General features: G+C 46.4%; 9 protein-coding genes, 1 long non-coding RNA gene and 4 other non-coding genes across 33 annotated transcripts; 7 read left to right on the forward strand and 7 right to left on the reverse strand.

The window, feature by feature from the left end:
• Window positions 1-47218: 47218 nt before the first annotated feature.
• Window positions 47219-61780, forward strand: LOC119949085. 2 transcript variants are annotated; one of them, XR_005457165.1, is made up of 6 exons: window positions 47219-47308; window positions 48985-49068; window positions 50569-50622; window positions 52004-52157; window positions 59017-59229; window positions 60973-61780. It is a non-coding gene; the product is annotated as an uncharacterized LOC119949085 (long non-coding RNA). The 2 variants fall into 2 exon arrangements; XR_005457164.1 differs by lacking the exon at window positions 47219-47308 and having other exon boundaries at window positions 48860-49068.
• A 2110-nt stretch (window positions 61781-63890) lies between these two features.
• Window positions 63891-71428, reverse strand: GLYCTK (glycerate kinase). 4 transcript variants are annotated; one of them, XM_038771159.1, is made up of 5 exons: window positions 71387-71428; window positions 67066-67472; window positions 66523-66674; window positions 65058-65233; window positions 63891-64860 (listed from the first exon to the last, which is right to left on the reverse strand). In XM_038771159.1, the coding sequence occupies exons 2-5, from the start codon at window positions 67431-67433 to the stop codon at window positions 63991-63993; spliced, it is 1566 nt and encodes a 521-aa protein (XP_038627087.1). In that variant the 5' UTR covers window positions 67434-67472; window positions 71387-71428; the 3' UTR covers window positions 63891-63990. The 4 variants fall into 4 exon arrangements, with proteins under 4 accessions (XP_038627087.1, XP_038627089.1, XP_038627088.1 ...); XM_038771161.1 differs by lacking the exon at window positions 71387-71428 and adding an exon at window positions 68332-68367; XM_038771160.1 differs by lacking the exon at window positions 71387-71428 and adding an exon at window positions 68283-68323.
• Window positions 71429-84445: 13017 nt separating this feature from the next.
• WDR82 (WD repeat domain 82) lies at window positions 84446-118437 on the forward strand. The gene is made up of 9 exons (XM_038770581.1): window positions 84446-85270; window positions 94700-94797; window positions 98110-98176; window positions 100185-100284; window positions 109224-109340; window positions 109926-110081; window positions 110577-110646; window positions 111933-112075; window positions 116257-118437. The coding sequence occupies exons 1-9, from the start codon at window positions 85110-85112 to the stop codon at window positions 116284-116286; spliced, it is 942 nt and encodes a 313-aa protein (XP_038626509.1). The 5' UTR covers window positions 84446-85109; the 3' UTR covers window positions 116287-118437.
• Window positions 118438-123474: 5037 nt separating this feature from the next.
• Window positions 123475-167904, forward strand: TXNRD3 (thioredoxin reductase 3). The gene is made up of 16 exons (XM_038770734.1): window positions 123475-123922; window positions 128626-128686; window positions 133441-133550; window positions 138477-138584; window positions 139775-139847; window positions 144108-144227; window positions 148074-148216; window positions 150566-150681; window positions 150827-151052; window positions 151894-151986; window positions 155824-155900; window positions 157944-158100; window positions 158716-158823; window positions 159979-160074; window positions 161562-161696; window positions 167086-167904. Exons 1-16 carry the CDS (start codon window positions 123527-123529, stop codon window positions 167146-167148), a joined length of 2082 nt encoding a protein of 693 aa, XP_038626662.1. The 5' UTR covers window positions 123475-123526; the 3' UTR covers window positions 167149-167904.
• Window positions 167905-178704: 10800 nt separating this feature from the next.
• On the reverse strand, window positions 178705-224891 carry LOC119949616 (carbohydrate sulfotransferase 11-like). The gene is made up of 3 exons (XM_038771485.1): window positions 224726-224891; window positions 191521-191603; window positions 178705-179544 (listed from the first exon to the last, which is right to left on the reverse strand). The coding sequence occupies exons 1-3, from the start codon at window positions 224817-224819 to the stop codon at window positions 178705-178707; spliced, it is 1017 nt and encodes a 338-aa protein (XP_038627413.1). The 5' UTR covers window positions 224820-224891.
• LOC119949756 lies at window positions 202948-203085 on the forward strand. The gene has a single exon (XR_005457293.1). It is a non-coding gene; the product is annotated as a small nucleolar RNA SNORA7 (small nucleolar RNA).
• Window positions 224892-237290: 12399 nt separating the features above from the next.
• On the forward strand, window positions 237291-237428 carry LOC119949705. The gene has a single exon (XR_005457247.1). It is a non-coding gene; the product is annotated as a small nucleolar RNA SNORA7 (small nucleolar RNA).
• A 1741-nt stretch (window positions 237429-239169) lies between these two features.
• Window positions 239170-278024, reverse strand: SLC41A3 (solute carrier family 41 member 3). 7 transcript variants are annotated; one of them, XM_038771052.1, is made up of 11 exons: window positions 277930-278024; window positions 273091-273405; window positions 259923-260033; window positions 258910-258981; window positions 255593-255737; window positions 250491-250637; window positions 249574-249718; window positions 247233-247312; window positions 244933-245061; window positions 242353-242504; window positions 239170-239647 (listed from the first exon to the last, which is right to left on the reverse strand). In XM_038771052.1, the coding sequence occupies exons 1-11, from the start codon at window positions 277939-277941 to the stop codon at window positions 239429-239431; spliced, it is 1527 nt and encodes a 508-aa protein (XP_038626980.1). In that variant the 5' UTR covers window positions 277942-278024; the 3' UTR covers window positions 239170-239428. The 7 variants fall into 7 exon arrangements, with proteins under 7 accessions (XP_038626980.1, XP_038626978.1, XP_038626982.1 ...); XM_038771050.1 differs by having other exon boundaries at window positions 244933-245067; XM_038771054.1 differs by lacking the exons at window positions 273091-273405; window positions 277930-278024 and adding exons at window positions 267222-268234; window positions 269300-269380 and having other exon boundaries at window positions 244933-245067; window positions 259923-260030.
• A 4578-nt stretch (window positions 278025-282602) lies between these two features.
• On the reverse strand, window positions 282603-291911 carry NPRL2 (NPR2 like, GATOR1 complex subunit). 2 transcript variants are annotated; one of them, XM_038770690.1, is made up of 12 exons: window positions 291595-291911; window positions 290325-290441; window positions 289701-289792; window positions 288676-288844; window positions 287805-287913; window positions 287460-287596; window positions 287135-287232; window positions 286733-286769; window positions 286304-286397; window positions 285951-286068; window positions 285217-285359; window positions 282603-285009 (listed from the first exon to the last, which is right to left on the reverse strand). In XM_038770690.1, exons 2-12 carry the CDS (start codon window positions 290400-290402, stop codon window positions 284942-284944), a joined length of 1143 nt encoding a protein of 380 aa, XP_038626618.1. In that variant the 5' UTR covers window positions 290403-290441; window positions 291595-291911; the 3' UTR covers window positions 282603-284941. The 2 variants fall into 2 exon arrangements, with proteins under 2 accessions (XP_038626618.1, XP_038626617.1); XM_038770689.1 differs by having other exon boundaries at window positions 291534-291911.
• Window positions 291622-294823, forward strand: LOC119949151 (cytochrome b561 domain-containing protein 2). 4 transcript variants are annotated; one of them, XM_038770692.1, is made up of 4 exons: window positions 291622-291746; window positions 292073-292270; window positions 293075-293112; window positions 293392-294823. In XM_038770692.1, exons 2-4 carry the CDS (start codon window positions 292144-292146, stop codon window positions 293893-293895), a joined length of 669 nt encoding a protein of 222 aa, XP_038626620.1. In that variant the 5' UTR covers window positions 291622-291746; window positions 292073-292143; the 3' UTR covers window positions 293896-294823. The 4 variants fall into 4 exon arrangements, 2 of the variants coding, with proteins under 2 accessions (XP_038626620.1, XP_038626621.1); XR_005457174.1 differs by lacking the exon at window positions 291622-291746 and having other exon boundaries at window positions 291958-292270; window positions 293392-294262; window positions 294365-294823; XR_005457175.1 differs by lacking the exon at window positions 291622-291746 and having other exon boundaries at window positions 291958-292270; window positions 293392-293974; window positions 294365-294823.
• Window positions 294824-295808: 985 nt separating this feature from the next.
• On the reverse strand, window positions 295809-301602 carry TMEM115 (transmembrane protein 115). The gene is made up of 2 exons (XM_038770691.1): window positions 300519-301602; window positions 295809-296915 (listed from the first exon to the last, which is right to left on the reverse strand). Exons 1-2 carry the CDS (start codon window positions 301370-301372, stop codon window positions 296711-296713), a joined length of 1059 nt encoding a protein of 352 aa, XP_038626619.1. The 5' UTR covers window positions 301373-301602; the 3' UTR covers window positions 295809-296710.
• Window positions 301603-310521: 8919 nt separating this feature from the next.
• Window positions 310522-889787, reverse strand: CACNA2D2 (calcium voltage-gated channel auxiliary subunit alpha2delta 2). 6 transcript variants are annotated; one of them, XM_038770683.1, is made up of 39 exons: window positions 889422-889787; window positions 838333-838414; window positions 706369-706485; window positions 475492-475551; window positions 414176-414220; window positions 380001-380139; window positions 366881-367012; window positions 366386-366443; window positions 349156-349206; window positions 348551-348650; window positions 347499-347657; window positions 345678-345785; window positions 341201-341279; window positions 340341-340390; window positions 337384-337473; window positions 336175-336246; window positions 335623-335697; window positions 335108-335182; window positions 334597-334668; window positions 334216-334287; window positions 333739-333800; window positions 329253-329329; window positions 327799-327819; window positions 323070-323130; window positions 318867-318964; window positions 318281-318371; window positions 317835-317897; window positions 317312-317355; window positions 316681-316779; window positions 315512-315600; window positions 315016-315063; window positions 314487-314558; window positions 314125-314277; window positions 313827-313879; window positions 313386-313441; window positions 312794-312917; window positions 312336-312445; window positions 311732-311814; window positions 310522-311499 (listed from the first exon to the last, which is right to left on the reverse strand). In XM_038770683.1, exons 1-39 carry the CDS (start codon window positions 889547-889549, stop codon window positions 311368-311370), a joined length of 3300 nt encoding a protein of 1099 aa, XP_038626611.1. In that variant the 5' UTR covers window positions 889550-889787; the 3' UTR covers window positions 310522-311367. The 6 variants fall into 6 exon arrangements, with proteins under 6 accessions (XP_038626611.1, XP_038626609.1, XP_038626610.1 ...); XM_038770681.1 differs by having other exon boundaries at window positions 317312-317415; XM_038770682.1 differs by lacking the exon at window positions 327799-327819 and having other exon boundaries at window positions 317312-317415.
• A 58762-nt stretch (window positions 889788-948549) lies between these two features.
• On the forward strand, window positions 948550-948687 carry LOC119949763. Its single transcript, XR_005457300.1, has one exon. It is a non-coding gene; the product is annotated as a small nucleolar RNA SNORA7 (small nucleolar RNA).
• Window positions 948688-1016054: 67367 nt separating this feature from the next.
• LOC119949755 lies at window positions 1016055-1016192 on the reverse strand. The gene has a single exon (XR_005457292.1). It is a non-coding gene; the product is annotated as a small nucleolar RNA SNORA7 (small nucleolar RNA).
• Between the last annotated feature and the right edge of the window lie 137241 nt (window positions 1016193-1153433).

The raw sequence follows: 1153433 nt of genomic DNA on the forward strand, positions 1-1153433 counted from the left end.
TTTATTTTACTTGTACATATCTATTCTATTTATTTTATTTTGTTAGTATGTTTGGTTTTGTTCTCTGTCTCCCCCTTTTAGACTGTGAGCCCACTGTTGGGTAGGGACTGTCTCTACATGTTGCCAACTTGTACTTCCCAAGAGCTTAGTACAGTGCTCCCCACACAGTAAGTGCTCAATACGATTGATTGATTGATTGATCAGCCTCTTCTCTGATCTCCCATCCTCCTGTCTCTCCCCACTTCAGTCTATTCTTCACACTGCTGCTCGGATCATCTTTGTGCAGAAACGCTCTGGGCATGTTACTCCCCTCCTCAAAAATCTCCAGCGGCTGCCTGTCAACCTACACATCAAGCAAAAACTCCTCACTCTCGGCTTCAAGGCTCTCCATCACCTCGCCCTCTCCAACCTCACCTCCCTTCTCTCCTTCTACAGCCCAGCCTGCACCCTCCACTTCTCTGCCACTAACCTCCTCACTGTACCTCGTTCTTGCCTGTCCCGCCATCGACCCCTGGCCCACGTGCTTCCCCTGGCCTGGAATGCCCTCCCTCCGCACATCCACCAAGCTAGCTCTCTTCCTCCTTTCAAAGCCCTGCTGAGAGCGCACCTCCAAGAGCCCTTCCCAGACTGAGCCCCCTTTTTCCCTCTCCTCCTCCCCATCCCCCCACATCCTTCCCCTCCCCACAGCACCTGTATATATGTTTGTACAGATTTATTACTCTATTTTACTTGTACATATTTACTATTCTATTTATTTTGTTAATGATGTTCAATTTAGCTTTAATTCTATTCATTCTGATGACTTGACACCTGTCCACATGTGTTTTGTTGTCTGTCTCCCCCTTCTAGACTGTGAGCCCATTGTTGGGTAGGGACCATCTCTATATGTCGCCAACTTGTACTTCCCAAGCGCTTAGTGCAGTGCTCTGCACATAGTAAGTGCTCAATAAATACAATTGAATGAATGAATGAGTGATTGTATTAACGTGGCAGTAATTTGAGTGTTTACTGTGTGCAGAACACTGTACTAAGAGCTTGGAGAATACAATATAACAATAAACAGACACATTCCCTGCTCACAACAAGCTTACAGTCTAGAGGGGGACCTCTATCTCTCTCTCTAAACCTCCAGTGTCTCCTCCTCCTCCCTCTCTAGATCAGGAAGACCCTGCCAACTATTTTGCTAGAAAGATAGGTGCTTTCGAATGGAAAGTTCACTTTCCCAAAGGTCAAACTAACTTCCTTAGTGCTCTCCAGCTCCCACACCTTCATTTTCCTCCTTTCCAGCTATATCCTAAGAGCTCTCCTTCCTATTCTTGAAATCTAACCCATTTACCTGTGCCCTGGAACCCATCCCCTTTCACCTCTTAAAAATGCTTGCTCCCACCCCTCAATCAATCAATCCTTCTTCAATCAATCCATCAATTTTACTCATCTGAGCACTTACTCTGTTAGCCACTGTTTCTAGAACTCTGGAAAGAACAATAGAGTAGGTAAAAACAATCCTTGCCCTCAAAAGAGCTTGCAATCTTGAGGGAAAGATAGACACTAAAATAAATTATAGGTAGGGGGAATAATAATAATAGTAATAATTGTGATATTTGTTAAGCTCTTATTATGTGTCCAGCACCTCTCTAAGCACTGGGGTAGATGTAAGGTAATTCTAATCAGATACAATCCCTGCCCCATGTGGTGTTCACAGTCTAGGGAGGAGGAAGAACAGAGATTGAATCCCCATTTTAAAGATGAGGAAACTGAGTCAAAGGGAAGTTAAGTGACTTGCCCCAAGGTCATACAGCAGGCAGGTGGCAGAGCTGGGATTAGAACCCAGGTCCTCTGACTTCCAGGCCTGTGCTCTTTCTACTAGGTCTCGCTGCTCCCAAGCAATAGAGTTAAAACTATAAGAGCTGCATGGGGGTGAGTACCCAAATGTTTAGATGATGGGGCCTCTTTTACCACTATCTTCAACCTCTCTCTTCTGGCCCTTTACCTTCTGCTTTCAAACAAGCCTAGTCTCTACTGTGCTGAATGAGCCATGCCTTGACCACCACACCCTCCAGATGTTGTCCTCCTTCCCTGCTCCTATTCCTCTCCAAGGAGAGCGGTGTCCATGGCGTTGCTATGGGTCGGACACAACTCGGCAGCGTAAGACGACAACAACAACAACAATTCCTCTCCAAACTCCTTGAGTGGACTGAATACACCCATTTCCTCTTCTTCCTCTCTGCCAACTCTCTTCTCAACCCTCGGCAATTTGAATTTCATTCCCTTCACTCTACTGAGATGGCCCACTTCAAGATCTCAAATGATCTCCTTATGCTTGAATAGGCCCCACTCCATCCTCCTTTTCCTCTACCTCTCAGCAGCCTTTGACACTGCCCTCTTCCTAGAAATTTTTTTCTAGCTTGGGTTTCACTAACAAAGTACACCCATGTTTCTGTTCCTACCTCTGTGACTGCTCCTCTGAGCACTGTTGAGCACTTGATATTCACCACACCCTCAGCTCCACATCACTTATGAACATATCCATAATTTTATTTATTTTAATGCCTGTCTCTCTCTCTAGAATGTAAGCTTCTTGTGGGCAGGGAACATGTCTACTAACTCTGTTTTATTGTAGTCTTTATTGTAGTCTTCCAAGTGCTTAGCACAGTGCTCCGTACACGGTAAGCACTCAATTAAAAATCGTTGGTTGACTGATTTGCTGGCTCGTTGTCCTCCCCTCCCCTTTTACCTATCCGTGTCCTACAATACTCTGTTCAGGATTCTCTATTCTCTCGCTCAGCTCTCACCTCTTGCCAATGAGTCCTACGTCTCCTCACCAGCTCCAACAGCTCTCCTTCTTGACCATCTCCTCCTATCTCCAAGACATCTTTACCTGGACAACATGCTGTGCATACAACTATCAATCTAATTATCCCAGGGCCTCGATCCCATCCTGCCTTGCAACACTGGAACGTACTGAAGCAGCAGCAGCACACTGCCATCACAAGACATACGATGTTGGGTCACTGTGGTTGTGATTATGGTTGATTAACTCTAAGCCACAAGAAGCCCGAATTTCTGCTCTTCTAGCCAGAGTTCCCTACTGTTTTCTTATTTTTTCTCTGCATATTTTCCTTGTCTTATGTTTCAGCATTTGTGTTGTTTCATCTCTATTTGTCTGTCACTTTTCTACTTGGATCGTTTGCTCCTCGAGGACCTGGGATCATGTCTAATTCCCACCCACATGTATTTTCCAACTCTGCACACTGTAAAGCACTTTCTAAGTACTATTGTTACTACTATATTGACACCTAAAACTCAAACCTGTCTAAAACTGAACTCCTCATCTTCCTTCCTGAGCTTCTCTTCCTCCTAACTTTCCAACAATATTGACAGCACTGTCAGCAAATGTTGTTGATGGTGTTGATGATGAGGATGGGAACCAGGGCTGGGAGAGTCCTCTCCCAAGTGCTTAGGACTGTGCTCTGCACACAGTAAACACTCAATAAATATCATTGGTTGGTTGACTGATGGATTGAGAAGTTGAATAGGGTGGAACTGGGTAAAGATTAACTTCCCTCAACTTGGTGGGAAGGAAAAGTCATGAAGGGTAATGAAGCTGAATCCCTCCCTGTCACCCTTCTGACAACTTATTTTATTTTCTAGGGCCAAGGTGCATGAGCTTTCCAGCCTTGGGGTGGAATAGAGAGGGCACCAAAGGTTCTATGGCATCAAGACATCTGAGCAGATAGTAAATCAATCACCAATGGTATTTATTGAGTGCTTCCTATGTGCAGAGCATTGTACTAAGTGCTTGAGAGAGTACAATACAACAGAGTTAGCAGACATTTCCTGCCCACCACAAGCTTACAGTCTAGAGGGAAGAGATGTGTCTATTATTGTTATATTGTACTCTCTCAAGTGCTTAGCACTGTGCTCTGCACACAGCAAGCACTCAAATACGACTGACAGACTGAGATGGGGAGATCGAGAGGATGATGGGAATACGGGAGAATGGGAGAGGGGGAAGGGATAGGGCAAGTGATAAGGGGATGGGGAGGGAGACAGGAAGATGGAGGAATGGGAGAGATGGAAGGGATGGGACTCCTTAAAAAATGGGAGCGGTGGGGAGGGAGATGGGAGAGAGGGAATGGAGGAGTAGGAGAGATGGGGGAAAAGGTGGAGGAGGGTGGAGAGGGATCCGGGCCAATTTTGACCCTCACTCTCCAGCCCAGGTGTGGCCCAGCTTGGGGACTCACTGAAAAGATCTCCTTTGGAGGGAAAGAGAGAGCTAAGAAGACTAGAAACTGCCCTGTATCCTGTGAAAGAAGCACCAGCCCCAGGAATATCTGGGAAATCCCAGCCTTTTGGTCGCTTGGATTCTGTCGAGGGAGAGCTGGAGTACTACATAGCAGGTAAAGGAGCAAGTTGGTATGGTATACCATGGCAGGGAGCAAGGGCCATCTGTGGGTTGGGCTGGTGGCGGGTATTGTGTGAGAGAGCGCAGGTGAAGAATAACAGGAGAAGCCTGTCCTGCTCTCTAACCCTCCTCTCTCTCAGGCAGGGAGAGCATCCCTTCAGGTCCCTTGGGGCCCTCAACTGTCCTCTGTGACCCCCAAGGTGGATTCTGACCAGGTGTAAGCAGATCCAGGAGGACTCCCACAATGGCTGCTTCACATCTCCAATCCTGGCATCTCTGCCTCCTTCCACTTAATTCCCCTCGCTCCCCACTTCACAGCCCCTTTCTGTCCTAGAGTGGAAATAAATTGCTACCAGATTCCTGTAACTCAGGCAGAAAGACAGGGCCTCTTGCTGATCAAAACAGCTGGCACGGACCATGTTGCCACGGCAACCTGCACTTTCATCCCCCGTCCTTTTGTCTGGTCACGGTTCTGGACTTTGTGACCATCTATAATGGAGCCAGACTTCAGGGCCGGTGAGGGGGTGAGGTGAGTGCAATCCTATTCATCTCTAGCCCTACCAGTGGGGCCAACCCCAGCAAGGCTATTGACCCAAGCACTGAGAGAGGGAGGAAGAGGGGAAGGGGGAGAGGGAGACTGCTGAAAGAGGGCAGGAGGAAGGTAAGGAGAGCCTAAAGAATGGAGGCAAGGGAGGAGTTGGGATGGAGGCGGTGGGGAGAGAAAAATAAAACAGAGTAAAAGGGTCCCAGCTTTTGTCAGGTCACCTTTCTGTAGGCAGCTCCCCTCAGGAAAAGCCACCGCTCTGGGGAACAGGCTGGAGAAATGGCTTTCTCAGTGACTGCCCTAGAGCTAGCTACCTCACAAACAAGGATCAAAAGGTGTACCATATTCTCAAAGCTATCCTCAACTAGGAGTAAAATCCCAAACCCCAAACTTATTGTGTTCAATCAATCTTGACTTGCCCTGAATGGGTAGACAAATGACTACCTTCCTCAGGAGTTCCCAGCACCCACATGGAGTTCTCCATGGCTGGGAGAGAGGGAGGGTGCAGAAAAGGTTATTGTCCCCCCGTCCTAACCACCTCCTCCTTCCTCAAGGAAGAGTTTCATCTGACAAGTCAGCGGTATAACTAGGAGTCGAACCCAGGAAGCCCCCTGACTTTTCCCTGTCCTGACTTCTTAACCCAGAGAGAAGGATGCTTTCAGACTCCCTTCAGAACAGACCTACCAGCCCAAGGAAACCCAAATCACCAGTTTGGAAGAGCGGCTCATCCTCATCATCAACACCGATTGTATTTATTGAGTGCTTATTGTATACTGTACAGTCTAGAGGGGAGGCAGACATTAATAGAAGTAAATAATTCATAACTCTCCTAACTATGCTGTGGGGGCTGCTCTCAGTCACAGCCAGATTAGATGTGGGCCATGTTCTTTTTAAGGAATTAATTGTTCTTTAATCCAGACATCTGAGAAACCAGTTTTCACATCTCAGAAGAATGATAATGCACAGGGTGGTGTCCAGTTAAGCTCTCATTCTACTGAGGACAGAACCAGAGGAGTTGGATTTAAATTGCAATGGGAGGGATTGAGGTGCTCTATCAGAAAGAATTCCTAGTTGTAAAGATTTTAAGCTTTGGGAAGGGTGATCAGAGGAGATGGGGGAAATCTCTGTTCCTGGAACAAGGGAGTTCCAATCAATCAATTAATCATATTTGCTGAGCACTGACTGCGTGCAGAGCACTGTATTAAGTGTTTGGGAGAGTACAGTATAACACAGTTGGTAGACACGCTCCCTGCCCACAACGAGCTTATAGTATAGAGGGGAGACGGACATTAACATAAATGACCAAATTACGGGTGCATACGTACGTAAGTGCTGTGAGACTGAGGGAGGGGTGAATAAAGATTGCAAATCCAATTGCAAGAATGATGCAGAAAGGAGTAGAAGATGAAATGAGGGCTTAGTCTGGGAAGACCTCTTGGAGAAGATGTGTTTTTAATAAGGGTCTGAAGGTGTCTTACAGCATTTATGTACATATATCTAAATCATAAATTATAAATTACTCATTTATATAAACATCTATCCCCCCCCTAGACTCTAAGCTCGTTTGGTGGGGGGCGGGGGGTACACGTCTGCTAACTTGGTTGTATTGTACTCTCCCAAGTGTTTAGTACTATGCTCTACACATAGTAAGTGCTCAATAAATACGATTGATTGATTGAATTGAAGGTGGGGAAAGTGCCTGGGCCAAAGGCTTGGGGGAAGGATGTGGTAATTTCTAGATGTTCCTGCCATCTGCAGAAAATCTCTTCACTCTACTCAGAATAGTAGTAGTAGTAGTAGTAGTAGTAGTAGTAGTAGTAGTAGTAGTAGTAATAGTAGTAGTAGTAGTAGTAGTAGTAGTAGTAGTAGTAGTAGTAGTAGTAGTAGTAACAGTAGTAGCGGTAACTAAGGACTTGGGAAAGGACAACAAATACACTCTCCTTTCCACAGGCAGCTTACACTCCAATGGGAGAGACAGGCATAGAAATATTTACAACTCAAGCAATCGGAATAAATATTAGGCAGTACAATTACTTATGCTTGTGTAATAATAATTATGGTATTTGTTAAGCGCTTACTATGTTCCAGGCACTGTTCAAATACACAAGTGGTGCTGAACAAGGGTTTGAGTAAGTAAATATGTTGTGCTAGAGGTGGATGTGAGGTAATGTCTCCTGATGTCTTGCGAGTTAGTCAGGGAAGGTTTGTTGGAGGAGATGGGATTTTAAGGGGACTTTGAACTTGTAGAGAGCTGTGGTCTGTCCATTTGAGCAAGAGGACAGAGAGGGGAGAATCAAGAGTGAGCTAGAGTTAAAAAAGTTAGCTTGGGAGGAACGAAGAGAGTGAGCTAGGGAGTGGGCTGGTATGTACGGTGGAGAGAGTTTGTGGAGGCCCTTGTAGCCAATTATGAGGAGTTTTTGCTTGATGCGGAGGGAAATTAGAAGCCAGTGGTGGTTTTCTTCAACCGGTTACATTGCATTGCGTCCCTTACAGAATTTGGCTTCTAAATGTGAAAAGTTTCAATGGGTCCGCTGATGGTCCCAAATGAAAATGAAAAAGCAGTGTGGCCTAGTGGAAAAGACACAGCACAGTCAAATCATACTGGAGGAAAATCAAAACCCCAAATTGCAGAGTCTAAGAGGGCCAAATGAGCAACTAATCAATCAATCAATGGCATATGTTGAGCGCTGTCTGTGTGCAGAGCACTATACTAAGCACTTCGAAGAGTACAACAGAATTGGGAGACACATTCCCCACCCACAATGAATTTACAGACTAGAGGGGGAGTCAGACATTAATATAAATAAATCATTTATCGTACAGAATTTATAGACTTATACATAAGCGCTATGGGGCTGGGAGTCAGGAGACCTGGGTTCTAATCCCAGCTGTGCCACTTGCCTGCTTTGTGACCTCGGGCATGTCACTTCATTTCTCTGTGCCTCAGTTACCTCATCTGTAAAAAGAGGATTGAGACCGTGAGCCCTACGTGGGATAGGAGCTGTGTCCACCCCGATTTACTTGTATTCTCCACAGTGCTTAGAACAGTGCCTGGCACATAGTAAGCACTTAAATACCCTAATTACATTATTAGGGCTCTGCTGTGACTTAGTTTATAGCGTGTGGGCCTGGGAGTCAGAAGGACCTGGGTTCTAATCCCACTCCACCACCTGTCTGCTGTGTGACCTTGGGCAAATCACTTCATTTCTCTGGGCCTCAGTTACCTCATCTGTAAAGTGGGGATTAAGACTGTGAGCCCCATGTGGAACAGGGACTGTGTCCAACACGATTAACTTTTAGCTACCCCAGCGTTTAGAGCAGTGCTTGGCACATAGTAAGCACTTAACAAGTACCATAATTATCGAGTTGCCAGAACTCCAGCACAGGTCCCAGACCTCTGTCTACCCAGCAGGGTCAGGACTGAGACTCAGTAAACTCTGGCTTCCGGTTCCCCATTTAAACGACCAGAAAAAGGGGCCCCGCCCCTTGCCTGGCTAGCGGACAGGGGACCTGAAAAGATAAAGATGAGTTACCAGTCGGGACAGTAGGACAAGCCAAAGAAACAGCCTAATCCTGTGTGTTTCCCTGCTTCTCAATAAACAACAGAACCCTGGAGATAGGCTGGAGAAAGACATAAAGAGAAGGGAGTAGAGGTAAGCCACTGGATGCCTATCTGATCAAACAATGAATCAATTCAATAAAAAAAAATTCCCTGCGAAAGGCCCTATATTTCAATGCAGCTGCCAGCACTGAGCTCCGCACTGCCTAAGAAAATGTCAATTTGTCTTCCAGATAGGAATCTCGTTTGGTATTATGCTCTGATGTGGATAATAGAAAGGAGAATCTATTATAGGGAGGGTTGCAAATTGGAACATTAAAGCATACACCCAGCCTGCTCCCTGGTCTTTGTCTCAAGCGCAAGGCGGGCTGGAGGAGGGTGGCAGAGGCCAGGGTTCCATCAAATCCCGCTGGGGGAAAATCCAAACCCCGAATTGAAATGTCCAAACTGTTGGAATTGGACTCTAAAGCAAGGGGGTTAAACAAGACATTGAGTAATAATAATAATTCTGGTATTTAAGCGCTTACTATCAGTCTTATTTATTGAGCACTTATTAGGTGCAGAGCACTGCACTAAGCGCTTGGGAGAGTACAACAGAATTAGCAGACATGTTCCCCACCCATAGTCAGGTTACAGTCTAGGTGGGGAGACAGATTCTGCCAAACACTTAGAGAAGCAGCATGGCTTAGTGGATAGAGCAGGGGCCTGGGAGTCAGAAGGACATGGGTTCTAATCCAGACTCTTCCACTGGTCTGCTGTGTGTCCGTGGGCAAGTCACTTAAGTTCTGTGCCTCTGTTACCTCACCTGTAAAATGAGAATTAAGATGGTGAGCCCCAAATGGGACATGGACTGTGTCCAACCTGATTAGCTTCTATCTACCCCAGAGCTTAGTAACCCCTGGTCCTCTGATTCCCAGGCCCATGCTCTTTCCACTAAGCCTCACTGCTTCCCTGAATCATTATGAGGAGTAGTATGGCCTATAGTATAGAGCACATAACTGGCAGTCAGGAGAGCTGGGTTGTAATCTCGGCTCCACTACTTGTCTGCTTTGTGACCTTGGACAAGTTACTTAACATCTCTGTGCTTCATCTGCAAAATGGGGATTCAACTTCTGTGCTCCCTCCTTCTTTGCCCGTGAGTCCCATGTAAGACAGGACGTGTATCTGATCTGGTTATATCGTATCTACCCCAACGTTTGGCACATAGTAGGCACTTAACCAGTGTCATAATGATTATTATTATTGTTACTGTTAAGGCAACTTGAACCACCTAAACACTATTCATAGGATGACACACCCATGCAATTTTTCACTCATCTACAGCCGCACACATGCAGATGCCTTGCTCAGGACAGTTAGCTAGCAACAACGGCTAAGCAAAAAGGGAGACGGGCAGCCAGAGGTAGCTAGAGAGAAGCTGCAGGTTTCTGCTGCCTCCACTGCTACCAGGGGTTTCTTCCCAGAGGTTTCTTGTGCTGAGCTGAATGTAGAACAGCCTGCAGTGCCTGAAGCCACTGGGAAGGTCCTCCCCCACAGCAGGGCTGCACCAGGAAACAGTGGCAGCTCTGGCCCAGGGCAGAGGGGAGGGGAGGCCTGGCTGTCTCTCTCCATGCTTGGCTACTGGTCTGTGCTGTACTTCCTGCTGCCCCACCACCTTGCCCCAAAATGGAACTTTTGAGGACTCTACTGGTTTTTTTTGCAGGGGAGGGGTGGCTGAATGGAATCTCAAAATTCACCCATATCCCAACCATTACAGGACTCCTGGACAGTTTCCTCTGAGGCCCAAGATGAGCCCCTCACTTAGAATGGGATGTCAGGAAGCACCAAGCTGGGAGTCGAGAGGTCTAGCTGCTGGTTGAATTTCCCCTCGACACCCATGCTTTCTGCCTCAGTTCCCAACCTCACCCCGATTCACCTGCTACAGGTTCATTTCTTGTAGTTACTGCGGGAACAAACAAACTCTGATAGAGACTAAAGGGGGATATTGTTTAAGGGACAATTTCTCTCAGTGAAGCCGTGTGGCATAGTGGAAAGAGCAGGGGCCTGGGAGTCAGAGGACCTGGGTTCTAATTAAGTCACTTCTCTGGTCCTCAGTTTTCTCATGTGCAAAATGAGACTTTGAGCCCTATTTGGGACAAGGACTGTGTCCAACCTAATTATCTTGTACCCCAGTGCTTAGTACAGTGCCTACCACACAGTAAGCACTTAAATACCACAAAAAAATCCTAAAAGCTTAGAATGGCTATCATTTGCCACTTGATGCTTGTAATATAAGCTCATCCTCAGGACTGTAAGCTCATTGTGGGCAGGGAACAGGTCTACCAACTTTGTTTTATTGAACTTTCCCAAGCGCTTAGTACAGCACTCTGCACCCAGTAAGTACTCAAATACCGCAGAAGGATGGATTGATTGACTGATTGATGCTCTGTCAAACTCCCTGTTTTGAGTTTGGCAGTCAGCATGTTAGAGCTTCTATTTCCATCAACTTTAAGTACGCAGAGAGTCACACAGCTGATGTCTGTCCTCCCCCACCTAGATTGTGAGCCCCATGTGGGACAGGGATTGGGTCTGGACTGTTTATCTTGTATTCCCCCAGTGCTTAGCGCAGTGCCTGGGACATACTAAGTGATTGATCTAACTCTTTAGCCAGATAACTGCCTGAGAGATTAGAGGAAGGAGTGAAAACTCCTCCTCAAGTCCCTCCCACAAGCTCAGGCTGTGGGGAAGGCAGGGATCTGCATGGACTAGATAAGAAATCCGCAGTTCTGTTGTCAACAGGTGATGAGGAAACTCTGGGAGAGGCAGATTCCTTCTTCCCAAGTCTTTAGCCTGCTACCTGTATCATCTGGGCTGGCAGTTCTATTTGTCCACCTTAGTGGGCTCTTGAGATTTCCACATTCCTCATTAAGGGGTTGCCAGGAGGCACTTCAGCCTTGCCACTTCCCATTACTCCCACAGAGCCAATCCATCCTGCAGAGAGGGACTAGGATGATGTTCCCAAAACTCTGCCACAGGGCAGGAGTGGGCTGTAGGGTTGGTTTTCCCAGTCACTCAATCAATGGCATTTATTGAGTGCTTACTGAGTGCAGAGCACTGTAGTAAGCACTTGGGAGGGTGCAATCCAATAGCTTTGTTAGGCCTAATAATGATGGTATCTGTTAAGCGCCTGCTACGTGTCAAGTGCTGTTCTAAGCGCTGGGGTGGATACAAACTAATCAGGTTGGACAGAGTCCCTGTCCCACATGAAGCTCACAGTCTTAATCCCCATTTTACAGATGAGGTGACTGAGGCACAGAGAAGTGAAGTGACTTGCCCAAGGTCACACAGCAGGCAAGTGGCAGAGCTGGGGATTAGAGCCCATATCCTTCTGACTCCCAGGCCCCTGCTCTATCCACTGATTCCCCACATCGTGGTGCCTTCTGAGGGAGGTTCTTCTTCCCCCAGTTGCTGCAGGGAGAAGAGATGCACCATTATGAAAGCCCCAGAGCAAGCCAACTGAAGAGAGCTAATCCATCCATTCCCTTCCCCAGTGATGCAGCCAGTCCAATTTCAGCCTATCCCCAAGGAGCTAGACTAAGGTGGGGTAGGAGAGAGAGAGTGAAAACACTCTATTCTGAAGCAGCCTTGCATCATTCCTGGACCTGAGGACCTTGGGAGGAAAGCCCTCTTCCAAGACCAATTCAAGGCTTCAAGTCTGTTCTATATTGACGTTCCATCACTGTCAGTGACAGTACCTTCTCCTCTCCCTCTTGGACTTCAGGCTCCTCTTGAAATGAGAAGGACTCTTCACCTGCCCCTACTTACAAGAAGAGAACATCTAAAGCGGACCGCCAGTCCCTGCTGAGCAAAGCTGAGTTGATGCTGCTGGTTACTATAGGAACACCAACTTGGCATTTACTCCCTTTGAAGACTTGGGTGACTAACCTGAGATTGGAGACTAATAGATTTGAAAGTGGGTGGGGAAATTTCCCCAGAATTGGTCCAGCCTGACAGTATAACAAGGCCAATCTGTGACTAGGAAGGGCCCCAGGTGGAGAGGGCATTAGGGGCTCAGTATGCCAGTGACATCTGCCTGCTATTGTCCTTGCCAGGCAATTATCTTGGAGAGAGTGGTTTTAGTGGAGTGGAGGGGGTAGGAGCTGGATTCTAGAGGGTCCAGAAGGGAGTTGGATGACAGGAAGTGGAGGTAGCAGTTAGTATGGCCTACTGGATTGAGCACAGGCCTGAGAGTCAGAAGGACATGGGTTCTGATCCTGGCTCTGCCGCCTGTCTGCTGTGTGACCTTGGACAATTACTTAACTTCTCTATGCCTCAGTTACCTCATCTGTAAAATGGGAATAAAGACTGTGAGCCCTATGTGGAACAGGGACTCTGTCAATCAATCAATCGTATTTATTGAGCACTTACTGTGTGCAGAGCACTGTACTAAGCGCTTGGGAAGTACAATTTGGCAACATATAGAGACAGTCCCTACCCAACAGTGGGCTCACAGTCTACAAGGGGGAGACAGAGAACAAAACCAAACATATTAACAAAATAAAATAAATAGAATAGATATGTACAAGTAAAATAAACAAATAGAGTAATAAATATGTACAAACATATATACATATATACAGGTGCTGTGGGGAAGGGAAGGAGGTAAGACGGGGGGATGGAAAGGGGGTGAGGGGGAAAGGAAGGAAGGGGCTCAGTCTGGGAAGGCCTCCTGGAGGGGGTGAGCTCTCAGTAGGGCCTTGAAGGGAGGAAGAGAGCTAGCTTGGCAGATGTTGGGAGGGAGGGCATTCCAGGCCAGGGGTCGATGGCGGGACAGGCGAGAACGAGGCACGTTGAGGAGATTAGCGGCAGAGGAGCAGAGGGTGCGGGCTGGGCTGTAGAAGGAGAGAAGGGAGGTGAGGTAGGAGGGGGCGAGGTGATGGAAAGCCTTGAAGCCCAGGGTGAGGAGTTTCTGCCTGATGCGCAGATTGATTGGTAGCCACTGGAGATTTTTGAGGAGGGGAGTAACATGCCCAGAGCATTTCTGGATAAAGACAATCTGGGCAGCGGCGTGAAGTATGGATTGAAGTGGGGAGAGACACGAAGATGGGAGATCAGAGAGGAGGCTGATGCAGTAGTCCAGACGGGATAGGATGAGAGCTTGAACGAGCACAGTAGCGGTTTGGATGGAGAGGAAAGAGCAGATCTTGGCAATGTTGTGGAGCTGAGACCTGCAGGTTTTGGTGACAGCTTGGATGTGAGGGGTGAACGAGAGAGCGGAGTCGAGGATGACACCAAGGTTGTGGGATTGTGAGACAGGAAGGATGGTAGTGCCGTCAACAGTGATGGGAAAGTCAGGGAGAGGGCAGGGTTTGGGAGGGAATACAAGGAGTTCAGTCTTGGACATGTTGAGTTTTAGGTGGCAGGCAGACATCTAGATGGAGATGTCCTGAAGGCAGGAGGAGATGCGAGCTTGGAGGGATGGGGAGAGAGCAGGGGCAGAGATGTAGATTTGGGTGTCATCAGCATAGAGATGATAGTTGAAGCTGTGGGAGCGAATGAGGTCACCAAGGGAGTGAGTGTAGATCGAGAACAGAAGGGGACCAAGAACTGAACCTTGGGGAACCCCCACAGTAAGGGGATGGGAGGGGGAGGAGGAGCCTGCAAAAGAGACTGAGAATGAAGGACCGGAGAGATAAGGGGAGAACCAGGAGAGGACGGAGTCTGTGAAGCCAAGGTTGGATGGCGTGTTGAGGAGAAGGGGGTGGTCCACAGTGTCGAAGGCAGCTGAGAGGTCGAGAAGGATTAGGATAGAGTATGAGCCGTTGGATTTGGCAAGCAGGAGGTCATTGGTGACCTTTGAGAGGGCAGTTTCCATGGAATGTAGGGGATGGAAACCAGACTGGAGGGGGTCGAGGAGATAGTTGGTGTTGAGGAATTCGAGGCAGCACGTGTAGACAACTCGTTCAAGGAGTTTGGAAAGGAATGGGAGGAGGGAGATGGGGCGATAACTAGAAGGTGAGGTGGGGTCAAGAGAGGGTTTTTTTAGGACGGGAGAGACATGGGCATGTTTGAAGGCAGAGGGGAAGGAACCAGTGGAGAGTGAGCGGTTGAAGATGGAAGTTAAGGAGGGGAGAAGGGATGGAGCAAGAGATTTCATGAGATGAGAGGGAATGGGGTCAGAAGCACAGGTGGCTGGAGTAGCACTTGAGAGGAGGGAGGAGAGCTCCTCTGAGGATACTGCTGGGAAGGATGGGAGAGTAGCAGAGAGTATTGAGAGCCGGGGTGTTGGAGAAGGCGGGGAGTGACTTTGGGGAGGTCGGACCTGATGGATTTAGTTTTATTAATGAAGTAGGAGGCCAGATCGTTGGGGGTGAGGGACAGACTGTCCAAACTGATTAGCTTGTATCTAGCCCAGCGCTTAGAACAGTGCTTGACACATAGTAAGCTCTTAACAAATACCATTATTATCATTATAAACAATCTGTTCAAGAAGTTTGGATAAGAATGATAGATGAGACAGAGGGTGATAACTTTATGGTGCAGTGATGCTGAGACCAGGTTTTCTTAGGCTAGTAGACACTTAGCCTAAGACATTTAGGCTAGGCTAGGTGTCTGAAAGCAGAGGAGAAAGAGCCATTGGAGAGTGAGAAATTGATTCACTCTCTCTTTGACTCCCTCCAATCTGGCTTCCATAATTTTCACTCCATAGAAACCGCCCTCTCAAAGGCCACCAATGATCTCCTTCTTGCTAAATCCAACGGCCTCTACTCCATCCTAATCCTCCTCGACTGCTCAGGTGTCTTGGATTCTATGGACTGCCCCTTTTCCTGGAAATGTTATCCTATCTTGGCTTCACTGACTCTTTTCTCTCCTGGTTCTCCTCATCTCTCTGGCCGTTCATTCTAAGTCTCCTTTGCGGGCTCCTCCTCTGCCTCCCACCCCCTAACTGTGGGGGCCCCTCAAGTTTCAGTTCTGGATCCCCTTCTATTTTCCATCTGCACCCACTCCCTTGGAGAACTCATTAGCTACCACCTCTATGCGGATGATTCCCAAATCTACATCTTCAGATTTGATCTCTCTCCAATCTCACATTTCCTCTTGCCTTCAAGACATCTCTACTTAAATGTCCTCCCTCACCTCAAACTTAACACGTCCAAAACAGAACTCCTTATCTTCCCACCTTTCCCTGTCCTCCCCCTGGCTTTCACATCACTGTAGACCGCACCACCATCCTTCCTGGCTCACAAGTCTGTAACCTGGGCATTATCCTTGACTCCTCTCTGTCATTCAACCCACATATTCAATCCACCACTAGATCCTTTTGGTCCCACCTTCACAACATAGCTAAAATCCACCCTGCCGTCCACCCAAACTGCTACAACTTTAATACAACCACTCATCCTGTCCCACCTAGATTACTGCATCAGTCTCCTTGCTGACCTCCCAGCCTCCTGTCTCTCCTGGCTCCAGTCTGCAATGCCCCCGATCAGGAGATATCCACTTCACTCTGGTGTCTGGATAGTTTTTCTACAAAAAGTTCAGGACATGTCACCGCGCTCCTCCAATGGTTTCCCATCCACCTCTGCATTAAACAAAAACTCCTCAACTTTGACTTTAAAGTACTCCACCATGTTGCCCCCTCCTATCTCACCTCGTTATTCTCCTTCTACAACCCAACCTGCGCACTTCACTCCTCTAGTGCTAACCTTCTCACTGTGCCTCAGTCTCACCTATCTCACTTCCGACTCCTAGCCCACATCCTGCCTCTGGTCTGGAATACCCTCCCTCCTCAAATCCAATTACTTCCCCCCCTTCAAAGCCTTATTGAAGGCTCATTTCCTCCAAGAGGCCTTCCCAGGCTAAGCCCCCGCTTTCCTCTTCTCCATCACCCTGACTTGCTCCCTTTGCTCTATCCCCCTCCCATCCCCACAGCACTTATGTACATATCTGTAATTTATTTATTTGTATTGATGTCTGTCTCCCCCCTCTAGATACAGGGAATATGTCCGTTTATTGTTGCATTGTACTCTCCCAAGTGCTTAGTACAGTGCTCTGCACATAGTAAGCACTCAATAAATACGATTGAATGAATGACAGTGAAGGTCAGGGAGGGAATTGAATCCAAAGTCCTCCTGATGTAGTTCAAGCCCATTACCTCTAGGAAAAAGGAAAGCTCTGCCCGTCTAGTCTTGACACAATGACGATGATGGTATTTGTTAAGTGCTTACGACATGCCAAGCACTGTTCTAAGCTAATCAGTTTGGACATAGTCCCTGTCCCACATGGGGCTCACAGTCTTACCCCATTTTACAGATGAGGTAACTGAGGTCCAGAGAAGTGAAGTGACTTGCCCAAGGTCACCCAGCAGACAAGTGGCAGAGTCAGAATTAGAACCTAGGTCCTTCTGACTCCCAGGCCCACGCTCTATCCACTAAGCCAGGCATGTCACCATGCCCCTCCCCACCCAATTCCCCCAAGCCTGGCTAAGCTAGTGAAGAATGAGGGACCAGGGTCCTTGTCCAGTCCGGTTCAGGAACCTGGGAGAACGGGGAGAGGGCACAAAGAGACGTTGGGATCTCTCTCTCCCGATCAGGAGTACTGCAGCGTCATTCTCTGCTCCCCGCAACCTGGGTCTCAACCCACTCCTAGTGCTTCCCTGAACCTCCTCTGCCTGGCCACAGCATCCTGGGGAAGGGAGGGAGGAGCAGCAGCTGAGTCACCAAAGGAAAATGCAAGCTCTTTGTCCATCCTTCACCTTCTCTCAACCTCCTAAGGCTCTGCCTGGCCAGTAGATGACATTTCCTGAATAGGGAAAAGACAGTGGCATTTATAGCAAGAGCCTAGGTAGACAGACCCAATTCCCTGCAGTGAGGGCTAAGGCCGTTATTGAATGCTCTCTCCTAGGCTTTCAAGGCCAAAGAGCCTGGCCCCATATGGTTCTCATTTCAAGTCCTTGGCCTACTTGACCTGAGGTCAAACAGGGAGGTGAGTTCTGCCTCAGCAGTTCAGGACAGAATTGAGGGGAGGAAATAACAGCTGCCTTAGATCTGATCTTGCTTTCCTGAGCAGGGACAGGAACTGATTTCTCCCTCAACAAATAGGAAAACTGAGACACAGAGTGGTGACAGTGACTTGCTCAGCACCACATACCTGAGACAGGAGAGGGGGTTTGGCTCTGCAGTATAGAAGCCATGAGTAGTAGTGTGACCTAAGGGAAAAAGCCCGGGATTGGGAGTTAGAGGACCTGGATTCTAATGCCAACTCTGACACTTGTTGGGTGACCTTGGGCAAGTCACTTAACTTCTCTGTGCCTCAGTTTCCTCATCCATAAAATGGGGTTTCAGAACCCGTTCTCACTTCCCCATAGGCTGTGAGCCCCGTCTGGGACAGCTACTGTGTCTAACCTCATTAAATTGGATCTCTCCCAGTGTTTAGAACAATGCTTGACTCATAGTAAGAGCTTAACCAATACCATAATTATTATTATTATTACTGGATCTGGGTCTTAACTTTTCTGCCACATACCCACCACCCACCCACTCCATAGTTGGGGCAGGAGATAAAGAAGTTAAAGCCTCGAAATAGGAGAACCCAGAGGAGCTAACCTGAAAGTCACCAACTGAAGGCAGCTCTGAGAGGAGGGAAGGGAAGAGGGAGCATGGAGGAAAAAGGGGCACAATCAGCTCTTCCAGGCCCCCTGAGAGGTGTATGTAAGCTGGGATGGAGTGGAATGCAGTACTAGTAAATTAATAAGTGCCAGAAAGGTGTTCAGAATGAATTATTTGACAGCAGTAAGCCTCTTTCCATCCCAACTTCCGCTGGGGTTCCACGGCACTGATGCGGTGTCAGATTTTGCCCTGACTGGGGAGAACACAAAGTGGACACAGGCACAGAATTCTGCACAGTACTGGGGCCGCTCCCCAGTTTGGTGGCATGGAGCAGTGGCCACAAGACTGGGTGTGGACTTGCGGGGCCCGGGGACTAGACCACCACATCACCTGCTCCCACAGAGAGCCAGGGAATGGGGGGCAGTGGCAGACATGGGCTGAGAAGCACTCCCATTGCTCTAACCCTTTACCTGGTTGGTGGGAAGAGAGCAAAGTGTGGAAAGAGAGGAGGGTAGAGGGCAATGGGTGGGCTGGGCATCTTGATGGAGGCAGTGGACAGGCTGTGGGTTGTGCAAGGAAATTCCTCCACTTTCCAACCCTTTTGGCCCATGGCTAGGTGGCACTGGCAAGAAGGAGGAGGAAAAGAAGGAGAAAGAAGAGGAGGAGGGCAAGGGTGAGATAACACTAGAGCAGATAGGATGAGTTTTTACTTCTTTGGTTACTTATGCCAACTGGATACAGAGTATTAAAATAGGCACTTGAGAGTGTGATGATGACCCACTCTTGAGGGTATTTTAGATGCCTGGGTGGATCAGGAAGAAATTAATTTGCCTTCACCTCTGGGCACACCTCGCCTGTCCATTCCTCAGGAGTGCAGGAGAGAGCCTGGAGAATTCCGCCAGCATTCCTTCCTCCACACTCCAACCTCAGCAGGGGACAGGGAGACTTTCCCAATCCCAGAAAGAAGCCACTGAACCTCCCTGACTTCCAGGGCCTGTCCCAATAGGACCATCTAAAGTCCCCTGCTACGGCTAACTGCCCAGGCAGCTGGCTTGCCTGGTCTCCCTGTGGCCGGCTTCCAGGCAATGGAGGAAGCTGTTGAAAATATGCAATTACAACAAACAACAGCCACATGCGAGAGAGGCACCATCCACACCTGGCACTAATTAACTTAATTTGTCTTTAATGAGCTACACTGGTCGGGAGGCCTATTTTTACTTAATTATTCCCTAATGTGTTTTGTAGCGAGCACGGCCCTAGAATGAAGACGGAGGCAGCGGTTAACAATGACGGTAACCACAGCAGCTGCGTGCCACCTCCACCTCTGGACAGCGCCTTGTCCAGAGGGGTTTCCAGCTTCAGGTGGCCCTGCTAGCCTCCTTCCCAGAGATTAGTCTGTTCAGCTGGAGTGGACTTTGGGGAATTAATGTCCCCCTCGTATTATTGGCATGTTGTGCCAATACCTCAGCATTCACTGATTTATCCAGTTATTTATTTGTTATTGATGTACTTCTCTTGCATCTATTATTGTATCTATTCCAACAATTCACCAATTCCTTTCTACTCTCTGAACCCCCTTGAGGGGAGAGACTAGATCTTTTCTTTCTAAAAGAGTGATCCACACCCAGTAGGTGCTCAGTAAATATTGTTGATACTGATATGTCCCTCCCATAGCTTCTGCCACTCAACAGATCAAATACAGGTTGGGGGCAAAAGCCGTTGCTATGGGTCCACTCCACCCCCTTCTTTTTCCCTTTCTGGCAGGGGCTGGGACTGGGGATGGGCCTGGAGATTGGGAGATGGGAAGAAAGGGAGAGGGCAGAGGAGGGAGGGGTGACACAATGGAGCTAGCAGTGTCAGCAGTACGGTGGGAAGATTGGCGAAGAGTTTGGGGTCCAGGAGAGGGGAATGAATGAGACCAGGGGGACAGCAGAGAGAGATTTATAGTCAATCAGTCAATCAATCATATTTATTGAGTTCTTACTGTGTGTGCAGAGCACTGTAGCATCATTTTTACTTGTAGGGTCCAGTTATCATGGTGGTGGGGTGGGAGGTTGGGGGCAATGCTAGTTTAGGAACAGAACCTAAGAAAGTCCATGTAAGTCTGCAGGGAAACACACTCCGCAATACAGCCATTCATGATACATCCACACATCCACATTTTTGAAGAACACATTACGGCTGAATTGTGGAATTGTGCCTGTATGTTGCCGATCTGCCATTTAAGAATTGCCATATCTATATGTGCTTGTTTCATTGCCCCACAAGAGGGTGAGGGCACTCATAATTGAGTGTCTATTGTTCCTGAATTGTACTTTCCAAGCGCTTAATCCAGTGCTCTGCACACAGTAAGCGCTCAATAAATACGATTGAATGAATGAATGAGCAGGGTGTTTGGAAATGCATAAGAGTAAAGGACAGGTCCCTTTCCCTCAAAAAGTTTACAATCAAATGGATTGGGAACATAACTGTAATCCCAAAGCACCTCATGCAGAACCAGGCCCCCTTTGGGCACTCAGGCCACGTTATGATGAGGAGAAGGAAGAGCAGAAGAAGGAAGAGGAGCTGTGGGGGCCCTATGTGCTTGAGGGCAGGAGAGCAGTAGGTGTAAGCATTCTCAGGCAAAGGCAGGTTGAGAATCCTTCAAACATTCTGTTGAATGGACCATTATGCTGACTCAGTAATGACACTGCTTGCATTTTTCATGTGGGCTCTGGGTTCAAGGAACCCCTTCTGCTGGTGGTCTCTTGCCCTCTCCCCATTCCTGGGCTGGAAAAGACAATATTCCATCCTCTTCTCTTTCATTCTCTCAAGAAAGGGATGGTAGAAACAAGAGAAAGGGGAAAGAAAGTGAAGGAGAGGAAGAGAGGTGGAAAATGCAGAGCCCAGTCAGAGGAGCATAGTCACTCCACATAGTTTTGATCCCCCAGCCAAACCCAGCTAGACCCAGCAGCTTACTTTGGGTGGAGGGGAGCCAAAGTAGTAGTGGTGGTAGTAGTAGTAGTAGTGGTAATGGTGATGGGCAATGCACCGTACTAAGTGCGTGCCAAAGTACAACACAGAGAAGTGACACATTTCCTGTCCACAAGGAGCTTACACTGTTCAACTAGAGAAATCAAGAGAAAGCACTGACTTTAGTAACCATCTATAGACATAGACATACACACAGAAGTGCTAAGAGCTGGTGAAAATATAATTAGACTGTGAGCGCCTTGTGGAACAAGGACTATGCCAATCCAATTAACTTGTAACTACCCCAGTGCTTAGAGTCTTGCTTGACACAGAATAAGTGCTTAATAAATACCATTATTAACTACCCCATTACTAACTACCATAACTGACGGTCAGCTGTGTGACTTTGAGCAAGTCACTTAACTTCTCTGCTTCAGTTACCTCATCTGTGAAATGGGGATTAAGACTGTGAGCCCTATGTGGGACAACATGATCACTTTGTATCCTCCCCAGCGCTTAGAACAGTGCTTTGCACATAGTACGCGCTTAACAAATGTCGTTATTATTATTATTAGTACCCCAGTGCTTAGAGCAGGGCTTGACACAGAGTAATTGCTGAACAAATACCACTATTATTATTATTACCATGATTACATAAGGGCTAGAAGTGGCTGGTAGATTTGTACAGCTTGGAGTGTTGGGAAGGCTTGTGGGGAGGAAGTGGGATTTTAGGAGGGCTTTGAATATAGGGAGGGCTTTGGTCTGAATGATTTGGACAGGGAAGGAAATCCAGGCCAGGAGAACAGTGTGACAGACAGGATGGAGGCAGGAAAGTCAAGAGTGAGGTATGGGCAGAAGGTTAGCATGAAAGGAACAAAGTGAGAGGAGCTAGGGAATAGTGGGCTAAGAGACCAGTTATGTACAATGAGGAGATATGGTGGGGAGCCTTGAAGCCAACAATGAGGAGTTTTTGCTTGGTGCAGAAGGAGATGGGAAGCCATGATATGGGGCTCTGTGGAAAGGGGGATCATGTGCCAAGCAGTGTTTCAAAATGATCATTGCAGCCACAGGAAGGTTAGAGAGGGAGAGGAAGGAGGGTGGGGGAAGAGGCTGGAGATAGGACAACCAGCAATAGTCTAGCCTAGATATGATGAGTCCTCTAAATGGTAAGTTCATTATGGGCAGGGAACGTCTGCTACTTCTCTTGTATTGTACCCCCTCCCAAGTGCTTAGAACAGTGCACTGCACATAGTAAGCACTCAATAAATACTATTGATTGATTGACTGATTGATCTTGGACTAAGGGGGTCGCTGTTTGGGTGGAGAGGAAGGGGTGGATGGGAGGGATGCTGTGTAAGGAGAACTGGCAGGATTTAGCAGTGGATTCTAGTCCCCAGATTTGTGATTAGGAACCTGAGACCTAGTCGTCGGGAGAGCCCAGGAGCCTATCCCAATCAGGTTGAAATCCAGTGGGACAGCCTGAGGATACAGAGGCAAGTCCTGACCTACTTGGGGGGAAGAGCCCTCTCTTCCCCCATCTCCCATCACCAGTACGAGAAGACCTGTTTTGCTGGTCCTAACACCTAGAGCTCTCCCACTATCTAAGTTTCTGGGGTTCAAAGTGGGGTGTCTAGTAACTGGGAAGCCCCCCACCCCCCCTGACAACTGCTCACCCGCCATTTCCAGGGAGAAAACCCATCCCTGGAATATCCGAGTCGGCGGTGTGGGGGCGCCGGGTGGCCTCCCCTCCTTCCCCTCCCACTTCCCCTGGGAGAGCCCCAGCCTCCACCCCCTCTTCCCCAGAATAATAATAATAATAATAATAATAATGTTGGCATTTGTTAAGCACTTACTATGTGCAAAGCACTGTTCTGAGCGCTGGGGGGATACAAAGTGATCAGGTTGTCCCACATGGGGCTCACAGTCTTAATCCCCATTTTACAGATGAGGTAACTGAGGCTCAGAGAAGCTAAGTGACTTGCCCAAGGTCACACAGCAGACATGTGGTGGAGCCGGAATTCGAACCCATGACCTCTGACTCCAAAGCCCGGGCTCTTTCCACTGAGCCACACTGCTTCTCAGAATAGCTCCGGGCCCGGGCTTGGGAGTCAGAGGTCATGGGTTCAAATCCCGGTTCTGCCACTTGTCAGCTGGGTGACTTTGGGCAAGTCACTTCACTTCTCTGGGCCTCACTTACCTCATCTGGAAAATGGGGATTAAGACTGTGAGCCCCACGTGGGACAACTTGATCACCTTGTATCCTCCCCAGCACATAGAACAGTGCTTTGCACATAGTAAGCACTTAACAAATGCCATTATTATTATTATTATCCCATTGGACCAGGGAGGATTGGAAGTGTATCTGATGCAGACACTTCCCAAATTTTCCCAAAATTTAAAATATGGAGAAAGTAGGTGATTTGGACAAAGGACCAACTAGCCTAGAGCTGTGAGGAGCCTGTTTTAGCTCAGGGTGCCACAGTGTCCAAGAAACTGCTTGTGTGCATATGTGCAAGGATGAGAAGCAATTGTGGCCTAGTGGAAAGAGCACGGGCCTGGGAGTCAGAGGACCTGAGTTTGACCCACTGTGTGATGTGACCTTGGGCAAGTCACTTAACTTCTCTGTGGCTTCAGTTACCTCAATTGTAAAATGGGGATTAAATCCTCCAACTTGGACTGTGGTTCCTGTGTGGGACAGGGATGTGTCCAGGCTGATTATTTTGTATCTAGTACAGTACCTGGCATACAGTAAGCCCTTAACAAGTACTGTTAAAAAAAAGTGTGTGGCACCCAACAGGTGAGAACTACCACACCAGTGTTCTCTAACTCAAGGTTGCAAAATAACACAACCCTCAAGTTGTAGGAGAACTGGGTGAATCTGTGTTTACTATGTGTTTAATAAGTGTTTACTATTTGCCAGGTACTGTACTAAGCCCTGGAGTAGACACAAGATAATCAGGTTGGGCACAGTCCATGTCCCACATGGGGCTCACAGTCTTAATCCTCATTTTACAGGTGAGGCATAGAAAAATTAAGTGATTTCCCCGAGGTCACACAGCAGACTAGTGGCAGAGCAAGGATTAGAACCCAGGTCCTTCTGATTCCCAGGCCCGTACTCTATCCACTAGACCACATTGCTTCTGCTCTAACTGGTTCCACCAGCCTCGAAATCTCAGCAACCTTCCCCATGCCCCCCAAAACGCACCCATGCTCAGGGCTGAGACCCCTCCAGATCAGGGACAGGCAAGGGTCCTGCTGTATAAGTGGCCACCAGTGGTGGGATAGGGGAGAAAGAGGGGCATAAGAAAGAAAAATGCTGAGGCCAAGGCACAATCAAAGAGAGACAGAGAGCGAGACAGACACACCGAGAGAGCAGGGGAACAGGCAGGAAAGGCAGTGAGGAAGCAGGGCAGCTGAGATTGAAAGAAAAATGTTCAGAGAGCTGGGTAGAGGTGAGGGAGCAGGGAGTGGAGAGTTCTAGGAATCCCCTCTATGGCTGCTCCTTTGACTCCATCTCTCCAAGCTGAAAGGGAGATATGAGGAAAGGGGTGGGGAGGAATAATGATAATAATAATAATAATAATGGTAGTTGTTAAGCACTAATTGTGTGTCAAGCACTGGTCTAAATGCTGAGGTAGACACAACTTAATTAGGTCAGACACAGTCCCTGTCCCACATGGGACTCACAGTAGTAAGTAGGAGGGAGGACAGTATTAAACCCCCATTTTACAGATAAGGAAACTGAGGCACAGAGAAGTGAAATGACTTGCCCAAGACCACAGAGCAGGCAAGTGGTGGATCTGGGAATAGAACTCAGGTCCCTCGATTCCCAGGCCCATGCTCTTTCCACTAGGCCATGCTGCTTCCCTCCATGCCCCATCTCCTGCACTATGGCCCCTGAGGCCAGGGATCTGACTTTCACAGCCACTCAGACCTGTGTGTTAGGCAGAGAGTGATGACAGTGAGCCTTTCTTTCATGGTTTTCTGGTGCTGGGAGGTTTCCATGACAACCTGGCCAACTCAGCTCCTATTCTGTTGAGCTACAGCAATTCTCTGGCGGATTCTCAGAAAAATGTGTTTGTCAAAACAATTTTATTTCTCTCAAGTACTCAGAGACAGCCCCAGTGAGGGAAACAGGCACTGGTCAACAGAGAAGAGGCAGTTTGAACTGGGATCTGGAGTGAAGACACCTCAACCCCCCAACCCCTCTTCCCCAGACCCTTCCTTCCCCAACATCAACTCTAACAGAACCTCAGTTTTGAGCATATGCATGGGTTTGGCATGTGCATGGGGGCCAGGGATGTATGTGTTCCCACATGTCTGGAGTCATATGTGTATGTGTATATGTGTGTGTGTGTGTGTGTGTGTGTGTGCGCGCGTGCACGCGTGCGCTCTGGTGTACATGGGAGAATGCATGCAGGGGTAGGTGCGTTTATGTGTACACGTATACATGCAAATATATGTAAATAGGTATAGGTAATGCATGCATAAGTATATTGCTATATGTTTATGTAGCGATATATTTTTGCACGTGGAAAGCATACTCCAATTCACATAGCAGGGTGTCAATTTTGATGAGTCTGAGAGTGTTGTTATTTGAGTGCATTTGTGTGAGTGTGAGTCAGTGTGTGGACCCCATCATGCATATGTTGGGTATGGGAGAAGGAATAGGGAAGAGCTTGAAAGCAACAGTTCAACAGTGATCAAAGGGATGAAACCGAAGGAGGATCTCTATTGGATGTTAATAAAAAAAAACCTCTTTCACCTCCTTTGAACTCCACACTGAGGTGTTTTTTTTCTATTTGCTCTTTGCATTTTTCTCCAAGATCAAAAGCTCTTAAACAAAGATCAGTTATTCAGAGGAGTAAGGCAGGGGATTTTGGCATTCCCAAGGTTGGGTAGGAATCCTGGAGCAGAGGTTGTGCAGGGTGGAAGAGAACAGGTCCCCCCCAGGAGGATCTTTCCTGACCTCTCCAGCCTCTTGCTCTGGTTCTGGGCACTGGAATAGAGAAGATAGGGAATAGCTGAATAGGAATAGCTGACTCCCTTGTCCACAGGGAAAGTTGGGGGCTGAGAAATGAGGGAATAAGCATTTTATAAGGATCAGCCCCAGCGTTGGTTCTGTGATCATGGGGCATTCAAAGTGGAAGCCACATCAGAGACAGCAAGCAGACCTGCAAACCCATCCCTCCCAAACCTGCCTCCAGGAGAACTCCATCAGTGCTGTATCATCCCTTTCATAATTATAAATGTTTAGGGGTGCCAACAATAGACTGGGCACAGAGCCTCCTTCACTAGTAAGAGAAGCAGGGTGTCCTAGGGAAAGAGCATGAACTTGGGAGTCAGAGGGCCTGGGTTCTAATCCCAGCTCCGCTACTTGTCTGCTGTGTGACCTTGGGTTAGCCACTTAATTTCTCCATGTTAGAGTTACCTCATCTGTAAAATGGGGATTAAGACCGTGAGCCCCGTGTGGGACGGCAACTGTGTCCAACCTGAGTGCCTTGTATCTACCCCAGCACTTAGTACAGTGTCTAGCACATAGTAAGCATTTAGAGTAAGTCTAGCACTTAGAGAAGCAGCGTGGCTTAGTGGAAAGAGCCCTGGCTTGGGAGCCAGAGGTCATGGATTCTAATTCCAGCTCCACCACTTGTCTGCTATGTGACCTTGGGCAAGTCACTTCACTTCTCTGTGCCTCAGTTAGCTCAACTGTAAAATGGGGATTAAGACTGTGAGCCCCAAGTGGGACAACCTGATTACCTTGCATCTACCCCAATGCTTAGAACAGTGCTTGACACATAGTAAGCACTAAACAAATACCATCATTATTATTATTATTATTGTTATTATTAACAAGTACCATTAAAAAAAACCTCAGCAAACTCTCCCAAGCACTTGGTACAGTGCTCTGCACAAAATAAATGCTCAATAAATCCCAATGATGGATTATTAGGATCACAGAGAAAAACATCTTTCTGGGAATAGTCCCTGTGCTACAGACAACTCTGTCACATTATAATAATAATAATGATGATGATGGCATTTGTTTAACGCTTACTATGTGTAAGGCACTGTTCTAAGCATTGGGGAGGATACAAGGTGATCAGGTTGTCCCACGTGGGGCTCATAGTCTTAATCCCCATTTTATAGATGAAGTAACTGAGGCACAGAGAAGTTAAGTGACTTGCCCAAAGTCACACAGCTGACAAGCGGTGAAGCCAAGATTAGAACCCATGACCTCTGACTCCCAAGCCCATGTTTTTTTCCCCTGGGCCACACTGCTTCCCCAAGTGCTTAGTACAATGCGCTGCACACAGCAATAAATACGATTGATTGATTGATTTGCTACAAAGAGTATTAAAATTGTTGACTCCCAAATAATAAGTGCTACTCTGCATTTATTTTGCATCTGGCTTGATGCTTGTCATTCAATGACAAATGCACAGAACCCCTCATAGTCCCTCTCCAGCCCCTGTTCCTTTCTCCCTACACCCATCCGCCCTCACCGATCTTGGTTGAGTCAGACTTCTCACGTCCCCTTCGGAAAGATGGGGTGGGGGAATCCTGTTTGTTCTCTGCCTCATCACACACCCTGAATGGCTCTCAGGAACAGATGTATCAGAGGCATACAAGCTAATGCCAATCCTTGCATTTTTAAAGCATAGTTTTCTTCTTCCAAAGTCTTTTCACATCAGTCATTTCCCAGTGAGACCAAAAAACCCAACAACAACAGGTGTGATTGACCCCCATTTTACAGAGGAGGAAACCAGGACAAAGATAAGTGAAACAAATTGCTGGGTTCATAGAGCAGGGCTGTAGTAGTCCTGGAACTAGAGTTCAGGCCTTAAAAAACTCAGGTTTTTCCTCTTTCCCCTAGACCAACCTCCATTATACTCAGACCTGAAGAACTCATCCACCCTCTTCATTGTAGGGCCCTCCAAGATACAGCCAGTGGGCAAAATGAGAACAGGATCAGGGATGTGGCAATCCCAAGTCCCATTTTCAAGCCTCAGATAACCTTCTTGAAGTGAAACCCACTTCCCTCTTCCTGTGCCTGTTCTCCCACTAAATCCCAACTTGCACTCTCTCATCCACTAAAGCTAATATACTCATCATTTCCCATACTCAACTCACCTGTCTGACCTATTTATTGCTCTCCTGGAAACTCTCCCATCTCCACTTCACCAAACCAGGTTCCTACCCTTACAAAAATCTAGTAAAAACCCTCCTCCTGCATGAAACCTACCCTAAATAATACTCCTGTTAACTCAAACATCTTCCAGAGCAGTGATAGCACTCATGCATGTGTTTGTATATGTATGTGTGCATGTGTGGTGGTAATGGTGAGATATATATATATATGTATCCATACATATATATCCAGCCATACATGCACATACGTACACACATGTATACTGTACTCTCTAACAGGGAAAAAAAGAGAGTACTGTAATTTGAGGAGCAGTATTGCCTAGTGGAAAGAGCATGGGCCTGGGAATCAGAGAACTTGGATTTGAATCCTAGCTTCACCATATACCTGTTGTGTGACCTTGACATTTAACTTCTCTATGCTTCAGTTTCCTCATCTATAGAATGGGGATTCAGTGGGACTGTGAGAAGCATGTGGGACAGGAACTCTGTCCAACCTGATCAACTTGTATTTACTCCAGTGCTTAGAACAGCACTTGATATATAGTAAGCATCTAACAAAGACAATAAGAATAATTTGAGTTCAAAGATGATATTACTGCTGAGGAGATTTTTATCTCTGTCTGTGCAAGTATAATGGATAAGACCAAAGCATGACTGACAATTCCTCCCACATCATGTGCTCCTAAAGACTGGCCCTTTACTGCCCTGTTGTACTTGCTACCCACAGCATCTAAAATTTTATTTTCCCCTTGTGTTTGAAATCTCTTTGTGTCACAATCTTCTCAAAGCCTCTATTCTGAAAGAGTCCCAGCATTTCTAATTGCTATTTGCCAGACTGGTTTATCCTCTGCTCCAGTCTCCCAAATGTTCATGGCTATGCCACATCGTTTGTGGCTTTGCTTCATTGGGTATTTAAAGCATTTCTTCCATCACCCTTGTTTATGATTTCCCCATTTCAGCTCATCCTACAGCAACTCTTTGGAGAGAGCCTGCTACTGTCCATTCTTCTCCCATTTCTCACGCATTGAAGCTAGAAAATTGATTATGTTTGAGGACCTCATTGTTTATGATCCTGCTTTGTCACAGGATTTGAAGTACAGCACATAGTTATCATTGACGGAAACGCTGTAGAAGTTGGATGTGACATCTGTAATAAGTCCAACACTTATCAATCAATCAATCAACCAATCAATAGAAGACTGGACACCATAATGGCTCTATGAACTTTCAGTTTGATCTGAATCCTGGTGTTGTGATAGTGCCACACACAATCTGCCAGGATATTTTGGCCTTTTGGGTTCAGTTTTCTCTCTCTTGATCAATACTGGACAATGTGCTACCTTAGCAGAAATCGTGGACAGCATTCAGCTCTCTATCAATTGATCAATGGGATTTATTGAGGGCTCACTGTGTGCAGAGCACTTTCCTAAGCACACCATCATCGATGGAGACCGTTGTAGGGTTTGCCAGGCACAGGTGTCACTTTTAATTAGGGTGGTGCTCCTAGTTGTACGCTCATCATTTTATGTTTGCTTGTCTCCCCATGACATTGTAATCTCTTCGAGGGCAGGGATTTTAGCTTTTTTTTTCTTTTGTAAATTTCCTCAGTACCTAATACAGGGCTTTGCACCCAGTAGGTGCTGAATAAATGATGATGTTGTTTGATGATGCTGGTGGAGCTGGTGGAGGTGGCTTAGCCAAGAGACTTATCCTTCTCCAGTCAGTGCTCACTTTAAATCAAATGTCCTTCTATTCTATTCACACAACCACAGAATAGCAGGAAGCCTGATCATCGTTTCATCCCATCTCTTCCCCGATGGATCTGGGTCCCTGGTGGCATCTGGAAGAGAGGGGTCGGCTATGCTACACTGTGCTGTGCTGTGCCGGTGGCTGGGCTGGGCTGCCTTTCTCCAAGGCTCCCTGAGCTCTTGCTTCTCACTCAGAGACCTTTAAGAAACAGCTGCCCGAGGGTCTAGAGAAGGCCAAGTTCTTAGTGTATGGTCCTCCTTTAGACCGTAAGATCCTTGTGGGCAGATTGTATCTAACAACTCCATTGCATTGTACTTTTCCAAGAGCTAATACAATGCTCTGTTCACAGTAAGCACTTGATGATGATGATGATGATGATGCTTGGCTTCCTCTGGTAAGTGTGATGATGAGGGCCTGAATGGAAGGTGAACAGAAGCACGAGCATTTTGAAGGAATGGCGAGCATACATAAAGTTCAAAGGGTGGCGGGAGGTGGCGGGAGACTTGATCCATCCACCACTATCACCAAGTCTCTCAGGTGATTTTTCTCCACCCCTTTCCCCTGCCCTGTGTTGTCCTAGGCCACTCACAGCACACAGCTTTCAACACTCTCCTCATTATCACAATTATCATTACTTTGGAAGGATTATATCCCAGACTTAATGCTTTTTTAATAGAAGTGAGGCGGTGGGAAAGGGTCGAATTTCCTTGCTTGAAAGTGTTTCCAAGTGTCAGGGAAACCCCTGCCGGCGGCCCAGGATGGCATCCCGGACAACTGCCTTCTGCTCAGGGGAAGAGATTTACCTTTGGCACATCTGATTTCTGGGGGCTTGGACAACCTCACCTAGAAGCAGCTCTGCCCCTGAGGAAATAGCTCTTTGTTTCAGTGCCTCTCTCCTGGCTACCACCGAAACCTACAACTGGGCATTCAGGAGTAACAAGCCTCTAACCCGCAGGTTTAGAGAAGACACAGAACCATTATTCTAAAGATTTGAGTGTATTTCCATCTAAAAGGGGAAACAAGGTCAATAAACATATGATGGACATACTCTGGTCAGAGAGATACAGTACTGACAGTAAGGACTGATTAGGGTGGACACTTATCCAGTTTTATTCTGGACAGTCCAGTTTTCAGGTGGACTGTCCCCTGTCTGGTACTGATATCAATCAGTGGCATTTATTGAGCTCTTACTGTGGGCAGGTCACTGTATTAAGTGCTTACGAGAGTATGATCCAACAGAGCTGGTAGACATGATATGGCACCAGATGCCTTGATGTTCTCCAGTGTTTTTATTTTCAGCACCCAGCTTCCTTCTGTTTCAGTCCTACTGCCAAATTTCCCATTTCTCTTCTCCGTGTCCCAGAATCATGCAGCCTTGGTTTCATCCTTGATTACTAGCTATCTTTCAACTCTCACATTTAATCTACTGCCAAATCCCGCCTGTCCTTCTTACACAACATACCCCGGATCCATCCCTTCCTCTCCACCCAAACAGCTACCGCCCTGCTCTAAGCTCTCAGCAGATCGCAGCTAGACTATTGCATTAACTTTCTTGTTGGGCTTCTTGCTCTAGCCTCCTCTCCGCTCCAGTCTATACAAAACATTGCTGCCTGGATCATCCTCTCAAAGCATCATTCAGCACACAACTCTTCTCTCCATGAAGCCTTGTGTTAGCTTTGCATATCCTTCTGCATCAAGCAAATCTCATCGTGCTTGATTTCAACGTTCTCCCCATTTTATATATCAACTCTCTTCACCCACTTCTCCCCAGATCACTCACTTCATTCCTCCCAAATTCACCTTCTAGCTGTACCTCAATCTTGACTTTCCTGCCTGGGTCCCCTTGATCACGCTGCTCCAGGTATGGAATTTCCTCTCTCCCATAACTGTCAGACCACAACTCTCCCCATATTCGAAGCTCTCATAAAATCACACCTCCTTCAACAAGTGTTTCCTGTTTAATCTCCAATATCCCAAGCTTTACAAATCCACCAGCCTTTCTAGCACTTGCGTAATCAATAGGAACAGTAGTAGTAGAAGTAGTAGTAGTACTAGTACTAGTAGTAATAGTATTTTTGAACACCCACTGTGGGGAGTGCACTGTACTAAGCATTTGGGAAGGTACAACAGAACAAAGAGATGCATTCCCTGCCCACAGAGAGCTTACACTTGCAATTACACCTGCTCTTCCAGCCTCAACTACCACCTCCAAGTAGATGACTCCCAAATCTACCTCACTAGACCTGACTGGTCTCAGTTTCCGCAGTCTCACATGGATGTCCAACCAGTGCCTTAACCTCAACACACGCAAAATTGAACTCATCTTTCTTCCCAAATCCTCTTCTCCCCCTAACCCTTCCATGACTGGCGACACCATCGCCATTCTCTCCGTCTCTCAGACCCACAACTTTGGTGTTATCTTTGACTTCTCTCTCTATTTCAACGCCCATGCTCAGACTGTCAACAAATCCTGTAGATTCTTCTTCACAATATTTCCGGGATCTGTCCCCCATTTTCTTCATCAAAACGATCATTATCCTGAACCAAGTACTTGTCATATCCCGGCTTGACTATTGTATCAGCCTTCTTATTGATCTTCCGGCTTCCAGTCTCTCTCCTCTCCAGTCCATTCTTTCCTCTGCTGCCCAGATCATTTTTTTTATTGTCATTCTGCAAACATCTCCACATTCCTCAAAAACCTCCAATGGTCATCCATCCCTCGCCACATCAAACAGAAACTCCTGACCACTGGCTTTAAGGCACTCCATCACTTCTCTCCTTCCTACAATAATAATAATAATTGTGGCATTTCTTAAGCACTTACTATGTGCCAAGCACTGTACTGAGGGCTGGGGTAGATACAAGATAATCAGATCGGACCCAGGGCCTGTCCCAAATGGGACTCATAGTGTAGAGGGAGAACAGGAATATCACCTCCATTTTACAGGTGAGGAAACTGAGGCACAGAGGAGTTAAGTGACTTGTCCAAGGTCACCCATCAGACAAGTGGCAGAGCCAGGATTAGAACCCAGGTCCTCTGACTCCCAGGCCCAGGCTCTTTCCACTAAAACGCTTCTTCTTATCCTTGCTCATCTCCCATTGCATGCCAATTTATACTCTCCATTCCTCTCAAGTCAATTTACTCTACCTCATTCTCTCACTGCTGACCTCTTGGTCACACTCTTCCTCCAGCCTGGACCTCTCCCCTCCCCTCCACCTTCACATCTGGCAGACCACTGCTCTCCCCAACTTCAAAGATCTTCTGAGATCACATCTGCTTCAGCACTTAGTACAGTGCCTGGCACGTAGCACATAGCAAGTGCTTAACAAATACCATTAAAAAAAGTAGTGGTACACTTTCCCAAATGCTTATTACAATGTGTTGCAGCCAATGAGCCCTCTATTTTTTCTACTACTATTAGTTTTACTACTACTACTACTTCTAATTGTACTACAACTCTCCCACTTCCAAATCCTTGCTCACCCTATACCCCCAGCCTAAACCTCCCTCACTGTTCTAAGCACTGTTCTAAGTGCTGGGGAGGTTACAAGGTGATCAGGTTGTCCCACGGGGGGCTCACAGTCTTAATCCCCATTTTACAGATGAGGTAACTGAAGCACAGAGAAGTTAAGTGACTTGCCCAAAGTCACACAGCTGACAATTGGTGGAGCTGGGATTTGAACCCATGACTTCTGACTCCAAAGCTACTCTTTCCACTGAGCCACGCTGCTTCTCTCCCCATCTCCAAAGCAGAGAACATGTGTCTTGCTTTCATTTTTCCTGCTGTCAAAGCCAGAGCAAGAAGGGGAGATCTTTGAACTAGGTGCTGCCATGGAGAAGTGTCTACTGGAGGGCAGATGCCAAGGAAAGCAGGCAACAGCGAGGGTGGTGGTGGTGGTGGTTGCTGTTGCTGCTAAAACTGCTGCTCAGACTTATCCCTGGGGTAGAACAGCTAAGAGAGTGAATCTGGGAAGAAGGGGCTTGGACAGCCAAAGGCAGCTAAAATCCCACTTCCTCACTGAAGCCTCCCCTAATTAATTCAGAGAATGCTATGAGATTGTAAACTTGAGGGCAGAGAACATGTGTCTTGCTTCTGTTGCATTCTCCCAAGTGCTTCATGCAGTGCTTAACCTTCAGTAGGTTCTCATTAAATGCCAATGATGGCCCTAGTTGTATCAGGCCATAGCACTTACGCATTTAATTCCTTTCCCGAATACTTATCATCATCATCAATTGTATTTATTGAGTGCTTACTATGTGCAGAGCACTGTACTAAGCGCTTGGGAAGTACAAATTGGCAACATATAGAGACAGTCCCTACCCAACAGTGGGCTCACAGTCTAAAAGGGGGAGACAGAGAACAAAACCAAACATACTAACAAAATAAAATAAATAGAATAGATATGTACAAATAAAATAAATAAATAAATAAATAGAGTAATAAATATGTACAAACATATATACATATATACAGGTGCTGTGGGGAAGGGAAGGAGGTAAGGGGGGGGGGATGGAGAGGGGGACGAGGGGGAGAGGAAGGAAGGGGCTCAGTCTGGGAAGGCTTCCTGGAGGAGGTGAGCTCTCAGCAGGGCCTTGAAGGGAGGAAGAGAGCTAGCTTGGCGGATGGGCAGAGGGAGGGCATTCCAGGCCCGACTTATGTGCATAGGTATATTTATTTGTATATTCAATTATTTATTTAGCTATTTTATCTGTACAATGTACAATCATTCATTTGTACTTCTTTTCATAGTCTTGTTTTTCCTTCCACCCCCACTATTTGTAAGCAAGTTTTGTCTATCTACTCCCATTATTTGTGAGCTTCTAGAAGACAGGGACTTTTTGTCTAGCTTCTGATGTCCTCTGTCAAGTGTTTAGTATATAGTATAGATGCTCAATAAGTGCCATTGATGGATTAATTGACTGAAATGGCAATGGAAAGGAAACATCCTATGTGGTTCCCATCTCCAAGAGGGGCCAGAAGTATGTTGGCACAAAGCGCTGCTGAGAGGGAGACATTATTCCAGCTGCACAATGCCTTCCCAAATTGAAGCAGAAACAAGATGAGAAAATGCTAATTTCTTCTCCTCCCCCAATAGGAGACACTGCAGAGAGTCGGAGATAAAAATGGTGTGTGTGTGTGTGCGCGCGTACATCTGTGTGTGTGTTCTGTTCGTGTGCATGCATGCACCCGCCTGCAGATGGACTTGAGCTCAGAGATAAGCAGGGAAACAAGGTAATTAAAATAATTAAATGCTAATCAAGTGAGGGGGCACTGAGCCGAATGATATACTGGCTCTAGGGACTCAACAGGGAGAAACACTGGTGAGGAAGACTAGGGGACAAGAGAGGAAATAGGAATTCGCTTCATTATAGCATTTTTTTTTTAAAAAGCAAACCTTTTATTTTTCCTGCTGTCAAAGCCAGAGCAAGAAGGGGAGATCTTTGAACTAGGTGCTGCCATGGAGAAGTGTCTATTGGAGGGCAGATGCCAAGGAAAGCAGGCAACAGCGAGGGTGGTGGTGGCGGTTGCTGTTGCTGCTAAAACTGCTGCTCAGATTTATCCCTGGGGTAGGACAGCTAAGAGGGTGAATCTGGGAAGAAGGGGCTTGGACAGCCAAAGGCAGCTGAGAGAGGAATAAATTGAAAGAGGAATTAGGATGCCTGCGTTTGCCCAAACCACAGTAAACATAGCCAGAGTGCTGGGCTACATGAGGCAGAGGGAGAGACGGCACCTGGAGCCCCAGAACTCCCAAAAAGAGAGACAGGGACTAAGGAGCTGCCTGAGGAGGAGACGAATGGCGAGGAAGAATGAGGGCTGAGAGCTGAGAGGTCCTTGGTTTTTCCCTGCCCTGTTTCTGAAGACAGGCCTTGCTACCCAAAAGATCACCAGGTTTGAACCAGGAAGAGGGTCAGACCCAATGGGGCATAGTGGATAAAGCAGGGGCTTGGGAATCAGAAGGACCTGGGTTCTAATCCCATCTCCACCACGTGTCTGCTGTGTGACCTTGGGCAAGTCATTTCACTTCTCTGTGCCTCAGTTACCTCATCTGTAAAATGGGGATTAAGACCGTGAGCCCTGTGTAGGTCAGGGACTGTGTCCAACTTGATTAACTTGAATCTACCCCAAGACTTAGAACAGTGCCTTGCACATAGCACTTACCAAATACCTCCATTATTATTACTATTGTCTCAGGACATAAACTGGGCAAAGTCTACTCCCCAGATCCAGGAGTCCCCAAAGGAGTCACGTCAATTAATCAATCAATCAATCGTATTTATCGAGTGTTTACTGTGTGCAGAGCACTGTACTATGTGCTTGGGAGAGTACGATTAACAGAGTTGTAGAAACAAACACAGCATGGAGCAGTGGAAAGAGCCCAGGCTTTGGAGCCAGAGGTCACGGGTTCAAATCCTGGCTCGGCCAACTGTCAGCTGTGTGACTTTGGGCAAATCACTTAACTTCTCTGGGCCTTAGTTCCCTCATCTGTAAAATGGGGATTAAGACTGTGAGCCCCCCGTGAGACATCTGATCACCTTGTAACCTCCCCAGTGCTTAGAACAGTGCTTTGCACATAGTAAGAGCTTAATAAATGCCATTATTATTATTATTAAACTGGCAATTGTTTTCTCAGCTCCTTGCCCCCAGGAGGGGCTCAGGCACCTGGAACATATGAGTCCTGGAGCCACTCTCCAAGCCATTTGCCGTGGAGTTTAGAGTAAGAGAAAGAAATCAGGCCACAGCTGCTGAGAGCAGGAGTATGAAAGGACAAATAAATAAATGGAAATGAAAGTACGACAAGAGTGCACAGAAGTGTCAGTGTGCACACAAGTGCTAAGGGTGGTTGTTGACCTGAGAGCTGGGAAGGTGGAGGTTAATCAGGGAATGAGAGAGGGAATGGTAGGGGCTTGGAAAATGGGGATAACTGTGGTCTGGTGGATTTGAAGGAGCAGGGAGATCCAGGCAGAAAGAAGGGCAGGAGCTAGGAGTCAGAGGCGGAAGAGACAAGAACAAGGTGCAGTGAGGACATTTGCCTGGAAGGAGCAAAGAGGCTTTTCAGAAAAAAAGATCTGAAATAGAAGAGGGAGAGAGTTGGTGGAGAAAGCCGGTGGTCAGGAGTCTCTACTTGGTGCGGATGGGAATGGAGAGCCATTGGAGGTTTTTAAGGAGAAGAGAGACGTGTGTTGAACAACCTTTTAGAAAGATGATTCAGACAGCAGAGTGAAGTATTTACTGGAGAGGGGAAAGGTTGGCAGGGAGACCAGTGAAGAGGCTGAGGCATTAATTTAGTGGAAATATGACAAGTATCTGGATTAGAGTGGTGGTCGTTTGGATGGATGGGAAGGCGTATAACTCTGTGCTTGGCACTTAGTAAGTGCTTAACAAAGACCATAATTATTAGGAAATGTCCCGGAGGAAAAACCAGCAGAATTGAGCAAGAGACCAAATGAAAGCCTTGAAAGGCAGGAAGGTGATTAGGATAAAATAAGGTTGAGGGTTTCTGATTCAGGGAGGACGTTGGATTTGTCAACTGTGGCCGAAAACAAGAATGGGTTTGGGAGGAAAGATGAGAAGCTCGATTTTAGGCCTTTTGGAGGTTTGAGGTTGGTCAATCATATTTATTAAGCGCTTACTGTGTGCAGAGCACTGTACTAAGCGACTGGGAGAGGACAACATAGCAAAACATCCAGGCTATGTCCTGGAGGCAAGAGGAAATGTGGCATTTCAGAGCAGGTGTGAGGTTGATGTTAGCAGGATAGGTTTGGGAGTCATCCACATAGATGTTGTAGCTGAAGCCATGCGAGCGGATGAGCTCACCCTGGGAGAGGTAGTGTAGAAGGAGAAGAGTAGGTTACCTAGAACATAGCCTTGTGGGACACCAGTAGTTAAGGGGTGAGAGGCAGAGGAAGAGACATTAAAGAGACTGGGAGGGAGCAGACCATGAGCTAGAAGGAGAACAAGGAGAGAACTGTGAACGTAAAACTAGGGTTGGAGAGCATTTCGGTCCACAGCAGCCCAATGGAAATCACTTTGAAAATGGTTTTACTCTGGTTTTCATGTTTGCATATATGCCAGGAACACGGCCCAAGTTTCCCCCTCCCTGCCTCTACTCCTTCCACTCCAACCTTCCCATTTCCTGGCCCACAGTTTTCCCGACCCCTTTCCCTGCACTCCTAACTCAACCCCTTCCAAGGGGAACCTGGTACAGGGGAGATAGAGGACAGGGGTGAGTTCAGGTCACAAGGAGAGGGGGCAAGAAAACCATGGATGGGAAGGGGAGTGGAAGGGACAGAGGTTGGCTTATGTATGGATTCCTTGTTGGGAAGATGTCATATGTTCCATGCTCCAACCAAGAGTGCAGCAAGACTGCTGGGACTGTCAGATAACTTGTGCTTTGAGGAGAAGGGAGTGGTCAGCAGTGTCAGAGAAGCAAATCACCGCTTCCTCATTTGTGAAACGGGGTGGGGGGGGGGTCAGTGATGATAATCCGTCTCTCACAGGGATGTGGTGAAGATAAAGGGAGTTAATTAAGTTAATCATAATTGTGGGATTTTTTAAGCTCTTGCTATGGGCCAAGCGCTGTGCTTAGCAATGGGGTAGATACAAGATGATGAGATCCAGTTTCGCTCTCACCTGGGCCTCACAGCCTAAGGAGGAGGGAGAACAGGAATCAAATCCCCATTTTACAGATGAGAAAACTAAGGATTTTCTACCACTTGTCTGCTGTGTGACCTTGAGCAAATTATTTCTCTGTGCCCCAGTTAACTCATATGTAAAATGGGGTTTAAGACTGTGAGCACCATGTGGGACAAGAACTGTGGCCAACCTGATTATCTTGCATCTATCACAGAAACAAAGGATGACCAAACAACCCATGTCTGGGCCCCCTGGGGGTCTTCTACTCCCTGAAGCTTCAGAGAGTGCCGGTCCCTGTCACCTAGAAGGGGAGGCAAAGCCCACGATGGGTGTTATCTACCTCCACCCAGACTGGGTGTGTGTGTGACTCTGGGGAAAAAAGAGGAAACTATGGAGGCTCTTGGGACTCCAGTCAGGTTTTTGCCCCCCTAACTAAGAGATGGGACCAAGGTGGGCCAAGCCAGGACATTGGCAGCCTGCCTGGGAGCTCTGGAAATCTCCTCCTGGAGCTGGAGGCCCAGACAGGCAGACAGCTCTTGAACACCCCCAAAGGGACTGCTATCTTCTCCCTCAGGGCAGCCATCCCTATCAATTTTTAAACTCCAAATTATAGTCTACATTTAAATGATGTACCAGGGGAAGGAAGGGGCAAATGGCAATTAGTCGCACATCAGATTCAATGTGATTAAAGCCAGCGGGACCTGGGGAAGCCAGTGGTCTGGCTCCTTACCCAGTTTTAGGCAGGGGGATAGTGAGCAGAAAGGTTTCTTGATTCATCCATCCCCCTGCCTCTGGGCAGGTATTCTTGTAACCCAGCTCATGGGGAAGAAGGAATTTTGATTGCCCCATGGTGCTGGGTGGGAGGAGGGGGGCGATTCTGTCTCTGAGGCTGGGCACTGTCATCCCTAGTAGGGATGAGCAGGAGTTCAGATCTTGGCCCAGGCTGGCCGGCCAAGGGGAGAGGTTCTGAGCCCTGTACCCAGCCCCCAGTGGAGGCAGAGGAGGGACAACTGTCCTGAAGAGATTCAAAGTTCTCTGCCTGCCCTGGCTCCTCCCTTGGGAGGGGGATGGGCCAGACCAAGCCAAGTGCTGAAGGCTAGGAAGGTCAAGAGGGTCACTCACACTAATCCTGTGGCAATGGGACTGCTGGGAAATGGGTTTAAAGTAGAAAAGGCTGTGGAGCCGGACCTGCTGAGTTTGAGGAGCTACTCAGAAACAGGCAAGCCAGAAGAAGTCAGCCTCATTGTCCCTAGGCTGCCATCTGAGGGCTAGGCCCTACAGGTTTCCCAACATCGACCTGGGGGCCACAGAGATTGGGCCGGCTGTGTCACAGCCATAGAGGAGTATCTGAGAACAGACATTAGGGTGGAATTTAGGAGTTTTCCTAATGCGGCTCCCCATTCCCTTTGTGAAGTGTAGTAACCTTGGCCATTGGCTCCTGGGGTGCCACTGTTCCACAGATCATTCATTTGAACACAAAAGCACCAGAGTCTGGGAAGTGAAAGCTGGGCCCAGCTCAATACCATCCATTTCATTTTCTTCCTTTTTCTTCTGGTCTCGAGATTGAATGAGGGTTTTCACAATGTCATCATGCTGGCAAGGCGTAATTACCGGTTGTAACCATGTGATTGAGTAGAGTTACACTAATTATGTCATTACAGGAATTAAATAAATACTGTATGTGAGAATTGGCTAAAAATGACTTTTGGGGTGGGAGGAGAAAGCTGATGGAAAAGAGCAGAGCAGGCCATAGAGGAAATGGGGAGGAGGCAGGGGGCTGCTCCATCTCTGGAGTGTGATATCGTTTGGCGGAAACTTAACTGCTTTTTCTGGAGAGGGGAGAGAGAGCTCTGGGCAAGGACGAAAGCCCTACATGAGGAGGCCCTGATTTTCCCCAAAGGAGGCAAGTCAAACATCTTAATTCTCATTAAGGGCCTGGTGGACAGAGCCCTTATGAGTTAGAAGATTAGCAGCTGAGGCTGCTGATTGAGAGTCCCATCTGTAGGCAAGGCCAGGGGTCAAACAGGGAGCTAGGAGGGACCCCAGGGCTGAGCAAGCAGCTCTGAGAGGAAAAGGCAGCCAGGGTCATTTATATTAATGACTTTTTTCCACACTAGGCATTGTTAACTTTGATCTCTGACCTTCAGCTTGAGTTTCAAAGCTGCCCTGGGGAGCAAGCCCAATTAGCATTCCCCTAGCCTCTCTTCTCCGGGAAGTTGGGGGGGGGGGGGGGGTGGAATGTGAGGAACATGACTCCCCGGAGTTCCTGGGAGTGAACTCGGGGAATTCTTTGGGCAATATAGAAAGTGTAGCTTCATCTAGAAGATCCCATATTTTCCACCCTATGGCATTGAGAAAGAATGGTGGCGTTTTAGCAAGCAATCCCCAAGAAAATGTCACCTTCCCTGGGGCTTTTGCAAATAATCTTTTCTTTACCCAGGTAGAAACAGCTGAGTGTTAGCTGTGGTGGTGGGGCTCTGATCCAGGGAACTGGAGAGAAGAGATGAGAAGTGTGTGTGGCTAGAGGGAGAGATAGCACTCTCTCTCCATTAGCACAGGGGCAAGCTCAGAGAGGTGTGAGGAGAAATGAATGATAAAGCCTTCTTCAGTACCCCCATTCTCCACATTGAGCTCTCTCACCTCTCCGCAGCTGGTGTAGAGGCAAGAGTATCACCCCCCCCCCCCCCCCCCCCGCACACATACACCCACATACACACGCCCACACACAAACACGCACACACCTGTACTCCCTCTATCTCCGTATACCGTGTGTCCTCTTCCCATTCCAGAAGACCGATGATGATTGCAATATTTGTTAAGTCCTTACTACGTGCCAGACACTGTACTGAGCACTGGGGTAGATACAAACTAGTCAGATTGGACTCATTTTATGTCCCACATGAGCTTACAGTCCAGCGGAGGGAGAACAGGTATTTCATCCTCACTTTACAGATGAAGAAACTGATGATAATAATAATTATGGTATTTGTTAATTGCTTACTATGTGCCAGGCACTGTACTAAGTGCTGGGGTAGATACAAGATAATCAGGTCCCATATGGGGCTCACAGTCCAAGTAGAAGGGAGAACAGGAATTGAATCCCCATTTTGCAGATGAGGGAACTGAGGCACAGAGAAGTGAAGAGATTTGCCCAAGGTCACACAGCAGGTAAACGGCAGAAACGGGATTAGAACTCAGGTCCTGACTCCCAGTCCTGTGCTCTGTCCACTAGGCCACACTGCTTCTGCAAGACACAGAAAAGATGACTAGCCCAAATTCACACAGCAGACAAGTGGCAGAGACAAGATGTTTAATCCCCACTTTACAGATGAGGAAACTGAGGCTCAGAGAAGATAAATGACTAGTCCAAAGTCACACAATAGGCAAGTGACAGTTCTGACTCCCAGACCCATGCTCTTGCCACTAGGTCACACTTGCTTCTCACGGCAGAGTTCACTGGGCTTTCTAAAGTGAGTGCCAGAGAGGTGAGGTGTTTTTTTTTTTTAATGGCATTTATTATGCACTTACTATGTGCAAAGTGTTTGTGGATCCAGAGAGTACAAACCTGGGAAGAAGGGAGAGCAGCCACATGTAAGAAACAGCCACATACGGTAAGCCCTGTGGGGGCTCACCACCTATTATCCCCATGGATTTGGTGCCCAGGTACTCCCATAGAGATCACCTTGCTCTTGGGAAATCTAACCTTTGCCCCAACTGAGCTTGCCCTTGCTCTCTCTAGACTGCAAGTTCATTGTGGGCAGGGAATGTGTCTGTTTTATTGTTATACTCTCCCAGTTGCCTGGTACATTGCTGTGCACCCAGTTAGCGCTCAGTAAAAATGATTGACTGACTGACGGACTCTCAGCAACTCCCCCAGGACTCACCCGCCAAACTCTCTCCTCTCCCTCACCTTCCTTCCTCCCCATCTTCAGATCCACCCCGGAAGGCAAAGTAGGCAAGAGGATGGTCAAGCGTTTAGTACAGTGCTCTCCACACAGTAAGGGCTCAATAAATACAATTGAATGAATGGTCAATCAATCGAAAACGAGAGCATTTATTGAGCAGGGTTTGAGTTTGCCCTACCCCCTCCCCTAAGGAATTAGTGAGGGCCCCCCTGGTGTCTGCCCTTGGGAAGTTTGCCTGTCCTCAAAAGAGGCCAGGCCATCAGTAGCTTCATTCTTTGGAGGGTCAGGGAGGGAAAGGCAATACATCTCCCCACCCCCTGGAACCTTGAAGAGCTGTGGCAATCACTGACATATGTTGCCACTTCACACCAGAGAAACAACAAATGTTTGGCTTGCTCTCCGCTCCCACAGATCGATCGACAGATAGGGAAAAGGCTTTTTCTAGCCACCCGCAAGCCAGCTTACCCCTCTGTGGAACAGAGAGAGGGAAAGAAGACAGATTCTCCCTCTGGCAGGACCAGTCTTTCCTAGGTTCCTCTCGCTCTCTTTCTCCCTTTCCCTTCAGAATTTGCAACGGGAGGAAGGGAAGTTAAAACATGGGGAAGAAGTCCCCAAATGAGGGTTGAGACACTGGCACGGGTGACCAAAAGAACTCGGAGAATAGGTGAGACCCATCTCAGTCTTTGCCTGGAGGACGGGTACTGCGGCCCCGACCCAAGCCCTAGGTTCGACCAATTATGCCATCATTTGCTACCCGTTTAATGAGCGATTGATTAAGTACCAGATTTGCCAGCCCTCCAAGCCTAGCCTTCCAAGGCTTTCCTGGAGCATGCCTTCCTGAAGAAGAAAGGAGAACAAAATTAGGAAAATTTCTTTGTTTTTGTTCATTAAGCCTATATTTACTGCCATATTAGAAGGAAAAACAGACTCACTGCCTTTGGTTTAGAATTCTTTTGCTTATGAATAGTCACCATGGGCCTCTCCCAATCTAACCTTCTAACAGCCCCTTGCTGGTGACTCTTCTCTGTCTCTTACTGGTTGCTCAAGCCATATTCTTTCTGCATGGAGCTCCCTTCCCCATCAAATCTGCCAAACCACATCCTTCCCCACCTTCAAAAATCTCCTAAAATGTCAATTTCTACAAGAGGAATTGACCCTTCCTGATGATGGCACCCCATCACCCACCTTAGCACCTATTATCTTTTGATTATTTCTTGGATTCATTACTTTTGTTTCTACATTTGTATCTGCTCTTACTCTTTTACTCGTGTAGGGCTGGCTAATTATCCACTTGTCTCCCTCCTTCTATTGTAAGCTTCTGACCACTTTTACTGCTATAGGTTCCTTGGAACTTTTTTAATAGCATTTAGTTAGCACTTTCTATGTCAAGCATTCTTATAAGCACTAGGGTAGATACAAGTTTATTAGGTTGGACACAGTCCCCATCCCACTTGGGGTTCACAGTCTATGTCGCGGGGAATATGATTTAATCCCCATTTTGCAGTTGAGGAAACTGAGGCACAGAGAAGTTAGTGAAATGCCCAAGGTCACACAGCAAGCAATTGTCAGAACCAGGATTTGAACCCAGGGCCTCTGATTCCCAGGCCTATGCTCTTTCCACTAGGCCATGTTGCTTCTCTACTAGTCCAAGCTCCTTCTCTGCTTCACTTAGCATAGGGCTCTGCAAATATACAGGCATTCAGTACCATGGTCTGCATTCAGAGGTGCTCAGTGCAGTGCCCAGAACCCACTAGGCTCTGAGTACACACTCTACAAACACATTGGTGCTCAGGATAAAATCTCTCATGCATAGGTTCTCACTATGATATTCTGCATTCAGAGACTCTCAGTTCAGTGCCCTGTATAGATAGGCACTTCAGCCGTAGATGTTGATGATGTTGATTTGCCTGCTGTGTTACCTTGGGCAAGTCACTTAACCTTATTGTGCCTCAGTTTGCTCATCTGTAAAATGGGGCTAAGATCAATTTTGACATCAATAATAACAATGATTGTGGTATTTGTTAAGCATTTACTATGTCCCAGGCATTGTACTAGGTGTTAGAGTAGATTCAAGATAATCAGGTGAGACGCAGTTCCTGTTCCTTGTGGAGCTCACCATCTAAACGGGAGGGAGAATAGGTATTTCATCCCCGCTTTAGAGAAGCAGCATGGCTCAGTGGAAAGCACCCGGGCTTTGGAGTCAGAGGTCATGGGTTCAAATCCCAACTCTGCCAATTAGCTGTGTGACTTTGGGCAAGTCACTTAACTTCTCTGGGCCTCAGTTACTTCATCTGTAAAATGGGGATGAAGACTGTGAGCCCCCCATGGGACAACCTGATCACCTTGTAACCTCCCCAGCGCTTAGAACAGTGCTTTGCACATAGTAATCAATCAATCGTATTTATAGAGTGCTTACTGTGTGCAGAGCACTGTACTAAGTGCTTGGGAAGTACAAGTCAGCAACACATAGAGACAGTCCCTACCCAACAGCGGGCTCACAGTCTAGTAAATGCTTAATAAATGCCATCATTATTATTATTATTATTATTATTATTATGAGGAAACTGAGGCACAGAGAAGTCAAGTGACTTACCAAAGGTCACACAGCAGGCAAGTGGTGAAGCCCCATATGGAACAGGGACTGGGTCCAATCTGATAATCTATCTCAGTGCTTAAATAAATGTCATAATAATATTAATTTTGCTATTATTACTATGCACACTTGCATATATATGGAGCCATCCATGGCTGCTTGCCAAGGTTAGCATTGCTGGATACTGCCAAATTATCAGGGCTGGGTGCCCTCTCCCAGATTCCATGTTCCCACTGTCCCCTGCAATTGTGGAAGAGAATTTCTCCCCTCTCCTCTAGGCTGTGCTCCCTCTGCGTGCTTCAGTGGGTTATGGGAGGTGACTTGGCCTACAGCAGGGAAATAGTGTTCCCTTCTTAAACTCCCCTTCTCATCTCCCCCTCCCTGCCTTATCTCTCTTCCCCACAGCTTCTCTGGACCCTGGCTCACTTCTCCCAAGTTCCTTTCCTCCCTTCTCCCCCACCCCTCCTGGCTTTGCTCAGCCTCAGAGTTGGACTGGAGAAGGAAGCAAACCAAGAGAGGTTCTCTTTGAGGATGTGAGCATGCATAAGTTACTATTGTGTGTGTGTGTGTGTGTGTGTGTGTGTGTGTGAACCCCAAATGGGACAGGGACTTTGTCGTCCTAATTAACTTGCATCTACCCCAGTGCTTAGAACAGTGCTTGACACATAGTAAGCACTTAACAAATACAATAATAATAATTTGTGTATATCACTGTGAGGGTACATCACCAAATGGGTAAGGCACTATGAATGAATTTTACTGTGGGAGTGAATGTCACTGTGAACAGAAATGTTCTGTTGTCCCTGTGTGCATGAGATGGTCATTAAGCATATGTCACTGTGAGTGAGTTGGGCAGGTGTGAGAGTGTGCTTTCATTACCACTGTACATGTGGGGATGTCACTGTGTAAATTATCTGAGTGTGTTGCTGCATAGGTTAGTGTCTCTATATCCTATGAATGTATATTTATGACACTGTGTGTCTCAAAATATGTGTGTGTGTGTGTGTATATACATTACCCAGGCACACTGCAGGGGAGGGCAAAAGTCTTGACTTGTCTTTCTTCCCAGAAAGTAAGAGACTGAATCCCCTTCCTTAGAACTGTCCCATTCCCAGAACCCCTAAATTAGAGCAGATTCCTAACTGGAGCAGAGCCATTTTCAGGAGAATCTACGGGTGGGGGGGAAAGAACCAAGCCAGTATGAAGCCTTCCTCTCCTGCCTCCTCCAGACCACCCCCTGCCCTCCTCCCCAGATCTCCTCCCTGAAGACACTGGACTCCTCTAGCCTTCCCCCAATACTGTCCCCTCCAAGTCCCCTTCCCCACTCCCTCCTTACTCCCCATGATGACTACATTAATGATCCAGCCCTGCCCCTCTGCCCCTTCTATTTGCTAGGAGAGATCCATGGAGGGAGTTTGGGCTTGGTTGGTGGTGGGCTGAGACAGGATCCAGGTGGAGGAGAAGACAGAACTAAAGGCAGACCGGGGGTAGGACCACAGCCTCCTCTGAGGACTGAAAAGGGGAGGGCTTGTGCTCAGAATTCCTTTTACAGGACAGTTAGCCATAACTACCCTCCCTATTCCTGTCTCAGTGGCAGAGGAAACTGTTTAGGGAGGGCCAGTTCAGGAAAAAGTTCTTCACTATTCAGACTGTCTTGCAGTCCTGTCTATCTGCTTTGTCCTCAGGACTTGCCAGAATAATGCCTCAGGTGTGGCTTTGCAGCCAGCTCCCAAAGTAACTCCCATCAGTGATTTGTGGATTAGTAAAGAGAGCTGGGTGGGGGAAGGCAGTGTGTGTGTGTGTGCGACTCTGTGATATATTATTTATAACAATACGTATGATATTGATTGTGACACTGTGAGGCTGTGTATTTGTGTGACATGATTTGTGAAGGTCTGTACTGAGGGACTGAGGGGATGTGGATTAATACTGGCAGTTGTGTGTGTGTGTGTGTGCGCGTGTGCCTGCACGGTGGGTGGGATTCAGGGAGCACTGCAGAGTGCTGTGCGCACACATGGAGGAGAGCTCCCCGCCCCCTGCTCCCCTCTTTCTCTCCTCTGTCTGTCTGCCCCAGCTCTGCTCAGACACTGGGACGGGAAGTGGAGAAGGGGGAGGAGGCAGTTTCAGAACAGCACCGCCGGCCAATGCAGCAGCCAGAGGAGGGAGAGAAGATGGAGTGGGCTGTCTGTTCTCCGGTCCCAGAGACCCATCGTTCTGCCTCCAGCTCAGGTAGGACCTGAACCCCACGGTTGGGTGATTCCTTAGGCTTTGGGCACGCCGGGGTGCGGGGGAAGGGGCGCCTTGGGAGTTCATGGGCAGAGAGAAGCTGGGGGGGGGGGGGGGGGCGCGGTGACAGGGGCAGGGGAAGAGCAGAGGCAGGAAGAGGAGGGAAGGGGAAGGGACAGAATTAAGGGAGGAGCAGGGACATGGTTCGGTGACCCTCACCCCATTACCACTCTCCCTACCCCATGGCTGAAGCCCCAGCCAGGACCCCAAGAGGCACGGTCTACAGTGGGGCATGGGTGGCTGGCCCCCATCTCTGAAAGGTGCTGCTTCCCCAAAGGTCCTAAACCCTGCTCTGCAGCCCCTGGAGAGGCGGGGGGGGGGGCCAAGTTGGGATGAGCTCTGCCTCCAGGGCAACTGCTCTAAACCTCCAGGAACCCTGGACTCCACAATGCTCCCTATTCCACGGGGAGCGGGTCCCTATGAAAAAGGGGAAGCAGCGTGGCTCAGTGGAAAGAGCACGGGCTTTGGAGTCAGAGGTCATGGGTTCGAATCCCGACTCCACCACATGTCTGCTGTGTGACCTTGGGCAAGTCACTTAACTTCTCTGCGCCTCAGTTACCTCCTCTGTAAAATGGGGATGAAGACTGTGAGCCCCACGTGGGACAACTTGATCACTTTGTATCCCCCCAGCGCTTAGAACAGTGCTCTGCACATAGTAAGCGCTTAATAAATGCCATCATCATTATTATTATTATGAAAGTGCTCAGACCAGGCAGCCCACCTCTCTTTCCCTCCCGCTCCCCCATCTCCTCTCCGACATCACTCCTGTACCTCCCAGCATAGCTATTCCTGGGACCTAGCTCCCTCAGCCACCTTTGTTCTGTCTCTTTCCTTTTTGTCCCATCCATCTCTGAACTCTCAGCTCCTTTCCTAGGCTCTCTCTTCTCTGTCTCTTTCTCTCTGTCCCTCCCTATCTCTCTCCCCCTCCCTCCCTCTCTCCCCCCACCCCTTTCTCCCTCCCCCCTTCCCTCCCCATTAATCCCTCCCAGACACCCTGCCTATCCCCGTTCTTCCTCAGAACTCAATTACTGGAAACCAGGGTGGGTACCCCTCAGGGCCGGGGGGGAGGAGGGGGTGATGGAGGAGGAGCTGAGAGGGGGAGGGCGGAGGCGAGCCCCCCCAGGGCAGTTCCAAATGATCTTCTTATTCCGCCCACCTTTCTGCCTCTTTCTTTAAACGTCTCCTCTGCCTCTCCTTTCTCTCTTCCCCCTTTCTCTTCCAGCCTCTACCTTTCTCCTCTCCTCTTTTCCCATTCCTTTTCACCCTTCTCTCCTCTGCTGTCTTCTGTTTCTCACTACCTCTTCTCCTCACTCCATTCGCTACTCAATTCCTCCCTTTTAATCTCACCTACTCAATCCCTCCCTCTCCTCCCTTTGCTTTTATCTCCTCGCAGTCTCCTTTATCTTCTTTTCCTTTCTTCCCTCCTCTCTCCTCACAACTCTCTACCTCTCGTTTTAACCTCTCTTCTCTCCTTTCTCTTACAGTTCTCCTTCTCATCTCTGCTTCTCTCCCCTCTCCCTCTCTTCTTTTCTTCTCTCCTCTGAACCCTCCGGTTTCTCCTCTCCTCCTATCTGCCCCACCAAACTCCCACACAACCCCTCCCTTTCTCTTTGTTTCAGCCGCAAACATTGCTTCTCCAGGAAAGTTCCCACTCAGCAGTAGTTCTGGGGAGAAAACCGTTGGAGAACAGCAGCCCCTTAGAGGTGAGTCCTGCAGAGGTGAGTCGCACGGAGAACCAATAGCCGCCCCATCTTGTACCCCCTCCAGCTGCAGACCAGAATAGCCTCAGGGCAAACCAGGGAGTAGGACTCAATCAGCCCTCAGCTTTCCAAATGCAATAGCAAAAAGGCTGGGAAAAAGTTCCTATTCCCATCAGAGGTAGTGGAGCTGTGTGTAGGTAGGAAGCCTGGAGAGGGCTCCGCAGCCTGGTGGGGAAGTCAATATTTTAGCCAGGACTTCCAGGGTCCGGGTTTATGGTCTCTCCGCTGCACCCCCTGCTGAACAGTGGGCCTCTGGCGGTCAGTTTGGGACTCTGGGGAATTCATTCATTCATTTAATCGTATTTGTTGAGCGCCTACTGTGTTTACTGTGTGCATAGCACTGAACTAAGCGCTTGGAAAGTACAATACAGCAATCGAGATAATCCCTGCCCACAAAGCGATTACAGTCGGGGGGCGGGGGGGGGGGGGCGGGGGAAGAGACAACAATACAAGTAAACAGGCATCAGTATAAATATAATTATAGATATATACATTTATATATAAGTGCCGTGGGGCGGGGAGATGGGGGAGCAAAGGGAGCGAGTCGAGTTGATGTGGAAGGGAGGGGGAATCTGAAGAAATAAGTAAGGTTGTGCTTTGGGTAGCTACCAGCTTGGGGGTTTTTTTGGGGTGGAGGGTGTTGGAGTTGACCCAGTCAGTGTGATGGTTGATGTCTGAGGGAGCTATATTGTTTACCTAGCTTAATTGGAATCTGGGGCTGCCTTTGTATGTGGGGATTGTCTGTCTGTAGCATCTCACCAGAATCTGAAGATGCCTACATTAGTCTGTGTGAGTGTCTGTGTTGATGTGTGTGCTGGTGTCTGGGGTTCTTTGTGATAATAGTAATAATAATAGCATTTGTTAAGCACTTACTATATGCCGAGCACTGTACTAAGTGCTGGAGCAGATATATGAAAATCAGGTCCCACATTGACTCACATTCTAAATAGGAGGGAGAACAGGCATCAGATTCCCATTTTGCAGATGAGGGAACTGAAACACAGAGAAGTGGAGTGACTTGCCCAAGGTCACACAGCAGGTAAGTGATGGAGCAGGGATTAGAACCCAGGTCCTCCGACTCCCAGGCCCGTGCTTTTTTCACTAGGCTAGACTGCTTCCCTAAAAACCCAGTGTCCATGTCGCTGGGTTTGTACTGAGGTCTCTAGGTCTGTACCTAAGTCTGAATCAGTACCGGGGTGACTGAATGGGTGTCAGTACAGATCTGAATGCCAGAACAGGTGTCCGCATCAGTGTCCAGGTGTCTATATGGGTGGCTACTTGTTCTTGTCTTATGCTGTCGAGTCGTCTCTGACCCATAGCGACTCCACGGACACAATTCTCCCAGAACGCCCCTCCTCCATCTGCAATCATTCTGGTAGTGTATCCATAGAGTTTTCTTGGTAAAAACACAAAAGTGGTTTACCATTGTCTTCTTCCCTGCAGTAAACTTGAATCTCCGCCCTCAACTCTCTCCCATGCCGCTGCTGCCCAGAACAGGTGAGTTTTGACTTGTAGCAGATTGCTTTCCACTTGCTAGCCACTGCCCAAGCTAGGAAAGGAATGGGTATGCCTCTGCTTGACTCTCCTCCCACAGTCGAGGCTGGTAGAGCATTGAAAACACTCCAGATGTTGTCCGGGGAGGGAACGGGTGACTATAGACCTGTGCAGATGTCTGTCGGTCTGAGATGATGTGGGATTCATTCATTCAATCGTATTTATTGAGCACTTACTGTGTGCAGAGCACTGTACTATGCACTTGGGAAGTACAAGTTGGCAACATATAGAGACGGTCCCTACCCAACAACGGGCTCACAGTCTAGAAGGGGGATGCCTGCATCCGGCTTGGTGTCTGTAGGTCTGTGCAGATACTCATGATCTATGCCCGGTTCTGTGTCTCCACCAGAGCTCTGGTCGGGCAGTTGCTTGTAATACAGCCCTCCACCCTTCAGGGGCAAGCACACTGTCCCTGGGTTGGGGAGTGTGGGTAGACCATCTTCCTAGGATAACTATCATGAGTTCCTGGGGTAGAAGAGACTTTATCCTGTGACTAAGGGGCCAGTAAGCCTCTCGGTAAATCATTCTGCACCTGCAGCTATCCCTGTTCGCAGGGAGAATGGACTAAAGGTCCAGCCCAGGATCCTTGCTAATTGAGGAGCTTTCTTCTCTTGCTCAGCTCAGTTCAGCCAAACGCCTTCTGGCCCAGGGCTGGTCTTACCGGAGCAGAGACCCACAACCTGACAGTGAGAACAGGGAGGTCAGCTACCCGATAATAATAATTGTAGTATCTTTTAAGTGCTTTCTATGTGCCAAGCACTGTACTAGGCACTGGGGTAGATACAACATAATCAGGTCGGACACCGCCCCCGTCCCACATTGGGTGAGTGGTCCAAGTAGGAGGGAGAACAAGTATTGGATCTCCATTTTAATGATGAGGAAACAGGCCTGGATAATTTGAGTGACTTGCCCAAGGTCACGCAGCAGACAAGTGTCAGAGCTGGGATTAGAACCCGGGTCTTCTGACTCCCAGGCCAGTGCTCCTTCCACTAGGCCACGCTGCTTCACCTGATCTGGCAAAAGTCCATAAGGCTGGCTCCTTGTAGTCAAGAAGCAATAAAACAGCTGGGCAGAGCTGGTGGTCTAGACCCTCGGACTTGCACATTTTATTCAAGCTGGCACCTTGAGGTGAAATAAGAGTAGGCTGGAGGGCATTGCACATCTGGCCAAACATTTGTCTTGGAGTTTGGGTGGCTAGCTAGCTTCTCAGCCTCAATTGGGTTGGATGTGAGACATGGTTGGGGGCCGATGGCTGAGATGGGGAAGGTGGGACATGTCAGATGTTGAACAAATTGATCTCTTAGGTGACTCTATGATTCCCCAGCTTTTGTGAAGGTGGGACATCCACGTTCCCGGAACTGCTGACAAATCTTCAGAATTCAAGGGCCAATCATTCCTGAGTCGGGGCAGGCAGAAAGCCAGCAGAAAGCCGGAAAGTCCAAAATCGCACACTGACTTGAAGTACTCATCGCCAACAGGTAAGGAGAGAGTTTGGGTTTGGATTAAGTTTAGGTTCAGGGTTAGGGGAAGGATCCGCCCGCTGTTGGGTAGGGACCATCTCTATATGTTGCCAACTTGTACTTCCCAAGCGCTTAGTACAGTGCTCTGTACACAGTAAGCGCTCAATAAATACAATTGAATGAATGAATGAATCCAGATGTTCCTCCAAAATCGGGTCAGCAAGAGGGAAAAATGTACACACCCCAGGGTCGCCCCTCAGTGACCCCATATCCACAGAACCCATATTAGTCATCCATTCTCCTGGGGTGACTTGGAGTGATCTTGGGGAGCCCCTACAGCCTAGCTATTGGAAGGGTGGGGGAGTACTAAAACAGGGTAAAGAAGTCATTACCTGTCAAAAAAATCTATGAATGTACCTCCTTATGGGCCACACCTGGCTTGTGGGCTGCAGTTAGGGGAATCCTATCTTCAAGGATCATTGGTAACAATCCTCAAATCCTGCCGGCTTATATTCTACTTCCTGCAATGTCTGGAGAACCAGTGAACCAGTCACCACCTGGGCCTCCGACACTTGCTCATCTGAGGCTTCCTGAGCTAGCTGGCCTGCCCCTTATCTGCACTTGCTGCATTCCTCTGCCACTGGGCACCACTCTCAGCCACTTCTTCTGTTATTAGTTGGGGTTCACGTCTCCTTCCCAGGACCCGGATAGGGAGAGGGGGTCAGGAATAAATAGGCCAGAATGAGAGAAGCATTACAAGGCAGAAACGGGCCTTCCATCAGGTATACCCTCAAACCTCTCTCGTGGCACAACCCGGGTGAGCAGAGCAAGACTGTTAGAACACGTCTCATGTTCTCCTTTCCTGGCTCCCCTCCCAAGTAAGGTCATGGCCCACAGACAGGCTCGAGGGTGGGGGAGGTAGGGACCGTCTCTATATGTTGCCGATTTGTACTTCCCAAGCACTTAGTACAGTGCTCTGCACACAGTAAATGCTCAGTAAATACGATTGAAAGATTGAATGCATGAATGACTCCCAAATGAAAGGCTGACTCAGACCTTGCTTTCGCAGATGGGGTTTGGGCTGCCCCAACCCTTTGAGATCACTGGTCACTGACTCCCGCCTGGTAAAGTGGCCATTTGTCCAGTTTGGTATCAGACAGTCCATTATTCCCTGATCTGTCCCCGGTCCAGAACCGCAAAGGGGGTTCTGGTAGGCTTGCATGTTGCATCTAGGGATGGGCCATTTGAGGAAGCTAGCAGTGGAGCTGTTTTTAAGCTGTTTTCTAGGTAGGGGCAAGAGGAAGCGGTCAGAGATCCAGAAGAAGATGTGGTGAGTCAATCAATCAATCAGTCAATCGTATATATTGAACACTTACTTTGTGCAGAACACTGTACTAAGGGCTTGGGAGAATGTGATATAACAAAGTTAGGCAACAGTTTCTCTGTCCTCAACGAGTTTACGGTCTAGAGGGGGAGACAGACATTAATATAAAGAAATAATTTACAGATATGTACATAAGTGCTGTGGGGCTGAGGGTGGATGAATAAAGGGTGTAAATCCAAGTGCAAGGGCTATGCAGAAGGGAGAGGGAAAAGAGGAAATACGAGGCAACATGGTCTAGTGGATAGAGCACGGGCCTGAGAGTCAGAAGGACCTGGGTTCTAGTCCTGACTCCACCACTTGTCCGTTGTGAGATCTTGGGCAAGTCACTTCACTTCTCTGTGCCTCAGTTACCTCATCTGTAAAATGGGGATTAACATGGTGAGCCCCATGTGGGACATGGACTGTGTCCAATCTGATTAGCTTGTATCTACCCCAGTGCTTAGTACAGTGCTTGGCACATTAGTAAGCACTTAACAAGTACCAGAAGAAGAAAAAGGAGTTAGTTAAGGCCTCTTGGAGGAGATTTGATTTTAAATAACACTTGCATGAGATGGTTTTTTGTCTGGCACTCACCAGCTCGGAGGGAAAATTGCAGCTGAAGACCTGTTCTCTATGGGGCTCTGACTTTCCCTACATCCTTGGAGGATGAGAGAGGGTAGAGCTTTGCTACCAGGCTAGCATTTTTCTGAGAAGCCAGGATCTTCCCCTGCAAACCCCCACTTTTGAGGGGTGATTCTCCCCACCAAACAAGGTCGGTGGGACTGAGGCATGGGGGTACGAAGAAAAGAACAGGAGAGTCAGTATGGAAGGGCAGAGATAGAGAGACTGCCTTCAGAGGGACTGAGACCTGGCAGTTTGGTGTACTGACTATGGCACACAGCACCAAGCATACCTGAACACCCACTTCAGGGGATTGGATGATAATAGTTTACAGGTTTGGGAGACTAAGGCCAATGAGGACAGGAACTGTGATTATTCATTTGAAAGAAGAGAAGACTGAGAGAGGGTCTTAATAATGGATATCAAATATTGAAGAAAATATCAGCAAGTTCCAGAGGAATTTGGAAAAAGTCATGGATGAGGAGTGGTCCATAAAGGGTTACTAGAGGGAGAGTTGGGAATGTGACAAGGAAACGTTAGGGATGTTAGAGAGTATATTCCTTAAACATTACGGTGACTGCCAAAGGGACCAACCATCACATGATTTCTCCAAGCACGTCTTCTGTCACTGCCAGAGTCAGAATACTGGGCCACACGGACCATTGGTCTAATCCAATAATGGTATTACCTAAATGTTTAAGCCTCTGTAGAATTATTGTGCATAGTAGAGATAATATTTACTGAGAACCACTGAGTGAAGAATCAGTTTTTTATGGTCCATCTCCTCTAAGGTCAGAACAAGATGAAGTGGACTGAAACTTCAACTTGAGGGATTCTGGGTAAATATAAGAAAACACTTTCTGACAGGGAGGGAGGGAGGGTCGTGTGTGAGATGCTGAAGCAGTAAACGAGGAAGACTAAGAAACATTCTTCCCTGAGGATCTCCAAACTGGAGAGATTACTCAGAACAGAAGAATAGTGAAGAAGGAGCGGTCACCCAGAGTGGGAGAGTCTCTCTGTTTCCGTCTCTGTCTCACTCTCTCCTCCTTCCCCGCCACTCTATGGGCCAGAAAGCCAGATTCCAAGGATCTGGACATGATCAGGATGAGAGAAAAGGGATGTGGGATGTAGATGGGCCGTTGTTGGGGTCCTTCAATGTTATTCCATCTTCCTGTGCTTCCCTGGGATGTGATTTCAGTAGGACTTTGAAGCTTTGGAGGATAAGAAGGGGGAGGGAATTCTAAACAGTGGAGAGGATGCGAGCAAGAGGTCAGCAGCAGGAGAGGTGAGAATGAGGCACAGTGAGTAAGTTAGTTTGAGTGGAACAAAGAGGGCAAGCTGGGGTATTGTGGGAGAAGAGAGTGGATAAGTAGGAAGGACAGCTGATTGAGTGTTTTAAAACCAGTAGTCAGGAGTTTCTGCTTGATAGAGCAGAGTGGGAAACCAGAAGGGGTATTTGAGGAATGGGGAGATATGTGTAGAACGGTGTTTTAGAAAAATGACCTGGGCAGCAGAATTAAGTATAGAGTGGAGAGGCTGGAGGCAGGGAAGTCAGCAAGGAGGCTGACCTCCCACTAGACTGTAAACTCCTTTGTAGGCAAGGAGTGTGCCTACCAACTTGACTGTATTGTACTCTCCCAAGTGCTTAATACAGTGCTCATTGATTGATTGATGCAATAGTCAAGCAGGGATGTGACAAGTGCTTTGACTAGCATGGTGCCTATTTGGATGGAGAAGGAGGTGGGGGATTCTGAAAATGTCGTAGAGGGAGAAAAGGCAGGATTTGGCGACAGACAGACAGACTTCACACCCACCAATTCAGAGCCAATTCTGGCCAGAAGGGAACTGGTTCAGTGCTGGGAGCTGTGTCAGAGGGGGTCTAGGGAATGCTAGGTCCATCTCTCTCTAGGAACCAGTGGGAACTATGTGGGAACCAGCACTTCTGGGCCTCCACCCTCTGGGTGCCTTAGTCAGTAGAGTCAATTCCTCCCCAACTCTCCCATGGGATGGCTGCTAGCTCCCTCCCTGGTTTGAGCCTGGTCTCAGGGATCCTAGACAGCTCCCCATTCCAAACTCCTGCTCCCTTCCACTGCTCTCCCAGGTCATCTGGTCAGGGCCTCTGTATTACATGCCTTGGGAGTGGGAGTGGGGGGATCTCTCTCATGTGTCCCCTCCCTTGGCTTAACCCATTTCATTCCGTATTTCATTGCTCAGGCAGTAGGAGTAATGGGCTGGACTTTGGGGAGTTGCCATGGTAACCTTTAGCTGAAAAGCAAACACGGGAGAGTGGGGAGCAGGGAGAGATGAGCATAATGGAGCTAGGGCAGGGTGGGCGAGCCCAAAGTTGGAGGAATAGGGAGTCCGAGCAGAACAGAATGCAGAATGCTGGCAAAGGGTGTGTGTACACACACACACTCTCCTTCATCCCCCCCCCCACCTCCCCATCCCATCTGTTTCTGTGACTATGGGAAGAATTGCAGGCTGAAAAGATCAGAGTAGAACAGTCAGCATGGTCAAGGTAGGGAGTGATTAAGGTGGGATTGGCAAGGACCCAAGGTTGGAGATTCAGGCCAGGTTGGAATAGTCAGGATGGAGTACAGTAACCAGGGTGGGCTTGAATGATTGGGTGGGGGAAGTTAGGGTATGAAGCAATGAGGACAAGGGATTTGAATTTGATTTATCCAGAGTGGTATGAGTAAACCAGATGTAGCCTGAGAAGCACTTGGCAAACTTCTTTCTTATGAGATTGCTGGTTTGTACCAGGCAGTGTGGACTGCAGGGGCAGGCAGGCAAAAAACAGTTTGCCAAGCGAATCCTGGATAGAGCAGTAAATCTCCCTTGGGCTGTTCCTCCCACTTCATTCATTCATTCGATCGTATTTATTGAGCGCTTACTGTGTGCAGAGCACTGTACTAAGAGCTTGGGAAGTACAAGTTGGCAACATATAGAGACAGTCCCTACCCAACAGTGGGCTCACAGTCTAGAAGGGGGAGACAGAGAACAAAACATATTAACAAAATAAAATAAGTAGAATAGATACGTACAAGTAAAATAAATAGAGTAATAAATATGTACAAACATATATACATATATACAGGTGCTGTGGGGAAGGGAAGGAGGTAAGGCGGGGGGGGGGGATGGAGGAGGGAAGAGGGGGAGAGGAAGGAGGGGGCTCAGTCTGGGAAGGCCTCCTGGAGGAGCTGAGCTCTCAGTAGGGCCTTGAAGGGAGGAAGAGAGCTAGCTGGGCGGATGTGGGGAGGGAGGGCATTCCAGGCCAGGGGGATGATGTGGGCTTTCCTAAAATCTGAAAAAATTGACCAAATCAATATAAATATATTTTGAAAATGATAAAATCTACATGAAATGTAGTTAATAGTGTTAACATTATTCATTAAATTTCATTATGAAAGATATACATATGATAAATTATAAATTTAAATTAAATGGTAGCATATTTATATCTTTAAAAAAAATCTCCTTACCAATAGCTTTGTATATGTTGTTTTGAAGTTCACCAGAGCCCAAGCAGGTGAACACTTGTAATTTAACTTTCAGGTTTACATATATTCTGACTACTGCAAGATCTTGTGGGTTGGGTTTGTGTCTAACAACTCTGCTTTATTGCACTTTCCAAGGAAGTAGAATAATGCTCTGCACTCAATAAATGCTCAGTAAATGCCACTGATTGATTGCTTGATTGATTCTTTCAGTGTTTACTATCAATCAATCAGTCGTACCCACTGAGCGCCCACTGTGTGCAGAGCACTGTACTAAGCGCTTGGGAAGTACAAGTTGGCAACACATAGAGACAGTCCCTACCCAACAGTGGGCTCACAGTCTAGAAGGGGGAGACAGAGAACAAAACTAAACATATTAACAAAATAAAAGAAATAGAATAGATACGCCCCATTGCCAGCTTGAAGCTACTTCCCTAGACACTCTAGAATAAGGGAGCTTGGCACAGGACTGAAGAAGTGTTGTGGGGCCGGGGGGCGCTGGAAGGAAGCTTCTGTAAAACTAAGAGTATGGATTGGGGGTGGGGGCCGTTAAAAAAAGATATTTCAGGGAGCAATTACGGGGTTTTTTATTCAAGTAAAAATCTGGTTTAAATTTCAAAAAGGGTTCGTCTAGCTTTATTTTTTATCATGAATAACATCTACACAGCAAGTGTTCCTTCAGTAATATTACTCCTTTCTAGCAATTGTTAAGGCTAAACAAATGTTCACCATCACTGCTACCAATTAGCCTACAAAGTAATGTTAGACAACCTTGCTTAATTTAGAGTGCTGGGCTCCATCATCAATCCAAAATTTAACAAGAGCCAAATCTTGGTTTGAGGTGATGGCTCTCTATTGGAGCGATGACACTGACATGAGATAAGCAGTATTAGTGGGTAGTAATTATTTATGGAGTCTCCAGATTCTTTATGGAATGCAGTAAAAAGAAATCCCCAAACGATCCAATCATCCAAATATCATATTTTAGAATAAGTGCAAATCAAATCTATTGAGATTGACTATCCCCTATATGGGTTAAATCAATTTGTGAATTACAGTGGATTTGTAAATCAACTTAAGAACATTTGGGCAATAGAAAATGATAAAATATGACAAAGTTTTTAAAGGAACTCTTTTCATTTTTTTCAGGTTTATCCCTAATTAAATATATATTTATTTTATAGTCATATTCATGACTATAAATCAAATTATATATAGATATAGATATATGGGGGGGGTCAAATTCCCCAAGTTCAGTCCCTATACTGTATATGACAGGTCTATCCTGTTGAAAGGGTGATGTTGTGGGGAGGGGATTTTGTGGCATTGCCCCAGACCATGGAATATAGATCAGACCTGTGCTTCCCACCCATTGCATTAACCCCTTAAACCACAGAGGCCACTGGGCCCCTAGATGGATGAGGAACAGGTATGTCTCTCAAGCCCAGCTTCCTACCAACCAGAAGAATAGTGGCTCTGGAGGTGTGAAACTAGCAAAAAGACTCGGGGGAGTGCCAAGAGAGAAGAAAGGAAAAGGCCAGACGATGCAGTAAGGAGTCAGAGAGATGGAACCTGGAAAAGAAAGGAGGAGCCCGGAACAAGAGGGAGGGTGAGTATTTTCTGGATAAGTAATTGATATTGATATATATATATATAGAGAGAGAGAGAGAGAGAGAGAGCGAGAGAGAGCAAGGATGCTAGTGAATGTTAGATGCTCATCAATTATTTCATTTTTATTAGCCTAACCTGTGTTACAGTTCATTTCTTATGAATGGACTGAATGGAATGGAATGAGAAGGGGCTTAAAAAAAGCTGCTCATCCAGGGCTGGAGCCAGCCCCAGGCCCAGAACACCTAGTGTAGCCATTTGTTTGATTTTACACTGGACCAATCCGGTTTTCAACTGATCTGTCCCCTGTGAGGTCCAAAGGTGGGCACCGGATAACTTTATGCCTCGTATGTAAGGCCTCCTGCCATTGAGTTCTGTGGTCTGGAAGTCATGGCGGGGTCCAGAGGAATGCTATGGCTCCAGAGCAATTGCGGGGCAGATGGGACTGGGGAGGGTACCCTAGAGAAACGCTCTAGGTTCGGATGGGGTTGGGCAGAGTTTTGCAAAATGGCATCTGTATGACATTGTGGTGTGCTGCTGTTTGCCGGCATAATGCGTATATCACGTGTGTCCTGAGGTCTGGTTTGAGTGCCATTGCTGGCCATCCTAGTCCCACCCCCAAAGTCTCTGGGTCCCACTTTTGACCAGGATGATGGTCAAAAGTCCTCCTTCTCCTCCTCCTCTAGCTCCTTCTCCTCCTCTGTGGCAGCAACAGCAATTGCTGTGGCTGCTACTCCTGCCACCAGACCTGAGCTGGGCCTTGCTAGGGCATTACTTGGGAGATTTCCAGCTGTTCTAGCAACCTCCAAGAAACAATCTGGGCAGTGGTCATGATTTTTCTCTTCCCCCCCTACCCCCTTTCCCTTTCTGTTTTCCCTGCACCTCTTTTTCCTGCCCTCTTGACCCCACCCCCATCCTCTTGAGCCCCAAGGCTTAGATGACCAAAATAGTCACTTTACCCCGGGGGTGGGGGGTGTGTGCCTGGAGGCTGCAGATCTGGGGATCCCAGAGAAACAGCAAGAGCTTAGTTGTATCTGGCCCAAGAAGATGCATCCTCCACTGGAGGGAGGTAGCAACCCAGGCCCGTGAGGGCGGACATATGTATGCCACAGGCAGGCTGGGCAGATCTGTGCCCAATCTTTATCCCCATGTCCCCCTCTTGCCCCAGAGCATGTGAGTGCTAGGGCCAGCTGACCATATTTTCGAGGGTGCAAAGTGGGGCAGAATTGGGGCTCGGTGTGGGCAGGAAATGTGTCTGCCAACTCTGTTGTATTGTCCTCTCCCAAGCGCTTAGTACAGTGCTCTGCACACAGTAAGTGCTCAATAAATACCATTGATGATGATGATGAGGCCCAAAAAGCAGGAAAGGAAGACAGACAGGGGCAAATAGACATGAAGAGACAGAGAAGAGAGGACAGGGACACACCACAGACATTCATAGAGGTGCTGCCCCTCCCCTGCTGCCTCTGCCACATCACGACATCAGAACAAAATCCATCCCTACTGCCACTTCCATTGCTTCTGCAGCTGTTGGGGGCTGCTTCTGGCTCAGCCACCCTGTAGGCAGGTCAGCCGGAGCCCCCAGATCTCCAGAAAACAAGCCAATGGGAGCAAATAGAGTAGCCAGAGCGGCAGAGGAGGTAGAGGAGGAAATGAAGGAAGAGGACAGCAGGACTATGCCCCTCCTCCCACCACCCCAGCCAAAGAGGCCATATTTTAAGGAGTCCTTCTGGTCACTTTTCAGATGGTGTAACAGGATCCCAGAACTCATACCTGACTTCCCTAATATGGGGAGGATGGGTATTGAAATGAGCCAATTGTTTCATACCACTGATTGATTGATTGACTGTACAGCATTTTCATTTCTTCGAAGCACTTTCAACATCACGTGTCTCTCATTTTATCCTCACAACACCCCTGCCAGGTAGGAAGAGGTAGGTATCATTGTTCCGTTTTACAGATGAGGAAACTGGGGCCATAGAGGGGAAATGATTTGCCCAAGGTCACGTAGCAGGCCGGGGAGAGCCGGATTTAGAACTCAGGTCTCGGGATGCCAATCCCGTGCCCTTACCACTCAAGCAGAAGACACGGGAAACTGCCCAGAATCAGCAGTTGGAGCTCAGGACACTTCACGGAGCGCATCTCGGGCAGTCTCTTGGACCTCAAGAAATAAGTGGGCATGAATGACATGCTTCAGTGGGAAATGGAGGTCCAGAAAGGGGAGGGAACTCCTTCCTCCTGGGGCAGTGTCAGATGGGCTACCCATCTCAAGCCTTCCCCAGGCTAGGCTGGGTCATTGCCAGGTAGAGGAGAGCTAGGAGATGGGGACCAAGAAGCAGAGGAGACCATGGCCCAGAGCTGAACAAGGGAGCAGACCCCCCAGGCTCTGGTAATGCAGTTCAGTCTGACCCCCAAATCCCCATAACCCTCTCCTTTTCCCTCATTCCCTAGTTTTCCCTTTCCTCCTCCCAATCTTTTCCCCCTCCCTCTCCCCGACACCAGTGCTCTAGCCTGCACCTCCCAATAAAGGAAATCAGTGTCCTGTCTCCTTACTGGCCTGTTAGAGATTGTGTTCCTGAAACTGTAACTATCTGCAGAACTGGAGCATCTCAGCCTTTGCAGTTAGGGAGGCTGAAGGGCTCCTGCCCAGGGAGCAAGGACCAATTTGGGTTTTGGCGGGGAATGGGGGCAGAGGTATCCCCCGGTAAGAGACCAGAGCCTGCTCATGCTGAATGATTACCTGTGTTAATGTGGGGAGGGAGAAATGTGGGGGTGCGGTGGGGAGGGTGGGAGGGGAGCGATTTGCTTGGGGGGAAAAGAGCCAGGAGTCTGGCAGAACCACCTGAACCCTCTGCAACACTGGGACCTGATGGTCAGCGAGGAGTGGTCGGCCACTGAAACGAGTCCTGGGCCAGGGCTGGGGGGACAGGAGGACAGGAGGACGCAAACCTGGCCAGCACTTCCCCCCCACACACACAGTCCCTCCCAGGAGGCAGCCACATGGCCCCGCTGTGCTCTATGGCTTTTTATTCCTATGTGATCCTGCTGCTCACTCATATAGGGATTGGAGCCGTGCAACACGGAGGGGGGAGGCAGCGGAGAGCAGAGTGGGTGTAATAAAGTGATGTGGTGGGGGGGTGCAAAAAGTGGTGCAGGAAGAACCTTGTCCTCTGGGAACCAGGCTGGGGCATGGTTCGGCATGGAGGAGATCCAGAAGAGGTAGCCTCCGCCCCAGGAAACACCTTCATCCCGGCATCTCCTGGCAGATTGGAAAAGACTCAAGGAAGCAGCAGAGAGGAAGCTCCTGCATCTGGAGCTGGGAACGGGCTAGAGGGGAGTCCAAGATTGGGGGGCTCCACAAGCTCGGGCCCAGTTCCAGCTGCAGAATGCCTGAAGCCAAGGGGTGGAGAGTGTGGGGATGGACAGAGTACACAACACTCTCTCCTCCCGAAATCTAAGAAGCCGGAGACAAGGCAGTTTGATTCTGCAGCCCTTCCTCCCCCTCCCTGCCATCCTTGCAATTTGCCAAGCGTGGCTGGAGGGGCAGGGGGGGACGGACCATCTCCATCCCTTTTCAGATAGGCTCGCCTCTTCCCTTACCACCCTCCACCCCACAGGCTTGAAGAGTTTGGAATAACCCCGGGGTGCCATGGGCAGGAAGAGAACTGACAGGTGAGTGTTCCTGGCAGCTCTCCAGGGAGAGATGATAGAATCATGTCTCTGCTGCTTTGGACAGTTGCCAGGCTCTCCTCCCCTCTCCTCCACTGCTGAAGCCCGAAGCTTTGGCCAGGAAAAAAACCCCAAAAGGTGGCAAGTGGTGGGAAACTGGTGTCCCTGCCTTTCCCCTTCCCTCGCTGCTAAGGGAATACCTAATCCCTGGTCTGCCTCTAGCCACCTTCTAGCAGCTCACATGCTGTGTGATGGGCCCCTGCCCTTCATCCCCAAGCTCCTGTTAGGACGTGGGGACTGGATTCAAGAGACCTAGTTCTCGGAAAGGAGCACAGGCCCAATGGCTCTGGATTAAGAGGATTGAGGGTAGGGGGCACTGGAGCCCTCCCCTTCCCCACCCCACCCCAGAGAGATTATAATGACACATCTCTGGTGGGCTCCAATTGCCACTCAGTGTGAAAGAAAAGGGTGGGTGGTTTGAGGTTGGGAAGGGAGAGAGAAGAAAGAAACCAAAACAACCAGACAATGACTTTGTGCTTTTCATTTTCACAGATTTTTTTCCCCCCAAACATAACCTCTTTCCTCTGGCATTTTTCCTTGATTCCGTTATCCCTGCTTCCCCTTCTCAGCTGGGACTAGAGCAAGGGAGATACCCCTAGGGGAAGCAGGCAACTTCCAGCTGAAAATAGCTGTAGACAAGAGACCAGAGGTGGTCACTCTGGGGTCCTCTCCACAACAGATCCCCAGTTAATTGCTTCCAACCCAGAGGCTTGCCTGCCTTCTCTTTCCTCCCCTCCCTTTCCACCACCCCACCCCTCCCAGCCCCACTTCCCCAGGCAGTCTGTCAAGGCTACAACTCTTGGCTGGCCCTCAGTCAGGCAGAAAGCTCCGAAGCTGGGACAAAGCCCAATTCTGTTTTCTTGAGACCCGGTCCTCTTACCGTCCCCAAGTCCAGGGGAGGGAATCCAGTGGCTTCCCCTCACCCCAGATCTGCCCAGGGGCTTCGGTTAGATCTTTGCCAGCTTGCCCCCTGGAGGACCTCTGGTCTGGGATGTGAGAGAAGCCCAGGAACCACTCTGTGACCTGGACCTGGTCAGCGGGGGCAAAGTAACAGCATGTGGACGTCCATGACGTTGGTCCCGGTGAGGCCAGTCAGGAGCAGGTGGGACCCACTCTGGAAGCGGCGGAAGAAAGTGTGGGAGTCATTACAGGCCAAGAAAGCGGCCGCATCCAACCCCTCTGCAGCAGCCTGGCCCACAAGTCCAGCGGTGGCCCAGGCCCCTGCTGCCTCTGTGGGCCCATCCTGCCCATCGGTGCCTCCACTAAGGAAAAGCACCTCGCAGCGACCTAGCTCCACCCCACTCAGCTCCATGCCCACCCGCAGGGCCAGCTCCTGGTTGCGGCCCCCCTTGCCAGAGCCCTGTAGTCGAACTGTGGGCTCCCCGCCAGCCAACAGGCAGACGCGGCCACTAGCCTCGCCCACAGCCTTCAGGACTTCCTCCAGCTGCAGGTCCAGCTTCAGCTCCTCCTCCAGGCCCCTCAGCAGCTCCTCCACCTCTCCCCGGGCTGATCCACCCTCCCCTAGGAGAGAAAGTCGGGCCGAGGCTGCCTGGGTCAGTAGCCCGTAGAAGCGAGCCAGGCGGCCCACCTCCCCTTGCATGGCCGAGCTGAGGACCAGGGCCCGGTACCCCATCCCCTCGGCCCGTCGCTGGGCCTCGGCCAGGGCCAGTGTATTGGAGCCGATGACCACGTTGAAGGCGTGGCCGCAGTTTGGGGGGCCTCGGGGGTCCGAGTCCGCTCTGGATAGCACAGTCTTAACAGACCGAGGTAGGGCTGCCCGCAGACCATGCCGGGTGAGGATGTGCAGGCAGTCCTGCACGCTGTGGGAACTCGCCACTGTTGGGCCGCTGGCAATGATGTCCACGGGATCTCCCACCACATCTGACAGGATCAGGCTCACCACCTGGGAAGGGACCAGGGGAGACGGAGAGGGAAGATCAGTTCAGGGGCCCAGAGAAGTTGAAGGCCTGGTCCAAGGTTGGGTCGGGGAGTGAGGGTTGGGGGGAGGAGGAGCAGGGAGAGAGGCAGAGGCTCTTGAAGCCAGGATGCTGGGCTGAGGTCCTCTTGCCTCCGGTGCTCAGAGAGCAGGGGATCACCAACCTGTGCGGGGTAGGCGGCCCGGGCCAGCCCCCCACCCTTGAGCTGGGACAGGGCCTTGCGGATGGTATTGAGCTCCTGGATCGTGGCACCCCGAGCTGCCAGCAGTTTGGTAAGCATCTGCTTCTCCTCCAAAGTGATGGGTGGGATGGGGGCAGGCAGCAGAGCTGAGCCCCCCCCTACAATGGGACAGTGGGAGAGTCAGAGAGGGAAGCAGGAGCATCGGGAAGAGGTGGGAAGGGGTCGGAGACTCTGGAGGAAATTAGCGAGGGGACTGACAGGAGAAAAGGCACAGGGGGTCAGGGAGTCTTTGAGGAGAATCTGGGAGAGAAGTCTGGGCTGGAAATTTAGAGGGGAAGGGGATGAGAGGGGCAATCCGCTTTCCCTGAAACTGGTTCAGGTCCTATACCACCTCATCAGTGTCACATGAGAAATCAACTGCCTGGCCATGGTCTGGCCCGATTCCCCACTCCTGAGGGCAGGCAGGGAGGCAGACAGAGGGGACTTGGCGGCAATCAGGTCAGGAGGTGGAGCTCTGTCAGGATCCATCTCACTTCTATCCTATATACCACACTAAGTCAACCCCAGGCCTCAATGCTCTGGGTGGGGGAGGGAATTTAATGCATGAAAATAGGGGAGCTGCAGGGGTGCTATACGGGTAGCCAAGCCCAATCCAAACATCAGTGGGTTAATATCTGGCCCGGAGCCCATGGGCTCAGGAGCAAAGGACTGACCTAAGCCTATGCAAGATTCTTAGGCGTAGATTCCCTCGAGCTTTCTGGGTGGTCAAGGAAAGAGCAGGGGTGGGAGGAGAAGCAACAAGACAGCATGTGCTGGGAGACTAGAAAACAACCCAGGAGACACTGGGTTCAGGGTTGGGCTAGCCAGAACCGCTCTGCCCGGGCTTGTGACCTATACGAGAGAGGTGCCCCTCCCAGCTAGGTACACAGAACTGATGGGGAAGTGGCTGGGTCCAGGAAAAGAGAAGGCAGCTTCACCCAGACACCAGAGGATTCAGGCGGGTGGGCCCAAGCCCAGGGCCTGGATGGGGAGCAAAAGGAACAGAAGCAGGTGGCTTAGAATGGTGATGCGTGGGTGGGCTTGGGGTCCCTCCGTGTAGGGATACTGGGACTGGCACTTCGTTTGGTCAGCCGGACAACATGCAGTCTCATTATTGGGGCTCCCCCAACTCATACCCCAGGGTGGGGGGGAGAGGAAGATCTCAGGGCAGAGAAACCTCCGCTGTTCCCCGCTTCAGTGCCCATCCTCCAAGGGGGCAGGATTGTCATGGGAAAGAACGAGCAGCAAGGCAGAGGGTTGTGGTGGGTGTGAGTGGAGACCCCCAGAAAGCTGAGAGCCAGGGATCCTGGAGAAGGCAAGAGAGCTGCAGGACAAGAGGGAGGAGTGAATGCTGGTTGGGTCCTAGGCCCAGTGGAGCAGTCTCTCCTGGGATAGGGCCCGGGCTCACCTGAGATAAGCACAAGAAGCAGGTCATTGGCTGAGAGCCCCTCAGCCAAGTCCCGGATGGCCAGGGCAGCCCGCTGGGCATCACGGTCTGGCAGGTTGTTCTCTGCTCCCTCGAACACCTGGATCCGGCTATGCGGCTTTAGCAGCATCTCCCTATAGGGAACAGAGGGGAGGAGAGCCTGGGTGTTCCTGCTTTCCCACTCTCCTCTCTCCCAAACACTCCCAGGTCAGGCTGAGGTCGCGAGGGTGATGACTAACGAGCACCCCTCCCGGCGGCCCCCTCACCTCCAGGGGGCAATGAGGAACTCCACCAGTGCCACCCGTGTGCCCTCGGCTGCGTCTTGGACCAACAGCGTGGGAAGAGGGTGGGGGCAATCAGCTAGGGTAGAGACACCTTGGTTGGGGCCCCTAGGAAGGGAATCCACCCCCATGCCAGGGACCCTTGGATTCCATGAGATGACCAGCAAGGACCTGGAGATGACCCTCTGGGTGACAGGGTGACCCCAGGCCCTCTCCCTCCCCACCCCATACCCCTGTTCCGTACTGTATGCCGGCGCATTCCATGGCCGAACGGATGCCCCGGGGCACGCTGATCACACCCTGTACCAGGTGCTCGCCCAGGAGGCTCTCGACTGTGGCCGCCATACCCAGCACGGCTTTGCCAAAGCCAACCAGATAGAGGTTGTGGTGGAGCTGGAAGCTGCGGTCCCGCACCCGCAGCCCATCGGGCTCCAGGATCAAGGCCCGGTGCAGCATGGGACCTGGTAGCACCATGCGCACCGCCTCTTCAAACAGCTGCTGGCCCTCCTTCTGGAGTGCCATGCCGCTGGCCAGGCGGGGGGCGTGGATAGCCCAGGGCAAGCGTGGGCAAGAACAGGAAAGGCCAGGAAGGATCCGCAGAGCAGTCGCCATGCCTTAGGTGCTCTCAGCACTGTCTGCCACCCATGGTACCTGCAAGAGACCGAGGAACTGTTTACCTACCAGGAGGGCAGAAGGTCGAGCAAGGCAGCTCCCACCTGTCCTGGGATCTCTTGTATGTTGCCCACACCCCACCGACCAGAGGGGACTCAAAGGGGCAGAAGAGGCTAGGTATCCAGACTCTGTACCCGATGCCACCCCGTCACCTCACCCCCAATTCTACAAGACTCCTCCCCCACAACCCTGTCGCCACTCTGGGGTCTTCTCCAGCTGGCCCTAAATCGTGCCCCGGCACCCAGAAGCTCGCTTTCACAAAATTCAGCAGTCCCAAGCAGCCCGACCGCCCACGCAGCTAGCCCACCATCCTGGGAGCAGAAGTGTCTCCTGTCGTTTCTGCCCTTTTTCCAGCCTGCTCCTAACTTTCAGCCTAGCTCCCTGATCAGAGAGGTCCACTTCAACCTGGGTTCCCTCAGTCTGTTCCCACAAGGAAACAAACTGCCCCAGTTTCCACCCTCCCCCCGCCCCCCAGTTTTCCTAGAAAACCCCTGTGGCTTCCGGCCCTCTTCTCCCTTGGCTTAAGACAATCTGTTTCTTTAGATCACTAGTTATTGCTCTGGGGTCAGAAGCTATTTATCTGGGGACCCGAAGAGGCTTCATCCTCTTCAGGGCTGCCCATCTACACGCCCATCATCTGTCCCCCAAGCCCTTCTGAATCTCCATTCTTTCACTTTCACAACAAATGCCTTCTCTGCCTGACCCCTTCTCCCAACTCCTCCACATTCCTCCCCTCCCTGGGCTCCCTCTTCCACAGAGGCCCTTGGCCCTTCTGGGACTGACCCCCACCCTCTTTCTCAGCAGAGAGTCTCCATTGTCAGCTCCCCTTCTTACTCACTCTGCTCTTCTGGACTCACCGACAGCTCTGTGAGTCCAGAGGTCTCTTTACCCAAGCCCTTCAGCAAGGTCACCCATTGCAGGGGCATGTTAATAATTCACCAAACACCCCCTCTCCCTTCCAAACCTCCTTGACCCCTCTCCCAGTGGAAGCAATGCCTAGCCAGCCCTTACCACCTGCTCAGTTCAGCTAGCCCTTTGCCCTTTAGCCTTCCCCCCTCTGCTTTAAATCATTAATCACTCAACACTCAATAGCTACACAAGTGGGGGCCCCATGGGAAGGGGTTTCAGATACGAGTGGGGGTCCAGAGGAGTGGGCCTGAGAGACTCAGCCCTGATCTGTGACTCTTGGAGAGGCTGGGTCAGTTCTAGGAGCATAAAGATTCAGCAGAGGGTCCAGAATCATTTGGGTCAATCAATCAATGGTCGTTATCGAGCATTTATTGTGTGCAGAGCACTGTACTAAATGCTCTCCTTTAGGAACAGGGAATGGTACTGTACTGAGCAGGATCAGAAGGACCAGAGTGGGCCCTGGGGCTTGGCCAGAATCAAGCCAGACTCTAGAGAACCCCAATGAATAGGGAAGGGGGATGGAGCAGAGAGAGGTGGGTGTGGGAGGGAAAACACAGCCACCCACTTCAATGTAGTCTCTTCCATGTCAATTACCATCTGGCCCAGTACTGTATTTTTATATTCCAAACCAATAGGCCCTAGCACCCGCTCCTCTCCATCCCTGCTTTATTCCCCAGCCTTCCCCCGGGCCTCCTCCCCAACACCAAAAAAAATATCTGCTGAAAACAGTCTGGAAAAGTTTTTTGGCTCCACTTTCAGCCTCAACTGTAGTCTCAGCTATTATCTAATCAGAACTCTCTCACTGGAAAGACGAAGACTTTCTCTGCCACCACCTAGCTGAAAGTAGTGGGCACCTAAGAGTGGGGTGGGGGATTCAAAGGCTCCCTGATTCTGCCACTGATGTGGTAGAGGGCCCTGGGTGGGGAGATATGGGAGACTCCTCCTGATGGTAACACCCTCCCAGCTCCTGTAGTAGAATGAGGGAAAGGAAGCTCAGGACACCTAGGAAGAAGTGCAGCCACACCAGAACAGGGGAAAGACTGCTTGGGGAAGAAGGAACCTCTCAGGGATCTATGGCCTTGACTCCTTCCTGTACCTTCCTCTTTCCCCCTGGCTCGGCCCATGTGACTCTAGTTTGGCCCCAGCTCTGCCTCCCTGTATCCAGAGTAATTAACTGGCCTGTAACACATCTGTCTCCCTGTCTAGACTGCAAGCTTATTATGGGCAGGGAACGTATCTGCTGATTCCGTTGTATTGTACTCTCCCAAACACTTAGTCCTGGGCTCTGCACCTAGTAAGCGCTCAATAAATATGATTGATTGATTGATTGACTGTGATAATTGTTGTATTAGTTAAACACTTACTCAGTGCCAAGCATTGTACTAAGCACTGGGGTAGATACAAGTTAATCAGATCGGTTACAGTTCGTCCCACAAGAACTCACAGTCTAAAGGGGAGAACGGGTTTTGAATCCCCCTTTTACAGATGAGGAAACTGAGACACAGCATGGCCAAGTGGGAGCCAGAAGGACCTGGGTTCTAATCCTAACTCCGCCACTTATCTGCTGTGTGACCTTGGGCAAGTCACTTATCTTTTCTGGGCCTCAGTTACCTCATCTGTAAAATGGGAATTAAGACTGTGAGCCCTATGTGGGACAGGGACTGAGTCCAACCTTATTAGCTTGCAGCACTTAGAACAGTGCTTGACACATAGTAAGCGCTTAACAAATACCATTATTATTAAGTGACTTGCCCAGAGTGGGAGCTGGGATTAGAATCCAGATCCTCTGACTCCCAAGTCTGTGCTTTTTCCACTAAGCCATGCTGCTTCTGCCTGCACTCCAGGAGACCGGGGTTTCTTAGAGATGAAAGAGGTTGCATTAACAGAGCCAGCCAGAGGGGTGTGTTCACTGGGAATGTTGGAACAATTAGCCTGGGGACCCCAGGAGGTAAATTCCTCTCCCTAATCCCTGAATTGGGCCTCTTCCTCCCAAGAAATCCAGCACATCTCCACAGATCACAAGGCTCAAGTGGGGAGAAGGCAGGGTGGCTTAGCAAGCACAGGCCAGGAATCAGGAGCTGGGGTCTAATTCCAGCTACGCCATTTGCCTACTGTCACAGACGCTGAGCAAGTCACTTGGGTTCCCTGGGCCTCAGTTTCCTCATTTGGAAAATGGAGATTAAATACCTGTTTTGCCTCCAATTTAGCTCCTTGTGGGCAGGGAATGTGCCTACCAACTCTGCTGTATTGTGCTCTCTCAAGTACTTAGTCCAGTGCTCCGCATACAGTAAGCGCTCAATAAATAGCATCGATTGATTGATTCTAATGCCAACCTAGTCACTCTACCTCAGTCTCATCTATCTCCCACGGACATCTCACCCACGTCCTGCCTCCCGCCTGGAACACCCTCCCTCTTCCTACCTAACAGATGATCACTCTCCCTACATTAAAAGTCTTATTAAATGCACATCTCCTCCAAGAGGCCTTCCCTAAGCCCTCATTTCCTATTCTCCCACTCCCTTCTGCGCCACCCTGGCACTTGGATTTACTGCCTTTATTCACCCCTCCCTGAGCCCCATAGCACTTCTGTACACATCTGTAATTTATTTATTTATATCAATGTCTGCCTCCCCTTCTAGACTGTAAACTCATTGTGGGGAGGGAACATGTCTACCAACTCTGTTATGATGTACTCTCCCTAGCACTTAGTGCAGTGCTCTGCACACAGTGAGGACTCAATAAATACAATTGATTGATTCAGTGTCCACATGACAGTAGTATAACAAATTCCCCATTCGATCTAACAAGCCATTCTCCCAAGAAACCCACTTCCAATTCCGGGGCCCCCTCTGCCTCCCAACAATCCCACGAGCTGGGGAAGAGGCAAGGATGGTCAGCCCCATTTGACAGAGAAGAAAACTGAGGGGCCAAGAAAAATGCAGTTTTTCCAGGAGAAAGACACGGGGAGCAGAAAGGGAAAACACCTCAATCACTCTCGGGAGTCAGAAGGATCAGGTTCTAATCTCCGCTCTGCCACTTGTCTGCTGTGTGACCTTGGGCAAATCACTTCACTTTTCTGTGCTTCAAAAGCAGCATGGCGTAGTGGAGACAGCATGGGCCTGGGAGGCAGAAGGTCATGGGTTCTAAACCCGGCCCCGCCACTTGTCTGCTGTGTGACCTTGGGCCAGTCACTTCATTTCACTGGGCTTCAGTCACCGCATCTGTAAAATGGAAATTGAAACTGTGAGCCCCACGTGGGACGGGGACTGTGTCCAACCTGATCTGCTTATAACCACCCGGGCACTTAGTACAGTGTCCGACACACAGTAAGTGCTTAACAAATACCATAATTTATTATTATCATTAGTTACATCATCTGCAAAATGGGGATTAAGACTGTGAACCCCATGTGGGACAGGGACCGTGTCCAACCTGATTAGCCCGTAACTACCCTTGTGCTTCGAAAAGTGCTTGGCACATAATAATAATAGTATTTGTTAAGTGCTTACTATGTGCCAAGCACTGTACCAAGCCCTGGGATTGATACAAGCAAATCGGGTTGGACACGATCCCTGTCCCCCATAGGGCTCACAATCTTATTCCCCATTTTACAGATGAGGTAACTGAGGCACACAGGAGTGAAGCGCTTAACAAATTATTAGCATTATTACTATAATAGCATGATTATAAGACCCCTAGGGCAGAACACCCCTTTTCCCGCTGGGGCGCTTAGGGATCATTTCCAAGCGCTTAGTACAGTGCCCTGCACACAGTAAGCGCTCAATAAATACAATTGAGCAATTAGGGAATCAGCAATCAGAGAAGCAGCGTGGCTCAATGGAAAAAAGCACGGGCTTTGGAGTCCGAGGTCATGGGTTCAAATTCCGACTCTGCCAATTGTCAGCTGTGTGACTTTGGGCAAGTCACTTAACTTCTCTGTGCCTCAGTTACCCCATCTGTAAAATGGGGATGAAGACTGTGAGCCCCACGTGGGACAACCTGATTACCTTGTAACCTCCCCAGCGCTTGGCACAGTGCTTTGCACATAGTAAGCGCTTAATAAATGCCATTAAAAAAAATAATAAGGGTAGAAACTTGCGATCCCAGGTTGCGAATACGACCCCGGAAATGGCGGGTGGGGCTCCACAAATCAATTTTCCCCCTCGCGTTCCAACTAGAGGGTAATAGAGTCACAGGAAGTGATGAGGGCTTTTTTTTTTTCCCAAGATCCCTTCCCGTCTCTTTCCTCCCGTTCTGCTGCCGCCGAGCCTCCATTTTGCAGCGGCTTCGACGGAACGACTCCCCCAAAAGGCGGTTCTTCTCCGCTTCCCGTCCGTGCTACGGCGGCGACCCCGTGTGGGAACGGCCAGGATGACTGGCCGGGCTTTCTCTCTTTCTCTCCCCTCCGCGAAAATTGAGGTGGGGCTGGGCCGGGAACGGGAAATAGCGGCGCGGCCGAGGCGGACATTTTCCCTCCTCCTCCTTCTCCTCCCCCGCGGCTGGGAAGACCGGCGCGCTGTTACCACGGACAAAAGACTTAAGTTCCCCAAAGGAGTCCCCCCCCACTTCCCTCCCGACCCCCCCCCCCCCCGAATGCCCGAGGCTGGGCGCCCGCAGGTAGCCCGCAGGGTGAGGGGCGGCCCTACCTCACTCTGAGGAAAATGGCGAGGCCTTTTTTTCTTTCTTTTATTCATTCATTCATTCCATCGTTCATTCATTCATTCCATCGTCTTTACTGAGCGCTTACTGTGTACTGTACCAAGCGCTTGGGAGAGTACACATCGGCAACATAATAGAGACGGTCCCTACCCAACAGCGGGCTCACAGTCTAGAAGGGGGAGACAAAGAAAAGCAAAACAAGTGCATTCATTCGTTCATTGTAACCTCCCAGCGCTTAGAACAGTGTTTTGAACGTAGTAAGCGCTTAATAAATACCATTATTATTCATTCAATCAATCGTATTGAGCGCTTACTGTGTGCAGAGACTACTAAGCTCTTGGAAAGTACAATTCTGCAACAAAGAGACAATCCCCCCCCCCCCCCCCCCCCCCCCCAACAACGGGCTCACAGTCTGGCGGTGGGTGGGACGACGGCGGGGGTAAATGGTATTTGTTAAGCGTTTCCTATGTGCCAAGCACTGTTCTAAGCGCGGTGTGATCTTGGACAAGTCACGTCAAATGTGAGCGAGGCGCCTCCTTCCTCATCTGTTAAAATGGGGGTTCAGTGTCTCTCCTCCCTGCCCTTTAGACTGTGGGACAGTCGGGACTTTACTGCTTCGGCCTTCGTGGAGCAATTCTAATATTCATTCATTCAACCGTATTGAGTGCTTACTGTGTGCAGAGCACTGTACTAAGCACTTGGGAAGTGCAACTCAGCAACAAAGAGATGATCCCTACCACAACGGGCTCACAGTCTACCCAGCGCTTAGTAGAGTGCCTGGCACATGGTAAGCAATTAACAAATACCATTATTACTATAATTTTTAATAATAATAATAATCATATTTCATGTTGTGGAATATGCACAAGTCACATCACTGCTCAGTGCCTCCTTCCCCATCTGTGAAATGGGGGTTCAACACCTCTTCTCCTTGCCCTTTAGACTGTGGGACGGTCCAGAGGGGACCGTCTGATCTGATCATCTTGATATCTGATAATCATGGTGCTTAACAGATATCATTGTTCATAGGATTTCCACTTTTATCCCCTACTCCAGCCTTCTACCTAGAATGCAGGACTCCCCTTTGTTTATTCCCCACCCCCTGTATTTTAATTATATATTTTTTGGAAAAATATTTTTTTTAAATGCTCATAGTGCCCAGTCACTCCAGAAATAATGTCACCATAGCGGCAATAAAAATAACAATAAGAATAAAATATCAAAAATAAGTCAGTGTGCACTGACCCATACAAAATAAGTATCCACCCTGTAGAAAATTATAAACAGAAGTGTGCCTACCTTGGCTCCTTCTTGGCCTTTTAAAAAAATTTTTATGGTATTTAAGTGCTTACTATGTGCCAGGCACTGTACTAAGCACTGGGATAGATAGAAGATCACCAGGTTAGATGCAGTACCTGTCCTACAAGGGGCTCACAGCCTCGATTCCCATTTAACAGATGAAGTAACTGCAGCACAGAGAAGTGAAGTGACTTGCCCAAGGTCACACAGCAGACAAGTGGCAGAACTGGGATTGGAACCCAGGTCCTTCTGACTCCCAGGCCCCTGCTCAACTCTCCCTTCGCTCTGTAGCTGACTTTGATATTGGGAGATGAAGGCCTTGGGCTGTAACTCCCATTGGAGAGGGGAGGACCAGACAGTGGGACCTTGGGACCAGCTCCCTGTTTCTACGGTTTGGCCCTGGGCTAATGCTAGGTCCCTGAGAACCAGCATGGCATAGTGGCTAGAGCATAGTGGGAGTCAGAAAGTCGTGGGTTCTAATCCCGGTTCTGCCACTTGTCTGCTGAGTGACCTTTGGCAAGTCACTTAACTTCTCTGTGCCTGTTACCTCATCTGTAAATTGGGGATTGACTGTGAGCCCCACGTGGGACAACGGACAGTGTCCAACCTGATTTTTTTGTATCCACCCAGCGCTTAGTACAGTGCCTGGCGCACAGTAAGTGCTTAACAAATACTATAAAAATGATGATGATGATGATGATTGAGAGACGGGGAAGGGAGTAGCGATTGAACTCATTTGGGAAGAAGGTGGAGTCCCTGCTCACCCCTCTGCCATTGAAACTGGGAATGAGAGAGGAAGGAAAAAGAAGCCTGTAGGAATCCCCCCACCTAGGAGCAAACAAGCTGTTCTGGGCTGCTCTCCCCAGGAAATCCCCGCAGCAGTAGGTGGAGCTGGGGTTGTGGGGGGTGTGATCTGGGTCCTTCATCACACACCTCTTTTTTTATGGTGTTAAGTGCTTACTCTATGCCAGGCACTGTTCTAAGTGCTGGGGTACACACAAAGTACTCAGGTTGGACACAGTCCATGTCCCACATGGGCCTCACAGGCTTAATCTCCATCTTTCAGATGAGGTAACTGAGGCACAGAGAAATTAAGTGACTTGCCCAAGGTCACACAGCAAACAGGTGGCTGAGCAGGGATCAGAACCCAGTTCCTTCTGACTCCCAGGCCCGTGCTCCATCAACTAGGTCACGCTGCTTGGAGGGTGGCCACTGGTGGTCCTTGCTGGGCCATCAGTAAGGCCATGTCACTCACCAACTGTGAACGCCTTGTGGGCAGGGAACGTATCTCCCAATTCTCCCAATTCTTGTCTCCCATATGCTTAGTACGGTGTTCAGCATGCAGTAAGTGCTGCATGCTGCATTGATTGATTGACCATTGGTAACCATAACCATTGGTTGATTGATTGATTGATTGATTTTGCTGAAATATATCAGTTGCACCCCATCCTAGAATCTTACTCAAGGGAAATGCACACACACACACACACACACACACACACACACACACACACTTCCCAAGTGCTTAGTACAGTGCTCTGCACACAGTAAGCGCGCAATAAATACGATTGAATGAATGAACACACACAGAAAAAATCCAAATTTGCTCCTGAGCCATTGTGTTCTCCTCCCAGCCCCATGTCCAAGCTACAGAACTCGGCAGTAAGAGGTGTAAACAATATGGACATAAAAGCATCTGGTTCCTTATCTGTACCCCAGGGGACAAGCCAGTTGAAAACTGGACACATGGCCACCCTATTTGTGGGTCTCACTGTTTGCCTAGCTCAAAGGAACACTAACATTACTCAACCACTGAGTGCTAAACTTGTTTTGTTTTGTTGTCTGTCTCCCTCTTCTAGACTGTGAGCCCGTTGTTGGGTGGGGACCGTCTCTATACGTTGCCAACTTATACTTCCCAAGCGCTTAGTACAGTGCTCTGCACACAGTAAGTCTCCTCAGTGCAACCAGATAAAGTATATTCAACTTATCTACTGAGCAGCATGGCACAGTGAGAAGCAACGTGGTGTAGTGGATAGAGCATAGGCCTGGGAGTCAGAAAGTCATAGGTTCAAATCCCAGCTCTGCCACTTGTCTGCTGTATGACCTTGGGCAAGTCACTTCACTTCTCTGTACCTCAGTTACCTCATCTGGAAAATGGGGATTAAGACTGTGAGTCCCACGTGGGACACGGACTGTGTCCAACCCGATTTCCTTGTATCCACCCCAGCGCTTAGTACAGTGCCTGGCACATAGTAAGCACTTAAATATAATAATAATAATGGTGGTCAGGGATGGGGCAAGCGCTCTGATAAGATGGGAAGAGATTGGGTCAGGGGCACAGGAGGAGAGGCTGGATTTTGAGAGAAGGCAGGAGATCTTCTTGAAATACTGCTGGGAAAGTTGAGTTGAAGAAGGTGCAGGAGGAGGGAGGGACTGAAGAGGAGCAGGGGAGATTTTAGATCACGTTTGATGGTTTCAATTTTCTCAGTAAAGTATTTGGCCTGGTCATTAGGGGCAAGAGATGGGAGATGGGGGACGGGGGGTTTGAGGAGGGAGTTAAATGTGAAAAAACTGGCACGGGCAATAGGCATGGGAATCAATAAGGACGGAGACATAATGTTGCCGGGCAGAGTTAAAGCAAGCGAGGACGAACCTGAAGTGGACGAAGTTAGCCTGATATCTGGATTTCCTCCAGCAGTGCTCTGTGGCTCATGCATAGAAGCAAAGGAGGTAGACTGGAGGTAATCCAGGACTGTGGGTTCATGGTGTGAGATCAGCAAAGGAATAGGGGAGCAAATAGAGCAGCAGCGTGGCTTAGTGGAAATCAATCATATTTATTGAGCACTTACTGTGTGCAGAGCACTGTACTAAGCGCTTGGGAAGTACAAGTTGGCAACATATAGAGACGGTCCCTACCCAACAGTGGGCTCACAGTCTAGAAGGGGGAGACAGAGAACAAAACCAAACATATTAACAAAATAAAATAAATAGAATAGATATGTACAAGTAAAATAGAGTAATAAATATGTACAAACATATATACATATATACAGGCGCTGTGGGGAAGGGAAGGAGGTAAGGTGAGGGGGATGGAGAGGAAGGAGGGAGCTCAGTCTGGGAAGGCCTCCTGGAGGAGGTGAGCTCTCAGTAGGGCCTTGAAGGGAGGAAGAGAGCTAGCTTGGCGGATGTGGGGAGGGAGGGCATTCCAGGCCAGGGGGATGATGTGGGCCGGAAATGGCACGGGCTTGGAAGTCAAAAGACGTGGGTTCTAATCCTGCCTCCGCCACTTGTCTACTGTGTGATCTTGGACAGTTACCTCATCTGTAGAATGTGGTTTGGGACTATGAGCCCCATGTGGGACAACCTGATGACCTTGTAACTACCCCAGTGCTTAGAACAGTGCTTGGCACATAGTAAGAGCATAACTGTGAGCCCATTGTTGGGTAGGGACCGTCTCTATATGTTGCCAACTTGTACTTCCCAAGCGCTTAGTACAGTGCTCTGCACACAGTAAGCGCTCAATAAATACGATTGAATGGACGAATGAACAAAAATTATTAAATGAGTTGAGTTCAGTGGAGAGGGTGGGGTTGAGGGCATCAATTTAGTTGTCAAGGGAAGGCGGTTTGGGTATGGAGACTAAATGGGGCCAGATGCAAGTGCTTAGTACAGTGCTCAGCACACAGCGCTCAATAAGTACGATTGAATGAATGATGAAGAGTAATCAGGTCGGACACAGTCCATGTCCCCCATGGGGCTCACAGTCTTAATTCCCATTTTTATAGATAAGGTAATTGATGCGCTGAGAAGTTCAGTGACTTGCCCAAGGTCGCACAATCACTACGTAGCGGAGCTAGGATTAGAGCCCAAGTCCCCTGACTCCCAAGCCCATGTTCTTTCCACTATGCCATGCTGCTTCTCTAGTGGAAAGGACCTGTGACTGGAAGTCAGGATACCTGGGTTCTAGTACCAGCTCTTCCACTTGCCTGCTGTGTGACCTTGGGCAGGACACTTGACTTCTTTGTACCTCGGTTTCCTCATCTTTGTACCTCGGTTTCCTCATCTGTAAAATGGGTATAAGATACCTGTCTTCCCTCCCTCTTAGAATGTGAGGCCCGTATCAATTAATGGTCTTTACTGAGCACTTACTTTGTGGAGAGCATTGTGCTAAGCACTTGAGAGACTGCAAAAGAGTTCCTAGGCATGATCCCTTGCCTCAAGGAGCTTAAAATCTCAAAGGAGAGACTGACGTGAAAATAAATTACTGTTACGGGAAAGCAACAGAGTCTAAGGATACATACATAAGTGCTGTAGTTGGGGGTGGTGAGCAAATGGGGGGAGGGAGGTGGGGATGTGAGAGATTAATTTAGGGAAGGCCTCCTGGAGGAGATGTGATTTCAAAAGGGTTTTGAAGGTGGGAAGAGCAATGGTCTGTCAGATGTGAAGTGGGAGGGAGCTTAGGCAAGAGGGAGGACATGAGCAAGAGATCGGTGGGGAGAGAGAGGAAACTGAGGCACAATGAACAGGCCACTATTTGAGGAGTGACGCCTGGGCACTGAGTTGTAGAAGGTTACTAGTTGAATTTATGTTTTTCCTCTTGTTCCCACTGTATGTATACAATTTGTATCTGCTCCTGTTACAGTTATAATAGGTGGCAGTCATAGGAAGGGACAGCTCAGGGCTTCACTGGTCCTGGCAACAGTTACTAAGGGCTTTCAGTGCTCTAAATATCAAGAAGGTTGGCAAAAGCTGAGAGACAGATTCCTGTGTGCTCCAGAGTCCTGACAGCATGGGGGTGATTGGTTTCATGGTCAGCAAAGAATATTAATGGTCAGTAAATACTAATGAATTTATTTGAATATGACTAGAAGTTGAATGGGAGAGTACAAAAGGAAGACGACTCACATTTCCTGTCTCAAGGAGCTTACAGTCTAATAAGGGAAAGAGCCCAGACCTGGGAGTCAGGGGACCTGGGTTCTAATTCCGGCTCCACTCATCTGCGTGACCTTGGGCAAGTCACTGAACTTCTCTGGGCCTCAGTTACCTCATCTGTAAAATGGGGGTTAAGACTTATGAGCCCCATGTGGGACATGGACTGTGACCAACCTACACATTATCTTGTATCTTCCCCATCATTTAGCACATAGTAAGCACCTAACAAATACAATTAAAAAATGGTGGGCGGGGGAGAGAGACTGAAAAAAATTATTGACAAATAGTAGGAACAGGAAGAAGAACCGAGATATAAAATGGAGTAGTACTTTGATACTCCAGCCCCACAGCACTGATTTTTATATCATTATAATCTATTATCTTCCCTATCTGTAATTTATTTTAATGTCTCTCTCCCCTGTAGACTCTGAGCTCCTTATAAGCAGGAATTGTATCCACCAATTCTGTAGTATTGTGCTTTCCCAAATGCTTAGTATAGTGCTTTGCTCACAGTAAGCACTCAAATAGATACCACTGATTGATTGAAAGATAGTAGTACAAGTTTGTCAGGATGAGAGCTGAATAAGTAATTGAATATTTAAATAAATATAGATGCATAAATGCTGAAGATTGGAACAAATGAATACAATACAGAGAAGCAGTGTGGCTCAGTGGAAAGCGCAGGCTTTGGAGTCAGAGGTCAGGGGTTCGAATTGTGGCTCCGCCACATGTCTGCTGTGTGACCTTGGGCAAGTCACTTAACTTCTCTGGGCCTCAGTTACCTCATCTGTAAAATGGGGATTAAGACTGGGAGCCCCCCTTGGGACACCCTGATCCCCTTGTAACCTCCCCAGCGCTTAGAACAGTGCTTTGCACATTGTAAGTGCTTAATAAATGCCATCATAATAATCTAGAAATGTTCCTGTCGGTTTGACCCAACTAGGGTATTGATAATTAATTGGGAAACATTTCCTGGAGGAGGTGGGATTTTAGGAGGGCTTTGAAAATGGGGAGAGCTGTGGCCTCGTAGAGTTGTAGGGGAGGGGGAGGGTTCCAAGCAGGGGGAACAGTGGGTGCGAGGGTTCAGAAGTGTGGGATTCGAGTTAAGTACAGTTAGAAAGGTGAGGTTGGGAGGAGCAAAGAGAGTGAGCTTGGGAGAAGCAGAGGAAGAGAACCAATATATAAGATGGGGAGAGCTGGCAGAGAGCACTAAGGGCAATTTTGAGGTTTTTATGTGCTAAAGAGGGAGATCAATAGCCATGATTGATTGGAGGTTCGTGAGGAGTTTAAAGAATATAATCCGGGCAACAGTGTGTAGTACAGAGAAGCAGTGTGGCGTAGTGCATAGACCATGGGCCTGGGAGTTAGAGGTCATGGGTTCTAATCCTGTCTCCGCCACTTGTCAGCTGTGTGAATTTGGGCAAGTCACTTCACTTCTTGGGGCCTCAGTTCCCTCTTCAGTAAACTGGGGATTAAGACTGTGAGCCCCACGAGGGACAACCTGATTACCCCGTATCTACGTGTGGACTGCAGAAGCTGAATACACGCTAGCAAACGGGCTTTCCGCAGGCAGCACCTGGGGGACGCGAGAAGAGCCAGCTGCCAGTACTCTATTTATTTTACTTGTACATATCTATTCTATTTTATTTTGTTAAAATCAGTCAATCAATCGTATTTATTGAGCACTTACTGTGTGCAAAGCACTGTACTAAGCGCTTGGGAAGTACAAGCTGGCAACATATAGAGACAGTCCCTACCCAACAGTGGGCTCACAGTCTAGAAGGGGGAGACAGAGAACAAAAGCAAACATACTAACAAAATAAAATAGAATAGATAGGTACAAGTAAAATAAGTAAATAAATAGAGTAATAAATATGTACAAACATATATACATATATACAGGTGCTGTGGGGAAGGGAAGGAGGTAAGATGCGGGGAATGGAGAGGGGGACGAGGGGGAGAGGAAGGAAGGGGCTCAGTCTGGGAAGGCCTCCTGGAGGAGATGAGCTCTCAGTAGGGCCTTGAAGGGAGGAAGAGCGCTAGCTTGGCGGATGGGCAGAGGGAGGGCATTCCAGGCCCGGGGGAGGACGTGGGCCGGGGGTCGATGGTGGGACAGGAAGGCTGAGTAGGTGCGAATGAGGTTGTCGTTAATGTAACTTGGTGATAACAAGGGCCTTTTTCCCGGGGTGGGGTGGGGGGGAGTCTATGGCGGACCGGACCGGGAAGTTGGGGGGCACTATAAGGAAGGTCGCCTAAGTGGGTGGGGGTGGAAGCAGGGGGCGTCTATGGCGGCGCTCGGAGGAGAGGAGCCTTCCGGGAGCAGCGGGGGCCACGCGGTGTGATTGTTCTCTGTCTCCCCCTTCTAGACTGTGAGCCCACTGTTGGGTAGGGACCGTCTCTATATGTTGCCAACTTGTACTTACCAAGCGCTTAGTACAGTGCTCTGCACACAGTAAGCGCTCAATAAATACGATTGATTGATTACCCCAGCACTTTGAACAGTGCTCGGCACATAGTAAGCACTTAACAAATACCAACGTTATTATTATTATCACAGGCTAGATGGAGTGGTGGGGGAGAGGCTAGAGCAGCGAAGGAGGCTGATGCAATAGTCTAACCACGATCTGATAAGAGCCTGGACCAGGGGATAGTATTTTAGGAATCAATCAGTGGTATTTATCAAAACCCTTTTGAAATCACATCTCCTCCAGGGGGCCTTCAGTAAATTAATCTTTCACGCACGCATACACTAGGCGCTCAATAAATACGATTGATTGAATGAATGCATGCGTGCATGCAGATCACTCTCCTAAGCACTTGGGGGAGTACAACAGTAGGAGACACGTTCTCTGTCCTAAAGTTTTCAAACTAGCAGGAGAGCTAGACAGTAAAATAAATCGCAGGTACGGGGTAGCGACAGCGTTTAAAGATGGGTGTCTGAGTGCTGATTGAAGTGCTGGAGAGGCACTTCAGGGGTGAGGAAATGAGAAATTTATCGGCGAAGGCCACCTGATAGATTGGAGATGTGGTTTCAGAAAGACTTTGGAGATAGGGAGGGCAGTGGTTCTCTGGATGTAAAGGGGATGAGAATTCCAGGACGATGGGAGGGTTGTGAGCAGCCTCCTCACCCTATTCTCGCTTCCTTTCAGTGTCTCCTTAAAGTCCATTCCCCCTAAGCACTTGGATACTCACCCCACCCCTACATCACTTATTCACTCATTCTCTCATTCAGTCGTATTTATTGAGTGCTTACTGGGTGCGAAGCACTGTACTAAGCTCTTGGGAGAGTTCAGTATAACAATGCTATAATCGACCTAGCCCTAATGTCTTTTAGACTGTGAGCCCACTGTTGGGTAGGGACTGTCTCTATATGTTGCCAACTTGTACTTCCCAAGCGCGTAGTACAGTGCTCTGCACATAGTAAACGCTCAGTAAATACGATTGATTGATTAATGGTAACCTTCTCACTGTACCTGGATCTCATCGAAGTCCTGCCTCTTGCCTGGAACGCCCTCCCTCCTCAAATCCCACAGACAATGACTCCCCCCGCCCCCTCAAAGACTTATTGAAGGCACATCTCCAGGAGGCCTTCACTGATTAACCCCCTTTCCTCTTGCCCTTCCGCCTCTCAGGCCCACAGCACCTATGTACATATCTGTAATGTATTTATTTCTATTAATGTCTCTCCCCCCCATAATAATAATAATGACATTTGTTAAGCGCTTAGTATGTGACTTGCCCCCGGCTCTGCCAATTGTCAGCTGTGTGACTTTGGGCAAGTCACTTCACTTCTCTGGGCCTCAGTTACCTCACCTGCAAAATGGGGATTAAGACCATGAGCCCCTCGTGGGACAACCTGATTACCTTGTATCCCCCCAACGCTTAGAACAGTGCTTCGCACATAGTAATTGCTTAACAAATGCCATTATTATTATTATTAATTATCATCATCATCAATCATATTTATTGAGCAATTACTATGTGCAGAGCACTGTACTAAGCGCTTGGGAAGTACAAATTGGCAACATATAGAGACAGTCCCTACCCAACAGTGGGCTCACAGTCTAAAAGGGGGAGACAGAGAACAAAACCAAACATACTAACAAAATAAAATAAATAGAATAGATATGTACAAGTAAAATAAATAAATAGAGTAATAAATATGTACAAACATATATACATATTAATTGGCGGAATGGGATTTAAACCCATGACCGCTGACTCCCAAGCCCCTGTTCTTTCCACTGAGCCACGCTGCTTCTCTAGATAGTTGTGGGAAGGGAATGTGTTTATTGTTGTACTCTCCCATGCGCCTAAGTAGTGGTCTGCCCACAGTGAGCGCTCAATAAATACGACTGAACGAAAGGACGAGTGCTTACTGTGTGCAGATCACTGTACTAAGCGCTTGGGAGAGAACAATGTGAGTTCGTCGTGGGTGGGGAATGTGTCTATTGTATTATATTCTCTTAAGCGCTGAGTCCGATGTTCTGTCCACAGTAAGCGCTCAATACGGCTGAACGAAAGAATGAGTTCGTACTGTGGGCAGATCACCGTACTAAGCGTTCGGGAGAGAACAATGTGAGCTCCTCGTGGGGAGAGAACTGTCCTCTCCCAGGCGCTTAGTATAGTGCTTTGCGCACAGTCAGCGCTCCAGAAATATGACGGAATGAGTGAACGAACGGATTTGGTAGACGAATCGCCGCCCCCGTGGCTCTCCCCAACTTAAAAGCCACTTTTAAAAATCTCACCTCCTCCAGAAGGCCTTCCTCGAAGAAACCCTCAATTTCCCTACTGCCTCTCCCTCGCACGTGGATTTGTCCCCTTCATTCTGCCCCCCCCAACACTTCCGTCCGTCTCCCCGCGTAGACTGGAAGGTCTTTGTGAACCGGAAACATGTCTACTAACTTTGTTACATTGTATCCTTCCAAGCGACGAGTCACATGGTCCGCGCGCAGCAAGCGCTCACTGTGATATGTGCGTGCACTGTTGCGGCTTCCACCCCCCCGACCCGACTTATTTTAACGTTCATCCCCCCCCGCCCCACCAGCCCTCCACCGCACCCCGAACTAGCGGAAAATCTCATCTTCCAACTCTATTTTCCGATCGCGGTCTAGCGATCCGCCCCCGCGGGGGATGGATTGCGTCGAGGGGGCGGTTTGGCAAGCCCAGGGAGTCTCGAACGCTGGCGTGGCCGGGCGACAGAACGTGTTCATTTAAAGCCCCCTTTCCCCAGACTGGACACCCCTCCGCCGTGGCTGCGGACACCGACTGGACACCTCACCCCCCTCCCCGGCCAATCTGTCGTCCCTTTGGGTTTTTTTTGCCTTTTTCCGAGCTGTCCTTTCACGGTAATGGGCGCAAGCGGCCGGATGTGGATTAGAGGTCAGTTGGGACGCCGGCCCGAGCTTCCAAGCGCTGGGCAAACGGCCGACATTGGCGTCACCGGCCAGAAGAAAGGCGGGCGCTGGCTCCCCGAGGTTATTAGTCCGATGAGGTGACGTTAGTCCGAGCTTTCCAATCAGCGAGGCGGCTCAACTCGCCTGTTCCCGACAAGCTCGTCGGCGTTCCGCCTCTTTCCTTCCCCAGCGCCTCGCGGTCGCCGCGGCTGCCTGCCACTCGTCCGGACTGTTTCGCCTTCCAATGGTGGACACAATGAACCGGGCCGGCGCCGGCTCCCCCTGAGGCTTTTCTCCCCCGGAGGAGCGTCGCCGGGCCGGAGGGGAGGGAGAAGCCTGTAGCCCGCCGCCTCCGCCAGCTCGGGTCGTGCGGGTCCTCGCGGTCCGGTCCAGCGGGGTCGCCGCCCCCGCCGCCCTCGCCATGAAGCTGACGGACAACGTGCTCAGGAGTTTCCGCGTCGCCAAGGTGTTCCGGGAGAATTCGGACAAGATCAATTGCTTCGATTTCAGCCCGAATGGCGAGACGGTCATTTCCAGCAGCGACGACGACTCTATCGTCTTGTATGACTGTCAGGAGGGCAAGTGAGTGAGTGGTCCCCCTTCCCCCCCACCCCCACCCTCGCCCGCCGGGCGCCCCAGGAAGGACCGCGGCCCCCATCCTGTGCACTTGCCGGCCAGGATGGAGGTGCGAGAGCGAAGCAGTTGTTACGGGAGGGAGCCCGAGAACGCGGCCGGGGGGTAGCTGAGCGGGCCCGCCGGCCGGTCTCACGCTTTGGCATAAAAGGCCGGTTCTTCTCCTCCTCCGTAACTTCCTTCTCTTACGCCCTTCAGGCAGTCCAGTCTCTACCCCTCCCTTCCCCTCCCCTCCCCACCGCACTTCTGGAATCGGGTTCCGACACCGTAACCCCTTCCAAGTGCAGCTCCCTCACCCTTTTCCTCCTCATTCTTTCTCTCCCTCCACCCTTGATGGTTCTCTTTCTCCCCCTCCCCACTCCTGGAATCAGGTTTCGACACCGTAACCCCTTCCAAGTCCATCTCCCCCTTTTCCTCATTCTTTCTCTCCCTCCACCCTTGATGGCTCTCTTTCTTTCTCTCCCTCCCCACTCCTGGAATCGGGTTCCGACACCATAACCCCTTCCAAGTCCATCTCCTTCCCCCTTTTCCTCCTCATTCTTTCTCTCCCTCCACCCTTGATGGCTTGATGGCTCTCTTTCTCCCCCTCGCCTCCCACTCACAGATTCCATCTTGCTTTTTCGGGGGGCGGGGAGGGGGCGCTTTGAGTCGTCACTGCTTCCCCTAGTGTCGGTTTGTGTTTACTCTCATCACAACCTATTTTGATTTCTCCCCCCCATCAGAGGTGCAGGCAATTTGGGAGATTCCGTCCGAGGTTGCCGTACTTGCCGGGGGCTTTTCTTTCTTTCCTTCTTATTCACCCGTAGTCCCTCCGGGCATTCTCACCCTAATTTTCGTTTTTTGCCAAAACTACCGAGCGTCTTTACTCGGTAGTCGCTTCTGTCTCATCCTTTGCCGCTCTCTTTTCCATGTTTTTAAAGCCATCCATGACTTACAAACACCCCCGTCCATCATACTCTCCTGAAGAAGTGTCTGAGTAACTTACAGAGCTTTGGTTGCTGCTCGGACCGTTTCAAAATACACTTATTTTGTACGGAATACAGAAACCTGGTAACACTTTCCGCTAAGCGATTTCTGTGTCCTAATTTCAAACTGGAGCCCTCTTCCTCCCTTCAGTCCCCAGTCTCTCCCACCCACCCCCGACCCAGGATACAGCCATTTCCAGTTTAGAACCTTTCCTGGGACGCAACTAGTATTGTTCCATGCCTTACCCAGCCAGGATATACCAGTCTGCCCTGAGGAGGAGGGTTAAGGGTAAGTAAGCCCCCATCCCCTCCCCGATTTGGCTGAGATTAAGCAATCAAAGAATGGCTCACAGAGGAAGCCCTGGCCACAGTTTGGGCCAGATTTAGAAGGTATTGAAGAGACCCCTCGAACGAAGAAGGTTCGTTGAATTGAGGAGGCAGCTTAGAAATAGATGGTCTGGGTATCTATGAGTTAACAGTATCTTCGTTCAGAAGAATCCTCCAAGGAGGACCTCGTTGAACTTTCGAAACTCCATGGCGTCATTGCAAGATGCTGGAACAGGTGAAGAAGTTATGTTTCTCCACCACCGGCTAAAATCTTGGAATTAAAAAGCCTCGCAACAATTTTCAAGAGAGCCGAAGAACACACATGCGCATGCCAACGTATGATGGAAGAGGAGACAGGAATTCAGAGGTGTGTAGGAGGAGTTAACCTGCTAAAGGGTATTCTATGAAGATCAGAAGCCTGTTGTTCAACCAAAGTTGGGCAAATTCTTTACGCAAGTTGAAAAACCACTATTACGGTCAATGGAACAAGTTTTTATTTCTACAGCCCCTTGCAGTGACTCATAATCATATTACCACTTCTCATTTAGTTAACATGATGTTATGCTTTGCAATAATTCAATAAAGATTCAATCATAGCTTAGTGACGTTTATCATTATAGTATATGACACATAAAATTGCATATTACTTTTCCAGAGGCTCTGGAGTTGATCCTACTTTCTAACATGAATGTGAGGCAACGGTCGGGAACCCATGGCTCTTCTTGGAACCGAGCACCTCTCGAGCTTAGGCGCCCACCTGTGGACTCGGCCCCATGGGGGCGATGCCACCGGTTTCGCTGCCGTGGCATAAAGCTATGTAAGAAGCTGGTCTTCCCCTGCTCTTTGAGCCAGAAAGGGGCTGAGGGGGAGCCAAGATGGCAGCTTGATAACTCACCAGATGGCAGGGTGAGCTCAAGCTGTTCTTGTCCCCCTCCCCCACCTATCCCCTTCCCCACCTATCACAGGGCCTGTATGCCTGCCTGCCTGCCTGCTGCAAGCAGCAGCATGGTCGAGGCAGGCTGGCCAAGCTAAGCAGGAAAGGGAGTTGCTCACCCACAAAGCCCAGGAGCCAAGAACAAGCCCCCAGGCCAGGTGTCACATGTACGGAGTGCAGCTGTGGGGGGGGTCAGGTGCTGGGCAGTAAAGTGCGGGAGCAGGGCTCAAGTTTGGCCGCTGTACTGGGCACTGCAAACACTGGTTGCAGACCCCCCCCCCCCCCCCCCCCGCCCCGCCCCAGGCATGTCAAGTCCAGGAGCAGCCCAGTTAAGTGGAGGAGGAAGAAAACGACTAGATGTAAGTTCAGTTCTCTGTCTCTTGCTCTCCCTTTTCCTGTCCTCTCTCTATCTCTTTCTCCCCCCTGCCCCCCCACCTTTTTCTTCTTTCCACCTCTCCCCTGTTCTCCCAACAAATCCAGATCCCCCTGCCCCCTCAGCCAGCTTTTCCTAGTTTGAGTAGAGGGTTTCCTTTTAAATTGGCCCTGTGGGCTGGATGCATTCTGAAGGTAGCCCTTCACCCCCCCCCCCCCCCCCCCCCACCCATCTGCCCCACCTTCCCTCCTGGCTCAGCAGCTTTTTGAAACCAGGAGGAAAGTGGGGAACTGAGGGCCTGGAGGAAAAGCCTGATGAAAAGCAGCAGAGTGCATAGGAGCATCCTGGGTGGGGATTCCCCTCCTGGCTAGTGTCTGGGGGGGGAAGAGGGGGTGTAAATGGGAGCGGAATGGAAACTTCCCTGGGTGGATTGGGGTGTGGATTCCCTTGGTCAGAGAGGCATTGGTCCTGGGTGTCCTGGGATTTCTCTGTCTCTTCAAGGCCCTCAGAGACTGGGGGCCAGGTCTGTTGACTCTTTAGGGATTGGAACCCAGCAGACACCCCTGGATGGACTCCCAGTTGCTGACTCCCTCCCCTCGCCCGTCCATCTCTTCCTTCCTTGTTTCCCGTCCCCACTGGCAGCAACGGCTGATGTTATGAAGCAGCGTCCTTACACGCTGTGCACGTCCCATGTCACATGGGGGTCGTAAATTGTGTGGCTCTTTGTGCACCAACTGAAAGGGTTTCATTTTGTTTGTCTCTTAGGTTGCCAACCCTTGGTCCAAGAGGAATGCACCCCCATGATACATTTTTCAAGGAATATAACCTAGTTGCATCATTAAGTAGGCCTCTAGTCCCTCTCAAACTTCATTTTTCCTGGGGGTTTTCAGCCCTCTGCACTTTTTCTTCCTGCTCTGAACCGTCTTACTCTCTGGAACAGCTCCTATTGGGAGTTCTTAAATGACTCCTTTCTCTCCTCCCTCCACTAAATGATTCCAATCTGTTGCCTCATTTAAGTGAATTTGGGTGTTAACTCTATCAGGTGTCTTTTTTGGACAAAAAGAGCATATTGTGAAATTTCACCCCCTCCTTCTCTGTTGGCCTCATGAATTTGTGTTTTCCTGCATCTTCTGTGTCCAAATGTAGTCTGACAGTGGAGAATTACCAGGGCAACTAACTGCCTTAACTCCACTCCTGCTGAAATCCTGTCCATATCTGCACCTTTTCACTGTTTCCTAAATCTATTAGCAAAGTCTGCAAACGGCTCCTTTTTTTTTTTTGCCTTGGTTTCAGTTTGCAGCTGTGTATTTTAAAAATCCCTTTTGGATTCTTTTTCTGCCTACCCCCACGCCTTCTTTCTACCTACTCAGTACCTGTCTTAAGTCCTTTTCCTTTCTTTTAGATTTAAACTTATCTTGTGTTTTGCTTGGTTCTCAGGACGGTAGTAAATCAGTTTTCCAAATCTTATCCTAAGTCATATTGTGTTATCTAATTGTAAACTGTGGCCTCATTATGTAATACTGATGTTCTCTTGAAAGAATTTAGCAGTTTGCCTTGTTTAAAGAAACAGGAGAGTCACTGGCAAACTGCATAAATAAGATATGGGTAGTTGAAATATTTCTGCAGCCATTGCTCAGCCACCCTGGCAGCTTGAAGCCTCCCTTGAGGGAAGCCACCCGAGAGGGAGGGGGTGTGGTGGAGGTTGGAGGCTGGAAGGGGTCCGTCCTTGACTGGCAAGTAGGACTTGACAGATCTGGTTGGTTTTCACACACAGGTCTCCTGGTGGAGTTCGTAGATTTTTATGGCTCTGGCATGCTGCCGGGGCCATCCCTTGGGCAACCTGTGTGCCCTTCTGATTGGCTATGGATCCATGCTCCGTGACTTATTACCGTTCTGTGAGGAAACGTAGTGGCCACACAACCAATCAGGAGGTTCCTGCTGCCTGGAGCCCAGAGATTTTCAGCCTTCACTGTGAGGACCAGCTGGGCATCCAACTGGGGAGGGATTCCTGCTGCCTGGCTGGCTGAGGTAGTGGCACACCCGAACCCAAAGCCTTCTAGTCTTCACTGTGAAAGTCATGGTTTTCAGCAGGGGCCTGGGTGGCGAACAGAGCTGGGCCGGGGCACACCTACTGCCCTGACAACAGAGTGACTCCATCTGCCAGGGAGGCATAGTAAGTGAATTCAGAGTTTCCTGAATTTGGGAAATACTCAGTGTTCCTGTAACATGGAAGATTACATTCTTGACAAACTCCACATTCAGGAAAACTGGGGCTGCAGCACTTACCTTTGACCAAAGCCGTGAGCACATGCGTACGCTCAGGCACACGTGCGCGCGCGCACACACACACACACACACACAAACACACACACTCTTCTGACAGCGTGTTGTCGGAAGACCATCCCTAATTCCCTAACCATGGTCTACTCAAAATGTGTGGCGAAAGCAGGCATTATGAAGAACAGAGTGTACCGTATTTGCACGAAGCATCCGTTAAGGGGTTAGACTGTGGAAGTGGGAGGGTGTTGAGACCAGATTAAAATCTGGTAAATGGAGCATGAAAAAAAGCTCCAGGTGGGTGGACTAGATTAGTGTTGAATATGATCAAAAACCACTTGCGGCATTATTCAGTTAGGCGGTGGCCTTTCCCCCATGTCTTTGACTTCTAAAATCCGCTTCTAAAAAGAGAATTTGATTCTGAGGTGTTGAATGAAGGGATTTAAATTGTTCTGAGGGAAATGGGTACACACTGAGAAGGTGGAAATGAAAAGCTTAGGAATGGTCTTTTTTGTTTGTTTTACAGACTCTTAAATATAATGAAATTAACTTGAAGTGCCATCTCTGACTTGTGAATTGAAATAGTGAGTTCTTATTAGCTTTTAGCTATCTTTTTGGTTGTTATTGCAAGTTCTTTTATTCCATGTGATGTCACAGGTTAAAATATTGAACTGGTAGTTGGGGGCCTAGGTTCTCGTCCCGGTTTCATTAGCTGATTTTGACCTTGGGCAAATCACTTAACCATTCATTCCTTGGCCGTTTCCCTTTCTGTAGCATGTTCGGTGACCATCTATCCAAATGGCCCGGTGAAAGTGCGTGTTGTGGCAGAACCGACTGTATTACTAGTGTAATCTTGGAAACGGAAATAATAGCGCTGTAAACAGAAGAGTCTTCAGTTGTGCTCAGTATTTTCCATATTTGTCATCTATAAAATCACCCTACCCTTTCTTATTGTGAGGTTAAAATGAAACCACTACTGAGTGGTGTTTTCATCCTTGGTGGGGGAGGTCGTGTCCCTTCTGAAGGTAATACTGGTGTTTTTTTGTCCATAACTGTGGATCAGACTCGGATGCTCCAGGTCCTTTTTAAAAATGAATAGGTTGGGAATTTTATGTATGTACTTCATAACCACTCGAAAGGCTCGAGAGGAGGTACTCAACTCCAGCCTGAACTGGTGCAATAGGCTTTTTTCCCCTACCAACAAGAATGGAAATGGCCAGCCCCTTTAAAACTGCCTGAGTTCTGCTTTTGAAGAAATAGCACCATTCTCCACTCAGCGGTTAAAATCTCCAGGTTGTCTCTCTCTGCTGCTCACTCCACTATCAAAGTTAAATTTTGACAAGGATAAAAGTTAACTGCTTAAATTTTTCCTACTTGACTTTGGGCAAGTCACTTCTCTGTGCCTCAGTGGCCTCATCTGTAAAATGGGGATTAAGATTGTGAGCCCCCCGTGGGACAACCTGATCACCTTGTAACCTCCCCAGCGCTTAGAACAGTGCTTTGCACATAGTAAGCACTTAATAAATGCCATTATTATTGTTATTATACAAACTTAACTATTACCCACTTGGCTTATCTTGGGTTTCCCTTTGCCCAGGGTGAATTTCTCACATTCTGCAGACAGCGTAGGCCCCAAATGATTCCCGAACAGCATCTAATTTATTATGTTGCATTCTCCCTTATTGGTGAATGTTGAAGGGATCTGTTTGTTGTCAGGCTCATCCGGTCTGACAGCTTGGGCTACAAAGGATAACGGAATAATGAGCTTTCCATTCCTATCGCATGGATCGCTTGGGTTCGGGTGACGACTAGATTTCACAAGGCAGGGTGGCTAGCCTTGGGTTTTTGTCTGAGGTCTGATATTCCACAGATGCTTAGCCGTGCATCCTTTTACAAGTGGAGTTTCCCTAACTTCTTGACTCCTATAGAGAAGGAGCATGGTCTAGTGGGTAGAACACAGGCCTGGGAGTCAGAAGGACGAGGGTTCCAATCCCTGCTCTGCCAAATGCTTGCTGTATGACCTTGGGTGAGACACTTAACTTTCCATGCCTTAGTTCTTCTGTTCTTCCCTCCCATTTAGATTGTGAGCCCCCATGCAGGACTGTGTCCACTCGTATCGTTAAAGGATCTGGGTTCTAAACCTGGCTCTGCCACTTGTCTGCTGTGTGACCTAGGGAAAGTCACCTAACTCCTGGGCCTCAATTACCGCATCTGTAAAATGGAGATTGACTATGAGCCCCATGTGGGACACGGACTGTGTCTGATCTGATTATCTTGTATCTACCCCAGCATTCATTCATTCAGTCATATTTATTGAGCGCTTACTGAGTGCAGAGCACTGTACTAAGCACCTGGGAAAATACAACAATAGACACATTCCCTGCCCACAATGAGCTTGCAGTCTAGAGGGGGGGAATCAGACCGTAGTACCTATAAATAAATTACAGATATGTGCATAAGTGCTGTGGGGCTGGGTGTGGGGGGGGGGGGTACTTAGTACAGTGCCTGGTACATAGTAAGCACTTAAATACCATAAAAAAGAAAATTATAGGAAATCACCGGGAAAGTGAAGGTGAACATTTACAACTTGTAGCAAGCTCAGTGACTATCATTGTGTCATTGAAAGAGGTGTAATGAATTTCAGAAAGCTTGGATCTCTTCAAAAGGATAAAAAACCACCACCAACAACAAAAATAACACCTAGGGATTGCCCACTCCTTATGGGCCAGAAGGTTTTATGCCTTTTGTGGGGAGGGAGAGGAGAAAAAGAGAGACTTTAAATGGCACCTTGTCTAAGGCCATCTCACAGCAAAGATGGTTACTCCTAGTTCAAACTCATTCTCCCTGCTTCCAATATTCGGTTGAAGGATGTTGGGCATAAGAACCTAGTGTAATGGAAGTTAGCTATGCCAATTTCAGAATCAGAGCCTAGTTATTTAAATAAAAAGTTTGCCAGTATTGATCTGCATGGGATTGCCCAGATTGCCACAAATCATCTCGGAGGGAGTAAGTGAAGACCTGTGCCACAGGGTCTGTGACAGCAATGAAGTGAGGGTGAGAGGTATTGAACTATTTGCAGTGTTTTTTCCCTACATTTAAAGTTAATTCTTAGTACAGTGCTCTGCACACAGTAAGCGCTCAATAAATACGAATGAATGAATGAACTAAATGTGCAACCATAGGCGGCATAGACAATGATTCTTACTATTGTGTTTCTTCAGAGAATGTTGATGTTTTTGAAATACTCTGAGCCAGCAAAGTTTTTGCACCATTCATTCATTGTCGTATTTATTAAGCACCTACTCTGTGCCGAGCACTGTACTAAGCACCACCGTTAGTTTCTCTGAGAGCGTGGTGCTCCGGTCAGTTCTATATGGGGTGCTTTGTTCTTGAAGAAATGAGAACCTGATCTGTTGGTTTGCCATAGAAAAGTGGTGTTAGCATTTTCAAAACCCTTCAAAATGCCTCGTTAGATTGTGGTGCCTCCATATTTCATTGTAAAAAGCAAGTATCCCCAGTTCTATAAAGCGAGGGCTTGCCTTTCTGTCAAAGCGTACATTAAGGAAAACTTGCTTTGTAATACTCACCACGCCCAACACTGCACACAACTTTTTTCTGGCCCCAGGTTGTGCTGTATCTGGAAGGGTGTGTGTTGCCAGAAGAATATTCTAATTCCCTGTGGGGGTTCTAGCTAAAATGGGTTGAGAAAACATGTGTTATGGCAGAGCTCACCTCCTCCAGGACCCTCCCCACAGCACTTGTATATATTTTTACAAATTTATTACTCTAGTTTACTTGTACATATTTACTATCCTATTTATTTTGTTAATGATATGCATAGAGCTATAATTCTATTTGTTCTGACGATTTTGACGCCTATCTGCATATTTTCTTTTGTTGTCTGTCTCCCCCTTCTAGACTGTGAGCCCGTTATCGGGTAGGGACTGTCTCTATATGTTGCCGACTTGTACTTCCCAAGCACGTAGTACAGTGCTCTGCACACAGTAAGCGCTCAATTAATATGAATGAATGAATGAACTAAATGTGCAACCATGGGCGGCATAGACAATGATTCTTACTATTGTGTTTCTTCAGAGAATGTTGATATTTTTGAAATACTCTCAGAGCCAGCAGTACTGTTTTGAAACCTGAAGTACGCTTTGGGCTCCTTCTGTTTTTGCACCATGTATTTTTTCTGTGGCATCCAAATCTTTTATGCTCTGTTGCTTCCAAATGGGTGTATTTATCCTATTTTATTGAATTGGATACACTAAATTCATTTTTACCACTCGCCTAGCCCTGGAATTAGATGCCGATATCAGGGATGAGACCTGCTTCTTAGTGTGCTACCTTCCTTTTCTTTACAACAAAAAGATCTGAAAATGTCACTAAAGATGAGTGTACCACCCTTAATTGCCTATAGTGATCTGGATTAGCAATTTTGTACTTTGAAAATTGTAGGATTGTTTTTTGTGATGAATGTGTAATTTTTTCCCCCCTAGACCAAAGAGAACACTGTACAGTAAGAAGTATGGAGTGGACCTCATCAGATACACACATGCTGCAAACACCGTGGTGTACAGCTCAAACAAAATTGATGGTACGTGATATTTTTTTAAGGGCTGTTCTAGATTGGTTTGTTTTGGAAGATAAAGTTTGCAGAATAATAAATGTTTTTGTAGTCACAGATGTGTGTCTTTGGTAATGTAAAAGGTTTTCCTGAATTGCTTGTTAATCTAGCCTTGTGATACTGAAAACTACTTGAACACAAAGGATAGTGTAAATGTTTATCTTCAAATGGTTCACCACAGTAACTCAAATATTAACTTAAAAACCCATTTTTGTCTAGCTGTGCATTAGCCCTCTATTCTTTGAAGGGTTTGGGTGGATTTTTTTTTCCTTTTGAATTCCTTTTCAATCAGTCAGTCAGTCAGAATTTGCGTGTTTACTGTTTACTAAGCACTTGGGAAAGTTCAATATAACAGAGTTGGTAGACACGTTCCCTGCCTGTGCACATGTCTACAAACTCTGCTGCACTGTACTCTCTCAGGTCCTTGGTACAGTGCTCTGCACACAATAAATACGATTTGATTGCCATCAAGGAGTTACAGTCTAAGGCCACCATCTTTAAACTGCTATTCATTCATTCAGTCATTTATTGAGCGCTTAACTGTGTGCGGAGCACTGTACTAAGCACTTGGGAGAATACAGTGTAACAGCAGACACATTCCTTGCCCACAGCGAGCGTACAGTCCAGAGGGGGAAAGACAGACATCAATACAAATAAATAAAATTACAGCTATGTACAAGTCAGGGCTGTTCTAACTTAGCTTCTGCACCTCTTGCTGGAAGATCCCACTTGTGTTTCAGTTCAACCAGGCAACCACAGCTTTTCTCCTCCTCCCACTCCCCCCCCATTCCATCCCCAGCCAAGTGAAAGGGTATGTATAATGGTTGTAACTGATAATGTGTTTTCCACCCCCCAACATACACAGCCAAGTGAAGGGGTATGTACAGTGGTTGAAATTGATAACGTGTTTCCAGTTTCATTATCCTTGTGTGGTTTTTCTGTTTGACTTGTACTGTGTTTATTCAGTTATTGACTGTTTTCCCTTTCTTGATGCGAGCTTTTTTTTTGTATCATTTAGCAAGAAGTGCTTAACCTCTGGATGGTGCTTTACCGATGCTATCTGGGTTGTGCCGATGAATATTCCCATTTTACTAATTTGAAAGTAGACCGGTTGGACCCATTTGAGAATTTGCTGTTTGTCAGTGGATTTAGCAAGTCTGTTCTTTCTCTGTGTTTGTATTTGTCTTCGAGTTTCCTCCCCCTGTTTCACAGTTGATATTTCCAAATAGCGTGGTTGATGTGATCATATTAAGATGGATTAATTAGGGTTGGGTCCCCAGACATGTTACAATCAGAATGAAACTGGGATTGTTTCCATCGCCCTGCTTTCTTCTCCTTGACAGAGTGGGAGTTCCTGGTATGTAACAAGATTAGGCAGGTGCTTGGATCCTCTCACCCGTGCTGCCAACATTCCTCCCAAGTCCTTCCTGAAGAGTTCCTCAAGAGCTTCAAGCCTGACTCCAGGCTGAGGTAGTAGTTTGTACAGTTTCAGGGTCTATGATACCACCCGGTATAGGAGATAACTGTACAGGCCACTGCCTTGCCAGGGACAGAGCACTGTCAACTGAAAGTGTCTTCCACTCGCTGCATCGACAGCTGTGTGTAACGGAGGAGGGGGTGGGGAGACGGGGACAGTGTCTAGGAAAGCTCGTAGTAGAATCCCAGGTACCAAGGTAAACCTGCAGAGGTGCCATTGCCTTCCCATCCATTCCTCAATACCTCAAGATCAGCTGAATCTGATCATTTAATTAGAGAGCATATTCGTCAGGTGTTTTGGTTTCAGGGAAACACGGCCACTCAAAAATGTAAAATAATCCTTTATCATCTCTTTTCTCCACCAGCTCTCTATTCTCTCCCTCCCCTCCCCTGGTTGCAGGCTGTCACAGCCCTCCTAGGTTTGTGCAGTACTTTAGAGTGCTCCTATTTTCTACGTGTCCTGAATTTTTTTTTCCTCTCTCTCTCCTCACACTTTTTTTAAAATTTCCTCCCCTCTGTACCTTATTACGATTTCCTCTTATCTTTTCCAGGGGTGTTTCTGTGAGCTTGCTAGTGATGCATTGCCAAACTAGTTCATAAAATTCAATACCTATAGTAAACAGCCCCCAAATATTCATTATTGCCAGTGAACAGTACTAGTAAAGGGGGCCACTCCACACCTGCTTGCAGACAGATTTGCAGCTGAACTTGGCAAGAGGTGACTGAATTCCAGCTCTAAGTGCATGCGCCTGCACTGGATGATGACTCACTTGAGCTGCATTTGGTTACAGTCTCAGGTTCAAGGCTTAGTTAAAGCATTGATGCTGACTGGAATGTGCTCTCACTATTTAGAAAGCAGGCCAGTGTGATGGAGGATAGAGCTTAGCCTGGCCCGTATTTCTGCTTTGTTGCTTTTGCATTCACAGTTCTTTCCCAATCGATCTCATTTTGATGTTCCTGTCACCGTCTTATTGTGGTGCATTGGAAGAAGGTGCATTGGGGTTACCAGTTTTGGAGGGGGTTGTTGTTGTTGTTATTGTTGTTTGGCCATCATACCCTTGTCAAGCAAGATGGGGGAAAGCCATAGCCAGCATTCTGTGTTTTTCAGAGAAATGTTTGTCGTCTGTTAAGAGTCTTAACAGAAGCCTAGAAGAGTGTTCTGCCAGGTTGTTTGTAGTATTGTCTTTACAATAAGTTGGTTCATTGATTAGGGAAGCAGCATGGCTCAGTGGAAAGAGCACGGGCTTTGGAGTCAGAGGTCATGGGTTCGAATCCCGGCTCTACCACATGTCTGCTGTGTGACCTTGGGCAAGTCACTTCACTTCTCTGGGCCTCAGTTCCCTCATCTGTAAAATGGGGGTGAAGACTGTAAGCCCCATGTGGGACAATTTGATTACCTTGTATCTACCCCAGCGCTTAGAACAGTGCTTGGCACATAGTAAGCACTTAACAAGTATGGCAAAGTTTCCAAACATGAAGATTTGCTAAATGAGTATGGGATTAGGGTTGAACTTTGCTCTGTGTTGTCAATGACCAAGCCAGATATATTATTTTTCCTTTAAGGGAATTCAATCGTGCTGTGTTTTTTTGAGTTATCACAATCTGTACAGCCTTGCAGATAGCTTGGAGGAAAGGGTGTGGTATTGCTTATTAGGTTTCCCTTTCTTAGTTCCATGAAAAAGAGACTAAGGGTCTTCATTCCAAAGATAGTTAATATCATCTCAAAATGAAAGGACAAAGAATCAGGCTTACTAATCACTTAGTTATAATAAGAATATTGCTCTAATGCTTCTTGTGTTCTTACAGACACAATCCGATACCTGTCTTTGCATGATAATAAATACATCAGATACTTTCCTGGACACAACAAGAGGTAAGAGCAAAATCCTGGAGAGGCGCTTAAGACTTGAATCTCCGGGATTGGAAAGTGGGTATAGAAGGAAATGGTTTTATTGGAATCGATTTACGACACAATTGGTTCCTGACAGCTGAGCATAAAATTGGACACTATTCCCATAGAAACAATGTTAAAAAATGGGTAATTAGAATCTGAACCAAAGTTGGTTATGCTGTTCTCCCTCCTTCTTAGTCTGTGAGCCCCATGTGGGAAAGGCACTGTGTCCGACCTACCTAATTTGTACTTACCCCAGTGCTTAGAACAGTGTTCAACACTTATTGAGCGCTCAACAAATACTGTTAAGAAAGTACTCAGAATTGTGCACTCATTCAGTTGTAGAGATATTGTAGATGTCAATCATTGATATAAGGGAGTAACATGGCCTATTAGAGCATGGGCCTGGAAGTCAGGGCCTGGGTTCTAATTCCAACTCCACCACTTGCCTGCTGTGTGACTTTGGGCAAGTCATTTAACTGCTCTGTGTCTGTTTCCTCCCGCCAAATGAGGATTAAAATCCTACTCCTCCCTACTTCGGGTGTGAGCCCCATGTGGGACAGGAATTGTGACCACTCTGATTATCTTGTATCAGCCCTATTGTGAGTACATAAAAGATAAACATTGCCAAGATCTGCCCTTTCCTCTCCATCCATACCGCTACACTGCTCATTCAAGCTCTCATCCTATCCCGTCTGGACTACTGCATCAGCCTTCTCTCTGATCTCCCATCCTCGTGTCTCTCCCCACTTCAATCCATACTTCATGCTGCTGCCCGGATTCTCTTTGTCCAGAAACGCTCTGGGCATGTTACTCCCCTCCTCAAAAATCTCCAGTGGCTACCAGTCAATCTGCGCATCAGGCAGAAACTCCTCACCCTGGGCTTCAAGGCTGTCCATCACCTCGCCCCCTCCTACCTCACCTCCCTTCTCTCCTTCTACAGCCCACCCCACACCCTCCGCTCCTGTGCTGCTAATCTCCTCACCGTACCTCGTTCTCGCCTGTCCCGCCATCGACCCCTGGGCCTGGAATGCCCTCCCTCTGCCTATCCGCCAAGCTAGCTCTCTTCCTCCCTTCAAGGCCCTACTGAGAGCTCACCTCCTCCAGGAGGCCTTCCCAGACTGAGCCCCTTCCTTCCTCTCCCCCTCTTCCCCCTCTCCATACCCCCATCTTACCTCCTTCCCTTCCCCACAGCACCTGTGTATATGTATATATGTTTGTACATATTTATACGTACAAACGATCCAAGAAGCATAGCACAACAAAAGAACAAAAAAACCCAGACTTCATGAACCTACATTGTAGAGTGAAAACCCAGTGAAAATAGGGTTCTGTCCCATCTCCTCCACATATCATTGTAAATTGTGTTAAGTTTAAATTCTGGGTCTGGCTTTATTATTATTTTTTTTAAAGTGGACAGGGCTCCTATAAACCCCAAGCTACTGCTGTCTTATTGCAGTCTGGGATATGGAGACCTTCCTCTCCTAAGGCTCTATATTCCAAAAGACACTGTAGCATTCATTCATTCATTCAATTGTATTTATTGAATGAATGCCACCTGAAGGAATGAAAACTGGCCAGAGGTAAGTCCAAATCTTAAATCTTAAATTGAGTTTGGGAGACTTCAAACTTGACTGGTTTCTTTTTTCTTTTTTCTTTTTTGGCCCTGCCATTCTGTCTGGGTTTTTGAAGAGGTAACCCAATAACTAGTACCTAGTGGACTGAAGAACTTCATAGGGCAGCATTTATTCAAAGATGTGATGTGAGCCTTTGTAGATGCTTTAGCTCTTTCAGAGCAAGCAGTCTTTCTGACCCTGAAATCCCAGGAAGCCTACTTATTCAAATAGTTGTTTGACTTTCATCAAAAGCAAAGGGTTCTTGGGCTGAGAATCTCACACAAGTCCTTGTGGTTCAGAGTGTGTTTGCATCACATTTCTACTACCTGCTTTTTTTTTTTTTAATAATTGCAGTTTGTCTTGGTGCCTCGTAGGGTAGTGGCTCTGTCCATGTCTCCAGTAGATGACACATTTATCTCTGGATCTCTTGACAAAACCATCCGACTTTGGGATCTCCGTTCTCCGAACTGCCAGGTAAGTCACAGTGATAGCAGGGGTTGTAATAAATTTGCCTTCGGGAAGACTGGTCACTTTCATTTTGAAATAGCTTATCAACCACCAATCGCTGACCTAAAACCCCAGACATCAGTTTCCCAACTAAAACCCAAAGTGAGCAGAGCCATACCTGAATCCTACTGAGAATGCCTCAGCACGTTTGCCCCACTGCCAGTTTGGACGGCTTTAGGGGAGTCTGGGGTGTGCCACTGAGGCATCTGGATGTACCAGGCGACCAAAGCATGCTTGGAGTAATGTGAAGACTGCCCTGGAATGCCAGCTTTGCCCTGTAGAGCTCTGACAGGGACTCCTAAAGCAGGGGTAAGTCTGGGGCCCTTGGCAGATCTGGCATTGTGCTTGGATTTGAGGCCTTGATCATTAACATAATAATAATAATGATATTTACAGCACTCACATGGGTACTGCAGCCCATATGGAAACTCTACATTTATTTGTCTCCCCCACCCAGAAGTGAGACCAAACTTGACCAGATGTCAGGTTGTATTTAGACCTGAATCTCCTGGGAGTCAAGCTGGGTTGGTTTGAGCTGAACTTCAGATTTTCATTTTGTTCATGAGTCTAACACCTAGAGAAGTTTCTATTCGTACACCGGCCAGGAAAGTAGGATGCCACTGATGAGGGCGATGGTTTGGAGTTTGTTCGGGGGTTAGAGTAGAGCCTTGCCTGTGTTGGGCTCTCAGGATCCATAAAGGACTGGTTCTCCCAAATTCCAAATTGAGAAAGACTTGCCTACGTGGCAAGGCCACCTTTTAAAAGTGTCACAGTCAATCAGTGGTATTTACTGACTGCCTACTGTGTGCACAGCACTGTACTGCACTGCTTGGGAGAGAACAGTAGAATGACGAGACATGCTTAGTAAACTCAAGGAATTTACAATCTAGTGGGAGACAGACACTAAAGTAAATTACAGATGGGGGAAGTAATAGAATGGTATGATGGGTACCTAAGAGCTTTGGTGACATGGGAGGGCTGACACGGTAGTTGTGGGGGACATAGGTTGGGGAGATGAGGTTAATCGAGGAAAGCCTCCTGGAGGAGATGTAATTCAAGAAGGGCTTTGAAGGTGGAGAGAGCAGTGAAGCGAGAGGAGGTTCCGGACAAGCAGTCAGTGGTGGGAGAGATGGGAATGAGGCTCACTGGGGTAGGTTGGCTTGAGAGAAGTGAAGCGTGTGAGCTCAGGTGTAGTGGGAGAGGAGTGAGGATTAATAGGAGGAAGAGAGCGGTATTGAGTGCTTTGAAGCCTATGGCCAAGAGTGTCTGCTTATTGTGGAGAGGAACCACTGGAGATTTAAGGAGCAGGGAGCTGTGTGCAGAATTATCCAAGGGGCAGTGAAGTATGGACTGACAAGGGAAGAGACCAGGGGCTGGAAGGCTGCCAAGGGGCTGATGCAGTAGTCAATCCAGGATTTCACAAATGCCTGGACCAGCAGGGTAGCAGTTTTTAAATCAGTAGGAAGGGGCTGGATCTGGAAATGTCGTGGAGGAAGAATCATTAGGATTTGGAGACACTGAGTATGGGGGCATGAGAGAGAGAGAAATAAAGGATTCTGCCACAGTTTGGAGTTTGAGAGATGGGGAGGATGGGAAAGTGAGGTGGAGGAGAGAATTTGGTGGCCTTGTGAAAAGAGCACAGGCCTGGGAATCAGAGGACCTGGGTTCTAGTTTTGGCTCTGCTATTTGTATTGTGTATCCTTGGGCAAGTCCCTTAACTCCTGTGCCTGTTACCCCTTCTGTAAAAAGGGGATAAAAGACCTGGTCTCCCTCCCTCTTAGACTGTGAGCCCCACAAGGGACAGGGACTGTGTCCAACCAGCTTATAGTATATCAGTCCCAGTGCTTGGTACAGAGCTTGTCACATGGTAAGCACTTACCGAATACCCCAGTTATTAGAAAGATCAGCTGGAGAGTTAGGAGAACCAAGAGAGGATTGTGACCGGAAAAAAACCAGGAGGAGTTGGGGGGCAAAAGAGTTGAGTGTACAGTCAGGAGGGCAGCCATAGCTATCCTGCCCTTCCTCTTGGAGTTGAAAAGGAACCAGAAGTGGAGCAAAGTGGTTGGTTCCACTCCTTGCCCCCTTCCAGCTGGCTGCTCTGCCAGAGGCTTCTTTCATTCCCAGTGCCCAGTGGGAACAAACCTTCTAGACTGTGAGCCCACTGTTGGGTAGGGACTGTCTCTATATGTTGCCATCTTGTACTTCCCAAGCGCTTAGTACAGTGCTCTGCACACAGTAAGCGCTCAATAAATACAATTGAATGAATGAATGCAGTGGATGGTCCGCTCCACAGCCACCCTCTGTCACTGCTGCTACCTAAGTGGTGACTGAAGCTGGGGTGGAAGCAGATGGTCTGGTAGTGGAGTAGCTTTCGTCTTGCCTTTACAGTGCTGCCTCTCTTCCTCCCTTCTCCGGCCCACCCCGCCCCTCTCTTCTTTCCTCTTCTCCCTCCCCCCTTACTCCCCCATCCTAAATTCAACAGCACTCTCCCCCTGAAAAATGAACATTTGGCACCTTGGCCTTGTACCCAGTAAATGGTTCTGAAGCACTGAATCTGTGCACAGTGATATAGCCCCGCTCTGAATTCTGACAGAAGCTATACTCAGCAGGGAAATTGTGAGATTTAAACCTTCCTCCTTTGTTCTGACTTAATATCTGCCGAGAACAAGAAAGAAAACCAAAATGAGGAATATTTCAATCTTATTTGGAGCCCTCCTTCCTTTCTCTCCCCTCCCCAACTGCTTACCCCAGCATCGTGCGAGTACAGTACGAGTGACATGTTGTCAAGGGGTGACCTGAGCTTGATTAGATTTGTCTCTGCCATCTTGATTCAGGTCCACAGTCAGCACGGGTTCCATAAGGGTTCTTGACTATAGGGCTCCCTGGCTATAATGTGCCCTGTGACAACTGAGCCCAGGGGGGATGGCTGGCTAGCGAGGGAAGAGCCTTGCCATAAATGACACAAAGGCAAAAGCTCCCTGAGCTTCCTCTCCTTTCCCTCAGTTTTGGCCCCCCGAAATGGCGTAACTGGGAGCATCCTTCCACAGCCCTTTTAAGGGTTTTTTGGCATTCCAGAACCTATAAGGAAACCCCATCTTCCGTCAGTCAGTCAACTTTCTTGAGCATCTCCTGTGTGGGGAGCACTGTTCTAAATGCTTGAGAAAGTACAATGGAGATAAAAGGCATGGTGCCTGTTCTCAAGGAGCTTATAGTTTAACTGGAGAGACAGGCAGCTTCAATCAATATGTTGTTTTTTATGTTATTCGTTCAGCCCTATGTGCCAGGCACTGTACTAAGCACTGGGGTCGATACAAGCTAATCAGTTGGACACAGTCCATGTCCCATATGGGGCTCACAGTCTTACATTTTACAGATGAGGTGACTGAGGCCCAGAGAAGTGAAGTGACTTGCCCTAGGTCACACAGCAGACAAGTGCCAGAGACGTGATTAGAACTCAGGTCCTTTCCACTAGGCCATTCTGCCAGTCTCCCCAGTTAGAGTGCTAGCTGTGTGTAGAGCTGGGACAATACAGAGTTGGTGGACACTGTCCCTGCCTTCTCAATTAGTGGGTGCTGGAGGGGAAAACTAAGGTACTACTTAATAATAATAATAATAATAATCATAATAATGTTATTTAAGTGCCTAGTGGATAGAGCACTGGCCTAGGAGTTAAAAAGACCTGTCCTAGGGACAAGAATAAGGAAAAATGGATAGGTGATTGAGTGAATACATGTCAGGTATATGGATCAGGATAGAGGTAAATGCTGAGGATAGCTATCTGTAGAATGTGTTGAGGTGGTTGTTGGGGTAACGTGACCTAAGGTGGTGGAATATAATTGGGGAGGTGGGATTTCAGAAAGTTGGTGTACACCCCTGAAAGCAGAGTCGATCTTTTTTTTCCCCAAAAGTGGAATAAGGACTAGGACAAGAGCCAAGTAATAATAATAATAATAATGGCATTTATTAAGCACTTACTATGTGCAGAGCACTATTCTAAAAGCCATTCACTATCAACCACTTATGCCGTCAGGGGTCAATGATTAGATTAAGCATTCTCTGCATCCCAGTTCTTTGTCTCGATACTAAAATTGGGTTGATGCTTAACAGTGGATTTGAAACAGTGCCACAGTATCTTTCAACCTTTGGGGTGGAGGATGGGTTTATGAATTTCCATTTTGGAGCATGGGACAAATTAATTGCAACTTCTACAGGGTTGGCCAATTTACCTTCCAGGGCCCCGAGCGCCAATCCCCCCCGGCTGCCGTGCGCACCGACCACCGAAAACTGGGAGAGGCCACGGCCCCGCCACTTTCTACCCCCCGTCCCCGAGTCTGGCGTTTCTAGGAGGGGTCTCGGAGGCGGGATTCCTTCAGAGCGAGGTGCTGAGGTTTGGGGAGGATGGGATGGATGGGGAGACGAGGCAGGGAACCTAGTAAAAGAGGCTGCGGGAGCCCATCCGCCAAGCTAGCTCTCTTCCTCCCTTCAAGGCCCTACTGAGAGCTCACCTCCTCCAGGAGGCCTTCCCAGACTGAGCCCCTTCCTTCCTCTCCCCCCTCGTCCCCCTCTCCATCCCCCCCATCTTACCTCCTTCCCTTCCCCACAGCACCTGGATATATGTATAGATGTTTGTACATATTTATTACTCTATTTATTTCTCTTACTTGTACATATCTATTCTATTTTACCTCCTTCCCTTCCCCACTGCACCTGTATATATGGCCTTCCCAGACTGAGCCCCTTCCTTCCTCTCCCCCTCGTCCCCCTCTCCATCCCCCCCATCTTACCTCCTTCCCTTCCCCACAGCACCTGTATATACGTATATATGTTTGTACATATTTATTACTCTATTTATTTATTTTATTTGTACATATCTATTCTATTTATTTTATGTTGTTAGTATGTTTGGTTTTGTTCTCTGTCTCCCCGTTTTAGACTGTGAGCCCACTGTTGGGTGGGGACTGTCTCTATATGTTGCCAATTTGTACTTCCCAAGCGCTTAGTACAGTGCTCTGCACATAGTAAGCGCTCAATAAATACGATTGATGATGATGATGATGAGGACCAATGGGCGTCCTGAAACTTGAGCTGCTGGTATCCCAGACAACTGGAGAGAGGGGGCACTGGTGGTGTCCCAGACTCTGGCCTCTGGTATGTGACACTGGCAAGCGTAGCCTTTAGAAACCTCCAGAAGTGGTTTCCAGCGCCTGAAAATATTATTGGGAAATTGGGGACCTCAAGTTGCTCACCTGGAATTTCAGGGCCCCCTAGGCCATGGCTGAAAGTGAGTGTACTAATACCTGAGCAGCAGACCGGTGGAGATATCAAACACACTGGCTCCCTCAACCGTAGAGAATTTGGTCATCACACTGTGGACAGTAGTAGGTCAGTTGAAGGGCCCCAACTGGATTTAGTAGACTGTTGACATTGCAAATCGTGTAATGGTTAAAGAGCTGTGTAAAGTTCATTTCTAGAAAAACTTGAAGGGTAAAATAGAAATCCCCCCTCTTTTCTACGTTACTAACAGTTTTCTGCTTCTGTACTAAGGCGACTGAGCATTATTTGAGTAAATACATTATGTCCTTAGGAACCTCCGGTGGTTGCCTATCCAAGTCCGCATCAAACAGAAACTCCTTACAGTTGGCTTTGAAGCAATCACCTTACCCACCTGCTACCTCACCTTACGACTCTCCTACTACAACCCAGCCCGCACAATTTGTTCCTCTGTTGCCAGTCTGTTCACCGTACCTCAATCTCTTCTTTCTGACTGCTGACCTCTTGCCCACATTCTGCCTCTGGCCTGGAATGTCCTTCCTCTTCAAGTTACTCTCCCCACTTTCAAAGCCTTGTTGAAGTCACATCTCCAAGAGGCCTTCCCTAAGCCATCATTTTCTCTTTTCCCACTCCTTTCTGTACCACCCTGATTTTCTCCCTTTTTTCACCCCTCCCTCAGCCCCACAGCACTTAGGAACATATCCATAATTTATATTAATTCTGTCTCCCCCTCTAGACTTCAAGGTCATTGAGGGCAGGGAATGTAGTCCAGCTCTGTTGTACTCTCCCAAGCGCTTAAATACAGTGCTCTTGCCTGGAACGCCCTTCCTCTTAATATCTGACAAACAATTACTCTCCCCCACCTTCATTCATTCATTTAATCATATTTATTGAATGTTTACTGTGTGCAGAGCACTGTACTAAGAGCTTGGGAGAGTACAATACAACTTATTGTATTGTACAGACACATTCCTTGCCCACAGTGAGCTTACAGTCTATGGGTTGGGGGGAGACAGATATTAATATAAATAAATAAATTACAGATATCTACATAAGTGCTGTGGGGCTGGAGAGGGAGGAAGTCAGGGCAACGGAGAAGGGAGTGGGAGAAGAGGAAAGGGGGACTTAATCAGGGAAGGCCTCTTGGAGGAGATGTGCCTTCAATAATGCTTTGAAGCTGGGGAGAGTAATTGTCTGTCAGATTTGAGGAGGGAGGGACTTCCAGGCCAGAGGCAGGATGTGGACGAAGGGATGGCGGCGAGATAGATGAGATCAAGGCACAGTGAGAAGGTTTAGCGTTAGAAGAGCAAAGACACATCCCTGACTGAGCCCTCCTTTCCTCTTCCACTGCATCGCCTTGACATGCTCCCTTTATTCATCGCCTCTCCCAGCCACAGCACTTACATACATATCTGTAATTTAATTAGATGAATGTCTGTCTCCCTCTCTAGACTGTAAGCTCGTTGTGGATAGGGAATGTATCTGTTATATTGTTGTAGTCTCCCAAGTGCTTAGTACAGTGCTCTGCACACAGTAAGTGCTCAATGAATCAACTGATTGATGTACAGGGTGCTAGCCTAGGGACGTGGAAAGAACAAGACTGAATTCCTACAGAACTTAATCATTCAGTCAATTAAATTTATCGAGCATTTAACTGTGTGCAGAGCAAGGTACTAAGCACTTTGGAAAGTGCAATACAATAGGGTTGGTAGGTATGACCCTTACCCACAAGGAACTTAAGCATTGCTGAATTTACTGGGACCTTTGTCTCCCAACATTGGCACCAAGGTTATCACTTGGAGCAAGAGTGTAATAGCTGCCCTTTTGGACAGTCTACGTTTTGGTTAGAGAGACCTTCTAACACCCCTAAATTTTGCTTGTTGTCCATTCTGCCATAACTTCCTGGGGTAATGAATTCCATAGATTTTCATAAACTTGCTGTGGGAGAAGTTGCTTCCTTTTGTTAGTCTCGAACCTACCCCCTTTAAGCTTCAGAGCAATGGTTGCCCTCAAAATAAAGTCTCAGGCATGAAACCTGCCCCCATGATCTTAGCTTCAAATTGTAATGATAATAATTATAATCACTGTGGTATTTAAATGCTTACTATGTGTCAAGCACTACTACGAGAAGCAGCATGGCTCAGTGGAAAGAGCATTGGCTTTGGAGTCCAGTCATGGGTTCGAATCCCAGCTCCGCCACATGTCTGTTGTGTGACCTTGGGGAAGTCACTTCACTTCTCTGGGCCTCAGTGACCTCATCTGTAAAATGGGGCTTAAGACTGAGCCCCCTGTGGGACAACCAGATCACCTTGTATCCCCCCAGCGCTTAGAACAGTGCTTTGCACATAGTAAGCGCTTAACAAATGCCATCATTATTATTATTATTACTACTAAGAGCTGGGGTAGATACATGATGATAATAATAATAATAGTGGTATTTATTAAGTACTTACTATGTGCCAGATAGTGTAGTAAGTGCTGGGGTGGATACAAGCAAATTGGGTTGGACACAGTCGCTATCCCACATCGGCTCGCAGTGTTAATCCCCATATTACAGTTGAGATAATCGAGGCACCAAGAAGTTAAGCGACATGTCTAAGGTCACACAGCAGACAAATGGCAGAACCAAGATTAGAACCCAGGTCCTCTGACTCCCAGGTCTGGGTTCTTTTCATTAGGTTATGCTGCTTAGGGCTCATAGTCTTATTAGGAAGGCGACCAGGTATTGAGTCCCCATAGAGAAGCAGCATGGCTCAGTGGAAAGAGCCTGGGCTTTGGAGTCAGGTCATGGGTTCAAATCCTGACTTCGCCAATTGTCAGCTGTGTGACTTTGGGCAAGTCACTAAACTTCTCTGTGCCTCAGTTACCTCATTTGTAAAATGGGGATTAAGACTGTGAGCCCCCCATGGGACAACCTGATCACCTTGTAACCTCCCCAGTGCTTAGAACAGTGCTTTGCATATAGTAAGTGCTTAATAAATGCCATTATTATTTGCAACTCTGGACCTCAGTTCCCAGAGAAGTTAAGTGACTTCCCTAAAGTCACACAGCTGACAAGTGGCAGAGCTGGGATTAAAACCTGGGTCCTCTGACTTACAGGCCCCTGCTATGAGAGAGACATGCACAAATACAGTTAAAACCTATCTAACGACCAATTAATCAAAGGTATTTATTGAGCATTTACTATGTGCAGGTACCTAAGGATGCAACTGACAAATGCTTTTGAAGGAAAGTTGGCTTGTCAAGAGGAGGGGAAACAGCATTAGAGCTGTAGTTCATCCCTAGAAAAACTTGAAGGGTAAAATAGAAATCCCCCCCATTCCTGAATCCCAGACTTTGGATCCGTAGTCAGTGGCTGTGTATTCTGTGTCCCGTTGACGTCAAGTTCCAAGAGCACTTTTTTGTCAGTGAATCTTTAATGTTGGGCAGTCAAAGGTGATTTGTAACCTCTTGAGGGGAAATGGGGATGATTTGTAACTTCTTGAGGGGAAATGGGGATATCAGCAATTTCCATTTTGTCTGTAGAGTGGGGATCGTTATGAGGAAGAATAAATAACAGCTCATATGCCCCTTGAGAGTGCTCAGATGCTAATTGAATCATTTTCTCTTGTTCGATTCTTGCCGCCTTCTCTTAGGGTCTCATGCATCTCCAGGGAAAGCCTGTATGCTCCTTTGATCCAGAAGGATTGATTTTTGCTGCAGGAGTCAATTCTGAAATGGTCAAATTGTATGATCTTCGTTCCTTTGACAAGGTAAAGTGACTCAGGTTCAATCGTGGCATTTGGTAAGCTTTTAGGAGAAAATATGTTGTTGGTCAAGAAGTGAATACTTCATCAGCAGAGTATTCCATTGGTAGCTGTGACTGTCTTTTATTAATAATAATAATAATAATAATAATGATAGTATTTGTTAAGCTCTTACTCTGTGCAAGGCATTGGCTGGGGAGGAATACTGGCAAATCAGGTTGGGCATAGTCCCTGTCGCACAACGGGGTCAAAGTCTTAATCCCCATTTTACAGATGAGGTAACTGAGGCCCAGAAAAAGTGAAGTGACTTGCCCAAAGTCACACAGCAGACAAGTGGCAGGGCCGGGATAGAACCCATGACCTTCCAACTCCCAGGTCCATGCTCTATCCACTCGGCCATGCGGCTTTTGATCTCGGCTGTCATCTGGGAAACTGCGTCCTCATTGGCGGAGCTGAATTAGCTTTTAGACTGCTTGGGTCTTTTTCCGTAATGGAGGAAGAATTTCACGAGGCACTCATTTCAAGGGAAGGAAACGAAATAAATGCCTCAGGCTTCCCTCGTGATTCTGTTCCTCTGTTTTTACGCGAAAGGGGCCATTCGCCACTTTTAAGATGCAGTATGACCGAACCTGTGAGTGGACAGGCCTGAAGTTCAGCAATGATGGGAAACTCATCCTTATATCCACCAATGGTAGCTTCATCCGCTTAATTGATGCTTTCAAAGGAGCAGTGTTACATACCTTTGGGGTGAGTTTGCTCTTTTCCTGGTACTGTGTCTGTATCTAAACTCCCTTCTGATTGGGTTGGGAACACACACCCTCTTGTTAAAAGTTGCTGGTTTGCAAGGGACAAGGCCAGAAGGGGAAGTGTAATTCCCTGTACGTTGCCTGAAGTGGAATTGCGTTTTGTTGGCCCAACAGTCAGGTATTTGGCTTAACTTGGATGGGGTGTGAGGGCACATTTCCTATCCAAATGACTGACCGAAAGCTAAATTTTCATCAAAAAGAAAGCGTTTTTCAACACCTCTGCTTGTAAACTGTCCTCGATCCAAGCTTGGGGGTTTGGAGATGGCTGGCTAATGGGGCAAGTGCTGGGGACTTGGAGTCTGCGCCACACCAAAGAAAGGAGAAGGAGTGTCATGGAACTGTCACTAACCATTTATGATGCGTGCTGACATAGGATGGCTGGCCCTTTTTTCTGGGTTTTCAGGAAAGAAGAAACTGTTCTTTGTGTGTGTTTTAGGGGTATAACAACGGCAAAGCTGTCACACTGGAAGCTTCATTCACTCCAGACTCCCAGTTCATTATGATTGGTAAGATGCTGTGTCCCCTTGTAGCTTTTAAAACCTTACTTCACAAGTCTTCCATGCAGAGGCACTCTGTTTTGAGTTCAAATGATTTAAAATGCTTTTAAAGGAAGGGCTAGGTGTAGTATATGTTTGACGATGTCCCCAAATTCTCTGGTCTCCCTGTACCGGAGACCTACAATGTTTGCAGAGTTCTTCTTTATTACCTGCCACCGTCTGACTTCAGCATTCCCATTCCGGCTCTGGTTTGTAATACCTGGCCATAGCAGCTGCGGAGACTTCTGCCCTCACCAAAATGAATCCTGAGATCCTGAGTTATATACTCAGTAGCCAAAACCATTGGAGGAAACTGCTGCTAATTAAAAATCACTACCGTTGTTCATCTCTCGTTCCCAGCCCTCTGCCAGCCATTAAGAAAAATTGGGAGGGCTTTTATTATGTATGTGCCAATGTAGTTCTGAGAGCGCTCTTTTATTTAATAATGATGGCATTTATTAAGCGCTTACTATGGGCAAAGATTTGCAACGTTGGCCATGTCCTTTAGTGGGCAAACCAACCAGAAGCTTGAAGACCCCTCCTGTGTCTTAATGGCCTTGAGAGGATTTGACGTCAATGATTTTTGTTGTTGTTGCTGCAATAACTATAGTAAGACTCCAAACAGCTAGAGGTTTTGTGGGAAGGTTACTGGATTTTTCTGTAAATTGACTGCCTTTGTAGTCCCAAGTGGTGGCGGCTTTGTGTCTCTCTTCTCTTTCCCTGCCCTCCCCTTTCACTTATTAGATTCTGGAAACTGTTCTGGCGCTCCTCAGAACAGCAGCAGCCCAGGGAGGTGTGTGTATGTTGGTGGGTGGGCGGGGGGGAGCAGTGGGGGTGGATAATAATAGTAAACAGGGTCAGATAGGTGGAGGCAGAGTTAGTGATCCCCGACCCCAAAAACATTCATTTCATTTGCAAAAGAAAATTCCTGCTAACATTGGTTTGGCACCTAATAGCTTTACACCCTGCCAAAAGAAATGTTCTGTCAATGAAAAATTTCCTTCTAAAAACATAGCCTCTCTCCCATGCCGTCACAGCCGCTGGTAGTTGGAGCTGTAGGGTAATCTAAAGAGGCAAGTTGAGACCAAAAATCAGCTTGAAGGGTTAACTTCGTTTGAAGCTGGGTCTCATTTATCTTTCCAAAATGATTGTATCCAGGTAAGTGGATTCCTCAAGCACCCTGGTTTCTCGTGTGTGTCAAAGCCAGCTGTTGCTGGATAGCCAGACTTAGTTCATTCTTTCTGCTTTGACTCTAGGCTCAGAGGATGGGAAGATCCATGTCTGGAATGGGGAGAGTGGAATGAAGGTGGCTGTGTTGGATGGAAAACACACAGGACCAATAACCTGTCTACAATTTAATCCCAAATTCATGACCTTCGCCAGTGCATGTTCCAACATGGTAAGACTACTCAGAAAAACATGAGAAATGCCATTTAATAATAATAATAATAATAATAATAATAATAATAATAATGGCATTTATTAAGCGCTTACTATGTGCAAAGCACTGTTGTAAGCACTGGGGGGATACAAGGTGATCAGGCTGTCCCACGGGGGCTTACAGTCAATCCCCATTTTACAGATGAGGTAATTGAGGCACAGAGAAGTGAAGTGACTTGCCCAAAGTCACCCAGCTGACAATGGGTGGAACCAGGATTTGAACCCATGACCACTGAGTCCAAAGCCCGGGCTGTTTCCACTGAGCCACGCTGCTCTATTTCAGCCCAGTATTCTCTTTCAGTATCTGACAACAAAAGATGCTGGGAGAGGAGCAATGGACTGTTTTGACCTCTTTTACATCTATCCTCGTGTTTAGAGAGGTGCCTCTATAATATTCTTTTTTAAATAGCATTTGTTAATCATTTACTTTGTGCCAAGCACTGTAGTAAATGCAAGCTAATCGGGTTGGACGCCGTCCCTGTCCCACATGGGGCTCACTGTCTTAATCTCGGTTTTACAGATGAGGTAATTGAGGCCCAGAGAATTAAGTGATTTGTCCAAGGCTACACAGCAGACGAGTGGCAGAGCCGGGATCAGAACCCAAGTCCTCTTACTCCCAGGCCCATGCTCGTTCCACTAGGCCACGCTGCTTCTCAACCTCCTAGTTTTTTCCTCTCTAATAACCCTTCGCTTGAGCTTCGTTCCTCCTTATGACTCATTCGGGAGTCTGCAGATGGGACCGGGTGGCATAAAGAGGAAATAGTAGGTGGAGCTAGTGTTTTCTTGAGGGGACCTATTGAACACTTGGTGGATTGGAAAGGATGACAGCAAAACCTAGTACAGCATTAACAAGAATAGATGGACGAGACCTTGCGTATTCGTGGATGAGACCTTGTTTGTCTACTTAGTCCCTGCAGGTTTCCCAGGAAGCACAATGTGTGTTTCCTTGAGTAAGTTATCCTCTGAAAGACCCCCAGCATGGCCTAGTGGCAAGAGCACGGACTTAGGAGTCAGAGGTCGTGGGTTGTAATCCCAGTTTCGCCACTTGTCTGCTGTGTGACCTTGGGAAGTCACTTAACTTCTCTGTGCCTCAGTTGCCTCATCTGTAAAATGGGGATTGAGACTGAGCCCCAGGTGGGACAATCTGATTACCTTGTATTTACCCCAGTGCTTAGAACAGTGCTTGGCGCATAATAAGCGCTTAACAAATACCGTGATTTTTATCATTATTATGAGGGTTCTGGCTATAGGCCAGATCGATATAATCCTGTTCCCAGTTCTGACATGCGCTGACTTGCTCAAATCCAGGTGGGATTAAACTGGAACCTCAGCTTGGTTTCTGGGGGATAGTGCAGCCCTCTAGCCCAACCCTGGCCTAAGCACACACACGTGGGTCTTTATGTCCCACTCAATCTCCAAGCGCAAGAGTTGTGGTCTGAACTGAGCTTGGGCAAGGCTCGTTCATCTATAATAGAACAGTCAAGTCAGTCAGTCATATTTCTTGAGCACGTACTCTGTGCAGAGCACTGTACTAAGCGGTTGGGAGAGTACAATTTAACAATAAACGAGCTTACACATTAATATAAATCAATCAGTTAAGTGCTGTGAGGCCAGGGGGTGATGGTGAATAAAGGGAGCAAGTCAGGGCAATGCAGGAGGGACTGGGGAAACGGGAAATGAGGGCCTAGTCAGGAAACACCTCTTGGAGGAGACGTGCCTTCATTAAGGCTCTGAAAGTGGGGCAGAGTCTCTGCCCCTTCCAGCTTCCCCCTCACTGTTAATCCAACCCCTCAAGTAGGTGAAGGAGCATGTGATTTCCTTCAAGGCAGTTTTCCTGCAAATGAATTCATGTCTACCTTGGTCATGTAAGCATATGGCTCTTGTGACATGGAGGCAAAAGCACCAGGTACTGCAAACAAGAAACAAATTGGCATGAGGGACAGTCTTACCTCTAGATTGTAAGCTTGTTGTGAGCAGGGAACATGTCTGCCAACTCTTGTATTGTACTCTCCCAAGCGTTTAGTACAGTGCTCTGCATACAGTAAGTGCTCAATAAATACCATTGATGGATATGCACACAATGCAGTTTGGGACTGTGGATCCTGCCTTGGCCTTTTCAAACACACACACACACACACACACACACAGACACACCCCACCCCACCCCACCTCCCCACCCCCAAAAGCAGCACAGGTAAAAGTTGGATAAGAACTTCATTATAATGAGAGGAAGACAGGGAATTCTAGCTGATAATGCTGCATAGAGAATAGCAGTTGGCTAGAGTGAGCAGATTTGATTATAACCTCATTATGAGAGATGGGGAAAGTTGTTAGCAAATGCCATAATCATTATTATTATTATTAAGCACTTACTATATGCCAGGCACTGTACTAAGCGCTGGGATAGATACAAGCAAATCAGGTTGGACACAGTCCCCATCCCACATAGGGCTCACAATCTCAATCCCCATTTTACAGATGAGGAACTGAGGCCCAGAGAAGTAAAGTGACTTGCCCAAGGTCACACAGCAGACAAGTGGCAGAGCCGGGATTAGAACCCATAACCTTCTGACTCCATGCTGCTTCTCAGGTCTCTTCCTCTTCCCACCCCCTTTAGGCAGTTTTTTCTCCCACTACTGGCCCCTAATACTATCGGAAACAATTTCCCTTCCCGCAAAGCTTTTGTTTTTTCTGCTTTCAGGCAGCACTAGAAGTACTACTACTAATAATAATGGCATTTATAAAGCGCTTACTATGTGCAAAGCTCTGTTCTAAGTGCTGGGGAGGTTACAAAGTGATCAGGTTGTCCCACAGGGGGCTCACAATCTTAATCCCCATTTTACAGATGAGGGAACTGAGGCCCAGAGAAGTGACGTGACTTGCCCAAAGTCACACAGCTGACAACTGCCAGAGCCGGGATTTGAACCCCTAACCTCTGACTCCAAAGCCTCTTTCCACTGAGCCATGCTGCTTCTCATAGTTTCCTCCCCTTCCACTAACTGTAGTTGGGGTGATGTTTCCTGTCTTTTTTTTTAATTGTATTTTTTCAGTGGTATGTGGCAGCCACTGTACTAAGTACTGGGGTAAATACAAGCTAATCAGTTTGGACACAGTCCCACTTAATAGATAAGGTAACTAAGGCACGGAGAAGTTAAATGACTTGCCCGAGGTCACACAGCAGACAAGTGGTGGCTCCGGGATTAAAACCCAGGTCCCTCTGCCTCCCAGGCCAAGCTGCTTCCAGTTTCTGGACTGGAAGGTTCCGAATGGCCCAGGGGAAAGTGAGTGTGTGATTCGGTGTAAAATGACAGTGCTCTGCACATAGTAAGCGCTCAATAAATAAATACGATTGACCATATTTTGGAGGATTACATGGTAAGAAAATTGGCACTGACAAGCTCAAAGCTGAAGACATCTTGTTTAGACTCCACTGCGTCGCTGTCTTTTGATCTTGTATGTGTGTGTGTGGGGGGGGTGTCCTACATACAGCAAGTATATTCCTGAGTCTCTTATACATTCTTGTTTTTATCAAGATTACCCCTCTAGGTTAATTTTCACGTAATTCCTAGCATAGGATTGGTTCATTCTTTCTGTTGAAAGGTGAGTCTGAGGCTACCAGGCCATCAGTTCAGGAATAGGTAAGCCCTCTGCCCCGTATCAGAATGTCTGTCCATCAGTGGTATTTGGGCACCCACTGTGGGGAGGACACTGAGTTAAGTGCTTAGGAGAGTACAATAGAAGACAATAAAGTAGACAGAAGACAATAAAGTAGATCCTGATGCACTGGGATTTCTGGAATCTTTGATTTTTTTGGCTAAAGTGAAGAGGGCTAGTGATCCAGTGAGCTGCTTTCTTTAGCAACCATCTGGACTGTCCACACGTGCCCATTGCTGAAAGTTCTGCTCCCAGGTCATTGGCTTCTCTGGAGCTTTGGGAAAGGTCAGGACAGCCTTTTTGTGTGCCCAGTGGGGCTGGGATTACAGGTTCCGCATTGGCCTTTTCAGTCACACATATGCCCAGGTGACTCTTTGTCCACTGTGAAGGATGTACCTGTGTGTATGTGTGTAGAGGGAGGGGGAGGTTGGAGCATTTGCATCATCTGGGGTTGCTGGATCTCAAGTGGCATCCTTCTCCTTTCAGGCATTTTGGCTGCCCACCATCGATGACTGATCCTGTCACTGGTTGGCAACATCTCCACCTTCAACAGCAGAAACCAGTACTTGCAGGAACAGTAGAGAACTTAGTGTCGGGATTGGAGTGGTCTCGAGCTGAAGCTTATAGTCCTTCCCACGTGTGTCGCCGAATATTGTTTATTATAGAACATGCTGTTGGTTGGGTTTATTTTTCTTTTCTTTTTTTAAAAAACAAAAAACAAACTTCTCTTGCTGCATCCTCTAAAAGACTCTCGGTGCTACAGACCAGAAGATCAACCCAGACTTTCCATCCACCATGACCCGGGCTTCTGAGGTGGCTAATGGTGCAGCATGAATGACCCTGTCACTGAAACCTCAAGAATGCCGTTGCTGGTTTGGATTGTATTGGCTGCTCTGGAGTCCATAAAATCTTCCCTCAGCCTATATCTTCTTTTCCCTGTGACTGCTCAGGAGATCACCAAAGTTTTGTTTCAAGATGGCAGAATTCAGCCTCCTCACTACCAGGTCTCCACAGTGTCACTGCGCTTCTGCTCCCTAATCATCCCATTTCTTCAGTGCCAAATAGTCATCCAGAACAAACCAGTTTTTATATGACTGTCAGAAAGGCAAAGGGAAACTTTTGCCGGGAACTGAGTGGCTTGGAAATCATGGAACAGTTTCATCAATTGCTCCTGGCGGAGGCCAGTGAGCTGAAGAGGCAGCCAGGCATCGCAAGCAATAAAGGCATCTTTTCAGCAATATGAGCGGCCCCATTGTACTTGGGTAGTGACTCTTTGAGGAATAAATGGACGCAACCTAAATCTGAGGCCCCGAAGTTGTCTTCTGTGCTACCGACTTTTTCTTGTAAATACAGTGAGATAGGATGGGATCCTATTTTTTTACCTTTAGATAATCGATTACCATTAGTGTGGGCCAGTATTGTGAACTGAGTCTGAATTGTTTACACTGATGCCGCTTTCTTCTCCTCGTCCTGTAAAAAGTCCACATTTAATCCATCCTGTCCTCTAGGTGTACTACCCCCAATTGATTTTAAGCTTGTAATATATTTTGGAGTTGAGGGGTAATAGCTCGCCTTTTTATACAAAACATTTTTATTTCTGCTTGTCATCCAACACCATAAGCATGCCTTTCTTTTTAACATGATGTATTTGCTGTTTCAAAATCCTGTGTTAAACTGATGTATATAATCCATTACATTTGCCTGGGTCTTAACCTTCCTACCGTGACATTCAGACAGATGCATAGCAGCCAAATTTGCACTCTCCTCCTGCTTCCCACCCCCGTCAGGAGCAGGGAGGAAGCAACGTTCATCTGGTCAGACAAAACCCTCTCCTGTGCAGCCTCCAAAGGGACAAAACCACTTGTTGTCCTCTGGTCGGCTAGAGCGACCCTAGACTCGAGAATCCTTCTTATAGAGTCACACTGGCCACCTGAAAGGTGAATCTTTGGAAAGGGTTGAGTGGGATGTGGGACACCCTAAATGAAACCTCCCTCTCCATGGGCCCCTAGTGTAATTGCATTGGCATACTTCTGTAGTAGTAGTAGTAATAGTAATGGTATTTATTAAGCGCTAACTGTGTGCAGAGCACGGTACTAAGCACTGGGCAGTAATTGTTGGGGGTTGGGGGGGAATTAGACACGTCTGCTCCTGTAATCAAGTTATTGATTATTTTTTTAAAGAAGGCAACAGCTGCTGAAGTGGGGGGACGGGGCTCTTTTATAGGAGATGGGAGAGCCAACGGTGTCATTACTTAGGCGTGTTGGCACAAGTGTAAAGAGGTCTTCCACCCCTTCCCCCCACCTCGTAATTTTTCCCCTTTGCGGGGAGTCTGAGCAATAGCAAAGAATGATGTGTTTGATTAAAGCCATTTACCAGGGAGAGCAAACTTCTCCTAAGGAGAACAGAGGCCACCTGCTACTGCCACAAGCCTGGTCTGACTTGAAACATTTCTGTAGGTAGAAGATGGGGCCCTAGGGGAACAACTTTTCGGCATTCCCTAAACCTACCCTTCTGGACCTTCATTATTTCTCTGCTTTATTATTGGGCTCTGTCTATTCTATGATCTGATGAAAAAATGACTGCATGATAGCATCTGAGAAACAATATGCTTTTAAGGCTTTCGATTCCAAAAACCAGATTTTATATAATAAACTGTATACAATTAAACTTGGTACTGTTGATTTCATGGGCTTGGTGACTTCGGGGCGGGAGGCTGAAGGTGTTCTTTGAGGGCTTGGGAGAAAACAGTGAAAGCAAGTAAACAGGATCCCTGCCCTCAAAAGAGCTTACAGTCAAGCCAGGAGGGCAGACACTAAATATCAGTGTGGGGGAAGTAATGTAAGTAAGGTGACGTACATTAGTGCCACAGGAGGGACATGAGTACTGGGAGCCTTGATTGTTCCCGTTACATGTAGATACACTGAGGACACGTGAAGGACTTCAGCATATTCCCCCCAAGGTGGGTGGGGGAAGTAGGTGGAGCCTGGTACTGGTACTTAAGTAAATTCTGGGAGGCCATTCCATTTTCTAACATTTCTCCAGTCAGCATTGTATACTGAACTCCCTTGGAGAATAGAGGCCCCTCTCATTTTCGTCTGGTTTTGAGCACATGGAACTTCTCCAGAAATGGATCGTCTCTGTCTTACCATGTGAGGCAGGGGTTCCCTGCTCTGACTTTTTTAAAAGTACTTGGCTGTGCTAACAGTTGTTCTTGGCTCTCCCAGAAGCTCACAACCTTGGTCATCTTTGACCCCTCTTTGCCTTTTGGCTCTCATTTAATATAAACGCATATGCCACAATAATAATCATTATTATTAATCCACTGCTAAATCCTGTTGCTTCTTCCTTCAAAACAATTCCCAGATCTTCCACCCACGACTGTGGTTCAAGCACACATCGTATCATGGTTAGACTACTTTATCTCCCTCCTCACTGGTCTCCCTGCCTCTCCCCTCTTCAGTCCCTCCTTCAGCCTCAGACAATGATGCATCTCCACCGAAAACTGGGCATCAATTGCCTCGAATAATAATTGTGGTATTTGTTAAGTGCTATGTGTCAAGCACAGTTCTAAGCGTTGGAGAAGACACAAGATAACCAGGTCAGACACAGTCCCTGTCCCACACAGGCTAACAATCTAAGTAGGAGGGGGAACAGGTAGTGAATCTCCATTTTACAGATGAGGTAGTAACTGCAGCACAGAGAAGTTAAATGAGTTGCCCAATATCACACAGCAGGCACGTGGTGGAACTGGGATTAGAACTCAGGTCTTCTGAATCCCAGGCCTGTGCTCTTTCCACTAGGCCAGTCTGCTTAGTGTTACCTACTACAATCAAGAAAAGAGTAGCCCTTTCTGAGCAGAAGCTTTGAAAGGATTGTGTGACAGAGGCAAAAGTGAAAAGACAAACATGGCAGCATGACAAAAGGGAGTCTTTGTAGGTGCACAGTGTGGTCAAGCCTGCAGCTCCTGCATAGGACTTAACGGAAACACACACACACACACACACATGAATTACACTATGAGTGGTGTCCTCTTTTAGTGTGCTATATAATCCCCCCATATCAAAGACAGAGTCTAGACTACCACCCGCATTATCCGGTAGCCTATCTCATACTCTACTTAGATTGGAAATCACCTTGTAGCCTAGAAGTAATTGGGGAACTGCAATATAAGTAGCTGAGCAATGATCATTTTTATCATCAGTATTTACTGACTGTCTGCTGTGTGCAGAGCAATGTACTAGGTGGTTGAAGGCATGCAATAAAAGAAAAAGACAACATCCCTACCCAAAAGGAGCTTGGGTGGAAACGGGCAGACACAAATTAAATATCTGCAATGGAAAGAAGAAAGGAAACAAAGTGAGCAAAAATGGAATAAGAGGGTTAAATAAACATACAGAGGAGTGCCTGGCAGGTGGGGAGGCAGGAGATTTGATGGGGCAGGGTGTTATTTACCTAGACTGTGAGCCCCACGTGGGATAGGGACTGTCCAACCTATCTTGTATCTTCCCCAGCATTCAGTACAGTGCTTGGCACACAGAAAGCCCTTAACAAATTTCATCGTGGTTGTTGTAATTATTATTATTATTATTTTCCTCCCTGTGGTAGGGAGAAGAAACAGTCACTTCTGGCTGCTGGCTCGGAATTGAACCTTGGGTACCCAGGGGGATCGGGTAGAAGTACAGCGGACCAGAAATCACACAAACACAATGAACAAGCCGACAAGGAGTAAGGACTAGAACTCACTGTAGTCCTCATGAATGGTGGCACAGCCTTATTCTTCTCCGGAGCACTCCTGAGCCTTCAGTTACGGCACCTGAACCCCCTGAATCCTACTGCGGAACCTCAAAATGGTTACTTGACCAATCAACCAAGCAGTAGTATTTAAGCAGCTAAGGTGTGCAGAGCACTGTGTTAAGGGCTTGGGTAAGTATGGCAAAGGTAAAAGACACAACCACTGCCTTCAACGAGCCTGCATTCCAACGGGGTGACAGGCCCAGAATAAACTGTTGATAGAAAAAGAGAATGGAAAGATGGATTGGTGATTACAAAACTGCTTAAAGAGTGGAATGCACAAATTGATCTGTTCAAAAGTGCTATGGAAGCTGAGTGCATAAGCAATTGGAGACCTGAAGAGCAGAAGGTCTGAGGAAGTGGGATTTCAGCAGGGCTTTGAAGATGGGAAGAACTGTGGTCTGGTGGATTTTGAAAGGGGAGGGAGATCCAGGCAGGGAAGAGGACATGAGCAAGGGGTTAGAGGTAGTAGCTGAAGCCATGGGAGTGAATGAGTTCTCCAAGGGAGTGGGTGTAGATGGAGAATAAGAGTGATAATAATAATTGTGGTATTTGTTAAGCACTTACTACGTGCCAGGCACTGTACTAAGCGCTGGGGTGGATACAAGTAAATCGAGTTGGACACAGTTCCTGTCCTACCTGGGGTTCACAGTCTTAATCCCCATTTGAGGGAACTGAGGCCCAGAGAAGTGAAGTGACTTGCCCAAGGTCACACAAAGCAGACAAGTGGTGGAGCCGGAGTTAGAACCCGTAACCTTCGGAATTCCAGAACTGTGCTTTATCCACTACACCATGCTGCTTCTCGAAGCAGCTTGCAAAGCATGTAAGGCACTTACTATGTGCCTAGCACTGTACTAAGGGCTGGGGTAGATATTCTTTTTCCAGAGGTTCCAGAACAGACCCAGCGTTATCATCATCATCATCATCATCATCATCAATCGTATTTATTGAGCGCTTACTGTGTGCAGAGCACTGTACTAAGCGCTTGGGAAGTACAAGTTGGCAACATCTAGAGACAGTCCCTACCCAACAGTGGGCTCACAGTTTAGAAGGGGGAGACAGAGAACAAAACCAAACATACTAACAAAATAAAATAAATAGAATAGATATGTACAAGTTATCACAATAGTGTAAGCTCCTTCTGATAATAATAATGGTATTTACTATGTGACAACCATTGTTATCATCACTAGGGTAAATACAGTACAAGCAGATTGGACATAGTCACTTGCCTCACCCAGGGCTCACACTCCAAGGGGAAGGGAGAATTTGTATCTTATCCCCATTTTACAGATGGGGAAGCTGAGACACAGAGAAGTTAAGTGACTTACCTCAAGGTCACCCAATAGTCAAGTGGCAGAGCAGTGTGTAGAACCCAAGTTCTCTGACTCCCAGGCTTGTCATCTCTCCACTAGGTCTGCTTCTCCTTGTGGGCAAGGTACACGTCATGTGGTTCTGTTGTAGCTTCTTGAGTGTTTAGGTGAAGTGCATTGCACTTGGTAGGTGCTCAATAAATACCATCGTAATGGTAAATGGTAAATACCATCGTTACCATAACTGCTAGCAGGCCCTAGTGGGGCCTTTCAAATGCTGTGGGGGGCGGTGGGGGGGGGGGGGAAACGCCTGCTAGACTGCAAGCTGGTTGTGGGCAGGGAATGTGTCTACATCCTCCTCTCCCAAGCGCTTCGGACAGTGCTCTGCACATAGTAAGCACTCAAAAAATACGATTGACTGATTGATAGGGAAGCAGCGTGGCTCAGTGGCAAGATCCCGGGCTTGGGAGTCAGAGGTCGTGGGTTCTAATCCCGCGCCGCCACTTGTCAGCTGTATGGCCTTGGGCAAGTCACTTCACTTCCTCTGTGCTTCAGTTACCTCATCTGGAAAATGGGGATTAAGACTGTGAGCCCCACGTGGGACAACCCTATGACCTTGTATCTACCGCAGCGCTTAGAACAGTGCTTGGCGCATAGTAAGTGCTTACCCAATACCTTCATTATTATTATTATTGCTTGCTATGTCGTCAAGCGTGGAGAGGATTGCGGAACGGCCCTGTCCCATCTTAACCACTTGTCTGCTGTGTGACCTTGGGCAAGTCATTCTGTGCCTCAGTTCCCTCATCTGTAAAGCGAGGCTTAAGACAGGGAGCCCCGTGCAGGACGGGGACTGTGCCCAACCTGATGACCTTGTATCATCATCATCATCATCATCAATCGTATTTATTGAGCAATTACTATGTGCAGAGCACTGTACTAAGCGCTTGGGAAGTACATGGCAACATATAGAGACAGTCCCTACCCAACAGTGGGCTCACAGTCTAAAAGGGGGACTGTATCGACCCCAGCGCTTAGTAATAATAATAACAATAATGATGGTATTTGTTAAGCGCTTAGTACAGTGCTCTGCACACAGTAAGCGCTCAATAAATACGATTGATGATTTGTTAAGCGCTTACTATGTGCAAAGCACTGTTCTTAGCGCTGGGGAGGGGGGCTACAAAGTGATCAGGTTGTCCCTCGTGGGGCTCACAGTGTTAGTCCCCGTTTCACAGACGAGGAAACTGAGGCCCAGAGACGTGAAGTGACTCGCCCCAAGTCACACAGCTGAGGGGCGGGATTAGAACCCACGACCCAAGCCCGGGTTCTTGCCACGCTGCTTCTCAGTACACTGTCCTTCGTACAGGGCCTGGCGCTTCATAAATACCACAGGGCTGGTCAGGAGCCAAGCTCTCACTTAGACGGGGTAAATGGGTCGTGGCTTACCACTGAGTCACTCCCTTGGGTTTGGAGCGAGTAGGGCAGGGCCCCAGGGGCGGCCGGATGGTTTCTCCCTAAACCCTCCCATTCCCGGTTGGGCGGGGGCAGCGGCGGCCGGCAACCGGGCGGCAGAGGAAGGGGGAGAGCCAGGCCCAGCAGGTCCGAGCGCCGGCCGCCAACGGCCGCGGCGGGACCCGGGCGCGCGCCTCCACATGAAAGACCGCGTGAACGACAGCCCGCCGCCTCGCGCCTCTAGGAGAGGGCGAGGGCGGGGGCGGGGGAAGGGGAGCGCGCGCGGCCGGAGCTGCGCCGAGAGCCCCCCGAGCACGCGCAGAAGCTCGCACCGCCGGGCGGCCGCCGCCGTCCCCGCCATCTGCGAGGACGGCCGCCGCAACCTGGACAGGGCCCGCCTCGCGCCCAGCGCCGCCGCCGCCCCCCCTCAACAGCTGCCCGCTCTCTCCCTGGCCTCCGTCGTCATGCCGCCGCCGCCCGGCAGCAGCGGCGGCCCCTCGGAGCAGCGGGACGCCGTGAAGCGGCGGATTCGGAGTCTCATCGAAACCCACCGGGTGATGATCTTCAGCAAGAGCTACTGCCCGTACAGCACCAAGGTGAGGGCCGCCTGGTGAGAAAGGGCGGCTCCTTCCTGCCTCGCCCCAACCGTCTACAGAGGGAGCGGGCACCGTGCCACCTTCCCGCTCCACCTTCCGGTGAAGGCCTGAGGAGAACAGGCACCTCCCTCCCCTCCTCCACGCTTTCCCCCTGAGCGGTAGGGCCCAGACCTTAAGGTAGTCACCGGGGCGAGGCTCGGAGACTGGCGATCGCCAAGCCCTATCGGGCCCGTAGTGGTCGCGGTTGTTGGGGGAAGGGACAGTGCTGCGCCACCCACCCGGCCCGAGGACCGGGCCAACATTTTCAACCCCCCAACCCCGGGTAAATTTTCCACTTTCCCCAACCGCCGAATGCCCTCTCTTACCCCGGCTTGCCTTAGTAGCCGATTCGCTCGCCTCTTTTGTTATATCAGAGCCATCCAACGTGGCGACATGGGTTCGATACCAATAGCAAGGCATTTGATCACTTTTCTGGCATCAGGGCCGTTATCAAATGCACGGTAATCGGTTGCGGTAAGCCCACCCTGCCCTCACAGAATTTGGGTGTCGATTTTAGGGGTGAAGACTTTCTGGTACCATTTCCTCCGAGGGAGTGGAGGCAAGTATACTTCGAGTTTGGAGGGCCCCCAGGATCGCGGCCCCATTTGCCCTACTCAACGGGCCCTAAAGCCTCTGCTCATCCTTTAAGTTCTGTGATGCCAGTAGGAAAACAAACCGGGAAACTTCAGTTTTTTATCTATTTTTTTTCTGGGAGGCCGATTTGGAGTTGAGCAGTAGTAGCCTTCCACAGGACCTGGCTCGTAAATGTTTGAAAATCACTGACTCAGGATTCTCAAGTTGTGGCAAAGTGCTGTGCAAAGGTGGAGGGAATACTCGTGGTGCTCCTAAGAAGTTCTTACTGCGGGCAGAATTATTTGCAGTGGAGCTAAGACATTTATTAACTCCTGGGTCACAAAAGATCTTTGAAATCCTCGTCAGCCATCCTAACATTTCCAGTATATAATGTCAATCTTAGTTATTGTGCTCTTCAAAAAAAAATGCTGCCCTTCTTTCCTTACTCTGTATTTATAATTCCTAAGTGTAGGTTTCCCTTTTTAAAGGTGGTTTATTTTGCGTTTTCCAGATTAATTTTGCAACACGTTAGAAAACTGAAATTAGGATTTAGTTTATTTACCAAAGTAAATTGAAAAATATACATGTGAAGTAGGAAGTGAATGAATACTCTCTCTAGAATATTTTGTTCAAAGTATATTTTTTTTACCTCTCCATTCTCCTTGAATTTACCTCCTCCCCCCAACAATCCCGTATTGTTTATTTCTTGAAATTTAGGCAAAAGTAAGGTCTTGACTCACTGTAACATTGTGTCCATGGAGGCAATGAAGCAGATGTTGGGTAATTAGGTATGGCTCTCATGCTTATGTAGTAGCAGTTGAAAAAAGATGCTGTCTTTAGGAATGATACATCTACAGTTTGAACTGAAACTTCATCCACGAGATGTTTACCCATGCCTATACCTGCATGCCATTATCATAGCTAATTGAGAATTGGCCGTATGAATATTCTTATGCATAGGCACTCAATCCAGTGATAAAACTATTATAGTAAAGACAGAAACGAGTATGAAAATGGTTAAAAAAGCTGATACAAAATTGAGGTGATCTCTTTAATCACCATTATTTCTTCCAGGTCCCCACTTCTCATCTCTTTCACGCAATGTGTATGATCTTGGGGGAAAAAGATGGTTTGAAGTTATAAAATTTGCTGGCTTGGTCTATTTAGTTGAGTCACGATTAGGAAGTGTTTGGGGAAATTCCAGAAAGACTGTTGTAATAAGGTTTGTCCCAATTTAAGGAGGCCATCCCTGAAAATCCTGCACGGGAACAAACTTGACACACATAGGCCTCAACCGAGGGCACAGTAAAGTGGCTCAGGCTTGGGCCAAAGAGGCCTGGGTTGCATCTCCCCTTCCCCCCTCCTCCCCATCCTTGTCGGTCCTCTTCTGTTTTAGAGGAAGGGAAGAACTGTGTCCCTGGCAAGCACTGCAGCGTGCAAATTGGTGGAAATTGGTATGAGCCCTTTTAGGGAGACTTTTTCCAAGTGCAGAGGGACACATTACCTGCACAGCCTAGGGTCCATGTACAGTAGCCCATAGAAAGAGCACACTCAGTCAAGAGACCTGGGGTCTAGTCCCAGTTATGTCTGCTGGGGCTATGCCATCAGGGTTGCCAGACCAGGCTGAGAGCCCCACTAGGGCACTGGTGAAGATTTCCATCCCTTGCAGGGCTCTCGTCTAAGTGATTCAGAAAGCTTTATTCCCACAGGTATAGAGCTGTTTTTGCAAAGGTTGATTTCATGCCGTCAGATGACTATCTGCTTTTTCTTAGCAGACTCAGTCTGCCATTAAATCGAGCACCTTTTGGACATCCTTTTACACAGATTTGTTTTCTCCCCCTCTCTAATAGATTGTACAGTCTTAAGGGTTTCAGATGTAATTTAACCAGCCCAGGTCATCAGTCTATTAATATGGCTTCTTCCCCGTTCCTGCAGCCTAGGTTCTGTCTTTTTCTCTTCTCCTCATCATATGTCTTTCACCCTTTTTTTTAACAGTATTTGTTAAGCGTTTACTATGTGTCAATCACCCTTCTATATGCTGGGGTAGGTACAGGTTAATTAGGCCAGACACAGTCCCTGTCTCTCACGGGGTTCACAGTCTATGGAAGGAGAGCAGGTATTTAATCCCCATTTTGCAGTTGAGAAAACTGAGGCGCAGAGAAGTTAAGTGACTTGCACAGGGTCACACAGCAGGCAAGTGGCAGAGCTGGGATTAAAATGCAGATCCTCTGACTCCTAGGCCATGCTCTTTCCATTAGGCCACACTGCCTTTCATCAGTCTCCCTTCTCTTTAATTCTTTCCTCTGGTTCCAGCCCCCGTTCCTGAACCAGCATTGATCCAACCTTCAGTGATGGGATCAAGTAGGGGGTCAGGTGGCTTTCAGTGTCCACTTATTTTCCCTGATAGATATTTCACTTTAAGTCAGGCAGGCTTTAGCCCGTGAATTTGCAAAATGGCTGTTTACTCCTATTCTGTTTCTTATCTTTTAGGTAATTTCCTGTTCATGACAAAACCTTTCCACAGCCCTATAATTAGTCCGTTTTGTTTTTTTAAAAGCCTTTGGAATGGAACCTTGACAAAGGCCTTTTGAAAATCTTAAAGTATTATGTCAATAGTATTTATTGAGTGCTTACTGTGTGCAGAGCACTGTACTGAGTGCTTGGGAACAGTGCAGTGCAACAGAGTTGGTAGACATGATCCCTGTCCCCGAGGAATCCCAGAGGAATTTACAGACGGTGGCCATTGGTTCTCCATTCACATGCTTGTTGACCCTTCAGAGAACTCCAACAGATTAATGAGGCATGATTTCCTCTTTCAGAAACCATATTGTCTTTCTCCCAATGGGTTCTGTTTTCCTCAGTGCTCATTTATCCTAAACTTAAAAAGTATACCAGTTTGCCAAGCATGGAAGTGAAATTTTCAGTTCTGTTTCCCCTCCCTATTTACCAGGCTCCATAGTGACTTCTGGGAGCAGAATAATTAGGGGAAAATTGCCCTAGGACCAGAAGAACATTTCATCCTCAATAGTATTTATTGAGCACTTACTGTGTGCAGAGCACTGTACTAAGCACTTAGGAGAGTACAACACAACAGAGTTATCGTAGAACATATCTGGCTAGTTTTTCATCATTCATTGATTTTTTTTATTATCTATACCAGTGCTCCTCTCCATTGGCGCAGTTTATTGTAATCCAGTAGTTCCCAAATTTTTGACTGATAGTACCCTAACTCACTTAATCGGTATTATTTGAGTGCTTACTCTGTGCAGAGCACTGAACTAGCATTTGGGAGCATACAATAGAGTTAGTAGATATGATCCCTGCCCTTAAGGGCTTACAATCTAGCTTTCAATCAAAAGCACTTTGTTCTCATGGTACCACTCTTCCCACAATTAAATTAGATAGGTCTATTAGGCTAAATATCAGGAGATTTTTAAATAAACATTTTAAAGGTCAGATTTATTTAAACAAACGTGGAAACATATTTTCTGTAAACTTGCAAAACTAAATTTTGTAAGGAAGAAATAAAAGTTCAAAACCACTGATGATAGTAAAAAAACCACCCTTACCTTTTGTTGTTTTAGTGTGACATGGGATTGAGGAGATTTTCAGATATGTTTTTAATTTCCTAAAATGAAAGGGAGGCAGACTGTAGCCAATTAAAGAAATGACAGTGTATGGCTAAGACTGGCATCATTTTACTAATCTCACCATTACAATAGCAGCTCCAGAGTGAAGTCCTGTGATTATTGGCATCTAATAAAAAAAACAAACACATAGTTGTCCTAACTCAAAAAACTGACATTCTCTTGTCAATCCCCTAAACTTTTAATAGTTGATCTTTCTCTGGGCATTCTTTTCGAGAACTACTGCTAGACCATGAAAGGCAGTCCTTATAGGGAACCTTCCTATTTCTAACCTCTTTTCCCCACTACCCAATTACCTTGTTGCATGCCGATAAAAGTTGTGTTTTAAAGGTATATTACAAACTCCTGATAGGACTTTTGTTGCGATGGTACAATTTTATAACAGCTCATTTAAAAACATTTGAAAATGAAAGTGAAGCATTTTCTTGCACATTCTTGTTACAGGTGAAAGAGCTCTTTCATTCCTTGAAAGTCGAATATAATATTTTGGAACTCGATCAAATTGGTAAGTAAAAAGCCCAGTTCTTGATTTTTTGCTATGCAATAAATACACTGTTCAAATTCATTTTTTTTTGTTGTAGAGTTCAGTTTTGGAGTAAGTCTAATTTAAGGATGTTTTTCCTTCCCCCACCTAAATGTTGAAACATATACCCCTCTTGTACCAGGTTTTGTACTAGATGATTTTGGTCAGATCTCTGTCTTAAGGAATTTTCAGTAAAGTTCATAGGATGCAAATCTGAATCTGAAAAGTAGGGCAGTTTGAAAATATCAAACAGTTTTACGTAATTTCTACAATACAGAAGCCAGGTCCAGGAAAAAAAAAAAAGATGCGGGTGGAGAATTCTCCATACCCCAAGCTTAAAAAAAAAAACATTTTCTAAGGGAGTTTACTTAGCAGTTGTGTGTGTCCATGTGAGGAATGTATTTGGTAGAGATAACTGTGTTACTAATGGTGCTCGATAAGTGCTTACCATGAATCAAGCACTGTACTAAGCTCTGGGGGAGATACGAGATAATCAGGTTGGACAAAGTCCCTGTCTCACATGGGGCTCACAGTCCAAGCTTTCTATCGAAAATATCATTTTGGCCATGTGTCTCCATGGGCCCCAACCGCCAGTCTAGAAACAAAAATTCCAGAGCTGTGTAGAAGAAACTTTAGGCATGCAGAGTCCTAGTCTCCCTTCCAGCCTCCAGAACCCTGATTTAAATATAGATTTCTGATTGACAGAAAGCACTTGAGGCTTTTATTGCTTCTAACCCCAAATACCCCTTTTCAGCCCTCCCTCCAGCTCCCCACCTCAGGAAACCCTAAAGTAGAGGGCCTCCGGCATCTCTGGGTAGTAGCTACCAATCATGCAGATTTCTGGGTCCATAGGTACAACTTTTCCTTATGGGCATAGTGATGAAAAGAGGGTAGGGGCTTCAGGCTGGGGATGGAGACTGGGAGGGAATTTGCTTCAGGGAGCCACTGGGCCAGAGCCACCATTTTGAGTCTTTTTTAGCCATGGTTGGAAACTCTGAGATCTTATCGGCATGAGTGAGACTGGGTGTCCAGCTCAAACAGCCATGAGGCCGATTGCCCCCATCACCTCTGTGGAATTGTCACTTATGCCTGGATCAGTCAAGGGGCCCAAAGAAGCAATCCCAAGGCAGGACTACCCTCTCTCCAATCTAGTGTTTATTAGCCCTTCCATGCCAAATTCTGACCACAAAAATACGTATTTTATCAGATTAAAATGAAACTGCTTACAGATCTCACCCACTTCTTAACTTTGTCCCTCCCTACATTAAACTGCTTTGCAGTGGTCATGTGGGCCTGTTCAGTTTGTAGCAGTTACCCTTGGTATTGCCCTGTGATTTAAGGTTGTAATAGAAAGATGATTATCTCAACCTCAGTTATTTGAATCATTTGTTATCAGAACCAAGGATAATTTGAATTATAGAGTTGGGAGGGGAGAAAAGTTCAGAAAATTAAACACACACACACACACTCACATACTCTCTCTCTCTCTCTCTCTCTCTCTCTCTCTCTCTCTCTCTCTCACTCACTCTCACTCTCACTCACACTCACTCACTCTGAACAGGTACTTGTCCAAGACAGCCAAATTTAATTCCTCTCAGTTATCTGAACTCTGAAAGATCTGCTCGTTGTGGACAGGGAATGTGTCTGTTGCTGTATTATACTCTTCCAAGCACTTAGTACAGTGCTTTGCACACAGTAAGCACTCAATAAATACGAATGAATGAATGAGTTAAGTATCCATGTCTATGTGCCAGTTTTTTTTCTAAACCATGACTAGAGGTTTCAATACTTTTGCAACAGTAACTGAGAAAAGAGAATTACTGGTAAAATCAAGTCCATTACTTTGAAGAGCATATAACTGCATCTCTTTGGAATTGCATGGGGCAAAATTCTTGTAAACAGTTTTGGTACACATCATCTCATGTGCCTTACATCCTTCAGAATAAGGGAGATTCAAATTCAGTGAATATTAACTTTCCACTCTGGTTTTGCTAAAGGGTTCTTTGTATATTTGTATTGCCTTAATCCAAGAGTTTGCGTCAAACCACATTTGAAAACTCAATTTTTGAGTTGCTATAACTTTTAAAGAAATAGATACATTTGAAACTTAGTTTTTTCACCAATCTATTTTTTTAGTAGATGTACTATGGTGTATTTTTGTGATCAGGAGGGGAGAGAGTATCCTCTGGAACATTAATGACTGCGTCTCTAATTTTAGCCATTCACCCAGAATAGGGGAGCATTCTTAATTCAGGATTTGTGAAAATGCTAAATTTAGGGCTAGAATGGCTAGATTGAGTAAAAAAAAAGAATATAGGCAAAACATATCCTTCTGTCATCATCCCTTTTATGTATTTAACAAGTTGGGAATATGACTTCATTTAAGTGCCCGTACTTGATTTTTTGATCCATCGTCGTCACTGACTAATTGCATTCTGAATGTTTTGCAAAATCTTTATATTCATTTAAATGTATGGAGCTAGTGAAAGCAAGCCTCTTGACAAGAACAGAATGTTCCTTGGAGAAATTGCTGATGATTGACTATAATTAACAGAACATTGACTCAGCAATTCACACACTTTATAATCTGTGCTTGAATTGGGCTGCTTGATTTCAAAATACTGTGGTAAATCTGAGCCTGCATTTTGAATATCCTGAAAGAGGAAGTCAGGTGTTAAAGGTATGTATAAGGTCAGGTTTATACTAGCAAAGACAAAATTGAGACAATCATATGGGTAATCCAAACAAAAATTCTGAAATTTGGGTAATCGAGGCAAGAGTAGTGAAATTTTTTGACTAGATTTAAGACCCTCAGCCCAGTGATCATGTCTCTTACTTTATTTGTAACTCCTCATAGTACCCTATATCATATTGTGCCCATGATAAATATAATTGATCAACTGGATTATTTGGATAATTATTTGAGATTTTCACATCTGTGATAGCATAATTCTAGCCTTTATTTTGTGACTTTGGGATTAGCTGGACATGATGTGGTTTCAAAGGAAAGTTGGTATTCTGATACTCAAGGACCCACATCTGTATTGTACATCATTTCATTAAGAACTAGACAAATGCGTGTTAGTCTAGTTAGAAATTTTGTTCTAATTTTACAAAGTCTAGAGTTAAAACAGAAATTTCTCTCTGGCGATGTGAATAATACATTATCTAAAAGTGGAGTTTGGATCAACTAATGGGATGATTTGAAAGTGGGCTGAGGTGGAGTTGATCTGATGGTCTGATCTGGTGTGCCATATGCTTTTGGTAGCTACCTGTGTTGGTCGAAGTGCTCATTGATTGATAAGGGTATTTATTAAATACTTGCTTTATTATATTATTATTATAGTATTTAAGTGCTTATTATGTGTCAAGCACTGTTCTAAGTGCTGGGGTAAATACAAGGTAATCAAATTGGTCACAGTCCCTGTCCCACATGAGACTCACAGCCTAAGTAGGAGTACTGTATGCTATGCACTGTGCTTAGTGCTGGAGTAGATATAAGATAGGTAAGGCACAATCTCTGTCCCACAAAGGGCTCCCAGACTGAGGGAGAACAAATGACAAAATTGAGACACAAAGAGGTTAAGTCCAAGGTTATACAACAGGCAAATGGTGAAGTCAGAACTAGAACCCATATCTCTTCACTTCTAGTGTTGTGCTCTTTCCACTAGGCCACGTTGCCTCTCATGCCTTCTCATCAATTTGAGGTGTTAATTCAGAAAGCTGAATTCACTGGGAGTAGTGATGATTTAAAATGAATTTGCCAAAATCAAATTCAGATGAAACATGGATAACAAAGCTTTCATTTTATCCAGAGGCAACAAGAGCACCACCAAATTAACTGTGCAAAACTAGAAGTGAGTATTATCAGAGCAAGATTTGTCTTCTAAGACAGTTTCATTGCAGCAAGTTTATAAAGTGAGTTTTAGTTATCCCTAATCGTGAAAAATGGTTCTGTCAGACCTGCCTAGTCAGCCAGGGGTGGGGAAGGAGTTCAATCAGGGTTGTCTGAATTTGCCAGCAGTCTTTTTCCCTCATCATTTTAGTGGAGGTGAGGGAAAATAAAACTGTCTGGGATAAAAACACCTTCTCTGCCTCATGCGCCCCCCTCCCCCCGCTCCTCTGGTCAGCTAGGGGTAGCAGCCTTCAGATAGTTTTTGCATTTTTAAGGTATTTTAGTGTGACTTTGTTTTTATGAACTGTTTTTAATCAGCTGATTTTTATAAAGCAAAATAAGGAAAACCTTAATTTAGTATTAGCTGTACCTCAGTGGTTTGCTCTGAGGTGTGGTTCTGTGCTTTCATTTAGTCTTTAATAAAAGGTGATGTTTGATATAGCAAGTACTCAATATTACAAGAACTTTCCAAGCCATTTTGCCTTTTCATTCTATCAAGGCTTCCCCTGTATAACTTAAATAGATTCACAAGCAATTTTGTCTTCAAAGTGCTCATCGTCCAGTCATACCATCTGACAAACCATATTTTAATTGCATTGAGGTAAGGTATATTAAAGATTTGAATTCACATTGCTTCTCTAGGAAAAATGTAAAATTGAAAGCAGTTTCTCATTTATACCTCTGCTTATAGCTCAGGACTGGGAAATATTGGGCTTCGGCCTTGGAAAAGTAAAGGAACGATTGTTCTACAGTGTAAGATTGTGTTTAAAATGCACTTGAATTCATTTTAAAAAAACCTGGAGGATTCTTGAAATGAAGGTTTAACACTTGGATTTTCTAGGTGAAGGAGCCTACATTCAAGATGTATTATTGGAAATAACTAACCAGAAGACTGTGCCCAATATATTTGTGAATAAAACCCATATAGGTGGATGTGATAAAACCATTCAGGTAAATGATTTTGCTTTTAGGGATGCATTGTTCAATTCAAGTATTATTAAGTGTCATGTTTGCTTACCAGATGCCTTCATGTGGGGAACACATTCCACTCTTTCAGCCTCTGAGACAAGAAATATGGTATACTCCTTATTTTTCACAGGTGAATTATCCACCTGGGCTTGGGATCTTCTCGTCTAGATTGTAAGCTCCTTGTGGGCAGTGAGTGTGTCTATCAATTCTGTTGTATCATACTTTCCCAAGCACTTAGTACAGTGCTCTGCTCACAGAACAATGATACCATTGATGATATTTATCAAGTAGCTACTGTGAGCAGAGCAGTGTAATAATAATAATGGTGGTACTTTTTTTAAGCACTTACTCTCTGCCAAGCACAGTACCAAGCGATGGGGTAGATGGGAGATAATCAATGGACCCACTCCTTGTCCCTCATCCAGCTCACAGTGAAAGCAGGAGGGAGACCAGGCAATGAATCCCCATTTTACAGATGAGGAAACTGAAACACAGAGAAGTTAAGTGACTTGCCCAAGGTCACCCAGCAGGCAGGTAGCAGACCCAGGATTAGAACCTAGGTCCTCTGACTCCCAGGCCTGTGCTTAGTGGTAACTAAGCCATCCTGCTTCCACCTCTACTAGTGCTCAGGAGGATACACTAGATTTAGTAGATCCGATCCCTGCCCTTGAGGAGTTTACTGTCTTGTAGGGGAGATGCCCTGAAGTAAATAACAGGAGGAAGGTGGCCAAGGGGATGTGCCAGATATGAACATAAGTGCTATGGAAGATTGTGAGTAAACAAGTGCGTGGGTGGCATAGAAGTGCTGAAGTGGCAGTTGGGAGGGAAATCATCTGGTGGGGGTGTGTGTGGTTGTGTAATTGGGGAAGGCCTCCTGGAAGAGGTGTGATTTCAGAAAGGTTGTGGTGTGTCAGATTTGAAGGGGAAGGAAATTCCAGGCAGGGAGAAGGGTGTGAGCAAGAGATCAGCAGAGGGAGAGTTGAGAATAAGACATAGTAATCAGGTTAGCATGAGAGAAATAGAGATCACAAACTAGGGTGCAGGGGGAAAAGAGAGAAGATTAATAAGTGAGAGAGCTGGTCAAGTACCTTAAAGCCAGTGGTCAGGAGTTTCTGCTTGATATGGGGAAGAATGCGTAGCTTTTTTGAAGAGCAAGGAGAGATGTGTGCAGAATGATGCTTTAGAAAAATGATGCGGGCATTCATTCATTCGATAGTATTGAGTGCTTACTGTGCAGAGCACTGTACTAAGCGCTTGGGAAGTACAAGTTGGCAACATATAGAGACGGTCCCTACCCAACAGTGTGCTCACAGTCTAGAAGGGGGAGACAGACAACAAAACATATTAACAAAACAAAATAAATAGAATAAATATGTACAAGTAAAATAGAGTAATAAATAGGTACAAACATATACACATATACAGGTGCTGTGGGGAGGGGAAGGAGGTAAGGCGGGGGGGGATGGGGAGGGGGAGGAGGGGGCTCAGTCTGGGAAGGCCTCCTGGAGGAGTTGAGCTCTCAGTAGGGCTTTGAAGGGAGGAAGAGAGCTAGCTTGGCGGATGTGTGGAGGGAGGGCACTCCAGGCCAGGGGGAGGACGTAGGCCGGGGGTCAAAGGCGGAACAGGCGAGAAGGAGGCACAGTGAGGAGGTTAGCGGCAGAGGAGTGGAGGGTGCGGGCTGGGCTGTAGAAGGAAAGAAGGGAGGTGAGGTAGGAGGGGGTGAAGTGATGGAGAGCCTTGAAGCTGAGAGTGAGGAGTTTTTGCCTGATGCGTAGGTTGATTGGTAGCCACTGGAGAGTTTTGAGGAGGGGAGAAACATGCCCGGAGCGTTTCTGCTCAAAGGTGATCCGGGCAGCAGCGTGAAGTATAGATTGAAGTGGGGAGAGACAGGAGGATGGGAGATCAGAGAGGAGGCTGATGCAGTAATACAGTCGGGATAGGATGAGAGATTGAACGAGCAGGGTAGCGGTTTGGTTGGAGAGGAAAGGGTGGATCTTGGCGATGTTACGGAGGTGAGACCGGCAGGTCTTGGTGATGGATTGGATGTGAGGGGTGAACAAGAGAGCGGAGTCGAGGATGACATCAAGGTTGCGGGCTTGTGAGACAGGAAGGATGGTAGTGCCGTCAACAGTGATGGGAAAGTTAGGGAGAGGGCAGGGTTTGGGAGGGAAGATAAGGAGTTCAGTCTTGGACATATTGAGTTTTAGATGGCGAGCAGACATCCAGATGGAGATGTCTTGAAGGCAGGAGGAGATACGAGCCTGGAGGGAGGGAGAGAAAGCAGGGGCAGAGATGTAGATTTGGGTGTCATCAGCATAGAGATGATAGTTGAAGCCATGGGAGCGAATGAGTTCACCAAGGGAGTGAGTGTAGATAGAGAACAGAAGGGGACCAAGAACTGACCCTTGAGGAACCCCTACAGTAAGGGGATGGGAGGGGGAGGAAGAGCCTGTAAAAGAGACTGAGAATGAACAGCCAGAGATATAAGAGGAGAACTAGGAGAGGACAGAGTCTGTGAAGCCAAGGTTGGATAGCGTGTTGAGGAGAAGGGGGTGGTCCACAGTGTCGAAGGCAGCTGAGAGGTCGAGGAGGATTAGGATAGAGTAGGAGCCGTTGCATTTTGCAAGCAGGAGGTCATTGGTGACCTTTGAGAGGGCAGTTTCCATGGAATGTAGGGGATGGAAGCCAGATTGGAGGGGGTCGAGGAGAGAGTTGGCGTTGATGACAGCAGCATGAAGTCTGGAGTGGAGAGAGACGAGTCAGGGAGACCAGTGAAGAGGCTGAGGCTCAGTAGTCAACCTGGGATTTGGCAATTGCCTGGCCCAACATGGTGACTGCTTGGATGAAGAGCCAGGGCTGGTTCTAGGAATTGTTGTGGAGGAAAAACTGACAGTATTTGGGGGGCAAGCCAAAATGAGGGGAGGAGTCAACGCTAATGCCTTGGTTAATGGACTTCAGAGAAGGGAAGGATTTTTTTAATGGTATTTGTTAAGCGCTTATTGTGTGCCAGGCACTGTACTAAGCCCTGGGGTAGATACAAGATGATCAGGATGGATACAGTCCCTGGCCCACAAAGGGCTCACAGTCGTAATCACCATTTTACGGATGAGGTAACTGAGGCACAGACAAGTTAAGTGACTTGCCCAAGGTCACATGGCAGAGCTGGGATTAGAACCCAGGTCCCCTGACTCCCAGGCATGGGCTCTTTCCATGGTGTTGTCAACTGTGACAGGAAAGTTAGGTGGACATCTCTAGCCCTTTTTCCAGTCCTGTATTTCTTCTTGTCTCCAGGAGTTATTTACCTAAAATTTAATAGATCTAAAACTGAATTAATCAAACACTTCCTCATCAATTTCCACTTCTGCCCAGGGCCCCATGCTCATGAGCTTGAAGTCATCTATGATTCCTCTCTGCTTCGTACCCTGCATCCAATATGTCACCAAGATCTGCCTATTCTTCCTCAGTAATGTTTCACAGGTTCACCCCTTCCAATCTATGCCGCAGCACCACTCCAACACCAAGAGTAGCAGATAACAAAACGAGGGATAATCCTTATGGTACAACATGTGGAGTGGGTTGTTGATCCCACATCAGTTTCTTCAGCTACACTTCCACACTTGTAACGTCTCAGTAGAGAGAGAGAGTGTGTGTGTGTGTGTGTGTGTGTGTGTGTGTGTGTGTGTGTGTCTTCTACCTCTTTTGAACTCTCCCAAGAGCAAAGTAAATCCTATTGTTTGATATGTTTGTAAAATTCTTATGGGTACTTGTGGATCCATGTTTGCAGTTCCACCAGCATTGCCTCCTCACCCCATGCCATGGACAGCTTCTCGTTTCTATTCTGAGAGAGTTCCCTGAAGTTGGTACAGTGAATTAGTAGTATTGTGAAGGAGCACATGTTCATGGGTTTAATGTGAACCCAATTTTACATAGAAAAACCTACAGGGTCAGTTCTATAATGTGGGAGTTGTGTTCAGTCAATCAGTGGTATTTATTTAGCACCTACTGTGTGCATAGCACTGTACTAAGCACTTGGGAGAGTACAACAGAGTTGGTAGACAAATTCCCTGCCCACAATGAGCTTACAGTCTAGGTAAGACAGACATTAATATAAATAAATAATTTATTGATAGGTACATATGAGCTATGGGGCTAATAACAAATGACCAAATGGCGCAGATCCAAGTGCTTAGGTGACACATAAGGGAAAGGGAGTAGGGGAAAACATGGCTTAATTAGGGAAGGATTTTTGGCGGAGATGTGCTTTTATCAAGGCTTTGAAGGTGGGGAGAGTGGTGGCCTGTCATATTTGAAGGGAGAGGGAGGATATGGACAAAGGGGTGGCTGTGAGGTAGATGAGCTCAATCAATCAATCATATTTATTGAGCACTTACTATGTGCAAGGCACTGCTTGGGAGAGTACAACACAAAATAAGAGACATTCCCTGTCCACAATGACCTTACAGTCTAGAGGGAAGAGATTTGAGGTACAGGACGTTGGCGTTAGATGAAGAAAGAGTACAGGTTGGGTTGTAGTAGGAAATCAACAAGGTAAGGTAGGAGGGGACGAGCTGATTGTTTTAAAGCTGAGGATAAGGAGTTTCTGTTTGATGTGGATTGACTGGGGGTTTTTTTGTTGGAAGTCTGATTTTTGACATCAAACTGAGTATGCTTAACGCTGTTACACTTTGCACTACAATACCTGACTTAATAGAAACACAAGCATATTAACTGTTTATTGCAAGTCCTGCTTATTTGTTTTTTCAGGTCAACCATTAAACTTGCTGATTTTTGCTTGGTTAATTAAAATTCGGTATGGCTGAGTTGGGAATGGCTATTCGGGGTAGAAATGGATTAGTTCATAGGAAAAACGGAAATGTACCCTTGCTAATCTGTACATCAAAATTACAGGCTCATCAGAATGGCTTATTACAGAAGCTACTAGAAGATGAAACTGTGTCTTATGAATATGATCTTATTGTTATTGGTGGTGGTTCTGGTGGACTTGCATGCTCTAAGGTATGAAACAATTTTCTTTTTATCCAAATCACAGAAGCATCCCATCTGTAGCTCTTCTTTCATAATGATTTTTGTATTTGTTAAGCATTTACTATGTTCCAAGCACTGTATTAAGTGCTAGGGTTGGTACAAGATAACCGGATTGAACACAGTCCCTCTCCCACATGGGGCTCACAGACTAAGTAAGAGGGAGAACATGTATTGAATCCCCATTTTACAGATGAGGGAACTGAGGCACAGAGAAGTTAAGTGACTTGCCTAAAGTCACACAGCAGGCAAGTGGCAGGGCTGGGATTAGAATCAATCAGTCCCGGTCCTCTGACATCCAGACCCATGCTCTGTCCTTCTGTTTGTGTACCCCGTGGCTTAAATTTAGTCATTCCGTGAGTTTATTGATTAGTCAAATGCTTTGATGATCAATCAATTGTATTTATTGAGCGCTTACTGTGTGCAGAGCACTGTACTGAGCGCTTGGGAAGTACAAGTTGGCAACATATAGAGACAGTCCCTACCCAACAGTGGGCTCACAGTCTAAAAGTCTCAGTCTGATGCTGTTAATCTAAATCTGTACCTCCGTAGTTTTAATTTTTTTTTAAAGCGTGGCCACATACAAATGCAGAACCACATAATTGGTCTATTCACAGGAATGAATTTGACATGCCTGTTCAGTTCTGTCAGAATGTGTGTGTGTTCACTCCATTTTGGCTAGAGCGTGATAGGAAATTGGGCAATGTTCATTTCACAATACAAGCCTGTTTGGATACAGTACACCACCATGTCAGAAAAACTGGCTTGTGTAACAGCATTAGACACCCTGAATACTACAGTATGAGCTTTACTTAATATGGAGTTTTGCGATAACACAACTGTTGCACTGTAGGAGATCTGGGTGAAATAAACACTATTAGTCATTCTGAATTTGCAGTCAGTGTCATAGATTGATTACATTTTCTGCATCTACTTTTTAAAGAAACTTACAGTGTACTCTTCCTTGCCCCTGAGTGTTTATTTTGTCTAAGAAATGAAGGCATATGCAACCTCAACACTTCTAAGATTTCTCTAAAATCTGTTTTGTTTCTGAAGCCATTTTTGGGAGCTGAGCTATAGCCATCTGCTAGCTTGCAGATTGACAGAAACAGCTTTTAGATAGGCGTCTATGTTTTTTTTTGTTTTTGTTTTTGTTTTTCCAGGAAGCTGCTACTCTGGGAAAGAAGGTTATGGTGCTAGATTATGTTGTGCCATCACCTGTAGGCACATCCTGGGGTAAAGTGTTTTTAATACTTTATTTGTACTGTAGTGTATTTGATGTTAATCTTAATTCTAATTTCTGAACTGGCAACAGGAAACAGTGAGGTGACCATTATTCAGTCTGTTCCCCTCCCGGGGGAAGCCACACCAGATCCAGTTGCCACCTGGCCTTGGTTTCCCCTAGGGCCTTCCACTGATTGGCATTGAGTCTTGGTGATATGGAAGCTGGAAAGATCAGAATGTTTTCAGACCCTCCTTTTGGCAGAGGCTGTGGGCCCAGAGAGGCCCTGGTCTGAACGAAATACCCTGGCCCACAGAAAAGCATTACACTCCCAGAAGTGGGAGAAGAGCACAAACCAATCAGTTTGGGATCTGGGAAGCTACTGGGGTTTGAGCAGACTGGCAACCGGCTCTAAAATTCCTGGAACAAAGACAACAAATTGATTAGCTCACTGTTTCTGCCTTCCTGTGACACAATCATCTTGCCTGACTTGTCTTGGATATTATCTTTCAATCTGGGTCTAATTTTTAGAGTCATAACTTCAATATGACTTTAATCACCTTACTTCTTTCTCAAGTCAGTCAAGAATGCCCTTATTTAGAGTTTGTGGTGTATCATACAAGGTGCTGGTGAAGATACAAAAAGACTTGCAGAAGGCACGTTTCATTCCCCCAAGGAGTTTATAGTCTAAGAAAGGGGAGATGGCCCTCAACTCTCAAGAACAGTAAAGAATTAAGAAAACCTGCAAAAATAATATCCAGGCTTCTATTTGATCCCCATTCTGGGGACAGTGGGAGTAAAGGGAGTCAACAGACTTCCTCAGTAGAGCGGGGTTCTGTGGCAATTCAACCAATTTGTAGGGCAGTTAGTGCTAACCAAGGCCAGCCTCTCCCATCCTTCCCTCCTCGTGGTCACAGTCAGGTGTTCATGCAAGCATACACGCATTTGCGTGTGTGCACGCGCGCGCACACACACACACACACACACACACACACACACACACACACACACACAGAGTTTCTTACACTTACAGCCCCACTTCTGAGACAGCCTGATGTTTGCCCAGGCACATCTCCCCCGGAGTTAGTGAGGTATGCCTTCTTGCCTCCATTTTAGGATGGTCAGGTATACCTCTCCCTGGAGCCCTGCATTGGCCCAGAGCAGGCTAGTGGAACCCAGTAGGAGATGAGTAGACTTAAACTGCATGCCCCTCCCTTGCACCCTATTTGCTTCCCCAGTGTCCTTGGCTGCACTAGATCACGGGATGAAGTAAGAAGGCTAAGTATGCAATTTAAATGTTTATTTCAGTTTTCTCTCCTGACGGAGCCAGGGTCATAGAGTAGGCATTTTAAAAGTGCCTCATCTCCCTTTTAACTAGATGGCCCCGCAGTGCCAGCAAAAATTTAATGGCTTGGATTGGCTGGACCCCAAACTTTTAATTCCTATTGGTCTTGGGTTGGACCTCAAAAATCTGTTGTGCCTGGCTCTCTTTTTCCTTCCACTGCCAAATGAGTCAAGTATGCAAGTCTTCCCAGGACAGACAAGCACAGTCAACTTCCCCGGACACAGACATGCTCAGAAGCATCCTGAGAGATGAACACGTGGGTGAACACATTCTTTCTCCCTGCCCCAAAATGATGAGGATATGGACGTGTCCAAACCCGTCTCAAGAAAGAGACAGGCACGCACATTCACACCCTGAATTCGAGCTACACACTGAAGCAGATAGACCTGTACATTCAGATGAGCAGAAGATCTAGCCACATACCTTATTGTAGTAGTAATAGTATTTGTTAAGTGCTTACTGTGTGCAAAACACTGTACTAAGCTCTGGGCAAGAAGCCACAGGGGAGAATTCATAATAATAATTATTATGTTATTTGTTAAGTGCTCACTAGGTGCCAGGCACTGTTCTAAGCCACAGTCCCTGGCCCTCAAAGGGCTCACAACCTAAGTATAAAAGAGGGGAGAGGAAACTGGTGATAAACACATAAGGAAAGATGAAACAGAAGAAGCACTGAGACCTATTAGGTGTTTGGAGTAACCTTCTGGGATCTGTAGCACCATTAGAATGACCAGAAGGTTTCTCTAAGCATCCAGTAGATCTCAGTGTTTCTATGTTAGCTGATGCAGATCCCACAAGATATTTTTTTTTTGGAAAGCATGGGAGGGTGCCAAAGCAACCCTTAGATGTATTTATATCCTTAAAATTACACCAAAACTTGGGAGTCCTTTTTGGGTTACCTGGCTTCTCTTTTATTTTGGATTTTTCTCTCTGTGTTTAGTGTTTTAATCAGAAATTGTACTAAGAAATGTTTTGGACCCAAGTTAGAATTTAGCAAAAAGAACCAAATGAAAGAGGAAACCCAGGAGTGAGAAAATGTGGGAAAAAGAATGATGATGATGATGGTATTTAAGCGCTTACAATATGCCATGCACTGTTCTAAGCACTGGAAAATCAGATTACATTCACTCCACTAGAGACTCTTGAAAGGCAGAATGAACTTGTCAGCATAAGCCAACACCCACTTCTCCTCACTCATTCTTGTCATTGCTGTCTGACACCTCTACCCGTTGCCCTCACCACTTCCAGATGTTTAACTCTTTGAAACCATCTGTCCCCTCACCTCCCTCATCTCTTGCTATTAATGACCTGGCCTCCTACTTTATTGAGAAAATCAAAGCTATCAGGTGTGATCTCCCTAAAATCTCCCCTGCCCCTCCCCAGACCCACCCTCCCTCCTGCTCCTCCGTCAACTCTCCCATCTTCCCTAGTAGTATATCAGGAGGAGATCTCAATCCACCCCCTCCACCTGTGCATCCTATACCATCCCTTCACACCTTAGCAAAACACTTGCCCCTTCCTTTCTTCCCTCCCTAACCTCCATCTTCAACTGTTCACTCTCCTGTGGCTTCCTTCCCCACTGCTTCCAAACATGCCTTCATCTCCCCTATCCTAAAAGAACCCCTCACTTGACCCCTCAGCTCCCTCAATTTATCACCCCATCTCCCTCTTATCATTCCTTTCCAAACTCCTGAGTGAGTTGTCTACACCTGCTGTCTCAAGTTCCTTTCCTCATTTAAGACACATTCCCTGCCCACAACGACCTTACAGTCTAGAGGGGAAGACAGGCAATAATATAAAGTATGGATTTGTACATAAGTGCTGTGGGACTGAGGGTGGGAGTGGTGAATAAAGGGAGCAAATCAGGGCGAAGAAGAAGGAAGTGGGAGGAAAGGAAACGAGGGCTTAGGGAAGGCTTCTTGGAGCTCTGCCTTCTATAAGGATTTGAAGGTGGAGAGATGAATTTAAAGATATGCACTTTTAAGTACCATGGGGTTGGGAATGGAGCGAATATTAAATGCCCAGAGGTCACAGATCTAAGTGCTTTTATGACACAGAAGGGAGAGTGAGCCAGGAAAAAGAGGGTTTAATATCTGAGAAGACAGGATCACAGATCATCAGTTTCTGGATTGAGATCACGAGTCACCAACATCAAGGCAGCCATGGGAGAAAGCATAGACATGTGTAGTGGGAGAAATGTTTTAAAGATGTGACAAATGAAAACCTAAGATGAAGTGGTAAACTACACTGTTGAGGGGCAGCAACAAAAGATAGACCAACCTTGCATTTGAGCAGTTTTGAAGATTTGTGATTTAGAGCAGTTTGTGAAGATTGCGACAGAAGGGAAATGATAGGCATTGTGGATAGTGATAATAGTAGAAATGGTATTTATTGAACATTTGCTTTAAGCTAAGCATAGAACTAAGTAATTGTGGTATTTTTTAAGTGCTTACTATGCGTTAAGGCCTGGGGTAGATGCTAGGTTGAGTTCGGAGGCATTCTAGTAAATAGCAAAGATTGATTTTTACATGCAAAAAGTGTAGAAAGGATTATCAGTCATGCATTGGTTTTACCGACCAGGGCCAAGATTGTACTGGTAAAATTTCATTACTAACATTATCTGATTAACATCTGATATCCAAAGGACAGTGTGCTTGTGCAAGTATGCTTGCGCTCTCTCTCTCTCTCTCTCTCTCTCTCTCTCTCTCTCTCTCTCTCTCTCTCTCTCTCTCTCTCGTGGAAATGCATTATGGTGTGTCGGCCAAATGTATGTTCTCATAATTTACCATTAATACTAGGCTGTATCCAAAAATTATGTTCTTCTCATTTTAGCTTTTTTTGTGTGTTAAGGATTTGGAGCTTAATATTTTACTGGAGGGTATGTGTGCACATATAATGGAAGACTCTAATAGAATATCATCTTTTTTAGGTCTTGGAGGCACTTGTGTAAATGTAGGCTGTATTCCTAAGAAACTGATGCATCAAGCTGCATTACTGGGACAGGCATTACAAGACTCAAGGAAATTTGGCTGGGAATATGAACAGCAAGGTAGGAAATGGCGGGTAAAAATATAAGGGTAAAAGAGGGCAGATTGAATTCCATGCAAGTGGTCTATTCCCTGACATATTGGTTTGGTGTCAAATTATTTTACTTTTGGCACAAAATGTTCCCATCAGTCAGCTCTCATTCCCAAATCTACCTGTCCAGCCATGACCTCTTTCCTTCTCTGCAGCCTCTCATATCCTCTTTCCTTCAGGACATCTTTACTTGGGTGTCCTGCCGCCATCTCAAACTTAACAAGTCCAAAGCAGAAGTTCTCACCTTCCCACCCCTGTCCTCCCCTTGACTTTCCTATCAACATAGACAATGCCACCATCCTCCCTATCTCACAAGCCTTTCACATGGACGTTACCTTCGACACTCATCTCTCACACTTAATCTGCCACAAGTTCCTGTTGGTCCTTCCTTCAAAGCACCTCTAGTATCCACCCTTTCCTCTCCATTCGGACTGCTAAAATGTTGATCCATGCATTTATTGTCTTCTCCCTTGACTACTACCTCAGCCTTCTCGCCGGCCTCCCTGCTTCCTGCCTCTCCACTCCCCGGTCCATACTTGCTCTGCTGCCCAATCAATCAATCAATCGTATTTACTGAGCACTTACTGTGTGCAGAGCACTGTACTAAGTGCTTGGGAAGTACAAGTTGGCAACATATAGAGACGGTCCCTACCCAACAGTGGGCTCACAGTCTAGAAGGGGGAGACAGAGAACAAAACCAAACATATTAACAAAATAAAATAAATAGAATAGATATGTACAAGTAAAATAAATAAATAAATAGAGTAATAAATGTGTATAGATCATTTTTCTAAAAAAAAAGCATTTAGTCATTCATTCATTTGTATTTATTGAGCACTTACTGTGTGCATAGCACTGTACTAAGCACTTGGGAAGTACAAGTCCATATCTCCCCACTCCTCAGATCCCTCCAGTGGTTGCCTGCCCACCTCTGTATCAAACAGAAACTCATCACCATCCACTTTAAGGCACTCAGTCCTCAGCCCTCCATCCCCTGCTACCTTACCTCATTGATCTCCAGCTACTTCCCAGCCCACCCACTCCGCTCCTCTAAAACTAACCTACTCTCTGCACCTTGATCTCTTCTTTCTCGCTACTCACCTCTTGCCCACATCCTTGTTCAGGCCTGGAACTCCCACTCCCTTCGTATCTGACAGACCATCACTCTCCCCACCTTCAAAATCCTCCTAAAATCACATCTTCCCTAAGAGGCCTTCCCCAACTAAGCCCTCATTTTGCCTATCTGCCCTCCCCTCTGCAGCAACTATGCACTTTACTGTATAACTCTTAAGCACTTTGATGCTTAATATGATGCTTTGATATCATCATGTCGTCCGCCCCACAGCAGTTTATGTAAATATCCTTGTACTCTACTGTTTCCCGTATCTGAAATTTATTTTAATCAATCAATCATTGCTATTTATTGAATGCTTACTGTGTGCAGAGCACTATACTAACTACTTGGGAGAGTACGATACAACAGAGTCCGTCCCCCCCCCCCCCCAAACTGTTAAGCACATCATGGGCAGGGAATGTGTCCTCTAATTCTGTTATACTCTCCCAAGTGCTTAGTACAGTCCTCTGCACATAGTAAACACTCAGTAAATATCATTGATTGATTACTCTCCCAAGCACTTAGTACAGTGCTCTCCACACTGTAAGGGCTCAGTAAATACCATTGATTTTCACCTTGCCCCACGAGTAGCACACGCAGTACCTTCAAGTGTTGCTGGAAGTTGCCCCCAAAATGCTGATGTAATGTGATTTAATGTGATGTAATGGTGATTTTTTTTTGTTTTTAATTAAAAAAAAGTGTGAGTGCAGCCCTGTATTGTACAGGGATGTATAAACAGAACTGCCACAAAGCCTTGCAAATTTTTTAATGTACTCACCTCTAAAAACAGCAAGTGAAAACATTTCTCTCACTGAACCAAATGCCGGTTGCTCAGTTTCCAAAGTTGAATAGTTCTGGATTTTCTCCACAAGGTCCAAGTTTGTTAAATCCTCGTCCATTCACCTGGGCAGGGTTGCCAACTGCAAAGTGATTTAAAAAAAAAAAACAAATGGTATGAATAAACATTATTGATTTTTACACTTTTTTTACTGAAGGGAAATTGGGCATTGGTTGTGACATCTGTTTGGTCCATGGCTTGGTGATGCTAAGTGCCCAGCAGACAAAAGTAGAATTCTGCAGGGCCTGCAAATGTGGGGGAAGGGAGGGGCTTTGGGATAGCTAGAAATTGTCTAGAATCCCCAGGTCTCCCCTCCATCTCTGCTTGCCATCTTCTGCCACAGTGGTCTCGAGTGGCAGCCCCTTGGTCCCTCTCTCAGGCAATCTGACAGGTTTGGGAAGAAGGAGGAGAGAGGAGGAGGATGGGAAAGAGGACTGGGGGTAGAGAAGGGAGAAAGAAAAGATGAAGAAGAGAGGGAGAAAAAAAGGGAAGGGTGAAAGGAGTAAAGGGTCAGAAGGAAAAAGAAGGAAGGGTAGGGAAAAGTGGAAAAGGATTTCCTTTCCCCTTCTTCCCCTTCGCACCTTCCTCCCACTCCACACCCTGGTGCATTATTTGAAAAACTGGGTGAAGATGGAGAAGCCAGGAACCTGTAAGGTGTGACCCAAGAAGGGGAACCTAATGGTCCATGTCGCAGGGAGGAGGAGACAGCAGGTAGCTTTCCTACCCTTAGGCTGGTGCTGCAGTCACTGTTGACTGACCAGAGAGAATAAGGCAGAATCAGTGGCATATGGGATTCCCCACTGTGCACTTCAGGCAGTGGCATTGTTCATTATCTGTCATTGGTCCAGTACTTGACACCTAGTAAGTGCTTAACAAATACCATAGTAATAATTATTGGTCCAGGAGTAGGGATCTGCACGGAGAATCCAGCGTGTACAGTGTGGTGCATAAAGCTGCACTGCAGAGCAAGGAATTCCTCTTGCCTCTATGGTGTGGCAGCAGCCCGGATGTTGCAATATTTTTATTTCTGGTTGGCAACCCTGTACCTGGGGTTGTTTGTAAGTACTCTTGGCTTATTTCCATGGTCAGAAAAACCTGCAGAAATTGTAAGATTCCCATTTTACTCAACACTGACCCATCTGTTCCTTGAGAACAGTCAGTGTCCCTTCACAACTTGGAGAGGAAGAAAACCTTGGAGATGCTTTTAGAGGAAAGCAATGAAGATTAAAGGGTTGAGAACGGAATTTTCAGAAAAGACTAGAGGGATTGGGAATAGTCTATAGAAAAGAAGAGGGAAGGTTTCTTTAGTACAGACACTTTCATTTTGTACTCTGGCATTTTGAGAAAAGGCACTGGCCAGAGATTCGGGTGGAGGCTGTTTAATCCTGCCATACTACATCCAGCCTGCAAAGAGACTGTAAAATCATTGTGGGCAGGGAATGTGTCTACCAACTCTGTTGTATTGTACTCTCCCAAGCTCTTAGTACAGTCCTGTGCACACAATAAGTGCTCAATAAATACCACTGAGTGATTGATCTGGGAGCAAGAGTTTTGTTTTGGGGGAAGACAGAGTTTTCGTATATCCTAAAGGAAGGGATGGGAGGATACTTGTTTCTTTCAGAACTCTCTCTTTTACACATAAATCCTCCACAATGGGAAAAGACACGATACATGATACTTGCTTTGTGTATACTATAAAGACACAAACATTAATGAAGTTTGTTGCTACCATAACATTGTTTTGTCCCCAATCACCTACTAATCTGTGACTCTCAGAAGTGATATGCAGTAGTTTCTGTTTGTGTACTGCTAAAAACAAGTTCAATTTTTTTTTTTCAAACGAGAGTTTTACTGTTTTCTTTCAGTTAAGCACAATTGGAAAACCATGACCGAAGCAATTCAGAATTACATTGGCTCTTTAAATTGGGGTTACAGAGTAACTTTGAGAGAGAAAGCTGTGACTTATTCCAATTCCTTTGGAGAATTTGTTGATCATCATAAAATAAAGGTACATGCACGGTTCATTTTATCTCCATTTTATTTCGACTACTGCTTGAGAAGAAGCATGACCTACTAAAAACAGTATGGGAATCAGAGGACCTGGGTTCTAATCTCAGCTCTGCCGATTGCCTGTTGTGCTACTTCAGGCAAGTCACTTAATTTCTTTGCGTTTGTTTCCTCAACTGTAACATGGGGATTCAATCCATACCTTTTCTCTCTCCTACTTGGAGTGCGAGCCCCATGTGGGACAGGGACTGCATTCGATCTGACTGAGTTGTATCTAGCCCAGTACTTAGAACAGTACGTGACGCATAGTAAGCCTTAAATACCAGAGTTATTACTATTTATAGCTCTTTAAAATATACTGCTGTGCGTCCTCTTACATAGTTTTTAACATCCTATTTAGCTGTTTTCCCAATTGTTACTTAACCCCACTACTTCACAGAGTCAGAAAGTGGCTGAGGTGGAGAACAGCGCTGGAGCCAGAAATCCAGTCTCTCTCTCCATGCCCACCTGAAAGCAATGTGGCATAATCCCAGGGCCTCCTATAGCCAGCCCCAATCAACTCAACTTTACTTCATTGGTGAAGAGGTGGCTTAGCCATCTTCCAGGAAGATACTCTAATTTGTATATCTGTATACCTATATATAATGATATTTGTTAGGTGCTAACTATATGCTGACCATTAAGCGCTGGGGCAGATAATCAGATCCCACATGAGGCTCTCATTTGAAGAAGGAAGGTATCGAATCACCATTTTGCAGACGAGAGAACTGAGTTACAGAGAAGTTAAGTAACTCGCCAAGGTTACATAGCAGACAGTGGGCAGAGCCTGGATGAGTACCACATCCTCTGACCTGTCTAGGCTTGTGCTCTTTCCACGAGGCCACACTTATATGCATACTCAAGCAAGACAGCTGCTCTCCCTCAGTGGGCACTCTACTTCCCAACTACTCTTTCTTCATTCTCCAACTCCTCTCTCTGAGTGAAGCTCAATCTGATCTTTATATGTCTGTGATATTTTTACTGTCATTTTTTTCAAGAATCATTGTAGGTTCAACTAAATGATTTGAGTTATTATCTGTCGCCTTTTACATTTGATCAAATCGCTAGTTAAATGAACTCCTTTTTGTTGAGTCACAGATCAGACTTTTCTTCCACTGGGTCATAGGACAAAGAGTTTGAAAAACACCAGAATAAGCAGTTTCAAAAGGCCAAAGAGAAAACAGTGTGGTCTTGTGGAAAGAACATAATAATAATAATAATAATAATAATAATAATAATAATAATAATAATAGCATTTATTAAGTGCTTACTATGTTCAAAGCACTGTTCTAAGCGCTGGGGAGGTTACAAGGTGATCAGGTTATCCCACGGGGGGCTCACGGTCTTAACCCCCATTTTACAGATGAAGAAACTGAGGCACAGAGAAGGTAAGTGACTTGCCCAAGGTCACACAGCAGGCATTGGCGGAGCCAGAATTTGAACCCGTGACCTCTGACTCCAAAGCCCGGGCTCTTTCCACTGAGCCACGCTGGGAGTCAGGAGATCTGGGCTCTAATCCCAACTCTGCCTCTTCCCTTCTGTGTGACTTTGGGCATGCCACTTAACTAATCTGTGCTTGAGTTTCCTCATCTATAAAATGGGGATGTGTAATACCTGTTCTCCCTCCTATGGTGAGCCCCATGTGGGAGAGGGACTGTGTCCGAACTGACTGTATTGTATCTACCCAAGGTTTAGTACAGTGCTTGGCACATAGGAAGTGCTAAACAAATACTACAATTATTAGAAAACATTTTGCATTGGTTAGTTCTTCTAAAGATCTTAAAGTGTTTTCTAGGCATTTGTTATGTTTCTAGGCATGTGTCTTAGTAAGGAAGAGAAGATGACTGTGAGTCCTATGTGGGATAGGGACTGTGTCTGACCTGATTAACTTTATCTGTCCTGCCACTTAGAACAGTGTGTGGCACATAGTAAGTGCTTAACAAATACCATAATAATAATGATAGTAAAAATGGCAAAACCCGTCTTAAGAATTCTATGCCCATTGTAGTAAAGGAGGCCTGGGTTAAATGGGCCAGCCTGTCCCACCTCCATTTCACAGGTGAGAAAATGGAAACACAGAGAGACGGTTAACCTAATCAATCTTAGTATTCAGATTATTTCAGTATTAACTACTCTCTCCTGATAGCTGTTTGTCATACTGTGCTTAATATTGTTTCGAAACTTGTTTGTATATTTGTGAAGTTGGTGTGGTTTTTTTGTTGTTGGCTGAAGGGTTTTGTGACAGGAGGCAAGCATGATTTGTTTTTCATTACTAGTTGAATCCCTGTAAGTTTGTCTTTCTGTTTTCCAGGCAACCAATAGGAAAGGGCAGGAAACCTTTCATACTGCATCAAAATTTGTCGTAGCAACAGGTGAAAGGCCTCGATATTTAGGGATTCCAGGAGATAAGGAATACTGTATTACTAGGTAAGATCAAATCTTAATCCTTTTTTGTTTACAATCTTTGTATATTGAGACAAATGGGGAAACCTACAAAACCAGATGGTTGTGAACATTAACTTAGAGTATGTATTGCATTATTTTTCTTTTTCCCTCTCCCTGCCCCTTCTAGTGATGACCTCTTCTCTCTACCTTATTGCCCTGGCAAGACACTAGTTGTGGGCGCCTCATATGTTGCTCTGGAATGTGCAGGATTTCTTGCTGGCATTGGTTTAGATGTCACAGTTATGGTACGCTCCATCCTTCTCCGTGGCTTTGATCAAGAAATGGCAGAGAAAGTAGGTGCCTACATGGAACTGCATGGCGTTAAATTCATCAGGAAATTTGTGCCTGTTTTGGTAAGCTCTTAAGAGAATTGTCTTTTTTTTGCCTCCTTTTCAATGTGTATTCCTTTCCACACTGTCACAAAAGCTCAGCAGTTTAGGAAAAGCAGGTAGTTGGTAACAAGAATAAAGTCTGCAATCAAAGGATCTTTGGGAGGAAAGAAGGGTCACTGGAACATTTTGTGCTGGGTTTACTTTGTAAACTTTTAATTTGGAAATAGTTTACAAATTGTTCTCCCTCATCAAAAAATCACTACTCTCCTGTAGTTTAATTTTCGACTATTTACATGTGGATTATCCGTTGGTCCTTGTCTCCCACCAGCTGTTTAGTGGGGTCCCGAGGCCTCACACATCCTATGTTTTAACAAAAGATGGAATATAAACTCTACACAAGGAGTTTGTGTCTTCACGCAAATTGACAAATTCCATTCTTAATAATCAAAAAGCACCAAGTACAGAAAATAGATGTTCAAAGTCAGAAACCGTTACTGTTAAAATTGCAGACAGATCAAACCATTTCCATTCAGTTTGTGATGACAGAAATAGGTCTGTGGTCTTGGGCTTATAAAGGACACAAACACAGAGATTTGTGCTCTTTTGGTATTTCAGTTGAGCATAATTTTTCTCTGTCTTTCCCTCACTGTAACCTTAACATTTCCTGCTCTTCTCCCAAAATTGCGTCTTCTCCCAAAATTGCCTCCTCTCCCCCACCCTGCGCCTATCACCTTACATCCAAATCAGGAGAGAAATAAGTGTGTAAGTAAATCATATAGGTGCACTGTCTGCCTCACCGCTACTTTGCATTAGCGAAGGTAAGCAGGTGTCTGTATTACCATATCGTCATTAATTCCTTTAGATTGAACAGCTGGAGAAAGGAACACCTGGAAAATTAAAAATGATTGCCAGATCTACTGAAGGAGAATCTATTATTGAAGAGGAATTTAACACAGTAAGTTTTCATATGTCCTTCACCTTTGAAGAAAATGTTACCGACGGTAAAGTTTACGTAGGAGTGCACATTTTAGACGTAGTCTTTGTGTTGAGTGCTTGTAGCCCTTGGCACAGTTTTCTCTTTTGCCTTCTTGTTTTGCTCAGAGAGCCACTCCTTCCTTGATAACAGTGTGCCATGCTGGTCTAACCTCAGCAATTGATTCCCAGTTTTCAGCTGGGATATGCAACCTTGTCTGAGGCTTTGCTGTACTGTCTTTAAAATGCTTTGTCTGCTTTTCTTGCTTTCAACTTTCCATTTTCAGCTCTCCCTGCAGCAGCTGTTCACTCATTCTCACATATCCCACCCAACTTAGCTGTGCTAAAGTGAGCGTGGCTTCACTGCTAGGAGACTATTTTCCAGAACTTCATTGTTTATGATCTTATTTTGCCATTTGATGGTGAGTCTGGTCCTTAATTGATGTTGATGGAATTGCTCAAGGAGCTGGATGTGATGCTTTAGTGTGGTCCAGGTCATGTGGCCTTAGAGAAGGTTGGATAACTCTTTAGCTCTGTGAAACTTTTTAGTTTGATCTCAAGCCTGATACCACGCTGCCGCCGTACTCTGCCAAACGAGACTAGAGAAGCAGTGTGGTCTAGTGGATAGAGCACGGGCCTGGGAGAACCCAGAACCCAGAAGGACTTGGGTTCTAATTCCGGCTCTGCCACTTGCCCACTTTGTGACCTTGGATAAGTCACTTCACTTCTAGGCCTCAGTTACCTCATCTGTAAAATGGGGATTAAGATTTGTGAGCCCCATGTGGGACAGGTACTATGTCCTATCTGTTTATCTTGTATCTATCAGTGTCTGGTACATAGTAAGCTTTAACAAATGCCATTAAAAAAAAATGATGTGCTGATGACCTTCTTGACTCAGTTCTCCATCTCCTTGTCTGCCATTACTTTGTGCTGTCCGGCTAACGGAATACTGTGACAGCTTTTAGCTGTATTTTTCCAATCTGAATTTTTGGCTGTAATTATTGCTACCCTGGAGCAGGCTGATACATCACCTCAATTTTTTTTCAGACATCATCAGCCTGTAGTGCCTGGCTGATTAAGCGAGACTGTCTACAGTCCTTTGCATTTCCTCGTGGGTTTAGGTCTCTAGAGCGCAGTCATCTGCCTACAGTAATTCTTGAATGACTGTCTCTAGGATAGCACTGGGTTAATGCTCAAAGTCTGTCAAGGCCGGAGGTGCGAAAGCATATTCTAATATTTGCATCCAGGTCTCTCATTGCATCTTCCAGCCTGGCTACATAAAACAAGTTGAATAGGATCGGGCCCCAGTGTGCATCCCTGCTTGGCAATGGCAGTGACTCAAACACTGGCCACCTTTGGCCAGCTGGGTTGTCATGAAGTAGTCTCAGGATTTTGCTGAACTTTCCAGGGCAGCCAAAACTGCTCAGTAGCTTCCATAGCCCAGATCTGCTGATCATAATAGAGCCATGTAAATATAACAAGCCCAGAGGCCCATGGGTCTGAAAGAAATTAGGCTTGGTCTAAAGAATTTTGGTGAAGTAAGCATTTCAGTCAAAATTCGGGTGGCGAGAATCAAGACTGTTTTTCAAGCTATTTTCAAGAGAAACAGCGTGGCCTAGTGCGTAGAGCATGGACCTGGAGTCAGAAGGACCCGGGTTCTATTTCCGGCTCTACCACTTGTCTGCTCTGTGAACTTGGACAAGTCACTTCACTTCTCTCCGTGTTACCTCATCTGACAAATGGGGATTAAGACTGTGAGCCTCATGTGGGACAGGGGCTGTGTCCAACCTGATTTACTTGTATCGATCGCAGCGCTTAGTACAGTGCCTGGCACATAGTAAGTGCTTAATAAGTGCCATTATTATCATTACTATTGCCATTCTATGCATTGTCACTCTGTCGGTAATAAGAGAAGAGAGGGCTAGTGAAAGTTTTGTGGCTTGGTTAATATTTTGCAGGCTGGTTTTGAACCTAATATGCAAGGCTGGTTTCATACAGATTGATTTCCAAGTTATATGCCCAGTGTTCCTAGCATTCATGCTCTACTGTGTCATTCTTGTTGTTGCTATCCTATGACTTTTATATTTATTTTGATGAGTGGAGAGGGCCTTAAATAGGTAGATTAATGCTTATAGGAAAGACAGTGGTGAACCAGTTTTTGAAGGGAATCTATATGGTCAGAGTAGCAGCACCTACACAGCTAAGGCTGAAGATCCAAGAGGGAGCAAAAGCAGAGTGTACACAGCTAAATGAAATTATTTTTTTATTCTTTAAGCAGCAGGTTTTAGAGGCTCATTTTAAATTCAAAGTCAGTTCAAGACTGTCATCTCTATGGGCATGAGTGGGGCAATTGTCCCTTTGGGATTTGGACTAAGGGGGCGAAACCATTAGCAGCACCCCCCACCCCCACCCCCGCCCCACGGTTTTTCAAATTGGGCAGCCTGTGGAGCCAGAAAGGGGCAAAAATGGAGCCAGGAAGGCTCCAGTTCTGGTCCTATGCCTACATAGTGTGGTGATTCCCCTCCAGGTCAGAGCCTCTGGGTCCAGGCTAGAGACTCTTGTTTTCTCCGCACAGGGCCCAGTTGCTATGAGTCATAGGCCCATCTATTCCCCAGTTCCCCTGGGACAATCTGGGAGATGCTCCAGGGGTGAGGTAGGCGTTGGGGTTCTGGTCCTCCTCTGGTGGCTTTTTTACCTCATGGGGATGGTCTTCACTACCCTCCAAGTGGCAACTGGCCAGTCCTAGACTAAGTGCTATAGCCACTTCTATTCAGCCGGTGATGGCAGCGATAGCACAGCAGCAGAAAGTACCTTTTTCCTTTCCTCTCCAGAGCTCCTCCCCCACCCCCTGCCCCATTGCCTTTGTTCTTTCCCTCTTCCCCACTGCCCCCTGCCACCTTTCTCTTATCTCTAAACCCTCTATTTCCCACCTCCATTTTCTCTTTCCTCATCTCATGAAAGTTCTCCCAAATTTGCCTCTATGTTCAAAATGAAAAGTGGCACTCCTAGGTCAGCTGGGTTTGGGAACAATATATGGTGGTATCTGTTAAACGCTTACTAGGTGCTGAGCATTGTTGTAAGCGCTGAGAAATAGTCATGACTGAACTCCTTAAACTCAGCCTATTTCCTGAGAGCTTTCGTAAATCTGTAAAGTCACCTATTTACTGACCGCGCCTAAATCCATACGATCCTCCTGTTTACTGACCGCTTTCGGAAATCTGTCAAATCCTCCTGTTTACTGAGCGCTCGTAAATCCCTAAAACCGTAATGACTGAGCACTTTCGTAACTTTTTAAAATCAGCCCACTTACTGAGCGGTCTCGTAAATCCCTAAAATCAGCCTATTTACTGAACGCTTTCATAAATCCGTCAAATTGTCCTATTTACTGAGCGCTCTCGTAAGTGTTTTGTTGTCTGTCTCCCCCTTCTAGCCTGTGAGCCCGTTGTTGGGTAGGGACTGTCCCTATACGTTGCCGACTTGTACTTCCCAAGCGCTTAGTACAGTGCTCCGCACACAGTAAGCGCTCAATAAATGCGATTGAATGAATGAATGAATGAACAATACAGTATTTTTCATATTTGGATGCCTGTTATGTGTTTTGGCAATATTCATCCCATGCACGATCATTAGGTGCTTTCTTCTTGATGTACTTTTATCAGCAGGCAGATATGAATTATTAATCCTGATCGTCTTGCCCCCTTTTGGGAAATTTGGCTTATAGGCTATTGTGAATATTTTTTTTAAGTACTAAAGGGAATAGTTTTTTGAAAGTATTTGGTTTTTGAGCAGCAGATCTTATTAATATCTCTCCCACGTGTAGATTTTAATAGCAGTTGGTCGAGATGCTTGTACAAAGAAAATTGGCTTGGAGAAGATTGGTGTCAAAGTAAATGAAAAGTAAGTATGTGGGATCATTGAAATTCTATTGACATAGAGCCCATTTTAACTACTTGGAAATACTTGTTTAACCATTAGATCATTAAATTACCTTGAATGTTTTAAGTTTATTTCTAACACACCTAATTGTCTTCATTCCGTCATTGATTGACGGAATGAACTGGTATTCTGTAGTCGTACATGATCATTCTGTCATTGAAATGGGCATTTGCCTACTTGCCACAGGTGCTGAAAAATAGGACCTTTGCTGCTTGGTGAGTATCTTGCTGGGCAGGTGAGTGATTGTGACCATCCATGAACCTGCAGGGAAATTCTGGGGCCAGTCCTTGCTGCCTTGGAAGTGAAGGAACTGGCACTTCCAGACAGTTGTCAGGTGTGCACAGTGTACCCATTAGCTGTTGCTCAGAGCTGTGCAAGGCTACAAATAGCCAGGTCTTCTCTGCCAAGGCTTTGAGGCTGCAGCAGGAAAGAATATCTTGAGACATGGCTCTAAACAGACAACTGGTAGGCATGCATGAGAACCAGCAGGGGGAATATGTCCGTTTTGATACATACAAGTTTCCCTTGCCAACCAAGGCTTTCCGAGCTGTGGCTTTTTAAGTATCCACACTCCATTTTCTGCACCCCGTTTTGGCTTCCCCTGATTTTCTTTAGCTGGAGATAACATCACCTGTCCTTTCAGACCAACCATATCTAGAATTGCATTGTGTTTTCTCTGTCATTGAGTGTGGTTCATAAGCAGCCTGCCTGAAATGGGCTGGGAGTGTCTTCCATAAACTTTAAATTTCACCTGAAGTGATGGAAGGTGAAGGGTCCCAAAGTCACTCTCTTTGACAAGCCTTTGGTAGCAGCTGAGGTTTTGCCAGCCAAGGTCATTTTCAAACTTTCAGCAGAGAAATGGCAGAGTTACATAGGGGAAAGTGCATGGGACTGGGAGTCAAATGATCTGGTTTCTAGTCCCAGCACCTCTGCTGATCTGCTGTGTGACCTCAGACAAGTCCCTTAACCTTTCTGTGCCTCAGTTTCCTTATCTGGAATTTGAGGATGATACCTGCTCATGCTACCTCTTAAATTGTAAGTCCCATTGGGGAACAGGAACTGCCTGATCTGATGAACTTGTATTCCCACCAGCACTTAACACGGTGTGTTCCATAGCACTTAGCACATAGTGTTCCATAATAATAATATGATAATGACTGGCAAGGGAATAGCTGTGTATCAAAAATGGACACTTCCCACTCTTCCTCAGTCGTGCCCAGCAGTTGTTTGTGTATATATTATGATCATTTCTGGGGCTTCAGAGACTGGCCCTGGATGCCTTGAGACTGGTCACATAACTCATCCCTACATTGAGGGAACTGCCTCCCCTTGATTGTGTTTATTGAAATCCTTAACCACTGTCACTCAAGGGCAGCGTTGAGGGGCCATTGCCCCCTGCCAAGTCCGTGACTTGGATCCATGGGGATGAAGCTTTTGGGTTTGCCCCCACCTCACTTTTCTCAGTAAGAAGTGGGCTTGCCAGAAGCTGGGGTCCCACAGGGACTCCTGGCCATGGCTCTCCCATCCCTGGCTGTGAGCCAGGGACAGACTCCCAGCCAAGCACTTACCATTTTCCATGCGTGTCCTCCAAGCCCTTTGTGTGTCTGCATTTCTCCCTCTTCCACCCTGTGTGTATGCCTGCTAGCCGCCTCCCTTTCGCCATCCAGCCCCTCTACCCCCATGTGGGTATGTTTCTTTTCCAATGCCCTACCCCATGTTTGTCCCTGCACTGGGGATGAAAAGCTGGCACCCCAGCTTCGACTTCATAGGGAAAAGAGCCGGGCAAATGCCAGGAAGCATCAGGTGCAAGGAGCTGAAGGAAACCATTTCCGGGGCTTTGAAAGTTGTATTTCCCTACTGGTTAATGTTTATCTTAATACTTAGAATGAACTTAGATGATGGTGTGCCTGTGAGGGAAGAGAGCCTGAGTTGCTTGGAAAGAGCCACATGTCTTGGTTCTTATTCAGTTGATGTGAGATCAGTCATGCTTCTCTTTTCAAATAGGAATGGGAAAATTCCAGTAAGTGATGAAGAGCAAACCAATGTCCCTTATGTTTATGCTATTGGGGATATTTTGGAGGGTAAACTAGAGCTCACTCCAGTTGCCATACAGGCAGGCAAGCTACTAGCTCGAAGGCTTTTTGGAGGATATTCTGAAAAGGTAAGCTCAGTTGTGAGAAAAACTGGACTAATTACTTAAGCCCAAAATGTTATTTTTATTTATCGGCATTTCTCCCTTTAATAATTGGCTGCAAGTTTGAAATGACCTTCTTGATGGGAAGAGGGTATTCTAACTGCAGGATAGGTTTGGAAAATGTAATTATCTTAATAACAAGCATGGCCTTGGTCCCACCAGTTAGTGTGTGAGGGGGATGGGGAAAGGCCAAATGTCAGGAACTGGGAAGGGTAGCAAGGCACGAGAAGGTTGTTAAGGGCCTATTTGAGAGCAGAGTGTGAGAAAAGACCCCCGGACAGCACAGAACAGGCATGAAGGAAGAGCTTGCAAAGCAGCTGAGAGGGTGTGAGGAGGGGGCCCTGAGCATTTGCTGAGAAAAGGTAAGGAGGAAGAGAACAGAGCAAAGGAAAGCCATGAATAGGCACAGAGAAGAAAAAGCCAAGATCTTCAGGTGCAGGTATCAGCACTATTACAAATTCTCCCAAATAGAATTTATAAATTTAGCTTTATTAAACTTGAATTTAATTTTTCTGAAGTCCATCTACCCAGAGCTTTCACTGCTAGAGGCCTTAAACGCCGTGTGTCTCCTTTTTTTTTTAGTGTGATTATAACAATGTTCCAACTACAGTGTTTACTCCTTTGGAGTATGGTTGCTGTGGAATGTCTGAAGAAAGAGCCATTGAACAACACAGAAAAGATAATCTAGAGGTAAAGTTTTGATTTTTGTTCAGCATTGCAAGCAAGATGTACCTTGTATTTTATAAACCCATGCCTGACTTGCTGTAGAAGTAAAGGGCATTTGTATAAAGGGGATGGAAACTGGAAGAGGATAGGTTTCAGAGAACTATCTGGCCAAAAAACCAGTACCTTGGGGATTTTCAGCCCAACCCGGAAGCTCTCAGGCCTCAGAGATCTGGAGTGAGTGAGTCCATCTCAGAAAGTTGTAGGGGGTCATCACCCCCAAGACGTTGGCACTCGTAATCTGAGAATTAGTGAAAGAAACAATGACTTTCTAAGACACACCTCCAACATATTTTGATCCACAATTTTTAATAGTGGAACATGGGATGGGAAAGAAATATGTTAGTAGTGAGGTTTGTGTGTGTTTTTTGTTTTTTTTTTGTGTGTGTGTGTAAAGGTAGCAAATGTTTTTTCATATTCTTTTTGCCTATTCCTCCTACTTCCAGTATTCTAACATTGTCATTATGAGGCTTGGTAGGCAACGAGGTTTGGTGTGACCAAAGATTAAGAAGGATCCCATAGTAATTCCGGAGGAAAGATGGGGGACAGCATGGACCTGGAATTATTGGGCTGGTAAATAATTGGTTGCAGGAGTAGGATAAGAATGTGGTGCCCGAGGCACTTGCCACAGGCATCTAATTGAAAGGAGTGCAAACCCAATGCCGCACCCTCCCCTTCTGCTGCCACCACAGCCACTGTCACCTCCCTGTCCCACAGCACCACTTCCTGCTTTAGGAATAGAAGATCGCAAGGAAGTGAGACAAGGAAACCCAACATAATAAATGAGGTAGAAACAACTCGCTCTGGCAGCTGATTATCATCTTGAGGGTTGAGTGTGTCCCCATTTTGAGAGGAGGGGTCCCTGGCAAGGGCCGGGGTAATCGTTGAAGTTAGCATACTGTCAGAAAGGAAAGCAGCTCTGCCCTGGCATATTTTTTACCTTGGTTCATCAGTACAGACAGTCCCCAACAAAGGAATTGTAAATTCAGAAGTGAGCATATTAGTGTACTTGACCATAGACTGAAAAGTTGGATCATAGAGTGAAGTTTAAGCCAAAAGAGAATAACTGTTAATACATTCATCTCTCTTTCTGTTTTCATAATCTCCATTCACTTCTTCCAGATATATCACACATTGTTCTGGCCGCTCGAGTGGACGGTAGCTGAAAGAGACAATAATACTTGCTACGCAAAGATAATTTGCAATAAACTTGATAATGTACGTATTGTAATCGAAAGGTAACACATTGTAACCATTAAAACATAGCTTTCATTTGTGCAATGCGAATGTTGTTTTAGAAATGAGTATTGTATATAACATGAGCGGTTGGCTTGCAGATGAGTTTTTTGGTACAAAAGTAGAAATCATTTCTGATCTGTGGCGATGCTTCATTAAATCAATGTTCGTCATCCAATTAAGGTGAATGTCCAACAGGTTGAGTAACAAATTAGACCTGAGGTTTCATAATGCCCTGTGATTGCCATCTTCAATCTGAACTACTATTTTTTTTTTCTTGACAGTAGAGTTGTCATTTCTAAGATGCTCAAACTCACTGTTATGGAAGTAAGGTTATGAAGGTTTGTTGCCAGCTTAGAAAACTCAAGTTTGTTTGTTTATTGTTTGTTTCTAAGAAGACTGAACATGGTTTCAAGATAGAAGGCTATTCTTCTTATTATTATTTTCATCATCATTATCCCAACTTGACTCATCATCAGCTTCCTCACACACCTCTCTCACATCCAGTCTCTTTCCTCTCCGAGCTTGGAGAGCTTGACTCGGCAGCTTGGTCATTTTTCTTAAATGGTGTACTGCGTATGCCTCCCCACTCCTCAAAAACCTCCAACCAATGCTTGCCCATTATTCTCCCTCAGCCAGCCTTGCTTCCGTCCTTCCCTTTTATAATTGGACAGACTGCAGCCCTCCCTATCTTCAAAGCCTTTCTGAAATCAGCTCTTACCTCTAGGAGGCCTTCCCCAATTAATTTCCCATTTCCCCACCTTATATCTCCCAACAGCCACTAAAGTCCTCCTGGGCTACTTAAGTATTTTTAACCCCCTGAGGCCCTTATGCGCATATCTTATATCCTCTGTTAGTTCCTCCTACCTGTTAATTATTTTAGTGTCTGTGTCCCCCACTACACTGTGAGCTCCTTGAGGGCAATTTTCATGGCAAAATTTTCTGAGACTAGAATGCTAGGTGTAGGTGTATATACAAGCAGTGTGCAAGTTCTTGTAAGCCTCTCCTATTTCACGCACCTGGATGTGGTCCTAATGGAGACCAGTGGTTTAAACTCTGCTTAGTTAATTAAAGAACAAGGCTCTCCTTGTCCTGTAACACATCCTCATTTTCAGTAACTTTGAATGATGAACACAATCACTGAGATTGGCTGCCAGATTTTGCTTCTATTTTCTAGACTTTGAGGATAATTCTAAATTTGATAATTCTAAATTTTATGCCATTGTGATGAATTCTTTCTTGCATTTTATTTTTAGCAATCTGGGTACACATTTACTCAATGTGCGTTTACTGCCTGTTTTAACTGATTTACGGCATCTCAAATTTCATGATTTTTCTAAATTCCAAAGTAAGATTATTAGTACTGTAATAAATATAAACTTGACCCATACACTGCAGACATTCTTACTATATTCAATCAGTCATCTGAACTCTGTTTTTTGTTTCTTTTTTTTATTATCTGTAAAAAGGATCGGGTGATAGGATTTCATGTTCTTGGACCCAATGCGGGTGAAGTTACCCAAGGCTTTGCTGCTGCGATGAAATGTGGTCTCACCAAACAGTTGCTCGATGACACTATTGGTATCCATCCAACATGTGGTGAGGTAAGAGAAACAGACCAGATCTTTGACCCATTCCAAGCAAGACTTGAAAAATTGCTACACTAATTGCTGGTCAAATTTCTTAATCTGCAGTAAAATATGTGCTTTATCAGCTCTTAGCAGAGAACTCCAAGTCTGACCAGGTGCTTCTGCCCTGGCTGGAAGGAGCTGTTGGTGCCATGGTGATTAAGGGAAGGGAAGGTGTAGAGATGAAGCTAGTTTGTAGGATGAGCAGTAGTAAGCAGGGGAGTGTGGGAGGTGATGGATACACACGGTTAGGGATAGCGACTAAAAGCTACACCAGTGGGGAGAGCTCACATTTAACCAATTAAAAGGTGGTGTCTGATGACTCGTATTCATGCCGGTCCCAAAGATGTTTGAGGGTTAGGGTGGCAACCCCCAAGTACATTAGTTGATCTATCTTGAATAACTTTTCTGGACTTTGGATTTTAGTTTGATTAGGTTTTAATCAGAGATCTTTGGGGGAAAATATTTTGAAATCCAATTGGCAATTAATAAATTAAGTAGTTTAGAGAGAAGGCAGGAGAGTCACAGACCTGAATAGAAAGTAAATACAAAATCATTTGACTTAAAATATTAACCCAAACAGCGTCTGTTAGTAAGTCTCTTGAGGTATAGAGAAAAAGCTAATCAGCTCATTCGGTTTCAGGATGCCAGTTAGGCTACCTGGTATGAGGTGCTGGATGTAGTTAACATTCTGTTTGGCAAAATTCTGTTCTGAGAGTGACAAAGGAAGAACAGGGCCTGGACTTCCCTCGAGGCTTTTACATTTGAATGGAAGAGATAGGACAACCCACATACCCCAAAATGCAAACATAAAATATAAAACACAAGTGGCAAAAACATAATTTACAGAGAGATATACAAGCACATCTCGAATTACTACCACTCCGGGGTTATGACCTCTCCTATTTGGCAACAATCGTCTGTACACCTGGCCCTGATATCACATCCATCGATGGTACCGAAAATACCCTTTCTCAGCAGCTCTCCTGCCACTTTCCCTCCCCCTGAATACTCCCTTCATTTCCCTACACTGTTTTTCCCTTTTTTTAAACTTTAATTTTCACCATAGAGATAGGTGCTTCCCGCCCACCCACCTTTCATTCCCCTTCACCACCTTTCAGACTTGCCTATCCACACTGGCAAAAGGCACAGAAATAAACCCAGGAGGCTGGGTGATGGAAGCCTGGTAGGGCCTCCCCATGTCAATCCTCTCCCCTTTCCTGTGGGTCTGGCTAGGGCAGATAGATGAGTCGGGGCAGCTGAATTTGTGGGGGAAAGGAAAAAAAAAAGAAAATTGCTTTCAAGTATAAAAGGGGATGTTGGGGAGGGCAGGACTTAGTTTTTATCCATATGAACTGTGTTGTGTCAGGGTTGATTCTGGAGTATATTCTAACTCGTAAATTGAAAGTCTAAGGGAAAACATACCCTATGATGTAACCAGGTTGCTGAGGAACACTATATGTTTGTATAATCAATCAGTGGTATCTGAGCACTTCCAGGGTGCAGAGCACTGTACTAAGCATTTGGGACTCTAGACTGCACTGTCAATTTTCTAGATTGAGGCTCATTATGGGCAGGGAACTTGTCTGCTAATTCTGTTGTATTCTCCTAAGCACTTAGAACAGTGCTCTGCACATAGTAAGGGCTCAGTAGATACCATTGATTGATTGGGAGGGTATAGTACAACAGAGTTGGTAGACATGTTCCCTGCCCACCAGGAACGTACAGTCTAGAGGGGGAGACAGACATTAAAATAAATTATAGATATGTACATAAGTGCCATGGGGCTGAGGGGTGGTGGTGAAAGCAAGTGCTTTAATGGATACAGATCCAAGCATATGGGTGACGCAGAAGGGAGAGGGAGTAGAGGAAATGAGGGCTTAAATGGGGAAGGCCTCTTGGAGGAGATAATGATTTTCATAAAGGCTTTAAAAAGGTGGGGAGAGTAGTGGTTTGTTGTATATGAAGCGAGGAAAGTTCTGGGCCAGAGGGAGGATGTGGAAGGGGTCAGCGGCAGGGTAGATGAGATCAAGGTGCAGTTAGTAGGTTGGCATTAGAGGAGTGAAGGATGTGGGCTGGGTTGTAGGAAATCAGTGAGGTAAGATAGGAGGGGGCAAAGTAGTGCTTTAAAGCCGGCGGAGAGGAGTTTCTGTTTGATGTGAAGGTGGATGGGCAACCACTGGAAGTTTCTGAGAAGTGGAGAGACATGAACTAAATGTTTTTTATTTTAGAAAAATGATCCGGGCAGCAGAGTGAAGTATGGACTGGAGTGGTGAGACAGGAGGCAGGGAGGCCAGCAAGGAAGCTGATGCAGTAGTCAGGATGGAATATAAGTGCTTGAATCAGCGTGGTACCAGTTGGGATGGGGAGGAAAAGGACAGGACCGTTAACTATGCGGGTTGACTCTGTTTTGGGCAGGGAGGGTGTCTGCTAACTCTATGGTATTGTACTCTCCCAAGTGCTTAGTACAGTGTTCTGCAAATAGTTAAACATTCAGTAAATACTGTTGATTGATGTGAGAAATGAATTGAGGATAATGCCAAGGTTACATGCCTGTGAGACAAGGCAGATAGTGGTGGGAAAGACAGGGCAGGGTTTGGGTGGGAAGGTAAGGAGTTCTGTTTTGGATATGTTAGGTTTCAGTGGGATATGTGTGTGTATTTGCTGTGAGGTAACCAGAGTGACCAAAACCAGGTGGGGAAGGTTTTATGGAGCTGTGGAAACAGTTTAAAAGCTCACCTTCTGCATTGGGAACATAATGGGAAGTCCCTTCTGTGTTGAAAGGATGGGGATGGGAGGAAACCCAATTGATAATAGTAATAACGGTACTTACTAAACTCCTACTGGGGAAAAAAATACACAGGTGGAAATTAGACATGGTCCCCGGCCCTAAAGGCTCACATTATAAGTAGTTGGTCCAGAGAAGTTGCTAAAGAATAATACGTTGGGAAATACTGAGGACTTGGCTGGAGCTAGAATGAAGACACTTATATAAGAAAATCTTTAAAGAAACAGCAGTGTTGGGGCCTAAATATAGTTTTGTTTTTATGAACTGCTTGAGCAGATTATTTTGGTAAAACCAAATAAAAACTTCATAGAGAAAGAGAGTTTAAAATAAAATTCCAAAGGAGGAGAAGAACTTGGTGTGGTGAATTGGCAGGAAAATGGGTGGAAAGTTCTGACGTGACCCAGACACGAGGCTGTAGCAGAAGCCACTTCCATTTCCCCTCTGGAAGCCCCAAATCCCGGGAATCTGATAAGAATGAGCGGTCTCAGTTCAGGGCTGGCTTGGCTGATGAAACTCGCCATCCGTCTTACATCACTTTCTCGGGTGACCTGCAGGTGTCAATGTAGCCTTTCTTTGCCTGGCCAGAACAAAATAAAGGAAAAGGCCAGCCTCTTGCTGTTCACACTGATCCTCTAGCCGAAAATTTTCAACCAGGTTTCAAATCAATCAGTCATATTTTATTGAGTGCTGACTGTGTGCAAATATTCGCTTACTACACCCAGAAGAGAGGAAATGGGTTCCTTTGGAGCGTTCACCTTCAAGATGAACTAACTGAAGCCTTTCTAAACCGAGTTAGATCTGTGGAATCGATGTAAGGATGGTGCATATCCTTATAATGTGTGAAGACCATTGTACTAAGTGCTTGGGAGGGTACAGACTTGGTTGCAGCATTCCCCTTCTTACAGGCAGAGAAGCAGCATGGCATAGTGGATAGAGCACGAGCCTGGGAGTCAGAAGGTCGTGGGTTCTAATCCCGGCCCCCACCACTTGTCTACTGTGTGACCTTGGGCAAGTCACTTTGCTTCTCTGGGCTTCAGTTATCTCATCTGTAAAAAGGGGATGGAGACTGTGAGCCCCACATGGGAATTTGCTTGTCTCCACCCCAGTGCTTAGTACAGTGCCTGGCACATAGTAAGTGCTTAACAAATACCACAATTATTACTATTACTAAAGAGCTTACAGTCTGAAGGGGTGTACAGGTAAATTTATCCTTAAACTTGGCAACAGTGTCTGGCATATGCTTCTTGCAGTACATTGCTTAGGCAATTGAAATACCAGGATAAACCACAACTATACACCCCTCTGAGGAACCAGTGAGCTGTATTGAGCCCCAAAGCTTGTCCTTCTCATGTTAGAATTTTCCATGTAAAAAAGCAGCAGCAGGCATTTCCCTAAAAAAGCCAAAGTCTTTCTCTGAGAAATGGCTCAGGTGCCATTGCAGGGTAAAACATGTTTTTGTTTTTGGGTTTTTGTTTTCGTAAACCCTCAGGTGTCACTGGCAGATTTTGAGAGCCAACGGCAAGCTGTGGAGGTTGGGGGCATAGAACTTACTTATTTCCTTGAAGCAAGATGAGTGAGGGTGATGTCTGAGTGTGCCCTGAAACTTTATGGTGGGCAGGGGGAGAGCAGTAAAGGGCCCAAGAACCACCTGCACAAGTTCAGATACAGTGATAGTGGCAAATGAGTTTACTGGATTCGAAGGATAGAGGCACAGTAACCAGAGTCTGGGTGATGGGGATGCAGTCTCCCCTCAGGAATGATGGGAGAGCCTCGGCCCCAAGCCTTCAGGACTGAGAACCAGAGCAGCCAAATTGGTTCTGGTTGCTTGAGCATCATCACCATCTCATTCCCTTGACCTTGACCCTGTCAGCCATGTTCCCTCCAGGGCCCAGAGTAGGTGGGCTGGGGTGCAGCGCATTGTGAAGGGCATATGCAGGCTCTCTCCATGCCAGCCACCTACAGGCAAAACTGATTCCCGGAGTTCCCAGAGCCGTGCTCTTTCCACTGGGCTAATGGTGGGGGCTATTCCAGGAGTGAGGGTTGGGAAGTTGTAGTGGCCATGGCCAGTGGACGAGGCAACCAGCGAGAGTAGATGGTGGGGAGTGAAGAAGCTATGAGGACTGTCAAAGGCTGGCCTAAGATAATTTGTATCATCATCATCAGTATTTATTGAGCATATTTTCGTGCAGAAAATACTAGATTCCTGTGGGCCATTCAGAGTGGTCAGAAGGGTAAGTCATACCCTCAAGGAATATGTGCAACCCTCATCTGGTTCTATTTCCCCAACCCCTTTTATCGCTTTTGAAGCTCTGAAGCTTCCTGGGTTTGGCTCACACTCTGTTGCTCTCACCCTGGGGATTAGCATGTGCTGGGAATTTTGATAATTATATTGATGCAGTTAGGATTTGATTGATTCTGATTCAAAACAAGCCATACAGTTTATTGTACTAAGATTCTAACGTGTTTTCCAATTATGTAGGTATAAATTTAACTTGACATTTTTTCAAGAAAAAGAAACAAATGAAGCAATTATTGGATCATAACATGACAAACGTATTTCTTGGTTTTTTTTAACAGGTATTCACAACCCTGGAGATCACAAAATCATCAGGATTGGATATCACTCAAAAGGGTTGCTGAGGTTAAACCCTGCTGCCTTTCTCGTTTTTCTTGTTATGTATACTTCTTGCTGAAGATTTAAAAAATGTCCCAATACTCAGGTAAAATAGAAGCAGCAGTAGCACCTAGTATGTAACAGCTCAAAAGAATGCATGCTATTACTTCAGCCTTTATAGTTAAGAACATTGACAAGGAAAACAGTACGGCAGCAGGGAATTGGATGAGAAATCTTGACTTGTTTGGAGAAGCATTAATAATGCATTCTTGAAATTTTAGCTCTGAACCTCATTCTGAGGCGAGCTAAGATTGATGTCCTCCTTGGAAGTCAAAGACCCTCTTTGTCCCATTAGACAGCTCAGCTTTCTCAAGAGGGAACTCTTGATTCGCACAATTAAACAAAGTTAACTTTCCTAGTTAGTAGTGTGTTTTGTTACTTGTTAAAAAAAACTTCAGATTGAAATGAAATTGAATGTAAAACTGCACTATTCTAACATATCTAGTAGAACTCATTGAGCCACTTCCTTTATTGACTAGGAACAGCGGAAGTGCTTCCTATAAAATTATTGAAATGTGAGCATGTTTTACTGTTTCAAAAACAAACGCGTTACGCAGCTTGGAGGATTTTTTTGCATGGCTGTTCTGGAAAAAATTGTTATGTGAAATGAGAATGGTCTTCATTGTTCATTTTTTCCTTTGTACTGCCGAGCGAAGTAGCCTGCAGTCTTTTTGGCACACATAGTGTAGATCGTATTGAATAAACCATTTTTTCCTCCTGAAGTGAATATTATTCATTCATTCAATCATATTTGAGTGTTCACTGTGTGCAGAGCACTATATTATAACACTAAAAAAATCACTCGCTCATGTTTTACCCTCTTATTCATGCATTTTGTCATATAGCTGGCTTGAAGTTAGTTATTCCTTAGTATTTTCTCTAATCTGGGTTTAAATTTGGCTCTATAGTTTTGTCGAAAGATTATTCTCAGTACTACATGATGTGAAATCTATAGTTTTCAACTAATCCAAACTATATTATGGACTCCAAATTCAAAAAATGAAGTTATGTGGTGTGAAATTTCATTGGGTTGTCCCAAGTAACATTTATGTGCTTTTCTGAAAGAATCTTAAAAACTTTTACATAGATGATGAACAACCTCACTCTAAAGGAAGTCAGTCATTTAGTGATCGGTCAATAGTATCTAAGTACCTACTGCATGCAAAGCAATATATTAAGCTCTGGGAAGAATACAGTTGTTACAATATAAGATCCTTACCTTCAAATAGCTTATAGTGTAGCAGGGGAGACAGACACAACATAAGTTACAAATACAAGCATATGTAAATCTATTATGTATGAAGGAGCACGGAGAAGTTGTGGGTGCAGAAGTGCTGAGATGATAGTTGACAGGACATGACTTGGGGAAAGCCCACTTCCTGGAGGAAGTGGGGCTTTTAGATGGATTTTTGAAGATGGGGAGAAGAGTAGTTGGTGGATCTTTAGAGTTGGGGGTCAGTGGCAGGGGGGCATATTGTGAGGGAGAGGAGGTTATTCGGTGAAGGCTTCCTGGAGGAGATGTAATTTCAGAAGGGCTGAAGATAGCAAGGGCAATGGTCTGCCGGATATGAAAGGGGAAGGAGTCCCCGAGAGGAGGAAGGGCGGGAGCCCCAGGGGGTTGGAGGCAGGAGAGTTGAGAAGGAGGTAAGTTTTGGAGGATGGAAACTGTGGGCTATATGTAATGTAGTCGAAATTTTGGGAGCAGATGAGCTCTCTAAGGTAGTGAGGAGAAAGTGAGAGGAATAGTGGACCCAAGACAGCCTTGACAGACAGCTAGTTTGGAGGGGGAGGGGAAAGATGGCAAAAGAGACTGAGAGAGAGGGAAAGAAAACCAGGAGAGAACTAGCTTGTTGTGGGCAGGGAATGGGTTTGCCAACTCTTACTATATTGTACTCTTCCAAGCGCTTCATGTTATGCTGTGCGCGTAAGTGCTCAATAAATATGATTGATTAATTGAACTGTCTTGGTAAAACTGAAGTTAGAAAAACTTTTCCAGGAGGAGGGAGTGGTCCATGGTGTCAGAAGTGGCTAAGAGGGGGCAAGGGAGAATTAAGATAGAGACTATCAGATTTGGCAAGGAGGAAATCATTGGATACCTTGAGGAGGGTGGTCTCCATGGAGTGAAATTGGCAGAAACAAGATTGTAGTGGATCACCAAGGGAGTTGGTAGAGAAGAAGTGTAGTCTGCAAGTGTAGAGAGCCCGTTTTGGACAGGTCAAGAATGGGAGAAAGGCAGCTAGTGGTAGCTGGAGGGTGCGATGGGCTCAAGAGAAGGTTAATAATAATTATGGTATTTAAGCACTGACTAGGTGCCAATCACTGTTCTAAGTGCTGGGCTAGGTAGACTCAGTTCTTCTACATGTGTTTTCACTCCATGATTTGGATAGAGCTCTAATATGGGCTTAGGAAACATTCTTCCAACTTGTATTCCATACTTCCATTCTTGCACCTGTATCTGGATGAGAGTGGGATGCCAGGTTGGAAGAACTAGCTGTGCACATGAAGGAGGTCATGGCCCCCATATTGTAACGTGGTTTCCTCCTTAGGGGTTTGTCAGGAACATAATCCCCTGTGTTATTGGACAACTGAGTGAACTGTCGTGTTTCACAAGCCTGTTGCATGTCAGGTCAGGGACAGAGGTTGTGAATATCAGTCTAGGGAAAGATTGAAGGACACTTTACTTTTTCTGATCTGGCTCCTACTTAGGTTTACTAGGGATATGTTTTCTACAACAAATTTCTGTTAGCATCCTGTGACTGCCTTGCTTCCTAACCCCCTCTCTCCCATACTTTTTCCACTCTATCCAATCTACCTTTTCACTGTCTCCTATCTACCTACCTATCCATGCCCCATTTCTCCTGTGGGGAAGAAAACTTCACAGACTCTGCAGTGTGTTCATAAGGGTATGTCAGAGATAAGTTTATTTCTACTAGCACCAGTAGGGAGTGGTGGTTGACGGACAGAGTTTCCTCTGCTGGTCAAGGCCAGCTCAACTTCAAGCAGTACAGTTTCTTTATATGCAGTTTGTTCAGCATCCTGGCTTCACACGTGATCGAAGAGCACAAATCATTGTATCTACCTTAATACAAACAGCAGTAACTTCTACTTGGGGAAATTATTAGATCCTATGTAGTTCTCTCCATTATAAGGATCTGGTGGGCAAACTGTATTGATAAGCAGGTCAGAAATCCTGACCTGGCTTCTTCTTGTCTCAAGACCTTAACAAATCAAACTTCCTGATAAAAAAGATAGGCACCTAGATGGGACAGAACAAAGGAGAGAGGAGGATTCATGATGTGCCTGCCTCAAGTATATGGTGACTTGGCCAGACAAAATGGAGTCCAGGCCTGAAGGCCCATCACATTCCATCTCTTGGTATTCTACCACTTCTCGGGACTCACAGTCACTGGAGTTATTCTTGTTCACTTAAACAAGGTAGGTAGGAGACAGACAGGCCTGGAAACAAAACAGCTCAGATGGAACAGTTGGATGAGAAGGGGCCTGGACCGCTGTGCTTCCACACCTTCCAAACAGAATTGAGTCTGCACTGCTTCCACCCCACCTGATGGCCATCCCTTAAGTCTTTTTAAAATTTTAAACTCTTATATTCACAGTAATCTAAGGGGCAGGTGGAGGCTCAGTTTGTGGTGACATCAGGTAGTCGACTACCTCAGCTCACAGGAAAGGCACAAAGAGAATTCAGGCCTTGTATTGGTTTTCTCCAGCTCAACTATTTCTGTCCTAAGCTCTGCCTCCTTCTTCTAGAGGAGGGGGAAATGAAGTGACTTCAGCTTTCAGGATGTTGCTACGTCTCCCCATTTTGTATTCCATTGTTTTGCATTATCCGCACTTACTGCTCCCCATCAGCAGAGTGGATTAGCAAGACTTGACTGCATGATGTCTACGTCCATTTCACTGAATGCGTGCGTAGAGTGGGGCTCAGCAAATATTGACTTAATTTACCAAGTAAAAATATTGTTAGATACCCAGCTGCATATATCATATTTGCAACATGTGTGCAGACACCCTGGAGAATGGGGAACAACTCTTCCAGTAGACTTAGGTGTTAAAAATCAAATATTTCCTGGACTCTGGGAACAAATACATAGCTCTCCTTTGGGGATTCAAATTGATGCCTTGGTCAGTGAAATTTTTTCTTCAGATGTATATCCAAGTGTGCAGTCCCTTCTACAGTAACTGTCATCCTCAGCCCAGCAAAGTATGAGGGATTGAGCATTTTTTTTTGCTGGTAGACTGACAGCATTCCAAGATCCCAGTACTTCGAGCCTGTGTTGCTTCTTGAGAACCAAGCATGGTCTGCTTTGTGACTCTGGGCAAGTCACTTAGGTTCTCTGTGCCTCAGGTCTCTCATCTGCACAATGGGGAATCAGTAACTGTTCTCCCTCCTACTTGGACTGTGAGCCCCATGTGGAACCTGATGATCTTGTATATACATGTATATATGCTGCTTGGAGAAGCAGCATGGCTTAGTGGAAAGAGCATGGGCTTGGGAGTCAGAGGTCATGGGTTCTAATCCCTGCTCCGCCACTTATCGGCTGTGTGACTTTGGGCAAGTCACTTAACTTCTCTGTGCCTTAGTTACCTCATCTGTAAAATGGGGATTAAGACTGTGAGCCCCACGTGGGACAACCTGATTATCTTGTATCTACCTCAGTGCTTAGAACAGTGCTTGGCACATAGTAAGCACTTAACAAATACCATTATTATTATTATGAATGCCCCAGTGCTTAGTACATAGTATGTGCTTAACAAAAACCATGATAATGATTATTATTATTATCTTGATGAGTAAGGCCCATAGATGGTGCCCGTGGAACTGCTTTAGAAGTCAGAAGTGGTATAGAGCTTTAGTTCAGCTAGAAGGTTGAGGCCTGGTTGGTGGAGTGGGGGGGGGGGGGGTGAGAGAGAGAGAGAGAGAGACAGTCACTATGCAGGAACTTGGGCAACCGAGACATTGAACATGGCATTTGTTAAGTGATTAGTACATGTCAAACACTGTACTAAGGGCTGGGGTATATACAAGAGCTTCAGCTCCTTTCTGAGCAGGAATGTGTCTATCAGTAATTTGGGCAGCCGAAAGTTAGGAAACAAAAACTAAACTGAAGTAGGAGGAAGGCAATCCAAGAAGATACAATGCAAGATATCCTTTGAATGGAAGTGAAATTTTGGCCTGTTTCGTCTTCACAGACTAGAATGGATTTATTAAGACCTGTACAGTATTTATAATTGACCCCAATTGAGTGGTGGTGGGGGGGGGGGGGGGGGGGGTTTGGATTGTCCTTAGTTTTCAAATATGACATTACCTGACAGTGGAATCCTATCCATGTGTTTGTGTGGCTGAGAAACCAAAGCTAGACTATGGCTTCCTTCTGCGGTGTTTATGCAAAGAGCTATGTCTTGAGTGAAGTGTGGAATAAAGTGGGGAGAGACAAGAGGCAGGGAGGCCAGCAAGGAGGCTGGTGGCGTAGTTGAGGCGTGATAGGATAAGCGCTTAATAAATATGACTGCATGAATGAATAAATGCTTGGATCAGCATAGTAGCAGTTTGAGAGGAAAGGGCGAATTTTAGCAATGTTGTGAAGATTGAACCAACAGGATTGTGTGACTGATTGAACATCTGGGTTTAATGAGAGAGGTGAATCGAGGATAATGCCAAGGTTATGGACTTGTGCGACAGGAAGGATGGTGGTGCTCTCTACAGTGATGGGGAAAGTCATGGGGGGGGCAGGGAATTGGGTGGGAATATGAACAGTTCTGTTTCAGACATGTTAAATTTGCTGTGTTGGCAGACATCCAAGTAGAAATGTCCTGAAGGTAGGGGGAAATGCAAGACTGCAGAGAAGGACAGAGGTCAGGTCTGGAGAGGTAGATTTGGGAATCATTACCATAGAAATGGTAGTTGAAGCCCTGGGTGTGAATAAATTCTCCAAGGGAATGGGTGTAAATGTAGAATAAAAAGGGACTCAGAACCAAGCCTTGAGGTGGGAGGCAGAGGATGAAAGAGACCGAGAGGGATGAGGAGAACCAGGAGAGGAAATTGTCACTGAAGCCATGGTTAGATGGTGTTTCCAGAGGAAGGGGGTGTGAAGGCAGCTGAGAGGTCGAGGAGGATTAGGATGGAGTAGAGGCCTTTGGATTTGGCAAGAAGGAGATCATTGGTGACCTCTGAGAGGGCAGTTTTGGTGAAGTGAAGGGGGTGGATGCTAGATTGGAGTAGGTCAAGGAGAGAACCGAAGGAAAGGAAACGGAGGTAGGAGATGTATACAGCTTGCTCAAATAATTTGGAGAGAAATGGTAGGAGGAAGATGTGGTGATACTGAAAGGAGCCTTGGGATCAAGAGAGGTTTTTTAAGGATAGGGGAAACAAGCACGTTTGAAAGCAGTAGGGGAAAAAAGTCATTGGAGACTTAGTTGAAAGTGGCATTCAGGGAGGGAAGAAAAGGGGCAAGCTCGCTGATAAGGTGCGAAGGGATGGGGTTGGAGGTGCAGGTAGAGGGGGTGGATTTCAAGAAAAGAGGCGGCTTATCGCCTCTTGAGATACTGCTGGGAAAGAGAGGAGAGTTGAAAAGGCAGGAGGTGGGAAGGACTGGAAAGGAGTAGGGGAGATTTTAGGGAGATTATGTATGATGGTTTCAATTTTCTCAAGTTGGCCAGGTCACTAGGGGCAAGAGATGGGAGAGGTCAGGGGACGGGATTTGAGGAGGAAATTAAATAGGTAAAACAACTGGTGAGGGCAACAGGCATGGTAGTCAATAAAGAGGGAGAAATAAAGTTGCCAGGCAGAATTTAATAATAATAATAATAATAATTGTGGTATTTATTAAGCACTTACTATGTGCCAAACACTGTTCTAAGCGCTGGGGTAGATACAAGGTAATCAGATGCTTTGCACACAGTAAGCACTCAATAAATGCAACTGAATGAATAAGGATGAACTTGCGGTGGACGAGGTCTGTTTGATACCTGGATTTCTGCCAGGAGCACTCTGTGGCTCGTGAACAGAAGCAAAGGAAATGGACTGGGGAGGTAACCCAGGGCTGTGGGTTAGTGGTGTGAGATTGGTGAGGGATAGGGGAGAGAGCTAGATATGTCCCCTGACCCCAAGCCTACAGTCTAGAGGGGGAATATTTATATTAATTAAGCTCTTACTGTATAAAGAGAACTGTACTGAGCCCTAGGTATACAAAGCAACTGGAGAAGGCCCTGAGGAAAACTCCCACAATGATGAGAGGGGGGAAAATAGGTGTCATGAGTCCCAGTTAAAGGAATGGGGGTTTCTTAGTCTGAAGAAGAGAAAATCAAGGGGAGACTTAACTCCAACAACTATTTTCAAGGCTGACCTAGAGGTCCAAACAAGAAGAAATGGCCTAAACTTGCAGCAGGAGACAGTTCATTTGGCCAGAGGGAAGCTCTTCTTGATACGTCAGGTAACATAAGATGGGAATAGGCTTCAGAAGGAGCTTGTGGAATCTCCATCCCTTGAGATCTTTAAAAATATGAGAGACAGCCATCTGTCCTGGATTGTTCAGGCATTCACCTATCTAAAGGCAGGGGCCTGGCCTGGGAGACCTCTTGGAGCTTCCCACCCATTCAAGGACTCTAGGGTTCTAAGTGAAATGCTTGATTCTCCAATTGGCCAGCCAAAAATAATACAGCGTGTAATTTAAGACTAGTAAGGTCTTCCCTAACCTGCCAATTTACAAAACTGTTGTCCAGAGGGCTTCTGAAAAGCAAACATGCAGAGCCTTCATTTAACGGGCAGTAGGGCATCAGTCATCTGACCATCGTTCTTCCAAATAACCAGTCAACTGGTGCTAAAATAGGAAAGCTCACGCATGCGTGAATTGGGTGGGACCCCCCCTACCTCCTTCCCTCGCTGCCCGTTACTGACTTGCTGAAGGAGCAGCATCCAGGCTGGATCCCGCCCCCTTCTCTCACCTGACAGCCCAGCTAGCTGAGGGGAGAACCACTCTCTGCTGGATGGCCAGACCTGGATCTGGTGAGAAAAGAGAGTGGGACCCATGGTGAGGTCTCCTGCTCATGGTTTCAGTCCAGCAGGAGGAGAGCCATTGTCACCTGCAAGGACGGTTGAAATCTGGTGGAACCTTGGTTCCAAGACAGAGTGAGGGAGAGGAGTTTGTCCTTTCCCTCTGTATGCCCGCTGTCCATCCTGGGATTTCTTTGAGACCAGCCTGCATCCTTCCAGAGGGTGAGCATCCCAGCAGCCCCGCTCCACCGGGGACCCCGGGCAAACTTCCCGTTTTACCTCTGGTTTAAAGACGCTCCTTATTAGGTCTCCCCTTATACCAGCCCCGCAACTGATAGATGAGGGATTCATTCTCTGACCTTTCGACGATCCACAGCAATCACCACCTTGCCTGATCTGTTCCCACCGGGCATTACCTACCGGTTACGTGCTAGTCTGTAAGGTAGATTGCTTGGGTCAGTTGGCTGAAGGCACATCTGTATTTGAGTGGGAGCTGCTGCATCTGCTCTGGCACTTAGAAAGGGGGCCTGCCTGTTTCAAGGTCAAGAGTGGTAACATTTCTGAGACCAGAGTGGCTTCTGTAACCACAGCTAGGCCCTAGAGCCGGAGTGGAGTGGGTGGAGAGCCGGGCAGGAAATCTGAGGGGAACAGAAGGGTTGGTCGGGTACAGGTGTGAGGTTGCTACTCCAGCAGGGTGCTGGCCACATCCTTGGCATGGCCCGACCCAGGAGCTCAGTTCTTTCCTGTCTCCATCCCTTTCAGGGCCAGGTTAGAGAGTGAGGCCACTTTTCTGAAACAATCCAGTCAAGTTAGTCAGCATTAAGATATCCATATCCTTTTCTCTAACCCACAAGTATAGGCAGGACTCCCAAAACAGGAGACAAGATAGTCTAATTTTGGCAGCTTGAAATTAACTGGGTAGAGATGCCACCCCACCCCCCCACCCCCGCCCCTTCCCCAACCACCGATGCTATTTATTAAGCACTTACTGTGTGCAGACTGCTGTACCAAGCACGTGGGAGAGTACAATACAATAATAATTATGGTACTTGTGGTATTTGTTGAACACTTGGTGCCAAGCACTGTTCTAAGCACTGGGATAGATACACTTTAATCAGGTTGGACACAGTCCCTGGACCCACATAGGGTTCACACTGTTAATCCCCATTTTACAGATGAGGTGACTGAGGCACAGAGACTTGAAGTGACTTGCCTATGGTCACAAAGCAGACGTGGCAGAGCCAGGATTAGAACCCCAAGTCCTTCTGACGCCCAGGCCAGTGGTCTATCCACTAAGCCATGCTGTTTCTGTAGACATGTTCCCTGCCCACAAGGAGCTTCCAGTATAGAGGGGGAGGCAGACATGGAAATAGATTACAGATATGGACATAAGTGCTGTGGGCCTGAGGGTGGGTGATTAAACCCTCATTTTCCCTACTCCCTCCCTTTCTGGGTCACCCTAGCACTTGGATTTGTACCCTTTATTTACTAGAAATCTCTAGTCCTAGTACAGTTCCATGTACACCCTAAGTGCTCAAGAACTGTTTGCTGGGAATGATAAGGATGATGGTGACGAAGCATGGGGTTATTGAGGTGAGCATGAAGAATCCAGGGTTTTTTCTAGCCTCCTAGTCATTTCATCATCATCATCATCATCAGGTATTTGAGTGCTTACTGCAGGCAGAACACTCTATGAAGAGCTTTAGTCGTATTTGAGCACTTCCTGTGTGCAGAGCACTGTACTAAGCACTTGGGAGAGCACAATATAACAACAGACACATTCCCTGCCCACAATGAGCTTACAGTCTAGAGGGGAGCTTACAATTTAGAAGCACTCGGCAGAGTACAGTACAATAGAGTTGACAGGTGTGCCCCCCCCCCGGCCCACAATGAGTTTACAGTAGGGGGTGGAGGGGGGAGACACATTAATAAAAATAAATATATAATTTACAGATATGTACATAAGTGCTGTGGGGCCCAAAGATTACAGATCCAAGTGCACAGATGACACAGATTTCCTCTGAGCAGCTAGCGCAAAGGTTACTGAGTCCTCGTTTCCCAAACAAAGAGCAACTGCCAGCAAACCCTGCCTTGGCACCCAACATTTGCTTAACTGGCTCGAGCCCCACGGATTTCTTGAAAGGGCCAATGGAACTGGCTGTTAACAAGGTCAACATTATATGCTGAGGCGGCATTCAGTAATCCTAAAACTCGCCTTCTCGTGGTCTCAAACTGATTCTGAGTTGCCTTTCATTACTAATCTATACCATAAACCATTCCTGCGGTCTCATTTTATTCAAGGAACAGCTCCCCATTGATAGCTGTCCCTGGTTGGTTTCCAGTTGGTTCAAGCTGTTGACTTGAGGCCCTTAACCCAGACATCATCATCAATCGTATTTACTGAGCGCTTACTATGTGCAGAGCACTGTACTAAGCGCTTAGCACTGTACTAAGCGCTTGACAGACACCATCAACCCAGTTCATCTTTACCAACTGGTGATGAAAGGAGGCAGAGTGGCTTAACGGAAAGAGCCTGGGCCTGCCAGGAAGATAGGGTATGAAGAAATGATGAAAATAAAAACACACACCCACACCCACCCCCCCCAACAAATTGGTGTTTTATAAAAACTTGCCACTATATTGCACCATTAAATTCAGTTGCTCACAACAGAATCAGCTGACATACAGGTAATACTATGGTTTATCAGCGATTTCAACTTGAAGATGTCCCTTTGCCTACCACCCTCCTCAGATCAGCTGGAATTTCAAATCCTCACTTTCTTCTTCTAATGAATAGTCCCAAGTTGGATGGTTCTGTGTGAGCATGCGAGCATGTCTCTTTCTGAACACATCTCATCCTCTGAATTGAGCAGACAGAAGGAAACAGAAAATCCTTGGCCTGTCAGTGTGGGGAATACAAAGGCTGATTCCACATTTCTTTCTCTCTCAGCCCAACGGGAAGGATCTTGGTGGAAATACAAACCAACTACAAATGGGTGAGACAGCCATCGCTTTCTGGGGCCATTTGAGTCAGAAACCTAATAAGACAAATGAGTTGGCAACCCTTCTGAGGAGCCCCTCACTGCAACATTCCAATACAGACAAGCCCCTCCGGGGCTCAGTTCTCTAGCAAAATCACAGAGTTTCCTTTTAAAGAGGAGATGGCCAAGCATCGACCCTGAGGTCTTTTTCACTGAGGGGGGTGAAACGAACAGGACCTGGAGGTGGGGAGGGATCTGAGAGTAAGCGGTGATCAACACCTTGAGGAATCTACAGAGCTCCTTGTCCCAACCCCACCATCCTCCCCGGGTCAAGAGCCGAAGTCCTGAAGGGCAGTGGGATGGAATGGAGTGAAAACGGAGGAGGAAGAAAGGAGTGAGTGGGAGGAGCACCCCTGCTTTCAAGGAGTCCGAGACTGCAGGGCGGGGAAATGAGACATGGAGGAGTCAAAGCAGCAAGAGTTATCAGAACATCTTCCCCTTGCTTCCCCCCACCTGCCCCCGCCCCACCGGCTTCATCGGAGCCGCAGATAAGAGGGGATGGAATAGTTGAAGAGGAGGAAGTCCATCTTGTATAAATTAAAGAGTCTTCTTTGGTAGAAAGGGCTGATGCCCTCAAAGAAGTGGGCCGCCATGTTGTCTGTGGTCTTGGCATTCTTGGACGAGGCCGGGAAACGCACGTCGGCCCCGGCCAGGCGCAGGATGTAAGCGGCGTCCTCGGCCAGCGTCTCGTACTTGCCCACCACGTCGTAATGGACGATGCAGGGGTGGCACAGCGAGTGAGCTCGCTCCCAGTGTTCATTGAATGGTTCCTCCTGCTGGGTCCGGGGATCCAGCAGGTAGTAGAGGAACTCCTCAAAGCGCACGTCGTGCCCTCGGGCCAGCGCCTCGGGGCTGGGTTGCCGCCGGTGGCGCCGGATGATCTTGGTCCCGTAGCGCTTGTGGAAGGCGGTGTTGTAGCTGCGGGTGAACTTGTTGCGGTAGGCGGAGACCAAGCGCTCAAAGGGCTCCCGCACAAACAGGAACTTGAGGTAGCTGCGCAGGCGCCTGTTGATCTCTGCCGGGCTGTACTCTGCCAGTGTCCGCAGGTTGGCCGGGACATGGGCCTCGTGGGCCGGGATCTCCAGGGGGTCGCGGTACTTGCCCTGCCCGGTGAGCACCATCATCACCCGCTTCCAGTTGGTGCAGGCCACCTTGGGCACGTAACAGTACAGGAGGCCGTGGTCGTCGTCAACCACCAGGTGACGCAGGTCCTCCGGGGTCAGCAGGCGTCTCTTCAGGGTGTAGCGGCTGCAGACCCTGCCCAGCAGCTCCCTGCGCCGCTGGTGGGCCGCCTGAACGGACGACGGTGGGAACTGTGGGGCCGGGGACGGAGGAAGGAAACCAGAGAGACGGTTAGTGGGCCCCGATGGCCTGGACCACCGGGGTGAGGGCATCCTGGGCCTGACCCCCTCTCCCGACCCGGGACAAGGTACCGCTCGCCCACATTTCCGTCCCAAATCTGGTTGCATCCCACCCTGTCAGTCAGCAGAAGCTTCAAGTGTTGGTTGCCCCCCTCAGGCCTGAAGAGAGCCCCATTCTGGTCCACTGCCTTGTTGACACCCCCCCGCCCCCCCCCCCCCCCCCCCCCCCCCGCCGGCAACCTGTATCCTATTGGGTTCTCCCTCCCCAAGGGCCTTCTTCAGAAAGCCTGGAAGATTCTGCCCAGAGTTCGGCTATCTAGGCAAATCCTAGGCTGCAATCGCCCTCCCCGACTCCCCCTCTGCCCCGCAAAGCTTCCCTCCGTGTAGGGGTTGGGGCAGGTGCTGGGGGGTGTTCCCCAGAGCCACACTTTTGGAAACTCTCCTCAAGTTCCTCCCAACTCCAGGGGGCTGCAGCCTTCCCTGCTAGCCTGCCAGGGCTGAGGTTCTGTCAGCAGAGAGAGCTGGTGAGTCTGCAATAACAATAATGGCATTTGTTAAGCGCTTACTATGTGCCAAGCACTGTTCTAAGCACTGGGGTAGATACAAGGTAGTCAGGTTGTCCCAGGTGGGGCTCACAGACTTAATCCCCATTTTACAGATGAGGTAACTGAAGCACAGATAACAAGTGACTTGTCCAAGGTCACACAGCTGATAAGTGGCAGAGTGGGGATTAGAACCCACAACCTCTGACTCCCAAGCCCATGCTCTTTCCACTAAGCCACTCACTCTCCCTCCCCAAATCAAACCGATGACCAGGAGGGTGGGTCAGAGAGGGGGCATTCTAACAAGAACGGTATACAGGGTTAGAGGGGAAAGGATTCCAAAGTGAAGACCAGGCAAAACCAAAATCTGACCAGAACCACTTAGCCCTAGCAATCTACAGTCCCTCACTACTCAACGGCACAGTGACCCAAGTCCTAGTCCAGCTCTGCCCCTTGTCTGCTGTCTGGGCAGGTCACAATCTCTCTGTGCCCTCAGTCTCCTCCTCTGAAAAATAGGAATAAAATACCCACTCTCCCTCGCTTTCAGACTGTAAGTCTCATGCGGGACAGCTGCTGTGTCTGTCCTGATAACCCTGTCTCTCTCCGAGAGTTTTAGCACATAACTTGGAACATAGTGAACACAATAAATATTATCATCATCATCACTCCATCACTTACTTTCTTTAGGGACCCATCCAATCGGCAGCTTGCAGCTCTTCCACAACCAGCTATATCCTTCAGCAAAGATTTGGATGGGGAGGGGGTTGGCAATCTATGCCCAGTCCACCCAAGGATTTTATCTTTATGCCATTCCTTTTTATCTCTTTCCTGGCCAAGTCCTCAAGAGACTGGTTCTTCCAAATTATCTTGGGCTGGGAAGAAGGGGTGGGGTCAACAGATAACCTAAATGCCCTGATAGTTAAATGACTTCTGGGTTCTAACACATACATGGGGAAAGCTTTCAACCACACAGGAAGAGAGGTCTGTGAGCACAGCCTGCCCATGGCTTCTGGCAGAAGGCGAGCTAGGGAGGGGGCCCACAGACCGCTTGTCTAATGTTGGGTGTGTCTCCAATCCACTGGAGACTTGGCTTCCCCTCCGTCAGGACCCTCTGTCATTATCCTGGCCGAGCTCAGCCTGCTGTGCAGCTACATACATCTGTGAGTTTCAAACCAGACACCCACCCTGTAAAATGGAGGCAGTTAGCAGTGAGGGCAGAAGGTGGAATTCTGGGGTTCTCATCCCAACCTCGCCACGAGCACACCCTGAAGCCAAGCCTTACGTGTCTCAGTTTCCCTGTTGGGCCCACGACTGAATCTCTTGGGATTGTTTTCAAAAGATTTTCAGTCAAAGGGGTTAGATAGTTTACAGAGAAGGTGGATTTCAAATTCCACATACAGTAAGTTTGTATTGCTCTTTTCAACCCCCTTTTCTTTTTCAGAAACAAAAATAGATAATACCAAATGAAGCCTAAACACCCCTTGGGTTCGAATCCTGGCTCTGCCATTTGTCTGCTGGGTAACCTTAGGCAAGTCACTTCACTTCTCTGTGCCTCAGTTTCCTCATCTGTTAAATAGGGATTAAGACTGTGAGTCCCATGTGGGACATGGACTGTGTCCAACCTGATTAGCTTGTATCTACCTCAGGACTTAGTACAGTGCCTGGCACATAGGAAGCACTTAAATACCATTTTTTTTTTAAAAAAGAGGGGCATAGAAAACCAGCCAAAATATAAATGCATGGTTTTAGTTCTGACTTTTTGAGAAAACCATTTGTCCAGCTGAAACCATGAAAAACAGAAAAACACCCGGATTTGATGGCATTCAGCAGCAATTTACAAGCAAGGAACAGAACTAATCCTCAGACTGCTGCATGAGCTCTTCCTCAGGATATGGAAAACTGAAGAACTGTCACAAGATTTCCACAATGCTACAATATTCAGCATTGCCAAGAAAAAAAAAAGGGAGAGAAATGACTGTGGAAACTACAGGGGCATCTCACTGCTTTCCAGGGAGAGCCAGATTCTAGCCAGAATATTTTTGGACACATTACTGAAAAACCTGGACAGATTCCTGAAACATAGTCAACTGGGCAGCTACCAGAATTCCAATGTGGCCTCAGACCAAAACCCAACAGATACGATGATCTTTGCAGCATGACAGATTTACCGTAAGTGCAGAGAGCAACACCGAGGCCTCTAGAGTCTTTTTATTTGCGCCAACAGAAGCTTTTGACATCATCAACAGATCTGGTCTCTGGCAACTACTAAGTAATTTGGCTGCACTGAGAAGTTCACCAACATCCTTAGGCTACTCGAACTTAACATGTCTAAAAATCAAACTACTCACCTTCCCTCCCAAAGCATTTCCTCTTTCCAAATTTCCCATCTCTGTCGACGACACCATCAACATCATCCCAGTCTCAGAAGTCCCCACCACGACTCCTCACTCTCTTTCCATTCCGGCATTCCAGCTACTGCTATATCCTGTCGGTTTTTACTCCACCACATTTCCTGCACCGGTCATTCCTTTCTGTCCAGACTGCCACCAATCTTGACCCAAGCGTTTGTCATCTCACAGTCTCCTTGGTCTTCCGGCTTCTTGTCTCTCCCTCCTCCACTCTTTATCCTGCTGCATGGATCACTCACACCTCACCTCTCCTCAACTTCCTCCAACAGCTCCCCCCTCGGATCAAGCAAAAACTCCTCACGATGGGCTTCTAAGGGTTTTCGCCAACTCTTTCCATCTTATACATCAGTCCTCTTCACCACTACTCCCTAGCTCGCTCTCTCTGTTCATCCAAGCCAAGTTTCTACTCATATTACACTCTGCCACCTCCACCCCCTTGCTCGTGTTGTTGCACCAATCTGGAGCTCCCTCTTCCCACAATCTAACAGACCACAGCTCTCTCCATTTTGGAAGCCCTCCTAAAATCCCACCTCCTCCATCAAGCCTTCCCCATTTAGCTCCCCAAACCCAAGTCACACAACCCATCAGCCTCCTGCTAATAATAATAATTACGGTATTTGTTAAGTGCTATGTGCCAAGCACTGTTCTGAGCGCTGGGGTAAATACAAGGTAATCAGATTGCCCCACATGGGGCTCACAGTCTCAATCCCCATTTTACAGACAAGGTAACTGAGGCACAGAGAAGTTAAGTGACTTGCCCAAGGTCACAGAGCAGAGGAGTGGTGAAACCGGGATTAGAACCCATGACCTCTGACTCCCAAGCCCATGCTCTTGCCATTAGGCCATGCTGCTCTTTCACGTGTGCTCTGTCAGCACTTTCGTATACCCTCGTAATCTATTTGCAAATACTTTCATGAACATCTTCCCTTTTAGAGCGTAGGCTCCTTGACGGCAGGGAATGTGTAATTCCAAGTGTACATTCCCGAAATGCTTAGTACAATGCATTGCATCCAGCGGGTGCTCAATAAATACCTTGACACCTCTGCCTCCTTCTCCTTTTCAATAGTCTAGTCAGTTGAGTCGGCATTGATGGTGCCCTGACTGACCATTTCCCCATCACTGTTGGAGTAAAGCAGGACTGGGTGGCAGTTCTGTTCAACCTATATCTGGAATCCAAATACGCCTTTAATCCACCAGGAAACTCTTCCCTCTCAACAGTCTCATGAGTGTCATCAAAAGTCTTTGAGCGGTCAGCCAGCACCAGGTCTATACTGAAGACAAGACCCTGGCGCAGTCCAATGCACACTTCACTGTGGAGGATAATAATAATAATAATAACAGTGGTATTTGTTAAGTGCTTACTATATGCCAAGCACTCTTCTAAGTGCTGGGGTAGATACAAGGTAATCAGGTTATCCCACATGGGACTCACAGTCCTCATCCCCATTTTACAGATGAGGTAACTGAGGCAGAGAGAAGTGACTTGCCCAAGGTCACACAGCAGACAAGAGGCGGAGACGGGATGTGTGGAACAACCCAGAAGGGGACAAGGTTTCCACCTGAAGAGCCGCCTAGGGCTAACGTGGACAGTGAAGACTGCAGCGGCTACAGAGGCAGCCTATAGCATGGCATCGGCACTACTTTGCGGTCACTGGAGCTGTAAGTGGGTTCTGCGCATAAACTTTTTCCACGCCCTTTGCAACGGACTGCTCTCCTGCTCTCTCACTCACCTGCAGCCCCACTGCCCCAGCATGAACATGACCGGTAGGAATCAGAGAATAATAATAATAATTATGGTATTTTCTTAAGTGCTTACTATGTACCAAGCACTGCTCTAAGCACTGGCGTTGATACGAGGTAATCCGGTTGGAGTCCCTGTCCCAGGTGGGGCTCACAGTCTTAATCCCCATTTTCCAGATGAGGGAACGTAAGCACAGAGAAGTTAAGTGACTTGCCCAAGGTCACACAGCAGACAAGCGGCAGAGCAGGGATTAGAACCCACATCCTCCGACTCCCAAGCATGTGCTCTTGCCAGAGTGGCACAGCACAAACCACTAGCATTACAATCAATTCTTTCGCGCGAGTCCTCCATCCCCAAGTCTTTGTGACTAGGCTAAGGCTTGTCTATTGTTTCTGCTAAGTAAGCACTCAATGATTACGATTGATTGATTGATTGATAGGCGAGGAATGCCACCATCATCATCAATGTGGTATGTGTTAAGTGCTTACGATATGCCAGGCACTGTATTCAGCACTGGGATAGATACAAGCTAATCAGGTTGGACACGGCTCCTGTCCCAAACGCGGCTCACAGTCATCATTATCCAAAGCAGTGACATTTTCTAGGTGTCTCGTCTCTCTTTTGGGATCACAACCTTCCTAAGGCCGGAGACCGTGTCTTGTACCTTGACGGCTAACTCCAGCCGGCGTTCGGCTTCCAGTGATGTGCTGCGCTTCATGACAGTGAGTTTCTGACTGTAGGTTACCTGGACTGAGGATGTGTGTGTCTGTGTGTCTCGGGTAGGAGGCTGCCCTTTGTGTCAGAGGATGTGAAGGTCAATTGGTTTCACCTCAACACCCAGTCCCGCTACTGCCAACAGCCGGGAAACTGAGAGTACTTGGAGCCAAGAGGTGCAGGATGCATATGGTGTGGTGTGTGTATGTTTGTGTGTCACAGAGAGACGATGGTTCCACCATTTTCAGCGGATGCCGCTAGCAGTCCAGTAAGACTTCCCATCAAAACCCAGCCCAGCCCAGCCCACAGGAGAGAAGCCCAGATCCCTGCACTGGGAAAGGAATGCAGAGGGTACTGGACCACTGAAGTCCTGTTTGGGGCAATCGGATTGACCAAGGGCAGAATGGTGATTAAATCCTGGCGCGCTAGTGTGTGTGTGTAGGTGTGTGTGTGTGTTGTGAGGGTGTGAGAGAGGACTGCTTAGCCAGCTGTTTGTGGAGACGCTCTGTCCACAAAGCCTACCTCTGTCTAACCATGAGGCTCAGTACATGGCAAATAAGCCTTACTGACCGCTGGTCAGGGAGTCCTTCTCTGACCTGGCTCCATCTCCATTTTAGGCTCAGAAAAATTTTACAACAAAAATTCATCCAAAGAGAAATTTAAGTGATGTGCTACAATGAAAAGTAAACTGGCCATTATCTGAACACGGAAGGGGGCACAAGCCTACAGGCAAATGCCAATAATTTTGGTATTCGTTAAGTGCAATTCGCCAAGCACTGTTGTTCTAAGTGCTGGAGAGCAACCTGCTACCCAGCCAGGGCCTAGGGGTCAAGCCCCAGCCTCTCTCCTTTCGTCTCACAGGCCCAGGATACACTCTGCCTTTCCCCGACGGGAGATTCAATTTCATGTTCATTTTTATTATTTTTATGAAAAATACACCCCAGGAGCTGGCCAGAATACCACCCAGTTTGGTCCTGGTGAATTCCTTTGGCCTTAGAGACGGAGGTTTCTCCTTTGGAAGAAGTCAGTGTAACTAAGGCAAAAATAGCCTGTGTCCTGTGAGTAATTTGCTGGGACCAGGCCACGTATGATGCTATCATAAGGTTGATGTCCCAAGAGCAGACATTATAACCAGGTTCTATCGTCTATCCCAAACCTCATTTTAGCCAAATTACAGTCTCAACTTCCTCATTCGGCAAATATTTTTTTTTTCCAGTGCTGTCTCTGCATGGGTGGAGAAGTCACAGACAGCAAGTGGGGAGATGCAAGTGGCTTGGATAATCTATAAACCATCAGTGCCTGAAAATTAGAAACTTTGCTTTAGGTTGGGAAAAATGTTCGGGCTGGCCCGCTAAATGGACGTAAACCCTGCCCATGGTCACTGCCGCTCCTCCAAGTGTAAATTGACAAAGGCTTCAACTCCCTATAGCCACACAGCTCACTTATCCTCCAGCTCACACACAGATACCCCCACAAAGATCTAGACCAACAGAGATGCCCTCAGACTCACTCAGACCTGTCTTTTGTCTCCGCCCTTCCACTGGCCACTGCTGTCACTCTTTCCCAGGGCTAGCTTCAGACCTTTGGCCACCCTACGGCAGGGATTAAAAAAAAACCACTGCCCCTCTCACTCTTTCTCATGATATATCTCCTTTCGAGAGGCCTTCCCTAAGCCCTTGTCTCCTCTTTTCCCACCACTCTTCTGCGCCACCCTGACTTGCTCCCTTTGTTCATCCCATGGCACTTATGTACATATCTGTAAACTATATTAATGTCTGTCTCCCCCTCTAGACTGTGAGCCCGTTGTGGGCAGGTATTGTCTCTATTGCTGTACTGTACTTTCCCTAGCACTTAGTACAGTGCTCTTCACACAGTAAGCGCTCTATACATATGATTGAATGAATGAATGAACAGGAGCATAGTCTAACATAATGGTGCTCTAGGCAACCCAACAGGGATAAGAAGAGAACCAGGAGAGGATCGTGTCAGAAAAAAAATCAAGGTTAGTGTTTCCAGGAGAAGGGAATGGTTCAGTTTTGAAGGCAGCTGCAAGGTCATTCAGGATCAGTTAGTTTGATTTGGCAAAAAGGAGGACATTGGTGACCACAGAGCAGTCTCAGCAGAATGAAGATGGTGAAAACTGAACTTCAGGTGGTCAAGGAAGGAGCTGGAGGAGAGGAAATGGACTAAAGTCAGGACTAAGCTCTATTTTTGAATTCTTTCTCTACTGCCACCCCTTTGGCCACAGCTCATTCAAGACTCTGACTTTCACACCCCAACGGGTCACTGTCCCACTATCATCTCTGAGAAGGGTGGGTGGTCACCATCTTTGGGAGGGGCCAGGAGGCCTCCCGTGTTATGTGGTGCCCTGAGGTGATTGCTTATCTCGCTTACCATATGAACCCGACCCTGATCTTTCCCCACTTCTCCCATGCAACTGGAAAGGCTGGACAGCAGTTGCATGGCTCCACAAGGCACATCTCGGCCTGCTCTCCCCCTCTTCTGGAAGAGGAGGGGCCCAGAAGCCACGCTGAAGACTTCAGGGGACTCAGAACTAGTACTCTGGGAGCTGGGCCAGGAAACTGGCCACTGGTGCTTCCACCTTGGTCCTTTCTCTATCCCCTGACTCCCATCCCTGTGACTCTTCCCTTGTCTCCAAGGAGTCGAAAGTGGAGAAGTACAGAGTATGAGGAGACAGCCACTTCTGGAGCATCTGAAAGAGGCTTGCCGGCACCAAGATTATTGTCGAGAAAAAGGGGAGGAGGGAGCAGGAAGAGGGAGAGAAAGGAAGGAAAGGTGGTGACCCCAATTCTGGACCTACCTGGTTAAGAGATTCATTTGTACAAATGGCAGAGCACCGAGGCATAAGCAAGGAACTCCCACCCACAAACTCTCCCAAACTATGATGCTCAAGTGCTTTTGTAAAAACCCAGCTTCTTGCTACTTACTCATTTTGCCTATTTTAAACAATTGGGAAAGTACAATAGAGTTAGTAGCCATGGTCCCTGCCCTCGAGGAGTTGACATTCTTGCAGGGGAGACAAACACTAAAATAAATTACAGAAAGGAGGAAAGAGAAAAAGGGGATACATATGTGAGTCAGTGTTCATGCAGTAGGGTATGAAAGACAGCAGGTCGCGAATTCACAAGTCCTCAAGTGGAAAGGCAATGCAGAGGTGGCAGTTGTGTTCAGGGGGCATAGCCTGGGAAGCATTGGAAATTAATCAGGGAAACCCTTCAGGAGGGCTTTGAAGATGGAGAAAGCTATGGTCTGTCAGTTATGAAAGGGGTGGGGGCTCCAGGCAGAGGGAAACCCGTAGGCAAGTGATCAGCGGTGAGAAAGCTGAGAACGAGGCATGGTGAATAGGTTACTTTGGAAAGAGCAAAGAGTGAGATAAGAGTGGGAAAAGAGAGTGAATAATAGGAGAGAGAGAGAGCACTGACTGAGTGCTTTAAAGCTAAAGGTCAAGAGTTTCTGCTTGATGCAGAGAGGAAAGGGTAACCACTGGAAGCTTTTGAGTAGTGATTGTTCACAGAATAGGCAGCAGTGTGAAGTATGGACTGGAGAGGGGAGAGGCTGGAGGCAGGGAGGTTAAGCGAGGAGGTCCATGCAGTAGTCAAACTGGGATATGACAAGTGCCTGGACCAGCGTGATGGCAGCTTGGATGGAGAGAAAGGGGCCGATCCTGGAAATGTTGTGGGGGAAAAACCAACAGGATTTTTTGATAGACTGAATATGGGGGTGGAAAGAGAGGGAGGAGACTCAAGGATAATGCCAAGACTACAGATTTGAGAGGCGGGGAGGGTGGTGGTGGTGTTAACAGCGATGGGAAAGTTAGGCGGAGGAAAAGATTTGGGAGGGAAGAGGGGGAGTTCAGTTTCAGACATGTTGAGCTTCTGGTTCTGGTATGACAGCCACGTGGAGATGTCCTGGAGACAAGAGGAAATACGAGATTGCAGAGGAGAGGTTGGGAGTCATCTGCACAGGTTTTAGCTGAAGCCACAGGAGTGGATGAGTTCCCCAAGGGAGTGAGTGTAAACTGAAACTAGAAGTGGACCTAGAACAGAGCTTTGAGGGTCTCCCACAGTTAGCAGCAGAGAGGAAAAGGAAGAGCCAGCCCAACAGAGGTAAGTGTCAGAAAGAAAAACAAGGTTAGATAGTGTTTCCAGGAGAAGGGAGTGGTTCAGTGTGGAAGACAGCTGTAAGATCATTCAGGACAGAAGGAGGATATTCACTCAATTGTATTTACTGAGCGCTTACTGCGTGCAAAGTACTATACTAAGCGCTTGGGAGAGTACAATGTAACAACAAACACATTGTTTTCCACAACGAGCTTACAGCCTAGAGGGAGAGACAGAAATTAATATAAATAGATAGATAAATTACAGATATATAAATATGTGCTATGGGGATGGGAGAGAGGATGAATGAACGAAGGAGCAAGTACGAGCAGTGAAGGAAGTGGGAGAAGAGGAGAGGAGGGCTTCTTGGAGGAGATGTGCCTTCAATAAGGTTTTGAAGTGGGGGAGAGCAATTATCAGTCTGATATGAGGATACCTCCAGGCCAGAGGTAGGATGTGGGCGAGAGGTCAGTGGTGAGATAGATGAGAACAAGAGACAGTGAGAAGGTTAGCACCAGAGGAACGAAGTGTGCAGGCCGGGTTGTAGTAGGAGAGTAGCAAGGTGAGGTACGAGGGGGCAACGTGATTAAGTGCTTTAAAGCCAAATTAATTACTTTTAAGCCAATAATGGTGACCATGGAGCGGTCTCAGTGAAATGAAGGGGGTGAAAACTGAACTTCAGATGGTCAAGAAAGGAGCTGGAGAAGAGGAAGTGGAGGCAGCAAGTTTATACAACCAAAGTGGCTCACAACATTCCGTGCCTTCGGTCCCCTGCCCTCAACTCTCAGGGAGAGTTTAAAAAAACAAACAAAATAACCAGGTACTTTCAACCCACTTCTGGTCCACAGGCCCTCTCTGGGGAAGCAGAAACAGTCTGCCAGGGCCCTGCTCAGTGGAAGGAAGGCGAGCTGGGCCAAGGTCAGGACTAAGCTCTATTTCTGAATTCTTTCCTCCATCCCTCCCCTTGTTGGGAACCAAGTCCAGTGCTTTCAGGACAGAATCTGACCCAGAGGCATGTACTGCATACTGAAGTGAGCTCTGAAACTAGTATTTTAGGAGCAAAGGAACTGGGACAGGGATGTAGGTTTCCAAGGAGTCTTTCTGGCACTCTTTGCTGTTGTCAGTTGGTGCCTACGGGTTCCTCTGAGGAGCTCGCTCACCTGCTGGATCAGGTAATGAGGCCAAGCAGCCTGCTCAGACTAATCAGGAGGAAAATAGTGCTCAGGAACCACCCCCCACCACCAACCAAGAGAATAACATACTAGGTAGAATTACTGAGCCCAGGCACCTCGAAATGCCCCATCAACCTGGCCTCAAGCCATGCTAAGCACATCTAGGCTAAAAATACATCTAAAAAGGGAGAGCAGCTGAAGCAAAACATATCATAATCACCATCATCAGAAGTGTTTGTTAAACGCGAGGTGCTGGGGTAGAGACCATATCATCACATCAGGCACAGTCCCTTCCCCTCCCTGGCCTCACAGGCTACGTAATAATAATTAGGGCACCTGTTACTAACATTAATAATGATTACGGTATTTATTAAGCACTTATTATGTGTCAAGCACTGTTCCAAGTGCTGGGGTAGATACAAGGAAATCAGGTTGGACATAGTCCCTGTCCCACCTGGTGCTCACAGTCTTACTCCCATTCTACAGATGAGGAAACTGAGGCACAGAGAAGAAGTGGTTTGCCCAAGGTCACATAGCAGGCAAGTGGCAGAGCCGAGATTAGAACCCAGGTCCTCTGACTCCCAGGCCTGTGCTCTTTCCACTAGGCCTGCTGCTTCACAAGTAATGTGGAGGGAGAACGGGTATTGAATCCCCATTTTACAGTTGAGGATACCGAGGCACAGAGCAGTCAAGTGACTTGCCCAGAGTCATATGGCAGGCAAGTGGCAGAGCAGGGATGAGAACCTGGGTCTCCTGCCTCTCAGTCCTGGGCTCTTTTCATTGGGCCACGCTGTTTTTATGATCACCATCTGATGTCCCATCCTTCTTCCTTTTGCGTCATTACACGTAATAAGAATCTCTGTGCTGAGGGCCTCAAAGACCTGCACAAATGGATAGAAGGCCCTCGGGCCTTAGTGACCTTTGGGGTTTTGAGTAGCCCAGACCTCTTTGCCGCCAGGCAGACAGAGGCCCTACAGGGTCATGCCTCTTGGTGACACTGGATCGGCTACAGCCTAATAAAAATAACAGTGGCTTGAATGTCCGCCAGATCCATCGATCGCCTCTGCGAGAGCCCGTTTGGCTTCCTATATTCTAGCACAGCCACCGTTCTTGCAGGCCCAGGTCCAGACGAAGCTCAGGAGGGGCAGAGAGGTTATTAGAAAACCCAGGCAGCCCTCACCCCTAACGAGCCAGGGACCACCACACCTGACCCTTGGAGCTTTCACCTACCTGATCACTGTCATAAAGGGCCTGGAGTGGGCTTCGCCCTGACTTGCCGAACCAGTCAGTCCTCAAGATCCTGTCCTCGGCAGCTACGTAGGGAAGCAGGAGAGAGAACAGATTACTAACTTGGCTGCTGCTGCTGCTGCCGCTAGACACTTTGGAGGTTCAGTCTGGTCTTGCCTGTTGGCATTAGGGTGGTCAGGGCCTGACGGAAACCTCTATCAATTGCTGGCAGCCAGTCAGGTTTCAGCCTAGACACCTAACGGAGCATGTGAAATACAATCAGCATAGGCTGAGCGCTACCCCCATCTTCATATCTCTTCTGCCCCGAGGGCAAAAAGCTGGGGATCCTTGCTGGTGGCTATGGGATGCAATGGAATGAGAAACCAGTTCCCTGGAAGAGGGTGAGCTGACGTTCTAGAGGCAGCAGCAATGAAGGGGCAGGGGTGGGGCAGGGCGTGCATAGCTGGGTGACTGGGAGGCTCTGGAGAAATGTTACAGGTATCTGCTTCAGAGGGAGGTTCATTGGTCAAGACCTAGGAGAAACGTAAAAATGAATAAAACACATTAGTCTCTCCTGACTTTCGTGATTACAAACCTTAAAAGGTGCCATGGGGAGGAGAAAGGCAACCTCGAAGATACTTACACGCTTACAGATGCAACCCCAGTTCTTTTCAGAATTATTTGATCTGGGAGAAAGGTGGGATTCAGACTGGGATCCAGGATATTGAAGCTGACAGAGAAAAAGAGGGGCTGAGCTGCCACACGATAAAAACGAAAGAAGAAACGATGCAAATGAAACTGGAATCACAACCATGGATGTGTGAAGGGGCCCCAGGGGAGCGGGGAGGGGGAGAAAGCAGTCAGGCAACATGGCATGTCAGGGTGACAAAGTTGGTGAGCTCCCCATGTCCCCCTCCTCCTCCCCAGCAGGCTGTCAGGATCCCATGGAGATAGAAGAAGGGCAGATACTCTGCAGGTGCCTCTGGGAGTATAGCGCTTTAGATCAGTCTGTCAATCAACAACATTTACCGCACACCCACCATGTTCTGGTTGTCCAGGATGATGTTCAAGAAAGCTTGAACTGGTGGTCATTTGGGAGGCTGAGGATGCTGTTTCTGAAAGCACGCCCACAAGATGGCCTGCAAAACTTGGGTCATAGAGTGCTCTGGACTGATGATGAGGGTGTAGCCCAAGGTGCATCCCAAGATACCCCTACAGAGAACTGCAAAATGCCACTGGATTCTGCTCCCTAGGCAGGGTACCAATGGATAGGATGCTGTTGACCACAAAGAAGTACACAATCGCTCAAGAAGGGCAGAACATCCTTTGGGAGGCTGGTGGGGTGTGGCGAGCCAATGTGGCATTAAGTTCCAGAAGAAACTGAAGTGGCCAGTTTCTTAACTGTCACAGGGGGACGGGGACAGAGACCACATCCTTATCTTCAGCATCTGCAATCTAGGTGTTATATTAACTTGACACGGCAGGATCAGCGATGGTGAAGTCCTGAAACTTAAGACGGCTAGCACTGAAGCAACCTGGTCCAACGGGACCCATGTGGGAAATGGAGGACACTCAAATGTCTAGCTCGTGGTGAACTGAAGAATGGTGATCACAAGTAAGACCGGCAGGAGAAGTACACTTCCGGTTTCCATGAAACCGTGACAATTGTTAAAGCCCTTACTATGTACCAAGCACTGTACTAAGCGTTGGGGTCCATACGAGATAATCAGGTTGGACACAGGGCAACCGTCACGTGGTTCCTCCCAGCACCCCGGTCGCCACGGTCAGAGACTGACTACTGGGCTGGGTGGCCCATTGGTCTGACCCAGTGATGGAGGTGAACAGTTGGGAGACAACAACGGGGAATACGTGAGCCAGGCAGGGTCAGGCAAGCAATGGGTGGCTCTTCCTGAGCAAAGTCTTCAGACAGAAGATGAGTCAAGGAGGCGGTCGAAAACACTGCCAGATATTGCAAATAGCAGCTGCAGCAGCAAACCAAGGGATGGTATCTTCATCTGCCCACGAATTGTTGGCTGTGCAGACTTTTCAGTCACCCTGATGGTCAGATAGTGATTCACCATTCTCAAAGTCATTTTCAAATATAAACGGCAACCACAAACAGAAGATTAAAGGAAGTACAAAGGAAGAAGATGCTAGCCCCCGCCCTCGTGGAGCTTACACGTTAATAGGGGAGACAGGGAAAAATAACAAACTAGGATTTCCATTCCCTCCTGCAACTCTCTCCAGGAAGCTTTCCCAAATAAACCCCACCTACTCACTCCACTTATAGAACTTCGTAAGTTATGAGTTGATGTTCCTTGTGTTTGTACTGGCATACATTTTTAGATATCTAAGCTTCTATCAATTGAGCATTTTTTTTGCATATTTGTGCTTGCCCTTTCTCCTGTATTATAAACCCTGAAGTATGAGCCCCTCTCTTATTCCCCCTCTATAACTCTCCCCAGATGTTAGCAGTAGTAATAATACCATTGATGGATGGATTGATTATAGTAGTAGTAGCAGCAGCAGCAACAGAGTGATTGATTGATTGAGAATACTGGTAGTGATAGTAGCAGCGTTCACTGAGCCCTTATTTGATTATGTGTACCGTACTGGGTACATGGGAAGTACAGAATAAAGAAGTGACACATTCCCTGCCCACAAGACTCTTACACTCTAACAGGGGAGACAAGCACAAAAATATTTACAAGTAGTCAAAAATTAGGACAAAAGGACAAAGATCGACCGTTTCTCTAAACCCTGTACATGCTTCAACCCAGGTCTTTGTCTTTGGGAAGGCGTTCAGGTTTCAAGGCCAAATAACACGGCAGACGTCCAACTTTCTTTTCAGAACCAATATTCCAGCTTTCCAAATGCTGAACAGTTCTTGGAAGGGGGAGACCTTGGGCTCACCACCACGCCAGGCAAACGGTCCTCAGTCCCAAGCTGCTGCAGCCTCCTCGGCATTCCGAAGGCTGAAAGGTTTCTGGAGCACGGTGTCCTAAAGGGGGAAGTTGATCTGTTCCCTTCCCCATCCTCTCACCCTGCAGGGAACGGGTCTGAGGAAAGCTATTCCGGGTGTGGGGTGGTGGCATACCCTGGAACATCCCTTCTTGAGGGGCTCTGAGCCACATGAGTGAAGGAAGGAGTTTCTTTCCCCTGCCCGCCTGAGGCCCAGAGTCAAAGTCATTCTCTAGATGCCATAATTATGATAATTCTGGCATTTATTCAGCACTTACTATATGCAAAGCCCCGGGGTGGAGACCACGTTATCAGATCAGATCCTGGTCTACATGGGGCTCACAATCTATCATATCTATCTATATAATCTATATATAGTTTATAATCTGATTCTCTAAAATATTTAAAACATTATATATATATATATTTTAGAGAAGTAGCATGGGCCTGGGAGTCAGAAGGACCTGGCTTCTAATTCCAGCTCCACCACCTGTCAGCTGTGTGACCTTAGACAAGTCATTTCACTTCTCTGTGCCTTAGTTACCTCATCTGTAAAATGGGGATTAAGACTGTGAGCCCCATGTGGAACATGGACTGTGTCCAACCTGATTACCTTATATCTACTCCTGAGCTTAGAATAGTGCCTGACACAGAGTGAGTACTTAACAAATACCATAAAAAAATACATTTTAAAGATGAGGCAAAGAGAGGTTAAATGATGTGTCCGAGGTTACACATTAGGCCAGTGGCAGAAGTGGGACAAGAAAGAGCATTGAAGACACTCAATCAGCTCTCTCCGCACTACCTAGCCTCGCCCCCTTCCCACTTCTTCCCAGCTCACAGGCTTCACACCTCTCAAACTAAACCATCGTGCCTTGCTCTCCTACCTCTTGCCATCCACCCCTTGGTTCCGTCTTCCCTCCAGCCTGGAACCCCTTCCCCCTACATAGCCGACAGATCAGCACTTTCCCAAACTTCACAGCCCTATTGAAGCCGTATCTCCTCCAGGAAGCCTTTCTCAACTAATCTTCATCCCCCTACCCAATTTTCCCTCCTTGCTTCCCAAATCATGCCATTAGCCCCCCCCCCCCCCCACACCCACACCACAAACACTTAGGTACTCCCCCCAGTCCCCACTCAGCACTTACTTGGTTGCTTCCCCTATCTCTATTTCACTACCCATCTCCCCCACTGGGTTATAAACTCCTTGATGGCAGGGATCACGCCTACCCACTCTATTGTACTGATATCTCAGCATGGCTTAGTGGAAAAAGCCCAGGCTTGGGAGTCAGAGGCCGTGGGTTCTAATCCCGGCTCTGCCACTTGTCAGCTGTGCGACTTTGGGCAAGTCACTTCACTTCTCTGTGCCTCAGTTACCTCATCTGTAAAATGGGGATTAAGACTGTGAGCCCCACTTGGGACAACCTGATTACTTTGTACCTACTTCAGTGCTTAGAACAGTGCTTGGCACATAATAAGTACTTAATACCATCATCATTATTATTATTATCTCTCCCAAGAGATCAGTGCCCTGCACACAAGTAGGCACTCAACCAATAGCACTGATTGCCCGTTCTCCCCTTTCCACTCCCTTTTTTAGACACAAGCCCCAGTAGTCCTGGGAGTGTGTCTGAATTATTATCCTTGTACCCTTCACCACAGTGCATGACATAAAAGCACTTAAATGCCATTACAATTCTTAAGTGAATAATAATAATAGAATAATCATTATTGTTCTATTCTAGTTCCAGGTCAGGCTTCTTTAAGCTAAAGGGGGATTGGGAAAAGTCCTCCAAAGCATCAATGTGGGAGAGGAGATGGTGGGGGGAGAAGAAAAGTAACGGGGAACAGAGGGTGATCCAGTGAGGGGGTTGGAAGTTGAGTGTCCTCATTTCCTCTAGACTGTAAACTCACTGTGGGCAGGGAACATGTCTACCAACTCCGTTGCACTGTACTCTCCCAAACACTTAGTACAGTGCCCTGCATACTATTGGTGCTCAATAAATACCACTGATTAGTTGATTGGTTCTACATAAGCCTCTCTGTCCTTGTGGGGTTAGCACTGGAGAGTCCCAACCCAATCTAGAATAATAACCAGGCACTAGAGAGCCAGCACAAGACCTGGGCCAAGCTCATTCAATGCAACAGACATTTGGCCTGACCTCAACACGCCCTGACCATGAAGGCGGACCACTAGGAAAGGGGATTGCCACCTGGGGGTCTCCATTACTGACTTTGTGTGAATCTGGAAAAGTATCTGCCAAGTTTCTCCATTTTAAACTCAAGACTGACCCAGTTTGCCAACTGGACACATGCACACAGTCCTCTGATGTGAAGAAGCTTCCATCACCTGAGGACCTCAGGGTATTATAATGGAAGCAGACAGAGTAAAAACAACTCTACCTCAGCCCCAGCTGCATGTGTTTTAACACAGTATCATAGTTCAAATTGCCAACTGCAGCACTTTTCTTATTTAGAAAACAGCCTCCTTCTGAGAATAAGGATTGAACTGTCTCTTCAGGACAAAGAATTTCAAATTCAAATGAGCTCTGAAACCAAGTTCTAGGGTCTGTTTGAAGTCTGCATTATACCCTGAAAACCTCTGAGGAAAGTGGTGCTTTGACTATCACTGCCCACATCCCAAAATTCTCTCCCCAGCATAAACATGGCAATTCTCCAACAAGCTCCATGGCGGCACTCTGACTAAGCAGTCATGGAATGAAGGGGCAAACAATCAAAATTGGGGGGTGGGGGGCCTCTACTAATTGATGACACATCAGCATCACATCCTCTAGAATGTAAGTCACTGTGGGCAGGGTTCATGTTTACCAATTCAGTTATACTGTACTCTCCTAAGCACACAGAAAGCTGTCAGCAAATATGATTGATTAATCAGCAGCAAAAATAGCAGCACCCATAGAGACCTGTCCTAGGCACTTGGCAGCATACAATAAAGGTAGAGGACATTGTCTCTACTCTCAAGGAGTTTGCCATCTAATGGGGGAAGACAGGCAGGCACAAATATTTTATTTGAATGCATATTTATGTATCTCATATCTATATATAGAGAGATACATACATACACATTCACAGAATAAAAGAAAAATCTTGGATACGACTGCTTACAAGAGAGCAAATAAAAAATGAATAAACAAGTGGAACAAATAAACCAATAGATATGTAAATGTTAAAGGGGGCGCTGACAGAGTTGCATGACCAGGGAGATGGGAATTTGGCAGGTTCATCCTAAGAGGAATTTGAAGCAGGGGAGAAACAAGATTTGGTAGATTTGAAGGGATAGGGGTTTCATGTAGGGGAAGGATAAGAGCAATGGGTCAAAGACGGGCAAGGCAAGAGTAAGGCAGTTAGAAGGTTGGCTTAGGGGGAGTGAAGACTGCGAGCTGGAGTGTATAGCCGGAGAGGAGCAACATAAATTGCAGCAAGAAAGCTGGAGCCACACACTAACTTCCTGCACATGAAGCTGTAGGACTCTTATCCACCCAATTTCTCCACTGCCTTTCCTGAAGTTCCCATCCGGCTTTCCTCCTCCAAATGAATTTCTCTTCCATCCTTGATGGAATGACCCCACTGGGGCTCCTAGGGTGGTGGGGAGAGGTTTGGGGAAGTCCAATTTCTGCGGCAGGCTGCCACCTGCAACTTCCTTGAGATGGGCTTCTGGACACAGACTCCTGTCTCAGGCCTGGATTGTCCTCCCTCTTCACATCAGACAGGCAATTATTCTCCCCACCTTCAAAGCCTTATTGAAGGCACATCTCCTCATTCATTCATTCATTCAATTGTATTTATTGAGTCCTTACTGTGTGCAGAGCACTGTACTAAGCGCTTGGGAAGTACAAGGTGGCAACATAACCAAATGGCCTTCCCTGACTAAGCTCTCCTTTCCTCTTTTCCCACTCCCTTCTGCATCACCCTGATTTACTCCCTTTATTCACCCCTCCCTCAGCCCCACAGCACTTATGTACATATCCATAATTCATTTATATTAATGTCTGTCTCCCCCTCTAGACTGTGAGCTCGTTGTGGGCAGGGAAATGTGTCTACCAACTCCGCTGTACTGGCAACTGTATTATAAATGCTTAGTACAGTGCTTTGCACACAGTAAGCATTCAATAAATTGTTGTTTGAAAGTTCCTGGGCTTATGGGTTCTGGATGTGGAGTATATATATATATAATGGAAAATTCAGCAGGCTCCCAGAGTCCATGTCCTAGCCCCTCCCTCCTGCTCTCATGTTTGCCATGGCTGGGGTGGGGGTGGAGGGAGGCGATTTCACAACATCGACCCTCGCCCTATGGCCCAGGTGAAATTTGTTCCTTGCTGATCAATCGATTTCATAGCCTGAAAAGCCTGACTGCCAAGCTCTCATGTGCTGTTTCTCTCTCTTCCCCCCTCACCCTCTCCCTCCCTGCCACTCCCACTCAAAAATTCCCTCACCCTGTCTTGACTGCTTACTGGGGAGTTAAAGTCAAAGATCTCCCAGAGAAACTGCACTAAAGAATCTTCCAAACACCAGGAGGGAGAGATTGCAAAAGGAAACAGCTGCTTTTTTCAAACAGAGCAAATCCACTACCAAGCCACGGGCCAGATTTTCCATGCACTGCCCTTTTTAAAAATCGACTTCTCTTTCAGAGTCCCTGGAGCACAGTCTAGCGCATAAAAGGCTGGGTTGGGAGATGGGGTAATATGAATTCACATTGTGGGCTTCGGCAGATCACTTGCCAGCTCTAAGTCTCAGTTTCACCACCTGAGAATGGCCCATACCCTAGAAAGGGTCTGAAAATCAACCGAATAATGGACAGTAAAATACCTCAGCAATTACATAAAAGCATATGGAATTCACATCTAAAGGATCATCACAAATATCTATATGCATGTGATTTTTTTAAAAAAATAAAATCACAGGACAGACTTGCAGCCCAGTATAATTTTTAAAAAGAGAAGAGCAAAATTTTGACAGTAACTACCTGATGGTGCGACTTGAAATGTGAATCTAAACGAGGGATTCTGAAACTGCTTCTCTCCCTCGGGTCCTGAAACTCTCCCACATTCCCTAATTACTCCTCCTGTCTCCTTTCATGCCTCTCAAAAAGACTGTGGATGGGATCTGCTCTTAAGAAAGTGATGGTCACACCTTTCTGGGGTCGGGGGGGGGGGGGGGGGAATCAACCAATCGATGGTATTTATTGAGCATTTACTGTGTGCAGAGCACTGGACTAAGCACTTGGGAAAGTACAATACAATAGAATTGGCAGACACATTCCCTGCCCACAAGGAAACAAAGAAAAATAGTACTGACAGGAAGGGTTGGATGAGCAGCAAAGTGAGAAGGACAATTCAGCAACAGGGATGGACGGAGAAGCAGATGATGTGGCTTGGAAATGAGACCAGAGTTGAGGGGGGCAGTTGGGCTAGACATCTGTGTTGTATGAGGAGCCCCCGCTGTGAATCCCAGTTTGAGAGACATCAGATCAAGGCCAAAGGCTACCTGCTGAGTGATCTTGGACAAATCCCGTTCTCCCTCTGGTGGAGGGTTCACGAGCGAAAATTCACCCAGGCAGGTCTCTTAGCCATCAATCAATCAGTCCATCAACGGCATTTAATGAGTGCTTACTGCATGTGCAACACTGTACTAGGTGCTTGGGAGAATCCAAAAGAGTTGGTAGAAATGATCCGTGTCTTTGAGGAGCTCACAATCAGCAGGGTGGAGAAGAAAGGGATGGAGTGGTCTCAGAAGGGAACTGGCCCACTTTGCCAACCTGTTCAAAGGGAAGTGAAGGGCCTTGCAGGGCCAGGCCTTCCCAGTTAGTCAGGATGCCCAGGAAAGAAGAAGTGTTAATGTGTGAGCCCGCTGTTGGGTAGGGACCATCTCTATATGTTGCCAACTTGTACTTCCCAAGCACTTAGTACAGTGCTCTGCACACAGTAAGCGCTCAATAAATATGATTGAATGAATGAATGCTGCTACCACCATGTTAATTTAAGCACTTATCCCATCCCACCTTGATTATTGTATCAGCCTCCTTGCTGACCTCCCTGCCTCCCTGTCTCTCCCCATTCCAGTCAATACTTTGCTGCCCGGATCATTTTTCTACATAAACGTTAAGTCCATGTTTCCCACTCCTCAAGAGCCTCCAGTGGTTGCCCATCCACCTCCGCATCAAACAGAAACTCCTATCAGCTTTAAAGCACTCAATCACCTTGCCCCCTCCTAACTTACCTTGCTGCTCTCCTACTACAACCCAGCCCTCACACTGCATTCCTCTAATGCCAACCTACTTAATGTACCTTGAGCTCGTCTATCTCACTGCCGACCTCTTGCCCACATCCTGCCTCTGGCCTGGAATGTCCTCCTTCTACATATTTGACAGACAATTACTCTCCTCACCCTCAAAGACCGATTGAAGGCCTAGCTCCTCCAAGAGGCCTTCCCTAAGTCCTCATTTCTTCTTCTCCCACTCCCTTCTGAGTTGCCCTTGTCCTTGGATTTGCTCCCTTTATTCACCCCTCCCTTAGCCTCACAGCATTTATGCACCTATCTGTAATTTATTTATGTTAATGTCTGTCTCTCCCTCTGGACTGTAAGCTCGTTACAGGCAGTGAACATGGCTACGAAATCTGCGATATTGCTATACTGTGCTCTCCCAAGCATGTAGTGCAGTGCTCTGCACACAGTAAGCGCTCAATAAATTCGACATATTGATTGATTGACTGATTGCTGTCTTTCACAACAGTGGCCAAATGTCAGGGTCACACGGCACTAGCAAAATCATCCAACTTCTCAAAAACAAAGTAGAAAAAGAGGCTGGAGCTCTACTGCATTCCCCATTATATGTACGTATGTATGTGAATATATATATATATATATATATATATATGCACGCATGTATGTATGTGTGTGTGCATATATATACATAGATGCATAGTAAACTCAACAAGTACCATCAGCAGCAGCAGTTTTTCTTCTCTACTTTCTCCTCCTTTGTCCCCCTCTCTTTTATGCCCCATTCCCTGTCATTTCCTCTCCCCACCTCTGAAGCCCCATCCCTTTTCCACGATCAGACTGATGGTCACCTTGGGAGGAGGGACACAAGAGAGGGAGAGAGGGAGAGTGCACTCAAACTCCAAGTTTCTATGCAGGTCTCTAGGGGAGCGGAGCAGAGTCGGGAGATGGCGATTCTGCTAAATAGCATAAGCAGTTCCCTTCTGTATTCTCTCAATTCTGGATTTCTTCCACCAGTTTCTTATTTCTGACAACCTGCCTCGAGCACTGCAGGCCAAGAATTGGGAAAGGGAGACTGGCTTCTTGTGTCTCTTCTTTAAAGCAATCCTTCAGTGTCCGGAAGAGGAACGTTGGCAACCAGAAAGCAAAATATATCCCTTGGCAGCTGGACACACCATCCTAACACACAGCCTCTGTCTTCACACTCCAAAAATGTAGCCAGAATTGTCCTACTTGGGGAGTGGTGGCACTAACTGGGAATCAAGACCTGGCTCTGAATTGTCATACCTCAGTTTCTCAGATTAGAAGAGGCACGGAAACTCTCCTTGACTAGCTCTCTGCAACCCCCGCCCCCCTAGAAAAAAAACAAAAAACAAGACAAACTCCAATGATAAATTCGTGGATCCAGCCCTCTAATTTCTCCCTCAGAGCAGAACTGTTCCCCATCCCCAAGAGAAAGTGTAAGCAATACCTGGTGAGTTTCCCCACATACCTTCCTGCTTACAGACACCTCCTTCCTTTACACTTAGACTCACTGGCTGATTCTGCATGGGGCAGAAAGATTTCTGAAGGGTTTTTTTTTTCCCTGTAGAAAAATTTCATTGTTAACCGGAGGCAAATTTAACATGCAGACGACCAATATTTTTGGAGTCCCGGACCACTAGTCTCTCCTGAGAACCTGTTCCAGGAACCCCTCTGATTTACAATCCTCCCTCCCCCACTTCTGCAGCTGCTCTCTGTGTTAACCTCAGGACAGTCCCCAGGGTCTGGGCAAATTAATGTTAAGGTGGAGGCGGGGAAGCAGCTGTGAATCAGGTGGTACATAAAGAGGACATATATCACAGCAAATAAACTGTTTTTGTCTACTCAAGTGAATCTTCCCATGCAAAGGGTATTAGTATCAAGCCCCTTGAATATTAGTAGGCTAATGGGCAAGAGAGAAATCATTAGGGCCAATTAGGGGAAATTGCTTCCCCTCCGGGTGGCTGCGCTGAGAGTTCCAAAGTCGTTTCAGTGTCCCATGGAACTGGTATGCATGTACTTCAGATTCTGACAGGAGGAACTCTGGGAGGGTGGATGGGTGTCAGGATATCCTCCCATCCCCATTGTGATGTTCCAAACTGCTCAGGGGCAACTAGGTTGGTTTGACTCCTTGAGGAATCTCCCTAGCAATGGGCAAGAGTCCTGAAAGAAGAGAGAAGAGGAAAAGAAAGGGAGTGAGGATGGAAGTTCCTCTCAGAGTTGCACCTGGAGAGTTTCCAGTACTCTACCAGTCTCAACTGTGGGAGGGAGAGTCAAGCAGAGGCATATCCACTCCATTCTTAGCTGGGGCAGTGGCTAGCGAGTGGAAGGCAATCTGCTACAAGTCAAAACTCATCAAAACTCACCCTTGCTGGGCATCAGCAGCATGGGGGAAGAGTCAAGGGTGGAGACTCAAATTTACTGCACGGAAGGAGGCACGGGTAAACCACTTACGTATTTTTACCAAGAAAACTCTACGGATATACTACCAGAACGATTGCAGATGGAGGTGAGGCATTCTGGGAGAGATGTGTCCATGGCGTCGTGATGAGTCGGAGATGACTTGACAGCATAAGACAAGGAAAGGATGGAAGACTTGAACCAATACACTTTTCTTGGGATTCTCCTAAGGCTGGGAGCAGCCCAGCCCTGTAGTGGTTTGCCTCAGATGGCTCTAGACCGGAGCAGTTACTCTTCCCCCAGCTCTGCTACTTTACCACCTAAGTACTCACAACTTCCTGGAGCACTTTTGTACTGATCTTAACACACCCTGTTACTTAAGCACTAACTCACGTATACAACCCTTTTTCCTCCTTCCTCCTCTCTGTAATTTATTTTAGTGTCTGTCTCCCCCACTAGATTTCTCCCCTTATGGCATGGCCTAGTGAAAAGAACACGGGCCTGGGAGTTAGAGGACCTGGGTTCTTATCCCAGCTCTGCCACTTGTCTGCTGTGTGACCTTGGGCAAGTTACTTCACTTACCTGGGCCTCAGTTCCCTTAATTGTAAAATGAGGATTCAATACCTATTCTCCCTCCCACTTAAGCTATGAGCCCCATGTGGTCTCTTATTTCAACCCCAGAATTTAGTACAGTGCTTGGTATATAGTAGGCGCTTCACAGATACCACCACTATTACTGTAAGATCCTTGGAGGCTCGGGTCATGTCTATTAACGCCAATGTAGCCTCTCAAGCACTTAGTACAGTGCTCTGCATACAGCAGGTGCTCAATAAATACCATTGATGAATTGACTCCTCTACAGTTTGGATCTGACCCAACACTCCTCCCTCTTATGCCTTATTGCAGGCTGACTGCCAACCATTCTGCAGATGCCTGATAATAATAATGTTGGTATTTGTTAAGTGCTTACTATGTGCCAAGCACTATTCTAAGCACTGGATAGTCACGTATCTGCCAATAGTTGAAGCCAGAACTCACAGAAAAGCAATTGCAAGCTCCAGACATGGAAAGCTAAAACCCCTATCAGTGGGAAGTCATCAACGCCCCCAACCCCCAGCACTGAACTACAAGAGCTTTGGTGATTAAAGCACTAGGTAGTGAAAGCCCCTAACTTTAGCACTAATTTCCTTATTGACCAAGGAAAAGTCCACTAGGCCACACTGCTTCTCACTGCTTCTTCTAAACTAACTTTCTTTCTGTGACACGCTTTTGACTCTCCTACCTCTGATTGCCACCTAAAACTCAACATGTCCAAGACTGAACTCCTTGTCTTCCCTCCCAAACCCTGCCCTCTCCCTGACTTTCCCATCACTGTTGACAGCACTACCATCCTTCCCGTCTCACAAGCCCGCAACCCTAGTGTCATCCTCGATTCCGCTCTCTCGTTCACCCCTCACATCCAAGCCGCCACCAAAACCTGCCAGTCTCAGCTTCGCAACATTGCCGAGATCCGCCCTTTCCTCTCTATCCAAACCTCTACCCTGCTCATTCAAGCTCTCATCCTATCCCATCTGGATTACTGTATCAGCCTCCTCTCCGATCTCCCATCCTCCTGTCTCTTCCCACTTCAATCCATACTTCACGCTGCTGCCCGGATTGTCTTTGTCCAGAAATGCTCTGGGCATGTTACTCCCCTCCTCAAAAATCTCCAGTGGCTACCAATCAACCTACGCATCAGGCAGAAACTCCTCACCCTCGGCTTCAAGGCTCTCCATCACCTCGCCCCCTCCTACTTCACCTCCCTCCTCTCCTTCTACAGCCCAGCCCGCACCCTCCGCTCCTCTGCCGCTAATCTCCTCACCGTGCCTCGTTCTCGCCTGTCCCACCATCGATCCCTGGCCCACATCACCCCCCTGGCCTGGAATGCCCTCCCTCCCCACATCTGCCAAGCTAGGTCTCTTCCTCCCTTCAAGGCCCTACTGAGAGCTCATCTTCTCCAGGAGGCCTTCCCAGACTGAGCCCCCTCCTTCCTCTCCCCCTCCTCCCCATCTCCATCCCCTTCGCCTTACCTCTTTCCTTTCCCCACAGCACCTGTATATATGTATATATGTTTGTACATATTTATTACTCTATTTATTTATTTTACTTGTACATATTCTATTTATTTTATTTTGTTAATATGTTTTGTTTTGTTCTCTGTCTCCCCCTTCTAGACTGTGAGCCCACTGTTGGGTAGGGACCACCTCTATATGTTGCCAACTTGTACTTCCCAAGCGCTTAGTACAGTGCTCTGCGCACAGTAAGTGCTCAATAAATACGATTGAATGAATGAATGAATGATTCCCCTTGCTCACGCCATTTTACCTGCCTGGAACCCCCTCCCCACTCAAATCAGCCAGACCACAACTCTCCTCATCTTCAAATCCCTCCTCAAAACCCATCTCCTTCAGAAGGCATTCTCCAACTAATTTCCATCACCTCAGGTCACATTCTCTCAACAAGCCATCCTTAAGCACTTTTAGAGTATATGCTCGGTTCTTCCATACACCCTGATCCAAAACTACATGTTTTGAATGGAATGCTGTTAAGCAATTAGGAAACTTCTTCCAACAACATGTGACTATCTGAGTAGAATTCAGAGAGACAGTTGCATGCACGCACACATTGTTGGTCAAGGGGCACGTACTAGAGAAGGTGAGTACTCCCACGGAGTTTGTCAAGAAGGTAACCTCCACGCTTTAAGAAAACTGAGAGTATTCTGGTTTTCGTAATCTATTTATTCATTTTTCCATTCCCTTGCTACCCTAATTTTTTCCTCATGCATACACCATTTGTAAAGAAGATATGTTTGGCTTCATCTTCCATTTGACTGTAAACACATCAAGTGTAAAGGAGCTGGTCTTTTATTGTTGTTGTAATCTTCCAAGTGCTCGGTATAGTGCTCTGCGCATTACTGACTGATAGATTTGTGACCTTCTGTGGTGGAGGGGACCTTCTCTGAGTTGAGTTGGCTCTTGGTTCTTCTTGGCTATAGCGCTCCCCTCACCCCTTCCACCCTCCAACAGCGCTGTGCTAAACATGTTGCATAGAGTCTGGACAAAACCGGGACCCCCTCCCCAACCCAAGGTACCAATTTGATAACCTATTGGGGGGTTCCCCAGGAACTGGCCCAGCCCAGAATTTATTTCCCTTGGCTGGTGGTTGCAGCTCAGGCTGGAGGTTTTGGAGCCGATCTGGGGGTCAGAATTCACAGCAGATTTCGGCTAAGCCTCCAAGCAACATTTCCAGTTCCCTGCATCCTAGGTAGAGAAATGTCAACAGGGAGCCAGGGGGCTTGAGGAGGTCAAAGGTAGGGGTTGACCTTGCAGGGAGAAGAGAAGGAGGGGAAATGTGTGCTACACCACAGGAGAGCCCCAGCTCATTGAATCCATGACTAACAAACCTCATTACGTAGTTTAATGGGGAGAATCAGAACCAGAGGAGGGATTCCAAGTCTAAAACCAGAGGTGAGGAGGGAGAAGCAGAGGTGCGGAGGGAGAAGCAGAGGTGCAGGTATATAGCCATATGTAAATACTGGCATGGCTTAGTTTTAGGTTTCAGGGGGTGGAACTGACAAGGAGGAGATTTACAGACAAGGGAGAGTGACAGAAGAGGTAGTAAAATGGGTGCACAACAGGGATGCACAGCTGGGATAGGGCAACTCCTCTCAAAGCCGCAAAAAACCACTGAGCTTTAAACTCCAGTCCCTTTCAGAAATCTGAGCTGCTGCAGCATAGGCCACTTGCTCAGAAACGGTTCATCAGAGGAAATATACCAAGGGCAGCCCTTCACAGCCTGGACAACTTCCAGGAAAGCAAGAGAGGGCACGACCAATCTACATCGTTAGAACTAGAAATAGAGGGAAGTTTTAAACTTGTAAAGATGGCACTTCTGATCAAAGTGCCACCAGAAGTCTCTGCCAGGCTGCAAATGGGAGAATGCTAGCTTAAGGACTGTGATACGTTTCCAGCTCTTGAGTCATCTTAATCAATCATATTTACTGAGCACTTATTGTGGGCAGAGCACTGAACTATGTGCCTGGGAAATTATAATAGAGCTGATAGACACGTTCCCTGATCACAAGGAGCTTACAGTCTAGATGGGGAGACAGACATTAAAATAAATTACGGACACATACGGAAGTGTTGTGGGGCTGAGGGTGAGGTGGATAAAGGGTAAAAATCCAAGCATAAGGGCGATGCAGAAGGGAGGGGGAATAAGGGAACTGAGGGCTTAGTAGGGGGAGGCCTCTTGAAGGAGTCAGAAGCTCCTCCCAGGGGGAGCTGGGATGGTCTAGGGCTGACCTGCAAACTCAGTTTTGCTTGCTGAGGTAGCTGGGGGTGGGATGGGGGGGTGGAGTGGGGTGGGGATGGGAGGTCCAGAAAGTGATTCAGACTGGAATCTCCAGAGCCATCCTTGGCTCTGAGCTGCCTGGATCAGCTCCGGCTGGCCCACCAGTTTCCCAGGGGTCCTCCAAACCTGTGCTGACCCAGAGCCTGGGTCAGGCCTCCCCAGCCTGAGCCCACATGCCCTCAGGCTGAGCCAGAATGGGACTAGCCTCCAGGAGACGAGTGGCAAAAGGAGGCACCTCTTGACAGAACATCCACCCTCCGACATTTGACACTTTCTCGGAATTTATACTCACATCTACTCTGCCCTGGAAAACCAATTCATCCGGGGAGGATTCTCCAGAAATACTTCATCTGCCCCTAGAACCCCTTCCCTTCCCAATCTCTGATTTTAACCTGTGGTCATCCAAGATGAAGGGAGGAAGTTCAAACAGCCAAAGGTAAGGCCCAAAGCAGCAGCCATTTCCGTCCTTGTCCTTAGCACCTCTTTACGCAGCCTTATAGGGCTCCTCATAACTGCCCATTCTTTCAGTACCCAAGCCCTTGAAGTCCCCTGACACTCCTTGCTCTTGCTCAGCTTTTCCCTAAGGCTCAGAGCAGCTCCCCCAGAAAGCACTCAATAAATACCAGTGATTGAATGATTCGTGTTACTGATGCCTAGGCAATGGATACTGTTGGCTGTCCCAATTTCAGGATAAGAACAGGAATGGATGGTGCAGTGCAACCAACAGAGCCTTGGTGAGCAATTCACATTCACACTCCATTCCCTCCTGCCCTGCCCGACCATGGAAAGGAAATCCAATCCACGGGTGAATGAGCCATTGTTCCCAGCCCCTGTTCCCCTCTGGGGCCTGACTGGGGTGTAGAGAGAAGTAGAGACAGAGCAGCTGTCCTGCCAACTCCACATCTGGAGTTAATGAAATTTCTTGCCCTCATCCCAGAAACTAGCTCATGGGGAAGGGGGGAGGGTGGGTGGGTGGATGGGGGGTGGGGGGTGGGTACAGAAATGTTAAAAAAACAACACCACAAAAAACCCCAAAACATCAAGTCATAGATTAGATCCTTTTCTGAGCAACCCATTAGGGCTTTAATCATTCTTACTAATCCAGGCCTGACTGCAAAGACAATACACTAGGCGTCCTTCCAGGGAGTCTGAATCACCTGGCCCAGCTGGCAGCTCAGGTTGGGATGATTTTTGCTGTTTTAGATCTTTTCTCCCCACCCGACCCCTGCCCCCACAACAACTAGGAACAGAGGTGTCAGGCTCGCTGCTCTAGAGTGAGGGCAAAACATTTCCTGCAAAGACTCAGCTTCTTTCTTTCCTCAGAGACCAACAAACCAGAACAGTCCCTTTATCTTAGGGAGATCTGTCACTCTGGCTACACAACCAGCCCCAAGGTCACATGACAACAGAATATCCTCATCATCATAGAGAAGCAGCAGGGTTCAGTGGAAAAAGCCCGGGCTCTGGAGTTAGAGGTCATGGGTTCAAATCCCAGCTCTGCTAATTGTCAGCTGTGTGACTTTGGGCAAGTCACTTAACTTCTCTGTGCCTCAGTTACCTCATTTGTAAAATGGGGATTTAGACTGTTAGCCCCCTGTGGGACAACCTGATCACCTTGTAAGCTCCCCAGCGCTTAGAACAGTGCTTTGCACATAGTAAGCGCTTAATAAATGCCATCATTGTTATTATAACAGTGCTTTGCACATAGTAAGCGCTTAATACATGCCATCATTATTATTATCATGGAGGGTGGAGATCCTGGCTTCTCCAGGTTTGCAGGGGTAAGAAGGCACAGTCAGACAGCTAGCCTTCCTTTGCCCACTTCCAGGCACAAACTTTGAGAAGCTGGCCCCCCTTCCTTTTGCCCCTCCCTGGACAATAATCTGCCAGGGAACCCAACCTGGAGTCTCTTTCACGGGCTCCACCTCTGCCTCCCACCCCCTAACTGTGGGGGTCCCTCAAGGTTCAGTTCTGGGTCCCCTTCTATTTTCCATCTACACCCACTTGCTTGGAGAACTCATTCATTCACATGGATCCAACTTACACCTCTATGAGAATGATACCTAAATCTACATCTCCAGCCCTGATCTCTCTCCCTCTCTGCGGTCTTGCATTTCCTCCTGCCTTCATGACATCTCTATTTGGACATCCTCTGTCACTTCAATCTTAACATGTCTAAAACAGACCTTCTTATCTTTCCACCTACACCTGTCTTCCCCCTGACTTTCCCATCACTGTAGACAGCACCACCATCCTTCCTGTCTCACAAGCCCGTAACCTTGGCGTTATCCCTGACTCCTCTTTCTCATTCAGCCCACATATTCAATCCATCAATCAATCAATCAATCATATTTATTGAGCGCTTACTATGTGCAGAGCACTGTACTAAGCGCTTGGGAAGTACAAATTGGCAACATATAGAGACAGTCCCTACCCAACATTGGGCTCACAGTCTAAAAGGGGGAGACAGAGAACAAAACCAAACATACTAACAAAATAAAATAAATAGAATAGATATGTACAAGTAAAACAGAGTAATAAATATGTACAAACATATATACATATATACATACATATATAAATCAGATTATTATGGGACTGGAACTCCAGGGTCACTAATTCTATAATGTACAATCTAGTCTTAAGTGGTGTTTAACCCTTACGCAACCCATAGATTAGGGCCAAAAATGATTAAAAAGGCAGGAAACAGGTCCTACGAGGACACTGTGGTTGCTTAACTTGGAGAAGATGAGTGTTTAACAGACTCCAAGGATACAATTTTTGGGGGGGGTTTGTTTCAGTGGAGAGAGTGTCGACTTGGTCTCCATGTCGGGAACATGAAGAAACAGGCATATAATAGAGCGGGAGACTTCCAGTGGACACAAGGATGAATTTCTTGTCTCAGGGATAAAAAAAATATTCTGAAACGGGCTCCCAAGGGAGGTTGTGGAGGCTCCAGCCCTGGTGGATCTTTTTAAAAAATAACCATCTGTGTTGGATGGTTTAGTCATTCGCCTGCCTGGGGCCTGAACTGGATGAACTCAAGGACCATTTAAACCAAGGAATTAAGAATGAATAGGTGTATCATTAATTCACAAGGAAAAGGTAAACAATTCTTGACTTTTACGCCACCTGCCCAAGTCCTCTCATCATCATCATGTGTGCTATTTACTGAGCGCTTACTGTGCACACAGCAGTGTACCAAGAGCCTGGGAGGGTACCATCACAACAGAGCTGTAGACACATTTCCTGCCCACAATGAGCTTACCTACAGTCTAGAGTCTACAGTCTACATCACTATAGCCTATTGGTTCCACCTTCACCACATCACTAAAATCCACCCTTTCCTCTCCACCCAAACTGCTACCACATTCATCTAAACACTTATTCTATTCTGCCTTGATTACTGTATCAAACTCCTTGCTGATCTCCCAGCCTCCTGTCTTTCCCCACTCCAGTCTATATTTCACTCTGCTGCCTGGATCGTTTTTCTACAAAAACATTCAGGACATGTTTCCCAACTCCTCAAGAACCTCCAGTGGTTGCCCATCCAGCTCCGCATCAAACAGAAATTCCTTACAATAGGCTTGAAAGCACTCAATCACCTTGCTCCCTCCTACCTCACCTCCCTACTCTACTACAACCCAGCCTACACACTTTGCTCCTCTAATGCCAATCTACTCACTGTATCTCAATCTCCTCTCTCGCCGTCGACCTCTCACCCACATCTAGCCTCTGACCTGGAATACCCTTCCCTTTCCATATCAGACAAGCACTCTCCCCACCTTCAAAACCTTACTGAAGGCATATCTCCAAGAGGCCTTCTCTGAGTAAGCCCTCCTTTCCTCTTCTCCCACTTCCTTCTGTGTCACTTTGACTCCCCCTTCCCGGCCCCATAGCACTTTTATACATATCTATAATTGTATTTATTCATTTAAATTAAATGTCTGTCTCCCCCTATAGACTATAAGCTCGTTGTGGTCAGGGAATGTGTCTGTTACATTGCTGTATTGTACTCTTCAAACACTCAGTACGGTGCTCTGTACACAGGAAGCGCTCAATAAATACAATTTACTGACTGACTGAAGTAGGTCATCACCACATATGCTGGACATCCCATAGCTCACCAGTCCACATCCCCACGGGCAAGGTCATTTCCAAGGCAGTCAGTGCCGTCCTAAGGGCACAGGTCTGGATTGGGAAGGTGGGAAGGAGGGCAGCGGGAAGCATGGTCTAGTGGAAAGAGCACTGGCCTGGGAGTCAGAAGACCTGGGTTCTAATCCCGGCTCTGCCACGCGTCTGCCATGTGACCTTGGGTAAGACACTTGAGTCCTTTGTGCCTCAGTTACCTCATCTGTAAAATAAGGATTCAATCCTCCTCCTTACGATTTTGACTGTGAGCCCCCTGTGGAACAGGGACTGTATCCAACCTGATTAACTTGTCTCAACCCCAGTGTTTAAAACAATGCTTGACACACAGTAAGAGCTTAACAAGTACCATAATGATGATGGTGATGATGATCTATCCAATCCTGGGTTAATTCATTATGATATTTATTAAGCACTTACTATGTGTCAAGCACTGTCCTAAGCACTGGGATAGATACATTCAATCATTCATTCAATCGTATTTATTAAGTGCTTACTGTGTGCAGAGCACTGTACTAAGCACTTGGGAAAGAACACTACAACAATAAACAGGGACAATCCTTGCTCACAAGGAGCTCACAGTGTAGAGAAAACCAGGTTGGACAGAGTCCCTGTGCCACAGTGCCTGGCATTTAAAACAAACAAACAAATAAACAGATGCTACCAGCCTGGTTATAATGAGAGTCATTAGCAGGCCTGACCCCAGTTTCCACTTCAGTTAGAAACCACAAGTTCAACCAGTAGAATTGAATAATCTGCTTCCTCTCATCTCACTGGGCCCTAAGTGGGTAACCTCAGTAAGAGCAGCAACTGCTTAAGGATCTCAGCCCAGCCACCAAGGAGCCTCCAGGAACGGGTTAATGTTATACCAGTCCACCGCATTTCAGTTGAACTGTGCTGTGGAGAGGTGTTGTAATAAGGAGAAGAAAAAGGGTCAGTTACTTCTAATTAACAAAAGGTAACCCTAAAAAGGTCACATCCCTTTGCCCCCACCATCAAAGTTCTCCTGCTACCAGGTAGACTTGGCCCATAAGCAAAGTTGCCCAATGGTCAAAGATCCTGCCATGCCCTTTTTGGTGGAGAACCGAGTACAGTGCTTAGTACAGTGCTCTGCACATAGTAAGCGCTCAATAAATACAATTGATGATGAGTGGGGAGATATGCACCAATCAATCAATGGTAAGCGCTTATTCTGTGCAGACCACTTTACTGAGCACTTCTCCCTATAGACTATGAAAAGCAGAATGGCCTAGTGGAAAGAGCATGGGTCAGAGAGTCAGAAGACCTGGGTTCTAATCCCAGCTCTGCCACTGATCTGCTGTGTGACTTTGGGCAAGCCACTTAACTTCTCTGTGCCTCAGTTGCCTCATCTGTAAAATAGGGATGAAGACTGTGAGGCCCACGTGGAGAACCTCATTACCCTTGTATCTTCCCCAGCACTTAGAACAGTGCTTGGCACATAGTAAATACTTAATACATACCATTATTATTATTAACTTTTCTATGTCCCAGTTACCTCATCTGTAAAATGGGGATTAAGACTGTGAGCCCCATGTGGGACAGGGACTGTTTCCAACCCGATTATCTCATACCTACCCCAGCACTTAGCACAATGCATGGCACATAGCAAGTGCTTAACAAATACTATAAAAAACTCTTTACTGTAAACTCCTTGTGGGCAAGGACTGTAAACTCCTTGTGGGCAGGGAATGTATCTACCTACTCTGTTATTTATACTCTTCCAAGCTCTGCACTCAATAAATACCAGTGCTTAGAAGAGTGCTTTGCACATAGTAAGCGTTTAAAAAATGCCATTATTACAAATACCACTGATTAATTGGGAGAGTACAATGGAATGGGTAGACAGATCCGATCCCTGCCCTCAAGGAATTTACGGTCTAGCAGGCGAGAGAGCCATTAAAATAAATTACAAAAGGCTCTATGTTACCCACCAGATCCCTACACCAAAGTCAACTCTAAGCAAATAAGTCACACAGCAAGGGTATAAGTAGTTGTCAAACTCCTGAGTCAGGGTCAGGAGTTTCTAACCAAGCCACATCCTTCCTGTCTTATCCCAGAGGAGCTGCTGAAGGACCGGGGAGAGATCTGGCCTAAAGTCGCTCAGCTTCAAGGCAAACCAGGGCTTCCCATAACTGGGCTTCTCACTGGACCTCCTCACCCTCAGCTTCAAGGCTCTCCATCACCTCGCCCCCTCCTACCTCACCTCCCTTCTCTCCTTCTACAGCCCAGCCCGCACCCTCCGCTCCTCTGCCGCTAATCTCCTCACCGTGCCTCGTTCTCGCCTGTCCCGCCGTTGACCCCCGGCCCACGTCATCCCCCTGGCCTGGAATGCCCTCCCTCCCAACATCCACCAAGCTAGCTCTCTTCCTCCCTTCAAGGACCTACTGAGCGCTCACCTCCTCCAGGAGGCCTTCCCAGACTGAGCCCCCTCCTTCCTCTCCCCCTCACCCCCCTCTCCATCCCCCCGGTCTTACCTCCTTCCCTTCCCCACAGCACCTGTATATATGTATATATGTTTGTACATATTTATCACTCTATTTTACTTGTACATATCTATTCTATTTATTTTATTTTGTTAATATGTTTCGTTTTGTTCTCTGTCTCCCCCTTCTAGACTGTGAGCCCACTGTTGGGTAGGGACTGTCTCTATATGTTGCCAACTTGTACTTCCCAAGCGCTTAGTACCGTGCTCTACACATAATAATCGCTCAATAAATACAATTGATTGAGTGACTGGACCTCCCGCCTCTCCTTCCCCTCAAACTCCGCTCGACCAGTCCTCTCCTACCATGGCAACTACGGGGCCTCAGTGACCACTGAGACAGATGAGCCCTCAACAATTTTACCTATACTTCACAAGATGCTACTCAGGTTCTCAGCAGGCCAGAAGGTGACCATACCCAGCAAATAGTCAATATCAAGTGGGGGAACCACTGAGTCACAATGATCAGTTTCAGGACAGCGAATCCAGGCCCTCTGCAACTTGTTCTCTGAGAAAGAAGCAGGTAGCACTGGACAAACAGCAATTCAGAGCAGAGACCTTTAATTTGCAGCCTACAAGAATCGGGACTCCAATTGTGAGTCAACAACAGACTCTAAATTTGGGACTGAATTTCTTCTTGTGATCCAGCAGTGGGAAACTGTGGCACATCCACTGGCAACATTTGAACAGAACTCACTCAAGTCTCGGGGCATTCTTAGACATTCTTCGCCCATAACTGACCATTTCCAAGGAGGCCTTGACAGTTTACCTAGGTGGCTGTTTGCTAAGCACTCAACCATTCAGCTCCCTCTCCCCTTGGCTTGCATGGGACCCTGTCCTACTAACAAGAGCTCTAGTCCCAGGGCTCTTGAGCATGACAAACAGAATTCAATGTTGGTGAGGATCTATGGGGTTCCTCCTCGGCAGCACCCCCCCCCCCCCCAACTTATTCAGCAGGGGTACCTCCCTAAAGTGCAGAACACTGTACTAAGCACTTGGGAAAGTACAATGCAGCAATAGAGACGAGCCCTGCCTACGAGCTCACAGTCTAGAGGGTATATTTATACTTTCCCCACCCCAACCCTCACAGAACTTATGTACAGATTCTTCTACTCTGCTGCTTCCCATATCTGTAATTGATTTTAACACATTAGTTATTTATTTAAATAAATAATTTATTTATTCACTTCTTAATGGACACATTATCCAACCTTGGGGCTTCACTGACACTGTCCTGTCCTGGTTCTCCTCCTGTCTCTCTGGCCACTCATTCTCAGTCTCTTTCACAGGCTCCTCCTCTGCCTCCCAATCCCTAACTGTGTGTGTCCCTCTACGCTCAGTTCTGGGTCCCCTTCTATTCTCCATCTACACCCACTCCCTTGGAGAACTATTTGCTCCCATGGCTTCAAATACCAACTCTATGAGGATGATACCCAAACCTAGATCTCCAGCCCTGATCTCTCTCCCTCTCTGCAGTCTCACATTTCCTTCTGCTTTCAGAACATCTCCACCTGGATGTCCACCCATCACCTCAAATTTAACATGTCTAAAACAGAACTTCTTATCTTCCTACCCAAACCCTGTCCTCCCCGATTTCCCCATCACTGTAGACAGCATCACTATCCTTCTTGTCTCACAAGCCTGTAACCCTGGCGTTATCCTTGACTCCTCTCTCTCCTTCAACCCACCTATTCAATCTATCACTAAATCCTGTTGGTTCACCTTCATGACATGGCTAAAATCCACCCTTTCCTCTCTATTCAAACTGCTACCACGTTATTCCCAACACTTATTCACTCCCTTCTTGACTACTGCATTAGCCTCTTTGCTGACCTCCCTGCCTCCAGTCTCTTCCCTCTCCAGTCCAAATTTCATTTGGCTGCCCAAATCATTTTTCTACAAAATTTGGCCATATTTCTCCACTCCTCAACAACTTCCAGTGATTGCCCATCCACCTCCACATCACACAGAAACTTCTTACCATCGACTCTAAAGCACTCAATCACCTTGACCCCTCCTACCTCACCTCGCTGCTCTCTGCTTACTACCCAGCCCACACATTTCGCTCCTCTAATGTCAACCTACTCACTGTCCCTCCATCTCATCAATAATAATAATAATAATAATAATGTTGGTATTTGTTAAGCGCTTACTATGCCGCCAACCTCTTGCCCAAGTCCTGCCTTTAGCCTAGCCTCTTCCCTCCCTCTGCCTATCTGACAGTCAATTACTCTCCCCACCTTCAAAGCCTTATTGAAGGCACATCTCCTCCAAGAGGCCTTCCCTGATTAAGCCCCCATTTCCTCTTTTCCCACTCCCTTCTGCGTCACCCTGATTTGCTCCCTTTATTCACCCCACCTTCAGCCCCACAGAACTTACGCACATATCTGTAATTCATTTATATTAATGTCTGTAATCTAGACTGTAAACTCACTGTGGGCAGCGAATGTGCCTCCTAACTCTGTTGTCATGTACTTTCCCAAACACTTAGCACAGTGCTCAGCACGTAGTAAGGACTCCAATAAATACCATTCACTCACTGCTTCGTTGATTTGGTTTCCAAACACCGAAGACATACATGGGCTGTTCAGCGTATTTGGCTTTGGACACTGGACAGATGACTTTTCTGATCTTTTCCAGCCACAGAGCTCTCTCACACATGTACTTCCTTACTCGCCCCTTACCCCCAAATCAGTCTAGTATGTTAGACCTGATTAAGCGCACAATGATTTTTGTTTCAGCCACCATTTAGCTTCTAAATAGACTGTATCCCAGGCCTCCTTAAAAGTATTGCTGAGGAGCAAATGAGCTTTCTCATTTTTCTTTTTTAATTTCCCAATTCGCATTGCTACTCTCCAACAGGTGGCATAGTCTTTCATCTGTTGCATTGGAATCACAGCAGATGTCTCTCGGGGCCATCCCTGGAATCAAGGATTCTGCAACCAAATCCTTATTCCACCACTACTGGATCTTTCCAGGTCTTCCTCTCCTCTCAACTCCTTATTCCTCACATCAGTCTCCACCAGGATTTCCATTCCTTCCTTCAATTCTGACCTTCCTTCCCTCCTGTAGTGTCTTCTGACAGCTGTGGTGAGAACTCAACCCATTGCTTTCTTCTCTCATACTGCAAATCTCTCTCCCAGTAGTCTCCCCATCTCCAAAGGCTCACAATCCCCTGCTCCCCTTTGCCTCCCGCCCTCACTGAGAACCCGTCTCCCCTCGGCACCCTATTCCATACCTGCTCCCACTTCGATTACCCCTGAGGAGAAGTTTTTTTGTATGTGAGGCGGTGTGGGCTAGTGAATGAGCTATTATGCTGTTATTCAAATGAAGAACATCTACTCTTTTTTGCAAGCACACTCCTTCAGGTCTTATTTTCCTATAATAATAATATAATGGTATTTGTTAAGCACTTATTATGTCCCAGGTCCTGTGCTAAGTGCCGGGGTGGATACAAGCAAATCTGGTTGGTCACAGTCCCTGTCCCACATGGGGCTCACAGTCTAAATCCTCATTTTACAGAGGAGGTAACAAACACAGATAAGTAAAATGACTTGCCCAAAGTCACACAGCAGGCAAGCGGCAGAGCCAGGATTAGAACCCAGATCCTTCTGACTTTCAGACCCGCATGCTCTACCCACTAGGCATCGCGGCAGAAAAGCACACTTGGACTACCATGAGAGTATACAACAGAAGAGACACACTCCCTGCCCTCAAGGAGTTTATAATCTACTGGGGAAGACAAATGGATACACATTCCAAACATAAGAAAGAGCATAGATACAAATGACAAAAAACAGAAAAAAGAATTCAATCAAGAAATAAACAAATATACACACAAATGCTAAGATGACAGATAAAATGGCAGGGCTCAGAAGGTGAGTTTAAATTAGGGAATGCCTCTTGGAGGAGGTGGCTTTTTAGGAGGGCCTAGAAATAATAATAATAATGATAATGGTATTTGTTAAGCACTTACTATGTACCAGGCACTGTAATAAGCGCTGGATGCTAGCAAATTGGTTTGGGCACAGTCCCTTGTCCCACATGGGGTTCACAGTCTCAATCCCCATTTTACAGATGAGGTAACTGAGGCACAGAGAAGCAAAGTGACTTGCCCAAGGTCACACAGCAGACAAGTGGCAGAGTTGGGCAGAGAGAGGAGAGTGGTGAGGCTGCATTTAGAAAGTTATTCTGGGAGAGGCAAAGAAGGTGTGTTGAGGTGTAGTTACGTATGGCATTCATTATATGCTTACTAAATGCCAAGCACTGCACTAACGGCTGGGGTAGACGATGGGTAATAAGATCATACTCAATCCTTGTCCCACATGAGATTCACAGCCTACTGAGGGCTAACAGGTTGGGGTCACCCTTCCCTGGTCTGTACCCCCTGAGCACTGTGAAGCCTTAATAATCAGTCAGTGGTATTTATTGAGTGCTTACTCTACTAAGAGCTTGAGGGGAGTACAACAGAGTTGGTAGACACACTCCCTGCCCACAAGGAGCTTACAGTTTACAGAGCAAGCTTACAGTCTGCAGGGAATTCTCCAGACACACCCTCTAAATTGCTAGGACTCAAGCAGTCCTCCCTACTTAGTTTTACTCCCAAGCAAGGGGGACTGCCCGAAATTGCCTGAGAGGCAACAAAAAGAATGGAGAAGTTGGCACATCGCCCATCAGCTCACAGAGTCATCTTTCCCTGGGCTAAAGCTCACCTGCTTTAGTAAGAACGAAGGAGACACTGCCTCGTTTCCATGGCACTAACTGTGCCTCTCCAGTGGGGAGCAAGCAGCTACATGCTTCCCTGCTGGAGGCAAAAGTATCTTGAGGGCTAACAGGTCGGAGGTCCCCTAGGGGCTCTTCAACAGCCCATTGCTTTTCCAGGTGAAGAAAGTTACACGACACAGGAGGCCACTTCCCACCTGAATGCCAAATGGGGGAGACTGGGCTGCAGGACACCCCCAACCTGCAATCCTCTTGAGGTGCATTCTGAGCCTAGGCCAGATCCTATTCCAGGGGACACCTGAGCAACCAGGCCGGTTCTGGCAGTCCTCAGGATAAATCTGGATCAAAGTAAGTGCTTCGTACAGTACTCTGCGCCCAGAATTAAATCCCTCTAGGCTGGACCCACCCTCTTGAGACAGTCCGAGGGCTCTGGCACTGGGCCAGTGGTTGGTTCTGGCAGAAAGCTATGACCTGGCCGGGCTCTTTGCTGCAAACAACCCAGTCATTGGGTCCTAAATCAGCCTGCTTTCTCAATGCTTTATAACAGATCAAAAGCTGGAGCAGTCCCACATCTCATTGGGAAGCCTGGAATGCCATCAGTCCCTGGAATGCCATCAGACTGATTTGATCTACTCATCCCAAATACAGTTGTTGCTCCCAACTCTTATTTTTTTTTTTTTTACCTCAACCCAAACCCCCTTATCTACCTGACACTATCGCTAAAGCAGAACACAAAGACCCCTGCTAATAACAAGCAATTCCATTTGGAAAGGTCCAGTGCCTTGAATCTGCAAAGAAGAGCTCCAGTGTATCTCCTAACGGACCTTGTTAGGTTTCAGGGCAGCTGCTTTGTGGCTTTTTCTTCCCCAAGAAGATGAAACGATGAGATTTCTACAGTAGCCTCTCTCAAGGGTTTTCGAGTCAACCCTCAATTTCTTGAAGAGCAAGGAGACCATTTTCGGATTGATCTTGGAGTGGAAGAGCAACTGTAATGAAGGACTACTGCAAGCGAGGGGTCCGATGAAGAACTGATTAAGGTAGTCCAGGGAGGATATGAGCAAGGGGGTGGAGGAGGAGAAGCAGATGCAAGAGATCCTTAAAAAAAAAAAGCTGCCTTGCTGTGAAGGATGAAGGACAGCAAGGGTGGAAGATGACTCCAAGCTTTTGTGCTTGGGAGGCAATTGAAATCTTAGTTTACCCACAATAATAGGGAAGTTGGGCATGGGGAAGGGTTTTGCAAATTTAATTTGAATTGAGACATCCAGTTAAGAGTACTAGTTCCCAAACCCTTTTTTCTATCTTGTGACCCTCTTGGTCATTGCCCAAGCCTATTGCCGCCTTTTAGGGTTCTTTTTTTAATTTAAAATGTTCTCATTGTACATGACCATGCTGCTCCTAGGGCGAGCTCACTTTCAGGCTGCTAGGCCCTACGAACTGGGTTGAAATGTGCCCAGATAAATTTATAGGGTACACACTGCAATAAAAAAATACAAGAAACTCGTATTATCAATCAAAAATATTTTAGTATTTTGATTTTTCTTCCTGAAAAAATTGGCTGAACTTCCCTTCCCTCCTCCCTCCAAAACATTTGCCACTCTAGGCTGGGAAGCTATAGACCCTTGTAGAAAAATCTACCAGAAAAATTTTCAGTTTGATCTGGAAGTTCAATCAAGACACATTTTCTAGACTGTAAGCTCCTCCTGGGCAGGGAATGCATCTGCCAACTCTGTTGTATTGTACTCTCCCACGTGCATAGTATACTGCTCTGCACACAGTAAGCATTCAATAAATAACACTGATGATGGTAATGATGAGCCTTCCAACTACCTACAAGCTCTTCCCCAGTTGGGGGGTGGGGAAAAACAACAGGTAGGGAGGGAAAAACAACACGGACCGACTGACCGTGTAAGCCTACAGATCCCAAAGGGTGGAGGCCAGCAGGTGATGGTTACTTGGGGGCTCCCCTCCCTTCAGGGAAATACTGAGGGGGAGGCCAGGAGGGTCACAAATACATGTCAGAGGAATTGGGAAGTTCCTCCCCCTCCTTCTTCCCCCGGTTCCCCCAGAGACCAGGCTACATCACAACTGCACACCTTGGAACATGTGTATATTCAGTATGTCACCAAATCCTGTCAGTTCTACATCTCTAGAATCTGCCCTTTTCTCTCCATCCAAACTGCTACCATGCTGATCCAAGCCCTTAGCCTATTCCGTTTTTATTAGCGCATCAGCCTCCTTGCTGACCTCCTTGCCTTTCCCGATTCCAGTCCTTTCTTTACTCTGCTGCCCAGACTAGTGTTCTAAAACACTGTTCAATCCATGCTTCCCCATTCCTCAAGAACCTCTGGTGGTTGTCCATCCACTTCCACAAACAGAAACTCCTTACCATCAGCTTTAAAAAGCACGCAGTTTGCTCCCTCCTACCATACCTGACTGATTTTCTACTGCAACCCAGTCCACACACTTCACTCCTCTAACACCAAACTACTCACTGTACCATGATCTCGTCTATCTCACCGCCAATCCCTTGCCTGCGTCCTCCCTCTGACCTGAAACTCCTTCCTTGTTCAAATCCAAAAGAACGCCACTCTTCTCACCTTCAAAGCCTTATAAAATTCACATCTCCAAGACAGCTTCCCCTATTTGTCTTCCCTTCTATGTCATCTATGGGGATTAAGACTGTGAGCCCCATGTGGGACAGGGACTGTGTCTGACCCAATTGCCTTGTATGTACTCCAGCGCTTAGAACAGTGCTTGGCACATAGGAAGCGCTTAACAAATACCATAATTACTATTATTACTACTTTGACTTTCCCCCCACCCCCACTGCACACATACATATCTATCTGTAATTTGTTTTCATGTCTGCCTTCCCCTCTAGTATGTAAGCTCCTTGTGAGCAGGGATCAGGTCTACCTACTCTATTTTATTGTACTCTCCCAAGCGCTTAGTACAGTGCTCTGCACACAGCAATCAATAAACACGATTGAATGAATGAATAACTACCACCGGTAGACTGGTATGGATGGGCTCTCCCTGTCTATTCCTGTGACTTAGGCACTTATCAATGTGGAACCATGATCTTGGGTGTGAGGAATCTATTACTCAATGGTATTTACTGTACAGTCCTTGACTAAGCACTTGGGAAAGTACAACAGAAGCCAGACAAATGTTTCCTGCTCTCAAGGAACTTACAATGTAATCATCTACCCAACTGCCTCATTTGCAAATGGCAATTTAGAGGGAGATGACCTATGTGCAGCATACTGAACTTGTGGGGAAAAGGTGTTTTGGAGAGATCATAAAGCCTATGAAGAGCCTAAATAATTTAAAGCCTTTTTCCTATCAAACACTAATAAAGTGCTTTATTCTTGTATGCAAAACATTTATAGAGCAACCCACCTGCATACATTAATTTTACCCCCTCTTTTTGCTTGCCACCACTACCTCTTCACCCCCAGAAAAGCCTGCTTGTTGCCACTCACCACTACCTCATGTCTATTTGCCATCCCCAGTTTCAGGATTTTTTTAAAAAATATGCTTTTGCTTTGCAGCTCTTGGGTTCAGGAGGCCTAGCCAACTCTATCTTATCTACCTATCTACCTCAGCTATCTTAGACTAGTTTGGCCCCTGGCTTTGAAATGCTGACATGTCTTCCTCCCTCAGACAGTCTTGTGTGGCCGACTTAATCAGGTTTGTAGAGGACTCACACATCTTTCACGTTTCATTTTTGCATGCCTATACCTTCTAAGCATGCTTATGTATTCTACTTAGCTTAGAAAGCTGTTCCTGCACTCCAGGCAAGTCGGTACATGGTATCCCTTTTTTAGCAGGGGCCCCTGACTGCTGGAATTCTTATCTTCTTGACTTCAATGGAAAATTCCTCCTTAAATCATCCACCTCAAGACAGGGGTCCCTCGGACTACCACTAGAGAGAAATAAACTCCCTCAGAATATATGCACTAAAACATGATAGGCTGCAACAAACAAAAGAGTCTCCCTACCGATATAAGGGTTTACTGATGGGATTTCTGGAAAGGCTGTCAGAAATAACTTCAACAGTTGGCTCTGTCACTAAACTCTCTCCCATTTAAATCCTATTTGGCCACCATAGATTTTTCCTTCTCCTCCGAAACATTTCCCTGCTGCTGATCAAGGCAGACTTCAGTGTCAAGGATACCTGGTTGCCAACTGCTAGCCCTTACGGAGTTTCAAAAAGCCTCCTTGGCAACTAGGTGAGAGACACTTTTGGGTAACTATGCAAGCTGCAAGATTCGTTTTCAAAAGTGTACCCTGCCTTATCATGTAATTGGGAAAGTGGATCGTCTTCCCCTCCCTCTCCACATCATTCTCCATGATTCGTATGCCTCACCAGGGTCATTCTGCATGATTGCTTGTTGCCCAATTCTACTGCTCCCAAAGTGACAGCCGGAGAGACACATCTAACCCATAAAGGACCAATAAAATGACCTGAATAATCCCAGAAGAGAAAAGCTAGGAGTTGAGGGGTCAGGGCAAGGAGGATGTGGAGCAGGATGAGACCCACTAAGGAGGGAGAGACACTCCCCTGTACTGAATATGCCTTCACCACACAGCTGGGATGGTTTTGCAGTTTGGATAGGGGCTGGCCTTTCAAGGACGGGAAGAAACCAACTTTTTGCCTGGTGTCATTCCTGATGGTGTTCAATTTGAAGTCTGTAAACTGTTCCCTCCTGCTTTTTAGATGGTGAGCTCCTGGTGGGTCATGTAGTGCCACTCAGTCAATAAGCCTGTATTCTCCCAGGCGACTAGTACAATAATAATAATAATGGCATTTATTGAGCGCTTACTATGTGCAAAGCACTGTTCTAAGCACTGGGGAGGTTACAAGGTGATCAGGTTGTCTCACGGGGGGCTCACAATCCCCATTTTGCAGATGAGGTAACTGAGGCACAGAGAAGTTAAGTGACTTGCCCAAAGTCACACAGCTGACAGTTGGCGGAGCCGGGATTTGAACCCCTGACCACTGACTCCAAAGCCCGTGCTCTTTCCACTGAGCCACGCTACTTCTCTGTTTCATGTTTCATACGCCAGAAAGTGCTCATGAATGTCAGTTTGGACCAAGGTGAGCTTGATGGAGAAGAGGATCCCGAATGAACCTGGATAGGGGCAGCCGACTCATACCTCCACTACCTAGCCCAATAGGGCAAGGAGCTCTCTGGTTTGGGGAGGGCCAGTTGACAACTTCAGTGAGAAACCGCCCCCGCTCCCACCTAAAACCTGACCTGCATTCAATGAGTCTGTCCCGCTCTTGGGCCTCTAATTGGCCAGTGCCCAGCGCAAATGAGATCCATGTGCCACTAGTGCTCATTGCAATCTCCTACAGGGCCACCCGGGTGAGACAGGCTCCTGGTGTACATAAGGAATCTGCTCCTCGGTGGGAGAGGATGGAGTGGGAATGGTCTCAGTGGGAGAGAAGGGGGTAGGAAATGTGTGTGTGGGGGGGGGGGGGGACAGGGGTCTTATATCTGGAAGGTGGTTTTTTTTTTGTTTTTTTTTTTTTAGCCCCAAGACCCCTTCCTGGGAATGGAGATGTATGAGCTGGGAAATTCATTCTAGGTCCCAGGCTGACAAAAGAGGGGAGCAAACCCTGGGATGTGAACCCGTTGTTGGGTAGGGACCGTCTCTATATGTTGCCGACTTGTACTTCCCAAGCGCTTAGTACAGTGTTCTGCACACAGTAAGCGCTCAATAAATACGACTGAATAAATGAATGAATTTTCCACCTCCCCACACATACATTAAAGCCCTGGGAGGATAAGGGGGGAGGGGGGGTCTCACCGGGATTCAGGCTGCTCTGGAAGTAGAAGATCACCAGGAGCAAAGAGCCGATGCAAGTGGCCAGCACCATCCGCTGGACCCGTCTTTTCCTCATCCTGACTCTCCCAGCTTTCGGCTAAGCGTTCTCGCTGGGGAGCGGGAGCAGCAGCAGTTCCCAGACGGAGAAGTGGAACGAAGTTGTCGGGGAATCGTCGTCGTCGTCGTGGCTGCTGCTGCTGCTCCTGGCTCAGCTGGATCCGGACTCCGCCACGGCCCGGCCGCCCCCCCCAGGAGTCGGGGGAAACCTGCCTGTTGCAGCCCGTACCAAGCAGCCCGGCGGGGGGAGGGAGGGAGCGAGCCGGGAGCGAAGGGCGTCCGAGGTCCAAGCGGGGGCAATTCCAAATCGCTTTCCCCACTTGCCCCGGATAAATCGATCACTCCCTTGCGCCCCGGGCCCCGAAACGGGAGATCTGCGGGAAGGAACCAGGTAGAGCGGGCCAGGGTTTCGCCCCCACCCCTCCGGCGGGTGCCTAGTGGAGCCTTCCACCAGAGAGGAGTTTGCTGAATTTGCAGTGCCCGAGTCGGGTTCCCACTCCGCCGCGGGCAGCCGAGTGGGCTCGGCCCCTCCGGGTGGCCATGTGGCCATGTGGCCCAGGCTGAGCCGGAATGATGCGGTGCGGAGCGGCCGATCACCGCCCCCCGAGAAGTGAGGAGGAGGAGGAAGAAGGACAGTTGGTGACATGGCCCAAGATTTCTGGCAGTCCAGGATGAAGAGAGTTGAGGCGAAGGGAGCCCTGCGCTCCTGCTCCCTTCTGCTAATGGAGACCCACGTGGCAGGCCGTTTCCCTGCAGAGGCAGCACCGAAAAAAAATAAAATTGAGGACAGGGGAGGGATAAAGAACGGAGCAGAAGCCGGGAAAATGTATTTCTGGATAAAGTGGGCGAGGGCCGTCCCCCTTAGATCTTTTTCGGAAAGAAATATCAATGATATAGTCCCATTCACACTCCCATCCTCATCCCTAGACACCTCTGACCTGTTGATTTCAGTGCAGTGAACGTGGGTGAGCCCGGTGTGGGCAGGGATTGGCTCTCTTTATTGCTGAATGTACTTTCCAAGCGCTTAGTACAGTGCTCTGGACATAGTAAGCACTCAATAAATACGATTGATTGAATGAACGAATGACTGGATATAGCAAATACATGCCGACTACATCTAAATGCCATTAAGGGAAAAAGCTGCCAAACGAGCCCCAGTCTGTACATAAGCATCTCCTTGGTGTACGGTTTAGGAAAAGTGGAACGCTGATGGATTTCCTATTCAGACCTAATTCCTTTGGAACTGCTGAAGGACCTCGATTATCCAAAATTCTCAGAACCTGGCATGATTCAAATCACTGGTAATTCTGATAATCCAGTGAGCCATTTCAAGGGGTTCCAATGTAGTCCACTGTACACTAAAAACCTGAATCATATGATTGGCAGAGGAAGAATTTCTTTTCCATTGCTACACCGCCCCTTAAATAGCTCCTCATTATCCACATGGGCAGAAAAATTTATGCACAACCAGCACTTGATGGAGGTATGAGGGAGAAGCACTAGATTGTAAAATCCTCTCGAGCAGGGATCATGTCTACCAACTCTATTGCACTGTAATAACTATGTTATTTTTTAAGTGCTTAATATGTGTCAAGCACTGTTCTAAGTACTAGGGTAGAAGATATAAGTTAATAAAGTCAGTTACGGTCCCTGATCCATACGGGACTTACCGTCTAAATAGGAGGAAGAACAGGTATTGAATCTTTAATCGATCAGTCAATGGCACTGAGTGCTTACTTTGTGCACACCTTTAATTCATTCATTCAATCGTATTTATTGAGTGCTTACTATGTGCAGAGCATTGTACTAAGCACTTGGGTAGTAAGTACAGGTCGGCAACATGTAGAGATGGTCCCTACCCAACAACAGGCTCACACCACTGTACTAAGCATTTGGGAGAGTACAATGCAACAGAGTTGGTAGACAAGATTCACCCCTCTCTAGACTGTAAGTTCGTGTGGGCAGGGTATATGTCTGTTATATTGTACTCTCCCCAGTGCTTAGTACAGTGCTCTGCCCATAGTATGCACTCAATATGATTGATTGAGTGACTACCCACAAGGAGCTTACAGTCAAGAGGGGGAGATGGACATTAAAATAAATTATGAATGTGCATAAGTGCTGTGGGTCTGGGGGGGGTGAATATCAAGTATTTAAGGGGTTCAGAGCTAAGTGCAAGGGCGACAGAAGGGAGAAGGAGTAGAAGTGAGGATTTAGTTGCGGAAGGCTTCTTGGAGGAGATGTGATTTTAAGAAGGCTTTGAAGGTGAGGAGAGCGCTGATCTGTCAGATATGAAGGGGAAGGGAGTTTCAGGCCAGAAGGAGGACTTAGGCAAGGGGTCAGTGGTGAAATAGATGAGCTTGAAGTATAGCAGTTAGGTTGGCATTAGAGGAGCGGAGTGAGCAGGCTAGGTTGTAATAGGAAATAAGTGGGGAAACGTAGGAGGGGAAGAGCCTTTTGAGGGCTTTTTAAAGTCGATGGTATGAAGTTCTATTTGATATGGAGGTGGACAAGCAACCACTGGAGGTTCTTGAGGAGTGGGGAGACATGAACTGAATGTTGTTTCAGAAAAATGATCCATGCAGCAGAGTGAAGTATGGACTGGAGTGGGGAGAGGCAGGAGGCAGGGAGGTCAGTGAGGAGGCTGATGCAGTAGTCAAAACAGGATAGGATAAGTGCTTGGATCAGCATAGTAGCAGTTTGGATGGAGAGGAAAGGGTGTATTTTAGTTGCTATTGTGAAGATAGAACTGACAAGATCTGGTGGCATTAAATATGTGGTTGAATGTGAGAGAGATGAGTCGAAGATAAGGTCAACGTTATGATGGGCTTGTGGGACAGGGAGGATGGTGGTGTTGTCTACAGTGATGGGGAATGTCAGAGGGGAGGACAGGGTTTGGATGGGAAGATGAGGAGTTCTGATTTGGGCATGTTAAATTTGAGATGTCAGCAGAACATCCAAGGAGAGATGTTCTAAAGGTAGGAGGAAATGTAAGGCTGCAAATGTAAGACCCCATTTTACAGATGAGGAAACCAAGGCACAGAGAAGTTAAGTGACTTGCCCAAGGTCACAGAACAGGCAAGTGGTGGAGCTAGGATTAGAACCCAGGTCCTCTGACTCTCAGGCCCATGCTCTTTGCACTAGGCCATGCTGCTCCCAAGCGCTGTACTCTATATACTGTACTCTACCAAGCACTTAGTACAATGCCCTGCACACAGTAAGTGCTCAATAAATACCTTTGATTGATGGATTGACAGCCATGACAGTCTCTGGAATTCATTTCCTCAGGAGAATTAAGCTCTTGACTCATTAAGAAACAATGTTATTTGTCTCTCACTCATACCCAACTAGAAGTTTTGAAAATAATCTGAATTCTGTTTCATACAACTTTGATGTTTTGCAAATAGTCTGAGTTTTTCAAGATCAGTAGAATAATGGATGGAAGGCTAACATCCTGTAAAGCAACTGCAGTTATCTTTATCTGAAGTTGATTAATAATCGGTAATAGGAAGGGACACATAATGTAGCTTTGAAATTCTTTTGGAATACTGCAAATCCTCAGAATTTTGATGAAATCTTTTTTCTGTAGTAACTGCTACATCAAACACAATTTTGTTGAAATTCTTTTGATCCTTAGATTTTGCAATTTGTCAATCCGTTAACAAAGGAGCAAGCCGGAGCCACATCACATCCTAAAACTTATCTGCCATCACTTTGAAGTTTAAGAGGCCCATCACTTGAAAGGTCAGTTGAAACACAAAGCCAATCTGATTTAGGGTGCTATGAGCCTGGACACTTCCTTCAGAACTGAAGATTAGCGTGGCCTAGTGTGAGCTCATTGTGGGCAAGGAATGTTACTGTTTATTGTTCTATTATACTTTCCCAAGCGCTTTGTACAGTGCTGTGCACACAGTAAGCGCTTAATAAATACTATTGAATGATAGAGCATGGGCCTGGGAGGCAGAAGGACCTGGGTTCTAATCCTGACTCCACCATTTGTCTGCTGTGTAACCTTGGACAAGTCACTTCACTTCTCTGTGCTTCAGTACCTCATCTGTAAAATGAAGATTAAGACTGTGAACCCCATGTGGGACAAGTCCAACCTGCTTAGCTTATATCTATCCCAGTGCTTAGTACAGTGCCTGTTGCATAGTAAATGCTTAACAAATAACATATAAAATTATATTAGTTCCTAAAGCACTAAGATTATAGGAATCCTTGATTCAACAGACTATGCAATGAAATTTTAATTTGCCTGGTAATTTTGCAATTTTTTTTCCATTCAGTAAATCTACTTCCTTTTTCTTTTTGCAGTTAGGTAAAACATGAATGCGACCTCTCAGGGTCGCACCTGGAGAGTTTCCAGTACGCTACCAGTCTCGACTACGGGAGGGAGAATCGAGCAGGCCTGTCCATTCCATCCTATTCCTAGCTTGGGTAGTGGCTAGCGAGCGGAAGGCAATCTGCTACAAGTCAAAACTCACCCATGCTGGGCTTCAGCGGCACAGGAGAAAGTCGAGGGCGGAGACTCAAGTTTACTGCGTGGAAGGAGGCAATGGTAAACCACTTCCATATTTTTACCAAGAAAACTCTATGGATACACTACCAGAACGATTGCAGATGGAGGTGGGGCGTTCTGTGAGAGATGTGTCCATGGCATCACTATGGGTCAGAGACGACTCGATGGTATAGGACAAAAAACACGAATGCGCATACTGAATAAAAAGATATTCAGTTGTTGAAGAAGACAAAATAAGTTTGCAACACTATGTATATTTTTAAAGTCAACAATAATACTTGTTTGATATCCATGTCACTTCATGCTAAAAGGTAATTCTTTATGTAAAACACTAGTGAAGGTACATTAAATGAAAGGTGTGAATAGAAGCAAATTAAATATTCTCGTATATACTGCCTCAAAATGTGTTCCTGCTAATGTCTTTAGGTTCATCAGCAAAGTGAAAAATATCACTTCCTTAACTTCATATAAAATTCACCTCAGAACCTTTCTCACCTTGTTGCTTTAACAACTGATCCTGAATTCAGTGGAGTGAGAACTGGATTTTGCATTGCAAAAGTGTTTTATTTTAGACTGATTTTAGAATTGTATTTTGAAATTAGGATTAAACATACCCTCCATTATCACTCATCTAACTTTCCCAGTGTTCATGCTGAGAAAGTTTTGTGGAGTGGTGAACTAATTTTCTGCAAGGGTGGCAACATCACATTTATTTTCATAGATGTATTCCTTATGAGCCATGCAGTTGATGATGATGACGATGACTGATACTGAGCCCCCTCCTTCCTCTCCCCCTCCTCCCCGCCTTTCCTCCTTCCCCTCCCCACAGCACCTGTATATATGTTTGTACGTATTTATTATTCTATTTGTACATATTCTACTTATTTTATTTTGTTAATATGTTTTGTTTTGTTCTCTGTCTCCCCCTTCTAGACTGTGAGCCCACTGTTGGGTAGGGACCATCTCTATATGTTGCCAACTTGTACTTCCCAAGCACTTAGTACAGTGCTCTGCACACAGTAAGTGCCCAATAAATACGATTGAATGAATGAATGATGATTAACTGAGCTAAAACTGAACCTCCTGATTTTGGTTTTTGTCTACGACTTTCTCATGCCACTCCATAGTCTTTGAAATCCATACTTCTTTTATTTGGCCTAAATTCTGAATCCTTATTAGCCTTTTTCCAATTACTATACCCTTTAGGAGTAAATCTGCTTTCATCATTAGTGGCATCGTTTTCAGCGATATAATGACAAGCAATGCAAAGCACCGCATTTTCCATTACACTATATTCTAACCAGGAGTAGTCTGTACCACACAGGGTTGAAATGTTGCCAGAATTTGGCATGTTTTATTAAATGGTTTTCCTGCAGTTTCTACTTTAGACTATGCAGTGCCACTTGGATGAGGTAATTAGTTTACAGAAGTAGGCATGAATTCATCCCATAATCCAGATTCTGGCAATTCTGAAACATTTTCCTTTCGAGAATTAGCAACCCCACAAACTTCAGATTCTCTACTGGCAGGCAAGTCATCATCCCAGTTAATTCCAGTTCACACCTCCTTTTCACATCCTTCCTCTGTTTAGAGCTCCCTCCCCATTCAAACTCGACAAAGTATAATTCTCATCTTCAAAGCCCTTCTGAAATTACATCTCCCCCAGGAGGCCTTCCCTGATTGATTTCTAAACTTCCCTGTTCATTCAACCCCTACTGCCACCTCAGCACTTCTGGGTAACCTCAGCACTTAAGCACTCACGAACCCGTTGTACTTTTGTATATATCTTACACATACTGTTACCCAGCCCTGACTCCAGTACACATTCCCTTTTCATTCGTCCCCCTTACCTTTAATTTTAGGGTCTGTCTCCCCTGCTAGACTGTAAATTCCTAGAGGGCAGGGATCAGATCAACTAACTCAGCTGTACCCTCCCAAGCATCAAGGCCACATTAAGAAAAAGCAGGGCACCGGGCTGGTTCATCTAGTGGCATTAAGGCAACATCAGCCAGAATGGCTCCAGAGTCGTAGATGTGGCTGTGGGCAACCTGGGCAGCTGGGGTGGGTGGTCTTTAGTTTTGGGATTGGAGGGGAGGGCGGGGAGTGATACCCTGCAGCTGAGGAGCATCCCAGGGATAAGCAAACATGCACAAGCAAGTGTGTGTGCTTAAAAATCAAACACATTCTTTCCCCTTTTCTATTCACTAATGACCTCTCCAAACCTAGGAATCAACAAGTCTTCCCAGAGGTGAGAAATTAGGAGAGGCTTCAGTGATTAGAACCAGTGATTAGCTCCTATTTGAGTTAATCTCACTATCCCCTGGTGATTGTTTTCTGAACGTCTTCTAGGGCCAGCATAGTGGCCGGAAATGTGTCAGGAATACAGAAGACCTAGTGTGTCTCCTTGCCCATTGTCCCACTCTGGCATAGCACAAAACTTTCACAAGCTGGTGGTAAATGCTGCAATAGGCAAATTACCTGTAGAAGCCTCCTGATTGCCTGGAAAAGATCATTCCCCAAAGAGAAAGGGGCACAAGGGAAGAGCCAAAAACAGGTGGTGAGGAGGGAAGGAGGTAGAGAGTGCTACAGATTATTCAGAAGAATCAGGGATTCTTAGTATTCACCCCATCCTCGGCCCCACAGCACTTATGTACATATCCATCATACATGGGGCTGGGGAGGAGGAAGAGGGGACTCCTTTTAGAAGAGAAAGTCTTTGTCAACCTAACCCTGTCTGATAAGTCAGGGTTAGACAGGAAGGAGTTTCTCTTCTGAGGGGAGTCCACTCTTTCTCCTCTCCCCCCTCTCCAAAGAGCTTGGCTGTGGCTTGACTTCTAGATGAGGGGAGGGGGGAAGAAGAAGAGGCCCCTGGCTGAGAAGAGTCTGAAGCTTGGCCTGGGAAGTAACCCCAGAACACAGGCCTGCTGGGCCCAGCTTCAGATGCTTCTCATTCCTAAGAAATGAGAAAGACAAATCCATACATGAAATCAGAATGGAGGGGGAAAAGACCTACAAAAAGACTCAGACTAACATTTAGAGATCATTAGCCAGGATAGAGGGGGAATGTTGAGAAGGGATGAGGAAGGTCCAGGAAGTTCTCTAGTTTTGAGGCTGGCAGGGGAAAGAGAAAGTAGGAGGACTCTGCTACCTAGATTGTGTTCCTGGCTCCCTCTTGGCTGACTGCCCTTTTTCTGCATGCTGAAAATGTAGAAGTCAGCTGCAAAAGTAAAAGCCCTTCCGGCCCTATAGGGGCTGAAACATGCATGAATGCTATATTTAGCACCTATACTTTCATTCAATTGCTTTTATTGAGTGCTTACTGAGTGCAGAGCACTGTACTAAGTGCTTGGGAGAGCACAATAGAACAACAGATACGTTCCCTGCCCACAACGAGCTTACAGTCTAGAGCCCCACCTGTTCACCCCCCGACTCCTGTAGCCACCTGGACCCACAAAAAAGGATACCTGCTTCCCTGGACCAACCTGCAGAGTGGTCCACTACATGGCGTAGTGGAGAGATCACGGGCTGGGAGTCAGAAGGTCATGGGTTCTAATCCCAGCTCCAACACTTGTCTGCTGTGTGACCTTGGGCAAGACACTTCACTGGCCTCAGTTTCCTTATCTGTCAAATGGGGATTAAGACTGCAAGCCCCGCATGGGACAGCGAATGTGTCCAACCTGATTTGCTTGTATCCTCCCCAGTACTTAGTACAGTGCCCGGCAAGTAAGCGCTTAACAAATACCATAATTATTATTATTGATTACTGTTACCCCTGAGCCATGCCTTCGAATTCAAATTCCTCAACACCAACTCTCTCCTCGACCCCCTCTAGTCTGGCTTCCATCCCCTACATTCCACGGAAACTGCCCTCTCAAAGGTCACCAATGACCTCCTGCTTGCCAAATCCAATGGCTCATACTCTATCCTAATCCTCCTCGACCTCTCAGCTGCCTTCGACACTGTGGACCACCCCCTTCTCCTCAACACTCTATCCAACCTTGGCTTCACAGACTCCGTCCTCTCCTGGTTCTCCTCTTATCTCTCTGGTCATTCATTCTCAGTCTCTTTTGCAGGCTTCTCCTCCCCCTCCCATCCCCTTACTGTAGGGGTTCCTCAAGGTTCAATTCTTGGTCCCCTTCTGTTCTCGATCTACACTCACTCCCTTGGTGACCTCATTCGCTCCCACGGCTTCAACTATCATCTCTACGCTGATGACACCCAAATCTACATCTCTGCCCCTGCTCTCTCCCCCTCCCTCCACGCTTGCATCTCCTCCTGCCTTCAGGACATCTCCATCTGGATGTCTGCCCGCCACCTAAAACTCAACATGTCCAAGACTGAACTCCTTGTCTTCCCTCCCAAACCCTGCCCTCTCCCTGAGTTTCCCATCACTGTTGACGGCACTACCATCCTTTCCATCTCACAGGCCCACAACCTTGGTGTCATCCTCGACTCCGCTCTCTCATTCACCCCTCACATCCAAGCCATCACCAAAACCTGCCGGTCTCAGCTCTGCAACATTGCCAAGATCCGCCCTTTCCTCTCCATCCAAACCGCTACCCTGCTCGTTCAAGCTCTCATCCTATCCCGTCTGGACTACTGTATCAGCCTCCTCTCCAATCTCCCATCCTCTTGTCTCTCCCCACTCCAATCCATACTTCATGGTGCTGCCCGGATTGTCTTTGTCCAGAAACACTCTGGGCATGTTACTCCCCTCCTCAAAAATCTCCAATGGCTACCAATCTACACATCAGGCAGAAACTCCTCACCCTCGGCTTCAAGGCTCTCCATCACCTCGCCCCCTCCTACCTCACCTCCCTTCTCTCTTTCTACAGCCCAGCCCACACCCTCCGCTCATCTGCCACTAATCTCCTTACCGTGCCTCGTTCTTGCCTGTCCCGCCGTCGACCCCCGGCCCATGTAATCCCCCTGCCCTGGAATGCCCTCCCTCCCCACATCCGCCAAGCTAACTCTCTTCCTCCCTTCAAGGCCCTACTGAGAGCTCACCTCCTCCAGGAGGCCTTCCCAGACTGAGGCCTTCCTCTCCCCCTCTCCCCCTCCTCCCCTCCTCTCCATCCCCCCCGCCTTACCTCCTTCCCTTCCCCACAGCACCTGTATATATGTATATATGTTTGTATGTATTTATTACTCTATTTATTTATTTTACTTGTCCATATCTATTCTATTTATTTTATTTTGTTAATATGTTTTGTTTTGTTCTCTGTCTCCCCCTTCTAGACTGTGAGCCCACTGTTGGGTAGGGACTGTCTCTATGTGTTGCCAACTTGTACTTCCCAAGCACTTAGAACAGTGCTCTGCACACAGTAAGCGCTCAACAAATACGATTAATTGATTACCCAGGCTGCCCTGTCCTGCTCTCCTCCCCCTGGGACAGTGGTGGGTAGAAGGTCAAGCCAGGAGAGGCAGGGCAAGGGAAGGGAAAAAAGAAATTGGGGAAGAGTCAAAGTTGCACATTCAGCTGGTCATTCAAGTACTTAGATTACTTGATTTGTTGATATTTCTATATCTGTGGAGCTCCTGTCACCACTACTGCCAAGCTGGTCCAAGCTCTTCTTGTATCCCACCTCCATTACTGACTGCATCAGCCTCCTTGCTGACCTCCCTGTCTTTCCCCTCTCCAATCCACACTTCCCTCTGCTGCCCGGATCATTCTTATAAAACAATGTTCAGGCCATGTCTCCTCACTCCTCAAGAACCTTCAGTGGTTACCCGTCCACCTCTGCATCAAACAGAAACTCCTCACTATCCACTTTAAGGCACTCAGTCGTGCTAGCCCTTCCTACCTTATCTCGCCGATCTACTATAACTCAGGCCGCACGTTCGGCTCCTCTACTGCCGACCTATTCACTGAGCCATGTTAATAATAATAATGATGGTATTTGTTCAGTGCTTACTTTGTGCTAGGCACTGTACTAAGCGCTGGGGTGGATACAAGCAAATCGAGTTGGACTCAGTCCCTGTCCCACGTGGGGCTCGCAGTCTCCATCCCCATTTTCCAGATGAGGTAACTGAGGCCCAGAGAAGTGCAGTGACTTGCCCACGGTCACACAGCAGACAAGTGGCGGAGCCGGGATTAGAACCTCTGACCTTCAGACTCCCAGGCTCAGTCTTATTCTTATCTTTCTTTCACCATCAACCTCTTGCTCAAGCTCTCCCTCTTGGCTGGAACTGCCTCCCACTTCAGGCCTAGTGGAAAGAGCACAGGACTGGGAGTCTGGGGACCTGGGTTCTAATTCTGCTCTTGATTCTCTATGCCTCAGAGAAGCAGCATGGCATAGTGGATGGACCATGGGAAGTGAAGTCACACAGACAAGTGGTAGAGCTGGGATTAAAACCCAGGTTCTTGTGACTCCCAGCCCAGTGCTTTATCCACTAGGCCCTGCTGCTTCTCCTACCCACACCTAATCAATCAATCAGTGGTATTTAATGAGCGCCCTCTCTTGTGCAGAGCACTGGATTAAGTTCTTGGGAGAGTCCAATAAGTGAGTAGACGTGATCCTTGCCCTCAAGGTAGTGGAGGGAGAGAGACATGACGTGGACCCATATTCTGGCAATCGATAGCTAACCTGACCCACAATTTGAGGAGCATGGCCTAGTGGAAAGAGCGCTAGTGGAAAGTCAGAAGGCCTGGACTCTAATCCTGCCTCTGCCACACAGCTGCTGTGTGACCTTGGGTAAGTCACTTCACTTCTCTGTGCCTCGGTTACCTCATCTATAAAATGGGGATAAGGACTGTGAGCCCCACATAGGACAGGAACTATGCCCAACCTGAATAGCTTGTATCTACCCCTGTGCTTAGTACAGTGCCTGACAAATAGTAAGCACTTAACAAATACCATAAAAACAAATCAAAAACTGTGCTATGGGTACCTGCAGGTCAATTTAGGTTAAGTGTGTACATGGAAGCAATTTGATCCAAAACACACCTTCCAATTTTCGTGCACCAACCGATTTTGAGATCTGAAATATTAAGTTTACAGATTTTATTTTTGTGTTCCTTCAAACCCTCACCTTTCCAAACAGAGCAAAGGACTCCTGGGAACCAGTGGCGATCCCCAACCCTTGAATTCCGCAGGCTGTTGTCATCAGTGAGGTTCAGTACGGTTTATTTGCCCTTGAGGTGGGAATTGTGCTTTAGGGCTATGCAGGCTTCACCAACAGTGATTGGGCCAAACAGACAGCAAACTCCAACGATCACAAGCTCTCCCGTCCAACAGCCACTTCAAAATGGCAGCAAGCCCTTTTCTAACTGGTCCGACTTTCCTCATGTTCAACAATCTGATAATTGCAAGCGCTTCGGCATTCCACCTTGTGTAGATGGTATGGGCCCTTCAGGTCTGTAACGGGGAGCAATTTGCCTTAGAGGTAGTTGGTTGGCTTACAGATTTGTCTGGGCATCCTGACAGTTACCAATCTCGACTAGAAGGGGTTGAACTATGACCCAACATGACACCACAACCCCTGCCAGTCATATGATACAATCTGACCCCAGCCTGCAGTGGTCATACAGCACTCCCCAGCTCGCAGGTCGCCCCTGCCCTTTATCTCACAACTCGGGAGAGGACGAGCCTTTTCTAGGATGGAGCAGTCCCTGCGGGCCCTTTTGGGACAGGGAAAAGAAAAGTCAAACCTGGATTTCTTTTCCATTGGTTTTTTAAATAAAAAGAAAACAAACACAAGGGGCAGACGAACCTGGCTTTCCTGCTTCCGCTACTCCAGCTGCTGCTCTCGAGCCTCAGCTGATGAGCTGGAAGAGCAGAGGAAAATGCCCACGCACATCACCAATGGACAGTCCCGCCTCCCTTTGCCCCAGCGGCAGCCCCTTCTTGAAAGATCGGGCGATCTCCTAATTTGAACTATGAAGCCGATCAACTGGTAGCCGTTAAAACCACTGGCCCATCCTATCACCTTGAAGGGTCTTGCCTGAGTAACATTCCATAATGCAAAATGCCCCTCTCAGGATGGCACCTGGAGAGTTTCCAGTACTCTACCAGTCTCAGCTATGGGAGGGAAAGTCAAGCCTAGGCATACCCATTCCATTCCTGGCTTAGCCAGTGGCTAGCAAGTGGAAGGCAATCTGCTACCAGTCAAAACTCATCTGTGCTGGGCAGCAGTGGCATGGGAGTGTGTCGAGGGTGGAGACTCAAGTTTACTGCGCAGAAGGCGGAAATGGTAAACCACTTCTGGATTTTTACAAAGAAAACTCGATACACTACTGGAATGATTGCAGATGGAGGTGGGGTGTTCTGGGAGAGATGTGTCCATGGAGTCGCTATGGGTCAAGACAACTCGACAGCATAAGAAAAAAACAAAATGCCCCCAAAATGCCATCATGGAGGCGGCCCTTCTGCAGTGCCAAGTCCCAAGGTACCAAATCACTCTAGCACATTTTGTAGCTCCACTCAGTGCAGACCAATCCTGGGTCTTCCTCCAGGGGCCTTTGTGCGATATCTTTCAGTGATGATGGAGTCATCAGCTTCCTGATTGACCGCCCCCCCCCCCCCCCAGTCTTCCCTCCATCCTGCTCTTCATGCCATCCTGCCCTCCTCCCCGGACTCTGGGTTGGCTGTCTCCGAGCTTTCCTCCAACCCTAATGGGGTCCTTGTGTTAAGTAGTGGGACCCCTAGGTGGCCAGGGTGAAACTCACCAAAGTCGGCCTTCTCTTCTTAGACAAAGGACAGATCTTTTCCTCCAAAGATCCCCCCTCCGTGACAACTTCTTTGGGGCTCAGTTCCCTCATCTGTAAAATGGGGATTCAATACCTCCTTTCTCCTATTTAAATTGTGAGCCCCATGTGGGAGAGAGACAGTGCCAGATCTAACCATATTGTATCTACTCCAGTGCTTAGTACATTGTTTGAACATAGTAAGTGCTTAAATACCTTTTTTTTCTCAGGTGCAAACACCCTTTCCTAATCCCTGGAGAAAAGCTGCATTTTAGATCCTACTTCCTTGTCATGACCTTGTAGAGAACTGAAAGCAAGTTTGCAGTACATGTTTTAGCTGGAACATTGGGAATCAGGGAACACTCATGGCTCTGCCATTGGTCTGCTGTGTGACCTTGGGCAAGTCACTTCACTTCTCTGGGCCTTAGCTACCTCATCTGTAAAATGGGGATTAAGACTGTGAGCCCCATATGGGACAACCTGATTACCTTGTGTCTACCCCAGCACTTAGAACAGTGCTTAGCATATAGTAACTGCTTAACAAATACCATAATAACAATAATTATTATTCTCTGACAGCACAAGCCTGTTTGGATCCAGGATGCCATGGAATGGGAAGAAACAGGCTATGGGCCTGGGAGTGGGAAGAAACATGGAAGCAGCGTGGCCTAGTGGAAAAAGAATAGGCCTGGGAGTCGGAGGACCTGGGTTCTAATCCCTGCTCCTCCATTTGTCTGCTGTGTGACCTTGGGAAAGTCACTTCACTTCTCTGGGCCTCAGTTCCCTCATCTGCAAAATGGGGATTCAATACCTGTTCTCCCTCCTACTTAGTCTGTGAGCCCTACATGAGTCCTGATTGTCTTATATCTACCCCAGTGCTTAGTACAGTGCTCAGCCCATAGTAGGCACTTAACAAATACCACAATTAGAGGCATGTGTGTGGCATTAGACCCCCGAGTTCTGTAGTGTAAGCTTTCCTTAGCATGGGTTTTTGCAAGAACACAATCCACGCATTTTAAGAGAACTATCAGAGTCACAATTCAGGTTTGTGGGGCCAGGATGATCTCAGAGCAACAACTGCTTAATTCTCCTGAAGAGCCACAGTGTCATCAACTCTTTTGAACGTTCTATGCCACGTGGTCGACTTTTCACCAGCTGGGCAAGAGAGCACATTTTATTCTTAATTCATTCCTGAAGCTTCGATTGTACTACCAGCTCCCAAATCATGCAAAGGAATATATCTTGAGTCTCTGGCTCTGGGGGGCCGGGGTTGGGGGCGGGGGGCATCAAGAAGGTGATCAACGATGGACAGACGAAGTTGCGGTCCACTAGGGTCAGGGGAGGGAAGAGTTGAGGAAGCTCTAACTGTACAACAGCGAACTGGAAACTGGAGCAAAGCCCTCAGCCCCGAGGCAGCTTAGGGTCAGGGATGGGCTGTGGTAGTGGACACATACGTCGAATTTGCTGACTGAGTCGGTTTTCCACCTATGAGCCACACCAGCTGGAAACAGAGGGCCAGGAGTCCTGTACCAAATAAATCTCCCAGGCCAGTGAGGAATGGGATGGAATAGTTATCGGGATCCATTGATTTCCACCATAAGAGCCGTACCAACACGTCGGCCAAGTAGAGCAGGATCCATACCTGTTCCAGAAGAGAAAAGAATGATCAGAGGTGACTCCTCCACTTCTTGACTAGCTCTCTTCCAGAGCCCTCACCCCTACATGTACATTATCCTCATTTCTGGGGTTAAACCGGTCCATCGGAAAGGCACTTGGAGGTGGCCAACTGACATTAATTTGAAAAGGTTCAGTGTCGTCTCAGCCCCAGAAATGTGGGGGAACCCTGCTAGCTCTGCTCCCATTCTACCCCTCATCTTTCAAAGTTAACCAGAACCTGAAAATGATCTCACCATCTCCCGAAGGAACCTGACATCCCAATGAGGGAACACCCCAGAATGAATGCTGTTAAATTAATGGACTCATCTCCCATAATGCCTTCTAGCTTTGAAAACTGGCTAATCAACACTGCTAAAGTATCTGAGTTATGTGAAATGTTAGGCTCTCCAACATGCCACTATTTACCATAAAGGGGGAAGATATTAGGAGAGTAGAACTTGAAGAAGACAAGGTCCAGAGAGACAGGAGATCTTGGCGGAGCTGGCAGAAACAAAAGCCGAGCCGGGAAAGCCATGTACGGCAATGGGTCAAAATGAAACCTCCCGGGTGCCAACAGCTAGAGAACAACAAAGACTGTGTTCCCTGGGTGCTGCCTGGAAGCCACCAGGCTACCAAAGAGCTTCAGATGGATCAGGAATCATAGTTCACCCCCTTCTGTAGTGTGGCTTAGTGGATACAGCACAGGCCTGGGAGTGAGAAGCACCTGGGTTCTAAACTTGGCTCCTCCACTTGTCTGCTGTGTGACCCTGGGCAAGTCACTTCACTTCTCTGGGCCTCAGTTACCTCATCTGTAAAATGGGGACTAACACTGTCAGCCCCATGTGGAACAGGGGACTGTGTCCAACCTGATTAACTCACATCTACCTGGGGGCTTAGACAGCGCTTGACACATACTAAGCGCTTACCAAGTACCGTAATGATTATTATCAATTATTATTGTAGGATAGAGTGAAGAGGCTGTTGGTAACACAAGAGCTGTACTGCTGATGGAGAACTGTAGGGGATAAAGGGACCAAGGAAAGCAAGGCTGAAACAACAAGTAGTGGCAATAGATCAATGGTTTGACTGAAATGAGAAGTAAGAATTGAGCCATTGGGAAATCATCTGACCTACCAGCTGGGTCAGGAATCTGCCATGGGGTCAGGACGGGTTGAACCAAGACCCAGAAAAACAAGAGGACAACCACAAGGAGTCAGCTGAAATCTAACACCCTAAATTTGGGGATGGGGGGTGGGGGATTGAGAAGACAGGGGATTCAGGGAGCTGCATGGGCCAGAATTCTAAATGAACCAGGATCTGGTGGAGACTGAGCCCTGAGATGCCAAAAGAACCTAATTGGTGAATTGACCACGGGCTGCAAATCCCATTCCAGTGAGGCCCCTCTTTACAGAACAGCCAGAGTCCTCTCCCTACACTAACAGTTGACCTGTCATCTATCTACAGTTGACTTACCATCTATCTGTATATTCACTTTTCTACCCCAATTAGCTCTCTTAATTGGTTCTAGGAAAAATGCCAAAACCAAGCTTAGTTTATAACAGGAAAAATATAAAGTGTATCAATGCCTTCCCCAGATTCAAAAAATAAACTAAAACAATATAAGTATATTCTTTAAAGTGATAAGCACAATTAATATGGTTACCTGGTGAAGCAGCAATGCAAATGTATATCAATAATGAAATATTTTGAATTAGTTTTTCTGTGTGCATATATTAAATACAGTACCTCATTTTCAAATCAATCGGTAGTATTTACTAAGCACTTAGTACAGTGCTCTGCACAGAGTAAGCGCTTGGGAGAGTACTAAAGCGTTAGTAGAAATGATTAAAGTGTTTCAGAGTGTTCTCTTTCACATCTCATTCAGCCAAAAGGCACTTGTGTTAACAGATCTATCATAATTTGTGCTAAATGAAAATGAGCTTTAATCTCCATCAAAATACTTCAGAGGGAGGGGAAAAGAAGTGCTTAAACCAAGGTGAACTTCCCAGCATTAGTTCTAAGTGAACCTGTCTGTAATTCTGGCATCGAAATTCAGTAGTGCTAAAGAACTAAAAGATTATAACCATAATGCATGTTTTCAATTCGTATATTACCTAGAATATGAATATGATTATGGAAATAGGGAGCATTTCTACCATCAATGTGCTCCTGTTTGGATTCAGCAAGCTGCAAATCAGAGAAACTACTTGTGCCCATGGTTGTAGCTTCCTTAATCATTATTACTTTTATTATTACACTATTCATTAAGCACTTACTATGTGTCAAACACTGTTCTAAGCACTGGGGTAGATACAAGTAATCAGAGTCACTGTCCCACATGGGGCTCACAAACTAAGTAGGAGGGAGAACAGCTATTAAATCCCCAGTTTACAGATGAAGAAACTGTGGCCCCCAAGAAGTGAAATGACTTTCCCAAGATCACGTAGCAGGCAGGTGGTGGACCAGGATTAGAACTCAGGTCTTCTGACTTCCAGGCCTGTGCTCTTTCCGCTAAACCATGCTCCTGCTTCTTGAGGGCAGAGGACATGTGTTGCTTCAAGTGCTTAGTACAGTACCCGGCACTCCAAACGGCCGATTGACGGACTGTTAATGTGTACTGGTTGTCCGCGCTGGAATACACTTAGTCCTATTTTTACTTCTCAGTTCCAGGCTGGTTTGCGTCCCGCTTACCTGGAGCAACGCCATGAACAGATAAAGCACCACGAAAGTGGAAGTGATGAAAGCCGTGTTATCTTTCTTCAAGGTGTGGGTAATGTAGAGAAACAACAGGTGGCCTGGAATCACCAGCAGAATCAGGACTCGGGCTGATTTGGAATTTGAACCTGTCAAACACAGAAATAGAGGAATAAATTCTGGAAGCAGCTTTTTTATATAATGATTGGACCAGCGATTTGAGGACTGTCACCCGTAGGCAGTGAGAGAAGTCCACTCATCCATTCAATCTTATTTATTGAGAGCTTACTGTGTGCAGAGCACTGTACTAAGCACTTGGGAGAGTACAATGTAACAATGAACAGACATATTCCCTGCCCACAACGAGCTTACTTTCTTGTCTACCCCCAGCACTTAGAACAGTGTTTGACACATAATAAGCGCTTAACAAACATATGAGAAAAAAAAGACAAAGAGCAAAAACCAAAAGGTAATTTGACTATTTGATAGCAAAATGATGAGTGACCCAGCGTAAATTACCACATCATCACTGTCACCCTCCACCAAATGGTACAGGCCAAACCTATGAGTTATTTTTTTAATGGTATTTGTTAAATGCTCACTATGTGCCAGGCACTGTACTAAGCATTGGGGTTGGTTGATAAGGGGTCAATAAGCACGGGCCTGGGAGTCAGAAGATCCTAATCCCGGCTCCACCACTTGTCTGCTGTGTGACTTTGGGCAAGTCACTTCACTTCTCTGGGCCTCAGTTACCTCATCTGGAAAATGGGGATTGAGACTGTGAGTCCCACATAGGACAGGGACTGTGTCCAGCCTGATTTTCTTGTATCCACCCCAGCGCTTAGTACAGTGCCTGGCACATAGTAAGCACTTAAATGCCATTTATTATTATTATTATTATTATAGGTGCCCTCCAAACCTGGCACCCCAGGTGGCAGCCTAGGTAACCTGCCCCTAAATCTGTTCTGGAAACATCAGCACATCACAGATCAACTAAAACACTCAAGTACAACTGGGTACAAACATTACATACCTATACCCACATAGCCCTAGACATACACCTTCATCCATGACAGTGCGTATCTATCTACACACACACATACACATAAACACACATTCAAGAGCAGGGGCTTGGGAGTCAGAGGTCATGGGTTCTAATCCCAGCTCTGCCACTTGTCAGCTGTGTGACTTTGGGCAAGTCACTTGGCTTCTCTGTGCCTCAGTTACCTCATCTGTAAAATGGGGATTAAGATTGTGATCCCCAAGTGGTACAACCTGATTACCTTGTATCTACCCCAGTGCTTAGAACAGTGCTTGGTACATAGTAAGTGCTAAACAAATACCATCATTATATGTGTATATACATACAAACATATACACCCATGGGTGTGTATAATAATGATGGCATTTGTTAAGCACTTACTATGTGCCAAGCACTGTTCTAAGCGCTGGGGGGGATACAAGGTAATCAGGTTGTGTCACATGGGGCTCACAGTCTTAATCCCCATTTTACAGATGAGGGAACTGAGGCAAAGAGAAGTTAAGTGACTTGCCCAAAGTCACACTGCTGACAAGTGGCAGAGCGGGATTAGAACCCATGACCTCTGACTCCCAAACCCATGCTCTTTCCACTGAGCCACGCTGCTTCTCTATGTATACACACATATAATATACATATGTATATATTTATACATATACACCCTTGGGGGTGTATGCATGCATATATGCATGTGTACATGTGTATATATGTATATGCGTGTATATTATATATATATATATGGGGGGTATAGTCACACATATGAAATATTAACACTGTGAGCCCACTGTTGGGTAGGGACCATCTCTATATGTTGCCAACTTGTACTTCCCAAGCGCTTAGTACAGTGTTCTGCACACAGTAAGTGCTCAATAAATACAATTGAATGAATGAATGAATTAAGGATGTGCAAGATGAGTGGAGAGAATAATAATAATAATAATGGTATTTGTTAAGTGCTTACTATGTGTCAACCACTGTTTTAAGCACTGGAATAAATACAAAGTCCTCAGGTTGTCCCATGTGGGACTCACAGTCTTAATCCCCATTTTACAGATGATGTAACAGACACAGAGAAGTTAAGTGACTTGCCCAAAGTCACACAGCTGACAAGTGGCAGAGGCGGGATTAGAACCCCCGACCTCTGACTCCCAAGCCCGTGCTCTTTCCCCTAAGCCACACTGAGAACGAGATGGAGCATGAGCATGGCAGAACAATGAGTGACGGAGGAAGGGTGAGTAGGTGGCCTGCAAAGCAACGGCAAGATGGTGGTCGACTGGACCTGACTGAATGGAAAAGTCAAAAGATTTGATTAATCTTTAGAACAAATACTCTATCGAGTGGGAAGGGCAGGCCTCGCTGCCAAGGTTTCCTAGCGAGACACACGGAAAGTTATTACCTCTGCAGCCCATTTCAAATCTTGAAACACTTGATGGAGGATGACAGGGAGCTGGAAGAAATGACTTCTGTTCCCAATATTTGACTGCCCTCCCCCGCCACCCACCTCCCAAGTCCCTTGGATATCCTTAGACCTTCCCTACCTGAACCGAAGAATGTTGAGCACGGATGAGGACAATGGGACTTCATCCCAAGAGGAAGCACTCCAGGTGTGCTCCAGAAGTGCAGGAAAGTAGAAATGCGGCTGGCCTGCACAGCCACGAGATTGCCACCTGCTCCTGGGAAAAGACAAGGCCTTTGGCACAGAATCCAGAACATGAGGGGAGAACGGGACGGGGGGAGCACTCAATGTAGTGCATTGCACACAGTAAGCACTCAGTAAATACCACTGATGGATTGAAAGGACGTCATCTAGTCCATCCCCTGCCTCCACATTAGACTTCACGTCACATCCTCAAATAGCGGCTTACCCCATTTTTAACGATCTCCAAGGGAAGGGCCTCAACTTTCTCCCCTCGGTAACCCATGTCGGTATTCCCAAGCAAATGGCCCCAGGAATTCAATCAGCATTAGACTCTCCCAGCCCTGAATTAAGTTCTTTGGATTTTGGAAGTGTCTTACTCTATATGAGTCCACAGGGCCAGAAAAATTCCAACTACCTTGATGTTTATACAGTGTGGAACAGACCGGATTTTCAGCCACAGGGATGAAATCTCATCATCAATAAGGCCATCTTCGCAAAGCATGACATACCTACCACTGGAAAGAGGTGCTCACCATAAACACACACACATACTCCTTGGAGTTTTCTGGGCTTTCTGATTTAAAAAAATCCAATAAATATATCCACCCTATTTGGCAGAAGGTAGGCAGGGTGGATGAGGGGGCTATTATTTTTGGCTTCTTGGTCACAAGGTTCAAAGTGGTCGTAAGCTTCTCAAAGACAAGGACTGTGTCACTTACTCCTACTCTACGTTCCAAGAACCTAGTACAGATCTCTGCACATGGAAAGATTGGGGAGGGGAAGAGGTGGGGAAAGGGTAGAAAGGGAAAGGAGGAGGAGAAGGGGAGGAAGAAAAGAGAGTTTGCGTGGAGAGGAAGTGATGGGGAAGAAAAGAGGGGGGAGTCAGAGAGGGAAAGGAAGTGGAGGAAGAATGCACAGTCAAGGAAGTTTCAATCAATCAGTGGTATTTATTGAGCACTGTATTCAGAGTAATAATAATAATAATTGTGGTATTTGTTGAGTGCTTATTATGTGCCAAGTACTGTACTAAGTACTGGGGTGGATACAAGCAAATCGGGTTGGATGCGGTCCCTGCCCCATATGGGGCTCACTGTGAGTCAGAGGTCATGGATTCTAATCCTGGCTCCGCCACTTATCAGCTGTGTGACTTTGGGCAAGTCACTTGACTTCTCTGGGCCTCAGTTCCCTCATCTGTAAAATGGGAATTAAGTCTGTGAGCCCCACGTGGGACAACCTGATTACCTGGTATCTACCCCAGTACTTAGAACAGTGCTTGGCACATAGTAAGCGTTTTACAAATACCATCATTATTATAATTATTAGTCCTCATTTTACAGATGAGGTAACTGAGCACAGAGAAGTTAAGTGACTTGCCCAGTGTCACACAGCAGACAAGTGACAGAGCTGAGATTAGAATCCAGGCCCTTCTGATTCCCAGGCCTGTGCTCTATCCACTAGGCCATGCTGCTTCTGTACTAAGCACTATACTAAGCGCTTGGGAGAGTACAATACAGCAGAGTGGATAGACACGTTCCCGGTCCACAACATGGGGCCAGACCATATGGATTGATGTGCTTGCCCTAGTAGATTCACCAGTGGACTAAATGTGCAGCTAAAGCTATAACGCCTAGGTCTGCTGTCTGTACTCTGGCCGGGCCAGTGAGACTCTGTTGTAATTTTTTTTTAAGATATTCCAAAAGTGCTTATGTGCCAGGCACTGTATTAAGTGGGATGGATAAACACAAGTTAATCAGGTTGGACACAGTCACTGTCTCACACAGTCCTCCCAGTCTAAGGAGGAGGGAGGATCATTGTCTGATAAACAAGGCAATCCAGCCCTCTGTTGGTGAAAGCTGGTCACTGGCCCAATTTCCAGTAATAATAATAATAATAATAATGGCATTTATTAAGCGCTTACTATGTGCAAATCACTGTTCTAAGCGCTGGGGTGGTTACAAGGTGATCAGGTTGTCCCACGGGGGGCTCACAGTCTTAATCCCCATTTTACAGATGAGGTAACTGAGGCACAGAGAAGTTATGTGACTTGCCTAAGGTCCTACAGCACACGTGGCAGAGCCGGGATTTGAACCCATGACCTCTGACTCCAAAGCCTGTGCTCTTTCCACTGAGCCACGCTGCTTCTCTAGTAGCCTTTGAAAACAACAGTATTATGTTGGGGGGAGAAAAGGAGAACCTTACCGTTGATAACAGGAGAGAAAACAGTCATGCCTTCAAAGTGTGGTTTGGAGATGGTTTCCATTAAGATCAGACCACCAAGACTGTGGAAAGACGATGCATTAAAATAAAAGAAAAACAACAAAAATGTCACCTTTCAGCATTCACTCCTTGAGTAAACTAAACCGTTAACACTGAGGCAAGGAGCTTGGTATATTTGCTCTTTGGTGAGTATCACCTTCCTCAGGGAAGTGAATGGAGGGTGGCTGAACGGTTTGGTACTTTCTAGAAAGCTCCGAGGATCCTGGTTTGCACCGTTGCAGTGACATACACCTGGCAACCCCCAGACCACGAGAAGGTTTGGAGTTCCTCCTTGAAGTGGGCTGTGCCCACCCACTAGGTCAGGCTTCTTCTCAGAGAAGGGGTTTCTTGGAGACAAGGCTTCCACTGCCTCCTCCATTGGTTCAAACTTCCATATCTGCTTAGAAGCCAGCGGCTCACTTACGGCCCATGGTGCCCATCCAAGTTTCCTAAGTGACTGGATGGGGCTGCTGACCGCTCTTCTCCCTCCCCTCCACCTTTTCCTCCTTTCTTTTTATTATTCTTCCTCTCCAGTTTGTTCCTTTTCCCCTGTAAGCCAGTTTAGGAGATCATCATCAGCCTAATCAAGTCAATCCAGTGTTTGACTTTATTGTGGGATCATTTCACCTGATGTCAAGGAAATACTGTCATTTCCAATGAAACTTCAACAGATATCTAGCCTACTGTGCTCTCATAGCCCCATAATCATAAACACATTTAATATGACTTTGCTCCAGAAAATGAAATTTGTATTCCCTTTGGATCTTGCAAAGAGTAAATGTTAATAGCTTTTATTGAGGTTTCACTTGGCAAGATGACACTTTCAATAATCTCTCTCTAGAGCAAAGATATCACAATTTATGCCCAACCCCCTGAGTCTGCCCTCCCACACTTGAGTAGAGTGGTCATTTGAGAGGGTTGTTTTGCTTGGGCTCAATTTCGGCATGTAGACCGAGAAGAGGAGGAGGTCATAGGCAAAGCCCCGTAGAATGGATCATTGTGTGAGTAATAAGGTCATGTGACATTCCTGCACCTCCCCAACAAGACTTCCCAACACTTCTTTCACAGGAGTACAGGGCAAATGCATTGTGAGAAGCTGAGGAAGCTCTCACTTCAATGAGAGACTAATGCGAGAACTCAGGAGATGGGCTGGGAAAACATTTTCCCCCCCAGTTTTTGCAAGAAGGCATCTCCTCCCACTGGCCTGGAATTCCCTCCTGCCTCATATCTGAAAGACCAGTACTCTCCCCATCCGCAAAGCCTTACTAAAAATCAAACCTCCAAGAGGTCTTCCCCCATTAATTCCTCATTTCCCCTACTTGCTTCTCTTCCTCTGCATCACCTATGAACGTGGATCCATATCCCTGAAGCACTTGATACTCATCTCCCTATCAGCCGCACAGCACATACGTACATATCTGTAATTTATTTGAATGCCTGTCACTCCTGGTAGACTATTAACTCCTTGTGAGCTAGGACTGTATCTACCAAGTCTATTATACTGGCCCACATGCTCACTACAGTGCTCTGCACATAGTAAGTGCTTAATAAATAATTGATTGAAGTTGGCTGTATACACCCAGGGGAAAAGCCAGAACTTGGATGCTTAAGTGTTCTTCATGTTCTTCAGCCTGGGTCTGATTTTCTTTAAAGAAAGCATTTGTAAAAATCTTCAATCACTTGCATCTCGAGCAGATGACTATGCTTTCATTTTTCACTGTTAAGGATATATTAGCCGATGGTCAAAATGGAGGAATCAGAGGTGTTAACAACCAAATGCCCAGAAAAGGTCACTGGTTTCTTGTGTACCTTCTTCTCTAGCCAGGCCACTGGAAACTGGTGCAACAGTGTCGGCATATGGCGGGGGGTGAGGGGATTAGAAATCTGACGAAGATGGCAGGGACGGGGGAGGAAAAAGGGGAATGGGACACTGTAGTTTTCCAGTCCTCTTTCCTCCTGTGAGGGCCTTGCTGGTGATCCTGTAGTGCCATCCAAGGGCAGAAACAGGAAGTTATTTGGTGAGGGAATGTAAGGGAGAGACGGGGATCCATCAGTTGAGGAAAAACCATTTGAGTGATTCAGGCCATAAAGGGCTGGAGGATCAAGAGCCTCAGGATTGTTCTCTTTGGCCATTGCTGGCCTGCATGTCAGAATGGGGCTGCTTCATGGGCCATGCAGTTTACTACTCATCATTCTCTTTGTATGATGGCAGGAGGGAAGATGTATGTACATATGAACAGGATCGGGGGGAAGGCGGGGGGAGAGAGGCCCCCTTTGGGCTCACCTGCTAATTCCCATGGCAATGATGATGGGGTGCCACCCGAATTTCAGGATCTCCAAGATGGCAGGATTTCGTTTGGCAATTACAATCCAAAGCGGTATCAGACTGATGAAGGCACAACAGACCAGTGGAGACAGGAAATAACAGTCTGCCCAGGGATTGAAAAGAAACATGCCAGATTAATGGAGAGGTAGATCCATGGTCCAAAGGCACTCTTCCTCCCTTGAGCTACTTCTTCACAGCCAAGAAAAAAAAAAGACTTCCCTTTGCTGCCCAGTACTACCCAATGAGCCCGATCTGCTCCTCCAGGCTACGGAAGGTATGGACCCTGGGTGGGAAGAAGAGAAGTGGGGTTGGGGTGTGGGGTTGTTCTTCCCCATGGCCAAGGGGTGCTCTTCCTTCTTCTGTGCCCAACTGGTGTTCCCGAGGCTCTAAAGGGACAACCAAGTTACCAAGTTATTTCATCTTTGAGAAACAGGTTGGAAAGTAAATCAAACCGTGTTTCCAATCTGTGGCCATTCTCCCTTTCCCTGGAGGAAAAGAATGCCCCTGGATCATCAGACCGGACGTTTCAACCTGCTGTTAAGTTAAAATGAGACTGGCCCATCCTGCTTTGCCATGTGTTCCTCCCTCCCCACCAAATCCCACTTTGAGAGTTACTGCTTCATTGAGGAGATCCATGTTCTTCAACAACTCTCTGCAGCCTTGCGGGAAATAATTATCCCCATTCCGCTGACGTGAAAAACTGGGACACTGGTTCAAAGACACAAGATTAGTCAGTAGCCGAAGCCAAGGGCTCTGGGCCCTGACCTCATTAAAGCTGGAGCTCTCTCTGCTCTGCCCCAATGACCCTTGCTAGAGCCAACAGGTTCTCCTTCTCCCTTGATTGAAACACACACCGCCCCTGCTTCCGACCTCACCTTTGTATTCATAAAAGATGCTGCTGACTGCCGCCAGGATCACTAGAGTTATCAGGTCTCCGAGACTCGCTGCAATAGGGGCAGCAATGTTATCTGGGTTTATCTCCAGTTTCCGGGAGAGGATAATCACAGCAACCATCACTAGACCTGCAGAAAGGAGAAGAGGGCTTCATTTAGGCTGGGGGGTGTCCCCTCCCTTGAACACCCCCACAGCCAAGGGAAGCCACCGAACCACATCTTACAACCTCCTCCCTTGTCTCGGCAAAGCTACCATCTGCCCTGAAACCACATGGGGCAACCCCCTTACTTCCCCCACTGTCCCTAGGAGACCACCTTTACAAAGTTGGGAAGCTGCAGTCCTTGAGTTCCAGGAATTCACCAAATCCTACCACACCCTTCATTCTACTTCCAACATTCCTGTCCTCTCTCATCATCGCCCCAAGTTTCCAATCCAAAGCATACACCCCATCCCCTTCAACCTGTCTCCACCACTTGCACCGTCACCTCTCCCGCCCCCAATACCTGGCTCAGTTCAGACAGTACAGTCTCCCCAGCTGCTCTCTCTCTTGTGGGAGCCTCAGCTTCTCCCATTGTTTTAACTATCAATCACCTCTACCTGGACGACTTCCAAATCTTCCTCACTCCCCCTGACCTCTCTCCTTCTCTGCAATCTCACATCTCCTCCTGCCTCCAGGACATCTCTATATGGATGGTCCATTGGTACCTCAGACACAACGTGTCCAAAACTGATCCCATATTCCCTCCCAAATCCTCTCCTCCACCTGCTAAAACTTCCTATCACAGTTGACACCACCACCATCCTCCCAACTCTCAGGCCCCTATCCTGGCATTATCCTTGATTCTTCCCTTTCTTTCAACCTCCATATTCAGACTGTCACTAAATCCTGTTCATTCTTCCTTGATGACATGTCCAGAACCTGCTCCTTTCTCTCCATCCAACTTGCTACCATTCTGTTCAAGCGCTTGTCATACCCCAGTTCGACTACTGCATCAGCCTCTTCACAGACCTCCCTGCCTCCAGCCTCTCCAGTCCATACTTCACTCAGCTGCCTGGATCATTTTGCTAAAACATTGCTCTGAATATTTATCTCCAGTCCTCAAAAACCTCCAGTGGTTTTCCGCCCATCTTCCCATCAGATGGAAATAATAATAATAATGGCATTTATTAAGCGCTTACTATGTGCAAAGCACTGTTCTAAGCGCTGGGGAGGTTACAAGGTGATAAGGTTGTCCCACGGGGGGCTCACAGTCTTAATCCCCATTTTACAGATGAGGTAACTGAGGCCCAGAGAAGTGAAGTGACTTGCCCAAAGTCACACAGCTGACAATTGGCAGAGCCGGGATTTGAACCCCTGATCTCTGACTCCAAAGATCGCGCTCTTTCCACTGAGCCACGCTGCTTCTCCAAACTCTGAAACTTCTGATCATCGGCTTTAAGGCACTTGATCAGCCTCACTTTCTTATCCCCTCTCCTCTTCCACTGTGCCCCAGCTCACACATCTCATCTCCCCAATAATAATAATTATGATATTTGTTAAGCGCTTACTATGTGCCAGGCACTATACTAAACGTTGGGGTGGATACAAGCAAATCGGGTTGGACACAGTACCTGTCCCATGTGGGGCTCCCCATTTTACAGATGAGGTAACTGAGGCATAGAGAAATGAAGTGACTTGCCCAAGGTCACATAGCATTAGAACCCATGACTTTCTGACTCACAGGCCCGGGCTCTATCCACTACTCTTTACCCCTCAAACCAACCCACTCGCTGTGCTCCATTCTCATGTTTCCCAACAACAACCTCTTCCTTACACCTTCCTTTCTGCCTGGAACTCGCTCCCCTTTTACATCTGGCATGACATTATTATCTATAAAACCCTTCTAAAATAACATCTCCTCCAGGGGGTCTTCCCTGATTAATCTCTCACTTCTTCCCTCTTTATCTCCCCCACCCCTCAACTCCACTTTGGAAACTCCAGCATCACGTAAGTACTTGGGTACTCACACTCCCCCACAGCACTTAAGACTATTTCTTCATTTCTGAAATTTATTTTAGTGTCTGTCTACTAGATAGTAAGTTCCTCAGGGGAAGGGAAAAGGTCTCCTAATTCTATTGCACTCTGCCAAGCTCTTAGCACAGTGCTTGGCTCTCCGTAGGTGCTCAATGAATACTATTGATGGGCTGATTGATTCAGGGAATATATAAGACTTCTCAACTGAGAGCTATCCAAGACCCAACGTCGAGGCTTCTGATTCCCAAACACCATTTCCTACACTAAACTGCTTGTTTGCAAGAAATCAACCTGCCATCTGCAAGGGAGGTTATTAAATGGCTTTAGGCATTAAAATAAGATATTGAAAAGAAATCTGGAGCAGATTTCTTAAGTAAATTAAATATCTAGGCCTAAAGCAGCATGCCACAGGATGATATGACTGGTCAGTTTACACTGATTCACTATACTGGATCCATTTCCATGACTAGTGGAAAGAGCACAGGCCTGGGAGTCAGAGGACCTGGGTTTTAATCCTGGTTCCACCACTTGTCTGCTGTATGACCTTGGGCAAGTCACTTAACGTTTCTCTGCCTCAGTTCCCCCATCTGTAAATGGGGATTAAGACTATGAGCCCCATATGGGACAGAGACTGCATCCAACCCGATTGTCTTGTATCTACCCCAGTGCTTAATAGAGTACCGGGCACACAGTAAGCACTTAACAAGTACCCTTAAAAAAACAAAACAAAAAACTTCTCTGTGCCTCAGTTACCTCATCTGTAAAATGGGGATTAAGACTGTGAGCCCTATGGGGAACAGGGACTGTTTCACCCAATTATCTTAAATACCATAAAGAAAGAAAAGTTGGGTAAAACGATGTCTTGTTCCATCTAGTTTGTGTGGCCAAGACTGAGGAAGCAACCAGAAACTGAAGTCAGAATAGGCTTCTGGCCTTCTGTAAAACTTTTCAGCCAGCTCTAAACATCATCAAGAAATTTTAAGACTCAGCCAATCAGTCATATTTGCAGAGTGCTTATTGTGTGCAGAGCACTCTACTGAGTGCTTGGGAGAGTACAGTATAACAGTTGTAGACATGTTCCCTGAAGAATCTACAGTCATCCTGGAAGTGTAATTATTGAGCACTCTGCAAATTCAGCGAAGTAGCAGAACTTTCAAAAAACCCAGGTGATGAATAGCAGCCCACACCAGGGAGAAACTACAGACAACTGAAGATTCTCCTCAGAAGTGACAGAATGGAAATCTTACAACTTCTGTCACCTTGTCAGGACATTGAGAGATGAAGCATCGAGTAGAAAAATCACTTCAAGGAGGCTAGCATGTCATTTAGGGGACTAGCTGACTGAAGGTGGCATCAATCAAGTGGCAGTCTTCTGACCGAACTAAAGATCCACGGAGCCGAGATCTGTAGAGCTGATGGCACAGTTTCACCAGGATTATCTGGATGCATTCCCCCATACTTCCCCCTCGTCGCCACATCCATTCTCACAGCCTACTCAGCTGTCTCTCAAGAGATCTCCCACCTGCCTTCAAAAGCCACCTCATTCATTCATACAATCGTATTTATTGAGCGCTTACTGTGTGCACAGCACTGTACTAAGCGCTTGGGAAGTACAAGTTGGCAACATATAGAGACGGTCCCTACCCAACAGTGGGCTCACAGTCTAGAAGGGGGAGACAGAGAACAAAACAAAACATATTAACAAAATAAAATAATTAGAATAAATATGTACAAATAAAATAGAGTAATAAATACGTACAGACATATATACATATATACAGGTGCTGTGGGGAGGGGAAGGAAGTAAGGCAGGGGGGATGGGGAGGAGGAGGAGGGGGAGAGGAAGGAGGGAGCTCAGTATGGGAAGGCCTCCTGGAGGAGGTGAGCTCTCAGTAGGGCCTTGAAGGGAGGAAGAGAGCTAGTTTGGCGGATGTGCTCATCTGTCTGTGCCTCTGAATCCATCTCTTCTCTATTTCTAAGAGCATTTGCAACCCGCTCTTCTTCCCTCCATGGCCGCCATCTTCGACCTCCCACTCTCTAATGGCTCCCTTCCCCTCTGCCTTCAAAACATACCCATATCTCTCTTATCCTAAAAAAATCCTTCTCTGCACAGCACTTCACCAGCCAGCTATCATCCCACCTCAGTCCTCCATTCCCATCCAAACTCCTCAAACCGATCTTACATACACGCATCTCTTCCCAGTTTCCCTCCTCCGACTCTCTTCTTATCCTCCTACAACCACTGAGACGTCCCCCTCCTTAGACCACTCATAAGCCAGAGCCACCATGGGCGGACTGCTCACTGGAAAGGGGAAAGGGGTTCGGCCTGGCCTAGACAAGTTAAGTGGTTGTGGCAGCATTTAAGAGGATCCTGCCATCACTTTCGTGGTTTTTGCCAGGGCTGAGCACAGGCATTTAATTAATTAATTAATAATGGCACTTATTAAGCACTTACTATGTGCAAAGCACTGATGTAAGCGCATTTGCACTTACCTGTACACCAGGGTCCCAAAGGAAGGGTCATCTGTTCACTTTGCTCTGCACACAGTAAAAGCTCAATAAATTTGATTGAATGTATGAATGAGTGACTAACTCGAGGCTGAGCTACTAACCTGAACCCTTTCTGGGATTCAGAGTAAAGCAGCATGGCGTAATGGAAAGAGCACGGGCCCGAGAGTCAGAAGATCATGAGTTCTAATCCTGGCTCTACCACTTGTCTGTGTGATCTTGGGCACATCACTTGACTTCTCTGTGCCTCAGTTACCTCATCTGAACAGGGACTGTGTCCAACCTGATTTGCTTGTATCTCCCCCCCAGCGCTTGTTACAGTGGCTGGCACATAGTAAGCACTTAAAAAGTACCATAATTACTATTATTCAAAGAGTTCCCTGTCCTCGGTATGCACCCCAGCTAATTAGGCATGGAGAAGGATTCCCAGGAGCAGAAAGTGGGGGTGCTCAATCTTCAGGGATTTTGGAACGAAGTTTCTCAAGAGCAGAAGAGGTCCATCTTGTGGGATTGAACTGACAAGCAGGTTCGGAGTTCCCAGAAGAGTGAAATGAAGCTCACCAAGAACAAGGGCCGTCACAAAGGCTGTTGTAATGCTGCTGGCACAGAGCACGATGGCCTTATCCAGCATCATCTGTTTGCTTATGGTGGCTCCCAGGAACAGCGCTGCCAAAGCAGCCAGGAGCCCCGCCACTGTGGCCTGTACCTGCCAGGACAGAAATTGGAGATATGAGGGGCAGAGAGAGAGCAAGGCAGGGAGCGAGTGAGACCGTGGGAGGCAGAGTGTCAAAGAGTGCGGGAGACAGAGAGCTCCAGAGACAGAGCGCGAGAGACGTGGAGTGCGAGACAGAGTGAGCAAGACGGAGTGCGCGAGAGAGGGCGAGTGGGTGACAGAGCACCAAGGAGAGAGGGAGTGTGTGAGCCAAAGCGACACAAGAATCCCCCAAGGAGAGGGTATTCAGGGGAAATAAATTAATCAATCAATGGTATTTGAGCATTTACTGTATGAAGAGCACTGTACTAAGTGCTTGGGAGAGTACAATGTGCCTTTAGATAACTGGTCCCATTTGCCTCTCTTTGGCTCTTCCTGGTCACTTCGCTGGGTACTTTCCAAAAAGGTAGCCCAAACAAAGTAGCAGAATAATAATCCCAGACTTGCCTCTTAACTTGTCCTGGCTCCCCTAATGCCCTTCTTCCTGTCTTCATTACTACTGCGGGTCAAAGATAAACTCTTGACCCTCTGCTCTACACTGCTAAAGAAAAATGGGAGCAGCAGCACAAGCACTCGGACTGGTGCTTAAAATGCAAGCTCTGTAACCCCAGGAATTGGAATCATATATGAGGGAAGGGGCGGCAACCAGGGCACCAGGCACAGCAGTGGTCTGGAAGGGCAGGAGATCCAGGCTCTAGTCCCAGCTCTGCCACTGGCCTGCTGGGTGACCTAGGGCAAGTCACTTCACCTTTCTGGGCCTCAGTGGCCTTAGTTGTAAGATAATAATAATAATGATGTTATTTGCTAAGCGCTTACTATGTGCCAAGCACTGTTCTAAGCGTTGGGGTGGATACAAGGTAATCAGGTTGTCCCACGCGGGGTTTACAGTCTTAATCTCCATTTTACAGATGAGGTAACTGAGCCACAGAGAAGTTAAGTGACTTGCCCAAGGTCACACAGCAGACAAGTAGCAGAGCTGGAATTAGATCCCATGTCCTCTGACTCCCAAGCCTGTGCTCTTTCCACTAAGCCATGCTGCTTCTCTCAAGATACCTGCCTTTCTCTACCTCTTAGATTCTGAGCCCTGTGTGGATTAAGGGACTGCATCTGATATCTCCAAGAGACCTTCTCTGACTCGGCCTTCATTTCCCCTACTCCCTCTTCTTTCTGTGTCACCCTTGCACTTGGATCTGTACCCTTTAGGCACTTGATATTCACCCCACCCTCAGCCCCACAGCACTTAGGTATGCATAAAAATAATGGCATCTGTTAAATGCTTACTATGTGCCAGGCACTGTACTAAGCGCTGGAGTGGATACAAGCAGATCAGGTTGGACACAGTCCCTGTCCCAGGTGGGGCTCCTAGTTTCAATCTCCATTTTACAGATGAAGTAACTGAGGCACAGGGAAGTTAGGTGACTTGACCAAGGTCACACAGCAGACAAGTGATGGAGCTGAATTAGAACCCATGTCCTCTGACTCCCAAGTCCATCCTCTTTCCACTAGGCCATGCTGCTCCTCATATCCATGATTTATTTTAAGGTATGTCTCCCCCACTGAACGCTCCTGGTGGGCAGGGATCGTTTCTACCAACTCTGTTGCATTGTACTCATCAAAAGAGTGAGGACAATGCTCTGCACATGGTAAGTGCTTAATAAATACCATTGATTGATTGATTGATTGATTGATTGGGAGCAGATTAGCTGGTGGGACTGGGTGCTGGGAGGTGAAAATGGCATCACCCAACCCAGGGAATGGGTATCTGCCACTCGGTGTGGCTGGTGCCACAGATGCAGGAAGCAGTGCAGGGCAGTGGCTGCCCGGTGTCCTGGAGTGGGGGCTGGGAGGTGCACCCCTAACCAGGGAAGACCACAACCACTAGTGCCAAGCTGGAAGAGCTGCGCAACCTCGCAGAGAATTTCCTTGCTCTTCGGAGAGGTTAATCACCTGCAGACTCCCTCTCTGCCTGCAGCTGCGATGGCACGGGACACTGCCTGTGGAGAAGATTGCTGGACTACGGGGGCAGAGGAGGCACTGGCCATGGTGAAGAGCCAGTTTCTGGGGCTGGGAGGTCAGCCCGAAGCCTGGCAGACTGAGGCTGGGGAGAGCGTGGGACTGTCCATGGGGTGGAAGGAATGACAAATCACCTCCAGTCCCAGCCCCGGGTAGCCTAGCCCAGAGTCCATTGGCTGGGTTGCCAAATTCCATCTTTCATTCCCAGCTGGGAGCTGTGGGAAAAGGAGGAGCTTACGACCACTGGATGCCAAGCTCCCTGACTAGACTGTAAGCTCCTTGAAGATAAGAGATCGTGTCTACCAATTCTATTGTATTGTGCTCTCAGGCACAGAGAAGCAGCAAGGCTTAGTGGATAGAGCACAGGCCTGGGAGTTAGAAGAACCTGAGTTCTAATCTCAGCTCCACCACATGTCTGCTGTGTGACCTTGGGCAAGGCACTTCACTTCTCTGGGCCTCAGTTCCCTCATCTGTAAAATGCAGATTAAGTCTGGGAGCCCCATACGGGACAGGGACTGTGTCCAACCTGATCAGCTTGTATCTACTCCAGCACTTAGAACAGTGCTTGGCACATAGTAAGTGCTTAACAAGTACCATAATTATTATTACTTAGAACAGTGCCCCGCACACAGTAAGCATTCAATGCATACCATTGATTGACTGATTGAGGGGTCAATATGCTACCGGGAACAGAGGCAAGAGGAGCAGCCTGTGGGCTGCAGTGGCACTGTCCAGTGGGGATGTAAAGTGGGTTTAAGCAGGGGAGAGAGATAAGGGACAGGGGGAAAAGGCCAGAAGGGGAGTGATGGGGGCTGAGCCAGGAGTGGCTTCTGTGTGAACAGAGGTTTGGGTAGATTTCTGAATGATTTCATTTACCATGCTCCTGGAGTGCCACGGGCATCAAAACCTAACGATGTCCTGCTGAATGGGAGACGAGGAGAGAATGGCAAACTTCTCCCCACCTCAGGAAGGCCAAATGTCTGAAGCCAGTCCCGGCTGTTGAGAATAGTAGGGGAATGTGTGCTTTATACCTAGTTTCCCAACTGCCACCTCTTCAAAATGGCCTTCGGGAAAAGAACAGGTGATGGAAGTAAAAGTTGGAAGGAGGAAGAGTTTGGTAAGAGAAATAAACCGGAGTGAATAAACAGCTCACCTGAATGACAGCCAGGTTGCTGATAACCACATTCCACTGCTCAGATCGACTGTCCATTTGTCCTGTGTTGGCCTGGAGGATAAGGGAGAAGAGTGAAATTAATAACTGTGATATTTGCTAAATGATTACTGTGGGTCAAGCATTGCTTTAAGTGCAAGGTAAATCCGAGATCTTTAGGTGCCACATGGGACTCACAGTCTGAGTAGGAGGGAGACCAGGTAGTGAATTCCCGTTTTAGATATGAGGGAACTGAAGTCCAGAGAAGTCACGTGATTTGCCCAAGGTCACACAGCAGGCAAGTGGCAGAGCCGGGATTAGAACCTGGGTCCTGTGACTCCTAGGCTCATGCCGTTTCCACCAGGCCAGCTGCTAAGACCTGCCCCAAGGACAAATGGGGTCGCAAGGCAGGAAAACATTCACTGGGGGACATTTTTTGGCTGGGGGTAGGGGGAGAGACTTTTTATGGTCTGGACTCCTGAGCTGCAGAATTTAGGAGACTCCCCTCTCCTCCCCACCCTCTCAATGCTGTCTATCCTTGCCAGGAATCGGCTAAATGACGGTTTCTTCACCAATCAATCGATCGTATTTATTGAACAGTTAACTGTTTACAGAGCACTTTACTAAGTGCTTGGGAGAGTACAATTACAACTGAGCTAGTAGACCTATTCCCTGGCCACAATGAACTTACAATCTAGTTATCTTGTATCTACTCCAGCGCTGAGCACAGTGCTTGGCACATAGTAAGCACTTAACAAATACCACACTGGTTATTATTATTAGATGGCACTCCCTTGTGAATAAGAGTCACAGCCCTCTCTTGATTCCACATAACTCCACCCCGAGAGAATAGCGGAGTTAAATTTGGCCCAACCCCTCCCTTTCAATTAGTGAAGTAACAGAGGGCCAAAATGGAACCTTTCAGCTACCATCTCGAGCCCTGACGTGAGAACTCGATCAAGTAAAAAAAAACTCTTTGCTGCTGGTAAAAGCTCCCAGGAGCCATGTCAACTCACAGCTGTAGAAAGCCGGGATGCTAGAGTCATTTCCAGATTTCCCTTCAGACCCACTAGGGCTGGTATCAAGGTGATAATTTCTTCAATTTGCTTAAACACCTTCCAGTTCTGCTAAGGGAAGAACAGAGAGTCCATCAGCCCAAGCACACAAATAAGCACACGCTCACCTGGAACATTTACATGTCTCCACCCACTCCTCCATCTAACTCACATCACAGTCAAAACACTACCACCTTCCTGTCCCAGAGATCCCCCACCCTTGGTATCATCTTTGATCTGCACAGTCTGTTAACACTCACCTTCAGTCGGTCAATAAATCCTGCCAATTTTTCCTCCGGAACGTTTCACAGATCCTTCCTCTCAAACGGTTAACACCTCGGTACAGGCTCTTGCCATATTGCAACTAGACTAGTCGATTAGCTTCCTTGCTGATCTCCCTACCCCTCCCCTCTCTGGTCTATACTGTACTCTGCTGCCCAGATCATCTTTCTAAAACGTCATCTAGCACACATCTCCCCACTCCTCAAAAACCTCCAATGGTTGCCCATTTCTCTCGGGGTTAAGCAGAAACTCCTGACCATTGGTATCCAGGTACTCCAGTAACTCTCACTCATCAGCAATCTTCTCCCACCACACTCTCGCTCGCACTTATGAGTAGCTCAATTTACATTCATTTTTCTATTTCTCCTGCCATGCTCCTGCTATAAGCAGTTGTAGTGCTATTCTTTCTCCTGCTCCACCTATTTGTAACTAATTTATGCTTTTCTGACTTCCCCCACTATATTGTCAGCTCCTTAAGGGCAGGGACCATGTCTACTCCTCTTGAACTCTCCCAAATAATAACGAGGGCATTTGTTAAGCGCTTACTATGTGCAAAGCACTGTTCTAAGCACTGGGGGGATACAACGTGATCAGGTTACCCCACGTGGGGCTCACACTCTTAATCCCCATTTTACAGATGAGGTAACTGAGGCTCAGAGAAGTTAAGTAACTTGCCTAAGGTCCTACGGCACACGTGGCAGAGCTGGGATTAGAACCTCTGACTCCCAAGCTTGCGCTCTTTCCACTGAGCCACGCTGCTCCCAAATCCTGTGCTCCCCACCCAGTAGGCTCTTAATAAATACTGTGGCACTTTATGCCCTATAATGGAACGCCAAAATGAATCCAGGTCCCAGAACACCCTGCTTCACGTAAGAAGATCTCACATGATGGAGGATGAGGTGGGGACACTCTTAATAGTGGGTTCAGCACAGCTGAAAACTTGATATTGGCTAGAACATGTTTACCTTAAATATTTTGACTAGAACATTGTTAGAAAAATAGGGAATGGTCATCTGACCATGCAGTCCTGTTTGGATACCACCTTTCAAAGCCTTATTAAAATCACATCTCCTCCAAGAGGCCTCCCTGACTAAAACCCAATTCCTGCTCTGCCTCCCTTCTGCTTCACCCTTGCACTTGGTTTTATGCCCTTTACTCACCCCACCCTCAGCCCCACAGCACTTATGTACACATCTGAATTTATTTATGTTAATGTCTGTCTCCTCCTCTGGACTGTAAGCTCATTGTGGGCAGAGAACATGTCTAACAACTCTGTTATATTGTACTCTCCCAAATGCTTACTACAGTGTTCTGCACACGGTAAGTGCTCAGTAAGTACAACTGATTGATTGATAAAGAAGGCTGTGGGGTCAGACATTATGACCCTAGGTGTGTGTATGCGGTGTCTGACCCTAACCGTACCACAGCGTAGGTTTTTCTTAATATGAGGTTTTGCAAGAATGGAAACTCTGTGCTTTAAGGGAGACGAGTTCTGCCCCACTAGTGGAACGTGTGAGTCCCAGCCAGCACCAGAAATATCAGCAACATCAGCCTCCAGAGACCAAAGTACATCTAGGCTAATTATTATTTTGAGAAGGGCCCTGGGGGAGGTCAGATAATGTGCTGAGAAAGCCCTCTTCTTCTCCTTGTTACCCAAATAGAATAAAGTTTGCACTTAATTGGCAAGTAGAATCAGACTCTAGTGAGGTCCAGGAGAGAGATATCTCTCTTCGGGGGTTGCTTGTTCGAGATTTCTCTCAAAACAACAGAGAGATCTCCAGGAGATGTTATACAGGAAAAACTGGCAGGATTTGGCAGCAGATCGAATGCGAGAATTGAAGGACAGAAAGGAGTCATGGATGACATCGAGGTTGCAGGGTTCTGGGAAAGTTGGGAGGGAGGGGGAGGAGTCGACTTAGGGGGAAAGATGAGGCGTCATATCGAGTTTGAGGTGTCAAAAGGATATCCGAACGGAGCTGTCCTGGAGGCAAGAAAATATGCTGGATTGTACAGAAGACACATGCAGTTTCTTAAACAGTTTCACCAGGATCACCTATGAACCAGATTTAACATCAAATAGTATGGCAAGATGACCAACGAGGTTTCAGTATGCAGTCAGCTCACCAGCCTTGAAGTGATGCCTACAGCCACAGAGCTCCTCTGGGAAGGATGTGTGAGGAGAATGGATGACCACAGAATATTTAAATAGCTGCTGTTGGGGGAACTGAAAGGAGTTACAAGCCAGGTGGGCAGAATAGATGATACAAAGACATAGTGAAGTACGATTTCAAACAATGCAAAATATATGCGGACAGTTGGGAGACCTCTGAAATGGGCCGACTAACCTGGAGACCAGCAATCAGGAAAGGGCACCAAGAGACAGACCCGTGACAGAGGTAGGACCTGAATGGGATGCTTAGTAAAGTGTTCAATCAATCAATAGTATGTATTAAGTGCTTACTGTGTGCAGAGCACTGTACTCGGCATTTGGGAGAGTATGCCAGAGTTGTTAGACATGCACCCTGCTCACAAGGAGCTTACGGTCTAGAGGGGGAGACAGACAAAGTAAATTATGGCTATGTACATAAGTACTATAGGGCTGAGGGTGGGGTGAATAGCAAGTGATTAAAGGGTACAGATTCTAGGCACAGAGGCCAAGAGACGCAGGAGGGACAGGGAGTAAGGGAAATGAGGGCTTAGTCGAGCAAGACCTCTTGGAGGAGATGTGATTTTGGTAAGACTTTGAAGGTGGGAAAAATGGTGGTCTGTCGTATATGTAGAGGGAGGGAGTTCCAGGCCAGGACAGTTTAATTTATATATGATACAGCCATACTCCACTTTCTCTGTTGAGGAGAGGACAAAAGGAAATGATCTCAAGCTGCAGGCTGTGAGAATTAGGATAGCCATTTCCTGAATAGTAACCATGGAAGGTAATGGATCTTCTTTTGAGAAGGTGTTTAAAACTTTGAAAGATGCCTTCAAAGATATCCTTACCTATTACGATTATTATAGTATTTGTTAAGCACTTACTATGTGCCAAGCACTGTTCTAAGAGCTGGAGTACATATGAGTTAATCAGGTCAAACACAGTCCCTGTCCCAAGTAGAAGAGATAACAGGTACAAAGAAGGAGCTGGTGGTCTTTCCTTCCTTCCCCACATAAAGCGTGCTTGAAAATTGACCCATGGATCTTCTTAGAAAGGGATGGTAGGTGACCTTTATTCATTCATTCATTCAATCAATCATATTTATTGAGTGCTTACTGTGTGCAGTGCACTGTACTAAGTGCTTGGGAAGTACAAGTCAGCAACATATAGAGACGGTCCCTACCCAACAATGGGGTCACAGTTTAGAAGGAGGAGACAGACAACAAAACAAAACATGTAAACAGGTGTCAAAATAGTCAGAACAAATAGAATTATAGCTATATGCACATCATTAACAAAATAAATAGAATAGTAAATATGTACAAGTAAAATAAATAGAGTAATAAATCTGTACAAATATATACAATGCTGTGGGGAGGGGAAGGAGGCAGGGTGGGGGGATGGGGTGGAGGAGAGGAAAAAGGGGGCTCAGTCTGGGAAGGCCTCCTGGAGGAGGAGAGCTCTCAGTAGGGCTTTGAAGGGAGGAAGAGAGCTAGCTTGGTGGATGTGTGGAGGGAGGACATTCCAGGCCAGGGGAAGGACATGGGCCAGGGGTCGACGGTGGGACAGGCAAGAACGAGGTACAGTGAGGAGGTTAGCGGCAGAGGAGTGGAGGGTGCGGGCTGGGCTGTAGAAGGAGAATAGGGAGGTGAGGTAGAAGGGGGCGAGGTGATGGAGAGCCTTGAAGCTGAGAGTGGGGAGTTTTTGCCTGATTCCTAGGTTGACAGGCAGCCACTGCAGATTTTTGAGGAGGGGAGTAACACGCCCAGAGCGTTTCTGTACAAAGATAATCCGGGCAGCAGAGCAAAGTATAGACTGAAGTGGGGAGAGACAGGAGGATGGAAGATCAGAGAGGAGGCTGATGCAGTAAACTCTGTAAACTCAGGGAACTCTGTAGACAACCCTTCCTCATTGATCTGCCATGCACTGCTCATGGGTTCAGTGATTTTTATCTGGGCATGAGCAATTGCATGTATTGTTCTCAACATGCCTCCTAAGAACACATACCAGAGAAAACAGAGCCATTCAAAGATCTCTCCAAGGCCCCTTTACCCATTCCTCCAGCAGGATGGGGGTTGGATGTTTCAAGAGAAAAGGCCCTAAGACTCCGAGTGAGGTTCAGCGACCCAGGGAGGAGATTAAGTTACATCTGGCACTGGCATGGAACCCTGGAGAAGTCAATTAACCTCAAGATACTATCTCAGATGTCTTGTACTACTAATCAGTGATAATATCCACCAGTTCTCCTAGAGGGCTGCATTTCTGCAACTCTTGTGTTAAGGAAAACTCACGCTGTAGTACACACTTGTTTAGATGCAGATACACTTGTGTACCCATACAAGCAGTTTCTTCTGATCGGGTGACACACTGAGCCCATCCAGACTTGCATTTCCAGACAAATGTTCTCTCGTGGTTTTCCAGCCAAGATGCAGCGTGAAAACCCACATTACTGCAGAATTGAGTGTACCTTGAATTTTTAGATTGCATGTACTTTTCCATTATCTAGTTTATCTTCAAAACATCCCGGGGGTGGGGGGGGGGGGGCAAGTCATCCCCCCAGCCAGTTCTACAAATGAGGAAACTAAGACACAGAGACCTTAAGTAACTTGCCTGAAATCACATAGCAGGCCTTCCCAAGCACTTAGTTGTACTTCCCAAGCGCTTAGTACAGTGCTCTGCACACAGTAAGTGCTCAATAAATACGATTGAATGAATGAATGGTAGAACTGGGACTAGAACCCAGGTCTCCTGACTCCCAGTGCCACACTCTTTTCATCAGCCAAGTTACCATTCCATGAACTCCTTTGTAAAAATGGGTGGGGGACAAAGAGGGAGGGAGGGTTGGGGAAGGACCCCACGAAACCCCAAAATGCTAGATCAACATCAGAAACTGACTGTCCTTCATCACTACCAAGCTCAGGGACAGGAATTCCACCTCCATTCTCAAATTGGGTTTTGGTTAGACCAACAAGCTTGTGCAACAGATGGCCACAAATTCCTATTACCCTGCGTGTTCAGTGACCTAACGACAAGTCTACAATTCATTTCTGGGCTTCCCAAGTTACTTTTGGGGCTCGATTATTTAAAAGGCCAAAGAAATGGATTCCCTACTATTTGTGAGTTATACATGAACTTGAGTGAGAAAGCACAGAATAAGAAAAGGTTTTAAAACAATTCTATCGCATCCAACAACTCTTATTATAGTGTACTCTCCCAAGAGCTTAGTACAGTGCTCTGCACACAGTAAGCACTCAATAAATACCATTGATTGGATCCACACTGTTGGAGAGTACAGCAATTTCTGCTATACCACATATTTTCATTATGTGATTTGAATACAGCACAAGGAAAGTATTAGGGAACATTCTTCCCCCAAGATTAATCTATTCTGGGTATAACACGATGCACAAGTTGCTACAAGTAGATTTCTTACTGGGGAATGGTGGCGACGGTCAAGGTGTGAAACTGCAATGCTTCCCAGCCTATGCCTTGGCCTAACTGCATAGTACTATACAACACTTTGTGTTTTTGCAATTTTTATAGTATTTAGTTCAGTAAAATAGCAAAGAATGCAAAACGTAGAAAGCTTTCTTCTAGTGGTGGACATAAGAATGATGATCTTTTTATCAGCACTTGGCCCAAAGTAAATGCTTAAATAGCACAATTATTAGTCCACTACATTGGAAGCTCCTACAGAGCAGGAATCAGGCCTACTGACTCTATTGTCTTGTACTCTCCCGAGTGCTCAGAACAGTGCTCTGAACACAGTAAGTGCTCAATAAACACGACTGATTGATAAGATTTCTATCAAAAATTAACTTGTATCGCCACTAGTGCTTAGTACAGTGCCTGGCATACAGTAAGTGCTTAAATATCATTTTAAAAAAGTAAATCATGGTGACATCTTTGAACCATCTATCCCCTATTCCATTAATACCCACTGAATCAATGGTTGAGCCTCCCAAGGGACAGAGACTATGTCTAATTCCCACCTGTTTATAGACTTTCAGGGCTTAGTACAGTGCTCTGCAAACAGAGAGCACTTAGTAAATATTATTATTCTTACTATACGATTTTCTCATAACACCAAGTTCTTCAAAAAACAAAGCAATGGCATTACAGCTGAAAAAAACTGTCTAATATTCTGATATCAGCCTTATTTACTAAATCCAGATCCCATCTCACTGCACTTTGGGTTGGTCTAGATTACACTCCTTTCCTGTTTTTAGTCAGGATGTCATCAAAGCATAAAAAATTTCAGTCAGTGATCCACCAATAAATAGCACAAGAGGATCCTTGGAGGAATCAGGAGGAAGTTAACCTGCTCCGTGAGCTTGGGTACGTCACTTCACTTCCCTGGGCCTCAGTTCCCTCATCCATACAATGGGGATTAAGACTGTGAGCCCCATGTGGGACAGGGACTGTGTCCAACCTGACTGACTTGTATCTACCCCAGCGCTTAGAAAGGTGCTTGGCACATAATAAGCGCTTAACAAATACCATACTTATTATTATTATTATTAAATTAGTTGGCAGAAAATTCCATCTCTTTGCAGGAGCTACTCTTCCTTGAGTATGCAGACCCATCATCAGCTTCCTAATGCCAGAACAAAGCATTCCAAAATCTCAAAGCATTGACTGAGAGTTCTGATAGTCCTGCACCTGGTGCCATTAAAATGGCCAGCAACTAGGATTTTTTTTAAAAAAAGAAAAAAGCGCTCAAGCAGTCAAGTGGCTGGCTTAGACTTACTCACAGAAGGGTTAGGACCCGGCATTTCCCATTACCATAGAAGAATCCAAAGTAAGAGTACATGTGGAATCATTGTACATACTTGGACTTCATGCATATACAGACCCACAGCTACCAGACTCAGTCCAGACAATAGGAGTGGCACAAGGATCTGGGAGAAGATAGAGAAGGATGTCTCTGGGATGAATCCATAAGGGAATCTAGTCAGTTTACAGGTGAACCCTCTCAGCTTGTTGGCCCGGAAGCACAGTTCCAATTCCACCCGGGTGACCACCATGTCTGCTGCTGTTACCCTACACTTGGTAGGTAGGGGAAAAGGAATATTAGGTGAGAGAGAATAGTCACTTTCCTGATGGTATAAGCATTCCTCCTCTCTTACTCAAAGGGTTCTTCTACTACTCCATTCAAGTGAGATTATAGGAAAGACTTTCCAAAAGCATGGATTTCTTGCAAAGCGTCTGTTTTCCTGACTTGACTTCAGCTCTCAATCCAGTTCAAGAGGCCTACTCCATAACAGCAGGGAGCTCAGAACGCCCACAAAGAAGAATAAAGACCCCCTCTTCCCCCACTCCGAAAGGCAACTCCCACCAGCAGAGCAGAGTGAGTTAGCCCCAGTTTTGAGTGAGTTCAAATATCCAAAATCCCAGGTAGTATTAGGAGCCCATTGTATCAGGATGACTTCAAGACATCTTGGGAATTGGATTTGATTGCTCTCTGGATGTAGCTGGCTTGGAATTCGATGGTTTTGTAAGCAATTCTGCCGAGAAGGTATCCTCCTTCTCTTAGCTCTGCCTCATGTAATCTTGAGCTCTTCTTGTTGCCTCAAGGTTAAAAGGCCATCAAAAGTGACCTAATCCACACTTGGCTTTTTGTCCTTTTCCGATGAGTCAGATGGTCACAGAGGCAATCTTGGATTTGGGCAGGGATTGTCCCAGTCGTCAGGCCAAAAAGAGAGAGCTCCACCGGGCTGTCTGGAAAAATCGTCTGTCCTGAGGGTGGCCAGCCACCTCCTTCCTTTGGAGTGGGCTTCTTAGGGAGGAGGTGTTGCCAGGAAATTAGGATGAGTTTGTGCTGGCTGTCTTTCTGGATGACTGACTATCAGGAAAAAAAAAAGGTTCATTGAACATCCAATGAGGACTAGAGAGAATGGGCCTTATCAGCTGTCATCGTTTCAACTTTCATCTATCTCATAAAGGTCGAGATATTTCCAGTGGAAACATTTAAGTTACCTGAGTAAACTTCTCAAGGCCACAGAATTAAAAATAAAACTGGTTGGATGAAAAGATTTTCAATTCCTTCTCAAACTGATGCGCCCTGATATTAGTCCAGCTTTTCAACTCACTCTCCCATATAAGATGTGGTTCTGTGTCAGAGATGATGGGGCCATCCCCCAAAAGGCATACTCAAGGCCAAGAGCTAGAGATGGCAAAGATGAATTTGATTTCTCAGTTCTATCTGTTCACTGTCACACATTTCATCCAATGGATATCTTACCCTAGGAAGTTCTCAAAGTCACACAGGGCCGGCTTCAGATATCAGGCTGTCCTGAAGCAGGGAAAAATATGTCGACCCCTTCCACTCTCTATGATGTCAGCACATTACTCTGCGTATGCACACAATGTAAAGTGTCGTGGTACTGCAGAGATCCATTTGAACCCCTGTATCTACAGCATTTCACTGGGGGTACCCTTAACCTAATTCCTTTGGTCCAAGGCCATTGCATTCTCCTCCCGGTACCCCAATTCACACAGGTGCCATTTCCAACAGCTGGGCACTTTCAAATTTGTATCGGTCACCACAGCACTTGTATATATTTGTACATATTCATTACTCTAACTTGTACATATTTACTATATTTATTTTATTAATGATGTGCGTATAGCTATAATTATATTTATTCTGACAGTTTTAACACCTGTCTACATGTTTTGTTTTGTTGTCTGTCTCCCCCTTCTAGACTGTGAGCCTGTTGTTAGGTAGGAACCATCTCTATATGTTGCCGACTTGTACTTCCCGAGCACTTAGTACAGTGCTCTGCACACAGTAAGCGCTCAATAAATATGACTGAATGAATGAATGAACCTCTCCTCTTCCGGGAACGCCCACCCCCCACCCCCAACTCAAACAGTGTACCCTGAAGCAATTGCCTCTTTCACTTACCATCTGACACCACTCCTAGCCCAGAAGCTATGGAAAACTCCAAAAGCCTGTTCCTGGCTCCAGTCTCTATATGCTCAGGGCTCTACTTACAGCCTTGTCTTTGCCTAGTTCCACCATACACTGTTTTAATTATGTTGCTTGTTCGGCTTCAAAACCTACAGGGCGGTTTCCCCAGGAGGGACTTACAGGGAACGGAGGAAGCAATAAGGTGAGACAGAATTGAATGACATCAGAATAGAGTGACTTCACAATAGCTAGGAAGCAACATTTTCCTGTTCAGCTAAGGCTCAGGATATCTTTCAGTGAGTTTTATTCATGAATATATTGAAAGTTGGTAGGTTTTTGAGGAGTGCACAGAAAAACACTTTAGAAAAATCATCTGGGCAGCAGAGTGAAGTATGGACTGGAAAAAGTAGAGACGAGATAGGGAGGTCAGTGAAGAGGTGGTCTGAGATATGACAAGTGCCTGGACCAGAGTGGTGTCCATTTGGATTGAGAAGAGGAGGCAGATCCTGGAAATGTTGTGGAGGAAAAACCAACAGGATTTGGCAAAAAACTAAATGTGGGAGTTGAAAGAGGAAAGAGTCCAAGGATAATGCCCCAGTGATGGGGCTTCAGAGAAGGAGAAAGTGGTGGTGTTGTTAACTGTGATGAGAAAGTTAGGCAGAGAGGATTTGAGAGAGAAGATGAGTTCAGTTTTGAACATATCGCGCTTGAGTGCCAGTAGGACAACCAGATAGAAATGTCCTGGAGGCAGAAGGAAACGTGAGATTTAAGAGCTGGAGATGGGCCAGGGCTTAGGGGTCATCTACCTAGAGGTAGAAGTTGAAGTCGTGAGGACAGATAAATTCTCCAGGGAAGTGAGTGTAAACTGAGAAGAGAGAATTGAGTTATATACAGCAGGTAATGATGAATCCGAGGTGGTTAAAGTTTTTCCTGGATCTATTTGGCTTGGACTGGAAATGGTCCTTCTGAGAGATCTCCATCGCCGACCACTGCGGCCCCTGGATTTCTTCTCCCCCTTCTGGAGGCCCCATCACTGAAGCCTCTATCCATGCAGGCCTACCTCTTCCCGCGGCCTACCTTTGCAACTGTGAGAACATTGTGAAGGCCATGCCAAGACTGCCCCCACTGCCCCAAGAATGTTCGAAGGCCACAGATGTGGCCATCCCCATGACTAAGACTGTTGGGCTCTGAGATGTGAGAACCCTGAAACTCTGCTCTTCTAGTCACGGTGCCTTACAGCTTTTATTTGGTATTTATCTCTGTCCTCAGCTTTTACGTTGTTTTTGTGTTCCAACTTTTTTTCCTTATGTTGTTGGTCTCCTTTCCCCCTTTATTCTTAGATTGTGAAGCCCTTGAGAGCCAGGGATGCTTCCTAGTGCTCCCCAGTGTATTCTTTCCAAGCATTTAATAAATACTATCACTACTACTCTATCCCTGCTGAATTCCACCTCTGAAACATGGTCTCAGTCCACTGTGGTCCCCGGGCATTCTGCTCAATCGTGGGCAAACTCTCTTTCAACTTTGACCTCTCTCTCCTCTTCATCACCAAGACCTGGCCCTCCCCCTCCCCCGCACCTTCTCCCTCTCCCCACCTCTTATAGGCAAAGGAGGATAAGTCAGTCTGCTCCTCAACCCCCAGCGTCACTTCCACTCCACCACACCCCCACCTCCTCTCACCTTCTCTTCATTTGAATCCCACATCGTCTGTCTCTACCATCCTCACCTCCACTCCATTTTTGGTTAGCTTCGATGACTTTCTCTCCTTCCTACTCTCCTTCTCCGATCCTTGGGGACTCCAACCTCCACGTTGATAATTCCTCTGATCCCCAGAAAACCTGTTTCTGCGGCCGCAACTCTGCTGATCAAGGCAGTGCTCTAATAATAATAATAACAGTGGCATTTGTTAAGCGCTTACTATGTGCCAAGCACTGTAATGCGCACTGGGGTAGATACAAGATCATCAGGCCCCACGTGGAGCTCAAAATGTAAGCAGGAGGGAGAACAGGCATTGAATCCCCATTTTGCAATTGAGGGAATTGAGGCCCGGCTACAGCAGGGCCCTGGGAGTCAGAAGGTCATGGGTTCTAATTCCGCCTCTGCCACTTGTCTGTTGTGTGTCCTTGGGCAAATCACCTCACTTTTCTGTGCCTGTTACCTCATCTGTAAAAGGGGTATTGAGACTCTAAGCCCCATGTGGGGCAGGGACTGTGCCCAACCCGATTTGCTTGTATCCACCCCAGCGTTTAGTACAGTGCATGGCACATAGTAAGCGCTTAACAAAAACCATAATTATTATTTTAAGATCCTTGAGGGCAGGGATCATGTCTACCAACTCTATTGTATTGTCTACCAACCGTCCCAAACACTGAGAACTGTACTCTGCACACAGTAAGCACTCAATACCATTGACTGATCAGAGACAAAGATGAGAGACCCAGTCAGGAAAACGGCTAGAGACAAACAGACAGACTGGGAGACATATCCAGAGAGAAAACCAATGTAAACAAAATTATTTTAGCATTTTTCATACACAAAAATGGTGCTGTACCTAACAAAGAAGGGGGAAAATACTGGCAAGTATAAAAAAGTGATTACCAGGAGCCACATGGAGCCAAGGTATGAATGAAATAAAAGATAGTAAGTTACTGAGAAAAATTTAGTTACAAATTTAATGACCCACTTTATGAACACACCACACGACTCCCTCCCCTGGCAAAAACCCCCAAACAAAACGAAAAGCTTCAAACGCCAGCCAGTAAATGGCATTCCAAAGACACTTACCACACCGACCATCAGTGTTTCGCAAGTACTTTCGTGGCTCTTGAAAAATCATGAGGTTGATTAAGAATGACATGGGGGTAAATCTAGCATTCAGAACACCTGGAATCATTCCTCCTGTGGCTGGAAGTACGTCAACAGAAATTCCTAGAGCATCCTCTGTGGGTAAGGGCATTGTTTTAAGGGCAGTGGAGTTAGAAAAATTACAGGGGCTCCTCTCTTCAATTAGCTTAAGCTGTTGAGAAGACAACTCAAATGCCTGCAGCTACAACAAAATCATTAGCAGCAGCAGCAACAGCCTGCAGGTTCTTCAAAAAGTCCTGGAGGTGAAAACCCTCTGGACCAGCCTTGATGCTAACAAGCATTATACAGCCCCAGGCAGAGTCTGGAGATGAGAGCTTGAGCCTGGCAGGCTAGGGGTTTTGGAAGACCTGGGAATGCACCAGTGGGTAGCCCCAGCCACTGTTGGGTGGCTACTTTGCCACACAGTCTTGACAGAGAGGCCCTGCTGAGGGCTCAATAAGGGCTCCCAGGGCTACTGCCTCCCAAAGGGGACATAAGCCTAGTGGAAAGAGCACAGGCCTGGGAGTCACAGGACCTGGGTTCTAATTCTGGCTCCACCAGGTGCCTGCTTTGTGACCTTTGGGCAAGTCACTTCACTTCTCTAGGCCTCAGTTACCTCATCTGTAAAATGAGGATTCACTGACTGTTTTTTCTCCTTGTTAAACTGAAACACCTATGTGGTACAGGGACCTGATTATCTTATATCTTCCCCAACACTTAGAATGGTGCTTGACATAGAAAACAATACCACAATTATTATTATTACTAACAGAAATTCTCACTCCCCAAATTCATCCATTTTGAGTATTTCTCCCAATAGAGTATCCTCAGTAAGTACTCATTGATTGACTTACTCCACCAAGGATCACCACAACGGAAGTAGCAGATGCCATAGGGAGACAATATTTGCGCTCCAAATCCCATCTCCTTTATTTAACTCCTACCTGGAAAGACTCCAACGTGATGCCGGCCAATGTCAGACCCAGCCCGGCTACTATATATGGCAAGAAGACTTGTAGACTGATGGCAAAGGCTGTTTCTTCCTTTGGCTCCACCCTAAGTGTTTTGGTTGCTATCAGCTGCTTCTGTGGTATCGGTGCATCCTCGACTTCAGGGCCACTGAGTTTGCCATCTGCTCCGTGCTTACTTTGGCTCTTCAATTTGTGTCCAAACTGTTCCTCATTTCTCACCTTGCCCTCCTTCCACCTCTGCCGGGCCTCTCTGCCTTTCATCTCGGCTCTGCCCAGTGAAACGTTGCTCTACGGGTAAAAGAAACAGGGCAAACAATGTCCAAGAAAGTGTGTGGAGTGTGATACAGAAGCTCTTCTGAGGAGGAAGGGGAGTCCATCCCCCAAGCACTGTGGACACCCTTGGCCTCAACAAATGCGGAGCAAAACCCCCTTTGCCCAAGGAAGAAAGTTAGACTAAAAGCATTCTTTATCTCCATTTCAAAGTTTTGAAAATCCTACTAACTCCCTTACCTCTCAATTTACCGGCAGGAATCCCCAGACTCAGAAGACCAATTGAGTGTTTCCTTAAAGGACATGACACCCGTTTCGGCTCCTGGCCATCCATTAGTCCAGGTGTTCCGATGGGAAAAGATTACTCAAAGATGGGCCTGGGAGTCAGAGGCCCTGGGTTCTAATCCCGGCTCTGCCACTTGCCTGCTGTGTGACCTTGGACAAGTCATTTCACTTCTCTGTGCTGTTTCCTCAACTATAAAATGAGGATTCAATACCTGGTCCCCCTCCTACTTCATTCAATCGTATTTATTGAGCACTTACTGTACCAAGCACTTAGACTGGGAACCCCATGTGGGACAGGGACTGTGTCCAATCTGATTAACCTGTATCTACCCCAGCCCTAGAACAGTGCTTGACACATAGTAAGTACATAATAATAACAACAACAATAATATCAACATCATCATCGGGGTTGTCCTTTGCCTGGGCTGTTCAGTCTGTGATTTGAAGCAAGTCTGTGTGCTGCTAATACCGTACCTTGAACTGGGCATTTCACAACGCACATGCTCAATAATTCTGTTGATGATGGCAATGGGAAGCTTTCCAACTTGACATCCTGGGTGAAGGCCTGACTCTCATGGATGGATAGCCTACACCATCATCATTCATCATCATCCCCACCACTATCATTCAAATTTATTGCAAGCCTTCTGTTTTGAGCACTGTTCCCCTGACAGTACCCAACATGGTTCCTATTCTTGAGGACCTTTCAGTCTAATAGTGGAGACAACTTGCTAAATATAAAATTAGTAAGAGTCAAAGCATCACTGCAAATGATAAAAACAGAAACTGAAACGAGTCCCACTTAGTTACCTTATCTGTAAAATGGGGATTAAGACTGCGAGCCCAATGTGGGACATGAACTGTGTCCAAACTGATTATCTTGTATCTACCCCAGCAATCAGTATAGTGCCTGGCACATAGTAAGCACTTAACAAATACCATAAAAGAGGCCCAGGGAAGTGAAGTGACTTGCCCAAGGTCACCCAGCAGACATATGGTGGAGCCGGGATTAGAACCCAGGTCCTTCTGACTCCCAGGCCCATGCTCTATCCACTAAGCCATGCTGCTTGTCTGTTGTGTGAACTTGGGCGAGTCACTTCACTTCCCTGGGCCTCAGTTACCTTATCTGTAAAATGGGGATTAAGAGTGTGAGCCCCATGTGGGACATGAACTGTGTCCAACCTGATTAACTTGTATCTATGTCAGCATTTAGAACAGTGCTTGGTCTATAGTAAGTGCTGAACAAGTACCATAATAATAATAATAATTATTATTATTATTAACTGGTAGAGCTGGGATTAGAAACCAGGTCCTCTGACTCCCAATTCCATACTCTATCCACTAGGTCACACTGCTTTTCATAGGGCATGGATTTCAGCCTTCAGCATCCACGATCTTTATCCTTAGGAACAGCCCCAGAAAGGCACCGGGAATTGCTTGCCAATTTTTGAGAAACAGGATACCTGAGTTTAACTCCAGTTGAATGACAGCACAGTCAGGATGCTTTAGCCTCCAAGCCCCTGGACTGTTTCTTCCCACCCAACCCCTCGACCCCATCCTGGACAGTGACCATCTACATAGCCAACCTTTTGAATGCTAACCTTCTCAATGAACCTCAGTCTTGTCTATCTTCTGCCAACCTCTCACCCACGTCCTGCCTCTGGCCTGGAATGCCCTTCCTCCTCAAATCTGACAATCACTCTCCCCCACTTCAAAGCCTTACTGAAGGCACATCTCCTCCAAGAGGCCTTCCCTGACTAAGCCCTATTTTCCTTTTCTTCAACTCCCTTTTGCATTGCCCTCACCTGCTCCCTTTATTCATTCCTTCCCCCAGCCCCATGGCACTTACGTACATAACAGTCATTTATTTATTTCTATTAATGTCTGTCTCTTGCTGTAGACTCTAAGCTCATTGTGGGCAGGGAATCTGTCTGTTATACTATGTTGTACTCTCCCATGCACTTAGTACAGTGCTTTGCAAACAGTAAGCTCTCAATAAATATGATCAACTAGCTGACAAACCATCCCAGCTAAAGGCAGACTCTCTTGAGACTTTCAACTTTTGCAATTATCAGGAGTGGTTACAGTTAGTGTATCTCCAGACTGCCTAAGTAAACTGCTACCATCTCCCTAGGTGTTTGAGTTTTTGCCTTGCCAAGAGGCACGGCAAGCTTTTGTGTATTTGCTGCTTCATCAGCACTTAGATGGCCTGGTAGCCGGTTGGGAAGGAAAGGTAATTGCTTCGGTGTCCTCCCCAAAATGTTAACATGAACCCTCCCAGATAGTGGGGTGCCCAATATACAGATTTCACAGGCATCCATCTTTTAAGCAAAAAGAGATCTAAAAATGCAGGTACTAGATGTAGAAAGGAATCAAATTCAGAATCTAAGTACCCCCTTAGCATTTAATTCTAGAAGTTACAAATTGCAACAATAATTAGGACAAATTGAATATTCAAGCAAATTTTGGAGCAAACACAGATCGTCTTGAGTAAGACACTCTTCATCTGTTCTCCCACACGAAGCTTCTTTCTCAGCCCAGACAGTTGAAAGAGTCCAGGGCAGAAGAGACTCTTATTTCCCATCTACATGGTCCAGTCATCTTTCCTTCTGACTTGAATTGGCTGAGGGCCAAGTGATGTCTGTCAGGTGAGCTGGCAATGGTTATTGTTTAATATTTGTTCTTACTATTTGCCAAGCACTGCACTAAGTACTGGGGGGAAAACAAGTTAGTTAGATCGGGCACAGTCCCTGTCCCACATGGGATTCAGAGTCTAAACAGGAGGGAGAACAGGTCCCCCTCCCCTCCTCCAGCCCCAGAGGTCTGCAAACTGAGCTGGGGGTGTTGGGGGGTGAAAAGTGGGGAAGAAGGAGGAGGAATACAGAAGCAGTGGCCTGGTGGAGTCAGAGGACTTGGGTTCTAAACCCAGCTCTGTCACTTGCTTCTGTGTGACCTGGGGAAATCACTTCACTCCTCTCTGCCTCTATTTCCTCAGTTGTAAAATGGGAATGTGCCTCTTGACTTTCAACTCATTGTGGGAAGGGAATGTATCTGTTTATTGTTATACTGTACACTCCCAAGCACTTAGTACAGTACTCTGCATACAGAAGCATTCAATAAATACGATTGAATGAATGAATGGGCATTTGATACATGTTCTCATTCCTACTTTGTGAGCCCCATGGATTGTGTCTGACCTTATTAATAACTTGTTTCTACCCCCAGCGCTTAGAACAGTGTTGACACGGAGTAAACAGGTATCAATATAAATAGAATTACAGATATATACATATATAAGTGCTGTGGGAAGGGGGGCGGAAGAGCAGAGGGAGCGAGTCATGGTGATGAGGCAGTCACAGCATCGATTCCACACAAACTTGATTTTAGGACAGGTCTGATTTCAGGGCATGATTAAGACAGAGGGAAATCTGCCACACAGTGGCATCAGAGAGGCTGGGGACTGAGACAGTCAGTTAATCAATCATATTTATTGAGTGCTTACTGTGTACAGAGTACTGTACTGAGCACTTGAGGGAGTACAATATAATGATAAACACACTCCCTGCCCAAAATGAGCTTACAGGACAGTTGGCAAGATTCAAAACCCCCAGAATTGGGGCTGAAAAAGAGAATAAAGTGACTGAGGTGATAATAACAATAATAATCGTAATAATTGTGGTATTTGTTAAGCGCTTACTATGTGCCAGACACTACACTGGAATAGGGTGGATACAAGCAAGTCGGGTTGGACACAGTCTCAATCCCCATTTTATAGATGAGGAAACTGAGGCCCAGAGAAGTGAAGGGACTTGCCCAAGCTCCCACAGCAGACAAGCGGTGGCCTGGGGATTAGAACCCATGATTTTCTGACTCCCAAGCCCGGGCCCTAGCCACTACACCTCGTTCGGGTGGGAGGGCCCTCGTCTAAATCTCTGTTTTTTCCGGGGCCTCCCGTATTGCTGGTGCTCCATTCACTAGTGATTCGTGACTAGAGCCACTTGGCTGTGTGACCTTGGGCAAGTCATTTCTCCGCGAGCCCCACGCGGGCTTGTGAATCGACCCCAGCGCCTGGCACAGTGCCCGGCACATCGTAAATACTTACAGATGCCATACAGAAACCAAACGAGTTAAAGCCAGGAACACCGCCCCCCCGCCCTCCCCATCCCCCCGACCGCCCAGACAATGTGCGTTGCTCTTTGGAAGGAAGAGCTTTTGTCCTTCCCGCCAGGCGTGCGGGGCCGATCCCGAAGCACTTACCCCAACTTTCATTCTCCGCCGCGCGTTCTTCTAATTCCACGCCACCCTGCCCTCCCTCCCCCGTCGATAAGTCACATCTGGAGGGCAGGCGACCGCATCCTGCCAGGGAGAGGGACGTGGGAATGGGGGGGGGGGGGCGAGCCCGGAGAAGCGGAAAGGGAATCTTCCTCCCTCCCCCCCCCCCGCCCCTTTTTATCCCAGTTCTTCTTTGCCCACGGAGGAGGACGGCTCCGGGAAGCAGGGAAATGTCCTCCCGGAGGAAGGAGGGGCCAGTGAGTGACAGCGAGTGCAAGAAATGCCCTTCCTCCTCGCTGCAACGCTCAGGCGCTTTGTTCTGCTGCAGGGAGCCCCTGCTTTTGACAGCTCTTCCCTTCAAGCGAAAGAACCAAAGCCCTGCGACCCCTGGATCATCTTGTCCCCTACCCTCCGCCCCTGGGAGGTCACCCTTCCTGCCCACTGGCACCTCTGCATTTTATTTGCTTTGCCACCTGGGTATAATCTAGGGCAGGGGATTTTTATTTTTAAATGAATGCATTCCGGACTGGTAAAAGTGGGGGATCTACAGGGTTGCTTGCTCCCCCGTATCATCATAATCAACACTTGAACCTGCTGTGGACAATTGAGCACATGAAAGGAATTTAAGATACAGGTCCCGCCCTCAAAGAGCTCATGGTGAAATGGGGAACGCAAGCTGACACCATCTGACATGTCAACAGAGTCAATCGGATGAGAAGCAGTGTGGCCGAGTGGACAGAGCATGGGCCTAGGCATCAGAGGACCTGGATTCCAACTCCAGGTCTGTCAGCTGTCTGCAGTGACAACCAGGGGGAAGTCGTTTCACTGCCCTGGACCTGTTACCTCATTTGGAAAGTGCAGATTAAATCCTACTCCCTCCTTCCTAGACCATGAGCCCCATATGGGACACAAACTGCATCCAACCTGATAAACTTGTATCTACTCCAGTGTTTAGAATAGTAATTGGCACATAGTCAGTGCTTAACGAACACCATTATTAAACGTGCCTGAGTGTCAGGGTTACCCTTACAGTAGAGCCGATGGGAAGAATTAGACTGGGCCCTGCTGTTGCTGCACAGAGAGCCAGTGGGGAGAGCGGGAGTCTCCATCGTACGCCCAAATCAAGGCACCTCCTTGCTCCCGACCCATATGGCAGGAACGCCGCTGCATCCTTCTTGCTAGGAGGGGCAGGAGATGTAAAAAGGTAGCCTCCTTGAACCCTGGCCTTGCTCCCCTCAGTGATGGCCCTGGAGTGAGGTAATCTAGGCACTAGAAGTGGATCGGTAAATCAGTAACACAGCCCTCCAGCAGGATGTTCTAACCCCATTCCTTCTGTCACAGTTTGGGCCCATTTTGTCCTCTTCAGGTGGAGATGCAGAATCGCGGGTCACTGGCTTCTGTCAAATAACCTGCCTTCTACAGTCCTTGAAGAAGGGTATTAGGTCACTTGTCTTCCTTCTCTGGGATTTCTCCAGCATTACCGCCTCCTTTTCCTGTCTCCTCTCCACCCTCTGCCACCCCTCCACCTACTCAGCCTGCTTTGGCACTACCACAGAAGAGACTGAACAAAGGCATCTTATCTGCAGATCCTTGGGCTTGAGGAAAGAAGTCACCATGTTTGACATCTAGGGTTTAGCCATCCCACAACAAGAGCCAAGTCTTGTCCTACTCTTCTCCCAGTAGTGCATTTGTTCTCCTTTGTAGCGTGCGTGCTCTCCGAGCTTTCCCAGCAATACACCTTCAAGTACAGAAGCAATGTGGCTTAATGGATAGAACGCAGGCCTGGGAGTCAGGAGGACCTGGGTTCTAATCCCAGCTCTGCCACGTCTGCTGTGTGACCTTGGGCAAGTTCCCTAACTTCTCTGGGCCTCAGTTACCGCATCTGTAAAATGGGGATTAAGACCAGGAGCCCCATGTGGGATGGGGACTGTGTCCAACCTGGTAAAATTGTCTCTACTCCAGTGCTTGGCACATAGTAAGTGCCTTAAGTACTGTTACTATTAATAATAACCCCTCCCCCACACAATGATTGATGAGTGTTCCTGGAGCAGGAGGCTTGTCTTGGACCACTGCCCTGGGGTGCACATCCCCAGGGCTTCTTCAGCTGCCCCTCAGATCTTCTTAGCATCTTTCTTGCTAAGAAGGCCAGAGGTCGTGGGTTCTAATTCTGACTCTTCCACTTGTCAGCTGTGTGACCTTGGGTAAGTCATTTAACTTCTCTGTGCCTCAGTTACCTAATCTATAAAACGGTGATTAAGACTGTGAGCCCCATGCAGGACAACCTGATTACGGTGTATCTACCCCAGTGCTTAGAACAGTGCTTGGCACATATTAAGTGCTTAAATACTATCATTATTTCTTTTAGTACATGAGAACTTTTTTTAAAAAAAAAATCAGGTCGATGTGTAAGTGAATCTCCCTTCATTCTTTTCTCAGAGGTGAAATTCCCCTAGAACCTGACACCTGGGGAAAAACGTGACCAGAGAAACAATGTGGCAAGTCCAAGCCAGGATTGCTCTTCCCATACAAGGGAGAAATTCCCAGAAACCACATCGGGCCCCTCGCAAAAGGAAAGCTCACCTCCTCCAGGAGGCCTTCCCAGACTTAGCCCCCCTTTCCCTCCCCCTCCCCATTTCCCCAACCCGCTCCCTTTGCTCTACCCTCCTCCCCGCCCTTGTGTATATATGTACATACGTATAATTATAATTCTATTTTTGTTAATGATGTGTATATACCCATACTTCTATTTATTTATAATGATGCTACTGATGCCTGTTTACTTGTTTTGATGTCTGTCTCCTCCCTTCTAGACTGTGATCCGTTGTGAGCAGGGATTGTCTCTGCTGCTGAATTGTACTTCCCAAGCACTTAGTACAGTGCTTTGCACACAATAAGCATTCAAAAAATACGACTGAATGAATGAATGAAAGCTATGTTACAGAGGATGTCAGTCACTCACCAGACATCAGCTGGAGCACAATGCTACTGATGCCTGTTTACTTGTTTTGATGTCTTGTCTTCCCCCCTTCTAGACTGTGAGCCGCTGTGGGCTGGGATTGTCTCTCCTTTTTGCTGAATTGTACTTCCCAAGCACTTAGTACAGTGCTCTGCACACAGTAAGCGCTCAATAAATACGACTGAATGAATGACAGCTGTTTTACAGAGGATGCCACTCACTCACCAGACATCAGCTGGAGCACAAGAGAGAAACCAGGCAAGGAGGTAGAAGTTTAGGAAGGTGGAAGAAAAAAAAAAAAAAAATCACACACCCAAGTCCAATCAATGGTATTTACTGAGGTCCTACTTGTCTCAAAGCACCATACAAAATACTTGGTAGAGTACAGCAGAGGAAAGGTACATGTGTCCTGTCCTCATGAAGTTTACAATCTAACAGGGATGGGGTGGGGGAGAGGAAGGAATGGGATCAGTGACACAGAGGGCTTCTTATTCAGTGGCAAAAGCCCGGGCTTGGGAGTCAGAGGACGTGGGTTCTAATCCCGGCTCCGCCACTTGTTTGCTGTGTGACCTTGGGCAAGCCACTTCACTTCTCAGTGCCTCAGTTACCTCATCTGGAAAATGGGGATTAAGAACTGTGAGCCCCATATGGGACAACCTGATTACCTTGTATCTACCCCAGCGCTTGGCACATAGTAAGCACTTACTGCCATCATCATCATTATTCCCTCCAGGGGTTAGGATGAGTTTTAGGATGAGATGGGGCAAGCTACAGAAGCCTGTCCCCAGGCCCACCTCCAGTCTACATCCATAGACAGCATCAGTGCTCAGAAGCCCTCCTGTCGATGGGCAGACCCTCATTTCCTCTGGGTACACCTATTAATAGGACAGGTGGACAGATACCCACTTCCTATGTAGAGCAGGGTTCGGGTATCACGAGGCCCTGGCAGTCAGCATGGCTCACAGAGCCCACACTTGCCTCTATTAGAGGCTCACAGAAAGAAAGCCAGAGAAGAAAGGCCCTTAAACCACACCCCTGGTGTACTGCTCCATCCCTGGCACCTTTCAACTGCCCCTGCCAAGCTCCTGAGCAGTAGCTTAAACTAGAAAACACCTTCAGGCCAGGGCAGCAGCCCTAAGGTGCTCTCCCTGGCCCGTTTTCCCTGAAATGTCTCCTTGCCTTGAGACACTAAGTCTGATCTGGGTTTGTGCAGCAACTGGCATCTGCCCAAGCCCGGGGGGCCCGTGGGGGGTGGGGGGGGGGGGGGGCGGTGGCGGGGGAATGAACCTGTGGGAGGGTTGTGAGGAGTTTAGGGCCACCTCTTTGCCCTTTTGGAGGAAAAACTGGGCTCAAGGTAAAACTCCTAGAAAGCTCTGATGGTCAAAGCGGTTGCCAGTTTAAGAATAAAGGAATTTAAAGGAATCCACTAGGGCCCCAGGTGCCCGAGAGCTCCAGTGGAGGGGCTTTTGGCTTGCGCCCCTAGAAGAATGGGGCCTCCCAGGTGGAGGAACAACAAGCAGAAACAGCCTCAGGCTCCAGCTGGAGGCTGCAGTACTCATAAAAGCAACAGCAAGGTGTGGGTTCATTGAACCCTCGGTTGCTACTTTGGTTACTTCCCCACAAGCTTTTCTTGCCCTTTAGTCCCCTTTCCCCCCACCTCCCTGTTTTCACTTCATCTCTGGCCCACCCCCTTCCTGTTCGGCATCCCACTCCCCTACCCCGGACAACTTAGCTCAAAATACTTTTCTCTGTCCTTCCCATGAACTTGAGCCAGAACCCAACACAACCAAAAAAATACTAACAAAATGTTACAGAATTTAAAGGTTACATTATATGTTTCTGTAACCACACCCTGTGCCGCACACACAGTATGTATATATACATAGCTAAATAACACTCGATGAGACGGCTCACCAAATCTCCCATTCCGGAAAAAGGTCATACTGTAGCACTCACCCACCTGAAAACTACATGCATGTGCATGAGTCATTTCCTGTGACCCTTGCAGCATACTTCATCTCAACAGGCTCCTGTGGTCAGAGAGAGATTCCCCTAGCAGTGCTCTACCCAAACCTCAGACTGAAAACACACATTATGGCAAAACTGGATGCACCTTATATATAATTCTAATGAAGCTCATAACTAACCCTGAATTGTTCCAGAGCAACTTTCAGTTTTTCCCTCCCTTCTTTTTTCCCATTTTATCTCTTCCCCGAAACTCTACCTTTTTCTATAGATTCTCATTCCTGCTGGTGCTAGCATTTACTGAACAACAGGAAACAAAAAGTCACACCCATGTAGAAGTCTCCACCTTGGTTACAGGTTCCATCCTTCCATCAGAAGTCAGCTTGCAATTCTGTGATTTATTGTGAAGAGCCAAAGACTTCACTTCCCAGGTGCCTATGCATCCCTTCCCTATCAGTCAACGTCAATCACATTTAACTGAGTGCTTACAGTGTGCAGAGCACTGTACTCAATGCTTGGAAGAGGACAATACAACAGAATTGGTAAACGTGATCCCTGCCCCCAAGGAGGGCTTTGAAACACTCCCTTCCCTGCGCCCGCGTGTGTGCAATATGGCATCCGATGCTTTGTTGAAGTGTGAAGCCCCTCCAAAATGCAAGGCTCAAGGCAACCTAGAGTTTAGTCAATTGAGGCGGTCGCCCTGAGCCTCACATTTTGGAGGGGCTACACTATCCGACAAAACGTTGGGTGCCACATTCCTCAAGCGTCCCTACAGGGCGGGGTAGAGGGAGTCTTTCGAGCCCGTCCTTGTGGGTAGAGGACATGGTTGAAAGACTTTCAAACCAGACTCTTTCAGAACAGTGAAAACAGGGCCAGACACCAAAAATATTCTCGTCCACTTCCTGAGAGGATAGAAGAGTGCAATAAAGGAAAATTTGCCCCCTGTTTTAAGGCATTTCTTCTCTTTAACAACTACAGTCAAACCCATGACAAAGTGCCAAGGATATATCGCTCCTCTTTAAAGATGCTTGAGTAGTAAAATGGTAATAAATCTCAGCACTGTCATCTCATGATAAACAGCTTGAATCACTCAGCCCCAACTGCCAAGAGAGCTTTGGATTTTGAACTTAAGCTTCAACCAAAGAACAACATTTATGCCTTTAAAAGTCATTTCACGCTCTGGTTAAACTCTTGGGCGCATAATGATATAAAGAGAAACTGGAAGCCCGCAACCCTACAGCTCTGACAAAGGCCGGTTTGACAGTAGTCACAGTAATGCCACTCTACAGCTATGACTGCTGACTGGAACTCTAATGGGCAGGGCTTACATTTCAACCCAATTAACATTACTGCACAGCTTCATGCTTGTCGGGTAGGAAGTTTCCCTGTAGAATCTCTGGGAAAAGTATTTGCTAGGGGAGAAAGTCAGTGTCCATAGACACTGAGATGGATGGAAGAGGAAAAAAATGGTAGGGCTAAAATACTTTTGATGGCTTTAACTATGACCAGTTTCCAACTGGATCTCTAAGGCCCTTCACTGGAAAGGAAACCAGACTCATCTGCCAGCACTGCAGAATCCCTCTCACCTACAGAGCTTCCTGGTCTGAACAGGTTTGACTTCTTGCCTGTGACAGTGGGCTACTGCGACACAAAGAAGAAGGAGCATTAAGGAAAGGGGCTCAAGAGAGGGAGTCTGGGGCCTCCAACTTTAACAAAGACAGGAGGTCAGGACAGGATTCCTGCAGCCTACCATCACCTTGACACACCTCCGATCGCACGTTGGCAGTGGGAGTTGGCTTTAGAGATGCCACATCTCCCTACCTGCTTCCCTCCACCCCCCTCGCCCAGGTTACTTCAAGTGAAAGCCGACCAACAAATCCACCTCCAACCGCAACTGAGGGCACCAATGGAAGACCAGGTCAGAAGCCTGGATTGGGGGTGGGGGTTCGGCTTTCATCCCCAAGTCCCACCACTCTCTGCCACCTGCTTAATTCCCTGGACTCGGCCAGGTCCACCCCTCAGCTTGGCGCAGCTGTCCAGGGGAGGGCGGGATATCTCTGCTCCAGTCTGGAAGCATCACTTCCAGCAGACAATGATGTTGGGGTCATTCTCCAGACGCTCATCTAGTTCTCGGTAGCTCATTCCTGGGGAAGAGGCACATAGTGGCTGTGAGTTGAGTAGTCAGCTGGGGGCGGCCAATCCCTGATGGTGCCATGAGCACGCATCTTTCCCCATCCCCAGAGACGCCCAGTTCTTCATGCCTACGCTTTCTGAGGCTGACGCCCCTCACCCCCACCCGTGCTCATGCTTGGCAGTACGGCTCCCACAACGCACCCCGCCTCCAATCACACCTGTTTTGCAGCAGATCTCATCGTAGCTGTGGCAACCCGTGTAGAGACGGGCTGGGTGGCTCCTCTCCTCTTGCATGATCTTCACCGGGTACTTCTGCAGCCTCCGCATCAGATTCTTCATCAGTCCGAACTGGATTAGTTTCCTGGGTGGGGTGTGAGTGGAGGGAAAGCGGCAAAGGTAGGGATTTTTCCACCACAGCAGAGCAGCTCCCTGTGGCATATCTCCCCTCGGCTGGAAGCTCGTTCCAGGCAGGGAACGGATCCGCTAATTCTGTCATATAGTATTCTCCCATGCACTCAATACAGTGCTCTGCACGTAGTAAGCACTCAATAAATACCACTGATCCATTTGGTTCTGGCCATCCTCCCCAGTGAGACTTGACCAGCAGTGGTGAGGGTAAGATCTCCTTAGGAGAGGGAACAGATCTATTTTAACCTTCCCCTGGGCTGGGGGATGATGGGGCCAATAGCAGCAACTAAAGACAGGTAGCTGGGGGAGTGTTTCACTACCACCAATGTTTTACCTTTGTCTCTAGCTATACCTCCCCACCACCAACCTCACTGGTCCCCAAATCTGCCGTCTCCATTCCTAGGCCATGTCAAAATCCTTGCCCCACAGCTTCCCTACCCTCGGAAAGAACCGGGATTGGGGCAAGGCGGGGGAAGGGGTGTGTGTATGCGCACGCATGTGTGTGTTTAGGGAGGGGACGACGACGACCAGAGTACCCTCTAACCTCTCATCCACGTGCTGCAGCTGTTGGGTGTAGCGGGAGATGAGGTCACGCACAGTGGTACCAGGGCTGAGCCCACAGTACAGCTGGAAGACATCTCGCAGACTGGCACGCTTGTGTCCTGTGGGAAGTCACAATGGGACCAGGTAGCTTCCAGGGTAGCCAAGCAAGGAACCCTGGGGAGGAAAGTGGCTGTTCCCCACTTTCTGGATGCTGTGTGCATAGGGAGAGGAGGGTTTTCCTTGAAGGCGTAGTCCCCGCCCAACTTCTTCTCAACTTCTTGCTGCCCTCGCCAGCTCACTTCCTGAGCCAAAGGAAAGATTGTTGGGAGCCACCAGAGCTCGCTGCTCCCTTACCTTGCTTGGTGACGTACGCCAGACACTCCTCCTGCAGGATCTTGTCGTCCACCAGGTCCTGGACCTTGGGGGTGGGGCAGTACACGTTGGAGTACTGGGGAGGGGGGAAGCAGGGGAGGAGGGGAAAAAGGGTGTTCAGAGCTAAGGTTCGCATTGTATGGGGAACCGAACCGACAACTTCAACCCTGCAAAGAAATGGACCACATGAGAACTGTTGTCCTCGGGATGGTGAGAAAGGAGCAAAATGGACTGTGGTTACCCACACCCAGAATACACTGTCAGAGGCAATTCAACTCTGGAAATTTCCATCTCCAGGTTCCCTGAGCCCCAGGGCATCAGGGTCACTTCAATCTACCATCACCAACAGGAGGCCAAGTTGGGAGGCCCAAAGGCAACTGGGACGAGGGACCTTGCTTTTGCTTTGCTCACCTGCAATATGGACACCAACGTCACCACACCATAGTACCTGCAGGAGAAACCACCCCACTCAGCATGCCAACTCTGGACGACAGCCCAGTGGACACCCTAACCCTCCTCAACTCCTCCAGCCCTTCAGGATCTTGCCCGGGTTCTCAGAAGTCCCAGAGAAGCCTTCTGGGTACATTTCGCTTTTCAAGAAGGAAATTCTCTCTACAACATCTGTGAGCGCACAGGGAGTAAGGAAAGGAGTCAGCAGAGAGGGAAGGAGGGCTGGCCCAGGAGAGAGGTGGTGGGAAGGAGGAGGTGAGGCATAGCTGGAAGTGGCCTGAAAGAGCTTAGAGCCCGGGGCAGCGGCAGAGCCCGAGTGCTGCTGCTGCATCCTCCTCCCCCGATCCAATCTCCCCCACTCACAGTAGGTTCTGGATGGCAATCCGCACCAGGTTGAGCTCCACGTCAGCCTCAGCTGAGATTTTCTGGATATGCCGGAAGCCGTCAATGTATGGCAGGATCTGAGAAAGGCAGAGTGGGTCAGTCCAGGGTAGACCATGGTGCCCCCTAAATCGCTCGCTGGGGGGCCACCAGGGGCAGCCCTGATCAAAGAGCTCAGACTGGGACGTGGCCTCAGATGGGGAGGTCCCCAGCTTGGCATTGGTTTGGGTGGGAAGCAAAAAAGGAGATCTGAGGAGCCAGTTTCCTCACCAGGCCCCTTGATGGAAAAGCGGGGAGAGGGGCACACCTGTTGAGTGGTGAGGTCCCACTGGGAGTTGAAGAAGTCATCTTTGTCCTTGGTGAAGACAGGCACGTCATATTCCTGTGCGATTGGGGGGTCAGGCCGCTGCTCAATCACCTTCAGGTGGATAGTGTTCGACTCATCTGTCGGGGAGAGAGGGGAGGAAGGAGAAACATCAGACTCTTCCCATTCTCCTTGGGCTTGGCAGCAAAGCAAAGCAAAGCACTCACAGCTGAACCTAGCCTGTCCTGCTCTTCTGGATGGCCAGATGAGAAGCACCAGTACCCAGACCCCAATTCCCCCCCCCGCCACCCAGCAGAACTGGAACCTCAGCAGGGGGAGTTCCAGTACCGATTGGCAAGGTGCACTTTCCAGTGGCATTTAACTCTTCCAGTAAGATGGTCATGATGGGGATCAGCTTCTGCTTGCTTTCTTCTGTGGAGATGAAACTGCTTTCCAGCTAGAGGGAAGAGGGAGACGGCTGGTGAGCTGCCCTCTCTGCGCAATCAACTGATCGATGGTATTTATTGAGGGCTTACTGTGCACAGAGCACTGATCTACGTGCTTGGGAGAGTACAATACTACAAGTAGGCATGATCCCTGTCTTTGAGGAACTTACAATCTAATGGGGGAGAGAGGCACTAAAAGTAATTATAGGCAGGGGAAGCAAGAGAGCATAAGGATATGTATGTAAGCGCTGCAAGGAAGGGGTGCTTCGGGGGTAGAGACGTAAGGGCATAAGAGAGTTTAGTCAGGGAAGGCTTCCTGAAGGAGGTATGATTTTAGTAGGGCTTGGATGATTGGAAAACTGGTGGTCTGTCAGAGATGAAGGGGAGGGAGGGTCAGGCCGGGGGAGGGGAGAGGAGGATGAAGGGGAGGGAGGGAGGGAGGGAGAGATCAAAGCCTAAGTAGGATGGTGTTAGAGAAGCGAAACTTGTGAGCTGGGTTGTAGTGGGAGTGGAGTGAGGATTAGTAATGAGGAATAATGCTGACAGTCTTAAAGATGATAATGAGGAATTTCTGTTTGAAGTGAAAATGGACCAACAAGCATCGGAGGATTTTCAGGAGTGGGGAGATGTGCGCCCAGTGATTTTCCCCTGCCCCTCTCTGATGATCCCCATGGGCCAGGCCCCGCTTCCTTCTCATACATGAGGAGCTAACCCCAAACTATGACTTGTGGTGGTGGTGGGGTTGCAGAGAAAGGCACTGAGCCCTGCTCGACCTCCAGAGTGGTGAGGTAACCAGCCAGCTTCTTGACAATGGGCTCCAGAGCACAGGTCTTGGCACGGGCATCACAGACAAATCCCAGGTTAAAGAGCAAGGCATTGCGGCTGTACTTCTTGTGCTCAATGCACACTGGGCAGCCAATCAGCTTCTTCTCCATGGCCGTCCTGAAAGGGAGGGGTATCAGAACCAACACTACCTCTTGAGTGCTGAGCGCTGTACTGGGTGTTCAGAGGAAACATGCAAATAATATAATCCCTGTCCTCAAGGTAGGAGGCAAACTGACCAATATGTTGTAGTTAGGTGAGCCTAGCCAATGTCACGGCCAGGCTCTCTAGCTCCAAGGCTCCACCTGCTTTAAGTAGACAGAGCTGGGCAGCTTTGGCAGAAAGGGACAAAGAGGGAGGAGGGCAACCTTGTGAGGAAAAAGTCTTCCTGTGGTGCCTCACTGAGGAAGGGAATGGGATCTGAGCCAGAGGTGCAACGTTTCTTGACTTCTTCCCTTCTATCCCGGCTCTGCCACTTGTCTGCTGTGTGACCCTAGGCAAGTCACTTCACTGTGCCTCACTTACCGCATCTGTAAAATGGGGATTAAGTCTGTAAGCCCCAGGTGGGACAGGGACTCTGTCAAACCCGATTTGCTTGAATCCACTCCAGCACTTAGTACCGTGCCTGGCACGTAATAAATGCTTGGATATCACAATTATTACTGTTCCCTCTTTCACAGCCCAGGTCAGACCTCAAAACCTGAACATGGACTTGTGATGCCCAACCCAGTGAAGCTTGGACAGTACCAACTTCATCATCCTCGGCCCCGACATCCATCTCTGGGTCCCTCTGAGGGTGCGGGGACCAGGGAGGTGGAAACCCCAGGGCAGTCAGCTCCCGGGATGTCAGCAAGGATGTTCAGCCAAAGGCTAGGATTCTCTCCCCAGGACTGGGGCATCTTGAGGGAGGTCTGCTGGGCTTTCACTGCTTCAGACAATGCACACTACCAGTCAATTAATTAGCACTTAGACTCACACGGTGATGAGCTTGTTCTGTAGTTCAGGTTTGGTGATAATATACACCTGCACCGTGTCAAACAGCTCCCGAGAAATGAAGTCTTCTGGGACCTGTGGCAACCAAGAAAATGCTCAATTACTGCTCTTGTCAGACTCAGGGAACCTGAAGGGGAAATCTCACTTTCTGGGCTTTTCTCGGGGCAAAGGCCCAGAAGGGCTGAGAAGGTGGATGAATAAGGGAAAAAAATCTATAGGTTGGAGAAGGGGATCCAGTAATAGTGATAGCATAGTAAAATCTGTAGATTGCAAGATAATGTGTTCACAAAGCCTTAGTCATCATTTGGAAAAACCTATACTGTACAGTTCAATTATCACTGATGAAAAGTTAGATGCAGAGAGCTCGGTTGCAATCCCTCATTTCTGATTGACCCGTTTCTTCAGTTCCCACCTCCAGCTCTGTCCATGACCTTCCCTCTGGTCTTTTATATCCCTTGTTCCTCCATCCCTGGGCACTAAAATAAGGGTAAGGGATGAGAAAGTGCTTTTGAAAAAATAAATATCCTACAAATTCAAGGGATTACTGTTAATAACAATAACAACAATAGTAATAATTCCCTCCCAGGCATCCCTTCCCATTTCCAACCTGGTATGTGATTTTGGGGCCCAGAGTGGGGTGGAACTCGCTGAAGAAGATGCATTCGATCCTGCTGCTGCTCCCCATGCTCACTGAGGAAGATGACTACACGGAGACTCTGATGATCTGTTGAGAAGGAGAAAAACAGGACAAAGTCCAAGGCTCTGGGGGGGGAAAAGAAGGAAAACTAGCCCAACAATGGCTGCTTAAAAGGGCCACTCTTTCATTCAATCATATTTATTCATTTATGCAATCGTATTTATTGAGCGCTTACTGTGTGCAGAGCACTGTACTAAGCGCTCGGGAAGTACAAGTTGGCAACATATACAGTCCCTACCTCACAGTCAAGAAGGGGGAGACAGACAACAAAACATATTAACAAAATAAAATAAATAGAATAGTAAATATGTACAAGCAAAATAGAGTAATAAATCTGTACAAATATACATACAGGTGCTGTGGGGAAGGAAAGGATGTAGGGCGGGGGAGAGGAATGGGGCGGGGGCTCAGTCTGGGAAGGCCTCCTGGAGGAGGTGGGCTCTCAGTAGGGCTTTGAAGGGAGGAAGAGGGCTAGCTTGGCGGATGTGCGGGAGTGTTTACTGTACGTAAAGCACTATACTAAGTGCTCAGGCGAGCACTATACAATAAACAGATACATTCCCTGCCCATAAAGAACTGACAGTCTAGAGTTGGGGAGACAGGCATTAATAGAAATAAATTACAGATATGTACATATGTGCTGTGGGGCTGGGGGAGATGAACAAAGGGAGCGAGTCGGGGCGACGCAGAAGGGAATGGGAGAAGAGGAAAGGGGGTTTAGTCAGGGAAGGCCTCTTGGAGGAGGTGGGCCTTCAAGAAGGCGATAAAGGGATAAGGCGGGGGGGTGGGGGTGGGGGGAGAGGGTTCCAGGCCAGAGCCAGCAAGCCCCAATACCCATTCGTTCTCTCAGCTCCATCTTTCCCAGTCATTTTCAAATCCCCCTTCCCCAGCGGATCTCTATGCCCACCAAAGCTGAAGATCAAAGGCCCCCGGGATCTTGCCCACCTGGTCGGGCCCCGAGGCCCCTTTCTTGGGCGAAAAATCGCACCCCAAAAGACCTCCTCCGACCTTGGCCCCCTTTACCCCCCACCCCCCCGGTACTCCTACAACTTCTGGGGAGGCGCGACCTCTCTGAGGGCCCCCCCCTTCCCCTCCCTCGGGTTCCCTCACTTCAGACACCTGATCCAGGGGAGCAGCTGCAGGACCGCCTCCCCAGCCGGCGACACCTGCGCAGTCCTACCAGCTCCCTTCCTCCATCGTCCCCCGGCCCGCTCGGCCCAGCGCGGGCGCGCGCGCCAACTCCAAAGCTCGTCCCGGCGACCCGCGGGGACGAGGGCGTCGCTCTCCCGAATCGCCTGCCCCAAGCAGGGCCCCCGCGAGCGGAGCTGTTGGGTGAGTTTTGAAGAGCCGACGAGAAGACCGCGCGCGTGGGAAACGGAGGGCGAGGCAAGGATCCTGGGGAACTACAGCTCCCACAATGCCCCGCAGTCTCTCTGGGCCGGCCGGGGGCGCAGTGCATGCTGGGCTTTGTAGTCCTTCGGGCCCGGGCCCGCGCAGCGCCCTGTAGAGTGCGCCTGCCTCCCCCGAACCCAGGAAGCCAGCAAGGAGTGGCACCTTAGGCCCGGGGGGCTCTTTAGCTCAGTAGCCCGTTTTTCCCAGGGTATATTTAAATCTTCCGTGCTCAGCTGTCGGCCCCCGATCTCTCCCTCTTCTGTCAGCCCCGGCGAGGGGGCCGCCTCCTCCGTGCAGGACCTCCACTCGGGCGGAGAGGAGCCGGCCTCCCCCGGCCATGACGCTGACTATGGAGACGGAATCGCGCATCTACCGCGCCTTGCGGACCGCCTCAGGAGCCTCAGCCCATCTCGTGGCGGTGTGCTTCACCATTTTCGTGGCTGTGCTGGCCCGGCCCGGCTCCAGTAAGTGGGGAACGGGGAAGGGGTATTCGCTCCCTCCCCGGTTAGCTGTAGAGCGGTCTGCGCCAGGCTGGTCGCCGAAGCACCTGCCCACGAGGGGTAGGTAAAGGCCAGAGTTCTGCCATTGATGCACCCTTCAGTCTTGGGGCAGCCAAGATCTTCTCTCACCACTGATTAGTACGAGCTTGTTGACAGTGCCTCGGTTTCCCCAGCTCCCAGCGGGAAGAGGGTAACCTACAGCCATCCTTTGTGTTGCCATGAAGGTCAACAGGGAGCGGGGGATTACCCAGTGCCCAGTGATTACCATCGCCCTACTGAACTGTGACCCAAGAGAGGGCCAGTGGGAGGGAGGGACAAAGGGCAAAGGAGCGGTTGTGAATGGCAGGTAAGGCTTTGTGATAGGGGTGGCCCTGCTCAGGTACAGCCCACCAACATTTTTTTCCTGTTCTGAGGCGGGCGGAGGTGAGGCTGGGGGACCCCTGGGAGAGGATTGGAAAGAGTGGGGAATATCTGGACATCCAAAGTCTTTCACGATGGCAGACCTCAGAGCCTCGCTCAGCCCCGTTCCAGGCTGCCGGGGCTTAGGTGACAATTCCGCTTGACTGCAGCCCTGCGCCTGTGGCTGGGCCATTTCAATCCCAGCTTCTGTCTTGGGGCCAGAGTTGGAACATGACCCCCACCTCAGGTAAGAGGAGCAAATACATTTCCTAACTCCCCTTCCCCTCATCACCACTGCAAGAGGATCCCCATGCTTACTCCCTCTTCAGGCTGAGATGGTTTCCCAGGTTGTCCTTCCTCTTGTTTCAGGCCTGTTCTCCTGGCACCCTGTCCTCATGTCTCTCGCTGTAAGTAAACCTATCTCCTTGTCTACCGTCCAAACCCTTCAGCCCAGGAGTGGGTGGATGCCAGCTTTTCTCAGGGGCATAACCTAGAAAACCTGGGCTACCGCTGCTGCTGCTGTCACCCCATGGTTTGGTGACCCCCAGAGGGGATGGGGGAAATCAGGAGCCTTGGCCCAAGGGGAAAGGGCAGGTAGGAGTCTTGCGGGCGAGGCGTCCCAGAGATCGAGAAACCCCTCACCGGTTAAGGTTGGTCTCTCACGCTGTCTTCCTCTGTCTCACCAGTTCTCCTTCCTGATGACGGAAGCTCTGCTGGTTTTCTCCCCGGAGAGCTCCCTGCTGCGTTCGCTCTCCCGCAAGGGCCGGGCCCGCTGCCACTGGGTGCTGCAGCTGCTGGCCCTGCTCTGTGCCGTGCTAGGCTTTGGTCTCATCATCTACAACAAGGAGGTGCATGGCAAGACGCACCTGAGCACCTGGCATGGGCGGATGGGACTCCTGACCGTGCTGTGGGCTGGACTGCAGTGCACAGGGGGGCTAGCTCTGCTCTATCCCAAGCTGCTGCCACACTGGCCCTTAGCTAAACTGAAGCTCTATCATGCAACCTCAGGCCTGGTGGGTTACCTGCTGGGCAGCACCAGCCTATTGTTGGGCATGTGCTCCCTCTGGTTTACCACTACAATTCCAGGCAAGGGCTGGTACCTCGCTGCCCTCTGCCCCATCCTCACCAGCCTGGTCATCATGAACCAAGTGAGCAATGCCTATCTTTACCGCAAGAGGATCCAGCCCTGAGGCCGGGACCTCGGAGTTGGAAGGAGGATCCCTTGAGTCCCCCAGCTGGCTTCCATCTGGGCCTGTCTCATCCTGAAAGGTGTCGGGAAGGTGGAATTCTAGTCTCGGGGGGAGGGATGGGAATCACAATGCTCCTGGGACCACCTGAAGCTCTTGCTGTTCCCGATTAGCCCAGTTAACTGGCTGCTCAGGGACTCGGTACTGTGGTCTTTGGGTGAGGGGTGGGGGTGAGGGAGGAGCCCTATGTGCAGCCAAGGAGGGCACATGATTCCCTTTCTGTTGCAAAGGATACATGACTCCATCTCCGAGCCACACACAGAGGATCCTATTCTCTTTCCCTCCCTCCCACCACCTCTTCCTTTCCCAGGTAGGGAAGGAAGAAGAAAAACTGGGTGTATGTGTGTTTTTGTGAACAGGGTGAGGACAGCTGGCCAAGGAACTCCAGCTTCTTATCTTTTATACTCATCAGTGTTTCCAGAAATTGCAAAAATGAAGAATCTAGGTTGGAGCAGTGAAGGAGCAACCCACCTGGCCACAGCCCCTGGCATGGGCTTTCCTCTTGCTGAAGCTGCTGGGGTGAGAAAAGGGAGCCTGGGCCAAGGCTGAAAGCCCTCAGCTTTTCCCACCAGGCTCTAGGACTGGGGCCGGTTGCCACGGCGTGTTCTGCTAGAATTGGCAGTAGGCTGGGTTGCCTGCCAACCAGCCAGATCCTGTTAAGAACAGGAGGCCTGCCATCTGGCCGGGGGTCTTCGCTGGGCTACTAGCCGAGCCTCCTCCCCATTCACCCCAAGTCTGCGTTCATCAAGAGGATGGGGGCATACTTGGGGGCGGGGGAACCGGTGAGCTTCTTCCAACCTCTCAGGAGGGATGGAGAACGCCATGCTCTGCACACAGTAAGCGCTCAATAAATATGAATGAATGAATCGGGCACTATGAGAGATGAAATTGTACTCAACCGCCTATAAGTCCTGATAGTTTGTCTTTATCCTGTGTGATCCTCTTACTGATGTTCCACATCTCATCTGGGGTAGTCAAAGCGGGGGGTGTGGCGGCCTAGCCACGAGCTAGTACCGATTGCAGAGGCTCTGGGTTAGCCTGTATTCCATCTCCCCCGGGACGAGATAGACAGAGGTGAAGAGGAGAAGTATCAGTGAGGGGGAAAATGCCAATTCATAAGTTTGAGAGAAGTGGGAGCCAGTCCAAAGCCAAACTCCCTTGGGTGTGAACCCCACCCCCTGCTCCAGTTTTTCCTCTGCCAGGCAGTGGCAAAAACACTGGGATGGCATTGGACTAGAAGAGAACCTGGGCTGGACTAGAAGCACTTCCTACCCATCAGATGCGGTCAGGCCCTGGGCTGTTGGCACGAACTTCCAGCAGCCCCGAGCTCCCTGCCGGTCCAGCTTGTCACTCAGATGCCACAGGCCAGGGCTAAACCAGTAAGATAGAGGAGGAAACCTGACCAGGAAAGCAGCAGAAAGCCTTTCATCTAATCATCACACAAGAGAACTACACCCAAGAAAGAGGTAGTGGAGCCAAGCTCGATTTTGAAGAAGTGGAGAAGGGGTTTGCTTTTCTCTTCCCATGCTATTTCTAGCACCAGGCAGTAGGGGAGACAGGATTTGGGGGTTCAGGAAGAGGAGTCTCCTGGCAAGAATGTTGCCGCCGAAGCCTCCCTTGTTTAAAGAAGCTCAGAAGACAGAGGCTTAGGCCCTCCCCTCCCCTGATCCATGAGACAGGTGAGCTTGAGTAACGGGGAGGAGGGATTTAAAGGGTAGGCCTCTGCCCATACACACCCCTGAGCATAGGCAATCAGCCAGGCTCAGGATCATGGTATTAAGCTCCAGGACAGAAGAGCAATAACAGTACCTGCAGTGTGGACAAAGGGGTAGTAAGTGATGACAAAGCCACTGGGAGGCATTCCTCAAAGAATTGCTTTATTGAGAACAGAGTCCAGGCCTGTCTTAGCTGCTCCTGTGGTCCTTTTTTTTCTTAAAAGAATCAGACCCTTGCTGGAAGGTGTCAAGCCCCTGTAAGGAGGCTCCCTGCGGGCATCCTCAAATGTACCACGCTTTCGCAGCCTTCCAGCTCTGCCAGTTCAGAAGCAACCAACCCGAACACAGCAAAAGGACAAACAAAAAATCCAAACTTGAATACTAACTTGTGCCCCAGTGGGCAGCCCAGCAGTGGCTGGGTCCCTTTCCTCCCAACATCAATCCTGGCCCCGGGCTCCAGGTTTTTCTTTTGGCAAATTTCTGCCTGGTAGCCGCTGTGGGGGGCAGGGGCTTTTCCAGCACCTGGGATCAGTTAAACGACTGAAGGATCCAGAGGAGAAGGAGAAGGAGGAAGCGGAGGGGCCAGCATCTCCAGATGCACCTGACTGCCATGAAGACCAATGGATCGACTCAGGGGTGCCGCCTTAACCCTGAGCATGGCCTCGGAGTGCCGAGGCGGATGTGGGCTGTGGCCTCCCCCCTCTTCCAGGGCTGTCCCTGGTTGGAATACTCTTCTGCGGGCAAGTCTGTTCTTAGCCTGGTGCGTTTGACAGGGAGCCCACGACAAAAGCAACAGCCGAGCGGAGTAGTGTGGCCTTAGCACTATCGGGCCGGAAAGGATTCCCTTCTCACGGGGCCAAGGTAGCTGTGATCCTCCCTCCCCCATTCCCACCTCTCCTCCCCTCCCCCCCACAGCAGTCAGTTCCCTAGTGCAGCCAAGATAGGAGGAAAAGGGTCCCCGCTCTGAAGGGAGGTGATCTCAAGGAGCCCACTGAGACAGCTGTCCAGGCTAGGGGGAAGGAAGGTGTTGGTGAGGTGTGGCATTACAGCTGTGGGGGGGCTTCCTCAAAGGTGATCAGACTGGACTCGGGTGCGGCCTCTTTCTCAGAGGGCCCAAGGCTTTTCTCAGCAAGCAGGAGGCTCTCCACCTTGGTACTGGCCTCATCGTCCTCGTCCTCCATGTTGGGCCAGGCCGTCTGGTCCTCCACTCGCTTCAGCCGCTCATTTAGAGCTTTCAGGGCCAGTTGCCTAGGGAAGGGGGGTAGATAGAGGAAAGGTTACTCCAAAGGTCAGTGGTAGGCTACAGGGTAAGGACTACAGGTGCCAGCTTGCTGAGGGCATCCCTGAGGAGGGAGAAGAGGGAGGGGTCCACCCTGGACTCCTTCCCTTCTGGCTAGCCTGGATCCCTCAACACTCCTTCCAACCTGAAATCCCCTGGCCCATCCTGAGCCCCAATTCTCCTTTCTCCCTCACTTCTTGTTTGCAGTTCAAGCAGGAGTATTCCCCCTGGAGTGACCTGACCCCTGCCTTTACTTCCAGTCCGGTATTAAATCCTGACAGTTCTCGCTCATGGCCCATCTCCCGGGAGATGTTCAAATTACTGGCTACGTGTTAGGCAACGTCTCGATTTTGATTTAAGCCTCTCGCCCTCTCCTAAGACGGTCGAAAGCACCAGAGAGAGCAACCTTCCTCTGTATCATTAATGCTTCTTGTCCTGATCCTCATCTTCAGCACTTTTAACCTGCCCCTGCCTGCGTCACCATCTTCCGCTCCTCTATTCCTGAGGAAGGACGCACGGCCTGGCCGTGGAGAAGCAGCGTGGCCTAGAGGAAAGAGCGCGGGCCTGGGAGTCAGAGGACGTGGGTTCTAATCCCGGCTCTGCCACGTGTCTGCTGTGTGACCTTGTCCGAGTCGCTTCACTTCTCTGGGCCTCAGTTACTGCATCTGTAAAATGGGATTAAGACTGTGAGCCCTTCGTGGGACAGGGATTGTGTCCAACCTCATTACCTTGTATCTACCACAGCGCTTAGAACAGTGCTTGGCACATAGTAAGTGCTTAACAAATACCACAATTATCATTATTATTCAAAGCCAGGTGATGGCAGTCCGTGTCCCTGGATTCTTTGCTCTCAGAGCTTCTGACAGGGGAGCGGGCAAGGGATAGAGGGTGACTTGTGGAGCCAGGGCCCGACGGCCTAATAATGCTCTGCCCACAGTCCTGTGACATTACTGAGCCCTAGGCCTCAACTGCCTTGACAGCTGGTTTCACATCATCTCTCTCCCTGGGGAAGACTCCCCACCTCCACCTAGGATTCATCCACCACTGGCTGACAAGGCCAAGTTCCTTGTCCTACAGTCAATCAATCAATCGTATTTATTGAGCGCTTACTGTGTGCAGAGCACTGTACTAAGCGCTTGGGAAGTACAAGTTGGCAACGTACAGAGACAGTCCCTACCCAACAGTGGGCTCACAGTCTAAAAGACTGTATGCTCACTGTGGGCAGGGAAGTGTCTGTCATTCTGTACTCTCCCAGGCCCACAGTACAGTGCTCTGCGCACAGTAAGCGCTCAATAAATATGACCGACTGATTAATACAGTGGGTAAAGGCAGGAACAAAACTCAATGGCCGAATGCTGGGCATTCAAATCAGCCTGGTGAGAGGCAGCTATTAGGTCATTCCTTTTTGTGAGTGTGTGTATGTGACGCTGGGCAATTCTTCCCGATAGCCGAAACACTTCTAAACCAAGACCCCTAAGCTAAGCTCCCTTCCCACCTGCCTGCAGTCCTGAGTGGCAAGAGAGAGGGAGTTCCATCCTAGTCAAGAGACCGTAACCCTGGTCTGTCAAGCAGGAGAGGGGCCTGGGAAGTCGGTGCTAATGGGTGTGGAGCCATCACTTTTGACAAATAGAGCCCTTGTACGGACTTGGCCTGACAATCCTGAACCCCCAAGGCCAGGCAAGAGGGACACGAAGCCAACCAGTCAGGCTAGGGCAGACCTCTGGCCCCCTGTTTCAAGCAGGGTTTGCAGTCCTCCAGCCAAATGAGAAGTGGCCGGGGCTCACTCTCAGCGAGTCTAACCTGGCACTGTAATGGGCCAGCCCTGACCAGTAATGGGTCAGCAATAGGGTGGGCTGGGCCTAGACTAGGCCTGGTCCCAATTTCTTAAAACCCTCTTAAGGCTTTTTTTGGCAAGGACCCCTTAAGGGCTTTCCCTTGGAAATTCCCCACACTACAGGCACACCTCCTTTTGCACTGCGAAACCTGTTCCTCTCCCAGTGCTCCCTTCCCCGTCCACCGGGGTGAAGACTCCACTGCTGAAATAAAATTTTTCTTTCTCTAAGGCTCCCACTGTCCCAGGGCCGGCTGTTCTCAGCCTTGCTTGCTGCAATCCCCGAGGTGGGGCGCACTGTACAGTTGGACAGGAAACTCCACTTCCTAAAGAACAACGTCACCAGCCGATAGTCTTGCCTCTAGATCCAGGAACTACTTCCCTGTACCCAGGAACCAGCTGCCAGGGTGAAGAAGGATGCCCCTTGGTCAGTAAATTTATGAAATCAGATGAGTACCCACATCCTATTTCCCTGCTGTTGCTGACCCTCTCCGGGACAGAGGAATTTTCCCAGTAGGAAGGGTACCTGATCAGGTTCTTGCCTTCCTCTGATTAATTTTAATAAGTAACTGGTGGGCCTGTCCCCACAAGGCCACAGCCAGCTCCTCTAGGGAAACCAGCCACATGGCAGGAATGAGCTCCAGCTGAAGGCTCCAAGGACCCGTGAGCCATTCACAGATGCAGAAACCCCATACTCTCATGGCTGCAGTGGGGGCTAAAGTTATGCCGTTGTTTGAAACATAACATTCGCCAGAGTTCTCTGCCAGAAAGTTATTTCAAGAAAGAAAAACTAAAAACTTCAAGCCAAGAGTCTCAGGTAACTACAGAGAGCAGGAATTGAGGCTGTCCAGTCTCATTCGGCCCATCCACCGAGATGGGGAAACAGAAGCAAAACGGGTCACGCATGGGTTTTAAAACCGCCCGAGAAGCCGAGCGTACCATGGGCTCTAGGGGTACAACGGGAAGGCCAGTTTGGAGGATGCCACGTGGGTGAGGAGGCTAACCACCCAGATCCATTCACCATGAGGCAAAAGATGCATAGCTCCAAGCGGAGCCCAGAGAGGTTCCGGTAGCCACCCCGCCCCTAGCACCACCGTGGCCAGGCTGGACTTCCGCATCCCCATGACTGACCGGGGTCTGGGCAGGAATGCTGTCCCTCTGTCCAGTTTTAAGTTGTTTACCTGAATAAACTGACCCTCCGAGGTGGAGGAGGGGAGCTCGGTTCTGACAAGGCGCTACCGAGTGAATAATTAAGCCAATGCCTCAGGGACTGCCATCTTCAAGAGACAGCGGCCCAAGGCACGGGAAACGAAACCCCAGGCTCCCTTTCTGAGACAAGAACAGCCGATCCACTCGAACGGCTCAAATCCCGGGGAGCAACGCAGACCGTTCGGGTGCCGTCACCTGCCAAGAATGACAGCGTTCTGGCGACAATCCCAACTGGTCTCAAGCCACACGGGTGAAAGAGGGCCCATTCCAAGGCGGAGCCGGGCCAACAGCCGTTTTGAAGAAGACGGTCTCGTTAAGGTCGGGTTAAGGATTTTGGCGGCCTAGTGAGCGTGCCCTCGAGCAAGTCGCTTATCCCTCTGGCTTCAATCATCACTTCCTCCCCCCGAGCGAAACCCTGTGCCAAGGGAGCCCCCGGAGAAGCCCAATTAAGTCCCCGAGAAGCTCTCTCAACAACTAGCCTGGAGGCGCCTGCTGGCCTAGCCCGTTTAGGTTTCTCGAGACCATACAGTACCTTCTCCGCTCGGCATCCTGGGGATCTGTCCCGGGCAGACTAATGGTAATGGACGACGGGGCCCCCACGTCATACCGCTTCACTGTTTTCCGACAGACTTTCGCCTTCACCAGGAGGCCGTGCACCAGGTTCGCCAGCAGCCCCACGACGGGCTGAAGGATCTCGGGGAAGAAGGTGGCAAAGGCAAAGTGGTCCGACATATCCCCGCGTCCTCGGCTGTGTCGCTGGTAAAAGCGGAGATAGATCCAGCTGGCGAGGACCCCGAAGCCGTAAGAGGCCAACACGTTGCTCTGCACCAGGGTGGTTAACCGCAGGAGCACGAGGGACAGCAGCAGCAGCATCGGGACCACCTTCATCCGTACCTGCGGCACCTTCAGGACGATACTGTCCCCCATGGTCTGCTTAAGGGCCACCAGGACGCCACCCAGGAAGCCCAGCATGCCGGAGATGCGGACCGTGAACAGGTAGGCCAGGTTGAAGGACGCCATGTAGGTGAGCAGGTAGGCAAAGGCCCCCAGGACCCCCACGGCCACATTCACTACTACGAAAAAGATGAGTAACTCCAGCGCTCCCCAGAGCGGCTCCAGGAGCCGCCCGGCGACTACCACCGTGGCCAGGCTGACGCCCACGTCCCAGACGTGCTGCTCCACCAGTCCGTGGGTAGCCAGGGTCCAGATCCAGAAGTTGGGCGGGAAGAGGTAGCCGGGGGTGACGGCCAGGCCCAGGGCCGTGTCCACGGCAAAGGACAGCAGGTAGAGCAGCACCACGGCGGAACACAGGGCCTTCACCACCACGCTGGCGCTGGCCAGGGCGACCCCCAGGTGCTGCCGGGCTATGGGGAGGGAGCGGTGCATCTTCCCGTCGCAAAGGGGCCGGAAAGGGGGAGGTCCCGCCCTGGGCCGGGCCTCAGGGGGCGGCTTCCCCCATTTACGCCGAGCCCGGCCGGGCGCTTATGCCCTCAATCCCGATCGGCCCGCGCGCCGACCGTCCCCGTCCGGGCCTTCGGGCCGCTTCCCTCCGCTCTCCTCGGCGGCCGCTCCTCCGGGCCTCCGACAAACAGGCCGGCTGCGCCTGCGCCCCGACGGCGACGCGCTCCTTCGCCCGCCTCTGGCCCCTTGGCACGACGGGAGACGGAGTCCTCGGAGCCACCGCCCGCCGGGACAAACAAGGGAGGGCGGGGGGCCGCGGGAGAGGACTACAAGTCCCGGGAGGCAATGCGGCCCCCTCCGCGGCCTCCCGCCCGCGGACCGGAAACGGGCGGCAAGCCGGGACTTGGAGTTCTTTACGGCGGCCCGCGTGGTCGCTCTTTTCTTGCTCTCGGCCCCTAAAGCCACACAGGCCCCTTCTGCCAGCCGCCTTCCCTTTCGACCCCGACACGGAGGACAAAGCCAGAGCCTGACCCAATCGTGCCCATTACCCAGCCCTTCCGTTGCATGCCCTGGACTAGCTGATGATGTGGCTGCTAGATGATCGGGGCCTGTTTACTTTTTAGACTGTGAGCCCACTGTTGGGTAGGGACTGTCTCTATATGTTGCCAATTTGTACTTCCCAAGCGCTTAGTACAGTGCTCTGCACATAGTAAGAGCTCAATAAATACGATTGATTGATTGATTGATTCTGTTGATGCCTGTCCCCGGCCCGTCCCCCCACTAGACTGTGAGCAGGGATTGCCTCTATTGCTGTATTGTCCTTTCCCAAGCGCACAGTAAGAGCTCAATAAATATGAACGGATGTAGGGACTGTCTCTATATGTTGCCAGCTTGTACTTCCCAAGCGCTTAGTACAGTGCTCTGCACACAGTAAGCGCTCAATAAGTACGACTGATGATGATGATGAATGACCCAGAGCAAAAGGGCTCGTTGTGGACAGGGATGGTCTCTCTTCATTGCTGTATTGTACTTTACCAAGCGCTTAGTGATAAACGCCATCAGTATTGTTATTATAGAGTTCTGCACAAAGTAAGCGCTCAACAAATACGATTGAATGCATGAATAAAAGACAGTGCCTGCTCTAAAGGTGCTGACAGTCGTAATGGGGGGGTGGGGGAGCAGCTGCTGATCAATCATTTATTGAGCGCTTGCAGTGTGCAGACCACTGTTCTAATAATAATAATAATGACAGCATTTGTTAAGCGCTTACTATGTGCAAAGCACTGTTCTAAGCACTGGGGTAGATACAAGGCCATCAGGTTGTCCCACGTGGGGCTCACCCATTTTACGGGTGTGGTAACTAAGGCACAGAGAAGTTAAGTGACTTGCCCAAAGTCACACAACTGACGGAACCGGGATTAGAACCCATGACCCCTGACTCCCAAGCTGGTGCTCTTGCCACTAAGCCATGCTGCTTCTAAGCGCTTGCAGCAGGCACATTCCCTGCCCACAATGAGCTTAAAGTCTAGAGGGGGAGACACATCAATATAAATAAACAAATTATGGATCCACTCATTCATCCAGTCATATTTATTGAATGCTCGCCGTCTGCGGAGCACTGTACTAGTACACTATAAAAATAAAAGGACACATTCCGTGCCCGTAAAGAGCTTACGGTCCAGAAGGGATGATAGAAATTAAGGCTGAAAGGGCACTCGGGGCCTTGAACCCCAGATAGCAACCGTCCACCATCCCCTTCCCTTTCAGCATCAAAATAAGGAGAAGAAGAAGAACTGTGGTGTTTCTTAAGCACCGACTGTGTTCCAGGCCCTGCACTAAGCGCTGTACAAGCCCCGGCCTCCTTCTCCCGGGTGCTCCATCCTCCTTCCTGCTCCATGGGTTGCAGTCCCCTGCCCTCCATCTCTCTTTCTCCTCTGCCCCTCCCGCCCCTCCCCCGGCAGCGGTGGAGCGCTTCCCCTTCCTGCTACCCAGCCTGGCTCAGTGGAAAGAGCCCGGGCTTGGGAGTCAGAGGTCATGGGTTTTAATCCCTGCTCTGCCACATGTCTGCTGTGTGACCTTGGGCAAGTCACTTAACTTCTCTGGGCCTCAATTACCTCATCTGTAAAATGGGGATGAAGACTGTGAGCCCCATGTGGGACAACCTGATTACATTGTATCCCCCCCAGCGCTTAGAACAGTGCTTCACACATAGTAAGCACTTAAATGCCAGTAGGGTGGCATTAGAAATTCTCCAATGCCCTGCTATGGGACAAGGAAGATTCAGATGCTGGTGATATCAAATATCTGCTACGTTGCCTTGAATATCATCTCCCCCTTCTAGACTGTGAGCCCACTGTTGAGTAGGGACTGTCTCTATATGTTGCCAACTTGTACTTCCCAAGCGCTTAGCACAGTGCTCTGCACACAGTAAGCGCTCAATAAATACAATTGATTGATTGATTTCTGCATTAGATATTTATAAGACTGTTGAAAATACAATTGAGACTTTTTCCTCTTGGCTGGGTCATCACAACACTATGTTAGGAAATATTTGGACAGTGTTAACAGCCATTAACAGCCATTGGAAAACGTTTAGTACATATTTACTATTCTTTTTATTTCGTTAATGATGTGCATATAGCTTTCATTCTATTTGTTCTGACGATTTTGACACCTGTCTACATGTTTTGTTTTGTTGTCTGTCTCCCCCTTCTAGACGGTGAGCCCGTTGTTGGGTAGGGACCGTCTCTATATGTTGCCGACTTGTACTTCCCAAGCGCTTAGTACAGTGCTCAGCACACAGTAAGCGCTCAATAAATACGATTGAATGAATGAATGAATAAATTAGAGGAGCAAAGAATGCGGGCTGGCTTGTAGTAGGAGAGTCTTCTAGACTTATATTAATGTCTGTCTCCCCCTCTAGACTGTAAGCTCGTTGTGGGCGGGGAATGTGCCTGTTTATTGTTGAATTGTACTCTCCCAAGCACTTAGTACAGTGCTGTGCACACGGTAAGCGGTAAATAATCAATCAATCAATCGTATTTATTGAGTGCTTACTGTGTGCAGAGCACTGTACTAAGCGCTGGGGAAGTACAAGTTGGCAACATATAGAGACGGTCCCTGCCCAACAGTGGGCTCACAGTCTAGAAAGGGGAGATGATATTCAAGGCAACGTAGCAGATAACCCGTTCCCTGGATTAATTCGTGGAAACTGAAGCCGGCAAGAAAAGGGCTCCTTGGTGCCCTAACACTAGATGATCTCAGACTTGCCCCGTTAAAAACGTATTTAACTGATGATTTGACTGGGGAGGTGGGAGGTAAAGATAGCCTCCCTCCCCCTCCCCAGCTCCTGATGCTCCTGCTCCGGGAAAGTAAAAGGGTTAGGGTGTGTCTGTGAATCAGTCAGCCGTGTTTATTGAATGAGTACTGTGTGGAGGCCACTGTACTAAGCGCTCGGAAGAATGCACTATAAACTATAACAATATAATAGTCACAGTCCCTGCCCACAACTTCTTCCCTTTCCTGCTCTTTTGGGTCTTGCTTGGATGGGGGAAGTGAATTTAGCTGTGTGACTTTGGGCAAGTCACTTAACTTCTCTGTGCCTCAGTTCCCTCATCTGTAAAATGGGGATCAAGACTGTGAGCCTCACGTGGGACAACCTGATCAACTTGTATCCCCCCAGTGCTTAGAACAGTGCTTTGCACATAGTAAGCACTTAACAAATACCATCATTATTATTATTACAATTCTGTTCCCTCCCTCCATGACTATGGTTTCGGCTGCCAACTGCCTTCCTTCTTTATCTGCCTGGTCCCTTGCCCTGTTCTGCCTGTAAACCCCACAGATGATGACAGAGCGACATCACTGTCCTTCACCCTTGCGCTTGGGTCATGCTGCCCTTGGCTTCCTTAGGCAACAAGGGGCTCTCAGGGGATTTCCTTTAAGGCTAGTTTTCTTCTAGGGAGTCTCCTCCCCGTTGTTCCTAGGGTCAGGAGCGATACAGAAAAGAAACCGAGAAGCAGAGTTCTGCCCATCTATAAGAGCCATGGTGCAGCTGAACTCAGAATACCGTGCAGTTCTGGTTGCACCATCTTAGGGAGGACATGAAAAGAGCGGAAGAAAGTATGGAGAGGGGAAATTGAGTTGGTCAGGAAGGGAGCAGCTTCAGAAAGGCTGAAAAAGATTAGGATTCCACTCTAGAAAGATGAAGGCTGGGAGGGGTATTGTACACTCTCAAGTTTTTAGTACAGTGCTCCACTCAAAGAAAGCTCTCAATAAATACGGTTGGTTGACTGATTGGGGGAAGGGGGTAAAGTTGAAATTGACCAAACCACGAAGGATGTGGGACAGGGTTAAGTTAGCAGCATGGCCTAGTGGAAAGGCCACAGGTCTGGAAGTCAGAGGACCTGGGTTCTAATCCTGCAAGTCACTTCACTTCTGTGCCTCAGTTTCCTCATCTGCAAAATGAGGATTCTATGCCTGTTCTCCCTCCTACTTAGACTGTGAACCCCATTTGGGACCCAGTGATTTTTGGTCTGCCCCAGTGGTTAGTAGAGTGCGTAACTCATAGCAAGTGCTTAAGGAATGCCACAGTTATTACTTTTTGGTCACCAAATCCCACAACAAAAGCTATAAGGGACAAACACTGAACTTTGAAGGCGGTAGGTCCTTAGGAAACCCTTCTTCACAGAGTGGATGATAAATGGATGAAATTGATCACTTCAGGAAGTTGTGCCGGCAGAAAATATCAACGATTCCAAAAAGAGCTCGCATAAATTCATGAGTGAGAGGTCGGTCCGAATTTATTAGAGTGAAGTTAGGGATGCGAATAGACTCCAGAAGGGTTTGGATACATTTATGAATGGTAGATCCACTATGGGCTATTGGAGGGAGAAATTAGAGATGTTATCTGACCGTCAGCTTTAATAGTCTCCACCGATTGGGGCCCTTTCTCCTCTCTGGTCACTTTTCTCCTCCCAAGCAAACCTCCTTTCAACTCTTTCAAACCTCTTTCAAAACTCCTTTTAAACCTCTCAACTCTTCAGGCTGCAGCCCATGGCCTATTGTTCACACCTCTCCCCTACCTGAAATGCATCTTTATCAGTCCACTTTCCACCCAGTGCCCCAAGGGGACAGGGACTGTGTGTGATCTCATCTGTTATTTATTCCAGGGTTTAGTCCAAAGCTTGACTAAGTGAGTGCTTAGTAGATATCCTAACCAATACACTCCTCTCTCGGCTTTGCCAACCGCTCCCTCTCCCCGCCACCTTCAGAACCCTTCTAAAAAGCCCCCTCTCCCAGGAGATGCTCACTGATTCATCCCTCACCTTGCTAATCCTTTCATTCCATTCATCATCTCAGTTCTCTTATGTGTTTACCTGTTGGTTTTTATTGGCTCATAATTTATTTGTCCTCTTGGGTTTCTAGCTATTCTCAGCCTTTCAACTCTGGAATTTTTTTCCCCGGGGTGATTCTGCTATTTCCCCCCTCTTGGTTGTAAACTCCTCAGGGGGAGGGATCATGTCTTTAATTTCTTCTGTCGGGTTTCCAAGTGCCTAGTATACCTATCTGCCCACCGTAGGTGCTCAAGAACACTGCCAGGGTTCATCATGCTGTTGATGATGGTGGAAGCCCATTATGGGCAGGGAATACATTTGCTTTTTCTCTTGTATTCTCCCAAGCGCTTAGAACAGTGCTCTGCACATAGTAAGCGCTAAATAAATACCGTTGATTGAGTGATTGATGTCAAGGAGGGCACCATCTGACTCGGTCGCCACGGTGGACTTTCAGCTTCCCCCCATCACTCATGGAGTGGGCGTGTTTCTCCGTTGGCGGTGGCTGCTTGTTCTCTCGTTTCCCCTCCCCCAGGACCCCCTGACGGATAGCTGAGGAGTAAAAGAGCCACCAGGGTAGGGTTGGTGTATGTTGAAGTGAAAATATGAACATTATTTAATAACTGATCCTCTGTCATAAACCATTCGCCAATATTTTACAAGGAACCACACACACGATATTTTACAAAGTTTTTTTTGTCTTTTTTGTCATGTTTTTGTTTTCCCACTCATCTGTACAAAAAAAGAGAAAAGAAAAAGAAACAAACCTGGAAAAGAGAGAAAGCAAAAGAAAGCCCCCCCCCCAAGCCCCCCTCCGGTTCGCCATTCCTCCCCAGCCCCTCTCAGAGGGAGGGAGGAAGAGAGGGAGGGAGAGGGAGGTCAGGCGGGTGGGTGGGCTGGCTGGCGAGGTGCCCATTCAGATGGGAGATGAACAGGATTCGCAGCCAGCAGCTGTTAGGACAACTACCTGATGGTTTTTGTCTGTTTTTTTCATTTTTTAAACTTAAAATATATGTATATATATTTATATTTCTGTATACGTTTTAGATCGTTTTTGTTTTTAATTCTCAAGTGAGCACCGGACTAGACTACAGAATTACACACACTCCCATTACATGGAGCCGGCTGGCTCGCCAGACACAGGCCCAGGGACAGACCAAACACACACCGAAGCAACAAGCAACATGACCATTAATTAACGAAGCCATTAATTAATGAATCACTCCCCTTTTCCCCCCCTCCCCTTCCTTCTGAGTCAGAGTTCTCCTTGGCCCCCGACCCTGCTGCCTGCCCCTGCCCCTCCCCAACAGCCCCCTAGCCAGGTGCCTTTTGGGGGAATGTAAGTGGAATGAACTGAGCGGCTCTGGTGGGGGGACCCTGTCTCCCCCCTTCCCATGCCTCTGCCTGGCCCGGGAACAGGTGGGGGGGGGGGGGGGGGGTGAAGGTAATCAAGGGTTGGAGGGGGCGGGCAGTGAATAAGCCCTGCTTGGGGGAGGGGTGTAATGCTGATGATTGCAAGGCAGGCAGCCAGGCCTTGAAGCATCCTGGTGGAGTCCCCTTCTGCCTGACAGGAGACCTGGACTTCCCAGGGAGGCAGCCTGGGGATTCAGGAGAGCCCACAGCAAGTTGCCTTTTGCGCTCCTTATTTACTTCTTGGACATTAGCGGGAGCTGCTGGGGTCAGAAAGTGAAAACTTTGTGAACCTCCAAGAGTAAGAGTCAGAAGTCAGAAGCAGAGGGGAAATGGGGGGGGCAGGGCTGAGCCCCAGTGAGGGAGTCAGGAAGCAGGGGGTAGCATCTAACCATCGTATCGATTTCTCACCTGTGTATTCCTTCCCAACGCTTAGTACAGTGCTCTGCACACACTAGGTGCTTAATAAATATCGCTACTGCTGCTACTACTACTATTACTACTACTACTACTATTACTACTACTACAACTACTACTCTTCAGCTCTTCTTGCACTCCTTGGTGCTTCCTCCAAGACCTATCTTCTCTGCAGAGCTTCTCAGCCTCCTTGTCCTCTTGGTTTTCACATCCCCCTAGAAACCCCACTCCTCCCAGGAACCCTTCCTGGACTAGGCTGGCTTTATTAGCAGGACCTCAGGAAACAGAACCCCTATATGTGTCCCTCCCTCCAAGTCCCAGAGCATGCTAGGGCTGAGTGGGGGCCTGGGGCAACTGAGGAGTGCAGGAAATCTTGGAACTCTTGTCAGTTGGGCATGGAGAAAGTGGCTCCCTGAGGGAGAGAGGAGCTGACGCGGCCAAGGGGGCACTTCTTGGGCACAAACAGACAGGTCCCGGGCACCAGGGCGGAAACCTTATGCTCTGTGGGGGCATGTTGCCCCTGGGTACCTATAGGTCACCGTACCCATAGATGGCATCACCTCAGAGTACAATGGACAAATATATATACATATGTGTATAGCTATATCTATATACATATATAAATATATAGATGCCCCAAGGGAGGCGGAGGGCAGAGCAGCAGACCTGGCACCATGCCAGATGGTGCCACCTTTCTACCCTGACACGAGAAGGGAAGAATAGCATTTGGTGTTCCTGGAGGGGCCCCAGTTGTGAGGAGGCCGAGAGTCAGGCCTCCTTGAGCCCACCCTGGGAGATGGCGTCCATCTCTGGTGGTCGGGAATCAGAGAAGGAACACGTGGGTGGGTCCAGGGATTTGGGCGGGCCGCTGTGGGCCTGGAGTGACCCAGCTTCTCTGGGAGTGACTGGCAGTGAGGCTAGGTCTCAGAGTTCCACCCCCACACCTGTCTGGGATTTGGCATGGTTTCACATTCAGCTTCTGAGAAGTCAGGAGGGTTGGAGTGGGGGGGCAGGAGGGAGGGGCAATGGCAAAGCTGCAAATCGGGAATGAAACTGAAGCAAATTGAGGCTGGAGAGCCACGGGGGTAGGGCAGAAAGGTGAGGATTGAGTGGCTCCCAGCCCCCAAACCAGGTCCTCCCTCCCCATCGTCCAGCTGGTCGGCTTTCTGCCCACAGAGACACAGGATTGTTCCTTAAGGCAGAACCACAGCCCATCTCCCCGGAAAGGTCTGTCGGTCGGGGACACATAACTGTCCCGCGTGAGAATGGCACAACTCCCTCTGTTGTCCACGGGGCCAGGAGTGGGTGAAGCCAGAATGCAGCAGGGGACCCCGATTTGCCAGACCCAAATCTGGCCACTCTAGACGGAGGTGGAGGGGTTGCCCTGTCAATGCCCAGACGGTCCCCGCCCTGCACTCCATCCCACTGCCTGTGCATCCCAGCCTGTCTGCACGGGGCTGCTGAATTGCTCAGTGCATCAGGGAGGGTCGCATGCCCTGGGGTGGGACTCCTGGTCAGAGTGGAGGAAGGAACAGTCCTCCATTGCAGAAGTCAGCAGAGATGGGAATGCCCGTGGCCAATTTACACAGGGTAGTGCCGTCGCCCTCCTGCCCCCACCCCAATCAGCTAGGCCAGGGTTCTAGGACAAACCATGTTCCTCACTGAAGGCCTCCTCACTCTCCCAAGTAGTTCCCTAGTGAATGGGGAAGGTCTCCAGGCTCCATCTGGGCCTGGTGGGGAGGGATGGGGAGGCCAACTTCACCCCTCTCCTGATGTCAGCTCCCGCTGCCTGAGGAGCAGCCTTGGAGGGGGCAATGCTAAGAGGGCCCAGGGGGCCGGAAGGAAATGGTTCGGGGTAGCTGATCCCCGCTGCCCCGAGACCCCAGTCCCTGGAGGGTGAGATGCTGGGGTCTTGCTGGGGAATGCTGCCCTTTCCCCCTGAGCCTGGGGTGGGGGTGGGGGGCAGGAGGGGAGGGAGGAGCAGTGGGGGTGGACCGGCTGGGGTCTGGGAGGATGGGCTGGAGGAACAGAGAGAGGATGGGTGGCAGAGAAGAGTGCTCACAGTGATTCTGGGAAATGGAGGGGCCTGCTTTCAGTTTGCTCACCCTTAGTAGCAACTTTCAGGGTGCTCCTAGGCTAACTCCCTCTGTACCCTCGTCGACCTCCTGCCAAATGCTGACGTGTTGGGAGCCCTGGAGATGATCGGTGGCAGGGAGGGGCCGGGTGTCGGGTTGAGCTTGAGAGTGCCCTCTCCGGAGTCACCTGCCCCGCTTTCCCCCCCGGGCCCCCAACCACAGCCTTGTTCAGAACAAACCACGCTGAGCTGCAAGCCAGGATCAGGTGCCCTAGAGGGGGAACGGAGGAGTATACAGAAGCTGCGGGGAACTGGCCGAAGTGGAGAGTCTGCTTGCTCCCTGTTCCCTCCCACCCCCTGACCCAGGCTGGGGCCAGTTTTCAAGTTTGGCATCAGCACGAGACAAACTTTCAGATTCTGGCTCTTCTGCCCGTTCTGAGGGAGGACAAGCAATATCATGACAGCAGAATGGTGAAACGGGGCCTTGGGGCCATGGAACCCACAAGGGCTTCACAGGGAGGGAGCCAGGTCTCCTGCTCCACCACTCCTCACTGCTTCCCCCAGAGTCTTTCCTTTGCCACTGCCCAGGGTGGAATCTGGGGGGAGGGAGGATTTGGTGGGGCGAGACGGGGGACCACCCAGAGGCCAGAGGCCTGGCAGGGCCTGGTGTTGGGGCGGGGGCAAAAAGCCAGAAGGAAAGGGCCAGGGCGAGCAGGGGGAAGTGGGGAGGCAGGGAAGGAGAAGGCTTAAAGGCAGGATGTGCAGAGCAGCAGCTGGGAGTAGACGGGCAGGCCCAGAAGGAGTAGCAGCTGCAGAGACAACAGGACCCCGAGGGAGGGTTTGAAGGATGCCCCTCGGCCACAGTCTGAGGTATCTTCCTGTAGTGGAGAGAGACAGAGAGAGACAGAGACAGAGAGAGAGAGGGAGAGGGAGAGAGAGAGAATGAACATGAGAGGGGAGGGGAAGCGGTGGGCCTGGGAGGGGTTGCACCGGAGCTGGGAAAGGAAGTCAGCTTGACAGAGAACCAGGATGGGGATCCATGGAGAGGGGCCCACTTCCCCTCCCCCACTGCTTCTACCGCCCCATGCTCCACAACCCTCTCCCCCTTACTGTTGTGTTGTAGTCGAAGCAGATGTGGGGCCCTTTCCGATACCGCGGCTTCTGCACCAGCTCACACTGCTCTGGCCCATCCGCTGGGCACGGCAGGGAGGATGGGAGTCAAGGAAATGAATTGCTGTACCGAGGCCTCGTGGGAGTGGGGAGGAAGGGAGCTATTTGCTTTGGGGGGTTCTGTGGACGTGGGAAGGGGTCCCCAGGGCCCTCCACCAGGCTGCATCCCTGGTGGACAGGTAACATGTCTACCAACTCTGTTGTACTGTCCCCTCCCAAGTGCTCTGCATACAGTAAGTGCTCAATAAGTACCATTGACTGATCGATTGATCACCTCCCAACCTAAGGTTCCTCTTGGAAAGCGGGGAGGACAGGATGCTGTTGTTGGCGGCAGTGTGTGTTTAGAGATCCTCTCTGGCTCCCAGGCTCCTGAGTTCTTCCTCCTTTCACCGCACCCCTACCTCCCTGTCTCATGGCTGCCGAAGCCAAGACCTCCACTGGAGAGAGGAATGTAGGGAGCCACTTGGGGGAGTCGGAGGGACCAGGCCTCAGTCTAGCCACAGGGGAATGGGAAGAGGGGAAATCCCGCAATGGCTCAGGATACAGCGCGTCTCAGCTTGCATCAGTTTAACAGACTCGCACTGACTACAGAGGGGTTTCTCGGCCACCACGAAGAGCAGATTGGTGTTGGCCAGCCTCTGAGCATGGAACAGCCTGGGGGAGCAAGCTGGGCTGGTGGGGTGGGCGCACCCATCCAGGAGGCACCCCCCACTCTCCCCACCACTCCAACCCGCTCTCTAACCATCCAACAGATCCTGGTCCCAACTCCTCCTCCTGTGTGCCCCTTCCCCCAGGGTCCCTGGGACTTCAGTCCTGGCGTCCTTGCCATGGGGGCTGGGGGCCACTAGGTCTAGTGTCTGTCTGGGAGAATCCCCGGGCTCTCTCTCTCTCTCTCTCTCTCTCTCTCTCTCTCTCTCTGCCCATGTCCTCAGGGTCACTGTGTGTGCCCTCCAGCCCTTCCAGGGCTCTGGGGCTTGGTCTGGGAGGCCCACCCTTGCTGACCTGGAGCAGTTGCCACAGTCTATCATGCTGTTATAGGACGCGTTGACGCTGCTGAAGTAATACTGGGTCTGCTTCATGATGCAGCTGGTCTCCCGGGCCTCCATGCTGTCTGCCACCACGTCCTCTGTGCCGGGAAGGAGGAGCCGGGGAGGGGGGCAGGGGACAGGATGGAGAGTCATCCCTTGGCCTTGAGCCCCTGGCCACTTCGGGTCAGCAGCTTTCTTCTGTTTCGAATTTCAAATCTCTCCTTCCCTTTCTCTCCTTAGGGCCCCCTTCCCCCCAAATCTGACACCCATCTCCTCCTGCAAGTCCCTCCTCTATGCCCACTACTTCCAAGAAGTCTCAGACAACTCCAGGCTAAGTGCTTAGTGTTGTGCTCTGCCCACAATGAGGGCTCAATAAATACCATTCATAGATTGACCTCCAGGGACAGGTCTGGCCCCACGGGACTCTTTCAAGACCTGTCACCAGATGTCCTTGCCCCCTAGCCCACTCTTGCCCTAGGGCTGCTGTTAGTGACCCCTTGGAAGTCCTTGTGCCTGCCTCTTGTTCTGCCCCTCTCCACACCCCTGCCCACTGAGCCCCATTTTACCTGACTGGAACCAGCTGCCATAGGCGAGCCCGTAGAGAAGCTGCTGAAACAGGGACCTGTGGGAAGGGGAAGGGGGCCAGCACTTTGAGGCTCCTGAGTAGTGCTGGTGGTGGGGAGGAACACAGTCTTTGAGGTATGAGTGTGTTGGGGGGTGGGGGAGGAACCAGGTGGGAATCTCTCTTCCCCACTAGTAGAGGCAAGGGGTCCAGACTTTCCTGGCCACAGGTCGAAGAAACTAACTCTCCATCCCGGCCAGCTGTGCCACTATTCTCCTGAAGGCAGCCCTTGGCCACTCTTTTAGCTTAGCTCAGGGCCTGGCAAAAGGCTGGTGGCCCAGGCTGTCCAGGGGCTCCTGCCCGATGGCTGCCCAGGTGAGAGACATTGGCCCATCAGTTCTATGGAAGGTGGGGGCCCATCCCAACCCCACCCAGTTGCTCTTACCAGGCTACGGCTGAGGTCCACCAGGCCAGGTTGAGAACGTCAGCAATGGTGGGCTGAGAGGGCGGGCATAAAGGGTAGAGATAGTGCAAGGGGTCAGCATTCCTGGGGCCTCCCGAGGGAGTCCCCCTCCCCCTAGCACTTCTAGGAGGAGTAAGGGATCCCAGCTGTGCCCAGACTGTTGGCTCGGGCCCGAGAATGGATTGGTCCTGGGGAGAGCAAAGTCCACTCCCAGGCCTGGCAGGGGAGCTTCCTCTTGCCCATCCACACAGCTGTTGCCCCACCACCTCCCCCCACTTACCACAAAGACCCCACGGGGCCCGGCGCCTGTGTTGCTCTGGGCCCGGGGAGCACAGACGGCTTGGTAGTCAAAAGACTCTTTGCGCGTGAAGAAGGAGTTGTTGTACAGGGCCAGCATCAAGTTGGCATCCACCTCACTGAAGAATTTGCCCACCTGTGGGAGCCCACGTGGAAAGAGGGGAAGTGTGAGAGCACAGAGTGTGGCAAGGATGTTGGGTTCAGGGGGCTGGGAGGGTGTGAGGGACTGTCACAGTGCAGAAGAAGAGGAGGAGGGAGGAGGGAGGAGAAGCTTCAGAATGGAAGGGAAGCAAGCCATAAACACTCCAGCCTAAGCCCCTTACTGGCTCTGGCCTGTTCTCTTACCTGGTCCCACTGATTATTCTGGTTGGAAAGCACCAGAAAGCCACCGTCATCGATGAGGACACAGAGGAGGTCCTGCAGGAAAGTGGGGGTGGGGAGGGGGTTTTCAACTCTCCTCTGGAGGCTTGGGCAGCCACGCCATCCCCTCACTCTACCCCAGCCCCCACCCAGAAGTGTAGCACTGTCCCAATAACAATAATAATAATAATGATAATGTTGGTATTTGTTAAGCGCTTACTATGTGCCAAGCACTGCTCTAAGCACTGGGGGGATAAAAGGTAATCAAGGTTGTCCCACGTGGGGCTAACAATCTTAATCCCCATTTTCCAGATGAGGGAACTGAGGCACAGAGAAGTTAAGTGACTTGCCCAAAGTCACACAGCTGAGAAGTGGCAGAGCTGGGATTAGAACCCACGACCTCTGACTCCCAAGCCCGGGCTCTTTCCACTGAGCCACGCTGCTTCCCCAGGGTAATCAGATCAGGGTAAGTAGCTTTGGGGCTTGAATTGGGCTCTCTGGCCCTGATACCCACCTCGTTGTTGACCTCACAATCCATTTCACATTGGCTATTGGGCCCACACTGTCAGAGGAGAGAGAGAGAGAGAGAGAAGGGGGGGGGGGGGTCCACCTGGGAAGATAAGAACACCCTCTCTTCCCGATCCCAGCCCAGCCCATCCCTTGAAGCTTCAGGGAGAGGGGAAGAACGCTATGAGGCTTCTTTACTTCTGGGGAATGAGGGCGCCTGCTGCTTTTCCTTCTTCTCCCACCCCCAAGCCTCAGAGATGAGGAAATCAGAGCTAAGGAGGTGAGAGTCAGTCAGGAAGTGAGGTACAGGAGCTGGAAAAGGGTCAGGGGTGTAGAAGACACAGGCAGAGATGTGGCGGGCTGGCTGTAGAGGCGTGGAGACGATGGGGCCTGCCTCTGGGTGAGTCCTGCCTTGTTAGGCCCTCCTCTGTCCTCTCCTCCCCACCCCGAGCCCTCCACCTGCCAACTACGTGGGCACCTGACTAGCCCTTCCCACTCAGTACCTTTTGCGGCTGGTCACGGTCAGTGCGGTTGCTGGCCAGCACCTTGAATTTCTCAGCCCAAGCCTCCAGGTCCAGCTTCACACCTACCACTGTAGAGAGGAATGGAGTTATCTCAGTACCCTCATCCAGGATGGCATTCCGATGGCGACCTGGGCCGGGGATTTTACCTTGGGCAGGCAGGGGGCCCGGGCTGGGAGGGACAGCCGAACTAGGATATCTGGCTCCAGATGGAGGAAGGGAGGGATTTAAGCAACCCAATCAGCTCTCTCCCCACTACCTAGCCTTGCTCCCCTCCCACTTCACCTCAGCTTGCAGGCTTCGCACCTCTCAAACCTCGCTCTCGTCTCTCTCACCATCCACCCCTCACTCCTGGCTTCTCTCAGGCCTGGAACCCACTCCCACTTGGTAGCCGAGAGACCACCGTTCTCCCCGCTTTCCAAGCCTTATTAAAATCACATCTCCTCCAAGAAGCCTTCCCCGACCAAGCCCTCATCCCCCCTACTCCCTCTCCCTTCTGCTTCATCCTTCCACTTGGATCTGTACCACCCTTGGCCCCACAGCACTTATGTACAGATCTGTAATTTATTGTAATATCTGTCTCCCCTTCCAGACTGTGAACTCCCTGTGGGCCGGGAATGTGTCTGCCAACTCTCATAGCGTACTCTCCCAAGCATTTGGTACAGTGCTGTGCGCACAGTAAGTACTCAATAAATACGATTGAATGACAGACCACCACTCTCCCCACCTTCCAAAGACCTACTAAAATCACATCTCTACCAGGAAGCCTTCCCTGACTAATCTTTCATCTCCCCACTCTTATTTCCCTTATCTACTGCATATGACTGTGCACTCGAGGCCTCCTACCACCCCCTCCCAGCACTTGGATATTTACCCCTCCGCCAACCTTCACAGCACTTATGTGCCCATCCCTACACTCAGTTGCTTACCTCATCTGTAATGGATTTTAGTGTCTGTCTTCCCTACTAGTTTGGAGTTTCTGGAGGGCAAGGATTGCGCCTACTCAAACTGTCTTTTCCCAAGGGCTTAGTTCATTGTTCTGCACACAGTAAATGCTGAATCGATACAACTGATTGATTGATTGATTGGAGGGAGAGAGGGGATCCTTAGGGTTTGGGCATCTCCCCGCCCCCCCCCCCCCCTCCACTCACCTGCGGGCTTCAGGGTTCGACCCCCGATGCTGAGCTCCACTGCTGTGCTGACAAGGATGCCGATGGTGTTGTTCTCTAGCTCCAGGGATTTGAGGCCAGCTGGGTAGGGGAAAATGGTGGGGAGAGAATCCATCAGCCTTGCTCAGAGGGAGTCCTGACTCCTGGTGGGTAGCGATGATTTGCCCTGTGTTTGCTTCCCTAGGGTCAGGGCTAGCCGTGCCCCTTCTGGCGTTTGGGTCTGGGCATGTGGTCCAGGGCTGTGCCATCCCCTCCCCCAGACCCCCTTGTTCTTCTGGTTTCCCTTCAGCCTTGAGACCCAAGAAGTCACTGGCCCAGTGCCTCTTCCCTGGAGCAGGTGACCCTAGGGGATGGAGATGGTGCTGAGCAGAGAGCCTTTGGCTTTCTACTTCTCTTGAGAACTGACCCTGGGCCCTCTCTCAGGGGTGGATAGTTGGCTGGCATACCGCTCTGCATTACCTTGAGGTTAGCATCTGCCCCTTCCCTGCCACCCCCCCCCCCCCCGCCAACCCCACTCAGGTCCTGTTCCTAGACGCTCTGTTTTGAGGGAGACCTCCCTCAGACCCCCTCCTTGACTTGGGAGGGATTGTAGGGGCAGGAGGGTGTGACTCACGGTCCCGGGATGGGGGCTTGAAGACGTAGCCATGGTTGTCCAGGCTGCGGCGGTAGAAGCTGGCGTTGTAGGGCTCCGGGTCCTCCTCCCAATCCTCCGCCGCTCTGTCCACCCCCCCGCCCCCCCCCCACCAGGATGTATTAGGAGGGGGATGGGGAGAGTTGTAAGGGGAACGAGGGAGAAAGCATAAAGCCAGGCTCTTGGAGGGGAAGAGCCGAGGTGGGGGAGTGAGTCGGAGGCCAGCGGGGGAAGAGGGGCCGCCAGACCCAGCACAAGGATACGGTTCGGATCAAAGGGTGGCAGCGGACCTGGGGTAGCTTCAGTGTCCGGAATGCCAGGAGGGAGCTGGCTCTGCCAACCGCCAGCCTTCTGGGCTGGCATCCAGGGGGCAGTGCCCACAGGGCCGCCCAGCCCAGCCTGAAAGGTTCTGGGAAGGCCCCTGTGATCCCAGAAGGACGGTGGGGTCCTCTCCTCAGCAGGGGACTCCTGAGGGGAGGAAGTGCGGTGGGGTGAGGCCACTCACTTGTTGGGGAAAACTCGGGTGATGCCACCGTCGGTGGCAGCGAATACTGCCAGGAGGCTGTACCTGTGGGGAGGGCATAGGGGCATGCTCGGACAAATGAGCAGGGGGAGACCCGCTATCCCCAGGGTCGAACCCTTCCTCATCCTCAGACACAGGAACTCTGACACAGCACCCCATAACACCCTCCCCATGACCCCAGGCCAGTGAGCTTCCTCCCAGTAGTGCCCTGCTCAGGCCCCTAGCGCTTAGCTTTTCCCCAGAAGGATCCTCCCGTGCCCCAAGGTTACGAGCTTCCCCATATCAGTGCCCTGATGGTGTCCCCTCAGATTTCTGGCCTGTCGGGGACCTCAAAATGGAATTCCTGGATGGATGGATGGAAGGTGCCATGACTTAGCCCGTGCCTGCGGCTGGCACGGTTGTCTGAGTTAGGAAGGGGCGGTGCCTACGTGTTCAAGTCTTGGTCCTTCCACACCTTCTCCACCAGTTGTTGTGTGATGCCCGTGTCCAAGATGAGGTTGTGGAGTAGGAAGTTGTCACCTTGGGAACCAACAGGGACAGGGAGGGAGTGGGGAGGGCGGGCAAAAGGGGCACTTTGAGTTTCTGCTGTCCTCCTTCTCGTCCCTTCTCTCCTTGGGGCTCCCCTGATTCCTCTGGGCTGCCTCTACCTCTCCCTCCTGGCCTGTCGCCTGCCGAGCATCCAGCCCCGCCGCAGGCCCAGCTCGGGCGGTCTATCCAGACCTCTAGATGCTCTCCTTCTGCCCACTGACCCGCTTTGCGTGTCCGGGGAGAACTCTTGCCCCTACGGTCCCTTATAAAAGGGTCTGAGCCACCGGCCTCAAGCTAATTTCCAGTGTCCTTGCTTCTTTCGCCCCAGTACCTTCCCTCCCACTTGCCACCCCAGCTGCTTCTGCTTTTCTCCTCAGGGTCTTCCTTTTGTGTCCCCTCCCTGCCCCCCCTGCTAGGGCAGACTGGGCTCTGTGCAAGGAGTAGCCGGCCCGCTGGGTAGCACGGGCCCCGCCCTATGGCACTCACACTGCTTGGAGTCGGGGGTCACCTTCTCCATGAGCGCAATGAAGTTCTCCAGGAACTCGGTGTTGTTGTCCGACAGGTCCAGGTCATTGCAGTATGCTCTGGGGTGGAGGGTGGGGGAGGGGGGCGAGAAGGGGTGAGGTTTGGAGTCTGAGAAACAGCCCACGGGGCAGGAAGTGACAGACAGAAGAGGCTGAACGTGTGAAGGAAAGGGGAAAACACACTGGGGATGTGTGCAACCCTTGTGCATGCTGTTGAGGTGTAAGAATGCGTATGAATGGGGCTGTGGCGTATGTGTGTGTGTGTGTGGGCAGTGTCTATTTATCAGTTTGTGTGGGGGCACATGTGGATGAATGGGTATGGCTGTCTGCAGGAGGTATGTTTTCCTGGATAGGAGAATGGTGGGTGTGAGTCTTTATGATGTGTAGATATATGGCTGTAGTGGCCGGGGTTCTGAGTGAGATGGTGCATAAATGGGGAGGGGTTTGTATAGGGCTGTTTGAGTGGATGAGGCAGTGATTGCATTTACGTACAGTTGTGTGTGTGTGTGTTTAGGCAGTTAGTGTCTGAACATGGTTACCTGTGGGCTGTATGTGTCCATCCTGGGTAAGGGAGTTATTGCGGCTTGGATGCCTGGCAGTAATCATTCTGGGGGAGCATCCTTGGCTACTCCCATTAGTTGGCTGTGTAGGGTATGGCTCAGGCTGGCACAGTAGAGAGAGCCGTGGGGTTTTGAGGCGTGACAGAGGGCAGAAAAGAGAGCCAGAGAAGAGGCTTTCCCTTGAGGCTCGGATTGACTTGGAAAGGGCATCACCACGGTTTATGTCGTCAGGGACTGTGTCTTCTTTTGTAAACCCATAGTACCAATACAAGGCACTCTGCTTTTGGAAGGTGTCCAGTCAATACTGTTGACTGACTGACTGAATGACTGGCTGCCCCTGGCTAGGACAAAGGAGAACGCACAACTTATGGAGATGCTGAATGTATTCTAAGGTCTTCGATCGGGATAGCAGGATAGCTGGCAGGGTCTCAAACTGGCCCTGCCGTGAGTTGGGGGAGTAATTTAAGGATCCTTTGAGTGAGCAGAAATGAGGGCAATATCCCGCCTTGCCCTGGGCCAGGGATATTCCTGGGGCAGATGGTATCTGGGGGTGGACTCGGTTGGGGGTGGGCTCTAGCTTAAGGAACAGGATCCTCTGCAATCCCTCAGTTAAGAAGGTCACCCTCAGGCCTACTTTGAAAGGAATGCCAGGGCTGTACTTGGCCTGCAGAGTCATGAACTTTGCCTGGAGGGCATAATCTGGGTGGCCAAGGGGGTCGGCTCTTCTTTTGACCTGATGTGTGTTCAGATGTGGGTTGTTTGCCACCTCACTGGAGCTATCAAGTGACACAGTAAGAGTTCTGGGGGTCTGTGAATTAAAGACTACAGGATTGCCCTGTGGTCTGAGAGAGGGCTGCTGGGTAACACCTCTTGCACCTCCAATCCTGAAGGGGCTCCATCAGCTGCCCCAGGGATGTCTGCTCCAGGCCCGGCCCTCTTAATAATAATAATAATAATTGTGGTATTTGTTAAGCACTTACTATGTGCCTGGCACTGTACTAAGCACCGAGGTGGATACAAGCAAATCGGGTTGTTAACAGTCCCTGTCTCACTTAGGACTCACGGTCTCAATCCCCATTTGACAGATGAGGGAACTGAGGCACAGAAAAGTGAAGTGACTTGCCCTCTTCTTGCCAGCCTGAGATAACCCTGTTGGGGTTGGGCCTATTTGGGCCCATCTCTGGAGATTCCAAGGGCTCTGAGGGGGTCGGGGGGGGGGGGGTGAACTAGGGAGTCTGAATCTGGTTGAGAGTCTCCTCAGAGTTTAAGGGTTCCCTTTATCCAAAGGCCTGAGAGATTTACCTGAACAGGGGCTAGAGCTGACTTGTTCGTGGGCACCACGAATCTGATTACTGTGAGAAATTCCCCGACTCCTGGGGTCTAGTCCTCGTTGTGCCACTGACTGGCTTGGGAGTCGTGCTTTCTCCCCGCTGTGCCTCGGCTTCCTCCTCCATGCAGTAGGGGCCACACACACTTACCTCCGGGGGATTGTAGCATCATCAGCAGAGTGTTGAGAGAAGCCTGGGCAGGTGAGTACCCGGGTGCCTGGACCTGGCTCTATTTTAGGGGCCTGGAGCATGGGGCCGTACGCTTACAGCCAAGAGACACTCTCATCCCCATACACACATTCACCCTCTAGTCTACACTCATTTTCGTCCATATCCCAGGTGTCCCCAAAGCGCGCGTGAGCATACACACCTCCATTTCCACCTTCACCACCCCAAACACCCTCTACATCTACATACTCACTTCCCACACTTTCTTGGACACCTCTCCACCCTCCACGTGCCCCCCGTGCCTCCCCGCCCTCCATCTCTACACTCAGTCCCACTCCGTACACGCTCCCCGATCCAGATTGGGCATGAAGAGAGACAGGTTGCTGGAAGAGGAATGTCCAGAGCACAGACATGAAGTGTGCAATGTGTGTATGTGTGTGTGAAAATGACAGGAGTGTGTGTATGTATGTGTGTATGTGTGTGTGTGTGTATATGCGCCCAGACAAGTACTCTGTTGTTCTTGCCCCTCAAACTCTCCCAAGAGGTGACAGAAATAATAGGCACTCTCCGATGTCACGGGCTGTTCCAGGCTCAGCAGTCTTGGTCTCTTGGGTCTCAGGGCCCAGCACCCACAAGTGGGAGGGAGGTGAAGGGGCCAGGACCACCTCAGGGCTTGGGACACCATTTCAGGTGGCCGGATGGGAGGAGGTCGGTGAAGCCCTTTATCCCTGGCCAGGATGCATCCCCAGCCCAATGAGCAGGGTAAGCCCCCTGCCTGCAGGCTGTGTCTCTGGGCATGGGCCCCCACTCCATGGGGGTATAGAGGGGTGATTGGCCCCTGCGGCTGTTGGGAGTCCAGTCTCCCAGCCTCACTCATCCCAGGTCTCTATTTGGAGCCCCCACCCCCTCTCCCACATTGTCGGACCCCATGGGCTGGGGTTCTGTGGAGAAATCCTTTCATTTAAGTGGGAGGCTCTTCCTCCTCTGCGATCTGAAGAGGATGCCCCTGGGATGGGGGTAGGATAGTGAGGCTGAGGGCCTGAACCTAATGCCTCTGGGAGTCCCAGCCCATTATTGCCTGAGGGGCGGAGACAGTGGCTAGAGGACTCATGACCTGTCCTGATCTGACCACCGCTCCCCATTCTTTCTCGGCAGCTCCTTCAGCTCCTGGTATCAGGCACTGCCTGGAGGGCCCTCGTTACAGACCACTGACCCACAGAGCGAATGCCCACAGAGTGGTTCAGTCCACAGGCATTTTGGGGCCTATTCTTCTTTCCCCCTCTCCTTCTCTCTGCCCTCCTTCATCCTGTTCCTCCCTCACACGCAAATAGATTCCAACTTGGTTCACGGGGACCCCATGCCACAGAGCAACAGGTGCCTGCAGGAGGAGTTAGGATCTAGATCGGGGTGAAGAAAGAACTCACGTCCCCGGGGCGGAAGACAGAGAAGGCACCGGGGACATCGGGTACCTTGGAGAAGGGGCATTTAGGGCCTAGACCCCAATCCCAACCTCCTGACCTCCAGCTCCTCTCAAGAGCAACATCCACTTGGGTAGGGAGGTGGCCAAAGTGGAGCTCGGGAGGACCCGAGCCCTGGAGATGGGTACTGGGATGCAGACTGCCATCTTAGGGCTGCCTCAGAGGTCTAGGCACTAAAACCTTCTCCCACCCACTCTGACCACCAATCTGCCCTAGATCAGGGCCAGATCACTGCCTGGCAGGCTCTGGCCTTCCAGTCTGCTACTCGCTAGGGCTGCCTGGCGGGGTGGACAGGGGCCAGTGTCTGGATACATGTTCCTGTATGTCTGCCTGCCTGGACTGGCAGCCACCCATACGGGGCTCATGTATATGAACTGGGCAGGGAGATGGGCATGGGCAGAAGATCCCCTTGGAAGGGGGAGGAGGGTTTCTATGGGATGCGAAGGACGAGGGGAGACACACCAGCACACAACACGGACACAAGAGAGATCAGAGAACAAGGGCCGGACATGATGAGAAGTGACAGTGCAAGGGAGGGGAAGGAGGAGTGGGAGAGGGAGGTATGAGGCCCAGGGTCAGCAGGGAGACAGAAGATGGACACCTCAGCAAGCTCACACACACGCAAAGCTACCTGGGAGCAATGAGAACATGTCCCTCGGACTCAAAGCTGTTTGGCAGCAGGAACTCAAAATCTGCAACAGAAAGGTAAGGTTATCCGGCGGGGGGCCTGGGGAGGAGAAGGAGCTTTGGGTCTCAAAGTTGGACTGAAGGGGGAGAGAAAGAAGAAGAGGAGGAGATGGGAGAGGAGGAGGAGGAGATGGGAGAGGAGGAGGAGGAAATGGAGAAAGGAGGAAGGAGGAGGGATGGGGAAGAGGAAAGGAAGGAGAAGGAGTGGGGAAGTGGAAAGCAAGGAGGAGGAGTGGGGAAGAGGAAAGGAAGAAGGAGTGGGGAAGAGGAAAGGAAGGAAAAGGAGTGGGGAAGAGGAAAGGAAGGAGGAGGGGGGAGGAGGAAAGGAAAGAAAAGGAATGGGGAAGAGGAAGGGATGGGGAAAAGGGAGGGAAGGGGTGGGGAAGGAGGAGGGAAAGGAGGAAGAAGAGTGGAGGAGAAGGGATAAGGGAAGAAGGAGAGGGGTCGGGGAAAGAAAAGGAGGAGAGGGAGGAAAAGGAGGAGTGGAAGGAGAGACACCAGAAAAAAAAGGAGACCCGACAATTTCACTTGTGTGAAGGAGAGAAAGGCAAAGGGCGGGGTAGCCCGCTGGTAACTGCAGCATCGCAAGAGAAGGAAAGTTATAGCCAATATGTTGCCCACATTTGGGTGGACTTCGTCCTTGTTTTGGATTCATGTTCTGAAATGAGTATATTTGCTTGGTTGTATATGTATTAATACAGGCTGTATATTTACATATACACATACACACACACACATATATATACACACACAACTATATATATATATATGCATGATTAGTAGGTAATGTGGGAGTCTCTCTCATTACACTGATAAAGAAAAAAATTGCATGCTATGCTTGTGTTGGAAGAGACTTTACAGAAACAATTTGTTTTAAAATACAGAGATTTTTCTTTCTTTTTTTTTCAGGCATCAACATGGCCAAACCGGGATCTTTCATGGAGACAGTCCAACCAGAGATGCATACACAGGAAGAGTGGGGCTGCAGTACATCACAGGGGCCCTTTTAACTACCAGGAAACTGAGATTGGGGTTAGGGGATCCCCCAAATTTTGCTATGTTGGAAGGGGGACATGGACATGTGGCAGGGTGACAGGGTGACACTCCCCCGCCCCCTTCGACTTCTACTCAGTACAGTTCCAATATGCCACTAAGACAAATAGTTGACTCCTCCCACATCCCCTGCTCTTGAGCTCTGCTGTCATCAGCTCAAGCCACGATCACCCCTCCATTCCCAAACACTCCCACGTTCTGTCATCTCAATTCCTGCCTTCTCCTGCCTGTAGACTGTAAGCCCTTTGTGTGTAGGCATCATGTCTACCAACTCTGTTATACTGTATTCTCCTAAGAGCTGAGTATAGTGCTCCACACCCAGTAAGCACTTAATAAATACCACTGACTGACTGATTTTCCCTAAAGGCTAGTCTATTTGGCAGAAGGAACTGAAGCTCAAAGTCAGATTGCTCAGTCTGTCCTGGCTAGATTCATGTGGAGAGGATGTGGAGCTGGGGATGAGGATTCTTGGGTTCTGATCCCAACAGGTTGCTTGGTCTGGGGCTTGGCTCTTTGAGAAAGAGGTGGAGGGTGGGGAGAAGAGGCAGGGCATTCCGAATGCCACCCAAATTTGTGGCCATACAGATTTTGCCCCTTAAATCTGAGGAGGGAAAAGTCACATACTTTGTCTGCCTACAGACTAGGGGGCACTCAGGACATAGGCCTGAGAGGAAGAAGTTTAACACCAGGAAAGAGAGGGCCTGAGGAGCCCAGTTGGCATCTTCAAAGAGCCGAAATTAGGGTCTTGCTGGCTGACGTCCGTTCTTTCACTCCCAACAGCTCCTGGCCCCAGTCACCTTGGGCACCACCCTGAACTGGGTAGCGTGCCATCTGCTCATTAGAACCTTGCATGGTCCTGAGCCTTACTAGGATATGAAACAGTGGGCGGGAGAAGGGTGGCCACCATGGTGACCTGTAGAAACTGTGGTGGCTATGGCGCAGTCACGCCTGTGTGATACATGCCTGCACGGAAGACCTTAGGGGTTTGCTGAAACTACAAATCCCAGCAGCCAGGTATGCATGATGCGTAGCACGTGTCTGGCCCCACCCACATGGAGGGAGGGAGGGAGAGAGAGAGACAGAGACAGAGACAGAGAGTGTGAGAGAGAGTGTTCTGTGTGTGTATGGCAGGGGGGTGGGAGGAGTGTCTGGCTGGAAGAGCTGAGGACAGCAGTCCCTTGAGGTCCCCACATCCACACCAGAGGCCTGGGGATGATGGTTTTCTGTTCTCTTTAAGGGTCACTAAGCACAAGGGACAAGGACTCCAGGAATGTCGGGAGTGCCCGAGAGAATGCCTCCAGGAATTTCCAGAGAAGGGGCTGTGGTTCCAATCCTCAAGAACCCCCAAGATAAAGGGGAACTTTCATGAATTTCATGAAAGGGGAGTGTTCATGACTAAGGCAGGGGCATCTTCCAGCTGGCTTGCTCTCCATCGGGGACAAGACTATTGACTGAAATTCAATCTGGCCTCTACCCCTTGCCAGCCCCAAGAACTCTCACCTTTCCTCACCAAGAGGCTGCCATTCCCCTCCCTTTGTAAGCAGTCTGTTCCTGGAGAAGTCTCCCTAAGGCCAAACAGGCCAGATCCTCCCCTCCCTGGCTCCATCACTCTCATGCTTCTTCCAAACCTGCCGCTACTCCGACAACTTCCCACAGTGCACCACCAGACACTAGGATGGGAGGGAAATGGGGGAGGGTCTGGAGGAAGTTACCCTGCCACTGGTTGGACTGTTGCTTTCTGACAGGACCGTAAGGCAGGGTCTGGATACAAGCCAATGAGTGGAGAAGGAGGACGGAAAAAGGAGAGGGTATAAGGAAGGGAGGAATATGGGACACTGGTCATTGTCTCATCAGCATTACCATAGCAAGGTCATCGGGCGGGGAAAAGGAGGAGGAGGAAGAGACGAAGGAGACAACTCAAGCCAGACAGAACAGGGCATTTCCCCCATTCATTCATTCAATCATATTTATTGAGCGCTTACTGTGTGCACAGCACTGTACTAAGCGCTCCCCACTCCCCACTTATCTGATCCTCCCCTTTCCACTTGCCTCAGGGGCCTGTGCTGGGGCAGCTTGACATCTCCTGTTCTGGGGCTTGGGATGTCCAGAAAGGCAGAACCTCCAAGGCCCATGGTTGGGGGAGGGGGTTGGCCAGCTCCCTGGGGAAAGAGAGGCCCTGACCTCCTTTGCTTACCCCCAAACAAATCCCAAGGTCCCAGAGGCTAAGATCCCCCAGGGGTACCAGGAGAGAGGTGAGTGGGATATACTAGATGTTTGATATTGATGGGGAAGAGAAGGAGGAGAGCCCCTTCCTGCTTTAGGCCTCACTGTTGTGACCTTGGGAAGAGCTAAGTGAGAGAGAGAGAGAGAGAGAGAGAGAGAGAGAGAGAAGGAGAAGATGGTGGGGCCAAGAGAGCTAATAGACACTGGGTAAAATCACTCAGCAGGTTCTTCCCATCTGTGGAGCTGCTTCTCTTCTGTCTTAGTTAACTCCCCTGTCGGCCAATCGCATCCCTTCTTTTCTCCCTTCTCTCCACCCCTTCCTCCTTTCTCTCTTTTGCTTCCTTCCCCACTTCTTTCCTTCCTTCTCTCCTTCTGTCCTCTCTCAGTCTCAATCTCTCAGTCTCAACCAAGCACTTAGTACAGCGCTGAAATGTTCAGTATAGTACTCTGCACATAGTAGGCACTCAATATAACAGTGACTGATCTCCGCCTGTCTTTCTCTCCCCCCACACTTCCTTTTCTTCATTTCTTTCCTTTTCTTCCTTTTCTTTCTTTCCTTTTTCCCTTTCCTTCCCATCCATCTCCTGCCCATGGGAAACTTGTATCACAGGGAGCCCTATTCTCTGACATTCTTACGGCATAGTTTCTACAACTCAGAGCCTGGGAAGCCCAGAAGCAGGCCCAACAGAGTAATGCCACACCAGACACAGTTCGTGTGGGCTCAGTTCGCTGAGCTTTCTAGGAACCCGAATTTTGACTCGGAACCCCCAGGTCGGGGAATTTGGCTCCCATTCTCTCTCGAGCACAGTGAGGTTTCCTGGGGTTGGCAGGTTCCAGCTAGCCCTGTTCCCGAGAGGTTGAGTTGACTTGAAAAGAGGCAGGGAGGAGAGGGGGGACTGGTTCCAGGAAAGGGAGAGGGTTTGGTGAAGGGAGACATGTGGAGAAGGAGCAAAAAGGGGAGGAGGAGGAGGAGAAGAAGGGCATGTAGGTTTGGAGGAGAGGAACAGCAGGCTATCAAACTAGCTATGCAGAAAAACCTTGCTGGAGAGAAACCAAATGAGGGCAGGTGGCTTGGGTTTGGGAACGAGCCTCGGCACAATGCACAGGCTAGGGAAGGGGCAAAGGGAACTCAGCTGTGAGGAAGCTCTCATGAACAGAACAAGACATGTTGCTTTCAAAGAAAAGGGTTGGGGGGGACTCGAGGGAGAGGGTGGGGAGTCCGCGGTTTGCAGGTTAGACGTGGCAAGACGGGCAGGGAGATGGGGCAAGCAGGTGGGGGAGAGATCCAGTGAGGTGGGGTTGGGGGGGGGGGAGTGGGGAGAAGGGAAGGAGAGAACTGGACATGGGGAGCAGGGAGGGGGTGAAGGGTTTAGTGTTCTAATTCTGAATATACTTGCCCTTCATTTTGATGGTTTGCACTGTGTGAGTCCACCATAGAGAGAAAGCAAGAAAAACAAACAAACAAAAAAACAAAAAAACAAAACAAAAAAAAGGGGGTTGGGTGGAAAGGGGAAGGGGCACAAACAATATTTTATTCAATCGTTGTTTGAATAAAAATATTGTGTATCATAATCATACTGAAAGGAAACCTCTTGCAAAAAACGACATGAGAGAGAGAAACTCAAAAGAGAAGTCCACGATATAACCTAAAGGAAAGGCCACAGGAGAATGACAGGAATCCAAATGTCTAGGTATTGTTCTAGAAATATATAAATATATATATATTTAACAACCAAAAATAAAAATGAAAGTCAGTAGCAAACAATTGCAACAGTCTTGATATAGAAATGTTCTCACTACATTAGCAGGACATGCAGAAGAGTCAAGGCTAAATCCATAGGTGAGAGAGAGTGGAGCAGGGAGAGGGAGGGGGAAAGGAAGAGAGTTAGGAGAAACCAGGGAGAAAATGAGGACCAGAGGTGAGAAGATAGAGGAGTGATGGGTGAAGAGAGGGAGAGGGAGTAAAGAAGAGGGCCAGAGGGAGATGGAAGGTGGGAGAGTAGCAGTAGTAGTAGTAGTAGTAGTAGTAGTAGTAGCAGCAGCAGCAGCAGTGGTAATGGAGTAGTAGTAGTAGTAGTAGTTGTTGTAATCATAGTAGTAGGGGTGGTAGTAGTAGCATTTATTGAACATCCATTTGGGAGAGGAAGGAAGATGGAGGGAAAGAGTGACGAAAATGTGGAAGCAAGGGGAAGAAAGTTGGGGAGGGACCAAAAAGTGAGGGAAAGAGAAGGAAAGGGGGGAGGGGAGAGGCACCAAGAGAAGGGAAGAAAAGATCCGAAAAGAAAAGGGGCCGATTCAGAGAAAGAAAAAGAATTAATAAAGGTGTGGACAGTGAGAGGACAGCCAAGAGAAAGAAAGAAAAAGGAGATAGATAAGGGGAGAAGAGAGAAAGTGGGGACAGAGAGAGGAAGGCAGGCTAACACAGCAGTACACAGATTAATAAAATAAAACAGAAACCTAAATGTAAACAATAAAAATAATGGTTTAAAACCCAAATTATAAGAAAAAGGAGAAACATGCAAATTTCCACAGGACTTTCCATTTAGCAGGCGGTTCCAGAACCATCGCTGAGTGCGGAGGCAGCAGCAGGGCCCAGGGGGGTGCAGCTGGCCTCAGGGTTGGTTTGGAGTGCCCGGGGTGGGGGGGGGAGGGGGTCTGGGTGATGCATCCAGCACTGCCACTCAAACGCTTTTCTTTTGAGCTTGCTTTTTTCGTTTCGCACTTTCCATGGCTATAAAGTTTTCTCTTTGGGAGCAGCGTAAAGGTTTTGTTGTCTGCTACCCCCTGGCGGCGCCAGCTGGGGGAGGGGAGGGGGGTCCAGGGCAGCAGGCAGGGGGTGGCCATTACTTACACTTGACCTGGAGGATCTGATCGCTGAGGTTGGCGCGGATGTAGTACGTGCTATACGGGGGGAGCACCAGGCCAAGGCTGTGGTTGGTTGGGGGTTGAGGCGGGAGAAAACAGAGAAGAGTTCCCGTGATTCAATCAGAAAGGGAACACTCAGCCCGGTTTGGATAAAGCCCCTAGCCCCACTGGTAGCTCCAAGTGGACTAAGTAGGGGGCAGGGAGCGGGCCAGATGGCCACCCTCCGGAGAAAGAAGCCTGCTCTCTTCGTTGACCCTGGTCAAGAGGGCTGGGTGGAGCTCTGGCTTCCTCTGGGTCTCCACACTGTTATTATTATTTGTTAAGCGCTTACTATGAGTCTAACACTGAGATAGATACAAGTGCTGAGTGCTAAGGTAGAGTCAAGTTAATTAGGTCGGACACACTCCCTATCACCCATGGGGCTCACAGTCCAAGTATACTGGAAAACAAGTATTGAATTACCACTTTACAGTTGAGAAAACTGAGGCACAGAGAAATTAAGTGACTTGCCCAAGGTCACCCAACAAGCAATTGGCAGAGGTGGGATTAGAACCCAGGTCCTCTGACTCCTAGGACTGGGCTCTTTCCACTAGGCCTCGCTGCTTCCTAACATTAGGGACTCAGATATCCCTAACATTTCTAGTCCTTAATCTTCCCTTCCTCACTGGGACAACCCCTCCTCCTCCCCTCCCACCCCCACAGTGCTGACAATGGGATTTCTGCATTTCCTTGATGGAAAAGGCGGCTCTGTGACAGCTCACTGAGATTGAGCACTAGGTTCGTTTCCTCATTCCAGGCCTGAGCCTTCTGCGGCAGGTGCCTCTGGCGTAGTCCTGTTGGGAGTAGCTGGGATTTAGGAAGAGAAGGGATCAAGGAACCAGATAAGGGTGATTCCATGATGGCACCTGGGTCTGTCAGACCTGGGACCCTGAACTGCTGGGCCCATCTGGCCAGGAGAGGAACTCAGGGTTGGTTTCCTTTGGGAACTCAAGGAAGACCTTCTAGGGGTCAGAGATAGAGCTGGTTGGGCTGGAGGGCCTCAGATTCAAACCCTGAGCTTGGGGGCTTCCCTCACATTCTGTCCCACCCCATCTCATACCCCCTCGGGGATTCACTCCACTCTCCCAACTGTGGAACTCTTCCCAGTGTCCTTTGAACTCCCACCCATCCCCTTCAGAGTCTTTGGCTCTCGGTAAAAATCCTGCAACCTCCTCCGGGGCAGAGGAGTCACATCACACCCCTGCTGGTGCTGTCTCCATTACTGATGCTGCTGAAACTGGGGAGCAGAATAAAGGCTCATCTGTGAACACCATGGTGCGAGGGGCAAATGGCCCCTTCCGATATTGGTGATCGGAGAATGCAACCTGGAAGTCTATGATGGAACAGCGAGGGTGGCTTTCCCAGGGGTGAGAACACATGATATCCACCCAGGGTGGGATAATACGGTCTGGAATTCTGGGGTGTGGGAGAACCAAGCACGGTATTGTGCCTGGCTGGGATTTCAGAGGTTGATATCTGGAGTGGGATCAAGCAATTTGAAATTCTCAGTGGGGGCAGTGGGGGTAATGAAGTCTATCATCTAGCATGGGATAACCCCAACTGATAGTTGGGGTGATATGATGCAGTTGGAGATCCGTAGTCTGCCATTCTGGGGATACCTCAGCGTGACATTCTGGGGGTGGGTGGGTTACCCCATCCATAGTCACTGTAAATTACAAGCCAGAGTTATGGCTGGACCATGCCACATCTCTGGTCTGTGATTTACGGTTGGAGAAGTGGCTGTGTTCAGACTTATCAACCCATAGGCTAGAACTTGGCTGGAACTCACTATTCCAAAGGTACATTCCAGTGCAAAGTGATAATACAGTCTATGTTTTAGGGCAGGTAAAGACTCTGGGCCAGTCTCATATTTCCTCCTTGCCAGCAGAGGGTGGGCACAGATATCCCACCCTGTCTTATTTAATAACAATAACAATATCAGCCATAATGGAGTTTGTTAGGTGCTAAGTAGGTGCCAAGCACTGTGTTGAGCATTGGAGTACATTCAAGACAATCAGGTCAGGCACAGTCCTTGCCCCAAATGGGTCTCACGGTCTAAAGGGGAGAGAGAATAGGTATTGGATCCCCATTTTCCAGATGAAAAAGCTGAGGCCCAGAAAAGTGAAGTGACTTGCCCAAGGTCAGATGGCAGGCATATGGATGAGCAAGAATTAGAACCCAGGTCTCCTGACTCCTAATCCTAGGCTCTTTCTACCAGGCCATGCTGCTTCTCTGTTTGAGCTGGGCTCTGCTCTGTGCTCTTCCCAACCCCTGCTCCCCAGGAGAGCAATAGTGTGGATGCAGGAGAGGCCTGGAGCAGTTATGAGGTAGAAGTCAAGAGCTAGCAGGGAGGAAGGAAAGAAGGGCAGGGGAAGTTACGTCTTCTGGAAGGTAAGTCCTGGGCAGAGCTTGCTATGATGATGATGATGATGATGGTATTTGTTAAGTGCTATCTATGTGCCAAGCATTCTTCTAAGTGCTGGGGTAGATACAAGGTTATCAGGTTGTCCCTTGGGGGGCTCAGAGCCTTAATCCCCATTTTACAGATGACGCAACTGAGGCCCAGAGAAGTTAAGTGACTTGCCCAAAGTCACACAGCTGACAAGTGGCAGAGCTGGGATTAGAACCCACCCCCTTCTCCTCAACATGCTAGCCAACTTTGGCTTCACAGACTCCGTCCTCTCCTGGTTCTCCTCTTATCTCTCCAGTCGTTCATTCTCAGTCTCTTTTGCAGGCTCCTCCTCCCCCTCCCATCCTCTTACTGTGGGGGTTCCCCAAGGTTCAGTGCTTGGTCCCCTTCTGTTCTCGATCTACACGCACTCCCTTGGTGACCTCATTCGCTCCCACGGCATCAACTATCATCTCTACGCTGATGACACCCAGATCTACATCTCTGCCCCTGCTCTCTCCCCCTCTCTCCAGGCTCGCATCTCCTCCTGCCTTCAGGACATCTCCATCTGGATGTCTGCCCGCCACCTAAAGCTCAACATGTCAAAGACTGAACTCCTTGTCTTCCCTCCCAAACCTTGTCCTCTCCCTGACTTTCCCATCTCTGTTGACGGCACTACCATCCTTCCCGTCTCACAGGCCCGCAAACTTGGTGTCATCCTTGACTCCACTCTCTCATTCACCCCTCACATCCAAGCCGTCACCAAAACCTGCCGGTCTCAGCTCCGCAACATTGCCAAGATCCGCCCTTTCCTCTCCATCCATACCGCTACCCTGCTCGTTCAAGCTCTCATCCTATCCCGTCTGGACTACTGCATCAGCCTTCTCTCTGATCTCCCATCCTCGTGTCTCTCCCCACTTCAATCCATACTTCATGCTGCTGCCTGGATTATCTTTGTCCAGAAACGCTCTGGGCATGTTACGCCCCTCCTCAAAAATCTCCAGTGGCTACCAATCAATCTGCGCATCAGGCAGAAACTCCTCACCCTCGGCTTCAAGGCTCTCCATCACCTCGCCCCCTCCTACCTCACTTCCCTTCTCTCCTTCTACAGCCCACCCAGCACCCTCCGCTCCTCTGCTGCTAATCTCCTCACCGTACCTCGTTCTCGCCTGTCCCGCCATCGACCCCCGGCCCACGTCATCCCCCGGGCCTGGAATGCCCTCCCTCTGCCCATCCGCCAAGCTAGCTCTCTTCCTCCCTTCAAGGCCCTACTGAGAGCTCACCTCCCCCAGGAGGCCTTCCCAGACTGAGCCCCTTCCTTCCTCTCCCCCTCGTCCCCCTCTCCACCCCCCCCCATCTTACCTCCTTCTCTTCCCCACAGCACCTGTATATATGTATATATGTTTGTACATATATATTACTCTATTTTACTTGTACATATCTATTCTATTTATTTTATTTTGTTAGTATGTTTAGTTTTGTTCTCTGTCTCCCCCTTTTAGACTGTGAGCCCACTGTTGGGTAGGGACTGTCTCTATATGTTGCCAACTTGTACTTCCCAAGCGCTTAGTACAGTGCTCTGCACACAGTAAGCGCTCAATAAATATGATTGATGATGATGATGATGACCTCTGACTCCCAAGCCTGTGCTCTTTCCACTAAGCCACGCTGCTTCTCCATGTTGCTATGGGAAGCGATGATGCAGCTCTAACTCCCCTTAAAGGCTGAAGTCCCAGCTCAGCCATTCAAATGTCAAGCACTTAGTACAGTGCTCTGCACACAGTGATTGATGGATTGATTGAGATCCCGGGGCTGACTCTGGCTACCCCACCATAGGGGGCTTGGGGAGAAGATGGTGGAAGAAAGGAATTGGGAAGTGGGAGGGGGAGAACAAGGAGACAAATCTAGAGAGGTATCAGGAAAAACAAACCCAAACATGGTAGGGATGGGACCACCTCCCACCATCTCCACTACCTTCAACTTGTAGGGATCTGTGGGCTGGGAACCACATCCTGACCTGTCTCCCCAACTCAGCCCTCCTCACCTGTAGTTAGTACTCTTGATGGGGGCCCAGGTGTAGTTCCGGATCACTTCATCAATGTACCGCTGGGGAAAGGGGATATAAAGAGTCAGGGAGGAGGGAAATGGACCTTTGTAAGCCCCAGGCAAAGAGGTAGACAGTTGTAAGCACCATCAGGGGCCTCTAGCCATCTCACTGCATTCCTGGCTCTAAAGGAGCAGAGCAACCGAGAGATTTGGCACCGGGGGCACTGACTGAGGGAGAGTTGTTAGCTGGAGAAGCCCGACAGGGCTAGAATCTGGTACAGGAGACCAATGAGACAAATTAGAGCTTTAGAAATGTAATGTAAGAGCGTGATTCTTTCGATGGGCTCTACCGCACCTACACACCCCAAACCCAACCAACAGAACTGCACTCCTGGCTGGGTTGTGATCTCTCCCTTGGGGTCCGCGGGAGCTTTCGGCTACTCTGTTTCCTACCCATCCTCGGTGTCAGCCTCACCTCATCCAGGGATTTGATCAGCGTCTTGACTTGTCTGTGTCCCTCGTTCCCATCGATCATGCTTCTCCGGATCTGGAGAAGAGGGGGGTGGGAGGGCTGAGTCGGTGCAGGGGGTGGGGTTAGCCACAGCAAGGTTGGTACAGAGAGGTGAGGGGGATGGGGACAGGAGGCTGGGGACCAGGCCTGGCAGAATGGAGGGCCTCAATGGCCCCTTTTCAGGACTACCAAGGCTGTATTTCCAGTGGCCATCTGGCAGGCTCAGCCCAGCCAGAAGGGGGAATCAAGCAATTACAGAGTACTGTTCTGGTGGAGAGAGACCATTTTTCTTGCCCATCTCCCACCCCTACCTCCTTCTCCTGCCTCCAGGATGCCTCTCCTCACCTCCTCTTTATTCTCATCCTCCAGTTCCGCATCCAAAAAGTCCAGGGTCACTGGTTCCCGGAAATTGATAATCTGAAGGGACAGAGCGGGAGACAGAGGGGCCAACTGGCTCAGGAAAGCTGGGTCCTGAATGAGATTCAACTGGGAGGATGGGGGGCAGGAATCTCCTCCATCCTTCCTGGCCCCTTCACCCTCTGCAGAGGTCTAGGCTGATGCGGCTCTACTCCAGACCCCTACAGAATGTCTCCAAGGCTTTCCCATTTTCTGACTGTAAGCTCGTTGTGGGCAGGGGATGTGTTTGGTTTTTGTTATATTGTACTCTCCCAAGTGCTCAGTCCAGTGCTAGAGCCTTTGGAGGATCCTGCATTCTCCCCTCCAGTGGCATTCTATCATCCACAGAGCCCTCCGGTTGGACGGACACTGGTTGGCACTGGACTTCTTCCCTCTGGGAGGACCTGAGCAGTGGGGCAGATCTGAGAGCCAGGAGCAGGGGCTAGGCAATGACACTTACCTGGGGTTGCAGGTTGGGGTGTAGGAGAACGTAGCCATTGAGGTCAATGGAGAACACGTAGCCATTGGCTCCCAGCTGTGAGAAGATGGTGGGGGTGGGAAGGAGGGAGTCAGGAGGAGGGACACAGTACCAAGGGAGTCAGTGCCCAGGGAACTACTGACTCCTTCGGTCTGGGCACCAGCTTTCCAGCCGGATAGGCCCTGAGTTGTATGAAAGTCATGCCATCTGCACCTCCTGGCCTGGCAGAAATCTGTGATGCCCAAGAATGGTGATCTCCATGGGTTGCGGAGGGGTTAGGGGATGCAGGTGCCATCTGGGTCACCGGTCCAGGGTAGTTCCTAGAGTTCTGGGCCGGCAGGGAAGGGAGGCCCGAGCCTGTCCAGCTTTGGGGGAGGGAATGAACTGAGATCCACTTTCATGCAAGAGGGCTAGGGTAAGGAGGAAACTCTGAGGGGGGAGAATTGGGAAGGGAAAGGTTTGGGCAAGCAGGCGGGAGGGTGGGGCTCCACACTCACATTATAGCTTGGAGTCAGCTTCTTGATGTCGTTCAAAGCCACATCAATGCCCATCACACCTAAGATGAGCTGGTTCTAGGGGAGACACAGGAGGCAGGTGAAAGAGGCCCAGTGGAGAGAGCCCGGGGCCTAGGCAGGGCTGTGGAGGACGTGGGCCTGTCTTGCCACCATGTCACCCTTGGGTTACGGGTCATACTAAGGCTCTGGGATCAGGACATCTGGATCTCATGTCCAGCCAAACAATGGAGTGTCCTAGGCTGGGACTCTGGCCTTTCGGGGGCCTCAAGCTAACAGAGGGAGAATTTGCCTGCCCTACTTCATGGGTAGTGGGTGAAGCAGGGACTGGGAGCAGAGAAGAGAACCGGTGGGAGTCCCAGACCTAAGTGCCCAACATGGGGGACAGGAAGGGGAGAGGTTGCCTCACCGTCTCCTCATCTCCTGAGATGCAGTCCAGAACACTGACGCCTTCCCTCCCAACCAAGCTCCTCCCTCCCTCCCACCCACGTGCACGCCCTGAAGGGGGAATGGAAACTGTTGCCTTGATGGCCAGACCTTCCTCTCCCCGCTGCCATCTTGGGTTAGGTTGAACACTGGCAGGGTTCCTGTCACCACCAGCCCCAGACCCTGTGGAGAGAAGGAGGTAAGTGCTGACATCAGTGTGGTCAAATCTGGCTGGAGAGCACCTCGGTCCCAAAGTGCCTTTCTGCCCATCAATCAATCAATCAATCGTATTTATTGAGCGCTTACTATGTGCAGAGCACTGTACTAAGCGCTTGGGAAGTACAAATTGCCCATGTCATCCTGGGGACCATGTTTGCTCATACCCCATCCTTGGATGGGGCTGAGATCCAGGAGATTACCCCTGCACCCTCATTGATCAAGCAGCATCCCCAAAGCCTGTGTGGCAACTGGGTCCTCTGCATAGGGTGTCTTATTACAATGCTTGGCACATAGTAAGCGCTTAACAAATACCATGATTATTATCATTGCTACTGCGGTGGCTCCTTGGGGCTCTTTTGTCTCCCTTGTGCCCAGGGCACTGTTCCATCCTTGGACAGGGCAGGGAATTTTCAGGACTAACCAGTTCAGCCCCTATCATTGAGCAGGTGGCCTCTTGCCCTGGTTTGGCCTGGCTCCCTTTGTGAAGCAGCATGGCATAGCGAATAGGGCACTGGCCTAGGAGTCAGAAGATAATGGGTTCTAATCCCGATTCCACCACCAACTTGGGCAACTCACTTCACTTCTCTGTGCCTCAGTAACCTCATCTGTAAAATGGGGATTGAGACTGTGAGCTCCGAGGGGGCGGGGGGGCACAAGGACAGTATCTAACCCGATTTGCTTGTATCCACCCCTGCGCTTAGTACAGTGCCTGGCACATAATAAGTGCTTAACAAACGCTATTATTGTTATTATTATTATTATTATTATTATTCTCTGGCCCTGGCATCACCTCCAACCAATTCCTGATCCCAGATTTCTTCTAAAAGGTGTGAAAGGGGTAAATAATAATGATGGCGTTTGTTACACTCTTATTAGGTGACAAGTGCCCAGGTAGATACAAGACAACCAAATCAGAAACCGTCCCTGTTCCACATGAAGCTCACAGTCTAAGGGGGAAGGAGAACAGATATTTAATCCCCATTTCGCAGATGAGGAAACTGAGGCACAGAGTGATTAAGTGACGCTGGCCGAGCTGAGACTTGAACCCGGGGGACTGCAGGGGTGGAGAGAAAGGTGGACCCAGGGCCCAGGTCCTCTTACCAATGCATCCTGGTAGACGTTGGTCCATTGTACCTGCTTGGCCTCATTCCCCGCTAGAACCATGGGCCTGCCCAGCACATCAAGATATTCCTGTAGGGGAAGGATGGTAAGGCTGGAGGCAGAGCCAGCGGTTCTCACTCGTCAGTGGGTGCATATTCCAGAATTTGCTCTTCAGTGCACACTACAAAAGACTTCCCGGGATCCTAGTGGGAAGCCTGTGGTGTTGCACAGATGCCCGCCTGGGAGTCCCTGACCTTGGACCTCAGATCTCAATCAGGGCCCTTCTCCATTCTGCTTCTCGGTGGACTGGCCCATTGCCCCTATTCCCTCCGTGGCTCTGCCTCAGTCTGTGGCGATGGGGCACTTACGTTCTTCATGGCAGAGGGAGGGACAAGTATCTGAGTCTTTTTAAAACAATCTGCCCCACCTGGGGCCAGGAAGCAAGAGAGTCTTTCTTCCTAGGGGAGTGATTTTTTTTCTCCTCATCTGGCAGGACCCATTCTGCTCTCAGCCCTCTGCCCAGGAGACTCTTGTTCGCCTCAAAAACTTCTCATGGGGGCGGGGGGGGCGCTCATGCCAAGACTTCATCTTCCAGCCTCTGGGGAAGGTTGGTAAAAATGGAAAATTCACCCCTCCTTCAGCCCAACAGTACTTATGTACATATCCATAATTTACTTCTATCAAAGTCGGTCTCCCCCTCTAGACTGTAAGCTCGTTGTGGGCAGGGAATGTGACTACCAACTCCGCTGTACTGTACTCTCCCAAGGATGTAGTACAATGCTCTGAATACAGTAAGCGCTCAATACATACAATTGATTGATTGGTGGTGGGTGTATATGAGGGTAGGCAGAAGCCAGGGCTCTTGGAAACAATCCTAGAGTCAGGAGCTGGGGAGAGTGGCACAGAGGAAGAAAGAGGAACTGCTAGAACAACTAGGTTTTCTGTTTCATATTGGTCTTTCACTGATGTTGCTAACTCTGAGGGATTGGTGTGTGTGTGAGTGTGTACATGGGTACGCATATGTCCGTTTCACAACCCGCCCAATCGGTCCAAACTCTGCCTTAGGGAGGAGGAAGAATACTCATTGTCACTCCCTGCTTTAAAGTAGCCCTGGGCGAGGAGGAGGAGAAGGAGGAGGAGGGACAGAGCTGATGCTGCTCTCTCTCCCTGAAATATCGGCTCTGGGCTGGGGACGGGGCCTGGACAGACATCACTTTCCTGGAGCGCTTTTCCTCTGTGGTCAGTCCTAGCGCAGTCTTTCCACCAGGGGGCGCTCCAGGCCCATTAAAAAGGAGCTGTTCAGCCCAAAAGATTGCAGCCTTTGGGTAGACAGGGACATTCATCATCATCATCATCATCATCATCATCATCATCATCATCGGTGGTATTTATTGAGTGCTTACTGTGTACTGTACTAAGTGCTTGGAAGAGTACAACAGAGTTGGCGGACACATTCCCTGCCCACAGCGAGTTACAGTCCAGAGGTAGACATTAATGTAAATAATTTAATAATAATAATGATGGCATTTGTTAAGTGCTTACTATGTGCAAAGCACTGTTCTAAGCGCTGGGGAGGTTACAAGGCGATCAGGTTGTCCCACGGGGGGCTCACAGTCTTCATCCCCATTTTCCAGATGAGGTAACTGAGGCACAGAGAAGTCAAGTGACTTGCCCAAGGTCACACAGCTGACAACTGGTGGAGCCGGGAATAATATATGATATTTATAATATATGATTTATAGATATATATTCATAAGTACTGTGGGGCTGAGGGTGGAGCAAATATCAGATGCCCAGATTCCTAAATTCTCTCCATCCTCAAATCGTATTGAGATTCCAGGGAACGAGCCGGCAAGGGGCGGGCCTAGAACCAGCATAGTAGGTCCCTGGTGGGCCAGAAGCTCAGAAAATCATCTTAGAGTTTTTGTTATTAGGTGGTGTTATCCCTGGGGGACGGGGTCCAAGCTCTGAACCCAGACCCCAGTCAAGAAGATTGAGCCCAGGCCAGAGTCCTGTGTGTCCAGCGAAGGCAGAATCCCCATCATAAGAAGTGAAGGATCTTTGGGGGTATCACCAGAAAGAGGAGAGACAGAAAAACCTGAACCTTCAAATGAGAGCCAAGCTTCTTCTTTTGGAGGAGAGTGGTACGCCCAAAGTTGAGGGATGGTCTCCCCTTCCTGTTCTAGTTCTCTACTTGACTCTGTATATTTCTCTGCATCTGTTTGTCTCTCCTTTCCAATGCTCCAGCTTGAAGAATCAGCCTTAATTTGAATGGAAAGCTATAAGCTCTGACTCCCTGCCTCATTTTCAGGACTGTTAATAACTCATCCCCAGCTCTCTCTCTCTCTCCTTTCGTCACTGTTAATAGTTTGATAGATTGGCTGACTCTACTCGCTTCCCTCAACACTGATTAAAGCACAAAGTCTCATCATTAGCCATTTAAACATTCCTTCCCCCTTCCCCCCCACATTTCCACTCTCCATTTGCCAGTGGCTTTAAACACAGTCACATCGGCTGAGGAGCTTGGCCTAGAGGAAAGGTGGCTCACAACCTTATTGGCATTGCTGTTGGGGTTGGCTTCCTGCTTTTGTGCTCTCTCACTTTCTCTGATGAGCTTGGATACCTCAGCCGAGAAGGTCTTCACAGGTGTGTCCTTGTAAAGCCACCGGAGAAAGTGAACCATGAGAGAGGGATGGAAAACCTGGTCCCAAGAGCCCATAGGGAGAGCTGAAGGGGTTAGGAAGTCACTCCATGTCTTGGAGATCAAGGAAATCTGGGTCTAAGGAGCACAGGACTAGAGGCCCAAGAAATAATCAAGCTCATATCTGCCTAAGCTCTCTTTCCTGGACTCCCAAGGTTCTGACTCTTTTCTTCCTGTTGGGGAGAAGGAAGGCTGGGAAAGCAAACGCTTTGTGGGTTGGGAGCAGTAGAATGGAGACAGATGGGTCTTTGCTCACCTGGGTGTTGATTCGGATGGCCCCGATGGAGGGGATCTCAAAGTAGTAACCTGAGGAGAGAAATGCATCCCAGCATGAGGGAGGGACTATGTAGACAACTCCAGACCACTTCCACTTCTCAACTTCTGTTTGCACATCACCCTTGGCCTGCCAGGCTCTGCCCTATGGGTTAGTAGGTGAAGGCCAAGAGGCTAACCCACAACAGCACCTGCCTCACCACTCTCATATTAAGCTCTGGAAGCCAGGGGGAGTGGAAGGAAAGCCCACAGGGAGAGAAGAAAGGGGTCAGAGCCAAAAGAACCAGATGGGAGCCCAGCTGACAGTCTACAGGTTCTCTAGCCCTGCTCTTCACACTCCAACACAGGACCCCAACAGAGACACCATCACAAAGAGGAGCTTGCTTCCGAGGGGACTAATCTGGGTCATGTGAGTGGGGCCAGGTGGGGACCAAGGACTCTGGATCCATAAGTAGGACCCGGATCCTTAGTCTTTGGACTGTGCCCCAGAATGGGCAGGGACCAGAGGAACCCAGCGACAGCTTATGTGGACCAGGTGGAGAAATGGGCAACAGAAATGCACAGTCTGCATTTCTCCAGATCATCATTTCCACTCCTTCCCAAGATCTAAGAGGAACACACACACACACACACACACACACACACACACCCCACACACACACCCCACACACACTACCCCACCCCCTCCCCCACTCCAGGCTCACCTATACATCCCCCTTTCCCCAAACCTTCCCGCCAATGACTTCACCCTCCATACGTAAGCTCTGGTGTCCAGGGTTCCCGAGATTCATGAGCGGCTATTCTGTTTAATTGTTTCTAATTTCCCATTGGCTGGGTTGGTACCTTTGTTGGCACAGGCCATCCACTGCAGGGGGGTGACATCATAGTTGTGCTGTCCAACAGAGAACGTGAACACACGGACCTGGGAGAAGCGAGGAAGGGGTTGATTTATATGAAGAGCATCCCATCTGCACCACCCCCCAACCCCCACCACACGAGACCAGGAACTGGAAGCTGCAGGACTTCACCATGACCTCTCCCACACGTCCTCCTCTTTCAACACTCCTTGGCCAAACCCTCCCTTCCCCTGCATCACACCCCGCCAGCTCACCCCCATCTAACCGTATCCCCTGAGCCATCCCCTCTCCTGTCTCCCCTCTACAATCCAGTCTATAATGTGGCCCATGGAACTCCTGCTGCATCATGGGCCAGCTCTCTTTCACTGTTGGCCTGTTCCTATCCTAGTCACTGTCACCCAGATCTAGTAGTAATTAATGGCAGTGTCCTGGAGTAAACACTTGGGAAAGAACAACAGAAGTACAAGGCAGGTTCCCTGCCCATTCGGAGCTTAACCTCTGAAAGGGGAGATAGACATGAGACTATTTACAAGTAGAATAATCAAAGGAAGTGCCTGAACGTATAATCGAATCCCACATATCCATAGTGCTCAGGATGAGTGCTCAGGATGAGGCCAGGCATCAGTGCTGGAAATGGCTGCTGGGTTTGGATGACTTGGGTCCTGGGAGCTAATCAGCGAAGGCTTGCTATAGGAGGTTGTATTTTAGGAGGGCACTGAATATGGGAAGTGCTATGGTCGGTCAGATTTGTGGAGGGAGTTACAGGCTCTGAGGAGGGGGACAACGTGGATGAGGAAATGAAGGCCAGATCAAGGCTTTAGATAGAGATAGTTAGATGGTTAGCTTGTAAGGAATGAAGACAGCGAACTTGGGAGTAATGGGGGAAGAGAGCAGTTATGCAAGATTAGGCGAGTTGGTTGAGAGCCTTGAAGCCAAATGTGAGGAGTCTTAGTTTGATTTAGAGGGATCTGGAAAGCCAGTTGAGGGTATTGACAAAAGGAGAGATGTGGGCCAAGTGACACTACAAGAAAATGATCCCTGCAGGAAACAGCAGTATGGATTGGAGTGGGGAGATACGTCTTTCATCTGATGACACTGTTGCCTCTGTTGTTCTCTCCTGAGGAGGCCTCACCTACTCCCACTTCCCCCTTGGACTCACAAGGAAAGAGTGGGAAGTTTGGACTGCTTCTCATCTTCCCATTCAATTGTATTAATTGAACACTTACTGTGTGCAAAGCACCGTACTAAGTGCTTGGGAGAGTACAATATAACAATAAGCACACACATTCCCTGCCGACAATGAGCTTACAGTCTTCCCATGTCATTTTGCACCATTCCACCCCCTCCAACCCTCTCTTTCCCCTCTTCTGAAGCCCACGCCACCTGCCTCTAGCACTCACTATGATTGCTAGTTATCCCTCTAGACTGTAAGCTCCTTGTGCTCAAGTAATGTGCCTACCAACTCTGTTATATTGTACTCTCCCAAGCACTCAGTAAAGTGCTCTGCACTCAGTAAGTGCTCAATAAATATGATTGACTGATAGAGTCACCTACCACTCTGTTGGTCCCACCTCAAATTTTCTGAGCAAGTCTGATGCCTTCCTTCTCTCTGTTCCTTCTACCCTGATCCTTGTGAAAATCAATATCCATGTGGATATTCTTGATGATCTCCCAGCCGCCCACTTCTTCTCAATCCTCAACTCTGTCGACGACCTTGCTCTGTTCCACTTCAGCCACTTCCCAACTTGACACCTGGTGGTTCCTATCACTAATGACTCAACAATCTCTACCCTCACCATTTCTGAAATTCCACTCTTACTACAAGTACCTCCTCCGCTTTCTTTCCCACCCTCCTCTCTGTTTCCAGGCCATCATGCCCCAAATGGACTCTCCACCCAACTTCTCTTCTCTGGATACACAAATCCATATCCTCAACTCTGCCCTCCCCATTGAACTCATCTCCCGTGCCCCCCTGTCATGGATCAATTCCATAGTTTGGTTCGTCTGCTCCTGCATTCATGCTGTGGAGTACTGTTGACAGAAATCTAGGCACCAAGTCAACTTTGAGGCCTTCAAATTCAACCTTATGCTGTGCTCTCTTCCAGTCATAACATTTTTCTCCTCTCTCAGCTACTCCCATGCCCATTGCTGGCACCAACAATCCAGAACTTTAACTCCTTCCTGAAACCCCCAGTGCCCCACCTCATCCATCCCTCTTCCCTGATGATCTCACCAACTACCATACTTTGTCGACAAAATCAAAACTATGAGCTCCCCTAAATCTCCTCCCAGTTCCTTTTTGCCACCACATCCACTCTCATGCTTTTCACCATCTCTCAAGAGATCTCCCGCATGCTCTTACAATCATCCTCCTCCACCTGTGTCTCTGACCTCATCCCTTGGCACCTAATAAAAACACTTGCACCTAACCATTTTGCCCCTGTGCCTGCCATTTTCAATCGCTAACTCTATGATGGCTCCTTCCCCTCAGTCGTCAAACATGCCCACATCTCCCTTATTTTAAGAAATCCTGTGGACTCCACTGTACCATCCAGCTATCATGCCAATTCCATTCTCCCATTCCTGTTCAAATTCATTGAACAATAATAATAATAACTGTGGTATTTGTTAAGCGCTTATTATGTGCCAGGCACTGTACTAAACGCTGGGGTAGATACAAGCAAATTGGATTGGATGCAATCCCTGTCCCATTTGGGGCTCACAGTCTTAATTCCCATTTTACAGATGAGGTAACTGAGGCACAGAGAACTTAAGTGACTTGCCCAAGGTCACACAGCAAACAAGTGCTGGAGCCAGGATTAGAACCCAGGTTCTTCTGACTCCTAAACTCTCCTGCTCCCCTCTCCTTTGGCTGATCATTCTTAGTCTCTTTCATTGCCTATTCTTCTGCCTCCCATTCCTTACTGTGGATGACCCTCAAGATTCTGTTCTCGTTTCCCCTTTTTATTTCATTTTACACTCATTTCCTTGGGGAGCTTATCCACTCCCATTTCTATGTGGATGACTCCCAAATCTACCCCTCTAGCCCTGACCTCTCTCCTGTACAATCTCACATCTCCTTCTGCCTCCAGGCAATCTCTACATGGATGTCCCAACATCATCTCAAGCTTAACACATCCCAGACTGAACTCAATCTTGGCATTTTCCTTGACTCCTCCCTCTTTCTAACCTCCATATTAAGGCTGTCACCAGATCCTGTCTGTTTTTCCTCCACAACACTTCCTCTCCATCCAAACTGTCACCAGGCTGGTCCAGGCAATTGTCATATCCTGCCTTAACTACTGTATCACAAATTCCTCTCTGACTTTCCTGTCTCTAGTGTCTCCCCTCTCCAGCCCATTCTTTACTCCCCGCTCAGGTCATTTTCCAAAATGTCATTCTGCACGTATCTCCCCACTCCTCAAGAACTTCCAGTGGTTCCCCATTTCTGTTTACATCAGACTGAATCAATTCTCTCCCTCCTACTTAGCCACTCTCTTTTTCCATTATACCCCAGCTCACCACTTCATTCCTCTGCAGTTAAGCTACTCCTTGTGCCTCATTCTTGCCTCTCCCATCGCCCATCTCTCGCTCACACCTCCTTCCTGGAACTCCCTCTGCCTTCACATCTGACAGGCCACTGCTGTCTTCATATCCCTTTTGAAATCACATTTTCTCCAGGAAGCCTTCCCTGATTGATTCCTAATCTCCCAACTTTCTATCCCCCAACTGCCACTTCAGCCTTTCTATGACACCTGAACACTTAGGTACTCACAAACTCTGTAACCCTTATGCACCTGAACACTTAAGTACTCACAAACTCTGTAACTCTTATGCACATATCTTATGTACTCTATTACTTTCTCTTCTCTGTACTTTACTGTACTGTTTGTCTCCCTCTCTAGATGTGTGCTCATGTATCCTCATTTCTGTTGTACTCTACCATGTGCTTAATGCCGTACTCTGCTCCCAGAAAATGCCCAATAAATGTTACTGACTGATTGCTTGTCTGGGCCAGTGAGGAGAGGCCCGAGGATAGTTGATGGGGCCCAGGCTACTACTCCAGAGCAGCAGTGTGACCTTAGTGGAAAGGGCCCAGACCTGGGAATCAGAGGACCTGGGTTCTAATCCTGACCCCACCACGTACCTGCTGTGTGACCTTGGGCAAGTCACTAAACTTATCTGAGCCTCAATTCCCTCATCTGTAAAATGGGAATTCAATACCAGTTCTCCCTCTTACTTAGACTGTGAACCCCATGTGGGACCTTCTTATCTTGTATCTAGTACAGTGTTAGCACATAGTAAGCACTTAACAAATAAGTTGACCCAGTTTGTAGGGGTGGGCAACTTGAAACAAACCCCTGTGCTTCCCTAAACCTGCCCGAAAATTTGGAGAGTCTGTTGTGGGTACTTGTGCCATCCACCTAGCCACAGTGCTCCTGCCCCCTGCCCCTCAACCTCACCGTCCGGTTGGGCCAGTTGTACTTCTCGAAGACGTCCTGAACACGGTCCTCTCCGCCGTCCGTGAACATCATGATCATCTTGTTGCAGTTGGCCCGGGTGATGTTGGACTGTTCGGGGGACAAGGGGCAGTAGGTTGGGGTGGGGTTTCCGGCACTGTGGTCTCACCAGGCCAGGAGAGATGGGCTGGGCAAGCTTCCCCCTTCTCTCCAGTCCACCTCCTTTCATGGATGCTGACTGGGGGTTGGAGATCTCCAAGAGTTGGGCCGGGATAGGATCTCAGTGCTTCCCACCCCTTGCTCAATTTGTTGTGCCTTCCCTCCTCAGGCACCACAGTGGCTTTAATCTCATAGGAAGGCCCTCTTCATTTCCCAACCAGGGGCAAGAAATGGCCAACAAACATCAATTGGCAGCCAATTCCCTCTCATGGGGCCCGAAGAGGCTTCCGTTTCTTAGAAACTGCTTTGAATTGGGTTGCGGGTGTGGGGAGAGTAGGCTAGCTGGGACTGCCTTAGAATAGTCAGCTACTATGAAGACTGGGCATCAGGATTGCTGACCAGTACAACTCCTTCTTACAGCCAAGGGCTCTGGGGAGGATGGGGTGGTTCTGGGCCTTTCCCTTTCTTCTTGGGCCCAGGGATTAGAGTTGCTGTTTTGTGGGCCTGGGAAGCTCCGTAGAGATCCATAGAAGAGTGACATGACCCTCCAGGTGAGGCCAATAGCTGACCAGTCCTCTGGGTCTTCTGGCCAGGAGAGATCTGCCCAGGCCACCCTGGACCCTCAACAGAGCAGTCCTGGAACCAGAGGGAGGGAACTGGTGTGCCCATGGCTGCTTGGCTGGCCGTTTTTGATTCTATAGGACGCAGTCAGCATCCTAACTGGCATGGGCTCGAGACAGCAGAAGGGTTCAGGAATGTGGACTTGGGCTAGCAGACTGCAGTCTCCCCCTGGGCCCAACAAGCAAGTCCCCAGCCCATGTCTAAATGCCTTTCCTTCCGGTGAAGGACCGGGACAAGTCCCCCATGACCTAGGCAGGGGCTTTTGGGCCCCAGCTTCTCAAGGAAAGTTTCTGGCTTCCTGCCCACATGAGCTAAGAGTCAGGCCAGCTTGCCGCCCAAGATGCTGGGGATGAAAAATCTATTTTCCCAGCCCATTTCTCCGGGGGTGAAGGTGGTGCCGGTGAGTTGGGCAGCAGGGAGGGTGGAGGATTGGCTGGATAGAAATTATGTTGTGGCTATTACTGTTCAGAGATTAATAGGACTATTCATCTTGATTTTCAAGGCGTCGCACGGCTGCGGCTGCTGCCAGCCTGTGCGCACTGGCCCCGCCACCTTCTCCATGGATAGAAAACCGCAGCTGGGAATCAGCGAGGCTCTGAAAAATCCCCCAGTGTCCCTAACTCCTCCTCTCATGAACCTCCTGGGTCAGAAGATGGAAGGAGGGGACCCAGAGGGACCATAGTTCTCCCTGGCTGTTCTGGGCACTGCCTTGGGTTACACTGGGCAAGGGAGTAAGGGGAGAGACCCTGCAGGAAACCAGCTGAAGCTGATTTCAGCAGCAGTGAGGAGAGGTTCTCATGCACCCAGGAAGGAAAGAGGTGGAAAGTCAGTGTTCAAGGAGACAGGCCCCCTGAAAGAGTCAGGGGGCAGGCAGAATTGAGGGACCCACCAATCATATGTTAATGGGGCAGCAAGCAATTTCCATGGCACCGCCCCCTTCCCCCCGGCCCAGAGCGGTAGTGAGGCCTGGACTGATGCTGAGATTGCAGTTGAACAAGGCCTTCTCTGAGGGACAGGAGAGATCAGGGAGCAAGCAGGACTCACATTCTGGAGCTGGTCAAAGGCGTATTCGAAGCCAGCCTTGTAGCCCGTGGTCCCCTTGGCCACCATGTTCTGTACGGCCTCCTTGAAGACCTTCTTGTTGCGAACGTTGGCCTGCACAAGCTGGTTGAAGCAGGACACGGGCTGGGCCTTCTCGTTGAACTGGAGAGCCGCACAAGGGAAAGAGGGGCAGGGGGAGAGAGAAGCAGTTAGGGCTCCAGGGTTGGGAGGAACTCGAGCTCTCTGGATGAGAGAAAGGCAGAAGGAAGCAGAGGCACAGGAACCTGGCTCTGAAGTCAACTCCCTGGATCAGACAGTTCATGACCCAAGATGGTACAACTGATTGCCTGTTGAGCCATTCCTAACTCATCCCTCCCCAACATGTTTCCCCAAAAATGTCCCCACAGAGCTAGGCCTCCGTAATCAAGCAATCAAGGAAGACAAATGGAAACACAGGGCCTGAGGGCACTGCTTATCCCACAGATTCCAAAGGAAGGAGAATTGAGGAGGGAAGGACAGCTAGGGGCAGGCAGGGCTGAAAGCAGCATGCCCTGTCTCACAACTTCTCTCCCCTTTCCTCTTTTCTCTCAGTCTCTCCCTCTCTACTCTCCTGTTTGCCTGCCCTGATTACAGCGCTTATCTAAAGCACTTTCTCTCACTCTCTCTCTGCTGAAATTGGGACCAGAAGGAAAAAAAATCTCATTTTCCCTTCAGGTAATCAGAATACAAGGCAGCCTTATCAGAAACCGGCAGCGGGGGGGGCAGCTGCCCTCCTACTTCCGCTATCCTTAAGGTCTGGCCTGAGTCCCCTCTGTGGCTGAGGGACCCCCCTGGCCCACCTCAAACCTGGGTCCTCTTGCCCCTAAATCAATCTCTTCTCCCTTTCAGTTGTTCTCTTCCTCCCTGAGTTTGGATCTCAGTTCTGGCCCAGTCCAGGACCTAGACACCAAAGAGCTTTACTTATTTACTTACGCTAATAGTTAGCCTAATACCACATCCCATTCAGCCCGCCCCCCAATTTCCTTTTCTTCCCTGTTCCATCCCCTGGCACTAACCGAAGCCACATTGACGTAGTCATCATCAGAGAGGGTGTCCAGCATCTCACAGACGGATGTCTTCATTAGCTTCAGAGTCAGGCCGCTCACGCTCCCACTCCTTGGTGAGGGAGGGGGAAGAGGGGAAAAGGGGGTGCAGAGCACAAGGACAACTCTGGATACCCAAAGCAGCTCCAGCCACTCAGCCCCCAAAGGGAAACCCCAGGCTCGGGTCGCAAGGGTCGCTCTGCATGGGTGTGGGCTACAGCTCAGAGAAGAAAGATTTTCCATCCCTAAATCATTTCCAGCTCTCGGGCTGGGGGGTACCATTAGAGCCCCTAGAGGCTTTGGTGAACAGCTTCGCAGGAGCTTGGGCATGGAATTGGCACTTCCAGTGGCCCAGCCATACCCAGATGCCCCAGCCTTAAAGACAGGCTGGACCGCACTACAAGAGAATCTCTACTGTGGTTTCTGATAAACCCTACTGCCACCAAACTCCGGTCATCATTTTGGACTGCTCTGCCAAAAGAAAGAAACTTGAATTTTCCTCCCTGACCCAAAGGCTGTTTCCTCTTCCTGGATGGCTTAGGAAAACTCAGGATGGCTACCCCATTTCCTGCACTCACACGTCCACGATGATGACCATGTCCTTTGGGGATGAGGCTCCTTGGATGTACCTGTCCAAGAGAAAAGCAAGAAGTCAGAAAGAGGGGGAGGGTTCCAAAGCGAGATTGGAGGAAGGATTTACCATCTTCCTTCCCCTGGCCCTTCTCTGCAGCTAGGCAGGCAGAGGGCTCTGGGTGGAGTTTGGAGATGCCCCCAGAAAATGAATCAGGAGGCTCTCCCCACTCTTTGGTCTTTCCCCATGCTCACCATCTGGCTTTCTGACATCCCCAGCCTTGCCCTGGCACAGGCTGCCCAGGTAGCTGGGGCTTCCTCCGAAGAACATAATAACAATAATAATAATGATAGTGCTATTTGTTAAGTGCTTACTATACGCTAACCACCATACGAAGCGCTAGGGCAGATACAAGACAATCAGGTCCCTCATAATAATAATAATAATAATAATAATAATAGCACTTATTAAGCGCTTACTGTGTGCAAAGCACTGTTCTAAGCGCTGGGGAGGTTACAAGGTGATCAGGTTGTCCCATGGGGGGTTCACAGTCTTCATCCCCATTTGACAGATGAGGGAACTGAGGCCCAGAGAAGTGAAGTGACTTGCCCAAAGTCACACAGCTGGCAATTGGCAGAGCCGGGACATGAACCCTTGACCTCGGACTCCAAATCCCGTGCTCTTTCCACTGAGCCACGCTGCTTCATGCTGCTTCATAGGCTCACAGTCTAAGTAGGAGGGAAAACAGATAGTGAATTCCCATTTTGCAGATGAAGGAACTGAGGCACAGGGAAGTTAAGTGATTTGCCCAAGGTCACACAGCAGAGTCAGGATTAGAACTCAAGTCCTCTGACTCCCAGGCCTGTGTCTTTTCTACTAGGCCGTGCTGCTTCCAGGTCACCGGCAAAAGCATTACTGGATCAGCCCAATGGTCCACCCAGTTTGTCTCAGGCAGTGGCAACAGGATGCTTGGAAGAAATGTGCCATGGCTGCTTTCCTGGACATCCATCACAATGTTTAGGGATGTCCCATTTACCACCCCTAACTTTCCCGCTGCCCTCTTCATCTTTACTTTTCCCTCAATAACTCATTATGGGTAGTTTATGCATGACTTTATCTAAATCCCTTCTGATTCTACTGATATTTGGAGCTGCATAAATTCTCGGTGGTCACAAATTCTATCTGTTCACTTCCAGCTGTGTGAAGAAGTGTTTCCTTTGGCTTGGACCCACGGCCTTCAAGATTCAGTGGATGCCCCCTCACACTGGTGCTGTGGGATTTGCTGAACAACAACACTGGGTTAACAACTCCACCACTTGTCTGCTGTGTGACCTTGGGCAAGTCACTTCACGTCTCTGTTACCTCATCTCCCCTCCTCAAAAATCTCCAGTGGCTACCAATCAATCTGCGCATCAGGCAGAAACTCCTCACCCTGGGCTTCAAGGCTCTCCATCACCTCGCCCCCTCCTACCTCACCTCCCTTCTCTCCTTCTACAGCCCAGTCCGCACCCTCCGCTCCTCCACCGCTGATCTCCTCACCGTACCTCGCTCTCGCCTGTCCCGCCATCGACCCCCGGCCCACGTCATCCCCCGGGCCTGGAATGCCCTCCCTCTGCCTATCCGCCAAGCTAGCTCTCTTCCTCCCTTCAAGGCCCTGCTGAAAGCTCACCTCCTACAGGAGGCCTTCCCAGACTGAGCCCCTTCCTTCCTCTCCCCCTCGTCCCCCTCTCCATCCCCCCATCTTACCTCCCTCCCTTCCCCACAGCACCTGTATATATGTATATATGTTTGTACATATTTTTTTACTCTATTTATTTAATTTATTTGTACATATCTATTCTATTTATTTTATTTTGTTAGTATGTTTGGTCTCTGTCTCCCCCTTTTAGACTGTGAGCCCACTGTTGGGTAGGGACTGTCTCTATATGTTGCCAATTTGTACTTCCCAAGCGCTTAGTACAGTGCTCTGCACATAGTAAGCGCTCAATAAATACGATTGATGATGATGATGATGATCTGTAAAATGGGGATTGAGATTGTGAGCCCCACATGGGACAGGGAGTATGTCCACCCCGATTTGCTTGTATCCACCCCAGCGCTTAGAACAGTGCCTTGCCCAACTATCGGAATTATTACTATTATTATTTGTGGTATTTTTTAAGAGCTTACTCTGTGCCAAGCACTGTACTAAGTGCTGGGGCAGATACAAGATAATCATGTTGGGCACAGTCCCTGTTTCACAAGGGGTCACAGTCTAAATAGGAGGGAGAAGAGTTTTTAAATACCCATCTTACTGATGAGGAAACTGAGGCTCAGAGAAGTGAAGTGACTTGTCCAAGGTCACATAGCAGGTAAGTGGTAGGGCTGAGATTAGAACCCAGGTCCTCTGACCCCAGGCCTATGCTCTTTCCACTAGGCCACTCTGCTTCCCTTATGTCCCTGTGTAAATTCCTCATGATTTTGTAGACTTCAATCATGTCCCCTCTCAACTAGTGTCTTTCCATCCTCAATATCTTGGGTGCTCTTTTCTGTACTTTCTCTACACTGTAAGCTCCTTGTGGGCAAGGAACATGCCTACCAACTCTGTTGAATTGTATTCTCTCGAGTGCTTAGTACAGTGCTCCGTACACAGTAAATGCTCAATAAATACCATTGATTGATCTGCATTGATTGATTTCTCCAACCCTAATATGTCCTTTCTATTATGTTGTGACTAGAAACAGCCAAAGTATTGAAGAGGGACACTACCATGGTTTTTTATAGTGGCAAACTCACATTGGACTAAGAAGATCAGCTGAATATGCTGGACTCCACCAGGAAGGAGATAGGAAGTAAAACCTCCCATTGGACCAATGCTTTAAAAAAGCATCCAACAATGACTCTGAAATCCTGTTGTGAATTGTGGATAATTTCTCCAAGCCTATCGTTGTGTAGTTATAATTGGGCTCAATTCTCCCCAGGTGGATTAATAGTAGTAGCATTTATTAAGCACCTACTGTATGCAGAACACTGTAGTAAGCACCGGGAAAGAATAAGCAGGTGGGAATTAGACACGGACCCTCTCCCATCACCACATATGGGCTCACATTCAATTTCATCTGCCATTTTTCAGGCCACTCCCTCAGTTTTCTGAGTCTTCCAAGAGGTTATCCTCACCTGTGTGGCATTTCATTTCATCATCTGGAAGAGCAGTGTGTCATCTGCACACCTGGAGATTTCACTGCACACTCCCTCTACCAGATCTTTCGCAAAGATGTTAAACAAAGCCAAGTGTGAACACGGGTCTTGAAGGGAGCTCACCATTTCCTCTTTTCCATCTTAAAAAGTGTGGTCTAATCCCTACCCATTGCCTCCTATCATTTAGTCAATTGTTTATCCACGAAGGAACATTCCTTCAGTTTTTATGAAAACCTTTGCCGGGAACCTCAATCCAACATACAAATGTGAAATTCTATCAAGTTGTGGTCACCACCGCTGCACAGCTCGCCCATCTACCCCAACTGCTGTTTCCCGTCTCAGGACACAAGTTACTCTTGCTCAGATCCAAGAAATTCTATAGTGGCCTTCAGCATGGCATCAATGTGGCCCTGATGTTGAGGGGGGGTGGAGTGTGAGGTGTCAGAATGGCATGGACCTGGAGGCTGAGGTGTAATGGACAAGGTAGTTGCCCCAATTTGGGTGGGGCGGTAGGAGATATCCCTAGGGTGGGCATTCTGGGGAGACCTTGGTGTCATTCTGGCTGTGTGGCTAGAGAGCAGAGGTGTGGCCCCTGCAAGTAGCCATGAGAATCAGGGCAGGATGTGCTGGAGTCCTCTTCGTAATGTGTTCTGTGCCCACAGCCAGCTTCATGATTAGGCCAACTGTTCACATCCCCTCTGTTCTGCTATCTACCCCCTGCTGCTCCCACGGGTCCAGGCTTGATTAGGATATTTTTAGCAGCTCCAGCCCGGGCTCCTGCAAGATTATTCTTTTCAAAGGACATGCGTGGAGGGGTTTCCAGGCAGAAGGGAGGATGGCAAATGAAGTCCCATCTTGAAATGCAGAGGCATAGGAGAGAATGAATTCCTTCTGTATGGCCTCTGTCCTTCCAAAAGAAAGATCTTCTTGTAGGGGCCTGAGTCAAGTCTCACTTTCCATCTTAAACCTCCCCCAGCCCTGTCTCCTCCCAACTCCCCCGTGGACCTCTCATTTCTCCCCATCTTCCCCCTCCTCCTGTTAGCTCCATTTGCCAGGAGGGGAGAAGGGGCAGGCTTGAAATGGTGGATGGACGATGGGCCAGGCTGGTTTCCCATCGATGGGGTGGGAGAAGTGGGTCTTGTGAAGTTGTGGTGTACAGGGCTGGGTGGGTAGGTGGCCTACCTGACTCTGGCACTAGAGAGGCAATGTTACTGAGATACATGGGAGTCTCTGTAAAGTGACACACTAGAACTGGGTGGTTCTGCTTTTTGAGTAGCTTTCGTTCTTCAGGTGTAGCTTTGTGGGTAATCATGTGTACGTGTGCTTGTGTGTGTATATCAGAACACAGATGTGTGTAAAAGTGGGTTATGTTTGCCAGCAGATACCAGACTCTCCTTTGCTGACCCAAAAGTATCAGACACACATCACATAGATTACAGAGGCTGCACAATGTAATGTAATGCTGCTGTCTGGAACCTTTTGCAAAAGTCTGAAGAACTTCTCTACAGGGAGACCCCCCACCCCCCGACCCCTGCCTCCCTCAGAGCCTTTGGCATTCCCCACCCAGGCACCATTTCCAAACCACAAGACTCTGGCTAGAGGCTGAGCTCTTCAAGTAAAACTGGACATAAAGGTCACCGGTGCCTTATCAGTACCCGACAGAGCACTGAGCAACTGAATGCAGTACTGGCCTAATGTCTAGTGGAAAGAGCACAGGCCTGGAAGTCAGAGGATGTGGGTTCCAATCACAGCTCGCCACATGTCTGCTGTGTGACCTAGGGCACGTCACTTAACTTCTCTTTGCTTCAGTTACCTCATCTGTAAAATGGGGATAAGACTATGAGCTCCATGTGGGACAGGGACTGTGGCCTACCTGATTACCTTGTATCTATCCCTGCACTTGGAACAGTGCTTGGCACATAATAATAATGATGGTATTTGTTAAGTGCTTACTTTGTGCCAAGCACTGTTCTAAGCGCTGGGATAGATACAAGTTATCAGGTTGTCCCAGGTGGGGCTCACAGCCTTAATCCCCATTTTACAGATGAGGTAACTGAGGCTCAGAGAAGTTAAGTGACTTGCCCAAAGTCACACAGCTGATAAGTGGCAGAGCCGGGATTAGAACCCAGAAACCACGACCTCTGACTCCCAAGCCCGTGTTCTTTCCACTAAGCCACACTGCTTCTCATAAGTAAGCACACAGTAAGTGCTTAATACCTATATATCTATATATCTACAAATACATAGATAGACTGGATGAATGGCAACCCTATGGATAACGTATGTGTTGCCCCATAGAGAGAGAGAGAGAGAGAGAGAGAGAGAGAGAGAGAGAGAGAGTGTGTGTGTGTGTGTGTGTGTGTGTGTGTGTGTGTGTGTATGCGCACTGAAGGATGTGGGGAATGAGGGCCAGCAGATAGCATGTTGGGGAACCTCCATCTCCTATGCTTTCTGAATTCTGTGTGGTGAGTGGGCCAAGCCAGGCAGAGTGGGTCATCTCTCCTTCTCCCTTAGTGACTGGCAGCTTCCCACAGTTCAAGTCCAAGAGAAACAGGGTGGCTCAGTGGAAAGAGCCCGGGCTTGGGAGTCAGAGGTCATGGGTTTGAATCCTGGCTCCGCCATTTGTCAGCTGTGTGACTTTGGGCAAGTCACTTAACTTCTCTGGGCCTCAGTTCCCTCATCTGTAAAATGGGGATTAAGACTGTGAGCCCCAACGTGGGACAACTTGATTACCTTGTATCCCCCAAGCGCTTAGAACAGTGTTAAGCTCTTACTATGTGCAAAGCAAATACCATTATTTTTTCAAGCGCTTAGTACAGTGCTCTGCACACAGTAAGTGCTCATTAAATACGATTGAATGAAGTGCCCATCTGGTGGTGAGTGAGCAACTTCTGGGAAAGTAGTGATGAATTCTGGGGCCTGCTGCAAAGCTGGAGATGCCACCCTGTTCCTCACCAGGAACCAGTTGCCAGTGCCAGTCAAAGGGGATGCAGCCATGTAGTAGGAGGGCATTGAAATCAAGCCTTATTGAAGACACATCTCCTCCAGGAGGCCTTCCCTCACTAAACCTCCCCCCCATTTCCTCTTCTCCCACTCCCTTTTGCATCACTCTGACTTGCTCCCTCTGTTCTTCCCCCCTTCGAGCCCCACAACACTTATGTACACATTTGTAATTTTAAAATATTATTAATGTCTCTCTCCCCCCTCTAGACTGCAAGCTGTTGCGGGAAGGGAATGTGTCTTTTTATTGTTGTAGTATATACTCCCAAGTGCTTAGTACAGTGCTTTACACATGGTAAGTGCTCAAAAAATACAATCAAATGACACACAATCACATACACTCATACACATCCCACCTGGGTACTTGTTTCTAATGATTAGTACAATGTTCTGCACACAGTAAGCACTTTTCATTCATTCATTCATTCAATCGTATTTATTGAGTGCTTACTGTGTGCAGAGCACTGTACTAAGTGCTTGGGAAGTACAAGTTGGCAACATATAGAGATGGTCCCCACCCAACAGCGGGCTCACAGTCTAGAAGGGGAGGACAGACAACAAAACAAAACATATTAACAAAATAAAATAAATAGAATAGTAAATATGTAATATACGATTGAAGGAGGTAAGATGGGGGGGATGGAGAGGGGGACGAGGGGGAGAGGAAGGAAGGGGCTCAGTCTGGGAAGGCCTCCTGGAGGAGGTGAGCTCTCAGCAGGGCCTTGGGGACCGTCTCCAGCACCATCGCTCCCGCCGGACTTAATAAATACTATTACTACTACTACAACAACAACACACAGGCAGCATGGGGATACCAATACAGGCCTAGAAACACACCTAACAAAAGGCACAAAGACAGAGATACAAATTTAGGGCAAACACAGATCAATCAACCCCTCAGTAGTATTTATGGAGTGCTTACTGTGTGCAGGGCACTGTACTAAGTGCAGATACACAAACTTATCTACAGACACACCCACACACTGAGAAACACAGACAAAACATCCTGAGACAACCAGACCAAATTCCACCTCAGACATACAAGTGCAAGCACACAAAAGAATATGTCTTCATAAACAGCATATGAACAGTAGATGCGATCTCCATTCAGTGCAAATATATACATAGGTATGCACCTTTCCCCTGCTTCCACCCCACCCAAAATATGAGAACAGAGACATCTATTACATCCTCTGACCGTCCATTACCAAGGCAGGGCTATCTGGTAAGAAATGAGGAAATCAAGGTCCAGCCACGTGGCCTGGAATTTACCTTCCCAGTATTCAGAAAGCAGGGAAAGTTGTGGTGGATAGGATCTAGGATTATAACTGCCTCCTCCAGCAGTGAAGCACCTGCTCTTATCATGTTGTCCCATTGTTGCTTTGGTTGAATTTCAGTGTGTGAAATTTGGTGACTCAGACAAGAACTCAAGGAGGTTTTCTCCCCCTACCCCAAAGGGTTCAGAAATGGTAGGGGGAAGGAAATCTTGCCAGGAAAGTCCACGGGTGTGGAGGAGGGGGAAGCTTATTTTCCTTTCCATCCCTCCCTCCCCTACCCCTCAAGCCCCCATTTTCCCAACTGGCAACAGCCCCTGGGCATTTAATGCTGTTCACTAACAATTAATGAAAAGTAACCATTGGGGAGGAGACGCCTGAGTGCCTGGTAATTACTTAACTGTAACCATCCTTATGTTGGTAAATGAGAGAGAAATTACAGCTGATTTTCACTTGCCATTGTAAAAAATAGCAATTACTCAAAATTACCAAGAAACCTTTTGCTATTCCTTAGTAATATTTTTTTTCCGAGTATATATATTCGTAAGTGGACTAATTAATATGAAATTACCCAACATTACCAGCAATTCATCGAGATGAGACAAATTGGTTTCCAGGTATTTAGAGTAGGGATGATTCTTGTCCAAGAGTTCCCCACCCCACATACAGTTTCCTGGTGCTTGGTTCTACCCGCCCCTTCTTCCATCACCTGAACCTCTGCTGCCCTCATGAATGACCTCACCAGCCTCCCTAGGACAATATATTCCAGAGGCCTGAGTTTGAATCCTTTGGGCATCAAGTTCCTGATAAATCATTACCACTCTCTTGGCCTTTAGTTTTGTCTTCTGAAATAGGAGCAAAGAGAGAGAGGGAGAGAGAGAGAGAGAGAGAGAGAGAGAGAGAGAGAGTGTGTGTATCTATGCACCATGAGTAACAGAATCATCAGTACTGTGTACAGAACAGTCTACTGGGTGCTTGGGAACATACAATAGAAATAGAAGACAGTGTCCCTGCATTTGGGAACATTTTAATCTAACGGGGGAGACAGGCAAACACAAATTTTTTACATACAGTGGGAACGAGTGTAAAACCATAGATACAACTGATATAAACACAAATGGGCAAAAAATGAGGAAATCAATATAATGAATACGCGCTGTAGGCTCACGGGCCAATGGGATGACATGACCAGGAAGGTGGGTATTAGCAAGCAAGGAGTGTTTATTAAATGGCAATTTGATAGTGGTTTGATGTCAGTCTGGTGCAGGGCAGTGGTAACATCTGCCGTGTACCTGGGCATACTCCTCTAGATGTGCATATGTCTGGGCAGAGCCGTATCGGAACACAAAGCCATGTTGGACATTCCTATGGCTCTGCACATGGATGGGGTGAGCTGGGTGCCTGCTGCCGCTGCCCGCTGCTACCAGGGGGACATTACGGGGGAGAGAGACAGCTGGATGGTGCTGGCTTCCATTTCATACAAATGACCATCAAGGTGCTCTATATTGGTTTGAAGACGTAACATAAGAAACACCCCAACTCTGGGGACAGCCTCCATCCATCCTTGCCAATTGACTCTCCAATCCAGTGCGTGGCTCACTCCCCGCACTCTCCCCACACTCTCTGCAGAGGAGCCTCCAACAGACACCTCTAGAAATCACCTCAAAATTCACTCTGGCTTGAGAAAGTCAGAAAACGGGGCCAGGGGAGAAGCAAAGGTATTAAACCCGGCTGGCGTTGGTAGGATGAGAGAGCCAGGGCACGGGTCTTCAGGGAGGCGGGTGGCTCTGCCCTGAGGTCAGCCTGTCTGTCCGTCTGCTTGCCTGCTTCCTCTGACATCAGGACACTTGGAGGCAGGCTTTGCAGCTCTTGGCCAGGGTGGTATGAGGCGGGAGAACTAAGACGCTGCTGTTAATGGCTTCTGGCAGGGCATTTATCTCTGGGCACTGCACTCAGATTAATATTTGCAGCCCTAGAGGAGAAGGCTTTATTTAATAGGGCAATCTATCAAGGGATGGAAGAAACAGGAGCTGGCACCCAGAGGCTCTGGTGTGGGCCTCTCTTTCTCTTTGGGGCTTGCGACAGTGGGCGGGGGGGAGGGGGATGACACACAAAAGGTGTAGCATTTGGCTCAGGATGCCAGGCAGGGTGAAGCGGGGTGGGCAGCCAGACGTTGAGGAGTTTAGGTGGGTGGTCGACCTGTGGGACTTGGATGATGCCAGAATCTGGGGGTAGGGGTGGGGAGGAGGCAGGGGTGAGTCTGGCTCTGCAGTGCCCTGGGATCCCTGGACCCAAGAAATGTGGTTCTTCAGTGCTCAGCTTCACTAGGTGGGTTTTCTCCATTGGCTCCTGGGTCAAGAACCTGCTCCTCTCTCCGCCTTTGATTGTCAATCTTTCTCCAGTCCCTGACACCATCCCCTACTCCTCTCTGCAGAGCATTTTTGCCTTCCAGAAGGAAGGTAGGTTCTGACCTCTGGCCTAGGGAAGGCCCAGGCCATATGGGTCTCACATGGATGGGAAGTGGGGGCTCTACTCCTCCTATCCTCCCTCAGGGTTTATTTTGGGGTCTCAGTGCCACTGCTCCTCCGCTGCCCCTGGAGTCACAACATGGGATCAGTAGCAGCCCTAACATTGCTAGAGAAGCAGTGTGCTTAGTGGAAGAGCACGGGCTTGGGAGTCAGAGGACGTGGGTTCTAATCCCAGCTCTGCCACTTGTCTGCTGTGTGACCTTGGGCAAGCTGCTTAACTTCTCTGTGCCTCAGTTACCTCATCTGTAAAATGGGGATTCAAGAGTGTGAGCCCCACTTGGGACAACCTGATTACCTTGTATCTCCCCAGTGTCTTGAACAGTGCTTGGCACATAGTAAGCACTTAACAAATACCATAGGGTTCCTGCTCATGCACAGGAGTCTGCTTCCTTTCCCCAGCCTCAGTCCTTGGGCTCTGTGAGCTTTGGACTAGGGCTACCTGACTGGGCGACTCCTGGTTGTCACCCACCCAATGCCCCCAGCCCTAAGGGTAGGAGGAAGCAAAGAAGGGAAGACTTATCCAGGTCTTGGTCCAGGACTAGACCCTGGGATCTGTCAATCTCCACCCCACCCCACCCCTGACAGGCACAGATGTAGCAATCAAGAAAAGTGAATAATGAATGTGGAGCAATCAAAGACAGTTAACCGTAATGGTGGGACCATTAATTTCCTGACACAGAAAAAGTCTAATCTGCACCAGGGTGGCCCTCCCTTCTGGAGAGTGGACACTGGATCAGTCTGTCGAAACCAAGGGATAGTGGGAAATACCATTTCTGCTTGCGCTGGGGCCCTGCTCTAAGCCTGGGCCAGGGCCACAGGGTCCAACTCTTCTGTCCCTTGCAGCTTGCTTGGATTGCACATGGAGGCCTGAGGTAGGGGGCGGCTGCTATTTTTAAGAATTTGTCAATGCTTCCATTTGGAGGCTCTGGTTTCAACAACATTCATAAATAGGGCTGTCAATCCTCTCCCTAGGCAGAATTTGTGCAAAAAAAGAACCATTTTACAAGGGCAAAGGGGTGGGGAGGAGGAGTAGTGGGTTGGGGGGAGAGGGAGAGGAGGAAAGGAGGGGAGAAATTCTGCCAGGCCACAGAGGATGAAAACACTAGGAGGCAGCAAAGGGCCATACTCTAAGCCAGATATCCTGTCTGCCCTTCAGTGATTTACCACACAGAGATGGGAGATCAGCGGCACAAGCTAGCTCTGGCTGGGCTAATTCCTTCCATTTTAGGAGCCCTGGATGCCATACCTGAGGGGTTGAAGCGACCCCACCTACAGTTATCAAGGCTTCTCCCCTACCTAATGTTCACTCCTCCTTCAACTGCTTCCCGTGGTCCTTTAGTTCAGGGAATGGCAAACCCAGTTTCCTCCCAAACCCAAGGAAACCAGACCCACTGGAGTTAGAAAGAAGCAGCAGAGCTTATTCAATTTCTTTTGCGCCAGGCTGGTGGGCTCACACTCCTTTGCCTGACTGAGTGTCCATTTCGCCCTTTGGGAGACATATTCGCTCATCTCTCATTTGCTCAACAACATTCCGGGGTCTTGAATGATAACAATGATAAAACCTAACATTTGTAGACTGCTTTTATTTCTCCAAAGCGCTTCAACATCAGTTAGCTCATTTTCTTGCCCAAGGTTCAAGAGAAGGTCAGGGTCAGAGCTGTTATTCAATTATGATTCCTAGATTCCTGTTCTTGCCGCTAGGCCCCACTCCTCCAAAAATGAGAGCCCACTTTTTTTCTCTCTGGTAGGACTAGGTGCTTGTTTCTATGGAAAGTCTTTAGCCACATGACTAAGCCCGAATCAGACTACCAGAGAGACCATCTGGGCATTTTCTCAATGGCCCGTGCAGTTGTCGACCTTTTTGCTGGGAATCGGGAGGTCTGAGGGTCCCATATTGCTTGACTTCTGTCCCCCTTTAGTAATACCATGCATATTGTTTCCAAACCTCAGAAGGTGGGTGCCCCAACTCCCTTTATCCTGACATCCTGGAAATTTGCCTGGCCTGAGGGAGTCCAATCTCGCACCCCACTCAAGAGCCTTAGGAGATCAGGGGTCTGAGCCCCTCCACAAGATGGTCTGAGAGAGAAGAGAGCAAGGCAGGGTGGAGTTGCTGTTAGCGCAGACATCTTTTTTTTAATGGCATTTGTTAAGCCCTTAGTATGTGCCCGGCACAGTGCTAAGCACTGGGGTTGACACAAGCCAATCAGGTTGGACGTAGTCCACGTCCCACATGGGGCTCAGTCTTAATTCCCATTTTCCAGATGAGGTAACTGAGGCCCAAGGAAGTTAAATGACTTGTCCAAGGTCATATAGCAGACAAGTGGTGGAGCAGAGACTAGAACCCAGGTCCTTCTAACTCCCAGGCCTGTGCTCTCTCCACTTGGCCATGGTGCTTCTCTGGGTGAAGCAGAGGAGAAGCTGTGGAAGGCCTCTAGGTGAACTTGAGATTTCATCTCCTTCCCTTGCCCCAGATTCCACAGGTGACTGGAATTTCCACCTCCTACACATTCCACAGACCACAGAACTCTCTCCATCTTCAAAGCCCTATTGAAACCATATCTCCTCCAGGAAGCCTTCTGGGACTAAGATCTCAACACGCCCCCCCCCCCCACACCCACCTACCCCAACCTTATTTTCCCTCCCTACTGCCTCACCCTTGCTCTTAGTCCACCCCTGAAACACTTAGGTTACCACCCACCCTCACCCTCACAGCACTTACCTACATATCCTTCTACTCTGTACTTTAGTTTAATGTCTGTCTCCCTTGCTATGCTGTAAACTCCTTGAGGACAGGAATCATGTCTACTGATCCTCGACTCCGCTCTCTCGTTCACCCCTCACATCCAATCTGTCACCAAAACCTGCCGGTCTCACCTCCGCAACATCGCCAAGATCCGTCCTTTCCTCTCTATCCAAACTGCTACCCTGCTCGTTCAATCTCTCATCCTATCCCAACTGGATTACTGCATCAGCCTCTTCTCCAATCTCCCATCCTCCCGTCTCTCCCCACTTCAATCCATACTTCACACCACTGCCCAGATCGTCTTTGTGCAGAAATGCTCTGGGCATGTTACTACCCTCCTTAAAAATCTCCAGTGGCTACCAATCAACCTATGCATCAGGCACAAACTCCTCACCCTCAGCTTCAAGGCTCTCCATCACCTCACCCCCTCCTACCTCACCTCCCTTCTCTCCTTCTACAGCCCAGCCCGCACCCTCCACTCCTCTGCCACTAATCTCCTCACCGTGCCTCGTTCTCGCCTGTCCCGCCGTCAACCCCGGGCCCACGTCATCCCCCTGGCCTGGAATGCCCTCCCTCCACACATCCGCCAAGCTAGCTCTCTTCCTCCATTCAAAGCCCAACTGAGAGCTCACCTCCTCCAGGAGGCCTTCCCAGACTGAGCCCCCTCCTTCCTCTCCCCCTCCTCCCCCTCCCCACCCCCCCCGCCTTACCTCCTTCCCCTCCCCGCAGCACCTGTATATATGTATATATGTTTGTACATATTTATTACTCTATTTATTTTACTTGTACATATTTATTCTATTTTTTTATTTTGTTAATATGTTTTGTTTTGTTGTCTGGCTCCGCCTTCTAGACTGTGAGCCCGCTGTTGGGTAGGGACCGTCTCTATATGTTGTCAACTTGTACATCCCAAGCGCTTAGTACAATGCTCTGCACACAGTAAGTGCTCAATAAATACGATTGCATGAATGAATACTACCTGCTTGCACTCTCCTAAGTGCTCTGCCCAAAGTAGGTACTCTATAAATATCACTGATTGATTAATAGGTGATAGTGTCAGCTCACCAGGGATCTTGGGTAGAGGCCAACTTAGGGTCTGGGCATCTGGGCTAAACTAACTTCTCAGGTCCGGTTCACTGAAGACCCAGTTCGTAGACCAGCGCTGAAAATAAAGATCCAGCCTAGGTGATCCCCAGACCAACTCTGCCTTTGTTACCTACCACCTGGACTGCACCAGGATTTTTCTGGTGTGGGGCAAGAAGGAGCGGGAGCTGACCCGGGGCTGAATGATGCCTCTTTCTGGAGGAATTATTTGCCTGAGAGGTCCAAAGAAAAAAACGGGAACAATCCAAATCCCTACCTGCTGTTCCCCAAGCCCCTGCCTCCTACTCCAGATAGAAGGGGAAGCCTCTTTCATGTCACTTACTTACTTCTAGCTGGGACTTATTTTTACATGACAATACAGTCTGATCCACACAGTGGGAATTCACAGAAACAGCTCCTGTACATAAAAAAATGTATGAAAGGCCAGCCATTAACATCTGTATCAGGTAAGTGAACTACTCAGATACAAAAATAGAAAATGGGGGAATGCACGTCTCATAGGGACAAACACCCACACATCCACACATATGCATGTGTGGGCATAATGCACATGTTAAGTATTTACTATGCACCAGACATTGTACTAAGCACTGGGTAGATATAAGGTAATCGAGTTGGACACAGTCCACGTCCTACATGGGACTTACAGTTTTAATCCCCATTTTATAGATTAGGTAATTGAGGCACAGAGAAGGTAAGTGACTTGCTCAAGATCCCACATCAGGGACTTTCCCCTCCCTGCCTGGAGGGAGAGCCATGTGCCAGGATGATGATGACATTTGTTAAGCGCTTACTATGTGCCAAGCACTGTTCTAAGCACTGGGGTAGATACAAGGTAATCAGGTTGTCCCATGGGGAGCTCACAGTCTTAATCCCCATTTTACAGGTGAGGTAACTGAGGCACAGAGAAGTTAAGTGACTTGTCCAAAGTCAAACAGCTGATAAGTGGCGGAGCAGGGATTAGAACCCATGACCTCTGACTCTCAAACCCATGCTCCTTCCACTAAGTCACGCTTAGGACCAAGCCCACTTCACCTGTGTCAGGGCCTCTGCACACATACACACATGCAAACACTGCCCTCGGCATTACACACACCCATTCACACCCACACCATTCACTCATTCATTCAATCGTATTTATCGAGACCCTATTGTGTGCAGAGCACTGAACCAAGCGCTTGGAAAGTACACTTCGGCAACAGAGACAATACCTTCCCAACAACGGGCTCACAATCACACTCACAAATCCAAACCCCAAAGCGAACATATATTTCCATCCACAAGCCAGCCTCTTTGTTTAAGTGACCCAAGAAGCAGCCAGCTCTTCCCTGCCTGATTCCTGGGGCCAGGTATTTAAAGACTGATGCAACAGTTGTCCCCAGTGGGTCAGTCATCATTCTTGCTCCTGGAGCCTGTTAGTCACTGGTCTGGGGTCACTGGCTGCTGCTGTTGGAGTCAGTTGTCTTGGCTGCTGCTATTCTGCTAGAACTCCAATCCCGATTGTCCCCAGCCCAAATGGCCCTCTTTGCCCCTGGGTTACGGTATAAATAACCCAGACCACTTTCCTATAATATCTTCCTAGTCTAGAGGCCAAGAGGTTGTGGAGGGAGAGAGGGAGGAAACAGGGGGAAGAGAAGGAGAGGTATTTTCAATCACCTGCGATGTCTTAAGTCTTTCTGCTGAAAGCCCAGCCCCGTCAGTCTGGCCTCGATTTTGAGAGCTAGCCTCCCCATCTTCCTTGCTCTCTCTTTGATCCCCAGACTGAGACCCTCATGTTCACAGCTGATTTATGGAGTCATCACTACCCAACTGCTTAATTCCAGTAGAATGGAATTTGTGCTGACAATTTGTCCTGTGCCTCGTGGGTTGTGGCCAGCAATCCCCTCTGTCTCTACTACTTGTTCTTTTCAGCTTTTCTGTCACTCGTCTTGGCCATATCTTTCTGAAGTCTGTTTGAACTCCTTTTCAGTGTCTGATGGGGTGAGGGGGGTTGCCCTGGGGCCCTATCTCTCCAAGGGATCACCAATTTCCCACTGCACACTGGATCCACATTGGTCTGTCCTTTACTCCTGGCTCTACAGTGTTGGGGAGAGGTGTGTGGGGGGGAGGGGCCTGGGGAGGCCCAGGGGGCAGGGTGGTTGGGAGGGGGCAGGGGGAGTGAGATGAAAACTGCATCCTCAGTGCTCCTGCCTGTGTTATTGTAGCCATTTTCCAGTGGCAACGATGTGTGAAATGAAAATTGGACAGAGCTGGCTGCTCCTCGCTCAGAGGGCTGGAATATCATAGAGGTGAGGAGAGAGGGAGAGGGAGGGGGAGAGGGGAGGAGAAGGGAGGGAGAGAGAGGGAGGAGAGGGAGAAAAAGAGAGAGAGAACTGGAGCAGGGAGAAAAGAGGGAGAGAGAGGTGGAAAGGGGGAAGGGAAACAGGAAGGGAAATCATAGAAGAAAGAAGGGCAAACACAAGAAAGTACAGCCTTGGAGAGAAGTTAGGGCCTTCTGCTTTGCACTGGGTCTGCAGAGAGGATATACGAGAGACAGCTTTCCATTTCCTGGTGATAAATTCTGGCCTCTTTGCCCCACTTTCCCTGGTAGGCAGAGTTCCAAGGGAACCTAGGACCCTCTACCGATTCCACCCCCACACCACTCCCTGACCCAGATCAGCACAGCGGGAAAGCACCTAAGACTCTCTGACTCCAGCACCAATGCTGAGCAAGGGCAGAGATGTTGCCCTCTGGAGCCATATACTTCTCAGTTTCATGCCCTCTGGCAGCAATTACGGTTGGTGGAGAAATGAAGCTGAGGAGCTGGGGAAAAAGCAGAAATTCCCTTCTGGGAGCCACTCGGCTCTTCTGACTGAGACTGTGGTATGCTACCCGGGTTTTATCCCTAGTTTGAGCTCCATGTGTAGTTTGTGGGTGGGACTGGGTGATCCGGGGAAGAGGGAGGGAGAGAGTTTACTCTTTCTGACTCCTCCATGGCTGGGAAGAAACCTCTGAGGATGGTGCAGGAATAGGGGATGGGAGGGAAACCCCTCCACCTCTCATTCCACCTGCCCTCATTGTATGCTAGGATTACAATAGGATCAGTGACTTGGGATCTCTGAAGTTCTTTGACTGCCAGGGGTGATGGGTGGTTGACAAATACTTCAGTCAATAAATCAACCAATCAGTGGTATTTACTGAGTGCTTACTGTGTGCAGAGCATGTACTAAGCTCTTGGAAAAGTACAATACAACAGTGTTGGCAGACACACTATCAGCCCACAACAAGATAGAGGAGGGAGACAGAATTTGCCCCATGTGGGTGAAGCCGAAGGCAGGTGGGGCTTGAGGTGGGCGGGACCACCGTTCCTTTCTTTATGCTCCTCTCCCTCCCCTGTCCTCCCATCCTCAAAAGTAGCCCCTTCCTGCTCACCATGGCCTCCGGCGCACGTCATACAGGTCAATCTTGTTCGGCGCTCTCCAAGGGGTAGCTGTGATGGAAGTAGATGGATTGTAAGAACCACGTGGAGAGAAAGAGAGGTCAGGGTTGGGGATAAAGGGGTGGGGATGGGGTGGAGGGAGGTGAGGGGCAGAGAGAGAGGGACGAGGGAGAGGGAAAAGGAGAGAAAGGTTAAAGAAGGAAGGGAGAGATTTAGGTGTAGAGGAGCTAGGACATCTGGGTTTTGGGCCCAGTCATGGTTTTGACTCCTTCTGAACCATGAGGCATATGAAGAGGGACAATACCTCACCTCTTCATATTCCAGCAAGGCCCCAAGGAGACAGAATGCTACATGGAGTATCCCAGCCCGGTGAGGGCTCCCCACCGCCCCCCATTTCCTAGGATGTCATTAGGTGGGACAAGGCTCCGGAAGAGTAAGCTCTCTGATGTCTTCTGGTACTGAATCTCCTGGAAGCGGCTGTGACTCACCTGGGTAGTAGCGGGTGACACCCGTGGCACTACCAAACACCTGCCAAAGCAGAGAGGGATCTTCCTTTCGGTTCTCCACAAACACGTCCTCCAGGGCCTCTGTCCAGTTCAATTCGTTGAGGATGACAGTGGCTGGAAGGCAAGGGAAGGAAATGGGAAAGTCTCTAGGGCTGTCATAAAGGCTGGGAACACCTAACTGGAACTAACTGGAAAACCAGTGGTTTTTCTAGGCTGATCTTGTTCCATTTGGCACAGCGAGGAAATAAGATGGGGCTGGAACGAAGTGGGTATTCCTGACGGGGTAAGGCCAAAGGCAGAATGCTTTGTGTGGTAAGGAACGGGGGCTAAGGTTGGAGGGGATAAGGAGCATGGGCTGGGAGGCATGAAGTGAAGACCATGCAAATTTTATGCGAAGACATATGCAAATAGACACATCCTAGTTTAGTCAACAACTCAGGCTATTTTTGTTGCAGGAGGGCAGGGTTTTCTCCCCACCCTCCCTGACCTGAGCTGGAATTGAGTGGGAGCCAAAGGTGAACAGTGTGAGTGGCAGAATCAGGACTCTCCTAGGGCAACGGTGAAGAGGAAGGGGGCCTGGGGCATTGGGGATGGGTAGTGGGTACCAATCGCCTCGCGGGCAGCCAGGGTAGATAAGAAATGTATCGGCCCCATGTGCCTTTTGTGGACTGTAAGCTCCTTGTGGGCAGGGAGCATGTTTTCCAAGTCTATTGCAATGTACTTTCCCAAGCACTTAGCATAGTAACCTGCACATCATAAGTGCTCAATAAATACCATTGATTGATTGAGTGGGGGTGGGGTGCGGAGGAAGTGACTGACCCCAGGGTGCTTGGCCCATTCAGCATGCATCAAAACATGATAGCAATTAAGGTACCTGCCAGGGTGGGTGAGGAATTACTCAGTTATTAAGCAACTAATAAGCTGCAAGCGACTCAGCTCTGTGATTAATCAACAGGGGCCAGGGTGAAGGGAGAAGTTACTGTTGTTGCCATCACTACAGCTGTGGCTGTTGCTGCTACTCTTTGAAATTACCATTTCAAGATACCACTTCCAACTGGGGCTTGTCAGGGGAGGCTTGGGCCAGGGAGGGGGCCCAGGGAGGATGGGTCCAGGGGACATTACCAAACCCCACCAAGACTCAGTCCTGGGCTCTCAGTTGTTCTCTATCCACTTTATATGCTCTCTTGTGCCCTGCTGAAAGGACCAAAGTTTTGGGAGTTCTGCCAACCATTCTAGACAGTGCCTATCAATCACGTGCAGCTACAAACTAATCAGGAAGTGGGCCTGAGGAAGCAATCCCATGACAATTCCACTTTGTCTCATTCGGCTAAATGGTCCGAGCACAATTTAGAGTTCCCAGCCCTAGCTAAATGGTGACAAACAGTGTTATTTGCCAAGCTCTCTTAAGGTAGCTGGCCAACTCATCAGACGTGATAGGGTGGTTTAAGAAACAGCCAGAATTTGCAAAGTTTTCCCAATCTGCTACTGGGTGTCCCCCATACAAGCCCAAGCTGTGTGTTTTGATGAGGGGATTGAGGAAGGGGGATGGAGGGGATGTCTTGGCCAGCAGTGACGGCTGACCATTCCAGGTGTCCAGAGGGCACAAAAGGCCAAAGGCCTTGGGTAAGGGGGGGCAATTAGGGAGGCGACACAGCCTAGTGGAAAGAGCATGGGACTGGGAGTCGGAAGACGTGGGTCCTAAGCCCAGCTTGGCCACTTGTCTGCTGGGTGACCTGGGGGAAGTCACTTCTCTTCTCTGGGCCTCAGTTTCCTCATCTGGGGCTAAAATGCATGTTCTTCCTCCCTCCCTCTTAGACTGTGGCACAAGGCCTGTGTCCAATCTGATTACTTTGCATCTACCTTAGGGGTCAGCACAGTGCTTGGCAGGTGGTGCCTAATTATTATTATATTATAATATTATTATTTGGTTGGGGGCTCACTTAACTGGTTTGAGTCAGCTGCGGAGGGCTGCACCCCTAAAAGGCCCTGGGTTCCCAATACCTCTCAGTAAAATTCTCAACGGCATTTAATATGTAAAGAACTCTTCGGGTTGTTTCCATACAAATGTAAATTCCTTACAACCCGATTTGTACTTCCCAAGCGCTTAGTACAGTGCTCTGCACACAGGAAGCGCTCAATAAATACGACTGAATGAATGAGTGAACCATGGGAATAAGCAGGATCCAGAATATCAGGAATGATATTACCGAGACTTTCGCTTTTGCTGGGAGGGGTGTTGGGCTGGGTGGAATCAAGAGAGGAAGCAGGTAGGAGATGAGATCAGCCATGTGGGCTGGGGTGTCAGGGGGCCTTAGACCTGGACTACAGATGCACCACCTTAGATGCACTTTTACCCTCAGATATTACTCAGGTATTTAAATCACACAGAAACACATACCATTTTAATGCACGTGGATTCCCAATGACACCCAATCGCACAGGCACAGATATACACATACACTCACAGTCATGCCCAGTCACTGAGGAACATACTCTTACCCGGATCTTCATGGCTCAAATGAAGTGGAGGTTTGAGCAACTCTCTGATTCACTCTATCTAGTCTCCCCAACTAGATAATTCAGGCCTCAAAGTAAATTTTTTTTGTAGGGAGGCCAGGGGGCAGGAATTATCCATTTGGGCTGCCTCCAGGGAGATAAATCAGATTCCTCCACCTAAAATCCAGCCAGTGTCAATCAATCAATAAATGGTATTTATTGAGCACTTATTGTGTGCAGAGCACTGAACTAAGCCCTTGGGAGAATACAACACAATAGGGTTGGTAGGCATAAGATCCCTGCCCACAAGGAGTTTACAATCTAGTGGGGGAGAAAGCCATATATGTCACATACACAGTCACCTAAACTCCCCTACCCCCCTGAAAGTCACACAAAAAAAGCCTGCACTGACAGACACGCAGACACAACTATGTGCATACACACTCACACACTGCACATACACACTCACACCCATGGAAGTCTGTGGTGGATAGGCCAAGGCTCCTCTTAAATAATTCTGTAACAGAGAAGTGTTTCCTCTAGAACTTATATTTTTCCATAAATTTCCTCTCAAGTGTATTGTAAGATTAGTGATTTTTTTTTCCCCCTCAAATGATCTTTGAAGGTGTTTCCTGGGCATAACTAATCCCCAGGTAAAGATACATGAAATTCGGAGAAAGTAATTGGTGATTTCGCAGGCTCCAAAGCCACTGCCTGTTTTCAAAGGGAACTAGAGCTAGCACTTCTTGTTTGGAGTTTCTTCCCCGGGGTTGACATGGCAGGAGATGGAAACAATACAGATGAGGAACTGGGCCTGGAACCTGGCCTGGAGAAAGTGTTATGTAAAGGGGCAGGCAGGATAGGCCTTTGGTTGAGTAAGGTTTGCTGAGGCAACAAAGACTCCAGCAGAGAAGTCTGGAGAGGCTACCAAGAGAAGGTCTAGTTTGGATCTGAGTGGTGCTATCCTCTCTAGAATAAAAAAAAAAACGTTGAAACTCTACTTTAAGATTAAGTATTGGGAAGGGAGAGATTGAGTTTTGTCACGGGATTTGACTCTGTGCTGTTAATAGCTCGTACTCATGCTGTTTCAATGATCTGGTCCATGTTTTTGAAATGCATATGGCTACGTTCTTCTGCCTAATAATCCAAACCCCCCCTCAGTTTCAGGAAAAGTGATTTTATCCCTTTTGGAGAGAAAGAAATATATGCATGTTCTGTGTTTTGGGCATCCACACCTCTGACTAATCAGAAAACCCTCCAGTAAGGGCAGTCCTAGTCATAATTTGCCTTCATCCTTTCAACACCTCCTGTGGAAAGCATGGGGAGTCATATAGGGTGGGAGTTGGTTTGGGAGACACTGAGTTTAGAGAGTTCCTATTCTCTCTATTCAATAATTATGGTACTCGTTAAGAGCTTACTATGTGCCAAGCACTGTTCTATGCACTGGGCAAACTGAACCCCAGCTGTTTCCAGGGTCAATTTGGGGAAAGTTGTTAAGTGGGCTGCCTAGTAAAAGTGAATGCCTTGAACATTTGGGCTGTTCTAGAGGGTTAAATGCCCCATACAGCTGAGAGGGAATCTGGAGATCCCAATTTGGGATGGGCAGTCTAAAGTCAGATCTGGCACAGACAGAGGGGAGCTTTGAAGGGTAGGTACAGTCAAGAAAAGTCCTGGGCTACAAGATGAGCTGTCACAAGCATACTCCTACTCATCCATATGCATACATACCCACACTCCCCCTTGCCCCTGCCTCTCCCCCCCCGCCGCCCCCGGGTCACTCACACACACATCCCGCCCTTCCCCATTAGTTCTCACAAAGGAGGGTCCAGAAGGGAAGGTCACTGACCTCATGTCATGAAATGACTTGAAATGGCTCAAATTGGGCCTCTGTGGGTCTTCCATCAGAGGAGGGAGACCCTTGTCCCATGAACCCCCATTCCCTGGGCCCTGCCCTTCAACTCTGAGGTCTCACACAAACCTTTCCTTTTTCCTTTAGTCTCACTGACTTCCAGCTAGCCAATCAATGTAAAGAACTCTCATGCTCTGCCTTACCAGGGGTGAGAAATATGCTTTGTACATTGATTTTTCTCAATTTCAACAATAAAGAGCAGACAAGGGAAAACAAGAACTTCATCTCCCTGGGCTCTCTCAGAACCCAGTTCTTCACTTCAGCAGTGCAAGCATAACCCTTGCTCACTGTCTAACAAAGTCTGTGTCCCTCCAGCTGTTTTACTCATTCCTAAAAACCCAGGAAAAGACTTGGCGGCTGCAGAAATCATAATTCATCTTCATCATTACAACACCTCCCGTGGAAAGTGTGGTGAGCTGTATAGGAATGGAGTTGGTTTGGGAGACACTGAGTTTAGGGAGTTCCTATTTCCACATGTTGTCTCTTTCTTGCTCTTGGTTTAGGGGAGCCCCTCCTGCTTAAGAAGATGTCTCTTCAGAGCTTCCACTGTTTACACAACTGGTGCCTATGGGAGCTTGTGAGTCTCCAGGTACTCCTTCCTGCTGGAAAAGAGAGTGTGTGAGTGTGTGTGTGTGTCTGTGTGTGTGTGTGTCTGTGTGTGTGTGTACGTACACATTTGGCTGCTCTTGCCCTCCCTCTGCTCCTAGGCCTCCCCCTCATGCCTTCCCTGCTCCCCATCTCCACGTCATCCCCTCATTCTTGGGCAGAATGTGCAGGTGGAGTGATGGATAGAGAGCCCTCTCCTAGAAAACTGAAGTAGCATGGTCTAGTGGATAAAGCACGGGCCTGGGAACCAGAGGACCGGGGTTCTAATCCCAGCTCTGGCACTTGCCTGCTGGGTAACCTTGGGCAAGTCACTTCACTTCTCTGGGCCTCAGTTTCCTCAAATGTAAAATGGGTATTCAATACCTGTTCTCCCTCCTACTTAACTGTGAGCCCCATGTGGGACAGGGACTCTGTCCCTCCTAATTAACTTGTATCTACCCTAGCACTTAGAACAGTGTTTGGCACATAGAAAGTGCTAAACAAATACCATTAAAACGACAAAAACAAAAAAAAGGATTTTCCTGAGGAAAAAAGAGTAAACTTCCTCTCCAGAATGGGGTTGCTTAGCATGCTGGGAGTCAGACTTACCTCCTGTGCCCTGGCATTTTCCCTCCCACACTGTGGGGAGCATGGACAGGGGTAGAATAAAACTCCATGAGAAGGGGATGCTAGGGAGGTCCGGTTCTGACCCAGACCACATCTTCCTCTCTGGCTGCTTTGGGGGCTGAATATTTGCCTGAGAAGCCTGAATTCCCTCTTGTTCCTCTGTGGTAAAGGGAAGAAGGCCAACTAATTGCAGAAGTAAGAGTGAAACAGAGGGAGGATGGTACCAAATGGCCATAATAATAATAATAATAATAATGGCATTTATTAAGCACTTACTATGTGCAAAGCACTTTTCTAAGCGCTGGAGAGGTTACAAGGTGATCAGGTTGTCCCACGTGGGGCTCACAATCTTCATCCCCATTTTCCAGATGAGGTAACTGAGGCACAGAGAAGTGAAGTGACTTGCCCCAAGTCACACAGCTGACAATTGGTGGAGCTGAGATTTGAACCCATGACCTCTGACTCCAAAGCCCGTGCTCTTTCCACTGAGCCACGCTGCTTCTCATGGGGCCTTGACATGGAGAGGCCCACTTTACTTATCTGCTCTCTTCACCAACTCACTGCCTCAAGCCAATCTTTTAACTGTACCTCAGCTCTTGACTCTCCCACCTCCACCCCTTCGCTCACACTGTTCCCCCAGTTTGTAACTCCCTCCTTCCCCCTATCAGAGAGACCACAGCTCTCCCCACTTCAAAGCCCTCCTAAAAATCCCACAGGCCTTCCCCAACTATTTCCCAACACTCCAAGTTGTATCATCTCATCAGCCATCTCCAGCACTTTGGCATTTACCTATTCCCAACCTCAGCACTTGTGAGTTTATTCGATTGTCCATTCAATTATTTACACCGATTACCCTAGTTGTAACATTTTCATGTCTGTTTCCCCTTTTAGAGTGTAAGCTCCTCGTGGGCAGGGAACATATGTCTTCATTCTGTTGACATGCACGTTAGCACAGTGCATTCATTACTCCCAGTGGGTGCTCAATGAATACTATTTCTACTACTACTGCTCTTCAGGTAATGACGGAACACATACAGAAAGATCCGAGGACACCTAGAAATAAATGTTCATTTGATGATATGTCCCTCCAATGATGATGCCCATCTAAGTACCTATAGAAGCGGCATGGCCTAGTGGCAAGAGCACGGGCTTGGGAGTCAGAGGATGTGGGTTCTAACCCTAGCCCCATCGCTTGTCTGCCATGTGACCTTGGGCAAGTCACTTAACCTCTTTGGGCCTTGGTTAGCTTATCTGTAAAATGGGGATTAAGATTGTGAGCCCCAAGTGGGACAGGAACTGTGTCCAACCCGATTACTGTGCATCTACCCCAGTGCTTAGAACAGTTCTTGGCACTTAGTAAGTGCTTAACAAATACCATTATTATTATTACCTTCTTAGTCACATGCAAACAATGACATCTACACTCACAAACACATACAAAATGACTCACGAGCACAATACATACATATATGCACAAAACAGGCACGACAGCCTCCTTCCTTTTTCCTGGGCCATCAGCCTTCTTCCTTCCCTCCCTCCCTTTCCTCTCCCTACCCACCATGCATTAGCCAAACACGCACAGGCATACAAAGAAACCGGGGGACCGCACCCCTCAGGCAAGCGATTACAGATTTAATTAAAAGTGACACAGTAAATAAAAAACATATAAAATGTAATTTGTGTGGGTAGTGAGGGGTGACTGTGGAGGGCGGTGTAGTAAATGTTTTAATTAGCATGCCAGCTTGCGATAGTGCCCCTCTAGTGCCTTGGCCCCCAACGTCCCCCACAGCGTGAGGCAGGGAGGGAGTCAAAGAAGGACTAAGAGAAGCAGCATGGCTCAGTGGAAAGAGCACGGGCTTTGGAGTCAGAGGTCATGGGTTCAAATCCTGGCTCCGCCAATTGTCAGCTGTGTGACTTTGGGCAAGTCACTTCATTTCTCTGGGCCTCAGTTACCTCATCTGTAAAATGGGGATTAAGACTGTGAGCCCCCCGTGGGACAACCTGCTCACCTTGTAACCTCCCCAGCACTTACAGCAGTGCTTGGCACATAGTAAGTGCTTAATTAATGCTATCATTATTATTATATTATTATTATAAGGACCTGCGGAGGGGCAGAGATTCCACCACTGGCAAGTCAAGGGGAATGGTGACTCAATTCATCACCAATGCTTCCCTCCTCTCTCCTGGAGGATCTGGTGGGCTTCTCACCCCAATCTCCACCATGCAGGAATGTTATATTGGCCCAAAGTTCTTGGTGTTCCTCCTCGCCACCTCACCCTGAGATGGTCTGGACATCCAGGTTTCTAAGAGAGACTTGCTGAGAGCTTCACACATTTCAGTGCAAAATGGGCACAGCCCCAGGCCATGATTCCCAATCTCTCCCTCTTGCTTTTAGGCCAGCCTAGTGCCTGATTTCCTTAGTCAGTGGTCCAGGGCCGATTTTCACGGCTGCTCTCCAGCCCTTTGCATCTCCCCAACGGAAGACCCCCAGACTGTCGTATAGCCAGGACAATTGCACAGCTCCCAAATGGTCAGGACTCCCTCTCTTGGGACCCTGTAACTGGGGAACAATTCAGGACCTGCATAAATCCTACAGCTCTCCTGGAAGCCCTGGTGAAAGGCCAGAGGGAGGGGCTGAAACCAGGTGGGCCAAAAAGCCTGCCTTTCACACAAACTCTGCTTCAGAACTGGAGAGAGAGCAATGGGGTTTGGAGGCAGAGGGTAAACTCTGAATAGGCAGGCCAACTGGGCAGGCCAGCCCAGCCTGCAGCACTTGGACCCAGCAGTAGAGGGTCACAGAATAGTCATTATTCCCCTGAATGGGATGCCATTCCCTGGAGAGAGTTAACTCTCCCAATGTTCAAAGCCCTACTAAAATCACATCTCCTCCAGGAAGCCTTCCCTCACTAACCTTTCATCTCTCCACCCTATTCTTCCTCCTTTCTGTATCACCTTTGCCCAAGATTCTGTTGTACCCTCTAAGCACTTAGATACCCCATCCACAGACCCACAGTACTTATCTATGTATCCTTATGCTCAGTAGCTTCTCCTACCTGTAACTTAATGTCTGTTTCCACCTCTAGATTGGAGGCTTCTTGAAGGTAGGGATCTTGTATACCTATTCTATTCTACTGTAATAATAATAATGGCATTTACTAAGGGCTTACTATGTGCAAAGCACTGTTCTAAGTGCTGGGGAGGTTACAAGGTGATCAGGTTGTCCCACTGGGGGCTCACAGTCTTAATCCCCATTTTACAGATGACCTCAACTGAAGTGCAGAGAAGTGAAGTGACTTGCCCAAAGTCACACAGCTGACAATTGGCGGGGACAGGATTTGAACCCATGACCTCTGACTCCAAAGCCCGTGCTCTTTCCACTGAGCCACGCGGCTTCTCTTCTACTATTGTACTCTCCCAAGCACTAAGTACAGTGCTCTGCATGCAGTAAACGCTTGATTGACTGTTGCTAGAGGACTGTGATCAGAGATTTGGGTAGGATAGTCATGCCGTATGCTTCTTTGGGGGCTCTTGCTTGGAATGCTCCATATGCAGGCCAGATGTGGACTGCCCAATCTGGTAGAATAGAGGTGACTCCTAATAATAATAATAGGTAGGGAGAGCCCCAGTGGATGGCAAGGGGGCTTCTTAGTGCTATGGGGATGGTGACCGTCCATCTCGCTCACACAGATCAATCAATCATACTTACTGAGCACTTACTGTGTGGAGAGCACTGTACTAAGCTCTTGGAGAGTACACTATAACAGAGTTGGTAGGTATGTTCTCTGCCAGAAGATGGGGGAACTCTTGGGGAGGGGAGGAACCCAGCCAAGCCACAGCCAAAGATGAGAGTTGATGGTAGTGGGTTGAGTTTCTGGTATTGCCCATTACTTCTGAGTGGACTAGATGCCCCTTTCCCCCTGGGCCAGGAGCCTCTTACTCAAAAGGTGTCCAACAGCTGCTATGTTCAGTTGACATGGAAAGGAGTCACTACAGTCAATGCCCAGGATGCTAGAAAGATCAACAGCTGCTTGGAGAGGTCAGGGATCCCTGATAGAGATGCCTTAAGGCAGACGGTGAGCTCCGTGTTAGATTCCAACTTACAGGGCCTAATTCGAGCCGGGTGAGGGGCAGAATGGGCCCATTGCCGCTGCATGGCCCCACCTGTCTCTGCTACCTAATCAATTCCTCTCTTGATCAGTATGCTTAGGTGGGGAGGAATTTCCACTTCCGAAAATCCTCTACTGCTGGGTCCAAGTGCTGCAGGCTGGGCTGGTAGCACTGGGTCCTAGTAGCAGTGTTCTCACTTAGCTGGGCTCCAGCACAGGTCTCAGGGCTCTTAATTTTTTGTTAAGCACTTACTATGTTCCAGATACTGTACTAAGCACTGGGTTAGACACAAGGTAATCAGGTTGGACACAGCTCATGTCCCACCTGGGACTCACAGTCTTCATCCTCATTTTGCAGATGAGGTAACTGAGGCCCAGAGATCCCAGATCCTCTGAGTCCCAGGCCCATGCCCTTCCCACTAGGCCATGCTGCTTCTTTAAAACTCTGCTTCAAAGATGCCAGGGCTGAGCCCAGCAGCCCCAACACAAATTAAGCCTGGCTGACTTGAGGCCCGATTCCCAACTTTTGCTCCACTCACTCAAGCCAAAAGCCACTATCAACCCCAAGGCACTTGGGCCTTTGCCTTCCTCTCCTCCCTACTCCTTGCCTTCTCCAGCTGGCCTGGCCCTCATCATTTCAGTGAGGAGCCTGAATTTTGCTATTCCAACCCAACAAATGCGGAAGTGCTTATGAGCAGTTCTCTAAAGAAGAGCCGGGGGTAGGGACAGCAGGAGTTCCAAACGCCTCTCCTCTTGTATGACTTCTCGATTCCTCTCTCCTCCACCTCTCCTCCCAAGCCAGCCCCCTCTCCTAATCATTATTCCCTTGAATGGGATGTCATTCCCTGGAGAGAGTTAATCTTCTATTTGATTTTGTTCCATAACAGAGCCTGGTGATTTATGTGGCTTAGGTTGAGCACTGGGGACTGTGCCGGCTGAGAACCGGGAGGTTGGAAATCATGAATATTTCAGTCTATTTCCTCCTCTCCTCCTCCTCCTGTCATCTTCCCCAAACTGGGCCCCTCGCTTTCTCTCCCTCCTCCCCCTTCTCATGATCCGCTTCATTAGTTGCTTGGCTGGTGCTTGTGGGATAATAAAATTAATTGTAATTTCTAATCCACAGATGCCAATGCAGGGACAAGGGCCGGGTCTCAGGCCAGGCTGGAGAATGAAAAGGCAAAGGTTGGGGAGAGAGAGTTGGATGGGGAACAGTTCAGGGGAGGGCTGTGTGGGGGTGGGAGGGAGTGTGACTCAGAGGTCAGCCTCCTGCATGGAGCCCGGGAGATTGTGTGGAAAAAAGTTGGAAGGCTAAGTATGAGGGGAGAATACTGAACGTGAGTGACTGAGTGCGGCGGTGTATATATTAGTGAGGGTACTATAATTGTATGCGTGAGCTTGTCTATACTAAACATGTACCCAGCAGTGATGTGTCAAGTGTGTGTTGTCAAGTCCCCTGCCTGTGGGCCCAAACTAAACCTGGCTGGACTTGAGCTGGGTTGGCTACTCCTCCAGTGCCTCTGTGGCCCTTTCCATTTCAGGCTGGGAGGGTTAAAGTATAACAGCTGGGGTGCTCTGGGCCAGAAGTGGCCTGGCTGCCCCTCTTGGGACTGCTGTTACAGCTTTTGTCACACGTGTGGTTGCCTCCTGGCTACTAGAGAAGTGACATGGCCACGTGGATAAAGCAAGGGCCTGGGAGTCAGAGGACCTAGGTTCTAATCTCACTTCTTCTGCTTGCCCACCGTGTGACTTGTGTAAGTCACTTAACTTCTTTGTGCCTCAGTTTCCTCAACTGCAAAATGGGGATTCAATGCCTGTTCTCCCTCCTACCTAGACTGTGAGCCCCATATGGGGCAGAGATGGTATTCGGCCTGAATAACTTGTATCGACCCCAGTGCTTGACACATAGTAAGCGCTTAACAAATACCATTAGGACAAGTGATCCTGTGCAGCAGCACTTCCTGTTTGGCCCAGGCTTAATTCTAGGCAGATGTGGATCAGGACTAATCTCATATACTGCACTCCCGGGTTCTGCTTGGGTTTGCACCAGGGGTTTGGGCCACGGATTTTAGTGTTCAGAACTCTGCCCAGGATCAGGGTTTAAATGGGACTAATGCAACTGGAGCTCATGGCTACATAGGGCTGGGGAATGCTGGGCCTAGGGGATCTTTGGTGGGTTCCCAGAGCTCAGGAAGAGGGAGGTCAGAGGGCAGGCCTCCCATTCTGGCACTGTCATCTCTGGCCTTTGGGAGTTGATTAACCCAGCTACCTTTCCCCACTATAGAGCCCTGGGTCTCCTGTTCCAGGAAGGAGAAGCAGGGCTGTTGAGTACAAGTTCAGTTTCCTGAATCTTCACCTCACCATGCCTAGGGAGAGTGCTGGGTGGGAGAACTGGAGAGACAGCAGGTGACTCAGGGTGTTTTTGATCTTAACTGCCAGGTTGAGCTGAGATCTTAACCCAAATTCCTCATCTGTGAATTAGGGACAGGAAGACAGAGTCACCATACAAGGTGGGAAGGAGAAGAAGAGCAAAGCTTAGAGGGCTTTGAACTTCTCGGAATCACGGAATCAAAGTCACTGGACTGAAAGGGGTCATATCTAGCAGGCACTCCTCCTGCCTGTGAGCAGAATTGGATTCGGGCATCTGTCTACTCTTTCATTAAAAATTTCCCGAGATGGCGACTTCCAGTCTTGCTGGGGGCTCAACCCTTACAGGGTTTCTCATGTTTAACTTAAATCCCTTCTGCTACAATTTAAGCATACTCCTTGTCCTCAGAGGAAAAAGAATGGCAGCTCCCCAGAGCCTATATAGTATCCCTTCAGAGTCTTGAAACTGTTATCCGGTCTCCATTCAGTTTTTTCTTCTCCAGGTTAAACCAAGTTCCTTTAACCTTTTTCCTTGAAAAGGTGCGGTAGATCCCCATGCAAGTCAAGAACTCTAGACATGAAATGCAACGGAGACACAAAAATGGAAAGACACTGCCACGCTGCTGCACCTCCACTGGATAGCAGTTCCTAGGCCAATGAGAAGCAGTGTGGTCTGAGGGAAAGAGCATGGGGCTGGGAGCCAGAAGACCTGTGTTTTAAATCCCAGCTCTGTAACCTTGGGCTAGTTACTTCACTTCTCTGCTCCTCAGTTTCCTTATCTGTAAACCGGGGATGGACTAAATACCTGCTCTCCCTCCTACTTAGAATGTGAACCCCTTATGGGAGAAGGAATGTGACCAAACTGATTATTTTGTATCTATTTCAGCACTTAATACAGTGTTGGGCACAGAGTAAGCACTTAAAAATACTCTTATTATTATTAGTCAGAGAAAGGGAGAGGAGTCACAGAGAACAAAGAAAATAGGGTCTGGGGGAAGAGGCATGTGATACTCACAGCCCTTGTAGATATCCGTGGGGATCTGGACCGCAGCATATGAGTAGTTAACCTTGGTTTTAAAGTTCAGGTCTTCGGTAAAGTCTAGCTTCAGAGAATTGGCCTTCTCCCTTGTAGTCTCCTCGCCCTCTGGATCATCCTGAGAAACAAAAAAAAGAGGAAAATGCACAGCGTCAGGCATGAGGGGGGACAGAGGGAGAAGGAGACAGACAGACCGACAGACTTAAAGAGAGTTGGGGAATACACTGCTCCAGTCTATCCCCCTACAGAATAGAGATCAGGCAGGACCACTTTTCATTCAGTCCACATTCTAGAACTAAAGTGAGAAAAAGAGAAAGATAATGGCTCCTCTACTGCCCACAGCCTTTACTCCTGTTTTGAGCCCACTGTTGGGTAGGGGCTGTCTCTATGTGTTGCCAACTTGCGCTTCCCAAGCGCTTAGTACAGTGCTATGCACACAGTAAGCGCTCAATAAATACGATTAATTGATTGATTGATTGTTCCCCTTCCTAGAGGATCACCATTCCAGGAAGAGTCCATGGGCCTCTTTATTGATTTATTTATTTGCTTATTTTAGTTACTTTAAGCTTGTTGTGGGCAGGGAATGTGTCTAACTATATATTGAACTCTCCCAAGCGCTTAGTACCATGCTCTGCCCACAGTAAGCACTCAATAAATACAACTGACTGACTGGCTGAGCCGGCCCCAGCCCCAAAGTGACTCCTACCAGGGAAGAGTAAGATTGCAGACCTGGAATTTCTTCCCAAGCCTCCTCCCAACTTAGGTCTTGCTCTGTTCCCTCCCTCCCATCTTTTAACTGAATTGGTCCTCTTGGCCCTTCAGGCTGGATGCTTCCATAGGCTGGGCCTCTCTTGTACGTGTGGTGGTATCATTCCAAGCCCAAACCTGAATCCGAGCCCTGTCCCATGGTTCGGTCTGGGCCACAAGAAAGGTGAGCTGAGCTAGGCATGAGTTCAGACAGCTCTTTTTTATGGTATTTGTTAAGCACTTACTGTGTGCCAGGCACTCTACTAACCACCGGGGTAGATGCTTGGCACATAGTAAGTGCTTAACAAATACCTTGATTACTATTATCATACAAGCTAATTGGTTGAACACAGTCCATGTCCCACATGGGACTCACTGTCTTAATCTCTATTTTCAGGTGAGGTAACTGAGGCACAGAAAAGTTGAATGACAGAGAAGCAGCGTTGCTCAGTGGAAAGAGCATGGGCTTTGGAGTCAGAGGTCATGGGTTCAAATCCCTGCTTCGCCGACCGTCGGCGGTGTGACTTTGGGCAAGTCACTTAACTTCTCTGGGCCTCAGTTCCCTCATCTGTAAAATGGGGATTAAGACTGTGAGCCCCCCGTGGGACAACCTGATCACCTTGTAACCTCCCCAGCGCTTAGAACAGTGCTTGGCACATAGTAAGTGCTTAATAAATGCCATCATTATTATTATTGCTTAAATGACAAGGTCACACAGCAGATGAGGGGTGGAGCTGGGATAAGAACCCAGGTTCTCTGATTCTCAGGCCCATGCTCTTTCCAGTTGTGGTGGTGGCCGGGAGGCTCCCATATGCAGTGCTTTTTATGTATGTGCAATCAGAGACTCGAGTGACTCAAACTACAGTTTTCAGCAGCCAACCAGGATGGTATGGGTGTACAGCAGCCTCATCCTAGGAGGGAGGATGGTGCCCATTTCTGTTTCCTCTTGGATGAACTGACAGGTCAACATCAACATGGGATATGAGGTACCAGGACTTTGTTTGGGCCGGGCAGGATGGGCTGTGAAACTGTGGCTTGTGGTTGTCTAGACCACATCACCACAGGACTCCCCAGGGATCTTAAGGAGGCCCGAGGACTCTGGTGATGCCAACATCAATTACTCAATGATTTATTGTGACTGCTCTGTTTTAAAATATTAACAATTATGGTATTTAAGTGCTTACTATGTTCCAAGCACTGTTCTAAGCGCTAGGATAGGTACAGGGTAATCAGACTGTCCCACATGGGGCTCACAGTCTTAATCCCCATTTTACATATGAGGTAACTGAGGCACAGAGAAGTTAAGCGGCTTGCCCAAGGTCACAGAGCAGACAAGTGGCGGAGCCAGAATTAGAATCCACGTCCTCTGACTCCCAAGCCCATGCTCCTTCCACTAAGCCACGCTGCTTCTCTAAATATTTGTATCTCTCTCTCTCTCTCTTTAGTGTGGCAACTTTGTGTGGGCAGGGGATGTGTCACTTTATTTGAAACAGTGGGACCTTGTATAAAGAGCCTAGGGCTTGGGGTCAGGAGACCTGGAGTCAAATCCTGGTTCTGTCACTTGCCTGCTGTGCAACCTTGGGTAAGTCACTTAACTTCTCTGGGACTCAATTCCCTCTTCTATAAAATGGGAGCTCAATACCTCTTCTCCCTCCCTTTTGGACTGTGAGCCCCATGTGGGGCAGGGGCCAAGTCTGACCTGATTATTGTGTATCTACCCTAGAGTTTAGCACAATGCTTGGCACAAATTAAGCACTTAACAAAATCTCAAATGATTATGATTATTCTGTACTATCCAGACCTGTAGTACAAAGCCCTGTGTTAAGAAGCGGCCACTCAATAAATACTAATGCTAGTACAACATCCAAGTCCATCCTTGCCAGCTCCCTGGATTTAGGCCCCTCATTTCCATTTGCAGCCGCGGGTATTAAATCAAAACTTAAAAAAGAAAAAAAAAAACCCTTCCCAAATCCTTGAAAATCAATTAGCAGCAAAAGGCAGCTATCAAAGAACAAATTAAAACAGAGTGAGGCTTAGTGCTCTGTCAATAAGTAATGCAAACAATATTTAATTATGGAGTAGAAATGGCAAATTCCCTGCTGCTGGAGCCAAGCTGCTCCCTCTTTTTCACACCCCACTACCGCCCACCCCCCCCAACTCCACTGTTTGCACTTTCTTTGGCAATGGAGTTGAAGAGTAGAGCTTCCAGCTGGTTTGTAGAGGACCTCACCTGCTCAGGAGAATTGCTGGATCTGGGTGGCAGAGAGTGGGGAGCCCAGGGATCCAACTGGTGCAGGGAGAAGGTGGGGAAGCAGGGGGAGTTGGCCGGGAATTCCTTCCCAGCCATGAACACTCTCTATCGCGATAGAAATCCAACTTCCTTTGCCTGGAAATGATGGGGGAGGTGGGGAGACGGGCTCCCAAATTCTGGTCAGGGCACCTTGTACCCTGATCTCCAGCTGGCCCAGTCCCTGAGGGCCAACTGGCTCGTCACAATTCCCAGGACTCAGCCAGTGCTCAGCTGGCCCTCTCCCACCCTGTCCCTTCTCTGCAAGGGCAGATGCCAGCAGGGGGATTAGGTGAGCCAAATCATTTCCAGCCCAGCCCTGCCAAGCCCAGCCCATCCCAGGCTACTGGGTAGTCCCACTGCTCTATGCTTCATTAAAGAACATTCCACGCATATGCATGGGTGTTCCTACCAGCTAGAGGTCCCTAGAGCCCACAGGGAGAACTCTATACTACCCAAAGCATGCAGCCACCATGCTTTCTGAGAGCCATGCCTTCCCTTCCCTAACCCCAGTTTGAGACTCAAATCGGGGCAACACTGACTGGCCTTGACTGTACATTTCCTACAATACTAAAAGCCCTGATCACAGGGATTTAGTTATTTATTGAGGAATTCACTCATGTCCGCAACCTTGGTGTCATCCTCGACTCCGCTCTCTCATTCACCCCTCACATCCAAGCTGTCACCAAAACCTGCCGGTCTCAGCTCCGCAACATTGCCAAGATCCGCCCTTTCCTCTCCATCCATACCGCTACCCTGCTCATTCAAGCTCTCATCCTATCCCGTCTGGACTACTGTATCAGCCTTCTCTCTGATCTCCCATCCTCGTGTCTCTCTCCACTTCAATCCATACTTCATGCTGCTGCCCGGATTATCTTTGTCCAGAAACGCTCTGGGCATATTACTCCCCTCCTCAAAAATCTCCAGTGGCTACCAATCAATCTGCGCATCAGGCAGAAACTCCTCACCCTGGGCTTCAAGGCTCTCCATCACCTTGCCCCTTCCTACCTCACCTCCCTTCTCTCCTTCTACAGCCCAGCCCACACCCTCCGCTCCTCCGCCGCTAATCTCCTCTCCGTACCTCGTTCTCGCCTGTCCCTCCATCGACCCCTGGCCCATGTCATCCCCCGGGCCTGGAATGCCCTCCCTCTGCCCATCCGCCAAGCTAGCTCTCTTCCTCCCTTCAAGGCCCTGCTGAGAGCTCACCTCCTCCAGGAGGCCTTCCCAGACTGAGCCCCTTCCTTCCTCTCCCCCTCATCCCCCTCTCCATCCCCCCCATTTTACCTCCTTCCCTTCCCCACAGCACTTGTATATATGTATATATGTTTGTACATATTTATTACCCTATTTATTTATTTATTTATTTATTTTACTTGTACATATCTATTCTATTTATTTTATTTTGTTAGTATGTTTGGTTTTGTTCTCTGTCTCCCCCCTTTAGACTGTGAGCCCACTGTTGGGTAGGGACTGTCTCTATATGTTGCCAATTTGTACTTCCCAAGTGCTTAGTACAGTGCTCTGCACATAGTAAGTGCTCAATAAATACGATTGATGATGATGATGATGATGATGTCCACTCTGTCCATCTCATCTGTCTCGCTGTCAAACCCTTGCCCCACACATCCTTCCTCTGGCCTGGAACTCCCTCTCCCTTCAGATCCGACAGACCACCGCTCTCTCCATCCCCAAAGCTCTACTAAAATCATTTCTCCTCCAAGAAGCCTTTCCTGATTAACCTCTCCTTTCCCCACCCTATTCTCCCTCCTTTCTGTATCACCCATGTACTTGGGTCTGTACCCCTTAAGCACATTTATACTCACCCCATCCCCAGTCCCACAGCACTTAGGTACAGATCCTTAAATTGTGTCCCTTCATCTAGCTGTAATTTATTCTCATGGGTCTCTCCTACTCTCAACTGCAAGTTCCTTGTGAGCAGGGATCGTGTCTACCCCACTCTATTGTACTGTACTTTCCCAAATGTTTAGGATGGTGCTCTGCGCACAGTAAGTGCTCAGTAAATACTGTTGATCAATTGATTTATAACTATTTTCTCACTCTTCATTCTGGCTTATTCATTCATTTGTGTCCCTCTGAGGGCCAGGACTGTATCTTACTTTTTCTGTTTGTCCCCCGCCCCAGTGACTAGTACAATGCAATGCACACAGTAGAGGCACATCATGTAGAAGATGTATACTCTCCTGGAGGATGCTTGGGCTGCAGACCCCTCCCCACTACGGGTATGTTTTCTTTTGTTGTCTGTCTCCCCCCTTCTAGACTGTGAGCCCGTTGTTGGGTAGGGACCGTTTCTATATGTTGCCGACTTGTACTTCCCAAGCACTTAGTACAGTGCTCTGCACACAGTAAGCGCTCAGTAAATATGATTGAATGAATGAATGAATCACCTAATAATGATGATATTTATTAAGCACTTACTATGTGCAAAGCACTGTTCTAAGTGCTGGGGAGGTTACAAGGTGATCAGGTTGTCCCACGGGGGGCTAACAGTCTTAATCCCCATTTTACAGATGAGGTAACTGAGGCACAGAGAAGTTAAGTGACTTGCCCAAAGTCACACAGCTGACAAGTGATGGAGTGTGCGCATCGGTTTCAGGATGGGCCAGGGGGTGGGGTGGGGGGAGATGCGGGAACAGCCTTGACTGTTTCCAGAGGTGACTCTGGCAATGGACACTCATCACAAACACTGAACATGCAAGAGCTCCAGAAAGGCAGGAGTAAGGAGTGGGCGCCTGGAGAAAAGTGCTTCTGTACTTTCTAAGCACTCTGCACACAGTAAGCACTCAACAAATATGATTGAATGAATGAAATCAGCCTTTCCTAGGATCCCTGTGGAAGACTGTGATCTGATTATCCTGCATCTACCTCAATGTGTGGCAAACAAGAACTTAATAAACACTATGATTATAATAATGATTATAATATTATATAACAATAATAATACTAAATAAGCCATGGTGGTCTGTCTCTCATGGGATAAATGAGGTGTGTATGACCAGTTGGAGGTGTGAAAAATCTGGGGGAGCAGAGGGGAGGTCAGAGCTTCCACTGGGCCCTGGTTTGAGCCCCATTTGGAGACCCAGGAACTCCAGGTACAGATGAAGGCCGAAGGGCAGGGAGAGAAGAAGGAGGAGGAACATGTCCTAAACCTGGACCATTTCAGAGAAACCACCCACAAGGGAAAGAATCCCTTTCTCCTTTCGGACAGCTCATTCTTCTCTTTCCTATTTAACCTTATTAAAAGTCAATGTGTTAAGCTTTTCATCTCAGCTGCTGACTATATTGCAGGTGCTATTGGTCAGCAGGTGGGGAGAAGCTTCTGTGTTGGTCCTGTTTGGAAACTGAGGCTCTGGAAAAGAAAGAGGAGCAAAAAATGGGCATCAGAGAGGGAAGAGGGAAATGGAAAGAGACTGGAGAAAAAGGAGAGCTGAAGTGGGGAGTGTGGGAGAAGAGGGTGGGGTGGGGGTGGGGGTGGGTGGGCAATGCCAAAGGGAAAGGTGCTGCCCCAGTTACAGTAGTGCCCTGCATGAAAAGTAGGAATCTGGTTTGGGTGGAGCCAGGAGGGGGGCCAATGGAGCACTGTGGTTGGTGTTGTGGTTCAGCGGGGCTTGGAGAAGTTACAAGGATGGTCTAGGGAGCATGCCCTATGCACACAAGCAGAGTTTGTCTGGGAGTCAGAGGATCTGGGTTCTACTCCCAGCTCCACCACTTGACTCCAGAATGACCTTGGGAAAGTCACAACTTCTCTGGGCCTCAGTTCCCTCATAATAATAATAATAATAACGATGGCATTTGTTAAGCGCTTGCTATGTGCAAAGCACTGTTCTAAGCACTGGGGAGGATACAAGGTGATCAGGTTGTCCCACGTGGGGCTCACAGTCTTAATCCCCATTTTACAGATGAGGTAACAGGCACAGAGAAGTTAAGTGACTTGATCAAAGTCACACAGCAGACAAGTAGTGGAGCCGGTTTTAGAATCCCTGACCTCTGACTCCCAAGCCCGTGCTCTTTCCACTGAGCCACGCTACTTCTCTGCTTCTCATCTTCAAAATGGGGATTCAATACCTGTTCTCCTTCCTACTTAGACTGTGGGGCCTGATTATTTCATATCTACCCCAGCCCTTAGTACAGTACTTGGCACATAGTAAGCACTTAACAGAAATGCTCTGGGCATGTTACTTCCCTCCTCAAAAATCTCCAGTGGCTGCCCGTCAACCTACAAATCAAGCAAAAACTCCTCACTCTCGGCTTCAAGGCTCTCCATCACCTCGCCTCCTCCTACCTCACCTCCCTTCTCTCCTTCTACAGCCCAGCCCGCACCCTCTGCTCCTCTGCTGCTAACCTTCTCACTGTGCCTCATTGCCTCCTTCTCGCCCCCCCCCCCCCACCCCGGGTCGGGGGGTCGACCCCTGGCCCACGTCCTTCCCCTGGCCTGGAATGCCCTCCCTCCACACATCCACCAAGCTAGCTCTCTTCCTCCCTTCAAAGCCCTACTGAGAGCTCACCTCCTCCAGGAGGCCTTCCCAGACTGAGCCCCCTTTTTCCTTTCCTCCACCCCATCCCCCCACCCTGCCTCCTTCCCCTCCCCACAGCATTGTATATATTTGTACAGATTTATTACTCTATTTTACTTGTACATATTTACTATTCTATTTATTTTGTTAATAATGTGCACTTAGCTTTAATTCTATTTGTTCTGATGATTTCGACACCTGTCTACATGTTGTGTTTTGTTGTCTGTCTCCCCCTTCTAGACTGTGAGCCTGTTGTTGGGTAGGGACTGTCTCTATATGTTGCCGACACTTGTTCTTCCCAAGCGCTTAGTACAGTGCTCTGCACACTAAGCGCTCAATAAATGCGACTGAATGAATGAATGAACTTAACAGATACCACAATTCTTATTATGCATACCAGAACAAAATCAATCAAGCATTCGCACCAAAATAATTTCAGTAGCTAGTATTCCAGCCCCATAATCTCTGATGTGGGAAAAGCCATCCAGCCCTCAAAGTCACCTCAATATCTACCCCCAAACCAGCTTCCAGAATCAGTGCCTGTGCATAGCCAATCAATGGGTCCCAGTAGAATGAGTGGGAGTCTCTGGGACCCATGGCCTGGGGAACTGGGCGGGGAGGCTGGTGGGGGAGGAGGACTTTATCAACACTGACTCGACAAGGGGCTGCAACTTTTGTCTGGAAAACAGGCTTGAAACACATTAAATTTCTAAAAACAGCCCTGCCCTCCCCAAGGCGTCATGCCTACCCGTGACAGGTGCCAATTATGGCACTTCACCGCTATAGACACGAGCTGCAGAGCAAACCACCCACCCTTGGCTCTGTCTCAGCTGACAGGACCCAACCGTTTAATTGGAGCCCCAGCCACAGTAGTGAGGAGGAGAAGTGGTGAGTGAAGAGACAGCAATTTGCCAGTGCAGGTGTGTAAGGGAGAGGGCGATCAGGGAAGCAAAGGGAGAGATGGATGGTAGAGGGAAGGGAGACATGGGGAAGAGGGAAAGAGGGAGAATGGGTTAGAAAATAATAGAGGAAGGGGAAAAGAGGGGGAATTAGGAGGGGCAAGGCAAGTGGGAAGGCAGAAAGGGAGAAAGAGAGAAAGAAAAAAAGTGGGAAGGACAGAAGAGATGAAGAGAGGTAGAAGGAGGAAAAGGGAAATAGAGGGAGGAGACAGAGGGCAGGAGAACTAAGTTGAAAAATGGGAGAAAGAGGGAGAACAGGAACAATTGGTGAAAAAAGAATGGGAAAAAGAGAGAGAGGAGAGTTTGGCAGCATTCAATCTCCCCTGGTCTCCTGGCATCAGGCCTAGGGCAGGCCGACCTGAACTTTAGGCAGAGCAGTAAAGAAAATGGGAGATGGAATCAACTTCAGAGAGGTGTGGGCCCCCTCTACTTTACCCACTCTATAAGGCCACAACTTTCCAACTCATTGGGCCGGAGGAGCAGCAAAGGAGGATATGATTTCCTTTGGGACCCTAAAGATAATTTTGTTTCTTCTTTTTTGACCTAGATGGGGACAAAGTTGGGGAGTGGAGGGAGTGGGGACATTGTGGGGTGGCAGCTAGAAAAGCCACAGAGAGATGAGATGAAGAGAATGTTCTTTACAATGCAGGGACTCATCGCTTGGGTTCTAATCACCCCTTTACCTCTTGGTGGCATGATGGAAAGAAAAGCTGTTTCTGTGGGTGGTCTTGCCAGGAAAACCTGCCTATTCTTCTTCCTCCCCCTTTCCCCTCAACTGGATAAATCAATCCACATATCCTTTTAATCCTTTGGCTGAGCTTCAAATCATCCTGTGCCCAGCTCCCTGCTGTGTTCAGTGTATGGGACCAAGAGGGAGGGGCTCATGGAAAGTGACCAATAACCAAAGTTAATAATAATAATCACGGTATTTGTTAAGCAAACACATCAAGCACTGCACTAAGCATGGGGTAGATACAAGATAATCAGATCCCACATGGGGCTTACAGTCTAAGTACTCATTCATTCAATCGTATTTATTGAGCACTTACTGGGTGCAAAGCACAGTACTAAGCACTTGGGAAAGTATGATACAATAGACACATTCCTTGCCCACACTGAACTTAGGGAGAAGAGGTATTCATTCACTCATTCAATCGTATTTATTGAGTGCTTACTGTGTGCAGAGCACTGTACTATTGAATCTCCATTTTGTAGATGAGGGAACTGAGGCCCAGAGAAGCTAAGTGACTTGTCCAAGGTCACACAGCAGACAACTGGAAGAGTCAAGATGAGATCTCAGGTCCTCTGAGCCCCCAGGCCCGTTCTCTTTTCACTAAGCTATGTTGCTCCTCTGAAATTAGAACCAAACTTCCCTTGCTACCAGCCCTCTCTGGTTCTCCCTCTGGGTTTCTCAGCAAGAGAAGGTCTCTAGTTAGGCAGGTGCTCTTTCCCTTTTGTTTAACTCCATTTCTTTCTGAAAGAGGGCCCAGGAAGAGGAAGCTGGGAAAGACCTCCACCTCAGCTGCTCACTTGTTTGCTCTTTCACTTGCCAAGATTGCTGAGCCCTCTAATCAATTCATAGTATTTACTGACAATCAATCAAATGTATTAAATCAGTACTTAGTCTATGCAGAGCCTTGTACTAAATGCTTGGGATAGTGCAATAGTTAGAAGACTCAATCCCTGACCTCAGGTTGCTTACAATCTAGTGGGGAAAACAGACATGAAAACAAATGAATAATAATAATTATGGTGGCATGATGGAAAGAAAAGCTGTTTCTGTGGGTGGTCTTGCCAGGAAAACCTGCCCATTCTTCTCCCTCCCCCCCCCCCCCCCCGCCCCTTCCATTGGATAAATCAATCCACATATCCTTTTATCCTTTTGCTGAGCTTCAAATCATCCTGTGCCCAGCTCCCTGCTGTGTTCAGAGTATGGGACCCAGAGGGAGGGGCTCAGGAAAAGTGACCAATAACCAAAGTTAATATTAATAATCATGGTATTTGTTAAGCAAACACATCAAGCACTGGGCTAGACACAAGATAATCAGGTCTGACATAATCTCTGACCAATATAGAGTTCACAGTCTAGACAGGAGAGTGTACCTGTATTTAATTCCCATTTTACAGATGAGGGAACTGAGTCTCGGGGAAGCTCACTGACTGGCCCAAGGTCACCCAGCAGGTAAGTGGCAGAGCAGGGATTAGAACCCAGGTGATCTGGTTCCCAGGCCCATGTGCTTTCCACTAGGCAACACTGCTTACAGTTAGGGGGAAACAACAGAGTTTACCTATACGTACTTAAGGGCTATGTGGGGTGGGGGGATGTGGGGAGGAGTACCGAAGTGCTGAGGTGATGCTGAAATGCTGGACTGGTAGTAGTGGAGGAATAGGGTGGGGCGATGAGACATTAATCAGGGAAGGCTTCCTGGAGGAGATGTTAGGCTCGTGAACACCATTAAAAAAATGGCTGAATGGCTCTTAAGTTGGGCAAATCAGTGGTCTGACAGTTGAGAAGGAGGAGGGAGTTTCAGGCAGAAGGGAGAGTGGGAGTAAAAGGTCAATGGCCAGAGATGATTGTGCTGAAATCCAGTAGGAGACCCAGTAGAGTTGGGACCCCAGGCTAGGCAAAGTCTCTATCCTGAGAAAAATAAGCTCGTTTCAGTCCATCTAGACTCTGCATCGCCCTAGTGAGTTTTGACTTGGGCCAAGGGAGCAGGCTAGTGAAAAACAAAGGTAGCTAATGCTGGTCTTTGGCATTATTAAACTGGTAGCAGCAGGAAAGAAATTGATCAATCAGTAATTAGTATTGATTGAACACTTTCATTTTCCACTGAATTATCCACTACTGTTTTCAACACCAGTGTAGATTATAAGCTCCTTGAGAGCAGGGAATGTGTCTACTAACTCTAATAATAATAATATTAATAATGATGATGGTATTTGTAAAGTGCCTACTATGTTCCAGGCTCTGTGCTAAGTGCTGGGGTGGATACAAGCAAATCAAGTTGGAGACAGTCCCTGTCCCATGTGGGGCTTACAGTCTCAATCTCCATTTTACAGATGAGGTAACTGAGGCACAGAGAAGTGAAGTGACTTGCCCAAGGTCACAAAGCAGACAAGTGGCAGAGCCAGGTTTAGAATCTAGGTCCTCTGAGCCCCAGGAGAAGGATTTCTACTCCTATGGAAAAGGCTGGGAGTCAACTTCTTAAGTCTTGAAATACTCTCATCCAGGGGATAGTTGGCAGCTGCTGATTCTCAGCAATGAAACTAGAAGAGGAAGGAAATGGATTTTTGCTAGTGGCAGGAGGGATTGAAGTTAGATTTTAGTACCTCTCTCTGCAGAGGGCCAAATCAATTTAGCGGTGTGAAGACTCTAACATTGTGGGTCCCAGCTCCTGCCCAGCCTGCTGAACCCTTTGGAAAGCCTCGTCTCTCTTCTCAACTTCAACATTGGCTAGGTTGTAGTCCTTCACATATTTTACTGTTAGTATTTTGGTTTGCTGAATTTGAATGTGCTCTAACTGTTGCTTGTAATATATTCTTATTGTTCTATGTCCCTGCCCTCCTCCACTTAGATTTTGAGTTCTCTGTGGAGCAGAGTCTGTGCACTGATTTTCTTCCATTTTCTCCAGTACTCAATACGCTTAAAGCATTTAATGTGTCAGTAAATCATAATAATATTTCCCCACCCCACAAAAAAAATTTTCCAATGGACGCAAGCTGTGCGAGCAAGTCCCGCTCCACTTATGCTCAAATCTAAAAAGAATGATGAAATGGCACACAAAGCAGTAATTCCATATTGATGTGGTTACATTATTTTGCCCCCCGCAGGCAATAGAGTTTTGACCATGGGTGTTTTTTTGTTTGCCTTTGGATTGGTCAGGAGGATGCCTGATTGATTCGCTTCTGCCTCTTCCAGGTCCCCATTCCTGCTTGAGAAAGGGAATTGTCAAAATGTTTGAAACATTTCTTTTGTTCTTTCTGGATTTAGAATGGTATTATTCTATCTATCCAAGGAGCAGCATTCCTTGCAGATGAAAGACACCAAGTTGATTTAAGACAGGAAGGGGAGAACTTTTACAATTCCTCTCAATGGACTTGTTAAATTAGGGAAAAATGATTCACTTAAAAACAATGCCCAAAGAAGTGTTTTACTTTGTGAATGTTAATTACTATGGAACTTCCTGTCTGGAGAGTTTGTTACCCCTGCTTTCTCTTTGGCTTCCTTTTCTTCCCTCTTCCATGTCACTAGAAAGAGACAAGAAGATAAAATCCCACATCAAACCAGCAGGATTGAGCCCAAATCTGAGATCCAAAGGCAGAGCAAGGAAATTTGAAGCAAATACAGTAAGGGCAACTTGTCATTTGGACAGATGTGCTAACATCAGAGTTCCTGGGCTGGGCCCTGGGGCAGAAAGACTGGTTTCTAGCTTTAGAATTGCTCACCCTGTCTTCACACAGCCCTCTCCACAAGTGCTGGATTGGTATAAAGAATGAGATTTGCTCCATGTAACTACAGGGCCTAAGAGGGATTACAGTAGGAAGATTAAATTTAAAGCTCACCTACCCCTTCCCAATCAAAATGGTGCAGGTACTTGTTATAACCCAACTTGACTATTGCATCAGCCTCTTCACTGATCTCCCTCCCTCTGGCCTCTCCCTTCTCCAGTTCTTATATCATGTCGTTGCCCAGATCATTTTTTTACAAAAGGCCATTCTGCACATCTCCCCACTCCTCAAAAATCTCCAATGGTTGGCCATTCATTTCCACATCCAACAGAAACTCCTGACCATTGAATTTAAATAATTCAATCAGCTCTATCTCTCCTACTTATCCGCTCTTGTCTCGCACTACACCCCAGCTTACACTCTGAAGCTAAACTACTCACTGTGCCTCATTCTCTTCTCTCCCAAAGCCAACCTCTTGGTCACACCCTGCCTCCTCCCTGGAACTTCCTCCCTCTTCACGTCCAACAGACCATTGCTCTCCCTATCCTCAAAGCCCTTTTGAAATTATAAATCCTCTAGGAAGCCTTCCCTGATTCATTTTTATATCCCCTCAACTGCCTTATCAGCACTTCTGGGCCCCCTCAGCACTTAAGTAACTCACAACCATCTATTACACTTGGTGCATATCTTATTCACCTTATTACCCACACTAACTCAGGTACACATTCCCTTTGCCTTCTTGATAATAATAATAATAATGATATTTATTAAGCACTTACTATATGTCAAGCACTGTTCGAAGCACTGGAGTAGGTAATGCATTTTAGTATCTACCTCCCCTCTAGATTGTAAGCTTCTTGAGGACAGGGTTCATGTCTACTGATCCTTTTGTACTCTCCCAAGCACTTAGTACAGTGTTCTGCCCATAGTGGGTACTCAATAAATACCACTGATTGACTGTTGATTGATGCTTGCCTAAGCAAACACAGCAAATGAGGTATTGTTTGCCCTTGAGAGTTACTGAACTTTGGGATGCACAACTAAGGAAAATTGCAGAATTTTGTTCTCTGGAGGCCTTTGGAACTAGGTTAGAATCTCACCTTTCTGGGACAGTTTCGATATGGTCTTGACTAAAGGCAGAAGGATGGATTAGAAGACCTATCAAAGGCTGTTTCAAACCCACAATTCTATGATTCCATGACAGGATTAGGAAACTCAAAAAAATGCACCATCGGTTTGGAAATGCTAGTAAAGGCTAGAAAGGCCAAGAATCCTTGAAGACTGTGCAGAAATGTTCACGGTGTGGAAATGCCCATTCAGCAACTACTTTTTTCCCTTTTTTTTCTTCTAATTTTTCTGTCTCTTTCCATTTCCCCATTTCTCCTCTACCTTTTTCCTCTTTCCCCCTTTCTGGCACCCCTCTTCCATTCTCCTCCTTCTCCGTTGCCTTCTGGCTCTGCCTTTTTCAAGGTTTTGTCTCTTTCAGGTCACACCTTCACCTGCCCACAGAACTTGGAGTTCTGGTTATCTTATTCTTAATCTCTTCATGCTGGGGGCAGTTAAGTCTTTGCATAGTAATCAAGAAGGGGCTAGATTTCCAGAGGTCACCTAGCCCATTCCCCTGTCTCCAGGAAGGACTGCATCTAACCTAATGCAGAAAGTTGGAGGATTCTGGGAAAGGAGATGCCTCACCCTTCCTAGATCACAGGTTTCTCTGACTCACAATTCCTCATGGTCCCAAAATTTACCCTTTATCTCATAATGACTCTATTTTTCCTCTACAAGGTGGGGGCATCATTCATTAGCAGAGACCTAGGAAGATAAATGAATAGCTAGAGAAGTTTTTCTGAGGTCTTTGAGAAAAGAGGCATCTCAAAAGGGTCAAGGGAGACATTTCTGGTGCTCTGTCTGGCCCTTTGCTCATTAGCTAATCCTAGACAGTCTAGAGCTGTAATAGATGAGACTGAGTCACTTATCAGTCTGAAATCCTGAGTGCTCAGGAAAGCAGCCAACGTTGTTTATTAAATGCAGGCAATAGGAGCAGACAGGTGGAAGGGAAAGGGAATGAGGGAGGAAAGAGACAATGAAGAAAAATGTCTAGGGACGTAGAGGCAGGCCAAAGAAAGGAAAATCAATCAATCAATCAATCAATCGTATTTATTGAGCGCTTTCTGTGTGCAGTGCACTGTACTAAGCGCTTGGGAAGTACAAGTTGGCAACATATAGAGACGGTCCCTACCCAACCGTGGGCTCACAGTCTAGAAGGCTGAGACAGAGAACAAAACAAAACAGATTAACAAAATAAAATAAATAGAATAGATATGTACAAGTAAAATAGAGTAATGAATATGTACAAACATATATACACATATACAGGTGCTGTGGGGAAGGGAAGGAGGTAAGGCGGGGGGGATGGAGAAGGGGAGGAGGGGGAGAGGAAGGAGGACAGTAGGTCTGATCTGAAACAGCAAAGTCCCGGACCTGTCCCTGTGTCGATTTGAGAAGCAGCGTGACTTAATGGAAAGTGCACGGGCTTGGGAGCCAGAGGTCATGGGTTCTAATCCCAGCTCTGCTGCTTGTCAGCTGTGTGACCTTGGGCAAGTCACTTAACTTCTCTGGGCCTCAGTTACCTCATCTGTAAAATGGGGATGAAGACTGTGAGCCCCCCATGGGACAGCCTGATTAACTTGTACCTACCCCAGTGCTTAGAACAGTGCTTGGCACATAGTAAGTGCTTAACAAATACCAATATTATTATTATTATTATTATTTCTCACAACCAACCCCAGACCTGGGCCACCACCACAGTCCTCTGCTCCTGAGCACTTGCTGCAGAGTGTTATTGGTGAAATCCAGACACCAGACTGACTTTGACCACCTCAAATTCATCCTTACATGCCAAAACTAGGCCCTCTCCCCTGCCCAGCAACATTACTTTCCCTCCTTCAGTGACTCCCATGCCCATTGCCCCACTTCCTATTCCAGATCTTTAACTCTCTCCTGACCCCGTGCTCACCTTGTCAACTACTTTGTTCACAAAGTCAAAACCATCAGGCATAAGCTCCCCCAAATCTCCTCACCTCCCCAGTCCCCTACCACATCCTCTCTCAAATCCTTCTAAGCCATCTCTTGAGAGGAATCACCCACATGTTTTCATTATGGACCCCTTCCACCTGTGCCTCTAACCCCATCCCTTCTCACTCCTAAGATAATTTGCTCCCACTCTTCTTCCCTCCCTGATCACCATCTTCAACCACTCTGATGGCTCTTTTCCCTGAGACTTTCAATGCATCCATGTCTCTCCTCTCCTAAAAAAAAAAAACCAAAAACAAAACCAAAAACTTCTCTGGACCCCACTGCACCATCCACCTATAGCTCCATTTCCCTCCTCCCATTTCTGTCCAAACTCCTCAAATGGGCTTATACACCTCCTGCATCCACTTCCTCTCCTCCTGTTTCTTCGCCCTCTAAAATCCAGTTTCCACCCCCTTTGCCCCACTGGGACCACTCCCTTAAAGGCCACCAATGACCTCCTTCTTGCCAAATCTAATGGACTATACTCTATCCCGGTCCTTTTCCATCTGTTAGTTGCCTTTAACTCTGTGAACAACTCCCTTTTCCTGGGAATGCTATCTAACCTCGGTTTCTGTGATATAGTCTTCTCCTGGTTCTCCTCTTATCTCTCTGGCTGCTTTTTCTCAGTCTTTCACCAGCTCTTCCTCTGCCTCTCAGCCCCCAACTATGGGTATCCCTTAAGTCTCTGTGTTGGGTACTCTTCTTTTCTCCCTTTCCTAACTCATCTGCTCCCAAATCTTCAGCTGTTACATCTATGTGGATGACTCCCAAATCTACATCACTAGCTTTGACCTCTCTCCTCTGCAGTCTCACATTTCTTCCTGCCTCTAGGACATCTCTATGAGCTCTATTGAGCTCTTTACACATAGCTCAATATGTGTAAAACTGCACATCTCATCTTCCCCTTCAAATCATCTCCACATACACCACCACTATCCTCCCTGTTTCTCAAGCCAATAAGCTTTGTATTATCCATGACTCCCTTCTCTCTTTCAACCCCTACATTCAGTCTGTTCCCAAATCCAATTGGTTTCTCCCTCCATGACATTTCAAGAATCTGTGCCCTCCTCTCCATTCAAATAGTCACCAAGATGGTCCAGGGACTTATCATATCCCAGCTTGACTACTATATCAGCCACCTCATTAATTCCCCTGCCTCCAGTCTTTCCCCTCTTCAGTTCTTACTCCACTCTGTGGCCCGGATCATTTTACTAAAATGTCATTCTACCCACAGTACTTTTCTAAAACTTTCAATGGTTGCCCATTTCTCTTTATATCAAGCAAAAACTCTTGACTACTGTCTTTAAGAAGCTTGGAGAAGCAGCGTGGCTCAGTGGATAGACCACGGGCTTTGGAGTCGGAGTTCATGGGTTCAAATCCTGGCTCTGCCAATTGTCAGCTGTGTGACTTTGGGCAAGTCACTTCACTTCTCTGGGCCTCAGTTACCTCATCTGTAAAATGGGGATGAAGATTGTGAGCCCCCCGTGGGACAACCTGATCACCTTGTAACCTCTCCAGCGCTTAGAACAGTGCTTTGCACATAGTAAGCACTTAATAAATGCCATTATTATTATTATTATCATTTAAGGCACTCATCAGTTCTCTCCCTCCTGCTTCTCCACTCTTTTCTCCCACTGCTCCCCAGCTCGCATTCTTAGTTCCTCTCAAGCTAAGCTACCCACTGTGCCTCATTCTCATCTCTACCATTGCTGTCTCTGGCTTTCCCCATGTAGACTGTAACCCTCTGGACTGTAAGCTCCTTGTGGGCAGGGAATGTATCTACCGACTCTGTTGTATTGCACTATCTCAAGCATTTACTACAGTGCTCTGCACAGTCAATAAGTACTAGTGATTGATTAATTCATTTTTGATAAACCACAGCTATTCCCATCTTCAAAGCCCTTCGCAGATCACACCTCTTGCAAGATTATGCCCGGCATAATCTCTAATCTCCCTACCTTAAATTCTTCCCAATTGCCACTTCAGCCTTTCCAGTCCACCTAAACACTTAAGTTGCCACAGTCCTTTGAACACTTACCTACCTATCTTATATATTACTTCTTCCTATCTGAAATTTATTTCACTGTCTCCCTGGCTAGAGGGTAGGGATTGTGTCTCTTGTACTCTCTCTGGCACAAAACGTGAGTGCAATATGAATGCATTCTCAGTATTGACTGCACACTGCACACAGCATGCACCCAATAAATCCTACTCAATCAATCAGTGGTATTTATCAAGCACTTACTGTATGCAGAGCACTGTACAAAGTGCTTGGGAGAGTATGATAGAGTTGGTAGATGCAATCCCTGCCCTCAAAGAGCTTACACTCTAGAGGAAGGATTGATTAATTGCCTGGATGGAAAGTGTGTTGAGAAGTCTCCAGTTTTAACAGGAAGATTCCTCTAGCTGAGTTTCTGCCTCTCCCAGCATCCATTCATGGACATGTAGAGCTATTGACACTTCCATACAATAATTCACAGACCGATTTTCCATGCTTCTACTAGCATGTACACACACATGCTTGGACGTTAAGATGAAATCTTCAGGGGACATCTAGAGCTTGAAAAATTGGCTTTAAGAAGCTAGCTGGTAGCCCGAGATGAGGAGCAGTCTTTCTAAGCTTTTTCATTCAAGATGTTAAATCTGGAGAGATGGAGGTGGGAGAGTGGTGAGGGAGAAAAGCCCCTGAAATGTCAGCTGCAGATGAAGGGCACTGGAAAATTTAATCTCCTAACTTTCTCAACTAATGTGACATTTGGATTTCATTCTGATAAGCTATCAGCTGGAGAACGTTTTTCTTTCTTCTTTCCTTTCTCCTCCCCTTTCCTCTGGCGAGTAATTTAAAAATAAATGGTCTAGAAAGATCTCTAAACAGTGCCTTTGACAAAGATTAAAAAAAAAAAAGCCAGCTAAGAGGGAGGGAGGGAGAGCAGATGCAGGAGAGGCTGATGGTGGTTTGTTCTAGGTGAGGTGCCAAATGGCCATGAGGGCTGGCAATCAAAGAGTCCTCCCTTAGATCGGCCAGCATCTCCATTTGATTCCCCTCCCTATGAATTCCCGTTCTGCCCCTCTCATCCTTCATAGACCCAGGGCCTTGTTTTGTCTTTGATTTGGAATCAAATGATCTGTATAATTTCCCACCCACCATAAGGGGTGCACACGCACTTTCATTCATTCATTCAATCATATTTATTGAGCGCTTACTGTGTGCAGAGCACTGTACTAAGTGCTTGGGAAGTACAAATTGGCAACATATAGAGACGGTCCCTACCCAACAGTGGGCTCACAGTCTAGAAGGGGGAGACAGACAACAAAACAAAACATATTAACAAAATAAAATAAATAGAATATGTACAAGTAAAATAAATAGAGTAATAAATATGTTCAAACATATATACATATATACAGGTGCTGTGGGGAGGGGAAGGAGGTAAGGCGGGGGGATGGGGAGGAGGGGGAGAGGAAGGAGGTAAGGCGGGGGGATGGGGAGGAGGGGGAGAGGAAGGAGGGGGCTTAGTCTGGGAAGGCCTCCTGGAGGAGGTGGGCTCTCAGTAGGGCTTTGAAGGGAGGAAGAGGGCTAGCTAGGCGGATGTGTGGAGGGAGGGCATTCCAGGCCAGGGGGAGGACGTGGGCTGGGGGTCAATGGCGGAACAGGCGTGAACGAGGCACAGTGAGGAGGTTAGCGGCAGAGGAGCGGAGGGTGCAGTCTGGGCTGTAGAAGGAAAGAAGGGAGGTGAGGTAGAAGGGGGCGAGGTGATGGAGAGCCTTGAAGCCGAGAGTGAGGACTTTTTGCCTGATGCGTAGGTTGATTGGTAGCCACTGGAGATTTTTGAGGAGGGCAGTAACATGCCCAGAGCATTTCTGCACAAAGACGATCTGGGCAGCAGCGTGAAGTATAGATTGAAGTGGGGAGAGACAGGAAGATGGGAGATCAGAGAGGAGGCTGATGCAGTAATCCAATCGGGATAGGATGAGATTGAATGAGCAGGGTAGCTGTTTGGATGGAGAGGAAAGGGTGGATCTTGGCGATGTTGCGGAGGTGAGACCAGCAGGTTTTGGTGACGGATTGGATGTGAGGGGTGAACGAGAGAGTGGAGTCGAGGATGACACCAAGGTTGTGGGCTTGTGAGATGGGAAGGATGGTAGTGCCATCAACAGTGATGGGAAAGTCAGGGAGAGGGCAGGGTTTGGGAGGGAAGATAAGGAGTTAAGTCTTGGACATATTGAGTTTTAGATGGTGGGCAGACATCCAGATGGAGATGTCCTGAAGGCAGGAGGAGATACGAGCCTGGAGGGAGGGAGAAAGAGCACGGGCAGAGATGTAGATTTGGGTGTCATCAGCGTAGAGATGATAGTTGAAGCCGTGGGAGCGAATGAGTTCACCAAGGGAGTGAGTGTAGATAGAGAACAGAAGGGGACCAAGAACTGACCCTTGAGGAACCCCTACAGTAAGGGGATGGGAGGGGGAGGAGGAGCCCACAAAAGAGACTGAGAATGAACGGCCAGAGAGATGAGGAGAACCGGGTATGAACCAATTGAGACCGAACAGCAGGGGGGCAGCTGATTCTTGGCCAGGTGTGCCCTCAGTTTGGGGAGGGAGAAAGTTGCTAGTCAATTTGTTCCAGAATCAGATTCTGCCTCAGCCAGTGCTCAGATGAGCCTCAGTTTCCCCACTCCTCTTGGGCCCATAGGCTCAGGAGGCCTGAGAGGCAGTCCTAGTAGCTCGGGTGGCACTGTCCCAGATCGGTCAGGATCTTGAGGAGTCTCGGTAACTCTTTGTCACTCTGGCCTGAGCAGATCCTTGGTTGCTTCTGCCAGAGTGCAGAAGCCCCACCATACCCATATGCCCCCCCACCCATTTTCAAGTATGAGGAAACGTCTGGTTTCATCCCGAGGCTTCCCCACCTGGCTAGATATGCATGTAGAAGAGAAGCAGAGTGGCTTAGTGGAAAGAGCACAGGCTTGGGAGTCAGAGAACATGTGTTCTAATCCTGGCTCTGCGACTTGTCTGCTGTGCGATCTTGGGCAAGCCGCTTAACTTCTCTGTGCCTGTTAAATGGGGATTAAGACTGTGAGCCCCATGTGGGACAACCTGATTACTCTGTACCTACCCCAGCACTTAGAACAGTGCTTGGTACATAGTAAGCACTTAACAAATACCATAATAGTAATTAATTAATAATTATGGAGGTCCTGACTACAGGGGCTGACAGAAGGGCAAGCCAATCAGGGCCCTTGCCCCTAGCTCCACACTGGAGGATGTTGAAGGGGAGCGGCACCAAAGTCACCCCAATTGTTGTTGGAGCACCCCCATCTCTGGCAAAACTTTATTTCAGTAGGGCACCAGATCTTTCTCGTCACTGCCCTCCCTTCCTCTGCTGAGTCATAAAGAGTGACTGCAGCATCAGACATTTCTGAGACTTGTGGAGAGGGTGGGGAGGAGGGAGGGGAAGAGGGGAAGAACAGGTGGGTGTGTTTCTGAAGGTTTTTTACCTGGACCTGTGAAAATTCACATTGGCCTCAGGGAAGGGGAAGAGGGGCTGAAGGAAGGCTCTCACAAAAGCAGGTGGAATCTGCTTGCCCCAAATCTTGCAAAGGCCCTAATAATAGTAAGCAGATAATTATTATTATCATTATTTTATTTGTTAAATGCTTACTAGTGTCAGGCACTGTTCTAAGCACTGCGGTAGAGAGATACAAGTTAATCAAGTTGGACACGGTCCCTGTCCTGCATGGGGCTCACAGTCTAAGTAGGAAGGAGATGAGACATTGGATCCTCATTTTACAAATGAGGAAACTGAGGCACAGAGACATGACGTGACCTGTCCAAGGCCACATAGCAGGTGAGAAGCAGAGGCAGGATTAGAACCCAGGTCCCTTGACTGGGTCTGTGATCCTTCTCACTAGGCCACAGACTGTACCCTAATCCAAACAGGTACAGAGATGCCTTCTAGTAGGGTCAGAAGAAGTCCAGAGGACACTGCAGAATACCAGCATTTGACTAGCGAGTCTGACCAATGCAGCTTTGTGTAGAAGAAGCTGGGGGTGGGGAGTGATCAGCAGGATTGCTTTGCCAGGACCCCTTGGAGTTCTGTTCTACCTTCAGAGTTCACTCCGGGAAGTCAGCGGGGGCCTCTGCCTGGAGCCTCCCTAATGATGGGCCTATATGGGAATAAAGCAGGCAGACAGCTCTGAACTCTGGTGCATACTAATCAACCACTACAAAGAGGAGGACATAATGGAGTGATGAGAAACAGAGGTTTGGTAATTACATGCAGAAGCAGCTCCCCCAAAAAATGACTAGGAGGAAAATCTTGAGAACTGGCTTTTACAGTTCTGAAGTCTAAAAGCGGCTCTAACCACTGCCATCCCCTGGAAAAACTGAGGAACACTGTCTTTTTATCTCCCAGTCCAACATCACCATGAGGTGACCCGGGGTCAGAACCCAGGGTCTCTGTTTACTCATCTGTAGATATTATTATTATGGCATTTGTTAAGCACTTACTCTGTGCCAAACACTGTTCTAAGCACTGGCGTAAATAGTAGTTTATTGGGTAGTTCACGGTCCCTTCACACATGAGGCTCACAGTCTAAGTAAGAGGGAGAACAGGTATACACACGGAACAAACTAAGAGAAAGGGAAAGCTTTTGTTAAAAGAAAAGCTCTGGTGATCCACAGCCTATCTACCGGCCCTGTGGAGAAATCCCTCCCACTCGGTTTTGGGGACAGGGGGCTGCAGTCTGGGTGGGCTTGCCCAGCTCAGCACTGGTTTTACTGATGGTACCTGTGCTCCCTTGCTGAGCAGGATAGTAGGGAACTGGACTCAATGAACTATCAGATGGGAGCGCCTCAATGTCTTCTCTACCTACCTCAGCTCCCCAGGCCCCTCCCACTCCCACATATTCCTTCATCTCCTTCTTAGCTCTTTCCCTCTGCCTTCTAACATGCCCACACAGCTCTTATCCTAACATCTTCGGTGTTAGAGAAAATGAAAGAATACACCTGCCAGGCACCAGAATGGTGATAACAGGTGTCAACAATTTATGACTCATTATGGTTATTAGGTCTCTGCTCTGGGGATTAAAAAAACAAATCCACCATCCACCTATCACTCCATCTCCTTCCTCCAATTCCTGCCCAAACTTCTTCAATAGGTTGTTTACACCTGGTGCCTCCACTTCCTCTCCTCCAACTCCCTCTTTGTCCCTCTACAATATGGTGTGTGCCCCCTTCCATCCACTGAAATGGCTCTCTCCAAGGTCTCTAATTACCTCCTTCTTGCAAATATAACAGCCTCTACTCTGCCTTAATCCTCCTGATAATTGGGGGTGGGATGGGATCCCAGTACCCCTATAGCTGTTTCAAGCCTTTGTTCTTTTGGAAGTCTCGGAGGCTTGAGGGGTGGAAGGACAGTTCCAGAGAGAAGTCACCCAGGGATGGGTGAGGATACGCCAGAACAAATCAGAGGGATGGACACAAGTGGAAAGGATAAGATGATAGGGCGAGAGGGCCACATGAGAGACATTGTTGGGAGAGAAATTACAATTCTGGGCTAAATGCGCTTTGCTCCTAGGAGTTCTGAGTCTGACCAGGCTTGCCTCCAGCCTTTGTAACAATAAAGGCTGCTGCTGCTACTATTTTGTTCTTTTCCATTGCTCAAAATAGTGCCTTTTGCCTGCTTTGCTCAAAATGATGCCTTTTGGCTGCTTTGGGAGTCTTAAATCCATGTTTTTTCTGCCCCTAGAACCACTTCTCAAAATCAGCAAAGAGGTATGGACTGCCTTAAGACACTTAGACTGTGAGCCACATGTGGGACGGGCACTGTGTCTAACCTGCTTAACTAGAATCTACCCCAGTGCTTAGTACAGTGCTTGAAACATAGCACTTACCAAATATCATAATAATGATAGTAAAATAGTTTGAAGAATACTATTTACATATCAGCCTGCCCCGTCAAGCCCTCCAAACAACTGAGGATTGGTGACATGGGAAATTCTGCTTACCTGAGGAGCACATTGTCCAAGAATGCCAAGATAGACAGGAAGGTAGAAAACCAAACCAAGAAGGCTAGTGTGGCCTTTGGGAGACTCAGAGAGTGTTGGTACCAAGACCAAACCAAAGAGAGGATATTACCGAAATGATTTAACATGAAGATAGCAAACCCCAAGAATAGGAGTGGATTTGTTTTTTTAATCCCCAGAGCAGAGACCCTAAAACCATAATGAGTCATAAATTGTTGACACCTGTTATCACTACTCTGGTGCCTGGCAGGTGTATTCTTTCATCAGTTTTGATTCCTGGCAGAAAGTGTTTGCTGCCACTGTTCAAGGTGGGATTTGGGCCTTCCCAGACTGAGCCCCCTCATTCCTCTCCCTCTCCCTCTCCCCATCCCCCCCACCCTACCTCCTTCCTCTCCCCACAGCACCTGTATATATGTTTGTACATACTTATTACTCTATTTATTTTACTTGTACATATTTACTATTCTATTTATTTTGTTAATACGGTTTGTTTTGTTGTCTGTCTCTGCCTTCTAGACTGTGAGCCTGCTGTTGGGTAGGGACCATCTCTATATGTTGCCAACTTGTACTTCCCAAGCACTTAGTACAGTGCTCTGCACACAGTAAGCGCTCAATAAATACGATTGAATGAATGAATGGGCCAGGTGCAAAATCTTTGTGGTTTTTAGTTCATCTGTTTCCTTAACAGTAGCTCTTCTGCTGAAGCTTTTCGGTTAGCGCCTCTACTCCACAAGACAGCCACGTGACTCCTCAGGCTTGCTGTCGTCACCCACTTTGTGGCTCCTAGGCCCCTTGGCATCTTCCCCTACTGGACTGCCCAGATGCCTCTCCGGGCTTGCACAGGCTCTTCCTTGCATCCCTGAGGCACCTCCATTGTGCCCTGTATCACCCCAGAGAAACAGAGAACAGCAGCTGCAGCCTGGCTCTGCCTCCACAGAACCTCTGGAAGATTGGCCGGCTGCTGCTGGAGTATTCACTATGGCCCCTGTTGGGACTGTGGACTCCGAGCTGGGAGGAGCCAGAGATTCCGCTCCTCCTGTGACAGTACCCTACTGAGCTTTGTTTTGCCTTCATGTTGTCTTAACAATAATAAAAATAATAATGGTATTTAAGTACTTACTATGTACTAGGCACTGTACTAAGCACTGGGATGGATACAAGCCAATCGGGTTGGACACAGTCCCTGTCCCACATGGGGCTCACAGTCTTAATCCCCATTTTACAGATGAGCTAACTGAGGCATAGAGAAGTTAAGTGATTTTCCCAAGGCCACACAGCAGTTAAGTGGTAGAGTCAGGATTAGAACCCATGACCTTCTGACTCCCAGGCCCTTGCTCTATCCACTATGCCATGCTGCTTCTTAGTGTTTTGTTTCCTCTCTCCTTATGGATCTGTTGCCAGTCCCCTCTCCCCCTTTTAAAAAAAAAATTAAGATTATGAGACACAAAGGGACAGGGACTATGTCTAATTCCCACCTGTATATTTTTCCCAGTGCTTAATACAGTGCCCTGCAAAGTGTACGTGCTTAATAAATACTACTACCACTACTATTACATGAGCCTGGAGACCAAGTGCAGCTGATTGGGACTGCATCAGGCAAAATGCTCAGCAGGTGACAAAAGAAATCCCCTGGATTTTACTGGCACCTTAGTAGGATTGATGCTATTTGACCAGCTACCTAACAAATATGGTAAGGGGATCAGACACCCTGATCTTTTCCAGGGCTGAAAGCATGAAGCTGAGACTGGGCAAATCAGAGAGATTCTCTTCTCTTCCAGGCCTTTGAATAGTCCTAGGAGGCTGCCCAGTTGACAGCTTTGGCCAGACTTCCTATACTCTGAGGTCTAAGGTCTTTTAATTAGCTGCTGACTTCAGGGTTTTGAGAACAAAGCATCAAATCATTTCAAGCCTTTTTATGGTATTTGTTAAGCGCTTACTATGTGTTGAGCAATGTAACTAATACAAGTTAATCAGGTCGGACACAGTCCTTGTCCCACATGGGGCTCACAGTCTAATTAGGAGGGAGAATGGGTATTGAATCCCCATTTTGCCATTGAGGAAATTGAGCTGCAGAGAAGTGAAGTGCCTTGCCCAAGGTCCCACAGCAGGCATGTGGAGGAACTGGGATTAGAACTCAGGTCCTCTGGCTCCCAGGCCTGTGCTCTTTCCAGTAGGCCATGCTGCTTCCCAATCCATCAAGACATGGAGCTTCCCTTGGGCCCAAGGAAAAATGTTTCCCAAAGTTTTGCTCCAACCCCCAAATAATGGAAAAAAGAAAGGTGCTATGAAAAGATAGTGGGTTAGCAGCAACCTAAAATGAATAGGCGATTCAATCCCATTTTTCCCCTGATTTAAATCTGGCATGAGTTTGTGAATAAAGTCGCAGTTGCAGTGAATAGGCATTGTCTGTTAGAACTAACTTCATTTCAGGAAGATCATGCTCAATTTAAATTTAAAAAATAGAGCTAAAAAAAGCTCAGTGAGTTTTGCTATTCATTCCCACTGCAGACGTGCCCAGAAGTACCTTGATTTCATCATCAGAACCTCCACTGCCACCCCTGCTGGCTCCTCTTTCTATCTCCTTTTTGGATTTTTTTTTTTGGAGGAGGAAAAATGCAGGTTTGAGTGGGGGTGGGAATTCACTTATTTGGGACTTCATTGGGACCTGTAATTGTTTTAATAAATAGATTCTGTGTACAGAAAATTACCATTGCTTTCAACCAGACCCATGCACCTTAGTGAGAGAGAGAGACAAGAAAATTTGAAGTTTTCAAAGCATAGCCTAGAGGGAAGACCATGGGACTAGGAGTTGTTAGACCTGAGTTCTAATCCCTGTTCTGCCATTGGACTGCTGTGTGACATATTGGACAAGTCACTTAACCTCTCTGTGCCTCATCTTCCTCACCTGGGGATGGTGTTGGCTCAGAGGTGGGAGAAGCAGCCCTTAGGGGAGGAAGAGAGAAACACTGGTCCCCCACTCCTGGCTGGTGACATAGTGCAAAGACAGTTGGGGACAGAATTGGGCCCTGTGCACCTGTCCTCCCATTCAGGTGCTGAGAGCAGAGATCCCAAGGCTGTCCTAGAGGGCCAAACTCAGGGCGGTCAGGGTTCCCACCAACCATGTTTTGGTATGATGGCAACAATTTGAAGGTGGGTTCCAAACCTTTTTCAACACTTTTTGCTAAAACAGGACCACTGAATGTTGTCTCAGTTCTTGGTTCGACACCATGAAGTTTGATGGCAGAAGGATTTTGCCTAACATCCTAAAATCTGAGAATTTTGGCCCAGTTGCATGAGCATTTGAAATGGGAAATGGAGATGCGGGTAGACATGCATCAGCAAGCCTGCCTGGGGCTGTGGTGGTAGAGGGTTGATGGGCTTGGGGAAGAGGCCGGCTTTGGGTCTTTCCCAGGCAGCTTCCTGAGAGTAGTTAATTGGCAGGGCAATGAGAAGCAGCATGGCCTAGTGGAAAGAGCACTGGCCTGGGAGTCAGAGGACCTCGGTTCTAATTCTGACTCTGCTGCTAGCTTACTGTGTGACCTTGGGCAAGTCACTTCACTTCTCTGGGCCTCAGTTTCCTCAACTGGAAAATGGGGATTCAATACCTGTTCTCCCTCCTACTTCAACCATGAGCCCCAAGTGGGACAGGGACTATGTCCAACTTGATATTCTTGTATCTACCCTAGTGCACAGAATAGTGCTTGACACATAGTAAGTGCTTAAAAATATAATAATAATAATTATAACTAAGGGGAGTAGAGGGCTTACTGTAGCCCTTCTCATCCCCCTCGGCTGCTAGCTGTCACTGTCCCTGTCAGTCACTTCACTGCTGGGGAAACTGGGCCAGGATGTAGCCCAGAAAAATCCTCTCCTCTCCTGATGGGGTTCTGTCAAGGCTGGGTGTCTAGGGTAACTTCTAGGGAGGCTTTAGGGTCCAACAGCCCACAGAACGACCTGGTACCCACCACACTTCCAGTTTGGTACCCCACAAAGAGTACAGGTCCAATTCCAATCTGCTTTCACTGCAAATTCTCCTCTTTCCCATTCTGGGGAGGAGCCAAACATTCAGCAGTCACATGGTGTAATGGTTAGCACACTGGACTCTGAATCTCCAGTGGCTACCAATCAACCTACACATCAGGCAGAAACTCCTCACCCTCGGCTTCAAGGCTCTCCATCACCTCGCCCCCTCCTACCTCACCTCCCTTCTCTCCTTCTACAGCCCAGCCCGCACCCTCTGCTCCTCTGCCACTAATCTCCTCACCGTGCCTCGTTCTCGCCTGTCCCGCCGTTGACCCCGGCCCTGTCATCCCCCTGGCCTGGAATGCCCTCAATCAATCAATCGTATTTATTGAGAGCTTACTGTGTGCAGAGCACTGTACTAAGCGCTTGGGAAGTACAAGTTGGCAACCCTCCCTCCTCACATCTGCCAAGCTAGCTCTCTTCCCCCCTTCAAGGCCCTACTGAGAGCTCACCTCCTCCAGGAGGCCTTCCCAGACTGAGCCCCCTCCTTCATCTCCCCCTCCTCCCCCTCTGCCTTACCTCCTTCCCTTCCCCACAGCACCTGTATATATGTATATATGTTTGTTCGCATTTATTACTCTATTTATTTATTCTACTTGTACATATCTATTCTATTTATTTTATTTTGTTAATATGTTTTGTTTTGTTGTCTGTCTCCCCCTTCTAGACTGTGAGCCCACTGTTGGGTAGGGACTGTCTCTATATATTGCTAACTTGTACTTCCCAAGCGCTTAGTACAGTGCTCTGAACACAGTAAGCGCTCAATAAATACGATTGATTGATTGATTGATCTGGCGATCCGAGTTCAATTTTCAGTGGAACCTTAACATTTTTGGAGAAGCAGCTTGGCCTGTGCTGGGCCTGGGAGTCAGAAGGACCTGGGTTCTAATTCTGGTTCCACCACATGTCTGCTGTATGACCTTGGGCAAATCACTTAACTTCTCTGGGCCTCAGTTACCTCATCTGGAAAATGGGGATTAAGACTGTGAGCCCCACATGGGACAACCTAATCATCTTGTATCCCCCCAATGCTTAGAACAGTGCTTTGCACATAGTAAGCGCTTAACAAATACCATTATTATTATTATTATTATCTACCCCAGGGCTTTGAACAGTACTCACTGAATATCAGAAAAAACCCCAAATGGGCAAACCAAGGCAGATGACATAGGACAAAGTCAAATGACCTAAGGTTCCCAGGTAACTGGGGCTGGAACATGGGCTTTTGGCTGTAGGTCTACTCTCTGACCCACACTCTACCCATCTCAGGATTAGCTACCTCGGCAGATCACTGGGAAGCCTGGAAGTGGTATTTACCCATATGTCTCCCATCACTGCTTTCCCCATCCCAACCTCTCTCTTCTATCCCTTTTCCAAAGTTTCCAGAAGCAAAAGGGAGATAGGATTACTGCTGTGCTTGAATTCTGAGCACTGGGGTTGGGACAGTGATGCCAGGCAGGGTAACTTCATTAGCCTTCCAGTCTTCTATTCCCCATCCACCCTTTAGCCTCCCATTCTTTAACCTGGTGTGCTGGTCCTAGGGAGGACCATTGTGGCAGACATTCTTATGTGGCAGAGGGGGGCAACCACCTGGTCAGAATTGAGGCAGGGTGCAGAGGCTGGAAGGAGGGCATGGCTGGTGTGGGAAAAGTGAACCACTTGAAGAAGGGCTTCCTTCCTCACTATCTCTCTTGTCCAAGAGCCAGTAACTCTCTTCCAGGATGTTCCAGGGATCAAGCTGGAATAGTGCAATAGCTGCAATAGTGCTAAATCTCTGGGGGTGATTTGGGTGTTGGCCCCTCCAGCTTTCTGGGCTGGACTTCCAGTTATGCTCGACCCAGATTTCTGACATGGCCTGAGAGTTTCCGGACAGGGCCGAATGGGCCCAAAATGGTGATTTCTGGCCAGTCAGTTACTTGAAGTCTGGCCCCTCCAGATCCCTACCATCCTGAAAATTCCCACCTCCTTTTTTGCCCCAACTCTCAAGTAGAAAAGTTGGTATCTATGGATCTCGTCAGTCCTCAGGTTACAGAGGAGAGCTGGTTAGGATGCCCAGACTCCTGCACAGGAGGAGTCTCAGCTGAGTGCTCCATTCCCAGGAAGACTACAGGGCTTCAGGTTGGGCAAAGTGGGGTCACGGGGATCTGTGGCTGAGACTCATCAAGAAGAGTTGGCTCTGGCCATGCCCTGGGGGAGCTGTGAGAAGCAGGAAAATTAAAGATTTCTGGCTTATATTTAATGCACTGATTGCTAAAATTACAGCATGCCTTTGCCAAGAGGGGGGTAAAGAATTAGATTCAGTGTCTAATTAAAGGTTTGCTTTTCATTTGAATTTCAGATTTCAACTTTAATTTTAGAAACTTCTCTAAGAAGCATGGTGGCTCAGCAGAGTGGCAGTGCACCTGTTTTTCCTCAGGCTGCCTGGCTCCCAGGGGGTCCCTCAAAGACCCCCTCACCCTTGCCCTCTGATGGCACTTCCCACAACTTGCCCTCCCTCTCCCAGGTTGAGGCAGGGCTGAGGTAGCCTAGCGGCTGGGTGCAGACGCTTGGCTCAGGATGGGGAAAAGGGAGACTGAGGGCAGAGGAACTGTACCTCCCAGCTGAAGGCACTTTGCCCAATGCTAAAGAGGTCCATGCCATCCCAATAATAATAATAGTAATAATAATAATAGTAATAATAATGGTATTTTTTAAGCATTTACTATTTGCCAAACACTGTCTCAATACTGAGGTAGATACAAGAATCAGACCAGATACAGTCCCTGTCCCATAGTCTAAAGGGCAGGGAGAACAGGTATTGAATCCCCAATTTACAGATGAAGAAACTGATGTACAGAGAATAATAATGATTATGGTATTTGTTAAGCGCTTACTATGTGCCAGGCACTGTACTAAGCACTGGGGTAGATACAAGCTAATTGAGTTGGATGCAGTCCTTGTCCCACATGGAACTCACAGTCTTAATCCCTATTTTATAGATGAGGTAACAGGCACAGAGAATAATCATAATACAAATAATAATAACTGTGTATTTGTTAAGTGCTTACTATGTACCAGGCACTGTACTAGGTGCTGGGGTGGAGACAAGCTCATCAAGCTGGACACAGTCCCTATCCCACATGGAGCTCACAGTCAATCATCCCCATTTTACAGATGAGGAAACTGAGGCCCAGAGAAGTTAAGTGACTTGCCCAATGTCAATCAGCAGACAAGTAGTGGATCTGGGATTAGAACCCAGGTCCCCTGACTCCCAGGCTGTGGCAGGCAAGTGTCAAAGCTGGGATTAGAATCCAGGTCTCCTGACTCCCACTCCTGTGTTTTTTCCACTAGGCCATGCTCTTTCTCACCCCAAGTGCAAGAGTCCCTGATTCCTAGGCAAGGTCCCCATCTGGAGGTGCCTGAGACCTAAGTCTTTTTTTCAGTATAGGGTGAACCCAGTCTGGCCCTTAGGTCCCTTCTTCCCACCACCACATCTCTTGGGAATAGGTATCCAACTGGGATTGTAGGTACTCGGATGGAATTGTCTTCAGGATTTTGGGTTAGGCTCCTGGGGCGTGCTTCTTTGGCTCAGGGTCTTCTCAAAACTTCTCCTCAAAAAGTGCCACTCCTTTCTGGATTGCAGTATACCCTGCTGGTTTGTCTGCTGCTGTTGTCCCCCAGTTTTCATCTGAGATGCAATGCTGCCTGTGTCTTTAAACCATTTCCTCTGTTCCCCTGATTTTCAGTTGTCTGAATTCAACTTGCCATACAGCAGATGTTTAGCTGTCCTAATGTCATCTATTCTCTTCACACATCCCACCCAATGAAGCTGTGCTGAAGTGAACACAGCTTCAATGCAAGAAGACTGACTTCATTCTAGGACTTTATTGTTTTGTGATCCTGCCTTCTCACTTTAGATTAAGACCCATAAGAAATGAGTTAGGGAGTCAGATATAGTGTCTTGGTGGGGAGTCCAGATATCACAATTATTAGTGAATGTTGCCCCACACTCTGTTTAACAAAGGATGTATTGGTCTTTTTTTAATGGTATTTGTTAAGCACTTACTATGTGCCATACACTGTTCTCAGTGCTGGGGTAGATACAAGTTTCTTTCTTTTATGGTATTTTTTAAATGCATACTGTGTGCCAGGTGCTGTACTAAGCACTGGGGTAGAGCCAAAGATAATCAGGTTGGGCACAGTTCATGTCCCACACGAGTCTCACAGTCTTAATCTCCAATTTACAGATGAGGTAACTGAAGCACAGAGAAGTTAAGTGACTTACCCCAGGTCACACAGCAGATAGGTGGTGAAGTTGGCATTAGAACCCAGGTCCTTCTGATAAGTTAATTAGGTTGCACAGAGTCCCTGTCCCTTATGGGGCTCACACTCTAAGTAGGAGGGAGAACAAGTATTTATTTAATCCCTATTTTCCAGTTGAGGAAACCGAGGCACAGAGAAGTTAAGTGACTTGCCCAAGGTCACATAGTAAGCAATTGACAGAGCCGGGAGTAGAATCCAGGTCCTCTAATTTCCAGACCCATGCTCTATCCATGAGGCTATTCTGCTTCTGGGTTTGATTTTCGACTTCCTTGTCAAAGCTACATCATTAGCAAGTATGCTGCCTAGGTGATGATCTTTAGCTCTGTATTGCCAATGAAGAGATTTGGTTGTTTGAAGGGTTTCCTTATCAAAAACTGAAAAAGGACATCAATTTTATTTTAGATTTATCAGTCCCATGGTGCCTGGCTGATTCACTGAAGTGGTGAACATGTTTTCGTTTCCATGTCTTCTTGGGTGAGGGTCTCTAGAGTGCAGTCACCTGTGTACAGTAGTTCTTGAATGAATGAATGACTTTCTAGGATTTTGGTTGATGCTCTTAGCCTGTTAAGTTGGAAGTGTTTCCCTGAGGAGCAGAACTGTATATTTCAGTGCTTGCACATAAGTCCCTTGTTGCATTCACCCACATGGCTGCCTAGAATAAATTGAACAGGACCGGGCCTACTCCACTTTCTTGCTTTACCCCATTAGTGATGGGGAACGGATCACAGATAAGGGCCCTTCTAGCTCTGACAGAGAGGTTTTTGAGGAGAGGAAAGATTTGGACTAAGCAATGCTTCAAGAAGCTGATCCATGCAGCAGTGTGCAGTATAAATTGGAGAGGATGGTGGGGCGGGGAAGCTGGAGGCTGGGAGACCAAGGAGCAAGCTAATGTCTAGCCAGGGCAAGACCAGAACTTGTCCCAGGGTGGTAGTAGTTTGGAGAAGAAGGGGCAGATCTGAGAGATTTTGTGCAGGAATAACTGGAACAATTTGGAGAATGTGAGCCTGAATGTGAGAGGGGAATGACAGCTATGATTTGAGGAGGCTGATGCAATAGTTGAGGTGTGGTATTGGCACCCCAGACTATCCCACCAACTGCCCATCTCCGTCCCCAATCCATAGCTCTCCAATCAGAAATTCCCTCCAATCCTGGGGCTGCCAGACCCAATAACCTCAACGTTCAAAGTCTGGGGTACTTTCCCATCATTTAACCCTTGGGTACTCACTCTGCTGCACCCAAGTGCTTATCACTGTACTCTACTGCTTCCCCCTACCTGTAATTTATTTTAGTGCCTGTCTTCTTTGCTAGAGTGTAAGTTCCTTGAGGCAGGATCATGTCTAAAAATTCTATTGCACTCTCCCAAGTGCTCAGTATAGTGCTTTGCACACAGTAGGTACTCAGTAAATACTGCCCAGGGTCAGGCATGGCAGGGAAAGGGGTGGGGAAATTGGACTAAATCTTCTCCCGCACTCATCCTGGTTTCCAAGATCCTCCTCCCTTGGCTCTCTGAGTAGGACAGGTGGCTGGGCATCAGAGAGCCGGGTAAATAGAGAGATGGTCCCCTCTTCCCCAGTGGCCAATTGGCCATTGGCCGGGAGTGACCCCCCTCTAGCGGGGTCTTGGCTGTGCCTCAGCTGAGGCTTCCAGGAGAGCTGTGAAGCTGAAAAGTGTTGTGGGCCAGAGAATTCCCCCTGAGAAGGGACTTCTACATCAGTTTAATCATCCACAAGCAGGAGTCGAGAAAGGGATGACACTTACATATTCTGTGTCTGCCTTGGAGTCATAATATTCGATGTCCTCTTCCTGAGGGGAGAAGAGAGAAGCACCTGTCAGTTCAGAGGTAGATCAAGGTCCCAAGGAATACCTCCCCTTGCCCCTATTCCCTCCAAAGCACCCCCCACTGCACCCCTTCTTCCCTCCCAGCCCCCAAACACACACACACCTGACACAGCTAACCCTGCAGGGAGATAGGCAATGGTAAATTGACCCAGAAAGATGTTTGGTCACCAGCTTTATCTGCAAACGTGGCAGACCACCCCAGCCCAACTTAGGACGGAAGCTTTCTTCTCCCTATCCTTGCTGGGCCAATTCCTCATTGCCTGTCTCCTTGCAGGGTTAATTAGTGGGGTCTCCTCAAAAAAGACAGATTTTACCCTTTGCAAGGCCACCTTGTGATATTTTACAACAGTGTTACAATACTAGCCCCCAGGGACTTTAAGGGCTACTCTTTGAGGGAAGAAGAGAGGGAGGATCAAAGAGAAGACAGAGACAAACATGCTCACCCTGCCTCTTCTCAGATCCCAAGAAACAGAACCCTGAAAGGCGCCCCCCCCACACCCCTATCAGTCTGTCCACCATGAGGGTTTCTCTCCCCACATCCATTTGGGTATTTAGAAACTATTTAAGGAGAAAGGTCCTGCCAAGATCTGTCTCCCCATTCACAGGGTGCACACGAGCTGATAAAATTCAGAAGGAGACAAGCAATTCAGAGAGTGGTACTGCTGTCAAAATAGAATTTTCTCTTCCATCAGCAGGGGTAATTAAAGGGCACTCTGTGAAGGTGCTCTGCATGTGAGAATGAGGGTCCCTGGAACAGCTCCCTCCCCTCCTTCCTTCCCTGCCATTCACATGGTGGCATCCTAATGTTTTCTCTTTCTATTTGGAGAGGAAAAGGAGGCCTATTGAGAACATTAACAAATTCATTGCACAATTAGCTCCCTCCCACAATCATTAAAGTCGGTGCATCTCCGGAAACCTCTGCTTACAAGCATTTCTGTGGCTCTGGCCATGAGCCATCATGCTGCAGATGTAAGGGCAACTTGAATCAGGTGGGCTCTTAGGAGCTTGGCTCAGCGACCCTGCTGATTGGTGGATGGGGCCAAAGGGGATCCAGATGTTTTCTTTTTAGCCATTAAAGCCCCAACTTTCACTCAAATAATGACCTAGATCCACTTCTTGCCCTCTAAAGATGGGGAGGAGGTGCAGTTAGTGAGGTCAGGAGGGAAGGCCTGTAGAGGAATTCACCGAGGAGGCAAGCGAGCTGGGTTTGAGTTTCAGCTCTGCAGCTGATTGGCTGTTGGATGCTGGGCAAGTCACATTTCTTTTTTTGGGGCCCTTTTTGCCCAGCTGGTTAATGGGGCTGAAACATCGGTCCTATAGCAAATAACAGAAAATAAACAACAGATTCTTTAAGCATCACCCTAAGCCCATCGATCAAATGCTGAGTCATCAAAACAGTGTTAGAAGTAGGAGGACCTGAGTTCTAATCCCAGCTCTGCCACTTGCCTGCTGTGTGACCTTGGACAAGCCTTTTAACTTTTCTGTGCCTCAGTTATCTCATCTGCAAAATTGGGATTAAGACTATAAGCCCCCTGTGGGACATGAACTGACCAGCCCGATTCTACCCCAGCTCTTAGTACAGTACCTGGCACATAGTAAGTGCTTAACAGATGCATATATGCATATATGCATCTGTTAAGCACCATATATATATATACAACCCAATCATGGCCTAGTGGAAAGAGCATGGGCCTGGGAGTCAGAGGACCTGGGTTCTAATTCCTGCTCTGCCATGTACCTGCTGTGTGACTTTGGGCCAGTCACTAACCTCTCTGTGCCTCAGCTCCCTCATCTGTAAATTGAGGATTAAGACTGTGAGCCCTATGTGGGACAACGACTGTGTCCAACCTGATTATCCTGTATCTTCCCCAGTATTTAGGACATTGCCTGGCACATAATAAGTGTTTTACAAATACCATAAAAAAGCCAAACAAAAACAACACTGAGAGCTCCTTCTTATCACCCTTCCTAACTCTTTCCCTGATCCTGACACAAAACGCTCACCTTAACCCCAAACCCTAGATCTCTAGACTTAACCCTAAACCAATCTTAATCATTGTTTGAACCATATGGCTATCCACCTCTCAATCTAATGCATTTTTTGGAGGGGGGAGAAGGAGAAGGGGTGATTTTTCCAGTGATGGAGTATTTTCACTTTTGACATTGTCAATGAAATATCCATGCAGATTTTGACCGATGCCTTTAAATTTTTCAAAATTTCTCAACAAGTAGAATAACTCCTTTTCCCCAAAGGGTTAACTGCCTCTTGCATTGGGGTCACTTAGGAGAAGATGAAGCTTGACATGGAGATTGGGACTCGCACATAGTAAGCACTTAACAAATACCACAGTTATTACTAATTATTAGGGTCAGAAAGACAAGAAGCGGAGATGAGCACCTCCACCCCACTTTCCCTTGGAAATCTGTTCATGCTCTGGGAAGGAGGAGAAGCACGAGCAGATTTCCAAGGGAAAATGAGAAATTTTTCACAATTTTTTAAAAACGGTATTTGTTCAGTGTTTATTATGTGCCAGGCACTGTACTAAGCACTGGGGTAGATAAAAGCTAACCAGATTGGACACAGTCCCAGTCCCACATAGGGCTCTTAATCTTAATCCCCATTTTACAGGTGAAGTAACTGAAGCATAGAGAAGTGAAGTGACTTGCCCAAGGCCACACAGCAGACTAGTAGCAGAGTGGGGATTAGGGCCCAGGTCCTTCTGACTCTCAGGCCCATGCTCTATCAACTTGACCATGCTGCTTCCCAATTTATCATAAAGCAGAATAACTCCTGTTCCCCAAAGGGTTAATTGCCTCTTGTATTGGGGTCATCAAGGAAAAGATGAAGCCTTGTACTAAGCACTGGGATAGATACGCGATAATCAGGTTGGACGCAGTCCTCTATCCCGCATAGAGCTCACAGTCTAGGAGGAGGGAGAACAGGTATTGAGTCCCCATTCTATAGTTGAGGAAACTGAGGCACAGTGCTAAGTGACTTGCTCAAGGTTACATAGCAGGCAAGAGGCCAAGCTGGAATTAGAACCCAGGTCACCTAACTCCCAGGACCATGTTCTTTTCTGTAGGCCATGCTGCTTCTCACATATAGGCTATACTCCCTCTAGAAGCAGCGTGGCTCAGTAGAAAGAGCGCAGGCTTGGGAGTCAGAGGTCATGGGTTCAAATCCCAGCTCCGCCACATGTCTGCTGTGTGACCTGGGGCAAGCCACTTAACTTCTCTGTGCCTCAGTTACCTCATCTGTAAAATGGGGATTAAGACTGTGAGCCCCAAGTGGGACAACCTGATCACCTTGTATCCCCCTCAGTGCTTAGAACAGTGCTTTGCATGTAGTAAGCGCTTAACAAATACCACCATTATTATTGTTATTAGACTGTAAGCCCGTTGTGGGAAGGGATTGTCTCTCTTTATTGCTGTATTGTACTGTCCAAGCGCTTAGTACAGTGCTGTGCATACAGTAAGCGTTCAGTAAATACAATTGACTGAATGAATGAACGGACCTTTTTAATTTCTCTTATGTCTTCAGTTCCCCAGACATTCTGCCGCCTTAGGGAGATGAAACACATTGGCTGGGACCAGTTAGCTGCCACCTGGGTCAATGCCTTCCCCCAGCAGATGAGGCAAGGTCCCGGTGTTAAGGAGGCGGCAGGTACCCAGACTACTCCACGACTTTCTTCTTGTGCCAGGTATGAGAGCCTAGATTCCCCTAAGAAATTCCCCCTCACAGCAGCCACTGGATCAAGGCTCTCTTCAGAGCCCCGATTGAGAGGTCAAACGAATAATAGGAACAGACAAATAATAGGAACAGACACTCTACCTCTGACTCCAATCCTAACCCTAACTCTAACCTATCCTTGTAAATAAGCTGGAGAAGTGTCCAATCTTCACTCCCTTAGCCAGGGTGGAGATGATCTTGGCCATAATGTAAATTCATTCATTAAATCATATTTACTGAGCACTTACTGTGTGCAAAGCACTGTACTAAGCGCTTGGAAGTGTACCATATAACAACAGACACATTCTTGCCCACAACGAACTCACAATCTAGAGGGGGAGACAGACATTAATATAAATAGATAAATAAACAAACTTCAGATATATACATATGTGTTGTGGGGGTGGGAGGGAGCATGAATGAAGGAGTAAATAAGAGCAGCCCAGAAGGGCATAGGAGAAGAGGAGAGGAGGGCTTAGTTAGGGAAGTCTTCTTCAAAGAGATGTGCCTTCAATAAGGCTTTGAAATGGGGGAGAGCAATTATTTGTCTGGTATGAGGAGGGAGGGTGTCCCAGGCCAGAGGTGGTTTGTGGGCAAGAGGTCAGTGGAGAGATAGACGAGATTGAGGTACACTGAGAAGGTTAACCAAGTGTTAGAGAAACGAAGTGTGCAGGCTGGGTTTTAGTAGGTGAGTAGTTAGGTGAGGTAGGAGGGGGTGAGGAGATTAAGTGCTGTAAAGCCAAGGGTGAGGAGTTTTCATTTGCTGGGGAGGTGGATGGGCAACCACTGGAGTTTCTTGAGGAGTGGGGAACATGGTCTGTGCTATCAGCATCCTTCTCCACTCTCCTGGAATAAAGTTTGACTCATTCTGGGTGGGTAAGAGAGTGGCTATTGCCAAGACTGCCCCAACACTCACAAAGCAGGCACATCAGAGTTCTCCATCCAGAGTGAACAGAATGCAAAAGGCAAACAACAGAAAAAACTGCTGAAGTTTAAATTCAATTTTAAACACTCCACTGGGACTAATTAACTCAGTGTGTTATTAGTAACTGACACAGGGACAGGGTTGCTAAGAATGTCTGATTTTTACCTTGTTGCTTTCCCTACAGGGAGGTTGGGAGTCATTGGGCTCCTCCTGTACCTAATGCCTTTACCATCCAGACATAACAGCCACACAAACACACACCACACCACACAAACTCATGCATGCTTACATGCACATAGGGAAGAAGTGTGGCCTAGAGGAAAAAGTCAGTGGGCCTAGGTTCTATTCCTAGCCCTGCCAATTGTCTGCCGTGTGACCTTGGGCAAATCACTTAACTTCTCTGAGCTTTAGTTTCCTCATGTGTAAAATGGGGATTCAATCCCTGTTCTCTCTCCTAGAGTGTGAGCCCCATATGGGACAGGGACTATGTCTGACCTGACTAACTTGTATCTACCCCAGAACAGTACCATGATTACAAAGGGCCTGAGCTCTGAGCACAATTGAAAAAAAGATGCTAATTTTTATATTCTCCATTTGCACTCTATCAAATTGCCAGGGGTTGCTAAGGTCACCATTGGCCTGGTGGTGGATTGGAAGAGGTGGGGACCGGGAAGCTCTTGACTCTCCCACTGACGATCTCTTGCTAACATTTTTCTCCTTCCTGAAACTCCCTCCCTCTCAAATCTACCACACTTCAACTCTCCTCACCTTCAGAACCCTCCTAAATCCCATCTCCTTCAGGAAACCTTTCTCAATCAATCATTGATATTTATTGAGCAATCACGTTGGGAGAGAACAACACAACAATTTAACAGACACATTCACCAACAGTCACCCATAGCACTAAGGGATTTTATTCCTCTCCCCAGCACTTATGTATATAGGTCTATTTGTTCTCATATATTTCAATCATTTATTCAGTTATTTCATCCTGATATAGTTGTACATCCGTATACTTCCTCCAACTCGTAAGTATTGGTAAATAAATCTGGACTGTCCATTTCCCCCATTAGATTGTCAGTTTTTAGAATGTGTGTCTTGCGTCTTTCATACTCTCTCAAGTGCTTAGTACAGTGCTTCACCCTCAGTGGGTGCTCAATAAATACCACTGATTGATTGATCACAGCCCTGATCCTCCTGGCCTCCATTTCCCTTTCCAGTCCTCCTACTGGGGGTCTGGCTTAGGAGCGACACTATCTTTTCACTCATTGCCCCTGCCCCACCGGAGTTTTCATTTTGCCCATTAAAGCAGCCATCGAGCCCATGCCACTCAATGCCTGGCAAGACCCTGGATGGGCATCTCGAACAAGGGGATTGGTATCTGACTGGGCATGACTTGTTCTTGCCCAAGCTGCTTCCTTTCCCAAACACCAACTGTGTAGAGGAGAGAGGGAAAAATTGGGAGTAAAAACAAAGCAAGAGCAGTAATGAACTGACTCCGTATCTTTGAATTTCTGCTATTAAAAAGACTAGTAATTATGGGAATGTACTTATTAATTATCTGTGATTTGTTGTGAAATGCAATGGGGTTTACAACAACAAGAGAAGGAAAAAAATTAATTTCTAACCAGCTCCCTCCCTGGGCCTCTTTTGCCCTGCATGGCTCTGCCCCCTTTCCAGAGCCACTGTGTCCCCAGGTTCTCGGCCATCTGCACTTCATAATTAAAAGAACCCCCTGTAGACCCGTAACACAAACGAGCTAATTTCATGTTTAATGATCTTTAATCAGAAGTGAGTGTGACTAACAACAGTCATCCAGAAGGTGCTTTGTTATTCATTTTAGTTTTCATCATTAAAAAAATAAAATAAAAGAGAAAGATCCACACTCTCCTCTGGCATGTGGTAGCTATGGCTCCCCTGGAGGGGCTGGAGAAAGGGGAGGAGAAAGATCAGCGAATTCGGAGAGAGAGAGAGGAATCTGTCCTTCTCTATCAGAGCCCTGGGGCTAGCACTAGCTCTCTGTGTCAGCCCTAAGCTCAGGACAGCCCCTACTCTTCTTGGCTTTCTCTTCACTTGCCCAGAAAAGGAACTGCTCTGGAAGTCTGGGGTACTCCCCACACAACTGAGAAAATGATCTCTCCTGGCTCTGCAGGCAGCTCTAGAGCTCTGATCAGGGAGTCAGCATGGCCTAGTAGAAAAAGGAAGGGACCAGGAGTCCTAGGTTCAAGTCCTGTCCCCAATTCCTTTTTTTTAAATGGTATTTTTTTAAGTAATCAGACACTGTACTAAGCACTGGGGTAGGTACAAGATACTCTTGTGACCATGCACAAGGTCACACAGTAGACAAGTGGTGGAGCTGAAATTTGAACCCACGTCTTCTGACACCCAGGCCTGTGCTCTTTTCACTAGGCCACACTGCTTTTCTTACCTGCTTACCTACTTTGTGACCTTGGGCAAGTGATTTAACCCCTTCTATACCTCAGATTCCCCATTTACCAAACAGGGACAAAATAGCCATCCTTCCTCCCTCTTAGGCAGTGGGACAGGGACTATGGCCAATCTGATTGCCTTGCTCCAGGCACAGGACTCAGCATGATATTTGGCACATAGCAAGCACTTAACAAATGCCATTAACAGATCCCGGATCTGCCACATGTCTGCTGTGTGACCTTGGGCAAGTCACTTAACTTCTCTGAGCCTCAGTTAGCTCACCTGTAAAATGAGGATTAAGACTGTGAGCCCCATGTGGGACAACCTGATCACCTTGTATCCCCCCAGCGCTTAGAACAGTGCTTTGCACATAGTAAGCGCCTAACAAATGCTATCATTATTATTATTATTATTATCATCACTGTTTAGTGTGCTCACTGAGGTCCACCTCCGGTTGAAAACTGACAAGGGAAGGGAAACCATAAATGAGGGAGGTAGGGACCCAGGGGGTGTGTGAAGAAACAAAGGCCACAAAGGTGTCGTGGCGGGGAGGGGAGTGAAGAAGGTAGGGTCGTGGGAGAATGGCAGAGAGGGAGGGAGATGCCCAGATGGCAGAAAAGGGAAAGGGCATGAGCCTGGAGCACAGACCCAGCAGCAGGAAGTGGGAAAGAATGTTTCATATTGATCCAGCACCCTTATAGATGGGGTGCTGCTGGACAGGTCACCCTAAACACATGGACCCTGCCCCGTTGCAGTAGTATAACTGTCTTAAGTTTTTGAAGATGGCACCGCTGACAGTGAGCTTCTATCTGGGCACACGAGAGTGACTGGAGCTCAGGCCCAGGCAAGAGGACGATGGCATCAGGAGCAGAGAATACAGTTCATTCATTCATTCAATCCTATTTATTGAGCGCTTACTGTGTGCAGAGCACTGTACTAAGTTCTTGGGAAGGACAAGTCAGCAACATATAGAGACGGTCCCTACCCAACAACGGGATCACAGTCTAAAAGTCTACAGTTGATTCCATCTGAATAACAGAGCCATCGTGTAGCCAAACCTCATAATTAATAATGCTGGTATTTGTTAAGCACTTACTAAGTGCTGAGCACTGTTCTAAGCACTGGGGTAGATACAGGGTAATCAGGTTGTCCCACGTAGAGCTCACAGTCTCAATCCCCATTTTACAGATGAGGTAACAGGCACAGAGAAGTTAAGTGACTTGCCCAAAATCACATAGCTGACAAGTGGCGGAGCCGGGATTAGAACCCATGACCTCTGACTCCTAAGCCCAGGCTCTTTCCACAAAGTCATGCTGGCCTTGGGCTTATAACAGACTTCTGATCTCACCTCCACCAGTCTGTCAGATCTCTCCTGTCCCCTTGGGGGATTGTCCCAGAGGGAAGGGTCCTAGTGGGTTCTTGGTAAGGCCCAGCCCACTCATCCGTATTAAATCTATCAGTTCCTCAGCCACTCCCTCCCTCTCTCCCTCTGGATTAGAGTGCCTCAGTGTTCTTTCTCTGGCTCCAGGCTTTTTGTAATGTTCCTCTCTGCATCACTTCTTTTTTAAAAAAAAAATAGTATTTGTTAAACATTTACTATATGCCAAGCCCTGTACTAAGCACTGGGGTACATAGAAGTTGATTAGGTTGGACACAGTCCCTGTCCCTCATGGGGCTCACAGTCTAAATAGGAGGGAGAACAGGCATTGAATCCCCATTTTACAGATGAGGAAATGGAGGCCCAGAGAAGTGAACTGGCTTGCCCAAGAGATGGTCAGCAGGACTGTACCCCTGTGAGTTGGTGCTTCCCCTCCCCCCTCTGCTGACTTCCCAATCTTGGCTGCTCGCATTAGCTCCAGAATCTCCAAACTGCTCTAGATACTTAGGCAGTGATGGTTGAAGTTTAACAAGCCTAATTATGCGGCTGAGAATAACATGATTTCTCAGCTCTTCCTGGTTGTTCTGATTGCTCCCTCTGCTTCCCTTTGCAGGGCTTGCAATTGGGCTCCTGAATGGGTTTTCTCTCTGCCCTCTTCTTTCCCTTTCCCCCGTCCCTCACTTCCCCCAATCCCACCTTCCAAGCCTGTACTTCTTCTGCACTTATGTGAGCCTGCTCTCCCCCATGCTCTTTAACCTGCCCAGAAAACAAACCTTCTTGGCTTTCCAATTAGCATCCATCTGTTAAGGTAGGGGTAGCACTCCCCTGCTGGGGGGCAAGGGGTGGGGTGCGGGGGGCCGGCTGGCTCTGGGTTAAATGCATATTAAATGCACCATCTGATCACTGGAATCACTCATGTGCCACTTCTAATTTTGGAGCCTGAGTTGGTGCCAGCTCCACGGTCACACTAGCAACGGCGGCAAACCAACCTGACGCTTTGTTGGGGCAGTGGGGAGGCAGCAACTGCTACCCAAGGGTGTGGTGCAGGCTCGATGCCCCATGGCCAGGGGGTGCAGAGAAGATATTTTACACCCCTCTGCTTTATTCAGGAACTCCAGATTAGGATGGAATAGAACTTGACCAGGGAGAACCACAGAATGGAGAGGGCGGGAGGTTTGAGCACTGGTACTGAGAGTGGGTCAGAAACAGCTAACCCAAGGATCTTTGGTGGGATCAAAGTGATCCCTGAAACTTTTCCTTGGAGTGAATATCCTGTGGGCAGGGAACCTGCCTACCAACCCTGTTGTATTGTCCTCTCCTAAGCACTTAGTACGGTGCTCTGCACACAGGAAGCACTCAATACATACCTTTGATGAGATTGATTGATCCAGAGCCATGAGACTATAGGACCTAGAAATTACCTGGAAATTAACTGATGCCCCATTAATTGGGTGGACGACTTGGTTTGGAACTGAAGTTTTAAATTTAAGCCTTTCTTTATTCTGTTCAATGACAATCCTACATTAGGCAATTTAATGATCCACAATAACAGTAAACGTGTGTGTGTGTGTGTGTGTGTGTGACTGAACACACATACACATTATCTTGAGTGTCGCTGTTTCTAATTGTTCTAAATGGACAGCACCCCTCAGCTCCACATCACTCATGTACATAATATAAATGATAAATTATTTATTTATCTTAATGTCCATCTCCCTCTCTAGGCTGTAAGCTCCTTGTGGTAAGGGAACATGTCTACCAATGCTGTTGCATTGTACTCTCCTAAGTGCTTAGTACAGTGCTCTGCACACAGTAAGTACTCAATAAACACCATTGATTGATTGATTGATCATTAGTTTGCAGATGGTTGTCAGGGGAAATTGGCCCGGAGGGTCCCAATATAATTCCCCTCTTACCTAGCTACCAGAGGGAAAAAATACACTGAATGGAGTAATAATGATAATAATAATTATGGTATTTGTTAAGCACTTACGTGTCAGGCACTGCACTAACCACTGGGGTGGATACAAGCAAATAGGGGTGGAAACAGTCCCTGTCCCACGTAGGGCTCACAATCTCAATCCCCATTTTACAGATGAGGTAACCGAGGCACAGAGAAGCAAAGTGACTTGCCCAAGTCTCACACAGCAGAGAAGCAGCAGAGCCGGGATCAGAACCCATGAACTTCTGACTTCTAGGCCGGTGCTCTATACACTCCACCATGGATCCATGCATCGGCCACCCCCCGCTTACCTACCTACCAATCCGAGGCAATAGCCTCAACCCTGCCTCCAGAGGAGTACAATTCGGCCTGTGGCCAAGACCAGCAGGACTTAACAACAATCCGGCCTGTGGATGCAGTGGTCATCACAAAGGTGCCCAGAGTAGCAAGATAAGGTACAGGATACTATGGCCGCCACAAAAGCTGTTGATTCCCTGGGGTTCCTACATCTTGCAGCTCCTTCAGGCTCCTCGCCAGGTAATCAGAGTGCCAGCTAAGGGGAGAAAGCCGCTGGTTTGGGAGGGGCAGTGTCTTTTGTTTCTGGTGTGCACTCTCCCAAGATATTAGCACAGTGCTCTGCACACAGTAGGGGCTCAATAAATAACACTGATTGACTGAATGTATGAGTCTCCCAGGACTCCACTTGTTCGGTCTGCAATTAACGTGAGAGAAGTGTTTCCTTATTAGTTTCAAAACAAAAAGCTTAGGAATGTGGCCAGGAATGGATGGCAGTACAAACACTCCTCATTCCAAGAAGGTAAAGCCATACTGGCCTTTCTTTTTGTTATTTTAAGTAGCTTGTATTCATTTAGTTAATTTCATAAAGATATGTTGGAAAGGTTGGCAAAGGAGTGTCCAAAATTCTTGAGTGTTCTCAGTGGCTACCCATGTGGCAGTCCTATGTCCACCTCCTAGGATGTGTGTGTGTTGGTCTAACTATATCACTGTCCTTCATTACCAAAGATGATGCCTCTGACAGGGAGATGCTATCATTACATGCAGATGAGGCTGAAAAGATCGATGCCAGACTGGCAATTTACTCCTCACTGAGGGCACGTAAAGAAAATTCCATTGCATTTATGCATTGATGCATTTGTCTGTCTGTTTCAAACCTACTTCTTGGTCTCCTGATCTTTTGAGAAGCATCACGACATAAAGCAGCAGCATGGAATAGTGGAGAGTGCATAGGCCTGGGGGCCAGAAGGTCATGTGTTCTAATCCCGGCTTTGCTACTTGTCTGTTGTGTGGCCTTGGGCAAGTCACTTCACTTCTCTATGTCTCAGTTACCTCATCTGTAAAATGGGGGTTGAGACTGTGAGCCCCACGTGGGACAGGGCTGTGTCCAACCTGATTTGCTTGGATCCACCCCCGTGCTTAGGACAGTGCCTGGCACACAGTAAGCACTTACAAATACTACAGTTATTATTAGTGAAGCTATTGCTCAAGGAGAGCAACTGCTGCCCAGACTGCTGCCAGGTAGGCTGCTCTATCTGCTGCAGTGATCTCCCAACCGTTGACCCCTATGTTCCATTGTTTGAAATTGTGCTTCAACAGGTCTTGAAAAAATTTATTCTGCATTCACTGCATGTATATTCCCTTGTTCAGTGAAGCAACTAGTTGGGTGTCCTGCTAGTATTCATTCTCCTCACTTGTTTTGCTCAAGGTAGCTGTGTGCCTGTGAGCTAACTCTGTTCCAGGACCATGTTGGTGGTAATCTTGCCCTGCCATTTGATTAGAAGGGCTTTTGGAGAAACTGCTCAAGAATTTAGATTTGTCTTTTGTGGGAGATCCAGGTCTCTCATCATATAGAAAGTTGGCCATCATTCAGCTTTCTATGACTTTAGTTTCAAAGGGAGCATCTTAAAGCTTGGGATACCCAATGACAGCCTCTGAAACTGACAGGCTCTCCAATCAACACACCCATCAGTGCACCCAGGATCTGTCTTTAAGGCCACATAATGTGGACTGGATGATCAATCAATCAAATGAGTGGTATTTATTGAGCACTATTACTATGGGCAGAGCACTGTATTAAGTGCTTAGGAGTACAATACAAGAGAATTAGTGGACACGTTCCCTTCCCATAATGAGTTTAGCATTCACAGTCTACAGTCTGATCAGTTACAACACATCAGTCTTTTCAGCCTTACCCTTACACACAGATAGACTTTCTCTGTCAGGAGTTAACAAAGGCCTTGACTCTACTGCTCCTTCCTATGACATTTAGGACCCAACTGGGACAAGCCTCCTGCCTTCAGTGCTGTTTCTGTTTAGCCAGCATCCTAAAGGCCAGAGGCCAAGGTGCTGAACACAGTCAATTCTCAACAATCATCCTCTCCTCTGCTCTCCTTTCATTTCTTTCTTTCTTAATGAAATGAGGGATTTTATTCTGAAAATTTCAACTTCATCTTTATGGCCTAGCCTCCCAAGAGCCCACCCGCTCCACCCAGCCCTCCGAAGTATTTTTTCCAGCTGCCAGGAGGACTATCTCATGCTTCCCCCCTTTCCCCACCCCATGCTAGGGAATCAACGGTCTGTCAGAGATCCTGGACAATGTGGAGAGAGGCAATGGTAGAATATCCCAGGGCTGCTAGGGACAAACAAAACATACAACTCTTATCTCTTTCAGTATTTGCTTACATGGCAGAAGGAGGTTTACACAGCTCCAGGGCAATTATTGTGCAGAAGAAATCCTCTGGATTGCTTTGCCCATCTCATTTCTCCACCTGGCAGCTTCCTCCAGCTCACCCTACGCCCCACCCATTCCAGAGTGGTGGAGTGGAACAGCCTGTGAATGCCCAGGGAAGTGTTCACTTTAATCAATGAGAAATGCATAGAATTGAATATATTTGGGTCCATTTGCTGTTTGATTTGAGAAATCACTGTTTGCTCTGCTATAATCCCTTGCCTGGTAACCAAACCCATGACTGGCAAGGCACCCGGCGACCTTGAGCAGCCTTAAAGTTCGGGAGAGTGGAATAAAATTGGGGAATGGAACCACTGTGAAGGGGGCTTGGACTAGATAATAATAATAATAATAATAATGGTATTTATTAAGTGCTTACTATGTGCCAAGCACTATTCTAAGCCCTGGGGTAGATACAAGGTAATCAGGTTGTCACACATGGGGCTCCCAATCTTAATCTTAATCCCCATTTTTCAGATGAGGTAACTGAGTCACAGAGAAGTTAAGTGGCTTGCCCAAGGTAACGCAGCAGACAAGTGGCAGAGCTGGGATTAGAACCCATGTCCTCTGATTCCCAAGATGTGGAGAGGAGGATCTGGGCTCTCTACAGGGCCAGTGAAGTCCTCTGCATGTCCAGTAGGGTGCTGAGTGGCTCTCTGACAAGTTCCCACTTCATTATCTCATAACCAGCTGAAGGTCACTTTCATGCAGTCAGCTGGTGGTGTGGTGAGGGAGCTCCCCATTTCACCCCTGCTCTGAGCATCAGAAGAAGAGGGAGTAGCAGGGACTGTGAGCTTGTGGGCAGGGAATGTGTCTGTTTATCGTTATATTGTACTCTCCCAAGGGTTTAGTACAGTACTCTGCACAGAGTAAGTGCTCAATAAATACGATTGAATGAATGAATGAGAATGACTGAGTAGGCCAAGGTGAGCAAGGATTGGGGTGTGGGAATCAGGGAGTTCCTGACCCTTGACTATTTTCCACTGTGGGTCTCAAGCTCCAGGGAGCTGTCCTTCATTAACCATGATCCCTGACCATCCCCAGCCCATTCCATCCCCTGGTTCTGGGAATCCCTAATAATAATAACAGCTGTGTTTTTTTTAAGCACTCACTATGTGCTCAGCACTGTGCCAAGTGCTGAGGTAGATACAAGATAATCAGATCTGCCACAGTCCCTGCCCCACATGGGACTCACAGTCTAAGTGGAAGGGAGAATAGGTATCTTATCCCCATTTTACATATGAGGGAATTGAGCCACAGAGAAGTGAAGTGACTTGCCCAAGGTCACATGGCAGGCAAATCAATCAATCAATCAATCAATCGTATTTATTGAGTGCTTACTATGTGCAGAGCACTGTACTAAGCGCTTGGGAAGTACAAATTGGCATCACATAGAGACAGTCCCTACCCAACAGTGGGCTCACAGTCTAAAAGGGGGAGACAGAGAACAGAACCAAACATACCAACAAAATAAAATAAGTAGGATAGAAATGTACAAGTAAAATAAATAAATAAATAAATAAATAGAGTAATAAATATGTACAACCATATATACATATATACAGGTGCTGTGGGGAAGGGAAGGAGGTAAGACGGGGGGCTGGAGAGGGGGACGAGGGGAGAGGAAAGAAGGGGCTCAGTCTGGGAAGGCCTCCTGGAGGAGGTGAGCTCTCAGCAGGGCCTTGAAGGGAGGAAGAGAGCTAGCTTGGCGGATGGGCAGAGGGAGGGCATTCCAGGCCCGGGGGATGACGTGGGCCGGGGGTCGATGGCGGGACAGGCGAGAGCGAGGTACAGTGAGGAGATTAGTGGTGGAGGAGCGGAGGGTGCGGGCTGGGCAGTAGAAGGAGAGAAGGGAGGTGAGGTAGGAGGGGGCGAGGTGATGGAGAGCCTTGAAGCCCAGGGTGAGGAGTTTCTGCTTGATGCGCAGATTGATCGGTAGCCATTGGAGGTTTTTGAGGAGGGGAGTAATATGTCCAGAGCGTTTCTGGACAAAGATAATCCGGGCCGCAGCATGAAGTATGGATTGAAGTGGAGAGAGACACGAGGATGGGAGATCAGAGAGAAGGCTAGTGCAGTAGTCCAGACGGGATAGGATGAGAGCTTGAATTAGCAGGGTAGCGGTTTGGATGGAGAGGAAAGGGCGGATCTTGGCAATGTTGCGGAGCTGAGACCGGCAGGTTTTGGTGACGGCTTGGATGTGAGGGGTGAATGAGAGAGCGGAGTCGAGGATGACACCAAGGTTGCGGGCTTGTGAGACGGGAAGGATGGTAGTGCCGTCAACAGAGATGGGAAAGTTAGGGAGAGGACAAGGTTTGGGAGGGAAGACAAGGAGCTCAGTCTTCGACATGTTGAGCTTTAGGTGGCGGGCGGACATCCAAATGGAGATGTCCTGAAGGCAGGAGGAGATGCGAGCCTGGAGGGAGGGGGAGAGAGCAGGGGCAGAGATGTAGATCTGGGTGTCATCAGCGTAGAGATGATAGTTGAAGCCGTGGGAGCGAATGAGGTCACCAAGGGAGTGAGTGTAGATTGAGAACAGAAGGGGACCAAGCACTGAACCTTGGGGAACCCCCACAGTAAGAGGATGGGAGGGGGAGGAGGAGCCTGCAAAAGAGACTGAGAAAGAACGACCGGAGAGATAAGAGGAGAACCAGGAGAGGACGGAGTCAGTGAAGCCAAGGTCAGATAACGTGTTGAGGAGAAGGGGGTGGTCCACAGTGTCAAAGGCAGCTGAGAGGTCGAGGAGGATTAGGACAGAGTATGAGCCGTTGGATTTGGCAAGCAGGAGGTCATTGGTGACCTTTGAGAGCGCAGTTTCCGTGGAATGAAGGGGACGGAAGCCAGACTGGAGGGGGTCGAGGAGAGAGTTGTTGTTGAGGAATTCTAGGCAGCGCATGTAGACAACTCGTTCAAGGAGTTTGGAAAGGAATGGTAGGAGGGATATGGGACGATAACTAGAAGGTGAGGTGGGGTCAAGAGAGGGTTTTTTTAGGATGGGAGAGACATGGGCATGTTTGAAGGCAGAGGGGAAGGAACCAGTGGAGAGTGAGCGGTTGAAGATGGAAGTTAAGGAGGGGAGAAGGGATGGAGCGAGAGATTTCATAAGATGAGAGGGAATGGGGTCAGAAGCACAGGTGGCCGGAGTAGCACTTGAGAGGAGGGAGGAGAGTTCCTCTGAGGATACCGCTGGGATGGGAGAGTAGCAGAGAGTGTTGAGAGCCGGGGGGTTGGAGAAAGGGGGGAAGAGACTTTGGGGAGGTCGGACCTGATGGATTTAATGGTGGAGCTGGGATCAGAACCCAGGTCCTCTGACTCCCAGTCCCATGCTCTTTGCAACAGGTCATGCTGCTTCTCAATCCTTGACCTGGTTGTGGGGAGCAAGAAGTTGAGAGCCAGGAAAGAGAAATGTGACAGAAGGACAAAGGTCTCTCTATCCCTGCGGCACATCCAACACCCATTCATCCCCACCGTTCCCTTCAATCAATCAATCAATCAATGGTACTTATTGAGTGCTTACTCTGTGTGGAGCACTGGACTAAGCACAACCTCCCTCCCCCATTCCTGGGCTTCTCAACTCACTGGATCCTTAGCCAGTGGCGACGAGGAAGACAAGAACTGGGCCCAACATCCCCATCCCTGCACTGACCACATCCAGCCCCTCTAGGTCCTGACCGCTGCTAGCCATGGCTAAGTGGAAAGAGCTCGGGCTTGGGAGTCAGAGGTCATAGGTTCTAATCCTGGCTCCGCCACTTAGCTGTGTGACTTTGGGCAAGTCACTCAACTTCTCTGTGCCTCAGTTTCCTCATCTGTAAAATGGGGATTAAGACTGTGAGCCCCATGTGGGACAACGTGATCACCTCGTATCTACACCAGCACTTAGAACAGTGCTTGGCACATAGTAAGCGCTTAACAAATCCTTGGAAGGATGGGGGTCAGGACAGATTGGGTCCAATCCTCTCCACCTCCACTACATAGGATCCCTGTTTCCACCGGAGAACAGGATCCAGAGAGCCAAGGGATGGGGGGTTGGGGGAGGGGGAGGCTGACAGACTGAGGCAGAGGGTGGCAGAGAGAGGTGGAGGGAACAGGGTCACGAGCGGGATGAGGATCCTGAACATCCTCGATCCCACTCCCTCCCCTGGCTCCCCACTTTCCACTCAGGTGTCAAGGACATTTGATATTCGCCCCCAACTCCACAGCACTTAGGTACGTATCTTTAAATTATATATTATAAATGACCCGTTTACTCATATTAATGTCTGTCTCCCCCTCTAGACTGTAAGCTCGTTATGCGCAGGGAACATGTTTGCTAATTCTGTTGTACTGTACTCTCCCCAGCGCTTAGTACAGTTCTCTACACATAGTAAGCGCTTAATAAAACACGACTGATGATTGGAGGATTGCGGGGATCAGAGGGAGGGAAGAGATTTGGGACAGTTGTGGATTCGAGATCCATTTCTGCTCTGGGCTCCTCTGTCAATCCCGGAAGTGGAGCGGTAGAGAGCGGGTCACCTAATCTAAACAAAGTCACCAGCTCCTGGTTTCCTCTCATTATAAGGGTACATCAAGTGACAGTCACCTCCTCTCCCGGCGACAGGAGATTATTTCTCTAGGGGCCGTGCGACCCCTAGTGGAGCTATAACTCTATAGCAGTCATGTGTGAGAGGCAGGAGAGGGAGGTGACCAGACTATGTGGAAGGATTTAAGGGAGGGGAGTTCTCCTTTGCTGCTTGGTTAGGGTCCCCTGGACCATGCTCTGCTATTTCTTGCCCCCCCATTCCAAGGGTGTTGGGGAAACTGTGACAATTCATCACCTGAGGACTGCACTTCACCTGCCCTTTACTGAAGCGACCTTGAGCAAGGTGGGGAGAGGAGGTGGGGAGGGTGGCTGGGCCAGCAACCGTTTTCTAAATGTGAAGAAACCTTCTGTTTTTTTTTTCAAATTGAAAATTTCTTCTCGTGAATTTTTCTACACAGCACCGGTTCCATACAGAGAATCCCCAAGAAGAAATTTACAATGACAAAAGAAACCATGGAAAGTTATGGTCCCTTCTTCCACTTGCTCCCTCCCCCCCCCCCGCCAATGCCAAGGGACAATGGCATGAGGTCACTGTTTCCTGGATGATGGTAGATAGATTTCCACTATGAAAATTGGAATTTTCCTCTCTAATTCAGAAGAAAACAGGACACAGGGAGCAAGCACGTCTCTCAAAGCAATTTTCAGCCAATGGTATTTCCCTCTCCCTACTGAGGGATATCTTGTTCACAGAGGATTGGCCTATCTGCACTGGCCAGTATTCCCACTAAAGCCCTTATTTCATCCACTGCAAGCTCGGCTTGTTGCTCTTGTCACATGCCGTAGAGCCTCAGACACCCGAGGTAAAAGATCCAAGGTGACCCTCTCCCTATACATTTAATTCATATCCCCGGCTGATCCTTTCAGCGCAGAAACGAAAATACCAAGTTAATAGACAATTAATTAAAAAACAAATCTCTGAAGCTCCTAGGAGTGATAGCTTGACCTAGTTCCAAACATGGAGAACACTGAGCTCCAACCCCAACTTGGTAGCTTGCATGCTTGAATGTGTGTGTGTGCATTTTTGTGTAAACAAGCATATGTGCACACATCTAGGTATACATCAACACCACTAAAAGGGTCAACGTTTTTTTTTTTTGTGCACAATGTGGCCAGGTCTGTGGATCCCACAATGAACTTTTCAGCGCCCCCCTGCCTCCCCACACAAACATTCATAGCTGAATTTCACCATCAGTGAGCTTGCTGTGGGCAGGGAATATGTCTACCAACTCTGTTTTATTGTACTCTCCCAAGCGCTTAGTACTTAGGCACTCAGTAAATACAATTGATTGATCAGGTGTGTCTCCTTTAAATACATAGTACAACTCTATATGTGTGTTGTCTGTGTATGTGTGTGTGCATACATGTAGACCATGTTTGTAATGGCAGAAAAGAAGGAACTGGTTTGAATCTAGGACAAAGGGAACCAACAGAAAGGTCCCAGATCCAGTAAAACATTTTTGCACAGGAAAACGCTCCCATCAAAAACATTCAATGTCTGGTTCGAACAAACTTCTGTGGGAGGACAGATTTTGGGATGGAAACAATTTAAGGAAGTTCTTCTTTATACCTTACCAGCAACTTAAGTCCCTTTCTTGCTGCAGTTTCTGTCCCCAATCAACTTGGAGAGCTATTACATATCCTTGACTGGATTTCACCCAAGGACATATCTTTGGCTTAAGGGAAGAAAATTTGGAAAGCTAGGGGCCTAAAACCAGAGCCTGACTTGTCCTTTCTCCATCTCCAGGACTTGGTCCAGCAGAGAATCCAGTGCAGTGTGTGGGTTGGTCAGTGGAGGAAGGGGTCATAATCTCCCCAGGAGCCACCAAGTGGTCCATTTCTGACTGGATCCAGTGGTAGCCCACTGAGACTATAATTGATGCTTAGGTTCCAGTCCACGTCCCGGGATCATCAGGCACTCCTGTCACGCACGGCACAAGCAAAGGGAGGAAATGGGATTTTGCTTGCCATGTGGCTTTTGTCTGCCTAGCTTCTCCTGGTGCTCTGCAAGGCAATGAAGTAGAGCCTGAGGAGCTGGGTTAGGGGAGGTGAAGGTGCAGCAAACTCTGTGGTCTGTATGAGAGCAGTGTTCTAATGATGCCTCCATCATCACCTGGGGTCCAGAGGAGTAGTAATAGTAACGGCATTGATCATTGAGCAACTGCAGTGGGCCGAACACTGCACTAAGTGCTAGGGTGAGTTAGTGCTAGGGCAGGGAGTATGTCTACCGACTCTGTTGTATCATAGTCTCGAAGTACTTAGTCCAGTGCTGGGCAAACAGTTGGTGCTCAATAAATACCACTGATTGATTGATTGGGTGAATACAAAAATAAGGGAATTCAGACCTGCTCCTTGCCCCACATAGGACTCCTAATCTTGGTTGGGAAGGACAGACATTTACAAGAGAGAAATCAATTAGACACAAGCCACAGACCACAGGGGTGCTTAGAAAACAAGAATCAAAAGCAAGGGAACTAGAGGGGTGAAGGAACAACTTTCCACCAGTCCTTGGAGGGGGTGGCCCTGATGATCTTCCCCCACTCGAGGTTGTGAGACCTCAGCAGTGAACAAGATGGCTTGATCTCCTCAGAGGGTCCCAGGAGGATGGAGCTGAGGGCTTCCAAGCTCTCTGGCAGTCGATCAATCAATCAATGGGATTTTTAGAGCGCTTACTGTGTGCAGACCACTACACTAAGTGTTTTGGAAGGTGTACAATACAAGAGAGTTGATAGACGTGATCCCCACCCACAAGGGGCCAACAGTTTGTCGGAAACCACAGAAAGGGGGACGGTTGGGTGAAGAGACTCTTCTGTCTTCATGGCCTTCAAATGTGCCCTTCTGGGAAAGGGGGAAGCACTGTTACTCAGGTTGGAAGTGTGTGGATATCTTAACAGGTGGGAAATGTATGAGGGTATGTATGTGTGTGTGAGTGAGTGTGTGTGTGTGTGTGTGTGTGTGTTGCTATCTGTTTCTGTGTAAACACGTGCATGGGTCAAGCATGTAAATGTACCTCAGAATGAAGGAGAGTGTGCGAGCATGCTAGGGGAGCATATGTGTCTGGGTGGGCTGGGTGAACATCAGCCTGGACTGTTCCTGTCTGGGTTGCTCCTGTAAGGACTACAATAAGGTTACCTTGCAGAACCTTTCCCCAGCACTGAGACCCTGTGCATATCTAGAAGTCTGCGTAAGGTAGAGAGAGTGGGACATTTTCATACTTCAATTCATCCCCACACCAACAACCTGATTCTGAATTCTCCTCGAGAAGCCCCCTTCACAGGGACTCGTGTTAAAGTGGGCAGTCCTAGGTCCCTGACTTCACTTCCTTGCACACGATTCCTCTCCCTTCCACCCCAATGGCCCTTCTCAAATGGCCCAGTCTAAAGATCATTTGTGGTTAGGCTGGATCCAGGCCTTGCTTAGTTCCTGCAAAGCTATGTCAAATCTTGGAATTTGCCCAGTCTAAAGATCATTTGTGGTTAGGCTGGATCCAGGCCTGGCTTAGTTCCAGCAAGGCTATGTCAAATCTTGGAAGTTCAGTCCATGACAGTGCTCAACTTTGGACTACTGATCTCCCCCTCCCCCACCTAGTTTCCCCTAGGCCACTGGGGTGAGGAATGAACCATTTGGGTCAACACTATTTATATTGCCAGTGGAGCAGAGTGACCTAGTGGAAAGAGCACAGGCCTGAGAGTCAGAGGAGCTGGGCTATAATTCCAGCTCTGGCAATCGCTTACTGTGTGACCTTGGGCAAATCACTTCACTTCTTTGTGCCTCAGTGACCTCAACTGTAAAATGGGGATTCAATACCTGTTCTATCTCCTACTTAGACTGTGAGCCCCAAGTGGGACAGGGACTGTGTCAGACTTAATGAACTTGTACCTAACCCAGTTCTTAGAACACTGTTTGACACATAGGAAGTGCTTAACAAATATCATAAAAAATATGCTGAGGCTTTGGATCGATACCTGTTCTTGCCCTTCCCTTGAGGAACAGAGTCCAATGAAAACCAAAACAAAACCATCTCTTTTCCCCCGTCTCTCCCTACATCCAGGTCATTGTGCTAGAGAAGGGGCATAGCCTAGTGGAAAGAGCGTAGGCTCAGGGGTCAGAGGTAGTGAGTTCTATTCCTAACTCTGCCATATGCCTGCTGTGTGACCCTGGGCAAGTCACTTAACTTCTCTGGGCCTCAGTTATCTCATCTGTAAAATGGGGATTCAATGCCTTTTCTCCCTCCTACTTAGACTACGAGCCCAATGTGGTACAGGGACTTTGTCTGACCTGATTATTTTGAATTTTCCCCAATGCTTAGAACACTGCTTGACATATAGTAAGTGTTGAACAAACACTACAATTATTATTAAGAGAAAGCCAGCTGAAGACCTGAGTTTTAAGTGCTTAATAAATACCACAATTATTATTATTATCTAAGAGAAAACCCGCTGAAGACCTGAGTTTTTTTGTGAATGATTTTCTTGGTCTCCTTTCAATCAGTCAGAATGGTTATTCAGCCAGGTTGGGGCTTTAACATAGAAATTTGCCCAGTGTCCTTTGAGCATAATGAAAGCTGACATTATATCAAACACAATAAAGACTCTCAGTTGATGAAGATCATTCTTGAACACACAAACCTATTAAACCGAAAGAAAAAAATATCAATTCTACACACTCGCCAGCTGAAAGAAAATGTGATTTGTTATCTAAAAGGGGGTTATAAACGCAGCTTCAATGCACTTTCTCTGCTGTAATGACAACTGGCAAGATGACTGCAAATTAGAGTGTTTTGATTTTATTTTCTAACTTTTTAGGTAAACCTTCCACAAGGGCAAGGGCAAGGTTAAAGAGACCATTTTCCTGTGTGTAGCCTGTAAGTGGGTCCCCTAATTAGAGAAGGATGAAAATAAAAATAGGGGGAGGAGTGCCATTCTTCCTCTTCTGCTGGTACTGTGAAGAACCAGTCTTCACTTCACTAAGTCCTTCAAGGAAGGAATGAATTAGATCTGCGCCTTTTGAACATTAGCTATTCACCCCACCCTCAACCCCACAGCACCTATGTACGTATCTATAAATTATATAATTATAAATATATATATATTCATTTATAATAATGTCTGTCTCCACCTCTAGAGTGTAAGCTCATTGTGGACAGCTCATTGTGGACAGGGAATCTATCTACCAACTTTGTTGTACTGTACTTTTTCCCAGGTGCTCTGCACACAGTAAGCACTCAATAAATTGATTGATTGACCTGCAATCCTCCCCGCCCACCCCCAACAGCATTTTAAATGGAGAACAGACAAAATCATAGAGGGTGCTTAAAGCTTCCTTCTTTCCTGAGGGGAGGACAGGAGAAAACAGGCCTAAAAGGCAAGAGGATAGACCTAGGTCAGTTAAGAGGAAAAACTTCCAGACAGTAGGGATTCTTTTCTCTGAGCCTTGTTCTCATCTCTCCTACTACTGACCTCTTGCTCACTTCCTCCCCACAGCCTGAAACTCCCTCCCTCTTCAAATCTGGCAAACCACTGCTCTCCCCAACTTCAAAGCCCTTCTGAAGTGATATGTGATATGAAATGATATAAGAAGCAGCATGGCTCAGTGGGAAGAGCCTGGGCTTGGGAGTCAGAGGTTATGGGTTCTAATCCCAGCTCTGCCACTTGTCAGCTGTGTGACTTCGGGAAAGTCACTTCACTTCTCTGTGCCTCAGTTACCTCATCTGGAAAATGGGGATTAAGACTGTGAGCCCCACGTGGGACAACCTGATTACCTTGTCTCTACCCCAGCGTTTAGAACAGTGCTTGGCACATAGTAAGCACTTAACAAATACCATCATTATTATTATTATTTTATATTGCCTCCAAGAGGCCTTCCCTGGCTAATTTTTCATTTCCCCCTTCCATTCCCCTGCTCCTACCCTTCAGCACTTCCATGCCACTTAAGCAATTAAGCACTCCCTCCCCGCCCCACAAAGCATTTATGCACATATCTTATATACTCTCTCATATCTGCCTAGCTATTATTATTATTATTGTTGGACATTTATTAAGCACTTACTACAGGCTAAGTGTTGAGGTACATATAAAGTCATCAGATTGGACATGGCCCCTGTCTCACATGGGGGTCACGATTAATTTTATCCTCATTTTACAGATGAGGAACTGAGGCAGGTTAGTGACAGAGGTGGGACATGGGTCCTCTGACTCCAAGTTCCATGCTCTTTTCACTAGACCACCCTGCTTAGGTTGTAAGCTCTTTGAGGGCAGAGAATAATAATGATAATGAGCGTATCTGTTAGATGCTTATTATATGCCAAGTAATATACTAAGAAATGGGGTAGATACAAAGCAATCACATCAGACACAATGCCTGTCCCACATGGGACTCACAGTCTCAGGGGGAGGAGAACAGTTATCCTATCTCCATTTTTACGGATGAGGAAACTGAATCCCAGAGAGGGTAAGTGACTTGCCCAAGGTGACAGAGCAGGCAAGTAGCAGAAGTGGGATTAGAACCCAGGTCTTCTGACTGCCAGTCCTGTGTTCTTTTTATAAAGCCATGCTGTTTCTCATTATTATTACATTGTGCCCTCCCAAGCACTTAGTGCAGTGCTTTGGACACAGTAGGGGATTAAAAAATACCAATAATTAACTGGATTGTTAGCCAAGGCAACAAGTGACAGAAAGGGAATGTGGAATCTCCTTTCCTGGCTAGATCTTCATTATTCTGGACTAGGTGATTTACTGAACCTACATTATATTTCTATATCAGGTTTATTGGTCTTGACTCCCCTTTGGCTTCCAACCTCCTGCCCTCTGGAAGCTGACATACAATCAATCAATCAGTCATATTTTTGAGAGCTTTCTGTGCATAGAGCACTGTATTAAGAGCCTTGGAGAGGACAATGTAACAGAGTTGGTAGACACATTCCCTGCCCTCAACGAGTCCACAGTCTAGAGGGGGAGACAGACAATTAAAAGAAATTACAGATATCTACATAGGTGCTGTGAGGTTGAGGGTGGAGTGAATAAAGGGTATAAATCCAAGTGCAAGGGTGACGCAGAAGGGAAAGGGAGTGGGGGAAATGAGGGCTTAGTCAGGGAAGGCCTCTCGGAGGAGATGGGATTTTAATAAGCCTTCGAATCCTTGAAGATGAATGATCCCAGCCCTATAAAGTCAACACCCCATAGCCACCTCCACAGCCAAGCAAACCCTCCGAGACTCTGTACAGTCTCACCTATGAATTGTTGTGGCATATGAGACACAACCAGTTTTCCAAGCATCAGCAAAAAGAAACCTGGAAATACCTCTTTCTGTCTGCCTGGGGAACAGCACACACCCTTTAATTTCTTGGCTTCAAGAGCCTGCTGAATGAACAGTATGTACCAGTTGACCCACTGTTCCATTCCCATCACGGCGCTTTTCCTTCCAGAAAGGAAGCCCTGCTGAGCCAAGTGTAAAATTGATCCTGCTTCAACCGGCCAGGCCATGGGGCGAGGGGGCCTATCAGCTGTGGGGCAAAGCCTGATTTCTGCTGTCGGTAGCAAGGTGCCTACTGATTGCTATCCTGAATGAAAACCGCATTAGCACCTGCATTCCTCTGGCCAACCAGATTACCCACACTGTACTGAAGCCCAGTCCAGCTATGCTTGGAACAAGGCAATAAACTGTGCTGGGTCCACCAGCTCTCCACTTTTATGAAGGCATTTCTATTCTTGCAGCATAAACGTGATTTATCTCTTGGGGAAAGGTTGGTGGAGAAATGGGGGCTGGCTGTGAGCTCTCTGTGGGCAGGGAATGTCACTGTTTATTATTGTATTGTACTTTCTCAAGTGCTTAGTATGTATATATATATATATATATATATATAATGGCATTTATTAAGCGCTTACTATGTGCAAAGCACTGTTCTAAGTGCTGGGGAGGTTACAAGGTGATCAGGTTGTCCCACAGGGGGCTCACAGTCTTAATCCCCATTTTACAGTTGAGGTAACTGAGGCACAGAGAAGTTAAGTGACTTACCCAAAGACACACAGCTGACAAGTGGCAGAGCCGGGATTTGAACCCATGACCTCTGACTCCAAAGCCCGTGCTCTTTCCACTGAGCCACGCTGCTTCTCCTAAGTACAGTGCAGCGCACAAGTAAGCACTTAATAAATACGATTGAATGAATGAATGAATATCTCAAGGGCTCAACTTGCACAGGAGTGGAGCCTAGGGGCAAGGGGACGAATAAGAGTATGGGGGTGCTGGGGACAATGGGCTCGGGGTGGTGTTATTTCAGGCACTACTTGGAAATTGGATTGGACTTAAATCTCCGCTCTCCCTGGACCAGGAGACTGGGATCCTCACTGGATCGGTGAGCCAATTTTCTCCCCTTTCCTGGGCTATTGTGCCAGTCCCGCCCCAGTCCCTCCCACAGGGTCTGGGAGGCATATTCACTCAGAGAGGTTACAGTTGGAGCTTCCAAAGGCCTGTAAATGACCTTGGAAAATACAGTTCCAGGGCCATCACTGCAGCAGAAACCAGGTGGCAGAGGATGAGCCTGACACTGATTAGGGAACCATGTCAAGTGGCTCCTCCAGTTCTGTGGGTTTTTTTTTGTCATTTTCACATAATGGCTAATGTCATCAAAAGTAAAACAATGACATTAATGTAATAATGCTAATGAATATGTCTTCAGAAATGTATAGTAGAAAAATACTACAATACTCAGTATAATTGGCTCATCAGGAAACAGCTCCAGGAGACAGATTGGCACTATTAGTTTTATTTGGCCACTAAAAAAACCTTCTCTGGACCCCCCAGCACCATCCAGCTATTGTCTCATCTTCCTGATGCCATTCTTCTTTGAATGGAATGTATGTGCCTGTTGCCTCTACTTTTAAAAAAATTTGTGGTATTTGTTAAGTGCTTACTGTGTGCCAGGCACTGTGCTTAAGCACTGGAGTAAATGTAAGATCATCAGGTTGGACACAGTACATGTCCCACGCTGGGCTCCCCATTTTACAAACGAGGTAACTGAGGCACAGAGAAGTTAAATGACCCAACGAAGTTCACATAGAAGACAAGTGGAAGAGCCGGGATTAGAATCCAGGTCCTTCTAACTCCCAGGCCTGGGCTCTATCGACTAGGCCATACTGCTTCTCATCCTTCTTCTCCAACTCCCTCCACGGCCCTCTATGATCCTGTTTTTTCCCCTTCACACCACTGAGCCCACTTTCTCTAAATTCACCAGCTGGCCTCCTCCTGCTGGTCTTTTTCATTCTGCTTTTAATTTCTTGGACTATCTGTGCATCATCAGACGGTGTACTGCTTAGGTAGAAGAATTCATTGATAACATTAGGTCTGTATTGCCAATGAACATATTTGGTTGTGTGTGGGAGTTCTCTTGTGTTTGGTTTCTTGGATGTAGGCTGGTATGTAACTTCTTTTTTGCTTCAGATACGTTGTCAGTCCATAACCCTGTGCAAATGTGCAAAGCCATTCATGACCATTTGCCTGTCTCCACATGTATGCGGTTCAAGAGCAGAGTTTTTGGCTTTTAACATTCCTCGATGACTCTCTCAAAGAAATTTGACGATGCTCATAGTCTTAAGCACTTTGCTACTCACCCCAGCCCCATAATACTAATATAAATATCCTTATATTTCCTCTATCTGTAATTTATCTTAATAACTATCTCCTCTTTTAGACTGTAAACTCCTCGTGGGCAGGGATCACATCTACCGACTCTTTTGAATTATACTTTGCCAAGAACGTAGGACAGTGATTTTCACAGTAAGCACTCACTATATACCACTGACTGATTGATAGCCCCTTGAGCTGAAAGAGTTTTCCGATGACTCGGAAGCGTATTCTAACTCCAGTTTCCAGATCTCCCCTGTAGAATAAATAGGGAGAATAGATCTGGGCCTATCACACAATCTTACTTCACTTGGTTTGCACTATGTAAATGCTCTGCTTATGTATTTAATGTTTGTGCATCGATCTGCATACCCTCAATATTTCCATCTGAATAAAGACAGTCTTCCTCAGAATTTAAGTATCTGGTGAACAGGGGCTCTGTGTTACATCTCCTGAACAGCTTCCAAAACAGTGTCATGCAGATGGGCAAAGAGAAGATGGATGGGAAAGAGAAAGAGGAGCTCCCCTGAGCAAGAGGTGATTAGCTCATGAGCTTTCTCAGTAATGAAGCTTTAGTAATGAAGACAAAGCCAAAGCATTGCAAAACCAAGGACTGGGACACCTCTCGTAATTATTTACTACAAAAATGAAGGCCCCTCGTTAGCTTTCCTCAGCGCTGTCATTGATTGTCGTGCAAATGCTGAACAGTTCGATAATCTGCCTAGCAGACGGGGTTGGAGGTGGAGGAAGGAGGGAGCTGAGGAGGTATTCCAGTCCATAGTGGTTTGATGGACAGTCCAAGAAAGAGTCATCCTCTTAATCACTTTCTTCTTTTTTTTCTCTGCACAGAGTCTCCACCCTGCTGTACAGTGCTGGGAGCACAGTTAAATGAAACCATTGGAGAAAATGATTATGGGTAGGGATTGGAGCACTATTATAGGGGCAGCCTGGAAGGGAGGAGAAAACACCAGGAGTTACAGTAAAATGAGAGAGATTGAGCAGAGAGAGGGAGAGAAAGAGGGAGAGAAAGAGGAAGAGAGAATTGAACTTATGAAAATAGATTTCACCAGAACAGGAATTTATGTTCCAAGAGGAAATAAAGTAAAAAAAGAAAAATCAAAAGAACTGGGGCAAGGTAGAAAGAGACAGACAGACAGAGACAGAAAAAGGTCAACATGAGAAAATGAGAAGGCTGAGGAAGGAAAAAAAACTGGGAATAGGGAGACAGAACATTTGTGAAATTCATCATTAGAGAAATTCAGGAAAGAGAATGAGGATATTAGCCCACTTAGGCGTGCTCCCCCAACATCAGATAGAAATTGGGCTAGGATTTGGGGAGAAATTGGGATATAGAAATCCTCTTCCTGCAGGAAAGTCTGAGTGGGGGCTCTCTGGTCCCAATTTCTCAGCAGGCCCCCAAGTTCTTTGCCGGGTGGGGATGGGGGAATTTAAGGGAGGCCCCTCTGGCTCTATAAAGCCATTTAGATTCTGATGTTGTACAGGCTTATAAGGATCAATGAGAGAAATCCAAGAGCAACAAACTTATCTAGGGAAATTGATCAATTGCCCTGCAGAGCTCCTACTGTGTGCAGAGCACTGTACTAAGTGCTTGGGAGAGCGCAATACAACAGAGTTGGTAGACACATTCCCTGCTCACAAGGAGCTTATGGTCTAGAGGTGGAGACAGACAGGAAAATAAGTAAATTATGGATATGTGCAGAAGTGCCATGGAGCTGAGGGTGGGGTGATTATCAAGTAATAATAATAATAATAATAATAATGATGGTATTTGTTAAGCGCTTACTATGTGCTAAGCACTGTTCTATGTGCTGAAAATTTCTAGGTGGTGCTTTTATTACCAAAGCACCTTACTTTATTTAGTTAGTTACTCCTCACAACACTCCTGCGAGGTAGGATTCAGGTATTATTACCCCCAATTTATGGTTAGGGAAACTGAGGCATGGAGCAGTTATGTGACTTGCCCAAGGCCACGCAGGGAACGGGTGTCAGAGCTGGGACTCGAATCCAGAACCTCCGACTTTCTGGCCTGTGGCTCTTCCATCACACCATGCTGCCTCCCCAAGTTGCCTCAGTGGTATAGAACCCAGTGCATAGGTGATATAGAAGGGAAAAAGAGTAGGGGAAAGAGGGCAAAATTGGGGAAGAACTCTTGGAGGAGATGTGATTTTAATGAGGCTTTGAAGGTGGGGAGGGTGGTGTAGGCTTGTATATGAAACTTAGTTCTACTATCCTCTCCTTCATCCCTGTCTCACCACAGGATTTTGGACAAGCTGCTAAAACGCTAGCATGGTCTCATTTCCCTATTTAAAACTCCCAGGGGTCCTACTCCACATCAGGAATAACAATGATAATAATAGTAATGATAACAATAACTGGTATTTGTTCAGCATTTACAATTTGCCGAGCAATGTGTTAAGCCCTTGGATAGATATGGGATAATCAGATTGGGCAGAGTCCGAGTCCCATACATAGCTCCTATTCTAGTGGGGAGGAGAACAGGTATTGAATCCCCATTTTATAGATGAGGAAACTGAAGCACAGAGAAGTGAAGTGACTTGCCTAACATCATACAGCAGGCAAGTGAGCCAAGAGCTGTGCCTGGGCATCAGAGGGTGGAGGTGGGCTCCTTGCATTTAATCTGGCACCAGATTAGCTACAGCACCTGTTGTCTATCAATCAATCAATCAATCAATCGTATTTATTGAGCGCTTACTATGTGCAGAGCACTGTACTAAGCGCTTGGGAAGTACAAATTGGCAACACATAGAGACAGTCCCTACCCAACAGTGGGCTCACAGTCTAAAAGGGGGAAAAAGGTTGTCTAGGCACCGGTTCTGGGCCAGCTCATGCCCCTAGGCTTTCTCCTCCTTTCTGGGATAATGCCGCACAAACACAATGGGAGTGACTCCCGCCTACGTGATTGGGTACACATACACACACCTCTCTTCCCTATCTTTATTTCCTTCCACTGCCATCCCTACATTAGATGGGAAAGCAGCATGGCCCAGTAGATAGAACACAGGCTTGGGAGTCAGAAGGTCATGGTTTCTAATCCCAGCTCTGCCACTTGTCTGCTGTGTGACCTTGAGCAAGTCACTTCACTTCTCCATGCCTCAGTTTCCTCATCTGTAAAATGGGGATTAAGACTGTGAGCCCCACGTGGGACAGGGGCTATATGCAACCTGATTTGCTTGTCTCCACCTCAGAGCTTAATACAGTGCCTGGCACATTGTCTTGTCTTGTCTTATGCCATTGAGTCGCTTCTGACCTGTAACGACACCACTCAGCGCTTGACAAATACCACAATTATTATTATTATTATTATTGCATCCCCTGCACATACCTGAACATACTTTCATTTTCATTATTATACCCAACTGGGAAAGAAAAAAAATGTCCATGTTACACATATATTTTTCTACTTGTAAGATATTCAAGGTTGTCCTTAACAGAATCCCTCATTTATCACATCCCAAAGAAAATGTGATTCCCCCTCCTTTCTCTCCCCCTCCCCCTCCTTCCTCTCCCCGTCCTCCCCCTCCCCACCCCCCCCGCCTTACCTCCTTCTCCTCCCCACACCACCTGTATATATGTATATATGTTTGTACGTATTTATTACTCTATTTATTTATTTTATTTGTACATATTTATTCTATTTATTTTATTTTGTTAATATATTTTGTTTTGTTGTCTGTCTCCCCCTTCTAGACTGTGAGCCCGCTGTTGGGTAGGGACCATCTCTATAATGTTGCCAACTTGTACTTCCCAAGCGCTTAGTACAGTGCTCTCCACACAAAGTGGGCACTCAATAAATACGATTGAATGAATGAATGATACCCAACTCTGAGCACTGGGAATACTGATCTGAAATACATTAATGGAATCCAATCAAAGATAAGAGATTAACGGGATATTGGTCAACTAAATCTAGGGTTTGGCCAGGCCCAGGCAAGCTTATCTGCTACTTTAAAGGGTAATATAATTCAACAAATGCAGAGTATGTGAAAAACATTTCTCTCCTAACTCATATTGGGACACACATACACACACACACAAGCATCCATTCTTTGGTCAGGGATGAGGTTGTCTGGGAGTCCCAGATCACATAAGACATGCTCAAATGTCAGATTCCCAACGTGCCACCTGATAAATGGCCAGTAGGAACCCACAAAGTATCATGGCTGGAGCAGCCATGGGGTCACATGCAGCTGGGGGCCAGTTGGGAAGTGCGTAGAGAGAGGCCACAAAACTGTCCCTATCCCAGTGTTGTTGACTTTGCACTTGGCAGGCAGTTCTACCCCCGCGGTTGCCAGGGTTCTATCTACACTGGCCACCTTGCCCATAATCCCCCAGCCCCAGATACAATCTGGGGAGCAAAGTCTTAGAAGCGGGGGCGGTGGGGCCTGGGCCACTGACTCGGATCAGGGAGGGAAGAGGAACAGCCTCAGATATACCTCTCTCCTTGCTTAGCTGCTGCTGCTGCTTCCAGCAGGTTCTCTACAGCAGCAATCACCTGGGTTTTGTGTATGTACATATCTGTGTATATGTCACCCCTGCCTGTGTGCATTTCCCTCTCTCCCTCTCTCTGCCTGCTCCTTTCTTTCTGACTCACTCACTGCCTCTTTCTGTCAGTCCATTCAGGCTTCTGTAGCTGTGCTTCTCTTCCCCCCTCCCATTTTGCATTACTGGCCCGGCCCCTATCCCTATCACTTTTTTACTTACTTTTACATGTCCTCAGCACATATAAATGGAGATTCAATACCTGTTCTCCCTTCTGACTAGACTGTGAGCCCCATGACAGGGACTGTGTCCAATCTGATTATCTTTATCTACCCTGGTGCTTAGAACAGTGCTCACCTCAAGTGCTTAGCAGATATCATAATCATAATCAATAATAGCTGTATTTGTTAAACGCTTACTTTGGGCCAAGTACTAGACTAAGTGCAAGGGTAGATAAGAGCTAATCAGGTTGCAGACAATCCCTCTCCCACTTGGGACCCACAGTCTGAGCATTTCATTGCTACTGCAACTCAGAAATGAGGGCAAAGAGCAGAGAAAGAGAGGAAAAAGGGAGAAAAAGAGAGAGAAAAAGAGGGAGCTAGGGAAAGAAAAGGGAAAAGCTTGCACTATGGACTTGGGTTTGAGGATGGTTTGCAGCAGGTGAGGGAGACGCCGACTCACTGAAAGGGATGGATTTGGGTTGGGGGGAGTGCAAGGAAGAATAGCGATTTTCAGCTGCAGCAGTGAAAAATGCAGGAGGGAAAAGGACTCTGAGAAAAACAACAGTAATAAACATTTTATGAAGCAGAAAATGACTTATAAAGAAGTCAACTTTTAAAGGCAATTTATATAATCCTGCCAAAAGCACATAAAAGAGGCAACGGCTCTCTCTGCAGTCCCTAAGTGTTTCCTTACAGGGATGACAGTCTGGACAGCGGGCCCTGGAAAATCCAGCAAAACAATCACCACCACATGAAATGGAAATTCATCTCTCTCTTTTTGGCCAGCACTCACCCAGGACAGTTCAGCTCAGATGAGGACAGCTGGTTTTCCACTAAGTCCTTCTGTTATCTAATTTGACTGTTGGGCTGGTGGTGGTACCTGGAGGTCAATTTGAGTAAGGTCACATGGTGCGGGGGTGTCAGTGCTGCCCAGCTGCCTAGATTTCTGCTCTTGCCTGACTGATTCCCTGGCCCCAGGCCTCCCCAGTGAGCAGCATTGGGTCTGGCCCCTAGTGGGCTGCCTAGCTGCTGCCATCCACTTCGGGGAAGCAGGATATCATGGGCATCTCGGGCTGACAGCAATGGAGATCAAAGGTGAACAAGTACGCAAACCCATCCCACCACCCCTCATCTTTCCTTAGTCAAGAAAACATTAGCATGTTTACCTAATCCTCCAAGGGCCCATGTGCTGTCCCAGCCCCTCGGTCAATCGGTGGTATTCATTGAGCACTTACTGTGGGCAGAGCACTGTATTAAGTGCGTAGGAGAGTACAACAGAGTTGGAAGATACATTCTCTGCCCACAACGAGCTGTTTCTGGAAGTATCCAATTTAAAATGATCAAATGTCCTAATTTTGATGAGGCAGTTCTGAAATTGAAGGGCCTGTCCTCCCACCCACTTCGAGTTTTGCACTGAGGGAAAAACAAAGCTGCCTGAGATTTGGATAAGTGTGCATCTCAGTCAGTAGGACCATGCTAGTTGTAAATAATAATGATAATAATGATGGTATTTGTTAAGCGCTTACTATGTTGCAAGCTCTGTTCTAAGCGCTGGGGTAGATACAAGGTAATGAGGTTGTCCCACATGGGGCTCACAATCTTTATCCCTGTTTTACAGATGAGGTAACTGAGGCACAGAGAAGTAAGTGACTTACCCAAAGTCATACAGCGGAAAAGTGGCAGAGTTGGAATTAGAACCCATGACCTCTGGATCCCAAGCCCGTGCTCTTTCCACTAAGCCATGCTCCTGCACTGTCATATTTCTTAAATGCTTGGTTAAGCCAAGCACCATACTAAGAACTAGGGTAGATACAAGGTCATCAGATCAGACACAGTCCATGTTCCATGTGGGAGAGATTGAGAGAGAACAGATATCAAATCCCTATTTGATGGACGAGGAAACAGAGGTCCAGCAAAGGTAAGTAGCTTGACCAAAATCACACAGCAGACAAGAGCGAGGAGCAGCATGACCTAGTGGGAAAAGCATGGGCCTGGAAATCAGAGGACCTGGGTTCTAATCCCTGTTCTGCCACTTGCCTGCTGTGTGATGTGGGGCAAGTGACTTAACTTCTCTGCAAAATGGGGATTCAACGTCTGTTTTCCCTCCTACTTAGACTGTATCTACCCCAGCACTTGACATATAGTAAGCACTTAGACACACCACAATTATTATTATTAATATTACTATTAATAGTAATACACTATTAATTAGTAATATTACTATTAATAGTAATAAAAAAACTCACAGTGCTTTCCTAGGGTCAGATTGCCAGTCTGTCCAACCCAGGGTTCTGTCCCTGATAGTAGCAACAGGATGCTTGGAGGAACCATGTAATGGTTAAGTATGGACCATTTACGATCTCTAACTTTTCCCCTCAACATCCCTAACTTTCCCACTAGCCCCCTATTATGAATCTCTCATCTATGAGTGTCACAGAAGCCCTCTTGGACTTGCTGATATTTCCAGCTATACAACTTTCTGTGGCTATAAATTCCCTACCTATAGTCTGGGTAAAAAATGTCCTTCTCCTTCTTTGTCTCGAATGTATTGTCTTCAAGATTCAGTGGGTGCCACCTTTTCCTGGTGATGTAGGAGTTAGTGAAAAGCAACAGTGTTTAGTTAGTTATGGAATTGTGCTCACTATGTATGTATAAGAAGCAGCATGGCCTAATGGAAAGAGCATGGGCTTGGGAGTCAGAGGACCTGGGTTCTAATCCCAGCTCCAACACTTGCCTGTTGTGTGACCTTGGGCAAGTCACTTAATGTCTCTGTGCCTCAGTCACATTATCGGTAAAATGGAGATTAAGACTGTGGGCCCTATGTGGGACAGGGACTGTGTCCAACCCAATTATCTCATATCTACCCCAGCAGACACATAGTAAGCATTTAAGCGCTTAGTACAGTGCTCTGCACACAGTCAGCGCTCGATAAATACGATTGATTGATTTAAGAAATACCATAAAAAATTACCAAGCCCTGAACAAAGTCCTGGGGTAGTTCCAAATGTAACAGATCACACACAATCCCTGTCCCAGATGAGGCTCGTAATCTAGGTGTTTCCCCATCTACTCCCTTCTTGACTTTGCAGAGGCTCAGGATAAGATGTAAACCATACAGAGCAATAAGCTACTCATTGGGATGGGGTGCCCTGGGCAAGGACACCCCCCACCCCCATCCCCGCTTCAGTCCAGACTGAATCAGAATAGCCCCCTTGGCACCTAAAACCACACAAAGCTCCCCTATGCTTCTGCTTTAAATCTCCAGCAAATTGCCGCACACCAGGAGCAAGGGAGAGAGAAAAAAAACCTAACAGTCAGGGCCATGTTGGAGCTGAGGATGAGCAAGAGGAGGAAGGTGGAAATTTAATTGAAAAAGTCTTTCCATTCGCCTAGATTCATTCGGTCTTTTCAGAGAAGGAAACTTGAAAGGAACAGATCTTTCTTCTTTCTTTCCTTCAAAATTAATATTTGAACCCAGAGCTGATAAGCTGAGATTGAAAATTAGCGGAAGAGCATTGCTGGGGAGAGCTCTCACTCTGCCTTAGGAATGAAAGGGGAGTTGGGGAGGAAAGTCAGGTTCAGCTGCTTTGAGGTTAACAGTCTAAATGCATTACAAGCACACCCCTGTGGTGCCTCAGAGTGGGCAGACTTCTACTTATTCATTCATTCATTCATTCAATCATATTTATTGAGTGCTTATAGTATGCAGAGCACTGTCCTAAGCACTTGGAAAGTACAATTTGGCAACAGATAGGGAAAATCCCTACCCAACAACAGGCTCACAGTCTGGAAGGGGGAGACAGACAACAAAACAAAACAACTAGATACTCCCGCTATGAGGGTGGGTTGTAAGGGGTCACGGGGTCACCATTGAGCTTTTCCATCCTTTTTCTCCTAAGCTTGAACCAAGGAATTTGGCAAATTCAGGCTTTGCTTTGATGGAGGAGTTTGCTTGGCCCTGCCTCCACCTCTGCCTCCATTCAGAGAGTTAGGGCAAATCTCTGGCCTCTCCTGGATGTAATTATCCTCCATCTGCCAAATGGAGAATTCTGGCTGAACCCTTCTGCATCCCCTCACCCCCATCCCGCCCAATAAGATATCATCAACAGTAGTATTGGATCTGGAGCCATAAGGATTTAAATTAGACACAAGGAAGTATTTCCTGACAATGTTGAACACAACAATACATGATCAAATGAAATTCTGGAACGCTTTTCCCTAGACTAGTTCAATTAGACCCTCTTCTTTCCTCCTAATATTTCCTCTCTGCTCGCCTTTCCCTTCCAGGTTGGAAATGTGCTTCGTACAGTGCTCTGCACACAGTAAGTGCTCAATAAATACGACTGAATGAATGAAATGGCAATCAAATCCCTATTTCTAGCTCCTGGTGGGGTAATATTCTCATTCTACTAGATTGTAAGCTTCTTGTGGGCAGGGATCATGTTGACTGGCTCTACTGTCCTCTCCCAAGCACTAAATACAGTGCTCTCACACAGTGAGTGCTCGATATATACAACTGACTGACTCCCTATGCCTTCTTTGTGACCACTTCATTGCCCCTGCAGAGGATGGACAAGGAAAATAAAAGGTGAAACACTGATCAATTCATTTTCTCTTTGTGAGCTGCCCTGGTAGAAGATTTCAACTGGGAGGAGGGTGTAACTAGTGAGTAAAATGGGATTTTTAGATTAAGGGGGACACTGCCCCCATGACCCCAGATAAATGGGAGTTAACCGTACCACGACTGTCTGAATGAACAATTTCCCCCCCTGCTCAGGAACACAGTCACCAACCCCTCCCTCTCTCCTTTTCCAGTCCCCATTCCCTGCTCTGCCAACCACAACAGCCCATAGGCCTGAAGAGGCCTGGTATGAGCCCCAAACCCTAGGTTTTGAGGCTTTCTTTAGAAAGAGTGAGGAGTGGGGAGGAGGAAGAGCAGGTGGGAGAACCAGGGGGCTGGGAGGAGCTGCTTGGGCCTCCCTGGAGCTGTCGTTGGGAAGGGAATCCTCTCCGTGCCATCCCCAAGTACAGTTTCAGTGAGCAGCATGTGGGCGTCTGGCACTGACAGCCTCGGCAGGCTTCCTGATTGCTGTCAGGGGAGGGGGAGGGAAGCACCAGCCGAGTCCCAGTGGTACAGTGAAACAAATCCTGTGCCAGGAGAGGAAAGCCTCATGCAGTCTCCATTAGCAGTGGGCTGGGCTGGGTGCTGGATACCTAGGCCCCCTTCTAGACTGTGAGCCCACTGTTGGGTAGGGACTGTCTCTATATGTTGCCATCTTGTACTTCCCAAGCGCTTAGTGCAGTGCTCTGCACACAGTAAGCGCTCAATAAATACGATTGAATGAATGAATACAATTGAATGAATGAATGAACGAACAGGCCCCATTTCCCACCTCCAGCATGGATTCCTGGGGTGGTAGGCCTGCTACTATCAAAGTAGTGCTCTCTGGGTGCTACCACTGCAGCTGGTTCTGTTTCCTCCCAATGAGTCGCTTCACTTCATGTTGAGAAGATGTCAACGCATCAGTGTGAGATGCAGCAGGGCCTAGTGGATAGAGCACAGGCCTGGGCATTAGAAGGACCTGCGGTTTCTAATCCCAGTTCTTCCACTTGTCTGCTTTGTGACGGTGTGGGCAAGTCACTTAACTTACCTGTGCCTCAGTTCCCTCATCTGCAAAATGGAGATTAAAACTGTAAGCTCCATGTGGGACTTGGACTACGTCCAACCTGATTAGCTTAGTAAACTTAGTAACCTCCTCACTTAGTACAGTGCCTGGCAGATAGTAAGCACTTAACAAATATCATAAAAAAAAGATGTCAGAGTGGGTAGCCACATAGAAGACAGAATTGGTCCCAGCAGTGCAATCAACCTGCCTTCTGGAGTATCCCAATGACCTTATTATTATTAAATCTTGATACAAATAAATACATATTAATGCAACTTATTTATTTATATTAATGTCTGTCTCTCCCACTAGACTGTAAGCTCCTTGTGGGCAGTGAACATGTCTATCAACTCTGTTGTATTGTTCTCTCCCAAGAGCTTAGTATAATGCTCTGCACATAGTAAGTGCTCAGTAGATATCTGACTTCAGGGGTACGCCAATCCCAGGATGCTATAGCATTGGGAGCACAGGGCAGGTCGGGAATATTGTACTTTAGTAGCAGTAGTACAGTCATGGCATTAATTGAGCATCTACTGAGTGCCATATAATGTACTAAGTGTTTGGAGAAGCCTAAGAGAAGCAAAAAAACCTCAAGGAGACAAAGAGGGGAGAGGTGGACTTAATAATAATTGCCTATATTTCAATAGGACCAGTCACCAATGGATTTGATATCCTTCACTGAATTTGCCTCCAGTTTTTCCCTCCTAATGTCCCCCTGAGGTGGAGAAGGGTGGGGATTATAGTTGCTCCATTTCATAGATGGGGACACTGAGACACAGAGAGGGGAATAGATGGAGATATCAGAGATGAGGGGTGAAGAGATGAAGAGAAGAGAGGCAGTGTGGCCTAGTGGAAAGAGCATGGGCCTGAGAGTCAGAGGACCTGGGTTCTAATCCTAGCTTTGCCTCTTGTCACTATGTGATCTTGGGCAAGTCACATAACTTCTCTGTGCCTCAGTTACCTCATCTGGAAAATGGGGATTAAGACTGTGAGCCCCATGTGGGACCTGGACTGTGTCCAACCTGATTGTCTTGTATTTACAACAGTGCCTGGAGCATAGTAAGCACTTAACAAACACCATTAAACAAACAAACCAACAAAAAAAAGATAAACCTCCCAGGTCACTGATCTATCTATTCTCCTTTTATTTATGAGGCAACACATGCAAATTAGTGGGGGTCCATTGGCCCTAGACCAGAAAGATGTTGACTCAGGGCTAGAAAAATGGAAAACAAGACCTACCCCCAGCCACTCTCCCACTTCTACACCCCTGGCTCTGGTTCTGTGGCTTTTTAAAAAACGTTCCTCCTGCTTATAACCATCAGATGCATCAATTCTATGTATTGGTAAAACTCTTGTAGACTGATTGACATTCTGTCAGGCTCAGGGAGATTTTAAACTTATCTACAAGGGTGTACTATGCCCTGCTCCCTCCCCCCGACCTCAGCCTCTCCTACTGTGAGTTGGGGCAGGAGGCAATATAGGCAAACGGTTCCCCGTTCTCTCCCCTGGCTGGCTGCCCCCCCCCCTCCACTCTCTCTGCCTCCCAGGAGTCTTCCACTGGGCTAGGGGGAGGAGAGGCTGAGGACTCCCAAAGTGTTTGGTCCAGGAACGCTGTGTTCCAAGCTCCATGCTGGAAACCACAAACTGGGGCAGAAGGGCCCTTCGGCTCCATGGAACTGGCAGCTGAGAGGACGATTGCAAAGAAAAAAAATCATAGAAGTCATCTTCTCTAATTTTTATAGGTACATTTTGCACCTGTCTCTCATCTGAGTGAAATGGCAGTGGGAGGACTGGGTCCCCAGTAAACAGCAATATGGTGCAGTGAGTCCAGAATGAGGGTCTTCGGGGTGCCAGTAAGTCAGTTCTCTTTGGGGATATCAGCCAGGTGGTAGGGGAGGGGTGGCTGGCCCTCAGCCAGTAGCCCCTGCTGCTCTCCTGTCCATTTCTGTTCAGCTCCCCAGCTTCATTTGCTGGATGGGCCAAGGAATTAGGAGGCCACCTATGGGGGTCCTGAAACCTTAATACAGGCAGTTCCTTTGGGTTCTTCCTTTGGGTTCTGGTGGTGTCGTGTGGGCAGGCAGATCCTATTCCCTACCAAGCAGGCTTTGCTTTTTCAAGTCCCAGGCTTAAGTCAAGGAAGGGGAGGGAACGGTGTGGGGCGCCTTGCTATCTGGGCAGTGCCCTGGAGGAGGAAGATCAGGGAATCACAGGAGGGAAGAAGGGAGATGGCAATGAATCTCGGGGTCAGAGGAGTCAGACGGGTTGACACCTCTCCCAGGTCCACTGCTGAACTGCAAAGGCTCAATCTGCACACCTTCCAGCAGACATTTTAGCTCCCCATTCAGTAACCCGCAGTCTGCTGTTCAGTAGCCACAGCTTCAGAAAGATACTTTATGGCGTAATGGATAGAGCATGGGCTTAGGAGTCAGAGGGTCATGGGTTCTAATCCCGGTTCCGCCACTTGTCTGCTGAGTGACCTTGGGCAAGTCACTTTACTTCTCTGGGCCTCAGTTACCTCATCTGTAAAATGGGGATTGAGATTTGGAGCCCTTCATGGGACAGGGACTGTATCCAATCCAATTTGCTTCTATCCACCCCAGTGCTTAGTACAATGCCTGGCATATAGTAAGTGCTTAATAAATATCCATGATTATTATTATTAACAGGCCCTCACAAACAGCACTGTACTGAGGGCCAAAGCTGGGGGAGAAGGGAAGGAAGGAGGGGTCATTTGGGGACTTTTCCAATGTGGGCAATAATTTTTTTGGAGCCCTCCATTGCTCAGCTGAGTACATCTCAAGATGCCAGAAGTCCCTGGGATTGGGGAGGGGACCGAAATTCCAGGACGCAGGAGTCAAGTGCTGCTGGAGTCGGGCGGGGAGAGCTGGAATACAGACACACAGCTCTACTTTGGAGCCCTGAAGAAAGGGAGTTGGGAGATAGGAGAAACAGGCGAGAGAAAGAAAAAAAGAAAAACACCTAAATGACAACTTTACAGACAGCAAAGTGGAATTAATTCTGGATGCAAAAGACAAGTATGAATTGGCTCATGACTTATGCAGATCTATGCAAATCGTTATGCAAATGACCCCAAAAGGGCCAGGGGGGCATTTGCAAATGGTAATGCTACCAAGCTGTCACTTCTGCCACTCGAGTGCTCATCATCAGACTAAGACTGAGAATCAGAGCCCTAGGATCATGCACCCAGCAAGGAAAGCACAGGAAAGGAAGGCAAGCCGTCTGGGGTTATGAATATGTGGTGCATTCTTTTTTTACATTTTCGCCCACAGCAAGTCGGAAGCCGAAGAAGACTGCACAAAACATAAGCTTATGGGAACTCTGGAGGCCCTGGCTTTCCCTAGCAAAGTCCCCAGACTGACCCACAGTGGGGTGAGGGTCTTAGAAAAGTAGGCTGCAGGCTCCATGGGGAGAGAGAGCCATGAGGGTGGGTTCTGAAGAAGAGGATCCTGTTGGTGCAGCCTTCACAACATCGCTAAAATCTGCCCTTTCCTCTCCATCCAAACTGCTACCACATCAATCTAAGTGTTTATCCTATCTCACTTTGATTACTATATCAGCCTCCTTGCTGACCTCCCTGCCTCCTGTCTCTCCCAACTCCAGTCCATACTTCACTCTGCTGCCCAGATCATTTTTCTACAAAAAAGTTCAGTTTACATTTCCCCACTTCTCAAGAACCTCTGGTGGTTGCCCATCCACCTCAGCATCAAACAAATGCCTTATCATAGGCTTGAAAGCATTCAATCACTTTATCCCCTTCCATCTCGCCTCACTACTCTCCTACTATAACCTAGCCCTTACACTTCACTCCTCTAATGCCAACCTACTCACTGTACCTCGATTTCATCTATCTCACTGCCGAACTCTCACTCACATCCTCTGTGTGATAATAATATTTTTTTATATTAATGTCTGTCTCCCCCGCTAGACTATAAGCTCATTTTGGGCAGGGAATGTGTCCATTACATTGTGTTGTACTCTCCCAAGATCTTAGTACAATGCTCTGCACACAGTAAGATCTCAATAAATACTATTGATTGATTGATTATTTGATTGATATAGGATCAAGGCAGTTAGGCTCAGGTCAAAGGACCGGGTACTTAGGTTAAAGGGTTTGGCCAGAGAATAATGGTGACCTTTACGACTAAAGAATGGGCTAGAGGTGAGTTCTAATTCTTCTCAATGTTTAATTTCCTCAGTGATCTCTCAAGAAGCCACTTTTCCTCTCTGGGCTTCTGTTCTCCCTGCCCCCTCTTCTCGCCTTCCTTCTCAGGGCTACTGAGAACAATGACCAGCAAGCTTGTCTGAAGGTCATTTTGTAAATCTGAACCATGGTTCCCTTTCTTTCTCAGCTGGACCACTAAAGTCAGAGCTGGGGTTCCACTGGAAAGGTTCTCCACAATTCCCTTGCTACCTTCTGACACTTGCCCAGTGAAGGCAGGAGAAACATCTTCAGAAGAATGGCGGAGAGTCTCCTCTGTGTTTTAAACAAACTTGTGATTAAGCCTACAACATTCAGCAGTCCACAAAATCTTTAACACTCATTTGGTCAAAAATTCCCATATAAAACCAAGTGATTTTGTTTTGTGAAAATGAAGGAAATTACCCAGCTCAAAGCACAGAATGAAAAGTGAAGCTATCTGACCTGATCCACTCAGCTAGCACATTAAATAATATAGAAATGCCATATTTCCTATTGGCCTGCCAGGAAGTGTTACTAGCCATGGGTATGTGGGCAAATGTCTCTCTACAAACCTATTATTCAGCATATTATACCCTCATAATATTTCCACAAATGGGAGCCAAATGGACAATGTAATATAGGAGCCTACTTTACAATAATTCATTGAAAATCACACAACTAATGGCCAAACACAGAGCAGCACATTTCATGCATAATGTCGAATGCTGAGGGCCAATCACTGACAAAAAATCAACCACTGAAAAACCAATGCTAGGTTAGGGCTATGCTTAAGGTCTAAGCTTAGGGTTAGAGCCTTGCTTGTTCAAAAGGATCTCGGAACAAGTAGATTTCACAACTGACTCTGGTGGCATCTGGTCGAGTGGCCAGGTGGGAAGAGCACAGGACAAGGAGCCAGGAGACCTGGGTTCTGGTCCCAGCTCTGCCACTGGCCTGCTGAGTGACCTTGGGAAAGTCACTTCACTTCTCTGGGCCTCAGCTTCCTCATCTGCTAAATAGAGATGAGCTATATTGTGAGTCCGGTGTGGGCCATGGACTGCATCCGATCAGATAACCTTGAATCTCCCCCAGCGCTTAGCACCTAGTATGTGCTTGAGAAACGCCATAATTATTACGTAACTCTCCTTCTAAATGGTGTTCCAGACAGCTCTGGTGCCTGAGGGGTGGGGCCAGAAACCCAGTGAAAGGCGGAGGGAAGAAAGAGAAGGGAGGCTGAGTTAGAGAACTAGTGCCATTTGCTATAATTGAAAGTGAAGGTGGGTGAAGAGGAGAGGAGTTTCCCATAAACCCATTCTTCAACCCAAACTTCTGAAGGTTACTTCAAAGGACACTGTTGCAGTCACAAGCGAGTTAGAAAGGAAACGCTGGCATGCGGTTGGAAGAAAAAAACCATACAACGCCCCCCCTCCTTTTCACGTAGGGATCACAGTTCTGACTGATTGCCCAGCCGGTGATTGCTGGAAACAGCCTACCAGCCGCTTTCACTCCTGCTCCTGTTTCATTTTCCCCTGAACCTACATAGCAACCCATCTGCAGTGAGTGACTCTAATGTTTAATGGTTCTGCCATTAGCACTAATGCATTCCAAACACTCAGCATCTGCCGTCGCGCACTCAGACGGAAACACAAAAATAACCACGCTCACTGCAATCTGTCATAAACTCCAGCTTGAGGTTATAAAATGAAACACTGGGAGAAGGAGAAGGAGGTATGTCCAAAATTAACAAGTCGCTTGATAAAAAAAGACAGAAAGGGGAAAGAGAGAGAGGGAGAGAGAGAAGCGGTCTGAAAAACACAGGCTAAATAGGGTTAATAATGTGTAGATGGACAGGTCCAGAGATAGGGGCTTGGGTCATGAGTCCTGTGGTCCAGCGTGAAATTGCTTATTGGACACACCAGGTAGATGTAAACAACAATGGGAGACAATTTGGAAAATGAAATTGCTTTGTCCTCTCAGGAAGTGTTATTTGGAAATAAGCACTTGTGGCACACACAAGTATTGATCCAGCAGAAGGGGAACTTTATAGCCCAAGACATCCCGAAACTCCCTCCAAATTACCTTTCTGTGCATTTCAATATGGTAGGTGAAATTCTCAGCTGGGGGGTTTGCATAATGTTCTCATTGGCAGGGAACAGGGAGTGGCTGTTCCCCTCACGGAATCATTGGACTGGCTTGGCAGCTTTATTTTTATTTGAATGCAGGAGCTTTGGACTGCATTACAGTGTACTTGCTGCCCACAGAAGCCTGAAGCCCCCTGAGCACATTGAGCCCATTTGGACACTGGGGACTAACACGTTTCTGGATTTCTGAGTAACTGGGGGGAATGTGGGAAGATGGGGAGCAACAGGGACTAAGGGCTCTGGTGCCTGCCCTCCCAAGTTTCATCTTCCTATCCCAGGGCACCAGGCTGCTTGGTTGACACGCCAGAGCGATGGAAAAGGGTAGACCCATGAAGTCTAGATAGCTCCAGGAAACAGATGGTGGTCTTTATCTGATGGCACTCTTCAGAGACCCTCTCTCTGCCTAGCCTTTCTTCTTTTCAGCTCTTCCTTGCTTCACAAGATATTTTGTGGCTGTGCTCGGAAATTGAGAACCAACTTCAGGGCTCAGGGAAAGAGAGGTGCCCATCTGAGCCAGGGGCAAGGCAGACACATGCTGGGGAAACTTTGGTTGCAACTATGACCTTACCTCCCACTCTCACTGGGAGAATCTTTGCCTGGTTCAGCCACTGCTTCTCTATCCTGCCCTAAAGTCCCCTGGGTGCCCCAAGGCAGCATAACCTAATGGAAAAAGCACAAGGGCTGGGAATTGAGAGACCTGGTTTTAATCCCAGCTCTGCCACTTGCCTGCAGTGTGACCTTGGACAAGTCACTTCTTCTCTGGTCCTCAGTTTCCTCAACTGTCAGAAAGGGGTAAAATACCTGTTCTCTCTCCCTCTTAGACTGGGAGTCTCATGTGGGGCAGGGATTTTGTCTGATCTGATTACCTTATATCTACCCTAGCGCTTAGTATGGTGTTTGACACATAGAAAACACTCAACAAATGCCATCATTATTGAAGGCAAGATCCCTAGAGATGTCTACCACATCCTTACACTTTGCTCTACAATTCCCCAGTTACAGCTGATGATCGAGGTGCAGCTATGCCTCTGAGTTCTCAATGCTCTCCATGCCCTTTTCAGTCCAGCTGGACAGGTGGGAGAAAAGATGGCATAAGAGCCATTTGCCTTTTGCCAATTAGCCTCCTTCTAGCCTCGGGAGCTCAGCTTCATGTGAATCAAAGATTTTCAGAAAACTACAGACCGATTGCTACATGCTTGCTGCTGCCTTCCCTTGGCTTCCCACGATGACGGCTGCCCTGTCCAACACCTATTCTCCTATTCTACTATTCCAGGCACCAGAAAAGTCATCAATCTCAACAGTGCCACCCTAAGTCATCCGATGAAATTCTAAGAATCCACTGGGACAAAAGACACTGAAACAGAGTGGAAAGACAGTCACCATGGACATCACTCACAATATGGCAGGGATTGTGTCTACCAATTTTATTTTGTTTTACTCTCCCAAGCATTTAATACAGTGCTCAATAAATACCACTGATTGATTGATATCAAGGAGAGAGCCACAGAGCGAGAATGTGATGTTCAACATTGTCACCTCGTGGAAAGAGCACAGGATTGTGAGTTAGGAGACCCAGGTTCTAGTCCCAGCTCTGTCACTGGCCTGCTGTGTGACCTTGGTCAAGTCACTTAACTTCTCTGGGCTTCAGTTTCCTCATCTTTAAAATGGGGATAAGATAGACTCTGAGCCCTGTGCTCTGATAACCCTCTATCTACCCTGGTCCTTAGCCCATAGTAAGCACTTAATAAACGCTTTAATTACAATTATTACAGCTACCAATGCTTTCAGTCATCTTTCCAAAGAGAGAGGAGGCTGCGACCCAAAAATCCCAGCTTTCCCCAGGCAGTAATGGGCTCCTCAGGGCCAGCTTTTCACCTCTAAGGGAAGAATTTTTTGCACCCATCACCCTGCGGTTCAGGTGGTCTGGGTCAGGCTCCTAAACCAGGCAAGGCCTAGGGCTTTAGTGGTGCAGTGAGGCTCTTTCAGTCCATCCTGAGTCCCCAGTAGGGAGATGTGGGTGGTTTCTGTCAGAGTCAAAGAACTTGTCTACAGTTCAGTGGGACTAGAGAGCTTTGCTCTGAGCTGGCTTGAGGAATAAGTCTATGTGCAGTTGAAACCAATAGGGTCTGGCTAGAGGCTTGCCTTCAGGCAGGTTGAGCCAGCAATGCTAAATGGGATCATTTCTAACAGCATCCCTCTAAATTCTATATCTCCAAAATCACATTCTCAGATCTCCTGTGATTACCCACAGTCCAACTCCTATACAGCTCACTCAGGCTGTTCCTAAGCTGGCAATATAAGCACATTAACAATTGCACAAATTCCAGGGAGTCAATCACTTGATTTGCAAAGTGCCCACTTTCCTTTGTTAGTGTAGAAACAGTTGTAGTCAGCCTATCATGGCCACACTGAATGCAGGGGCTTGTTCCAGTATCTTTCCAGTATCCTGTGGTTAGTACGGTGCTCTGCACACAGTAAGCACTCAATAAATACGATTGAATGAGTATAGGCCAAGAAAGACAAGGGAACTGGCCTGGCCTCTGGAAGGGAGTTGGAGGCAAACATTTTGGAACCATCCTGGGGCTCACAGATCCTTTGAGCTGTTAGCAGCACAAGGCTGAAATGGATTCCCTCTGGTATCCCTCCAACCTCATGCTTCTCAAAAACACACTGAAATAGCCAGATAGTTCAGGCCAAAGTGCATTTTGTGGCATCAGTTATCCATATCATTTGGGTGAAGCCTATGCCTTTTTTATCCTGCCAAATTTAGGCTTAGCTAATCTTTTCCTTTTCTGGGTGTATACTTGATTCTTGTCCGTACACACACTTCTTCCTGTTGAACAAGAGGCCTTCCCAGACTAAGCCCCACTTTTCCTCATCTCACACTCCCTTCTGTGTCACTCTAACTTGCTTCATTTGCTCTTCCCTCAGTCCCACAGAACTTATGTATATATCTGTAATTTTATTTATTTGTATTGATGCCTGTCTCCCCGTCTCTAGACTGTGGGCTCATTGAGGGCAGGGGATGTCACTGTTTATTGTTGTATTGGACTTTCCCAAGCACTTACTACAGTACTCTGCACATGGTAAGCGCTTAATAAATACGATTGAATGAAGGAATGGATGAATTTTATCCTGTCTCAGGCAGAATAATTTATTGGGATCATTTTGAATTTGATTTTTGATTTTCGCAAATCCACCCAACTTAGTTTGTGAAGTTGTTATGTCCACTCTCTCAATCCTTACACTCATATCGTTGATAAAAACCATGAATAATATTGACCCCTGGGCAGATCTTCACTGGATTCTCCTCCATATTACCCTTTGGTTTAACGAGTCATTGAAAACCACTCTTGGGTGATGAGATGGTAGCGTGGTCAGTAATATCCAAGTTGTAGTGCCTTTTGTCATGCTTCCAGGGGTTCTCAATTCTAAATCCCAGCTGAAAGAGCCCCTGAGGTCACTTTAGGAGTATCCAGACACCTGTCAGCCTCTGCTGGGTCCTAGGACCCTCCAGCTCTTTTGTTATTTTCTGCTCAGTGCTCCCCAAGTCCCTGCACCCCTAGCACTGCCACCACCCTTCGACTAAAGCCCAGGTGCCTCCCCAAAGGTGAAGGGGTCATTGGGGACTAGCCTACTGCCCCTGTTCTGGGGCTGGCTACAGGAATCTCATGGAGAAAGGGCTCCCTTCCATGCCCATCGTTCCCAAGATACATGTATCCCTCCCACAGCACCCTAAGTTTCTCTTCCAGTCCCTACTGTAGGCAGATACCAAGATCTAAGATCTCAATAATGTTTAATAGTTTCCTAATTTGGCGTTAATGAAAACAATTCTGGTTCAAATCACTTTTCCCTGCACCTAACACTTTCCCTCCCAGGACCCTTTGTGCTTCCCTTTAGGCATCCTGGGGCTTACATTCTTTTAGTTCTTTTTGCTCTTCTCTCAGGGCATGACAGGTCTCAGTCTCACCCTCTCAAAGTCCTTTGGAATAGGGTCTCTTAGTGTCATTTCTCCCACTTATGGGAGGGAGTTTCACTCCCCCAGAGTCCTAAGTGCCAGACTCTGAACTTCCAGGGCATCTGGTCCCTCATCTGGGATCTTCTCTGGTCTCTCCCTGTGCCCTGTGTTCAGTCAGTGTCACAACACAAGACTCTCTTGGCTTCCTTTTGCCTCTCCAAAGTGTGGGGGCCAATGGACTTGGCCATCACACCTTGTCTGCCCCATTCTTCATCACCAGTGGGCCAAAGTAGGCTTTGGTAACAGAACCAGTCTAGTTCAACCTATTTTACATTAGGCATGCTTGGGGGTGAAATACGAGTCCTAAATACTGGAATTAGATTAAGTAGCAGTAGCAGTAATAGTATTTATTAAATGCTTACTGTGTGCCAAACACTGTACTAAGCTCTGGGAAAGAAAACACGGGTGTAAATTAGACCCAATCCCTGGTCCATAAATTAAGCTAACCAGATGAACTGTTTTGGAGCTATATATCCCATTTACCCCTAGAATGTTTAGGGGACATAAAATGTCCCAATTTCCAAAATCACTTAAATACCCTGCATTTTTAATTATGCTTGGGCAGGAATATCTGAAAACCCTTTAGGGTTTTATTTTAATAAGTGGATAATTAAAACAATATATATTTCAACTTGAGGTACCGTATTAAGGAAAGTATTTTTTAATGAACTATAATAAATAGATGATAATCATCTTATGAACTATTCCTAGCCAATAAACTAATTAAAAAACTTCAACTTTTTGTTAATTTGATTCTGAGCAAGTTTATTAGCACATCTTAACAGAATGGTTGGAGCTAAAATTGCCCTGTCTCTAAACCGAATACCCAAGTAAGAGTAATTGAGAAATAATGAAATTGAAATTGGTCCCACTTCGAACTCCACAAAATCTAGTCACTTTATGTTAGTTACACTTTTGTTTCTCTGGAATCACTTTTGACTCGATAGCTTTAGACTTTCTCTTGAAGCTCCTGTTCGCTCTTGACTTTGCTTTAAAAATGAACACACAAGAAGACACATCACTATCAATTACTTGGAAGAGTTAGTGCAATTCTATGGGCTGACCATAAGCTTGAACACCAACATGAGGAGCCAGCTTGAATTAGGGAAAACATGCATAAGAATTTTTATGCGTAATAAAAAACTGAAAGTGGCCAGTGAATTCTGTGACCTAGGTAGCAAAATGATACTTTAATTGACAAAGAAGCAGAAAATCAAATCAAGACCAACAGGTTCTTGGAGAATATATAGTTCTATTCCCCACCCCAGCCCCACAACACTTTAATACATATCCTTATATTCTGCTGCTTCCCCTATCTGTAATTTATTTGAATGGCTATCTCCCCACCTAGGCTGTAAGCTCCTTGTGGGTTAGGATTTCATCTACCAACTCCATTGTATTGCACTTTCCCAAGCACTTAGTGCAGAGCTTTGCACACAGTAAACACTCAATAAATAATATTTGATTGATACCCATCCTCAGGACTTACGGGTATATGTATAAATGATTGTTCATCTAATTACTCTGCTTGTAAATATTTTATGTCAGGTTTCCCTGTTAGAATGTAAGGTCCTGGTGGGTAAGGAACATGTTTCATGCCTCTGTTGTACTTTCTCAAGCTCTCACCATTTTCTTCCCCATTTTAGTGTGTCACTGCACCCTCCCAACTAAAATGGCACTTGCTCTGGTTGTAAGATTACCACTGAACTTTTCCAAAAACAGAGAGAAAAAGAGCATTTAAAACCTCTACCTTTTTTGCAGCCATCTGATATCAGCTTTCCATCCAGATTTTCCAGGAAGATGACATTTTCCCCAGTCTTCCTCTTCTGCCTCATATAATTTAAGATGTTTCCTTTACCTTTTATGGTATCTCCCTCACAGGCTGCATTGCTTTTCCTGTTTTAGCTTTTCTGATCTTGTCCCTACACATTTGGCTATTTCTTATTCTTCCTTAATTTGATCAGAATCCCACTTTTTCAGGCTCTCCTCTGACTCCTCAGGTGCTGTACAATTCTGAATTTAACCAGACCTGGCGTTTTGCTATTGTTCCTGAGTTGCCCGTTTATTCTTTTGCCCTCAGCACTGTTTTATGTAAAGGGTAACCCACTCTCTTAGAGTCCTCTGTCTTCTGACAGTGGCACAAGTTATGGCCATGAAATTCCCCCGCTGTGAGAATCTATGAAAGAAGGAAGCCTAAAACAAAATTCTAAGTCACCTCTTTCCCCTCCATTGTGCCCATTCCCTGGCCACTGGCCACCAGGCAAAGATATGGTTGGGGGAGGCTGCTGCGAATGAAGTGAGAAACTCCCACACCACATAACAACATTAATACCGCTAATAGGAATGATAATAACAACATCAGTAATAATGATAATGGATGATGCTGTTGGCTCTTAGCTTTCCTCGGGGCCTAAACTTATGTCACCGTGCCCTGTGATTTTTTTCCTTCATACCAGTGCCCAAAGGTTGTGGAAATCTACAGTGTCAAAATGTGTTTTCTTTATCTAGATGAGTTCTCTACTTCTTTTCCTTAAGAGCCCAAATCACCTCGTGGTTGAGTCCACTGAGGCTTCTTTTTCTCTGTTAGACTGTTGACTGATACCTCAATTTTCACCAGAACTGACTCAAGCAGAACCTATGCCTCCGTTGATTTCTCCTCCTTCTCTATTCAGACATCCCATGCCCCAACACGCTCAAAGAATATGTTTGGTTGATAGAACAATAGAGCTGGAAGGAGCCTCAGGAGATCTTCTGGGCAAGCCCTCTGCATGCAAGCAGACAATGACTAAAGCACCCAGGGCCACTGGATGTTGAGCCTTTCCTGAAAGACCACCACATCCTTTCTTGGTAGCCTATCCTCAGGTCCGATCCTCTGTCCTTGCTTTTTTTAGGGGGTGGGGTGGGGAGGGAACTGAGAACAGGATGCAAGCCAATTTTTCCAACAAGGGAACACCCAGCCAGATGAGCAAACTGTTATGGCAGGGAGAGGGTGAAATTTTGAAAAATAATGAGCTGACAGGAGAAGCAAGAGGAAACACAAAATTTTCAATATAATATTGTGAACAAGAAAATTGATTTTGCGTTACAGCCATCTCTTTTCTTCCTCATTTGGAAGGAGACTTAAGGACATGGCATAAAATCAAACCGTGTGCTGTATAGCCAATAAGGAAGTGGTTTTCCCAGCCAAGGGGGTGAAATACCTGTCCAGCTGAGGAAGTCAATTTTGCAGCAGGTGTGTTTTGTCAAATGTCCCCTGAGCAGGAGGAGAACAGTGAGGTGGGGAAGTAGGAGCCTGAGTTTGTGAACCGGTACTCAGGGCGACAAGCTGCGAGCCCAGACTGCTAGGCTCTCTGCCAATGCGTCATTCCTCACGACTTGGATTTCCCTCCCAGGCCTGTTAGGAGATGCTGTTCCCCAGGATGGGAATGCCTCCTGAGGAATTAGGGATACTGAAATGAAGGGTGCTGCCATAGAGACTTTCTAACCTTTTAGGTGAAAGCTGTGAGCCAGCTGGACCCTGACCTAACTCTCAGCTTCCTCTGAATGTGTCAGCGTCTGGCTAGAATATCCAGCCTCTGGTCCTCAATTAAGGTGAAGTCTGGTATTACCAGACTCTGGGCAAGGACTACCCTTGAGGAAATGGCAGAGGGCCACAGTCAGGTGTACAAAATGATCAGGAAGGCCACACACTTATGTGTGTAAAATTTACATAAAACTTATATGTGCTGTAGCCTGCCCAGCTGTTAGCATAATTTCTGCAACATCTTCCTAAATTACAATCCTCAGAGTGGTCATTTCTTGAATTTTATTTTCTCTTCTCCGCTGCTAATAATGACCCTGATTTCCCCACACCAAATGTTGGCTTTTCCTGATTCAGTGTCACCCTCTGATCCAGCCAAACAATTTGGGAGAGGAAGGAAGACAAAACTCAGAGAGCCAAGACCAGGCAGAAATTGGATCCACTCCCCTTCCTTCTGCTCTTCCAGTTCATCCTTTCTTTACTGTCTTCTGATTTGTGCAGCTCCCTCTTTGAGAGTGAAGAGTTCCTCTATTCTGGTGGCTTTTGGAATTCCTCCTTCTCCCCCTGCCCCCAACCTTCTGACCTCCTTGGCAACCCTTGATCCAATATCACCAATGTTGCAGTGCCTTCTAATACCAGCAGACTTAGCCAACAACAAACCAGAGATGATAACGGATTCCCTAATGCAGGAGAAGGAGAAGGTGGCATGGCTTAGAGGAAACAGCATGGGCCTGGGAGTCAGTAGGATGTGGGTTCTAATCCCGGCACTGCCATAAGTCGGCTGTGTGACCTTGGGCAAGTCACTTAACTTATCTGGGCCTCAGTTACCTCATGTGTAAAATGGGGATTAAGAGTTTGAGCCCCATTGTACTAATGTCTGTCTCCCCCACTAGGCTGTGAGCTTGTTGAAGCTATCGTTATATTGTACTCTCCCAAGTGCTTAGTATAGTGCCCTGCACACAGTAAGTGCTCAATAAATATGATTAACTGACTGACCAAGACTGCCCAGGGTGGGCCCAAATGGCCCAGCCTCCGGCCTTGTGGTCCCACGGCAGGGTAGGAGTCCTGTTTCCCTTTCCACACCCATCCCAGCCTGGGGTCACTGGCCCCCAGCCTCGAGGCATCCAATTTCAGCCCCCACCTTCGCTCAGGGTGGAAACTGGTTGAAGTGAAACAATGGCAGCTCTAGCAAGCCTATCTGGGGCGTCCTGTGGGCCGCCACTGCTGTGCATTTCCTGTTGTGCTGTCCTGTGGCCTGAGGTAAAATCGCCGCACAGGAAGTTACCTCCGCTGGGGAAAACACTGAGCCCCATCGAGAGAGATTGCCAAGATGGGGTAGAAGCATCAAAGATCAGAAACCGACAGCAGATCCCTCCCTGTACCGTTCTCTCTCTTCACCCATTTCCATCCTTCTCCCCACCCCCCAAACCCCGCTACTTGAATCTCCACCGGGGCTCACTTATTTTGGGGGTGAAGAAGGAATAAATAATGGCAGAACACAGGAAGTAGCATCATTGTGTCTCCAAATCAATTCAGGGTCAATTGCTGACTTAAACTTTTGAGTCCTAGGGGAAACCGGGACTTCATCTGATCTGATTATATTGTATATACCCTGACACTTAGCACAGTGCTTGGCTCATAGAGAGTGCTTAATAAACATCACAATTATAATAATAATAAAGCAGTGAGGGACCCTAAGTGCCCCTTGATTAAGTCTTCCATCTTTCTACTGTTGCTAGTTGAGATTTGACCTGTTCAGTATCAATCATTGTCATTGGTTTTTATTGAGTGTTCACTGTGGGCAGAGCATTATACTAAGCGTGTGGGAAAATGTGATAGTGTTGGAAGATGTGTTCCCTGCCCACAAGGAGTTTACCAATTGTGGTATTGATTAAGCGTTTAGTACGCGTCAAGCACTGTGCTAAGCACTGGGGTAAATACAAGATAATCAGGTTGGACACAAAGCCTGTCTCACATGGGGTTCACAGGGAGAACAGGCATCAAACCCCCATGTGGGACAGGGATTCTTTTGACCTGATAATCTTGTACCTATCCCAGTACTTGGCACGCATCACAATTTTCATTATTGTTGAATGCATTTGTGTTCGAGCAAAACCGCTGAATGAATCATCGACTGGCCAAGGAAAAATCTACCAAGTCCTGAGAGAGGATTAAATACATAACAGCAAAGGATGCCTGCTGGGTTGAAACAACTAGTGGTGTTGGGAGTGAATCGTGGAAGGCTTCCTGGAGGGCTTGGAAGATGGGGGAGTTGTGCCGTGATGCCCCCGGTTTTCAGCCCGGCCCCATTTGAACCATTTGGCATTCTTATCCAGAGAGAGGCAAATGCAAGTACAATAATAATAATGAAAATAACGATAATATTAAAACCCCAAAAAGCCACGGCATAGTTCATAGTTGCCAAAATCGACAGCGAGGTGGGCCAGTCCCCCCGTGGCCCAAACAGAGAGATGGGTGTTTTCTCAAGGCACTTTTTCAAAAGAGTGAAAGAGTGGCATGGGTGTGTTGGCAGGTTCTCATATGTGTGTTTGTGTGTGTGTGTGTGTGTGTGTGTGTGTGTGTGCGCTCGCTCCCCAGCCCCCGTGCCCATCCACAGAGTCCATCCGATGCTGTGGATGTCCCACTGGGGGCTCACAGTTTTCATCCCCATTTTCCAGATGAGGTAACTGAGGCCCAGAGAAGTGAAGTGACTTGCCCACAGTCACACAGCGGACAGTTGTCAGAGCCAGGATTTGAACCCCTGACCTCTGACTCCAAAGCCCGGCTCTTTCCATCTGAGCCACACTGCTTCTCATCTATATGTCAAATCTTGTACTTCCCAAGTGCTTAGTACAGTGCTCCGCACATAGTAAGCACTCAATAAATACGATTGAATGAATGACTCCCCACAGCACATATGTATCTATCTGTATATATCTGTAATTTATTGTTTTATCTATTTGTATGAATGTCTGTCTCCCCCTCTAGACCATGAGCTCGTTGTTGGGTAGGGACCGTCTCTATATGTTTCCAACTTGTACTTCCCAAGCGCTTAGTACAGTGCTCCACACACAGTAAGCACTCAATAAATACGATTGAATGAATGAATGAATGAATGTGGGACAGGGATTGTGTCCAACCTAATTAACTTATACCCACCCTAGCACTTAGAACAGTGTCTGGCATACAGTAAACGCTGAATAAATACCCTAATTATTATTATTATTAGGTACAGACCTACCGGGAGGCAAGGGGATGATCGCTGGAGAGTTCTCTCAGTCAGCCTTCGTGTTGCGCTGATACTCCGATGTCCCTACTGCAGAGTGTCCTAGACTCAGAGTTGAAATGTGGGTTCTAGTTCCAGCTCTGATGAGGGTCCTTGGTGTCACAGTGTTCTCTCCTTTGAACTGGGGATAATTCCATAGGGCTGGGGGGGGTGCTACTGATGGCTACTCCATTACTGGATTCCCACAGAGTACCAGTCAGGGAACAGGCAAGCTGAAAACCAGACTGTCTGGTAGAAAACTGGATGAACGGCTGCCCGATTGGGCCCCAACAGATCATCCAGAGGTCTGGAAGGTTGATGGGCAGTTTCAAAACCCCTACCAGCCTTCTAGGAAGAAGGGCAATTTTGAACAATCCCTCTATTCTGGACAGTCCCACTCTGCCCTGGACAGGGGTAGGAGGAAGGGCTCAGCTCTCTGGGATAAATAAGAGGTGGGTGGGGCGAGGAACAAACAGAGGGACGAAAACCCTTACTGCACAGATGAACCCTTTCTTTAGTTCCTATTTGAAACATAAATGCCAACGGGCTGGGACCTGAAATGAATCCCGAGTAAAGCGCTGAACTGAAAATCAGGAAGCTTTGGTTTAATACTCAATCTGCCTCCGGATGCACCAGGTGATTTGGACCATTAACCCCATGTGTCTGAGTTTCCCCTGGAGCAGGCCATGTCAATGTCTGCCAAATGCTCTGTGGTCCCCTCAGGAAGGGGGATTAAAAATAGGCACTGCAATGGGGTGACAGGCACAGTGTGAGCAGAGCTCTTTTTGCGTTGGCTCCTGCACCTCTTCCTCTCATTTCCTGCTATATTTCAAATTGAATATGGGGCCCGAAAGAGAGAGGAACCAAGGATAATGGCAAGCATGTGGGCTTTAGAGATCAGGAGGATGGTGGAATTGTCAACTTTGATGGGAAAGTTAAGTGGAGGGGTCTAACTTTCTCAGGACCAGGGACTGGGAGTTGCGGTCACTCAGAGACAGCAACAGGAAGATGCAATCCTCAGGGATCAATCAATCAGTCAATCAATCGATGGTATTTATTGAGTGCTTACTATGTGTAGAGCACTGTACTAAGTTAGCGCTTAATAAATGCCACTGATTGATTGATTTCTAACCTCACCAATTAAGAAATCCTACTCTTTCATCGGGACTTCCTAACCAGCTTTCTCTCCTATGCCCCACATCCCTGAAAAGCTGCCCTTTCCCCCACAGAGTCTTCTGATCACTAGAACCCCTTCCACATAACTCAGGCTAACATGCCCCACTTGCAGGCTCTGATCGACCTCCCTTCTCTTGATGTGTTCCTTTACTGCTATTTCTGAAGCTAATTCTGAACAATTCCAAAAGGACCAGGGAGCTCTCAGAGATGACCTGTGGCATATTGGTGGAGAGAGAACAGGGAAACCTCCCTAGAGTCTCTTTACTCCGATTGGGCAGGTGACAAGACCCCTTGTCAATCAATCAATTAATTAATTGATGATATTTATTGAACACTTACTGTGGGCAGAATGCTATTCTAAGTGCTTGGGAGAGTACAAGACAAAAGAGTTGGTAGAGATGATCTCTGCCCACAAAGGACTTATTGGGTAAAAGGGGACACAGACATTAAAATACATTACAGGTAGAGGAAATGGCAGGATATTATAATATGTACACAAGTGCTGTTGGGCTGAGGGTGGGGTCAATATCAAGCGCTTAAGAGGTATAGACCCAAGTGCATGTCATGCATAAAGGAAGGTAAATAGGGGGAATGAGGGCTTAGTCAGGGAAGGCCTCTTGGAGGAGATGTCATTTTAGGAGGGCTTGGGGCGGGGAGAGAGTGATGGTCTGTTGGCTATGAAGAGGAAGGGAGTTCCAGGCCAGAGGAAGGGTGTGGGCAAGGAGTCACAGACAGAATCCTCTGTTCAATGAAAAGGCATAAGGAGAGGACAATGGCAACCCTAGAATCAGATGAAAAGGTGTGAACAAAAACCTCTTCTGATCTCTTTCTCTCTCTCTCTCTGTCATGCTCTCTCTACACACACACACACACACACACACACACACAGACACACACACACAATATCCCCTCTGATATTTAGTATTTGCTTCAAGCCCAGGTCCCTGATGGGAGGATTGGTCTATCACAACCAAGATCAATTAATCAATGGTATTTGTTGAGTGCTTGCAGAGCACTGGTATTTGCAGAGCACTGTTTTAAGCCCTTGGGAGAGTACAACAGAATTAGCAGACATGTTCCCTGCCCACAATGAGCTTACAGAATACAGAAGCTTACAGTCTATGCAACAAGTTTAGGGTTCTACTCTGCTGAATTGAGGAGAGGGGGGTGGAAGGATGCTGAAATTAGACCAAGCTGCCATCAAAGCAAGGAAGCCACATATTTTCAGGCTTTGTACAGTTCTTAATGCTATATCGATGTCCAAGAGGCTATATAAAAACCAGCCTCCCAGCTCAGGCCTTTCTGAAGGCCAGTCATATTCCCAAGCCCAGACAGTCAAGACAACAATTCTCAGAAATCCCTCATTTCAGCAAGAACCAGATCCACATCTTTTGGGTTTCCTCACTAATTAAGGAAATGTAAGCTGAAATAACTTAAAAAGCTCACTCAATAGGTGTGACCTAAAGAGTCTCTGACTGTTGTTTGGGAGAAAATGGAGAAGCCACAGGGGGCTGTTCAGATGAATAGGTCCTGAAGACAAGCCAGCTTGCTGATGGGGGCAGCCAGGCAAGAGGTGGGACTGGGCAGACCTGTGACGAGACCTATGCCGGTCATGGGTCTTGACCAGCCCCTGGGTGTGGCCAATCCACAGCCCAATCTTCAACGCCGGTGTCCTTTCAGGGTGCTTACCTGGGATAGATTTCCTGCCAGCTTGTCCTTCTTTTCGCATTTCACTCTTGCCCCCATACCTAACTTTTCCCTTCTCTTATAATTCTCCTTCAAATAAGCTCCTCCTCGAAGGCAGGAATCATGTCTGCCCACTTTTATCATATTGTACTCTCCTAAACACTTCTTATAGTGCTCTACATTCAGTAAGTGCTCAATAAGAATTAATAATAGTTGTGGTATTTGTTAAGTTCTTACTATGGGCCAGGCACTGTACCCAAGCATAGGGTAGATACAAGCTAATCAGGTTGGACACAGTCCACGTCCCACATGGGGCTCAGAGTCTTAATCCCTATTTTACAGATGAGGAAACTGAGGCACAGAGAAGTGAAGTGACTTGCCCAAGGTCGCACAGTAGACATGTGGCAGGACCGGGATTAGAACCCAGGTCCTTCTGACTCCCGTGCCCGTGCTCTATCCACTGGCCCACTCTGCTTCTCTAGAAATACCATTGATTGATTGATTAATTAATTGATTGAAACAAAAGTGGAAATAAATAAACCAGTAAAATGCTATAAACTCCCCTTGCTCAGATACAACTAAACACTTGTCTCAGATGGAGTGTATAGGGTTTCTGTTCATTTGCACACCACCCAACGTGGCGTTGGCAACAGGGAGAAATGTCAGTGATGACAGGGTGTGTCCTCCCACCCCTGCCCCCTGGTTTCAGAATGATTGACAGCAACCGGTAGAGGGTGCCTCCTTCTTTGGTCCTGGAAGTGCCTGGCACTTTCTCCAAACTGCAGGCCCTGGCAGATCCCAGGTTGTTATAAATCCAGACCTCCATATGTCTTGTTCTGCTTCTCCATTGGGTCACTGTTTTCCAAGGCCAGAGGCTGTCTTTTTTATAATCTGCACAGCACCCGACACATTTGGTGATTGCCAAATAGAAGATATTGGAGGGAGAAGAGAGTCTGCTGTCTCCCTGCTTTTTTTTTTTTAATCTATCTTCTGGTGCTTTGCTAGTCTTCCACATTTCCCTGCAGTTGCCCAAATGGCATCTTTTCTCCATGACTCAAAAGCTGCCATTGACTTCTCTTTACCCTAGTTACCTACTGGCTTCTTAGTACAGATCTCTTTATGCTCAGCCAATCCCTGGCACTTTGGGCTGTTCTCTTCCTCTGATACTTGCCAGGCATCGACCCCTTTCCACCCTTGTAGTGGTGGACATGTAGAACACTTTGTAGTAGGGGTAGCAGGGAATCTGCACTGGGAGATTTGACCATCAGGCCCCCCACTCAGCCTTCCTCCTTTAACTGTAGGCCTCGGTGCTTTACCTTTATTACAACCCAGCCTCTCCTACTACAACCTAGTCTGCACACTTCGCTCCTCTATTGCTGACCTTCTCACTGTACTGCGATCTCATCTATCTTGCTGCTGACCCCTCGCCCACATCCTGTCTCTGGTCTGGAATGCCCTCCTGCCTCACATCTGACAGACTATTACTCTCCCCCGCTTCAAATCCTTACTGAAGGCCCATCTCCTCCAAGAGGCCTTCCCTAAGCCCCCCTTTCCTCCTCTTTCACTCCCTTCTAAGTTGCCCTGACTTGCTCCCTTTATTTTATCTCCCCTCCCAGCCCCACAGCACTTATTTGTAATGTATTTATTTATTTTAACGTCTGTGTCCCCCTCAACATAAGTTTGTTGTAGGCAGGGAACGTGTCTGTTTATTGTTATATTGTATTCTCCCAAGTGCTTAGTACAGTGCTCTGCACACAGTAAGCACTCAATAAATACAATTGACTGACTGACTCTCTGGCCTACCCTGCAGGAGCCTCAAGTCCCATCATTACCGGACCAGGCTCCAGTTCTTCTCACACATGGTATCCTGGTCTCCTCCACTTCGTGTTTAGAGGGGACACTCACATCACAAACTTGGCTCTCTGAAAGTTGCTATTCTAGTGGGCTCTTCCCAGTACCATCAGGAGAATATCGAGTAGAAATCTCTCTGTGGAAAGAGAGAAGCTAGAGGTCAATATGGGCCAAAGCTTCAGGGCTTGAAGATGGGTACAGCCTTACGTTAGATTAGAAACCAAAGGAATAGGAGCACTACTATTGGCAGCCCCCTATTGGGCTTGTGGCAGGGGAGAAATGGCTTTTGGCTGAGCAGTGGTATAGATCAAAGTGTGTGTGTGTGTGTGTGTTTGTGTTTGCCCACAGTGGGACAGTTTGGGGGATACTAGGCTTGTTTGACTTGGACTGGCATTTGGTTGTCTGGGAGCAGTTGGCTCTTTAGGATGAAAGGACTCTCCAATGTGCTAGTGACCTGCAGTTTTTGTCTGAGGTCCTCCAGGAGGCTGGTTCATCTGGGGTTGAGCATTTCCAGTCTTCCATACAGCTGGCCTCCCTGGGCTTTGCGGAATCCATTTGCCCCAGTGCCAGCACTAAAAGGAAAACAATCTTTTCTTCCTTTTGTATTATTGTTATAATTTGAGAACATTTCCAGGCAGAATCCTCCCCAGTTCCCTGCTGAGCTTTTTCATGGCCATAATTACAAAGTCAAACGCAATCATTAAAACATTTTCCCCATGCCAGACAAGCTTGCTCATTTCCCCCAGAACCAATGCCCAACTGGAATCACTGGAGGACTGTCAGGGGAACGGGGGAGCGAGCAGCTCAGTCACCCTGGAGCCCCAAAGACAACTGGTGGGTTTACATGGTAAAATGCAAAAGCTCAAGGGATCTCTAGCTGGGGACTGCAGGCCACAACATCAACCATTAGCTTGACCTTCACTTCATGTCACTGATGGCTCCTATTACCTGGGCGCACAGACAGGCGCCCACTGGAAACGAGACGAAAATGACTTCATCCACTTTCATTACCACTGGCAGGCAACAGGGGCAGGGCAGATGAGTAGGAAGGGGCTCTGGGGAGATGAGCAATGTGTGATGGGAGCATTTCTACAGCATGGGAAGGGGGGCTGGAGAGAAGGGGATGGGGAGTGGGGACAGGTGAAGGAAGACTCAGTGAAGGAAAGGCATCTGGGTAGGGGAGTACAGAGGCAGTAGAGGAGCTAGGAGGGAGCAAATAGGAAAAAGAGCCTAGTGTGAGACAGTTGACAGGAGGAGTTTTTTTCATGAACGTTATCATTACCTGAAGGTTCTGGAACAGCTGCAGCCAAAACCCAGGAATTTAGGATAAAAATTGGTTGAAGTCAATAATAAAGGTTCCTAAAAGTGAATTAAGTGGACAAGGCCCTTACTCTCTAGGAGATTAGAGTTTGGACATGAACAGATTCGAGATGGACGTGAAGAGTCCACGAAACCTGACAGACATGGGGCTAGTGCGTGAAGTGAATCAACCCATCAGGTCATTTTTAGGTCCCCTGTAAAAGAATTTTACAGAAACGGCATATCAGGCAGAGGAAAAGTGAAGAGGGGAATGTGGAAGTCCCACAGTCAGACAAAGTGAATGGTCAGAGAAGACTTCGAGACTCACCTTGATGTTGTCCTGCCAGCGATGGGCCTTCTGAAACTTCTCAGCTGCGTCCGCCAGCCTCTGAAAGCAAGAGAGTACAGGAGATTTGGTCAGAGGGGCAGGAAAAGAATCCAGCATGAAAATGATCAGGGCAAGCCCAAGTTGCTTTGATGCCAGGTCTTGGGCAACTGAATCCAGTGCCCTTGTAGCCTCCAGAAAAGTAGGCTGAGGGGGCAGCAGAAATTTTGGCTCCAACCCTGATTCAGGACCTTGCTAGCTTGGTTATTCCTACCCGCATGCCCTACCTCCCCTCTGCTGGAGCTCCCCTCAGAGACAAAGGAGTTCTACTGCTCAGAAAGCTCTGGGTCCAAACTTTAGCCAGTACCTTCCACCCACTCCCCTTCTTTACTCTGCAATCTCAAACCAGCAAAACAAACAAACCCTCCCAATCCTATTGAAATTGTGGAAACCATGGAGAGGTGAGTTGGCCCAGACCACTACTGTATCCTGGCCATGCTCTGTCCATCCCAAGGCTTTTTGCTCTTAGGTTTAGCATTTCCTCCCCATCTCTTTAGAGATTGCAAACTGCTCTGCCTGATTTTCCTCCTCCAGCCTGGGAAGGAGTTGTAGCTGACTGCTTTTTCCAAGTAGAAGCATTCACCCAGTACTTTCTGCATGGGGAGTTTTTCACTCTGGGAAATGGCAGAATCACCCTGACATGGTGACCACCACCAGTCAACTGAGGAAGGGGCAAGTAGTGGAGTTATGTACAAGTCAGGTATGCGTTAGCTCAACAGCTCTGCTTTTAATTACAGAGTGCAGTGGGAAGCTTGAAGTCTGCAACTGCATTTAAAGACAGCCTGACAAGGTCTAATCAAAGGGTAGGTTAAATGTACACATGAGAACGCACTTCTCAGTTAAAATGTGAGAAATTAAGCATGGGTGGTGGGGAGGGGGGAAAATGGAGCTCAGAACAAAGAGCTGAGATGGTGATATTCCCTGCCACTTCAATCTCTGCTCCATTCTCTCCTCTAGGATAGGCTCCAGAGCCCAGCACTGAGAAGGAAATGGGGCAGTGTTGGGGTGTGGAGGAGGACAGGGTGGATTGACTCCCTCTGAACATCTTGACTAGTTCAGCCCACTCTGGTGGCTGGAGGCTCTTTGCGTAGGCAAAGAGCTAGTCACAGTGCAAAGAGCCCAGGGCCAACTGGACTGTATGGACTTGCATCAGGCCAGGCCAGGCCAGCCTCCAGGTCTCTGAGACAACCGAGGGCAAGGTCCCCAGCAGCTCACTGAAAATCAAGCTGCTGCCAGAGGGAGAGCTGAATCTGTTGAGCAAGGCACATGCTGCTAAGGAGTCTAGCAGGACTAGCAGGACAGAGGGTGTGGAGAGAGGGGAGAAAGAGAGAGAGAGAGAGAGAGAGAGAGAGAGAGAGAGAGAGAGAGAGAGAGAGAGAGAGAGCCCTCTTTGCAGAAACCTTAATCTTGGAATATTTCAGTCAATCAATATTAGTTATTGAGCTATTGAGCACCTATTGTGTACAAAGCACAGTACTAAGCACTGGAGAAGAAGACAACGGTAACAGATCACATGGTGCCTGCCCCCAAGAGCTTACAGTCTAAAGAGAGAGGCAAGCAGGCACAAATAATTTACACATAGTGGAAACTGTAGGAAGAGCAAAGATACAACTGGTTCTAGCAAGAGTATGGAAGGGTGAAAAAGATGAATAAATGAGTGAATGAACTAGAAATAGTAGGAGTACAGTAGTAGTGGTAGGAGTAGTAGCATTTATTTAGTGCCCAGTGTGTACAGTGTACTGTACTAAGAGCTTGGGAAGCTCAAAACAACAAATGAAACATTCTTGGCCCACAAGAAGCTTATACTTATTTGAGGAAGTCAGACAAAAGTATTTATAAACCAAGTAAATGTAATAATAATAATAATAATGATGGCATTTATTAAGCACTTACTATGTGCAAAGCACTGTTCTAAGCACTGAGGAGGTTACAAGGTGATCAGGTTGTCCCACGGGGGGCTCACAATCTTAATCCCTATTTTACAGATGAGGTAACTGAGGCGCAGAGAAGTGAAGTGACTTGCCCAAAGTCAAAGTCACACAGCTGACAATTGGTGGAGCAGGGATTCAAACCCATGAACTCTGACTCCAAAGCCCATGCTCTTTCCACTGAACCACTCTGCGTTGAAGGTGGAGTTGAATAAATATATCTTTGTAAGTGCTGGGGATGGGTATAAATAAGGTTGTAAGTGCTAGAGATGGCTGATGGGGTCATATGATTATTTGGGAAAAACATGTGGGCTTTCAGGAGGGGTCCATGATGGGGGTGCAATTTGCATGAGGCCTTTGGTGGGCTCACGAGATTGTCTAGGCATCCTATGAATTTCACCAATCCCCAGGTGAAGGGGTTGAACTGTGATCAAACTTGGTGCCGCCTCCCCCTGCCAGCCATATGATACAATCTGACCCCAGCCTGGTGCCCATCCCCATCCGCATCCATGATGGAAGCAGCCCGGGCAGTGCTCTCTGGCCTGGGCAGTGCTCTCCAGCCCGAGCAGCGCTTCTTAGGGTCTGTGGCATGGACCCACTTTCCTGCTTTCCCTGCTCCAGCTGCTGCTCCAGAGCATTTTTTACAGAAAAAGAAACCCAACATGAGGCTTCTTGCAGGTAGACGTCTTCTCTGCACCACGCTGGGAGCGTCCCAGCTCCCACCCCTCCCACAGTTCTAGTGCAATCTAGTGGATAGAGCACAGGCCTGGGAATCAGAAGAACTTGGGTTCTAGTGCCAGCTCCACCACTTGTCTGCTGTGTGACCTTGGGCAAGTCACTACACTTCTCTGTACCTCAGTTACCTCATCTGTAAAATGGGAATTAAGACTGTGAGCCCCATATGGGATATAGACTGTGTCCAATCTGATTACCTTGTATCTACCCCAGTACTTAGAACAGTGCCTGGCACATAGTAGGCACTTAACAAATACCATAAAAAAAGTTCCGAGTGTGGTAGTGGTGGCGGTGGCAACAGCGACGGCAGCAGCAACGGCAGCTCTCCGTGGCCTCCTGGGAAAACCCAGGCTGCAGCAGCCCAGACTGGGGTCCCTCTTGCTTTGGGGGTCCAGCCCAGAGAAAAGTCCCACCGCCCTCTTCCCCGGCACCACACCCTGTTCAGAAGGTCGGCGACTTTGTAATTTAGAGTATGCAGACGGAGGAGCAGGAGGTGCTAAACCATTCCTTTATGGGATCACCTTGAAGGATTTAACTTAGCATTTCATAGTGCAAAATGTGCCAATCTGTCGTGGATACAGCAGGCTGGGGAGTAGAGGGTGAAGAGAGTAGATATGTAAAGCGGGGTGAGTTGGTGGAGAGCCTTAAAACCAACTGTGAGGAGTTTTTGCTCGATGCAGAGGGACTCGAGGATTTTGAAGAGCAGACAGATGCGTGTGGAGCAATGATTCAGGAGGGTAATCTGGGCAGCAGCTAGTAGTCTAGATTGAAGAGGGGAGAGGCTGGAGGCAAGGAGACCAGCAAAGAGCCTGAAACAGTAAGTGCTCAATAAATATGATTGAATGAATGAATGAATATGGTAGGCTTCAGGGACAGGAAGGATGATGTGCCATAACCTGCCTCTGCCCTGGAATACCCTCCCCGCTCAAATAATAATAATAGTAATAATAATAATAATAATAATAATAGTATTTGTCAAGCACTTACTATGTGCCAAGCACTGTTCTAAGCACTGGGGTAGATACAAGGTAATAAGGATGTCCCATGTGGGGCTTACAATATTAATCCCCATTTTACAGATGAGATAATTGAGGCACAGAGAAGTGAAGTGCCTTGCCCAAGGTTACACAGCAGACAGGTGGCAGAGCCAGGATTCGAACCCATGTCCTCTGACTCTCAAGCCCGTGCTCTTTCCACTAAGCCACTCTGCTTCTCAATCTGACACTCTCCTCGCCTTCAAAGCCTTATTGAAGGCCCATCTCCTCCAAGAGGCCCTCTCTGACTAAGCCCTCCTTTCCTCTTCTCCCATTTCCTTCTGCGTCACCCTGACTTGCTCCCTTTCTTCATTCCCGCTCCCAGCCCCACAGCATGTATGTACTATCTGTAATTTATTTATATTAATGTTGGTCTCCCCCTCTATACTGTAAGCTTGTTGTGGGCAGGGAATGGGTTGTTTATTGTTATATTGCATTCTCCCAAGCCCTCAATACAGTGCTCTGCACACAGTAAGCACTCAATGAATACGATTGAATGAAACAAGTGTTATTGACTGAGATGGGAAAGTTAGGTGGAGGAGGTTTGGAAGGAGAAGCAGCCTGGCTCAGTGGAAAGAGCACAGGCTTTGGAGTAAGAGGTCATGGGTTCAAATCCAGATTCTGCCAATTGTCAGCTGTATGACTTTGGGCAAGTCACTTAACTTCTCTGTGCCTCAGTTACCTCATCTGTAAAATGGGGATTAAGACTGTGAGCCCTCTTTGGGACAACCTGATTACCTTGTAACCTCCCCAACACTTAGAACAGTGCTTTGCATATAGTAAGTGCTTAATAAATGCCATCATTATTATTATTAAGATGAGTTTGGTTTTGGGCATATTGAATTTAAGGTGCCAGCAGAGCATCCAAGTAGAGATGTCCTGGAGGCAAGAGGAGATGAGAGGTTGCAGGTTAGAGGAGAGGAAGATTTGGAAGTTATCTGCACAGAGATGATAGCTGGAACCCTGTGAGTCGATGAGTTCCCCAAGAGAGTATGTGTAGAGAAAGAAGATTAGGGGACCCAGAATAGAGCCATGGGGGGCACCCACAGTTAAAAGATGAGAGGCAGCATAGGAGGAACCCTGTGAGTCGATGAGTTCCCCAAGAGAGTATGTGTAGAGAAAGAAGATTAGAGGACTCAGAATAGAGCCATGGGGGACACCCACAGTTAAAAGATGAGAGGCAGCATAGGAGCCCAGTGAAGAAAACCGAGAATGAGCAGCTGAAGATATAGGAGAGATGTAGCTGGGGGGAAGCAGCATGGAGTAGTGACTAGAACACGGGCCTGGGAGTCAGAAGTTCATGGGTTTTAATCCCAGCTCTGCCACTTGTCTGCTGTGTCACCTTGGGCAAGTCACTTCACTTCTCTGTGCATAGAGAAGCAGTGTGGCTTACTGGAAAGAGCATGGGCTTGGGAGTCAGAGGTTGTGGGTTCTAATCCCGGCTCTGCCACTTGTCAGCTGTGTGACTTTGGGAAAGTCACTTAACTTCTCTGGGCCTCAGTTACCTCATCTGGAAAATGGGGATTAAGATTGTGAGCCCCACATGGGGCAACCTGATCACCTTGTATCCTCCCCAGCGCTTAGAACAGTGCTTTGCACATGGTAAGTGCTTAGCAAACATCAAAATTATTATTATTATTATTATAGTAAGTACTTAACAAATACTGTTATTATTATTATTATCATCATCATCATCATCATCAATCGTATTTATTGAGCACTTACTATATGCAGAGCACTGTACTAAGCGCTTGGGAAGTACAAATTGGCAACATATAGAGACAGTCCCTACCCAACAGTGGGCTCACAGTCTAAAAGGGGGAGACAGAGAACAAAACCAAATATACTAACAAAATAAAATAAATAGAATAGCTATGTACAAGTAAAATAAATAAATAAATAAATAAATAGAGTAATAAATATGTACAAACATATATACATATATACAGGTGCTGTGGGGAAGGGAAGGAGGTAAGATGGGGGGATGGAGAGGGGGACGAGGGGGAGAGGAAGGAAGGGGCTCAGTCTGGGAAGGTCTCCTGGAGGAGGTGAGCTCTCAGTAGGGCCTTGAAGGGAGGAAGAGAGCTAGCTTGGTGGATGGGCAGAGGGAGGGCATTCCAGGCCAGGGGGATGACGTGGGCCGGGGGTCGATGGCGGGACAGGTGAGAACGAGGCACAGTGAGGAGATTAGCGGCGCAGGAGCGGAGGGTGCGGGCTGGGCTGTAGAAGGAGAGAAGGGAGGTGAGGTAGGAGGGGGTGAGGTGATGGAGAGCCTTGAAGCCGAGGGTGAGGAGTTTCTGCCTGATGCGCAGATTGATTGGTAGCCACTGGAGATTTTTGAGGAGGGGAGTAATATGCCCAGAGCGTTTCTGGACAAAGATAATCTGGGCAGCAGCATGAAGTATGGATTGAAGTGGAGAGAGACACGAGGATGGGAGATCAGAGAGAAGACTGATGCAGTAGTCCAGACAGGATAGGATGAGAGCTTGAATGAGCAGGGTAGCGGTATGGATGGAGAGGAAAGGGCGGATCTTGGCAATGTTGCGGAGCTGAGACCGGCAGGTTTTGGTGACAGCTTGGATGTGAGGGGTGAATGAGAGAGCGGAGTCGAGGATGACACCAAGGTTGCGGGCTTGTGAGACGGGAAGGATGGTAGTGCCGTCAACAGAGATGGGAAAGTCAGGGAGAGGACAAGGTTTGGGAGGGAAGACAAGGAGTTCAGTCTTGGACATGTTGAGCTTTAGGTGGCGGGCAGACATCCAGATGGAGATGTCCTGAAGGCAGGAGGAGATGCGAGCCTGGAGAGAGGGGGAGAGAGCAGGGGCAGAGATGTAGATCTGGGTGTCATCAGCGTAGAGATGATAGTTGAAGCCGTGGGAGCGAATGAGGTCACCAAGGGAGTGCGTGTAGATTGAGAACAGAAGGGGACCAAGCACTGAACCTTGGGGAACCCCCACAGTAAGAGGATGGGAGGGGGAGGGCGGTTATCAGTTATCTCATCTGTAAAATGGGGGTTGAGGCTGTGAGCCCCACATGGGTCAGGGGCTACTGTGTCCAACTCGATTTGCTTGTATATGCCCCAGCGCTTAGTACAGTCCCTGGCACATAGGAAATGCTTAACAAATACCATCATCATTAGGGGGAGAACCAGGTACTATTAAAGGGCTAGCTTGGGAGGAATGAAGCAGTAAACAGCTTGCTCCCCCATCATTCACTCAGTGTCTTTTAATAGGTTCTTAATATCTTCAGGCTCGAATTCAACCAGCTGAGCTTTTTTTTGATTGCCTATGAACATTGTTTTTGTGCTAGCTTACTTTACTCAAAGACAAAAAAGCCTGAAAGAAGGAGCAGAGGGAGACTATGCACTCCGTTATGGCCTCTAGAAGTCACATAATTAATGATTTCTTGGGCTCTCTAGTGAGAATCTCATTTATGCTCCTAGGCAACTCTCCTTTCTCAACTGGGGGACAGCATGCATACGGGGAAATTGAGACACACGGAAGGAGAGGAACTTGGGGTGGAACTGGAAACTGAGCAGAACACCAATTCACCAACACCTTGGGATGCCCCGCTGCCGCCTTATAAGGAGCAAAGCGCCGTCCATCTCAATGGAGTCACTACAGTTGGCGGTGAGAGAAGAAGAGATTTAAAATAAAAAAGTGAGGGATTGATTTGTATAATGAAACAGGAGAGAAAGAGCAGCTGTTGAGGTCTTTTAATTGAGCTGCAAAAAGCCAACATCAAGACGCTTGAGATTTCTAAAGGAATCAATACTGCATCAGTAAGTAAATTAAAAAACAGAAAGCAAACTAAGTGGCACAATTAAAATAGAAAGTTCTCTCCAAATCCAATCAGGAGCAGCTCTATTGCCACAAGACCCTCTTCTGTCCTCAGACAAATCCCAGGTCAGTCAAGATGTAGCAGCTGGATGTAGAGTGGAGTGGAAAGACCATTTGACAGGTTCAGAAAAAGTAGAGAGCCGGAAGTGGTAGTACTAGACAGTCATCTGACAGACTTCCACCCCATTTTTTGAATAAATGCTCATATCATCCCCCTTTTTAAAGATGTAACATTGAAGCCCAGGAGTCAGTGGCAACGTTGGAACTAGACCCCCTATCATCATCATCATCATCATCATCATCATCACCTCCACCACTACCAAAAATATTTACTGAGCACTTAAAATGTCTCTATATACAGAGAAAAAAATGATGAAAGACAGTCCTTGCCTAAAAGGAGTTCACATTCATGTAGCTCACATCCTGACTCAGTGTCGTCCACTAACAAAAACAATTCAAGCCAAAGGCGATGCCCATCGTGGCACTAGAAATGGACAACAGTCAGCTGTCAATTCCTTCCTGGTGGGAAGAAAAGGGGCTCAGAGCATTCCTGTAAGCATTCCTTTATGAATCTATGCCTGTAGAAAGCAGACCTCAAGGTCTAGACCAGTCTGGGTCAACCCAGATCCCAGAACCCCTACTTCGGAGGTGGAAACAGATGTAGAACCAGCATGGGGAAGGGAGCTGGGAGAGATCCGGATCATGGCTCCACAGGCCTTGAGCCAGAGAAGCCAATCCTCAAAGAATTGTAAGCAAAAACAAATGGGAAAGGGAAAAGGAGACAATGACAGCAGGGCAGGCGGCACATCTCCATGCACTGAAGAAATAGGTCCTGACAGTGCATCAGGCAAGCAGGGAGTGTCGTGACGGTAATATCAGCTTTCCCACCTTAAGGTGCTTTATGATAAGGAGAACACAAAGGGGTTCCTCTGAAATGTCAGCCTTAGCCCTCAGAATGCTTTGCAGGAGTAGATGGGTGTTGGCTTAGGGATACCTTTGCTCCCTTTCAGTCCCCACCACCCATCTCCCCAAGGAAAGCTGGAATCCTTCAGTTCTGGGTCTATAATAACAACAATAATAATAATAATAATAATGGTATTTGTTAAGCATTTACTATGTGCCAAGCACTGTTCGAAGCACTGGGGGGGATACAAGGTAATCAGGTTGTCCCATGTGGGGCTCACAGTCTTAATCCCCATTTTACAGATGGGGGAACTGAGGCCCAGAGAAGTTAAGTGACTTGCCCAAAGTCACATAGCTGACAAGTGGCAGAGCTGGGATTAGAACCCATGACCTCTGACTCCCCAGCCTGGGCTCTTTCCACTGTGCCACGCTGCTATGGACAGAGCCCAGACACCCTCTGGTGGCTTTCAGTGCTATGAAATCAGGTAGTACCAAGAGGAGGGAAGTATGGAGAAGCAGCATGGCTCACTGGAAAGAGCATGGGCTTTGGAGTCAGAGGTCAGGGGTTCAAATCCCAGCTCTGCCACTTGTCAGCTGTGTGACTTCGGGCAAGTCACTTAACTTCTCTGTGCCTCAGTTACCTCATCTGTAAAATGGGGATTAAGACTGTGAGCCCCCCATGGGACAATCTGATCACCTTGTAACCTCCCCAGTGCTTAGAACAGTGCTTTGCACATAGTAAGTGCTTAATAAATGCCATTATTATTATTGATTTGTTTGGAAAATGTTGACAACACCGGGGAGAGTGACCAGGCTAGAAACAGTCTGGAGAAAAGATAGCTGCTGATGGAGAGTAGCAATTTATTCCAGGCTAGTGATATTAGAGAGTTGATCTTATGCATTTTCCTCTCTAGGTGCTCCTTGGGGTGAATGCCAAGTTGTTGGAATTATTGGGGGTGGTGGTGTGGGGGGGGGTGGTGGTGTGTGTGTGCGTGTCCTTTTTTCACCTTATCTGCAAGGTTGGGTGAATCCTGGGGTTTTCTCCCTTCTGATCAATCCATATCCTCAAATCCTAAAATCCCTGACTCATCCTCACTTGCCCTCCAAAAACTGGCCCTAGAGCTGAGCTCTCTAGAGATTCCTCCCTACCTCAGCCCAGCCACTGTGAACAAATGAATCCTTCCTCTCCCCGCCTCCCATCCCCACCCTGCCCCACCCCTCCAGGCAAACAGCCATGTATCAAGCTAAAGCTGAACTGGCTGTCAGTCTCATGGGCCACTTGAGCAAAGCAAGACATGGGAAGATCCTGATAATGATACAATGTGGGATTATCACCACCCCCGTCTCTTTATGACTTCCTCCCTCCAATATTCCTGGAGGTGGGGAATGTTAAATGATTCAGCAGTTCTTAATGGACACAGAGCACATAGCACAATGGATAATGTTTGGTGATCATTACTCTTTGGACGACTGAATGCACTGTGACAGAAGGTAAACCATACCAATAATAATGAAGAGGAGGGAAAAAAAACCAGCCATCAGGACTCATTAAAACTTCGGCAAATAGATGTTTTGAAGGGTTGAATGCAGCTAAAGTTCTATTGTATTAGAAGCTGATGCTAAAACTCTTCCTTTTCATCATTCCCTCTCTCTGTCTCTCCCATTCTATTAAAAAAATCCCTATCCCAGCGAGGAAAACAAGCACTGACCCACCTCCTCAGGCCTAAATGAAGTGATCTAGTGAAAATCAGGCAGTGGGTAGAAAAGAAGCAGAAGAGTCCCTGCCTCTCCTTTATCTTCTTTTTCTATTAGGTTTTAATGGGATACTGCCTAGCACTTGAGTATGCATGCCGGCAGACTGTGTTCACTTTACCTACTGATGTGAGAAGCAGTAGAAAGCGATCAGAATAGCTGGGAGAGGAGAGTTTTGGGGAAATGATATTTGAAAATGATTTGAACGGCTGCTGAGCACATTCTGGACTCCGACATTTGGGGCAGGAAGTCTGTCTCCCCTATCCCCATACTTCTCCTCCATCTCCCTCCCCGTGAATTTGCTAGCTCCTTATATTGTACTCTTCCCAGCGGTTAGGACAGTGCTCTGCACATAGTAAGTGATAAATAAATGTGATTGAGTGACCTGACTGAATGACTGTGGAATTGGGAGCATCCAAGAGAAGCATTGCTTGTAGCCACAGCTAGGAGTGGGAGGGGGATCCTGAATGCAAAAGGAATACTGTAGACTCTAAGGAAGACCTCAGACTCAGGTGTGATGTGCTTGACAAGCAGCATGGCTCAGTGGAAAGAACCCGGGCTTTGGAGTCAGAGGTCATGGGTTCAAATCCCGGCTCCGCCACTTGTCAGCTGGGTGACTTTGGGCAAGTCACTTCACTTCTCTCTGCCTCAATTACCTCATCTGTAAAATGGGGATTAAGTCTGTGAGCCCCACGTGGGACAACTTGATTACTGTGTATCCACCCCAGTGCTTAGAACAGTGCTTTGCATATAGTAAGCGCTTAATAAATGCCATCATCATTATTATTATTATTGACACTGGCCTAGGCCCAGGGACATGGAGGAGGCAGACAGCTGAGTGCAATAGTCTATCCTGGGTAGCAAAGAGCTCAGAAAGGATCATGAGTGACTATGAAAAGGGGTACTTGGCATACGGAATGGGGGATTAAAAATGGATTGGCTACCAACTCACTGTAGAGTTACCCCCTTCTGGACTGCCCCACTATTCTCCCAAGCTCCAAATAGCTTGTCTTCATTCCTGTTCCACTAGGGAGTAGAAAAGCTAAACCCATTATTGGAGGGCATGGGGCTGCTTCCCAAAAGTCAGGTGACCAGAGCAGTGGAGAGCCATGTGATGTATGTCTCTAGACTTGTAAGGTCGTTGTCGGGGCTGGGGGGCGGGGGGGCAAGAATCCTCTATGCCCTGGGAGAGTCACATTTATTGAGTGCTTAATGTGTGTAGAGCACTGTACTAAGCGTTTGGGAAAGTACAACTCAACAATGTAACAGCCCACAAGGGGCTTACAGTATAAAAGGGAAGAAAGATATAAATGTAAATAAATAAATTACAGATATGTACATAAGTGCTGTAGGGCTGGGTGGGGGAGGCTAATTAAGGGAGCAAGTCAGGATGACAGAGAAAGAAGTGGGAAAAGATGAAATGAGGGCTTAGTCAGGAAGGCCTCTTGGAGTGCCTTCAATAAGGCTTTGAAGGGGTTGATAGTAATTGTCTGTCGGATATGCAAAGAGAGGGTGTTCCTGAGGCAGGAAGTGGGTGAGAGGTTGGTGGCAAGATAGAGGAGATAGAGATACAGTGAGTAGGTGAGCATTAGAGGACTGAAGTGCGGGTTTGGGCTGGGTTGTTGTAGGAGAGCAGCAACGTGAGGTAGGAGGGGGGAAAGTGATTGAGTACTTTAAAGCCAATATTAAGGTGTTTCTGTTTGATGTGGAGGTGAATGGATAACTGCTGGAGGTTCGTGAGGAGTAGAGAAACATGGACTGAACGTTTTTGTAAAAAAAAAGATCTAGGCAGCAGAGTGAAGTATGGGAGTCAGGTCCAGACCGGGAAGGGCTGAACCCCGCTGAGGTAGATCCAAGCTAATCAGGTTAGACACAGCTCCTGACCCACGTGGGGCTCACAGTCTTAATCTCCATTTTACAAATGAGGGAACTGAGGCACAGAGAAGTGAAGTGACTTGCTCAAGGTCACACAGCGGACGAGTGGCAGAACCTGGATTAGAACCCAGGTCCTTCTGACTTCCAGGGCAATGATGAGATGGTCCTGTACAATCGCACGGTGGTGGGGGAATTCCTCCTGATGGGATTATCGTAGGTCCAGGAGCTGCAGCTGGTCCAGGCCACGCTATTCCTCCTGATCTACCTGGTGGCCCTGATGGGGAATCTCCATCAGGCTACCAACCTACGCATCAGGCAGAAACTCCTCACCTTCAGCTTCAAGGCTCTCCATCACCTCGCCCCCTCCTACCTCACCTCCCTTCTCTCCTTCTACAGCCCAGCCTGCACCCTCCCCTCCTCTGCTGCTAATCTCCTCACTGTGCCTCGTTCTCGCCTGTCCAGCCGTCGACCCCCGGCCCACATCATCCCCCTGGCCTGGAATGCCCTCCCTTCCCACATCCGCCAAGCTAGCTCGCTTCCTCCCTTCAAGGCCCTACTGAGAGCTCACCTCCTCCAGGAGGCCTTCCCAGACTGAGCCCCCTCCTTCCTCTCCCCCTCCTCCCCCTCTCCATCCCCTAACCTTACCTCCTTCCCTTCCCCACAGCACCTATATATATGTATATATGTTTGTACATATTTATTACTCTATTTTACTTGTACATATCTATTCTATTTATTTTATTTTGTTAATATGTTTTGTTTTGTTCTCTGTCTCCCCCTTCTAGACTGTGAGCCCACTGTTGGGTAGGGACTGTCTCTATATGTTGCCAACTTGTACTTCCCAAGCACTTAGTACAGTGCTCTGCACACAGTAAGTGCTCAATAAATATGATTGATTGATTGATTGACTGGAGTGGGGAGAGACAGGAGGCAGGGAGGTAATTGAGGAAGCTGCTAAAGTAATTAAGGTGGGATAGGATAAGTGCTTGGATTAAGAGTGGTAGCAGTTTGGATAGAGAAGAAAGGGTGGACTTTACAGATGTTGTGAAGGTTGAAATGGCAGAATTTAGTGATGGATTGAATATGTGAGTTGAATGAGAGAGATGAGTCAAGGATAATGCCAAGGTTACAGACTTATGAGACAGGAAGGATAGTGGTGCTCTCTACAATGATGGGAAAGTCTTGGGCAGGACAGGATTTGGGTGGGACGATAAGAAGTTCATTCAGTCATGTTAAGTTTGAGGTGATGGCAGGAAATCCAAGTAGAGATGTCTTGAAGGCAGGAGGAAGTATGAGACTGCAGAGAGGGGAGAGGGATCGGGGCTGGAGTTGTAGATTTCGGAATCATCCGCATAGAGGTGGTAGTTGAAGCTATGGGAGTGAATGAGTTCTCCAAGGGAATGGGTGTAGACATAGAATAGAATGGGACTCAGAACTGAACCCTGAGGAACACCACAGTTAGGGAGTGGGATTCAGAGAAAGAGCCCACAAAAGAGACTGAGAATGAGCAGTCAGTGAGATAGGAGGAGAACCAGGAGAGGACAGTGTCCATGAAGCTGAGGTTGGATAATGATTCCAGGAGAAGGAGGTGGTTGACAGTGTTGAAGGCAGCTGAGAGGTAGAGGAGGATTAGGATGGAGTAGAGGCCACTGGGTTTGGCAAAAAGAGATCATTGGTGACCTTTGAGAGGGCTGTTTCTTTGGAGTGAAGGGCGTGGAAGCCAGATTGGAGGTGGTCAAGGAGAAAATTGGAGGAAAGGAACTTGAGACAGTGGATGCTGACAACTTGCTCAAGGAGTTTGGAGAGGAAGGGTAGGAGGGATATGGGGTGATAACTGAAGGGAGCCGTGGGGTCAAGGGAGGGTTTTATTAGGACAGGGGAGACATGAGCATGTTTGAAAGCAGTGTGGAAGAAACCACTGGAGAGCGAACAGTTGAAGATGGCGGTCAGAGAGGGAAGAAGAGTGGGGGCAAGTGTTTCGATAAGGTGCGAAGGCATGGGGTTGGATATGCAGGTGGAGGGGGTGGATTTGCAAAAAAGGCAGGAGATCCCTTCTAAATATACTGCTGGGAAAGATGGGAGAGTTGAAGAGGGGGCAGAGAGGGGAGGCACTGAGGAGGGGCAGGGAAGATTTTAGGGAGATCATGCCTGATTGCTTCAATTTTTTCAATAAAGTAGGTAGCCAGGTCATTATGGGAAGAGATGGGGGAGTCTCCCTTGTTTTTAGAAATCTCCAGAGAAGACAAGTCCACCACCTCCTAGAGTCAAGCCATTCCATTAGCTCACATCCTTAACTCTCAAGTCATTTTTGAGCTAAAGGCAAGAGGTTTTGAATCTCCTTTCTGGGAGATCTTTAAGAATAGTAGAAAACCCCATCTCTTTAAGCTGGTGTTGTGAAGCCCGCATGGAGACAGGGGGATAGATGAGATGATCTGTGGCATTTCCTTGCAGCCTGAGGATTTGATGATGCACAGCAATCAACGGACCCACAACGATGCTTAATTCTCCTTTGTGAAATGTCCCTTAAGAACAAGCTTCTTCAGGGCATGTGTTCTCCTGATGGCTGCCTTGTCTTTAAGGCCAAACTAGTCTATCATGAATAATAGGACTACAACTTCTGTGGCCCAAGGACTATTTCTCATTCTCAGTGATGATAAGCACTTAGTACAGTGCTCTGCACACAGTAAGCACTCAATAAATACGACTGAATGAATAAAACCATGATTTTCTTAAGTGTAACAGATCAATCAACCATCTCCTGGCACGATCTGTGCGGGCTCTCTAAAATGCCTAGGGGGAAAGCTGTAGACTGGAGGGAGAATGGGAAAAGGGGAAAACAGAGGGAGGACTTAAGGAAGATGAGGATTTTTTCCTGGTAAGGCCAAGAACAGGTTGTTTGGTGGTCTGAGGGTCTGAGGTCTCACATGAATGAGAAGGAGTGCCATTCTGCAACTCCCCTGCACAACAGGATTAGACATGTGAAAGGAGGGCTTGATAGCTGTCCCTCAGAAGCCCTTTCCAGTCTCACCTAGGAAGGGATTCATTGAGAACTTAAACCCTTCAATGCCCCAAGATGCCCCAAAGGAAGATAGCAGACTCTCCCTGTGGCACTACAAAGAGGGAATATATGCCTCAGTAGTCTTTCATTATTCATTCATTCAATACTCTTAATTATGCACTTACTATTTTCAAAGCCTTGTACTAAGCACTAAGAAAAAATACAAGTTTGAGAATTAAATAACGGTCCTAGGTTTCCAAGGGGCTCATAATCTAAGAATAATTCGTTGGTGCAGTGGGTTGCAGGGGGAACTGGTGACAGAATAAGGCAAGATAAAGCAATTAATACATAACATAAAATACAAGGAAAATGGCAGCTAGAAGAGGAATAGGGTACTGTGGAGAGAGAGAGAGTTTCAGGCACTCACAGTCTAACAATCAAAACAATCACAACAATATTCATGGACCCCTTGGTGTTCTAAAGAATGAGTAGTCATTATTACTTCTGCTCCTTCTCTCTGCCTTGGTGGAGCAAAGCAGGGCTGATGGGAAGTCCTCGTGACGTGGTAGTGGGGAAGCTTTTCTCCAGGACAGAAGTCCTTGGTCTGGTGGAGAAGGGACCAACTGAGGCTCTGGCTATTCTTTTTATAGTATTTATTAAGCGCTTACTGTGTGTCAGGCACTGTTATAAGCACTGGGGTAGATACAAAGTAACTAGGTTGGACACAATACATGTCCCACATGGAGCTGACAGTCTTAATCCGCATTACACTGATGAGGTAACTGAGGCACAGAGAAGTCACACGGCAGACAAGTGGCGGAGCGGGGATTAGAATGCAGGTCATTCTGGCTCCAAGGCCTGTGCTCTATGCACTATGCCATGCTGCTTTTCACACTGCTATTGCTTCTGTACAGACTCAGGAGCAAGATCAATTCAGTCATAAGAAGCACACTCTTCCCCTTTCTTTTCTCTAGAATGGAGATATGATGGCAAATATTTGGACTCCCAAATATTGACCTGTCCAGATCATAGAGCACAGGCTTGGGAGTCAGAGGTCCTATGTTCTAATCCCATCCCTGCCACTTGTCAGCTGTGTGATCTTGGGCAAGTCACTTAACTTCTCTGTGCCTCAGTTACCTCTTCTGTAAAAGGGGGATTAAGACTGTGAGCCCCATGTGGGACAACCTGATTACCTTGTATTTACCCTAGAGCTTAGAACAGTGCTTGGCACATAGTAAGTGCTTAACAAATGCCATCATTATTATTATTATTATTTGTTTTTGGGAATCCACTGGAACCTCTCCCAAAACAGGAGCTTAGAGTCACACAGTCAGTTATTTAAAGATCAGATGTTTCGGGGGCAAAATTAGTCCTAGTCCTTAATGGATACTATTATACAAATAAAGCATATGGAACTGCATAGCTCTCACTACCGGGCTTGCCAAGAAGGGGCAGCACTTTGTCTAAGAGGAAGGTTGTTGATGAAGGGGCTGGGGGCTGTTGATGAGTACCAGAAGAAGAATTTAGGATCCTGAAGGTTCTAGTCTCACCTTTTTCTCTGGGACTGTCCATGCAGCTCTCTGTTCCTTGTCAAGTGGCAAGAGCTGTTCTGGGAATAAGCAGACCTGGGTTCTAATCCCAGTTCTGCTCGTAGCTGGCAAAAGTCGGCGAGGATAGACCACACTTGCATTTCACAATCAATCAATCAATCAATCAATCGTATTCATTGAGTACTTACTGTGTGCAGAGCACTGTACTAAGCGCTTGGGAAGTACAAGTTGGCAACATATAGAGACAGTCCCTACCCAACAGTGGGCTCGCAGTCCAGAAAGGGGAGATAGAGAACAAAACCAAACATATTGACAAAATAAAATAAATAGAATAGATATGTACAAGTAAAATAAATAGAGTAATAAATATGTACAAACATATTTACATATATACAGGTGCTGTGGGGAAGGGAAGGAGGTAAGACAGGGGGATGGAGAGGGGGATGAGGGGGAGAGGAAGGAGGGGGCTCAGTCTGGGAAGGCCTCCTGGAGGAGGTGAGCTCTCAGTAGGGCCTTGAAGGGAGGAAGAGAGCTAGCTTGGCGGATGTTGGGAGGGAGGGCATTCCAGGCCAGGGGGATGACGTGGGCCGGGGGTCGACAGCGGGACAGGCGAGAATGAGGCACAGTGAGGAGATTAGCAGCAGAGGAGCGGAGGGTGCGGGCTGGGCTGTAGAAGGAGAGAAGGGAGGTGAGGTAGGAGGGGGCGAGGTGATGGAGAGCCTTGAAGCCGAGAGTGAGGAGTTTCTGCCTGATGCGCAGATTGATTGGTAGCCACTGGAGATTTTTGAGGAGGGGAGTAACATGCCCAGAGCATTTCTGGACAAAGACAATCTGGGCAGCAGCATTAAGTATGGATTGAAGTGGGGAGAGACACGAGGATGGGAGATCAGAGAGAAGGCTGATGCAGTAGTCCAGACGGGATAGGATGAGAGCTTGAATGAGCAGGGTAGAGGTTTGGATGGAGAGGAAAGGGCGGATCTTGGCAATGTTGCGGAGCTGTGACTGGCAGGTTTTGGTGACGGCTTGGATGTGAGGGGTGAACGAGAGAGCGGAGTCGAGGATGACACCAAGGTTGCGGGCTTGTGAGACGGGAAGGATGGTAGTGCCGTCAACAGTGATGGGAAAGTCAGGGAGCACGCAGGGTTTGGGAGGGAAGACAAGGAGTTCAGTCTTGGACATGTTGAGTTTTAGGTGGCGGGCAGACATCCAGATGGAGATGTCTTGAAGGCAGGAGGAGATGCAAGCCTAGAGGGAGGGGGAGAGAGCAGGGGCAGAGATGTAGATTTGGGTGTCATCAGGGTAGAGATGAGAGTTGAAGCCGTGGGAGCGAATGAGGTCACCAAGGGAGAGAGTGTAGATCGAGAACAGAAGGGGACCAGGAACTGAACCCTGGGGAACCCCCACAGTAAGGGGATGGGAGGGGGAGGAGGAGCCTGCAAAAGAGACTGAGAATGAATGACCGGAGAGATAAGAGGAGAACCAGGAGAGGATGGAGTCTGTGAAGCCAAGCTTGGATAGCGTGTTGAGGAGAAGGGGGTGGTCCACAGTGTCGAAGGCAGCTGAGAGGTCGAGGAGGATTAGGATAGAGTAGGAGCCGTTGGATTTGGCAAGCAGGAGGTCATTGGTGACCTTTGAGAGGGCAATTTCCATGGAATATAGGGGACGGAAGCCAGACTGGAGTGGGTCGAGGAGAGAGTTGGTGTTGAGGAATTCGAGGCAGCGTGTGTAGACAACTTGTTCAAGGAGTTTGGAAAGGAATGGTAGGAGGGATATGGGGTGATAACCAGAAGGTGAGGTGGGGTCAAGAGAGGGTTTTTTTAGGATGGGAGAGACATGGGCATGTTTGAAGGCGGAGGGGAAGGAACCAGTGGAGAGTGAGCGGTTGAAGATGGAAGTTAAGGAGGGGAAAAGGGATGGAGCGAGAGATTTCATGAGATGAGAGGGAATGAGGTCAGAAGCACAGGTGGCCGGAGTAGCACTTGAGAGGAGGGAGGAGATCTCCTCTGAGGATATTGCTGGGAAGGATGGGAGAGTAGCAGAGAGTTTTGAGAGCCAGGGGGTTGGAGAAGCGGTGGGGGGGAGTGACTTTGGGGAGGTCGGACCTGATGGATTTAATTTTGTTAATGACGTAGGAGGCCAGATCGTTGGGGGTGAGGGAAGGAGGAGGGGGAGGAACCGGGGGCCTGAGAAGGGAGTTGAATGTACGGAAGAGCTGACGGGGATGATGGGCATGGGTGTCAATAAGGGAGGAGAAATAGTTTTGTCTGGCAGAGGAGAGGGCTGAGTTAAGGCAGGAAAGGATAAATTTGAAGTGAACGAGGTTGGCATGATGTTTAGACTTTTGCCAGCAGCGTTCGGCAGCTTGAGCATAAGAGCGAAGGAGGCGGACAGTGGCAGTGATCCAGGGCTGTGGGTTAGTGGTACGAGAGCGGCGAAGGGAAAGGGGAGCGAGTGAGTCTAGTTGAGTAGAAAGGGTGGAGTTGAGAGCAGTAATCTGATCATCAAGACTGGGTAGAGAGGAGAGGGAGGCGAGGTGGAGTGTGAGGCTCTCAGAAAGATGGATGGGGTCAAGAGAGTGGAGATCTCTATGAGGGAGTAATATGGATTTACAGGGGAAAGGACTGTGAGTGAGGAGGCAGGTGAGAAGATTATGATCAGAGAGAGGGATTTCAGAGTTGGTGAGGGTGGACACAGTGCAGTGGTAGGAGATGATGAGGTCGAGGGTATGACCAAGTTGGTGAGTGGGTGAGGTGGCGTGAAGCAAGAGGTTGGCAGCGTCAAGGAGAGATAGAAGGCAGGCGGCAGAGGAGTCATCAGGGATATCCATGTGGATGTTGAAGTCTCCGAGGATCAGAGTGGGCATGGAAAAGGAGAGAAGGAAGGTGAGGAAAGGGTCAAAATCGTTAAAGAAGTTGGAGGTGGGGCCGGGGGGGGGGGCGGTAGATGACGGCTACAAGAATCTGGAGGGGGTGGTAGAGGAGAATAATGTGGGCTTCAAAGGAAGCGAAGGAAAGGGAAGGGGGAGGAGGGATAGTGCGAAAGCGACATTGGCGGGCGAGAAGAAAACCGACACCTCCTCCAGACTGGATACTGTTGGGGACTTGCTTATGGAGGGAGAGAATATAATATTATTTAAAAAGTATTTATTAAAAATTTACTATGTGCCTAGCACAACTCTGAGGTACATGACTAAAGCTGCTGTTCAGAAATCTTGCCAGGTTTCCATTCAACGGCAGTAGGGCTGAGGGAGAAAAAGGGAAGAAAAGGGCTCAATAAATACTATTGATTGATTGATGAGCACAGCAGAGTGTTGGACAAAGACCCTTTCCCTCTTTCAACTGGTGTGGTTCCCGTTTGGTTGGCTCCATTGAATTGACCATTCATTCATTCATTCATTCATTCATTCATTCAATTGTATTTATTGAGCGCTTACTGTGTGCAAAGCACTGTACTAAGCGCTTGGGAAATACAAATCGGCAACATATAGAGATGGTCCCTACCCAACAACTGGTTCACAATCTAGAAGGGGGAGACAGACAACAAAACAAAACAAGTAGACAGGTGTCAATGCCATCAAATAAATAGAATTATAGCTTTCCCCTCTCTCCCCAAATTAATCAATCGTATTTATTGAGCGCTTACTGTGTGCAAAGTCACAACCTCTCATGTGATAAATTCTAGATCTTAATTTTTCCCATACAGGCGAGGGACAGGTTATCAATCAGTCAATCACAGCCATTCAGTAGGTGCTTACAGTGTGAGAAGCACTATACTAAGTGCTAGGGGACAATACAGCGACTTTGAGTAAGACAAGGTCCCTGGCCCATAGACAGCTCCCAATCTAAAGAGGGAATGGCAGACACACAGAGAAATATCCATCAGGGTTTCAAGTGGAGAGGTTAATTTAACAATTCAAAAGTAACAGAAGTAAAAAAAAAATCACTGCTGAGAATAGCTAGTCCTTAGCCTCCTTGGCACTCTGGCAAAACTATCCATGGCCCAAACTGCTACAGCCCTCTCAACACTGTAACTGGGATGAGGGTAGGGGAGAAGAAGGCAGAGTCAAACTTCAGCCTTCTGAGGAAGGTGGAATCAAAGGGAGAAAAAAGCAGTCTTGTGCCCTTTGTAGCCCTGGGAGTGGCTCTTTTCCCGGGAACTCTCCCCTCTGGCAGGGCTGCTCTGGCCTCTGGGTAAACAAGGAGAGAAGAGTAAAAAAAATATATATATATATATATATATATAAAATTGAAGTCTAAATAACTGAGATTTAGAGTTGGAAAAAAGTGAATTTAAATAAGCCTGTGGGTCAGAGAAGGCCAATCCTAGCCTTGCGATTTACAGGTTTCTCTAGCTCCCAAGGATACACGTGCCTGGATGCCAGAGAACTGATGGTTTAGATGGTGGAGGAGGAGTGGGAGGGGGACAAGGCAGATGGATGACTATTTATTTACTGTTCCCTGTCTTCTTTCTCATTCCACACACTCCTTCTCTCCCCTTCAGTCCTCACCTAGGCAAATCCATCCTGAGCTTTCTCTTCAGAGCTCCAACTCAGGCAGGGATTAAATAGCATCAGAAAAACCACTGACTCAGAACTCACAGACAATGACAAATGGAAGTGGCTAAGTTTTGAGAATTGTAACGAAAGGCCATGCAAACAGCTCTTCATCCTTCTCCCAGAAGAAAGGGAAAGGTGGGCCAAGGGTTGAGGGGGTGGGCCGGGGAGGGAGAGAAACACTAGAATTATTAAAGAGTCAGGATTCAGATCAGAGAGGACTGTACCCTCAGGGCATTAGCCATTTCAGTGGCTAAATTGGGAGGTCTGGGGACTTGGAGTCACCTTCCCTAGATCTGTTTCATTCCTCTGTTGCTCCTGGAGGTTTTCTCTCTCCTCTCAATGTCTGTGTGTGTATGTGTGTTTGCATGCATGGGGGAGGGGGAGAGAGAGACCCTGTGTGTGTAACGATCCTTCCAATCTCAGCTGGCAAATAGATGCCTCACAATAGCAGACTGGACCCTTTTGTGACAATTCCTGCCACAGTTGTCCATTGTAGGGTGAAAAGTTATTATCACAGTACAGATTTGGGGAAGAAGGGAAAAGGAGCCAGGGAAGATCATGGGCACTAAGAGAGTAATCCTTTTATAAGGGAAAGCAGAGTTTTGGAAGAGAAGAAAGAGCAGAAACTGGGAGTGAATCAATCAATGTTATTTATTGAATGCCTACTGTGTGCAGAACATTGTACTGAGCACTTGGGCAAGCACAGTATAAGAGAGTTGGTAGACATGTTCCCTGCCTTCAAGGAGCTTAAAAGCAGATGTCTTGAAATATAGTTTAAAGCATAAATAAAACTAATTATGTTCTATCTAATAAAGCATGCAGTGACTGGGTTGGGATTGGTTTAGTCAACAGGATTCAACTGAGTGAAAATGGGGGGGGGGGGGGGTTAAGGCACAGTGGGCTGAGAGCCTCTACTTTGAGCTAGACTGACAACCAATCCCATAAACTCACAGCCATTTAAAATGAAGGTCCGCTACATGTAGGTTTGAAGTACCATTCTTGAGGGTACCATTCTTGGGGACTCCCTTGACTTAAACAATCCTTTGTAATAATGATAATTGTGGAATTGATTGAGACTAATCCTCAAGCACTGTTCTAAGCACTGGGGTAGATACAAGATTATAAATTTGATCACCATCCCTGTCCCACATCTTCCGCTTGTCTTATGTATGAGCCTCTGGTTTCAACAGCCTGGGAAAGTGCTGAGTTTTGTAAATACAATAAGAGCTCTTCAAAATAAATTCCATTAGGCAAAAATCCCCTCAAAGCTAAGTTTTCCATTAGTTCCAGCAATTCACTGGGCAATTTAGTACACTATTAAAACAGAACTCCCAGATAATCCAGTCCCCAATCAGTCCCAACCATTTTGTAATAAAGAGGTTTGTACTGTGTTCCCAAACTTATTTAAACTTTTTAATAAATTCCAGGAAGATTTTCTTTTCCCCCTAAATATATTTAATTCCATATATGGGCTATTTTGTATCCTATGAAAAGAAGCAGATTTTAAAAAAGGGTTATTTGAATCGACATGTGTCCCCAACTCCACTGAGCTAGATTGGCTTCATTTTACATTTCCCAGACACTTCCGCCCAACTTTTAGTGTTTTGTTTTGGAACAGGTCACTTCTTACTAAACTGGACAGTGTCCATAAAATTGTGGGAACATTACATCATAGTTTACCTCTATGAAGTGACAGGGACAGCATATGAGTCACTGTATGATAACGACCAGTGTGACAACCCTGAACACCCTTTTGGTAATTACCGAAGCATCAATGTCACATTATTCATAAGCAAGCAAATAGCAAATCCATTTATGCTTAAAGAAGATAAAGTTCTCCTCCAGCACGAAAGCAGCTCTTTAGCAGAAGCATTTAAAGAGACCTAAACTCTTCATCAATATGGAACAATAGTGTTATTCTCACTAATGAGGGCATTATTGGGGATTATGGACTAGTTTGGCTAGAAACACTGAGGCCTCTAGAGAGGGCATTAGCAGATGTTAGCTCAGCTTGGCAAGCAGTATGCCCTGGATATTCCTTGTCAAACTAGGTCTGTTTTCCTCCATAAAGCCCTCTCTGGGGAGCTTGGCACCACATGCCAGGTTGGCCTGAAACATTTCAAAATGCCCTTTCTCCAGGGAGGCTGGCTGGCATCCCTTGCCAAGTGAGACTGTAATCCATGATGCTTTTGCTTGGAATTCCTAAGAATCATTGTGGCCTAGTGGAAAGAGTCTGGGAGTCAGAGGACCTAGGTTCTAATCTAGCTCTGCTCCTGGCCTCCTGGGTGACCTTGGGCAAATCACGTAGAGAAGCAGCATGGCCCAGTGGATAAAGCACGGGCCTGGGAGTCAGAGGGATCTGGATTCTAATCCTAGCTTCACCACTTGTTTGCTGTGTGACCTTGGGTAAGTCATTTAACTTCTCTGTGCCTCAGTTACCACCTCTGTAAAATGGGGGTTAAGACCGTGAGCCTTATGTGGGACAGGGACCATGTCCAACGCAATTATCTTGTATCTACCTCAGCGCTTAGTACAGTACCTGGCACATAATTAGCACTTAATAAATACCACAATTATTATTATTATTCTCTGGGCTTTAGTTGCCTCATCTGTAAAATGGGGATTCAATGCCTGTTCTTTTAGATTGTTAATTGCAACACAAAACACATGGCACACTCTTTTACACTGCTATTGTGTTTTCGATCCAAGCACCACAATTCACCCTGGAAAAGTATGAATAACAATAATTAATAATAATAATTATGGTATTTGTTAAGCTCTTACTGTGTGCCAAGCACTGTACTAAGTGCTGTGGTAGATATGAGATAATTAGGTTGGAAACAGTCCTTGTCCCACATGGAGCTCACAGTCTTAATACCCATTTTACAGATGAGGTAGCTGAGGCACAGAGAAGTGAAGTGACTTGCCTAAGGTCACACAACAGATAAGTGGTGGAGCTGGGATTAGAATCCAGATCCTTCTGACTCCCAAACCTGTGCTCTTGCCACTAGGCCATGCTGCTTCTTTAATTGTGGTATTTGTTAGGCACTTACTATGTGCCAGGCACTGTTCTACGTGCTGGGGTAGATACAAGATAATCAGGTTGGACATAGTCCATGTCCCACAAGGGGCTCACAGTCTTAATTTCCATTTTACAGATAAGGGAACCAGGGCACTGAGAAGAAAAGTGACTCGCCCAAGGTTACACAGCAGATGCGTGGCGGAGCCGGTATAAGAACCCAGGTCCTTCTGATTCCCAGGCCCGTGTTCTATCCAGCAGACCTTGCTGCTTCTCTGTACCCTGTCCGCTGGGGGCACCCAGTTTATTGAAAAATAAACTAATAAGCCAGGCCACACCAGGAAAAGCCCTAAGTTTAACCACTGGCAAATATCATCAAGGCCAAGTTTAGATAGTGCCTCTTCCAGCTCATTCCAAACAATGACGCCTTCAATCAATCAATCAATCAATCAATTGCATTTATTGAGCACTTACTGTGTGCAGAGCACTGTACTAAGCGCTTGGGAAGTACAAGTTGGCAACATATAGAGACGGTCCCTACCCAACAGTGGGCTCACAGTCTAGAAGGGGGAGATAGAGAACAAAACAAAACATATTAACAAAATAAAATAAATAGAATAGATATGTACAAGTAAAATAAATAAGTAAATAGAGTAATAAATACGTACAAACATATATACATATATACAGGTGCTGTGGGGAAGGGAAGGAGGTAAGGCGGGGGGGATGGAGACGGGGAGGATGGGGAGAGGAAGGAGGGGGCTCAGTCTGGGAAGGCCTCCTGGAGGAGGTGAGCTCTCAGTAGGGCTTTGAAGGGAGGAAGAGAGCTAGCTTGGCGGATGTGGGGAGGGAGGGCATTCCAGGCCAGGGGGATGGCGTGGGCCGGGGGTCGACGGCGGGACAGGCAAGAACGAGGCACAGTGAGGAGATTAGCGGCAGAGGAGGGGAGGGTGCGGGCTGGGCTGTAGAAGGAGAGAAGGGAGGTGAGGTAGGAGGGGGCGAGGTGATGGAGAGCCTTGAAGCCCAGGGTGAGGAGTTTCTGCCTGGTGCATAGGTTGATTGGCAGCCACTGGAGATTTTTGAGGAGGGGAGTAACATGCCCAGAGCATTTCTGGACAAAGACAATCCGGGCAGCGGCGTGAAGTATGGATTGAAGTGGGGAGAGACAGGAGGATGGGCGATCGGAGAGGAGGCTGATACAGTAATCCAGACGGGATAGGATGAGAACTTGAATGAGCAGGGTAGAGGTTGGATGGAGAGGAAAGGGCGGATCTTGGAAATGTTGCGGAGCTGAGACCGGCAGGTTTTGGTGATGGCTTGGATGTGAGGGGTGAACGAGAGAGCGGAGTCGAGGATGACACCAAGGTTGCGGGCTTGTGAGATGGGAAGGATGGTAGTGCCGTCAAAAGTGATGGGAAAGTCAGGGAGAGGGCATTCATTCATTCATTCAATCGTATTTATTGAGTGCTTACTGTGTGCAGAGCACTGTACTAAGCGCTTGGAAAGTACAATTCAGCAACAAAGACAATTCCTGCCCAACAACGGGTTCACAGTCTAGAAGTGGGGAGACAGACATCTAAACAAATAAATAGGCATCAATATAAATAAACAGAATTATAGAGATATACACATCATTAATAAAATAAATAGAATAATATGTACACGTTCATTCATTCAATCGTATTTATTGGGCACTTTCTGTGTGCAGGGCACTGTACTAAGCTCTTAAGAGGACAGGCTTGGGAGTCAGAGGGCATGGGTTCGAATCCCCACTCCTCCGGTTCTCAGCTGTGTGACCTTGGACAAGGCACTTAACTTCTCTGTGCCTCAGTTACCTCGTCTGTAAAATGGGGATTAAGACTGCGAGCACCCCGTGGGACAACCTGATAACCTTGTATCCCCCCAGCGCTTGGAACAGTGCTCTGCACATAGTAAGCACTTAACAAATACCCTTATTATTATTATTATTACAATTTGGCAACAGAGACCATCTCTACCCAACAACAGGCTCACAGTCTAGAAGGGGGGGAGACAGACAAGAAAGCAAAACAAAAACAGGTAGACAGGCATCAATAGCATGAATACAAATAAACAGAATTAGAGATCTATACACATCGCTAATAAAATAAATGGAATAATAAATACATACATATATACACGGGTTGTGGGGCGGGGGGAGGGTGGGGGGATGGCAGAGGGAGGGAGTCGGGGTGATGGAAAGGGGAGGAGGAGCAGAGGAAAAGGGGGGCTCAGTCTGGGAAAGCCTCTTGGAGGAGGTGAGCTCTCAGTAGGGCTTTGAAGAGGGGGGAAGTGTGCTACTTTGGCGGATTTGACGAAGGAGGGCATTCCCCAGGGGTGGACGGCGGGACGGGCGAGAACGAGGCACGGGTAGAGATCTCGGCTCGTGCTTACTTGACAGTACTTGGGGCTATTCGTCCCATCCTGCCCCCCTACCACCTTGGGACGGTTCCCACACTGAGTGCAAGTGTGCTGAGGGGGCAGGGTTTGGGAGGGAAGACAAGGAGTTCAGTCTTGGACATGTTGAGTTTTAGGTGGCGGGCAGACATCCAGATGCGAGCCTGGAGGGAAGGGGAGAGAGCAGGGGCAGAGATGTAGATTTGGGTGTCATCAGAGTAGAGATGATAGTTGAAGCCGTGGGAGCGAATGAGGTCACCAAGGGAGTGAGTGTAGATCGAGAACAGAAGGGGACCAAGAACTGAACCTTGAGGAACCCCCACAGTAAGGGGATGGGAGGGGGAGGAGGAGCCTGCAAAAGAGACTGAGAATGAACGACCGGAGAGATAAGAGGAGAACCAGGAGAGGACGGAGTCTGTGAAGCCAAGCTTGGATAGCGTGTTGAGGAGAAGTGGGTGGTCCACAGTGTCGAAGGCAGCTGAGAGGTCGAGGAGGATTAGGATAGAGTAGGAGCCGTTGGATTTGGCAAGCAGGAGGTCATTGGTGACCTTTGAGAGGGCAGTTTCCGTGGAATGTAGGGGACGGAAGCCAGACTGGAGGGGGTTGAGTAGAGAGTTGGTGTTGAGGAAATCGAGGCAGCGTGTGTAGACGACTCGTTCAAGGATTTGGAAAGGAATGGTAGGAGGGAGATGGGGTGATAACTAGAAGGTGAGGTGGGGTCAAGAGAGGGTTTTTTTAGGATGGGAGAGACATGGGCATGTTTGAAGGCAGAGGGGAAGGAACCAGTGGAGAGTGAGCGGTTGAAGATGGAAGTTAAGGAGGGGAGAAGGGACGGAGCGAGAGATTTCATGAGATGAGAGGGAATGGGGTCAGAAGCACAGGTGGCCGGAGTAGCACTTGAGAGGAGGGAGGAGAGCTCCTCTGAGGATCCTGCTGGGAAGGATGGGAGAGTAACAGAGAGTGTTGAGAGCCAGGAGGTTGGAGAAGGGGTGGGGGGAGTGACTTTGGGGAGGTCAGACCTGATGGATTTGATTTTATTAATGAAGTAGGAGGCCAGATCGTTGGGGGTGAGGGAAGGAGGAGGGGTAGTAACCGGGGGCCTGAGAAGGGAGTTGAATGTATGGAAGAGCTGACGGGGATGATGGGCATGGGTGTCAATAAGGGCCAATGGGGGCAAATACTTGCTCAAGGAGGCCAGAATAACCCCACTATCCCTCCAGCTATTTTGTTACAATCACAATGCTTTTACATCCTGGGGTCAGCTGGAATTACTAAGACTTCCAGTCCCATTTTCCTTCTATGAGGTACAAACCGAGAAAGACACCCAGCAACTACTACTCCAGGCTAGAATTAAGATGTCTTATATGAAGCTGCTGTCTTATTTATCCTAAATTCTGCCTAGATTGTGAGCCCCAGTAGAGTCAGGGACTGTTTAATTTCCAACTGTGTATTCTTCCCCAGTGTTTAATGATAATAATAATAATAGCATTTGTAAAGCGCTTCCTATGTGCCAAGCACTGTACTAAACGCTGGGGTGGATACAGACTACCATCCTTCCCGTCTCACAAGCCCGCAACCTTGGTGTCATCCTCGACTCCGCTCTCTCGTTCACCCCTCACATCCAAGCCGTCATCAAAACCTGCCGGTCTCAGCTCTGCAACATGGCCAAGATCCGCCTTTTCCTCTCCATCCAAACCGCTACCCTGCTCGTTCAAGCTCTCATCCTATTCCGTCTGGACTACTGTATCAGCCTCCTCTCCGATCTCCCATCCTCTTGTCTCTCCCCGCTTCAATCCATACTTCACGCCGCTGCCCGGATTGTCTTTGTCCAGAAACGCTCTGGGCATGTTACTCCCCTCCTCAAAAATCTCCAGTGGCTACCAATCAACCTACGCATCAGGCAGAAATTCCTCACCCTCGGCTTCAAGGCTCTCCATCACCTCGCCCCCTCCTACCTCACCTCCCTTCTCTCCTTCTATAGCCCAGCCCGCACCCTCCGCTCCTCTGCCGCTAATCTCCTCACCGTCCCTCGTTCTCACCTGTCCCACCGTCGATCCCCGGCCCACGTCATCCACCTGGCCTGGAATGCCCTCCCTCCCAACATCTGCCAAGCTAGCTCTCTTCTTCCCTTCAAGGCCCTACTGAGAGCTCACCTCCTCCAGGAGGCCTTCCCAGACTGAGCCCCCTCCTTCCTCTCCCCATCGTCCCCCTCTCCATCCCCCCCCACCTTACCACCTCCCCTTCCCCACAGTACCTGTATATATGTATATATTTGTACGTATTTATTACTCCATTTATTTATTTTACTTGTACATATCCTATTTATTTTATTTTGTTAATATGTTTTGTTTTGTTCTCTGTCTCCCCCTTCTAGACTGTGAGCCCACTGTTGGGTAGGGACCGCCTCTATATGTTGCCAACTTGTACTTCCCAAGCGCTTAGTACAGTGCTCTGCACACAGTAAGTGCTCAATAAATACGATTGATTGATTGATTGATTGGGTTGGATACAGTCCCTGTCCCATATGGGGCTCACAGTCTCAATCCCCATTTTACCTATGAGGTACCTGAGGCACAGAGAAACAGAGTGATTTGCCCAAGGTCACACAACAGACAAGTGGCAGAGTCAGGATTAGAACCCATGACCTTCTGACTCTCAGGCTCGTGTTCTATCCACTACACAATGTTGTTTAGTACAGTGCTCTGTACTAATTGTAATAACCACTACTAAACTACTGGAACGATTGCAGATGGAGGTGGAGCGTTCTGGGAGAGATGTGTCTATGGTGTCACTATGCATCGGAGATGACTTGTCGGCATAAAACAAGACAAGACAAGACAATCCCAGATTAGTCCCAATTCATTATCTATCTCTCTTGGGAAGTAGCATAGCCCTGTGGAAAGAGCATGGGCCTGAGAGTCAGGGGACCTGGGTTCTAATTCTGGTTCTGCCACTTTCCTGCTGTATAACTTTGGGTAAGTCACTTCACTTCTCTGCTCCTCTGTTTCCTAATCTGTAAAATGGGACTGTTATCCCTCCCATTTAGACTGCACATCCCATATGGGTCAGGGACTGTGTCCAGCCTGATTATCTTGCTTCTACCTTAGCACTTAATACAGTGCCTGGCACATAGTAAGCAATTAACTAATACGACAGTTACCATTATTGGACTCAAACGTCTCCTTTATCTCTTTCCCAGAATGTTCCACACACATTCCTGCAACTCCCAGGGGTGTCTGGCCAGACCATTGGAAGACTTTCCATTTTAGAGATGGAGACACTAAGTCATAAAAAGGAGAAGTAACTTGGTCTTAAACTACCCAGTTAGTAGTGTCAGGAACAGAACCCAGGAGTCCTGACCCTCCAACCCCATGTCCCATTCACTCAAAAGGCCAAGGCTGCTCAATGGCTAGTCTGGAAGGACAAGTGGTATCCCAGAGCAGTACGCAGAAGTAATGAAATGCCAGACTCCAAGCAAGGTGAGGTTTATGAGGTGAAATCTCAAGGCAAGTGATTCCTCTTATCACTAGTCCTAAGTGACATCCCTGATCTAGTTTCTCCTACCCCAGGCATCTTCCCCATCCCAGAACGCCAGGACATTTGAAGGCACACATGAATCACTTGATTCTGAGTCTCCATTTTGGGGTCATTTTAATGTGTTTAGAATCACAAGTCCTTCATCTCCAGGAGAGAGAAAGAGAAAGAGACTGAAGAAGCAGTAACGATATACTAATCATGGGAAGCAGAACGCTATCAAAAAATTATCAACCAGCTACAAGACTAAGACAACCCCCTTATATGCACACAGGGAATATAAATCTTTGGTAAACACTGTAAAGCAATGAAGCGTCTCATCCTGTAATAATCTCCGAGACAGTTGATCCCCAGGCTCTTATTACCCCAGCAGCCCTCATCTGAAATCCACTAGACAGCAGGCTTAGCCACGGCTGAGTATTGATCAAGGAGGCAGCTTCAGAAAATGTTGCGGCATTTTTCTTTCAAAGCAGTAACTTGTTTGTCAATAAGCTCTTGGCTGTGCAGCCAGGGCAGGCTGAGTGGAGGCATGGAGCTAGTTGGGGTGAGGTCAGGGGTCAGGGGAGGGCAGAGCAGATCAGAGCAGAGCAGATCTGGCATATTGGCTTCCTTCTAACTGAGAAATCAACTCTTTTCCAGTGAAAAGGCTGATGGGGTCTGTGGTTACAATGATCAGATGTCCTGCATTAGGAGAGATGGTCATACTCTGATACCCAGGCTCATGCTCTTCCCACTAGGTCATGCTGTTTCCCATTTCCTTCTTCTTCTTTAATTCCCTTCTCAACTCCTTACAATCTGGTGTCTGCTTCCTTACCCCCACTGAGATCACTCTTTCTGAGGTCACCAGTCAGTCAGTCAGTCAATCATATTCATTCAGTCAATCATATTTATTGATCGCTTACTGTGTGCAGAGCACTAAACTAAGCACTTGGGAGAATACAACAATAAACAGACACCAATGACCTCCTTTTTGCCAAATCTAATGGGCTTTCCTCTAGCCTAATCCTCCTTGACTTCTTAGCTGCCTTAGACACTGTGTACCAAACCCTGCTCCTATCAAAATTGGTTTGTTTGTCACAGCCCTCTCCTTCTGACCTCTCTGCCGATCCTTCTCAGCTCTTCCTCTGTCTTCCCCCACTGAACTGTGAGTGTCCCTCGAGTCAGTGGCAGGGGATGGAGAGGATTTGGGAAGAAAGATGAAGAGCTGCGTTTTAAACAGGTTGAGTTTGAGCTGTTGGTGGGACATCCAAGTATAACTATTTTGAAAGAAGGTGGAAATGCAAGATTGCAAAGAAGGAGGGTGGACTGGGCCTAGTTGGTAGATTTGGGAGTCATCTGTGTACAGATGCTCATCTGCCCTCCAAAATGCTCTCTTCCGCCTAACTTTGCCAACACGATTGACACCACCACCACAATCCCCATCTCTCAAGCCTAGTGACCTTGGCATTATCCTTGACTCCTCGCTCGCTTTCACCCCAACATATTCAGCACTTACCCAGCGATTAAGTACTCACATTCCCTGTTGTACTTTTGTACATAAGTAAAATATTCTATTACTTCCTTGTATCTCTTATCTAAGGATCAGACTCTCCCTCTACATTGTAAGCTCCTTGGGGGCAGGGATCATGTCAATGAATTCTACTCATCTCTCCCAAGTGCTTAGAACAGTGCTCTTCACTTAGTAGGTGGTCAATAAATGAGAACATTTAATTGAGAAGGTAGTCAGTGGAGTGTAGGGAACTCTGTGACCTTGGCAAAGACATATGCGGTTGCTGTATCTCAAAAGAGCAGTTTCAGAACACCCAAGTCCAGGCTGGTATCTGGGGCTGGGCCTCTGTTGAGGTGAAGTAGGGATCAAAGATGGCAGGCCTGAGGCAGACAGGACAAAAAGACCTGGGATGGGTAGTCTGTAGGGCAGGGACCTTGATGCTTGGGACAAAGCATCAAAAATCTCCAGTGGCTACCAATCAATCTGCGCATCAGGCAGAAACTCCTCACCCTCGGCTTCAAGGCTCTCCATCACCTCGCCCCCTCCTACCTCACCTCCCTTCTGTCCTTCTACAGCCCAGCCCGCACCCTCCCCTCCTCTGCCGCTAATCTACTCACCATGCCTCATTCTCGCCTGTCCAGCCGTCGACCCCCAGCCCACATCATCCCCCTGGCCTGGAATGCCCTCCCTCCCCACATCCGCCAAGCTAGCTCTCTTCCTCCCTTCAAGGCCCTACTGAGAGCTCACCTCCTCCAGGAGGCCTTCCCAGACTGAGCCCCCTCCTTCCTCTCCCCCTCATCCCCCTCTCCATCCCCCTGTCTTACCTCCTTCCCTTCCCCACAGCACCTGTATATATGTATATATGTTTGTACATATTTATTACTCTATTTATTTATTTATTTATTTTACTTGTACATATCTATTCTATTTATTTTATTTTGTTAATATGTTTGGTTTTGTTCTCTGCCTCCCCCTTCTAGACTGTGAGCCCACTGTTGGGTAGGGACTGTCTCTATATGTTGCCAACTTGTACTTCCCAAGCGCTTAGTACAGTGCTCTGCACACAGTAAGCGCTCAATAAGTACGATTGATTGATTGATTGATTGATGTTGGTTCCTGAGCAGCAGAGTGATTCTGATTAAATACCACCAAGGCTCTTGTCCTAGGGTCTGACATTATGCTGGCCTCCTGGGCTCTTTTGCTGCTTTTGCCCCACATCCCAGGGGGACCCTGATGCTCCCCCTTCTTTCCCTTGAGCCTCAGGCCAGCAGGCCCAAATGGTGGGGAAGGAGAAATCATTTCTGATCCACCCCCTCAGTATCTGCTGTTTGAAGATCTCCTACCCCTCTCCCAAGTGGGGACTTGTTATTCAGGTACTGGTTGGTTATTTTGTTGCTGAGGCAGCAGAGGGAGCTCATAACATTGCATTTCGTTATTCTTGCAAAAACTCCCTGTGCATCGATGGGTGAGGATTTCTTTTGGGGTTTCGAGCAGGGGGGAATTGTGGAGGAAGGTTTTCAAAGAGCCTCATGACAGATTTTCCATTCTCCTTTCTTCCACTGTGATTAGTAATACTGCAGCTACCACCTGCACTTAATTTGGAAAATTCCAAGCAAGAAAATGATCCAGGACTGGGTTTTCTTTCTGAGTCTGGGCATGTGATGGAGAGAAAGGTGGGCAGATTCCAAACCACCTATCCTTCCCAGCACCGTCCAGGGCAGGAGACACCTGCCTCACTGAGCAGTAGTGGTCTTCAGTCATTTAGGGGGAGAGCCTAGACTGATGTGAGAGTTGATTTCTGTTAGGGAGACCATAAGGCTGCCTTCAAACTTGTTCCATCCACCTATTTGGCCCCTTTGATGACCCTTCCCCCTTCCTCCCTACAATCTCAAACGTCCCTATACCTTCCATTGCCATACAGATTAAATCCATTCCAAATACTGTCTGAAGTTCAGCTTACGAGACAGTAAAACTCCTTCGGAAACCTATTGTTATGTTTGGAAATATCGTTGGGCCAATTTCAGCATTAACTGCTCTTTAGTCTGGTCAGTTTCACCAACAGAGTGAAACAAGGCTGTGTGTTTGTTTTTTTTTTCAAATGGTATTTGTTAAGCATTTACTGTGTGCCAGACACCGTAATAAGCACTGGGGTAGTGACAAGCTAATCATGTTGGACACAGTCCCTGTCCCACGTTGGGTTCACAGTCTTATTCCTCATTTTACAGATAAGGTAACTAAGGCCCAGAGAAGTTAAGTGATTTTCCCAAGGTCACACAGCAGAAAAGTGGTATAGTCAGGATTAAAACCCAGGTCCTTTGATTCTCAGGCCCCGGGCTCTTTCCACTAAACAATACTGCGTCTCAATCCAGGACTATTCAATCTATTCTACGCTGCCATTCTTGAGGGTACAACACGGAGATATGGAGGCTGGAGGTCAGAGTACACTTTCCTTATACCAGGAAAGTCTTCCAGCTCAACAGGCTATGTTCATCAGCAAAAATATTAGGAACAGTCACCCAGGAACTGCTATTAATTGATGACTGTGCTCTTCAGGTGGAGGCTGCATGGTCTGCTAGAAAGAACACAGATAGGGAGTTAGAAGATCTGGGTTCTAAACTCAGTTCCACCATTGGCCTATTGTGTAAACTTAGGCAAGTGTATAAAATGATAATAATAATAATAACAATAACAATTATGGTATTTGTTAAGTTCTTACTATCTGTCAAGCACTGTACTAAGTGGTCGGGTAGATACAAGGTGTTCAGGTTGGACACAGTCCCTACCCCAAGCAGGGTTCACATTCTAAGTATGAGGGAGAACAGGTATTGAATCCCCATTTTACAAATGAGGAAACCGGGTACAGTGAAGTTAAGTTACTTGCTCAGGGTCACACAGGATCAAGTGGCAGAGCCAGTATTAGAACCCAGGTCCTCTGACTCCTAGGCCCGTGCTTTTTCCAGTAGGCCACAGCTTCTCATTTAACCTAAACCTTTCCAGGCCTTAACCACACTGAACCTTTCTGTGCCTCAGTCTCCTCATCTGTGAAATGGGGGTAAAATATTTTTTCAGCCCCCAAGTGGGACAGAGACTGTATCCAATCTCATAACCTTGTATCTACCCCCGGGATTAGCATATAGTAAGTGCATAATAAATGCCACAATCATTATTATTATACTTCGTTAACAGATTTAGGGTAGCACTATGGACCGACAATACATCTGAAGCAAACTAAGGTTACGTACTAGCCTGCACCCAGGAAACCCTAAACCTGACTGAAGATATTCATCAGCCACAGATATTCATCAGAGAAGTGATGGCAAGCCAACTGCATCGGATTCCCACTGGATTCTCTGCCTCTAGCCTCTACCCTGTTCCATCCAAGCTTCTTGCCACCGCCTAGATCACCTTCCTGAAATGTCGTTCAGCTTATGTTTTCCCTCTCTTCAAAACCCCACGATGCCTGACCCACACCAACCTTTTTTAATAGTCTTAGACAGCATATGCCACAGCGGGATAATGGAACCAGCAGCAAGCAATCCATTACTTTACTAACCAGACACTCTGTGCCTCTTTTCTAAAGTAGACACACACTCATGAGGTAAGACCTCATTTTCCCAAGGGAGGAGTTGTATGCTTGATATGTCAGAAGGACCTTGGGAAAATCATCCCCAAGAAGCCTTTAAGGCCCAACCCTGACCTAGCCGGTTCCCCGGGGAGTTCTCAGCTGATATTCATTCAATCGTATTTATTGAGCGATTACTGTGTGCAGAGCACTGTACTAAGCACTTGGGAAGTACTAGTTGGCAACATATAGAGACAGTCCATATAAGATATAAGTCCAACATGAACCTAGATGGTTCTGATTACTCTCGAAAAAATTAGAAAAAACATCATGTTTCCTGGGGCACAAGGGGGTCTTAGTGAAATCTATCTGGAGGATTATTCCTGAAGATAGACCCCACCTTTCCCATCAAAAAGGGCTCCGGTGAGCCAGTGCACACTGATTGCTCCTTTCACAAACTAGGCATCCTGTCCACGATGCCAAGGCTAAAGTTTGGTACTGGCCATTCTTTCTTCATTTCCTCCCTGCCTCCCCCTACCCACACTAACCTATCTCTCCTTTTCCATTCTTCTCTTGAGTGCATAAAATATCACTGCAGGGTGTGGTGTACCTTTAATTTCAGTATAGGATGTAAATGAAAATTCAAAGGCTACTCTAGGTGATAAACTCAAGCGGAGCAGTTTCAAATGGTTCTCATTTCATACCTCTCGAAATGTTCTGGTGTCTATATCGCAGTAATGCATTCTCTACAGCTGTATCACCCAAATATATTTTATAAACATTTTTATCTGTAGATTTTATGGTATTTATACCAGTCTGTGCAGAATTGCCAATGAAGGGGCAGTGGGCTAGGTGAAGATTTTGCAGGTATTTATGCTGGGTATATGTGTATGCGTGTGTGTTTAGTTCATGGTTTACCCCCCACCCCCCCACCTCACCTCCCTTCTCTCCTTCTACAGCCCAGCCTGCACCCTCCGCTCCTCTGCTGCTAATCTCCTCACTGTGCCTCGTTCTCGCCTGTCCCGCCGTCGACCCCCGGCCCACGTCATCCCCCTGGCCTGGAATGCCCTCCCTCTGCCCATCCGCCAAGCTAGCTCTCTTCCTCCCTTCAAGGCCCTACTGAGAGTTCACCTCCTTCAGGAGGCCTTCCCAGACTGAGCCCCCTCCTTCCTCTCCCCCTCGTCCCCCTCTCCATCGCCCCATCTTACCTCCTTCCCTTCCCCACAGCACCTGTATATATATGTATATATGTTTGTACATATTTATTCCCCTATTTATTTATTTATTTATTTATTTTTCTTGTACATATCTATTCTATTTTATTTTGTTAAGATGTTTGGTTTTGTTGTCTGTCTCCCCCTTCTAGACTGTGAGCCCACTGTTGGGTAGGGACTGTCTCTATATGTTGCCAACTTGTACTTCCCAAGCGCTTAGTACAGTGCTCTGCACACAGTAAGTGCTCAATAAATACGATTGATTGATTGATTGATATACATATACTGGAGAAGCTGATTCTCAAGGGATGTTTCAATACATAAGTGGACAGTGACACTGGAAAGTGGACAAAAATTATTGGACAACCTGGGATTAGTAAATGAACAGCAATGGTCTACTTGTGGTCAATGACTATGCCACACATCAGCTTGTAATTACCAGGACAGTTTTTCGTTTACTGAATAAGAGAAAGACATCTTGGATGCACCCTAGTCGAAGCAGCGGCACCTTATTGATCATATCATCATCTGGTAGCGAGACCTGAAAAATATTCGTATCACTGCTGCAATGCATGGTTTTGAATGCTGGGCCGATCACTGCCTGATATTTTACAAACTTTTACTAATGATCATACCAATGTATCACAAAGTGGTATCCAAACTCCCAGGAGGCTGAATGTCAAACCCTTGGAAAATGAGGAAATTTTCTCATGCAAGATACTTTGTGAGCTGAACTTGGGAAACCGAAAGCAAGGAGAACAGAGAAATGTTTTAAGGACACGGAAAACAAACCTGCATTTCAGCTGAAAATGGGAGTCAGTTGCGACAGATAGACTAGCATGATGCATTGCAATTAAGGAAGGAGTGGCTCTCTTCAAGCAGAAGCTTCATAAAAATCATGAGACAGGGAGGCAACAGTGAAAGCGGTGCTAGGCGTTGCAAACAACAGATCCGATAGTACGGCCAAGGACTGTCCCTGGTGTACTGATACACACAGTTTTTTGGGGACTGGGAATCCTTCACTGGCCTTTCCAGTCACACACCCACAGAGGTGAATTTCATTGTCAGTGGCATCTTCTTTGAGTAGTTTTACTTGTACGTTTGTGTGTAAGTATATATGTGTGTCTGTGTGCATATATATGCACACAAACAGCAACCTGTCCTATTTAGCAAGTAGAATCTCCACTTGTCATGCTACAGCCCCAGGCATTTTTCCCAGAAGGCACCTCCCTGAGGTAGCATTCATCTTCTGCAATCTTGTCTAGGTTACCTTGGGGTAAAGGCAGGGAGGCTGTTTCTGTCATAGGTTATGGAAATGAATGTGTTCTTGTCTGTCTAGTAGCCTTGCAGGGAAATGCAATTGGTTTTTACAAGTCCAACCCTGTGACTTGTCCTTACTATCTGGATTTCGCAGCCCGCATTTGTTTTCACTGGTCTACAACAGATGGTTAGTCTCTGGAAGGATATTACTGAATGCTTTCAGGTCTGTGGATGAAGAAGGTCTTCAAAAGAGTGCTTACAATTCGCTTTCTTTTAATAATGAGGGCTTGGGATAGCCTGAATGATTGAAATCAACCAAATCATCCACAAAAAAGATTTCAACCTCCTTTTTTTTGTTACCTCTGTAGTTAACAAGGTTAAAAATGGCCCAATTTTAAATTATCTCCTGCTTTGCTTTCACATGCCCTTATTGATGAACATAAACCGTGCTTTACTAGACAAATATTCTGCCGCCAAACGTGGCACCAATGGATGCTTGAAAGTGCAGTGTCACTGGGGTCACAGTCTAAATAGGAGTGAGAACACATATTGATTCCCCACTTTACAGATGAAGAAACTGAAACACAGAGAAATGAAGTGACTTGCCCAAGGTTGCCCAGCAGGCAAGTTGCAGAGGTGGGATTAGAACCCAGGTCTTCTGGTTTATCACCTGAGTGGTACTCCCCAACAAACTCATCCAAACTGAAGGTCCTGGGATACTTAAAGATACCACAGATCCAAAGCTGTATATCTAGGTTTGAACTGGCCCATACTGCAGAAGAATTAGAGTACAATAATAATGTTCAACATTCACATGGCATTTAGATCCTCTAAAAGCTCCCCAAGGTCAGGAGAAAGATTGCAAAAAATAATTCCACTTGACAGATTGACTTTTCTCCTTTGACTCTAAGGTGTTGCAGCACAGCAGAACTACAAGACAGAGTCACAAAACGGGGGGGACCCCAAGAGCGTTCACAGTCTTGATCCTCATTTTATGGATGAGGTAACTGATGCACAGAGAAGTTAAGTGACTTGCTCAAGGTCACACAGTAGACAAGTGGCAGAGGCAAGATTAGAATCCAGGTCCTTCTGACTCCCAGGCCCATGTTTTTTCCACTAGGCCATGCTGCAAAACCCCAGAGTTTCACATTTGGAGTTTGCAGCTTGGGGATTTCCCAATGCTCAGGGTCTAAACCCAGGGACCACCTGACTAGGAGGGGCCTGAAGGTCACCCTGTCTCACTTCCATAATCATGTTATCGTAATGCGATGATGTCTAGGAGGGAGGAGCCTCAAGGTTAAATACAGCTTTGGAGCCCAGGGCTGGGGTTTGTCTGCTGTTGTAGATGAATGAGATTTTGTTATTTGGGGGTCCCCATCATGGGAGTTAAGGAGTCATTCTGAAGCGAAGATCCTACCTGTCCTCACTCACCTCCGTCCTCCATGAGCTTTCTGTCCCTTTCTGATCCCGTTCATCCCGTTCTGGATCAGTAGGGATAATAACCCAGGTATCTGAATTCCCTCTCCCACCCTCTGCCAACACCCACCCTGCCAAGCAGCTTCCCCTCCCCACCCCAGGAGACAAGATATGCGGGGTAGGAGGAGTGGGTCTTACTGCTTTCCCCCAGGTCAGACCCAGGATATGTGAAGGTGCTGAGTACCAGGGCCCAGCCTGTAACAAGCCCAAGATGGGGAGAGGTGAGGTAGGAGAGCTCAAGGGAAAAACAGGTTCTTTGCTGACATTGTTAATCTTTCTCTCTCCTCCCTTGCCAACTGCACTCTCTCTGTGTTTTATTACTGTCATTACTATTACAATCACAGGGCTTTTGAGGTGGGCTTCGTTAGTTTTTTTTCTTTTCCCCGCACACTCGGCAATTTCTGTTCCAGTCAAACCCCCGCTCTCCTTGTCCCTCCCTCTTCGCCTGTTCTCCTTCACCCCTTTCCCTTTCCTATTCTCTCATTTTCATTGTTTTTCAGACCCATTCCTTATGCATTTTAATTCATTATTCCAGTCTGGTTGCCAATACAAAATGTTTTCATTATCCTTATGCCATCTCCATGTAATTTTCACAAAAAGCCTTTTATGGGGATAGGGCGCCACAGCAGGTTTTAGACTTACAAAACTTGACAAGAATTTGCAGTCACATCAATCATCTCTGCCTCTGAGAGGCTGTGCAGTTCACCTGCTGTCCTGCAGATCCATTTCCCTCCCCCCACCCTGCCCACCCTGTGACAAGGTCAGTCTGTCTGTCTGGATTTTTGACCATCTTTCACCAGGGCCCTCTGTCAGCCCTTCCAACCCGAAAGCACTCTGGAGGCAGTTCACCCTCAAGGCAGGTCTGGGCTCCAGGGAAAGGAGAGGAGATTGGCAGGGGTCGGGGCGGGAGAAGGGGAGATAACTTTCCAAGTGCTTAGAACAGTGCACTGCATACAGTAAGCGCTCAATAAATATGACTGAGTGAATGAATGAGAGAAGGCTAGGCAGTTGTTTTGTTTGGGGACTCAAACCTGCAAGGCCAGCCCAGTGACATTGTCCTCCAACACTGGCTCCTCTGAGAGCCGCTCCACCCAAGGGAGATTTCCTCTGCTTGAAATAAGGTGAGCCAATCATCAGGTTGAGTGATCAAGGGCCCTCTCTGCCTCTGAACCCCAGCTGACTCTCCACTGTGGGGCTGGGGCAATAGCCGCCATGCTTCTGTACTCACCCTACCTTAACTGTCCACTATCTCAGGTCCTAAAAAAATGTGACTGGGTGGAAAAGTCAAGCAGCAAGCCAAAGAGAGTTCTAATAATCAGAAAAAAACACAGTATCGGTCTTGGTCTCTCTTTGGGCCTGCACCCTGACAGCTGAGGACTTTGGTGAGTGTGGGAGGGGCTGAAGAAGGCACCGGGGGTGACAGGTTTATGGAACCCATCTGCATGGCTGTGCTAAACCACTGAAAAATCGGGGTTAACCAAAGTGAGACCCCCCCACCCCCGGGGAGTTGTTGGGATTACCTAATTGGTGGTGATAAAATGCTAGGCAAATGCAAAGCTCTGTGTGCATGCTTCTGTTATTAATAGTAGTAATAGTATTAAAACATGAGGCTTGTGAAACATCATTAATTAGTATTTATGAAGCACGTCAATGCCTTGATTAAAGAGGATTTGATGACCAGATTCTCATTTGAGGGTCTCTCTCCGTGTACAGGCCAAATTTCCAAAGCACCCACTCCTGCTCTGCAATCTCTCCCTCCCACCCTTATGAAGTCCCTCCCATGATCACTACAGAATTAGACAGGGAAGGCAGGACATCGCTTAAACTGGGTTGGATCTGGGCAAAAAGGCGCCTAAACCTTGTGCTGCTCATGACACACAGACACCAGACAGGGGGCACGAGAACATGGATGAAATTTGGCCTTCATTATAACTTGTCCAGAAGCTGAGACTTTACAGTCCGCTTTCTGTGAAGTATACCAAAGCACCTAGCTTTACAAGCTCAATGCATAACACCTGGTGATGAAAATGATCCATGGTGGTAATGGCGGTGGTATTGGTAGCAGGAGAAATGGAGAATTTCAAATCTGGTGGGGTCAAGAAAGAACTTTACTTTTTCCTCTTTGCAAATACTGTAGGTGACCAGTTACTTACAGCTGTCGCTGAGTTCTGGGGCAGTAAGTAGGCTCCGAGAGCATCAGGCGGAAAAGGAGCAGATTCCTGCAGCGATGGACCCGACTGCTGAGCAGAGGGGAGGTAGAAATCTATACTAGCCAAGGGCACTTTCCTGGAATGGATTTGCGTCTATCTTGCATGGTCCCCTGATGGCCATGATCCCTCTTTATTTCTTTTTTTAATGGTATTTGTTAAGTGCTTGCTATGTGCTGGGCACTGTTCTAAGCACTGGGGTAGATAAAAGGTTATGAGTTTGGACACAGACCCTGTCCTGCACAGGGCTCATGGTCTAGACAGGAGGGAGTAGGGTTTAATCCCCATTTTACAGATAAGGAAACTGAGGCCCAGAGAAGTGAAGTGAGCGGCCCAAGGTCACACAGCAGACAAGTGGCAGAGCAGGGATTAGAACCCCTGGGTCCTCTGACTCTCAGGCCCGGGCTCTTTCCACTAGGCCATACTCCTTCTCATCTTATAGAAACACCTCAATTTCTTCCTCAGAGAGAAGTGTGAGATACTGAAAATTGGCTCTAGAAGGAAGCTGGGGCATCTCCTTCCCTGGATAGCTTTAGGAACCAAGGATGCCCCACTGACTTGGGTTGGATTAGATACAAATTCTGCCTGGAGGCAGGAGGAGGGATCTGATTTTAGATTGTGAGCCCCACAAAGGAAAAGGGCCGTGTTTAATTCCCACCTGTGCCTTTTCTCCCAGCACTGAGTACCGTGCTTTGCACTAAATGAGCACTTAATAAATACTATTACTACTATTATCTCAATCTGATAACCTTGGGGCCTGCTGCCTTTTGGGAGCTTGCTATGTCATGAGTGTCTACAGCCATTTCATCCCTAGAAGTTACCCATTCTAGCCACTTTGAGAATGGGATTCTCAGAGGTATCTGCAGGGTCCTAGGGCCCTGATCCTTTTTTTTGTGGCTGAGGCAGAGATTTTCATAGAGCTAGTGAAGCCTAAGATTGTCCCAGAAGATGGCTACCATCATCCCTTGCATCCTCAGGCAGCAGGCGCAACATCCAGGTTCTAGCCAAACAATCCCACTACCTAAAGACTGAATTGCTGGGGCTCAGGGAAGTGGAAACATCCATTCCTCGCCACAGTAACAATCCAAAGCTCCCGAATCTCTCTCTCTTCTCTCTCTCTCTCTCTCTCTCTCTCTCTCTCTCTCTCTCTCTCTCCCTCACACACACACACAGACAGACACACATACATACACACAACCTGGTGCCATAGAACTCCCTCCCCCTCCATATACACCAGACCACCACTCTCTCCACCTTTAAACCATTATTAAGGTCCTGTCTTCTCCAAGAGGCCTTCTCTGATTAAGCCCTCTTTTCCTCAGCTCTCTCTCCCTTCTGTCGTCTATGCACTTGGATCTGGGATCTCTGGACATTGGATATTCCCTCCACCCCCAACCCCACAGCACTTCTGTGCATATATTTAAATTATATATTAGAAATTACTTATTTATTCACATTAATGTCTGTTTCCCCTTATAGACTGTAAGCTCATCATGGGCAGGGAACATGTCTGCTAAATAAATAAATACCATTGACTGATAATAAATCAATCAATCATTTGTGCTTATTGAGTGCTTGCTGTGTGCAGAGCACTGTACTAAATGCTTGGGAAAGTACAATACAACAATAGGCACATTCATTCCCTGCCCACAGTGAGTTTACATTGAATTGTACTTTCCAAGCGCTTAGTACAGTGGTCTGCACACAGTAAGTGCTCAATAAATATGATTGAATGAATGAATGAAGATACAGTGACTGTAGATTCAAGATAGTTGGGTTGGACACAGTCCCTGTCCCACATGGGGCTCACAGCCTCAGTCCTCATTTTACAGATGAGGGAACTGAGGCCCAGAGAAGTGAAGTGACTTGCCCAAGGTCACGCAGCAGACAAGTGGAGGAGATGGGATTAGACCCATGACCTTCTGACTCCCAGGCCTGTGCTCTTATCCACTAGGCCATGCTGCTTCCCACATAGGGAGGGGTGAATAAAGAAAGGGTGCAAGGGCGATGCCGAAGGGAAAGGGCATAGAGGAAATGAGTGCTTAGTCGTGGAAGGCCTCTGGGATAATGAACAGAATATGAGCACTACCTTATTTAAAGAATTAACATAAATCATGCAATCAATCTTAAACCAAATTCAGGATGAATCACTTCTCCCTGGTACTAGAACTTTTTCTCTAAGGGTAGAGTCTCCCTGCAAAAACTGCTGTACTTCCCTGCAAATAGCTCTTCTGTGGTCTGCCTTATGCATGGGTCTTCTTGGACAGTTCACCCAGCTGATCCTCGCCTTCTTGGTGAGCTCCTGCTACTCAGGACCCCAAGATGCAGACTGCCACAACTGAGCCTAGAATGGTTACCTTGCTCGTCCCCCCATCTGTTTCCCAAGTTCTTCCCTGCAACTAGCTATAGTCCAGCTGATGTCATATAGTTTTCCCTTTGGAAGAAGGGACTACGGAGTAAGCAGTTACCTGCTTGGGGAAATTTCAGGGCTTCCCCTGCCTCCTTATCGGTAGGTATCTTTATTCACTCCTCCCTCAGCCCCACAACACTTATGTACGTGCCTGTAATTTATTCATTTATATTAATATCTGTCTCCCCCTCTAGACAGTAAGCTCGTTGTGGGCAGGGAACATGTCTACCAACTCTGTTACAGTGTACTCTCCCAAGTGCTTGGTACAGTGCTCTGCCCACAGTAAGTGCTCAAAAAATGTAATTGATTGATAGGTCAAGGAGAGTCTGGCTTGACAATTACAGGAAAAAAATGACCTGAACTGAGCTCCTGAATGGGATGATGAAGGAAGGGATAAGGACAGTTGCACCTGAAGCCCTGGCATTCAGGGTCTCTTAAACCTAGTTGTCCTTTTTTAAACTTCACCAGTGTTTTAATAGACACCCCCAAAACTTTTAGCACTTAAAGGGCTGCTCCTTCCCTCACCTCTTTTTTATTCAGACAAAACGCTTGGATCATTCAATCCTATGACATTCCCAAAATCACATTCAAATAATCTGTGGAGCTCCAGTTATGATCATCAAACAGGACTTGTCACAGTTCAAAATCCATTACAATAACCACAAGGCATTTCAGCTGCAATTATAAGAGATAGTTTCACTTAAAAATCAATTTTACTTAGAGCTCAGGGGAACTGTTTTTACTAAAAAAAGAGAGAGATACAGAGAGAGAATGAGAGAGAAAGAAAGAAGTAGAAGAAAAGACATAGCCAGCCATTTGGCTCAGAAGGGGGTGGAGGGAATTAACCCAAGATGATCATATTACTGAACAGGGCAGTGTGGCAGCAGATATCATAGTAAACAACCTCCCCCACCCCCCCAAAAGAGAATAATTTTTCTCGGGAGCAAATAAGAACCTTTTTTCCTTTCAAACGAAGCATTGAATGTTCAAACAGTGAAACACTGGCAATCATGCCTCTGGTTTGTTACAGCAAGCACTGGCAGATCAGCAATTCAAGTGGCTAGACCCACTGAAAGGAGAATTAAAGAATTAAAGAATTAAAGGAGAAATAAAAGAGAATTAAAGGAGAAACGTATTGAATCCATCAGGCCTACAAGAGACGCATTGGTCCCAGGCCGACTCTTCTTCAGCAAGGTCTGAGTTTGGGCTCCCCCCATGAGATAGTAAACTGCCCTGAGAGCAGGGATTGAGTCTACTCACTATACTGTCCTCTTCCAAGCACTTCACACAGTACTCTGCAAACGGTAGGACCTCCTGTCAGCTCAAGCAAACTAGATGGGGATTCCTCAGGTTTTTGACTCTGACCAGGAATGCCAGCCCTCCTCAAATCCAACAGACAATTACTCTCCCTGACTTCAAAGCCATTATTTGGAAGGAGACCTGGGGGTGAACAAGGATGACACCCAACAGATAATTATTTGTCCCACCTTCAAAGTCTTATTGAAGGTACATCTCCTCCAAGAGGCCTTCCCTGACTAAGCCTTCCTTTCCTCTTCTCTCACTCCCTTCTGTGTAATCCTGACTTTGCTCTCTTTATTCATTCCCGCTCCCAGCCCCACAACACTTGTGTAAATATCTGTAATTTATTTATTTATATTAATGTCTGTCTCCCCCTCTAGGCTGTAATATCTCTGTAGGCAGGGAATGTATCTGCTTATTGTTATACTGTACTCTCCCAAGTGCTTAGTACAGTGCTCTGCACACAGTAAGCACTTAATAAATGCAATTGAATGATTGAAAGTCTTCTGGCCTGGGGAGACACAGGAAGGAGGAAGTCTTGAGAGGTTTCCACCTGAAGTGATTTTGGGTGTAGCAGTGGGGTGGATGGGTGTTGGAGTGTTGTGCATGTATTTTTTTTTCCATTCCATATTCTGGAGAAGTTCAGCCAGCCAGTCAATCACATTTATTAAGCACTTCCTGTTTGCAGAGCACTCTACTAAGCTCTTATTATTATATTATTATTATTTATTATACTCTCCAGAGTACAATAAAACAGAACCAGTAGATATGTTCCCTGCCCACAATGAGCTTACAGTCTAGAGAGACAATATAAATTATGGATATATAAGTGTTGAGGGGCTGAGAGTGGGGTAAATAAAGGGTACTAATCCAAGTGCAAAGGAGACACAGAAGGGAGAGGGAGTCGGGGAAATGAGGGATTAGTTGGGTAAGGTCTCTAGGAGGAGATGGGATTTTAATAAGGTTTTGAGAGTGGAGAGAGTGATCATATTTTGGATATCAATCAATCAATCAATCAATCAATCGTATTTATTGAGCGCTTACTATGTGCAGAGCACTGTACTAAGCGCTTGGGAAGTACAAATTGGCATCACATAGAGACAGTCCCTACCCAACAGTGGGCTCACAGTCTAAAAGGGGGAGACAGAGAACAGAACCAAACATACCAACAAAATAAAATAAGTAGGATAGAAATGTACAAGTAAAATAAATAAATAAATAGATAAATAGAGTAATAAATATGTACAACCATATATACATATATACAGGTGCTGTGGGGAAGGGAAGGAGGTAAGACGGGGGGATGGAGAGGGGGACGAGGGGGAGAGGAAAGAAGGGGCTCAGTCTGGGAAGGCCTCCTGGAGGAGGTGAGCTCTCAGCAGGGCCTTGAAGGGAGGAAGAGAGCTAGCTTGGCGGATGGGCAGAGGGAGGGCATTCCAGGCCCGGGGGATGACGTGGGCCGGGGGTCGATGGCGGGACAGGTGAGAGCGAGGTACAGTGAGGAGATTAGTGGTGGAGGAGCGGAGGGTGCGGGCTGGGCAGTAGAAGGAGAGAAGGGAGGTGAGGTAGGAGGGGGCGAGGTGATGGAGAGCCTTGAAGCCCAGGGTGAGGAGTTTCTGCTTGATGCGCAGATTGATCGGTAGCCATTGGAGGTTTTTGAGGAGGGGAGTAATATGTCCAGAGCGTTTCTGGACAAAGATAATCCGGGCAGCAGCATGAAGTATGGATTGAAGTGGAGAGAGACACGAGGATGGGAGATCAGAGAGAAGGCTAGTGCAGTAGTCCAGACGGGATAGGATGAGAGCTTGAATTAGCAGGGTAGCGGTTTGGTTGGAGAGGAAAGGGCGGATCTTGGCAATGTTGCGGAGCTGAGACCGGCAGGTTTTGGTGACGGCTTGGATGTGAGGGGTGAATGAGAGAGCGGAGTCGAGGATGACACCAAGGTTGCGGGCTTGTGAGACGGGAAGGATGGTAGTGCCGTCAACAGAGATGGGAAAGTCAGGGAGAGGACAAGGTTTGGGAGGGAAGACAAGGAGCTCAGTCTTCGACATGTTGAGCTTTAGGTGGCGGGCGGACATCCAGATGGAGATGTCCTGAAGGCAGGAGGAGATGCGAGCCTGGAGGGAGGGGGGAGAGAGCAGGGGCAGAGATGTAGATCTGGGTGTCATCAGCGTAGAGATGATAGTTGAAGCCGTGGGAGCGAATGAGGTCACCAAGGGAGTGAGTGTATATTGAGAACAGAAGGGGACCAAGCACTGAACCTTGGGGAACCCCCACAGTAAGAGGATGGGAGGGGGAGGAGGAGCCTGCAAAAGAGACTGAGAAAGAACGACCGGAGAGATAAGAGGAGAACCAGGAGAGGACGGAGTCTGTGAAGCCAAGGTCAGATAACGTGTTGAGGAGAAGGGGGTGGTCCACAGTGTCAAAGGCAGCTGAGAGGTCGAGGAGGATTAGGACAGAGTATGAGCCGTTGGATTTGGCAAGCAGGAGGTCATTGGTGACCTTTGAGAGCGCAGTTTCCGTGGAATGAAGGGGACGGAAGCCAGACTGGAGGGGGTCGAGGAGAGAGTTGTTGTTGAGGAATTCTAGGCAGCGCGTGTAGACAACTCGTTCAAGGAGTTTGGAAAGGAATGGTAGGAGGGATATGGGACGATAACTAGAAGGTGAGGTGGGGTCAAGAGAGGGTTTTTTTTAGGATGGGAGAGACATGGGCATGTTTGAAGGCAGAGGGGAAGGAACCAGTGGAGAGTGAGCGGTTGAAGATGGAAGTTAAGGAGGGGAGAAGGGATGGAGCGAGAGATTTCATAAGATGAGAGGGAATGGGGTCAGAAGCACAGGTGGCCGGAGTAGCACTTGAGAGGAGGGAGGAGAGTTCCTCTGAAGATACCGCTGGGAAGGATGGGAGAGTAGCAGAGAGTGTTGAGAGCCGGGGGGTTGGAGAAAGGGGGGAAGAGACTTTGGGGAGGTCGGACCTGATGGATTTAATTTTGTTAATGAAGTAGGAGGCCAGATCGTTGGGGGTGAGGGAAGGAGGAGGGGGGAGGAACCGGGGGCCTGAGAAGGGAGTTGAATGTACGGAAGAGCTGGCGGGGGTGATGGGCATGGGTGTCAATAAGGGAGGAGAAATAGTTTTGTCTGGCAGAAGACAAAATGAAGGGGATGGGAGTTCCAGGCCAGAGTCAGGCTTTGGGCGAGGGGTTGGCGGTGAGATAGGTGAAATTGAGGTACAGTGAGCAGGTTTGCCCTAGATGAACAAAGCGAGTGTCCTCCCTCATAGTAGGAAATCAGCAAGATAGGAGGAGGTGAGATGACTGAATGTTTTAAAACCGATGGTAAGGAGTTTCTGTTTGATGTGGAGATGGATGGGCAACCACTGGAGGTCCTGGAGGAGCGGGGAAAACGTGGACTGAATTTTTTTTTAGCAAAATGATCCTTTGAGATCAGCTGTGATTCCTATCTGTATGATACGTTTTGAGAAATAATGTAGGTTTTTTTGTTGCTTGAGGCTGGATGGGAGTTTCTATACTGAATGTTAGAGCCAGATTTAATATATATAGAAAGCAATAAGTTCCATTATTATGGACCTATTCTCCCCTTGATACACATGCATAACCTTACACAGCCTTAAAAAAGGCTGTAATTACATATATCAGGTAAAATAGATATTTCTCCAACCTATTTTTCCCTCTGACCCAAGGGATTCTCCCCAAAACTGCCTCAAAAGACATGATCACAAGCCTTGGTAGTTTGGTTTGAGATGGCTGGAATTACAGTGGATTTGTATGGATTAACTATCTAGCAGCACAAGGCACTATACTAGGCATTGTTCACATTTCAACCAAAGGACATGGTCCTGGTCCCCCAAGGAATATAGAGTCTAGTAGATAAAAGCCAAAGAAGGATTTTTTTCCTAAATGTAATGTAGTTGGAAAGATTATTACACCTTTCTTCTGAAGAGTTCAAGACCCTTTAAAAATGACTGCAATTGTGCAAATTACTTTGACAATGAATATTTCTAAATTCCCTAACACTGAAAGATTGTGGTGAGTGAGAAGGAGCAGATGGGAAAGGAAAAGGAGGGGGACCCTGGGAGACAGAAAGGGAAGGAGGAGGTAAGGATATAAACAGTCATAATTCCTAAATGATATGAGTCCAGAAAAGTATTTGCTTCCTCAGGTCAAGGGGACTGCTGAAAGAATTACAGTGAGAAGGGCAAAAACAGGTGAACCAGGATATCTGCTAAGCCAACCCCTCATCTTGGTCTCACTAATTTTCTTAGGACCGCTTGTCCAGTTGTTATATACTGGGGTTCACACATACATTTATAGGTGCATTCACCACCAGTCTTTGTCCTTTGAATGTGAAGGACAACTCTCTCTCTCTCTCTCTCTCTCTCTCTTTATATATTAATATAATTAGAGAATATATAATATTTATATAATTAGAGAAGAGAAGACTGATGTGGTGGCAGTCGTGGGACATTAGATTTTAAAATGAGAGTGACTCCCCACGGTGCAATGCACCATGTGTTGAACTAGATTTTCTTAGGAGAAGGCATGTTTGGAAACTGAAATAACTTTTTAGTTCACTAGCGGGTGATTTGATACAATAGCCTAGAGCAGTAACTTCAGTTCACTAGTAGAAGCAGTAGTAATGATAGTATTTACTCATTCATTCATTCAATTGTATTTATTGAGTGCTTAATGTGCAAAGACCTGAATTAAGCACTTGGGACAGTAGAGAACTCACTTGGAGTGGTGCACTGTTTTAGGCATTCGGGGATTACAGAATAAAGAAGTGACACATTCCCTGCCTGCAAGAAGATTTATAGTCTATGGGGGAGACAAACATAAAACATATTTACAACGAGAGGGAGAATGTAAATAAGTTCACAAGTAGTAGAGCTGCCTGAAAGAACTGTATGTATATTGAGAAACAGCATGACCTAGTGGATAAAGCAGGGGCTTGGGAGTAAGAAGGACCTGGGTTTTAATCGCAGCTTTGCCACTTGTCTGCTGCCACTTGTCTGCTTTGTGACCTTGGGAAAGTCATTTAACTTCTCTGTGCCTCAGTTACGTCATCTGCAAAATGGGGGTTGAGACTGTCAGCCCCATGTGGCTGGCAGATTGTGTCAAACCTGTTTAGCCTGCATCTGCTCCAGTGCTTTAGTACAGTGTCTGGCATTTAAGTATATATATATACTATATATATATATTTTTTTTTCCTTTTTCTAATGGTACTTTTTAAGTGTTTACTATGTGCCAGGCACTGTATTAAGTACTGGGGTAGATATAAGCTAATCAAGTTAGACACAGTTCCTGTCCCAATGGGATCACAGTCTAAATTGGAGGGAGGAGGATTTAATCCCCATTATACAGATGTGGTAACTGAGGCACAGAGAAATGAGACCTGCAAAAAGACTTCCCAGCAAGTGAGAAGCACTTGAGATGTAGCATGGCCTAGTGGAAAGAGCACAGGCCTGGAAGTCAGAAGACCTAATTTTCTCAGGACCTCTTGTCCAGTCTGGAGTTCACACATACGTTTATAGGTGCATTTCACCACCAGTCTTTGTCTTTGAACCTGAAGGACAACTCTCTCTCTCCCTCTCTCTCTCTCTCTCTCTCTCTCTCTCTCTCTCTCTCTCTCTCTTTCTCTCTCTCTCTCTCTCTCTCTCTATATATATATATATGTATAATCCCAGCTCCACCACTTGTCTGCTGTGTGACCTTGGGCAAGTCACTTTACTTCTCTGTGCCTCAGTTACCTCATCTGTAAAATGGGGATTAAGACTGTGACTGTGATACGATTGACTAACTGACTGACATGGACTGTGTCCAACCTGATTAGTTTGTTTCAACCCCAGCACTTAATACAGTGCCTGCCATATAGTAAGCACTTAACAAATACCATTAAAAACAAAAAAACCCCACCCCAACAAATACAATAAAAAAGTGAATGGGAGAGGCAGGTGTCCTGAATCCCAGTGTTCTCCCAATTAGACTCTTTTGCATAGGGACCACTTCAAAGAATCCTTTTGCTCCCATTTTCCACATCTGGTGGAAAATGGTGGTGGAGGGGTGGGGAGACGATCTCTGGCCATGTGATTCAAAGTGGGTGGCAACTCACCATGAAGCAGCCAAGGTAACTGGAAACTGTAATTTCTCGGGACCTGGAAGTTCTAAGGTGTTGGGGTGGTATGTTATCTAATAATGCTACTTGTGGAATTTGTTAAGCACTTACTATGTGCCAAGCACTGTACTAAGTGCTGGGGTAGATTCAATTTACCAGGTTGGTCCTTGGCCTCCATCTTCAGTACTATCTAGAATAGTGTTAGGTACCTTGTGAGGGAGGGGAGGCACTCAGAAAATTTTATCTGATGATGAGAGTACTTTATTCCATTTACCTAATATAGGCACAGTCCTTAGACCAAGTACCCCAAACCTACATATTTTGCTTTAAAAACTACAATTGAAATCTGATTCAATTTCACAACTTCTCTGTGTGGTAGGGAAAGATGGGTGTAATTATTATTCCTATTTTACAGAAAGGGGTTAGGGTCACTGAAGCATGGAGAGGAAAATAAACTTGCCCAGATCAGGACTAGGACCCAGCACTCTCCTGTGTCCCAAAGCCATTTCATCTACTAGAGCATACTGCCCTTGAGGAATTTTTTTTTTCTGTTTTACTCTCATATCCCTAAAAGAGTTTTTCTCTCTTTGGATACCCAAGCATAAAAATGGATAAAAACCTATAACAGCTGCAGACATTTTTCACATCTCCCAAGAAGAGGGAAATGGGGCCATGTGATGTAAAACGCAGCCTCCCCACTTTTACAATAGATTGCTCGCAACTTTGAGAAAATCCCATCTCTCCAAGAGGGACGCTGATTACTGAATTCATTTTGTCTGTCTGGACAGAAGTATCTCTGAGTGATTACTAACCTCACCCCAGATGGCAAGCAGCAAAATGTACAAATAAACATAGAGTAATGTCTGGGCAGAATGAAGGCGGAATTCTCATAGAAGCTTTTTCCCTTTCTTCATCCCTCTACTTGCCCTCTCTAAGGAGAGACCTATCTCATGACCAAATACCAGGGTCATACCTGACATACACATCTATTATGGGCATGTTCACACCTGAAAACATGCCCTCTGTTGCACTCACTCTCTTACATACATGCTCATCTCTCTCATTAACACACACACACACACACATACAGACACACACACTGTTGTGGAGCATATCGGATGTGTGTTTCTAACATACAGCCTCATGCCACCAACTAATTCAGTAAAGGCAGGGGCCATACCTTCTCTTTGCTCTGAAGAGTGCCATGTTGAATCTTCAGTCAAGAGCCAATTCATCAATTTATGAGTAGAAGTTTCTTCCCAATAATAATAATTGCAGTATCTGTGAAGCACTTCCTATATGCCAAGCACCTTGGCAGAAACAAGAAAATCAGATTGGAAACAGTCCCTATCCCACACAGGGCTCACAGTTTAGGGGACAGAGAGAACAGGTACTGAATTTTCATTTTACAGATGAAGAAATGGAAGTGCTGAGAAGTCAAATGACTTGCCTAAGGTCTCACAACTGGCAAGTGGTGGAGCCAGGATAACCCAGATCCCCTGACTCCAGGACTTTGGCTACTTCCACTAGTCTATGTTACTTTTCCTGTTCAGCAGCATACTAGACCAGGCAGGAGACTTTGGAGGTCATCTAGGGAGAAGACAACATGGTTTCTGTATGGGGAAATCGTGGCTCACTGATCTTTTGGAGTTCTTTGAAGGGGTCAGTAAGCATATGAATATAGGGGAACCAGTGATCAAAATATATTTAGATTTTCCAAAGGCCTTTGTTTAACATCATTTTGAAAGATCTGGAAGAGGGAGTATGCAGTGAAATCTCCATGTTGGCAAGTGACACCAAGCCCTTCTAGGAAGTGAAATTCTTCATAAAGCTGAGAGAGTGGATTGAAAACAGGCAGACAAGCATCATTGTGAGCAAGTGTAAAGGAATGCTCCTGGGGTGGGAGCGGGGGAAATAATCTAAATTCAAGATGATGGGTTTGGAGCTATCAGTTATGACTGAGGAGAGATGGAAAAAGATTAGCACTCTTCAGTCTGTTAAAATGAGGGCTGACAGGAGACATGAATGAAGTCTATAAAATGATGAAGGAAGTAGCAGGGTGAACACAGAATTGTTGTTCACCCCCAAATTCCCCAACAACAGGACAAGAGGACACCTACTGAAGTTTGAACATTGTAAGTAAAAAAATGCACAGGAGGAATCATTGCTTCACACAGTATTTGGTAACAAAAGGGAATTTGTCACCACAGGAAGTTGTGAGACTGAAAATAACAGTAGGATCAAGTGAATTTGGATACATTCATGGATGAGTGGTCCATAAGCGTTATTAGAGGGAATATTAGGTAGTTTGATGGTACAGTCCTAAACCATAGGATGCATGTCAAAGAGGCAACCATCACACAGTTCCTCCAAGCATCCTGTTGCCACTGTCAGAGACAGAGTGCTGGACAGGATGGACCACTGATCTGACCTAGTAATGACATTTCTTGGGTTTATAGCTTTATTATACCCCTGCCTCCAATCAGGAGCCTACTTAACCCTGGCCCAATAGACAACAACTCAGGAATGTGTCTATTTGTCACCTTTAGTCATTTGTTCCAACAGCTAAAACAATTCCATGTCAGGAAAGGAGCTGTGTAGCTAACTTACATACCTTCTGCTGTGGTTTTAGACAATTCCCTCCTGTTCTGTTTTAAGTGATGACAGAGAATGAGTGGTCACCATACATTCCCTAAGATATCTTCAGGATGAACCACAGCAGTTAATAAAAATAATAATGATGATGGCATTTATTAAGCACTTACTATGTGCAAAGCACTGTTCTAAGTGCTGGGGAGGTTACAAGGTGATCAGGTTGTCCCATGGGGGGCTCATAGTCTTAATCCCCATTTTACAGATGAGGTAACTGAGGCCCAGAGAACTTAAGTGACTTGTCCAAGGTCACAAAGCTGACAATTGGTGGAGATGGGATTTGAACCCATGACCTCTGACTCCAAAGCTCGTGCTCTTTCCACTGAGCCATGCTGCTTCTCTATGTAAATATATAACTATATATATATAAATAAACCATATATATGTATACATACAAACGTACATATATAACGCTGCCCTCTCCCTGACTTTCCCATCACTGTTGACGGCACTACCATCCTTCCCGTCTCACAGGCCTGCAACCTTGGTGTCATCCTCGACTCCACTCTCTCATTCACCCCTCACATCCAAGCCATCACCAAAACCTGCCGGTCGCAGCTCCGCAACAATGCCAAGATCCGCCCTTTCCTCTCCATCCAAACCGCTACCCTGCTCGTTCAAGCTCTCATCCTATCCCGTCTGGACTACTGCATCAGCCTCCTCTCTGATCTCCCATCCTCGTGTCTCTCCCCACTTCAATACATACTTCACGCTGCTGCCTGGATTGTCTTTGTCCAGAAACGCTCTGGGCATGTTACTCCCCTCCTCAAAAATCTCCAGTGGCTACCAATCAATCTGCGCATCAGGCAGAAACTCCTCACCCTCGGCTTCAAGGCTCTCCAGCACCTCGCCCTCTCCTACCTCACCTCCCTTCTCTCCTTCTACAGCCCAGCCCGCACCCTCCGCTCCTCTGCCGCTAATCTCCTCACCGTGCCTTGTTCTCGCCTGTCCTGCCGTCAACCCTCGGCCCACGTCATCCCCCTGGCCTGGAATGCCCTCCCTCCGCACATCCCCCAAGCTAGCTCTCTTCCTCCCTTCAAGGCCCTACTGAGAGCTCACCTCCTCCAGGAGGCCTTCCCAGACTGAGCCCCCTCCTTCCTCTCCCCTTCGTCCCCCTCTCCATCCCCCCGTCTTACCTCCTTCCCTTCCCCAGCACCTGTATATATGTATATATGTTTGTACATATTTATTACTCTTTTTATTTATTTATTTATTTTACTTGTACATATCTATTCTATTTATTTTATTTTGTTAATATGTTTTGTTTTGTTGCCTGTCTCCCCCTTCTAGACTGTGAGCCCACTGTTGGGTAGGGACTGTCTCTATATGTTGCCAACTTGTACTTCCCAAGCGCTTAGTACAGTGCTCTACACACAGTAAGCACTCAATAAATACGATTGATTGATTGATTGATTGATTGATTGACAACTCCTAGTTGTAAATACTTTTATGTTTCTCTCCCCATCAGAGTGCAAGTTTCTTGTGGGCAAGGCATGTGTCATTTTATTTTGTACTTCCCAAGTACCTCATATGGCACACTGAACCAAGAGGGCACTCAATAAATACTACTACCAGTACTACTACTACTACTACTACTACTACTACTACTACTACTACTACTACTACTAGTAAACACTGTGGATAGGACCCAAAGGCCAATCTGAGAGCTAAGGATGGGAAGGACCAGGATCTGGCTTCTTTCCCAGAAGGATCATTCTGTGGGGTCAACGTGAAGACCTCTAAACTGTAGGACAGAAGGAGAAGATATTATGCCAATTTGGTTTCAGGAAAATCCAGCCCCCCTCTTTTGTCCTCCAGGAGAGAAAGCCTGGCTCATCTAGATAGGCTGGCACACCTAATTCTGACATTCCCAACAAAAACAATAATAATCATCATGATTGTGATATTTGTAAAGTGCTTACTATGTGCCAAGCACCATACTAAACACTGGGATAGACACAAAATACTAGGTTGGACAGAGTACCTGTCCCACATGGGGCTCACAATCTGAGTAGGAGGGAGAGCAGGCATTGAATCCCCATTTTACAGATGAGAAAATTGAGGAACAGAGAAGTTAGGTGACTTGCCCAAGGTCATACAGCAGGTAAGTGTTCAAGGTGGGATTAGAACCTAGGTCCTCTGACTCCCAGGCTTGTGTTCTTTTCACTAGATCAGACTGCTTCTGTGCTCCAAGTGACTTGTGGATAGGCTTTGACTTTCTGGGGGGCCTTTCCGCCTGCACGTAATTGCTTTGAAGCAGTTGGCTATTTTGTCTTTTTACCTCAACTGCCATCAGCGGTAACAGCGAAGTCATCCCTCTCATTACCCTGTGTTCCCTGCAAAGATTTCATGGGAATATTTCTTCTCAGCAACCTCACTGTCAAACATGTGACAATGATGTGCTGAAGAGTCACACACTCCCGTGGTGAACAGTAAGGCCTGAGGGGATCCTAGTGGAACAGTAGCTAAGATGAATGGGTCGGTGGAAAGAGTGAAAGGGAGACCAGAGTGGGAGAGGAAGAAACACAGAAATGGAGAGAGGAGAACAAAAGGGAGAGAAATCCCTGGTTGCCAAATGTTAATGGGGATGTTGCATCTGGGCTCCACATGCTCTGTTAAGTATTTAAAAACCAGCTGGATACTCCCTCTGTCACCACTTTGCCCCAGCCTGTGTAAAGTGCTGCTAGAGAGGTGTATGATATCCTCTTACCACCTTAAGCAAGAGGTGAGAGACAATGACTTACCTACCCTAGGCAAAAGCTGCCTTGGCCTTACCATGCTCTGCTGCCTCCAAATTGTTTTCACTCTCACAAGAGCTCTGTAATTGCTTTAAATTAGAAGAACAAATAAATATGCTTCATATCCTTCTCCTGCTTCTCCTCTTCTGAGAGCTATTACTGAAATTATTATTATGATTTTTTTTAATGCTGACATCAATGAAGGCATCGGTGACCTAAAATTGCTAGGCATCTCTGGTCCCATGGAGCAGCTTAGGCAGGTTCCAGGGCTAGGCAGTGGGACCTGTCAAGTGACCATACTTTGAATTCCTGCTTTCCTAGTGGAGTGGGGTTGGGGGGTTGACTCAGTTGTAGCTCTCCGAGATTCTGGGCTTGGCTCTGGTGACAGACAATGGAGGCTCAGCTGGGCCCTTTCTTCTGGGGACAGGAGGGAAGTCCACTGGAAAGGCAGGAACTTCTCTCTCCCATTGGGCACCTGTGACCTCACCCTGCCTCCCATTCTGTCCATGGGCTTTGAAGAAAGTTACTCAGATGGACCGGAACCCTGTCCCCTGGACCCCAGATAGGCACAAAGTGACTGGTGTGTTCGTCTTCAAGGCTGTTGGGGGATGGGTTCTCTGGCCAGACTGTGAACCCATCTTGAACCAGGCAGGGAGTGGAGAGATCTGAATTCTACTCCTACCTGCTTGACTGCATCAAAGGTTGAACCTTGGCAGGAGGGTCTTTACCTCTTTTGGTTTCTTCTGTTTCTCTCCATGGGCCATGGAGTGGAGACTACTTGCTTCCTGCCTAAATCAGAACTGTACCAAGAGGGATAACAAGATGGGAGAGAAGCGCTGATGGAAAAGCATTCATTCAATCGTATTTATTGAGCACTTAGTGTGTGCAGAGCACTGTATTAAGCACTTGGGAGAGTACAACAATAAACAGACAGGGAATGTCTTGCCCATTTTGAACTTACAGTCTAGAGGGAGGCATTCTGATTGCTCACTAGGGATCTCAAAAAACAATATGTCACCATCATGGGTTTTTTCCTCTTCCTAACAATTAAAATCCACTTTTCAATGATTTCTTGGATTTATTTCAAAAGATGGAATTTCCCCCATAATGTCACAATGCCTAAGCGCTGACATTTCAGCATCAGTCATCAGAGAAACAGTCTTCTTATTTTCTGCTACACCTCTGTATTCAAGCAGCAGCAGAAGCAGTTCTGTATTGTGGATTAATAGATACTAAATACAGATTTTCAATTTTCAGAGCTGTTATGGTCTAATGAGTAAATAATATACATATTTAAACTATCTAAATCCATGGCTGCGTAATTAACATATCTGCAAAATTACCAAATGAAACTCAACTTGGCAAAATGCAAGCCAATACATCTTGCTAGGAATAATAATGTGAAACCCAGGCATTCAAGAGGAAAGGGAAATCTGGAAGGCCATTATTTGGAAAGAGACCTGGGGGTGAACAAGGATGATATCCAACAGATACTCTCCCCGTCTTCAAAGCCTCACTGAAGGCACATCTCCTCCAAGAGGCCTTCCCTGTGTAAGTCTTCATTTCCTCTTCTCCCACCCCTCTGCATCTCCCTGACTTGCTCCCTTTATTCATCCCTGCCCCCAGCCCCACAGCACCCATGTACACATCTGTAATTTATTTATTTATATTAATGTCTATCACCCTCTCTAGACAGTAAGCTTGTTGTGGGCAAGTAATGTGTCTGTTTATTGTTATACTGTACTCTCCCAAGGGTTTAGTACAGTGTTCTTCACATAGTAAGCACTCAATAAATGCGATGCATTTGAATGAATGAATGAATGATAATAAAAATAATAATAATAATAATAATGGCATTTGTTAAGTGCTTACTATGTGCAAAGCACTGTTCTAAGCGCTGGGGGGGATACAAGGTGATCGGGTTGTCCCACATGGGGCTCACAGTCATCACCCCCATTTTACAGATGAGGTAACTGAGGCTCTGAGAAGTTAAGTGACTTGCCCAAGGTCACACAGCAGACACGTGGCAGAGCCGGCATTTGAACCTATGACCTCTGATTCCAAAGCCCATGCTCTTTCCACTGAGCCACGCTGCTTCTCTACGATGTTAGGTACCTAATGCCTGACAGGCACACCCACATTGAAATGTAAAAGCACCAGGCCAGAATGGTGGTCACTGTTCTTGAGCTAATGGGCAACCAATCTGACTAGAATCCCGGGACAGTTTCTGGACACCTCTCAGTCCCAGAAATATGTCAGGAAGCAACAGGGACTACACTCAGTTCTCCAATGATGCAGAGGTTATGTTCTTGGCAAACCTCACTTCAAGAAAAACTCTAGTTATGGTACGCATGCCTTGATTGATACTGCATGCCTGGGCACCAAATCCCTCTTTCTAGCATATCACGTTTTAGCCAGAGAGACAGGTGTTGCCATACTAACATTCCACAGTTCCCTAACACTGAGAGGACAGGTAGATCCATCAGCCTAGGGATGGAACTGGGGAAAGGACAATTTCATTTGAATAGCAGGAAAGGCGTGACACAAGGAGAAAACAAAGGAAACAGCATGGTTGAGTGGATAGAGCATGGGCCTGGGAATCGGAAGGTCATGGACTCTAATCCTGGCTCCGCCACATATCTGCTGTGTGACCTTGGGTAGGTCACTTTACTTCTCTGGGCCTCAGTTACCTTATCTGTAAAATAGGGCTTAAGAGTGTGGGGCCTCTGTGGGACAGGGACTGTGTCCAACCTAACTTGAATCTACCCCAGCACTTAGAACAGTGCTTGGCATAAAGTAAGCACTTAACAAGTACCATAATTATTATTATTCTCTCATCTTTTTTTTTTAAACTGATCGGGCAATGCAGCAAGTCATGTACTGAGAAGAAATAGACTGGCAAAACAAACTCGTGGTCAAGCAGTGGGCTCTCAGACTTAAAGCAAGCTAGAAGCACACAAATAACAGACATTTTTGGAGGCAATGCAGTTCCTACATTAAGAAGCAAGAATACCTGATTCCTAACTCAGGTATCCCAATGACTTCTATGATTCTGAACACTCAATCAGCTTTCCCCCTCCTACCTACCTTCTGATCTCTGTGTACAACCCGACCTGCATCCTTTGCTCCTCTAACGCCAACCTAATCGCTGTACCTTGATTTCATCTTTCTCGCTGCCGACTCCTCACCCACATCCTCCACCTGGCAGGAAACACCCTCCTCCCAGTGCTTAGAACAGTGCTTTGCACATAGTAAGCGCTTAATAAATGCCATCATTATTATCTACACCAGACCACCACTCTCCCCATCTTCAAATCCCTACGAAAATTCTCTCTCCTCCAAGAAGCCTTTCCTGACTACCATACTGCCTTCTCCTTGCTCTCTCCTCTGTGTCACCTGTGCTCTTGGGTCTGTAACCCTCCACCCCACCCCGACAGCCCTTATGCACTTATCTATCTCTCTCCCCCTCCAGTCTGTAAATTCCTTGTGGGCAGGGATTGTGTCTACCAATTCTATTCTCTCAAGGTCTTATAACAGTGCTCTGCACACAGTAAGCACTCAGTAAATACTACTGATTGACTGACCGATCCCTCTTCCTATCCAAACCTCAGTTACTCCCTTTGTAGAATGAGAAGTGTCCCTATCCCTGGAGCATGGTTAAGATCAATGAATTTGAGGTTTGATTCCTTGTGGCGAGATCGTCTGACTTTGGACATACTTTTCAGCATTAATTGGAGTGGTAGGTAGCCAGCTGGGGAAACCAATTCCAATTCCAGACCCAGAAAGGGCTCTGCTAAATGGTAGGTTATATCCAGAGTGCCTGCCTTATTAACAACCATCGAAAAGCTTGACCCATCAGAACATCAATTAGCCTTCAGTGCCACAGCAAAGAGCCAGGTCGAGAGTGACAGTGGTGGACTGAGTCCAAAAACAGTGGAGCATCTGTCCAGAAGATCCTTTCTGTCAGGGCAGGGTAAGCATTTTCTGCAGTCTGGGTTCTGTCCAGGATGAGGGGAGGGGTAGGGAATGGGAGGGAGGGAGGGAAGCCCAGGCAACATTACCATGGAAGAAGGTTTACTCTGGATAGGTTGCTACGATAAATTATTTTTCCCTAGTCCAGGCCTGTGAGTTATTGAAGGCAACCAGGTTTTCCTGTTCCAGTGACTGAGACCTACCAAAGACTGACCCCAGATGGTCCCAGGATGCCCCAGACTTAAGCAGGTAATAGCCTCAAGGTGACCATTTCCTTTGCTTCAAAGGCAGAGGCCTAAAATCTGGACATTTCCTCTCTTCTGCCCCATCCCACCATGACCCACATGGTGTCTCCAGCCTATAAAGATGAGGGAGAAAGGAAGTAGGGATCATACAGGATAATGACATATTGACATGCCAAAATAACTATGGTGAGGCCACATTAAAGACCTGACAAGTACGGAAATATACCAGCTAAGCCATGATCCTCAGCTTGGCTTTTCTTTTTCTTCTGTCCTTATTCCCCGCCCAGCACCTTCTCTTTCCCAACCTCGGAACTACAGGCTGCCTCCCTAACCTCACCTCCACTTACATTATGAAACTCTTCTTCAACTCCTGATCCTGTTGTCCACGAAGGGACAGAGCTCTTGGCATTATTTCCTTCCCCACTTCCCCTCACTCTACCCATGCCACCCCTTTGCAGTTTCATGATTTTTCATTCCCAAGTTCCTATTCTATGTACATATCTGTAATTTATTTATTTATATTAATGTCTGTCTTCCTCTCTTGACTGTATGCTCATTGTGGGCAGGGAATGTGTCAGCTCATTGTTATACTGTATTCTCCCAAGTGATTAGTACAGTGCTCTGCACACAGTAAGCACTCGGTACATATGATTGAATGAATGAATGAATATCCTGCCTCTCTCTCATCTTTCACTTTGATGTTGCTTTTAAACAAATGACAACACTGCCCTGTCTGTAATGACTCAGTTCATATTGGGAACAAGCTCTGTCTGACAGGCGTGCCCTGATCTGGTGTTAGCCAGGAAAGAGACATTGTAGCTTCTTTATGGGCAAATCCCATTGTCTCCCATCCTCAATGTCATTCAAGAGCAGGGAAATCAACTTTACACTCACTGGCTTCCCCACTGAGAGCTAAGTCTCACCTGCTTTGGACAGTTCCTCAAGAGTAACCCATCACTGCTATAATGAAGTGGCCAGGGTATTCCCATCAACACCCAGAACATGAGGGCTTTTCTCCTGCTATGCCAGTACAGTTGGCCCCCGAGTAGTAAAGTGGTTCCTAAGGTCTGGAGACATCAGCCTAGTGGGTACCATCACCGATGGTAGGAGTGGATGGAGGCATCTCTGGACAGGCTACTGTGGCGTTGTGTGGATGACAGTGGAAAGAGTCACTCAGAAGCTGTGGCGAAAGGAGAAAATGCCTGCAAATGTCCCCCAACCCACCCCACCCACCCCAGCTGGACTTCAGGTTCCTGACAGTAACTGATAGATTGGCACAAAAGAAGATGGACCGGTCTAATGCTCCCCCCACCCATTTCCCTGGAAGCGTCACGTTTTCTGTATTTTAGCATCCTGGGCCTCACCTTATTTGATGTAGCTGGAGTCAAGGTTCTGTCTTCCCTCAGACAGCTCCCCTTTGCTCTTGGCCTCCCCCTCCAACTCCAGGATTTAAGGGAGAGTGAGTGAATGAAGTGTCATAACAGCCCTCTGTGCCTTAGCAGTATATGGTCCCCCTTGGGATTTAGGTAAGAGGATTGTCTGAATGTGAGGCATGTTAGCTTGGACAAAATAGTAGCTGGAACTAGAGGGACTGGTCAAATGAAAAAAGCCTGGCAGAGCTATAAGGGTCTCTGAGAGCCATTCGCTCCACTCCCAAGTAAATGCCCTCATTCTCTAGTTGCTCAGTGGCATATTATTTCCAGGAAACCTTCATGGTTTTCTTGGCCCAATCGCAATCAGAAATAACCCTTCTCATTCTCCTTCCTTTTTTTCCTCTATAATTGGTGAAAGAAAGTATTTCAGCAGTTATCTTAAAACTGGAAAAATCAAAACAACCAACATGGGGCTTTTATAACTGGGTATTTATTTGGGGTTTAAAAGGTAAAAATATAGAGAAAATCCACCCCGAAACACACACACACACACACACACACACACACACACACACACACACACACACACACACTGTCTCTCTCTCTCTTTCTCTCTCTCTCTCTCTCTCTCACAGAAATAAAAACCCTCCGGGGAAAGTCATCAACTGAAACAAGATTTCGGCAGCTACACATTTCCTGACCTTTTCCCCAGTCAGATCTTTAATGTTTCCCTGACGAAGTTGATAAAAAAATTAATAAAATAGATTTCATTTTTTTAAAAAAGGTCAGGACATATGTTATAGGGAAAAACTCATTTAGGTTTCTACTTTCTATCTTCCGAAAGGTGAAGCCTGCACCCTCTCCCTCCCCCCATTTTCAACTCAGGGGATGCTTTCTTTCTCCTTCATTGCCTATGGAATGGCACCATTGATTTCTGTTGGCATGTGTTTCTCCTGCCCAGAACTTGATCCATTTTTTCCCAGTACAATCCGATTAAGTAACCAGTCACCATTTATAAGAGGGAGATAAAACAATGGGGGATAATTGCAGCCTATGGAGTGTATTGGTGAGTTAGATAGGAGAGAGCCAGCAGTGGCTTGCTTCCAGACACAGACCGTCTCACTCAGCAGGACACGTTAAGGGCAGTTCAACTTGTTTGAACTGGGGTGTCAGTTCCTTGTGGGCAGGGATTTTGTCTACCAACTCTATTGCACTGCAATCAATCAATCAATCAATCATATTTATTGAGCGCTTACTGTGTGCAGAGCACTGTACTAAGCACTTGGGAAGTACAAGTTGGCAACATATAGAGCCGGTCCCTACCCAACAGTGGGCTCACAGTCTAGAAACCTCACAGTCTGCACCCACCCAAGCACTTAGTACAGTGCCCTGCCACTGTGGGCCACCCACTTCTTCTGGAAATATTATCTAACCTTGGCTTCGCTGACACTGTCTTCCCTTGGTTTTTCTCCTATGTCTCTTTTTCAGTGTCTTTTGCAGGCTCCTCCTTGGCCTCCCACCCTCTAACTGACATGTCAAAATTAACAGGTCCCAAACAGAACTCATCTCCCCAGCCAAATTATGTCCTCCCACTGACTTTTCTATCACTGTAGACAACACTCCCATCCTCCCTGTCTCATGAGAAGCAGCTTGGCTCAGTGGAAAGAGCACGGGCTCGGGAGTCAGAGGTTGTGGGTTCTAATCCCGGCTCCACCACTTGTCGGCTGTGTGACTTTGGGCAAGTCACTTAACTTCTCTGTGCCTCAGTTACCTCATCTGGAAAATGGGGATTAAGACTACGCCCCCATGTGGGACAACCTGATTACCATGTCTCTCCCCAGCGCTTAGAACAGTGCTTGACACATAGTAAGCGCTTAACAAATACCAAAATTATTATTATTATAACCTGTAACCTGGGCATTATTCTTGACTCACTTCTCTCATTCAACCGGCACAGTCAATCTGTCACAAAATCTGTCACTTCTACCTTCACAACATCTCTAGAATCAACATCGCCTTGCCCACAACTTTCCTAGAGTCTGGAACTCCATTTCCCTTTGTATCTGACAGTCCCTCACACTCCTCACCTTCAAAACCCTCCTAAAATTATATCTCCTCTAAGAGGCCGCAGCATGGCCTTGTGGAAAGAGCATGGGCCCGAGAGTCAGAAGCCCTGGGTTCTAATTCTGGCCCTGCCACTTGTCTGCTATATGACTTTGGGCAAGTTACTCAACTTTTCTATGCCTCAGTTTCCTCATTTATAAAGTGGAGATTAAATTCTACTCCCTTCTTCTTAGAAAGTGAGCTCCATGTGGGACACAGACTGCTTCTGTTTCTGTGTTCTGTTCTGATCATCTTGTATGATAATAATAATAATAATAATAATAATAATAATGACAACAATGGTATTTGTTAAGCACTTACTATGTGCCAAGCACTGTTCTATGTGCTTGGGTAGATTCAAAGTAATCAGGTTGTCCCACCTTGGGCTCACAGTTTTAATCCCCATTTTACAGATGAGGTAACTGAGGCACAGAGACGTTAAGCAACTTGCCCAAGGTCACACAGCAACAAGTGGCGGAGCCGGGATTAGAACCCACATCCTCTGACTCCCAAACCCATGCTCTTTCCACTAAGCCACGCTGCTTCTCTACTCCAGCGCTTGGTACAGAGTAAGTACTTAACGTGTACCATTTTAAAAAAGAGGCCTGCCCTGGCTAAGCCTTCATTTTCCCTATCAGCCCTCTCTCTGTGTTGCCTTCACACTTGGCTGTGTACCCCTTAAGAACTTTGATACCCCATCCTCACAGCACACATACATATCCCTATACTCTACTATTTCCCTTATTTTTAACTTATTTTAATGTCTGTGTCCCACTGCAGACTATAAGCTCCTTATGGGCAGGGATCGGGTCTAAGCACTCTATTTCAAGGTCTTAGTACATTGCACACAGTAAGTGCTAAATAAATGCCACTGATTGATTGACTAATTGGGTTCTAAGCTGCCTTTCCTCTTTCCATATGAGCAAGCTATACTTGCGGGTCTCTTTGGGGGAAACAAGTAAGGAGACAAGGGCAAGGAGTAGAAGTTTGGCCTGGATGGTGAGTAGAGGCCTGGACCCAAGGCAGGGAATGGCACTGCAAGGTTGATGGGCCAAGCTAGGCCAACATTTGGTCAGGGATGGTGGCATGTGGACTGACTCTGGAACTGAGCCCCAATGGTGCAGCCACCCAGCGTGTGGAGCAGTGCTGTGGCCATAGTGACCAGGGAAAATACTGCCCCTGAGCTCAGTGGAGAGCAGCAGATCCCAAGAGGTTTGCCAAGTGGGCGAGGTGGGGGAAGGGAGGAAAAAGCAGGGGATAGGAACCAAGTCACATGTTCAGTGCCTAGGCCAGGGAGCAGAGCTATCACCCCTGGCATATGGTGCCCCCAAATGGAACCCTTCCTAATGGAGCAGGCCAGGCTCAGATATGATTCATTCATTCATTCAATTGTATTTATTGAGCACTTACTGTGTGCAGAGCACTGTTCTAAGCACTTGGGAGAGTAAAATATAACAATAAGATGGCACTCTCCTTTCCCAGACTTTTCGTGGCTTAGCAGAAAGAGCTCGGGCTTGGGAGTCAGAGGTCGTGGGTTCTAATCCCGACTCTGCCACTTGTCAGCTGTGTGACTTTGGGCAAGTCACTTCTCTGTGCCTCAGTTACCTCATCTATAAAATGGGGATTAAGACTGTGAGCCCCGTGTGGGACAACCTGATTACCTTGTATCTACCCCAGCTCTTAGAACAGTGTTTGGCACATAGTAAGCACTTAACAAATACCATTATTATTAAACCAACCCCACTTTGATTGGGCCTGTTCAGGCTGGGATATGGCATAAGAAGAATTTGCTTGCCCAAATGTGATTTGTGGAAGGTTTTTTTTTTTCTTAAAAAAAAACCAGTTTACATAAGTTCAGCAATATGTGATTTACATCTCATGGACAACGAACAAACAAAAGTAAAATTCCCTCCCTGTGTTGAGCTGAACCCTAAACCAAGAGTGCCTTTAAAAATTACATTTTCAAAGGAGCTTATCTTTCATGCCATCTAATCATTGTGGGTATTTCAGAAAGTGGGGGAGGAGGTGGTAGGGGGAACCCACCCCATAAGCCAAGCCCACAGACCTCTATCTTTGTAAATCAGCTAACCCAGGTTGCAAATTTTCCCATAACTTTGCCATTTTGTAGGGGTCTTAATGAATTATAGCAAAATGCAATTCATCAAAGTTTATTAAAAAAATGACCCTGATAAGATTGCGCCAGGTTATTAGGCAGTGACAAAGGGGAAAATTACAGCAGAGAGTACATTATATAGCATTTCTTCTAGGCTGAATCAAAGTTAAAAGCACACAATGAATGGAGAGCAGTTATTAATCAGGACATTAGTGTAACAATATAATATCTTCCATTCAGAGGGGATGTTTCTTTCTGTGTTTCACAAAGCGAAGTGATGACATAGGCGAGAACCTTTGGTTGTTAGGAGAGTTGAGGACAGGGATGCAAGGTTGCATGGAAAACACTCCCTGTTCCCACTAGCGCTGACACAAGATTCCCCAGGGAAGGAAGAACAGCATACAATTTGATCATGGCTCACTCAGTTGGGACAATGTCTTTCATCTCATCCTCAGAAGTTCAAGTCCCCCTTTCTGTAATTAATGAGTTACTTATGGTATTTGCTAAATGCTTTTTATATGTCAAGCACTGTTTTAATCTCTGGGGTGGATGCGAGGTAATCAGGGTGGAAACAGTCCTTGTCCCAAAAGGGGCTCACTGTCTAAGTCGGAGGGAGAGGTATTAATCTCTATTTTAAAGACAAGGTAACTGAGGCCCAGAGAAGTTAGGTGACTTGTGCTAGGTCACACAGCAGGCAAGTTACAGAGCCGGGATTAGAACCTAGGTTCTCTGACTCCCAGATCTGCGGTATATCTACTAGGTAATGCTGCTTCCCATGGTAGTAGTACTAGTAGTTATTATAGCAGCAGTGATAGCATGCTGTAGTAGTAATAGTAGTGTTAGTAGTCATTTAGTGAGCACTTCTGGGTGCTAAATGCTTGGAAACTGCAAAATGAAAATGTGCCACATTCCCTGCCCACAGGGTGCTTACGTTCAAGTGGGAGATGCAGATATAAGAACATTTGCAACCAGAATGATCAAAATAGTTGAATATATGATTCGAGAAACACATGCACATCAGTGTTGAGGACTGGTATAAATATGTAAGTGCTAGAGATGGGTGACAGATTTATATGACTTAGGATGCTTGGAATTAATTAGGGAAGGCATGTTGAAGAGGTGGGATTAAAGGACGTTTTTGAACATGGAGAGAACTGTAGTCTGATTTCAAGGTGGAGGGGAGGAAGTTCCAAGTCGGAGGAACACCATGAATGAGACTACGGAGGCAAAGGAGTCAAAAGCTAGGTACTTAGAAGTTAGAAGTTTGGCTTGGGAGGAATGAAGAGAGTGGGTTGGGAAGTAGAAGGTGAAGAGAGCAGATTAGAGTAAACTGGTGGAGAGATTTGAAGCCAATTGTGAGAGTTTTTGCTTGATGTAGAGGGACTTGGGAAGTTAGTGAAGGGTTTTGAAGAGCAGAGAGATGCGTGCAGAGCAATGCTCCAGGAAGATGATTCTTGCAGTAACATGTAATAGTGACTGGAGAGGAGAGAGGCCGGAGGCAGGGAGACCAGCAGGGAGGCTGATATAGTGGTCTAGCCCGAATAAAACCAGAACTTGTAGTAGTAGTATGAATAGTATTTATTAAGCACCTATTTGGTGCAGAGCATTATACTACGTCCTGGAAAAAATACATGGAAAAGAATTAGACAACGTCCCTGGCCCTTTAGGGGCTCACAATCTACTTGGACCACTTTGGTATAAGTGGAAGTGGTTTGGGTGGAGAGAAAAGGGCAGATCTGGGAGATATTGTGCAGGATCTGGCAGAAGATTGGATGATTGGAACACAGAGTCAAGGATGATGCTAAGGTTATGAGCTTCTGAGATCGGGATGACTGAGTTAGGAAACTGAAATTAGATTTAGGAGAGGAGCATGACCTAGTGGAAAGAACATGGGCCTGGGAGTAAGAGGCCCTGAGTTCTAATTCTGGCTCTGCCAATTGCTTGCTGTGTGACCTTGGGCAAACCACTTAACTTCTCTGTGCCTCAGTTTCCTCATGTGTAAAATGGGGATTAAATTTTCCTCCTTCCAACTTGGACTGGGAGATTTATGTGGGACAGGGACTGTGTCCAATCTGATGAACTCGTATTTACACCAGTGCTTGGAGCAGTGCTTGAGATAGTCAGCACTTAAGAAATACCAGGAAGAAAAAAGATGAGTAGTTCAGTTTTATATATGTAAAGTCTGAGGTGTGGGCAGGACATCCAAGTGGAGATGTTTTGGAAGCAAAAGCAGATGAGGGATTGCAGGTTAGATGCAAGCTCCTTTTGGGCAGGGAACATGTCCACCAACTCTGTTCATTCATTCAATCGTATTTATTGAGCACTTACTGTGTGCAAAGCACTGTACTAAGTGCTTGGAAAGTACAATTCAACAACAGAGACAATCCCTACCCAACAACAGGTTCTCCCAAGCTCTCAGTAGAGTGCTCTGCACACAGTAAGTGCTTAATCAATTTGATTGATTGAGATGAGAGGTCAGAGCTAGAGAAGCAGCGTGGCTCAGTGGAAAGAGCACGGGCTTTGGAGTCAGAGGTCATGGGTTCAAACCCCGGCTCCACCACTTGTCAGCTGTGTGACTTTGGACAAGTCACTTAACTTCTCTGTGCCTCAGTTACCTCATCTGTAAAATGGGGATTAAGACTGTGAGCCCCCCGAGGGACAACCTGATCACCTTGTAACCTCCCCAGTGCTTAGAACAGTGCTTTGCGCATAGTAAGTGCTTAATAAATGCCATTATTATTATTATTATTATTATTATTAGAGGTAGAATTGGTGGTCACCCCCATGCAGGTGGTACCTGATGAGAGCAAATGAGCTCCCAGAGAGACAACGTGTTGAGCAAGAAGATGAGAGGACTCAGAACAAAGTCTTATGGGATGTCCACAGAAGGTTTGAGAGGTGGGGGAGGAGCTTCAAAACTGAGAAAGAGTGATCAGAGAGGTAAGAGGTGAACCAGATCAGTTCCAGGGCAGCAAAACCGAGGCCTGAAAATGTTTCAAGGAGTAGAGAGTAGTCCACATCATCAAAGGCAGCTGAGAGGTCAAGGAGAATTAGAACAAAGCAGAGCCCATTGGATTTGGCTACGAGAAATTCAATGGTGACCTTACAGAGTGCGGTCTGTCTGGAGTGCAGGTGTCAAATCTCATTTTCTACTCCTACTACATCAGAGGAACCCGTTCCTTAATTCAAAAATAAAGTGTTATTTTTTACTCTTATTCCATAATCCACATTTGCACAGGTATTGATGACTTGTAACTTTCTTATAAAAATAGAAGCTCCTCAGGGCATAGGAGGACTCAGAAAGTCACTGGTCCCTTCCCTGATTCCGGGAAGGCCACAACTAAACCAGTCTGCATGGAGAAATTGTTGACACTGCTGACAGCTTTAAGCATGTTAGCTGTTAGAGGGCATGGTTTGCGTTGGCCAGGCCCCATTCATATCAACCCCAATTCTTCCATTATAGATGACCCTTGCTTTACACTGGGGATTCATTATGAGAAAAGGCTGTGCAGAGAAAATTGTTGTAAAGTAGAGAAATGAAAGACCCCTTTAAACCATAAACGTATAGTCGATGAGTGTGATGATCTAGAGGAATTCGTCTGCCTTTCTATATATTATATATTATATTATATTATATATATGTTGCCAGCTTGTACTTCCCAAGTGCTTAGTACAGTGCTCTGCACACAGTAAGCGCTCAATAAATATGATTGATTGATTTCTCATGCTCCACTACTTAGACATGCCCATTTTCCATGAAACACATACCTTTACTTTTCTCCATGCAGGCCAGGGGAAGGGGAAACTTGTGGAGCGTTGCAAGGGGAATCACCAGGAGGGGAAGGCAGAGGACACTGCAAAATACTCTGGTGATGGTTGTGTCTACATGCTGACATCACAGTAAGTGCAGTCAGGAACTTTAGGCACCAGACTGCTTTACTCAAGCCCCTAACTGTGGCATTTTCCTTTACTTCTCCTTCTACCTCCATTTATTTATTTAGTTGCTAGGCAAATCTGCCAGTTCTTTCTTTCACAGCACTTCCAGAATCCACCCTATCTTCTCCATTCAAACAGGCACCTCATGGGTCTTGACTACTTCATCAGCCTCCTTGCTGACTTCCCAGACTCCTGCCACTCCGCTCTCCAGTCCATACTTTACTATGTTGCCCGGATTATTAAAAAAAACTGAGTTCTGGGCTTGTTTCTCCACTCCTCTCCTCACTCCTCAAAAGCCTCCAATGGCTGCCCATTCCTCTCTGCATCCAGTAGAAAACTCCTGGCCATTGGGCACTTAATCAGGAGCTCCATCTTCCTATTTATCCACTCATTTCTCCCACTACACCTCAGCTCAAACTCTTTGTTCCTCTTACTGTGCCTCATTCTTATCTCTCCCACCATCAACCTCTTGCTTTCTGTCTAAAGCCCTCTCCCCCTTCCACGTTCGACAGACCACTGCTCTCCACATCTTCAAAGTCCATCTGAAATCACATCTATCTTCTCTAGGAGACTTTCCCTGGTTGATTTTTGATATCCCCACCTTGTTAAACAATCAATCAATTGATGGTATATATTGCATGCTTATTGAAGGGCTTCAGCCCTTCCACTCCATTTAAGCACCCCCATTGCACTTATGCACATAGCTTATATATTCTATGATTTCTTTTTAGCTTTCCTTCCTTCTTTCACTCTGCTGCCCAGCTCATTTTTCTGAAAAAATGTTCAGTCCCCATCTCCCCACTCCTCAAAAACCTCCAGTGGTTGCTCTTCCACCTGCATATCAAACAGAAACTCCTCACCATTAGCTTCAAAGCACTCAATCAGCTCTCTCTCCTACCTAATCTCACTGATCTCCTACTACAACCCAACCCACACACTCTGCTCCTCTAATACCAACCTACTCTCTGTACCTTGATCTCATTTAACCCACCACTGACCCCTTGCCCATGTTCTCCCTTGGGCCTGGAACTCCCCCTCCCTTTTCATCTGACAGACCACCAAGCTTCTCATCTTCAAAGCCATCCTTGAATCACATCTCCTCCAAGAGGCCTTCCCAGACTAAGCCCTTGATTTCCCCTATCCTCCCTCCCTGCTGGGTTGACTCTGAGTTTAGCTTACTACTACTATTTACACTATCCATAATCTATTTTAATGTCTCTCTCCCCATGTACACTCGTGTAAGCTCGTTGTAGGCAAGGAACGTATTTACCGACTCTGTTATACTGCATTCTCCCAAGTATTCAGTACAGTGCTCTGCATACAGTAAGCACTCACTAAATACCACTGATTGATTGGGAATATCTCGTTGTGGTGATTGTGTCTTGATGACTCCAATTGTTTTCAGTGATTTTAATTGGGGCCCCTAACCTTAAATATGATTTATTCTAGACGCCTGAAACATTGTTTTCTCCTCACACTGGTGGTCTGTCAATATGCTGACAAGGGAAGAAATTAGCTAGGGACAAGCCAAGCCCCTCTTTACTCTTGCTGGATGGACACTCCTCTGATGGCTGCTGCTGCCCAAGCCCAAGCCCAGACACTGTTATGGAATGAAAATTTAACAATCATAAGCAGTCTGGATGAACCTCTCCTATCTTGGGTTCTCTGGGGAAAGCCAGCTGCCAACCACCCACCTTGTGGGTTGGACTGGCAGCTGGCTGGGCTGGCAAGGAAATGTCTAGATAGGACAGGGCAGGCTGCTCTTTTATTGCTTTCCCCTTTTTGTGAAGCCATCTCACTTTGAACAACAGTCCAGGTGGAGGCTGAATGCAACCTCTGTTACCAACTCAACACGAAACCTAAAACCTCAGCTCAGGAGGACTCCGTTACCATCATCCCACTCCAGTGCCTCAGAAAGGGGCTCCGATGCCCGGAAAACACCAAACACGGAGGAGAATCATGCTTCTCTTGTAGAGTGGTTATAGCGTCTGGCTGGGTGGGCGGTGGTTTGGAGAGCTGGAGTGTGTGGGGAAACTGCAAATGTTTGTTCAAACAAGAGCGAGAGTGACAGTCAACAGAGCATTCAGAGCTACAGACTGTTGACACCCTACATCTGTTGAAACTGTGAAGGAGAATATTTTGAGACATTTTCAAAATAATTGCAACAGTTTTCTATTTGTACTAAGCAGTTAATTAACTGATATGTAAACAAAGTGAATTGGGAAAATCTTTCATTTTTGGCTGCCTGTCTCTGACCAAAAAAACTAGAAATGGGCTTGTGGGGCCCTCAAGGAGTCCACTTCAGCAGGCGACAAAATGCTGCCTTCTCTCCATGAGCCTCTAACTGCTGCTACTGAAGTGGTAGGTAACATGAGCAAATGACGAGACAGCCACGTAGGCCTCCACCAGCTCCAGGTCAGCTGCAGGGACACTCTGTACCTAGCCCTCACTAACCGGTCATTTCCCCACCCTATTCGCTCCCTCTTTTTGTTTGCCTCTGGACTTGGGCCTGTACCCTTTAATCACTTTGATCCTCACCCGGCCCCTAGCCCCATGGCACTTATGTACATTCATTCATTCAATCTTATTTATTGAGTGCTTACTGTGTGCAGAGCACTGTACTAAGCACTTGGAAAGTACAATTTGGCAACAGATAGAGACAGTCCCTACACAACAACGGGCTCACAGTCTAGAGGGGATATACTCTGCCAATTCCTCTATGTGTAATCAATTTTAACATCTGTCTCCTCCTGTAGACTGTAGGCACCTTGTGGGCAGGGACCATATCTCTATTGTATGGTACTCTACTCTGCACATAGTAAGCATTCAATAAATGCCATTGATTAATTGATTGCACACAGTAAGCACTCAATTGAGAGCACCAATTGATTGGGTAGCCCAGGAGAAGTCAGCAAAATGGGGGAGCCCCATCAGGTACAGACACTACAGAGCAGGCAATGGGGTTTCTTTACTTTTTAAGATTTTAACTCTTTCTCTTGGTAAGGACTTTAAAATCTGACATGGGCTGTTAAGAAGAGGCGCTGGAGCTGCTTATTAGCACTGCCTTCAGCCAGCAGCATCATGGAGCGTTGGGAGGCCCTTGTGGAATTCCTAAAACATGAGGCTCCTATGTCTTTGGACTCTAAACCGTCTCTCCTGGAAGCTTGGAGGGGTGGGGTTACACATGGGGATGGGAACCTCAAAAGTGATATTCTATTTGGTCATTCAAAATCTAAGAAAACAACCCCCCTCCATCTTCTAGCCACAGCAGGACTTCCCCTTGATCACCCCACATTCCAGGCAGAAAGTTCTTCCCTATAGATGGTCAGTGTCACCTGCTGCAGCAACGTAAGCCCCTTTCCTTTTTGTCCCACTTCCAAAGGCATCGGAGAATAGTAATAAAAACCGTACTATTTGTTAAGCGCTTATTGTACTAAGTATTGGGGTAGATAAAAGATAATTAGGTCAGACGTGGTTCCCTGCTCATCTTTAAAACACTCAATCACCTTGCCCCTTCTACCTCACATCGCTACTCTCCTACTACAACCCAGCCCACATACTTTGCTCCTCTAATGCCAATTTACTCAGTGTACCTCAATCTCGACTATCTCACTGTCAACTTCTAGCCCACATCCTGCCTCTGGCCTGGAACACCCTCCCTCTTCATATCCAACAGACAATTACTCTCCTCCCTTTCAAGGCCTTATTGAAGGCACATCTCCTCCAAGAGGCCTTTCCTGAGTAAGCCCTCATTTCCTTTTCTTCCACTCCCTTCTGCATCACCCTGACTTGTTCCCTTTATTCATCCCCCCACCAAGGACTCAGGTCTTATGCACATATCCATAATGTATTTATTTATATTAATGTCTGTCTCCCCCCTCCAGACCTGTAAGCTCACTGGGAGCAGGGAATGTGTCTGTTATGTTGTACTATTCTAAGCGCTTAGTACAGTGCTCTGCACACAGTAAGCACTCCGTAAATACAATTGGTTGAGTTTTACAGTCTAAGTAGGAGGGAGAGCAGGTATTTAATCCCCATTTTACAGATAAGTAAACTAGGGCACAGAGTCGTTAAATGACTTGCCTGAGGTCACATAGCTGATAAGTGGCTGAACTGGGATTAGAATCCAGGTCCCATACTGTTTCCACTAGGCCTCAGCTTGTCCACTTCCTTTAGCTAATGAGTGTCACCTTTCCATCCACCTGAAATTGGCTGTTGAAAGAAACTAACCACCAACCTGTCCACAGCACTGTTGCTTGGTCTTTACTCATGATGATAAGGACTGTATGGTCCTCTATACACATAGCAGTTTGGACACAATAAGTCTAACACACTGCCTCCTCTTAATGCTTCTGACCAGCAAAGGTGGGCAGGTAGGAGAAAAGAACATACTGGATCTTCTGCAATCTCATCCCCGTGGGATTTGCTTTATGGCCACAGTGCACTGATATCTTGCCTCTACCACCCCCTCCAGATTCTTGTAGCCATCATCTACCGCCCCCCTGGCCCCACCTCCAACTTCTTTAACGATTTTGACCCCTTCCTCACCTTCCTTCTCTCCTTTTCCTTGCCCACTCTGATCCTCGGAGACTTCAACATCCACATGGATATCCCTGGTGACTCCTCTGCCGCCCACCTTCTATCTCTCCTTGACGCTGCCAACCTCTTGCTCCACCCCACCTTGCCCACTCACCAACTTGGTCATACTCTTGACCTAATCATCTTCTACCGCTGCACTGTGTCCACCCTCACCAACTCTGAAATCCCTCTCTCTGATCATAATCTTCTCACCTGCCTCCTCACTCACACTCCTTTCCCCTGTAAATCCATATTACTCCCTCACAGAGATCTCCGCTCTCTTGACCCCATCCATCTATCTGAGCGCCTCACACCCCACCTCGCCTCCCTCTCCTCCCTACCCAATTTTGATGATCAGATTACTGCTCTCAACTCTATCCTTTCTACTCAGATAGACTCACTTGCTCCCCTTTCCCTTCGCCGCTCTCGTACCACTAACCCACAGCCCTGGATCACTACCACTGTCCGCCTATTTTGCTCTTATGCTCGAGCTGCCGAATGCTGCTGCCGAAAGTCTAAACACCATGCCAACCTCATTCACTTCAGCTTTATCCTTTCCTGCCTTAACTCAGCCCTCTCCTCTGCCAGACAAAACTATTTCTCCTCCCTTATTGACACCCACGCCCATCATCCCCGTCAGCTCTTCTGTACATTCAACTCCCTTCTCAGGCCCCCGGTTCCTCCCCCTCCTCCTTCCCTCACCCCCAACGATCTGGCCTCCTACGTCATTAATAAAATTAAATCCATCAGGTCTGACCTCCCCAAAGTCACTCCCCCCACTTCTCCAACCCCCCGGCTCTCAACCCTCTCCGCTACTCTCCCATCCTTCCCAGAAGTATCCTCAGAGGAGCTCTCCTCCCTCCTCTCAAGTGCTACTCCGGCAACCTGTGCTTCTGACCCCATTCCCTCTCATCTCATGAAATCTCTTGCTCCGTCCCTTCTTCTCTCCTTAACTTCCATCTTCAACTGCTCACTCTCCACTGGTTCCTTCCCTTCTGCCTTCAAACATGCCCATGTCTCTCCCATCCTAAAAAACCCTCTCTTGACCCCACCTCACCTTCTAGTTATTGCCCCATCTCCCTCCTACCATTCCTTTCCAAACTCCTTGAACGAGTTGGCTACATGCACTGCCTCAAATTCCTCAACACCAACTCTCTCCTCGACCCTCTCCAGTCTGGCTTCCGTCCCCTACATTCCATGGAAACTGCCCTCTCAAAGCTCACCAATGACCTCCTGCTTGCCAAATCCAATGGCTCATACTCTATCCTAATCCTCCTCAACACCTCAGCTGCCTTCGTTACTGTGGACCACCCCCTTCTCCTCAACATGCTATCCAACTTTGGCTTCACAGACTCCGTCCTCTCCTGGTTCTCCTCTTATCTCTCCGGTCATTCATTCTCAGTCTCTTTTGCAGGCTCCTCCTCCCCCTCCCATCCCCTTACTGTGGGGGTTCCTCAAGGTTCAGTTCTTGGTCCCCTTCTGTTCTCGATCTACACTCATTCCCTTGGTGACCTCATTCGCTCCCACGACTTCAACTATCATCTCTACGCTGATGACACCCAAATCTACATCTCTGCCCCTGCTCTCTCCCCCTCTCTCCAGGCTCGCATCTCCTCCTGCCTTCAGGACAACTCCATCTGGATGTCTGCCCGCCACCTAAAACTCAACATGTCCAAGACTGAACTCCTTGTCTTCCCTCCCAAACCCTGCCCTCTCTCTGACTTTCCCATCACTGTTGACGGCACTACCATCCTTCCTGTCTCACAAGCCCGCAACCTTGGTGTCATCCTCGACTCCACTCTCTCGTTCACCCCTCACATCCAAGCCGTCATCAAAACCTGCTGGTCTCAGCTCCGCAACATTGCCAAGATCCACTCTTTCCTCTCCATCCAAACCGCTACCCTGCTCATTCAAGCTCTCATACTATCCCATCTGGACTACTGCATCAGCCTCCTCTCCAATCTCCCATCCTCTTGTCTCTCCCCACTTCAATCCATAGTTTACGCTGCTGCCCGGATTGTCTTTGTCCAGAAATGCTCTGGGCATGTTACTCCCCTCCTCAAAAATCTCCAGTGGCTACCAATCAACCTACACATCAGGCAGAAACTCCTCACCCTCGGCTTCAAGGCTGTTCATCACCTCGCCCCCTCCTACCTCTCCTCCCTTCTCTCTTTCTACAGCCCAGCCCGCACCCTCCGCTCCTCTGCTGCTAATATCCTCACCGTGCCTCGTTCTCGCCTGTCCCACCGTTGACCCCCGGCCCATGTCATCCCCCTGGCCTGGAATGCCCTCCCTCCCCACATCCGCCAAGCTAGCTCTCTTCCTCCCTTCAAGGCCCTACTGAGAGCTCACCTCCTCCAGGAGGCCTTCCCAGACTGAGCCCTCTCCTTCCTCTCCCCCTTCTTCCCCTCTCCATCCCCCCCGCCTTACCTTCTTCCCTTCCCCACAGCACCTGTATATATGTATATATGTTTGCACGTATTTATTACTCCATTTATTTTACTTGTACATATTTATTCTATTCATTTTATTTTGTTAATATGTTTTGTTTTGTTCTCTGTCTCCCCGTTCTAGACTGTGAGCCCACTGTTGGGTAGGGACCGTCTCTATATGTTGCCAGCTTGTACTTCCCAAGCGCTTAGTACAGTGCTCTGCACACAGTAAGTGCTCAATACGATTGATTGATTGATTGATTGATTGATTCTGGACTTGCTTTATTCTCCACCTGCAAAGTAGGGCTAAACAATGCCTACCTGCCCTGGTCCAGGATTTCCAAATGAAAATCCTACTCCTGACCGTGGATTCCTCTTAGCCTGAAATGGGCCTGTTCTGAAATGATTTAACATCTGGGTAAATGAAAGCTAGTGCTAGCCAGAGGAGAGGCTTCTGCACAGGGGATCTGGGTTCAAATCCCACCCAGACACCCTAGTCACAAGTCTGTTTAGCTTTAGAAAAGTCACTTAATTTCTCTGTGCATCACCATCTCTATCTGCAAAATGGGGACCATCAGAGTTTCTCCTATTTGAATCACAGGGTTGTTATCTGGAACGAATGAGGCCAAAGTGCTCTACCCTTCTCCTGTCTCTAATGCCTCTCACCTCTTTTTGCCTCAAGTCCCTGAGACCTAGCTGCATGTCCCGAGAGAGCTCGAGTCTCCCTCCAACAGCTCTAACTCTCTTTCAGAGATGTTATTTTTAAACATCACTTAAAATATAACACCAAGAAAGAGGCTTCTTGACTATATTAACATTAGGAATCTAATCAACAATCAGACAGCTCATAATTTTCTGATTAGCTCTGATTATACTCAATCTTAGGGAAAGAAAAAAAAGAAAGAAAAAGGGGAAAATAATCTATACTTATGAACCTCTCAGCTACCAGGCGAAGGGGTAGAGTGAGCTTGGGAGGAGTCAGTGAGAATGAAGCTTAATGTGGTTAAAAGGAGTAAGATTTGTGGAATTCCTGGAATGTTATGGAGCACAGTTAAAGGAGCTAGAGCTACAGCTGATTCTGACATTACTTTTTCTGACAGATAACACGGGTGAGGCTGCATTATAGCCAGTAAGTACATTGGATAGAACTATGGACGTGTCTTCACTTCCACCATCAGCCATGGATGGACGAGAAACCTAGAGGTTTTTTGGTATTTTTTTAGTTGGGTTTTTTGTGGTATTTGTTAAGCGCTTTCTATGTGACAGGCACTGTACTAAACACTGGGGTAGAAACAAGCTAATCAGGTTGGACACAGTTCATGTCCCAAAGGGGGCTCATAGTCTCAATCCCTGTTTTACAGATGAAGCTAAACGACTTGCCCAGGGTTACACAGGAGGCACGTGGTGGAGCCTGGTCCTCTGGCTCTCAGGCCTGTGGTCTACCCACTAGGCCATGCTGTTTTTCCTAGGAGTGTGAGATTTGGGTCAAAGCATCTGGACTGTCAGCTTGTGGGGATAGAATTAAGTACTGATGCAGGAATGCTAGGTTTATATTGCTTTCCTCCTAGAATATTCATTCAATTCATTTAATTGTATTTATTGAGTGCTTACTGTGTGCAAGGCATTGTACTAAGTGCTTGATAAACCTCGGAATTGGTTCTGGGGGCCCAGCTGGGCCCTCACTGAGCATTTCTGCTATTTGCCAGGAGAAGCATGGCATTACAAAGTGCAGGGCCCATGGCAAGTGTCCTCCTGATCTGCTCTGCCCAAGGGATAGCCCAGGTTGCAGAGCTAGTGGCAAGTGTATTTAAACTATTATTACAAATGACCACGGTAACAGCTAATTGGGGAACTGCACATTTAACCCACATCTACAAGAAGGGCTCCAGAGGTGAGTCTTTCTCTTCTTTATCTGGCAAATTAGTCAACTATCTCATTAAGTTTAGGCTCAGTGAGCACTTAGAAAAACACAAACTGTTGGAGAAAGACAATGTGGTTTCCTTAAGTGTAAATCAGGGATCACTGATATCCTGGAGTTCTCTTGGGAGGTCAACAAGCATATGGAGACATAATCAATTAAAATTTTTCAAAAGCATTCAACAGAGTTCCACACTAAAGGCTTTAGGAAAAAAAATGATTAATCATAGGATTGGAAGGAATGTTCTATCGTGGATTAAAAAATGAAACCACTGGCTAAAAGATGGCAAACAAATGTCCACTTTGGGGGATGAAAAGTGTCATGGGACCCCCAGACATCAGTCCTAAAACTAGGCTTTAGTTAACATCTACATAAATGATTTGGAAGAAGGACTGTGGCAGTGAAATCTCTAAGTTTGCAGCCAATAATAATTGTGGCAAGTATTAAGTGCTTACTTTGTGCTAAGCACTGGGGATAGGAACGTAGCTATGAGATCAGACATTTAACTCTTCCGGATGGTGAAATGTCATGCCAAAGGGGGAGAGGTTGCAGAAAGATGTCGTAGGGCTGAAAAAGTGGGCTGAAAAAGGGCAGATGAGCTTCAGTGGGAATAGGTGCAGGTAGAGAAAAATAATCCAAATTACAACTCCATGATGTGAGCTCTGGGCTATCAGGAAAGAAAACTCTGAGTCATTGGTAACTGTTATTTTATATTCTGAGACCAGTTATTTTATATTCTGAGACACCCAAAAAGTCCAACCACATTTGGGGCACCATCAGATGGGGATGGAAAACACATGGAAAATCATAGTTTGGCATCTGCATAGAACCAGATTAGACTTGCAACTGGAAACTTGAGTGCAATTCTGGTCACTCTGCTCATGAGCAAAAGAGACCTCTTAGGTCCCAGGGTGCCCATGAACATGGCTGTTCCTTGATGTGTTGGACTGTCTCAGGAGGACAGGTGATTTCCTGGCCTGCTGCCTTGGCTCCAGGTGATCCTGAGGACCTGAACTGGAGACTCAAGGGAAGCAAGACAGAGAAAACGGGAGCAGCAGGAGGATGAATCACAGGTGACAAGTTTTTGCTTGAGATCTGAACTTTCAGTGTAGCTTCTGGGTTCCCTGCAAGCCCTGCTTGATCATACCTGCCCACGTTGACTGGCTGACCACTCCTGTAAGTTACACCCTGCTAAAAATGAGATGTTTCCACAATGAACCCACCTGCATTCAGAGTGACCCAGGGTCACTGAGACCATGCCCTTCCAGCCCTTTAGTTGCTGAAATCTATTTCTTCTCGCACTCCTCACCCTGTAATCACATTCACCGTGCCCTCTTTTGTACAAGCAGTGCTGCCAAGGTAATTAGTTTGGGGTGACCTCTGCTGAAAAGAAAAAGTTGAAGTTGAAAAAGAAAAAAATCTCTGGTTAATGCTATGTAAATTGCCACAGAGGCAATCAGACTGACTCTTTAAAAGCTGCCCCGTTGGAGCAGCTCACAAGCCAGGCTTATTGTCTTTCTATCAATTTGCATCTCATTACCCAAAATGCTCTGCTTATTGGAAGTAACCATTTCTTTTGGTGGGAAGGAGGGGTGGAGGGAGCATGTTGCTCTGCATTTTTGAGTGCAGTTAAAGATGTTATTCATGTTGGCCAGGATTGGATGCTGACTGGGCTCCGAAATACAACTGTTCCGGGGACCACAGTGTAGGTGAGCCCCTTTCCTCTGCTTTTGCTTGAAAATTCAATTAGGGGGGACTCTGCGTACTTTCCCACTGGCACCGCGGTCCTTTGCTGCAATGCTTGGCATTTGCCACTGTGCCACTGTGCCACTGTGCAGGAGACTCTTTGGAGCTCACAGCTGCTGGGGCTGTGGTTGTCATGCCATTGGACTGAAAGAATGGGGGGATGAGAGATGGAGAAGATGGGTCAAGTAAGACTCCTCCTTGTCTTATACCCTCCCCACTTCTCTACCCCTGTCCTCTTGACCAACCTTCTAGACCATCCACTGATGTACTCAGGAGAGACCAAGCCTCTCTTTGTCCCTCTCTCCATCCCCCTACTCAAATCTACCAGAACACAGCCCTCCTCATAAACCAACCCCAATTCCCTTGGATAATTCATTCATTCTCATGGCTTCAACTCCCACCTCTTTGAGGAGGATTCTCAAATGTACATCTTCAGGCCTGATCTCTCTCCTTCCCTGCAGTCTCTCATTTCCTCTTGTCTTTGGAATATCTCTATTTGAATGTCCTGCTGACATCTGAAACTAAACATATCCAAAACAGAACTCCTTATCTTCCCACCTAACCCTATCTTCCCCCTGACTTTTCCATCACCATAGACAACACCACCTTCCTCTCTGTACTTCTCAACACACCTAGCTTAACCCCAGGAAAGAAGGGCACATGAGGGAGGAACCCATCCAATTTCTGATTGCCCAACTCTAATATGTGCATAGTGTGGCCTAGTGAAGCACCATGGCCTAGTGGAAAGAGCCCGGGCCTCGGTGTGAGAGGACCTGAGTTCTAATCCTGGCTCTTCCACATACCTGCTGTGTGCTCTTGGGCAAGTCACTTCATTGTTGTGACTCAGTTTCCTCATCTGAAAAATGGGGATTCAATATCTGTTATTCCAGTTAGACTGTGAGCCCCATGGGGGACCTGATGTTCTTGTAGCTATCTGCTCTGGTGCTTAGTACGGTGTTTGACACACTTAATGAATGCTTAATGAATATCACAAATATTATCATTCCTTTAGGCAGGCATTCCCACAATCTAGCCCATCATAAACCTGATCTGAATGGCCTTTAGCTAAAAAGAAACCCCCTTGGGTTGTGTAGAAGATAGTCCCACCCTCCTTCTAAGGTGTCATTCCTCTGATGACACCTTAAGAATATGGAAGTATCAAACCTTTGTAATATAGGTGGTTGAGAGTCAGTCTGGCATAGTGAAAGAGCAAGGAGATGGGAATCAGGATAACTGGGTTCTGCCACTGGCCTGCTGTGTGGCTATGGGTACGTCATCTAACTTCTCTAAGTCTCAGTTTCTGCATCAGTGAAATGGGGAGAAGATCTTGAGCCCTGCGTGGGGTGCGGAGTGAGTCCAATCCAATTATTTTGTATCTACCCAGCCCTTAACAAAGTGCTTGGCACATGCTTAATAAAGACCATTACAGAATAAATAAGATTACTGTATGCCAAGATCTGTCCTGTCTGCCCCATCAGACTGTCAGGCACCATGTCTTCTCATCCCTCTGTTCTCTCTTGCATCTGGTGTGTGTGTGTGTGTGTGTGTCCTATCTCTCTCACCAATCTGATAACCCCCAAGGGCAGGAGCTGTGTCTTCTCTTCATTCATTCATTCAATCATATTTATTGAGTGCTTACTTTGTGCAAAACACTGCACTAAGTGCTTGGGGGAGTACACTATAACAATAGACACATTCCCTGCCCACAATGAGCTCGCAATCTTTGTCTCTTCCCCCAGCCCCCAGTAGTCATGTCTAGATGCATCCCAACTCCCCCATCACACTGTCAGTTCCTTTCTCTTCCAATTTTTACTTTTACTGTCTTTACTTCAATTGACCCCAAGCATCTAGTACAGTGCTGTGCACCTAATAAGTGCTTAATATAATGCTATTGTTGATGATAATGATGATTGCTTTTTAACTTTTATCTACCAGCTCTAACTCAGCACTGCTGAGGGGTGCATACTGCATAGATAATAACGTTCCCAAAGTACAGAATGGGAAGCTGAGATCACCCAGAGTAGCTCAAAAATCCTGACTGCTGCCAGTTATGTGTTCTCTATACTCTATCCACTAACCACACTATCCCCATCTCTCTTCCCCCAGAAATTTAGCATGGCTACACTGCATTTCTATAGTGTCATTCCCCCAAAGAGCTTGCAACCTTTTGCATTTAAGAGCTCATTTAACCTTATTACTGCCCGGGGTATGGGGCAGGTGAATATTCTTTCCATTTTACATGAGGAGAAATGAAGGCCCAGAGAAGTGTGATGACAATTCACTCACAGATATGGGACAAGAGCTTTGGTATCCTGAGTTTTCCCACTCACTCCCTGAGTGCATTGACCCCAGTGACCTGCCTCAAGCCCAGAAACAGCAGCATGGCCTAGTGGAAAGAGCCCAGGTGCGGGAATCGGAGGACCTGGGTTCTAATCCCGGCTCTGCCACTTGCCTGCAAGCCACTTCACTGTTCCGGGACTCATTTTCCTCATTGGCAAAATGGGGATTCAATATTTGTTCTACCTCCTCTTTAGAAGATGAGCTCCAATGTGGGACAGGGATGATGTTTGACCTTATTATCTTGTATCTAGCCCAGTGCTTAGCGCAGTTCTTGGCACAGAGTAAGCACTTAAAAAGTACCATGATAATAAGAAACCCTATTCTGTAAAGCCTTCTGGAAAATCCCATTTGCAAGGAAATTTTCCCCTGCGAGGTAGCAAAATTGAGATTTTCAGAGACCAAGCTAAGCACCCTGCCCAACTCCCTTCCCCCCAGCCCCTCACTCAGGGGTCGTGGAAGGTCGGCTCAGCTCAGTGCTCCCCAGTATTCAGAGCCAATCAGGAAAAGCCACATCAGGTACCCAGGGCAAAGGTGGCAGCACAACAAAGAGAATCTTAATAGCCCAGAGAGCACTACTGTGAAGAATAAAACCTGATAATTTAAAAACTCCTTTGAATAATGGGGCTGTGTCCTGCTGTTCAAATCAGCCATAGCATTTTGTTATTATGATAACTAAATATGGCAGATTTTAGCAGCTGGAAATTCAGCAACAATATTTAAAAGAATTTTTCAAATTGTCAGGATTTTATTCAACAATACAGTGATGGTTTTTCTTTTATTAAAAAAAAAGGCAGAGAGGGAAATAAAAGGGGAAAAACATAAAGCTCTTTCTGCACCGTGCTGGTTTGACAGCATCCTGGGCAGCTCCTTCCCCACCATGTGCCTGGCAAAGTCAAGAGCAACACCAGCATCACATACCACAGTCAAGAGCAGGGAGCTGGTGGGCTTGGCCAGGGGGAGGGGGCACTGCGGCACTAATTTGCTCTTTGCCTCTCCATTTTGTCTGTCAACTCCTTTCTCTTATTCACATCTTTCTTCTTCTTTCTCCCCCATCTCTTTCTCCTCTTCATAATGATCATAATTGCTACTATTGTTATGGGCTTACTATGTGCCAAGCACCATTCTAAGCACTGGAGTAGATACATGGTTATCAGTCCCTGTCCCACATGGGGCTCACAGTCTGGGTAGGACTGCTAGACTCCTTTCACTGAGATTCCTTCTGAGTTTTCTTCTTTCCCTCTCACAATAATAATAATAATAATAATAACAATAATAATAATAATAATAGTATTTGTTAAGTGTCTACTATGTGTCAAACACTGTTCTAAGAGCTGGGGTAGATGCAAGCTAATCAGCTTGAACACAGTTCCTGTCCCAAATGGGGCTCACAGTCTTAATATCCATTTTACAGATGAGGGAACTGAGGCACAGAGAAGTTAAGTGACTTGTCCGAGGTCACACGGCAGATAGGTGGCAGAGCCGGGATCAGAACCCAGGTCCTTCTGACTCCCAGGCCCGTGTTCTATCCACTATGCCATGCCGCTTCCCCCGTACCTCATTTCGGTACCATTGTCCACCTGTGTTCGTGGGGAGAAGGAGTGACTGGAGATATTTGCAGAAAAGCTGTGACTCTCAAACCAAAGACAGAAAACCAAACCTACCTACGCCCTTCTGCATCTTCAAAGCCCCTCTTGAAAGCCCACATCCTTCAGTCAGGTACTAGTATTTATTCAGTCAGTCCCTTAATGACATTTATTGAGCACTCTTCATGTGCAAAACCCTGTAGTAAGCTCATAGGACTGCACAACAGAGTGAGTAGATAAGATCCCTGCCCTCAAGAAGCTTACAATTTATTGTAACTATTGTGTGCAGAGCACTGAACTAAGTGCTTGAGGAAGTACAAGAGGTGGAAGACAAAATACTGCCTTCAAAGAACTTATAATCGAACGAGGCAGTCCGACACAAAACAATTGAGATAGCAAGAAGAAGAAGCAAAGTGATACGTTCAGAAATGCAATGGGTGTCTTTGAGTGCATAAGTGGCAAGAAAGCTATGACTGGGGAGAAGAAAAAGCTATTGGTGAAAACTTCCTGGAGGAGGTGGGATTTCAGGAGGCCTTTGAAGTTGTGGACAGCTGAAGTTTGGCAGAATTGAACATGGAGGACATTCCAGGCAGGTGAAAGGGCATCAGCAAGGGGTCAGAGGTGGGAGAGTTGAAAACAAGGAAAGGTACCAGGTTTGGCTTGAGAAGAAGAAGAGGAGAGGAGAAGCTGCGTGGCTCAGTGGAAAGAGCCCGGGCTTTGGAGTCGGAGGTCATGGGTTCAAATCCTGGCTCCGCCAATTGTCAACTGTGTGACTTTGGGCAAGTCACTTAAATTCTCTGTGCCTCAGTTACCTCATCTGTAAAATGGGGATTAAAACTGTGAGCCCCCCGTGGGACAACCTGATCACCTTGTAACCTCCACAGCATTTAGAACAGTGCTTTGCACATACTAAGCGCTTAATAAATGCCATTATTATTATTATTATTATTATAAGAACAGAGTGTGAGCTGAGGTATACTGGAAGAATAGAGTTGACAGATAGGAAGGAGAGACCAGATGAAGGGCCTTAAAGGAGTTTCGGCTTAATACGGAAAGAAATGAGCAAGCATTGAAGGTTTTGGAGGTGTGGAGAGATATTTTCGGAATGATGTTTTAGAAAAACGATCTAGGCAGCAGAGTGAAGCACGGACTGGAGAGGGAAGTGGCTGGAGGCAGGGAGATCAGCGAGGAGACTGATACAGTAGTCTAAGGGGGATATGATGAGCACCTGTATGTCTGTACAGATTTATTACTCTATTTTACTTGTACATATTTACTATTCTATTTTGTTAATATGTGTTGTTTTGTTGTCTGTCTCCCCCTTCTAGACCGTGAGCCCGCTATTGGGTAGGGACCGTCTCTATATGTTACCAACTTGTACTTCCCAAGTGCTTAGTACAGTGCTCTGCACACAGTAAGCGCTCAATAAATACGATTGAATGAATGAATGAATGAGTGCACGGACCAGGGTGGTAAAGAAGAAAAGGGTTTATCTGGGCAACTCTGATTATGGGCTTTGAAGATCAAGCTGGATAGTAGTGTTGCTAACTGATGGGAATGTAAGGTGGAGGAGAAACGTATTTGGGAGGGAAGATGAGGAGTTCAGTTTTAGACAGAGTGAACTTAAGATGGGATATCCATGTGGCAATATCCTGGGAGCAAGAGGAAATGCAAAACTGCAAAAGCGGTAAGAAGTCAGGGCTTACATTATGGTTTTGGGAATCATCCGCATAGAAAAGGTAACTGAAACCATACAGCAAATGAACACCCTGAGGGAGTGAATATCAAATGACAAGAGTAGGGCAACCATAACAGAGTCTTGAGGTCCCTCCACATTCAGGGGATGAAGGAGAAGTGGAAGAGGATCCAGAGAAAGAGAGCAAGAAGGAGTCGCCAGAGTGGTAGAAGAACCAGAAGAGAACTGTGTGGAAAAGCCAAAGGTTATACAGAATTTCCACAATGTCAAAGGTGGCTGAGAGGTCAAGGATGATTGGGATAGAGGAGGAGGTCATTTATAACCTCAGAGAATCAGGTCTCAGTGAAACTAAGGGTTCTGGAATACCCATTGTGTTAATAATAATAATGATAATATTTGTAAAGCGCTTACTATGTGTTAAGTACTGTTCTAAGCATGGGATAGATATGTTAGGTTGGACACACCTATGTTAGGTGGCCCCTGTCCCACAAGGGGCTCATAGTCTAAGAAGGAGGGGGAGCAGGTATTAAATCCCCATTTTACAGATGAGGTAACTGAGGCCCAAAGAAGTGAAGTGACTTACCCAAGACCACACTGCACATAAATGTCCGAGCTGGGATTAGAACCCAGGTCCTCTGGCTCCCAGGTCCGGACTCTTTCCACTAGGTCATGCTGTTTCTTGTGTTCCATTGCAGGGAGTTGGAGGAGAAAAAGTGGAGGCAGAAGGTATATTCAACCTGTCTGAAGAGTTTGGACAGGAATGGGAGCAGGGAAATGAGGTGCCTCCTGGAAGGTGCAGTGAGGTTCACAAAAGGATTTTTTAGTATAGTGGAAACTATTTTCCACTATTCCACTATTTTCACACTATTTGTGTGAGCAATTGAAGATGGTGATTAAGAAGGGAAGAATGGCAGTGGGGGGAAGAGTTTTTAGAAGGTCAGTGTAATCCCAACAGTCATCCCATCATATTCCGTTTATTTTGTCATTTATGTTTTTGGTTTTCTTTTAGTTTTTTCCATGCTTTTGTTGCAACCAGTTTTTCCACCCACTACTACTGCATGATAGCAAAGTTTGTCTGTCTGTCTCCCCCATTAGACTGCAAGTTCCTCAAGGCCAGGGACTGTGCTTTCTACTTTAATTGCACTCGCCTAAGTGCCTGATAGAATGCATATGGAAGGTGTTCAATATATACTAATGGAAAAATGACTTTATTGTGGTGTATAGCTTAAACCTAAGGTACAGACTCAGGTTTCTTCCCTCTCCACTTAAAACACATTTATTCAATCAAAATCCTATCTTTTCCTTAGAAGGGAATAATAATTATTATTGTAATATTTGCTAAAGGCTTACTATGCGCCAAGGACTGTACTAAGCACTGGGCTGGATACAAGATTAACAGGTTGGACACAGTCCTTATCCCACATGGGGTACACAGTCTAGTGGGGAGGGAGAACAGGTATTGAATCCCCATTATACAGATGAGGAAACTGAGGCCCAGAGAAGCGAAGCAACTTGCCGAAGGTCACACAACAGGCAAGAGGCAGAGCAGGATTAGAACCCAGGTCCTCTGACTCCCACATCCATGTTCTTCCCACTATTGGCTAGATTCATAATGATACCAAAAGAAAACCTACCTTCTCTCCACACTACACACAATACTACACACTGCTATATGGATGACCTTCCTGGCAAGTCACTCAGCAAACATCTCTCCGTTCCTCAAAATCCTTCACTGACTTCTTATGAGCTTTTGCCTTAAGCAAAAACTCCTCACAGTTAGCTTCAAGGCTCTCCTTCAACTCTCCTGACCTTACATATCTGCCCTCTTCATCTGTTACTCATTATCCCACTCCATTTATTCCTCCTTCTAGCTAGCTCTCGACTAGTGTCCCCATCCTACATTCACACTGTTGCCCTCCCTCCCCGCATCAGGCAGCCCACTGCTCTCCCCACATTCAAAACGTTCCTGAGATCCCTGACTAATTCCCTGCATCCCAAGTCATAAAAACCCATCAGTCATCTTCAGTACATATGCACTTATTCATATCCACCCTCAGTACTTAGGTACAAATGCTTATTCAACTGTATATTCAATTTTGTGTATTGATTACTCTGTTGTCACCCGCTTTTATATCTGTCTCATTCATTAGAGGGTAAGCTCTTTGTGGGCAGGGAATGTGTCACTTTATGCTTCCCAAGTGCTTTAGTAGAGTTCAATGCACCTAGTAGGGGATCATTAAATGCTATTGCAACCCCTACTACTCCTCTCTAGGGGTGAGTATGCACGGAACAAAGAAAGGAAAAACAGAAGGGGAAATCTAAATATTGAGCATGAGAAAGTTAAAGATGTGCCTATTTTATTTGCTAAGAAGAGCTGGGGGAGAGCCAGAGAGCAAGTGAAGGTAGGAACAGAATGAAACAGCAGACATGCTCTGCTCTTATCTGACATCAGAACCTCAGAGAGTAGTCTTTAGGAGAGAAAGCTAGGTAACAAAGAGCATGGTGAACTTTCTAGAGATTGTGACACTGAGGCAACCGAATCAAGACAAGTGGATGTGACTGGTCCCAAGGTCACCCAGTGAGTCAGTGGTCAAACCAGAGAATGAAGCGGGGAGTGCTGACTTCCAGACTTCAAATCCCCTCAGTAGATGCTCACTGAGAAAGGAGAAAAAATGAGAATGAAGAACAGAGAGCCAGAAGAGTGGAATCAAGAAATTGAAAAGAAGTGAAGAGAGTCAGGTTCAGATGAACAAAAGGCACACACTGGAGCTAGGAGAAGGGAGGAGGAGGGGGCTCGTGCTGCAGTGACCCAGGACAAAAGCATTATCTTAATGTTTCATTCCCAGGCTCCTGTGCCCTTCACCCTGTTCCCCATTTAATGACCCTCTATTCAGTATGTGTCCCCATGAACTGGTAATTATCCTTCATGTAGTAAAGACCACTTCTGTGGCACAAATGCTCTCCTCTCTAACTGCCACAGATCGATATTTCCTCAAGGCCTTTTGCTATTGTTTGGAGAAGGGTATTGATCTGTGAAGAAGGGAGAAGGGAGTAGGAGAAGAAGGGAGAGGAAGGAAAGGGAAAAAGAAGAGGAGCTGGGGGAGAAGAATAAGGGTGGGGGTAGGGAGAGAAAACCTCCCCACAGATATGGTAGTGCCAGGTTCCGTTTAGGCCTGAGTTGTGAAGCCTGTGAACCCATCAACTTGCCCATCCCAGGCAGCAGTGCCATATGCTAGGCTCTTTTATTATTACTGCTAATAATAATAATAATTGTGAAGTGCTTACTATGTGCCAAGCACTGTACTAAGTGCTGGGGTAGATACAAGCTAAACAGGTTGGACACAGTCCCTGTCCCTCATGGGGCTCACAGTCTAAATCTTCACCTCCTTTTCTGGTAAACTGCAAATACCGTAAGGTCTGCTGATGCCTTCCCTCCTAGCAAACACCCACTAAAAAACTGATCTGACTGTATGGTATCAACCCCAAGGCTTATGCGTGGCACACAATTAACAACTAACAAATACCACAATTATTAACATGCTCTCCCTCTTTTCAAGGAACCCCTTTTCTGGATATTTCCTGATAACCAGGAACACCTAAAGAAGGTACATGCAGCTTCTTCCTGAGAAAAATTCCCTATTCCTCCAGGCTTCCTGGGATCAGCTACTTTCTACCATATCTGCAAAGGGGAAGGTTAAGGGAAAAAAATGAAGTGCAAGACATACTCCACTTTGAACCCACTTCATGAATTGACCCAGGATGGCAAGCGAGGGCTGAATTTTAGTTTGCACTAGGGAGGCAGAAGCTCTGCATTCTCAGTGCATTTTCAATGCGTTCTCAACAGCTGGAGACCGTGACAGGAAAGATTACCCCTCGAAGGAAAGGTTGAGATGCAAGGGAAGCAGTGTGGCCTAGTGAAAAGAACGTAGGCCTGGGTGTCAGAGGACCTAGATTAGAATCCCAGCTCCACCACTTGTCTGCTAAGTAGCCTTGGGCAATCACTTTACTTCTCTGTGATTCAGCTGCCTCATCTGTAAAATGGGGATTAAGACTGTGAGCCCCACATGGAACAACCTGATAACCTTTTATCTACTTCAATGCTTAGAACAGTGCTTGGCACATAGTAAGTGCTTAATAAATGCCATTATTATTATTATTCTCTGTCCCTCAGTTACCTTGCATGGCTCAGTGGGAAGAGCACAGGCTTGGGAGTCAGAGGTCATGAGTTCTAATCCTGACTCTGCCGCTTGTCAGCTGTGTGACTTTGGGCAAGTCACTTAACTTCTCTGTGCCTCAGTTACCTCATCTGTACAATGGGGATTAAGATTGTGAGCCCCATGTGGGACAACCTGATCACCTTGCATCCCCCCAATGTTTAGAACGGTACTTTGCACATAGTAAGTGCTTAACAAAAACCATTATTATTATTATTATTATTAATAAAATGGAGATTAAATCCTACTGCCTCTCGTACTTAGACTGTGAGCTCCGTGTGAGACCGGGATTGTGTCCAACCTGCTTATCTTGATCTACTCCAGGGCTTAGTATAGTGCTTAGCACATAGTAACTCCTCACCCTGGGCTTCAAGGCTCTCCATCACCTCGCCCCCTCCTACCTCACCTCCCTTCTCTCCTTCTACAGCCCACCCCGCACCCTCCGCTCCTCTGCCGCTAATCTCCTCGCCGTACCTCGTTCTCACCTGTCCTGCCATCGACCCCCGGCCCACGTCATCCCCCTGGCCTGTAATGCCCTCCATCTGCCAATCCGCCAAGCTAGATCTCTTCCTCCCTTCAAGGCCCTTCTGAGAGCTCACCTCCTCCAGGAGGCCTTCCCAGACTGAGCCCCTTCCTTCCTCTCCCCCTCGTCCCCCTCTCCATCCACCCCACCTTACCTCCTTCCCTTCCCCACAGCACCTGTATATATGTATATATGTTTGTACATATTTATTACTCTATTTATTTTACTTGTACATATCTATTCTATTTATTTTATTTTGTTAGTATGTTTGGTTGTGTTCTCTGTCTCCCCCTTTTAGACTGTGAGCCCACTGTTGGGTAGGGACTGTCTCTATATGTTGCCAACTTGTACTTACCAAGCGCTTAGTACAGTGCTCTGCACACAGTAAGTGCTCAATAAATACGATTGATTGATTGATTGATTGATAGTAAGCACTTGAGTGAAATTTTCTTTTAAGTGGTGGGTGGGGAGACATGCCTTCCCTGGAACTAACTACTGGCCTGGAAAGGGCTGGGAATCAGCGAGCGATAAGTCAGAGCCCTTACTCTGAAACGAAATGGTAAATGATGCTGATAAGTCCAGGGTCAATAATAATGCTAGTATTTAAGTGTCTATAGCATGCCAAACACGATATTAAGTGCTGAAGTAGATCCAAGATAACCAGAACGGACACAGTTCTTGTTCCACACTGGCCTCACTGTCCAAGAGGGAGGGGGGACAGGTATTTTATCCTCATATTACAGAGGAGGAAACTGAGGCACAAAGTCTCTGAAGAAGCAGCTCTAGGTCATACGGCAGGCATGTGGCAGAGCTTGGACTAGACCCAAGGTCTCCTGACTCCCAGGACCAGTTCCACCAGTATCAGATTGGTGAAAGTATCTGCCAACACTCTCTACATTCATATTCTCTGCACTTAACCTAGCCCAGGCAGACAAGGTTATCCCCTAGGCTTAAAACAGGAAGGGCCACCATCTTTCTCAGTTACCAGGTCCTAGACTGCACCCTCCATGCACTGGGCAGGCCTTTATATTTCCCACATGTCCTATAACTGAACTTCAGTGAGTCCCATAAAAATGCATAAAGATGTCTCTCTGCTTTCCCTCTTCCCTTGCTTCTCTTCGAAGCTCCCTTCAGTCTTCTTATTACTTTCTTCTGTTAGAGAGAAAAACGACTAGTTTAGTCACTGAATGCAAGCACCTTTGTAGCCACAGATGAAGGAGGAGACGTGGACTCAGCCTGAAATGTTGACTAGGTAAATTCAAGGTCTCTTTAAAAACTATGCCATGAGGTGACCCTGCTCAAATGCTAGAGTTGAGCTTCTATTTAATCCCACTACAGTTTAACTCCTGGGAGTTCCCCAGTCCCTTTAAGTCTTATTTCGAGGTGGGGGTAGCTTTTACACTACACCCTGGCACAAGACGGAGCAGATATGGTTCCCGGAGTGTGAGATGGCATAAACCTTTAGAAGAACATATCAATATAATTTGCGTCGTTCCACCTGGTCTCAGACGGCAGAAGCACTATGTGTTCTCCAACTTATTTTAACAAACTCTCAGAGGGCCCAGAGTCTAGTCTCAGTGCCCTGTGCTGCTGCTTGGGATGGACTGTCTGTTCACTTACCTACCCAGAGCCTTCTCGCATATCTGCTCTCTTGATCGGACAGTGAGACCTCAATTGGCCGATGTAGGGAGCTATGCGGGGAAAGCCTTCTTGAATTCAGAACTCCCCAAGGGGCCCTTTGGAATGGAAGAAGAGGCTGGGGCTGCAGTAAGTCCCAGGGAAAAGACAGACAGTGGGTCCCTGCAGAGATGAGGGATCAGGGATGAGGGATCAGGTGAGCAGGGGCTGAGGACTTCTTAACCTGATGAGTTGTCAGGGGCATAACTCAGTCAGCCAGTCAGTCATATTTATTGAGTGCCCTATTTCAGGCTCTGAGGTGCCTCTGGACATCCGATCTTCCCACCTGCAGGTTCAAACCACCCCGAACCACAGCTTTCACTCCTGAAATCGGGATCGCCCATCAGGTCTGTGCCCCTGACAACTCATCTGTTTGAAACTCTGTAACCCTTACTTATACTGCTGTCGGAAGCAAGCTTGGTGTTGTCACAGTCCCTTTACTGTTCAGACACCATCACATTTAGGTCTCCTTTGGACAGCTAACAAATCTGCCAGCACAGCTTGGGTAGGAAAGGGGCCAGGAGCTGTGCACTGGAGTACTAACAGCCATCTTCCTCGCCCTGGCAAGACTCGAGCTGGCCTGGGCTTGGGGCAAAACTGGGCCTGGTGGTAAGTAACTTCAGTGAGGATGAGGAGAAAAGCCATTCTCTTTTTCTGAACTCTCACAGAAGTGGTTTTGAAAAACACCAACCAGTCACTTTTGAGGCAGTGTGTGGTATATTGATTTCTGCTTGACTTTTATTTATGGTGAGCTCATTCAATTGCTTTCAAGATGCAGACATTGTCCTGGCATAAAATAAGGAGAGGAGAGTGTATGTGAGTGCACTTGCAGAATGGGGGAGGGGAGGAATGAGGCTGATACCAGCCCAGGAAGACTGGAGATGGTTCCCGACTTGGTTGCTTTGCATATTCACTGTTGGGCTTTCTCACTATCTCTGCCTCCAAATTGGACATTCTCGCTCTTTTGTCCTCCACATTTGGTCAAACTGGCAGAGCTATGGCCTTGGTAAAATTCTGACTTTTTTTGTGCCTGAACTTCCCTAACTGCTCCCAGTGTTTATTGCACAGCAGCCTGCACAACTTGGGCAGAAACCCATTACTGAGGAGACCGGGAAATGGGAGGGAGATACTTTTAAAAGGGTACTTGTAGTATTTTCATGTTCTGTGTGTAGATTGTATGAGGCAGATGTTTTCAACAGCTCCCTGCTTTGTGGGAGCTCTTATTGCTGTTAACTTGTTTGCACGTCTCATACTGAATCCGAAATGATGAAAGACAGAACAGCACGCCTTTCCTCTTCCTAGCTGGCCCTAGGCAATGGTGGCGGTGCTGGCCACCACAGACGTAACCACACTGCAACCACTATTTTCCTGATCTCTTTCCAAGTGGGATTCTCAACCAGCACATTCCATTGACTGAACCACACTCTTTGTGACAAGAAAGGACAGGGCAGGGTAGAGGCAGAAAGAAATGTGTGTTAAGGAGAGAAACCAAGATCTGATCCCAGGGCCATTTCTTTTCAAATCTGCCAAGCTCCAAAATAATAATAATTATTATTATTATGGTACTTGTTAAGTGCTTACTATGCAGGGATAGATACCAGGTAATCAGGTTGGACACAGTCCCTGTCCCACATGGGGCTCATACTCTTAATCCCCATTTTACAGATGAGGTAACTGAGGCCCAGAGAAGTTAAGTGACTTGCTCAAGGTCACTGCAACCATATAAATCCATTTCATCAGGGTTTCCTTGGCAGCCCAGCAGCACAAGCTCTTCCTAAAGATTCCACCTCCCTGCTCCATATGCCTCAGCTTCCCCCTGTTGGCTCCACTTCTGGTCCCTTTTTTCTCCCCCCACCCCCCGGGACCAGGATCATGAGTGCTGTCAATCAATCAAACTATAGTGTTCCCTGAACAATGTCTGTATGCAGAGCATCTGGCTTTGGAAAGTGATCTTGGCAGAGGTTGGAGAGGGCAAGGGGTGAGTCCACCTGGTGGGAGCCTCTAAGCAGAGAGGTAGCTCTACTGTGAAATCACACCTCCTGCTCCCTGGGCCCTGATGCTGGGATCAAAGCAAAGGCTTTGAAACATTCTGGAGCTGTTGCACACAGGCTCTGCTCTACCGCCCAATAGCCCTAGTCTCTGCTACTTCTTTTCCATCTCCATAATTTCTCTCTCCTCTCCTGTTCCCTGTGGGGAGTCTGCTTTCCAACTCTGCCTAAAGGGTACTCTCTTCTCTCTCCCTCTCTCTAACAGCAAAGTGCCTCTACACCTTTGCAATTAAATTTCTCTGTAAATAGCCCACCTTGGTGAAACAGGTTGCGGGAGCCATGGAGCATGGGGCTAATGCACTTTCTCCATTAAAGTTAAACCTCCTTCTTGACACTATTACACAGCTATCAAAGTTTCCACTTGAGACAGGTGATAGTTAAGGCAGAATTGCTGTACAATGGATTAGATCCCTGCATCCTCCGACCAAGGGCTTGCTCCTACAGGAAATTTCTGATGCAGTTGGGACAAGCGATAAACATGGCTTGGTGCTTATCCCTAGCGCAGCTCCTTACCTTCTTACTCCTCTTAAATGATGGGTGCCATCAGATGTGGAGTGATACTGTTTTAAGGAAATACAGTGCTCCTGAGTAGGGCTAATACATTATGTGCATCATCAGCTGGTAGAGAACAGCTGAGCATTCATTCAGCTGTCCCTGTGCAGATGCCTGCCTGGGAAGCAGGAGAGGTTCTTGCTGCCTCCTGGGGCCTGCCTGTCTCCTTTTCACAAGCAGATGCCTTGCTGAGGTCAAAGGGACTTTTCCCTCCCCACAGATGGCAAGACAGAACCCAGGAATGAGGGAGAAGACTGGGTGGGACTACTATCCCAGGAGAAACTTGGTGGAATCCTTGGGGCTTGGCCATCAAGGTAGCACCAAGAAGTCTTCTCAAATCAAAAGTAGACAAGTTTTTGCACCTGCCCCCTAATAATAATAATAATAATTATGGTATTTGTTAAGTACTTACTATGTGACAAGCACTGGTCTAAGTGCTGGGGTAGGTACAAGGTAATTAGGTTATCCCACAGGGGGCTCACAGTCTTAATCCCCATTTTACAGATGAGGTAACTGAAGCACAGAGAAGTTAAGTGAATTGCCCGAAGTCACACAGCTGATAAGTGGGGGAGCTGGGATTAGAAACCATGACTCCTGACTCCCGTTCTCTTTCCATTAAGCCAGGCTGCTTCTCCAATGCTTGCTTGTTCCATCCGCTGGAAGCATCCTCTGCACCCCCATCCTCTGGAAGCTGCATGGGCTGGGAGTCGGAGGACCTGGGTTCTAATCATCATCATCATCAATCGTATTTATTGAGCGCTTACTATGTGCAGAGCACTGTACTAAGCGCTTGGGAAGTACAAATTGGCAACATACAGAGACAGTCCCTACCCAACAGTGGGCTCACAGTCTAAAAGGGGGAGACAGAGAACAAGACCAAACATACTAACAAAATAAAATAAATAGGATAGATATGTACAAGTAAAATAAATAGAGTAATAAATATGTACAAACATATATACATATATACAGGTGCTGTGGGGAAGGGAAGGAGGTAAGATGGGGGGATGGAGAGGGGGGCGAGGGGGAGTCATCATCAATCGTATTTATTGAGCGCTTACTATGTGCACAGCACTGTACTAAGCGCTTGGGAAGTACAAACAGGCAACATATAGAGACAGTCCCTACCCAACAGTGGGCTCACAGTCTAAAAGGGGGATGTAGCGCTTCCCCTGAGCGCTCCCTCCCCCGGCTATAATGCGCCCCGCCTCAACCCCCTCTATAACGCGGCCCCCCGAGGAACGCACCTGCGGCCCCGCCCCCGGGAATACCGCCGTGGTGGCGGCGGCCAGTCATGGCGGACAGAAGGGCGGGCGAACTGGTGACACTCAGTAGGTGCCGTCCCCCAGCACCCCCTCCTGGTTACACCTCTTGTCTGCTGTGTGACCATGGGTAAGTCATTTAACTTCACTGTGTTTCAGTTCCCTTATCTGCAAAAGGGGAATTCAATACCTGTTCTCTGTCCTACTTACACTGTGAGCCCCATGTGGCACTTGCTTATCCTGTGTCTACCCCAGTGCTTAGTACAGTGCTTGGGACATTGTGAGTGGTTAAATTATTACTATTATTATTGTTATTATTGTTTTATATCCTGGAGAAAATAAAGCAGCATTTACATTTTAAAAGGTATGATGGGTGTCCTTGATATCATTACATATTTAATTGAGGGTCGCATATCCCCTAACTCGGCTCATCTACTTACAACAGAGAACTTTCCCCCTACTTTTTCTGAATAGGTCATTCAATCCTGGCAGGGGCTGCTGCTGGTGTGGAGGAGTTAAGTATATGGTGGACTACCTGCCTGACACCTCTATGCTCGTTAAAATGTTAACCACAGAAAACCCATGGTGAAAAGATTAATTTCACCAGAAGCAAGACTCAGGAAATAGAAGCAGTAGTAGTAGTAATAGTAGTAACCTAAATCTGAGTGTCATGAGACCTGGGTTCTAATCCCAGTTATGAGAAGCAGCATCGTGTAATGGATAGAGCACAGGTCTGGGAGTCAGAAGGTCATGAGTTCTAATCCCGGCTCTGCCACTTGTCTGCTGTGTGACCTTGGGCAAGTCACTTCACTTTTCTTCACCTCAGTTCCCTCATCTGTAAAGTAGGGATTGAGACTGTGAGCCCCAAGTGAGACAGGGACTGTGTCCATCTCGATTAGCTTGTATCCACCCCAGTAATTAGTACAGTGCCTGGCACATAGTAAGCTCTTAAATACCATAATTATTATTATTATTAGTTCCACCTCTTGCCTGCTGTGTGACCTTGGGCAGGTCACTTGACTTCTCTGGGCCTCAGGTTCCTCATCTGGAAAAAGGAGGTTTAATGCCGATTCTCCCTCCTTTTTGGACTGTAAGCCCCATGTGAAGCAGGAACAATTGTCTGATCTGATTGTATTATTCATTCAATCGTATTTATTGAGCACTTACTGTGTGCACAGCACTGTACTAAGCGAAGTACAGAATAACCAAGTGACATGTTCCTAACTCACAGGTAGCTGTTCTCTTCTCCCCCTGCGAAGGGTTTCTTGCAGCTGTAGGCAAGTATCTGTTCCTCACCCAGTGGCTCATGCTGTAGTTTGGCATTGCCTGTCTTGAATTGGTTTCTGGAGATGGACACTGACCTAGACTGGACTGTTGTATTCTAGGTTGCAGACCAAGGCAGGGGCCTTTTATTACCTACATCCCCCTAGACTGTAAACTCACTAAGGGTAGCAGTCACGCTACCAACTCTATCACATTGTAATGTTCCAAGTGCTTAGTACGGTGATCTGTTCAATGAACATAATTGATTGAATGATTTATATTACCTTAGTTGCCCACCCAAAGGGCATAGGCAGAGTTTCCTGAGGGCTCTGTCCAGGGTTTGATATCCTTACAGGAACCTAATCTAAAGTAAGTGATAATGGTAATGATGATGAGGAGTGGGACATAACTGCTCTACATATGGAGCAAGTTAATTACTGGAAATAAAATATTCTACATCCTTCCTAGTCCCTCTACCCTCCTGGGCTTCTCTGCTTCTTCCTTCATTTGTTCTCTACAATACATTATTGTGAACCTAAAAAATAGAGTGAATATCAACTTATTGAGAAAGCAGGGTAATAATGTATTAAAATAATCATCCATCAAGACCAGAATTCATAGCTATAAATAGGGACAGAAATAAAGGTGGACAAAAGACAAGCCTTTTAATTTCACCAAGAGAGATGCTTGCAGAAACAGAAGAGGTTAATTTATAAATAGGGGTTCCAGGGATTGAGAGGGAAAATATGGCATTGGATAAGCTTTGGCTGCCATTTTACTGGAGGAGGCTTTGCAGGGGAAAACTTTTCTAGGGCATAAGCACCACCCTGAGGATAAATGTTTTGCTAATGGGAACAAATCCCCTGGATGCTGATGACTGTAGCAGGGGCAGAAGGGAGATAAAAATAACTTGGATTTTGCAGACAATGTTGGCTTAGAGTGTTCTACCTCAGACAATTTTCAACATGATTTTCTTTAAGAAAAACGAAAATGCCCCAATGAAATCTTTATAAACCTACTGACTAGTGATTGGCGGTCTGTAAGAAAACGATAACTTTCTTTTGTTATTCTCTTTGCAGGGAAAATGCCTCCTAATTCTGTTGTACTGTACTCTCCCCAGCGCTTAGTACAGCACATACTAAGTGCTCAATAAATATGACTGATTGATTTGCCTAATGTATGAAAAGAAGAAAGGGAGATAACGACCGCTGAGTCTGGAAAACACCTTTCTCAGTTTCTGGACCCTGAGTAAAGCTTCTTGCTTTTCTTACTTTCCTTATACAGACAATCTCAGAGCTCAGAGAGTTAGAGCCCAGAAGACTCACTATGGGACAAGGGGCAAGTCATATACTCTTTGGTACCTCTGGGATGGAGGGGAGAGGGTGGGTTCTTGTTCGAGGTTCACTGCCTTGGTACTGGGGTTGCTGGGAAGCCAAGGCAGAAGTTTCAGCTGAAATGATCACTGCAGGAGGCTCCTTTGTGGTCGCAGGAGGTTCCACCCTGGAGAGCTGGGGTGGTTTAGAGGCTGACCTGGAGGTCCAAGATTTAGGCCATTCTGGAGCCCTCAGGATATCTTCCCCTCCCCCCTACACCCCGCCCTATTGTTAAACTTGACTCAGCACCTCAGGGGCCGGGAAATAGCCAGCCCAGGCCTCAGGAGTTGGATGCCATGTTCTGTTCTGGGGCCTTTAACCCAAACATTTGTTTTTTTGTTGGACGTCATCAGGCTGACCTATTAAAATACAAGTTCCCCCTTGAGGTCAAATGCAGCAGCAACTAGAGAGTTCATGCAAACAAGCAAGGGATCCCCAAAGATAGGACAGTCTGAAGAGTGGGTTTTAATCTCCACTGCCAGCTACGTGTGTCTGACCTGGTGGCATTTAAAGAGCTTGGAGAATGCTGTGAAAAGTACTGTGTAAATACCAAGTTGTTCCTATTCCCACGGATATCTGCAATACCTGGCCCTAGAGTCTATTCTACACTGAGCCCCATGTTGGGAATCAGAACACCTTAATTCTTCTCCAGCTCTGTCTGTGACCTGATGGGCAATTTAACTGCACAGACAGGGAAACTCTCTCTCTCTCTTTCTCTCCCTCCCTCTCTAGAGAGAAGAGTCTGGCATCAAGATTTTCTGCAAGGAGCAAATGAGGAAAGAATGTTTGCACTTCAAAGTCCGGGAAGGTATCCCATGGTCAGCTGCCTCAATATCTATAAACTGATGGATTTGGAAAGGATTTAAGGTAAAGTGGGGACTGAGAGAGGTTAGGATTGGGAAAGACACCTTCCCCTCACCCCACATGACCAAACACATCCAGACCCAGAATGATCACACAGTGGTTAAAAGCAATCCCGAATCAACCAGGAACACAATACAAGATCAAGTTCAATTTATCCCTCCCTTCCTGCTACTACACACCATCCCACTCTGCCTTCTGGGAAACAGAAGAAATATGCTTCCCCTCCTCCTCTGGCAGCAACATTCATTTCCTCTCAATACAAATTAATCTCCTATTGATTCTAGCCTTAAAGAGGGCTTAGGGCCGCTCATCATAGGCAGTTTTAACCATCGGGTTTGCTGACCTCGGGGGTTGCTGTACTGGAGAAAGAGATTTGAGTTCCAGGGTTCTGTCAAGAAGGAGGCGATGTGGAGGACAGCTGCAAACGTGGGCTGGGTAGCCATAGTAAACCAGGTCATTGCCATAGTAAACCACTTAAGGGAAAGTCAAGGGAGATTCTCCAGAGCCAGCCTATGCACTAGCAGACAGAAAAAAAGGGCAAAAGAAACGGTTGTCCCTCAGTTGCACTTATTGTGCATGTGTATACAAATATTGTGTGCACATACTTTTAAAGCACATACACACATATGTGTGTCTTTAGAATTTGAAGATGATTCTCTGCTCTAAGAGTCACCCCATATCTAATGGCCTCAAGCTAGGTTGGTCTGTCTCCTGCCAAATCTGTTCTATTGTACTCTCCCAAACACTTAGTGCTCTACACACAGTAAAGCACTCAGTAAATACCACTGATTAACTGACTGCTGGCTCTTCTTTCCCAGATATCCACAACTACACCTCAGAGTCATTCTGCCTTTAAAATGTTTCTTCCATTCACCACAGAGTAGCAGCTGTTTGGGTATTTTGCTGTCATCCATTATCCTCACATGTCTCATCCAGACAAGGTAGAGAAGCAACGTGGCCTAATGGATAGAGCAGGGGCTGGGGACTCAGAAGGACCTGAGTTCTAATCCCGGCTCCACTGCTTGTCTGCTGTGCGATCTTGGGCAAGCCACTTAACTTCTCTGTGCCTCAGTTCCCTCATCTGTAAAATGTGGATTAAGACTGTCTGTGAGCCCTGTGTGGGATGGGGACTGTGTCCAACCTAATTAGCTTGTACTTACCCCAGTGCTTACTACAATGCATGACACATAGTAAGCACTTAACAAATACCATAAAAAACTATTCTACACTGTGTTCACAGAAATGATTGTCTCCCAACTGTCCACAGAGCTGGAAGTTGTGCTCTGTCATGTCTTTAAAATGTTGGTTGTGCCCTTCCTGCTGATCTACACCCCAACTCTCCTCATCACTTAACAGTTGCTACCCGTTCTTTACAAGTGTCCCACCCAACTAAACTGTAATTTGAGAGCTGTTACCTCAGTGTTTATGGGAAGACTGCATTTTAGGGACTTCTTGTGGCAGATACTGATTTGCCATTTGATGTCAAGGATCGATCATAGATGACATGGCTGAAAAAGCTAAAGAAACTGGATGACACAGTAAGTGACAGTACAGTACTCTGCACCCATCATCCTGGCATCATTGAGCAGTGATGCCAGGATTGTGAAAGAGAAAGAAAAACAAGTGAAGAAGATCAGTGTGTCCTTTGAAAGACTAAGAACATGATGCCAAACAAGGTCTACAGAGCAACCTTCTTTATGGTTGTGGGACTTGGACCCACCACAGATGCCACATTCCACTTCTAGAGCAGTTTCACTAACGCCACGCTTATGTGCGATACTCAGCATTAAACAGCAAGGAAGGATCGTAGAATGCTAGACTAGGGTAGGGAGGTTCCCACAGTCAGCTGGACATGTACTTGAGTCATTTTTCTAGCCATAGGTGTATGGAAATAGCAGGGCCTAGTGGAAAGAGCACAGGTCTCAGAGTCAGAGGACCTGGGTTCTAATTCTGGCTCCACCACTCACCCGTGGTATGACCTTGGGCAATTTACTTCTCTGGGCCTCAGTTTCTTCAACTGTAAAATGGGGATTCAATACCTGCTCTCCCTCCCACTTAGACTGTGAGCCCCATGTGGGAAAGGAACTGTGTCTAACTTGATGATCTACTCCAGCACTTTGAACAGTGCTGGGCACATTGGAAGCACTTAATAAATACTACAGCAATAATTCATAGTAGTAGTAGTGATGATGGTTTGTGCTGAGCCATCCACACTCTCCTGTCCCATCTCTCTGCAACCAGCAGCAGGACTTGTGTGATAAGTGATCAAGTTAGGAGTATCATCTGTGCTCAAAGGGCAGAAGAGCTCGTGTCTGATCTGCTCCCACCTCCTTTTTTTATTCCATGGGTGAGTGTGGAACTCACTTTCCCTATGAAAGCTGTTGGTTCCTGTATCTGGTTATCAAAGGGATGTCTTTCTATAGACTATTAGGTGGTCTGTATATTTTTAGACATACACTGGCCTCTAGGTATCTGGGAAAATGGTTGTCTGAAAAGTTAAGACATTTGGAAGGGTAATAAGAGCTGGGGAAGGGGTCAAGGTAATAAAAACAGACTGTAGACCTAGAAACAGACAAACTATTTCTATTTGGAGACCTTCATAATAGGGTTTGGACTAGCTTCACCCTTCAAGACACAAAGCATTTGTGCTCCTTCGGGATTCAGCCTCAGAATCTTTCTTTCAAATTCACACTTCAACTCCACTTATTTTCTGCCCCTGAGAACCAACAGGTCATTTTGTTGGGAGACTTCAAAAATAAAAAGGTGGCAGGCCAGCTTCACTCCTGGAGAGATAGATGAGTGTTAAGGGAGCTGAAAGGATGGGGGATCCATCAGGAAATGTTTCTTGGAGCAGGTGATTTTCTAGGGGATTTTTGGAGGCACTGGGGGAGGGGAGTGGTAAAAATGTGGTCTGGTGGAACTGAAGGGAACAGGAGTTCCACGCAGGAAGAAAGGTGAGAGCAATTTCTCAGAGTTGGGAGAGTCAAAAGAGTTCTTTCTAACAGTTAGAAAAGGTTAACTTGGGAACTGGGAGGCCAAATGGGCCTCTAGAAGTCAAATTGGCCTGATGTCACTGAGCTGTCACTGCCAGGCAAAGACTTCCCAGAATCCTTGGCCAGTCCCTTGGCTAAACAAAGCCAGGTGTTTCCAGAGATCTCTTTCTCTATTTGACTCTCTTACTGGTGAAATAAACCCCACCCAGTTTCCACACACCCTATTCTCTTTTGTCAGAGGAGGCCTCGATATCTGGGGGCCAGATCCTGGAAGGAGGAAGACAAGGATCCCCAGGAGATCCTATCTCTCCAGAGTAAGAGGCATCATCAAAGCTGTAGATAAGAAATTAGCACAGAGCCTATTTATACTGCCTCGACTCTGGCATCCAGACTTTGATTAGCACTGAAGCTGACACCTAAATTAGCATGGGTGCATCGGGGCTAGAAGAAATCAGGCTGGGATTGGGAAAAATTTTCATAAGAATTGAAAATTGAACCTACATCATCAGCACTGAACCTCTTCAGAATCCCGCTGTTCCCAGCCATCAGCTATACCGGGGCTGTAACAATACAGACTGCAAGAATAGCTGGAGTACTTTTCTTGCAGGCTGGTAGATTGCTTTAAACCAGTCCATTTTTGCATTCTGTAAATTCTCACGACAGGCACATCAGTCACCTTCTCTTCAGAAAACCAAACGGTGACTCCAACCTCCATGTCTGAATCCGATTTCAAGCCGGGGCCTCACAAGTTTCCCGGAAATATGTTTGGCTGAAGTCCAACAACCCCAACCTGAGCTGCCCTGGTGGAAATGGCATCTGTATACTTTTCAGAAAACTTTTATTTCCTCTTTAGCTTGCTCTCCAGTCTCTGCTCCCTGTTTAAGAGTTAACTACTCAATAGCTAGTACTTAGCATCCTGCAGGCTTTTTTTACCTGAGTGCAGCAGCGAAATCGTTTTTTAAAAGTTCAAATCTGCAGCACCTGAGGGCATTAGACCAGGATAAGGGAGGAGGAGGAACCCACTAAATTGTTATGATTCTGCAAAGGTTTCTGTTTTCTTTTTCGTTATCCTAATAACCCTTTTATGGAGCATGTTGTTGGCAAAGCTCTCTGCTGAGGCAGCCGGTTTCTGTGTAGGCAGAAGACAATTTGCAAAAAGCAATAAACTGACATTCAGCTGGAAAAGTCTGCTAGAAAGATGAACTATCAGCAAATCCCCTCCCTCCCAACTCCTCAATGCTTGGCTTTAAAGACACATTAGTTTTTCTCTGCAGTCACCAGGAAAACAAACCTGAAACAAACATACAAGACCACAAAGAGCACCTGGAGAGAAGCCCTGATGCCTGCATTGAAAACCACCAGCTGGCTTTCCCTGGGTGGTGGGGGAGATAGAGGGAAGAGAGGGAGAGGGGGAGAGAGGGAGGGGGGGAGGGGGAGAGAGGGAGGGGGGGAGGGGGAGAGAGAGAGAGAGAGAGAGAGATATGTGACTTCCTCAGAGCTAAGCTTTGGGCACTGAGACTCAGGTCTCTGAGGCTGAAGGTGTTGGGCCTGCAAAACCATTGCACCAGGACACTAGTGTGTGGTGATCTCTACTGTTGAAGTCCTGCATGGGTGAAAGCTCCAGGCCCTGGCCTGACAGTCTTTCTTTTTTGCCTGGGCCCAGCTGGGTTCCACGTGACTATTGGAGAGTGGTCAAAGGTGATCTGTAATCTCAGCAGGTGTACACAAATTTCTTTGTTGGTGAATGGAAGCACCACCCATTTGCCATCTTGCCAGAGGCTGAATTTCCCATTGACCTGGCCTAGAGGCTTTGTAGGGGAGGGCATAGATAGAGTCCTGGGCCACCCTACCTTAGCATGAGCTGTGCCAGAGATGTGCAGGTCCAGTTTGGTCATGTGCAAGACGCTTATAACTAGCTGTGCAATTCTAATAAACATCAGGGCTTGTCAGGGAGGAAGGTTTGGGAGTAATAATAATAATGATAATGATGGCACTTGTTAAGCACTTACGATGTGCCAAGCATTGTTCTAAGTGCTGGGGTAGATACAAGGTAATCAGGTTGTCCCACGTGGGGCTCACAGTCTTAATCCCCATTTTCCAGATGAGGTAACTGAGTCCCAGAGAAGTTAAGTGACTTGCCCAAAGTCACAAGGCTTTTAGGGTGTCAGCTCTTGGAGGGCAGGGAGCTTATCACTTCTTGATTCTGTACTCCCCAAGCACTTAGTACAATGCAGTGCATTGCTATTGACTGCTATTACTGATGTTACTTAGGGCTGGGAAAATGGTGCTTCAGCACTTGATTCAGGTGGTGAAAATTCTGAGCTGAGCCCTTGAAAAGTCACAGGAAGGGGAACACGGGCCAAATTTGGGGTGGGAGGGGTCATATAAGGGTGGGGATAGGAGAGGACCTATTCTTGACTCTCTTTGTGTAGTAGGAGACAGGTTCTGAGCAGGAGAATCATTCAGTCATAGTTACTGAGTGCTCACTATGTGCAATGCACTGAAGAATCCCCACATCTATAGGGGGAGGCCCTTGCCCTGTGAGAAGAAAATTCTTGGTTTTCTTCAGCTCTCTCTACAATCTTATCAGATTTCCTCCACAGTCACCCCATTAGCCAGTCTCTATATCTCACCTTTCCAGGAGTTTGGGGGGGGCAGGGGGAAAAAGGAGGGAGGGTCCATGCTTTTTAGGCCTGAGAAGAGGCCCACTCTTGCAACCACATAATATAATAATAATAATGATGGTATTTGTTAAGTGATTACTATGTGCAAAGCACTGTTCTAAGCACTGGGGAGGTTACAAGGTGATCAGGTTGTCCCACAGGGGGCTCACAGTTTTAATCCCCATTTTACAGATGAGGTAACTGAGGCACAGAGAAGTTAAGTGACTTGCCCAAAGTCACACAGCTGACAATTGGCAGAGCCGGGATTTGAACCCATGACCTCTGACTCCAAAGCCCGGGCTCTTTCCACTGAGTCACGCTGCTTCTCCAAACAGGGACCCGACATCTCATTATCAGGTAGAGTTTTACAGGGTTTTGCTCCAGGCCCCATGTCTGTCAGTATTTTTTTTAATAACTTAGATGATGAAATACAGAGGATGCCTGTAAAGCCTGCAAATGATACCAGGTTGGCAGGATTTCAGAAGGCCAGATGAGAATCTAAAGAAATCTAGCCAAATTGGAGGAATAATATGAATTAAATGGGAGGCAAATCAATAAGGAGGGCTACAGCACATTATTGCACCTTAGGAAGTATTCATAAATCCTACAAATGCAACACCCCAAAAGTTATAGGAAAGAAGCTCCTGGGGGCTCATAGTGGACTCCAATGTAGACATGAACCAACAACACAGTGAATTTGCCACAAAAAGGCAACCCATATTTGTGACGCAGGAGCAGGACAATCATGTCAGAAACACAAAGCAATTTGGTTCCTTTAATTGTCGCTCCCCTTGGAGCTGTGTCCAGTTAGTTCCATCCTTCAAAAAGGACCTAGTAGAACTCTATTAGGTACTGCTCTAGCTCAGGAAAAGCCTTCAATCCCCAAACATGCGGAAGTAGCAGGTGACGATCATGACAATAATAATGACAATAGTAATGACAATAACATTTAGTAAGCACTTTATGCCAAGCATTGTGCTAAGCACTGGAGTAACTACATGATAATCAGATTGGGCACAGTATTTGTCCCATACACTACTCATGACCTATGAGGTAGGGAGATCGGGTATCCAAACCCCATTTAGTACAGTGCTCTGCACCCAGTAAGCACTCAATAAATACGATTGAATGAATTTTACAAGTATAGAAACTGAGGCCCAGATGGGTGAAGAGGCTTCCCCAAGGTCACACAGCAAGTTAGGGATGGAGCTGAGAGTAGAACCCAGGTCTAATGATTTACACTCCCATACTCTTCCCAGTAGTGGAAGAAAAAGAAAAGAGGACTTAGGGAAGGCCTCTTGGAGGAGGTGTGCCTTCAATAAGACTTTGAAAGGGGCGAGAGCAATTGTCTATCAGATATGAAGAGGTAGGGTGTTCCAGGTTAGAGGCAGGATGTGGACAAGAGGTTGGCGATGAGATAAATGAGATCAAGGTACAGTGAGTAGGTTGGCATTAGAGGAGCAAAGGGTGAAGGCTGGATTGTAGTAGGAGAGTAGCAAGGTGAGGTAGGAGGGGGCAAGGTCAAAATACAGTAGAAACAGAAACACAGTCAGACCCCTAGCCAACTGGGCAGGGATTGGGAAATTAGAACAGTAGCTCCAGCTTGGCAGGTAGGCTTCCAGGTTTCATCTGCTCGGCCTTCAATATAAGGAGATAGTCCCTGACAGCTGTGAGCACCAGGGGACTCAGAAAAGGAACTCGGCAGTGTTAAAATCTGCATTTCCATTTAAATGGAAGCAGTGTGGCCTAGAGAACTAAGCATGGACCTCGAAAAAGAGGACCTGAGTTCTAATCCCGGGTCCTTCACTTGCCTACTATAGAAGCTTGGGCAAATCACTTAATTTATCTGTGTCTCAGTTTCCTCAACTGAAAAATGGGGATTCAATAGCCGTTCTCCCTCCTATTTAAACTGTGAAGCCCATGTGGAACAGGCACTGTGCCTTACCTGATTAACTTGTATCTACCCCACAGCTTAGACCAGTGTGTGACACATAGTATAGCACTTAAGAAATACCATAAAAAATGAGTACTCTTTTCGGGCATATTAATTTGACCTTAGTCCTCTATCCCATGGGTGGGCATCTCAGGAATTCTGCAGGGCTTCGGTACATTGTGGGAGCTCTGCTGATGATAGGCTACAGTCATCTGGAATTATTATTCACTCCCCTGGAAAAGCACTTTCCTTCCCACTGCTTGGGGATGATAGTGAGTTAAGCTGAGGGCCCACACTTTTTGGACATTCTTAACTGGACTGCCTTGCCTCTTCATTTTATTCCTTGTTATGGCCCTCACAGATAGGTTACACCAGATGGCTGTGGGTACCAGAGAAGCAGCGTGACCCACTGGAAAGAACACAGGACTGGGTGTCAGGAGGCCTGGGTTCTAAGCTCGGCTCTACCACTTGCCTGTGTGTGACACTGGGCAAGTCACTTAACTTTTCTGTGCCTCTTTTTCCTCATCTCAAAAACGGGGATGAAATACCTATTCTCTCTCCCCTTAAGACTGTGAGCCCCATGTGGGACAGGGCTTGTGTTCCATCTGATTATCCTGTACCCAGCACCTAGAACAGTTCTTGACACATTGTAAGCGGTTAATGCATGCCATAATGATTAATTTATTATTATTATTACTGTTGTTATGGAGCTCAAAAAAGAAACTCAGCAGTGTTTAAGGAACAACCCTTGGGAAGGGTTTGGGGAGAAAGGAAAGGGAGGGGGAGGAAGAGGGAAAGAAGGAAGGAGGGGTGGGAATTCACTGTAGTCCCAGAGAAGCAACATTTGCATTCTGTTGGGTATCCCTGGCCAGATGGCCATGTAAGGGAAGGAGGCCTGGGTTGTCTGTCAGGCTGTGATTGGTTTAAGTGGGAAACAGTTTTACTCAGAGCAGAGGCATAGATGATAATAACATTTTCCTTTTCATGCTCTGGGATTACTTAAGAGGTTGCTAAAAATAGGAATAAAAAGAATTTGATGCAAAAATGCTGTTTTACTATACATATGTGTGTGTGTGCATGTATGTGTGTATATCTATATACACACATATATATATAGAGAGAGAGAGAGAAAGAGAGAGAGAGAGAGAGAGAGAGAGAGAGAGAGAGAGAATCTGAAATTCAACAAACCAGGGAGCATCCTCCAGCTGAAGGTACAGAACTCCCTCAGATCTGCTGGGTGACCTTGATGAAAGTCCCTTGAAAAGGGATGTGACATCTCAGAGGTTTCTAAAAGGCTTTCAAATCTCACACTCAAAAGGCACTTAGATCAATTTCCATGATCTTGTATTTGTGAGAGTGGGTATAATTTCTTATCTGTGGTTCTAATGTCTTGGTTCAGTAATATTTGGAGGGTTCCAAGAATCTCTTTAATTTGGAACATCAGTGTCATACTATGATTTCAGCTCTGCTTCTGTGTTCAGTCCTCAGTGTCACATGAGGTCCATTTGACATGTAACATGTCCAAGACTGAACTCCTTGTCTTCCCTCCCAAACCCTGCCCTCTCCCTGACTTTCCCGTCACTGTTGAAGGCACTACCATCCTTCCTGTCTCACAAGCCCGCAACCTTGGTGTCATCCTCGACTCCGCTCTCTCGTTCACCCCTCACATCCAAACCGTCACCAAAACCTGCCGGTCTCAGCTCCACAACATTGCCAAGATCCACCCTTTCCTCTCCATCCAAACCGCTACCCTGCTAGTTCAAGCTCTCATCCTATCCCATCTGGACTACTGCATCAGCCTTCTCTCTGATCTCCCATCCTCATGTCTCTCCCCACTTCAATCCATACTTCACGCCGCTGCCCGGATTGTCTTTGTCCAGAAACGCTCTGGGCATGTTACTCCCCTCCTCAAAAATCTCCAGTGGCTACCAATCAACGTACGCATCAGGCAGAAACTCCTCACCCTCGGCTTCAAGGCTCTCCATCACCTCGCCCCCTCCTACCTCACTTCCCTTCTCTCCTTCTACAGCCCAGCCCGCACCCTCCGCTCCTCTGCCGCTAATCTCCTCACTGTGCCTCATTCTCGCCTGTCCCGCCATCGACCCTCGGCCCACGTCATCCCCCTGGCCTGGAATGCCCTCCCTCCCCACATCCGCCAAGCTAGCTCTCTTCCTCCATTCAAGGCCCTACTGAGAGCTCACCTCCTCCAGGAGGCCTTCCCAGATTGAGCCCCCTCCTTCCTCTCCCCCTCGTCCCCCTCTCCATCCCCCTGCCTTACCTCCTTCCCCTCCCCACAGCACCTGTATATATGTATATATGTTTGTACATATTTATTACTCTATTTTACTTGTACATATCTATTCTATTTATTTTATTTTGTTAATATGTTTGGTTTTGTTCTCTGTCTTCCCCTTCTAGACTGTGAGCCCACTGTTGGATAGGGACTGTCTCTATATGTTGCCAACTTGTACTTCCCAAGCGCTTAGTACAGTGCTCTGCACACAGCAAGCACTCAATAAATACGATTGATTGATTGATTAATAAGGTGGGTGTAGTGGTGGTCTGTCATATATTAGGTTCATCCAACATCCAGGAGTGAGGTGGGTCACAGGGGAGGACAATGTAGATGTAAGAGTCATTCAAAAGATTCACAGTCTCTTGATTCTAATCCAAATTGTCCCTGACCCACCAGGTGAGCCAAGGCAAGTTAATTTCCCTGTTCCATGCCTCAGTTTCCACATCTGAATAACCTGAACAACCTGCAGGAGAGGGCTGAGGATTAGTTAGCAGGCCAGGTGTATTGTTTCTTGGGACAAAGCTTCATGCTCCACAGACTAATCCAGTTAGGGCATTGAGAAATAACCCAGTTATTGAGGAGTTGGTTTCCGAGCTTCCCCAGGTGCTACAGTCCTTGAAAGTTGGTCAACCAGAGCAGCTTTCAGACACAGTGCAAATTGGCAATGTAACTCCTTGGGTGGATTAACCCTAGAGGTGTTCCCATGACTCTATGGGATTTGACATTAAATCTTACAAGATTTTTTTTCATAACTGGCAGTACTGTGCAGAAACCAGCCAAAGGAGAGCCTGGGGATTTCTTGGGGATGGGGGAGGTGAGGGGTGGATGAGGAGAGGGATTTTAGGGGGTGACTTACCTCAGCCAGTCAGACACTGCCAAGGGAATAAAGCAGTTTTGAGCTGGGACCTAGTGAATTCCATTCTGAGGGGAGAGTTGGAATATGGTGTTATGGAGGTAAGAATCTGCTCCTCTAAGTGTGTATGAGGAGGATGGGAGAGGGGGTGTAAATATGACTCTGAAAATAACAGAGCAGCTACTCCACTCTCCCTTAAGGGTTTAGGTGCAATGGACTCAGTGAGATAGGGTCATCCTCCCCCAGTACTGGCAGCTCAAACACATCTGTACTCAAGTTGCCCTATTCCAGAGCTTTAATGGAGGTTTACTAATCAATGAGGCTAATAGGATTTTGAGAGCCTTGTCCTTTCTTCCCTTCAGAAAAGAACACAAAGGCTTTAGCGTCTCAGCCAAAGTGGAGCCTGAAATTGTATAATTACTTCTCACTTGTGGGTCAAACCACAATGCCTAGGGTAGCCTGGCTCAGACCAGATGGGTTGATCTGCTATTTCCAAGGCATTGATCACTCACTTTCATCTTATTCATGATGTCTAACACCCCATACCATCCTAACCCCTCTTGTTTTGCCGTGTTTTGATGGAAATGGTTCTGTGGGGAGCTTATGGGGAAGGGGGAGTTCTTGAGAAAGAGTATTAGGCTCTTTTTGCATTAGGCAATTTGGAAAATGTTTCCCTTCTAACCACTGTGGTGTGAGGAAAGAAAAAAGATGACTTTTTTAAGGTATTTATTAAGCACTCACTGTGTGTCAGGAATTGTTCTAAGCACCAGCGTAGATACAAAGTAATCAGGTTGGACACAGTCCATGTCCCGCATGGGGCTCACAGTCTTAATCCCCATCTTACAGATGAGGTAACTGAGGCTGAGAGAAATGAAGTGACTTGTCCAAGGTCACAGCAACCATTTAAATCCACCACTTAAACCATTTAAATCAGGGTTCCCGCAGCAGCCTGGAGGACGAGTTCACAGTCTAGAGGAGCAATTTACCCAAGGTCACACAACAGACAAGTAGCAGAGCTGGGATTTGAACCCAGTTCCTTCTGACTCTCAGGCCCATGTTCTATCCACTAAGAAATGCTGCTTCTATAGTTTTAGGTGCTCTCATAGTTCTCATTGAAGGACTGGGGAGGGAAGGCAGCAATCTCTTGTTTCATGTCATCTTGGAAGAAATCAGGCGGGAGAATGAGGGAGGGTAAGAGGGACTGATCAGTTGTTCTCTGGTCTGGTCCTATTCTTGTGACATAAACATGGGGAGTGGGGGAGAAGAAAAGAGAGAGAAAAGGGTGGAGGGAAGGGGGTGGGAGAGAGAAGAAAAAGGAGAGGAAAATGAGAGAAAGAGACAGGAGAGTGAGAGAGATGGGGAGAAAGGGAGAGAGAAGAGGGAGAAAGAGGAAAGAGAAAGACAAGAGAAAGAGATAGAAGAGGGGGAGAGGAGAGGAGAAGAGAGGAGAGGAGAGGAGAGGAGAGGAGAGGAGAGGAGAGGACTGTAACTGTAGATGCTGGGTATGGCCAGGGAGGTGAGGGACAGGACTGAGTAGATTTGCCAGATTTCTTTGATCTGAATCCCTGACTGCACTCCTAAACCCCCTCAAGCAAGCCTAAACTCCTTTACTCCTTCACCCTTCACCCCAAATCACCAGAGCTTTTATTGGCATCATCACTGAACCTTCTCTCACGTCCCCAAGTCCTCTCCTAATTCTCCCAGCCCTCGTTCTTTCCCCCACTTCTCTCCTGACCCTTACTGTTTCTTCCTCCCAACTACTTTCCTTTCATCCCCACCAACCTTGCTTCCCAGACACTCCAACCCACATTATCTGGGTCAGCCTTTGGCATCTGGCAGGCATAGCAATCTTTTTGAAAAGATGAGATGCTTCTTATTAAGATAACTAACTGCTCCATTTAGATCTAAATTGACCTCTTCCAATTATCCTATTTTCTACTACATTTCACTAGATTGAAATTCCTCATCTATCATTCTCTAGCATCATGCTGCCCCATCCCCAGCTTCATAGCTCCAAATCCTCCCCCTAGCAACTAAAAGCTCCTCCCCCATCCCAATCTTTTCTGTTCCACTCCACCCGACAACTTCTCACTTTGCTACTGTGTTCCCAAACCCAAACAAACCCGCCCTCTCCAGCCCCAGTGCTTCTCCCTCTCAGCCATGGTTCCAGAGCTGAGACTTTTCCACTTCCTCCACCACGAGGCCTACTGGATGCCACCCTTACTCCTCACCCCTGCCAAACATGTAAGCACTGTGCCCTAGCACAGCTCAGCGGGCACCAAACCATATCTTGGTTCCCAGACTCTTCGCTTGTCATGCCAATGCCCCCCTCAACTTGGAGCACAGATTTAATTTCATCTGGTAATGTTATTCATCACAGATCAAGCTCTTAACTACACTCTCTAGCTCTTCCCCCTCTTTCTTTCTTTCGCTTTCTCTTCCTTCTTCTTAACAAGATAAGAACATCTCACTGGAGCATACTGGTAGGCCTTTTAGATCCTTTTACGTGTTTCATGTTTCCTTTATTCTAAAAGATGCTTTATGCAGCTGTCTGCACAAAATGAGAATTTGTATTTTTTTCTTTAGTACATTCTTTGAAATAAGGATGTGATGTGGGATCAATTTTTTTATGGCAGTAAAGTAAAAGGGGAAAATGGTAGCAATTTTCTCTTCTGAACATGCCCTATTTAATGGAATGGATGTCACAGAGAAGTTTTATCCAAGAGAGAAGGGGAAAAAAGGCACAAATGATACTGTGGTCAATCAAAGATTTCTACACTACAATTTTTTTTTCTCCATTTCTTTTTATCTCTCAGTTCACCCTCCTCCTTTCTGCTGCTTCCTCTTCCCCTGTCTCCAGTTCTATTGCTTTCCCTCAATGGGCTATGGGTATTTGCTGAAAGAGGAGATAAAATGTGGAGAGGGAAGGGGAGTGGGCTTGGATGCAGGGGCTGGGGCTGCCTGCCTGCATAGATGGGAATGTTCTCTCTACTGGAACAGGATCTGCTGCATTATCGGTGGAATATGCAGCTCATTGGAAATAAAAGAAAAGAGTCAAAGCGCCCAAAGAATGGGGGATTTAAAAGAATCTTTATAGTTAAAATATTGTTTGATCGCTACATCCCTCTAATAATGAATATAAAATGCATGTCTCTTATAGAGGAGGTTGTGTTCTGACGCCCTCAGGGTACCTAGATGTTAATTAGGGTTATAAAATACTCGGTACTCCAACTGCCTCCCAAGATCAGCAGGAATGTTGCCTTCATGTTAAATTCATGAGGCTGCAGCTTTCATTCTCAAGCCAGATTGTAGAGGAGGAGAGAGAAAGAGGCTCCAAGGAAGCAGCATCAATAGCAGTTCAGAAGAGAAAAGTAGCTGATCGGAGAGGAGGGAGTGAAATTCGAGGGGAACTGGGAGAGGGAAGAAAGGCACAGGAGGAAGGGAAGGAAAGCAAATGAGTAAGAGAAGAAGTGGGTAGGATTAAAATGAGGAGAAGAAAAGAGTTGGGGCGGCAGGATACGGGAAAGGTGGGAGAATGGAATGGCGGAACAGAAAGAGGATGAAAGAAGGGGTAGAAGAGACAACTTCCCATTGTCTTCATCTCACAAATGGATATGAGACACCAGAGGAGAGAAAATTCCACTGTCACCTACCCAGATCCATAGCAGAAAGTACATGCAATACCCATTCTGAGACATCTAAGAAATGTTGTGACACCCATGGCCCCAAGGGAAAAGAAACCTCTGAGGATGAGCAGTTCACCAGAGAATTCGGGCAGCATAAAATGAAGGACAGAAAAGCTGTGTTTTGAACATCAAGAGATTTCACAAAATCTCATGGGGAAAGAACAATTTTTTTGTTCCCCCCCTCACCCCAAGCTCCCAAATTTAAAAAAAGTAGTTTAAGTTTCTAAACACAAATGTTTCAGGGCTCTCCAATGAGGCAAAGTCTAGACTGAGACAAACAAGGGTGTGAAATGCCTAAATATCCCAGGTTCCAGAGTCTAACAGCAGTTTTCCTTCCAGCTCCTCCTAAAGTGTCTACTTGACAGTTTTCTCTTAACTGCAAGTATAGAAAGGTTCTCCATATGGCAATGGGGCTGAGCTCTGCAAAGAACCTCAGTAGATGTTGTAAATGAACAAAGGATCTGCCAAGAAACTCACTGAAAACCAAACAGGCTGTATTGCCAAATGGACCTCTTTCTTTCTGACAGAAGCAGTTCTCCCTAGTTGACTTGGGCCGTGCTTCTTGCACTTTCTTCATGTGCTCTGTGAAAATGATGTTGACTGAGCCACATTACAAACACACCACACCTATTTGACTTGTCTATAGACTGGCTGAGGAACAGACAGAGTGGGCCCCTGAGACATTGACAGAGTGAATAAGAGTGTGAACCGACAAAGAATAAGAACTAGAGAATTTAAGAACTATATTTACAATGCCATCCTCAGGTTCACAACATGATTGGTTCCTGAAAACCGCTTCAAGTCACAACATTGCAAGTTAGGACAAATTTTCTCTGAGCAACGAAGTTATAAATGTAGGACTGGGTCTCTTATTTTTCCATCTAGTTATCAAAATTGTGTACTGAATCCAGTACAGATGGGTAAAACACATTGGTCATTGCATTAATGTATTTCTAATGAGTCAGAAAGGCTCCACAACAGGCCAGTTGAATTTGGCTTTGTCAGAAGTACAATGGACGTGCCTACCCTCTCTAGAGATGTCAACTAGTGATCAGGTAAAAAACAAAAACAAAAAAACTCCTCTTGACATTTTCTGTTCTGCCCCGGCCCCCTTTAAACTTTCCTTCCCCTATGTCCCCCTGCTGAGTTTTTGAGGCATTTCCCCATTTCCCTGTGGCTCCCTAGTGCAACATCCACCCCCTCCGCCCCAACTCTGGCCACTGCCCTTAGAACAGTGCTTTGCACATAGTAAGCGCTTAACAATTGCCATTATTATTATTATTATTATTATTATTATTATTATTATTGCCCACAGCCCCAGAACTGGTCTCATAAAAAAGGCTGGTGTAATAAAGGCAAAAACTGATGTGGTGTAAAGCTGAAACATGGTGTAAATTGAGAAATCCTGTAAAGCTCCATTTGTCCTAACTCACTTTAAGTTGAGGACTGCCTGTATCTATTTTAAAAGCAAAAGGGAAACATAATGCATACGCATAATCTCTCTCACTCCTCGTTCCTCCCTGCACTGATGATGCAGAGTTTAACCGAGGCAGGCATTCCTAAGAGCTCTGATACAGAGTCTTCTTTGTGTGAGGAGACACAATTGGGGAATTTGCTCTGGGTAGGTAGGTAGTGCTTGGTTTTCCTCTCATGCGGCTGATGGGCTTCAGCCTCCTTGCTGACCTCCCTGCCTCTTGTCTCTCCCTACTTTAGTACATACTTCACTCTGCTGCCTGGATCATTTTTCTACAAAACCCTTCAGTCCATGTTTCCCCACTCCTCAAGAACCTCCAGTGGTTGCTCAACCATTTCCACATAAAATAAAAACTCCTTACCATAGGCTTTAAAGCACTCAATCATCTTGCCCTCTCCTACCTTACCTCCCTGATTTTCCACTACTACCCAGCCCGGACACTTCGCCCATCTAATGCCAACCTGCTCACTGATACCTTGATCTCATCTATCTCACCATTATAATAATAATAATGATGGCATTTATTAAGTGCTTACTATGTGCAAAGCACTGTTCTAAGCACTGGGGAGGTTACAAGGTGATCAGGTTGTCCCACGGGGGGCTCAGAGTCTTAATCCCCATTTTACAGATGAGGTCACTGAGGCACAGAGAAGTTAAGTTACTTGCCCAAAGTCACACAGCTGACAACTGGCGGAGCTGGGATTTGAACCCATGACCTCTGACTCCAAAGCCCATGCTCTTTCCATTGACTCTTGCCCACGTCCTGCCTGTTGCCTGGAACTCCTTTCCTTTTTTTATCTGGCAGACGATCACCCTCCACACTTTCAAAGCCTTATTGAAGGCACATCTTTTTTTTATGGTATTTGTTAAGCACTTACTATGTGCCAGGCACTGTACTAAGGGTTGGGGCAGATATAAGCTAATCAGGTTGGGCAGAGTCCATGTCCCACATAGGGCTCATAGTATGATTATTATTATTAATAATAATAATAATAACAGTAATTGCTAAGTGCTCACTGTGTGCCAAACACTGTTCTAAACACTGGGGTAGAGACAAGTTAATCAGGTTGGACACAGACCCTGTCCCACATTGGGCTCAAACTCTTAATCTCCATCTGTAAAAGATGAGGTAACTGAAGCACAGAAAAGTGAAGTGAATTGCCCAAGATCACACAGCAGACAAGTGACAGATCTGGGATTATCAGAATTGTGTACTGAATCCAGTACAGATGGGTCATTGCATTAATGTATTGCTACTGAGTCAGAAAGGCTCCACAACAGACCAGTCAAATTTGGCTTCGTCAGAAGTACAATGGGTGTGCCTACCCTCTCTAGAGACGTCAACTCGTGATCAGGTAAAAAACAAAAACAAAAAAACTCCTCCTCTTGACAAAAAGCTGCAGGCAAATGGTAGAGCCAACTTGTACTTCCCAAGCACTTAGTACAGTGCTCTGCACACAGTAAGCACTCAATAAATACGATTGAATGAATGAACCACAGCCACTTGGTTCTACATTTCCTTCTGAAGAGATGATTCTATGGGTCCCATACTGATTTGTGTCGGATATGAAGGGTTAAGAAGAAACCCAGATTCATGTCATAATTTATGTTGATTCACAGAGGTCAAGACAGCCTCAGCAGATGTCATAGAATCTGTCTAATTCTAATAGTATTCTTTCAACTGCAGCTAGGTCATTAACCCTACATCTTCATCTCTGATTTGTGCCATAAATGGTGATCTCCACTTAATAAGGATGAATGTCTTTGCTACGAGACAAGCATGCAGGCAGTTGGTGTGGTCTGTGCCTTCTCTGGAGGGAGGCCATGTATGTCCCTGAACAAGGAAGTGGTGGTGCGGGGGAAGAAGTGAAGCAGGGCCAGGGGAAATGCTATGTCTCTCATATTAATTGTATCGGGATAAACTCCGTGTATTGAAAACACACACAAGAAAAGGGGGGTTGATGAAGACAATCTCCTCTGCAGCACAGACCCTGGCAACAGAGCTGGGTTTCTGGCTGGCTGGACTCAATGCACAGTGCACAGATGTGGAACGACTATTTTTTATTGAATGAAGTCCCTCGGTAAATCAGGAGCAGGATTTATTCTGCCTTTCAGAAAAATCCTGGAGTAGAAAGCTCCCCACACCAGGGTGGAGACAAAGTATGCCTTTCCAACCTTAGAGGCCGAGAGGAGGGCCAAGCAGGAGAACCAATGAAGTTTGAGCAAACTGAAGTATGAAACAGATGATGAGCATGTTGCCGGGAGCAGCTTAGTTGACTTTGCAACCCTTTCCCTTTTGCCTGTTGCTCCACTAGTGGAAAAGAAATCTGTTTTGGGTTTTCAAATGTCCCCATTTCCATTTTATCGCTTGCCCCCTCCTGGTGGGATTGACAGCTTTGTCTCCCTGCCTTCTTTTTCCAGTGTTCACTTCATGGCTTGATGCGGGGGGGGGGCTCCAGCATGGACTGCTCTTTCCCTGTCACACTCTCAGGACTGCATCTTGCTTGTCTATGGGTGCACTGAGCCAGAGTTGGCAGGGAGGAGGGTTGGGAAGGAGAACGCTCCCCCAGTCTGCCAGCTGATCCTCTTCTTTACTGTCTCCCTCTGAGCAGCAGGAAGAAGAGGCACAGGCTCATTTGCCTGGGCCTTTCTTTGTGGACCCAGAGAGACTGTTGACCTTTGGCCCCAGCAGCTCCCAGTAGGAAAGCCCAGGGGCCTCAAGGCCCGAATCCAAGGCCCAAACTTTGCCACCTCACGCCCGCCATTGCTGAACATGGGGCCCAGGGCCTTGCTGGGCTTTGGTGCCCTTCCCTTTGAAGGGGCTGTTACACCAATAATTGATAATCAAGGAATTGCTGTTCCTTTTTCCACCCCAACCTTTGGGGCAAAGCGGAGAGTGAGGGGGAAGCCATTTTCTGAACAGGTCCTTTCAGATATTCAACAGTGTAGTTTGAAAACTTAGACACTGTTTTGCGAGGGGCCAGGAAAACAGCAAGCAATTTTCTGACCATCGCCTGCATTTGAGGGGACCCAGGGGCAGGAGTTTGAATTACTTGCTATTGTGTACTAGAACGGGAGGAAATAGAGGAAAAGGGGCAAGGGGGCCAGAGGAAAGGGGAGTTGTGGCCCCACCAGAAGTACCTCCCATCCCCGTTTCTGCTCAGCAGCTCACACCTGTGTCTCCTTGCAGCATACTGTGTCTGTGACCATCACGGAGGCTGTGGGGGGAAGTAAGACTGCATTTTCCTGCACTGGTACAGACAGCCTAGATGGTGATGCACCCTAAGACAAGTGGGAAGATTAGGGGTGTTGGGAGAGAGACGATCAAATAAGGGACTGCGAAGAGAAGCAGTGTGGTCTAGTGGTAATAGTAGCACGAGCCTGAGAGTCAGGAGACCCGGGTTCTCATCCTGACTCTGCCTCTTGCCAGCTTTGTGGCCTTGGGCAAGCCACTTCGCTTCTTGCGGCCTCAGTTTCCTCATCTCTAAAATGGGGATAAGAAAACTGTACTCCTTGGTCTTATATTTGTGAGCCCCATATGGGATAAGGACTGGATCCAATCTGATAGTCAATCAGAGAAACAGCGTGGCTTAGTGACAAGAGCACGGGCTTGGAAGTCAAAGGACATGGGTTGTAATCCTGCCTCCGCCACTTGTCTGCTGTGTGACTTTGGGCAAGCCACGTAACTGCTCTGTGCCTCAGTTACCTCATCTGTAAAATGGGGATTAAGACTGTGGACCCCACGTGGGACAACCTGATTACCTTGTATCTATCCCAGTGCTTAGAACAGTGCTTGGCACATAGTAAGCGCTTAACAAATACCATTATTATTATTATTATTGTTATAGCCTTGTGCCTACCTGAGGGCTTGGCAGATGGTCAGTGCTTAACAAATACCACCATTACTTGTGGTATTTGCTAAGTGCTTACTAGGTGCCAGGCACCGAACTAAGCGCTGGGGCGGATACAAGCAAATCAGGTTGAACACAGTGTCCCTGTCCCATGTGGGGCTCACAGTCTCAATCCCCATTTTGCAGATGAGGTAACTGAGGCCCAGAGAAGTGAAGTGACTTGCCTGAGGTCACACAGCAGGCAAGTGGTGAAGCTGAGATTAGAGTCCATGACCTGACTCCCAGGCTTGTGCTCTAGCTACTATGCCACGCTGCTCCGTGATGCACTCCTGGGTGCTGAGGTGGAAAGCGCTAAACAAGTGCAATTGATTATTCCTCTATAGCTGCCGCTGTTGCGCCCACACAACCCATTTTGGCAGGGCACTGCACAGCTTGTGTCCTTCTTTAGTTGGTGCCTCTCTTTTAACCCCGAAAGTGTCCCATTTACACGATGAATGCTTCTGCAATCCACTCCACCATGGCCAGGATTTTGCTGCGGGACCCCTACTCCTCAACACCTCCCCATGGCCAACGGTTAGCAGCCTGTCTCCTACCACTGAGCATGGAAGCAGAGTCCAGCAGCTGGCCTGGGTCTGAAAGGCTCCTTCCCACCTACCACCCAAATGTCCCCTCTAAAGGCTCAGGGATTTGGCAAACTGTTCTGGGTTCACTCTAATGAGAGAGCCCTCAGTCATCTTTCCCCCAGCAGCATGAAATCTGAGCAAGAAAAGCTGAAGCATGCTTCCCTAAGCCTGAGCCAAATCGCCCCCATATGCAGGTGCTGGAGGCCCTGGAGACCACAGAGCCCATGAGCTCCTCTACCTGGCAACAGATGCAGCCAACTCCTCGTTCATGGCTGGGCTTTTGCAATAATTAGCAATTCTGCACTACAAAACACTGTCCCGGCAGGATAATAAACTCAAACATCTGTCAGAAGTGCTAGCGCCTATCAAATTGCCAAGAGAAACATTTTTCTCCTTACTCAATTCACATTTAAATTGAAAACAACCCCAGAAAGTATCCGGTGGTACCAAATCACTATACATCTCTGAGAGCAAGCAAGCTGTTCACCATTGCTGGAAAAGTGTTTTGGCCACAGAGCGATCACTCACTCAAATTAACAAATCATTTTATTTAGATACGAAAAGAATTTGTAATTGACTGATGGTAAGGCCCCATATGGTTGCATGAACCAGAGATGGGAAAGGAGGAGAGGGGCGAGTACGCCATTGGATCTGACCCTTCTAGCACTTCTCCCTCTTGGAAAGGAAGAAAGAATATTCCTGGTAGGGCCTGCTGTGGGAGGAGTTGGCTGAGAGAAAATCTCAGCTACTCCTGTTTCTCCCTCTACGTCTGGCAACTGGGAGACCCTCACAGGTCAGAGATAGTGTCTGCTTCTGAGCTTGCCTTGCCAGCCTGCTGGCTGCCCGGTGGCTTTCATGCCAACCATCCTAACTTTCTCATGCAAGAGGGAGGGGTGGAGAGAATGGCAGGAGAATCCCTGACTTTCACAGGAAACCCAACCCTGAACTAAAAAGAATTGCTTCCAGCCTCCTTGCCCTGCTTTCTCACCTCTATTTCTCGGGGGCCAGCCTAGCTCCTTGACCCTGCTCTCCTGTGGCCCCTCACACCCCCTCGCCCCAATCTCTCCCAGCCCCCAGATCTCGCCCTAAAATGCTTCCACTGTTCCATTTGTGCACAGCCCATGTCCCCTATCCCCAAGTCCTCTGCCATCTTCAGCTTCTATGCCCCACTAGACCATTGGGACCGTATCTATTACCTGACTGTACTGTCCTAAGAACTTAGAACGGTGCTCAATAAATACAGTACGTGCTCAAGACATCCTTTGACTGACTGATTCCTCAATTGCACTTTGCTACTACGGTTCCCCAGGTTTGAGCTCCTGTTAGTCATTCATTCATTTATTCATTCATTCATATTTACTGAGCACCTGTTGTGTGCCAAGCACGGTATTAAATGCATGGGAAAGTACAATGAAAGTCAAAGATACAGTCCCTGCCCGCAGGGAGCTTACAGTCTACAGGGGCATCTATTATGTCCCACCAGTTGAGTCGCTTTTAGAGATACAATCTGCTGGAGGACAGGGGGACACACAGATCAAAAGTGGGATAGAAGTGGGATGATCCTGCAGAAAGCGGGATACCTTTTTACTGGGAAATGAAAAGGAAAGGCAGAAATAATCCACACTATCCATTTGGGGCCTTGTGAGCAGCTCTGAAAAAAGATCTGCTAAGGGGAATGGTGGAAACCACACAGTATTTGCTTTCTGATGACCTGTGGATTTAATTGATCCAAGACAACTCCTAATTTATTAGAATTAGGCAACACCTTTCCTCCACAAATCATCAAGAGTGGCTGTTCCTCCATCAAGGCAGATGTTATAGCTATCCCGATTCTGAGTCCAAGGACAATTCAACTCAGGAATCTTCACTGTTACTCTGCTCATTTATTCATTCATTCAATTGTATTTATTCAGTGCTTACTGTGTACTGAGCACTGTACTAAGCACTTGGGAAGTACAAGTCGGCAACATATAGAGATGGTTCCTACCCAACAATGGGCTCACAGTCTAGAAGGGGGAGCTCCCTTGATCTGTGCCATACCCTGATGCATTCTGGCGTGGGTGACATGGAATAATGAAAGATGGAAGACAACTCCATTCTATATTGTGAAAACCTGGCTCTAAAGCAAATGAAGGGGCATATCCCGGGAGCTCTGTGAGCTCGTTGTGGTCAGGGAATGCCACTGTTTATTGTCATATTGTACTTTCGCAAGCACTTAGTACAGTGCTTTGCACACAGCAAACGCTTAATAAATACAATTGAATGAATGAATGAATGAATGAATGACACAGTTCATGCCCCACATGGGGCTCCCAGTTGCAATCCCCATTTTACAGATGAGGTAAATGAGGCACAGAGAAGTTAAGTGACTTGCCCAAGATCACACAGCAGACAAGTGGCAGAACCAGAATTAGAACCCAGGTCCTTCTGATTCCCAGGCCCATGCTGTAGCCCCTAGGCCATGCTGGCATATAGTACAGTGCCTGGCATACAGTAAGCACTTAACAAATATCATAAAATGAAAATAAAAAATGAAGCACCAGGCAGGATCACAGACAATGAAGTCCTGAAATGCAGTCAGTCCATTGGGATTGAGGCAATGCTCATCACATCACACTTTTGCTGGACAGGACATGGGAATAAACTGGATGGCAGCAGGATGCATGAACAGCTGCTGTATAGTGAGGTGAGAGACAGCAGCTGAAGGCAAATCAGTCTGCTGTGCAGTCACAGAGTCTTTGGAAGGACTGCAACCCTACAAAGGAGAAATAAAAATGGCCCCGGGCACCGTGGGTCACAGGGATGCCAACTTTTCAATTCAAATGCAGGGGCGAACTTGAGGCAGGGACTTCTGGATATGGGGGCTGGGAAAAAATGAGAGGCACAGACACATACAGGACTGGGGAGGTGGGCACACACATATGGCTACGTAGGTGGACACACAGTAACCAGGGTCAAAGAGAATGGACACAGCAAGGAAATACACACTCATGGAGGCAGGGAGATGGACATATACTACACCCACATACACACACATACAAAGCCAGGATGTTGGCCCCACAGATGCACACAGGTATACATACTCTCAACACTGGCGTCAGGGATGTGGACCTGAAGAAAGATACCCATGCAAACGGGGTCAGGGAGAAGAAAATGCCACCACAAACCTAGGACTAAGGAGGTGGACACACAAACACACACATGGCCAGGGAGTTGGACAAGCAAATACAAGTGCACACACATAGAGCCAGGGATGGGGCCACACAGACAGGGAGGAGATAGGGAAAGACAGATCCACCCAGGGGAAGCGGCTGATGATTAGTGGAGAGCCCCTTTTGCTTGGGTCTCCACAGTGGCTGGGGAGATGAGAGGTCACAGCCTGAAGAGCTGTTATGGCTCAAGCCTTCGACCAAGCCCCATCTCACTGGGAGGGGAGCCCTAGAAGCTGTGGGAACAAAGCTAATGGATTCATCCTCAGAATCTCAATTCCATGGGGGGCATAGCTGCCATGCCCTGCCGAGAGTTGGCACCCCATCATGGGAAACAAATAAAAGGCGAGAGGCAATCTCACCTTTACAGTCAAGTGATGTGGAAGGAATTATCAGTCCTATATTGGTTTTTATCAGCCAAACTCTCACCATCTGAACCAGAAGTCTCTTGGGGGCCAGTAATGGTGCATCTTGCCTCTGCTGAACTCTCCCAAGGACTTAGGTTAATGTTTTGCATTCAGTAAGGCTCAATATATACCACTGATAAAGAGGTGAGACCCCTGTGCACTAGGGTCTGTGTCCAACCTACTTAACTTGTACTTACCCCAGCTTTTAGAATTGTAAGTGCTTAACAGATACTATTATTATTATCATTATCATTACTAGTAATAATGATAATGATCATAGTGATAATGATAATAATAATATAATGATGATGATTATAGCTAAGAGCATTCACTTTGACCATAATATATGTTTTCACTATGTCTCTTGGTGGGAATATCATTAGAGAATTAGAGAGTGTCTATCTCACAATGCAAACTTGGTTGGGCTTGGCCTTTTGCCTGATCAGGAAAAACTGCTTGTGCCCAGTTCTCCTTAAAGATAGGGTTTAGCAGAAATGCAATCCTCGTGTTATCAGAAAACTGGGAGTATATATTAATGAGCGACAGAATGAAATCCCTGTCTGTTGGCTCAAAGTGGCTGATGTTCTGGGTATTTTATGTTGACTCCACAAACTACCCTTCCCTGTGGATCCTATTCCACAGATGGGAAAACTAAGGCATGAAGGAGAGAGATGGCAGTGGCAGGGAGAGGAAAAAATGTGTTCATGGTTATTAAAAGAGCAAGTGGCTGTGTTAGGATTAAAAAGAGTTTTCAGCACTTAGTCCTGGGCTCTTGATAATTTCTGATTGCCATGCTTACTGGCTCTCCAGTTTTCCATTCTCGATCCCAATCTGGCAGCTGTGACACATGGTACTGCACTATATTGGCTTTGGGGTAAACCATCCTCCCTACTTCTGACAGCTATCCATTGAAACTCAGACCCAGATCTGAAAATAAGTCCCCTGGTGACAAGGCATGCTGATTTCTATGGGGCAGCTGTGAAATTTGAGGGTCTGCACCACTGTCTGATTTAATTTTTTCAAGACATGCTTTTTTCAGGATGGGCAGCCCTGAAAAGTCCAAGCTTTGTGGTATACTAGTCCTCTGAAAGAAAATAATAATGGCCTACATCTCAATTGATGGGAGGAGTGGCACAGGGAAGGACGGAAGAGTAGAAGAGGGGGAAGGAGGGCCCGGGGCTTGGGAGTTGTCTCAGTGACTCTGCAAAATGGGTTCCACAGTGCTGCCACCTGAGCAGAAGTGACAGAAGTCCTGGCTCAACTGGCCCATCCCATATCAAGCATTATAGTGCTGCTGTTTCAGGGGTTGTTGCAGCAACAGCAGCAGAAAGTGGGGATCTCTTCCTTCTCCCCCTTTTCCTTCATCCCCTGGTCCCCCATCTGCTAGTCCACACATTCTACCGAGGCTAGGCCCAGGCTCTAGATCCTCCAGCAGTAGGTGATCAATAAGCAGGTTTGGATTATGGTTGCAAAAGTTTGGCATAAACACATCTCTGCAATTGGAATAGAAGCAACACAGTGACGAGAATTACTCAACTGCTACAATGCTGCTTGAAGCCAAGTCACCTTTATCCCCACTGTGAACTAGACTCTATTGAAAACGAAAATTCAATACCCTAAAATCTAGAGAGCGTAAAGACAACTGGATGGTTCCCAGAGAAGAGAGAGAGAGAGAGAGAGAGAGAGAGAGAGAGAGAGAGAGAGAGAGAGAGAGAGAGAGAGAGAGAAGGGAAGGAGAAAGGAAAGAAGGGAGGGAGGAAAAGAAAGAGAAGGGGTGGGAGAAAGGCCGGAATAAGAAAAAAAGAATGCAAGTGTGAGCGGAGTTATTCACCTTTATTTATTTTGTCAGTTGCAGTTTTGCCAACCAAGCACAATGTCGAGCAAAATTTCTATCGTTTTTCAAAATGTCAAAATTGTTATGACTGCATCGTCGGAAGCGTTCCATCAAAAGAGGAAAACTCCCTCCAGTGTCTGCCAGTCGACTGAGCTACAGGGACCCCCATGGATCCCACAGCTTTTCCTGACAGTACATCTATCACTGAAGAAGGAAAAGTTGGTTTGTTGTTGTTTATTTAAAAACACACAAAAAAACCAATATTTTTCTGTCCTTCACATTACTGTTTTCCTTTCTTCTGTTTCTTCTGACAGCTAAAGAGGAAGGGGGGGAGTGGGGAAGGATGAAAAAGGGAGAACTCTATTAGATGGAAAATCTTAAAAGAAACCTAGAATGATATTCTCATGAATTAGCGTGGGGTGGGAGGGCTGAGAGTAAGTGTCAGAGAGAAGATGAGAAGAGGAGTGATGGAGAAATGGAGAAGAATAGAGGTCACCCCTTCAGCCCACATGGCTCTGAATCAGCCAATCAACAGGGGCTCAGCTGGATATATTCAGTATTCACCAGACTCCTGGAGGAATTCTCCAGCTCTCATTTTTCCTGATTGGAAAAGACATCAAGACTTTATCTCTTTCCAACAGATGAGGGGTAGGTGGAGGGGAGGCGGGGACTGGGAAAAGCATTTGGGTGTTGTTGGGGTCTTTTTTGTCTCAGCTTTCTCATTAAAAAAATCCAAGCAAGTCAGTAGAAACACTTGGGCTAATACTCTGAAGGAACAAAGACATCTGCTAACAATAGCGTGGATTGCTTTCCTTGTTTCCAGACACCCTTCTTTCCCTCCAGTCTCTAGCTGACACAAGAGGTCTGATCAGCTGAGAAGTATAACCACCCTCATCTTGATCCCAAATTCCTCCTATTCCAACTATTTGGAGAGAATAAAGAGGAAAGATGGCAGCTAGGAGGAAGAATTAATGAATGTTCCTTGACTCATATACCAAGGTTTTTGATGCTGTGGAATTTTGCAACTCTTAGACCTTCTTGGACCTTGGAATTTTGCAACTCTTGGACCTTATGGGATCTGAGTCATAAGACTTCCAGATCTTGTTCCTCCCTCCTTCCCATGTCCCTTAAGCAACCCCCACCTCTGGAAAATCAGGTAGCGTACCAAGGGGCAAACACCATACCATAGGCCTAAGGGTTGCAAAGTTTCAAAAGCCATCATTAATCAATCAACCATATTTATTGAACACTCACTGTGTGCAGAACACTGTACTAAGAGCTTGGGAGAACAATCAATGGTTGATATTTATAATCACCTGAGATGAGATGAGATGAGAAGCAGTGTGGACTAGTGGAAGATCATGGGCCTGGAAGTTAGAGGACCTGGGTTCTAATCCTAGCTCTGCCAAATGCCTGCTGTGAGACCTTAGGTAAGTCACTTCACTTCTCTGTGCCTCAGTTTCCTCATCTGTAAGTGCTTAAAATGCTATTATAATATATATAATATAATATAATATATAAGTATATATATATATATATATAATTATAGTATATATAACCAAAGGTAGTGAGGAATCTTGCCTTCATTCTTCCCATTTCTCTGCTAAGTGCCCTCACCCTGCAGATCTCATAGCTGGATTTGAACTTGGAAACTGACCATTCTGGAACTGTTTTTTTTTTCCTCAAGAGACAGCCATTGGGGAGGGCTATGGAGAATGCACAAAAGGGAGTTGTTCTACTGGGACACTATGCTGAAGCTACATTACTTTGAGGCATGAGGCAAAGCTGTTCAACCAGAGAATGCAACTCTATTTTCCATCTTTTTATTTATTTATATTAATTTCTGTCTCCCCCTCTTGACTGTAAGCTAACTGTAGGCAGGGAACTTGTCTACCAACTCTGTTATAATAATAATAATAATGCTGGTATTTGTTAAGCGCTTACTATGTGCCAAGCACTGTTCTAAGCACTGGGGTAGATAGAAGGTAATTAGGTTTTCCCACATGGGGCTCACAATCTTAATCCCCATTTTACAGATGAGGTAATTGAGGCACAGAGAAGTTAAGTGACTTGCCCGAAGTCACAGCTGACAAGTGGCAGACCCGGGATTAGAATCCACGACCTCGGACTCCCAAACCAGTGCTCTTTCCGCTAAGTCACACTGCTTCTCTTCTCTCTTATATCACCCACTCCCAAGTGCTTAGTACAATGCTCTGAACACAGTAAGCACCCAATAAATGCGACTGATTGGTAGACTGATTGATCTTTTGTGTGAGTGTGGAACATGGATAGAAATGCTGCATTTCTAAAATTTGGAGGAAATCAGGTGTCATTCTGTAGCTCTGGCAATGATACATTTATCAAAATGAGTTTCCTGTGAGCTGTTTGCTCTTCCCTCCTTTTCATTCATGGACCTGACTGGGTCCCCACACTGGTCCCCCAGAAATCAACTGAATAGCTGATCCCTATAGCTTTGAATTTTAAAGTCAAAGGACAGAAATAAAGTTAAGTTACAAAACAGACTTAATGGGCAGAAGCACAAGGCAGAGAAACTGCTCTGCAAGAAGAGCATGATGGGGTTCTGTTTCCTTGGAGACCTGAGTTCTAATTCTACTTTAGGTTACAAGCTTAATATAAGCACCAGGAAGATTCATCTTATTTTCTTGATAAAAATAACAATCTCAGTGCTTGTTAAAACCTACCTGTCAAGCCTTGCACTAAGTGCTGAGTTAGAGAAAATAAGAGCACATTTAGACATAGCCCCTGTCCCACATGGGGATCACAGTCTCAAAGGAAGGAGAACCTACTCTATCCCCATTTTACAGATGAGGAAAGTGAGGTCAGAGAAGAGAAGTGACTTTCCCAAGGTCAAACAGCAGGCAAGCAGCAGAATGTGTACTGGAACCCAGGTCTCCAGGGCTTTTGCCACTAGGCTAAACTGCTTTTCAACATCGACTCACTACTCTGTTGCAGAGAGGACTGATCTGTGATTTCCCAGGCAAAGAGATAAAGTACTCATTTCTGTAGATTGACATACCAGGGGCATTTGATGGAAATGAACTAGATCTACCAGAGTGAAGCTAGTCAACACTGGGCAGAAGAGGAAAACCTAGCTTCACCATATTCAGTCCAGATAACAGTCCTCTTTATCCAAATGACAAGCACTTGATATCTGGTATAAGTATTTGACGACTGCCTTCCATACATACTTAGTCCCAAATATTTTATTCTAAATTTGCCGCATCTTACTTTGTCTTGGGGCAGGATTTTCTATTTTTCTTTTCAATGATAGGATTTCACCCTTTATGCCTCTAAGGATTCTTGGTGAATATTATTAATAAATAGCAGCAAAAAATAATGCAAGAAACAGCTTTGTAGAGAAAAGAGGGCAAAGGAAAGTAAGGAGTACAAGAAGAAAGAGAGCGAGAGAACGAGAGAGAGCGTATTTTACAACAGTCTACTTCCTCCCAAAGCAATTCGCTGAAAAATAGGGCAGAGAGCTAAACGAAAAGGGCATTAGAGCAGGCAGGCAGAACACAAAGCCCAAAAAGCCTGGCTAATTGTGGCAGGCCCATCCAGGTTGAGGCTGATGTTAATGTTCTGAGGCAAAATTAAAAGTCCACTTGGCACTTGTAAAGCTGTTCAAGGTATGGTGCCGCAGGCTGAATATTTATCTGTCCTATGAAAACTGAATTTTTTGAATGTCTGTTAACATCAAACCTAAAGATAAATGACCAGAGAGGAAGGAGTTTAACTAGGAGATGAAAGAGTTTTGTAAAAAGCAAGCCTACAATTATGTTCAGTTCAGTCGCAAAACACTGTGCTCTCCTAGAGTTGGGGTGGGTTTACCTACTTTTTCTATTTTCAAGAGGACTGGCAAGGAAGGGAGCATTAGAATAATGTGATTTCCACAGAGATCGGTGGATACCTGCAGCCTACTCTCCCATCTCCCCAGGTTGGAAGAATTGAGCTCCCTTGGCCCTGGAGATGCCACACAAGAGAAGTTAGTTTTCAGAGCACAGAAGAAAAGGGGGCTAGAGGGGAACCTGGGATCTTCTAGCCATGGAGTACAGTGCTCTGCACACAGTAAGTGCTCAATAAATATGATTGAATGAATGGAGGAAAGGAGAGGGGTTTGGAGAGAGGGAGACAGATGACAGAGGCAGCATCCAGAGATCTGCTTGTTGAGTAGGGGGCAGTGTGGCTTAGTGAAAACAGCACGGGCTTGGGAGTCAGAGGACATGGGTTCTAATCCCAGCTCCGCCACTTGTCTGCTGTGTGACCTTGGGCAAGTCACAACTTCTCTGTGCCTCAGTTACCTCATCTGTAAAATGGGGATTAAAAGTGTGAGCCCCATGTGGGATAACCTGATTACCCTGTATCTACCCTAGTGCTTAGAACAGTGCTTGGCACAGATTAAGCACTTAAATACCATTATTATTATTATTATTATCATCAATCACAGTCATCCGATAGCATTTATTGAGAACTGAATTTGTGCAGAGCACTGTACTAAGCATTTGGGAGAGTTCAATATGACAGAGTTAGCAGAGACATTCCCTGTCCTTGACAAGCTTATAGTCTAGAGAAGGAGACAGACATGTTGCAGTGAGGGTACATATATAATTTCATTGCAATTGAGAAGCAGCATGGAATAGTGGATAGAGCACGGGCCTGGGATTCAGAAGGTCATGGGTTCTAATCCTGGCTCTGCCACTTGTCTGCTGTGTGACCTTGGGCAAGTCACTTCACTCCTCTGTGCCTCAGTTACCTCATCTGGAAAATGGGAATGGAGACTGTGAGCCCCATGTGGGACAGGGACTGTGTCCAACATGATTTGCTTGGATCTACCCCAGTGCTTAGTATGGTGCCTGACACACAGTAAGCACTTAAGGAATACCATTATTATTAATAAATTTGCCTAAATCATCTCACTGTTCTTCCGGGAAGAGGGAACATCCCCAGACTATCATTCCCCTGAATACTTAAATTTGCTGGCTACATGGGTACCTAAGCAGCCAGTGGCATTTACTGAGTGCTTACTGTGTGCAGAGCTCTGTACTAAGCACTTGGGAAAGTAAAATATGATAGAGTTGCTGACAAGGAGCTTACAGTCTACAACAAAGGAACATGGTTTGAGAGAAGAGCACTGTTGAACTGGATCCACTTGAGACCATGTCACCCTGAAAGGGCGAGTGTTCCAGTGAGTGGAAAGAGCATAGGCTTGGGAGTCAGGGGACCTACTAATAATAATTATCATTATTATGGTATTTATTAAGTGCTTACTATGTGCCAGGCCCTGTAATAGATACAGTATATGCAGATTGGCCATAGGCCCTGTCACACAGTCTAAGCTGGAGGGAGAAAGGGTATTTCATCACCATTTTACAGATGAGGAAACTGAGGCATGGAGAATTTAAGTGAGTTAAATTGGAGGCAAGTGTTGGGTGAGTAGGTGGGTGGTATAACTTTATGGAAAAGGGCCTGGGATTGGAGTCAGGAAACCTGGGTTCTTTTCTCAACTTCACCAACTGCTTACTCTAACCAGGGAACATTTGCATAATGCTTCAGGTTTTCCATCTGTAAAACGTGGGAGTCATTGCCTCTCACCCCAGCTTTCTGTTATTGTTTCTGGGTTAATGAGATAAAATGCTTCTAATATGTTGAGTCTCTTGGTGGAAAGAGCAAGATTTCAGTTGGGATTATGGTGTCCTTCAGGCTCTTATACCAGTCTGGCATATGGGTTAAAAGAAATGACCAGTCCACCCAAATTTTGGGATTCTTCTACACTAATAATTCACCTTTTAATCATTTTTTGCACTGTCTAGGAAATCAGAGCCACTCTAGGGCCGTGCAATTGAGGAATGGAGAAGTGCAGCATGGCTTAATGGAAAGAGCACAGGCCCAGGAGTCAGAAGGATGTGGGTTCTAATCCCGACTCTGCCACTTACCTGCTGTGTGACCTTGGGCAAGTCACTTAACTTTTCTGTGCCTCAGTTTCCTCATCTGTAAAATGGGGATTTAGACTTTGATCTCCATGTGGGACAGGGACTGTGTCCAACCCAATTATCTTGTATCTACCTACCCCAGTGCTTAGAACGGTGCCTGGCACATAGTATGTGCTTAACAAATACCACAATTATTATTATCATTATTATTATGTGGCCCCAACTATGATAGGCAGTGTTTGACTACATAATGGTCCAAAAAAGAGCCTAGTGCGACAGGGGTAGAGGGTCACATAGCTAAACCAAGAGGCAGTGGGAAAAGCTGCAACACTTTAACCGAGCTTGGGACATTTGGGCACAAGTGACCACAACTGGGTGGAAACATGGGGAAGGACTCTCGCTCCAAGTCAGCCTCCCCGAGCATTGGGCCACAGCCAGTGGAATCTGCCTCTGGCTGCTGAAGGCCAATAGTAAAGTCACAGTAGTCAACGTTGAAGGGTGCCAGCCTTCCCTGCTGACTGCAGAATTTAGAAGCACTTAAGGAGTTAAAGGGGAGTAAGCTGCCTTTTCCTCTGCAGCAGTAAAATCTTAGCATACTTAGTGTAGCACTTCAGGATATTTAAAGGGCACATTCACTGTAATCTCAATGTAATGATTTGCAGAACTGAGTGTATTCATAAGAGCATAATACTAGCACTTCTTTGTTGCACAGTTTGCATAATTCCTCAGAATTTGACACAATGAAACTCTTCATTTGAAATAAATATGAAACAGGATCTGAAATATGATGTAAGGAACACTTTTAATTTCTACACTGTCAAGGGGGGAAAAGGAAAAAATAGATTTATAATTGAAGATGAAGGAAGGAAGCATACCTCTCAGTTGACACCTTCCTCAGCAACTAAAAGTATTTGTTTGATTCCGCAGCATAACATGATTTGGAGTTTGGCCGAAACACAAAATCTGAGTGTCCTCAGAGGAAGAAGGCAGATGTGCACAATGGGGAAAAAGAACAAGAATATGGAATGGTCCATTTCCATTAAGTAAGCTTCTCTTTGGAAAAAAATGTAAAGATTTGTAACTGCAACTCAAAACCAATTTCACTTCCCCCAAACTAACTTATCTTGCGCAGGGTCTCTAGGGCCAAGGAAGTCCAACTCTTCTAACATGGGGAGATGGGAGAGAAAGAAGCATGCATCCTGAAAGGTGATACAAGAGGAGACTCCAAAGAGGAAGATCAAAGAGGATATTTTTTTGAGAACATTAGACAATTTAAGTCATGGGCGGAGACATCCAGGAGCAGATGAGATCATTTCTGCTTTTCTAGTTTTCCATGCAGGCTAGGGTTCATTTGTTGATTACATGAATGGCAAAGACTGGGGGAAACGTCAGACTCAACTACTGGTTTCAGTGCCTAGTTCATTATCCAGGAGTGAAACCAAGTTAGGATGTGATTTAGGGAAGAGCACATGGGATTGCTTACCATTCCATAGGTATCACCAGCCTCCCCGCCACATAATTGTGAGGAAAAATCACCCTGCTCTGATGAGGCCAGATGGAATGATATGATAATAGGAATAATCAACATTTTATTTAGAATCAATCCTGTTAATAGAACCATACACCGTCTGTATGTGTCATACATTACAGAGGATGTAAATATTGCAAGGGCCAGGGAGTCTCCCAATCCCAGCCACACCTCCAATAATAATAATAGTAATAATATTTGTTAAGCAGTTACTATGTGCCAAGCACTCTACGAAATGCTCGGGTAGATACAAGATAAATAAGTTGGACATGTCCCTGTCCTTCCTGGGGTTCACTATTTAAAGGGGACGGAGAACAGACATTGAATCCCCATTTTACGAAGGAGGAAACTGAGGTCCAGAAAAGTTAAGTGAGTTATCCAAGATCACACAGCAGGTAAGTGGTGGAGCTAGGATTAAAAAATAGGTCCCCGACTCCTAGGCCCTCTACCAGGAGATATTAAATAATCTCAGCAAGTTAATGTGGCTCAGTTTTCCCATCTGTAACATCTCTAGACTGTAAACTCATTATGGACAGGGAATATGTCCACTACTTCTGTTGTACTCTCCCAAGCTCTCCATCACCTTGCCCTCTCCTACATCACCATCCCTTCTCTCCTTCTATAGCCCAGCCCGCACACTCAGTTCCTCTGGTGCTAACCTCCTCACTGTGCCTCATTCTCACCTGTCCCGCCACTGACCCCTGGCCCACGTCCTACCTCTGGCCTGGAATGCCTTCCCTCCTCACATCTGCTAAACTAGCACACTTCCCCCCTTCAAAGCACTACAGAAAGCTCACCTCCTCCAGACCTTTCTATACTGAGCCCCCCTTTTCCTCTGCTCCCTCCCCATAGCCCTGGCTCCCTCTCTCTGCTCTACCCCCATCCCTGCTCCACAGCACTTGTGTATATATGCACATATTTATTACTCTATTTTATTAATGATGTGTATATATCTATAATTCTATTTATTTATATTGATGCTTTTGATGCCTGTCCACTTGCTTTGTTGTCTGTCTCCCTCCTTCTAGACTGCGAGCCTGTTGTTCTGTAGGGATTGTCATGATTTGTTGCTGAATTGTACTTTCCAAGCGCTTAGTACAGTGCTCTGCACACAGTAAGTGCTCAATAAATATGATTGAATGAATGAATGACTTAGTATAGTGCTCTGCACATAATACATGCTCAATAAATACGATTGATTGGTAATGGTTCTGTCTATTCTTATTTGGCTCTAATGCACCGTGACACTCCAGGTAAATAAAATGGAAGGTACTTTGCTGCTCTTACATGCTTCTCCCTCTCCCCATCTGGAAAGAGCTCTGCCTGGGTTCAAGACAGAGAAGGAGGAGCTACCCAAGCAACATTTGAGAAGAGGAGACATTTGGAAGGGATGAGTGGCCATGTGTGGTGGTTTAGGATATGAGAGGATGCAAGGAATTACCAGACTTTCAGAAGTTCTCCAAATTACTACTAAAACCTTATGACCTATAGGATAGTCATCAATGCCTCTAGAAAAAGGGGAGCCCATCTACTTATGTACATGAACAAATCTAATAAGGCAGTTATCTCTCATTTCCTGATCTAAAGTGAAGGTTTCATTAGTAAAGACCTTTGAGATTTCCAACTGGATAATATGATTTAATAATATGTTTTTACTTGTTTGTTTTTGATGGTATTTGTTAAGTGCTTACTATGTGCCAGGCACAGTACTAAGTATTGGGGTAGATACAAGATAATCAGATTGGACAGAGTCCCTGTCCCTCATCAGGCTCACCATCTTAATCCCCACTTTACAGATGAGGTACCTGAGACACAGAGAACAATAATAATGATAGTATTTGTTAAGCGCTTACTATGTGCCAAGCACTGTTCTAAGCACTGGGGTAGATTCAAGGTTGATTGGGGTAGATTATCAGGTTGTCCCATGTGGGGCTCACAGTCTTAATCCTCATTTTGCAGAAGTGGGAACTGCGACACAGAGAAGTTAAGTGACTTGCTCAAGGTCACACAGTAGACAAGTGGCAGAGCCAGGATTAGAACCCAGGTCCTTCTGACTCCCAGACCCATGCTCTATCCACTAGGCCCTGCTGCTTCTCTTGTCTTCTTTGCACAAGGGCCTTGAGCCCTTCGACAAGGGAAGGTTAATTATGAAACTGGGCCTGGCCTGGTGAGGGTAACAGGAAGGCTTTCCAGAAGCCAGGCTCATCTGTTCAAATCATCACTGGCTAAAGGCCAATGAATAGAAGAGCGTAAACCGTGCCATACTATGTCAGGGCAATGATCTGTCCAGCCCTGTTTTCTGTTCCTAACAGTGACACAACCAAGGATGCTTTGAATACCAGCATGATAATTCCCCTACATGATAGCCAACATCTTGGTTCCAGATACACCATTTAACATCCCTAACTTGTCCCCTCCAATAACCCATCATGAACATATTACAATTCATGAATAGCGCTAACTCTAAATATCCCTATCTTCAAAGCCCGCCTGAAAAACCTCCTCCTCCAACAGGCATTCCAAGGTTTGGCTCCACCTTCTCAGGTCCTGTCAGTCCAAAAATCTCCCTTTATACTAATGGTTAGGCACCTGTCCTTAACCCTTACTTTGATGTGTTAATTACGTATTCATGTTACTATAGTCCTGTCAGCAGTTGTAAGACTGTTCTTTCTCCCGCTAGCTCCTACTATTTGTAAATAATTTGTGTCTACCTGTCTCCACCAATTTGATGGTAAGCACCTCTAGGGAAGGGACCATGTCTCTAACTCAGCTGTACTCTCCCAAATGTACAATACAGGGCTCTGCACACAATATGTGCTCAATAAATAATATTGATTGATGGATGGAAAAATGGAACAGAAAAGTGAATCCCAAGACTCTTGGAAAATGAACCCCAAGTCTCTATTGGTCACAAAATATAAAATCATCTTCACATTGGAATTTTTATTGCTATGTAACTTAATAATCAAGTCTTTCATGAGCTACTGCCCTCCTGTGTATTCCCTCAGCCCCTGTTTCTTTGGATGTAGGATTTGTCTCAAGTGATGGCACCTCTATATATTCATGGGCACTGTAAATGGACACAGTCATGTACTCTGGGCCTTATGGAGTTGGCAGCCTACTGGAACAGATGGGTAAGGGGTGGGGTGGTGGTGGTGGTGGTGGTGGTGGTGTGTGTGTGTGTGTGTGTGTGTGTGTGAGAGAGAGAGAGAGAGAGAGAGAGAGAGAGAGAGAGAGAGAGAAAGTCTAACCTCTCAAGGTTGAGGGTTGTGAGGATCTGGATCAAGTGAGAGAGTCTATGGAATCTCTTTCCCTGGAGATTTTTAAGAACGGGAAAACTATCTATCTTTGGGATGAGTTGGAACAATCCTACTTGGAGTCAGGGGGGCTGATGGAAGGCCTGACCAACCCAAGGTTCCTTGAAGAATCATGCCCTACCTGATACAGCCTGTCTTATTTACAAAGGCAATTACACTAAATCATCTCCAAACCAGTTCCCTTCCTTCTTCTAAATCCTCTCATGCCTCAATAAAACTCCTTCCCCCTCCCTTCAAAATAAAAAAAATAAAACTCAAAAACAACTGATCACTGAAAACTAGAATGCAAAAGTTAAAGGACAAAACACGGGGTATTATTTAAAGTCAGACTTAATCCCTTTGAGGCTGGCCTTTGATGTAGCCCGTCTTGTTCAGTCACCATTTACAGAATCACTATTCAGAACTGGGTCTGAGACCCAGAGCACAAAGGGGAGTTCAGGAATGAATTACTCCAGAATGCTCAGTCGTCATAGGGAGATTAGAAATACACGTATTTTTTTTACATACATATTATTCAAGTGTTGACTGCTGCTTGTTCCTTCATCTCCACTCCCCTCTTCCCCCTTCTGGAGAAGAGGAGGGAAAAAAATGACAGATGCAATATGTTGCAAAATGAGATAATTATATACCAGCCACATGGGGAGATTAGATTAGTAAGAGATTTCAATGCAAGAATATTTAATAAAAATGAGACACAGGTACATGAGAATGTGCACAGCAAAAGGTCATCATCATCATCTTGAGATTATGAAACAAAATGCTTATGACCTAGCCAGACTCTGATGTTTTTGCAGTAATTCTACGGTTATTGCAAAGGCAAGAAATCAGATTATTCTGAACATTAAATTCAGAGTTGCACAAAAAACACAAATAAACACACACCAAGGGAGAGAAAAAACATTGCCACCCCATGCTAAATTAAACCAACTAAAATCCAGGGAATTCAGATTTATGACAGCAACTCCATTTTTAATTCACTTCAAAAATGTGTGTGGCGTGATGAAATTTGTGGTTTTCCCTCTGAATTCCAAAGTCCACAGGTTCAGCAGGATGGGATCAATCAATCAATTTATTTATTGGGCAGCTACTGTGTGCACAGCACTATATTAAGATTTTGGGAAAATTCAATAGAACTGGTAGACATGATCCCTGCCCTGAAGGAGCTTTCAATCTAGAGGGGAAGATGGACCTAAAATGAATTACAAGCAAGGGAAGCGACTAACTATATGACTGGATTCTCCCCCTCTAGACTGTAAGCTCTTTGTGGACAAGGATCGTGTCTGCCAACTAACTCTATTGTATTGCACTTAGTGCAGTGCTCTGCACACAGTATGCCTTCAATAAATACAATTGATTAATTGAGTGATTGCTGTATGGGTAGGGTTTGTGTGAGAATCTAAATGATTAGGAGTCATGGATTCAAGTACATTGGTGACCCAGCAGGATGGGGAGGAGGGATAGGTTCACTCTCCAATCTAAGCTTCTAGACTCTTCCTGGGCAAGACAGGATTCTCTTAATGCAAATCCTTAGTCTGGGTTTACAAAAGATATTTTATTGAGTTATTTGTTTTGAAAAGATCCTGGAAAACGAAGAAAAATAAAGAGGCCTTACATGGTAGGAGAAAATGCCAGACACAAGATAGCCTGACTTCTTCAAAGAATGTGATGGTACATAGTAGAAGAAGGGACCAATTTTACTGTGATTAAAGGAACTGTTGTAACAGCCAACTAGGTAAATAGCATGTCAAGTAATTTCTTCTGAGACTCAGTTACTTACTCCATCCTCATATTGGTTAACACGGGGGGGGGGGGGATGGGCTGTATGAAGAGCTGGATCTTCAGAACTGTTGCCCCAGTTGTCTGGAAGAATGCATGCTTTGCTTCAAGACTCGCAATTGCTGAGACATGTTCAGTAAAAATTTGCTATGGTTGCTTTTCAAGGTTTTATTTTCCCATTTTGATGAAGATGCACATTTTTTCAGAGTTCACTCCAGGCTTCTGTGTTTGGCACCCAAATCCCCACCCAAACAATCAAATTCTGAACAAACCTGACTTCTTGGATCCATTATTTCAATCATGCCATTGCCTCAGCCACCTCAGAATTCTTATATAGTTATCTGTTTATTCCTTATAGATTTATATATCCATTTTGTGTAACGGGAGCTAGGGGCCAAAAGGCAGAGGGGAGGCGGGGAAGAGAGGGACAGAAGACTGAAAGAGGTAGACAGCTGAGGAGCAGGGGGGCAGACGATGGAAAGAGACAGACAAAGAGAGGGGTATAGAGAGAGAGAGAGGAGGACAGAAAGAGCGAGACAGTGGGAGATCTGTAAAGAGAGGGAGAGACAGAACAGGTCCTACTTTAGGCTCATGGTGGTGGGGTCCCAAGCAGTCCTGGTGGCAGTGGCCCAGCAGCAAGGAGGTGTGGAAAAGAGATGGCGGGGACTTAGGCTCACCCAACTGCTGTTTCCTGCACCACGGGCGACAATGGGGTCTTGACCACAGGGCAGAAGCCATTAGCTGGCACTGACTGCTGTGGCTGCTGACTATAACTGGAAATATGTCCTGCCAGCCATGCCAGAAACCTCCAAGAAACAGCCCGAGAAGACTCACACTGTTAGGGTGGCTGCTTCTGCCAACCAATCAATCATTCAGTGATATTTCTTGAGTGATTACTATGTGCTTGGGAGAGTACAATACAACAGAACTAGCAGACTTGCTCCCTGCTCATAACGAGCTTATGGTCTAGAGGGGGAAACACACATTAATTTGAATGTCCTATGTCATCCCTGTCACCAGAGAATCAGAGAAGGCAGAGACAGAGGAGGCTCTCCGGCTCTCCTCCATCTTCCTGCTGATTGGGCTGCCACCACTGTGGCTGCTGAATTCCTTCCCACGACCCCAGCAGGCCCCTCTCAGGATGGCACCTGGAGAGTTTCCCGTACTCTACCAGTCTCTGCTATGGGAGGGAGAGTCAAGCAGAGGCATTTCCATTTCTACCTTAGGCAGTGGCTGGTGAGTGAAAGGCAATCTGCTCCAAGTCAAAACTCACCTGTGCTGGGCAGCAGCGGCAAGGGAGAGAGTCAAGGGTGGAGACTCGAGTTTACTGCGTGGAAGAAGGCAATGGTAAACCATTTTCATATTTTTACAAAGAAAATTATATGGATACACTACCAGAATGATTGCAGATGAAGAGTGGGGCGTTTTGGGCGAGATGTGTCCATGGAGTCGCTAAGAGTCGGAGACGACACACAGTAAGTGTTCAATAAATATGACTGAATGAAATACGATTGAGTAAATGACAGCATAAGACAAGACCCCATCAGGATATTATCCTTCAAGTGGTCCTGCCAGAGGTCTTTCACAGATGGGACAGAACCCGGAAAGCATAGCCATATTGTCTAATGGGGGACATCTGACAATTTTACAAAAGTGTAAAATTATGAATTATGTCTCCTGGTCCTCCCCATTTCAACTCTAAACTCCCCGAGGGCAGGTACGGCAACTTTTACTTTTGGTACATTCCCCAAGTTCTTAGTGGTGAGGGAGTCTCCCAATAGTAGGGATAGTATTCACTGAACTCTTAATGCGTGCAGAAAACTGTATGAAGCCCTGGGAAACAATACACAGATGGGAAATAGACTGGTTCCTGTCCCTTGGGGGCTGGGGGGGACTCACAATCTGAAAATAAAAAGGGGGAGAGGAGCTAGTACCAGACACATAAGAGAGATGAAACAAAATACTAAAAACAGACAAAAAGACAAAAAACATCAGCGCCTTGAACCTGAGACTTCAGTATTGAGAGCCTGCACAAATAAATTGGTTCTAGTTCTTTTGGTTTACCCTGCCAGTGTTGTCAACACTGGGAGATGGAGGGCAGTGAATGAGTAGGATTGTAACACAACACAAAATGCAGTTGTGATCTACACCCCCCCAGAACTGGGCAGAACTGGGACTCGAAGTCACATCTGATTCCCAGGGCAGTGCTCTTGCCAACGGACCAGCAGCAGTGTTAAGGGCCTAGTTTAGTGCTCTGCACATAGTAGATGCTCAATAAGTACCTCTGATTGTACCTCTGGAGTACCTCTGGAGTACCCTCCAGGCTCGCATCTCCTCCTGCCTTCAGGACATCTCCATCTGGATGTCTGCCCGCCACCTAAAACTCATGTCCAAGACTGAACTCCTTGTCTTCCCTCCCAAACCCTGCCCTCTCCCTGACTTTCCCATCACTGTTGACGGCACTACCATCCTTCCCGTCTCACAAGCCTGCAACCTTGGTGTCATCCTCGACTCTGCTCTCTCATTCACCCCTCACATCCAAGCCGTCACCAAAACCTGCCGGTCTCAGCTCTGCAACATTGCCAAGATCCGCCCTTTCCTCTCCATCCAAACCGCTACCCTGCTCGTTCAAGCTCTCATCCTATCCCGTCTGGACTACTGCATCAGCCTTCTCTCTGATCTCCCATCCTTGTGTCTCTCCTCACTTCAATCCATATTTCATGCTGCTGCCCAGATTGTCTTTGTCCAGAAACGCTCTGGGCATGTTACTCCCCTCCTCAAAAATCTCCAGTGGCTACCAATCAATCTGCACATCAGGCAGAAACTCACCCTCGGGTTCAAGGCTCTCCATCACCTCGCCCCCTCCTACCTCACCTCCCTTCTCTCCTTCTACAGCCCAGCCCACACCCTCCGCTCCTCTGCCGCTAATCTCCTCACCGTGCCTCGTTCTCGCCTGTCCCGCCGTCGACCCCCAGCCCACGTCATCCCCCGGGCCTGGAATGCCCTCCCTCTGCCCATCCGCCAAGCTAGCTCTCTTCCTCCCTTCAAGGCCCTACTGAGAGCTCACCTCCTTCAGGAGGCCTTCCCAGACTGAGCCCCCTCCTTCCTCTCCCCTCGTCCCCCTCTCCATCCCTCCGTCTTACCTCCTTCCCTTCCCCACAGCACCTGTATATATGTATATATGTTTTTACATATTTATTACTCTATTTATTTATTTATTTATTTATTTTATTTGTACATATCTATTCTATTTATTTTATTTTGTTAATATGTTTGGTTTTGTTCTCTGTCTCCCCCTTCTAGACTGTGAGCCCACTGTTGGGTAGGGACTGTCTCTATATGTTGCCAACTTGTACTTCCCAAGCGCTTAGTATAGTGCTCTGCACACAGTAAACGCTCAATAAATATGATTGATTGATTGATTGATTGATGGCGATAAAATCCCAAATGCACACCATACACTGGAGTAAGCTGACTGCTGCCACCCATGCTAGAGAATCACGAATATTCTTAGGAGTAACAAGCAGTCAATCAATGGGACTAAGTACCTACTGTATGTACTTAGTCCTTGCCCTGTAGTACAATAGAACCAGCACTTAGAACAGTGCCCCAGATCTTAGAACAGTGCTTTGCCCATAGTAAGCACTTAACAAATACCATAATTATCATTATTATTATTATCATCATCATCATCATCAATTGTATTTATTGAGCGCTTACTATGTGCAGAGCACTGTACTAAGCACTTGGGAAGTACAAATTGGCAACATATAGAGACAGTCCCTACCCAACAGTGGGCTCACAGTCTAAAAGGGGGAGACAGAGAACAAAACCAAACATACTAACAAAATAAAATAAATAGAATAGATATGTACAAATAAAATAAATAAATGAATAAATAAATAGAGTAATAAATATGTACAAACATATATACATATATACAGGTGCTGTGGGGAAGGGAAGGAGGTAAGATGGGGGGGATGGAGAGGGGGACGAGGGGGAGAGGAAGAAAGGGGCTCAGTCTGGGAAGGCCTCCTGGAGGAGGTGAGCTCTCAGTAGGGCCTTGAAGGGAGGAAGAGAGCTAGCTTGGCGGATGGGCAGAGGGAGGGCATTCCAGGCCCGGGGGATGACGTGGGCAGGGGGTCGTTGGCGGGACAGGCGAGAGCGAGGTACGGTGAGGAGATTAGCGGCGGAGGAGCGTAGGGTGCGGGCTGGGCTGTAGAAGGAGAGAAGGGAGGTGAGGTAGGAGGGGGCGAGGTGATGGAGAGCCTTGAAGCCGAGGGTGAGGAGTTTCTGCCTGATGCGCAGATTGATTGGTAGCCACTGGAGATTTTTGAGGAGGGGAGTAATATGCCCAGAGCGTTTCTGGACAAAGATAATCCGGGCAGCAGCATGAAGTATGGATTGAAGTGGAGAGAGACACGAGGATGGGAGATCAGAGAGAAGGCTGATGCAGTAGTCCAGACGGGATAGGATGAGAGCTTGAATGAGCAGGGTAGCGGTTGGGATGGAGAGGAAAGGGCGGATCTTGGCAATGTTGTGGAGCTGAGACCGGCAGGTTTTGGTCACGGCTTGGATGTGAGGGGTGAATGAGAGAGCGGAGTCGAGGATGACACCAAGGTTGCGGGCTTGTGAGACGGGAAGGATGGTAGTGCCGTCAACAGAGATGGGAAAGTCAGGGAGAGGGCAAGGTTATTAATTAGTAGATGGTGCTCCCTGCCCTCAAAGAGTTTACAATCCTACTGCTGAGAAGTCTGTCAGCACCCTGACAGAGAAAACTCTAAGGGAAACCGCTCCACCACTGACATGACACAAAGAAGATTGACTTTGAATGACCCAAGTAAAAAATGAGAGTCAACTATCATTTTCTTATCAGAAAATAGAGTGTGGTTGAAAGAGTAGAAGATAAAAGAGAAAAAAACTAAGAGAGAGAGTGAGACTTGCCATTCAGAGAACACTGATCTTCTAAAAATACTTTATTAATATGCTGGAAGCTATTTCCACGGGCAGTTTCTTCTGAAGACACCTGCTGTGGGACCTTGGGCAAGTCACTTAACTTCCCTGTGCCTCAGTTCCCTCACCTGCAAAATGGGAATTCAATACTTGTTCTTCCTCCTATTTAGACTATGAGCCCCATGTGGGCCTTGATTATCTTGTATTCACCCCAGTACTTAGTATAGTGCTTGGTACATAGTAAGCACTTAACAAATACCACAAAAAATATACCAGTTAGAGCAAGGAAACTGCATGACAAAAAAGTTTAGTTCATTTTAAGAAGTGGGAAACAAGATTGCCTTTCAAGGAACAAAATGAATTAGTATGCACCAAAGGAGGAATTCCTGCACAATCCTCTCAAAAGTCAGATGGAAAAATTATTAATTCAAACAAACCTAAGACTTATTAATCCATAGCCATCAAAGAAAGGCAAACCTAATTTATAAATCTATTTAAATGCGTCCTGTAGATCAAATACCAATGATATTTCTTCATTGTTACCAGCATAAACTTCACCTTCCCAGGAAATAACATGTGTTAATGAATAAAATAGAAAGACATATGGAGTCTTGGCCTCTTCCTCAATCCCCATGCATTGGGTTGATTCTGCTCCGAGGACTACAAACAAACAATTCTGTTTTTTTCCGGACCTCTAAGGAAATGCCCACTTTTAAACCGGATATGTATATATATATATATATATATATATATATACTGGGCCAACAGGATCCCTTTCCTCATGTCCAGTGACTGCATTCTGTCTGGACAGAGTTAGCAGCCAGTGACACCATGAACGCAGCAATTCTGGTGCTCAAAATTGATCAACTAAGGCAATGGGATCCTTCGTAGCTTCAACTGCTCAAGACGTCTCCTCTCCTTTTCCTTTTCTGTTACCATTCTCGTCCCCCCTCCTGCTTCTCCTCCTACCTCTCTGACTGTTCCTTCTCAGTCTCATTCACTGGCTCTTCCATTCTTCATCCCCTATATTTGTGTGTCCCTAAAGGCTCTGATCTGAAGCCTTAGGTTTTTCTTGTTCACTCTCTTGGGAAGTTCACCTGCTTGCATGGCTTCAGGACAGGGATTGTGTCTACTAACTCTGTTATATTGGACTCTCCCAAGTGCTTAGTACAATGCTCTGCATACAGTAAGTGTTCAATACATACCACTGATTGATGGATTGATTCAACTACCACCTTTATGTGGATGACTTCCTAATCTGTCTCACCATCCCCGACTTCTTTCCTGTTTGATACAATCTAACATTTCCTCTTGCTTCCAGGACATCTCCAGGTGGATATCCTATTGGCACCTTAAAGGGAATATGTTTAAAACTGAACTCCTCATCTTCCCTCTAGACTGAAAGCTCCTTGTGGGCAGGGAATGTGTCTTCCAACTCTATTATATTGTACTCTCCCAAGTGCTAATTCAGTGCTCTGCACACAGTAAAGCACTCAGGAAATACCACTGATTGATGAGTAAGATTGACTGATTCCATTCTAAACTTACCTCCTCCCAATACCGTCTCACCAACTTCCTTATCTCTGTCAACACCACCACCCCTGCTCCAGTCCCTGAAGCCTGGAAATCTAATGACATCTTTTAGCTTTTTGCTCAATTCTGCCAGTTGTTCCTTCACAATATGTCCTGCCTCTGCCCCTTCCTTTCCCACCAAATGGCCACCACCCTGATTCAAGCTCTCTTTAATCTCTCAAATTGAATAACTAGATCTGCCTTTTTACTGGTCTTCCTACCTCCATTAATAATAATGATGGCATTATCTCTCCCTTACTCAGCCTCTACTACTCTCCACAGGCCAGGTCATCTTTCTCCTGTGTCATTCTTCTCACAGCTCTCCCTTCTTCACAAACCTCCAATGCATACCCATTTTCCTCCACATCTGGCAAAAACTCTAGACTATTGCTTCATGGCTGGCTTTCTGCTGGTTCTCCTTCTTCAGCACCTGCCCCCTTCAACAGCTAAGCCTCAGTCTGTTCTCCATGTTTCTCCCAAGTTCACCTTCTCACTGTCAATCATTCTCAACTCGCCCACCTCCAGTCCCTTGTGCATGACCTCCCTACTGCCTGGAAATCCCTCGCCCTCCAAACCCACCAGAACACCACGGCTCAAGTCACCTTCAAAGTATTCCCAATTTCTCCAGGAAGCAGTCCTCGACTGATTTCCTTCTCCCTAGATCATATCTTCCCAACTACCACCTCAACATTTATGTCAGGAGTGGCTAAGCCTCATGAACTGAAGAGCCACAAAGAAGAAATAAAAAATGGCTGAATGTTGCAAATCCAAAAAACTTCCTCTAATTGGAATGTCAAGCAGGATATCCGGGGGAAAGGAGGAGGGAGTGGAGGTGTAGCGGTGAGAGACAGAGACTGAGTGTTCTGGGGAATTGAAAGGGAGTAGTGATGTGACTAAGAGACAGCCAGACAGGCATGGGGACAGATGTGCTCTCTGGCACGGGTCCATGTGAGCTGGGATGCCACTACCACCAAAAGAGCTGTTGCAGTGGCATTCTGCAGCTAGCTGTGATGGTAAAATCATAAATAATATTCTGTGAACTACACAGCAAGTGAAGAAGAGCCACATGTGGCTCACAAGCTGCTGTTTGGCCACTCCTGGTCTAGATAATAATAATAATAATAATAATGTTGGTATTTGTTAAGCGCTTACTATGTGCCAAGCACTGTTCTAAGCGCTGGTGGGGGGGGGTACAAAGTAATCAAGGTTGTCCCACGTGGGGCTCACAGTCTTCATCCCCATTTTACAGATGAGGGAACTGAGGCCCAGAGAAGTTAAGTGACTTGCCCAAAGTCAGACAGCTGACGAGTGGTGGAGGTAGGATTCAAACCCATGACCTCTGACTCCCAAGCCCAGGTTCTTTCCACTGAGACCTCTCCTGACTATCAAGTCAGGGTCCAACCTGATCTCACTGATTCTGAACTCTCTCCTGTAACAATTATAATAATAATAATTGTGGTATTTGTTAAGTGCTTACTATGTGCAAGGCAATGTACTAAGGCTGGGATGTATACAGCAAATCGGGTTGAACACAGTCCATGCCCCATATGGGGCTCACAGTCTTAATCCCCATTTTACAGATGAGGTAACTGAGGCACAGAGAAGTGAAGTGACTTGCCCAAGGTCACACAGCAAACGAGTGGCAGATCTGGGATTAGAACCCAGGCCCTTCTGACTCCCAGGCCGGTGCTCTATCCACTAGGCTACACTGCTTCTGAAAGGAGTTGTCCCTGTGGGAACTGGAAAAAGAGTATCCCACAGGGGTAGATCCCATGCAAGAAACCTCCCGCTGCTGTTTGTACGATTGCACCCCTTCATTAGTGCTGATAATTGAGGGTCAACCTTCCACCTATATCACCCCCTCTTTTACCTTTTCATTATGTGTGTGTGTGTGTGTGTGTGTGTGTGTAGGGGAGTGGGGCACAAATAACCCAGAGAGCCAAACTTTCAAACTTTGAAGGCAGGTGGTACTCTAGGAAAACTAGTAAAGGAATTATTTGGAAAGGGAAGAAGTATGAAAATCCTGACTTTTTAAATGTTGTTTGTTAAGTGTTTACACATGTCAAGCACTATTCTAAGCACTGGAGTAGATTAATTAATATACTTGAATTTATAACCAATGAGGTCATCACTTCATACCAGTATCATAAAAACCCAACTTGCTTTTAATAAGCATGTTTCTCTCTATTAAATTAACAGGCCTGTTGGTTATTGATGAAACTCTACAAAACCAAGTACTCAGATCTATATTAAATACAAAGTCAATACCCAGGGAAGGGGGAGGGGATGCTAGGCATGTATCCTCCAGAGACCACCTGGGGCATACCTCTGCCTCAAGATTGCTCTGCTCCTCCACCAGTTCAGACAGAATATGGGAGAGGAAATAACCTATGTAGTCGTCTGCCTCCGTCCACTGTTTGCTCACTTGCTCCCCTGCTCTGGGAGATCTTTAGGCAAGAGGATTCAGGCCTAGCCTAGGTCTGGCCCTTTAAGACACTACAGAGCATCTAGCTGGCAGGGCAAGCTGAGCTGCAGACAGGTTATTAGCAAATTGTTGTCTTCCAACCCGGAGTTCTATATTCCCTGATTTCCAGGAGAGACCTGTGCATCGCTGCAGACCTGGGGGACTCTGGTCACTGAGAGAATAGGTGTTCATTCATTCATTCAATCGTATTTATTGAGTGCTTACTGTGTGCAGGGCACTGTACCAAGCACTTGGGAAGTACAAGTCGGCAACATATAGAGACGGTCCTTACCCAACAACGGGCTCACAGTCTAGAAGTGGGAGACAGACAACAAAACAAAACATGTAGACAGGTGTTCAGTGAATATTAGTGCCTGATTGCTTGGGTCATGATCTACTACACAATAGGAGAGTTGCAAGTATCATCACCGTAACTAGTTGACCTTTTCCCTCCTGTTTTGGGGAGCTAAGGGATACTGATTCTGTGGCTGGTGGATATCTACTTCAAACACTAAATACCTTGGGACCCGAGAATCAGGGAAGTCCTTAAACCAGCCCTCAAATCTTCAGAAGAAATAATGATACACTGATCTGTGGATTGCTACTGCCCATTTCTTCCTATGGGTTGCCATCAGTAATTTTTTTTCTCCAGTTTGGACCCTCTAAGAGTTGGGGAAAATCCACAGAAACAAAACAACTACTCACCTTGATACACACACTCCAACATACGTATGTTCTCACTGAGTCAAAATAGGTTGTGTATCCAGGGATTAGGGGAGAAAGAGGAATCCAGCTGACATATGGTCTCTCCATCACTGACTTTAAGGGCTCTCTATTCAAGAGATCACCATCAACTAATAACCCTTATTTCAATCCATCCATACTATTGATTGAGCACCTATGATACTTGGGAGAGATGTGGATAGAGCACGGGCCTGGGAGTCAGAAGGTCAAGGGTTCTAATCCCGGCTCCACCACTGATGTGCTGTGTGACTTTGGGCAAGTCACTTAACATCTCTGTGCCTCGGTTACCTCATCTGTAAAAAATGGGGATTAAGAGTGTGAGCCCAATGTGGGACAGGGTCTGCATCCAACGTGATTAACTTGTATCTACCCCAGTGTTTAGAACAGTGCTTGGCACATAGTAAGTGCTTAACAAGTACCATAATTATTATTAATTATTTTCATAAAAGACACGATTCCCACCAAAGGAATCATGAGAAGCAGCATGGTCTAATGTAAAGAGCATGGGCCTGGGAGTCAGAGGACTTGGGTTCTAATCCCAGCTCTGCTACGCGCCTGTTGGATAATAATAATAATAATAATAATAATGGCATTTGTTAAGCGCTTACTAGGTGCAAAGCACTGTTCTAAGCGCTGGGAGGGATACAAGGTGATCAGGTTGTTCCACATGGGGCTCACAGTCTTCATCTCCATTTTCCAGATGAGGTAACTGAGGCTGAGAAGTTAAGTGACTTGCCCGAGGTCACACAGCAGACATGTGGCGGAGCCGGGATTCAAACCCATGACCCCTGACTCCAAAGCCCGTGCTCTTTCCACTGAGCCACACTGCTTAGAGCACAGGCTTTGGAGTCAGGGGTCATGGGTTCGAATCCCGGCTCCACCACATCTGCTGTGTGACCTTGGGCAAATCACTTAACTTCTCTGTGCCTCAGTTACTTCATCTGTAAAATGGGGATTAAAACTGTGAGTCCCATGTGGGACAGGGACTGTATCCAACCTGATTATCTTGTATCTACATCAGTGCTTTTACAGTGCCTGGCACATAGTAAGTACTTAATGAATACCATGAAAATAAAGGTGGGGGGCGGGCTTAAAATCAAATGGAGGTCTTGCATCTATAAACTGTAAACTCATTTTGGGCAGGGAATGTGACTGTCACTCTGTTGTATTGTACTCTCCCAAGCATTTAATACAGTGCTCTGCACAAAGTAAGCACTCAGTAAACACCATTGATTGGTTATATCCATATAAATTATTTATTTATATTAACATGTCTCCCCCTTTAGACTGCAAGATCAGTGTAGGCAAGGAGTATGTCTACCAACTTTGTTGTATTATGCTCTCAGAAGTGTTTAGTACAGTGCTCTGCACTCAGTAAATGCTCAATAAATACCATTAGTAGATTGATTACATGGTAAAATATTGGCTGAACCTTCCAAAAGCATTTTGATGCTGGGGCTGGACCAGGTCCTGATTAAAAATGCAAAGGCTCATGGAACTGGCACTCATCTTTGAAGTGTGAGACTGCTTCCCTCAGGCTCCAGGAGTCCCTGGCTTCATAAATCTATTCTGCCCTCCAATTGTACAGAAGGGGTTGATTTATCTCCCTCCTTAAATAACTGGTATCAAGGCGATCTACAGTGAACATGTCTACCATCTCTGTTATACTGTACTCTCCCAAGAGCTTAGTACAGTGCTCCGCACAGAGTAAGCTCTCAATAGATACTACTGATTGGAGTGATGGGCAATCAGTGCCTGGATTTCCCAAGCCACCTGCAACTTCAAGCACCAGGTGCCTTCACCACGGATCTCAGACAGAACTGAGTTAGGAGCCAGGTCTCCTGATCTTCAGAGCTGTGCTCTTTCCCCAGGACTGTCAGCAGGGCTTCAACCCCAGTGCTTGGCTTAGAGGACACTCGATCTTCCATACATGTGTCTTCACTGTGCTTTGGAGAGAACACTCCTGAGAAATTAAGGCCCGCTCTTCCCACAGCTCTACATCTGTCTGGATGCAGCATGATGCAGTGGTGGAAAGCAAGGTTTGGCTCACAGGCATGACATCAGTCGAGGTCTGAGTGCTACAGGGAGAGTGTCCCTTAATGTGGTCTTCATGAGGAACGTGAGCTCAAGGGTTTCCATATGACACCTGTCTACGTTTTGTTTGTTGTCTGTCTCCCCCTTCTAGACTGTGAGCCCGTTGTCTGGTAGAGACCATCTCTATATGTTGCCAATTTGTACTTCCCAAGCGCTTAGTACAGTGCTCTGCACACAGTATGCGCTCAATAAATACGATTGAATGAATGACTGATTGATCGAATCCTTTCTGAAGTTCTTGGTGACCCAGTTTGGAATAACGTGAAGTGTATTAGTGTCAGCAGGGCAGAGCACGTGAAAAGTTCACCCATGCCTGGAATCCTTACAGCACCCGGAATCAGCGGCTAAGCTCACTTACACAAGCCCCTAAATCCAAATGCTCGATGTCCCCAAGGAGGCTCTGGAATGCAAAGGCCATAACTGGAAGCTGAGTAGGGAAGGTTATTTGCAAGTTCAAGGCTGTCCTAAAGGCTTCCCCTAGGAGCTGGGGAACTCTGCAGTGAGAGCTATCTTTCAAAATGGGGCTTTAGCTCTTTTCCAGTTTTTAATTTAAATTCAAACTGAGTAAAAGAGATTAGCTCTTATACAGTAATCATAATCCTATTTTAGCCGATAAGCTCCTGGAGGGCAGGTTCTGTATCTGCTGACGTAGCCTAGTGGAAAGAGCACAGGATGGGGAATAAGGTGACCTGGTTCTAATCCCGGCTCTGCAACCTGCCTGCTGTGTGACCCTGGGCAAGTCACATGTCTTCACTATGCCTTAGTTCCCTCATCTCCAAATGGGGATTCAATACCTGTCCTCCCTCCTACTTAGTTTCCTCATTTTTAAATAGTATTTGTTAAGCTAAGCACTTAGTGAGCACTTAGTGTCAAGCACTAAATCCTGGGTTAGAGATAAGTAAGAGAAGCAGCGTGACTCAGTGGAAAGAGCACAGGCTTTGGAGTCAGAAGTCATGGGTTCAAATTCCGGCTCCGCCACTTGTCAGCTGTGTGACTTTGGGCAAGTCACTTAACTTCTCTGTGCCTCAGTTACCTCATCTGTAAAATGGGGATTAAGACTGTGAGCCCCACGTGGGACAACCTGATCACCTTGTAACCTCCCCAGCGTTTAGAACAGTGCTTTGCACATAGTAAGTGTTTAATAAATGCCATCATCATTATTATTATTATTAATCAGGTTGGCCACAGTCCCTGTAGGACTCCATAGTCTACATAGGATGGAGAACATGTGTTTAATCCCCATTTTACAGTTGAGAAAACTGAGGCACAGAGAAACTCCAGCGGTTGCCCATCCAACAGAAACTCCTCACCATTGGCTTTAAAGCTCTCAATCCCCTTGCCCCCTCCTACCTCACCTCACTACTCTCCTACTACAACCCAGCCCACCCATTTTGCTCCTCTAATGCTAACCTTCTCACTGTACCTCAAGCTCATCTATCTCTCCTCCAACCTCTTGCTCCCACGTCCTGCCTCTGGCCTGGAATGTCCTCCCTCCTCATATCCAACAGACAACTATTCTCCCCACCTTCAAAACCTTATTGAAGGCACATCTCCTCCAAGAGGCCTTCCCCAAGTAAGCCCTCCTTTTCTCTTCTCTCACTCCCTTCTGTGTTGCCCTGACTTGCTCAATTTATTCTTCCCACCCACCCCCCCGCAGCCCCACAGCACTTATGTACATATCTGTAATTCATTTATTTATATTAATGTCTGTCTCCTCCTCTAAACTGTAACCTTGTTGTGGGCGGGGAATGTGTCTGTTTATTGTCATATTGTACACTCCCGTGAGTTTAGTACGATTGAATGAATGAATGATCTCTCATTCATTCATTCAATATTATTTACTGAGAGCTTACTGTGTGCACAGCACTGTACAAAGCACTTGGGAAAGTACAATGCAATAAACAGACACATTCCCTGCCCACAACAAGCTTACAGTCTAGAGGACTTTTAGATGTTTCCGCCCGGTTGCGAACCGGGGACCTTTCACCTGCGAGGGGAATGTGATAACCACTACACTACGGAAACACTACAAATCTCTTGTATCTAGCCCTTTTTAAAATGGTATCTGTTAAGCTCTTATTATGTGCCAGGCAATGTACTGAGTGCTGGCGTGGGTACAAGCTAATCAGGTTGGACAGAGTCCCTGCCCCACATGGGGCTCACAAGTCTTATCCCCATTTTACAGATGAGGTAACTGAGGCATGGAGAAGTTAAGTGATTTTCCCAAGGTCACACAGCAGACAAGTAGTGGAGCCAGGATTAGAACACATCCTTTCGACTCCCAGGCTCATGCTCTCTCTGTTAGGCTACGTTGCTTCTTTTTACTAAGCCTAGTGCCTAGTAAAGTGCTTAGCATATAGCAGGTACTTAAAAAAATACCTCAATTAATATTATTGAACTTGCTTTGTATAGAGCCTTACCCAGGACTATGTCAATCAATCAACCAAACAATAGTAGATTGCACAATAAAACGTTGGCTGAGCCTCCCCAAAGCATTTTGATTCTCGGGCTGGACACAGACCACTGAGCACTTACTGTTGCAAAACTTGGATCTGCACCCTTCATTCACCCCTCCCTCAACCCCACAGCACTTAAGTACATAGCCATAGTTTATTTCTTTATTTTAATGTCTGTCTCCCCCTCTAGACTGTAAGCTCATTATGAGCAGGGAACATGTCTGATAATTCTGTTGTACTGTACTCTCCTAACCTCTTAGTACAGTGCTCTGCATATAGTAAGCACCCAATAAATGAGATTGATTCATTGATTGATTGAAAGCACTGTACTTCAAGCACTTGGGAGAGTTATGAGACAAGATCCCCGCCCTCAAGAAATTTACAATTTAGTAGGGGAAACAGACATGAAAATAAATTAGAGGTAAGAGGAAGCAACAGAAATTAAAATAAATTAGAGGTAAGGGGAAGCAATAAATTAGAGGGAAGGGGAAGTTTAAAGATAATAGACTGTAAGCTCTTTGGGGACAGGGATAATACTGTACTCTCCCAAGCACTTAGTACAGTGCTGGGCAATCGGTCGGTAGTATTCATTTAGCCCTTACTCTTAGTGGAGCACTGTGCTAAGCTCTTAGGAGAGTACACTATAACAGAGTTGGTAGACATGTTCCCTGGCCACAAGGAGCTTATAGCCTGCACACAGTAAGCATTCAGCAATCAATACCATTGATTGACTGATTGATAGGCACATGAGTGCTATGGGAGTGAGTACTCAGGTGCTTAGGTGACCCAAAAGTCCTGGAGTAACGAGCGATCAATCAGGGAAGGCCTCCTCCAGGAGATGTGACTTTAGAAGGGCTTTCAGGATAAGAAGAGCAATGGTCTTCTGGCCGTGAAGCAGGAGGAGCTTTCCAGCAGATGGGAAGGCAGGAACAAGAAGTGGATGGTGAGGAAAATGGGATCTAGGCACACTGAACTGAATAGGCTGGCTTGGGAAGAGGGAAGGGTTCAAAGTGGGAGAGGAGAGGAGAAATAGCAGGGAGAGGGGAGAGAGACAGCAGTCTTTAAACAATCAATCATTGGTATTTATTGGTTGATAGGTGGCTGCCCATCCAAGGCCACGTGCAGTGGCTTAGTGTGGGAAAAAACCCAGTCCACCAGCCCTAACTAGTGGTTGCAATTTGAAGCTATATTTCTTCCCGAATAGAAAACAGGAAGCTCCAATCAATCAATCATATTTATTGAGCGCTTACTGTGTGCAGAGCACTGTACTAAGTGCTTGGGAAGTACAAGTTGGCAACATATAGAGACGGTCCCTACCCAACAGTGGGCTCACAGTCTAGAAGACTCCAGAACCTTACGCACATCTTTGGGAAGCTCCAACATAAAGGACACACGTGAGGTATACGTCTAGTATGCCTCACCATGTATTCCTCATGCATGTATGCCTCGTACATCTAGAATGCACATTCCTCCCACACAACTGCTCTCCAAATGAATATAAAGAACCTCCTGCTAAATGATTAAATCTGGTTCGTGATGACAGGGACACAGGTTTACTTTCCTCTGATAAGCTACTCCGTGTCACAAATAGTGACTGAAGTTTGACCAAGGATCTGGATCTACTGGCTCACCATTTGCTCTCCCCAGGGCCCATATTAACCCCAAAACTAGCCGTGGCCCCTTTCCTTTGACACCACCCCATTTCTGGCTCCCCAGCGGGGATGGTTCCTGGAATGGGAAGGGGTGAGGGGGCACCCGGGGGAAGATATGTGGCTTCTGCCTGGGCATATTTTCTTCTGAGAATCTGCAGAGGGAACTGCCAGTCTCTTTGACTGTCTAACCCTTCAAGAAATCTTAGCCAGGGCATGGCATATTTCCAATAATGAGCAGTGCAGGAGGCTTAAGGAGGAGGACTCTGCCCTGCTCTCAGCCTGTAAAAGTCTGACTAATGAAGACTACCGGGGACTGTATGCATGTGCTGAGGGGAGAACAGGGATTCACGGTCATTATAGTAACTTTGGGCAGGTTTACATCCTTTCTCTTGATTGCTACCCCTCTGGTGACTGGGGAGTACAGAACAGGGCACCTGGCACTCCCTGCTGCCAAGTGCATCTTAGAATAGGATGGCAGGCACAGTTGCTACCCTCTGTAGAGGGAACCCTGCTGACTGAGCTCCAGGTGCAGCCAACATTTTGTGTAGGAAATATACGTGCATAAACACACCCTCATCTGGAAATCCAGTCCTGCTCTCCGCTCTGCTCCACTGGGCTCATGGGGGCGATCTTTCCCTGGAAATTTAAGCCACAGGAGGGCTTGAAACTTAACTCTAACCTCTCGATTGCAATTGAAATTCCCAAAGGAAGAACAGCCTTGACAAAGTCAAGAAACAGAACGTGCTGTCCTCAGGAACTGAAGGTGAGTGCAAAGGATGGAGGTGAAGGGTGACGGTAGCCCAGTGAGAACAAGCAGAGAGAGAGGGAAAAAGGCGAGGCACCCCTTAGCTGTAGACGTGATAAAAGCATCAGTCTTTCTATTTGGGCAATATCATAAATAAAAGAACGAAATGGCAGAACAGGAAAGGCCGCCTTGCAGTATTCCCCTGTGAGTCCTATGTTTCCACAAGTGAAATATCATTGGTGTAGTGGGCAAAGAGGTCAATATCCACTCTATAGAGCACTCTCTAGTACAGAAGGGACCAAGACACAAGATTCCTGTAGCCCAAACCTCTCTCCCTGGTGCCTGGGCTCAGTGTTTTGGAAAAACGCCCCCAATATGCTTCGCTCATGCACCCAGCTTCTTTTTCTGTGTACACCGTTAAAGTGGAGCGAGAAAGTGGTGTGGGCATTTATAACCCGATTTTATCTCTGCGTGCCTCTCGTCCCAGTAAGCCCCTTTTCCCCATACCATTACATGCTTCAGATTCACCTCTGGCTTTTAGTCATTCTGCTTCTGACAGCTTTGGTGCCGTGACCCATTTTCTCTGTCCCCAATTGCAATTTTTTATTTGGCATCTTCCTCTCGGTCACCTTATCTACCTCTTACCTTAAAATGCCTATCTCCTGACATCTCTAAGCACCCTTTTCCGATGTGCTCTGCATGACACAACACACAGCCCATTTTGTTGTGACTTCTGAAAAGCAGTAGAGAACTCACCACTGGGCCAAGACCAAACTCTTCAAATACGACTTCAGCTCCTCTAGAACCCTCTTAGATGGGAGAACATCCCTTTTCCCCATGTGTTAGTAACTTCGGCACCAGTTCAGGCTTTTATTTCTATGTCCTTGCACTAGCGTCTCTGCAGTCAATCACTCAACCGTAACTCATCTGAATTCTCTTCGAAGACTTATCGAGTAGCATCCTTTGCTCTTGGCACGGTGCAAAATCGGAATCTAGAGCTACCTCTCCTCTCACCTTGATAATCACTACTCCCTTCCTTAGGTCTTCATCAAGGCTGCAATTCCCGCACTATCCCCTGGGAAAAGTAGGTGCCCAGAACCGCACACCTTCCGGGAACCCAAAGACATCTTCTTCAGATGGCCTCTCTTCATTCCCACTCCATTAAGCAAACTTGCTATTCTCTTCTTTGGGCATGAGGCTTAATGGAGATCTTCTCTTCTCAGAATGAGTCTTGTCCCATGCAGCTCTTGAGGCCTGAATCAGATTCTTCTCTCCTTCCTTTCCCTCTGCTTAGGCGCCTTATAATCTCCTCTCACTAGAGTATAATTCCACAAGTACACTATACTTTTGATTTTCTATGTGAATGGCAAAACTGGCAAGACTAGAGAAGCCAAAAATAACTCTCCGGGTAAAGGTTGGAGGGATGAGAGATTTGAGCTCACTGCCCAACCAGCTGACTAAATGAACTTATTTAGATCTTCCTCAGCACTCTTGTCAATTGTCATGACAAGAGCTGGGGCTTTGAGTAGGACTGGATATTCTAAGCCCTGCTCACTGCACAAACCCCATTTAGAATTGAGAATTCACCCTATAACATCTACAGGAACTCTACAAACTCAAGCAGGGGGATACAATCAGAAAGCCAAATTGAGAAACACATTTTAATACAGGGAAAAAGAAATGAGTTATTTTCATTAGCTAGATGCCAGGAGATAAATATTGCCAGACTGGCTCTAGAAAAGAAGAGGATATATCACGACCAGGACAGTGAACAGAAAGTGAGGAAGATACAGTGCCACTAACATGTCCTTAGCATTCCACCTGTCTGAGTAACTCTGATTTCCCATCTTGCTAAATACTGTGCCAGAACAGGATGAGATATTCCTCATCACTCCAGTGCACTTTAAATAGATGGTATTCCAGATGGTATTGACATAGCCAAACAAATTGTGAAACCCACATGGCAAAAAAACTGTGGGTAAACACACTGAACCACCCCATGCAACGAAGAACGCTCTGAAAACTGCAATCATCATCAACTTCAAATGCTACGCATCATGAAAGAGAGGTTAACTGCAATAGCTACATTTAAGAGACATAAGGCGACACATGAAGAGAAAAAGCCAGGCACAGTGGACTTGATGTGGGTGGGGCAAAATTGCACTTGTCGCTCTAGCCCTCTAGGTAGGATCTCCAAGACAGGAGGAAGAGGTAAACATTTGACTGATGGGTCAACAAAACTGACTGAACAGAACAGGATTCAATGGTTTTGCTATAGACCTCGGGTGAGTCACTTTCCTGGATAGAGGGGGAAATCAGTGGCTAGCATCCAGTAGCCTATCTTTACAAACTGAGAGGGAGAATAGGGTTGGTTACTGATAGTAAAGGTATAGAAGGATCATATTTGCTCTCCCATAGAATGCCTGGGCAGCAGGCATTATTACACCCATTTTTCAGATGGCAGAATTGAGAGGTTAAATGATTTGCCCAGGACCACCCAAATGAATTAATCAAGTGCACAGCGACAATTAGAATGTAGGCCTTCAACTCTTCGGTAAGTATTTTTTTCACTAGGCCATCATAGCTTCTGCTAGTCAGTCCACCTATCATTAGGGAAGCCCCTGATGGCAACTGGGACATTTTTGGAGTTCAAAATATTAACATTCTTTCCCCCCAGCAAAAAAAAAATGTCTCTATGAATAGGAGCACCTCACATTGAACTCCTTGTGGGAAAGGAATGTGTCACTTCCGTTCAGCTCTTCCTCCTCCTCCTCCTATTCTATTTGACACTGGCTGTCTGTTTTCCTCCCTTTAGTTTTGGGGCTGGTCTGTTTCTCCACAAATAAACTGATCCGGGTTCCCCAAATCCAGGTAACTCTGACTGGCAACAATCTAATTCCCATTGAGGGCCTAATAGTAATAATAACAATTGTGGTACTGTGTTTACTTTGTGCCAAGTGCTGAATTAAACTCTGAGAGCAAGATAAGATAAATCAGATAGGACACAGTCTACCCTAGAACTAAGTATCCTATAGGGTCCTGAGGTCCGGGGTGACTCAGACTGATTCAGCCTCTCAGATTCAGCTGTTTCCAAAGTCAACCCAATGGGTTTGAGATAGAATTAGAACTTTCTTTCTGTCTTCCTCATAACATCCCCTCCCCACTGTCCCCTCTCTGCCACTTCTGCTTCCCCCAAACACCCAGGACACAAATAGCAGCCAGGTACTGTTCAGCTATATGTTTCAGTTCCTGTTCTGGTGACATTTAATGAGTGGACACTCTTATCAGAACATGCCCAATTAAGTCATTAATTCCCTTTAAGGTTGTCCAATTCCTTAAGTAGAAGAGAAGGCTGGGTTTTTGACTTAATTTCTAAACTGATTAAGACACAAATAAGGGAAGTCATAAAATACAAAAATATCCACTGATACTTAAAGAATACTAGCAGGAGTAATTCATTCAATCGTATTTTTTGAGCACTTACTGTGTGCAGAGCACTTTTGGCAGCATTCACACCAAAAAATGAAAGGAACAAAATTTCCAAGGTTCAAAGTGGGTAATAGATGCAAGAAAAGCATCATGAAAAACAACACAGATCACTTGACCGTGTTAATTAATTACAGCAACAAATTTCTCAAAAGAATTCCCTGAACGGTAATGAGATTTTCTGGGGATGGGCCTCATGTCATCCTGCTAATGACTCTCCTTCCATAATTTCTATTAAATAATGTTTAAAAGAAAAGATTAATGACTGGAGGAAAACACACACTTGACATAAAATCCAAATCCTATTATTTCAACCCAAGGGGAAGTAACTCAGTGTGATTGCTGTTCATTTGCCCCTAGAAGACTGCACTAGATAAAATAAGTTTTAATGTGAGTGAAATTTCGGGGTTCTGTAAAGAGGGTCAGCCCTTGATTCATGTCCCAAGCAAGGACAGATTAATACAGAGGCTCAAGCCCACGGGCCCAAGGGTAATTAATGAATGTCCCACACACAAATACCCCACAGTGCTGCTCCCAGTTATAGGAGCTGGCTCTTCCACTTCAGCCCACCCCTACTCTAAACCAGCCCTTAAGCCCAGCCTGATTAACTTTCCCTCTCAATCACTCCCTGTCCCATGCAGAACTCCCTCCCTTCCCTCCCTTCCCTATTGCTCTGGCCTGCTGCTGGGGCAATCCTGACATGTTATTGTCAGATGAGAAGACTGTATTTGGTGGGATGATGCGGTAGGGGCGGGGGAGATGGAGGGACAGGGCAGGATAATGGGAAGATGAAGACACAGAGAATAGGCAGGTTAGGATGGTGGGAAGAAAAGGGAATGGCATCTTGGGGGAAGGAGAGAGTGGAGACCTCAGGTTGGCTGCTCTCATCCAACCAGAGGAATTAAGGCACTCAGTGCTGTTGCCTGGGCCACAACCACCTAGCATCTCTTGCAGCAAGGTAGTCTCCTGCAGCTCCTGTACCAGGGAGTGTCTCCAAATTCCTGACTTGAGGGAAAAGCAAACAAGAATAAGATGGGAAATAGGTGGTTCACTTTTTCCTCCAAGTCATGAACTTGGAGATGCTCCCTTGGTGGGTAGGGCACACCCCTAGAAGGGTGGAATACTCATTTTAAAGGGGCCAACAGGTGTGTAGCTGCCCTCTCCTTCAGCTTCCAGCTGATCAGCCGTGGGATACCCTAATTAAAAGTTCCTGTACAGTTGCTCAATGGGCACACCATCCAGTAAATGGGCCCTCCATGGGGCATCTTTGACTGGCTCATAGAGATGGAAGAGAATGCTGAGTGGGAGTGCTGAGAGTGCTTCTAAAGGGGCCTGGATATCCCAGGGGAGCTATACCTCCCCATTCTGCCTTCCATTGTTATCTGGGGGAGCAGGAGATGGCAGGGTGTGGGGGAGAGGAGAGGATGTCCTGGAGATTCTGCAGGAGGTTTCTTTCTGCTGCAGCTATACACTGACCATATATGTTGCATGACATGATGACATCACACACCACATGGGAGTCCCACAAAACTGATTAGTCCAGGATGCCAGGGGGGTTACCTAACCCTGGTCCTTTATCAGATTTTCCTGCACTGAGAGAGAAACCACCATCTTCAAATGTCCACAGTACTTCAATCAGCAGGAGGCAGAGTGGAAAGTATCCAGGACATGGAGTTTAGAGTGCTAGGAACTGTTTGCTACTTTGCTATGGAATTACTATGAAACTCTGAGGAAGCTGCTTACTTATTGATAATGTCAGTACTTGGGTAAGTGGTGTCATCACTTCTTTTTCTTAAACACACACATGCTTACTGATCATAAAATTGGGTTTGCCCTTGACATGAATCTTTCTTAAGGTTCTAGTCAAAGTTATGGGAGGAAAATTGACCAAAGGAGAATGCTTAAGGTGATTCTCCTAAGAACCTTTTGCTCCTGTTCTGGAATGTATGGCTTGTAATTAATCACAATTCTGCAGTCTGGAACTTATAACTCCAAACTCTGCAATAGCCTTTGGAAGCTGATAATTATGCTGTTCCCTTATCCACTCACCTGGCTTCAACTACCACCTCTACACGGATGATTCCCAAATCTACATTTTCGGCCCTTATCTCTCTCCCTCTCTGCAGTCAATCAATTTTTAATATTTATTGAGTGTTTACTACATGCAGAGCCCTGTACTAAGCACTTGGGAGAGAACAATATAACAGACACTTCCTGCCCACAGTGAGCTTACAGTCTAGAGGAGGAGGTATTAATATGAACAATAAATTACCAATATGTACATAAGCAATGTGGGGCTGGGAGGGGGGGAATGAATAAAGGGAGCAAGTCAGGGCGACACAGGAGTGAAAGAAAAAGAAAAGAGGAATTAGTCAAGGAAGGCCTCTTGGAGGAGATGTGCCCTCAATGAGCTTTGAAGCTAGAGAGAGCAATTGTCTGTTGGATATGAAGCAGGAGAGCATTCCAGGCCAGAGGCAGGATGTGGGTGAGGGATCAATGGTGAGATAGATGAGATCAAAGTACAGTGAGTCGGTTAGCAGTGAAGTGTGAAGTGTGTGAGCTGGACTGTAGTAGGAGAGTAGCAAGATGAGTTAGGAGGGGGTAAGGTGATTGAGTGTTTTGAAGCCAATGGTAAAGAGTTTCTGTTTGATGAGGAGGTGAACGGGCAACCACTGGAGGTTCTTGAGAAGTGAAGAAACGTGGACTGAATGTCTATGCAGAAAAATGACCTGGGCAGCAGAGTGAAGTATGGGCTGGAGTGGGGAGATAAGGAGGCTGGGAAGTCAGCAAGGAGGCTAATACAGTAATCAAGGCAGGATAGGATAAATGCTTGTGTTAACATGGAAGCAGTTTGGATAGAGATGAAAAGGCAGATTTTTGGCAATGCTGTGAAGGTTGAACTGACAGAATTTAGTGATAGATTGAATATGTGTGTTGAATGAGACAGAGGAGTCAAGGACAATGCCAAGGTTACAGGTTTGTAAGACAGGAAGGATGGTGGTGTTGTCTACAGTGATGGGAAAGTCAGGGGAGGTTAGGGTTTGTTAGGGAAGATAAGGAGTCCTGTTTTTGCCATGTTAAGTTTGAGGTGACAGCAGGATATCCATGAAGAGCTGTCTTGAAGGCAGGAGGACTGCACATCTGCAGAAAGGAAGAGAGATCAGGATTGGAGATGAATATTTGGGAATCATCTGCATAGAGGTAACAGTTGAAGCCATGGACTGAATGAATTCTCCAAGGGAATGGGTGTACATAGAGAATAGAAGGGGACCCAGAACTGAACCTTGAGGGACACTCACAGTTAGGCGCTGGGAGGCAGAGGACCTCACGAAAGAGACTGAGAATGAGTGGCCAAAGAGATAGGAGGAGAACCAGGAGAGGACAGAATCAGTGAAGCCAAGTTTGAATAATATTTCCAGGCAAAGGGGGTGGTCGACAGTGTTGAAGGCAACTGAGAGGTCGAGGAAGATTAGGATGGAGTAGAAGCCATTGGATCTGTCAAGAACGAGGTCATTTGTGACCTTTGAAAGGGAGGTTTCTGTGGAGCAAAGGGGAAGGAAGCCTGATTGGAAGGGGTCAAGGAGAGAATTGGAAGAGAGAGCAGGTGTAGACAACTCTCTCAGGGAGTTTGGAGACTTTGGAGGAATGGTAGGAGAGATATGGGGCGATAACTGGAAGGAGCAGTGGAGTCAAGGGAGGGGTTTTTTGGGATAGGGGACATGTGGGAATGTTTGAAAGTAGAGGGTAAGAAGCCCTTGGAGAGCAAATAGTTGAAGACATTGGTCAGGGAGGGATGATGATAGGATTTGTTAAGTGCTTACTATGTGCCAAGCACTGTTCTAAGTGCTGGGCACTGATCTAAGTGCTGGATGAAGGGAGGGACCAAGTGTTTTGAGAGCCTTGTTCAGTGCCCTGCAATCTGTAGGAGCTCAATAACAATTTATCAAAGAGGGTGAATTGGAGGTTTACGGCACTGTTCTCAGGAAGTGGAGAAGGGCACCAGGGCTCCTTCCCTCTCTGAGAGAATACTTGCTTTTCTTCTTGCAGGACCTTCATTCTGAAGAACTTCACACCCAGAAAAGCTGTGACTGTATCTCATAGATCAATTAACCAATCAATGGTATTGAGTGCTTACTGTGTGCAGAGCACTGTACTAAGTGCCTGGGAAATACAACAGGTTGGTAGATGTGAACCCTGCCCACGAGGACCATAGAGTCTACAGGGGGAGATGAACATTAAAATACATTAGGGATAGGGGATAGCTAGAGTTAAGGATTATTTTCATTTTGTAGGTGGCAAATCTGAGGCAGGTCATAGCACTGGTGGAGAAGCAAAGAGCATGGGCCTGGGAGTCAGAAGAATTTGGGTTGTAAACCTGGCTCTGCCACTTGTCTGTTGTGTGACCTTGGGCAAACCACTTAAGTTTCTCTGTGCCTCAGTTTCCTCATCTGTAAAATGGGGATTAAGCCTGTGAGCCCCATGTGGGACACAGACTGCATCCAACCCGATGGTCTTGTATCGACCCCAACACTTAGCACAATGGCTGGCACATAGTAAGCACTTAACAAATGCAATAGTAATAATAATAGTATTTGTTAAAAGCTTACTATGTATCAAGCACTCTCCTAAGCACTGGGGTAGATATGAGATAGTTAGGCTGGACACAGTCCCTGTCCCATATGGGACCCAGGACTCTCATCTCCAGCCCAAGGATGCTCCAATTCACCTTAAAATCAGACCCAACAACTCTCCCCTCGAATCATTTACTGTGACCAATGAGGCTCAGCTTATATTTTAAACATTGTCATTCACTGTCATGCTGTTTGAGATTCTCCTCAGACTAGCACAGCCAGTTGCCAAGAATCTGAAGGAGCCAAGCTCCTCCTCCTCTGCTAGTGTTAAATGCCGAAACAGAAGTCCTGGCCGCACAGCAAAATCACCTCTGGTAACCCAGCAAAAGGCACAGTGCAGTGCAGAAGCTTCTAATTCAAACACAGCCTGGATCAGGGCCATTTCCGTCCCACAGTAATGCACCCACGTACCAACAGGCACAGTCAGTTTAATTAAGGGCAGACCACACGATGTGTCTATTCCAACTTCAGAAGTTTTCAAAGGAAGAAAGTGAGGAAAATAGAATGAGGGTTTCAGGTGGAGGGAGAGACGGTCAAAGGCAGGGAAAAAGCCCAATCATCCTTACGAAACACATTCAATAGCTGAATGCTTCCTTTGGCCAACCAGGAGACTATCTCCCTCATTCACATTGCTGCGGCAGGTCTCACTCCTCTCAAAGACAATCTTGCTTGCTTGGATAATGAAGTGAGAAGAAGACTGCAAGACCATCTTGAGTAAAGATTGTTTCCCACTGTGACTGTGCAGCAGCACAGCTGTACTCTGAGTAGAAAGTTAGTGCTCAACACAGAATAAGCCTTAATCCATACCATCATCGGCAGCATTATTATTATTGTAATGAAAAAGCCACATGCATTAGAAGACAGTTCTGTATCGTCTAGTCGGTTGGTGCAGCCCAACTAAGGAAAGCATACCCTTGGACCTTTCTGGTTGAAATTGAAGAGGCCTAGAAGGAACTGCTAGGCTCACATGGATGAGAAGCAGCATGGCTTGGTGGAAAGAGCACGGGCTTGGGAGTCAGAGGTCATGGGTGCAAATCCCTGCTCCACCACTTGTCAGCTGTGTGACTTTGGGCAACTCACTGAACTTCTCTGTGCCTCAGTTACCTCATCTGTAAAATGGGGATTAAGACTGTGAGTCCCACGCGGGCCAACCTGATAACCTTGTATCTACCCCAGTGCTTAGAACAGTGCTTGGCACATAGTCAGCACTTAACAAATACCATTATTATTATTATACTCATGGGGACGTAGCCAAACAGACTCCACAGTGCATAGTTTGCAAACCAAGCCTGAGCATGCCAAGATGCCAGACACAGTCGTTTTTCTCCCTTTGTCGTTTTTGCCATCGGACAACCTAAAAGTATAACATCCTGCAATGTGGACATACCTGGACTATGTTATTATTGAGTAGGTTAGTTTGAGAGGAATGAAGAGAGTGAGCTGGGATGGAGTGGAAGAAGACAGTGCATAAGTAGGAGGAGAGAGCTGATTAAAGCCAATGGTGACAACAGGTTTCTGCCTGATGAGGAAAGGAGCGAGGAGATGTGTGCAAAATGACACTTTAGAAAAATGATCTGGAGAGCAGAATGAAGGATGGTTTGAAGAAGGGAGATATTAGAGGCAGGGAGACCCGTGAGGAGGCTGATATAATAGTCTAGGAGCAGCGTGGCCTAGAGGAAAGAGCATGGGCCTAGGTTCTAATCCCAGCTCCACCACTTGCCTGCTATGTGAACTTGGGCAAGTCACTTAACTTTCTCTGTGGCTCAGTTCCCTCATCTGTAGAATGGGGATTCAATACCTGTTCTCCATCCTACATTGACTGTGAGCCCCATATGGGGATCTGATTATCTTTTATCTACCTCAGTGCTTAGTACAATGCTTGGCACATAGTAAGTGCTTAACAAATACCACCATTATAATTATTATTAGTTGGGATATGATAAGTGTCTGGATCAGCATGATGGCTCTATGGGTGGAGAGGAAGGGGTTATTCTGGGAAATGCTGTAGAGGAAAAACTGACAGGTTTTAGTGACAGACAGACTGGGAAAGTGGAGAGAAAGTGAGAAGTCAAGGTTGCAACCTTGAGATATGGGGAGGATGGTGGTGGTGTTATCTGTGATTGGAAAGTTAGGTGGAGGAGAAGATTTGGGAAGGAAGATGAGTTCAGTTTTAGACATACTGAGCTCTAGGTTTCAATGAGACATCCTCGTGGAGATATCCTGATGGCAAGCGGAAATGAGAGACTGCAGACAACGGGTTAGCTGGGAAGACTTTGCAGTCATTCATGTTGAGGTGGTAATTGAAGTCATGGTATTGGATGAGCTCTGCATGAGAGTGAGGGTAAAGTGAGAAGAGGAAAGGGCTCAGAACAGAGCCTTGAGGGATGTGTGGGAAGCTTCCAAAAAGAGCAGCTCCAAAGGACATCAGCAATTGTTAGGGGCTTCCAAGGCATTTAACATGTATCTCTCTCTAACCTGCTAGTTCAGTGAGATGTAAGAAGGGTCTGTCAAAACCAGGAGGGTCACATAAAATTTGGAGTTGAGTTTAAGAGCACGGTAGCCTGATCCTTGAACTACTCACCATTCCTACAAGCAGTGGGGCTATGCTCCTCCCAAGCAGGAATTACACCTACCAACTCTGCTATACTCTATTGTATTGTATTTTCCAAGTGCTTAGTACAATGACCTGAACATAGTCAGTGCTCTATAAATACCAATCAATCAATCAATTGTATTTATTGAGCACTTACTGTGTGCAGAGCACTGTACTAAGCGCTTGGGAAGTACAAGTTGGCAACATATAGAGACAGTCCCTACCCAACAGTGGGCTCACAGTCACAGTCACTGTCTACCACCTACTAATTGATTGACTGAATGCCAGACTTCAGATGGAGCTTCAGAAGGCCTCCACCTTCACTTGTGTGAGGTGTGAACAATGAAGGGTCACTGCTCCTCAGATGTCTGTGAAGACTTGGAGAATAAGAGATTACCAAAGCAACAGAACAAATAAAATAATGATAAAAAAAGAACGTGGCAGAGTCATACTTTTTTCTCTTTCTCCCCAGCATCACGGTACCTGTAAGTGCTGGCTAGCTTTCAGCGATCTGTCACAACAAACAGTAGGTTGATAACAAGTTTACTAAACGGCATATGTTTGTAGACAGATGCAGGCATGAAATCACACACGCACAGGCTCACACACGTATCCACATGATGTACACACACATACACACCTTTGGCTAGTGTATAAATCAGCTATTCTGCAGGAGAACCACAGCACACAACATATTGCTGAATAAATAATGGCTCATAAGAGAAATGACCTTGTTAAAGATTGTTATAGCAATGACTGTGCCACTTGCAGGCACTTTGGCTGAGAAAATACAAATTACAACATTTACGAACCCATCTTTAGTAAACTGACTTCAATTATTATGATGAATCTAACACACACTCAAAATACACACTGGTGCTATCTCACTGTCCTTGCTTGTCAAAGCCTTCAGAATAGATGACTAAAAAAACTGAAGTCACTGAGAGCATTAACACCAACCATTTATAAATCCCTCTATGTTAGCAAAGTGCATTACCATCATCTACATTGGTTAACCTTTGCACTTTGGTGAGGAAAGTTGCAATTGCTCTTCCCACTTCAGGAAACTAAGGTATGGACAGGTTGAGGAACTTTTTCAAAGTCACACAGAGGCAATCAATCATGTGACAGGGTGAGGCCCCTGCTCTCTCCCTGGTTTAATGCAGCTACCTTGGGTTCTACCCAATCTTTCTAACAAGATGAGAATGGGAACAGCAGGAACCAATCCAAGTAATGCCATTAATCTCTGCTTTATCAATAGATTAATGGTATTTGTTGAGTATTTACTGTGTGCCAAGTACTCTACTAAGCACTAAAGAAGGTACAATAAAGGAAGCAAATATGATCCCAGCCTTCAAGGAGCTTATAATCAAGCCAGGGAGGCAAGCATTAAAATATATTACAGGTAGGGGAAGCAACTGGGCATACCGAAATGTATGAGACAAAAGCTCAGAGGGTGCAGACTCAAATGAGTAGGCGACACAGTAGGGAGAAAAACTAGGATGGGGAGATGAGATATTTGTGAGGGAAAGCTTCCTGGGGGAGATGTGATTTCAGTAGGACTTTGCAGTTGGGGAGAGCAGTGGCCTGCCTGATGGAGTTTCAGGCAGTAGGGAGGGTGTAAGCAAGAGGTCAATACTACGAAAGACAAGAGAGCGAGCTCTTCTTCATCTACCCCTTTTTCTGATCCCCACATTTTGCCCACTACTGGCATTTTCTAATCTATCAATAAAGCCATTATAAAAATTGAGCACTTACTATGCGCAGAGAACTATTTTGAGTGCTTGGGAGTACAACAGTGTTGGTAGACACAATCCCTGCCCTTATTTTTCCATACTACTTTATAATCTGGGAGTGAGTTATTCTTATTACCATTCATCAAGATATCCTGCTCTGGCAAGCTGACGTCTATTGCATTTACTCACCTGTCTCCACCGAATAATTGCCTCACCCTGCTTTTTGTACAGCAAATGAAAGACCATTTTTGGTACAAAAATGATAACAGCATCTGCCAGGGAAGATGAGAAGGGTCAGAACACAAAAATGCCAAAGAGACAGGTTCATACTGGGGAAGGAGAACTTCTTTAAAATGCATGTGCTCTAAACGAGGAAGAGGTGAGGTCATTAATTCATTGAGGGCACTTGTATGCATCACTTGGGAGAGTGCAATAGACGTAAGAGACAGTTTCAAGGCCTCCCTTGCCTTCCATTTCCTTCCCCCTTCCTTTTTCTCTTCTCTTTCTTCTTTTGCTCCCCTCATTGCTAAACTTAATTCCTATATGACCCCCATAATGGCCCCCTTCTTGTTTAAATATTATAAAAATTATACTTAAAGAGTGGGGCAATTAGGTGAGTAAATATGGTATTATAATGCACCACTGCTTCTTTTTGGGGATACATACTGTATTCAGTTTGAGATTCTTAGGTAACATGTTCTTCAGGGTAAGGATCTGTCTTATTTGAAAGTAAATGTGCCACGTTCTTCCTTGGTGATAGATAAATTAGAGTCCGTTAGTTTTATAGAGTGCCTTTTGTGAAAGGTTCCCAAGAGGGTAATAAATACAAACAGAGCCTGCACCTACCAATAAGCAAAACTGGACATTTGTGGGAAAAGTGAGTGTTCTATATGTAGATTTGCATCTAATTTACCAAGTAGGAAAATTTAGGCAGGCCTCTATTGCAAGGCCTGAGGGCAGGCTGATAAGACGCCCCCAGATATTTGGCCTCAATGTCCAGAAGAACTTCACTCATTTTTCCAAATCAGAGACTGGAATTCAGAGAGGTAAATTGACAATGTTCTATGTAGGGACCAGAAATCATAATTCTCCTGCAGACCACAGCAATATCCCCAAATCTCAGTCTTGCATGTAAGGATACAAATGGCACCAGTCCACTTTTCTGCTGCCCAAAAGTAAATTCCCAGGTACCAAAATAAATTAAAATAAGTTTTGAACTACTCATCCAAAATGACCTGTGAGTTATTATGACTGAGTCAGAAAGTCAGTTAGAAAGTAGATTGATTGAAAGTCAATCATATTTATTGAACGCTTACTGTGGGCAGACCACTGTACTATGCACTTGGGAGGGAATGCTTACTGTGGGCAGACCACTATACTAAGCACTAGAGAGAGTACGCTTACTGTGGGTAGACCACTGTACTAAGCACTTGGGAGAGTGTAATATAGCAGTGTAATAGACATAATCCCTGCCCACAATGAGCTTACAGTCTAGAGTCACTTTTGAACAATGAGGTAGCAGTGGACAGCTGGAGACTACTGCAGCAGACAGATTAGTCTGGCAGCCAGCAATCAGGAAAATGAACATCCTCCTTGAGCAAAGACTTCCCAAAAATCAAGCTACCAAGAGGCAGGCTAAATAAAAACAGAGATGGATGAGTTTCCAGGTTATATTGTCTGATGAATAGAAAGGGGGACACCCACACCTTCTGGAACAGGTTAAACCAAGTTTAAAAACAGGTTTTCCTCTCAGCCCCTCTGCAGGTTGTGACATACTGGTTGAGAACTGCAAGGACTGAGGTCTTAGAAGAGGATTTAAATGCCCAGGTGCTGGAGGGGATTAACTTGACTTGGACAGGAATAGCAGTTCCACACATAGTCAAGTGAATCCAGCAGGTTGGCCAAGCCTTTTGTTTCTAACAGCCCCTGCTGAAATTTGCCATCTGACCTCATTTATAGTGCAACAGCCTTGATATAATATTGAAGAGTTCCAGGGGCCCTGATGCCTCTCCTTGCCTAGTTACACCAGAAGAGGTGTAGGATGCCAGTAGATCAATGTTCAACTACTTTCCAGGAGAGCCCAGTATGTGACAAACCAGCCTCTCCTCAACAGAAAGGAGAAAGAGAAAAAAAATCTTCAGAGCAGGATGCAGATTTGGAATTGTTTGCTCATCAATCAATGGTATTTACTGAGTGCTTAGTGCAGAGCACTCTATTAAACAGTTGGGAGAGAGTACAGTATAACAGAGTTGGTAGGCTCACTTCCTGCTCACGAGGAGCATACAGTCTAGAGGGACTTGGTTGAGTGGTGTTGGCTACAGTACAATATACACCCATATCTCATCAATCCTAACATACATCGCCCATTCCATTCCTTCCATTACTTACCGCTCACAACTATGCAGAGACCTTGGATTGGAGTGCTGGAATGCAGGAGTTTGCCATGGGGAGAAGGTGTTTTCTTGGGTGGCCTCAGACTGTTTGTTAAGATTAACAGATGGACATTAGGACTCTGGGTCGGCTCTCCTTGTGACTCCCCTTGACAGGTCATTTGAGCATGTCATCTCCCTCTCTCAAGCCTCATGTTTTTCCAGATAGAAAAGGAAAGAAAGCTGTTGATTGGGGAAGGTGTTTTGAGATTTGGGACAGCAAAATGCATCAGTCAAATTTAACTCAGAAAGAGCTGAAATTTCTTAGCAGTCTGTATTGGTTCCAGTTTCAGTGAGATTCTAAATGGTCTGGATTTGGGGTTGGGGAAAGCCAAGGGAGGGTAGTTCCCAGAAGAACAGTTCCCCCAGAGAAGCGGTGTGGCCTAATGGAAAGAGCACAGGCTGCAATTTGCCTGTTGTGTGACCCTGGGCAAGTCACTTCACTTCTCTGTGCCTCAGTTCCCTCACCTATAAAGTGGGGATGAGCTAGCTATTTTCTCTCCCACTCAGACTGTGAGCCCCATGTGGGACAGGGACTATGTCTGACCTGATGATCTTGATCTACCTTGCACTTAACAGAGTGCTAATAAGTGCTTAACAAATACCACTGAAAAAGTATACATCCCACATGTCCCAAGCCTACCCTAAGAATACGCACATGCACAGTTGAGGCATAGTACCCTAGGCTCAGTTCCCTTGATTCAGTCAAGTCCCTTAGATAAACTCAATGCAAGGAAAATTGAATATTTCCCTTATTCTTCAAAGAAGAAATTTCCTATGGAGGGAAAAAGAACAGTACTGATGAACACTTCTGGGGAAGGACAGGCAATTTTCAATGATCTGTGTTCCTAGGGTCAGAGGGAATATTAGCGCTTCCTATGGTAGAGGGATTGGGAACGTAAAGGGTTGTTGAGTCAAAAGAGTGGAAGAGGGAGATATCGCTGCCCTCCAAGATATCTCCAGCCTACAAACCAAGAATAGTGTCATATTCTAGTCAATTAAAGAAAATAAATAGAGGATAATTCACAACTGTTAGGTCAAAGGGAAAGGAAAATGAAGAAGGAAAGGGGAAAAGAAACCTTCCCCATTACTAGCACACGCCAATCTTAGATTGTGAGCTCCAAGTGAAACAGTGACTGTGTCTGATCTGATTATCCTGTACTTACCCAGATGCTTAGCACAGTGCTTGGTCAGCATAAGCACCTATTAAATACCACTACTGTTCTTCTTCTTCTCATCAGTATTCACAAGAGTAAAATATCTGAGAGGGGCAGGGAAGATATACCTATATGACCTCTAAATATATTAACCCGAATATACATTCCCATCGTTGTATATTTCACATGCCCACACATTTATGCATCTGCACAGCTGCAAGCAAAATGTGACTAAAGAACCTTAAAGAATCTTCAAAGAGTACCCTAGGGAAAGAAGCAGGCAGAGGCTCCTAGTAGTTTCAGGGGTCTCTCAATGACAATCTGAGTGCCTTGATGTGATTACATTAGATAGGGATACTGACCAGGCTTCAGGGGGCCTGGGGATGAAGAGAGAGGAGAAGCAGAGTTGGGGGCTCTCCTCTGGCCCTTCCCGCTCGATGCACAATGAGTTTACTGTTACGGAAAATCATCACTGGAGTTGTGGTTTGGGAGGAAGAAATCAAGCATATACCTGGGTGAAGCATCATGGGCTAGTGGAATGAGAACAGGCGTGGGAGTCAGAGGACCTGAGTTCTAATCCCAGCTCTGTTATCTACCTGCTGTGTGACCTTGGGCAAGTTGCTTACCTTCTCTGGGCCTCGGTTTCCTCCTCTGTAAAATACCTGCTCTTCCTGCTTCTTCGACGTTGAGCTCTATGAGGGACGAGGATTGTGCCTGGCCTGGTTATCCTGGGTCTTGCTTGACACACAGTAGTGCTTAACAAATACCACCAGTATAATTAACTTCCCAAGATGGAAATGCTATAATTAGGAAATAGTAATCGAGAGGTAGTAGAAGGAAGAAAAGGAGGACATGTATGTGCTTAAGGTAACAGAGTATGCAAGATATGTACAAATCTACGTCTCTGCCCCTGCTCTCTCTCCCTCCCTCCAGGCTCACATCTCCTCCTGCCTTCAGGACATCTCCATCTGGATGTCTGCCCGCCATCTAAAACTCAACATGTCCAAGACTGAACTCCTTGTCTTCCCTCCCAAACCCTGCCCTCTCCCTGACTTTCCCATCACTGTTGACAGCACTACCATCCTTCCCATCTCACAAGCCCGCAACCTTGGTGTCATCCTCGATTCTGCTCTCTTGTTCACCCCTCACATCCAATCCGTCACCAAAACCTGCCGGTCTCAGCTCCGCAACATTGCCAAGATCCACCCTTTCCTCTCCATCCAAACCGCTACCCTGCTCGTTCAAGCTCTCATCCTATCCCGTCTGGATTACTGCATCTGCCTCCTCTCCGATCTCCCATCCTCCTGTCTCTCCCCACTTCAATCCATATTTCACGCCGCTGCCTGGATCGTCTTTGTCCAGAAACGCTCTGGGCATGTTACTCCCCATCTCAAAAATCTCCAGTGGCTACCAATCAACCTATGCATCAGGCAAAAACTCCTCACCCTCGGCTTCAAGGCTCTCCATCACCTCGCCCCCTCCTACCTCACCTCCCTTCCCTCATTCTACAGCCCAGCCCACACCCTCTGTTCCTCTGCTGCTAATCTCCTCACTGTGCCTCATTCTCACCTGTCCCGCCGTCGACCCCTGGCCCACGTCATTCCCTTGGCCTGGAATGCCCTCCCTCCTCACATCCGCCAAGCTAGCTCTCTTCCTCCCTTCAAAGCCCTACTGAGAGCTCACCTCCTCCAGGAGGCCTTCCCAGACTGAGCCCCCTCCTTCCTCTCCCCCTCCTCCCCCTCCCCATCCCCCTGCCTTACCTCCTTCCCCTCCCCACGGCACCTGTATATATGTATATATGTTTGTGCATATTTATTACTCTATTTATTTTATTTGTACATATTTATTCTATTTATTTTCTTTTGTTAATATGTTTTGTTCTCTATCTCCCCCTTCTAGACTGTGAGCCCACTGTTGGGTAGGGACCGTCTCTATATGTTGCCAACTTGTACTTCCCAAGCGCTTAGTACAGTGCTCTGCACACAGTAAGCACTCAATAAATACGATTGAATGAATAAATGAAAGTACAGGAGTGCTAATAGTGGTTGTGAGTACATAAATGCATAGTACCAGAAACTGGGCTTTAAATGACTGCATCCAAGCCTTGGCCAAAAACTGCTTTTAGGTAAGTGGCTCACATTCAGTAGTATCCTTCCCCTGATGCTTCTCCAGAAACAGCAAAGAAAACAAATATTCTCTCTAATGTCTTGATATTAGTGAACAACCACCCCCCCCACACACACACGCACACACTCACTCACTCATGTAGAGGACTTCAGGCACAGCTATTTTATAACCTGTAAAGAGAAGCCTGATCTTAATTATTTTAAATACCTCACAATTACACTGGCAACTCAGGTGAAAGGCATCCAATGTATACAACAATAATAAAAATCTAGAAGCACTTCATTTTTAAAGATGATGATGCATGTGAAGCAGATGTATGTGAAAAGCAATAGTGTGGCCTAGTGGAAAGAGCACAGGGCTAGGTATTAGAGGATCTGGGTTCTAATTCCACTCTGACACTTGCCTGCTGTATGACCATGGGCAAGTCATTGAACTTCTCTGAGCTTCAGCTTGCTCATCTGTTAAATGGGGATTCAATACCTATTCTCCCTACTCCGCTGACTGTGATCCCCATGTGGGGCAGGACTGTGTTCGACATGATTATCTTATATCTACTCCAGTTCTTAGTTTTACTTGGCAAACACTATCATTATTATTATTATTGTATGTCTAAAGAGACTGATGTGTGACTGACATTACCTTCTTCAACATTCACATATAAAATTAGATCCTTGGGGTGCTAATGGGCTTAGCCCATACAGGGCTTGTTTCTGGCTCTAAACCTACCTCTTGGTATCCTGAGCTGTGCATAACCTTTGTTTGAGGAGAGCCAGTGCTCTCCTAGCTTCTGCCCACCAGGCTGATCTGTCTGCTGCTGTGGTCTTCCAACCATCCACTGCTATGTCACGTCATTTAAATGTATGAGGTACCTTTCCTCTAAAGAGCTCAAAGCACTTTCACCACCGATCTTTTATTTCACTTATCCATCAACATCCCCTTTTAGACTGTGAGCCCACTGTTGGGTAGGGACTGTCTCTATATGTTGCCAATTTGTACTTCCCAAGCGCTTAGTACAGTGCTCTGCACATAGTAAGCGCTCAATAAATACGATTGATGATGATGAAGGTACAAAGAGGCAGAAATCATTATCCACATTTTATAAATGGAGAAGTTAAGGGAGTGTTCCAAGATTATGCAGCAAAGTGGAACTAGAACTCAAGACTGCTGATTCCCAGAACAGGATTTTAGCTACTAAACTGTACTACTGACTGTTCTACTCACAACCAAAAATAGAACCAGTACCCTGCTGCTAACTCTTCCAAATAAAAAATAAGGAAAGAAAAAAAATAAACAAAAAGGAAGAGTAGAACACTATAATGACTAGCTTTTCTGGCTGTCCTCCATTTGCAGGTGTGGGGAAGGACATTTCTATTTGGAACATGCTTATTTCAGAACAAAGGAAGAGACTTTAAAACACGTTATTAAAACCCAATTAAATTCTTCACTTCTTTGTTCTTAAATTAGGCATGTCGGTTCTCCCACAGCGCATACTACCTCTCGTGATACTCACCACCAATGTGGCCAGCTTCTCAGGGGATTACTGTGTTCTAGATGCATTCATTCACATGCATCTACATATATACTCCTTATCTCTCTCCTCTCCCCTTATTCTGGGCCATACTCCTCCTCACCACCCTACCCCCAAGTTGAGTGGGTTTGTTTTTAAGTCTTTCTTGGGCTTCACATTCCATTTCTCCTTTGAAGGAGCCTGAGGCCTCCTGTGATTCATTCATTCATTCATTCAATCGTATTTATTGAGTGCTTACTGTGTGCAGAGCACTGACCTAAGCGCTTGGGAAGTACAAGTCGGCAACATATAGAGATGGTCCCTACCCAACAATGGGCTTACGGTCCAGAAGCGGGAGACAGACAACAAAACAAAACATGTAGACAGGTGTCAAAATCATCAGAACAAATATAATTATAGCTATATACACATCATTAACAAAATAAATACAATAGTAAATATGTACAAGTAAAATAAATAGAGTAATAAATCTGTACAAATATACACAAGTGCTGTGGGGAGGGGAAGGAGGTAGGGTGTGGGGGATGGGGAGGGAGAGGAGGGGGAGAGGAAGGAGGGGGCTCAGTCTGGGAAGGCCTCCTGGAGGAGGTGAGCTCTCAGTAGGGCTTTGAAGGGAGGAAGAGAGCTAGCTTGGCGGATGTGTGGAGGGAGGGCATTCCAGGGAATGATTCCCCTCCCTCACTAATATCATAGAATTCCTCTGGGCTTGGTGCACTAGGGACCTGAGCAAGAATGAACGAGAAGGATAAATACAAGTAAAAATCCCAACACCCAATCACATCCCAATGTTGGAAGGACCACTATGGTGCATATGCCAAAGGAGAGGGGCTACATGAACCCAACTGAGGCTTAAATAAGGAAGGGTCTTTCAGGGTTTAAGATCTAGATCCCTTTTGGGGTGGGGCCGGGAAAGATGTTCAGTTGGCATTGTGAGCAGTGCTTGTGGCAGAGGGTCCTACAAAACGGGTGGAAGTGGTGTCGGGTGAAGAACCTAGATCACCAGATATTTGGGGTCCCTGAGAAGTATCCACCAGGGAACCCATGATCTGGGAAGGCACCATAGAGCTGGTGTGTCCCCTAATCCAAAATAAAGGAGAGCATCTAGATAGCATCCCTTCTCACCAGCATCCCCATCCCCATCCTCCACCACCACAAATTCTGGGTTTTAGATTAGTTTTCTTTTTCTTTTAGTATTTGTTAAGTGCTTACTATGTGCAAAGCACTGTTTTAAGTGCTGGGGAGGTTACAAGGTGATCAGGTTATCCCATGGGGGTCTTACATTTTACAGATGAGGTAACTGAGGCACAGAGAAGTTAAGTGACTTGCCCAAAGTCACACAGCTCACAGTTGGCGGAGCCGGGATTTGAACCCATGACCTCTGACTCCAAAGCCCATGTTCTTTCCACTGAGCCATGCTGCTTCCCCTGGAGGACCCTGAAGGGAGTGTGTAAGGAGTCCCTGGGATAACCAGTCTAGTACCAGTGGCAGAGTTGTGTCCAGGATCATCTTATTTGGGTGGGAAATCCCCCTGGAACTGATCCTAGGAATCCTGTGGACCAACAGCAGATCAGATATCCATCCAGAGCCAGCTCCCACCTTCTTTGAGTTGGTAGCCTACGTGGTTCCAGAATTAATAGGGGGAGAAGCCCAAAGCACTAGTCCATGCCTGACATAGCAATTTTTTTGTGGCTGAAATTCACTGGGGGTTTTGGGGTCCTGGTGGATGCTGAAATAGTCTGCCACTGGAAAAGAACCTCTCATTGCTACTATGCAGATGACTGAACAATAGTAGAACCATGGTTTCATTTAGACTCCCTCCACAGCTCAGCAGAAGCCTGCCACTTCTCAGGAGTCAGGTTGAAGGAAGTAGCCCTGTGGAAGCAGCCTCCTCCATCCAGACTGTATATGCCACTGGCCAAAAGCTTGCCTTATTTTGGGAGAAGACAGTATTACTCTATGAACTATATGTGTACATGTGTTTGTATCTACGAACTCTATTCAGGTATCTCTCCAGGGCTGGAGAATGGAGCCTGTCTGAAATGGAGAGAAGGAAATACATCAGGAAAAGAAAAAAAATGCAGAAAATGGAACAATCATTCCTATGAAGATGTGTGACAGCTCATATAAAATGTAAAGGAGTAAAAAATGAAGGGGTGAGAAGAGAGGAAAAATAGGAAAAAGAAGAATAGGAAAGAGGAAAAAAGAGTGGAAAAGAGAGAGAGAGAGAGAGAGTGAGTGAGAGAGAAAGATACATCCACAGAGAGAAGAGAATTATCTGTAATAGGGAAAGGAGAGGAGAGAGGGAGCAGAGAGAGATGGAAGAGGAAAGGGAAGATTCAGGAGAAACAGGAGCTGGCCAAGATGAAGAATTTCAAAAATGTCATCTAGAGTAGTAATTACCAGAGTATCCATCCATATTGAGATCCAAGGGACTGCCTGACACCTCTACACAGATCTGCAAAACAGAAAAGCCTGAGGAATGGCAAATCTGCCATGAGCAGGGACTGTTTTCATGCTCCTTTGTATTATTATAGCTACAAGGCTCCATGTGATAATGCTGATAGAGAGGCATGAGCACCAGCAGATGTAGAAATGTGTGTGGGCACATAGGTAGAATTGTTTTCTTATTTTTTTAATGGTACTTTTGTACTAAGCACTGCTCTAGGCACCAGGATAGCTGCAAGATAATCGCATTGGACATAGTCCCTGTCCCATATGGGGCTCACAGTCTAAGTTGGAGGGCATAGGAATTAATCCCCATGTTACAGATGAGGAAACTGAGGAACAGAGAAGTTAAGTGACTTGCCCAAGGTCACACAGCAGACAGGTGGCGGGCCCAGGATTCCAACATGTCCAAAACAGAACTCCTTATCTTCCCACTCAAACCCTGTCTTCCCCCTGCTCTTCCCATCACTGTAGATAGCACCACCATCCTTCCTGTCTCACAAGCCTGTAACCTTGGCATTATCATCGACTCATCTCTCTCATTCAAACAACGTATTCAGTCTATCACTATACCCTGTCAGTTCAACCTTCACAACATCGCTAAAATACACCCTTTCCTCTCCATCTGAACTGCTACCACATTAATTCAAGCACTTATCCTATCCTGCCTTGATGACTTGCTTCTTTACTGACCTTCCTGTTTCTTGTCTCTCCCCACTCCAGCCCATACTTCACTATACTGGCCAGATCATTTTTCTACAGAAATGTTCAGGCCATGTTTCGCCACCCCTCAGAACTTTCACTGACTGCCCATTCTCTTTTGCATCAAGCAGAAACTCCTTACCATCGACTTTTAATCACTCAATCACCTTGTCCCCTCCTACCTCACCTCACTACTCCCGTACTACAACCCAGCCCACAAACGTTGCTCCTCCAGTGTCAAACTATGCACTGTACCTCGATATCATCTATCTTGCGTCTGACCTCTCACCCACATCCTGACTCTGGCCTGGAACGACCTCCCTCTTCACATCTGACAGACGATCACTCTCCTGACCTTCAAAGCCGTATTCATTCATTCAATCGTATTTATTGAGCACTTACTGTGTGCAGAGCACTGTCCTAAGCACTTGAATTGAAGGCACATCTTCTCCAAGAGGTCTTCCCTGACTAAGCCTTCATTCCTCTTCTACTACTCCCTTCTGTGCCACCTTTGAACTTGGATTTGCAGCCTTTAGTCACCCCTCCCTCAGTGACACAGCACTTATGTACATATCTGTAATTCATTTATTTATTTATATAAATGTCTGTTTCTTCCTATAGACTGGAAGCTTGAGTGGGCAGGGAACCTGTCTCCCAACTCTTTTATATTATACTCACCCAAGCACTTGGTAGTAAGGTCTCATAGTATGGACTCAGTAAATGATAATAATAATAATAATTTTGGTATTTGTTGAGCACCTACTATGTGCCAAGCACTGTTCTAAGTACTGGGGGACATACAAGGTAATCAGGTTGTCCCACGTGGGGCTCACAGTCTTAATCCCCATTTTTCAGACGAGGTAATTGAGGCACAGAGAAGTGAAGTGACTTGCAAATACAATTGACTGAGTGATTGAACCCAATTCCTCTGACTCCCAGCTCTGTGCTCTTTCCACTAGGCCTTGCTGCTTCCCGCTTATCTAAACTTAACTCTTTTGTTTTCTGTTTGAGGGATAATGACATGATACAGAGATCTTACCAGCCTGGCAATCAGGAGGTCTGAGCTCTCATCCTTAGTTCCTCCACTGGCCTATTGTATGACCCTGAAACAATCATCTAACCTCTTTTTCTTGCCTGTAGGCTGCAAGGTCCCTGTGGACAGGGATCATGTCTATTAACTCTATGTACTGTATTTTCCCAAGTGCTTAGTACAGTGCTCTGCACACCGTAAATACTCAATAAATACCACTGATTGATTGATTGCCTCAGTATACGCTTTTGCAAACAAGGACATGGGGAGGACGCACGAGAGCATTCAGAAAACGCTCTTGGAGTTCCAAGAAACAAAAGGGTCAGATAAACTCAGGGGTTTCCTTCAGGTCTTTGAGTACTTAGGTGCCTGAAAGTTTAAAATATTTTTTCATTTCAACCTCTCTCTCGGTTGGGACCCAGTGAGCAGGGCCCCAGAGGCCTTGAGGTATCTACCTTGTGAGAAGGGGAAGAGGTTAGCTGTGGACAGACAAGTAACTGCTGGAAACCCGTCCTTGCCGGAAGTTATCTGTGTCCCCAAGGGTTGAGCAGCAACCACAAACAGCCACCCTCATCATTTAGGTTTGACATTCAGAAGGACTTCATGACAGTATGCATCGTTAGACACTAAAGGAAGCTCTTTCTCGATTTATTTATTTTTAGCAGGGTGATTTTCATTAGTATGAGTTGGCTTGGGAAACAAACCTCATTTTGTCAATGTCTCCACCTCCTCTTTGCATCACAACAAAGGCTCTTGAATGGAGATAGATGAGGGAATGCTGGGCTGGGCACCATGGGTTGTTAGCACGCCCCACCTGCTGCGGTGAGTATTTGGGTTATTGTACTTCTCACGGTTGCTTTCATTGATTCCTGGCACAGGGGCAGCTAAGCAAACACTTGAGACATTTTGCAGCCGGTCCATCAGCAAAAGGCCAACCCTTCCAACCCAACCCTGAGACCAACGCTCACGGCTCAGAGCTGAGTAGGCTGCTTCTCCTCCCTCACAAACCCCTTTTTAATCTCTTCTCCCTGAATTCTGACCCTCTGTCTACTTGAAGGTATGAAAATTTGATTGAACTTCTTTCCTGCTGAGTCGATCAGCCGGGAGTGAAAGGAAAGGGGAGTATGGGAAAACAAGAGGCAACTAGACCAAGCAGTGAACTCTGGATGGGAGCTGCAACTCTGTTCCAACTAACCAGTGCTGAAACAATACAATAATCCTGGGCTGAGCTGAGCCAAATTTACCTAACTTGTTCTAATGTGAAGAGAAAAGTGGTCTCTTCTCCAATCCTGCCTATGGCTTCTAGGCTTCCCCTGCCACCTACTCCTTTCTAGTGAGAAACAGTGTGGCCTACTGGAAGGAGCATGAGCCTTGGTTGTCAGAGGACCAGGATTCTAATCCTGGTTCCGCCACTTGTCTGCTCTGTGACCTTGGGCAAATCACTTCACTTCTCTTTGCTTCAGTTACCTCACCTGTAAAATTGGGATTAAAACTGTGAGCCCCACGTGGGTCATGAACTGTGTGTAACCTGGTTAGCTTTAATCTACTGCAGTGCTTAGTATAGTGCCTGGCACATAGTAGTAAGTGCTTAATAAATACCATTTAATATATATATATATATACATATGTTCTGGTGCTCGAAACCAATCAGTATGGCCTATCCCCAAAGCCAGCAGCGTGGCTCAGTGGAAAGAGCCCGGGCTTGGGAGTCAGAGGTTATGGGTTCTAATCCTGACTCCGCCACTTGTCAGCCGTGTGACTTTGGGCAAGTCACTTCACTTCTCTGTGCCTCAGTTCCCTCATCTGTAAAATGGGGATTAAGACTGTGAGCCCCACGTGGGACAACCTTGATTACCTTGTATCCCCCCCAGCGCTTAGAACAGTGCTTGGCACATAGTAAGCGCTTAACAAATACCAACATCCTTATTATTATTATTATTACCCAGAAAAACCTCCAGCTAGATCTGCTAGCTTTTCAGAAAGGGACGGAGGAACATGTGCATTAATAGGACATTAAATGCTAGAGAAAGCACAGTCCGGGATAAGCCAAATGCCGGGCAGCCCTAACCAATCAACAACCAAGTCTCGAGCCCATCCTTTACCCCCAGGGCACACTGCCTGCTGCCAATAGGATTCTCCTGCTCCTGGCACTGACAGTGTGCCCTTTAATTGAGATTCCTGGTGGTGTCAAAGCCTCCAGTAGCACATACATGAGAAATAATTGTCTTCCTTTCCTCTGTTTCCCTCTCTTTTTTCTCTTTGAACACTCAGCTTGTTCTTAAAAGGGAACACAATACTCGAGAATAATGGTTTGCCTGCAGACAGAGGCGAGAGCTGTTCAGTGTGTCCCAGTTAGCAGGAAATGCCCTGAGTTTGTTTTTACAGTGTTCAACACTAATCTAGTCCATGTAAATTTGACCTTTTATACTCCCCAAAAAGAACAAGAAACTGTGAACTTGCTCTCCTCTTCATCTGAGCAAATGTTTAACCAACAAACACACTTCTTTGTGCTTCTGGCTTTAACTTCCAGCTCCATACAGATGGTTCTCTCAAAACAACCTCTCTAGCCCCAACCTCCCGCCTCCTCTGCAATTTTAATAATAATAATAATAATTATGGCATTTATTAAGTGCTTACTATGTGCAAAGCACTGTTCTAAGTACTGGGAAGGTTACAAGGTGATCAGGTTGTCCCATGGGGGCTCACAGTCTTAATCCCCATTTTACAGATGAGGTAACTGAGGCACAGAGAAGTTAAGTGACTTGCCCAAAGTCACACAGCTGACAATTGGCGGAGCGGGGATTTGAACCCATGGCCGCTCCTCTGCCGCTAATCTCCTCACCGTGCTTCATTCTCTCCTGTCCCGCCGTCGACCCCCGGCCCATGTCATCCCCCTGGCCTGGAATGCCCTCCCTCTGACCATCCGCCAAGCTAGCTCCCTTCCTCCCTTCAAGGCCCTACTGAGAGCTCACCTCCTCCAGGAGGCCTTCCCAGACTGAGCCCCCTCATTCCTCTCCCCCTCGTCCCCCTCTCCATCCCCCGTCTTACCTCCTTCCCTTCCCCACAGCACCTGTATATATGTATATATGTTTGTACAGATTTATTACTCTATTTATTTATTTATTTTACTTGTACATATCTATTCTATTTATTTTACTTTGTTAATATGTTTGGTTTTGTTCTCTGTCTCCCCGTTCTAGACTGTGAGCCCACTGTTGGGTAGGGACTGCCTCTATACGTTGCCAACTTGTACTTCCCAAGTGCTTAGTACAGTGCTCTGCACACAGTAAGCACTCAATAAATACGATTGATTGATTGACCTCTGACTCCAAAGCCCGTGCTCTTTCCACTGGGCCACGCTGCTTCTCATTTCCTCCTGCCTCCAGGACATTTCTGCATAGGTGCCCAGCCTACACCATGAGCTGAACATGTCCAAAACTAAATTTCTCATCTTCCCTTCCCACTTCTCTCCTCCACCACCATCTTCCCTATCTGTGACTGCAATCTTGGCATTATCCTTCACTCCTCCCTCTCTTTCAATCCCCATATTCTGTCTTTTGACAAATCCTGTTGGCTTTTCCTTGATGACAGTTCCAGGATCTGCCCCTTCGCCTCCATACAAATAACCACCACTCTGGTCTCGGAGAAGCAGCATGGCCTAGTGGTCAGAGCAAGGGCCTGGGAGTCAGAAGGACCTACATTCTAATCCTGGCTCCACCACTTGTCCGCTATGTGACTTTGGTCAAGTAACTTCACTTCTCTGTACCTCACTTACTTCATCGGTAAAATGGGGATTAAGACTATGACCAACCTGATTAGCTGGTGTGTACCCCAGCACTCAGTACAGTGCCTGGCACATAGTAAGCACTTAAAAAATACCACAATTATTATTGCCAAGCCAATCCTCTGGACTACTGGCTTTAAAGCGCTCCAGTAGCTCTTCCCCTCCTTAGTTATCCACTGTATTCTCCCACTACACCTCAGCTCGTACTCTTCATTCCTCACAAGTTTAGCTACTCACTTTGCCTTGCTCTCTTTTCTCCTGCCACCAACCTCTTGCTCACCCTCTCTGCCCTTCCTGAAACTCTCTCCCCTTTCATATTCAACATAGCCCATATCTTCCCATCTTCAAGGCCCTTGTGAAATCACATCTTCTCCAGAAAGGCCTTCCCTGATTAATTTCAAATCTGCCCTTAGTCCTGTTCAGCACTTAAGCTCTGCCTAAGTACTCACAACATCCTTTAGCACTTCTGGATATCCCTATGACTTAAGCACTGTCTCCTGGACATATCCTCTTTCCCTTTTCCCCCTATCTGCAATTTATTGCAGTGTCTGTCTCCTGTGCTACACTGTAAGATTGTTGAGGCCAGGGATCATGACCACTAATTCTACTGTATTCTCCAAAGTGGTCAGTACGGCCCTCTATACACAGGAGGTTTTTGATAAATACTATTGATTGACAGATAGATTAATAAGAGAAAGCCCAAATATGCCCAAGGCCAATTTTGCCCCCTTAACAGCGGAGACATTATGCTCCAATAGTAATAATCTATTCTGTCCTCATTCCAGTGAGCAGGAAACATAACAATATCAGTGTTTGAACAAGAGCCCAAACCGCTAAGGGGAGAGAGATCCTGCTTTGCAGCCCAATTCCACTTAAGCGACAACATCTTCTCACCTTCCCATTTTTTACAAGTGAAGGAATTGTTTTTCTTTTCCTTCTTCCCCATCTTCCTCCCAGTGAACCACAATCTCGTGCCTCAGTGGATTAGCCAGGTTACCAAACATTCTCCCGTTTTGACCAAGCATCACTGAGGGGCGCGAATACCCATTGTGAGTCATTCTATAGATTAACCTCCACACCTAACACTAGGCTCTCATGGTTTTCTTAATGGAAATTTTCAGTGGAAAGCTACGATGTCTTTTTTAATCGTTCTAGCTAGTGCCAGCAGTTGAGTGGGTTATGTAGGTGCAACAGTTCAATCCGTCACCCTCATGGTTACGTTCACATCCAATCCGTCACCAAAACCTGCCGGTCTCACCTCCGCAACATTGCCAAGATCCACCCTTTCCTCTCCATCCAAACCGCTACCCTGCTTGTTCAATCTCTCATCCTATCCCGACTGGATTACTGCATCAGCCTCCTCTCCGATCTCCCATCCTCCTGTCTCTCCCCACTTCAATCCATACTTCACGCCGCTGCCTGGATCATCTTTGTCCAGAAACTCTCTGGGCATGTTACTCCCCTCCTCAAAAATCTCCAGTGGTTACCAATCAACTTACGCATCAGGCAAAAACTCCTCACCCTCGGCTTCAAGGCTCTCCATCACCTCACCCCCTCCTACCTCACCTCCCTTCTCTCCTTCTGCAGCCCAGCCCCCACCCTCCGCTCCTGGGCCGCTAATCTCCTCACTGTGCCTCGTTCTCACCTGTCCTGCCGTCGACCCCCGGCCCACGTCATCCCCCTGGCCTGGAATGCCCCTCCCTCTGCTCATCTGCCTAGCTAGCTCTCTTCCTCCCTTCAAAGCCCTACTGAGAGCTTACCTCCTCCAGGAGGCCTTCCTAGACTGAGCCCCCTCCTTCCTCTCCCCCTCCTCCCCATCCCCCCGCCTTACCTCCTTCCCCTCCCTACAGCATCTGTATACATGTATATAGGTTTGTACATATTTATTACTCTATTTATTTTATTTGTACATATTTATTCTATTTATTTTATTTTGTTAATATGTTTTGTTTTGTTGTCTGTCTCCCCCTTCTAGACTGTGAGCCTGCTGTTGGGTAGGGACCGTCTCTATATGTTGCCAACTTGTACTTCCCAAGCGCTTAGTACAGTGCTCTGCACATAGTAAGCGCTCAATAAATACGATTGAATGAATGAATGAATGAATGAATAGTTATAACTGGAGGCAGATGCCATTAGTCAGTCCCACCTCTGAACTTCCCATAGGAGTCTGGATGTCAGTAAATCACCCTGATTCAGAAAGCACACCAGAGGCTTTGCCACCCCATCATCCCTGACTCCCACATCCATGGGTCAGTGTATATGCTCAAGCCACTTCAGAAGCACATCCAAGGGCAGTACAATGAGGATCTCTCCTTTATTCACCTCCCCTCCCAGCCCCATGGCACTTATATACAAATCTGTAATTTATTGATTTATATTAATTTCTGTCTCCCTCGCACCCCATCCAAACTCTAAACTTGTTGTAGACAGGGAATGTGTCTCTTTATCGTTCTATTGTACTCTCCAAATGCTCTGCACACAGAAAATGCTCAATAAATACGACTGACTCATCTCCATCTTGTGTTGCAATCTAAATTGAACTGGGCTCAGTTTTGCCACATACCAACCACTCTCCAGTGGATTGAAAATGAGGCTGGAGACATTACAGCTATTAAGCAGCAGGCAGGATCCACTCAGACTCCAAGATTAATTTGTTTTTTCTATCTGCATGCCATTTGCCTGTTGGAGACAGACTAGTATACTCAGAGAAAGGTTAATCTTCCAAATTCAAAGCTGGAGAAAGAGATTGGAGAATTGCCTTTTTCAACGAGTTTCACTGCCATCTAGGGCAATGCCTACCACCCTGAGGGTGCTCAATCAATGATATTAATGCAGCAAGGATGCTGGACGGTTAGAAGAGATGTCAGTTTGTGTGTCAATCAACATTAACATCCTTTCTGCCACTCTCCCTGGGAAACAAAAGAAGGGCCAGGAAAAGATCTCTCACCCTGCCTTCCCATCCCCCCACCCCCTCCCAGCTCCCCTTCAGCTCTCATTGGAAAACTTCAGGGGAGAATAGCAGGGAGTCAGAAGAGAGACTAGTGGTGCTATCGCAAGGTCTCTCATCACAACTCCTCACCTCTTCTCCCATGAAATCCCCTGGGATATTTGTCTCCTGTTGCCTCCACTCTTCATCATTTGCCAAAGACTTTAGTCTAGAGGTTAACTGTTGCTTGATTCCCAACAGAAAGAGGTGTTAAAGCCTGCCAAATCGAACAGTCAATCAATGGCAGAGCACCTTAGGAAATACTTGAAAGTGTACTCTGGAATAAGCAGACAGGAGCCCCGCCCTCAGGGAGCTTACATTCTAGCAGAAGAGATGGACCCTGATATACATTTCAGGTAGCGGAAGCAAAGACAGGTTTGAACTTAAGTGTTGAGGTGGAGGGGGTTGGGGCGGAGGAGGGGTGTGGCATGAGTACCTAAACTCATAGGTGACACAGTAAGGAGGGAAACAGAATGAAGGGATAAGAGATTAATCAGGGAAGTCTTCCTAGAGGAGATGTAATTTTATTAGGGCTTTGAAGCCTGATGTGAAGGAGGAGGGAGTTCCAGGCAAGAGAGAGGGTTTGAGCAAGTGTTTAATGGTGAGAGAGAGGACAGCAAAGCGCAGTTGACTTGGTTGGTGTTAGAGGAGTGAAGTGTGTGGGCTGGGTTGTAGTAGAAGAGGAGCGAGGATAAGTGGGAAAGAGAGAGCTGATTGAGTGCCTTGAAGCTGATGGTGAGGAATTTCTGCTAGATGCAGGAACGGATGGACAGTCATTGGAGGATTTTGAGAAGTGGGAAGACATGCACAGAACGAGGCTAACGTCAGTGAATTCTTCCAATTCCTCTATATCTATGACTGATTAGATGTAAAGCAAATGAAATATTTAATCTGCATTAAAGTGAAACTGATCATTCTTCAATGTCCCATAGTGACTCCAAGTCCTGAGAGAGTGCTAACCTCCCACACCTTTCCAAGACCATCTTTCTTTAGACAGGATCGTTCTAGGCCAGCATCTCGCTCCCCTGCACCTAGAATCAGCATATGGTTTTCACTCTCAAGGTGAGTCTTTTATGGACATATTTGAATAACTCTTGAAAAGTTCACTCTAAATCACATCTGATCAATGGGGATATATTTGAGTGGTAACAGGAAGGGGTGGGAAGCTGGCAAAGAGAAGCTGGGACAACAACCCAGTTGCTTCAAATGTTGCAGCAATGTAAGTTCCAGCATACACTGTGGCTTGCACAGCACAGTGAATAAGTATCCATGTTAGCTTACCTTATGGGTGGACAGTATGGATTAAAAAATATGCTTTCGTTTGTGTCCAAAGGGCTCTCATGAGTGTGTGTAGAGGGAGACCAGTGCTTTTGGGTTGTGTTGATGGTGAAATGGCATTCTTGTGTGTGAAACAATCAATCAATGGTATTTGATTGTCAATTATGAAAAAGTGTGGCCTAATGGAAAGAGCACAGGCCTGGGAATCAGGGGACCTGGGTTCTAATTCCAACTCTGCCACTTGCCTGCTGTGTGACCTTGAGCAAGTCACTTAACTTCTCTGTGCCTCATTTCCCTCATCTGTAAAATGGGGATTCAATACCTGTTCTCCCTCCTTCTTACAATGTGAACCCCATGTGGGAGAGTACCTGATATCTATCCCAGCACTTAGAACAGTTCTTGGCACACAGTATGTGCTTAACAAACACGACAGTTATTATTATTATTTATTGAGTGCTTAATGTGTGCAGAGCACTGTACTAAGCCCTTGAGAGACTACTACAGAGTTGGTAGATATAATCCCGGCCCTCAGAAAGTTTACAATCTAGTGGGGGAATGTTGTCGTGGCACAATCTCTGACACACTCTGTCCCTGAAAAAAAAATAGTAGGGCATCTTTCCTGGCTCCTTGGCATTCAGGGTGAGCATGACATCCTGCTCAGACACCAACAGTACCTAGTTCAGAGGCAGAGCACTGAATGCCAAGTAAAGACAAAACAAAACAAAAATCCCTGGCTCCGGCTTCCAACCTGGGGAGTAACTTCTCCCACATACTTCTTTAAATTACATCTTGTTAACTGCCTCATTCCTATCATGTCATGCCTGGGTAATGGTTCTGAGGGTGTAGCATGCCAGCATTTACATGGCAGTAGGTTTGCTACAAAGCGTTACTAGAGTCTGTCCCCATTTTTTCAAAAGAGGCACATGCACAAGAGAATGATGTAAAGGTGTTTATACAGTGGCAGCCCTCTGTGACTTGAGGAGACATTTTGCTATTGACACAAATAAGGTGACACATAAGGTAATTTTGACACAAATACCTTTCGTGGGGCTGAAAGACTATAACTCAAGCACTCTGTAGGCATTCGAGGGCCATTAAGGTCTTCCTCACAAGGGACACACTAAGGTAATAATTCTGCCAGCTGAATAACAGATTTCAAGAGAAGGTGCTTTCCACCCTCCTTAAGAAATATTTTAGAATTAAATAAACAAATGCATTAACCTGACAATTTCAACTACCATCAGCCGCTCAAAAGCAACTTAGTTCCATCCTAACAGCTGCCACTACATTGTCGACATTTAGCCTTGTGCTAGAGTACGCTGGAGACCTAGGGTCAGCAGTGGGTTCACAAGAAGCAGCATGGCCTACTGGATAGCACACAGGTCTGGTAGTCAGAGGGACCTGAGTTCTAATCCCAGCTCTGCCATTTATCCGCTGTGTGACTTTGGGCAAATTACTTCTCTGTGCCTCAGTTACCTCATTTGTAAAAGGGGGATTAAGATTGTGAGCCTCATGTGGGACATGGACTGTGTCCAACCTGATTAGCCTGTATCTACCTCAGCACTTAGTACAGTGCCTGCCACCTACTAAGTGCCTAACAAATACCGTTAAAAAAAAAATCCAAAACAAGATTGGCAGCTTGAAAGCCCTAGGATTAGATCTAGGATTAGATCTAATCTAATCTGGTGGGGGTCGTGGGGCTTCGGGAATCCAATTTTCTTTAAAATAATAATAATACAACTGTTTGTCTTACAGTGCTGGATGCTGAGATTTTCTTCTCCTTACCATTCATAATGAGAAGAATTACAATGATAATAACCACAATACTGATTCAAACAAGACTCCCAGTTTCTCTTTCTGCCAGAACAGTTTTATACCACCAAGGATGGTGATTTTGAGGGCAAGAGTTGAGGTAAACTCCTATGCAGGGGAGGGTGAGGAACCATTTCCTTTACTGTTACTGTATCCTCTTAAGTGTTTAAAACACTGCTCTGCGCCCAATAGGTACTCAATAAATACCAATCAATCAATCAATCATATTTATTGAGCACTTATTGTGTGCACAGCACTGTATTAAGCGCTTGGGAAGTACAAGTTGGCAACATATAGAGACAGTCCCTACCCAACATACCATTGATTGATTGGTGTGAAGGAACTTGCCAGTTATTTTGTTACCCTTTCATTATGCCGTTTACTTAGCATTTTCCCAATACTGAGTGAAAGGGAGAAAAGTGAGGGAGAAAAATTCCTGCTCCTGTAGACACGCCATTATTTAATCAACACGTCATGTCCATGAAAAGTGAATGGAATCAGCGCACATGTCTTTAAAGGGATTTTTCTTTTTCTCTTTTTAATTAGAGACTGTGGGCATCAAAGTGCCGCTAATAGAAATGTTTTCATGAGTAGTGAAGTGGCTTGCCCATTATGAGGGTGGCCAATCATCTGTTTTTTAGCTGGTCTGTCCCCTGTCCAGTGTGGATATGGCACCAGATGTCTTTATGTCCCACATTTTTATTTTAAATATCCAGCCTGCCTCCAACTCGGCTCTTGCCACTGAGCCCCATAGCTCAGAAGCAGAGTCCAGTTTCACACAAACCTAGGAAGGGAAGGCTCTGCTGGAGCAAGTTGGGAGGCTCCTTGGGTTCTGCTCTCACCTCCCTACCACCCCCCCCCGCCAAGAAACGCACTCTAGGTTTGGGAGAACACAACTTACTTCTGCAAAATGATGTGTATGACATCATTAAGGTATATGACATTATCACGTGACACTGGGTGCACAGTGTAACGCTTCATGTCAGGTACATATCATACATATCAATGTTTCGTAGGCTCGAGTGTTGTCAGTGGCCACCCTAGCCACCGCCAATTACACCTCAGAGACCTGATGGCTTCTGACAAATTCTGTGTTGCCCAGGTTCTCCTGTCTGCCACAGAGTCCAAGGTCATTTTTCCACTTAGGTTGGGAAGGAACTGACAAAATGCAGAAAGTCCTAATAATCCAAACAGCAATTATGACTCCAGTGCTTGTAAACAAAACAGCAGAGATTCACACAATCGAGAACAATGAGAAGCAAAGATGCATAATCAGATATCAGTTAACCAAACAGACTTTCCTCCCTAGAGTGCAGTCAAATGGTTTCCTCTGAGACCCATAGGAGAGCAATCTGCAGTGGTGAGAATTCTGCTCCTCTCCTTTGTTACCTGCTCCCTTTTGGGCTCCCTTCCTACTTGCTTGTTCCTCTAGATGGGCCACCCCTCTCTCTCCAGCTGAAAAGCTTGGACTCTGAGTGACTCCAACTGCCGCCGAGCTTCCCTGCCTTCTGCTTAACACGATTTAGTCCAAAACCTCAATCAGGGACACACAAGCAATTGGGCCCGGTGTTTGATCCTGTCAAAGTCTGGCAGTCTCCTTTATTATTTTGATTGAATCCAGCTAATGGGTCACAGAAGGCAGGCCAGCTCCACGACACACACTTAGCTCAACAGCATTTCTCACAGTGTCTCTCACACCCCAATCTCATTAAAAGCAGCAGAGTTCTTCATTCCCCCAAACAGTATCCTAGGGATGCCTATCCCCTGTGGCTTAATGTCTTTTCACACCTCCCCGGAGCAGCTTCAGCATTTTTGAATATTGAGGCAAGAGTCTTAACATTGCACTCTCTCCAGCCAACCATTCAATAAGCATTTCTTGACCACAGGATTTGCAGCAGGGCACCAGTTCCAGTTAAAGAACATTTACGGTCCCAAGGGACACTTCATTCATTTTGAATCCTCCAGCCCGCCACTTTGCATTTCTGCGTTCCATTTGGGGACAACGGAGTTAACAATGCATGCTTCATTGGTTTAGCTTGAGTCTTTTTGTGTTGATATACTCTTTACTTGTATTTCATCACATAAAAGTAGATGTCTTTAACACAGTCTGCCTCTTTTCAGGGCACACCCCCCTAGTGTAAAGTGAGGTCCATCTGGAGTTTTTAACTCCTCAGCTGCTCAGGGTTTTGTCCTCACAATATTTCCTTTGGTGTAACCAACAACTCAGAGCTAACAGGGAGTGCGTGCTCCATATTCTTCATTGGCTCTTAGGCAACTAGCTACGAGCCAAAGTTACTCCAGAAAATTGACCAACAGGAGAGCAGTGCTGCAGGTGACCCCAGGTAATGGTTTGCCTGCTTGTCTGCTGTGTAACCTTGGCCTAGTCACTTCATTTCTCTGTGCCTCAGTTACCTCATCTGTACAGTGGGGATGTAGACTCTGAGCCCCATGTGGGACAGGGACTGTGTCCCACCCAATTTGCTTGAATCCACCCCAGCACTCAGTACAGTGCCTGACACATAGTAAGCACTTAACAAATACCACAGTTATTATTATTATTAGGGCCACTTTCCCTAGGAATGAGATCCAGGACCCAGATTGACTCAGAAACCCTCACAACATGATAGCCACATGGTGGACATGCTAATTTTGGCAAAACCACATCTGGGTATCAGGCACGCTTTAAATCCAGTCATTGCTCCCATTTTCAGAAAACTGCACTGTTAGAATAGTTTTGCGGGGCATGTCCACTTGGCGTGGTTTCAACCAGCCACTGCTCACATTGACAGAAAGTTGACAATGGGCAAATGAATGTGCCCAGGGTTTAGTGTTCATTTAGCCTCTGAATATTCACAAAGAGAAAATGCCTAGTCCAGTATCAGGCGCTCTGGGATCACTCCAGAACTATCTCCTACTTGCCCTAGGAAGCGAACAAAAATCAGGCATTTCATGGAGATAATAATAAATAAATAATGATGGTATTTGTTAAGCACTTACTATGTTCCAAGCACTGTTCTAAGCACTGGGGTAGATACAAGAAAATCAGGCTGTCCTACATGGGGCTCACAGTCTTAACCCCCATTTTACAGATGAGGTAATTGAGGCCCAGAGAAGTTAGTGTCTTGCCCAAAGTCACACAGCTGATAAGTGGCGGAGCCGGGGTTAGAACCCACGACCTCTGACTCCCAAGGCCGTGCTCTTTCCACTAAGCCACACTGCTTAGTGGATGAAAGAAGTCCACACTCAGGAAAGCTCAGGGGCTCATCGTTGCTCATTGCTGCCTGCTGTCAGTTCTAACCCAACAGAGCAAAACCCCCAGTCACCAAAGGACTGATCCCAGAAGCATGGGAAATATTAGTAGCTAAAGTGGGTATTGGCACATCTCCAGTGATAATATTTCAAGCCAAATTTTGGAGGACTAATCATAGTAATAGTAACATTTCTTGAGCACCCGCTCCATATGAGATGGAAAGTTCAGAATAACCAAGTGACATCCTCCCTGCCCATAATGACCTTACACTTTGATGGAAGAGACAAACAGAAAAAAACTATTTCCAACCAGAGTGGAAAATAAATAAATTGAGCAGACAAGTATATGTGAGTGCTGAGGAGAGTGGAAATAAGTTTGTAAGTGTGAGAGTTGGCTGAAGGGATGATATGGCTCAGAGCTCTGGGAAATTAACCGGGGAACGCTTGGGAAAGACTGTGTTTCAAACCTAATTCAAGGTAAACACTACTGCCTAAGAGTTTATATTGAAAACGTTTATAGATCCTTAACTGAGATGGGGGATAGCAGGCAGAGCCATAATTATATATAATTCGGATTCCTACTATAAACACTAACATGTTGCTTCTGTTCAGAGGTATAATTCTGTAGCAAGTATTCATTTAGCAGGCTTGTATTGTTGCAAGCTAACTATGGTTCATTTGGCTGTTCCAGAAATGTATTACATGTAACCTCACTGATCTCATGTCCCAATTTTAGCACCCCGCCTTTATTACAAACTCACCATTTTCTAGAGGCTAAGGCTTTGATAAAGAGGATGCAAAACACCACATGTGGGTTTTATTTTTTATCAAAGTTAAAACCTACTTCTCGGTATCTTTCTCCCCAAAGGGAGCATTACACTTTGCATAGAACTCTGTGATGTTTGGGTGATGTGAACATAATCAGACTTAAATGCAGGCAATCAGAGAGAAAATGCCTTCACAAACACCCTAATTTCTCACACTCACTCCTAATTGGCTCAATGTATTACTTTTCTTTCAAGAGATGGAAAATGGATGGGTCAAGATCTTTTAATGCACATAATGGATAGGATGCACAAGAAACTGCATTTAAAGTTTAAGAGTAAATACCTTTTAATTGCATAAGGGGAGAGACAGAAAAGGAACAGTAAGGTGCGTAGTGGAGGAAGATAATACATAAAACATACACGCACATGTCTATATTTGTAACTAGCTCAATGCACAGTAGTCTTTCATACATGCTTTTAAAAAATTACAATGGCAAAGAAGTACAGCAATCCCGGATTTTCTATGAAGAAATAGACAGGAGGGAGGGGAATCTGCTAACTTTGGATTCCACGTCTCCTTTTTTCCACCATTTTGTATTTAGTCATCAGTGAGATTGTCCAGAAAGAGGGAGAGGTTTGCTTCTAAATGTCATTTGTCACCATCATTGTCATCCTCATCTTCATTATCATCAGGATTTTTTGCGTGCCTACTGTGGACAGAACTTGTACTGGGTGGATATAATGAAAGGACAGTCAGTTCTCCTATATCAGGCCTACCAACTCTATTGTATTGTACTCTATCAAGCGCTTAATACCATCCTCTGTGCACAGTAGAGATCAATAAATATGATTGATTGATGGGGGAGTTACATTTTTAAGGAAGCTCACGTTAAACAAAACTCACCATGTCTAGCGTGGTATGATGCCACACCCTTTCTCCTGACACTGCAATGTGTTCAAATCAAATGGACACGTGCTGTTGGAGGAATGTTCGTTAATTCTGCATTATCATCCTATGCAAAATTCACAGTGAAAATATGCCAACTGGGATAAATGACTGCAGAAGAAACAGTCCCTGCCCTCAAGAAGCTTGAAATCAGATGGGGGCAAGCAGTCAGACACAGAGAATATACCTACAATGGAAACGATAGAGAAAACATGGATACAACTGATAATAAGTTGCGCCACCAACCCTCGGTCATCTGAACCACCCCCACAGTCTACATTCCATGGAAACGGCCCTCTTAAAGGTCACCAATGACCTCCTGCTTGCCAAATCCAACGGCTCATACTCTATCCTCATCCTCCTCGACCTCTCAGCTGCCTTCGACACTGTGGACCACCCCCTTCTCCTCAACACGCTATCCAACCTTGGCTTCACAGACTCCGTCCTCTCCTGGTTCTCCTCTTATCTCTCCGGTCGTTCACTCTCAGTCTCTTTTGCAGGCTCCTCCTCCCCTTCCCATCCCCTTACTGTGGGGGTTCCCCAAGGTTCAGTTCTTGGTCCCCTTCTGTTCTCGATCTACACTCACTCCCTTGGTGACCTCATTCGCTCCCATGGCTTCACCTATCATCTCTACACTGATGAGACCCAGATCTACATCTCTGCCCCTGCTCTCTCCCCCTCCCTCCAGGCTCGCGTCTCCTCCTGCCTTCAGGACATCTCCATCTGGATGTCTGCCCGCCATCTAAAACTCAACATGTCCAAGACTGAACTCCTTGTCTTCCCTCCCAAACCCTGCCCTCTCCCTGACTTTCCCATCACTGTTGATGGCACTACCATCCTTCCCATCTCACAAGCCCGCAACCTTGGTGTCATCCTTGACTCCACTCTCTCATTCACCCCTCACATCCAAGCCGTCACCAAAACCTGCTGGTCTCAGCTCCACAACATTGCCAAGATCCACCCTTTCCTCTCCATCCAAACCGCTACCCTGCTCGTTCAAGCTCTCATCCTATCCCGTCTGGACTACTGCATCAGCCTCCTCTCTGATCTCCCATCCTCGTGTCTCTCCCCACTTCAATCCATACTTCATGCCGGTGCCCGGATTGTCTTTGTCCAGAAACGCTCTGGGCATGTTACTCCCCTCCTCAAAAATCTCCAGTCGCTACCAATCAACCTACACATCAGGCAGAAACTCCTCACCCTCGGCTTCAAGGCTCTCCATCACCTCGCCCCCTCCTACCTCACCTCCCTTCTCTCCTTCTACAGCTCAGCCCGCACCCTCCGCTCCTCTGCCGCTAATCTCCTCACCGTGCCTCGTTCTCGCCTGTCCCGCCGTCGACCCCCGGCCCACGTCATCTCCCTGGCCTGGAATGCCCTCCCTCCCCACATCCGCCAAGCTAGCTCTCTTCCTCCCTTCAAGGCCATACTGAGAGCTCACCTCCTCCAGGAGGCCTTCCCAGACTGAGCCCCCTCCTTACTCTCCCTCTCTCCATCCCCACCGTCTTACCTCCTTCCCTTCCCCACAGCACCTGTATATATGTATATATGTTTGTACGTATTTATTACTCTATTTACTTATTTATTTTACTTGTACATATCTATTCTATTTATTTTATTTTGTTAATATGTTTGGTTTTGTTCTCTGTCTCCCCCTTCTAGACTGTGAGCCCACTGTTGGGTAGGGACTGTCTCTATATGTTGCCAACTTATACTTCCCAAGCGCTTAGTACAGTGCTCTGCACACAGTAAGCGCTCAATAAATATGATTGATTGATTGATTGATTGATTGATTGCTTCTTCCCCCCCTACTCTTGTGCAGCTGAACATAGTGAACATAGCTGGAGGAAATCCAGGCACTGGTCAGAATTTTCTATTCATTCCTTCATTCATTCACGGGCTCACACAAAGTCACTTCGTCTTCCTAGAACTAATGGGATGACTTGACCTAGGAGGTGGGGATTAGAAAGGAAAGGAGAAGGCATTTTTTTAAGAGAGCTTCAAACAATAATTAATGATTGTGGTATTTGTTAAGCACTTACTATGTGCCAAGCACTGTGCATAGATAAAAGATAGCCAGGTCCTGCATGGGGCTCACGGACTAAATAGGAGGGAGAACAGGTATTGAAACCTCATTGTGCAGACGAGGGAACTGGGATACAGAGAAATTAAGAGATTTATCCAACTCCCTCTCTCTGCTCTACCCCCCTTCCCACCCCACAGCACTTGTGTATATATGCACATATTTATGATTCTATTTATTTTGTTAATGATGTGTATATATCTATAATTTTATTTATTTATATTGACACTATTGATCCCTGTCTACTTGTTTTGTTGTCTGTCTCCCCCCTTCTAGACTGTGAGCCCATTGTTGGGTAGGGATTGTCTACTTGTTGCCGAATTGTACTTTCCAAGAGCTTAGTACAGGGCTCTGCACACTGTAAGTGCTCAATAAATATGACTGAATGAATGAATGGGGTCTTCCAACTCCCAGTCCAGTGCTCTTTCCACTATGCCATGCTGCATCCCTGAAGGTAAAGAAGGGACACAGATTCACCAATTTAAGGGAGGAGGCAATTCTTTCCAGGAGAAAGGGTGAAGTTCAGCTAGAAAGTGAATTTGAGAGGAGTGAAAATTGTAAGCTGGGGTGGGGTGGAGCAGGAGACAGCTGTACCCCAGACTGTAAGTTCCTTGTGGGCAGGGAATGTGTCTACCAACTCCATTATATTGTGCACTCACAAGTGCTTAGTACAGTGCTCTGCACACAGTAAGCACTCAATAGTTAAGATTGGTAGATTGACTGAGAGCCCTGAATCCCATGGTAAGGAGTTGGATTCTCTCTAAGGGGAGAGAAATGGATAGCTAATGATGTTTTTTGAAATGGGGAGTGATGCATTCTGAATGGCATTTTAGGAAACTGATAAAGGCAGTAGACCCATGGGATAGATGGAAGAGGGAAGAGGCTGGAGGCAGGGAGACCAATATGGAGGTAGATACACTAATCCAACCTACAGGTGATGTGGGCTTCAATCAGGTGGTGGCTACAAGGGTGGAGAGACATGGGAGGAACCAGGAAATATTACACAAGAAAAACCGGGAATACTGCAAGCTACTGGGAAAGGGAGGATGTTAGTGCTACCTTGAGGAGGTACCATCTTTGATGCCTGAGTATACTTGCTGGTTTTTAATGTGGCACCTTAGAATCAAAACCTGTTCCTTCAGTTTTAGGGATGAACCAATGAAAAATTCTCTCAAGGGAAAGAGTCTCTGTGGGTGCTTCTTTTTTTAAAAAAATAGTGTTGAATGTACATAGCAAATTAATCTACTCCCTAACCTTTTGCTTTTAGTATTAAAGCCCAGATACAGCTGACAATTATTCAGGACAGTATGATCCAGTTTATCAATTATCCATTCTCTGAATCTATCAATCAGTGGTATTTACTGAGCACTTACTGTGTGCAGAGCACTTGGGAAAGTACAGCACCGGAGTTGGTAGATGTGATTCCTGCCATTTCTCCTATTAGCCACCTTTAGCACACTTTATGGTTAACTAACATCTACAAAGAGGGACCAGGAGAGAAGATAAGTCAGACTTAGTTTTTTGATTTAAAGTTTGGCTAGATAGGTTGTTGGTTAAAATGAGATTTCAAAATTTTCTATTGATTTGTAATACTACTAATTCATTCATTCAATCATTCAATCATATTTATTGAGTGCTTACTGTGTGCAGAGCACTGTACTAAGTGCTTGGGAAGTACAGGATGGCAACATATAGAGACGGTCCCTACCCAACAGTGGGCTCACAGTCTATAAGGGGGAGACAGAGAACAAAACAAAACATATTAACAAAATAAAATAGAATAAATATGTACAAGTAAAATAAATAAATAGAGTAATAAATACGTACAAACATATATACATATATACAGGTGCTGTGGGGAAGGGAAGGAGGTAAGGCGGGGGGGATGGAGAGGGGGAAGAGGGAGAGAGGAAGGAGGGGGCTCAGTCTGGGAAGGCCTCCTGGAGGAGGTGAGCTCTCAGTAAGGCCTTGAAAGGAGGAAGAGAGCTAGCTTGGCGGATGTGGGGAGGGAGGGCATTCCAGGCCAGGGGGATGACGTGGGCCGGGGGTCAACGTCGAGTATTATTATTACTAATGATAATTGTGGTATTTTTTAAGGGCTTACTATGTGCCAGGTACCATTCTAAGTGCTGGGGTAGATACAAGATAATTGGGTTGGGCACAGTCCCTGTCCCACAAAGGGCTCATAGTCTTAATCCCCATTTTTACAGATGAGGGAACTGAGGCACTGAGAAATTAAGTGACTTGTCCAAGGTCACACAGCAGACAAGTGGGAGAGCCGGGATTAGAACCCAGGTCCTTCTGACGCCCAGGCCCAGGCTCTATCCACTAGGCCAAGCTGCTTCTCCATATGTATACATATAGATACATATTTTGTTTTCCAAGAAGATGTCACTGATGAAATTCTCCTATAAGTGTGTGTGTGGTTCCTTCTCTTATTGTGAATGAACCTTTCTCACCCTTTAAAGGTATCACCACAGAAAGAGGTGAAGTAAAAGCCCTGGAATTAAGAAAACAAGCAGATAGCAAAGGGGGGAGAAGTTGTTTAAATAAAAACAAGACTCAGTGGGGGAATGAGAGTTAATAAGTAGCATTTTGTGACAGTCTTTTACATTCACTCTCTCACACTCATCAACCTTCTTCATTGCCTCCCACCCCTTCCCTTCCATGTAAATAACTGCAGCTGTACTGTTGAAGCACTTTAGATTTTACTCATTCATGCTAAGGTTTAAGTAAATTAGAGAGCAGTCTACTGCAGAAATATAGCCAATCAGCCCCTTCCCTTTCTGCCTCATTACACTGGTCAGGAAGAGCCAAGTGTGTTAAAGCCAAAAAAAAGCCATACAAAAAAACTGTTGCTCTCCAGGTGATGACTGATGACTTATGCATCATCAAAAGGGGAATATAAGGAATCCTGATAAAGGAGCCATGACTACATCCCACTTCCTTTCCAGCACAATATTTTGTCCTCTACATCTGTACCAAGATCTCTGCACCATTTGACTGATTCAGTATGATAAGTGCTTGGATCAGTATGGTAGCAGTTTGGATGGAGAAGAAGGGGTGCATTCTAGAGGTGTTATGAAGGTATAACTGACAAGATTTGATGACTGAATATGTGGGTTGAATGAGAGGGATAGTCTAGGATAATGTCAAGGTTATGGGCTTGTGAGACAAAGGAGGATGGTGATGTTTTCTACAGTGGTGGGAATGTCAAGGGGAGGAGTGGTTTTGACTGGGAAGATGAAGAGTTCTGTTTTGGACATATTAAGTTTCAGGTGTCAATATGACACCCACATAGAAATGTCTCGAAGGCAGGAGGAAATGTGAGATTGCAGAGAATGTGAGAAGTCAGGACTGGACATGAAGATTTGGGAATCATCCACGAAGAGATGGTAGTTGAAGCCATGTAATTGAATAAGTTCTCCAATGGGATGTGTCATTCACCCCTCACATCCAAGCCGTCACCAAAACCTGCCGGTCTCAGCTCCGCAACATTGCCAAGATCCGCCCTTTCCTCTCCATCCAAACTGCTACCCTGCTCATTCAAGCTCTCATCCTATCCCGTCTGGACTACTGCACCAGCCTTCTCTCTGATCTCCCATCCTCGTGTCTCTCTCCACTTCAATCCATACTTCATGCTGCTGCCCGGATTATCTTTGTCCAGAAACGCTCTGGGCATATTACTCCCCTCCTCAAAAATCTCCAGTGGCTACCAATCAATCTGCGCATCAGGCAGAAACTCCTCACCCTGGGCTTCAAGGCTCTCCATCACCTCGCCCCCTCCTACCTCACCTCCCTTCTCTCCTTCTACTGCCCAGCCCGCAACCTCCGCTCCTCCACCGCTAATCTCCTCACTGTACCTCGTTCTCGCCTGTCCCGCCGTCGACCCCCGGCCCACGTCATCCCCCGGGCCTGGAATGCCCTCCCTCTGCCCCTCCGCCAAGCTAGCTCTCTTCCTCCCTTCAAGGCCCTGCTGAGAGCTCACCTCCTCCAGGAGGCCTTCCCAGACTGAGCCCCTTCCCTCCTCTCCCCCTCGCCCCCCTCTCCATCCCCCCATCTTACCTCCTTCCCTTCCCCACAGCACCTGTATATATGTATATATGGTTGTACATATTTATTACTCTATTTATTTATTTATTTATTTTACTTGTACATTTCTATCCTATTTATTTTATTTTGTTGGTATGTTTGGTTCTGTTCTCTGTCTCCCCCTTTTAGACTGTGAGCCCACTGTTGGGTAGGGACTGTCTCTATGTGTTGCCAATTTGTACTTCCCAAGCGCTTAGTACTCTGCACATAGTAAGCGCTCAATAAGTATGATTGATTGATTGATTGATTGTGAAAATGGAGAGTAGAAGGGGACCCAGAACTGAGCCTTGAGGGATTCCTACAGTTAGAGAGTGGAAGGAGACAGAAAAGTTGGTGAAAGAGATTGAGAAGTGGCCAGAGACATAGGAGGAGGACCAGAAGAAGACAGTGTCAGTGAAGCAAAGGATAGATAGCACTTGGCCTACAGCATCGAAGGCAGCTGAGAGGTCGAGGAGGATTGGATAGAGTAGAAGCCATTGGATTTGGCAAGAAGGAGGGCATTTGTGATCTTAGGGAGGGCAGTTTCTTTGGAGTGAAGGGAGCGGAAGTCAGATTGGAGGGGGTCGAGGAGAGAACTGGAGGAGAGGAAGTGGAGGCAGTGGGGGTAAACACCCCATTTGAGGAGTTTGGAAACAAAAGGTAGGAGGGAGATTGGGTGATAACTGGAGAGTGCTGTGGGAACGAGAGAGGTTTTCTTAGGATAGGAGATGTTTCATGTTTGAAAGCTGTGGGAAAGGAGCCATTGGAGAGTAAGCAGTTGAACATGACAGTCAGGGAGGGAAAAAGGGAAGGGGCAAGTGTTTCAGAGGGAGTAGATTTTGAGAAGAGGTGGAAGATCTTCTTTTGAGATACTGCTGGAAAGGATATGAGACTCAGAGAAAGTGAAGATGGAGGGTACGACTGGAGAGGTGCAGGGGAGATTTTAGGGCGATCACCTCTGATGGTTTCAATTTTATCTATGAAATTGGTGGCAAGTTCATTAGGGGCAAGACTTGGGGGAAGTAGGGGGACAGGGGGATTGAGGGAGTAAAAGGTATGAAACAGCTGGGTCAGGCAATGGGCATGGGAGCCAATAAGAAATGGAGAAGTTTCCCTGTGTTACTTCTTTCCACTTCTGCCTCAGAGGCCTGAGATCCTGATATCTCCTGGAGGTAGTAAAACACCCTGGATATTTTCAATCAGGCAAATTCACAAGACATAAGTCTAGGGATCATTATTATGACCCCTGTCTGATATGCTTCCAGGCAGAGGCACTTCAGTCTCTGATGCCAAATGTGGTGGTAACAGTATTTACTGAGTACCTATGGATTACAAAATGCTGGACTAAGAGCTTGTCTGCCTCTAGAGACTGAGCCAGTCCTAGGTGCCCTGGGGCTGATAGTGATTCCTTAGAGCCACTGGGTAAATCCAGTTTGGTTCTGAATGGCCTTGGTCTGATGGAGTCCTAGAAGTTAGGAGTTGCATCAAAGGGAGATTGAAATGGAGAGGTCATCCTTACCCTTCCCATCCCTCCCTTAGACACACAGACACACACAGACACAGACACAGACACAGACACACACACCACCCCCACCCCCCAGCATATCCTTCCTTAAACAACGCTTAGTTAGCTATTTAGTAACCATTTCTGGGTCAGTTTTAGAGATCCTAAGGGCATTTAATTGATCTGAGGTAATAATGGTATTTGTTGAGCGCTTACTATGTGTCAAGCACCATTCTAAGCACTGGGATAGATAAAGCTAATCAGGTTGGCCACAGTCTCTGTCCCACTTAGAGCTCACAATCTTAATCCCCATTTAACAGGTGAGGTAACTGAGGAACAGAGAAACTAAGGAACTTGTCCAAGGTCATAAAGCAGATAAGTGATGGAGTCGGGATTAGAACCCAGGTTCTTCTGACTCCCAGGCCTGTGCTCTATCCATTAGGCCATGCTGCTTCCCTAAAGCCCATATACCGAGATGCTTGGTAGAGCTGTGTGCTGTGTGCCCTTCTGGACACCCCCCCACCATGGTTTGGGTTGGATCACCCATGACTCTCTCCTCTCCAGTCTTGATTCTCCCCACAATGACCCACAGTGGGCCACCCAACATTTCCCCTACATCCTCTCCCTTCGACATCACCCTTGCACTTGGATCTGTACCCTTTAAGCATTTTATATTCATCTCACTATCAGCCCCACAGCACTTTTGTAGATAGCTATAATTTATTTTAATGTATGTCTCCCCCCTCTAGACTGTAAACTGGCTATGGGCAGGGAATGTGTCTGCTAATTCATTTATATTGGACTCTCCCAAGTGCAAGAAGACCTATGGGTTCTGGAACTGGACCTCCAGATTGAGGTAAACTCCCAGCATCCCTGGAACTACTCTGAACTCTTTGGATATGCAGCCGGAGAGCCCCCAAACTTGGCATTGTCCTTCATTGCTCTAATGACCTGGGAGTTGCTTGGCATTCTCTGCCATGGAATACTCCACTTTTCTGATCCTCTGGCTAGCCTGAGACTCCTCTACAGTAACATCTTTCAAGGGCTAGAAATACGGGGACCTGTCCATGCCTTGTCCAGCTTGGTTCTGGCCAGTACCCCCTGCTCGAAACAGGGTGTCAAGAGGCTGAGGGGACTGTCCAAACCTTGTTAGCCCAGCCAACTCAACCTAGCCCTTCAGGCTTGGGACCCAGGGACTTTCTATAGCTGTGTAAGGTTCTATTCTGCAGCAGCAATCCCAGGGACCCTTCTATGAAAAAACTGGAGCATACTGCCAAAGACATGATGGTCTTTTTTAAGTTTGGATAAGTGTACATTACTGATTAAAGGGCACTGAATATTGTGTTTAAGTTTTTCTTTTGGAAATTGGAGAGAAAAACGCTGACATTCAATCTTGGTTCCCTGGAACAGAGGCACCATATACATACCAAGTGCTTCAGAGGCATCATTTCTTCTTCCACCTCTCCTGCAAGGGCTGGAGGAGTTGGGGTTGGGAGCATTTTTCCCACATCATTGACAAAAGGGAAGAGGAGATGCTCAGGCACTGGGGGAATTCCAAGGTGGAACCCATAAACTTGGCATTATCCTCAACTCATCTCTCTCATTCAACCCATATATTCAATTTGTCACCAAATCCTGTCAGTTCTACCTTCACAACATTCTAAAGTCCACCCTTTCCTTTCCATCCAAACTCCTACAATGTTGATCCAAGTACTTATCCTATCCCGCCTTGACTAATACATTGGCTTCCTTGTTGACCTCCCTGCCTCCTGTCTCTCCCCACTTCAGGCCATACTTCACTCTGCTGCCTGGTTCATTTTTCTAAAAAAGCATTCAGTCCATGTTTCCCCACTCATCAGGAACCTCCAGTAACCACCCATCCATCTCTACATGAAACAGACACTCCAAACCATTGGCTTTAAAACAGTTCTATCTTTCCTCACTGATTTCCTTCATTCATTCATTCATATTTACAGAGCACTGTACTAAGTGCTTGGGAAAGTATAGTACAACAAGAAACAGACACATTCCCTGCCCACAGTGAGCTTACAGTTTAGAGGGCAGGGATTGACAGACATCAATACAAATAAATGAATTATAGATATGTAGATAAGTGCTGTGGGGCTGGGAAGGGGGAAGAACAAAGGGAGCTACTATGACCTCTCACTCACATCCTGCCTCTGGCCTGGAACTCATATCCGATAAATCATCACTCTCCCCACCTTCTAAGCCTTATTAAAAGTTCATCTCCTCCAAGATGCCTTCCCCAACTAAGCCCTCATTTCCCCTACTCTGTCTCTTCCTTCTCCGTCATGCTCGCGCTTGGATTTGTACCCTTCACTCACCCCACTCTGGCCTCACAGCACTTATATAAATATCTGAAATTTATTTTAATGTCTGTCTCGCCCTCTAGACTGAAAGCTTCTTCTGGCCAGGGAACATATCTACCAACTCTGTTATACTATACTCTCCCAAGAGCTTAGTACAGTACTCTGCACACAATAACTGCTCAATAGATACGGACTCTTGCTCCATATATCTCAATCAGTATCCTCTTGCTCAAAAATCAATTCTCCAGGTATTGCCCACACATAAAATATCATTTTACATTTAGAAATTCAGGCTTAAGACCTCTCTGGGTATCTCCCTCTCTACCTATTTTAAAATTCGCACCAGCTCCTGTGAGGACAACCCATTTAGAGCATTTATCTTGAATTTAAGCCTGACTCTGCTGACCTCAGGCGAGGGCTGAGGAGGGAGATCCAGATTTGGCAATCTGCAGGTGTCTGAAACACTCACTGTTTCCTCTATTCCAATAAGAGCCTGCAAGCTCATCATCATCTGAGCAAACACAGCAGAATCAAATTGAGCAACATGAGCAAAAGCTCAACTGGCCTTTGGATCGTCTAGGAGGCCATTGGAGCCAGCAGACAAGAACCCCTTAAGGAACACTTTTAAAAGACAGTGGTTTTAACTGTACTGTAATCAGAACAACCATGAATTTAGAAGATGTCCACTGTGAATATCTTCTCCACTTTGTTCCCTGGTCATGTGCCTTTCTCCTGGCTGAGCCAGGAAGACAGCTGAGCCATTGCTCCTTTCAGCGCCCCCACCTCCTTTCTCCCTTTTGCATCTTCTTTCACATAACCTACTTTGCAGGAAGCCCTTGCCAAAGGCTTGGAGCTGCGGGCATATTCACAATACCAAGTTCCCCAGGAGCCATTAAGAGGTTTCACTTTTCCCACGGACAGTTTAGAACTATAACATGCCCCATCTTGTTTCAGTTCTTACATTTCTTCAGTAAGGAAATCTGGGGCTTCTCATTATCCAGCTGTTGTGCTCGTGTGCACACATACACACACACTGATACACCGACACAACCTCTGCACAGATGTTTCTCCAAGCCACAGCTGTTCAGGTAGTTTTTGGGTGAACTACAGCTTAAAAGCATCAAACTCTGTTCAACCCTGAAAACTATGAACTTTAGGAAGGCAGTTATGCTAGGTGGTCAGGCACCTGAGGATATTTTTGATTCAGTCGTTAAATCATAAGTCAGAGGTTTTCAACCTTATTTGGAAAGTAGGCCCCTTAAGAGATCTTAAGGGTTAATCTAAATCAACCAGTTCACATTTGGGAGAGAACAATACAATCGTGTTGCTAGACATATTCCCTGCCCACTAGGAGCTTACAGTTTATATACCTAAAGAACTCATCCCCCATAACCATCCTCTCTGCCCACCTACCTCCCCGTATGAAATGTAATGTATTTTAGTGTCTGTGTCCCCAGCTAAATTGTAAGCTCCATGCAGGCAGCTCTATTATCGCTATTGTTTTTTACTCTACCAAATACTTAGTACAGTGCTCTGCACACAGAAAGGGCTCAATAAATACCATTGATTGATTCAGGAATGCTTACCTGAGCCAGTAAAGGGAGCAAAGCAGCAGTATTAGTCGGTATACATGAGCAGAAAAACTGTTTCTACTGCAGCTGCTACCACCTTTAGCTCTCCACAGTTAGTGCCTCTAGATCTGCAGGGCCACTTCTTGCTTGCTTCTTGGCGGGGGTACAAATTCTGGCCAACCTACCCACTCAACTTCCCAATTCACCCTGGAGGCCTGGGCCTTCTGTGGTAGCTATTTGGTGGCAGCTCTCAGTGAAGGGTGAGGCAGGGGAGACAAAGAGGTGTTACTTAGAACATATGTGCTGACTGATTGACTGCTAATTCTTAGATGGCCCTATCTGTAATCTATTTAAATGTTTGTCTCCCCCTGTAGACTGCGAGGTCCTTGTTGGCAGGGATCACATCTACCATCTCTGTTGTATTGTACTTTCCCAAGAACTTAGGACAGTGCTCTGCACACAGTAAGTACCCAGTAAATACTACTCCATACCGCTACCCTGCTCGTTCAAGCTCTCATCCTATCCCGTCTGGACTATTGCATCAGCCTTCTCTCTGATCTCCCATCCTCGTGTCTCTCCCCACTTCAATCCATACTTCATGCTGCTGCCCGGATTATCTTTGTTCAGAAACGCTCTGGGCATGTTACTCGCCTCCTCAAAAATCTCCAATGGCTACCAATCAATCTGCGCATCAGGCAGAAACTCCTCACCCTCGGCTTCAAGGCTCTCCATCACCTCGCCCCCTCCCACCTCACCTCCTTTCTCTCCTTCTATAGCCCACCCCGCACCCTCCGCTCCTCTGCCGCTAATCTCCTCACCGTACCTCGTTCTCACCTGTCCTGCCATCGACCCCCGGCCCACGTCATCCCCCGGGCCTGGAATGCCCTCCCTCTGCCCATCCGCCAAGCTAGCTCTCTTCCTCCCTTCAAGGCCCTACTGAGAGCTCACCTCCTCCAGGAGGCCTTCCCAGACTGAGCCCCTTCCTTCCTCTCCCCCTCGTCCCCCTCTCCATCCCCCCCATCTTACCTCCTTCCCTTCCCCACAGCACCTGTATATATGTATATATGTTTGTACATATATATTACTCTATTTATTTATTTATTTATTTTACTTGTACATATCTATTCTATTTATTTTATTTTGTGAGTATGTTTGGTTTTGTTCTCTGTCTCCCCCTTTTAGACTGTGAGCCCACTGTTGGGTAGGGACTGTCTCTATATGTTGCCAACTTGTACTTCCCAAGCGCTTAGTACAGTGCTCTGCACACAGTAAGCACTCAATAAATACGATTGATTGATTGATTGATTGATAGATTAATTGATAGAGAGCAGGACTGGAAGGGATTGGATGAGCAAAGATATATTTACTGAATGGGACTGGATCTAGGAATTCATCAAACAATGCTATTTATTGAATGCTTATGGCGTGCAAAGTACTGTAATAAATGCTTGGGAATGTACAATCAATCAATAGTAGTTAATGAGTGCTTACTGTGTGCAGAACACTGTACTAAGCACTTTGGGAGAGTACAATATAATAGAGTTGGTAGACACAACAGAAAGCCTCATGACCAGAGGATATTGCTAACAGGGATCCTTCAAGTTTGAGAAGCAGCGTGGCTTAGTGGAATAATAATAATAATAATAATAATAATAATAACAATAAATTGTGGCATTTGTTAAGCACTATGTGTCAGGCACTGACTGTACTAAGTGCTGAAGTGGATACAAGCAAATTGGGTTGGACAGAGTCCCTGTCCCACATGGGGCTCCCAGTCTTAATTCCCATTTTACACATGAGATAACTGAAGCCCAGAGAAATGAAGTGATTTGCCCAAGGTCACACAGCAGCTACATGACAGAGTCTGAATTCGAACCCAGGTCCTTCGGACTCCCAGGCCCTTGCTCTAGCCACTGGGGCATGGAAAGAGCATGGGCCTGGGAGTCAGAGGACCTGGGTTCTAATCCCAGCTCTGCCACTCATCTGCTATATGATCTTGGACAAGTCACTTCACTTCTCTGTACCTCAGTTACCTCATTTGTAAAACAGTGATTAAAACCGTGAGCCCCATGTAGGACATGGATTGGGTCCAATCTGATTAGCTTGTCTCTACCCCAGCACTTAGTGCAGTGCTTGACACATAGTACATACTAAACAAATACCATAAAAAAAGTCCAACTGGAGACCACTCATGAGGTGAAGGCTACTCTTGCAAAGTTCATTTTCATTCCTAGGACAGATCTCTGAGCCCTATTGCTGCTTCCCTTTTTTGTAGTTCATTGCTTGCTCCACTGCTCCTTCCCTCCAACCACTTGATCCCCAATTGACCACTACAGAGCAGAGCCCATATTTATTTATAAATGTATTTATTTAGCTATTTATATTAATGTCTGTCTCCTCCTCTAGACTGTAGGCTCCTTGAGTTTAGGCAATGTGTCTATCAACTCTCCCAAGCACTTAGTACAGTGCTTTGCACACAGAAAGTTCTCAAAAATATGACTGATTGATTGATTCAGTAGACCCCTTTAATTTCACTTAGGGAGGGAGGGGCAGACTAGAGGTGACAAAGTGGTGGGGGATGGGGGACAGAATACAATGCCAAGCCAAAAACTGAAGGAAACCTTTGCCATTTTCCTCCAGAAATAAAAGCTGAGTGTTTAGGATGGAGGGATAAGATGAAAAAGCCCCCAATCTCCTGAAGTGCTGTTATATTCCCAACCCCATCCAAAGAAAGGAAGCCAATTACCAAGCTCACTTCTACTAGCCCATCGAGACTGTCTCTTGTGAAAGACAACCTTAAAACAGAACCTAGTATACTACTCAGGCTTAAAGGAGGCAGCTAAGAAGCCCCTATCCGAGAATGTTTCTCAATGATAGCTTGACACCTGGGGCCAGCAACAACATTACCGTGAAATAAATCTGCAGTCATATAATTAGCAGGGATGGTGTTACAACCCAGGTTTTACTGCTGTTAAACATATAGGAAATAAAACCTCAAATGGAATCTTCTGACAGCTGTAGTTGGATTCCATCGGGAAAGAGGGAATGGTGAAGTCATGGGGAAAAATCCAAGTGAGAAGAAACCAACTGTGAGGCTACCTATTTAGAGAAAAAGTGGCCATTTTTGCATCTTAATGTACAGTAGGCACTCAATAAATCCCATAAATGATGATTTATAAATCAATAAAATCACTAATTAGAGTATAAGGTGAATCAAAAGTATAAAGATGGATGTGGGGATGTCATGATTCGGATATGGTGGGAAGACCAATCAGGGAATGCCTCATGGAAAAAGTGGCACTTTAGAAAGGCTCTGAAGGAAAAGTTGAGGCGGGGAGGGAGGGAGGGAGAGAGAGAGAGAGAGAGAGAGAGAGAGGCAGAGAGAGAGAGAGAGAGAGAGAGAGAGAGAGAGAGAGAGAGAGTGTGTGTGTTTCCAGGTGGAAAGAATGGCATGAACAAGGGACAGTTAAGAAATTTGCTTGGGAGGAGTGGAGTGCACAAACTAAGGTGTGGTGGGAGTAGTAGTAGTGGTAGTACTAGTAGTAGTAATGGTATTTATTGTACATCCACTTGGTGTAGGCCACTGTATTAGGTACTTGCAAATTACAGAATAATAGAGATACGATTCCCTGTCCACAAGCAGCTTACTCTCTAATGGGAGGGGAGGAAAGAGAGGAGGTAGGGGGAAAAGAGGGAAGCTAGAAATTTGTCAATTGATAATGACACTTGAAATCAGTGGTCAGAAGCTTATGCTTTATGTGAGTGGTAATGAGGAGCCATGAATTCCACATGTTTAACACCTTCCTGTAGCCAAATCACCTCCTTCCCTCCCTATCACCCCCAACCCTGATCATTCCCTCAACTCTGTTGATAAAATGAAAACCACCCACTCCTTTCTCTTCCTTCCCAGCTGTTTCTCAGGCAATCACCCACTTAGTCTCTAAATCTTCCCCTTCTACCTGTGCCTCTGATTCTATCCCTTCCTAAGAGGGCAGAAAAGCACTTGATTCCACTCGCCTACTTTCCCTTATTGCTATCTTCAACCCCTCGTTCTCAAATGGCCCCTCTTCTTCTGCCTTCAAAGACTCGCCTATACTAAAAAAGCCCACTTTGGATCCCAAAGACCCCTCCAGCTATCACCCCATCTCCCTCTGCCTATTTCTGTCTGAATTCCATGATAAGGTTGTATACACTTGTTGCCTAAATTTTTCTAACTCTCTTCTTGACCCTCTACAGTCAGGGTTTTGCCTTTTTGCACTGTGAAACGACAGTGTCCCAAATCTCTAGTGACCTCTTCACAGCCAAGTCCAATGGGCTCTACTTTATCCAAATCCTCTTTGACCTGTTGGACCCTTTCAACACCACTGACCAGCCTGTTGTTCTTGGAATGTTATCAGATCTTGGTTTTGCTGGGGTGGTAATAATCATAATAATAATGATATTTGTTAAGTGCTTACTATGTGCCAAGCACTGTTCTAAGTGCTGGGATAGATACAAGGTTATCAGGTTGTCCCACGTGGGGCTCACAGTCTTAATCCCCATTTTACACATGAGGTAAATGAGGCACAGAGAAGTTAAGTGACTTGCCCAAAGTCGCACAGCAGACACGTGGTGGAGCCAGAATTAGAACCCACGTCCTCTGACTCCCAAGCCCATGCTCTTTCCACTAGGCCACACTACTTACTCATCCAGTTCTCCTCTTAACACTCTGACCATTTCATTTTTTTTAATTTTATGGTATTTGTTAAGCCCTTACTATGTGTCAAACACTGTTCAAAGAGCTGGGATAGGTACAAGCTAATTAGGTTAGTCACAGTCCCTGACTCCCAAGCCCGTGCTCTTTCCTCTAAGCCACGCTACTTACTCATCCAGTTCTCCTCTTATCACTCTGACCATTTCTTTTTTTTATTTTATGGTATTTGTTAAGCCCTTACTATGTGTCAAACACTGTTCAAAGCGCTGGGATAGGTACAAGCTAATTAGGTCAGTCACAGTCCCTGTCCCACATGGGGCTCACAGTCTAAGTCGAGGTCCCCATTTTACAGTTGAGGCACAGAGAAGTTGAGTGACTTGCCCAAGGTCAGACAGCAGGCAATTGGCAGAGCCGAGATTAGAACCCAGGGCCTCTGATTCCCAGGCCTATGCTCTTTCCTTGAGGCTATGCCGTTTCTCACTAGGCCATGCTGCTTCACTGTCTCCACTTTCATTTCCAATTATTCTGGGTGCCCTATTTTCCTCACTTTACACTGACTCTCTCGGGGAGAGCATCTGGTAGCATGGCTTCAGGGACCACATCTACATGGATGACTCCCAAATTTACCTCTTTAGTCCTGACCTTTCTCCCGCTTTTCAATCTCACATTCCCTCTTTCCTCCAGGACATCTTCGCTTGGATGGCCTGCCAGCACTTCAAATTTAACATGTTCAAAACTGACCTTCTCATCATCCCTCCTCCCAACTTTCCCATCTCTTTCATTTACACTAGAGAAGCAGCATGGCTTAGTGGAAGGAGCATGGGCTTGGGAGTCAGAGGATGTGGGTTCTAATTCTGGCTCCACCACGTGTCTGCTGTGTGACCTTGGGCAAGTCACTTAACTTCTCTGTGCCTCAGTTACCTCATCTGTAAAATGGGGATTAAAATTGTGAGCCCCACGTGGGACAACCTGATTGCCCTGTATCTACCCCAGTGCTTAGAACAGTGCTTGGCACATGGTAAGTGCTTAAAAAATAGCATCATTTACACTATCATCCTCCCTGTCCCAGAAGCCTGTAAACTTGGTAGTAGAAGTAGTATTAATTAAGTGCTTAGAAGCAGTGTGGCCTGTGGAAAGAGCATGGGCCTGGGAGTCAGAGGACATGGGTTCTAATCCCAGCTCTGCCACATCTGCTGTGTGAACTTGGGCAAGTCACTCAACTTCTCTGTGCCTTGGTTACCTCAACTGTAAAATGGGGATCAAGACTGTGAGCCCCATGTGGGACAGGGACTGTGACCAACCTAATTACCTTGTATCTACCCCAGCGCTTAAAATAGTGCTTAGCACATAGTAAGCACTTAATAAAAATACCACAATTATTATTATTGGGTGTAAAACACTGTACCAAGCCCTGGGAAAAAGTAAAAGGATGAAAATCAGACATAGCCCCTGGCCCATACGGAGCTAGCGATTTAAGATTCTTGATGTTATCCTTCCCTCTATCTTTCAGTTTTAGCATTCAAACAACTGATAAATCCCGCCAGTTCTTCCTTCAGAATATTTTCTGAATCCACCACCTCCTCTACACACAAACAATCACCATCCTGATTCAAACACTCATCATATCATGGTCATATTACTTTATTAATCTCCTCATCAGCCTCCCTGCTTCCAGAGTCTCCCCTCTTCAGTCCATATACCAAGCTGTTTCCCAGACCATCTCCCTGAACCATATCTCAGCCCATTTCAGGTTGGTGAGGAGTGGTGTGGCCTAGCACAGGCCTGGGAGTCAGAGTTCACTGTGGACAGAGAACGTGAATGTGTTTGTTTATTGGTTTTTTTATGGCATTTATTAAGCGCTTACTATGTGCAAAGTACTGTTCTAAGCGCTGGGGAGGTTACAAGGTGATCAGGTTGTCCCACGTGGGGCTCACAGTCTTAATCCCCATTTTACAGATGAGGTAACTGAGGCACAGAGAAGTTAAGTGACTTGCCCAAAGTCACACAGCTGACAATTGGCAGAGCCGGAATTCAAACCCAAGACCTCTGACTCCAAAGCCCGTGCTCTTTCCACTGAGCCATGCTGCTTCTCTACTGTTGTGTTGTATTCTCCCAAAGCTTTGTACAATGCTCTGCACACAGTAAGCACTCAATAAATATAATCGAATGAATGAATGAATGACCTTAAGGATTTTACTATTTTACAGTTTACATGTGCACATACTTATCTGTTTGTGCATATTCATGCATACGTTCAACTCTGTAATTCGATATTTCTTCATGGCATATTCACTCTAGGACCTAGAGTGGTTCTTCCTCCTGCTCCCGTTATTTGTAAATGATTTTGCATGTCTCTCTTCCACAGTAGAGTGAATGGTCCTTGTATGCTTTGCTTCTGCTGTACTTTCTCAGGGCTTTAAATTCATTGGGTGATCAATAAATACCAATGATTGATTAATAGCCCTATTTATATATCTACAGGTATATATGTGTCTCTGCTTATCTTGTTATGTTAGTAAATTGACATTTCCCCTGGTGACCAATTTGTCAGGTTTTCTCCATCTAATCCTTTCCACCATTGTGGAAATAAAAAAGGATGTAAGGGTGGTGGTAAATCTAGTCTTTTTCAATTTTTTCTAAGCCACTGTGCTTGATGGCGAAACAAGACCTGGAAGCTGAAGTCAGAAAACTGTTGCTGGCACATTGGTCTTTTCGGCTACAAACACAATCGTTAAGTGTGAAGGATGGTTTTATAATAGACTTTCCCATCAAGAACAATAGACAAGCCTTGATCCTGAGCCTTCAGAACCGAGAACGTCCACAAAGGAATTGATCAGAGTGATAATCTCATGCTAGTACCCCTTCAATTCTCTCATCCCTGCCAATCATATTCCTGCTGAGAAAAGGGATGCAGCGAGAAATAGTCAAACAGGAGCACAGCACATTAATCCATGGAAGCAGTGGTCTTCCTTACATGCAGGACCGCCTTGATTACTGTATCAGCCTCCTTGCTGACCTCCCTGCCTCCTGTCTCTCCTCACTGCAGTCTATTCTTCACTCTGATGCCTGAATCATTTTTCTACAAAAATGTTCAGGCCACATTTCCCCACTCATCAAGAACCTGCAGTGGTTGCCCATCCACCTCCGCATCAAACAGAATCTCCTTGAACTATTAACTGATTGAAAGAAGTGTTGCCAACCAGCACTGTAATAATAATAACAATAATAATGGCATTTGTTAAGCACTTACTATGTGTAAAGCACTGTTCTAAGCGCTGGGGAGGTTACAAGGTGATCGGGTTGTCCCACGGGAGGCTCACAGTCTTAATCGGCTTCAAAGAAGTCAATCTTTTTGCCCCTCGTACCTCACCTTACTACTCTCCTACTACAACCCAGCCCACACACTTTGCTCCTCTAATGCCAACCTCCTCACTGACTTCCATCTTGTCTATCTAGTAGCTGAACTCTTGCCCACATTCTGCTTCTGGCCTGGAACACCCTCCCTCTTCATATCCACCAGACAATTACTCTCCCTTACTTCAAAGGCTTACTGAAGGCACATCTCTTCCAAGAGGCCTTGCCTAAGCCCTCCTTTCTTCTTCCACTCCCTTCTGTGTCACCCTGACTTGCTCCCTTTATTCACTACCCCCAGCCCCACAGAACTTATGTACATATCTGTAATTTTATTTATTTATATTAATGTTTGTCTCCCCCTCTATACTGTAAGCTCACTGTGGGCAGGGAATGTGTCTGTTGTACTCTTCCAGTAGCTTAGTACAGTGCACTCAGTGAGTGCTCAATAAATACAATTGACTGACTGACCCTTTTACAGTCAAAATGACCACAGTGTCACAGTGTCATAGAACCATGATAATAATAATAATAATAATAATAATAATAATAATGGTATTTGTTAAGTGCCTGCTATGTGCCAAGCACTGTTCTAAGTGCTGGGGGAGATACAAGGTTATCAGGTTGTCCCACGTGGGGCTCACAGTCTTAATCCCCATTTTCCCATTTCTGGGAACTGAGGCCCAGAGAAGTTAAGTGACTTGCCCAAAGTCACACAGCTGACAAGTGGCAGAGTCGGGATTCGAACCCATGACCTCTGACTCCCAAGCCCGTGCTCTTTCCACTAAGCCACACTGCTTCTCATAAGTGAGCAGTTGATTATGTTAGCCAGCTATGCTTCAGGATTCTTCTCAGAACACTCTAAATGGTTCTTCGATTAGAGACAGTAAGCCAGTTCTGGGCAGGAAATGTGTCTACCAACTCTGTTATTTTGTTATAGTGTACTCTCCCAAGCACAAGTGTTCTGCACTAAGTAAATTCTTAATAAATATGATTGATTGAGAGATTGATTGATTGATTGAGAGAGCTTGACCCCTGATGGCAGAGCCCTGGCAGGAATTCCCTTCTTTGCAGAGGAAGCAGTATGGCCTAGTGGAAAAGCATGGACCTGGGAGTCAGAGGACCTGGGTTCTAACTCTGTTGTACCCTCCCAAGTACTTTGTAGAGTACTTTGTACACAATAAGCACTTCATAAGTACTCTTGAACTATTAACTGATTGAAAGAAGTGTTGCCAACCAGCACTGTAATAATAATAATAATGGCATTTGTTAAGCACTTACTATGTGCAAAGCACTGTTCTAAGGGCTGGGGAGGTTACAAGGTGATCGGGTTGCCCCACGGGGAGCTCACAGTCTTAATCCCCATTTTACAGATGAGGTAACTGAGGCACAGAGAAGAGAAGTGACTTGTCCAAAGTCACACAGCTGACAATTGGTGGAGTCGGTATTTGAACCCATGACCTCTGTCTCCAAAGCCATGCTGCTTCTCTTCACTGTAGTGAAGGTAGGAGCAGGATGGAAGAGGCAGAGGTGAGAGGAAAGATATTTGAATGAACTGAACCTGAGCTTGCCAGTGATCTTAAACAGGGGGCAGGGAGTCAGGGAGTGAAAGAAAGAAGTCAAGGAATACATGTGGACAAAATTTAACTGTCACCATGAAACCCGCTCTGCTGAATAAGGTTCTGTTGCCCTGACCTTCAAAATACCACCTGGAGAATCTAACAGTTATTTTATCTCATACCAAGTCACCAGTGGACTAACTCTCCAAATATAGTTATTTCAGTTTTTCCTTTCAGGTCAAACACATTAAACCCACAATTAACTTGGCCATTTTTCCCTCTGATGAAGATCTGAACTTGCAGGTTCAGAACAAAGCTGAGGAATACTCTAGAAATCGCTACTTTAAGAAGACTCAGTGTAACAAAGATTCCGACAGTATAGTAAAGGGAAAGAAGGATAGTCATTATTATTATTACTGTTGTATTTTTTTTAAGTGCCAAGCATTGGGGTAGACACAATCCAATCAGAACCAGACACAGTCCCTGTCCCTCATGGGGATCCTAGTCTAATGGCGAGAGAGAACTGGCACTGAATCCCCATTTTACAGATGAGGAAAGTGAGGCACAGAGAAGTTAAGTAACTTGCTCAAGATCACCCAGCAGGCAAGTGGGGGAGTCAGGATTAGAACCCAGGTCCTCGGACTCTCAGGCCCACACTCTTTCCACTAGGCCACTCTGCTTCTCGAGGATATTATAAAACAGCAACACAACCTACAGGCTAATGAAAGAGCAGTGATCCATGCTGATTAAAGACGCTAGGTTTTCAGGAGGGAAAAGCTGGACTTTTGAAGGAGGTAAAGGATCAGAGCTCCAGAGATGCTTTCAATCAGTGGTAATTTTTGAGCACTTACTGTGTACAGAGCACTGTACAAAGTGCTTGGGAGAGTACTATACAACAGAGTTGGTAGACATGTTCCCTGCTCACAACCAGCTTACAGTCTAGATGGGGATGCAGACATTAATATAAATAAATAATTCATAGATATGTACATAGGTGCCATGGGGCTGAGGGTGAATACTAAATGCACAAGGGGTCAGATCCAAGTGCATAGAAAACACAGAAGGGAGCAGGGGAAAAGAGGGCTTAATCGGGGAAGGCCGATTAGTGCATTCATTCCGCAAGCACTAGGGAGCCGCCTGCCCCAATATTTTGCCAAGACCTTACTCCTACATATCTCATGAGCCACAGTAGAAAGTCATGGAGCAGTCCATCACAGTCTTGACTCAGTGCTGCTGTCTAGTGCCCTCCTACTCCCATACATTCCCTTATGTCGACACAAGGAAGCTCTAAGAAAGCTTGTCTCCACAGTATCTGGGTGTCAGCAGGCAATTTATGTTTCTCCTGCTTCCCCATGCAAGAAAAATGGGAAGAGGAAAGGGAGAAGAAGGGGAGAAAGGCCAGTGACCAGTTTTTCTACTTTAAAGGAAACTGAGACAGAAAATGATGGTGACCTTTTAACAAGATTCAGAATGGGGAATTTGTCTGGAGCTGTCCTAAAAGTAAGCTGGAAGAAAGCCCTGAATGCTTTCTGCCTGACAGAGCTGGCTTTTTCCAAGAATAGATCACAGAGGCCGGTACCAAACTAGCATTAAGTTGATACCATCTCCATCATGTTATCACCAGCCCTTTATCACAATTGTCCACACAATTTACATTCTTGTCGGCTTTTTTATTTTATTTGATTAAGATTCACTAGATAGCCACTGAAGATGTGTTACCCATTGTACCGATGTCACTCAAGACTTTAATGGACATCAGCTCCTTGAGGAATCTCTATTAATGCCTCGCTTTTAGCCTAGGCTCTCAGCATTAAAGGCAGGTAGAGCTGTCTACCCCAGAGGGAGCCCAGCAACAGCTGGCTGCAGGGTGGCAGGCAAGGTTTATAGCAGTAATCGTTTTATTTCTCCCATCAAATTTTGTGGTATAGTTGTTAGAGCCGATTAAAGCTTGGGCAGTGACATTTCTGGCTCCTGAAAACAAGGTGCTGTGCTAGCTTTTGTGATGGATTGGTGAGCACCCCCTCCCCTCCCCCCACGGTTCTGACAATCAATCCCACTCCTGTTTCGCTTTGGCTTTACTACTGCGTCACAACCCTAAAGGGCAGCTCCTCCTCCTCCTCCCCCCAGCTCTGACCCCTTGCTTTCAGCTTCATCTTCCTCCCATTCCACTGAATGTGTCAGGCCTGGAGACAGTTTTAGGTAAGGAGTGGGGTCCCTATGCGGGTTCTTTAGAAGTAGGGGAGGGAGAGAATTTCAAATCCAAAGTCAAGATGCGCAAAACCAAAGCCATCTCAGGTCTGGCCTAACTTGAACTCCATCAAACGATCAATCAACCAGTCATATTTATGTGTGTGCAGAGCACTGTATTAAGTGGTTGGGAGAGTGCAATACAGGGGAGTTGCTAGATAAGTTTCCTGCCCACAGAGAGGTGGCTGACCTTGGTTGGTCTCCCCTGGCTCAGACCCACCGGCAGGTAGCTTGAAGGAGCCTGACATGGAGGAAGAAGAGAGCCAGACGGCCACTGTTTGAATCAACCAAGGGCAGGGAACGTGTCTACCAAGTCTTGTACACTGTTCCGTCCCACGTGCTAAGTAATGTGCACTGCACACAGCAGGAGCTCAATAAATATGACCGATTGATTGATGCTCAACTTGGGTGCATAGTTAAACTCCAGTTCAGTCAGGGGCTGGTGCAGGGCCCAACAGGTGCTGGTTCTGAGGTGAAAGAAGGCTATCCTACTACTGCGTTAGTTGGCAAAGGTGAGGCTGTGAGTTTTCCTTCTCTGGAGAAGCAGCATGGCCTAGTGGAAAGAGCATGGGTCTGGGAGTCAGAGGATGTGGGTTCTAATCCCAACTCTGCCACTCTGCTGTTTGTCCTTGGGCAAGTCACTTAACTAATCTCCCCCCAACCCCCACCACCGTTCAAAGCCTTATTGGAGTCATGTCTCCTCCAAGAGGCCTTCCAAGATTGGGTCCACCTTTCCTCATCTCCCATTTCCTTTTGAGTCATCCTGCCTTATTCCCTTCTGCTCTCCCCCCATCCCAGCCCCACAGCATTTATGTACATACCTGTAATTTTATTTATTTGCATTCATATCTGTCTCTCCCCCCCACCCCAACCCCAGACTGTAATCTTGTGGTCAGGGAATGTGTCTGTTTAGTGTTGTATTGTACTCTTCCAAGAGCTTTGTACAGCGCTCTGCACACAGTAAGCACTCAATAAATGAGTGAATGAATGAACTTAACTTCTCTGGGTCTCAGTTACCTCATCTGTACAATGGGGATCAAGACTGTGAGGTCCATGTGGGACAGGGACTATGTCCAACCTGATTTGTCTTGTCTTATGCTGTGTCGTCTCTGACACATAGCAACTCCATGGACACATCTCTCCCAGAACACGCCACCTCCTCTGCAATCATTCTGGTAGTGTTTCCATAGAGTTTTCTTGGTAAAAAAAATGGAAGTGGTTTACCATTGCCGCCTTCCGTGCAGTAAATTTGAGTCTCTGCCCTCGACTCTCTCCCATGCCGCTGCTGCCCAGCACTGGTGAGCTTTGCCATAGCAGATTGCCTTCCCCTCTCTAACCACCTCCCAAGCTAGGAATGGAATGGGTTTGTCTCTGCTTGACTCCCTCCTGTAGCCAAGATCGGTAGAGTACTGGAAACTCTCCATATGTGATCCTGAGAGGGTTCAACCTGATGAATACAACTACTAATAATAATGGTATTTGTTAAGCACTTCCTATGTGCCAGATATTGTACTAAACACTGGGGTGGATACAAGTAGATCAAGTTACCTTGTACCTACCCTAGTGATTAAAACAGTGCTTGGCACATAGTAAGTGCTTAACAAATACCACAACTATTATTACTGAAGAGCTTTAAGAATCATTAACATCATCTCCCTGGGTTTGCTGAGAGGTGGTAATGCCTAGAGACAGAGGGGAAAGAGTAGATGATCCCTCTTTTCCAATCCATAGAAGAGTTTGAGGTACACTGGACTTGTGCCAAGTATCCACTGAAAAATGTCCATGCCATAAGATAAATGAAAATGCATGAAACCCTCAGTCACGTTAACATTATTAGATGGCTGGTTACATTTCACCATAAACCATTCCAATGAAGCTTTGATAGACTTGTTATAAACAGCTGATCATCCCTGATTAGATTAGACAATAAACTCCCATCCTGGCGTGTCTGTATTGTTAAATTCTCTCTTTGCAATCCATAAATTAGAATTCCAGACCTGAGAGATTGGATTTAAATTGGATTACTGGATCGAGTCCAGCATAAGAGGAATAATCAGGGGAAAAGTGAGAGATAGCAAGACATACACACACATACACATTTGGGCTGGCCAAAAAAAAAAAATGAAGACAACCAGCCAGAATTTGATTAGAAGTGAATTAAAAATATAATTAAAACAAAAACTACCAACCCCAATTAGTGAAGAAGAGGGAGCTGGGATTGACACTATTAATTAACAAAGCATAGAGATTATACCTTTAAATGTTTTCACCAGAGCCTGATGGCTTCTTTTAAAGCAAGCCTAAAGTTAATTTCCATTTCTATTGTTTCCTCCCATAAAGGGTGCTCTCAGGGAATTGCTAGGCAAGGGTAGAATTGTCTTTTATATTGTTGTATTGTACTCTCCCAAGCTTAGTACAGTGTTTTGCACACAATAAATGTTCAATAAACGGGATTGATTGATTGATTTAACAATGATAATAATGATGGTATTTGTTAAGCACTTACTATGTGCAAAGCACTGTTCTAAGCGCTGGGGGGGGGATACAAGGTGATCAGGTTGTCCCACATGGGGCTCACACCCTCAGCTCCCTCCTTTTCAATTACCACTTCTATGGGAATGACTCTCAAATCTTTGTCTCCAGCTGTGATCTTGATCTTTCTCTGCAATCACACATTTCCTCCTGCCTCCAGGAGAACTCCATATGAATGACCTCCTGGTATCTCCAGCTTGATTTGTCCAAAACTGAACTCCTCATCTTTCCTCCCAGATCCACTCCTCCACTTAACTTTCCCAACAGAGAACACCACCACCATCCTCCCCATCTCTCAAGCCCGCAATATCCATATTTCCCTTTACACCTCCCTCTCTTTCAGCCTCCTCAGTCAGTCTGTCATCAAATCATGCCATTTCTTCCTCCACAACACTTACAGGACCCGCTCCTTCTACCCTATCCAAAAGGCCACCATGCTGGTCCAGGCACTCTTCTTATCAGGGTTTAACGATTTCACAGGCCTTCTCAATGATCTCATTCATTCATTCATTCATTAGTATTTATTGAGCGCTGACTGTGTACAGAGCACTGTACTAAGCACTTGGAAAGTACAATTCGGCAACAGATCTCCTTGCCTCCAGGCTCTCCTCTCTCCAGTCCATACGTCACCATGCTGCTCAGATCATTTTTCTGTACATGTCTCCCCATGCTTCAAAAACCTCCAATGATTGCACACTCCTCTCCGCATCCAGCAGAAGTTCCTGACCATTGGCTTTAGGACACTCAATCAGCTCTCTCCCTTCTACTTAGCCACTCTCTTCTCCCAGTACACCCCAGCTCCAGCCAATCTCCTCACTGTGCCTCGTTCTCATCTCTTTCACTGCTGTCCCCTTGCTCATGTCCCTCCATCCTGCTTGGAACTACATCCTGTCTTAATACTATGTCTGATTCTCACCTTGGAATTCTTTCCCAGAGCTTAGTATAGTGTTCTGCCCGTAGTAAGTGCTTAATGAATACTATACTACCACTCCTCCTCCTCCTTCTTATCCTCCAGACCACAACTCTCCCTACCTTCAAAGCCCTTCTGACATTGTATCTCCCCCAGGAGGCCTTCCCTGATGAATTTCTAAGCCACTTCAGCACTTTCACCCACCTTAGCATTTAAGTACCTGACCCCACTAGCATTTGTACACTTAGTTTACAAAGTTTATCATTTTCTCCCATCTGTAACATTTTAGTGTGTGTCTCCCCCACTAGAGTTTAAGCTCCTTTATGATAGGGGTCATGTTTCTAATTCTATTTTACTCTCCTAAACACTCACTATAGTCACCAGGCACAGTGGGTGCTCAGTAAATACTACTGATTAGATGGATGGCCCATTGTCGAACATACTCTTGAGCATTCCAGACCCAAATAGGCAAAGAGGCTCTCCATTCACCCAGTGACCTAGAATTGTCTTGGGGGATAAGGATGGGATGGTTTCTAGGGTCCCTAGAGAATCTGATGAGGTCCCTGCTACAAAGATGATGAATTCCTAACAGCTAGTCTCAACTTTAGGAGAGGTCAGTAAGGCTGGGGAAAGAAAGGAAGGGAAGGAAGAAAGGTCACAGAAGGAAAACCCTAGGCAAATGACATGATTAGGATTGTAAATACTTATTTCAAGTTTCCTCTTTCTAGGAGTTTAGGAATCTCCTCTCTTTAGATCATCGCATCTTCTGAATAGTTCTTGGCAGCTCAAAGAGCTACAAGGCGGAAGATTTAGAGAAGCAGCATAGCCTAGTGGATAAAGCACAGGCCAGGGAGTCAGAAGGACCCTGGTTCTAATCTGGCTCCTCCACTTATCTGCTATGTGACCTTGGGTAAGTCACTTACCTTCTCTGTACCTCAGTTACCTCATCTGTACAATGGGGATTCAGACTGTGAGCTCCATGTGGGACAGGGACTGTGTCACACCTGATTAGTGTGTATCTACCCCAGCGCTAACTACAGTGCCTGGTGCATAGTAAGGACACAATAACAACAACAATAATAATAATTGTGGTATTTGTTAAGTGCTTATTATGTGCCAGGTACTGTACTAAGCACTGGGGAGGATACAAGCAAATTGGGTTGGACACAGTCCCTATCACACATAGGGCTCACAGTCTCAATCCCCTTTAGACAGATGAAGTAACTGAGGCGCAGAGAAGTGAAGTGACTTGCCCAAGGTCACAGAGCAGACAAGTGGTGAAGCCGGGATTAGAACTCATGACCTTCTGACTCCCAGGCCTGTGCTCTAGCTAGAGCCAGCAGGGATGGATCAAGTGCATAGATAGGGTAGCTGGGTATGGAATTAGCTAGTCATTGTACCTACAGAGCTTCAAAACAGTATGCCAGGCACTCCCAATGGACAATATGGTTCTTTTGGGCACCAATCAATAATCAATATCAATCAATCATATGTATTGAGTACTTACTGTGCACAGAGCACTGTACTAAACACTTGGGAGAGTACAATAGCACAGAGTAGGTAGACACGTTCCCTGCCTACAGCGAGCTTACATATTTATCGAGTGCTTGTTTGTGCTAAATGCTTGGGAGAGTACGATAGAGTTAGTAGATTCCTTCCCTCCGGGAATTTACGATTTAGAATGGGAGACATACGCTGATGTTTTTGAACTCATCATGGTGAAATTCAGAGAAGGTAACAAGGAGCCCAGCCACCTCCAGAAACTCATACAAATTTAGATGCCCAGATTCAGGAGGTTCGAGGGACTTGGACTCACTCAGGCAGCTCAAGTAGCTTTTGTAATGGCAGGACTTCTTCACATATGTAAAAATGGCCTTTCTCAATTCTGTGACAATTAAGTTAATGAGCCTTGACTTGTTCGGTTATAGAGTTATGCTGTAAACCCATACAATTGGAATCCATGGCAACGAATCAGATGGTTTCTTTTATCCTGCACACACAGTACATACGAATACATTGTTCTTCATGTAACTAATAGATCGACCAGGAACCTTGAAAATCTGAAACATTTATGTACAAGCCTGGATGTGGGGCATTCACTGGATAATGAAACACTGCCTTTTGAAAAGCTGTGTGAGAAGGAGCATGAATACTGATACAAAAGGATCTGGAGTTCTTTGAACATTCATACTTTATTGCCCAAGTATGGCTATGCAGTTCCTCCTTCAATAGACATGCACCCACTCAGCTAGCAGAAGGTGTGTCTGCTGAAATGCACCCGAAAAAACACTTCTAGTCTTGAGAGACTATGGCAGGAGCTCTGTTTCAAAAACCAACAATTGGGATCAGGCTGCTTTCAGTCAGTCAATCATATTTATTGAGTGCTTACTGTGTGTAGAGCACTGAACTAAGCACTTGGGAGAGTACAATTTAACAATATAACACATTCCCTACTGTCTTCCTGGTGCTCCTACAGCTTTCTTCCTATTTCACCAGAGCATCCAAATGTTATTATTTGCAAGACAAAAAGATAGAGCAGATGTGGGTTTTCATGCAAACTGGATGATTATTTCATCTCTGCAGGAAGAGCAGTTAATTCTATCCACCCTGGATGACCTATATCCTCATACCAATGCAGGAAATATGGTCCTCATTGGGAAGTTCCCAACCCATGGGCTTTAACTGTTCATACAGACAGTGTCTGGGTGGAAGTGGAGGGGTGTGTGTGTGTGTATGTGTGTGTGTGTACTCGGGGAGGGGGGATTGTGAATTGCTTACAAAAGAAGAGAAGGAATCTTTCGGGAGCAAATCAAAAGTAGACAGAGGCAAAAGTCAATCCTTTGATTTCCTCTAGTCATGCAAATCTCTTCTCCAATTCTCACAGGGTAAGGGCATCTTTTATCCAATCCTTGAAAGATGAGTGCCATGATAATTAGAACTCTTACCTAAATCAACCAGCACATGGGGAGGATGTGTGAGCTACATCCAGGCTGGGTCAACTCGCAGAAAGAAGCATTACAGAGCCAGAGGAAGATCCAGCAATCATGCAATCAGTGATATTTACTGAGTGCTAGTTGTGTGCAGGCCACTGTACCAAGCAGCATGGCATAGTGGATAGAGCACGGGCCTGGGAGTCAGAGGTCAGGGGTTCTAATCCGGGCTCTGCCACTTCTCTGCTGTATGGCCTTGGGCAAGTCACTTCACTTCTCTATGCCTCAGTTACCTCATCTGTAAAATGGGGATTAAGACTGTGAACTCCACGTGTGACATGAACTGTGTCCAACCTGTTTAGCTTGTATCTACCCCAGTGCTTAGTTCCCAGTGCCTGGCACACAGCAAGTGCACAACAAGTACCACAATTATTATTAAGTTATAGCAATGGTGTTGGACTAGCTCTAGGCGCTTTTACTAGATCAGTTCAGTATATTCCCTTTCTACTATCCTCTTTCTCTGATTTTCAGCATTTTCAAGCTCAGTTGCAGAAAGGCCAAGGCACCCCTTGAGAATGAAGAATCAAGTGCAAACAGCATTAACACCCAGTGGTGAGCCTGACAGAGGAGTGACCCTGTGAAGTATGGAGTGTGTAGCTGGCTGTGGTTGAGAGGGCAGATGAGGTCTGTACCCAAAACACATTGGCCTGAGTCAGAGTCCTCAGGAAACTGCCTCTCCAGGCACAGGTCCACACTAGAAATCTATGCCAACAACTACTTCACATCTCCCCAAACCACCTTATAATTTACAGGGCAGAAGAAATGCCAGGCTCCACAAAGCTTTATAGACAGTCTTGAAGTGCCTTGCTCCACAGCCTTGAATCTAGTGAATGTGGGAACAGTAGTTTACTCTGTCAAAACACCCAAGTCTGCATCCCTTGAGATGTCTTGGACCACAGGGAGCTACGCAAAGTGTAAGCTCAAAATGGAAGCCATCAATACTTGCCCTACACAACTCAAGCTCTTCTGGGAAGCAGGTGGCTGGGTCACTGGAAACTGGCCATGAATCCATCTTTTCTAGTGGATTCATCAGCTCGGGGAGGAGGGAGACTGGGAAGTCTTGGGCATTTCTGATTTTGGGACTCTGTGGAGATGTTTGGATCCTTCAAGGCAGGCCTTTGCCACTTATCCCTGTTCTGAGGCAGGTGGGATAATTTGCTGCCTTTCTCAGAGTTGATCTGTAGGTAGGAACCAGAAGGAGAGGTAAGGCCTGCTCCTCTTTATTATCCTGCTTAGCAGTCTTAATTTGGATCCTGTAAACCTACATCTGGATTTAGGGAGGGCACAGGAGTGTACCTCAATCCAAAGAGGGTGATCATAATCATTATTATTATAAACTGATACATATCTGAATTGTTTATGTGGTGCAAAACCTTACACTTTATATGAATTCTCCAGCCCACACACTTCACTCCTCTAATGCTTACCTTTTCACTGTACCTCCATCTCGTCTATTTTGCCATTGACTTCTAGCCCATGTCCTGCCTCTGGCTTGAAATGCCCTACTTCCTCATATCCAAGAGACAATTACTCTCCCCCACTTCAAAGCCTTTTTGAGGGGCCTTCCCTGACTAAGCCCTCTTTTCCTTTTCTTCAACTCCCTTCTGCACTGTCCTGACTTGCTCCCTTTATTCATCTCCCTTCCAGCCCCACAGCACTTATGTACATATCTGTAATTTATTTATTTATATTCATGTCTGTCTTCACCTCTAGACTATAAGCTCACTGTGGGCAGGCAAAGTGTCTGCTATACTCTTATATTGTACTCTCCCAAGTGCTTAGTACAGTGCTCTGCATAGTGCTCTGCACACAGTAAGCATTCGGTAAATGTAACTGACTGACTGATGGGCTGACTGTTACCTTGTAGAGCCTTGCAAGGGAAAAGGTATAAGGATTTTACCTCAGACAAAGTTTGGATAGTGCTAGTGGCTGGAAAGCCCTGGGCCCTATGGTGCCAGGTTACTATCTGCTTTCAGCTCCTGTCACTATTTTACTTAAATCATCTATTTTTCCCCTCTCTGCTATTTCTGTCATATTGCATGGCCTTTCCCCCGTCACCTCAAACCCGTTTGCAAAACGAGAACACTGTTATCATTTATATGTGCCGTTTACATATTCTATTCAAACATCACATGGGGGAAGTTCTGAGAGAAAATGTAATAATACAGCTTACAGTTTCTGTTATCACTGTTATCATCATCATTCTCATTACTGAGGACTGGAGCCCAAGCAAGCCAAACAAAATGGAAAAGTCAGGAGGGGAGTGAGCCTGGTGAGGCTATTTTCTGCCCCAATTTCCCCTTCCTTTCTCTCACCAACTTTAAACTCTAGAGTCTCCAGAGCTAGTCACTTGCAACTTCGATCGAATCTTATGAGTCAATGAGTTATAAGATGCAGCAAGCAAGCAAGCAAGGTTCTTGCTGGGCCCTGGTTCCATTTTTCATCCCCATGTCACAAACAAGTATTTCTCTCCTTAAATGACTTCTCTCACCTCCCATCTCAGATCCTCTAGGGTTCCAGGAGCAACTACCTTCTGAGTTGCCAGAGGATGTGTGCCAGGAGCTTGCTCTGTCTAGTTCATTCTTCCCTGTAGTGTATAACAGGGTTGAAACCCGAGCAGAGATCTACTTGGGAGATGTGGGTAGAATTTCAAGAGAAGTGAACGCTGTACTTGTCATTTTGCAAGTCTTTACCTTCCCCGTTACTGTTTTTCTTTCTTGTGGATTCAACATCAGCAGTAAAGAGGCACCTGGCTTGAAAAGGACTGGGATGGCTGGAAAGATGCAGAGAACCAACTCCACATCTTACCATGTGGTAGGCTGATTAATTCATTAGTTTTAGTGCCATGTAATTGTGCATCACCCACACAAACATGCAGACAGACATCTTTTGGTGTTTCAGGAGCTCCCTCTCAGTTCTGGGGAAAATTAGAGTTCCATAAGAGCTTAAATTGCAGTGGGAATTTCCATCAGGTACTAAAAAAATCCTCCCGGCTAAAAGGATTGGAACAATGGAGAAAAATATCAAAAGAGATTCTTTCCTTGAACTTCTTCAAGAACAAGATAAACACTCCCTGAAGTGACTTACTTGAAGCTCCCTAAAGGGAGGGAGGGGGGAAGGAGGAAACCTCAATGACTTTCAGAAATGTCATCCAGACTGAGATGTACTCCTATGCTGATGAGTGGAGTCAATGAAATGAAAAGGTGGCTGTTTTCCTTCCCACCCTGGTCTTACAAATGACCCTACCCTACCCTATAGCAAATAACTAGAGCAGTTTCCCACAGTGTCTATTACTACTCTCTGAGGTTCTGTGTCTTTGCCTCAGAGTCAGCAAGATGCTTTTAAGGAGCTTCATTCACTCCAGCCAGATGGCCATAGTCTGCAGAGTCTGTTTTGTTTCACTGTATTTGTTAAGCACTTACTATGTGCCAAGCATTGTTCTAAACGCTGGTTGGGCACAGTCCCTGACCCACATGGGGCTCACAGTCTAGGTGGATTAGGATTTAATCCCCAATCTACAGTTGAGGACACTGAGGCAGAGAGAAATGAAGTGACTTGCCCAAGTTCGCACAGAAACCAGTTGGCAGAACTGGGATTAGAACCCAGGTCCTCTGACTCCCAGGCCATTGGTCTTTCCATTAGGCCACACTTCTTCTCATTAGGCCATGTTGCTTCTCTGCCCAACCTAGGCCTAGGAGGTTGTGGCAACTATGAAAGACAAAAACATTGGGCTGGATGGCCCACTGTGGCATATGGATGGACTGTGCAGTGGTCTGTCCTTGAACAGCCCCCTTGCCTGTTTTGTGTAGAAGTGCCCTACTTCTGGAGTTTTGGCACCCTTGTATCATCTTTTTTCCTCTCTCGTGACCCAATCACCGGCAGCCAAACTGCCATGAGTGTAAGAGCACAAAGAAGAGGATCTCAGAAGCAAATTTCATAAGAAATTCCTGGGTTCTGAGTCCAGAGCCTTGAGGAACCACTTTCCAGAGGCATGGACTGGAGTGAGGGAGAGTCCTGCCAGATAATTAATCTTGGGAGTGGGCGGTGACCAGAGGTGATTCACTGATACTCCCCTTGCTGTCTCAGTGCTACTAAACTAGGGACCACTAGTGAATGCAGGGGTCCCTGTTTGGGCATGCTGGTTCCTGCAATGCAGGAAATAGGAGGAAAGAAATGCATTGGGAATTTCTCCATTCCCACCTCCACACAGGTCAGCAAGAATGGATCAGGACTGGCCGAGGAAGACCCTCCCTCAGAGTCGGGTGGCAGGAGACGGCTATTCCTGATGTGAAGATGTCGGCACTCTAATGGTTTTATGGTTTATTCCCCAATCCCAACTCCATCAGACTCTGCCCTGTTAAGACAATAAGCTCATTCCACTGGGACTTCTAAAGTACTCAAAATCCAAACCAGAAACCTCTCCCAAGGAAAAAAAAGCCCCCAAAACAAGACCACCAGCACTTCCCTCAAATGCAACTTCTGCAAAGTAATTAAAGAATAAAAAGAATGAGGTTTTAGGCAAACTTTCTTGCCTCCTTGACTATTATGGTTTCCCTAATGTTTGCCTGGGGAGCCACAGGCTCTGGGAAGAACAGCACCACTTGGCATTAAGAGGCAGCATGGCTTAGTGGAAAAAGCATGGGCTTGGGAGTCAGAGGTTGTGGGTTCTAATCCTGGTTCTGCCACTTATCAGATGTATGACTTTGGGCAAGTCACTTCACTTCTCTGTGCCTCAATTACCTCATCTGTAAAATGGGGATTAAGACTGTGAGCCCCGTGTGGGACAACCTCATTACCTTGATTCTACCCCAGCACTTAGAACAGTGCTTGGCACAAATTAAGCGCTTAACAAATACCATTATTATTATTATTATTATCTTCATCGCTCAGGAGCAGCTCCTGAGAGATGCATGGCCAAGGAAAAATAGCATGGGCCTGAGAGTCAGGGGACCTGGGTTCTAATCTTGGCTCCACCACTTGTCTGCTGTGTGACCTTGGGCAAATCACATAACTTCTCTGTGCTTCAGTTTTCCTCATCTGCAAAATGGGAATTCAATACCTTTTCTTCCTACAAACATAGACTGTGAGCCCCGGGTGGGACAAGATTATCTTGCATCTACTACATTGCTTGGCACATAGTAAGTGCTTAACAAATATTATTATTATTATAATTATTATCTCTCTGGGTCAGAAAGGATGCTTTGCCTTCTTTCCTTGAAGCTTTTTTAGAAAATGCTGCTGATTCTCTGCTACAGGAGGGCAGGTTATGGGAATGCACTTTCTGGACATGATGTCATGGAAATGTGTGTGTCACTCCTTAATGAAGCTTTCATAGGCATGAAGGGAGAAAGCAGACAGGTTCACGGTTGTTTCTGACTGGATCATTCACGGCCAGATTTGAGTACATTCACATTCCATCCCAAACATCAGCATAGATAAGAAAGCAATTTTCTGAGTTACAGCTTTCAAAATGGTCCCTAGAAACTAGGATCCCTAAGCTTGGATTTTCCTGCCCTCTTGCCTGTCTTCCCTCCCTCCCTTCTTTACTTTCTCTCTCCCTCTTCCCATTCTCCCTCTCTGTCTCTCCATGCACTCAGTGGAGAAGAAAGTGATGATGCAGTTGTTACTGTCCATTCGGCTGCAAACACCCAGCCCTTCCCCTAGAGAAACTCAGCTCCATTATTAGCTCATCTACAGGGAATTAACAGACCTCCTTCCCCCACAACTCCCCCCCAAAAAAGGCGGTACCAGGACCACTGGACACCAGAACAAAAAGAAGCTCAGAAAAACAGAAGGAATTGATCCCTGCAAATGAGCTTCCCCACCTAAGGGAAATTATCCAATTCCATGCCAGACACACAGGGTCCTGGCAGGAAGAAGAGCTACATCTGGGTAGCAATTTCCAGCTTCAAGCTGGAAGAAGCAGGACAAAGGTTCCCCAAGATGACATCAGAGGTGGTACTCCTACACTGGCAAGTAAGACATCTGGCTTGGTGAAACGTCAAACTCTGGAGACACGTTTGACCTGATAATACCACTGGGTAGATCTTCACCTTCGTTTTATATTGACATTCTGAAGGACAATTTGACAGACAGGAAAAGATGTACACATGCTGTGCCCCTCCCTGCCACCCCCTCCACACACACACCTTACTTCTAACATTCCTGTTGAAAATCTCCTGGCTTCTGTAAGGCCTTGGGTCTGGACGCAGACCAGACCTCTTCCCACCTCAATAGCAGGAGATAATAATAATAATAATGATAATAATGATTATGGTATGTGTTAAGTGCTTACTATGTGCCAGGCACTGTACTGGGGTGTATACAAGCAAATCGGGTTGGACACAGTCCCTGTCCCATGTGGGGCTCACAATCCCAATCCCCATTTTACAGATGAGGTAAAAGAGGCCCAGAGAAGTCAAGTGACTTGCCCAAGGTCACACAGCAGACAAGTGGCAGAGCAAGGATGAGAGCCCATGACCTTCTTGAAAGAAGAAGAAAGAAAGAAGATAAAAGGCAAGCCCATTTTCCCAAGAGGAACTTGTGGTCTCTGTTGGTAGGCCCAGGCCCAGAAGTCATGCAGGAGTCATTCATTCATTCGTATTTATTGAGCACTTTCTGTGTGCAGTGCACTGTAGTAAGCACTTGGGAGGGTACAATATAACAATAAACCATTTTGGAGGGACAAGGAGGAATATGAAAGCATTTCCCAACATTTATAAGATCCAGAAGCCAGGGTAACCCATAGCAATGTGGACTCAACACGAGACTGCACAGGAGTTTCTCCTGCTCCTTCAGGAGCCCTGCAGCCACCCCAGAGTGCTCAAATATACCCACTTACCTTCAAAGCCCGGACTTTCTTGGCTAGCAGGCTTTCGATATCTCCGGCCACTCTCTCTACTAGTTTGAGAGGCTCATTTTCTTTGATCTCAAATAGATTTCTGTTGTCATTGTAGATCTGAAAGGAAATTAAGGAAGGAGATAGTCACTTCAGGGAAGCAGGACAGCACAAACTCTTAAGACATGGCTTCTTATGTGGCAGATTGTTTTATTTGAACTCAGATCAATCCCAGGGTGCTCTGTCAATTTTCACATATTGAGAGCGTATTATGTGCTAAACGCAGTGCTAAGTGCTGGGGTAGATACAAAATAATCAGGTCAGACACAGTCCCTGGCCCACATGAGTCTCACAGACTAAACGGGAGGGAGAACTGATATTTATCTCTATTTTGCAGAGGGGCAAACTGAGGGACAGAGAATTAAGTGACTTGCCCAAGGTCACATGCAGGCAAGTGGTGGAGCTGGGACTCAAATCCGGGTCTCCTGGCTTCTTGTCCCATGCTCTTTCCACCGGGCAGAAGAAACACACTTGGTTCATGTTCTACACTCCCCTGCCCCCATTTTTTTATAAAGAAATCAATTAGACATGGTTAATAATTACAGTATTTGTTAAGTATTTACTGTGTGTCAAGCACTGTAGTAAGTGCTGGAGTAAATACAAGATAATAAGGTTCAGCAAGGGGCTCAAAGTCTAAGTAGGAGAGAGAACAGATATTGAATCCTCATTTTGCAGATGAGAGAACTGAAGCACAGAGAAGTTAAATGACTCACCCAAGGTCACACAGCAGGTACCACGTTCTAATTCTAGCTCCTCCACTTGTCTGCTGTGTGATCTTGGACAAGTCACTTAACTTCTCTTTGCCTCAGTTACCTCATCAGCAAAATGGGCATTAATCAATTGATCATATTTTCTATGTGCAGAGCACTGTACCTGGCTCTTGGGAGAGTACAATAACAGAATTAGCAGACACATTTCCTGCCCAGCCCAACGTGGGACATGGGCTGTGTCTAACCTGATTATTTTGTATCTACCCCAGTGCTTAGTTCAGTGCACAGCACATAGTAAGTGCTTAACAATTACCATAAAAAAGAGAGTACATGGCAGAGCTGGGATTAGAACTCAGGTCCTCTGACTCTCAGGCTGGGTGCTTTCCACTTGGCCACACTACTTCTCAGCTTCTCATGCTGATTCTTACCCTCAAGGTATTTGCAGTCTAGGGGAAAATTTCAGGAAGACAGCACGGCCTAGTAAAAAATCCAAGGGGCTGGTTCTCAGCCCAGCACTGCCACTGCTCTGCTGTGTGACCTTAGGCAAGCACAAATAATTGTGGTATGTGTTAAGCTCTTCCACTGTTCCAAGCACTCTACTAAGTGCTGGAGTAGACACAAGAGAATCAGGTCAGACACAGGCCCTGTCCCACAAGGGGTCTCTAAATCTAATGGGGAAACTGAGGTATGGAGAAGTGAAGTGACTTGCCCAAGGTCACAGCAGGCAGGGGCAGAGCTGGGATTAGAACCCAGTACTCCTGACCCTGTGGCCCACGCTCTTTCCAGTAGGCTACGCTGCTTCCAATCTCTCTAGGTCACAATTTCCTCATTTGTGAAATGTGATGGGCTTCCCCCTACTGCTTAGATTGTAAGCCCTGTGCAGGATAGGGACTTTGTCTGATTTAATTTGCCTTGGCATTTCCACCCTGATGTCCAGCCAAAATCTCAAACTCAACATGTCTGAAATTGAAACTTCTAATCTTTACTGTGAAACCCACTCCTCCAAAGTTTTCTTCTCTTGCCCACATCCTACCTCTGTCCTGGAACACCCTCCCTCTTCATATCCGGCAGACAACTGCTCCCCCCACCCTTCAAAGCCTTATTGAAGGCACATCTCCTCCGAGAGGCCTTCCCTGACTGAACTTGACTTTTCCTTTATTTCCACTCCCTTCTGTGTCGCCCTGACTTGCTCTTTTTATTCGTCCCCCCTCTCAGCTCCATAGCTCTTATGTATGTACTCATAATGTATTTATTTATATTAATATCTTTCTCCCCCTCCAGACTGAACTCTTGTTGTGGGCAGGGAATGTGTCTATTATAGTTTTATGTCATACTCTCCCAAGTGGTTAGAATCTTTCTCTGCATACAGTAAGCACTCAATAAATATGAGTGATTGATTGATCGAATGACTCCCAGGCCCATGCTCCTTCCATTAAACCACACTGCTTCTCTACTCTCCCTAATATGATCAATTTGCCCAGCTTTCAACAAGTAGTAGTAGTAGTAGTAGAAATAGTAGTTGTTCCAAATAGTATTTACTGAACACAGGGAGCAATGCACTGTTGTAAACACTTGGGAAGTGCAAAACAAGTAAGTGACATACTTCCCACCAGGAGACAGACATAAAATGGTTTACAAACAGAATAATCACAATAACTGAATAAATGTACCCAATGGGTATAAAAAGTGCATGAGCACTTATTCATTTATTTATTTATATTAATGTCCCCCTCCAGACTGTGAGTTTGTTGTGGGCAAGGCAATGTATCTATTGTTATAATGTACTCTACCAATCGTTGCGTGCTTTGCACACATTAAGTGCTCAATAATTATGACTGGAAGAATGAATGAATGAATGAATGAGTCCTAGAAGTGTCTGCTGGGTTTGTATGACTTGGGATGCTGGGAATTAATCAGGGAAGGTATTGGAGGAGGTGGGGTTTCAGGAGAGTATTGAATATGGGGAGGGCTGCAGTCTGTAGGATTTGAGGGAGGAGAGTGCTCAAAGCTGAGGGAACAGCATGAGAGAAGGGACCAAGGTGGGAGAGTCAAGAGCAAAGCAGCATCCTTCCTCCCCGTCTCCCTCCCCATGCCCCTTCCCTCCCAGCACAGCTTGCTTTTCTTCATTTCCATGAGAGAACAAGAAACATATTCATTCAATTAATACATTGATTAAACACCTGCCAAACACCCGCTTTTGCCCGATGCTTGGTGAGACAATGACACCTTGAATTCAGGAATAACCAGGCAAAGAGAATGGCGGGCCAAATGGGGACTGCTCCCCTCTAGTCCACCTCCTGAAGGGAGAAGGCTGGTGGCTGAAGATTAGAAACACAGCTTAAGATGGCCAGGACAAAGACTTGCACATTTATATGTGCAACTCCTCGGTTGTTTTTTTTCCCCTCGTTCCTTGATTCTCCTGAAAATATCTGATCTGAAGGGTGAAGCGAATGGTCTGTGGACAGCAGGCTTCGATAATTTGAAGGCAGTTGGAAGTAAATTTCAGCATCAAAAAGCCGAGTTCCTTTGTGTCTCTCTTCCCTCTCATCCCTCCTGGATGAAACAAATGATTTCAGAAGTTTGGGCCACACTCGGTGCCTTCTGATGCCGAGTAAAAAGATGTGCTTTTCTCTTTTGACCACCCTTAAAGATGTTCCTGCAGGCTCTCTCCCCTTGTGACAGCCTCCTTCACCTTTTTTCCTCACATTCAGAGTAAAAACACACTATAGCCCAGGAAGAGTCATGGTCTAGGCTTCAGGTCTGCCTTCTACTTTCATTTCTGATCCTGATTGGCTACAGGATTTTGGCGAAGTTACTTGGCCTCGCTGTGTCTCCATGTCCTCTCCCTCTATCCCCCCTCAAAGGAACGAGGTAGCCTGGGAGTTTTAGGGAAGGAGAGCATTATGAACAGATCAAATAATCATCAAATTGGAGTGCCCAAAGGGTTGGTAAAAGCTATCTAGTCCCTCTCTTCGTCTGCACGCTGAATGTGTACTTGGTTATCCAAAATGGATGACTTTCTCTCCTGTTCTTAAAGATCTCCACGGCTGAAGCTCGGGTCCAGTTTGTCACTTTGCTGGAGCAGTGAGAGTCAGCGCTAGAATTCACCTGAAGAGGTGACTTGGCTGTGTTGTAGTCTACTCTTAGCCTACCTTTTTTATTTTTATGGTATTTGTTAAGTGCTTACTACATGCCAGGCACTGTACTAGATGCTGGGGTAGATACCAACTAATTGGGTTGGACACGGTCCCTGTCCCATAGGGGGCTCACAGTCTTAATCCACATTTTACAGATAAGGTAACTGAAGCACAGAGAATTTAAGTGACTTGACCAAGGTCACAGGGCAGAGAAATGGAAGAGCCAGGATTAGAACCCAGGTCCTTCTAACTTCAGGCCCATGTTCTATCCACTAGGCCATGCTTTCTTCCTCCGGCAGTCAGCAGGGGCAGTGGCTTTGCTCAGCTGCCATCACTGACCTCTCCCTGACACCACTGCCCTTGCTCCGTGCTGGGCCCCTTGTGTCACACCGTGGTGGCCACAGCCGAATGCAGGGTGTTCACTGATCCTGACTGCCTACTGTAGGGTGGCCAGTCTAGTGAGGAAAATTCATGATGGTTTCGCCCAGTGCAGATCACAGATTTTTTCATGGACAAAAGATATGTAAGATATGTGCCCAAGTTCTAAGGTAGATTGTAAGTACACACCTGCTTAGGTGGCATGGAAGTGCTGAAGTAGCAGTTCTTTTTTATGGTATTTGTTAAGCGCTCATTATTCGTCAAACACTGTTCTAAGCACTGGGGTAGGTATGAGTTAATTAGGTCAGACACAGTACCTGTCCCACATGGGACGCAGTCTATGTAGAGGGAGAGCAGGTATTCAATCCCCATTTTACAGTTGAGGAAATTGAGGCACAGAGAAGTTAAGTGACTTGTCCAAGGTCACACAGCAAGTAATTGTCAGATCTGGGATTAAAACCCAAGTCCTGTGACTCCCAAGTCCATGCTCTTTCCATGAGACCACACTGCTTCTCAGTTGGGGGGGATATAGACTGGGGAGATAAGAAATTCATTCACAAATGTCTCCAGGGAGAGATGTGATTTCAGAAGTGCTTGGAAGATTGGGAGACCTGCCAACTATCAGAGAGGGTTCCAGGTGGCAGGGGGGCACAAGAACAAGAGGTCTTTGGCAAGAGAGACAAGAACGAGGCACAAAAAGTAGGTTAGCTTGAGAAGAACAAAGAGTGGGAACTGGGCTGTAGTGAGAGAAAAGAATGGATACGTAAGAGGGAGAGAGGTTACTGAATGCCTTAAAGCCGGTGTCCAGGAGTTTCCGTTTGATGCTTTTTTTTAACAGAATGTATTAAATGCTTACTATGTGGCAGGCACTGTACTAAGCTCTGGGGTTGATACAAGCTAATCAAAGCTGTGCTAAGAAACCATTTGAAGACATTAATCATCATCATCATCATCAATCGTATTTATTGAGCGCTTACTATGTGCAGAGCACTGTACTAAGCGCTTGGGAAGTACAAATTGGCAACATATAGAGACAGTCCCTACCCAACAGTGGGCTCACAGTCTAAAAGGGGAAGACAGAGAACAAAACCAAACATACTAACAAAATAAAATAAATAGAATAGATATGTACAAGTAAAATAAATAAATAAATAAATAGAGTAATAAATCTGTACAAACATATATACATATATACAGGTGCTGTGGGGAAGGGAAGGAGGTAAGAAGGGGGGGATGGAGAGGGGGACGAGGGGGAGAGGAAGGAAGGGGCTCAGTCTGGGAAGGCCTCCTGGAGGAGGTGAGCTCTCAATAGGGCCTTGAAGGGAGGAAGAGAGCTAGCTTGGCGGATGGGCAGAGGGAGGGCATTCCAGGCCCGGGGGATGATGTGGGCCGGGGTTCGATGGCGGGACAGGCGAGAACAAGGTACGGTGAGGAGATTAGCGGCAGAGGAGTGGAGGGTGGGGGCTGGGTTGTAGAAGGAGAGAAGGGAGGTGAGGTAGGAGGGGGCGAGGTGATGGAGAGCCTTGAAGCCGAGGGTGAGGAGTTTCTGCCTGATGCGCAGATTGATTGGTAGCCACTGGAGATTTCTGAGGAGGGGAGTGATATGCCCAGAGCGTTTCTGGACAAAGATAATCCGGGCAGCAGCATGAAGTATGGATTGAAGTGGAGAGAGACATGAGGATGGGAGATCAGAGAGAAGGCTGATGCAGTAGTCCAGACGGGATAGGATGAGAGCTTGAATGAGCAGGGTAGCGGTATGGATGGAGAGGAAAGGGCGGATCTTGGCAATGTTGCGGAGCTGAGACCGGCAGGTTTTGGTGACGGCTTGGATGTGAGGGGTGAATGAGAGAGCGGAGTCGAGGATGACGCCAAGGTTGCGGGCTTGTGAGACGGGAAGGATGGTAGTGCCGTCAACAGAGATGGGAAAGTCAGGGAGAGGGCAAGGTTTGGGAGGGAAAACAAGGAGTTCAGTCTTCGACATGTTGAGCTTTAGGTGGCGGGCAGACATCCAGATGGAGATGTCCTGAAGGCAGGAGGAGATGCGAGCCTGGAGAGAGGGGGAGAGAGCAGGGGCAGAGATGTAGATCTGGGTGTCATCAGCGTAGAGATGATAGTTGAAGCCGTGGGAGCGAATGAGGTCACCAAGGGAGTGCGTGTAGATCGAGAACAGAAGGGGACCAAGCACTGAACCTTGGGGAACCCCCACAGTAAGAGGATGGGAGGGGGAGGAGGATCCTGCAAAAGAGACTGAGAATGAACGACCGGAGAGGTAAGAGGAGAACCAGGAGAGGACGGAGTCTGTGAAGCCAAGGTCAGATAGCGTGTTGAGGAGAAGGGGGTGGTCCACAGTGTCGAAGGCAGCTGAGAGGTTGAGGAGGATTAGGACAGAGTAGGAGCCGTTGGATTTGGCAAGCAGGAGGTCATTGGTGACCTTTGAGAGGGCAGTTTCCGTGGAATGTAGGGGACAGAAGCCAGACTGGAGGGGGTCAAGGAGAGAGTTGTTGTTGAGGAATTCTAGGCAGCGCGTATAGACAACCCGTTCAAGGAGTTTGGAAAGGAATGGTAGGAGGGATATGGAACGATAACTAGAAGGTGAGGTGGGGTCGAGAGAGGGTTTTTTTAGGATGGGAGAGACATGGGCATGTTTGAAGGCAGAGGGGAAGGAACCAGTGGAGAGTGAGCGGTTGAAGATGGAAGTTAAGGAGGGGAGAAGGGACGGAGCGAGAGATTTCATGAGATGAGAGGGAATGGGGTCAGAAGCACAGGTGGCCGGAGTAGCGCTTGAGAGGAGGGAGGAGAGCTCCTCTGAGGATACTGCTGGGAAGGATGGGAGAGTAGCAGAGAGTGTTGAGAGCCGGGGGGTTGGAGAAGGGGGGGAAGTGACTTTGGGGAGGTCGGACCTGATGGATTTAATTTTGTTAATGAAGTAGGAGGCCAGATCGTTGGGGGTGAGGGAAGGAGTAGGGGGAGGAACCGGGGGCCTGAGAAGGGAGTTGAATATACGGAAGAGCTGGCGGGGGTGATGGGCATGGGTGTCAATAAGGGAGGAGAAATAGTTTTGTCTGGCAGAAGAGAGGGCTGAATTAAGGCAGGAAAGGGTAAACTTGAAGTGAACGAGGTTGGCATGGTGTTTAGACTTTCGCCAGCAGCATTCGGCAGCTCGAGCATAAGAGCGAAGAAGGCGGACAGTGGCAGTGATCCAGGGCTGTGGGTTAGTGGTACGAGAGCGGCGAAGGGAAAGGGGAGCGAGTGAGTCTAGCTGAGTAGAAAGTGTAGAGTTGAGAGCAGTAATCTGATCACCAAGACTGGGTAGAGAGGAGAGGGTGGCGAGGTGGGGTGTGAGGCGCTCCAAAAGTTGGGTGGGGTCCAGAGAGCGGAGATCTCTGTGAGGGAGTAATACGGATTTACAGGGGAAAGGAGTGTGAGTGAGGAGGCAGGTGAGAAGATTATGATCAGAGAGAGGGATTTCAGAGTTGGTGAGGGTGGACACAGTGCAGCGGTAGGAGATGATGAGGTCGAGGGTATGACCAAGTTGGTGAGTGGGTGAGGTGGGGTGGAGGAAGAGTTTGGCAGCGTCAAGAAGAGATAGAAGGCGGGCGGCAGAGGAGTCGTTAGGGATATCCATGTGGATATTGGAGTCTCCGAGGATCAGAGTGGGCATGGAGAAGGAGAGAAGGAAGGTGAGGAAGGGGTCAAAGTCGTTAAAGAAGTTGGAAGTGGGGCCGGGAGGGCGGTAGATGACGGCTACAAGAATCTGGAGGGGGTGGTAGAGGCGAATAATGTGGGCTTCAAAGGAAGGGAAGGAAAGGGAAGGGGGGGGAGGGATAGTGCGAAAGCGACATTGGGGGGCTAGAAGGAAACCGACACCTCCTCCTTTTCCGGTGAGTCTGGGGGAGTGGGAGAAGAAGACAATAGATGACATTAATTAATGACAATTAATTAATTAATTAATGACAATAGAAAGCTAATTACACACTTAGGGCAATATCTATCCCTCCCTCTCTCCTGTGGGGTTCAGAAACAGATTTCCTGTGAAGGCACTGCTACTTCCAGGCAAGGAGGAGGAGGATGTAGAATCATATTTGTTGAACACCCACTGGGTGCAATGTACTAAATAGTTGGGAAGTACAAAACAGAGAAAGGACATGTTCCCAGCCCACAAGGAGCTTATACTCCAATGGGGGAAGACAAACACAAAAATATTTACAAATACAGTAATCACAGTAAGTGCTCCAGATGGGTAGAAGTAAGTGCGTAAGTACTGGGGCTATGGGACTGAGAGAGAACTTTTTTAATATGCGGGAGATTTGAGGATGATCAAAGGTAGAATGGAAGGAGGCAACAGAGATTGAGATGTTGAAAACAGCAGTGAGGTGGAGAAGAAGAGGGTGGAACAAGTGCTTTTTGGAGGTGAAATGGATAGGGTCACTGGCATAGGGAGAGCAGATGGCTTGAGAAAGCTGGGTGGGAGATCTCCTCTTCAGAAATGACTAGGAAACAGAAGAATGATGAGGAAGCAGCAGTGGAGTGGTGAGCAGATGACAGGGAGACACTGACAAGTTCAGGCCTAATATTTTCAATTTTACCAACAAAATAGTTTGGCAAGGTCATCAGTGGTTAAGGAGCTTCAGTTGGAATTTGAAGGTGTGAATAAGTTGGAGGCTGTTGTGGTCATGAGAGTCAGTGAGGGAAGAATAGTAGAGTTGTCAAGCAGAAAAGAGAGCTGAGTTATAACAAGAGGAGCTAACATGTAGTGGCAGAAGTCAGCCCTGAGCCTGGATTTCTGCCAGCTGCCTCCTGTCTCACAGGCACGGGACTGGAGGAACTACACCATGGTGGGGGTTAGCGAGGTATAGTGGGGTGAGGAAGTTGGTATCGGTGTGAAAATCAGAGCTGTGCTTTGGCATCTAAGGATGGGAGGATTGGCAGGGAATAACGATAACGGTATTTGTTATGCGCTTACTTTGTGCCAAGTACTGAATGTACTAAGCGCTGGGGTGGATGCAAGTAATTCGGGTTGAACACAGTTCCTGTCCCACATGGGGGTTCACAGTCTCAATCCCCATTTTACAGATAAGGTAACTGAGGCACGGAGAGGTGAAGTGACTTGCCCAAAGTCACACAGCAGACAAGGGGCAGAGCCAGGATTAGAACCCACAACCTTCTGATTACCAGACCCGTGCTCTATCCACTATGCCAGGCTGGAATCCGGGAGGGGCATGATCCCCTGGGAGAGGTGGAGTAGGCCTGGGGTAGGGAGATCATGGAAAGGGGTATGCCAGACCTGGGGTCTGGGAGAGGTGGAAGGCAGGACAGTTATATTAGAAAGGGGGAAAGTAGAGTTGGTGAGGTTAGAGAGGAGGTGCTACTTCGATATGATTAAGTCCGGTGTCTGTCCAAGCGGAGTAGCTGCAATTAGTGGAGCAAAATGAAAGTGATCTTCAAGGAGAAACGAGTGGTAAAAGGGCATCCTGGCAATACTACTTTCCTATTATGAAACTGCAAATCAGCTTTCATTGGCTGCTAGGAGCAAAAGGGACCCATCCCCAGGGGAAAAGTTGGTTCCAATGCGCTTTGGGCACAGCCTCCTAAGACCCCAAAGGCCTCCTGCTGTATCACTCAAGTGACACAGACTGATTTTCTAAATTGCGCTCCCAGTTAATTAGAACATTCTGATACAAAGTGACCTATAAAACTGGGAGCCCAGGCTGAGAGAAAGCTGCTTCTGTCACCCTCCCATGTTCTTCAGGACCTGTTCCTTCTGCCTCCATCTCAACCACCTCTCCATTTTCACTCTGCCCCAAGTTCCCCGCACTGGCTCTGATTCTGATGTGTTACCCCAGCAGGCATGAGGGACAAGCAGCTCTCTGCTATGGCCTCATTCAAAGGTCCTTCTACATTGTGGGTAACCAAAGGGCAGAGCTCAAGCTTCTCCAGCCATGGCATTTGCCCATAATAATAATAATAACAATGATGGTATTTGTTAAGCGCTTACTATGGGTGAAGCACTGTTCTAAGCGCTGGGGGGATACAAGGTGATCAGGTTGTCCCACGTGGGTCTCACAGTCTTAATCCCCATTTGACAGATGAGGTACCTGAGGCACAGAGAAGTGAAGTGACTTGCCCAAGGTCACAGCTGACAAGTGGTGGAGCCAGGATTGGAACCCACGAACTCTGCCTCCCAAGCCCAGTCTCTTTCCACTGAGCCACACTGCTTCTCATTATTGCTAAACCCATTATTGCTAAGCCAGGAGACTGGCTCAGGGAATGCAGGGAAGAGCCCGTGAGCAAGCTCTGCCTGCTCAATCAATCAATCAATCGTATTTATTGAGCGCTTACTGTGTGCAGAGCACTGTACTAAGCGCTTGGGAAGTACAGGTTGGCAACATATAAAGTCCCTACCCAACAGTGGGCTCACAGTCTAGAAGGGGGAGACAGAGAACAAAACCAAACATATTAACAAAATAAAATAAATAGAATAGATATGTACAAGTAAAATACATAAATAAATAGAGTAATAAATATGTACAAACATATATACATATATACAGGTGCTGTGGGGAAGGGAAGGAGGTAAGACGGGGGGGATGGAGAGGGGGGGCGAGGGGGAGAGGAAGGCGGGGGGCTCAGTCTGGGAAGGCCTCCTGGAGGAGGTGAGCTCTCAGTAGGGCCTTGAAGGGAGGAAGAGAGCTAGCTTGGTGGATGTTGGGAGGGAGGACATTCCAGGCCAGGGGGATGACGTGGGCTGGGGGTCGACGGCGGGACAAGGGAGAACGAGGCACGGTGAGGAGATTAGCGGCAGAGGAGTGGAGGGTGGGGGCTGGGTTGTAGAAGGAGAGAAGGGAGGTGAGGTAGGAGGGGGCGAGGTGATGGAGAGCCTTGAAGCCGAGGGTGAGGAGTTTCTGCCTGATGGGCAGATTGATTGGTAGCCACTGCTCAGACTTCCCTGGTAACAGTCCCTCATACTGCAGTCCTGGGTCTGAGCCTTGAAGGTGCTGCCTGGGCCCCTGTAATAATTTAATTTGGGCAAGTCACTTTGCTTCTCTGTGCCTCAGTTACCTCATCTGTAAAATGGAGATTAAGACTCTGAGCCCCCCAAGGGATGTTGATTGTTGTGTCCCACCCGATTAGCTTGTATGTACCCCAGTGCTTAGAACAGTGCCTGGCATGTAGTAATTGCTTAACAAATACCGTGAAAAAATAGAGCTATTCCAGGGCAGTGACCTCCATAAAGAAGCAAACAGGAGTGCAGCACAGGGATTCCAGAACCAGCAGTAGCTGAGGCTTGGAGACCATGCCAGAGCTTCAAAGGCACAGCCAAGTACCCCACTTCCCCCTGTGCCCTGAGACCAGAGGGCACAGATCACAGAGCCATGGAGGGGCTTACACCTGTGGCAAAGCTAAGAGTGAGATGGGCCAAAGTCACGTTAAAGGCAAAAAGGTCACTGAGGCCCATGGAACCCCTTATCCTTTAAGAGAGTGATGCTGCAGCTGCAGAACCTGGGGAGCTGTAAGTACTGGTGGATCAAGATTCACCAGGTGATAGGCAAACTGGCAAGAACAGTTTCTTCCCCACCATTGTTCGCTTTCCCCTTTCCCCCTCTCGCCTAATCCATCCCTTTACTGATCCCACCTAGCTCCAGCAAGCTGCCCTAATTTTGTTCACGCCTATCTCCTTGAAAAGGAAATCAGAAACACAGGCACATAGTTTTAACTCCTGAAGGGTTCTTTGATTTGAACTCCGAAAGGGCCCTGCTCAGATCACCCCTTGCGATACTGCTGCTCTTTCCAATGAATGAAAGAGGGCAAGGCCCCTAGACTGATGGTGATGGGTGGAAGGTGAAGACTGGAGCCTTCTTTAGGACCCAAATTTCTGTTGCCCCTGGTCAGGACAGACAGTTGAACCACGGACCTGAGACTTCAGGATGAGGAGCTGCTTGGAGGAATTGACTCCAGAGCTAGTGGTTTGCATAGTGCCACTTGCTCTCTCTCATGGCTACCTGCCATGTTGACACTGGGGTGTGAGTGAGCGGATACAAGAAGGACAGAACTTGCAGCACATCGTCAAGTGCACGTGCAGTCTTCACCCAAGGGAAGATTCACTTACACCAAGGAGTCCTCCCCTCAGATGGCCCTGGCTCCCAGATTTCCCCAAATTGCACCGTTGGATACACCATCACAGGTTGTTGCTCTCTGGGCCCAAAGACCAATGAACAAAAGATTCCAGTTGGGTAGAAATGGCAGAGAGAATCTAGACAGCATATCAGTACAGTAACTAAACCACCAAATTTGGAAATGGGGTCAAAGGCTGATCAATTGGTTGGGTGACAGTAGTGGTTAAAGTTGCAGCACTAGTGGTCGATACTCTGGGCTTAATGTTATTATCACGATGATATTTATTTAGTGCTTATTATGTGTCAAGCACTGTTATTCTAAGCGCTGACGCAGAAACAAGATAATCAGGCCGGACACAGTCCCTATCCCACATGGGGCTCACAATCTAAGATTTCCCCATGACATGTAGCCAAACAAAAAACATTTTAAAATTTCATGTTGGCACTCTTCCAATTTCAAGTCATGTAAATAGGGTAAACATTCTGAAAATGTTCCTTACCAGCAGGCGGTTCTGGGGCCTGCTCCTGAAGCAGGTTTGGTGGCTGAACCAGCCTCATCCTGGGAAGGGACAACTCCAGCTGTACGCCCTGCAGCCCCAGATGATTGGTCTTTGATCCTATTTCCAGATTTGGCGGTTTAGTTACTGTACTGATATGCTGCCCAGAACAGATTCTCTCAGCCATTCTGCCATTCCTACCCACCTGGAATCTTTTGTTCACCGATCTCTGGGCCCAAATTAGTCTTTGGTGGTTTTTGGTAGTCAATTTTTTCAAACTCCCCACAGTTGTGCTGAGCCTGATATTTTTCCCACAGGGTCCTGCCTCTAGTACCAGGAAAGGCAGAATACAATCCAGGACACATTACTGGGGGGATTGGGGGTAGAGGGTGTAGCAGATGGAGCCATAAGGGAGAGAGAGTCTCACAGACCAGATCATTACCACTCCCTAGTGAAGTCTCAGGGTCACTGCCCAGTTGGAGTTCGAGCTGAAGATTCCACTCCCTCTGTGAGAAGAAACAATCTCATAAGGCAGCCTGAAAAGTAATGCTTAAAACCAGGTCTGTCAAATGCATGGCCCATAGGGAATAGCTGGTTAGCAGCAGCAGGGAAACAAGAGGAAAGAGTGATGGTGTGAAGCTGCCTCTCTCTGACCTCAGCCAGCAGCCTGGCTTCTATTGGACTGGAGGAGCCACTGTTTCCAGGGGGGTTTCCAGGGACCTGTCTAGCACTCCATTTTCCTATGCCAGAAATCTGCAGGAGGCAGCCCCAACGAACACTCAAAGCAAAGAACTGGAGAGGTTGGGATGGGCAGCCTCCTTGGCCTCTTTCCCACTCCTCCCGTGGGTTGGTGGCTGGTGGGTTTCAGCCTCCCTCTTAGGGAGTCAGGAGATCTGGGTTCCAGTTCCGGCTCTACCACTTGCCTGCTTTGTGACTTTGGGAAAATCAGTTAACTTCTCTGGGTCTCAGTTTCCTCATCTGGAAAATGGGAATGCAATACCTGTTCTCCCTTCCTCTTAGACTGTGAGCCCCATATGGGACAGGAACTGCATCCTACCTGATTGCATTTACCCCCGCATTCAGCATAGTGCTGGGCCCATAGTAAGCACTTGTCAAACATGACAGTTATTATGATCATTCTCCTCTTCCTCCCCCATCTTTTCTCTTCCCCCCAACCTTTTCAATTTCGGCCCACCATCTCCACTCTCATGGAAACCCTCTCCACAAACTTATTAACACAGTTCTACTCAGCAGTCTCATGCCCTTCTAATCATAACGTTTCTGGTTACAAATTATTTCTCTGGAATTTGCAGCTTTTTAAAGTATATACAAATATATAACCCTATAAAGCAGCCCATCCATGAAAATGCATTTGCCACACCAGCCTTAAATCCTCCTAACCTTCCAGCAAGTCAACAGGATCACTTGCCCTCACTCAGACCCACTTACCCAAAGCAGAGGGGAGGAACTATGGTAGAAATATGTACAGTGGAGAATGGGCTGGAGATGCTGACACAGCTCTGGTTCCCTGCTTCCCCATCAGCGAGTTTTACCAACAAGCAGGTAGTTAAAGAGTAGGAGCTGGGGTACAGAAGCATGATTCCTCTTTGGTCCATCTCCCCACCCCCTACACATACCAGAAACTCCTCATCAGGGGGTTCTTGACTGGGAAGGCAACTGGCAACACTGCTCGCCCATCCACCTGGTGGCCAGCTAGCCCAGGCAAGGAGGGGTAGGTGTTCAATTTCATATCCTTCGGAAGGTTCTTGACCCTCGGTAGATTATTAGGTCCTTGTGGGCAAGGATCGTGTCTTCTGCTTCTACGAGAATAATAATAATGATGGTGTTTGTTAAGCGCTTACTGTGTGCGAAGCACTGTTCTAAGCGCTGGGGGAGATACAAAGTGATTAGATCGACCCACGTGGGGCTCACAGTCTTAATCCCCATTTTACAGATGAGGTAACTGAGGCACAGAGAAATAAAGTGACTTGCCCAAAGTCACACAGCAGACCAGTGCGGAGCCAGGATTAGAACTACGGTACTCTCTCGAGTGCATAGTACTGTGCTATGACGACAGAAGACCACCCTCCACCTATTGATCCCATTTCATACTAAATTCACTATACCCCAGGCCTGCCTTGTCACCCCTCTATGATGACCTGAACCCCTTATCCCTAGTACAGTGCTCTGCCCCTATGAGCCTGCAATAACAACTTGTTGATGATGATGACTTTGAAATGGAGTCAACCTCATGTCTGTTTCACTTCTAACCTAAGAGGCCACAGGAGAAACATCCATCACTGACATTCCCACTGCAGCTGCAGCCAATAGCATGAGGGTTTAACTTATTATGCTTCATAAGCACTGCCTACTCCAAGTCGGGTGAGTTGAAAGACATTGGAGGAAGGGACTAGTCCCTGCATCATCCCCCCCCGCCAACCCCTGCAGCATGTCCCTCTTCCCCCCAACCCCGGCCTCCTGCTAGTGAGCCTTCTGGGAGCGAGACTGCGGCAGGTTGTGAGCCCCAAAGTCAAGAACCAGAGTCGGATCCCGCTTTTATCCCCCATTGCACCCACCCTCCTCAAATTCTATCGTCTGGTGCTTATATTTCATGCTATGCCTATAATCACTGTGGTGTCTATATTACATTAACAGGATGTCAGCTTCTGTGTAGCGCCAGGGATAATCAAGCAGGCAGTGATAAGAGTGACATTGGCCCCACTGTCATTACGAAGGAACAATTTGTGCTGCCTGTAGCATGTTACATGAAATATAGCCTACATCTCCAAAGCAGCAGGGAACTAGGAGGAAAGGGTTGGGGTTGAGGTGGGGAGGATTCAGACCAGTGCAGGTAGAAAGAAAATTGTTGCGTCAGGGAAAGAGAAAGAGTATAGGGATGAGGGAATTGGAAGGAGAAATCAAACATTACAGAGCAAGGGAACTAAAAAGAGGATTAAAAGCAGAAGGGAGAGGGTGAGTGAGAGAAGGTTATGGCTGCAGGAAATGGAAGGACCAAGAAGGACTGGGAGTGAAAGGCAATGAGGGGATAGCATGACAGCAGAGGGCAGATCGAAAAGAGTTGCTCATCTTCAACAGGGCTGGGGTCAGCTCCCAGGCAAACTTCTCTTATGGTCTGGGGAGGGAAATGGCATACCTCAACAATCCCTTCTCTACATCTGAGGCTGTATCTGTGGCCTTGGTGTCAATGCCTTGCCCCCACCCCCCGCTTTAGGAATGGAGGGAAAAATGTACATTTAGGATCGGAGGCAAATGTGGCTGGCTCAAGAGCTGGTGCCCAGATACCCATCCTGGAGTCACATTCTTTCCTAGGGCCCCTCCTGCATCGCTGCTGCTCCCCCTCCTCCATCCCCCCAGATCTCTTTTCTTTATCTCCAAAATGTGCAAGAGGGACTAACAGAGGAGGGAGAGGAGCAAAACCTACATAATTGCTTTGCTTTAAATCTCCATCTAGGCGACCTGCTTTTTTCCGATTCCCCCATTTAATAAAACCCCCCGCCTCTCTCCCAGGGTTTTGCAATGTTGTTACAGGGGAGATAGAGAGGGCTCTGTAGTGAAGCAGTTCCTTGGGGAGAGCTTGCTATAATGAGGCAAACAAACCACAGAATAAAAAGGCCTGCTTCCTTAATGAAGCAACACAGGAAAATGCAGCAGCACTGCATGATACCATAGGGGAAATGAAGTGGAGGTGGGGAAGAGGGGTTGGGAGAGCGGGGGCAGTGAGGAGCACCACAGTCAGGGAGGAGAAAGAGGAGGAGGGAGGAGGGAGAGGAGGGAGAAGAGGAGGAGGAGAGGAGGGAGAAAAAGAAGAGGTGGAGGAGGAGAGGAGGGAGAAGGAACTGGGGGGAGGAAGAGGAGAAGGAAGAGGAAGAGGGCTTGATGGCAGAAAGTGAGAGTCCACACTACCCTTGGGAACATCGGGGAGCAGCAGCTGCCCCTTTTCTAGTCCTCATCCTTGACTGGCCCATCATCTTTCCCTCTGCCCTTCAAGATGAATACCCATTCAGCACGATTGCTACAAGGTGCAGCTACTTTCCAAAACAACTTGGCTGTATTGCAAACACAAGCCTCCTAAAATAACAGGTACCAGAGCCTGACCGACAACCCACTGGTATTAGAACAGGAGAGTCGGGCATTTATTCCAGACGGAAACATGGGTTTGTCGCAAAGTTGGCATTCTGTAAAGATTTCACTTCTATCATACTCCTCTCAGATTTCACTTACTCCCCGCTAGTTAGTAGGAGAAATCAACCTCAAGAAGCCATGATACCTGAGAGTATCCCAATTTGCCTTGTCATCTGTGGACGTGCAATAGAGGTGTTAGGCAAAGGAGGGGGATGTTGATCACTCCTGACAGTGCATAAACAGACTCTCCTTCTTTCCTTCCTAAAATGAAGGAAATTGTTTGACAGAGAGCTTGTACCCTGTGGTTGCTGTTCTGCCCATGGCCACAGTAACGCTAATGGCCCTACTCTTGCTTGCCAAAACTGCGATTCCTTGGCCTCTATTTATTTCTGGCTTCTGCCACCCAACAACTCTTAGAACCCCACTCGCTCTATTCTGTTTTCCATCATCTTGCCGGCCCCCCATTCTCTACTCACACCTGTCTCAAACTCCGGCCCTGCTTTGGTTGAAACTGAGGAACACGAGAGGGTCTCTGACTCCCCCCACTGCTCCCATGAGAGAAAACACCGGTTCCTTTGGTTCTATGAGAAGCAGCATGGCTCAGTGGAAAGAGCATTGACTTTGGAGTCAGAGGTCATGGGTTCAAATCCCAGCTCTGCCAATTGTCAGCTGTGTGACTTTGGGCAAGTCACTTAGCTTCTCTATGCCTCAGTTACCTCATCTGTAAAATGGGGATTAAGATTGTGATCCCCATGTGGGACAACCTGATCACTTTGTAACCTCCCCAGCACTTAGAACAGTGCTTTGCACATAGTAAGCACTTAATAAATGTCATCATCATTATTATTATTATTATTACTATGAATGTAAACAAACACAGAAGCCTAGAGAGAATCAATTATAGGAGAAGAGGCATTTAGCAGTTGTGACAGCTCCCTCACTTCTGGTGCTGTGCTGAACATTGTGCTACCTGATAGGAGTCATTCTAACCTGTTCTCCTTTTGGGTGTTAGACACAGGGGCCTCCCTGAAAACAGGGCCCAGCCCTTTGAAACCTACCAAAGAGAGCTCTCTCTCTCTCTGTCATGAATCCCTAGAAGAGGGGGATGTACTGGAAAGTTCTCTGAGAGGAGCCAGAAAGTCCCAGAGGAGGCCTCAGGACCCCAGGAGTAAAGTCACCATGTCCCTGCTCGTATAGGGATTACAGCTGCCAAGGAATGTGAGGGCAGTGGAGAGGGGGAAGAGAGGAGGGCAGGACAAGGTAATTTTATTTGAGAGGAGACCCACAAGTTTTGTGGGCTGTGTTATTTCTTTTCCAAACGCCTGCTTGCCAATATGAAGATTCAGCCACTGAAGAACACTGTGGGTCTCTCCCCATCTGAAAAATGGATTAGATCATTGGCTCCTGGGCCCCACACTGCTTGTAGATGGGGTGTGGACATCGGTCAATACAATCTGAGGAATCATCATCATGACTTGGCCCCACTCTGTGTACTCCTCTCCAGTTCAATCATAACACCTTCCCCAGATGAGAAAAAACAAGTAGCATAACATTCTATGAAAAATAGGGATCTTAACTGTTCTGGTGCCACATTCAGGACTGCCTAAGAGCAACTCTTCCAAGCTGTTCAGGACATGGCATTCTGGCTTTTTTCATATATGTATATTCACATATTTTTTTTCCTCGGTCCAGGGGCAACTGTCCCATTCCAGCACTGACAGCACTTGGAGGAAGCCTTAAAGAGAAAACCGAAGCTCCAGTGGGAGCCTCTAAGCCAAGCACAGCATCTGTGACATCCCTGTGAGTTTATTCCTCCATGAGGCATTCATTTGGTTGCATTGGTCCTGAACCAGAAAGTCACAATCTACTACACATGACGCCTGGGGATTTCGTTTTCTTTTGTGGTGGGGGAAGGAAGTGATTAGCAATTCCGTTGCACAACAGTACCGTCTGGTGGGAGAGATTGGAGAAAGATATGCTTGGAAGGTGGGGGCACTCTGTCAAAGACACGGGCTGAGATTAATTTTCAAATCTCCAGCCTGGCAAAATGGCAGGAAGACCAACAGACACCTGAGGTTTTTCCAATGAAGTGTCTCCAGACCTTCGGTAATGTCAGCTGCAAAGACCGTGTCCAGCAGGCTTATTGATTTTAGCATCTAACCACCATCTCCTCCCCCGTGGGAAGGAAATTATGAACTGGCTCGGATAGATTGCCCAAGCTAATGTGCACATGAGAGGTTTTGGAGTGGATTCCAGGGTTTGCAGAGGCAAGTATGCTGTCATCCTACATCCTCTACTGAGATGCTTGAGGGGTGCTGTCACCATTGAGAGACACGGGGGCTCTCTCTCTCTCTCACACACACACACACACACACACACACACACACACACACACACTGGCTACAACATCACCTATTGCCATTCACAACTGGTAAGGGACACTGGGCATCACTTCCAACAGACAAAGACAGGTTGCTTTGAATTCAGGGAGAAATCTGTTAAAGATCTTGTGGTGATGCATTTTGCATTAGGCTGCCCAGCCAATTCAGCAGTTCTGCCTGTACTCCTCCTCCCCCATCCCCCATCCTCTTCACACTGCTAATATCTTCCATCATTCATTGCCCTTTATCTATCTATCTATCTATCTATCTATCTATATCAGAGAGAGAGAGAGAGAGAGAGAGAGAGAAAGATTTCTGTACTGTCCTGTACTCTCACTGTGCTCCCAATCTTGGTTTCACTAACACAGTTCTCTCCTAGTTCTCCACTACCTCTCTGACTGATCCTCATCAGTGTCTTTTGCTGGGTTCTTTTCTGCCCCTCATCCCCTCACTATGGGGGCTTCTCAAAGCTCTGTTCCTGTCTCACATGGGGATCACCATCTGTGGGAGAGGAAGGACGGGTATTTAATCCTCTTTTTACAGATGAGGCAACTGAGGTCCAGAGAATTTATCAGACTTGCCCAAGGCCACACAGCAAGCAAGTGGCAGAGCCAGGAAAAGAATGCATGTCCTATGATTCCCAGGCCCGTGCTTCTCAGAAATTCCTGTCTCCAAACACTGGCTCATGCCCTTCCTCTATCTTAGAACTCCTTCCCCCTTCAAATCAACCAGACTACAGTTTTACCCATCTTCAAATTCCTTCAGAAATCCCACATCCTCAAGAACACCTCCCCAGTTCACTTATCTTCTGCCCAGGTTACAATCCTCCCAACAATCATCTTAACACTTTGGCTCCACCTCAGTCTTTTGGCACTCACAAGTGAAACTCCTCATTTCAAGTTTGTGCAACATATTCTACTATTCGGGCACTTCTTCTTCTTATAGGTACATTACTGGGGTGTCTCTTTCCCCCAATAGATTGTAAGCTACCTGTGGGCAGGGATTATGTCTTCTACCTCTATTGTATTATACTCTCCTAAGTGTTTAGTTCAGCGTTCTGCACAAAGCTGGCACTCAATAAATATTATTATTGTTTTGGTTGATTGGTCGTGATCTCTCTCTCTGCAGTTTATCAAATGTAGGACCTGTGTCAGTTTTCTTGTTTGGCCGAGGTTGAAAACTCCTTGAGTGCAAGGATCTTGTCTTCATAGATTCATTTTTGAACATCTTTTGGTACAAACCATTGAGTGGAGTGTCATCCATCAATGAATATTAAATGATGATGACATTAAAGATGATATCTCAGCCAGCATCTCATGCTTCCCTGTTTCAACTGCTCTCAGGAGTTTTTCATCATGGTGTCAAGGATCAACAATTCATTCATTCAATCGTATTTATTGAGCATTTACTGTGTGCACAGCACTGTACTAAGCGCTAAATCTACAGCAACAAAAGGCAGATGGGTTACCCCACTACCAGAAGAATCGCCCTACTGATGCAGAGAGCAAAGGAGACATATGCCATGACTCCAGAGCCACATCGAATTGCCTGAGGCTGGATGAGGGGGTTAGACTGTAAACTCCTTCTGCGCAGGGAACATGTCTACCAGCTTTGTTGCATTGTGCTCTCCACACAGCAATAAATACCACTGACTGATTAATGATTAGACCCTCCAGTCGCACATCCCATTTCTCAGCTCTAGAACCAACAGGGACCAGGAGAGCACTCGAGTCTTGCTTTTGGCTTGGCAGGGAAGACTTCAGCTCTGGAACTACATTTGGTCCCTGATGGAGTGTTTGAACCTCTGGCTGCTCCAGCAGAACATTAATCAAGGGCAGAAATGAATCACTCTAGATGGTGGGTTGCCAATTCCACTCGTGGCTCATCTATGGTCGCATGCGGCCACACACATCCTTTCCTTTGCGGACTTGATGCCAGCTTTGACCAACTTTAGATTTTAAAGCAAACTAACACCAGCCACAAAAGCTCCAAGGAAATATCAAATGGGATGGGACCAAAAGAACAAAGGAGCATTCAAAGAAACAAACAGCAAAGAAATCAAAAGCATTTCTATGAAACACACTTTTCCTTCTACCTGGAATGTCAATTAGTGAAACTCAAAATAACCTCCCAAAACAATGTGTAACATGGAGATACTCCTGCCATTTTTAAACCAGCTCTGGTGGTCACATTAAAGATTGGGCCATGAGGAGAGTGATGTTTCCAACCAGCTTTTCACTTTTTTGAGTGCTGTAATTTAAACTTTCTTCCTCTTCAGATGAGGAAAAGAAAGATGAGCCAAACACCCCTAAAACTCTGAGGCACTGGTCATTTTAATCTGTGCCAGATGCTCCTGATTAACATATGGCTGTCTTGCTTTGGGAATATCAGTCAGGATTCAGGGCTCCAGGATACGGAGATGCTGAGCCATGCTCAGATCCAGAGGAAGAGAGTTTCTGCTCCCTTTCTGCAGAGTTGCAGGTTTTCCAATGCAGGGTACTCTGACAGAGCATGGGGACAGCTTCAGCCACATCCTTTCCATATCTAAGCTAAATATGTAAACAAAGCCCAGGTGTTTGGGCTGTTGATACTGCCAGCGTAATGATGATGTTACAGGCTAGCAACCTGATAGCCTTTGTGTCAGTTGGTTGGAGGAGCAAGAATCTTCCTGACAGCATTGGCCTCTTTGAACTCTGATGCCCGGAGCAAAGCACTGGGAATCCAGAGATAGAGACCCCAGGAGGGAAAATTAAGTATGGCAGAGAGAATATTCAAAAAAAAAGAAGAAAAGCAGCTCGCTTTAGATTTAAATGTAGATGATGGGCTTTGAGCTATTGGTCGTGACTCAGAAATGAAATCCTGGTATCAATATCAACTGCTCCTTCAAAGTTGTGACCTGAAATATGGAGGTAGCAAAAAATCAAGCAATAGTCTTTATTAAGCACCTGTGAGTGTGTAGAGCACTGTATTAAATGCTTGGGAGAATAAAATAGTGTTTGTGGACATGATTCCTGGCTTCAAAGAGCTAGTGGGGAAGAAGATGGTGGTCAGGTAGGGAAGAAGAGTGGGCACAAGTGTTTTTAGAATGAACGAAGGGATGGGGCCAGAGTATACCAGTGGGAGGGGGTTGAGTTTGAAAGCAGGTGGGAGATCACCTCTTGGCATGACAGCTAGGAAGGATGAAAAGAGTGGAAGTAACGGTGGGAGGGAGTTGGGGCAGGGAATGTGTTACATTGTACTCTCCCAAGCACTTCATACAGTGCACTGTACACAGTAAATGTTCAATAAATACCACCGATCGATTTACTAATGAACAAGGCCTGTGTCATGCTTGACCACTCCCTGCTGAAGTGGGAATTTTATGGTTTGATTTCCCCCCCCACCTTCCACTGAGCCCCCAAAGAGGATTCTCTCAACTTTGCTTTTATTTCAATAAATAAGTCCTCTAAATCTATTAACCCAGAGTCACAGTACACTTTTTGGGGGTCTTGTTCTTGTAGTAAAAAAAACCAAAACAAACTAACCAGTCACCAAGCAGACAAGAACAACATCAGCAACAACAACAACAACAAAACAACCCAGGACTTTCTCTCTAGGATTCGCTTTCCCCATCCATATTAGTTATCACTGTCTCGGCATGGTTTCCAGTTATGTGTGCATTTGAAAAAGAGAAAGAAAAAAAATTACCTCCATAAAGTGCCTTCATCTAAAGCTTTTCCCGAAGCCTCTGAATATTTGGAATGAAATGACCCATAAACATTTAAAGTGATTAACAGTTTATTAATGTGAAGGGCATGTTGCCTTCAAAAATAAATAAATAAACCAGCAAGTCTCCAGAAATATCAGAGAGCTTGCTCAAACAGATGAAGAAGCTGATGCACTACTGCAGTTACTGCTCTCTCTGACTGTGGAGAATTCTTCCATTTCATGTTTTTTCTTCCACCTTTTTCCCCTCCTGCTCCCCACAAGGTATATAGTGACTTTCTCGGAAGCATCATTTCCTGCTGCAGGTGTTTTTCAATACCTCTTCCACTTCCAGAAAGCAAAAAAGCCTGATATTATGAGTTTTCATATCAAGACAGTTGGACTGAGATGTAAAAGCCCTTTCCCTCCCTTGAAACATAAATCTACCATTACCCAAGCCTGTGGTGCCTATCCCTTCTATCATAACTCAAATCTCTGTTCCCTTATTTTTTCCTTAGTCTTATCCCTGTCCTTCCATCCCCCACCTGCCTCCTCTTCGTAGCAATTTCATCTGTGCAGTGATCTCATCCCATACATCCCTCATCTCCCACCAAGAGAAGTGCTCTATGCAATTCAAGACAAACTTGGGCTTAGATGTGTAACAGATTGGGGGGAGGGGGAGCAGCATGGCCTAGTGGAAAGAGCAAAGGCCTGGGAATCAAGACTGCTGGTTTCTTATTCTAGCTCCACCACTTGCCAGCTGTGTGACTTTCAGCACATTACTTAACCTCTCTGAGCCTCAGTTTCCTCATCTATAAAATGGGGATAAAAGGTTTGCTTTCTGTCCCTGTTTGACTGTGAGCCCCATGAGGGGCAAAAGCCATGTCTAAACTGATTCACTTTGACCTTCCCCAGTACATACTAAGTACTTGATAAATGCCATCATTGTTATCGAGCTAATAATGCTCTACTTCTTAGCAATCGGAGAAAATTTCCCACCCTGTCCGCAGCACCGTTTCAGCAGTAGATCTTGTAAGCAGGAAGGTACTACTCAATGCCTTGTTTCAGCCCTATTCACTCAAGTCTCCTGCCCCTAACTACTCAATATGTTCTCTTACACTCCTTCCTTCTTTTGGATAATCATCACATCTGCCAGGATTCCCCCAAACTTCTTTTTCCAACCCCCCTTCAACATCTCCTCTCTCTGTACTTTCTGCTGATTGAGAAGGAAAAGAATAGGGGAAACGGTGGTATTTATTGAGTAGTTACTATGTGCAGAGCACTGTACTAAGTACTAGAGTGTACTGTACTCTGTATGCCCACCCTTCTCCCCACTCTATGAAGTAAAACACCAAAAAAAGATACATCTTTTGCCTAATCACTTGTCTCTCTGAAAACATAAGCTCCTCCACATGGGTAGCATCATCCTCTCTATGTCCTGGGGACCAGCTAACAAATGAAGCTGCTCAATCCAAATGAGTCAGAAGTGGTGATTTTGCTACCAGGCAGGAAGAGAGGATAGGTCACCAATGTAGCAGCAAACTGTAAAGTGCTTACCTCCTCCGGAAGAGATGCCTAAGTAGTAGCAGAGGCTTAACCACTTGCCCAGTCTGAAGAGTCACTGGCTCCAGGCAGGATGGAAAGGGACTATTTGCAAAGATCTACCATTCCAGCCAGGCGCAGGAAACCATGACAGAGCACTGGTTATTAGAGATTTTGCAGATGCCCTCGAGGTTCTATCTCTCTAGGAAAGCTTTGCAGAGGGAATAAAACATAAACCCTGTTATCTTCTTCTCCCCATCATGAGGTGAGGGAGGAGAGAAGAGGGGGAGAAGAAGGAGGAGGAGGAGATGGAGGAGAAAAGGGGCAAGGATCTCAGCTCCCAACCATTCTAGTCCTTAGAAACAGCTGCTGGAAATGTCATGAAAATAACAAAACATGCTCTAACGTGATGGGGGAGAAAAGGGAAAAAAGAGAATAGAGGAAAAACCCTCCAGCAATAATAAAAATGCATTTCTAGAAATCACAAAATGCCAACAGACATTTACTATTCCCTCGAGTCTCTAACAATAACACTGTTAAGATATTTTTTAATAACTGACACTAAATGATGTAATGGGTGTAGTGTAATTATGCTTAAGTGCTATCCACGTTAAATGTCATTTCAGTTATCACTTTTTAAATGCAATTTTTATTGAGTGCACAATAATAATTTAGTGAGTATATGAGAAAGTAAAGAAAAATAAAACAGAAATGTGGTTGGGGGCTGGGGCAGGGAAAGAGAAACCTGAAATACAACAACAAAATTTCCTTGTATTCAGAGAGATGCTCCCTTTGAAAGCTTTTGGTAATAGTCATAGAAAGTCCAAAATTATTAGGCTGTAAATTATAATAAATTGAAGTCTCTACGAAGGCAGATAATGGGAAATGGATGGGGGAGGGGAGAACTGTGGAGGAATTTACATAATTTGTCATTGCTGACCCAAGGCAGCTGTAGTCTGTGAAGAGCCCATTAAATATTGTGACATTTCAGAAACTCCAGTTAGCCATGGACCAGAGATGAGGAAAGAGGACTTGTGTACGCACCCCCCCACACACACACGCACACAAGCAAACACACACACACAAACAAACACACAATTACTTTCAACTTTTAACCTACCCAGCTTCAACCATTGGCCTCCTTAGAAATCTCTCACCCATGCCATTTTAAGCAAACCAATGACAGTCTCATTGGTAGCTTGAAAAGGTTGGTTATGGTTTGCCCTCCTAGAACAGGTTCAGATTGTGGTTCTCTATGTCAATCAATTAACCAATAGTATTTATTGAGGACCTGCTATGTGCAGAACACCAGACTAGGCACTTGGGAGAGTAAAGTAGAATTAGTAGATGCCGCTCTCTCACCTGCATGGTCTTATAATCTAGTGGGGTATACAGACACAAAAATAACTTACAGATAGGAGGAAGCAATAGAATATGAGGTGCTATGGGGGATGAGAGAAACAAATATGTAGGTGACACAGAAATGCTGAAGACGGAGTTGTGGGGTATATAGGGTAGGCACAAGAGAGATTGATCAAGGCCTCTTGGAGGAAATGTAATTTTAAAAGGGCTTTGAAGATGATGAGAGCAGTAGTCTGCTGGATCTGAAGGGAGAGGGCATGAGCATGAGCAGATTGGAAGGAGTCTAAATTGTAATGGAGGAACTGTGGGAGATTCCACATCTGATAAATCTGCTGAAAGAAGGTACTTTGTTATCTAAAATGACTGGTATTGGATAAAATAAGGAAGAGGAGGGGAAAAAGAGAAGGCAGAGGAGGAGGAGGAAGAAAAGGAGGCAAAGGAGGAGTAGGAAAGGGGGGGAAAGGAGGAAGTGAAAGAGGAAGAGGAGAAGGAAGATGAAGAGGAGGAGGAAGAGGAGAAGAAGGAGGGAGAGGAGGAAGTGGAGGGAGGAAATGACAGCAAGAAGGAGGAGGAAGTAAAAGAGCAAGAGGAAGGAGGATGAGGAGGAGGAAGAGTAAAAAGTAGGAGAAAAGAAGGAGACGGAGGAAGAAGGGAGGAGAAGAAGACGTGACATTTTTCAAGATCAGGGGACTTAAAACCTATGGAGAGGGAAAAATCATTGGAGTAAAAACAAATAAGAGCAGCCAAGTTTCAGAAGAGAAGATGAACTGGATCCTAATCTCTGGAAAATTAAATCAGAAAGAAAATGGAACGAAAAAAATGTTGGCTGATGCAGAACAATTTTTTTCTCTCATACCCATTCACACGCACTCCCCCTTTCCTTAGTACAGCAGCTTTTCTGGGCTTGTCAGATTAAAACTCTTTAGGCTACTGCAAAGAGCAGTTATTTTAATTTTGAGTTTTTTTCCTTGCACGACATTATTTATATATTTATGTTCAAGGTCAGGGGGAAAAGGAGGAGGAGAAGAGGCTCTAACACTTGATATGCTCCACAGGGATTATGCTTTGCTCAAAACCGCAATATGTGTTATGTCCCTGTCTGTTTCAATCCTATTTAGAAAACGGGTTTGCAAGGCACTGGCATCAGCCACCAGGGGCTAAGCTCCTGTGACATTGGGAGGGTGAGAATGGTAAAAATTAGGTATAATGGTAAAAATGTTTGCAGTTTGGAGGGTTTTTTTTGTCAGCTGTCTGCAAGGCTGACATCTACTGGAGACTGCTGACAGGGAAGCAGCATGACCTAGTGGATAGAGCACGGGTCTGAGAGTTAGAAGACCTGGATCCTAATCCCAGCTCCACCACTTGTCTGCTGTGTGACCTTGGGCAAGTCACTTAACTTTTCTGACTCTCCATTACCTCATATGTAAAATGGGGATTAAGGCAGTGAGCCCCACATGGGACATGGACTGTATCCAGCCTGATTAACTTGTGTCTATCCCAGCATTCAGTGCAATGCCTGGCAAATAGTAAGGGCTTAACAGATAACATTTGTTTTTAATAAAACAAGCCTTCTGGGGGCAGGTATTCAGATCTACCCCTGCAGAGTGTATTTGGGGTGTGTAGAGAAGCAGCGTGGCTCAGTGGAAAGAGCACGGGCTTTGGAGTCAGAGGTCATGGGTTCAAATCCCGGCTCCGCCAATTGTCAGCTGTGTGACTTTGGGCAAGTCACTTAACTTCTCTGTGCCTCAGTTACCTCATCTGTAAAATGGGGATTAAGACTGTGAGCCCCCTGTGGGACAACCTGATCACCTTGTAACCTCCCCAGCGCTCAGAACAGTGCTTTGCACATAGTAAGTGCTTAATAAATGCCATTATTATTATTATTGTTATTATGAAATAAATGCCTGGAAAAAAAGAAAGTTCAACTTTCTCGTGGATGCAGTCCCTAGAGTTCCCCCATTAGTGGTGTAGACTGGGGAACTCAGTCACCCATCCACACTCCTGTACCTTTACAGGCTGAGGTACCCATTTTGTCACCCAAGATCAGACAGGTTTGTGTGCTTTGTGGTAGGACTGGAAAATGAAAGGGGAAATAACTGCAAGCTGGGGAAACCAGCTTTTCTAGCTCTCATCCACTCTAGTGCTACCAGAGGTGAGCATTGCCTTACTCATAAACCTCCCTCAGTGGCTCCCTGGAAACCCACTGGTCTTGCTCCTATAGACTCTCTGTCCTCCTATAGACTCTCTGTCCTCTTCCAGTCCCATTCACCTCCACCTGGTCCTTCCTCAATCAAAGTCCTGGTGCTCTCTAATAATAATAATACTAATAATGGTACTTAAGTGCTTCCTATGTGTCAAGCACTGTTCTAAGCACAGGAGTAGATACAAGGTAATCAGGTTTTCCCAAGTGAGGCTCACAGTCTTAATCCCCATTTTACAGATGAGGAAACTGAGGCACAGAGAAGCTAAGTGACTTGCCCAAAAACACACAGCTGACAAGTGGCAGAGCCAGGATTAGAACGCACAACCTCTGACTCTCAAGCTCATATTGCTGCCAACCTCTTACCCACATCCTGCCTCTGTCCTGGAACTCCCTCCCCCTTCACATCTGACAGACAATCAACTTAGCCCTCTTTTCCTCTACTGTCTCCCTTCTGCATCGTCCTTGCATTTGGATTTGCACCCTTTATTTATCCCACAACCAACCCCATAGCACTTACATACATAGCCACAATTTATTTATTCATATTATTGTCTGTCTTCCCTTCTAGACTGTAAGCACCTTGTGGGCAGGGAATATGCCAGCCAATTTTTTTTACAACATACTCTCCCAAGTGGTTATACAGGGCTCTGCACGCAGTAAGTACTCAATAAGTATAACTGATTGGCTGCCTTTCGATGACCCCATTCCAGCCTTGAACACTCCTGACAAACTTGAATCTATCCCAGTGTTTAGAACAGTGTTTTGTCATATTGTAAATGCTTAAATATAATAATAGTAGTAATAAGAATAATACTAGCAATAATTCCTTTGTTCATTTTTAGGGAAAGTGCAACAGGAGGAATAGAAGACTGAGAAGGAGAGATGAGATTTTTCTCAATAAGGGTGCTGAGGGATGATGAGCTGTGCCATTAGGACCCTTGAGTGGAGCTGGGTCCACGGGGGACTGTAGCCTCTTTTTTATGGTATTTGTTAAGTGCTTACTATGTGTCCAGCACTTTTCTAAGTGCTGGGGTAGATATAAGTCTACCAGGTTGAACACAGTCCCTGTTAGGGGTAGGAGGATTTAATCTTCATTTTACAGATGACGTAACTGAAGCAAGAGAAATTAAGTGACCTGCCCAAGGTCACAGCAAGCAATTGACAGAGTCAGGTGTAAAAGCTAGACCCTCCGACTCACAGGCCCATGCTGCTTCTCTTTTACATGGGAGTACTCTTCAAGGACTAAGCAGGGAGGCCTTTATCCAGGTGGGAATTGAGATCTCACAGAAGGCACCTGTCCCCAGTAATAATGATGGCATTGTTTAAGCACTTATTATATGCTAAGCACTGGGACAGATACAAGGCAATCAGATTAAACACCTCTCTTCCATATCACAGTCTATCCCCATTTTACAGGGGAGGGAACAGATGGGCTAATTGACTTGCCCAAGGTCACACAACAGGGTTGTGGCAGAGCTGAGACTAGACCCTGGGTCTCCTGATTCCCAGACCCGTGCTCTTTCCACTGGGCCATGCTGCCTCATATGTCTTCAAAGCCACATCAGCCTGAGTGCCAACCTTGGAGATCGAGGTAGGTAGAGGAGGTAGAGGTAAATTAAATAAGTTGCTCTCTCAGTGCTTTGGGACCTTGGTGGGCAAGGGGATGGCTGGACAGGAATGACTCTAAGGTAAGGCCCCAGGTTCCTCACACTAGGTGCTCGGCACATCCCAGTCAGTCAGTCAGTCAGTCAATCATATTTATTGAGTGCTTACTCTGTGCAGAGCACTGTACTAAGCTCTTGGGAGAGTACAGTATAATACTATAACAGACACATTCCCTGCCCACAACAAGCTTACGGTCTAGTGGGGGAGGAATACATCAATATAAATAAATAAATTACAGATATTTGCATAAGTGCTGTGGGACTGGGAGGGAAGATGAATAAAGGGAGCAGGTTAGGGCGATGCAGATGGGAGTGGAATAAAAAGAAAGGAGGGCTTAGTCAGGGAAGGCTGCTTGGGGGAGATATGCCTTCGATAATAATAATGGCATTTATTAAGCGCTTACTATTGCAAAGCACTGTTCTAAGCGCCGGGAAGGTTACAAGGTGATCAGGTTGTCCCACTGGGGTCTCACAATCCAAATCCCCATTTTCCAGATGAGGGAACTGAGGCACAGAGAAGTTAAGTGACTTGCCCAAAGTCACACAGCTGACAAGTGGCGGAGCCGGAATTCAAACCCATGACCTCTGACTGCAAAGCCCGGGCTCTTTCCACTGAGCCACGCTGCTTCTCTTTGAAGGTTTTGAAGGCAGGGAGAGTAATTGTCTGTCAGAGATATCCCAGTAAGAGGGACTCTAGAGAGCTACAGCTGCCTGTGGATTGCAGGGAGAGGGTGGGAGGAATAGCACACATGAGCCCAAGTCACCAGTACCCCTTTGCTCTTTCTCCTCCTGCTGACCTGCTTGGTGACAGCCCACTGGAGTTCACCAAGACACAGGCTCCAAGGTTGTTCAGAGCACCACTAGCAGAGAGAAGGAGATGGCAATGGCATGCTCTTTTAGAGTCCCACCACTACAGTACATCAGTCGAAGAAAGGGAGGAAGTGGGAAGGGGTAGATATTAGAACAGTACTTCCTCTCTTCGACTGACAGCCCCATATCCAGCTCATTAAAAGGGGCGCCTTCCCTCCAACCTAAATCCTAGGGTCTGGAGACCTCAAGGTGGTATTTGTTAGGTCCTTATTCTGTGCCAAGCACTGTACTGAGTGCTGGGATAGACTGAGGATAATTGGATCAGACACAATCCCTGTCTCACCTGGGGCTCCCAGTCTAAGGTGGAGGGAGGACAGTTCTTGAATCTTCACTTTACAGATGAGGAAATTGAGGCAGGAGTCATGAGGTGACTTGCCCAAGTGGCAGAGGCCCGCCCGCCATCACACCACGCGGTCCCCGCTGCTCCCGGAAGGATCCTCTCCTCAGAGCGCCGCCATAGACGCCCAGGACTCCGTTCCCGAGAGGCCCGCCCGCCCGCCATCACACCGCGTGGACCCCGCTGCTCCCGGAAGGCTCCTCTCCTCCGAGCTCCGCCATAGATACCCCCTGCTTCCACCGCCGCCCCCCCCCCCCTCAACTTAAGTGACCTTCCTTATAGTGCCCCCCAACCCCCCTTCCTGGTCCGGTCCTGACTGACTCGTCTCCCCCTCGTCCCCCTCTCCATCCCCCCATCTTACCTACTTCCCTTTCCCACAGCACCTGTGTATATGTATATATGTTTGTACATATTTATTACTCTATTTATTTATTTATTTATTTTACTTGTACATATCTATTCTATTTTATTTTGTTAGTATGTTTGGTTTTGTTCTCCGTCTCCCCCTTTTAGATTGTGAGCCCACTGTTGGGTAGGGACTGTCTCTATATGTTGCCAACTTGTACTTCCCAAGCGCTTAGTACAGTGTTCTGCACACAGTAAGCGCTCAATAAATACGATTGATTGATTGATTGATTGATTAGAATCGAGGTCCTCTGAGTCCCAGGCCCAGGCTCTTTCCTCTAGGCCATGCTAATCAGGGCAAAGGGGATGCAAGGTTCAGGAAAGCCCAAACGAGGTGTATGCTCATCCCCAGCAGTAGCTGAGGACATGCACTTAACCTGGATTTTTTTTTTCAAAGTGCTACCATTTCAAATGCACAGGGGTGGAGAGAAAATAGGTAGGGGAGAATGCTTCAGAGATCAAAACTGAAGTAAGTAGAAGATTGAGAATTTCAATAACATTTGCCTCCACTTTACAAGCTCTCTGCTGTCTTCTTGCCATTTTCACCCATCTTCCTTGCCAGTCCTAGGTTGTTTTCTGGCTGAGAACACCAATGTTCTATTGCTCTACTGCAGGTACACTGAGTTCTATCATAACAAGTGTTTCCCCTACGCATTTTGACTAGAACACTGTTAGGAAATTAGGGAATGTTTGTCCACCAATGGTGGGCCTGTTCGGATACAGTTTGTGCCTCGGTGTAGGAAGAAGCTGCTTGGGAGCAAGCATGTGATATCAGATTGGGTGAGCCCTACAGTGCATGTTTTCCTCAATTTAAGTCTTTGTGTGAAAATAACATTATAGGGGAACCTGGTGCACAATTTTTGTCTCCCCAATAATAACTCCCTGGGTTGTTGTTCTAATGTGGAATCCACTGTACAAGAACAGGATTTTCTTGCTTCCTTTTCTTACTTCAGACTTTTGCTTCCCCTCCCTGTCCCCTGTACCTGAATGGAGAGAGTGTATCCCATCTCTGATGCTAGTTGACTTCATTAGCTTAGCTGCATCATGGGAACTTTGTGTTCTTCAACATCCCTTATGGAACTGATAATGTGTTGGGCACGTGACCAAGTTCCTCCTGCCTTAGCCATATCCTCTTACCCATCCACTTCCCATTTCTTATCAACCAATCACATTTATTGAGCACTTACTATGTTCAAAGCACCGTACTAAGCGCTTGGGAGACAAGAGTTGGTAGACACGTTCCCTGCCCCAACAAGCTTACGGTCTAGAGTGGGAGACAGGCATTAATACAAGTAAATAAATTACAGGTTTGTACATAAGGGCTGTGGAGCAGAGGCAGGGGTGGATAAGGGTGCAAATCCAAGTGCAAGGTCAATATAGAAGGGAGTGGGAGAAAAGGAAATGAGGTCTTAGCCAGCAAAGGCCTCTTGGAGGTGATGTACTTTAAATAAGGCTTTGAAGGCGGGAGAGTGATTGTCTGGAGAATATGAAGGAGGAGAGAGTTCCAGGCCAGAGGCAGGATGTGGGTGAGAGATCAGCAGTGAGATAGATGACATCGAGGTACAGTGAGTAGGTTAGCATTAAAGGAGCTAAGTGTGAGGGCTGGGTAGTAGTTAGGAAATCAGGGAGGTAAGGTAGGAGTGGGATAGGTGATTGAGTACTTTAAAGCCTATGGTAAGGAGTTTCTGTTTGATGCAGAGATCGATGGACAACTACTGGAGATTGCTCATCCCACAGAATTCCAGGTGTCACACCTTCTCTTCCTCTTCCCCAGCCCCACTTTTGGCCGGCCTCTGCAGCAATACAAAGGGCTTGGGATGATTTTTAAATAAGGGTGGCGCCAAGGAGAAGAGAAAAATCTTTAGTGGTCTGAGATCCCCCCACTCCCGCCCTCCACCCTCGCCTTTGTACCCTTCTTGACATCCCAGACCCATCTATGATGTGCTTTGGCTCTGTCCCATCCCCACTCCCCACTCATGCCTTGGAACACCTGAGAAGCAGCGTGGCTCAGTGGAAAGAGCACGGGCTTTGGAGTCAGAGGTCATGGGTTCAAATCCTGGCTCCGCCAATTGTCAGCTGTGTGACTTTGGGCAAGTCACTTAACTTCTCTGTGCCTCAGTTACCTCACCTGTAAAATGGAGATAAAGACTGTGAGCCCCCTGTGGGACAACCTGATCACCTTGTAACCTCCCCAGCGCTTAGAACAGTGCTTTGCACATAGTAAGTGCTTAATAAATGCCATTAAAAAAAAACACCTAAGAAGGATCCGTCGATCTGTCTTTCCATTTGTAGAGGCAGGATGCTGAAGGGGCAATTAAAAAAAATGAGGACAGAAAGGCCTGGGAGAGGCTGAGGGGCTGGCAGACAGCAGCTCTCGTCTCCTATCTTGTCTCCTATCATTTGGGGAAAAAGTAAATATTGATCAGAGCTGCTAAACGTTCCCAGGAAAAGGAGAAGGAATCGATAAATGGGCATGCATATGTCCGAGACAATATCGATAAATTGGCATGCGTATGTCTGAGATACTACTATCCAATCCAATGGACTCAGGGAAAAGAGGCAGACTTTAGGGGCAATACAAACTCTGAAATGCCTATCTTCCTATTCTAAGTATCCCAAGCTGTTACCTTTAACATTTTCTCCCTCTTCTTTGTTCCCTCAAACATCCTGCTGCTGCCATCCTCCTAAAGGCCTGGATACCTTGATTTTCTCCCAAGCACTGTGCCAATGAGATAATGATAATGATGGCATTTGTTAAGCGCTTACTATGTGCCAAGCACTGTTCTAAGCACTGTGGGGGGGGATGCAAGGTAACCAGGTTGTGCCACATAGGGCTCACAGTCTTAATCCCCATTTTACAGATGAGGTAACTGAGGCCCAGAGACGTTAAGTGACTTGTCCGAAGTCACACAGCTGACAAGTGGTGGAGCTGGGATTAGAACCCATGACCTCTGACTCCCAAGCCCAGGCTCTTTCCACTGAGCCACACTGCTTCTCAATGCTTGAGATGCTTAGGTCCAGCCTATTCCTAGATCTGCCTACTTAAGGGAGTGCTGGAAGACAACCTACACAACATCCCACACAACACATCAAGCATCATCAAATTAATTATCACAATGCAGTGGCTTACAAATGAGATTCAGACATCTAACAGAGAGGTTCTAATTTTTCTGGTAAGCGTTTCTTTTCTGGAGGGGCAGTAACTCTTTAAGGCCACTGGGGTCCCATTTAAGATCCTGAAGCAGTAACTCCTCAGATGTGGGGCAATCCATCACTAGGCAACAATGATGCCTTCCATGATCTTTGAGGCTGAAGATAACTGCTGAGGCCACTAGTGTCTTTGTCTAACTTGGCAGGTTAAGAGAAGGAGTGAGAGAGGGGGGAAGAGGGAATAAAAGTACATAAATTTGGTTTGAGTTCCAAAATCTGTTTTTCGGGCAACAAAAGGCTGCACTTGAGCACCACTGTCACCCCTGGCTATCATCACTGTCCTCGATGATATGTGAAAGATGACTTCCCAGGTATGGAAAATGCTTACCATTGACTTGAATGGTATCTTAACAATATAACGTTATTTACCACATCACCTTCTTCGGTCATTCGATCGTATTTATTGAGCGCTAACTTTGTTCAAGCACTATACTAAGCGCTTTACAGTTGCATATATAGAAAGAACTATTTTGTAAATTGTCTGAGAGTTCCTCTTCTATCCTTGATCCTCTTTTTATTTTCTTATTTTCCCATTTTCTTCTCTCCTTCTCAGGAGGCTCTGGCTTAAAACACTTCCCGCATCACCTACCTACAGCTGGCTGCAGTTTGTCTTTTTTTTTTTCTTTTGGCTACTTTTCTTGCCTTCAGAAAAAGTTCCTATTCTGCTTCCGACAGATCTTCCCATAATCTTCTCACTAAAATTTGACGTCCCCTCACATTCTACCCCTACATAAACTTTCTATTCTTTCTCGTCTGTTCTCCTACCTGCACTTGGCAGATTTATTCCTGCCTCTCCCAGACTTGTGACTCCAAATAAACTCTTACTTCCACACTAAATTGAGTGGCTTTTTGTTGAGAAACATGACAGTATCCTAAGGAAAGCAAACAAGTTATATCATCTCTGGAAGAGTAAGAGCTGGACAGGGACAGCTTTAAAAGCTTCTTTCACAACATAAAGGAAAGGAAAGGGAAAAATACAATTATGATCCTTATGAAAGGACTTGTCCAAGGGCTCAAACAGCTTATAACAGAGCTTGGAATGGAATCAGGTAACCTCAGCCCTCACCTCTAATCACGAAAAACAACTGAGTGTTCCACTCCCTCCTTCTTCGACTGAAAGAATGTAGGATTGAGATGACAACCTACCATATTTCAACCCGTAACCCACTTAATGCCTGCTTGGTGAAGGAGCATAGCACGATGAGGGATGCAGCTGGGCTCCTCACCCTCCAGGCAACCTTAGTCAGGGGCACAACAATTTAAGAACTTATGGAATGGTGTCCTGGTGACCTGAAAGAGTTTATTTCCCTAGAAAAGGTGAGCGGGTTATTTAATTGAGATGCATTTTCAGATCACCACCCGCAGTCTCACACATCAAGAACTCTTTGTTAGAGAAATGCATTATATAAAACTCCTCAGATGACCCCAGAAAAAATGGTTAAATATCCTTGGATGCCTTAAAACTAAGGAAAAGAAAATCTTCCAGCAAATGAAACATTTTTAGCAGCTCACTCTCATCCAAAGAAAGTACTCAGTTAGAAAAATGAATGAAATCAACATTCAATACTTTTTGCCTTGCATAAATCTCTTCACTTAATGGGCAAGGGACAGAGTGACTTTTTGCAAAGCTGACTCATGCGAATGGAAACTGAGTCTTTACTCAAGAAGACTTCTCCTTTCTCCTTCCTTCCTCCTTTCCTCCCTCTGAGAGCTGGACTGGGGGAAATTCCATTTTGGAGAAATTTAGTGTGGAGCTGGCCAATTGATCCCTTGATATGCCACTGGGGATTGGTGTTACCATCTACACTGCATCTCTTCCAGATGTCCCAGCTGGGCCCCTTGTCCAATTGATATTCTCCTCCCCCTTAATATTCACCTCATCTGTTCTCAGAGACCAGGTGGGTGGACAGGAGTGATTCTAGGGACTGTCACTATTGATTGAGCTGAAAGAATCAGAAGGGAGAGCGTTATATGTTAGCTAGTGCTGATGTTAGCAGCAATGATAAAGGTGCATTCAAGTCAAAGAGCAGTGTTTCCCTCTGCTCCATCCCTAAAACCTAAATCCCCTTGTGAGATTTATTTTCCATCTGACCAACTGCATTCTGAGGTGAGGCTATGTTAATGTTTTGACGTCACTGACCCCATTTCTCTCTTGGCTCCTGGGAGCACATGGCATAAGGGAACTTAGCCACCCTCCAGGTATGCACCTGCTTCAATTATGGGGTCATTCTTGGGCCATGTGTGCTATGCCATCTATAGCAATGAAGCCAGGTTAGGGTTGTGCCTGAAATCCCCTAGCTCTGTAATAACTTAGGGCATCTTGGGGAGGCTACGCTGGGCAGCAGGGGACCCTGAGGAGATCCAAGTCAAACTAAAGTGGTTCCCAATTTCAAGGACTCTCATGGAGGGGCTGGGATGTTTAATTCAAACTCTGCTCATGCCAAGTAACTGAAACACAACTAGTCCGCCATTTTGTGTTCTTCCAGAGGACTGACCAGGGCAATATAGAAAAGCTTCCCAGTCAAATGAGGATCTGGGGAGCACAAGGCCAGACATGTTGCTTGAATTCAGCTGCATACATCATTGCACAGAGACTGGAGATCTCAAGTGTGTCAGGCTAGAGTGAGGGGTTTCTTTGAGTCAGGGAGGGCACGGTAGCTGCTTTTTCCTTGGGAAACACTTCCCTATCAACCTTCTTCCTTCTCCTCTTCTTACAGTCCTTCCCCAGTTTCCAGCCCTCCCCACTACTTGAACAAACCCCAGAAAAATGGAGTCCCTCCTCCAAGTTACTCATTGCCCCAGAGTTGATGACCTGTTATGTAGCCACGTTTGAGCAAAGAAGCTGAAATTTGTGGCTAAACAGCACACTCTAGGTTTTGCCAATTTACATGACAGGTTCCACATGACACCATTATGTTACAATGGGTGATCTGCACATCATACACAACATAACCTAAGCAATGTAATTTATATTTGGCTTGACAAAGGGGTGTTCAGAATTGTTAAGTAGTGTCAGGGCCCATCTTCATTTCATAGAATGGGTTTTTTTTTGATGGCTGGTCATAGGTTTGGTGACTAATCTTCATATTCTCTTGGAGTTTGTTGCCCTGTCTGAAATCTGTAGCCCACACATCTTTCCCTCTGCAACTCTGTTATGTTTTTTTTTAAAGTTAAAGTTTAGTTGACTATCATCCATTATAGCAATTAGTATATTACATCTAATTATGCAATTAGTGTAAAAACGTGCATTCATAGAATTAGCCTGGGTAAATTACCACATGTTATCATGCTGTAAAACCAATGTCATAAAAATGCTGAATATCTTTTGAATAATAATAAAAAAACAACTTAAATTCCAAGCAAGCAGCTGTAAAGACCAGTCTTTGAATTTCCTTAGTGGCCACAATTTCTTAGGATTTTTTTTTTAATTTTACGGGTACCCAGAGCGTAACCATGACTGTGTTTAGAGGAGCATTAAAGAATTCAGAGAATTCTCCACTTGATTAGACTTTGTTTCTTTCAAAGTGTCAAAAATGAGCAAATCTTAAAACAGTGGAAATCCAATGTATCCATGCTACGATCTTTATTTGAGGCATGTCTCTGACAAATTGAAGTGGGTGGATAACAACATAGTGAAGTTCAATGAAGACTAGTGCTGGGTAATTTATTTAGGGAGGAAAAGAATACAGTACAAATGCAAGATGGAACAGAACTGCCTTTGCTCAAGTGATGTAAAAAAAAAATTAAGAGGAGAAAGTGGAGGCGAAAGTGGGGCCATCCTGATGGATCCTAGACCAAATACGAGTCGGTAATGTGATGCTGTAGTTCAATAATGGGAGCATCATTCATTCATTCAATCATATTTATTGAGTGCTTACTGTGTGCAGAGCACTGTACTAAGCGCTTGGAAAGTACAATTCAGCAACAAAGAGAGACAATCTCTGCCCACAATGGGCTCACAGTCTGTAATCATGGCCTAATGGACAGAGCACAGGCCTGGGAGTTGGAGGACCTGGGTTCTAATTCCAGCTCTGCCACTTGCCTGTTGTGTGACCTTGGGAAAATCACTTAACTTTTCTTTGCATCACTTTCCTCAACTGTAAAATGGGGATTCAATACCTGTTGTTTCTCCTCCTTAGACTGTGAGCCCCACGTGGGACAGGGACTTGGTCCGACCTGATTAACTTGTCACATATAAAGCACTTAATGCACACCATAAGTATTATTACAAGAACTTCCTTTCTTGTCCTGTTTTTTTTTTTAATTTTTGCCTGTTATTTGTACCCATTTGTTTTAACTGTAGCCTAAGGTATCTTTGAGTGGCACATCCCATGTCTATTAATAATAATAATAATAATAATAATAATAATAATAATAATGGTATTTGTTAAGCACTTATTATGTGCCAAACACTGTTCTAAGTGCTGGGGTAGATACAAGGTAATCATGTTGTCCCACGTGGGGCTCACAGTCTTAATCCCCATTTTACAGATGAGGTAGCTGAGGCACAGAGAAGCTAAGTAACTTGCCCAGAGTCACACAGCTGATAAGTGGCGGAGCCGGGATTTGAACCCATGACCTCTGACTCCCAAGCCCGTGCTCTTTCCACTACACCATGCTGCTTCTTTCCAAAGGACTACTTCAAAGACTTTCCACATTCAGGCCTGGGTTCTCCAGGAGTTTTGGATGGCAAAGGAATATAATAATAATAATAATAATAATAATAATAATAATAATAATAATAGTATTTTGTTAAGCACTGACTATGTGCCAAGCACTGGAGTAGATACAAGGTAATCAGATTGTCCCATGTGGGGCTCACAGTCTTAATCCCCATTTTACAGATGAGGTAACTGAGGCACAGAGAAGTTAAGTGACTTGCCCAAAGTCACACAGCTAAGTGGCGGAGCCGGAATTAGAACCCACAACCTCTGACTCCAAAGCCTGTGCTCTTGCCACTAAGCCATGCTGCTTCTCTTCTCACGGTCTTACAAGAGAAACTTCAGAAGACACCTCTCTAGTCCAAGTTTCCTTAAGATGGTAAAACTAATCCCAAGGGTCAGTTGTAGGTCCCTGCCCCAGTAATGTTTAATTCTGGGCAACCGAACCTGTCCAAAGGTGGCCACCTCAGAGATGCCCATCCCCAAGTCTTAATTTTTCTTCACATCAGCTATCAAGCAGCAGTGCAGCAGCTGATCTGGCTGGTTGAAAACAGAGAAGGATCTGGGACCGAGCTTTGGCCTCGAATTATATACACTTCTCAAAGTGCTGGAATGCCAGCTCATTTCTAAGTCAGCAGTGGAGTGAGGGGCCATAAAAAGCCAGCCAGCTTGGGCTGAATGGGGAGATGACTAAACCTTTCCAAAGCAAAATCCACCTATCTGAGCCTTCTGACAGCCTAGGAAACAACTAGATTCTAGCCCAGCCTCTATTATTGATGCACTAAATGTTTTGGAACAAGTGTCCATTTCTCCCTACTCCTACCCTCCAACCATGCCTTACTTCACAGTCATAAAATGTCTAGGGGCTGATGAGAGAAAAAATGGGATTTAACAAAATGTGTGTAGTACTGTTTAAAAAGAGGAAACTGCATTGACACAATGTGTCACTTTAATGTCTTGAAGAGCTGGAATTTCTGTTTGGCCTGGCCCAAAGCAGTCCTGAATAGAGACAGATGGTTAGGCTAGATGATAGTGACCTCATGAGGGCCCCACCAGCTTTTAACATTCTTTCTTCAATCAATGGTATTTACTGAGCACTGATTGTGGGCTGAGCACTGTATTAAGTGCTTGGGAGAGTATACTACAACAGAGTTGGTTGATGCGATCCCTGCTCACAAGGAGCTTCCAGTCTACAGGGGGAGACAGACATTAAAATAAATTTGGTGCGAGTTTAAGGAGATGTCAGCCTAGTCAATTCTGGATTCAATTCATTTCAATTCTGGAGTCAGTTCAGAGGATCTGGGTTCTTAATCCTGCCTCTGTCACTTGCCTGCTGTGTGACCTTAGGCAAGACACAACTTCTCTAGGCCTCAGTTCCCTCATCCATAAAAGGGAGGAGATTCAATACTTGTTCTCTATCTCCCTTAGACTGTAAGCTCCATGTGGGTCCTGATGATCTTCTATCTACCCCAGAGCTTAGTAGAGTGCTTGGCACATAGTAAGTGCTTAATGACTATAATGTACTATTATTATTATTATCATTATCATTGTTATTTGGGGATTGTTAATTCATTTAGGGAATTATTCATTAGATTTAATTATTCATTAAAAAGAGGAAACTGCATTGACACAATGTGTCACTTTAATGTCTTAAAGAGCTGGAATTTCTGTTTGGCCTGTATTTAATTCAATAAATTTTCCATAAATTTGTATTTATTGAGCACTTGTATGCAACACACTGTAGTAAGCGCTTGGGAGAGTACAATATAATAATATACAGACACATTCCCTGCCTACAGTGAACTTACAGTCTAGAGGGGGAGGTGGATATTAATATGAATAAATAAATTACAGATATGTACATAAGTGCTGTGGGGCTGGGAAGGGGGATGAATAAAAGGAGCAGTGAATTATCCCTTCACCTTATCTTCCTCACTCTCTTGCTGCCTACCTGTGGCCATTTCACAACTTGCTAGCACATCCCCAGAGGGTGGGCTGAGCTCTGGAGTGGAGGCAAAAATCCAATCAATTTATTTTGGTTTTGTAGAAGACTAGCTGGGCAAGGAAGTTGAAGCAATTAGCTTACATGTGGTTTGCTGATTATATGGGATTTTTTGCTGTCTCTCGAGAAGAGATCTCCCACCTGCTATCAAAATCTAACCCCTCACTTGAGCCTCCGACCCCATTATTATTATTATTGTATTTGTTAAGAGCTTACTATGTGCTGGGCACTGTACTAAGCACTGGGGTGAATACTAGCAAATCGGCTTGGACACAGTCTTGATCCCCATTTTACAGATGAGGTAACTGAGGCACAGAGAAGTGAAGTGACTTGCCCAAGGCCACACAGCAGACAAGTGGTGGAGCCAGGATTAGAGCCCATGACCTTCTATCAGGTCCATGCTCTATCCACTACTTCAAGCTGCTTCTCCATCCTCTCTCACCATCTAAAAACACATATGCCCACTTTTCTCTCCTCTCTGACCACCATCTACCACTCACTCTCTCATGGCTCCTTCCCCTCTGCTGCCTTCAAACATACTTATTCCTCCTCCCCTATCCTAAAAAACAACAACAACAAAAAAAACCCTTCTCTGGACTTCACTGCACCATCCAGCTATCTCCCCATATCTCTGCAAACATTCCTGTCCAGACTCCTTGAATGGATTGTTTACAACCTCTGCTTCCACTTCCTCTCTAATAACTCTCTCCTTGACCCTCTCAAATCTGGCTTCCACCTCCTCAATTCCACTGAGGCTGCTCTCTCCAAGGTCATACATCCTTCTTGCCAAATCTAACAGACTCTACACTGTCCTAATCCAACTCAAATTCTTGGCTGCCTTTTCTCTGTGGACCACCCCTTCTCCTGAAAACACTACTAACCTTGGTTTCTCTGTGACTGTCCTCTTCAGGTTCTCCTCCAGCCTCTCTGGACACTCTTTTTTGGTCTCTTTCACTGGTTTGTCCTCTGCCTCCCACTCCCTAACTGTGGATGTCCCTCAGTGCTCAGTTCTGGGTCCTCTTCTATCCTCTATCTACACTCACTCCTTTGGGGAGCTCAGCCGCTTTCTTGGCTTCAACTGCCACCATAATGTAGGTAATTCCCAAATCCACCTCACTAACCACTACCATTCTCCTTCTCTGTACTCTCACATTTATTCTAGTCCCAGCACATCTGTTCCTGAATGCCCAACCACCACCTCAAGCTCAACATGTCCAAAACTGAACTCCTCATCTTCCGTCCCCCTATCTTTTTCATCAGAGTCGACAACCCCACCATCTTCCCCACCTTTCAAGTCTACAACCTTGGCATTATCTTTGAACTCTCTCTCTTTCAACACTGATATTCAGTCTTTCATCAAATCCTTTCAGTTCTATCTTCACAACACCTCCAGAATCTGCACTGTACCTCTCCAATCAAATTACCTCCATGCTGGTCTAAGCATTTGTTGTAGTCTGACATGACTACTGCAACAGCCTTCTTGCAGAACTTCCTGATTCCAGTTTCTCCCCTCTCCTGTTCATTCTTCACTCTGCTTCCTGGATCATTTTTCTAAAATGTTGTTTTGCATACATCTCCATTACCCAAATCCTATAATGATTGTTCACTCCTCTATGCATCAATCAATCAATCATATTTATTGGGCCCTTACTGTGTGGAGGGAACTGTACTAAGCACTTAGGAGAGTACAACACAACATAACAGACACATTCCCTGCCCACAGTGAGCTTACAGCCTTGAGGTCATCAAGCACAAACTCCTGACCATGGGCTTAAAACCACTCGATCAGCTCTTTCCCCACTACATATGTTCACTTCTCTCACACTACAACCTAGCCTACAGACTTCACTCCTCAAAAGCCAACCTGCTCACTTTTTTTAAAATGGTATTTGTTAAGCTCTTACTCTGTGCCAAGCACTACACTAAGCACTGGGGTAGATACAGGGTAATAAGATTGGACACAGTCCAGGTCCCACATGGGGCTCACAGTCATAATCCCCATTTTACAGATGAGGTAACAGGTACAGATAAGTTAAGTGACTTGCCCATGGTCACACAGCAGACAAGTGGCAGAGCAGGGATTAGAACCCAGGTCCTTCTGACTCCAGACCTGAGCTCTATCCACTAGGCCACGCTGCTTCTCACTGGGCCTCAATCTCATCTCTGTCAACCCGAACCTCTTGCTTATACCCTCTCTCTTGCCTGGAACCCCCTCCCATCTCCCATCTGACTGACCACTGCAATCCCCAACATCAAGACTCTTTTGAAATCACATCTCCTCCAGGAGGCTTTCCCTGATTAGTCTCTCATCTCCCCACCTTATCCCCCCAACTGCCACCTCAGCACTTCTGCATCACCTAAGCACCTGGGTACTCACTTATGTAGATAATTTTATGGTTGTTGCTTCCCCTGGTCTGTAATTTATTTTAGTATCTGTCTCTACCCCTAGACTGTAAGCTCCTTGAGGGAAGAGATTATGTCTACTATATTGTATGCTCTAAAGCACATAGTCCAGTGCTATTCACAGAACAAGCGCTCAATAAATATGATAGATTGATTGACTGATTGATATTGTGTTTTTCCCCCGTCCTACCCCGACTTTGGAATCGTCCGACTTTAAAATTGCCAAGCAGATCAAGAATTCTTCCTAGCATCCTTGCAGGAAGCAAACACCGAGGCTATTCCCATTTAACAGACGGGCAAACCCTGAGAAGAGTTTCCAACCTGTGGTGCTTCTCTGGAATGCTCCTATGGCTCCTATGGGCCCCACTCCTCTCCAGTACTCCAGATTAAATAGGCTGAGAACAGCATCTTTGCCGATCTCGTACAGGCTAGTGTTCGAAGCTCAAAATTAAGAATGAAGCCAAACAAAATAATAAAGACCACCCACTCACCCTCTATCCAAGTTCAAAGGAAAAAATATTGACAATTGTATTTTTTCCAGTCCAAAAAAAAAAAAAGGCAACCTTGAATGCTGCCCCAGACATACCAGCTGGAATGTAGGAGTGAGAACAAACAAACATTCAATTCGGCAGGCTCACCATGAGTTGCATGGATGGCTTCACTGCCTTTCTGTTTTCTTTATGAGAAACATATTGTTTATTCCCATATCTGTTCCCTCTTCCAGGCTCTTTTTCTCTGCTCTATTTTCTCTCTTCCCTTCATTGTGTTTGTGCCCTTCTCCCTCTTCTATTCTTTCTATTATCATTATTCCTTCTACTATTTCTATTCCTTCTCCCTCTTCTATTCCTTTCAGAATGCTCACTCGGGGAGTCTCTCATTTTTTTTCCTCCTCCTTTAGAAGTCACCTCACAAGGAGGGTAATCAACCTTGGTGACTTGCCTGGTCCATCAGAGGGAGGGTATCAGCCTGGGTGGACCCTGAAGGTTCAGCCGGTTGACTCTAGATCACTCCAGCTTCCTAAACCCCCCTAGGTGGGCTGGCTAGTTCTAGGTCCAACACAGAGGGTCTTGTTCACTCCAAGTAACTCTGGTTGCATATAGTTTTTATGTCTGTATCACCCATTAGACTGTAAGCCTCTTGTGAGCAAGAAACCTTGTCTTGTGCTTCTTTTGTACTCTCCTATGTGCTCAGTACAGTGCACTACACCTAGTGAGTGTCCAATAAATACCTTTATGACTATAAGTCTACCGTTAAGGATGATCTGTAACCTCTTGCCACAGAACTAGCCTATTTCCTTCCATATTTTCTGGACTAGGGGTGACCAGAGACCAGCCCAACCCAGAAGATGTGGGAATTAGGCTGACTTCCAGGGACTGAGGGAGAGCAGGGCATGTACCTCCAGATCACAGAGCATGGAATGTTCTTCTTTCCCTCTGTAGGCAGGGAATGTGTTTACCAACCCTGTTATACTGTACTCTCCCAAGTAGTTAGTACTGGGCTCTGCAAACAGTAAGCACTCAATAAACACTATGGATTGATTGATTGATTTTCTTCTGAATGAAATCCATTTCTCTCTGCCCCTTCTCTCTTTAGAGTCTCTGTCCCCCTTTCTCTTTCCTTCTCATTTCCTGCCTCTCAGCCCAAAGCGGAAGAGCAGAAGCCCAGTGAAACAGAATCCACCATCCTCCATGTCTCTAAGACCCAGGTCTTATCCTTCTGATCCTGACATGCAAAAGCAGAAAAAGAGGTGGAGGGGAGGGATCCAGGAGGAGGAGAGAAAAGTGAAATCATATATAATCTGCATACTATACCATTGGATAGATGGATTTTAATCATTAAGACTTTTAATCCTTTATCAGAATTTCATCTCAGAGGATTTTGTCACCTATTAAAGATTTGGCACATAGTCACCCACAATAAATGAACCTGTTAAGCAGGTTTAGATTCCTAGATGGGGACTTATCTGGAGAGCACATTATCCAGAGGTCTGTGGGGAAACAGAAAAAAAACCCATCTACTCCTTGTCCACTCTTTCCTTCCAGAAAGTGAGGAAGCAAGAGGGGGCCAGATGAAACTCTGACAGCAAAGCCTGGTCTCCATTAAGTTCGCACTGCAACACATTCTGGTGGGCTTCAGCAGGTGTAAGAGGCCAGATAGCTGAAATTTATAGGATGAATGGTGAACATATGGGACTTTCAAGGCACAAGATTCAACCTTGCAGGCGACCATCACCTATGACTCCAGCTTTCCTGGAAAACAGATGGACTCTCCTCATCTCTGAAAACTTCATTCACACTCTCCCTATCACACGGGACTCAGAGGATTCCCTTAAGACTAGTTCCAGCCTCCCCTTTCTCCTCCACTCCACTGCCTTCAAACCTTGAACTCCAGAAAGCATGCAATGGAGATAACTGGCCAGGATGGCTTTCATCCAGACCATAGTGAAGAGTATCATCAAAAGAAATGAAATGATCAGTATCTGAAAAAGTTGGGACTTTGGTTGGCAGGAGAGTATTGGAAAGATACCCTAGGAAAAGAGGTGGGATTCATTCATTCAATCATATTTATTGAGTGCTTACTGTGTGCAGAGCACTGTACTAAGTGCTTGGGAAGTACAAATCAGCAACATATACAGACAGTCCCTAACCAACAATGGGCTCACAGTCTAGAAGGGGGGAAACAGACAGCAAAACAAAACAAGTAAACAAGTGTCAATACCATCAGAATAAATAGAATTAGAGCTATATACACATCATTAATAAAATGAATAGAGGAATAAATATGTACAAATAAAATAGAGTAATACATATGTACAAATATATACAAGTGCTGTGGGGAGGAGAAGGGGGTAGGGCAGAGGGAGGGAGGGGGGGGCAATGGAGAGTGGGGGGAGGAGGATTCCCTACCCTGCCTGGTATCTGCGTAAGCAACATGCCTCCCCCACCATGCTGGAAAATATGGGACAATAAGGATTCCTGAGCCAACAACCTGGGCAGGGATTTTTACCTACTTGACTGAAATCCAATCGTTTGCATTTCACATTCTAACTGTACCTCACTCTCAACTCTTCCCTTGCACATACCCTTCCCCATGCCTGGAAATCCCTCCATCTTAAATCCACCAGATTACATGCCTCCCCATCTTCAAAGTCCTCTTGAAATTCCACTTCCTCCCAGAAGACATTCCCTAACAAATTTCCACTGACCCTGATCCTGGGCTCCCAACAGCCACACTGAGTACTTATGGATATATAGATTTTCACACTCCATTTATTTATGGTGCATTAATCACTCAATGGTGTCTATTGAGCACTTTCTGTTTCCAGAGCACTGTACTAAGCGCTCGGGAGAGTACAATACAACAGATTTGGTAGACACATTCCCTACTCACCAGGAGCTTACAGTCTAGAAGGGGGGACAGATATGAAAATAAATTAGAAGTACATACCTAAGTGCTGTGGGTTAGAAGGAGGGGTGAATATCAAGTGCTTAAGGGGTATAGACCCCAAGTGGGTTATTCTTCCTTTCCTACTATGTTACCAATTATGTCTCTTTCTTCTTCTGCCCTCACTATATGCATAAAATTTGTGTCTTCCTGTCTCCCCTGTTAGATTGAAAGATCCCAAGGTCAGGGACCAGGTCTTTTCCTCTTACTGTTTTTTTCCAATGGCACCCATCACAGTGCTTTACACATGTAGTAAGTACAACCCTGCTGCTGGGAAAGAGCACTGATCTGGGAATCAAGAGCTCTGTGTAATGGGGATATCATCTGTAAAATGGGGATTAAGACTGTGAGCCCCCCCATGGGACAACCTGATCACCTTGTAACCTCCCCAGTGCTTAGAACAGTGCTTTGCACATAGTAAGTGCTTAATAAATGCAATTATTATTATTAATTATTTACCGGTTCTGCCAGCTGGGACTATGGCATAAGTGGTGATGGATTCTGAGCAAAGAATAAACCTAAGGTGTTCTGCAAGGTGGACAGGCCCAGCAGGAATCCTGAAACATAGCTGGCTAATGTGGACAGCAAAGACAATAGTGGCTTCCGAGGGAAAGCACCCGCTGGGTCACGGAGCAATGGAACAGCATCGGCACCATGCCGTGGTCACCTCGGTTGTTAATGGGTCCTGCGTATACCCCAAACCCTTGGCCATGTGCTGCCCCCTGGCCTGCTTACTCCCTCGTTGCATTCTGTGAGGACTCTACTGAGGAGGGATGAGAGAATGTGAGTGGCGCTGCACAGACCTTAGCACCGCTAATTTCCCCAGTTAGGTTATCAGTCCTGAAATCTCAGGGTCAAGGCTCGCTCATATGGGAGACTCCATCATCATCTCAGCCCTCAAAACCCTAGTCTGTGAGGAGTCGAAAGTCTTACAACACATCTTCCTATTTAGACTGTGAGCCCCATGTGGGACAGGGATTGGGTATCTACCTCAGCACTTAGAACAATTCTTGACACATAGTAAATGCCTAACAAATACAATAATAATAATAATAATAATGGTATTTGTTAAGCACTTACTATAATAATAATAATAATAATGGCATTTATTAAGTGCTTACTATGTGCAAAGCACTGTTCTAAGCGCTGGGGAGGTTACAAGGTGATCAGGTTGTCCCACTTGGGGATCACAGTCTTAATCCCCATTTTACAGATAAAGTAACTGAGGAACAGAGAAGTTAAGTGACTTGCCCAAAGTCACACAGCTGACAAGTGGCAGGATTAGAACCTCGACCTCTGACTCCCAAGCCCGGGGTCTTTCCACTACACCATGCTGCTCCTCATATTAGTTGACCAATTCCGGTGCCATACAGGTCTGGACCTTTGAAACACACAGGAGGCTTATTCTGCTAACCTGCTACATTAGCCCATAGCTCAGCTCTTCTGTGCCCCTAATCAGTGGAAATTACAAGAGAGGCTCCCACAGAGTTCGCATCTACCAGCTTTAGAATCTACAATTGCTGCTAGTCTTTTCACCAACAGAGCATAGTAATATGCATCCATTTATATCACCAGCTCATAATGAACCACCCTGTGGCCCCATTGCATATAGAGAAGCTTGAGGAGGGCATGGAAACCTCAATCTTTCCTCCCCTCCCTTTTCAACCCAGTGGGTTGCCAGGAAGCAAAGAGATTGTGCTCTCCTTCCTGCCTCAGTGAATGTGCCTGGCATCCAAGGTTGAGGCACTGACAAAACAAGCACAATGCACAGAAAGGGAGAAGAGAGCATAAGCAGGAGACCTGTTGCCCCCAAAAGGAACTTGGATCCCCTTTTAAGCAAGAAAGCAGAAAGAAAAATCTGCCTGACCTAGCAATACAAAACATTATCTAGCCTGCGAAGCTTGGGTTAGAACGTTCTAACCAGTCTTTTTTCCCTGAAGTCTATGCTGCCTTTGCCTCACAGAGACCAAATTGAATAAAACTGACAAGGTCATCAATGGCCTCCTCCTTGCCAACATCTAATGGATTCTTTACTATCCTAACCCTCCTCCACTGCTAGGTTGCTTTTGACACTGAGGATCATTGCCTTCTACTGGAAACATGATCTAATCTTGATTGCACTGAAAACGGTTCTCTACTGGTTGGTTCTTGGGTCTTGGACCTCGAGTCTATCCCAGAATAGATCTGAACTCTTGGATTGGCTCTAGAACTGAGCCAGCCTCCCAGATGTCCTCTGGGTGAATGCCGCCTCAGGCGCTGGCCTGAACCCCTCAGAACTGCTCCTCCAGAACACAGCAGATCCTCTATACCCCTTCTGATTCAGAACTGAACCCCAGGAGTGAGCAGGAATCAATCCTGCCTTCACAGGTGAGAGGAAAGGGGAAATTCAGCAGATAATAATAATAATAATAATAACTGTGGGATTTGTTAAGCACTTACTATGGGCCAGTCACTGTACTAAGCGCTGTGGTGGATATAAACAAATTGGGCTGGATACAGTCCCTGTCCTGCATAGTTCTCACAGTCTTAATCCCCATTTAACAGATAAGGTAATTGGAGCCCAGAGAAGTTAAGTAAGTTTCCCAAGGTTACACAGCTGGCAAATGGCAGAGTCAGAATTAGAATCCAGGTCCTTCTAACTCTCCAGCCTACGTTCTATCCACTAAGCCACACTGCTTTGAATACCCTGTAGCACTTCCCTTAATGTGAGTCTCATTTTAAATTCCTAATGGCCTAGGGCAAATAAACAGGTCTTTTCTTGCCACTATCATTGGGGATGCTCCCCCAGTGCAGGCAGAAGCCCCTGGACAACAATTATAATTTTGGGAAAGTTGAAACACCTTTTTTTTCCCACATGGGGTTATGTGCAAAGGGCAGTGAGGTATCCAAGGAGAACGATTCATTCAATCGAATTTATTGAGCACTTACTGTGTGCAGAGCACTGCAGTATCCAAGGAGAACGATGTTACTCTTTATCATAACTATTCAATTGTTCTGTTTTTTTCTGTCTTTCCCTGTTGTGATTCATTCCCTTTCGCTTTGTGCCTTTCCCCTACCCTTCCTCCAACTTCCACCTTTAGACAGTGAGTTCCCTGTGGCCCAGAGAACATGTCAGAATCAATGTCCATGAAATCTCACCAGACTCTCCATGCAGAATTTCACCTAGAATAAGCATTTAATCAAAATGAGTGTTATGGATCATTATCTGAACGGACAAATTATGCCAGTGTGTGACTGTTTGCACCTGGTCCCTTGTATTCATCTTATAGCCATTTCCTACCAAGGTTTGGGAAATAATCCACCTTCTCTAGCATTTCACCATGGATCTGAATTACCAACACTGGAGAATGTTCATTAGGAACTTTCTAATGAAAGTAAATGAAAATCCCACTTTTTCACATACCTCAGCAAAGACGTCAATTTTTCAGAGATCTGCTGCTGAATGAGGACATACTACATACTCAACGGTAGACTGATAGAGTGATTCAGCGATTGAGACTGAGGAGATCCTAGTTTTAGCTCCCGGCTCTCTGAGAGGCAACAGATTCCCATCAATTATGCAAATCTATATCCATAACCTCATTTGTCTTCATAAAGCCCCTGTAATTTGGCTAAATTCAGGTATTACTGTCCCTGTATCACAGTTGAAAAGACTGGGGCATAATCTCTTTTCCAGGGTCACAGTTCTGGTAGCCATTTGTATGGTTGTATACTGGATGGTCCACATTTCAACTGGTCCAAGCCCTGTCTCCATTAGAAAACTGGACACTTCCGTTTTTTTTAATGGTACTTGTTAAGTACTTACTATTTGCCAAGCACTGTACTAAGTGCTGGGGTAGACGCAGAATCATCAGGCTGGATATAGTACTGTCCCACATCAGGCTCACCATCTCAATCCCCATTTTATAGATGAGGCAACTGAGGCACAGAGAAGTTAAGGGACTTGCCTAAGATCACACAGCAGACAAGTGGCAGAGCTGGGATTAGAACACAAGTCCCCTGAATCCCAGGCCCATGCTCTCTCCACTGAGCCACACTGCTTTTCTATGTTCATATTCTTTTTGTTTCTATTGTCCCCAGCACCACAGCACCTGTGGTCGAGTTTCATAGCTCTGATGTTGTACCAGAACTCATATAGACTTGTTAGAGAAATGTGATGAGTTCAGCTCTTAAGGTACAGTGTTTAAGATACTATCAAGTTGTCTTTGTAGAGATGTCCCTAAGGCTGGAGGAAATACAAGGTGGTGATAGACATGAGAGAAGAGCAACTGGAGATGAAGATTTGAGAGTCATCCACAAAGAGGGGGTAGCTGAAATAATAATAAAATAATATGTGAAATAATATGAAAATAAGTAGAGAGAAAGAATAGTAGACCCAAAATAGGGCTTTGTGGCACACCCATGGTTTAAGATTGAGGAAAGGACAAAGAGCCAGCTAAAGAAACTTGAGTCTCTCACCTCCATTCCCCCATTCTCACCATTTCCTCAGCTTGGAACACCCTCTTAGTCCAAAACTGACAGACCACAACTCTCCCCATAGTCAGAGCCCTCTGAAAATTCCACTTCCTCAGCAAGCCTTCCCTGATGAATTCCCATCACCCCAAGGATGATGATGATGATAATGCCTCAGGTTTTGTATAGCACTTGTAGTCCCAATGCACTTTCACCTTACTTATGTTATTTTTGCTTTCACAATAACCTGTGAGGTAGGTAGAAAAGCAGGTTTTATCTCCATTTTGAAGATGAGGAAACTGGGGTATGGGAATGTTGAGTGACTTGCTCAAGGTCACACAGCAAGCTGGTAGCAGAGTTCATACTAGAACCCAGGTCGACCAGCTTCCAGCCCAGTACTCTTTCAGTACATAACACTGCCTTCCCTACATGATCATGAGGGTTTTTTAAACTAGGTTTTCATATGGCCATGGAAATGAAAATCCATAAATGAATTTTCACCAATTCTAAGCCACTATGACATAATACGTCTTCATGAACTAGGTTAAGACTAAAAAAATCTATCCTCCCTCCCTCCTCCCTCCCTTCCTTCCTAGATAGGCCCTTGCTCCCTCAGTTGCCCTGACCCATTCTCAATCCTCTCTGCAGCATTCTACCACATGTTCTTCACCAATTACTTTCTTGGAAATGACTTTCACCCTGTCAAAAAGAACCAAGCTGGTTGGCTTTGGAGTGGGAATGAGCCCAACAGAAGCAATGCAAGATTGTCTTTTCTTCTCCATAGAAACATCACAAGCAGAACCATCTCCTCTGACCCATACTCACACACCACACCTACATCCCTGGCCCCAAAGACATTGGCACAGTAGAGCTGGCGACCCAGGTAGAGTTTCTACTGCTGCTTGGAGAGACTTATCTGAAGGGGGACCCTACCAGTTTAGATGAAATCAAATTTACCCTCTCTACGTCCAAGGGCATCAGCTTCTACCTGGGAGGTCACTCAAAATGGCCCTTCCCCAAACAGCCTGCTCAGCAGTAGGGAATAGAATTCTAAGTCCTCCAAATTCAAGTGGACACTCTTACATCACACGACACACACACACAAACCACGCCACCCAACTCCAAAATTTCCAGGGTATTTTATCCTGCCAACAGATGCATGCTGATGCACCAGGTTACACTCCCAGGGGTAATAGGACACTGAGTCAGTAAGGTAAAGGCTGGGTGTGCTGGCAGACTCAAGCCCCAGGCTGGGGAGGAGGCAGGAAGAACTGTATGGAGCCACACAGCTGTAGCTTATTAGAGCAAACACATCCATCATGAAGAGCGACCATTTCATGCTTTGGAATAGGAAACACAAAAGGGGTTAACAAGTCTCCTGGTGGCAAAGAGCAAAGGCCATTTTCTGCCCTTTCTTTTAACACATTAAAGCCCCCAATTATTGGCTTCAGACAGTAAGCAAAGTAAGTGGTCGCCTCAGGGCGGTGAACATCAGGGGCCGCCACACGGGGCGCCACACAGGGCTCCACACGTCTCGTGGACCACTTAGGATGGCCACCGCTTCTGACATCAATACGATGGCACCCGGACCAGACCTTCTAAAGATAGCCACCTCACATGAGCACAGCCCCCACCCCCTCTGCCATCAATGCAGGTGCATAGCAGCCATCTTGTTTTCATTTTTCTGTGATCCTCCCTCCCCTACACATCCCTCTCAAGAGTCCCTGGAAATGGTGAAGGCTAGTGCGGGGAGTAGGAGAAGAGCCCACAGGGGAAAATGGGTGGAAAGACCTAGAGACTTGGAGAACAGAGGAAGTGCAGTGGGTGGGCAGTGTAGAGCCAGCTCTGCCACTTCAGCAAGATGGGGAAAAGGAGGGAATGTGGTGTAGGGTAGTGTTTCAGCCCCTTTCCCACCGTGGAAAGGCCCCCTCTTCAAATGAGGAGGAGCCAGCTATAAGATTTTCAGTCTGGAAGCACTCGGCTCCAGGCATCCAGCTGCTGCTGCTAGCTTCCCATCAGCCCCGGGCCACCAAGGACTTGGGCCCCCTGGGGTACGGGGCCAAACCACACCAAACAGTGGCTAGGATCTGGTGCTGGTCCCTCCCCTAAAATTGCTCCTGCTGCTTCCTGAAAATGCCTCTGCAAAGTTGTGCTTCTTATTGACTTATTTCTATGTGTGCATGGATGTACAGAAATGAATTGATTTCTCAAATCACTGCAGGATCACCAATTTCTCTCCTTTAGTCCCCTTCCCCCACCTTCCCGGGCCGAGGGCAGTGATGCTGTGGAGTTGGGCAGTGGGGCCGCATCAGGCAGAAAAAGTGAAGGGAGTGAAGTGGGTAGCTGCTTGGAGAATGATAATTGTAGTATTCGTTAAGCATTTACTATGGGCAAGCACTACACTAAGCACTGAGGTGGATACAGTAAAAGCAGATTGGACACAGTCCCTGTCTCATGGGTGGCTCACAGCCTAGCAATTATTTAATCCCTATTTTACAAATAAGAAAAGTGAGGCATCAAGAGATTAGCCTGGGCCTCTGTGTTTGGGAAGCATGGCCTAGTGAATAAAGCACAGGCCGGGAGCCAGAGGACCTAGTTTCTAATTCTGGCTCTGTGACTTGCCTGCTGTGTGATCTTGGGCAAGTCACTTAACTTCTCTGTGCCTCAGTTCCCTCAACTGCTAAATAGGGATTCAATACCTGTTCTCCCTCGTAATTAGACTGTGGGCCCCATGTGAGACAGGGACTGTATCTACCCCAGTGCTTAGAACAGCACTTGACACATACTAAGTGCTTAACAAATACCAAAAAAGTACTTGGCCAGTGTGGGCATTCAGTGCTGACCCCAGCTTCAGGGGAATTGGGGTCTAGAGGAATATCAGGCCTCATTATGTCTGAAGAATTTACTCCCATAACCATTCCTGCAAGATGCGCCATTATGTATATACAATCCATATATGAATGTATATATGAATGGCTAAAAATCTCCAAATACCTGGAACAGCTCCCCAAATAAGTTTTCAAAAATCACAAGACTGTTAAAATTCTAGAACAACCACCAAATATGTATTGGGCCCACCCACACCATTTCCTAAAGTTCTCTTCCTTTTTCTACGCTTTGTCTCACTAGAGGAAGGAAAATATAAGCGGATTCCTGTCAAAAACATACTCTCGCTATATCTACTCTATTGTGGATAGCTGAAACAAATTTTCTGGCTGCACAATTACCATTTTAAATAGGGCAAACCCCTCATTGGGTGGACTGTCTTCACATCCCAACTGTATCCTAAAGAACATATCCCCGCTTTACATTGCTAACAAGCAAAGTAAGTAATTCTGTCATTGAGAATGGGGACCTGTATTTGAATAGAAGGAGGGGGAAAGCCTTGTATTTTACTCAGTCTTTGTTGGAACAGTCTCCAGTTCTTGCTGGCAGGAATATTATTTGGGACAAAAAAGATGTTAACAGGGGGAAGTGCCAAGAACTTTAGCCTTAAGAGCAGCATGGCCTATTGGACAGAGTCGAATCAGGAGACCTGGGTTCGACACCTAGTTCCTCCACTTGCCTGCTGTGTGACCTTGGTCAAGTCACTTCACTTCTCTGGGCCTCAGTTTCCTCATCTGTAGAATGGGGATTCAATAACTATCCCCCCTCCTATTTAAACTGTGAGCCCCATGTGGGACAGGACAGTATCTAAACTGAACCGCTCACTCTCCACTGGTTCCTTCCCCTCTGCCTTCAAACATGCCCATGTCTCTCCCATCCTAAAAAAACCCTCTCTTGACCCCACCTCACCTTCTAGTTAACGCCCCATATCCCTCCTACCATTCCTTTCCAAACTCCTTGAACAAGTTGTCTACACGCACTGCCTCGAATTCCTCAACACCAACTCTCTCCTCGACCCCCTCCAGTCTGGCTTCTGTCCCCTACATTCCACAGAAACTGCCCTCTCAAAGGTCACCAATAACCTCCTGCTTGCCAAATCCAACGGCTCATATTCTCTATCCTAATCCTCCTCGACCTCTCAGCTGCCTTCGACACTGTGGACCACCCCCTTCTCCTCAACACACTATCCAACCTTGGCTTCACGGACTCCGCCCTCTCCTCGTTCTCCTCTTATCTCTCCGGTCATTCATTCTCAGTCTCTTTTGCAGGCTCCTCCTCCCTCTCCCATTCCCTTACTGTGGGGGTTCCCCAAGGTTCAGTTCTTGGTCCCCTTCTGTTCTCGATCTACACTCACTCCCTTGGTGACCTCATTCGCTCCCACGGCTTCAACTATCATCTCTATGCTGATGACACCCAAATGTACATCTCTGCCCCTGCTCTCTCCCCCTCCCTCCAGGCTCACGTCTCCTCCTGCCTTCAGGACATCTCCATTTGGATGTCTGCCCGCCATGTAAAACTCAACATGTCCAAGACTGAACTCGTTGTCTTCCCTCCCAAACCCTGCCCTCTCCCTGACTTTCCCAACACTGTTGATGGCACTATCAATCAATCAATCAATCAATCGTATTTATTGAGCGCTTACTATGTGCAGAGCACTGTACTAAGCGCTTGGGAAGTACAAATTGGCAACACATAGAGACAGTCCCTACTCAACAGTGGGCTCACAGTCTAAAAGGGGGAGACAGAGAACAGAACCAAACATACCAACAAAATAAGATAAATAGGATAGAAATGTACAAGTAAAATAAATAAATAAATAAATAAATAAATAGAGTAATAAATATGTACAACCATATATACATATATACAGGTGCTGTGGGGAAGGGAAGGAGGTAAGATGGGGGGATGGAGAGGGGGACGAGGGGGAGAGGAAGGAAGGGGCTCAGTCTGGGAAGGCCTCCTGGAAGAGGTGAGCTCTCAGCAGGGCCTTGAAGGGAGGAAGAGAGCTAGCTTGGCGGAGGGGCAGAGGGAGGGCATTCCAGGCCCGGGGGATGACGTGGGCCGGGGGTCGACGGCGGGACAGGCGAGAACGAGGTACAGTGAGGAGATTAGCGGCGGAGGAGCGGAGGTTGCGGGCTGGGCAGTAGAAGGAGAGAAGGGAGGTGAGGTAGGAGGGGGCGAGGTGATGGACAGCCTTGAAGCCCAGGGTGAGGAGTTTCTGCCTGATGCGCAGATTGATTGGTAGCCACTGGAGATTTTTGAGGAGGGGAGTAATATGCCCAGAGCGTTTCTGGACAAAGATAATCCGGGCACTACCATTCTTCCCGTCTCACAAGCCAGCAACCTTGGTGTCATCCTCGACTCTGCTCTCTTGTTCACCCCTCACATCCAAGCCGTCACCAAAACCTGCCGGTCTCAGCTCTGCAACATTGCCAAGATCCGCCCTTTCCTCTCCATCCAAACCGCTACCCTGCTCGTTCAAGCTCTCATCCTATCCCGTCTGGACTACTGCATCAGCCTTCTCTCTGATCTCCCATCCTCGTGTGTCTCCCCACTTCAATCCATACTTCATGCTGCTGCCCGGATTGTCTTTGTCCAGAAACGCTCTGGGCATGTTACTCCCCTCCTCAAAAATCTCCAGTGGCTAGCAATCTATCTGCGCATCAGGCAGAAACTCCTCACCCTCGGCTTCAAGGCTCTCCATCACCTCGCCCCCTCCTACCTCACCTCCCTTCTCTCCTTCTACAGCCCAGCCCGCACCCTCCGCTCCCCTGCTGCTAATCTCCTCACCGTGCCTCGTTCTCGCCTGTCCCGCCGTCAACCCCCGGCCCACGTCATCCCCCTGGCCTGGAATGCCCTCCCTCCGCACATCAGCCAAGCTAGCTCTCTTCCTCCCTTCAAGGCCCTATTGAGAGCTCACCTCCTCCAGGAGGCCTTCCCAGACTGAGCCCCCTCCTTCCTCTCCCCCTCGCCCCCCCTTCATCCCCCGTCTTACTTCCTTCCCTTCCCCACGGCACCTGTATATATGTATATATGTTTGTACATATTTATTACTCTATTTATTTATTTATTTATTTTACTTGTACATATCTATTCTATTTATTTTATTTTGTTAGTATGTTTGGTTTTGTTCTCTGTCTCCCCCTTCTAGACTGTGAGCCCACTGTTGGGTAGGGACTGTCTCTATATGTTGCCAACTTGTACTTCCCAAGCGCTTACTACAGTGCTCTGCACACAGTAAGTGCTCAATAAATATGATTGATTGATTGATGGATTGATTGATATCTACTCCAGCACTTAGAATAGTAATGGACATATAGTAAGCTAACCAATATAATAACAATGATAATAATAATAATAATGAAAAAGATTCATCCTAAACTATAGCCCTCACTCCAAATTTTCAGACTGCTCAGAAGCTCTGTGGAACTCAGGATATAATTAAATCTATATTTGCAGTACCCACAGTCAGAATCTGCCAATTGTATGTACTCTTAATCTAATCAGGAAACCTAAAGTATTGGTCACCAGTCAGCTGGGCTCAGTTGTAAATAACACCATCAGTTGCCATGCCATGGTATATGGACAGAAAACAAGCTACAAATGGCCAAACTGTTCAAGAGAAGGCCAGTGCCGTGAAGATGCTGTTTGATTCCCACTTTGCAGTAGTTTGCCTGGGGAAACAAGATACCACAGTTCTCCTAAGGACATCCACTGCAAACCAAATGAGAGGGGTAGATACTAGAGGCTGGGCATATTCAATCTGGCATTCAACCCATTAGCTTCAGTTCATGGTTCCCATTAAGCCCAGCCTGAATCCCTTTGAGTCCTGGGCCTGTATTTTCATGACTGATTTATAGTTTTTGGGTTTTTTTCAATTTCACAAAACTCCCATGGCACTTCAGGTCCCATTTCATCCCACATCCTGCCCCATCAGAAATTGTCCTTTTTCAATAAAAGAACTGAGCAGGAGAAGTGAAATAATAATAATACTAATGATGACATTTGTTAAGTGCTTACTATGTGCCACACTGTACTAAGCGCTGGAATGGTTACAAGCAAATCGGGTTGGATACAATCCCTTGTCCCAAATGGGGCTCACAGTCTCAATCCCCATTTTACAGATGAGGTAACTGAGGCACAGAGAAGTTAAGTGACTTGCCCAAGGTCACACAGCAGGTAAATGTTGGAGTTGAATTAGAACTCAGGTCCTCTGAGATGGTGTTAGGATTAGAACCCATGATCTTCTGACTCCCAGGCCCATGCTCTATCCGCTAGACCATGCTGCTTCGCTGTCCCAAAATACACTGAGAAGAGGGGCGGCCTTGAAAAGCAAGAAAATTCTTTGAAGGCAGGGGTAGTGACTAACAATGCTATTGTATTATACTCTTCCAAATGCTTAGTACAGTGCTTTGCACAAAGTCAATAAATACCAGTCCTCTAGACTGTAAGCTTAATGTGGGCAGGGAATATGTCTATTTATTGCTGTATTGTAATAATAACGATAGTATTTGTTAACTGCTTACTATGTGACAAGCACTCTTTTAAGCGCTGGGGTGGACACAAGTTAATCAGGTTGTCCCACATGGAGCTCACAGTCTTAATCACCATTTTATAGATGAGGTAACTGAGGCACAGAGAGGTTAAGTGGCTTACCCAAGGTCACACTGCAGATAAGTGTCAGAGTCGGGATTAGAACTCATGTCCTCTGACTTCCAAGCCTGTGCTCTTTCCACTAAGCCACGCTGCTTCTTCCAAGCACTTAGTACAGTGCTCTGCCCAAGGTAAATGCTCAATAAACACGACTGACTGACTGACCAACTCCTGCCCATAGCCTGATTCCGCTGTATGGGTGGGGAGGAACCCTGGAGGCTTTCCTCAGGCCTTCCAGGAAACTGGCTTTGGAAAAGTGGCTCAGTATTTGATAAATTTTTTTAAGATTCAAAAACGAAATGCACTACACCAACTCCAATATGCTGCCCCACTCCCACATTTTTTTTTAAATGGAATTAGTTAAACACTTACTATGTGCCAGGCATCGTACTAAGCACTGGGGTAGATAGAAGCCAATCAGGTTGGACACAGCCCATGTCCCACATGGGGCTCACAGTCTTAATCCCCATTTTACTGAGGAGGAAACTGAGGCCCAGAGAAGTTAAGTGACTTGCCCAAGGTCACACAGCAGACAAATGGTGGAGTTGGATTAGAACTCAGGTCCTCTGACTCCCAGGCCTATACTCTTTCCACTAGGCCATGCTGCTTCTCACTTCCACTCTGAAGCACCCCCACCCCTTGTCTTTATATTTCTCCAAAAGGAAAGCCTGCAAGGGGCAAACACATTAGCAGAGCAAAGAATCTATTTTTACTTGCATACAGTGTGGAAGGGAATGACAGTCATGCATGTATCTCTTCTGCCAGGATCACACAAAGGGATTCAATTTCACTATTAATTGTTTTGCCTTCAAATATGAAGGAAGTCACAGTATGCCCTCTCACTCATCTGTAAAACACACACACACACACACACACACGTGTGTGTGTGTGTGTGTGTGTGTGTGTATATATATATGTATATATATATATATATATATATATATATATATATATATATATACGGATGTACATACTGTAACTGAGCTATTCCAGACAAAAAATCCAGCCAAGAGAGGTTGGTATTTTGGGATAATTATTCTCAAGGAAGATGTGGGTGTTCTGTTTTAAGAAGAAATGCCCAGAGGAATTAGTGGCCTTCTTTGACACGCAGAGTACTGAAGCCCAAACTCCCCTGACATCTGGGTCAGTGAGGTCCAAATTCCCCTGACAACTATCCATTAGATGGTCAAGCTCTTCAAGGGTATGGGCAAGGTCTTATACTCCTGATAATTCCTTCTGGGCCTAGTACATTGCTTGGCACCTAATAAGCACCTTGGAAATGATGGCTTGTGTTCAGATAGAGAAGGTGTCGCCAGCTTGAGAGTACAAGTGGGACACATTTTACTTGTACATTTCTATCCTACTTATTTTATTTTGTTGGTATGTTTGGTTCTGTTCTCTGTCTCCCCCTTTTAGACTGTGAGCCCACTGTTGGGTAGGGACTGTCTCTATGTGATGCCAATTTGTACTTCCCAAGCGCTTAGTACAGTGCTCTGCACATAGTAAGCGCTCAATAAATACGATTGATTGATTGATTGATTGATTGACAGGACCCTAGGAAGACAAAGCAATTTCGCTCGGCAAGTTGCCATGCATTTTTCAAGTTGCTAATTCACTTCACTGCTCAATATTCAGCCGTTTCCTTAATTAGGAAATTGCTAATCTGTTTTGAAAAATGTAAAAGTGATTCTTGCTGACGTAGGTTGATTGGAAAATCTGAATGGGTGGGGATTTTTGTTTGCTTTGGAGGGTTTTTTTAGATCCTCTCCAAACTGGCTTGTCTCCCCCTCTGCCTCACCTTCCCTCCACAGTTTGAATGGGCTTAGAGGTCTGTGAGGCTAGCCTAGCTGGACCCAGAAGGATCCAGGTCTCTCGGGATTGAAACCCTCAAAGTCCACTGGAATCCTAGGAACCAAAACGGATTTAGCTGCAGAGGGCTCCCCTAACAAATAGTAGGCCTGCCCCAGCTGAAATAACTCTAACTGGCTTCAATTTACAGAAGTCCCAGGGGGCCCCAGATTACCTTGCCATTTAGGGAGTTCCTCTGGTGAACTTCACCCCACCTTCAGATCCACAGCACTTATGCATATTTCAATAATTTATTTTAATGTCAGTCTCCCCTTCTAGACTGTAAGCTCCCTGTGGCCAGGGAATATGTCTACCAAATCGGTTCTATTGTACTCCCCCAAGTGCTTAGTTGAGTTCTCTGAACAGAGCCAGTGCTCAATAAATGTTTTTGGTTGGTTGAGTCTAACTCTGGGGCCTGTGCTCTTTCCACTAGGCCACGCTGCCCACCTACCCCATTATTCCACCTCCAACTATCGAGCAAAGAACAGAGAATTATCAAAACTCTAGTCATTGGTTTACATGGTAACTCTAGAAAGATTCAGAGCTGGAGACTGAGGAGAGAGCAGTTGTCTGGGGAGTCACTCCCTAGATGCTCACTTCAGAAGCCCTAGGCGGCAGCAGCTCGAGGATGCCCTGGCTTCTGTTACTATTCATAATTATTATGGTATTTATCAAGTGGTTATTATGTGCCCAGCAGTATATAAAGAACTGGGACAAATCCAATAGAAACAATTCAGATGTAGTCTCTGCCCCACAAGCAAGGCTGTATTAACTGAAGTGTGGGCCTGGGGCTGGATCATCTAGGAGGGCCCCTCATCACCCATGATAAAGATGGCATCATGTGCAGTGCTGTGTGAAAATGCCATTACAGCAGCAGCAAACAGAGAGGTGGCAGAGATGGAAGGGAGCTAATAATAATGATAATTGTGGTATTTGTTAAGCACTTACTATGTGCCAGGCACTGTACTAAGCACTGGGAGGAATACAAGCAAATCTGGTTGGACACAGTCCCTGCCCCACACTGGGCTCACGGTCTTAATCTCCATTTTACAGATGGGGTAACTGAAGCCCAGAGACATGAAGAGACTTGCCCAAGCAGACAGCAGACAAGTGGCAGAGCTGGGATTAGAACCCATGACCTTGTGACTCCCAGGCCTGTGCTCTATCCAGTAGGCCATGGAAACTGTGGGTCCTCTCTTCACACGCACAGCCAGGAACCTAGGGCCAGGTAGCAGGAGTCAGGACAGCAGCCACCATGACCAAGTGGCATTTCTTGGCATAGCTCTCCTCACCACATCCTCCCTGTGCTTCACCCCATGTCTTAGTCTCCGATGGCCCAGGGGGTTGCGGGGGAAGGGGTTGGAGGAAGGAAGAGGGGGAACAGGGAAGCACTGCTCCATCATGACACCATGCAGAGCAGTGGGGCAGCACCCTGATGAGTGAACCTGAGGCTTGGATCATAGATTTTTGTGTCTGGGTTGGGGGGCGTGGTCACAGAGGGAGGGAATCAACCACCCACAGCCACTCCTGGTGGTCAGGGAGAGCTGGGGCTGAACTGCCTTTTGATTGGTGGGAGTCTTTTGGGGGAGCAAGAGTCAGAAGAATCTCTGTTGTGAATGAGTGTCTCTCCACTCCCCTCCCTACCCATACTTTGCCTTGTGGTTTGCCTTTCTGAGAGACAAGTCAGTTGTGAGGATGCAGGGTGAGGTAGGATGGGGTTGGTAGGGGAGTCCCCCTTCCCCCCCCCAGTCTCAGTGACACCTTGCAGGGAAGCACCCAGATGAGTAAAAGTATGCACACAGGTTTCAGAAATCTCTACCAGAGTATAGGCAGAGATTTCTGATTGTCCATTTCCTCTAATCCCTAAGCTACCTCTCAACAGCAGACCCTTTTCCCCCCTCTCTTTTTAACTCTGCTTTAATGAATGCCTCACCCAGCCCAAGCAGCGGCCATGTTAGTAAAAGCGGGAAGGGGCATGATTTTGGGGAATGGGAGATTGGAAGAGGCACTCCTAAACCCAAGGCCCTGTGCTAAAGCCTTGTTAGGCACTGTGTTAATCCAGCCTGCCCACAGGGAACTCACAGTCTAGATAGGAGGGATAGACAGTATGACTAAATCACAAACAACAATAAAAATTAAGGATTCAAAAGACCAATATAAGCAGCTTTAAAAACATGTCTAAAGCAATATACCTGGAGGAGGCAAGTTGTCTTCTGTTCCAAACTGCCAGTCTCCATAGTATTCTAAAGGTTATTATAGATTCCACTCTTGCAATGGTTGGCAGGAAGGAGGCAGTCCTGGCCACAGGGCAGTTTCCCAAAGATCCCAGAAGTCTTGATGCTGCAGAGACTCAGGGCTTGCGGGTCCTAGGTCCCATGTGGCCCTCACTGCTTTTGCATTGAGTGGGACCTCTGTGAGCCCCCACACTTAGGAGTGGGAGGTGGAAGTCAGGAAGGTCACTCTGTGGTGTCCCTCGCTGAGGGAAGTGTAAAGATTTAGCCAAGCCAATCAGGGGAGGAAGTGTGTGTGTGTATGGGGGGGCAGGTCAGGAAGTAGAAGGCCGTCAGCCATTTTGAGGTGAAAAGTTGGCAAGCTGTATGCCTGGGAGAGGAGGAACAGAGAAAGCTTGTGCTGTGGACCCAGGACAGACAAAGAGCACAGGGAGGGATGAGAGAGGATCCCAGGTGAAGCTTAGGATACACTGAAGGTTTGGGGTCCAATGGCTAGGACTACAGCCTAGGGAGTGAAAGAATGCCATCCAAAAGACTCAGAGAGGGTGAGACTGGAACCTGGATTGCCCTGAGAGAAAAGGATCAGACGAACATGAGCCCCAGGATACCTACGATTACTGAGGGTGCTGGGGGGAAAGGTATTGGATCCAGGGAAAGGTGGTCTGAACTGGGTATGTTTTCATTGTTACCTTGTTAAGAACCCATTAAACATCGTTGGGATCTCAGATCTCAATGTCTGTCCACAGTAGAGGCCAGAGGAGAAGATCTGGGTGCCTTGGAGGCATGTTGGCCCTGAGGAGCCATGGATGTGGGAAGGAGAGCTTTGTCTGTGAGCTTCCTGCAGCCAGCCCTGGAGGTAGGTGGTAAGCTAGTCCCTGATAAACGTTTTGCCTTTGAGGGGGATGCCTGGTCTCCAGCCAGATGGTGGGGGCAAGGACTTGGGGAGCAGCAAGTAGAATGCCCCCAGACCTGCAGTAGAAGAACGGGAGAACTGGAGGACTTTAGTACTCAGCAGAGGCTGATTGGGTCTGGGTGCTCCTATAGTGACTCTGGTCTCTAGGTTGGGATTTAGGGCTGAAAACCCTGGGTAACATCACCCTCTTGCAATGTGGGGTGGGGGCGACAGAGGCAACCCTGGCCATCAGACAGCCCCCATTACAGATGCTGTTCATCTTGAAGGTCTGGAGCTGGGCAACTCCTAAACAGAGCTTGTACAGAGGCTATAGGGCAGGTGTAAGCCAAACTGCCACCCACAAGCCACATATGGCTCTTTGTCACTTGCATGGCTCTGTTGAAAAGCTTATATGCTTTATTATTATTTGCCACCATGACAGCAGTGCAGGTTGCAGTAGCCACTGCTCCAGTCCCAGTGCCAGGCAAAGCAGGGATGTGTCATCCGGCTTTACCCTTAGCCCTTGGCCCAACTCTCTCTTGCTCACTCCCCCAGCCTGCCAACCCTGGGAATGCCTGTTCTCCTTTACTCATCTCCATGCCCTCCTTTATATCCATGGCTCCCAGCCATATGACGTTTTAGGTTTGCAGCTCTTCAGTTCTTAAGGCTTGGCTACCCCGATATAGGGTCAATGGCCTGGGAGACTGTGATTGGCCTGGGATTCTCAGCTCTGCTGAGGGAGGTCTCCTGCTCTCCCTTCCAGTCTCCTTGGTAATGTTGTGAGCATCACCTTGGGGTCCTCAAAACAGCTGGCACTTCAGAGAAAAAAAGTTGTCAAGGCTATAGACTGTGGGCCCCTAGCTGCAATGTGGAGGTTGTCGGGGGCTGCTCAGGGAAGGGGAAGTAAGAGAGAGAAGACAGGGGTCAAGAGTGGGAACAATCTCAAATGAAACCCACTTGCAGTCTGTTTTCTTTCTGATCTTGCTATTAATCTTTTCCTTTCAGTAACACTAATTCAGAAAAGATGTAAACATTCCTACAAGTTATTGCTGTTAGAGGCTCTTGTATTTTAGTGCACTGGTTGTTTAGAATTGCTAGGTTGCTCCATGCAATTTTACCTTCTATAATAAATTCAAGGTAATCCAAGTATATGCAATCAGGGGGCAGTAGTGGCTGAGTTTATCCCAAGGAAAAGAAGCAGACATCTCATGGTGGTGGGGGGTGGAGTGGCATATATGCATATATTTGCACTGAATTTCTTCTTACTAAATATCCTTAAGCATATAAGGGAATTCAATTAGCATTTAATGGGAAAAATACAATTTTGTAAATACTGAATAGGTAGTATCCTCTATCTTCTGCTCCTTACAGGCTTATAAATACAGCAGTGTCAATAGAACCATTTATCTACCTACCTGCAGTAGGCTAGGCAAATCATTCTTCTGATAACACTAAAAAAATCCCCTCATTACCTAAAAACAAGACACTTTAAGCATACAGTTTAGAAAAACCTCCGTCACTTAATACCTCATCATAAATATGACCCGAAAACTGAGTGAGCTCCAATCCTGTAGGCAAATACTTTGGTTAAATAAAATGCTCAGGACTGCATAAAAGTGAAACATTTTCTCAGCATTAGAATATCACTTCATTCATGCTTTAAAAGGCACCCTGTCTATTCTAAGTCCTTTTCAAACCAGTTTCTTTCTTTATTTGCCCACTGCTTTTTGGGCCATAGGTATTTAATATTCTAGTAGCCCTGGTCTATTAGTTATTCAAGAACCTAGCTCCTTTTCAACTGGTTTACAAACTACCCAATCTCCTTCTGAAAGGACAGAATAGCTCCCACGGTATCCGGGGTAGGTTGAATTTTTCTAGTCTGTCCACGGGGTTCTAATGGTTGGGGTGGAGGCTTGAAGATTTGAGGGGCAAAACTCACATCTGCAAGGGGGCTAGGGCACTCCCAACCCAGAATGCCTGCTCAAGACCCCTGACTCAAATCCTGGAATCTTTTCACCTTTCCCAACCTCAAGGTGGGCACATCAGGCAGACCTGAAGATTGCTCTGAGGGTTGGTAATGATAGGAAGAGGAAACATGGCCAGAGGGGTGGAGCCAGACACGCAGCTGGAAAAGGTCACAGCACAGAGCCAGACAGGAGACGTGTTCAAGTCAAATTCAATGAAAAGATAGGCAGAGGGGTCGGAGAGCAAAGAGAGGAAGAGGAAATTCCTAGAATGGTTTCAGTGAAAACTAGGGGAGAGGAGGAAAGGGTGACAAAGATAAGCCTTTAACCACGGTCACTCACTAACAGTTAACCGGAGGCGGGTTCAGAAACCAAACGTAAGCATTTTGACTCTCTGTCCTGTAGTCTGTTGTCTTAGTCAAAGACCCAGAAGCCCTGTCTCTTCACCGCCCTTCGGTTTTACAGGCAGGCAAGAGAGTGCATTAAAAAAAAATCAGAAGGGAAGGGGAGAAAAGTAAAAAGGCTTTTAGATTAAACAGAAACAGGACTCAGTCAGCATATGATGGAGGTGGCTTTTTTAAATGCATTAGGTTGTTTTTTTCATTGTTTTCACTTTTCTGTCTGCTGTTTGGAATCCTTTTAAGGCAGCAGCATCTTTCGCCAGTGTAATTCTGGTTTCCTGCTTTTCCTTTTTTTCCTTTTCAATGCCAGCAATTGATTTCAATTAACATTTCCATTCCTTGGCCCTGCTGTAAATAACCACTTGGCAGTTGCATTTTTGAAGCATAACGGGCAGTAGATGTTCACTCCCTTTCCTGGCAGCTGAGCTGGGGGAGTGCTGAGTGTACAAAACCAACAAGAAGTTTCAAATTCTGTAGTTTCCAAATGCAGGGGAAAGCATCCTGATGGGATTACGGAGATGAGAGAGAGAAGGAGACATGAGGACAAGGTAGAGACTCATTCTAACTAAAGCAGAGTGAACTCGTGGCTGGGCTCATGGAGCTACAGGCATCACTGACCTCAGAGGTGCCACGGAGACAGTGCTGCTACGTGCTTAATACAGTGCTTAGCACTCAGGAGGTGATCAATCAAAACTGGCTTGATAGATTGATTTATTGATTGATGTGGTGACCAGGTCACAGAAACCTGTTGCCCATAACCAGGATGGCTCTGCATAGCCCAAAAGAGACAGCACGGTCCAGTGGACAGAACCCAGGGTTAGTTGTCTGTGTTCTAGGTCCAGCTCTCACTGACTGATTCTATTACCTTGCCCAGATAACTATCTTTCTCAGTTTCCCCAGCTGTAAAATGGACAGAAAAATCCCTTCTTTGTTTTCTGAATCCCACAAGGTTTGGAGAGTTTCTCTAAGACATTACCAGAAAGTGGGGGCGGGGGTGGGGGTGGGGGGGGGGCTTCCTGAAAATGCTTGGAGCTCCTTGGAAATAGGTGCCATAAATCCATGATGGTAGTATTTACAGGAAGTTTAAAATTGCATTCTTCCCCCTCTGCTCTAACCAGCCAACCCTTCATTGTTCTGGTTCTTTGATCGTCCTTATCACACCTCCACACCTTCCCTCTTCCCCCGGAAAGTAGCTCCCCTTCCAAGCCCTTTTTCAGTCTTCCTCCAAAGAGATCTGATATCCTGCTTCCTCCTCCACAGAGCCCTACCCGAGGTAGTAATTTCCCTACTTCCCCCACCACTTCAACACACTACCTAATTTTCCACTGGGAAAAAAAAAAAGGAAAAAAATCACTGGCACTCACACTTGTACATGATGAATCTTTATTCCTTTAACGTACTGACTTGTAGAGTTGCCTGTGTGTGGTTTGTCCTTGGAGTGGTTTGTCAAAACACTTCTGTTCTTTTCACATTGTACATCCCTAGAGGGCTGGAGCCCAAGCTGAGTTTCCTAGACTGTCCAGGTGGCAAAACGCTGAAACAGACTAACCAGAGGGCTTGTGGAATCTCCATTCCTGGAAATCTTTAAAAATAGGAGAGACAGCCATCTCAATCAATCGATGGCATTTGTTGTGCATCTACTGAGTGCTAAGCACTATACTAAGCACTTAGGAATATGCAACAGTAGGAAGACTCATAGTCCCTGCCTTCAAGGAGCCTAAAATCTAATGGGGTAGAATTATTTACAGATAGTGAGAGCTGGAGGATGAGCAAGTATACAGCAGGTAGCAGTACAAACACATTAGGATGAAACAGCTGAACAAATATGCAGAAAAAATATATAAGACATATGAATACAAATATACATATGTACACAGATGCTGACTACAGGATTAAAGTAAACTATTGTTATTTGTCTAGTGTTTCTATTGTACTTCCCAAGCACTTATACTGCTTCCAAACTACTACCACATTAATTCAAGCACTTATCCTTTCCAGTCTTAATTACTAACTACATCAGCGTCCTTGCTGACCTCCCTGCCTCCTGTCTCTCCTCCACACCAATCCATACTTCACTTTGCTGCCTAGATCATTTATCTACAAAAACATTCAGTCCATGTTCCCCACTCCTCATAAACCTCCAGTGGTTACCCATCCACCAGCACATCAAACAGAAACTCTTTACCATTGGCTTTAAAGTACTCAATTACCTTGCCCCCTCCTACCTCAGCTTGCTGCTCTCCTACTACAACCCAGCCCACACACATTTGCTCCTCTTAAGCCAACCTACTCACTATACCTCTAACTCACCTATCTCGCTGCCAACCTCTCACCCACATCCTGCCTCTGGCCTGGAATGCCCTCCCTCTTCATATCTGATGGTTTACTCTCCCCATCCTAAAAGCCTTACTGAAGGTGCATCTCCTCCAAGTGGCCTTCCCTAAGCCCTCAATTACTCTTCCACTCCTTTCTGTCACTCTGATTTTCACTTATGTACATAATCTGTGATTTATTTATTTATAGTAATGTCTGTCTCCCCCTCTAGACTGTAAGCTCATTGTGGGCAGGGAATGTGTCTACCAGCTCTATTATATTGTTATATTATACTCTCCAAAGTGCTTAGTACAGTGCAGTGCATTCAGAAGGCGCTCAATGAATACCACTGTTTTACTAAAGACGGGTGTCAGGCTGACATGATGGGGGTACTGGAAATTAACTGGGAATGGCTTCCTTAAGGATGTGGGATTTTAGGAATGTCACAAAAATGGGAAGAGCTGAGGTCTGTTAACTTTAAGAGCAAAGGGAGTTTCGGGCAGGGGAAACAGCCTGAACTAGGGGTCGGAGGCAGGGCAGTCGAGAGCGAAGTACAATTAGAAGGTGACCTTGGGAAATGGAGCTATGTGTTTTAATAGGTTGGAGGTAGTTTTTCCCACAGGCAGGGGACTGGACCAGATGATCTTCTGAGGCCCCTTCCAGCTATAGGATTTTGCAAATCTCTGTCAAGTTAACTTGCTTTGAAGGGTGCTTGGCAGAGTGCCAGCTATATGTGGGCACTTAATGAATGCTATTTGTTGATTCTGATAATCATTATGCCAAAAAGAGAATCAATGTTAAGGGCAGAAAGCTGTTTGCCCGTGCACTCGGAGTCAATATTGACTTGTAGTGGAACAGAAGTAAACAATGTTAATTTTATTTATTAGATTTTCAGTGGAGTGCTGGCTAGGTTGCCAGCAGAGAAGGTCTGATGAAAACTTAACGGAGGGTTAGTGAGGAGGTGGGGGGTGGCGGGGAGATAACAGGAAGAGAGCGATATTTTGTGTCCATTAGTAAGGCTAACACATGATGTTACTAGAATAATAACATTTCCCTCGACTGAAAAGGACAAAAATTCACCTCAAAAAATCCAGGGCAAATCGATCCACATTTTCTAGAGCACTGCACAGCTCTCCCAGGCTATTCTCCTTCAGAATAGGTTTCTGCTTTCCCTCCCGTTCTAGCCATCTGAGTCATATATGGCAAGGCCAGGTGGCCCTCTATGGCATTATGGAGGAGAGATGCAGTTCTTTGCCATGACCATTCCATTAATTTGGCCCAGGAATCTGAGACAGGGTCAGTCAGTCAATTGTATTTATTGAGCACTTACTGTTTGCACAGCATTGTACTAAGCACTTGGGAGAGTACAATATAAGACTATAACAGACACAGCCCTTCCCACAACGAGGGTCTTAGCCTCTCTCTGTTTTCCCAACTGGAAAATGGTAATAGTGATGTTTGCTACTCCCCTGCAGAGCTGTGAGAGTTTGCGATATGCAAATATTATCAACTCCTCTTTCAGGTCTTTGGAGGAAGGGGCTACACACATGCCCAAGATTACTTTAACATTAAATATTCTCTAAAGAGTTATTTAACCAACTCCTACTAGATTTGGGCAGTGAGACCAGCAAGCAGGTTTTCTGATTCATTTTGATGCCCCAGTCCACCATATTTTGTACAGTCTAGAGCAACTTTAACCCTACTGGGGTCCCCTGTGGCTATAAGGGGTGCTCTGCCCTGCCTTTGTTCCATCATGGCTGCCAGTATGGTTATTAATAACAATAATAATAATAATAACAATAATAACTGTGGTACTTGTTAAGCACTTACTGCACACCAGGCACTGTACTAAGCACTGGGGTGAATATAAGCAAATCGGGTTGGACACAGTCCCTGTCTCACAGGGGGATCACAGTTTTAATCCCCATTTTCACATATGAGGTGACTGAGGCACAGAGAAGTTAACTGACTTGCCCAAGATCACCCAGTAGACAAGTGGCAGAGCCAGCATTAGAACCCAGATCTTTCTGACTCCCAGGCCCGGGGTCTATCCACTAGGCCATGCTGGTTAAGAATGTTGGGGACAGGGGGAGAGCAAACACAGAGCTCCAAGCAGATGAATGCTCACGGAGGATGAAGAGAGAGTCCATTGAAGCCTGGGGGCCTCTCTGGCTTCCACTACCCAGGCCCCACCAGAACCTTAAACTGGCCTTGGGATCAACCAGCTAGTTAATACTACGCACCTTTCTAAATCCCCTGGTGATTTGTCCAGACCATGATGTTTGACAGCTCTAAGTGCACATTCATCCACTTCCTACAGCAGCACAATGCTGCTGTGCCTCCAAATGCTGCAGCCCCACAGTCCAGAAATGAATGTTCCCTCTGATTTACTGGCTACTAGCACCCCAGAGGTCACAGGCCAAATAAAAAGCTAGGGCAGTCATGGCCCTTTCTGCTGGATTTCAGGTCTCTGGGGTTCCTGTGGCTGGTGACTGTTTCTGAAGTGCTTGTATACCTCTAACCCAGAACCCAATATACCCCAGAGCCAGCTCTTGCATAGTCAACCTTTCTCCCACCCCCTGCCACTGTCTTTTCTCCCGATGGTGCCAATCTGGGAGGAACAACAGATTGGCTCTGGTAAAGACTGCACCTCCACTCCAACTCCAGGATTAAGTACTCAATAGTGGTTAATCCCCCACTCCCTCTACTGATTATGCTGGATGGAGAATGGCCATTTTCAAAATGCTCTCATTTTACAGATGGAGAAGTGACAAAGCAACACAATGGGAGTTGGCAGGTTTGGGATGCAAAGCTTCATGGCACACTACCCAGACACTCCCCTCCTCTCTCCCTTCCCCAACCTCAGCATTCAACAAAGTAAAATATTCAGACTAATGGTGAATGCATATTAGTCAGCCACAGGCCAACATATACAGTAAATGGCAAAATGCTTGCTTTTGGAGGGTTCCCAAGGTTGCCCTAGGTTGTTCCTGGGTGGATCCCAGTACCCCGCTGTGTGACCATTCAAGAGCCCCAGAAGTGGAAGTTTCCAACCATTGCCAGTTCAGTGTTGCTGCCATCTTCTACCTGAAAAACCTTCTGGAGTTAAGGCAGGACCAGGACAGGTCTCATGGACTCTCCAAAGTCCAAGGAAGGTTTGACAACAAATCTTCTTAGGAAAAAGGAGTCAAGTAGCATTATCCTCAAATTAAAGCTGGAGCAGAAGGTGGGCAATTAATCAATAGTATTGACTGAGTGCTTAATCTGTGCATAGTGGTGTGGTAAGTGCTTGAGAGAGCACAATAGAGTTAGTAGACAGGATCCCTGCCCTCAAGGAGCTTATGATCTAAGGAGAGAGGCAGACCATAAAATAAATTACAGGTAGGGGGAAGCAACCAAGAACAAAGATATGTACTTAAGTTCTATTGGGAGAGGGGGTGGGGATGGAGGGTGATTACCCAAGTGCTTAAGCAATGTGGAAGTGCTGGAGAGGTAACAGGGGAAGAGATAGGCTAGGTGGGGGGGGGGGGGGGGGGATGAAAGACTAATCATAAAATGCCTCCTGGAAGAGATGGGATTTGGAAAGGCTTTGAAGATGAGAAGAGTAGTGGTCCACCACACTTGAAGGGGAGGCATGAGGAGATTGGTGGTGAGACAGACAAGTTCAAGATACAGTGAGTAGGTTGGCGTTAGAGGAGTGAAGTGTGCAGGTTGGGTGGTAGTAGGAGATCAATGAGGTAATAAGGTAGGAGAAGAGGAGTTGATTGAGTGCTTTAAAGTCAATGGTCAAGAGTTTCTGCTTGATTCAGAGATGGATAGGCAACCATTGGCAGTTTTAGAGGAATGGGGAGACAAAGGATGCATTTTTTTTAGTAAAATGATCTGGGCAACAGAGTGAAATTTTGACCAGAGGTGGGGGGAGAGACTAGAGGCAGGGAGATCTGAGAGGAGACTTATCCAGTAGCCTACATATCACTGGGATACCTAGGTTCATCCAGTGGCCATGGCCACTTCCTTCTTCCAACCCAGTTGAAGCCCAGCCCCTTCAAGAGAGCAGAGGATGACCATGAGCCACAGTGAAAACATTAGGAAGGTTGAGATGGCTTCTCAATCCATCAATCGTATTTACTGAGCACTTACTATGTGTACAGCACTGTAGTAAGCGCTTGGGAGAGTACAATATAAAAGACACATTCCCTGCCCACACCGAGCTTACAGTCTAGACGGGGAGACAGACATTAATATAAGTAAATGAATTATGGATAAAATAATAATAATAACAATTGTGGTATTTGTTAAGTGCTTACTATGTGCCAGGCACTGTACTAGGTGCTGGGGTGGATACAAGCAAATCAGGTTGGACACAGTCCCTGTCCCATGTGGGGCTCACAGTCTCAATCACCATTTTACAGATGAGGTAACTGAGGCACAGAGAAATGAAGTGACTTGCCCAAGGTCACACAGCAGACAAGTGGTGGAGCAGGGATTAGAACCCATGACCTTCTGACTCCCAGGCCTGTGCTCTATCTTCTATGTCTTACTGCTTCTCTGTAAGTATGTAAGTCCTCTGGTGTTAAAAGGTGCTAATAATTATAAGCAGGATAAAAAGCCCCTCTTGGAAGAAGTCATTCACTCACTTGTCCAGGACAAGTAATAATAGACTAGATGAGTGCCAACTTAATTTATTTTTGTACTTTCTGGTGACAGTTGGTAAAAAATGCAGTATAACAAACCACCAAAATTCACCTGTAAGGCTGAGTTAAAGCAAGGAAGCTGACGTCCAAAGAAAAGAAGTGCTCCAACTCAAGGTCACCTGGTTTGTGAGTTGTGTCTTTTGATAGAACCCAGGCCTTGACTCTCTCACAGGGTTATACTCAATGAAAGACTATGCCTTTTTTTTTAAAAGTTTGTACCTTCTCTCAGCACTGCACAGTTGAGCTGGTTTGAGGAAATAAAAGGAAAAAGAAATATGCCAGGAAATACTAAAACCACAAGTCTTCTTGACCATCGGGAAGAGATCCCATCTTGACCATGAAAGGCTTGGGCTTCTCAAAATGAAGGAATGCCTCAGAGGCAGGATTGAGGAGGCTCCCATTCCCTCCTTTTGGAAAGTTCATTCTTCTAGACTAATAAGACCTGTCTTGGTGACCTCTAGGGGTACATTTTCCACAAACTGGGCTGAGAGAGTGATTCATTTATACTACACAATGATTGTGAAATAAACATCATAAGTTTTAAAAAAACCCACCTAACTCCTATGCCAGATCTGCAAGGGATAAGACCTCTTTTAAGATAGGATTTTTCTAGGGAAAATTCATTTTATGACCAGACTCTTTCCAGGGTTAACCTAGCTTTCAGTCTAATGCTTGTGAGGGGAGTGTCGAACAGTCAGGAAATGCTCAATAGGCACCACTGATCAATAGGGTAGTGTAACTGGTCACTAATCTAAGATGATTGGAATGTTAGTCCCCTTAGGTAGGATGGGGATGTAGTCTAAAGGGATTTGGGGGTGGGAACATATGAGCGGGCAGAGCCGGGCAGGGGCAGAGGGGGCACAGAGAGATGAAAGAAAAGCTGAAAGGCCGAAGAAGAAAGGAAGAAATAGGAAAGCAGACAGGGAAAGAAGGAGCAGAAAGAGAATAGAGAGAAGGAAGTTGAAGAGCTCTGTCTGATACTATCTATCCCAATTCAGTTTCTTTGAACTATATCCAACAACCCCCTTCGACAAATTTTACCTATATCCCACACAAACCTTCTACTATCTTATGAGAATTGCTCATTTTTCTCCCAGCCTGCTCAATCATGAAATTGAGGTGAGAGACAATGTGTGTTTAAAAAAATGAATCTTGCATCTTAAGATGCTTAAACAGTTTTCGCTTATATGCTTCATTAAGTGTCTTTGTCCCACAACCAGATTTTGCCAGGTTGAGTTATATAGGTCTTCGCTAATAGAGAAAGGCTTCACGTGAAAGGATGCTGCAATAAAATACTTTTGGTCTGTTCAACCTTATATTTTAGGAAAAAAAAGTCTTATAATGTGAGAGAGATTGTTGGAACATCGAGCTGGTTCTAAAAAGGCAAATTCTTTGTGAAATAGGAAAGAAAATGTATGCAATCTCCAATTTGAGGTGTTTAAGAAAATTAAAGTCAACATGGACTAGAAATTCATAACAGTTGAGGTATTTGTTATGCTCTTATACTATGTGCCGAGCACTGGGGAAGATACAATGCAATAAGATCAGGCACAGTCCCTGTCCCACATAGAGCTCACAGTCTAAGGAAGAGGAAGAACATGTATCGTATCCCCATTTTATAGATAAGGAAACTGAGGCACAGAGAAGTTAATTGATATGCCCAAGGTCACAGAGCAGGCAAGCAGTTGAGCCAGGATCAGAATCCAGGTCTCCTGATTTCCAGTCCTGTGCTCTTTCCACTAAGCTATGGACCAGAACAAGGACCAAGAATGTTGAACAAGCAAGAAGCTACCAGAGTTTAAGGGGAATGAAGTAGCTATATCTCAAGAGCTCAGGCCAAACACTTTTCTGCCCAATTTACCCATCTAGGGAAAGTTTCATATAAATGCAGTAAAACTCTTTGTAAACTGGATGGATCTTTGAAAAAAAGGATTAGACTTGATGACCCTTTTGGGGTCAATCCAGCTTTATGACAGCTGAACATCTGGAAGGGTGTGAGGGGATGGGAGTGAAATATGACAAAATTCATTGTGGTTTACGACACAATGAATAAAAAGACTGCAGGGCAACCCAGAGAAAGTGGGTTAAGCCCGGGGTAAACCTTAAACTGCTCCTGGTTGAAATAAGAATGAACATCGATCATGCAGTCATTTTCATTTCCTTCCACCGAACAATCCCGCTGCTTTGGTGAAGTCTTTGTTTGAGATTATTTCAGAATAAACTCAAGAGTTGTAGAAAATGAGATGGTGGTAGTGGGTGCGGGAAGGGAGGCTGTTCAATGTTTGTATTCCTCTGTTTGTTGCTGAAATCACCCTATTTGGCCAGCTCAGCATCCCATTGCAATATTCTGCTTGGATAAGGCTCTCGGTTTTGATAACCTGCTCCAATTAGGTGTTACTGTGTGCTCTGAAAACATGCTGTTGTACCTGTGCAAACAGAGCTAGCAATGAGACAAAGTACAATAACAAGGTAATGTCATCTGCGCCTCCTCAAAACTTCTGCCACCATATGCTCACTTCAAGTGGACTGAGGCTAACCAGTGTGACTTGGTTTTTTTTTTCTTCACTCCAGACTCAAGAGCCAAGTTGCTCTGTCTACCCACCTCCTAGAAGCATCGATAGAGCATGCCTTGGGAGTCAGAAAGTCGTGGGTTCTAAACCTGCTCCGCCACTCGTCTGCTGTGTGACCTTGGGCAAATCACTGCACTTCTCTGGGCCTCAGTTACCTCATCTGTAAAATGGGGATTGAGATTGTGAGCCCCAGCTGAAGCAGGGAATGTGTACAACCCGGTTTGCTTGTATCCACCCCAGCGCTTAGTACAGTGCCTGGCACATTGTAAGCGCTTAAAAAATACCATTGCTATTATTATCATTATTAACCATGCAGGCCCTAAATGCATTCTGTACCTGCCTGCAGAAATGGCTTTCATAAAGGTAACCCTTGGACATCAATCAATCATATTTATTGAGCACTTACTATGTGCAGGGCACTGTACTAAGCGTTTGGGAGAGTACAATACAAGAGAATTAGCAGACACATTCACTGCCCTTAATGAGTTTATGGTGTTCAGACATTAAATAATCTAAATGGCAGAAGTTCCCTGTGAGTTAAAGCATTGGCTGTGAAAAAGACACATTTACTGGTTGATTAGGTGACTGTCCCCTTTTTCAGTCATAGATAGTCTCCAGTTGAGGTTGCTAACTAGCAATCATTCTGCTATTTTTTACCTGTATTCTGTAACCTTATTTTCCCTTTGCATTACAAGAATGCTCACAGCAAGCCACATCATGGATTTACTAATACTGCATAATGTTAGGTCAATGTGTGTAATCCCAAATCCTTCTAACATTTTACATTCTAACAAGCCTTCTGCTAATGTTTCTGATTAATCACGTGTCCTGGTGTTCGTTTCATTTACCATTTACATAATGGGGTTTAGCAGATCATATAAATTGGGTTAGATTGCTGAATTGTTTTTGTAAAAGATGATAAACTATATGAGGCTTTGAAATTGCTGTTTTTTCACAACTTTCTATTTATCACCATTAAAAAAAAAATAAAGCACTTCAGGCTTACCCAGCCCTCACCTTCCCAGTAATGTCATACTTTGGCAACCAAGTATTTATCCATTTGTCTGCTATATGACCTTGGGCAAATCACTTCACTTCATTGGGCCTCAGTTCCCTCATCTGTAAAATGGGGGTTGAGACTGTGAGCCCCATGTGGGACAGGGACTGTGTCCAACTCCATTTGCTTGTATCCACCCCAGTGCTTAGTACAGTGCCTGGCACATAGTAAGTGCTTCAATGCCATCATTATTATCAGTAGTAGTGTTACAGTACAGACCCTTTTGCTCCTTGCTTCCAGTACTTTATTTCTCTTTTTCTGTATTTTCTTGTACCTCTCTATCTGTCCCACATGTTCTCTCTTCCTATTCCTGTGGTTGTCCTTTTTCTCTTCCGAGTTTCTACTTGATTAGTTTTTGCCTGTCACCCATCTCTCTTCCTAGATCTCTCCCTCTTTTTTTAAATCAACATTGCTACCTATCCCACTCTATTCCCTATCTTTCCCTACTGCCTCTCTGCTTGTCCCTCTTCTCTCCTTTCCTTCATTTTCCTCCCACTCAGTCTTAGTCTACCTGATTATCTTTCCCTCCCCCAGTCCACCTTGTTCCCCTACCACTCTCAGTCTTCCTCTTCCCTCCCTCAGGATCTGAAACATGACCTAATTATACCTTGTAATCTAGATATACTGAGGGAGGACGACTAAAAATACCCCCCCACCCCCGCTCATCTCTAGATATGAAGGTTGTAGAGAAACAGAACGGCCTAATGGGAAGAGCATGGGCCTGGGATCAGAGGGGCTGGGATCTAATCCCAGCTCCACCAATCAATCAATCAATCAATCATATTTATTGAGCGCTTACTGTGTGCGGAGCACTGTACTGAGTGCTTGGGAAGTACAAGTTGGCAACATATAGAGACAGTCCCTACCCAACAGTGGGCTCACAGTCTAGAACCACATACCTGCTGGGTGACCTAGGGCAAGTCACTTAACTTTTCTATGTCTCGGTTCCCTCATCTGAAAAATGGGGATTCAATAACTGTTCTCCCTTCCCCTTAGACTATGAGACCCATGTGGAGCCTGATTAACTTGTATTTACCCCAGTGCTTAGAACAGTGCTTGACGCATAGTAAGCGCTCAGCACATATCATAACTAGTATCAGATGATCCAGTAGACTTCTTAGTTCTAGTTTCAGACTTTGGGGGTTGGAGGTGGATAGGAGAGTTAAATGGGAGGGCTCTCCTTGAACCTCAGCCAAAGTCTGAGACTTGGGACACAAATGAAGTGTGCTGCATTTGCTTTCATGCCCTATTCTGTCCACACCTACACATGGAAGAGAATCAGGACAATTTGAACACTGTCTGGCTTTTAGATAGCAAGAGAGTCACTATCAGGAAAGAATAATCATGAGAATGGGAGACACTGTACCCCCCTGCTTGGTTTATTTGCCCCTGGGCTGCCTGTTTTCAGTTCTTTTCCCCTCTAGATTGTAAGCTCATTTTGAACAGGGAATGTGTCTGCTATACTGTTGTGTTGTACTCTCCCAAGCACTTAGTACAGTACTCTGCATACAGTAAGTGCCCAATAAATCCAACTGATTGATCTGACCTATTGCACAACCAAGGAAAAAAATGATGGGGCAGCACTGGACTGGGGAGGGGGACAGAGGGAGATGGGGGACAGCCGTGGTCTCCTCCTGGCCCTATTTTGATCCTGAGGTGCCATCAATCAATGTTACATATTGAGTGCTTACTTTGTGCAGGACACTGTTCTATGTGGTTGGGAAAGTACAATAACTACAGTGAGTAGATACAGACCCTGCCCTCAAGAAGCTTACAATCTAGCCTGGGAGGCAGCTACTAAAATAATTGACGTGTTTGAAGGATCTCTCCTCCCTCTTTTGAGCCCCTAATACGCCAGAAATCCCATCTGAATCACTCACTAAGAACAGTGCTGTGCCCATTGAAAGCACCTAACAAGCCATAATAATCATTCTGACTCAGTTACTGATTTGGTGTGTGATCTTGAGTAAGGCTCTCAATCTCTGTGCCTCCATTTCCCCCATCTAAAGAATGAGCTCTCTCACAAGCTTTCAGGAGGAACACCTAACAAAGACGAATGCTAAGAACTTTCTGTCACGAAGATATTGCTAAATACTACTCTCTCTGGCGAGAGTACTTCAGGTGTGTGTGCTCATCCAGGGAACAACAAGATTTGAAGAGGAGGCCTGGAGTGGATCTGAAGAGTCCCTAAATCTGCCAGAAAACAAGAAAAATTACCATCTTTATTTTTATTATCATTGCTAATAGAATAAAAAGATTTAATAATGGGGTGCAGCAGAGATGAAAATGATCCAAGGATTTGGGGCATTGTTGTTTCAGTTATGGATAATAGTGGGTTTTGAAATGAAGCCCAGTGGGTTGGGAAGATCCTTGGAGAATTATAATAGGCACTAGTGCCACTTTATTCTGTGCCATTCATGTTATACCAACTGTAGGCCCAAATTCTTCTAAGCTAAAAAATAAGTCAAAGTGGATTAAAATGGGGTTCTGTTTGGGTGCACATCCAGATGTGGCAAGTGGCACGGGCTCTGCGGAGGTCAATCCTGAACTTGGAGAGCAATCAATTTTGATCCTTAATGAATCAAGTAACCGTCTATATTAGGTGGACCTAAACCTTCCAGAGAGAAGTTGTTGACTTGCCTTCACTTTTTAAGGTCACTACAACACTAGCCAATTAGTCCATGCCCTCTGTTCCAGGGCCCCAGAGAGGTTTTCAAGGTCAAAAAGCAATTGAGCTCTGGAAAAGTCATTGTAACAAACCTGAAATCATGACCAACATAACTGGGTTCAATGAGTCTCCAAACCATCACCCTTTGACATAAGGAAGGAGACAATACTTAAAAATAATAATTGTGGTATTTGTTAAGCACTGTGTGCCAAGCACTGGGTTGGATATAGTATAATCTAATAGGAGAGCCCCTGTCACACATGGAGTTCACAGTCTAAAGGGGAGAGAGGACAGCTATTGAATCCCCATATTACAGATGAGGGAACTAAGGCACAAAGAAGGTAAGTGACTTGCCCAAGGTCACAGCAGGCAAGTGGTGGAGCCAGGATTAGAATGCAGACACCCTGCCTCTCGGTTCTGTCTGTTTTACACTAGACCAGTCTGCTTTTTGAGCCATATTCAAAAACTACTGTAAAATCAGGTATCACAACGAAATTGAAGTGGAGAACTGAAGCAATTATCCAGATCATTCAGACTTAAAAGAATACTCTTGTCTCCATTTCCCGGTTATTTCAGGCAAAAATGTTATTTGGGCCTGAATGATTGCCCCAATTCTCCACTTGGTTAGTTAGATCAGCCCTCAGATAATTTAGTTTCCTGGAAGAGGACATGGATTATCATAGTCCTCTTTTAGACTCTTGAAGGAGTAAATGAAACTACCAAAATTAGCACTCTAAGTTTCCAGTGGGCAGGGGCTGTGTTTTTTTTACTCAAATTTTGTGGAGCACCTAGCACAGTGCCTCGAGGAGAGCTTGGCCTAATCCAGGCTTGAGCCAGGATGGGGTGGCCCATACACCCACCATATGGGGCCTCCCCAGACTGTGTGGCTGCAGCTCCAGCTTCTCTCCGGACAGAGCACGGGCCTCGGACTCAGAAGGTCCTGGGTTCTAATCCCAGCTCCACCATATGTCTGCTGTGTGACCTGAGGCAAGTCACTTAAATTCTCTAGGCCTCAGGTGTCTCATCTGTAAAACGGGGATTAAGAATGTGAATCCCATGTGGGACAGGGACTGTGTCCGTCCTGATTAACCTGTATCTACCCCTGTGCTTAGAACAGTGCTTGGTACATAGTAAGTGCTTAACAAGTACCATAATCATAATTACTATTATTATTATTTTCAGTCCCGCTTCCATTGAAGAGGGCTTTATCCTGACAATGTAAAACTGTCAGATAGTTGTGGGCAAGGAATATGTCTATTATATTGTTCTCTCCCAAGTGCTTAGTACAGTGTTCTGCACACAGTGCTGTGCCATGCCTATAGCACACAAGGCTGTGTCTTTCCATGTGGGCTTGCGAAAAGAGCACGGGCCTGGGAGTCAGAGGATCGGAGGACCTGAGTTCTAATCTTAGCTCCACACTTGTCTGCTGTGCAGCCTTGAACAAGTCACTTAACTTCACTGTGCCTCAGTTTCCTTACTGGTAAAAATCGGTATTCAATACCTGTTCTCCCTCCTAGTTGGATTGTGAGACTATGTGGGTCAGGGACTGTGTCCAATCTGATTATCTTATATCTACCCCAATGGAGTCCCATCTCCCCCAATCTTGCCTTCCAGTTGGTAGTATTCGGGAGTAAGCAGGGGCCTGAGAATTCAAAGCCCAAACCACATCAGCCACTGCTCCCCATCTCGGGGCTGACACTGGGATCTCCCACAAACAGGGAACCTCGGAGCATGACACTAAGGGCCTGGACACCTGGGTTCCCTGTCCAGCTGAGCTCAGAGTCCAACCATCTGACCCTTCCCTTCCCACTGGAAGGTAGAGCCTGAGTCCCTCCCCCATTTCCTCATCCCATCCCCACAGTTCATGAAAGGTTCCACAGCACAGTCAGCTTTGTGGATGAGGGTGCTGATAATCACACACACACACACACACACACACACACACACACACACACACACACTCACTAGCCATCAACTCCTCCAGTTTAACCCATTTTCTTTTAAGTCATTCAGTTATCATGCTAAAGGAGCCAGGAGAATCTGCTCTGCATGGCCAATGAGCCAATATGATTGGCTCATCAAGGACAAATAATTGTTTTTGCTAAATTCAGCTGCAGCCAATCAGGAAGCAATCAAGCACACAAGAAGCCTGATTGGCTAATATTGCCTCAGAGCTTAGTATTGTTGACATTTCAATGTGTGTGTGCATGTGCGCACACGCACACACACACTCTAGAAAGATCTGGGTTTGTTCACCTGGGTATTCGGCCTATCTTCAGTCAGAATTTTTATTTTATTTCTTTGGGAAGATGCTAAGCTGAGGGAGAGAGACCACAAGATTTATTTACAGGATAAGGCTAAGAAGTTATGGAAGATTCAAGAAGGTAGGTAAGACACTGAAAACTAGCTGGGCAAAGTGGAAAGAGGCAAAAAGGCAGCCCTCATAATGCATTGGATAGAAGGAGGCAATGTTATGCTTTCTGTGGGGAGCAAAAATGACTTGGGAAGGATGGGTTAGATGGGATTTTCTAAATTAGTAATGCTTGGGTCAAGCACAAGAGTTTAAAAATCATTTGGCTCCTGTAGATTTTTTCTAAGGGGAGTAGAAAGATGATATGAGACCACATCTTTGGCTGTCAAAGGAAGAGGACCTGGTTCTTTTATTATTCCAGTGATTAAAGTCCTGCCTAGCACAAGTTACATAAAGTGAGAAGTAAGGGGGGGGGGGGGGAGAGAGAGAGAGAGAGAGAGAGAGAGAGAGAGAGAGAGAGAGAGAGAGAGAGAGAGAGAGAGAGAGAGAGAGAGAGAGAGTGTTCCTCTGAACAAACACAAGGAACTTCTAAAGTGGTAATATAGGGTGGTTCAGAAAAAGAAGTGATGGTGTGGCACACTCCTACATATCAGCTCACTGCAAGACAACTTCTGTTCTCACCTCACCTGTCCCCTAACTATAGACACTTTAAGGTAGTAAAATAAATGACATGGACTTCTTAAGAAGATGCCCAGCCCAAACTGTGACTCAGCCAGAGTGAGTGGCTTTTTGCAACATTGCCCAGCTCTCTGTATATTTCTAAAAAAAAAAATACCATCTAACTTTGGTTTTTCTGACTAATCTTCAGGTTTTTCCTTTGTTCGAGCTCAGTCTCTTTCATCTGCTCTTTTTCTTCCTACCATCCTCTAAACGTTGGTGTCTGTCAAATATCTGTTCTAGGTCCGCTTTTCTTTTCAATTTACACTCATGTCCTTGGGGAGCTCATCCACTTCCTTGACTTCAACTATCACCGCTCTGTGGATGACTCCCAAATCTACTTCTCTGGCCCTGACCCCTCTCCTTCTCATCTCCTATCTCTACATAGATGTCCCAGTGACACCTCAAGTTCAATATGACCAAATCTGAAGTAATACTTTCTTTCCCAAATCCTCTCCTTCACCTAATGTCCCCATCACAGTCAACACCATCCTCTTCATCTCTCGAGCCTATACCTTGGCATTATCCTTGACATTCCTCTCTTTCAACCTCCATATTCAGTCTGTCGCCAAATCCTGTCTGTTCTTCCTCCACAACATTTCTCAAATTTGCCCCTTCCCCATCCAAATGGACACTATACTGGTCCAAGCACTTGTCATATCCTGGCTTGACTATTGTATCAGCCTCCTCACTGATCTCCCCACCCCTCATCTCACCCTTCTCGAGTCCACACTTCACTCGGCTACCCTGATCATTTTTCTAAAACATCATTCTGCACACAACTCCCCTGTCCTCAAAAACCTCCAAAGGTTGCCCATTTCTCTCCACATCAAGCATAAACTCCTAATCATTGCTGCCGCCCCCACCCATCTCTCTTATTTATCCTCTTGTTTCCCAGGATACCCCAGGTCACATTCATCATTCCTCTCAAGACAACCTATTCACTGTGCTTCATTCTTGTCTCTCCTGCTTCTAACCTCTTCCTCACACCCTCAACCACTGCCTGGAACTCCCTCCACTTCATATCTGACAGGCCAAAGCTCTTTTTATCTTCCCTCTACTCTATAAGCTCATTGTGGGCAGGGACTATGTCTGTTTATTGTTATATTATACTCTCCAAAGTGCTTAGTACAGTACTCTGCATCCAAGAAACGCTCAATAAATATGATAGATTGAATGAATGAATGATTGAATGAATGAATGAATTCAAAGCCTTTCTGAAATCACGTCTCTTCTGGGACACTTTCTCTGATTCATTTCTCATCTTCTGACCCTTTTTCTCCCCACCTGCTACTTCATTCCTTTTGTACCACCTAAGGTCTTAAGTAGACACAACTCCCTATGGCACTTACACACATATCTTTGTGTTGTACTACTACCTCCTATATGTAATTTATTTGTCTGTCTCCCCTACTAGATTGCCAACTCCCTGAGGGGAGGGATGATGTCAACTTAGTGTACTATACTGTCCCAAGCACTTAGTACAATGCTCTGCCCATGACAGGCACTCGGTAAAATGATGTAATATGAACATAAAAATAAATGATTGAAAAAAGAGTGGGGACACCCACAGAGCCAAGAAGAGTGCAGATTTAAATTGTAAATTGTAAATGCAAATTAAATCTACTTAGGAGGGGCCTCTATGAAACATTATAATCAGATCCTCTTTCAAAGTTAGCTGGTGGATAGTGTGCTTCTTTTCTACAACCACTTCACAGTGAATCATAACATCTCCCCTTAAGAAAACGTATCCTCCCTCCCCCACCTCAATCAGGTCAGGGGAATGCAATGCAATCTCTCTAGCTGTGCAAATACTAATACTGCAGAAGCTAATTTTACAGAGTTCCACTCTGAGGACTCATCTTTGTCCCAGAATTCCTCAGCTTGGGAGATTAGCTGTGTAGAGATTGGAAAAAATAAGTTATTTTAAAATTCAGCATAAAACTCGCTCCAACCCAATGAGCTAAAAAAAATTGATTGGAAAAGAGTCTCACTGCAACAGAAAGGTGTTCTGTGGGGCAAGGAGGTGAGGGGTACAGAGACGGAGAGAAGAAAGGGTCCAAATAAACTGAGCAATAATTGAAAGTCTAAAAGGAACATAAATCAACACCCCTAAAAATCCCAGTTTTTGTTCTTTTTCAAATCCTGCCTGACACCCTCCCACCCACTCTAAATTTTCACCCGGCTACTTATGACCTAGGGCTATCTTAAACCTACACACCATTAACCTGAATAACCTCTCAGGAGGAGCTTGAGAAAAGATGTTAGCATCTTATTCCTAATTCTCCACCTGCAATACTTCCCCCCATGATAACTGTTTGAGATCCCAGTCCTGAGGTAGCTCTTGCCACAGTCATGTGCAGTTGGAAGATCTGCTTTTCTCCCAGTCCCAGTCATATTTTGTAAAAATATGGTACTTGATAAGTGCTTACTATGAGCCAAGCTCTGTACGAAACATTGGGGTAGATACCAGATAACTGGGTTGGATACCGTCCCTGTTCCACATAGGGTTCACAGTCTAAGTAGGAGGGAAAAGCAGCATGGCCTGGTGGATAGAGCACAGGCCTGGGAGTCAGACCTGGGTTCCAGTCTGGGCTCCACCACTTGTCTGCTGTGTGACCTTGGGCAAGTCACTTCACTTCCCTGTGCCTCAGTTACCTCATCTGCAAAATGGGGATTAAAACTGTGAGTCCCATGTGGGAGACAGACTCTCCAACCTGATTCATTCATTCAATCGTATTTATTGAGCGCTTACTGTGTGCAGAGCACTGTACTGTGTGCAGAGCGATTGGGAAGTATAAGTTGGCAACATATAGAGACGGTCCCTACCTGACAATGGGCTCACAATCTAGAAGGGGAGACAGACAACAAAACAAAACATGCAGACAGGTATCAAAATCATCAGAACAAATAGAATTATAGCTATATGCATATCATTAACAAAATAAATAGAATAGTAAGTATGTACAAGTAAAATAAATAGAGTAATAAATCTGTAAAAATATATACAAGTGCTGTGGGGAAGGTCCGAAGGAGGTGAGCTCTGCCATAACACATGTTTTCTCAACCCATTTTAGCTAGAACCCCCACAGGGAATTAGAATATTCTTGATTCCTTGTATTTACCCCAGCGCTGGCACATAGTAAGGGCTTAACAGATACCATAGGAAAATAAGATCCACATTCTACAGATTAGTAAACTGAGGCCTAGAAAGGTTAAGTGACTTGCCCAAGGTCACACAGCAGATAAGTGCCAATTCTGGGATTAGAACCCAGCTCCTCTGATTCCCAGGCCTGTGCTCTTTCCACTAGGCCATGCTGATACTTCTGTGGCAGAATTCCCTACCTCCTCTCCTTGCAGCTCTGGTCTGTTGCAGGAGACAGAGAGCAGGAGGTGTACAGGAGCGGCAACCTCCAGCTTGGCAAGGAGAAAAGTGGGGGCAAAGAATCACCCCCTCAACTGCCCTGCCACCCCCTTCCACTGCTTCAAGAACACTTGGCTGGGAGGGAGCCCAACCACCTCACGATAGCACTGTTCAGGGACCGACCATGTTCACTGCCTCTTTAGCAGTTAATATGAGCGATGTTCAAGGCATACATGGGAAAAAATCAGTCTCTGCCAGGCTGGGAGCATGGTGATAGAGGCTCAGGGGATTCCTGGGGGGAGGGGAGGGAGCCAGTGTGGGGATTGGGAGGCTCCTCACCTTGCGCAAATCAATGAGCAGCATGGCCTAGTGAAAAAAGCACGGGCCTAGGAGTCAGAGGACCTGGGTTCTAATCTGTCAGTTGCCTGCCGTATGACCTTGGGCAAGTTATGTCACTTCTCTGGGCCTCAGTTTCCTCATCTGTAGAACAGGGACTCAATTCCTGTTCTCCCTCCTACTTAGACCATGAGCCCCATTTAGGACAGGGACTGTGTCCAACCTGATTCAACTGTATCTACCTCAGTGCTTAGAAAAATGCTTGACACATAGAAAGCACAGAACAAATGCCATAATAATAATAATAACTAAGTTGGGGAGATGGCTCCAATGGTGTCTTTTGCAGTGGGGTACTAATGATATCGCACATCACCTGGAGAACCCTACAAAATGCATTAACCCCAGGCCCAAGGAGAGAAGGGACTGTTAACGCAGCCATGCCATAAGAAGCTTCTTTTTCATACCTCTAAGACAAAGTGTCCCTGGGAGGGCTCTCTTCCTCTTTCCAAAATTATTAAATCTAGTTTCCAATCAACTCTGGTGGTGTTGAAGTCAGCTAGGACTACAGAATTAGGGCCAGGTAGAAAAGGAATTAGTTGCGGGGGTGTGAGGTGTGTGTGTGGGGGTGGTGGTAGTGCGGGTGTGTGTGTGTGTGTGTGTGTGTGTGTGTGTGTGTGTGCAGGGCACGTGCACACACGCACACACACGCACACACACACACACACAATCTGCTTCCATTCAACAAGCAGGAGGCAACCGAGAAGCACCTTTTAGCAGGAGTTCATGACGCTTGTTTATCTTCATTTTACCCGTAACAGATGAACAGCATAATAGCTCTGACTTTCTAGATGCCAAGAGCTCAGAAACATCCTAATGAAAAATAAATGTATTTACAGGGAGACGTCAAAACTGCCAAGACGAGTCAAAGTAATGTGCCTGCTTTGGGGACGAGGATTTTTATTTTATCCCCCTCCACGGCCTGTGAGCCATTCCTGCAGCATGGAGAGATACATATTTTAAATAGGAACACTTTCCGATGCACAGTTATGCAAGACAAGGAATAATTAGAAAATAAATTACTTTTTTAAAAAATACAGTGTTACAAATGTTGCAAGAATTAGATTACTGACAAATCTCAGGCCCAGGAGTGCTTTCGTCACAGCAAGGCTACTGAACAATTTAAAACTTTAGAGAGGAAAAAGAGAATGTCAACCCAACAATAACAAAAGAAAAAAATTGCATCCACCTGAGAACCCAAATAAATGTGGTTTCCAGAAAAATGCTGAAGATCTGCCTGGTACCTTCCATAAATCTCAGAGATGGAAGATTTTCTCAAGCTTCTCACTCAGTAGCTTGGTCTAAAAATAGCTTAATCTCCTTGAAAGCGAAGGGAGCAATCAACAAAACAGAAACACCCACCCCAACACGCTCCCCCGAACATTGAGATGTCATGGTTGCCCAACTATTCATTCTCTGAATATGCCTTGGTGCCTCCACAAACCCCACATCACATCACACATATTGAAGAATTGCTATGGGCTCCATAATTGGAGCAAGATGTCTTGGATGGGCTTAAGGCACAGGAATGAAGATGATGTAAGATTTCCCCCTAAACTCCCCCTCTAGACTGTGAGCTTGTTGTGGACAGAGAATGTGTCTATTTATTGTTGGAGTGTACTCTCTCAAGCGCTTAGTACAGTGCTTTGCACACAGTAAATGTTCAATAAATGTGATCGAATGAATGAATTTCCCTTCGTCGGGGCCCCCTTGCTGCATCGTTCTGGAGTAAGTACCTGGCATCCCACACACCTGGTATTCATTTTTTTGCTCTCCAAGATTTCCCTAGTAAGAGTGAACATCACACTCAACAAAAATGTCAGTAGCAAGTGAGGGTCCAGGGGTGCCTGATTCTGAGAAGGGAGCCAAGCCTATTCTGCTCCATGGCCGCAAACTGCACCTCCAATCCCAGCTGTCTCACAACGCTGGTCAGAGAGAGAACTGCCGAGAGAGTCCGGATGAATCAATGAGACCCATTGCCATTACAGGAAAATCAAGTTAAGCATTATGTCCTGCTGATGATGGGAAAACCTAATCCAAAATCCTATGTGAGTAGGTAGCCAAGGACCTTGATTGTGGAAGCTCGCTGTGGGCAGGGAATGTCACCATTTATTGTTGGGTTGTAGCTTCCTAAGTGCTTAGTACAGGGCTCTGAACACATTAAGTGCTCAATAAATACGACAATGAATGAATGGAAGAGGCATCAGTACTGTTGTGTAGCAACCTGGGCAGCTGATTACACTGTTCATTCTGAATGTACCAATTGGGAGCCTCCTCCTGGAGGTGCAAATCCTAACCACCATCAGTAGTGTCTTCTTTGAATGTGAAGGGCAGCTACAATCAATCAGTGATATTTCTGAAGCACTTACTGTGAGCCGAGCATTTTACTGCTCACTCCAGTCAGGAAACGTGTCTGCCCACTCTGTTGTATTAGACTCTCCCCAGCCCTCAGTACAGTGCTCTGCACACAGTAAGCATGCAAAAAAACCCATCGATGATGATGCTACTGAGCACTTGAAAATGTACAATACAGCAGAGTGGGTAGATGCGATGCCTGCCCACAAGGACCTTGCAGTATACAGAGGCTGACAGACATTATAGCCAGACCCCAAGAAAACAACAGTTACATCACAGCACTTGTCATATCTCAGCTTGACCACTGCATCAGCTTCCTTACTGATCTCTCTGGCACTATCTCTCTAGTCATACTTCATTCTGCTGCTTGAATCATTTTTCTAAAATTATGTTCTTCCCACGCTTCAAAAATAACGATAATAATAATAATAATGGTATTTTCTAAGCTCTTACTAAATGCCAAGCACTTTGTTAAACTCCAGGGTAGGTGCAAAATTATCAGACTGATGCTATTGATTCCTGTTTACTTGTTTTGATGTCTGTCTCCCCCCTTCTAGACTGTGAGCCCGTTGTGGCCAGCGATTGTCTCTCTTTGTTGTTGAATTGTACTTTCCAAGCGCATAGTACAGTGCTCTGCACACAGTAAGCACTTAATAAATATGATTGGATGAATGAATTAATTGAACACAGTCCCTGTCCCTCATGGAACTCATGGTCAAAGAGGAGAGTGAACAACTATTTAACCTACATTTTAAAGACAAGGAAACTGTGGCACAGAGAAATTAAGTGACTTGTCCACCATCCAGTGGTGGAACTGGGGGACCAGAACCCAGTTTTCCTGACTACCAGTCCCATGCCCTTTCCACTAGGCCAGCTGTCTTCCACTGTTACTCACACCCCTCCACATCAACCAGAAACTCCTGACCATTGGCATTAAGGAAGTCAATCAGCTCTCTACCTCCAACTTATTCACACACTTCTCCCACCTTCACGACATCACTAAAATCCACCCTTTCCTCTCCATTCATTCATTCATTCATTCATTCAATCGTATTTATTGAGCGCTTACTGTGTGCAGAGCACTGTACTAAGCACTTGGGAAGTACAAGTTCGCAACATATAGAGACGGTCCCTACCCAACAACGGGCTCACAGTCTAGAAGGGGGAGACAGACAACAAAACATATTAACAAAATAAAATAAACAGAATAGTAAATATGTACAAGTAAAATAAATAGAGTAATAAATCTGTACAAACATATATACAGGTGCTGTGGGGAGGGGAAGGAGGTAGGGTGGGGGGGGAGGGTGAGAGGAAGGAGGGGGCTCAGTCTGGGAAGGCCTCCTGGAGGAGGTGAGCTCTCAGTAGGGCTTTGAAGGGAGGAAGAGAGCTAGCTGCTATCAAGTTAATCCAATCACTAATCCTACCCTGTCTTGATTGCTGTATTGGCCTCCTTGCTGACCTCCCAGCTTCCTGTCTCTCCCCACTCCAGTCCATACTTCACTCTGCTGCCCAGATCATTTTTCTACATAAATGTTCAGGGCATTTCCCCACTCCTCAAGGACTTCCAGTGGTTGCCCATCCATCGTCGCATCAAACAGAAACTCCTCACAACTGGCTTTAAAGCACTCAATCACCTTGTCCCCTCCTACCTTACCTCCCTACTCTCCTACTTCAACATATCCCACACACTTCGCTCCTCTAATGCTTACCTTCTAACTGTGCCTTGATCTCGTCTACCTAACTGCCGACCTCTCACCCACATTCTGCCTCTGGCCTGAAATGCCCTCCCTCCTCATATCTGACAGACAATTATTCTCCTCGGCTTCAAGGCACATCTCCTCCAAGAGGCCTTCCCTGACGAAGCCCTCTTTTCCTTTTCTTCAACTCTGTTCTGCGTCACTCTGACTTGCTCCCTTTATTCATCCCCAGTCCCAGCCCCACAGCACTTACATACATATCTATAATTTATTTATTTATATTGATGTCTGTCTCCCCCTCTAGACTGTAAGCTCATTGTGGGCACAGAATGTGTCTGCTATTAGCGCTCGATAAATACGATTGACTGGGGGAAAGAGGGCTTAATTGGGGAAGGCAACTTGGAGGAGAGGTGCCCTTAATAAGGCTCAGGTTTTATACTTTATTAATTCTTCCTACCTAATTTGCTTTAGTGTCTACTTCCCTCACTAGATTATAAGGTCCTTGAGGGCTGGGGTCATGTCTAACTCTCCCAAATGCTTAGTACAGTGCTTCGGACACAATATCAGGATGCTAAGAGCCAACTTCAGCTGTAATTATCCAGTTAGGAGAATGGAACCTGTAACAGTTGAGCTAGCCATCTGAGGAATGCACAGCTCTGCACCATGCAAAACAAAACTTGGTGATGAAGAACAGCTCATAAAATCCCACTTTTTCTGGAGGGACCTTCCCTCCCTTCAACAGAGGCTCACTGGCATAGATTTTGCAATCTGACAATCACTTATCTCAAGCCTTCCTAATCTGTTCAGAGGCATTAATGAACATCTAATAACCCTGGACGTACCTTTCAAACAGCCTAAACCACAATCACCAATTCATATATCCTCACCATGACTGGCACCAATGAGAAGGAAAAATTCTGGAAGGATCTGGGACAGAGATTAATCACAACAGTACTAATATCTGAAATGTGGATTCCCAGAAGAGATTTTCATAAACGTGTGGGCAGTGATGCCAAACTGTGAAGAAAAATAATTGGACAATACAGGATTGGCAAACAAACTGCAATGGCTGACTCCTGCTCTTGTTTATGTGTTTAACATCCACTTGAAATAACCATATTTTTCACCTACCAAGAAAATCACATCTTGGAGGCACCCAAGATCTAAGGAGTGGCACTCAAGTGATTATAACATTACCCAACAGCCAGACCGGAAGGACTGATCATCACTTGAAACATCTGCTTTAATTGGTAGTGAAAGTAATGAATGTATTGCAAAGTTGTATCCAAATTACCCAAATGGCTACATGCCAAACTGCTGGAGAATTTAAGTAGATTGCAAGCAACTTCATGAAAACATTAATGAAGTTGTACTAGGAAATGAACCTCATTGCCTCTACCAATGTGATCAATGATTGGGCATTTCCATTTGCTCATCACCAGGGTGAAAGCAATATAGATAGCAACATGACTCTTCTGGGCAGGACATGGGAGAAGAATGGATGATAGTAGGATTCCAAGCAACTGCTGCAATTTGGATTGAAAGGGGACATGGGCAAGACAGAAGGCTAGAATAAATGATTTAAAGAAATAATAAGGAACAGTTTCAAACAATATGAAATAACAGTGAAACTGAGAGATAACCCTGGGGTTTAGTAATTGGAAATGAGGCTATTCTCTTCGAGTCAAGACTTTGCAAAAACTGGGATACCAAGAGGCGTGCTCTCACCAAGATTTCTGTCTTCCAGGATGATCTTGTGGTTCTAGGTGTTCTAGGACGAGCTTTGTTCTAAGCACTGGGGTAGATAAAAGTTAATCAGGTTGGGCACAGTCCCTGTCTCACATGGGGCTCACAGGCAAGTAGGAGGGAGAACAGGTATGGAATCCCTATTTTGCAGTTGAGGAAACTGAGGCACAGAGAATAATAATAATTGTGGTATTTGTTAAGTGCTTGCTATGTGCCTGGCACTCTACTAAGTGCTGGGGTGCATACAAGCTAATTAGGTTGGACACAGCCACTGTTCCATGGTGGGGCTCATAGTGTTAATCTCCACTTTACAGGTGAGGTAACTGAGACCCAGAGAAGTGAACTGTGGACCACCTCCTTCTCCTCAACACGCTATCCAACCTTGGCTTAACTGACTCCGTCCTCTCCTGGTTCTCCTCTTATCTCTCCGGTCGTTCATTCTCAGTCTCTTTTGCAGGCTCCTCCTCCCCTTCCCATCCCCTTACTGTGGGGGTTCCTCAAGGTTCAGTTCTTGGTCCCCATCTGTTCTCGATCTACACTCACTCCCTTGGTGACCTCATTCGCTCCCATGGCTTCAACTATCATCTCTATGCTGATGACACCCAAATCTACATCTCTGCCCCTGCTCTCTCCCCCTCCCTCCAGGCTTGCATCCCCTCCTGCCTTCTGGACACCTCCATCTGGATGTCTGCCCGCCACCTAAAACACAACATGTCCAAGACAGAACTCCTTGTCTTCCCTCCCAAACCCTGCCCTCTCCCTGACTTTCCCATCACTGTTGACAGCACTACCATCCTTCCCGTCTCACAAGCCCGCAACCTTGGTGTCATCCTCAACTCCACTCTCTCGTTCACCCCTCACATCCAAGCCATCACCAAAACCTGCCAGTCTCAGCTCCGCAACATTGCCAAGATCCGCCCTTTCCTCTCCATCCAAACCGCTACCCTGCTCGTTCAAGCTCTCATCCTATCCTGTCTGGACTACTGCATCAGCCTCCTCTCTGATCTCCCATCATCTTGTCTCTCCCCACTTCAATCCATACTTCACGCTGCTGCCCAGATTGTCTTTGTCCAGAAATGCTCTGGGCATGTTACTCCTCTCCTCAAAAATCTCCAGGGGCTACCAATCAACCTACGCATCAGGCAGAAACTCCTCACCCTCGGCTTTAAGGCTCTCCATCACCTCACTCCCTCCTACCACACCTCCCTTCTCTCCTTCTACAGCCCAGCCCGCACCCTTTGCTCCTTTGCCGCTAATCTCCTCACCATGCCTCGTTCTCACCTGTCCCGCCGTCGACCCCCGGCCCACGTCATCCCCCTGGCCTGGAATGCCCTCCCTCCCCACATCCGCCAAACTAGCTCTCTTCCTCCCTTCAAGGCCCTACTGAGAGCTCACCTCCTCCAGGAGGCCTTCCCAGACTGAGCCCCCTCCTTCCTCTCCCCCTCCTCCCCCTCTCCATCCCCCCCACATTACCTCCTTCCCTTCCCCACAGCACCTGTATATATGTATATATGTTTGTATGTATTTATTACTCTATTTATTTATTTATTTTACTTGTACATATCTATTCTATTTATTTTATTTTGTTAATATGTTTTGTTTTGTTCTCTGTCTCCCCCTTCTAGACTGTGAGCCCACTGTTGGGTAGGGACCGTCTCTATGTGTTGCCAACTTGTACTTCCCAAGAGCTTAGTACAGTGCTCTGCACACAGTAAGCACTCAATAAATACGATTGATTGATTGATTGATTGATTGAAGTGACTTGCCCAAGGTCACAAGCAGACAAGTGGCGGTACCGGGATTAGAACCCTGGTCCTGCTGGCTCCCAGGCCCAGGCTCTAGCCACTAGACCATGCTGTTTAAGTGACTTGCCAAAGGTCACATGGCAGGCAAGTGGTGGTACCGGGATTAGAACCCAGGTCCTCTGACTCCTAGGCCCGAGATTTATCCCTCAGGCCACGCTGCTTTCCAATAATTATTTTTTTATACCATCTCTTGGAGACAGGTAAGTAAAATTCTTCCCAGTAAATATCTGGAAAATTACGGTAAACAGAATTTCACTCAGGAGGAATCTTTTAAAGTTAGGATTGAAAAATCTTGAGTCACCCACCTGTGTTAATTCCTCTACGTTTGACCAGTCATTAAATCATAGAATCAAAGGGCTGGAAGGGAACCTTGAAAAGTCATCTAAATCACTTCCCTATCCTCAGCCAGAAGAGAATATATCCTGCTTGGTGCCCCTGCCATGAGAGAAATGATGTACAGAGAACATGAACCTGGGAGTCCTTTCCAAAGGGACTAGATATGGCCTTGTTCCTCTAGGACTCCTTTCCCAGCTTCCCCAGTAGTGAATCAATCAATCAGTTGTATTTATTGAGCACTTACTGTATGCAGAACACTGTGCTAAGCAGTTGGGAGAGTTCAATAGCAATATAATAGAGTTGGTAGACACACTGGTAGAGACACAAACTACTTATCTAATCATAAATACATTTTTAAAGTCTCTGAGTAGACTTCAGTCAATCAGTAGTACTTATTGAGTGTTTATTCCATGCTGAGTACTGTACTGAGCACTTGGGAGAGTACAATAAAATTAGTGCCCTCAAAAATTTTACACTCTAGCTGGGAGAAGGACTGTAAAATATATTATAGTAGGGTGGGAGGAGGAAGTAACAGAGTTTAAAGTTACATCCATAAGTGCCATTCGGATAGTTTCCTGATGGTGCCTACACAGGACGAAACCAAATGGACAGTTTGGCTGCCTGCATTAAATAAATTCTCCAAAGTGAATTTTTTAGCCTAAATTATCCAGGTTGGCTTCCTACATTAATCAAGTTAACTGGATAATTGCTGAACATCCGCTTCCCTTTCTGCTGTTTAAGTAAATCCAAGATCACAGTGAAAATACACCCACAATTATCAATTTGAAGGAGCCACCTGTCACCAGATTACAAAATTACACAATCAGCTCGAAAATGCCTAGTGAAAGGCATTGAAACTGTGAGCATATGCTATGGCAACACACCAGTTGAGCCTAAAGAGAGAGACTGGGCTGAGCATCAGATCCTGAATATATCTATTTTTAAAATCAAATCATAAAACTGTGTAACCTTGGGTAAATCACTAAACTTCTCTGTGCCTCAGTTACCTCATCTGTAAAATGGGGAGTAACACCTTAAGCCCTATGTGGGACAGGGACTGTCTCCAACCCGATCATTTTGTATAATAATGATGGCATTTGTTAAGCACTTACTATGTGCAAAGCACTGTTCTGTGTTGCTTAGTACAGTACCCAGCACCTAATAAGTGCTCAAGTAACATAAAAATTAAGAAGAAACTGTCAGAACTATTTATTTTTTGAGTGGGTTAACCAAAAAAAGAAAATCAGATTAACTCCCTCTCCCATTTTTCCATCTCTACTGACAGGACATATGAATACTTCTCAAATCTACCCCTCTTCTCCACACAAACTATCACTAGTTCTGGTCATATTCCAGTTACGGGTATCAGCCACCCGAGGCCCTGCTGTATGGATCATCTTCCTGAAATATTGCTCACCCACATCTCTCTGCTCCTCAAAACCCTCCATTGGTTTCCCATGACCCTCAGCATCAAGCAAATCTTCACAATCAGGTTCAAGGCTCTCCACCCACTCACTCACCCTCAATGCCGCACCCCATTCTCTTCATTCATGAAGCCAGCCTTCCTTAACCTAACCTTCTTAAATGAACCTTCATTCTTAGATCTAACCTTCTAAGTGAACCTCACCCCGACTCTCCCACCTATATCCCCTTGTTCACGCGATTCCCCTAGTTTGGAACTCCCTCCCTCCCTCTCCATATTCAAAACCTCCTCCAATATGCCTTCCCTGATTAATTCCCAGCACCTCATCAAATAAACCCATCAGCCATCTCCAGCACTTAGTTGACTGATAAAATAGAGCTTGAATTATTGTTGAATTTCCTCTAAAGGAAAACACGTGTTGTAGTTTCAACCCAAGTCTGAGTCCATTTGCGTGGGCACAACCATGTCTTCTGCAACCGTATCGCACGGTATACAGACAGAAGCAGGCTGTCAGGTGAACATTCCCTAATTATGCTGTTGTGTTCTAACTCAAGCATACGGTGAAAACACTTGAGTGGGCAGAATTGAGTGCTCATAAGAAGGAAAGTCTGAGGCACACATTGTCATGTGTTTTCAGCTTGGACAGGTGATATCTGGGACAAAAGGCTGGACTAGTTCCAGGATTCCTAATAGAGCTCTCTAGGACTTCTTCCAACCCATCAAAATGAAAAAGAGGATTCTGGAATTACAGTGCTTGGGAGAATATGCTAGAGTTAGTAGACATTATCCCTGCCCTCAAGGAGCTTACAATCTAGCACGGGGTGACAGGAAAAAAAAATTACAGGTAGGGGGAAGCAACAGAGTTTAAAGAACCGTGCAGAAGTGCTACCAGTGGGGGCAGGGTGGGAAGAGGGGTGACTAGCCTAGTGCTGAAGTGGCAATAAGGTGGGAAATAAAATTATGGTATTTAAGTACTTACTTTATCCCTTTCCTCTCCATTCAAACTGCTACTATGTTGATCCTAGCACTTTTAAAAAAAAACAGTATTTATTAAGCACTTACTGTGTGTCAGGAACTGTTCTAAGCACTGGGGCACATACAAGGTAATCAGGTCGACCACAATCTGTGTCCAACAAGAGGCTCATAGTCTCAATCCCTATTTTATAGGTGAGGTAACTGAAGCCCAGAAAAGTGAAGCGACTTGCCCAAGGTCACACAGCAGACAAGTGGCAGAGCTGGGATTAGAAAGCAGATCCTTCTGACTCCCAGGCCTGTGCTCTATCCACTAGACAATGCTGCTTCTCTAGCCCTTATAACTATCCCGCCTTGACTACTGTGTTGGCCTCCTGGTTAAACTCCATGCCTCTCTTCTCCAGTCCATACTTCACTCTGCTGCCAGGATCATTTTTCTAAAAAAATGTTCAGTCCACATTTCCCCATGCTTCAAGAACCTCCAGACTCATCAACCTCTAGACTTTAAGCTCACTGTGGGAAGTGAATGTATTTGTTTATTGTTATATTGCATGCTCTGCACACAGTAAGTTCTCAATAAATACATTGAATTGAATGAACGAACCCCCTCATCAGAAACTCCTTACCATTGGCTATAAAGCACTCAATCACCTGCCTCCCCACCCTCAATTTACTGTACTGATTTTCTACTAACACCCTGCATTCTGACTTTGTTCCTCTAACTCCAACCTAATTGTACTTCAGTCTCAGCTATCTCACTGCCAAACCCTAGCCCATGTCCTCCCTCTGGCCTAGAACTCCCTCCTCCTTCATAGTGTAGCAGATAGAACATAGGCCTCGGAGTCAGAAGGAGCTGGGTTCTAATCCCCTCTCCACCACTTGTCTGCTGTGTGACCTTGGGCAAGTCATTTCGCTTCTCTGTGCCTCAGTTACCTCATCCGTAAAATGGGGATTGAGTCTGTGAGCCCCAGTTGGGACAGGGAATGTGTCCACCCTGATTTACTTGTATCCACCCCAGCACATAGTACAGTGCCTGGCACATAGTAAGCAATTAAATATCACAATTATTATTATCGGACAGATGATCACTGTCCATCTTCAAAACTTTATTAAAATCAACATGGCCTCCAAAAGGCCATCCCCAAATAAGCCCCCATTTCCCCTACTTCTTCTCCCTTCTGCATCACCCTTGCATTTGGATTTGAACCCTTTATTTACCCCACCCTCAGCCCCATAGCACCTATGTACCTATTCATGATTCATTTTAATGTCTGTCTCCCCATCTAGACTGTAAGCTCCTTGTGGGGAAGGAACCGGTCTACTAATTTTGTTTTATTGTATTCTCCCAAGTTTACAGTGCTCTGCACATAGTAAGCCTAAGTGCTAAGGTGAATAAACACTAAGTGCTAGAGTTCCTGTTGGATGAACACAAACTGGAAAGGTTGAGCTTTGTCAGCGAGGGGGTGGGATTTCAGAAGGGCTTTGAAGGAAGCTGTGATCTAGTGGCTTTGAAGGGGGAAGGAGTTCCAGGCAGAAGGAAGTGTAGGTTTATAAGGTTTACAGGCAGGAGAATCAAAAATGAGGCAATGAGAAGGTTAATTTGGAAGGAACAAAGAGGTACAAACTGGGGGTACTATGGAAGGAAAGGGCTGATGAGCAAGAGGGAGATAGCTGATGGTGTACCTTAAAGTCACCGTTCAGAAGTTTGTGTTTGATTCAGAGAAGAATGGGTTGGACCTTTGGAGGTTCTTGAAGAGTTGAGAGACACAGGTAGAATGATGTTTAGAAAGATGATCTGAGCAACAGACTGAGGTATGGACTTGAGTGGGGAAAGGCTGGAGGCAAGGAAGTCAAGGAGGCAGCTGATGCAATAGTCTGAGTGGGGGATACGATGAGCACCTGATCAGGGTGGTATTTTTTTTAATCAATCATATTTATTGAGCACTTACTGTGTACAGAGCACTATACTAAGCACCTGGGAAAGTACAATATAACATTATAACAGACACATTCCCTGCCTACAATGAGCTTACAGTCTAGAGGGGGAGATAGTAGTATAACTAAATACATTACAGATATGTACATAAGTGCTGCCTTAGACATACTGAGTTGGAGGTAGTGACAGAAGAGCCAATTGAAGATGTTCTGGAGGCAGGAGGAAATGTGTGAATGCAGAGAAGGAGAGAAGGGCTACAGAGAGAGATTTGAGAGTCATCCACATAGATCTCCAATCTGGCTTCCGTCCCTTACATTCCATGGAAACTGCCCTCTCAAAGGACACGAATGACCTCCTGCTTGCCAAATCCAATGGCTCCTACTCTATCCTAATCCTCCTCGACCTCTCAGCTGCCTTCGACACTGTGGACCACCCCCTTCTCCTCAACACACTATCCAACCTAGGCTTCACAGACTCCGTCCTCTCCTGGTTCTCCTCTTATCTCTCCGGCCATTCATTCTCACTCTCTTTTGCAGGCTCCTCCTCCCCCTCCCATCCCCTTACTGTAGGGGTTCCTCAAGGGTCAATTCTTGGTCCCTTTCTGTTCTCTATCTACACTCACTCCCTTGGTGAACTCATTCGCTCCTACGGCTTCAACTATCCCCTCTACGCTGAGGACACCCTAATCTACATCTCGGTCCCTGCTCTCTCTCCCTCCCTCCAGGCTCGCATCTCCTCCTGCCTTCAGGACATCTCCATCTGGATGTCTGCCCGCCATCTAAAACTCAGCATGTCCAAGACTGAACTCCTTATCTTCCCTCCCAAACCCTGCCCTCTCCCTGACTTTCCCATCACTGTTGATGGCACTACCATCCTTCCCGTCTCACAAGCCCGCAACCTTGGTGTCATCCTCGACTCCGCTCTCTCGTTCACCCCTCACATCCAATCCATCACCAAAACCTGCCGGTCTCAGCTCCGCAACATTGCCAAGATCCGCCCTTTCCTCTCCATCCAAACCGCTACCCTGCTCATTCAAGCTCTCATCCTAACCCGTCTGGACTACTGCACCAGCCTTCTCTCTGATCTCCCATCCTCGTGTCTCTCTCCACTTCAATCCATACTTCATGCTGCTGCCCGGATTATCTTTGTCCAGAAACGCTCTGGGCATATTACTCCCCTCCTCAAAAACCTCCAATGGCTACCAATCAATCTGCGCATCAGGCAGAAACTCCTCACCCTGGGCTTCAAGGCTGTCCATCACCTCGCCCCCTCCTACCTCACCTCCCTTCTCTCCTTCTACTGCCCAGCCCGCAACCTCCGCTCCTCCACTGCTAATCTCCTCACTGTACCTCGTTCTCACCTGTCCCGCCGTCGACCCCCGGCCCATGTCATCCCCCGGGCCTGGAATGCCCTCCCTCTGCCCCTCCGCCAAGCTAGCTCTCTTCCTCCCTTCAAGGCCCTGCTGAGAGCTCACCTCCTCCAGGAGGCCTTCCCAGACTGAGCCCCTTCCTTCCTCTCCCCCTCGTCCCCCTCTCCATCCCCCCATCTTACCTCCTTCCCTTCCCCACAGCACCTGTATATATGTATATATAGTTGTACATATTTATTACTCTATTTATTTATTTATTTATTTATTTTACTTGTACATTTCTATCCTATTTATTTTATTTTGTTGGTATGTTTGGTTCTGTTCTCTGTCTCTCCCTTTTAGACTGTGAGCCCACTGTTGGGTAGGGACTGTCTCTCTGTGTTGCCAATTTGTACTTCCCAAGCGCTTAGTACAGTGCTCTGCACATAGTAAGCGCTCAATAAATACGATTGATTGATTGATTATAATCATATTATTATTAGTCATCTTTCATTCTTGAAGATGATGCAGTGATGGTTCAATGGGGGCACATGTGACAGAAATGGCCAATATGGGACCCCCTAGTCCCATATGCACTGGACAAGCACAAAGGTTGACTAGTACTGTTTGCAGTTCTTGGGGCCATTTTAACCTCTGCCTCCCTGTTTCATGATCCTTACAGAGCTTCTGCTCCAGGAGAGACACTTCTTTTCTTGATGCAGTGGGCCAAGCTGGAAGATGCAGTGAGATCCAGAGAAATTTCTTAGTAGAGGGGAGACTTGAGCATGTTTAAAGACAAAGTGGAAGGAGCAGTCAGAGAATGAATAGTTGAAGATGGGGTCCAGGAAAAAAGATTGCCAGAAAGTGTTGCCAGAAGGTAGGAGGACTTGGGGTCAGAGGTACAGGCAGAAAAGGTGGTCTTTCAAAGCTAGCTGGAGAACCCCTCTTGAGAGGTACTAGGAAGAATGAGAGAGTGCTGGAATAGAACAGACACTTCTTGAACCAGATTATCATGTTTTACAGTCCTAGGAATCATTTATTTCCCAAACAAATTCTGGGAATCTCCAAGTTGAGGAGATGATCTTTACTTGCCTGAATTAAGATGTATGGAAAATAGCTTCCACTAAGCAGCTTCTTCCAAGTTTTCTGTATCTCTCTTTGAAAAGATCATCAGTCAAATCACATTTACAGCATGTCTTAATGGACCTGAAGAAGAGGTAATTCACAGAGTATAAGTAGTTGGTGAAGGAAAGGGCAAGGTTTTAAGTGATCACTACTTAAAGTTGTACAAAGCTTGGTGGAGAGCCAGAGAATGGAAACATCTATAGAAGAGGAAAGATGAGCAGGAAACTATCTTTTCAACCATATAACAAGGAAGGTCAGACCAAAATTGGTACATGCATACATAGAGAAGGGAGCTTTTTCTTTATATTTAAAAATTCTTCCTGTGTATACTTCATCTGAATATAATTACCTTAAGAAACAGCATTAGTTCTTTATTTCTTCGGTCTCTAATTTGTCCTTGCTTAATTACTTTGTACCCATTTTCAGGCTTATCTCTCCAATAAAAAGTTGATTCCCAGTGAAAATTTCAGCTGTAAATCCCCATTCTTAGTTTTGAAGCTATCATGTATCTTCTCTTCGTATGTTAAAACTCCCAACTCTGGGTCCCCCAGTTCATTAATACAAGCTCCAACACAGCAGGAAGGACGGAAGCAGTGCCGCCTCCACAGGATGTAGAATGTCAGAAGGATGCAGCTTTGGCCGTCCCTGTTACTGTTGGACTTTGAGCCACGAGAACCCTCTAGACTGTAGACTCATTGAGGGCAGGTACTGTGTCTGTGCACAACGTACTGCTGTTTGTTTTGAATCTCTCCTTTCGTTTTGCTCCCGATCTGACCTAGATACTCCCCCAAAGTCTGAGAATGTATGTTAGGAATAGTCACATGGGAAAAACAGTTAATAATAAAGATGTCATACTGTTCTCTCCCAAGTGCTCAGTACAGTGCTCTGCACACAGTAAGCACTCAGTGAGAACCCTGAAACTCTGCATCTTTAGTCACGGTGCCTTATAGCTTTCATTTTATTCGGCATTTATCCCTGTCCTCATATTGTGTTTTTATAGTATTACTTTCTCTTTATGTGCCTGTCGCCAGCTCCCTTTCTCCCTTAAACAGTAAGTCACATGAGAGCCCATGTATTTTTTTCCTCAGTATCTTTATGTTACTTTACACACAGTAGGTACTTAATAAATACTATTACAAGCACTACTACCACCAACCCTTCCAAAAGCCTTTCCCAACATGACAGTCGGACAACAGGCACTCTGGTGTCTCCATTCCTACACAGTTCATCCTTGGAAAAGATTTATTAGCATTTTCTACCTTCATATTGGTTTGAAGTCTTAAATTCCCATTCATCACCAACCACACATTTTGCCTCCTATTCAGGTTCAACTTATTGAAGTTGTAGGAAAGTTCCTTTCATTTCTTCTTCAATTTACCCTTCCCACTGCACAGCATACTGCTGTTTGTTTTGACTCTCTCCTTTCGTTTTGTTCCAGATCTGACCTAGATACCCCCCCCCCCCAACCAAAGTCTGAGAATGTATGTAAGGAATAGTCACATGGGAAAAACAGTTAATAATAAAGGTTGTAATCTCCTCACCAACTCTCAAAACAGTCCATCACCCAAGACAGGTCCTCTAGGATACTTGCTCTCTGGGCTGCCAGCAGTAAGAGACATGTTTTTATTGTAGCATGAATTTGCTGATGACTTTTTCAAGATAAAAAAAGAATACAAATATCCAAATCATCTGGCAGAAGACAAAACTGATACTATGAACAAATGAATTGCCAAAGGCTTTCTCCAGGTTCAACCAAGGTTCTCTTCAAAATGCTGGGAAATCTATTCCTCTATTCCAGGAATGCTTTCAGAGTACCAGCTTCTGAACATCTGAAAAACCTCCATTTGTTCAAACAAGTGGAAAAAAGCCTGAAATCTGCATGTGTTTTCCTTTATATAAGCACCCCAGAACTTACTCTTTCTCATTTAATGCACATTAATAATAAAAGGCCTGAAGATGAATGAACAGCAAATTTGAAGTCAGTTCCCCCTTTACAGCATTGAAGATTAACAAGTGAGTCACCTGGGTACACAGAAGCTCCAATCCAACAAATAGAACCTGGTTTTCCGTAAATTTAGAGGCTTTCATCCCAAGAATTTGCCTTCTCAGGGCCAATCCGGTTTGGACAGCTAACAGTAATGGGACTTCACAGGAGTAAAGGGGAAGGCAGTCCCAGGAAATCCTTCTTGAAATATCTGTGTGAGCCCTGGGACAAGAAGCAGCATGGCCTAGTGGATACAGCACGGGCCTGAGAGTCAGAAGGGCCTGGGCTCTAATCCCAGCCACGTCACTTGTATGCTGTGTGACTTTGAGCAAGTCACTTCTCCATACCTCAGTTGCCTCATCTGTAATAATGATAATAATAATAATAATTATTATTATGGTATTTATTAAGCATTTACTATGTTCCAAGCGCTGTTCTAAGCGCTGGGGTAGCTACAAGGTAATCAGGTTGGACACAGTCCCTGTCCCACATGGGGCTCACAGTCAATCCCCATTTTACAGATGAGGTAACTGAGGCACTGAGAAGTTAAGTGTCGTGCCCAAGGTCACACAACAGACAAGTGGCAGAGCCAGGATTAGAACCCACATCCTCTGACTTCCAAGTCCCTGCTCTTGCTGCTAGGCCATGGACTGTGTGCCCCACGCGGGACACGGACTGTGTCCAACCTGGTTAGCTTGTATCTAGCCCAGCACTTAATACAATGTCTGGTACATGGTAAGTGTTTAGCAAATACCATAAAAACCGTGCTCTTAACCTCTCAGATACGAGCCCACTGTTGGGTAGGGACTGTCTCTATATGTTGCCAACTTGTACTTCCCAAGCGCTTAGTACAGTGTTCTGCACACAGTAAGCGCTCAATAAATACGATTGATTGATTGATTGAACTGTTTTCAAGTTTCCTAGACTTTTCGCCCAGCAATCAATTAATTGTAATTATTGAGTACTTATTGTGTGCAGAGCACTACACTGAGCCCTTGCTAGAGTACAATTTAACAGCGTTAGTAGACATATTCCCTGCCCATAACGAGCTTACAGATTAGAAGGGGAGACAAATGTATAAATATATATATTATAAATAAATAAATAATAAATAAATAAATAAATAAATAAATAAATAATGGATATGTACATAAGTGCTGTGGGAGAACTTTAGAGACTCAGAAATGGTTTATTCTCTGCAGTTTCCCTTAGCAAGAGAGACCATTTACATACTGTAACAAATACAACAGGTGAGGGAAAAACACCCATTATGTTCCCTCTGGGAAAAGGAAAAAAAATTAAGTTGAAAACACTGATTTTACATTTCTCTCCCTATACTAGGCTGAATTGGGACACAAAAGTTGTTAAATGTGGAAATTCAGTGGTGTTTCACTTCTATCCCTTTCCCTCTCCTGGTATTTTGCAACTATTAAATAATGTTCTGTCAGGCCCTTTAAGAGCATAGTTCTGCTTTCCACTGAGAAGCAGTGAAAGGAACTATTTTGACGAGCAGCTGTTAATGGAATAACCTTGTTAAAAAGAGAATTTCACAGTGGAGAAAGCTTTCAAAAGCCTCAGATTTTCAAACACACATCCATTTAGTGTTCATGTACAATCTAAAAAGCAAAATAAACCTTTGTTTGGTTTAGCCAGTTGGAAAGGAAATAATAATATTGATGGTCTTTTTTAAATGCTTACTACAGGCCGAGTACTGTGCCAAATGCTGGACTTTGTGCCAAATAATCTCATCAGAAACAGTCCTTGTTCCAGCCAAGGCTTATAGCCTAAGAAGAAGGACAGGAATTTTATATCCATTTAACAGGGAAACTGAGGCACAGAAAAGCTAAGTGATTCACCCAAGATCACACAGCAGGCAAGTGGTGGAGTTGAAATAGAACTCAGGTCCCATGACTCCCTGTTTCCATTGCTCTTTCCACTGGGCCATGCTGCTTTCCAAAGGTGTTTGGGTTTTTTGCCCCAATTCCTCCCTGAAACTTCCTCCCTTTTCTCTGGATGTTGCTGTCAGGACACAATCCTGTATTCCTAGCATCACGATCCTCTCCCATGGTAGCCAACACAACAGGACTTTTAATCACTTCTCCCATTCGATCCAGTGCAGCAGCTGCTAAGAGAAAGCAACTCATATTCAAATACAAATATCTGCAATAGAAGCTAGGAGAATACATAAAAATTACTGGCATGGTAATTGCTTTTTGTATAAATGTTCTTTTTAAAAGTTTTCCCCAGTGTGAAAGTCCCTCTCTTAAAAGAATACATTTGCTGCACATCAATTTATTCAAAGCCTGTAGATTCAGTATAATGAAATCCTCTTAAGTAAATATCTGATAAAGGAGTAAATGGTTACCACTTGACCCCAAGATCTGTGATTTTTCAACAGGATGGGCTAATGCATAACAGCAGGAACTTCAAATGTTCTAGCACAGAGGAGTAGAACCAATGAAACTTGGAACAAAAAGGCCAGTTTGCCAGGGGTCTAGGGCTAGTGCTATTATTCATTATTACCTTGAGAGACTTGGATTCCAATTCTCCTCCTTCTCCCTAATCCTCCAAGGGACTAGAAGAGTTGAAATCGCAACAGGCAGGCTAACATTAGGGAGCAGCAGTATGGGCTAATGGAAAGAGCACAGGCCTGGGAGTCGGAGGACCGGGGTTCTTATCCCAGCTCTGCCATGTGTCTGCTGTGTGACATTGGGCAATTTGACACTTCTATGCCTCAGTTACCTCATCTGTAAAATGAGGATTAAGACTGTGAGCCCCATGTGGGACAAGGACTATGTCCAACCTGATTAACCTGTATCTACCCCGGCATTTAGAATAGTGCATGGCACATAGTAAGCGCTTAACAAGTACCAAAATTATTATTTGTGTTACTACTATTCCCTCTCCACCACACTTTGAGGCTTGTGCTTCAGAGGACTGCCAAATCTACTTCACCTGTCCTGATTTGTCTCCTTCTCTGCAATCTCACATTTTCTCCTGCCTCTAGGACATCTCTTCGTGGATGTCCTGCCAGCACCTAAAGGCTTGGTATTTCCAAACCTGAACTCATCTTCTCACCAAAATCCTCTCTTCCATCTACCTTTCCCAATCACAGTTAACACCACCACCATACACATTCTCTCTGAAGCCCGTAATATTGGCGTTATCCTTTGTAGACTGTAAGATGGCTGTGGGCAGGGAACAAATCTACCAACTCTGATATTACTGTACTCTCCTAAGTGCTTAGTACAGTGCTCTGAAAACAATATGTCCTAAATAAATACCATTGATTAAGTAGAGCAGCTGACTTTCAGCTCATCCCAGGAAAATATTCCTAGATAAATGAATCCATAAAATTGGAACGCTGGCTCTAATCATGCCCCCAGCTTCTAGATAAAAGTCTCTCTATTCTGTTTGTCACGCACAGGTATACACAAAACACACACACACAGACATTCCCACCAAGAGAGTCTGAATTGGTTTCCTCTGCCCCACAGATGCCAGTGACAGCATAGATAAGGAGGGGGACAGGTGCAGGTAAAGACAGAGAAGAGGAAAAACAAAACAAAAAAACCTCCTTCACTCCCAGAATTCCAAAAGTGGCAGTGAAAGACTACAAGAGGAAGGATGCATGTGAATGCCAGTGTCTGTGAGCATTTGTAAATGACCCCTTCACTGTGAGTGAGACTTTTTAGCTCCACTAATTAATTGCTTAAGTACTTCTGCTATATCTCATTGACACAGAACTATCAATATCTTTACCTCATAGCACCCTTTTACCATTACCTGAAGGCATCCCACAAGCACTCTCTCCTGATCTCTCATGCACTGTCAGTCCCTTGTGCCCTTCCTCCCTCCTCCATTCATTCATTCAATCATATTTACTGAGTGCTTACTGTATGCAGAGCACTGTGCAAAGAGTTTGGGAAGTACATATTTACAGAAACCTCATTGTGAGACAATTTACACCATAAACCCATTCAGATCAGAAAAGCCACACAGCCCTTACTTTCTAATGCCTCACCTTCTCCCTTCCGATAAACAGCCACATAAATAAAGCCACAAGAAATTCCAGCCAAATTCCTCTGAGATCCCACTCCATCACTCTACTTCTTGATACTGGAGGTATTGTCCCCCTGCTTTTCTAAATAAATACCAACTTTTTATGTCTTTTCCATTTCTAAAAAGGGAAAGAGACAGGAAAAGTGGTCTACATTTGCTTTCAAAGTTTTTACTCCTGAAGCTCTCAGGCTACATTCAGACACCCTACAACAAGCAAAAGAGCCACAGGTGGCGTCACAGGCTCATGGGAGAGCTTGGGGCTGGGAGTCAGAAAGCCTACTCTGGTTATGGTCAGCCTACCCTTGAAGAATGACTGAAATCCACATGACTTCAAGTCAACTCATAAACTGGGTTGGGTGAGGGAAGACAACTTTGAGCCTGGCTCAGGCTGGAATGGGATGGCCTGTTCACCTTCCACAACCCTAACCTGCTGAAATGGTGTCTGTACCTGTCTCTGCTTCCCTTCAGGCCTTCTTGGATGTTGGGCCAGACCTGAACAGGATTCTGAGGCATATCCTTGCTCTGTGCCTCAGTTTCTTCTATCGGCAAAGTAGGGCTAACAAGCCCTGTCTTCCTAAGGACACTGTGAAGATCAATGGGCAGATGTCTGCAAAATACTTGAGGTTGCCTGGAGAAAGGGGCAAGATTAATGCAAGGTGCTTTATTACTCTGTTTGGGGCTGTTAGTCTGCCATTTTCCACAAACACTAAATTCTCTCTTAAAGGAGAAGGAAAAGGCTGCACTAAACAAGTTAGTGGCCAGCCTGAAGGCCACTGGAGCATGGTTAAAGATGCTTTTACGGCAGCACTAAAGGTGAGTGAACACCAGACCTTTTTGATTTTCTGCCTGGTCTCAATAAATGCTGTGCTTGCTGGCACCCAAGGGACTGCTGTGGTTTGTCAAAACCAATTAATTCTTTTCCTAGGAGTGCTTCAAGTACTTCAGGATATTGTCCAATTGCAGCTACCACCATCACCACCACAGATCCAGAGAGATAGGTAGACAATACATAACAGCACAGACAGAGAAAAATTAGGGTGATCATGAATTTCCTTACAGATCAATCAGAATGTCCCAGGGATTGCAGGGTTTTGCAGAAGCTTTTCTGCTCTATGCCCTGGGTTCAGAGAGATTACCCTATTCTTGAAATATTTCAAGGGAAAGGGGCTCCGATTCCAGTGTCTGTCATCAGCCTGAAAGTTCTTCCTAGGGTCTAATCTAAGTCCCTCATGAAACAATTTAATCCTGTTTCCTTTTGAGACTGTGAGTCCCATGTGGGATAGGGACTGTGACCAACCTCAACCCGATTTGCTTGTTTCCACCTCAACACTTAGTTCAGTGCCTGGCACACAGTAAGTGTTTACCAAATACAACAACTATTATTATTATTCTTACTTTGTGCTGTCTTTATGGAGGTATAGAATAGCTGGCCACCAGCCTCCATACACTTGAAACCCATCATTTAATCTCCTCAACCTTCTCCAGACTAAACAGACCTTTAGTTTCCCCCAGGAGACTTGTTTCCTGGCCCTATCAGGTTTTTCGCCTGTTCCCCTCTGGCCATTTACATTCCTGAAGACAGAGAAACAGTGACAAGGAGAACTCAGCCAAATGAGCACACTGGACCTACCAGTGAAGGGAAATTCCACAAGGAAGTTCCAGGAAACAAACTTAAGGAAGCAGCATGGCCTAGTGGTAAAAGGATGGGTCTGGAAGTCAGAGTACTTGGGTTCCAATCTCAGCTCTGCCACATGCCTGCTGATGGAGGTGCTTATAAGCAGGAATGTGCCCATGAGGTGAAAGAGGATGGAAAAAATTACAAACTGGACAGAAACATCTAAAAGCCCGAAAACGTGGATTCATTTATTCAATCATATTTATTGAGCACTTACTGTATGCAAAGCACGTACTAAGCGCTTGGGAGAGTACAATATAACAACAGACACATTCCTGCCCACAACAAGCTCACAGTCTAGAGGGGGAGGCAGACAATAATATAAACAAATAAATGATCAGGTAGAAATTAAAAAGTAAAATAGTCATCCTACATTTAAAGTCTCCTGCGCTAGTTTTCACAGACCCACAGAACATATAGATCAGTGAGTTGAGTACCTGGATTCCTAATCCCAGCTCTGCCACCACTATGCTGTAGGGCCTTAAGCCCCCTAACTTCCATTTCAGAACCACCTGACCTCTCGTGAACTCCAAACCTCTTGAAGTGCTTTATGTACATATCTTAACTAACCTAATTTTTAAGCAGTAACTGATGTACACATTCCCTTTCCCATCTTCCTCCTATCTACCAATTATTGATGTGTTTCCCCTACTAGACTGTAAGCTCTCTGAGGCCAGGGACCATGTCTACTAATTCCCGGCTCTGCCACTTGTCTGCTGTGTGGCACTGAGCAAGACACTTAACTTCCCTGTGCCTCAGTTATCTCATCTGTAAAATGGGGATCAAGATGGGGAGCCCCATGTGGGACAGGGCCTGTGTCCAATCTAATTTGCTTGTATGCACTCCAGAGCTTAGTACAGTGCCTGACACATAGTAAACGCTTAATAAATACCCTAATTATTATATCATTATCACTCTCCCAAGCACTTAATGCAGAGCTCTGCACACAGAAGGTGAGTGTAGTCTGACACCATTCAGCTTTGTGGCCCAGGGACCCACTAGCTGGGGAACCAGTGCAGGATTTTCACCCTCCAGTACACCTGTCTCTAGTTAAAGGCATTGTCCCCATCCCTTTGATGTGCCGGCTTTTTTTTTTTAATGGCATTTGTTAAGTGCTTACTACGTGTCAGGCACTGCACTAAGAGCTGGAGTAGATACAAGATAATTACGTTGGACACAGTCCATGTCTGACATGGGACCAACGGTCTTAATCCCCATTTTACAGATGAGGTAACTGAGGATCAGAGAAGTTAAGTGAATTGCCCAAAGTCACACAGTGGACAAGTGAACCCAGGTCCTCTGACTCCCGGGCCTGCGGTTTATCCACTAGGCCACAATGCTTCTCAAGAACCCTGCTGATTCTTTCGGTAACTATACTAGGATGCTGGGATGGAGGGGACTGTGGCTTTTTGAGGAGTTTTCTTCCAGGGACCTTGTTGTATTGTCGATGGAGGGTGGAGATAACAGATAGACCTTCAACTTTGCATGGTGCTGAAAGTCCCATTGTCACCATACACTATCTTCTAAGTCTTCCAAAGGTCAGCTGGCCTTTTCAATTTTTTTTTTTGCTCCAGGCCCCATTGGACAGAATACTGTCTAGGTAGCAGAATTCAGTAACTGCTTTAAATTCTGTGCAGTCGATGAAAGTCTCTGATTGCTTGTAGGGTTTCCTGGACATAGGTTGTATTTTAAGTCTGAAGAAACCAGAAATTCTATCATCTACAAAGCAATCCATAATCATTTGCATAATTTTTTGGCTATGTGCCTCCAGGGCAGTCAGCTGCATCTAGCAGTTACCCAACCACTGTTTCAAAGACTTTTAATGATGCTCCAAGTCTGCTGAGCTGGAACTTTTCTGGTGATCATAATTATATCCCATCACCTTCCACTATATAATAGGCCTTCGTAAACCTCCCTCCTGTCCCCCATTCCCAAGATATAACTTCCATTTGTAGATGGTTCTGATGAAACATGATGTGTCTGTGGGGTGCCAACTTTCTCCTCTTCTTTGTGCTGGAAACAATTAATCCTAGTGGACCTCCAGGGATAAAAAGGAGTAAACTAGCTTCATTCCTTAAATTAGTTTCATTCCTTCTGCAAGCTAGAGTCAAGGCAAGCCCTGGTTTTGCCTGGTATACACAGCTCACTACCTGCAGGTCTGAATAGTACAGGTTTATCTACGCAGAAACCAATCAAACAGCGAGAGTTAGCGAGATATCAATACATGCAGCCATTTTCCATTACCACATGCTTATCCACTTTCCCCAATTGTGTTTAAGTCAACTCACCAAGGCAATCCTCACTAAATTAAATAATGATAACAATAATAGTAAACAATAATCCGGGGGGGGGAGGGCACAGTCATTGTCCCTCATGGGGCTCACCATCTAAATAGGATGGATGACACAGGTGTTGAATTCCCATTTTAAAGAGGAGGAAACTGAGGCCCAAGGTCACACTGCAAGTAAGTGGTATGGCAGGATTAGAATCCAGGTCCTTTGACTCCCAGCCCCGTGGTCTTTACACTAGGCCTTTGCTGCTTCTCTTTACCAAAAGGAAAAAAACAAAGAAAATCCCACAGAACAATTCCTTGATAGAGAAGAAAATCACCTTGAGTTGAAAGGGCAGATGAAGATGGTGAGTCAAGGCCAGGAAATGAAATTCATAAAGAAAAAAAGAGAGAAGAGTAGACAGGAACAGGAGCCGCCAGTCTGTTGCCCCTGCTTCCATGCTTTTAGTCTTAAGTGGAAAATGATGTGAACTCTGTCCATGCCTCTCCAGCTTTCAACTGACTGCCCATCTCATCCAGTCCCACCAGCACTAGCCATTGTTTAGAAGATTAGCTAGGATGGCTCAATGTGGGCAGGGAATGTTTCTACCAACTTTATTATAGTGTACTCTCTCAAGAGCTGACTACAGAGCTCTGCACACAGTAAGCACTCAATAAATACCATTGATTGATTAATAGCAGTTGTCACCAGGAGACTATCCAGTAGTCCTGTCTGCTGCTCTTGAGGGCTGCCCCAGAAAGGAGATCTTTCTCACCTCAGTCCTATCATTTAAATTGTTTTACAGGGGCATCAATATCCATATTGATGATTCTGTTGGCTCATCCATCCACCTGCTTCCCCACACTTTTCTACTCTGCTTTTATCCTGCTCCACTCCACATCAGCTACTCCCCAACTTGAACACACCCTGGATTTTATTGTTACGAGACACTGGCCCTGATTTTCCTTCACCAATTCTGAGTTCTTCAAATGTTGTCTAGTTGTTTCCAACCCACCGAGACTCCATGGACACACCCTCTTCAGAACGTCCCCCTTTCTGTCATAAAGTCGCTCTGGTATGTGCATCCATAGAGTTTTCTTGGTAAAGATATGGAAGGGGTTTACCACTGCCGTTTTTCCATGCAGTAAAATCTTGAGTCTCTGCTATTGTCTTTGATTGACTTGTACTTCCCAAGCGCTTAATACAGTGTTCTGCACACAGTAAGCGCACAATAAATACAACTGAATGAATGAATCAACATTTTGTTCTCTTGATCATCCACTTTTGACTCTTTCCCATATGTCACTGCCTCCCAGCACAGGTGAATCGGCTTTGTCTGACGCTTTGGCTTAGACCTTTCCATTATGGGTAGCACTATGTGGCATACCTCTAAGCCTCATCAGCGAACACAAATTCTCCTGCCACGATAAGGTGTCGATTCATAGGAGAATTTTGAATTACCACGGTCTAATTATACCCTCTCTACTAAACACAGCAAATTTGCCTTCTTGTCCTGCCACCAACCCAATCCTGGAACACCCCAACAATACAAATAATGATAATGACCATAATTATAATAATAATAATACTAGTAATAATAAAAATAATAATAGTTAAGCACTGTTCTGAACACTGGGTTCCAATCCCAGCTATGCTACCTGCCTGCTGCATGACCTTGGGTAAATCAACTTGTCTGTGCCTCAGTTTCCTCACCTGTAAAATTTTTTCTATCTGCATAATGAACAGAATTGCACTTTATTCTCTTACTGCCTCAGACGAGGATTGTGGGGATGAAAGATTCGAAGAGATGAGGCCTATGAGTAAGTTCCTTGTGGGAAGGAGTCTATCTGCTATCTCTGATATAGTGTACTCTCCCAACTGTTTAGTGGTGTGCTCTGCACCCAGTAACCACTCAATTTCATTGACTTTAGTGAATCACCTTTGATTTATGGTTGGAGCAAGAATTGACTACTCTGAGTCCCAGCGCACTGTGTCTCCCTTTATGGGGCACTACGATTTTTAATTTTAATGAGAGAAAGAGAGAGAGGGGGAGAGACGGACTCCTTTCCTTTCCTTATCACTCCCAGGATGCTTCAGAAACCCGAGATTGCCAATGTGCCTCATGTTAAACTGGGGCCTGGAAAAGAAGTTTAGAGATGACTGATGAAGGATTTACAGCAATGTCGTTGCTGAAAATGAATGCCAAGGCTTTGCTTGCAGCCAGGTTTCAGGGCGGGAAATCAACTGGGAAGGTGTCCTTCCCCTTCTTGCAGCCAGGTTTCTTGATGATAGATGTCTGCTTTGTCCAATGGCAAGAATGAAGGGTATTAATGACAGGGAGGAATCCAAGCTAATACCAAGGTCGTGAGATTTGGGGACAGAGAAGATGATGGTATTGTCAAATGTGATGGGAAAGTTAGGAGGGAGGATGAGGAGTTCTGGTTTTTTTCGTATTGAGTTGCAAGTGCTGGTGGGATATCTGTGTGGTGATATCTTGAAGTAAGACAAAATATGAGAGGCCAGGGCTGACTAGGTAGATTTTAAAAGCCATCTGCCCAGAATAGAGCCATGTGGGTCATCCAGGGCAAAGAGTAAAATACAGAAGGAAAGCTAGGAAAGGAGCCTGAGAAGTCAATGTCAGAGAATGTCAGAGAGGTGTGAAGATAACCAGGTGGTGAATAGCAAATAGGCAAACCAAGATTGGATGGGAATAGTTAACTGTGTTGCAAGCAGTCAAGAAAGTGAAGAAGTTTAGGGCAGATTAGGGCCCATCGGGCTTGCCTATAAGAAGATCATTGGAAACTTGGTGCCCATGGTTTCAGGAGAGTGGAAGAGGGTGAAAACTTTAGTGTAGTGAGTCGAGACTAGAGTTAGTTTGAGGAGAGGAGGTAGAGGCAGTTGATGTGAGCAACCCTTTTGAGGAGTTTGGACCGGAATGGGGGCAGGCAGATGAGGTGAGAACTGGAGATTATGGTGGGATCCAGAGATGGCTTTTTTGGCATAGGGAGATTTGAGTATCTTTGAAGGGGAAGAGAGTAACTGGTTGAAGATGGCAGGGAGGGAAGAAATGTGACAAAGCAGTTCATCATGGAGGCTCCTTGTGGGCAGGGAACCTGTTTACTAACTCTGTTTTATTGTACTTTTCCAAGCACTTAGTACAGTGCTCTGCTCTCAGTAAGCACTCAGTAAAAGTCATTGATAGGAGAGAGAGGAAGTAGAGATACTGAAAGCTTCAGCACTTAATTAATATGATTAATTGAAAAAGGAATGAAAACCTGGCATAGTTGGTGAGGTTCGTGGGCCTGGGAGTCAGAGGAAGGTATGTACTGATGCTGGGCAGAGAAGATGGCAGAGTTGGTTAGGGTAAATTTGAACTGGCAGAAATTGGCACGGTTTCTGCATTCACACCAACAGTCCTCAGGTATACAAGGGCTACTTAGACCATGAGCTCCCATGTTGGGTGGAAACTCTGTCTGACCTGATTAACTTGTATCTTCCTCAGTACCCTCCCCCCAGCAATCTTCAAAGCCCATCTCCTCCAAGAAGAGCCTACCTTAATTAACAGCTCAGTTCCCCACCCTATTCTCCCTCCCTTCTGTGTTACCTATGTTCTTGGGTTACCCCTTAAGCATTTTTGATACACACCCACCTACACAGCACTTATTACCTTGTTGCTTAATTTAAATATAATTCAATGTCTGTCTCCCCCACTAAATTGTAAGCTTGTTAAGGACAACTTCCAACTGTACTATACAGTCACACGTGCTTAGCATAGTGCTCTGAGCACATTAATTATTCATATACCATTGAGTACTTGATTTATTGGGACTGATTTGGCTGTATTGTATATACCCCAGCACTTGCATAATAAATATCATGAATATTACCCTTAACAGCAGTAGTAGTATTGTTATTAACTAACTTTGCTAGCTGGTAGCCATCTGCTCTCCCTTTAGAATTCAGAAAAGGAGAGCAAAGAGAGGTCAAATACAGATAGACATCTTCTTTGCAATCTCCCCATCCCCAAAGATTTGTGGAGTGGTTTTTTTGCTCTCCTTCTAATACTCCTATCTGGACTCCCAATCAGTGAAGCTGCCATTTGAATTATCTGTTCTACTCGTGGAAGATTTGTCCCATGCTTTATACGACCTCATGAATTTCCCCCACTGAGTGTAAAAGAAAAGAACCATATGGAGAGAATAAAAAGACAATTAACTTTCCATTAAAGAATAATATATGTGTGTTTTTAAGGAGGCGAACTCTAACAATCTTGGGCCACAGATTCATTTGAGAAAGTCGAGTGTGTTGTTGATGGTAGAGTTGTTTTCTTTTTATATACACATATATCTATTTTAAACCTTCTGGTCCTAATGAATTTTGTCTTATATTAATGTGGCACCACACTGCCTCTCAGAGGGGGAAAATACAGAGTCAGAGCATAAATGAGATCATTAACAAGACCAGAATCCAGAGAATGTTGTTCATGTGGCTCCATAAAAAGGAAAAACCATGGACCCTAATGGGCTTTATTTGGCATCCAGAGGACTTCACTGGCTTTAGCAGTTGCTTACTAGTTAAGATGCCTGGCAATGCCCATCCTTGCACCTGGTATGCAGTGACTTCTATGAAGAGAGTCTGGGGCTTTCCAGATTGGGTCTTATAGTATTTAGCGCAGAGTAAGCCCTTAATAAATACCATTGACCAACTGGCTGACTGGAGTCTAGTTACATAACCATCTAGGGAGTAAGGGAAAACAGCTTTGCAACTGAAGAAAACAAGAGAAGCAGCATAGCCTAGTGGAAAGAGCACAGACCTGTGAGAGAGGACCTGGATTCTAAGCCCACCTCTGCCAACTGCTTGCTGTGTGATCTTGGGCAAATCACTTAACTTCTCTTTGCCTCAGTTCTCCCTCCTACTTAGACTATGAGCCCTATGTGGGGCAGGGGCTGGGTCCAATATAGTTAACTTGTATCTAACCAGCTTTTGACACATAGTAAGTGCTTAACAGTTATCATTAAAAAAATTTGGAAGGACAGCTAATGCAGAAGATACTTTGTTGGACCCTACAACAGTTCCAGTTCTGCAGACAAAGGCTGGTAACAAGGGGTAAGACCCCAGGACATGATGCAGGATAATAATAATAATGGCATTTATTAAGCGCTTACTATGTGCCAAGCACTGTTCTAAGCACTGGGGAGGTTACAAGGTGATCAGGTTGTCCCACGGGCGGCTCACAGTCTTAATCCCCATTTTACAGATGAGGTAACTGAGGCACAGAGAAGTTGTGACTTTTCCCAGTCATACAGCTGACAATTGGTGGAGCCGGGATTCAAACCCATAACTTCTGACTCGAAAGCCCATGTTCTTTCCACTGAGCCACGCTGCTTCTCTAGCCACAGGATGTGGCTCTAGGCAGACTACTTCTGGGCAAATACAACAAGACTCTTTAAAAGGATGTTCTTTTGCATCACTATTTCCTCCCCAAGATCTGCCCTTGCCCAGTAGCTCTCTGCTTCATAGGTTGCTCAGTTGCGATTGAAGACCATCCCTATATCAGAATGGTTTTGAACAGGGGGTCTGGCTCTTCTTCAAGTCTGTCAGGAGAACTTATAAAACCATAACCTTTGCATGCAGATTGGTTTCCTTCAAAGTCATTTTTCAAACCATATGTCTGCCCCTAAGGGCCCTCTCCTCACTGGCCTTCTCAGCATATGAAAAACTCCCTGGGGACACTACATGAGATGGGAACCATTTCAACTATATTTCAGTCTATGCCTGGAGCAGACTCCAGATGTGGCACTGCAAATATTAATTACACATGCACAGAAAACTTCCACTCAGAAGGTGGTGAGGAGGAGGGAAAAGAAAGGAAACTGGGAATAAAGAGACAGTAACAGTGGTGAGCTATCAGCTTGTACTTTAAAATAGTTTCCAATCATTAAGGACATGATTCATGGCTCCAAACTTTCATTTCAGGCAGTGTTTGAGAAATAGAATTGCAGTCCTCGTGGAAGAGTTCTAAGGGAGAGGCAGCAGCTCAACTCATTAGCAGAATTTCCTTGCCCCTTACCTTTCCCCACTACATACTCTAAGACTCCCACAGTATTCTTGTTTTAGAGCTACTCCACCTGCTACCCCATGACCAAAATTACACGTTTCCAACCCATTCCATCCTGTGTGCTTCTCCATTTCAGTCAATCACTGGTATCTGAGTGCTTAGGTGCTCAGAGAGTACAATACCACAGGGTAGGTAGACACGTTCTTTGCCCCCAAAGAGCTTACAGTCTAGAGGGGTAGACTGTCATTAATATAAATATAAATACAGAGAAGCAGTGTGACCTAGGGGAAAGAGCACAGGCCTAGGATTCAGGGGATCTGGGTTCTAATCCCAGCCCTGTCAATTGCTTGCTGTGTGACCTTGGGCAAATCACTTAACTTCTCTGTAAACTGTAAAATGGGGATTAAATACCTGTTCTCCCTCCTACTTAGACTGTGAGCCCCATGTGGGTCAGGGACTGTGTCTGACCTAATTAATATTCTTCTACCCCAGTACTTAGAACAGTGTTTGACAGATATGTACGTAAGTGCTGTGAGTAATTACTATTTCTGGTTAGCACTTTTAAAAAAATAAGTTAACAGTACTTATTGAGAACCTACTCTGTGCAGGGCACTGAATTCAGGGCTTGGGGGACTACAATAGAATTAGAGGACCTAATTCCTGCCTTCAAAGGAGCTTCTGGTCTAGCAGGGAAGATTCTCCCTATTTTAAAGGGGCTTAAACTGAATCAGCTCTCAGCACTAAGAAGGCTTGTCTAACAGTGCTTTGCACATAGTAAGCGCTTAATAAATGCCATTATTATTATTATTATTCCAAAATGCAAAGCAATGTTTAATGATACTACAAAACTCAGAAATGCTTTCTGCTATCCATTATACATTCTTACTGAAGTGATTTGTACCCCATGTTCAGGTGATTCTTATTTCCCTGAGGACTTCAAGTCACCAGTTCTAAAACCTCAGGAAAGCGAAGGAAAGGGTGGGCCAGACTGGGGTCTTTTGCTGGACATATGGAACAAACTCGGTCCTAATTCTCCTCAACCTCTCGATACCACATTCCCTTCTTCTAGAAACTATCTTAACCTTGCCTTTTCTGTCTGTAACTTATTCTAGAGTCAGTCTCCTCTGCTAGATTTTAAACTCCATGAGGTCAGGGATTGTCTACTAATTTGATTGTATACTCCCAAGCACTGAATCCAGTGCCTACCCTTGCTAGGGGCTCAATAAGTCCCATTGATTAAAGTGTGAGCTCTTCAAGGGCAGAGTCTTTCTCTTCCCCACACCATGTAAATCTGACCCCCCCTACTCACTACCTCCCAGGTCAGAGTAATATGCCGTGTGCCCATGAGGAGCTTCATAAATGGACTATCTAATGAATATGCCTTCTGGTCTTCATTTTCCCCTCTGTTAAAAGGGTTTAAGCTAACTCAGCTCTCAGCATTAAGAAGGCTTCTAATGTGTTTTGCTAAATGCAAAGCAGTGCTTAATGATACTCCAAACTCAGAGACACTTTCTGCCATCCATTTTATGTTACTGAAGTGCTCTACATCTCCTTCCTGTTCAGGTAAGTCTTGTTTCCCTGAGGCTTTCTAGTCACCAATTCTAAAACCACAGTAAAGCCAAGGAAGGGATGTCGTGCACTGGGGTCTACTCAGCCCTTTTGCCAACTGAAATAGTTCTTGGCATCATTTTATGGGAACCCAGATGCTTGATAATATTTTCAGAGTGCTCTGGTTTTTCCCTTCTAGCGATAGAAGGGAAAGAGATGCAGAGAAGCAGTGTGGTGTAGTGGATAAAGCCCAGGCTTGGGAGTCTGAAGGTCATGGAATCTAATCCCTCCTTCACCTCTTGTCTGCTGTGTTCCCTTGGGCAAATCACTTGACTTCTCTGTGACTCAGTTACCTCATCTGTAAAATGGTGATTAAGACGGTGAGCCTTGTATTTACCCTAGTGCTTACAACAGTGCTTGGCACATAGTAAGTGCTTAACAAATACCATAATTGTTATTATTATTATTATTATAGGCAAGATCAGAATTTCCCTATAAGCAAAGCCCACTCCTACACCCTTTCGGCTGAGGCACAGAGAAGTTAAGTGACTTGTCAAAGGTCAGACAGCAGAAAAGTGGCAGAGTCATTCATTCATCAATCAATCAATCATATTTATTGAGCGCTTACTGTGTGCAGAGCACTGTACTAAACACTTGGGAAGTACAAGTTGGCAACATATAGAGACAGTCCCTACCCAACAGTGGGCTCACAGTCTAACAGGGGGAGACAGAGATCAAAACCAAACATACTAACAAAATAAAATAAATAGAATAGATATGTACAAGTTAAATAAATAAATAGAGTAATAAATATGTACAAATGTATATACATATATACAGGTGCTGTGGGGAAGGGAAGGAGGTAAGACAGGGGATGGAGAGGGGGACGAGGGGGAGAGGAAGGAGGGGGCTCAGTCTGGGAAGGCCTCCTGGAGGAGGTGAGCTCTCAGTAGGGTCTTGAAGGGAGGAAGAGAGCTAGCTTGGAGGATGGGCAGAGGGAGGGCATTCCAGGCCCGGGGGATGACGTGGGCTGGGGGTTGATGGCGGGACAGGCAGGAACAAGGCACGGTGAGGAGATTAGCGGCAGAGGAGTGGAGGGTGGGGGCTGGGTTGTAGAAGGAGAGAAGGGAGGTGAGGTAGGAGGGGGCAAGGTGATGGAGAGCCTTATAGCCGAGGGTGAGGAGTTTCTGCCTGATGCACAGATTGACTGTTAGCCACTGGAGATTTTTGAGGAGGGGAGTAACATGCCCAGAGTGTTTCTGGACAAAGACAATCCAGGCAGCAACATGAAGTACGGATTGAAGTGGGGAGAGACATGAGGATGGGAGATCAGAGAGAAGGCTGATACAGCGCCCCCTCCTACCTCACCTCCCTTCTCTCGTTCTACAGCCCACCCCGCACCCTCCGCTCCTCTGCTGCTAATCTCCTCATCATACCTCGTTCTCACCTGTCCCGCCATCGACCCCCGGCCCACGTCATCCCCCTGGCCTGGAATGCCCTCCCTCTGCCCATCCGCCAAGCTAGCTCTCTTCCTCCCTTCAAGGCCCTACTGAGAGCTCACCTCCTCCAGGAGGCCTTCCCAGACTGAGCCCCTTCCTTCCTCTCCCCCTTGTCCCCTTCTCCATCCCCCCATCTTACCTCCTTCCCTTCCCCACAGCACCTGTATATATGTATATATGTTTCTACATATTTATTACTCTATTTATTTTACTTGTACATATCTATTCTATTTATTTTATTTTGTTAGTATGTTTGGTTTTGTTCTCTGTCTCCCCCTTTTAGACTGTGAGCCCACTGTTGGGTAGGGACTGTCTCTATATGTTGCCAACTTTTACTTCCCAACCGCTTAGTACAGTGCTCTGCACACAGTAAGCGCTCAATAAATACGATTGATGATGATGATGATGATAGGATGAGAGCTTGAACGAGCAGGGTAGCGGTTTGGATGGAGAGGAAAGGGTGGAGCTTGGCAATGGTGCGGAGCTGAGACCAGCAGGTTTTGGTGACGGCTTGGATGTGAGGGGTGAATGAGAGAGCGGAGTCGAGGATGACACCAAGGTTGTGTAAGAATTCTTCATTCATTCAATCGTATTTATTGAGCCCTTACTGTGTGCAGAGCACTGCACTAAGCACTTGGGAAGTACAAGTTGGCAACATATACAGACGGTCCCTACCCAACAGAGGGCTCACAGTCTAGAAGATGGGGCTCACAGTCTAGAAGGGGGGGCTCACAGTCTAGAAGGGACTAGATACACAGTCTAGATACAAGGTCAGCAGGTTGTACCACACGGTGCTCACAGTCTCAATCCCCATTTTCCAGATGAGGTAACAGGCCCAGAGAAGCTAAGTGACTTGCCCGAAGTCACACAGCTGATAGTGGCGAAGCCGGGATTAAAACCCACAACCTCTGATTTCCAAGCCCGGGCTCCTTCCATGAGTCACGCTGCTTCTCTACTTGTTCTGCTTGGTTGTCTGTCTCCCCCTTGAGTCAGGATTAGAACCCAGGTCCTCTGACTCCCAGACCCATGCTCTTTCCATTAGGCCATACCGCTTCTCTAAATGCAGGTATGGAAGCTAGAGAGATCTCCTGGGTTCTTAATACCCAAACAGAGAGGATTTTTAACAAGTCAATTAAGAAACATATAACAGAATTCCAGTTCATAAACACCTCTCCCTTTCCTAAGCATCTTTTTGCCATATGCTTACACCAATCATCTCTTGCAGTGCCTAATTCTTACTAGAGGGCTACAGAGACAGAATTGAAGTACGGGGGTAGGAAAAAGTAGAGGAAAGAGGAGCAGCCAAAACCATAGGAGCTCTTCCACTGCTGCTAAGTTTTCAGGGCAGATTTAAGTGAGCCCAGGTGTTTGGAAACCACCCCTCCACAGTTAAATTTAATTTCCATCTGGAGGTTGCGCTTCAGGGCCAAATTTGAAATTGAGCATACTTCAGGTTTGTCAGACTCACATCCCCACACCTCAAGCAAGCACAACTGTGAGTTCCAGGTGGGACAGGGCCTCAGTCTGATCTGATTGCACTGTTAACTACCCCAGGTACTTAACACAGGGCTTGGCACATAGTAAGTATTTAACAAATACTATTTTTTATTATTATTACAACTGGTGGGTCTGTGAAATAGCTGGTCCAGAACAGAAAGATGAAATGATAGAGAGTCTGTCCATGAAGGATAGACCTGAATAGGCCTTAGATCTATTTTAAATCTATTTGTTATCAAATTACAGGGATGTTATTCATGTTGAGATGTTGATTGAGATGCACCACCACAGTTAGGGAAAGGAAAGGAGTAAAAAGTAAAAGAAAAGTGATGGCCCTGCCTTGGTCTCTAGTCATCACCACCAGCCCCTCCTTTCTTTGCCTCATCTAGAGGCAACCACCATCACTAAACACTTCTTTAAAGCAACCTGCTAAGTGCAGCTGCCAAATAGTCAGCAGGAGTTAAAGAGCTGAAAAAGCAGGAGAGGAAATCTGAACATCCCGACTGGATTACTGCACCAGCCTCCTCTCCAATCTCCCATCCTCCTCTCTCTCCCCACTTCAATCCATACTTCACGCCGCTGCCCGGATCATCTTTGTGCAGAAACTCTCTGGGCATGTTACTCCCCTCCTCAAAAATCTTCAGTGGCTACCAATCAACCTACGCATCAGGCAAAAACTCCTCACCCTCGGCTTCAAGGCTCTCCATCACCTCGCCCCCTCCTACCTCACCTCCCTTCTCTCCTTCTACAACCCAGCCCACACCCTCCGCTCCTCTGCCGCTAATCTCCGCACTGTGCCTCGTTCAACCCCCAGCCCACGTCATCCCCCTGGCCTGGAATGCCCCCCCTCCGCACATCCACCAAGCTAGCTCTCTTCCTCCCTTCAAAGCCCTACTGAGAGCTCACCTCCTCCAAGAGGCCTTCCCAGACTGAGCCCCCTCCTTCTTCTCCCCCTTCTCCCCCTCCCCATCCCCCCGCCTTACCTTCTTCCCCTCCCCACAGCACCTGTATATATGTTTGTATGTATTTACTACTCTATTTATTTATTTATTTTATTTGTACATATTTGTTCTATTTATTTTATTTTGTTAATATGTTTTGTTTTGTTGTCTGTCTCCCCCTTCTAGACTGTGAGCCCGCTGTTGGGTAGGGACCATCTCTATATGTTGCCAACTTGTACTTCCCAAGTGCTTAGTACAATGCTCTCCACACAGTAAGCGCTCAATAAATACGATTGAATAAATGAATGAACATCCTGCAGGGCAGCAGCCTTTCTTGCCTTGGAAATAAGGGGCAGTGGTGGTGGAGAGGGTGGAAAGGAAAATATCCATTAAACAAAACTACGCCAACCATCTTAGTCTTCCAAGGGCCTGGGGGTCTTCCCCTCCCCAGAGAGAGATGCTCAGAGTTTATATATCAGACTGGATAAAAATTCCAGCTAGATAAATTTGATCGTGAAGTTCATCTTCCTATGACTTGAGAGGAACAAATCATCATGGGATGTAAGTGACATCTACCCTTCTAGTAATGTCATATAACACGTCATTTCTAAAATAAGAAACCACACCCACTAGGGAATGGACAGGCAAATGATCCTTGCTGGATAAAGGGAAGTAGGTGGTCCCAATGGGCTGTATTTTAATGGTAAGAAATAAACATGAGTAACAATGATAATTAAAAAAAAAACTTTCTTGTGCAGGCAGCCCTCCGGCAGGACAAACTCTTCAGTGTCACCACAGTCTTGAACTCCATAAACCCGGCTATAAATTTGATTCCTTAGATGCCACAACCTTTAGGTGATTTCAATCAATAATAAAAGAATAATTTAATCAATAAATAAAATCTGAAAAATGCAAGAAGGGCTCATTGATCATGCTTATTAATTACGGGGTCATTACCAATACTAATTTCATCTGAATGAATGAATGAATGAATTCCTAAAAGAGTTTTTGCAACTAGGTTCCTCCTGGGGAGTAATGGGGGGGGGGGGGGGGCGCCCATGGGCTGTGTCTTTTTTTAAAAAAAAATGGTATCAGTTAAGTGCTTATTATGTGTTAAGCAATGTGCTAAGTGCTGGGGTAGATTCAAGTTAATCAGATCAGACACAGTCCTTGTTGCATAATGGGCTCACAGCCCATTTAACAACTGAGGCAACTGAGGTCCAGAAAAGTGAAGTGACTTGTACAAAGTCACAAAGCAGGCAAGGGGCAGAACCAGGATTAGAACCCAGGGCCTCTGACTCCTTGGCCCATGCTTTTTCCACTAGGCATGATGCTCCTTTAAAAATTCTTAAAGAATTAGAGGGGAGTGGCAAAATCTAAATTCAGAGACAAACTCAGACTGGTAAACTACAGTCTTCAAGAAGTAGCATGGCGTAGTGGATAGAGCATGAGCCTGGGAATCAGGAGGTCATGGCTTCTCATCCTGGCTCTGCCACTTGTCTGCTGTGTGACCTTAGGCAAGTCACTTCACTTCTCTGTATCTGTAAAATGGGGATTAAGTCTGTGAGCCCCTATGGCTTCAACTACCACCTCTATGTGGATGATCCCCAAATCTACATCTCCAACCCTGATCTCTCTCCCTCCTCCAGTCTCGCATCTTCTCCTGTCTTCAAGACACCTCTTCTTGAATGTCCTCCTATCACCTCAAACTCAACTGCCCAAAACAGAGCTCCTTATCTTCCCACCCAAACCCCGTCCGCTCCCTGACTTTCCCATCACTGTAGATGGCACCATTATCTTTCCTGTCTCATAAACTGCAAATCTTGGCTTTATCCTTGACTCCTCTCTCTCATTCAATCCATCACTAAATCCTGTCAGCCCCACCTTCACATTGCTAAAACCCACCCTTTCTGCTCCATATAAATTGCTACCATGTTAATACACATCCTATCCCACCTGGATTACTGCATCAGCCTCCTTTTGCTGACCTCCCTGCCTCCTGTCTCTCCCCACTCCAGTACACACTTCACTCTGCTGCCCAGATCATTTTTCTACAAAAACACTGAGGACATGTCACCCCTCTCCTCAAAAAACTCCAGTGGTTACCCATCCATCTCTGCTCCAAACAAAGTCTCCTTACCATTGGCTTTAGGGCATTCCATCATGTTGCCCTCCCCCCATCTCACCTCCCTTCTCTCATTCTACGATCTAGCCTAGATTAACTTGAATCTAATCTCCTCTAGTGCTAACCTTCTGTGCCTCAATCTTGCCTAACTCACCACTGACCCCTAGCCCGCATCTTGACTCTGGCCTGGAATGCCCTCCCTCCTCAAATCTGATAGTCAATTATTCTCCCCACTCTTCAAAGCATTATTAAAGGCACATCTCCTCCAAGAGGCCTTCCCAGATTAAGCCCCACCTTTCTTCACCTCCCACTCCCTTCTGTGTTGCCCTGACTTGTTCCCTTTGTTCTTCCACCCTCCCAGCCCCACAGCACTTATGTACGTATTTGTGATTTTATTTATTTTTATTAATGTCTGTCTCCCCCTCTAGACTGTGAGCTCATTGTGGGCAGGGAATGTGTCTGTTTATTGTTGCATTGTACTCTCCCAAGCGCTTAGTAGAGTGCGCTGCATGAAGTAAGCACTCAATAAAGCAGCATGGCCTACTGGCAAGAGTACAGGCTTGGGAGTCAGAGGTCATGGGTTCTAATCCCCGCTCCACCACTTGTCTGCTGTGTGACTGTGGGCAAGCCACTTAACTTCTCTGTGCCTCAGTTACTCATCTGTAAAATGGAGATGAAGACTGTGAGCCCCACGTGGGACAAACTGATTACCTTGTATCTACCCCAGCATTTAGAACAGTGCTTGGCATCTAGTAAGCACTTAACAAATACCATAATTATTACTATCCTTACCCACAAGGAGTTTGCAGTCTAAACAGGGAAGACAGTCATTAAAATAAATTACAGAAAGGGGAAATTTCAAATTTTGAAAAAAGCCCATAGAAGGACAAGGTCTTCCATATACTCCTAGATTTGTCATTGCACAGGGGAGCATTCAAGTGCAAATGGGACCATGCAAGAAGTGCTGTACAGAAAGGCTGTAAGGAGTTCCAACATGTGTTTTATAGAGTAAGCACATCCACAGCTAAGAGAAATTCCTCTGACTAATGCTAAAAAGCATTTTGGATTATGTTGGAGCTGGTGAAAGGGGTTTTAATTTCCTCTAACATCAATCCCATGGGTTTTCACCACTTGAGCAAGAACCATTCTGAAATATGATCAAAGAATGAAGGAGACAGATAAATTGGAGTCATAAATCTCCTTGGGGAAACAAGTGCACACCAACATCCTCTCTAAATTGTAAGCTCCTTGTGGGCAGGGACCATGACTATCAATTCCTTTGTATCATACTCCCCCAAGCACTTAGTACAGAGCTCTGCACACATTAAGCGCTTCATAAATACCATAGATTGATTGAAAGAGGTCCATGGAGTATTCCTCAGCCCCCTTCCTTCAAGCACTGTACTAATCGCTGGAGTAAATAAGTAGAGTGAATAGGATTTAATCCCCGCTTTACAGATGAGGAAACCAAGGTCCAGAGAAGTTAAGCGACTTGCCCAAGGTCACACAGCAAACAAGTGGCAGAACAGGGATTAACACCCAGGTCCTCTGACTCCCAAGCCCATGCTCTTTCCACTAGACCACAATTGCTTCCCATGGGCATCCCACACTGCCCTTACAGAGGTTCCTTGCTTCTTCCCTATTTGGTGTCCTGCACACAGTAAGCACTCTATAAATACAATTGAATGAATGAATGAATTGGGTGATTCAGGCATTTTGTCAGCTAGGGACTGACAACATTCAACATGACAGCACAATAATAATGATAACAATGTTGGTATTTTTTAAGCACTAGAGAGGAAAAGAACAGCAAATTTGCTTCCCAAAGAAATGGAGGGACCTGAGTCAGTTCAAACCTGAAAGAGCTTTAACCTATCTGCCCCTGCCTAAAGTCAAATTAATTTTTGGTCCAAACTGAAGGAAGCCAGTCAGCAATGGGCAGAACTCAGCTTTCTGAACTCCCTCAATTACCCTCGTGACCGATTTGTCTTTCTATTTCAGCACCATCATTTCTACCTTCTTAAGCAACTTCCATGAAAATCTTCCCCTTACATGAGTACCTCAATGCATTTAGCAACTAAAATATGGTGATTCACTTCCACTGTTTAGTAGTGAGATAAGTAGAAGTGTTTCATTTGAAAGAACAGTAACGGGAAGATACCCCAGTCTGGGTTTGAGCACATAACACAAGTGCATAAGTTTTTGCCATTTGGCTCTCAGCTGTAACAATCACTTTCCCTAAAATTTTAATTGCATCCAGGCTTCATTCCTTCCCCCCCCCACCCCCCCGAGTGGCTCACCCTTATATGTGCAGTTCAATCAGCTAGCCTATCATGTGGGTGTTATGTTCTTGAAAACCCCTGCATAAAGGAAAACTCATCCTGTAGGTACTTGACCAAAAATGTATTCTTGACCTAGTGGTTCGACTGTGGGCCTGGGAGTCTGGGTTCTAACTGTGGCTCTGCCATTTGTCTGCTATGTAACCTTGGGTGAATTGCTTAACTTCTCTATGCCTCAGTTACCTCTGCACATAGTAAGTGCTCAATAAATGCCATTGATTGATTACACTATTTAGGACAGGGACCATGACCAATCTGATTATCCTGTATCTACTCCAGTGCTTAGTACAGTGCCTGTCACATAGCAAGTGCTTAACGAATACCATTTAAAAAAAATAAATGCATGCATACAACCTTATATCGTCTGACTGTCTTCTGTGTAGACAAACATGATGTCAGAAGAATGTCATTTAATTCCCCAAAAGTACTCTATCTAAAAAGACACCATGAAACACATGTTGTGGGAGAACTGACTGGACACTGATTTTGGAGCCTACTGAAGGGGAATAGAAAGGGCTATTGCACCCCTGGGTTTTTTGTAAATTTAGTTTACGCTCAGGGACTTTCCCCTAGGGAGAAAAAAAAATCCATGGGGAAAACCACCAAGAAGGAATTCGAAATCAACCAAAAATTTTAAAAATCTGCATCTCTCTCTCCAGGCTCAATGTTGCAGCAGGATAATGGAATAGAGAAACCATGTGGCCTAGTAGATAGAACACAGGCCGGGGAGACAGAAGGACCTGGATTCTAATCCCAGCTCTGACACTTGCCTGCTGTGTGACCTTGGGCAAGTCACTTAACTTCTCTGTGCCTCAGTTACCTCATCTGTAAAATGGCAATTAAGATTGTGAGCCCCATGTGGAATATAGACTGCATCCAACCCAATTACCTTGTATCTACCTCAGTGCTTAGTACAGTACCTAGCATATAGTAAGGGCTCATCAAATACCATTTAAAAAAATAGAGGTTACCAAGCCCTTGCAACTAGATTTAGTGGCCCCAAAATGAGGCCTAGAAATATTCAATGGCTTACCACAGGTCATATAAGTCATAAATAGTCAGGGAAAAAATATTTAGCCTTTGAATCTTTAATTTGAAGCTCAGCCCAGCTCATGTGGCTCTCTTATTATTTGCTCCCAGGATACACCAATATCAAGAGTCAGTTCCCCCACCAATAAGGAAGCAGTCAGAGTTAAAACCCACACTTCAAAAACCAAAAATTTTCAGTTTGTTTCTCACAGACTGCCTTATGTAGGTCCTGATGTTTCACACTTCACAAGCATTCAACTTGAATGTCTAATAGTGATGTTCCTTTACTATGGAATAATAGGACAGAATCGCTGATGGCTTCCCAAAAGACTTAATCAATAAATCAATGGTATTCAAGACTTTTTATTAACTTTCCCATGCACCAAAAACAAATCATCTTCCTCTTTCTCGATTTGCTTTGGCTGTGTCTTCATGGGGCAAGTGTTGATTTAAAAAAAAATTTTTTTGTTTTGGCCAGATTCTGCACAGGACTAGCCAATGCTAAGTGTCGACTTAACTTTAAACAGCTGAACGGGGATCCAGAAACGACTAGGACTAGTCCCAAATCTCTCTGGAGAGCTTCACAGATTGGCATGTTTTCCTGATGGACTGAAAGCATTTCAGGCTTTTCCAGCCTCAGCTCTCTCCGGCCATGCTTGTAACCTGCTGTGGTAACTCTGATCGTGCTCAGTTGTCCATCTGACTTAAAAGTGTACCATTGGGACTTATAATCGACACGTCAAATGAATTAATCTCCCCAGAACCAGTGTCTACTACCTCTCACTGTCAGGAAGTTCTAATCTCCCAAACTACTAGCCATTTAAGGTGAGAAAAAGGTTTCTGCTTTTTAAGAAGTTGAAAATATTTCGATCATTGGCTTAAAGAAAATGTAATGCCATCTATTCTTGGTAAATTACTAGTATTCATACATATTGAGTGGACACTGGATGCAATGCACTGTGCTAAGCACTTGGGAAGCACAAAGCCAAGAAGGGACATGTTACTTGCCTACAAGGGGCTCCCACTCTAACCAAGTAGAAATTGATTATTTCATGGAGCAGTGTTGGAAGCAACAGATTCACTTCCACTGAGAACTTTATCATACTGAAAATGGTAGCAAGCTGTCTTGACCTCCTTCGTGCCAAATCCAACGGCTTCTACTCCAATCCTAATCCTCCTTGACCGCTCAGCTGCCAAACCTGTCCACCACCCCCTTCTCCTGGAAACATTATCCAACCTTGGTTCCTCTGACACTGTCCTCTCCAGGTTCTCCTCCTTTCTCTCTGACTGTTCCTTAACCGTCTCTTTTGAAGGCTTCATCTCTGCCTCCCACCTTCTAACAGAGAGCACCTAAAGGCTCAGTTCTGGGTCCCCTTCTATTTTCCATCTACTCCCACTTCTTTACAGAACTCATCTGCTCCCTGGGCTTCAACTGCCATCTCTACCCAAACAATTCCCAAATCTGCCTCTCCAGCCCTGACCTCCCTCCTTTTCTGCAGTTTCACATTTTTCTCCTGGTTTCAGGACATCTCGACTTCAATGTCCTACCAACACCTCAAACTTAGCATGTCCAAAACAAAACTCCTCATCTTCCCACCCAAACTCTGCCCTCCCCTTGACTTTTCCATCACTGTAGACACCACCACCATCCTACCTGTTTCACAAGCCCATAACCTTGGCTTTATCCTCAACTCATCTCTCTCGTTCAACCCACATATTCAGTCTGTCAAAACAGCACTTATGTATATGTGTATATATCTATAATTCTATTTATTTATATTGATGCCTGTTTACTTGTTTTGATGTCTGTCTCCCCACTCTAGAATGTAAGCCCACTGTGGGCAGGGATTATCTCTCTTTATTGCTCTATTGCACTTTCCAAGTGCTTAGTACAGTGCTCTGCATACAGTAAGTGCTCAATAAATATGATTGAATGAATGAATTCTTCACTACTTCTCTAGAATCCACCCCTGTCTCTCTATACAAACTACCACGCCCATCCAAGCACTTATGCCATGCTGCCTTGACTACTGAGTCAGCTTCCTCACTGACATACTTGCCTCCTGTCTCTCCCCACTCCAGTCCATACTTCACTCTGCTGCCTGGATCTTTTTTCTACAAAAACATTAAGTCCATGTCTCCCCACTCCTCAAAAACCTCCAATGGCTGTCCTTCCACCTCCACATCAAACAGGAACTCCTTACTGTTGGCTTTAAGGCACTCAGTCAGCTCTCCCCATCCTACCTCACCTTACTCCTCTCCCACTACAACCCAGCCCACATACTTTGCTCCTCTAACACCAACCTACTTGTTGTACCTCAATCTCTCTGGCCAGAGACCCTTTGCGCACTTTCTCCCTCTTGCCTGAAACTCCCTCCCCACTCCTACCCTACCAGCCACTATTCTCACCACCCTCAGAACCCTATTAAAATACCGTCCTCCAAGAAGCCTCTCCTGACTAATCTTTCACCACCCCATCCTCTTCTCCCTTCCTTCCATATCGCCCAAGCACTGGGTTCTGTACCCACCAAGCCCTTTGATATTCACCCCACAACACTTATGTACAAATCATTCTATTCTGCCACCTCCCCTATCTGTAATTTATTTTAACATCTGTCTCCCCTAGTAGATTGCAAGCTCATTGAGGGTAGGGTCATGTCTGCCAACTCTGTTGTATTATTCTCTCCCAAGAACTTATTACAGTGTTCTGCACACAGTAAGCCCTCAACAAATACCATTGATTGTGTCTGTCCCAAGCATTTAGTACAGTGCTCTGCACCTCTGTTTCTGTCTTCACATGAACACATCCCTGATAGCAGGAGTTCCGGTGGCAGAGCGGAGGAAGTCCAACACAGAAGGAACAAGTGTCACTTTTTCAAGGTCTCAACCCATGTCTCCAGTCTTAGCTGGCCCAATGTAAGACTCACATGGAACCCTGAGGGTCTCTACCAGAAAGCATTAGATTGAGCACATTCTGATTGCCCATGGGTGGGAGAAAATGGAGATGTAAACCATTCCTTCTTCCAAACCAAAAGCAAAATTATTTGCTCCAAGCTTAGGCAAACTGTAGACTCTCAGCACCTAAATAACAGGGATGGTGTGTTCCACAACCAGTACAGAGAGAGAGTTCAGTAATTACTAAAACAACAAGTAACAAAATGACTAGTGTGGACAGTCCTTGCTCTTTCATTCTTGTAAGCAAGGCAGGGTTCAAACCATAGCTTGTGGGGGAAGTGGTGTTTACAATGCAGATGCTCATCCCCAAAGGAATGCACATGAGAATCCCAGCTAAACAGTGGGATGTGTACCCCGTGTCTGAGAATTACCCACCAGCTCAGTTCCTGATTGATTCTATGGGAAAGAAGTATTTAAAACAACCTGTGCCAGCAGGACAGAAGCAACTGTGTTCTTGTATGGACTAGTAAGGGGTCCAAAATGTGTGCAAAGCTTAAACAAAGGATAGAAATCAAGAACACTGGGTACCTGCATTTTTCCTATTTAACAATTAGAAGCCACCAGGAAGGACAAGCTCCCAGCCCTGCCTCTACATGCCAAAGAGTGAGATATTTTATTATCATCAGCAGGAATGCATGCAGGGTTGCAAGGAAGAGAAACCAAGAGAGGCAGGCTTACCCCTCTGAGCTGCTGGACACCACCGAAAATCTTCATCACTCCATCAATTTCCTGTTCCAGTCTTCTGGACCAATACTGCATCCTGTAAGAAATATCCAGACATCCAGACATCCAGACAGACAGACAGACAGACAGACAGACAGACACACACACACAGAGAGAGAGAGAGAGAGAGAGAGAGAGAGAGAGAGAGAGAGAGATGCATTCAGTTAGAATAGGAGTCTGGGCACTAGGGAAAAAAGCAGGATAACTGAAATGGGAGGCAGGAAAATTAGTACCCTCATCTTGGTTTATGGCTTTCAGTTTCCACAGCACTAGGTATGGGCAAAATGCCAGGAACTTGCAAAGAGTTGCAACTGGGCAGATTTGTGAACACTAAACTGTAAGCTCCTCGAAAGCAGGGATCGTGTCTACCAACTCTATTATATTGTACTCTCCCAAGCACTTAGTTCAGTGATCTGCACACAGTAAGCACTCAGAAATACCACAGATTGATTTATAAGCTTCTGATCTTGGTTAACATGCAAGGCAAAACAAAGGACAAAAGAAACAAAACATAGTTCTGTTCTTTGAAGAACGATTAAAGTGCATCATTTTGAATCCAATATCAAGCATTCTCTCACTGAATATATAGTTGTAATGAGAGCAGAGTCATCCTTTGGTGAGGCTGCATCCATGAGACTGCCCTTGGAAAAGAATCTCTTGCACAATTTGGACACTGGGTCAATAGAAGTCGAGTAGTGCACCTTTTCTGGCCCCCATCTTCCTGGTGAGCATTACTCAGACACCAATATTGATGAAGGGGAAAATGTGTCCTACCACCAGCGGGAGATGCACTCGAATTGTATTAATAATAATAATAACAGTGGTACTTGTTCAGCACTTACTATGTATCAAGCACTGTAGTAAGCGCTGGTGTAAATATAAGCTAATCAGATTGGACACAGTCCCTGTCCCACATGGGGCTCACAACCTTAATCCCCATTTTTACAGATGAGATAACTGAGGCCCAGAGAAGTGAAGTGACTTGCCCAAGGTCACAAAGCTGACCAGTGGCAGAGTCAGTATTAGAACCCAGATCCTTCTGACTCCCAAGCCCGTGCTCTATGCACTAAGCCACGCTGCCTCTCTAAGCAGTAGTGGTGATATTTTGTGCTGAACCATCCACATTCTCTCACCAGATATATATGTATATATCCTTAGGCTGACTGTGTGCTAGAGCCTCATTCCATTTCAGCAGTACCCATTATTGCAACACCCAAACCTCATCCCCTAAAGATGTGGTGGGTCTTCCTTGTTCATTCTAAGTGCCCAGTGCAGGTTCTCAATTAATGTTACTAGTGAAATAAATTCAAATAAGAGAGATATGTTTACACAGGTATAAGTATTTACATGTGGAGAAGGACCATGGTCTAGTGGATAGAGCAAGGTCCTGGGAGTCAGAAGAACCTGGGTTCTAAACCTGGTTCTGCCTCGTCTGCTGTGTGATCTTGGGCAATTCACTAAACTTCTCTGTGCCTCAGTCACCTCATCTGTAAAATGGGAATTAAGATTGTGAGCCCCAGGACTGTGTCCATCCTGATTATCTTTTTATCGACTCCAGCACTTAGTACATTGCCTGGCACATAGTAAGCTCTTGAAGTCCATTTAAAAAATACACACACACACACACACACACACACACACACAGACTCATCTGTCTGTATTGATTTATACTCTTGCTAAGCTCATCTTCAAACTGTACCTTGCTCATCCCTCTTCACTTCCCCTCCTCAAAACACCTCCTCGAAGAGGAACTCCCTGACTAATCACCACCTTCCTGGTAATGTCATCCCATTAGCCACCTTAGCCCTCATGGGAAGAGCTGTTTGTTATCTCGAATTTCTTTCTTAGGTTTGTAAGCATTTCTCTCTATGCTCTCTCATCAATTAATCAACTTTGCTCACTGAGTGCTTACTGTGTGCAGGAGCACTCTACTAAGCGTTTGGGAGAGTACAACACAACAATATAACACACATACGATGGCTTATTTGGCAATTTGTGTATTCTTGATTCCGACAGTTCTAAGCTCCTCAAGGCCAGGGACCACATCCTTTCATTTTGTTGTATGTTCCCAAGGGGCTACAAATACAGTGCCTTGCCCACAGTAGGAGCTCAATGAATACTGTTATAAAACCAGTGCATGACTGAGGCATTTGAGAGTTTGTCTGCCTTACAGGGCGTTTCTCCAAATCATTTGCCCAACCAAAATTCTACTCAGTCTGTACAGTTTCTGGCCCTGTCTACATTGAACCATACTATCCTCTCCCCATATCACTCATCTGCATCTCCTCCTTCTGCTCCCTATTATAACTAGATTAAGGGAACCCTAACATCTGCTTGCAGTGAGTATACTTCCCCACCCAACACAGACTTCCACGAAAATCAACTGAAACAGTTGCAGAAGAAAGAAGAGGCTTAGAGGCATGTTCCACAATGCATCTCTGAATCATGCTTACTATGCCTGTTCAAAAGTGTGGACAGTAAAGACCATTTTAGCTATTATAATATACATAGAACAGATCTGATAGTCTATGAAATATCTTCTGATGCTTGGAAAAGTTTGCACAAAACCAGCCCGTTTCAGTTTGTAAGCCTCAGTAGCATCCAAGAAAACTGAATATGAAAATCCCAACATGAGTTTTAAAAGCAACAAATTATTTATTCAGAGTAAATCACTACAAATAAACCTGTAACGTGAAGTGTTTGACACAGTTCCATTTGGCAATGGGTAACTTCTAACCCCATTTTTCTACAAGTCCCTCTAAGCAGTCATTTAGCAAAAAGGGGAATGAGGCAAAAAGAGAAGCTAGGCTAGGAGCCCAAAACAGTAGCCTTCACTGCATCAATGAGCCATAGGCAGGTTGATGGGGCAAAAGTTCATTAGACTGTAAATCCTTGTGGGAAGGGATAATGTCTACTAATTCCATTGTACTCTCCCAAGCATTTAGTAATAGTGCTCTGTACACAGAAGCCACTCAATAATAAATTCCACTCATTGATTGTTTGAGCAATAGGGTAGGGGTTAGGATGGAGAAGTAGGAAGACAATGTGGTCATCTTCATTTTAGCTCTAGTTAATGGGGATTCTTGTGTAAGAACCTGGAGCAAACTGTGATTTTCATCATCATTCTCAAAAGCATAATAGTAATTGTGGTTTTTGTTAAGCACTTACTATGTGCTAAGCACTACTAAGCACTGGGGTAGATACAAGATAATCAGGTCCCACAAGGGGCTCACAGTCTAAGTAGGAGGAAGAACAAGCATTGAATCTCTATCTTGCAAATGAAGGGATGGAGGCAGAAGTGAAATGACTTGCCCAAGCTCACACAGCTAACAAGTAGTAGAGCCAGGATTAGAACCCAGGTCCTCTGATTCCCAGGCTCGTGCTCTTTCCACTAGGTCATACTGCTTCTCAACTATTCATCATGTTACCGTGGTGCTATATAAAGAAGTGCACAGGCACATTCCTGACTCGCCGTCTCAGCCTCCAGTCACCAGGAAGTAGTGAGTCCTACTGTGCAGAGCACATATGGTGGGGAGTTACAAAACCAAACCAAAAAAAAAAAAGAACAAAAAACCAGACACAGTTGTAACTTCCTTGAGAGGCAGGCACTTACAAAAGTGTGGCCTGAATAAAGGATGCAGAGACCACAGACCAATGTGCATGTAAGTTAAATGAGACATTTATGTTGTGAACAAGCTAAGGGGTAAGCGCCTTAGTAGGGTGATGCGGGCCAGGGAAATCACCAGCTCTCATTCTTCAGGGAAGGCATCTGGAAGAGATGGGATTTCAGGCTCTATCTGGATGATGGGAGAGAGCAGGTTTGGCAAACCAGGACAGGGGACCATTCCAAGCATGGGATCAGAGATGAGAGTCTTAGTCAAAATCTTCCTCTTGTCTGTTATGTGACATTGGGCAAGTCACTTAATTTCTCTGTGCCTCATTTACATCAAAATCCTCATTGGACACTGAATGAATTTTCCTGGGAAAGGTGACAGAATAGGACAAGTGAAAAGTGTAAGCAGCCTGGTGAAGGACTTTGCAAGAGGGGGTGAGAGAACTTGGGTCAAATCCATAGTATGAATGTGAAACCATCATAAAATCTCAAAGAGACTCAACCTTCACTTTAGAAATGTAAAGTCTGAAACCTAAAGGCATATCATTCAGGTAACCCAAGTTCAAAAGGCAGAGTAAGTTACAAAATGTGGTTGGAAGGGAGTTTATACCTACCTAGGAGCCCTGATTCAGTCTATTCTGCTCACCATCCAGTTATCTTCCCATCCCCTGGTACCCAGACAATTTTGAAGAGGCCCTGGCCAGATCTTCTAGGGCATGGCACCCATAAGCACTCTCTCAGAGGGGAAAAAATTAGAGGGCAGGGGAAAAAAAAAAACCCAAACAGAACTGCCAAATGCACGCAGTTCTTGCATAGATTAAATTGTTGCCAGTTGTTAATTTTATACATGAAGTTGTTGATCATAACGTGATTTAATCGTACAGTATAATCCAGGCTTTTAGAATAAATTATGTAGAATACCCATCTATAATTATACCAATCAAAAACTCAGAGACAGGTGACACAGCAATTTTGCCCTCCAAAGGACAAGGGTGATGTAGGAGCACCTGGGGTGAAGAGGGAATGAGATGGGAGCAAGGGCATATAGTCAGTGAAAGGCATCAAGAAGCATCCAGTACATTATACACATGAATGTGGGTGTATGTGTGCGTGAGTGCACAAATGTGAACAGAAAATTAGCTTTGCAGATAGGCATATGCCCAGGGTCAGCGATGATTCATGCAACTTTATTTCTTTACTAGTGTGTATGATGACCAGACCCACTGGCCTCCACACTTAGGAAAGTAGCTTCGTGGTGCCTCTCCCTGAGGGAAATGAAAACACTTAGCCAAGCCATAGTGAAGAAACAGACCATCTTTGGAGGGAAAGGAAGACCCTCGGCCATCTTGGGGGTGAGAGGTTAGTGAGCCATGTGCCTAGGAGAGCAGAGCACAGGGAAAGCGCATACTGTGACACAGTATGGACACCGGGCAGGGGGAGAGATCGGAGAGGGTCCCTAGGGGTTAGGAGCCCAGAGACTAAGACTCTCGAGGAGCAAGGCTCCTGCTCCTGAGAGGGAAAAGAATGTGAGTCTCAGGCCTCTCCAGGGAAGTACAGAGGGTCCTGTGGCAGGAGGGGGAGGGGAAGTAGTAGATCCAGGGAAAGGTAGTTTGACCTAGATTTTTTTTATTTGTTATCTTGTTATCTTTAAGAAGTTATAAAATGTGGTTGAGCTCTCAGATCTTGGTATCTGCATGTGTTAGGGGTTGGGGAAGATGCTCCGAAAGCCGGGGAGGCACATGGACTGGGGAGCCATGTGTAGGGGAAGGAGCGCTTTGTCCACTGGCTTCCTGTAGCCAGCCGTGGGTGCGGGAGAGGTCCATGATGATCTCTATATCTTTGGGGAGATGCCTAGGCTCAATCAAAGAGGGGTGGCAGTGATCGGAGTGCAGTGCCCTCAAACCTGTTTTAGAAGAACAGGAGAATTGGAGGATTTTAGAGCCCAGTGGAGGCTGATCAGGGTCCAGGCGCTCCCTAGGTGACTCCAGGGGCTCCTAGCATCCTCGAGCTCCTGGAGGATTTAGGGTGGAGAACGCCCCGTAATGTCACAGCATGCTACCCGGACAAAGGGCAGCCTGAAAACACTGAGAGAAGGAAATACATGAGGCAAAAAGTTAAACTACCAGGGCAGTGTCAATTTCAAAAAGTACCAGGACAGAATTGTCCACCAGATTCCTTCAATTACATTTGGGCTCTGGATCCACTAGAATCCATGTGCTGTGTGCGCTCTCTCTCTCTCTCTCGCTCTCTCTCTGCCAACCCCTGCCACCCCCCCCCATCTACCATGGCATGCTAGCCAATTATTGCTTGGCTCCAGTGGGAGAGTACCTTTTTAAATAAAGTGCTATTAATTATTCTTATTATATTTCATTTGGCCTGCCACCTCTCCACTGGCCCTTGCAATTTTCTGAAGCAAAAAAAATGAAAGGGGACTTGAGCTAGGATGAAAAGGGTACAGTAACTGATTCGCTATTATGTACACAGAGCTTTCACTTTGAAGTGACTCTAGTATATAACGGGTAAGTGATCAGATATGACAGTCCCTGAATTTCTGGTCCATTATTACACACCTCAGGTAGTATTACAGGGCTAAAAGAGCAATAATTCCCAAAGATGCACAGCCTGAAGTGTCTTACTCATGTTAGAAAATGGCATTTATAAATGAAACATAAAGATAGCCAGACCTCAGTATAGACCACACTCTTTTAACACTTTTTTGGCTCCCTAAAATTTTCCACACAATTTCTGCACCTCAGTTTCCTCACTTTTGAAATGAGACTCCTACTTTCACTTGGCAGGGAAGACTGAAAGGCTTAATGAGAAAATGCATACATTTGCATTGAGGAGGGATTTGATCATGACATCTCATCTCCTAAAAGCCCTATAGTGATTCCCATCACCATTCTAATCAATCTCCCACTTAATCAATCACTAGGATTTATTTAGCAGTCACTGTGGGCAGAGTACTGCACTGTGGGCAGAGTACTGTACTAAGTGTGTGGGAAACAGTAGATATGATCCCAATCCTCAAGGAGTTTACCATATAGTAAGGATGAATCAGTCCCAAATTCTGGCCAAAAGAGCCCCTGTAGTAATTTTAGGAGTGTCCAGACTGGGGTCAGCCTCTGCTGGGTCCAAAAGGCCTACCAGTTTTGGTGGTGACCTTCTGCTCAGGATACCCCAAGACCCTGCATCCCATCATCATCCTTCAACTGAAGCCCAGGCATTACTCCAGAAGCAAAGAATCATCCACCCCCACCACCCCCCTCTACCAGGGCTGGCTTCAGGAAGGGGGAAAGCTCTGTTAAATCATTACACTTCCCTCAGAGAGGAAGAGCACCATGGATTGACTCCCCTGGCTTCCTTCTTCCCCTTCTAAGTGTTGCGGGGAGTGGGGTGCGGGGGGGGGGGGGCAGTGGAACTGGCTGTCACAGAAGGGCAAGTTGTTAGCGATAATAGGGTAAATTGATAAATTCAGAGTGCTAAACATGGTGGTGAGGGCACAAATGCATAGTTGGGGCTGAAGTGATAGTTGGGGAAAACTATAATCCAGGGAGATTATAAATGAGTCAGGGAAGGCCTCCTAGAGGAGATGTGATTTCAGAAGAGCTTTGAAGATGGGGAGAATAGTTGTCTGATGGAGGTGAAGGTGGGCGGGAACTCCGGGTAGGAAGGAGGGTGTGAGCAGGAGGTCAGTGGCAAGAGACAGGAGATCAGAGCATAGTGAGTAGGTTGCTTTAGAGGAACAAAGAGGGTGGGGCGTAGTTAGAAGAAAGAGTGGATAAGTAGGAGGGAAAGTTAATGTCAGAAGCTTGTTTGACCGTGACAGTGATTTAAGATTAAGTCCTAAGCCTCCCTTATCTCCCCAAAAACTCAGATCAATCTCCCCAGCCCTCTGACAAATGTATTTGTCCAGCTAAAACTCAAAAAAAGCTAATTACTCAATGTGGAAGAAAATCTTTTTTAAAAAATTTCAAATAGTGTAGAATAAGTCCCTTGGGCATATTTTCTTTCCCAGAAGGTCTGTCCATGGCAATTTTGGGGAACATTTTGGGGGAAAATGATTATTTCTTTTTATTTAAAATGAGTTTGGAGTTGATTCCTTGGGCATAGTTTCTTTTCCACAGAAAAGTCTATCCCATGGCTGTGACAACATGTCCCACAGGACCTCACATTTAGAAGGGGAGGAGGAAGCCAGGAGAGTCACTCTGTGGTGTTCCTCCCTGAGGGAAGTGTAAACATTTAGCTGAGCCAGAGAGAAGGATTGGGGAGGATGCTGTGGGGCGGCGGGAAGAGAAGGAGGCAGATAGTCAGAAGAGAAGACTCTTGGCCATCCTGAGGTGCGAGGCAGTGAACCGTGTGCTTGAGAGGACCCTGGAAGGGCAAGGCTCCCGTCCCTGAAGGGGAAAAAGGATTCTGAGGCCCTATGTCCAAAGGACTCAGGGAGGGTGAGACTGGAACCTGGGTTGCCCAGGGAGAAAAGGACCAAAGGAATGTGAGCCCTGCTACACCTACAAGCACAGAGGCTGCTGGCAGGAAAAAGTATTAGATTAAAGGAAAGGCAGTTTAAACTGGAATTATTTTCCTTGATACCTAAGTAAGAAGCTATTAAATATTACTGAGATCTCTGATCTTGGTTCCGCCTGCAGTTGGAGCTGGAGGAAAGGCTCCGGGTGCTGGAGAGATATGTGGGCCTGGGGACTCGTGGGATGGGGAGGGGAGGGCACTTTTCTCTTTTCTGTGGCCAGCCTGAGAGGGGAATGGTACACTAATGAATCTTTGCTTTCAGAGAGATTCTTGGGCTTCAGTCGAAGGGTGGTGGCAGTGATGGAGTGCAGGGACTCCTGCAGAAGGTCTCCAAACTTGCTTTTCAAGAACAGAAGAACTGGAGGGCTTTAAGACCAGCGGAAGCTGACCAGGGACCAGACACTCCTGAAGTGAATCCAGGAACTCATTTGGCTGGAATTTAGGGCTAAAAAATCCCTGTAGCATCACACTGGTGAGAAGAGGTTGGGAATCCACGCAACCACCCACTCTCTTCCAAGTTCAGCTCCTTCCTGGGCGTTCTTCACCAAGATAATGGCCCGCTGTTGGGTAGGGACCGTCTCTATATGTTGCCAACTTGTACTTCCCAAGAGCTTAGTACAGTGCTCTGCACGCAGTAAGTGCTCAATAAATACAATTGAATGAATAATAATAATAATAATAATGGCATTTATTAAGCACTTACTATGTGCAAAGCACTGTTCTAAGTGCTGGGGAGGTACAAGGTGATAAGGTTTTCCCATGGGAGGCTCACGGTCTTAATCCCCATTTTACAGATGAGGTAACTGAGGCACAGAGAAGTTAAGTGACTTGCCCAAAGTCACACAGCTGACAATTGGCAGAGTCAGGATTTGAACCCATGACCTCTGACTCCAAAGCCTGGGCTCTTTCCACTAAGCCATGCTGTTTCTCATGTTTCCATGACAAGCATGTTTCCATGTTTCCATGATTCCATGTTTCTGAGAAAACACTCGGACCTGATTATTTATGACTAAAGGGAGACATTCTGCTTAAGTGGTTATCAAGCTTTTCTTTAATTTATGGAATTATGAGATGATGCCACCAGCTCTCTAAGGTGTAACCATCATAGCTATCTTCACTGTTGTCCATTGCCAGCAAAATCCTTGCTAGGGCCCTTCTAGATCTACTGTTGAAGAATATCATTGTTTTCAAACATGCTTATCTACTTCAAACTAAAAAAAATGTTCTCTTGACCCCACTGCATACTCGAGCTATTTTTTAATGTTATCTGTCAAGTGCTTACTATATGCCAGGTACTGTACTAAACACTGGGGTAGATATAAGCTAAATCTGGTAAAATACAATCCATGTACCACGTGGGGTTCACAGTCTTAAACCCCATTGTTTAGATGAGGTAACTGAGGCACAGAGAAGTTACGGGACTTGCCCAAAGTTACACAGGAGAGAAGTGGCAGAGTCAGGCTGAGAACCCAGGTTTTCTGACTCCTAGGCCTGTGTTCTTTCCACTAGGCCACACTGCTTCTATTGTCCCCATTCCCTAATTTCCACTCCTGCCCAAACTCCTTGAACCTCCTGGGATGCCCTCCCTCTTCAAATCTGACAATTACTCTCCCCACCCTTTCAAAGCCTTACTGAAAGCACATCTCCTCCAAAAGGCTTTTCCAGACTAAACCCCACTTTGCCTCATCTCCCACTCCCTTCTGCATTGCCCTGAATTGCTCCCTTTGCCAAACAGCACTTATGTACATATCTGTAATTTTATTATTTGTATTGATGTCTGTCTCCCCCCATCTAGACTGTATGTTTGTTGTGGGCAGGGAATGTCACTACTGTTGTATAGTACTTTACCAAACAGTACAGTGCTCTGCACACAGTGAGTGCTCAAATATGATGGAAAAAATGAATGAATGAATGAACAACTATATACACATACTGCCTTCCCTTCACCAACTCTCCTCTCACAAGATTCCCTGCAATCTGGGGGATTCCCTGACAGTGGAGCCATCTGTTTACTGGACAATAAGAGTGGTTGTGTCAGACCTGAGCGTGCCCTATCTGATCCTTCTCTATAGCCAACAGGATAAAACTGAGCTCTGTGTTTGGTCTGGTCCTGAATTATTCTATCCTGCCATGCTACAGGATGCAACGAGGGGCCTGGATGCTGAGGGTAAAACATGTTTCAAATCCTCTGGAAAATTCTTCTGTGTATTCTTCATAATAATAATAATAGTATTCATTAAGTACTTACTGTGTGCCAAGCACTGGGCTAACTATGGGGTAGATGCAGGATAATCAGATTGGACACAGTCCCTGTCCCACACATGACTCACAGTCTAAGGGGAAGGGAGAACAGATATTTAATCCCCATTTTACAGGTGAGAAAACAGGCACACTGCAGGCAGGTGGTAGCACTGGGAATAGAACCCAGGTCTCCTGACTCCCAGTCCTGTGCTCTTTCAACTAGTCCAGGAGTTACCCTACACGAGATGTAAATAATTGTGCATCATTTTGTAGAGTCAGCTCTCCACTCTGGACTAATAAATCTAAAGAAAACTAGGATAATGTATCCACATGCACCAAAGAAACCCTCCATCTAACCAAAGATCTTCATTAGCAAAATGGAATTAATGCTGTTACAGAATAAGACATCCAAACAGCAAACCATCCAATGATGTACCGATAGACAAGGAAGCAGAAAATTGAATCAAGAAGGCTAGTGTTTCCTTTGGGCGAAGGTCAGACAGAGTGTGGTGACAATGTGGTATTAAGCTTCGCACCAAAATGAAGGGCTACGAAGATGTATTGCTATTGAACTGTCTTTATATGGTTGGGGGATTTTGACCTACCTCAAATACTCCATCTGGCTCATTGAGCAATTTCATCATCGTCACCTAGATACCATATTCAACATCAAGGGTTAAGGCGGGATCATAAGTTACAAAGTTCTAGAATAAAGTTAGTCTACTAGCACTGATGCTATGTTCACCTTAAAACAGCTTTGTTGGGTGGGCCACGAGAGGAGAAGGGATGACAGGAAAATGGATAAAGAGCTACTGCCTGGTGAGCTGAAATGGAAAGACTAAAAGCAAGGAGGACTGAAGAGACACTTTAAGGTTGCAATAAAGCATAGCTTCAGACAATTTCGGGAGACAAAGTCAGCAGATTAACCAGCCTCGGGACTCTTCTCTAAGAGAGGCTTTGAGGAGAATAAACAAGAACAAAAAACAGAGCGTCAGGTTCCACCAGCAGATCAGCACAACACTTGTGTCTGCAAGTAGTCTGGATTGTCAGTTCCATATAGGCCTTGCTCATAGGTAAATTACATCACCATCACCTTTGAATTTGAAGGACACTATAAGGTACACTTTTCTTACAAGGAACTCTAGTGCCTCTTGTTCTAGTGGCATCATTTATACTGAAGCCACCCTGGGATGTGGGAGTTGGGAGGTATTCTTCCCATCCCCAGTCCTTGCCCTTCCCACTTCCTATTCCCCACAGAGAGCTCAGAAACTTGTTCAAGATCACTCAGTGAAGCAGAGCTGATGCTGGAGAAGTTCCACACCAGCCTGATGTCGATGCACCTTGGATGTGATTCTGTCGACCTCGCCTGTCATTGCTCAGGTAAGCCTTTTCATGTATATTTCTCTATTTGCCCTACCCTTCCCATGGCTCTTTTAAATCTCATCCCTGCAGCTCCTCTGAGCCTCTCTGCCCCAACTCCACTGCTGAACCAGCCCCATGCCTCTTAAACCCAAGCCCATTCTGTACAACTGTTTTGGGAAGCAGCATGGCCTAGTGGAAAAAGCGGTCGGTGATCCTGGGCTCTGCCACTTGTCTGCTGTGTGACCTTGGGCACATTACTTCAGTTCTCTGGGCCTCAGTTCCCTCAACTGCAAAATGAGGATTCACTACCCATGCTCCCTCCTACTTAGACTGTGAGCCTCATATGGCACTTGATTAACTTGTAGAGCTTGTCACATAGTAAGCACTTAGAATCACCTATGATTTTCAAACCTTGCCCTGCTATGGCTGCCCAGTCCTTTTCCTGACAATGTAACCGTATTGCAGTTTGCTCAAGGCCTCTCTCAAGCTGTGGACCACTGAGGGAACAGTCCTACCCTCCCTCTTGGCTAGGGTCCATCTCACTCCCAGGGCTTTAGGAGCTCTAAGCCAGGGAATAGGTAGAGTGAAGGGGAAAGGCTGTTAGGCAGTTGTGGGGCAGGGAAGAAATAAAATTTGTTCACAGAGCCAAATAGGTTAATTTCAAGATACAGAACAGGGAACTGGCCTAGTAATGGCAGGGAGGGCTCTGGAAATTGTGGGGGGCTATAAGGCCCGAGATGGGACATTCTAAAGGGAGAGTTTCCATGGAATCACTATGTGTCAGAAATGACTCTACTGCATTTAAAGAAGAACAAAGATAAGGCAAAAAGTGGGGCACAGAGAGAGTCATACGGTGAGTGGGAAAAGAGGTGGGGGTAAGGAAGGAAATGAATGGGGGATGGTGGGATACATAAAGAAAAAGGAATAAATAAAAAGGCTCACCTGGGTGACAAATGGGACACCACATAGACTCATGCCCAGTGTGTGACAGCAAGTGAAAGGATGGCTGTTCACCTTCAGAGACTAAACTGAAACTCTGGTTTCTCAAACCAGGGCTCCAACTGTAATCTCTCTCTCTCTCTCTCTCTCTAAACAGCCCCTCCCATCATTTCACAGGTGGGGAAATTAAGGCTAGGCCACACACAGCTTGTTCTATGGTCTGGCAAGATCTCTAGTTCCAAAGAGTCTTATTCTCATCACAACACCTTGCTGCATAGGTATGATGCTAATTAGTACAAACCTCTCTTTCTCCCCACCCCATGTCCCAATGCACACATTCATTCATTCAGTTCCCACCATAATCTCCTGAGAGCACGTGCAGACAAGCATGTAGAAAACCAATTTTCTAAGTGAAAATACTGCTTAAAACATATTTCAACTGCAAAGAAAGTCCCTTTTACAAGTTTATACCTCACGTAGTTTATTTGTCCAGTAACATTTCACTCCAATTTATGCATCTTGGAATGCTGCCCAAATACTGCTCTTTAATGAGGTTATTAATTATTTTGCTGTCCTTTTTTTGCTGTTACAGGAACTTTTCCTTTTAATTGGCTCATTCTGTTGATAGTTCCTAATCACACAATGCCAATCATGTGAGTGCATGTGCCCAGTTACTTTGCTAATTGGGCCTCCTGGTTTCAGTGGATATTTACCCATAAAATCTTGATGGAAGGAAGGGGAAAAATAAGCAAAAAGAAGAAACAGCAGAGTTACTTGCTGGAGAGTGCTGATTGATGTCTGATGAAAGTGTGTGTTGAGTTCAGAGACCTTTCTCATCTTCTCTCATCCTCTACCCACTAATGAACATGAGTGATAATCCCTGGTGTAACATTTGGATCATGGGCGAGCAAATACATTAAAGATGCCCGATACCTTATCTTAGTAGAAATTGCATTTATTGGCAATGCACTGTACTAAACAGTTGGGAATTACAAAACAAAGAAGTGGCACGTTTCCTGCCCACAAGAAGGCTACATTCTAACAAAGAAGGCAGGCACAAAAATACTTGCAAATAGCATTGTTTGGATGGAGAAGATGCAGATCCAAACGAGGCAGAGTAGGAAGAATGGGCAAGTTCTGGTAGCAGATTGGATAGAAGAGTTAAGAGACTGAGAGTAGTTGAAGATGACACACAGTTTGTGGGCTTCTGGGGCCCAGAAGATGATGAGAAAATTAGAAGAAGGATTGGGTTTAGAGAGCAAGATGGCCCAGAGTGGGATTGAAAGGCTCAACCTCCATGAAAGTGAAATCACAGTCTTAAGAAGGATTATAATCATTTCAGCCTTCCCAGGTGCCCTTCATGCACTGTCCCCACCCTCTTTCCCTTCCCTTCTAAGCCATGCCAAGAGGCAAGTCTACTTCCCAGCTCAGTGGCAGAGAAGTCACTGCCTCTCTGGAGATCCAGTAGGGTGTCCTGACTAGCATAAGGTACAAGGCTTTGGGATGGACAGGTCCTGCTGGCCATCCAGTGGCTCTGTTGAGTGGACTTCTAGCACTCTGGTAGAGACATGCACTTTGTCAGGCTCCAAGAGCACCAATTATTAAATTCCTGCTCCAATGCACTAAAGATGGTGGAGTGTGCCATCTCCTACTGAGTGAACAGTAGCCTGGAAGTCTGCGGGACAGTTTAGGAGCATTAACTCTTTTAGCTCCCATGGGAGCCATTCATTTCATTGCCCTGATGAAAGAATGTCCCTACCAGGACGCCCATGGTTCAGCCATGGAACTGATCCAGTGGACCAATTACCACACTTCCCATCAGAGAGGGATAAGCTACATCCCCTCTTGGAAAAGCCCCAGTCTTTATTCCACCAACTGGGAGATTGGCCCAGCAAACCCAACGACTCTCAGGCCAAGCCTCTTCCTTATCTTACCCCAGGGAGGGGATTTGGGGTTGCGTTGGGAGGGAAGTGAGAAGGAAAGCATGAGGCCAGGGAGCAAGGAGAGAGACATTAGAAGGGCTAGAGAGTGAGCTGAGAGAGCCCTCAGAAAGTGGTTCTCTTACAGGATTATCTTTTCGCCACGTGAATTATTAAACACCTTCATGATGTAATGACAGACACACTGGATTCTTTGTTTATTCTGTGCATAATTCATGTCTCTCCTGGGAGGTGAGAGAGGGATCATTGCAATGTGCACTTGTTCCAGGAAATGGGAAGAGAGCACACAAAAAGAAAGCTCAGCTGTCCAAAGAAGCCAACTCTAGCCTGCAACAAGTTCAGCCCAGGCCACAAAAAGACAGGGCTGGCTGGGAAGGACCCAGGAAGCACTACAAATGGGTTGCTCTCACATGGATGTATTTGAGCAGTATATCATCCATACATGGATATATCTGTATGCCAACTAGAATTACATGTCCCATTGACCTCAGACACATAGCGGTCTTTCGTATTTGAAGATGCCACTGACTGTAGAATTCATCTGTGAATATATATGTGACTGGAAAGGCCAATGTAGTCATTCAATCATACTTACTGAGTAGTTAATGTGTGCAAAACACTGTAATAATAATAATAATAATATTAATGGTATTTGTTAAGCACTTACTATGTGCCAAGCAGTGTTCTAAGCAATGGGGTAGATACAAGGTAATCAGGTTGTTCCACGTGGGGCTCACAGTCTTCATCCCCATTTTACAGATGACATAACTGAGGCACAGAGAAGTTAAGTGGCTTACCCAAGGTTACACAGCATTCAAGTGGCAGAGCAGGATTAGAACCCACGTTCTCTGATTCCCTAGCCCATGCTCTGTCCACTAAGCCATGCTGCTTCACTGTACTAAATCCTGGCCTTATAGTGTGCACTGCAGGGCTACCCCTAGTTTTGTCATGTTTGATGTTTGCAATGCCTAGGGCTGTTTGGGGTCTTGTGCTGTCATCTCTAGTTCCCCATGAAGCTTTTACTCAAAAAGGGCTGGCTACTCCTTTCTTGGTTGTAGTACTCGTGGGTTCTAATCCCGGCTCTGCCACTTGTCAGCTGTGTGACTTTGGGCAAGTCACTTCACTTCTCTGGGCCTCAGTCACCTCATCTGGAAAATGGGGATCAAGACTGTGAGCTCCAAGTGGGACAACCTGATAACCTTGTATCCATCCCAGCACTTAGAACAGTGCTGGGCACATAGTAAGCGCTTAACAAATACCATCATTATTATTATTATTACTCCTTGCTGGTTTAATCCTTGGTGAGTGACTCCCAGTTTTCAGCTGGGAGACAGCATTATCTAAGGCTTTGCTTAAAACTTTCTCTCTGTCCTCCTTCCTTTTCGTTTCCCAATTTCAGCTCTCCATACAGCAGTTACGTGGAAACCTGTGGTTCTGCTTTCTCCTCATGTTTCCCATCCAGGGTAGCTGTACTGAGGTGAGCATAGCTTCAGTGCTAGGAGACTGGTGGGTTTCCAGAATTTCATTGTTTGTCATTTGATTTTGCCCTTTGATTTTGAGAACAGCTTGTAAAAGTTGCCGGTGGAACTGCTCAAGTAGTTGGATGTGGATCCTATATAGGGGCTGGATTTCAAAGCCAGGTTTCATGCTGCTGTCACACTGTTTGAATGACTGCCAAAGAATGTGCTGGCCTTCCAGATTCTGTTTCCTACTTCCTTGTCTATCATTGTATCATTGGTCACTGTGCTGCCTAGGTAACAGAATACCATCACAACATTTAGCTCTGTGTGGCCAATATGGATTTTTGGTTGTGTGTATGGTTTCACCGGTACAGGCTGATATATCACCTAGGTTTTCTTTAGTCTTTATTGCTAAATTGTACTTTCCAAGCACTTAGTACAGTGTTCTGCACAGAGTAAGAACTCAATAAATACGATTGAATGACTGAATGAATGAATCGACTCATAATGCTTGTTTGGTTCGGTGAAGCAGTTTACAATCATTTCTTTCACAAAATGTTATCCTAGTATCTCTAAAAAGGGCTTAAAGTAGGGATAGGCTGCTTACAGAAACTTGGGGTGGTGGGGGAGTAAAAAAGAGAAAAAAGAGTAGGAGGCAATGACACAGTGAGTGCTACAGTCTCACAGCAGCATAAAAGTGTAGCTCTGGGGTAGGAGAGGAAGGGAAATGGAGATATGTTTCCCTTACAGATGAGGTAACTGAGGCACAGAGAAGTTAAATGACTTACCCAAGGTCACTCTGCTGTGTGACCTTGGGCAAATTACTTAACTTCTCTGTGCCCCATTACCTCATCTGTAAAATGGGGACTGAACCTGAATCCCTCCTACTTAGACTGTGCGCACTATGTGGGACAGGGACTGTGTCCTACCTGATTAATTGGTATCTCCCCCCCCCCCCCCCGTGCTTAGGGCAGTGCTTAGCACATAACAAGCACTTAAGTACCATACTTATTATATATTAGAAAGAAATGAGGCTTTTGATACTAAGGGGTCCCTGTAGACAATGTTTGGGAAGTGACTTCTCTAGCCCATGCTGTCTCTACATGGATCAAAGCCATCATGATCCCAATTGTTTTTAGAAAGGGTTTAGCAAACACCCACCCATGGCAGAAATACCTCTCCTGACCTGGGAATCAATTACCATCAAATCCAGGGTTTTAACCAGTTCATGAGTGAGAGAGCATGGCAGGCCTCAAGGGATTCTTCATCAAGGCAAAGGACTTTGAAGGGATAGTTGATCTCCCACAGAGTCCTTTCAAACTCATTGGGGACTCTGTAGGAAGATGCGAGGAGCTGGACAAGGAGAAACAATGCAGAGGGGGACCCCAACAGAAGTATTCTTATCATTGGGCTGTATATTTTATATTTAGCAGCCTAAGTAAATAAACAATTTTAAAATAAATTCTACGGTTATGAGAAGTGTGCAGGACACCTATCCTGATTCCTCCTCCTCTTCTCCTCATCTTCCATAACCCTGCTACCCCACACCCACCTCTCTGTACCATGAACTCCAAATCCCCTTCTGAAGAGCAATGTCTCATTAACGACCCATCTCACCTGTCTTCAGAGTGACACCTCAGTTTTTCAATAAGTTTCATAGGCCAAAGGTAAAGATGTCGGGAAGGTGTCAAACCATATATTCACAGGATACATCATCCCTTAGAGATCCGGGTAATTCATTCATTCAATCGTATTTATTGAGCGCTTACTGTGTGCAGAGTACTAAGCGCTTGGGAAGTACAAGTTGGCAACAAATAGAGACGGTCCCTACCCAACAGTGGGCTCACAGTCTAGAATGGGGAGACAGAGAACAAAACAAAACAAAACATATTAACATATCAGGCCCAAGTAATCCTGGGCCTGACCCTAGCCTGGCTCACATGCCGCAGTCTATACAAGTTTATAGGCTGAGCTCAGGCTGGGAAATTAAAAACAATTTTTTTAAAAAAAGCAAAAAGGTTTAGGTCAGACTTGGGCCAAGAAGGAAACTTCCCTCATCAAAGAAGTCGCAGTCCACTAAACCATAATGACATATCCTAATACCACATTGAAATCTCACTAATTTTACTATTATTATAATTCTTGATGTATTTGGTATGTGCTTACTCTGTGTAAAGCACTGTTCTAAGCCCTGGAGTAGATACAAGTTAATCAGATTGGACAGAGTCCCTGTCCCACATGGGACTCATAGACTAAATAGGAGAAGGAACAGGTATTAAATCCTCATTTTACAGTTGAAGAAACTGAGGCACAGAGAAGTTACTTGCCCAAGATCACACAGCAAGCAATTGGAAGAGACAGGATTAGAACCCAGGTCATCTAACTCCCAGGCCCATGCTCTTCCCACTAGGTCATGCTACTTCTCTATATCCTGTTAAAGCAACAACCCAGAATGATACACAACAGTCAATTTATTAGGCAAACAATGCTTTTTTCCTCCCTTCTAAGGGCCCAAGTAAACATAAACTAATGGAACCTGGCAAATGACTTCAAAAATGTCCGCAGACAAAGTGTACATCAAGTTTCCCAATATGCATTCACTATCCCATCCAATTTGTTCATATGACGTCTTTGGCCATCATCTCACTAGATTCAGAGAAGACAGTTGTCTGCCTCCAGCAAACACAATCACTCTTCCTCCCCCCAGATACTGAGTTCCATGGAAACCCAACAAATAGGGAAGCAAAAGGAAAGGAAGAATTCATGCCATTTTTAAAGCTTGAGGTATGTGCTTATTTGTAAGCCTGAGCTAAGATGCTAAGAAGCTTGCAAGTCCATAGTGAAGCTAAACGAGAATGGAAAAGGTCAAGGCTAAGATAAACAAAGTACTGCTTTGAATTTTCATAAACCAACTCAGAAAAGTCCAAATGGTATCTCAGTCCTCCTCACCCCGCCCATGATCCAGATGAAGAATCAGAAGCAAACTTCCCTTAGTCCGACAAAGAATTGAACCCCAATTCTGTAGACCCATTGAACCCCCCTAGATTCTGTCCAGGCCTCAAAACCCATGGTTTGGTGCTTATCTTTCTCTAGAAGAGGTAACTCCAATGTTTGGCTCAAATGAAATCATTGGCCCAGGTTTTCCTTTCATGGAAAAGACAAACCTATTAATATGGTGCCTCTTGATGGTTTCTTATGACATCATCAGCCTCTTTCTATTTAGAGTAATGACTTCTTCCACATGCCAACAGACTTGAAATTACCTGTGAAATATATTTCCCCAGGCGCAAGCTCAAGAAGCATGTAAATTACCCATCTTAATGGCCTCTAGAATCTCTGCCTCCCTCTCTCTCCAGATGGAAATGTTCACATGATGTCATAAGAGTTCTGTGAAGCAGTCAGCATTTGACTTATGGCTGAAACAAATGAAGTCCCGGTCTCCCCTACTGCAAAAGCCAGTTGGATTTTGGGTTGGGGAGAGGGGGAAATGAAGACTGGAAAAAATGAGGTGAGTGACGGTTACCTGGGAACAATCCCTTGTTTTCCCTGAGAACACGGAAAGCAAGGAGAACGTCATCAAAATTGCAATATTTTTTAGAACGCTCCTCTGAAAAAAGCAGCTGGACATAGCATATACCTTGTTGAGTAACCACTCTCTCTTTTGGTGAATGGCCAAGCTCATTGAAATAGAAGCAGTGTGGCCTAATGGAAAGAGCACAGTGCTGGGAGTTAGAGGACATAGGCTCTAATCCCAGCTCCAACACTTATCTGCTGTGTGAACTTGGGCATGTCGCTTGACTTCTCTGGGCCTCAGTTATCTCATCTATTAAATAGGGATTAAGACTGTCAGCCCCATGTGGGACAGGGACAGAAGTACTTTGTTAGTTGTTTATGGTATTTGTTAAGCCCTACTATGTGTCAATGTGCTAAGAGCTGGGGTAGATACACATTAATCAGGTTGGACACAGTTCCTATCCTGCATGGGGCTCACAGTCTAAATAGAAGGGAGAACAGCTTTTGAATCCCCATTTTAAAGATGAGGGAACTGAGGCCCAGAGAAGTGAAGTGTCTTGTCGAGGCCACACAGCAGGTAAGTAGCAGAGCTAGGATTAGAACACAGGTCTTCTGACTCCCAGAACAAAGGGGCATGGATTTGTTCTTAACCCCGGGGGGGGGGGGGGGTACATGCACCTTTACCTGCCCCCTTCAATGGTAACTTCATGAAGAGCAGAGCCACTGAGTCTGTCTTCCTGCCTGCTTATCTGCCTGCCTTCACTGTACATCCCGGGGCAGAAAAGGAGCAAGGATATACTGGGGAATGGGGACAGGCTTCTATGAGCTAGGAGATCAGAAAGTTGCCATTTTGTGTCTTTTCAGTCCTGACTAGGAGCCCTCAGGGCACATCAGTAATCTGGGATAAGCCACTCTGGAACTCCTGCTCAGAAAACTTGGGAGCTATTGTCCCCCTTGCCCCAGTGGAGCAGGCACCTACAGCAGGCAGGCATTTTTGCAACACTCCTCACATATCCGGTTGTGGGAGCCGGGGGGTGGCAGTGCAGGGAGGGCAGTACTTCCTCGATGGCACTGTCAACCACTGGCTCTGAGACCATGACTCATATAGCCCCAACTGAGAGAGCCAACCCCAGTTCTAGAGAATCAGGATGTGTCTTCCCTCAATTTCCATTCCAGATTTTAGACAGCTCCTTCTAAGAATGGGGCAACAGAGTGCTGTGTGTGAGGAGATGAGAGGGTGTAGCTGTAAAGCTGTTTACAGTTCATTCATAGACTTGTCACTTGGAGATAATGACCACTTATGTGTCAGAGGAACATCCTTGTTAGCTGTCTCTGGCAATAGCATCAAAAACCTCCCTGTCGCTACCAGTTGTCAGTTGTCATCAAGTAAGCCATTTGTTTCTCTTTACCAGTCCCTGACCCTGTAGCTTTGAGGAGACTTTACCTAACCCCCACTGCTGCTTGCTTGCCTTCTCCTATGGGGTAGTAGTAGTATTTGTTGCTGTTGTACTGTCGTTGACCTCTCGCCCGCATCCTACCTCTGGCCTGGAATGCCCTCCCTCCTCATATCAGACAGACAATTGCTCTCCCCCACTTCAAAACCTTATTGAAAGCACATCTTCTCCAAGAAGCCTTCCCTGAATAAGGCCTCCTCTCCTCTTCTCCCACTCCCTTCTGGGCCGCTCTTACTTGCTCCTTCATTCATCCTCCCTCCCATTCCCACAGCAAATATGTACATATCAGTATATATCTGTAATGTATTTATTTATTCAATCTATTTATTTATTTATATTAATGTCTGTCTCCCCCTCTAGTCTGTGAGCTCGTTGTGGGCAGGAATACGTCTGTTGTTATATTGCACTCTCCCAAGCGCTTAGTACAGTGCTTTGCACACAGTAAGCGCTCAATAAATACAATTGATTAATGGGGTCAGACAGGTAGGTGCCCCAGATAAATAATGGCTTACTGGGTTAGACCAATAGTACATCTAGACCTGTATTCTATCCTGGTAGGAACAAAAATACATAATACATCACAAACCATGCTGCTTGTAAAGAATTGCTGCATGAGGCTTAAAGGCACAATTTGACTACCCCTGGCCTATGAGATGCCACCCTTTATACCTTGGGTGTGTCCATAATGTTTTTCTCTTACTCAGGAGGTAGAAAATAGTATTGGTGATTATGAGTTGATGCTTGGCATATTTGTTGAATCAAAGTTGGACATTTCTATTTTGATTTCAGTGCCGAGATTGATTAATTGATTGATCAGCGATTGAAAGATCAATATTCATAAATTTACCTGTAGGTGTCTGGAAATATGGTTATGTGAAAACTTAAGGGAATTTTAGAAGGGTCAAAGGGAATGGAGAAGAGAGAATTTGGACACAAATAGATATTGGCCTGAAAAACCAGGATTACTGGCTCACGTTTTCATTCATGGAATCCTCAGAACCTTTCTTTAAAATGTTCAGTTCAAGTCTACCCATTCTCTGGCCCCATTTGCCTCTACTTGGAGAGGAGGTAGCTGTTTCAAACCAAAGTGCAACACAGGAGATGTGATTCATTCATTCAATCGTATTTATTGAGTGCTTACTGTGTGCAGAGCACTGTAGTAAGTGCTTGGGAAGTACAAGTTGGCAACACATAGAGACAGTCCCTACCCAACAGTGGGCTCACAGTCTTCGCAGCACGATGGGTACAGGAAAGTGCAGGGTGTAACACTAAAACACATATTCATTCATTCATTCAATCATATTTATTGAGCGCTTACTGTGTGCACAGTACTGTACTAAGCACTTGGGAAGTACAAGTTGGCAACATATAGAGACTGTCTCTACCCAACAGCGGGTTCACAGTCTAGAAGGGGGAGACAGACATATGCTCTTTTCATCTACATTACAAAAGCTACGGACCCTCCCTGACCCTCTCCCAAGTCTCTTGCTTGCTCTTTTGACTAATCAGTGGTGTTTATAGAGTGCGTAGGCGCTGTACTAAGCACTTGGAGAGTATAATACAACAGGATTTGTAGACACATTCCCTGCCCACAGTGAGCTTACAGTCTAGAGGGCATCTCTTGGCCACAATGTTTTTGGTTTGCAGCCCTTCAGGCCTTCAGTTCTCAAGGCTTAACCACCCTGGTATAGAGATTATCCATCAGGGCATAGAAAGGCAGCATCCAAACCATCAAGAAGGCTATGGATTAAGCTTCTGGAAAACAAAAAAAACCCGTAGAGCACTCTGTGACAGGGTCAGTACAGTCCTATTGGAGCGAGAAAGTCTACATGGAAAAGGTGGATCTTGAGAAGAGATTTGAAGAAAGGGAAGGATGAGATCTGATGAAGAGAAGATGGGATGGCATTCCAGGCAAGGAAAATAGCATGAGTGATGGTTCACAAGCAGCCAAGACACATAATTAGGACAAAGGGCAGATTCAAAAACTCCTCCCCACTGGGCTTTCAGGCACTCAATCAGCTTGCCCCCTCCTACCTTACTTCACTGATCTCCTACTAAGACCCAGCCCACACACTTGGCTCCTCTAATGCCAACATGCCAACCTACTCACTATACCTCAATCTGGTGTACCTCAGTGCCTAATCTTTATCTGTGTCCTCCCTCTGGCCTGGCACTACTTCCCCCTTCATAGCTGATGGACCACCAGCTTTGGAAGGGTCTTGTCAAATTCTTTCCTCATCATTGATGGACTAAATCGGGGCTGAGTACTAAGTCTACTCGAGTTCAACCTATTGCATGTAGCCATGCTTGAGAACCCAAAAAGGAATTTGGAAGTTGGAGTCAGTAGGATGCTGATCCTTTGAGAAAGTCTTTCACCTCAATAGGCTTAGAGCATCAACAAAAGTCCTGAAAGCATTCATATAGTAGATCCCACACAGTGATGCCTGTGCTTTGCAAGCAACACTCAGTGTTTCTCAGAATCAGCAAAGCACTCTGGTCTGGCAATTAGTTTGAAGAAATTCTAGGTAATGTAGCAGCTTGCACTTGGCAACCCCTGGGGACCAAGAGCTGAATTCAGCTATTTAGGCAGAACACTGTCTGTCCAATGATGCAGAGCTAAGTATAGAAGTAGGAAACTGAATCGAGAAGCCTGGCAGAGTGTGGTGCCAAGACTGAGAAAAAACTGAAGGTCCCTAGAGAAAGTGTAGGGTCCAACCTTCTTTGGATCTTTCACAGATACAACACAACTTACAGTCTAATGGCAAGACAGGATCACAGACAATGAGGTTAGGGAACATTGATTGACTGATGACAAGCATCATGATAAGAAGCAGCATGACCTAGTGGATAGAACACAGAAAGACCTGGCTCTGCCACTTGTCTGCTGTGTGACCTTGGGCAAGTCACTTAACTTCCCTGCACCTCAGTCATTGTCCAGCAATATCATTGTGAGGTAATTCTGTGCATCTTGACACACAGTGAGTGCTCAGTAAATACCACAATTACTATGATGATGATTATTGTTAATCATCATCATAATAGTAATTTTAGTATCTTGCTAAAACTTCCCAAAGCAGCCACATATTTTCAGTAGTTGCCAGAGCTAAGTCTACTGATCAACCAATGGTATTTATTGAGCACTTGCTGTGTGCAGAGTTCTGTACTAAGTGCTTACTGATGGTATCGAATGCTGTTGTAAGGTCTCCAAACACGTCGTTGGTGGTCTCTACCCTTCTCCTGTATCTGACTGGTAGCCCAAGATTATCTCTGCTGTGATCTGACACCTGATGTAGACTCTGGGAGTACATGGTTAACAATACTGGAGAAGCAGCGTGGCTCAGTGGAAAAAGCCCGGGCTTTGGAGTCAGAGGTCATGGGTTCAAATCCAGGCTCCACCACTTGTCAGCTGTGTGACTTTGGGCAAGTCACTTCACTTCTCTGGGCCTCAGTGACCTCATCTGTAAAATGGGGATGAAGACTGTGAACCCCTCGTGGGACAACCTGATCACCTTGTAACCTCCCCAGCGCTTAGAACAGTGCTTTGCACATAAAGCGCTTAACAAATACCATTATTATTATTATTATTATTATTATTAATACTCAGTAGTTCTTCAGGAAGACTCAGGCTAGGATCTTGCAGGCAGATGGAGAGCATTGGGATCTTATCATAGTTTCTGCAGTCACCTCTCTTCAATCGTATTTATTGAGCACTTAATGTGGGCACAGCACTGTACTAAGAGCTCAGGAGAGTACAGTATAACAATAATCAGACAGATTCCCTGCCCACAACAAGCTCTCTTCCCTTTCTTCTTGCAGGTGGTGACAGAGGTGGGTGGTTAATGACTCTTTGTAAAGCAACATCCTCTGGCATGAAAAGTGTGCTAAGGAACTCTGCAGCATCTACTTGGATTTAAGACACTTCAAGGAAAATCAGCAGATCACATAGTTACAACTTTATCATCTTCATCATCATAGACATGGGTGGGGAAGGAATGCATTGACTTTCACAATATAGTCTCTCCTGCATAGGTCTGGGCCCTATGGACTGACTCCCAAGGCCAAATGATACTCAAAGTGAGGTTCTCGGTAGGAAGCGTACCTAAGCCAACTGCTTGAACACCAGAGCTGCTGCAATGGCTGTGACCTTTAAAACTAGCAGTACATTGACCACCAGGCACTAGCCTACCAGAATGTGCTTCTTTCTCCCAACTTGAGAAATAGTGCTGTCTTAGGCATGGTTGGTTCAGAATAATAAGGTGGTGCATTCTTCCATGTCATCAAAAAACCAGCCTGAAAGTATTTACTATTTTTTTTTCATTTTTAGTGGTATTTGTTAAGCACTTACTATGTGTCAGGCACTGTATGAAGCTCTGGGGTAGATGCAAGCTATCAGGTTGGACCCAGTCCACATCTCACATGGGCTCACAGTCATAATCCCTAATTTGCAGATGAGGTAACTGAGGCACAGAGAAGTTAAGTGACTTACCCAAGGTCACACAAAAAGCAAATGGCAGAGCCTGGATTAGAATCCAGGTTCTCTGACTCCCAGACCCGTGCTCTTCCACTAGGTTATGCTGTCCAGTAATCTTGGCTGCTATCCACAGCCAAGATCAGTAACATCCTGCTGATCTACAGTAGTAGTAGTAGTAGTAGAGTAGTAGTAATCACTAAGCATTTAATGCATGTAGATCACCGTACTAACCACTGGGAAAGCATGGAGAGGTAGGAATTAGACATGGTCCACAATCTGAGAATATAGGAGGGAGAAGGGACAGATACATCAGGAGTGATGAAACAATAAATAAAACAGAACAAAAGATAAGGACAAATACACAGAATAAAACCAAAAATCAGTAGAATACAGTAGGTAGAGGAGCAGAATTTCAGGCTCCTCATAACTCAGAATCCATGTGCACCCATAGCCACAGTGACTGCCACAGCAGCCACCAATCTTCCCAGGTTTTTTGTAGAGGCCTTAGGCTGCAGAAGCTGTTCTCTTTCCTTTAAGGTTGGTGGAAGGCAGGATGAGGTGGAATCTCCTCAGTGTTCCAGTTCCCAGGGAGGAAGCATGGCTGGCTGTCAGGTGACAGAAATTTGAGGATGCTGAGCTGCAGCTTAAATTCTCATAGCCTGATGCACATAGAGCATGTAAGTGAGTGAAGATATGTATGTGTCTGTGTGTATAAAAAGGGGTACACAATCCAGACTGACAGATGCCTCTACCAATCAATCAATCAATTTATATTTATTTATCGAGCACTTTCTGTGTGTAGAGCACTCTACTAAGTGCTTGGGAGAGTACACTACAGCAGAGTTGGTAGACACATTCCCTGCCCACAACGAGCTCACACTCTAAAGGGGGAGACAGACAGTCATATGAATTCATAAATTACAGATATGTACATAAATATTGTGGAGCTGAAGAAGGGGTAAATAAAGGGTGCACAGCCAAGTGCAAGGGTGACACAGAAGGGAGTGGGAGAAGAGGAAATGAGGGCTTAGTCAGGGAAGACCTCTTGGAGGAGATGTGCTTTCAATCAAGTTTTTGAAAGTTGGGAGATTGATGGTCTGTCAGATATTATGAGGGAGAGCATTTCAAGCCAAAGGGAGGACATGGGCAAGAGGTTGGTGGCGAGGTAGACAAGATCGAGTTGCAGTGAGTAGGTTGACATTAGAGGAACAAAGTGTGGAGGCTGGGTTGCAGTAGGAAAGGTAAGTTAGGAGGGGACAAGGTGGTTGCATGACTTAAAGCCGATGGTAAGGAGTTTCTGATTGATCCGGAGGTGGATGGGAAACCACTGGAGGTTCTTGAGGAGTGGAGAAACATGGACTGAATGCTTTTGTAGAAAAACTATCTGGGCAACAGAGCGAAATATAACGGAGAGGGGAAAGACAGGAGGCAGGGAAGTCCCCTAAATTACCCCATTCTGTCTTGGTTCTCTGTTCAATAAAAACCATTTTCCCACTTTGGCTAGGCTGTTCCATTTGCCCAGTTTACATCTCCAAAAAAAATATAAATGGGACCAAGGAGGAGTGTAAGCCTAATTGCCTGAAAGGGGATCCATCAATTTCTTCCCATTCAAGGTAAAATCAGGAGGAAGTCATGGCACCTCAGTCTCAGGTAAAAAGGATGTTGGAAAAGGACAAAGGTGAAGAGAAAGAGGTAACCAAATCCCTTTTTTTACAATAAATCATCCAAACACAGGGCATAAACCACCCAGTTGAGTACTCTTAATGAAGATAGTGGGGATAAAGCAGCAGCAGTAGCAGCAACAAAAGGGAAAGAGACCAATGTGCATGCACTCCATCTGCCAGAGTGCTAGCTTAGGCCTAAATACACTTGGGCTCACCTTTCTCAAACAATTTTTGGCTTGTGGGCTGTGAATAACTAACTGCGGCTACCTCAACCCTCTTCCTTTTTCTTTAATACTAGGCATGACAGGTTGGAGGATGTCTACTTTTCCCTCAGGAAATTATTCCTGACATGGGAACAGCACCTCTCAGCCACCCTTGAACACTGTTTTCTAGCTACATAGCACCCCTCTGCGTAACACATCCAGGCTCTAATGTGTAAGGCAACCTTCAGAAGGAGCGTGGCCTAGTGGAAAGAGCACGGGCCCGGGAGTCAGAGGACCTGGGTTCTAATCCCAGCTCTGCATTTGTCTGCTGTGTGACCTTGGGCAAGCCACTTAACTTCTCTGTGCCTCAGTTACCTCATCTGGAAAATGGGGATTAAGACTGTGAACCCCAATGGGGATATGGACTATGTCCAATATGATTATCTTGTATCTACCCCAGTGCTTAGTACAGTGCCTCGCACATAGTGTTTAATAAATACCAGTAAAATAACAATAATAATAATAAAAAGAGGAGATGGCTGCTCAAGATGAGCTCCTTTGAAAGCAGGAGCAGATGGATGCTCAGCTAATCTCTGCCCTAAGCAAACCAAGGATCACCTCTGCCCCAACGACCTATGTCTAAAACAAGGGCTACACAAGGTGCTACTGATAAATACATTCTTCTGATGAGAGTAGCCTCAGGGAAAGACAAGGCATTTACACAGCAACCTTATCATAATGGATAAAGTTCAGCAATTGGAGCAGCCAGGCCATGAGCATTTCATCACTTCAGAGGGAGTGTGTTGGAAGGGAGAAAAAGAATTTGCTTAATAAATCAGCTGGCATATAATCAATAGTTAACTCATTTACTCTTTAAACACACATACCCACACAGACCATATAATACAACTTCGCTTCTCATTTGGAAGGAACCAAAGATTACATTCCTTGTATTAAGGGACTTGGTGCTGCCAGAAAATCCAGCCAGAATTAAGACACAGTAGCTAGTTTTCAGCACTGGTCACTTTCTCCCTCATAGCTTCTAGAGGGCAATTCCCAAGGTGGGTCTTGACCACCCAGTGTCCCATATAGAGGTCACCTATTCAAGAATGAGGACGATTTGTATGGCAGCATGCAACCTGGCCACTCCCTCCCATCCTGCTCAATCATTTTTCTACACAGAAGAGGGGGATACCGAGCTCTGCCCTCCCTTCAATAGCTCTGCCGTTCAATTTTCTTTCCTCCAGGACCTAGTCTGTCAGTAGCACTAGGTGGCAAGTAAAGAAAACATCGAATGGGGAAGTTCCGAGCATTGTTTAAGTATGCTCTGAGGAGTCCACCAGAGAATTAGGAACAAGAGGAGCAGTAATGATGTTTACTGAGGGCCTACTGAGTACCTACCCGCTTTGGGAAAATACAACAGAAGCAAAAGACATATTCCCTGCCAAAGAGAAGCTTACAATTAAATAGGGCAGACAGACATACAAAGTATTTACAAATAGTGTGAACAGAAGGAAGAACAATATCAACTAGGGAGTACAATGAATATGCCAGGATGAAACCAAGATGCAGCATGGCTTAGTGGACAGAGCACAGACCTGGGAGTCGGAAGGATCTGGGTTCTAAACCTGTCTCTGCCACATGTCTGCTGTGTGACCTTGGGCAAGTCACTTAACTTCTCTGTGCCTCAGTTACCTCATCTGTAAAAAATGGGGATTAAGAGTGTGAGCCTAATGTGGGACAGGGACTGTGTCCAACCTGATTAACTTGTATCTACCCCAACACTTAGAACAGTGCTTGGCACATAGTAAGCACTCAACAAGTACCATAATTATTATTAAATAACTGGAAAAAACAGGAAAGACAAGTGAATATACCATTCAATGTACCTCTGTATGTATGTAAGTGTTTGGAGTGTCTGCTAGGTTGATATGACTCAGAGTGTTGGGAAGTAATCGATGGAGGTTTGCTGGAGGAGGTGGGGATTTAAGAGGACTTTGAAGATTGGGGAAGGCTGAAGTCAACTGTATTTATTGAGTACTTACTGTGTGTAGAGCTCTGTACTAAATGCTTGGGAGAGTACAGTGGGAGGGCACAATACAGCGGACTTGGTAGATATATTCCCTGCCCACAAGAACCTTACAGTCTAGAGTGGGAGTTTACAGTCTATATATTGGTACAGTCAATTCTTTGTTCAGATATTTCATCCTGATAAATTGATGTTGTTTCCTGTCACGTCCCTCCTCTTCATTTTGCTCCAGCTATTTTTAAATACATTGCATCTTCTGGTCTCCCCAATTAGACTTTAAGCTCATTCGAAGCAGAGTATGATTTGCTCCAATCGTGCTCTCCCAAGCACTCACTACAGTGCTCCACACTTAGTAAGTATTCAGTAAATGCCATTGATAGATTGACTAACAAGGCCTGGGAGTCAGAGGACCTGGGTTATAAGCCCGGCTCTGCTACTTGTCCGCTATGTGTCCTTGGGCAAGTCATTTCACTTCTTCAGTGCCTCAGCTCCCTCATCTGTAAAATGGGGATTACGACTGTGAGTGAGCCCCATGTGGGACAGGGACTGTGTCCAACCCGATTAGCTTGTATCTACCCTGGCACTTAGAGCAGTGCTTGACATATAGTAAGCACTTAATAATAATAATAATAATGATGGTATTTGTTAAGCGCTTACTATGTGCAAAGTACTGTTCTAAGTGCTGGGGAGGTTACAAGGTGATCAGGTTGTCCCACGGGGGGCTCATAGTTTTAATCCCCATTTTACAGATGAGGTAACTGAGGCACAGAGAAGTTAAGTGACTTGCCCAAAGTCACACAGCTGACAGTTGGCAGAGCTGGGATTTGAACCGATGACCTCTGACTCCAAAGCCCATGCTCTTTCCACTGAGCCACTTAATAAATACTATCATCATCAACTCAATCAGAAAGGATTTAAGAGTGACAGATTGAGCTGGACCAGATAAATAATTTTTGCTCTGCACTTGTATCATTATGAGAACCTCCTGACTAGTACAAAAAATCAACCTAATTGACAATTCTTGCCGTGGAATCTTGGGTGACTCTGTACTCCCCCTCGTCATTCTGCCATAAACCCATCTCCGCAAACCAGAGAAAGATATGGACTAAATAATAGAGGATCTGGACTTCATTTAACCCACCTCCACTGTGCATTAACCTCAATCCAATGGCCTGATTTCTTTCAAGCCCCAGGCATGTTAGTCTGTGCTTTTTTCATGGCTGCCTTGAAAATTAGGATTATAATTCAAAACTAGCTCTGTTGGGGCTTAAAATTTGATTTGTCGATTTACTGAATTCCATTTTTCCCCTTTAGATTGTTAACTCCTTGTGGGCAGAGATTATTTCTTGTATTTTCTCTGTGAGTTCACCAATGCACGTTGTGTCCAACAGAATCTTGTAAAATAGAGAGCAACCTTGGTGGTAGTAAATGTATTTATTGAGCACCCACTTAGCAGAATGCACTCTACTAAGCACTTGGTAGATTACAACAGATACATAACACATTTTCCCTGCCCACAAAGAGCTTACATTCTAACAAGGGAGAATGACATAGAAATATTTACCCATTGAGTAATCATAATACATAGTTGACTGTGCAATTGATTATGCATATAAACACGAAAGTATATGAACACAAAGAAGCAGTGTAGCCTAATGGATAGAACACAGGCCTGGGAGTCAAAAAGAGCTGGGTTCTAATCCTGGCTCTGCCATTCTGTCTGGTGTGTGGCCTTCGGCAAGTCACTTCACTTTTCTGTGCCTCAGTTACCACATCTGTAAAATGTATTGTGAGCCCCATGTGGGATATGGACATGGGACAGAGAGACTTAGCTTGTCTCTACCCTAGCACTTGGTACAGTGCCTGGCACATAGTAAGCACTCTAACAAATACCATTTAAAAAATGCAACTGTAATCTCCTTGAATGCAGGGAACATGTTTACCAACTCTGTTACATTGTACTCTCCCAAGCACTTAGTATAGTGCTCTGCACACTGTAAGTGCTCAATAAATATGATTGACTGATAAATATGTAAGTACTAATTCCATATTGGGCTGATACGATTTGGGGTGCCGGGAGTTAATCAGGGAAGTTTTTTTGGAGGAGGGGGGATTTTAGAAGGACTTTGAACTTGAGAAGAGTTGGGGTATGTTGGATTGTGGAGGTGGAAGGGAGTTCCAGGTAAGTGGAAATGTGTGAATGAAGAGAGGGAAACACTGAGGACTGGTTAGAAGGTTACCTTGGAAGGAATGAAGGCAGCAAGCTGGGAAGTTGTGGAGCAAAGAGAGCAGATATATAGGATGAGGCACATTGATGGAGAACTTTAAATTGATGTGGGAAGAAATGGAAAGCCAATGGAGTTTTTGGAGGAGTGGAGAGAAGTGTGCCAAGTGACTTGATTGAGAAGCAGCATGGCCTAGTGGTCAAAGTACGGGTCTGGGAGTCAGGCAGACCTGGGTTCTAATCCTGGCTATGCCACTTGTCTGCTGTGTTACCTTGGGAAAGTCACAACTTCTCTGAGCCTCAGTTACCTCATCTGCAAAATGGGGACTAAGCCTATGAGCCCCATGTGGAACAGGGACTGTGTCCCACTTTATTACCTTGTACCTACCCCAGTGCTTAGAACAGTGCCTGGAATATAGTAAGTGCTTCACAAATACCAGAAAAAAGTGATGCTTTGGGATTTGCACCTTGTAGCAGCATGAAGTATAGATCGGAGACGGGAGAGGCTGGAAGCAGGGTGACCAGTGAGTAGGCTGATACCATAGACTAGCTGTCATGTAACAAAATCTTGGACCAGAGTGGAAGTAGCTTGGATGGAGAGGAAAGATAGGAAATGTATGTTATGTTGCTTTGTGTAGGAAGAAGCTGAGGTCCTCTAGTGTTTCAAGGAAGAGGGAGTGGTCCACAGTGTCAAAGGCGGCCGAGAGATCAAGGAGGATTAGGATGGAGTAGAGTCTATTGGATTTGGCTATGGGGAGGACATTGTTGATGGTAGAGAACACAGTCTTGGTTGAGTGAAGGGGTGGAAAATCTGATTGTAGTGGGTCAAGAAGACAGCTGGTGGAAAAGAAGTGCAGGCACCAGGTGTAAACAACCTGTTTCTAAGTGTGGATAGGAGTGGAAATAGGGAATAGGGAAATAGAGCTGGAGGGGGCTGTGAAATCAAAAAAGGGCTTGCTTAATGTGGGAGAGGCTTCAGCATATTTGAAGGCACACAAGAGGAAACTATCATCAGAGAGGGACAGTGATAAATGGAAGAAGGGGCTAAAAGCCCACTAAATGAACTTCAATAGGGTCAAACGCTTTAGAATGCATTTAAGGAAGAAAAACAAAATGAATAAATATAAGGTACGGAAATGATTAACATGGAAAGAGCGTGGACAGGCCCGGGAGTCAGAGGACCTGGGTTTTAGTACCTGCTCTGCCACTTGCCTGCTGTGTTACCTCGGGCAAGTCACTTAACTTCTCTGGGCCTCAGTTTCCTCACCTGTAAAATGGGGATTTAATACCTGTTCTCTCTCCTTCTTTGACTGTGAGCCTCATGTGGGTCAGGGACCGCGTATGACATGATTATCTTATATCTAGTTCAGCGCTTAATACAGTGCTTAACATATAGTAAGCACTTAACAGATACCACCATTATTAAAAGGATCCAGGGATTAAAAATGAATTATACACAACACATAATGAGTGATGTAGAGCTGTTGTTATAAAAAGCCAGCATGGTAGATTGGGATGAAGGACAAGAAGCCATCATCCTCAGCAAGTGGTGAGTAATAAGTCCAGTTCTGAATTCCACAACTAAAGTGGAATGTGGAGAAAGAGGTTTAATCAGGACAGATTTAGGTTAAATATGTGAACAAAATCTTCTAACGATGAGAATTTTTGGACATGAATAGATGACTCGGGGAGGTTGTGGAATTTCCTCCTTTGGCAGTCTTTAAAGCCTGAACAGCTTTCATCCATCTTGGATGGTTGGATTGCCGTTCCGTCTGTACAACAAACTAGGTGACCTCATAATAACACAGCCCTGTGTCTTTCTGATTAATTTGGAACACGCATTTGTAAGGTTGCTACCCCTTCCATTACGTTCTTCCTCTCCTAAGGCCCCCTCTCGGCAGCGGGGACTGTCCAACCTGGTGGGAAATTGCCAAGTTTCATCAATCACCTGAGGTAGGTAGGCCAATCAGTCTATCCTGGCTCAAGCATCTATTCGGGGGGGGGGGGGGGGGGCACACACACTAAAGATCTTTAATCTGGACCCAAAACAGCAGTCCCCACGAACAAATATCACTTCTTCAGTCAAATCAGATTTGTGCTTTTTATCTCCATCCAGCACACTCTGAGGTGCAATCACACTGAGAAACAAATAACGATTTTGTTCTGCCTCCACGACCCACTGGAAAATTCTTTTGCAGCAAGAGAATCTGGCAGAAGGGTATAATGGAGGCAATTTCTTACTCGCCTGGGGGTTAGGCAGACTCATTCTCCATGGAGAGACCTCACGTGTTCAAGTGCTAAGATGACATGACCTGACCTCACTGCCTAGGATCGGATCCCCAACCCAGAAGCTGACCCTCTTTCCTAGAGCATCCACCAAAAGCAGGAGGGTGCAAATGAGAGCAGTGCCCTGGCAAAAGGCAGCCCTAGGCTTCTTGCAAAGAGGTATCCCACTGAACCCGGGCTACATTCTCCAGCAAACCTATGGAGAACAATCATGGTAACGATTTAACTCATATGCTGCATTTTTCAAGCTCAGTGCACTTTATGAATATGATCTAAGCTCCCAAATATCTCTTTGAGGCATGATCTTCCCCCTAGATAGAGAACATAGTCACACAGGAGGCTGGATCACTGGCTTTGGAATGAAAGGGGGAGGCTGAGATTACCATGAGTGTTGCTCTTGTCATGATACAAGCTCTGTATCAATATCCAGCACATTCAGAGATGATGCAGTTTGAGGGGATAGCTGACTGTGTAATGATCACTGTCTCATCTGGAGTCCCTCCCACCCAGAGTCTTAAGGTCTTTCCTCTGCCTGGAAGCTTGGCTGCTGTTTGCAGTGTTTGTCAGTCAATACCCTGGGGTCCGAATCCTCATCACCTTTTTACTGTCTCCTCACTTCAAGATTGACTCTTCTTCAGTCTGTCTGACATAACGCTGGTCATTTTATCTTCTTAAAATGCCATTTGGAACAACTTATCCCCCTCCTTCAAAACCTCCAGTTCTACTCATTTCTTCTTGCAAAAACCCAAAAACTCCTGATAATTCCTTCCATTGTGCTCCCTCTCAAGTGTGTGGTATCCACTCTGCACACAGTAGTTGCTCAATAAATGCTACTGAACAAATTAATTGACTTCAAGGCTCTCCACCAATTGTCTCCCTCTTAATCTACCCACTCTCTTTTCCTGCTACACCCCAGCTCACACGCTTTACTCCTAACGAGCTAACCTAGTTGTAACTCACTTTCTCAAGCCCACTGCTCACATCTTTCGCCGTACGTGAAACTCTTGGCCACCTCAGTTCCACTAAAACAAATCCATCCCTGACCTAGAAAGCCTTCTTCAACTGGCACCTCCCCCATGAAGCTTAGCCTGATGAAAGTTCTTCCTTCCTGTTCATTTTACCCCACCAGCCATCTTAGCACTTGGGTCCTCTGTTATTGGTCTGGGGAGAAATCTCGGCCTTGGGGATTAGGAAAACACAGTTCTTACTCCTGGCTCTGCAAACAGGGGCAGGAGTGCCAACTTTGGCTGTATATGGGAGCTGGAAGAGGGTAGACTCAAGTATAATGCTAAGATTACAGGCTTCAGACATGGGAAGGATGGTTGGGGATTCGATTAGGTTGGAAAAGTTAGGTAGGGAGCAGGTTTGGGAAGGAAGATGAGGAGTTCAGTTTTAAATATATTGAACTTGAGTTGTCAGCAACACTTCCATATATACATGTCCTGGAGGAAGGAGGAGAGGTGAGATTGTAATAACAATAATGACAGCATTTATTAAGCACTTACTATGTTCTAAGCACTGGGGAGGTTACAAGGTCATCAGGTTGTCTCACAGGGGGCTGAGAGTCTTAATTCCCATTTTACAGATGAGGTAACTGAGGCCCAGAGAAGTTAAGTGACTTGCCCAAAGTCACACAGCTGGCAACTGGCAGAGCCGGGACTTGAACCCATGACCTCTGACTCCAAAGCCTGTGCTCTTTCCACTGAGCCACGGAAGGCCAGGGCTAGGAAAGTAGATTTGGGAGTCATCCACAAAGAGGCAGCAATGACATGGGAACGAACTCCTCAAGGGAGTGATTATCAAATGACAAGCAGAGGAGACCCAGAACTTCTTTGAGAGATACTTATAGTGAAGGGGTAAGAGGCAGAGTAAGAGCCGGTCAAGAAGACCCAGGAGTGGCCAGAGAGATAAAAGGAAAACCAAGAAAGAACTGGATCAATAAAATCAAGGTAAGACATTGTTTTCAGGAGAAGTGGTCCACCACGTCAAAGGCAGCTGAGGGGTCAAAGAGGAATAGGATAGAGTAGAGTCCATTTGATTTGGCAAAGAGGAGATCAATGGTAACCTTAGAGAGCAGTTTCAGTGAAGAGAGGGGAAACCCTAGACTGAAAGCTCCTTGTGGGTAGGGAATGTGTCTACCAACTCTGTTATACTGTACTCTCCCAAGTGCTTTCTACAGTGCTCTGCACAAAGTAAGTGCTCAATAAATATGATTGATTGGAGGAAACCAGATTGCAGAAGATCAAGAAGAGTGTTGGAGGAAAGGAAGTGAGTTTATACAGCCCATTAGAGGATTTTTGAACAGGAATGAGGGCAGAGAGTTGGGGCAATAGCTGGAGGGTGCAGTGGCATACAGAGAAAGTTTCATTAGGCGTCAGAGACACATGTAGATGGGGAAGATTTTGAGAGTAGATGGTAGGAATGAGAGTGTCCGTGGGGTTGGAAGAAGTTGGGGAGGTGAGGGCAAGAGTTGGGAGCGGTCAGTCCTGATGGGGTCGATTTTATCGACACAGTGGTTGGCCAGGTCATCCTGGCAAAAGTGGGCGAGACGGTGGGGCGGTGGGGGGGGGGGGGGCGCGCTGGGGCTTCAGAAAGGAGTTAAAGGTGGGGAATAGTTGGTGAGGGCAATGGGCATGGGAGTCAATGAGGGAGGAGAAGCAGTGTTGCTGAGGGGAAGAGAGGACTCAGTAATAGGAAGTACCAATCAATTTGAAGTGGCTGAAGCCAGCCTGCGGCTTGGATTTCTATGAACAGTGCTCTGCATTACAAGTGCAGAAAGCATACTGTGGTGATGCTCCAGGGTTGGGGGTTGGTGGTGTATGATCAACAGAGAGGGACATGGTGGTAGAGGAGTTGAGTTCAGTGGAGATGTTCAGGGCATGGATTTGAGCACTAGAGAAGCAGCTTGGCCTAGTGGATACAGCACAGGACTGGGAGTCAGAAGGACCTGGGTTCTAATTTCGGCTCTGCCACTTATCTGTTTTGTGACCTTGGGCAAGTCACTTAGCTTCTCTGGGCCTCAGTTCCCTCATCTGTAAAATGGGGATTAAGACTGTGAGCCCCATGTGGGACATGGACTGTGCCCAACCTGATCAGCTTGTGCCTACCCCAGTGCCTAGGACAGTGCCTGGCACATAGTTAGCATTTAACAAATACCATAATTAAAAAAAAAACTACAAGGGGTAGGTTAGGTAGGCAGTCCAGGTTGGGCACTATAATAATAATAATAATAATAATAATAATAATAATAATAATAATAATAATAATGGCATTTATTAAGCACTTACTATGTGCAAAGCACTGTTCTAAGAGCTGGAGAGGTTACAAGGTGATCAGGTTATCCCATGGGGGGCTCACAGTCTTCATCCCCATTTGACAGATGAGGTAACTGAGGCCCAGAGAAGTGAAGTGACTTGCCCAAAGTCACACAGCTGACAATTGGCGGAGTCGGAATTTGAACCCATGACCTCTGACTCCAAAGCCCTTGCTCTTTAAACTGAGCCACGCTGCTCCTTCATGACCCAGGAGAAGTGTTGAAGGGTCTAGTAATCAGAATAGCCTTGCAGGAAGGGTTTGTGTGGCTGAGATAGCAGGCTGGGAAGTTGTGTTGGCAAGTGGGATTTCAGAGTTCATAAGGATCCCCTGTCATCCACCGCTACCACCCACTACAACTTCTTGTTGCAATCACCTACTGTCCCGCCTCCTTAGCACTAATGTGTATATCTCTGCACAATGTTATTTGTTTTGACCACTGAAGAAAATATTTTTGTCTCCCGTGAGAGCTAGAGTAAGCTCCTTGTGGGCAGAAATTGTGTTACTTGGTTATTCTTTACTTCCCAAACACCTAATACAGTGCACTGCACTAAGTGGGCATTCAACAAATGCTACTACTACTAAGTGGAGGTAGGGCCACGGATTGTGGGGGACTCGATGAGTGTGACAAATAGTTATAATGGGTGGTAGCAGCAGGTGATATGGGCTTTAAAGGAAAAGAAGGTGAATGAGAAGCAGTGTGGCTCAGTGGACAGAGCACAGGCTTTGGAGTCAGAGGTCATGGGTTCAAATCCCAGCTCTGCCAATTGTCAGCTGGGTGACTTTGGGCAAGTCACTTAACTTCTCTGGGCCTCAGTTACCTCATCTGCGTGGGACAACCTGATCACTTTGTAACCTCCCCAGTGCTTAGAACGGTGCTTTGCACATATTAAGTGCTTAATACATGCCATTATTATTATTATGATGGAGGGGGTGAAATGGTGCAAAAGTAGCACTTGGTGAGAGGTGGGGAAAGGAGCAGGTTACCTCTTCCTCCATTCCCCATTGAGCTGGCGGTTGGGGTGAGGGGGCAATGGCATAGTGAGAGAAGATGTGGCCACCCCCTTGGGAGAGAACAGCAGGGGAGGCTGTGTCATCTGGAGTGAGCCAGGTCTTGGTGGTGATGAGGAGGAGCAGTGACTGGGTTAGGAAAAGGTCTAGGATGAAGAGGAGTTGGCCCACACTGGAATAGGGGTTCTGTAGACCACATTTAGATAATAATATTAATATTAATAAATAATAATAATGGTATTTATTAAGCACTTACTATATGCCAATCACTGTGGTGGATACAAGCATATTGGGTTGGACACAGTCCTTGTCCCACATGGAGCTCACAATCTCAATCCCCATTTTACAGGTGAGGTAACTGAGGCCCAGAGAAGTTAACTGGCTTGCCCAAGGTCACAGAGCAGACAAGTGGCAGAGCCGGGATTAGAACCCATGGCCTTCTGACTCTCAGGTCCGTGTTCTATCCACTATGCCATGCTGCTTCTCATGATGGTAGAGGGTGGGAAACTGGTGAGGGGATGGGTGGCTTTGAGTGGTGGTGAGAGAGAAGGAAAGGATTTAGTGTGGTGAGCAGGGGGTGGGACATAGTCCCTGGCACTGAGTGAATGCGCTGGAAGGAGTGGGAACACAACTGATAGGGATAAGAGTGTGAGTCGTGCTGCACAAACAATTAGCGCTATAATCAATTCTTTCACATAGGTTCTCAGTCCTGAACTCTGAGTTACTTACAGTATTTATTAAGTCTTTGCTATGTATTAAGCACTGGGCTAAGCCCTGAGACAGATACAAATACAGCAGATCAGACATAGTCCCTGTCCCACACAAGGCTCACAATCTAAGTGAGGGTTTACAGATGAAAACAATGGAAACAATGGGTTGCAAACAACAGCAACAAGCAGCGGAGTCAATAAACCCAGACAACAATGTCAAGACAAGGACATGAACAGTTCCAGGCAAATCAACTCTCTAGACTCTCTAGACTGAAACTCCTCCTTCATTTCAACAGGAGACTCCAGGACCATCATAATTGATTTGAATTAATTGCTTGCCTCTATTATTATTTAAACCAGTAATGTATTTATTCTTTTACTCTTTGCATATTTTGTAATGTGTCTGTCTCTCCATTAGACCATAAGCTCCTTGAGGGCAGGGACCAACTTTTTCATTAATTGTTTCTTCCCAGGTGCCTAGTCCAGGGCTCTGCACATAATAGGTGTTCAAAAAAGGCTGCTGCAGCTGACCATATTAGAATAGATGAACCCCCAAGAAATGGATCTCCAGGCATTAGCTGAATGTAAACCAATCCAGACAGGTGAATATCTGTCCTAATTATAAAGGCTCCCAATAAAGGAGATTTTTCAACCTCCCTTAGTAAACGGTTTTAACAATCCTAACAATAATCAAGTTCTTCCTGATGTCTAATCTAAATAACTTGAGAAGCAGTGTGCCAAGTGGATAGAGTATGGCCCTGGGAGCCAGAAGGACCTGGTTCTGATCTCAGCTCCTGCACTTATCTGCTGTGTGACTCTGGGCAAATCACTTAACTCTTCTGTGCCGCAGTTACCTCCTCTGTAGAATGGGGTTTAAGACTTTGAGCCCCATGTGGGACATGGACTATGTCCAACCTGATTGACTTTCATCTATCCCAGCGCTTAGTACAGTGCCTGGAACGTAGTAAGTGCTTAACAAATACCCTAAAATAAAACCTGAGGCTGTAATTCCGTCTAGTTCACTTCTAGTCCACCTCGTTCACTTCAAGTTTATCCTTTCCTGCCTTAACCCTGCCCTCTCCTCTGCCAGACAAAACTATTTCTCCTCCCTTATTGACACCCATACCCATCATCCCCTTCAGCTCTTCTGTACATTTAACTCCCTTCTCAGGCCCCCTGTTTCTCCCCCTCCTCCTTCCCTCATCCACAATGATCTGGCCTCCTACTTCATTAATAAAATTAACTTCATGAGGTCTGAGCTCCCCAAAGTCACTCCTCCCCCTTCTCCAACCCCCTGGCTCTCAACCCTCTCCGCTACTCTCCCATCCTTCCCAGCAGTATCCTCAGATGAGATCTCTTCCCTCCTCTCAAGTGCTACTCTGGCCACCTGTGCTTCTGACCCCATTCCCTCTCATGCTATGAAATCTCTCGCCCCGTCCTTTCTTCCTTCCTTAACTTCCATCTTCAACCGCTCACTCTCCACTGGTTCCTTCCCCTCTGCCTTCAAACATGCCCACGTCTCTCCCATCCTAAAAAAAACCCTCTTGACCCCACCTCACCTTCTAGTTATCGCCCTATCTCCCTCCTACCATTCCTTTCCAAACTCCTTGAACGAGTCATCTACACGCGCTGCCTTGAATTCCTCAACGCCAACTCTCTCCTCAACCCCTCCAATCTGGCTTCCGTCCTCTACATTCCACGGAAACTGCCCTCTCAAAGGTCACCAATGACCTCCTGCTTGCCAAATCCAATGGCTCCTACCCTATCCTAATCCTCCTCGACCTCTCAGCTACCTTCGACACTGGGCCGAGGATCCCATTGCCCACTGGCCACCAGTTTACCTTTCTTCAGGCCCTCCCCAACTAAGCTCTAATTTCCCCTACTCCCTCTCCCTTCTGCGTCAACTTTTTTTTTTCTTTATGGTATTTGTTAAACGCTTGCTATGTGTCAGGCACTGTTCTAAGCACTGGGGGATTTGTACCCTTTATTCACATCACCCTCAACTCCACAGCATTTACATCCAAATCTGTATGTTCTTTTAATGTCTGTCTTCTCCTTTTCTAAACTGTAAGCTCCTTGTGGGCAGGGAATATGTCTAGCAACTCAGTTATATTGTACTCTCCCAAATTCAGTAAGTAAATACCATTGATTGATTGATTCTCACACACCGCCCACCTCCCAAAACTGGAAGACAGTGTTTTTCCCACTGTCCCAGAACTGCCTTGAGAAAGCTGGGACACAACAGCAAATCAGGTCCCGATATCTCTTCAAGTCTGATGTATCTATTACCCTGTCCCACAGGGCTATATATTTTTATAACTCTGAACTCACAAGACAGGTCTCTGTAAATAGGAATAGGTCTCCTGAAAAAGTCCAGGTTAACATTCTTAGCGAGTGTTAAGCGAAAGTGTTCTAAAGCAAGTATGGGTTCCTGTAGGAAACAGTGTAAAGCCCATTGACGCAAACCCAAGATACAAAAAAAATGACCACGAACAATGTAGTTAACACTATTTATTAATGTATATGATCAGATATCAATGGAAATAGAGGTCAGTAACAAAGAATGATAAATTTAAACAATTAGATAGTAACATGTACTTTATAACTGTCTTCACCAAAAGCTTCACATGCTTTTATCTGATGCTCCCTTGAGTCCAGACACTTCAGCATCTCTAATTTGACTGCCAGACTTTACCTCTTTTGAGCACCCCAAGTTCCAAACAGTCCACAACATGTACAATTTGGAGATCTTGTCCTATTGCACCATCCCTCCCTTGCCCTTTCCTGGTTAGAGTAGGGATTTAGGGTGGCACCAATGACTTGGCTATGTTTCACAGCCACACAACTGTTTCTATAAACCAAAGTCGAAAAAATAGAAAAAAAACTGGATCATGGGTGTAAGGAGACAGGAGAAGAAGTCAAGTCAAGGTAGAAGGGAAAGGAAAGCCCCTAGGAACAGAGAAAGAGGGTGGTATGGAGGTGTTTATGAAGTAGTTTTCACTTACTTGTTGGCCTGGTCATCACATCAGAGGAGATACAGGAACAGAAACTAACAGTATTCACTGAGCATCTACTGTGTTCAGAGCACTAAGCACTTGGGAGAGTATGATAGTAGATATGAGCCATACCCTGTCCTTGAGGATTTTATAATCTAGCAGGAAAAATGCTTAAAAAAAGGTGTCATAATAGAGGATTTACTAGACACATATATCTCTACTACCCCTGCAAGTGTTTGCCCCTAGTGACTTATGTTCAGTCTTGCTATAATTTTCATATTTATACTCAGCACAAAGGTGAATTTGAAGGAATATGTTCAGATTTAAAAATCCCTTCAGCCAATTTGAGTTATGCCAGAAGTATGCCATTTTTCCATTCTGCATTTTTTTTTTAAATTGGGGATTTTTTTGTTGTTTAAAAAAAAAGGTGTCAACCATAAAATGACTGACCTTTAAAACTTCAAACTTAGCATTTAAGGAATACCAGAGGAGGCATGCATACCTTGTTAAACCTGGTGAAAGAACACAGCTTAGAAACAGTAAAGTTATTAAAAATCTAAAATGCCATGCTGGGTGATAGCAAACTGCCGCCATATAGGGCTCAGCTCCATATGGCTCAGCTCCGTAGTGATGAGATCAGTGCCCTTACCTGCCTATCTCAGGAAAACACACATACAAAGGAAAGAAAGCTCGTCCTTTCCTGCAGTCCATGGAGTACGTTTATACTAACTAGGCACAAATTAGTTGCGACTTGAGTGAGCCATCCCTGAAGCTTGAAGTTTACCAAAAAAACAAACAAAAAACACATGAACCACTCTCTTTGACTCAGTTTCTCTTTGCCCTAATAACCTTCTCTCCTTTAGACTTGTCTCATTTACCATTACTTTTTTCTGTAATAAAAATTCAAAGAATTAAAATTCAAAGTACCCTTGGGGGTACGGTGGTAAGCTCACAAATTTGGAAACCCAAAGAAAATATGGTGAGTGCAATAATTATCCAGCCCTCCCCAAAAATGTCACTCACTGTTCATTCAAATTTATAAAGGCATTCAAAATACTAAAAAAGCCATTTGAGCAAATTAGACTTTCTAAATGAGCCTAACTTTTGCGTACTTTTTTGTAATGCAAGGCACCTAAAGTTCCTGCTAGTAATCCATCATGGATCTCTTCTCTATGAATTTATCCAAACTCCTCTTGAAACTGCTGTTATTTTCAGCCTGCACAGCTAGCTTCGGGTAATGAAGAGATGTTTCCTTCTGCTTCTTTTGAACTGACCACCTCTACGCTGGAATAGGTGCCCCTTCATCCCGGTGTCTTGGGGGTTTGGAGAACAACAATTTGTTGCTCACTCTGCCCTCACCCTTCATGACTTTATGGACTTCAATCTTGTTCCTAAGCAGCCCATATTTACCCAGACTAAGGCTTTATCTAAGCCTTTCGGTCAGTAGGAAGTGCCTACATTCCCCTGATCATCTTGGTTGTCCTCCTCTATAAATTCTCTAGTTCTATTATGTCCTTCCTAAACAATGGCAATCAAAGCCATCACCAGTATTCCAGGTATGGGTGTGCCATGGTGTTATGAAAGGGCTAAACTGTGTCTTTGGCTAGTTTTTCTATCCCTTTCCTGATGAAACTCAGCAAAAAACCGCCAAAGGGCTGCTGTCAATGTTAAACATTTAGCTTTCCCCTCCACCAAAAATAAAGCACTTTTTCCAATCTACTGAGACCCCACTGTTGCTGTAAGTTCACGGCACTGCCCAATATCATACGATTGCCTTATCTATCGAGAAAACCTTAACTTTAACAGACCGAAGATTCAACCTGATCTGAGAAACCCTTTAAAGACCTGTCCATAACACTTCTGCAAGGGCAAAGAGAATGCTCATTCAAAATTGCCAGGAAAGTGATTACTTACAAGGAAATCAAAAGAAATCATCCAAAATCCTAAAGAGGAAGGAATTCTTTGGCCCGATCCTCTGGAGCTGACAATCTTACACACTTTTTAATCCCCCTTTCCATAAAAGGCACATGGCCAAAGTGTTTTCTAGCACTTCTGTTGTGCTTGAATATTTCATTAGTCTCAAAACAAAACCAAAGCCCAAGGTTATAGCTGAAGGTGGGTTGTTTATCCCAAGTTTACAGAGCTGTACTGTGTGTAAATATACTAGCACTTAAGCCCTAAAGAAGTCACCACTGGCTTTTCAAAGTCCTAATGCCATGAGCCATGCTTGAGGATAAACTCTCAGGTTTCCATTAACCCCCCACTGACCTCCTCTGCTGGAAATATAAGGAAGTTTTACAGAGAAAAATGGCATCTTGAAATGGATTCTCTTCTGAATCCAACACTGTTTGCCAGCCACAGGCACGCAATTCAAAGTTTGGGAGGGGGGAGAAGAGTCAAACAAGCTGCTGTGTTTGCTCTCTCTCCCCTTCACCACTGGCTTTAAAGCACTCAATCATCTTGCCTCCTCCTACCTCATCTCTCTACTCTCCTACTACAACCAAGCCTATACACTTTGCTTCTCTAATGCTAACCTTCTCACTGTACCTTGATCTCTTCCATCTCGGCTCGACCTCTCATCAGCGTCCTGCCTCTGGCCTGGAAGGCCCTCCCTCCTTACGTCTGACAGACAACTGCTCTTCCCCCCTTCAAAGCCTTATTGAAGGCACATCTCTTCAAAGAGGCCTTCCCTGACTAAGCCCTCTTCTCCTTTTCTTCCACTCCCTTCTGCATCACCCTGATCGGCTCCCTTCATTCATCCCCACCTCCCATCCCCACAGCACTTATGCAAATATCTGTAATTTCTTATTTATATTAATATCTTTCTCCCCTTCCAGACTGTAAGCTCATTCTGGGCAGGGAATGTGTCTGTTACACAGTTATATTGTACTCTCCTGAGCACTTACTATGGTGCTCCGCATGCAGTAACTGCTCAATAAATGTGACTGACTCACAGGACAAACTTGTGAAATAGGTGTAGGTGGCAGAAGGAGCTGGGAATCTGTCCATTTCAGGTTCTTACAGGAAGTTCCTTACACTCTCTTTTTCTGACAGGGTAAGGCAGGAATCAAGAGAAAGGGAGGAAAACCTCAGGAGGGAAAAAGGGGATCTTACTTGAAACCTATTGAGTCAAAAGCATCGGGCACACATTCATTTCATGCCCCCCACCAATGTCACAAGATGGATTCTCGCCCCACTGTTAAGGAAAGCCAGTCACACAAGCCTGAAAAAAGAGTCCATCAAGTCCCCTAGGTTGCTATCATTCTAAGCTTCCCCTCTAGACTGTAAGCTCATTGCGGGAAGGGAATGTGTCTGTTTATTGTTATATTGTACTCTCCAAAGCACTTAGTACAGTGCTTTGCACACAGTAAGCACTCAATTCATACAATTGAAGGAATGAATAATTACCCAAGGTACCTTCCCATCTACACTTCTACCCAACTTCAAGCCAACTTCACCCCCGTTTTCTAAGTAGGAAACAGTCAGCCCTGTACAACTGAAATTCTGCTTTCCCCTAATCATTTTGTAAGCTGTCCAAAGTGCTTGTCAAGGCTTCTTCTAAAATATGAGCCATAAATTCATATCTACATGGCATCCACAATCTGTTGGGAGAAACTGTCCCTATTTTTAGGGAGAAGTCATTCCGAAAGACAGACACTGACCTTTTAATTCGATGAGCCAATCAAACCAAGCACTCAGTGGGATCTGATTTAATAATAATATTAATGATAATTGTGGTATTTGTTAAGCGCTTACTATGTGCCAGGCACTGTACTAAGTGCCGGGGTGGAATAAAATATCCAGCCTATCTTCTCCGGTGAGGGTAAAGAATGCTGGGAGTGAATCCACGAAAAGAGAAGGAAGGTGCATCTTTAAACGCAGTTGAATAGAGCACCAAACACCCCTGGACCCAAGAGGAACAGCAAATGGTGTGCATTTACTGGGAATTTAGCATCTAGGCAACAGTTGAAGAAGGAGGGGTGGCATAAATGGGAAAAAAGAAGCCAAAAAACAAAAAAGAGTGCATTTGGGAGGTAGGGGTGGACGAAGAGGAGAGCTCAGCTCAGGATCGCCACAGGGCCCAAGAGATGCATGGGGAGGGGCACGATCCTCTAGGCAGTTGACGTCATTCATGGTGGGCAGCTTCTCCAAGGGAGACGTGATTTTACACTGCCCCAGGGGAAGGGGTTGGATGGCCATTTAATAACGAGGCCCTCCTGCTACTGACAGACTCAAGTCACCTCCCATTAGCACTAACAGGAAAACATCCCCCATGGGAAACCATTTGTCAAACGTCCAATCACTTCAAGAAATAGGAACTTTATTTCACAACGACAGTCATAATTAATCTGCTGGATCTTCAAACTGGAGGCTGTTGTAACCACCACGGGAATCTCATGGTCACTCCGACACAAATGGAACTGGGCATTAAGGGAAAATTAAATGAGCCAATCAAAGTAATGAGGCAATAGTTTACACTCTCATCCATGATTTATCCCACCCAAGATAGTACCAGCTTCCCCTATACAGAGAGCATCTCTCCAGACAGGTGGCACTGAACAGGCAGTGCTATCCCGGTGCAAGATGCAATCCCAACAGCTCATCTAGAACCAGCAGGGGCCAACCCCGCCCCCAACCCCTACTCCAGGACATGACCCAAGTCCTCTACTGTCCAGTACCCTAGGGTTAAAACTCCAGAAGAGGAGAGAGAAACAGCCATGGGGAGTGGCTGGGCCAGACCGTAAAGAACAAAGAGGCGGACAGAACCAGAAGTACAGAGAGGCAGAAGAGGAGGAGAATGAGATCACACTGGTCGGTGCCAGGCTCATGACTGCGAGAGGCAGAAGGAAAGCTATTATTTCCTTTCTCCCCAGTACCCTCCAAGGACTCCGACCCCTTTCGTTTATAACAGCTTGCACATGTTCCGTGGTCTCTAGAAGTGTTCACCCTAACCAACTCTTGCTCAGACTGCTTACTAGCCTGTTTCATTCGTGCTGAAGGAGAAAAATCCTTCACCCTTCCTCTTGGGAAGTTTCCAGAAAAGACCAGCATGATTCGTGACTCCAAACTCACTTTTCCAGGCCTAGAGAAAACAAAGTTGCCCCCCAGCTACAAATGAAGAAGATAATAATGAAACCAAGGAAGGGCTTGGGCAATTTAGCAAAATGGGTAACAGAGAGGAATGCTCTGCCCAAAAGATACATCTTCATATGGATTTACTGTAACGGAGCCAGGCTACCACTTGGCTTTGCTAATTTATGGTTGAGGAAATTGCTGGGGAAGTTTACTGCACCAGCTACTGCTACCCAGAATGTCTCTACTTCACCACTTTTCACTGTAGACCTAAGTAACAATAAGATGCCTGACGGTCCTGTCTGCTCCTCTTTCCCTTGCCTTTCTCAGCATGGCATAGTGGATACAGTGTGGGCCTGGGAGTCAGAAGGTCATGGGTTCTCATCCTGGCTCTGCCACTTGTCTGCTGTGTGATCTTGGGCAAGTCATTTCACTTCCCTGGGCCTCAGTTTCCTTATCTGTAAAATGGGGATTGAGACTGTGAGCCCCACATGGGACAGGGACAGTGTCCAACTGGATTTCCTTGTATCCACCCCAGTGCTTGGTACAGTGCCTGGCACATAGTAAGTGCTTAACAAATACCACAATGATTATTTCTCCTCAAAACCGAAATGAGGATTCCTACTGCGTACAGTTGCATCAGACTTGCACCCTCATTAGGGAGCACAATGAGTTCTCACTCTTAGCCAGGGAGCCCTTGGGGTAGGCAATGCTGCAGGTGAGTCTCATCCCCATCCACCATCTTCTGTCTCTCATGCTGTTGATTTCCTTGGTTTCACACTGCTGTCCCCAGTGTGCAGTCTAAGGCCTGCCCTCAGCCCAGTGTTGCTCGGGTGGGAGTGAGAGGGTGAAGAAGTGATGTCGTTTTCATTATGGTTCTCACAAGAGCCTTAGATCAAATAAAGATTGTGTGCAAACACAAGTGATTCCCTGAAGGTATGGGGGCTAACATGGATCAAGGAATTAGGCTTCTAAATCCAGGCAATCAGAGTATCCTCTCCGGAATGGGTTGAGAGCTCTCTACCCCGGAACCCTACCTGCAGTTCAAAAAGCACAGCCAAACAGAACCAAATGTAATCAAGGTTCAACAGGCAGGAATTTAGATGCCAGCTCCCTCAAGGACTCCTCTATTCATTAGGTCGCCTTCTCCTCCTACCTCCTTCAGCACGAGACAATAACCCAAACTCTCAGCTTTAGGTCCAAATACCCACCACCATTTTGTGAAAACTTACGTATGCACGATTGTCATCTGGGTACCACTGCAGGTTGCAGTGAGGGAGAAACATCTATTTTAAACCTGGACTAAAGGAGTCAGGAATTTGGCGGTAAAGATTAATGGCCTTTGGCCAGAAACCTAGTTGAGATCTCAGCTTTAAAGGGGGGAGAGAGGGCGGTGGGGGGGGGGGAATCCCCCATTTTCTGTATATTAGGCTGTCTTTTTAAGTTTAAGGGAAGAAAAAAAGCACATATTTTATCGTAAATATCACAAAACACTCTATAATGCCCCCCACCAAAGGAGGAAAAAAAACACACTTTCACGTGCCAACTAGAATTTAAAACCTAATCATCTCTTCTAACCCATTTAGGGGTGGGGCATGAGAAGAGAATGACAAATAGACATATATAGATAGACGGGGGGTGGAGGGGGTTGGGATGTCTGAGTACGGTTTTCATTCCCAAGGAAAGCCTGTAAATGTTATGAATTGCAGAATCAATGCCCTTCTACCTTAGAAGAAACCACCAAAATCAATGTCTACCTCGCCTCCTACCCCCTTCCCCCCCCCCTCCCATCTGCCCCATCCTCGTGTCGCAGCAGTTTGGCCTCAAAGGTCAGTAATGAGCAAGTTTAAAAGGCCAGACCCCATGGTCCCTGACAGTCCTAATAGGGCTCTTTCCAGTCAGCTGGAGAGGTAATTACATGCAAAGGCTCACACTAAATAAAATATGGGTAGCTGCTCCCAAGAAACAATTCTGATTGTACACTCCCACAAACACATTTAACAATGGCTCCCTGAGTTTAAATATTTACAAGGGCACTTTGGTGACTTGATGAATTATCCATCCTTAAAAAAATACAAAAAACACAAATCCTTCCTTCGCTTGTTAGCTTGCATCACAACAACCTGTGTTGATTAAACATCGGGAACCGAAGTGAGGTTGACATTGACATTAAGACATTTCGCTGTAATTTCGCCCTTCACAGCTTCATGAAGGGTGGGTGCAGTTCCCTCCTCCTGCCCTCCCTGTTAAAATGTGGTTAACGGATTATTCCCCCACCCCACACCCGGCAATTACAATGACAACTCCCGTAGACTCCTCTTCCAAGAGGGTTAAGGGTGGACTGGGGACGGGGTGAATAAAACCCTCTGGGAAATAAAAATCTGGGAGAAACAGTTCTTACACCAAGTCTTTGGAAGGAGAAACTATGTAAAAGAGAAAAGTCAAAAAATCCAACTGCCACAACGTGTTTGCCTTTTCTGTCCTAGATCCCAAATCACCTCTTTTTCAAACGAAAGACACAAGACTCAAACGTCAAGTTTTCGAGTTTTCCTGCTTCTGTAGCCCCCAAAACAATACGCGTTCACTTACAGAAAAATAAATTTCAAAAGGGGAGGGAAAAGTCAGACATCTGGGGAGAGAGGGATAGAAAGAACTATGGGAATCAATCTATTATCAGCGTTCTACTAAAATTTGACCTAATAGCTAGCCCTTAAAAGGCAGAGAAAGTCGCATTTGTTTCTCTGTCCAAATGAACCTTCTTTTCCTGTTCATCACCGTTCCCCCAGAGGACTTCGTAAACGCCTACTTTGTTCGAAGCACTGAACTAGGCTTCGAATCTTTCGCTCCTTCCCCTCCAAAAGGCAAAAACACTGCGCTGGAGCAGGGGTAAGGGGTTCGCTGACATGAGACAGGACCTCCAAGAACTCATAAAGGCAGAGGTGCCTCTTATGCAAAGACGGAGCTGTCAATTCCAAACCTGGCCAAACTCGCGCCCTGGTGACAAGGGGACCACCGAGCTGAAGAAACATCTTTCGACCCCCAAGGGTGGGTCGCCCCAGCGCTCTTTGACTCGTCCCGCCCCCGGCAGCCGCGCAAGCTTCAAGGGAACCGTCAGTTCCCCAGGGCGAGGCTACTTTCTGCAGTTCACCTTAATGAACTTCCCCATTTTCCTCCTCCCCCTCATCAGGAGTCGGTGGTCTTGCAGGGAGGCAAGCTTGCCCTAAAAAGCTCGGGGAAGTGGCATGGGGACCGCGGGGGCAGAACCGGCCAGACAGACGGAATACCTCCCTACCCCGTCTCCGTTCCTTCCTCCTCCTCCTCCTGCCCTTCTTCCCTGCCTTCCCTCGTCCATCTCTCCCCTGTCCTGCGTGGTTGCCCCATTCTCCCTCCCGCTGGGCTTTTCCCCTCCTGTCTCTCCCGTGACCCCTTTCCCGTGAGCCTCCCTCTCGTCTCCGCTCTTGTCCAGCGCTTAGAACGGTGCTTTGCACATAGTAAGCGCTTAACAAATACCATCATTATTATTGTCCCGTCTCGCTTCCCCTCCCCAACCACCCCCCTCTCCCCACCGGCTTTCAGCGCTCAGCCTCCTGCCTTGGCCCCCTCCCGAGACTCGCCCGCCCTAAGTTGCGCCCCCTCGGGGGCCACGTCTACAAGCAGCCCCGCGTATTGAAGAAACTCAGCGGCGCAGTTCCACGCGGCCCAGTTCAGCGCAACCTGTCTGCTCCCCCGCCCCGATTTCTTCCACCTCCCTTCCTCGAACCCCCGGGCCAAGGAAACGCAGCAGACCCCGGACCGCGCGCGCGTGTGTGTATGTGTGTGTGCGTGTCGATGCGCGCGTGCGCGTATTCTGTGTGTGTGTGTGTGTGTGTGTGTGTGTGTGATGTTGGGGGATGGGGGCTGGGGGTCGGAGGAGCAGACGGAGTCCTCAAACAAGCGCCTTTCCCAGCTCCTTGTCTCACCGCCCGGGAGGGAGGGGTGAAAGCGGCACCCGGGCCGGGGGTCCCTGGCCGACTTACGTGGGCTGCTGGGGGAAGGTATAGCCATGGGCTCCGGGGGCCGACAGGGCGAGCAGCAGGAGGAGGAGGTGGCCGCACAGAAAGAGGACGAGGGAAGATGCGCCGCAGGTCTGAGCCGACATCGCCATCTTTCCATTAAAAATTCAGTGCAAATAGGAAAAGCGGGAGCAAGAGCGTGACTCCGGCCCGCCTGCCAGCTCGCCTCGGGGCCGGCGGCTTCCCGGCGCTAAGGACGAAAGGAGATGTGGGAGGGACAGCTCCGCAGCCTCCTGGCCGCGGCCACAAGTGCGGTGCCGAGCGGGAGTCGAGCGAGGGCAGAGAGCGACGGCTCCTGCGCCGGTGACTCCGGCTGCCTCTGCTGCCGCCGCCGCTATCGCTGCCTCTGCCGCTCCCGCTGCTACGCACGGGCCGGAGCAGCTCCGGCTCCTGCCGCTCTTGCCTCTGTAGCAAACACACTGAGCGAATACAAACTGATACTTTCCCTCAAATATGCAACCGCCAACCTGCCCGCCCGCCTCCTCCCCTCCGCAACCCTCCCTTCTCCCCTCCTCTTTCTCCCCCTCCTCTGGCCCCCCGCTCCCTCCTTCCCTCCTCCCTCCATCCTGGATCCTCTCCAACCCTTTCCTCGGCTCCCGAGCGCCTCCTTCTCCTCTCCTCCTCCTCCTCCTCCCTGTGCCCCCCCCCCCCTTCCTCCGCGCGCCCGATGGGTGCGGCACGCGCCCTGGCTCGCGCCCCGGGCCGGAACGCGCAAGCCGACAATGCTGGCTTTTGGCGTGAGACCATGCGTTCTTGCACGCACTAGCCATCTCCCTCCTCTCCTCCTTCCCCGCTTCCCCCCTTTCCCACTCCTCTCCTTCCCTCTTAACCTTCTTCCCTCCTTCTCTCTGCAGTTTCACCCCCTTCGCACCTCCACCCGCCTCCTTCCCAGCTGGGCAGATCACGGTCACGCCGATTCTCCACCTGCCGTTCTCTTCCCTGTTAATGCTTGAAAAGTCCTGAGCCCAGACCTTTACCCGTGGACTTCACTGAGATGCTTGTACCCCCGATTTCAGCTTCTCGTTCAAAAATGCTTCTGCAAGTCGTTCCTGGGCCTCCTAACCCTACCTCACCGCGGGTTTAGTTCCCCCTTCTTTCCCACCAAAAAAAATCTCCCTTAACTCTGTCCCTTTTCAAAAATGTAATCACTTGGTTCCCTAAAGTAGGCTACGGAGGTCCTTGGATTTGCGCTGTAGTTTGAAATACCGAACCCTCCCCGAGCTGCTCTTATGAGCCAACTCTCTGAAAGGCTGTAAAAGACGGGGGAGGTTCCTGGGAGAAGGGCTGAGTTAACCCGTTTGACTCGGAGCTGGTTAACTTTGCACCTGCTAGTGAACAAGTAAACCTCAGGAACTCCCAGCCAGGGCTTCTTTTCCTACGGTCGTGTCCACTCATCTTCATTTGGCTTTCCTGGAAGGGACTATTGACTCTCCTGAGCACATGACTGCACTGACCAAAACAAACAGGAGTGTGGTCTATAGTGGATAGAGCACAGGCCCCGGAGTCAGAAGGACCCAGCTTCTAATCCTGGCTCTGCCACGTGTCTGCTGTGTGACCTTCGGCAAGTCAATTAGCTTCTCTGTGCCTCAGTTCCCTCATCTGTAAAATGGGGATTAAGATTGAGCCCCATGTGGGACACAGACTGTGTCCAACCTGATTACCTTGTATCTACTCCAGGGCGTAGAACAATGTCTGGCACATAGTAAGCAATTAAAAAAAAAGCCATAAAAAACCAAAACAAGAAAAAACTACTAAACAATGCCTGTGGCCAAGGCCCACGATGGGTAGGGAGGGGGGGAAGCAGTGTGGCTCAGTGGAAAGAGCCCGGGCTTTGGAGTCAGAGATCATGGGTTCAAATCCTGGCTCCGCAAATTGTCAGCTGTGTGACTTTGGGCAAGACACTTAACTTCTTTGGGCCTCAGTTACCTCATCTGTAAAATGGGGATGAAGACTGTGAGCCCCCCGTGGGACAACCTGATCACCTTGTAACCTCCCCGGTGCTTAGAACAGTGATTTGCACATAGTAAGTGCTTAATAAATGCCATCATTATTATTATTAGGGTGGCCACTAGGCAAACCCAACCCTAAAACTTGTGAAAAGATATTTGTGTCTGCTTTGGGGGTCCAGAGATGATTCTACTGTGGAAAAGTATGGTTGAAAGATCATGTGTGACCTTAGTCCCTACTGCCCTATATACACCTGAAGACTGTCCTATGGCTTTTGGCTGCAGATGCCAATTTTACTCTATTTTCAGATTAGGGATCCTGTGCTACGGGGACTGTGGCTGATCAGATTGAATCGTTTCTACCCCAACACTGAGCACAGTGCCTAGTCCTTAACGAATAGCAGTATTATCATTATCGTTATTATCCAGAATTTTGCTCCAAATGAGCCACGCTCTCCCTGATTCTCGCACACCAAGCAGGTCTGTCTGCCTCCCTGCCACATTGTTCGAGGTTGTGTTGTCTTGACAGAGTTTCTTCTGTCAACCCACTTCAGTGCTTACAGCAGCTATTTGGGCCCTATGCTATCAATCACACATGTCCCACCCAGCTAAATTATGTGGCAGAGAACAGAACTTCATTGCTAGTCAAATTACTTCGATCCAGGGCCTCGTTGTTTGTAGCCTTGTCCTGCCACTTTATGTTAAGTACTGTCTGGCTTGTAGATGACACTGATGAGACTGCTTAAGAAGGAGGATTTGTTATAGCCAAGTTAGCACCACATTATTTCAGCTAGTGTCTCAAAGGACCTGCTGACTTACTTGATTCACTTTTCTACTTCTTTGTCAATTAGAGCAGCATGGGACAGTGTTGTCTGGGTAGTGTGATTCCATGACAGCTTCCAGATCCAAATAGACAATGAGAATCATAACCCCTCTTTTTTCATGCTTATGTTAAATCCATAATGGTGTGCAGATTCTGCAGAGATATTCATGACTATCTGCATTTCTTTTTGTTGGTGTGTTTTCAGAGCACAGTCATCAGCATACAGCAATTCATGAATGACTGGATCAAGGACGTTCAATGATGCTAGTAGTGTGTTGAATAGGAAGAGTTTCCTAGAGGACCAGAAACATTCTGAAACCAGCACCCAGGTTCATTCATTCATTCATTCATTCAATCGTATTTATTGAGCACTTACTGTGTGCAGAGCACTGTACTAAGCGCTTGGGAAGTACAAGTTGGCAACATATAGAGACGGTCCCTACCCAACAGTGAGCTCACAGTCTAGAAGGGGGAGACGAGAACAAAACAAAACATATTAATCAATCAATCAATCAATCGTATTTATTGAGCGCTTACTGTGTGCAGAGCACTGTACTAAGCGCTTGGGAAGTACAAGTTGGCAACATATAGAGACAGTCCTTACCCAACAGTGGGCTCACAAAATAAAATAAATAGAATATGTACAAGTAAAATAAATAAATAGGTTCCTTGTTGCCTCCTTAAATGTGGCTACATAGCTGGATAAATTAAGTTAGATAAGACTCAATCTTTTTTATTTTCACTAGTATTTGTTTAAGCGATAACTGTGTCAAGCACTATATTAAGCACTGGGGTAGATACAAGATAATCAGGTCAAGGGAAGCAGCATAGCCTAATAGAAAGAGCACGGGGCTGGGAGTCAGAGGACCTGACTTGCCTGTTTGTGACCTCAGGCAAGTCACTTTTCATTTCCATTCGATGAGTTTAGAGGCTGTGGCAACCAGGACTTTCACCACAATGCAGTTTATCCGGGCAGAAAATTAGGAAGCTTCAAGAATTTTGAAGTCAGGGGCATCTTCCTAAACCTCAACAAGGTAAGTCCCAATATCTGGAGTCCTCCCAGCTCTCTGGGAGAATTAAGTCTGTCTCCAAATCCTTTTGGTAATTCCTCCACAATATTTCCAGGATTCCTCACTTCCACTCTGTCCAAATGGCCACCACATTTATCAGGCACTTGTCATATCAGGACTCAACTACTGCCTCAGCCTCCTTGCTGATTTCCCGTACACCAGTCTCTCCCTTCTCCAATCCACACTTCACTCTGCTGCCTGTTATTTTTTTAAAAAAAAAAAACTTCTTCACACATCTTCCCACCCCTAAAAAACTCCCAGTTGTTGTCCATTCCTCTTTACATAAAGGAGAAACTCCTAACCACTTAATTAGCTCTCCTCCCACTATTTATCCACTCTTTTCTCTCCTTACACCCAAGATCACACACTTGGTTCACCTCAAGCTAACCTACTCATTGTGCTTCATTCTCATCTCTCCCACTGTTGACCTCTTGGTCACGCCTTTCCTTCTGCCTGAAACACTACCCCCACCCCCTACATACACTTCACATCAGACAGACCACTGCTCTCCCTGTCTTCAAAGCCCTTTTGAAATTGCATCTCCTTCAGGAGGCCTTCCCTGATTGCTTTCCAACCTCCTCACTTTATCTCTCCCAACTGTCATTTCAGCACTTCAGCACCACCTAGGCACTCTCAAACTCACAGTCCTCCTCTAACACTTATTTCTTCTATCTGTAATTTATTTTACAGTCAGTCTCCCCCACTAGATTGTAAGCTCCTTGAGGGCAGGGATCATGTAAACTAATTCTATTGTACAATCCTTTGCACACAGTAGAAGCACAATAAATCCTGTTGACTGATTTTCCCAGGCCCTTGGCCATTGTCTGCTGAAGGAACAAATGCCATTCTTCAAAGGTATGTTAGGTCAAGACAGCATTTTAGAGATAAGCAGACTTTTCCAGGGCTGCTTCTCGGGAAAAGAATGTGCAAATGGCAGTAGAGTCTAAGGGGATGGCTACTTGAATCCTGTTTCTGGATGTTCTGCTGCTGGAGAAGGCTACCCTGCATGTGGAAGAATTGTCCCTCTGTGAGAAGACACTGCCAGTGGTGAGACTATGGTGTTGAGAGAATCTAAACGGTTTCTAAAAAAACCACACTCAGTCCACATCTCCCCACTTCTCTGAAATCTCCAGTGGTTGCCCAGCTACTTCCATATCAAACAGAAACTACCATCCACTGTAAAGTATTCATTCATTCATTCAATCGTATTTATTGAGCGCTTACTGTGTGCAGAGCACTGTACTAAGCGCTTGGGAAGTACAAGTTGGCAACATGTAGAGACGGTCCCTACCCAACAGCGGGCTCAAAGTCTAGAAGGGGGAGACAGAGAACAAAACATATTAACAAAATAAAATAAATAGAATAAATATGTACAAATGAAATACAGTAATAAATCCATACAAACATATATACATATATACAGGTGCTGTGGGGAGGGGAAGGTGGTAAGGCGGGGGGGATGAGGAGGGGGAGAGGAAGGAGGGGGCTCAGTCTGGGAAGGCCTCCTGTTCCTCAGGGGGGCCGAGCCACGCGGTCTCCCCCGGTCCGAGTGCGTGGCTGAGTGGGACGGGGCCAGCAGGGAGAGGCCGGGAGTCGGAGCTTAGCTAGCCCGGGCCGCGTTCCCCACCCCCCGATGGCATCTGGGGCCACCACCTTCAGCTTGTAGGTCCTCAGCTCATAAATGTTGGGACCCGTCCGGGGCTGGGGCTCGTTCCAGAAGCTGAACTCAAGGAGCAGTTGGTTCCTGCAAGACAGCAGCATCTGACACCTCTCCTTCCGGAACTCCAGGTACTCCTTGTTCCTTTTTAGCTTGTTCATGCAGTCCATAACAGCAGGGTAGCCCCCCGAGAAACGCCACAAGTTCACAGCCTGGTCCTGTTCTCCATACTACGTGTTCCAGTTGCCCACCAGGGCACAGGGGTAATCCGGGTCGAAGTGCACTTTAAAGTATTCAGTCAGCTCTCTCCCCTTCCTATTTTACCTCACTGATTTCCTACTATAACTTACTCCACTCCACTCCTCTAAAGCCAACCTACTCACCGTATCTTGATCTTGTCTATCTGGCTGCGGACCCCTTGCCCACGTCCTCCCTCTAGCCTGAAACCCTCTCCCCTTCAAAGCCCTCCTAAAATCACATCTCCTCCAAGAGGCCTTCCTTGACTAACCCCTTATTTCCCCACCTATCAACTCTCCCTCCTGAGTCACCTTCTCACTTGGGTCTGTACCCCTCAAGCTCTCTGATTCTCTTCCCACCCCAGCCCCACATCACCTTTAAGCATTTTGATACTTTGATATTCACTCCACCCCAACCCCACAACACTTAGGTTCATACCCTCATACTCTGTCATTTCTCATTGTGGAAATCATTGGTCCGATATACCATAGGTGTACAAGCCACTGGTCCATCTTGTGGCTAGACAGTAAATACTTGACTGATGAAGCGTGTGTGTGTGTCTCTGTGTGTGTGTGTGTGTGTGTGTGTGTGTGTGTGTGTCCAATTCTCTCCCTAAGGATTATTATGAGGAAGATTCTCTGAGGAGGATCTAAGACAGATCTGTGCTTAACTTCTGTGCTTAACTATTCTAGTACCTTGACAGAACTGTTTCTCAATCCTCTCCCTCTTCTGCTCAGAACCGTCTCTGTACATTATACCCACTTTTCTTCCCCTGAAGAACACAAATACTTGTGTACCTCTCCCCTCTGCCAGAACAAAGGTACCTGGCAATCCAGGGAGGTGTGGATGGAGGGTAGCAGAGGTGGTAAGGGGCAGTTAACAAAAGTGGCAGAGGGAGTAGCAGTATGCAATTGTCAACTTTCTCTTGGGTGCTTAACACATGACGGCTGCTAAGCTTTCTATACCCTTAACACAGCCCTAAGCTTGCCTCCATCAAGTGTTTTGCTCTTACAATTGTAATCTTCAGCTGTTTAACTCAGGGAAGGGGCCTCCTGATCCAGAGAAGAGTCATCTTGATTTGGGTTCAGTTCCATTTGATGATGTGGCAATCATTTCTAATTAAAGTAATTAAAATTCAACTCCATTTTAGCAAATTTGCCTAAATAGCAGCTCCGCCCTGTCCTCCATAGCCTTGTACTCTGTAGCCTCATCCTCCCTGTTTCTTGGCTTTCTCTGATGCCCTTGGTTTATCCCCTCTCTCCCTAGTCTGTGAATCACCCTCTCCCCACTTCTATTCTAGTTGTCTGCTGCAAGTCACTTAACTTTTCTGTGTCTAAATTTCCTCATATGTAAAATGAGTATTAAATACCTGTTCTCCCTCCTACTTAGACTGTGAGCCCCATGTGGGACAGGGGCAGTATCCTACTTGATTGTCGTGTTTCTGCCCTAGTGTTGAGTACAGTGTTTGGCACATAGTAAGTACTTAACAAACACACTTACTGTTATTATTACTTTTGTATCTTGTATTTATTGTTTATTTGTAGCTCCAGTGGGGCACCCATGATGGCTCAGGGGAGGAGATGGAGATCAGAGGGGACAGACGCAGGAGAACAGTTAGACAGGAGAACAGTTATTACCTGTATATATGTATATATGGTTGTACATATTTATTACTCTATTTATTTATTTATTTATTTTACTTGTACATATCTATCCTATTTATTTTATTTTGTTAGTATGTTTGGTTTTGTTCTCTGTCTCCCCCTTTTAGACTGTGAGCCCACTGTTGGGTAGGGACTGTCTCTATATGTTGCCAATTTGTACTTCCCAAGCGCTTAGTACAGTGCTCTGCACATAGTAAGCGCTCAATAAATACGATTGATGATGATGATGATCTCAGAGAAGATCCAAGGTTGGCAGCGGCAGGGGAGGCTGGGGGGAGGGTTGCAAGAGAGGATCTGAGGCTCTTCCCTGGCCTTCCACTCCTCCTCCACTTCTACCGGCTCTTCCCCATCCTACCCTGGCCTGTCCAGACATTGACCCTCCCCGGCATTGGGGTTCATCGTATTGGAGCTATGGAGTGGAAAATGTAAGGAGGGTCTAAGGAGGAGGGGAAGATCAAGAGACATATAGGAGTTAGAGCAGAGCCAGCTTTACATAATCAGCAGGAAAGAGGGTGGAAAATATAACTTCAGAGGCTCCTAGAACAGCTCAAGGTGCTCCCATTATTATTATTGATGGCATTTGTTAAGGGCTTACTATGTGCAAAGCACTGTTCTAAGCACTCCTCTGCTGGGTAACTTCCCACTGTTAGGCAGAGTGCCCCCTGCTGGAGAGGGTGGCACTGGTAGCGTTCAGGCACCTACACAAGACAGACTCAAGGTTCCAGCTCCCAGATACTGTTTGGCTTAAACTACAGCTATGTCCTCAACAGATGTGCACCTAAGTGCACCTAATTATAGGTGCTGCTGCTGAGTGAAAGGATGGAAAATTTTGGTTGACATACCGTTAAAGGAAGACAAATAAGAATAGGAGGTAATTAAGAGTAAACAGATAATAACAGTTTACATATTCTAACTTCAAAGGCTTATTCCTTCTATCCAGCTTTCTCCAATCTAAGCTCCTCAGCAGATGATATATGGGGCTTCTCTTTGCCAGATATTAGTATTTCGCAGAGGAAAAATAATGCACTCTCTGTTAATAGAAAAATAATAACTGGTTGATGCATTTACCCACAACTTAGAGAAAACCTGCTCAGAAGCGGAGCGGATTGCCAGGGGGATTCAAATCAGACAAGCCCAGTAGCCGCAAAGTTGTGTAGTAGGTACAATAAGGGGGAAGGGAGTGAGAGGGTCAGTCCATGTGCCACAGCAAGTTCAGAGCCTGGGAAAAATGAAAACTGCAGGCTCCTGCAGCACCGGTTCTTTGGGGCCTGGCCCCATGATCATCCCTCATAGAGAGCCATGGCTCAAGGGTGTGGAGGGTTCATGTTTGTTTTAGTCCAACCCACCTTCCATCTTGGGCAGTTACCCTAGGGAACACCTGCCCTTACCACAAAAAGAGAAAAAGATTCTACAGCTCCTGGGGAAAGGACTGTTCCCCCGAAAGTATATTTCCTCAGAGGGGAATTCTGATCAGTGTTTTTCATCTTCAATCAGCAGCCTTAACACCTTTATCTTAAATGCCCTTCCTCCTTCCCCCTTCCCCCACTCCCCCTTAGGTGGATCCCCACTAGGGGAGTAGGACAAAAACTCAATACCTGAGGGTGATATGTCCTGATCCAGGAGGGCCCTAATGGATAAGGAATGGAGCACTATGGGTCACAGCTGCTTGCACTCACCCGTCAGCTGCATCACTTCCTCTAAAATAGACCTTGTTCCTTGGGGACAGGCACGTGAATTTGTTCACTTGCCAGAGGATTTTGTATGTCTAAAAGAATGAGTGGATCAAGCTCAGCTGAACAGGTGGTTGGATTTCATTTTATCTGTCTCGCAAGCACTATGACTAATATCCCTCCTCTGAATATGTTATAGCATCTTTCATGCATTGATTAACCCAAGTTCAGTTTAGTACTAGTTACTATGACAAATGATAAAAGTTGAATTTAACCCTTTTAAAAAGGGCAAAATCTTTCTACCTGGTGAACGTCACTGTTTCTGTAACTCCTTCAATGTCCATGACACTGCTTTCCCAAGAGGTTCATAGGATTCAAAGAGGAGAAGAATTGGAAGAGAAGGATTTCAGGATTAAAATAGCGTGGAAACAAATGCGTGGCCTGGTGAATAGAACACGGGTGTGGAAGTCAGAAGGACCTGGGTTCTAATCCTGGCTGTCATTTCTAATCCCACATTTCCTTTACATTGCTCTGAATCTGGGATGGTCAATAATAATTATGCTATTTTATTAAGTCTGAGTTTGGTGTTGTATAGTTAAGTGGCCCCATACCAATCTCATGAAGAAAAGGGTTCTAATCCTGCTGTGTGACCTTGGGCAAGTCACTTCACATCTCTGGGCCTCAGTTACCTCATCTGTAAAATGGGGATTAAGATGGTGAACCCTATGTGGGACAGGGACTGGGTCCAACCTGGTTAACTTGTATCAACCCCAGTGCTTAGTACAGTGCCTGGTACATAGTAAGCTCTTAACAAATACAATTTAAAAATTAAGAAAAGAGATCACAAATTGGGTCCAGTCACCATTTTACAGCTCACTTGTCAGGCAAGAAGGGAGGAAGGGTTCCTTTGGCTGTCTAGAAGAAGGCTAGATTGTAGGCTCCTTGAGGACAGGGATCATGTTTACCTACTCTATTGTACTGTACTCTCCCAAGCCTTTACTACGGTGTTCTGTTCACAGTAAGTACTCCATAAATACCATAGATTGAGGGAAACTGAGGCACGGGAAAGGATGTGGATATTCTCAATCAACCAATCAATAGTATCTCCTCTAGACTGTAAGCTCATTGTGGGCAGGTAACATTTCTGCTAATTCTGTTGTATTGGGCTCTCCAAAGGGCTTAGTAGGATGTTCTGCACATAGTGAGCACTCAATAAATACCATTGATTGAGTGCTTACTATGTGTTGTTGTTGTAGTCTTACACTGTTGAGTCGTTTCTGACCCATAGTGACGGCGTGGACACTTCCCTCCCAGAATACCCCACGGAAGTGGTTTACCATTGCCTCCTTCTGCGCAGTAAACCTGAGTCTCTGCCCTCGACTCTCTCCCATGTCGCTACTGCCCAGCACAGGTGAGTTTTGACTTATAGCAGATTGCCTTCCACTTGCTAGCCACTAGGAATGGAATGTATATGCCTTTGCATGACTCTCCCTCCCATAGTCGAGAGTGGTAGAGTACTGGAAACTCTCCAGGTGCAACCCTTCATTAACAAAATTAAATCCATCAGGTCCGACCTCCCCAAAGTCTCTTCCCCCCTTTCTCCAACCCCCCGGCTCTCAACACTCTCTGCTACTCTCCCATCCTTCCCAGCGGTATCCTCAGAGGAACTCTCCTCCCTCCTCTCAAGTGCTACTCCGGCCACCTGTGCTTCTGACCCCATTCCCTCTCATCTTATGAAATCTCTCGCTCCATCCCTTCTCCCCTCCTTAACTTCCATCTTCAACCGCTCACTCTCCACTGGTTCCTTCCCCTCTGCCTTCAAACATGCCCATGTCTCTCCCATCCTAAAAAAACCCTCTCTTGACCCCACCTCACCTTCTAGTTATCGTCCCATATCCCTCCTACCATTCCTTTCCAAACTCCTTGAACGAGTTGTCTACACGCGCTGCCTAGAATTCCTCAACAACAACTCTCTCCTCGACCCCCTCCAGTCTGGCTTCCGTCCCCTTCATTCCACGGAAACTGCCCTCTCAAAGGTCACCAATGACCTCCTGCTTGCCAAATCCAACGGCTCATACTCTGTCCTAATCCTCCTCGAACTCTCAGCTGCCTTTGACACTGTGGACCACCCCCTTCTCCTCCACACGTTATCTGACCTTGGCTTCACAGACTCCGTCCTCTCCTGATTCTCCTCTTATCTCTCCGGTCGTTCTTTCTCAGTCTCTTTTGCAGGCTCCTCCTCCCCCTCCCATCCTCTTACTGTGGGGGTTCCCCAAGGTTCAGTGCTTGGTCCCCTTCTGTTCTCAATATACACTCACTCCCTTGGTGACCTCATTCGCTCCCACGGCTTCAACTATCATCTCTACGCTGATGACACCCAGATCTACATCTCTGCCCCTGCTCTCTCCCCCTCCCTCCAGGCTCGCATCTCCTCCTGCCTTCAGGACATCTCCATCTGGATGTCCGCCCGCCACCTAAAGCTCAACATGTCGAAGACTGAGCTCCTTGTCTTCCCTCCCAAACCTTGTCCTCTCCCTGACTTTCCCATCTCTGTTGACGGCACTACCATCCTTCCCGTCTCACAAGCCCGCAACCTTGGTGTCATCCTCGACTCCGCTCTCTCATTCACCCCTCACATCCAAGCCGTCACCAAAACCTGCCGGTCTCAGCTCCGCAACATTGCCAAGATCCGCCCTTTCCTCTCCATCCAAACCGCTACCCTGCTAATTCAAGCTCTCATCCTATCCCGTCTGGACTACTGCACTAGCCTTCTCTCTGATCTCCCATCCTCGTGTCTCTCTCCACTTCAATCCATACTTCATGCTGCTGCCCGGATTATCTTTGTCCAGAAACGCTCTGGACATATTACTCCCCTCCTCAAAAACCTCCAATGGCTACCGATCAATCTGCGCATCAGGCAGAAACTCCTCACCCTGGGCTTCAAGGCTCTCCATCACCTCGCCCCCTCCTACCTCACCTCCCTTCTCTCCTTCTACTGCCCAGCCCGCACCCTCCGCTCCTCCACCACTAATCTCCTCACTGTACCTCGCTCTCGCCTGTCCCGCCATCGACCCCCGGCCCACGTCATCCCCCGGGCCTGGAATGCCCTCCCTCTGCCCATCCGCCAAGCTAGCTCTCTTCCTCCCTTCAAGGCCCTGCTGAGAGCTCACCTCCTCCAGGAGGCCTTCCCAGACTGAGCCCCTTCTTTCCTCTCCCCCTTGTCCCCCTCTCCATCCCCCCATCTTACCTCCTTCCCTTCCCCACAGCACCTGTATATATGTATATATGGTTGTACATATTTATTACTCTATTTATTTATTTTACTTGTACATTTCTATCCTACTTATTTTATTTTGTTGGTATGTTTGGTTCTGTTCTCTGTCTCCCCCTTTTAGACTGTGAGCCCACTGTTGGGTAGGGACTGTCTCTATGTGATGCCAATTTGTACTTCCCAAGCGCTTAGTACAGTGCTCTGCACATAGTAAGCGCTCAATAAATACGATTGATTGATTGATTGATTGAACCCTGAGAGGTGACTATGTGTAGAGCACTTGTATTAAGCACTTGGGAAAATACAATACAATAAAGTTAGTAGACACAATCCCTGCCCACAAAGAGTTTACAGTCTATAGGAGAAGACATAGGGATAGAACCCAGGAATTTTAGTTCCCAGGCTCCTGCTCCAGCCACCAGAGGACTCCTGGATCCTCCATGAAGATTTGTGTTGCTACTGAGATAGCTTACTGAGACAAACAATTTATGCACCATATTGAGTAGTTCTCTGTCCAGGTACACCACCAATATTTCCAACTTCAGTTGTTTGCTCTAACAGTACAGACAGGGCCTGAAAGCCACTTACTTCCCACTTTGCTCGATTTACAGCACCGCAAATTTTGATCACATGTAAAGGAGAGCATCCTCTCTTTCAGAGTTGTGAGGCCATCAAGGTTACCAAGGATATCTGTGGACTCTCCTCCCAGAGATCTTTAACCAACTCAAAAAAGTTTTATAAAAGCAAATGTTGTTTAGTGCTGTTAGTCTCAGAACCTTTTTCTTCATGAGATTGATATGGGGCCACTTAACTATACAACACCAAACTCAGACTTAATAAAATAGCACAATTATTATTGACCATCTGGGACCATCTGGGATTCAGAGCAATGTAAAGGAAATGTGGGATGAGAAATGACAGCCAGAATCTTGCTGATAGTTCAGGAAAGACCCCGGTAAATCATGGCTGGATCAGATTTCTTAACAGAATAATGGTCAAAGTGTAGATTGGAAAATTGGAAATACCAATGGAGAGAGGCAAAAACTATGATTTACAGAATGTTATTTAAAGTCCTTGAGGTTTAAAGCTGCAGATGCAAAGCTTGATTGCCTGATTCACGAATCATACTCATCACGTGCTTAGTCAACCAGACCCCCAAAGGCTTTCCACTAGGCGAAGTAAAAGGATGAGGTTTCAGACAAAAATAACCACAAATTAGCTCAATCTAGCTTCCTTTTTACCCAGGTAGATCTTAAACAGAGTATGCGACCAGAGTATAAAACAGCACCAAGAGCACGGGCTTAGGAATCAAAGGACATGGGTTCTAATCCCGGCTCTGCTACATGTCTGCTGTGTGACCTTGGGCAAGCCACTTAACTTCTCTGTGCGTCAGTTACCTCATCTGTAAAATGGGGATGAAGACTGTTAGCCCCACGTGGGACAACCTGGTTACCTTGTATCTACCCCAACACTTAGAACAATGCTTGGCATATAGTAAGTGCTTAACAAATACCATACTTATCATCATCATCACCAAACTGAAACTTTTTCCCCCATGTTTCCTCTGAGGAAAACTCTGTCTTGCATTCCCATTATTGAAAGAGAAGCCGAAGTCTTCCCCAAACTCCCCAGTATCTCATGAGACATGTGGACTAAACCAGCCTCTTTGAATCCTGCGCTTTGTAGTTCTTCTGGTCTTTTCTCCCTGTGCAATTCTCTTGCCAGATGTTTGGTCAGACCTGCTTGAAAGGGTTTTAAGCACACTACTTTGGCTGTAGCATCTCTGTCTAGCAATAGCACTGAAAAAGAAAAAGTAAGCCTTGCAGACAGAAATTGATAGCTGCAGGCATAATAATAATAATGGTATTTGTTAAGTGCTTACTATGTGCAAAGCACTGTTCTAAGCACTGGGGAGGTTACAAGGTGATCAGATTGTCCCACGGGGGGCTCACAGTTTTAATCCCCATTTTACAGATGAGGTAACTGAGGCCCAGAGAAGTTAAGTGACTTGCCCAAAGTCACACAGCTTACAGTTGGCCGAGCCGGGATTTGAACCCATGACCTCTGACTCCAAAGCCGGTGCTCTTTCCACTGAGCCACGCCGCTTCTCCAATGACTGGCTATGGATGACCTAGGTCTCAGTGAGGACAATTCACTGACCATGAGTCAGTACTGACTTAAACAGCAAATGATACTAGGTGCATGAATAGGAATAAAGCAAATTAGGACTTGAGACAATCCTCCCATTTTTTATTCAGTGCTTACTATGTGCCAGACACTATACTAAGCACTGGGATAGATACAGGATAGTCAGTCTGGACCCAGCCCATGTCCCATACGGGGGTCACAGTCATAATCCCTATTTTACAGGTGAGGTAACTGAGGCCCAGGGAAGTGAAGTGACTTGCTCAAGCTCACACAGCAAACAAGTGACAGAGCTGGGATTAGAATCCAGATCCTCTGACTCACAAGCCTGTGCTCTTTCCATTAGGCCAGGCTGCTTCCTAGCCTCCAACTGAAATTGCTCCTGCTGAAGAGTTTCATGGCTTGGACGGAAGGGCCTGTGTTCAGAAGAACCTGGGAAGGAAAGGCAAAGGCTCTGGAGCATGGGTGGGTGGGGAAGGGGTTCCCTCGGAAAAACTCTCTCTAGATTCAGGTGGTCCCAGGCAGCCTTCCACAAAATGGTGTGTAGGTCGTTGTTTCCATTGTTATGCTTGCGACACCACCTCTTTGTCTAGTGTCTGCATGGACTGTCAGTGGCCACTTTAGCTTTCAGGGGTCACCCCACTTCCTGTCCATAGTTTTTTAGTACCCTCCCTTGCCCCTAGCTGGTCTTTCCTCTTTAGGCCAGCTAGTGGCCTTGAAGTTTGCAGGTGTGCAAATGGCTCTCCCTCTCCGATTCCTCCAGCTATTGTTTTTGTAATGAAAACATGCATCATCATTTGACTATTTTTAAACGGGCTTCAGGTACATGAGGGGAGGACAGTGGTCAAGTGGTCAGAGTGGGGTAAGAGGAAATGGGCTCAAGTGGAAGAATCAGGGAGAGAATGTGTCTGCTAATTCTCTTGTATTGTACTCTCCCAAGTGGTTAGAACAGTGCTCTGCACAAAGTAAGTGCTCAATAAATAACACTGTTTGATTGACTGATTGACTGATGTTAGACATAAAGAACTATTTCGTGCCAATAACGTTAACACATAGAATAGGTGGCTGACACAGGTTACGGGATCGTCTTCTTTGGAGATATTTAGAAGCAAAAGTGATCCTCATCTGCCATAGATGTGTGATTCGACCTGGTATTCCCTCTCCCTTCTATGTCACCTAATCACTTGGATCTGTACCCTTTAAGCACTTGATATTCATCCCACCCACAGCCCCACAGCACTTATGTCCTTATCCGTAATTCATTTTTATGCCTGTCTTCTCCCCCTCTAGACTTTGTGGCCAGAGAACACGTTTACCAATGCTATTATACTGTACTATCCCAAGTGCTTAGTGTCTGTGCTGTGCACACAGTAAGTGCTCAATAAATACCATTGATGGATTGATGGGCTGATGATCTTCCAGCCCTAGGATTCCATGAAAGGATTCACTCCCCAGCATCTGAGCTGAGGATAGGGGCAGTAGTGGCTAGAGACAGAGGCAGGGACAATTTGAGATCCTCCTTTTCAACTCCAGGATGCTGGGATTCCATGATCGTGATGGTTTCGACCATTAAAATCCAGTAAAAAAAAAAAATTAGTCACTTGAATTATTTGAACATGAGAGAAATGCAGAGTCATTTGCACTATTTCAGCCATCATCGCAGTACTCAGAACAGCTCTGACTTGTGAAAAATTCAATCTGACAAAATGATTTGTCTACCATTCCACTCTTTTTCTGCCTGGACGGTCAGTGGGATGCATGTTCACAGGTTCTTAGCCAGTATCTACTGATGTGGTGACCCCAGAAAGTGAGCTGGGTTAAATGACATCCTCAGGGCTATCCTCCTCTGTCTGGAGATGACTCAACAAGAGGGGCTTCTGGGGTTATTGCTGAGTCCAGCAGCCTAGCGTGGAGCCATTGGATGAAAGCACTAAGATTCCTATTTTCATTGCTAGCCCATGGCAACTCCCCTTAAAAAGACAAAGTGATCCTTTTCCAGACATTTCCAACATCCAGCATCCAACTAGCAGCCATACACTCTTGCTTCCTCTGCCTTTGTCTTCCCTCATTAGCCTTGCTCAAAGAGAGGTTGCTTTGGCTATATATCTCAGAAGCGACTTGGAGTGAGAAGTGGTGTGAAAGAAGAGGAAGTACAGTAGAGCAGGAATGTCCACAGGCCTCTCTGGAAACTTCTAACCATGGAAGTAGATTGGTTAGGATGCTTAAGGCTATGAGTTAAGTGGATAAACCCAGGAGTCCTGATCCCCACTCTTATTTCCAGACTTCTCTACCTGGATGTCTTGCCATCACCTCAAACTTAACATGTCTAAAACAGAACTTCTTATCTTCCCACCCAAACCCTGTCCTCCCCATGACTTTCCCATCACTGTAGACAGCACCACCATTCTCCCCGTCTCACAAGCCTGGAACCTTGGTGTTATTATCCTTGACTCCTCTCTCTCATTCAACCCACATATTCCATTTATCACTAAATCCTGTCGGTTCAACCTTCACAACATTATTCAATTCTGCCCTTTCCTCTCCATCCAAACTGTTACCACATTAATCCAAGCACTTCTCCTATCCCACCTAGTATCAGCTTCCTTGCTGATCTCCCTGCCTCCTGTCTCTCCCCACTCCAGTTCATACTTGACTCAGCTGCCCAGATCATTTTTCTACGAAAAGGTTCAGTCCATGTTTCCCCACTTCTCCAGAACTTCCAGTGGATGCCCATCCACCTCTGCATCAATCAGAAGCTCCTTACCATTGGCTTTAAAGCACTCAATCACCTTGCCCCCTCCTACCTCACCTCATTACTCTCCTACTACAACCCAGCCCACTCACTTGACTCCTCTAATGCCAACCTATTCACTGTACCCCTATTCCCCCCTTCTAGACTGTGAGCCCACTGTTGGGTAGGGACTGTCTCTATATGTTGCCAACTTGTACTTCCCAAGTGCTTAGTACAGTGCTCTGCACACAGTAAGTGCTCAATAAATACGATTGATTGAATGATTGATTGATTGATTGATTGATTGTACCACAATCTCATATATATTGCCGTAGATCTTTAGCCCATGTCCTGTCTCCGGCCTGGAACGCCCTCCCTCTTCATATCCGACAGACATTTACTCTCCCCAACTTCAAAACCTTATTGAAGGCACATCTCCTCCAAGAGGCCTTCCCTGACCAAGCCCACAATTCCTCTTTTTCCACTCTCTTCTGCACTGCCCTGACTTACTCCCCACCTCCCATCTCTACAGTACTTATGTACATATCTGTAATTTATTTATTTAGATTAATGCCTGTCTCCCCCTTTAGACTATAAGTTTGTTGCAGGCAGGAATGTGTCTGTTATATTGTTATGTACTCTCCAAAGCACTTAGTACAGTGCTCTGCAGACAGTAAGTGCTCAATAAATATGATTGATTGATTGATCAGTACAATTCTCTCCATGACCTCCTGCTGCTTCATTTTGCTTTGGAAAAAAAAAAATCCAACCATAGAAATGTTCCCCTCTATAAGTCAATTGGGGCCTGAACTAAACTCTCCAGATTAAAAAAAAATGCTAAGACCAAGGCAGCAGGTCTGGATTGACAACCTGTCTTTAACTCACACCAAGATTTGTTTGTCCCCTGCAGACAGAAATGGTAAGCATCATTGCCGAGTTTCAGCTTGAACTCAGACTCTAACTGCTTTCTGGGGTTTAAATCAGACTCCTAATGCTCCATCAGTTCAGGAATCCCTGATCTCTACACTGGGTTAGAAAACCACTTTGTACAAATAACTGACTTCAGGCTATTCACTGGGTATGTTCAAAGTGCTAGCCACTGCACAGAATGTACCCACCCTGTACATTCTACCCTTTGGCGACATTTTAACCCAGCAAGACTAAGTAGCCTGAACCATATTCCTTTTCTGAATTTAATTTAGGGATTTTTATAAATCAACAGACTAGAGTAGGAAGGGAGGCAGGGGGAGGAAGGAAAATGGAAGGTTGGATGCCTGGTGATTTGATGAAGGATGTTAGACCCACTGTTCTCTTTCTCTAATGGAACAGAAAATATCGAAACAGCTGCATCTTGATGGATTTAGGGTAGATGGACTAAAGAATTCCCAGACTAAAAGGACTCTTAGACGTAGAAATGGGTTGCTATACTTTGCTTCCACGAAGATGTATAACTACAGGATACATTCTCAACTGTCTGGGCTGAGTCTATGAAGAGGCTTCAGGGTCCTGTCCCGCCTTGGGATTCAGAATCTCCCAGTTCTCTTTCATCGAGCCTACTGAACTGTTCAGATACCAGCAAATCAAGAAGACCCTGTTTTTCCCTAAACTGATCAACAACTGAGAACCCCTGGAGGGAAAGAAGCATGTTCAGTGAGAATCCCTGGTTTAGGGATGAGCAGAAGGGTAAGTAAGGCTAAGAGGGTAATCCCTGTAGCACCTTGTGTTACAGAATGATGGATTCAGATTATGTCAGTCTTGGCCTCTCTTTCATCATTGAGAGGCCCGGTGCAGGCCATATCCTTATGTTTGGCGAGCTCCCTATTTAGGCCCACCTCCAACCTAATTTGACTCCCCTGCCCCTGAAATGGTGAGAGCAAAGATGGCAGGGCCCAAAAAGTTTTGGGGCATGAGTCACATGGCCAGGTTCCAGTCCCTCAATCAGAAACCACTGCTTCCCTAAACTCAATGTCTTTCTGCCCTTAGTCAGGGGGAAGGATTAGCTGAGTTCTCCAGGCCACCTCCAGGCCTTCAGTTGTAGGCTAGGTATCCCCTGTGCCCTCTCGATTAATGATTTACTGTTCAGCCCCAGATGATGAGGGAATTTGAAAATTTCACACAATGAATAAACCAGCCTTACTGTTAGCATCTGATTTGGAGTCTATTAGCTCCCTGCACTCTGAATCATCCTAGCACAGTCAATCCTGTGACATCCGCTCCTCATATTGGCTAGCACTTGCTCAAATCTCTTTAAGTGCGCACGCCATGTTTATGGTGAAATGGACAAACAAAAACAATCAAGGCGGAACGGGAGAAAAAGACAGTAAGTCGAGGTTTTGAATGTGTTCGAAGGGACGACAAGACAGTCCAAGGGCCTTTTGGTTAGCAAGGGAGCTTTGAAAAGCCTCTGACAAATGAGCCCCAGGCAGGTTTGCCACTGCTGGCTAAATGTAACCATTCCCTCCAGGGGCTGCAGTCCATAGGTTGCTTAGCTCCTCATGTCCCTACACTGCCCTGTACATTGAGTTTTTCTGGCTGGTTGGGGCGATTAAGGTCTACAAATATCAAAATGATTCAAGGCCCTCGGGATCGCAGGGGAAGCAAAGGGAAAAAAAGGGTATTTTCTGAAGCAGTTCTCCATGAAATCACTGAAATCAGCTTTGTCCTGGGGGATAATAGAATGGATCATTAGGTGCTTCAGAAAGTTCACATTGGATTTTGAAGCCACCCTGCACGACAAAAAATCAGGATTTTAGGCAAAAAGAAAAGGAATAAAAGGATAGCTAGGCCCTTTTAAGTCTATCAACATTTGGGGGTTGCGGGGGAAAGGTTTACAGCCAGAGACTCTGTTTTCCTTTAGGTAACAAAGAAATTGAGGCAAGGTAAATTTCCCCTCCTCTGCCCCCTCCTTCCTCTTCACATCCTCACCACCGATGATTTAATTATGAACCATATTGTAAATCAAACCTCTTTCTTTTTCTCATCGACTATGAATTAGTGCCTAATTAGGCAAATGAGTGAAACTTCCAGTTCAGATGAAATGCATCTTATTAATAGGTTGGGCTACCCTTTGTGTTGAATGGAAAGGTTAAGGCATATGTGAAAAGAACTTGATAAGTGTGTTTTATTTCAGGCTTCTGTTTCTCAGTATTGTTTGAAATGAATGTCAACACAAGGCAGGGTTTGGGGCTTTGAAGGTGAGGCAAGTGAGCAGAGGTAAAGGAAAGAGATTCTGACATTTCCAGGCAATTCCCTGCCTATCTACCTTGGGGAGAGATTTCATTTTCACATGGTCATTTCATAATCTCCTTGGGTTGGGAGCTGGGATCGGGTCTCCAAGTACTATTGAACTCTCCCAGGTGCTTAGTGCAGAGCTCTGCACAGAGTAGGTGCTCAATAGATAATGTCAATTGATTGATTGATTGGTTGGGAGATCTCTAGAACAGGCAGCATTGCATGTTTGATGTACCAGGCTGGGGGGTCAGGATACCTGGTTTGTCCCAAATCTCACCGCATGCAGCTCTGCCCATGCTCCGTTTCAGCTCTCTGCCTCCATTTCCCTTATTGCCGTATTGAAAAATATATTCTAGGAAAAGACTCCCCATGCTGAAAGATGCTTTATAAGAATAAATTATTGTTATTAATTGCAGAGCCTATTATCCTTATTGTTTTTGAATTCATGGAGAAAACCATCAGCACACTCTGTGACTGGTATCTTCAGGCTAAGGGACTTCTTTATGAGGGCAAATGGTTTTCCATCTAAGTTTAATAAAACAAAATGAAAATGATTACTACCCTAGAGAGAGACTTTCTTAAAACATCAGAAGGGAGCCCAGTGAAATAGGAGTCTAGTTTTATGTTAGCTAAATAAAATTAACTTGGCCGATAGCTTTATTCATGTTCCAGGAATGAGTTCTCCGTTAAGCACAAATCTACCATCATCGATGCTACGACTAAAATATGAATAACTAAATCAAAAGGTGCACTGGCTGGGCTGCTGGGGAGAAAGAAAAAGACATCATTTGAAATCTCTTCAAACCTAATTGAAAACTCTTCCTGCTTCCAGGGCCTCAGTTTACCAACATGACAACTAATAACTCAAATTCTGCTGAGGAGTCTGTTATTAGCCTGCGAAACATTAGAAGAAGGACAAAACACAACGTCACAGGTAAGAAACAACAATTTTGTTGTTGTAAAGGCAACCAGATTTCCATTCCTCTGCAAACTCATGGGATAGAATGCAGGTGGCCTTACACTGGGAGTCTCCGGTTGAACTACAAACCACGGATGTGCCCACCAGATCCCAGCTCCATAGCCCAAATCCAGAATTTGCCCATGATATTATTCATGGATTTCTAAAGCACCCACCCATCACTGGCGTATCTAAGGATTCTGGCAGCCATATCATGCCACTACTGCATGGTACACTCAGTTCTGCCATTGCACATGTTTTCACTCCTGGTTGGGACTATAACATAGTTACAGAACTTTGACTTGCCCAAGGCCTCCCAGCAAGCATCTGGAGAAGCTGGGATTCAAACTCTGTCTCCCAGTCCTGTCTCTTTCCACTAAGCTATGGGCTCTCCTGTTCAGTGAGCATTCAGTCTCAAAGAGGAAGGCCCCAGGGGCCTGTATGATTTCTTCAGATAGGTCAAAGGCCCAAATGTAGAGATAGGCTGGCATTTCTTAGTGAGTACCCTGCTGCCTAGGATCAGAAACAGATTTGAGAGTTTCCCAGAATTGGATGCTGAGCAAGGAATAGACATGTTTCTATCTTACAGTTCAGACATGGGGGCAGTCAGGGCTGAGCAGAGGGCATGTGGCAAGTTCATTCATTCAATTGTATTTATTTAGCACTTACTGTGTGCAGAGCACTGTATTAAGTGCTTGGAAAGTACAATTCGGCAACAGAGACAATCCCTACCCAACAACGGACTCACAGTCTAGAAGGGGGAGACAGACAAGAAAACAAAACAAGTAGACAGGCATCAATAGCATCAAAAATAGATAAATAGAATTATATATATATATACACAACATTAATAAACTAGAGTAATAAATATGTACAAATATACACAAGTGCTGTGGGGCAGGGAAGGGGGTAGAGCAGAGGGAGGGAGTAGGGGCTATGGGGAGGGGAGGAGGAGCAGAGGAAAAGGGGGGCTCAGTCTGGGAAGGCTTCCTGGAGGAGGTGAGCTCTCAATAGGGCTTTGAAGAGGGGAAGAGAGCTAGTTTGGTGGATGTGAGGAAGGAGAGCATTGCAGGCCAGAGGTAGGACGTAGGCCAGGGGTCGATGGTGGGACAGGAGAGAATGAGGCACAGTGAGGAGGTTAGTGGCAGAGGAGCCAGAATTGTTTGATATCTTACCCTGTAGTACAACGCCCCACGATAATAGTAATAATAATGATATTTGCTAAGCGCTTACTATGTGCCAAGCACTGTACTAAGTGCTGGGGTAGATACAAGATAATCAGGTCCCACATGGAGTTTGTGTTTTAATTAAGAAGAAGAACAGGTATTGAATCTCCATTTTGCAAATGAGGGAATTGAAGCACAGAGAAGTTAAGTGATTTGCTCAAAGTCACACTGCAGGTGAATAGCCAATCTAGGATTAGAACTCAGATCCTCTGACTCTCAGGCCTGGGCTCTTTTTTTCTGGGCCGTGCTGCTTCCTCTATTCAACCACCCAGGGATATAAACCGATATTGTTTAATAAGTTACTCTACACGGAAGCCTGAATGTACTGTTCTGTCTGAACCCTACAGGTGAATAAATCATCATCATCATCATCATCATCATCATCATCATCATCATCAATGAGCACTTATTGCATAGAAAGCACTGTACTAAGCACTTGGGAGAGTACAATAAAACAGAGCTGGTAGACACGTTCCCTGCCCACAACAAGCTTACTCCCCTCCTCCTCCTCACTGTGGCTGAGAAAGCACAGATTTTGGAGGAAACTCTGCCCGTAGAATAAATATGTCAGATTTTCAAGGTGTTGAAGAGACCTCTCGAGCAGATAATCAAACAAGGTGTTCACCTGGGGTGGCAACTTCATTTGGAAATGGATGTTGCAGATGCCAATGAGTTCATTCCATCTCATTCAGAGGAACCGTTGTCCAGTGAGTACCTCGTTGAACTTTAATAATCTAATGCAGCATTGCAAAACGCCAAAACAGATGATGAAGAAGTCTTGGCCTTTGCACCACCAGTAAAAATTTGGGGATTAAGATGTCTGGCCTTAATAGTCAAGAAAGTGGATAAACCTATAAAAATGATTGAAAAATAAGATCCTAATTGAAAGAGGAGTTCAAAGGTACACGGGGTTGTTCAGTAGGAGTTAGTGTCCTACATAGTGCTTTATAAAGAAAAAAGGGTGTTGTTCAGCATAAAATGAACAAATTCTTCTTTAAAGTTGACAAGCTTCTACCAAGGCCAACACAACAAACTGCTACTTCTGCAACGTCCTGCAAAGACTCAAAATCCTATGACAACTCACCAAGCCTGCCCTAGTGGACAGAGCAGGGGACTGGTAATCAAGAGGCCTGGGTTCTGGTCTCTTCTAGTTGCTTGCTTGATGTAGCCTTCCCTGTCGCTCCATATTAATATCTTTTATTCATATTAATGTCTGTCACCCCCGCTAGACTGTAAGCTCACTGTAGGCAAGGAATGTGTCTGCTAATGCTGTTGTACTGTGCTCTCCCAAGTGCTTAGTACAGTGCTCTGCACATAGTGAGTGCTCAATAAATACGATTGATTGATTGAGTCTCTCCCAGCCGGTTCCCTGGATGACCACCAGCAAATATTGAAGTGTCAGGGAAGCGACAGGGAAGACTGCACCATGGTTGTGGCTTCTCATTTGCCTGCTGATGTTGCCACCTCCACTGCTCTGGCCTGCTGGCTACTGGAGGAACAAGGATCTCTGCATCAACCATCCTGGCTGAAAGAGGGGTCTTAATGGGTCCCATCAGCCCCAATTCAGGTAGCAGGACAGCGATCAAAATTCTGTGACCCTCCTGACTGAATTGTAGTATTTGGTCCCTTTACCCTTAGTGGGGGCCATGCTTAGGTTTCTTTCACAGGATTGCCTCAGCAACCTGAGCTAAAGTGAGAGGGACCAGCAAGCAAGGAGCAGAGAGGTTGAGAATGAATTTGGATGGCTCCCAAATGCATCACATTCAAACTGCATTCTACCAGCCCAGGATTTAAATTTTTCAGATGAAGGAGAGGAGTCACTTAAGATAATAATGTTACATTGATATGACCCTGGATAATTTCCAGCCCTCTCTAGCAATATTCTCAACCCCCCAAAAGTACCCCTTTGGTCAGTTATCTCCTCTGTAAACCATAAAATAGGCCTCTAGACAAATTAACAGTGCTTTGCCTGGGGTAGGGAAAAAAAAAGTCTTAGGGAGAGAGCACTTGGAGGAATAGAGGCTGTGGAGGAAGAGAAAAGCAAATGATTAGGGGATCCTGAAAGAAAAGGGAATCCAAGAGGGAGGGGTTGGGATCATTGAGCAGAGGGAGGGGTATAGCAATAGGGGAAGAAAGACTTTAGGGGGCAGGGCATAACTTTGAGGAGAGAAGGCACCTGTGAGAAGGGAGTTCAGGTTAGAAAAGGGCAGCTTCAAGGGGAGAGAATTTTTTCCACAAAAGACATCTTCATGTTAACCTGCCCAAGAGAGGATATTTCTAAAAGCTTGCCAGTAATGTGCAGTCAAAGCAAAAAAAACAAATTCTACAATTCAATGCTTACACTATTTTCTCCATTTCAGAGTCATTTAAATCAGGAAAACATTCCAAAACAGATCCTATTTGCCAACAAACAACTCTAGGCCGGCTCGCATGTTTGGGGGCTGAATTCAAAGAGACATGACTAAGGAATCCCCACTGAAGGCATATGCGCCAGCACTGGTCGCTGACTCACCTGAACTGTATTGGTTTACATCCCCAGGTTTGACAGTGTACATCCCCAGAGTCTCAGCCCCTATGACAGGACATTGATTTTCCTTACTGGAGCCCCTGAAGGGGTCCAAGGTATCACTGATTTCTTACTGCAACCCAGCACACTCACTTTGCTCCTCTAATGCCATCCTATTCACTGTACCCTGATTCATGATCTCATCTAGCTCACAGCTGACCCCTTTCCCACATCCTGCCTCTGTCCTAGAACTCCATCCCTCTTCATATCTGACAGACCATCACTCTCCCCACCTTCAAAGCATTATCCTTGTACTTGGATTTGCTCCCTTTATTCACCCCTTTCTCAGCCCTGTAAGACTTATGTACATATCTATAATTTATTTATTTATATTAATGCCTGTCTTCCCCTCTAGGCTGTAAGTTTCTTATGGGCAGGGAACATGTCTACCCACTCTGTTGTCTCATACTCTCCTAACCTCTTAGTACAATACTCTGCACACAGTAAGTGCTCAATATATGTGATTGATTGATTGATCTTCTGCTCCAAGGTGCCCAGATTTGGGAACTCAAAATGGGACAAGGAGTGGGGCTAGGAGGTAAGGTCGGGGGGGCATGGCCAGGGTTGAGAAGACAGGAAAGACGGATACAGAGCCAGAGATGTACAGAGGCAGAGGGAGAAAAAGGCAAAGAAGCAAGGAAAAGACCGAAAGAGAAAGAGGGTGAAAGACATAGAAAATGAAAGGGAAGGGAGACAGAGGGAGGAGACAACAAAGAGCGGGGTTGGGAGGAGTAAAGGGAACAGATAGATCACAGAGAGGAATATGAGGATGGTGGACGGGGGTACTACAAAGACACACAGGCACACACGTCTGCCCTTTCAAAGATGACATTACTGATAGCTAGAGCCTTTCCATGTGCACAAGGGTGGTTGAAATGAGCAATGTCGGACTGACACTCCCTTCCCCATTGTTTGTAAATAAAACTAGATCCTTGCTGTGCTAACGGGTTTGCTCCATGCAGAGCCTGTCTCTGTTTTTGAGCCTGCCCCTTGGAACCCCAAACTCTGCTAAGCCTTTGTTCAAGGAGAATGACCCCTCTTCTGATTGCTGACTGCCAAGCTGGGGTGCCTGCTGCAGTGGTCTCCCAGCAGTTCATCACTAAGGCAACTTGATTGAGGCTGTACTTCACTCTCTCTTCAAACCATTTATTCTGCCCTCCAGGGTTGCTGTGTCCCCTTTCATTGCTGTCATCCATTCTCCTCACATGTCCTGCTCAGAAAATTGCACCGCTGTGAGCGTTACCTCAATGCTCGTTTGTCTGATTGCATTCGGGCCTTATTATTGGGAATCTTATTCTGCCATTTTTGATACTGGATGGTTCATAGGTGATGCAGGTGAACCTGCATGGGACACTCAATTGTCTGGGGTTGGATCTGAAATGCATATTTTAAAGAAAGTGGGATTGACTGGGCCTAGGATCACCTCTCGTTTCTCTCCTGATACAAATACAGACACACTGACAATACACAGACATACCTATTCACTCACAGAGGCACACACATACATCCAGACACACACTGAGATCCATACCTATGGAAACACATCTAGACTCACACCCATGCAGAGACAGTCACAATAGACACAAAGATGCACAGAAGCAGGAAAACTCAAACTCGTGAAGATGTACAGAGAATCATAAAGACACAAATGAGGGGCAAAGCATACATAGAAACATGGACAACCCTATTCAGATACAGATACACATTAAAATTGAGTCACAGACCATGACATGGAAATACACAGGTGAAATATCACACCATTGCTCCGGGAACATTGTCCCTACCTGAGGATTGCTGCCATTGTCACCATCTTGACCATGTTCCAGGTGGGAGTAATACAACTCTCCACCTGCAGCTGCCATCCAATCTGGCCAGGGGCATCCTACTGTGGGATAGTTGAATGAGTGAATGAATGAATGGATGGATGTTTGAATGAATGAATGGTAGTATTTGTTGAGCACTTACTATGTGCCAAGCACTGTTCTAAGTGCTGACATTGACACACGACAGTCAGGTCAGACACAGTCCCTGCCCCACATGGGGTTTGCAGTCTGGGGGGGAGAGAGAACAGGTATTGAATCCCTATTGTACAGATGAGGAAACCGAGGCTCAGAGAAGTGAACTCACCCAAGGCCTCACAGTAGGCAAGTGGTGGAGCAGTGAGGTAGGAAGCTTCTTGCTAGGGCATGGAAGGGAGGGGGCCATGCCCATCCTGATGAATATGCATTTAGCATCAGGGTGGACCCAAGAACAAGCAACAGCCCCATTATCATTTAATTTACATGGAAAAATCTTTTTCACTCCCACCCATTTAGCCAATTTGCTATCCATTTTCTATCCTTATAATTCCATGTTCAGGTTGGTTGCTCTATGAATTAAATGCTTCACATGACACTTTACTGAAAGCTTTAGTAAAGTTCAGCTAGACCATTCTGTGTATATTCCCCTAATCAATAGCCTCACTGACCTCCTCAGCAGAGAGATTATACTGATCCGGCATGATCCATTTAATAAACAACCAGTAGCTCCCATTTATAACCTTCTGCTCCTCATCGGTTTCCCTCAATCTCTTCTTTAGAGTGGGAGCCAGAAGTGTATTGGTCCCTGGATCCCGATTCACTCATTCCAGTTATTCAGTCTAGCAGGCAAAATAATGACACTGGGATCCCTGAGGTTGATTCTTAGTTCTTCTCGCTCCTCCCCATACCCTACTTGTTAGATGGCAATGTCCCTTAGTTTCTCTATGCCTCATTTTCAGTCTGGACAGTGCAAATAACTCCCTACCTATCTCATGCATCATGGTTACCCAGTGCTCTGAAATTTCTGGCCAAAATACCCAAAATAAATACCAATCCCAGGTGAGCCTAATGGTTCATTGAAAAGCTGGCCAATTGAAAGCCCCAAAACATTAAATGGGGCATCTTTTCTTAAGTCTCCTTTTGAGAGAATCTCCTTTCTGAGAGATTTTTACAAATCTGTTGGGAGTGATTAAGATGCAGGCTGGTAGGAGTAATAATATTTATTAAGTATTAAGCACTTTGTACAGTGCTCTGCACACAGTAAGTGCTCAATAAATACGATTGAATGAATGAATCATTGATTCATTTATTCATTCAATCATATTTATTGAGCGCTTACTGTGTGCAGAGCACTGTACTAAGCACTTGGGAAGTACAAATCGGCAACATATAGAGATGGTCCCTACCCAACAATGGGCTCACAGTCTAGAAGGGGGGAGATAGACAACAAAACAAAACATGTAGACAGGTGTCAAAATCGTCAGAACAAATAGAATTAAAGCTATATGCACATCATTAACAAATTAATAGAATAGTAAATATGTACAAGTAAAATAGAGTAATAAATCTGTACAAATATATATACAAGTTCTGTGGGGAGGGGAAGGAGGTAGGGTGGGTGGGATGGGGAGGAGGAGAGGAAAAAGGGGGCTTGGTCTATGAAGGCCTCCTGGAGGAGGTGAGCTCTCAGTAGGGCTTTGAAAGGAGGGAAAGAGCTAGCTTGGCGGCTGTGTGGAAGGAAGGCATTGCAGGCAGAGGAAGGACGTGGGCTGGGGGTCAACGGCGGGACAGGTGAGAACGAGGTACAGTGAGGTGTGCAGAGCACTGAATTTAGCACTGAGAAAGGTACCCAGGTGGAAATTAGACATGGTCCCTGGCCCTCAAAGGCCTCATAATCTAAGAATATAGGTGGGGAGAGAGGACTGGAGACAGACACACAAGGAGTGATGAAACAATAAAACATGCAAACAATTGAAGGCAAGGACAAATACATAAAGGAAAAACAAAACCAAACAAAAAAGAAGGGTTCTGTGCCTAGAGGAGAAGAGGTTCAGGCTCCTCCTGCTCAAAGTCCATCCCACAGCCACAGTGACGGCCTTCACTTGTTCTACATTTTGAGGAGGACTCATGTTGCCGCTGTTCTGTCCTTCTCACCAGAGTGGTGCAAGGCAGCCTGGTGGCAGGAGGATGGTGCAAATGACTTCTGCAGGTCCACTGGGATTCTGTAGATGGCAATCAATCGATCATTCATTCATTCAATTGTATTTATTGAGTGCTTACTGTGTGCAGAGCACAGTACTAAGCGCTTGGGAAGTACAAGTTGGCAACATATAGAGACGGCCCCTACCCAACAACAGGCTCACAGTCTAGAAGGGGGAGACAGACAACAAAACAAAACATGTGGACAGGTGTCAAGTCATCAGAATAAATAGAAGTAAAGTTAGATGCACATCATTACCAAAATAAATAGAATAGTATGAGATAGATGAGATGGAGGTAAAGTGCGTAGGTTGGTGTTGGAGGAGTGAAGTGAACATGCTGCGTTGCAGTAGGAGATTGGCAAGGTAAGGTAGACAGGGGCAAGGTAAGGTAGACAGGGTCAAGGTAAGTTAGACAGGTGCAAGGTAATTGAATGCTTCTCACTGTGCCTCGCTCTCACCTGTCTCACTGCCGATCCCTAGCCAATACCCTGCCTCTGGCCTAGACAGCCCTTCCTTCTCATATCCAACAGACAGTTACTCTCCCCCGACTTCAAACCCTTATTTGGAAACCTTAGAGAAGCAGCGTGGCTCAGTGGAGAGAGCACAGGCTTGGGAGCCGGAGGTCATGGGTTCTAAATCCGGTTCTACCACTTGTCAGCTGTGTGACCCTGGGCAAGTCACTCAACCTCTCTGGGCCTCAGCTACCTCATCTGTAAAATGGGGATCAAAACTGTGAGCCCCACGTGGGACAACCCAACAACCCTATATCCCCCCAGCGCCTAGAACAGTGCTTCACACATAGAAAGTGCTCAACAAATGCCATTATCATTATTATTATTATTATTATTACCTTGTATTCCCCCCAGTGCCTAGAAAAGTGCCTGGCACATAGCAAGCTCTCAACAAATGCCATCATTATTATTACTATTATTGAAGGCACATCTCCTTCAAGAGGTCTTCCCAGACTAAGCCCCACTTCTCCTCATCTCCCACTCTTTTCTATATCACCCTGACTTGCTCCCTTTGCCTGTCTACTTGTTTTGTTTTGTTGTCTGTTTCCCCCTTCCAGACTGTGAGCCCCATTGTTGGGTAGGGATTGTCTCCATCTGTTACCGAACTGTACCTTCCAAGCGCTTAGTACAGTGCTCTGCACACTAAGCGCTCAATAAATAAGATTGAATGAATGAATGAATGCTCTTTGCCCTCCTCCTCCCCAGCCCCACAGCACTTATGTCTTGTCTTATGCTGTCAAGTCGTCTCTGATCCACAGTGACGCCATGGACACATCTCGCCCAGAACACCCCACTTCTGTTTGTAATCGTTCTGGTAACATATCCATAGAGTTTTCTTGGTAAAAATATGGATGTGGTTTACCATTGCCTCCTTCTGAGCAATAAATATGTGTCTCCACCCTTGACTCTCCCCCATACAGATGCTGCCCAGCACAGGTGAGTTTTCACTTGTAGCAGATTGTCTTCCACTCGCTAGCCCCTGCCCAAGACAGAAATGGAATGGTTATGCCTCTTCTTGACACTCCCTCCTGTAGCTGAGACTGGTAGAGTACTGGAAACTCTCCAAGTGTGACCCTGAGCGGGGACAGCACTTATGTGCAGATCTGTAATTTTTATTTATTTGTACTGATATCTGCTTCCCCCCTCTCTAGACTGTAAGCTTGTTGTGGGCAGGGAATTGTCACTGTTTATTGTTGTATTGTACTTTCTCAAGCACTTAGTGCAGTGCTCTGTACACAGCAAGAGCTCAATAAATACGATTGAATGAATGGAGGTGGTAGTTGAAATCATGGGAGCAAATGAGTTCTCCAAGGGAGTGGGTTTAGATGGAGAACAGAAGGGAACCCAGAACTGACCCTTGAGGGACAGCTTGAGTTAGGGGGTGGGAAGCAGAGAAGGAGCCTTTGAAGGAGAGACTGAGACTGAGCTGCCAGAGAAATAAGAAGAGAACCAGGAGAGGACAGTGTCAGTGAAGCTAATGTTGGTCAGTCAATCCATCAATGGTATTTATTGAGTGCTTACTGCACAATTCACTAAGGTATACCTTGGAAGAGGCTAAATTAGGCTCTTGGAAGGTAGGTTATTGTGCTGTGAGATCCGAGCTTCCAAGGCTTTTCCCCTCCCTGCTGGTTGCCAGCCTGTTTAGCCTCTGGGAATTGCCATGTGACCCTATCCCAGAGCATCAGTGAGCCATGAGGAAACAGGGAACGGGGTGAAAATCCCTGACTCTGTGCTAACTAGGTATACACACTGAGGCTGAAGCTATTGAAGTGAGCTTGGAAGTGGAGTTTGGGCTACCTACCTCTCTAAGGTTACTTTTGGCTATTCAGCTCTGAAACTGCTATCATGAGAAGCAGTGTGGCTCAGTGGAAAAGAGCCCAGGCTTTGGAGTCAGTGGTCATGGGTTCAAATCCCGGCTCTGCCAACTGTCAGCTGTGTGACTTTGGGCAAGTCACTTAACTTCTCTGTGCCTCAGTTCCCTCATCTGTAAAATGGGGATTGACTGTGAGCCCCCCGTGGGACAACCTGATAACCTTGTATCTCCCCAGCACTTAGAACAGTGCCTTGCACATAGTAAGTGCTTAATAAATGCCATTATTATTATTATTATTAGGTTGCCAGGGCAAGTTTGACTGATCTGGTATAGAGACCTAGTCAAATTAATATTTTCAGCAGATAAATTCCACCACCCCCACACAATACACAGCCACTGTTTGACCTTGAATGAGTCACTTTACAGTCCAGCACCTCAGTTTCCTCCTCTATAAAATGAATAAAAATGGATTTCATAATTATTGCCCCCAGTCTATAATTTGGGAATTTTGAGAGGATGTATGAGATCATGTGGGGGACATTTCTTGAGCTCATCGAAAGAAAAGTGCTATATAAATCCAAGGTAGAATTATTATTTATTAATTCTCTGCAATTCCCCGTGCAACTTAAGGTACACTCCAGCAGCCTGTTAATATATGCCTTGTCGTGTCTTGCTGCTGCTGCTGTACTAGAGAAGTAATCTGCCTCCAGTTTTGGCTAATTGGAATTGCTTTTTTTTCCTCCTCCTTCTCCCTCCCCCCCCACCCGGTCCCCCAGTAAATTATGTGAATTTCCAAAGTTTAAGTCCTGAGTGATAGACAGTGTGCTGTCACAGCACTGTTAAAGTGTTTAGAGAGTGATTGTTCTCAGAAGACTTCCATTTTTTAAACTTCCTTTTATGAGGAGCTGAAGGGGGGAAAAATTAAAAACTCCCAACTTTATCCTAAGTATAAATCCCCCTCCCTGAACAAAGCCCTTCAAACAGAACCCTCTAACCAACAACTCTAGTGCTTGTCAGCAAGAAGACATTGCTCCTTTCCTGCCCTTCCCCCACTGGAGTAATGGGGTTTTCCTGGGGTATTATCCTTGTCATAACAATCAGAGAACTCCTGAGAGGAATTGCTCTTAAACCCTCAATACACATTTTTATAACCTTTCTATTTAATAAGAGAGAGACAGCACCAATTAGTTGAGAATATTCCACACAAATGGGATTATTTTAAAAGCTCTGGCAATATTATAAAATAGCTTCAGTAAGTGAACAGCTGTCGCATCAGCAAGCGGTATATTGCCTTATTGCTTCCTCCTCACCCCCACCCTCCAAGCTTTCTTCTATCTAATGCCTTGGAGAGCTGTTTATAGCTCCCAGAATCAAGGACCTGAGGAACTCTCCAGGCAGCCTCAGTTACATGATTGGCTCTGCAGTCTTCCTCACCTGGGGGTCTGTTAGGACCAAAAGGTTATTTTTCAGGCTGGAGAGTTTGGACTGATGTTATTCATTTAGTTACTGCTATTTTGACAACTTGGCCAGGAATATGGCTGGCAGAACACTGCATCAGAGATGTCAACCTTTCATTTTGAACACCAGGGAAAATGTGGGGTGGGAGCATTGTGGAGAGGGGGTGGAAGGGACAGGGTGTGGGTAGGTGGGGTTTTGATGGGGCAAACCTTTGAGGAAGAGGGAAGAAACAGAAGGAAAGGAGGGGGAAAGGGATAAAAGAGGGGAGAGGATGAGGGAAAGGGATTTGGGGAAGAAGTCAAGGGGGAGATGAAGAGGGAGAAGGGGAAAAGAGAGTGAAGAGGAAAGAAAAAGGGGAGAGGAGGGAGATAAAGGGAAAAGGTTATGTGTCCTCCCTGCCATGTCATCTCCTTCTCCTCCTCCTCTTCTTCTTCCTCCTCCTCCTCCTCCTCCACGCTGTAAGAGCTGCCATCACCAGCCAAGTAGCAGTGGTTATGGTGCTGGCCCAGGATGGGCCAGCTGAGCCAGAGTCATGGATACTCTGGTGGTGATGGCAATAGCAGGAGCTTCTTTGGTCTGAGAAGCTGTGTCAGCTTTACACAGATACTGCTATTCTTGATCTCCAAGACCTGTTTTGCCCCTGGAGCAGCCCTCAGGGTGTCTTCAGGGGTCAGGGGAGGAGGGCATAATAATCATAATTATTATCATAATCATAAATGCAATGTTTGTTAAGCACTTCCTATGCATCAAACACTGTACTATGTGCTCGTGTCAATACCAGATAAGCAGATTGGATACAGCCAGGCCACCCACTTTTTTAAATGGTATTTGTTAAGCACTTACTATGTGCCAAGCACTGTATCAAGTGCTGGGGTAGATATAAGCTAATGAGGTTGGACACAGTTCATATCCCACATGGAGCTCAGAGTCTTAGTCCCCATTTTACAGTTGGGGTAACTGAGGTATAGAGAAGTCAAGTGACTTGCCCAAGGTCACACAGCAGAGAAGTGGTAGAGCTGGGATGAGAAGCAGTGTGGCTCAGTGGAAAGAGCATGCATGGGCTTTGGAGTCAGAGGTCATGGGTTCAAATCCCAGCTCTGCCATTTGTCAGCTGTGTGACTTTGGGAAAGTCACTTCACTTCTCTGGGCCTCAGTTACCTCATCTGAAAAATGGGGATTAAGACTGTGAGTCCCCTGTGGGACAACCTGATCACTTTGTAACCTCCCCAGCGCTTAGAACAGTGCTAAGCACATAGTAAGTGCTTAATAAATGCCATTATTATTATTATTAGAACCCAGGTCCTCTGACTCCCAGGTCCTAGCATTTTGTACTAGATCACACTGCTTCTCCAACACCTGTCTCCCAGGGAGCCATCTCTGTCTCACAGGTAGCTAACAGTCTGAGGGGTAGGGAGAACCAGTATTTAATCCCCATTTTACAGCCGAGGAAACCGAGGCACTGAGAAGTTAAGTGATTTGCCCAAGGACTCACAGAAAGCAAATGGTCCATGCTCTTTCCACTGAACCACACTGTTTCTTCCTCACTGGCTCTTCCTCGTCGAGTTTTAGGATAAGTGGTGAGGTGTGAGAAACCGCATAGTGTCAATCTTGCACCACCAATCCCCAGACTTGGCTCACCTCCACAGTACACTTCCTCCGCTCCTTTTTTCATGCTGCCGAGTGCTGTTGGCAGAAATCCATGGATCAGTCTGACTTCCGCCACTTCAAATTCATCTTTGCTTGCTATGACTCTGACTTTTCTTCCTCTCAACATTACTTCTCTCCGTCAACTACAGGTGAAGAAGCATGGGATAGTGGAAAGAGCTCAGGCTTAGGAGCCAGGAAGCCTGGATTTAGTCCTGGCTATGTCATTTACCTGTGCTTCTTAGGCTGTGAATCCTGTGTGAGACAGGGACTGTGCCTCATCTGATTCCCTTGTACCTACCCTAGAGTTCTGTAAAGTATTTGACAATGCTGAAAAATACCATTATTATTATTATTACCATAGACTCTTATGACCATTACCGCCCCCCCACACCACAATGTTTCCCTTTAACTCCCTCCTGAAGAACCCAGTGCCTTCACTTCCCCACTTCCACAAAATTACTTGCCTTTCAAGAATTCCTTGGAGCTGGGTCAATTTGAGGCCAGACTAGATCTCTTTGAGTAGCTCCAGATTGAAGATCCCAGGGAACAAGGCAGACTAGTACTGTGCAAGATGAGTGTGCCTCCAGCCTGGGTGGGTCCCTCTCTAAATAAATTCCACCCAGTTCCAGAGGGACAAGCACATCTTGGAGTTGATCAGGAAGACAGTCACAGATCTCAGATCTTGGTGGCTGCCTGCGGTAGGGGCTGGAGGAGACGTTTTGGGGGCCAGGAGACAAGTGGACCTGGAGAGTGAGTGACGGGGAGAGGAGGGAGCACTGTCCCTGTGAGCTTCTTGTAGCCAGCTCACCTGGCTCAGTGGAAAGAGCCCGGGCTTGGGAGTCAGAGGTCATGGGTTCTAATCCCGGCTCTGCCACTTCTCAGCTGTGTGACTTTGGGCAAGTCACTTCACATCTCTGGGCCTCAGTTACCTCACCTGTAAAATGGGGATTAAGACTGTGGGCCCCACGTGGGACAACCTGATCACTTTGTATCCACCCCAGTGCTTAGAACAGTGCTTCGCACTTAGTAAGCGCTTAACAAATGCCATTATTATTATTATTATTATTATTAATAAACTATTCCCCAGTGACCTCTTCACAGAGATGCCTGGGCTTCAGTCAAAATGTGGTGGTAGTGATAGGGGTGCACAGATTTGGGGTGCACTGAGCAGAAAATGTCCCCAGACCTGTGTTAGAAGAACAGAAGATCTAGAAGTAATGTTGAAGAGAAGTGGAATGATAATGAAATACCAATGTCTGCCTTTGGGGTGTTCTGTAGGAGCTTTTTAACTAGTTTTTCTTTCACCTTGGTAGCATGTCAAAGCAGCACCTTGAGCTTTGCTTTAGGAGGGATTACAGTTCTGATGAAGAACCCCAGGTAGCCAAACTGTTAGTAAAAGGTGTTTTTCATCCCGTGACATTTGAATCTGGTAAAAACTGAGTAGGAACCAGCCTTATACATGGTTCCAAAGATGTATTAGACTGCCCTCATGCCCATGTGCCTAGAGGCTATAAGAAGTCAGGGAGAGACTAAAATAAACTGAATTACAATATATGTAATATAGTCATATTTTCCAACATGCGAAGAATGCTAGACTGCTCTATGTTGGAGTCTGTTTTAAGGGAGAGCTGTCTGATTCAAAATCATCCAATCAGAGTTCTTTCTGGAGGTGGTCAATGGCCTGGTAAGGAAGGAAAGGAGCAGCATGGCCTAGTGGAAAGAGCATGAGCTTTTTCCAGATCATTTTTCCAGGTCCTCTGGCTCCCAGGCACAGATTGGGATTTCAGAGGACCGGGGTTCTACTCCCAGCTCTGCCACTTTTCTGCTGTGTGACCTTGGTCAAATCACTTAACTTCTCTGTGCCTCAGTTACCTCATCTGTAAAATGGGGATTAAGACTGTGAGTTGCATGTGGGACAGGGACTGTGTCCAACCTGATTATCCTGTTTCTACCCCAGCGCTTAGTACCATGCTAGGCATATAGTAAGTGCTTTACAAATACCATTTTGAAAAAAAGAGGAAAAATACTACATTTCCCAATAGGCAAGGGGACTGATTGCCTACATTTCCCTGGAATGTTTCTCCTGGAAATATTACCCAACCTTAGCTTCACTGATACTGTCCTCTCCTGGTTCTCCTCCTGTCTCTCTGGACAATTATTCTCAATCTCTTTCATGTGTTTCTCCTCTGCCTCCCACATCCTAACTGTGAGAGTCCCTCAAGGTTCAGTTCTGGGTCCCCTTCTATTCTCCATCTACCCCCTTTCCCTTGGAGAACTCATTCACTCCCATGGCTTCAACTACCATCTCCATGTGGTTGATTCTCAAATCTACATCTCAGCCCTGATCTCTCTCTTTCTCTGCAGTCTCACATTTCATTCTGCTTTCAGGAATTTTCTACTTGCATGTCCTAAGTAGAGCTCCTATCTTCTGACCCAAACCCCGTCCTCCCCATGACTTTCCCATCAATGTAGAGAGCACCACCATTCTTCCTAACTCACAAGCCTGAAACCTTGGCATATCCTTGATTTATCTCTCATTCAACCTACATATTCAATCTGTCACCAAATTTGTCGGTTCAACCTTCACAGCAACACCAAAATCTGCCCTTTCCTCTCCATCTGAACTGCTACCATGTTAATCCACAAGTCCTTATCTTATCCTGCCTTGATTAATGCATCAATCTCCTTACTGACCTCCCTACCTTCTGTCACTCCCCACTCCAGTTCATACTTCACTCTGCTGCCTGGATCATTTTTCTACAAAAAAGTGCAGTCCGTGTTTCCCCACTCCTCAAGAACCTCCAGTGGTGGGAAGCAGCGTGGCTCAGTGGAAATAGCCCTGGCTTTGGAGTCAGAGGTCAGGGGTTCAAATCCCGGCTTCGCCAATTGTCAGCTGTGTGACTTTGGGCAAATCACTTAACTTCTCTGTGCCTCATCTGTAAAATGGGGATTAAGACTGTGAGCCCCCCGTGGGACAACCTGATCACCTTGTAACCTCCCCAGCACTTAGAACAGTGCTTTGCGCATAGTTAAGCACTTAATAAATGCCATTATTATTATTATCCACCTCTGCATCAAACACAAACTCCCTTCCAGCAGGTTTAAAGCATTCAACCAACTTGTCCCCTCTGACCTTACCTCGCTGCTCACCTTCTACAATCCAGCCCTCCCACTTTTCTCCTCTAATGACAACCTACTCACTGTACCATGATCTTCTGTATCTCACTTCTGACCTCTCACCCACATCCTGCCTCTGGCCTAGAATGCACTTTCTCAGATCTGCTCCCTTTATTCACCCCTCCCTCATCCCCACAGCACTTATGTACATATCCATAATTTGTTTATTTATATTAACGTCTGTCTCCCTATCTATGCTGTAAGCTCATTGTGGGCAGTAGTTATATTGTCCTCTACTAAATGCTTATTCCAATGCTCTGCTCACAGTAAGCGCTCAATAAATACCATTGATTGATTTCCCTGAAACAATTGGGGCTTTCTGGGCCACTCGTTCTCCACTGCCTGGGATGAAGCCTGCACCCACCTCTGGGGAGGAGCCAAGCCTTCATAAGAGGCTGTGCAAGCCAAAGTATCCCTTTGCCTACTCTTTTGCTGTCTGACTCCACTAGAAGAAGATTTCCCTGCTGCTTTACTCCCAGTCTGACCCGAAGGGCATGTGGTGAGTTTCTCTCTTTAATTAATTAATTGGTATGTGGGAGAAAAATGGCCAGATGAATAAGGGTTGGTAACTCACTTTGAAAGGGTAATGCAATTTTAAATATCAGTTTTCCCTTTTTCATACTTTCTCTAAGCAAAGAGCCTGCAGCCCATGCCTCAGGAGCCATAGATGGCTCTTCTTGAGGTCAAATGTGGCTCTTGAGCCAGGGTGGAAGGCGGGAGTTCGGGGGAATGGTGGCGAAGGCAAGAGCAGGATTTAGACTCCCACCTCATAGTACCAGGAAGCCCTCCCCGAGCCCTGCACCTGAGTGGCACAGCTGAAACCTGTCTCTGTCCTTGGGGAATGGATGAATCCTGGAGAGAGCAGGATCCACCTGTCCCTGGAGACTGGGCTACAGCCCCTGTGGGGGTCCCCTGGACTAACCAGGGGGTGGTCCAAGTGGCAAGAGAGGAGGCTTGCTGCTGCTGCCTACCTTGTCTGTCCACAAGGGCACTGCCCTCACATCCCAGGGAAGAGGAGAGAGGAGTGGAGGAGAGGAGACAGGAAGAGACTAACCATTGCTAGTGCCAGCCTGACAAATCTCCCACTCCCCCTCCCTTGCCCCACTGAAGGAAATAATTGTTGCTATGAACAACTGTTTCTGTGAAGCAGCCACACAGGCCAATGATGTTATCATGCTGTACCATGTGCAGTGTGACTTCACATGTCATGTGGAGGCCCCTAAAACCAAGTAGCCCTAGTCCAGGGGAGGGTATTAATCTCTCCCAGCTACTGTAGTACCAAGAAAGCATTGTGTGGAGAGGGGGTGGGAGTGAGGCCTTTAAAACCATCAGATTCACAAGGATAAGGGCCAGAGCAGGGTTTAGATAAGGTAAGCTATGTTACTGTATGTTTCAATTGCATGATTGCCTCTTTCCATGCCAACTGCTTCATTTTGTTTGGCTCTGCTGCCCAGAAAGGGTGCCAAACCCGGGCTTAGAGTAAAGGTGTCTCTGTTGTGAGACCTAGCCTGAGCATCTGGTAAAGAGCCCCATCATCTCCTAGTCCAACCTTGGGGATAAGGTTAATAGAACGATAAAGGCCTGGCTTTCTTGTCTTGCAGGTTCTCCTTTCTATGTGTAGTTCAAACTTAAGTTTGTGAGTGTTACCTGGATTTCGTCTGTAAGAGTTCCAGTTGCACTCTGATTAAAACATTAGTAGCTGGCTATCACTGTGCCTGGGAAAATATGGCAGGTTTGTTCAGCAAGGCTTCTGTTCAAATTATGACCAGGCTCTTTGCCTCTTTCCCTCCTTCCCTCCCTCTCTCCCTCCCGCGTTCCTTCTGACTGCTCTGGATGTGAGAGGGCTGGTAATCCTGATCCTTATTCAGTGTGGTTCAGCAAGAAAGCCTTCAGTCTAACAAGGACAAAGGGGTGAGGCCCCCAGGGGGCAGTGTGAAAAAATCTGGAAAGACAGAGAGAGAGTTGAGAGGTGGAGAAGAAATAGAGTGGAGCCAGGGGTCAGGGACTTCAGCTCCAGAAAGTAAATGAGGTAAGCGGGGACCTCCGGGAGTCACATAGGGTGGGGGGAGAGGCTTGAGCCAGAGCTTCCAAAATATGGTAATAATAATAATAATAATGATAATAATGGCATTTATTAAGCACTTACTATGTGCAAAGCAGTGTTCTAAGTGCTGAAGCGTGACTTCTCTCAAAGTTCAATCAACCAATCAATAATATTTATTGAGTGCTTACTATGTGCAGAGCACTGTGCTTGGGTAAGTACAAGTGAATTAGCAGGCACGTTCTCTGCTCATAAAGACTTACAGTCTAGAGATGACTGCACTGCTCTCATTCTCAAAGATGGCAGTGCGACAGAAGTGATCTGTCAAAAGAGTGTAAGTTGGGATCTTGGAACCCAAATGAACGTGCATTCAGTTGAGGGGCAGCCAAGGGGGTGGCAGCAGTTGCAAAACATGGAGTGTTTTGTTGTTATGGTATGTTACGTGTTCAGCGAGATTGGTTGTGATGGCACTAAGGTCTATCTCTCCTTTAAGGATCCACGGAGACTCACAATAACACGTGTAGGTAAATAGCTATTTATACCATCAACTAAATACCTAAAGGGAAATAGAAAGTACCTATGCCATCTGTCTTCATTCCTGCGAAGCTTTAGCTGAGAACGTCAGCAGGGTGGTTTTCCTCCATTAGGGCCGAGAAAGCCCAATTGCCTGAGGCCTGTAATACCAGGGTCCCACAGAGTGCACAGGTTGCCTATTTGTGATTCAAAGTATCGATCCTAATCTAGGGGTTTTGTGACTCGCTTTCTCTTCAGGTTGCTTCTCTCTGCCAATCTGCTAAGGTGCTGCTGTTGATACTGAAATTTAGAACATCAGGCACCAATAAGACCCTCTCCACCTCCCACTGCTGAGGGATGAGGGCTCTCCCGATCTCTTCCTCCAGCTTTGCCTCGTGACTTGCCTGCAAACTGGCATCTGCATGGTGCTTCAGTATCAACGTGGATCTCTTCTTTTTCCTATTTGGAATATTGAAAATACAAATGTAATGTGGAAAGCATAACTTTATAACAAGCTTTTTGTTGCTCCTGTTGTTATTTTCACCCAGCTATCAGTAGAGCACTTGAGGGAGAAGCATTTGTCAAAAGTGGATGTACCACACAATAGCAACCTGGCCTTATCTTATTAATTACTGCTGAGACTCCCCAAATCCTATCATGCTGCCAGTTACTAATCAGTGAGGATATTGCCATCTCCTGAGAGTTTGCAAAGCTGAAACAGGCCCTGTTTCCAGAGTTTCTGCTTTGGCAAATTTCCTCGCTCTTCTCAAGTCAGCCTACTCACTGCGCCTCATTCTTGTCTCTCCTGCAACTGAACTCTTGCTCATAAACTCCCTCCTGCCTGAAACTCCTTCCCCCTTCACCTAAGTCAGACCACTGCTTTCCCAAACCTTCAAAACCTTTCTGAAAACACATCTCCTCCGGGAGGTCTTCCCTGATTATTCTCTCATCTCTCTACCCTATTTCCCCACCTCAGCTGACAGGTCACAGCACTTCCCTGTCACCTGAACACTGGGTAACTCACACCCCTCCTCTCAGAGAAACAGCGTGGCTTAGTGGAAAGAGCACGGGCTTGGGAGTCAGAGGTTGTGGGTTCTAATCCCGGCTCTGCCACTTGTCAGATGTATGACTTTGGGCAAGTCAGTTACTTAATCTGTAAAATGGGGATTAAGACTGTGAGCCCCATGTAGGACAACCTGATTACCTTATATCTACCCCAGCGCTTAGAACAGTTATTAGCACATAATAAATACCATCATTATTATTATCTTCCCCAACCCCACCCCCTCCCATGCAACACGTTTGTACATATCTTTATAATTCATTACTTTTTATCTGCAATACATTTTACCAAACACCATTTAAAAATTAAAAAAAAAAGTAGGGTCTACTCTCCAGCTAAATTATAAATGTCCTGAGGGCAGGGATTATGTCTCTACTACCCCTATGGTACTCTCCCAAGTGCTTAATATGGTGTTCTGCCCCCAGTAGGTGCTTAATAAATACTACTACTAATCATAATGATAACATTTATTAAGCGCTTACTATGTGCAAAGAACTGTTCTAAGTGCTGGAGAGCTTACAAGGTGATCAGGTTGTCCCACATGGGGCTCACAGTCTTAATCCCCATTTTACAGATGAGGTAACTAAAGCACAGAGAAGTTAAGTGACTTGCCCAAAGTCACACAGCTGACAATTGGCGGAGCCAGGATTTGAACCCATGACCTCTGACTCCAAAGCCTGTGCTCTTTCCACTGAGCCACGCTGCTTCTCCTGATTGATTGGCAGTGGGGATAAAGGGGTGGAGGACTGGCTGGTAGGATAGCTCTGAATTATGCATACTCCCCAACCTGCCTATTCAAACTCTCAATTGGAACAGATTTCTATGGAAAAACAAATCCGTTGACTCCTGGGACTGGTTCTGAAAGAGATTCAGGATGTCACACTCCTTGGGGTTTTGCAGGGTTCAAGGGGGGTGAAATGAGGTATGTTATTTCATTTCTGGAGTAACGGAGACTCCCTCACAGTTGGTGCTCAACATATACTATTGTATGAGGGAATGGGAGGCTTTGGGTGAGAAAAATAGTAATGATGATATTTCATTCATTCCTTCAGTTGCATTTCTTGAGTGCTTACTGTGTTCAGAGCACTGTACTAAGCACTTGGGAGCATACAATGCAACAATGAACACATTCCCTTCTTACAATCTAGAGGGGGAGGAGATAGACATTAATATAAATAAATTGCAGATAGGTATATAAATGCTGTGGGTCTGGGAGGGGGATGAACACAGGGAACAAGTCAAGGTGGCGCAGAAAGGAATGGGAGAGGAGGATAAGGGGGCTTAGTCAGGGAAGGCCTCTTGGAGGAGATGTGCCTTCAATAAGGCTTTGAAGGCAGGGAGGCTAGTCATCTGTTGGATTTGAGGAGGAAGGGCATTCCAGGCCAGAGGCAGAACATGGATGAAGGGTCGGTGGTGAGATAGATGAGATCGAGGCGCAGTAAGAAGGTTAGCATTAGAGGAGTGAAGTGTGCTGGCTGGGCTGTAGTAGGAATGCAGCGAGGCTCAGTGGAAAGAGCCCGGGCTTTGGAGTCAGTGGTCATGGGTTCAAATCCCGGCTCCACAAATTGTCAGCTGTGTGACTTTGGGCAAGTCACTTAACTTCTCTATGCCTCAGTTCCCTCATCTGTAAAATGGGGATTGACTGTGAGCTCCCCGTGGAACAACCTGATCACCTTGTAACCTCCCCAGCACTAAGTGCTTAATAAATGCCATCATTATTATTATTACTATTAGGAAAGCAGTGAGGTGAGATTTGGGTAGGAGGGGGCAAGGTGATTGAGTACTTTAAAGCCAATGAGGTTTTGATTGATGTGGACATGGATGGGCAACCACTGGAGTTTTTTGAAGAGTGGGGAAATATATCCTGAATGTCTTTGTAGAAAAATGATCCGGACAGCAGAGTGAAGTACGGACTGGAGTGGGGAGATGCAGGAGGCTGGGAAGGCAGCAAGGAGGCTGATGCAGTCATCCAAATGCTTAAGTGCTTATCAGGGGCAAAACACTGGGTTAGCTTCAAGATAATCAGATTACTCATCATGTTTGTCCCAGGAGGGTCTCACAGTCTAAGGGAGCCAGAATAGATTACCCCATTTTGAAGATGGAGAGAGGTTAAGTGACTTGCCCAAAGTCACTTAGCAGGCAAGTAGTGGAGAAGCAACTAGAACCCCTTCCCCCTCTAGATCGTAAGAACTTTGTGGGAAGGGAACATATCTACTAATTTGTGTTGTACTCTCCCAAGCACTTCGTCCAGTGCTCTGCACACAGTAAGCACTTAATACAGTGGACTAATTGAACCCAAACCTCCTGACTCCAGCACATTGGAATTTAGCTCTTAGAGTGGCAGCATGGTGGGAATGCCTCTCTAAGAGCTAAACTCCAATGTGCTGGATTCTGGGATTCTGGAATTCTGCCATAAGTCACCTGTTCTTCAAGAGCAGTGGGAAATGTATCTGTGGCTAATGTTCTCCCAGAAAGGTGTTGACTTTATAATAAACACTTCTCACCTCTCACCTCTGATGCATTGAGCCCAGTTATAACACGGTGATTGCCCGTCACCAAGGCAGCCTTCCTAGCGTTCTGATCCAGAATGGAAATGCGTGTGCTTCTTGGGGATAGTTAGAGTAAGTGTGAATGAAGGTTGGCTGAGGTATAGGAAGGAAATTCAGCTTCATGAGATGGAGAAACAAGCAGCTCAGCTCACCTCTGCACCACACATTTGCTTACTCAGGATATCTAATTTGAATGGAAAAACATGCAGTAATAACGCAACTCAGGCTGCGGAACACCTGCAAGTCAGGAAATGAAAAAGGCCCAGTTATAATTACAGAATTAGAGAGCTGAGACCTCAGGAAATCATCTTCTTCAGTCCTCTGCCTGCATATAGACCTTCTAAAGCTAGTTCCTTGGGCTGATGCACTTGCCAGTTTGTAGGGTCAGACCTGGATTTCAAAACTACCTCGATATAATAATAATAATAATAATAATGAAAAACATAGTGATGGGACTTATTAAGCATGTATTGAAGGGCGTGAGATATGACTTTATGAGATGGGACAGAATCCCTCTCCTGCTTGGGGTTCACAGTCAATACCGCCCCCATTTGACAGTTGAGGAAAGTGAGGCCCAGAGAAGTTAAGTGACTTACCAATTTACACAGTAGGCCAGAGGCAGACTGACCTGCATCCTGACTTTGAGTACTGGCCTCTTTCTATTAGACAACACTGACTCCCTACTCTTTGTTACAGCATTTTTTCTGTATCAAGCATTTGTTACATGTCAAGCAACTATTCTAAACACTGGGGTATATATAAGTTTATTAGGTTGGACACAGTCCCCATCCCACACAGGGCTCACAATTTAAGTAAAAGAGAGAAGGATTTCATCCCCATTTTACAGCTGAGGAAAATGAGGCACAGAGAAATTAAGTCACTTGCCCAAGGACACACAGCAGATATCTGGCAGGGCTTAGATGAGAACCCAGGTCCTCTGACTCCCAGACCTGAGCACTTTCCACTAGGTAATGCTGCTCATGATCTTTGTGAAGGCTCTGCTCATGGAAAGAGCAACACGTTTCCTGATTGCTGCTGATCCATTGCTATGTCATCCATTTACTTAACTTTTCAATGCCTCAGTTTTCTCATCTGTATAATGGGGATTAAGACTGTGAGCCTCATATGGGACATGGACTGGGTCCAACCTGATTAGCCTGTATCTTCTCCGGCACTTAGTACAGTGCCTGACACATACAAAGCACTTAACAAATGCCATTAAAAAATACCATTTATAAAAACAGCACTGGCTATACTACAGAGCTCTGCTTGACTATTAATTATTATTATGGTACTTGTTAAGCGCTTACTATGTGCCAAGCACTGTTCTAAGTGTTGGGGTAGATACAAGTTAATCAGGTTGGACAAAGTCCCTGTCCCACATGGGGCTCACACTCTTATGCCCATTTTACAGATGAGGTAACTGAGGTCCAGAGAAGTGACTTGCTGAAGGTCACATGACAGACAAGTGGTGGAGCCGGGATTAGAACCTATGGCTGTCGGACACCCAGGACCATGTTCTATTCACTACACCATGCTGTTTCCCATCCTGCAACAGTGATGAGGGAAAAGGGCGGACAGAGCATTTCAACTCTGATTCAGCTGAATATACTGTCCAGTCTAATTCTCACCAGGTTATTCCTTCCCAGACCTTAGTATGTTTTGCACACAACAGACAGCAGCGTGTCTTCGTGGAAAGAGCATGGGCTGGAAGTCAGAAGACCTGGGTTCTAATCCTGGCTCCTCCAGGATTAGACTGGAGTGTCCTGACTCTATGGACACGTTTCTCACAGAACACCCTACCACCATCTGCAGTCGTTCTGGTAGTGTATCCTTAAAGTTTTCTCGGTAAAAATACAGAAGTGGCCTTCTTCTGCTCAGTAAACTTGAGTCTCTGCCCTTGACGCTCTCCCATCCTGCTGCTGCACAGGTGAGTTTTGACTTATAGAAGATTGCCTTCCACTCGCTAGCCACTGCCCAACCTAGAAATGAAATGGGTATGCCTCTGCTTGACTGCTTGACGTTCCCTCCAGCTGAGACTGGTAGAGTACTTGGAAACTCTCCAGGTGCGATCCTGAGAGGGGTGACTTGTATTTAACCCAGTGCTTAGTACAGTGCCTGGCATATAGTAAGTGCGGAGACTCGAATTTACTGCACGGAAGGAGGCAATGGTAAACCACTTGTGAATTTTTACCAAGGAAACTCTATGGATACACTACCAGAATGATGGCAGATGGAGGTGGGACATTCTGGAAGAGATGTGTCCATGATGTTGCTATGGGTCGGAGATAACTCTACAGCAAAAGACAAGACTACAACTACTACTAAATTTATTTAGGACTGGAAGATAGAGGAGCTCAGTAGGTATGTAGTGTTTTACTGCATCTAACTAATATTAACTTACTGCATGATCAAAGAAATGCCATTAACCTCTCTGAACCTCTCTTCCCCAACTGTGAAATGGGAAAAATCCTATCCCTCTATTGAAGGTGTTGTGAGGATGAAATCCTGTGAAAAGTGCTTTGCAAATGAAATCCTATGTGCCTGCAATATATGGTAAATTAGAAACATTAATTTACACCCTTATTATGCTAATGGAACAGTGGGGTTTTTTTGTCTCCACCTCAGCAAGCTATTGGTTGTCTTTAAGTTCTGCTCTTAATGGAGTCATTTTCCCTTCTCCCTAATGGAATTACCCAAACCCTCAGATTAGGATGATTAAAGTGGTGGTTTTATATTTACCTTCAGATTCTCTCTTTGGCAAACATGAAATCTCTGTATTGCCATTATTAAATATGTAGAGGCTGGAAAGAGATTTCAGGAAGAATTCCTGGCCAAGAGAGTTGTTTGGCAATTTTCTGGAGATTTTTAAGGACAGGCTAGGTACTCATTTGTCTCAGCCCAACTAAATACCATTCTTTCTAGAAGTAAGGGCCTGTACTTCCCCTTGTGACTTGAGGATTCTACAGATCTGAATATTAGCTTTGCATCCTTTAGAACACAGTGGCTTTGTCCATGTGTACCTGTGCCTATCTGAGACAGCATGCTCTAGCCACTGGGCAACTAGTTTGGGCATATGAGCCCACTGTTGGGTAGGGACTGTCTCTATATGTCGCCAACTTGTACATCCCAAGCGCTTAGTACAGTGCTCTGCACACAGTAAGCGCTCAATAAATATGATTGATTGATTGATTGATTGGCACTAGAAGAGACCTGGCTTTTATTCTTCCCACTGAACCCTTTCAAATGACTTGGAATGAATCCAATCCCTTCACCCTGTCTCAGTTTCTCTACCAGTAATATGAGGTGGTAGACACTATCCTAATCAGGGCAATGACCGGGTACTTAGTCAGTGGTGTTTATTGAGTGCTTACTGTGTGCAGAGCACTGTACACAGATGGTGAAGCCCCCTGTAGCACAGGGATGGTGTCCAACTTGCTTATCTTGCATCTACCCCAGCACTTAGTGCAGTGCTTGGTACATAGTAGGCTCATAACAAATGCCATTATCATTACTATTCTATTGCCATTGCACAAGTCCTGGTGCTTAGTGTTATACTTTGCCCATGGTAGGCACTCAGAAGGTGTTGATTTTTAGGATTATTAGGACATTTAGGTTTGGGCTGCCCTTTTGGGTTCCATATAGAGGCATGAACAGTATAATGAGTGAGTCATATTTCATAGCTGCCTTTTACCACAGTAGATTATTTTAGCTATGAGGTGCTGTATTAGAATATATGTTCAAGATGGAGCCCTGAGACGTGGATAAATTATTCACCATCTTTTGAGATGCATTCAGAGGTCTAAATAGATTCGCAATTTCCATTTTTAACCAATTGAGTGTTAAAGTGACATAGCTTGAAACTCTTTGAGATAAAGAGCCATGCAATCTGTGATTTTTTTTTTTTGCTTTATAATGGAAAGCTAAAGTATGTTCAGTATAATTTATGGGTACAATTTGATGTCTGCTTAAAAATGTTAACTCTGGACCAGAGCATTGCCCGAGTCAAATAATACACTTTTCTAACCCTCCCTTACCACTTGTCCAGTAGCAGTTAATGTGACCCACCATTCCCCTGACATCATCATTGAGGCGGGAGTTCACAAAAGGCTGGTTTGGCAGGCACAGGAGACTTACAATCCAAGGTTGTTGTTAAACAAAAATAACCACGCTAATTTCAGCATCGTTTCAAACCTGGGAAATGGCAATTGCTCAGTGAAAGGAAAAAGGACAAAACCAGTGGGGGAAAAACCATCTTCAAACTGTTAAAAGGGCTTATACACATAATGGAGAGTTAAAGGAAAAAAATTAAAACCTATTTGAAAAGATGATCCATAATGTATTTTTTAAATTCCTGCTGACATCTAATGGAAAACGATGAATACTATTCTCTTTAGAGACAAATCTATTCTATGTCGCTTATTTTCCCCATCTTTTCAGGGCTTTTTTGTGTGTATTTTACAAGGTACCAGGGTTAGTTCCATGAAAACAGGCTATTTGTTCCAAAACAACATGCCTTAGGGAACGATTTGTGCTGGGGCTTGCTGGAGCTCGGCCCTTAGGTTTCTTTAAGGTGAACCGAGTGCAGCCTGCACCACTCATGACTTCCTCAAATCCCACCCTGCCCCTGAAAAACTTTGGAACCTCAGAACCACATTTGGTACCAAACTAACACCGCCCTGCCCCATATCCCAGGGAGACACTGTGTCATTGTAATTTTTCGATTAGAACATAAACATAAAGAACAATTTCCCTCTATTATGGCAAGAGCACCTAGACTTTCTTGGGTGCAAGTGAGTTGTAAGTTCCTGGTGATTGGTGAGATCCTGGTTAACACTGCAAGCTCCTTTTTTTCCAGTGTTTATAAAGCACTTATTTTGTGTCAAGCACTGGGCTAGGTACAAGTCAATCAGGTGGACATAGTCCCCATCCCACATGGGGCTCACAGTCTCCCCCAACTCGACAGCACTTCTGTATATATCTTTAAATTATGTGTTATGAATTGAATTACTTATTTATTCATATTAATATCTGTCTCCACCTCTAGACTGCAAGCTCATTATGGACAGAGAACATGGCTGCTAATTCTCTTTACTCTCCAAAGCACTCAGTACATGGCTCTGCACATAGTAAGCACTCAAATACCATTGATTGATTGGTAAGTAGGAGGACGAACGGGTATTGAATTCCCATCTTACAGTTGGGGAAATTGAGGCACAGATAAGTTAAGTAACTTGCCCAAAGCCACACAGCAGGCAAGTGGCAGAGCAGGAATTAGAACCCAGGTCCTCTGACTCTCAGGCCTGTGCTTTTTCCACTAGGCCACACTGCTCTCCTCTTTCAATCAGTCAATTGTATTTATTGAACACTTACTGTTTGCAGAGCACTGTACTAAGTACTTGGGAGAGTACAATATAACATAATTGGTAGACATGTTCTCTGTCCATAACAAGCTTACAGTCTAGAGAGGGAGACAGGCATTGATATAAATAAATAAATTATGGATATGTACATAAGTGCTGTGGGGCTGAGGGACGGGTGAATAAAGGGTGCAAATCCAAATGCAAGGGTGATACTGAAGGGAGTGGACAGTGATCTTGCTACCAACTCTGTTATACTGTACTCTCCCAAGAGCTTAGCACACTGCTCTGCACACAGTGAGCACCTAATAAATATGATTGATTGATTTTCATCTGCATTTCTTTGCTTCAGGTGCTCCACATGCAGAGATGGAAAGATGATGCATCCCTGCCCCTCCATCAGACTTGTTCCACCCATTGATCAGGGAATCCACTGGGAGTAAATCAGGCCCTGGAAGAGGAGGGACCCTAGTGACCCCATCCCAGAACTGCCCAATGTACTGCCCAGGAGTTGACATGATTCTGAATGAAAGATATTGGAAAGCAAAATGTAATACCAAACATTTTTTCAGGTTCATGTTAACTTTTTGATTCAGAAGTAAGGAGCAGGTTTGAGCTTCTACTCCTCTAACAGAACAAGCCACAAACCCACCAGCAAACACATGACAAGGAAGTCAAAATGTTTCTGCATAAAAGGAATGTGAAAGCTCTACTGAGGCATCCGCGATTCTATGAGATGAAGTAAATCAGCTATAAACCAAGTAAGAGTATTTTCTAAGTGCCAGCGATACAGTATTTGGGCAGGAACATATGTTCAGCTCTCATATAAGAGGAAAGAAACACCTTTAATGTATATACCCAGCTTGAATTTGTAATGCTTGTATACACGTATGGTGCTGAGCAGACAGAAAGACAGGCATTGTTCCAATGTGTAGAGCTAGCTTGGAAACACAGAACTTCCACAGTTATAGCATTTTTCATTTGAAGAAATCAGAGGGGTACTAGTTTAGAATAGTTACAAATATCCCAACCCACCATATTTTCTGGAGAGCAGGTCATCTCGGTGTATTGGCTATGGGGGCTTCCTTCTCAAAGTTGGCCACTGCTTTTGCTGAAGGCTCTATCAATATTAGCCACTTTTGCCTCTGTCTTCAATTCAGGTATGGTATTTCAACAGTCATTGTGATGGCTGCTTTCCAAACACCCTACTTTTATCTCTTTGATAGAAAAGTTAATTCTCATTGCTCCAGATTGTGCTTGAAGACCAATTTACTGTGTGTTGAGACCTCAGGCACTTCTAGAGCTGAGATTTACATGGCAGTGCATCAGTGACTCAAAAGATTCCTAGGGCAGAGAAGGGAACTCAAGAGGTCACTTAGCTGAGATTTTAGACCCCTGACCCTCTCAGATGATCCCAGACACTTGAGAACCCTACCTGGATTTAAAGGCATCCAATCAATCAGTTAATCAATCATACTGAGCACTTACTACGTACATAGCACTGTATTAAGTGTTTGGGAGAATAAAATACAGCAAAATTAGCAGATACATTCCCTGTCCTGTAATGAGCTTAAAGTCTAGAGGGGGAGACAGATATTAATATGAATTAATAATTAATGTATATTATATAAACCAGAGAAGGTGATTCCACAACCTCCATAACTGATTAAATCATACTCATGTCTGCTAGCCCTCTCTGACAGGAAGTTTTTCTTTGTATCCAATGTAAATCTTTAACTGTGGAGCTTAAGCCTATGTCCTCTGGTCTGGTCCCCAGTGGATATGTACAGAATTGCTGTGGGGCTGAGGGAGGGGTGAATAAGCATGCAAATCCAAGTGCAAAGGAGACACAGAAGGGAGTGGGAGAAGAAGAAATGAGGGCTTGGTGGGGGAAGGTCTCTTGAAGAAGATGTGCTTTTAATAAGGTTTTGAAGGTCGGGGGAGCACTGTACTAAGTACTTGGGAGAGTTGTCAGGCATGTTCCCTGCCTACACTGAGCTTTCAGTCTAAAGGGGGAGACAGACTAATGTATATAATAATTTATAATATGTAATATATGGATATGTACATACATGCTGTGGAGTTGAGGTTAGGGCAAATATCAAATGCCCAAAGGTCACAAATCCAAGTGCTTAGATGATGCAGAAAGGAGGGGGAGCTGGGAAAAAAAGAAGCAGCATAGCCTAGTGGATGGAGCACGGGCCTGGGAGTCAGAAGGACCTGAGTTTTAATTCCGGCTCCCCCACTTGTCTGCTGTGTGACCTTGGGCAAGTCATTTAACTTCTTTGTGCCTCAGTTACCTCATCTGTAAAATGGGGTTTGATCATGAGCCCCATGTGGTACAGGGACTGTGTCCAACCTAATTAGCTCACACCTACCTCAGTGTTTAAAGGTTGGGAGGGTTATTGTCTGTTGGATATGAAGAGGGAGGACATGGGCAAGGGGTTACAGGTGCGAGAGATAAGACTGAGGTACAGTGAGTAGGTTGGTACTAGGGGAGCGAAACTGAGGAAACTGAGGCCCAGAGAAGTTAGATGACACGTTCCCTGCCCATAACAAGTTTACAGTCTAGAGGGGTAGACGGACATTAACATAAAAGACTAAGCAATTTATAAATATAATTTAAAGATATGCACACAAAGTCTGTGGGCTTGTGGGTGGGCCAAATTGCAAATGTCCAAAGGTCAAAGATAGAAGTACATAGAAGACACAGAAGGGAGAGTGAGAAAAGAGGGCTTAATCGCAGAAGGCCTCTTGGGCGAGATGTGACCTTAATAATGCTTTGAAAGTGGAAAGAGTGGTGGTCTGGTGTATATGGAGGAGAAGGCTATTCCAGGCCAGGAGGTGGATGTGGGAAAGGGGCTGGAGGTGAGATAGATGAGATCAGAGCAGAGGGAGTAAGCTGGAGCTAGAGGAGTAAGTAATGTACAGTCTGGGCTGTAGTAGATCAGTGAAGTTAGGTAGGACGGGGCAAGCTGATTGAGTGCTTTAAAGCCATTGGATAAGGAATTTCTGTTTGATGTGGAGGTGGATGAGCAGCTCCTGGAGATTCTTGGGGAGTGGGGAGACATGGGCTGAACATTTTTGTCGAAAACCGATCCATGCAGCAGAGTAAAGTGTGGACTGGAGTGGGGAGAGACTGGAGTCTGGGAGGTCAGAGAAGAAACAGTCAAGGTGGGAGAGAATAAGTGCTTGGATCCATGCAGTAGCAGTTTGGGTGGAGAGGAAAGGGTGGATTTTAGCAGTATTGTGAAGGTAGAACATACAGGATTTGGTAACATTGAATACGTGGGTGGATTGAGAGAGATGAGTCGAGGACAATGCCAAAATTATGGGTTTGTGAGAAAGGGAGGATAGTGGTATTGTCTACAGTGGTGGGAAATGCATGGGGAGGACAGAGGTTTGGTGGGAAGATAAAAGGAGTTCAGCTTTGGACATGTTTAATTTGAGGTTGTGGCGGGACATTCATTTAGATGTCCTGAAGGCAGGAAGAAATTTGAGATTGCAGGGAAGAAGAGAGGTAAGGGCTGGAGATGGAGATTTGGGAATCATCTACAGAGATGGTAGTTGAAGCCTTGGGGGTGAATGAGTTCTCCAAGGGAGTGGGGGTAGATGGAGAATAGAAGGGACCCAGAACTGAGCCTTAAGGGACCCCCACTGTGAGAGGGTGGAGAGGCAGAGTCAACAAAAGAAGCTGAGAGAAGAGGTCAGAGACAGGAGAAGAGCAAAGAGAGGAGAGTGACAGTGGAGCCTAGGTCGGAAAGAGTTTCAAGGAGAGGATGTTGGTGTACAGTGCTGAAGGCAGCTCTCTGAGAGGTCTAGGAGAACTAGGGTAGAGTAGATACCATTAGATTTGGTGAGAACAAGGTCATTGGTTACCTTAAAGAGGGCTGTTTCTGTGGAGTGAACTGGAACTTTCCCTGGAACTCCTTCCCCCTCCATATACGTCAGACCACAACTCTCTCCACCTTCAAAGCATTGTTAAGGTCATATTTCATTTAAGAGTCCTTCCCTGATTTAGCCCTTTTTCCCCTGCTCACTCTCACTTTTGCAATGTCTAGGCACCTAGATCTGTGACATTTGATATTTGCCCCACCCACAACCCCCCAACATTTATGTACATGTCTTTAAATTATAGATTATGAATTATTTATATTAACATCTGTTTCCCCCTCTAGACTGCAAACTCATTATGGGCAGGGAATGTGTCCACTAATTCTGTTATTTTACTCTCCCAAGTGCTTAGTACTGTTCTGTTCACATAGAAGCGGTATGGTATAGTGGATAGGGCACAGGCCTGGTATTCAGAAGTTCATGGGTTCTAAACCCAGTTCTGCCACTTGTCTGCTGTGTGACCATAGGCAAGTCACTTCACTTCTCTGTACCTTAGTTACCTTATCTGTAAAATGAGGTAAAATAGGCTCTGCACACAGTAAGCACTCAATAAATACGATTGAATGAATGAGGGCACATGGTGGGGGCTAACGCATAAAAGAAAGTCCCCAGCTGCAACACTTGATCTGTAGAACCCAGTGGCCACCACAGATTCCTCTATTAGGCTGTGATTCAGCATCTCCCAGCTGGGGGATACATAAATTCTGAGCTGCGATAAGTGAGTCATTAAAGCTTCTCCTCCAGGCCCTACTGAAGGCAGACACAGAGGTCAGAGATCTCAATAATGCTTAATAGTCTTCTTGGAAGTATTCTTAGTGCATTAATTAGGTTACAAACAAACAGAAATACAGTACCAACCACCTTTCCCTAAGTCTACTACCTTTCCCCTCCCAGGACCCTCTATAGTAATAATAACGATGATGGTATTTAAGTGCTTACTATGTTCCAGACACTGTACTAACCACTGGGGTGGATACAAACAAATTGGGTGGGGCACAGCTCCTGTCCCACATGGGGCTCACAGTTTCAATCCCCATCTTACAGATGAGGTAACTGAGGCACAGAGAAGTGAAGTGACTTACCCAAGGTCACACAGCAGACAAGTGGTAGAGCTAGGATTTCTGTAGCTGTCCCAGGGCTCACACTTCCCTGGTCCTTTCCCTGCTTCTCTCAGGGTGTCCCAGGTTCCAGTATCATTCTCTCTGTCTTTTGGATGCCTGGGCAGCTGTGCTGATTTTCCTCCTCAAGAGCAGCATCTGGACCCTAAGCCTTAAGTGTCCCTGAACCTGCAGCAATCACATTGCCAATCTTTCCTGTTGCCTGTTACAGGTATGAGCAAGAGTTTGGTGGTGAGAGAGATTAGAATGAGAATGAGAATGAGTAGGTTAGCTTACTCTGTGTCAAACACTGTTCTAAGTGCTGGGTTAGATACAGGTTAATTAGGTTGGACACAGTCCCTGTCCCTCTCACAGTCTAATTAGGAGGGAGAGCAGGAGAACTGAGGCACAAAGAAGTTAAGTGAGTTGCCCATGGTCACATAGCAAGCAACTGGCAAAGCTGGGGTTAAAACGTAGGTCCTCTGGCTCCCAGGCCCGTGTTCTTTCCACTAGACCACACTGCTGATGAAACTGCATGGGGAGCTTGGCGTGTCTTCTGTAATAGGTCCATAACTCACAGCCATATCGAAGGTTGGACACAACAACCTTATAGACCTTCAACATGGTATGAAGCTGGATACCCTGTTGTAACTCCATTCTGCCTCATAGTTTTCTGAAGGCCATGGTTGCCTTCTTCTATTTATTCATCTTACATCATTGCCTAGGTTGTGGAATTTGGTAACTGTTGTGGACAACTACCTTTCATCAATAATATCCCAGGGTTCCTGTAAGACAAATCCCCCAAATGAGAAAGAACCCATCCATCACCCTGGTATAATTACCAATCCAAGAACAAGAGGACACATCAAGAGGTCCAAAGAAATGCAGTTTAGTGGCTCACCCAACACTGGTGTATACACTAGTGGACTCCAACCTACACACTGCCTACTTTGCCCCCTTCTGATGTTCCTTGCTCCTCCCTGGTTCCACCCTAAATGCAGGTTTCCTCACCTCCAGTGTCATTTTGGGACAGCGTGGGGTGCATCCGCATATTTTGGGGTGTTCCACGGTCAGGACAACTAATATGACCTCTGAAGTTGGAAAGCACTTCTATCTGATCATCTGGAGGGAGGTGGGGTTGATTTCCCGTCCCTCTGAGATCACGCTCTTCCTGGAGGTGATGGAATCGTTTGTTCTTATTGCAGTCCTGTTGTCCTTCTCTTCTGTGCCAGTAACTGCTCTGATTCCATTATCCTGCCTTTTGTATTCTCTTCATCATGGTGCTGCTACCAGTAGCTGCCACAGCTCATCCTCCAGCTCCTTCCAGTATTCTCCCCACACTCACAGTGTTTGTACCCTAAACTTTATATATATATACAGGCCATATGCCCCACCCCCCACCCCCGACCAACTTCAATGTCAACTACCCAACAGTGACTACTTTAAGTTCTGTGTTGCCAAGGAGTACCTTTGGTTGTGTATAGGGTTTCTTCGCTGTTGGGAGGTACATTAACTTCTGTTTTCTTCAGGCTTGTTGCCAGGCCATAACCCTCCAATGAATCTAGAAAGTGATTCTTGGTCAATTGCATGTTTTTTGGCATCTGTGTCTCAAGAATACAATCATCTGCATATGATCTGCTGTCTGAAAGACCTTTGATGTTGCTGAGCTGGAAGAGTTTCCAAAAAGATAGCTGCTTATTCTGATGCCTGTTCGCAAATCCCTCATTGCATCATTGAACATGCTGGGATAATGATGATGAGGAGGATAATAATAGTGATAATAATAATAATGATCATTATGATGATGGCATTTGTTAAGCGCTTACTATGTGCCACCCACTAATCCAAGTGCTGGGGTAGATACAGGTTAATCGGGCCGGTCACAGTCTCTGTCTCCCATGGGGCTCACAGTCTAAGGAGAAGGGAGAACAAGTATTAAACCCCCATTTTTCAATTAATCAATTGTATTTATTTAGCACTTACATTGTGCAGAACACTTTCTAAGCACTTGGGAGAGTATGCCTAGTGGTAGAGCATGGGCCTGGGAGTCAGAGGACATGGGATCTAATCCCGGCTCCACTATTTATCTGTTGTGTGACCTTGGGCAAGTCACTTCACTTCTCTGTGCCTCAGTTATCTCATCTGTAAAATGGGGATTAATCAATCAATCAATCAATCGTATTTATTGAGCACTTACTGTGTGCAGAGCACTGTACTAAGCGCTTGGGAAGTACAAGTTGGCAACATATAGAGACGGTCCCTACCCAACAGTGGGCTCACACTCTAGAAGAGGGAGACAGAGAACAAAACCAAACATATTAACAAAATAAAATAGAATAGATATGTACAAGGAAGATAAATAAATAGAGTAATAAATATGTACAAACATATATACATATATACAGGTGCTGTGGGGAAGGGAAGGAGGTAAGGCGGGGGGGATGGAGATGGGGAGGAGGGGGAGAGGAGGATTAAGACTGTGAGCACCATGTGGGACAAACTGATTACCTTGTATCTACCCCAGTGCTTAGAACAGTGCTTAGCACCTAGTAAGTGCTTAACAAATACCATTATTATTATTAATATTATAACTGAGTTGGTAGACACATACCCTTCCCACAATGAATTTACAGTCTAGAGGGGGAGATGGACAGTAACATTAATATATAAATTACGGATATGCACATAAATGCTATGGGGCTGAGGGAGGGGTAAATAAGGGTGAAAAACCAAGTACAAGGGCAATGCAGAAGGGAGTGGGAGAAGAGGAAATGAGGGCTTAGTTGGGGAAGGCCTTTTGGAGATGACGCTTTTACTCCCATGCGCTTAGTACAGTGCTCTGCACACAGTAAGCGCTCAATAAATACGATTGAATGAATGAATGAATAAGGCTTTGAAGGAGGGGAGAGTGATGGTCAGATACAAAGAGGGAGGGTATTCCAGGTTACAGGCAGGACATGGGTGCGGGGTTGGAGGTGAGATAGATGAGATTGAAGTACAGTGAGTAGGTTGGCACTAGAGTAGTGAAGATGAGGAAACTGAAGCCCAGAGAAGTTGTGACCTACCCAAAATCACACAGCAGACAAGTGCCAGAGTCGGTACTAGCACCCAGGTCCTTTGACTTCCAGGCCTGTGATTTTTTCACTAGGCCACGCTGTATCTCAGTAGGATTGAATAAGTTGAACAGGACCAGATCTAACTCACAATTCTGTCTTATTCCAATACTACTACTAATAATAATGTTGGTATTTGTTGAGCCCTTACTATGTGCCAAGAACTGTTCTAAGCACTGGAGTAGATACAGGGTAATCAGGTTGTCCTACGTGGGGCTCACAGGCTTAATCCCCATTTTACAGATGAGGTAACCTGAGGCACCAAAAAGTTAAGTGACTTGCCCAAAGTCACACAGCTGACAAGTGGCGGAGCCGGGATTAGAACCCATGACCTCCGACTCCTAAGCCTGTGCTCTTTCCACTAAGCCACACTGCTTCTCTAACAAGGACAGAGAAAGGATAAGATGTGGTTCCCTCATCTCCGACTTGATTAACTATTCTGTCGTGGAGTAGTCTAAGAATCTTGGTGAATTCCTCAGAGCAGGAGAATTGGTTTAGCAATTTCCTGAGCCCTGGCCTGTTGATGGTTTCAGGTGCTTTTGCAGGGTCAATGAACACAGTATAGAGGTTTAATGTTGCGCTCTGTAATTTTCTTTTATCTGTCGCACTGCAAAGATAATGTCTGCTGTGCTGCATTTTAGTCCAAAGCCCCACTGTGCCCCATTCTCATTGAGAAGCAACATGGCCTAGTGGAAAGAGCACGGGCCTGAGAGTCAGAGGAGCTGGGTTCTTATTCGGGCTCTGCCAATTACTTTCTGTGTAACCTTGGGCAATTCATTTAATGTCTCTGAGCCTCAATTCTGTTCTCCCTCCTACTTAGACTGTAAGCCCCACGTGGGACAGAGACTGTGTCCAACCTAATTGACTTGTCTCCCCCAGTACTTAGAACAGTGTTTGATACATGGTAAGCACTTAACAAATACCATAAAACAAACGAACAAACAGTTGGCCATGTTCCTCGGTAGCCTGTCCAGAATGACTATGGCTGGAATCTTCCCTGCAATGACAAGTAGGGAGATTTTCCTGTAGTTTTCACAGTTACCTTTCTCCTTTCATCTTGAAAATTATGTTTATGGTGGCATTTCCTCAGTTCCATATATTGAGGAAAGGCTTGTTCAGACATCTGAGGATTATTCATTCATTCAATCATATTTATTGAGAGCTTACTGTGTGCAGTTATAGATCTTTGCAGGAAGGCCACCATATCCAGATACTCTTCCTTTTTTTATGTCTTTGACTATGGAGGTTGACTTTCTCAAAGATGGGGCTCAGAGAGTTCATTAGAGTTTGTGGTGGGTCTTGCATGCAAAGGCAGGTCTGATAGACAAAAAACTTGTGTACCCAAAGGCAATCATAATGCACCATGCAGATATTTTTATTTTCCAGGATCTTCATATTTAGTCTTCTTGATGAGCCATACATCTTTCAAATACAGCAATCCCATTTGCTGCTAAGGAAACTGAGTCACAGAATCTGACACAGCAGGCAAGTGGCAGAGATGGCATTAGAACTCAGGTCCATTCTCTATCTACTAGCCCACACTGCTTCTCTAATGGTCTAAGGATATGACCAGTGCCTGGACCAGGTGATGGCTCTAGACTGTAAGCACAGTGTGGGCAGGAAATGTGTCTGTTACATTGTTTTGTTGTACCATTCCCAACACCTCTCTGGGTCGCACCTGGAGAGTTTCCAGTAGTCTACCAATCTTGACTATGGGAGGGAGAGTCTAGCAGATGCATATCCATTCCATTCCTAGCTTGGGCAGTGGCTAGCAAGTGGAAGGCAATCTGCTAAAATTCAAAACTCACCTATGCTGGGCAGCAGTGGCATGGGGGAGAGTTGAGGGCGGAGACTCGGGTTTACTGTGCGGAAGGAGGCAATGGTAAACTACAATGGTAAACTACTTCTGTATTTTTACCAAGAAAACTCTCTGGATACACTACCAGATCGATTGCAGCTGGAGGTGGGGCATTCTGGGAGAGATGTATCCATGGCGTCGCTATGGGTCGGACACGACTCGACAGCATAAGACAACAACTATCCCAAAGCACTCAATATGGTCCTCTGCACACAGTAAGCACTCAATAAGTATGACTGACGGACTGACTATATGGATGGAGAGGAAGTGATAAGTTCAGAAAGTGTTGTGAAGGAAAAGTTGACAGGATTTAGTGACCTACTGAATGTGAGTCAAGGATAGTCCCAAATGTATCTGGTTTTGAAGTCATTATGATGGGCCTTTGCATATCTTTATATAATTTTTCTTTCTCTTCATCACTCTTGATATTGTTGGGGCATATGTGCTAATGATGGAAGCACAGGGCTTTGGCTTTAGAGGCAGGTGTTGGGACATCTATAGGTCACTTAAAGCTCTGGATAGATTTGGGAGGCCAGAGATGAAGGACTGCCCGATTGCAAATCAGACACTCAAATGGTGTCCTACTGAATATGAGAAGCCTCTTCAGAAGCAAGGATAACAAGCACCTGTCTCTGTGAACTATCATCAGATAGTTGAATCTCACTCAATACCATGATGTTGAGTGGGTATATGGCTAATTCACCAGTGAAAAATACTGTTATTTTAGCTATCATCAACATCCCATAGCCTCCTGGTATTCCATGATGCCATGCTTGTTTTCAATCTATCCACTGGCTTTCTCTTTGTTAATGCACTGCAAAGTTCATCAGGGAGAGTCTTCTTGAGAGCCAGCTTTTAGTTTGGAGAAGCAGATGATTTATATGGCACACATTCAAGCCCCTTCCTAAGTCAGGGTGAGCAGTGCATGCCTCAGTAGGGCTGTTCAAACACCCAGGGTTTTGTCCAAAGCCACCCATGCCATGCCAGCATTTAAAAAGATGAATATTCTGAACCACCTCCAAGAGCACGACTTCTTTTGGAAGATTCAGAGAAGGGGGTCACCGTACCCTCAGCACCACAGCACTCATGTACATATCCTTAATTTATTTTAATATCTGTCTCCCCTTCTAGACTGCAAGTTCCTTGTGGGCAGGGAACATGCCTACAAACTCTGGTGTACTATACTCTCCTGAACACTTAGAACAGTGCTTTGTACAGAGTAAGGGCTCGATAAATGCAGTTTGATGACACCTTTGCATTTGAGGTCATGTATCTCCATACCGTGTAACAGTGCTGATTTGCAACAGGGTTATGTGGATATAGATCGGTATTTATGAGCGCTTTTTTAGTGGCATTTGTTAAGCGCTTACTATATGCCAGATTAGATAAAAGCAAATCAGGTTGGACACAGTCCCCGTCCCACATGGGGCTCACAGTCTTAATCCCCATTTTACAGATTAAGTAATTGAGGCACAGAGAATTAAAGTAACTTACCCAAAGTCACACAGCAGACATGGGAAAGAGCTGAAATTTGAATCCAGATTCTCTGACTCCCAGGCTTACTGTGTGCAGAGCGCTGTACTAACTGCTTGGGAGAGTACAATACAGCAGAGTTGTTAGATGTGTTCCCTGCCCAAAGGAGAAGGGAAATATTGTGATTTACTGTGATGTTAGCTTCAAGAAGCATACCTCCCCCACTTCTGTCCTCTGTGAGCTCCCTGCAAGCCACTCTTAGTGGCTTCTAATTTCTACTTGACACTACTGTTACCATCAATACCAATAATAGCTATTTCAGTTACCCTGACTATTCACACAATAATTCATGATGGGTTTGTTTTGTTACTCTTTGCACCATCCTTCAGTGGTTTAGTGACTTGCCTTAGGTTATGGAGTGAGTCAGTAGAATTGTTAGGAAATGGATCAAAGTTTCATTCTTTCCAAAGCTCTTGCAAGTGGGTGTTATGTATGTGTGAGGGCCAGGGTTAGTCTGTGGGGAAGTGTATGTGTGGGTGGAGAAAGTCAGAAATATGACCAGAGACAGACTTTGTTAGAGACTAGAGAAAGGTTTCTCTATGCCTCCACCAAAGACTCTCCATTTCCTCACATGGGAAATGTGTATGGGGTAGGGACTGTGGTAGAGAGTTGGAGATGGGTAAAATGTGTGTGTGTGTGTGTGTGTGTGTGTGTGTTAATTGGATTGATTTTCACCCGTGGACATTTTATCTGCTAAGTTGCCCCTATGACAGAGAGAGGAGAGGAGCGGAGTGGTTCAATGAAAGGACCATCCATCACACTCGGGTGCAGAGAGGTTTATAATGATCAATAAAGCAAACAATTATCCTGTCATTACCCAATATACCATCACAATGGCCCCTAGCACTAACCAGTGATGGATAAATAATAATAGTGGTTGGGAAGGAATCTGGCTCCTCGTTGACTGACGCATTCACTCCAGTGAGGTACCCCGAGGGACTGCCTCCTGATGGCAGCCAGAAGGAGTGAGCAGAGTACTTGGGGAGGTAGGAGGGGGTGCTGGAGAATTCCACTCAGCTAAAACTGCTGACTCCAGCCCGGGATTTACTTACCCTCTGAAAGAGAAGAATCCATCCTCTGGTCCTGGGAATGAGGAGGCATTAATAAGGAAGTTAACTGAACTACACTTGTGGGTGCAGAAGCGGAGTCATCACTGCATTCTTTTCATCCCTTTCTTTCTTCCCCTCTTCCTCCATTCTTCTCTTCCTCCCTCCCTCCTTCACTCTTTCCTTTCCAGATGGCCCCTGTAGCTTACAGCTATAGAGCTGATACTGAAATCGTAGAAACTCTATCCCCATTGTTGCCATTCTTTGGCCCACCAGTGACCTTCCAAAGCTTTTGATTTTTCCCAACGTTCATCACTTTTTTTCTGGAAGGGAATAATGATTATGGTGTTTAAGTGTTTACTATGTGCCAAGCACTGTACTAAGTGCTCTGGTAGATACAAGGTAATCAGGTTGGACACAGTCCCTGTCTCATATGGGTGTCTCAATCTAAGGAAGAAAGAAAGAAGGGAAGAAGGGAGGGGGAAAGAAAATGAAGGAAGGAGTGAATGAGAGAGAGGAAAGAAAGGAGAAAGGAAAAGAAGGAAGGAGGAGGGGAGCTAGAGGGAAGAGGAAAGGGGAAGAAAGAGGGAAAGAGTAAGGAAGAGTGTGGAAAAGGAAGAAGAGAGGGACACAGGAGAAAAATGGATTGCTGCATCAACCTCCTTTCTGATCTCCCATCCCCCTGTCTCTCCCCACTTCACTCTGCTGCCCGGATTATCTTTGTACAGAAACGCTCTGTGCATCTTACTCCCTTACTCAAAAATCTCCACTTGGCTGCGAGTCAACCTATGAATCAAGCAAAAACTCCTCACTCTTGGCTTCAAGGCTCTCCATCACCTTGCTCCCTCCTACCTTACCTCCCTTCTCTCCTTCTACAGCCCAGCCCACACCCTCTGCTCCTCTGCCACTAACCTCCTCACTGTGCCTCGTTCTCGCCTGTCCCACCGTCGACCCCTGGCCCACGTCCTTCCCCTGTTCTGGAATGCCCTCCCTCCACACATCCACCAAGCTAGCTCTCTTCCTCCCTTCAAAGCCCTACTGAGAGCTCACCTCCTCCAGGAGGCCTTCCCAGACTGAACCCCCTTTTTCCTCCCCATCCCCCCCGCCTTACCTCCTTCCCCTCCCCACAGCACCTGTATATATTTGCACAGATTTATTACTCTATTTATTTTACTTGTACATATTTACTATTCTATTTATTTTGTTAATAATGTGTATATAGCTATGATTCCATTTGTTCTGACGATTGTGACACCTGTCTACATGTTTTGTTTTGTTTTCTGTCTCCCCCTTCTAGACTGTAAGCCCGTTGTTGGGTAGGGACCGTCTCTATATGTTGCCAACTTGTACTTCCCAAGCGCTTAGTACAGTGCTCTGCACACAGTAAGCGCTCAATAAATATGATTGAATGAATGAATGAAGAAAAAAGAAGGGGAAAAGAAAGGTAGGGAGAGAGAATGCAGAGGGGAATGTCATGTCATTTCTGGATATAGTGCTTTGGAGTAGTTTCAGAAAGCCTAGCCTGCAGGGTGTTGTGGGAGTCATTAAAGAAAATTGTTACTGCCTTGGCTTATGCTTCATAATAATGGCCAAAAGGCCTCAGTTAACCAGTTAAGTGGGGCCACTGGTCCAGCATTCCACATGGGTCAGGAGAGAATGGTTCTTCTGTAGTATTGGGATAATTGATCCATTTATTCTGGGGCAAAGATAATTTGGGATCCTAGTGAGATAGAGGACCTGCAAGCAACTGGTTAACAAAACTCCATGCAGAGAAGGTGCTTTGTCATACTTTTTGGCTGTTCATTTATTTTATTCGTTAAGTGCAAGAGGTTCAGCTCTGTGCTTATAACAGCTGGAGAGGTTTTATAGCACCACAGATTGTGGTACTTTGCAGCAGTCTCATCCTGGAATGGCCTTGTCATGATCCTGAAAACATACTTGGAAGAGAGTGAAGTCACCTAGTTCACTTTCACTCCCTCCTGCTAGCCCTGATCTGGAGGGTTGCAGGTAGCCATCAGCAAGCCCTGGGCATGGGTTCTAGGCACCATGCTTAGTATGTAGGGTTTGTGGGAGAGGGAGACTAATGTCTCCACCTACCCACACAAACCAGTGGAGGAGTTGGTCTAGGGGGTTCAGTCATCATCTACCCTATCTGCAAACCAACCGTGTACAGAACACCATACTAACTGCTTGGGAACATCCAACTTAAGGCCACAATGCTGTACCTCCCCTCAAGGAATTTACGATTGAATCTGTAATGGTGCAGTATTACTAGAACTGGACCCCAGAAGAATTGTGAGTAGCTGATCTAGGTGGACAATGACTCTAACTGGTATTTAGGGCATAGTTATTGTTATAGTGTATTCTCCTAAGTGCTTAGTACAGTACTTTGTACACAGTAAGCGCTCAGTAAATACTATTGAATGAATGAATGTAAAATGCCCCCCACCACCCTGTTCAAGGCTGAGAGACTTTCTTGGCTTCATTCACTCTAGCTGTGAAATGCAGGGAGTGGTCAGAGACCACTTCCCTGCTTCCTGAGTGGGGTGAGGAAAGGAGGGAATCTGAAGATTTACAACTGTTGCAACTCTGCCTTTTTACTAGCAAAACTGTGTTGTTCCTTCCTCATTGACTCTCTTTGACTCACCACATTTCGTGTCTTTAATTCTGTTTGAAAGCCTCCAGCGTCCCTATCTCCTCCCCCACCTCCAACTTCCAGTGACCTTGTAAACCATTTCATTAATGAGATAGAGGCTATCAGATGTGAGCTCCCTAAAGCATCTCCCTCCCCCATCTGTCTTTTTCTCTTTCCCATCCGACTTCCAGAAAGAGATCTCCAGCTAAAAATTCAACCCCTCTAACTGAGATTTGGACCCCATCCCTTCTCACTTCTTCAACACTTGCCCCCACCTCCCGTCCCTTTTTATAACTTCTATTTCTTTGGCTCCTTCCTTTTACCCTTCAAGTCCAAGTATCCCTCATAATGGAAAAGTCAATCCCTCAACTCTTAACCTACTCTATTATATTGTACTCTCCCATGGGCTTAGTTCAGTGTTCTGCACACAGTAAGTGCTCAATAAATAACATTGATTGATTGATTACTTGATCCTCTAGCTATTGCTCTAGATCCCTGCTTCCACTAATGTCCAAACTTCTGATCCAGTTGTAGGTACTACTTCTGATCCAGTTGTAGGTACTTCCTCTTTACGTATTGTCCTCTTGACTGTCTGATTTCTGGTTTTCACCCTCACCACTCAACTGAGACTGCACTCCCCAATCTAGGCTCTTCTCTGTCCTAATATTCCTCAGCCCTTCTGCCCTTTCTATCTCGTTTTACTCACCTCTCCTCATAGATATTATCTCCAGCCTTACCTTTTAATCAATCAATCACAGTGCTTACTGTGCTTACTGTTTTAAGTGCTTGGGAGAATACAAGTTGGTAGACATGTTCCCTGCCCACAGTGAGCTCTCGGATCATTTCTTCTCCAATTCCTCTAGTGGCCCATCTTCTCATCCTTTAACTTTGGGTGTTCTGCAAGACTCAGTTCTGGGAGCAGTTTCTTTACACTCGTCCTCTTGGGCTTCCACCTGTGAATGACTCCAAAAATCCATCTCTAGCCCTGATCTCCCTTTTGTGTGGAGTTTTCATTTTCTTTGGGCCATCTGCCTTTGAGTGAGCTGCTGGCACCTTAAACTTAACATGGTCCAGAAAGGATCTCCAGGTTTTTTGGGGTTTTTTTTGAATTTGTTAAGCACTTACTATGTGCCAAGCACTGTTCTAAGCGCTGGGGTAGATACAAGGCAATCAAGTTGTCCCACGTGGGGCTCACAGTCTTTATCCCCATTTTGCAGATGAGGGAACTGAGGCCCAGAGAAGTGAAGTGACTTGCCCAAAGTCACACAGCTGACAAATGGCAGAGCCGGGATTTGAACCCATGACCTCCGACTCCAAAGCCCGGGCTCCTGCCACTGAGCCACGCTGCTTCACCAGGTTCTTAAATCTGCTCTGAAACCTGGCTCCTCTTGCAAGCTTTCCCCATCACTACCAATGATATCACCATTATCCCTTGCCCAAAGTTCAATATCCTCGTGCCATCTTTGACTCCTCTCTTTTACCTCCCACAGTCCCTGAATCTGTCATCTGAGCTCTTTCTCCATAATACCGAGGGGAATCTGCCCTCTCCACCCTAACTTCCTGCCCTCTCCTCCATGGTTACTGAATGCCATCATTATTATCTAGCTGCAAGTAAATTGCGCCTCTCAAGGGAACCCCGTGCCTGTTACTCACTTTCAACACTCCCACCACTGACCCACCACTCGTAATTTTTCCCCTTATCTGGAACAACCATCCCCCACAATTTGACCAAATCACATCTTTCTTTGTCTTCAAAACCCTTTCAAAAAGTCACCTGCGCCAAGAAGCATTCTTCATTAATCCCTCAACCTTCCTGGTTAGGTCACCATCCCCTCTAGACTGTAAACTCCTCATGGGTAGGACACTTTTCTGCTAACTCTGTCATATTGTACACTCTTAGTACAGTGCTCTGCACACAGTAAGCATTCAATCAATATGATTGATTTGATCCCCTTAGTTTTCTCAGCATGAATTTGTTCATCTGTTTATTACTGATTATTATTAGTTTAATAATTTAAATCAATCAATCATATTTATTGAGCACTTACTGTGTGCAGAGCACTGTACTAAGCGCTTGGGAAGTACAAGTTGGAAACATATAGAGACAGTCCCTACCCAACAATGGGCTCACAGTATAGAAGGGGTAGACAGAGAACAAAACCAAACATATTAACAAAATAAAATAAATAGAAAAGATATGTACAAGTAAAATAAATAAATAGAGTAATAAATATGTACAAACATATATACACATATACAGGTGCTGTGGGGAAGGGAAGGAGGTAAGGCGACGGGGATGGAGGGGGGAGAGGAAGGAGGGGGCTCAGTCTGGGAAGGCCTCCTGGAGGAGGTGAGCTCTCAGTAGGGCCTGAGCTCTCAGTAGGGCCTAAATGTCTTCTCACACTTTTTGAGTTATTCTGTATTCATCAGTTTAAGTGTCTTTGCTGCCCACTGGATTGAAAGCTTCTCAAGAAGCAGTGTCAGTTCTATTCACCCACCCTCCCACACTATGGCCTAGTGGAAAGAACACAGGCCTGGGATTCAGAGGACCTGGGCTCTAATCCCAGCTCTGCAACGTGCCTTTTGTGTGACCTTGGGCAAGTCAGTTAAATTCTCTGTTGCCTGTTTCCTCAACTGTATAATGGAGATTCAATACCTATTCTACCTCCCAATTAGATTGTGAGCCCCATGTCTAGGACAAAGACTATGCCTGACCTGATTATCTTGTGTCTTCCCCAGCAATTAGAACAATGTTCGACATACAGTAAGCACTTAACACATACTAGAATTATTATTGTTATTGTTATTTACAAGTAAGACTAGATTCTGGTTGCACTAGTGGACTTGTTCCACATTGGGTCTATTTCTGTCTTTGTAAAGTCTTCAGTGTTGGAGAGAACCCATCTACCAGTGTTTGCCTGCTAAACTGTCTGTAAACTCCAATGGGCTCCCATCCATCGCTCTGGATTATTTGAGACTGTGCTTCACACCATCTTTAAACATGTTTTTTCTTCCCTCCTGAGTTGTATTTCCATACAGCAGATATTTACGTTCTCCACACAGCAGCTGTTGGGTATTGTGCTGTCATACATTCCTCTCACATGTACCACTCAGAAAAGCTGTATGCTGGTGAGCAGATTGCATTTACAAGAACCTTGTTCTTGGTAATCTTGTTCTGCCATTTGAGGCTGAGTGTGGTCGATGATGTCCGACCTTGCTGCTATCTGACCTGAAGCAGTTCTACTCCCTTCATATCTTTCAGTTCACTTTAATGGAATCCCCCAGGGGAGGTGGAGGTGCCTTCTGTGGCTTAGTGGAAAGAGCATGGGCTTGGGAGTCAGAGGTCATGGGTTCTAATCCCTACTCTCCCACTTGTCAGCTGTGTGACTTTGGGCAAGTCACTTACCTTCTCTGTGCCTCAGTTACCTCATCTGTAAAATGGGGATCAAGACTGTGAGCCCCAAGTGGGACAACCTGATAACCTTGTATTTATACCAGCACTTAGAACAGTGCTTGGCACATAGTAAGCGCTTAACAAATACCAGCATTATTATTATTATTATTATTATTATTATTATTATTATTATTATTATTGGTGCAGGGCTCACAGTCATAGAAAAGCAGCATGGCTTAGTGGACAGAGCATGGGCCTGGGAGTCAGAAGGTCATGGGTTCTAATCCCAGCTCTGTCACTTGTCTGCTGTGTGACTGTGGGCAAGTCACTTCAATTCTCTGTGTCTCAGTTACCTGATCTGTAGAATGAGGATTGAGCCCCGTGTGGGACATGGACTCCATCCAGCCTGATTATATTTGTATCTACCCTAGTGATTAGTATAGTGCTTGGCACATAGTGCTTAACAAATACTATTTAAGTAAAAAAGGTTGGACACCACAACAGCCTTGTAGACCTTGAATGGAACTTGATGCTTCCTTGACTGCACCCACTACCTTGCAGTCATCTAGTGGTCATGTTGTCCTTTTTGATTCTGGTTTCTATCTCTTTACCTGTGCATCATTGGGCAGTGCACTGCCCAGGGGAAAACCTACATATAATCAAAAGTTTCCACAGCAGCAACATAGAATTCAAAATCCTGAACTAGTCACATGGAAAGCATACCAAAGTAAAAGACACAATCCCTGCTCTCATATGGCTTTATTTGGGAAGTGTTCTGCTCACTGCCGGCTCCCGATAAATGGTGTTTAGAATGAAACTGACCAGAAGAACGACTGAACTACCCATGAGTTGAGAATGGTGGTGACAGTATCCTCTGGATTCCGGGGTTCAGAGCCATTTTGGGGAAAAGGTCATCTCAATATAACAGGGACTTTCTTGGAAATAGAGTTGGGGATTCTTGCCTGCATTTGGAGGGTTGTGTTTCCTTAAGCAGCATGGTGTAGTGATAGAGCCTGGGAGTCAGAGGACTTGGATTCTATTCCTGACTCTGCCAATTGCTTGCTATGTGATCTAGGGCAAATCACTTAACTTCCCTATGCCTCAGTTACCTCATCTGTAAAATGGGAATGAAATCCTCCTCCTTCCAATTGAGACTGTCCAACCTAATAAATTTGTGTCTACCCCAGCACTTAGAACAGGGCTTGACACATAATAAGGGCTTAACAAATACCTTAAAAAGAGCTAGGTTTACTTGTTCTAGTGTTTAAAGGTGCATTGGCTCAGGATAAAAGAACAATGAGTGCCCTTAAGCCGTACTTTATGAACTGGAACTCTAGCAGGATGAACGTTTTAATGAAATATATCCAAAAGCGACTAAAGCACTTCCAACAAATAGCCTACGCATTGGGAGAATATGGATGCTGCCCACCTCGTGCCAAGCATTGAATGGAGTCATGCATATGAGCCATCCCTGCAATCTTAGGATCAACATTCCAAAGCAGATGATACACAAATCACACAGACTGAGCCCACACCTCCAAGAAGCCAAATACACCAAAATACTCCAGGTACTCTTCATGGACAGGTTTGGGTTCTTGCCTTCCATTCTTTCCATTTTTATTTGCCACTTTCCTCATTTGAAAGCCATGGCATGGATTTGCTTAGGGCTGGAAATTGCAAGGAACTTTAATTTGGGAAGAGGTGAGACTCCTCACCCACTCCCACTTCCTTGGGATCCAGTGTCATGTCATCTTTTGGGTTCAGCTGGCAGGCTTGGGCCCTGGGCTGCTTTGCGATGTGGTTCTCCTCTGCTGACACTCTGGGCAGGTGGCCATTGCATCATTCCCTGGCATGATTTCTCAATCAGCGAGGAGGAGCAGGGAGCCACAGCTCAGCTACCATATAACTGCATCTTTGTGAACATGATCTCCTGGCTCATAGTGGAGCAGACTTGCCCCTCTTATCTCAGCATCAATACATTGTCAAGGGGCAATGTATTTGAGATAAAGGAAATTTGCCCCCCTCCCCCACATGGCTCCTTTCCCAGAGTCTGTGCTGGTTCCCACCCAGCACTGGAGACATGGGTTTGGACTCCAGAGGGTCTGGAGCAGCTGAAAGGAGCCTAGTCCTCCCTAGGTCATAGAACTCTGGTAAGACCAGTTTGCTCTGGATTGGAACTAGAGGTTTAGGAATACCTAGGTCTGGCTTCTATCTTTAAGCTCTAGCTTCATCCTGGGCCTACCCAATTGAGGACCCCAACTCTTGGGCATAAGTGGCAGCTACCCTAGTCTCCTGGGTAGTTTTTCAGAGAAGGGATAATCCAATATCCTCCAGATCAGATCTGCATGCTTGGGGCTGGACCACTCAGTCAGTCAGTTGTATTTACTGAGTGCTTACTGTGTGCAGAGTACTTGGGAGAGTACAGTATAACCATAAACAGATACATTCCCTGCCCACAGTGAGCTTACAGTCTAGAGACCAGACAGGCATGTGAGTGCAGGGAGTCACATGGCTTTCCTCACCTAGCTTGTACCAATTCAATCCTCAGATGGTGACAACCAAATTCCCACAGTTTGTGTCAGGAATCAATATACATTTCTGCTTACCTCTGCCATGGTGCTATACACCAGTCTCTAATATGCATGCCGGCTGATGTGTGAAGATGAGCCTTTTGACACATTGCTGCCTGACTTTTCCCTTTGAAAATACACATGACTTGTTGCATATGATATTCAGTAATTTGCTGGTGACACTGATTTTTGACAGCCTGAGAATGCTTACAAAGAACCAGTAATATTTTAAATGATGAATAAGTTCCACTTTGGGCCCAACAAACATCACACTGTGGCTGGTGAGGAACAAGTCAGGTCTAATTAAGGTCTGGAAAAAAAAACCTGGACTGAAAACAATTCATTCAACCCCATTTTCCATGCCCCCCCCCGCCCCCTGCAGCTTATGGCTCTCTTGCTCTTGACCAGCTCGACCGTAGATGGAAAAAGTGCCTCTGGGAAGCTGGTATCCTTTAAAAAAAATAAACAAAACAAAACAGACTTTCAAATGTCACAAGTGAATCAGGGTCAGTGCTTGCTTGGGAGAAATGGATAAAGTAATGCTGGTGTCAGTCAGTCAATCGTAATGATTGAGTGCTTATTGTGTGCAGAGCACTGTACTAAGGGCTTGTGAGAGTACATTATAACAGACACATTCCCTTCTCTCAACAAGCTTACAGTCTAGAGAGGGAGACATTAATATAAATAAATTACAGATAAGTACATAAGTGCTGTGGGGCTAGGAGGGGGGTTGAATAAAGGAAGCAAGTCAGGATAATGCAGAAGGGAGTTGAAGAAAAGAAAAAGAGGGCTTAGTCAGGGAAGGCCTCTTGTAGGAGGTGTGCCTTCAATAAGGCTTTGAATGGGGGGAGAGTAATTGTCGGTTGGATATTAGGAGGGAGGGTGTTCCAAGCCAGAGGTTGGATGTGGGCGAGAGGTCAGCGGTGAGATAGACGAGATCGAGGTACAGTGAGAAGGTTAGCATCAGAGGAGCAAAGTGTGCAGGCTGGATTGTAGTAGGAGGATAGCAAGGTAAGGTGGGAGGGGGTAAGGTGATTGAGTGATTTAAAACTAATTGTGAGAAGTTTTTGTTTGATGTGGAGGTAGATGGGCAACCACTGGAGGTTCTTGAGGAAAGGGGAAACATGGTTTGTATGTGTCTGTAGAAAAATGATCCAGGCAGCAGAACGAAGTATGGACTGGAGTGGGGAGAGTCAGGAGGCTGGGAGATCTACAATGAGGCTGATACAGTCATCAAGGTGGGATAGGGTAAGTGATTGGATTAATGTGGTTTCTATGGAGAGGAAAGGGCAGATTTTAGTGATGTGTGAAAGTCAAATCGACAGGAGTTACTGTTGGGTTGAATATGTGGATTGAATGAGAGAGAGGAGTCAAGGATAATGCCAGTGTTTGGGCTTTTGAGACAAAAAGGATGGTTGTACCATTTACAGTGATGGGAAAGTCATGGGAAAGACAGGGTTTGCATGGGAAGACAAGTTCTGGTTTAGACATGTTAAGTTTGAGGTGACAGGAGGACCTTCAAGTAGAGATGTCTTGAAGGCAGGAGGAAATGTGAGACTGCAGAGAGGGAGAGAGAACAGGGCTGGAGATGTAGATTTGGGTACCATCCCCATAGAGGTGGTGGTTGAAGCCATGTGAGCAAATGAGTACAAGGGAATGGGTGTAGGTGGAGCATAGAAGGGGACTTGGAACAGAACCTACAGTGAGGTGGTTGGAGGCAGAGGACGAGCCCATGAAAGAGACTGAGAATGAGCAGCCAGAGAGATAGGAGGAGAACCAGGAGAGGACAGTGTCAGTGAAGCCGAGGTTGGAAAGTGTCAGAAAGAGGCACTTTGTCTCCGAGTCATTGGATAGGATGGGGAAGGAGATGAGGGGTGGGATGGGAAGAGTCTCATCTGGTGGGGGGATGAAACCACTTAGCTAAGACCTGGACCACATCACTTTTGAGCCCAGGGAAGGCTGAGGCAGAAGATATTTTAAAGTTGTGGCATGCGCTCCTCCCTGGCTCTGCGCCAGCCAGAGATCCAGTTAGCAGCCCCCTCCTCTGATCTTCTAGGGGGAAGTCCCAGTGGGCTGGGGAATTGCTAGCTGTATCTGAGGCTGGCTCAGAGCCAGGCTGGATTGGGCTGGAGGGCTGTATTTTGCATGTCCCTGATATACAAGGTCAGACAGTGCCACGGCTCTGCAGACCTTCAAACTGAGAGATGAATAAACGTAAAATGACAAAAACAAGCTGAACACCCCTAACTTGTGGACTGCCTATTTCTTTCTTCACTATCCATATGCTTCAGTTGTACCTTTTCGTCTCTGCAAATAACGTAACATCCCTGCATTTCTGTGAGTAAATATCTGTCTGCTGGTGTCTTTGCTGCCTATTTCAGAGTGCAAATGAGAAGGCAGGGTTTGCTTGCATCACAGTGCTTTAAGCAGCATAATATAGGGACCGTCTCTATATGTTGCTGATTTGTACTTCCCAAGCACTTAGTACAGTGCTCTGCACACAGTAAGTGCTCAATAAATACGATTGAATGAATGAATATGCCAGGGTCCTTCGTAGATACTCAGGCTGATTGTCTAGAAGGATGCCCTCGGCTTTAATGCAGGAAGAAAGAAATATCTCCCTTCCCTACTCTCTCCAAGCAGCTGCTCTGCACTGTACCCATGCATTGCATTCCTCAGGTGGTGCAGTCTTGAAGGAAGTTGGTAGGCTGGGGTGTGTCAGGAGCCAGGCAAGGCAGAACCACCAGCAGCAAAGCTGGAGTGAGTCTGCTGCCATGCATCTCCTCTCTGGGTAGCACAGAGCCTAAGCACGGCTGCCATAAGCCTAGATGGAGGGGAGAGTCCCACTGCTGGAGGGATTTCATCGTGCCCTCCTCAGTCTGGTTCTGTTCCCCCCCCCCACACACACACACACACTTGCGCAGAAAGGAGAAATTGTTATTGACTCCTGACTGCTGCCAAGAAGAGATGGGTTCTCTTAGCTCCTGCCCCTCTTCAGGATTCTTTCTTTTAGGTAGGACTGACCTAGATAGAGGGGGAAATAGATCAGCAGCCAAAGGCAATGGCTCCCAGACTCTGGCTGCCAGAATAGGAGGGAAAACCCTTTGATCCAATGGCAAAAAGTGTTGGTCTGATCATACAAGTCTAACTGTTGGCCTGGGTGATTTTTATTTTAATGGTACTTGTTAAGTGCTTAGTATGTGCCAGCTGATGTACTAAGAGCTGGGGTAGATACAAACAATCAGTTTGGACACAATCCCTGTCCCACATGAGTCTCACAACATAAGTCAGAGAGAGGAGGATTGAATCCCCATTTTACAGATGAGATAACTGAGGCACAGAGAAGTCAAGTGACTTTCCATGGCTAATGGAAAGGGCACAGGCCTGGGAGTTAGAGAACCTGGGTTCTAATCCTGGCTCTGCCAATTCCTTGCTGTATGATCTTGGGCAACTCACAACTTCTCTGTGCCTCAGTTTCCTCAACTGTAAAATGAGGATTAAATCCTACTCCCTCCTACTATGTCCAACCTGATTAACTTGTATCTACCCCAGCACTTTCAGTGCTTGACACATAGTAAGCACTTAACAAATACAATAATAATAAAAAATAGTAAGCTTCTTGAGGGCAGGGATCATGTCTTCCAACTCCGTTGTACTTTTCCAAGAGCTTCATACAATGCTTTGCACAAAGTAAGCGCTTAATGAATGCCATTAAATGATTGATGTCACTGGTATGGCTGCAAAACTCTTGGCACAGTCCTGAATGATCTCCAGGGGAAGATATTTGACATAACTTTGGCAAAGTGGGTTTGGAAAATCCTTTCAGACCACCCTCTATTTGCTTACCACTGCATGGCTCTTTCTGGTGCTGGGCAGTAAAGAGTTCCTTGGGTGAGATGAATGGCCTTCATTATTTCCTGGTTGCTGACTCCATCTTCTGCACTCCTGATCTCCAGTTGCTCTCCAGGGCCAGGATTCAGGCTGGTCAAAGCCCTGGTAGAGCCAGTGTCTACAGATGGGGTCCATGGAAACATCCAGGCTGTAGACTGTAGCCAAATGCAGAGAGGGTTATTACACCACTAGCCAAGAATTATAATTTAAATGCAAAGGGATGTTGATTCCCAATTCTTCTGCCATTTCTCCCAACACTACTTTAAGCCCAGTGCTTAGAATGGTGCCTGGCACATAGTGAACACTTAACAAATACCATAATTATTATTAATTATTAAGCCCTGTTGCCTTTGGAGCTTGGACCAAACTTCCTCTTGGTGGGCTTACTCTGATTCCTGTTCCAGAAAACATCCTTGAAAGACATATTTCTCTCTTAAGAACCTTACAGTCCTTTGTATTATTTCTTGTGCTCTCCATAAATCTGGGCACTCTAGGGTGAAACAGTGAATTGACTGTGATTTTTTTGGGGAAAATTGTCCAGTCTTTCTATTCCTGTCTGTCTCCTGACCTTCTCTTGAGCATGATGTGAGAAATGATTAGATTCAGTAATTAAAAAACATAAAGCCCTTTGCAAATTCTCAGAGATGGGTTCTGTGTGAACGATTTTTCCGATTTCTCTCCCTGTGGCAGGGTGGAGGAACCCCTGCCTTGTAAGAAGTAGCTAATCAGTTGGACTGATTAGAAGGCTGAAGAAAATCCTTCTGCTTTCCAGGGGTAATGAGGAGATGCAGCTGGAATGACTAAAGGCATAGTACAAAATCAGATAAGGGCAGGTGAGTAAGTGGAGGAGAGAGCTGGGAAGGAGTAAAGACTTGTTCAGAGTTGGTTCAAAGTGAAGTAGCTTGCTGTCATCATCATCATGACCACCAGTATTTATTGCTCTCCTACTGCGTTCAGGGTCCTGGATTAGGCACTTGGGAGCCTGCCTCCAAAGTAATGCAGTCATTGCCCTTGAGTTGCTTACAATCTGAGCCTAGCCCCTCCTTCTAATAATATCCCATAAGGCATCACCAACCTCTACAAGCCTGCCCCTGGTAGCTCCACCCTGTGGCCCTGTTTTATGAGAATTTGCCCAGCCTGCCCAGAGGAGGTACTGTGGTCTGATCTGGGACACCTACCTTTCCCTGAGGGGATCCCAATCTAGGCTAGACAAACTAGGTAGGGACAGATGTGAAGAAGGTACAGATAACTGAAAAGATGTTCAATTAAAAATCTAAAGCAACAAGATGTTTCCATTCTGTCCCAGCAAAGGGGTGAGGGCACTGTGTGGAGTCCTGGATATCCCGAGAAGATTTCTACTATAATTTCCCTCCTTCCATACCATCCCCAGGGCGGCCTGCTTCTCTCCCTTCCCTTACTCTGCCCCATCCCTGAGTTAAGCCCAGTACTGCCCTGTCATCTCTCCAGACCTACTTTCTAGCTCAATGTGATTTTCCTGGGCCAATCTTCATTCGCAAATCACTGGATTACAAAGGAGAAGCAGCCCCTTCGGGCACCTCACCTATGGGTGCCCTATGCTTGTAACAGGCTGCATTTGTTCTGCATTCCATGTTCAATTCCTGATGCCAAGGCAAAGATGAGGTAGCTTAGAGATGTCCCAATTTGCCAGTAGAACCAGTCTCATTCCTGTAAACTGGATGGGGACTTTCAGGACCCACACAGCCAGCAAGAAGACACTGCCAGTTTGTTTTTGGTCAGTCAAACTCTTCCTCTTTTTATTCCCCTCCTCTCCTCTTCTCATCATTTACTCCATCCCCCTCTCACCACCCCTAGCCTGTGTGTCTGTGTGTTTCTCATTCAGACTCTCTCACCCTTCTCACTGTGTCTCTTTCTTCCTGTCTTTCTCTGCATGTGTCTCTCTTCTTCTCTGTCACACACACACACACACACACTCTCTCTCTGCAAGGGCAAGGGGGAGGGGCCAGGGAAAATGAAATCTCAAACAAGAAATGAATAAACCACCCTTGGCTTGCCTCGCACACCTTTACCATCTAAGGATCTCAAAACACAGGTCAGAAATATAATTGTCACAGTAGACGTGTTATCTCAGCTTCACAGACAGAGAAACTGAGGTTAAAGGACTAAATGCCAATGATGTGTCAAAATGTGGTCCAGAGTAGCCATTTTCCAGTTTCTAGGTCCCTTCTAAATTTAAATGGGGTTCTTGGCCTAAGCCCCACTAGCCCAGGAGATACCTTTATTCTGGAGGAATTAGCATCTAAAGCTCCTGAGGTTTGAGCTTATCTATTTGGCATGTGGTACAGTATTCTCCCATGACCTCTCTTACCTGTCCCAGGGGACTTGAAAAGGCTCCTTACAATGCACGGCTGGCGTAAATTATCCCTTATAGATTTCTCCCTTGTGCTGATATTTTCTATAATGCCTTGAGCTGTATGCGAGAGGAAATCTCTCTTCATCAGACAAAAAGAAACGAAACAAGAAGTGATTTATTATTCTGTTCCATTATGCCTGTTTCCAGAGAAACTAATTATTCTGCATTGTTGTATTAGATACTTTAAGAAAGATTACATTTTCTTACTTTTGGCTGATAAAAAAATTAAATCCATCAGTTTTCCTAAACACATTACAGTAAGGGCAGAATTGCTGGTTCTAATTATTAATCAGTCGGATTTGGGCACGTAAAGCATTTGACTTAAGCTCAATATATTCACGAACAATGTCTCAGAATCACATTTTGTATTGGAACAATTTTTCAATTTATTGAAAGTCTCCAAGAAAGGGAAAGCTGACCTGCAGTGGTTGCTCAAGGTTGTTCTGATTTCAGGGAGGTTGGGAGGGGTTGGGGGAAGGGGGATTTCGAGAAAGTGCTCAGTACAGTGCTCTGCACACAGTAAGTGCTAAATAAATACGATTGATTAATTGATTGAAAGGAGGAGACTTGGCACTTTTGACTTTCCAGGTTCTGCTTTTGTTGAGTCCAGGAGGGCTTTTCCTTACCTCTTGGAAGCAATAAGATCAAGAGTGAACTGTCAGCAGAGGCACTTCACTCTTTGGCCTTTAATGATAATAATAATAATAATAATAATAATAATAGTATTGGTTAAGCACTTACTATGTGCAAAGCACTGTTCTAAGCACTGGGGAGGTTACAAGGTGATCACGTTGTCCCAAGGGGGGCTCACAGTTTTAATCCCCATTTTACAGATGAGGTAACTGAGGCCCAGAGAAGTTAAGTAACTTTCCCAAAGTCACACAGCTGACAGTTGGTGGAGCCGGGATTTGAACCCATGACCTCTGATTCCAAAGCCCGTGCTCTTTCCACTGAGCCACGCCTTTGACAGCTCCCCTCTAGCACTCAAACCTGGCACCCCAATAGGTTGGCACTCTTATACCCTCCCTCCTCCCCTAACCACCCCCATATAACTTTTGCCCCACTTTCCCTCTCTGGGTCTCCCTCTCCCGAATGGTCACCCTTGTTTTCCAGTTATTGTTAGAAAAACCCTTCTTTCCTAGTCCTTATAAACTCAAAACCTCGGTGTTCATTCCAAATTTTCCAGGGTGCTGGTGGGAGTCAGCAGCTGTCTCACCGGAGAGAGAGAGAGAGAGAGAGAGAGAGAGAGAGAGAGAGAGAGAGAGAGAACTGTGTGAAAGCTTCCTGAATGGTGAATCAGTTCTGTTCTTTGGTCTACAACTGATTTGCCAAGTGATACTGAGCAAGGCAGTTAGCTTCTCTGTACCTCACTTTCTTCACCTCTAAAATGGGTTTAAATCACTGCCCCTGTCCTAGGGATGTTGGAAGGGATAGTGACTGATAATGGCTGAAAAGCTATTTGCACATAACATGACTGTTGGCCAGTGAATTCTTGGCTTTATTCTGGGACATACCTGATGTCCTTTGTTCATGCCTGAAGTGTGGAACCATGGTGGTGGCATCCCCCATCATTTCCTGTATGCTCCATGGACCATGCACACTATATGAACTTTGGCATGTACCCAGCCAGATGCACCTGTTTGCCAACCTATCTTACTCCCCATTTTGTAGACCGACCCACATCCCTGGGAGTGAGGGGTTGAATACTATGGAATCATGCCAAGAGTGCTAGTCGGTTCTCACCTTAAAGCAGTTTACAAGTCCATCCGGGAGACCTCACACTACAAGACAGTAGTGGAAGAAAAGCAGGTAAGAATCTAAGTTGCATGGATCCAACTGGATGTTATTAGCCTCATCTCCTTCCCATGTCATGTTCTGTCAGTGATAATCCTTGTGTCCAAGGTTTGTGTTGTGGTGGAGTGGAAATAGAGCCTTTCAGAGTTAATTTTGGCCAAGTAGGCTCCCCGTTCCTGGGATTCAGTCCACCCGTGGGAGGAATGTCTCTTCCCTTTAACACATCTTCTCTGTCAGTCGGAATTCCTATCCCTCTCTCTCCCGTTCTCTTGGGGAGGTGTTCTCACCCCATCAATACTGTGCCCCTCGACTTTTCCTACTGCATCAGCCCTCTGACCCAGACCCAGCCTTCTCCACTCTGAAAACCACCTCTTGAGAGGGAGGAGGTCTTAGTAATATCTAGTTCAAAGAGCCCAGTAGCATCCAGAGGACCTTGGTGTGAGATTGACAGATTTTGTAATTAAAATTTTTGCACATCAGATCAAAATTCTCCTAGTTGAGGTTAATTTGGGCCAGCTCCTTGTGTCATCATTATCAACAACATTCATTGAGTCCCTTGGCATTGTTCTTGATGCCGTCTTCTCTTTCAAGACCCATATTCAGTCTTCTGCCAAATCCTGTCAGTTTTTCCTCTACAGTGTTTCTGAAATCCTCCTCTTTCTCTCCATCCAAACGACCACCATGCTAGTCCAAGCACTTGTCCTATCCTGGTTTGTCTACTGTGTTAGCCTCCTATCTGGTTTCTCAGGCTTCAATCTCTCCCCTCTCCAGGCTTTACTGCTCTCTGCTGCCCAGATGATTTTTTTTCTAAAATGTCATTCTGCAAACATCCCGTGCGAGCAGCTCGTACCCTTTGTTCCTATAACCCACTCACTGAGCCTTGTTCTTATCTTGCCTGCTGCTAACCTAATAATAACAACTATGGTATTTCTTAAGTGCTTACTTTATGCCAAGCACTGTTTTAAACACAGGGGTAGATGTGGTACAATTAGATCAGACACAGTCCTTGTACCACAAAGGACTCACGGTCTAAGGAGAAGGGAGAACAGGTATTAACTCTGTATTTTACAGATGAGGAAAGTGCTGCACAGAGAAGTTATGACAAGATCACACCTCACACAAGTGGCAGAACCAGATCAAATCCCATGTCTCCTGACTCCCATTCCTGGGCTCTTTCCACAAAGTCATCCAGCTTCCCTACTCCCTCCCCTTTCATATTGAGTATACCACAGGTCTTCCGATCTTCAAAGCCCATGTGAAATCACAACTCCTCTAGGAGGCCTTTCTAATCTCCCCAGTTTACATCCCCACAACAGTCACTTCAGCACTTCTAAGCTACCAAAACACTTCAGGATTCACATCCTCCCATGGCACTTATGTATACATCTTACCTATCCTGTTACTTAAGCACTGACTTGTGTTCATATTCCCTTTTTCTTCTTCCTCTTATCTATAATTGATTTTATAGTCTGTCTCCCCTACTAGACTGTAAGCAGATTGAGGACAGGAACATGCCCATTGATTCTGTTGTACTCCCAAGAGAATAGGACGCTGCTCTGCATGCAGTAAGTGCTCAATAAACACTACTGATTGATTGTAGGGTTTGGGAACATTTGACAGATGACAAGCTAGTCTCTACCTTGGAGGAGCTACAATCTAAAGGGGGAGTCATGCTTTGAAAGTGAAAACTAAGAGTCCATCCCAACTTATGTGAGCATAAACTAGTAAAAATGATTGGACTCTCTTGTGAAGAGCCCCCAAATCCATCAGTCAATGGTATTTATTGAGTGATCACTGTGTGCAGAGCACTGTACTAAGCACTTAAATCAGTGCAAATATGCAAATCACAGGGCATTGCATTTCACAGCCGTTCCAGTCATTGATTAAGAGAAGTGGAACATTGCATTCATTATCACAGTGTTTGCCCAGTGGGCAGTCTCTATGTGGGCTTCTATGGCCCCAAGGACAGAGTCAGTGGCTGGGGGCAGAATAGTCTCATCCCCTCTGCATCCCACCATCCATGGAAGACAGCCTGCCTGATCCTTGAACAGATGATGCAAGAGGAGGAGTTGGCTGCTCAGGGGACTAAGTGGAAACATCCTCTGCCTGTTGTTCAGGATTGTAAGCACCACATGGGAACCCCAGTGTCCCACTGGGACATGGCAGCTGCAGCACAACTGACCTGCTGGACTTTAGGCCGGGACCATTTGGTATTTCTGCATTTTATTTCTGAAATGACTCTGCTCTGTACACATTAGAGCTCAATTCATTTGAATCAACTTTTGTTCATATTGGAAGCTGCAGGTTAGATGACTGGGACCCCAAAGTGCCATTTTCTGAATTGAGGCCAGCATATAATTAGTCTCAGTTCATTTAGTTGTTTTTTTTTAAATGGTATTTCTTAAGTGCTTACTATGTGTCAAGTAGTGTTTTAAGCCCTGGGCTAGATAAAAATTAGGTTGGATAAAGTCTCTGTCCCACATGGGGCTCACAGTCTAGGAGGGAGAACAGTTTTGAACCCTCATTTTATAATCAATCAATCATATTTATTGAGCAGTTACTGTGTGCAGAACACGGACTAGAGTGCAGAGAGGTTGAGAGATGTGGAAATGTAGATTTGGGAATCATCCACAAAGAGGTGGTAGTTGAAGCCACGGGAACAAATGAGTTCTCCAAGGGATTAGGTGCAGATGGAAAATAGAAGGGGACCCAGAACTGATCCCTGAGGGACTCCCACAGTTAGAGGATGGGAGGCAGAGGAGTAGCCTGTGAAAGAGACTGAGAAAGAGCAACCAGAGAAATAAGAAGAGAACCAGTAGAGGAAGTGGCAGTGAAGCCATAGTTGAAAAATGTTTCTAGAAGTGTCAGTCAGCTGAGAGGTCGAGGATAATTAAGATGGAGTAGAGACTGTTGGATTTGGCAGGAAGCAGATCATTTATGACTTGTGTATATGAGAGGGAGTGGAGTGAGGGGGATGGAAACCAGGTTGGAGGGGGCCAAGGAGAGAATTGGAGGAGAGGAACTTGATACAGTAGGTATAGACAGCTTGCTCAAGGACTGTGGAGAGGAATGGTAGGAGGGAGATGGACAATAGCTGGAGGGAGCCATGGGGTCAGGGGAAGTTTTTCTTTTTTAGGATGGGGAGACATGGGAATGTTCGAAAATATTGGGGAAGAAGGCACTGGTGAAGAAACAGTTGTAGATGGTGTTAAGGGAGGGAAGAAGGGACGGGGCAAGTCCTTTGAGGTGTGAATGGACAGGGTCAGATGCACAAATGGAGGGTGTGAATTTTAAGAGAAGGCAGGAGATCCCTTGAGATACTGCTGGGAAAGATGGGAGAGTTGAAGAAGGGGTAGGAGGAGGGAGGGACTGGAGAGGAGCAGGGGAGATTTTAGGGAGCTCACACCTGATACTTTCAATTTTCTCAATAAAGTAGGTGGCCAGGTCTTTAGAGGTAAGAGATCAGAGAGGAAATGAAATGGGGTTTGAGGAGGGAGTTAAATGACTGGAACAATAGGCGAGGACAACGGGCATGGGTGTCAATAAGGATGGAGAAATAATTTTGCTGGGCAGAGGAGAGATCAGAGTTAAAGAACACATGGGTAAACTTGAAATGGACAAGATCGGCCTGATATCTAGATTTCTGCTAGTGATGCTCTGTGGCTCTTGCATGGGAGCAAAGAAAGTGGACTGTGGAGGTGATCCAAAGCTGTGGATTAGTGATGTGAGATCAACAAAAGAATAGGGGAGCAAGTTATAGTTGGGGAAACTGAAGCACAGAGAAGTTAAATGACTTGCCCAAGGTCACAGCAAGCAAATGGTGAAGCTGGGATTAGAACCCAGGACTTCTGACTCCCAGGCCCAAACTCTATCCACTAGGCCACACTGAATCCCAAGTTGTTGTGTCAGTCGTATGTGGAGTTACTCAACTTCCCAGGGTGATAATTGGCTAAATTGGATAAAAGTCAATCAATCGTATTTATTGAGCACTTACTGTGGGCAGACCACTGTACTTAGCGTTTTGGAGAGTACAATATAACAATAAACAGACACATTCCCTGTCTACAGCAAGCTTTCAGTCTGTTTTCACTACGTGCTTCAGAGGGACCATGTTTAGGATTTAGGGACGGTTCTTCCCAAAACGCGTGTCTTTCTGAGTACAGCATGATGCAGTATGGGAAGAAGCGGTTTTGTCAATGAGTGCAGCATCAGACACAGTGTGAGAACTAAACTCAAATTTTTGTGAACTCAAACCTACATTTGTCTCAGTTTGTTCTATCAGACTTCCAAATTCATTCATCTTCTCTGGGTATTTTTATCTTAAAAATTATTAATAGACAATGCATTTTGAAAAGGTTTTGGGGGATTTTTTGCTTATTTTTCTGTATAAGAATGCTTTCCTCAGAGAGATGAACTTATCAAAGGAAAAATGTTCCTCCTTGTTACTTCAAGAAAAACCTCATTTTTATAATGTTTCAAATCATTTCTGAGCCATCTGCCCCAGTGTTGATTGAGGAACTCAGCCTGAAATCCTATAAATTACCTCACTTTCCTGAAAGATGAAGCGGTCACCCTCCAACCAGGCCCCTTGGCTCACACCCAATCTTTTCCCCATCTGCTTTGCCCTTTAGCTGTCATCTGCCCTGATATCTGCCTAGATGGGGTCTCTGTAGTACCTAGGTCTTACGGGCATGTAACATGCAGAATGCAAACTCCAGTGTCTTAGCAGTGTTCAGAGCCCCATAGGGAGAGAGCAGAGCCCATATAAAAATATTCAGGCACTCCAGATGGAGCTTACACTGGAGTTTCTAACCACCCTTCCATTTCCCTTGACAAAGACAGAGGAGCCATGTCAAAAACTTCTGAGACACATTTCCCCAGCTCTACATCTATCTGCCTATCTGCCATGTCTATCTCGTCTTTCTTCTCCTCTGCCTCTGTTTGTACCTGTCTACTATATATAGATGCAGGGCTGTCATGATTTATATTCGTACCAGAAATTTTCAATAGGAACAGAGGCTTCCAGGTAGCAATGGGGGTGTTTCGATTTTTGGAAATACTTGCACCTAGGCAGAGAGTTGGGGTTTCTTGTATGTACACCCTGGGAGAAGAAGGGGGGAAGGAAAAAGGAGAAGTAGAAAGCAGAGGGAACAGAGGTGTGCAAGAGAGCCTTCCGAACAAACTTCATCTCCACCGGCAAACCCTAAAACCAAATTTTCTGGAGGCAACCATCCATTTAGGCAGTTGAAAGAAGCCAAATTCTCTGGAAAATTCTCCAAGTGTGAGCCCCAGCTGTATAATCATTTGACATTTTTAAGAATGTTTGGTTCCATTTTTTAATCTTTTAATCCTGAAAATATCTTGAGCCAGGAAGCACCAGCAAGAATAATAATAGTCCTAATCATTGTGGTAATAGAAAAGTATTTATTATGTTCCATGCACTGGATCAGACACAGTCTCTGTCCCCCATGGGGGGCACGGTCTAAGGGGGAGGGAGAACAGGTATTGAATCCCCATTTTGCAGATGAAGGAACTAAGACACAACTAAGTTAAGTGACTTACCCAAGGTCACATAGCAGGCAAATGGCAGAACTAGGATTAGAATGCCTTGTTCTGTGTTCTTTCCACTAGATCTTGCTGCTTCTCTCCAAAGAAATGAAACTCCATCTACAAGAAATCAGGCTGGGAGCAAATTATGCATAGATAACAATTGTCAATTGTTTTTGTAAATATGCTGGATCCGAATGGGTTGAGATGCTGGGCAGGGGAAAACCCGTAGATTATTAAAACCATCTTCAAGGCTGATCAGTACCCATACAATTGCATTTTGCAAAGCTGACTTCTCAAAATGCTTAATTTTACAGGACACATAAATGGTTTGGTCCTCTTGGATTTTTCCCTCACCATCAGATTTCTCTGTCTCTCTTTTTCTCCACCCCCTCAGGAGAAACACAGCTACACAGTGCACTTCTGAAAACCATTTCATTTTAATGAGATTCTTTGATTTGGGCTATTAATGTTTTTTGAACTCCTCAGGTATTCAGAAAGATGGGGAAGTCAAAGATTGCCACTTCCCCCCTGCCACTCCCCTCCAAATACCAATGACTCCAACAAGTAATTTAGCTTCCTTAAACATCATTTCTCACTAAGGTCCCATTACAGTGCCAACATTCCTGACAAGTGGTTCAGAGATCTGATGTGGATCAAAGAAGCATCAGGGAGCAATGCAGTCTTAAATTTTCGTGGGAGAGTCAGAGAGCAATAAAACATTATCTCATGAAAATGATAATCATGATAATAACGAGAAGATGGATGAAGAACTGTGAAAGAAATGCCTCTATTTGCCCCATAATCCTTAGGTGTCATTAGCCAGTAGAAAGCGTGACGATATGCATTGGTAAAGCTCAGTGGGTCAAGGTAGAAACAGAGACATCAGAGGAGCATGAGCAGAGCAGTGAAACTGCTGCAAAGTCTTTGAACAAGGTTGTTCAATAAGATGATTGTGTTTTGGGGGACTCAAAATGGAATGTGAAGTCCGGGCTGAAAAGGCAGGAAAAGAAGAGAGAAAACAAACCAGAGAGAGGGTCAGAGACAAACCAAGAGAGGTGAGACAGAGAAAGGGGAGACAATGGAGAGCAAGGATGACAGACACACCCATACATATGTACATCTTTCCATGCACATATACACAGACCCATATACATTCACTCACAATGCATTCATCCAGCGATTGCCATTTCTTCTTCCACTGCTGTTGCTTCACTGTAACAGGTAACAGGTGCTGATATCTCAGGCTGTATCCTGGAAGTTTCCGGTGCTGTTGGATGTTAGGACAGACTAGCTGTCTCCAAAACTTCCAGGAAATTCATTCATTCATTCATTCAATCATATTTATTGAGCGCTTACTGTGTGCAGTGCACTGTACTAAGCACTTGGGAAGTACAAGTTGGAAACATATAGAGATGGTCCCTACCCAACAATGGGCTCACAGTCTAGAAGGGGGAGACAGACAACAAAACAAAACAGTTCTGGAAATGGTTCTGGAGGTGGCCAGTTAGATGTTGCTGAGAGGAGGAAGAAGAAAAAGAAGGGGAGGATCAGCGTAACTCAGTAGAATGAGGTACAGCTAGAAGGCTGACTTGGGAGAAGACAGTGAGTTGGAAAATGGTGGGTGAAAAGAGCAGATAAGTAAGGTGAAGTCATTTGAAAGACAAGGTGCTATAGCTTTATAGACCTGCTGTTCAGTGGGGATTGGTTCCCTTTGCTGTTGCTCCAGGTGCCAAAATAGACACATTCTAGGTCAGTGGTTTCTAATTGGGGTGCTACAATGGCAAGGATCCTGCCATTTTGATTTCACTTTTTGGTGTGAGAGTGCTACCAAGCTAAGGATCAGAGATAGTAGTACTATAATCTGGGAAACTCACCACTGTACTACTACATCAATCAATCAATCAATGGCATTTATTGAGTCCTTTGTGCAGATCATTGTACTAAGTGCTTGGGAGAGTATAATTCAATGTAAGAGAATTGGTAGACATGTACCCTGCCCACAAGGAGCTTACAGTCTAGAGAGGGAGACAAATAAATTAATCACTTACAAATATACAAAATACATTACTGAATGCAAACTGCCCAGCCTCTCTCTTGTGGTCATTCAGTAGGAATGGATAATAGGGTGAGCTCAAATGGTTTGCCCACTGACTGTTCATCCTGGAGTGGGAATGACCCCAATCAACAAAGTGCTGGGAAGAATTGGTCTTAGTGACTGAAATTGGTCACTTAATCATGCAGGGTGGTAAAGGGGTGGAGAGGAAATCTAGCCATCTGGTCCACTAGAGAAAGGCACAGGAGGAAGCTTGTTCCAGGGTAATATATATTAGATAGAGAGTTTTTATTCCTAGCTTCTCAGAACAGTTTATATTTGTCTTATGGCACCTGAATGGGTTTCTGAGCCCCAGTTTCTGAATCTGTCATTTGGGATACATAAGGCTTGTGACTTCACAGTCTCGGGGAGATCTTGATGAGATAATGTGACAACAGAGGCAAGGCATGAAGAATAAAATTTATATCAAATCGATCTGGGACTATAACAGGAGGAAAGAACCATATTTTCAGGGGATCAAAGTGGAGCAGAGGACAGGGCCTCCAAAGTATCTCAGTGGGCATCAGGTCCAGAGGGTGCACACGGGGGAGAGAGAAAGACAGCCTGGTATGGGCAGGGATTGTCTCTCTTTATTGCTGAATTGTACTTTCCAAGTGCTTAGTACATTGCTCTGCTCCCAGTAAGCACTCAATAAATATGATTGAATGAATGAGAGAGAGACTAAGTGGGGGAAGAGAGGAAAGGGAAGAGAAAGAAAGGATTGAAGGCTCCTCCTCCCCCTCCCATCCTCTTACTGTGGGGGTTCCCCAAGGTTCAGTGCTTGGTCCCCTTCTGTTCTCAATATACACTCACTCCCTTGGTGACCTCATTCGCTCCCACGGCTTCAACTATCATCTCTACGCTGATGACACCCAGATCTACATCTCTGCCCCTGCTCTCTCCCCCTCCCTCCAGGCTCGCATCTCCTCCTGCCTTCAGGACATCTCCATCTGGATGTCCGCCCGCCACCTAAAGCTCAACATGTCGAAGACTGAGCTCCTTGTCTTCCCTCCCAAACCTTGTCCTCTCCCTGACTTTCCCATCTCTGTTGACGGCACTACCATCCTTCCCGTCTCACAAGCCCGCAACCTTGGTGTCATCCTCGACTCTGCTCTCTCATTCACCCCTCACATCCAAGCCGTCACCAAAACCTGCCGGTCTCAGCTCCGCAACATTGCCAAGATCCGCCCTTTCCTCTCCATCCAAACTGCTACCCTGCTAATTCAAGCTCTCATCCTATCCCGTCTGGACTACTGCACTAGCCTTCTCTCTGATCTCCCATCCTCGTGTCTCTCTCCACTTCAATCCATACTTCATGCTGCTGCCCGGATTATCTTTGTCCAGAAACGCTCTGGACATATTACTCCCCTCCTCAAAAACCTCCAATGGCTACCGATCAATCTGCGCATCAGGCAGAAACTCCTCACCATGGGCTTCAAGGCTGTCCATCACCTCGCCCCCTCCTACCTCACCTCCCTTCTCTCCTTCTACTGCCCAGCCCGCACCCTCCGCTCCTCCACCGCTAATCTCCTCACTGTACCTCGCTCTCGCCTGTCCCGCCATCGACCCCCGGCCCACGTCATCCCCCGGGCCTGGAATGCCCTCCCTCTGCCCATCCGCCAAGCTAGCTCTCTTCCTCCCTTCAAGGCCCTGCTGAGAGCTCACCTCCTCCAGGAGGCCTTCCCAGACTGAGCCCCTTCTTTCCTCTCCCCCTCGTCCCCCTCTCCATCCCCCCGTCTTACCTCCTTCCCTTCCCCACAGCACCTGTATATATGTATATATGGTTGTACATATTTATTACTCTATTTATTTATTTATTTATTTATTTTACTTGTACATTTCTATCCTACTTATTTTATTTTGTTGGTATGTTTGGTTCTGTTCTCTGTCTCCCCCTTTTAGACTGTGAGCCCACTGTTGGGTAGGGACTGTCTCTATGTGATGCCAATTTGTACTTCCCAAGCGCTTAGTACAGTGCTCTGCACATAGTAAGCGCTCAATAAATACGATTGATTGATTGATTGATTGATTGAAGAAGTAGGGAGAGGTGCAAGAGAGGGGAGCCAAGAGAGAAACATGGGTGGGGGGAGAAATAAGACCAAGACATACACTCAATAACGCAAACCAACATCTCTCTCACAACTGGGATTGTTTCCTTGTCTTTTCCTCCAATACAATGTGGCTGCAGGAAGTGTGGGGTCCAGGCACCTAAACCCTCATATTGGGGCTTGGAATGCTCAGACCTCACAGCTGTAGCTCTGGTGCCTGAAGGACACAGAAGGGAATCATTTAAGGATTTTGAAGAGGAATGGTAAGAGAAGGTGGGGCACAAATGTAGGGTCACAGGAAGGTTTTGTTTTGGGATGGGAAGGCATGGGCATGTTTGAAAACTGCAGGGAAGGAGCCATTGGAAAGTGAGTGCTTGAATTAGTGTTCAGGGAGGAAAGAAGAGATGGGACAAGAGTTTTGATAAGGTGGGAAGGGGTGGGGTTGGAGGCATAGGTGTGGGGGAGTAAAATTTGATAGGAAATGGGAGCTATCCTCTTTAGATACTGCTGGGAAAGATGGGAGAGTTAAAGAGGGGGCAAGAGGAGGAGGAAGGGACTGGAGAAGAGCAAGGGATTTTATGGAGATCACATGATATGTTCAATTTTATAAGCAAAGTATGTGGCAAGGTCAATAGGGGCAAGAGATGGGGTGGGGCAGAAAGATGTGGGTTTGAGAAGGAAGTCAAAAGTCTGAAAGAGTGAGTAGTGGTATTGCCCAAGATTATTTCCAGAGTCCTGGGAGATGGGGAGGGCACAGGAGATCCCAAAGTACTTCCTGGGGTTCCTGACAGGCTGGCCACAGACCTGCACCCAAGACTGGGGGTAGTTTGTGCTCTGGCCCTGCCATCCCTGAGGACCCTGCAAGGGAACAAGGTAATCTGTGGTCTCAAGGGCCTCACTGTGAGATCTCAAAGGGTGGTGGATCCCTGCTGCAGTGTCCTGACCAGAGGTCACCTCCCCCCCACCCCCTGACCCCCATCAACCCAGTTGGGGAAAGTTGGCACCCCTTTCAGTCAGCCTTTTGGGCCAGGTCCCCACCAGAGTTGGGGTACACCGGGTCTCCCCCATCCTCTATCAGTCCTTCACACCAGAGAATAGGTTCCTATGGCTCTGGCCAGGGTACGCCACTCCAGGGAGGATCTGGAGGGTGGGGAGGGAGGAAAAACTGAAGCAGTTATGTCCCAGCTCCTTGGGAGGGGTCCTGCCCACCCAGGAAATTCTGCTACATAATCTCCAGCTCCTGTGGCTGCTGTCCCTTCAGTTAATGGAGAGGAAGGAGTGGGGGGATCTGGGAGGGGTGGTGTCAGTGGAGAAGGAGAGAGAGGAAGTGGAGGGGAGCTCCAGGAGAGGTGATTTCAGTGAAGGGGTCAGAGAGATGGCTCCAGGAGGGGTAGAAACTGGGCTCACTGGAATGAGCCACCTCTCTCTTCCCTGGCTCTTCCCCCTTTTCACTAGGTTGGTGACTACCGTGGTTGAAACCACTAGGACAATGGATGAGGCTGCGAGAAACCGCGACAGCTTATCCATTCATCTTGGAGGACTTCACCAAGTAAACAGTCATAGTTCAAAATGACCATAATCCTTCTTGGATCCAGAGAGAGCTCTATTTCTGAGTGCCTAGGACCATAACCTACAGCAAGTATTTCTGGGCATCTTCCTGTGACAAAGATGTAGACAAATTGGAGGGAGTTCAGGGAAGAACAACTAGAAAGATTAAGGAGCTAGAGGAAGTGACTTATGAGAAAATGGTTAAAGGAACTAAATAGCTTGGCCGAGCTAAGAACAGATGAAGAGCAGTCATGATTCCTCTACAAATAAAGGGAATGTGTAAAATGCCAAGGCCAGTGGGAGATTGCTTAGGCTGACAGAAGAGTGGGAAGAATAAAAGAAATGCCTTTTAACCTTATGGGGCTATAGAGAGCCTGGCTACACAGAGCAATCCAGAGGGCTCTCCCTTCCTCAGAGCAGCCCAGCATAGTAAGAATTTCAGGGGAAGCTGGAACCCAAGGAGGGTCAGAGACTAGCCCAAAACTGCACGGTGAAGCAGGGTTTAGCCGGGACTAGGAGAGAGGCATTCATTGATGAGCTAAAGATAGGTGACTATCTGTGAAAATGATCAAGAACACACCACTTTTATCCTAAGTGCCTTTGCAAATAATCTGTGTCCCTAGACTATTTAGAAGGGGTTTTAGTGTGGCATTCTTTCCACCGTATTTACCCTTCCCCTCTTTTTAATGGCTTCCTGGTGCCTCCTTGTGACATTAGTTCCTCATGGCCCGTAAAATAAAGTTAATTTCCATCCCCTGAGTCTCCAGTCGTAGGTACCACTCTCAGTGCACGTGAGCCTGCCACAAACTAAATCTTCATCAATGAGAGAAAGCAAATATTTTCTTTCTGCCTGCAACCGTTTGAAGAGAACATTAGGCCTGAGAATCCTCAGCCCTAACAACTGTTCATAATAAAAACTGTGGTATTTGTGAAGCGCTCTACTAAGCACTGGGATAGATACAAGATAATCAGATCCCATATGGGGCTCACGGTCTAAGTAGGAGGGGAAACAGGCATTGAATCCCTATTTTGCCGATGAGAGAACTGAAGCACCTCTGTGTTGTGTCACACAGCAGCTAAATGGCAGAACCAGGAATGGAACCCAGGTACTTTGACTCCCAGGCTTGGGCTCTTCATGCCGATTGAATCCAGATGTGGCTATCAGTGCAGGAAGTAGCTAACTTTATATGAAAACCAACCTGTGTTTCCAGTGCGCCTGTATAGGATCTCACTATTAATAGCCTATTTTCACAAATGAAGGTCATCTTTATTTAGGATACAGATGGAATTAAATGCAGGTCTCACTTGTGGCTGGAGAGAATCTTTTATATAGGTGTTGAGCAAGTTAATATAATAATAATTATGGCATTGGTTAATCACTTACTATGTGTCAAGTACTGTTCTAAGGTAGATACATGATAATCAGGTGGGACAGAGTCACTGACCCGCGTGGGGCTCATGGTCTAAGTAGGAGGGAGAACAGGTAATAAATCTCCATTTTACAGTTGAGGAAACTGAGGCATCGAGAAGTTAAATGACTTGCCCAAGGTCACACAGCAAGCGTCAGAACTGGGATTAGAACCCAGGTCCTCTGACTCCCAGGCCCATCTTATTCCACTAGGCCATGTTGCTTCCCAGTTTGGAAATTTATAGTCAAAAGATGTCTAGCTTTTCTCCTGACTATGGGAGTAAGGCTCCAGATAGGAAAAGGATGGAGAGGGCATCTGGGAATGGGACATAGGAAAAATGGTGTTGGCAAAAACCAAATTGCTTTGAATGGGACTCAAACCACTGCATCCCATGGGGTATGTGGCTTCATTTTGGAGATCAGTCAATCAGTGATATTTACTATTTACTGTGTGCTGAGCACTGTACTTGGGGAAGGAGCATGACCTAGTGGAAAGCAAACAGACCTGGGAGTCAGAGTACCTAGGTTATAATCCTAGCTCTGCCACTTGTCTGCTACATGACATTAGGCAAGTCACTTAACTTCTTGGTGCCGCAGTTCCCGCAACTGAAAAATGGGGGGTCAATATCTGTTCTCCCTCCTACTTAGACTCTTAGCCCCATGTGGGAACTGTTTCTCTTGTATCTACCCCAGTGCTTAGGGCAGTGTTTGGCATATACTAAGTGCTTAACAAATACCACAATTATTTTTATTATTATTACTAAGCACTTGGAAAAGTACAATATGGTACAGTTGGTAGGCACATTCCCTGCTCACAAGGATCTTACAGTTTAGAGGGTGATGCTGTCCTGAAATCTCCTCAGTGGAAATTCTGAGCAGGTAATCTCCTGGCTTCTTGGGCTAGACTCCCTGGTCTTAGGAAACCTATTTTCTCACTGCCTCATCCAGCCTTTGACCAAACACCAAGGGCTATGTACCCCTACAGAGCTACATAGAAATAGTAGCTGGCCTGGGCCATGTTTCACCACTGAATGTCTTGCTTTAAAGGTCACTTTAAACTGATGAGTTCCATTCCCCTGGGAGCCCTGGTCCAATTTTGAATTTTTCCTGCAGAGCAGGCACCTTAAAACCCTGGGTTCTATGGCTTTCTTGTCCCAGGAGCAAAATCAACATCATTAACCAGATGTATGTGTATGCATGGGTGTGCTTGAGAAGCAGTATGGTCTAGTGGAAAGAGCAGGGCATGAGATTCAGAGGACCTGGGTTCTAATCCCAGCTCTGTCATGTGTCTGCTCTATGAGTTGGGGCAAGTCATTTTACTTCTCTGTGTCTGTTACCTCATCTGTACAATGGGGATTAAGACTCTGAGCCCCATGTGGCACATGAACTGTATGCAACCTGATTAGTTTGTATCTACCTCAGAATTTAATACAGTGCCTGGCACATAGTAAGTGCTTAACAAATACCATTAAAACAAACATCAGCCTCTTCACCCTGCCAACTCCCTATGTCGATCTTCCATGATCCTCTTCTTTTGCAAACTCCCTGTACTTATAAAATTATTGGCCTGCCGGGTCTCTCATCTATTTCACTCCTTGATCACTGGGCAAGACTGAACCTGGACATCTGCCTGACTCTTAAAGATTTTTAGGTACTGTGGCAGACTTTACATCACACATCAGCTGGTAGAAAATAGAGTTGCCTTACAGAATTGCACCTTTTCTGATACTAACTCTCCTGATCCACATTTGAAAGTAACCCTCTTAGTTTTGCCTATCCTAGGCCAGTTTTCCCCCAGTTGGAGGCAGTGATCTTCCATGGGATCCTCCTTACTGCAACACCTGGGCACTTGAGTCCATTAGGCTCTAATCTCCTTGAAGGCAGGAATCATGTCTACCTACTCTGTTGTATTGTACTCTCCCAAGAATTTAGCATAGTGCTCTGCTTACAGTGAATGCTCAGTAAGTACCACTGGTTGATAAATTGATTCTTTGCGCCCTTGCACTTAGGCACTCATCCTGTCCCCTCCACCCAGACAGCACTTATATACATATCTCTACACTTGGTTGCTTTCTTTATATGTAATTTCTTTTCACATCTGCTTCTCCCACTACACTGTAAATTCCTGGAGGGTAGGGATCATATCTACTACCCTCCCAGGTGTTTAGTATAGTCCACTGAACAAAGTGCTTAATAATAATAATAATGATGGTGGCATTTACCACTTATACACTTACTATGTACAAAGTACTGTTCTAAGCGCTGAGGAGGTTACAAGTTTCATTCATTCATTCAATAGTATTTATTGAGCGCTTACTGTGTGCAGAGCACTGTACTAAGCGCTTGGGAAGTACAAGTTGGCAACATATAGAGACGGTCCCTACCCAACAGTGGGCTCACAGTCTAGAAGGGGGAGACAGAGAACAAAACAAAACATATTAACAAAATAAAATAAATAGAATAACTATGTACAAATAAAATAAATAGAGTAATAAATACATACAAACATATATACATATATACAGGTGCTATAGGGAGGGGAAGGAGGTAAGGAGGGGGGGATGGAGAGGGGGAAGAGGGGGAGAGGAAGAAGGGGGCTCAGTCTGGGAAGGCCTCCTGGAGGAGGTGAGCTTTCAGTTGGGCCTTGAAGTGAGGAAGAGAGCTAGCTTGGTGGATGTGCAGAGGGATCAGGTGATCAGGTTGTCCCACGGGGGGCTCACAGTCATTTTACAGATGAGGTAACTGAGGGCCAGAGAAGTTAAGTGACTTGCCCAAAGTCACACAGCTGACAATTGGTGGAACTGGATTTGAACCCATGACCTCTGACTCTAAAGCCCGTGTTCTTTCCACTGAGCCACTCTGCTTGCTATCAATTGATTGATTGATTGAAGAGGTCTCAGGGGGAATATCATGGAATCCCTGAGGGACAAAGCACCAGAAGTAGGATTTGGCACAGGAGAATTAAGACTTTAGGAACATAATCTGCACACACTGGAAGGTTTACTAAGATAACAGCATGGCTCAGTGGAAAGAGCCTGGGCTTTGGAGTCAGAGGTCATGGGTTCAAATCCCGGCTCTGCCACTTGTCAGCTGCGTGACTTTGGGTAAGTCACTTCACTTCTCTGGGCCTCAGTTCCCTCATCTGTCAAATGGGGATGCAGACTGTGAGCCCCCCATGGGACAACCTGACCACCTTGTAACCTCCCCAGCACTTAGAACAGTGCTTTGCATATAGTAAGCACTTAATAAATGCCATTATTATTATTATTATTATTATTATAAACAAATGATCCCCTGAAGCCTTACTCTAAACTTTGAGACTATGCTAAGATGATGCATTCAAGCCAAAATACCTTCTCCATGAGTTCGACAACTGAAAATACAGACCTGGGTTCTATTTCTGAATCTGCCAATTGCCTGCTATGTGAGCTTGGTCAAGTTACTTGATCTCTCTGTGCCTCGGTTTCCTCATCTGTAATATGGGGATAAAACATCTGTTTTCCCTCTCTCTTAAACCATGCACCTCATATAGGACAGGGACTGTGTCCGATCCACTCATCTTGTATCTACCCCAGTGCTTAGCACAGTGCTTGGCACATAGTGAGTGCTTAATAAACACCATTATTCTTTTCCTCACCCGATTTCCTCCCTTCCTTCATTCAATAGAATTTACTAAGCACCTACTGTATGCAGAGCCCCTGTACTAGCCACTTGCTGTATGGCTGCGAAGCATGGACGTCATAGGGATGGCAGATAACGTGACTGAGGCGGTTAGCTGGGATAAAGTGGCAAGATCACCTCCCAAATCCCCGACTCCTGTCATGTTGTGGGGTCACCGACATGGAGGTGATGACTGTCAGGGCTCAGCTGTGATGGTGTGATCATCTACCCTAAATTCATGATGAAAGGATTCCTGTGATGATCTTCTCTGGAAAACTCAGCACTGGGACATCCTCCACAGGAGCTTGAGGGAAAAGGTATAAAGAATGCACTGAACGGTCTCTTATAGCATGCTCTACTGATAGCAGTGCTTGGGGGCTCATTACCTGGGACAGGCCCTCTTGGCCTCAGAACTGCCATTTTGCCCTTTAATCCTTAGAAAAGCAGTGTGGCATAATGGATAGAGCATGGGGCCGGGAGTCAGAAGGACTTGGGTTCCAATCCCGCTCAGCCACTTTTCTTTTGTGTGACCTTGGGCAAGTCACTTCACTCCTCTGTGCTTCAGTTACCCCATCTGTAGAATGGGGATTAAGACTGTGAGCCATATGTGGGACATGGACTGTGCTCAACCTGATTAATTTGTATCTACCCCAGCACTTATTACAGTACCTGCACATAGTAAGTGCTTAACAGATAGCATTAAAAAAAAGTGAAGCATCATGGCCTGGTGGAAAGAACACGGGCTTGGGAGTCAGAGGACCTAGGTTCTAAACCCAGCTCCACCACTTGTCTTCTGTATGACCTCGGGCAAATTACTTCACTTCTCTGTGCCTGTTATCACATTATTTCATCTGGAAATGGTGATTTTGACTGTGAGCCCCATGTGGGACACGGACTGTGTCCAACCTTGTATCTACCCCAGCGTTTGGTATAGTGCTTAGCACATAAGTGCTTAACAAATGCCATTTAAAAAAAATGCTGTGACAGTGAAGGAGAAACACACTAGGCAAAAGACAGTTTCAAGGGCTACAGAATAACTAAAGCTCCCCCGAGGATATACCATCTGAAGTTGGCTGGACATTTCACGTCTCATGCCCTGACCTCCCTGTACACCTCAGAAGTCACCCGGCCAAGTCTTGCCCATCATTTTCGGTGGGAGAATCCCGTCATCACTTGGCCCCTGAGAGCCAACAATAAAAGGATAGGACACAGCTGTCTTTAAGGAGTTTACAATCTAATGATTGCGTGTCCTGCCTCTTACCCCTACTGGGCACATTACTCACCCCATCACAGTTTTGATTCCCGGCACACTTGCAATCAGGTACCCTTCTCCCCTTTTTCCCATTCTCCCATGGCTTAGCTTCTGGGCACTCCTGGCAAGCCTCAAGTTTCCAACTGAATGGAAGCCTGGGAAGCAGAGGAAGAGCTACTTTTAGGATCCCGGGCTGCAGAAAGAACTTCTAATGAATTAGGAGGAAACTCTTATTGGCTTTGATGGTAATTTGTACAGTGACAGACAGCACAGTCCCTCACCAGCTGTTTTTCCTGCTTCAAGTGCTCTGCTCACTCTTGCTCACATTGCATTCTCTAGGACTTCATTTTTTTCACCCTTAAACAGAGAGCTACCAGCTGGTGTTTTACATCACACCCCCACCAGTAGGCAAAGAGGCCTCACACTTTACATAACACTCCTATTCCCCACCCCCCTTCTATTTTCCCACTAATAAAAACATTGTCATTTAAAACAAATATCAAGCATAAGGCCTTTCCTCCTTTCCTATGAAGAGGGTTTTCAGAGTTTTGAATAGAAAATTGCTGGGCTTCAGAGTCAGGGGAGAGAGGAAGAGAGAGTAGAGAGAGAAGAGAGACTTCCCCAAGCCCAACCTAGTCTTGCCCCTGATTAGTACCTCTCACTCACTCAGTCAATGATGGTTTTGTCACCGCCTTATCATTTGCAATGAGGAGTTTGGCCTCAGAAGCCAGTTGGCCTTGAAGAGTCCTTCTAGATGCCTGGTAGTGGAGAGGGAAGGGGAAAAAGGAACCTCAAACAGTGTGGGCTCCTCAGAGAGTTGTGATCCAAATGTCAGACTACCTAATTTTGCTCAAGGTGCAAGAATGCATATGCTTGTAACAATCTTGAACGTCTGGAGATTCATCAAGCAACCTGGAGTCCAGCAGCTCTGCTCTAATTCCAGAGACTCTGGTCAAAATGTACTGGGAGGGCAGCTATACCCATGCCTAAGCTCTAGAAACCTGTGGCAAACAGAACCATTAATCAATCAATCAATGGTATTTATTGAGTGCTTACTGTGTGCAGAGCAATGTACTAAGCACTTGGGAGAGTACAATATATAAGAACTGGTAGATATGTTCCCTGCCCACTTTCAGTTTGCAGTCTCAGTGGGGATGGGACAGTCTAGAACAGTCTAATCTGTTCTCCCTCCATTCTATACTGTGAGCTCCATGTGGGACAGGTACAGTGTCTGACCTGATGATCTTGCATCTACCCCAGTGCTTAGTACAGTGCTTGGCACATAGAAAGAACTTAACTAGTACCGCTAATTGTATTACTATTACGAGCTCCCTGGTGATCATTTGAATCAGCTACACTGCTGATAGTAGTGAAACTGGAATTTAAAATTAACATTATAATGAGGGACCATGTCTTTCTCCCAGTAACCTTTATTTCAGGGTGCATTTGGACTTCTGGCCCTTTAAGAACTCCATCATACTTTACAATGTAAAAACATACCACAGGCAATTCAACAATACATTACTAACCATATACTCAAGGATTCTGACCAAAATCAATATGCTCGAGAAAGATGTCAGCCCATACCTGTGGCCCCTTCCAAAATCATACAAGGCAAGGAGTTTGAGGTGCCACAAATTTAACAGAAAAATGCAAAAACCCCTAAAATTCAAATATAAGGAAACAGCCTCAGACATTTCTTCATCAAAACCCCACAGGAATGAGTATATTTTACGCAAATAAACACACCTCCAGCTGCTGAAATGTTATTGCTGAAAACATTCAAATGCCAGCCGAATGCTGAAATAGAAATCATTAAAAATCTTTAAGCCATGTTGGGCGATATGTAACAGTAGCAATATCAACATCATTACGATGTTTGAGAGCCTACTGTGTGTAAAGCTTGGGGGGAATATATAAAAGAAATACAAGAACAAAGCCCTGCCCTCAAGGAACTTACAGACTAATGAGGAAGATGGATGTTAGCCCATGTATCAGTGTTAAAAGTAAAAGAATAGATATGCATAGCTCCTTTTGGGCAGGGATCATGACTTGTCCAAGGTCACACAGCAGGTTTTAGCTGGGATTAGAATATGGATCTCCTGATCCCCAGTCTCATGTTCTTTCCAGTCAGTCATGCTGCTTCTCATGAGCCAATGTTACTTGTACTCTTTTCTTCTCAATGGTATTAGTTAAACCAAGCACAGTACTAAGTGCTGTGGTAGATATATGATGTCCCACATGGGGCTCACAGTTTAAGTAGGGGTGAGAACAGGTATTGAATCCTCATTTTACAGATGAAGAACCTAAGGCAAAGAGAAGTGAAGTGACTTGCTCAAGGTCACACAGCAGCAAGTGGCAGATCTGGTTTAGTACAGTGTACTACACACAGTAAGCGCTCAATAAATATGATTGAATGATTAGAATCCAGGTCCTCTGACCCCCAGGCCCATAATCTTTCTATTAGGTCATGCTGCTTTTCGCTCAGGCTGAGAGCGATTGCTACCCGCCTCCTTCCCTAATTTTCTCTAGTTCAACCCAGCCATGAGAATTAGAGCATGTCAAGTGATAGGACCCCAGAAGAAATCAGTAGGGCCTAATGAAAATCTGGCAGTGGGAGAAATGCAAACTGAACTGACTATCTTTGCTTTCCAGGCCATTGGTGTTTTCATGGTTTTCATGAGACTCTGCTTCAGCTGGGGATCTGTAAGCGTGGCTCAGTGGCTTGGCAGCGTGGCTCAGTGGAAAGAGTCCGGGCTTTGGAGTCAGAGGTCATGGGTTCAAATCCCAACTCCCCACTTGTCAGCTGTGTGACTTTGGGCAAGACACTTAACTTCTCTGGGCCTCAGTTACCTCATCTGCAAAATGGGGATGAAGACTGTGCGCCCCATGTGGGACAACCTGATCACCTTGTATCCCCCCCCCCCCCCCGGGCTTAGAACAGTGCTTTGCACATAATAAGCGCTTAACAAATGCCATCATTTATTATTATTATACATTGCCAAGATCTGCCCTTTCCTCTCCATCCATACCGCTACCCTGCTCATTCAAGCTCTCATCCTATCCCATCTGGACTACTGCATCAGCCTTCTCTCTGATCTCCCATCCTCGTGTCTCTCCCCACTTCAATCCATACTTCATGCTGCTGCCCGGATTATCTTTGTCCAGAAGCGCTCTGGGCATATTACTCCCCTCCTCAAAAATCTCCAGTGGCTACCAATCAATCTGCGCATCAGGCAGAAACTCCTCACCCTGGGCTTCAAGGCTCTCCATCACCTCGCCCCCTCCTACCTCACCTCCCTTCTCTCCTTCTACAGCCCACCCTGCACCCTCTGCTCCTCTGCTGCTAATCTCCTCACCGTACCTTGTTCTCGCCTGTCCCGCCATCGACCCCCGGCCCACGTCATCCCCCGGGCCTGGAATGCCCTCCCTCTGCCCATCCGCCAAGCTAGCTCTCTTCCTCCCTTCAAGGCCCTATTGAGAGCTCACCTCCTCCAGGAGGCCTTCCCAGACTGAGCCCCTTCCTTCCTCTCCCCCTCGTCCCCCTCTCCATCCTCCCATCTTGCTTCCTTCCCTTCCCCACAGCACCTGTATATATGTATATATGTTTGTACACATTTATTACTCTATTTATTTATTTATTTATTTATTTTACTTGTACATATCTATTCTATTTATTTTATTTTGTTGGTATGTTTGGTTTTGTTCTCTGTCTCCCCCTTTTAGACTGTGAGCCCACTGTTGGGTAGGGACTGTCTCTATATGTTGCCAACTTGTACTTCCCAAACGCTTAGTACAGTGTTCTGCACACCATAAGCGCTCAATAAATGCGATTGATGATGATGATGATGATGAGTGAGCTGGCTGCAAGGTGACAACTAGCTTTCTGTTAGCCTATGAAAGGGGGAACAGTACATCATCAATCGTATTTATTGAGAGCTTACTGTGTGCAGAGCACTGTACTAAGCGCTTGGGAAGTACAAATTTGCAACATATAGAGACAGTCTCTACCCAACAGTGGGCTCACAGTCTAAAAGTACATAAAGAAGCAGCGTCCGAGAAGCAGCATGGCTCACTGGAAAGAGCATGGGCTTTGGAGTCAGAGTTCATGGGTTCAAATCCCGGCTCTGCCAATCGTCAGCTGTGTGACTTTGGGCAAGTCACTTAACTTCTCTGTGCCTCAGTTATCTCATCTGTAAAATGGGGGTTAAGACTGTGAGCCCCACGTGGGACAAACTGATCACCATGTAACCTCCCCAGCACTTTGCTTTGCACACAGTAAGTGCTTAATAAATGCCATTATTATTATTATTATTATAAAGATGGAGTGGCCTAAAACAGAAGGAAAACATTGCAAAATACAGTCAGGTTCAATGCAGCATGGCCTAGTGGAACGAACACAAGCCTGGGAGTCAGAGGACCGTCACACCTTTATTAAGGTCACATCTCCTCCAAGAGGCCTTCCGCAATTAAGCCCTCTTTTCCTGGGCTTCCTCTCCCTTCTGCATCATCTGTGCACTTGGGCCTCCACCCTTTGGGCACGTGGAATTCACCCCACTCTTGTCTCCATAGCACTTATGTACATATCCATAATTTATTTGTATTAATACCTGCTCCCCTTCTTGACTGTAAGCTTGTTGTGGGCCAGGGAACATGTCTACCAACACTATTATATGGTACTCTCTTAACTCTTTACTCTTTACTCTTAGTAAAGTGCTATGCACATAGTAGGCACATTGCACTGATGTTGGGAACTCACACTGACTGAATTAAGGTGAGAAAGCAGCAAGGTTACATACCTCTCTGCAGGTCCAAAGCATTAGCTGCTTCATGCCCTGGATCTTTAGTGGTAGGAACAGACTTATTTTTTGTTCATTCTCAGCGCAAAATACAATGCTAAGCACTAAGAAGGCAGTAGATTGGGTGCACTATGCTATTTATAAGTTTTTCTTATAGCTGAGGCTATATATATATATATACACACATCCGCTGCATGCATAGAAATCCGTAAGCCTCTCTACACATATGTGCACATACACACTCATATATATGCCTTTTCCTGAAATCCATGCTGTATTTAAATGTTTCCTTAATTGAATGGGAAGGCCTGGTTCCCTGGACTTGGATGACTATCGTAGTTTCTGTTTCCTAGCAAACTATTCTCAATCAATCAATCAATCAATCAATAGTAGCAAATGTCTACTGTGTGCAGAGCTCTGTACTAGGCATTTGGGGGAGTACAATAGAATTAGCAGACATGACGTGCACTAAAGTATGCTACAGACATGGTGTAGTGGGTAGCATGTGGACCTGGGAGTCTGAAGGTCATAGGTTCTAATCCCAGCTCCTCCACTTGTTTGCTGTGTGACCTTGGACAAGTCACTTCACTTCTCTGTGCCTCAGTTACCTCATCTGTAAAATGTAGATTGAGACCGTGAGCCCCACATGGGACAAGGACTTTGTCTAACTTTATTTGCTTGTATCCACACCAGCACTTAATACAGTGCCTGGCACAAAGTGCTTAACAAATGCCACCATCATTATTATTATTATTGTTATAGGAGCACAGAATAGTGTATACATGCCAACGGGGGTTGCTAGTACTTAAGTGTTTAGGTTGTGTGAAAGTGTTTACAGGAGAGCATGTTAATTGTTTAACTACCCCCTGTGATGCCATCGCCTACTTATATCATAGCTACTGTTTCATTGCTTCTGCATCTCAGTTGTTAACCTCCCACTGTACTGTCACTCGCCCTGCTGACCTCACCAAGAACTTTCAATTCCCTTGCTCCCAACTGCCATTCCCATTCCTCACCTTCCCCTTCCCCTCTCCCACCCAGCTTTTTCCCTCCCACTCCCCCACCAAGACCACTCCCCCTCACCCCCTACCAAGGATCCCTCTGTACCAGCACCAGTCCAGCCCGCACCCTCCACTCCTCTGCCGCTAATCTCCTCACCGTGCCTCATTCTCGCCTGTCCCGCCATCTACCCCCGGCTCACATCATCCCCCGGGCCTGGAATGCCCTCCCTCTACCCATCTGCCAAGCTAGCTCTCTTCCTCCCTTCAAGGCCCTACTGAGAGCTCACCTCCTCCAGGAGGCCTTCCCAGACTGAGCCCCTTCCTTCCTCTCCCCCTCGTCCCCCTCTCCATCCCCCCCGTCTTACCTCCTTCCCTTCCCCACTGCACCTGTATATATGTATATATGTTTGTACATATTTATTACTCTATTTATTTATTTACTTTACTTGTACATTTCCATTCTATTTATTTTATTTTGTTAATACGTTTGGTTTTGTTCTCTGTCTCCCCCTTCTAGAATGTGAGCCCACTGTTGGGTAGGGACTGTCTCTATGTGTTGCTAATATGTACTTCCCAAGTGCTTAGTACAGTGCTCTGCACACAGTAAGCGCTCAATAAATATGATTGATTGATTGATTGAGAGTTGGGGGATACAAGGAAGGGATGCTAGAAATTAGTCAGAGAAGGCCACCTGGAGGAGATATGATTTCAGAAGGGCTTTGAAGACTGGGGAAAGCAGTGTTAAGTCAGGTATGAAGGAGGAGAGAGTTCCAAGCAGGAGGAGGGAGTTCCAAGCAGAAGGAAGGGCATGACCAGGAGGTTGGTGGGAGGAGAGATGAGAACAAGGCACAGCGAGTATGTAGCTTGAGAGGAACAAAGAGTGTGAAGTGGGGTGTAGTGGAAGAAGAGAGTGGATAAGTAGGAGAGGGTGGATTGAGTGCCTTAAAGCCAATTGTCAGGAGGTTCTGCTTGATGAAAAGAGGAATGGGTAACCATTTAAGGGTTATGAACAATGGGGTGATGGATGATGTTTTTGAAAAAAATGTTTAGCACAGCAGCGTTAAGTATGGATTGAATTGAGGAGAGACCAGAGGAGGGAGACCCATGAGAGAACTAATGCGATAATCAGTTGGGATATGATGTGTCTGAATCAGGGTAGTGGCTCTTTGGATGGAGAAGAAGTTGTCTTGTTCACTGTGTGACCTTGGGTTAAACTCTTAACCTCTCTGTGCCTCAGTTACTCATCTGAAAAATGGAGATTAATACTGTGAGCCCCATGTGGGACATGGACTGTGTCCAACCTGATTAGCTTGTTCATTCATTCATTCAATCGTATTTATTGAACGCTTACTGTGTGCAGAGCACCGTACTAAGCGCTTGGGAAGTATGAGTTGGCAACATACAGAGACGGTCTCTACCCAACAATGGGCTCACAGTCTAGAAGAGGGAGACAGACAACAAAACAAAACATGTGGACAGGTGTCAAGTCATCAGAATAAATGGAAGTAAAGCTAGATGTTTCTACCCCAGTGTTTAGTACAGTGTCTGGCACTTAGTGAGTGCTTAACAAATTCAATTTTTGAAAAAAGAAGAAGGAGAGGATTCTGAAAATGCTGTGGATTTGGTGACAGAATGAATAGGGGGTCAAATATAGGGGTTGAAAGTGAGTGAGGAGTCAAGGGTGATAATAATAATAACAAATGTGGCATTTGTTAAGCACTTACTATGTGCCAGGCACTGTTCTAAATGCTGGGGTGGATACAAGCCAATTGGATTGGACACAGTCCCCTGTCCCACATGGGGCTCAAATTTGGGAGCAAGTGTTTTTAGAAAGTGAGAGGGGATGGGGTAAGAGGGACAAATGTAGGGGTTTGATTTGGAAAGCCACCAGGTAATCTCCTCTTGCAAGACTGTGGATATAGGTGACAGAGTAGATGTCAGGGATGGGAGGAAGCTGGGGTCTTTAGAGGGAGATTTTGGAGAGCACACATATGATGGTTTTGATTCCCCTAAACTGGGATGATTATCATTTTAAGATAATAATCCCTAGGGGTTTCTAGGCTGCTCTACTGAATTCTACCACCATAAGGGCCCATCTCACCTACGTAACAGTGAAGGAATTTAGGCCCATTATTGGTTTGTAATAACAGGCGAGGGAAACAGGGTTACCAAATGTCTCCAAAATGCAGAGTCAGGATGTTCAAGATCTTTCCCTGCCTCAGGAAACTGTGAAGGAAGACTGTGGGGTGAGGACAAACCATGTGAGAACAGGCCTGAAGTCAGACTGTTGAGCTGCAGAAAAACCAAGGACAGATAAGGACCCCTCAAGCCTTTTAATACTATGGAAGTCTGGATTCAGGACAGGGGTGCATATTAATCTGGATTTTCATTTACATTCATTTGCCTTAATAAATGTTTCATAGATCTGATAGTATCTGTGCAAAAGATCAGTTGCTTGCTGATATAGATAGCTTGTTGCTTTCTGTTATTCTTAGCCTATCGATTTTCTGCCTTTTTACAAATTTAAACCTAAGGTAGAACCGTTTCATCAGATTCCATGCCACTGAATATTAAGAGCTGGAAGCTCCATAGATAAAGCAGTAAGAAATTAAGCCAAAATGATCTTAAATTTCCCAAATACTGGTTCAGGAAGACCTATACAAAGCGCTTAGTGGTGGCAGCAGTTAAAAGGTTTCCTTAGCTGGGGAGAACTCAAAACAACTCAAAGAAGGATTAGGGATTGTTTTTTATTAGCCCTGATGTTACAAAGCCTTGGATATTTCAGGGGAACTGTCCAGAAAACAGGCCCAGCATGTGACAGGCACTCAATGGATGTTATTTTGCTGCTGTCGATTCAGTAACCCAGTCACATTTTGGAGGTGCGTTGACTAATGATAATAATGATGGTATTTGCTAAGTGCTTACCATGTGCCAAGCACTGTTCTAAGCACTGGGGTTGGACACAGTCCCTGGCCTCACAGTCTTAATCCCCATTTTGCAGATGAGATAACTGAGGCACAGAGAAGTTAAGTGAGTTGTCCAAGGTCACACAGTAGACAAGTGGCAGAGCCAGGATTAGAACCAATGTCCTTCTGACTCCCAGATCTGGGCTTTATCCACTAGTCCATGCTGCTTCCCGCAGCATTTAGTGGTGTAGTTTGCAGCCCCATTGTTTTCCAGTAGAAAGAGCATAGCTCTGGAAATGAGGAGCCCTAGGTTTTTGTCTTCCTCCTTTGTACAGAGATTCTGTCAATCAATCAATCAATGGTATTTATTGAGCGCTTACTGTGTGCAGAGCACTGTACTAAGCGCTTGGGAAGTACAAGTTGGCAACATATAGAGACGGTCCCTACCCAACAGTGGGCTCACAGTCTAGAAGGGGGAGACAGAGAACAAAACAAAACATATTAACAAAATAAAATAAATAGAATAGATATGTACAAGTAAAACAAATAAATAAATAGCGTAATAAATACGAACAAACATATATACACATATACAGGTGCTGTGGATTCTGCTTGAATAACCAGCTAGGACATTCCTTACTGGACAGGTCCAGTAATGAAGACCATGGCTGCTACCAAGAAAAACATCTGCAGGCACTTCAGCCATGGGTCTGGCATTGGGTGAGCTTCTCAATGTGCTTCACTACTGCCTGCCTAATTGTTAGTTGCACTCCGTGCCCCAGCAGGAATGTGTCGGCAAGAGAAGAGAGAATGTGGGTCTTGCTATGCAAATCACACTCATTGAAATCAATTATCCAACATTGGTTCTTGGCAGGGAATATGGTGTTTGGTATATTGTTGTGTTGTACTCTCAGTAAACACTCAATAAATACGATTGATCAATCAATTGATTATTGGTCCCAAAGTCTCTGGATCGAGGCCCATCTGTCGCTTCAGATGGGAGATAGCTACCAATTGTTTTAGATCAAGGATAAAGTTACCAGATCTTTTGTATATGTAATATCAATCAATCAATCTATCAATCAATCAATCGCATTTATTGAGCGCTTACTGTGTGCAGAGCACTGTACTAAGCGCTTGGGAAGTACAAGTTGGCAACATATAGAGACAGTCCCTACCCAACAGTGGGCTCACAGTCTAAAAGGGGGAGACAGAGAACAAAACCAAACATACTAACAAAATAAAATAAATAGAATAGATATGTACAAGTAAAATAAATAAATAAATAAATAAATAAATAGAGTAATAAATATGTACAAACATATATACATATATACAGGTGCTGTGGGGAAGGGAAGGAGGTAAGATGGGAGGATGGAGAGGGGGACGAGGGGGAGAGGAAGGAAGGGGCTCAGTCTGGGAAGGCCTCCTGGAGGAGGTGAGCTCTCAGTAGGGTCTTGAAGGGAGGAAGAGAGCTAGCTTGGCGGATGGGCAGAGGGAGGGCATTCCAGGCCCGGGGGATGACGTGGGCCGGGGGTCGATGGCGGGACAGGCGAGAACGAGGCACGGTGAGGAGATTAGCGACAGAGGAGCGGAGGGTGCGGGGTGGGCTGTAGAAGGAGAGAAGGGAGGTGAGGTAGGAGGGGGCGAGGTGATGGAGAGCCTTATAGCCGAGGGTGAGGAGTTTCTGCCTGATGCACAGATTGATTGGTAGCCACTGGAGATTTTTGAGGAAGGGAGTAACATGCCCAGAGCGTTTCTGGACAAAGACAATCCGGGCAGCAGCATGAAGTATGGATTGAAGTGGGGAGAGACATGAGGATGGGAGATCAGACAGAAGGCTGATCCAGTAGTCCAGATGGGATAGGATGAGAGCTTGAACGAGCAGGGTAGCGGTTTGGATGGAGAGGAAAGGGCGGAGCTTGGCAATGTTGCGGAGCTGAGACCGGCAGGTTTTGGTGATGGCTTGGATGTGAGGGGTGAATGAGAGAGCAGAGTCAAGGATGACACCAAGGTTGCGGGGTTGTGAGACAGGAAGGATGGTAGTGCCGTCAACAGAGATGGGAAAGTCAGGGAGAGGGCAGGGTTTGGGAGGGAAGACAAGGAGTTCAGTCTTGGACATGTTGAGTTTTAGGTGGTGGGCAGACATCCAGATGGAGATGTCCTGAAGGCAGGAGGAGATGCAAGCCTGGAGAGAGGGGGAGAGAGCAGGGGCAGAGATGTAGATCTGGGTGTCATCAGCGTAGAGGTGATAGTTGAAGCCGTGGGAGCGAATGAGGTCACCAAGGGAGTGAGTGTAGATCGTGAGTGTAATATGTGTATATGTGTATATTACATATACAAAAGATATATATATATATATATATATATATACACACACATATATATATTCATTCATTCATTCAATTGTATTCATTGAGTGCTTACTGTGTGCAGCGCACTGTACTAAGTGCTTGGGAAGTACAAATGGGTAACATATAGAGAAGGTCCCTACCCAACAAGGGGCTCACAGTCTAGAAGGGGGAGACAGACAACAAAACAAAACAAGTAGACAGGTGTCAGTGCCATCAGAATAAATTGAATTATAGCTATATACACATCATTACTTAAAAAATTGAGTAATAAATATGTACAAATATACACAAGTGCTGTGGGGAGGGGAAGAGGGTAGGGGAGATGAGGGGGGCCATGGGGAGGGGAGGAGGAGGAGAGGAAAAGGGAGGCTCACTCTGTGAAGGCCTCCTGGAGGAAGTGAGCTCTCAGTAGGGCTTTGAAGGGAGGAAGGGAGCTAGTTTGGAGGATGTGTGGAGGGAGGGCATTCCAGGCCAGGGGGAGGGTGTGGGCCAGGGGTCAGTGGCAGGACAGGCAAGAACGAGGCACAGAGAGGAGGTTAGTGGTGGCAGAGGAGTGGAGTGTGAGGGCTGGGCTGTGGAAGTAGAGAAGGGAGGTGAGGTAGGAAGGGGCAAGGTGATGGAGAGCTTTGAAGCCGAGAGTGAGGAGTTTTTGCTTGATGCGTAGGTTGACAGGCAGCCACTGGAGATTTTTGAGGAGGGGAGTGCCATGCCCCTCCTCTGAGCCTCTGTGGAAAGATGATAATAATGATGATGATGGCATTTATTAAGTGCTTACTATGTGCAAAGCACTGTTCTAAGCACTGGGGAGGTTACAAGGTGATCAGGTTGTCCGATGAGGGGCTCACAGTCCTAATCCCCATTTTACAGATGAGGTAACTGAGGCACAGAGAAGTTAAGTGACTTGCCCAAAGTCACACAGTTGACAGCTGGCAGAGCAGGAATTTGAACTCATGGCCTCTGACTCCAAAGCCCGTGCTCTTTCCACTGAACCACACTGCTTCTCTAATCCGGGCAGCACAATGAAGTATAAACTGAAGCGGGGAGAGAGACTGAAGCAGGGAGAGATAATAATGGTATTTATTAAGTGCTTACTATATGCCAAACACTGTTCTAAGCACTGGGGTAGATACAAGGTTATCAGGGTGTCCTACGTGGGGCTCACAGTCTTCATCCCTATTTTACAGATGAGGTAACTGAGGCACAGAGAAGTTAAGTGACTTGCTCAAGGTCACACAGCTGACGAGTGGTGGAGCCAGGACTAGAACCCACAACTTCTGACTCCCAAGCCAGTGCCCTTTCCACTAAGTCACGCTGCTTACTATAACATATATATACAATGGGACAACTATTTATATATATATAAATATATATATATATAGTTGTCCCATTGTTTCTTATTTTTTGCCTTGTCCCGGTTTCCCAGAAAAGACATTGCACTGCATATTTGTATGAAACAGCCTCGTTGTGGGCAGGGAATGTGTCTACTAACTCTGTTGCATTGTACTCTGCCAAGTGCTTGGTACAGTGATCCACACATAGTAAGTGCTCAATAAATACCATTGATCAATTGATCAAAAAGCTCTCTTTTAGTACTTTCTGGGCAACCACTCTGGCCCCAAGTTTGCTATAATCAAACAGGTTAAGTCATATGCCTCCCATGGGCATGTATTTTTCCAACTCTTAGGACTGAGTGCTTTTCTGACTTCTTGGTAGTCCATAGAAAAGGTGGAGGTCCCGTTTTTTAACGGTATTTGTTCAGCACTTACTATGTGTCAAGTATTCTTCTAAGCGCTGAGGTAGAAAAAAGTTAATCAGGTCAGACACAGTCACTGTCCCAGTTGGGGTTTACAGTCTAAGTACTGAATCCCCATTTTCCAGTTGAGGAAACTGGGCCACAGAAAAATTAGGTGACTAGCCCTTGGTCACACAGCAGGCAAGTGCCAGGTCCTCTGATTCCTAAGCCCATGCTTTTTCCACTAAGCCATGTTGCCTTCTGCATCCTTTATGTTCCACAGGACTACACTCCTTTGTTCAGAGACTGTCTTCCTTTTTCTAGGGATTCAGAGTCAGTGCCCTACCCAGTGAACCTTTGGGGAAGTGATGGTGAGGGGTGGGATAAGTTAGCTACGGTCAGGGACTGCATTGGTTGCTGCTCTTTGGACATGGGGGAGGAGGCTAGGTGGGGGCAAAGGAAGAAGTGCTGACAGGCTTGAAAGAGTCAGGGAAAAGAAGATTGATTTAGACAGATAGCTGTCTGCTATCGTGAGGCTGTCATTGCAGAGCAGGTATTGGGAGATTAAAAGGATTCTGCAGGGCCTCACTCTCCCCGCTGCTTACCTGGAGGCAGGTGAAACTGTACATATGGCCAAAGACTCAATTTCTTCAGGATTTATAGCAGGTTTTGTGCTTCTTCCATGTGTAGAAAATGAAAAAGAAGAGAACACAATGGTGCTACACTTCGCTCACTGTTTTAAAAATAAAAACTCTCCCCCAAATAATAAAAAAATAACCTAAACAATTGCATGGCTTTCCACCTACTCTCTCTATTTCCATTGTTCCTGAATAGAACTTGTCAGCCTTCCATCTATAACAGAGACTAAAGGCAGGCTGTATAGAGGGCAGGGGAAGGATGGGGGCTAGAGCCATTTAAGCTGTCACTGAGTCCCTCAGTGAATTTCAGTCACTGACACTGGATAACGGTGCCATATATTACAGTTCAAAAACAACAACTGGGATGGTGGGGGTGATGGGTTGTGGGGAAGTGGGACAGGGTAGGTGAATAACAGTGGAGGGATGATGTTTTTCTAACCTTGCTGTGGCTTGGTATTCACACAGCAGATGTGGGGAAGGTGGAGATGGCAGATCTGGAGAACACCACAGTGGCTGCAAGGGGAGGCCTTTGCCAGCAGCAGGTCCAGGGTTCCTGCCCTGGCCTCTCTCCCCTCAGGCTTCCATTTCCAGCAACAGCAGAAGCAGCAGCAGCAGCAGCAGCAGCAGCAGCAGCAGGATAGAGGAGACTCCAGAGGCAGTTTTGCTATGGAGGTGGCCAGCCCTGACCACCTGGAATCTGGTCTGTGTGGGGCTCTCGGGTGGACATCCAAGGAAGCAGTGAACTGCTGCCTCCTAGTCAATATAATGTTGATTTTCTAACATAGGGTCAAGGCAAGGATTCGGGAGAACCAGTAACAGTTTGCCCTGTTTCGCTATCCAACCTTGGCTTCACAGACTCTGTCCTCTCTTGGTTCTCCTCTTATCTCTCCGGCCGTTCATTCTCAACCTCTTTTGCGGGCTCCTCCTCCCCCCTCCCATCCCCTAACTGTAGGGATTCCTCAAGGGTCAGTTCTTGGTCCTCTTCTGTTCTCTATCTACACTCACTCCCTTGGTGAACTCATTCACTCCCACAGCTTCAACTATCATCTCTACGCTGATGACACCCAAATCTACCTCTCTGCCCCTGCTCTCTCTCCCTCCCTCCAGGCTTGTATCTCCTCCTGCCTTCAGGACATCTCCATCTGGATGTCTGCCCGCCATCTAAAACTCAGTATGTCCAAGACTGAACTCCTTATCTTCCCTCCCAAACCCTGCCTTCTCCCTGACTTTCCCATCACTGTTGATGGCACTACCATCCTTCCCGTCTCACAAGCCCGCAAACTTGGTGTCATCCTCAACTCCGCTCTCTCGTTCACCCCTCACATCCTATCCATCACCAAAACCTGCCAGTCTCACCTCCGCAACATCGCCAAGATCCGCCCTTTCCTCTCCATCCAAATCGCTACCCTGCTCGTTCAATCTCTCATCCTATCCCAACTGGATTACTGCATCAGCCTCCTCTCTGATTTCCCATCCTCCTGTCTCTCCCCACTTCAATCTATACTTCACGCTGCTGCCTGGATAATCTCTGTGCAGAAGTGCTCTGGGCATGTTACTCCCCTCCTCAAAAATCTCCAGTGGCTACCAATCAATCTACTCATCAGGCAAAAACTCCTCACTCTCGGCTTCAAGGCCTCTTCAAGGCATCACCTCGCCCCTCCTACATCACCTCCCTTCTTTCCTTCTACAGCCCAGCCTGCACCCTCCACTCCTCTGTCGCTAACCTCCTCACTGTGCCTCGTTCTCACCTGTCCCACCGTGGGCCCCTGGCCCATGTTCTCCCCCTGGCCTGGAATACCCTCCATCCGCACATCTGCCAAGCTAGCTCTCTTCCTCCCTTCAAAGCCCTACTGAGAGCTCACCTCCTCCAAGAGGCTTTCCCAGACTGAGCCCCCTCCTTCCTCCCCCCATCCCCCCGCCTTACCTCCTTCCCATCCCCACAGCACCTGTATATATGTATATATGTTTGTACATATTTATTACTCTATTTATTTTACTCGTACATATTTATTCTCTTTATTTTATTTTGTTAATATGTTTTGTTTTGTTGTCTGTCTCCCCCTTCTAGAGTGTGATCCCGCTGTTGGGTAGGGACCGTCTCTATATGTTGCCAAATTGTACTTCCCAAGTGCTTAGTACAGTGCTCTGCACACAGTAAGCGCTCAATAAATATGATTTAATGAATGAATGAATGTTTCTTTTGGGGGTAATGTGGACCCCTGTTCCTCAATAAGCCCTTCAGCATGGTTGTGGTTGAAAATTGCCTTTCTGATTTTTAATGGTCCCCCTGGATCTTGGTTCATTTTTATGGGATGATGGACTTTCCCTTTTCTCTTTAAAGAAGAAGATCACTTCTTCTTCCCTTTGAAAAATCTGATGGTGATTGTCTCTATGATTTTGGACTTATGAACTGGATAGTTTGATTAGTTTGATAGTTTGTTGACTTCCTATTGCATTTTCAAAATAATAATACTATTAATAATCATGACATTTATTAAGCACTTACTGTGTGCCAAGCACTGTACTTAGTGCTGGGGTAGATACAAGATAACCAGGTTGGATACTGTCTCTATCCCACATGGGGCACTTAGTCTAAGTAGGAAGGAGTAGGATTTAATCCCCATTTTACAGATGAGGAACTTGAGTCCCAGAGAATTGAAGTGGATTGACCAAGGTCACACAGCAGGCAAGTGGTGGAGCCAAGATTAGAACCCAGGTCCTCTGACTCCCAGGCCCAGGCTCTTTCCACTAGGCCACACTCCTTCCCATCTGAGCACTCTTTGCATTTCACCCTGTGTTTTCCCTCCCCACAATTCAATAAAGTTTTAAGGGAGAGCTGCATTTGGGAGCTAGAGGGATATATTTACAGCACAGAGAAATTTAAATATGTAGTCCACCAGGACCTTTTCCTCAGTACTTTCCTGCCCTAATAGCTCCATTTTTCTCCTTCCCAGCTGTCTTCCAAGAGGAGGTCTGCCATCTACTCTTAAAATCCCACCCCTCTACCTGGGCTGGTTCCCCTATGCCCTCTTTCCCCTTAAAATAGCCTTCTCTCCTCTCTCACTGCTATTTTCCTTCTTTCACTCTCCCCTGGGTCCTTCCTAATCTGCCTTCCAATAAACCCATGTCTCCCCCATGTTGAAAAAGCAATCCGTTCAGGCTTTGCCTCATCTTGTTAGTCCCGTTCCTGTCTAAACTCCTAGAACGGGTTTTCATAGCCACTGCCTCCATTTCACCTCTTTTTTTGATTCCTTTTCATCTGAATTTCATCCTCTTCACTCTCCTGAGACTGTACTCAGCAAGGACTCCGATGACCTCGTTTTGACTAAATCTCCTGGACTCTATTCTCTCTAATCCTCCTCCAGATTCAGTTGACCATTTTCTCTCCTTCTAGAAACTATCTCTTGTTTAGACTAGTTTAGACTTGATTTTACTAAATCAAGATTTTAATCTAGACTTGATTTTACAGATCTGGGACCCTTCCTGGCTCATTTCCTACCCTTCTGCTTGTTGCTTCTAAATCTCTTTTGCTGGCTTCTCCTCTCAAATTTTAACCATGGGTGTACTATAAGGCTCTGTTCTGGGTTCCCTATTCTTTTCTCTCTTTGTACACTCATTCTTTGGGTGAGCCCATCCATACACATGGCATTGTCAATTACTGAAGCAACTCATTACTCTCTGTTGCCAGCAAGATCCTGGCCAGAGTACCCTTGGACTTCAGAGTACTGAAGAATAAATTGTAAGATCCTTGAGGGCAGGGATCATGCCTACCAACTCTATTGTACCCTCCCAAGCACTTAGTACAGTGCTCTAAGGCCCTACTGAGAGCTCACCTCCTCCAGGAGGCCTTCCCAGACTGAGCCCCCTCCTTCCTCTCCCCCCTCGTCCCCCTCTCCATCCCCCCCTCTTACCTCCTTCCCTTCCCCACAGCACCTGTATATATGTATATATGTTTGTACATATTTATTACTCTATTTATTTATTTATTTATTTTACTTGTACATATCTATTCTATTTATTTTATTTTGTTAATATGTTTGGTTTTGTTCTCTGTCTCCCCGTTCTAGACTGTGAGCCCACTGTTGGGTAGGGACTGTCTCTATATGTTGCCAACTTGTACTTCCCAAGCGCTTAGTACAGTGCTCTGCACACAGTAAGCAGTCAATAAATATGATTGATTGATTGATTTCTCTGCACACAGAATGCACTCAATAAACACCACTGAGTGACTGGTTGATTGATCATTGACAAGACTCCCCCAGAATCACAAGGTGGCTTCAGATCACAGCGTGACATCGCAGGCATGATCTTTGCTGCATGAAAGTTACAAGAAAAATATAGAGAACAGCACCAAGGCCTCTACATAGCTTCCATATTCCTTACAAAAGTATTAGTAGATGTGTGCTTTGGACATTACTTAGGAAATTAGGTCTCCCTGCCTCACATCAAGGTTGTAAGACTACGTCACGATGGCATAACAACCCGGATCAGAGCTGAGGATGCCCTATCTGTTCCATTTCCCATCACCAATGGGATAAAGTAGGGATATGTAGTGGGTCCAATCCTGTTCAATTTATTCTATTCAGCCATGCTGGAAGATGAAACAAGAGACCTGGATGTGAGAGTTAGAATACATTTTGCACCTCTGGGAAAATTCCAAATGAACAGCCTTTCAAAAGTTGCTGAAAGCAGGTAACTAAACTAGACTAGAAGCACCCTTCCAAGAAGACATGCAAATTATTGTAAAACGCTTCACTGAATTATTCATTCATTCAGTCGTATTTATTGAGCACTTACTGTGTGCAGAGCACTGTACTAAGTGCTTGAGAAGTACAAGTTGGCAACATATAGAGACGGTCCCTACCCAACAATGGGCTCACAGTCTAGAAGGGGGAGACAGACAACAAAACAAAACATGTGGTCAGGTGTCAAGTCATCAAAATAAATAAAGTAAAGCTAGATGCACATCATTGACAAAATAAATAGAATAGTAAATATGTACAAGTAAAATAATTAGAGTAATAAATCTGTACAAACATATATACAGGTACTGTGGGTAGGGGAAGGAGGTAGGGCAGGGGGGATGGGGAGGGGGAAAGGAAAAAGGGGGCTCAGTCAACTAGAGGTACTGCGCTGTTGATAAAACCAAGTAAAATTGAGGTGAGGGATCAGTCGAAGCACTTAATACAGTTCTCTGCACATGGTAAGCGCTCAATAAATACAGTTGACTGGCTGTCTAACTGCTCTAGGTTAGTCATACACACAACCAAAAGCTTATGTTGACAAGATAGAGCTAAGAGCTATTACCCAATTCTGTTACCTAGGCAAGAAAGGAGGTAACAGAATCCAGAAGGCCAACACATCAATCAATCAATCAATCAATCAATCGTATTTATTGAGCGCTTACTATGTGCAGAGCACTGTACTAAGTGCTTGGGAAGTACAAATTGGCAACACATAGAGACAGTCCCTACCCAACAGTGGGCTCACAGTCTAAAAGGGGGAGACAGAGAACAGAACCAAACATACCAACAAAATAAAATAAATAGGATAGAAATGTACAAGTGAAATAAATAAATAAATAAATAAATAAATAAATAGAGTAATAAATATGTACAACCATATATACATATATACAGGTGCTGTGGGGAAGGGAAGGAGGTAAGATGGGGGGATGGAGAGGGGGACGAGGGGGAGAGGAAGGAAGGGGCTCAGTCTGGGAAGGCCTCTTTAGGAGACTGCCAGAGTATGGCAGCAGTGTTCATACTAAAAGTCTAAATAGTCATAATACTGTCTAACCTTCTCTTCATCTGTGAGACCTGCACCCCAAACAAATACCACTTCCAACTCCTCAAGCATTTCCATCAGTGTAATTTACAGGCAACACTCAACATTAAATGGCAATATAGGATCACAAATGATGAAGTTCTGGAATGAAGCATTGAAGCTATGCTCACCCCAACACAGCCACACCAGATGGGACACAAGGGGAGAATGAGTGACAGCAGAATACCCAAACAACTGCTTTATGGTGGGCTGAGATTGGGAAAATGAAAGCAAGAAGAACAGAAGAAAATTTTAAGAACCCGATAAACCTTTGTCCCAGCTTAAGATTCCTGAAAACGGAGGGTCAGTTGCCAAGGATAGACTAGCATGGCATGAGGCAATGAAAGAAGGAGTGGCTCTTTTTGAACAAACCTTCCTAAGGATCAAGCAACTAGGAGAAAAAACAGAAAGAGCACCAGACTCATGCAAGTATCAAATATCACAAAAAAACCAAGAACAACCTTTTTCTTTACACAATACAGCCATGTCTCACATTGACCTTTGCAGCCACATATGTACTCGTAGGTGAATTTCACCACCAGTGTGACTGTCTTATAGTACGAAGGACTAATTCATTCATTCATTCAATCAGTTGTAGTTATTGAGCACTTACTCTGTGCAGAGCACTGTACTAAGCGCTTGGGAAGTACAAGTTGGCAACATATAGAGACGGTCCCTACCCAACAGCGGGCTCACAGTCTAGAAGGGGGAGACAGATAACAAAACAAAACATATTAACAAAATAAAATAAATAGAATAGTAAATACGTACAAGGAAAATAGAGTAATAAATATGTACAAACACATATACAGGTGCTGTGGGGAGGGGAAGGAGGTAAGATGGGGGGATGGGGAGGGGGAAGAGGGGGAGAGGAAGGAGGGGGCTCAGCCTGGGAAGGCCACCTGGAGGAGGTGAGCTCTCAGTAGGGCTTTGAAGGGAGAAAGAGAGCTAGCTTGGCGGATGTGCAGAGGGAGGACATTCCAGGCCAGGGGGAGGACGTGGGCTGGGGGTCGATGGAGGGACAGGCAAGAACGAGGCACAGTGAGGAGGTTAGCGGCAGAGGAGTGGAGGGTGTGGGTTGGGCTGTAGAAGGAAAGAAGGGAGGTGAGGTAGGAGGGGGCGATGTGATGGAGAGCCTTGAAGCCGAGAGTGAGAGGTTTTTGCCTGGTGCGTAGGTTGATTGGTAGCCACTGGAGATTTTTGAGGAGGGGAGTAACATGCCCAGAGCGTTTCTGCACAAAGATGATCCGGGCAGCAGCATGAAGTATAGATTGAAGTGGGGAGAGACAGGAGGATGGGAAATCAGAGAGGAGGCTGATGCAGTAATCCAGTCGGGATAGGATGAGAGATTGAACCAGCAGGGTAGCAGTTTGGATGGAGAAGAAAGGGTGGATCTTGGTGATGTTGCGGAGGTGAGACCGGCAGGTTTTGGTGACAGGTTGGATGTGAGGGGTGAATGAGAGAGCAGAGTCGAGGATGACACAAAGGTTGCAGGCTTGTGAGATGGGAAGAATGGTAGTGTCATCAACAGTGATGGAAAAGTCAGGGAGAGGGCTGGGTTTGGGAGGAAAGATAAGGAGTTCAGTCTTGGACATATTGAGTTTTAGATGGCGGGCAGACATCCAGATGGAGATGTCTTGAAGGCAGGAGGAGACACGAGAATGAAGGGAGGGAGAGAGAGCAGGGGCAGAGATGTAGATTTGGGTGTCATCAGCATAGAGATGATAGTTGAAGCCGTGGGAGTGAATGAGTTCACCAAGGGAGTGAGTGTAGATAGAGAACAGGGGGGGACCAAGAACTGACCCTTGAGGACTAATATACATGCATATATATATATATATATATATATATATAAATGCACACACACATGCAATATATCCACCTATATATGTGTATCTATATCTATCTATCTATATATATACAATAGATATGTATATAAATGTATTCCCCTACTGATCATTCTCCCTGTTTCATAAACTCTGACTTTGGTGTTATCTTTGACTCCTCCCTGTTTTTCACCTCCTACATTCAGTCTGTCACTCAATCCTGCTGGTTCTTCACAGATGTACCCCTGCTTCATCATCCTTACTACCATTACCCAGTACAAGCCTTTATCACTGATGGGTTGGCATGACCAAGAAGCAGGATGACCTAGTAGAAAGAGCACCGAGGCCTGGGAGTCAGAGGACCTGGGTTCTAATCCTGGTTCTGCCACTTGTCTGCTATGTGACCTTGGGCAAGTCTATTAACTTCTCTGTGCCTCAATTACCTCATCTGTAAAATGGGGATTAAGACTGTGAGCCCCACGTGGGACAGGAGCAGCGTCTGACCTGATTCGCTTGTATCTACCCCAGCGCTTAGTACAGTGCCTGGCACATAATAAGCACTTAATAAATACCGTTAAGAAAAATAATGAGAGGGAGGGGGAAGAACCAGGAACCATAAATTCACATATCAGGCAGACAGTGCTGAGTTCAAGTCCATGGGAAGATAGCTCTTGCCAAATTACACCACAGCTTGTGGGGTGTAACAGTCTGGCAGGGTGTCTTCCATTTTCTGCTCTTGGGCTGCCTGATAGATTGGAAGTGCTTTTTCAGGACATTACATTTTTAGCTAACCCACAGCCCCTCAGTCCTGCTCTACTAAAGAAAGCAGGTCTTGGCCCAGGCCCCACCAGTTGGGCACATGGTGCCTGGTGCGGGCTTGTGATTCCTTTGCAGCATCTGAGAGCCCTGATTAGGAGCCAGGATTCTTCTGCTTGCAGCAATCCTACCATTGTCTTTGATTGCACAGTATTAACTGTAAATTATACCCTTTGGGAGGCCGCATGTAAAAATAAAATAAAAAAAGTGTCAAAAGACTGAGAAAATATTGATTCTGGAGGTAGCTGAAACTATGGCTTGGTTAAATTAGAACTTGGGGGAGAAAAAAACAACACAATAACAAAATGAACCTACCAAGGAGGAGAAAGAGGCTCACATTGAAGGGAGCCAAATGAGTTAAGGGGAGGAGAAGGAGGTTGTGGGGAAGGGGTGATGGCTGGGGAACCCGTGAATCTGAAAGAGGCAGGCTCCTTGGAAAATGCCTGCTGCATTAAAGATCAACCAACTGCTAAAGTCAGTCAATCATATTTATTGAGCACTCACTGTGTGAAGACCATTATAGTAAACGTTTGGGAAAGTACAGTATGACAATAAGCAGACATATTCCCTGTCCACAGTGAGCTGACCCTCTAGGGGACTAAAGGAGCCCAAGCAGCCTTGAGGCTGGGGGAGTTTGAGGCTTCAGTGAGGTCACTGGGGCCAGTCAGATGTTTTGCTCAGGGCTGTGCCTGAAATCACATCTCCTCCAGGAGGCCTTCCCCTATTGCTCTCTATTCTCTCTACCTTCTATTCCCTCACCTGCCCCCTCAGTCCTTCTGTTCCAGCTGAGCACTTGTGAACACACAACCTCCCGTAGCTCTTATGTACAAATCTTACATACCCCGTTAGTGAAGCACCAAAGTATGCACATATTCCCTTTTCCTTCTCCCACCCATCTCTAATTTTATTTATTTAGTAAGTCAATTGTTCATTTTTTTTAGACCTGAAACCATTATTCCTCCTTCCAAATAGTCCAATTTATCATCAGAGGGTGACTTGGGCCCCAGGGAATCAAATTCCATAACAGCTGTTACCACCTTCTCCATCTACTCAACATCTTTCCCAACCTAGTCTCCCTGGGGGTGCCCCATTTCTGTGTCCTGTATAGGTGGTCTAATAGTAATAATAGTATTTGTTAAGCACATACTATGTGCCAACCACTGTTCTAAGTGCTGAGGTAGATACAAGATATTCAGGTTGGACACAGTTCCAATCTCACAAGGGGCTCACAGTCTAAGTAGAGGGAGTAGGATTTAATCCCCATTTTACAAATGAGGAAACTAAGGCACAAGGAAGTTAAGTGAACTGTCCAGCAGAGAAGTGGTGGAACTGGGATTAGAACCCAGGTCTCCTAGAACTCCTAGCACTGTGCTCTTTCCACTAAGCCACGCTGCTTCCCCAAGTGTCCAAGGGTAGATGCTTGTTATTGAAGCATCCATGGAAGGAATAGGTTAACTCATCTCCCTTCAGCTGAAATAGGAAAGAACAGAAAACCATGATGGGACTGACTGCTTGAACCCCTCTCAATCAATAAATGTGAAATGACTAATCATTCTTGACTGAGCGCAATTGAACTGTGATATGAACTCAGAGCCACATTTCAGAGCAGATCCACAATTGAGATCCATCTGGGCCTTCCTGGAATCTGGATAAAGAGTGCTTGTTTGTTTTGGTCTCTGGGCATGGTAACAAGCTGGCAGGCAGCCAGTGAAATGCTTTTTGGTGACATCAGCACCCTTCCTTGAAACAGTCCTCAAACAGAGGGGAGCACAGAGGTCTGCCCTCCCACCCTCCACATGGATATTCATCACTTGAATCCAGCCTTATTGGGATCAACAAAAAGAAAGAAATAAACAGAAGAGCCCTCCAAGCCTAAAGGTCTGTGTTTCTCTGGTCTGGTGGGATTTGATCTTCCCCATCCCTCTGCCTGCCCCCTCCTGCAAGATGGGAGAGACCACTGGACCCAACTCTGGGGCTACCAATTATATTATGGAGCTACTAAATCTCTTGGGACTTTTACTTTTAGACCAGACAAGTGCCCAGCAGCACCTCTGCCAATTCAGTGAGACTTTGCTGCCTGACAGCTATTGCCTGCAACATGGTAGGTTTCAGGTCTGTCTTTGACCCTAAACTCAGCGAGCCCAGGATTAAGCTGTGTGACCTTGGACAAGTAACTTAAAGTCTTTGCCTCAGTTACTTCATCTGTAAAATAATGATTAGGACTGTGACCCCTTTGTGGGACATGGGCTCTGCCCAATCTGATTATCTTGTATCTACCCCAGCACTAAGTATAGTGCCTGGCACATAGTAAGCACATAACAAATACCATTAGAGAGCGAGAAAGAGGCAGAGAGAGAGAGTTCTTACTTCAGAATGTCACTCAGACCAGAAATTGATCATCTCTACAGCACCCTGCTTCCAATAAAAGCTTGGGCACCCTGCTAGTAATAGCAGGAATTGCAGGAAATTCTCTACTCCACAAACTCACCTCTATTTTGCCTGAGATCGCTGGGTCCCTTGGTCCTCAGATGGAATTTTTATTGGCAGAGGTGAGTTTAAGTATAAACACAGACTTACTCATAATCCATTTCCAAGCCATGAACTCCAAGCTGGGTCCCATCTTCTCTTTACCCCCACTTTCACCCAACACCCCCATTCTTCCTTTTTACTCCTGATTGTCCTTGATCGCCCAATGTATTTGCAAGTCTAGTTCCTGACATAGACTGAAATGGAAACAGAGAGATCTAGGTTGGCTAAAAGGAGGAATTTCCTGCTAGTTAAGTCGATTATATACTGGAACAGGGTGCCCAAGGCAATTGTGGAATCTCCTTCCTATAGTTCTTTAAGAGCAAGGTAGGCAGCCATCTGTCTTGGTTAGTTTAAGAGCAGCCTTACTTGGATAGAGACGGTTAGACTAGGATGCAGCCTGAGGTCACTTCCTGGTCTAGGAGTTTCTGATTCTATTACCCTTTGAGTCTCTGAGCCTGTCCTCCCTTTTAACATGGCTGAGTGGGTCAGAGTCGGGAAAGCTACACAAGCACCTTGAGCCCCTCCCCCTATGGCTGCCGTAAGGGGCCCTCATTTCTCCCCCTTCTGCCCCTCCAGCAGTAACCCCATGCTCACTGTCAGGACGATATGGGATTTTTCATGGCTTGATCAAGGTGAGATGTAATTGGATCTGGGGACCCATAGTGCATGGTAGCTAACTGTAATGAAAGACTTTATCTCTGGATTTCTAGCTCAGGGCTCGGGAACACAGCTTCATTACCTTCCCTGTACACCCAGAGATCAAGCTGACAGATTGACGGTTCCTGGAAGGGACAAAAAGGTGTCTGAGTCATCTATGAGCCTCATTCAGAAAGGAGAAAGAATGGCCGGGAGACAGAGAAGTTCATCTTTAGAACCAGAAAGCTCTATGCTTGATGGGCACAGGAAAGTTTCAGTGTACACATATGACATAGATTAGAGTGGCCAGTCAACTGACTTTACACTGGCCAGTCCAGTTTTCAGCTGGTCTGTCCCCTGATAGATACAGATATGGCACTGGTTAGCTTCACAGCTCGGAAGCATCTCCTGACTTCACAGGACCTGGGAAGGGAAGGCAAGGGGTCCTCCCGGGAGAAATGCGCTAGGATCTGCGGATTTCTGTCTCAGGTTCCCTGCGATGTCATTGTGTTACATTGTATAACTGGCCAAAGGTGCATACCAGAATGAGCTCCTGTTATTTTCAGGTCAGCAGAGACTGCCTGGTACCCACGAGCACTGTAAGTGATCAGCCTAGGTCTGGGTCCTGAAAGCTTTGCTTTTTGAAGCCTGTTACTGAGGGCTGTTCATTTGGTGTTCATTTTCCATCTGGATAAGCAAGAGAGGTTTGGGCATCTTCTAGCTTGAGAGCAAGGTAGAGAGACATCCATCCACAGAGGACGATTGAGAAACAATTCTGCCTGTTGACAGAGTGGACGTGATGACCTCTGAGAACAACTCTATCCCTGAGAGTCTCTGATTCTGGGATAGAATGTGGATTTTAATGAATATGTTGAATATGATGGACTCATGAGGAAAAAGCTGAAATCTACGTGTTACCCTAAAGAGAAACTTGGTAGTGTGGCTGCCCTTCTCACCCGTCATTGTCTGCCAATCGTTTGGTTTATAAAAAGCAAAGAGGGGAAAGAGGAATGACCTTCGTCCAGAGAGCCATTAATTGGGCCTCAGAACTCAGGATTTTTGAGAGGAAAGCATGATTTTTTTTTCACTAAGGGTCTGGTTGAGAAGCTACAGAAATGTTTGGATGAGGCGGTGTACTCTGCCTTTTCCGTCATCACACATCTTTTATCAGCAGCCCCTAATCTCCCAGGACAGCATCGCCTTTAGCAGACAGTGGAGGGAAAGATTAAAAAAAAAGAGGAGGGAAAGGTAACCATGGTTAAAAAAACCCCAAAAACATAAATCACACTTTACCCAAAATACACTTTCCCAAAAATACGTTCACAAGTAGTTCAGCCATGCAGATAAGCACAAGTCCGGAGCCCAAGGCTTGAAAGAAAAGAGACTGGGTTTGGAAGAACTGAGGCAGATGATGAGGAATTTTAAAATTTGGAAATGTAAATGCTGGTTCTTGGCTTCTTTGGGATATTTATTTTCATCATCATCATCAACCAACATTGGGCGCACAGCACTATACTGGCCCCTGGGGAAACACAAAGTTCAGATCCACCACAACTATGACACTAGAACAGGTGAGAAGGGCTCAAGACATTTTTGCAGGCTGGATTTCTCTTATTACAAGGCTGGTTTCCCGCTAAAATATATATGTCAAAGGATTCAAATCGATCCAATGAGTGGCATAAAAAGACAGATTTTGGCTTCAAAGCAATCCCCACCCCCACAAAGAATTCTTGAAGCTTCCAACTTGAAAGCTGCACAACTTTTCCGATGGACAAACCATAGTCCAGGGATGGGAAATAACTTGCCCAATGTCACATAGTCCATCAGTGACAGGAGAGGGCATTGAATCCAGGCATCTTGAAGTTGTTATTCAATGTTTGTCCCCTGCAAGGGAAATGCCACTTTCTAGCAATCTACAGTCTGGCCCAAGCACGGGAGAAATTCCTGTGGGGAAAACCATCCTGAATTGAACCCTGAGAACTAAATGAACTGCAGATGATGTGATGACCTTGCAGGCACTTTTCTCCATCCCTGATTTCTACGGCTGTGTCATTTTCCCCACCAGGACATAATCATCTGAAGGCAAGTGAAATTGGTGCCCTAAACAACTAGGCTACCTAATTTCCAATACCACGTCTGCGGCAGTGGATGGAGAATCGAAAAGAAACACTGTTTTCTCTCCTTATTTTAACTGCACTGAGTAGTGAGGGAAATGGCCCAGCCTGGCACACTAGAAACTGCAAACCTTCATCAACACTGCAGAAGCAGCCCAGCAGTAACACTTCCACACACTACTAAATGTGCAAACATAGAAAGTTCATAGAAGCTGAGCAAACACCATTGTGCCTGAGGAACAGACAGAACACTTCTGGGACTATAAAGCTCCTTGTGGGCAGGGAACATGTCTACCAACTCTCTTGTATTGTGCTCTTCCAAATGCTTAGTACAGTGCTCTGCACACAGTAAGCGATCAATAAAAACCAGTGGTCGTTTGATTGGGAACAGGGAAAAGATCAAGCAGCATGGCCTAGTGGATAGAGCATGGGCCTGAGGGTGAGAAGGACCTGGGTTCTAATTCTGGTTCTGCCATTTGTCTGCTATGTGACTTTGGGCCAAAGTAATTTACCTCTCTCTGCCTCAGTTACTTCATTTGTAAAATGGGGATTAGGACTGTGAGCCTCATCTGGGACATGGATAGTGTCCAACTGAAATAACTAGTATCTACCCCAGCACATAGTACAGTGCCTGGCACATAGTAAATACTTCTTTTACAGATGCCGTCAAGTCATTTTTGACCCATAGCAACTCCATGGACACACCCTCTTCAGAACGTCCCATCTTCTATCATAAATTCATTCTGCTATGTGTATCCATAGAATTTTCTTGGTAAAAATACCAGAGTGGTTTACAATCATGTTTCCTGGCTTCTAATCAATCCATCAGAGGTATTTATTGAGCATCTACTATGTACAGAAAACTATACTGAGCCCTTTGGAGAACACAGTGGTGTGAGAAGACAGGATGCTTGTTCTCAAGGAGCTAGCCCATTTGACCCCAGAAGTGAACTCTTAACCCTAGCTTGAAACTCCTATCCCTAATCTATTTTAATGCCTATCTCCCTCTGTAGAAAGTTAACTCCTCATGGGCTGGGATCGTGCCTATCAACTCTGTTGAGTGGAATTTTCCCAAGTGCTTGGTATAGTGTTCTGCATGTGGTAAGCACTATTTACCTTTGACTGATTGATTGATTGACATTTATGTTGCTAAAGAGGCTGAGGGAGCACTCAGACATTCTGGAACTCATAGGAAATTTTGCCCTGTAATTTTTAAGACATTATTGGAACCATTTGATAGCTAAGAAACTTGTATCAGAGACAAGGGTGTATAGTATTAGGGTGCTACTGGCAACTGAGACTTAAGTGTTGTGGCTCGGCTATTGTTAAAAGGTGTCCTGACTCTGCTTTGGAAATACAGTGTACAGTCATCCCAGTTTATACTGGACAGTCCTGTTTGCCACTGACCTGTTCCCTGTCCAAAACAGAAGCAGGCACTTTTAAGTCCCTTTTTTTTTTTCCTTTTTGGAACTGAGCCTCACTCCTCTGCCCCTCCTGCCTTTGAGTTCCATGGCTCAGTCACTGCACCAGACTTCACACATACCTGGGAAGGGAACTCGAAGCCTCAGGATCAAGTGGGGAGTTTAGTGGCTCCTCCAGAGAAACATTCTAGGATAATGTGAATTCCAGAAAATGGCATCTGGTGTGTCATCAGGTTAATGCAACAGGCCTGGCGAAACACAGGGACCATCTTTTGCATCTCTTTGTCCCGTTTCCAGGAAGGCCATCAGTCACCACCCTAGGGTTAGTTTAGGAGGTAGCTACTCCCTGGAGGCCCAAGGGTCAATCTAAGAAAGCTTGGTCTTGTGCAAAAGGTGAGTCCACCCTATCCTGGAACATTCTCTGTTCACATGCGGAGCCACATGCACATATCCGAGACAAACCCAGATACGCACATGGCTGCCTCTGTCCTCAGCATAGGCTCTAAAAGAACACAGCCAAGCGTTCATCCACAAAGGAGCTTTTGCTCTAATGGCTGATGATCGAGATAGTTGGTTCTCTGACTTCTTGCTGGGATTTGCTGCAGGGGATAGGGATTGAGGGTGGGATAGGAAATCAAGTTTTTTTTTATCCTTCTGCTTCTGAGAGCCAGGACAGCCAATTAGCATTTCAGTGCATTTTATTAGCAAGGGATCCAGGACAATGATGTTTCTTAATAAACTGATTGGAGCGATAAGGCTGGCAGAAGTCCTGACAAACAGCTACCATTTCAGGGATTTTTGGAAGAGCCAGGAACACTAGCGAGCATGGGCCTGGGAGTCAGAGGACCTGGGTTCTAATTCCATTTCTACCACTCTTCTGCTCTGTGACCTTCGATGAGTCATTTCATTTATTTGGGTCTCAGCTTCCTCATCTGTGAAATGGGGATTGAATCATACTCCCTCTTATATGGACTGTGAGTCCCATTCAGTCATTCAATCATATTTATTGAGTGCTTACTGTGTTGTGAGACAAGAGACTGTGTCTGACCTGACAAAATCGGTATCCAGCCCAGCACTTATAACGGTGCTTGACACATAGTAAGTGCTTAACAAATACTACAATTATTATTATTATCAGAAACTCATCAGCTAGAGATGAGAGGGAAGAGAAAATTGAATCCTAATTAGTTTAGGACAGGGATCTGCAAACTGTGGATCGGGTGACTCTTCTTGGGATGAAATGTGACTCTTGAGAAGGGGGAAAGAGAGAGGGAGAAAGCATTTCCAATCTCTACCCAGAACCTTGGGTTCAATGTGGGGCCTCCAACAAACACCACACAAGATGAGGCAGGAAGAGGGGCAAGGGCGGGAGTGGGATTTAGATGCTTATCACACAGTACCTGGGAGCCCTCTCCCAGGCCTGTACCTGAGCAGCACAGATGAAACCTATCGCTGTCCTGGGGGAGATGACAGACCCTGGAGAGATCAGGACTCACCCGTCCCTGGAGACAGCACTACAGCCCATGTGGGGGACTCCTGTACTCACTTAATGGGTCCAGGGGGCAAGGGAGGGGGCTTGCTGCTGCCGCTGCCTGTGTCTGACCCCCATGGGCACTGCCCTCCCATCCCTGGGGTGAGAGAGGAGAAGAGGGGAAGAGGATATCACACAGTCTTGTCTTATGCCGTCGAGTCATTTCCAAACCATAGCGACACCACGGACACATCTCTCCCAGAACACCCCACTCTCTATCTGCAATCGTTCTGGTAGCGTATCCATAGAGTTTTCTTGGTAAAAATACGTAAGTGGTTTAACATTGCCTACTTCCACGCAGTAAACTTGAGTCTCCACCCTTGACTCTCTCCCATGCTGCTGCTGCCCAGCACGGATGAGTTTTGACTTGTAGCAGATTGCCTTCCATTTGCTGGCTACTGGCCCAGCTAGGAATGGAATGGGTAGGCCTCTGCTTGACTCTACCTCCCATAGCCGAGACTGGTAGAGTACTGAAAACTCTCCAGGTGTGACCCTGAGAGGGGTAACACACAGTAAGCACTTCATAAATGTTTTCAGTGGTATATGTTAAGTGCTTACTATGTACCAAGTACTGCATTAAGCACTGGGGTAAATATAAGATGATCAGTCCCTGTCCCACGTGGGGCTAAGAGTCTAAATACAAGGGAGAAATGGTATCAAAGCCCCATTTTATAGATGAGGAAACTGAGGCACAGTGAAGTGACTTGCCCAAGGTCACACAGCAGACAAGTGTAGAGCTGGGATTAGAATCCAGGTTCTCTGACTCCCAGGCCCATGCTTTACCAGAAAACAGCTTCTTAGCTTATTTGGGAGAAAGGCGATTCATCTAAGCTTGGGTAAGTGTGGAGATTTGGAAGGCAGGATCCAGCAAACACGTCCCTTGGCTTTGGCCCCAGTGGGATATATTGGGGAGACTTGATGGTAAAGTGCTTTGAGATGAGATCACTGGCTCCTGCAAGGCCAGGACAGTGTCTTCTGCATGGTCTCCAGAGTGCTGAGCACCGGGCCTGGAATGCCCTCCCTCTGCCCATCCACCAAGCTATCTCTCTTCCTCCCTTCAAGGCCCTGCTGAGAGCTCACCTCCTCCAGGAGGCCTTCCCAGACTGAGCCCTTTCCTTCCTCTCCCCCTCTTCCCCCTCTCCATCCCCCCATCCTACCTCCTTCCCTTCCCCACAGCACCTGTATATATGTATATATGGTTGTACATATTTATTACTCTATTTATTTATTTATTTATTTTACTTGTACATATCTATCCTATTTATTTTATTTTGTTGGTATGTTTGGTTTTGTTCTCTGTCTCCCCCTTTTAGACTGTGAGCCCACTGTTGGGTAGGGACTGTCTCTATGTGTTGCCAATTTGTACTTCCCAAGCGCTTAGTACAGTGCTCTGCACATAGTAAGCGCTCAATAAATACGATTGATGATGATGATGATGATGAGCACATTCTGGAGGCTCAATCACTATTAATTCATTAATGAGATGATGCTGATGATACCTCAGCTGGACCAGTTTTGTTTTGATTTCCCATAAGGCTAGAAGCCAAAGTCTGAGTCTGTTATGGCGTGGCTGTTACAGGAATCTTTGTCACCTGCCCCTGGGGGAAGGCAGAGGAGGAAGGGATGATTAGCCTAGAAATGCCAATGCCAGGCTCCTGGGTGCTGCAGTTTTCTGGGCTGCTCGGAATGGCTACGGCTGATGCCAAGGCCCCAGGGTTTAGCTCAACGGCGCTGTTCTCAGGGCTGGTGTGCAGATGGGACACACACACACACACACACACACACACACACATACACACACACAAAACCACAGTAGAACTCCAGTTATACTTTCCTGCTTCCCCTACCCAGCTCTCCTGAGAGATGCCCAGACTCCAAAACATGTTGGTAATGTCAATGTGTCAGGCCACCACAGCTGGAGAAGGAACAGGATTTGGCCTGCGGGGGGTGGGTCCACAGATGCCGGACTGTTGGAGACACCAGAAGAACAGGACACATTACCAGCTCCCAGACAAGTTCCAGACAGGCAGTGTTGGAAGCCAATCAGAGTGGACACCAATTCCCAGCAAAATATTTCTCCCAGAAGAGGAGAGCAGAGAGAATCTCAACGCTTCTTGGAGCCCTAAAATTCCTCCTAGCTCTCATTTCAAGTCAACTCTATCACTAATCTCTCATCTCCCCACTCCATGTCCCCCTCCAACTGCCACATCAGCCTTTGTGCGTCATCTAAACATTTCGGTGCTCACATAGCACTTATGTACATATTTTTTAACTCATAGCTTTCTCATAGCTGTCATTTGTTTTAGTGTCTACCTCTCCCACTAGATGGTAAGCTTCATGAGGGCAGGGAACATAGCTAATTACTCTATTATAATCTTTCAATTGCTTTAGTAGGGTGCTCTGCACAGAGTAGGAGCTCAATAGATAATATGAATTGATTGGTCACAGCATCCCATGCTGACATCCATGGAGCTGGGATCCAGGGCCTAGGCTTCTGCCAACTCTGGATAAGATCCAGAGAGCTCCCTCAAGTGGCCCTAGGGCCTTTGTGGGCATGGAGTGTGTCTGTTTATTGTTCTATTGTACCAAGCACTTAGTACAGTTCTCTGCACACAGTAAGGGCTCAGTAAATATGATTGAATGAATGAATGAATGAGAAGCTGGTCCTCCAAGCTTATTGCCACTTAGTTGGGGAGTCCAGTGATCACCCCTTTAGGTAGGATTGGGATGTATGGCAGGGACCTACTTTTGGGGAGGAGTGCTCATTGTAAACCAAGAAGTAGAGGAATAATGGGTGAGTCCACAGCACAAAAAATGCACTAGTGAGGAGCCCTCCTACATTCTGGCTTCCACTCCCTCCACACTACTGAAACTGCCCTCTCCAAGGTCACCATTGACGTCCTTCTTGCCAAATCCAATGGTCTCTACTCCATCCTAATTTTCCTCGACCTCTCAGCTGCCTTCAACCCTGTGGACCACCTCCTTCTCTTGGAAACATTATCCAACCTTGCCTTCACTGACACTGTTTTCTCCTGGTTCTCCTCCTATTTCTCTGGAGGCTCCTCTTCAGTCTCTCTATGGCTCCTACTCTGTGTCCCACCTTCTAACTGTGGGGGTTCCTTGAGGCTCAATGCTGAACCTCCTTCTATTCTCCATCTACACCCAGTCTCTTGGAAACCTCATTCACTTCCATGGCTTCAACTACCATCTTTATGTAGATGATTCCCAAATCTACCACTCCAGCACCTACCTCTCCCTTTCTCTGCAGTACTGCATTTTTTATGGTTCTTGTTCAATATTTACTTTGTGTCAGGCACTGTACTAAGTGCTGGGGTAGATTCAAGATAATCAAGTTGGACACAGTCCCTGTTCCATATGGGGCTCACAGTCTAAATAGGAGGGAAGAGGATTTAATCCCCATTTTACAGATGAGGTAAAGGAGGCACAGAGAAGTTAAATGACTTGCCCAAGGTCACACAGACATATAGTTGAACCTGCATTAGAACCCAGGTCCTCTGAATCCCAGGCCCGTGCTCTTTTCACTAGGCAACACTGCTTCTCTAGTGCCTAATAATAATAATAATAATAATAATAATACTTGTGGTATGTGTTAAGCATTCACTATTTGCCAAGAACTGTACTAATTGCTGGGGTGGATACAAGCAAATTGGGTTGGAAACAGTCCCTGTCCCATATGGAGCTCACAGTCTTAATCCTTATTTTACAGATGAGTTAACTGAGGCATAGAGAAGTTAAGGGACTTGCCCCAAGTCACACAGCAGATAAGTGGCGGAGCAGGGATTAGAAACCCAGGTCCTTCTGACTCCTAGGCCTGTGCTCTATCCACTAGGCCATGCTACTTCTCAGAACATCACTATGTGATGTTCTGCCAACATCTTAAATTTAACAAGTCCTACACAGAACTCCTCATCTTTCAACCCAAACCCCATCCTCCCACCAATTTTCCCAACACTGTTGATACCACCTCCATCCTTCCTATCTCACAAACCAGCAGACTTAGCATTATCTTTCACTGCCCCTACCTGAAATTTAGTTTAAGGCACTTCTCCATCACTAGATTACAAGATCTTTGAGGGCAGGGATTGTGTCTCCTTACCATATCACACTCTCCCAAGCTCTTAGTACAGTGCTCTGCAGACAGGAAACACTCAATAAATACTATTAACGGATTGTGGATTGCTTAAATGATTGATTGACATCAGTAAAATCTCACTTCCTTGTTGCACTAAGCATTAGGCATCAGGGATTAAGGAAAATTAAATTAGCACTGCATCTTGGGTTTATATACCTGGGCAATGTTGTCTTGCCAGTGATTATTGGGCTAAACTGTGGGGGCATGTGGATGGAGGATGGGCGAAAGAGGCACAATCTGGAGCCCCTCTGAGACTGGAGCTCAGTTCTTTTACCCAGGAGTGTATTTAACATGTTAATGCCTATAGGCATTCAACCTATGATTACCCCTTAGCTGACAACTTATGAAATTGTACATAAACTGTGAAATTGTGATTCATTATGAAAATAAACATCTGACCACATTTATGTATCATGTTCATTCTATTATGAACATACACTTTGAAATTTACAAAACACATTGCCTCACCTCCCTTTCTGCAAAGGAATGGATGATGTCACCATAGGAGATCGATGACGATAAGTCTCTAGTGTTTTTTTCTTAAGCTTTTTTTTTATTGGGAGCACCGCTTAACCTTTCTGTTCTACATTCATTATTAAAATAAAGAAAAGCCAAATGAACCACCAAAAAAGCTTTCTATAGACTGTTTGCAACGTGAAGCAGTGTGGTCTAGTGAATAGAACACCGGTCTGTGAGTCAGAAGGACCTGGGTTCTAATCCCAGTTCTACCACTTGTCTGCTGTGTGACCATGGGCAAGTCACTTCACTTGCCTGAGCCTCAGTTACCTCATGTGAAAAATGGGGATTAAGACTGTGAGCCCTATATGGGACATGGACAGTGTCGAGTCTGATTAGCTTTGTATCTACCTCAGTGCTTAGTACAGTGCCTGACACATAGTAAGCACTTAACAAGTATCATTAAAACAAACAAACAAAAAACATGCTGCTCCTGAGGTGAGCTCATTTTGGGATGGTTGCTGCTGTTACTGTGATGCAATTTGCATGCTTAGGAATGCAGGGAGGCAAAAGTGAAAACATGTGGTATGGATACCTTATGTTATCAACATAAAAGCTTTCCATTTTTTTATAAAGATTTTTCCTGAAAAATTGTTTCTCCATTCCAAAATTTACCACTTTAGGCAGGGACCGTAGTCCTATTGAGAAAACTGTCAATGGCTTCACCCAGAGAGTGTTAGAGTCTCATATCCTTGATCCCAGAAAAGATCTTCTCAGGGATGACTGTGCTAAGGTAACTTCCTTTGCTTTGTTCTTGGTATAGCATGAAGAGGGGGTTTTGGCCAATGTTGCTGTCTCAAACTAGCTGATGCTCAGGGAACCTCATTTCTGGGTCATGTCTGAGTTTTGCAGGGCTTTGAACTCTTTCAGGACCTTGGTTTTAGTTCTATCCCACCTATCCCAGTCTTTGGGGGATCAAGGTTTTTCTTTAGTGTGGTATTTGTTAAGCATTTATTATATGCCAAGCACTGTACTGAATGCTGGGGTAGTTGCAACATATCCAAATCAGACATCTCTGTGCCACCCAGGGAGCACCGTCTACATAATAGGAAGAACTGGTATTCATTCATTCATTCATTCAATCGTATTTATTGAGCCCCATTTTACAGGTGAAGAAATTTAGATACAGAGGAGTTAGGTGATTTGCCCAAGATCAGAGTACAGGAAAGTGGTAGAGCCAGGATTAGAACCCAGGTCTCCTGACTCCCAGGCTAGGTCCCTTCCCACTGAGCCTGACTTCTCCTCAGAAAACTTTGGCAAAATTTCTCCTCTACTAAGGTTTCAGTCTCTCCCATTCCCCAAAGTTCCAGTCTCACACTTCCACCTCACCTAGCAGCCAAACATCCCCATCCTCAAAGCATTCCAAGCTGTACTAGCTGGAAGAGGCTGACACTATACCCAGTCATGCCCGCAGCTGACCCTGCCATTATGGATCTGGCAATATTGGTTGATTTTCTGGCTGAGTATGGTGGACAGATAAGTGAATCTAGGAAGTGGGAGAGTTGAGGCTAATCAGGAGAGAATTGCTAATTCCTGTTTAATTCCCTCCACCATATTCCTGATCATATCACTGCAAATGCCATTTGCAGCAGTATAAATAGGAACTGTAGCTGGAGGGAATCATGCGGAGTCTGTCAATTTTTCAGCACCCAAATGTGAAACAGAAGCAATTAAACTCTGAGGGAAAAAAGTAACCGTGTGGAACACATCAGGAGCCGGGTCATGAATTCACACAGATGGGAAAGCCAGGAAGCGGTGGGAAAGAAGGATTTTGATTGACTCACCGTCAGCAGCAAATGAGGCATTAGTGGTTTACTGTCAGCTTTTTGCTTTTCAATCCATAAGTTCCAAAGGTGAAGACACCCTTCCCTTTTCTTTCCCTACTGTTTGAAAGTATGGGATACAGGGAAAGCAAGAAGCAGGGGAGAGGGAGAGACAGAGACAGAGAGCAGCAGAGAGGGAAGCAGAGAGAGATTGTCAGAAATTGAGAAAGAGTGTGACGAAGGATGGAATGGGGAGTCCTTCTAAACTGTGAGCCCGTTGTTGTGTAGGGACCATCTCTATATGTTGCCAACTTGTACTTCCCAAGCGCTTAGTACAGTGCTCTGCACACAATAAGCGCTCAATAAATACAAGTGAATGAATGAATGAATGAGTCACGAGGAGACAGGTGGCAGGAAGGGGTCTCTCAGAGAAGGTGACAGTTGAGTGAAGGCAGTTCAAAGACTTGCTAATCTGGAGAGCCAGGGAGGGTAGCATGCTGGAGGAGAGAATGACAGACTGCCTTCAAACCAGGATTAGAAGAAACACTGATAATAGTCCCTAAATGACTACTTAATAACTAGACTGTAAGCTCATTATGGGCAGGGAATGTGTCTGTTTATTGTTATATTGTATTCTCCCAAGTGCCTAGTACAGTGTTCTGCACACAGTAAGCGCTCAATAAATATGGTTGACTGACTGAATGACTAATCACAGAGAGAGGGCATAGTGCTTGTCTAGTATAGTGACTAGATTTTCTCTATGTTAAATTGGGCTAGCTTTCTCCAGGGAGTGAGGCCTTCAGGGGATGGGGCCAGTGCTCTTTGTTCTGAATTTATGGGGAGGAGGAAAGAAAGAGGCAGGAAGGTGATAGAGGGAGAAAAGGAGGAGTGAGAAATATGCACGAAAGGGAAGCAGGAGACAGACCAATTGCCCTTGATCATTCAAAAGTTTTTGGCAGTGGATGCCTTCTGTAGCCAGATGTCAGGCCCCATCTCTGCCCTGGCCACAGATCCCTTGCTAGAAACTGCAGACCTATTCACGTCAACCATGGCCCTCTGATCCATCCCTACAGACTGCAGCACAAATGATCTAGGCCATTGCTATGTTTATGAAGCCTCCTTTGGCCTTTCGGCTCTAATTTTCTTTTTATAAGATTAACAAAATTAGTTTCAGGTCCCAAAAGGGATTTCCAGGCTTTCCCACACAGAACTCATAGAGTTGCAGAACTTAAAAGGGATCCCAAGAGGTCTAAAGCAACCGGGACACATGCTAGCCTATTCTATTTTTGAATATCCCCAGGAGTACTGATTCTGCGGTTGAAACTGCTGGGAAAGCAGTGTGGCCTAAAGGAAAGAGCACAGACCTGGGAATCAAGGGACCTGGGTTCTAATCCTGACTCTGCCACTTGTCTGCTGTGTAACCTTGGGCAAGTCACTTAACTTCTCTATGCCTCAGTTTCCTCCACTGTAAAATGGGAATTAAATTCTACTCCCTCCTACTTTGACTATGAGCATCATGTGAGATAGGAACTGTGTCCAGCCTGATTGCCCTGGCTATTTCTAATCTTTGATTTATGGGGAATTCTGGGTCAGAGAGCAGGAAGAACTGAATCATAGCAGGAAAGCAGCAGGGAAAACAGGGAAGCAGGGAAAATAGGGAAGCAGCATGGCCTAGTGGACAGAGCATGGGCCTGGGAGTCAGAAGGAACTGGGTTCGAATCCCGGCTCCACCACTGGTCTGCTGTGTGACCTTGGACAAGTCACTTCACTTCTCTGTGCCTCAGTTCCCTCATCTGTAAAATGGAGATTAAAACTGTGAGCCCCATGTGGGATATGGACTTGTGTACAACCTGATTATCTTGTATCCACCCGGGTGCTTGGTACAGTGCCTAGTTACCTAGTAAGTGCTTAGCAAATGCAATAAAAAACAAAACAAAACAAAAAAATCGTCCTTACAGTAAAGAAGTTCTTTCTTGTGCTTAACCCAACTCAGCATAATCTGTCCATTTCCTCTTGTTTGTCCTTTAAACACCCGAAAACAGTTCTGAAGTCACTCATCTGTTCTCTACCCTTTTCTTTTCTGGGCTAAACTGCTCCAATTCTTTTAGCATTTAGCTTCTTTGGTTCTAGTTTCCCTCAGTGAATCAGTTTTGTTGCTGATCTTTCTGGACGCTTTTATGGATGAGATAACTGAGGCCAAGAGAAGTTAATAATTTGCCCAAGATCACACAGGCCCGGCCTCTTTCCACTCTTACTCTTTTCTCAGCACAACTGAGTGGGCTTCTGGTTAACTCAGAAAACTTGTGTTCTCATCCCAGGTCTGCCAGGAAATTGCTGGTATCACATAATCTCCTTTTCCTAAAAGGTCTTCATGAAAGAAATATCACAGTACTATGTGACTGTTCAAGAGTCTAGGAAAGGCTCATGGATATTTACCCCAGACCTTAGTAATAATGATGGCATTTGTTAAGCGCTTACTATGTGTGAAGCACTGTTCTAAGCGCTAGGGGGGATACAAGGTGATCAGGCTGTCCCATGTGGGGCTCACAGTCTTAATCCCCATTTTACAGATGAGGTAACTGAGGCTCAGAGAAGTTAAGTGACTTGCCCAAAGTCACACAGCAGATGTGGCAGAGCCGGTATTAGAACCCATGACCTCTGACTCCCAAGCCCGGGCTCTTTCCACTAAGCCATGCTGCTTCACTGCTTAGTACAGTGCTTGACTCAGAGTAAGCACTGAACAAATGCCACAATAATTGTTAGAAATGACTCCTGTAAAGCATGGACCAAAAGGGTTTTTGCTTTAATGATCAAAAAGGAAAGACAAACAGTATTTCCTCTTGCATACCTGACAGGTGAATGGGATTCCTTATTCAGTGCTTAGTACAGTGCTTGGCACATAGCTTCACCACTTGCCTGTTGGGTAACCTTGGGCAAGTGATTTAACTTCTCTGTGCCTCAGTTTCCTCATCTGTAAAATGGAGATTCAATACTTGTATCACTTTCCCTTGAGTTGAGCTCCTTGTGGAGCAGGGATTAGGTGTCATCTGACTGCATTTCATCTGCCCCAGTGTTATTACTGTTATCATCATCATCATCATCATCATCATCATCATCATTATTATTATTATTAGAGAAGCAGCATGGCTCAGTGTAAAGAGCATGGGCTTGGGAGTCAGAGGTCATGGGTTCAAATCCCATCTCCACCAATTGTCAGCTGTGTGACTTTGGGGAAGTCACTTAACTTCTCTGTGCCTCAGTTAACTCATCTGGAAAATGGGGATAAAGACTGTGAGCCCCACGTGGGACAACCTGATCACCTTGTATCCTCCCCAGTGCTTAGAACAGTGCTTGCACATAGTAAACACTTAACAAATGCCATTATTATTATTATTATTATTATTATTGTTACTATTATTACTTGCCTAAGGACTAAATGGCAAAACTAAGATTAAAAGCCAGGTTTTCTCAGGTCTCAGGCTGATTTGCTGAGCATCCCGTAGAAGAAGCTACGGGAGACCAAGATGTGACTAACATAAGAACATAAGCAACACCATATTGGGTCAACGCCAAGGTCCATCCAGTACAGTATTCTGTCTCCAACAGTGACAACAGCATGCTTGGAGGAATCATTGATGGTTTCCTCGTGACATCTATCCTAATGATTATAGATATACTATCTAACATCCCTAGCATTCTCTCTAAAAACCTATTATGAACCTCTCATCCATGAATTTATCCAAACCCTTCTTGTATTTATTGATATTTTCTGCCTGCAGAATATCCTGGGATAACAAATTTTATATGCTTACCACCCATGGTGTGAAGAAGTGATTCCTTTCGTTGGTTTTGTACTTACCACCTTCAGGCTTCAATGAAGGAAGCAGTATGGCATAATCGAAAGACTATGGGCCTGGGAGTCAGAGGATTTGGGTTCTAATCCCGGCCCTGCCACTTGTCTGCTGTGTGACCTTGGGCAAGTCATTTAACTTCTCTGTGCCTCAGTTACCTCATCTATAAATGGGGATTAAGATTGTGAGCCCCAAGTGGGATATGGACTATGTCCAACCTGATTAGCTTGTACCTACCCTGGCACTTAGTACAGTGCCTGGAAAATAGTAAGTGCTTGCCAGGTATCATTTAAAAATGAGAGCCTGCTGATTCTGGTACTGTGGAATTTAGGGAATAATAATTCCCTGTGAGCACCTTTCTTGAATCTATAGACTTCTATAATGTTCACTCTGAGCCTGTGTCTTTCTAAAGTGATCGGGGGACTGAGGAATCCTAACCTTTTTCAATCTTCCTTGCCCTCTCCCTACAGACTGTGAGTCCCACGTGGGACAAGGACTGTTTTCAACCTGATTGTCTTGTATCTACCCTAGGGCTCAATATAGTACATGGCACATAGTAAGCACTTAACAAGTACCATTATTATAAATCATTATAAATTCTTAGTATAGAGAAGCTTCTTTGTTCCCCTGTTCATCTTGGATGCCCTCATTTATCATCATCATCATCAATCGTATTTATTGAGCACTTAACTGTGTGCAGAGCACTGTTCTAAGCGCTTGGGAAGTACAAGTTGGCAACATATAGAGACAGTCCCTACCCAACAGTGGGCTCACAGTCTAAAAGGGGGGAGACAGAGAACAAAACCAAACATACTAACAAAATAAAATAAATAGAATAGATATGTACAAGTAAAATAAATAAATAGAGTAATAAATATGTACAAACATATATACATATATACAGGTGCTGTGGGGAAGGGAAGGAGGTAAGATGGGGGGATGGAGAGGGGGACAAGGGGGAGAGGAAGAAAGGGGCTCAGTCTGGGAAGGCCTCCTGGAGGAGGTGAGCTCTCAGTAGGGCCTTGAAGGGAGGAAGAGAGCTAGCTTGGCGGATGGGCAGAGGGAGGGCATTCCAGGCCCGGGGGATGACGTGGGCCGGGGGTCGACGGCGGGACAGGCGAGAACGAGGTACAGTGAGGAGATTAGCAGCAGAGGAGCGGAGGGTGCGGGCTGGGCTGTAGAAGGAGAGAAGAGAGGTGAGGTAGGAGGGGCCGGGGTGATGGACAGCCTTGAAGCCCAGGGTGAGGAGTTTCTGCCTGATGCGCAGATTGATTGGTAGCCACTGGAGATTTTTGAGGAGGGGAGTAAAATGCCCAGAGCGCTTCTGGACAAAGATAATCTGGGCAGCAGCATGAAGTATGGATTGAAGTGGGGAGAGACACGAGGATGGGAGGTCAGAGAGAAGGCTGATGCAGTAGTCCAGACGGGATAGGATGAGAGCTTGAATGAGCAGGGTAGCGGTATGGATGGAGAGGAAAGGGCGGATCTTGGCAATGTTGCGGAGCTGAAACCGGCAGGTTTTGGTGACGGCTTGGATGTGAGGGGTGAATGAGAGAGTGGAGTCGAGGACGACACCAAGGTTGCGGGCTTGTGAGACGGGAAGGATGGTAGTGCCGTCAACAGAGATGGGAAAGTCAGGGAGAGGGCAGGGTTTGGGAGGGAAGACAAGGAGTTCAGTCTTGAACATGTTGAGTTTTAGGTGGTGGGCAGACATCCAGATGGAGATGTCCTGAAGGCAGGAGGAGATGCAAGCCTGGAGAGAGGGGGAGAGAGCAGGGGCAGAGATGTAGATCTGGGTGTCATCAGCGTAGAGATGATAGTTGAAGCTGTGGGAGTGAATGAGATCACCAAGGGAGTGCATGTAGATCGAGAACAGAAGGGGACCTAGCACTGAACCTTGGGGAACCCCCACAGTAAGAGGATGGGAGGGGAAGGAGGAGCTTGCAAAAGAGACTGAGAATGAACGACCGGAGAAATAAGAGGAGAACCAGGAGAGGACGGAGTCTGTGAAGCCAAGGTCAGATAGCGTGTTGAGGAGAAGGGGGTGGTCCACAGTGTCGAAGGCAGCTGAGAGGTCGAGGAGGATTAGGACAGAGTATGAGCCGCTGGATTTGGCAAGCAGGAGGTCATTGGTGACCTTTGAGAGGGCAGTTTCCGTGGAATGTAGGGGATGGAAGCCAGACTGGAGGGGATCGAGGAGAGAGTTGTTGTTGAGGAATTCTAGGTAGCGTGTGTAGACGACTCGTTCAAGGAGTTTGGAAAGGAATGGTAGGAGGGATATGGGGCAATAACTAGAAGGTGAGGTGGGGTCAAGAGAGGGTTTTTTTAGGATGGGAGAGACATGGGCATGTTTGAAGGCAGAGGGGAAGGAACCAGTGGAGAGTGAGTGGTTGAAGATGGAAGTTAAGGAGGGGAGAAAGGATGGAGCGAGAGATTTCATGAGATGAGAGGGAATGGGGTCAGAAGCACAGGTGGCCGGAGTAGCACTTGAGAGGAGGGAGGAGAGCTCCTCTGAGGATACTGCTGGGAAGGATGGGAGAGTAGCAGAGAGTGTTGAGAGCCGGGGGGTTGGAGAAGGGGGGGAAGTGACTTTGGGGAGGTCGGACCTGATGGATTTAATTTTGTTAATGAAGTAGGAGGCCAGATCGTTGGGGGTGAGGGAAGGAGGAGGGGGAGGAACCGGGGGCCTGAGAAGGGAGTTGAATGTACGGAAGACCTGGTGGGGGTGATGGGCATGGGTGTCAATAACGGAGGAGAAATAGTTTTGTCTGGCAGAAGAGAGGGCTGAGTTAAGGCAGGAAAGGATAAACTTGAAGTGAACGAGGTTGGCATGGTGTTTAGACTTTTGCCAGCAGCATTTGGCAGCTCGAGCATAAGAGCAAAGGAGGCGGACAGTGGCAGTGATCCAGGGCTGTGGGTTAGTGGTACGAGAGCGGCGAAGGGAAAGGGGAGCGAGTGAGTCTAGCTGAGTAGAAAAGGTAGAGTTGAGAGCAGTAATCTGATCATCAAGACTGGGTAGAGAGGAGAGGGAGGCAAGGTGGGGTGTGAGGCGCTCCGAAAGATGGGTGGGGTCAAGAGAGCGGAGATCTCTCTGAGGGAGTAATATGGATTTACAGGGGAAAGGAGTGTGAGTGAGGAGGCAGGTGAGAAGATTATGATCAGAGAGAAGGATTTCAGAGTTGGTGAGGGTGGACACAGTGCAGCGATAGGAGATGATGTCCTGCTCTAATATGTCCTTTAGAAATGATAGAGACCATAACTGAACACAATATTCCAGGTGAGAACATCCCATGGTTTGTTACAGGGGCAAAACTCATTCAGTGGTATTTATTGAGTGCTTATTGTGTGCAGAGCACTGTATTAAGCACTTGGGAGAATATAGTGCAACAGAGTTGGTAGACACATTCCCACAAGGAGCTCACAGTCTAGAGGGAGAGACACATTAAAATAAATTACAGACATGTACATAAGTGCTTAACTGTTGTGGGGCTGAGGGTGGGGTGAATATCGAGTACTTAAAGGGTACAGATCCAAGTACAAAAGCAAAGGCAAAATGGTGTCTTTTATTTTGTTTTCTCTTCCCTTCCTGATGATGCTCAACTGTTGCTTTTTTTGCTACAGCACATATTAGAGAAGTAGCGTGGCTCAGTGGAAAGAGCCTGGGCTTTGGAGTCAGAGGTCATGGGCTTGAATCCCGGCTCCACCACATGTCTGCTGTGTGACCTTGGGCAACTCACTTAACTTCTCTGAGCCTCAGTTACCTCATCTGCAAAATGGGGATTATGACTGTGAGCCCCCCATGGGAAAACCAGATCACCTTGTATACACCCCCTAGCGCTCAGAACAGTGCTTTGCACATAGTAAGTGCTCTAGACTGTGAGCCCACTGTTGGGTAGGGACCGTCTCTATATGTTGCCAACTTGTACTTCCCAAGCGCTTAGTACCATGCTCTGTACACAGTAAGCGCTCAATAAATATGAATGAATGAATGAATATTAGTGCAACAATTTACAAGAGCAAGTCACCAATGGCTCTATATTTGTTTTCTGGGTGGCCAATGATAACTGTGAATCCATCATTTCAAACTTCAGTGGAGAAAGTTTCTGGTATTGTGAAACTTGGTGAATAACACCTGACACCACCATTGTGGATTTTGTAGTCTTTAATCATGCCCACTCTCAACCTTCATCTTTCTAGATTAAAAATTCATCTTGTCAGTCTTTTCTCCATGCAGAAGCTACCCCGCCCCTTCATCATGCTGGTTATGGTTCTCTAGACCCTCTCAAGCTCTTCTGGTTCTTCCTAGTGCTTGGAAAAATTATTATTATCAAATTCCATCGAGTCATTTCTGATTCATGATGATTCTATGGATATATTTTCTTCAGAATGTCCTATCTTCTGCCATAATCCGTAACCTTGCTAATGGTGCTTCCATTATCATTGTTATGGTTTCTATCCATCTAGCTGCTGGTCTGCCTCTTCCATGTTTTCCCTGGACTTTTCCTAGCACTATTGTCTTCTTCAGAGAATTAGTCCTTCTGATGTGTCCAAAATATGCTAATTTTTATTAGAGTCATTTGGCCTTCCAAAGACCACCTAAGTTTAATTTGCTTCAAAACCAATTTGTTTGTTTTTCAGACAGACCATGGTATTCGCAAAAACCTTCCACAACACCACATTTCAAAAGAATTGATGCTCTTTTTATTCAGTTTTTTCACTGTCCAGCTTTTGGATCCATACAGTGTCGCTAGAAACACCTGGATAAATATGTGATCCAAATCCTGCACAGAACCAAGAGTGAACTAGGGCTGAAATTAAAGAATTCCCCTCATCTCCAAGGCATTTAATGGCATATATCTCATCATCAACAAAACTTAATGACTCAATCAATTATATTTATTGAGTGCTTACTGCATCAGCCTCCTCTTACTGCATCAGCCTCCTCTCCAATCTTCCATCCTCCTGTCTCTCCCCACTTCAATCCATACTTCACGCTGCTGTCCGGATCGTCTTTGTGCAGAAACGCTCCAGGCATGTTACTCCCCTCCTCAAAAATCTCCAGTGGCTACCAATCAACCTACGCATCAGGCAAAAACTCCTCACCCTCGGCTTCAAGGCTCTCCATCACCTCGCCCCCTTCTACCTCACCTCCCTTCTCTCCTTCTACAGCCCAGCCCTCTGCTGCTAATCTCCTCATGGTGCCTCGTTCTCACCTGTCCAGCCATCGACCCCTGGCCCACGTCATCCACCTGGCCTGGAATGCCCTCCCTCCGCACATCCGCCAAGCTAGCTCTCTTCCTCCCTTCAAAGTCCTACTGAGAGCTCACCTCCTCCAGGAGACCTTCCCAGACTGAGCCCCCTCCTTCCTCTCCCCCTCCTCCCCATCCCCCCACCTTACCTCCTTCCCCTCCCCACAGCACCTGTATATATGTATATATGTTTGTATGTATTTATTACCCTATTTATTTATTTATTTTACTTGTACATTTTTATTCTATTTATTTTATTTTGTTAATATGTTTTGTTTTGTTGTCTGTCTCCCCCTTCTAGACTGTGAGCCCGCTGTTCGGTAGGGGCCGTCTCTATATGTTGCCAACTTGTAATTCCCAAGTGCTTAGTACAGTGCACTGCACACAGTGAGCCCTCAATAAACATGATTGAATGAATGAATGAATGAATACTGTATGCAGAGCACTGTACAAAGCACTTGGGAGAGTATAATACTACAGAGTTGGTAGACAGGTTGCTTGCCCGCAACAAGCTTACAAGCTACAGGGGGATATGGATATTAATATAACATAATTGAACTACAGTGTGTATGACCTTGTTCTCTCTACTATAGGGCTTCAAAGTAAGAAGTTATGGTTCCTGCTCACTAAGAGATTGCAAATTTAAATGGAAGAAAAGACTGATGTGTGTGTGTCCACAGAAGCATGGTTTAATGGAAAGATAACAGGCCTGGAAGTCAGAAGACCTAGATTCTAATTCCAACTCCACCACTTGCCTGTTGTGTGATCACATACAAGTCACTTAACTTTTCTGGGCCTCTCTTTCCTCATCTGTACAATGCGGATAAAGTACCTCTTCTCCCTCCTACTTAGACTGTAAGCCCCATGTAGGGCAGAGACTGGGTCTGACCTGATTAACTTGTACCTACCCCAGTGCTTAGAATGGTGCTTGGCATATAGTAAGTGCTTAACAAATACCATAATTGTTATTAGCTCAGACTAATAACTCATTGTCACTTCCTTTTTGCCAGTATTAGAGAAGCATTGCTTCACCACTTTGCTAATCTCCAACCCCTCATAGATACCACAGCTCTGGGTTTGTCTCCTCCCACATCTTGAAACTCAGCATTCCTGTCACCTGATAAACAGCACAGCTGTTATACTTCTGGAGCATTGCAGGCAGAAGCCAGGGTGAGCAGGAAAAACTGTTTGCCAATAAACCTGACCTGAGTTTTCCCTGCACCAATGAGGAACTAGCAACTGTGAATTTCTCACAAACATAAGTAGATGTACCCTCTCACTCACATTCTCACAAACATGAATATATTGCTGCCAAGAAAGGAAGTAGATTTGAGATCATGTGAGATCCCACCTGGTTTCAGTCCAGTCTGAAGCAGATGTAAAGACTGGATTCATCACATTCTAACCTCCTAAATGATGCAGGAAAGCATTAGGTCAGGACCAGATGAATCTGGAAGGGAATAGGTGATATTGAGGGCTATTAGTCAAGGCCTGGACCTAAAGTGATCTGCATGAAATCCTCCAGAATGGAATAGTGTTTGGGGCCACTTCATTTAGAAACCACAACAGTAAGGCAGGGTATTCATGGTACAAAATGGCCTGTGCTTTGTTGACAGTCCATGGTGAAGAAGGAAGAGACATTTGGAATCATTAAGCCTCATCAGGTTTCCAGGAGAATGCTGCTGCAGAAAATAGTTGAGACACACAAGCCAGCAAGCTCCAAGCCTATAAAGTGGGAACTTGCAACAGATGTGGGCAAGCCCACTCTTCGGATGAATATCCAGGAGAAGGAGAGCGTCTTTACTGATGCTAAAGGGGAAATTCATTATGGAAAACCTAGTCAATGGAAATTCAGATGCAAAAGTTCCATTTAATGTTGATGAAAATTGGACGCTTTTGGTGGGAAGTTGGAGTTCAAATAATCAACAGGCAAATTAAATAAATAAGTAATAATAATAATGGTATTTAAGTGCTAATTATGTGCCAAGCACTTTCTAAGTGCTGAGGTAGATACAAGGTAATTAGGTTGCCCCATGTGGGGCTCACAATCTTAATCCCTATTCTACAGATGAGGTAATTGAGGCACAGAGAAGTTAAGTGACTTTCCCAGTCACACAGCTGATAAGTGGCTGGAGTGGGGATTAGAACCCAAGACCACTGACTCCCAAGCCCGTGCTCTTTCCACTAAGTCATGCTGCTTCTCAAAAGTAGCTAAGAACTTACTATGTGCTAAGCACTGGGGTAGATACAAGGTAACCAGGTTGTCCCACGTGGAGCTCAGAGACTTAATCCCCATTACAGATGAGGTAACTAAGGCACAGTGAGGTTAAGTGACTTGCCCAAGGTCACACAGCTGACAAGTGGCGGAGTCGGGATTAGAACCCTTGTCCTCTGACTCCCAAGCCCGTGCTCTTGCCACTAGGCCATGCTGTTTCTGTAAATAAATAAAAAGAGGGAGTGGTCAGGTTTTTAGATCTGATGGACTTTGGGGTGTGGCTTCAGGAAGGAGGCTCTTCACACCCTGGGAGATGGGTCAAGGGGGTTAAATTCAGGAACCTATTTGGAGAAGAATTTGAGGGGCACCTAGGATAAGCCACCATGCAACATTCCAATGGAATGCTAGAGGATGTGAGAGATAGTCACGGATGTTAGATATAGCTTGTCTCCCCCACTTCCCCTCACCCCAACCACTGTTCTGGAAGTACCTAATTATGGGAACAATTATTGCAAAACTGATCCGTAGCAGAAATGTAACACCTGGAGCTCAATTAAGTCAGTGGTGAAGGTTTCTGATCAAAGAACCATATAGCATATGCTGCCTTCTCAATTGCTGCACCCACTGCCCCAGCCGGAACACAACTGGCAAAGGTAAGAGATCCAGTGATGCCATGCGAACTACTAGAGCTATATTCAGTTCCTTCACGCGGGTTATTGGGTTTTGTTTGGTTTTTTAATGGTACTCATTAAGCGCTTACTATGTGCCAAGCACTGTTATTAAGTACTGGCTAGATACAGGATAATCATGTCAGACACAGTCCCCGTCCCACGTGGGACTCACAGTCTAAGGGGAAAGTTTGGGTACTGGACTGAGACTCATCTGTTATTTTCAACAAGAGACACCATCACCATCATCACACAGATCCAGCTGATACCTCACCAAAGTGTCATGGCTCCAGTGTCACTAGCACTTGCCTATTCATCAAAGAAGTTTCAAAGTGATACTGCTGGTGGTGAGTTCCTTTCTCTGTTTTCCAGGCTGTCTCTCAGTGGTCAGTGGTACCATTCTTCACAATGATTTTGCTTAAGGAAAGCTTGGTTGGTGAGTTTGCAGCCCTGGTCTCCCAGCAGTCCACTGCTATGCTGAATGTCTGAGGTTGTGCTTCACTCTGTCTTTAAATCATGTATTCTACCCTCTTGACTTGTGCCTGACCCCTTTAAGCTCATCGTAGAGTTACTACTTGGGTTTCCTGCTGTCATGCCTTCCCCTTGCATGTCCACCCAGAAAAACTATATTCTTTGTCTCACTGTGGATGAGCTGACTGTACTAGGACCTCTGCTCCTGCATCCATGCAGATTAATACAACTGGAGGAAATCCAGGCCCTGGGCAGGCATATGTCATTTCAAATTCAGTTGCTATAGCTCAGCTCTCCCTTCTGCTCCACAACTTATCTGTTCTTTCAATGACTTCCATACCCAAAATCTCCACCAACTTTTTCAAACCTTTTACTCCCTCATGAAACCCCCAGTGCCCTGACCGTCTCCTTCCCTAACCCCTAATGACCTAGCCAACTATTTTGTTGGTAAAATTGAAACCAACAGGGGAGAACTTCCTGAAGCCTTTCCATCACCTCTTCAACCTGTTAAAATCCCTCCTCATCTTTTTCTCTTGCTTCCCAGGAGAAAAGGAAGCAGGGAGGCAATGAGGTCAGCAGGGAAGACTTCCTGGAGGAAGTGGTATTTTTGGAGGGCCTTGAAAGTGGGGAGATCTGTGGTCTGGCAGATCTAATACTGATTTTACAGATGGGGAGGGAGATTTTTCCAGTGGGGAGGGAGATGCAGGTCACGGGAGCTATGTGAGCAAGAGATGGAGAAGGGAGAGTCAAGAGCAAAATACAGTTAGAAAATGAGCTTGGGAGGGTTGAAGAGGGTGAATTATGAGAACATGGGCCTGGGAGTCAGATGACCTTGGTTCTAGTCTTGTCTCTGCCATTTGTCTGCTGTGTGACCTTGGGCAAGTTATTAAACTTCTCTGGGCCTCAGTTACCTCAACTGTAAAATGGGGATTAAGATTGTGAGCCCCATGTGGGATATGAACTTTGTCCAACCTCTACCCCAGTGTCTAGTACAGTGCCTAGCACAATAGTGTTTAACAAATACCATTTTAAAAACTCCCAAAAAACAGGGAGTAAGGGTGAAGAGGGATGATGTATTAGATAGAGAAAGTTGATGGAGAGCCTTGAATCCAATGGTAATGAATTTCTTCTGGAAGCAGAGGGCAATAGGTAACCATTGCAGGCTTTTGAGGAGCAAAGATATGTGTGAGGACAAAATTTCAGGGATACAGTCCTCACAGCAGAGGTTAGTATTGATTGGATGGGAGAAAGACTGGTGGAAAGGAGTTGAGAGAGGGGGCTGATACAGTGCTATGACAAGAAGTTGGACCGATGTAGCAGCTGATTAACTGGAGAGGAAGATTTGGGAAATGTGGAAGATTTTGCAGTTGAATGAATGTAAGAGATGAAAAATAGTGAGGAGTCCAAGATAATGACAAAGTCGTGGGTCTGGGACATGGAGAGTAGTAGTGATAATGACCGAGATGGCAAAGTTAAGAGGAGCAGTGGATTTAGGAGGAAAAATGAGATGTCCAGCTTTAGACATTTTGATCGATAAATCAATCAATCAATGGTATTTACTGAATGCTTCCTGTGTGCATAGAACTGTACTAAGAGCTTGGGAGACTACATTAAAATAGAGTTGGTAGATACAATCTCTGCCCACAAGAAGCTCGCAGTCTAGAGTGGGAGACAGATATTAAAATCAGTATTAGATCGGGAAAATGGCATACAGCTGGGAATGAGGAGAGTAACAGAGCGCTTGAGGAGTACACACCCAAGTGCATAGGTGACACAGAGGGGATGATGAATAAGGTGGGGAAATGAGGGCTTAATCAGGGAAGGCCTCTTGGAGGAGATATGATTTTAGTAGGGCCTTGAAGATGGGGAGAGTGGTAGATTGTCAGATGGGTAGGGTAAGGACATTCCAGGCCAGAGGGAGGGAAGTGTGTGGGCTGGGTTTTAGTAGGAGATTAGCGAGGTAAGATAGGAAGAGGGGAGCTGAATGAGTGTCTTAAAGGCTATGAGGAATATCCAAGTGGAGATGTGATTTTTCTATTACAACTCAACCTGTACACTTTGCTCCTCTAATGCCAACCTACTCACTATACTTCAATTTTGCCTATCCCACTGCCAACCTCTTGCCCAAGTCCTGCCTCTGGCCTGGATTTGCTTCCCTCTTCATATCCAACAGGCAATCACTCTCCCAACCTTTAGCCTCATTTAAGGCATATCTCCTCCAAGAGTCCTTCCCTGACAAGGCCCTCATTTCCTCTTCTCCCACTCCCTTCTGAGTCGCCTTTGCACTCTTGGATTTGCACCCCTCTTTCACTCCTCCCTCAGCCTCACAGAACAAACTCTTAGTACAGTGCTCTGGGAGTTGATGAGGGAGGAAAAGAAGAGTAGGCAAGAAAAAGAGAGATAAATTATAGCAAAACAGTGAATTTGAAGTGGCTATGCAGCTATGTTCAGCTGCATGAGTGCAGGAGCGGAGGAAGTGTTCAGTGGGAGTGATCGGCTAGGGGTTAGTGATGTGAGAAAAATGGATGGACAAAGGGGATAGGGAGTTGAGTTTGGTGGAGAGGGCAAAGTTGAGAGCATCAAGGGATGGGAGGGTTGATAGGGATATGTTGCCGACTTGTACTTCCCAAGCGCTTAGTACAGTGCTCTGCACACAGTAAGTGCTCAATAAATATGATTGAATGAATGAATGAATAGGGAGTCCAATAATGCTCCTACAGCCATATCAGAGGTTTGGCACCACAACAGCCTTTCAACCTCCAAACTTAGTGTGGAGTTAATAATGATAATAATAATAATGATAATGATAGTGGGATTTGTTAAGGGCTTGCTATGTGCCAAGCACTGTTCTAAGCACTGGGGCAGATACAACATAATCGGCTTAGACACAGTCCCTGTCCCTCATAGGGTTCAGATTCTTAATTCCCATGAGGGAACTGAGGCCCAGAGAAGTGATTTGCCTAGGGTCACACAGCAGACAAGTGAAGGAGACAGGATTAGAACCCAGGTCCTTCTAACTCCCGAGACTTCCAGCAGATTGCTGGTCTCCAGGACTCAGGGGAGACAGAACTAGTTCAAGCTGCAGGTCTGAGAAACCCCTTCTCTCCCAAGAGCCTCCAGCCCTAATATTTATATATATGGTATTTATTAAGTGCTTAACAAATACCACAATAACAATACCACAACCACATAATAAAAAGAAGAGTTTTAATAAAAAAGATAATCATCATTAACATGAGTTGCTTGGGTAGCAGAACCTCATTAAGTTCTGATGCTGCTAATGAAAATCTTTGATAGTGTGTAAGATTCCTGGGAGGAGGTTCATAAATAAATTTAGTTTCCTGAGTTAAATTTCCTCTGTTGTATGAGTCAGGGTGGCTCCATCTTTTCAGCTTTGGCTTCCCACCATTGATAAAGCAGATTCCTTAGCATTTTGTTTTAAATGGCACTAATTAAGCATTTACTATGGGCCAGGCACTGTAATAAGCACTGGGGTAGATACAAGATAATCAGGTGGGACACAGTTCATGTCCCACATGGGGCTCACAGTCTTAATCCTCATTTTACAGATGAGTGAATTGAGGCACAAAGAAGTTAAGTGACTTGCCCAAGATCACACAGCAGACACATGGCAGATCCAGGATTAGAACTCAGTTCCTCTGACTCCCAGTCCCATGCTCTATCCACTAGGCCATGCTACTACCCTTCAACTCTGCATATACCTCTGCAACTTTTTGTAAGCCTCCATTGAGCTCCAGTAGCTAATAAATCCTAGGTACTGCACCCTAGGTTTTAAGAGATTGTTCTGGGAGCAGGGTGGCTTAGTGGAAAGAGCATGGGCTCGCAAGTCAGAGGACATGGGTTCTAATCCCTGCTCTGCCATTTGTCTTCTGTGTGACCTTGGGCAAGTCACTTAACTTCCCTTTGCCTCAGTTACCTCATCTGTAAAGTGGGGATTAAGAATGTGAGCCCCTCATGGGACAACCTGATTACCTTGTATCTACCCCAGAGCTTAGAACAGTGCTTGACATATAGTAAGTGTTTAACAAATGCCTTAATTATTAATTATTATTATTACACTGATGGGAAAGTCAGGGAGAGGACAGGGTTTGATTAAAATGGGGATTCAATACCTGTTTTCCCTCCTACTTAGACTTTGAGCCCCACAGGGGACAGGGACTACATCCAATTTAATTACCCCAGTACTTAGAAGAGTGTTTGATATGTAGTAGGTGCTTAACAAATATAATAATAATAACAATAATAATAATACCTATCTACTTTTCCTTCTTCCATCAATCTGTAAATTATTTTAGTGTCTGTCTCCCCTGATAAAATGTAAGCTCCTCAAGGGCAAGGATTGTTTCTAATCACTCTTTTGGACTTTCCAAGTGTTTAGCACAGTGTTTTCTACACAGTAGGTGTTCAATAAATGCTTGTGATTGATTGACCGAGGACTTGTGATTGAGGTCACTGAGCATCTCTACACTTCAGTTTCCCCAGTGACAAAACTCCTGCTGAGTTTACATTGTTTCATTTGTAGAATTTCTCCTAAGGGATGTTAAAATCAAACTAGAACTACCATCATTGCAAGGCTTACTCAAATGCCCTTTGATATCTAATCTACCATATTTTTTAGAGTAAGAGACTTTCCTTTCAAAGCTCCAAATCCAGTTTTACTATGCGACAGCAATTCCCACCTGAGTTCACTGGTAAAGATGAAAACAGTCCTATAAACACAACAACTGATGTAGACAATGTCCTGGCAATTGTTAGGACTCCATCTTAACAAATCTGTGTTTTTATTCTGGATCCTAATTTATTTCCAACTTCCCAACAGTCCTGGCTCTGTGTCAGAGAGGGCAGAGTGTGTCTGCTGGACCTCAGCTTCTGCTTCTTTGGACCTTATCTACCCAGCTCCAAACCAACCTTTCTTGTGAACTTGTAACTGTTTTGCCGATGTTCTGTGACCTTCCTAGTGCTGCTGGAACTAATCTAGTTGTTGCCGTCATGCAGCCGATAGTCTCTTGACATCCATCAATCAATCAAGCGATGGTATGTATTGAGTACTTACTGTATGCAGAGCACTGGATTAAGCACTTTGGAGAGTACAGTACAGCAGAGTTGGTAGACATGCTCCCTGCTAACAGTCTAGAGGGGGAGGCAGCCTTTAATATATAAATACATGAATTACAGATATGTACATAAGTTCTATGGAACTGAAGGTGGGGTGAATATCAAGTGCCCAGAGGGTACTGATCCAAATGCATAGATGATGCAAAAGGGAGATGGAGTTGGAGAAAAGAGGGCTTAATCAGAGAAGGCCTCTTGGAGGAAATGTGACCCAACAGGTGACAAAGAAAAGGTCCACTCTTTTCTTCTATTTAGGGCCCCTCCAATCTAGATGGGGTGTGGTCCTTCTGTTCTCCAGGGCTTATCTTTTAAATGTGGTTTGTATCTAGCTCTCTTTCCTTTCTCCAAATCCCAAGGCCTGCACTGAATTTGATCCCCTGTTAGGTTTATCCCACTCATTCGGGCTTTAGTTTAACTAGTGATGTTTCGTTGTTTGGTAATGACATCCCTCTTTTCTCTGATTTGTCAGATTAGAGGGTTTAACCCCTGAAAGAGTTGTCTAACCCTTAGGACATGCCACACAGTTTGGTGTTTCCATTCTTGTTGCATATTAAAATTGCCTTCAGGGGAGCAGAAGTCTTTCCCAATGTCACAGGGCTTCGCCAGAAAAGAAGCATTTCAGAGAGTTCACTGTGACCTTGCTAATAAGGAACCTATCCCATCTCTGTTCCTTTGCACCATCTCTTTTCTTCCTGCTCTCCTTTTTCTTTCCCCTTCCCCTTCCCGTGTATCCTCTCCCTTCATAAAGTTAGTGTCCTCATTGTCTGCGTGTCCTCCAACCACCTGCCTCATCTGTCCCTAGTGAATAACTGTCAATCTCTGGCCCTCCCTCCCGTGTTTTCTTTCTCACTTCCCTTCCTTCGAAAGGTCGGGGTGTCATCAGGATGCTGGATCAGAGAGAGCTGCTGGAGGCCCGGGCATGGTTAGAAGTTGGCCTCTCCACCAGGTAACCTGGAAAGGTCAAGTCCTTTCCTGCCTTGGACTGAGGGGGTTAGGGTTAGTAATGAACTGGTGGGCAAGGAGAGCGATCAGGTGGGATGTCATAACACCAGAAAGAAATCTGGCCAATGCAGTGAATTCAGTCAAGGTGTCCCTGGAAGTTTTTTTGTTGTTGTTGTTCTTTATGGTGTTTAAGCACTTACTATATGCCAAGCACTGAACTGAGCACTAAGGTAAATACAAGATAATCAATGAGATTGGACACAGTCTATGTCCCACATGAAGTTCACAGTCTTAATCCCCATTTTACAGATGAGATAACTGAGGCATAGATAAATTGAGTGATTTGCCCAAGGTCACACAGCTGACAGGTGGTGGAGCTTGGATTAGAACCCCTATCCTCTGACTCCCAGGCCCGTGCTCTTTCCACTAGAGCACCCTGTTTCAGAGATAAGTAGCCCGGACTTCTATGGGGCTCGATCAGGCTTTCCGGAGCCTCATTTATGACAGTGCTCTGCACGTAGCAAGCACTCAGTAAATATGACTGACTGATTGATTGAAACCACCCCAACAGAATTTATGCATCGAGACTACATCCAGTTTCCTCTCTTCTCCCACCTCTCCCACGTTGGATTTCTGCCTCCTTTCCTGAACTTTGATGGAGGCAGCAGGTAAATTTCTTTAGCCTTCCTTCTTTGTTTATGTCCAGGGGGCAGTGAAGTGGAAGCAGAAAGCTGGAAAAGCACATTGAATGCAGGCACGCGGAAATGGAGAGCGGCACTACCCATTACTTCTCCCATGAACGATGCTTCAGATCGCTTAACATTCAGCTGGGTGTCTCCTTCCCTTCCCTCCTTCTTCCATCCCTCCCTCTCTCCTTCCCCAGGTCCCTTTGGCTGCCACCACTTCTGCTATCAGGGCAGGGCGCTACGCTAGTCTGTCACAAATGTCCCCTTCGGGGCAGATCCAACAATCCCAGGAAGCCAATTGGTGGGGCAGGGAGGGGGTCCGGAGGCTGCAGGCTTCTGTCCTCAGGTCCAAGCCCACCAGTCCACTGATAGAAGCTGGAGAGACTGCCCTAGGCCTGGCTAGTGGCTCCTTCTTCAGCAAACATGTCATGTCACCAGGCTAGGTCAGGCAGCTGCTTCTCCATTTGTCCTACTGAGGATGTGAGCATGAGATACTATCTAGACTGGATCAGGGGTGCCCACCAGTACTGTCAGTCAGTCATTGGTATTTATTGAGCACTTGCTATCTGCAGACAACTATACTAAGCACTTGGGAGAGTACAATACAACAGAATTAGCAGACATGTTCCCTGTCCATAGAAGCTATCTCCCATAGCTGCTCCATCAGTTAGCTCTTTAAAGCACTCAATCACTCTGTCCCCTCCTACCTCACCACGCTACTCTCCTACTACAATGCAGCCTACGCACTTCGCTCCTCTAATGTCAACCTACTCACTATACCTCGATCTTATCTATCTCATTGCCAATCATTGACGACCTCTGGCTCGCATCCTGCCTCTGGCCTGGAATGCCTGTCCTTTTTCTATCAGTCAGACAATTACTCTCCCCAACTTCAAAGCCTTATTGAAGGCACATCTCCTCCAAGAAGCCTTCCCTGACTAAGCCCTCATTTCCTTGTCTCCCACTCTCTTCTGCTGATTTGTTCCCTCCCCCACACCCCAGCTCTACAGAATTTGTGTACATATCTGTAATTTGTTTATATTAATGTCTGTCTCCCCCCTCTAGGCTCTAAGATCACTGTGGGCAGGGAACATGTCTATCAACTCTGTTGTATTGTACTCTCCCAAGTGCTTAGCACAGTGCTCTGCAGCTAGTAACTGCTCAATAAATACAAGTGATTGATGGATTGATTGTAGGCACAATCAATTCAAATTCAGAGTTCCTGGCTCAAAATATAAGGGACAAATTGACATAAACATGGTGGGGTAGACATTTAATGTCTAAACGGGCAGATACTTCTCCAGGCCCTGCAACCCCACTCCCTCCATTTTCCAGCTTGTAATGACACGTGGTTGGGCTTCTTCTCTTAAGTGCGCACACCCTCAGCTTTGACCTGTGCCCTGCTGGGGCTGCATCACCGGAAAGTCCTGACTCTGGGTCTGAACCTGAGATCCTCAGGTCAATTCACCATTCCAGCATGTTTCTCCCCTATTCCTGCCCAGCAGATGTCAGAGCCTGTGGCAGGTCCTGGAGGCTGGTGGCCTCTATTGGCAGAACAAAGAACAGCAGGAGGTAATAATAAGTATAATGGTATTTGTTAAGCACTTACTATGTGTCAAGCACTGTTCTAAGCGCTGGGGTAGATACAGGATCATCAGGTTGTCCCACGTGGGGCTCACAGTCTTAATTCCCATTTTACAGATGAGGTAACTGAGGCCCAGAGAAGTTAAGTGACTTGCCCAAAGTCACACAGCTGACAAGTGGCGGAGTCTGGATTAGAACTCATGACCTCTGACTCCCAAGCCCATGCTTTTTCCACTAAGCCACGCTGCTTCGACAGCCGCCCCCCATCCCCTTTCTTTTTATGGTATTTGTTAATCACTTACTATGTCCCAGGCATCATATTGAGTGCTAGCATAGATGCAAGATAATCAGCTTGGATAGAGTCCCTGTCACACGTAGGGCTCACGGTCCTAATCCCCTTTTTACAGCTGAGGAAACTGAGTCACAGAGAAGTGAAGTGATTTTCCCATGGTCACAGCAGAGATGTGGTAGAGTCGGAATTAGAACCCGAATCCTCTGTCTCCTAGGCCCTTGCTCTTTCCACAAGGTCATGCTGCTTCTCAACCTTCCCACCCGTGTTTTTGTGATACTGATAGATGCAGCTCCCCCTGGAAAGATGAATCTGCTCTGAATGGATCACTTGAGCCTTGGCCTCTCAAGCTGACACTTCTACCAGGTCAGCCAGTTGCTGGATGTAGCTTAAAGTCAGAAGCCAGAAATTCCCTTGGATCTGCTTGGGGGTGGGCTAGGATGATAATGCCTACCTAGATTACCTTAGGGCTGTTCTGAGGTGTTACTAAGAAAAAACGATTGTAACTCCTTTTACCAAGAGAGGTTCTCATTGATTCAGATTGGTCACTGGTTTGGTAACAATAACACTTTAGATTTGTGTATTGAGACAATCCCTTGGGAATATCGAATTGTTTTACGATCATTCATTCAGGCTCTCAGACTGCTCCGAAGTTGCCAGCTAGGTAAACAGGGATCCAGTGTGTTTGGGGGTTGGGGGGAGGGACAGGGGGAGTGTTGTCCTTATCTCCCTGAACAAATCGGGGAGGAAGAAAAGACTGGGGGCTGGGACTGGTCGTTGGACACTCTGGGCCAACTTCATCACAGGTGGCTGTGTGTGATGTGGGAAGCCTGTTCTGCAGCAAGTAATCTCCACTTGTGTCATTGCAAAACAGCAACTTAAAGGGATTCTGAACTTGGCCCCATATTCCCTTTACCCTTGCTGCCCTAAATCCCTGGGGAGCTTGGCCTGCCAGAGGAGGGAGAAGTTGAGGAGACTCAATAAAGCTGTTTGTTTTCCCCATTGAATGGGTTATTTGGCAGTTAATGGAATGGAGTGAGATGAACAACCCTGATGAGGGCTCCCTCAATTAAACCTTTTATTGGGAAGACTCCTTCCCTGCTGGCAGCTGAATCTGGTTTGTGAAGCAGTGGGTGGCGAGAAATAGGCAGTCTGGCTTTCATGACCAATTCTGCTGGTAGTGATCTTGGATGAATTTCTTTCCTAGTCTGGACCTCACCCTTCCCTTCTGCAAAGTAGAAACAGTGGAACTCCTTGCACACTTGGCCTCAGAATCCTTTAGGGGATGAGACAGCATGTGTTATCCATCCTGCTCTGGATTATTGTGACTCACTGGCATGAGTAAGTCTTCAGCCCCCAGACCAAGAAAAAGCCTACCAAGGGATGAGGAGAGGGCATTGCTTGTTGGAAGGGAGGCATACAGGTGGAGGTAGAAGAAGATTCAGGCATGGGATAGTAAGAAAGCTATTGGTCAGGTTAGAGTTTTATGGCTAGAAGGATGAGAGGGGACTGAATTTACTCAGTTGGTGAGCAGCAGCTTTTCCAAGCCTTGAGATGATGATAATAATAATGATAATTATGGTATTATGGTATTGGTTAGGCACTGTACTAGGCAATGAGCTAGGTACAAGATAATTGGGCTGGATAAAGTTCCTGGCCCACATGGGGCCCACATTCTTAATCCCCATTTTACAGAAGAGGCAACTGAGGCAAAGAGAAGTGAAGTGACTTGCCCAAGGTTACAGCACACAAATGGCAGAGTCAGGATTAGAATCCAGGTTTTCTGACTCCTAGGCCCGTGCTCCTTCTACTAGGCCAGGCTGCTTCATGTTAAATAGAGATAATTTTGTAGGAAGGCTGAGGAGGGGCATGAAAAGAACAGGTAGATGAAGAAGCTGTAACCCAAAGCCAACCTCTCCATTTTCTCATGCACATGCTTCTCTTCCCTTTCTGACTGATAAGTTACATCACTCTGTCCTCTCCTGCTCAGAGAAAGAAATCAGTGACAGCACTGTTCCACTGAGCGCATGGGTGTGTGACCTGAATAAATAAAGGATGCAGGGCAAAGATGAGAGGGTGAGATGGGCTGACTATGACCACCTCATGGTCATCCAGTTATCCTGAATTGATGCAGAGCAGAGGTGGGTAGGGAAAAAAGAAAGGTGGGAGAGAGCCAGGACTTTTGTCAAGTGCTCAATGTCCCTTTCCAAACAAGAATGGGTGGTAAGTAGTGGAGCTTCAGAATGACGTGCCCTCTGAGGTAAGGCCCCAGGTGCCTGCCCCATCATGTGGCACACCGTGTGACATCATTATGCTGTACCGCCTATATGAAAGAGCAGGAAGAAGCATCTGGAGCCCTAGGACACTTACTCTGATCCTGGGCAGCATCTGACTGCCAACTAAGCCCAGGGGGGATGGGGTAGGTGCCAGGCTTAGGGAGACAGGGAGCAGGGATGGCACTGCCAGTGATTTGTGTCATCCCCTCCCCCCAATACAGAGAGACCTAACTTCCCAGCTCAGCCCCCATTGGGTCCAACAGCTGCCAAGCTGAGGGCTTAGGGGAAAGGAGAGCACCAGCCATTGGCTCCCAGAAAACCCCCATGAATGGCAGGGAACACCACTAGTTCACCAGGATGAAGCACATCCAAGCCTCCCCTTACATCTCAGTGCATCTGGATACCCCCACTTTTCAAGGCTCTGGTCCTTCAGCTTGGCCCCAGCTGCCTTCCTCCCGACCCCCCCCACCACCACCACCACCACTGCCCACTGCCATCTAGGCTCCTGGAGCCATACGTTGGCGGTGAAGTTAAGGATGTGCTGCTCTTCCCTCCCAGCTGCTCCCTTCTGAACATCCTGGCTTTAGTCACCTAGGCTCACAGGGCATGATGTTTGGTCCACTTGGTCAATTGGTCCTTCCTGGATTATCCCCCAGTGCCCGGCTTCAGGGTCAGAAGCAGCAGTTGCAGGCTCGTGTGGGCTCAGGTGTCAGTTCCCGGGGTGCAGCCAGATGGACAGGGCCAGGGCTCCCACTGGGCACAATACTCTCCCCACAACATTGTGCCCAGATCCTCCAGCTGAAGGTGAGGCTGGAATCTGGATCCCCACGCTCCCACTAGCTGCTGTCCACTCCTGCCACCCCTTTCTTTCACCACCTCCCACACACCATTTAACTTCTCTGCCCTGCTGCCTAAGTAAAATAACTTAAACAACAAACCTTGCGGCAGGGATGTTCTTAATTCAAGGAACAGCGGAAGGGATGGGGAAAGAATAAGGCTCATTGAAAATTGAAGCAATTATCGCCACTGAGTGGATTCTGCACGTGTGGCAGCCATCTTGAAAGTCCCAGATGGTGGCCACCTTGGTAGGGTCAGGAGACGCAGTGCCACTTTGGCCCCTACCTACCTACCTTGCTTCCCATGTCAAGCCCGTCTGAGTAGCAGGTGCCTTGAGAAAATCACGCTAATATGCTGTGATCATTTTCGCACTATCCCTCCTCCCCCTTCCCTTTCCTTCCCTTCCTTTGAAGCCCACATTATTCGCCTCTACCACCCCCTCCAGATTCTTGTAGCCATCATCTACCGTCCGCCCCCCCCCCCCCCGGCCCCACCTCCAATTTCTTTAACAATTTTGACCCCTTCCTCACTTTCCTTCTCTCCTTTTCCATGCCTACTCTGATCCTCGGAGACTTCAACATCCACATGGATATCCCTGATGACTCCTCTGCCGCCCGCCTTCTATCTCTCCTTGACGCTGCCAACCTCTTGCTCCACCCCACCTCACCCACTCACCAACTTGGTCATACCCTCAACCTCATCATCTCCTACCGCTGCACTGTGTCCACCCTCACCGACTCTGAAATCCCTCTCTCTGATCATAATCTTCTCACCTGCCTCCTCACTCACACTCCTTTCCCCTGTAAATGCATATTACTCCCTCACAGAGATCTCTGCTCTCTTGACCCCATCCATCTTTCTGAGCGCCTCACACCCAACCTCGCCTCCCTCTCCTCTCTACCCAGTCTTGATGATCAGATTACTGCTCTCAACTCTACCCTTTCTACTCAGCTAGACTCACTCGCTCCCCTTTCCCTTTGCTGCTCTCATACCACTAACCCACAGCCCTGGATCACTGCCACTGCCTGTCGCCTTCGCTCTTATGCTTCAGCTGCCGAACGGTGCTGGCGAAAGTCTAAACACCATGCCAACCTCGTTCACTTCAAGTTTATCCTTTCCTGCCTTAACTCAGCCCTCTCCTCTGCCAGACAAAACTATTTCTCCTCCCTTATTGACACCCATGCCCATCATCCCCATCAGCTCTTCCGTACATTCAACTCCCTTCTCAGGCCCCCGGTTCCCCCCACCCCCTCCTTCCCTCACCCCCAAGGATCTGGCCTCCAACTTCACTAATAAAATTAAATCCATCAGGTCCGACCTCCCCAAAGTCACTCCCCCACTTTCTCTGACCCCCCGGCTCTCAACACTCTCTGCTACTCTCCCATCCTTCCCAGCAGTATCCTCAGAGGAGCTCTCCTCCCTCCTCTCAAGTGCTACTCCGGCCACCTGTGCTTCTGACCCCATTCCCTCTCATCTCATGAAATCTCTCACTCTGTCCCTTCTCCCCTCCTTAACTTCCATCTTCAACCGCTCACTCTCCACTGCTTCCTTTTCCTCTGCCTTCAAACATGCCCATGTCTCTCCCAACCTAAAAAAAAACCCTCTCTTGACCCCACCTCACCTTCTAGTTATTGCCCCATCTCCCTCCTACCATTCCTTTCCAAACTCCTTGAACGAATTGTCTACACGCGCTGCCTCAAATTCCTCAACACCAACTCTCTCCTCAACCCCCTCCAGTCTGCCTTCTGTCCCCTACATTCCATGGAAACTGCCCTCTCAAAGGTCACCAATGACCTCCTGCTTGCCAAATCAATCAATCAATCAATCAATCAATCGTATTTATTGAGTACTTACTGTGTGCAGAGTACTGTACTAAGCACTTGGGAAGACCAAGTTGGCAACATATAGAGACGGTCCCTACCCAACAGTGGGCTCACAGTCTAGAAGGGGGAGACAGAGAACAAAACAGAACATATTAACAAAATAAACGGCTCCTACTCTATCCTAATCCTCCTCGACCTCTCAGCTGCCTTTGACACTGTGGACCACCCCCTTCTCCTCAACACGCTATCCAACCTTGGCTTCACAGACTCCGTCCTCTCCTGGTTCTCCTCTTATCTCTCCGGTCGTTCATTCTCAGTCTCTTTTGCAGGCTCCTCCTCCCCCTCCCATCCCCTTACTGTGGGGGTTCCCCAAGGTTCAGTGCTTGGTCCCCTTCTGTTCTCGATCTACACTCATTCCCTTGGAGACCTCATTCGCTCTCACGGCTTCCACTATCATCTCTACGCTGATGACACCCAAATCTACATCTCTGCCCCTGCTCTCTCCCCCTCCCTCCAGGCTCGCATCTCCTCCTGCCTTCAGGACATCTCCATCTGGATGTCTGCCCGCCACCTAAAACTCAACATGTCCAAGACTGAACTCCTTGTCTTCCCTTCCAAACCCTGCCCTCTCCCTGACTTTCCTATCACTGTTGATGGCACTACCATCCTTCCCGTCTCACAAGCCTGCAACCTTGGTGTCATCCTCGACTCCGCTCTTTCATTCACCCCTCACATCCAAGCCGCCACCAAAACCGCAGCTCCGCAACATTGCCAAGATCCGCCCTTTCCTCTCCAACCAAACCGCTACCCTGCTCGTTCAAGTTCTCATCCTATCCCGTCTGGACAACTGCATCAGCCTTCTCTCTGATCTCCCATCCTCGTGTCTCTCCCCACTTCAATCCATACTTCATGCTGAGGCCCAGATTGTCTTTGTCCAGAAACGCTCTGGGCATGTTACTCCCCTCCTCAAAAATCTCCAGTGGCTACCAATCAATCTGCGCATCAGGCAGAAACTCCTCACCCTGGGCTTCAAGGCTCTCCATCACCTCGCCCCCCTCCCTTCTCTCCTTCTACAGCTCAGCCCGCACCCTCCGCTCCTCTGCTGCTAATCTCCTCACCGTACCTCGTTCTCGCCTGTCCCGCCGTTGACCCCCGGCCCACGTCATCCCCCGGGCCTGGAATGCCCTCCCTCTGCCCATCCGCCAAGCTAGCTCTCTTCCTCCCTTCAAGGCCCTACTGAGAGCTCATCTCCTCCAGGAGGCCTTCCCAGACTGAGCCCCCTCCTTCCTCTCCCCTTCGTCCCCCTTTCCATCCCCCACGTCGTACCTCCTTCTCTTCCCCACAGCACCTGTATATATGTATATATGTTTGTAAATATTTATTACTCTATTTATTTATTTTACTTGTACATGTCTATTCTATTTATTTTATTTTGTTAATATGTTTGGTTTTGTTCTCTGTCTCCCCCTTCTAGACTGTGAGCCCACTGTTGGGTAGGGACTGTCTCTATATGTTGACAACTTGTACTTCCCAAGCACTTAGTACAGTGCTCTGCACACAGTAAGCGCTCAATAAATACGAATGATTGATTGATTGTGATCCTGCTTGAAGGCAGGAGAATGAATTAGATGACTTCTCAAGGTCATTGCCTATCTGAAAATTTAATGTCTCTGTAAGTCCACAGTGGCCACGTGGCTGTTATGACAGTACCTTCTGCACTGCTCCAATCCCCTACTTTGATACATTTAGTTATTATTAGTGGCACCTTGACAGTCTTGAAGGTGGGAGGCTGCTTTCTTAGCTGAAGAACCAAAACAGCTGCATCAGAGATGAGTGTGGGCAGCCACTGAGGGGGAGGTGGAAAATGAAGTCAGTAGGCATGGGAGCATGCCCACTTGGCATGGAGTGGGCCATGCTGCAGTGGTAACAGGACAAGGTCACCTGGGGATAAGTCTCTAGGTTAGCACAGGGGCGGCATGGATGGTCTAAAAGATCAAAGAATCAGATGCCACAGCGAGAAAGGAACTTCGAAGGTCATTTTCTCCATCCTCCTACCTCTGAGACTGACTGCCCCTGACAGCAGTGCAGAAGGGAGTGAGAGGAGAGGAGGGCTTAGTCAGGGAAGGCTTCTTGAAGGAGATGTGCCTTCATTAAGGTTTTGAAATGGGAGAGAACAATTATCTCTCCGATACAAGGAGGCAGGGTGTTCCAGGCTGTAGGTAGGATTTGGGTGAGAGGTCAGTGGCGAGATAGACGAAATTGAGGTACAGTGAGAAGGTTAGCATTAGAGAAACAAAGTGTTTGGGCTGAGTTGTAGTGAGGTGAGGTAGGAGGGGAAAGGTGATTAAGTGCTTTAAAGCCAGTGGTGAGGAGTTTTTGTTTGATGTGGAGGTGGATGGGCAACCACTGGAGTTTCTTGAAGAGTGGGAAAACATTGTTTGAAGGTTTCTGAAGGAAAATGATTCGGGCAGCAGAATGGAGTGCGGACTGCAGTTGGGAGAGACAGGAGATGGGAGGTCAGCAAAGAGGCTGATACAATAATCAAGGTGGGATAGGATAAATGCTTGCATTAATGTGGTAGTGGTTTGGATGGAGAGGAAGGGGCGTATTTTGGCGATGTGAAGGTAGAACTGACAGGATTTAGTGATGGCTTGAGTATGTGGGTGGAACAAGAGAGAGGAGTCAAGGATCATGCCAAGGTTACGAGCTCATGGGACAGGAAGGGTGGTGGTGCTGTCAACAGTGATGGAAAAGTGAGCAGGAGGACAGAGTTTGGGTGGGAAGATAAGTTTAGGTTTAGCCTGGTGGATAGAGGGATATAGGCCTGGGAGTCAGGAGGACCTGAGTTCTAAACCCTACTCCACCTCTTTTCTGTGTGACCTTGGGCAAGTCACTTAAATTATCTTTGCCACAGTTACCTCATCTGTAAAATGGGGATTTAGACTATGAGCCACATATGGGACAGGGACCATGGACCATATATGTTCAATCTGATTAGCTTGTATCTACTCCAGCACCCAGTACAGTATCTGGCACATAGTAAGTGCTTAATAAATACCATAAAAAAGAAAAGGTTGGCCCGGCCTGGGGTTACATGCTGGGGCACACTAGTTAAAACATCCTTGCAATGATTCCTCTGGCTTGTCAGAGATGGGGAAGTCATCAGCATGGCTTAGTGGATAGAGCACGAGTTTGGGAGTCAGAAGGACCTGGGTTCTAATCCTGATCTGTCATGTCTGCTGTGTGACCTTGGACAGGTTACTTCACTTCTCTGGGCCTCAGTTCCTTCATCACTAAAACAGGGATTAAGAATGTGAGTCCCATGTAAATATATATATAGTTAGATGTATATATAGATATATCCCATTCCTTAGTACAGTGCTGGCACAAAATGCTTAACAAATGACATCATTTTTAGTACCATTATGATTGTGAGCATCGCAAAGTGCTGTGCTCCTGCCCACCTACTAACATGTTACATTCTAACTGAAACACAATCTGCAAACCACTGGTACTAGGAGCAGTTTTGTCAAACAGGTTCTCGGTCTTAAAATTGTTGTGACTGGAACAAGGATAATCCATCTTTTATATTGGGAATCTCCATCATCATCCTATTAGTATTACTGGCTTAATAATGAGAACTCCTGAACCTTCCTCTCTGGAAATAGCAACGCCTATGACATTTATCGGCCTCTCTCCCACTTTCTCTGAGAGAAAGCGAAAATGTATTTTTCCTGAATGTATCTCCTGCTGTCCTTTTGACTCAGGTCTTTACTGCTTAAATTGTTACTGTGGCACCACCAGGCAAGGAATGCGTTCTATATGTCACTCGGGAAGCTTGTTGATGCTCAATAATTCTCCACTGCGATTATCATTAATAATAGTGGTACTAATGATACATTAGTCATCTGTACTGATATAATTCTTTTCTTCCAAGTGGCTTGGCATCCTGATGAGTTTTACCTGCCCTGCCTGTTTCTGGGCTCTCTCTCTCTCTCTCTCTCTCTCTCTCTCTCTCTCTCTCTCTCTCTCTCTCTCTCTCTCTCCCTCTCTCCCTCTCTCCCTCTCTCCCTCTCCCCCTCTCCCCCTCTCTCCCTCTCCCCCTCTCCCCCTCTCTCCCTCTCCCCCTCTCCCCCTCTCCCCCTCTCCCCCTCTCCCCCTCTCCCCCTCTCCCCCTCCCACCCTTAAACCAACTAGGGTGAGAGGGCTTCAGCAAGCAAGGGTTTAGAAGGTGCTCTGAATGGGTTCTAGGACTAAGATTAAAATCCTACAGGAAAGGAATCATATTCACTGTTCCTAGACAGAAATCCCATCCATTGTTAAGGGTCCTTGCTTACAAGAGAAGCACTGCGGCCTAGTCAATACAGCATGGGCCTAGAAGTCAGAGGACCTGGATTCTAATTCCAGTTCCACCACTTGTCTGCTGTGTGACCTTGGGTAAGTCACTTAACTTCCATGAGCCTCATTTACCTCATCTATAAAATGAGGATTAAGACTGTAGAGCCCTATGTGGGACCAGGACTGTCCAACTTGATTAGCTTGTATCTGCCCCAGTGCTTAGTACAGTGCCTAGCACACAATAAGTGATTAACAAATACCATAAATAAAAGAGAGACGTCTTATTGACCATTTGTTCTCTCTACCCTTTCCCACCTGATCCCCTCCTTGAACACCTGTTCCTTTAAACACACATACATTCTCCAGTGGTTGGCTTTTTGTTAAGTACTGTACTGAAACATAGAAGTGTTCAGAAACTTTGAGAAGGGAGGCCACTAATGTGAGCAAAATAATATCTTCTTCTCTGTTCACTAGTTATGGGCCTGTTTACTCACAAATTTGATTTCTCCTTACTTCACTTTTCTCCACTGTAAAATGAAGATAATAATGTTCACCTCTTTACCTGCTTCAAGGATATTGTGAGGATTTTATCTATGTTTCAAAATATACAAATTGCCGAGTATATGAAGATCCATAAGAGGTGGCCGACAAGGACTAGAATTTCAGGTGTTCTGGCGTGTGTGTGTGTGTGTGTGTGTGTGTTTGGGGGTTGGGGGAGAAGGTTGGAAAAGTTTGTTCAAATCTCCACAGATTGATTGCTTGATGTAGTCAATCATCAATAGCATTTATGAAGTACCAACTGTGTGCAGAGCACTGTAGTGAGCGCATGGAAGAGTATACCTGAATTACTAGACATGATCCCTGCCCTCAAGGAGCTAGCGATGTAACAGGAAGACAGCCTCTAAAATAAATTACCAATAATAATGGTATTTGTTCAGTGTTTACCATGTATCAAGCACTGTTTGAAGTCCTGGGGCTGATACAAGCTGATCAGGTCAAATACAGTCCCTGTCCCACATGAGGCTCACGGTCTACATAGGAGGGAGAACAGATATTGAATGCCCATTTTACAGATGAGGAAACTGAGGCCCAGAGAATTTAAGTGACTTCCCTGAGGTCACACAGAGGCAATTGACAGAGATGGAATTAGAACCCAGGTCCTTTGTCTTCCAGGCCCATGCTGTTTTCACTAGGCCATGCTGATTCTGTAAGAGTAAGAGAAAGGTGTAAAGGTGTGCACAGAAGTGCTAGGGGGGATAAGAAGAGAGGTGAGTACCCAAGTCCATGCAAAAGGTGATGCAAAAGAGCTGAAGTGGCAGTTTGGAACATGTCCAAGACTGAACTCCTTGTCTTCCCTCCCAAACCCTGCCCTCTCCCTGACTTTCCCATCTCTGTTGACGGCACTACCATCCTTCCCATCTCACAAGCCCGCAACCTTGGTGTCATCCTCGACTCCGCTCTCTGATTCACCCCTCACATCCAAGCCGTCACCAAAACCTGCCGGTCTCAGCTCCGCAACATTGCTAAGATCCTCCCTTTCCTCTCCATCCAAACCGCTACCCTGCTCGTTCAAGTTCTCATCCTATCCCGTCTGGACTACTGCATCAGCCTTCTCTCTGATCTCCCATCCTCGTGTCTCTCCCCACTTCAATCCATACTTCATGCTGCTGCCCGGATTGTCTTTATCCAGAAACGCTCTGGGCATGTTACTCCCTTCCTCAAAAATCTCCAGTGGCTACCAATCAATCTGCGCATCAGGCAGAAACTCTTCACCCTTGGCTTCAAGGCTCTCCATCACCTCACCCCCTCCTACCTCACCTCCCTTCTCTCCTTCTACAGCCCACTCTGCACCCTCCACTCCTCTGCCGCTAATCTCCTCACTGTGCCTCGTTCTCGCCTGTCCCGCCATCGACCCCCGGCCCATGTCATCCCCTGGGCCTGGAATGCCCTCCCTCTGCCCATCCGCCAAGCTAGCTCTCTTCCTCCCTTCAAGGCCCTACTGAGAGCTCACCTCCTCCAGGAGGCCTTCCCAGACTGAGCCCCTTCCTTCCTCTCCCCCTCTTCCCCCTCTCCATCCCCCATCTTACCTCCTTCCCTTCCCCACAGCACCTGTATATATGTTTGTACATATTTATTACTCTATTTATTTATTTATTTATTTATTTATTTTACTTGTACATGTCTATTCTATTTATTTTGTTTTGATAGTATGTTTGGTTTTGTTCTCTGTCTCCCCCTTTTAGACTGCGAGCCCACTGTTGGGTAGGGACTGTCTCTATATGTTGCCAACTTGTACTTCCCAAGCGCTTAGTACAGTGCTCTGCACACAGTAAGTGCTCAATAAATACGATTGACTGATTGATTGATATAGGCTAGGAAGATGAGAGATTAATCAGGAAAGTGTTCCTGGAAAAGATGTGATTTCAGAAGTGCTATGAAGATGGTCTGTCTGATGTGAAGAGGGAGGGAGTTCCAGGCAGAAGGGAAGACATGAGTAAGAGGTCAGTAGTGGGAAAGCTAAAAATGAGCCACAGTGAGTAGCATGGCTTGAGGGAAATAAAGCATGCAAGCTGGGGTGTAGTGTGAGAAGGTGACCATGAATAGGGGAGAGAGAACTGATTGAGTGCTTTAAAGCCAATGGTCAGGAGTTTCTGTTTGATGTGGAAAGGAATGGGTAATCATTGGAGGTTTGGGAGGAGTGGAGAGATGTGTGTTGAACAACTTTTTAGAAAACTGATCCAGGCAGCAAAGTGAAATATGGATTGGAGAGGGGAAAGACTGGAGGCAGGAAGACCAGTGAGGAGGCTGATGCAGTAGTCAAGTCAGGGTATGACAGGTGCCGCAGTTCGGAAGAAGAAGAAGGAGCAGATTCTGGAAATGTCATGAAGGAGTAACCAACAGGATTTGGAGGCAGACTGAATACTGGACTTGAAAGAGAGGGAGGAATAAAGAGTAGATCTAACATTACAGGCTTGAAAGACAGAGAGGATGGTGGTAATGTCCACTGTTATGGGAAAGTTAGATAGAGGAGAGGATTTGAGAGAGATGAGTTCAGTTTTGGACACCTCAAGCTTAAGGTGCCTGCAGGCCATCCTGATAGACATAGTCTAGAGGCAGGGGTAAATGTGGGATTGCTGAAAAGGAGAGCAGTAGGAGTTAAAGAGGAAGCTTTGGGAGTCATCCTCATAGAGGCCATAGTCGAAGCCATGGGAGCAGATGAGTTCTCCAAGGCAGTGAGCGTAGATTGAGAATAGAAGATCAATCAATCATATTTATTGACCTCTTACTGTGTGCCGATTACTGTACTAACCACTTGGGAGAGTACAATATAACGTAAGGACACTCATGGTTAGGGGGAGGGGCAGAAGAAGAGCCTGTGATAGAGATTCTGAGGAAGTTTGACCAGAGAGGTAAAAGGAGAACAAGGAGAGAACTGTGCCAGAAAAGAACAAGCTTAGATAGTGTTTCTAGTAGAAGGAAATGATCCACAGTGTCAAAGGCGACTGAGAGGTCAAAGAGGATTCCAGCAGAAAAGAGCCATTAAATTTGCTAGGTAGATGATCATTGGTGACCTTGGAGAAAGGAGTCTCAGTGGACTGAAGGGGGTGAAAGCTGGATTTTAGAGGGTCAAGAAAGGAGTTGGAGGAGAAAAAGTGAAGGCAGTTTGAGCAGGGATCTGCCCCCAGCTATCTCCCATTTCTTCTCTTCCGGCTTCTCCAGCTCTCTAGTCCCCCTTCATTTTCAGTGTGCATTTGCGGTCCTAATAGGAGTCATTGCCTGTCATTCAGAGCTATGTGCCTTTGCTGCAGTAGCTCCTGGCTCCATGCTGAGAGTGTGCTGCAATATTTTGTTGTGACTAATTGGCTAACACCCCCCTGGGAACATAAGATGAATCTGTAGATGGCAGTTCCACATGTATACTCTACCCCACACAGACGTGTACCATATATCCCACTTTGCATTTATATTTATATGTGAGCACATGCAGAACAGACAAGAAAATAGATACGTATGTATGCCTGCATTCCCTGTTTAATCATTTGTAGGTTGGTACTGCTTGCCTCCTGTGTGGAAGACAGGATTAATTATCTGAAGAAAATTTACACTGGCATTGAGCCCCACACCCCCTCCACTTCCCCCCTGGTGCTGGACTTTAAACAGGAGCCTCACTAGATGTGATAAAGGGAACTTAAAGCTTTAGTTAAAGAGAAACAATTGCAGATTGCTTCCAGACTATCAGGCAGAGGCTGGGACTAGACCAAGTAGAAAAGCATAGGGGGATATTGCTGCTCCACAATATGTGTGTAGAGGGGCCTGTGAGAATGGTGTAACCCAGGTATGGTACACAAGACAGGAAGGGTTAGTCTCAAGGTTGGACTACTGCTGGGGAAATCCCTAAAAGCCAGACTTCCAAGGATGGTGACATCATGAATGACATCATTAGGGGTGAAACAGAGATTGAACTTCATCAGAGAACTACCACTTCTCCCACTCCCCAGTGATTCCTTGCAGAACTGTGAGATGTCTGTAGGCTACTGGGTAAATGCCCCAATATCGTCTGGGTTAGATAAACACTAGACTGGTTAGTATCATATGTTCATCCATCCTGAATTATGAAGGACAATAATGAATTTTAATGCAAAGTGACCTGCAAGACCCCCAGAATTCTGGCTTGTGGCTGGGGTGATAGGAGCAGGCATGGCTACAGCAGTATTAGTGGCAAGGTCCAGCTTTGACCTCTTTGTTGACAAAGCTGAAATCATGAGACCTGAGCTCCCTAAAATACCCCCCTCACCTCCCCATCTCCCTCCCACTCTCACATGAACTCTCTCTCATCCTTCTCAGCTGCCTCTCAAGAGGAGCTCTTCGGCCAGTTTTCCAAATCTACCCCCACCTGCACCTCTGACTCCACTCCTCACTTTCTAAAACAGCTCACTCCCTGCTACCTTACCTCTCTGATTTTCTACTACAAGCCAGCCTGCACACTTCACTCTTCTTATGCTAACCTACTCACTGTACCTCGATTTCACCCACCTCACCCATCAACCCCTTGCCCACCTCCTCTCTTTAGCCTGGAATTCCCTCCCCCTTGATATACTACAGACCACCTCTCTTCCTATCGTCAAAGCCTTATTAAAATTACATCTCCTCCAAGAGGTCTTCCCTGGCAAAGCCCTCATTTCCTCTACTCCCTCTCCCTTCCGAGTTTCCTGTGCATTTGGTTCTGCATCCTTTAAGCACTTGATATTCACCCTACCCTCAACCCACTTTATGTACATATCTGTAATTTATTTGAGTATCACTCTCCCCACCTAGACTGTAAGCTCCGTGTGGATAATCAATCAACTGTATTTTTTGAACATTTACTATGTGCAGAGCTCTGTACAAAGCACTTGGGAGAATACAATAGAATTAGCAGACATGTTTCCAGCCCATAATGATCTTACAGTTTAGAGGGGTAGACAGACATTAATGTGAATAAATAATTTATTATATTTAATTTCAAGATATGTACATAAGTGCTGTGGGGTTGGAGGTGGGGCAAATATCAAATGTCCAAAGGTCACAAATAATAATACTAATGATGGTATTTGCACAGATCCAAGACAAGGAGCATGTCTACCAACTCTGTTGTACTGTACTCTCTAAAGCATTTAGTACAGTGCTCTGCACACAGTAAACACTCAATAAATACCATTGATGGATTGATTGAGTCCTGTCTAAACTCATCAAACAAGCTGTATAACTTTGCTGCCTCCACTTCTTCTCCTCCAGCTCCCTCCTTGACCCTCTACAATCAAGTTATTACCACCTTAACTTCATTGAGACTCCAGTGTCACCAATGACCTCCTCATCCCCAAACTGAATAAATTCTACTCTGTCCCAATTCTCTTTGACCTCTGAGCCATGTTCAACATTGGGAACTATTCTCTTCCACTGAAAACACTTTCTAACCTTACTTTTTCTGACAGTTCTCTCCTAGTTCTCCTCTAAGCTCTCTGGATGATTATTCTCAGTTTCTTTTGCCAGCTCTTCCTCCACTCCCCCCCAACCCCATCTATGAGTATCCCTCAAGATTCTCTCTGTTCTGGTTCCCCTTCTCCTTTGAATTCATACTTATTCCTTTAAGGTCCTTATCAGCTCCCACAGTTTCAACTATCACCTCTATTCAGGTAACTCCAAAATCTACTGCACTAATCCTGACCCTTTTCCTCCTCTACAATCCACATTCCTCCTCCAGGATATCACTATCTGGATGTCCTGCTTGCCACCTCAAGTTCAACAGGTCCAATGCTAGAATCCTCATCTTCCCTCCTAAATCCTTTCCTCCACCTAACTCCGAATTCAGTTGACAATACCACCATCCTCTCCATCTCTCAGGCCTGTAACCCCGGTATTATCCTCAGCTCCTACCTTTCTTTCCACCCTCATATTCAGTCTGCCATGAAATCTCATCAGTTTTTCCAGAATCCACCCCTTCCTCTCCACTCAAATGGCCAATGCGCTGATCTAGGCACTTCTCATATACTGACTCAACTACTGCATTAACCTCCTCGCTGATCTCTCTCTGCCTCCAGCCTCTCTAGTACATCTTTCACAATGCTGCCCAGATAATTTTTCTAAATGCCTTTCTGCACACAACTCCCCACTCCTCCAAAACCTCAAGTGGTTACCCATTCCTCTTCACATCAAAAGGAACCTCCTCACCATTGCCTTTAAAGTACTCACTCAGCTCTCTCTCCCATACTTATCCCCACTCCATTCCCACTACAGCCCAACTCACACTATTCATTCCTCTCAAGCCAATCTACTTACCGGGCCTCAGTTTCATCTCTCTCACCGCCAACCACTTGCCCCTTCACTCTCTCCTACCTGGATCTCCCACCCTTTCACATACAGCAGGCCATTGCTCTCTATATGTTCAAAGCCCTTCTGAAATCTTATTTCTTCCAGGAGGCCTTCCTCAATTGATTTCTAATCTCCCCATATTGTATCCACCAAATGTCACTTCAACCCTTCCACTCCACCTAAGAATTTGGGTGGGTACGTACACACACACACACACACACACACACACACACACACACACACACACTGCTACAATTATGTACATATCTTTATACTCTATTTCCTCCTCCTGCCTGTAACTGCCTTCCCTGCTGGGTGGTAAGCTTCCTTAATGCAGGGATCATGTCTACTTATTCTGTTGAACTCTCCCAAGTGCACACAGTAGGTGCTTAAGAAATACTATTTATTGATTGATTGGTGGGAGGAGGGACAGCCGAGCTCACCTCTCTCACAGTGATCTTGCCTTTACCTGCTGTGGTTGCCAATCAAAGGTATTTATTGAGCTTTATCTGGCTGTCATGGCTGCTATCACCATGTACTCCTTGGGGATTTCTGGCATAAATGGAACAGGGTTCAGGGCAGCATCACAGTAAACTGCCCAGACCCTTCCTCTGCAGGTGAGCAATGGTGGGAATAGCAGCAGCAGCATTTCTATAGCTGGACAGCCAGTGGCCATGGTAGCTAGAGAGAGGCTGCCTTGCTGCTTGTCTAGCCACTTATCTGCCTGGAGCTGAAAGGTTGTCAGAGTGAGTTCTCCTTTATGTGCCTGGCATCTCTGTGCTTGCACTTTGTCCCCTCTCTATCTTGCTCTCCCTCCCGCTCTCCTCCTATGTGTTCTCTTTATCGGTGTGAGCCACTTTTCAGCTTTAAAAGCCTCTCTCCCTCTATCTATGCAATCTGTGCGAGCCCCCATATTGACAGGTGTCTGGCCATGTCCTGGGAGGTGCCTGGATCTGGTATTGTCATTCCTTCCCACTGCTAATGTTATTTTCATCTAGCTGCTAGTGTTCTCTCTTTTCCACCCTATAATTTCTAGCTTCAGAAATTAACCTTGACCTTACTAAACTGTACTTTCCTTTTCAGCTCTACTCCGCAGTATTTCAAGGTATCTATTAAGTTCCAATAGTGTGCAGGGCACCTTACTGCTTGTATGGGTAACATATAGATGTATAAGATGAGGTCTTTGCCCTTAGGGAGTTTACAATCTAGTAAATGAGACAACTAGCCACAGATTGATCAATTTATAGTACGGGGAGCTTCCTTATGATTCAGGGGTTTTGTTAGGGGAAAATTATATCATTATTGAGAAGCAGTGTGGCTTGGTGGAAAGAGCAGTGGACCTGGGTTCTAATCTCAGCCCTGCCATTTGTCTGCTTCATTTCTCTGTGCCTCAGTGACCTCATCTGTAAAATGGGGATTGAAGTTGTGAGCCCCACATGGGACATGGACTGTATACAACCTGATTATCTCACATCTACCCCAGTGCTTAGTGCAGTACCTGGTACATAGTTAGTGCTTAACATACCATAACAAAAGCATTGATTCAATGGTAATTAATAGGTTAGGGTGTAGATGGTTTGAAGATACCATTGTGATTGATTTTTTTGTGATACAAATTCCATAGTATTGTTTTATCCACCACTTGCAGAAATCTTGTCAACTCTATCTACTCATCGCAATTTTACTATATGAAATATCTCCAAGTTGCCAAAGCACAAAGTACTGAATGCACATATCTGTAATTTATTTATATTAATGTCTGTCTCCCCCTCTAGACTGTAAGCTCATTGTGGGCAAGGGAGTGTGTCTGTTATTCTACTGTATATTTTCTATTCTATTCTCCCTGATCTCCCATCCTCCTGTCTCTCCCCACTTCAGTCTATACTTCACTCTGCTGTCCGGATCATCTTTGTGCAGAAACACTCTGGGCATGTTACTCCCCTCCTCAAAAATCTCCAGTGGCTGCCTGTCAACCTACAAATCAAACAAGAACTCCTCACTCATGGCTTGAAGGCTCTCCATCACCTCGCCCCCTCCTACCTCACCTCCCTTCTCTCCTTCTACAGCCCAGCCCGCACCCTCTGCTCCTCTGCCGCTAACCTCCTCACTGTACCTCGTTCTCGCCTGTCCCGCCATCGACCCCCGGCCTACATCCTTCCCCTGGCCTGGAATGCCCTCCCTCCGCACATCCGCCAAGCCAGCTCTCTTCCTCCCTTCAAAACCCTACTGAGAGCTCACCTCCTCCAGGAGGCCTTCCCAGACTGAGCCCCCTTTTTCCTCTCCTCCTCCCCATCCCCGCTGCCCTACCTCCTTCCCCTCCCCGCAGCACTTGTATATATATTTGTACAGATTTATTACTTTATTTATTCTACTTGTATATATTTACTATTCTATTTATTTTGTTAATGATATGCATATAGCTTTAATTCTATTTGTTCTGACGATTTTGACACCTGTCTACATGTTTTGCTTTGTTGTTTGTCTCCCCCTTCTAGACTGGGAGCCCGTTGTCAGGTAGGGACCATCTCTATATGTTGCCAACTTGTACTTCCCAAGCACTTAGGACAGTGCTCTGCACACAGTAAGCGCTCAATAAATGTGATTGAATGAATGAATTGTACTCTCCCAAGCGCTTAGTACAGTGCTCTGCACACAGTAAGCACTCAATAAATATTGACTGAATTACTGGCTGACTATGGTATGGTTCAGTAAGGCCGAGGCAGAAGCAGGGAAGTTGATCAGCATCACGCCCGATGCCATGCGCATGCCAAAACTGGCTCTTCAAATACCAAAGCTAATTGTGCCAACTTGTGGATCATACTATACTCAGAAGAGATTTGTGTTTTGGGAAGAACATCATGTTATAGCAACATTTTGTAATGAAAACATGTGTTATAATAGAAATGGGTGTAACTAAAAAAAGGAGAAATGTAAATATAAATGATTAATACAGATGGATAAATAAATCTGTAAGAAATCAACAGATAAATATGTGAGCACTGAGGTGGCCTGGTTGTGGGGGGGTGGGCATAATTAGGATGATAAGGGTGAATTAAAGAAGGAATACTTCCTGGAAGAGGTGGTTCTTGAAAGAAGGAGGTGGTTTGATGAAGCTGAGTGGGAGGATAATCCTAGGGCAAGGAACTATATGGGCAATGATCAGAGGTGGGAGAGTCAAGAGCAAAAGATCAATCAATTAATCAATCATATTTATTGACTGCCTACTGTGTGCAGAGCACTGTACTAAGCACTTGGGAGAGTACAATATAATGAAGTTGGTAGACACATTCCCTACCCACAATGAGCATGCAGTCTAGAGGGGAGACAGACTAATACAAATAAATGAATTAGATATGTACATAGGTGCTGTGGGGCTGAGAGATGAGTGAATAGAGGGAGCACATCCAAGTACAAGGGTGACACAGAAAGGAGTGGGATAAGAGGAAATGAAGGCTTAATTGGGGAAGACCTTTTGTGCTTTTAATAATGCTTTCAAGGTGGAGAGAGTGATCATCTCTCAGATATGGTGGGGGGGGTGGTGGCGGGCTGGAGACAGGTGCATGAGGAATGATAAAATAATAAAACCAACAGAGACAAATACACAAAATAAGAACAAAAACAGCAGGCTCCTTATGGCTCAGTCCAAGGCACCTTTTTAGCCACAGTGATTGCTACAGCAGCCTCTAGTATTCCTGAGGTTTTGTAGAGGGCTCATGCTGCAGGTGTCTTTCTCTTTCCCACTAGGGTGGTGGAAGACAGGATAATTTGGGGTCTCCTCGGTGGTGCAGAGGAGAACCGGGGCTGGTTTCCCAGGAAGGCAGCATGGCTGGCTGTCCAATGGTGGGGTCACCGAGAGCACATGGAAGCAGTTTGTATCCCTGGCCTGGCACAGATCATGCTGGTTCCAGGGGCCCTCAGTGGATGACATAAGTGGTAAGACACCATAAATGCTCTCGGCCTTTGTGGAGTGGTGCCTGAAATCAGCCACAGTCCACTACTGATCTTTCTTTTTATTTTGTGTATATGTCCATGTCTCTTATGTCGTCTTAGTGCTTTATTTCACCTCTCCTTATGTGTCTGTCCTCATCCTTCTCCCTTCTCCACTTTATACTCTTAGCGTGGCTCAGTGGAAAGAGCATGGGCTTTGGAGTCAGAGGTCATGGGTTCAAATCCCGGCTCCACCACTTGTCAGCTGTGTGACTTAGGGCAAGTCACTTAACTTCTCTGTGCCTCAGTTACCTCATCTGTAAAATGGGGATTAAGACTTTGAGCCCCATGTGGGACAACCTGATTACTTTGTATCCCTCCCAGCACTTAGAACAGTGCTTTGCACATAGTAAGCACTTAATAAATGCCATCATTATTATTATTATTGTGAGCCCCCTAAGGGACAGGGGCAGTGTCTAATTCCCACCTGTGCATTCTTTCCCAGTGCTTAGTTCAATATTTGGTCACAGTAAGCACTCTAATAAATATCTACTACTTGTGTGGCCTTCTCAGATGGGTTGGCTAAGGGTGCACTAGCCAGGAGCAGCTGAAGGGGATTTGCTGAGAGCCTTGTCTTTAGGTTGATCCTTTATCCACTTAAGCTAACTTCCCTCTGCCCCTGGAGCAACACTTCACTCAACTCCACATTGTTCTTGCTGAGCCTAGATGCTTGCTCAGCAGGGCTAGCCTGCTCAGACATTCTCAGAGAATCACTTTCCCTGCATGCAACTGAAAGAGCCCTGGGGGTCAGGCCAAGCAGAGGGGAGGGGTGGTCTGTGAAGTCCACAGAAGGAGCACTCAGACTTCAACAAAGAGGCAAGGAGCACAGGCACAGTTGGCAATAAACTCAGAACTGCTCCAGGTTGCCAGTCTCCTCTCATCTTGACCTTTATGGGTTGTCCTTTTGGGTGACAAGGACCTCTAGCTCAGTGAGGCAGAATTCCTGCTGCCTAACCCCTGGAGAAAAAGGGAGATCTCTGGATCAACACTTTTAGCCTCCAAAACTAGTGAATTAGCTCCAGATTCCATCCCCACCCAACAGAGAGCTGAGGGATAATTCAGGGGCAAATGCTTCTCAAGTATATCAGGAATGAACTAGCAATCAGGATGGGAAAGGGCATATCTCCTGGTTCTGACATGGTTAATTTAAGGTCCAGGTGACTTGGAGACTCTGACAGCATGAGAGGCCCATTTTTCTATGAACTCACTTGAAGGTTGGGGTCAGTTTGGAGTTAGAGCACAATTGGAGTCTGGATGGTGGAGTGAGTCATTTATCAGGCAGGGTTCTGAAGGACAGCTGGGTCTGATCCTCCTTTCCTGGGGGATCTGGGAGAGTTACTGGACGTTCTACCTGGTTCTTCTGGCTCCCCATCAATTTAGTTTGGCATTTCTGGGCTGCTTCCCCAGCATCTGTCTCTTCCTTCAAGGCAGTGGGAGTCAGGGAGATGACCACAGAGGTGCCATGCACTGTCCTAGATACAATGCAATCAAACACAATCCCTATCCCACATTCAATCATATTTATTGAGCACTTACTGTGTGCAGAGCACTTTACTCGGCACTTGAGAGAGTTCAATGCAACAGAGATGGTAGATAGCATCCCTGTTCCCAAGGAGCTTACAGTCTAGAGGGAGATCAGTTATTTGATCCCTATTTTACAGATGAGGAAACTGAAGCACTGAGGAGTTGAGTGAATTGCCCAAAATCATGCTGCAGGGAAGTGGGAGATGCAAGATTAGAACCCAGATCTTCTGACTCCCAGGCCTGTGCTCTCTCCACTAGGGCCTGCTGCCTCCTGCCTTGGTCTCTGGCCCCAACTGTTGAAGTAAGAGGTCTTTTTTTTCCCCTTTTCCCTCCTTAAATACTAGGGTGATGTTGCTGGGCACTGTTGAATGGCTACTATGTTTTCTGCTAGAGGTGGCTGCATTCCAGGAAAATTTTTTCAAATCAGTGATTTGTACTATATGATATTGACCCAGCACTTTCTCTTAAGACAACCAATATACATTTTTTGATGGCATTTAAGCGCTTACTATGTGCCAAGCACTGTTCTAAGTGCTTCATGTCCATCATCTATTTGATCGTCAGATGCTTCTGTGGAGTAGGAGGAACAGGGATCCCACTACCTTTCTGATCCAACCAATCATCTAAAGAGTACTACTTGACTATTGGATGTGTGGTATTCTAGGAGGCGAAGGTTTAAGAAAACAGGTAGGCATGGCAACCCCAAGGCACGCCTTCCATTGAACAAACTTCAGCTGCTGTCATCTGTGCTATTCCCGCTGATGCCACCACTGTCCCTCTCTCCTGATTGCCACTGCTTTCACTCAAGCATCAGGACAACACGAAGAACACAGCAGCCTTAAAGGCAGGACCCAGGAGTGGTGGCAGTATAGGCAGCAGTTAAACTCCAATCTGAAACCTGGCATGGGCCCTATCCCCTTTCCTCATGCCTCTCTCTGACTGGCACAGCAACAAAAATTCATTTCCGATGCCTGCATGGGGACTACTGAGACTATGAAAAGGGGAAGGCACTTGCTGGTTCTTTGACAGTGAAAGAATCAGGATTAGAACTCAGGTCTTCTGGCTCCTACCTCTGTGGAGTTTGCAAGTTGTTAAACAGTCCAGTGTATGCAAAAGACACTAGACCCAGTGACACAGGGTTGGAGTCCTCAGTGGTCAGCAGGGAGGCCTCTATGCTGCAGTCTGGATGTTGAGGGAACCAGGGGGTCCACTTCCCCAGCCAAAGCAAACCTCTGTGGTTGTTATTCCCCGTGTGGGGAGCAGGGTGCTGCAGACGTACATGCTCAACATCACTGTCTTCTCCCAGATGCTGAATGGCATGTGTCCCCCTAACAAGGTCTCCCCAGCTGAATTTCAGAAATGGAAGTCAGTTTGAGTGGGAATTACCCATGTAATTTATTGATCAATTATAGTGCTTGTTAAGCATTACTATGTGGTAAGTGCTGGGGTAGATAGATCATCAGGTTGGACACAGTCCCTGTCCCGCCTGGGGCTCCCAGCCTACGTAGGAGGGAGGAGGATTGAACCCCCATTTTAGAGCTGAGGAAACATGCCCAGAGAAGTGAAGCGACTTGCCCAAAGTCACACAGTGGACAAGTGGATTAGAACCCAAGTCCTCTGACTCCCAGGCGCTGGCTCTTTCCCCTAACCCATCCTGCTTCCAGCTGAGTAACCAAACCTGGGGAAGAATGCAGAGCTGCTCCCAGCTCATGCCCTGGGGCCTTATGAAATTATCCTAAACCAGATGCAGGACAACCTTCCTTTCTAAATAACCTTCCTAAACCTGGATAGACTCCCCAGCGGCTGCTCCCCATCTACTCAGGAGGAACCCATCTTTTTGAACCTCATGAACAGACTCACTTAGAAGCCTGTCCCAAAGACCTCATTTCTTTGGCTCCTGTAGCTAAACTTTGGATAATTAAGCAAATAGATCACAGCCCTGTCTCACCTTGCATTTTTAAGGTAAAACCTGGGCCTTGAAGGAGCTCATAAAACCGCTCCATGAAACTTTCTGATTATCTCCCCACTTCAGTCTATACTTCATTCTGCTGCCTGGATTATCTTTGTACAGAAACACTCTGGGCATGTTACTCCCTTCCTCAAAAATCTCCAGTGGCTGCCTGTCAACCTACGAATCAAGCAAAAACTCCTCACTCGCAGCTTCAAGGCTCTCCATCACCTCACCCCCTCCTACCTCACCTCCCTTCTCTCCTACAGCCCAGTCCACACCCTCCACTCCTCTGCCACTAACCTCCTCATTGTACCTCGTTCTCGCCTGTCCCACCATCGACCCCCGGCCCACATCCTTCCCCTGGACTGGAATGCCCTCCCTCCGCACATCTGCCAAGCTAGCTCTCTTCCTCCCTTCAAAGCCCTACTGAGAGCTCACCTCCTCCAGGAGGCCTTCCCAGACTGAGTCCCCTTTTTTCTCTCCTCCTCCCCATCCCCCCAGCCCTAACTCCTTCCCCTCCTCACAGCACTTTTATATATTTGTACAGATTTATCACTCTATTTATTTTACTTGTACATATTTACTATTCTATTTATTTTGTTAATGTGCATATAGCTATAATTCTATTTGTTCTGATGATTTTGACACCTGTCTACATGTTTTGTTTTGTTGTCTGTCTCCCCCTTCTAGACTGTGAGCCCATTGTTGGGTAGGGACCGTCCCTATATGTTGCTGACTTGTACTTCCCAAGCACTTAGTACAGTGCTCTGCACACAGTAAGCGCTCAACAAATACGATTGAATGAATGAATGAATCTGCCTACTTTTCTGATTTTCCCCTGCCAAACCCTAAATACTCCATCATCATCATCAATGGTCTTTTTATTGAGAACTTACTATGTGCAGAGCACTGTACTAAGCACTTAAGGGGTATGATATAGTGGAGTTGAAAGACATGTTCCCTGCCCACAAGTTTACAGTCTAGAGGGGTGGGCAGTGCATTCTAGCTTTAGTAGTTGGTCCCTGGTTAAGAGGGACACCAGCTTTATATGTGGGGGCAAAAAGCGGATTCTCCCATAAACCTGTGGATTCCTCAATAGACGTGTAGATTCACCAGTAATCCCGTGTATTCCCCAGTAAACATGAGGAATCACTAGTAAACCCACAGTGGGGTGGAGCTGGAATCAGTTCTGCCTCAGGGGGAAGTGGTGATGAGGTAAGGCATTGTTGTTTCTTGCAGATTTCTGGAGACAGAGTTGGGGGAGGAGTGCCATGTCAGGCTGTTGGCTCATCAGTGATCAGAGAAAAGGATCCTCTGCACAAAATAAGTGCTCAGTTAACACCAATGAATGATTGACTGAACATAGCTGTTTTCTGTCTCATTAGCTCTTCCACTAGGGTGGGAGACAGTCTTCCCTGCCACTAGTCAGAAGAGCAGGATTGTGGGAGAGTCTAGGGCCCTGGGTCCCCACTAGGTAGGCATTTCAGAAAGAAGATGCTATGTTGGGGCAGAGCTGACTTTAGGGCAGACTAAGACCAGAAAAAAAGGCCTAGGAAGGAGAGTACAGAGAGGTCTTGGCAGTGCTAGACTGGGACTGAAAACATGATGTGATGATCTCTGGAATGAAGGCTGGAGTCAAGGTGAGGAGAATGGAGGGCTTGAGGAGTGGGACATTGAGCAGATATGGTCCAGAACAGGCCACTGGGACACTGACCAGTCCCCCAAGATTTTCCAGGATCACAGTGGGCCCATCAGATCCAGGATTTGTAGCCCTTTTGCTCTCTTGCCCCCTTTTTTCCTAGAAGCAGCATGGTCTAGTGGATAGAGCATGGGCCTGGAAATCAGAAAGACCTGAGTTCTAATCCCGGCTCTGCCATTTGTCTGCTGTGTGACCTTAGCAAGTCACTTCACTTCTCAGTGCGTCAATGACCTCATCTGTAAAAGGGGGATTAAGGCTGTGAGCCCCTCACAGGGCAGGGACTGTGTCCAGCCTGACAACCTTGTATCTACTCCAGCACTCAGTACAGTGCCTGGAACATATTAAACACTTAACAGATACCATTAAAATTAAAAAAAAAACCTGGCTTCTGGCTTGTCTCCAAAATTTCCCAAGTCAGTAGAATTAGTTGGGCATAAAGGCTGGAAAGAAAATGGATTGCCATGAGTTTCGAGGCTTCTAAGCTCATGCCAATAATGATTCCCTGGCCGCCCTTACCCCCATCCCGTAGCCCTATGGGTATAAGCAGCATACAATGTGGTGTCTAAATTGACAGCTTTCTATGGACTCCAGGTATTGTCAAGGAATCAGGGTGGTGATCTGCCCTATGAAAGGATAGGGGGATCCAAAGAATGATGATAATAGTATTTGTTTTGCACTTAGTATGTGCCAAGCACTGTACTAAGTGCTAGGGTGGATAAAATGCAGTCAGGTCAGACAGAGTCCCTGCCCCATGTGGGGCTCAAAAGTTTAAGTGGGAGGGAGGACAGGTATTAAATCCCCATTTTACAGAGGAGGAAACTGAGGCCCAGAGAGATGAAGTGACTTGTCCAAGGTCACACAGCAGGCAAATGGCAGAGCCAGAGGTAGAAGCTAGGACTCCTGGCTCCCAGGCCTGAAAGTGCTCTTTCTACTAGGCCAAGACTTCCTCCTTCCACTACCTCAAATGGTTGGGGGGGAGGGGTAGAGAGGGTGGGGTTGCTGCCACCTTCAATGTGGAAGTGTTTAAAATAACCATTTGCTTTCCATGGTCCTGCTAGGTAGGTAAAAATAAATAGGATTTAACTGCACTATCAGGCAGTGAAGATTACACTATAATTTTGTTTTTAGTTATTCGTGACTGAGCCTCTCTCTGGCACATTTAGTCACTGAGCCTTTTTGCTTGTTTAGCTCAAGTTGGTTTCAGCATTCAGGGCGGTTGTGTCAGTGGGATGGGCCATGGAGAATGTCGCCTGCTCCATCTGCCAATATGGAGCCTCATTTCTTGACACTAACCCTGGCTGGACTTTGGAAAAGAGAACAGAGTAGGGGCAGACTCCTTTACCATCCTCAGAGGAATGGATTGAGCAAGAGGCAGGATGAAAATCAGAAGAATTGTGGTATTTAAGTGCTTACTATGTGCCCATCACTATACTGAATGATCAAGAAGATGCAAGATAATTATGTCAGACACAGTCTCTGTCCCAGAAGGATCCACCTCTCTTTGTTTTCGAGTTGCCATTCCTTAGGCCCCCTGCTCACTTCCCACTCACACGTCCAAGGAATCTAAGATGGTTTATAACTCATCGGCTCCTCAGTGGAACAGTCACAGATCAAAGGGGGAGTATAGTGGGTGAGATTAGGGGCTTTAGGAAGGTTCAGGCCCATATTCTGTGAATGAAAAAGATCATTGTCAAGTAGAGAAACAGTGTGCCTAATGGAAAGAGCACAGGACTGGGAGCCATGAAACCTGGGTTCTCAACCCACTCTGCCACTTGCTTGCTGTGTGACCTTGGGCAAGTCACCTGACTTATAACTCAATTTCTTCTTCTGAAAAATGGGGATAAAATACCTGTTCTCCCTTCCTCCTAGACTGAGAGCCCCATGTTGGATAGGGACTTTGGTCTGATTGCATCGTGCAGATTGCCCTAGCACTTGGCACCTATTAAGTGCTTAAAAAACACCACATTAATTATTTTCAGGTTTGGCCCAGGGTTCTAAATACTTCCTTCTCCCCAGTCAGACATTTTAGCCCCAAATCAAACAATCAGTGGTATTTATTGGGCACTCACTGTGTGCATAGCAATGCTCTAAACGCTTGGAAGAGTACAATGCAACAGAGTTGGCAGACGTGTTCCCTGCCCATAAGGAGCTTACAGATTAGAGGGAGAGACAGACAGTAATATAAATAAATTGTGGATTTCCAAAAGGAAAGTGTGATTTTTTTTTCTTTTTGTGATGGCTCCCCACAAAACCAGCGTGGGCATATGCTCCCCCTGTTGCCTTCTTTCAATAATAAAACATGTGTGAGCTCTCTCTACAGGTTCCCCCTATAGTCACATTGTCAATAATTCGGCAGAGATCTCCCTGCTGGCTCCATTTCAGTAGTGATGTTAAAGATAGATTTCAGGGTCCCTGACAGGGATGCAATTTGAATAAGAGGAGTTTGGTTGGCTTACAGATTTTTCTGGGCATCCTATCAACTCTACCAATCCCAAGGAAAAGGAGTTGAACTACAGTCCAACATGGTGCCACCTCCCCCTGCCAGTCATATAATGCAATCTGACAGGGGCTCACTGTGGACATCGGGGTGGATGGCGAGCTCTGGGGTAGCCCTTGGAGGGGTCAGCTCTGGCCAGTTTTTATATTTATTCATTTTTATTTATTTATTTTTAATAAAAAAAACAAACAGACATGAAGGGACAGGCAAACCCAGCTTTCCTGCTTTGCCCACTTTGGCCACCACTATGGAGCCTGGGAAAATGAGCCAGGTCAATGCAGTTGGCTGGGGTTTCTTCCTTCCTAGCTTCACAGAAAATCCTACTTCCCTCTTCCCTGGTGCCACCTCTTGCATGGAAGATCAGGTGACCTTCTCATTTAAACCATGAAGAAGATCAACCAGTAGCCATTAAAACCATTATCTATTATATCATCTTGAAGGATTTTGCCTGATTAACATTTTGTAAATCAAAATGTGCCAACCCATCGTAGAACTGATTTCAGGTGGCCCAATTTCCACCGTCCCCCATTCCCCCCCACCGAACATCAGGTGCTGCACCAGTGGCAGTCCTGAAGTTGGGCACACTCCTATTGCCATGGCTCATAATGCCAAGGCCCCAACAAGGAAGCAAACAAGAAAGACATATTAGTTTCTGCTCTATTAGAAACACAAGAGGCCAGAAGGGGGGAAATCAATGTTTAGTAAATGGGAAAAGAGAAAATCGTTCAGAAAAGACATTTTATTTTCAGGCAGGAGAGAGGTTTCATAAACAGCAGAGAAAAACATGGGAAAACAAATATCAAGATGATCAAACAGGAGCAGGGTGCACGGAGGAATTTACACTTATCAGAAGCTAATACGGGCACGGTAAAGTGAGTGGCTGGGTAATTACTGGGTTTCCGAGGGCTGTTGCTGCTGAGTTAGTGCCCCGTTTCCATGGAAGGATGCTCACTATTTCCGAAATAATGACCAGCGGGAACAGCATTGTCTGACTGACTGCAGGAGCTCAAGAGCTGAGGCTATTTCTTTCTTCCATAAAAGAGAAAATTGTTTCTATATAAAAAAGTGATTTCCGTCTCATGTATTGAAAATGGGAAAGCTGGGTTTACAGTTCTTCCCAGATCCACCAATCTATGGGTAAACTTGGCCTTGGCTGCATTTAGGGACCAGGGTGAGAGCCAGATCCCAAACCAGGCCTGCAAAATCCTCATCCCATTAGGTGCACAATCCCAGGCCACTGGGTGATTGATTTGTGTCAGTGTTGAGGTTGCAAGCCTACTTTTCATTTTCACCCCATTTTTCATTCAGTGCTCTCCAGGTAAAGACAGACTTGTTAAAGCCCCCAGATGAGGAGCTCGATCCACCTAGCTTTTTTGGAAATCACCTGTAACTACATGGGTCTCCATCAATCCTCTGGTCCACTGCCTCCCCTGAGGGCTGGGAGTGTGAATGAGATGAGTTAACTTTAAAATCCTCAGAGTTCCTAGGAGGAGATGTCCTTTGGGTGGGTAAGGAACAAAGCTCCAAATATGACAACTTTCTTTTTAATGGTATTTGTTAAGCACTTACTGTGTTTTAAGCAATATTCTCAGCACTGGGGAAGATGCAGGGTCTGCAATTTGAGCCCAGAGTTCAGATCCTCTTTGGAGGGGAAAGGCCTTTAAGGTGTTTGAGCATGTAAGATGAAGAGATGCCTTCTAAGCTTTAAGAGGAGTAGACTGATATTCAGCCAATCGATCAATAGCATTTATTGCCCGCTTACTTTGTTGTTATTGTACTCTCCCAAGCACTTAATACAGTGCTCTGCACACAGTAAGTGCTCAATAAATACGATTGAATGAATGAATGTGTGCCGGGCACTCCAGTAGGCACTTGGAAGGGTACAAGAGTTGAAAGACAGAATCCCTGCCTTCAAGGAGTTTATAGTCTAGTGCAGGAGAAATACATTTAACTAAATTATAGAAAGGAGGAGTAATAGAGTATATGGCATATGTATATAGGTGCTTTGCTTTGATAACTAAAGTGCTTAAGTGGCATGGAAGAGATGAAGTGCCAGTTAAGTGATAGAAAATGGGAATATTAGAGATTACTTGGGGAAGGTCACCTGGAGGAGATGTCACCTCAGAAGGGCTTTAAAGAAAGGGAGAGCTATGGCCTGGACATTTTGAAGGGGGAGGGACTTCCAGGCAGTGGAGAGGGTGTGAGCAAGGGGTTGGTGGTGGGAGAGATATGAACAAGGCACAATGAGTGGGTTAACTTGAAGTGAATCAAGATTGTGAGCTGGAGTGTAGTGGGAGAAGAGAGTGGATAAGTAGGAGGACAAAAGCTGATTGAGTCCTTAAAGCCACTGATTAGGAGTTTCTGCCTGATGCTGAGAGGAATGAGCAACCATTGGAGGTTTTTGACTAGTGGGAGACATGCAGGATGATGTTTTAGAAAAATGATCCAGGCAGCAGAGTGACATATGGTCTGAAGAGAGGAAAGGCTGGGGGCCAGGATATCAGCAAGCCAACTGATGCAGTAGTCAAGTCAGGATATGACAATTACCTGGTATAATGTGGTGATTATTTGGGTGGAGATGAAGGTGTGCAGTCTGGAAACGTTCTGGAGAAAGATCTGGCAGAATTTGGTGACTGACCAAATATGGGGGTTGAAAGAATGGGCTTTTCAAGGACAATGCTGAAGTTACAGGCTTGAGAGATGGGGAGGGTGGTGGTGTCACCATCTGTGAGAGACAAGATAAGTGGAGGAGAGAAAATTTGTGAGGGAAGATGAGTTCATTATTGGATACATTGAACCTGAGGTGGCTGCAGAACATCAAAATAGAGATATTCTGGAGGGAAGATGAAATGCAGGATTGCAGAGGAAAGTGATCAAGGCTAGTGAATTAGATTTGGGAATCATCTGCTTAGAAGTGGGAGTTGAAGCTGTGGTGTATCAGATGAACCCCCCAAGAGAGTGAATACAACTTGAGAAGAGAAGGAGACCCAGGAGAGAGCCCTGAAGGACACCAACAGATAAAAGGGAGTGCAAGACAAAGGAAGAGCCAGTGAAAGAGACTGAGAAGGATCAGTCAGAGGTAAGAGGAGAGCCAGGAAAGAACTGTGTCAGAAGTATGCTAGATTGTGGTTCTAGGAGAAAGAACTGGCAGTGGCAGCTGAGAGGTCAAGCAGGAGTGGGACAGAATACAGTCCATTAGATTTGGCAAGAAGCAGGTCATCAATGATCCTAGGCAGTGTGGTCTTAATGTAGTGAAGGGGGCAGAAACCAAACTGAACGGAGCTGGAGGAGGAAGTGGAGGCAGCAAATATGTTTAACCAGTTTGAGGGGCCTGGACAAGAATGGGAGGAGGGAGATGGTGCAGTAGGGACCATAAAAGATATTTTTTAAGGCTAAGGGAATTGTGAGCATGTTGGAAGACAGAGAAGAATTGTGCCATCAGAGTGAGCAGTTAAGGTGACAGTCAAGGAGTGAAGAAGAGTGGGTGCAAGTGTTTTTAGAAGGTGGGAAGAGATGGGGTCAGAGGTGGACTGAGTAAATTTTGAAAGCAGGCCAGAGATCTCCTCTTGAGAGATGGCTGTAAAGGATGAGAGGATGGAGATGAGGGGAAGATTTTGGGGAGCTCAATCTGATGGTTTCAGTTTTATCAATACCAGGCATCTTCATCAGGGACAAAAGAGTGGAGAGGTGGGAGGTGAATATAGTAAAAATTTGTCAGAGTTCCCTTGGGGTATTGGGAATTCTGTGTCCCTACCCATCCCACAGTTAGGTACCTGTCCACGGGCTCTTTATCAACGCTTAGGGAGAACTCTGGCTCTAAAAAAAAAAGTAGGAAATCTAGTCATCCCCCATGCACCTTAAAATGGGAACATGAGGGCTTCCGTTATATCAAACAAAAATCTCCCCCACATCAGTGCAGACCTTCTCTCTCAATCTCTTTTTAGAACACTTGTCACAATTCTCCAATAACACTTATCTGTTGAGTTCTCATCTGGGTCCTGATGAGAGATTAGTAGTCAGCCTGTCAGCCTTCTCTTCCCCAAGTTACCTAATCCCTGCTCCTTTCTTTGTAATAATAATAATAATTGTGGTATTAAGTGTTTACTATGTGCCAGGCACTGTACTAAGCACTGGGAGCACTTAGTACTCCTCAAAAATTTCCAGTGGCTACCAATCAATCTGCACATCAGGCAGAAACTCCTCACCCTCGGCTTCAAGGTTCTCCGTCACCTCGCCCCCTCCTACCTCACCTCCCTTCTCTCCTACTACAGCCCAGCCCGCACCCTCCGCTCCTCTGCCGCTAATCTCCTCACCGTGCCTCATTCTCGCCTGTCCCACCGTCGACCCCCGGCCCACGTCATCCCCCTGGCCTGGAATGCCCTCCCTCCCCACATCCGCCAAGCTAGCTCTCTTCCTCCCTTCAAGGCCCTACTGAGAGCTCACCTCCTCCAGGAGGCCTTCCCAGACTGAGCCCCCTCCTTCCTCTCCCCATCGTCCCTCTCTCCATCGCCCCGGTCTTACTTCCTTCCCTTCCCCACAGCACCTGTATATATGTATATATGTTTGTACATATTTATTACTCCATTTATTTATTTATTTTACTTGTACATATCTATGATATTTATTTTATTTTGTTAATATGTTTGGTTTTGTTCTCTGTCTCCCCCTTCTAGACTGTGAGCCCACTGTTGGGTAGGGACTATCTCTATATGTTGCCAACATGTACTTCCCAAGTGCTTAGTACAGTGCTCTGCACACAGTAAGCACTCAATAAATATGATTGATTGATTGATTGATTGGATACAAGTAAATTGGGTTGGACATAGTCCCTCTCCCATGTGGGGCTCACAGACTCAATCCCCATTTTACAGATGAGTAATTGAGGCACAGAGAAGTGAGCCAACCTTCTCATTGTACCTCAGTCTCATCTATATCATTGCCGACCCTTTGCCCATGTCCTGACTCTGGCCTGGAATGCACTCCCTCCTCAAATCTGACAGGTAATTACTCTCCCCCACCACCCCCTTCAAAGCCTTACTGAAGGCATATCTCCTCCAAGAGGCCTCCCCTGACTATAAACCCTCCTTTCCTCTTCTCCCACTCCCTTCTGCAACACCCTTTGCTCCCTTTATTCACCCTCTAGCCCAGCTCCACCGCACTTATGTACATATCTGTAATGTATTTATATTAATGTCTGTCTCCTCCTCTAGATTGTAAGTTCGTTGTGGGCAGGGAATGTGTCTGTTCATTGTTATATTGTACTTTCCCAAGTGCCTAGAATAGTGCTCTGCACACAGTAAGTGCTCAAATATGATTGAATGAATAAATGAAAGTGACGTGCCTAAGGTCACGCAGAAGACAAGTAGTGGAACAGGAATTAGAACCCGTGACCTTTTGACTCACAATAGTTTTTCCCGCTTTGGTTCCTTCCCTTTTAATTCTTCTTTGCTTTGCCTGTGGGAAACCATCTCCAAAAGGGCTAGGGCAGAGGGTCACATGGCACCATGGTCAGAATGAGAAGCTGGCAGGATCCTCTTTGTTTGGCTGCATCCCGAAACTCCAGCCCTGAACTGTTCTTCGATGCCACGGCAGCAAGGTAATTTCCCTTTCTGTCCATGTTCCTCTTCCCAACGTCCTCATTCCCTGGACCTCCCCACTCCCGCCTCCCTCCAAGAGCTGTCAGCACTAATGAGCACCAAAACATCTTTATCTAACCCCTGCCGGCATCTCCTGCATCAGAACTCTCAGCTAATGGCTTATGGGAACCTTCCATTGATTGGGTTAATAGAGAATAAAATTAGCTCGTTGCCTATTTTCTTTGGCTTTAGAATGATCTGCCCTGCTCACAGGGCATCGTCCCCCCATGAACCACATATGAGCAGTTAATACTTTTAGGCCAGGAGCGATCTTAGTGAACATTTCTTTCAATTATTCAGTGGTATTTATTGAGCACCTACTGTGTGCAAAAGATTGTATTAAGCCCAGGGAAACAATTCAGTAAAGAATAAATAAGAATCAGTCCGTGGCCCTGGGGGCCCACAATCTCGAAGGGGGACTGAGAGGTTGGTGACAGGGTCATGAGGAAAGATTGAGTAAATGAATCAGTCAATCAATCAATCAATCATATTTGAGTGCTTACTGTGTGCAGAACACTATATTATGTGCTTGGGAGGGTACAATAAACAATATAACACATTCCCTGCCCACAGTGAGCTTTACAGCCTAGAGGGGGAGACAGACATTAATATAAATAAATTACAGATATGTACATAAGTGCTGTGGGGCTGGAGCGGAGGTGGGGGTGAATAAAGGGAGCAAACTGGGGCAATGCAAAAGGGAGTAGGAGAAGAGGAGATGAGAGAAGGAGGGAAAAAAACAATAGGGTCTGAAAAATGTTACTCAATTTATGAGGCACCCAGTCAGCAGGGCCCTTTAGATTGTCAGAAATGGTTGGAACAGTGGGGGTGGGGAAAGTTTGTCTTGCTAACTTAGAGAGCATAACTCCTTAGAGTTAAATTGGAGTCACTACCAAGCCCTGCACTGGTTTAGGAATAGAGCCACAACTAGAGCCTATCTTGGCAGAATATTGCTGAGGAATATGGAATGAGAAAGAGATTTTCCAGGCATTTCTGTGGCAGGGTCAGATGCCTAGGCCCTGCAGGCGCAATAATTGACAGCCTGATGTCCAAGGGTGCTGCAGGCTGTTGCCAACCTGCTTGGATTCCAGAAACCACCCTGAGGCCATTCAGAATGGCTGATGGTGAGGACATAATAATAATTATTACTATTATGGTATCTGTTAAGCACTTACTATGTGCCAGGCACTGTACTAAGCACTGGGGCGAATACAAGCAAATGGGGTTGGACACAGTCCCTGTCCCATGTGGGGTTCATAGCCTCAATCCCCATTTTATAGATGAGGTTGACTGAGGCCCAGAGGAGTGAAGTGACTTTCCCAAGGTCATACAGCAGACAAGCAGCAGAGCCAGGATCAGAACCCCATGACCTTCTGATTCCAGGCCCGTGTTAAATCCACTACGCCAGAGCCCCATACTGATTAAGGTTCCTGGGGAAGGCTGGGATGCAGGACTAGAGTTGTTGGATCCCTATGCACCTGACCTAGTGGAAAGAGCACAGGCCTAGGAGTCAGAGAACCTGGGTTCTAATCCCGGCTCCGCCACTTGCCTGCTGTGTAACCTTGGGCAAATCACTTCACTTTTCTGGGCCCCAGCTTGCTCATCTGTAAAGTGGAGATTCAATACCTATTCTCCCTCTAACTTAAACTGTGAGCCCCATGTACAACAGAGACTGTGTTTCACCTGGTCAACTTGTATCTGCCCCAATGCTTAAAACAGTGCTTGACACGGAGTAAGCACTTAACAAATACCATATTTTTCTTTTAGTTATATGGGTCAAACAACTCAGGACTGGGCTTCTCCTAGGTCTCATCAGACCCGGAGGCTTAATTGTCCCAGGGGAAGGACCTGTACTAGAGGGTCCCAGGGAGGGAGTGGGTGAGCTGATGGTGTGTCAGCTGTCCCTATGCATTTCCCTGTGACACAACCCCACTGTCTGAAGGGCTTATGAGCAGGAAAATGGTCAATGCACTGGCAACAAGAGGAGATGCCAAGAAAGTGAAATAATCCACCCCTTGGATCATCAGCTCCTGGATAATTGAGCTACTTGAGATGCGCTTGTGTACAGCAGTGACCATAGCCATGGGGATACTGGAATCCTTGCACTTTGGCCCTTTCAAGTGGTCCGTATCACCTCCCTCCCCTCCGGCAGAGACTCCCTCCAGCAGTCAATAACTGGGCTAAGTCAAGAGTTGCCTAGGCAACAAGGAGTACCGCCTGCCCTGGCCCCATGGCTCTAGTGATCCAAGGGCCAGTCATACCTAGACCCTCTTCCTCCTTTCTCCCTAGTCCCTGAAGGACAACTGTTTTAAGCAAGATGCTTAGTACAGTGCTCTGCTCAGAGCAAAGGCCTAATATTAATTGTTAATATTAACTATTAACTGACTGATCAAGGATGAACCTTCCCTCCCACTCCCCTTCCTTGCTCCCCTGACACCCCTGAAAGTTTTTACCATCACCCTCAGCCCTGATTCAATGGAGACCCCAGACCAAATTAGAAGAGGTCCCCGCTCCAGCCAAAGAGTCCTCAGCTCTATGTGTCACAGCACTCTCCGTTCCCCCGCTGGTAGTGATGGGGTGGTGAATCATGTGTGGTAATTTTAGTAATGCTGCCTGGGAATATTACTAAATATAGAGATGGGTGTGAGCAAAAGGCCTTCCTGTTATCAGGCATCGATACAGATTCTTGGCATCTCCGTGATACAGGTCGTGCTGCTTTTGCTTTAAAGCTCTGGAGGATCTTTGTCGGGGCTGTGCCTGTCCTTCATAGAGCCCAAAGCTGCCTGGAGTCACCAGTGGATTAAAGTGAATGTGAGGTCTCCCAGGGCCAGTTGGCTAGCTGGCATCTTGTCAAGGTAAAAGTGCTGCCAAGTGAACATGCAACGAACCACTGAGAATTTCATCAGGATGCTGCTGCCTGTGATTTCTGGGGGCTGGGTGGGAGCGGGGTCTCGGGGCCGCTGGGAGGCAGGACCTGGAACTGGATGGGGTATGATTGCAGGGGTCTTGCCAATTGGGGGGGGGGTTCTTTCCATATTTTTTTCTCTCCCCCACTCCCTAGCCTAACACTCTCCATCATGAACAGAGTGGGGAGGAGTAGTAAGGGCAGGACCAGAGCAAGCAAGAAGATGGCCAGTACGCCAGGGTGATGGGGCCAAGGATGAACTCATTGGAAGTATTCAACTCTGAGGGGAAGCTTAGTCTAGGGTAGCACACTGGGCTGGGATTCTGGAGACCTGGTTTCTATTCCTGGCTCAGCCAATGGTCTGATGTGTGACTTTAGGAAAAATCACTTAAACTCTCTGTATCCCCTTCCCACCTGTACAATGGGGATACCAAGCCTTGCCTTACCTTTCCTTCCAAGGCCCAAGAAAAAAGCCTCTTGAGTAAAATCCTGGAAGAAAAAATGGAAGAACAGATGGGGAAAGGGGTCTTTAGGTCCCTTGCAAGAAGTGTCCTCCAGAAACCCACAGTCTCATTATCAGCAGTATGGTTGCCTACTTATCGACAGCATTTATTGAGTAATTTATCATGGGCCGAGCACTGTACTCAGCACTTGGGAGAGTTCAATACAGTAGTTACCAGTGTCATTCGTGCTGCGTCGCAGCAGACAGGGTGAGTTGGTTATGTCAGTGGGGTGGGGAGGGAAGAGTGGGGGGGGGTCTCTCCTCCTGCCATTGTGACTGGCAGGAGGGGACATGTTGTTCAAGGACCTCTTTCCTTCTCTGAGTCAGAGAGGTGAGGAGAGATTTGCCCTGATAGGATTTCTGCCTGCTTGAGGGACTAATAGTGAAGGGAAAGTGTCAGCTTCAGGAGAGAGGGTGATTCTGCAGGCTGGGGGGTGGGGATGTGTGTGTGTGTCCGTGTTTGTGCATATGCACGTGTGTGTGTGTCAATAGGAGGAGGTCAGCTAGGAGGCAGGAAGCTTTGAAGGTAAAAAGAAAAAATGTCTTGGAATGGAGAAAGGGGTGAGAGACTAACCCATCAAAGAGTCCTAGTCATGTCCCGAATCAGCCTAAGCATGGCCCTTCAGAGGAAATGGCCGTGTAGTGCACCACTGTATCAGGGGTCCCCTAAGCCACATATGTTGCCATCCTTGGACCCTAGAGCTCCTGCAAGCAGGAGACAGCTGAGAGCCACAGCTGCCCCTGACTACCCATCTCTTTGGGTCACTGGTAGTGGAGGAACGGGTGCCAAAACCACCATTCACACGCGAACCCACATGACTGTATTTATGGGGCTGGAGAGGCAGGAGACAAAGATGGAAGGACTAGGATGAATTTTAGCCCAAAAGCTTAGTGCGTTACCAGGGGTTGGTAATGGAAATAATTTATTCTGTGAACCCCATTTCTTCCTGTCAGCATGTCAAACAGTTTTACATCCTGGAGGGCCTGAGTCATCCTGTAACTGCAGACTCTCCATGTGCAGCTCTGGAACAGGGAACCCCAGAAACGCCTCCCAAAGATCAGACACGGGCATCTCCACGGGGCAGTAGAAATCTGACAAAGCAACATATATGTATTTCTGGAGGACTTGTCTGGGAGTGCTGGAGGGCAAGTGCTGATGCAAGAAGCAGACAAGTGGATGGATGCAGGTCACCAAGAAGGAAATGTATATATTGGAGCAGATGACAACTTGCCTTGGGACTTTCAATGAATCAATGAACAGGGACTTTCAGGCTCCGGGAAGGAAATCAAGGAATGGACTCTGTTCTTCCATAATAGGCCAAAGGAATAAGCTTCCTGCCCCTTGGCATAGAGAAGAGAAATTGAGAAAGAAAGGCAAGGGGACATCTTCTCAGGACAGGGGGAATTTCAACTCTCCACTGGCCCATGGACCAGTGGAGAAGGGAGCCTGATACGGTGGGACCACCTGCCTCTTGAAAAAATGGGGAAAAATGTGTAGACTAGTGGAGAAAGTCACTTGCCACAGGCAGGCGTGCAGTTGCAGGGAGAATGGAGGAGGAGATGGGTGAAACCTGGAATATTATTTGAAAAAACTGCAATAATTAAAAATTAAAAACCAACAAGACAACAATTTAAAAAATGAAAGAAGTGAATAAAAACAATTAGCTGAGATGAAAAAACAGGGATGGGAGTGATATAAATTGAACCTATTATGAAACACTAATGGCATTCGGAAACCTAATTTTTACATTGTCAAACCATTTTGATTAAGTGTTAAATGCTGCTCTTCTGAACTTGGCATATTTTGTGTTAGAGAAGTAATTTCTGCATTTATTTGCCTTTATCTTTTTCTCTCTTAAAAGGTGCTTCTGTGTAGAGATAAAGAGTGGGAGACACGGGGGATGAGAGACAGGGAAAGAGAAGAAAAATGAGAGGTGGAGCTGACAGAATTCCAAAGGAAAAGTGGAAATAAGAAAGAGAGAAGTAAAACGAAGAACGGCGGCCGGGGGGGGGGGGGGGGGGGGGGGGGCGTGGAGAGAGAAGATTAGGAAGGGATGAAAAAGAAAGATGCAGAGAGGAAGCAAGGCAAAGAATGTCCTCATTATCTTTTTCATCTGCTTCCTTTGCTGGGTGTGCAGTGAAGTCACAGCTCTGTGATGTCACTGTCATTGCCATGGTTACAGAGCATCCTGCCCTAGCAGGACTGGGGAAGGAGGTGACATGGGAGCAAGGTTGAGTAATGATGGAGAAAGTTGCAGTTGATGGGAAAAAATATGTCTTCATAACAGGGTGAACCTTTAGAAAATGGAATAAGTCAAATAATTGAGAGAGAAAATTGAGTTTTTATGGCTTTTTAAGTGTTTAAGTGGAAGTTTCATTTAGGAAAATTATCTTTATTTGTATTTCCAGTCACACAATACTTGGCCTTCCTCCTGGAAAGCCTTAAAATGAGTGCAGGGGGACACTGGGGGACAGGGTTGCCTGGGCGTAGAAAGGCTTGAACCACCTGCCCACACAATGACTTTCCCCAGAGGAGCTAGTTTGTAAGCTCCTTGAGGGCAGGGATCATGCCTTCTGCTTCTGTTAAACATTTCCAAACACTTAGTATGGTGCTCCGCATGCGGGCTGTGCTCAATAGGCACTGCTGTTGTTGATGATGATGGACTGCGACCTCCCATTCTTCAGACAGAGAAAATGCGACGAGGTAGGGAACTCCATGACCAAAAAACTGATTTCCTGGACAAGAGTGGCCAGGCAATCAATGTCAATGGCTGACCCAAGGCTCACTCCCAAACACCCCAAGTCACAGCCATTCAGAAGCCTCATTGGAGCAGACATCAGCCCAAGATGGCTGGAAGGAGGCTCTCCTTGGCTCTCCCAACTGCTCTGCCTCCTTCATCCAGGGCTGAATCCAGGAACTGGGGATTTACTGACATTTTCATTTGTAAGGAGAGGGACAATGGAACCAGCAAGAGACTAGACACCAAAGACACTGGGGTTCATTTCCACTGGCCAGCTGGGTAGTGGGGCCTAATCTAGGCCTCAGTTTACCCAGATGGCCATCAGCCTTGATGATCCTTCCCCCCACCACCAAAATTATCCTGATTCTTGATTAATTAATGAGTGCACCGCAAGGACCTGGGACCTGTAGATGAAAACAGTGTGGAAATGCAGTTGTTATTGGAGCTCAGTGAACTGTTTGTCTCTGTTAGAATTATTTTTGAGTGTCACACTGGGAGAAAAAGCCAATAAGAAGGGATAAGACACAGCTGCAACAGGAACCCCTAAGATGCTTCCACTTCTGCTCCAGCCGTGTCACTTCAAACCTTGACATTTGAATATTCTTTTAGCATTTGCTTCCCTCTATGGTATAAACGGAATATGTGATGAGCACCTGTGGGATAGGGAATGGATCTCATAGGGTGATGAGGAAGAGGAAAGAGAACAAAAGAAGCTTTTTGCTCCTTACTCCAAGTCTGGTGTGGCCTTCTGGACAAACACAGAATTAATAGGACACAGGATGCCGCATACTGGGGTCTAGGCACAAAGCACTTGCTTGAAAAGGACTTCCCACGTGATGATAGTTGCCTAGCTAGAATTGAAAACACCGTAAATGTACTTTGGACCACGGGTGTGATTTCTGGCTGCCATTCCAATGAAAAGTAAGCAGTAGACTGGTCTGTTTCATTTGGCTCGAGATCAATTTCGCATGCTTGTCACTGGACATTATCAGTTGTTTTGTTTGGGATTCCCCTCGTTGTCCCAGGCCTCTGCCTTGACAATTTTTCTGCTTTTCATCTTTCAAAATCCTCCTCAAAATGCTTTCTTGAGGGAAGCTTTCCCTCAAGCTCACCCTGACCAAAACATCACACAGAATGGAGAAAAGGGGTCTGGCAGTAACCTTGTCATGTAGCTGCTTCCTGGGGCTCTCAGTTGCTGAAAACCTTATTTTGATGATGGGGCTGCTCGAGTCTTCTGTTCTGGTACTTCTCAATGGCTGTCAAAGGCCGTAAAATAAATGTCAAATTCAACCAAGTCTTTCCCTTCATTTGGAGGGTACGCGATGCCTCGGTGGGGCCTTGACACTCTGGCTTTCTATTGCCACAGGAGTCTCTAGGCCTGAATCTCACTGTCCGTTTCCACCAGTTCCTCCCATTCCTGCCTAACTGATCCCTTCCAGCTCGCTATTGTCTGCCAGCTTTCCCTCCTGATGTCTTTATTTTGTCCCTCTCCATTTTCCTCAGATTCTCCCCCTTTCCATCTCCTTTTGTCAAATTCTGCCCCTCATCCCTCTTTCTGCCAGCAATGTAGCTCTCTCTGGGCCACCGTTCTCTTTCCTGGCCCATAGTCAGCATCCTTCTCCATTTTTGCCCTCACCTACATTTCTACACCTGCCAGTTTCTCCTTCCCCTGCCTCTGCTCTTTCTCCTGGCTTTTGTCTCCCGGCAACCTTATTCTCCCATATCCCAGGAGCTGCTTTCCTCGGAGAAGTTTAGTTGAATTGCTATGTCATTTAATTGCCTGATGTGTTCATTGCCAGTACTGGCTGTTGGTAAATAGGCATGTGTCTGTTTGAGTCTTTCTAGGCTGGCGATCGGGGAGTCAGGAGGGGAGGAGGGCTGTCAGCCAGGATGGAGCTCTTCTCAAATGAGCCACCTGCCAGTCGCACCTGCACTTCTCACTGGGACCTGCCTACCTTGGGAGGGCACCAGAGTTGGTGGGATAGCATGTGTCTTTTCTCTGGCACTATGCCAACCCTGCACAACACACGCCTACACTCAGTAACGAGCCCAACAGTCAGTTTGGCACCATCAAGATGCAAAAACCTTCCCCTGCCACCCCCACCCTACCCCCCAAGATCCAAACACCATCACAGGCATGGACTTGGGCACACGCAGAATGCACTGAAATGGAGAAGCATGAAAATAAATCAATAAATCAATGGTAATTATTGAGCAATTACTATATGCAGAACACTGTACTAAGCACTTGGGAGAGTAAAATAAAACAGAGTTGATAGACATATTTCCTGCCCAAAAAGTCCAGAGTGTGGGGGCAGACATTAAAATAAATTATGGATCTGTAACCAAGTGCTTGGGGATGAGGGTGGGGTGAATATGTAGTCCATCCCTTTTCTAGAGACCCATCTCGGATCTTGGGCTCGGTTGAACCAGGCCGAGATCCAAAACAGGAAGGCTTTGGGCTGGGATGGCTGCAACACTCCCCAATTTGGGGGTCATCTCGAATTTAGGGTTTTGAGTGACATGAAAGGTGTACGTTACTTAGGTATGCTATGCAGGATATGCAACATAACATACTGATGTAGTATGGAACTCTTTACAGAAAGCCACAGTTAGTGGGTGGGAGGCAGGGGAGGAGCCTGTAAAAGAGATTGGGAAGGAGCAGCCAGAGAGAGAGGAGGAGAGCCAGTAGAGGACAGTATTAGTGAAGCTGACTGGTTAGAAGCAGCATGCCTTAGTGGAAAGAGCATGGGCTTGGGAGTCAAAGGACATGGATTCTAATCCTTGTTCCGCCATTTGTCTACTGTGTGACCTTGGGCAAGCCCCTTCACTTCTCTGTGCCTCAGTTATCTCATCTGTAATCTCAATGGGGATTAAGGCTATGAGACCCACGTGGGACAACCTGATTACCTGGTATCTACCCCAGTGCTTAGAACAGTGCTTGGCACATAGTAGGTGTTTAACAAATGCCATAATGTTTCCAGGAGTGGGACGAGGTCCACAGCGTAGAAGGTGGCTGAGAGATCGAGGAGGATTAGGATGGAGTAGAAACCGTTGGATTTGGCAAGGAGGAGATCATTGGTGACCTTAGAGAGGGTAGTTTCCTTGGAGTGAAGGGGGCAGAAGCCAGATTGGAGGGGGCCCCTCTGTGTCAACCATGCACTTGGGTCTACACCCCTTAAGCACTTTGATACTCACCCCACCCACAGACTGCAGCACTTTATTTTTTTTTTTAGTGGTATTTGTTAAGTGTTTAACAAATGGTATTTATTAAGCTTGTTAAAATTTGGTGAGGCTCTAGTCCCTGCCCCACATGAGGCTCACAGTCTAAGTTGGAGGGAGAACAGATATTTAATCCCCATTTTACAGTTTAGGAAACTGAGGCACAGAAAAGTTAAGTGACTTGCCCAAGATCACTCAGCAAGCAGTTGGCAGAGCTTGGATTAGAACCCACACCCTCTGACTCCCAGGTCCATGCTTTTTTCATAGAGAAGCAGCATGGCTCAGTGGAAAGAGCCCGGGCTTGGGAGTCAGCGGTCATGGGTTCTAATCCCGGCTCTGCCACTTATCTGCTGTGTGACTTTGGGCAAGTCACTTAACTTCTCTGTGCCTCAGTTACCTCATCTGTAAAATTGGGATTAAAACTGTGAGCCCCATGTGGGACAACCTGATTACCCTGTATCTACCCCAGTGCTTAGAACAGTGCTTGGCACATAGTAAGCGCTTAACAAATACCAACATTATTATTATTATTACTATTTCCACTAGACCATGCTGCTTCTCATATGCGTATCCTTATATTCTTCCAATTCCCTATCTGTAATTCATCTTAATGTCTGTAAGCTCCTTGTGGACGGGGATCGTGTCTACCAGTTCTATCATACTGTACTTTCCCAAGCAAATAGTGCAGCGTTCTGCACGCAGTATGCACTCAATAAATACCATCGATTATTTGATAAATAGCAAGTGCTTAACAAATACCACAGTTATTAACTGCTAGCGCTTCTAACCGCCCATAAGCCACTGTCACTTTGGTTCAGGCAGTAGGTAATGGTCAGGTATGGCAATCCTGTCTGAAGTGGCGGAGCATGATTCGAGATCAAGGCCACTGCAGGTCAGTTGGTATCCCCTCCCCTTTCCTCTATTCTCCCCACTTTCCTCTCTCTGCCTCCAGCTCTTTACTGGAGTGTGCGAGCAGACAGAACAGGGCTTCAAGCGGCTAGGGTTGGCAAGAACTGAAACATAGTGACACCCCAAGAGGAAAAGAACTGAGTGACCCAGACATACACAGTGCTGGGAGGGGGAACAGTGACACACATGGGACTGTGGAATGGAGAAGAGATGAATTAGGGCAAGCAGCAATACCAGTTTAACTTGAATGTCACCGGAAAAGAGACTGCACAGTCTCTGGAGGCCCATCCAAATTATATTTGTCAGGATCCAAATGCTTAACCCAATACAATTGTGATCCTGTACACAATCCCAGACATCTGGATGGTACCTCTGGAAAATTCAAGCAAAAATCACCGTATTTGACAGCTTATTATTATCAAGTGCCACCAAGTCATTTCTGATTCATTGCTAGCTGATTGAAAAGCAACAGTGCCTGGCACATAGGAAGTGCTTAACAAATAACAATAACAATAATAATAATAATAATGGTATTTGTTAAGCTCTTAATATATGCCAAACACTGTTCTAAGCACTGGGGTAGATACAAGGTAATCAGGTTGGACACAGTCCATGTTCCACATGGGGTTCACAGTCTTAATCCCCATTTTACAGATGAGGTCACTGAAGCACTGAGAAGTGAAGTGACTTGCCTGAGGTCACACAGCAGACATGTGGGGGAGCCAGGATTAGAACCCACATCCTCTGACTCCCAAGCCTGGGCCCTTGCCACTAGGCCATGATGCTTACCATACCATTATTACTAGACAGGTACTGTTGGGATGGAGTATAGCACTGTGGAACCTGGGGACTTTATGTGCTCTTGGACTTGCCCAGAATGTCTCCCCCACTCCCCCCGTCACACACACACACCCTCCCTCCACCACCACCAAACTGCCATGGTTCATCCCCCGGCCTCTGTCCCAGAATGCAGTCCACAGAGTCTCCTGGAACCGCTGCCACCACAGGACACCTCCAGCCATCTCCCCATCACAGCATGGGATCAATACTAGCCCGCCATGTTTCCCCAACATTGTGGTGTTTTGTGGGATACCTGTCTCTGGGTCTCGTGGCTCTAAGGTAGTGGATTTGGCCACAAGGTGGAAGTCAACCAGAACATTGGAGGAGCGACTAAGAATGATGAAAGGGCACCACTGAAGGATGCTGACTTCCTGCTCAATCACCAATGAGAAGTCGCAGAAGTTGACTGACAGCACAGGGACAAATTGAGTTTCATGCCAATCGAATCATCTGTGGGAGGACTATGGATGGACTGTGTCAGCTATCAATCAACTGTATTTATTATGTGCACAGCACTGTACTAAGCCCTTGGGAGAACACAGTATAACAGAGTTGGCAGCAAGTTCTTGGCCCATAATGAGCTTACAGTCTACAGAGGGAGACAGACATTAATATAAATTAATAAACTATGGATATGTTCACAAGTGCTATGGGGCTGAGGTAAGGGTGAATAAAAGATGCAAATCCAAGTGCAAGGGTGGCACAGAAGGGCTTGGGAGAAGAGGAAATGATGGCTTGGGGAAGGCCTCTTGGAGGAAGTGTGCCTTTGAAGGTGGGGAGAGTGATTGTCTGTCAGATATGAAGGGGGTGGGCATTCCAGGCCAGCGGTGAGATAGACGAGATCAAGGTGCAGTGAGTAGGTTGGCATTAGAGGAGCCAAGTGTGCAGGCTGGGTTATAGTAGGAAATCGGAGAGATAAGGTAGGAGGGGGCAAGGTGATTGAGTACTTCAAAACCGATCGATGGTAAGGTGTTTCTGTTTGATGCAGAGGTGGATGGGCAACCACGGGAGGTTATGGAGGAGTGGGGAAACATGGACTGAACACTTATTTAGAAAAGTGATCTGGGCAGCAGAGTGAACTATGGGTTGGAGTGGGGAGTAACAGAAGGCAGGGAGTTCAGCAAGGAGGTTGATACAGAAATTAAGTTAAGTGCTTGGATTAATGTAGCAGTTTGGGTGGAGAGGATAGTGTGGATTTTAGTGATGTTGAGAAGATTGACAGGATTTAATGACAGATTTTGTACATGGTTGGGTTGGGGGGCCATTTTGAGGATGGAGGGGACTCACTTTTTCACCTCTTCCCTGTCTTAACCAAGTGGAGAGGAGCTGTAATCTGCTAATCCCCTTCCCTTGTATCCCCTAGATGAGTTGTTCTCAAACCTTTTCATCTCAGGACCCCTCCTTCCCCAAGGCTTCCTCTGACCTCACCACTCAACCATGTCTTTTATCAAAAACCTACTCTTTGTCCCTTGGATTTGCAGCAGATTGTCAAGCCAAGGATCCTTGGCCATGTAAGCCCACTGTTTGCACTTACTAACACCATCAACTGTTACCACTGGCTCCACAGTCCTGCCTCCAGATCCCTCTCAGAACTCTTCTAACCATTACTTGGGAATGTCCATGTGAGAAACACTGCCCAGAATCAAGGCGAATCCAATCTGTCATCCCCCAATAGGACAGACCACCAGTCCATAGATAAACCCCTCTCATTTCAAACTCTCCAAGTGGCCAGTCAGATTCAGATGCAGTGGGTTGTGCCAGTACTGATCCCACTCTCCCATCACTTTCCATCACCTCTGTCCATCGGTCTTCTGGAGCTGAAAAAGATAAAGGTTTGCTGAAAGATGGAGGCTGGAGGGGAAGGACAGAGAGATTTCCAGTTGTGCTGTGGCCTAATCGGAAACATAAAGATGAAGAAGTTCATTATCTTCCATTCCATTCATTCAGCAGCCTGAATGCCAGAGTTCAAGGGAGGCAATAACAAGGTAAAGGGAAATTCAGTCCCAAGCAAGAGAGCATTTTTCAATCTGCATCAGCGACAGGGGGATCCAGTCAGTCATGTCCTGATTGCCTGTGTGCAGTGATATCATTATTTCCACTTCACTGTCCAGCTAATGGGATTTGTGGCCATGTTAAATGAATATGGATTGGATTTGGGTTTCACTGACTGGGGTGGGGAGGGTATATATATACCCTCCCCACCCCAGTCAGTGAAACCCAAATATATGTGTGTGTGTGTGTGTGTGTGCGCGCACGCGCACGCAATAATTCATTTTTTCCCCTCCGTCTTAGATGTGAAAAATAAACTCCTGCTGGTAAGCCTAGCATCTTCTTTCACCAGATCTTCCTCCACTCTTCCCAGATTTTTCCAGACCACTCATTCCTGGGTGCCTGCCCTAACAAAGAATTTGGAGTATCAGCAAAAAACTGACATGCCAGTAAAATGAACAGATATCTCCTTTTCATAGGGATTGCCAATGTGTCCCCAAAACTCTTTGGGGATCAGAAAATGATCCCCTTTTCCAAATATGAAGGAGCAAATAAATAATTCTTTCACCTTTGCATTAGGATTCCCCTAGATTTCATCTATATGAGCCCCGCTTGATGTTGTATTTGTACCTTACCATTGGCTTTCATTCATTCATTCAGTCGTATTTATTGAGCACTTACTGTGTGCAGAGCACTGTACTAAGCGCTTGGGAAGTACAAATCAGCAACATATAGAGACGGTCCCTACCCAACAACGGGCTCATAGTCTAGAAGGGGGAGACAGACAACAAAACAAAACAAGTAGACAGGTGTCAATACCATCAGAATAAATAGAATTATAGCTATATACACATCATTAATAAAATAAATAGAGTAATAAATATGTAAAAGTGCTGTGGGGAGGGGAAGGGGGTAGGGGAGGAGGAGGAGGAGAGGAAAAAAGGGGGGCTCAGTCTGGGAAGGCCTCCTGGAGGAGGTGAACTCTCAGGGCTTTGAAGGGAGGAAGAGAGCTAGTTTGGTGGATGTGTGGAGGGAGGGCATTCCAGGGCAGAGGTAGGATGTTCATTAATTCATTCATTCAATCATATTTATTGAGCACTTACTGTGTGCAGAGCACTGTACTAAGTGCTTAGGAAGTACAAGTTGGCAACATATAGAGATGGTCGCTACCCAACAGCAGGCTCACAGTCTAGAAGGGGGAGACAGACACAAAACAAAACATATTAACAAAATAAAATAAATAGAATAAATATGTACAGGTAAAATAAATAGAGTAATAAATACGTACAAACATATACACAGGTGCTGTGGGGAGGGGAAGGAGGTTAGGCAGGGGGGATGGGGAGGAGGAGGAGGGAGAAAGGAAGGAGGGGGCTCAGTCTGGGAAGGCCTCCTGGAGGAGGTGAGCTCTCAGTAGGGCTTTGAAGGGAGTCAGGATGTGAGCCGGGGTCGACAACGGGACAGGCGAGAATGAGGCACAGTGAGGAAGTTAGCTGCAGAGGAGTGGAGTGTGTGGGCTGGGCTGTAGAAGGAGAGAAGGGAGGTGAGGTAGGAGGGGGTGAGGCGATGGAGAGCTTTGAAGCCGAGAGTGAGGAGCTTTTGCTTGATTTGAAGGTTAATAGGCAACCACTGGAGATTTTTGAGGAGGGGAGTGACCTGCCCAGAGCATTTCCGTACAAAGATAATCCGGGCAGCAGAGTGAAGTGCAAACTGAAGCGGGTAGAGACAGGAGGATGGGAGACCAGAAAAGAGGCTGATGCACTAATCCAGTCGGGATAGGATGAGAGATTGAACTAGTAAGGTAGTGGTTTGGATGGAGAGGAAAGGGCGGATCATCAATCACCTTGCCTCCTCCTACCTTATCTCTCTGTTTTCCCACTACAACCCAGCCCACACACTTTGCTCCTCTAATACAAATCTATTCACTGTACCTTGATCTCCTCTGTCTAACCACTGAACCCTCACCCATGTCCTACCTCTGGCCTGGAACTCCCTCCCCTTCATATCTGACAGACATTCACGCTCAATTTCAAAGCCTTATTGAAAGCACATCTCCTCCAAGAGGCTTTCCCTGACTAAGCCCTCATTTACTCTCCGCCCACTCCCTTTTGCTTTACTCTGACGTTTGGATTTGCAGTCTTTATTCAGCCCACTTTCAACCCCATAGCACTTACATACGTATCTGTAATTTATTTATTTATATTAATGTTAGTCTCCCCCTCTAGACTCTTCTTGTGGACAGGGAACGTGTCCACCAATTCCTTTATACTGTACTCTCCCAAGTGCCTAATACAGTACTCTGAACACAGTAAGTGCTCAATAAACATGATTAATTGATTGAATAATTAACTGATTCCCAGGGATTGGTAAAAAGGCAGTCTGGAATCAGAAATTCCCTGCATGTGATAAATCTCACCCATGGGCCTTAACTAAACCTGACACAGGAAGTAGGTAACTTATGCTAGGGGCAAGAGATGGGTGGAATGACTCTGAGCCTTCCCAGGCTAGGGCAAAGAGGCATTCATGACTTGGGAATTGACATATTTCAGATAAATGAGCTTGTGCGAAAGCCTCAAGTCCCAAATATCTACCCTCTCAATGAATCCATAAATCTATCAGTTGCATTTGTTGAGCAGATACTGTGCGCAGAGCACTACTAAGTGCTTGGGACAGTACAATACAGTTTGTAAACACAATCCCTGCCTGCCTTTCTCCTTCAAGAGGCCTTCCCTGTCTAAGCCCTACTTTCCTCTTTTCCCACTCTCTTTTGAGTTGCCCTGACTTGCTCCCCTTTCCCAGCCCCACAGCACTTATGTGCATGTCTATAATTTATTTATAAATCAATCGTATATATTGAGCGCTTACTGTGTGCAGAGCACTGTACTAATTTATTTATATTAATATTATTAATATTAATATCTGTCACCTTCTAGACTGTAAATTCATTGTGGTCAGGGAATGTATCCAGTTAATTGTTGTATTGTACTGTCCCAAGCACTTAGTATAGTGCTCTACACATAGGCACTCAATAAATACAATTGACTGGTTGATTGATTGATAGTGTTGAGCTGGGTGCTGGGGCCTGAAAGTTGGGCTCATGAAAAGCCCTTTGTGACCAAGGTCTTTCAGAGATGTATCCCTACAGAAAGAACTGCAGTAGAATGCTAATCTTCATGATTTCCAGTTTCAAAATTTTGTCCTTGGCTAATGTCTTCTCTGTGTTGTAATAGTAGTGGTGGTGGTAATGGTAGTAATAGCAGTAGCAGCTGTAGTAGTAGTGGTTGTAGTAATAGTAGTAGTAGTAGTAATTATTGAGCATCCACTGCATGCAATGCCCTGTACTAATTAAATATTTGGAAAGCCCTGTGCAAACAAGTAACACATTTCCTGCCCATAGAAGCTCACATTCTAATAAGGAGAGACAGATATGAGAATATTACAAATAGCCTAATCAAAGGAAGTTACTCCCAACACACTGTACAGGGCTTCTATACACCATAAGCACTTAATAAATACTATTGCTACTACCATTAATTGAATGTACAATTAACGTGGCTTAGTGGAAGGAACCTGGGCTTGGGAGTCAGAGGTCATGGGTTCTAATCCCGGCTCTGCCACTTATCAGCTGTGTGACTTTGGGCAAGTCACTTATCTTCTCTGTGCCTCAGTTACCTCATCAGTAAAATGGGGATTAAGACTGTGAACCCCAAATGGAACAACCTGATTACCTTGTATCTACCCAGCACTTAGAACAGTGCTTGGCACATAGTAAGTGCTTAACAAATACCATTATTATTATAGCATATCTACAAAAGTATTTGAGATCATTCTGAGAAGTACTTTTAACCTATATCAGGGAACTGGGGTTAGGAGAGGTGTGTGATGGGCCATGGGAAAATAAGCTTGGCGCACGCAGTGTGTCGGGAGAGAGAGCACTATCACCACCAAGCGATTCAGGGCTTACCTCAAATTGACCAGTTTGCAGGAAACCACCGCAAAACCCCAGCCGCCCCACCTCTAGACACCAAATGCCAGCTCTGAAGAAACATGGATGGGACTGGGCTTCAGGGTATCCTGTGGGCTCCTAAGTTCCCTGGGGCAGAGCCATCTGCCAGGAAACTGACTGGGTGGCCTCTTGCTGAGTTACAAAATGGAAGGGAGGAAGTTGATATGGGCTCTTCATCCCCTTGGGCATTCATCCCCATCTCTTTTCACTATGGAACAGCTGCCAATGTGGAAGGAATGACTGGGGAAATAAGATGTCCCTTTTATTAAAAAAGAACCCCAGGGAAAGAGGCAAAGAATTCAGTCAATAGTATTCTTACTATTTGCAGAACAGTGTACTAGTTTCTTCATGGAGAAGAGGAGGAGCTTCTCTGATGGGATCATTTGGTTATGAATACCATGGGTTGTGCGAATCCTGTTCCCTTTTCCCCAAGAAGCTGAGGTGACTGGATCCCTTTACTCTTGTAGCTGGTTCAGCTCTAGGCCCTGAGTAGCTCATGGAGGGTCAGAGGACCCTTGGGAAGCCAGGTCATTTCTGGTTCAGGTCTCATCTAGCATAGGTTCAAAGTTGTCCCAAAGGTCCTGACCAAATCAGGTCTCAAACTCAACCTATCCAAAGGTTCCCAAACTAACTCAGCCATATGAGAGGTCAATCAGTCAATTAAACAATGGTATTTATTGAGTCCTTACGATATACAGAGCACTGTACTAAATGGTTGGGAGAGTGTAATTTAACAGAGTTGGTGACACATTCTCTGACCGCAGGGAGCTTACAGTCTATAGTGGTGACCCAAGCATAGGGAGCTCCATTCACAGCTGCTCTGGTCATGCCCTGCTGCCCCAAAGTCCTCGAATAGAAGCAATTCCTGAGGGGTGGAGAGAGGACATCAGGGAAAGGTTGGAGCAGAGAGCCGTTCCTCCAGTGTTAGTTTGGGTAATCTTGCCCTTCCTGCCACATCTGCTGTAAGACCTTGGGCAAGTCACTTAACTTCTCTGCACCTTAGTTATCTCATCTGTAAAATGGGGATTAAGAGTGTGAGCCTCACGTGGGACAAGGACCATGTCCAACCTAATTAACTTCTATCTACTCTAGTGCTTAGACCAGTGCTTGGCATATAGTAATCGCTTAACAAGTAGCATAATAATTAGTAGTAGTAGTAGTCCCTCAGCCATTCACTCTTTGAATAACTTTGCAGATTTTAGTCAGTAAGAGACTCTCCCTAAGTGCTTTCAGTTTTTCTGGAAGAAAAACTAATGAGAAGCAGTCTGGTCTACTAGATAGAGCATAGCACTGGGGCATCAGGTGACCTGAGTTTTAATCCTGGGCAACTTTGTCATGTGTCATCACATTCACTGTCAGGAGATTGAAACTGTTGAATGTGTGTTTCAAGGCCCTCAACCCACTAGTTCCCACTCTACCTAGCTGTCTCAGGCTTTCTGCTTCATCCACAAACTTTCTTGCTTTCCCTGCACTAGATTCTTCAGGCTATTTTACATGTGGTTTCCTTTGCCTGAATTGTATCACCCTCTCCTTTGTCCTCCTTCCTTCAGAGCTCTACTCAATATCCACTTCCTGCAAGAAGCCTTCACATATTTGGGGAGCAGTGTGTCCCTAGTATCAAGAGCCTAGTCCTGGGAGTCAGAGGACACGGGTTCTAATCCTGGCTCTGCCACCTGCCTGCTGTTTGACCTTGGGCAAGTCACTTCACTTCTCTGGGCCTCAGTTTCCTCATCTGTAAAATTCAATGCCTATTCTCCATCCTATTGAGACTATAAGCCCCATGTGGGACAAGGACTCGTATCTACCTCAGTGCCTAGAAAGTGTTTGACACATAGTAAGTTAAAAGAAGCAGTGTGGCTCAGTGGAAAGAGCATGGGCTTTGGAGTCAGAGGTCACGGGTTCAAATCCCAACACCGCCACTTGTCAGCTGTGTGACTTTGGACAAGTCACCTAACTTCTCTCAGCCTCAGTTCCCTCATCTGTAAAATGGGGATTAAGACTGTGAGCTCTACGTGGGACAACCTCATCACCTTGTAACCTCCCCAGTGCTTAGAACAGTGCTTTGCACATAGTAAGCACTTAATAAATGCTATTATTATTATTATTATTAACAAATACCATAAATATAACAATAATAATAATAATAATAACCCCACCCATGAACCTTGCAATGCCAATCTATCCAGCTGACCCAGCATTTATGTGCATCTCTATAAATCTGGGATTATTTCTATTTCTTATACCCTTGTTTTATGCTCCACAACTTGTGCTCAATCTAATTTATGTTTGTGTGTTAGTCCCATTACCCTCATCTATTACAATGACTCAGCAAAACATTGGCTGGCAGGAGTTTCTGCCAATCAAATTCACCGACACTATTTATTGTGCACCAACTGGGTGTCAGACACTGTCCTAGACCCTTGGAGAACATACAGAAGTAAAAGATAGGTCCTTACTCTCAAGGAGCTTTCCACTGCCTCTACAGAGAGTGTAAGAAGGGATGAGAAAATGACCTGGGTAATACTGGGGAAGGAGCAACAAGAAAGGTGAACTCTTATCAACTTGGCTGCCTCTTTTCCCTCAAACCTCTGGACTGTCTTTCTCTTAGATTTGATTCATAGTTCCTTGAGGACAGGGACCACGCCTAATTATTATTTCATCATATCCTATAGGCCTAGTAATACTCCCTACAGTAAGTAGGCCTTCAGTATAGTTGAGGAGAAGGAGGAAGAAGAGGAGGGGAAGGAGGAGGGGGGAAGGAGGAGGATAATCGATAAGGTCAGCCTCCATGGGAGAGGATGCCGCAGGTTGAGCTGACTTTCCTATATGTTTTGCAGAAATCTCCTGCTGCAGTTTTGTCAATAAGAGCCAAAAGGAAGAAAAATAAAAAAAAAATTGTCTTTTACCTCACTGTACATAAGACATCTTTGGTTGGGAGTCAGAAGTTGAGGGCTCAGAGCCAGGTCTCTTGGCAGAATTGTGCTCAGATTTAATAACTTGTTCCCTTATTGCAATTCAGATGATTTTGTGCTGTTTCTCTTTCTTCTTCTTGGATAGCTTCAGTGCTGCATCTGTGTGTGTGTGTCTGGGACAAGTTTAATATTGGATTGGCTACATGTTCCTCAAGTTATCATGCCACCTTGTCATTTTATTAGACTTGCCATTTGAGATTCCTGGAATGACAACAAGTGTGAAACCAGGACACAAAACACAGCCACACTTAGCCCTACCCCAGTGGCGTGACTGGAGAACTGAGAGCTGACCATACAGGCTTTGGAAGGGAGGGCAGTCTTGGAGGGAATGCGGGAGGTGGGTGGCAGGGACCAAGTATGAGCTCCAGTGCCACTCTGCCCCCTCTGACAGTGCTTGTGTGCAACACCCATTTCAGTATGGTGTGATATGAGCTCATTCTTAGGGTGTCCTAAGTGGCAGTCATCTTGATAGGATCAGGGGGCCTGCGATTACTGCCTGAAGCAGCAGTAGTTTGAATCATAAGACTGAGTTCTGGCTGTGGACAGCCCCCCTCCCTGCAACTTGATCTAGGGCTGCAACATCTAAAGCCTTTGTGTTAATCCAGCCTTGGCCAAGCACTGAGGTAGATACAAGTTAATCAGATTGGGAATGGTCCTTTTCCCACAGAAGGCTCACAATCTTAGATGATAGCAGGCATCTTATCTCCATTTTACCATTGAGGAAACTAAGGCACAGAGATTAAGTGACTTGCCCAAGTCAATACAGCTCACCAGGGCCGAAGCTGGGTTTTAAACTAGCATCTCCTGACTTCCATTTCCATACTCTTTCCTCACTAATAAGTCACTAATTGCTTACCTGTGTTTTTATCACTTGTATTAATTCACTCTTTTATCAACGGAATATTTGACACTTGGATAGTCTCATTTCCTCCATGAGATTGTAAGCTCCTTAAAGGCAGGGACCACATCTTTTATTTTGATTGTATTTATCCCCAAGTACTTAATTTAGTGCTCTGCTCACAGTAGATACTCACTACATTCATTCATTCAAACGTATTTGAGCACATACTGTGTGCAGAGCACTGTACTAAAGCTTGGGAAAGTACAACAGTAAACAGTGACATTCCCTGCCCAAAATGAGCTTATAGTCTAGAGGAGGGAGACAGACATCAATACAAATAAATAAAATTACAGATATGTACATAGGTGCTGTGGAGCTGGGAGGGAGAAGAGCAAAGGGAGCAAGTCAGGGTGATGCAGAAGGAAGTGGGCGATGAGGAAAAGTGTGGCTTAGTCAGAGAAGGCCTCTTGGAGGAGATATGACTTCAATAAAGCTTTGAACCAGCTATGGAGTAATTGTCTGGGGTTTGAGGAGAGAGGTGTTCCAGGCCAGAGGCAGGACTTGGGCTAGGGGTTGGTGGTGAGACGTATGAGATCGAGGCACAAGGAGAACATTAGCACTAGAGGAGTGAACTGTGCAGGCTGAGTTGTAGAAGGGAGAGAAGCGAGTTGAGGTAGGAGGGGGCAAGGTGATGGAGTGCTTTGAAGTCAATGGTGAGGAGTTTTTGTTTGATACAGAGGTAGATGGGCAGCCCCTGGAATTTTTTTAAGGAGGGAGGTGTCCTGAACGTTTTTGTAGAAAAATGATCTGGGCAGCAGAGTGAAGTATGGACTGTAGTGGGGGAAAAACAGGAGGCTGGGAGGTCAGCAAGGAGTCAGATGCAGTAATCCAAGTGGAATAGGATGAGTGATTGTATTAACATTGTAGCAGCTTGGATGGAGAGGAAAGGGCGGATTTTAGCAATGTTGTGAAGGTGGGACTGACAGGATTGACGGATTGAATATGTGGGTAGGATGACAGAAAGGAGTCAAGGATAATGCCAAGATGATGGGCTTGTGAGACAGGAAGGATGGTGGTGCAGTCTACAGTGATGGGACAGTCAGGGGGAGGACAGGGTTTGGGTGGTAAGATAAGGCGCTCTGTTTTGGACATGTTAAATTTGAGATAACAGGAGGACATCCAAGTAGAGATATTGTTGCTGCTGCTATTGCCATTACATATGTTTTGCTAGAACCTGAAGAGAGCTCAGAACCATTACCTTCAGAACAAACTCCACTCTCATTCCCACCATTTCACTTATGGAAGCTTAAACTGACTCCCCGAGTCTTCAGTTGGACATAAGGCAAAATCTCTCCACCATGGTCACCAACTGCTAAGAATACTTTTCACAAGGGAGCGGCCAGAACAACTCTTGACAAACTTCACATGTGGCACCCACCACTTCAAATGAGGAGGTGGTGGCAAAATGGCAGTAGCTGTGACTGTGGTGATGACGCCCTTGGAGTTCCTCCTGCCCCTACCTAGGTGGCATGTTTTCGGCATTCAATTTTTTTTTTTACCAGCTTTGTGGACATGACCAATTTTAGCTCATTTTTATGGACTCACCATGAATTTCCAGATGGTTGGCAACCCTTCCCTCCGCAATGAGAGTTGTTAACTGCTAGACAGCCATGATGGGTGCCTAGGCTTTGGGGAGGGGAGCCTGGAAACACATCATTTATTGGCAGATCCTCGGTGAGGTGATGTGGAAGGTTAGTAATCCACGATCTAAAATTGATCAGACTGTCACTCATCTCTTTCAGCTTAGGGAAGGGCTGGGCCAGTTCAATTTTATGGATAGAGATTCTCATGTATGGCATATTCCCCCAAAATGACCATTTTAGAGGTGGTTTTACAAAGCAATATTTCCCTTCTTCAAGTCTACTAAAACCTGGCTTCAACATTCTTAGTAAAGAGGGGGTGAAGGTGTGAGAGGAAGCTGGGAGGCTTAGGATCCTGCCTGTGTTTTCTGTGGGGAATCTTAGACAAAAAGGAGAAACGCTGCTACGAAAGCTCTCCTAAGCCTCTATTAGTTCAGGGGTCCAGGGTCCAGTTACTCCGCGCTACACCACCACCACTCCCTGGCGACCACTCACTCACTCCCACTTTTCCTGGAGCTGAAAGCCTGGATCCTGAGCTAGTGTGATTTGACTCAGATTACCCTCCTGGTCACCTTTGTCTAACCAAAGGCTCCCATCAATCTGTCAATCAATCAATCAATCACATTTATTGAGTGTTTACCATGGGCAGAGTTGGGAGGGGCCGAAGGTTGTTTCTAGCTTCCTCTCCTACTAGTTTGTAGCTCATTATCAGTGTTCAGAAGGTATTGAAACTCAACCAGGTTTTTAAGGGGAGAAAAACTCCTCTCTCCCTTCCACCTCAAACTCCAGTAATCACATCCAGATTTCCAGTCCCCACTCCTCTGGCCTCCCACAGTTTCTGGTATTCCTTTTCCCAGAGTTTTTGCTTTTGCTAAGGAAAGAACACGGGATTAGTAAGCAGAAGACCTGGGAAACAGAGTGCCTGCTGCCATGAGAAGCAAGATACAGTGTGTGAAGGGTGTCTACCATACCCACCCTCCTGGGTTCAGTCCCGAGGGGCTCAACAAACAGATTTTCAAGCCAATCAGAAAAGGGGGTGGGAGGGACATATCATAAACCAATATTTTAATTGGAGGAATCCAAACAACAAAGGTTTCCCAGAAGACTTCCATTTGTCATGGGAGTTGCAGATGAGCAAACCTATCATATACCCTGCTCCAATAACCCCTACCTTAATGCCTAAACCCTTGACACACTCCTGTTTTGGGTACAGATGCTTGTTCTGGGCTCTGTGCAAAGCAAGTTAAACAGGTATGGTCCCTGCCCTCTGGGAGCTTATACTGACAGACATCATTGGCATGGACAGTATAAGATTGAAGTAGACAGATACAAGTTTAAAAAACAAATTCCTAATGATACAGCAAATGACAAAAATAATTGTTTAAATTAATTCCATTACGTGGGAGTTGCTGTTTGTCCTTTGAGTGACCCAGCAGAGTGCTTAGCACAGATCCAAATGCATTCATCAGCTTGATAAATATTATTTGATAATGGTGAATTGGGGGAGACAAGAAGTGTTGAGAAAAACAACCTAGGGCCCATAAAAGGAAGCATTAAATAGGTAGATGTGACCTTAAGTTTCTTGGCCACAATGCTAAGGCATGGGGCGGCGGGAGAAGGGGGTCTCCAGTTCTCACCAAAAATAGTCGTGGGAGAAATGGATTCTGCTGTGGTTTCAGAGAGGACTGTGGAGCAACTGGAGGACAAAATGACCTGCGCTAGATATGGGAGAGGGAGGAGGGGAGGAGAACAGAACACAGAGAGTCAGTTAGGGCTGCAGGGAAAAGATAAGGGCAATGAAAAAAAGCAGAATGAGTTAATGCTAGCCAAGGGGATTAAGGGGAATAGGGAGGCCTTGGACAAATATATCAGGGGGAATGGAAATCCTAGAGAGAAAGCAAGCCTTTTAATGAGCAGGGAGTGGGATGAAATCCACAATGGCTCCAAAATGGCTGAGCCACTAAACTGCTTTTCCGTATCTAACTATAGCAAGGAAAATATGGGGAAAGAGGGCTGTGCTATTAGGAAGTGTTGAAAATCTCATGCAAGGAAAGGTGGTGAGGGGAAAGCCATTGATGTGAAGGTAAAGGAACCCTTGAAAAAAAAAAAACATATAGCATGCCCAGCTCTATAGGTCTAAGTATCAGGCATTTGGAAATATTGGTTAATGAATTCATTATTCTGATGGCTATTTCCCCAGGGTTATGGAGGCCCAGAGAGTGTTGGAAAAATGCACAAGAGCCAGGATCCTAATAATTTGCAGGGTGCCCTTTCCAGGGTCTCAGAGTTCATCACACTCTTCCTTCATTTTTCCTTTCAATTCCTGTGTTACCTCTGTTTTAGTTCCATTTTACAAAGGAGAAAACTTTAGCCTGGAGGCAAGGCTAAATGAGTGGGGAACCTAGGACAGTAGAGCTATAAGGGACTTTAAGAGGTCATTTGGTCCAGTTCCCTGCCTCCAAGCAGGTGAATGACTAACCTCCCTGCAGGGTAGGTGATTATCTGTTCTTAAAGATCTCCAGTGATAGTCATTTCATGCCCTCCCTTGAGGATTTTAACATTGTGAATGCCAAGAGATTCTCGTTCAGTATTCCATGGGAATCTCTTTGGGTTTCTTTTTAACTCAAGGTGTCTTGGGAGTCCTCTGTGAACATGGAGAAGACCTAGTCAGCATCTGTTCCCTGAATGCCCTTCATATACTTAGTTTTCTTGTCTCCAGGCTAAACAACCCAAATCTGCTCAACTCTCAGTCAATCAATAAATCCTATTGATTGAGTGCTTAGTGTGTGCGAAGCACTGTACTAAGTACCAATTTTCTTTCCCTTTAATCATTTTTGGAGCTCTGTGTTTCTGCATATTCTGCAGTTTTTCCATATCCTTTCTAAAGAAAGGACACCAAAATGGGACTTGGGACTCTAGTAAAGGTGTGATCAGTTCAGAGCATGTTTGAAAGGATTCCTTCCTCACTCCTGCAGGTCCCCATCTGACTGAAACACCCCAGGACCAAGTTGGATTTTATCTCCAGGACAAGGCTCTGCATACAGTAAGAGCTCAGTAAATACAACTGATTGATTGGCTGATTGATCATATCATTGTGCTTATGCTTATCATACTTGCCCCAAGTGGAATGACTCTGCAACATGATTCTGATTCATTCAGCCTGCGGCGACTATGATCCTTGAATTATTTTTGCTGTTCTTGCATACCTAGCCCATCTTTCCCCATTCTGGCTCTATGCTTACATTTTGTCTCTAACTGAACTGCTTGGCAATGTCTGTATTCAAATTCATTTTGTTTTGGTGGGGTCCTTTTTGATAGCTTATACAAAATCATCTAATGGAAAGAAGATTGAGGCCAGATGTGGATCCCTGGGTCATTCAGATGTCTTTGAATCTGTTTCCACAACCACAGTTCTGTCACTTCAAGAAATCCAGTGGAAAAGAATTTCCCACAGGCCAGAATTCATTGGGAAAAAAAGGACATCTCACATAATTCTTTAAGCACTTGATATGCAGTCCACTCTCAGCCCCAAAGCATCGATGTAGATATCTGTAATTCATTTATTTATGTTAATGTCTATCTTCCCTTCCAGACTGCAAAGTACTTGTGGGCAGGGAACATGCCTACCAACTCTGTGGTATCATACTCTCCCAAGCACTTAGTACAGTACTCTGCACATAGTAAGCACTCAATGCATACCATTGATTAATCAGTCTTCTACCCATCCTAAGCTCAATCAATGGTATTGATTATCTGTTGTATTCAGAGCAGAGCACTAAGCATTTCAGAGAGTGCAGTTGAAGTAAAAGACACAGTCCTTGCCTTCAAGGAACTTACAGTCTCTTCTATGTGTACAGCCAGGAGCTCTGAACAACTGCATAGCATTTGAGAGTTAATAATTACTGTAGAGTTAATCATAACTGGGATACTTCTTAAACACTTACTTTGTACCAAGCACCATACTGTGCTGGGGTAGATACAAGAAAATCAGGTCCCACCTGGGGCTCACAGTCTAAGTTGGAGGAAGAGCAGGAATCGAGTCCTTATTTTACAAGTGAAGAAACTGAAACACAGAGAAGTTAGGTGACTTACCCAAGGTCACACAGCAGGCAAGTGGCAGGGCCAAGATTAGAACCCAGATTTTCTGACTCTCAAGCCCAGGCTTTTTCCACTAGGCCATGCTACTTCTCATAGGAGTGAATAGCTGTTTCAGAAGTCTAGATGTAGTCCCTTGTTCCTGGCATAAGTACCTCCTCTCTAGATGCAATGGCTTGTAGGCCAGAGTGGTGGTTGGCCAGAGGTTGGTGGTGGTTGAGGGGGGTCCCTTTGGGCTGCAGTGCTCTTTCCTAGTGTACAGGGGCCTGGATTCATTGCTCATGAAACCAAGCAAGTGGCAGGGTCAGGTAACCTGATTTGGCTCTGGGCATTGAGAGACCTTCTAAACCAGACTTCCAGTCTCCTACCCCAATCTGGCTCTGATACTGCTTCTCTGGTGGCCTAAACTTAAACTGGGGCAAACTTGACATTGGCCTGAGGACAGACAACCTCTACCAACTAGGAGGAAATTTTAGCACTGGCTGTCAGAGCCATGGTTCCCCTCCATTTTTGTTTGGAGGCACATCAGACATGAGAGGAGCAGCCTGTGTACTCCTCTCCCTCCCCCATTAAAATGCTGTTCTCCCTCCTGCTTAGACAGGAAGCAACATGGCTCAGTGAAAGAGCTCGGGCTTGGGAGTTAGAGGATATGGGTTCTAATCCTGGCTCTGCCACTTGTCTGTTGTGTGACCTTGGGCAAGCCACTTAACTTCTTGGTGCCTCAGTTACCTCATCTGTAAAATGGGGATCCAGACTGTGAGCCCCACGTGAGACAACCTGCTTACTTTGTATCTACCCCAGCACTTCGTGCTTGGCACATAGTAAGTGCTTAACAAATTCCATCATTATTATTATTATTATTACTATGAGCTCCATGTAAGACAGAGACTATGTCCTACCCCAGTGCCTAGAACATAGTAAGTGCTTAATATAATAATAATAATAACAACAATAATTCTAAGGCAGGGCAGATTGGAGCTTAGTGTGCTCTCCAACTGCCCTCTGGACTTCAGGATGCCTCTGGATGAAAGAAATCTTATGCATTTCCAAGCCCTCTGGGAAACACACCAATGCAAAAATCGATGGTACTGGGGCTCCTTAGGTTCTTTTGAGAGAAAATTCCAGGGCGAACTGCTGTTTCTCAGTAACCTTAGGCACGGGCTGTGGCATTCAACCCATCTAAACACTACCCATTCATACCTTATTCAATATGTTTTTCTAATAATAATAATAATAACGTAGTTATTTGTTAAGTGCTTACTATGTACCAAGCACTGTTCTAAGCGCTGGGGGGGGGGGGGGATACAAGGTAATCAAGGTTGTCCCATGTGGGGTTCACTGTCTTAATCCCTATTTTACAGATGAGGTAACTGAGGCACAGAGAAGTTAAGTGACTTGCCCAAAGTCACACAGCTAACAGGTTGCAGAGCTGGGATTAGAACCCATGACCTCTGACTCCCAAGCCCGTGCTCTTTCCACTGAGCCATGCTGCTTCTATTTCCATTTTACCTGGACTTCCTCACCTGTGACATGGAAGATGGACAAGAAAAGCTTATTTGAACTACCAAACCAAGCCACCAGGCTTGCCAGGTGCAGTGGAAGGTACATGGGGAAAAGATTGGGTGAATTTTGGTCCCCTGAAGTGATTTTGAAATGGGACTTGACAGTGGGCAGGCTGACACTAACCCTGACACTTCCATCCCAAGACCAGCTGCAAGCCACTAAAATGCAGCATGGAGCACATTAGATTCTGTTCCAGCACCTGCTGGTGGTATTCATTACAGTCTTATAAAAGGCTCTCTAAACCTCTCCTCTGAACAGGTTGCATAATGGCTGGGCTTGGACTAGTTTGTTGTTGTTTTTTTTTCTCTCTTTTGCTGGTTCCTGCTTTTTTTCACCTGCCTCTGCAGTCCTGTTTCGTGTCTCTCCTGCTTTGACTTTTTGCATGGGGAGACAGTGCACTTTACCTGCTGTGTTCCCAGGTCCCACTTCACCTGCAGAACCAATCCTCAGTGAATAAGTGTGCACCTAAAAGGAGCCTTAGCACCTTTTTGAGGGGTATGCAATGTCAAACAGTCCCCTCTATCTCTCCCCCACCCCCCAACCCCCTTTGCACGCACACACACACTGCCACCCACACAGGCTTTCTTGTACAAATTTTCCTAGACTGATTGAACTCTAATGAATGATTCAGTCTCTGTAACCTCTTTGCTGCTGATGACTTCTCAACTGCATGTAATAACTAAAGCAAGAACACGGATGATTTTATGAGTTGAGGTCTAAATGTTAGAAGAATAATAATGAACAGTTCTTTGTTTTCAGTTTCCTATCTCTGTCTATCAATTCTTATAATGTCTTTCTCAGTAGTAGCTCAGCTGCGACTATAGGGACCATTCCCATAGCAGTGTGGGGAAGAGGCTTTCCCGATGCCACCAGGACTCTCATCAACCCCTGCTCTATCTACCCTGGGGAAGACTCAAATGGTGGCAACAGGGGGAGTCTCCAACTGGTTCCCCCTACACCTGATCTTTGGTGTCTGTGGCAAAGGAGAGAAGTTACTCCCCCAGAGAGAGCTGCTCCAGCCTGGAAAGGATTCAAACGCCAGCATCATGTGGCCTTTGCAGCTTTTAGAATGTTAGGAAGGGCACCCCTGGGTCTAGGATTGTGACTTCTGTGAGAGTTGGTCTGAGCCATGAGAAGCCTGAAGCCCTGCTGCTCCCTGTCAGATTTATCATCATCCCCATCTTTGAGACTTTTATCTTTCCTCCTTGGGGAGGCACTGTGGTCCCATGGTAAACTCAAGAGATTGGGCTTCAGGAGATTTGGGTTCTAGGCCCATCTAGTTAGCAATTTGTGGTGTGACCTTGGATAAGTCACTTAACCCCTCTGGGCCCCAGTTTCCTCATCTTAAAATGGAGATAAGAACTCCGCTCTCCCTTCCTACAGTGTGTCCCCATCTGCCATCATCATCACTGTGTGGCTGTGGCTAGTCCCTTGCCCCCACTTTCTCTCAAATTGGGGTACATAATACAGGTGGGCTGTAGCTAAACCTTGTTTGATTGTTCTCTAGGTGTCCCCAGGTGCCCTTCTTTGATTGTACCCCACCCAGTTGAAGAGGTTGATTGATGGCACACTCATGGGCTTTGTCTTCTGATTGGTTCCTGTAGAGAGGATCCAGTTGGTTTGGAACATCTGCCAATCATTTAATACTCAGATTTAATAACCCCTGCTTTAGTCCCATCAGCAGAGTGGCCTTGTCGAAAGAGCACAGGCCTGGCAGTCAGAGGACCTGAATTCTAGTCCTAAATCTGCTATTTGTCTGTGGTGTAACTTTGGAAATGTCATTACTTCTCTGTGCCTCAGTTTCATTATCTGTAAAATGGGATGCAATACTTGCCCTCCCTCCTACTTAGACCATGAGCTCATGTGGGTCTGGGATTGTGCCTGACTCAATGAACTTATATCTACCCCAACAGTTAGAAGAATGCTTGACACATAGTAAGTACTTAATGAATACCATCATCATCATCATACGCAGAGAGTGGGGTCCTGTATTCTTTCCACTAGACCACAGTGCTTCACAGTGGGTCTAATAATTCCCAGCCCATCTACTGAAGTGTGATCTGTGAGCTGAATTCAGACTGGCTTGGCTCTGAGAGCATTGGCCCACAAGAGTTTGAAACTGGCAGGGAGAATTGGAACCAGAGGGTTGTGATAAATGGCCACATGTCCTCTGGCAGAAGGATGATTTGTGGATGCCATAGGGATCAGGGAAGCAGTCAGGTCATTGTTAATGATCCAGAAGGAGGGGGAGGAGGAAACGGAATCTTAATTGCCCTCCATGGAGGGGAGGAGCTGCTAAGAGCACGTACTCGGGAGTGGTCTGTGTGGGTCTTAATCAATGATATGCTCCCTTTTCCCAGCCACAAAAAACCAAAATTGAATTGTGGTATTTGTTAAATACTTTCTAGGTGCCAAGCACATACTAAACAGTGGGGTGGATGCAAGGTAATCAGATCAAACCCAGTCCCTGTCCTACATGGAGTTTATCGTCCAACTGGGTGGAAAGCAGATATTGACTCCCATTTTACAGATGAGCAAACCAAGGCACAGAGAAGTGAAGTGACTTGCCTTGGGTCACACAACAGTCAAGTAGCAGAGCCAGGATTAGAACTCAGGTCCTCTGACTCCCAGGCTGAGCTCTTTCCACTAGGCCACAATGCTTGCAAGTAGAAACAAGTCTCTTTGCTCTTTAGCTTAATCACTGTTGTACCTGTAATTGGTCAGGTTTTTTATTTAACTTTATCCACTATTGAACTTTCACTGAGCATCTCCACAGATCAGTCAGTCATATTTACTAAGCACTCACTGTGTGCAGAGCACTATAGTAAGTGCTTGGGAGAGTACAATAAAACAGACACATTCCCTTCCCACAACTAGCTTACAGTCTAGAGGGCGAGCTTACAATTTAGGGGGTCTCTTTGGTGCCCCTATTATACGACTGAGGAAATGGCAAAGATTGTTTAAGACTTAACAATCCTAAGCAATCTCTAAGACTTACCAAATCTCCTACAGCCAAACAGCAGGACAGGAGACTCAGGATTTGAACCTGCAGTCTTTTCCCTTCCAGGCTACTGCTCACTCAAAGAACTCTGAAGGCTGCCCAAGTAACAACCTTCCCACTGGTACTTCCAAAGGCTATGGATTGCAACCCTAGAGACTGGAAGAGTAGAAGAAAGCTGGAAAACAATGGCACCCAGAGAGCTCAGAATCGAGAGAAGAGCAGAAGGGCTCAGGGCTCACAAATTGAGAGGGATGGAGCAAAAACAGGCCAGAGACACCATTGGCCTGTGGAGACCTATGTCCCTGAAACAGAGAGGCATGAGATTGTAATGAGACAGCATCTGGAATCTGGCTCGCAATTGGGCACCTTGGCAACAAAAGTGATGCAGATAAAATGGAAGGTAGTTTGGGATAAAGCAACAGAGATGATTAAGGGGTCAGAGAGATTGATTTATGATGGAAGATGAAAGGAGATTAAGTATGTGTCGTTTGAGTAGGCAGTGACAGAGAGGAAGTGGGTGAAGGGGCCAGGAGGAGAGTCAGTAAATGATGAAGTTGGGCCAACTCTGAGGAAGGTGATGGAATTAAGGAAGGGAGAGATCTAGAGAGAGCTGAAAGTGTTTTTTTTTAGGGATCTATCTTCCCAGGTGGAAAGACAACCCCCCACCCCCATACACATGCACCCCTCAGCTGCTTTTGAAAAGTATTTAACAGCTTAAGTAATAATAATAATAATAATTGTATTTTTGTCTCATTTTTAATAATATTTAAGGGCTAACTATGTGCCAGGGACTGTACAAAGCATTGGGGTGGTTATAAGGTAATCAGATTGGACACAGTACCTGTCCCACATAGGGCTCAGAGTCTTAATCCCCATTTTACAGATAAAGTAACTGAGGCATAGAAAAGTTGTGACTTGCCCAAGGTCACACAGCAGAAATGTGGCAGAGCCAGGATTAGAATGCAGGTCCTCTGACGCCCGGGATCTTTCCACTAGGCCAGGCTGCTTCTCATAGTATTTGGGTCACAGCTTACCACGTGTCAAACACTGTACAAAATGCTGGGGCAACGACAAGATAATCTGGTAAAACCTAGTCCCTGTCCCGCACAGGGCTCACAGCCTAACTAGGAGGAAGAACACTTCTGCCTCCCACCCCCTAACTGTAGGAGTCCCTCAAGGCTCAGTTCTGGGTCCCCTTCTAGTCTCCATTTATACCCACTCCCTTGGAGAACTCATTCGCTTCCTTGGCTACAACCACTGCCTCTATGCTGATGATTCCTAAATCTACATCTGCTTCCTTGAGCTGTCTCCTACTCTGCAGTCTCACATTCCCTCCTGCCTTAAGGACATCTCTACTTGGATGTCCTCCTGACACCTCAAATTTAACATGTCCAAAACAAAACTCCTCAATTTCCCACCCAAATCAATCAATCAATCAATCGTATTTATTGAGCGCTTACTGTGTGCAGAGCACTGTACTAAGCACTTGGGAAGCACAAGTTGGCAACACATAGAGACGGTCCCTACCCAACAGTGGGCTCACAGTCTGAAATCCCATCCATTCCCCTTCTTTATCATCACTGTAGACAACAGCACCATCCTGTCTCACAAGCCCATGACCTTGACATTATCCTCCACTCAACTCTCTCATTCAATCCACATATTCAATCTGTCACCAAATCCTATCAGTTCAACTTTCACAAAGTTGCTAAAATCCACCCTTTCCTTGCCATCCAAGTTACTATTACACTGATCCAAACCCTTTTCTGTGGCCTAGGGGAAAGATTCCAAGTCTGGGAAGCAGTGAATCTGGGTCTAATCCTGGCTCTGTCACTTGCCTACTGGGTCATCTTGGGCAAATCATTTCTTTTTTTCTCAGTTTCTTCATCTGTTAAAAGGGGATTCAATCAATGAATCAGTGGTATTTATCGAATGTTTACTGTGTGCAGAGCACTGTACTGGGCACTTGGAAGAGTACAATATAACAGAGTTGGTAGACGTGTTCCCTACCCACAAAGAACTTATGATCTAAAGGGGGAGACCGATATTAAAATAAATTATGGATATGTACATAAGCTTTGTGGGGCTGAGGGTGGGGTGATGATCAAGTACTTAAAGGGTATAAATCCAAATTCAAAGGTGATGCAGAAGGGAGAGGGAGTAGGGGAAGTGAGAGCTTAATCAGGTAAGGGCACTTTGGAGTAGATATGATTTTAATAAGGCTTTGAGGCTGAGGAGAGTGGCTGACTGTTGGATATAAAGGGGAAGGGAGTTCCAGACCCAAGGGAGGACATGGGCAAGGGGTCAGTGGTCAGACAGATGAGATCGAGGTATGGGGAGTAAGTTGGCATTAGTGGAGCAGAATGTGCAGACTGGCTCTAAGTAGGAGGTCAGCAGGGTCGTATAAGTGGGGGAGAGTTAACTGAGTGTCTTAAAACTGATGGTAAAGAGTTTCTGTTTGATGCCTGGCAACCATTGGAGGTACTTGAGAAGTGGAATGTGGACATTCAGAAAAATGATCCGAGTGAAGTACGGACTGGAAAGGGGAGAGAAAGGAGGCAGGGAGGTCAGCAAGGAGGCTGACACAGTAGTCGAGGCCAGTGGTTAGGGCCAGAGTAGGTTTGGCACAGGAAGTGGGGTGGAACAGGGCAGGTCTTGAACTAGCACTATGAAATTTTACCAGCACTTATTAATCCTCAGTTCTATTTGCATTTTATTTCATGAATGTCCCCTACTTAAAAGCCTCCCCTCTGTTTTCTCCCATGCTTCAAACAAAAGTTGGAGCCTACCAATCTAGGTTGGGGGAAAGGGAGGAGGGGGAACCCAGCACCTGGAAGATTGCCCAGGTGGGCTATAGACTGGAGATATTAACAAGGTTCAAATTCAACTTTATAGGGGATCTCCAGCTTCTGAAGTACAGTTTGCTTTGGATTACTCAGGAGCCGATCATACAATTTGGGACTTATTCAGGTCCCTTTCTTGGTGTTTTTTTCTGCTCCTTCCCTGTCCCTACTCACTGCTCATCAGCACACACCCCCACCCCCCATTCGAAGGTGAATAGGAGAAATAGAAAGAAATGAGAAGAGGGAGGAGGAAGAGAAGGTCGAATCTATGGTAAAAGGAAACATTGGGAATTTTTAGTGTATTTAAATAATCCAGGCTCTCCCTGTCTCCCATGACCATGGATAATGGGGGTGTGACTGAAATCACTGGAGCAGAATGCCCCCCTCCCCTATCCTCATAATCTCATGAGCTTCAGCATCTGGAGAACTGTAGACCATAGCTATGTCTCTGTCTCTCCCAGACAGGACTGGAAGCAAAAGAGGCAGATGCCAAAACATCAGCAGATGGGGATGGAAGTAGGCAGGGATGGGGAGGAAGTGGTAGGGAGGTGATGGTGGTGGTTGAGGAAATGACAGGAGAGCTGGAAGCAACAGCTAGCATGAGGTATCGACGACCAGGGCAGCTTTAATGATGAAAATCTTGCTTGGAATTAGAAGCAAGAGTTTCCTTCCTCCATCTGCCAGCTGATGCCTATCCTGTCCTGGCGGAAAACCCGCCAGCTCTGAGAAGTTTTACCATATCCTTTCCATGCTGGTATGTGCCAGGAAGACATCTGGCAGAGGCTTGCTGCAGAGGCCATTAGAGTGGTGCCTCCTGCTTCCACCAATGTTGAAACAGGGGTTCCCTTATGACTGTGCTTTCTCCTGCTAATCCTCCCCATTCTCTTCCCTGCCTCTGGCTCCGCCCTCTCTCTCTCCAGCAGAATTAGTCTCTGGACTGAAATATGACCATGAAAATCTCCCTACAGTGACTTGTTCTCACCACTTTCTGCCCTGCCTAGGACAGATCTCTCAGTTAATAAGAACACCAAATGTCTACCTTGATTGTCAATAAATATGATTAATAATTGATCATTGTTGGACTGATATGCCCCAAACCTGCACTGTCGTCATCCCCCACCTCCAGACAGCCTGTGACCCTGCCTCCCTGGGAACTGGCAAAGACTCTCCTCTCCTCCATGTCATTGAGAGGACTCCATTCCATCCGACCTCCCACCATCTGATGAGAAAGAGAAAAGTACCTGCAGCATGAGGCCTCCTCAGAAATATCTGTCTCTCCCTCTAGACTGTAAACTTGTTGTGGGCGCGGAATGTGTCAGCTTGTTATATCATACTCTCCAAAGCATTTAGTAGAGTGCTCTGCACACAGTAACTGCTCAATAAATATGCTTGAATGAATAAATCTCAGGAAGAAGGGTGGCTGCTATAGCAGTCACTGTAGCTATGAGTGTGTTTGGACTCTGAGCCACAGGGAAGCAGAGAAGCAGTGTGGCTCAGTGGAAAAGAGCACGGGCTGTGGAGTCAGAGGTCAGGGGTTCAAATCCCAGCTCTGCCAATTGTCAGCTGTGTGACTTTGGGCTAGTTGCTTAACTTCTCTGTGCCTCAGTTACCTCATCTGTAAAATGGGGATTAAAACTGTGAGCCCCCCATGGGACAACCTGATCACCATGTAACCTTCCCAGTGCTTAGAGCAGTGCTGTGCAAGTAGTAAGCGCTTAATAAATGCCATCATTACAGGGAGCCTGAAATTCTGCTCCTCTAATCACAGCACCCTGCTCAGTTTTGGTTTTATGTTGTCAGTCAGTTAGTCGATCATATTTATTGAGCCATTACTGTATGCAGAGCACTGTACTAAACTCTTGGGAGAGTACAATACAACAATAAACAGACACATTCCCTGCACACAGTGAGCTTAGTACTTGCTTTTGTCTTTATGCTGCTTTAGTGCTTTATACCTTCATCACTTATATGCCTGTCTCTATTCCACCCTTCCCCCTTGTATTTTCAGATTAGGAGCCCCTTGAGGGCCAAGGACCGTGTCCAACTCTCACCTCTGTATACTTTCCCAGTGCATAGTACAAGTGCTCTGTGTACAGTAAGAGCTTAGTAAATATTAATATTACTGCCTAGAATAGTTCAGGGTAAGGCTTCTGGAGAATAAAGGCTCCTGCAAGGCATGCTACAAGAAATTATAGCAGCTTTAGGAACCTCAACTCCAAACTCCAACCCAAACAGTAGATGAGTGATTCTCTAAAGTCCTGCAGGCAACTATCAGGACACTGGGTAGGGCTAGTTGGCTAGCTAGTTGACTAGTTTAGCTAGGGCTAAAACGGGTTCATTGAAAATGACTCATTGATTAAAGAACTACTTGCAACAATACAAGCAGTATATTAACATGTAATGGTCCCTAGTGATCCTGACAAATCAATGGCATTTGAGTGCTGTACTAAGTGCCTCATTCATTCAGTCATATTTATCGAGTGCTTAACTGTGTACAAAGCCCTGTACTAAGCACTTGGAAGAGTACGGTACAACAGAGTTGGTAGGCACATTCCCTGGCCCAAGCTTGCTTACAACAGCCTTTCTTTGTGTTCTGCAAACCAAGTTCAGAGAGGGGTAAGAGAAATGGTGGGATTCCATGGCTGAAAACATTCATTCATTCATTCAATCATATTTATTGAGTACTTACTGTGTGCAAAGTACTGTACTAAGGGCTTGGGAGAGTACAAAATTACAACAGACACATCCTAGGCAATGTAGACTGCCACCAAACCAAATACTTTAGACATCACTGGAAGCTTTATGAACCTATACATGCTTTCACAACACACCTGTGGAGATGGGTCCACCCTAACTGGCAATAAAGAAGGAATCCTATGAAGATAACAGTTTTAACATGCTCCTGAATACACTTCCTACTACTGCTGACGGTGCGGGTGGTGGGGGGGGGGTGGGGGCCTACAGCATTCAGAGATCCAAATCTCAGTCAATCAATGGTATTTGTTAAGCACTTACTAAGTGCTAGGCCCTGCACTAAGCACTTGGGAGAGTAGAACAGAAGCATGACCCTGTCTTCAAGACTCTTAAGGAGCGATGAAACATAGTGCTAAGACGACGTAAAGCCATGGAAAAATATGCAAAACAAAAATCAGTAAGGTACTGTGGTTAGGGGAGCAGAATTTCAGGCTTCTCAGGGTTCAGGGTCTACACTCCGAATCACAGCCACAGTGACCAGTCCAGCAGTAGCCTCTCAGTCTTCCCTAGGTTAAGTGGAAGCAGGGCCAGGTTGCGACTGCTTTTCTCTGTCCCACCAGGGTGGTGAGAGGCTTGTTGGGATGGAGCTTCTTCAGTGACAGGGAGGAGAGCCAAAGCGGGGTCCTGTAGAGGCAGCATGGTGGTCTCCTCCTTCCTCTCCCCCTAACCCCCCTCCCCATCCCCCCCCACCTTTCCTCCTTCCCCTCCCCACAGCACCTGTATATATATATATGTTTGTACATATTTATTACTCTATTTATCTTGTACATATTTATTCTATTTATTTTATTTGGTTTATATGTTTTATTTTGTTGTCTGTCTCCCCCTTCTAGACTGTGAGCCCGCTGTTGGGTAGGGACCATCCCTATATGTTGCAAACTTGTAATTCCCAAGCACTTAGTACAGTGCTCTGCACACAGTAAGCATTCAATAAATACGATTGAATGAATGAATGAATGATAGGTGAGGTCTCTGAGAGGCCTGGATTTGCTGGTGGGAAAGTAGCCAGCTTGGGAGTTGCAATGAAAAGGGAGCAGGTTCCTGAGTTTTTTCCTTGGCCACCTGGTAGAGATAGCAAAGCCTGAAAGGAATGTGCTGCAGCAACTTAAATCCCCTCACAGCTCAGCACACACAGGGCATGTGGGAACAGGGGCTTTAGGCTGTAATTCATGCCCATTGGTGTCTCAGCTATGTGGGAGTAAGCAACTTCTGAAATTTCTTTTATTTCCATCTCACCACTCTGACTCCCAGTTGAGTTGCTCCTGTCTTGGCATCAAGCGATTTTGTGGCTTGGAGTTAGTCAGAGCAGTGAGATGAAAATAAAGGTGCTCCTATGCCTTAAACCCATGCTCTACTTTTCTAGCTTGGCCCCTGAGGGACTTCCAACACTTTGAATCAGGCCCTTGTATAAATAGATTACTGGTCCCATTAGTCAACTATTCTAGGCCTCTTGGCCTTGGCAAACTGCTTCATGGTTATTACTTTGTTCATTCTCAGACACCTTCTTGGGAGTTGGGTCAGATTGTGTCTCCCCATTTTCTAGACATGGAAACTGGGGCTAAATGCAGGGAAATGTCTTGTAAAGACACTGATGTTAACGTACCAGGACCCATGACTAGGAGATGTAATTTTTGTTGGACTTTGAAGATGGGGAGTGTGGTAGTCTATCGTATATGAAGGGGGAGGGAGTCTCAGGCCATTGGGAGGATGGAGGGAGCAGAATGTATGATACTGAGGTATATACAGAGAGTAGGTTGGTGTTATCAAAGTGTGTGGGCTAGGCTCTAGTAGGAGAGTGGGGAGTTAAAGTAGGGGGAGGAGGGCTGATTGAGTGCCTTAAAGCTGATGGTAAGGAGGACAACCACTGGAGGTTTTATAGGAGTGGGGATATGTGGACTGAATAGGGACTCTGGGTTCAGTCATTGCCATTCCCACCGCAGATAAGAACTCAGGAGGGATCATGCTGGGAAGCACTGGTTCATGAGACTGTCACCCATTTACCAGGATTTCATGGTTTTCAAATAAACATTTCCTCCTTTCTCCCACCTAAGAAGCCAAAGGTTCATTTCTCTCCCTTGTGCCATTCAAATATCATATCATACCAAACCTGGTTCCTGTACTCACTAATCTTGTTGGAGAATGGTGACCAAACACCCCACATTAGATAGAACAGTCACAAATTTCAGTCATCCAGCCCTCCACCAGACAGGTCTTGGAGGAAACCAAGTAGAAATTTCATTTATATTAATGTCTTTCTCCCCCCTAGACTGTAAGCTCACCGTGGACAGGGAATGTGTCTGCTATATTGTACTCTCCCAAGTGCTTAGTACAGTAGTCTGCACACATTAATCGCTCAATAAATGCAATTGGCTGACTGAGTCCAACTACTTCCTCTATGGACTGTAAGCTCACTGTGGGCAGGGAATGTGCCAACCAACTCTGTTATGGTGTACTCTTCCAAGTGCTTAGTACAGTGCTCTGTGCACAGTAAGTGCTCAAAAAATAACATTGATTGACTGATAGGGAGGACCTGATAGCTGGGCAACAGTGGCATTCAGTCACATGGCAGCAGGAAGGAAGGGGAGAAGTGGAGGACAGATTGTCTAACCTCCTACTCTATCTCTTTCTCTTCCTCCTCTTCAGCAGTGCCCATAGCCATCACTGCTATTATGGCCACACTTGAATAGGCATATCCTGTGCTGTTATTTGGTGTTTTTAGTGATGTGGGAAGGCCATGTTTCCAAACATAGCAGAGACTCAGATGAACACCTCAGAAAGTGTCAGTTCAGCTGGGGTGGCCTCCACTGCTACTTCTGCCCCCTAATAATAATAATGATGATGATGGTGGTATTTGTTAAGTGCTTACTATATGCAAAGCACTGTTCTAAGCACTGGAGGGATACAAGGAGATCAGGTTGTCCCACATGGGGCTCACAGTCTTAATTCCCATTTTACAGATGAGGTAACTGAGGCCCAGAGAAGTTAAGTGACTTGCCCAAAGTCACACAGCTGATATGTGGCAGAGCCGGGATTAGAACCCATGACCTCTGTCTCCCAAGCCTGTGCCCTTTCCACTGAGCCATGCTGCTTCTCTGTGGCTTCTTCTTCCCTAGATGATGATGGCCCAGTGGTGAGTGACAGAGCCAGCACAGGCAGTGACAGTGCTGGCTATGGTGGTGGCCAGTGGTAGAGGCTAGAAACAGTGGCTTGGTGAATTGCTATGTTTTTCACTTCTCCTGCTTTCCACCACTCTCTTTGTCCCCTCTCTCTCCATTGGTCCCTTTATTGATTACCCCATTCTCTTTCAGCAACCTCTTGGAGACCCTGGCCCTGGCCCTCTTTCAGTGACCAGAAATTCAGTCATTTTAGTTTTAAGCCCTCAGGCCTTTTTCAGTGAGTACATACAGATAAACAATATTCTGGGTCTTGATGTGGTCAGATGTCAGTGGTCCTGCTCTATAAATCTCACCATCAGCAACAGTTGTCTAGCGCAAAGGATAGCTCTCTCTCTCTCTCACACACACACACACTCTCTCTCTCTCTCTCTCTCTCTCTTTTCCAGAACTCAAGGTAGTGACTCTTACAGGTCTAAACTCCTCCTGCACAATCAATCAATCAATCAATCAATCAATCGTATTTATTGAGCGCTTACTATGTGCAGAGCACTGTACTAAGTGCTTGGGAAGTACAAATTGGCAACACATAGAGACAGTCCCTACCCAACAGTGGGCTCACAGTCTAAAAGGGGGAGACAGAGAACAGAACCAAACATACCAACAAAATAAAATAAATAGGAAAGAAATGTACAAGTAAAATAAATAAATAAATAAATAAATAAATAGAGTAATAAATATGTACAACCATATATACATATATACAGGTGCTGTGGGGAAGGGAAGGAGGTAAGATGGGGGGATGGAGAGGGGGACGAGGGGGAGAGGAAGGAAGGGGCTCAGTCTGGGAAGGCCTCCTGGAGGAGGTGAGCGCTCAGCAGGGCCTTGAAGGGAGGAAGAGAGCTAGCTTGGCGGAGGGGCAGAGGGAGGGCATTCCAGGCCCGGGGGATGACGTGGGCCAGGGGTCGATGGCGGGACAGGCGAGAACGAGGTACAGTGAGGAGATTAGCGGTGGAGGAGCGGAGGTTGCGGGCTGGGCAGTAGAAGGAGAGAAGGGAGGTGAGGTAGGAGGGGGCGAGGTGATGGACAGCCTTGAAGCCCATGGTGAGGAGTTTCTGCCTGATGCGCAGATTGATTGGTAGCCACTGGAGATTTTTGAGGAGGGGAGTAATATGTCCAGAGCGTTTCTGGACAAAGATAATCCGGGCAGCAGCGTGAAGTATGGATTGAAGTGGAGAGAGACACGAGGATGGGAGATCAGAGAGAAGGCTGGTGCAGTAGTCCAGACGGGATAGGATGAGAGCTTGAATGAGCAGGGTAGCAGTTTGGATGGAGAGGAAAGGGCGGATCTTGGCAATGTTGCGGAGCTGAGACCGGCAGGTTTTGGTGACGGCTTGGATGTGAGGGGTGAATGAGAGAGCGGAGTCGAGGATGACACCAAGGTTGCGGGCTTGTGAGACGGGAAGGATGGTAGTGCCGTCAACAGAGATGGGAAAGTCAGGGAGAGGACAAGGTTTGGGAGGGAAGACAAGGAGCTCAGTCTTTGACATGTTGAGCTTTAGGTGGCGGGCGGACATCCAGATGGAGATGTCCTGAAGGCAGGAGGAGATGCGAGCCTGGAGGGAGGGGGGAGAGAGCAGGGGCAGAGATGTAGATCTGGGTGTCATCAGCGTAGAGATGATAGTTGAAGCCGTGGGAGCGAATGAGGTCACCAAGGGAGTGAGTGTAGATTGAGAACAGAAGGGGGCCAAGCACTGAACCTTGGGGAACCCTCACAGTAAGAGGATGGGAGGGGGAGGAGGAGCCTGCAAAAGAGACTGAGAAAGAACGACCGGAGAGATAAGAGGAGAACCAGGAGAGGACGGAGTCTGTGAAGCCAAGGTCAGATAGCGTGTTGAGGAGAAGGGGGTGGTCCACAGTGTCAAAGGCAGCTGAGAGGTCGAGGAGGATTAGGACAGAATATGAGCCATTGGATTTGGCAAGCAGGAGGTCATTGGTGACCTTTGAGAGGGCAGTTTCCGTGGAATGAAGGGGACGGAAGCCAGACTGGAGGGGGTCGAGGAGCGAGTTGTTGTTGAGGAATTCTAGGCAGCGCGTGTAGACAACTCCTTCAAGGAGTTTGGAAAGGAATGGTAGGAGGGATATGGGGCGATAACTAGAAGGTGAGGTGGGGTCAAGAGAGGGTTTTTTTAGGATGGGAGAGACATGGGCATGTTTGAAGGCAGAGGGGAAGGAACCAGTGGAGAGTGAGCGGTTGAAGATGGAAGTTAAGGATGGGAGAAGGGATGGAGCGAGAGATTTCATAAGATGAGAGGGAATGGGGTCAGAAGCACAGGTCCAGAGCTATTCAATCTGACCTCCACCCACCTTTGGCTAGAAGGAATAATTAATGAGGGTTTCCCAAGCACTTTGAAACTTAGGTGCCATGTGCTCTGGTAGCTAGCACTCTAGACTGAGAAGGAGAAGATTCATGACATTCATATTCCTAGCTTTCTCACTCACATCAACTCACATAAATTCAGGGACATGGAGGAAATTGAAAAGCACAGATGTTCCTCAGGACCACAAGCTGCATCCAACCTCTCCATCCTAAGGTGGGTGCAGATGTGTTCTTTTCACACTTTTCTCTGGGTTCAGGGCCTACAGTGTGTGTGTGTGTGTGTGTGTGTGTGTGTGTGTGTGTGTGTGTGTGTGTGTGTGTGTGTGTGTGTGTGTGTGTGTTGGGGGAGGGCATTGGGGGGCTCATGCCAGCATAAGACTGTGTTACTCTCGTCATCTGACATGCTCCTTGATCATTTTCCAGCTTGTGGTATTTGAGTTCTGTTTTCTGAAGCTTGGGCAGGTCTCACTGGTGAACCACAATATCAGTAAATAGGACACCAGAATCAATCTAATCAACAGAGTCAGTTGAGGATTTGATTTGAATATATTCCCCAGTCTTAATTGGACCAGAATCAGCCCCTAGACTTGGAACCAGCCCACCTTTGCTAGGAGATGGTCCCTCAAATAATCTTGTAGGTGGTTCTCTGAATCAAGGCCTTGTCAAAGAAGACAAGCATTTAGTACACTGCTCTGCACACAGTAAGTGCTCAAATACAATTGAATGAATGAATGAAGACAACTATTTATCCTTTTGTCTCTGGGCTGCCTGGCATCTCTTTCTGACTGCCTGATTGGCTTCAGATGTTGAACTCAGCTGGATGGACAGACCACTGCTATGAGCCACAGCTGAAAATGCAGCCCTAGTGTCCCTTTGCCGTTATTATGAGGGCCCAGGGCTCTGTCTGCAGGCCACATATGATTACAGCATTGATCTAGTGATAAGCCTTTCAGGGAAATCACGGTGTTTGTTTAGTCTTGAATGACCTGCAAGCCAAAACAACTGACTCTTTCTCTCCTTTCACCACTGTTGTTTACCGGGGGTGGGGGGCATTCTTTATTTTTATACAGAGGTACCGTAGATTGGCCAGAGTTTGGGCTGGGCCAGGGAAACTTGCTGTGTGTGTGTTGATTAGGTGGTTGATAAGGGACTTCTGAACAAATTCTTCAGTCACAGTTTATGATGCGTCCTGTGGTATATACATTAGCTAGTGGGAATCTGATGAATTGCCTGTAAACTAACACACTTCCTTGTGTCCCTCATGCAACTGGCTGGCAATCAGCAGGTGACAGCCTGGCTCAGAGCTGGCTTTCAAACACTCATCGCTCTCTGTTCTCTTTGCTCTCTACTGAAACATTTGACTCTCCCCGTACTTTTTACCCCTGTCTATAGGGTTGCTGCTAAAGAGATTCTCAAAAGGAAGGTGCAGAAAGAATAAATGAAGCTGTATCTTGCTTGGGATGTACAGCACCCTCAGTTTCTTTATAGCAGTGAGAACCTTGACAACCTCTGTACCAGAGACTGAGAATCAAACAAGAATCAGGCAATAGCCCCAACCCAGCCCCCATCGCCACCATCCCTGTATTTAAGCATTCTTTCCCCTGTGTTCCCTTCCCTTAAGCTGCTTCAGGTCCTCCCATTGTTTCTTAGATCCCCTTTTCCACTTGAAAACAACAGCAAATCTCTCCCCAAGCCTATTCTTGGCTGTATTGGTACTCTATGAAGCTGAGGAAGTTAGAGCTGGAGTTCTCTGGAGCCAGAGGAAACCCTAAAGATAGGCCACTGGAGAGATCTGACTACTTGGGACAACCAAGATCCAGTCGCTGCCTACCTGGGATGATGCACCTCTGCCTGAAGGCCAGGAGAGGACCACTCTGGGATCCTGCCAGCCTTAGGAATTTGGGAGTCAGTGATAAGTTTGTTTCTGCTTGAGGAGAGCCACATTTTTGCTGCTTGAAGGAGCAATAGATGTTGGAAATCAAGCCCTGTTGCCTCCCCGTGTCCCCCATCTCACCCTTAATGGGAAGAGGTCAGCAGTGGCCTCCTCTCACTTTCATCGGCACTGTCTTGGTGATGACTCAACTCAACTGGCTCTGGCTGTGTTCCCTCCAGGGCTCCCAAGAAAACGTGGATTCCCAATTCTCATTCCACCCAGGTCTGTCTCCCACTATGTTGGCTCCTGGAGTTAATCAAATAATTATCAGGGCACAGTTCAGTGATGGCATTCCTGGAGCCCAGGTACCACAGAGCTCTTACTAGGAGCCCGATTACTGATTGCATGTAAACAATGACACTTTCAACCCCATCTTTCAGTTTTCCAGTTTTGGAATGCCTGGTGCATAAGAGGTGACACTTTATTGAAGATAAAAGAGACACTAAACAATGCTTTTATCACAATAGCTAAGGCCCTCCCTTTTTTTTTTTAATCTGTTAAGTGCTTATTATGTGCCAGGCACTGTACTGTAAGCACTGGAGTGGATACAAGCAAATTGGGTTGGACACAGTCCTTGTTCCACATGGGGTTAATGGTCTTAATCCCCATTTTACAGATGAGGTAAGTGAGGCCCAGAGAAGTGAAATGACTTGTCCAAGGTCACACAATAGACAAGTGGTAGAGCGGGATTAGAACTGAGGTCCTTCTGACTCCCAGGCTTGTGCTCTGTCCACTAGGCCACACTGCTTCTTTTCCCCTTCCCTTCCCCTCCCCCGCCTCCCTGGAAGAACAAACAGTGGGAAGAGGATACCAAGTTTGGGTTGGGCTCCATTCTTCTAGCAGAACAACGATGTTTCCTAAATAAAAAGGTCATAAAACACCAGGTGGAATGAGTCCAACATCCTTAAAATGTGCCACATTCTTGAAAAGGTCAGGTTCTGGTTGAATTCTTCAACTTTTAATTAGGAATGGCCAGGGTTAATCTAGGGAGTTCTGCTTCCAGTAGGGATAGTCCTGGGGGACCGAGAACCACCCCAGCATCCCTGGTCCAAGGATTCCAGGAGAGAGTAGGTTTATCTCCACCCTACAAGGTTTGGTCACTGTGGGAGTTGCCTGGATGGACTCAAAACCTTGGTCCTATTGAACAGCAACCTAGATAATAATAATAATAATAATGGCATTTATTAAGTGCTTACTATGTGCAAAGCACTGTTCTAAGCACTGGGGAGGTTACAAGAAGCAGTGTGAGAAGCAGCGTGGCTCAGTGGAAAGAGCATGGGCTTTGGAGTCAGAGGTCATGGGTTCAAATCCCAACTCTCCCAATTGTCAGCTGTTTGACTTTGGGCAAGTCACTTAACTTCTCTGTGTCTCAGTTACCTCATCTGAAAAATGGGGATTAAGACTGTGAGCCCCCTGTGGTACAATCAGATCACCTTGTAACCTCCCCAGTGCTTAGAACAGTGCCTTGCACATAGTAAAGTGCTTTATAAATGCCATTATTGTTATTATTATTACAAGGTGATCAGGTTGTCCCACGAGGGGCTCTCAGTCTTCATCCCCATTTTACAGATGAGGGAACTCAGGCCCAGAGAAGTGAAGTGACTTGCCCAAAATCACAGAGCTGACAAGTGTCGGAGCCGGGATTTGAACCCATGACCTCTGACTCCAAAGCCCAGGCTCTTTCCACTGAGCCACACTTCTTTTCTAAACTAGATGACCAAAGGGACTCTCTAAACTAACCCAGTTTTTTCTTGGCCTGGATCCAGTATGAATCAGGTCTGATTCAAAACACCATGGGCCACTGGGTCACTGGGAAGAACATCCTTCAGAAAGTCCTGCTCTGGACTGACCCAAACCTCTTTTCTGTTCTACAATACCACATTTCTACTTACCTCCAGAACATTTCCACATGGTTAGCCTGCCAGCATCTTAAAGTACACGTGTCTAAAAGAGAACTTCTTTTCTTCTCTTCTAAAGCCACTTCTCCTCTCGGCTTACTCATCACAGCTGACAACACGGCCATTTTCTATATTCCAGAAGCCCAACACCTTGGGGTCATCTTCAATTCTTCTCTGTTTTTCAGCTGTCACAATGATTCAACCTCTAAACCTTGCCAATTCTTCATCCAAATAATTTCCTGTATCTGCCTCTTCCACTCCCCCAAATAGTCTTTACCCTGGTTTAAGCTCTTGTCCTCTCATTATTGGACTGCCTATGAACCTCCTCACTGGCCTTCTTGCCTCCAGCTTCCTCCTGTGTCAGTCTACACTACGCTCTGCTTCTCCTTTCACTAAAACATCATTCAGTACACATCTATCCACTCCTCAGAAACTTTAATGGCTACTAATTTCCCTCCACATCAAACAGAAGCTATTGACTGTTGGTTTTGAAGCTCTCTACCAGCTCCCTTCTTACATATTTCCTTCCTTCACCAGCCCCTCCATTCCCCTCAGTTCACACTCACCATTCCTCCTAAGCTAAACTCTTTATTGTGCCTTGCTCATGATTCTCCAGCCTCGAATCAGCCTCTTCACTGGTCTTCCTGCCCTCCAGTATCTCCCCCCACTATCACATCCTGCTGCATGGATCATCTTGTAGCATGTCATCACACATCTCCCTTCTACTGAATGGATTCCCTCCAGTGATAGTCCCTGTCCCACATGGGGTTCACAGTCTAAGTAACAGGGAGAACAGGCATGGGATCCCCAAGATGAGGAAACTGAGGCCTAGAGAAGATAAGTCACATAGAAGGCAGGTTGCAGAGCTGAGATTAGAACCCAAGTCCTCCAGTGTTTTCCTATGTCCCTGGGCATCAAACAAAAACACTTCATGACCAGCTTTGAAGTTCTCCACATACCAGCTCTTTTCTACTGCTATTCCCCAGCTTGCTTGCTTTCATTCCTCCCAAGTCAACCTTCTAACATGCGTTGTTCTTGGCTCTTCCACCTCTATCCCTTCACTCCTGCTGTTCCCCTGGACTGATATTCCCTTCCTCTGCAAGTCCGATAGACCATAGCTCTCTCCACATTCAAAGCCCTCCAATAATCCCACCTCCGCCAGCAAGAATTCCCCAACAGTCTGAATTATATTAACCCATGTATAATCAATCGATCTGCCAATTACTCATTCTGATCACCCTATCTGAAAATACTTCTATGTCTGTCTCCCCCAGTAAAGTGCAAATATCTTGTGGGAAGAAAAAGTTTCATGCACTGCCGTTGTACTTTTGCAAGTGCTTAGTACAGTGCACTGTACTTGTCTATGTTGCTGCTACTTCTACTACTATGCCCTTCCCTTTTTCTGAAACTCTTCAAGCCAACCAGCCCACAAATCCCCCCATCTTCATTAGACCCCTTGAAATTCCTCCTGTTCCAGGATATTTTTTTCCCATTAATTTCCACCTCCTCAAGTCACGTCAATCCAACAACCACCCTTAACCCTTATGGTTATACAGCCATCCTTAGCCCATATGTATTTATTGATCTACATTAACAACTCATTTATTCACCCATTTATTCCTCTATTCATCTTGCCATAGCTGTGTTATAACCAGTTGTATCTTTGCTCTTCCTGTAGCTCCCACTAAATGTCAATCATATTTATTGAATGTTCTCTGTGTGCTGAGCACTGTACTAAGCACTTGGGAGAGTGTAATATAACAGAGTTGGTAGACATGTTCCCTGCTCACAAGGGATTTACTGTCTAGAGGGGGAAACAGACATTAATATTAATAAATGAAGTATAGTCAGGTATGTAAATAAAAATAATAATAGTATTTATTAAGTGTTTACTATGTTCCAGCCACTGTTCTAAGCACTGGGGAGGATACAAGCAAAACGGGTTGGATAGAGTCCCTTGTCCCACATGGGGCTCACAGTCTCAATCCCCATTATGCAGATGAATGCTGTAGGGCTGAGGGTGAGGTGAAAAAAAGGTACAAATCCAAGTGCATGGGTGATATGGGAGGGAGAGGGAGTAGTGGGCTGTGTCTTTTATTTCAATTGTACTCTCCCAAGTGCTTAAGTACCATATGCTGCACAGAGTAGGAGCTCAATAAATTATAATTTTTGATTGATTGATTGTCTGACCTTGGCAAAGCAATGGCCTTGGCAAAGCAAAGCAAAGTGGTGCATTTAATTGTTGCTCTCAGATGCTGCTTCAACACTCTCATGGTCAGTATACCCAGATAACAAGGGAGAGGGTTGTCCTGGGAAGGGGTGGCATTAAGGTGATCACTGACAGCCCTCACCAATACAGGACAAGGAGATTCATGACACCACACGTGTTAAACTGGGTGCACAGCCCAGTTTAATAAATGCCATTTTGCCCAAGTACATTGATTTCACTTGATCTTAGAGAATTTCTGTGGAAGAACCCCTCAACTCCCACCCATGCTCCAGAACCATTGCATTCCCCTCCCGGTCTCAGTAAATTTGGGAACCACATCTGAGTCACAGAACTTGATAGCAATAACCCCATCAGAGGAAGGCACTGAAAATAAAAATACTGGATAGAAAAGTGCCTGGAAACATACCCACACCAGATAGGGGACAGGCAACCTGAAAACTGCGCTGTCCAATATGCAGCTGAATGACTGACCTCCCTAGGGACCTGGGAGTATTTTGAAAAAATTATTTCACCAAACATGTCTTCTGAGAACTGTATTTAACCAGAATTCTACAAAGCCCCTTAGGAGGATACTGTTTGATGGAGTCTATAAACCAATCAACTTCTTCACTGTGGAAGTCAATAACCCATCTCTTTAAGAAGTGTCTAGGTCTGCAGTAGACCCTTTATGTTCTAAGCTGCTGGGTTTGTGAGCTGTTCATTCAGTGGCGATTCCTTTTTATCATAGTGCGCCAATTTCCTTGCCGAGTCCAGAGTTCAGGGATATAATACTTCAACTGGAGAGAGTGAATACCTTTTATCCCAAGATTTCTTTGTGTTTTGCTTTTTTTTTTCCAACTCACCCACTGGATGTCAGAAACACAGATATTTGATCTCATGAACATTGGGAGCCCTATGTGGGATAGGGACTGTGTGTGCCCTGATTAACTTAGTATCTACCCCGGTGCTTAGAACAGTGCATGACACGTAGTAAATGCTTAACTAATATTATGATAGTAATAATAATAATAATAAATGTGAAATTGGGGGGATGGGAGGGAACAGACAAGAGAAAAGGTGTTTTTTTGCGGGGGGAGGGGTGTTTCAAGAACAACCCTATACTTTGTTAAAATTGTAAAATCTCTTCAAAACAAAACTGGTGAGGATCTGTTGGTGGGAGGCATCTTTCTTATAGGGGAATTAATTTTAAGATAATGTAAACAAACGTCCCACATTAAGCAGGATGGTACTGGATTTTGGGATTCTTTCTTACTGCCCAAAGGGTCTCCTAAAGGCTTTCAGCAGGGGATGCAGGGAAAGGACACACTAGCCATGGTGTCAGTGATGACAGCACAATGGCATGGAGGTGAAGAACAGAGTGCCCAGTTTCCTCTTCCTCCTCCTCCTCTTCCACCCCTACGTATGCCCCCATGGTATTAAAACCAACCATTTCCCAGGTCATTTCTTGGAGGTTGCCCACAAGGCCAACCTTTTGGGTTTCTAGTGCAATCAAAATTTCTTCTCTTTCTGACCACCATCCTCAATGGCTCACTCTCTAATGGTTACTCCCCCTCTGCCTCCATACCCGCCCCCACCTCCCCCATCCTAAAAACACTTTCTCCAGACTTTACTGCACCCTCCAGCTATCATCCCACCTCCCAGTTCCCACTCCTATCCAAGCTTCTCCAGTGGATTGTACACACCCACTGCCTCCAGTTAATAACTGTGGTATTTGTTAAGTGCTTATTATTTGCCAGGCACTGTACTAAGTGCTGGGGTGGATACAAGCAAATGGGGTTAGACACAGCCCCATCCCATGTAGGGCTCACAATCTCAATCCCCATTTTACAGATTAGGTAACTGAGGCCCAGAGAAGTGAAGTGACTTGCCCACGATCACACAGTTGAAAAGTGGTGGAGACAGGATTAGAACCCACGATCTTCTGACTCTCAGGCCCCTGCCCTATCCATTACACCATGCTGCTTCTCAGTTCTTCACTTCCAGCATCCTCCGTGACTTTTTACAATCTGGTTTCTGCCCTCTGCACCTCACTGAAACCACTTCCTTTAAGGTCACCAGTAACTTCCTTTTCATTAAATCTAATGGGCTCCATTCTGTTCTAATCTTCCTTAACCTCTCAGAAACCTCTAACTCTGGGCCACTCCCTTCTCCTGGGAACATTATCTGACTTTGGTTGGTCTGACACAGTCCCGTCCTCGTTTTCCTCTTACCTCTCTGGCTATTCCTTCTCAATCTCTTTTGCCAGATGTTCACCTGACTCCTATGCCCCCAAGGCTCTGTTCTGAGTCCGTCTCTTTTAATTTTGCAGTCATACTCTTGAGAAGCTCATCTACTCTCATGGTTTCAACGTTACTTCACCAAATCTACCTCGTCAGCCTTGCACTCTTCTCATCTTCTCTGCAATCTTGTATTTCCATCTATTTACAGGACATCCCATTGGCACCTCAGGCCCAACATGTCCAATGTGGAACTCCTCATCTTCCCTCCCAGATACTTTCCTCCACCTAACTTTCCTAATACAGTTGGCAGTACCACCATCCACCCATCTCTGAAGCCCTCAGACTTGGCATTATCTTGACTCCTCCCTCCTTTTGAACTGTCATATTCAATCTGTCACTAGATCCTGTCGACTCTTCCTCTACAATATTCCCAGGATCTTCCCCTTTGTGCCTCACAATCGTCCAGGAATATGATATGTCCTGGCTTGACTACTGCATCAGTGGACTTCCTGCCTTCGGTCTAGGGTGGTCAAAGGTCCATCATTTCCCAATTGATCCATAAAAAGTCATGAAAAGCAACATGGCCTAGTGGAAAGAGCACAAGCCCGTGAGTCAGAGGACCTGGGTTCTAATCCCGACTCTGACAGTTGCTTGCTGTGTGACTTTGGGCAAGTCACTTAACTTCTCTGCAGCTCAGTTCTCCTGTTCCCCCTCCTACTTAGACTGTGAGCCCCATGCAGGACAGGGACTGTGTCCAAACTAATTGACTTGTATCTTCCCCATCACTTAACAAATACCATAATTATTGGGGAAGCAGCATAGCCTAGTGGATAGAACACAGATCTGGGAGTCAGAAGGACCTGGGTTCTAATCCTGACTCCACCACTTGTCTGTTGTGTGACCTTGGGCAAGTCAATTAACTTTTTGATGCCTCAGTTAGCTCATCTGTAAAATGCGGATTAAGACTGTGAGCCTCACGTGGCACATGGACTGTGTCCAACCTGATTGCCTCATAGCTACTCCAGTGCTTAAAACAGTGCCTGGCACATTGTAAGCACTTACCAAATACTATTTTTAAAAAGTGTCTGACACATAGTAAGTGCTTACCAAATACCATAAAACAAACAAAAATAACCTAAAATGTGTTGATTCTGTAAAGCCAATAGAAAGATTTCAGCATCCATAAATGTGGATGGCTACCACACAGGGGTAACGGCCGGAGGAATTAGGTTTACTCTCTCCTATGGCCAAGCAGCCTCCCTGTGTGGAGCCCTGCTGCCATCTTCAAAGATCTTCTGAAATCACATCTCTGGCAGGAGGCCTTCTCTGAGTCACTTCTCATCTGTCCAGATTATATCCTCCCAACTGCCGCTTGAGCACCTCCGCACCACCTATGTATTCAAAGAAGTAATAGTATTTATTAAACACTGACTGTGTGCAAAGCACAGGACTAAACACTGGAAAAAAAGCACATCAATTAAAATTAGATGTGGTTCCCTGGTCTTAGGAGGCTTATGCATATCTCTTACATATCCCATTATAGAGATGGCCCAGCCTCAAAAATAACTACAACATTTCCTAAGTGCTTACCTGTGCTAAAAACTGGGAGAGATACAAGCTTCAGGTGGGAAATGCTCCCTGTCCCACACTGGACTCACAATTGTGTTGTACTGTTATATAGTACTCTCCCAAGCACTTAGTACAGTGCTCTGCACACAGTAAGCACTCAAAAACTACGATTGACTGACTGACGATCAATCTTGTCCCCAATTTAAAAATGAGGAACCTAAGGCCCAGAGAAGTGAATTGACTTGCCTAAGGTCACGCAGCAGGCCAGTGGCAAAACTGGAACTAGAAACCATGTCTCCCGACTCTAGGTCCTGAGCTCTTCCCACCAGTCCACACTACCTCCCCAGAGCTACCAAATAAAAGTTTAATATGGTGGGGAGCCTCAGATGTAAAAAAATGAATTCCTTTACCTGGATCAGTGAGTAGGCATTCCCAACGAGGAAGTGGGAGTGTTGTGGTAAGTGGCAGAGAGTAGGCGTTCCTGGGGGTGGGAGCAGCGATTAGTGGTGGAAGAAAAATGAGTGAGTGAGGGAGTGCCACTCCCACCAACCCAAGCCCTCATGGGTGGGCACGCCACCACCACCTCAAAACTGGAGCAGCAGCATCACTGCCAACACTGTAACAAAATAATAACTAATAAAACATACATCCATGAGCTGCACAGCAAATCAAGAAGAGCTGCGTCTGGTTTAGGAACTGCAAATTGCCTAACCCTGCCCTATTACCTCAGGTACCAACTCTTCCTTCTTCCTCCTTATTTATCAATTATTTTAGTGTCTGTCTCCAAGATTACATCGTAAACTCCTTAAGGGCAGGGATCATACTATTTGTACTCCACTCCCAATTGCTTAGTATAATGCTATGCACACCCAGTAGCCACTCAATCAATATGGTTGATTGATTGAGCATGCTTCTGTGGTGCAAGCAGTAGTAATTGTAGGAAATCTAGGTGAGTGCTTATATATATTTGTGTGTTTTGGTTGTTCCTGACAACCCCATTCCCTCTCACACACTCTGTTTCCCACTTTCTCAGATCCAACCTCTCTCTTTGTCTCTCTAGAGATAACTCATTTCTCTATCTGTTTTTCTTTCTCTTTCTCGATACCCATTTCTCTATTGGCCTAGGTCCCTCTCTGAATCTCTGGCTCTCTGTTCCCATTTTTCTGCCTTTTCACTCCCTATTTAAGTTCCCTCAAATCTGGTCACCTTATATACAGAGATGTTTAAAAATTGCAATAGATGACATAGTGGGTTGCCAGGACCAACAAAACCTTTATGTGGAAATTTTAGGAAAAAGAAATTTGTCATAAAGGGCTTTTACCCTAGCTTTCAGAAGCTCTCTGCTTTTAAGTCATCCTTAATTCATTCTCATAACATTTCACCTCACAAACCATGAGGTATGAAGGAATGAGGGTATTGGTACCCTTCTAGAGACAAGGAAACTGAAAGGCAGGATGACATACACAGTGATAGTGGAGTCAGGACACTAGGTGGGCTTCCTGATGGACTGAAGTCTGACTAGGGTAGCCATTCATCCAGTTTAGGTCTGGGCAGTCCACTTTTCAACTGTGAGCTTGTTGTGGGCAGGGAATGTGTCTACCAACTCTGTTGTATTGTACTTTCCCAAGTGCTTAGTACAGTGCTCTGCACACAGTAAGCGCTAAATAAATAAGATTGATTGATTGATTGGCCTGTCCCCTGCCCAGGACTGATATGGCACCAGACCCTTGTATAGCTGGTATACTTATTTTCAACTATCAGCCTCCCTCTACAAGGACTCCTCTCACAAAGTTCCACTGCTCAAATGCTGTGACTTGAGTGCACACAGATCTGAAAGAGGAATGCAATTTAAGGGCCCCAGAGATCAATGTTTTAGTTTCAGAGTTTCAGGCCAGATTCCCAAAAATGGAAATTTTATGATGTCTTCACATCATGCTAGCATGTGTGTCATCAAGTGCCTCTGAGGTCCGGGGTCCTCTGGGAGCCAAGATGCCAAAGCCTACTACACCTAGCAGAGCCTAGCCCTCCTCTCTGGCTGGGCTTGGGACTTGCCAGGTGCCAGGAACAATCTAGTGATGTCATATGAAGTGTTGGACCACACTGTGTCCAGCACAGGATGACATAATAGTAACACACTCCACCTGGAGGGGCTCCACAAAATCTAACAGTCCCAGACCCATGGGAAAGTTAATACAGGCCTGCCTTAGGGTGTTTTGGGGTGGGATTTTGGCATTTCAGTAGAGTACAAGTGCATTTTGTAAGCAGAATCTGCCCAGTCTGTTGAGACAGAAGATTGAAGACCCAGACTTGGAAGGAGACTAATCTATGAGCCAGTGAAGTTAGGGTGAGTCAATCAGACTGACTGATTAACTGTATTTGTAGTGTGCCGAGCCAGGTCCCAGCCCCTGTAGGGAGTGACAGAGGAAGGGTAAGCCAGAATCCTTGGCCTTGAGGAGCTTACAGTCTAATGGGGGATTATAAGGTACTTAGTAATATATAGAAGAAGACCGGTGGGAGTCATTACGGTGAGTAATGTGCTCCCTGATCCCAGGCTACCTTGTACTCACACCCCAGAATCAAATTCCAGGGCTGACTAGGTGCGTGACACCTATTAAAAAGCAGCTCATTAATTTTATTTCAAAGCCAGACAATGATCCTACTGCTGCCTGATTTCATGTTGCAATCTGCCCATCAGCATAGACAAGCCTCAAAGCAGCAAGGCCAAGAAAAGGCTGATCCAGCTAGAGTTTGGTTAGTTGGAAGTAGGGACATGGGTCAAAGTCAAAACTGACTCCTATTGGGGCAGGGAGTAGGGCCAAGGTGTTCAGTACAGGGCTGGGGGCAGTGAGATTGAGAGGCTTTGGGGAGAGAAAAAAAACAGTGACGAGGGCCACAGTGAGACTCCAGAGGCAGGGACCCTTACAGGTCTGGGAGCCAGGTGGAGGCTGTGCATCTGCTGGCCGAAATAAGAACAGGAAAGAGCTGGTTCCGTTTCAAACTGGAACAGCTCCACTGGCACTCATCTGTTTACCTGAGCCTCTTTCAGATTCATTTCCTCCCTGCCGGGCATTTAGGGGACTAAAATCTCTTCCACGTCCAGGACCAGGTCCTGTAATACAGTTGTTTCCTCTCAGCTGAGGTGAAATTGTTGTGTAAAGGAAGGTTTTTTTTAATTATATGTGTTAAGGGCTTACTGGGTGTCAAGCACTTTTCTAAGCACTGGGGTAGACACAATTTAATCAGGTCAGACACAGTTACTGTCCCACGTGGGGCTCGCAGTCTAAGTAGTAGGGAGAACAGGTATTGAATCCCCATTTTACAGTTGAGGAAACTGAGGCATAGAGAAATGAAGTGACTTGCCTGGATTAGAACCCAGGTCCTAGTACTCCCAGGCCCATGCTCTTTCCATGAGGCCACAGTGTTTCACTATTCTCTTTTTGTGTCAAATTGTATCTTAGCAGTGGGACCTTGGCCCAAATGAGCGGGAGACTCCAGCCCGGTTCCCGGGGAAGAGCCAGTTAAACCTCAGACAAGTTGCCCATGACTTTTCCTTAGTGTAGTTCCTCCTAATTAGAGGCAATGGAAGGGACTGCTGCCATGTGATATAGACCTGGTTAGAATCCTCTTCTTCCCAGCAGTCCCTACCACTGCCTCTAATTAGGAGGAGCTACACTAAGGGAAAGTCCTAGGAAGCTCAACGATCTAATCTCATTCCCCCTTCCCCCATTTCAGCGAGAGCCTTTTTTGGTTCTAAAACTAGTGCTTTGGTTTCTTCTCTCTACCTCTGTCTCCTAATTAATTCACAATATTGGCAGCCAATCAATGAGGTTCAATGAAGAATCAAAGCAAAGAAGCTTTCAGCAAATTAATATCTGATCCTGAGTCTCCTCATAAAAGTGTTTCTGCTATGCTCAGCTTAATTTGCTGGATCTCAAATCTCTCTCATTTCCCCACGAGCAGGGCCCAGGAGAGAGTGCTCTTTTCTCAGTTCCTGTATCTCTTTGTCTTTTTTTCTCAAATGTCCTGTTGTTCTTTCCTGACCAACCTTCAAGAGCCACTTCAGAAAGGAGAGTGAGTGTCATGGCCTAGTTAAACAACAGATTTTTTTAAAAATGAACCCAGTCTTCACTATTAAAATGTATTCTTTGCACTTCGTCTTGGAAATTGTGCTCCTAGGCACATACCTTCATCTGAATTTCCTGACTCATTTCTTTTAAATCTTTGAACAAAACTGATCAATTTGATCAACCATTTCTCCTATCTGTAATTCATCTGTCTCCCCCTGTAGACCGTAAACTCTTTGTGGGAAGGGACTGTGCTTGCCAACTCTATTGTATTTTCCCAAGTACTCAGTACAGTGCTCTGCACGTGACCTAGTGGGGCCTGGGAGTCAAAAGGTCCTGGGTCTAATCCTGGTTCTGCCACTTGTCTACTGTGTGACCTTGGGCAAGTCAATTCACTTCTCTGCATCTCAGTTGCCTCATCTGTAAAATGGGGATTAAGACTGTGAGCCCCATGTGGGACAGGGACTGTGTCCAACCCAATTTGCTAGTATCCCTCCACCCCTTGACACTTAGTACAGTGCCTGATACATAGTAAGCATTTAACAAATGCCATAATTATCATTATTATTATATATACCATTGATTGATCGATTAAGAGTTGGCCCCTACTCCCTACTCTGGGAGTCTTGGGGAAACTGGGAAAGGTGAAAGTCACACAGGACCCAAGACTCTAGGGGCTCCAAGCAAGTCTCAGGCTCTTATGTGGCTCTCTGATCTTCTGCAGCCCCCAGATGAGTTGTAATTATGCTCCACACAATTGTCTCTGAGGCTTACTGAAAATGCTACTTACCACCTTGTCTGAACTGTTCAGTCCTGCTTTCCACTCTGTCATTCTGGAAAACAGACTCTGTTCGCCAAGAGGCAGGCAGCAGGAACAAAGTGACATCTCTCTCCTTTCCCTGTCCTTTCTGGAAAGCTGGCCACTTCAGAGCCTTGTCAGCTTTCTGGAAGGGGAAAAAGGGGATTCGGGTTTTCAGAGGGGAACTTGCCTTCTGAATCTGACCTCAAGGCAGGGGGAATCTGAGGAATACCCAGGGACTCCCTGAGAGAACTAGATAATAGTTATGATGGTATTTGTTAAGCGCTTACTATGTGCCAAGCACTCCCAAAAGCAAATCCCCTCTGAAGAACTGCACCCTCATTTTCACCTCCTTCCTCCATGAAATGATGCTGAGCCCTGAGCTGGTCAGCTTTTCTGGAAAGGGAAAATTTGGGGTTTCCAGAAAGGAGTCCTCTATGGGATCTGACTTGAGATGAGGTTCTCGGGATCACCCAAAACACGCCTCAGGGTTGCAAGGTGGGGATCTGGGTGCCAGGATTTCCTGGCATTTCCACCCTGATTTCTCCCTCCTCCCCCTTAAAAGGTAAAGGCTAAAATTATTTCTGATTCAATATGAAGAGAAAATCAGGATACCAAAGGGCAGAGAAGCAGCTGGCACTCAGATTCCTCCCCCTAGGAGGCAATGCTCAATGCAGAGGGAAGATTGTTGGGATTTGATATACATTCCCTTGCTTCCTTTCTTTCTTTCCTTTTGGAACTCTGCCCCCATCCTCCTTTAAATAGAGTGGGTAAACCTGAAATATCTACCCTCCTGTCTCTAGTCTGACCATCGAAATAGTCTCCTTTCCCATTCTCTCAGCAACCCCAGATTTAGCTCTCTTGTCCACGTGCTGAGAAGCAGCATAGCTTAGTGGATAGAGCAAAGGCCTGGGAGTCAGAAGGACCTGTGTTCTAATCCTGACTCCACCACTTGTCTGCCGTGTGACCTTAGGCAAGTCACTTCACTTTTCTGGGCCTCAGTTGCCTCATCTGTAAAATGGGGATTAAGACTGTGAGCTCCTGATTAACTTGTATCTACCCCATGGCTTAGTATACCCTTAACAAGTACCATTATTATTATTTCTCCCTTTTGCATCATCTATGCATTTGGATCTGTATCCTTTAAGCACTTGATATTCACCCCACCCTCTGCCCGACAGCACTTATGTACATATCCGTAATTTATTGGTTTATATAAATGTCTGCCTCCCCCTCTAGATTGTAAACTCATTGTGGGCAGGGAAACTCTTTGCCAACTCTGTCGTATTATACACTCCCAGGTTCTTAGTACAGTACTCTGCACACAGCAACCACTCACTAAATACCACTGATTGATTGATTAACCAGAGAACCCTACAACCAGGTCAATGTAGGAGTCCACCTGTAAATGGGCCTGGGGTTCCAAGCTCCTGCAGATGGGGACTTTCCTTTCTTTCCTAACCCCTCAACCCTATCCCCTTCCTTCTTGGGTCTCTGCAGCAAGCGGAGCTGCAACCAGCAAATCAAAATCTATTTGATTTTTGTTCCCTCGATCACCAGACACCAGATGTCTATCACTCAGCACTGCTTATCTGCTGCTCCCAGCCTGTCTGTTGCAGCCACAAACTCCTGTGGGGCTGGGGATGGGTGATACAGCAAGGTGATAGTGCAGGGTAGTGCTTTTTTGTTGGAAGCAGGGCCAAAACACAACTATGCCCTTGCAGTAGACATTCCCAGACTAACCGAGTCCCTGCTCTTGGGGGGAGCAGGAATGAAGGTGCTCACCTCTTGCTGCTCTCATGGGCTGTATTGTGGGAAGGAGAGAACACAACCTATTTCCTTATCCTCAGGCAACAAAGAAATCAATGTCACTTCCAGTGTCTTTAGGGAAACAGTGTGGCCTAGTTGAAAGAACACAGGCCTGGGAGTCAGAGGACTTGGGTTCTAATCCCAGTTCTGCTACTTGCCAGCTGTGTGATTTTGAGCAAGTCACTTAACTTCTCTGTGCCTCACTCAGTTCCCTCATATGCAGAATAGGGCTTTCATACCTGTTCTCCCTCCTACTTAGACTGTGAGCCCCATGTGGGACCTGATTGTCTTGTATCTGCCCCAGTGCTTAGTACAGTGTTTGGTACATGGTAAGCACTTAACTAATGCCACAATTAGGTAGAGGCAGTGCTGAAATGAGCTTCTCCCCATGCTCAGCTCTTTCAGGGGAGCTTAACCCCGTGTCACGTTTTTAGGACACTTATCCTGTATTATTAATAATAATAATAACATAAACAATGATAATGGAATTTGTCAAGCATTTACAGTGTGCCAAGGACTATGCTAAACACTGGGGTACATACAAGATAAGCAGATCGGACATGGCCCCTGTCCCACATGAGGCTCACAGTGTAAGGGTGAAGGGTAACAGGTATCTTATAACCATTTTTACAGATGAGAAAACTGAGGCACTGAGAAGTTAAATGCCTTGCCCAAGATCACCCAGTTGGCAAGTGGCAGAGCTAGGATTAGAACCAGGTCTCCCAGACCTGTGCTCTTTCCTCTTTCCTCAAGACTCTAGACTTGTGATCAGGGAATATGTCAGCCAACTCTGTTACAGTATACTCTCTATACAGTGCTCTGCACACAGTCTGTGTTCAATAAATATGATTGACTGATCGACAATGACAGGCTGCTTCTCACTGTTACTGTTCCCCATGGCTTTCTATGGGACCCTAAGCACCGCCTGGGCTTCTGCTCTCCCTTCTGAAAAAATGAGAGTTGGAATGATCTTCCTCAACCTTATCTCCTAGGAGTTTTGAAGAAGTGGACTAAATGCTTATTTGATAGACTCTATAGAAAGACAAGTGAGCTACTGCCCTTAGTGATGCTGCACAGTTGCTCACCACTCCCTACCAAGAGAAGCCTGGAATCCGGCTTCAGGAACTTTTTCTATAGATTGCATAATCTCTCTCTTCCCATGCAATGTTCCCCAGATCTGAGAGAGAAAACTAGGGCTCCTGATTCTGCTGAGTCTTGCCCTTGTATTCGTCAAGGTATTTAGAGAAGCAACCTGGGAGTCAGAAGGACCTGGCTTCTAATCACAGCTCTGCCACCTGTTTGCTGTGTGACCTGGGGAAAGACACGTAACTTCTCTGTGTCTGTTACCTCAGCTGTAAAATGGGGATTAAGACTGTGAGCCTCAGGTGGGATAAGGACTGTGACCAACCTGATTTGCTTGTACCCACCCCAGCGCTTAGAACAGTGCCTGACACATGGTAAGTGCTTAACAAATACCACAATTATTATTATTATTGTTATCATCATCATTATTATTTTTATGAAGTGCTTATGATGTGCCAGAGCCCCAAGCTAAATGCTGGGATAGATACAAAATCATCCGACAGATGCCCTGTCCCACACAGGACTCACAGTCTTAGAGGTAAGAAGACCAAGGGTGTTATCCCCACTGAACAGATGAGGAAACTGAGGTACAGAGAAATTAGATGACTTGACCAAGGCCACCCAGCAGGCTAGTGGCAGAGCTGGGAATTAGACTCCCAGTCCCATGACCTTTCCACTAGGCCAGGCTGCCTAAAGTCAAAAACCTCTTTCTCTGTGATCTTTGGTTGGGACGCTATTTTGTTATTTCTTAGCATTCTAGCTCAAGATCTGCCATCTCCAGAAAGACAGAGAAAGGAAATACGGGATGATTTACCCAAGTTCCTGAACAGAGCAGAATTAAGGACCCAAGAACTCTGGCTACTAGCCCAGTGCAGTAGCCCCAGGACAATGCAAACCACGGTGATGGATGTGAACTGCACTACCAAAACACCACTCTCAAGCCTCCAGGGTGGCTTGGAGGGACATGTGAACAAGAAACAATGTCTTTAAAACTATTTTCTCTGCCTGTCAGTAAAACAGTATAATAAAAATAAGAGAAATAAACTGTTAACATGTAATGAGCTGCCTTATTAATGCATTAAACCTGTAAGAAATGTTTAAGTGCTTAATTGGCACCTAATGAGAGTGCCAATTAAGGGTTATTAAGCATATCTTAAAAAATACTGACAGAAGGGTATTCTAATCAATGTTTCTGAGAGAGCCCTTCACTTGTGGCTCATGTGAAGGAGCCGGCTTTCATGGCCTTGACGGGCCACCAGACTGTCTCATGTTTTAGCCATGTGGCCTAGGAGACAGAGCACAAGTCTGTGGATCAGAGCACTGGGTTCTAGCCCAGGTATGCATTTGACCTGCTGTGTGTCTTTGGGTAACTCACTGACCATTTCTGTGCCTTGGTTTCTCTGACTAAACTCTCATCTCCCCACCCTGCTCTCCCTCCCTTCTGCATTGCCTTTGCACCTGGGTCTGTACCCCTAAGCACTTTGGTACACAAACCACCGCCACATATCTTAATACTCTGTTGTTTCTCCATTACCTGTAATTAATTTTTATATACATCTCCCCAACTCGATAGCTCCTTGAGGACGGGGATCATGTCTACTAACTATTGTACTCCCCCAAGTGCTTAGTATGGTGCTCTGCTCACAGTAAGCAGTCAAATGATTGGTTGATTTTTCCATCTTTAAGGGATGGGGGAATTTTACTTGCCATTTCCTCTCTCTTTTCTCCTTTTTTTTCCTCCCTCTCATAGACATTGTGAAAAAAAGAGACAATCTTCAGGAAAGAGTTTTTAGCTTTGATTCTACTGCATTCTTTCTGGTTGTGAACATGCTGAATTTGCGAGTTGGTCCCTGAGAACAAAGCCTTCAAAATTTCTTCTTGGGTAGTCAATTTTGTTTCACTTGCACAACTGTTCTTTGAGAATTTGTCCAGTTTGACTCCCAGTCTCATGCTTCATGGTTCCAGGAGAACAATTCCAACCAATTCCAGAAGCCCAGGTCACACAAGGCAGAGGAAGCTTCTTAACAACCACACTTCTGCTGCTGAATGCCTGTTCTGAGTCTATAAACCAAAAAGCCAATCCAGACCAGCAATTCTAAGGCCCGGAAAGTCTTCACCAAACTGTACTCCCAAAGAAAGAGGGAAGGCAGGAACACAAAGTTAAATATTACACATCCCAGGGATTTAGGCCTGGGTTTTGGAGAAGGAGAAGTATAAGAAAGAAAGAAGATGGCTTTGCAACTCACATCATTACTTTTGGTTCCTGGTATTTTCCTGATCATTCCACACTTCCGAAGGAAAGGTAGCCTAGTCTTTGCCTTTTGTTGTCTTGGATCTTGAGCATTTGAATGGCAAAAGAATAGGTGGATAGATAGATAGACAGACAGACAAAGTCCATTGCTCATCTATTTCTCTGTCTTTAGAGAGGAAAAGAGCTGTCCCTCATTTTTTATAATGATGTTACTGATGGTGAGATCCTATCCATGAGTGTAAATGTGGCTGGAAAGATTGAGGAGTGACTGACATTCCCTTCCACACAATATGCATATAAGGATAGTCCCTTGCTTAGCTGATCTGTTTAGCTAGGAGCTAAAAATGGAGCTTGCCTCCATTTTTGAACCTGTCCTTGAATCCTAAGCTTTACAAAGCCTTTGCTCAAGGATTGCTGGTTGCCAGGCTGGTCTGTCTACTACAGTGGTATCCCATCAGTCCACTGCTAGGTCTCCTTGTTTGAAACTGTATCTTACTTTATCTTTCAATGGCTTATTTCAGTCTACTGGCCCACTCTACAGCAGCAGAGACACGTTGCTCTGAGGATTGCTCAGTGCTCGTGAGCTATCTGTGCATCTCTCTGTTGGTAATTTTGTCTTGCCATATGATGTCGACCAGGTGAAATTTTAAAGAAGCTACATGTGTTTTGGGTAGTAGTTCCAGGTGCCCTAGCTGGCTGGTTGGGATCTTGATGCTAGAAAAGGTACATCTCCTCCCGGCCATGCCATCTGTAGACACACATGCTCACTTCCTAGTCTAATGTCTACCCCTCAAAATTGAAGCAATGCCCACAGCACCACAACTCCTCTGAGCAGGACATGTGAGGAGAATGGATGACAGCAGGTACCCAAACAGCTGCTGTGTGATGAACTGAAAGGGGCAGATGCTAGCCTGGAGGGCAGAATGCACAATATAAAGTCATAATGAAGCACAGTCTCAGACAATGGAACATAGCTGTTGTGGATCCAATGCAGATGATGACTAATGAAGGTAACTGACGGACATTGATACACACTTATGTACACATGTGAAGTCACACATTCTATCAGGCATGCAGCATAATGTAATATTGTCATAGGCATCATTTAGCAGTATGCCAAGGTCTCCCAAACAAGGGGACACCTGACCACCACCACCACCACCTACTCCCCACTTACTCTAGAAGCTTTGCCTTCCCCCCATCAGGTCCCTCTGAACAGGCACACCATGTCTGAGCCACGGAACTCAGGAACAGGAACTGTGGCAGAGGTAGGCTGAGTGTTGAATACTAACACTCAAGAAGCAGCATTGCCTAGTGAAAAGAGCATGGTCCTGGGAGTCAGAGGACCTGGATTCTAATCCTGACTCTGCCACTTGTCTGCTGTGTAACCAGGGGCAAGTCACTTCACTTCTCTGTGCCTCAATTCCCTCATCTGTAAAATGGGGGTGATATCTTCCTTCCTCTGACTTAGACTGTGAGCCTTATGTAGGACAGGGAAAGTGTCCAGCCTGATAAAATTTGTAAATATTCCAGTGCTTAGAACAGTGCTTGACACATGGTAAGCACTTAAATACCATAAAAAATGCCAGACATTGACATCTGGTGCCATGGTTGTCTCAATCAGGGAAGAGACCTGCTGAAGAGCAGTCTGCATGGTATAAAACCAGATGCCTGGCCATTCTACTAATAATAATAAGGATGACATTTGTTGAGCCCTTACTATGTGCCAGGCACTGTACTAAGCACTGGGGTGGATACAAGCAAATTGAGTTGGACACAGTCCCTGTCCCATGTGAGGCTCACAGTCTCAATCCTCATTTTAAAGAAATGGTAACTGAGGCACAGAGAAGTGAAGTGACTTGCTCAAGATCACACAGCAGACAAGTGGTGGAGCTGGGATTAGAACCCCTGACCACTCTAGCAGACAGACTAGCAGGGTGGGCAGCAAGAGGGAGAAGAGTTGCTCTCCTTGAGAAGAGCCATTGTGAAGATCAGGATATCAAGAGGCAGGCCTGAACAAAGAGCTCATACTGGACCAATCATTTGCACAGTAAAGATAGAGCTGTACATGTGGACAATGCAGAAGAGGGTGTCATGACACATAGGTTTTTTCAGCCAAAGTCACATGCGTGGATAAGATCTCACCATCAGTAGCATATTATTAGGAAATGAAGGGCAGTGCTATATATAAAACCATCTCCAAAAGACTGATCTGGAAGGACAGGTGCCAGGGACAAGATCTATAGGATTCTGTCTGAATCAAGGCCTGATGCCAGACGTTGTTAGAATCTGTGACCAGACGAACAGTCAGTGTCTGTAGTTGTAGGGTGTGTGACTGAGCATGGTACCTGGTTAAGTTTAGGGAAGACATTTTGTGTAGCTTTCAGCACTTGTCTTGTAGCTGGAAGCAATTTCCTTCCTAGGTTTTTGTGACAAAAATAATAATAATAATAGTGGTATTTTTGTTAAATGATTACTCTGTGTCAGGAGCTCTACTAAGTGCTGGGGTAGGTACATATCTGTAATTTTATTTATTTGTATTGATGTATGCCTCCCCCACTCTAGACTGTAAACCCATTGTGGGCAGGGACAGTATACATGATGTTAGCCTTCATAAATTACATACTTCTTGAGTGTACACAAGTAGAATTTGGGATCAGCAGCATTCAGTTCTTTCTACAGTCCTCCAGTCACTATGGGGAAAAGTCATTAAAATCAGACAAGTTTTAAGATAAACCGTATGCTTGATTTTCCTCCCAAGATTGGACTCAAGGAGCTTGAGGAGGAATTTCATAACTGATTTTAGTATCTGAAGGATTACTATATAAAGGAATGGTACCAGCTGAGCTCCATCTCCAGTGAGAAGGGTATTAAAACGAATACATAGAAGCAGGGGAATGGATGACTTTTGGAGGAAGCGACCTCTAGGAATCTTATGACTGTCATTCTTAACTAACTGGCTAAATATCCGTCACGTTATGGGGAAAGGGCTCCCTAGTGTCCAATTTTCCAGTTGCTCTTAAATTGATATCCAGGCTGCCAAAGGCAGGAACTTGTAGGTTTTATTCAGTATACTGTGGACACACAATTAGCTGTAATTGAGTAAGGAGGTGGGTGGGTGGGGAGGGGAGGGTGAACAATTTTGATGCTTGGCCTGAAGTGAACTCCCTCAGATCTTTCAAATCTTTCAGGAAGGATGGCCCGTGCTGGCTACCATATTTTCGACCATTCACAGTGGTCACCAAGATTGACTCAGATATCTTGCGTTTCCCATATGCTTCTGGTGGGGGGAGTGGGAACTGTTGTTGGCTGAGTCCAACAGGAACTTCAACCTGGTCCCCACTTAGCTCTCCTCTCAGCCTTAAGTGGTTTTCCAGGACAAAATACCCTGTTCTTTTTCCCCAACACCTGATACAACCTTATCAGACTGAGCTGGGAATAGTGCTTGTCACTTCAAAGGTCAAATGTCATCACCTCCCTTCCCTTCCACCCCCTCTTGATTAGATAAGAGGAAGGAGGCTCTGTGTGGGTGAAATATGACTTAATGGGGCCTGACAGCATCACACACTGAAACAAGTTCAAAGCTCTGTCTGGGAGGGTTGAGGCAAGGGAAACATTCATTGATGAATGACTACAGATTCTATCTCAGTCCAGAGTGGGGCTGCTCCAATGTGGGATGTGGAGGCTGAGGGTCAGGATCTGAAGATGCTGCCGCTTCATTAGCTCCTCATTTACATTGATTTGCAGAGGTGGTGTGCCCTAGGGCATATGAGAGAATGCTGTCCCTTGGCAAGGCTAGAAGGGGAGCCAAAAGTTTCCTCATAAGCCTGTTTGCAAGACACAAAAGGGGATTACAAGAAGCCATGAAGCAGAGAAATTCTGTACAGATACACCCCGTGATACAGTCACTCATGCTAAATTCATGTTTTCAGGGGACACATTATGACTGTGTCATGGGGGGTGCTTTCCCATAGACTAACATGTTATAATTTGAGATCTGTTAAATTGCATTACTGTTACATTCAGCAGCATCATTAAAATGTTGAATCTTTGTTAAAGTAATTCAAAGGATAACATAACGTTCTTTGAATTTGGAGTATGATTATGGATCTTTGCAGGAGGCCACAAATGTAGACATTTCTTCCACTGACTGAGAAAAATTTGCCCAACTTTGATTGAACAACAGCCTTCTTGCCTTCATAAAGCACCTTGTAGCAAACTGATTGCTTGAGAATGCCTGTTCACAAATTTGAATGCCTCTTTTCCACCAAGGTCTGCTTCAATCACTTTTACCAATTCATCTGCTTTCTTTAAAAATTTATGCAATCTGTAAATTTATTGAAAGGCCATCACTGCTTCATTCGTTTCAGCATCTTGCAATGATGCACTGGTTTGTAATCCTGTAATCTTATAATCTTGTAATCCTGTCCAGGTATCAGATCATAACAGCTGTATCCTTGAGTTTTATGTGTGGTGGGGTGGCTGTAATCTGGGGTATCAATCAATGGTATTTATTGAGTGCTTACTGTATGCAGAGTACTATGCTAAGCAAAGCACTTAGTACAGTGCTCTGCACACAGTAAGCGCTCAATAAATATGATTGAATGAATGAATCGGTAGATATGTTCCCTGTTCACAAGCTGTTTACAGTTGAGAAGATATACCTCTACTTGAATCACTGTTCCTTGAACTCAATGTCTCCCTAACCCTCAAAAATCACATGATTGGACTCTCTTGTCATGCAAAATTCTGACTTGCAGCTTTGCAGAACTTGCTGTGTTTGGTTGTGTTTCAACAAAGCAGGCAGGAGCACTGATCTGTCAAACTCATGCCCCAGGAGGATAGCTCACTGGGCCAAACTACAGCCTTGAGACATAGAGGCACAGAGACCAACAGGGCATGCAGCTTGACCTCAGCAAAATTCTTGCCTTCCTGTTTGTTGCCTCAGTTTCCCTACCAATACATAGAGAAGCCACAGCAGATGGAAACTTTGGTGAGGTGTCTAAGACCAAGTATGGAGGGAAAGAAAGAATCAGAGAGATAAGACCAAATACAGAGGGAGAGAAGGAACCGAGGGGTCAAGGAGCAGTTTCTGCTAGAAGTAGTTTTCCTCCTTGTTAACCAACTGTGGTGCAGCTCTTCATTTCAGAGTATGATTTTGCAAGGACTTTTTATCACCACCTTTCCCACCTCCTGTCAAACCCTTGGGTGGGGTTCAACATCTGGAAGCAAGCCAGAGTGGGGCTTGGAAAACAGAATTCCCTCTTGCAGGCATGGCAGGGTGCAGTTCCACGGAGACCCATCAGTCAGTTTTCTAGCTGGGCTTGCTTAGCCTGACATAACAGGTGCTAGAGAGCTTAGGAAGTGGTTGGTCTGGGGGAATGGAGGGAGAAGGAACAGGCTTTGGGAGCCTAGCAGGATCTGGGAGATTTCAGTGCCTTTAGATATTAAATCAAGAAAATACCAATACAGATTTTTTTTCCATCAAGAACTCAAGCAGTTTTGGTTAATATGACTTAGAAAACAGATCCAAATCAGTTCTCTTTCCCCATAAGATAATAATGATAATTGTGGTATTTGTTAAGCCCTTAATATTTGCCAAGTACTGTACTAAGCACTGGACAAGCAAATTGGACCTAGTCCCTGTGGGATTCACAGTCTAAGTAGGAAGGAGATCAGATATTTAATTCCCATGTTACAGATGAGATCCCTTCTTTGCCTTAACAGACCTTTCCATCTCTACCCCTTAGTTTAACGGTTTCTTCATCTCCTACACAATTGCTTTTCTTCCCTCCACAATAGCATTCCTTCTCAGTTCTTATAGCCCAGAGGGTACCCAGGATGCAATGCTCTGCTCTGCTTCCCTTTGTGCTAAGGGGCCGATTGAATTCTGGGTTCCGAGGTTTTCTCTGCTTCCAGAGGCCCTCTCAGTCCACTGTTACCATCAGGAAAAGCAGACATCTGTTCTTTTGCTCCAAGCTGCTCTTGCTCCTTCCCAGTGAGGTGGAGCCATGGGAGAGGAAGGCAGAGAAAGAAGATAAGTAAGCCCAAATGCCACACACATTTTATTGTCCTAGAATGGATGAGAAGGAAAAGGAGAGACAGCAGAGGATGAACTTCTGAGGCATCCTTTCTGAATTTTGTATTCCAGTTCCTTAAAATAGCAGTCTGGGTTCCTTTCATCCTCCCTCTCTATATGACACCCCTCTCTGCCCCCCATCAAAAAGGAAAAAAAAATCCTCTCTCCAGAAAGGGCAGCTAATGTACTATTTCCCCTCTAGGCTAATGAAAAAATCATTTTCCAATGCGGAAAATGGACCAGTCCCCTGTTTTGTAGACTGAAGTAGATGTACTGGAATCTCCTTTCCTATCCCCCTCCCCTGCCTATCTCAACTTCAATTCCTAAACATATGAGAGAAGTAATTAAAGGAACCAATCTACCCTGACCAGATCTAGTAAGCTTTATTTGGACTTGCAGGTGCTGCCACTTCCAAAAGTACCCTGGGGCAGCCCCAGTCCTGGTTCCAGGCTCAGAGTTCAGAGATGCAAGTGGTCCTTTATTCCCTGCAGCTGCCACCTGTTCAGGATCCCCCAGGCAGCTAGAAATCAAATTCTTCATCTAGCATCTGTAGTAACTTCGGAAATGTCTAAGACTCATGGAATCAAAGTGCTTAAGAGATCATTTGGTCCAGTCCCCTGCCTCCAGGTAGGAAGATAACCAAAGCCTCCAAATGAACGGCTGTCTATTCTGATCTTAAGGGTCTTCACGGATGGAGAAGCTGCTTCCTCCCTTAAATATTGGAAGTTCTCACACACATACACACATAAACTTGTACACACACACACACACACACACACACACACAAGCACCTGCCCTTCATTTTCTAAGATGATGCTACTATGCAAGCATGGCTGAAAAGACGGATGTGAGACTGACACCCCTTTCATACTGTTTGCTGTTCTAATTGGATTTGTCCCATGTAGATAGGTAGGATTCTTTACACTTACTGTCAGTCCACCTTTTGCCAAGTGAGTCTCTGCACTTGCACTTGGATCTGTGCCCTTTGGGCACTTGATATGCAACCCACCCTCAGCCCTGCAGCAATTAGGCACATCGCCATAGCTTATTTATTTATATTTATGTCTGTCTCCCCCTCTAGACTATAAGCTCATTGTTTATGGGATTTATTAAGCATTTACTGTCATGCACTGTTCTAAGTGCTGAGGTAGATACAAGATAATCAGATTGGACACAATCCCTGTCCCATGTAGGGCTCACAGTCTTAGTTGGAGGGAGGGAGGATTTAATCCCCATTTTCACAGATGAAGTAACTGAAGCACAGAGAAGTTAAGTGACTTGCCCAAGGTCACACAGCAGACAGGTGGTAGAGCCAGGATTAGAACCCAGGTCCTCTGACTCCCTTTCCACTAGGTCATGCTGCTTTCCACACAATGCTTCCTCATTTTGGGCAAGGAATATGTCTACCAACTCAGTTTTATTGTACTATCCCAAGCACTTAGTAGTACAGTGCTCTGCACACAGTAAGTGATCAATAAATACCACTGATTGATTGGTTGATTGATAGATCCTCTTGTAACTGTGCCTCAAGAGCATTGCCATATGCACATGGTAATCCTCGAACCATTATCTCGATCCTTTGATGATGTGCAGAGCCTGTTTAATTAGATGAGTATCTGGATTGGATTGGAAATATATTCTGGCTTCCCATTCTCTCACCGTGCCCTCAAGCATGGGCAGCCTAGGATTGGTTGAACAGAAATGGACCCATCACACAGCCCTGGAATGAAGTGCTAGGGCTGGAGACGGATCAGAAAAGGGCAACCCAGATGAGTGAGGGTGCGGGGGGAGGATGTGAGGAGGAGGAAGGGACAGAGAAGCTTTTTTATGAGAATAGCCTGGAAAGATTAGGACTCTTCAATTTGGAAAGACAAAAGCGGAGAAGGGGCATGATTAATGTTTATTAGATTGGGAAGGATGTGAACTGGGTAGACATGGAATTGTTCATTAAATCCCAAAATCACAGGGAGAGGGGACATCTGTGAAAATTTGAACTTGGCAGGTTTAATTCAAAATTTCTTAACTTGGTGGGTGATAATCATATGGACTTCTTTACTGCAGGAAATTGTGTAGGCCAAAAATATCAGTAGTTTCTAAAAGGCTGGGATAAATTGATGGACAAGAGGTTGATAATGGGCAACTAGGGAGGTGTAAACTGTTAACATCCCTAGCCATTAGGCTGGATGACTAATCCATGCCACAATTTTTCCAAGTGTTCCGGTGCCACTCTGAGAAACAACACTGAGCTGAATGAGCAGTTGGCCTGAACCAGTACCAACACCGCCTGCGTTCTTTAATTCTTTAACCCATCCAGTTCACAACTGACCAGTTTGGAGAGCAAATGGTCAGCATTCCTCTCATAAGAATCTTACATTAGAAAAGAGTTCAGTCATCCCTTAGCCTTCTCATTGCTTAACCAAATAAGCCCATTCCCTTTAATCTTTTTATAGCGCCAACTTTCCACCCCTTTAAATCATTTTTGTCACTTTTCTCTAAGCCCCCCTCCAAATTCTCTACCATCCTTTCACAGTGGGGTAACCAAATCTAGACACAGTACTCTGATACATTATGGTATTGGGTAGATATGAAATAATTAGATTGGATTTGGGCCCTCTCTCTCACACAGTTCACAGTCTGAGAAAAAGAGGCATCCTTTCTCTATTTTACAGCATGGGAAACAGGACTACAGAGGTTAATAATAATAATAATAATAATGGCATTTATTAAGCGCTTACTATGTACAAAGCACTGTTCTAAGTGTTGGGGAGGTTACAAGGTGATCAGGTTGTCCCATGGGGGGCTCATAGTCTTAATCCCCATTTTCCAGATGAGGGAACTGAGGCATAGAGAAGTTAAGCGACTTGCCCAAAGTCACACAGCTGACAATTGGTGGAGCTGGTATTTGAACCCATGACCTCTGACTCCAAAGCCCATGCTCTTTCCACTGAGCCACGCTGCTTGCTTAAGGTCACACAGCAGACCTGTGGCAGGATTGGGACCAGAACCTGGCTCACGGCTGCCAACTCCATTCTCTTTCCATTAGGCCATGCTGCCTCCCCTAATAAGAACCTGGCAGGGGTAGAGATCACCTCCCAACTCTTCATAGTGTATGGAGCATGGGCGTGGGAGTCAGAAGATCATGGGTCGCACCCCAGATTCACCATTTATCTGCTATATGATCTTGGGCAAGTCACTTTACTTTTCTATGCCTCAGTTACCTTGTCTGTAAAATGGGGATTGAGACTGTGAGCCCCACATAGGACAGGGACTGTGTCCAACCAGATTTGCTTGTATCCACCCATTACTTAGTACAGTGCCTGACACATAGTAAGCACTTAACAAATACCACAATTGTTAATATTATTATTGTGTGGCAAACTCCTGTTAATTGATCCTGTTAATTGATTCCTGTTAGAGAAGCAGCGTGGCTCAGTGGAAAGAGCCCGGGTTTAGGAGTCAGAGGTCATGGGTATGAATCCCGGCTCTGCCACTTGTCAGCTGTGTGACCTTGGGCAAGCCACTTAACTTATCTGGGCCTCAGGTACCTCATCTGTAAAATGGGGATTAAGACTGTGAGCCCCAAGTTGGACAACCTGATCACCTTGTATCCCCCCAGCACTTAGAACAGTGCTTTGCATATAGTAAGCACTTAATAAATAGCATCATTATTATTACCTAAGAGAAGCAACATGGCCCAGTGGAAAGAGCCCGGGCTTTGGAGTCTGAGGGCATGGGTTCTAATCCTGGCTCCACCACTTGTCAGCTGTGGGACTTTGGACAAGTCACTTCCCTTCTCTGGGCCTCAGTTCCCTCATCTGGAAAATGGGGATTAAGACTGTGAGCCCCACGTGGGACAACCTGATTTTCTTTTCTAGACTGTGAGCCCACTGTTGGGTAGGGACCATCTCTATATGTTGCCAACTTGTACTTCCCAAAGGCTTAGTACAGTGCTCTGCACACAGTAAGCGCTCAATAAGTACGATTGAATGAATGAATAAATGATCCCAGCATCATATTGGCCATTGCTACCCCAAGCTCCACTCTGACTGTAAGCCTGAATTTTCCAAACTGACTGGAGGAATAGAAGGTGTTGGTGCCACCATTATCTCTGCCTCCTAAAGCCATTTCCAAGCTTTGGATGCCACAGGAGCCAAAAGCCTGTGTGCCTGGAGAAGCTGGAGTAGAATATTCCAGAGTAAAGAAAAGCCTAAAGTAGCCTGATTAATTTCTACCCCCTTCGCCCTTCCACCCCTCACCTATTCTTGGTAAACCATTACCAACTGGGACATCCTTTGGTAGCAGTGAGCAGCTTGATCTCTGGCTGCTTGCTCCACCAGAACAGTCAAACCTCACTTCCAGACCATCCCAACTCCTAACCTCCCCCTAACCGCCCCCCACCCCCACCCCATTCCCTAGTACAGCATGCTAGGCTTTGGAGAATGTGATCTCAGAAGGGGAGCTTTGAAGTTGAAGAGAGTTATGGTCTGTCACAAAGTGAGAGGGATTTCCAGGTAGGGGGCTGGTGGCAGTGAGCAAGAAGTGGGCATTAGGAGAGATGGGGATGAAACAGAGTGAGTAGGTTGGCTTGAGAGGAGCGAAGATCACGAGCTGGGGTGTAGTGGGAGAGAAGATTGATTCAGTGGGAAGTAGAAAACAGAGTACTTTGCTGATGAAGCCAGCTTCATTTCTGCAGGGGCTCTACATCACTGATCCAAGGGATCAGAGGTTAGGGAGAGCTCATGGTATTGGGTAGGGAAGGGGAGATGGAGTGAGGCTGCCTAGAGCTGGCAGAAGGAAGGTGGGGAATTGCAGAAGGCAAGGAAGACACACAAGCAGCCTTGTACTGGGCTCTCTTTGCCCTGTCCTCCAGAGAAATGAGTAATGAGGGAGCTGGACAGAGGCTGGCATCACAGAGATAAGTGTGTCCTGCAGCTGCACAATCAGAGGTCTCCCAGTGACAATGTGTAAGATGTGTCTGTTTGGGGTGGGGAGGGGACAAGTGACAGAAGGGAGACTAGTGTAGCTAGGGCAGGGGAAGAAATGGCTTTGGAGGACAGCACCAGGGGTCTCCTATGGGCTGTGTCCCCTCTTGTACTATCTTGGCAGTTATACTCCTGGAAAATGGGACTCATGAGAATGGGTATTTTGCAGATGAGGAAACTGAGGCACAGAGAAGGCAAGTGACTTGGCCAAACTCACACAGCAGGTAAGTGGTAGAGCTGGGAGTAGAACCCAGAGCCTCTGATTCCCAGGCCCAGCCTCTTTCCGCAAGGCCACACTGCTTCTCAACAATCTTCCATTCAGTGTTATAAATACTCTACATCTTGTGGGCAGGAAATGTGTCTACCAACTCTGTTGTATCGTACTCTCCAAAGCACTTTGATCAGTGGTCTGTATACAGTAAGCATTCAATAAACGGTTGATTGATTGAGAGATTATTACAGTCCCCATTCCCCCCAAACTCACTGATCTAGGGCCTCTATCTGGCCAACCCTTGGTTACTCTGCTTCACCCCTCCTCTCTTATGTAATTTTATAACACCTGACCCAACTCTTTACAGTACTTTTCATTTAGACTGTCATTTATCCCTTCTGGCACACGCAATTGCCCCCCTCATCACTAGTTCTCCTCTTTATTCTTAATATAATAATAATAATTCTGGTATTTGTTAAGGCTTACTATGTGCCAAGCACTATTCTAAGCACTAGGGTAGACACAAGGTGATCAGGTTGTCCCACAAGGAGCTCACAGTCTTAATCCCCATTTTACAGATGAGGTAACTGAGGCCTAGAGAAGTGAAGTGACTCGCCCAAGGTCACACAGCAGACAAGTGGTGAAGCGGAATTAGAACCCATAACCTTCTGACTCCCAGTCCCATGCTCTATCCACTATGCCATGCTGCTTCCCGTTCTTCCAGAACATTGACACCAGGTGCCAATGGGATTGAAGACTGATTTCTTGAGTCCCAGCTACAAATGCCCTAGGTGTCATTGCCACGCTCAACCAGAGAAAACCCCTGTGGCAGTCAGAGAAGGACGGGGTTACTCTGAGAAAAAACTCGAACTGTTTACCTCAGGTCAGCTGGCAGCATCGAGGAGTTTCTCCCTGAGAGGGGCAGTGACACCTAGCGAGTTAGACAAGGATAGACAGGCAAGACAGCCACTGATGCCCGGCCAAAACACTCCCAAGCCCCAGCCACCCGGGGGAGCAAGATGATATCCCTGAGCCTGGAGTCCAGCTTTCAAACCTTCTTGATATGTCACCATTCATCTCCTGTGGGAGACCCCTCTCCCCCTGACAAACTATGCCAGCTCTACAGTTTCTAAGGGATTAGGGTGCTTCCCCGTGGATTTTTTCAAAAAAACAAGATGTTATTTTCCAAAGTCCCCCAATCAGACAGCACTCCGAAAAGGCAATTAACCCAGTATCATTGCTAAAGCTTGGTGTTATGTTTATATAATTGATGTGCACCCTATACATTTTGACCACACACACACACATACACACACACACAAACACACACACACTAAAATACCAAAGCCCAAGTGTCATTATTCATCTTCTCTCCCAGCAGCTAAAAACAGATCTTAAGAAAATCAAGCATTATTCTTCCATCTTCAGGCCTGCCTGCTTACACATGATCACCAATAATCATCTTTGCAGTAGCAGCTTGTTTTCTGCTATCTGGCTTGTTGGAGATGATATATGAAGTATAAAGAATACTGCTAGATTTTTTTTCTTAAACTATGTTACACACACTGTTGCTGACAGCACCAAAAATACAACTTGTTTAGGCAAGTGAATTGAGCTAATGTTGACATGGAACCAGAGAGGATAGGATGAACTAGTCACTGGAAAACCCCAATAATCCAGACTCTATCTGGTGCCCTCTATCCAGGACCAGCAGTTTGTGTTGATGGACAATCAATCAATCCATTAAGCAATGGTATTTATCGAGTACTTATTGTGTGAGACCCCTGGACTGGTCCACAGTCGTGGTGGCTTGGTAGGAGATAGAGCAGGGTCAGATATATATGGTAGTTGCCACTGGATGCAATTGGTCTGTCCTGAAAGACACAAAAGATGATTGTCTGAAATGCAGCCACTTCTGAAGTGGAACAGAGTTTGCTCACTCACAGCTTGCTAGATCCTAGCAAACATACCACCTCGGACACCTCTTTGGCAGTAGTGGTAGTATTTATTGAGCACTCGCTGAGTACAAGACAATGAACTAAGTGCTTGGGAAAGTCCAACAGAAGCATTAGCCCTCGTGTCATCTTCTCAGCACTTTGCAATAAAAGGAGAGTGGAAGGTCACAGAGCTTTCAGTTGGGATCTGTTTTTCCTGCCCTACTCTATAGTACTGTACCCTCCCAAGTGCTTAGTACTGTTTTCAGCACAGAGTAAGCACTAAATAAATACCATTGATGGATTGATTGACAACTTATTTGCTTTCTTGAATCTGGAATGGTCACCAACAGCAGACATATTTTTCCACCTCCAGGTTCTGACAGCTGCTGCTGCAATGCAGGCAACAGGGATTTGAAAAGTGATGGGCCTGAAGCCTCAGTTTGGAGATGCCATTCAGCCCTTCCAGCCTTAGTTCAACTTCCAAGGTTCTTGGTGACTGTATCATTGTCAGGCAGTGAAATAACAGAAAGGGGCATCTGGAAGGGGACTGAGATAGCTCAGTTTAGTCGGTACCTTTGTATCTCGTGTCCATTCTAAACCAGGAGTGACCGGAACTGAGGTGATGAGGGCCTACAGATTATAGTTTGCAAGAAGTTAGTCTCCCACCTAACCAATTTCTCCCAACCTCTGGATGTCTGACAGGATGCATCTCATTTTGATATGTAGGATTCCCAGAAAGAACTGGGATGAAACAGCTGAGGAAACTAAACTTCCTCTTCCTCTCTTGCTGCTGTTCTTTCAGGTGCTGTGAGTGTACTCAGGTCATCTATCTGGCACTGGATAGGCTTCACTGACTGCCTACCCTTTTCAAACATTGTCTCCAGAAGCATGACCTATATAGTAGGTGGTACTTCACAGTATGTCTGGTGGAACTCTTTTTCTCTCCGACATGAGTAGCCCCTGCTGATATCAAGTTCGAGGTCTTGGAAGTCAATTAAGTGCTGCACATTTAACACCCAGTTAGGTTCTCTGTTACCATGGATCTTGTGAAAGGAAAACTTTTTATCTCTCCTGTGGACCAGCTATCCCTTTGGATGAGTTAGGAAGGGAATGGCCACACTTTCCTTCTGGGTCCGTTCATTGCCACAACCTGCATGGACTAAGGGAAGGATCATGGGCTGGGGGAGTCAGAGGACCTGAGTTTTAAACTTGACTCCACCACTTGCCTGCTGTGCGACCTTGGGTAAGACACGTCACTTCTCTGTGACTCAGTTTCCTTATGTGTTAAAAAAAACTAGGAATTAATCTGTTCTCCCTACCTCTCAGTCTGTGATCCCTGTGTGAGACAGGAATTACGTCTGATCTAACTGTATTGTATCTGCCCCAGTTCTTGGCCAAAATAAATGCTTAACAAATACCACAGTTAC

This window comes from Tachyglossus aculeatus, chromosome X2 (genome assembly GCF_015852505.1).
Source record: "Tachyglossus aculeatus isolate mTacAcu1 chromosome X2, mTacAcu1.pri, whole genome shotgun sequence".
NCBI classification, from domain to species: Eukaryota; Metazoa; Chordata; class Mammalia; order Monotremata; family Tachyglossidae; genus Tachyglossus; species Tachyglossus aculeatus.

Bases quoted from the DNA above. Each gene is read 5' to 3' on its own strand.
- SLC41A3 (XM_038771050.1), bottom strand. The intron at 247,313-249,573 runs GTGAGCCCAAAG...GTCTTTCCACAG, and splicing joins ATTGCCATGGGAATTAGCAG to TCTTGGTGGTCTGATCTTAA. The intron at 239,648-242,352 runs GTAAGCGGGACG...CTTCTGGAACAG, and splicing joins TGTTCATGGCGTTGCTCCAG to GTATGGATCCTGCTCTACTT.
- TXNRD3 (XM_038770734.1), top strand. From the start codon at position 123,527: ATGAAAGACCGCGTGAACGACAGCCCGCCGCCTCGCGCCTCTAGGAGA. The intron at 158,101-158,715 runs GTAAGCTCAGTT...TTTTTTTTTTAG, and splicing joins TTGGAGGATATTCTGAAAAG to TGTGATTATAACAATGTTCC. The intron at 161,697-167,085 runs GTAAGAGAAACA...TTTTTTTAACAG, and splicing joins TCCATCCAACATGTGGTGAG to GTATTCACAACCCTGGAGAT.
- TMEM115 (XM_038770691.1), bottom strand. From the start codon at position 301,372: ATGCACCGCTCCCTCCCCATAGCCCGGCAGCACCTGGGGGTCGCCCTG. The intron at 296,916-300,518 runs GTACTGTATGGT...CCCCTTCCCTAG, and splicing joins CAGGATGCCGAGCGGAGAAG to GCAACTGGCCCTGAAAGCTC.
- NPRL2 (XM_038770690.1), bottom strand. From the start codon at position 290,402: ATGGGGAGCAGCAGCAGGATCGAATGCATCTTCTTCAGCGAGTTCCAC. The intron at 287,597-287,804 runs GTACTGGAACTC...TCTCCCCGACAG, and splicing joins AAAGTGCACCTTGCCAATCG to ATGAGTCGAACACTATCCAC. The intron at 285,010-285,216 runs GTGTGATTGGAG...CCTCTTCCCCAG, and splicing joins TGAGATCTGCTGCAAAACAG to GAATGAGCTACCGAGAACTA.
- GLYCTK (XM_038771159.1), bottom strand. From the start codon at position 67,433: ATGGCGACTGCTCTGCGGATCCTTCCTGGCCTTTCCTGTTCTTGCCCA. The intron at 66,675-67,065 runs GTACGGAACAGG...TGTTCCCTATAG, and splicing joins ATGGAATGCGCCGGCATACA to GGAGATGCTGCTAAAGCCGC. The intron at 65,234-66,522 runs GTGAGCCCGGGC...GTCCCATTGTAG, and splicing joins GCTTCTTGTGCTTATCTCAG to GGGGGGGCTCAGCTCTGCTG.
- WDR82 (XM_038770581.1), top strand. From the start codon at position 85,110: ATGAAGCTGACGGACAACGTGCTCAGGAGTTTCCGCGTCGCCAAGGTG. The intron at 94,798-98,109 runs GTACGTGATATT...GTGTTCTTACAG, and splicing joins CAGCTCAAACAAAATTGATG to ACACAATCCGATACCTGTCT. The intron at 98,177-100,184 runs GTAAGAGCAAAA...GGTGCCTCGTAG, and splicing joins TTTCCTGGACACAACAAGAG to GGTAGTGGCTCTGTCCATGT.
- LOC119949151 (XM_038770692.1), top strand. From the start codon at position 292,144: ATGACGCTGACTATGGAGACGGAATCGCGCATCTACCGCGCCTTGCGG. The intron at 292,271-293,074 runs GTAAGTGGGGAA...CTCTTGTTTCAG, and splicing joins GCTGGCCCGGCCCGGCTCCA to GCCTGTTCTCCTGGCACCCT. The intron at 293,113-293,391 runs GTAAGTAAACCT...CTGTCTCACCAG, and splicing joins CTGTCCTCATGTCTCTCGCT to TTCTCCTTCCTGATGACGGA.
- CACNA2D2 (XM_038770681.1), bottom strand. From the start codon at position 889,549: ATGGCGATGTCGGCTCAGACCTGCGGCGCATCTTCCCTCGTCCTCTTT. The intron at 329,330-333,738 runs GTGAGGAGGGCT...AACCAACCACAG, and splicing joins ATCAAGAGTACTAACTACAG to CCTTGGCCTGGTGCTCCCCC. The intron at 318,965-323,069 runs GTAGCTTTGCGT...CCTCCACCCCAG, and splicing joins CATGTTCTCATTGCTCCCAG to AGCATACTGCAATGACCTGG.
- LOC119949616 (XM_038771485.1), bottom strand. From the start codon at position 224,819: ATGAGGAAAAGACGGGTCCAGCGGATGGTGCTGGCCACTTGCATCGGC. The intron at 191,604-224,725 runs GTGAGACCCCCC...TTCCCTACGTAG, and splicing joins CCAGAGCAGCCTGAATCCCG to CTGCCGAGGACAGGATCTTG. The intron at 179,545-191,520 runs GTAGGTGAAAGC...CCGGCCCCACAG, and splicing joins CCCTTTATGACAGTGATCAG to TTCCCACCGTCGTCCGTTCA.